Source organism: Ischnura elegans, chromosome 1 (assembly GCF_921293095.1).
Source record: "Ischnura elegans chromosome 1, ioIscEleg1.1, whole genome shotgun sequence".
Classification (NCBI taxonomy): domain Eukaryota; kingdom Metazoa; phylum Arthropoda; class Insecta; order Odonata; family Coenagrionidae; genus Ischnura; species Ischnura elegans.
Window position 1 is genome coordinate 143,660,181 of NC_060246.1, and position 1,153,433 is coordinate 144,813,613.

At 39.4% G+C, this 1,153,433-nt stretch overlaps 6 protein-coding genes, 2 long non-coding RNA genes, 2 other non-coding genes and 2 pseudogenes across 30 annotated transcripts; 5 read left to right on the forward strand and 7 right to left on the reverse strand.

The window, feature by feature from the left end:
* Nucleotides 1-1,527: 1,527 nt before the first annotated feature.
* On the reverse strand, nt 1,528-6,111 carry LOC124171530 (V-type proton ATPase subunit E). Its single transcript, XM_046550709.1, has 5 exons — nt 5,947-6,111; nt 5,594-5,769; nt 5,296-5,464; nt 5,048-5,199; nt 1,528-2,380 (listed from the first exon to the last, which is right to left on the reverse strand). Exons 1-5 carry the CDS (start codon nt 5,977-5,979, stop codon nt 2,230-2,232), a joined length of 681 nt encoding a protein of 226 aa, XP_046406665.1. The 5' UTR covers nt 5,980-6,111; the 3' UTR covers nt 1,528-2,229.
* A 151-nt stretch (nt 6,112-6,262) lies between these two features.
* Nucleotides 6,263-87,553, forward strand: LOC124171482 (CCR4-NOT transcription complex subunit 2). Of its 10 annotated transcripts, none has more exons than XR_006867765.1 (12): nt 7,916-8,101; nt 9,724-10,178; nt 22,994-23,041; nt 36,436-36,849; nt 37,497-37,681; nt 38,157-38,198; nt 52,079-52,411; nt 54,906-55,167; nt 58,786-58,893; nt 63,838-63,973; nt 77,852-78,135; nt 86,520-87,553. XR_006867765.1 is itself a non-coding variant. In XM_046550686.1 (12 exons), exons 1-12 carry the CDS (start codon nt 8,003-8,005, stop codon nt 86,523-86,525), a joined length of 2,292 nt encoding a protein of 763 aa, XP_046406642.1. In that variant the 5' UTR covers nt 7,916-8,002; the 3' UTR covers nt 86,526-87,553. The 10 variants fall into 10 exon arrangements, 7 of the variants coding, with proteins under 7 accessions (XP_046406650.1, XP_046406642.1, XP_046406644.1 ...); XR_006867767.1 differs by having other exon boundaries at nt 86,523-87,553; XM_046550686.1 differs by having other exon boundaries at nt 77,852-78,055.
* Nucleotides 87,554-103,089: 15,536 nt separating this feature from the next.
* On the reverse strand, nt 103,090-132,592 carry LOC124171536 (B-cell CLL/lymphoma 9-like protein). 4 transcript variants are annotated; one of them, XM_046550722.1, is made up of 12 exons: nt 131,971-132,592; nt 131,215-131,353; nt 129,062-129,251; nt 127,705-127,811; nt 126,717-126,838; nt 126,253-126,413; nt 120,973-121,159; nt 117,607-117,651; nt 109,191-109,714; nt 107,870-107,980; nt 106,644-106,910; nt 103,090-104,605 (listed from the first exon to the last, which is right to left on the reverse strand). In XM_046550722.1, the coding sequence occupies exons 1-12, from the start codon at nt 131,990-131,992 to the stop codon at nt 104,474-104,476; spliced, it is 2,007 nt and encodes a 668-aa protein (XP_046406678.1). In that variant the 5' UTR covers nt 131,993-132,592; the 3' UTR covers nt 103,090-104,473. The 4 variants fall into 4 exon arrangements, with proteins under 4 accessions (XP_046406678.1, XP_046406674.1, XP_046406684.1 ...); XM_046550718.1 differs by lacking the exon at nt 131,971-132,592 and adding an exon at nt 131,811-131,868; XM_046550728.1 differs by lacking the exon at nt 131,971-132,592 and adding an exon at nt 131,658-131,780.
* On the reverse strand, nt 118,576-118,687 carry LOC124173787 (annotated as a pseudogene).
* Nucleotides 132,593-142,868: 10,276 nt separating the features above from the next.
* On the reverse strand, nt 142,869-156,946 carry LOC124171560 (cysteine-rich hydrophobic domain-containing protein 2). Of its 4 annotated transcripts, XM_046550749.1 has the most exons (7): nt 156,484-156,557; nt 156,231-156,360; nt 153,386-153,596; nt 152,991-153,107; nt 146,738-147,376; nt 146,387-146,565; nt 142,869-143,615 (listed from the first exon to the last, which is right to left on the reverse strand). In XM_046550749.1, the coding sequence occupies exons 2-5, from the start codon at nt 156,347-156,349 to the stop codon at nt 147,326-147,328; spliced, it is 498 nt and encodes a 165-aa protein (XP_046406705.1). In that variant the 5' UTR covers nt 156,350-156,360; nt 156,484-156,557; the 3' UTR covers nt 142,869-143,615; nt 146,387-146,565; nt 146,738-147,325. The 4 variants fall into 4 exon arrangements, with proteins under 4 accessions (XP_046406705.1, XP_046406690.1, XP_046406699.1 ...); XM_046550734.1 differs by lacking the exon at nt 156,484-156,557 and adding an exon at nt 156,848-156,946 and having other exon boundaries at nt 146,387-147,376; XM_046550743.1 differs by having other exon boundaries at nt 146,387-147,376; nt 156,484-156,571.
* Nucleotides 156,947-164,392: 7,446 nt separating this feature from the next.
* On the reverse strand, nt 164,393-172,118 carry LOC124171584 (DNA-directed RNA polymerases I, II, and III subunit RPABC1). Of its 3 annotated transcripts, none has more exons than XM_046550769.1 (7): nt 171,890-172,118; nt 171,730-171,818; nt 171,466-171,527; nt 171,130-171,269; nt 170,787-170,926; nt 165,476-165,554; nt 164,393-164,774 (listed from the first exon to the last, which is right to left on the reverse strand). In XM_046550769.1, exons 1-7 carry the CDS (start codon nt 171,944-171,946, stop codon nt 164,709-164,711), a joined length of 633 nt encoding a protein of 210 aa, XP_046406725.1. In that variant the 5' UTR covers nt 171,947-172,118; the 3' UTR covers nt 164,393-164,708. The 3 variants fall into 3 exon arrangements, with proteins under 3 accessions (XP_046406725.1, XP_046406722.1, XP_046406732.1); XM_046550766.1 differs by lacking the exon at nt 165,476-165,554 and adding an exon at nt 167,659-167,737 and having other exon boundaries at nt 171,890-172,117; XM_046550776.1 differs by lacking the exons at nt 164,393-164,774; nt 165,476-165,554 and adding exons at nt 165,557-165,616; nt 167,659-167,737.
* A 16,147-nt stretch (nt 172,119-188,265) lies between these two features.
* LOC124166011 lies at nt 188,266-191,668 on the reverse strand (annotated as a pseudogene).
* A 15,928-nt stretch (nt 191,669-207,596) lies between these two features.
* Nucleotides 207,597-792,054, reverse strand: LOC124166085 (mucin-12). Its single transcript, XM_046543750.1, has 20 exons — nt 791,877-792,054; nt 244,990-245,337; nt 238,041-238,229; nt 236,103-237,121; nt 235,034-235,514; nt 232,732-233,040; nt 231,170-231,376; nt 227,175-227,315; nt 225,164-226,038; nt 222,359-224,678; nt 220,447-220,851; nt 217,655-217,833; nt 215,171-216,497; nt 214,406-214,602; nt 213,645-213,873; nt 213,063-213,352; nt 211,700-212,572; nt 211,055-211,282; nt 210,259-210,429; nt 207,597-209,733 (listed from the first exon to the last, which is right to left on the reverse strand). Exons 1-20 carry the CDS (start codon nt 792,052-792,054, stop codon nt 209,494-209,496), a joined length of 10,206 nt encoding a protein of 3,401 aa, XP_046399706.1. The 3' UTR covers nt 207,597-209,493.
* On the forward strand, nt 491,415-491,487 carry Trnam-cau. Its single transcript has one exon. It is a non-coding gene; the product is annotated as a tRNA-Met (tRNA).
* Nucleotides 577,113-629,659, forward strand: LOC124171602. The gene is made up of 2 exons (XR_006867862.1): nt 577,113-577,346; nt 629,344-629,659. It is a non-coding gene; the product is annotated as an uncharacterized LOC124171602 (long non-coding RNA).
* Nucleotides 715,401-715,472, forward strand: Trnaq-cug. Its single transcript has one exon. It is a non-coding gene; the product is annotated as a tRNA-Gln (tRNA).
* A 98,568-nt stretch (nt 792,055-890,622) lies between the features above and the next one.
* On the forward strand, nt 890,623-1,029,451 carry LOC124171603. 4 transcript variants are annotated; one of them, XR_006867866.1, is made up of 6 exons: nt 890,623-890,927; nt 932,239-932,542; nt 965,327-965,459; nt 977,637-977,854; nt 1,005,869-1,006,025; nt 1,029,160-1,029,451. It is a non-coding gene; the product is annotated as an uncharacterized LOC124171603 (long non-coding RNA). The 4 variants fall into 4 exon arrangements; XR_006867863.1 differs by having other exon boundaries at nt 977,637-977,819; XR_006867864.1 differs by lacking the exon at nt 890,623-890,927 and adding an exon at nt 892,285-893,558 and having other exon boundaries at nt 977,637-977,819.
* The last annotated feature ends 123,982 nt before the right edge of the window (nt 1,029,452-1,153,433 follow it).

Consider the following 1,153,433-nt stretch of genomic DNA (forward strand, 5'->3'; position numbering starts at 1 on the left):
TGAATGTACACCACTGACAAGAAGACTGAAATACAGGAAACAGTGCAACCCATGCCATCTTCTTTCACAGTCAAGCATTGCTGATCATTTGATAGGAGCAGTGGGAAGTCAGGTAGTGTTGTGGTTGAATACCTGCCATTGCAAGTGAAGGTGAGTATGGTCTTTGCCAGGCAATAAGCCTGGCGGAGGAGCCATGAGATTTTGTCCCCTAAATGATATTGTCTATCATTCTTAAAATTTTCCAGAATTTTTCACTATCTCTTATCTTAAGAATTGAAACAGTTCATAAGTAATGGTTAATATGCTCAGTTAGTATTCTATAGATAATTAAACATGGAAGAGGGTCAAGGTCCCTTCAGAGCTTTTACATATTTCCAAATCTTGGTTTCCAATTTTAACATGAATTCTATCCTAAACTGCCGACTACTTAATGACAACCACGAATTCCTCGCTCTTGTGACTGCATGTATCTTATTTGCTCATATGACTTCAGACATAAAATTAAATCCACCCAATAAAGTAGTTGATTCTCTGCAGGTGAAGAAGACATTCCACAGCTTGTTTTTTTGCTTGTGTTAGTGATTCAGGGTATTCACAGATAATAGTTGTCTGAAGCCAATACCTTATGTACAAATTCATTTCAATTCCTAGCCTAGACCAAAGTGGTTCTTTATTTTCATCCAGGACCGTACATATAAGTTTGTTTCCATTATAAGACCAGTCTTTAGCTATAAATTTTTAAGAAAAATAAGCTATGAGAATACGTGCTTATCAATAATATCTTCCTCGTCCATGCTCCTATTTTATCATTTGACTTGCTGTGCTCATGACATATAACTGTTTGGCTGGCCTCTGCTACAGCTTCTGAAAGACTCAGTCATGCTACATTTTATTAGCCTGAATTCAATTGAATATTTCTTCTAACTCAATGCTGCACATTGCAAGTATCTAAATGCGAGAGGAGGGAATTTGTTTTGCAGTTTTTTAATGATCAACTGGACTCTAGGTCTCATGAATGATAAACAAAGAATACACAGTAGAGTGTGTGTGCACTTAATATTTTTTGTGGCACCCCTCTCCCCCAATAACTCCTACCCTCTCTGGTGGTCTCCCCTCCACCCAATCTCCCAGTCATTCGGCACTCCTTTCCTGTAACTCTGTTCTTTCACTACTTATTTCTCCTCCACATAATCCCTTTTCCTAAGTAAATGTTGTTTAACACTATTTTCATCAACATTTGCATACAAACAGTACCAACTATTTCTGCTCCAGCACTTGCAAAATACAGTCACTTATTCCCATGATTAGCTTTCTACTCCTCCTTTTTACTACTACTCATCCCCATGTCCTTAGTTAACCCTGTTGTGGCCTGTTTACTTCAATCCACATTCCTAATTCATCAATTTTGGCTCATTTACTAAGTTACATCACAAGTGGCAGCCCTTCAGATGTGTATATTTTTGATGATGACCTCTGCTGACCTTGAGTATGTGATCTTTACAAATTACAATGTAATTAAACAAATAATTCATCAATGACACCATTTATTATCCTGGTATGATAAAATAATAACATACAACTACTACGTCTCTAGCAATGATGGAATGTTGACATAATTTACAGAATTAACCTCAAATGCATATGCTTTACAATTATCATGTACTCCTTTCATTAATTACCATTTATATGTACATGTTAATATACAAGACATTACATTAATACAAACCAGAAACAGACTTACAGCAACCTGTACAACACACCCAAAAAACAATTTAATACTCTTCATAAATAAAAAAAATTGTGCAGGTGGATTAATGCTTACAATGGCAGGCAGTTGTAGTTTTTAATATATATATTTCTATACAACAACAAAAACTCTTATCAATAGCCCAAAATTGATTATTTGTACACTGCATAAAACTGCAACCACAATAATAAGACCGATAATAATCAACCCCAACCTTAAAAATCACCTAATCATTAATTAGAAAAAAGGTCAACTATTCTCTGAGAGTCTTCAATATAGTAAGGGAAAATGCATTGCATCTATGGATGAAGGTAACATTATTTCATTTATTATACACAATTTTCTACAAGCATCCATTCAGGAAACAGTTCCTCTAATCTCACACACAATACCAAAATGAATGAATGCCTCTTTTCTAATCCATTCCTATACGAAATGAGCTCTGCTCTTGAAAATATTTAGATACTTAAATTTTCCACCCACTAATCTGCAAATTTGCGGTTGGGGTTGCGACCAAACAAAGATGTTCGAATTTCAGGAACCATCTGCTGTGCCAATAAATCCAATCTTGACTCTAGAGTGTTGGCCACTTTAATTTTTCCCTTCAGTGCAAGAAGCTCAACTCCTCCACATCTGAAATAATAATTAAATTATGTCAGTAAACAAGTACATACAGTCAGGCCATATCTTTATCCTCTGATTTAAGGCTTTTACCAACTGCCAGAACAACTTTGTCCTCATACATTGGATTTACCTGGAATCTCTCCAACAAAAATTTTTAGGACGAAAACAGCAGAGCAGGGACAACTCTATATACTTTCTTTCCCTCTGCACTACCTCTTTTCCAGGTGTTGACTCATTATGGAGCACACTCAAACGCCTTTTCCTCATCCTTCTGTACAATTGTACTACCTCCAGATTCTTCCTACAATGACCTTCGATTGACTTTAAACAACCATAAAATCTGGTAGGCATCTTTAAAACAACTAAACCTCCATCAAAATACAAAATAGTAACAAAGCCGCAGTCATCCTGCAACTGAGCAAGATGTAACACATGTCATATTCAAATAACCAAGCCCTTACCAGATAAATTTCTCACATTTCTCTCCAGACAATGTCACATCTTTTATGCACAACACAGAACATTGTGTACATTCTACTATGCCAAAAATGCCCCACTTTTAACATTGACCTATCCACCACCCTCTCTGCATCTGAATGAATGGGCATTACTCATCTTGTAATAAGTAATCCTTCATATTCTACTCCAATAACTATCCATGCCTCCTCCCACTACTCTTTATAGGATGAAGTATTAAGTGCTGGAATATTGGGCTCCATGTTTATTCATACAATCCAATGAGCACAAGCAAACATTAATATAAATTCATACAAGGGGAAAGGAATGTTTGTAACCCAAAACTAGGAAATCGGTCTTTCTATTGCAATGAAAGGTGAACACTAGTTTGATAAATGTCCCTGCTGTAAATGCTATTACATAAGTTTCAATAATGTATCTTAAACAGATCCTCCATAACATTTATAACTTGACAGTATTCTAACCTTAAGTCAATAGACGTGATATCAAAATAATATATTAAGTGTAGGATAAAAGAACCACATCCATGCAGCAAAAGGAGGAGCTTGACCCAAAATTTGTGCCTCAGAGGAAGTGAACTCTGCACCCACTCCACTTGCTGCATTCTGTTAAGACCATTATACACAGGGCACATCATTGCGCAATCAATTGCCTGACATATGTATGAAGGTGCAGTCAAAATTGTGTCCTGCAAGGCGGTGAATTGATAGAATGCATGGATGTGAGATGGCAAAATAACCCTGCTCTCCTTCGAGCTTGCATTCTTGTAATTTCAAAAATGTCAGTGCTAACCTACACTATATATGCTCCGTGTAAAGCGGCCTTAAGAACATTCTCCAAAAGGTCTCTAATTGGGACAAAGAGTAGCTGAGGAGGGACATGCCCCAATCATGATGGCAATAAAACTACTACATCTGCTCATCTTCCTCCTGTGCTTCAGATTCAGTTGCCATAGTTTGGATGGCTAAAATAATAAGTGAAATTGCTAATATTATTAGTGTAATTCTGATTAAAAAAACAGAGTAATCACAATTTGAAAACGTATAATGATAAAAGTCATGATTAGATGCCATGCTGAATATACCAAAAAGAAATTATAGTGTAGCCGGTCAGATTTCTCCAGTCCCACCCCTGCTTCAAAGTCTATTGCTATAAGGATCAAATAAAGGTTTTGTATGATGCGAGGCACGATATGGTCGAGGTTCTTAATATTAGTAAAATTAGACATTGCAATAAAACAATAAAACTCAGTGGAAATATTGCAATGCCTTATTTTACTAATCGAATAAAGGTTTTACAAGGGTTGGGTGAGTGGGTAATGCCTCACTGTGGGCACCAACCAGAAAAACTTATCAGAAGAAATAAATGGCAGAAAATTATTCTCCCTAGATGAAATAAAAGCATAGTTATAAACAGCATAGAAAGGAAATTTACTATAAGTTGTTCTTGTGATTAAGCGAAAAAGTAAATTTTCAGTAGGATAAAATTTTCAGCTCGGCATGCGATAAAACCTTTATCTCATTTATGCAGGGGTTATCTTACAACAAAGATTGTATCCATCAGAAATAATACCACCTTGTGCATTTGAATTTCTACTTCATGTCAGCACAGAACAGAGAATCACTCATATCGCTTGGCCACCAAGTTTTTCAATATTCTTCTATCAATTTCTGTACCAAACTCTGTTTGGAAAAAAATCACTTGTACCCCTTGTCATATCACCCCCTCATATGTAATTTACTCCAAACTACAAATATGTATTGTAGTGAGTCGAGTCATTTACATTTCTTGATAATATTCTCATGTTTCCAAAATTTTGCCCAAGCCTCCTTCGCCAAGAAATTTTTCTAAGTGAACAGGACTGAGTGAATTTGCCTTAGGTGATGTTCTATCCCTCCAACCTTTCCTCGTGTACAGCTAGGGGAGACTGCTATGAATGATCCCTCCAAAGACAAGGGGGGGAGGGGTATGGCATTGTGTGATCGGGACTGCTAGTAGAGCTTTCGAGAGTGGTGCCCCAGTAAAATACTAAGTGGTTCATTTCTTCCTGGGACTGAAGAACACAACTTTAAATTAAAATAAAAAACTGAAAAAATATTTGAGGGATAAAGATGGAAAACCATGTGTGAAACTTATGATGCACTCATGAGCCTATGGGAAATAAGTGTGGACAATGAGGTAGCATTTTGATCAACTCACATATCCGGAGGCAAATATGACTCCGTGTCAATCTTCAGATTAACAGTTTTCTGAGTGGCTTCGTTGTACTTCTGTTGAACTCCTTCAATAACAGATTTCACAAGTCCAACATCGACTTCCCTTACTCTTAGAACAACATTGGTCTCCAACAGCTAGAATATATGCAAGTTTAAAATCATGAATAATCCCAAGAAATTGATTTAAAAAATCATCTAGAAGTGGAAATGGATAATTATGATCCATCTTACCTGCAACAGCCCTTGGAGTATGAGTGAATGGAGGAGCCTCGAATACTGGGCTGGATTCCTGGTGACTTCCCCGAGTCTTTTGCGAGCTTCATCCAAGACTCGGCCGATGTGATCTTCACGTACTTTCAAGACTCTTAATCTAGCTTGATTTAACATATTGGAGGACTGGCTGTGGGTAAAATAGTAAATAAAAAAAATTGTAATAGAATTGACCCGTACAACATCCCCGCACAGAACGTATGATAGCCAAGAATTAACTCTTTGAAAACACTTAGAGATTACAACGAAGAGCTCTTACATTTTCTTCTGCAATTCAACTTGTTTCTCCTTCCTTTCATAGTATTCCATAATCTTGAGTCTCTGTTGTTGAACAAGACGGCCTTTCTCGATATTGAATTCTTCTTCTGCCTTGGCATCTATTTCTTCGGCCTTCTCATTTGCCTCTTGTTCGATGAAGGCCATCATATGCTTGATCTATTTGATAAATTATGAAAGTGAGTTCCGTAATAATTATTACTTAATGACATGATAACTTCACAACTGATACTAAATTTCGAACTAATTAGCGGGTTCAATTGAAAAAGTAGTCGCAATATGACAAAAATCATTAGCAGGCTTGATGAGCGGTGATAACCTATTTAATGATCTCACCTGTTTCTGCACATCTGCATCGCTTAGAGCCATGGCTGTAGTTTTGCTGCACAAACTTCTCGTTTAACACTAAAATACAGAAAATACTGCGAGGAACAGAATAATATTCACGTCCAACTGCTAAACAACCCCAAAACGCCTAGCAGATCATATGATATTGGGATACTAACTGGCCCAAACTAAAGGATTTTATTACCATATAAAATTATGTTTAACTATATTTATTGCCTATTATTTTTAAAATAAACTAATTAATTAATTTTAAAGATTCAAAAATCATATAATATTCCACTTTTTCATTTCATTTTTTATTTTAGTCACTCAATTGAGCAGAAACTTCCAGCATAGGTCGCTAATATGGAAGCACTTTGCTTACGAATAAATATCTGGAGAAGAAAAGTATAAGGCCCACGGAATAGCTTGAGGTAATTCATTACGCATGCTGTAAAAGACTAACAAATTTAGCTTATACATTATTCCTCCTTTTTATGAGCGTTCCACGTCTCCCTTAGCTGATAAACATAAGTTGTAATATAGTCAGTATAAACAACTACAAAGAAACATTTACCTTAAGTTTATTGAATAATCCATTTTTTTGGACCGTTAAAGTTGATTTTGTGGCACAGAAAGGAAATTAAAAGCATTACGATCCGGATACTTCTGTGGAATCAGATTATTTTGCCAAACGTCACATTTGTTTTGGAATCAACACAAGGTATGTTTTCGCTAAGCATACGAGTATTTGGGTTCATTCGGTTAGTATTTTCAGTGCTCCGGTATGAAAAGATGTAATATTATTTGCACCAGCATCATAATTTTTAAGTTTTCCCGTGATTATTCCTCAGCCAGTTGTAGTTAACGTCTGTTACGAGTTATTTTTCAGAAGGCTAGAATTTAGGGCATACATGTTGTAGACCTTGGCTGAGGTGATAAGTACTATAAACGAACTTCAATAGAATAATTACCTGTAATAATGAGGTAGGCTTGTGCCAAATAGCCAGGAAGCTGAAATGAAACTAATTGACTCACATTTGGGACTAAAATTGATAATTTAGTTTATTCCTTGTTATATCACTATTATAAGAGTTTTGCCCGTGATCATTATTTTAAGTGTAAGCATGGAAAAACTTCACTGTGGCATATTGTTACTACTGATCAATGTGATGTGGGAAAGACGTTGCAATTGCAGAGTTTGTATGGTGAAACACAACTACCGCTGAATAATGCTTGCAGATTCATGCACAGTAATATTGTTGATGGAAGTGCATCACAATACTTAATTTTCAGGTGATAATTCTAAGTGAATCTTATTTCACATACCATATCAGTGATCTTGATAAATCTCTAGTGACCGTTGCACATAGAACCCCTGCGTAAGTTCAAGTCTTCTTTGGTAAGTTGCAGAAGAAGCTGAAAACTACAATAGATATCCTTGCGTATGCTCCCTTAAGCATTTTTTCTACTTTTTCTCTTGTTCTTTGTCTGTCTTTCCTAAAGATACATTGTTGTTAAACTTTGGCAACGGTGTGCCAGGACAGATGTATCATTTCGGTATCCACTGTTTCAGTTTATGTTTACATTGTCATAATTGGTTCATCGGAGAAAGGTCGTAATGCATCAGTTGACGATAATGGGCTCGTGAAGTAGCATTTTACTAGCCTTCCGGTTACTTTACATTGACAGACATGTCCGATTATTGACTCCTTAGGACTGCAGGCGGTTGTCAATTTATGTCTTTTCGCTTGTCTGAAGTGTTGTCCTTAGTGAATCTAGCCGTGTATATTAGTACGCATTTCAATCAAAAGTGTACGACTGCAGTTGTTCCATGGCAAATAAATATGTGATATGTTCAAAACTGCTGCTATTTAACAATTTGTGAGGTGTGATTTCTATCCAATAAAAACCATCATGCCAAATGACTTATTTAATAGTTGAGCAATATTAATGAAAGACAGTAACCATACAGTAAATCTGCTGGCTCCGTAAAAAAGACGCCTGACGGGTTAGCATATCTCCATTATCATCTCCGGTGAATTATTTTTGGAAATCATAGGAAATGCCAGGTTTAGAGCATAAGCAAGTAAAACGCCCATGGTCATTGGGAGCTGGACATGGAATTAAAACTTCCTCCCTCGGAAGAACTTCAATATCCAAGGTACAGCCATAATCCGATGAATATAAATTTTAATGCCTCTAAGCGATGTATATGCTCCGTGTTCATGCACCATAGTTGCTGCTTAGTGTGCTACAATTAATTATGTTAGTGTGAACGATAACGGCGGCTGTAAACTATCACGTTTATTATTTTATGTTATTTCGAATGTTTTATGGACGAATGTAGAAGAATGAACCGCAGATTTGGTTGACCATTCGTGAAGATAATGCGAAAATTTGCCTGATCTTAGAAAGCCATGCTAATTTTAGTGCCCTTGCTTTTAATTCCTATTTAAGAAAACTAATTTTTCGTTACAATGTGACCAGTTGTTATTGATACCGCTTGAATAAGAAGGTAATTTATGATGTTTCATAAACATCACTTTATGATCTAAACTTTGGTTGAGAACCTTCTGTTGTTATTTGGAATTGTAATCATGACATAGTATCTTCTGTAACAATCCCATTAGACTTCTACGTGATTTCTATGGACAGCAAATGCTCTAGTGAAAAATTTGGCATGGTAGGACATGAAATTGAGCACGAAAAAGTAAACTTTTCTGATAAAATTGTTTTGTATTCATATGTCATCCTTATCGGAGTAAATTAAATCCCCTCACTTCACCACTAGATGTTATTTTTACAAATATTGTGTTAAATATTTTGATGAATTGGGTTCATTAAATATCTACTAATTTGTTTATAGGTTTACCCATAAGCAGTATTTCTGTAATGCTGCTGTTCCGTGTTAAGTTTTCAGCTATGTGCCAATATGTTTGTACAGAAATAGATTTTTTCCTTTATTCTTATACGAGAATAGTTTACATCCATAATAGGTTTATTTGTGTGTTTGTTTGTTGTTGCTGAAAATGTTCTTCCTGTTTCTTTCTTCAACCATTTATGTCTCATGTATTTGGATTAATTTCTTTGGGTATTTTGGGTGGAAATGTACCTTTGACGGTAGCTGTGTAACAATACAAAATCTTTTTTTAAATTATTCTTCTTTCCTAGCATAAAATATGTGTCAGAAACATTACTCACATCCTACTAAACTTTGGTCTATTATTATTTCTTAAGGACTGGTTAAATCATATGTTAACCTGCATGACTTAATGTCTAAATGTACGAACACGAAAATGCACTGTGTAACCATCCAACTTGTGCAAAGGCATGAACTGAAAATAGAACCTGTTCAAATTTGGTTAATGCAGTTGTACAAGTTAATGTATTATGTATCTAGGCCTTTAATCTCTAAGCTCAGTGTTTCCTTGGCAGCTCCTTGCTCGTGGGTGATATGTTTAGGCATATTTTTATTTGATAGGGCTCTAAATTCCCTGGTGTAGCTTTGCACTTTATTCTCACCTCTTTCTTACTAATCACCTACTTGTAGTATTATATTAGTTCATTATATTGCAGTAAACGGAGAATACATGGTGAATGACATAAGTAGTTCCTAAGTGGGATTGGGGGCCCTGTTGGGAGAGTGAGCATTGGGGCCGGGAGGGGGTGAGAGAGAGAGAGTCTGGAATAGCAAGAAAGTTAGGGAAAATATTCTCTGGACTTTTCCATGGCCGTCTTTGATTTGTATCGAGTGAGGATTGATTTCTCATTATTTTCTTTCAGGGTCAGCGACACAAGCGTGGTCAATCATCTCACCACCGCCAATCTCAGGGCAAAGGTGGCACCCGTAGTAGCAGTGAAAGTAGTGGAAAGGCGTGGCAGCATCACCGCCAACTCTGGCAAGGTGGCTCCATGGCCAACTTGAACTTCCAACAGCCACCTCGGAGCCTGGCAGGAGGTGGGGGAGGGGGCACCCAGGGGCTGTCGAGGGGAGCCTTTGGGGGTCCTTCTCCCTCATCCTCTTCATCTGGTCATGCTACTCCAACCCCAATGGGTGGTGACCGGGGACTTTTCTTGGGGGCTGGGGGGTCTTTTTCTTCTCCACCTTCCGGAAACTCAGCATCATCGGGGCAACCTCTATCTCCAAACCGTGGTATGCAGCCGGGAATGGGAGCAGCAAGGAATTCACTATTTGGTCAAAGATCTTTCCCGGATAGGCGAGGACTTCAAAGTATGGGGTAAGTTCATTTGTGCTTGAAGATATTGGGGTCATTTTTGTGGCAAATTGGTAAATTTGGACCTCTGTATAGTTGTGCTTTTGTTTTAACTTAGGTACTACTTACGAAATGTGCAAAACCTTTGCTGAGTATTCTATTAATATTTTTTATGAGAATGAATTTTAAATCATAAGGATATTTTGGTACTAAGAAAGTTTTTGTTTCATTCTTATTTAATTTTCCACTATTTCTATCATCCTTTTGCAGTATCTTTCATGATGAAATTCGCAATTTAATTTGAAACTTTGTAATAGGCGATTGGAATTACATTTGTGATATCAAGATTTTTTCATTTTCAGATAGTAGATATGATAGAATATCTGTCGTGATCTAAATTTCAAGAAAAACATTGGTTTTATGTCCTTCCTTCACTCACCTCATAGACCTTCATATGTTTTTTTAAACCAGCACACTTTTATCCGAGGTTGTTAGCTTGAAAGCTGGTTATTCTGAAGCAGAATTTGATGAGCTTTGTTCAGATGGGTCTTCGAACTCAGTTGTGAATGATGAAACACTTGGAAACTGAATTATGTAATAAATGAGCTAATAACTGTGTCTAGAAAATATGATGGGTGTATGAAAAATTAAATTATGGGTGATAATTCCATTACTCAGTTTTACTTTTACATGCCTGTGTTCATGAACTTGCATGATCTCATTTTGCATGATTTATGCCAGAGATACGAGTTTTCTTCTTGCATGGAATTGTCTTATTCAACATTTGGTCTTGGATTTAGATAATTTGTTTTGCCACTAAAATCTTTGTCATTGTGATGGTACTTTTCCCTCCATTATTTTTCTACTCTTCAGCTTTTCTCATATCTCTAAATTATTTGTGTAACATTTTCTTAATAATTTTGTGTTCTTAGATGTGTTGCAAAATTTGAAGCCTGCAAATTTTTTGTTGTAGCCATTTTGGTGCATGTTTGAAAATATCATACATAATTTCGAGGGTATTGTGCATTTAATCGTATACCATACGTGTTCCTTGTTGTAAGGAATGTTGTAAGATAGGCTACATAGTTCTATTTCGCTTAAACCTTTAATGACAGCAATTTTTATTGGCATTCCGATTTTACTCCTCATCAAAGGAATTGATCACCATTGTATTCCAAAGTTATGTCTATGTAATCACTCTTGGTGGACTGTGCAGGATCCGAATTTCTGTCATTTCTGTTCAATGAATATTCATGGCAATAATGCTAGACTTTGTGTAAAGGCTTTAAAGTATTTTTTATGATTTCAGAATATTGTGACATGTGTGTATTAAGTATACATTTATGTGAATTAGGAACAAATTGAATAAATTATGAGGGGATTTGGGTTTTTGATATCAGCTAATCATGGATGTGCTAATTGTAATTTATACTTTATAAATCAACTGCAAGGGTAAATTGGCTTTATTCTCCATGTATTGGCCTTTGATTGCATGGCAATACCACGTAAGCAAATTTTTTAAATTACTCAAGACATGTGTATGGCTTCTCAGGCCATTGTAGAGTCAAGACTGGTTTGGGGATAAAATCGGAAAAGATTAGATTAAGGTTAAAAATTTGTCAACACCAAGGTTGAAGTTTGCCATGAAAGTTAGACTTAGCCCGTATTCAAACCCCGATTTCTAGATTGCAAGTCAGGCATTAGCCAGTTACACCATCTTCTCAAAGCAAACTTCGAGATGGCTTTTAACGGAACAATATATTAAGTACTTCACATAAAATTAGCTTCATCTTTAATAAGCTTCTCTGGGCTTCATAAACAAGAAATGATGTATTATGAAACTATCTATTATTCCTCTGAAAAACTGACAGCAAACTAGGAGCACAGCCTATTAAAATTGAGTTGTTAACTGCCTTGGTGAAATTTCTGGAGTTCACTTCTCCAAGGCTTAATAAATCCATGTTACTTTTCATCTCATAATGTCTTTTTCAATGATTCATGGTTTCTCTGTAGCACATGCTAAAAATCTTACCCTAATCTGAAATGACTCAAACCGGTTTCTCTGTAGCACATGCTAAAAATCTTACCCTAATCTGAAATGACTCAAACCCCACACTAAGTTTTCCATTAATTACCCAGGCTCCTACCTAATTGTTTTAATGAACAGCCACTGACATATGTGTAATGAAATATCACTCTTAAGTGCTCCTTGCGATTGATTTATTTCTAATTTTTTCTGCCATTAAGAAGGTGATTTACAGGTGGTCCCTGACTTTTGCACACAATGCGTTTTTTTTTTATAATATTTTTTTTTGCGTTCCTGAAAACGTGTATGAAAGTGGTTTTTCTGCCATTAAGAAGGTGATTTACAGGTGGTCCCTGACTTTTGCACACAATGCGTTTTTTTTTAATAATATTTTTTTTTTGCGTTCCTGAAAACGTGTATGAAAGTGGAATGTATGGAAGTCAAACCATTGAGTTCCATACTAATTAGGGGTTATGTTCCAATAGAGAGAAATAGACGTACGAAAACCTTATTTTTTTTTCTTACGAAAAACATATTTTATTTTTATTAACTTATGTTTAATAATAAATTAATAAAGTAAATGAAAATAAAAGTTAAAAAAATAAAAAAACAATTCTGTTGGGTACCAAGTTATACTTCCCTCTTGGTGTTTAAGTTGACATTCCTCTTTTAATGTCCATTATAAATAAAAAGACCTATCAAAAAAGCATAACAAAATTCAATTGTTGAACCCTCACTCTTGATACCTTTAAATTTTTACATCAAAATTCCTTGGTGGGGTTCATATCATGATCGCCTATCCTCAGCATGTCTTAAACAGCACTCAAACGGAAGAACATAATAAGAAAGAAGCATTTTTATTTGTTAATTTTCTTGAAAGCTGTTTGATGGCGTCTAGTCAACTTTTTTGAAAAATCTCTCCAATGAAGGCTGAACTACAGCTTTCTCCTTTATTGATAAAGGATCCTATAGCAGCCAGTGTCTCTCTCAAAAAAATCACCTTGATTAAAGTCAACATTGTCCTTGATTGTATACGTTCGTATTGTCCGAATATTCTGCCATTGAAGCAGTTGAATATTGGGGTGCTCATTTAACATTGTGGGAATTTCTAAAAATATCTTACAGACAAGCATTCGTAAGTCTGGATTTATAGTACGAAAGTGAGCTAAAAGGTGTCAATTTGGAGCGTACGAAAGTATGAATTATACGTAAGTCAAGTGTACAAAAGTAGAGGACCGCCTGTATTTTATTTTGTCAGATATGTATAAAGTATGCTGCGACAAAACTCGATTAGTGTTGTTAGAGATGTGCAAACATGCACCACAACCATTTTCATCCCTCATTCCTTTTGTTTATTAGGTTTCATTCTTGTATCCCATACAATGGCTGTAATACGAAGTCAAAATGGATGAGGAAGGTGAATAATCCTCTTTTTTTGCTCGTGAAAATTACAATACAATATCATTAGGCTGGAAGAGATGGCAATAAGTTACATTGATAACTCAAGATTGGTCTTCATATTTTGCCAAAAGTATCCATCTCGTACTTATTATAAGTAGATAGTATCAGTAGCCACAAGAGGATTGTCCCTTCTTAGGATAGTTCTGTAATGTGGCATAATGTTAAGCCCTAATCCATTTATATCGTAATCTATCACTATCAAATCATTTGCATTGATATTCTCTCTTGGGTTGAGTACTGACCATGTGATAAAACTTGTTAACATAGTTTTGAGGCATTTGGGGTGGGAAAGAATGAAGTAAATGACCCAAGGCCACATTCATGCATTGTAAGTGTGCAGTGCTAGGTTTTAAAACACTTCATGACGTAAATTTTGCTACAGTGCAGTAAATTTCAGTTACAACACAGGGCTAGGGGGATAGAATTTACACCTGTGTTACTGGAAAACTGCATTATTATGAGAAGTTTATAGGAAACATAAAAAAAAACTTAACCTTTACATGATGGTGGAGTTCTCTCCTTAGCATGACTACTGGACTGAGTCCCTAGAGACTCTTCGGTACCCTCTGTAAGGAGTGTTTTTGCTGGACAATTTTCAAGAAGGGTTTTGCAAATAATCATACACTCTCAGCACCAACCTTTTTTTACCCTTCCTAGCTGGGACTCTGCATTATCCCTGACTCCGAGGGTAGTTGGGCTCGCTTCTTTTTAGGTTTATTACCCTACCAGCAGCATTGGTTCGCGATCAACTTATGATTTGTTTATATGAGTTAGCTACATAGATAATTGTTGCTTGGATGTAAATTGCAGACTTAGAATTGAATTCCTCATTTTTTTTCTGATAATTGCCAAATTTTGAACGAAGCTCTACTGTCAATATTAAAAGATGTAATGCTTCAACAATTTCCATGTTGATGTTTATACTGAGATCAAGGTATAAGTTAATATTTATGGTAGAATTTTGTTTAAAAATTGTAAAGGCAGTGCAAAAGACAAAGAACTCAAACCTAAGTTTATGTATTTTGAGAAAGAAACATATATTTATTTTGCAAACTGACTGAATGAACAATTGTATGACCGAAATCCCTTACCACGAAGAGGGGTAATATAAGACAAGGGTCCGAGTACCTGCTCCCAGATTCCAAGGGTAAGGCATAAGCCCCACTGCGTTGGGTCCCAAAACTAAGATCTCTTATACCGGCGATCGTCATGAAAGGCGGAGAGCAAGGAAATGTATATTTTCAGCATTTGTTTGCCTGCTTAGGAAAATCTCAGATGAAAATTTTCGGCAATCGTCTCCGAGGTCAAGAAGCGTCCTGCCAAATATTTTCATCGTTAATAATGGTGGAAGTAGTAAAGGGTTAAAGCTAATTTTGATAACTAATTTATTTGTGAAATACAATAGCAAATGCTTTTTTATGATTTTCCTTTGGCATGATGGTTAATAGCTTTTCTTTGTCACACAAGTCTTAATGTTTTGCAAACGTTAAAGATGGAGGTAATCGCTATCACTCCATCCCTCTAACCAATTCATCACTTAAAGTATCTTATCCAATACTTTTCTTTTTTTGGTATCTCTACCTCACATTCATTTTCTACTTCTTCATTCTCGCTCTCATCTTCCAATGTTGCTACTTTTCTTCCATGGCAGCCACAATTTCTTCATCGCTCTTATGGGCAGATATTGGAGTTTCTTCATCTTCACAAACTCAGGGCAGGAGATCACTCATAAGAAGTCTATTAGCAACATCATTTGTTGCTTCACTCCCGTCCTCTTCTGAAAAACCCAAAAACTCATCTTCGTCTTCCGTGCTATTTCCCGCTTTGACCAGCAGTTTTGAATCGAAGCTAAATTTATTTTTTCCATGCCAATCTAATATTGTTTGCCAAATTCTTCAGGGTGACTGTTTTCAGGAATTCTTGTACTTGCAGTTCTTACTTTGTGACAACTGTGAGAAATCCCTCTGATAATGGGCTTCAAATGCCCTGATAATCCCTTCATCTAAGGACTGAATGAGAGCTGTGGTATTTTTTTGTAAATATGTTTTCACAGTTTTACCATCTCTCAATTTCAAAGACTCAGGAGGAGGATGGGCAGGACAATTATCTAGCAGAAGTTATGCTTTTTCTTCTAACTTCTTAGATTGTAAATGACTACTAACCACCATCATCTTCATCAAGCCACAATACAAAAACATCATGAGTCATCCAGGCATTCTTACTGTTTTTATAAATGACAGATAGTGCTGCCATGTCAACTTGCTTGCAGAAAGATTCTAATTTGTGACTTCCTGATTTGTTTGTTCACAGCAATGAAGTCACTCTTTCTTTTCTCATTTTCATACCAGATTTATTTGTCAACTTTGTAGGAAGCAATCTGAAGTAGGAGGTAGTTTCATCATAGTTATACAATTGTTCGTCAGTGCATTCACCCAATTGCACCCAGTGCATCCATTATCTTGCATTTAGTCCCTCAGAACTCTGTAACTGCTTCAGTCTCACTGGAACGAGATTCTCCTTCCATGTTCACTTGCACTATCCTGTGGCGAATCTTCTACCTTGATAGCCAGCCAGCAGAAGCAACAAAATCACCAGCACCACCTATTTTTTTTTTAATTTAATTTCAATTTAATTAAATGCCTGTGCTTATAAAAGTGGACCAGATAATTGAACACCTTCACTTTTGAGCAAACCAGGTAAACAAACATTCATCCTATTAAAAGCATCACTTAATATTGCCTTTTTTCTGTCAATTCCTATTTTGTAATCCACTTGATTAACAAATGATCGTAATTTATCTTCTTCTCTCATCCAACCACAAATTGTTCCTAATGGAACACCAAACTCTCTGGATAAACTTGGTTTTGAATTGACTGCATTGTGTCCAACTTTTCTTTAATTGTGTACCTTTACCTTTAGCAGCCATCGTTTCAGCCCTAAAAATCAAGGAATAATAATAATTTAGAGTCATATAAATTAAGCCTTAGACGGAGGTGGAATAGCACATTCATAATCACATGCTTGAAGCCTGTGGAAATTTAATGCCTGCCTTGGTTTGAGCGACACTGTGCGAATGTAAGAAAGAGTATGATCTCCTGTCCAAATGACCTCTGGAGTATCTCATCTAATTGAATCTCGAAAATTTACCACTTTATAGCCGTGCGACACTCCTGTCAGCTCAAGTTCATAAGAAACAATGCCCAATTAGTAGAGGTCCGTGAAAGTGGTTTCATTTTTTGCTCAAATTCGTTTTAAAACCATGTGATTTCGGTGTTATAGAAAATCTTGGCAGTGTTATTATAATACTACAATTTTCCTATGTTCAAGGGCGTTTCATTATATTATGGTACACATTTCATGAATACTTATACTTTTATTAAGCATTTTACATAACATTTAACACAATTTCGATTGTGCAAAATTTCTGATAAAACTAATTGAAAGAAATAGTTCAACTTATAATGGTTCAAGGTATATGAATGGTTCAAGTATGTTGTCTTGGTGAATACAATCAGCAAATAGCAAATTCCCACTACCCCATATGTGTATACTTCGAGAGCCATTCCAGAATTTTTGGATTGTCTAGTTTTTCTACACCAAATTAAGCCTTTAAAAATGCTTCAGTAGTAGCAACAAGCTCCTCCTTTGCTTTCTTTGACTGAGTGACTATATGTTCAAAGGATAGCTGTCGTTTTGCGGGTCCCCTTTTTTCGCATGTTTATGTGTATTGCTACTGGTGTGCTTTAACAAAGTGTAAAATCTTTTATCACAAACTTTGCACAGTAATACTCTGTCTTTCACATAAAATCCTTCTCTGCTGAATTTACTTGCCCTGGTATGAACATTATCACTAGCTCTTGTCATTTTAAAATTCCTATCCTTTGTTCGATATTTAAAGCAGGAACTACGATAAAAAAACAGTCCAACCGCAAAACACAACCTGTCACGATGGTGTTTTCAAACTGAGTGCTGGGTAGCTACGGTATAACCATAGTACTGTATAACTTACAAATTGGCCAAAATGTTTCATGTCATGGGTTCTCTTTCGATAACCCTCACCCAGGTGTTGAGGGAAGGTAGGGCAGCAGTTAGGTACAACAAAATCGCTTAGTTTTGATTATAGCTGTTGCCAGTCGGTCAGGAAAGGCAGTAAAAGAAGCGCACTTAACAAAACATAATTGGATTCAAAGAAACTTGAAAAATTATTTCCCATTTATCGATCCTGAAACATCTAGAATGAGACACTTTCAAGCCTGAAGAATTAGATATTAGATTTGGCCAATGTCGAAACGTTTTTTTTGTATGACGTGAAATTCAAAGTATTCGAGGTATTCGAGGCGGTACTTTTCGCATAACTATTCGAAACCTCGAATATCGAATACTTTCTAATATTCGAGGTATTCGAGTATTCGCGGATACTATTCGCACATCTCTACTTTAAACGAATCGAATCGCACAGTTGATGGCACGGTGCCATTGACAGCCGCTGTGGTTACCACGGCACCCATTTCAATCTGGCACGGCGGTGCACCGTCTACGGCGTGAAATACTGGCAGTGCTACATTGATGCCGCTTTCTAACAAAACTGACTTTTCGCTGGCCACAGTTCACGTCACAACACCGTGAAATTCAGGCCGCTTTCAGACGAGACGACTCTCTGCCACACTGTGGGCTGTGCAGTGAACGGTGGCCTGGTCCCAGCCAGCGGCTGTGTTTAAGTCAACAAAATTGTTACATTAGACCCACACTCATGGTTTTCCTGCAACAAGTTATCCAGTAACGCTATCTAATGCGTCGCGGTGACTCACCGGAATTAATGCTCGGCATTGACACGTACCGGGCGCGTGAGCTTGTATTTCGGCTCTTCCGCGGCCGCGTTAAATTTCTTTCTGCACATTTTTAATTCATAATATCTAATTCTTCAGGTGAGAAAGCGCCTCATTCTAAATATTTCAGGATTGATACATGGAAATCGAAGAGAGAGGCTGTGGTAAATTTACCGGCAAATACTGGCGGAGAAATCACTACAGTGCGCGATATTATGCGGATGCGTTATGCGAGAGACTAAACGAGCCAATTGACATTGGAATCGTAATGAGATAGAGCAATTGAACGTTAGCAGCGTTAAACAATGAAGGCTTAGGCTTTAATGGATTATGACTCATTAGATGTGATTTTTTTCCCTAATCCATCTAAAATTGCAAAAAAATGCGAAATTTCGTTTTTATTTACAGATTTCGCGTTATTTCGTGTTATTTCGCAATATTGCGTCTCACGAAATTTACGGACTTCTACCAATTAGGAATTGCTGAGTTTTTTATGTGGCCATAATGCAATGTACGTATTGCATTATAGCCACATGAAAAACTAAGATGCACAATTACGTCATCGCGCAGTAGAAGCTATAGGAAACCAGGGCTTAAGGCTAATCATGTACGCTGGCAAGTAACTGGCTGTGACTCATGCTATCTCTACTTCCACTTCCCCAGCTGCTTTTACTTTTACTATTCCCTTCCTCTTCAGTTTGGCCTTGACTAGTAACAGCGTAAACATGCCGAAGTGTGATGAAATCTGCAGTTCCCTTGGGCCGTATTCATGTAAGGCCACAGCAATAATTGCACATTTGTGATATGAAATGTACAAAAAAAAGATTGTAGGTAACACATTTCTGAATTTAAGAATGATTAACCATTGAGGAATTTTCCTAAATTAATCAAGTTTTTTTTACCAGAGCTGATCGTCATCCACAATGCTAGGGCAGACGTCGAAGTAAACTTGAACCATTACTTGTCAGCTCATAGATGAAATAATTCCAGTTTAAGAAGGGGATTCTAATGGAAATAATTAGCCCCATTTAGCATTTTATTACAAAAATGCAAATATCTTGGTGCTTGTGCATCCAATTTTAATTTTTTAGAAAGATCGCAGAAAACTTCAAAGGAACGTGAACCCATGTACGGATAATCTGCAACCCGATTAACATGCAGCCGGATAATCGGAAGTCTGCTGTTCTTACTTGTACATATTCTCATGGTTCCTCTCTTTTGTGTCCAATGTATTGAATACGTCGCCAACCACATTGATATAATCTCTTGAAGAAGAGTGGTTACGATGCGTCATTTAGGATTTGCTGAGATTTTTAATATGGCTATGAAATAATTTTTGCACGTTTTTACATTCATGTGTGCAGTCGCCTCTTTTTTTGTGTCCAGTGGGTTGAATGGGTGGCCAACCACATTGATATAGATGCTTGAAGTAATGCTGTTGTAACTCGATGAGATAATATTCACCAGCAAGTTACGTAATTCTTACAAAGAAAATAGTCAATGTAATCATTTTGGAGGACATCATGTGACTTTTGGTATATCTGAAACTTTGGTAAAGTGATGCGCGTAATATCTGGAATTTACTGTAATAATGCTATCTATAATGTCTGAGGGTGAGAACAAATAAGGTAAACAGGATTTTATTGAGGAAGGGAAAAATGAGTAAATAATAGAAACAATTGAAAGTGGTAAGAGTCTAGGTTGTCTCTTGTTATGGTTAACAACAAGGAAATGTTCCCTGCATAATTCTCCACCAAGTGGCTGTCTCCAGAAATTGTTTAGTTCCAATTTATTTTTAATAACTCAATGATGGTTAATTGGATTTCCATGTACTGTATCTTTTAGTTAAATTGTATTTTTCCTGTGTGGAAGATGTTAAGTCAATATGAATTATGATGAATTTTGAAGTATGATGAATTTTAAATTGGAAAAGCTTATGAATTTTGATGGAAAAGCTTACGTATTTTTGCTGTTGTAGCAGAAGAAAGTCCAATATTTACATCAGTCATTTGTTAATCATAAATAGGTACATATTTTTGTTTATAATTACTTAAAGGCAGCAGTGGAATTCCAAGGCAAAAACTTTCCTTGAATTGTCTAGTCTCTCTCCCCTTGTCTCATCTTCACAGAATTATCCTTTCGTTACTCTGTTTAATCTCTTATAATGCCTAATCCTTTTATTGGGCATTCTTTGGCAGCCTACTTATGCATTTACACCCTTTTAAAGGATTTCCTATTCAACTCCACATAGTTGGAGTGAATTTTAGCAATCTGCATTAAAAAACATGGTCTGCTGCTGCAAAAAAACATCAATCAATGCCTCTTAACTCCTCTCTTTCCCCTCGTGTAACCCCTATCTCAGGCAATCCCGGAGTTCTTCGCCTGCATACAAGATGCTCTCATGTGGTGTATGGCTCAGATTTTGATCAAGCTTTGTAGAAAAATTTCTTGTTATACAAGACCTGCAATTCCTATTAATTTTAACAAATTTTGATATTGTAATTTAATGTAGATCGGTGAAGTGGGCCTCCATCACTGTAAATCAAATTTTAAAAGTGACTGACATATGCTAACTGAATGACTTCGGGGAGTGAACTTCGAGATGGGTTTTAACCGAACAATAAATCTTACTTCTAAACAAATCTCTTACTTCTAAATAAAACTCAAAACTTCACAGAAAATTAGCTTCATCTGCAATTAGCTTCTCTGGGCTTTCATAAAAAAATATGTGTAATGGAGTTATTCCTGTGAAAAACTGATAGCAAACTGCCGAGCACAGACTATTAAAATTGAGTTGTTAACTGAATAACGACCTTCATTATCTTTTGTGATTAAACTCTTTTCTATCCAGTCGTCAAATAATGTGTTGAAAAATAACTTTGACCAAAGAATAATACAAGAGGAATGTCAAAATTTTTCCTAAAATATTATCTTGAAATCTCTATCGGTTGCATTCATGCCCATAGTAAAGGAATGGGCTTTATCAAAATTATATTTTGTAATGCATCTTTTTTATTGTGTCTATTTTTGAGTTCAGCATCAATATTTTTAAAGCTCCAGTCACTGTAAAACCTTCAGAAAAATATTCTCCCTATGTGACATTCGTAACCACAACCTTCAGTTAGGAAAGTGCTTAACTCCTCTGAATTAATTGGATGAACTCATACTGATGATTATTAATTTCACTTGAAAAAAATTCAGAAACAATTCTGACATTATTTGAGATAACTGAGAGTGCCTGTGTGGTACACAATTATTATTTTTAAGTAGAAGCTAAATAGTCTTCTGGTTATCGGTTTTGAGTTGTAGAGTCAATTGCAGCAGTAGGATACAGTTTCTAGAAGTTATGAATCAATGACTCAGTTTGTAATGATTCTATTTTGCCCAAATCATTCTTCATAGTCTGTCTTGCCCACGTATGGGTGTTGTCAGGTCAGGGAATTGGCAGATAATGATGCTTTGATGATGAGACATGATGACAAGATGAAGACAATCATCGAAGGACAAGTAGTGGATAGAAGATAAGTGAAGTATGGCCCTGAACAAGTTGCTTAGGACAGGTTATTAATGACGTGAAAGAGAAGAAATATGTAAATATGAGAAGGTTTAATAGAAAGGAGTAGAGAGCTTCATCAAAGCAATATTTGGACTCTTGGGTCTTGATTTTTATTCTATCAGTCTTGTCTTTAAACATTTCCTATTCATCAACAACATATATTCACCATCATCCTCACTGGTGAACACTCCTTAGATTGGTTTGACACGGCTCTCCTCTCAATTCTCCTGTCTCGTGATATTTCCACATAAAAGTATTTCTTCTCTTTCACATCCTTCTTTATCTGTTCCACATATTTTATTTGAGGTCTTTCTTATCAACCTACCTTGCCACCTACTAGTCCCTTGACAAATATTAACCACTAATTTACTTAGGTACTTGCTCAGAGAACTTAAAAATATTTGGAAAAATTTGTTGATATTCATTACACTATTTTGTTTAGGTGCAAGTAAATTGTCTGCTAAAAAATTCAAGAAATTTCCTGCATGCTAGGTCAATCAAAAATTAAAAGGATATTGCAGGCTACCATATTTATCCTATATTTATAGCACCATTTTTTTTGTACCAATTAGTAAACTATTCCATTTAAGGTAATCAGAATGTCCCAGAAATGTATGAAATATTGCCGTTTATCAATTCTTTAGGATCAGTGGTATCAAGAAAATAATGTGTGTCCGAACTTGCTTCTATTAATGCAGTTGAATTTTTTTTTTTTTTTTTTTCATTTTTAGTAAAGGCGAACAATCTACATTTATGCGTTACTTTCAGTAGAATTACTACAATCCCTTCCTTTCACCATGCTGATAAGTGGTTGCCTTTGCCACTTAGGGAATTTTATACACCTCATGAAATCAGAATTATTTTTAATAACTCTAGTTTTGGTTCCCCATCTTTTTTTAATACTTGACTGTGACTTGAAAATTGTACATCTGTCTAAACACCTATTCTTTTTTATGTTTATTTTCACCAGGCTTCCACCCACTACGCAAAGAAAATCAAACACAGGACTTAGCAACAGGTAATAATAGTGGGGTTCTTATTTTTTCTACCTATTTTCTTTTAATTAATTATTTTTGTTATAATTTTATGTGTATATCCATATTTTTCCATGTGGCCACATCATGAATATAAATTACATATTTTTATGTTAAGGTACAAGTAAATGGAAAACATTTCCATTATTTTTGTCTCTTATTTTATGAAATCTGATTTGCAGGTTCTCTAATCTTACCAAATGCTGTTAGTATCACTGTGCAACTAATATCAGAATGGTACAGTGTAGAAGATGTTACTTACCTCTGCTATCATACGTGAAATTTTGTTGTCTAGTACAATTGTTAGTAAACAATTTCTTTTTGTATTCGTGGACAGATAGGTGTTCTAGCGAGAATTCTAATTGATAACCTAATTAGGAATTTGTCTGGTAATATTATGTTAATAAATTTTCATCTGTTTTTCTTAGATTTTCAGGCAGCTTCACTGCAATCAAATTGAGCTTATTTTTTTTAACCGCATCTCAACTACCTGTCATATGTTATAAACAGTTAATATAAAAACTTTGTGGGTGACTAGTGTCGGCTTTGTTTAGACTTCTCTTGTCGGGAAATTGCCCAAATTATTTTGGTTCCCATTCCTAATTTGGCACTATTAGTAAACTAAATGTGGTTCCAAATCTTTGTGTAAGTTATACTTACAAGGAAAGACTACCTTGCTCCACCTTTTTCAATGCCGTATTTTTTATGGCTTTCGGATTGGCGAACACATCTCAGATCTGGTTGTGGTTCCATTGAATGGGCTTTATTTAGGCTGTGATTAATTAATTTTCATGTGGTATTTTTAACTAGCCATATATAATTCAAAAATAGCGCACCCTTTCTCAGATGGGATAGTTGGTGTAGTGGTTAGCATCGTCAACTCCCACTGTGTGGGCCAGGGTCGGGGCTCTAACATGGCTCATATTTTGTATTCTTCATTTCGATCTCATGGCGACAAGTTAATTTTAGCAGCCAAAGGCATGAGAAAAATTTGTATCATCATAATGGCTCTTAGGTATTTAAGCTATGTCATCCCGAATGCGAAGATGTGACGACTACGCTAGCAAGAGTTGGTGTGCGCTAAAATGTTAATTTTTTGTATTGCTTATACTGATCAACTTCCAAATTAAAAATGAAAACCACTTCTTGCGAGAGCACATGGTATTAAGGCTTGCGGCGAGCAGCATTATGCGTGTAGATGCAATGAAGAAGAACACAAAACGAATATAAATTGCCATATCTCTCGAACACTTTTAATTCAAATTACTTTAAAGGTAATTGGTATTTTAAAGGTTTAACTACTAACATAGCACTTATATAATAAAAACAATTCTGAAATATTACTTCAATTAAAACATAGGATGAAATAAAAATTCATTATTTAAAAGTAACAATTATGCCATGTGTGTCTCGTGCTCGCCACTTCCCAAAATCTTGTGGGACGCTTCCAGCATAATAATAAGAGGACTACCTACAAATGTCATTTCTTGGAAAAGAAAAGCCATTGTTATTGCTCCCCTTTGGGAGAATCTTTCGGTGTGGTTTGGAGGAGGATAGCAAGTGTAGTATTCATATCTCCGCATCGAAATGCCACTGCTTAAATACCTAAATGCCATTATGATGATGAAAAATTTTTCTCATGCCTTAGCTTGCCGCAATTAAAATTTATTATTAACTTGTCACTGTATAATCAAAATAAAGTCAGCAATATATACTGTGGTAACGGAGTCTTGAACCCTAGCCCCTCAGATGATGGTCAATGATGCTAACCACTACACCAACTGACCCATCCGTGGAAGGGATTTTGGAATTACACCCATGTCTCGTATAGTGCAAGGGATGCGTTCCTTGGGGTCTTTGCGCTATACGAATTTGCGTTATACGAGAGCGTTTTAACATAGGGAAGATAGGGATGCGTTCCTGGTAGCATAGGTCTTTGGTATTGAATTTCCTCTAAAACATCTATATTCCCATAAAAAGCCTTAGAAAACATTATTTCTATAAATATTTATAGTTTAAAACATCTTTAAAGATAGTATTCACGCATTCAAAGACTTTTATTCACGTTAAAAAAATTCTTACGTGCTTTCGAAATTCCATCCTGTCGTGCGGGTGGGCTAACATCTGCTATCTCAGGGAATCGTAATGCGTTGCCGGCAGTTGACGATTTTTAAAACTAGTCTAAAAACAACTGTTGTGCCACCCAGGCCCTTTTGTAGCTCATCGAAATGACAGGAAAATGCTATTTTAAATGCCATTTCATAGCTAGCGGAGTTTATGAATGATAAATCATTTTAATTTGAAGTCCTCCGAGTCATTAGCAGCTACGTGAAACAGTCTTTAAATGCCTTGAAACCTGACCCAGGTTTTCCTTCCCTGAAAATGAATGAACGAGAATGCATTCTTTTCCAAAAGAATATCGTCTCGTCAACACTAGATCTAGTTGAGGGGGAAAGGAGCCACTTTCAATAACAGCTTGGAGTTCATCAGAAAATGTTGTGGTGGCTGCGCTATCAACACTTGCAGATTCACCTGATATCGCCGCACTGAAAATACCTGCTTGCCGTTTAAATTCTGGAACCAACCGCTTTCACTAAATGTCTCGGAGCGATTACCACTCTCGTCTTTTTGTACTGATTCACCATGAACTTTCCGTATGTGTAGACCGCTTGGTTGAAGTTGGTGCGGCTGAGGTCACTGATATTTTAGCTTCGTCTTTATTCAAAATAAGGCATCGTGAGTTTAAACTTCCACGCAATATCGCTTTGACGCTCTCCATTTTCAAAGCAATTGACCTCTTTCAATTCCTCTCCTAGTTTTATGGTTTTTCCTGATAAATTCTTGATTTTTCTACACGCATTCCTATTTTTTGCCATATTCTCTTGGTTTTTACTCTGCATGGCTCTATCTAAATCACCTTCTTCTGCTGAACTGTATTCCTGAGACGCAGAAGGCCTATGACTGCGGGGAGGGAACGAAGCCATTGTGTTTGAGACTCTATAGCGGACCCTTTTATGCGTTGATGCTATTCATGCACAACTCGGCCACCGCTCCATTTCTCCCCCGTGAATACCGATGACCTTGAAGGCTTTAGCGTAGACCCTCTACCTGGAAGTCAATCGCCCGGTAACCTACGATGGCAAAAATACGTCTCAAACCGTAGTGCTGAAAAAAAAACTCATTTCCACTAGCCCCACGCTTAATTAACGATCTAAATTATTTATTATCATTCTGTTAAGGAGACGAGATAAATCTTCGGTAGGCCGGCTATCTGGACCCAATGACGAGTAATACTTTTGGCAATTGCACAGCAATGAATTTCGATTAATATATAAACAAAAAGAAGATTTGAGGCAAGAAATAATATTAATATGCGTAAATTGATAGAAATTACGTGTGTACTTAGCGCAAGTTCACGTTTTATCACGAGAGCGTTTAAAATTTTTGATTAGGCTACACTGCGTTGCAATGTTTCCCCGAGGAACGAATTTGCGCTATATGTATCGAAATTGCGCTAATCGAAATTGCGCTATACGAGACATGGGTGTATATAAGGCTAGTTAAAAATGCGGCGTGAAAATTAATTAATTTCAGCCAAATGAAAGTCCATTCAATGGAACCACTACCAGTTCTGAGATGTGTTCGCCATTCCTAATGCCATAAAAAATTGAGCATTGAATAAGGAGGAGCAAAGTACGTAGTTTCTCCCTATGTTAGTTTAATAGATATCTTAATTGAAATTGTGAAATGATATAGTTTTTGGTATACAAATCAGAATAAATGGCAGGGAAACCACTTTGAACCTGATTGGCTCATTGATAGTAATAGTTTTATTCTGAGCCCCCTTCCTTTTCCTGCCTGTCTTCTCATTGTAATGAATCAAGGTACATGCCATAATGGTGGTGAATATTGCCCTGTGTTGTTTTCAGCAAAATAAAATTGAAACTCTCTCAAAGTTGTTATTAATATTATCCTAAATAAGCGTATTAATAGGTCAAAAAAATCCTTTAATATTAAAAATTGAGGTATTTTAGTTTCAAATCAAGAACAGGAACTAAGAGCCATTGGGTCAGCAGTTCATTGGCCTCATCATGAGACTCGTACTGAATATTTTAAGTATGAATTCATTGATTTTGTGAAGCATTGTTACACATTTCTTCAAGTGGTAATAAGGTTATTAAAACAAAAATTTGTTGCATTTTTTTAATTTTGAAACTGGTAAACATTCTGGTTAATTGGTTTGGAATGAAATGAAATCTGTGGTATGAATTATAGTTCTGCAGGGTGAAACGGTTCGATTTGGAAAGGAAGTGGGAAAATGAGCTACGCAAATACCTACTGTCTTCTTTGAGAAGCAAGGATACCCCCATTTGAAGCAGACATAAGTAGGGATGCATCGCATGGATAAATGAACTCTGGCAAAAAGGGCAATCAGGCTAGGGCGAGCCATATTTCATGGCTACTTTCAGAACATGACTGTCTGCCTCGTGTATGTATGTTCGATACCCCATGGTCACCTTTTTTTTGTTTTCATTTTTCACAAACATTCCATTTTTAATATTATTCTAGTTTTGTTATCTACGTGCAGTCCAATGGTTCTTGGTGATATTTTTTTCATGAAATATTCGTCATTTTCGTCAGTGATTTTTATATTATTCATCATGATTGAAGTGCTTACGCCGCATATCAGCAGATGTTTTCCCGGGTTGTCTACCAGGTCAGGGCATCCATTTCAGCCAACTTTTTGATCCTTGACTGGAAAATAATTTTTAGTGATAATAGACAGATTAGTTTTAGTGACGTTTGTATGAAGTTGTAGTCAAATTTGTTCCGTGTAAAGCAGTGAATTGCTAAAACGCACGCGAAACTGCATGGGTTTGAGATAGTAAAATAGCAGCTGCTCTAATTCTGAGCTCATATTCTTGTAATTTCAAAAAAAATTCAGTGCTAACTTGCACAACGACATGCCATGTATAGAACAGCTTTAAGTCACCTAAACACTTTTTGCAAGAACGAGTATAGTAGGAGAGAAATCTTTTTGTTCTGGAAAAGATCCTCTGAGAGGCAGGAAACACAGGAGGTTAAGGAAAACACAGAGGATTGAGGAGAGCTTCATAATGCCCTCCATGCATAATCTCTAGGATTCTGTTCAGACATAATGTCAAAACCATTCACAAACCTGCCTGAAATCTGAGGGATATTGTTTTTAGAACAAAGCTTTTCCTCCTTGCATCTATGTGTTGCCATGTGTATGCAGGATTGTCTATGGGGGGGCGACAGGTTAGACTATCAAGACCAACATGAAAGAGCTCAAACAATATCTGTGCCTGGGGTTGATAGAAAACTCAGGAATGAGTGGAGCTTCACCATGGACAACTGTATCAACTTCGACGACGTTTAAAAACTTCCACAAACTGCTGGGAATGGTGGCTGAGTCTTCTCCGAATCCATTTAAATTCATGTGGGAAGGAAAAACATAAACAGGGAATTTGAGTGCACCCTTAGCAGCACCTGGAAACCTGTGCTTAGAAAAATTGAGAAGAGGTGATAAGAAAACAGTTGGAATAATGTCAGCCAATCAGGGGGCTCCCTCAACATACTTTCCTCTGCTGACCAATCATGAGTCAATTGACCCATGAGGGAACCCATATAAGTTGATAAAATTCCAGGGATGACAATTATCTCACCTGAAAATGATCTTTCAGTCAAAGATTGAAACATTGACTCAAATGGACACCCTGACCAGGGGGACGACCAGAGAACTCTTCTTGACACAGTACATTATGGGTTTGTGATAAAGGTTGAGCAATAAAGCTAAAAAGCCATAGAGATATATGCTAAAACAAATTCCAGAAAAATGAATTCTAGTGAAAGTAATTTGTTGAATTATTTAGGTAAAAATGTCCTAAATAACCTATAAAATATTGATGAGTCCATATCCAGCAAATAAGACTTTTCTTTACTCTGACTTTTGCGTAGCTGCAGCCTTGTGAGATTTTTTCCCTGTGTACACTAGTGCTGCGTAGTCTTCCTTCAGTATGGTGTTCACAAATTACATTCATAATAAAGGTGTGTTTCATTGGAAATTTTATGAAAACTTATCTTTTTAATGAATTTTTTTTACCTTCCATAAGAAAGGATTCGGTTTTTGCAGAGTGCTTGATCTCCGCTCAAAGCCCTCTTACAGAAATCTATCCCTAACTTAATTGGATGTCATCTTATTGGTTGTAATATATTTAGTGTGAATTGAACATATAATAATGCCAGTTATGATTTTGGCTTACATCTTTAATGATACGAGTCTAGTTTAACTTTATTGGAGTGTGACCTGTTTGAGGGTATATGAATGCAGTGAATGAAACAATAGGTAGAGTATTCGTGCTATAGAAGGTGCCTGGTAACATTTTTTGCATGTTGAGTGATTAATTTCAAGATTTAGTACATCTAAAATTATTTTTCCTTATGAACTAGTATTGGATTTAGCATGTGAAGATTAAAGTTCAGTCAAGATATTTTTGCTTGCCTTACAATGTTGCTGTTGTCACTACGTACTTTGATATGATGCTATAATAAATTTAATATTTTATTAATAGTTTTAAATTTTTGTAGTTATTTGTTTTTTGTCTTTAAGTTTGTACTTAATCTTGATGGTGGAGGCAAGTATAAGCTGGCCGTAGTGAAATCATATTAGATACTTTTGTCATGAAGATCAGTATTTATACTTTTATAAGTGGTGGTAGTGTTACCCATTGCATTATCCCCATGTTAACTTGAGCATGCATGCTTGAAGAGGAGCCATTGATTTGTTCTATCATTATGATAATTATGCTATAGCTGATTCATTGGAGCTGCTTGGGTTAGGAAAAAGATACAAATCACCCTGTTATTTCATCGTCATGCAAATAAATATTCCTCCTAAATTAAAATTTTTGTAGTTTTCTGGTCCGTAAAATTTTAATTTCTCTTTCTAAGCAAATATTGGAGTGGCACTGGCTGTTGATTTCAATAGTTTTTAATTTACAGTCGGATTCATAAGTATTGCAACAAATGGAGTGGCGCCACTTTTGCCACAGTTTGGAAATTGAGTTTTGGTATTTCTATTGTACGAGTGGGAGGGAAATTTGAACAGCATTCCCACCTCCCGCAGTATTTTTATAACAACATCATTAGAGGGAAATGTAAACGGGATATGTGAAATGTTAAATGACTCATAAATTGTGCAGCTCATGCTAGATAATAAATCCACGTCGAGAACGTCAATTTACTTTCTTTCGCAAGTTGGCCGATCCATCGAAGTATGTTGTCTTACAATTAACGTTGAAGCTTTTCAATCAGAGATAACGAACATAACAAATATATAAAAAATCTGCCGCAATATCACAGCAAAAAATGCTACTTAGTGTTATAATTTAGTACGATTTAGTGACACTAGAAGACTGGTTCATTCCCTTGCATGACAAAACTCGTAACGAATCACCGTTGGGTTCAATGAGTGTGATGGACTAGTGGTAAAGGAGAAGATTCACCACGGCGGCAATCAGAATTCGGTGGTTCGAACCTCTTGGTAACGATCATTTTTTTTTAAAGATGTATTCCTAATATCAACGTAATCTATGCAGGTGACTCTTTAACTCTTTCCCTTGAATACTTTTCAAATATGACCGAATGAATATAACCCATTTCTTCAACTTTTAAATAACTTTTAAGTTATCATACCGAAATATATCTATTTGGAAATCTATTAGCCTTGCCTTTCATTCCTGGCAACTTTAGAGAAACACCACGGACGGTTCATTTATCCCACCTAAATACATCACAGCTAAATCACGGATGAGCGTGATTAATTAGTTTGGAGATATGGATTACCTCAATTTCAGCCATAAGTGCATTATATTTACAGTATATCTTCATTATTTTAATACACCTGCTATTGCTATTACTACCTCACCAGCCACCCCAATAGGCGAGCGGCAGGTAGTATTAGAACACCAGCCGCTTGCATATAAAAGGTCCTTTATCAAGTGGGTGAAAAGCGAATTCCCACACCTATCGGTTCGGCAAAATATCTCTCCTAATTTATTGTTTCTTTCGGAGCCGAAAATGTAGTGGTGTTCAAATATCATGTTCTCCCAGTCACTGTTAAAGATATCCATTCTCAATTGCTCAAGCAATATAAGCTTACCTCGTAGTCTCCAGGTCGCTAGTGGCCCCTAGCCTAATGCGCTAAACATCTATGTAAATCTTCCTGCACACCTGTGGCAGTTTTTCACGATTCGCACAGCTTTCCTTTGTTTTTCATTAAGTTCAACAATTAAATCTTTCTACTCCGTATCCCATATCCTCGTTGCATACTTAAGATGTGGCCAGACTAGTGCGAAATAGCTCCTCTCTTACAATTTATCGTCCAAAATTCTTCTCTTAATAAGCTTGACGAATGCTAACTTCTTAAGGGTTTTTAGCAAATGTTTTTATGTGTGTTCCCAGCAATAAGATCGAAGCCATCTTAACTAGATACTTCACTTCATATGCTGCTTTTATGTTTACCCCAAAATATGCCCCAAATTAAATATTCCGTTTTGGTTTGACAGATGACTATTCCAAATTCTAAGGCCGCAAAAATTACTCTGTGATCTCATATACCGTCCATGGCATCGATTTGTTTTATCAACTTAGGATGGCTTACTGCTTAAAGGTATAATATTTCATTTCCTCTAGCGAGCTTGTCAACTACTAGTGGAAGTGAGTGATTTTCCAGTGCGTTTACTAAGATCTCGGAGATTATACATTCCTTGATTTCGGTTTTAGAGTGTGATAATCCAAATTTATAGATGGGAGATTGAAAAACTAAATGCAGATATTTGAATATTTGATTTTCTAATTGTAAAACAATATCATTTCGTTGATTCATTGTGCACCATAAACTTTCTTTTTCATTATAAGTTGATTCGTGGGAGGTGCTGTGTGATTTAACTGCTAGAAATACTCCCACCACCTATCCGGTCATGTCGATCATGATCATATGTTCGTTTTCTCTGATTGAAAAGCTTCAGCATTAATTGTAAGACAATATACTTCGATGGATCAGCCAACTTACGAGAGAAAGTAAATTGATGTTCTCGACGTGGATTTATTATCTAGCATGAGCTGCACAATTTATGAGTCATTTAACATTTCACATATCCCGCTTACACTTCTCTCTAATGATGTTGTAATAATAATACTGCGAGAGGTGGGAATGTTGTTCAAATTTCCCTCCCACTGGTACAATAGAAAATACCAAAACTCAATTTCCAAACTGCGGCGAAAGTGGCGCCACTCCATTTGTTGCAATACTTTTGAATCCACCTGTACAATTTCACATGTACACTGGCTTTGCCAGTGCCAGAAAAGGTGTTAAAAATTCAAACCCAATCTCTCTTGTTTGGCATCAGAAATCTAAATGACTACCAGCAGTGGCAATGCCGGTATTCTTGACCATGTCTTGGTCTTGTGAAAATGACCTTAATATTTTGTTTTATATACTTCAAGTTATATTTTTACCCGTGGTACTGTTTTATTGTTATTATTAATCACAAACCCTTTCTCAAGCCTTGAGAGTAGGCAAAAATTCACATTCCAAAACTAAGGCCGACTTTCATTTTCTTATCCTATGGCAAGTCTGAGATGACTTCAGTCGCATTATTCCCAAGGAAAGTTTTAAATCAAACAAATGTGATAAAGTTGATTAAATATCACTTGAAGGCTTGCATCAAATTTAAGGGATTAACATACATCATGAGTTTAAGCAGCTTTTAAAGTTCTCCTAACGATTTCTTTTAAATTCTCCTAACTTTACATTGACAATTATATATTACTTCCCGGTAATGGAAAGTAATGTGTTATTGTCAAGAAAGGTGATAATTTTTTTAAATTTAATGTAATTTTTTTATATACCATATTTTGCCAAATGAAAATATTGGGTTATACAGTAGGGCAGTCAAGGATAGGAGAATCTGTGGAACCTAAACCCTCCTTTAGTACAATAATATGTCTTGCAAATCATCATGTATTCTGAAAAGGTTCCAAATATGAATAGGATGAATTAACAAGAGTTAATTTGATTCCCTAAACTGAGCTATTAATCCTTTCCTAATGGAGTTGAATATTTGCGTGTATGAGGTATTTCCACAAAATTTATTGCAGCATGTTGTATGTTGGTTCTAAAGATATCCATAAAAATATCCAGATCACCTTTAGCCTAGTTAATTTTTATTTTATCTTTTCATGGACTTTTTGTACCATTAACATTGCTGGCTGAATGCCCAGCCTTTGATCCCTGCCAAGAGGCTTCTCCTTCAAAATTGGGTGATAATGTTAAGGCACAATGATCTAACTTTTGCAAATGTTATGGTTTCAAATCATTTGCTCAGAATGGAATTGAAGCTCAGTTTCATGAAGTCTTTACATTATTAAACTACTCAAGCAATGTCTCATGATGTTTATCATGTAAACTTAAATAATCTCTATTATAGTTAGTTAATCTATCTGTGAAACTAAGGTGTATGAATTTAAATATCAACCTAGGCTAGTCATTCACCTGTTCATTTAAATTACTATAGTTTCTTCCTGGTTGATATCCCATTCAGTGCTCCAAATTGGATTTTGTTGACCAATCACGTTGTCATTGTTAGTATGTCTCCATGCCAAACTTTTATTGCTTTGGCTCATTGGTAATTTAATAGTATAGCTGCATAATTTTAATTTAGAAGTTTTTCTCTCGTGAAAAATAAAATAATTTCTTTTGACTACATTTAGAGAGGCGCTGATTCTCAAATTGGTATAAATGTGAATGTTTAGGTATTCATGGTAATGAATTAAGTTTGTTTTTGTAAACAATGTGATGATAGTGTTTATGTTTTCTTCTTCACATACATTCAGGCAATAGTGTAATAATAAGTTAGATTTTCTGTTACTTTGGGAAGTTAAGTGAAAGATTTATGATGGTGTCCTCTGAAGACTGCTTGAAAGTATCATCATAGGCCATTATGTTCAATTAGGAGTGAGCTACATTAGTTAACATTTATGAACAGAATTTTATTGATGAGAAATAATAGTGCAAAAAATTTTGATGCATATTTCAAGTGTGTTGTCGTCCTACCTTCTTAGTGAGGGAATGGAATTTATTAGTGAGCAAGACCTGGAAGAACTCTACAACATACGAATTAGAAGGTACCTCTTTGATTTTATGGATGAATTGAGTAATGAAGTTGAGAGAGAGTATAAGTTTCACCTGGCTCAGTTATCTTATTGAAAATATTTTGAAAAAGAAACTGGAAAGATTGTCCGTGAATGTATTTGGCATCATAAATTTATCATCCAGCATCAAGCTATTACTTATGCCAGGAATAAATCATGAACCTAGGAGTTAGTGGCATCTGAATTATTTATCTTTTCATTAATCACTAAAAATTTAGGCACAGATTGAGAAAAATATTTACTCTCCTGACATATGCATGTAACTAAGATTTTGATTCTTTATTAATGATATAGGTAATAGGATCACTTTGAAGTTAGGAGTATTGCTAGGTCATTTCTGTCTTAAGTTCTACCCTTTGTATTTAAAAGGTAATTTTTTATCTAATGATGCCAGGCATTAAGTATGGTAGTGATACAGGTGATCAGTTATGGACTTGCACAGCCTTGACTGAGTGTGTGCATTTGGGCTGCTATGTTATCCATAAGGATTCCTCCATGAAAATTGATTATTTCATTTTCAATTTTTTGAGATTAATGACAATTTTTAAACTTACCATGCAGTCAAGTGGTGTCATGTGCTGTAAACTGTGCAAAATATGATCACAGTTTGAGAAAATATGATGTGCTTAGTTTGTATAAGTATAAAATACGGAGAAAGAATGTTTATCTTGCGCTGTACTCTTATAATGCATGTAGAGTTTCTGTGCACTAGAAATTTGTCCATGGCTGCCTATGGTAGATGATGAGGGATGGGCTGCCTATGTCCAATCCTGTAAACCTGCTCTAAACTCTGTCCATGCTATGCAAACATTTGGAAATGGCAGTCTAAAAGATAAGCATAAAACGGGCATAATGCCTTGCCTACACCATGGGTTTTAGCGTAGAAATTCTTTGGATGAGACACTACTCTAGATATTGAGTCAAAACTTGGAGTGATTTCTATGTTCATTGCTGATTTTGAGAAAGTAGGCTTCACTGAGATTGTATGAAAAATGAGCTTAACTGAGCACAACTAATGTCTAAAAAAATATAAATACAAAAATTCCAATCATTATTAAAGCAGCTAATATTTCATCCTTGGAAATAAATAAGAATTTGTTTTATTGCATTTAATTTAGTAGATGATACCTATGACCACCAACAACATGATTTAAAATGGGTGAAGCCCAATACCAAATTCAATATCCGTAGTAGTTTCCCATTCAGAGTATTCTATGCTGGAGACCCACGGTAAAGCCTGAATCACACGATAATTTTTTTTAGTCCATCTTAGTGCTGACTTGTGCGTTCGAGGCATCACTTTTTTGGATCACATGGTAATTATTTCCATCACTGTTTTCAGCACTCCTTCCGTCACTTTTTGGCATTCTCACAGCCAGTCATTTACATTTACCTATCTCGTTCCCACGATTGTTAAACATTGCACTGCAATTGCTCTACATGGCCATGTGTACTGATTGACCGATAGGCAGTTTCAGTGAGAATTTCAGCAACGAAAAAAGTGACGTGCCTGGTGATGGGAATCCTCATCACTTGGCACGATGGCATGAGATGATCATTTCCAAGTGATCACTGGTATGGTCACTGGAGTGAGCACAGGAAAGTGACAAAAAAAATTATAGTGTGATTCAGACTTTAGTAAGGCATTTTGCTTGTTTTTACTGATTCATTTGAACCTACAATTCAAAGTGTCCAGACATGTCACACCCTGAGCTAAAAACCTGTTTGCAGTATTGGACAGCAGCAGCCAAACAATATGCTTACCATGGGCATGAAAAACTCTCCAATATACAGAAACACTCTGAGCCCTTAGATACTCATGTTAATAATGTGCAGAAAAACAATCTGATATTCACGCATGTAATTTTGTTGGACGTTTCGATCCAAAGAGGAGGAAACCATGTAAATTGGAGTTAAATGTATCTATTGGTACATACAGAATTGGACATCGTTAGTCATCATTTCCCACTTGTGGTAATGGTTTCCCCAATTTCATGAGAATTGCTCTGTGTATCTTGCATTAAATTAGCTGTAGTAGTCGGGTGGCTCATTCTATTTTTTATGTTGAGTTTCATTGCTCTTTAAAGTTGTTTGAAGTACACTTATGTTGGCACTCACTCATTCTCTGCACCATTTTCCCCAGGGTGGGGCTCTCTCCGCCCCCTCGAAGGGGAGCCAACCCAGGGATGGGTGGCTTTGGGATGCCTCCACAACAACAACAACAAGGTCAAAGAGGTGGCTATGGCAGCGTAAACCCCCCCTCCTCGTCGTGCATTATCATCTCATCCCAAGCTGGCCCCACCCCCTCCTCCTCCTCCGCCCCCTCTTCCTCCTCGTCCTCCTCCTCTTCGTCCTCCTCCATGCTGCCCTCTTCGATCTCATCCATGTCCTCCTCCTTGGTCTCTTCTGCATCGTCCGTCTCATCCTCCTCGACAGCTGTGGCAGCTGTAGCGGCTGCAGCCGCCCTCAGTAGCTTTCAATCTATGTTCAGCGGGGGTGGTGATGGAACCACCCCTCCTTCTCTGGATCTCTCTGAATTCCCCTCTCTCACAAACAGGTTAGCACTCTTTTTACATGGAAAAACATTTTTTTAATGTCTCTTTGTTGTTTTATCATTATTTTTTTACTTCACATAACATATATTCCTTCTACAATCACCTATTTTTCACATAAAATTTTGCTGTCGATGGTGATGCCAAGGCTTTTTTTTTCTGTCTCTTTTCTCTTTTGGGCTCTCTTATTAATGTCTGCTTGTTAGCACATAATTGAAAAAATCTTTTAAATAATCATCACAAATATTCCTATACATGCCCTTGCTATTTTTCTTCTGGCTATATCTTCTTGGGTGTGTGAGAATACTTATTTTATTCTCTTGTTTCATTTGCTTGGCCACCTTGGATCTCTTCATTTTGCCTGAGATTATTTATCGTGGGTTTCATTTGAAAATTTTCCATTTGTTCAGAAAGAACACACCGTTCTAATTTTTTCCAATTTTTTTGGTTTTGGGCTGTCTTTATATTCTGTGTATTTTCTTTTTGTAGACTTTGGAAATAATGTTTCATCTAATGCAGCTATATGCCTACAGTTTTTGCATGCTTATTGTACTGACTGCTATTGATGCATTAGTGTGGTAGTCAAATAATTGGATAATTAATTTTGACATGGAGGTGTTGTGAAATCATATCTTCTATGTTCTCTTTTCAGGGGTGGGCCAGGTGGTGGGGTAGGAAGTGGGGGCCTGGGAATTGGTGGAGGACTTAGCGGCCCAGGGGGTATCATGGGGAATAGTGGAATGGGTGGTGCAGTAGGTTTAAGCGGTATTGGAGTTCTGGGTGGAGGCGGTGATGGCCCTTCATTGAGTCAGTCCATGCCTGGGAAGCAGCCATATGGTAAGGAGTAGTGCATATATACTCTCTTTCATTCTATGCTAGTGTTGGGGAGTTAACATTTTCTGATTATTTATTTTACTGGTTCTTATTCAGAAGTTAAGTTTTTCCAGTCAGGTTTAAATAAATGAAATTAAAAAATGTTTTCATTTAGAAAGCATATGAGCATAATTTTGTTTGATTTATTGCAAAAGCTCTTAAGAGTATATTATGTTTCCATGAGTTGCTTTCTTCAACTAGTATTATTGTCAGGCCTGATTATGAAGATAGGTGTTTTCTGTGAGTGGAGCCTTATTTCCCTATGAAAAATGAAATGAATTATGAAATAATGCATTGAACCAGATTTTTTGTAACTCTATAGCTAAATGGGTGTATCTTTTCATGCTAAACAATGCCCCTCTGATTTTCTCTCATTTATGTCCCTCTTGATTCATACTTTTGGTCCTGCAGCCATCTTTTTCCACATTTTACATTATAGATGAATGGTGGCAGCATGGCATTTCTTTTTTAATGACCTCTGGTGAGTATTTTTCATAGTTCTTGGTCATTTGAATGTGCTTACCATGCCATTCGGGATTTTGAGGTGCTCTTTGTCTACCGACTTTAATGAAGAGGGAAGACCACAGCTGGCTGTCCTGTAAATACTGCTAAGGATGTATTCAAACTGCCATGCCACCCTTGAGAAATGATGCAATCAGATCATGGTCACAACATCTCAAGCTACTTCCTCCTTTTTTTAAGATGTCACCTCCGGTTATTTGCTGTTTTTTGCACTGCATTAATTTGACGTAAAATTTTAATGTCTTTTTAGTAAAACTATTTTCATGGATAGGTAATTTTTAAGTGGCTGTGGTTCTTTTTAAAAATTTTAGATTTATGAAATAATATCATTATTAATTGTTTTCACTCCTTGTCAGGATGAACTATATATTCGTTATCAAAAACAATTGTATTTTGTTGCTAGGGAAAGCCCATGTTTTTCAGTCAACATTGAAGCAATTGCCAGTGAATGAGTGGAATTTATTTCTGAAAACTTTTTTATGCCTTTTGCTTGAGAATACCTCGTTAACTAGCTTAGATATGGTTCCCTGGCTTTGTAAGGCCTATTTTTCATGAATAGTTAAGCTTGTTAAGTACTGATGGATGGGTGATTGTTACTCAGGTGAGGGGAAAAGTGGATTGTGGGATTTAAGAATTCTGGCCCCTAATTGACTGGTAGGACAATTGTGAATAATACCCTTGGAGGGTCTGGTCAACGTAGCTATGGTTTCATATTTCATGTGTGACAAGCAGTAGGAGGAGTAATCATTTTACCAATATTTTGCATTTTATTATACCCTTCAAAAACTTGATGGAACAAATAGAAATTTGATAATAAGTTGCAATTTAGCTCTTTTAGATAGAATTTTAAATGATATTCCTGTCGGGCTTTACAGTTTTCTAAATACAATATTGGCAATGTGTAAATTGGCAATGCAAAATGAAAGGCAAATTGTAAATCCTGTACTGTTGGATGAAAATCAACCTCTCACTTAATTAAAACGCTTTAGTGAGACAACTCGTTTCAATTCACTATCATTTTTTAAGTCTGACTTAGTTCAGATTAAGAACAACTCAAAATTTAGAGAATACAGGTGACTTTGTGACAGAGGTTATTCATTTAACTTCTACGGAAAGAAAATTTGACTTTAAGGAAAAAAATATTGCAGGTTTTCTAGAAGAAATTCCAAACTTGTGAACTGGTAAAAAATGAAAATAATGCAATCAATGTAGTGTAACAGTTTCAAAACATATTGTTGAATCAAATGCGATTTTCCACTTTTTTAAATTAATTGAGCGAGACGACAAGTCAAGTTTCGCTGAATCATTTTCTTTTTCTCAGAATGAATGATTCAGAAAAATCTTCTCTCGTTAAATAATTTTTTAAAGTGGAAAATTGCAATTCATTCAGCTCTATGTTATGAAACTATTACTCTTCATCAATGGTGGTACTTATGGTTGTAAATTAGTGCACATGATGATACTAAACTTGGATATTCTTCATGGAAACTTATGATATTTTTTCCTTGAATTCAAATTTCCTTTCAACAGAAGTTACATGATTAACCTACAGTGCTAAGTTACATTTGTTCTCTTGATTCTTAGTTGTTATTTTCCGTGAGAAAGTCCGCCTAACAGTCAATATTTCTAGTTATTTCTGAAGACATTCTTAGTCATTCCAGTTAATTTTCGTGATTGTTGTAGTTGAATTTCCTCTCCATTCTTTTAAAAATCACGCAGGGCTGTTTGCTTAGCAGTTGACTTGACAGTTGATAAAAGATCTGAGTAATAGTTTCTATAATGCAAAAAATGACAGTCATAGGAACATTTATCTATGCTTGTATTAGATAATATGCCTTATTATTAACAATGGTGTGACCTTGTAGGTTCTAATTTCTGATTAGAACCTAATATATGCTATCTGATTAGATTTGACCAGTAGTTCAGCTTCTGCTTTTTTGTTTTTGTTGTCTTGTATAATAGTTCATCTGTGATCATCAGCCATTTTTGCCATATAAGAGGCAGAATGGAAATTAGATAGAAAATGAAATTGGATTAGAGTATTGTTTTTGTGTGTCTATTGTTTCATGGCCTCAGGGAAAAATGTGTGCAGTAAATGATATAATGACATTGAATCCTAACTTTAAATTATAGGATTTTCTCTATAATTTACATCTAAACTAATACTGCCTCCTTCTAAGTAAACTTAAAAAGGCATGGCAGTTGGAGTGAAGTTACTCATTTTTAGGGCATTCAATATAGAAAAATCCTAATTAGGAAAAACTCATTAATTTTCTCTTCAGTATTTGCAAAAGAATGTTAAAATTGTGTGGTCTGATTGTGGTGTGATCTATTTTGAATGATAACATATTAATGTACTGTAAAACTCGCTTATAGCATTAATGCATGTAACAAAATCCCACCCATGGCAAGGTGAGTTTCCGGTCCCTCGGACATTCCTATAATTGCCAATGTTAAATTCCTTGCATGTAATGAGTTCCGATGGTACAAAATCTCCGCTATTAAGAACTACATATACTTTGGTCCCTTGGGGAATTATTTCCTCTTTTATAAATAAATTAAGGCCACTTAACCACTCTGCTACTTAACTGGTCCTTTCCTTATCATCTGTTGCTCTATCCTGTAGTCATCACCATATAGTTCTACTGCTGATGGTAAAATCTATTCCTTTACAGCCGTTTGATAGAAAGGATGGGATGATGGTTAATTGTCACAGATCTGTTGCTTAAATGAAGACGATTTATAGAATATTAGCTGGTAATCCAGTGATTTGTAGTGCAAAATCATTTATTAAGCATGTAACAAAATCCCTTTCATAACAAAATAGAACGATGGCTCCCCGAAATTTGTTATTAGCGAGTTTTACTGTCTTTTATAGCGTAAGTATCACATGTCGATATTAAGTCTACTTCTGATAAATGTGGCTAGAAGTGGTCCTGCAACCTCTGGACATCTTGCCAAGTTTGTTTGAATATCAAATTGAATGGTTGTAAATAATGTTGTTTTGTGGATGTACCTTAGTCAATAATATGGGCTTTATGTTAGAAAATAATTTTATCTCCTTGTGTTATGAATATTTTATGAGTGGAAAAATTTGTTGTTTTACGAAATGGGCTCATTTTAATCTTGCGGAGATAGTTGTTATTTAACTTAGGTGTATTTCCAGTACCCATTCCTGTGGAATCCCCATTAGTCATGCACCTTATTTTTTCCAATACCTAACCATAATTCTCTATCTCATCTTTTACAGTAAGAGTAAGTTTTGTCTGTCCTCCTGTACAGTGAAACCTCTCCCATTTAAGAAACTCCACTTTTCAATATGACTCCATGTTACTTACTATTGTACCAGTTCCAATCATATACAGAGGGAAAACTATGTTAAAGAACCTCAGATGTGCAAAATCTTTGTTTTATTGATTTATTAAGATCATGGCTGATGGCCTAGAGTGATTTCACCGTGATATACGAAGTCTAGTGCCCAAGGATTTTATACATGCATTCAAGGGTACCATGGTCTTGGTTCCAGCTGGTGTATCTGTGCACTTTCAAATGGGAGAACTGCAATTCCAATTTCCCCATTTTAAGGTGTATAGATATACCATTCTGAAACAAGATCATTGTCCCCTTGATTGCTGATATAATACCCTTGACACCACCATCTTTTCTTACCCGTGTTTACTTAGCTACGTCTCAAAGTAAAAAAGGCTAGAATGATTATAAATGATATTATTTTATTAATATCATTATTTCAGGAAAGATGGTGCATTTTGAATTTGTGAAATTCACGTGAGGAGTTTCTTCTAAAAGTAGTTCTGGGAGTACCATTAAGTCTCCTATCAGGCTTCTGCAAGATGAGTGGGAGAGCACGAGGCTCAGACCTTAAGAAACAGTTTTTGGGCATGCAATTAATTTGTCTGCTCCATTAGAACTATAATTTCCGTAAAATAAAAATCTGTTGAAGTTGAAAGTTATAGCTGTTTGCCATAGTGATAAAATAGGAAGGATAATGTGGCAAGGGAGAGTGGGAAAAGGACTGGTGTATTGGTTGAAAAGGCTCATTCAAGGTCAGTTAAATTAATATCAGTCATTGCTGTGATGTATTTTAATCGTCTAGATACTCAATGACTTGGTCAATGCTTAGATGGATCGTTAGAAATTCAATCATTGATGAGTTCAGTATGGACTCTACATTGTAAATGTTGCTGCAAATGTTGCTTCTCACCACATGCTGGCATTTTTTTCTCCACTTATAACTGAAATACTGGCGATAGATTTGTGGTAAATGGGGTAAAATGAGGGTAATCAAATGCTGGACTGGTTACAAACACATACAGCCTGCAATACAGAAAAACAACCAAAAAAAAACCAACCCTCTGATTTACAAAGTTTGGAAATTTGGGTCCCTTCATCTTCTTAAATTAGAGGTTCTACTGTATTGGATATCCTTTTTCATTTTGCCTTTCAAATGTGGCACCATCTATCATATCATAAGTTTTGGTAAGTTTCATTCCTTTTGTGTCACTTCTCTTATTTACTTTTATATTAATTTGTATTAACAACATTTGGCAAATAGCAAAGGGGTTCATGTTAGTTTTCAGGCAAATATTCATTTAGCATCGAACAATGTTAAATTATAACCTCATTGCAAAATATACCAGCCATTCCCCCTTAATGGTTTTGAATTTATTGAACACTGCATGATGCTGAGTAACTTCATGCATATCTTAGTTTAGTGGGATATTTTTATCTGTTAATTGTCTTATTTTCTTCAAAATGTTATTTGATAATTTTAGTTAACTTCTTCGGTGTGTATGCCTGTTACAATGGGTTCAGAAATCTGTTGGATTTTCAGTTTTCTTTCAGCTCTAAACAATCCCTATTAATTGTTTAATGTTTATTGACCATGTAGTTCATTTTAGAGTTACATTTTACAGCAGTATCCTTCTTAACATTTGTTAGGTAGTTAAGGTAACTGCCAAAATTGCTGTAACTCGAATGTCACTCAGGCTTGGGCTTTTGAGGAAAAGTATGATGCTCAATTTTTTTCTTTGATATGGTCTCATTATTGTTATTTTAAAGTTATTCTTTAGTTTTTTAGTGGTGTATTTCTTACATGTCCAGTATTGCCTGTATAGCCTGTTTAGCTCTGAGACCACATCAACTTTTTTTTCATATGGAATTTTCAAGTACATACCTGAATTTTCATTCTGCTGGGTTTGGCCAACCCCTTCAATATGATTGTACTTTAAAATAATTAATAGTTTGAGGCTTCGTTTGATTAAAAAAATCATTGCACCTCTTTATATAAAAAAATCTCGCTAATTTAGAGATGTGATAATTCTCCAGTATTGTTACTATCTGAGGTGATTTAGGAAGCATCTGCTTTATGCCCATGCTCATTGTTTATTTTATTAGTTATTTAGTTGAGAAGTATGACGTCCATAATATTTTTTTCAGCTACTGGGCTAGATTTTATATCTTATTTTTTACCATTATAGATGGTGTTCAAAATTCACAGTTAATACAAAAAATTCACAAATTTTTACAGAAGAAGATATAAATTTTCCAATCAAGGGGATGGAAGTAGGAATAAATTATTATTGTTTGATGCTAAGAGTAATAAAAATTATCCTTTACCTTTCATCAAGTCATCGGGAGTAAGGTATTGCTGTTTAAAAATTAATTTCCTAAGGGAAAGAGTCCTGGTAGAAATGGTAATTTGAATCCCTGTCGTACATTGTTTGTTAGTGTTTTATTATGATTTTCCCATAGTTGTGATTGTGTATGATTGGCAGTTCTTTGCTTTTTGCAGATTTTTTTTTATTTCTTGAGTGTATCGTTCATGACTGTTCTCATGCAATATTATTGGTTGTTCAGAATATTGCTGCCATTTTTTAAAAAGTATTTGCTCCAAATGATCTGCTTTAAAACATCATTGTTGATTTTTTTCTATTTTCATTTTTTATCTTGTCTAATACAAATTCCAATATAGTTAAAAACCTTTTCCTAATGTGAGCTTATTTAGCTTCACTGAACAGTTTGATGCTTAATACTTAAAAAAAATGTTAATGTGTATGATGTAGATTTCACTTAGTGGAATCCTTCCACATTATATGAACAAAACTTTGTGTTTTCCACTGCTTTATGTCAAAATTCTTTGTCCAGTTTCATCTGCCACACCATCATACATGTCTGACATCTTTAATGTTTTTGAAACCGAAGCGGGTCATAGAATTTTGTAATAAAGCAGTGGAAAACACATAGTTGTGTTTATATTTTAAAAATTTTCACTTGATACCCTTATTTCTTAAAATTCTTGCTTAATTGAATTATTTTTCCATTCATTTCCTGATTTGAATGCTATGCTTAAAAGTGCATTGATAGTATATACTGAGAAGCTAAGGAATACTGATTGTGACAGGCTGTACGTTAGCCTAATAATGAAGGGGGTAATGAAATTCATTTGAAGGGAAGTGGTGGTTAGGCTGTAAGCAGGATTGAAGAAATGAGTGGAATGCAATAATGGTGTGTGCCAGTGTGATTTGAGTACTGGCTTCCATGTAACATCCCCAATTTTTTGGTAGATTTAAGTAGTAAGATATGATTTCAAGTTACTCTCTTCGCAAAAGCAAACCAAGTGTCTAACACCTGGTATCCAAGAATCGAAGCTTAGGAAAGTTGATCGCATGAAGGGAGGTGCTTTTCATGAATTGGCAATGTGTTTAATAAAATTTAGCGATGGCCCTGATAATTGATGTCTTTGAGCTTGTAACATAAATTGATGTCAGATAGCAGCCTTTGAAAAACATATCTATGCTATATCAAAATAGAATTCGTTATGGGTGCACTTTCATGGAAAACTCGTTTGAAAAAACTGACTCGTGTTATTAAATAAACACATTAGCCAACCTTAAAAATGTATTGTCGATTGCACCTGATCACCTTTCCGCTGGTGATAATCTTGCCTCCATCAGCTGTTGGATTTGTTAATACTTGTGTTAGTGAAGAATGAGTTAGTCTTGTTCTTTTATGAGCTAAAACTTATTGTACCTAAGTTCCATGCAGAGGCTTTCACAGTAGCTTTAAGATTCAAGCGAGGTGTTCGTAAGGTTTAAGTCCATTTCTAAAATGATAGTTTCACTAGCATTGAAGCAGGATTCTTCAGGTTACATAAGTGAGGGTAGCAAATGTCAGTCTTTTTCAAGTCTAGATTATGGGGTCATTCACTCACACCTGAAATTATAGTACAATGAAGGATTGTGGTATTTGTAATGGAAATATGAGTTACGGAGGGAAATGAATCTTCTTCGGCCATTCTGTAATAATTTTAAAACAAAATAAATGGGAAAGTTTTGTAAGTTGGTGACATAGTCGTAGTTCTGGTTCATTTTCTAGGTCGGTGAAAACTGCTCATTGAAGGTAGGAATCGCTCACCAGAGTGTGAGCAATAATGGGAGGAAGGAAGGTCTGGGGGAGGAAGAGTAGCTGAGAGCCATTAGCCTACTCAACAGGAGCAGTGGCATCTTTAACTTTTTTTGTGGAAGGATTAGGGCTCGCAATTTTTTGCAGCAAATAGCTTGAGAAGTAGGTGAGAAATCAAAAATAAAAAAGAATACAATTGTATTAAATTTTTCAAACCCAATCGCCATGGACAAGACAAACAAATTGGTGAAGGAGCTTGAAGTTACATTTTTCCAGTGAGAACTGTATTTCTATATTTTAACCATGAAAAATTTTCCGGCACTATGGATTCTAATTACTCAAAAAGTGAGCCAATAGTATCACAGTTGTGTCAAAGTATTCTATATCCTGTAGCCCGAATCTCTATCATCTATGTCTAACTACATGGTATAAATTTCTCTGCCATGGCAGCACATAGATTTGCTATTTGAATTTGCCTGCCTTTATTTATGCATGTAGCTTCATCATTGATGGGTTCTGAGGAATGGCATGTGTTAATAGGTAGGAAAGGCAGTCTCCTCAATAACAGGCAGTGTCTCCCGGTTTAAACTAGCTGTAAGCCAATAAGTGATTAAATAATACATATTTCCATTGCCAGAGGCCCAACGAGACCAAACAGATACTTACGTGACAAAGATGTCAGTGCAACACACAAGTTTCTGAGAGCTCTGTACTGTATTCAAAATATCACTGTGGGTAATGGGGAAGGGTTAAAGCAAGCAAGGGTTGATTACTCTCATGTAGAAAGATAGAGTTATGTTTGGATTTCTAAATTGTATTTTTTGCTTCCTCTTGTTGAAGGAATTAAGTGAGCCAAGGGTGGGTCATGGTTATCAGGGTCAATGCAAGACAATTTACAGTGAGTCAGCCACTTCTCTTGCACTGGTGCCTGTGTGGGCGAAAGCATTATCTGGGCAAAATTTTGCTGAAGGATTAGGTAATAATATGAGTTTAGAAGGAAAGACATCAAAGGTAAGGCCATGGATGGGAAATATTAGGTTTGGCAACACAAGTAGTGGACTCACAGAGTTAAAAGTGGTGTGTTATTTGATTGAATTTGGAAAAGCCGCACAACGAGAAACTATTCCTCCACTTGTTTTAGACCTGCTCCCTTACCCTAAAAGACGTGTTAAACAGACTGTATAGTTGGCTAGGAAAATGTTACTTCTCAGTATCAGCAAAGGAACAAGGAATCTGGAAAGTAAACATCTATATTCATTTAAAAAGAGTGGTTTTTGTTGGCTGTCATATTTGGTGATGGGTATAAATTCACTGGCTATCATTTCCATGACCTGAAGACTCCTGCTGTAACTCTAGTGAAACTGTCATCTGTGTAAATGGACCAAACCTGAAAACCTCTCTGTTTAATCTTCAACCTGCTACGAAAGCCTCCTCAAGGAAACTAGACATAATCAATTGATATCAAAAGCTAGTATTGAGCTTACAAATAAGATGGTATCTGGCATAACTTTCGTGGAATTTTTAAATTCTTGTTGGTTCAACATGAAGTGGTTTGTTATTGAACCTCAGCAATGTGAGTTGTTGCCAGTGAACAATTTTGAATATGGTGAACTCTGATAAGATCAAGCAAAACGATATTGTCATTTTCAATGACATAATCATTTTTCCTAATGTGTAATGACAAAAAAGTCATTTTTTTAGTTTTCTTATTGCATACTGTCAGTCTCTAGAATGAAAAAATACTTCATGGAGGCCATTGCGATTATTGAATCTTATACTGGATCCAGGAGTAGCTGGAAATAATTCTTCGGCCTTTCTGTAGAGAATACCTGTCGCTTCACTTGGAATCATCATTTGCCAATTATCCTTTTATTTGCTCTATTGCAGTTCTCCCATCAGCTCTCTTATGAGCTTATCTTTTTACACTTGCATAGTTATTCTCTTTCACATTCTTTAATTCCTGTTACATGTATTTTATCCAAGGCCTACCTTTGCTGCATTGCTATCCATTTTTACTCGACAATTGACTTCACCTAATCTCGATGTGTCATGATGTGGCCATTTAGGTATTTCCATCTTCTTCAAAAGGTTTTCATCAGACTTTATCCCCCACTCTCGTTAGCACCTCCTTAATGCTCTCTAAGTCAATCCATCTGATTTTTATCATTTCATCTGAATCATATTTCAAATGCCTATAGCCTTGATTGCTCAGTTGCTGTCATCATCCATTCCTCACGATTTGTGCACCCAAAGCTATTTATACATTTTCATTGTCTGAAATTACACTTATATAGTTGTAGAGCAAATTGATATTTTAATAGATGTTGTGATTATATGCCAACCTTTTTTATTCCACTTGTAGTATCTTTGGAGTTTTAATGCTTGGTACGACATTGAAATGTTGTTTTTTGTCGCACTATCCAGTATGTGGCCGTGCAACATTATTTAGTTTCTTGGAAAAAATTGGCAAAATGTACTAGCTCTTTCTCATTTCACCCATTTGAGGCTGTTTGACTTTAAGGCAAGGCATTTACATTAGAGCAGAATCTGTCTGGAATAATGGCAATTGCTAACACTTTTTTATTGATACAACCATACTATTTGGCTGTTGTTCATTAGCAGTATCCTTTGTTTTTAATTAAAATTAATGCAAAACTTCTCTTTTATACTTTTGAAGGGCCTGGCTAAAAATGAAAACTTTAATGTCGTATACAAAGGAGTATAGAAATTTTTGGAAATAACTGTTAAAACCTGAGTAAGATTCGGAAAGACAAAAGATAAAGGTGTGCAAAATAGAGGTATCACTGTCACAGTTATGTGTTTGTTGTCATTATTTTACTGAAGGTAACTGGCAAAAGGTGGCAGAATCAATCTTAGCTTGCAGTTCCTCGTTGTGCCTCCTAAGATTATTGAGTCATTTTCCAGTGTCCTTCCATAGTTCGTGGATGTAATCTTTCCCTTTCTTTGGTGTATTAACTACATGCTGTTTCTCCTCAAACAGTTGCATTACCCATTATAAAGTAACTGCTTTACTTATCCACTTTTACTGCCTAATAACCACCTCCCACTGACCACCACATATTATAATCTATTTGTAGCTCTTCCCAATTATCTTTAACAATTTAATTGGTGTAGCATAAATAGCCCTAAGTGACATCAAGCAACCATGGGTAGTGATAGTAATGACCTTTTCTTGCTGCTATTCTTGAATACTCATTCTTAATTGAGTTTTGTAGGCCTTATATTAGTAGCCATTAAATCTTAAATCCATCTTTTTAGTTTTCTCCTTTTTAAATGTGCAACTCTTTTCTGTCCTTAATGTTAAGTGGCTTTACAAAAAGGCAAAAAATTTTATTTTGATTTATATTCTGAGATGAAGGACAATTAATTTTGGATGTTTTTTTTAATAGACCCTTTGAAGGTAGAGCAGGCAAAAGGCCATTTTACTTTTGGCCCCCACTTTTTGAAGGCCATAGGGAAGGCCCTGCCACCTTTGTCTATGATCCCAGGGAGGTAGGGTTTGGGGAAGAGCCCTAACGGGGAGCATCGCCCCAGACCCTTAAAAAAGGAGTGGGGTGGCCTGCCTTGGAATACAGTTATTCATTAATTTTGAATTGGAGAAAAGTGCTCCACTTCGTAGGTGATTATGATTATAAATTTACAAATGAAAGTATTTTTTTAGGGATCTATCTTGAGGAAGAAAAGGATAGGAATTTGTTAGGGTTTGTCTTTAATGTGGGGAAAGAAGGCTGTGGTGATAGGTAAAAAATTATCCGTGAATCCTTCCTTAATCAGTAGAACATCTTCAATGGGTAACAATGTAATGTAGGAAAGTAGGCTCTTCTCAATTGTATCTACCCTACACAGTAAAGAGGTTTCTTATTTGAAATTATAGCTCATGCTTATTTTCATTGTCATTATTGAACTCCAATCCTAATTTTTAGTTTTTCATGAGAGTCTCAATAAAAGTCTTTAGTTTGAGTGGGTCACATAGTGAAAAAAATTGAATTAAGATTCAATTGTACCAAATCCTACATTTTTATAATTTCAGTTTTTGATGCTCTTCATTGTGGATGTTTATGCATATCTTACTTTCAATTGTGGTTGAGGAAATGACAGCATTGAAGAGTAATCGGGATCACAGATAGGAAGTCAATACAATTCTTAGAATTTACTGGATTGAGTGGCCTTTAATGATATGCCTCTTGTAACATCTGTTGAAATAAAACATCTATTTTCAACTCAAGTTCAGAGAAGTGTAAACTCATGTTGTAATTTCCTGTTAGTCATTTGATGCTTTGGATATTATCCTTAGGGCATTAAGTCATAGAGCAAAAAAATATCCTAACTCAGTATGTAGGGTTATAAAGGAAATATTTTACCACAGGAATTGAACTTAGCAGAATATAATATATTGTTAATCTTCAATAGTGTTAATGGCAATGCCCTCACTGATCTACACGTAAATACAGTATAATTTTTTAGGGTCTCATAGAAATTTCACATCAGTTTTGAGGCAACAGTTTTACAATGCAGCCAAGTAAGTTATTGAGTATTGACCTCATGCATTTAATACTCTAGTCCATCCTTATTGTGTTTTCTGAGGACCCTTCAAAAAGTTAAAAAGCTAGATAGTGTAATATCTGGAAAAAATAGAATGTAGCTTCTTTCGTGATCAAAGTATGTTTTCTTTGTCTATTAAAAATGCCGGAAATTGTCAATAACTCTTATCGTATCGTCGCAATCATTTTCTCGTTATTTTATGACTTTATTTAGTGGTTTTTGATGGTAGGATACGCAATTTAAGATTATCTTCCTACCCATTTTTTTCTTCTCATGAAAACAGTTGTGAATGCAGAGGAAAAGTAATATATAGCTAGCTGGCATGTTGAGGGATCATGGATCATCAAATCATTTGTAATAGAAATTTATATCTATTGAAAGAGGTTATATCAGGTGCTGATCCATTTTAGCAATGTCAATTCACCTGCTGAACTTATGGACTAATTATTCCTGGCTTATATTATCCAGTGTTAATTATTTGTATGTAAATATTTCAGCCTTCCTTATTATTTTGTAATTTTATTAGATAGTGAATCAGTGATATATATGATTCATACTTTTAATGATCCTCTTTTAAGTTATATTAATTATGTAAACTCTTGCTATAATCTGTATTTGTAAATTCACTACTAGAAAATATTTTATGGTTCTATACGTTACCAAGTTGTAAAACTTCTAATTTTGCTAAAATATGATGAAAGTATGCAAACAGTTGTATTTTTATTTAGATTTATAGTGATTGGCTGTTTAGACTAGGAGCATTGACTTTTTACTTATGCATAGTTAACATGTGTAATTGATGTAAAATGAAAATCTCCATCAAATCACTACTGATACTCCAGAAGAATATTTGACTTGTGGAAAGGTGTAGCAAGCAGGTTTAGGTTTTCTTAGAAGAATTATATTTACTTAATAATTTGAGGAATCCCAGGAGTAGCCTATCTGTTGTACCACACTATAAAAATTTCTAAGGTTTTAGGCAAAGGTAAAATTGTAGGTTATCAATTCGTATAATACAGTAGATTCCGTTTAATGGGTCCACCGGTTACTTGGGGCAGTCGCTTAATTGGGGCAGATCTTGAAGAACAGAACCCAATTGAGGAATATCCCAGAGTATTCTCCGCTTAATTGGGACAGCATGCCGCTTTATTGGGCCATGAGTCGGCGACATAGACCATATACTCGCGACGAAATTAAAATTTTTTGTTTTCAGAATACTATTTTTTTTCCTCCTTTGATTTACTCTTATTTTTCACAAATTTTCCTATTCTTGCCCTATTTTGAAAGCTCTTTTTGTTATTGTATTCGCAAGAGGATAGGACTTTTCTTTAATAGGACTTAGTAAAAGACATTCATTCAGCGTCGCCCATGGCTGTGAAAAATATTTTTAACAAAAATGTTATAATTCTTAAAAATGATAATAAATTAACCAAAATCGCTGATTTATTAATCAAATTAATAGTTTAATAAACTTATGTTGCATTATAAAAATTCTTTAGTCTTCTTTCTACCATTTCAACGTTTTTTATGACCATATACAAGGGAGTCCGCCTAATCGGGGCAGCCGCTTAATTGGGGCAAAGTGCACAAGTCCCGATATGTCCCAATTAACCGGAATCTACTGTACTTATAAATAAACATATTAAGGCATTTGAGTGTTATTTTCCCAAAAATTATCTCTAAGGTAAAGCATTGACCTAAGTTTAGCATTCACATATTCTTCTTACAGGAGTATATTTTTGCTGCATACTGGGTCCATGGCGAGCATGTAAAAATTTATATAGAGAAGCTTAAATTCTTCACAATTTCATATGTTTTGCTTTTAATGTGGTGCACTTATTTCTAATATTACAGTTGGAATGGTGAAACAGCCAACATCTGAAGCTAGTGAGTTTACAATGTCCTCGGAAGATTTCCCAGCACTCCCAGGAACGCAGCAGCAGCCTCAGCAGTCACAGGTGCTTGGCCCCTCACAATCGCAAGGGCCTCCCTCACAGCAGCAAAATTCCGGTCTGGGCTCTGATGGGAACCCACATCAGCAGGCAACGACAAATGGAACTGTAACATCATTAGGACTCTCACAATCATCCAGTGATAAAGGTGAAGTCATCACAACGTCATCGAGTCGAGCTCCAGGGGCAGAAAAGGCACAAGCAGCCAAGAGAGGAATCCAGACATCACCTGATGGTTTGTGATTTCATGTTCTATGTTATCATTAGAGGTTATCTGATTGAATTGGGACCTTGTACTATGTTTAGGAATAACCTTGATCAACACCATTCTCAGGACACTTGTATTTTTTAGAAACATGCAACTATCTTTCACAGCACTAATACTTTTTTGTATTTGATGCTTGCACTGAACCCAAATTTTCACACTACACTACCTCTCATTTTCAAAGCAATTTTTTTTATCATCAATGAATATATATTCCTTGAAAGAAGCTTAAAATGGGCAAAATTTATTTATCAGACTGGAGAATAATATTGTTAAGTTATTTTATTTACTGTTTAACCTGAGGATAATTTTATTCTTGGGTAAAAAAGTTAATTTTATTCTTGGGTAAAAAAGTCGAGCACCTACAATGATAAACCTCTTTATAAGAAACCTCTGTGGAACATATGTCGTCCTTTCAAAGAAAATAAAACAGTTAGCATTTTCTTTTCTTAAGGGTGCTGCATTTTCATTCTCTTTACTGCAAAAAATACTGTTGAACAAAAGAATTTTTTACTCCAGTATCGATTTTCTATCTGTTTAGAATGAAATAATGAATTATGTAACTGTATTTTTATCCTCTTTATCAGTGATGTGATTTGTGATAGAAGTAGGTTGTGATGCTAGCAAAAGAATTCTTTAGAAGTTTTGATCATTTCAGGGCATATTTCATTTTATTGGCATCGCAGAGCCCAGATTTCTCTGGAAATGAGATTGGTTCAAGCAAATAAGTAACCAAATCTATGAATTTCTACTTGTCAATCAAAATATTCACGTGGAATGTTAGCAAGATGTGATGGAATCTACTGCATAGCGTTTCTTCATTGGTATTCTTCCCTAACTGCAGCACCTGGACCTTCGACTCTTAAGCTGGGTGATTTACCTTGATGTAATCTTTCGCTTCCCCATCCCAACACTGGACAAGTTTTGTATTAAATTTAATCTAATGGTTCTAAGGCTACATAAAGACTGGCGACATGAGTTATTCTTGGGTAGCCTTTGAGATGGTTTTCTGAGAAAGTTTTTCATTGATGGCTAATGCCCCTTTCAACTGTACTCTTGGTGAGCAGTCTTTCCTCTGGCTCTTATTCGTCCTGCAGAAATAGGACAACGCAATAAATTAATGAAATTTTTTTATTTTTCTAAGTGACACTATCTAGTAACTTAAAATGAAAGTGACAGATGAAGTATCTGGGTATTGAGATAACTTTAAACCTGTTGTGGGGAACACACATAATAAATATTTGCGGCAAAGCTCTGAAGAATAGGGTGGTCCTTATTTTTAAAGTTTTCAAATTTCTTTTGGGACACCCCCCAGTTTTGTTCTATTTGGTGAGAAAATAAATCATTAAATTTATTTTTGCAATCAGATGCCAGGAAAACGTGCCGCATCGCACTTAAAGTTTTGAAATTTTGGTATTTTTGGGTGTTTTTCGGACATAAGTGAAGATGATGTCACTTTCGGATTATTCTATCACTTGTTTGCCTTCCACAACGACTCGTTAGACATTTGCAGAGTATCGCCTCAAATTTCTTTCATTTCTGCCCATTGGTTCTCGTAGATATCGCACCGAGAGTGAGCCTGCGCCACCCCAGTCAGGCACTCTAGGTGGCACACGGGTTGCATACTCTCAATTTTTGTTGCTCATTCTCACTCGTCGTTAAAGCATGAAATTCTTTAGATAAACTTTAAACTTCATTCATACATTTCATACCCAGATGTATTGACTTCACAGGAATGTACATTATCAAATGTCAAAGGGAACCGTCATCAAATCATTTGAATTGAGAAATTTCTCAGGTACTTCACCCTTTCAATGTTTCATTTAGTAAAAAAAATATAATCTAGGATATCCCCACCAGTAAAGTGGCTAACAGACTCCAAGTTTATACATTAAAATAGAAGTATCGCGAATGATGAGAAAAATCCTATGACGATCACCAGCGAAATTCTAATGATTATGGTAGCATTTTCACTTAATTTGTTAATATTTAGAACAAAACTGCAAAATATTAGTCGGAGACTGAGTCCAAAAATTGTGAAACTAAGATGGTGAAACTTTGGCCACGCAGAAAGCTTGGAAACAGCACCTCCAGATATTTACCTCCTTTGCCGCAGTATTCCTACCTTAGGGAAATCCAGCAAAATTATTAAACAGCAGTCATTTAGATAACTTTTTCGGTCATTAGAAATGGTCACCCTCTGTAATGCAAAATCCTCTATGCAACAAAAAAATTTTCTGTTTCCAAGAAGCTAGTTATGAAGAGGTTTGGCTGTACAGCAAATAAAATAACGGAGGTCTCTAGTGGCATTTTACTGCTATTTTCATATGGAATTAAGTGTTTATTTTTCATACCTTTTGCTTTCAAAAAATTAATTGTTGTTTAAAAATATTTTTGGTTTAATTTAATTCAGAATAGTTATTCATAATACTAACTGGACCATATTATTTCTTATGAATTTTAGGTAAGGTTACAAATATTCCTGCGTCCATGGTTAAGGACCAGTTTGGAATGGTTGGGCTTCTAACATTCATCCGTGCTGCTGAAACAGATCCAAACTTGGTATCTTTAGCTCTTGGTCAGGATCTGACAGCTCTTGGTCTCAATCTTAACTCTCCCGACAACCTGTATCCAACTTTTGGAGGTCCTTGGGCTGAAGCGCCTTGTCGTCCCCAGGACATTGACTTTCATGTCCCACCTGAATACCTCATCAATGCAGCGATTCGGTAAGTTTGAATTTGACATGCTTAGGAAATTTGCTTGTATTTGTTTTGGTGTAGTAAGGAGTCTTCAATTTTTCTAGTCATCTTGTTTGGCTGGTGACTTCTTCACCTTGAAATTCAATTTCTACTCCTTCAATTTCACCATGAAAATTCTTTAATTAAAATTTGTAATTAGTGGTCAGGGTTGTATTGATGGTGGTAATATTTCAGCATTTTAAAGATAGTAAAGATAATAAATTTAAGTTATGATATAAAAATAGTAAATGAAAATATTGGCAAATAGTAAGCCTTTTAAAAACTCATCCTGTCTTGAGTAGAGTGGATCTTGGTTAATGTTCCTCAACTTTATTTTTCACGCATTACTGCATGCATTTTCTCAAGCAAGTGTCACAGTGCATGTACAATGTAATTTCAATTGAGCGGGACCAGACTCCTCCCTAAAGATATATATGTATATTTATTAGGGATGGGTCGAATAGTAAATTTCTCGAATTCGAATATCGAATTCGAATATTAAATCATTGCTCGAATATTCGAATACCTCGAATTTCGAATACCTCGAATACTAAACGATGAATGTGAAAATGCTTGACTAGGTCGCCTATGCAGCAGGAAACCCAAGATTTTGGCGAGTACATAATTGTGATTGCCTTTAAAGGATTCAAACAGGAATTTAGCTGATTAATGGAATATTTTAATTTTATGTCAACAATAGGGTAGTTTCCTTCATTAAATAAAACGATAGGTATTGATTGTGATTCGTTACCCACCATTAGTGTATTCATAATATACAAATTATTTCGTTCTAGAAATACCGGTTTAGACTAATGACAATGTTCAATTTTACCTCATTTGAAAAAGGCCAGATTGGCGCCTATGCGATGCCACTCCACGTGACATCACAGGGACCTAGTTTCTACACGAGAGGATCGGAGTTTTACATCGTCTGAGGTTACCAATGCATGCATGAGGCACAGAGCTCAGGGAAACATGTCTTAATAATCACACAGTCTGCTTGATAAGGTATTAATAATCCTTATTTAAGCCAAGCGCTACCAGCTAGCATGGTACTCGGCTACCTGCTAGCATCCTGCGTCGTAATAGCGCTCAGAGCCTCGCCCCAAGGTCACCGCACTTGCGGCAGCGGGAACCAGAACGACGTCACGCGGAGTTTTTCCCGGCATTCATACTTACCCGTCGCGTTTTCGCGCGCTTGAAAATTTTCACTTTTAATTTAATCGCGAAAAATAGATATCGTCTTATAAAACTCTAAAAGCGTTAAATACGTACTTCAGGAGTATTAATATTTCGATTTAGGCAATAAAAAATAATAGGAAACCACCCTATTTGAGCATTACGCCTCCGTCGTATTTCTTCTTCTTCCCGGTATTTATTTTCCTGCGCAAAATGCTTAAATAAAGTCAGAAATATGTCGTGTTTGGTCTTATTCTTTTTTAAATTACGCGCACATTACTAATATTTCAATCCAATAAAGGTGTAATAACAATTGCCGAAAGTCATTGTTAGACACCTTTCGGGCTAGTAGATGACTCATGCAGCAGTTGACCTCGAGAAAGGGGGAAATTCGAAGCAGGTAGGTAGAAAAAGGTCAGTGGGTGAGAAAAGGGGGTGGGTGCGAGACACGTTTTTATTTTTCTCGCGTAACTTGATATTTTTTGAAGCTAAAGTTTTTGTAATACAATCCCTGCGCGAGCTGGGATCTTTTGTTTGATTTCGGAGAAGAGGAAATCTTCAAGAGTGGGTGAGGCGAATGCTGAATGGAGGGGGATAGCAGATCGTGGGAAATGCGCCAATGTCACTATCCCACGGCACTGAGTTCCTCCCTATGGTAGTTTCATCTCCTGGGGAAGATTCAAAATAAGTGCCTGTCATTATTAGCCACAAAGGACACACGGCAAACACCTCCTCTCATTTTATCAAAAGATGGATGCGGGAAAATGGTCAGTGGGGAGAAAGAGGGAAGGGTGAAACACGATTCTATTATTTTCCGGTAACTTGATATTTTTTTCAAAGCTGAGGTCTTCGTAATACGATCCCTGCACGAGCCGGGACCTTTTTTTGTTTTCGGGGAAGAGGAAATCGTCTGAGGGGGTGGGGCGAACGCTGAATGGATGGGGATAGCGGATCGTGGGAAATGCGCCAATGTTGCTATCCCACGGAACTGAGGTTCTCCTGATAGGGGACACCTGGGATTTTCGGATTTTTTTCATCCGATCAATTTCGGTTCCCCACGTCGAACTCTTTTCACCGCTCGAACACGTGAATTTGATGTATTTCGTCAGCTTGGCTAAAACGGCGCTGCATGCACTAGACGACTAGAGTTCTCATTTTTCCGAGTGAACTACCAACGACGTGCGAGCGACAGTGTATGACGCGAAATTCAAAGTATTCGAGGTATTCGAGACGGTACCTTTAGCATAACTATTCGAGATCTCGAATATCGAATACTTTCTATTATTCGAGGTATTCGAGTATTCGCGGATACTATTCGCACATCTCTAATATTTATATATTTTATCAGTGAAAGGTGTAAATATAATGCTTTAGGTAAAGTTTGGTTGATAAAGTCAGTCATTGCTGAAATTATTTTGGCCTAGTACATATATATTAGCGAGGGTAATTTTTTTTGGAAAACATTGCATCATACTGGTGCCGCATCCCATAAAAATAATTTCCCATTCTGACAACTTTAAACAGCAAAACCTTCAGATTTAAAATCAAAGGCATCACAGGCATCTTAATAACAATTATCAAGTGGGCTTTTGTTAATATTTGATTATTTGCTTCGTATTCATAAACTTAAGATTTTTTTCACACCTATATAAGTGAAGTTTTTGGAAAAAATAAAGCTATTAAAAATTACCATTCTCAAAATCCTTAACAACAAATTTAATCAATTTTTGTGAGATTTTGGCTATCAAGTTAAATAGGCATGTGGCATGGGTTTCAAAGACAAAAAACATAATCTAAAACTGTCTTGAGAAATATTGTTTAGCTCTTTTACTGCAGTTGAATTTTCTCTGCACTGAAATTTTTGTATCATGAATCATTTGAAATTTGAATATAAAAGGTCTCATTTGCCTTTGATTTTCAATCATGTTTTAATTATAACCTTGCGCATCAATTGATGAGCTGTTCCAACAAAATAAGACTCAGGCTATGTTGATAGATGTGCTCTACAGTCAGTATGCTAATGAAATAAAAAAGTGTTGTAATTTGCTTGGGCTGAAGAGATGATGTTGAAATTCAAGAAAAAAATTATAAATTCAAGAAAAAAATTATATTGGTTATCGGTGAAATTTTAACCTTTTTATAGTATCTAACTGTGGCAAAGCATGATGTTCATCCCTTCTGCTAAGATATCATATGAGTGGCAGGTGGCCTGTTTCTAGGGTCCCATTTTTTTCGTGAAATTTGACCTGCATGGATAAAACAACTCTTAAAAACATGTGGTCAATATTGGGGGCTCAAAGGCTGAAGGCTCTGGATGGCCTGGGGAAGCCTGGGGCTCTTTCAGCACCTTCCATTTTATAATAATGTGCATTTTCACCTTCAGTATTCATCTTCCATATTAATGTGTACCTTTGTATTTTTCAATAGGGATAAATTGGCACCAGTAAAATTGAACAGGTATAAGGAGGATCTCCTCTTCTACATGTTCTACACTAACATGGGCGATGTTTTACAGCTTGCCGCTGCCTCTGAATTGTAAGTTGTCTGTCAGTTTTCTTGTTGGTTTTCTTTTCAGCATTTCGAATTACAGTGGAACCTCGATCTATCGTTTTTCAGGGGGATCGATGGAAAAAATGAATGCGGGATTACGCTTGATGTGGGAATGTTTGGCTAGGTTGCTTATGTCCCAGGCAACGCAGGATTTTGGCGTGTAATTATGATATTCGTTAAAGGATTTTAGCCAAGATTTTAGCCAATTACAGGTATACCAGTACTTTATCGAGACACTTTGGTCATATTGTTGATTCGAATAATATGTCTTTCAAATATCCTAAAAGAACACGCCACTTCGCTAAAAAATGTTTGCTCTCCACTCGGCATTTACCCTGCTATTATGGATTTCTCTCTGATGTAAAAATTCTTATCCATGAAACGCCATTTCCAGTACACATATTTACGAGAGCAATGTACATGTTATGCCTAAAACAACTGCTTTCGCCGGTGCAGTGATTGGTTGTGAGATGTATCACATAGGCCAAAAATAGTCAATTATATGTAATGTTCCTGTCTAATAAATATATTTTTCATGTAAGTTAGGAAATGCATAAAGTGTGTACAATGTTGCGTTAATCATCAGCGGCACGTCCGCCTGAGCCTCGGCTTCATCCCACTTATTGTTTTCACCAGGTACCTCGCTCTACCCCCACCCCTACCGTCATGTGCTAGCAAACAGCCCGAGGCATTCTCCAATATTCATGCGCTTCTATCCCAGATGCTTTTCTTCATATTCAATTATTTCCAGGCCATCTTTTAAAGTACTCACTTGTTTCTTCGGAAGGGCCATGGTCCGGAGACGGATAAAAATAAAACTAATGAAAATGAAATCTGACTTTATGAAACCCACACAGAAAACACTCGCTAGTTTGAAGTCAACCCACCCTGGAAAGTACGGAACCACTCGTGCAAGGTGAAGTTCGGAACTAATGCTATCGCATTCGTCTTACACAGAACATACTGCAGAGGGTGAAGCATAAGCATATGACTGCCCTGTGAAGTTTTTTGTCCTAAAGAGAAGGCAACTTACAAATTCTTTTCTAATTAGTATAGCGCCAGATGAGTAGATGAACTCGGATTGCTGGTAGGGAGAAACAAAATATCCTGAGAAGATATCCCTTCCTCAGTAACTCTGACAAGTGAGTCTTACAGTATAACTCTTAAATTGATAACTGATAATAACCTGATATCCTGTTTTAGGAAAAATGCCGCATTAACTGCAGAGAAGCTCAGATACGAGGATATAGAGTTTCGCCAGAAATCACCATTTTATTTTTCCAACTATTTCCTTCCTTTAAATGCTTAAATAACGTTAGAAATACGTCGTGTTTGGTCTCATTTTTTTTAAATGGCTACACATTACAAATATTTCAATCTAATAAAAGTATAAATCCAATTACCGAAACTCATTGTTAGACACCTTTTGGGCTAATACCGTATATGTCTGAATATAGTCCCCCCTTTTATTCCAAAAATGCCTGTGGTAAAAGTTTAGGGGGTGACTATATTCAAACGCATTTTTTTAACTTTTCCCAAAACTGAAGCCTCAAAATTAGGGGGGGGGGACTATATTTGGAGAAATACAGTAGTCGATTCATGCAGCAGTTGACCTCCAGAAACTGGGAACTTTGAAGCAGGTTGGCTGAAAAAGGTCATTGGGTGAGAAAAGGGGGGACGTGAAACATTTCTATTGTTCTCGTGTAACTTGATATTTTTTCATTGCAATACAATCCCTGCACGAGCTGGGACCTTTTGTTTGATTTTGGAGAAGAGGAAAGCATCAGAGTGGGGGAGGCGAGTGCTGAATGGAGGGGGATAGCGGATCCTGGGAAATGCGCTAATGTTACTATCCCACGGCACTAACCCTATGGTAGTTTCATCTCCTGGGGAAGATTCAAACTAAGTGCCTGTCATTAGTAGCCATAAATGACACATGGTAAACACTTAGTCTCATTTTTGTCAAACGATGGATGCAGGAAAATTATACGATGGGACTGCGATCTTCAAACGATCAATGCGTGAAAATGATATTTCGGGGAACGATGTATGCGGGAAAAAATTACATTGCCTCTATGGAGCTTTATTTGGGACCAGGAACAGCGAACGATGAATGCGGGAAAACGATCAATGCGGAACGATAGATTGGGGTTCCACTGTACCAGAAGTTATATTCATTGGTAGATTTTTCTGTTACACATCAGTTTTCAATTACTAAATTTTACCTCTTGTAAAAACCTCTACCAAAACCTCTTGGAGTTTGCAAATATTAAAATTTACAATTTCAATAAGAAATACCGTATAAGCGCGTGTAAGAGGCGCACCTTTTTTCCCAGAAATTGCAGCCGAAAATGGGGGTGCGCCTCTTACACAAACTTCTTATCTTCCCCCCCTCCCCTTCACCGGTCGCAAGTTCAAGGGGAGCTGAGTGGCCTTGGTTTTCAGCGTGAGTCAGTCATATGAAACCCTGGGGGTCAAAAACAAGCATCAGGCAGGGGAGTTTCTCCCTTAGTGACGTATTTTTAAAATGCTCCTGTTTTTTGCCTTTCTTGTAAGCATCGCGCTGTCACATCGGTACTCCAGAGGTAAACATGGAAAAGATCGCGCTGGGTTTTTTGCTCCGGAGGGCGTGCTAAAATTACTGCCACGAGTGGGCATCCCGCGGCATTCATACTGCATATAGTAATCGCTTATCAAACGTAGAGAAACACGTAGTTTTGAAGGACATACCTGGTTAATAGTCAACATGTCTTGCCGAGCAATTTCCATTACGCTGAGGACCTGATTTTTCAAAAATCATCTTCAGATGTTAACATGAGGATTTTTGCAACTGAAAATTATATTGGTGTCAAAACCTGCGGTTTAAAAAATCGAACGAGCGTGTTCATTGTTGGACTAAATGGTGCATAGAAGAAATCGGAAATGCTTATAAATAAAGAGTGCTGAAGGAGTGGTCGAGGGGAAGGAGCATGCTCCCTCCCCTCCTTATTTGAGCGAAGGAGCAAGGGAAGAACAGGTCCGATCTTGCATGTGACGTCGTTGCCTTCAAAGCGAAGGGGGGAAGGTGCAGCAATGTGATATATGCAGTTTGCGTTGCCTGAAGTTTCCAGTCCGTCTCGTCATGTTTGAATGCGCTTATGCTACGCTTGTTTCTTCTGAAATTGTGCTGTATGGACTTGGTTGAATATTAGTAGCCTTGTTTTAACTATAAATCTTTGTGTCAATCAATTAGACTTAAATTCTGTCAGATATACGTCGCGTTAGGTCTCATTCTTTTTAGAACCTCGTGCGTGTCATACAATTGCTGAAAGATATCGAGATATCTTCGAGTTCAGTAGGTGACTCACCTAGCATTTGGCCTCCAGAAACTAGGAGAATTGAACCTGAGACCGAAAAAGGTCAGTTGATGAGATGGGGTAGGGATGAAACACGTTTCCATTATTCTCCTGTTACTTGATATTTTCCTGTGGGGTCTAGGAAAGGGAAAAAAACGGCAGAGGCATTGGCTGATGGAGGGCCAAGTGTGGCTCCGTTAAATCTACGACGTGGTTATTATCCTCCGGCGCTGAGATTGCCCCGATTGTTGTCCAATCTCTTGGGAAGGTTCATGCTATGTTCCTGCCATGTTTTGCCTTAAAAATTTCCACGGCTGCAATTCTATTGCAATACTCCTGCGAGAGCTTTTAAACAAAATTGATTGTGAATAGGACTAGCATCGTTGAGCAACGGCATATGCGAAAAGAGGATCGGAACTCTTTCTACTCCCCTATTACCGCCGCAGTTATCAAAAATTCCTCTATAAATTAGCATTGAACTCTTTCTACTCCCTCTTATGCTGCTATTACCGCCGCAGTTATCAAATTCCTCTTTCAATTACCATTGAAAGACGAAATTTCGATAACTGTCGAAATTCCAGGCATACGTCTGCAACACCGCACGTTAAGATTTAAAAAATGCCGCAATTTTTTTTTTCTTTATAGCTTCGATGCTCAAAATAGGGGTGCACCTCTTACACCTGTGTGCCTCTTACACACGCTTATACGGTATGTTGAGTTTTTCATGTCAGGGATTTTTGAAATCTTTTCAAGAGCTCTTTGAAGAAAAATCAAAATCTGCTGAAGACGCTAAAAGTTTATGATCAAAGATTCTTTGCAGGTTCCATTTAAAAACTTCACTTAAGGCTCATTGGGTTTCGATGTTTTTATATCATTGACAATGATGTAAAAACATAGAAACATATTGAGTATTTAATGCAGTTTTTATGTGGAACCTGCGGTGGATCTTCCATTTATTGTGGTATAGCTACTCCAAATCTCACTTGAAGAAAACTAAAGTTAAGTTGATTTTTTTTTTCAATGCTGGTCAGGAACGTGGCCACTCGCACCTGTATTAGGAAAACTGCAACTCACTTTTTTGAGTGATGTTTTTTCTCTTCAAATTAATATATTTGAGTTATCTTATGAGGTTTCCTATATGTGTATGCCCTATACCGTAGTAACATGTTGGATATTGTACTGAATAAACAGAAAATTATTCACATTTTGGTCTTTTTAGCATAAAATTCCTCATAAAATTCTTTTTAACATGAAGGCCTGTTATGAGGTGGACTGCACCTCAACCTTTTTTAGGTTTAAGCAGGTGAAAAACTCTTATGATATCAAACGCAATTTTATGTATGTTCTCATGGGTAATGCTTTTGAAAATTAAGGAAATGAGAAAAAGGAACTATTAAAAAGTTAAAGATGCCATAAATAATGCCTTTCATCAAAGTCAACCGTGAATAATTTAACTATAAAAATATTATTATTCACATCATTCTCCTTGAGGAAAGGACTCTTATTGGCAAAGTTTGTGGCCCCAATGCCATCATTTGAATTTGGTTCCTTTTTTTTTCTTACTTTATAGTAATTATTTGACTTTAATTCATAGGTACAACAGAGATTGGCGATTTCATGTGGATGAAAAAGTTTGGATAACGAGGGCGCCTGGAATGCAGCTTTTAGAAAAAACCCAGAGTTATGAGAGGGGAACGTATTATTTCTTCGATGCTATCAACTGGAGAAAGGTAAGCTATTAAGCTCTGTAGAATAAAAACATGGATTTCCCCTCCTACCCAACCCTACTCCTTTAACATTTCATCTTATTACCTGTACGTAACCTTGGGCTGCAAGTAGGTAAATAGGTAAATAGGCAATAGGTAAATAACCTTGAGAAAGTTTCATTGTTTTCTATTTTATGAGTGTTTATTCTCAAGTCTAAATTTTCTTCAAATGCTCTCTCGCATTTTGTTATATTTGATATTTTCAAACCTACGTCACAATTTTTCAGAATTGAGTATTCAGAGCTCCTGTTACTCTTTCATTATATTATCATGAAAGGCATGCATTTTCCATCTCCATTTCTATTTTTGTAAATTACTGACATCAAGTGTGGCATGTACTCTTCAGCAGTCTTGTATGTGTTAGACAGTGCTTTTCATACTTTTATGCCTTTAGTGATCCCGAGACTCATAGGACTGATTGAAAGACTAAGGTCTCTGGCATTGGTTTTATCTTATCTCCGCAAGGCAGAGCGTAGCCTTTGATCAGCTTCAAAACAGACGAACTGGTCAATGTGTGATATAAAAAGTCATTCAACAATTGCATCTTGAGGAAATGTTGATACTCTTGAGGAGGAAGTGAGGCACACAAAAATTCTATGTAAATGTGTTATTGGTGCGCTAAGTGTGAAAATTTGCTGTCAGTGATTTTTATCAGACAAATTGAAACTCAGAATTTGTGATTGGCTTCAAAGTTTATTCCACAGAAGCATGAAGTGTTTGTTATTACCTGACTTTTTGACATTATTCTAGCCTTTAAAAAAAAAAAAAACTAGTTGAATATTTTAAGAGGTTTTCTACCCAAAGTTTGAAAATCATTGCTGGAGTGTAACATTTATCTGCCTTTGAACATTACTGTTTTTGCTAATATCATGCAAAAGTATTAGGGAGAATTATTATCTTTCTAGCAAGTTAATGAGAAGACGAAAAGTACGTAAAAAAATTCTGTCATATCACAACAGCCACAACTGAGAATAGATGGTAACAAAAGTATTTCAGTGTTAAGTTACCAGTAAAATAGAACAGCAATACTGCCTTTCAATTAGCGTGCTCCATAGTTATGAAGTAAACATAAAAACAACATTACAAGCAAAGTAATCAAGGAAGTAATTATTTTAATGGACAATCAATTCAATAAAAATTTTCCAATCGTAAATTAAAAAGCCATATCTGAGGAACCACTTGGATATTCAGTGACCCAAAAATAGCATCTCCATTGCTAACAACGCCCATAAAAGCAGGACATTACGTCATATTGACACAGTTGTTACATTAGATCAAAAGGGTCAAGGCAGATGATTTTTCTCTGTGGATCTTTCGCACGATTAGATCAAAAATTGAAATTCTTTGCCTGAGCACCCATGCAGAGGTACAGCAGTACAATATAAATGATTCTAAAGAATGATACCCAGACAGCTATTAATATAGTGGTTGTTTAAGTTGCCATCTACCTGCAACTGATATCATGACACTCATTTTAGCGTGATGAACTTACAATCTCTCCCTCATACCTCATGAGTATTTGTTCATGAGTTTCTATTTTTCTATGATATTCACAACATTGACTGGCAAAAAAAATATGATTTATTTCTATTTCAATCTTTTTTTCCATGAAAATGACAAAAATTGGCAAATAGAGAAATATTAATTTGTGACTACTCACTGGTTAGAAAGTCACTTCTCCAACTAGTGAGAAGTATTTGGCACTTATTACCACTTTTGGCACTTTTGAAAAATTTTCCTATCCGCATGATTAGGTAGCATAATCAGGTGATTGTGCTATTGTTAGTCTATGCCCTTTCTCAATTTGCATCCACTTTCTTTGTAATGGATAATGTTAAATGATATGATACAATACCACTCATTTAAAAGAAGATGCTAATTATGAGAGGAGCTTTGAAACTAATCAGATTTCTAGAGAAAACCTTGGAGCATTAACTAGGTGTGTATTCTCTTCACATAAAACAAATATGTAATTCAGAATTTGAGACAAAGACTACTTGCAGCCCAACCTCAAAAATAACCCAATCCTACCAGGTCCTTAAAACCAGAGAGAACCATATGTTTTCAACCCGGGAGGGACGATCCAAATGGTTCTTGGAGAAGCCTCCATCACCTCCTGAACCCGAAGAGTTTAAAGCACCTTTGCATCCTGGCACGTATCCCTTGTCCCCTGGCCTTGAAATGAGCATGTGTGATGTGAAGAGTTTGGCTAGCCAGAGACTTGCTCCAGGAACTTACTCTGTGTTTCCATTGCCAAGACTTCACCCACGTCCTTGGCTGCATGAATTTAAGTGGCCTCCTCTAGCCTCCTGATTTTTATTCAGTTGCAGTGGTTTAAACATCTAATTTAACACAGGACTTTGATTAACTTCCATCCCACCCTGTTATTTAATGTCTCTGTATATATTCTGATAATATATGAAATTAGATAAAAGTCATAATCAAGTTCATAAAATGAATTGAAGTAATCTCCAGGTTAGAATGATACTTTTATTGCTTGTCTGTGCTTTTAGTTGTAGAAAAGTATTTTTGTGAGTGATAATTTGGCAGGTTTAAACTTTCTACTCATTCAAGCTTAACTATATCTAAAATGGCTTACTCATTTTAAAGGGCCATTCCATTTAAGGTGTTCGTTCATATTGTACATTCCCTTAAACGTCTGCAATTATTTGGTGCATTCTAATTCTACTCAAAATAAAAATTATTCAAGGGTGATGTAGGTGAAAATAAAAGGTGATTACATTGTGTTAGTACCAATCAGGTTTTAAGTCCTTTTTTATCTTACATTTCTGAGTATAAACATTTTTTTGTGATTAATGGATTAGGTAGCTTTAAGCAAATATAATTTTATCATTGATGGTAAATAGAAAATTTGATATTGCCACAAAATGTACCATTGATGAATTAATATTTGGCATCGTGTATTATTGTGTCTCTGATAATTCCTTTTTTATTCCACCATGTAAAAGTACGTACTGTAATATTCAAGTCAGATGGCCTTATTTCATGAAACATATTGTTTTTTGATGTTAAAAAGTGTAATTAATAAGACTCAATTTTTTTTCTTTTCTGTCATTCTTTATATAACTTTGACAACATAATATTCATTTGACTCTGCTGCATAATATAGTTTGTTCCATGTGATTTCATCTTGAAAACATTATAGTAATTTCACTGTTAAAGCCAGAAGTACCAATTTCTATTTTCTGAATTATTACATGGTGAATCCATTTGAATGATGTCAATATCAATTTGTAATTGTCAATAGATTATCTCTAAATTGTTGCTATGACTTAAAATAAGTTGATTTTCCTTGTATGAGATGAAATGCCTAGTGAGGGTAAATTATGTTGGAAAATAAATTATCTTCATTATTCTATTTTGATAATTTAATGCTCAAATATTATTCTTTTAAACGTCTCGAATTATTACTTGAATAAAGCTATGAGATTAAGCTGATGAATGGATGGGTTTCAACTCCATTTACAGTGGAACCCCAATCTATCGTTCCCACATTAATTGTTTTCCTGCCTTCATCATTCTCCATTCTTGGTCCCAAATAAAGTTCCACGTAGGCAATGTAATTTTTTCCTGCATCTATCATTCTCCGAAGTATCGTTTTCCCAAATTGATCGTTTGAAGATTCGATCCCAACGTATAATTTTCCTGCATCCATTGTTTGAAAATGAGACAAATTTATGTACTATGTGTCATTTATGGCTAATAACGACAGATGGAACTATCATTGCGAGAAGCCGTACACGATAGCATCAGTTCCAAACTTCACCTCGTAAGAATGATTCCGTACTTTCCAGGATGAGTCGACTTCAAACCAGTGAGTGTTTTCCGCATGGGTATATAGTCAAGTTTCACCTTTATTAGTTTTATTTCCATTCATCTTTGGACTCTGGCCCTTCCGAAGAAACAAGGCAAAACTTTAAAAGATGGACCAAAAATAACTGAAGAAGAAGAAAAGAATCTGTGCTAAAAGCACATGAATGTTGTCAAATGCCTCGGGTTGTCCGCTAGCACATGATGATAGGCGAGAGGTAGAGCGAACTACTAGGTGAAAACAAGAAGTGGGATGAAGCCGAGGATCAGGTGGGCGTGCCACTGTCGATTAACAGAACATTGTTCACGGTTTACACGATTGCCTCAATCATATTAAAAATATACTTACTAGAAAGGAACATCAGATAATCGACTATTTTTGGCTTATGTGATCCATCTCACAACCAATCACTGCACCGGCGAAAGGGGTTGTTTTAGGTGTAACATTGTGCTCTCGTAAATGCTTGTTCTTGAAAATGCATTTGATTGATAAGAATGTTTACGTCAGACCGAAATCCATAATAGCAGTGCAAATGCTGAGACGGAGTGCAAACATTTTTTAGTCAGGTGGCATGTTCCCTCTGGATGTTTGAAAGAGATGTTAGTCAAATGAAGAATATCCTCTAATTGTTTCAATAAAGTACTAATATTCCTGTAAGTAGCTAAAATCTTGTTTGAATCCTTTCGTGAATATCTTAAGTACCCACAAAAATATCTGGGCATTTTCCTGGAACGTAGGGAACCTCGTCAAACATGCCCGCATCGATCATTTTCCAGCAATCATCTTTTTTTTTTTCATCGATCCCCTTAAAAGTGATAGATCACGGTTCCACTTTCTCTCTGTTGCAATGTTCAAAATGTGATTACTTATTTAAAAATGAGGTATTGGAGGAGATGAAGCAGATAATTTAAAAAATTAGAGATGTGTGAATAGTATCCGCGAATACTCGAATACTAGAAATTATTCGATATTCGAGGTCTCGAATAATTATGCTAAAGGTACACTCTCAAATACTTTGAATTTCGCGCCGTACACTGTCGCACACTGTCGTTGGTAGTTGACTTGGAAAATTGTAAAGAACTCTAGTCGTTTTGTGCATGCAGCGCCGTTTTAGGCAAGTTGACGAGCTACATCAAATTCGCAGATTATGCCGGTGTAAAGGGTTTGACAAGGGGACCAAAAATGATTGGGTGAAAAAATCCGAAAATCCCCGATTTCCCCCACCAGGAGAACCTCAGTGCCGTTGGATAGCAACCTTAGGGCATTTCCCACGATCTGCTATCCCCCTCCATTCATCACTCGCCTCACCCACTCTGACTCTTTCCCCTTCCCCAAAATCAAACAAAAGGTCCCAGCTCGTGCAGGGATCGTATTACGAAGACCTTAGCTTCGAAAAAAATATCAAGTTACATGAGAACAATAAAAACGTGTTTCACGCCCTCCCCCCTTTTCTCACCCACTGACCTTTTTCTGGCTGCCTGCTTCGAAGTTCCCCATTTCTGGAGGTCAACTGCTGCATGAGTACCTTGGGATAGTTACATTAGCGCATTTCCTAAGATCCGCTATCCCCCATCCATTCATCACTTGCCTCACCCACTCTGACTCTTTCCCCTTCCCCAAAATCAAACAAAAGGTCCCAGCTCGCGCAGGGATCGTATTACGAAGACCTTAACTTCGAAAAAAATATCAAGTTACATGAGAACAATAAAAACGTGTTTCACGCCCTCCCCCTTTTCTCACCCACTGACCTTTTTCTGGCTGCCTGCTTCGAAGTTCCCCATTTCTGGAGGTCAACTGCTGCATGAGTACCTTGGGATAGTTACATTAGCGCATTTCCTAAGATCCGCTATCCCCCATCCATTCATCACTTGCCTCACCCACTCTGACTCTTTCCCCTTCCCCAAAATCAAACAAAAGGTCCCAGCTCGCGCAGGGATCGTATTACGAAGTCCTTAACTTCGAAAAAAATATCAAGTTACATGAGAAAAATAAAAACGTGTTTCACGCCCTCCCCCTTTTCTCACCCACTGACCTTTTTCTGGCTACCTGCTTCAAAGTTCCCCATTTCTGGAGGTCAACTGCTGCATGAGTACCTTGGGATAGTTACATTAGTACATTTCCTAAAATCCGCTATCCCCCTCCATTCAGCACTAGCCCCCCCTCTGTGGCTTTACTCTTCTCCGAAATAAAAAAAAGGTCACAGCTCGCGCAGGGATCATATTACGAAGACCTTAGCTTCGAAAAAAATATCAAGTTACACGAGAACAATAAAAACGTGTTTTGCGCCCCCCCCCCCCTTTTCTCACCCGCTGACCTTTTTCAGCCTATCTGTTTCAAAGTTCCCAGTTTCTGGAGGTCAACTGCTGCATGAATCACCTATTAGCCCAAAAGGTGTCTAACAATGACTTTCGGCAATTGATATTACACCATTATTGGATTGAAATAGTAGTAATGTGCACGTAATTTAAAAAAGAATAAGACCAAACGCGACGCATTTCTGACTTTATTTAAGCATTTTATGCAAGGAAATAAATGTGATGTGAGCAGCAGAGCCTCTCGGAAGTTGATGCGGTATTTTTTTCCGAAAACAGATATCAAGTTACAATTTATGAGTTGTGCTATAAATCTCTATTGTTACAGTCACAGACGAAGGGATATTTTCTCAAGATATTTGGTTTCTCCCTGATAGCAATTCGAATTCATCTTCTTATCTTGTGAGAACTTCCAAAGATGGGCTGAAAATAATTGAAAATCCGGTGGAGAAGCGCATGTATTTTGCAAAACGCCTCAGATTGTCCGCTAGCACTTGACAGTAGGAGTGGGGGTAAAGCGAGCTACCTGTTGAAAATAAGAAGTTGGATGAAGCCGAGTATCAGATGGGCGTGCCGCTGAAATGGCGTTTGGTAGATAAGAATGTATACATCAGACAGAAATCCATTGTAGCAGTGTAAATGCCGAAACGGCATGCAATCATTTTTCGCAACGTGGTGGTGTGTCCCCTTAGAATATTTGAAAGAGATGTTAGTTGAATCAACTATATGCCCAGTTGTTTCCATAAAATTATAATATTCCATTAATCAGCTAATTTCCTGTTTAAATCCTTTAAAGGAAATCAAACTTACTCCCCAAAATATTGTGTTTCCTGCTGCATAGGCAGCAGAGTCAAAAATTCCCGCATTCATCGTTTAGTATGCGAGGTATTTGAATATTCGAGCAATGATTTAGTATTCGAAATTAATATTCGAGTTCGAGAAATCTGCTATTCGATCCATCTTTAAAAAATACATTTTTTACATGAAACATTTATTAAAAAACATAAAACATTACATAAAACAAAATTGTTTTCCTTTCCTTTAACTTTGACTTAGGCTTCAATGCTTTATCAACATTTTTTTGCTTGCACACCGTTATTGCATTTATACTTCTTTGTTGAAAGGGTTGTAAGGGGAGAATAATGGAGAGTAAACCCATAGAATATAGAACTATGTTGACTCCAAAGATAATGCTTATCGTCTCTACGACAAAAAATGGTCACTGATGATAGAAAATTGGAGCTCCAAATGTTGATAAGTTCAAAATAAAGATCAAGTTTTGAGCCTGAGTGCTACTGTTGGGCCAGTTTTGAGAGAAAAAAATGAAAAAGAAGGATCGAACATTGGTCCATAGGAGAGTAACGTAGAGAGAGTGGGAGGATGATTTGGGGGGTCGATTAAGGGACTAAGGGGCATATAATCCAAAGCCTTTGTGCCGGTCTTGGCTGCAGTAAGGTAAAAGTCCTCACCTTCCAAACTATAGGTTAGAGGTTCGAGTCTGGCCTGGGTTACCTCTACCTTGGGCATGGGTATTTATGATTTTTTATCATTAATTGTTGCTTAACCCAATCTGAAAGGCATTCATGCTTGTAACTACAAATTGTGCTGCAGTACTTGGAAATAAATAAATACAGTGGGAGCTCAGTTTACCTAGTGCTCAAAATCTACAAAAAATCACTCTTTATATGGGGCCTCCCTATGTCGGGTTATATATATCCGAAGATGCCAGATGAAGCTCCTCAATTCCCATATTCTCCTTCACTTTCACCTTTTCTCTCTTGATGGTGATATTTCACAGAGGTGTAAGATCTGTGTTCACCTTAACTTGCGTACTTGTACATAATTTTGGTAATAAAATATTGCAAAACTATTATCAGCCTTGTTTCCTCAAAACCACGAATCTGTGCCTGCACGTTGTTCGATGTGTAGTGATGTGATCATAGATCTGGGATATTCCGGAATTGATGAGAGCGTCTAATCACAGTGGGACGGCCGAAACCATGGTCCAGATGCCACACCAAACTTGTTGTTGATGTAGTCAGGCACAGTCCCGGTAGCACATGGTGCATTCGCACCATTTGCGACATTCTGGAGCAGCAATTAACATGGAGCATTCATGAAAGAATGAGAAGTCATTATTTCAATTGTCCAGAACTAAGGGGTCTTTATAGTTAAATGTGAACATTGTGATAGTGAGGAGATAACACTGGGTCTGCAAAGTTGTGAAACATGAGGGAAAATAAAAATAAAGTGAGGAAAAATCTTATTTTTTGTAACATTGAAATATATATTTAACCTCTTTCTTTTTTATCTTTGCTATTTAAGCATTTGATAGCCATTTTGTCACCTCTCCGTTGTCGAGGAATCATTGACTTAGCGTAAGAGATGATAGAATCTTACATCTCACAATGACATTCATGTTTCTGGGTGAGATTATATGCATATCATAAATATATCAACTATTGGCAGGCATTTTTAATTTTCTGTAATTCAGTTGATGATCCCAAAGTATGAAAGTTCATTTTTATCTCAATTTTGCTTTATTTAATTTTAGTGTCAACCCTTATGATGCTTCATTCTTATTTTTTTTCCATTAATAAGATTCCTTTCCAGAGGAATCCACATTTTAAATAATATGAGTTTGAGCTCACAAACTGTAAAATTTGAAGTATGAAACTGTCCGGAAAGGAGTGAAAGTGGTCTAAAAATTGTAAAGAAGTCAGGAAATTACCAGATTGATAATAAAGTGGCCACTTTGACTGTGGTTGTAGATTACCATGAATGAAACAAAATTGTATTTGATATTGAGTAGGGTAAAGGAGTGTAATACATGATAAGTGGAGGAAACTAAAAAGAAGTAATGAGTATTTTAAATTTTCGTAGTTAAATTTAGTTCCACTTCAAATTACCTCCCTCATTTTTCCCTGCATATGTTACTTTTTATGCCATTAAGGTGATCATTTTTACTGCCTAATTACTTAGGACATTGACTCTCTGCTTAGGACTGCTCCAAATATCCACGGATATAGCCCTTCACTGGATACATCTAATCCAAAGTTTCTGAAGACATTGAATCTGGATCAGGAATTTTAAATTAAAGCTTCAGTGAATGCAATGCCTCATTTGAGTGGAAAGAGTTCCGATTCTCTCTTCGCATGCCCCAATACTCTGCGATGCTTGTCCTACTCATGAACCATTTTGTTTTTAAGTTCTCTGAGAGGTTACGTAACAAAATTTCAGCTGTGGAAAATTTTAAGGCAAAATACGACAGGCACATAGTACGAATCTTCCCAAGAGATTGAACAACCATAAGGGGAGTCTCAGTGCTTTGGGATAATGACCACATCAAAAGTACATCCACATCACGTATATCACGTAGCTCGCCCGGCTTCTCCTTGAAGCCTATGATGTCACAAGCTGCTAGATTGGACGTGTTGGTCCCCTGGCTCTCTCATCCGTAGCCTTGTTGCTTCAAAGACAGGTTCTTTCCCCTCCACTTCTCCTTTACGTGCTTGGTGCTTATGCTGCCCAACCCCTCTGCGCGCGGTCATCTCATTCTGTTTAAGTTCGCTGCAGTTGATGTCCATATCACTCTTAATTGTGTTGCAAATTATGCAGTTGCAATTTAATTTAATGATAAACTGTACTTATAGAATTGTCTCCCATAGTGTGGAAACATTTTTATTTGGATAGGGAGAACTCAATATATTCCATGTGCGTGCACTGTGGCGTGAAATTATCGCAAGCAAGTGCATAAGCCACCTTACTACTATTGAAGCATATGCAAGTGACACACAAGTTAGTATGCATTGAGAAAGTGACAAAATTTGGAGGAAATGTGTGGTATTTGGATATAAAGCTGTGAATTTCAATTAATATCCACTTGCATGAATGGGATCAACCCTTCTGGGTCTATATTCAGTAGGTAGACCTTGTCTAATATTGCAACCACCCCTCTTGGTGCTCATGGGTATGTATGAAAATTTTCATCCACAAAGTGAATGATTTTAGTTTGATCAATCGATTATTTTTTTTAAATTAGAGCTTATTTAAATAATAGCTTTATAGTATTTTATGTGTACATTTGAGGCACTTGGGAGGTGTGAAAACTAGGGATGTGCGAGTAGTACTTTTTGATCCCTCTGCTATCTAGTCCAGTCAAGTGGAGTCGTATGAACTATAGTAATATCTGGACGAGGCAAAATGATAATACATTCACCAACATATTCTCAATTTTCCTATCCCCTAGTTCATTTTCACTGGTGAACTAATGGCCTAATGTGAAAGGGAAAAGATGATGAGGAACGCTGATGGTAATTGTGTCAAAATTAGGATATGAATAAAATTAATGTATCTTGAACAGTTTGTATTGGACGTGTGAAACCTATAGTAATTTGTCAACATTGTAATTTAATTATGTATCGAAACTCCTTGGGAGAGGGTAGAGTAAAGGCATTTACACAGTTATAATGAGGAATCATGTAATATTTTACGACTTTCAATGGTCCCATGGCACTTTTTTTTGTTAGCATCTTTTTCGAGTAACTGCCGATAATTATGCGTGTGTGTGCTCTGTAAATAATGGTGCGAATTTGTTTTAGAGTCAGTAGAGAGTTTAAATTTATTCGCTTTGCAGTTTTTTTGTCAGTGCATGAGGTAAAGAAGTCCCAAATCAAAGAGACTGGCACCGTTGGTGTGCTTACAGAAGGCCTGTGGTCTAGGCCTACTCTTCCCTCAATGTTGAACGTACTTTGGCTTATATTAAATTGAGGTTCAGAAGACCTAAGATCATTAAGGTTTATCCTATGGCTAGGTACAGCAGCATTTAGTTCATTCATAGAAATCGTAGGCGCAGGCCTGTGATCACACAAGCCTTCTAAATTGTTTTCCACATTTTCTGCTATTTGTTGTTCACTTCATTTCTACCGCCTGGAAAACCTATGCATGCTATATGAAAATTTGTCTTAATTGTCTCAATGAAAGAAATGCGATAATTTGAGAGTGAAAGGAAGCCAATTTCTTGAAGGAAAGCAAGCTTGGCTCTCCTTGCCTACTACAGGAGGCTCCTCCATACAAACAAGACATTGGCACCATGCTGAAGGCCATGTTTCAGATGCCAACTCTCAAATATGTGACAACTTCAATTGTTGTAGTCAAATGAGTTTTCATTATGAGCGGGTGAGGAGGCAGAGCTTAGACAAGTGGGGGAGGATGCCTTTTGGGCGAGCCCAGATACTGTCGGTGTGTTTTGCTGATAGAGGAAGGGTAATACAGAGGGTGAGATGCAGAGCAGACTTGATGTTGTCAAATATAGATATGTACTGCCTTTACTTGTTATGGCAAACAAATGGGCCATGAGTATTTCAGGCCCAGCAGCGGGAAAATGTACAAGGTTTAGAAAGGATCATGCCGAATGATGATGGAATGGATTTCATTGTTTTCATCATCTTGCTCATGAGACTAGCTACAGGGCCATTCTACTCAATTGACTCCATATGCAATTTTTACATATTCGCTTCGCATTAAAGTAAAGGAAATAGGATAGGATATAAAAGTATGAGCGATGTTGCAGTCCACTCTGATTGCTCTGAATACGCCACTGGGTTTGGATGACAGTCGGCCACTGCTGCTGACAAAAATGTATTTGGCGTTCACATTGAATGTTATGGTTGTTAACTTCTACATATATAGCCAGCTGAAGATTCGAAGCCAAGGTAGTTTAATGATCTAGCTACCTTGCAAATGATTCATATATGAGTTTAATAGTAGTGCTTCCTATTGGAAGATTTCTAAACGTACTACCCTTTACAGCTCTGTAAACGAAACTATTTGATGCACAAAGGTTAAGAAAAGACTTAGCTGTTTCACAAAATAAAATATATTTGCAACCGGTTTCGATACAGCGTATCGCTGTATCGAAATGTACCGGTCGCAAATATATTTTATTTTGTGAAACAGCTAAGTCTTTTCTTAACCTTTGTGCATCATGAAGGAGTTTCACCATGTTACGCCAACCACCATCGCATTTGAAACTATTTGACTCAAATTTTCAAGTACTCGCACTCCCCTAGCAAAAATTATTATTTGCTAATGATGTGTCATAGAATATTTTTCACAAATTCTCATCCACTTCATTGAGGTGTGTAATTTTTTGTTGAAACGTAGTCATAGGATTTCGTAGAATTGTAGTTGTGTAAGAAGTAAATTGTGTGTGTAGAAGAATTGGCTTGGCTTTAAAGTTCTGGGTGAAATGATTCTTCATGGAGATATTGTAATTGCCTATTATCATCATGCATCTGACAATATTTCATTGTCAGATGCATTTCAATCATTCAATATTACATTTTATATTTCCTTTGAATCATCATGTAGCTTCAGCTGTAGAGAGTAGTCACGTTAGGTAAATATGTATGTGGATTCTTTCATAAGTATGGTGAAACTGGATAGTATTGCTCATAGATTCTATTTCAACCTAAGTTTGCCTTTTTGCCTTATTCGAAAATATGAGCGACTGCGTAGGATATCATTTTCCACATGTTTTTCTATCTTAAAGTTAAGCATTGAAATGTTCTTTCACTGGAATCAGTCAAGGAAGACCAAGCTTTCCTTTATGCAATTGCATTTTTGGAGGATCTTAAAAACTCTAACCAAAAGTATGCACCTGCACTAGTGTTTTGTTTGTGCAAAAAGTTAATTGGCTCTTAATCGTAGCTTTCGGAAACTTTTGCTGTAATTTAGGTTTTTTTTTATTTCCGGATATATTGTTACTTTTCATCATGTTTAATTTTAACTAAAGGAAAGCATTCCAACCATTTAGTCAGTTTATCTGTTGAACTCTACTCCGATCTCCTTGTGGGAGATATTTTCCATTCTTCTACAAATGGTTGATAAGTATCACCTTGATGAAGGCTATATTAAAACAGAATAAGTTTTATAAGTATTCCCTAATACAGACTAATGAGTGGGACATCACCTGCACTTACTTTATTTGTTTATTAAGTTGGAGATATGTGATGGTTCTGTAGATAGTAAAATCTCTGGTAATGATTAGTAGTGGTTAAGTATGGAAGGCCTGCAGTTATTGGATAGGTTAAATTAAGAGGCATAATTAGTGGTCAAGTAAGACTTGAGGGTCAACAAAGCTCTATAATATTGTCAGATTGATTGCTCTCTCACATCGTGTCTACAATGGCCGTGTGAATCCAGCGATTAGACCTTTACCAGAAGAGGAGGCGTGTGACATTTGGCAAAATAGTTTGTAAGACCTAATTTACTCAACCCAGTTATACATTAGGATATCCCTTTCCCTGGTGTTAAGTGGTCTTAAAGCATTTTGTCGAGGAGAAAAATTGTTATGAGCCATTTTAGATTGGATAGAATTTTATGGGCATTTGGTGTATTACTCTCCAGAATCAATAATGTTGTTTTCTTTACACTTGACACTGCATCAGATTTCACATCCAGGTTTTGAACAATTGATTAGTTGAATAAAAGAGTAAAATATTGTATAGACTTTTATTCATAAGAGTTCTTTTTACTGAGCATGAAATATTGTTGAATGAACACACTGGTAGCGTTAGCAATATTTTACTTTGGACTAGTAGGCAGTATACTGTTTATATTTGATTGTTTTTTCTATTTCATTATTCTTGTTTGATGTGATGGTTAAGTGTAATTCATTTATAATGCTTTATCTAGGTTGCTAAGGAATTTCATCTGGAGTACTCAAAACTTGAGGAAAGGCCTCAATTGCAGACTGGTCTTTCTGCTCACCAGCATAACATGCACCACCATCCACCTCCCCAAGGAAATCCCCAGGGCAACCCACAGCAGCATGGAGTTGGTGGCCCATCTAGCCAGCAGCCATCATCTTCACAGCAGGCACCAGCCGGGTCCTCACAGGTTGGCCTTGCTGTGAAATTGTGATCAATGATCTGCAATGGAGTTTTTCTCTCAATCATAGGTGTAATGACTGTTTTGATGTATGTACATAAATGTTTTTTTTATCCCGTGAAGGCTTTATTTGATAAGAAAACCATTCCCTCCAACCCTTGCATTTTTTAAGTTAGCACGCAGGCAAGGCCGTAGCCAGAAAAAGCTTGGGAGGGGGACATTCTCATGTAATAGAGGTGCATTTAAGGGGACTATTTAGCAGAGGCACACATTAAACAGTATCTGAAAAAAAAATTGTGGGAGGAATATTTTAACCAATTCCCTCTCCCCCTTCCCAGCCCCTACTGGCTACAACCTTTTCTGCTTATGAAATGGATGCAGTATAAATGAGATTGAAGTTTATTATTCAATCTTTGGTTCTCATGATGAATGGATGTTGAAGCAAAAGAAAATTGAACAGAGAAACTTGCCGTAGGTGACCAAAGGAATCTCCTTAAATAGATAGAAATTGTGTTTACCAAGATGGTTATTTTTTAGGTATGATAATCAAGTTAATTAAAAATTGGACTCAATTATTTAAACCCAAATTGATTAAACTCTTCATGCTCATATTAATATATTTCTTGGTATGTTCCAGTCTGCATGTAGTTTAAAATTAAATGTGTGCTTACTACAGTTTTTTTTGCTCAGTTTGAGGGAGATTCCTAAATGAGTAACAGAGCCATAGACATGCGTACTAAAACAGAGTTAAATACTTGACAGCACTGCTATTCGTTGAAAAATATCTCTACACACAAAAATAATGCCACCTACAAATTCAAAACATCCTATACTCCCAGTGGTAATTTTTGTCAAAAGTATCAAGGTAGCTTTTCAAAATAAAGTGGAAACTAGTTGGAACAAGACTTGATGAAATCCAAAAAAAGTTGTTGCTATAATAAATTCTTGCTTTATCTAATGAAATCAAAAGATGGTGTAAAATCGTAAATGTAAATTACAGCCTTTTAAATATGTAGCGAAAGCGGTTGTACTACTCGCCAGTTATAGCGGGAATGCATATATCCATATTATCGACCTGGAAAAAGCACAGTAATCTAAATATGAGAAACTTGCTTTTCAATATTTTCAAAAGTTTTTTTTATTGCTGATGATTGAGGATGAGGTCTTTTTACTGCAGAAATTTCAGGAAACTAAATGCTATTATTTCAGCAGACTATATTTTTTGCGAGCAAGGACAACAAATCCTTTCAAAATGTATCGCTAGTGAGCAAGAATACAAGCAGAAAAATTTTTTAGGAAGTATTTGTCGAAATGGGGGTCCATTTTCAGGGGGCTGATACCCTTGTAACCCCATTCCAACTGGCTAGTGAGGTTGATTTTTTTAAATGCTGATTAAAGGGTTAGGATCTGTGAGTGGAGTATGGTGTTCTGAAACCATCGAGCATATTAGTGGAATAAGTGACTGCGGCAATTTTATTTCGCCATTTGTTTGTGCATTGAAGGGTACATGGATTTAACGAGCAGGTTAGGTATTTTTTTTATAGTTCCCACCTGGATGAATTATGTTAGTAATTGGTCAATGGGCGGCCATGCGATGCCACTCCATGTGACGTCACAGGGGCCTAGTTGCTATACGAGCAGTCAGGAGTTTTACATCGTCTGAGATTAACAATGCATGCATGAGGCACAGAGCTCAGGGAAACATCTCTTAATAATCACCTATAAAAATTGCCTATGGTCCGAAAGTTTCCTTCGTTTGATAAGGTATTAATAATCCTTATTAAACCACCTTCTAGCAGGGTACTGTGCTACCTGCTAGCAGCCTGCATCGTAGCGGCGCTCATAGCCTCACACCAATTTGGCCTCACACAGAGGAAACTGCAACCAGAATCACGTCACACTGGCTTTTCTCCCCATTCATACTTAGGCGTCACATTTTCATGCGCTTGAAAAATTGCACTTTTCATTTAATCACAAAAAATAGATATCATCATTTAAAATTGTAAAAGTGAGAAATACACATTCCAGGAGTAACAATCTTTCAATTCAGGCAATAAAAAAAGTAGGTAACCACCCTGTTGTGGGTGTGCAAGACTGCAGTACAACACACGATTAAAATATGAAAGAAAGCCCATCCTAGCCAGCTTATGGTGTCAGATTTCCTTGAATTCTTAAACTGGAAGTTTATAATTAAGGCTATATTCCCTTAAGAGAAATATGTGGTCCCAAAAGGAAGGATTGTTTAGATCCGACGCACGTGCATACTATGGGATTTGGTAACATGAATGCCTGGTCAAGCAAAAACGCTGAGATAAAAGCAAAAGAGAATCAAGTCAGAAACCAAAATTTTACGCCAGTTTATATGTATGCGTGTAGCACAATCATTTGCCTTTTTCTCTTTTTCTGGTGTAATTAACCCAATGAAGGTTTTTTTCCTGATGATGTTGTGGAAGTCAAGGAAAAAATGTGGGTAAACCAAGAGTTGAGAAAGTTACTTGATAGTTAGTGCCATGTGTGGTCATGAAGTATGAAGAGACATGAAAATTGGAAAAAAATGATTGTTCAGCAATTGTGCATGCATCCTGTTACTTTCCCATCTTTCTAATGTATCTTGACTATTTTTTGTCATGATCTCTCTGTCATTGGATGAAAAATAAGCCTTCAGTGGTTTTTCGTGAATGGTAGAAATAATGGTGAAGACAAAAATGTATTTGTGGGTTGCCTACTACCTGTGAAGATGACCACTAGGGGCACTGTGTTAAGGCATCTACTCAATTAAAAATGAGCAATTAACTGGCTTATTGAGGCATAAATACATTTTAATTACTCATCATCATAAATGCATTCATCATAATCGAATTTTCTTTAATACAGAAGCCTCTAGAGGCTAACATTTTGAAAAATATTTTGCTAACTCAGTGGACTCAAATTTCTGTATTTATAAGAGACCGTAAATTGTGGAAAATTTAGCCACTAAAAAGTTTAACTTTGCTGGAAGGAATGTATTATTAGGTATTTTTGCATCTTTATCTTTAGAATCTTACTATTGCCATCACTTTAATTCGTTATTCAGGCATCTGGCAATCATTCACTGTACTAATAGATTCATATCCATTTAATGTGCTTCCCAAGTAAATTAATTTGACTATTTAGGTTAATGCATTTTCAATAATAGTAGGCGAAGAGAGTTGTTTCTAAGCCTCAGTTAGTCTTGACAAATCAAAATTGTGCCATTTTCGCATGGTGTGGTCAGTATTATTACGCATCCCAATGATAGTTTAATATTCCTAATAGTGTCAATTGTTATCAAAGATAAAAATTCAAAATTTCTTTTGAAATAATGATTTCATGAGCTAAGAGTTCGATATGATATTTGATGCAATCCATTGAATTTTTTCTGTCAGAATTGTGAATCATGTGGCTATGCTCCACTGAACACACTAACAGTGCATGCACACATCAACTTGACTCAAGTTGGATTTTGGTTAGTTCTCCGTTATAAATTAAAAACCTTGTCAGCCTTGCTTCTTTCAAGAAATGAAATAGAGTTGGACTGGTGACTTTCAAATTTACGAGATGTTCTCCTGAAAATATCACACTAGATGGCAATGGGCGATTTCTCCGATGCACCTAAGAGACTTGTGTGGTCATTCCTTATCATATTATCTGTCTGGGGCTATATTAGTCATTGTTGTCAAGAATCAGATTTCTGCTTTTGAATGGTGGATAAATATTTTTTTAACTCTTCATATTTGCAGTGTACAGGGTCCATTCAATAAGTATCGGGGCTGGTTCCTAAAATCAAAATTTATTGCAGTTATCATAATAATAGGGTAGTTTCCTTCATCAAAGAAAACGAATGACATTGATTGTGATTCCTTACCCGCCACAGTTATAGTGTTTTCATTATAAACAAATTATTTGGTTTTAGAAATACCGGTTTAGACGAATGGCAAGAGTCAATTTTATCCTCATTTGAAAAAGGCCAGATTGGCGGCCATGCGATGCCACTCCAGGTGACGTCACAGGGACCTAGTTACTATACGAGTAGATAGGAGTTTTACATCGTCTGAGGTTACCAATGCATGCATGAGGCACAGAGCTCAGGGAAACATGTCTTAATAATCACCTACAGTGAAACCTCGATATAACGACACCCCACGGTGCACTAATAAACACTCGCTATAGCGAATTGTCGCTTTGCCGGAGGTGGAGCAAATAATAGCCAATATACCTGTTGCGAACAGATATACAGGAACAGGAGTGGTGCGGCGACAGATAAACATCTATCCGATAAACGTAAGCATAAATCCAGACGAAAGGCGATGTTTTTTTGCATCACAAAATTTCCTCACTCAAATAACGACCAACTATTCAAACAATTTATAAGTGCCGCACTGAATAAAAATCATGCAAAGCATTGTTTCGTCATCATTATATTTATCGAACGACAGTTTACCACATAAATTTGAGACTGAGCACTCCATTAACTTCATTTCTAACAGATCGCTCGCTAGCAATTACAGAGGTTAAGGAGTCTTCATGAAAGTCTTCCGGCGGTGAAACCCTCGCTATGGCGAGAGCCAACACCAAAAGGGTCTCGTAAAAACGAATTTTTTAACACTCTTATTATAGGGTCAATTGACGGTGCATCGGCTATCTCTCGTAATAGCGGGGGTGTCGCTATAGCCCGTACTCGCTTTAACGAGGTTCCACTGTATTAAAACTGGCTAAGGTCGGAAAGTTTTCTTCGTTTGATAAGGTATTAATAATCCTTATTTAAGCCAAGCGCTACCAGCTAGTATGGTATTCTGCTACCTGCTGGCATCCTGCGTCGTATCAGCACTCCAAGCCTCGCCCCAAGGTCACCACACTTGCGGCAGCCGGAACCAGAACGACGTCACACAGGCTTTTTCCCGGGATTCATACTTACCCGTCGTGTTTTCGTGTGCTTAAAAATTTTTATTTTTCATTTAAACTACGCAGTGTAGCATTGCTCGACAGTGCACTCCATGCTGGTGCGACAACACCACAAACAATCATGCGTCACAATAATCAACCTGCTATCTCAACGCATGTCCAGAGGCGACTGAACTAAAGTGCGCCTGAATGGTGGGGACCCCTCTTCTGATCTGACAAGTTGGACCCCCATCCACCACATTGTGGACGCCACAGTGAACCAGTCCCGATACTTATTGAACGGACCCTCTAGTGTAAAGGATATTCAATTGCAAATTCAAATTACTAAATGGCAAAAGTTAATGGTTCAATTTTAATGCCTGAAATTTCTTCTCAATGTTGTTGAAATGAGAGACTACAGTTAAACAGAATGATAATTTTTATCCATATGTGAATGGCAATGCTATTTATCCTATGAATAAAAATGAATGAATCTTTGACTAATAATCTAAAGATGCCATCAGTCTGAATGTCTTAGCCCACAAATGCCCAACGAATTGTTGATACCAGTTGAAATTAATGTATTCGCTTTGAAATTGAAAAGACAATACCATTTTAGTCATACTTTCTATAAGAATTGAGACATTTTTATCCCATAAAATGAATGGTTTTTGTTCCAAGTTATTAAATTTCTGCCTTTGAGATTTGATAATAAAATTTATTTATTTTTCCTGACAATCCTAACTATTTACTGTGCAAATGTATTATTTTTTCCATTTTTTAAGCAGATGTTTTATTTTTCATTCAAAGGTTATCGTTAACCTAAAATTAGGTGATGAATATTATCTCTCCTTTGTTACATAAGAGCCTGCCCATACATAATAATTCAATTGTTTTGCAAGTCACAAGGGAGTGACACCACAGTATTAAACAGCAAGGATTTAAGAAAAAACGTAGGTACTGTTCATTTTACATATTGAAATAAATATTATAAATGGTAAATATATTTAGACATAAACTTATTATGTGATCTAGATACTAATCACTCAATTGATTAGAAATTTATTGTTCATTTTCCAATTTTTGTTTCTGAATGCTTTCTTGTATGGAACTAAAATATGATGGTTGTATATTTTCTCTAGCACGTTTGAACTCTTCAAATCAAACTCTAGTACCACCTGTCAATAGTGTCCACTGAGAAAAAAATATTTTTCCCAATCGCTGTCTTGAGAATTTCTTCCTGCCATGTTGTACTACCATAAATACCTTCCGTGCTCCTTCATGGACAAGTGAATGGTCAACCAGTCAATGTTTGATGGTTGAACAGCTGAACGTGTATTATACATCCGGCCGTGATTGAAATGTTGAACTAACTTGAAATGTTAGTTCGAAGTTGTGCCGCAAGATAGCTCTGAACTAGTAAATTATCATTTCCAATTTTTCTTTCTGAAATCCATTGGAAAATTTACAGGAGAGCTATTTTTTACATATGTAAAATGGTAGTTTAACCGGTACGCTTATAACGAGTTTGGATTTTAGGGAGTATGCCGTACTGGCCCGCACCACCCCAACTACAGCACTGATTACCATGTATCATTTTCTAATTTTAAACTGTGGCATTATCATTGTGAGCGAGCTCCTTTTTTTTAATGTTGGCTTGGTAAGGTTGTTCCTCAGCAAAGGGTCAAGTACCATACAAAATATCTGTGCTAGATTCAGTTGAGCTGAAATTAACTCTCTTAATGGAAGAGATAGTCTAGAGAGAAGAAGAACCCATTCATGTTCATTTTCTTCACAATACTTTGTTTTCTTAATCTTAGCATCTTTCATTTGGTTTCAAGTGGTTGTTTTGAAGTGAAGAAGGGCTAGAAAGGGAGGGTAGGAAATGGAGAGCACACCACTATTTGGAGGGACTGATTGGAGAAGTGATAGGGGAAAAGTCGAGAATGGTTAATCATAGATCAGATAATGAAGCTGTGATGGAATTGTAATGAATGCATTGTTATCCAAATGATCTAAAATTTACTATTCAAATACTGTACTTTAGCTTTTTGATCTTACATATTCTTAATTTGGGTGAAAAGTTTCTGTCAGATCTGGGTAGTTATATGTATTATGGTAAAGTACATTATTTAAAAGAAATTTAATTTTTAATGTGGGTAGTGATGTATATAAGATATAAAAAATGGTCACTTGTAGAGGTTTCTTTGGATTATTCTTTTTGCAATGCATCTATTTATGAGTTCCTTCATGAGTGGCGTGTTTATCTGCAACAATGATTTTTTTATATCTATGCAATGGTTGGGGGAATAAAGCATAAATAATTTTCATTACCAACCTGGTGTTGCTGATTGCCTTGTAGACAAAGTTGTGATTGGACTATACACACTGTTGATGTATATGTATATCCAAATCGAAATATATTTATCATCCTTAACTTTATGGTGATACATATACATATGCGTGTAAAATTTTAAGTCCTGATTAACATGAAAAAATATTAATGAATTTTAGTTCTTATAAAAATGTATTAAAATCGGCTTGCTCAAATCTCAGTTCTCTCTATGTGGTTGTGGATAAGTGATTTTTAAAATGATATTTTCCATGGATATGATTTATCTCTATTACTTTAAATGATGTTTCTTATAAGTTATTTAATTTTACTTCTCGTTTTGTACCACTAAGATAAGCATGCTTTTATATATATATTGTAGGCGACATTTCTGTTGTCAGCTTAGAAGACAAAGCACTTTGCTTTGTGGAAATGATAGTTAAAAGTAACTCTTACTATGAAAACCTTAATTAAGATATTTAACCATTTGACTTTTTTAATGATTGCCTTCCATATTTGTGGGAAATGCTGATGATTATCAGTGGCTATAGCATATCACTATCAAGGGTTTGAGCTCATTTGGTACGTGACTGCATAAGTTCATGTTTTCAACTCCTGACGTGACAAATTCTGATGAAATTGATCAGTTTGGCTAACTTATCATGTAAATTTTGCATGGGCTCAAGAAAAATCTTCACTCAGGGGGGTGTGTGCCCCTATAAATCCTAGTAACTAGGATTGTCAGTAACTCAAAAGTGTTTGAATTTAGTAAAGAATTTATTTTTGACTTTCTCAAATTTCCAGGAATGTAAATGTTGCCTTTTTCCTTTTTACATAAGTCAAATTTCTCACTAAATATGCTTTTACTTTCAAATAATTTGTTCTCTCAAAGTTCTTTCCGCACCAATGACAATATTCCATGATAACCTAGCCACTGATGACTCACAGTGATTTTCTGCTGAAGGAACCAAAAGTAGATTGATTGGTTTTTTGGGAATTCATATAAGTCAACTTTAGATTTTCCTCCACTGATATCCTAAAATAAAGTTAGCCATAAATTAGCTGGTAGTGCTGAATAATTTGCATAATTTTATTTGCTCTTTAAGTTTTAGATACAAATAAATTTATTCTTCTTTATACTCTCATATTCATGGCCTTACATAGTTTTTTTTACATTTAAAAATTTCCTAGGGTATTAATTCATATTTTTATTATATGTTTCCTTGTCCTGTTTCCTTCCAGCAGTGATAGTGTGCATTTGGTGCTTGAACTCCTTCAGGGGAATTCAGAAGGCACAATTGGTGGACCAACCCAAGTGTCATCAAGTCCCCCACCTCCCCTGCAACAGTTTCCCCAAGCTGTTGTGTACAGAAAGAAGTAAAAAACAGTTGAGACAGTCTGAAGCATTCATGCCTAACATGTTTTACAACAGATGTGACGTGGTGCTTAGGGCTGAAGGACATATGGTTGTGACATATGTACGATGGTGTAAAGTTGGGTGGAGTGTGATATCTGGGAAAAAGAATGGAGTTTTCCTTGTGGGAAAAGAGTGTATAAATGACAAGAACCAGATGAGTGAGCAAGGTACAGCGAGTGCAAGTAACTCGGTAGTGAGTTTGGGAGGCTGATGGATAACAGGAGCCAAGTTTGGATGTGAAAAAATATTGTGGTTAGAGAAAGTGGTTGGAGAACTGAGATGGATGTGGAATACAGTGGTCAATTTATAAAATGGTGGGTCCGCAGTGGGACCAAAGGAGTTCAGTGATTTAATTTGCTTTAAACAGATGGTAGCATTGAAGTGTGCGTGCTTGGTTTTGGCTATTGAACTTGCATCTTCATTCCGTTGAAATAGGTTTTAGGAGTGGCTCAAGAAACCCATGCATAAGGATCATTAAGGATATAGCAAGCTTTGTTAACATCAAGAGGTACTTTATTTTGTTTGACATTCTATGGTGCAGTCAGTGAGGTTAATGAAGTCCCCCGACCATCTTGTAAGCCTTAAGTGAGGCTGACTAGTCTAATCCCATCCATGTCAGTCACCCTGTAATTGAAAAACCATCAGAGCGGTGTATTCCTGAACTGGCTGTGTTTGTGGTCCCACTTGGTATTATGTTTGGTAATATCTGGCAACAGAGACACTTAGATAATGCTACTGATCCTGCCACAGTGATTTGTGATCTTCACTATGTCCAAAATGGTGATTGATGTATTGAAGCATCCCCTACCACTGCTTTTTTGCAGAGATCTCCTCTAAGGAAAGAAAGTAATATGAAAAATCTCATGAATTTTATTTAACCTTGCCTTCTCCTACAATGTCATTGTTAAGAAAATGGTAAAGTAGCAGAATTATTTCATACATGTACATGAATTGCCATGAGAAAAAATTGCCTTGGGCCGGAAATCAAACCTCAGACCTTTGGCATTCCGGACCACTGTGCAGACCACTATGCCATCCAGGTTCCTGATTTCCCAAGGCGATTGTACTGAGGCTCATGGTACTAGATGTTAGGTCCTCAATTCATGTATATTTCACTGCTGTTCAAGCAGCAGACTTCGAAATATTACAATTACAGTTGAGGACCACAAATCCGGAAAGCTTGGGACCAAAGGGTTTCTGGATTTCTGGTCTTCAGCACACGGAAAAAGTGATACACTTCTTTTTGAGAATTTTAATGCAATACATTTATGTCAAATCACGACGGTAGCTTCTGCCGCATAGTGGATGATAACTAGCAATAAATACATCTTTTTCTTCACGCTTAATAGCTTTCGCTGATAGCGATCACTAGCAGACTTTGCGATATCTATGGATACCTTCCTTAGTAGGACAGAAAATCTGTGCAAATGCTTCTATATTTTGCTAATTAATTAATTTATAAGTGCGTTCTGGCTCTTTTGCTCAATATTTGAGATCCCTACGTGTCCCAGCCTAGAAAGTACCTAGCTCAAATACCCTGATTGTGATGCAATATCTTGGCTGTGACATTCCTGCATTGCAAACTTTAGTTTTCATGTGTTGGGAATTAAAGATATGCTGGATTTTGAAATATATAAGTTATTCTTTTGAAGACATGTTATTAGCGCACATGTATTATGTAACAAGTTTATAAGTTTCACTTTAAATGAAACTATCATAATGATTTTGTTTTGCCTTGAAAAATCATCACCAATGATATTCCAAGAAATTTTTTCATGGACTCCTATTTTTTCCCAAGTGTACATTCCTTAAAGAGAACAACTTTTGCTAGAAAAGGATATTTTTAATGTTACTGATACCCGAAGTTTATATCCCAATTTCATTGGCTTTCCATAGATAGTATCATTTGTGTGCTGTTTAAAATTGTGATTGCTTTATAGTTTTATGATGTAAGGTTGCTCTTACAATTTAATATTCATGGAAAACGCATATTCCTTATGGAGTCAATAGACATTATTTTTTATTTAGACTAAGTAAAATTCAATCCAAGGAGTCATTACTAGGGACATGCAAAAGGTGGGGTTATTTATAGCCAAAAGTGGTGTTATTTTTCTACAAAAGTGATGTTATTTTGCCCTGGAATTGGTGTTATTTTAACGGCAAAATAACTGAAGTTGATTGAGAGCCATCCTTCCAGTGACCCTAAATTTAGGATATTATTGACCGGGAATAATTTAAGCAATACATGGCGTATTGACTGAATTCACCTATTTTACATATTTTATCCTTCGTGTATACATATATATTACATAGAGAGAAATTACTTTTAAATGTCTGTAATTTCAAATGAAATACTGTTATTATGACCAAGTTGTCATATTTTACATTTGTTTTCTTATCTGTTAACACAGTGCTATAGCAGGAAAGAAATCTTTGCAGAGGGGATCCAAATTTCTTAAAGGCGCTTACATGCAAACGATGCCTCAAACATATGAGTACATGGATTGCTTTAATTATATCCACTGAACACCGGGAATTTTGCTTTCGTAGTAATATCTGTAATTATCCCAACCCCAACATCAACTTCTCTGTCTCCATTGATTCCAGGCCATGAATTTTTTGTTTTTAAGTCAGAGTTCATGTCTGAAAACGGAACTTCTTGGGGATCAAAAACAGATCTTTTCAAATACATACCTATTTTTCTACTTAGGTCTTCTACCATAAGAGAACTAAGTTTGGTTGATGCCTTTTCAGCCATCTGCATAGGTATTGACTTTACAGCAGCTACGTCAGAGGTGTAGCAGATGTTTTGCAGATGTAATAAGTGGTTTTATCAAAAAAAGTAGTCTTATGAATATTCTTGAGGCTCATTTTTAACTTCCTTAACCCTTTCAAAACGGTGGAGTTCTCTCCTTAGCATGAATGTAGGACTGCACTCCATGAGACTCTTCGGTCCCCTCTGTATGGATCATTTATGTTGGACATCTGTTAAGAAAGGTCTTGCAGATAATCACTCACTCTCAACACCAACCTTTTCTGATCCTTCCTAGTGGGGATTTCACATTATCTTGGACTCTGAGGGCAGTTGGTCTCCCTCCTTTTATAACCCTATTTAATTTATAACCCTACCAGCGGCATTGGCTCGCTGTCAACTCATGCTTTGTTTATATGAATTAGCTATATGGATGATTGTTGCTTGCACCTAAATTGCAGACTTCCAATTGAATTCCTCGTTTTATTCTGAGAATTTTAAAAATTTGAATGAAGCTCTACCGTCAGCATAACGAATTTAGCGCATGAACCATTTCCATGTTGATTTTATACTGAAATCGAGATAAAAATGAATATGGTAGAATTTCGTTTAAAAATTGTAAATGCTGCTCAAAAGACAAAGAATTCAATTCTTAGTTTTTATTTTTTTGAGAAAGAAGCATATATTTATTTCATAAACTAACTGAATGAACAATTATATGACTGCGGTCCCTTGCCACAAAGAGGGGTAATATGAGACGAGGGTCTAGGTTCATGCTCCTGGATTTCGGCAATTACACCTGTGTTGGGTCCCGAAACTAAGACTTTGAGAACCCACGAATGTCACAAAAGGAGGAGAGCAAGGAAACGTGCATTTTCGACATTCGTTCGCCTGCGTAGGAATATCTCAGATGAAAGTTTTTGCCTTTCATCTCCCGGGTCAAGAAATGTCCTGCTGCATATTTTCGTCATTAGCAGCGGAAGGGTTAACTCTATAGAATGTGAGCATTTGGATAGTTTGAACCCTCCTGTAATTTTATTAAGTCAACCATCAGATTCCCATGGCATTTTGGCTACTTTGTAGACATTGTATGAATGCGGTTTAGACATCCTCCTGACAAACAAGTCGCCTTATTTCCTCGAAGGTGTTTCTTTGTGGAAATCATGAATTTTCTCCAATTCATGGGCGATTTTCATAATTTTTTTCCATCTGCTCATGCTTTTCCAACGAAAATGTTTTTCGAGGCGTATATTTAAGCCGTAATTTTTTCACTACATTGGCCGCTCGCCGACGCGACGAATTTTCGCGGGCCGCCGTTCACGGCACAGCGCCGTGAAATCCAGAGAGTCGTCTTGTCGGAAAGTGGCCTGAATTTTACGGCGCTGCGCCTGGAACGGCAGTCGGCGATAAGTCGTTTCGGCTGAAAGCTGTCTCAATGTAGTTCCATGTGTATTTCACGGACGGCGCAAAGCCGTTTTTTTGCCTCTTTCAGACTTTCGCTTTGCTCCGGCCGTCGTCCACGGCACGGCACTATGCTTTCAAATAACCATTGGTCTCAATGCATGTCTTCAAACAAGTCGAATCGCGCAGTTGGCACGGCGTTGTTGACGGTCAACAAGAAAGGTTCAGTCCGGCCCCAGCGGTGCGCCGTTTATGGCGTGAAATACACACCGTGCTATCTTGAGGCTACTTGCAGACGCGACGACTTTTCGCCGCCGTTCACGGCACGGTGCCGTGAAATTCAGGGCACTTTCAAACGAGATATCTCACGGCGCTATGCGAAATTCGTCGCGTCAGAAAGCGGCCAATGCAGTGAAAAAATTACGGTTTAAATGAACGCCTCGAAAAACAATTACGTTGGAGAAGCATGAGCAGAAGAAAAAAATGGTGAAAATCGCCCATTAATTGGAGGAAATCGCAATTAACACGAAATTCGCGGGAAAACCCCGGAAATCTCGTATTCGCGGGAAACCCCCGGAATTCGCGTTATCGCATTTACAACTTTTGCATGTCCCTAGTCATTACCTTAAGGTCAAAGTTGACTCCAAATTGGACATTGATTCTTGATATTTTTCTTTTACTTAATTTATTGGCATTTATTGACAGTCAAACCATGAATTATTCCACGTAATCTCTAAAATCCCACTTCTGAGAAACCATGCTATCTCTTCAATAGTAAGTAGTTGTGGAAAACAAAGGAATAAGCAAGAGGGTCTGGTTGGAAAAGACAAGTGTGGAGAAAGGGAAAATTATCAGTGTGGCAAGGTAGGTGCACCGTATGTTAAGGTAAAAACAGGTAGCAAAAGGCGATAAGTCATGGGAAGAATTAGGGCCAAGAATTGGATGTTGTTAATGGAAGGAAAGGTTCAGAACGGAAGGTGGGAAGATGCAGAGGTGTGTGAGACAGCAGAGAAAGGCCTCAAGGCCATTTCACACAGGGCACAGAATTGTGCAAGCTAGAACTGCATTATTTTCTAAAATGGCGTGGAATTGAGGGGCTATTTTGCCATCTCACGTCCACGCATTCTCGCATGTGTTCTAGCAATTCGCCACTTTACACGACGCAATTTTGACTGCGCCTTCGCCCGCATGTTAGATTGTGCAAGTACGTGCCCCGTATAAAACGGCCTTAAAGGCCGTTTTACACGGTACACGGAATTGCGAAATCTGACGTACGTGCGAAGGCGGAATCAAAATTGCGTCGTGTAAAGCGGTGAATTGCTGGAACACATGCGAGACGGCAAAATAGCCCGTGTTCTAATTTCGTTCATGCATTCGCGCAATTCCACGCCATTTTAGAAATTAATGCAGCTCTAACCTGCGCAATAGGGTGGTTTCCTATTATTTTTTATTTCCTAAATCGAAAGATTATTACTCATGGAGTACGTATTTCACGCTTTTAGATTTTTACATGACGATATCTATTTTTTGCGATTAAATGAAAAGTGAAAATTTTCAAGTGCGCGAAAACGCGACCCGTAAGTATGAATGCCGGGAAATCTCTCCGTGTGACGTATTTCTGGTTCCCGCTGCCGCCCTGTGAGGTGACCTTGAGGCGAGTTGAGCGCTGATACGACGCAGGCTGCTAGAAGGTAGCTGAGTACCCTGCTGGCTGGTAGCGCTTGGCTTAAATAAGGATTATTAATACCTTATCAAATGAAGAAAACTTTCCGACCTTAGCCAGTTTTAATAAGTGATTATTAAGACATGTTTCCCTGAGCTCTGCGCCTCATGCATGCATTGGTAACCTCAGACGATGTATAACTCCTATCTTCTCGTATAGAAACTAGGTCCCTGTGACGTCACGTGGAGTGGCATCGCATGGGCGCCAATCTGGCCCTTTTCAAATGAGGATAAAAATGGACCATTGCCATTCGTCTGAACCGGTATTTCTAAAACGAAATAATTTGTTTATTATGAATACAGTAATGGTGGGTAACGAATCGCAATCAATGCCTTTCGTTTTCTTTGATGAAGGAAACTACCCTATTCCGTGCCCCGTGTAAAACGGCCTTAAGAGATCAAAACAAAGAATATACATATGTACAGCGGATGGGGAGAATCTTGGACTGCATATTTTAGATGCGGAAATAGAAGAAAACGAGGCAAGGAAAGTGCCGGCATCTTTTCTGAGATTCTGAAAAACCGTGAGGTTAGAAGCCATGAGTTCATCAAACTTAAATGAAAAGAATACTTCTAAAAAAAATGAGGCCAGAGATTTTGTGTTGACTTCTACTTCTCCTTCCTAAAAAGAGATAGCTGTAAAATCTAGAGGCTAATGGACTGACATTGCTTGCGACAACAGTGGTGCTGAGAATGGGTATATCAGGCAAATTGGGGCGAGAGTGAAAGATTACTTGAAGGAATATCAGTTTGAAGTTGGGAAGGCAAAGTCAACATGTGACTCGAAATCACCACTGTCGAGCACTGATTAAGAAGGAACCTAGAATGTTAACAGGAATGTATGGATACTTAATTGATTTTTGGCGAAGCTAATTGGCATTCTCAGCAGAATTCAGGGGCAAGTGATTCATTAATCATTTTTAAATAGCTCAGACTGAACAAGTGAGTGAGAGGAGCCAACAGTGAATCGGGGTCAGCAAGCATTGGCGGAGGTGTGAGATGAGGTTATCCTTTATTGCTCTTGCTTCCTAAGGTTTTGCTGAACGAATGATAGGGAGAGTTAAATGACCAAGTTAAAATGGATGGTTTGTTTTAATAGCGAGGTTCAATGATGATTTGATGACAGCCAGTCGGCAAAATTGTTTCAAGCACTGGTTGACGCATTAAGTGAAAAGTGCAAAAAAAAACGGCATGGTACAGATTAGTCACAAGAGGACCGACATCATGTGGTTTTGTAAATCTTCTTGAGCAGGGAATGTGAGGCATAACATAACATTTGATGGTTACATTCTTCATCGGGTTGAACAGTTTAACTACTTTGGCATTAAATGGGAGGAAAATGGACACAGCAGTAAGGATAGCAGACAGAATTGCATCAGCAAAAGAAGTGTTGATGAATAGGAAAGAAAATAGTGGTAACAGAAAGAGGAGAACAAAATGTTTAGCAAAAGTGTAATCTGGAGCATTTTCTCTTATAATGAGGGAAACGTAGAAGCTGAGGATGGAGGATGAGTATGCTGTATAAAAAATGTGGTGATCGGCGTGGGTTGTCGCTGTTCTCGTGGTGTACGTGATTCTCGTTGTTTTCGTGAATCTCTTGGGTCCCGTCTTCGAAGAAATGAACCAACAATCCATTCCACAATTACCTATTTCGCTCGCTAGAGGTCTCATGTGTAAGAAAAATATAAGACACTTCCGTAGTAAGCTACTTCCCTATTCCCTCTTTTAAACTTATCTCTGTGTCTTACGTTGATCTGGCTGGGTATAGACTGAAGGGGTTTAAGATGTGGATTTAGAAAAGAGAAGGTGAAATGAATGGAGAAGAAAAAAAGAAGTGATAGGCATGGTGGGTGAGGGAGGTAAACTCCTGAGGAGACAATTAATCCCTGTCCTGAATACTAAACAGTTAGGGGATGATGGCAACCACGCTAGAGGGAAATGCATTTGGTGAGGGTGGAAGGGAGATGATGAGAATCAGCTTTATGGCTAGAAGGAAAAGAAGCATGTAAGCTATTTGTAAAATAAAGGGGGAACTTGAGTAAGGGAGATGGGACTAGCTGAGTTATTTCAAAAAATGTTTAGTGTGAACCTTACTTATTAGTTATTATGTAGAAAATCTTTAATATGCATAAAAATAGAGAAATAATATAAATTCATGTATGGATAATGGAGGCAAAACATCTTTGAGGCACTCTCACTTTTCTACATATATCATACAATGTTTGCTCAAGATTCGACCGTCATTGGTCATTTCCACATTTGTTATGTATATCAGTCAGCTGCCCTATCTACTGTTAAACTTCTGGACTTTGACCACAGACTTCAATTAGCTATCAATTGCTTGCATGGGGTTCATTTGAATAGGCCAGAGAATTGCGAGGGGAAAGTGGATACATAATTTTCAATGCTAAATAAAATCATTATCTTGGCCATTCACAGTTCCAAGAAGTACTATTGTTACCTTTTGCATCCAGTTGAAAATGTGTTATATATGTACGTCACGTATAACATATTTTCCTATCTCAGGTTTATCTTTGTTAACAATCTAGACCTCAGCTTTCTAATCGTGGGACACTGAATGTGTAGCCAATGTTTTGTCTTCCATGGGGGCTTCTTCATTGAGTCGTGTGTGGTTAATGGCAGGCATGTAGCTATAAGGAGAAATGGGCTTTGAGGGCTTCAGGCCCCCCACCACAATTTTTTTCCCTTGTAATGGCAGCCAATGATCTTTGGAGGAGACCACTAACCCAAGGGCACCTGTCATCTGACATTCCACTTTTCAATAAGTGTGGTCAACTTTCATAATGTATGCCAACAACCAATGGAGTTTAACTTTCAGAATTTAACCCATCAAATTAGGCAAATGAGCTACTTCAGCCTTCATGAATCTCATCACATGCATAAATCCAACCCTTCATGCACTATCACAACATTCAAGTACATTCATAGTGCACGTGGAAGTCAAAACTTTATTATAAACAAAACAAAACAAAGTTGTTTACGTAATAGACAATTAATGGGCAACAGAAATTTTGGGGTAGTTGATCTGACTGAACCTTTTACATGTTAATGAAAAAAGAGGTACTATTCCTCTACCTAAGGTATGGTAGCTGATGGTTTTGGGCCTCGTGGTGGAGTTCCTTGTTACGCCTTATCAGAGAATAAACACTGCAATTCCATATCATGAGAGTGCATCTAATTAATTACAAGAGGTGATTTCTTGACCCCTCCTCCTTGGTAAGATTAGGCTCCCTTCTCTCGTGACATTTATTAAACGAAAAACTTATAAGTACTTTGTATAAATATGTTATACGTGCATGATTGCATTGGATTAATTGAAACTAAGTCAATCATTTTTATTGACTTAACTGGTAAACGGCAGCATTCTGTGAGACATGTTTGGCCGGCTTGTTGAAGCTAAACAATAGAAGGGTGACGACTATATGCTACAATTCCTGGCTTTTGCATAACCTCCATAAGAGTTATTCTGAAGGATTTAGTGACACTTAAAGTAGAAACAAGTTTAACTTCTAGTTTTATCAATTTAATCCGGTTACACAGCAATTTACAGTTTCCTCCAGAAAAAAATTCTGCACATGATATTTGCCTCCCCAGTGTGAGATTTGGCTTGACCCTCTTTCCTTCCTCCCTCAGTATATATTCTGTAATAATAATAATGTCTTTATTCATTCATGCCATGTTAAATGATACATGAGAATGTTGTCAGAAAAAATAAATGAAAAACAATTCATCATTTACATACACATTTAAAAATATGAAATCATATCACTATATTCGTAAAGTTTAAGTCCAAAATATTCCTGAATGGAATACAATGGATTATTGCAGAGATATAAGCTTATAATAGACTTAAACCTATCAATTGTGACAAACGTTACATTAGATGGAAGCCTGTTGAAAAATTTTATGCCCAGGTTGTCAGAATTATAGTAGGTCTTTACGAGCCTACAGTGCTACAAAATTACATAACTACAGAATATGTAGTAACGTTTGGAGAATAAACTGACCATAGATGGTCAGTATGTGCATTTTTTTGAATAGAGGTCGACAGGTCTCTCTGGGGCCTGCACCACACAGAATCCTTAATGCCTTTTTCTGTAAAATTAATACTGATTAAGCATCGCCAACATGCCCCCACAGTCTGATGCCATAAGTTATAATACTGTGGAAAAAGCAAAGTATGCTGACCTAAGGTAGTCATCGCTTATACGATCTTTTAATTTCCTAAGCAAGTAAAGGGTCCAAGACAGCTTTTTACAAATGTATAAGATATGACTTTTCCATGTCAGTTTACCATCAAAATGAATTCCTAAGAGTTTCACAGGTTCATTGTCAATCTCAATACTTTTTAAACTGCATAGAAGCAGCTGAGTTTTAATCCATGTTTAAAAAAAGGCTGTTGGCAGCAAACCAGCAGTTGGCCTCAGCTAAAGTTCTCAAGGAAGGGCTCATTTCGCTGTGATCTTTGCACTTCTGAAAAAAGGTAGTATCGTCAGCATACATCACACTACCAGTGGAAACATTAAAAGGAAGGTCATTAATAATTACGAGAAAAAAAGAAGAGGACCGAGGACTGACCTCTGTGGCACTCCATGTTTCACAGTCAGGAAATTAGACTGGCCACCATTAAAGTAGACTGCCTGCTTTCATCCTGATAGATAGGAGGACAAGAAACTGAGTTTCTTCCTTTGGAAACCATAATACTGTAGTTTCGTCTTAAGAGTGGAATGGTCTACACAGTCTAAGGAAGAGTCACATAAGGTGACAGATTGGACAGGCATTGTTTATTTTCATAAGCATATATTATTTGTTAAACTACTGATTCATCGGCTAGATCAATAGATTTTCCACGGCGGAAGCCATACTGAGAAGGAGAAAAGAAGTTCTGACTCTCAAAATGTTTTAAGATTTGACCGAAGGCAATATTTTCAATTATTTTGGCAATGACTGAGATAGTGGTGATAGATCTATAGCTTAGCGGCAAAGTTTTATCCCCTCTTTTAAATACTGGAACAACCTGGGAGAATTTGAGTTCTTCTGGAAAGTAGCCAGATCGAAAGCAGGCATTGATCAATATTGATAGAGGATGAGAATGCCCTGTTAAAAATATTGTTCCTGATGACGTCACTCAATGATAAAGCTGGTTGCCATAGAAGAATATTCGTGGAAGTACATATTATTTTATGTCACTGAAGTGGCCATGTAAGTAACTTAAGTATGCTTCAATAGATGATTGAATATGTTAAGAAATGAAGCAAACCCATGAAGTTGTCAATTTACTGGTTAGCAAATATTTTATTATTCAAAGTCCCATGACATAATAAATACAAAAAATATTTACACATTGCATTTATCAGATATTGTTAAGGAAAAACATGATCATCAGCACCATTTTTTGCAATAATCATGTACGTTGCTAATGTGGTTGCTCCTCTTTGGCACCAGTAACATAAAAATGCAGTCAAATGACAAAGCTTTACAAACTTAATTTAATTGCCATTTATGACCACCAATTAATTATCTGGTTTTCATTAACATTTTTTTATTGCACCCAGTTGATGCTCACTCCAGTGGCAGATTCAGGGTCTTATCTTGGGGGAGTGGCAATATCTGCCAAGACTCAATGATAAATAGATGGCACTTTTCCACAAATTTATTGAGTACCTAATGTAAGAAGCATTTCGACCATTACATATCAACATTCGCAAGTCCACTCAAGTAGACTGAGTACTTGAGTGGATTTGAGAATGTTGGAATATGGATAACAGCCAATGTCTTGACTGACGCAGTCGTTGCGCATGTGCACGCTGCCATTTCCGGTCACAGTGTTTTTGGTATCTCTTGTATGTTGCGGTTAGTTCGCAGTCATACGCATACAGTCGATGTTGGTTGTCTGTAATTAATGTATTACAATATAACCATGAGAGGCGTTAATAAAGCAACAAAAAAACCAAGACGTCCGTAATTATTCCTAAAGAGAATGAATTAACAGTGGAAGCACGATGTATGTTACACAATAAATTTTGGAAAAGTGCCATTTCTTTATTATTAAGTCAGCACACCCTTCCACTACATCTTGCCTGACTCATTCACTTTTATCTGCCAAGACACTGAATTTAAAAAGGGGCAGGGGGGGGAGACTTAAGTGCTATGGGAAATTCCCTTAAGTTGGTAATTTTTTTGTCTCGCAAGGGAGAAAAATACCCTCATTTTCCTCCCCTGCCTCTTTGAGTCTGCTACTGGCTCACTAATTCTAAAAGTGAAAGTGCAATTTCAAGAATTAATGCATATAAGTACAAGGAATGTGAAATATATATATATATATATCGTTCAATAATAAATACTACCACTCAAAGTATGATTATTCTTTACGCTCAGAGCAACTGATCCACTCTGAAGTACAAATTTCAGAATCAAATACAGGATATGAAGTTCAAACCCAAACAGACATTTGACTATTTTCTGCACTTGCTAGGCAAAAGAATAATTCAATTCAACAATATAATTTGACCTAAAACTTAAATAAATAATAAAAATGTACATTTCTTTCACTTTTCAACACAATAACCTTATCTTTTGACAGTTATGGTCCACACACAGCATGCTCATTCACATGTATCACAACTTGAACATTTTTATACATGCCAGTAATACATATTATACATTAAATTGAATTTATAAATACTATTACAAAACACAATTTGACCAGATCACATGATTCTTGCACTACTTCCACATTATACCCAATGTTAAATATTCCATGGTGCAAATATGAGCATAGTTGAGTGAATTTAGAAATTACATTAAAATTTTCATGATACATATTTCCTCAGTTTTTAAGACAGGGTTAAATGTACTCAGCTCAATCAAAACCAGAGATTCAGTTTCTCATAGTTACAAAAATATTTAAGTATCTTTAGATAAACCACCTCCAAAATGGATAAAAATCAATCGACCCTGGTTTGTAATAAGGTCACTTGGCTGCATAAGGCTCTAAGTAAATGCATAGCAAAACTGTCTTGAAATTCATGATAAAACATGTACACAGTACATAAATAGAGCCAAGTATGAAGATGAAATGAAGTTTAAAAAAAAATGATCACAGTGTTAGTGATAAACTACAGTTGGCTTAAATTAACCAGTTCATTTGCTGATAAAGAACTATAGCATCTGAGAATATAAATCATTATTCTTTAATGTCTATATCCCATTTGGTTCAAGGAAAAATGCATGTATATTCCGTTCATTGAAACCTGTAGCATGAAATTTTTTAAGGAAATAACTGTGGATTTTCCAACTTAAGCCTGAATGGATTCACTCACAATTGCATCCAAAGTGTGTGACTTCCAAATAGAGATTTCCCTCAATAAGCAGATATTTAGTTTTCTTTTAAGAAGTTCATGATCAGTTGTTCTACTTATCAGAGGAATCAGCAGCTTTCATCAAATGCAAAAAGCTGTAAATACAGCTTATTCATACATCGATAAACCATTTATTTGAATTGTATAATAGCAATTTATGTAAAGCAGAATAAACGTAGCAGCCTTTTAGCAAAATCACTGGTTTTAGATGTTAATGCTATATTTATAAGGGTCTCAATGATTCGTGTTCACCACACATCTCAGAAAAATATTTATATTGGATGTCCAACAGACTTTTACATTAATAAAGTATGTCACCACATATTTTATCATGCCGCTGTGAATCCCTTGTGAAGGAGAAAAAGAAAGTTGGACTAATAAATAATGCCATCGTGGCTATTTACCAAATTTAGTTGAATTCATTCCATAAAAATTTTGCTCAGCTAACTATAAAAATTTTGATTGACTAAGGTGAAATTTTTTGTCACATGTACATAGAAAAATAAATTTACAAGCTTTTTATCCTTGGATTATAAAAAGATGCACAGTAGTTACCCCTTAAAAGCCTCTATTTGGTTAAATACTTCCCTAAAAATACAAGCGAGGGAAACACCTCTAGTTTGTTTATCAAGCGATTGAATCATTTTTAGAGTGGAATGGCAAATTTTTTGATCCACAAAGTAAAGCTTTTAAATAGCTTCTTGATAAACAAAACATGCCAATGATTTGTGATTTCGATAATACTACTTCCTAGAGTGATGCTTGAGTGATGGTCACTAAATCATAGAATGAACTAGATCAAGAACTTTATACTGAAATTTGTAGGTATAAAGGCTTTTGCTACCATACTATTACAAGTTTGCAATGGTATTTACACTAAAAAATTGTAAAGAGCTTCTTCACTCCAACTACTTGAGTAACCCAGCTAGCACAATCACAACTATTGACATTAATGAAAGAGCAATAACGGACCAATTTTTTTGACGACAATGTTTCTAAGATGAATTGACGGCAAAATGACGGCTATGCATTTCTCTTTTCTTGACCAAATTATTCATCCACTAATAACACGTACTAAAACCACTAGTCATCTTACGAACCAACATACAAATGTGATGTATGTTAATGCACAGGTGTGCATACGGGAATCATTGCAAAACAAACAGTATTTTTTAGAATACATTTTTGATATAGTAGCAGAAGAATCAAGGATTCACCGAGGTATTGGCACCATTCCTGGTAAGATGTGTGGGTGCTAGGAGAAAAGTATGCATTACAAATTAAATTATTTTGCGTGGTAAATATTTATGTTCACTCCATACCATTGTACTGTGCTCATGTGTGTTCAAAAAAGGACTGTAAAAGTAGTCCATGTGGCAAATAAAACACTATAAGGAAGAATAAGGATTCCACATGTAAGCTTGCTTTATATAATGTAATTTTAAAAACTGTACCCTACAAAGATGTATATACAAAAACTCAGAATGTGATGGTCGTATAATATAAATTCATTTTATCACCTCCTATTATTGCTTCATGAACTAAGCTTTATTCAGTTTCCTGTATGTGAAACAAGATATAGTTAGCGGCCATTAAAAAAAAAGGCTGGGATCTATCAACTTCTTTCCTAGATTTATTCTGTCCCTTTTAGTGAGGAATGTTTCAATCATAATTTGCTATTTCCATCTCTCCCCTATGCCATGACAATCAGTGAAAGATGACGATATATGATAAGATATTGAAAGTGGTCTCTTTGAAAATATTGTTTTATTTAGATGATGATTCCTCTGAGCTCTTGATAAGGATGATATAGCCCTAAATATGTGTCCAAAAATTTCAATTATTCAGGAGAAGTCATCGAGGTATGTAACTTCACAGTGTTGACTTCTATGTTCAGGACGAAAAACTTGCATGGAATGTTGCTTGACTGCATCCTCATCTTTTTCAGGCTGTGGTAGGTATGCAAATAAACAAGCTCTGTCTCCAGCCATACCCATACAAAACAACAAAAGATGACTAATTAAAAAGGATGATAAATTTGGATTTTTGGTTAACATTGTATTAAGAAATTAGCCCAGAGTATAGAGCTGATTGAGCTTGTATGTACTCTACTTCAAATTGCACATAGTTTCTTGTGTGTTTTATCATGCTATTTTGATATGACTCTTTGAAATGGTGGCAATAATGATAATTATTGTAATTTTCTGAGTTTGTTTCTCAAATACCAGCAGGAGTAAGCGGAGGAAATGTTGTGCTCTGGTTGAATCATCTAAGTTAATGTGAATTGAAGGGTAATTTGAAAATAATTCATTACTTGTAATTACATGTAAATTATCATGAATAGGTAGGGTTCTCCCCAGAATCTGTGTAGTTAGGTGAGTTAGGTTAAAGACACATACATGGCAACAACGCTTTAAGTGGGGGGGAGTTGCCTAGTACTTGAAGGGGAAAGTCGTCTGGAGGGGGCTACTCTACAATCTATTGCTCTGTTATTGGCAACAATTAAGTGGCACAAGACCGATCTGTGCTAGCTGGGAATATATTTCCTGCATTACCCGATTCTTTAAATGCTTAAAACATATGCACATTGGCTAAAAATGAGCTGCAATGATGCCAATCAGGACCCACCACATTGAATTATTGGTTTGATTTGCAGCCAGAGGCGTAGCCAGGAGGAGGTCTGGGGGTCCCAACCTCCCTCCCCCGAATATAAAAACATAATAACTTTCCTTTTCCTTTATAAAAGAAAACAAATTATTGAAGAATCATGAATTTACAAAAGATTTTTTCGACAAATGAAGTTTTTTCATTATGAAAAGTGTTAAAATTAGTTTAACCCTCTTAGTGCTATCCTTCTTCCTGGGGTACTGCTGAGAAATGTGTAAGATATTTTAATAAAATGTAGCAGCTACGAAAAAAAATACAAAGCTATTTTATTACATATCCATATGCCGTTTCTATTAAATTGATGAGGTTAAACTGGTTACTATTGACGAAATGTTTTTACATTTACTGAAATAAGTTATAGCAACGTAATAAGTTATAGAAAATTAAATAATGGACTATGTAAGAGTCTATATATCGGCCCACCACACTAAAAGGATTAAAACCCTCTACTTAGTGCCCTGTTTTTCAAAAATTTTCCCCCTGCTTTTGGACTCCCCTCCGAACAAAATTCCTAGCTACCCCACTGTTTGCAGCCCCAATAAATTTAGGGACAACACCACTACTGACAAAGCTAACAAATATCCTCAAGGACTTCCGATGAAAATTTTTTGCATCCAACACCATTTTCCCAAAAGTCAATTTAAAAGATACATACAAGTCTAAAAAGCTCACAAAAATAATTGGCGTTGTACATTGATGAGTTTAATTCAAGATATGCAAACACTGTGGATAATGCGGTATACAAATTCAATTAGGAAGTTTGGCACTGTGTTTCATTGAGGTTCAGGTTAATCATCATGCCAAGCCAAAAGAATAGGATTATAAATATTCATTTAAATTTCAACTTCTAAGAAGTATTTTTGGTTTAGGCCATAGTCAAGAACATTTACACCCTTTTTGCATGATGCTCAATACTGAATGCTATTTATCACTGAAAATTTTAATACCAGCCCTAGGAATTTTTGGTGCTCATAAGAGCAAGAACATTAAAATAAAATACAATTTCAGCAACTTCATTTCCTCCCTTCCATATACTTCGCCGTAACTCATAGTTGTCATTTTATATTTGTCAAAGATTGCAGCGACAAAATTAATAGCCTGAACATAAACATTCCAAAGCATCTACCGCCAAATACGTTTTCCCAACAACCAGGATACATACCATTTTCTGATTAATTAGAAAAGTAACTTTCCAACATAGATGAATGAAAGTTTGAATCAAGGTCTTTGATTTGACTTGAGATGATTTAAAATTTTAACAACCAATCAGTTACAATTTTATCATCCCATTCTTTATACTATTCATGAAGACTAGGAAAAAGTCTACAAACAAGAACAAATGACAATATCTAACACGGATAATAGGCTGGTCTAAAAAATTTCCTCTTGAAAGTCTTCTAAAACTGTCAGATAAACATTTAAAATACGTAAATTTAAAAAATAAAAGCAGCAAATGCTAAACAATCAAGCTTGAATGCAAATAGCCATCAGATGAACATATTATCAAACTATCAAAATGTAATACCTTCAATAATATAGTAGAATTTTAATGCAATTTTTAGAAAAATCAGTAATGCTAGACCCTTAATACACACGAACATTTTTCAAAAATAAAATAATCAATATTAATAGGAGTCATAATCATCTGATTTTATATACATCATGGTATCAAGAACTTACGTCCCTGCAAACCAAGAGAAAAAATATCACAAAGATTTCAGTGCACAAAAATTCAGTCAGTAAAACAGAATAAAAATTTAGAGGAAAAGAAGTTCAAGAAGTAAAAACAAACATAATTACAACCAGCAACAGCACAAGGTAAATACGGACTCTCTGGGGTCATTGCTCTCTTCCGCTACTGATGCTGAGGAAGGAATTTGGGAACTCGGTCCACAAAAGATGCAGGAAATTGCCCACATCTGCTTCCGATGCATCCCCAAAGCCACTCACAGTCCAATTGTGCCGTCACTTCAATAGTTTCACCTTCCTGTCAAGGGGTGTTTGAAAAATTAAGGATCAAAAGAAGTTCAAGCACCCATCTTCTCTGTACATGTATAAAGTATCCCATGATCATTTTTTCCAGTCGGTGATCCTCTAATACCAATAGAAAATCTGATCATGCGATTCTAGATAAACAATTTCCACACAAGTTCATGTTGGATGCTGGGATGAAATTGGATGGATTGGTTGGTTGGTAGGATGTTGGAAAAATGTAGTATAGGAAATAAAATGGGTGAAACGTACTACCACCCCTTGCAAAAAAATTGCCTGTCAAAAATATTATTTCCACTCCCAAACCTCATTTGTTAGATTGTATGACACATCAAATATGATTGATTGAAGTAACTGGCCTAAATAACAAGGCTTGCTTTCTGAACTTATTGCTTAAAAGTGCAGGTTGAACTGAATATCATCGGTTGAGGGCAAGCTAAGAACTGCATTCGCAGCCATGCAAGCAACAATTGCTGGGAGCCATGTACAGAATTCTGCCCTAGCATTTAACCACAGGTCCTTTGTCTCCCAATTTTTATAGAAGAATACTAATTTTATATAAGAATCCTATAAATAACTTTATCAACAGTTAGTGGAGCAGTCAAGCATTCCCACATTTGAATATGCTCAAATCTCTGTTTTTTGCTTGTGTCTATATCATTGCTCAGTTGCTTCGGTCAAAATGTTGTTGGATTGTTCTAAGTATCACGAGGTTGTGTCCTGTACAATCCTTTCCCTCTTACTTGAATTTTTCATCAAGTAATGGGCCAAAGATTGTTTTTATACTGCAGACAGGATGAAGAGTGATGTTTTTAATATTTGTGCATGAAGTTGAAATAGTAGTTCCCTCAGAGCAATGCGTGGTTTTTAGACAGTTTGAAAACTGCTAGTTTTTCATAATGAATGAGGCAATGGAGAGAAGATTGCGGTTTTCCACTAATTGTGAGATATAAAGTACAAGGATGCAAGGATTACTAGAAACCGAGAGACTGGGAAAGTGTGGATATTATGTAATGAGGTTGGTGCAAATCAATAGCAACTACTCAAGAACTCTGATGCCAATATGCCAAGAAACTGATAATTATGCAGTATGTCGAAGATCAGTATGTGGTAGAAATTAAAATGTGTAAGATGACAAAGTAAGCCTGGAAAAGACTAAAGAGAATATGTTGCTAAGTGGGAATGATGCACATGACCATACTCCTGGAGGAACTGAGCATCATACAAAGTGGAGGCGGCTGGGATGCCTGCGTTAAGAGATGAAAATCTTATCCCTGCCTTTATATTACGTTTGCTTTACAAGCCTTATGAAGGGCTGAAGAGGGTGCAGGAATAAGACAATCAGGCCATGGATTTGATGGTGGTGAATTCCAAAAATTATTGCTGGAAGAAAAGAGAATGAAATTGGAAACTAAAGTAATAAGAAGAAAGTAATAATTACTAGCATTAGCAGTTGATCAGATAAAGACCCAAAATTGAAATGAAAGAAGTCAAAATGGAAGAAGTGTAGTAAGTAATTTAAAGGGTGACTTTACTTTGTTACACATGCTCTTAACCTTATCCATACGCCTCCTCATACAAATGTCATCTGGTTTCTAGTGAGAGCCCGTGCTTGATGCAATTAAAATTAAATAGTAACATTTCCCATTCCATAAGCCATAAAAAATATGGCATTGGAAGGCGTAGCAATGTAAAATGGTCTCCCTTTGTAAGTCATGTTTCTGTTCAAATACGTAATTTAATAATTTTGTTAGGCAGAAACTTACGATTTTTCAGGAACTTACGGTTCCTGAAACATTTAGCCTAACTTTTTGAAGGAATGCTTCACAGGTTTCCATTTACAGAGGTTCTATCTGAAGACCTTTCTATCTCTAAAGACAAGCTAGCAGAAAAATGGTGGGGTGGAATCACTCACCTCAATGAAAACACAAAGTCTAAAACAGCAAATATCACCTAAATAGCAGTAAATCATTATTAATGATTAAAATAATGGTTGTGCACCCACATTGGATTGAATAATGAAAGAGCTTCACCTCAAATTCCAGGTCTTCTGGAGCTTCTGGCTTGAAAGTATATAATGCTTTCACCATTCGATCTTCCTTGCAGAGGTTGGAACTGGCACTGGTCTCCCCCGAATCATTCCAACTCTCCAAGGCAGAGTCAACATTACTGTCAGAAGGGAGATCAACGACAAGTCTAATAAAAGTCGATGGAAACATTCCAGGAGGACCTCCATTTTCTCTTTGTCCTTGATACCATTCATCGTTGATTTTCCGTATCAGCATTATCACATCTCCAGTCTGTGAAGTAAACAAATATTACTTAAACAAGAAATGGTTGTCGGATTCTTAACCAGAAAATATTATCAACATCAAAAATGTACGCCTTATTCCCACAACGAAAGTAATTCAGAAAATACATACTTGTCCAAATTTCCTCCCTAAAATTTTCATATTCATTCAGAAATGAATGTGAACACTGAATGGACTGATGGCCAAGGGCCTTCAGCAACCACATCTACCCTGTATATTCAATCATATCTATCTATATATTGAGAAATACGCATCAACTTATTTTTTTCAATTCACCTGATTTGAGAATGTCGAGAAGAAAAAGCATAAGCTGTATTTCCCAAGTTCTCCCTTCCAAAAGACAAATGGCTTGAAGTTTTCTTCTCATAAAGGAAAATTTTCCCCGACAATATATTTATCGTAAGTAAAAAAAATCTTTGCTGAACATTTCAGGACTAGAGCCAACAATTATACAATGCACAAAACTAATGTAATAGTGCATTATTAGTACAATAGAATTGAAAAATATAATCAAATATATAGGTATGAGTAGAAAAAATTGTGTTTTCACAATGATTTTTCTCTATATGAAATAAAATATTAAGTAGGCCAAATTTTAAGAGATTTGGGAAGTATGTATTTAAAAAAATAAAAATTCACAAACAATACTACGAAATTAAAAAATACTAACTTCTCAGCAGTGTGTGTTAACTGGACCATATAAAATGGTAAGACCTTAAGCAACACATTCTCTTTGACTTTCCGTATCAACAAAAAATGCCAGAAATACTGAAAATCACCTCTGTTATTAGGTTTTAGCATTATAATTATCCTTATGATTCAACATTCATTATTTTAAGACTTTCTAGAAGGCATTCTAGACACAGTAACTGCAAAATTACTAAAAAATAAACCTGTCATTCTAAAGAGAACTTCATAAATGATACGCAAAAAAATTTTCAACTCACTTGAAATGCTAGATCATCAGGATGAGTAGCTGGGTAGTCAAATAAAGCAACGCCATGAGGCTGTTCCCTGGATCTTTTTGAATCACTTGCAGTAAAACTGCTAAGAGTTTCCTGAAATATTAGATATGTTTACACTTGAATGATAATCAACCCAATAAAAAATAAGGATACAAAATAGATATTTAGCTTCGAGAACCTATTAACCCAGGAAAAATTTCCCAAGAAAATTTTCTCTGGCAGAGAAGCAAAAGTTCAAGTTCCCCATTAACAATTGAGCTCACAGAGAAGAAAAAGATTTCGGCAAACCATGAATATAAAGCCAAAACTTACAAGACACTTTGCTATGATTAATTTATCTGCTATTTCCCTATTACTGCCTAGAACATTTCCTTTTATCTTTTTTTCACTATCTTAGACCTTTGAGTGGAAGAAGCATATTATGTATTACCCACCCATTTGCGGGTAAGACAATGAACATAGATTCAATTAGTCAAGAAGATAATTGCAGAATAGCCAGCTGCGTTACTTCACAATATCAACCATAAGTATACATAATGTGAGAAAATCCAACCAAGGAAAAATCATTTGGCTTGGCTGGATCCAAACCCAGACGACCTGAATTTGCAGCAGGCGTACAACCACTTGAAATTCCAAGGCATCTTACAGAGGTAGATGAACACACACCCACACAATAGATTTATCACAAATTATATCAATTTTGGGCACGGAAAGATAACAGCAATGTAGTCATCAAATAACTTCTGAGTGAGCCACATTGCAAGGGTTAAAGAAAATTAGATACGTAGAGAATATCTCAACATGCATATAATTTTTTTTAAAGTTGAAAAAAACATGAAAATGCACTGTTTGGCTCACAGCAGTGGTAGGTCTTTTGGAAATTCAAGACAAAGTAAATCAGAATTCCTACCAAACACAATCACCTCTCTTCTAAAAATCACCACTCTGTTGCCTGCAGCGCACAAAAGAGTAGGGGGGGGGGGGGGGGGGTGTCCATTAATGACACGAAGTGATTTTGGCAATTTTTGGACCCCCTCCCCCTCTTTTCCCCCTTGGTGAGACATTGTGAGATATGGCTCGATCCCTCTAATCTATGCTTCAGTGCATTGTATTTATTATTGATTAATTATTTTTACTTAATATTAGTTAAGATTAGTATTTAAGACAGAAATTTTACACTCTTTCAGAAAAAAAATTATGTGATGCTTGCCAGGACCCCCTCTCACGCGAGATTGGGTAAGATTTGGCTTGACCCCTCTAAACACCTTACGTAGTTACTGGATGCCCCCTGGATCAGGCTCACCTGCTCGCTTTTCCATGGTCTCGGAGGGAGATCCGGGGGCTCTTCACCCTCCCCCCCACCATCCCATTCATCAAGAAGTGAGCTCGGTGGAGGGGGCGGCGGTGGGACTGAGGGCATCGGAGGAGAACCTCCAGATACCACCTCTGTCACTGAGGCACATTCCAACAGATTCCTTTCCTTAGGTTTTGGCTTGGCCCTGATTATTGTTGGCATAGCACCCAGAATTGCAAGGTTCATAGTCCGAGGGACCTCACTTGGATTTGCCCGCGATGGACTAGAACCATTCGAGGAATTCAAGTTTCTAACATTAGGTCTAGCCGAGGAACTTGAGTGAAGTTGGGTGGAAGAGGTATTCCCTGTATACCAGATGGAATTTCCTACCCCAGCTAGGGTTACGTTCCTTTGCTGAGGTTCTGGCCAATCATCCGGGTCATTAAAAGTTGATATACCACTAGAAGTTAAGCTTGAACTAGCATTTTGGGCTGCAGAAGAACTTGGTGAGGATGCTGCTGGAGTTGACTGACCTGAAACAAAGCAGCAAGTAACTACATATGATGATATATAAATTACATCGAAATATTCAAAATGTGCAGTATACCAAATTCTAAGAGTTGTGGGTTATATTGATGAAAATTATTGACATGAATCATAAATAATAACATGTTTACAGTCAAACATGTCTATCAACATCGCCTTGACTTTAAACCAGAGGCAAAAGATTGGTTGAAGGGTTTAGTTATAAATGGCATAAAATAAATTCTAAGAGGAAAAAATTATCCAATTTAAAAATAATGTGACACTTTCTCAAATTTACCATGCCACCTACACGAAGAGAAAAAAATCTACATTTATGGAATGTTCTCAATGACAATTGCATTATAACCATTTATAGAATAAATACATATATAGAATAATATATATTCATAGAAACTTTCACCATTTACAAAAAGGATGATTTAAGATGAAATTGCTGTTCTTTCTTTTAAGTGTTATCATACCTTGATTGAAAAAATTAATCAGCATAAAGGCTGCTGATCAATATTTTCACGCATTTCATACATTAATTCTCTCCGGTTGAAATAAGGGTTCATAAAAATATATGATATTCAGAGTAAAAAAATACCCACAAAGACATTTGACAGTTTTACATTGACAGTTTTAGTACTCACAAAAAATAAACATATCTTCAATTCAGTAGATTCTTGATAATATGAACAATGTCATTACAAAGTTCTTGTTTTTACGAAGTGAATTGTTGGTCCTGACGAAAAGGCTAATAAAATCTATAGTAAAAGAAACATTATTACGAAATTTATGCTATTACGAAATTATGAACTTCAGCCCCGGTCCCGGTGATTATGAACTTTAAAACAACATTTCATGGGTAAGCAAAGGCATTTAGGTGGATATACGCTACGGTATGTCATAAGCATTGCGTTACGTTCAGGTTCTCCTGGTGCACTGAGCACAAGACTGGCAATTATGGTTCTTTCATCAGTTGGATGTACTTCTGTATTTACACAGCTACAAATAATAATCTTCAATTCTGTGGAATCATGGTGACCCAATCATTACCGCTCATAAAGAGGCCGTACGGTACGCCCTTTTCCTGCAAAAATTTGATTGACGAACTTTTAGAGATATTAATTTTCAAAGAATTAAGGGGTGTCAGAAATTTCAAATTTGGCACCTTTGGAGTTGGCCGATGAGATGCAGTGTGCCGGAAAGGACCTAGCACTTTGAGTACAGTCTGAACAAAGTATCAATTAATCCGTTGTGAAGTCAGGAACTGTTCAGCATTTTGCCCGTTCTTCCTTCCTGCGGACAGGGAATTTATTTTGGCTACGGCCGCATCGCCCGCGCAGGTAGAGCAGTTCGTCACAATCGTGAGTTAAAGCATTGTAATGCAGTGTTGCATTCTGCATGATGCCACACTTTTCAAAGCCTTGCATATGTTTATCAACTTATGAACAAGGTCTTGGAACACATCTTGTACATATATCGAGGATTTACTGTATTTGTTGGTAATATAATCACGTATATCATACACATGACTCAGAAGCTGTTCGGCAACGAGACTATGAGTATGTGAGATTAAAGAGACTAGGAATTTTGGCAAGGCATGTTTTTTGCGATGCTTCCTACAAGAAACGACCTTTTAAAGTTTGCTATTACAAACCTCCGTTTTTCGGAGCCGTGAACTTCGTAATAACGAGAGATTACTGTAATAATTATGTGACAAAATAATTCTATCACAGTATACTACATACGAAGTACTTTTTGATCTCTAAATAGAAGGTACTTTTTATACAACCCTAGTATAATAAAAAAGAACTTTATCAGAGCACCTCAGGCCCATTTATGGAAAATGATATTTAAAAATTCATTTCACAAAATTTGATTCATCATGCACATCTGAGTATGAGTTACATATTACATTTACATCCTTAGACCACACAATTACCTACATTACACATAAAAATTTATAGGTCACATATTTACCATTTAGTCTATATTTCAAGATCACTGCAGCCTCTTAACTAAAAGACATCCAAAATACGTACATGAAGGCATGCAACTTAGCTGCGAGCTATAGAAACAAAATGAGACATGAGACACCAACCCGCATGAGATACAGTAAACTCTGATTATCCAGGCTAATGACGAAAAGAAGTGGCATGAATAATCCTAATACGGATAATCCAAACATTCACTTTCATTTCTATTAAGTAGAGATGTGCGAATAGTATCCGCGAATACTCGAATACCTCGAATAATAGAAAGTATTCGATATTCGAGATCTCGAATAGTTATGCCAAAGGTACCGTCTCGAATACCTCGAATACTTAGAATTTCGCGTCATACACTGTCGCTCGCACGTCGTTGGTAGTTGACTCGGAAAAATGAGAACTCTAGTCGTCTAGTGCATGCAGCGCCGTTTTAGGCAAGCTGACGAAATACATCAAATTCACGGGTTCGAGCGGTGAAAAGAGTTCGACGTGGGGAACCGAAATTGATCGGATGAAAAAAATCCGAAAATCCCAGGTGTCCCCTATCAGGAGAACCTCCGTTCCGTGGGATAGCAACATTGGCGCATTTCCCACGATCCGCTATCCCCATCCATTCAGCGTTCGCCCCACCCCCTCAGACGGTTTCCTCTTCCCCGAAAACAAAAAAAGGTCCCGGCTCGTGCAGGGATCGTATTACGAAGACCTCAGCTTTGAAAAAAATATCAAGTTACCGGAAAATAATAGAATCGTGTTTCACCCTTCCCTATTTCTCCCCACTGACCATTTTCCCGCATCCATCTTTTGATAAAATGAGAGGAGGTGTTTGCCGTGTGTCCTTTGAGGCTAATAATGACAGGCACTTATTTTGAATCTTCCCCAGGAGATGAAACTACTATAGGGAGGAACTCAGTGCCGTGGGATAGTGACATTGGCGCATTTCCCACGATCTGCTATCCCCCTCCATTCAGCATTCGCCTCACCCACTCTTGACGATTTCCTCTTCTCCGAAATCAAACAAAAGATCCCAGCTCGCGCAGGGATTCCCTAGTAGAAAAAAGTGTGTTCATTCAGTGTTCTTTTTATGTTCATTTAATGTTCAAATTGTGTTCCTTCTATGTTCACCGAATGTTCACTTTATGTTCTTTTTATGTGTTTTGTGACAGAAAGAACATAAAAAGAACACAAAATGAACACTCGTCTGTGAACATAAAAAGAACATAATTTGAACACAAAATGAACACTTTTTTGAACATCAAAAGAACACAAAATGAACATAAAAAGAACATTTTGTTGAACAGCAAAGAAAAAGCTTTCACGGAAGTCCCATCATTTCCATGAACACTTTCACATCTTTGCAAGTCAGATGTCAGCGTTTGGATAAGTTTCAAATCATTTTATTTCCAGCTTTTTTTATTAGAAACGAACTTAATAGTAGAAGCCAAATGCTCAGGCCTTATCCCTGTTTAGTATGCAATAAAGTACATATTGAGAGTGTTTTCAGGTGTTCCTTGATTGCATTCTCGGATCGTTCAATGTCCATTTTTTGATGATATGCCTTCATTTTGGGATAATTTTCCCGGAAATTCATTATTTTAAATTTCTAGAAATATTATGGAAAACTGCTAAAAAATACAGTTTTGTAGATTTCAAGATGGCGAAATTCAAACTCATTTTTGGTAGACAAAGTCTCCAAAATCATCTGTATTACTTACTTGTTTTATGTAAAGCTACTTGTCATGACACATGAACTGCAGTTATCCACAATCACCTCCAAGGAATGAGAATTTTTATACTGGTTTATTTTAAAGAACAACAAAGAAAAATGTTCATTTTGTGTTCAACATAGTGAACATAAAATGAACATATAAAAAAATGTTCAATTTGTGTTCACCATGGTGAACATAAAATGAACACAAAGTGAACATAAAATGAACACATAAAAAATGTTCATATTGTGTTCACCATGGTGAACATAAAATGAACTCAAAGGGAACACAAAATGAACATAAAGAAAAATGTTCATTTTGTGTTCAACATAGTGAACATAAAATGAACATATAAAAAAATGTTCAATTTGTGTTCACCATGGTGAACATAAAATGAACACAAAGTGAACATAAAATGAACGCATAAAAAAATGTTCATATTGTGTTCACCATGGTGAACATAAAATGAACTCAAAGGGAACACAAAATGAACATAAAGAAAAATGTTCATTTTGTGTTCACTGAGATGAGCATAAAAAGAACATAAATTGAACATCAAAAGAACACACCAAGAAATTGGTGAACATAAAAGAACACCAAAAGAACATCAAAAGAACACTTGAACACTGAATGAACATATAAAGAACACCAAAAGAACACAATTTTTTCTACTAGGGTTGTATTACAAAAACCTTAGCTTCAAAAAATATCAAGTTACGCGAGAAAAATAAAAACGTGTCTCGCACCCACCCCCTTTTCTCACCCACTGACCTTTTTCTACCTACCTGCTTCGAATTTCCCCCTTTCTCGAGGTCAACTGCTGCATGAGTCATCTACTAGCCCGAAAGGTGTCTAACAATGACTTTCGGCAATTGTTATTACACCTTTATTGGATTGAAATATTAGTAATGTGCGCGTAATTTAAAAAAGAATAAGACCAAACACGACATATTTCTGACTTTATTTAAGCATTTTGCGCAGGAAAATAAATACCGGGAAGAAGAAGAAATACAACGGAGGCGTAATGCTCAAATAGGGTGGTTTCCTATTATTTTTTATTGCCTAAATCGAAATATTAATACTCCTGAAGTACGTATTTAACGCTTTTAGAGTTTTATAAGACGATATCTATTTTTCGCGATTAAATTAAAAGTGAAAATTTTCAAGCGCGCGAAAACGCGACGGGTAAGTATGAATGCCGGGAAAAACTCCGCGTGACGTCGTTCTGGTTCCCGCTGCCGCAAGTGAGGTGACCTTGGGGCGAGGCTCTGAGCGCTAATACGACGCAGGATGCTAGCAGGTAGCCGAGTACCATGCTAGCTGGTAGCGCTTGGCTTAAATAAGGATTATTAATACCTTATCAAACAGACTGTGTGATTATAAAGACATGTTTCCCTGAGCTCTGTGCCTCATGCATGCATTAGTAACCTCAGACGATGTAAAACTCCGATCCTCTCGTGTAGAAACTAGGTCCCTGTGATGCCACGTGGAGTGGCATCGCATAGGCGCCAATCTGGCCTTTTTCAAATGAGGTAAAATTGAACATTGCCATTAGTCTAAACCGGTATTTCTGGATTGAAATAATTTGTTTATTATGAATACACTAATGGTGGGTAACGAATCACAATCAATACCTTTCGTTTTCTTTAATGAAGGAAACTACCCTATTGTTTACATAAAATTAAAATATTCCATTAATCAGCTAAATTCCTTGTTTGAATCCTTTAAAGGCAATCACAATTACTCGCCAAAATCTTGGGTTTCCTGCTGCATAGGCGACCTAGTCAAACATTTTCACATTCATCGTTTAGTATTCGAGGTATTCGAAATTCGAGGTATTCGAATATTCGAGCAATGATTTAATATTCGAATTCGAGAAATCTACTATTCGACCCATCCCTACTATTAAGGTTAATATTTTACGTAAATCAAACAGTATAATATTATTTAGGAACATATATCGTATGTTATTTCAAATTGCTTCAAGAAATCATTGAGAGCTTTCTTCACCTGACAGAAGATCTGTTTAGTGGCAATAATGTCATTTCACTCATACTCCAACTGCTCCACTCGTACTCCAGTACACTCTACGCAGGCAAGCACCTGGCTGTGACTCACGCAATCTCTACTCACTTCATCTCTGCTTCCACTCCCCCCCTGCCTTCACTACCACTCTGTGTTCGACCTTGACTAGTCACAATGCAAAGATGCCCGAGCATGACGGAATCTATGGTTCCCTAAGGCTGTATTCGACCCCATACAAGGCCACGGAAATAATTGCGCATTTGTGATAGAAAAATACATTTAATAATCATAGATAACAATTTCTTAATCTATGATTGTTATCTCTTGAAGAAATTTTCTAAAATCAATCAAGAGTTTTTTCTGCCATTCATCATACTCGAGAAGACTTCCAAGTAAACTAGAAACATTCCTTCGGCAAGTAAAGAAAATAATTATTTTTTATCACAAGAATTTTATAATAAGGCTTGTGTATCCTTGCATTATTATACGATAATCCTGTTTTTTTTAGTCCAAATTTTTTTTGTAAAGATTGTGCATAACACCAAAGGGGGGTGAAACTTGAGCACGGATAATCTGTAACATGCATAATCCACGAATGGATTATTGGGAGTTTACTTTATCAGTATGAATTGATGCAATTACATATGTATTATATAATATTTATCAACACAAATTAAAAGCAAAGATACTTTTATTGAAAACATCATGAAAACTACACTCACGTAAAAGTTACATGATAATAAAAAAAAATTGAAATTGAAGTTTCGATTATAAAATCCCACAGAAAAGCTGTGATTATAAGCATTAGTGATCTTCAAAATTACTATAATTAAATTAAATGAGCTTTGAACAAATGTAAGTTTATAAAAGAATCAAAGCCCCAGTGCCCAGGAAATTGAGTAGCTTTCACAAGTAATGGCATGAAACTGTGTCTGCTTGTTTATTTTTGCAGGCACTGAAATCTCACAAAGCAATGTCAATGAAAATCACAAGGCAAAGTATGCCACTTCAGATACTTCTTAGGGTTTGAGAATTAATAAAAAGCATTGAAAGAGAGTCATGAGTGTATGCAACTTCAAAGTGGGTAGTGAGAAGATTTGGCAGATGAATCGATACAATGCATTAATTATTCTACAAAACTGTACACAAGCATAAGGACACAAGTCTATTTGTTGGCCTTGGCACAACAATTCTACAGAGGAAATGAATTTAAGCATGAAAAATAAACATAAAACGCACCACTTACATATACAGTAATTATAAAATAAATAGATGCTTAAATAAAATCATAAAAATTCTATATTTGTTTTATTTTACATTATATCTGTGGTTAGGTCCAATTTTCTATGAATTAAATTTTTAGCAAGTCAGGTATTATTTTGTTGCACTTCTGATTATTTTAAATAATTGAAAATCACAAATTATGCAGATCTCTACCTGTTATTGAGTGACAGAGGGCAACTCACTTAAGTATGGAGTTCCTACCACGAATTCAATTCATCACAGAGTTTGAAAACTTAATTGTAAAACAAAAATACTCAAATTCATTAACATACATTTTTTCCAAAATATAGCATAAATCTTCACAACATCCTCAGTAATGCAAGGCAGAATTTAATTATGACCATGAATAATAAGTATACTATCCCAAATAATGACCAAAATTGCAAAGGGAGACAAAAAATTAAAGTAAATTAAAAAGGTTTGAAAATATGATATTCAACGTTGCTAAAACAGAATTCTCTGGCCCGATTCATGAGTTTGTATTTGTATTTACGAGTTAATTCAGTTATAAATGGGTAGGAAATTTTCAAAACAAAATTTTTAATAAAGCTACCCCTTCCACTTCTACAACTAAAACATAGAAAATAATGTGACACTCCTTGAATAAAAATAGAACTACTAAATTTCCTTTCTAAAGCAGTTCTATGATTCAAACTAAGGCAAATGCAAAGAAAAGGCACTAGCTCACTGGCATAAGCTTGGCATCTTAAAAGTAGTCAAAGAAAAGGAAACTGTTCCTTAGCCAAAGAAAGGAAGACAATATATATTTGGATACATACTGCACACGCATTACTAGTAATGGCAGGACAATAGATTAAGGTGAAGGTTTCAGGCACTACCTATTTGCTGATTTGTCAAAGCAATGAAAGTGTTAACAAAATATTATCTCACCCCAACTCCAGAAGGAGTCCGGAGATCCACCTGAGACTGAAAAGGCTAAGACATACCATAGGGAAAAAAGATAATTCTTTGATTAATATTGGCAGCAAAATTTGATCTATCTGTATGAGTTCATAATGTACATTTTATAACCTTTAATAATAGATCCCCTTCTGAAGTACTCCACTACAAAAAATGTATACTAAAGAAAAAATAATTAAGCTTTGTCTCACAGATCACAGTCCATATCACAGTATAACATCTATTTATAATACATTACATCCGATTTCAAGAATATTAATAAACTATAAAAGTAATTATATAATATTTAAAGTTAAAGTAAAAAAATTCCTTGTAGAACACCCCTATTACTTGATAGATGACTACCCTTTGTAAGGGAAACATTTTCCTCAACTAATATACTAAACAAAATTATTGTTACAGCTATTGTAATTAAACAATGATTACTTGCTATGCTACATTTTTCTTCTTTATGTTCTGATTGTTTTTTTGTAATTCTGTAATTGTATAATGAATTAAGTCTCATACTCAACCTGTTACCTTCTGTACTGATAATTTTATTTAACTTGCGTTATGTTTGTACACAAACTTATGGGGCCAATAAACAATAAACAATTTAAACCATGACTGATGATAATGATAAATTGTTAAGTACCTACTTATGATTTCAATTTGATAAAATTTATCCCAGCATATAGAAAAATGTAGGGCATACAAATATTGAAAAACACTGTTACAGCATGTACTTCATAGAAATATTAGCAAAAGGTAACATCTATAATGAAACTCACCTTCCACTTTTTATTTTGTGTTACCCAGGGATACAGAAATACACTTAATTAAGAAATAACATGCATCAAAATCACTTTTTACAAATTATATTCAAAATGTTGTAAAGAAGACTAATTAGGCCCAATTTACAATCTGATATTATACATATATGTTGCGTAATTTCTCTTTCTGTTCCAATGGGCACAATCAAAAATTGTCTATACATACAACTGAACTCCCGCCACCGAAGTCTTTGGTAAAAGGCGAAAGATTTATACGAACTGACTTGAGTTCTGCCGTATCTCTTCCTCCATGATCTTTCTCTGTCGTCGCCTCCTTTTTCTTTGCGTCCTTCTCTTCTTTCTGCCGATCTTTTTAGAACATGTCTCTCTTTCAGCTCTCTCAATACACCACTATGTTAGCTTTTCTCCCGATCTTTTTAGAACACGTCTATCTCTTAGTTCTCTCCATGCACGACTATCTTAGCTTTTTTCCACCTCCCTCACTACCATTATTGCCTCCTCACTATGATTGTTAATTTTAATTTATTTATTTAAACAAACAACATAGTGGTTTTTTTACACATTATTTAGCATTAAAAGATGTAATCATTCTCTAGAAAGCCAATTTCACTGGTATTTTGTGTACATAGCAGCCTGCTGATGCACATTTCATGTGAGCAACTAGCAGCACATGGTTGCTACAATCGATGACCAACCTTATGACTGTGTACTATTTTTAACAATTGTTTAAGTTATGATATGTAAGATTTTGATGCCAAATGATCCACTACAATAAGCGCATAGCATAGAAACAGGTCTTGCCACCAAAAAATGTTTATCATGTGTTAGAATGAAAACAGTCAGAACAGGCAGAGATTCAAAGATATGACATCAACTTCTCCAGACCTTATGTCACTTCTGGCCAAATCTGGAAGTCAGCTTTCAATAAACAGTTACATATACCACCCATCCCAAGGTCGAAATTCCCACAATATATTGCTCATTCAATTGGAAAATCCAATTCGCAGCCACAAAAAGATTCATGCATCAATACTAAACCCAGGACCTAAAAACAATGCACTTCTTTTTGGCCAGTTATATTGTTGAAAAAACAACCTATCAAGTAAATATTTTCTGAATTGGGATGAAAAATAAATCTCACATCATCATATTTTACCTGTATTTATTTATTAAATAGGCAACTCTCTAGTTGTTTAACACTTAGGTTATAGAGAGATACAGTGGAAGCTCATTTTAGAGAGTACGGCACATTTCGATAATCTTGTTGTACTGAGTGATAGGCAGTGTACCACCAAAAGGCCAATGATTAACATATAAAAAAATATGGACATGAACAGGTGATTCACTTACAAAATATCTATAGCCTTCCTTAGCTTATTTTTGTGAGATTGCAGTATTTTGTGGTTCTTTCACAAAATCCAGACGAACGAGGCAGAAAGAGGAGAAACATTTAGCCAATTAGGCAACAGCGGAAGGCGATGGTGTGCAAGAAGTTGTGCCAAGTTTGTATAGGGTAGACTGGTCAGAAAATGGACAGTTGGAAAACAATATAGTCGCCATCGGCCTGCACCTTCTCTGTGTCACTGTCTATGCAAACTCTGGATTTTTTTCTACTTTTTTTGCCTTTTGTCCATTCCCACACAAAAATATTTCAAGGTTAAAGCACTTGTATCCAAGACCCGAGTGTTTCTGGCTATATGATATTTAATGGCATGATCCCTCATTACTTGCTTTCATGAGAACTCTATGTATATTGTTTCAAAGTGTCATAGATGGAGTGACTGAGCTGCATGCTCATGGAACTGCATCCTGCTAAAATTGCCTCTCATGCAACTTTGAGCAATATGAATATTTGGTACAGCATATGAAATATTATTTCTGACATCACACTGCAATTTGATGCTCCTTAACAATACCAGGCGATCCCATCTCCTTAGTCACATCTCTAAACATCGTGTAACACCCAGCCACGGATGCTTGGTAACTAGAAACGAGCACCGATAATTGCTCTGCAATATTTTATTTTTTAAATTACACATAAATACACAAGTAAAGGCAAACCTTTGGATTCTATGAGCACTTGATGCAGCAAGCGATATTCTGGGAATTATGAGTGCTCGTGAAATTGAGCTTCTCAAGTTTCCCTCTAGTTATATCTAGCCAAATTTCACAGAGATATCTGGAGGAATGACCTCTCTGGAATTTTAAATAAATTCAAAATGTTTATTTTATAAGCAAACCTAATAGAATCCTTAATTCATCAGATTGTATACATTTACAAATAGGGTAGGTACCTGATTCTTCAGAATTACAAAACGTGCTCCATGACCATCATCGTTTTATAAAATAGCCCAGAACTAGATGGGCTTGGGTTAACTGGCAGGCTTTTACAATGCAGTTGTGCATTCCATACTGGCTAATACTTCATTTTTACCTTCAAATAATTATATCTTTTGATTTTCAAAGTTCTTTCACCATAATGAATAACTGATTTCACATGCTTTAAAATAAAGATTTTCATTTGGAGTTAATCTACATAACATATGATCAAAAGCTTACTTACTGTTTGCCCAGGGATCGTCAATTGCACTTGAGAGAACCACATTTCTTGGTGCTGGCACAGGACTAAATGGGTCCTCTCCACCCCATGGATCAGAATGCGGTGTGTTGCCATTCACCATTTCCCCAAATGGATCAAAAGGGTCATCATCAGATGGGAATGCTGATGCAAAAGCATTACCCATACCCACCTACAATTGGATAAACCAGCGTGTAAATCACATTTCTAAGTTTTTTGGTGAACTGCATAGAAAGACTTTAGAAATAAACCACAATTGTTAAATAAGATGTGTTGCATGCCCAAGGAATTTCTTCGGAACTGCTCTGGAATTTTTGCTGTAATCACTGAATTTTTTATTGAATGGTTGGCACGATATCACCAGAAAATAAAAACCTACTATTGCTGAGGGTATGTGAAAAATATTTACAATGATATCCTGAAGTAGAAGTATTTTTCTGCCTTAGCTTAAGAATTCCACTTAAATATATCAGACCGGATGTGTAACCTGTTGGAGTATTCAATATCCTCCTCCTTCCAGAAAATATTCAAAATGCACTCATTTCAGTATTTTCTGACACACCTCCATACAAAAACCTACACTAAAAGTATGCACATGATCAGGCATCGCACATTCTTTTGCATTAAGTGTCTTTAGACAATAAAATGTCTTCACTTACCCTACTGGCATCTCCGGATGATACACCCTAAGAATTCATGAATTTAGTGGGGTGAAGATTGTATTAATACCGGATAACACACTATTAGCAACCAGCCATATTTGATGAAAGACAAAATATACAGATTTAAAAACATCGTAGGCCATGCTGGCATTCCTGCTTCTGATAAGCTGCACAGCTTGAGATGATACCCAACCAAGTGAAAGAAAACAAGACTATAGGTCAGAATAAAGGGAAAATCTGAGGAAAATGAGGAATTATTAAGTGAAATGGCATATAAGTGAAACATTTCACCAGTGAGAGCTTATTTTCCTACCTACAGCCAGTGGCGGACCTATGGGGGGTTATCTAAGGCAGCTCTAGCCCCCCCTTGGACATCCAATTTACACTAGATATAATGGTAATTTTTGTTCAGACCTGCAATACTTCTGGGGGTTTTCCCCATACTTAGCCCCCCCTTGTCCCTATCCTGGATCTGCTACTGCCCAGAGCCAATGTTCAAACTTTGTTTTGAGAGGTGAGGTTTTCCTTAATGCATTATACATACATTGGAAGGGCTCAGGATCTAGAGAATAACTTCTTCACAAGGAGATTTCCACAAAATTTCTCTATACACCCATGTCTCGTATAGCGCAATTTCGATATAGCGCAAATTCGTTCCTCGGGGAAACATTGCAACGCAGTGTAGCCTAATCAAAAATTTTAAACGCTCTCGTGATAAAACGTGAACTTGCGCTAAGTACTCACGTAATTTCTATCAATTTACGCATATTAATATTATTTCTTGCCTCAAATCTTCTTTTTTGTTTTTATATTAATCGAAATTCATTGCTGTGCAATTGCCAAAAGTATTACTCGTCATTGGGTCCAGATAGCCGGCCTACCGAAGATTTATCTCGTCTCCTTAACAGAATGATAATAAATAATTTAGATCGTTAATTAAGCGTGGGGCTAGTGGAAATGAGTTTTTTTTTCAGCAATACGGTTTGAGACGTATTTTTGCCGTCGTAGGTTACCGGGCGATTGACTTCCAGGTAGAGGGTCTACGCTAAAGCCTTCAAGGTCATCGGTATTCACGGGGGAGAAATGGAGCGGTGGCCGAGTTGCGCATGAATAGCATCAACACATAAAAGGGTCCGCTATAGAGTCTCAAACACAATGGCTTCGTGCCCTCCCCGTAGTCATAGGCCTGCGTCTCAGGAATACAGTTCAGCAGTGGAAGGTGATTTAGATAGAGCCATACATAGTAAAAACCAAGAGAATATGGCAAAAAATAGGAATGCGTGTAGAAAAATCAAGAATTTATCAAGAAAAACCATAAACCTAGAAGAGGACTTGAGAGAGGTCAATTGCTTTGAAAATGGAGAGCGTCAAAGCGATATTGCATGGAAGTTTAAACTCACGATGCCTTATTCTGAATAAAGACGAAGCTAAAATATCAGTGACCTCAGCCGCACCAACTTCAACCAAGCGGTCTACACATACGGAAAGTTCATGGTGAATCAGTACAAAAAGACGAGAGTGGTAATCGCTCCGAGACATTTAGTGAAAGCGGTTGATTCCAGAATTTAAACGGCAAGCAGGTATTTTCAGTGCGGCGATATCAGCTGAATCTGCAAGTGTTGATAGCGCAGCCACCACAACATTTTCTGATGAACTCCAAACTGTTATTGAAAGTGGCTCCTTTCCCCCTCAACTAGATTTAGTGTTGACGAGACGATATTCTTTTGGAAAAGAATGCATTCTCGTTCATTCATTTTCAGGGAAGGAAAACCTGGGTCAGGTTTCAAGGCATTTAAAGACTGTTTCACGTAGCTGCTAATGACTCGGAGGACTTCAAATTAAAATGATTTATCATTCATAAACTCCGCTAGCTATGAAATGGCATTTAAAGTAGCATTTTCCTGTAATTTCGATGAGCGACAAAAGGGCCTGGGTGACACAACAGTTGTTTTTGGACTAGTTTGAAAAATCGTCAACTGCCGGCAACGCATTACGATCCCCTGAGATAGCAGATGTTAGCCCACCCGCATGACAGGATGGAATTTCGAAAGCACGTAAGAATTTTTTTTAACGTGAATAAAAGTCTTTGAATGCGTGAATACTATCTTTAAAGATGTTTTAAACTATAAATATTTATAGAAATAATGTTTTCTAAGGCTTTTTATGGGAATATAGATGTTTTAGAGGAAATTCAACACCAAAGACCTATGCTACCAGGAACGCATCCCTATCTTCCCTATGTTAAAACGCTCTCGTATAACGCAAATTCGTATAGCGCAAAGACCCCAAGGAACGCATCCCTTGCGCTATACGAGACATGGGTGTACAGTGAACTATCGACTATCTGGGTTAATGGTGGGGAGAGGCAGCACAAATAATCCAAACTTTTACCTTAATATCACGTAATTTTCATAATTTAAATAAATCAAACAGTCTATTATTATTTGCCCACGCTGTCTTTTCTAATAGATTGCTTTCCAGTATCATGAAGAGCTTTCTCTTCTAGACCACGATCTTTTTAATGGCGATAACGCATTTGTACTTGTATTGGTACTGCTCCATCTAATACCTGGTTTCCGAAAACCATGGATCAGTGGCTGCGAGATCACAGATTCAGAAAAGTTGTTTGCCTGAATGCTTCAAAAGCAATGCGTGACATCAGAAACTACACTGTCAGGTACCACGCCGCATAGTTGCGTTTTGCACAAGTTACCAGGATGATACTACAGCTGCGGGATGCGGATCCATGAGGGCGATCGCGCACCGCAATGCTTGGAAAACAGGAACACAGAACTCCCATGTTCCTGTTTTCCAAGCATCACTCCATCGCACAGCAGTGGTTATTGGAATCCAGGGCTTAAGGTAAGCTGTCTATGCAGGCGAGTGCCTGGCTATGACTCACACTATCTCTACTCTTTCACCCCACCCCCTCCAAACTTTTTCTTCCACTCCACTGCCTTCTCTTCCTCTCCAATTTGACCTTGAGTGGTCACCGCGTAAACATGCCCGAGTGCAATGAAATATCTAGTTCCTTCGGGCCATATTAAACCACATTCGAGGCCATGGAAATAATTACACAATTATATTATGAAATATACAATTAAAAATCGTAGAAAACATTTTCCTAATTTACAATTGGTTAACCATTGAAGAATCTTCTAAAATCAACCAAGATTTATTCCCGCCACTGACTGTCGTCTGCAATGCTGGAGCAGACATCCAAGAAACCTTGAAACATTCCTTATCAGCGAGTAAATGAAATAATTCATTTTTGCCACAGTAATTCTAAAGAAAACAATAAGCCTGGTGTTGCCTTGCATTAAAATGCAAATATTCTGGTGCTTTTGCATCCAATTTTATTTTTTTCTATAAAGATCATGGAGAATGTTGAAGGAGTGTGAACTCATGCACGGATAATCCACAACACGGATAAACCGCAGCCCGATAATCGGGAGTCTGCTGCATGTACGTTTGTTGTATAGAGGCTTTACTGTAATTACATCCCCTAAAAGCTGCTGAGAGGAGCTCAAAATAGAAACCAACTTTGGTATGTTCCTCGGCGAGGTAAATAACGTAAAAAACCCTAGAATGGGCAGTATCACTGAACACACAAGATAAAGATTAAAAACTCACATTAATAACTGAATTTTCGGTGGCATTACCACCTTCCTCGGAGTTAGGTAAAAACGGGTCGTTTAGGTCGTCGTGTGAGTTTTTAATCTTTATCTTGTGTGTTCTGTGATACTGCCCATCCTAGGGTTTTTTACGTTATTATTATATATCTATATTATATATCTATTATTTTATATATATACACTTTGAAATGTTCCTCGATGAGGTAAATAACGTAAAAAAACCCTAGGTTGGGCAGAATCATAGAACCACTCAAAAAAGATAAAAAACACTCACAGTAGGTACTGAATTTTTGGTGGCGTATTACCACCGAAAATTCAGTACTTACTGTGAGTGTTTTTTATCTTTTTTGAGTGTGTTCTGTGATTCTGCCTAACCTAGGGTTTTTTTTAACGTTTTTATATATATATTAATAAGTATGAAAAACAGTATCCTCCGATTAATATAAGTATTCTGTATGGAGTCAACAAGACTTCAATCTGTCTTGCAAAAAACACAGAAGCTTCCTTTAAAAGATGTAGTGTATTTCATTGAATCTATAAAAATCACTCATCCCCTGTCAAACAATACACTAACTCACTGGACATACAAACTACTGGCAAAAACTTTGTAAGAGAATTTAATTATACAAACGCACAAAAATCAATAGTCAACTGAAGCTACTTGAAAGCTGAAGTGAATTGCTACTCTTTTAGCTAACACAGAACACAGCTGGATGATGCAATTATCTCATAGAACAGCTTTTGCACCTTTAGCAACTATTCCAGAAGTTGACTCTGGTGTAAAAGTACAAAAGCTCGAATGTAGAATAGGGAAATGTGGCTGCTCCTGAAAGCTCACAATATTAAGATTGAAAGCTGAAAATCCCAATTTAACACAAGTAATTTAAAAGAGAAAAAAATATCTGAAAAAATAGTGATTCATGAGATGGACAATAAGCAATCGAATGTGACTAGGTAATCATTTTAACCTTTGAAAATCCATCACTAGACAGACTGTCAGTATCTGCTCCAGTGCTACCGCCAAACCTTGACGAAGGAACAGGAGATGATGGTGGTGATGATGTGAGCAAATCCAAGAGAGGAGGAGGAGACTCAGCTTTTCGATGATTTTCACTCAACATAGAAGGAGCTATTTATTGGATAAATAAAAAAAGACTAATAAAAAACTATTCATAAACATCCATAGGATAATGAGGCCATTTTAAATGAAAATTACATATCTTTCACAAAAAAATGCTAAGTTTGAAAAGTATAAATCAAAATAACTTGGCAAAAAATAAGAACAGAACAATATTTTTGCATAACAATAATAATAATTCATAACAGTTCCAATATTGGGTCATTCCACATTATCTTTTGCAATCAATATGCATTCCTATAACCATAATCAACTAGACTCCAGCATACAACACAAATTTAAAATAATACAAACCAGAAGTTGAACTCTTCATTATTCCTCCCATGCTGGATTGGTGCTTGCTAGGATGATGTCTGCCCAATTCCCGAGAATTCACTTCCCCACGACCACCATTACGCCTTGAATTATGCGCATGCCTAAAAGCACAGACACTAAAGTCAACAAAACAGAATGAAACAGTTAATGAATCAACATGTACAATCAAGCCTAGCTTTCTGGTTCTCTGATTTACTTGACCCCTGATTTGGTAAAGCCAATGCCTATATGGAATTTAAAGAAGCTCAGAATATCACAAAATACCAAGCATCAAAGGGAAAAATTAAAGTTTGGTAAATATTAGAATACCTTTGTTAACTCTGAGGCAGTGATGCACTACATATATCATTTCACAGAACAAAATTATGCTTATCATGAGTTGACAAAGTTCTAATACAAAGATGAAAACCTTTACTACCAGCAGCTAGATGTCAAATCACCAAAATGAAACAAGTTCTTTATTGAGCCAAAGGAAGATTTCATCAGAGAGTTCGACTACTTTTGTGATGGATATCTGCAGCATAAATCACACAAAAATGTCCACAAAGCAATCCGGATGCTTTGTGGACATTTTTTGGATAGGACTGAATGTCTTCAGTACTCACTTCCCTCTCCCACCTTTCCTTCAAATGGTATTCTCACTATCATGAAATGGTATTCTACGCACAAAAAGGGGTTAATTTCAAGAAAATAATATCTCAGGATTGGATACGGTAAAACATCATTAAGGGGTATAAAAAAGATGCAATTTGGAGAGGAAAAAAAAACTGCATGAAAGGAGTAAGAAGAAAAAATGCCCTCTTTTATTCTAGCTTTTCAGGATTCAGAAAAGTTAAATTATATGATGCAGAGTAATTGAGCTAGTATGCCATTTGAATTTAGAAGTTGCAAACTCACTTTGTAGTAAAATAAAATTCTGATTAAAGACTGGCTTAAAGTAAACTTATGCCAAAATAGTTCTGCTGACCTTTCATGTTTTCCATTGCCGCTCTGCCCATGACTGCTATCCTTATGAGGTCTCCTAGCTGGTCGTGGAGTAGTAAATAAGGCAGCCAATATGCTGGATGGGTTGGACTAAAACAACATTAACAAATATTCATTGTTAGGAATTTTTATAAAAATGCTAAATAGAACTATCTACAGCAAAACCTTGTTTCCAAGTATACATATGAATCTAATACTCTTATGGATTAAAATAATTCAATTAAAATCACTCATTAAATGAAAAGATGATCATTAAGTGACCACAGTAATAAAAGTTTTTGTTTTCTTCACAATACATTAAAAATGAAACAAAATGAAATTGAAACCATCTGACAAAATCAGCTTCAAAATATTAAGCATAAAATGAAATTCCTTTGGCATACTTTACTTACACCATCGCTTCATCAGAATTTGAACAAAAGAATTGAAAGAGTAAGAAGAAAAAAATGCCCTCTTTTTGGCATCCAGATACAACATATCCAGCAATACAAACAATTCAGATAAAATATTACTACCCTAAATAAACTTTCCCTATTTTTACACAGCATTTTATGTATGTACTAACTAATGCCATTATCAAGAAAATACCCAAAACAAATTCAAAGATACATTAGGTACATTTAATTGCATAAATACACAAGAAAATTCACATTATCCTTGGAAATTAATCGATAGCTAAGGGGATCCGTGAAAATACACACATCACCTCATTAACTCTCTGAAATCCAATAACAGCCAGAGATATTGGAGCCTTATCTGCACAACCAGAGGCGGATCCAGAGAGGGACTAGTGGGGCTATTTGCCTCCCTCTTGGGTATCCAATTTACACTAGATAAAATGGTAATTATCTCCTGCCCCCCCGATACTCCTGGAAGGTTACCTCCCGGGTATCTCACCTAGCCCCCCCTTGTCTCTATTCCGAATACATGCGTACAAAATAACTATGATGCATATCGGTAGGCGATGGATATGATCCCAACACTAATTCCAAGAATAGCCTGGAAACAATGCTGTCAATCATAGCAAAAAAGCTGATGTCACAAGCATTTGACATTTTTCCTAAGCAGGTGTATTTAAATTTAAAATCTTGAATAATTAACTTGATTGGCTCCATTGCCGTAAATCAACGAAGTAACATCAACCTTAGATATCTTTTCTCAATATTCATGAAAGTAAATGTAGTACCTTACTTTCATGAGAAACGCCCACAGTGCCACAACCTTTTCTAGGTATAGCCTCATGCTGGAGATTGCATAATTACTACAAGTTAGCCCTTTTACTTTGATGACTAAATTAGTGTTAACACTTGCACTGTTTACATCAAAATGCAAAATATTACCTTATGATTATTCTTGTGTGGAGCTCCATTGTGCTTCACATTTCTATTGAAGCGAGGTGGCGGTGGTCGAGGAGGCGGTGTCTTTTTTTTCCTCCCATTTTGATCTGGGTTATTGCCAAGGTGCAAATCTGACAATGAGTGGGTCATTGACGTCACATCAACTGCATTTTGATTAACCTCAGTTTCACTCCTTAATAAGAGTAAACAAAAAAAGAATTACACTCCTAGGATTGGCAGCATAATCAAAGGAGGTGGTAAAGGCAATTTTAAAGACTTTTAACATTTTGGAATTACATGGGAACTCCAATGATGCCGAGATTGTAGATTACTTGATATGAGGTGGAATACTTATTTTACAGCAATTTATGCATTTAAATCTACAAAAAAACATCCATTAAAGAATACTCTCATTAGTAAAATCTAATATTGCTTTTTTCTTTTTTTTGACAATTTAAGGCAAATGACTCAACTGAAAATAAGCACGAAAAAAACCAAGATCTTAGTATGCAGCAGAAGAGAAGAAGTCAAGACCAACATTAAAATAGGGAGGCAAAAACTGATAGAAGTGGATGAATTCTGTTATTTGGGAAGCAAGATAACTAGTGACGGGAGAAGCAAGAAAGAAATTATCAGCAGAATAGCCCAGGCGAAGAGAGCATTCCACCAAAAGAGAGACCTGCTTACAGCGGGAAACCTAAATATGGAAGTAAAGAAACAATTTATAAGAACCTACATCTGGAGTATGCTCCTATACGGAAGTGAGGCATGGACAATGACCGCAGCGGAGAGGCCTTTGAAATGTGGTGCTACAGAAGAATGATGAAAATCAAATGGATCGACCGAGTTAGTAACGAGGAAGTCCTAAGAAGGGTAGGAGAGAAGAGAAGCCTCATGAAAACCTTAATAAGAAGACGGAACAACCTTAAAGGCCACATCTTGAGACATGATGGCCTGATGAAGACAATCGTCGAAGGACAAGTGGAAGGCAAGAATGGAAAAGGAAGACCTCGAACAAAATATATGGAACAAGTAATGAGAGATGTGAAAGAGAAGAAATACGTAGGTGTGAAAAGATTAGCTGGTAGGAGAACTGAGTGGAGAGCTGCGTCAAACCAATCCTAGGATTGTTGACCAGTGATGATGATGATGAAGGCAAATGACGGTAGAAAGACCCAAAAGACTTTTTTGATATTAAAATATTCTTGAAATTACGTCCTTTGATATTAAAGTAGTGCCACTGTGCCTGTCCCAATTCACATTGTTTTAACAAAGTTAACTGCAATGCATATTCAGCTTTGTAGCACCGAAGAAGATTGATAATCAGAATCTACTTTTTCTATGTTGTACTGAAAGGCTTCCACAAAATTCACCAGAAGTTTCATGTCAAACGATCATAAATATGGCCACTTCCTGTACCAACTTCGGTGTAGCTAACATCAGTGAATTCATGATGATTATCTCTAACCCAAGAGAATGATTCAAACAGGGACTTCATCAGGTTTATGGATTAGATATAACAAGTTTTTACATTTGTATAAACAACTGTAACTCTGATGAGCATTAACATCAAACATGATACAACTGTTGTGAATGACTTTAGCTCCAACATAAAGGAAGGAAATTTTATCTCAATGTACTTTGACAGTACAAATCCATAAATTCTATGCATCCCTGTGGCAACTTGAAAAATTTGATGAAATTCTGATTCTGAGAGCACACTGAAAATCACAAGTTTTCATGCCATTAGTGATGCAACGCATAAGCTGCTTATGACAGCCCATCATCACTGCCACGAATTACCAATGAACAGACACAAATTTTGGCAAATGACCCTAATTCCAAAACCTAAAAATCAATCTGAAAGTCAATATATAAACAAAGAAATTTATCAAAAATAACTACATGTGGTGAAAGAATATCACCTTTTGTCTATCACAGTAAATAAGATCGAAACAAGAGGAATATCAACCCTTCCAATATTTTTATTAGAGGAGTTATATCCAAATAGAAAAACTGGTTACTGCGCGCCTCACCAAAGGATTCCATCCGGATGCAGCATTTCTCCCCAACGATTTGTCAGATGGCTCTGATCGGTGAATCGAGTATTTCATCAAGCAAATTCACATAAAGAGTTCTGTATGATGGATTCTTACCATGGATTATCCCAATCCAATCCAACGTTGGTTAGTCTCCTCTGCAAAGGTGCTCGGGCGCCTGTTCTTGTGTTACTGCCATTTGAAGAAGACTTAGGTGGTGCAGGGGCTGGTCTCAACGGAAGACGCATATTTGAACCTTAAGAAAAAGGGGGACGTCCAGGAATGATTATTTGGAGACAATAATGACAAACCTACAGCAATATCACGTCAATAACCAAATTTCCCTTCAAAGCTAAATAAATAATGAACAAAGTGCGATCTTGATACACCTGGGAGAAAATTTTGTACATAAATTAACTGCATATATTTGATACATGCAAGTTTCGCGCGTATGTGGTAACGGAATTATTGTTAGATCACGATATTACTTTATATTTACGGCCTGGTGTAAGCGTATAAACATCTTATAAATAATACTTATAACCGAGAAATTCCGTCACCTTTGCAGTCATACGGCAAACGACCTTCAACACAAACAGCAACCCATGCAGCACCCTGTTCACGTCAAAGCATATAGCTAACGATTTTTAATTCCATCACCTAATTAGATTTAAAGACGCCAGCAAGCGTAACATCTTACGAAACGAGCTTACAGGTGTGTGGTTCCATACGTAAGGAGAATGTAATAAACACTTCCTGCTGTGTCATTACTTTTCTTATGCTGCAAAACAACTGCCGGGGACCTAATCACACATTAATAGATGACCTCTACGAAAATAATAATGAGTAGTTAAGTTATGGCACAATAATTACCTTGTGTTGTATGTCTATCCATTTCCAGTCTTCAACCATTTCACTATCGTGAACGGCAGTGAGGACTTAACAATTGAGCGACTACTGCGAAGGATTTGTTGATGTCAGTTGATGTGCCGTAGTGTGGAACCTGTATGGAATTATTTTCCAACTCTGGTGGGAATTGGCACTGTCATTTAGACTTTTCGTGGTGCAAGTTCCTTCCTTATGGCCGAGGTGGCCAATTGAGGTCACAACATAATTTACCAGTAACCTCCTGTGATAATGGATATTGTTTCAACGCGCTTGAGATCACGCAAGATACCGTTATTGTCTTTTAGCAGGAGTTCGTTTTTCTGTCCTAGCTGTGATTTAGTTTCGTGGTGTTGTCGATATCATATTATCTTTTTCTGCTAAGCCTTTGGTAATTGACTCGGACTCATAGAATCCTAGCGTCCTAGTCCAACCTTCACGCCCCCCTCTGCTTAACTTATCTTCGTTCAGTGAAACAGTACTACTACTTATCAGTCAGTGTGACACATTCGGTATTTAATTTCTTATCTCCGACCGCGAATGATGCGACGTTTACCCCTCATGAATTTTAATATGCAAATGAATAGGATTCAGCGATGTGAGTGGCGTTATTTTAAATGTATAGGTTCAGTGATAAAAATATATTTAAATAATGTTTTTTTTTTCAAATAAATTGATGCTAAGTGAATTTTATTTTTTAAGGTCAATTTCTTATAATATAACTTTAATTCTGTCAGTGTTGTCATATAGAATTACTAATGTAATAACCTAAAAGAAAAGTGTTTTCCAAATCTGACGAGTATTTTAGAAATAAATTCGAAGTTGGGATGGGATTGAGCCATTGCCCTACTACAACATGAGCCATGACTGAGAGAATTTCGATAGCCGTACATCAACAAAAAATTGGAGTTCCTCGTTTCCATCTATCATGTTGAATATGAATTGGTGGCTAATTAAGTGGTGAAAGTTGTAGTTCAAAACAATATATCCCATGGCCCCATTAATTGTTTCCACTCATGAGGCACGCATTGGCTATTATGTTTATCTAGATACAATACTGGTGAAACTAGCTAGTTTCACCAGTATTGTATTTAGGAAACAGGAAAATTACACTAATCACCTTGGCCCTTCTCCCTTATTGAACTTCCCTCTTCAATTCACAAATATACCTATTCTCTTTTAATCTAATCATTAATCCTATTCTTCCTCCCCATTCCTGCTCACCCTATTTATATCTATACATACTCCCTAGGATATCCTTCCCTCAAACTGACCATCCACTGTTGAATGCATGACCCATCGAAGCACTATAGTTGTTATGGTCAAACAAGTTAATTATGTATAAGAAAGGACTATCTAGTCCCAAATTCGATTGTATTCATCATAATGTCTAACAGTTCCTTGTTCCTTATATATTCTCCATCCATCTCACCATGTTCATTCTCCTCATTACTACTCAAATCTTGAAAACTTCAGATGTTTCTCATTCTCTTTCCTCCCCACATTTTTTCATCATGACGAAGCACTTCACACCAGATGAGATTCTTCAATTGCCTTTTTTTTAATTTTTACGCTCTAATCCTTTCATCAGTAGCTTTCCTACTCTTGAATTCCTCCTTTGCCAACACAAGTCTCTTCCTGATGTTGTTATGGTGCAAGATCAGTCTTCCAATGTGCTGCTCTGATGTTTAACCGATGCCCCACCTATTCGAATTTTTGTCCATCTCCTTTTATGTTTAGCTTCCCATTCCAAACTCTAGAAGCTCTATAAACTGCATCGCTTTCATCTTCCTTTTAATTACCGTATAATTGCAATAAAATTAATATGGTTTACTTGACATTTCAGTCAGTGCCTGGCACCAACTGGCCATCAAACCTGATATTCAGTCAATGTCACTGCAATAAATCTGCCATCAACCATCTGCCCTTCAACTATAATTCTGTCATCAAGCTCCACTCATACCTTCATTATCATATTTTTCTCTCTTTCGCCTACACATTAAGCAACGTGGGCATCAAGGGACACTCTTGTCTCACACCTCCCCCAATGCTTGACGACACTGATTCTTTGCAAGGGTACCCTCATTTGGGCAGTCTTGAGCCATGTACCTGCTCAAGGGCGGATCCAGGATTTTTTTCTGGGGGAGGGGGAGCAAATGGGTCTTCTCATATTTGAGATTCAGAGCAGTATACAACAATTACTGTTTGAAGTACACTCTTCATCTCCATACTCCCTAACACAAAACAAAACGAAAGTAATGATTGCACCAAATCTGCATATATGCACAAGGGTAGACTTAAAAATAAAGCCTCCTATGCTGTTGTGTCACCCTATGAAGTGCTAGGTGCACCTGCAATCTGCAAACACCAGCGTATTCCTTGGTTCCTCCACCACTGCTCGTGAGCACAACAAACCATAGTCGTCGGCTCACTGTTGGCGTAGCAGCCATATCCATGGAGCTTCCCCTTACGTCTCTGACCAGATGTGAAATCTGGCCTGTCATACGTTTTTTGACCGGGAAAAAGCTGGCACCTATCGACATTAATCGCCAATTGGTTCTCTGAGAAAAATGTATGGAAGTTAAAAGTGACCATAAGCGGTGCCTCAATTGTTCCTTTCCAGCCAGGCAAACGTCCACTGCCAGGTGGATAACCAAACGGCTCCCTTAAGACCACCAGAGGCAGCACGTGGAATGTGCAAAAGAAATTGAGTGTCGTTTTGAAGAGGAAAAAGATGATTTTTTGGACTCCATCACACAGTTATTTCCACATGCTGCTCGCCCTGAAGTAACACCTAAGAGAGATGAAGTTTGCAACTGAGGACGAAGTGCAAGAGGAGGTATCTTCGCAATGTGGATGGAATTTGGTATGTCAATGGGATACAAAAGTTCATCGTGCAGACGAGTAAAGCAATCAAGCACCTGGGTGACTGCATCAAAAAATAGCTGAATCCGTGACTTTTTCAATGATATCCAACAATGCAATAAAATGTCATATTCCATTAAAAAAAATTGGATACCTTACTATTAAGTTTACCCTCGTACATTGGCTAGGAGCAAGTAAGGGAAGTGGAGGAAGAGTCAAAGATAGAATGAGTGTTATGCAGTAGCAGATACAGGAAAAACTCAAGGGGGGGCACAAAAGATATCTTGAGTTACCTTTACTTTTATCCTGATAAAAAAATAATTAAGCCACATGCAGAGTTAAAGAAAATTTTAATTAAATTTATTACACACACATACAAGACAATGCCATGGGCCCGCAAAGGGGGGGGGGGGTGCGTGCCCCCTGGACCTGCTAAGGAAGAAAAGATAAGATGGGGAGGGCTCATTAATGGATGTGAAATTGAAAAAGGGGAGGTAAATTGGGGAGATGTTTTGCTGCAACATCCTGCTGAAGATGCTGTTTGAGAGAGTTTGAAGTAAACTAAGGCATGCTAGATTTTTTATATGAAATTTGGCACAATGTCGTGGAAGTTCATCATATTAGTGAAACGGAACATTACAGTAGACTCTCGCTATTACTAAGTTCACGGGACGGAGAAAACGGAGGTTCGTAATAACGAATTTTGTATGAACATTTCTTGTAGAATTCATAGAAAGAAGGAAAAAAAAACAAACTTCGTCAAAATTTCTTGTATTTAAAATCTTCCGCACTTATGATCTTCAGCGTCAAGTGTATAATATAAATGATTAAATCATGTGGAAGTTCTTGATATACGAGAAAGATGCGTTCCGAGACCTTGCTCGTACGTTGATAAACCTACACAAAGCATCGAGGAGAGTGGTTACCCTGCAGAATGCAACACTGCATCACAATACTGCGTTATCTCACGGTTGTGATGAACTGATCTAGCTTGCAACGTAGCCGGAGCCGAAAAAAATCGCTGTCCGCAGGAAGAAAGAATGGGCGAAACGCTTAACAGTTCTTGACTTCACACTGGATTAAATGATACTTCGTTCAGATTCTGTCCAAAGTACAAGTTCCTCTACGCCTCGTCGTGTCGCATGGCAAACTCCAAAAGCGCGTTTGAATTTTTCAAATGTTCGTATCACTGAAAGTTCGTTAATAGAATGTGCGTAGGAAGAGGACTAACTGTATGTCCAGTTTATGAGCGTTAATGAGTGGGTCACCATAATTCTACAGGAATGAAGCTTATTATATGATGTTGCGTGCACATCGAAGTATCTCCTACTGAATAAAGAACCAAAATTGACGCTCTTGGGCACGGTACAAAAAGAGAACTTAAACATAGATCAATGATGATAACGTAACGTAGTGTATATCCACCTAAATACCGTTGCTTTTTCGCGGAACTTCGTAATAAAGTTCATTTTGTAACCACCGGGACCGGGACTGAGGTTCGTAATTACGTTTCTTTTACTATTGATTGGATAGGCCTTTTCGTTGGGACTGGTCGGGACCAACAAATTGCTTCGTAATAACGTTGTTTGTATTAACGAGAGTTTACTGTACAATATTTTCACAGGATTCATTTTAACACGACACATTTCATTGTTACAACAACATTATCAAGTGCTGTTGCTTGTTGTTACAACAACATTATCAAGTATTGTTGCTTGTTGTAACAACGAAACAAGGACAGGAGACATGTTACTTGATAATGCTATTTCCATCGCTCATCAAAATATTCGCAGTTTAAGATGTAACTTTGATCTGTTTGCTGCGTATCTACATAGTTTACCGTGTATGCCAGATGTAATAATACTCACTGAAATATGGGTACACAAACATGAACTGAACCTGTATGAGTTAAGAGATTATAAATATTTTGCTCGCTGTTGTGACAGTAGACGAGCGAGAGTTGTGATAGTGTACGTTAAAAATAATATTGAATGCTATTCAATGCTAAATAATACTGTTACTGCTGATTGTGTACTATTAAATTTAAAAATAGAATATATTGAACTTCACTTACTTAGTATTTATAGGGACCAAAATTTTCCAGTCATGCAATTTTTGTCTGAATTTGAGCCCATCCTTCATAGTTTAAAAAGTAATATAGTTGTTGTTGGTGATCTCAATGTTAACATCTTGCTATCCACAAATGATTCTGATCAGTATTTAAATGTTATGAGTTCATTAGGATTAACTTGCATGGTTAATGTTCCAACGAGAGTAACCACAAAAACGGCAACTTGTATAGACCATTTGTTCACTAGGATATTTAACTCCTACAAGTATGATCTTCAAGCTAATGTGCTGCATGAAGGCATTACAGATCATTCTATGATACTTTTCCGGCTCTGCATTAAGGATATTGTAGGCAGTCAAAGGATGAATTCAGATCATCCAAGAGTCCCTACCCCCTTAAAAGTTATAATTGACTATGATCGTTTCCAAAATGAAGTCGCCGAAACGGATTGGAGTCCTGTTTTAAATGAGACTGATGCGTCAAAGGCATTCTCCACCTTTCATGAAATACTTTCAAACAAACTGTCCCTTTCTAAAACCACAATCGTTAATAATAATTCTGGAAATAATCTTAAACCATGGGTGACGAAGAGATTAGTGAAAAAAATTGAAAGAAAAAAATATCTGTTGAAGAAACTTAGACGGCATCCATGCAATGACAGTCTAAGGAAGGAATTTGTTAAATATAGGAATGAATTAAGAAATGAACTAAGAGCAGCTTCTAGCAATTATTACTTACATAAATTTCAACAAGTTACCGGTAATCCTAAAGCTCAGTGGAATATATTCAAAGAGCTAACTGGTCAGTCACCACGAGGTTCACAACCAATTTCTTTGGATATACAAGGTGGAATTATTACTGACCCAATTCTACTAGCTCGTTTATTTAGTGACTTTTTCATTGGTGCATCAGACAATAACCAACATAGTTATTCCAAAGGTATAAATAATATAGTTAATGAATACTCTGGATATTCTTGCGTTCATTCCATGTATTTTGAGCCGATACTTCCAGATGAGATAATTAAGCTAGTGAAATCCCTTCCCTCGAATAAATCAGCTGGCTTTGATGAAATCACAAGCAAACTTTTAAATTTAATCATTGTTGAGTTAGCGCCTATTCTGGCGTACATTTTTAATTTAAGTATTACAACTGGTGTTTTTCCCGAAGTTCTAAAAAAAGCTGTAATCAAACCCCTTTATAAAAAGGGAGACATGTTATTAATCCAGAATTATAGGCCTATTTCACTGCTGTCAATATTTTCTAAAATACTAGAAAAGCTTGTGAAAAACAGGTTGCTCAAATTTCTAGAAAAACACCACTTCCTCAGTAAAAACCAATTTGGTTTTTTATGTGGAAAGGGAACGGAGGATGCTTTAGAGAAATACTTAACTCATATTTATGAATCTATCAATAAAAACAAACGTACTGCCAGTCTGTTCATTGACATTACCAAAGCTTTTGATACAATCGACAATGGCATTTTAATGCATAAGCTTCATAGAGCTGGTATTCGAGGAACTCCACTAAAATGGTTCGAGAGCTATCTTTGTACACGAATGCAGTGTGTAAAAATTGGTAATGTATATAGTGATTATAAAGTGATAACAAGTGGGGTTCCCCAAGGATCTGTCTTGGGACCTATTCTTTTCCTAATTTATATTAATGACTTATGTAATCTTGAAGTTAAAGGGCACATCACTGCCTTTGCTGATGATATTGCCTTAAGTTACGATAGTGAAAATTGGGACATTGTAAAAAACAATATGCAAATTGATTTGGTTAATCTTAGGAATTGGTTAGAAGCAAATAATTTAAAAATGAATGTAAATAAAACTAAATACATTTGCTACAATATTTGTAACAGGTATATAATTGACTGGGATTTGTACTACCACTCAAAGGATTGTCACATGTATGAGTGTTCGGATTGTTTGCCCTTACAGCGCGTGTCTAGTTTCAAGTATCTGGGAATAATCCTGGATGAGTGTTTAAAATGGCGTCAACATATTGAAAATGTTGCAAATAGTATGAGGCAAACTATATCAAATTTTTATTTCATCCGTAACAAATGCCCAACATATTTTTTGAAACTCATTTATAACGCCCTAGTAAATACCAGGCTAAACTACGGTGTGTTTAGTTGGGGTGCAGCTTATAAAAATTCTATAAGATCCATTGTTGTATTGCAAAAAAGGCTTATTAGAGTAATTTTAAAAAAGAGCCGTTTTGAAAGTTCCTTTCCTTTATTTTATAGTATAGGCTTGCTTCCCTTGAGACATCTTTTCATTTATAAGGTTTTACGTCGTTTTTTCATGAGAAGTGGAAATACAGTTAAGGGGTTATTATTATACAACCATCCTTCCTTCACCCTACGAAGATCATGTATTGCTTTACCTAGGACTAACCTTACGTTGTATAAACGTTGTTTCTTGTTTATAGGGCCTAAAGTGTACAACTTATTACCCGTATCATGTCTGAAAACAAAAAATAATAATGTAATTATGAAAAATATTCAGTCTTGGCTGTTTAAAATGCAAAGTGTGGAGGATTTTTTTCTATGATGTAATTCCTTGTAATATATATGTACGTACTTGTTGCAATTCAAATGTTGTGCTTGCTTCAATTCAAATGTTGTTCTTGCTTCAATTCAAATGTTGTGCTTGCTTCAATTCAAATGTTGTACTTACTTCAATTCAAATGTTTATATATCAGCATGACCCTATGCAAATGATGGTAGCCAAAAAACAGGTTGTCCTTAATGGCTACCTAAAGTTACTCCGTTTTCGGTAATTAATTCTATTCTGTACTTTTATTTTGTGGAGTAATAAACAATTATTATTATTATTTGTTCTTAATGTAAAAGATGGTCAAAGTGAAGTGTATCGTGTCTATTGCGATAGGCAATGGGGGTAGAGGAGATAAAATGGCTCATATTGGAAGAAAGACGGGATAATGCTAATTACAAAAGAGGATGGCTAAAATCAAGCAGTGAAAAAGTGCGCGAGATATTTTTAAAGCTCCCCATATTGGTATTTTAGATATAATAAATGTTATCTAACAGGAGGTAATTTACAGGGGAGTGAAGGTCAATGGGTGCAAATAATTTTGTGATGATACTTACTCCCACAAATCACTCTCAAAACATCATCTCTCTCATCTCCTAGCCTTTTCTTTACAAACTAATGGCCACGCACCCATGCGTGGCCTTTAGTGAGACAGAGTCAGAGTCACAACTCTCATTCTACTGGCTCTGGCGAAGAGTGTGGCTTAAAAATATGGCCTTTAGCTCCCTTAGAACTACAGTGCAGGTCTTGCTATAATGAGGTAGCTATGTCATACACCCGGGGACGCTGACTTACAAAAAATATTGGGGGGGCCCAAAGCGGCGATCTTGCCCCGGGAAATTTTTTAAGTAGTTAGTTTTAAGTTATTTAAGCATATTAGAAGAGTCATATGATCAAAATTAGAACCCTGATAACTCGAATCTCAATATCTGGACACTCCGGGGAAAATTGACAAGCCTGAAACATTTTTTCCTCACACCAATAACAAATTTTTGAGGGGACTCGAGCCCCTTCAAGCCCCACGGAGTCGGCCCCACTGCATACACCAAAAGAGTGGAGTTATACTACCGGTGAGAAATTTTTCTACGTAGCACACAATATGACATAAGGTTATAACTTAAACAAAATGAGGTCATCAGATCCTTAATGGAAATTTAACAAGGAAAATGACTCTTTTCATTATGTAGACACAAGTAAAATATCTATAGGATCTCTTTCTCCTATACTAATTTGACAATGGGATAGGTTTGTTCCTATAGGAAACTTTTAGGTTCCTGTGGGGAGATTATATGTTCCTATAGGAAAGTTTCATTTTCTTATGGGAACATAAAAGTTTCCTTTAAGAACAAACCTTCCCCATTGTCAAATTACTATTGGAAAACAAAGTCCTATAAAGATTTTCACTAGAGGAACCAGAATGTATGAAAAATTATTACGAAATTTAACTTCTTTGTTATTTGGGATCAAAGTCATGCATGTCACACATCACTGCGAACTGAAATAAATTTCCTCTGATCATAAACTAAAGCTCCAAATATGTATTATATTTCTTATAAATTTTCAGCACAGGTAATTCACATCAAGCAAAATTATCTAAAATACACCTAAATTATTAGGTACCGTAAACCGGGACAACTTTGCCAGGTTTTGAAAAATATTATCTTTGGTGCCCTACTAAGCTCCCTATTTATCCAAGAAAGGGCCTATCTTTTCATCACACAGAAAAGATATCGAGTGATAGCTTTTCCGCACACTTGTAGTCTTACGAGTTTTTTTCAGGTATTTATTAGTGTTTTGTTTTCGTCGCACCAAACTGAATATTTTGGTAGGCTATGTAAGTGTCTCGCCCTGCCCATTTTCTCAAACGTCAGTAAAAATTTCTGGTATCGTTCAATAGAGCATATAATTTACTTTCAAAATCGGTTTCAATGGTAAAATGTATGTAGTACTTAGGTTTAATAATGTAACTTGGCAATGTTGCACCAGGAAGCTTGGTGGAAATGGGACAACTTTGCCAACTGACAATATTGATATTTCTCAATTTCTAATACACTTTTTCCTAAGGAAGCGTTTTGCATATTCGTTTTATAGACCGTTCAGATTCCAAGACACTTTAATACCAAGTGGGGAGGCCACAGGTATCGAAATTATGATGACACTACGCTGCAACTTGCTGTCACTGCAGTGATTAATAATGATATGAGAAGTGGAAAAGCAGCCCTGAAATATAATATCCCACAAGGGACAATTGACAGTAAGGTATTGTGTCTCCATTCAAAGAATCTAGGGCACCAGATGGCATTAAGCAAGGATAAGGAAGAAGAGATCCTCGAACATGTGCTTGTTTATGCAGACCGGGGAATGCCTTTTGATGCCATAGATTGATGATTGACTCGTTTTGTTTTCTTACGCCATTGTCCAATCATTTATGACAACCTTTTGATATTTCACTCTTCAAACCTTGTAAAAAAATAAATGGAAAGCCATACTGACAGACCATAAATTGTTGAACTTTACTAGTTATTAAAGTCTTGAAAATAGATAATTTCCAACACTTTTGGCAAAAAAAATCTCAGTGCTTTGGATGAAGAAGGTAAAACGACCTCAAACATAATATCAGGATTCGACAAATGTAGCAAGGTGCCACTCAACCCAAAAGAAGTTTAGTCTTGAATTCCAGATGCAAAGAAAAGTGATCGTAATGACACTCCTACGAAAGTGAGTGCTTCATTTTTTATTATCTTCAAGCCTATTGTCGTCATCCAAACAAATGTTCACCATAGAGAAGAAGACGGAAAATTAATGTGACCCCAGGAGAAACCGCAGAAAAATCACACTTGATCACTTCCAAGCACCTTCACACCAGATCACCAGAATCATATTGGAGGAACTTGTTAATAGAAGAAAATTAGGGGAATAACCATAGTATATAATGTTCAATGTTTTGAGTAACTGTGTGTACCATTCTATATTTAAGAGTTTTCTAAGCTAAAATTATTTCTTCCATTGTTTTATTGAGGTTTCCGCTAGACATAACTCCATTGGCAAAGTTGCCCCAGTTCCAGAGAATCTTTGCCAACTATATTTTCAATTATTTTAACGTATAAACATTTACTAAGGTTGTAATTTTTTCACACATTTTGAAAGTAGAGAACAAGAGTAATGGTTGAAAATGGTTTTAAATCATTGTCGTACATGAACCTTCAAGAATGCAGTTGAAAAAGAAAAAAAGTGGCAAAGTTGTCCCGGTTTACGGTATTTGTTGGCTGCTTAGGAGTAATTAAGGTTCAATCTCAAGTAAACCAGATTTTTAACTGGCAGTTAACTATGTATCAAATGATGGAATAGGTATTTGTGGTTTAAAAAACCATAAGTGATTAATATTCTTTATAAAAATATTTTTATTGTTATAGGCAACAGCAAGAGCTTGACATAAATTGCACTTGCGTAATATACAAATATTTCCACTATCACGGAGCTCCTTCCGTTTGTTCAATGCAGGTAGTCTTCCATGCATAGAAGTGCACTATCTACACTGTACCATACAAATTCAACTTTCTCTCTTGATGAAAATGTTCACTAACACTGCTATAAGTTGGACAAAGAGTCAATTTTATATATTTGAATAAGGTAAAACACTTGAAAAGGCAGTTCCATGAAAATGGTACGTGAAACACAAGCTTCAGTTTAACCATTCCCTGGGGAAGTCAATGAACTGCATGGCATTAACCTCCAATACATCAGTTTTTTATACAAAATTACACAAAAAAGCAATCCAGTATTCAGACACACAGAAAAGATGTACAAGCAACCTATCACATGAGTAAAAATTGCATCAAATTATAAATAAAAAAACAACTACATACTTGCATAGGCTCTAGGAGATTTCGGAAATGCAATTGCCAGAGCTATAATTGCTTAAGTCCATAGGATACAGCATGTCCATATGTATGCGGGAAGCAAACTTCACGTAACATACTACTTCCAGGATTTTCAAGGGGCAAGTAGGAAAAACATCCTTAATAATGCCTCAGTGCTTTCAATAAATGGTGTGTTTCCTAAATGGTAACTCAAGGCACTCTCATGTCACTTCTGCACACAGCCATTTCACCTGAGCAGGCCATTTAATTCTGCCACGTTCAATAAAAGACAAATGCACAAGTTGTATCAAATGCTAAACCATCAATGAGCACAATTAGCAAGAGCTATTTTTTATGATTCAGACACTATTTACTTGAGTGGCAAAGGAGATACAACAAAAAAAGCTTAACATAAGTCATAAAAATATCTAGGTGGAAGTTTCACAAATAAAATATCTCAAATGTCCCAGCTCAACGGAAAAAAACTGGTTACTTGAACAATATGACAAAAAGAAAACGGCATCCTCATATCGAAATGACTTCATCAGAATTTATTTAGGGTAAATTTCATTTAGACACCCAGAATCAATTAACATGCACTTTGAATGCAAATAACTAGAAGGATATGAAGTTTACTCAAGTGCTTAATAAAAACTTTAAGCTTCACTTTCCTACTCAAAGCCACAGATAATATATTCCTAAATAATTTATTTGCATCTCCTTAAAAAAGACTGTCAGCTCAGATAGTCAATGAATACTTCCTTCACCCCCATTATTCCTTCGCATGATTCAGATGATTCATGACAGGAAGATTCACTGAAGTGGCCATGGCAATACTAATAAATATTACCATAACTAACAGTTCAAAGAAGCAAAGACAATTTAGATATCCACTTTTTCCAATCAAGGATACTGATAACAGTTGATTTTCCAAAATGCTAGCTGTTATTGAATGGATCCATTAGGGTATACACCAAATACTTCACCAAGGAAAGCTAATAAAACAAAGACTCCCATCTGGTAAAAATGACATGGAGTAATGAGTGTACAAGTAAGAAAATAATATCTGAGAAAAAAAGAAATATCCACAGAACTCACAAAGCAAAAAAATTAATAAAAAAACCAATGACAGTAAAATATGAGAACCATTAAACCTGGAAGAAACAATGCAGGAATTAAAAATGTATCTATCAACACATGAAATCGGTAAATAGTGCTGTTTGAGAACTGGATTGCAATCAGCAATGCCATCCACATCAATCACTAAGATTTAATTAAAGCTTTAGTTGAGTGGCTGAAAGCAATGTGTCACATTAAAATGAAATGCTAGAACAATGCCCACACTCAGTCTTTCATTATGTATCAACAAGATATTACCTCAAATGAACTGTAAATTTTATTGAATGTGTAAAAATAAATGCATTTTTTAATCTTCATATTAATTACTCATTTACCTCAAATCAGCATCAATACCAAGTAAAGGCATTTATCATTACAATTAGGTAATAACATCTGTGCATATTAGACAATGTAAATACATGAGAATAATTGCCATTTTGAATACACACTAAATATGAGATTCCATATTTTTGTACTAAGTAAAATACAACCAACACATACAAGTCCAAAAACACACATAAAGCTTGCAAATTATTTCTCCCTAAATTTATTCATGAATTAAGAAAAGCATAAAAGAACACTTAATATCCGTTTTACTTATAGCTCACCCATCAAATGTGACATTTTCCTGAGGGTGGTGGAAAGTAGTTGATATTTGAACTATATTCAAAGTGGTTTGCCCAATCAAGGGGAGAGTTTGATGGATTCAGCCATGATTAATGACCAGCATTAAATTTGGGCCTTCTGAATCATCCTATGTAACTCATCAACAGTCAAAATAAATCACAGGAAATAAAAAAAATAATGTCAATTCTGTTATCATAGAATTCTTGTATTAAAAGTTATAAATAAAGATTACATCCACTTGTATTGATTGTAACGTTTTGCTGCTCACATTTTGGAATATATTTGTCATGAAATAAGTGAAGCCACATTGAAAGCGTAACGTGTCCAAAGCCTCAGAATTCTGAAGGTAATAACTAAAAATAGCATATTCACAGCTATTGCTTCCCCATCAAAATCTACATGTGCAAGAATATAAGTGAGATACACAACTGATACTTATATACTAGTCTAAAAGTTATTGAGGGCTGATACAATTTCTCTTGTTTCAATTCCCAGCCATCATTTTAAAGGGTCAAATATTTTGTGGAAGTGAAGTACCTAACACAAGAATCATCAAAGAAACCGTGCTGTCCCAACTCCATCCATAGTGACAAAATAAGAATTTTATCAAGTTCATCATATTTTATACGTACATGTCTCTGCACACATGTGACTGCTTGCACAATTAAGTGAAGATAGGAAAATATAACCAGTAAAGAAAGAAGGAAATACTTTAGACCATCATTAAATATACTTTGAACAAATAATTTAAGGTCAATCAGGATACTTTTCAAAATGTATGTATCCATGAATTAGGAAAAAAAACGGAGAGGGTTTGGACGGTCTCTTTCTCTCCTCCACTTATGGAGAGTCTTATAACAAATTACTAATTGTATCCTTTAGGCAGATTTTCATCAGTATTTTTAAGATAAAAATATACCGGCAAATCCAACCTTCTAGTATAATGCACCTCAATGGCTTAAAAAGCCACATGCAAATCCCTCATTTAAAATATTCCAACGGGATATGTCATATGATTCACCGGAAAGCTTCACCATAAAATTGTCTCCACAAAGTCAAATTTCATCCATATTAATATTGTCACAAACTGCATTTCATTCAACCAAGTAATTATTTGGTCTTTGTAAATCTTTAAGTCATTTTCACTTCCGATTTTGGGACTGGAGGGAATTCTTCTGGTTTTAATTTTACCAATGAGGGTCAAAAGGTTGAGCTATATGTTAAAATAATATACATATAAAATTTAAAATATAAAACTAATGCATTAAGTACACAAGCTATTGCATTTAACTCACTTCAGTTGAATAATCCATAGACTTCACTGCATGCAGAAGCAATCGCAAAAAAGGCTATCTGTATTTACCTCCTCACATATGTAATTCCATTGAGCACAATGAAGCACAGGCACACCATAAATTTTCTGTCTCAACTACTTAAAAACTTGAACATTACTAGGAAGCCCTTACACCACTGGCTGCAATCAGTCAAACAAACATTCCAAAGAGAGAATCATGTAATAGGAAGAAAAGTAAGTAATATTAAGTAATTAAAGAAATAAACTGGTGCATATGAAGGGTAAAATGCGTAGTTTTGACTGCAATAAACATAAATGCACCTTAAAAAAGGCAGCAACAGATTCCAAATACCTTTCAATAATTTCTGAAAACAAGCCTTGGATTAAAATGATTTATCAATTCAACAATTTTAACTGTCATACAGTTATACTCTTCTGTAAATTTCCTTCGATAGCATTCACTGGACTAAAACATCTTAATGTCATTTTTCTCCCTTACTAGAAAAGAAGCTGAAGTTCCAAAAACAGGATAGGTCTTCATAGCTCCTCTTAGATACATACTTAGGATCTACACAATAACACATACCTTGATCCATTAAGTATTTCACAATGTCTTGATCATACTCTTAAAAAAAACACCACACACATACAACAATTCTGAGAACCCACTTCTTCGTTCCATTTACTTCAAGAGTCACAAATTTGTCACTTAAGGTCAACTTGAGCGAATTCACACTATGCACCTTGACATTCAAGTTGATGACATCAATCACCGAGTAGAGTATCTATTAGCTTTTGCGGGTAAACCACACTTTTGACATTTTAAATCCAGAGCATTGGAATAGTAACTGCATATGATTTAATCAAGCACGTCCAAATTAACTCTTATTCCATTAGTTAGGCATTAGGCTGAAGCCTAGAATTTCACTAGAATTCTATCTCAGTCTGGCCTATATATAGGTATTTTGGGAATAAATTCCACCAGAAGAACCTGGAAATCAAAAAAGAAGAAAATTTTAGTCCCATTTTTTGACATAAATGCAAGTCAAATGAGCATAACGTTTCATTTGTTGGTTGATCCCAGTGATTGCTGAAAATTAGAAAATTCATCACATACTCCAGAGAACATCTAGGTGATATGAATTTATTTGCATATTATATTGTGTTCTTTTTTTTTTGGATTTCTATAGCCAACAGCAGGACTTTAATAAACGCTAGTCCCAACTTCGTTAGAGCACTTAATTTTTTTTATCTGTAAACGGCTGGTGTCCTAACACCCCTGCCACACGCCTTTTGGGCGGCTTGCAGGGTATTATGTAGATGTAGATGAACAGATTAAGGGCCGTATTCTCAGTCGACTCTGTAGGGCCAACCCACCCAGGATACGTCACCAGCCCCAACATTAACCGATCTCACCCTACATATCCCTACATACGGCCGTTTTTAGAACTTGACAGGCCCTACTTGATGTAGGGTACCTGAACCAGCCCTACACCCTACAAAAACATGGCGGTTAAATTTCATCTGCTGATCACTTCCATTAAAGAATCTAAGTTATAATGCATATTAAGGGAGACAACCTCACACGAACCATTTTAAAATGTACAGAAACAGAGCAGAAAGGTAGTGATATTATGTACCACATTATACCAATCAAGTGAAATAAATAATAAAATTGACTAATGTCAATATAGCGGTATACATGCACCTTGTTTCTGCGCATATATATTAATATTTTTCACATTTGGCACTTCATATGCTTTTGAGAAACCAAAAATATGTTTTCATAATACCAAAGAAAACATATTTTCATGCCGCATTTGCCACAAAATAAACTTAACTACAGAAGGTAAAAGCAAATGACGAACCTTGATGATGCAACGGAATTTCCCATGTCAATGATCATATTTTCCCTGCACTTATAGCTATCTTGTACAGACCGCTGTTGAAGCAATTTAAAAACAATAACGTTCCACTTTTGGCTCAATATGAGAGTATTTGTAGCGATAAATGTACCGACACGACCTGGTGGACAACACTGATTGTTTATATACCTCGTGCCATTTCCCTAACAATATGCCCAAAAATTATTGGAAGTCTTTTCTTAGTTTCATAGTTAGGTCCCATTATGCAACCAGAATGGTGCTGTGCCATCATCTACGTCATCTCAGAGAACTTGACAAAGGAATGACCCTCCACCACTTATGTAGGGTCGACTGAGAAACGCATGTAGGGGTCTCTTGTTATGTAGGGACAGATATGTAGGGTCAACTAAGAATAAACCTTTGCTGTTTCAAGACGTGACAGAAAAAAAAACTTTCAACAGGGATGGCAGCCTCCAACTGAGCAATTCTTGGATGCCCATTTTGAAAAGACTCTCCTCCGCTAATATCAGGCATAGGTAGGGTTCCATTTTTTTGCGAACTTTGCAATTTTTGCTAACTTTGGCACATTTTCAGTTTTTACGTGAATTTTAATGTTTTTTACGATTTTTTCCACGATTTTGCAAGGATTTTTGATCATTTCGCTACTTTCTAAATTTGAAACATACAAAAAGCGCTTCTTTTTTAAACAAACCCGCAAATTAAGCTGAAGCCGCAAATTTAAACTACAGATTCTCGATGCCGCTGCATTACCTCATTCCCAAAACTCTCATTCGAAGCGTTACAATTGACATCACTATGCCGCCAATGAGTTCTTTTTCCCAACCAACTAAACATTGCTTGTTCCGACAAGTGCAATGAAGAAGACCTCGCAAAGCAGCCATTAGTACCTTGAAGACATGGCTGCATTCAAGAGGAGTGAGCGCTAGGCCTCGATGTGCATTGAACCAGCAGCTACGTGAACCTCCCTGACTGCACGATCCGGTAGGGCACCCAAGTTTTGGCTTTTATACCTCATAGCAACACGCCCCTAGTACAACGGATAGCTTCAGCAGCAACGAGTGCTAGGGCAAAAAGCGGCCTCAAAGAGTGTTCCAAAAAATAACTCCGACCTCGCAGCGAATGCATTCAGGGCCGTGGCTACTGCTGTTGCGATCTGGGAACCCACGACCCCTGTCTGCATGCGAACAAGGTGGTATGGTGACATATTTTAAATCAAACGCACACATGCTGTGATATTTTCAACTAAGATTGAGTATTTTAATTCGTTATCAAAATGATATTTTCAAGATGGCCACCATGCGCCATAATTTTCATAGCTCCTTTTCTGGCAGTCCTCCGCTCCAAAATTCGTTTACGGGAAATGTCTTGATTTTTGATAACAATAAGAAGTTAACACGTGGGTTTAAAGCGAAAGTCATATTGCTAAGTGTGTTTTTTTTGCCGTTAGGAATAGCAAAATTCATTAACATGTTTACGAGTATGCTGGCAAAGGATTTTACAGCAAATACACCTACCTATCCAGAAATACAGCAGAAACCAGATACATCAAATGGTTTTCAGTCAAAGAATCTCTGTGATGATGCCAAAAATGTGTAGTATTCAGATGTGTAGATAGGCAATAAGTAAATGTGGGAAGACCACACAATTTATGTGGGTGAGATTGTTCTACTATATACTTCGTAAGCACATCTCCAATTCTATATTGCAAAATAATGTGTTGTTTGTGCATGTATAGTTATTAGGAGTAATTTATATTCATTTATTAAAATATCTCAGAAATTGTTTCACAAATAACTATTTCAGATCATATTATTTCTCTCCCCTTCAAAGGGTCCTACTTTATGGAATTACATTGTGGGGTAATTTAACTCATGTAATGGAAATTTTGCTCTAGCAACAAAGATGGTAATGAATTTTCTTCTCTTTTCTCTTCCCTTTTTCTCTCTCTTTTCTCCCATTTTCTTCAAAATTCTACCTACCATGATCACCTCACCCGTTCTAGAAATAACAGCCATTCAAACCAGTATTCCAGCTCTCTCCGCCTAAAAGGTCCCTACCACTCTGCCTCGATCCTTTATAATAAAATTCCCGAAGAAATAAAAAATAGCAAATCACCTTCCGAATTTAAAAAGAGACGAATGATGAAGAGAAAAATGCTACTACAGTATTAATGAATATCTGGAGGATGCATTATAAGGAAATTTTCTAGATGGCAACTTGAATGCCTATATTTTTCCATACTTTCTGTTAGTATTTTATAACCCTCTCGGCTCTGTTTCTAATGTTTGTATGTATGTATCATAGTGAAATGATTATCTTGAGAATTCCCAAGAACCTGGCAATTTTCAATCATGTATTCATGTATGTATGTTCGTATGTAATTATTTGTAAATCTCATATTGAATTTTTTAGCCTTGCAGATGTATAATTTGCCAATGGTGAAATAAATTTATTATTATTATTATAATGACTGATCACAGAACATCGCAAACCACTTTATATTCAAAATTATGACTGTGATCAAATTTACACAACTATTGAGTCTCAATTTATACAAAAAATCATTTTTCTCCTCTTATACCAATATTCACAGCCATAATAAATGTAGTAAGTAAACCATATGTATACCATATCAAATATTACCTAAATCAATTAATAGCCATGAGACTATGGGTAGCAAAATATTTAACAGACTTCCTTCCCATGCAAAGGAGTACACCCATGTCTCATATAGCGCAAAGGATGCGTTCCTTGGGGTCTTTGCGCTATACGAATTTGCGTTATACGAGAGCGTTTTAACATTGGGAAGATAGGGATGCGTTCCTGGTAGCATAAGTCTTGGGTATTGAATTTCCTCTAAAACATCTATATTCCCATAAAAAGCCTTAGAAAACATTATTTATATAAATTTTTATAGTTTAAAACATCTTTAAAGATAGTATGCACGCATTCAAAGACTTTTATTCACGTTAAAAAAATTCTTACGTGCTTTTGAAATTCCCTCCTGTCGTGCGGGTAGGCTAACATCTGCTATCTCAGGGATTCGTAATGCATTGCCGGCAGTTGACGATTTTTCAAACTTGTCTAAAAAAAACTATTGTGTCACCCAGGCCCTTTTGTCGCTCATCGAAATGACAGGAAAATGCTACTTTGAATGCCATTTCATAGCTAGCGGAGTTTATGAATGATAAATCATTTTAATTTGAAGTCCTCCGAGTCATTATAGCAGCTACGTGAAACAGTCTTTAAATGCCTTGAAACCTGACCCAGGTTTTCCTTCCCTGAAAATGAATGAACGAGATTGCATTCTTTTCCAAAACAATATCGTCTCGTCAACACTAAAAACTGGTTGAGGGGGAAAGGAGCCACTTTCAATCACAGCTTGGAGTTCATCAGAAAATGTTGCGGTGGCTGCGCTATCAACACTTGCAGATTCACCTGATATCGCCGCACTGAAAATACCTGCTTACCGTTTAAATTCTGGAACCAAACGGAGCTTTCACTAAATGTCTCGGAGCGATTACCACTCTCGTCTTTTTGTACTGATTCACTATGAACTTTCCGTATGCGTAGACCGCTTGGTTGAAGTTGGTGCGGCTGAGGTCACTGATGTTTTAACTTCGTCTTTATTCAGAATAAGGCATCGTGCGTTTAAACTTCCCAGCAATATCGCTTTGACGCTCTCCATTTTCAAAGCAATTGACCTCTTTCAATTCCTCTTCTAGGTTTATAGTTTTTCTTGATTTTTCTACACGCATTCCTATTTTTTTGCCATATTCTCTTGGTTTTTACTCTGTATGGCTCTATCTATATCACCTTCCACTGCTGAACTGTATTCCTGAGACGCAGAAGACCTACGACTGCGGGGAGGGAACGAAGCCATTGTGTTTGAGATCTATAACGGACCCTTTTATGTGTTGATGCTGGGGCCCGTGAATACCGATGACCTTGAAGGCTTTAGCGTAGACTCTCTACCTGGAAGTCAATCGCCCAATAACCGATGACGGCATAAATACGTCTCAAACCGTATTGCTGAAAAAAAATCATTTCCACTAGCCCCACGCTTAATTAACGATCTTAATTATTTATTATCATTCTGTTAAGGAGGCGAGATAAATTACTTCGGTAGGCCGGCTATCTGGACCCAATGACGAGTAATACTTTTGGCCATTGCACAGCAATGGATTTCGATTAATATATAAACAATAAAGAAGATTTGAGGCAAGCAATAATATTAATATGCGTAAAATGATAGAAATTTCGTGTGTACTTAGCGCAAGTTCACGTTTTATCACGAGAGCGTTTAAGATTTTTGATTAGGCTACACTGCGTTGCAATGTTTCCCCGAGGAACGAATTTGTGCTATATCGAAATTGCGCTAATCGAAATTGCGCTATACGAGACATGGGTTATGCTATTAAATTTATAGATGAAAAAAAAAATTTAAGTAGTTGGTTCTATATTCTATAATATTGCTGAATTCTTAGAATGCATAGATATTGCATCAATGTGGCTTGTGGACAGGGTGCTAGATAAATGTATAATATGCAGGGTCAGTCTAACCAGGTCGGCGATCATAGGGCTTGAATATCTTTTGTGGATGATTTAAATTAATACATGTGTTTATTTATTATATACTTCTTTGATCACTTTGTCTGTTGCCATCAATCGGCCTAATAACGATATGACAATAAAATTAATTACTATTAATTCACTCACATATTCCATCATTGAAGAGGAGTCACACCTCTGCTTAGCTAGCCTCCAATGCAGACCCAGTTTGTGATAAAGATGGCTATTTTCCCATTCCAAAAGTTTTTCTATAGAATGTTGGGTCTAAAACAAAGATTAACAATAATTAGTTACATTAGCTAAAAACCTCAAATTAGTACAGAAAACGAACAAATTCAGAAAAAAATCGTAGGTGAAAGAAAAAATGAACATTTAATACTAAAAAATCATAATATAGAGGCTCGAAAGGACAAGTAAGAATGCCTGAATGCAACACGTGATGATTCAGCTATACATGATGGGCTTATGCAATTTGTGTCACTGAAAGATATAATTTCCATACAAAAGGAGAAAAAGACATATGAACAAGACATGGTACATACCCGTTTTGATAAACAAAGGACTGGCCATAATGAGCATCCCAAAGTACAACAACAGCAAACACAACCACAAAAGAGCCACCGAGCATTCACAGGTAATGTCTTACGAAGAAGTGCATTAACCCGCCCCACTGTTTCTTCCAGCTCTTCAGGTGCAACTCTGGAAACAAGGCCTGGTGGAAACTCTGTGTCAAACCTATTGCTGAGTCCAAAACTGTGAAAAAGTATTCAGATAGAATTTTTTAGAAACAAATGTTATTCAACAAGACCAAAATTGTAGACATATTGAAATACATAGCAGAAAAACAAATACACATTTAAAAAAAAAGGTAATTAGAAATAACAATGGCAAATCAAGAGAGACTTATGCCATTCCTAAAATTTAAGGGATCTTATTAATACTTTATGTCAAGAATTCTACATTATTTGATGGATTACGTAAGTTGTTTTCTCCCCAACCATTTAAATCTAAGCTTCCTTTTACACTCACAGCATTATGCATTATGCATTATGCAAAATTGTTCAACATTTAAAAAAATGAACCTGAATCTAAGAGTTTCCCATCAAAAAAGCCCTGATGACGATGGATGACATGGACATCGAAACGTTGGCAGAGATGGAGAACCTCACCCGGTGGGAAATCCAAAACAACTTCAACATTTCCCGACAATTCTCTTATCTTACAAAATGTTTCATTAACTAATATGCCATCCATTACTATTCAGACTCACGTCGCTTTATTACATTACCTGCTCCATATACTTCATTATGTGCTATGCTTATCATCATATTCTGACCAATCATTCCACTTTTAAAAAGTGCTCTTCATCTTAGTTTCATCACAGTTTTTCTTCATCATATTAATACTTCCACTTCTGCCTCTTAACACATGTGCTGTCATTTCCAAAAGTCTACGTGCATCTAACCTCCACTCACCAGTTGAATTGATTGGGCTAAATTCTGGTAGTTAAAACTCTGGAGGGTTGGCACACAATGTACAAGAACTTTGGCCCTCACTGGAAAAGGCATATATGTATTGCCGACAGTCAATGAGGAAGGCTTGCGATGGCACTAGAATACCTGCAGTCAAACAAGGGAACGAGGATCCCCAGCAGAAGGACGTTAAGCTGAGGAACCTTGTGCCCACACTTGCATCAATCACAATTTTGCCATTCAGGCTCCCAGCCCCAACAACGGCACTTACTCCCTCTTTAGGATTCAATACAAGCCTTCCTTTCTTATGAAGATGGTAAATTGACATCGCAGACTACTGTATGTTTGGCGACTGACGCCATGGGAAGGATGAAAATCAATGGTGATTATTGTGACTGAACCAAAACCATGTCAATGCAGTTTAAAAAAATTTTTTTTTTGATGAGTGTGATAGCACTGATGATTGTATTCTCCCCACTAACATGCTTTTCTGGATTTTTTTCATCCTGAAATTTCTCGAAAACTATGAGAACACTCATGGATCGTAAAGTTAAGGCCAAGACAGATGCAAAGACCGCCAGTTTCAATGCTAGAACTGTTAATAATAATGTGCTGACATTATTAGCACTATCTTCCATGTCATTCAGAAAATTAAAAATATCATGCAATTAGATTGACACAGGTCTAAATTGTTTTGATTTGGTGAATATGACTGCATTCATAGTGTGGTCTTGGTCCTAAGTCTCAATAATCACCATTGATTTCCACTCTACACACAGAATCACTCGGCCATCTAGAAAGAATGGTAGCATTAAATCGACCATTGAGAGGAGCAAAGAGGCACACTTTTGAACTTCTTTGAAAACGATAGCATCACTAGCTATACCCACTAATCTTTTAACCTAATAATCGGTACCTTGGCAAGAATGGTAGATTCGACAACCAAAAATCTTTCCAACAAATTTTTGGATGATAAAGACTTGAATAAATGGTCTTGCTGGACTTCACTCTTGATCTTAGTAATAATGAACAGATGTCTTATATGACCTAGATGAGGTATAGAGTCTGGAGCCCCAAACAAACATCCTCTAAAATGAAACCATACCATAAGATTACCCGACCCGACAACGAACCGATTGAATTTCCACTCATATGTATTCCCTCAATTTTTTTTAAGGGCACACCTTTACAATGAATAACTTAATCTCATAAATCTGATTTGATCAACTCCAGAAATGATTGCTAGAACTATTACTTTTAATGCCCTAATTGGTACGCATATAAGTTTTCGTTTAAACAACTCATAATTTTTTGTCAGGTAAATTTTTCACTGGACACATCTATTAATAGTGAACAGCAACACTATTTCATGCCTAGGGAAATATTAACACAATGGTAACGTTAACTTTCATACTGTTTCGCAATGCTTAAGTAACTTTCGCACTTTCTTCGTAACTAGTGTAATTTGGCGTTAAGGATAATGGGGACATCCGTGACAAATTATTTCACGCAACACTTAGTGGCAACAATATACAAGCACAATTATGGATAACATAATACTATTTTCACCATATTAAAATCGACGCATTCGTCCAAACATTCGAAAGGCAATCACCAGGCCAGCTGTCTTAGAGAGAGCACCAAAACAAAATCAGCTGATTGCCTAAATACCCATTTAACAACTCAATAGGCCTTAAACGAGTGCGAGGTATATTAAACTCAAGATGTAAAACTACGGCAAAAACACAACTTAAGTAAATAAAGATAGTAATTGAAAGACAACGTTGAATATGGCTTAATTGTTACATTGATACACCAAACCATAAATGGTGCACAATGAGACCATTAGCCAAGGTTAGAAGCGTATGATATGTACTTGAACGACCAAACACACATGAAAATTAACTGAACATACACAGTCATGTTCCCTGCTCCTCGAATAACAACAGGGTCAGGCACCAAAGTAACGTAGGTGTCTTCCAAAACTCCTTCATTTTCCTCTTCATCTTCGTATATTGCATCAAAGTCTGCCATGATGATCGACCCTTTGATTCATGGGAAAAGGAAAAGACGTATGCGACTATGAAAATGTTGAGAATCATGAAAAGCGACCGCTATGAAAAATTTCTGTGTTTCAGTTATAGAATAAGCGAACCAATGAAACTCACTAAAATGTTACTAATTATTACTGAATATTATTTACAGAATAGGCTAATTATGAATGCACCAGAGCATGCTGTTTCTGAGAAGAAGGTATCGTATGCGACTGCCGCGCTGTCAAGGTTTTCACTTCTGTGGAAAATAAACGTTGTAAACAATTCTAGGGTTAATTTTAGATGATTGCACGGCTAGGAAGTAAGCAGAAGGAAATTCTTCACTGAAGTAGCTGTGTTAAATAATTGAAAGAAACATACGTTTGAAGTGTGAGATTGCTGATAAAATTTTCAATGTAATTGGTTTACTATTTTAATACTATTCGTAAAATCCATAACATTCGTGAAAAATCCTTCTTGTTATCATTGAAGTACTCACTGTCCTAGGGAAGATGGATTTTTTCACTTCTGACAAATTCGTGAACTGTTTTATACAGCTCTGATTCACTCGCTTCGTCGAAAAGCCTTTTAAACAACCGAATTACAGTAATTTGTTTAAGCCAATTGTTTACAAACAAGTGATTCCCTTGTCGAAAAAATACATTGCCACAAACAATGAAATGTTGTGCATGGTGATTGTAATCATTTCTGCGGATTGTTGAATGCTCATTGGCGAAAGGCCATGCTAGTGGGCACTTAGGTTCCTCTGAGGGGGGTACTGTTATAATTACTAGGTGAAATGCCCTGTCATAGTTCCATGCTGTAAGTCTTCATGTTATGTGGTGAACCTCATTCGCCTTAGACATTGCTTGGTCGATTGTGAAAGGTGAGTCAAATGATAATGATTAAAATAAGTACAGGCAGGTATCGGTGCATAGAAATAATCTACTGCCATTGGCGTACCCAGCGAGGGGCAGCTGCCCTTCTAGAAGCGAAAATCGCACAAGTCTTTTACCAAAATCAGTACTGGATTGAAACGAAAGTATTCAACAAATTTTCTTTGAACCCACGAAAAATGGTATGTATTAGTATAAGATATTTAACTAAAATAAAACTTTTTTCAAGGAAATAATCTCGTGAACTATAATAATGTGCTGTTATAATTTTCTTAAAATGTTGTTTTCATTCACCTTTTCCATGCCAAAATGTCACAACTTAGCTTCCCAGTCAACACAACAATTATGGCCACAGTGTGGCCATACTGTGGCCACACTGTGGCCATACTTCAATCCTAGCTATGCCCATCAATGCAAAAATAATGATTTTTTGGAAAATTAGATGCGAACCAAAAATTTTAATTTACCATCAATTTAAATAATAAATACGTTAAAATGCCCTCTGGTTGGCACCCCATACCCCAAGTAGCACTTTGCGATATAGAGTATCAGAAAGGTAAATGCAAATAAAAGTTCCTACTCAGTAAATGATGTTTGTAAGTACTTTATTATTGCAGTAAATTAACCATGAATAACATAATATAACCATTAATGATCGCCTAGGTTAGCCACTAAAAAAACATAACAACATTGCAGATAAGCTAGTATTACAATATTGCCTTGGATTTGAGACAATAACATGTTACACATCCACCTCAAGTTATTTTAGCTAGGCTTATGGACCAATCTGTAACAGGTAAAATCACATATTTAGTCATTACAACATTTACGGTAGTCTATCTAATCCTCTCCACATTTCAACATCACAGTACTCACGGAAAGACGCTGAAATAGATTAAATCAATAAATAATGTGGAAGCCTTTTCTCTTGAAATAAATACATATTATTCTTTCTTTAACACACTTTCTTTATATCAATGAAATCAGCCAACTCTCATTTTGATAACTCATCAACAAGTCTGCATCTATAGCAACCGTAAACAAACTTTATCATCTGTGGCAGTTGTGGCTTTCCAAAGTGTGGCCATAGTTGCATATGTGTATGGCAAGCCACACTATGGCTTGCCGCATGACAACCACAGTCTGGCCATAGTATGGCAAGCTGTGGCTAGCCATAGCCATAGTTGCCACAGGTAAACCACAGTTCGGCCATACTGTGGCCATAATTGTTGTGTTGACTGGGTTGCCTCCTCCCAGACCATAGCTTTCCCCCCTTGGTAATGATCCTGGGTTCACCCTTGTGTACTACCAATTGTACACTCAGCAACAGCGCAACAGGATGCAGTGGCAGAACCAGGAATATGCTTTGGGGGTGTGGGGATGACGGAAAATGGGGGGGCGACTTCCCCCCTTCCCTGGAAAATTGATGTACATGGAAATACATTTTGCATCATTTTGGCACTTAAAATTTAACTAAAAGCAGATCTCATTGGCGAAGCAGCAAGGGTTGTACGTCAAAACAAGGCAATATTTAAATAATTTTTTTATTTCTCTGAGGCTTCGGGGGGAGATCTATCCCCTCACATCCCCCATAGTTCGCCACTGATGGGATGATTTTCCAAGTGGCTGACTATGTGGGCACATGCCGTAGGAGAATGCCTCTTCTTAGCACTAATTTTTGGGTTAAGTTGAGTATCTCTACCCTTGATATCCCTGGACGGCCATACTGCTGCTAATATTGAAAACATCTATCTATATGTTGCAGGTATGTTACAATTTTTGTCTTCTGATCAGGGCCAGGTTTTCTTTCCCTCCTTCCATGGCATTTACCTTAGGCTACATCAAGGAGCTATGGAGAAATCACTGTTGCAGAATAGTAAAATCCCTTGGCAAATTTCCATAATGGAGTTGCTAGATGAAAGCATACTGTACATTGTACGGTTTATGTCACACTACCTGTCTATGGTTTTAGTTACACCACTTGTGCAGTTTATAATCTGTGGTCACATTTTTGATTGGGGTGAGTAATGTGACAATAATGTTCTGCACACTGCAACAGGGCCATTGTAATGGTCTGTTTTCACGTGGGTACATGATTTAGCCATCATCATTGGAAATCACAAATGTTGTGGCTACCAGACCATCTTTACTCTCCCTCAAGGCTATCTAGAGCTGGGCCACCCAAGAAACCACTGTTGATAACGTTTCCTGTCAACCCAGTGCTCTCCTATCACTAGAATATCCTAGACCAAACGAGAGGGTCCATATTCTGTTCCTTCGGTGAATGACTTATACAATGACATACCCTCAGGTTGTTTTGCAAAGGCAGTTATAGACACTATGGATACTTTGCCTTGGATGATTAAGCAATGGACACCATGCCTTCTCTTACGGCTGTTTTACATTATACAAGATCTTGTACTCTGAAACATGTACATATATTTCAATGACAGATTCTAAGCAATCTTATTTCTCATTCAATAATTCACACAAGCACTTGTACAAATATGTATTAGGTAATTTCTATCAGCACCATTTCTCTCAATTAGGGTTTCTGAACAAAACTGTACTAACAAATATGTATACGTGCTGTGCAAACTGAAGCTGGGCATTAAACTGCAACCAGTAAATAAATTTCTGCTATCATCCATAAGGAAATGGTCACTACTTCTGCTGATCTCAGTTACCTATCGTATTATTTGAGCGGTTGATTAGCCTTGCCTTATTCAGAGTTCATGCTGAGGTTTCTGCCTGGGACATTGACATTGAACGTAATAAAAAAACATTGAAAGGTGATAGTGCTCATGTAAACCTACTTATCCAATCATTTGAAACAATAACTTCCCACCAATTACTGCACCTGACTCTGCAAGGAATTCTCATCCTATGCTCTAAGGAAGAACAAATTATAAATCTCCTACTTATACGTATATTTAGAAATAATTTTCCGAAGTAAGTTCCCTAACAATGGCAAATTATCTCTGCTTGTGTTCTCTTCACCTTCAATTTGCTCCTACCTGATATCAATTTAAATTAGCCAACAACAGTGTCTGACTACAATGCTAAAACATTGATGCCAGTTTCTCTACTGCATTAAATAAACTTGATAAAGAGATGTGTTGTAAAATTTATACTAATGGGAGGGAGGCAATCAGAAGGATGACAGAACCGATAGGTGAAGATTGATACTTTTTAATTCATGTTAGTAAATGCAACGTACCACATCTGAGTGACTCAACTCTAGGACCTCGAACCTGCTGCAGTTCCATGTTGTGTAGAGGCAGTTTTAGGCATAATGGATGGACACGATGGTGAAGCACACAACTTTTGGGACCCAAGATCTATTGATCATTGACTGAAGTGCGATTGGCGTTTTGAATAATTTTTAATAAAAATAAGTTCAAGGACAGACAGTAATTATGACATGCGTGGGAGTCTTGCAGTAAGCAGACTCCCATACATGCATTTGCTGCTTACCTCAGCGACAAACTGAAAAGACTTCGATAAAAAGATGGATCACTTTTGAACAGTAGTGCGACATATGTCAAAGCAGGCTAGTCAAGAGAAAATAGAAATATATGATAAGTTAGCATAAAATTAATACAGAGCACAAATTAGGCAGGTGTAAAAGATATGATTGTAAATTGTACATACATGACTGGCAAGCTCTAGTCTTAACAAAAACGTTTGTTCTGAGACTTTACCATGGTCCCTCTTAGGCCTACCATACACGCTCCATCCCGGCCTTGAGGCCTGAACTGCACAGTTTGGCCGGAGCCTCATTGGTTTCCCATCCGGCCCAAGGAAACTGCGCAGTTTGGTCAGACCTCATTGGTTTCCCATTCGGCTGTCTGGCCGACGACCTGCCTCAAGGAATCGCCACACACTGTCAGTTTTTCCCTCTGTCCAGGACTGAACAGTCCAGACCTTGAGGCCAAACTGATCGTGTATGGTAGGCCTTAGGAAGTATGAAATACACATGTATATATTTAAGGATATTTGAGATAGCTGACTTCACTGATGAAGCTAATGATTTAGAATACATAACTTCCTGAGGGTAACTTGCCAACAGTGAGATTGAACATTGCTATTGTACAAAGATGGGTCTTGAGAAAAATGGAAACTTTCATGTAAATACAGTGCAACCTCGATATAACGACATCCCACGGTGCACTAATAATCACTCGCTATAGCGAATTGTCGCTTTACTGGAGGTGGAGCAAATAATAGCCAATATACCTGTTGCGAACAGATATACAGGAACAGGAGTGGTGCGGCGACAGATAAACATCTATCCGATAAACGTAAGCATAAATCCAGACGAAAGGCGATGTTTTTTTTTTGCATCACTAAATTTCCTTACTCAAATAACGACTAACTATTCAAACAATTTATAAGCGCCGCACTGAATAAAAATCATGCAAAGCATTGTTTCGTCAATCATTATATTTATCGAACGACAGTTTACCACATAAATTTGAGACTGAGCACTCCATTAACTTCATTTCTAACAGATCGCTAGCAATTACAGAGGTTAAGGAGTCCGGCGGTGAAACCCACGCTATAGCGAGAGCCAACACCGAAAGGGTCTCGTAAAAACAAATTTTTTAACACGCTTATTATAGGGTCAATTGACGGTGCATCGGCTATCTCTCGTAATAGCGGGGGTGTCGCTATAGCACGTACTCGCTTTAACGAGGTTCCACTGTATGTAGTATGGTGACATAAATCGATATGGTGACGAAGACCTAAACAACTCCTGTTCCCTAAGGCAACACATGTAAACATCTCACTCACTGGTCAACCACTGCAGCCAGAATCACTACGAATATTAGCTTTCCAGCCGAGTCTTACATTGTGTGCAAGGTCACAAACACCAAGGAATGTGTGCATTTCCTTCAGCTAATCAGGGCAGGGGTACAGCTAGGAGTTAAGGCTGGGGGGGGGGGGGTTAGGTGCAACCAATATCAGGGTGTGTGGGGGTATGGAATACCCACCAGGATAAGTGGTATATGCGAGATTAACTGTTGTAAGGGTGTCGCTTGCCGTCTCGTGTCAGCTCGGTTTCGCTTTAGGGGTAACAGAAGAATTAGACGCTGAGTCACACTCAAGTGATGGGATGAGTATCTGTGCAAGGAGAGTCTTAAGCTGTATGTCGGAGGGGGAGAATGTACCTGTCTGCTCTGTGAATTAAAGGTGTGGAACCAGACGTCTGACTTGTCATCTCACTCTGCCTTCTACGAGCCTGGCCCTTCCTATTAAGCTTAGCACTTACACTGGGGAATTTTAAAATACATGGTTCAAAATGGTGTGTTTTACGGCTTTGAGGGATATTTTATTAATCCTTACACTATAATATGTATTAGTAACATCAATCTAATTAAGTAAAATGGATTAAACTTAAAAATTTATCTGAGCTTTGGGGGGGCTTTATCCCCCAAAAACCCCCCTCGCAGTGCCACTGAATCAGGGTATACCTATTTTAATAACAAAAAATCCCAACTGCATCAACAGATAGAAAGGATATCATCTGCACACTTTATGGATACAATTTTTCCAGCCAAACCAGGATCGTTCATCCTCACAATTCATTTGAATGCAGCTGACCAATTATGGAGTGGCAATGACCACAAGAAAAGTTCCTGCATGAATACTGACAAGACAAATGCATTGACCAATGGGTCTGTATATACCTTCTTTAATGCCAGTAATTCTTGCCTCAGTTTCTTTAATAACAATAACATCCATGGTGAAACAAAATGGGTGCAAATGTGACATGACTTAAAAGTATGATGGGCATAATATCAGGTTATCTTAAAAAGCTATGTCAAATATGCAGTTGATATGTATAAATAATATTATTAAAGAGTAACAGCAAATGCTGAGGCAGAGAATTTGATGTTATGCTCTTGCTAAAAATTAAGGATTTCATGATAACAGTCAAATTAATAGCTAACTCATATTTGACCTATATTTGAAATGAGAGGATGAAACATATATTTCTTTGTAATGACTGGAGAGCAGAATGTGGAAAAGATTACATTCAAGGTCAACCAGTGTATTGCCAGAGATGTTATGGTTAACACTAGAATGACTGAGGGCAGTCAATTGACCGTTCGAGTTTTTCTTTCATGTACCATTTTGTTATTCTCTGATCAATAACGCTGAGAATTTTTAACTTCTATTGTTTTTAAACAATAATAACTTAAAATGAATTTTTTTTGGGAGGAAAAAATTCATGTCAAGATAAATGTCAGCTTTTACCTAGAATGACCGAGAGCGGTCAATTGACCGTTTTTGTATTTCATACGGTTTTGCCGATCCTTGCTGTCAATTTTGTCAACAATCATAGCATGCACTTTACCACACACGAATACTACTCAAGTTTGACTCTCATGTCTTTAAAAGTTTTTATGTGTGATTTTACAATTTATGTAAAGGAGAGACACACTAGCAAAACCATGGTATGTCGAGTCGTATTTTAAGTTGTTGGCTTTGGATGAAAATAGATCAGCACTCCTGTGGCTGCAAACTTCCCTTCTCAACAGCTTTTGTTTAATGTTTCAGAGTGTTGCAGATGGTGCAGCTGCACCATGTGTTCACTGGACTGAGTCGCGTTATGACTGCCTCTCATGCAACTTTCTGCTGTATGACTTTTTGGTACAATGTCTGAAATATGGTTTCGGTTATCGCACAACAATATACATAGTGCATCTTAAAAATTCCAGATGATCGCAGATCTGTCATCACCTCAGTACAAATTGTGTGACAAATGCGTGGTGTTTGGAAAAGAGTGTCAATAAGTATTTGATCAATTTCACATACAAAACCTCACACAAATACAGAAGTTCAGGTAGATATAAACTTATTTCTCTGTGAAATAGCACCAATATGAAAGAAAAGTGGTAAGTGTAAGTGAATATGGGAATTATGGGGCTTCATCCTTCACCTTCGGATGTTATGAGCACTCATTAATCTTACCTTCTACTGTAGTAAGAGCTTTAGTCAAAGCCACAGAAATGTATAAATGCTTCAAACATATCCTCAAAATGAATGAAGCTGTTATGAATTTGGTAACTCATAACCATTAGCAGGTATTTGAAGTTATTTAATGGCAAGTAAATTAAGTTAGCAAAAGTTTGATTAGCTTCATTTAAATAGATTTATTTTAAACAAATAGGTACAATATCCTTATGCTCAATTGTCAAAACCACCTTTTTGAGCATAAAAATTGAGAGGAGTCTTTTGCATACACTATTCACTCTTTCAGTATCAGGTACAGAAAATACTGACTTTAAGAAAGAATCAACATTCCTCAAAGTAAAAATTGTCTCTCTCATGAAAAATTAGTTTTTTTTTTAAAAAGGAAAACTCACCACATGAAAAACAATAAAAAACACACCATTCACACGCTATGACATTTTTCACAACTGCCACAAAATGCCAATTCTCTTGAAGAAGATACTAACACACTAATCTGTAAGAAATATAGCGCCCAGCAGTTTCTGAACTTCGAATAATCTTCACTACCTAAAATAAAATAAATTTCATTAGAATGAATCAATAAAAGTTACAGCTATAGCATCCTCCAGTCAGTGAGTAGGTTTGAATTCTAAGGTACAAGCATGCAATTAGTCATAGACACATGAAGCAAATTAATTTTAAAAAATCTCCCTAAAGCATAAATCTTGCCATGAGAAATATCCTCTCTTAGCATTAAATGTTTGCTCATAGTTACAAAACCTCTATATGCAACCCAATGGACATAAAAACTGTGAATGAAAATTCATTTCTGCGTCATACAAAATCATACGTGATACATATTTTTACTATATGCTTACAGTTTAAAATTAACAATGATTTACAGTAAGTTTAATCATACCACTATAGGTCTTCAACCTGGGAGTCAGCTTAGCTGGGGAACAGATATTCTCATTAAAGACATTGAAAACTTGATCATTCCTTCCCTTTTCCATTTGCAATTCCTGATATGTGGAGATTTAAATACTGAAATCTCATTACATACCAATCCCCTGAACTGGAAGACCTTATTCTGTTCTCCCACATTTATGTACAGCAAGAAATTTCAAATGAGAGGGGGTAAGCCAATATGTATTAGGATCACACTTACAAAGCTATAAATTATAAAGGGTGCAAATAAGTAAAAAATGCCAAAGGAGAGGCCAAACTCATGTTAAGGAGAACAAACCACGCCACACACAATCAATTACCTGGCCTCTTCTAAGACCGAAGTAGCGTGATATTGGATCCCCTGTCTGCATTCTGGGAAGCTGATTTTCTTTTAAATTACTCAAATAAGTTAAGGAAATTTCCTCCTATCTCATGGCAAACTGAGAGTAGAACGTGGCATTCTAAGGGGAATAATCCATCCAAAGAAAATAATGAGGTTTTTGAAGACCATAAAGGTATTAAATAACATTCAAGCATTGAATTGACTCGGAAAAAAGAAAATTAATCAAATTGACAAACTCTGATGCATAAAAAAAGATATTTGACTTTCACTTTATGTTTTAAATATTTTAAGTCAACAATGAAGTTACTTTCTTTATCATATAAAGTTAAAATAGTTGTTCCAATTCATCACCTCAAACTTAACAATGACAAAAGTTAACGGTTAAGAGTAGCCACACCAAGGGTGCAATAATGCAGATTGATGTTTTTCTCTAACGTGATGCATATAGAAATTTACTAAAGAGAAAAGAACCAGTTTTGGAAAGCAGTTGCAATAATGATGCTAAATAAAAATCAATAATAATGATGACAACTATGCAATTACTCTCCTGAAGAATAATCATAACTACATGGTGAGAAAACAGATGACTATTCAAGGAATTGTCAGCGATTCCCAGATTCTACAGCTGCTGGAATCTGAATTAAGTAATGCATTACTTTAGGCTCATAAAAAAATATGAATACCATAGTAATATTCACCATGCACATCACATATGCTCAATTTCCAACAGCTAAAGTAATTTCCTTGCTTGAATGTTAAGCTAATCAACAGTTTATGTAATCTATTTCATTCAATAAATATTCTAAATAGAAAAAAATCACCCAAAATCAGTTCTCAGTTCCCTTTTCTTTTTAAAGTTTTCAATATCCTAAATTAAGTATTGCTTAAGATGATTTCCTTGCCTCAATGTCAGTCCTGTTTACAATAGTATGAATTTAATAGCAAAATAATCACCCCAAATACCCAGGTTCTTGGTTCTTGTTCCTTTTTTAGCACTTAAAATTTGATATATGTATTACCAATTGCATACGACTACTAGTGTGCCTTAACATTAATCTAGTCAAATGTATAATCAATTTCATTCAATTGATCATCTATTTGCAGCAAGTTATCCCAAAGAGACCTGTTCCCAGCCCTGGTCATTGGTTCACCTTCCTTTTTTATGTGCTAAATTAACAATAGCTGAAGACAATATGCTTGACATAATGTTAATCTGGTCTAATATGGCATCAATTTCAATCAATTGATCACCTAATTATAAAAAAAAATCCCAAAATTAACAATTGCAGATTCGACTTTTTTGGCTTAAAGTTAATCTTGTCCACAATGGCAGAACCCGCAGAAAAAAATGTACGGTGTTAAAGAAACCTGTATGTTGCACCCTGGAAAACTTTATCTGGTCTCCTCCCCAACAGACTTAGAACTGTAGTACATGTTTGTGGTAAAGTTTATTGCCTCAGGCATCTTAAATCTCCTCTAATTTTGGGTTACCACAAATCATAACTCTATATAATGATTTATAACATAATGGAATGTAAAGAAAACTTATTAATTCCACAAAAATTTTATACTGTGGATCCTAGGTTTCAACGTGGCACATCATCATCTGGTAAATTTGTGTCAAAGACAAGGAATTACAAATAGTCTATTATGATAGCCTATGAAGTAACTAGACCATAACAGAGTTTAATGCAAGAGATGGAGAAAATTAGGGAGCAATGCCACCCTTGAGAGTAAAAAATAACCTACAGTGGGGATAAAACCTTGCTGTGAAGAGCATAAGTTACTTAACTACAAAAAGTATTACTATACATTTGATAACAAAGCACTTAATTCTACAATTACATTCAAGACAAAATTTGAGTCATGATGAATAAAGTCACACTTTTGCAATAGCTACCTTCACTTAATATCATAAAATAAATATAATATTCAAGAAAAGAACACAATTAAGATTTCTTATTTTAATTCATGATCCATCTTTATGAATGCATCAAAACCACATACATTAGAGAAGAATCTGAACCGCCTGACATAAAAACTTGCTTCAGTGCTTCAATCCATTTAGCCATTGATACCAGTTCAAATTCCACCTAAACAGGCCTTCAGTAGCCCAATAAATTTCTCTCTTACATTGAAAGAACTAATGTAAGTCCTTACCTGTCCTCTCTTCAAGCCAAAATAACGAGCCACAGGATCACCTGCCTGGATTCTCATCAACTGGTTTTCTTTCAACTTACTGTTAACATGAGTTAAGGATTAATCACAAAAAACTCACACATTAAATCATCCAGACTTCAAAGAAACAATAAAAAATTAGAGATTAGGCTTAGGCATGTATCATTGCTTGAAAGCCAAAAATATGATTTTATGAAAAGTCAGATTAGATTGTTAAAAATGGGAATGAGGATTATGATGAAGAGAAAAATTCAACCGCAATAGGGGTAGTTTCCTTCATCAAAGAAAACAAAAGGCATTGATTGCGATTCATTACCCAACATTAGTGCATGCATAATATACAAATTATTTGGTTTTAGAAATCCCAGTTCAGGCAAATGTTAATGGTCAATTTTAACCTCATTTGAAAAAGGGCTGATTGGTGCCCACGCGATGTCACTCCATGTGACGTCACAGGGACCTAGATTCTATACGATTCTATACATAGAGGAGTTTTACAACGCCTGAGATTACCAATGTATGCATAAGGCACAGAGCTCAGGGCATCTTTTTATAATCACCTATTAAAACTGCCTACGGTCGGAAAGTTTCCTTCGTTTACTAAGGTATTAATAATCCTTATTTAAGCCAAGCGCTACCTGCTAGCAGCGCTTGTATCGGCGCTCACAGCCTTGCACCAATGCGGCCTCACACAGCGGCAGCTGGAACCAGAAATACGTCATGCAGGCTTTTCCCAGCATTCATACTTAGTCATCACGTTTTCCCACGCTAGAAAATTTACACTTTTCCTTTAATCCCGAAAAATAGATATCGTCATTTAAAAATCTAAAAGCATGAAATACGTACTCCAGGAGTAATAATCTTTCGATTTAGCCAATAAAAAAAAATGGGAAACCACCCTATTGATTTATCATAAAACTTCTCATATAACAGGAAATGACACAGAGAAAGGCATTACCTTCCAATTATTATAACAATAAAGTTGGGAAAAATGGGCAAGTTACCCCAGGGAGGTATGCAATGTATGAATAACCAAAGCTTCTACCCAAATGGTATGTGAACATGTTAATGGCAATGCCCATGCAATTTTGATGTTCTGAAGGCTGTTTTACACGGGGCATGTACTTCCGCAATCTGACGCGCGTACAAACGCTCAGTCAAAATTGCGTCGTGTAAAGCGGTAAATTGCTAGAACACATTAGAGAATGCGTGGATAAGAGATGACAAAATACCCCGTTCTAATTTTGTTCATGCATTCGTGCCATTCCATGCCATTTTAGAAATTAATGCAGTTCTAAGCTGCGCAATAGGGTGGTTTCCTATTATTTTTTTATTGCCTAAATCGAAAGATTATTACTCCAGGAGTACGTATTTCACGCTTTTAGATTTTTAAATGACGATATCTATTTTTCGCGATTAAATGAAAAGTGAAAATTTTCTAGCGTGCGAAAATGCGACACGTAAGTATGAATGTCGGGAAATCTCTCCGTGTGACATATTTCTGGTTCCCGCTGCCGCCTTGTGAGGTGACCTTGAGGCGAGTTGAGCGCTGATACGACGCAGGCTGCTAGCGGGTGGCTGAGTACCCTGCTGGCTGGTAGCGCTTGGCTTAAATAAGGATTATTAATACCTTATCAAATGAAGAAAACTTTCCAACCTTAGCCAGTTTTAATAAGTGATTATTAAGACATGTTTCCCTGAGCTCTGCGCCTCATGCATGCATTGGTAACCTCAGACGACGTATAACTCCTATCTTCTCGTATAGAAACTAGGTCCCTGCGACGTCACGTGGAGTGGTATCGCATGGGCGCCAATCTGGCCCTTTTCAAATGAGGATAAAAATGGACCATTGCCATTCGTCTAAACCGGTATTTTTAAAACGAAATAATTTGTATATTATGAATACAGTAATGGTGGGTAACGAATTGCAATCAATGACTTTCGTTTTCTTTGATGAAGGAAACTACCCTATTTCGTGCCCTGTGTAAAACGGCCTTCAGGAAAATCATACAGTAACATCTCATGTCTCAACCAAAGATTTTTACAAACATGATTGTATTGAAATTATGATACTTAGAGGGCTTCCACGAACCTCTAAATTATGTCACATCGACCTTCTAAAATTTTTAAAGTTTTACAGTCGCTAGGGAGGTCCATCTGAGGAGCAATAAGTGATTAGACATAGCCAAATACTTTCCAAGCATCCCCAAAACATTTTTTTGTTACATACCTTAATCCATGTAACTGAAGCATATATTTATGGAGTAATAAACAGGCTTGGATGAAAAAATTGCTGTCTTACTTTCTTTACCACAAATGTTCCAATTTATAGAGCACAAATTATAAGCTATGACACTCATATAAGCTGATGTGTGCCTGCATAATCTGATTGAAGGCAAAGAAAGACAAAGCAAAAGTAAGTTAAAGTAAAAGCAAAGCAAAATTTGGTTCAAATTCACACACAAATAACACAATTTTTCTCAGTTCTGTACTCATAATAACTTTCAAAATGAAAACATTTCAGCATCCGAGGATTATGATTGACCATAAAGCAAGCTTTCGATAACCAAAGAAATGAATAATTAATACAAGAGTTGAGGAAACACCCACAAAAACCACCCGAAGTTAAAAAAAAACCTAGGAATATAACATGCATCACACAAAAAGCATTTATATCATTTACTAGGCAATGACTGTCATTCACTTAAACATGCCATTGATTATTATTATAAGGATTGAAACAATCACAAATCTGGCTTCAAGGAACCCACAAGCTCCAGCAAATTCCAAGCAAAAACAAAGTTTACCATCATCCAGAGAAAGACGAGACATCTTCACATCAGAAGATACGCATATAACTGATAGAATTATACCACAAGATGAATCTGACTCGGTTCATAATAATGGACTATCATAATTGACTATGACCTAATAAATGAAAATAAGATAATAACAAACAAGTTACCACCCATATTTTAATATCCCGTGTACCCCTAACATCTTAACAACACACTTCAACCCTTTCTCAAGGACCTACTCGCCGTTCTCCATTATAGAAAAGGGCTTTCAAATATGCTAAAATTGAAACTACAGATGAAATAAAAGGATACTATCGAGCAAGTAACTCCTGTTTCTCATCAGGCGTTAAAACAACATGTTCAGGAACTAACTCATGTTCGGTTATATTAATTAGAAGTTCAGACTCGAGAAAGTGTTCCAAGATATACTTTGGTGCCATGTCCACCAATGACTGAAAAATAGAAAAGAAAATGCTCTCATTAATAAAGCCTACGAAATACACAAATATGTTTATCATTGTACTGCTGTTGTAAGCTAATGCAATTTAAAATATTTCTGGCAAGCGTACGCTAAAATCGATATTATCAAACTTCCAGAATAATTTATAGGTGCAGACGTTGGAAGACGCAATTCTTAAAACACTTAATAGCTTGCCTGTTTAGCAGAAGGTGTCATTCCCTGTTGAACAACGATGATGGCACGGTGAATATTCTCCTCTTGCATCCTATGACAATATGTTTTAATCGTTCTGATACCAATTTTGGGTTCATCGGGAAAGAAAACGAACATCTGGTCTGAAAGATCACAAATAACATATAAAATTAATAGAAAGGTGCTGTAAATCCTCATACAGTGCTTCATCATGAAAAAATCTTAAGAATTAACTCTCCCGCATTTGGTTATGTAAATACTGGGGGAAAGATATCAAATTAACGTTACCACACCCAAAGCCCACAGCGCGAAGAAAGCAATTCCGACTAAAGTACTTACCGGTGGGATCGTCGTTGTGAGCAACCAACACAATAAGGTCACTTCGCGCAGGCCTTTTCTCACTGAAAATTAATTTTCGTCAGTTACGTGAGAGTTTAAGAATAAATGAAAGTTAGAATGGTAACTAGAATCCACTCCCCTATGAAATAATTGTATAAACATGTATACAATTTGTATACATTCTTATATAATTGTCATGACTATGTTAACACAAATTTTATACAGGTTTATACAATTTCTTCATGGGGGCTGTACCTTGCTTACCTAGGCTTATCCCCAAATTGTTCTTTGAACTGTTCTAAAGTTTGATCCAATTCATCTTGAGTAACAAGGTAGCCTCGATCGTGGCAAAGCTGGAAAATTGACGATGGATTATCATTCGGAGACAACTAAAAAACAAGCGAAATATTCAAGTAATAAGTACCTGCATGATTGTTTTCCTAATCCTCCAGAGTTTGTAAGTTTCTTGCTCGTCATCCATCGCGGACAGAAAGATAAACTTCAGGAGAGATGAGATTCCCTAATCAAACTAGCAGAATGCAAAAAATGTTATGCCCAAATTAAGTAAAATTGGCGAGAATACTTCCAGCTTCAGCAATCAACAACACAAGGTCCCGGCACGACCATTGTGCATTACGACCTTCATTTTGATTAACTAATCATCATAGTAATTGTAAACATTTTAATTATTAGTAAAATAACTTAATTACATATTCATTCGAACAAATTGTAAAAATAATTAAAATTTAACTACTTTTAAAATAAAAATAGGGTCTTCTATATTTTTATCACTCATACACATCGATATTTTGACGTATTTCCGGCGAACGGCAAGTTCCAGCCCGCCATTCATTTGGAAACGATTGGAAATGTCTGGAAGCGAGCTGTTGACGACCGAGAAAGGTCTTGTGAGCCCAGTAAGGCAGGTACTCTTCAACACTAGAAATATTTTATTGCGTGCATAACCGAGATGTGGGGTATCATAGGAAGGATAGGAAGCCTTACTACATTTTACGTTAACGCATGTGGGACCCCTCGAGCTCTCGTTATTGAAATGGCAGTGTTGCGGATTCTAGCACGTGCAAGTACGTCAGATTGGCACTTCGAATGTTAGTGAAAATTTTCCAGGTTGGAACTAATTTTATAATTAAGCATCAATGAAGGAGCATGGTGGGTTTCGGGGCATGGTCGTAGACATGGAGAATACATTATGTGTAATGTATTAATCATGGTCGTAAATTTATCGGTTTCGTTGCTCTGGGTAAGTTATCCAATTCCAGTGGTTAGGAGCTTTTATTTAGCTGAGCTAAAATTAAATATAACTGAGCCATAAATGCATGGAGGGGTGCATATGTTTAGGACTCTGATATATTCCATTTGGATGAGCGAATAGTGTGTGCATTAATGATGCAAATTCATACGTGATATTTCTTGTCGAAATTTTTTCAATGATGTGTGTTACATACTATGGATCACGTTGTCTGGGTTATCCATCCGTATTGGGATACTATTAAATGCAAGTATTACGGACATCAGAGTTAATGAAATTGTAATAAATTCTTTTCTTGCACTCCTCAGTGATATAGTGTGCTTCACTAATTTGAAAAGGGAACGATAATTGAGCATGATCACTCTTATTTGTCCTTGATTACACACACTATGGTTATTACAGTGTCTAGGTTTGCCAATTAATTGTGGTATGACGTGTAGATCATCTGATTTGTGTATAGTTTTCATATGGTGGTGTTTGGGTCTCAATCACCGTATCTTGTTTCTCTAACTGCAAAAATAGTTACTTTCCAAGAAAGAGGCATTTGTAATTGACTCTAAAAACTATATATGTATTCGTATGCCTCGAAATTTCACACTCCTTACTAAAAATTACCCTTCGAGTGGAGCTGGATTAACCTCTGGCTCAACTTAAAATGGATGTCACTTCAGCTCACCCACGACTGTTTTTTGAGGTGACAAGATGGATAACTATCAAATTCTCTCTAAATCTCGATTACTGCGCGATGGGCTCCCTTGTGGTGATTTTGTAACGTACGAAAAACGAATGCGATTTCCACACACCGCTTTTCAGCCCAGTATTGGGTTAATTGACTTGATTGCGACCGTCACACTTGTTATGTGTCGAAGTTTGTGCTTAAAATTACAAATTTACGTAATTGTCTATAAAGGTTAACATTTACAATTGCTTGTGTTGTATCAAATCTTCATTTTTCATGATTAGCACTTTAGAAAGTGTTTTTCTTGATAAAGTATGGGATGCCAATGTACTAAATCTTCCAGCACTCAAAGCGCCACATTATAGTTTGCCAAGAATTGTCTGTATGGATGGTTCCTGGTGAACGATGGTAGTGATGGTGGTGCAATGGAAGAAAATTAAATCCTTCAATCTCATGAGACTTCATCGCAGGGCCTCTATCTTTATGCCCAGTTGCGATTCGACCCTCATGGTGATTGTTACAATTATAACATACATTAATTCTTGCTCAGTGCTTTGTGGTTAGGAACGAATACTATCCTTGTTTACTGCCTATATCTATGTATCATTTAATATAATTTATGTATGTAATGAGAAAAATATATTTATATAATCTATTCCTTCTTACATGCACTATTAATAATTTTTTTGTTAGAAGATAATTACTTAATACATTGTTGACTGATCAGCTAGGGAAATTTTCTGTGCTAACCTTTAAAATTTATTCCACCTTTACTCATAATGCAGATACCAAAGTTAGAATTTAACTGGTAAAATTAATGAACTTGAGAACAATTGGTATTGTGTTTGAATTTGTGTATCCTTAAATTTTATGGCATCATTTATGCTATTTACCTGTGAATGGTCATGCAGGGTTCGCATGGAAGTGGGTGGCAAAATGGGTGGATGGGAATCATAATCCGCCAATCCATGAGATGGATAAGGTAAATGTTGGGAAAGACCATTTCATTCTGCTTTCTGCTCAGTCTTTTGATTCCTTCTTGAGGAGAACCCAGCTAATGTGGGTTACTTATGCAGTGCAACTTTCTGGAATTTTCTAATTACATCAATATAGCAATTGAGCAACATTGATTGCTGCTTCTTTTAAACAGGATTTAAGAGATTTTTATTTTATTCTCAATAGTGGGTTATGTTTCCATAAGTATTATTTCCCAAATTCACTATATTCTCTTGTTGGTTTACTTTATTGTAGTCTTGGCTTAGTTTCCTTGTTATTATTGATGACTTAGTGGCTGGTCTTAGGTCACTCCCAATGTGGTAATCCTGTAATTTCTTGTTTCCAGGATGGTGAATTGTTCTGACCTTGCAATGCAGTGCTGTACACTTCAAGGATTTATTGAGAGTGAGTTTAGTATTTTGACGTTGCCTATTTCTTCATTTTCCACAGAATCCAGTCGCCCAATCATTATGTTGGTGTCATGTGGGCTCTCTGAAATCGAGGACTGCGATCCTTGAATTATCTTAAAGAATGTGAAAGTTATTCAATTCAATGTTGTTTGTTCCTTTGAATTTCATTATATTATAATCACTATAACCATAAAATGGGTTTTCCATTCATTCTTCACCATATCAGCCAAATTTTTATTGCCATCAATGGCTACCACAAGATTTCATGGAAGTTGCATAGAATATTTTGACAGTGATAAGAAAAAGTTCAATTTTATCTAATTCACCGAATTGTTTCTATAATATGGCCAGTTGAAAACTGGTTCCCAAGTTTTGTTTTGTATAATCCTTAGAGGATGAAGGAAGTATCTTAAAAGAACTTGTCATTCATTTTGTTGGAAAAATGATGTAATGAAACTCAGTGACTCAGTGAAACTTTAATTCGTGAATTTTGTCTACCGTGAAAAAACCTGGAAAAAGTTGTGAATTTTGTCATAAAACCTTAAAAATTTCTCAAACTTGATTGTAGAATTTTGATTGACAGATCAAAAGAAAAATCGATGTCGTTCATGTTTCAAGGTCAGTCACGCGCATACACTGTCCACGCATTTATCTCCACATGTATATTTGAAGTGCAATTATTGGTTCGTGTGCCATGACGACACATTGATCTTGAGCCTGTTATAGAAAGGCCGGTGAACAAAGTGTTCATTAACGAAAAATCAGACTTCTTCACTTCCCTACCACCTTGCTCCCTCCATTTTTCCACCCACAACCTTTAGCCACACCTGAATTTTGGTATCGATAGGTGACGTCATGAGAGATAGCACTTTCATTGCTGCGTTCGCATTTCGAAAAATGTTAACTAGGTAAAGAAAAGTAGCAAGGGCTACTATTCTGGATGATTGGTGGTAATATCTAGTGGTATTATATTTTATTATTGATAATATCAATAGGAGAGAATGGGATAATTATAGGAAATGAAGATTCTTTTGTGTTAGAAAACGTTCGGAAATTCAACTTTAGGGAAATCATTGCATATCAATAGTTGACGAGTAGGGATATGTGTAAATAGTTCTTTTCATTTTAATTTTATGGTACATTCAATTACAGTTTATAGCATTTTGTAGCATATATTTTTCTTCTTTATTTTCCTAATGAATCATTGGTATAAGACGACAAAATTTGGTGGAACACAGTTATTTGTCGAAGTATGGAATTATTTAAATAATTATATGGTTCAGAAATTACAAAATTAAGGAATAGATGTACAGTAAGTAGATTAATATGAGGTTAGTGCCTGAATATCTATGATGCTAGTTGAGCATCAACATCAAGTTTCAACACTTAATTCCTTCAGCTGGTTGCATCTGTCACATGGAGATTGCACTGGCTCAAAAATCTGTTTGCATCCACGGTGTAGACTGGTGGACAGATAGTGCGATATGCAGCATTTCCAAACTCAGTTTTTTCTTGGCAGATGGCAAGAACCATTTGCTTAACATTGAAGTTAAGCTACCTGGGTTCTCTCTCAACCTGTTTAGTAGCTGCTGATAAAAATATATGAAGCAGACGGGCCCAACATCTACAGTGGCACTAGTGCAAGTCTCCAGTGAGACCACACTGGAGGTGAGTACTGAACTAACACTGTGTCCCGGTTCACGAGGTGTTGACTGGCCTACTGGCATGCACTGCCACCCAAAACCACTGGAACTACATTATCAGTGCCACGCTCCACCAGTTTCGCCACTTCTATACGCTATTGCTCTCTGCCACAATGCTACTCTAGAATCGTAAGACAGAAAGTTCCATCTTGTGTAAAAGCAAACAATGCAAGTCGTGTGGTAGAGGAACAGGGTAATTCGTTCTCCGATCGACAAATTTTAGTCTGAAGTGGGTGCAGACTACATATTTGTTGATGTCAGCTACTGACCCTCTTCCCTCCCGTTGACGGTGGCACACGTGGCAGGGATTGGGTAATATGCAACTTCAAACTTTCCACAGGAGTGCATCTAGTTATGTTGATGCAATCTCGGTGAGATCACTTCATGAGGGAACCCAATTCAATGTCAAATACCTATGGCAGGAAGGCAAAACCACTTTCGTTAGATGTAGATTGCTAACAATCTTTGGTTTCGTTTAAATAACTATAGTCATGGTCATAGTTAGAAAAAATACCATTCCCGGCAAGAGATGGCAAGGGGGGGAAGCATTTCTGTCTGCCGGTAGCTATTGCATAGATTGGTGAACTCAACGATTTCACGCCTTTTACGAATTCAGAAACAAGCGTGCGAAAATGGGCTGATGGCGGCGGTGTAGTTTGCCCGTGCCCATGGCTACGGTAGTTGGGAGTCCCAACCAGCTAACAGCTGGCCAATTGCTCTCATGTTATTAGTGGTGAGTGTTGGTGGAGCATTTCAATAGCACTCGGCCCTAAATTTATGAATTTTGCCATCAATAAGGCAAATTTGAGGTAAAAATATTTAAGTCCAGTCATCATGCCTATGTCGCGTTGATTCATGTGTATCGCATTTGCTATTTTCGTATCACTATTGATGATGATTGCATGGTAATCCAATGCATCTTCCAACACAAAAAGCGCCACATTGCAGTTTGCTGGGAATTCTCCATCTGGATGGTTCCTAGTGAACAATGACAGTGATGGTGGTGTCATGGAAGAAGATTAGATTACAATCCCTTGATACTTCATCACAGGACCTCTATCTTTATGTCCAGTTGTGGTTTGACTATCATGGTGATTGTGACAATGGAAGTAATTTTAAATTAAAATATTGACCACCTGAAAAAATTTCCCTAACTATGAATTCCATTCAACATTATTTGAAGATACCACGGTATTCTGATAAGTGTAAGAAATAAGGGAGATTTATTAGGTGTAGTTGTTCTTCTCTTATGGTGGTCTATTCCTGTTAATAGTGTCCTTTTCTATTTGCAGTGATTTGGGAGTCTCACCTAAAATGTTTGCAATTCTCCGCTGATGGGATGGTGTCTTGAAGGGTGAGTCATTTTAGCTTCTGAGGAGTATTTGGGTGAAGAATGGGTGGGTAAACCAATGTTAACCCTTAGACACAAGGTGCCAATATGTTGGCCCCGTGTTTAAACCCATGTAAAAATGTTCCTATAATTTGAGTCAGTTTCTTTTTTATACTGGCGATCATGTAAATGTTTATTACTCGTTAGGAAATAGTATTACTTTTACAGTATTTAGTGTCTGATATAAAAACAAGAATTTCTTTCCAAATGCTTGACATGTACTTGAATCGGGCTTTAAGGTGGTTAGAGTGGCATCGGCTGAAGTCAAGTGATGTATTAGGGCTACCTATTATTTATGCTAAAGTCTCCAAAGAAGGTAAAATGAAAGAAAACCAGGGGGTCCAACGACTGGGAAAATTGGGAATTACGCATGCATTTTAAGTCACTGGAATTGTCCATGAAGTATTGGATTTTTGCTCCCAACCAGGAATTTCAAAATCTTTTGTTTCAAATTCATTTCAGAAGAAATTTTTCCAGTTCAATGCCCATGTTGTGCCCTAAAATGTATTTGTTGTAATTTAAAGTGATTGTTGTTGTTGTAAACCAAAGTTGAAATTTAAAAATCTTACAAGGGGAGACCGCGAACCTTGCTCCTCCTTTTTCAATGCCGTATTTTTTATGGCCTTCGGAATGGTGAACACATCCCTGAACTAGTAGTGGTTCCGTTGAATGGGCCTTAGTTTGGCTGTAATTAATTAATTTTTCATGCGGTACTTTTCACAAGCCGCGTATAGTTCCATAATAATGCACCACTCATCAGATGGGTCAGGTGGGGTAGTGGTAGTGTTAAGGCAACCACCTGGGGGACCAGAGTTCGGGGCTTGTACTTTCTATATATTTTGTTGTCTTCATTGTGATAATACGGCATTAACTTTTTCATTAATTTTAATGCGACAAGCATAGACATGAGGCTCTTTTTTTATCATCATAATGGCATTTAGGTATTTAAGCAGTGTCATTTCCTATGCGGAGAAGTGAAGGCTCCATTTGCTACTCTCCTCAAAAACATACCAAAAGATTAATGGGGGCAATAACAGTGGCTTTTTTTTTCGATGATATGACACTTGTTGGTTGGCCTCTTGTTATTATATTGGAAGGGCTATGGAAGCGGCGAGCACAAGACACATTTGGTGTAATTGTTGCTTTTAACCCTCTAGCGGGTGCGACTGTTATTTCTACACAACCGGGTGAATGGTGTACTTTGCCCGTGTTTTGTGCATATATGATAACACTCTATTTTTGTTAAAATTAATCTTTATTTGTATAAATTAGTTAAATCTTGTACATTTATAGGTGATACTAATATAAAGGTACACAGGTGGTACACGGCCGGTCATGCGGCGTAATTTATACGCCACGTGTGACGGTTCCTCTTGCTAATCTAAAAATATTTGCTACAATACCTCGAACTTTGAAAACTCGCAATATAGACAGTTAAAGTACATTGTAGGAATACACGAGACCATTCTAGCCCAGAATGTACGTACGATATTGAAATCTTTGGTTTTCGAAGATTGGCGTATTTTCTGGTGACGTACTTGCAGGTGCATGCACCTAAGGGTTAACCCACTATCTCCAATTCTTCTACTTGTGATATCAGATTTTCTGAATGTCTAACATATCTTCCAGCACAAAAAGCGCCACATTGCAGTTTGCCGGGAATTCTCCATCTGGATGGTTCCTTGCGAACAATGACAGTGATGGTGGTGTCATGGAAGAAGATTAGATTACAATCCTATGATACTTCATCACAGGACCTCTATCTTTATGTCCAGTTGTGGTTTGACTATCATGGTGATTGTGACAATTGTATCAGAATACAGTGGGAATGTATAATTTTTTTCTTATTTATGCCTAACCTAAGTCATTATTTTGTTCAATGGTGGTTTTTATTCTTTAAGTGAGTTTGATGTGCATTTACATTTATTTTTAATTGTCATATTTTATGTTTTGGTCTTAATAGATATATTTGTGTTTTGTGATACCGCTTGAACAAATTTTCTACTTGTTTCCATTTATGTAAAAATATAATATAAAGCAAGCCCAAAAAGTAGCAAATCCCCCATTCCCAAGGAATGATAATGTGACAAATGAATGTCCCATATGAAAAAGACATGATACAGTGGAACCTTGTTAAAGCTAGTACATGCTATTGCAAGACCCCCGCCATTACAAGAGATAGCTGAGGCACTGTCAATTGACCCTATAATTAGCATGTAAAAAAATTCGTTTCTACGTGGCCCTTTTGGTGTTGGCATTCGGCATAGCGAGAGTTCCCATTGCTGGAAAATCTTCACCAAGAGTCCCTAATCTATGTAATTTCTGGCGAACTGTTAGAAATGAAGTTAACATGAAGTGCTCAGTCTCTAATTCATGTAGTAAACTGTCGCTCAATAAATCAGTAGTTCATTTTGGTGAAAATATTTGGTATTAACATTCACGAATGCTCGTTCTTCTTTGTTCCTCGAGCGGCGGAAAACAGTCGGCAACATACCCGGACCCCCGAGAGTTGTGTGAATATATGTAATGCGTCTCTATAGAGAGCATTTGAAGATAGACACCATGGCCAAGAAACACATCCAAGTGAGAAAATGAAAATAATAGAGTAATATGAGAGTGACGTAATAGGGTAGTTTCCTTCATCAAAGAAAACGAAAGGCGTTAATTGCGATTTGTTACCCACCATTAGTGTATTCATACATAATATACGAATTATTTTGTTTTAGAAATCCCAGTTTAGACAAATGGCAATGGTAATTTATAACTTCATTTGAAAAAGGTCAGAATGGTGCCCATGCGATGCCACTCCACGTGACGTTACAGGGACCTAGTCTCTATATGACTAGACAGGAGTTTTACATGGTCTGAGATTACCAATGCATGCTTGAGGCACAGACTTCATGTAAACATCTCTTAATAATCACCTGTTAAAACTGCCTATAGTGAGAAAGTTTCCTTAATTTTATAAGGTATTAATTATCCTTATTTAAGCCAAGGGCTACCTGCTAGCAGTCTGCATCGCAGGAGCACATCCTCGCCCCAAGGTCATCTCACAATGTGGCAGCGGGAACCAGACTGAAGTCACACAGGCTTTTCCCAGCATTTATAGTTAGCCGTCGAGTATTGCGCGCTTGAAAATTTTCATTTAATCACGAAAAATAGCGGGCCTGCTCTCTGGCTGTGGCGCTGTGTGCACAATTTGGACTGCTTGTGGCATCATATGCTCAGCAGTCCAGCACCTTGTATGGTAGTGTCCACAAATATCCTCAGGGAAGAATGACGCCTAAGTGGGGTAACTGGCTAAAGCACTCGACTGGAAATTGGATCCAGGTTCGAATCCCGGTCAAGGCGGATGATTTTCTGTGGATCTTTAAAACAATTTTAATTCAAATGGTTTCTATTGCAGTGCCGTGGTACACTCCGTGTATTATTTCAAATATGTACATCGCGAGCATTACAGTCAAAATGGAACTTCTTTTTTGAAATAACAGCAATTTGAATCTCATAATTTTGCATGCTTAGCAAACTTTTTACCGTAGATAGATAATGAAGTGGAAGAATAATTAGATTGGATGATAGAAAGTCTAGGCAGGATCGTTCAACAACCTTCCACCGTTTTTGTCTGCAGAAACAAATGCGATACGTTATGCCACGTAACTGCCGCTTAATGTACAGGAACAATGAACATACACCAATGGAAGCATTTGAGGTATTAAATAACCGTGATACAGTTGTATCAGTTGTTTTGTTTGAATTTTCATTGGAAAATACCAAAATAATAGAATGATCACGTAAATGCCCCAATTAAATACACAGAAAAATGGCTTCGTCTTGTGTGTACAGGCATCCCCCGAGTTACGTATGTCTCGACTTACGTAAATCCATACTTACGTAAGTGATAACCGTATTTCAAATGATTACGTTAATTTTCGAATGCGAGCGTGAAGAAGTAGATATTCGCTCGTTCAACCTATGGTAGAAAAAAAATTGAATAGTTATCGAGTTTTTTTACGTGCTAAAAATAACAAAGTGACCTATTTTTGTCATTCCTCGAAGGAATTTTTATTAATTTCTGTAGAAAAATCGCTTAAAAATCCCAAGTCAGCAATCAATCTGAAAATTTGCAGTTCTAGCGATGGATTTTGTTGCGCTCATTCCCGTACGATACAACTTGTTATACAGCATGCACACCCGAACTCCGACTTTCAACTATCCAAAACTTGTATCCTTAAGTTTACATCTGTGGAATTAAAAGAAAATGAAGTTCAAGCAGAAATTTTTATTGCGGAAAAGAATTGTACCCACGTAACGGCATTGAAATTTTGAGTGTTGGCAATGAATGCCGTGGAAAAGTTAAGGAAAAGTTGACACACGATATTAATTACGTAATTGTTTATATTTTTCTGGCGGAAAATTTTATTAAGCTGCATTTTCTCGTTCTCTCATATTGTGTGCAACTGTAAATGAATATTGCGTCATTGAAAGCTTTTCCCCACTAACTTTGTTGCACGTTAATGATGGAGTTGGCTGAATAAAAGCTCACTTTTAATTAGCTTCGTGCTTTGCAAATACTCTTCGATGTTTCCAGCGCAGTAAATATTCAAATGATGATATTTTAACGTTATTTTATTGAAATATGAGATAATGAAAGTATGTTAGCGTGCGTGAAAGATTGAGGGTATGTGCGTGTGAATGTATCTAAGAATATAGTAATTTACTGTTATTTTTTGAGTGTTATTTGCTCGTAATCCTAGACACTCCTCCTACGTGTATTAACTGTGACAGTGAAATCACCAGATTCATCGGTCAACGTAATATATAAAAGGCAGAAGATATAATGATTAAAGGTAGGTAGAAAATGCATTCTTTGGGCCCTTAGATCACAGTATAACGCAATGAATCAATTTAAGTATTCAGTTTAGTAATGTAGCGTTGAGATACCGTACTTTCCCGAATCCACGCAATCAGTCAACTCTGGGAATAATATTACGCATTTTGATTGGCAATGCTCGAGATGCAACTCTCAGACTATATTAATGTTTACCGATTTTGTTTCTAATAACGTAAGAATACGTGGTAGAGTTCATTATTATCGCAGTGAATTGAATGAAACTTCACCGAGAATTTACCGCGCATTTCTCTGCTGAGAATTTCACCGCGTCGATGGAAATCTCTGAAGCACTAACGCAAAGGTTCGACTTACGTAAATTTCGACTTACGCAGAGTCTGCCGGAACGCATCTCTTACGTAACTCGGGGGATGCCTGTATTGGCATAATGATTGACAAAACAATGCTTTGCATGATTTTTATTCAGTACAGCGCTTATAAATTGTTTGAATAGTTGTCATTAAAGTAAGGAAATTTAGTGGTGCAAAAAATATCGCCCTTCATCTGGATGTATGCTTACATTTAACGGATGCTCTGTCGCCGCACGATTCCTATTCCTTTATAAGTTTTCGCAATAGGTATTTTGGGTATTACAGGCATCCCCCGAGTTACGTAAGATATGCGTTCCGGCAGACTCTGCGTATGTCGAAATTTACGTAAGTCGAACCTTTGCGTTAGTGCTTCAGAGATTGCGCGGTGAAATTCTGAGCGGAGAAATGCGCGGTAAATTCTCGGTGAAGTTTCTTTCAATTCACTTCGATATTCATGAACACTAACGCGTATTCTTGCGTTATTAGATACAAAATTGATAAACATTAATATTGTCTGAGAGTTGCATCTCGAGCATTGCCAATCAAAATGCGTAATATTATTCCCAGAGTTGACCGATCGCGTGGATTCGGGAAAGTACGGTATCTCAACGCTACATTACTAAACTGAATACTTAAGTTGATTCATCATGTTATACTGCGATCTAAGGGCTCAAAGAATGCATCGTCTAGCTACCTATAATCTTTATATATTCTACCTTTAATATACCGTATAAGCGCGTGTAAGAGGCGCACCTTTTTTCCCATAAATTGCAGCCGAAAATGAGGGTGCGCCTCTTACACAAACTTCTTATCTTCCCCCCTCCCCTTCACCGGTCGCAAGTCGAAGGGGAACTGAGTGGCCTTGGTTTTCAGTGTGAGTCAGTCATCTGTAATCCTAGGTCAAAAACAAGCGGCAGGCAAGGGAGTTTCTCCCTTAGTGACGTATTTTTAAAATGCTCCTGTTTGCTTTTCTTGTAAGCATCGCGCCGTCACGTCTGTACCCCAGAGGTGAACATGGAAAAGATCGTACGGGGGTTTTTCGCTCCGGAGGGCACGCTAAATTTACTGCCACGAGTGGGCATCCCGCGGCATTTATACTGCATATAGTAATCGCTTATCAAACGTAGAGAAACGTGTAGTTTTGAAGGACATACCTGGTTAATAGTCAATATCTGCCTTGCCGAGTAATTTCCATTACGCTGAGGACCTGATTTTTCGAAAATCATCTTCAGACGCTAATGAGGATTATTGCAACTGAAAATTATATTGGTGCCAAAACCTGCGCTTTTAAAAAAATTCGAACGAGTGTGTTCATTGTTGGACTAAATTGTGGATGGAAGAAATCAGAAATGCTTTTAAGTGAAGAGCGCGGAAGGAGAGGTCCAGGAGAAGGAGCGCGATCCCTCCGTCTTCGAAGCAAGCAACGAAATACGGAGGGGAAGGAGCGCGCTCCCTACCCTTCGTATTTCAAGCTACGAGGCTATGAGCGAAGGAGCACGGGAAGAACACCTCCGATCTTGTATGTGACGTCGTTGCCTTCAAAGCGAAGGGGCGAAGGCGCAGCAATGTCATATACGCAGTTTGCGTTGCCTAAAGTTTCCAGTCCGTCTCGTCTTGTTTGAATGCGCTTATGCTACGCTTGTTTCTTCCGAAATTGTCCTGTTTGGACTATTTTGAATATTAGTAGCCTTGTTGTAACTATAAATCTTTGAGTCAAACAATTAGAGCTTAATAAACTTAAATTCTGTCAGATATGTGTCGCGTTAGATCTTTCTTTTTTGAACCTCGTGCGTGTCATACAATCATTGAAAGCTATTGAGATATCTTCGGGCTCAGTAGACGACTCACCTAGCATTTGGCCTCCATAAACTGGGAGATCGATCAAGGTCAGTTGGTGAGATGGTGTAGGGATGAAACATGTTTCCATTGTTCCCCTATAACTTGATGCTTTCCTATTTTCCTGTGGGGTCTCGGAAAGGAAAAAAAACGGCAGAGGCATTGGCTGATGAAGGGCCGAGTGTGGTTCCGTTAAATCTACGACGTGGTTATTATCCCACGGCGCTGAGATTGCCCCGGCACTGAGATTGTTGTCCAAGCTCTTGGGAAGGTTCATGCTATGTGCCTGTCGTGTTTTGCCTTAAAATTTTCCACGGCTGCAATTCTATTGCAATACTCCTGCGAGAGCATTTAAACAAAATTCTTCGTGAATAGGACAAGCATCGTAGAGCAACGGCGTATGCGAAGAGAGGATCGGAACTTTCTACTCCCTCTTAAGCCGCTATTACCGCCGCAGTTATCAAATTTTCCTCTTTCAGTTAATATTGAAAGAGGAAAGTTTGATAACTGTCGAAATTCCAGGCGTACGTGTGCAACACCGCGCGATATATAAAAAAAAATGCCGCAAATTTTTTTTCTTCATAGCTCCGATGCTCAAAATAGCGGTGCGCCTCTTACACACGCTTATACGGTATTACATTGATTGATGAATCTGGTGGTTTCACTGTCACAGTTAATACACGTCGGAGGAGTGTCTAGGATTACGAGCAAATAACACTCAAAAAATAACAGTAAATTACTATATTCTTAGATACATTCACACGCACATACCCTCAATCTTTCACGCACGGTAACATACTTTCATTCTCTCATATCTTAATAAAATAACATGAAAATATCGTCATTTGATTATTTACTTCACTGGAAACATCGAAGAGTATTTCCAAAGCACGAAGCTAATTAAAAGTGAGCTTTTATTCAGCCAACTCCATCATTAACGTGCAACAAAGTTAGTGGGGAAAAGCTTTCAATGACGCAATATTCATTTACAGTTGCACACAATATGAGAGAATGAAAAAATGCAGCTTCATAAAATTTTCCGCCAGAAACATGTAAACAATTACGCAATAAATATCGTGTGTCAACTTTTTCTTAACTTTTTCGCGGCGTTCATTGCCAACACTCAAAATTTCAATGCTGTTACGTGGGTACTAATCAATTCTTTTCCGCAATAAAGATTTCTGCTTGAACTTCATTTTCTTTTAATTCCACAGATGGAAATGTCCAAACTTAAGGATACAATTTTTAATTAGTTGAAAGTTGCAGTTTGGGTGTGCGTGCTGTATAACATGTTGTATCATACCGTGCGTGCTGTATAACATGTTGTATCATACCGGAATGAGTGCAACCACATCCATCGCTAGAACTGCAAATTTTCACGTTGATTGCTGACTTGGGAATTATAAGCAATTTTTCTATAGAACTTAATGAAAATTCCTTCGAGGAATGACAAAAATGGGTCACTTTGTTATTTTTAGCACGTAAAAAACTCTGTAACTATTCGATATTTTTTCTACCATAGGTTGTACGAGCTAATATCTACTTTGCGCTTGCATTCGAAAATTAACGTAATCCTTTGAAATACGGTTATCGCTTATGTAAGTACGGATTTACGTAAGTCGAGACATACGTAACTCGGGGGATGCCTGTATTTGCTCCACCTCCGGTAAAGCGACTATTCGATATAGCGAGTGTTTATTTGAGTGCCGAGGGGTCTCATTTTATCATGGTTGTACTGTATTAAATTCCTTAACAACATGAATACTTGTATATCTTGCTGTCCAAATTTATTGCAGTGGACTTGTTGATGTGAACAATCCTAATATGAAGTTCAGTTTTTTTATGATGCAAGTTGTTGGTTCATTTCATGGTCCCTTGAACTTTGTAATAATGCGAGTCTATTGTCTTAAGAATTGAGTTGTTGCTTTTCCCTGCGCTATACTTTCTCCGAAATACTCTCTCATACCCTCTGCTACCTTGTCAATCCAACTTAAATTTGTCTCATCGTTCATGCTTCTTCCTGCTCTTCAAGCCTTTTCTCAATTGATTTATTTCTTTCCAGGGCATCCTTGGCCCCTACGATATTAAAATGGCAGCCCATTAAATCTACAAGCTTCCATCATTACCTAGATCAACTTAGTTTGCTCTGGGAAACTTCATTCTCACAATAAACTTACAAGGTAAACTTTACTGGGTACTGCTTATTATGATCTATAATTGCAAGAGTGAATGCTTGAGTTTACTTTTCATGTTTTAATGAGTTTGACTATGCACATGTTGTAATGTGAATTCTCGATTCTTTGCTTTATTAATTTTATAGTCCAATTAAAAATACGTCTGGTTAATGTGCAGTCAGCTTCCTCATTTGCCTGGCTCTGAGTTCTGAAGCTTATAAAATGAAATAAGTCTTAGTGATTCTTGGATGGTAATGTACTGGTCTGTTTCTCTCGTAAACATGACAACTCTACAGTTGGTAACTATGGTAATGTCCTGTGGAGTATCCTGTGAACCAGCAACTCTAAAGCAGGAAGCCAAGGAGCCATGGCAGACCAGGAAAAAACTGAGTGTAAATTGCCCAAGTCTTATTTTTGCCCATGTCGCCATCCTGACTTCGGTGAGTAATTTCCTGTCTGTGTTTTCATTATTGAAGCGATATTCAGTTGCCCATAACCAACATATTTTGTAGATTTAAAATGCGTTCATTGGTAAAACAAAGACACTGTAGGCTGTATTATTTCTTTTAAAATGCTTCAATTTTGCTGTCAGTTTTTTCCAAAGTTTCTGCAAATTTTCATTGTAAGGATTTGAAAATTCACATAATAAACAATTGCTTTAACCTAATGGTAATATATAGTTAAACTTAAATCATAATGGTAACCAATGTGACTGTCCATATTTTCTGTAGTGCATGAATGTTATGCATCAAGAAGAATGTTCAAGTAAATGATAGCGGAAATTTTACTTTCTAAAGCCAAATTAAATGCATGCACAACCATTTAAATATGGAGATTTTCCTAGTAGTGCAATAAACTTGATTTTTTTTCTTAAGATTGTTTGATATTTAAACATCGCATAGTACTTCATCTACAAAAAGGGAATTTTTGGAGTTGCTATTCCTTTGCTATAGCTTTTAATCAAAGCACAGAAGGTTAAGTTTGGCTTAATGTTTTTTAATATCTAATGCTAAACATTGTTATGTTTAACCTCTTAACCCATTTATGCCGAAGGTTTGAAAAATACGAATTTTACCCTGATTTTTGCATATTGTAGATAAAAATACGTATTAAAACAATATCCGAAAGAAAAAACAATGTATCTCTTGCCAATTATTAATTACGAGGTGTTCCAAAAATGGAACACTAGGCAAATCCACTACTATGATGTACTCATTGGTAACATGCAAAAAATTAGATTAAGACTCTTATTAAGTCACTATTAAGAATGATATCCAGGTGAACACTTAATATGCAAGGATACATTGCAATTTTAAAATTGAAAAGTGGTATTTTTGTCAAATTGGACACAGTGAGTTTGCTTTCCCTGCTTTACATTATAATGATTCATATGCCATGATGACGTGAATCAAAGTTACGCTTCATAGATGGTCCCCCTTTCTTACCAGGCTCAGTAGTATGACAATTTGTCTCTATATAGTGACAGGTCACACGGCGACGAAATTCAAGAAGATTCATTGGCTTCACATCGTTTATTATATGCAATTGCCAAGCATTTTGTGAAGCCAGCTCAAAGCAGTATAACTCGAGGGTTCGAGTACCATCTCTTTCCACGGATTGATGCTTGACACTTGTCAATATTTTCATCAGCTTGGTCCACTTACTTCTCCCATATAATGATTATACACCTTGATTAAATATTTGGCTGAGTAACTTTTATCTTTTTTTCTGCTTTTGAGAATAACGACTGACTGTTGCAGAGGATTGACACTAGTGATGGGCAAAGTCGATCATTTTAGTGATTCAATCATTTTGACTCGAGTCACATAAGTGATTCAATCAATTGATTCAATCATTATGATCGAAAAGACTCAAATGAATCAAGATCGAAAAGACTCAAAGGAATCAAGATCGAAAAGACTCAAATGAATCAAGATCGAAAAGACTCAAAGGAATCAAGATCGAAAAGACTCAAAGGAGTCATGATTGAAAAGACTCAAAAGGAATCATGATCGAAAAGACTCAATCAATGGATGTAATAAATCACTTTGAATAATCGAATAAATACTGCCTCATCTGCGAAGAGCATTGGTAACGCCGATTGCTATCCATATTATCATTTCATATACTATTTTGATTGTGAATTCCTAGATGATTAAATTAGATTGCAAAAATGAAGGAAGTAGTGTCATGAAAATATTTGGGAAGGCAAAACTGCCAGTTTCTTAACACTAATAAAATAATTTCTAACTACATATCTCAAAATACAACACAAAATACACCACACACTATGCATGAATCTGATCTGCAGGATAATTTTATGAACGGCACAATAAAATGTAACCAGCTTTAACTTCTACTTCTTAACGTTCTCCTACAGGAGTCATCTTAATATTTTCCTTTTACGTGTATTGGTGTTATTAATACTGATAACTGCTGGAAAACATTTAAGAAAAAGATTACACAAGTATTCAGTTCTACATGACATAACTATTTCTGCCCTGACGAAAATAGATCAAGCATCGATCGTTCCAAATTTTGAAACAAACCGGAAACCGGGATGATTGATATGAAACCGGAAGTTGGAGTGATTGATGATTGATGATCGACTTGTTTAACGAAATGAATCATGAGTCATTTGATTCACCTAGTGATTCAATCTTTTTGATCGAATCGTTCATGATCGACCCATCACTAATTGACACCGGCACCGGAAGATGCAACAGTCACATCGCTGTTATCATTCTATTTACAAACAATATTGCCTTTTCCATCAATTCGGTAAAGCCCGTATGACACTTGCCAATTTATTGGCCAATATATCGGCGCGCAATATTGGTTAAAATATTGGGCTTTAGGCATCGTATGACACGTACCAATATTTACACCAATATTGGCCGTTATAGTGTTCTAATACCCCACTAGAGAACGCCACATAACACAAAATGACAAAAGAGCATCTCAAGACGCAGGTTAATTGCCAATGAGCTACAGAATGGGAGGTGGCATAATAATTGTAAATTTAATAACTATTTCGAGGGGCTGCAAAGATATTCTCGAATTGCTCGAAATTTCATTCGGGTGAGTTCCTTGAATGATGAGAGATAGGCAATATGGTGATCTCATAGGTGAGCCAAGATAACGTAGCGGCTCGTTTTGGCTGGAATATGTTCATCGAATAAACAGAGATTGTGTCATCAATTGGGACTTTCACCCGAAACTTTAGCGCTCAAATCATGAAAAATAGTTTAATAATTGTAAAATAAACAAAATATAGACGCTATCGAGGAGAAACACGACGTTTTTATTCATTAAATATCCGAAATGTTATTTCCGAATTACCCACTTTAGACAGTTGATGTTTGTGAATTTATATTCTCTCAAAGTACACATTAATTATTTGAGCTATTTCATGGGTTGCTATGCTTGTAAAGTTTTTATATATGATATTAAATTTCCGAGGTGAAATGTTTTACAAAGAGCTTCTAGTTTTGGCCACTAGGAGTCGACAAGACTGAGTTCTGATTGGAGATTGGCCTCGAGAAAATAGAACCTGTTCTAAATTGTAGATTGGCCAAGAAATTGTGCCCAATATTGTGAAACTGAGATTGGGCTAGAAATTGGCGTGTGTCAGTGGGTACACAATCCAATATCCAATGGATTGGCCAATAAATTGGCAAGTGTCATACGGGCTTAATCAAATCTGCCCATATCTTTTTTATTTAGGGTAGCATCAGATAGTAAAGGAGGTTTGTCTACGCGATCTTTTCTTGCTGCACCTCTTGCTTGGTTGCCCATTGAGTGAAGTTTATCAAGGAGTGTAAAAAAAGTTATCGAACAAAAATGGTATTCACCAGGATGCTGCGTTGGGAGTGCCTCAGTCGATCGCAAAATAACTGAAGCACCTACATCATATTATTGGTATTGAGTGTTCGGGTTTTTTCCTTGATAAGGCTGAAACCAGTAATGGTAGACTAGACACGTTGGACCATACAAGAATTTACACCCAAACCGAATAGGCTTACCCCAAATGAACTGTTTGCACTCGTGACGACCAAAATAGGAAATCATGGCCTCATCAAAGCTGAAGTATATTTCATTTGGTACAAATTTAATACAAATGTCATTCAGACGCTCAATTAGAGGTCGCTGCTTGGTAAACTTGTCCACGTTGTTCAAGTTAGAATTGTCAGCAAAATGCAAATTTGAAAATATTGTTTCAAAAAGGTCACGTTTCATTGCACCATTAACTGGAGAATTATGCAAATCTTGTCTTTTCTCCCAAAACATATGTTGTCTCGGAACAGAGACGTAACCACTCAGGAAAATTATTCCCAAAAACCAGGTTCAAGTTTCAAGGTTCACTGAAATATCCAGATAGAGTTCTAAATATTCTGATAGGGTTTTCATTTTTGTGATTTGATCTTCTGAAACTACCTCCTACTGGCTGGGCAGTCTGATCGGCTTTTTTCCATTTGCGCACAACTTTGGTTACCTTTTTCTTTGAGCAAGAAGAGGTTGAGGCGAAGCAGAAGCCGATGCACCGTAATTTTCAGTAGTTTCACCATCCGGTATCAGCAAAAGGTCAGCATTGTCAAAGTTCTTGTCAGAAGAACCATGAATGAGATGAGCAGAAGCGCGCAGCAATGAACCGGGAGTTTATTTTTTGTTTCACATTGAATCGCTTGCTTGATTTAAAATTAAAGTGAATATTTCAGTGCGCCTGAATGCACGCATAATAGTAGTGGATTTGCCTAGTGTTCCAAAAATGGAACACTGTTAAATAAAAGCTTATAACTAAAACAATGTTTTTTCAACATTTTCTTCAGTAAGCACTTTAGGTTAACTATTACTGAACATGCCGGGAAAAATTTACAACATTTGGGCATAATGGAAAGTAGTTAATAATATAACATTAAAGATGGTCTCCGAAAAACTGCCTTGAAAAAAAAGACCGATATTTTTCAACACACTGGCTGCGATGGGTTGGCAAAACTGACTAAATCTTTGCGCCTCATAATACAATATATCTTAATAAAGAGGCACAGGAAGAAAAACCGTGGCATATCGGTGTGTAATGAGTCGTAGTCATTAAATTAGAATGTCATGTCAGGTGTTCCAAAAATGGAACACTAGGCATAAATGGGTTAAGGCTCCACTTTGTGGAAGTAAATTGTTTTCATAATTAGATTATGTGAACTTTTCCTCCAAATTTTCCTTCTAATTACAGTTTGGTGGAAAAATAAAATCTAACTATGAATTTGTTTAAAATTTGCTGGCATCAACTAGTGCTGCCTTGCACTGCCTTGTCTGTGAGGGCAATGAAAACAGCTTGAATGTCACAGTGTTGCTTTGCTGCCATTGTCTATTTTGCAGTATATTTGTTCTTAGATTCCCAGTGGAGTTCGCATTTGAAGCTGATCTAACATTATCTGATTCAGTCTGCTATATCTCCAGGGTTATTATTGTAGAAGTTATGAACATTACTCAGAAGGCGATGGAAGAATGTGCCATTGAAACGTGTTGAATCAGTATTTATTAAGGTTTGTTTGAAATTAATTATACCGGGACTAGCCACGGAGATAACTTTATGAGAGTCACCCGCAGCATACAAATTGTGCGAAAAATCCACAGAAACAATCATTCCCCTTGACAGGGTTTTGAACCTGGATCCCTCGATTTCCGGCACGAGTGCTTTAGCCAGTGAAGCTACCGAGGGGTCATTCTCACAAATTTCCACAATCCTCCATTTTTTCACACCTTATCAATGGATTTGTTAATCATGATCTATTAGGAAAGCACAGACAAAAATAATATCAGTTTAAAAGGAATACAGTGGGAAATGTCACACTACCTCCTATTTGTCTCTGGCTTTGTTTTCGGTAGTGTATTAAGTGTTGGGCACTCCTCTATATCATTACACTCAACTATGAGGTTACAACTATGCATGGCCTGATCAAATAGCTTCTTTTTGTGATCATGTGTGTGTCAGAATGAACATACAGTTGTTCGATGGCTATTTGTATTGTAATTGTGCTTTTCAAAGGTGATTCACGGGAATTTTTAACCTTTTTAATGTTATTCAGTCAATTAGCATTTGTTTCACTTACTTCCATGGGTATACTGTTAATAATCTAATCTTGATTATGTATGTCCTATCTATGTAAAGCCCTGCTTTTGGAATAACTAATTTAGAGAGCTGAATTTTTCAAAGCAATTCTGTCATTTGTTACTAGAGAATCCATTTGCTATGCCAATGCACTTACTAGTGAGTATATTTAACCAGCAGTCTGGAGTAGGAGGTTCTTATTTGTTAATGGAGAATAATTAATAAAAGTTCCAGCACTTGCTGAGGCAGTGCATCACTCACACTTTACTGGTCTTCTGTGATGATGTATATGTGATTTAAAACTTGCACTGGCACCTTGAAATTTTCATGCTGATTAAATTATGTCCTTTCAAAAATTTTGCTGCATTTTTTTCTCAGCCTGATGTAATATTTCAATGTTTGAGGTACAGGCAAATTTTGGTTAATGGTGTACTGAAATGTTGAGATTATTTACAACAATTTTTTAAAAAGTGACTGATTACAATTGAAGAACATTAGTGTAAGTTTTAAATGAGTAATACCCCACTGAAAGGTGGAAGTATAACCGCTCGAGATAATGTCCTGGAGATAGCCCTAATACTAAGTTTCTCTTAAATTAATCACTCATTCTATTGCATTCCTTTTCCTATGTAGGTATAACATGTTTCCTGGCAGAGGAAAGGAAAGATAAGGCCGAGGTGGTGTAAAATTAACATATAGCTGTAAGAAGCAGTGCTAAGAGGAGCATGATCCACCATGACTGTGGTGAATTCTAAAGGCTGCTGCTGCATGCTGATTCAAGTCTGCCATGGAGCAAGGTATTTTGCTGATTGAGCGACCCCCCAGCTACGACACCTTCGACACATGGCGGACAATTTCTCTTAAATTCAGGAAAAAGTGTGTTCAATTGAAAAATGGATTTTTTTTTGTGCATCATGGTGTGTTGTATGTGCCGAATTTTTTCTATTAATAAAAATAATTTTCAATTGTGGCCTTGTTATTTTATTTTATTTTTTTAAGAAGCTAAATTGGCGAAAATGTTAACCTATTTTTTCCATGAAAACTCTTTCATTTAGTTTGTTTCATGAATAGAAATTGGAAATGATGTAATTGCCAATTCCAAATTTCACCTTTTTTCCACTATTTAAAAAGACAGCAAACCTCTATATGGCATGCCTTTATTGTATCGAATTATGTGGAAGTGCTTCATTAATTTCCCTTTAGTACTTCAAATGAAATATGCAGGACACAGGTAATACCACTTTGAAGACTACTGCCTAAATTTGAATGACAAGTATTGGAAAGTTAAACGTGAACTCGGCAGATTTCATGGAGAACAGGGTTGGTGTGGTGGCCAGTGTTGGTGTACCACGCGGCGGGCTCAGATTCAAATCCCGGCAGTGGCAGAGAATTTTCAGACAGCCTGCTCAAGTGTTGTGTGGAGGACATTTCGAGCGCAACACTCCGTCCGTTGGATGGGATGTTAAGCAGTGGTCCCCTTGGTGACTTTCGTTAAGAGCAGGCTAATGCCGATGCCGGGTTTCTCTCCACCTACCCTTCCCTCATGGCACGAATGACCTCTGCTGTCGGGCACCTCCTCCAAATGCCATACTTGAAGATTTCAAATGTTCTCAAAATGACAGCCACGAAACTTTGAAACCCAATCTGGTGGTAGAAAATGATGGGTGTTCAGGTTGGAAGCTGGTAGATGGTACAGGTAAGTGAAGTAAATGAGTACTTTCAAGCTGTCTCAGTAGACAATGAAGTAGCTCAACCTGGATCTTCTGTTTAACCTCGAAAATGTCACAAATCCGATTAAGGTATAGGTTCAAGCTTTGAAATATTTTTATTTTAAAATTACTTTAAAAACGTAAAAAATCATTTTTCAATTTTTTTTGCTTCTTGCGCAAATTCATAGAGAAATATTATGTATTTCTTCGAAATTATATTCAGGGCGTTTAAAATTAATTTAGGAATAATAAGCTAATTATTTTGGAATAATTTAAAAACCCTCGTATAAATTTGCATAGGTACACAATGTTAGTTACTAGGTGTCCAAATAAACCAGTACAGAAGTTCTCATTATCTTCATTTATGTGAGGTGACCGACAGCTGCAGCCATGCATTGGACTACCAATGCCATTACCTTTACGGAGTCTCCAATAAGTACAAAAAATTCCGCCGGGGAAATTTGCGTTGATCAAGACATACGCGGGTCCAGGGCCGATTCAAAGGGGGGGGGGGCTGGCCATCCGCTAAGCCAATATAGAGGTAAATCAAAAAATCGGAAGAACAGAAAAAAACCATGTGTGAGGGGAATCTATGTGAAGCAGGGTTGCTTTTTGATTAACATGTAGTCGTCAACATTATGGTACTTCTTGCATTTCCTGTTGTTAAGTTACAAATTCCATCACCTTGAAACAGTGGGCCTCTCGGCCTTCCACCAAAATGGGCCCAGGACTGCCAATATACTTAAATCTGGCCCTGTCGACTGGCGAAATGTGCGTAATTGCAACGATAAGTTCTTATTGAATGCATTAATTAATGGTTCGTTAAAAACCAAATCCCAAAAATGTGTGTGATTCAATCCTTACATCACATTTTTTTTCAAAAAAAAAAAAAGAATGTTTTTAACGTCGATTTTTGAACCAAAAACAGTTATTTTTCTTCAGAAAAAGTTGTTTTGACATCGATATTAATATGAAAGTATCCATTTCAATATTATATCTTCCCACAGTCACGGAAAATTGCTTATTTCGACCTTTTGTACTGTACTTTAGGTATTACGGGCGATTTTGGCGACTTTTTTTTCGCAAAAAATGAATCCCATTTTCAAAAGTGTGAGTGAATTTCGCTGTTTTTAGGACTTATTTAAATTCACGAAAAGACCATTTTTGGCTGTTTTGGCATCGGATTTCTAGGAATATAAAATAATTGATGCACGGGGAAAAATTCCTGAAATGAAGCCATGTCGCTGAATGATCCATGAACGCACCATGTAACACCTGAAAACACTCCTAATATATGCTATATCACACATCAAAACTGCCTAATATAGTCCTGGAAATGAAGCTTTCAAAAGCGCAAAAACCTTGCAATTTTCTTCAAACTAAATCGATTCGCATAAACATTTGGGATTAGGCTAGATTGGGGACCCTCTTTCAAAATCGACTGCTAAAATTCTAAAAAAATAAAATGAAGCCGATGGATGCCCTTTATTTTTTAGGGGTGAAAACTGCCCCTAAATGCTAATATTTATAAAATTACATTTAAACTTAATATAGATAAAATTTAGTTTTGGTTAGTTGAAAAATGATTGTTTTATGCTATGGAATATAATTTCAGAATATTTTAACCCTTAAAAATGAAACCTTTATAGGGGTTAATGTAAAAAAATTCTCTCAAAGTAATAAAATCATTCGTCAGTGTTTTAATTTAATACGTTGCTGCTCAAAATATGTACTAATTTCATTTTGAAACTTTTCTTTGAAACAGCCCTCCTGTTTACCTCAGCTGATATCAAGGGCAAAAAGAAGATGAAATTTGTGCAAAACAACGTTTTTCACTACAGACACCGAACGACGTGCACAACCGCCACCATTCACTCGAGAAACTAATAGGGTGGTTTCCTATTATTTTTTTATTCCCTAGATCGAAAGATTATTACTCCTGGAGTACATAATTCACGCTTTTAGATTTTTAAATGACGATATCTATTTTTCGCGATTAATTGAAAAGTGAAAAATATCAAGCGCGCGAAAACGCGATGGCTAAGTAGGAATGATGGGAAAAAGTCCGTGTGACGTATCTCTGGTTTCCCCTGCCGCCTTGCGAGGTGACCTAGGGCGCGGCTTGAGCGCTGATACGACGCAGGCTGCTAGCAGGTAGCTGAGTATCAGGCCGATCAAATCGTTCCCGCTGCTCAAATACCGCGGGGGGCGGCAATCCCCTTGTCTACCCTACCAGTGCATACATACACAGTGTGAAGCGCATGCGCTCTACGTGTGAGTGCACCCACATATATGTGTATATACACAACTTAAGGGTATGTGTGTTTATTTCGAAGTCAATTCGAGTGTATGCGTCAGTGTCGAACATGTGCACACAAAGTATACACCGGTAATGTAGATTACCGGAAATCTGAATTATGCTTTTCGAATATTTCGAAAAAAATAATTGATTTTTCATGCATATGTCCTTCGTTTTTGATGATAGAAAATTTGTTTCGAAATTAAAACATAGCGTATTTTTAGGGCTACCCGGACATGTAAGTTAAATTCCTTCTTATTCCTCAGTTTTGAAAGGGAGTGAGGTCAAAGGGCTTACATAAGGTGGTGCTCGCTTGTAAATAGAGACTTTTAACGGCCATATTTCACCAAATATTTATCGCACAGAAATTTTAAACAAAGAAAAATATATGAAATTATAGAAACTACAATTCGTTATTCTATCATTTTTTTCGTATCGCCAGGATTTTTGGATTTACTTCGAAAGAAAAGGGTATTTTTGACGAAATTGTAGAAAATCGTTTTTATTTTTAGCGGCATTTTTTTTAGTAAGCATTTAAAATTAATGAAAATTCTAGGTTGAATTGATAATATCTAAATAAAAAGATCTGAAGAAGGAGAACAATCAATTTTAATTAGAGTTGTAATTAGTAGGTTGTTTTCTCCGATTTTTTTTGTATATAAAAGTGGGGACTGACCTTATTACTCAGTTTTGAAAGGGAGTGAGGTCAAAGGGCTTACATAAGGTGGTGCTCGCTTGTAAATATTTCTTTATATCAACTCACCAACCTGTCTGTTTGTTTGTCTGTTTGTCTGGTACAAATCTTGTAACTGAAATTTGACTCACTTCCTGTGAAGCAAAAACGCTGAAATTTTGCACACTTCTTCATTTCCGATGACAATACATGAAAATATAACTTTTTCTCTCCAACCCCCCTTTAACCACCCCCCAGTCAACCTATAGCCCCCCAAAACATGTTTTTGATCAAAGAAGTTCCAAATGGTCGATTTTCGTGTTTTGCGACCACAGTAAAAGTTATCCACCATAAAATTTTCCATCGACTCAGCCCTAGCTTGGGGGATTCGTCTTGCTTTACTCGGCGAGACCCCCGCTTTCGAAAATTTTTCAAAGTCCCTCCGTCGTCTCGGGTCCGGCTTCGGACTTGGAAAAATTTCGTCCGAATTCCGTCGTCCCAGGTCCGGACTCTGGACTTGGAAATTTTTCGGCACTTAGATTTTTTTCGAAAATCGTCAAAAAATTTTTCTTCCCTTCGAGCGCCTGCAGATTCGTAGTAATAAATATAGTGACTTTTTTAATACGTCACTTTTGGTTTTTCGGGGTCACTGAGTTTTTTTGCTTTGTGTCATATATAAACGTTGCTCATCCCCTGTAATCTAAATATAAAGGCTGGTTTTTAAAAAAAATTTTTTATAAGAGCTTATTTTTATCATAACTCGCTCAAATTTTATGCTACAGACTTTTTGTATTTTTAAATAAAGTTTTAAAAGATACTTGATCATAAGTTATTCTCTAAATATTCATAGTTTTGCCGTTATTTGACATTGTATCTCTCATTTTTAGAGTTTGACAATCAAAAGCTAACGATTCACAAACTGTAAAGCAGTAGCTCAGTCCATTTTGGTCGTAGAGGATATTATTAATAAGAATGTTCCTTGTTTTATATAAGCTAGAATTTTAGCACTTCACTATTTTTTTGATAAAGTGCATATTTTTCAATTTATTTGGCGAAAAATTGATTAAAAACGCTGATTTTTTTCGTTGAAAAACTGTTACTTTTAATCGCGAATAACTAATAAATATTGGAATGTTTATTTATGGATGTATGCTGGAATACACCTCAAGATCGGGTGGAAACCACTCCCGGGGTAATAGCGCCCGTAGGCATGATATAGATTTTGATCCTTGGTATATTCCCTATCAACTGTCAAAATTTTAAGTAAATAAATGCAGTTTGAAAAAATTGCAACCCAAAGTGCTTCATTTCTTGGACGTTGAAGTATATACTAGTAGTAGGCGTCAATACCAATGACGACGATGTCTACGAGTACCTTTCGGAGGCACTCAAAGCGGTATATAATAGACTCAAACAGTCATGTAGATACTAATTATCTTCATAATATCTTTGGTTTTTCTTTTATGATTTTCATGTGTGATACTCATTAGGGTGGGCCGAAAAAAGGTTTTTTTTCCTGATCAAATTTGCCCTATGCGGGAAAGTTGCGAAATGATATAAGGATCTCGCACACAAAATTTTTTTCAAATCGGATAATATTAACCACTGCCGCCCGAGCTCTAAAGTTTAAAATTTTGCGAAAAATCAGGCTGATTTCAGAATCAAACGGCTATTAAGACGAATTTTATGAAAATATGGGATAATGGATAATATCAAAGAGTGGATACATGTTTATAGTTTATGAAAATGAAATTTGAAGTTTTTTTGACAAAACTTATGGCAAAAAAAATTTCTATGAATTAACAACAAAATTAGAGTATAGACCACCCACACAACACAACTCATTTTTGCCTACATTTCTAAAACTCCATTTTGGGGGCTAAATTGCAGGTAAAATAATATTTGTTTCGATTGAATTTCATTTCTTATCAAATAAGTCATCATATGGTAGTAAATAGTCCCACAAAAAGTATTAATAAGGTAAATTATTTGAAATTAACATCAATCATAATGACGAATAACGTACCTGTGGAGCTATTTTCCACAAGAAATTCAGCCAAGGCTGAGAGAGAACAGAACCTGAACACCAAGCATTTCACTAAGAAGCTCTCTGCTTATAGTTTCGTAAAGAAACTACCCAGAACTCACCACGAGGAAGAGGCTACCATCGAATTCAACCCGTGTCTTCCCCAGCCAACCTTCCGAAGGACACGATTGTGAAAGCACATCAATTACTCAGACAAGATTATTTTGTGATTTTTTTCAAATTTCGGCTGAATTTCTTCGTTTCTTATGCCCAATAATGCCCATCCATGCCTGCGTTCTATACTGCACACGGTTACTAATGACTTATCATTCCAAAGGGAGGCTGAAATTGTTGCGGCGTATTTAAAAAATAATAGCTCATGGCTTCTTTAAGAGTCAGACATATTAGAAAGTTATTTTGAAATCACTTTGAATTAATGAAAATAATTAAAGTCTAAAATGAGAGAGCTTATGCGTTTTCAAAATAATTTTGAAATGAATACAAAATGTTCTTACATCATACGTTAAAATACTTTTTCATAAGATTTTGCTGCTTGGGTCAATGTACAGAACATGACCTAGTGTTCAATTTCGCATTGAAAAATCAGATTAATGTATTGAAAATTTACTATGTCCATGGAAAGTAAAACGTTTACAGTATAAAGGAATCAAATGATTTGGTGGCTGAGAGAAAGGATAGCCAATGATTCAATTTTTGCTCATTTCCTGCATCATATCAAGAGAAAAAGAAGTTTAAATCATGTTCCTACTGTGCGCATAATCTACCGATTCGATCGATAGATTTTTCTTCCTCTTAGGAAAATCTACTAGAATTGGTAGAAAATTAATTGCGTATGCTTGGTTTCGCTATTTAGTGGGCCCTTTTCGCTCTGTAGCCTAGTGTCCTAGTGTGCGCATAATCTACCGATTCGATCGATAGATTTTTCTTCCTCATAGGAAAATCTACTAGAATTGGTAGAAAATTAATTGCGTATGCTTGGTTTCGCTATTTAGTGGGCCCTTTTCGCTCTGTAGCGTTAAGGTGTTTTTCCCCGTCCCTCCCTTCCGCTCCTATCCTTTCCCAGAGGCGTCGGCGGGCTCCCATCGCGGCGGCGCATCTATCCTTTTTCCTTCCTCTCCAGCCCCTCCCCGGGTGATCGGGCGTATAAGCCTCGGGCTTGGGTCCCGGCCCCGGTGTGTTGTATCCTTAAGAGGGTTCGCCTTGAACCCTCATGATTCTTGTGCGCATAATCATGAGAAGAATGAAATGGACTTGACAGTCGACTATTGGCGTGAAATTTGCTGCAATGAGAATAGGGTAGTTTCCTTCATCAAAGAAAACGAAATGCATTGATAGCGCTCCTTACCCACCATTAGTGTATTCATAATATACAAATTATTTAGTTTTAGAAATCCCAGTTTAGACGAATGGCAACGGTCAATTTTAACCTCATTTGAAAAAGGCCAGATTGGCGCCAATGCGATTCCACTCCGCGTGACGTCACAGGGACCTAGTTTCTATACTAGTAGATAGGAGTTTTACATCGTCTGAGATTACCAATGCATGCATGAGGCACAGAGCTCAGGGAAACATGTCTTAATAATCACCTATTAAAACTGGCTAAGGTCGGAAAGTTTCCATCGTTTGATAAGGTATTAATAACCCTTATTTAAGCGAAGCGCTACCAGCTAGCAGGGTACTCAGCTACCTGCTAGCATCGTGCGTCGTATCAGCGCTCAAGCCTCGCCCTAGGTCACCTCACAAGGCGGCAGGGGTAACCAGAGATACGTCACACGGACTTTTTCCCATCATTCCTACTTAGCCGTCGCGTTTTCGCGCGCTTGAAAATTTTCACTTTTCAATTAATCGCGAAAAATAGATATTGTCATTTAAAAATCTAATAGCTTGAAATACGTGCTCCAGGAGTAATAATCTTTCGATTTAGGCAATAAAAAAATAATAGGAAACCACCCTATTGCTGTTAAATAATCCCGGAGATTCCGCGTTGCCGAAAACTATGTAGCTTGACCCTTTAGCATGACCTAGACCTAGCACGAATTTTGAGTTATTCTATCATAGCTGTTTTTCATATTGATGACATATTCCTGGGCAAAAAAAGCAGTTGATGCGGGGTTAAAGGGTGTGAATGCAATTTTTTTCTGGGAAATTAAAAAAAAACCATCGTAAATTGTACAGCTTTCGTTGATTCATTAAAATGCCTTTTACAATGCAGCGCTGTAAGACCTATACATTTCGGTGACCAATTGCAATAGCTCTGAATATATAATTATGCATGAAAATTTTGAGAAAAAAAGCAGTTTATTTTTCTGGCGTGGGTAGCCGAGCTCGGCGCACGAGTTCATACTTAAAAATATCAACCTAACATGGGTGGGTGGCCGATGGCATTTTGAGAGGGGGAGGATGGCGGCCTGATGGCTAATAGTAATCGTGCGCGTTTGAGGTACCTATCAAATGTAATACATTTTGTATAAAATAAACCGGACTTTTTGGCTATCCATATTAGAAAAAATATTTTTCAATGTATAGGATTTAAAAACATATTTGAAAATAACCACGATGAGACTGTTAAATGAAAGTTGTATAGCAACAGATGGAAAAAATGCCGAGCTAAATTTTTCAATGTAATTAGGTCACTGAAGCCAATAAAAGAAAGGCCTAGTTTGGAATGTATTGCTAAAACAACCACAGCTACTCTTTCATGCTAAGAAACCATTGACGTAACCAAATTCGCAAGTTTGAGGAATATAAAGATAGCGTTAGTTCATTTTATGCGAGAATTTGCGAAAAAAATGTACCATTTTGTACAGCTAGGGCAAGTTAAGAGGTCTAAAACTCTCCGAAACTAAGAAAAATAAGGAATAAGTTTCATATTACAAAACGAAACAGTTGTAATCTTAAAAAATATTCCAACAGCGACAGCACCTAATAACCTGCTTAGCCATAACCACCATAACCTACGGGAATCAAATAAACGGAAAAGTATTTTTTCTCCGAAAAGCATGGAATTTCACCCACCAGTAGGTCGGACGTAAGAAGCTATGGAAAGGGAAGTTTTATCCTGAATAATATGATGTGTGAACAGTGCAGTACACATTGCGGTCAGTTTTGTGCGCGCTAAAAAAGAATTCGCCGAACCGTTGAAATATCTGCGCTGTGACCCCATGAAAGATCATGCATACGATTGGCAGACACGCAGCCAGAAATTCACTTCGGGGGCAGCTTGGGAGGTAAGTGGGTACATGCATTGACATTTTGTCATCAATCCGTGCGCATCGGGAAAGCTTACATTTCATTAAATTAGCCACTTACCCCGATTGTATAATTTTGACAATTAAATTCACAGTTGGTTATTGGCAGAAATTATGGAATATGTGACTATGTCGAAACATGGAGTATCAGATGATAAGTGCCCCTGGGATTATGGTTTCCTCAGCAGATGTATCGCGGGTAGTTGCTACAAGGGTAAGGGTAAGGGCTACAAGTAAATAATTTTACGGGAGGGTGCTGAAGCCCCCTCGGCTAGGTGTCTGATGATAGAAAGATCTTCCTGAGACGACTCGAGGGCCTCATTTCACTTGTTACCGTGGGGTAGGTAATAGCGTAATAGCATAGATTAAGTATATTCTTACTCTATGGTAATAGTTACTGCCGGCATCTCATACCATTCGCTATTCAGCTAAGTCGGCATTTTATTCCGCTTCATGTTGCGACTTGGTACCTACCTCTCGCTGCTTTTCTGACCCTTTTGCTGATGGATATCTCGACCAAAAATCCGTCTCAATTTCCATGGAGCAGTAGCGTGTATACTGGGTGTTTTAGAAGGAATCTGCAATACTTCAGGAGGTGATAGGGGAGACAATTTTAAGCATTCAATAACATGAAGTATATTTACTTGGAGTCTGAGAGAAAAAGGATTATAGTTTTAACCACAGACGTATAGAATATTCCCCAGTACCTAATCCATATCATCATGATCAATATGAAAAGAGTGTAATAAAATGGGCCTGCATGGGTATTTTGTTTCCGATTCGCATGCATCGTGAAACGGTGAATATTTTGTCTGCGAAATGCTAAAAGTTGAAGTCATATGATATGATTTGCTATATCAGAAACGGCTGAAGTTAATGCTGTGTTTCCATAGCTGTCGGGACCCGAAATCACCCTGATATTTTTTTTAAATTACAAATATTCAGGCTCCGGGGGCAGTTGTTAATATTTTACGACTTTGGAAAAAATTCAGATCTTAGACACTGATATTAATGCGCACCTTTCATACATATGTATTTTTGTCATGTATTACATTTGTAATACATGTGTATTATTGAATTATTTCCTCTATATTCATACATGTGTAAAAGTGGTATGTATTACACGATAAATACATTTGTATTTTTTCGTATTTCTGAAATATGGATACATATGTAAATATGTTCAAAAATACACAAAAAATACATTTGTATGTTTCTTGCAATTTGGTTAATGCAACTTTGAGTAATGAATTGCGAATAATATATGGAGGGCTGAGAAACATATTGGTGTAATCCCCATTCTTACTCTGAGGGAGTAATTCAATTTTTAATGATTTTAAGTAAGGATGAGTCGGTTCTTAAATTTTTTTCGGTTCTCGGTTCCAGTGCGGTTCTCCGCCATCGGTTCTCGATACTCGGTTCCAAGGTTGAACTCTTATTATCTGAATTAATGGCAAATTTAAATGAACAAGATGTGAATGAAAATAATTTCAGTAAACATGTAAATTATCAGGAAAGCTCTGTAAAAAAATTAAGATCCTCTCCATAATTTTATTTCCCAAGCAAAAAGTTTAAATAACAAGTTGTTAAATAATGCATGATCTTCCAATATGTCACATTACATCAGACAGCCACTCGTTCTTTCTCCAGGTTTTTATTTAAAGAATTCAACATTTTTACCCTATCTGGGTCTAATCTATTCTTTTTTGGCAGAAACATAGCCTGCAGTACAGAGCAAGCGTTCACTGAAAAAAGTAGTGGTCGATGTTGATTTTGAAGGTCCGCGCAGAATATGCTTGGAGTACAGTTTCCATATTGCATAGCATGGTCCTTACATAAGGACCATGCTGCATATATGCACCATTTCACCATTGATTTCCTATGCAATAGCATCAGAATCAATGGTGAAACTCCTCCAACTTCTAACGACATCATCCGTTAATTTGCTGTAACTTGTGAATCAGTTCAAAATACATTCTCTATTCTGCGATGCAGATTAAATTTTTACTGCAATCGACAACTTATTCGCATGCTTCACTGTCACAGTTCTTATAACCTCAATAATAAACTACTCAACACGCCGGTAGAGCGACACCATGGATAAACTGGGCGGCCGTGAGTTAACGCAAACTTGTAATGCAGTGTTGCATTCGGCAGGATAACCACACATTTCGATGCCTTGCATAGGTTTATCAACTTACGAACAGGCTCTTGGAACGCATCTTGCTCGAATGTCGAACAATTACTGTATATGTAATTGATTTAATCGTAAGACCACTTTCAGACGAAACGATTTTCCGCCGGCCGCCGTTCACGGCACACGGCACACGGCGTCTCGTCTGAAGGCCGCCTGAATTTCACGTGAATGGCTGCCGAAGAAAAGGCATTTCGTCTGAAAGCGGACTTAATGTAGCATTGTCTGTATTTCACGCCGTAGACGGCGCATCGCCGGGCCAAATGGGCGCGATGCAGTCAACGGCGCGATTCCACTCGTTAAAAGACGCCCATAGAGACCGATGGGAAGTTGAAAGAACGGCGCCGCGCCGTGTCGTCGACGACAGCAGGCACAAAGTCAGCTTGTTTGAAAGCGGCCTAAGTGGCTGCGGCTACGGAAATGTTACAATCATAGAGTCATTACAGCACTTTAACAAAGGTTACTCTCTAAGGTTAGGTGCAATGTTGGCGAGAGCGACAAACTGACGAACCCCTGAATGCGCGAGTTAGCGAGCAACTCTCAAAAGAAAAAAAAAACGTGGAAGCCATGCAATCGGAAAGTTACATATGCGTTTTTAATTTCTCTTCACTTTTCGGCCTTTAATGCGCTATAGACCATTTCGGCTTTTGGTGCCAAATTCAAATCCTCGCCCCCGTTCCGAGCCGGTTCCTAAGTACCGACTTAATGCGACCGGTTCTCGATACCGGTTCCACAGCTAAGAACCGGGTACCGGAACCGACCCATCTCTAATTTTAAGATATCCATGGCAACCTACTCCAAAAGAATCTATCATCCTAGAAATACAATGGTGCAAGTCATAGTCACACTTGGGACCACAAGGTAGCAGCTCATACTATGGGAGCCATCAGCACACTTTCAACTTCTTTGTGAACTTTATTATTGAAAAACTTTGATTTTTAACTTGCACCAATATATTTCTAAGACTTTTCTTATGGGGAGAGAAAGAGAGAGACGGCTTGTCTACCTACAGTACTACTCTAGATCTGAGCACTCCCCCTTCGTAATAGCTGCAAGTGGAGAGGACCCCCCTAGTAGAGACCCTTGCGACAAAGGAACATTCCAAATCATCATGGAATATTCTCTAATGCTGTTTACTAGCAAGTCAATTTGTATGATTTAAAATATGCAAGCACTCTTTTTTGCGATTCGCAACTTCCCAAGTACGTTGTGGTACACAAGAAGTTGGAAATGACATTAAACAATGCTTGCATATCATAACCAATACAAAGTTTTATATTTAGCTAGACATAATTATTACGCATGCCATTTTAACATTCCCGCTCTCAAAAATATGTCACTCAGCAGACCATAGTATAATTAAAGGACTTTTGCATGCTCCATGAATAAACTCAATTTTTTCAGAATACCCTTCAGATACTTCTCGAATATCTCAGGAATATCAGGGGATATTCTATCTCTTTGGGAATATTGTCTGCATTTTCATTGGATCTTCCTCTGCTGTGTGGTAAAGTGTATGGCATTGAAACTTCAATTTCATATTTACTGATGGCAACCAAACTATTTTGATGCTTAGAATAATTTCATTATGCACACATAAATGGAATTTAAGTTTCTTTTTCTGGTTGCTGAATGGATGCATAGCACTTATGGTTTTTTAGCAGCAATGATGGATTTAGATATCAATGAATGATCTTTTGCATATGTTACTGTTGAAGCCTTTCACAACAATCATATAAAATATACATAACGCCATTGAGCTTATTACTTGTTATTTTTCTATCTGTGCAAAAGACGACCCTCGCTAATGGCTCCTCAAGTGTGGGCACTTACCACAAATGGAATAAAGTATGAGTAGGGAAAGGGAGCTAAAACCCAGGTGGCCCCCATCTGATTACGTGCCTGCACAGCACAATGCAATTTCATTTTTTCACGAACCCCAAGAACATTGTCACATCCGGCATTTTCTCAAGCCTATCTTAGGTTTTGAGCTGCATTAAAGTATTCCTTAATTTGAATTGTTTTGGTTCCTTATTCAGGCACCATAATAAAAAACTGAGGGAAGTACCTCAACTTAAGTTGAGGTACTTCCCTCTAGGGGAACCTCCATAACTTACCTCATCATTTTTCAAGTTAGCTTTTTCATAGTATAAAAAGGTGTTAATTTTTAGGAAAATAAGGTGGATTCAAAATCGTTTTTGCCATAAATCATTTTACTTTTGCAATTTTGTACCATATCTATGTACAGACCATATGTACAAAACATAAAATCAGAGTCTTATCTGTTGCACAAACACTTGAGATAATTTTCATTTTTTCTGGAAAATAAATAGAGCAGTTTGAGCTTTACGATGTTTTGTATTAGCAAGTCATCAATATCAACATTCACACATATGTATTCATATATCTCACACCTCTCTTTTTCCTAGAGTTGTATCTTTTAACATAAAAAAAACTATGTATGATCTTTCTTGAGCATACTATAGCACCCTCGTTCAACAAAAAAATTGAATTTTTTCACACATTGTTGCAGTGTAAGCAAATGTCTTACAATCATTCATAGAAATAACGGCACCTCTACTCTCTGCTGCAGCTCTTAATCATATAAGCGTATCTTGAATAAAGTATGAAAAATTACAAATAATGTCTAGGGTAGGTTAAATGCTTCTGGGTATAGTATTTTTAACACACATCAAAAAGAAAATGCAAAAATAAACAAAAGTATAAATATATACATTAATAGGTTTACACCATGACATCTACAGAATGTCCATTTCTGTATAGAAAATAATGGAATTTTTCATCACCTAATAATTAAAGATGTATTTGTTATATCACATTTTTCTATTGTGGATTCAGCTGTGTATGTATCCTTGTATGAATTTCACTGTACCAATTTGAATTTATGTAAAAAGAAATTTTCTTGTACAGCACACACAACTGCTTTGAGGTTTCTGTTTAGTATTTATGAAAACAGGGTCACTGTTATTGATCAAATGTGAAAGACTAAGTCAATTAACTTTTTCATGAGGCAGATGCAGGTTTGATTAATTCAAACACATTTCTGTATTTCAAAGTTCTTGTCACAATAGCAGAGCTGAGTTCATAGCCACATCTCTTTTCTGCTAAACCCTGTCACTGATTAGGGCTCCAAGGTATCTTTGCAGCAGCAACCTTTTTGATTCTGGACCCAAATAATGATATCATAACTTAATCTAGGCTCACAATCAGATGGTCAATTCACTATTAAGGTGTTTTAGTATAGCAATAAGAGAGAATTTTATCCAATCAATACATTGGAAGAGATTCATGCAAAACACTAGACACAAGCATAGTGAGATGATTTACCAAATACCTTGGGATATGCTTCTATGCATGCATTGCCAACACAATGCACCCACACGTAATTTTGTCATAATCTGAAGAATGACACATAATGCATTTCTCCACAGGGAGTTCGTACTAGGTAAAATACAGCAAAACACAGTCTGTCAATAATCACTAGCAATCACAGCCACATCACTTTTTAGATGGACATTTTCATCTTGATTGCACAAAGTCTGCACTACTAGCAAAATGGTTAAACCTATCACTCAAATATTCTATGAACACTTTGAAAATAGTTATCTTTTCCCAATAGCACAGTCACCATTTTATAAAATTAACTCATATATTGTATTTTTCACTGCAAACACGCATGTCTGCTCAGGTAGAGTAAGTACTTACATGAAACTTGAGGAATGGTTTCATTTTTTTTAACAATGCTCCTGTAATAAGAGCAGATAAAGAGGAGGCAACATTCAGAATAGAAACAAATCTGAGGATCAATACACTTTTTGGGCTGATTTGTACTTGTATTTTTAAGGTTTTGGCTTCCTAAGTATTTGCTGTGACTGATCCAACCAAATGGAGTCATTTATCAAACAAGCAACTTAAGTTTTGGCTTTGGACATAGTTTTATCTTCTATTCTTAAAAGAGCCTCCAGTTCAAGTATGAAGAAGGGTAGGCATGCTCCTTCCGCCAAACATTTGATGCTTTAGCGTAAAATAGTTTTGCTTCATTAAGGAACATACATCGCTGCTTAAAATTGATTAACTTTTAGCAATATCTGCTTCCATGGTTAATACAGCATTGGTTGGGTCATAGTGACCAGCAAGGTAATAGACGTCATTGTTGTCATAAACTGATGCATAACGTGAAGGCTCCATTTCATCTCCTGTACCTCCATCACCCATTCTCTTGCGATAATCCCCAAAAGCTAAGACCTCACATTTGTGTGATATGGTCTGCACATCATTCTCATCAATGTGTGGGGACTGGAATAGTGCTCCCTGAAAGGAAAAAATAAAAAAAATTAAGATTGATGGTGAGGAGAAATTAGGAAGCATGTTAGTTTACTCTATAAATGTGTACTCAGCTTCCCCATAAGGAAATCATTTTCAAAGCAATATTAATTGTCTTTTTAAAATATACTCCGATTTCATATTCAAGTATTCAATGAGATATCCACCTTTTCTTATGGCAGCATAACTTGACACTTCAAATTTACCAAGGGATATTTGTTTTATTTCTTGAAGATGATAGAACAAATGAAACACTTAAAAAATGGAAAACTAATTTTCTTTCCTTTAATCAATTTTTGTTAATTAAATAAATGCATAAAATAATTAAAAAATAAAAGCTAATTAAACAAATCAATTTGGAAATGGGTGTATTTTTGACAATAATCCCATTGCACTGAAGAAAAAATACTTATAGATGGCAAGTATATGCCAGGAAAAGTGACATACGAATACCTACACGCAACAATGAACTACCTACTGAAGAGAAAACTAACTGACACATATGCTACTTACTGGGAACTTGAGAGCTTCCAGAGAAGGACCACCTTTCGTTTCTTCGGGGTGATAGAACCACTTCACTCGGACCACCATATTCCCACCCCATGATTCCCACATTGATTCGATACTTCCAATGTATGGGCGATCAGGCCTTCCTGTAGATAAAAACACTGCACAATCTCCCACCTGAAAAATAATGGAGCAATGTTATCAGACATGTTGAGGTAATCTCAGTTGATACTTAGTAGAATTTGTTCATCTTCACAATAAAGCACAAGAGTAAAATCCACAGAACATAATCTACTGAATTGAGTTTGAGCAGCTTTCATTTTCAAGGCAATTTTTATTTTATTTTATGATATTGAAGTACAAAATCTTTCATGCTGACAAAGTTTAAAAGATGGATTAAAAAAAAAACATTGAAAATTTTCATCGTAAGAGCATTTCATGTAATGATCATATAATTTCATCCACCCATTCATCTCTCCTACAAGGCAATGCTCGCCCTTCCCACAACCTCAGACCATTCAGTTAATCCCCTTACCCTGGTGGCTCATACTATTCCAAAAGCAACTTCATAAAGAGTCACCTTCCATTTACCTCTTTTACTCCAACCCAATCTCCCCTCTTCAAACTCTCACTTTAACATTAAATTCCCCTTTCACTTTTTTATCCATGCACAACCAAACACCACAGGATACTGCACCTAAAAAATGGCACTCGGCTGCCAAATTCCAGGTCGGTTGATATTAAATGAAGTGTGGAGATTACTACAGTGTTTCATCATGAATTAAAATGCATTAGTATTTACCTTGATAGTCTCCTTCCCACGTTGAATTGACTTGTAAAATTCTTTCTTTCCCCTGCCTTTGGCTCCAGGTCTCTTGAATCCCCTACCAGACCACCTCCACAACTGCCTTGCAGGAAGGAATGCAGCCATCTTACTGCGACTCTCCACACTCGGTTGCCTGTCACGTTGTTTCCTTGCTGGAGCTGCGGAATTAACTTTACTGGGGGCTGATCCACTGACACCATCCTTCTGAAATGTAAAGTTATATTTGAATGCTCAATTCATATTCAGACCAATGCAATTATGCAATAAGCCCAACAATTGGATTATTTAAAGAAGTGCAAACATTAATGAGTTTGTATTTAAAGTTTTCAGGTGTACCCCACTTACTAAAATGGTTTTTTCAAGATGTTTTTTGGTCGTTACTAATCACATTTTGAATGAGTCGACTTTTGAGTGGAGGGCCAGCCATTCTCCTCCAGCATCTTCCCCCCCATGAACTGATAAAATTTTATCCACTGAAATATTGACTTATTCTCTCAAAAAATTGGCCGGCAAAAGCCACAAAATATCCCGTAACAATTGATATAGGTTGCGGAGTACACTCATAAACTCTATTTACAGCTGCAACAGCTTTAACCAAGAAAAAGTTGACATGTTGCTCACCTTCGAAGTCTTTTGCCCTGCCTTTTTTGCCATCGTCTCTTCAGAGATCTCAGCCTGGGGGATTTCATCACTCTCATCCTTATTAGAGGGGTCTCCATTGTTGCCCACTGCCTCTGTTTCCATAGCTGGGGCCTCTTGGGGCTCAATCGCTGAAGAGGGAGCATCACTTGTCTCTGAAGTGTTTGCCTGCATGCTGTCTGTGACTGATGTCACCTCCGCCACTTTGGTTTGACCTTCCTTCACTTTGCTCTCCAGTGTCTTCTTCTTCTTTTTCTTCCGTTTGGCATGCAGGACCTTAGAAGGGGAAGAAATTGCCACCTTGGACTCGGCCAACAAAGACTCGGCACTCAGCTCAGATGAGATGTTGTCTCCACTGGTGGTGGGGAGTCCACTGGCGCTGGATGCTGTGCAGTGCTTTGACCCTCTCCTGTGGTGCCGGTGCTTGTGATGATGGTGCCTGTGGTGCTTCCTGTGGTGGTGGTGATGACGATGTTTCTTCCCGACCAGCATGCACTTTTCGTCGCACTTGTTGCTCCTGTGCTTCTTGTGCTTCTTCTTCAGCATTGCTGAGAGATCGGCGGAGAGTTGATTTGCTGCAATGCCACTGCTTGCACTCAGTTCATCACAGTTCATTGCCGTTGCAGCTATCTTTGCCGCCAGCAACTGCTGACGCCTAAGCTTGTCTCTCTTCCTGGCTTTCTCACGTTTCCTCATCCTTCGCTTTTCCTTTTCGGCTGCCGTAAGCTTTTTGGTCACACTCAGGATTTTGCTGCCAGGCATAGGGAGGCCACTGGAATCGGCCTCAGCTAGTGAAGTTCCACCTGCACTTCCTGAGTTTGATACAGGTGTTGAGGAAGCGGACATGGTTTTCTCCTAGAAATATTGGAATTGAAAAAAATTCTTTGGTAAGTGTTATTAATTCCAGGTGTACATTATTCCGTAAATTTAATGAAAACTCTTGTGATTATCAAAAGTGTAGCAAGTCCAAACAAAATTGTGATGTAAACGTTAGGCAATTGTCAACTGTTACCAATAAAGGAGACGACGCAATCTTGGCGGCAGACTCTCATATAGTGTAATTGTGGTCTACATCCTTCCTTGGGACATTACAAAAATATTTTGCGAGGATATCAAATACCGAGTACATTTTTGTATTTTAAGGTTACTTTACTTGAACCATATATTGCTCTATTTGGCATTAAAAAAACATGTTTACAATAAATGCATCCCTTCATAGAAACCTTTTGTTGTGTTTTGAACTCTGATCATTTGACAAAATGACATGAAGTTCCAAATTAATATCCATGCACACAGGTGAATTTTAAGACCCTCCTTTTGAATTTAAATTTTGGCAGTATCTCACCATTTCCTTCCAATAGGAACTCTTCTTTCTAAGTTCTTGATCGCCAGTGGAATCACCATCTTTCTCATTCTCCTTCTTTCGTTTCTTTGGCTTGGACACTCCCAATGATGAATCACAGTTAGTTGGAGCTGATGATGTTGTTGCTTCTTCAGAGGCCGTCGGGTTGCAAGGGATGGGAGCATCCTTCTTCTCTTTCGAAATAACTCCGTCCGCTGGAACTCCGCTTGTTGATGCCCCTGATGCTCTTCTCCTTCGTCTTGCCAGTGACATAAGTGGATTTGGGTCATAATCTGTGAAATAAAAAGATATTAAAATAAATAAAAGTGTTAGCCATGAGCAAGAGGATATATGTTCTTGATGAGAGATTATTCACAGAATTTCACTTAACTTCTCCCAAAAATTGAATAGGCCTTGAATACAAAAGCGGAATTGAAACCTTTACAATGAGAAAAGGTTTCCATCTGCATATCATACATTATGATGAAATATAAAATTTTTAAGTACTGTTAAGACAGACCCTTGGTATAATTCATCCCAAATGTTTCATGTGTGAATCATGCATTATCATATTTATAAACTTACCAACAATAGGGAAATCCTGTGGTAATAAACGAATGTCATTGATATTAATCCGACCACTGTCTCCGTCATCAAATTCCACCCCAACAAATCGTCGATCTAACTCTGGGTCAGGAGATGATGGAGCAGAAACAATGCCAGGATACAGACAACGATATTGCTGGCTCCAATAGGCACACACACGGGTCCCAGGTTGCAAATGCTTCACAGAACCAGGCCTTACCTCAGCAATCTGAAAGAAAAGAAAGCCATATTGATTTCAATGCAATAAAAAAATCTTCTTCTAAAATGTTACCACGTATTATGCTTTACTTTGATCTGTCCGAAGTACTTTCATTAATTTGCTATGTAAAGGATTATAGGTCAAAGATTTTTTCCATGTGAAGTTATATGTAGTATTATGGGTTTAAATGATAAAAGATATGAGAAATACGCTACATCCTGATCAACTCAATTCATATATGACTAAATATGTAGCATGTAGAATTTCAGATTTTCCTGGTGAATAGTGTACTGGAAAATTTCTCAGGTTACACACAAATTATTGATTTGGGTACATGGTTCCAATATTTCTAGGGTAAAATGGACTTAACTCAATGAGGTGACAAACATCCCTTTTGGATTTCATCCATCCATGGCTTCCTATATATATTATGCTTTGACAGATGAAGGCTCTACTTTGTGAAACTGTGACAACTGGATAAAATGATTCAACAGGTTATTGTCTAATTACTAGTTAGATCCAAAAATATGGTAACACTTACTGCTTCTTTCAGGATTTCCTCTCTTGAGTAGATGTGTGGGCGGTGCCCCCTCTCTCCATCTAGAGTGATCCCATAGACGTCTGGGGCTTGAATTGCATTTATTTGTCCAGCATAAAGAAGGCCCCCACCATCTGGACTTGTCAAAGCTCTCAGGCCATCATGAAGGTCCTCCTGGGTTATCTTGCATGAACGAGGAGCTGTAGGTGTTAAATTGATAAAAGACATGAGAACAAAGCCACATCTTGATCGACTCAATACATACTTGACTAAATATGAGACTTGACATGAGACCTTTCAAAGAGCAATGCGAATCAAAATAGCTTTTTGCACAAATAATAAATATAATTCCAAGGAGCTATAGTGTTATTAATTAAAATAACAGGATCAATTAATAAGAATGACATCTCTAAATGCAACCCTGAGGAATTTTTTAAAGAATATTAGGTGATCAGGATTTCTTGAGCAATCCTAACTTTCTTAAAACAGTTGACTGAGTCACTACTGTTCACAATTATTTGGATTGGTTGGCAGTAGGAGTGGTTGATTTAGCGTAATTGGCAGCAAGGCCAGAATTTTTGAGTGGCGGCTCACTTTGAGGGCTAATTGTGGCAAATTATTTGAGGTCTCATATCACTGTCAAAATAGAAAAATTTCGAACGAAACACATTCAAAATGTGTTGGGTGTGCCACACAAACCCAACTGGCCTATACTACACTATGAGAATTTTTTTTTAGATCACCAGGCAATGTAAAATGTGGACTCACCAGGCGTAGCAGGCCTCTCTTTTAAGGCAATCAAAGGCACGTTTTCCCCCTCGCTGTAGCTGCTGCTCTCATGGTTGTCAGCGAAGGAGCGGGAGCGTATGGTGACCTTGGCTGCGGCAGCGGCACCCGAGAGAGTCGCGTTGCCCGCCGCGCCCACCGCTCCCACCGCACCCCCCGCGCTCTGGATCCTCGTCTGGCGCTTCTTGAGCGAGTGCAGCAGGTCGGAGGTGGTGGCCGCCCGTTCCCCGCTCCGTCTCCGTTTCTCGGCTCCCCCAGTCGTCGCCTCGGCCGCCTGCTCCTGCTCCCCTGCTGCTCCCGACTGGTCGGCCGTCGCCCCCGATGCCCCTGGTGTGCTACCGGAGGCCTCAGCTGCGGCCGCCTGCGCCGAGGCTGCAGAATTGGCGAGGGCGGCCCGCGCCGATGACAAGGCCGCGGCCTTCTTCTTCGCCAGGGCGATCTTACCCTTGGTGGTGAGCTTCTTCTTGCGCGGGATAGAGGGCTGCGGAGCGGCGGGTGAACCGCTCCCGGCCGCCTGCAGCGAGGGAGACGTCTCCGCCGGCGTGCTTGCCGTCCCCGACGAGTTGGCCCCCCACGCCAGCGAAGGCGGACCGCCTCCTTCGCCGCCCGTCCATGCGGGCCTCGAAGAAGCGGCCGCGGCGGTGGTGGTGGCCGAGGGGAAGCCCGCTGGCGAGGTGGCGACGGCGGCGGCGGGCGACGCTCCGGCTTCCTCGAAGGCCCTGCGGCGGCCCTTGACGGGCGACGGGATACTCGGCTGCAGCTGGATCCAGTCGTCCTCGTCGTCGCACGAGAGGCTGCTCTTCACCTTCGCCTCAGCCTTCAGCTTGGGCTTGATCTTGGGCTTGTGGCACGGGGAGGGACAGGGCGGCGTGGAGGCGGTGGCGGGCGAGGCGGGCGCCGTGATGGCGGACGGAGCGGGCGTCGCGAGGGGCGCCCTGGAGGCGGCATCTGTGGGTTCGGAAGGGTCCGGGGGCCCAACCACGAAGCCTACCACGCTCTTCTTCTTAAGCTTCTTGGCGGCGGCGAGGGCATCGGCTGCTGCCTTAGCGCGGTTGGGGTGCTTCTTGGGGCGGCCGGGCTTGCGCTTCCTGAAGGCGGGCGAGGAAGAGGGCGAGGAGGTGGCGGAGGAGGAGGAGGTGGTGGTGGAGGAAGATATGATGGAGGAGGTTGAGGATCGGGCGGAGGGCGGGAACGTACTCAGCGGAGTCTGATGGGGGGACGGCTGCTGCTGCTTCTCCGTCAGCTGCGAGGCGCTGGATATGGCCTTCCTCTTGCGACCGTTCACGAGGCTGCTGTTGCCCACGTTGGTCTGTGTTCAAAGAAGGAAACTGGTCAGTGAGAATATATAGGGATGCGTCGGGAATGGAATTCGTGGACTTCAAAATGAAGATACGTTAGGAGACAAAGGAGTCCACATAAGAGAATACGAACAGGTTTATGCGATACGTAATGTAAAAATGCATCCGAAAAAGTACTTGGGGAGAGCATTCCAACATAGACTACAAAGTGGGGGTATTATATTGACAGAAATGAGGGATGTATTTTAATCTCTCCCTTCAGTGGATGAAAAAGTTTCAGGTACACAACAAACCAACTATTGGTACACGAAGCGAGACTGGTTTGTTACAAGAAAATATTTAATACGCAAACTTTAATTTTCATAGAATATTTAATGCAGAAAACACCGGTAACAGTTTAAATCGCAATGATGTCTTGGATATTCCCAAAGAATGGGAATTCCCAGCGTTTAATTGATAACAAAAGTGAAGTGACGAAATCGTTGCTCGAAAAAGAGAATGTGGATTCATACATGTGCTGAACTAGTGGCGTAGCCAGGGGGGGTCCCGAAATATAAAAACACAATTATTTTCCTTCATAAAAGAAAACAAAATGTTGAAGAATCATGAATTTACAAAATATTTTTTTAACAAATTAAATTTTTTCGATTATGAAAAGTATTAAAATTAGTTTAAACCCTCTACTTAATACCCTGTTTTTCAAAAAATTTCCCCCCTGGGTTTGGACCCCTCCCCGAACGAAATTCCTGGCTACGCCACTGTGCTGAACTATTCCCTACCTACCTTCAAACTTGTCATTTTAATTAAGTTTTTATGCCTCTTATTCTTGCTGTCATATTCATATTGATCATTGTATACTGAGGGGTAAACTTTTTATGCTAATGTTTTCGAAACGGTTGTTTTTTGTTGTTGCATGGTACTACAAGCTCCATGTTTTTGTTTGTAAATTTTTTTCTGAGTTCACACATGCCAAAATTTGTGAAGGTATCATACACAGGTACCACTTTGACACCTAAAATTACATCCATATTTAAGCATGAAATATTTATGTTTTCCAATTTTTGTACTCCATTCTGGAGAATTAAAATAAATCAATTTAATTCCAAAATTCAATTCAATTACGTGCGCTACGCTCCCCGGGATGCTGAGGAGAGGAAAGAAAGCTCACCTCTGCTAGAGCGGTGGCGGTGGTGCTGGTGGGTGGTGCCCTTTTCTCCTCGGCTGCTTTCTGACTAGGAGAGAATCCGCCGACACCGACGGCGGGCTCTTTGCTCGCGTCCGAGTCGGGCTTGAGGAACCACAGCATGGACGAGTCGGACGTCAGAGATTCGAGTCTCTGCTTCTCGCCTTCATTCGGAGGAGGAAAGATTTGGAGAGGAAGAAAGAGGGAACAATGAGAATACAATTGGGAATTAGCAGGGGGAGAAGGAGGGGTAAGAGCTTGTGCAATTAGACTTCTAAAGCGATATTAGTGACCACGATGCAAGACAAAAATCAAAACATTCAGGCGGTAACACATGGTTAATCAGAAAATTTTGGAGAAAGTCAAACAAAAGTGAACGATTAATTTGATCAAAAGTTTGCTTGAAGTATCTTATTTTTTTCAGATAGTTGAAATTGTTATTCTTGGAACATTAATTTTGGTTTAATGCTATTAAGAGGGCGCATCAATCCCGCTTGACGGGTCTTTTTTTGTCACGCACTACTTATTTTAAACTTTTGCTATGCTGAAATGGGTCGGCTACTCTGAAGTTTCAATATGATAGATTTTTAGATAGGTTTTGAACACAAAGAAAAAGAGAGACAATACGACCGGTCGAGATAGAGTAATGCGTCCTCTTTAACAATGTTTACCTCCAATCAATTTATTTTTAAAGTATCAAATTAATCATTAACCTACATGAAAAGTTCCCTTTTAAGCGTAAAAGATAAAACGAGGAGGGGAGAATAACGTAAATACATTTAAATTTTTTTACTACACGCGCGAAAAGAACACGCTTAACGGTTTGATAGCAATATTAACCGTAATAAAGTCATGAATTAAAGCCCCTTAAAGAAAAAAAACTAAAAGGTTCGTCGAGGATTTCAATGATGCATTTGGTATATTCTATACTTTAAAACTAGACAACTCCCACTAATCAGACTTACAGAAAAAATACCCATAGCGACTAAATTACAAGATGATTCCAACTGTATCGGGAACTTATTCCAATTTTCTGGCTGAATTGGAATTGAAAAATGTTTTTTAAGCGATTTCCCATTGCAAAGTACCTACGCGTACGTTTCTGTTGACACCATAAAATTATTCCAGACTTTAACTAATCATCGATTGAGAAAAAAGACACAATCATAATTACTATTGTAATTATTTATTAGGCTACCGGATTATTATTTCGTTGGTATTCTTCCGGGTGAGGTAGATTTGAATAGAAATTTTTAGAAAATCTGTCCATGTTCCCACGTTGGATTCCCCTCTGCAATTCGCAATAAATTATTATTTTTCTTTCTTCATTTACTGTGTATGGTATTAGCTCATTCACTTACATTTTGGTAAAAATAATTAATTACAGCTGATCGTGATGGTAAGAATTATTTTGGAAATGTGTGAATTAAAAAAAATAGTGGCCTCGCAAACCTATCAACTCTTACACAAATGAATGCTTTCGCACAGTGAGGCCAAACGTTCCTCCATCCTATTTCCCCTGCAGCATAAGATTGACGTTTATTTGCAATGAGGAACACGTTTCCGACATATAGTGAATGTGACGAGGTCCACGGGAGATATATACGGAATCGATCATTCCGCACGTGCCTTATCAGCGCTTTCATCGTGTGCTAATCTTTGGAGGCGAACCTACAATATATCAAACGACACGATTATCACATCCACCCATTCATTGCTTTGGCATTGTGTCAATCGACGGGCGCTTTTCGGTCGATCCGCAACAAAACCTATCTGTTAAGGCTCCGCATTCAACGCATCTGTCGCAGTACTGAGCTTTCTTGTCATTCAATACATATTCTCTCAAACATTCCGCATTCCACCACTATGTACAAGCAAAATATAAGTCGCATGACTAAACTGTTACCTGGACATTTCTGGCTAATCAAGGATCATACACTTTTAGGGCCGACTAACTATGACGCAAGCGCCTCGAATCTATTTGCAGTTTTTTAAATACTTCAAGGGAACTTAATTTTATGGTCATTCACGTCCACAGCGTACCATGGGGCAAGAAAAATGAATCTTGGAAAATAACTGAAGGAAGAATTGATGCTTTCTCTAGATATTTTATCGGCGAAAATTTTTGGTGGATATCTCAAACGGGTGAAATTCTACATGCTGCTTAAGTTTTGATGCTGGAGACGTCGTCTTTCAGCCTTTTAGCAGTCGGCTATTGGAATGTCGGCAGCATTCTAGTATTTCACAAACCGGAGAACCCGAGCTAACTTCGAGCTATAACCTGCCTGAAACTTTGTCGCGCTCAGGGTTGGATCTAAAAAAAATCAGTGAAATTGGTATTGTTTTCCTTTTCTGGAATGGAAAATTTTCATTTTTTGATGCTTTCCTGGCGTATGATTCATAGGAACTTCTCTGCCTTCGAGTAGGATAAATGGGTCCATATTTCCTGACAACTCGAGAGCCGAATATAGACCCATAAAATCGGCTAGAAACCCCAGTGAATTTCATATTTTTAACCCAAGAGACGCACGATTGGTTACTTTTGGCTTCGATTAACGGTGCAGATATGCGCCACTAATGTTATGAACATACGAGAGCTGGGGATTGAAACAGATGAAAAGTTCCACTCATGGACTCCTTACGAGCATATATTGGGAAAACTTAAAACCCGGAGTGCATAAAAAAAATATATATATATTATCCTTTTTCGTTCATTCATACGCATGACAGTTAAATAATTTTTGGCAAAAGGACACCTCCACCTCCAAGGAACTCACCGCTGGACAAAAGGGAAGGAGTCAACTGCTTGGAGCCGAACGTATAGCACGAGAGCGACTGCTTCCTGACCGAGGGGACGGCGGCGGGGTTCGGGGGCGGGATGCGGAGGGAGGAGGGGGCGAGGAGCGCCTTGCGCGGCGCCGCAGCCGCCCCCGCGGGGGCGGAACAAGGGTTGAGCAGGCTGTTTCGGTAGTGGAAGGGCGAGCCGTCGAGGCTACCCATGCAGCCACCCTTGTCGTTGTGATCGCTGTTGTCGGTCGCAGTAGTAGTAGTGGTAGTAGTAGTAGAAGTAGTAGTAGGAGGAGAAGTAGTAGTAGTAGTAGTAGTAGTGATGTAGCTGTTGTTTTGCGTGTTGCGGGCAAGCCAGGAGGCACCGGAAGCGGAAGAAGCGGACACTAGCAGGCCTATTGGAGAAGAGCAAACAAAGGAAAGAAAAGAAAAAGTACTAACTGGTAATAAAGGAAAAAACTAATTGCGAAAGAAAAGGTGAGCAGCAGTTTCTTTTTTTTTTAATGTAAATATACTTATATTAATGCGTGAAGCGATAGAAAAAGAAATTTATCTGATAAATGATGACTTTCAGCAAAGTTAATGGTGAGCATGAGAAGACGAGGATTTTGATCTCCTGTCTTGCGAGTTTTATGTGAACTCTAATTCTATCCATCAATAACTTTCAGACAATTGATGTCATTAAGCCCTCCACAGAGAGAATAGTTAGCGTGTAAAGGTTAAAAAAGATAGGAGGGTTCATTCAGAAGAACAAATAGGCACAAACCAGTTAATCTGTCACTATAAAGACTGTTGTTAGGAGTTTTATACGCCAACAAATGCCAACATGTGAGTAAAGACACACGACAGTAAGAAGACTAAGCAAGCATTTATTTACAAACACATTCTGCCACTGTTCTACAGAAAAGGCCAAAGCATGCAAAATATATCCCATAGGCAGTAAATTAGGGGGTCAAGTTTATTAGCCATTAAAAATATTTGGAGTTAATTTTCCCAAACAAACATCCAAAAGAAATGAAATTGCAAATGTCAAAGTTAAAGTAATGATATTTTACGACGGTGAAAATAATATGCATGATATAGCATAGTTTTTATTTTTAGTTTGAAATTACTTCTGATTTTCTATATTTCATGCCAGATTGGATGTTTGCCAATTAACCGTGAAGTTTCAAGCTGAATTCGATAATGGGTTGTTGAGTACATAACATTTAAGGTTGATATGGGTCATATCATGACGGTATTTGGAGTAAGAGCTGAGACATTATAATATACATGTAGTTTCCCCATCCATTCCTTTGTTACAATATATATGCCGAGAGTTTCCATCGAACCATTAATGAGCGGAGTGAAGCTAAGTTTAAAAAGGACTCATTAGTTTTCAAGCATCGTTTTTCCCCTTTCCTTGAAGCTTTCCTAACACAAAAAACCTCAAAAGACAAAGAATGCTTTCAATATCAAACCAGATATAACCCCAAGACCGAATCCATCCCCCCTCTCCATATCTCCAAAGAAGCCGTGACGGCAAGCCACGAGCATGCATGTGAGTAATAACGATAACCTGATTGAAAGGATAGAGGATTAAGAAGATAACTTTCAAATACCATTGAAATGTAAAATAGAAGCCAGAGAAATTGAAGCGCTCACCAATAAAGCATAAGTAATTACCACTACCAATAAAGATAAACCTTTATCCCACAGAGTGTGAATGAGAAATGGAAGGAAAAAAATTGTATGATATTCGAGACGGGAAGAACTCCAAATATATTATTTTCAGTCACCCAACGTAGATGCTATCACCTCCCCCTGTACACACTGTTGAAATATCACCCGATATACACCCAGACAGAATGATAAAAAAATTCTTCTCCTTCTTTTGTGCGGCCGTCGCGTTCACCCACTTACTTGATCCGTTTGGTAGCTTCTCGACGCCGGCTCCTAACTTCGCCTTGGCGTCGCACGAGGTTCCCGCCTTGCTCAGCGCGGGAGACAATTCGCTCGCCTTCACCTTTCCACTGATCGTCGACGCCTTCAGCTTCACCAGGTTCACGTTGCACTGCGGCAACTTAAAGGCTTTCGCGGTCGACTCGGCCGAGAGCGCTTCGCCCGTCTCCTCTGGCTTGAACCTTGCGCAGTTGATGATCTTGTTGGCGGTCAGCGTGGGTGGCTTGAGGATATCTTTGGAGGCCAGCCTCAGTCTGGGTGCGACGTCCGCAGGGCCCTTGTCCGCTCCTCCATCCTCCTCGTCTCCCGTCTCTTCTTCGTCGTCATCATCCTCATCCTCCGAGTAGCCGCACTTCTGCTTGTGGTGTCTCCTCAGGGTCTTCCTCTGCCTTCGCCTCCTCCGCTTCCTCAACCCTATCACCTCCGTCACCTTCTCCAGCACAGGAGGCGATAGCTCCTTCTGGGGACTGGCCCCACCGCACGAACTGCTCCCGCTGCTACTGCTGCTCCCTCGCCTAGAGGCGGACAGGGCCGAGTTTAGCTGGGAGGGAGTGGCCAGCTTCTTGCCGACCTGCTTCCTCGGCCTCCCGGGGCCCCTCTTGGTCGGACTGGGGTTATCCGAGGATGCCACGGCACAGGATTCGGCTCCGGAGGCAGTGGTCGCCTCGTCTCCCGTCGCCTTTGTCCTCGAGTGCTGCAGGCGGGACAGCTCCCTCTGCTTCTCCCGGTACTTCCTCTGAAGCTCCGCGAGGCGCATCCTCATGTCCAATTCCATGGCGTCCATCACGTCCGGACTGCTGCCGAAGCTGCTGGAGCAGATTCCAGAGGAACCTCCAACAGAGGAGGAGCTGCCTCCATTTAGGGCTAGTGAGGTGAACGGGGAGGAACCGAAGGCCTTGCTACCGAGGCCTCCTTGGGCGTTGGCGCTTAGTATGCTCTGGAAAAGATTCTGCTGCACTTGAGAATATTGGAAGGGCTGCAGGGGTGAGGCCGTAGTACTGTTCTGCCCCTGGTATTGCGACACTTTACTGGCGATGAAAGCCTTGATTTCTCGCTCCGACTTGGGACTCTTGTAATTCCGGTGGACGTCAACGCTGTTGCGTGTCGTGGGCGAAGAGGACGCGGGTGTCGTTGACGGTGGGGACTTCGAGTCTTCTTCTTCTTTGGGCCACGAAGAGTCGTGATTCGAGTCCGGTTCGGTCATCGCCACCTCTTCCATAAACCTCTGCTCGGCGAGAGCACACAATAAACCGAGGCCACCCGAGAAACTGTTCGATGAGTCACCGCTTTGCTCCTGTTTGCTCGGTTCACTAACTGTATTTTCAACTTTTGTTTTTCCGTCACTAATACTGTCTAAAGACGCCTCTTTATCTAATCGAGGCGCCGATTCGTGAGAATCCTCCTCAACCTTCAGTTCGTCAGTCAAGTTTTCGTCTTTGGATTCCGATTTACCCTGCTCCGACGACGTCCTAGTAGGCATCACTTCGTTTTTCTCTAAGAGCGGCATGTCAGGAGTCCTGTTACTTTCAAACTGCTCTATACTGTTCGACAAGAGCTCCAGCCCACTGAGGTCCACTGAACCTTCGTTCGAACTCGCGGTCGGTTTCGCAGACTGCTCACTCGCTTTGGATTTTTCGGCATCCTCCGAGGGTGGTTGGGGGACGGGGCTCTGAAGGGGAGGCTGTATGACCACCAGCCTTGGCGGGGGTTTAGGGGTCGTCGGGGCGGGCGCGCACTGGGCGTCTTGCGAGTCAGTGGAGGTCATGGCGTCAGCGGAGGTGGCTACGAAGGCCGGGATGTGCTGCGTGGACTCGCTCGTGGTCTCGTCCGAAGAGGCGTTCATCAGCATGGCGGAGGAGTCGTCGTCGCTGCCCATCGTCATCTCCGTCTGGTTACCGGCGTCCTGCACCTGCACCGGAGGGGCGGCTTCATCCATCTCCTGTGCTGGGACGGCGGCGGCCGCGGGAGTCGCCGCGGACGATGGCTCCGCTTCCGCCGATTCGGCCCTCACTTCGGGCCTCACGGAAGGAACGTCGCTGGACTGCTGCGGCTCCGTAGTGTTGCTGGCCAAGGTCGCAGAGTTGGACTGTGACGACTGGGGTAGCTTCGAGTTTGTCGCTTCCGTTGCAGCCGCGCTGTCCACTGCCCCCGCGCTGTTATTAATGTTGCTCCCCCTGGATGCCACCGGAGTAACGGTGTCTTCTGGGACTTCCGAAGTCAAGCAAGGCGCTTCTGGAGGTGGGGTGAGGCACGTGTCAGCTGGATTCACGGGTGACGTACCCTGAAAGGAAGAACATGGCAAATCCATGGTCAATGCGACTGAATGGTGGGAAATGATTGTTAGAAATACCTAATTTTTAAAGTATTCCGTAACCTGATCTTCAGCTATTACTACGAATATCGGTGAATGTGTTTTCAATATTGCTAATTTTATATTTAACAGAACACTTATGCATAAATTTATTCAATTGGCCGAGTTCAATGATATTATAATATTGGCCGAGTACTGTTATATCTGTTATTTCAACCACTAGCTTAATAAAAATGATAACTGAGTTATTGCTACGAAAAACTAATGATTATGAGAGACATAGGGGCAAGTTTTCCGCTAAATAGATACATAATTTATTGAAATAAAAGATTTTTTCTCTAGCGTCAGCAATATTAATGTGATAACTACTTATTGTGTTACAAAGGCATCCGTAAGAGCCAGAACTGAACACCAGTCATTTTTAAATTTTTCATCCAATAGGCAAGAAACCTCACCTGTGACCTCCTACCGCTCTCAGTTTGTACTGCTGCAGACGGTTGGGCCTGAGTCATCCTGACCATCCCAGAGTGCTCGTAGAAGAACTGGACAGCGGGGGTGGAGTTGACGCCAGACGCAGTGGCCACTTGTGTGGCCGCCACCGCCGCGCCGGCCGGGAAAACGTAAGGCGGAAGGGAGGCGGATGTGGCGACCCCAGAGGCCACGCTCGCCGCGGGTGACACCACCGCCACTCCAGGGACCAGCAGCTCCGCCCCCCCGCGACGGGGATGCCCGAGATGCTGCTGGTGCGGGTGCAGGAACCCCGAGGGGATCCCGGGCTTCACGTCGTCCACGGCGATGGCCGCAGGCCGGGTCTCATCATCCTCCGGCTCCACAACCTCCACTTTGGGCACGGCGATGAGGATGCCGCCAGGAGCGAGGGCAGCCGCAACTGCAGTCTCTCCTTCCTCTTTCTTCTTGACGAAGTCGTGGACGGCACCGGGGATGACCAAGGTCGGCTGACTTTGAGCGCCCTGCTGCTCCGAGGACTGCTGCGACGGTTGCTGCAGCTGATGCGACTGGTGTGCCTGGTGGTGGTGCTGGTGTTGTCGATGTTGTTGTTGTTGCTGCTGCTGCTGGTGGATCTGGTGCTGGAAGAGTATCCTGTATTCCGTCTCAGCCTGGTGATGTTCGACCGCCTGGGTGTGGGCCTGCTGTTGCTGCTGGGAGCTGGGGAAGAGGATGTGTTGCTGGGGCGCTTGCTGCGGAGGTTGCGTCTGCAGCATCAACTGGTGGAGGTGCGGCGAGGTGCCGCTGGCGTGCGGCGGCAGGGCGGACGGGAAGGAAGGCCACACCACGGCCGCGGCGGCTGCTGCCCTCTGTAGGTGCTCCGCTGTGGGTGCACAAGAGATAAGGCAGGCGTGAGTTCCGTGCTAACGACTTTCTGGCGCGCGATGGGAAAGAGCGTGTGGGGAGAAACACTACAAGAGCCGGCGCCAAAGGAAAACAAACGGCTTAATTTCTGCGTCGGCGTTCCGCTCAAGATACGCAATGGAGAAAGGACTTATTTTCACACTTTTAAAAGGCCTTTTTACATTATATTTTCTGCTCTGATTTTCTGATGATGATGGGTCCATTAATGAAACCAAAATCCCCCTTCCCGTAGAAGTGCAGCCTCGGAAGATTTATGGGATAATGGAAAAAAAGAATTAATAATTTTTTAATTCAAAAATCACATACGTGATGGAAAAGAAAACAGCAACCAATTAATAAATGTAGTAATCGGGGAAAAGATACGGAATCAGGCGATAAGTAAAAGTAAACATATAATAGGGAGGATGAACGTTTCCACCAACCAAAACCGAAGTCTGCAGAAACTATATGATACAGATTTCATTAAAGAAACAGGTGTGTTCCACCGTCGCAAGAAATTATTTGTCGTAAAGTTAATGGGAAAAAGAAATAAACCTTCTCTGGAGTCAAAACGTGACGAGAATAGAATAGATGCATAGCGTCGATCCATGACAATAATGTTAATGATTTTTTGTAGTACAGAGCTCTTAAACTATAATAAATTTAAAAAAATACGGCTTCCAACAAGCATGGAGGAGCAATTATTTCGTAAAATCGATTTAATGATTCCCAAATACCGAATAGAGCAACCTGTATAGTTTAACATTACATAAAGTATAATCTACCGAGAGTGATACCATATACTTGTTTGATCACCTTGGCGACTGATTGTGAGAGGTCAGTCTACTTTTTTGAGTTGGTGTGTTTAACGGACAGCCACATGGAAGGTGCCAACCACTTTAAAAGCCAGTTATTCCCAGGCAATCCGTATTGCAGTTGGTTTGCACGAAGTCATTCGCCAAAAGATACTCCTTAACCCAACACCCCCAAAAAAATTTCGTTAAGGTCTCATTCGTAAAGATAAATAAAAAAGGGTACTAGGCAAGACGTTGCGTCATTGACCGGAAGCGGTATATAAACATCGACTGACGAAGACACTGTCGATTGGATACTCACCCAGATTGGTGGTCGGAATGAGTAGAAGCTGGCCCGTGAGCGGGTCTCGCACCAACTGGTAGCCGACGGGCGGCAGCGGCACGTGCTGCGCGTCGGTCGCTGGTGTCGCCTGCGAGGCACCCAGTTGCAAAGGCACCGGCGCTGCTCGACCCATGGCAGGGAGGGAGAGAAAGAGAGTCGCCATTAGAGACACACCCACACCGGCAGCGACTTATCTCCGGGCGCTCAAAAGCCGGAGGAGTGGTGGGGGGAGGCGGAGCTTCGTGATAAGGCGAGAGGAAGGCAAGGAATCAAAAACGGCAATTATCTGATCCCTCCCAGCGAGCGTCCACGTCACCTCGGCCGCGGCATTGAGTCACCGGGATGCATGCATTGTGCTCGACGTTTATATCACCCCGTTCCCGTGGCATATTGTGCAAGCCGTCCGAATTGCAAAGTTTCCAGGGGATTGTTCACGATTTGTTCAAGGAGCCTAAGGAAAATCGTTTTGTCGTTCATGAGGACTTCCTACTCCAATTACTAATTCCCTCCGTCAACAATAGTTTTCATTCATGGTAAAAAATTTCTCCCTGGTTATGGATAAAAATGTAAGCACTCTATAACATGATCAGCGAAAAAAAGAAAACTCAATGCCTAATATTTTTTTTGGTTTTCAGAAATTGAGTTCAAAAATGCGTAAAATGCATGAGCGGGTATAGAAGGTGAAATGGGATATTTTTTTTCTAGCGAAAAGTTGACACTTAAATAATAAATAAGTAATTAAAAGTGATAATAATAAAATTATAATATTAATTTGGGGGTATTTGAAAGAGCACAATAGTAGGAAATTGCAAACATTTCCGACTCACGTTCCCTAGACGGATGAGCAGGATAAGATTCTTTTTAATGAACCCTCCCCCGACTGTGTTTCGGCTAAGATTTTTATTGCACCCTTAAAGGTAGACAGACCGTGAGATCTCAGTCGATGAGACAGAGTGGGGGAATATGTTCAGTGCCATTATCTACCATTAAAAAGTATTACTAATATAATCAAATTGCATTAATAATACTTTCCGTGAAAGGTCACGGTCATGCACCGGGGGAACTGCAGATACGAGGCCCCAAACCATCCGGGAGTAGGTTGATTTTTGTTGCCTCTTCGGTCGCATTTTAATCAGTTTCCAAAAATTTTCACAGTAAGATAATGAGTGCAGTGCGATCCCCTTTCTTCCAATATTTTTTCAGTGCAGCACTCGCAATTGCGGGGAATGGCTAAAAAAATTATTAATTTGATGAAAGACATAATCCCGCATAGATATTTCGGTAAATAGCCCTATTCACCTATAGCTCATTATTTCCTAAATATAACTTCGTTAACCCATTTAAATGCGCTTTGGGTGACAACACACAGAGGCCGACTGGGGAATCCTCCAACGAAATATTCGTGCTTATGCACACTCGCAAGCGCCACTGTGAGAAAAGAAATGTGAAAAAAGGGGAGCGTGTTGTACCCCCCGACCCCCGTCATCTAAAAAAGCGAGTGGAGCCTCCAGGAATAGCTTTGGCCTAATGATGCAAGGGACAGGGAGGCGCTGCTGTCGCCATAGGAATGAGGAGGGAACATTAACTATAAGGGGATGCCGCAGTAAGGAAGAAACATCACGGCCACTCGTTGCCAAGGAATTCTTCGAAGAGCTTTTTCGACCCCTTCCCCCTCTCCGCCATCCCTTCCCCTCTCTCCTTATAATCCACTTGGCCCCACGCGTTGTCCCCCCCACTCCTCTGAGCAATAGTCTCCCTCACTCCACTTCACCCCATGTCTCTCTCTCTCTCTCCCACGTCTCAGCCTTGCTCACACAACAAACCACCCCATCGTCAGAGTACTTCGATCTAGCTGTGGGGAAAATATTGGTCTCAGCATCAAAACTTCTTCATCAGGAGGCGTGCCCTGGACAGCTAGCCCATTGGTAGGGCTCAATGATTTTCGCGAATGCAAATTTTTGAGATCTCATCAATTCTCAAAGTATTTAATTGTGGTAGTGAGGTCCGGAAACCGTAAACATTTTCGAAAAAAATCGTAAATTAAGCTACGAATACTAAAAATCTTGTAAAAAATATGAGGGCAAGAAAATATTTATTCGCGTGAATCAAGGAACCCTAATCGAGTCGTGCGCAACCCGGAATAAACTATCTGAAAACCACGTAATGAGCAAACTCTCCGGGGAAAGCTGTAAACTGTGTGAAGCCAATGGTCCTGGTTGCTATTGGAACCCTACAACTCAATGGTTTAGACTACGTAAATATAGGCGTATGTGTTTGCGCACATGGTTTATGGCAGAATACATGAACGGTCGACGATAAGATGCGGAGGTAGGTACTGAGTACAGTCAACAATCAGGATATCCGCTAGTCAAATGCTCAGTAATGGCGAACAATTCGATGGTGGAGTAAAAATACCTTACCTTCTTCGCACATTATTCCACACTTCACTACACAATCGGTAATGCAGAATATTTTGCCTATTGTAATACTCGTACTTTTTCTCATACTTCTCACCAGGGAATCACAAAGCTTTATTAAAATTAAAAAGAAGTACTTTGTGCTTTCACGTGAATATTTATTCACAAATTTACGACCATGATTTCAACGCTAGACGTCATCATCGGGTGACTAACGTTGAAACCATGGTCGTAATTTTGTGAATAAATATTCACGTGAAAGCACAAAGTTATTCTTTTTAATTTTAATAATGAATCGCTTTCACAACGCCTCAAACAATCAATTTCACTAAGTTTTACTTAAGTAAATTGTCTGTTGCATATGTTGGGCTCAAAAACCTATTTTCATTCTTGGAAATTTATTTCGGCAAATGGCAAATGCCTACCACATTATTTTATCGCTAACTAGCTTCAATGCATTTTATGAATTTTTAGGCATGTAGAGATGGTAATGGGGCGTTAAACAATCTGTGCGTGAAATTTTACTGGCGTCACTCTGTTTACATGATTACCACTAATAATGACCACCCATCTGTTCGCCATTACATCTCTCTCATTTTTAACCTATTCGCTGAAGCCTGCTGCTGAAGCTGAGCGATTCCATAATGACATTCTCTGTGTAACACCGCAAGGGTTTGTAAAGGTTCTATTCTAGAGCGTTGTCTCCGAGGTCGAGGTTCTGATAAACTAGAGCCCATCAGCCACCGTCACCACCTAAAGTTGTCGGGCTCTAAATTCGCATTCTTTGGACCCTTAAGGATCAAAGCGGTGCCAATGAATTTGGAGGGACTAACTCACTTACTCCGAAGGCCAGGGTCTCTCGTCCGGCCGCCAAAATTCACTCGACACACCGCAACCTTCTCGAGGGCTGGACCTCTAGCAGCGATGATAGGAACTGGCGCCGAGACTACCCGACGGTCAATTTTTTTTACGGTACTGAAGAGAGCACAAGTCATTTCGGAATGGTGAGCGACTCAAACAACCGCCTGTTTACGCTCCGGTGATGATTCAACGACTACAGGAGCGATATTACTATATATCGTTCATATGTGATGTTTCCGAATAATGATGACGATAAAATGGATCGACTGAGATTGTAAGGAGGAACTTTAGAGAGGGAGAAATGAGAAGTTTTCACAAAACCATAAGAAGAAGAAGGGACACCCTAGTCGGGCACATCATGAAGCGTGATGGACCGTTGTAGACGATCGCCAAAGGGCTGGTGTACGGGAAGTAGGGCCAGGGACGGATCCTAGTTACAGAGGACAGGTTGTCAGGGATGTAAAAGAGAATAAATGCATCACTATGAAAATGTCAGCAAACAGAAAACCGGGACGGAAGATGATAAGGCATGTTTTCAGATAGAAATGCGTAAAAAAATACGAACACTCAAGAATGAGAGATTTTTCTCATTACATATGTAATACGTGACGAGAAAAAGACTAAATACGTCCTAAGAGCAGAAGCGAATTCTTATCTCCATGGCCACTACTTTAGTTAAGGCAGTTTCTCTCTCACCTGGGAAGGTCTGTCCCTGTCCGAGCCAGAGGGTGTGGTGGTGGTGCAGGTGGTGCGGCGGTGTGAGCGCGGGGCTGTGGTGCAGCGGCGCCCACGAGTGCATCCCGTTGGCTACGGCGGCAGCCACCGCGGCCGCTACCTCGCCCCCCGCCGCCTCCTCGCACGGCGCCGGTTGTAGGACGGCGGCCGCACTCGGCGGCGCGGCTGCTACATAGCACGGAGCAGAGAGAGATGAAGGACGAATTAGGACAATCGGAAAACATCGTAGGCATAGGCAACATAGATATATCCATAGGTGTTGCATTCCAAAAGATAAGAAAAAACAGATATCAATAACATCATCTCATGCAGATGATGATATGGATACCTGTCAGGAATGTGCGAATTAAAAGTATCGGGAACTGTCGTCAAGTTTCTCTTTTTTGTGAAAATGACTGACACAGTATGCATTTTTGCCGCGTGATAATTTTATCTATATCTGGATTACTTGGTGTAATTACTTCAAACATAATGTTGTGTCGTAAAACTGTTCAATGTTGGCAACGAATTTACGGACACATTAGATGTTTTCACGTGGACGTATCAAAACTTGTTTCCTTCGGTCATTTCATAGACCCGACCATGTAAATAAGTACTCCTGGAGATAAAGTCTAATAATTAGAATGCAGAGGTACTTTAAGAATAAAAGAGAATTTAAAGACCCTCAATTATTCAAGTGATGCATTTTCCGAACGGAGTCACGTTTCCTAAAATCACAAGAATGTTTAGCACAAATGTACGATTCAGATTCCCCATGCTTAATAAATGATGCTTATACTTTATTGCCCCAATGATCAAAAATATCATTGATATTCAAAGGTGACACAACAATGTTTGAAGGCAGCTCGGTTCACTGCTCGCATAAAACGATGGTACAGCTGATAGTCCCCAACGGCATTTTCTTAAACTCTCGCAATAGCCGACTAATTACCCTTTCGATCGCAGCAATCAGGTTAAAGTTTGATTTTATTAGCGAAAACAAAATCATTAATTATGCAATTACCTTAAGCTACAGACGATTTATAATTCATGAGTATCGAAACGGTCAAAATTGATTCATCAATCGACGAACACTATTGAAGCACCCTGGAACGTTCAGTTGGAAATTTCTACAAAGTACCAGCGCGCTGCAGCGTAGCTATACGCCCCCAACAGCTACATCGGCTCAACTGCGGCTTAGCGCTGTTCAGCTCACGCGACGGGACCAAACAATCATCTCATTTTCAAAACTATGAACGTAAATTCGGGATCAGTACTATTGTCAGCATCTAGCAATAACACTTTTTAATCATCTCTCGTGAAATCAATACTCTCCTAACTTAAAATAAGGCGGTGAACAATTAAATTTCTCATTTTTTCAAATTAAATTTCAATTTTTTTTCTTGAGCCTGCAAGGCTCCAAAGCGGCCGCTTTCCTCGCCTAGTGCTAAATCCGACACTGATCCCGGTCAAGGCTAACAATGTTTCCAGTGCGTAATGTTCACACTTGTGTAACAAATCGAGTGAATCAGGATGCAACTCACCGATGGCGGATGCGGGTATGGAGGTGGCCGTGAGCTGATCGGCGGTGGCCGCGTTGCAGGCGGGAGCCACCATAGCCGAGGGTGCGGAGACGGTGAGGGTTGGGGTGGAGGGCGTTTGGGACACGTCCGTGGCCCCCTTGTGCCGGCCCTTGGGGTGGTGCTCCGCAGGGCCCCGCACCAACAGCATGCCGCCCTCGGGCCTCTTGTCCAGCTGCGACACCGGCGCCAGCGGAGGGAGAGGCGCCAGCCGGGGCGCCGCCTCCAAACGCTGTTGGCGGGAGACGACTCCGCCTAAAGCCGATTGGGGAACTGCAAAAGACACCCAAAAGAGGCTTTCGGTCAGTAACGATTGCAAAGGACGAAAACAATTGTAGCCGAAACTCAAACGTAAAACAAATAGGTTGAGCGAGTATTGAAATAATATATAACCTGCGATTCCCTGCTCCTGATAGGAAACTGGAGCGCACATGGGGCAATAGTCCGGTCTGCCATGGCGGCCAAAGCTCCGAAATTTAACCGAAAAATTTAGATATAAAGTTGAGCTATACATCTTTAACATACAGCCTCTCTTTCCTGCTACTGACTGAACTCCTACTCAGATTCGATGTGATTCCTTCAATTATTTGCAAACTAGCGAAAGGTATGCAGTTGTTAGAGGGATAATTAAGTGAGCTCGAAGCTTAAGTAAATGGATTAACCACGGGAGAGCACAGAGACAATTGTTGTGAACTTGAAGATTCAACCAATAGAAGAATTTCAATCATGTACCTCTGTCGGGGATTGAGATAGCACTCAGTAAGTCGTACACGACGCGTACAATTAACTAGATTAGCTACGAAATGAATAAAATGTCCAGAGCTAGATGTTACGCATCATGATATCCAATGTGATTCGTTTAAACCACACAGATGTTAACGCTGCGAGAGCGGAATTAATTGAATTACTGATGAGATGGGAAGAAAAACACCCATTGTTGACTCCAAAAATTTACTGCTCCGTTCTGCGATTAAATACCTCTCCGCATGCAACCTAACCATTCCTCCTCGTGGAGGACCTAGTACTTCACCAAAATTGTCTTCACCAAGAACTTTATAAAAACTGACGATCGATTAAAGCGATCGACGATCGACAATGATATCGAATCGCAATGGACATCGAACGACTAAAGAAATGGCTCTTATGCGTGTAGCATGACAGGAGACATGGTGCACTTACATTAATAGAAAGAGATCAGCTTTTCTCGCATTATTTTTCAAATACTTACTCTAATTTTCTCCATGTTTGGGTATAATGTACAAATGTGATACATCACCGCGACGTATGAGCGGGATTATTCGAAAAGGAATTTTATGGTTGTCAATAAGAATACCAAGTATTTTATCTCAGCATAGAAAAGGATTTGAGTCGATCGATATTATTTCACTGCAAAGAGAATACATTGAAGCGGTATATTATATTCTCAACCAGGATTTTCTTAATAAAAAGTTCAAAAGATCTGCACTCAGAAATAGATGTGTAACGTAACCGGAAAAACGACAATTAGGAGAATATTGAGACACTTTATCTACCATAATCACTGCTTAAAAAATAAAATTATTCGCTGATTAGCATGACATTTGTATTATAAAAAGAATAACTATCCAAGAAAAAGCTATAAATTTATATTTTCACGGCAAAAAGTCAAATATATCCTTGATCTTAATTCAATTTTAATGTATTCAAATCGAAGACTCATTTTGTTCTCGAGAATGTAATAATAAATTGACTCCGCTTCATAATGTTCGCAACGTTCAAGACATAAAGACGTACGTTGTATCCTCACCCAGGAACCTTCTCCCATCTTCATCTCCGAAGACTCTAAAAAAAAAGACCCTTTCTCTCATAACTTTTTATATTCCCACATCCCAACACCTAAAACTTTCCTCTTACTCATCTCCTTTAGCTGTAGGAGACATATTTACGGAAAAACTTCGCTGCACTTGGAAATTATGCGCTTGAAAATTTTGTTGAGTCAACGAAACGCGTCGTGCGAAAGTAAATCAGTGGAAATATTGCAATGCCCAGAATTAATTTTTGAAGCTTTCCCGGCGAATTATGTGGGAATATGTTTCTCGGGATTCCCATTTATTATTAGCCCTCAGGATGAGCTCAAAACGTCGGCTAAAATGGAGTATTTAACCCGGTGAAAATCCCGTAAAACGTTTACCCACATTTCAATGCCTTATTTTTTATTTTATTATTATTTATTTATATATTAATTTAACTATTATGGCCTAAGAAATGCAGCAAATGCGACACTCACCAGAGCAGGAGGCGGATGAGAGAGGAACTTGTGGGTATGGAGGCATGGCCGGCGCCGCCTCCTTCTTCGCCTTGGGCGGGTGCGGCTGCTGCTGGTGCCGCTTCGAGACGGGCGATTGCCTGCCGCACTCCTTGGGCGCGGCGGCGCAGCCCAGGGGCGTGGTGGTGGTGGGCGAGAGGACGCCGGGGGAGGGGGGCGTCGGCCCCTCCTCCACCTTGATGCTCTTGAGCAGGAGGGCGTTGGGGGACATGCAGAGGAGCGGCATCTGCGAGAGCGCGGCGATGGGGTGCGGCTCCGAGGAGGGCACCTCGCTGAAGGCGGACGCCGGCGTCGACCCCTCCGCCGAGTTGCGGCTCGTCGTCACCTCGGCCACCTGGCACGGGGTCGTCCCAGCCGACCCCGAGCCCTCAGACCCTCTCTCCTTCTTCACCGTCACCTGCAGCTGCAGCAAGCCCCCAGAGCCGCCATTCCACTGATCCACCTGAGGTTATGAATTAGAGAAATTGAGATCTGGAAGAGATTTTCACCGCAGACACACTTAAATAGAGAACATAAAATAAAGACACATAGACACACAAAATAAAGAAAATTAAGGGCGTTTCCAGAATGCAGTTCAAAATTCGTCCAGGAAAATATTTTCCCTAGGAATTTTAATAACAATTTCGTATTCCCCATGGATCCGCCAATGATTGATTAACCAAATGCTAAGGAACAGCAAACTTTAGTTTTTCTAGAGGATTATCGTACATTTAACTCAGTGATCGTTTTTCACTACACAAATTTCTCTCGCGCATTAGAAGGATAACGATCAAAACAGTAAGAATATACCCGTATTTACTCCCAGGTGACCTATGGGTACCTCTATTTGGAAATTAACACATTGATAACTCAAGAATGTAAAATTTGTTCCTTAAGAGGACGAACTCGTTATTTAGTATTCGTACATGCATAGCACATTGCTCCTCAAATATTATCTCGAAGAATATCTGAATAGGCCAGCTTACTTTACTATCCTATGAGGAGAAATAGTCCTAAAAAATCGAAATATTTTAGAGAAATCCGATCGTACCTGGCCGTGCATTCCGGGCGACGCTCCCTGCGCCAGGGGCATCTGCTGCTGGTGGGCGTGGTGCATGGCTAAGGGTGACTGCGGAGTGCCAGAGGAACCGGGCCTGGCGTGCGCCGCCGTGGGGGTCGAGCTGTCCCTAGGACACCTCAGGGACACGGGCGTCGTCCGGCTGCACCCGCCTCCCGACGACTTCTTCTGCTCCTCGTCCGCCTCGAAGCTACCCGCCAGCTTCCCTCTGCTGCCCGCATCCTCCCTTGAAGCGTGCCTCAACTCGCTGTTGGGGCTGGGGTCCGACCCGTTCCGCTTGCAGGGCAGGTCCAGCTTTGGCACGTGGTAATTGGCCAGCGACAGGGCGCCAACCATCCTCGGCTGGTAGCCCTGCGACGACGGTATGGAAGTGGGGATGGTGAGGATGGTCGTGGAGGTTGAGGAAGACGTCGTGGATGACGTCGTGGTGGTGGTTGTAGTGGTGGCCGTAGCCCGGTGGCAGGCGCATGCCGACCTGGCCTCCAGCTTGGCGGAGTTCACCTCTGGTACGTCCCCTTCCGGCCACCTCCGCTTCGATCCCCGCCTCCGACTGTTCGCTACGTGGTGGTCTACGGGGGAGGGCAGGGACTCGTGCCCACAGGGGCTCGGCTGTTGGGAGTGGGGGCCGTTCTCACTCTTCGGCATGATGAACCTCACTTCCGGCCAGTGTTGCTGCGCGGAAGTCCCGGTGCGACGCTGCTGACTCTGCTGTTGCTGCTGTTGTTGTTGTTGGTGTTGCCTGTGGTGATTGTGATCTTTGGAGTCCCGCGCCAACGCCATCTTGCCGTCCGAGTTGTTGGCGTCAACGGACGAGGGGGGTTTGTCGTAGCGTTTCTTGGCCGCCAACATCTCGAGGTTCGTGATGCCCCGGTCGAGGGCCGTGGCAGGGGCCAAGAGACCAACGTGTGGGCTCGAGAAGTGGGCCTGGAGACCCGCGCCCACCAAACTCCCCGCTCCGCCATTAAAGGAGAACGCCGACGAAAAGAGCGATTCTGGAAGATAAAGGGAAAGCCAGCGTAATCGATTGCATCCGACCATAAAGTGGGCAAATTCCGAATTAATGCATGCTGGAAGTTTGGTTCACTTTTGTGCTGGTACCCAATACACCCAAGACGTTACTCACGAAAAGGCCATTGTTGATAAAGAAATACGAAATCGCACCAATAAAATGAACGAGCTTATTGACTTGCTTTATCGCCATCGCCTGGAATTAAATATCTCAGCTTGGCATTTATTACCGATTAACCGCAGAAATGTCATCTCTAGGCAAAAACTGCGACGAATTTATTTACAATCGTGACGACAGAGCGTGAGTTTTAAATTAAAAATGTTTCAGTCGCTTAAAAATCAAAATTATAACAGTCCAGGATTATTTAAGATTTTACGATTAATTTGAGGAAAATAAGTTGTTTTAAATAGCGCTTAAATTAATGACCACAATTTCATCTCCAGATTGAAGCATTACCGCTTACACTTTACTAAACTCCATGCACGATCGGCGTATAAACCGAGATTAACCTATAATTCAATTACAGAGGCCTATGCTGCCAAGAAAATGTAGCTCAAAATTCAAAGCTTCAATTCATACAATTAGAATCATTATTATCAGATATTCATATCAGAATATTTATTCGTTAAAAAATTCGTTGCCTTTAGTGAGAATACGAGGAAAAAACGAATTTCGAATGAATGAGAGTTAGAAATAAAAAGCAGTGAAAAAATATAAAGGCAAAATACCTGAAAGACTAAGCACTAACATGATATCTTTCCGTTGAAAGAATATTTTAGCGTATGGCGGCATTTTCCTTCCAGAGAATTTCATAGAAGACACACATTTTCAAAGGACGTTGTGTAGAATACACTTGCTTTTTTTCACCTACTTTTTTTTAAATATCTATGATTCAAACTCACCTTTCTGCGCGGCGATGAAGCTGTGGTAGTGGTCGGCTGAGGCGAAGGGCGAGCCGGCGGCGGGCGAGTTGGCCGGGGATGATGGCGAGGGCGAAGGCGAGTAGACGGCGACCTCGGCAGAGGGGGAGTTGGCGGGAGCGGGCGCCGGGAACAGCGAGTACAGGCCACCGCCAAACCGGCCGAACGCTGCTGGGCGAACAAATAGGACTATAATAAATGGGACAAATATTGGCAAAATAAGGGTAAATTTCGGTGATTTTGGCGCTACGAAATTCCTTGGACCAACATTGTTTCTCATTTGGTTCGATGTAAAGGCTTACAGGCACTCAGATTATAGTGGTAACTATCCCGTAGCCTCAAGAAGCTTGCTTCCACTTTAAGAATCACAAAAAGGATGTTTCCATGTGTATAATAAATCCATATAGTAGGACGGAGTAATTAAAAGGCTAAATTTATAGATAGAATTCGATCCCGGTTTGAAATAATTCTATAAATACCAAAAACCACCGACTCAAGATTAAGGAATTTATACATGAAAGGGAATAATTATTTAAATATTATTATTATTCTAGCCATTTCTTTCTCAAACTAAGAATTTTTCTCAAGTTTCAATCAGCGAAATCATACCCTGGGCAAATATGTGGAAAAAAATATTGATAAGCTTCCGAAGGCAACAAAACAATAGAAGACTGGTTTCAAATACTCCATGCCACTTTCTCATCTTCTAACCGAAAATCATTCACTACTTTGACAATCCCTAGCCCTTGCTTGGTACGTGCCTTCCATAGACCTTAAACATTAAATCGTCAATGTCACAGATACTAGATCTAGGATTCTCGGCCTTGTTGTCCTTTGAATCCAACATGAACTAGTACCTGTGATACCATAATCCTCCATTTTGACCTTGAGACGATCATGCATTTCACTTTTTGATAGCCTTCTGTTTACACGATAGCGTGAATGAATAGGCAACTTAATTTTTGTCCTTATTCCTACGTCCAACTCTTGATCATTGCTAATTTCTACTTCAATCACAGGTATTCCAAAACATCATTTCTGGAATTCCAGTGAAGAATCCATTTTTATACCGATTCCATAACAAACAACATGTCTTTGGTTTACTTGAAGTGCCATATGTCGTCATATAATCAGTATTTGCGCTTCTCGTGAAAAGGACGTGACATTGAAATAAAGAAATTCCACCACTAACCTCCATCTATATTCGGAAACACTGATCCAAAAACCAAGAGAGAAGCGACCCCTCCGAAAAAAAGACACACTGAAAATTCAAATGAAACCTTCAGCTTGAAACTTAAAGCCAGAAGTCCGAAACACTGGCGGCGGTGCCGTGGATAGGCATAGGATTATCAAATCTGGGAAAAATAAAATGGGACGAATCCCCAGCGTATTTCCGCGTCACTCTCTCTCTCTCTTCCCGCGCGCGACCATACGTCTGCCTTCATCGATTCCCCTCTTTAAAAAAGCCCTATCGCTCTTTAGGGCGACCGTTTAAAGCAGAGCTGTTCTTAAAACAAGATGAGCCGTTATCAAACGCACGACGTCTCCGCGAACAGAATCGAATTCTCCGTTGGCGTGAGACCTATTCGACTCTCATCACGTGATGTTCCGTTCGACCGAGAGAGAGAGAGAGAGAGGGAAAAAACGGCGCGACAATTGGCGCGAGGGTGGAAAAACGCTATTGTAAATACTTAATGCGATAGTAGGTATATCTCTTCTCGCGGAGATAAACTCGGAGAGTAGTATCGAACGTCGAGGAAGACAACGCCTAGGTTGCCCATATATTTAAAACTTCCCGGAATTCTATTCCAAGGATTTCTTCTTAGAAATATTTAGATGGGAAAAGATGAACGCCGATGATATTTCTCAACAAGAGGGATTTAGACATTGTTTTATGCACGGTAATTAATGCATAACGGCCTAAAAAAGTAAATTCTTGTATAATTCAAACGCGACAATTTAATCAGCAGTGAAAAAGTCAACTAAAATTAATTGTGAAAGAGCTCATCTACCAGGTCTGCAGGCAACAATTTGAAAAAGAGGGTAGCCAAAAACACGTATTACGATGGTAATTAGGTAAAATTTAGTTGGAGAATTTTATGTGCTATAATGTGAGCTCGTGGTTTTCTTTGATCTTCAAATATTTTTCAGCATAAGTTTGACGTGTTAGCGTATAACTCTTTCTCTCAATAGAATTGTAATAATTTTATCAGTCGCTAACTAAGAAAGCAGTTCATTAATTGCAACGATTCCTCCAAAATTAACTACTAGCATAAATGCTCATAAAATTTTTCGATAAAAGTTAGTTATCGCTGACGGAAATGATGGAATAATTAGTCAATATGTTACAATTCATTAAGATTCAATTCATCAACGGCTTACCCTCGCTCCATCGTCGTACCCGTTCGAAAGGCGGGTCTCACGCGTTTAACAACGGGATAGAATAATAAATGCAAGGAGTAAATGAGTGATTTCAAATCTAATACTTCAAATAGAGGCAACATCGTAGAGTTACAGCTTTCATCTTAAAAGAAATAGCCGGAAGGAATCTATTCTTCTGAATTCAGGCTAGGCATCCAGTGAGGCCCAGTGAAAGTTGCCGTTACACCAAATGGGTTGATATCATTCATTTCACTGTACACTCCATGGCAACAATGTCAAAATTACCTACTAGAATGAACTGCTACAATCGTTCGATACAAATTATCCGCACGACCAAGACGCGCAGTAGGTATTCCACCCGCAAAAAAATTACACGGAAAACATATCAAGAAATCGCTTGCCATCATACCTCACCAAAGGACCCTTCCGATGTTCTTTCCTGAACATAGTAACTCACTCTTTCACCCCCCTGTCTCAACAGCCTGTTGTCAGACTAGAGCAGCCCGGCCATTAGTCAAATATTATCCGCGGGAGCAGATGCGATGTATAGATTCCGCAGGAACGCCTGGTACGTACATACAAGGGGCGCCCGGAAAATAGCTACTCGGTTGTACTCGTTCTTTCCACACTCACCCTCAAGCACTCAGAAAAAGGATATCTTGTCCTCTCTGCAACGATGACCTCGTTCATCAAAGATACAACGGAGAACATCCTATCAACTTCTATGTTTCCTCCTCCTCAAGGCTGCGCGGATGGTAGATTATGGGTATAGAAACGAAGAATGGTCTGACAAGAGGGTTAAAAAAACAAGTCTCCTTCGAAAAATTATGGTTTCCTGTCAACTGTTCTGAGAGAAAGACATTAACATTCGAATCAAAATGAAGCAAATCTACGCCGGTATTATACTACCGATTCCTTGAATATGCCTCCATACTTTTGAAGCTATAATATTCGAAAATGCTATTGCCACTTACGATTCAATACAACTAGTATATTTTAAGAACTACTTGGCATGATGAAATGTCTCGACAATCATTATAATCTCGCAGTGAACATCTGGTATCAGTTTAGTAATTTCGTGTTGTACACATACGCCGCTTAGGTACCATAAAAAATGATTGAGATACGGAGGGAAGGCTAAGTTCCGGATAATTGCTACGATGTGGAATAGACTTCGTGGATGGTTTGCTGTGGATCAGTAGCTTTCCCACGATACTGAATCCCTATATCCTTTGTGCAAATTGGCTTCGGATTACTTCTCGCGACAGTGCCCGATATACCACTGCATAGGCCATGACGGAATTGAGACGCTTCTGGTTATCCTTCGTTGAGACTCAGGCTATCGCCAGCCATTTCGTTTCCGACCGTATATAATTTCTACACTAGCTTTGCGATATAAGATTACTGAGGCAAATAAGACGGCGCCACATCTGCGATTTCCCAGATCTGCGTTACCAAGCACAAAAATAGTCATAAATGAAGAAGCAAACGATGGTCAACCCGAGGAAGAGAAGAGATTCATACAGACTGGGATCGCAGAAAAGAATCCTATGCCGACGAAATCTAGAATACCCACGTGAGAATACCAACGTTATGATTTTCTCGGCTCAATGAAACATTTTTGCTCAATTTTGGCGATGAAATTAAAAAACAATTTTATTCCAAGACTGCTTCGGATTCGCGCGTCAAGGTGTTTTACATGAAGGAAGGTGGGCTCGGCTGCCCAGTCGTTCAAGTTAGCCGGTAAAGCCTAAGGGTGAATCTTATGGTACCAGCTGAAACGGTAAACAGTTTCCCAAGATGATTTTTTAGTTGTGGTAAGACAACGGAGAGCGCGTAAATCTGAGCTAGTTTTCACTCATAACCAAACCGCAAATGACGAATTCGAAACAATTGGCTGCAGTTTTGCTTCATTACTCTATACCGCTATGTGTCAGCGGAACCGCTGATTGCAGACTGCGGATACGGGGGAAGGGTTAAGGCGAAGATAGCAAGCAGAGATTCACCCTCGATCCTTGAGAGAAGGCGAGTGGGGATTGTTGGGGAAGGGGAAGAAGAGACAAAGGAAAAAGGGGGAGGGGTGGATGGAAGTGGCAGAGTGAGTGGCTGGGGGAGAGGAAGAAAATAAAAGGACGGGAGGAGGGGGAGGGCGAAGGTATTAATACACGCATAAATATTGGCTCCAGGCCACGGGTGGCGTCTTGCTTTATTTTCTCTCTCTTCCTTCTCCCTCTCTCTCTCCTACCACTTCTTTCACGCGGTCCAGGCGATAGTGCACCATTTGACGCATATCAGTTCGCGACAATGCAGACGCCTGCGAGAGTACGCCTTCTCACACTCAAATACAGTAGATCTTCGGCCAAGTACTCGGGAATTTGAATGTGAAACATCACCTCGAAAACTTCATTCGAATCGATGACCAAGGGTGGCACACTGATCGTGCGTTTCCCGATTCAGGTGTTTGTATTCCTTCGCGAGCGCAAAGGCAAATGAGACATAATATTGAATTCGATCATGGTAATAAATGGTGAAGCCCGCCCCAAATCTTTTCACGAAATTTTTAGTACATTTCCCTGTCAAGCGAAAATCATAGCACGATTGTAACACTAGGTAAGGGATTACCCTACGCCTTGCGCACTGGACTGTTTCAACCCTGCCTTCCGCCCCATGAGTGACCACTCAAAAACTACGCCAAATTCTCAATGGATAGATCATTATTTCAAGACGTGAAAACAAAGATGCGGTGGCAGCATATTATGTGAAAGAAACTCCATCAGAAGTCACATCATGGAGAAAAAAATTCACATTGAGTTCGATAGTATTTAATATATTCCATGTTAAGACGTCATATTCACGGTTAACACACTTATGGACCGTGATCCAACGCTCAGCCGGAACCGCGGTCGGTGTGGAATAAATATCGGTGGAATATACGTAATTCAAAAGAAATTATGTATTGAAAAGTCTACGCCCCTATAATCTTTACTTCGGTACGCACGGCGGTTTGCAACGGAAGGGGAACGGGAATTCTCTTTTTTCCCCTTTCAGGACCTTTCAGGCTGGTGGTGAAGGGAGCAAGGGTTCGTACCCTATTCTCCGAAAATAGGAATAGGGTGTGAGGTGGGAGGGAGGGAGGAGCCGTGCCCCTTCCCCTCCCCTCGCCCTCCTCGGCACCCCCTGCGGAAAGAAAAGAGGGCGGGGCGGAGGTGGAAGTGTCAAAATTTTATCTCCCTAGAGGAAGGAAGGAAGAGGGCTTTTTCGGATCGGCGAGTATAGTAGTGTGAGTAGTGACGAGGAGCGACAGCGGCGGGGGAAATTCGCCTCGCCAGGCCTCGGCCTTCGAGCCACTCGCTCGCCGGTCGAGGATGAAGCGAGGCGCCCCTAAAACACAGCCCCATGTGGACCCACTCCTGAGCCACCTCCACGCAACTTGCATTGGCGTAATTAACAGATGACATAGGCAGTGGCGCCGACTCCATGGGGCCTGAGGGGGCCCGAGCCCCCCAAAAATTCGTTTCAGATGTGAGGAAAAAATGTGTCAGGCTTGTCGATTTTCCCCGGAGTGTCTAGATATCGAGATTTGAGTGATCAGGGTTCTAATGTTGACCATATGACTCTTCTAAAATGCTTAAAAAACTTAAAATTCACTACTTATAAAATTTACCGGGGCAAGATCCCCGGTTTGGGCCCCCCCAATATTTTTTGTAAGTCGGCGCCCCTGGACATAGGACTTAATTGGAAACTGACTTGCTGAGAAAAGTATCCAATTCATGTCAAAAGGTATTATTTTATTATTTGTTTTATATCTTGACGGATGTATACAGACAAATTAAAATAATCACGGCACCAAGGTTGGGCAAAAGCCACTGACATTATTCGAATAACATTTAATCATTGGTGACTCTTTTCACCATCCTCTAAGCTAGAAGAGGAATAGACAAATGAAACTGCATGAATGTGAAGAAGGCAAATGCGTATTTGACAGAACAAAGAAAGAAAATTTCAGAAAGTGCTTACACTGTACGAAGCAAATAGCGATGTTAAACTCGTGTAAATGTTATCCTCATGAGGGAGGTTTATAGAAATTTGAACGCTCGTAAAAATATACAATAATACAAGGAATTTATATCTATAGTCGTGAGAAATGACATTTTTGAACCAATTCTACTTAACAGGGGTGCCAGGCACCAGAATTTTCCCTAATAACCACAACTGGCCGGCTATAATAGTAATCACTCACACACAATCAGCGATTCAAACCGTAGATTGGTTTGGATAAGTGAGCATAGAGATTACTTAAGACTCAGGCGTGTGTATTCGGACACTCTGTTGAGGAGGGCCAAATCTTTTCACTGGGCCACCTCGCACTTGGAGGATTTTACAGTGGGGTGTCCCAAGACTTCACCCGGGATTTGAACCCACGACCATTTGGTCAGCAGCCAAAAGCTCAAACCACCTGGCTACCATGCTGCTGTTTATGATATTGTTACCAGGCCGATTTACGACGGTGGTAGGCTCCTTCAGTGAAGAAACGGGATGAAGTACTCACCTTCGGGCGGGTGGTTGGATGCGGGCGGCGGCCAGGGCACCCGGAGGCCGCCGGGCGCCCGGTGCCCCGCGCTCCCGAAGTGGTGATGGGCGTGCGGGGGGTGCGGCAAGTGGTGGGTGTGGTGGTGGGCGTGGTGGAAGGGGGAGCCGGAGGGCGAGGGCGCGGAGGCGGCCCCGGGGGCGGCCGACGAAGACGAGGCCCCCGACGAGGATGGCGAGGGGGCGGAGGGGGCGGGGGAGGAGGTGGAGGGGGCCGGGATGGGTGCCGGCGGCGGCGGCTGCAGCGAGCTGCCCAGCATGGCAACGAAGGCAGTGACCGAGGCGCCGCTTGCACCCGCCAACCCGCCGCCTGCGAAACAAAAAGAAAAAAATATTATCAGTCAACAGAACTATTTGATCTAATAAATAAGTTTACAATTCAAAATCATAAACTATCCAATAAAATAATTAACAGGTAAATTATTTGGACTCCCACAACTGCTGGGAGGTTTATCCCCCAAGCTCCTCGCCTTGCCTCCCCTTGTCCTTATCCTGAATCCGCCACTGATTGTATGAATACCGAGTGCATGAGTTAGCTCGTAGGTATACAATATTCTTGGAAGATTTTTGGTGCCGTACGGCGTTTTACCCGTTATTATGGCAGTATTATTTACAGCTATTACAGGTTGGTTCATCAGTAAACTGATCATAGATTTCTGCACGCATATAACGCATTATCACCTAGTAACATCCATTGACACCGCCATCCGCAGCAAAAACCTGAGAAATCATTTCTTTGATAGCATCCGATTCAATTTTGATGAAGTGAAATGAAATGATGGAAGGATATTAAGAAATAAAGGAACGGAGACAAGACACTAGGTTTTATGCATAAAATTAACGGATGACTTTCAAGATGAAAATAATATTTATGGTAACTCTAGAAGTTTTGTTTTACTGACGCCGCTTTAAAGGATTTATTAGCGGAAAAATTCTAACCTTAGTCCTATAAAAATTGTTTTACATACAATTCTAGGATAATTAACCGCTATCATGGTTTAGCATGCGCAAAATCACCAATTTTATTTTGATACTAAACAACACTGCGTATCCAAGCAAGGGTTTCACCAGTAAACTGTGCAGCACTTCCCTGTCGTGGAGAAGCCCCCACAAACGCGAAGGAAATAAATTTTTGGCCCGTGGGTGGACCGTGGAGCATCTCGGACGTCCCGTGCGCAATGTGATAGGAGCGGCGCAAGTTGCCAGGACCCGAAAACGGTCGAGAGCGTGGAAATGAAAAGAGGTGGAAAAACTTCAGACACACGTGCGCTGGAAAGATGAACGATTTTTCATTTTCAGGATTTCAACGGGGGAGAGTAGTGAGTGTGGCAGAGGAACATTCTCTCCAATATAGGGCGCGAAATAATAAAGGGAGCCACTCGACTATTACGTCACGCTCCGGAAGGAAGAAAAGAAGCGAGAAAGAAGAGAGAGAGAGGCATGTCAGAGAGTAGGGGAGGGGAGGGCGCCGGTGATCCGGAATCTTTCGTAACGGAGAAAATATATGAACGAGCCGAGGGGACGCAAGAGAGGTATGGTGACGATAAAAGTTTCGCTTATTCGGCGAAATTTAATTCTCGGATTTCACACACGCGATATGAAGTGTCTCTTCCTTCATCCTGAGCCGGGGAACGCCGGGAGCAAGCGACGGGAGTTAGTTCCGCCGAATAGAAGATGCCCACTCTTTAAGACGTCGCCAAACTTTATGCTCGAGACGCATTTCGATCTTATGTTAGAAGGGAAGGAAAAAGCGGCCGCGGGTGCTGACGAGCAGAAAAGGACACGCTCCAGAATGAATTTCGGATTGGGAAGGCAAAGGCTAGAAGATAGGTCTCTCCACCCTCTCCTACGCCTCTCCTTGCGGATAGTATCCCTATCCTAGGCAGATGGGTTGCCGTATAGGCGTGACTAGATTCACGGATGCTTTGCGAGGGATCAAATGACTGAAAATGCGGTCACATGATTCCGTGAAACAAGTCGGAGGAACGCGTGTCAACAGCTTTGACAATGACTGAACGTAGACCACCAGACTTCGCAATCGTTGATTTTAACCGTAAGTAAGGGACGCATCACGCTCTCTTAATCGTGTAAACCCATGTTGTATTTATTACCTGCAAATTACTCGCTTAACACTGAAGCTATCATCTTAAAATGATCAGAGTGTATAGAATAAACACTTGCCAACGTTCACCTTCACCTCAAACATTAAAATTTCAAATCCAAGAAAATACGCGGTAATTGTGTTGATATTCAAAATGAAGGCAAGTCTGACAAGTCACTACTCCATAAACCCTTAAAATTTCTACACGCAACGACAGCGGATGGCAACAGGTAAAAAGAAATAATCGATTCATTGGATAAAATAAATAGTAGGCAATATTTCCTGGAATCTCAGGATAAAAAGTACCACATCAGTTACGTCTAAAAATTTTCCCCCGTAGACGATATAAAAATGAATTTTATACCAACTAGCACGATTTTTTCACACGACAGGAAGTATGGAATGCGATTCAGAAGTCATTCCGGTGAGAAGAAGCATAAAAAGGAATAAAGAGGTTTGGATCATCCAATTTACGCAATCTCTCCGTATCTAGCGACGGGAATGGGCACCTTTGGAGAGACCAGGGAATCTATTGGTGAGCCCTATAATACACCTATTCCGCAAGCCAAGAGGCAATGAGACTGACGCTACCTCGCCATGGCCTCGTAATGAGAGAGAAAGTGACCTCGCCTGCTCGCGGGCAAAAACCCGAGCGCTGCCCACTAAATGTGATGTGACCATCAAACGCGACCTTTTGCGAACCCGCAGTGTACACTTGGGGTTTTTAATGAGATCCCTCGCTCCCAATAAGTGGATTCATTCCCTCCACACCTTTTCTCCTAATGAACGATACGAATAATACAAATTTCTCCGACGGCAAAATTGCGCTCCATGAGAGCATATTTCGCAGGAGACCTTGGAAAATGAGACGCATGAGTCAAGGAGTAATCTGATATTATACACGGCATTTATTTAATTAAGATCTACATTTTACCGCATCAGATTCGATACATTTAGTTACATCGCGTGACATCGATACCAAATACTGAAATCCATTAAAATACTTAAAAGACGGTGAATAGAATAACTCTCGTTAACTAAAAACTTAGAATGATCTATGAGCTCTACTTTGCTCCTCGCTTGGTTTAATTGTACCCAGAGCCGAAGATAAAAAGCTTCGGGACTCTAAATATATTCTCTACTGACAATGAGTGCACAGCTTCCCGTTTCCAATGTCGTCTGAATTTGGATCACTTATCAGGCGTTTGACTAAATAATGACAAAACTAAGAATTCCAATTCTAAAGAATCCATGCTATGTTTGAACAACCTCGATTACCCCGATATTTCTCTTTTTCTTAAAAAAATATGCATATACCTCTACACATAATATAACGTGTGGCTCGGCATAACAGAAAGATAGTCCGAAGAGACACGTGCATGCACCACTATATCCACAATATCATCGCATACAGATTTCGACACTACCGAGTATTGTGCATCCCTGGCTCCGGCCATTTAATTTGTTACGCTCCTTCTTTGCACCAATAAGGAACAAGAAAATTGTACCCATTCTTCTTTTTCCGCCCCTTCAGCGCCCCCTCGAACCCTTCTTAAAATTTAATGCAGCTTTTTTTCGCGGAATAATGGAATAAGTCGAGAGAGTGGAGTTGTGCCATTGTTCTCCGGCGCAGACACTGCGCCGTTACAACAAACCCAAGAACGCTTTCATCTTCGACTGAGCAAACCTCCAAAGCGGAGACGAAAAGGATGGGGCGTAATCACGCTAATGATGATAATCGTAAGGACGAGACTCGGAAGTGATGATCGAACCAGAAGACGATTATGGCTTCGATACACGAACCATTTTTGATTCTAGTGCCGCAAGACGGCCATCTCCCAAGAAACCGCCAGTAAAAGTGGGTACAGACAGGAATCGCGAGTACAAGGATTCGTCATTGGAAATGAGTACATGCCGAAATTGCGGAAGGAGTGCTAAGAATCGTTAGGCGAAGTGGATACAGATGGGAATCTGGGGTGCAAAGTCATCGCTACTAGGTACTTGATCCTTAAATGTACCAGTATGAGTTGTAACCGATATCGCAAAGTAATCGCTCAGCCCATTTCTATTAGGAGGAGAAGGAGCGAGGCAAGAAGCGGTAGTAGGTAGATATCGGACCGAAGAGGGGTCGGGGTGGACGAGGGGCATCCCATCCAATTAGCGGCGGGAGAGAAGGGCCACGAAAGTCGATCAAAAAGGGAAATTGCTTCATGCTCAATAAATCCCATGAGCGAAGGAGGAGGGAGCTTCCACATTTTTACCCGACCTTTTATCCCGTGGTCCCACACCCACTTCCCTTCCCTGGAAGACCACGGCAGACGGCCCTGGACGAGGGGCTGACCCGCAAGTGCGCCTATCTCGGCCGCCAATCGGATCGCAGGGCCTTCGCCTCGTAGATGGAGGGGGCTGGTCGCTGGAAGGGAGCGGCCGGGATCACCCGGGGTGGGTTGGGGGCCATTGAGGCTGCGTGAGCCACATGACGATGACGGGGAGTGTGTGATAAAGAAATCGTGGGGAAGCAATGTGCGACGACTATCGCGCTATGAATATCATCCGAGAATGGAGTTAGCGGGGAGCGAGGGAAGGAAACGAAGAAAAGAGAAATGGATCCACTTCCTGATATCATCTCCTTATTGATTATCCTATTGGAACGAAAATACGATGACATTTTATTCACTTTTCTCTATTTTGAGTACTCTCTTCTAGTTGAATTGCGTTCCTGAATAAATGGATATAATTACCAAGACTCTGAATTAAGCATTATGATGTCAACTTAATTTTAAACCTTAAGAAGCGATATCAGAGCAAATGCATAGGTATGAACGTCTCAGGTGGCCATTATCTTATATTTTGGGGTGAATTCTCATACATGCGTAAGCGGGGATGCTGCAAAACATTCACCAGGAAAGCCGCAAACCTTTCGTCACCCATATTTCTGCAACGTGAACTCAGAACAAGCTCAGAAGAATTTGATAAAATCCACTGCAAAATTATTATTGGTACGTGAAGACGGATTACTGGGTGAAACCGAAGGTACAAATAAACAAATGCGGATTTTACGAAGTTTGCAAAATTGTTCAAAATTTTTTTGGTCGAAACTCTCGCGTGCATTATAGCTGTTGGTGATGTTTTTTCGTGTGTGCACCGCGAAACTATTCTGCTCGTTGCCCGACGTTTCGCGTCATTTGCTAGTTTCTTAGGGAAAGAAAAAGTGACCAGCAACGGCCAGGGAACGTCAGGCAACAAACCGAATATGTAAGCGTGACACACCGGAAAAAATCATTAACGGCTGCTTTCATTTTATCGCGAAGGCAAAGAGTTACACCTGGGAATTTTGATCATATTTCTACAGTGACTTAGCAAAAAAAGTATTCCAGTGTTGACGAGTACCGCGACGCGCGGAGAAGGATTAATCTAGGGGGAGACCAACAATCCCTTCTAGGGAACCACCCTACCAATTTAAATAATACCCTTCGGTTCCTCAAGGAAATAAGTCTTTTTAATAAAATTTAAGTTTGCTCACCCATATAACGAAGTCTAAATGTACAGTGGCTATCCTTTTATTTTATTTCCATAGAAATATCAGAATTAAATGGTATAGTAGCGGTGCGAAATGACCTGCCGTCGACGTACCCTAATTCGCAATACTACTACTAATATTCCAGGGATAGGGAGGATATGCGGTTGTTTATACGCTTCGAGAGGGAGCTCGCATAGACTCACGCAATTGTTGCAGGAAATATTCCGATAATGCGGAGGTTTGAGGATGGCTCCACGGCGGGACCAAACGGTGGGACCAAACGGTGGGAACAGTCTCGTCTTCCTCGTCATCCACCCTCCCTCTCCCCACCCACAGCTGCTCACCGCGGGATCACTCTCTCTTCGGCGGCCGGCGGCGTCTCGACTGCACCCTTTCATCTGCCTCCCCTGGGAGTGCAGAGAGCAAGAGGAAACGACTTGTACAACATCCTCCGCCAGTTTCAATTTCACGCACCCCCCCCCCCTTCCTCGATAGTTCCTCCTCCTTCCACTGGCGCTGCGTTCGATCACAAAGAGAGCTCCCTTTCATTCATCCGGCGAATATCCCACCCTCCGCTTCGACATGCGTGAGGCATCCGAGACGCTCTCGCGAGCATTAATCACCGTTATTCTCATATCTTGAGCACCCGTCCGTCCCATGCCGCGTCAGCCAATCATCATGTGTGATCTCGCGAGGATATATGGCCTTCGGGTGACGAAAACAAGAGGAATGTGTGTGCCTCTTTGCTCTCCCTCCCCCTTTTCTCTTCTTTGCATGTTTTCTTTTTTTTTAATTTGCTTGCGGCCGGAATTTAACGCGTGAAGGCTCTTATCCCGCCAAAAGGCGTTACATATTTTCCATCAGGCACACAAGCATGGTTTAATGATGTACACCACCCATGGCGAAATTTTTCTCCAAGATTTTTTGTCAAATATTTTGGAACCATAAGTACCAAAATTTTGTTAAAAACGTGAACATTGATCCTGAAACATAATTTCAGAAATAATGACTTTGATTGATAACGGAAGGGATTGAACATCGATGACGTGATCGCTTGATAATAAACAAATTAAGGAGAGGTTTTGATGCATTGACTCTCAATGCGGGAGGGTGATTTTTTACGATCCACTCTCTAGCCTTGGTCGTGCCAAAATATACATAGCTTAGCGCTCATGGGCCATAAGTTCGGACAAGTACATTCACTTCCCCATGTTAAGTATAAATTCCCATCCTCGGAATTGAAAAATTCTATATATTTGCGATCCTTAATCAAGTCTCCACGTAGTCAAATGAAAGCTATCACTTCAGGCCTCCGCAGGGATGGATAAAAAATGCATCAGAAGGAATTCGCACGAGTCAGCAATGAGAGCAGCAGCCACGGCTGCACCCCAACGAAGTTAACTCTCACTCACCCCAGTCCAAGACTCCCAACTCATCGCACTTTCCGAACTTATTTTCGTCGACTCGAACGGCTTAGAGCTTTATGGGGGATTTGTCGAGCGCTCGAAAAAAAAAATTGCCGACCTGGTCATTCGGAATGGCGGCTCACTTGGAAAAGTCGCGAATCCCGTCAAGGATGCGGGCGCAGCCGTTTTCGTGGCGCAGTGCGGCCCTCCACATCCAAGCGGGCGAAATGGCTTCGGCGGACGGAAAAGCCACGGAGAGAGAAAGAGAGAGAGAGAGAGATCACCGGTGCACGAAAAAAAGGGAAATTTCTACTCCTCCGATACCATCATGCCACTTCGACCCCGCAATTCCCCCAAACACTATTGGAGGAGGAGAAGGGCTGCGGCGTTATGATGATCGGAAATTGGTCTTTGAGTGTAGAGAGGATGTTCCTAGAGTGGAGGGAAGCCTATGAGATGGGAAACACGGATGTTGAGAGTGAAGCTACTGCGAGCTATCGTGGGAGACGAACGAGCGCCGAGTGAGTACGAGGAAGGGGAGGAGGAAAATATTGGACGAGAGGATTCCTCACTCACTCACTGATTCAACCCGAAAGTTGGTTTGGTTATGTGAGGATAGAGCTAACCCCGGACTAGGCCACAAGAGAGTAGTGAATTCACACATTCAGGATAGTTCGTTTCCCATTTCGAGGATTATGATGCTGTTTTCGTGAAGGTTTCACCCAGGAGTTCAACTCGGAACGCCTCGATCAACAGCCAAGTGCTCCACTCACTCGAATACTAAGATCCCTATGGAATTCCTAAAAGGCGAATTTTGGTATTTTATGTAAACGAGAGCGCGCGATGTCAGTAGCCAAAAGCAGAGGCCACTGATTACGGGAAGTGGATTTTTTTTAAATTAAGTACTTAATAATGGATGTTATAATAACCCTGATACTTCTTCGTAAAATAAACGTTAATGGAAAGAATATGTCCAATTGAAGTGTTCCCCACCCTTTTGAAGTCGTTTTAAATTATCATATTTACTAAGGAGCGCGGCTCTGATGCGAAGTGGTGGCTTCCTGGAAGCCTTCATTTTCCTTGGATTGCGATCCTTGACTGACCGTAATGAGATCACCTCGAGTCAAGTCGAAGATCTCTGGTTTAATTTCCGATAAAACACAATGGAACCTAGTAGTAACCCACGTGCATTCCATGGCTTTGAACTCACCTGATCGAAAATCCTCGAGTTACCACGAAAATAACCACTTAATCATGAAATTTTGACGAAGCCAAAGAATAAGATAAGAAACGGTCAGTGAGGATGATCAATCAGCAGAAGGTCGAAATGGCGATCGAACATTGGGCTGAATGCGAGCCTACCCTCCGTCACTTGAGGTCCCGACGCGTACATGACGTCGGATTACCGTCATGCATGGCTTGCCCTTCCGACCGCGAGAGGGCCTCGAGAGGCCCAGGACCCATCGAACAATAACCGCTGATGATGCGTCCGCCATTTGAATGCATCGGCCATTGCGCAGCGAACGCAGGGATACCTACGGTATTAACTCGGTCCTTTCCCTCGCAATTGGACGACCGCATGGATTTATATCCTCACTCGCAATCTTCCATCTTAATCCTCGACAATCGCACTGCCGACGCCCTTTCCCTCACTTTCATTCTTTACCTACAAACTTTCTGCTGCTTGACGTAACAAACCGACGAAAAATTACGGTAAAAAATATAAATCGCCGTACAAATATGCTTCACAGAAACATAGGTAACTCAAACGAGAACTTTAATTGATGCAGAATTTCATTTAAAAAAAACTATAAAATTTCAAAAGAATAAATAAAAAACGCCAAGAATTTGGGTTCTAATAGGTTCGACAAAGTTGTCAAATAGACAGGAAAAATAACCTATTTGAAGTTGAAGCAGATCATTTTTCCTGTCTGCAAGTTAATTATCTTAGATGGATAAACTTAAAAAAAATCGAGAAAGATACAATAGGTTGTTGGCAAGGACACATTAGGTGAGAGAAATCTCATTCTCATGTTAATAAACCCTTAATTTGGAATTTTTATCTTTTTCGCTCTTTTCCAATGTCGGATCCCCAGCAGCTTGGGTGGGCCGAATCGGACGAAGCGCTCCCAAAAAGGATCACGAATTTTTTTTCGGGAAAGCCGATGCGGTTGGCTCGACCGGAGAGTCGTTGGACGTCTTCTGCTGGGACCGCGCGGATTGTTTGAGCAACGCGGACGTTCGTTCATCATCATCGAACGCGAGCGGATGGATAGGACTGCGTCGCTCCCCAAGAGGACCGCTCTTCGGCCACAATTACCACCCTGATTATCCGGAGGGATTGCACGTGGCGAGGCGGAGAGGGAATGGAGAGGGCAGGTATCGCGTGGATTGGAAATTACAATCGCAATGGAGGGGAAATTCTCAGTGACCGATATATTTGATTCTTTTTCTGCGAGTAAATTTATAAGGACATAGACCTAAATGACATTTATTTATTCCTGTACCACCGAAAACAGCTCATCCGAGAGATGAATTTAGAATAGTTCATGAATTGAAATGACGATTTCTGTTATTAATATAATCTTAATTTTCCTAATAATAAATTAACAATACGCGAACGTAATTCAAACAAGATATTTCGCACACGAGAGAATAACACCCCTTGAACTGTGACTGAAAGACGCGGCAACGATGCGGCTTCATTCAAAATCGCTGGTTCCGCTCTGGGACTTCCATCGAGAAACGCAAAATTTTCGTAGTGTCTTAGAAAATGGGGAGATAGCCAAAGACGCTCGACCATTCCCCACCATCCCACCTTTTGACACGCCATCCGGAAGAGTGACAGACTTGACGACACAAAGGAAACTAGTTCATGGCTGAGCGAACTCTAAGCGGAGAGTTCCCAGAAGTGGACACAGCGAGACGCTCCAAGCATCTCGAGCCATCGGCCAACGAGAGGAGGAGTGGACAGGAGGCGAAACTAGAAGAGGGAGGAGGGGGTGGGATTGGACAAGGAGACGGAGTCTAAGGCGGACCGAAATCTAGAGGAGGGATTGAAAGAGGCAATCGGAAAGAGATAGCACTCGACAGCCGAGTCGGAAGACCGTCTCGTTCTCCCAATTATCGGTTCCACGGATTCAAGGAAAAGAAATCGATGGGCCGAGAAAACATAGAAACGGCAGGTGAAGACGAAGGAAAAAGATAAGGTAGTCTGATGCGAACTGAAAAGGGAAAAAAAAAGTTAAATATAGCATCAAAACAAGGGGAATGGGATGTCTTTGAACAAAATGTCGTGAATGTACGGTACCGGCAAAAAGGAAGAGAGTTTCATTAATATGTAATGAAAGCAATAAAAGCAATAGCAAACGCGCTGAAATGGGTTTTCATATCTTTTCTTGCGCATTCCACGGTCTCAGAGAATTGTTTAAAGAAAAATTATGCGAAAACTTTCCATGATGGAAGTAAGTAAAACTTTCGAATTTCACTCATTAACCTTTAATTATAAGTTATAACACGACCCGGGTTACAGTACTTCGTATCATATTCGGGTGACCTGGAGATGAATTAGTTTGACGACGAAGAAATAAATCAATCGGCCACTCAATCTCCCTTCCACTTCGAATGCAGTTTCCCTTTCAGACTCTATTCCAAGCGAGACCTGATAAACTGTTACATCTCTACGCGAACTAGTCTCCCATTAGTTTAACTTGCCCCTCAGAAATGGACACGCATCACAATATTTATGGTTAAAAATAACTTCTTCGCGAGTTAATTACGAGCAACGACCACACCATCAACCTCTTCCACGAATGCATATCACTGTGATAATCATAAAAAGGCGGTTGATGCTGAGAAAGAGGGAAAGGAAGACGCCATCGTGGGAGAAGAAGCACTTGAGGGTGAGCGCTATTAAGACAGCATCTGCGGAGAGTAGACATCCAAATAGTCCTGGGAATCGTTATGGGTCCGCTTTGAAGGGGAGGAATTAAAATGAAAGGCACAGAGGGAAGGGAAAATCGGATAAGCTGCTCTCTCAATGATAGAGTCCGGAGTAGGAGAGCGATTGGAGGGAGGGGTGGGAGGCGCAGGGAGAAGATAAGAGCGATATAATACAGGGAATATAAGGTAACTCGGGGATCGGATTAGTCTCCATCTCAGGATTTCCCTCTGCGCGCACAAAAACCTCCGTTCCCAATCACCTTTCAATGGCTTAATCCCACTCAATGTGCCTCCCTCCAATATCCGCCAGCATCCTCTCTCACGACCGTCGTCCTTCCCTTTGATTCCTCCACCCTCCTGTGGTAAACCTCCGTCTCTTCATGAGCATGGCCTGAGACATCTTTCAACAGTCCGCATTTTCTCGGAACGCTAGAACGCCTTTGTCGGTTTTGCTTCCGGAGAAGACTACAACTACGACCAAAATATCCAATGCTACCATGCAAAGTTCTTCCCATTTACTGGTTACTAAATCAAAAAAAAACTAGTTTTTGGCTAATTATGAAATCAAACTGTGTTTAAATCCTTGGTGCGCCTAATTTTATCGCGGGAGGATGATAGAAGAAGACTTGCGGACAACATTCCATGAAGATAAAATTACGAATGCTGTAATTTAGGAAATCTTCATTTTCCTATATCCTCGTATTAGGGAGAGGTGGAGAATGGAAGATATGGTTCGCCAACTTTCCAACATTTCCGCAGAAACCTATCAGGGTTCTAGCGCATGGGGTGCGTAGTTTGATGAACAACCATTCGGATTATTTTCTTCTAATTAATCCGTACTAGCACACAACATACCAACCACTCCTTACCATCGAAGTTCCCTTTCCCAACTTTCTGCTACGTCTTCATTTCGGCTCTTGCTATCGGCCAAATCCTTCAAGCAATCTCTCGACACCCCACCTCACCTTTCCCTAACCCTCGACAAGGGCCATGCCCTCGACTCTGACTGTTACCCTCCATTTTACCCTTCTCCAGAACCCACAAAAACAGATGGAGGGAGGTGGGCTCCTTCGTAGCGCATGCCGGGGCACGAGGGAGAGGAGAGGAAGGGGGAGCTGCGGTCTTGGACATGAACGCTCGCACGGCGCGTGGTGGTTGCTAGGCGTCTTCAGTCTCGCGACGGAAGTCCTGGGGGGAAAAAGCGATGGCTCCGCCCATGGCACGTCACTCAGCTCTTCGCTGACGCCGAAATGTGCCCTGGAGGCAGAGAGGCAAGAATAAAAGCCACCTCCGCGCAAGGGAAACGTATCATAGGAACAACAACGTCTCTCCCGCACACATTCCAATAATGCGAGACAATTTTTTAAAAATAAACTGGAAAAGACGAATTATCACAAAAACACTGGTTTTTCCATTCTATAAAAAGCTAAAAATATTTTGTTACTCGTAAATTATTATTTGACATGCAATGTCTACCTTGCCGTAAAGAGCTATATAATGGGGCACGTCATGGGCAATCTACCGCTGAAGCCCGTAAATATTTACACGCAAGAAGGTAATTAATATTTAAAATGAAGCCAAATGTACTATTATTTCGTAGATAAATGGAGCAGAGGCTCAGAAAGCTCATAATGGGACGTTTTGATAACAAGGCACGTACAACGACGGAAATAATTATGAGGTGCGCGCACTACAAATTCGTACACAAATTATTCGATCTTAATTACGGTTCTTCACGAAAAACGTTAATCAACTCGAATGAAACGTTTCACCGCCAAATTGAAGGTGATTTTCAGACATATGAGCATTGTGAACTAACCGCGGAACAGTTTTTCAATGCTTCACTCATTAACGCCGCTACCTTAAAATAGTGGTCGTCATAATTGATAGAAATAGCTATTAATAATTCTATAATCTAGCGAGAAATTCCGAGAAGGCCATAATAATAAAGTATAGTGGGTAATTGGCTTAGCAAATTTTTTTTGAACTTTGAAAATTCTGCTTAATCGTCATGTATATGTCAACATTTCAAAAAGTAATTAATTCCCTTTTAATCATTTCTGAGCAACGAAAGTGACACAACAAGAGTTACGATTGATGCAATAGAAGCAGCGCAACAGCGTATACATTAGCTACGTTTGCTCGTGCCTACATACGACCGCAGAGTGGATGGAAAATTATATAGCGAGAGCTTGGGTGAAATTTCTCCGGCATTAGCCTATGCAAATGTGAAGGAAGCGGAGTTTTGATGACGCTGGGGAAGTTAAGGAGACGTGAAGGAGGAGTTGATCACCGCAGATGGGAGGGAAATCAGAATTACGAGGCGGAAAAAAGTGCAAAGGGGTCTGGAAGCGGGACTGGTGGAGAGAGAGAGGGATGGGGGAGAGGGGAGGACGAGAGAGGGAGTCGCAATCATCATTAAGGTGGATGGAGGCAATTCCACGCGTAACCCGGGGTCCGTCGGAGTTAATGCGTATTTGGTGGGAAGCCAAAAAATGATGAAGAGGACCTGAAAATCGAACCAGTGAATTTGGGACGGGGCAAAAAAAAAAAGTGTTGGCGGCGTCGAATGAGGGTTTGAATGAAGAAAAAATGAACATCTGCGCGCGCACTGCGGTTCTGCCGTTGACAGAAATGAGCCCGCGTGGTTCAAATCGAGTAAAATCTAACGCCGCATTTTCAAGAAATATCCCATGCGCCAACTCGAAGCTTTAACTACTAGTGAAAAAAATAACCAATAAGAAAGCCCAGGCCGTTTAATAAAACAATTAGAAACCATTCACGTGTGCTATCACAATATCGTATTGATATCGGGGGAAAGAGCCGAAGATTTCCCAATCATTATTATATACTTAACGCAAAGATTTGAAATTCAATTGAATTTAAAACTGCTTCTTCTTGAAGATGAACGGCGTTATTTATCCTATTATCGCAAAAAATTCCATACCTCTCAAAAAACCTCTTTCCTCGGGCAATCTGGGAGAAGATGCCGGCAATGATGTGATTTGCATTAAATATCGTGAGAAATCGGGACATTCCAACCAAAAATATTTAAACTCTGATAATTCGATGCACAAAAACATTTTAATGTCCTCAGAGCTCTTACATAATAGTATTTAATAATACAATGGTGAGTAACCTATTTTTATTTCCATAGATTTACGACAGAGAGTGAAAATTCTCGTAGGTTTGAGGCGTCAGCGGATCTAGGGCTAACGGCGGTATACGCACAGGAAATACAACTCTGTGCCTAGGCATGAATGGAATTCCTAGAAGATAAAGCTTTTAGAGTGTGGAAGTCGGTAAGCTTCACTTCCGCCGCAGTATAACTTCAGTCTCGCTTCCGCTCCTTATCGAATACAGTGACGGAGCTGCAGTGCCTTACTGTGTCACTCAGTGATTCAACCCGAAGGTTGGTTTGGATAGGTGAGGGTAGAGGTCACCCGAGACCAAGCCATAGTCGATTGAATATAACAGGGAGTGAATATAATACCTCCTATCACAGGGTCACCTTAGACTTTAGAATTTTGATTTGTGGGAGTACGACGGCCTCACGTATGATTGGAACCTGAGACTCTTCGATCAGCGGTCAATCACTCTACTCACTAGGCAACCACGCTGGGCTCATCTTAAAATTACTTTCACTTTAAATGAAAAGAAATGCCCCAGTTGCGTGATTGGAGATACGCGGTCTGCACTCACTAGCGTAAGCTAATAAACTGAGGGATTGTTCCCTGGAATATCCGTGGCAGTTCTCTATCCCTCAAATGCATTGCAATCCTTATAACCTCATGCCCACCTTCCACGATGAACTCCCCCGAATACCGTCGACAGCACGTCTCTCCTCTTCGCGTCGTTTCTCAGCACACTCCCAGATGGCGAAGGCATCTGCGTTGCGGCGGCCGTCAACTTAGCCGTTTGCTCATGCTCATTTGAAAGGCGATTGCTACTAGGATCTCATCAAGGGCAAAAGGAATTGAAATGGAGGATCTGTCAAAGGCCTTGTGTTTTTTCGTAACTAGAATTTGGAGAAGCAGCAATATACGAACATTCGAATTGATAATCCTGAATTGAATATTACTCCTGGTGTATCACATGTGATTTACAGCGCACATCACAATCTTGAAATTGCTAATTAGATCAGCCGCACGGACAAAATAAAAGTTCTCGCTTTAAACCAGAAAGAATGGTCAGATAATGGTCACTTGCGGTGGTGACCTACGGGTCCTAGGAGCTAAGGAATTTAGCCCCTGCCCCACGCTTGCCGTACGGTCACGCGGTCATGGTCGTACAACCTCGCGAGTCGCAGGTGACTACAAGTCCTTTCATCTTTCCGCGCGATATTAATCCACGGAGGCAAGCATACAAAGAAAGACCTTTCCGCAGCCTCACGTGCGCTGTGGTCAGAGGTGCCTGTGTTGAGCGCGGTTCCTTAAGATTACTTGCGACGCACGTATTCTGGAGCCTGGGACGAGCATTTACCACTTTCCTCAAGTCTGAGACCGAAGGGAATACGAAGAAAATCAAACTGATGGTTTTATTGACGTCTAACATGGGAGAAAATTCGGCGTTACTTCCGTAGGCCACCATGATTTTCCCTATAGATATACGCCGTAGTTTCAGAGATAATAGCGAAGCCTCTCAGAATTAACGTCCGAAAGGCGCATGCTATCAGAGATAGCGAGTTTTGAGGTGTTGGGATGCAACTACGCATGAACACAGTGGGTAGGCTGATGAGCTGAGGGTGTAAACCAAATAAAATGCAAAAAAAAGTTTGGTTAAAGGCGATTTAGTCTAGCAAAAATTCGAGACGAGGGCATCGGCAATTTCGCCAAAAAAGGTATGTTCCTCCTTTTTAAATAATCAAGATTCTATTTGAAATTCCTTGCAACACGAGCAACCACGAAGTCGAGACCTCAATGGACAGCGAAACAATGGCAAGAAGTTTCGCGCAAGTAGATCGGAGTAAAAAAAAAACGCACACTGCTAACCACGTGATGGCATTTCCTCGCACTGCATTACGGCAAAAAAACGAGCAACCTGAGTGCAAGCGCAGGTCCTCTCCGGCTCAAAGGCTGGTTCTGCACTTCCGGCTTGAAATTGCCGCGTGGGCAAACCTCCGCCAACACACGCCCGCACAATCAAAGAACACGCAATGCGATGCGCTAGCGGAGATACGGAGTGTCCTCACTCGTCCCACGCATGTGAATCCCTCAATGCACGCACGAAAATACGGGAACTCCTGCATTTTTTTCGTTTTTAATTCCAGCCCGAGCCCACGAGAGTAATTCTCAAATTGCAAAGTCACTGGCTTCAATCGCGACGGTGGGTGAACGTTTCCACCGTAGGAAGTGCCCTTAGTACCTGCAATTACTGAGAGTACGTAGGGTTCTGGCGTACCTTCTCCCACGACTAATATCATGTCGCTTTTGTTCCCAGAAAACATATGGATATAATGATTCCCACGTTCCAAGATACCTAATGCATTTAAGGATAACCCTTCATTAAAATAGGTCTCATTTAAATTTGTGGGGATCTCTAATGGCAGAGGCATTGAAAAAACTGGATTTTAATGGCTACTCTGAAGGGAAGAGAGAAGGAGCGAACTTTTATTTCAAAATTGCATTGGAAATAACATAAAACATATAAATGCTATGCATTTATAGCAACTTTTAGCTGCTATAAATTTCTAAGGCATGATTATAAACATCATGGACACTCCCAAGAATTGACTGCGATCAGTGAATACATGTATAGAAGAAAATTTTGGTGACATCAAGTAAAGAAGAAGAGAGCTCTTATGCATAATGAATGAACTAAATGTTTCTTATCAATATTTGAATGGAAAGAATTCTAGGTTCGCCTCAGACGATTTTGTGATACTTAATTTCTCTGGCAGCAAACGTAGGTATTATTTTATGCCCCAAAGAAATTATTCGTAATTTCTCATTGGGACTAAAATATTAATATGTATGTAAGTAATAAAACAGAGATGTGAGAACATAAAATATGATACTAAAATTTTGAAAAAGTTTTAGCCACGAAATTCTCGCATATATTTCCCACGATAAAGGCCACGCTCCGAAATATCATGATAGCTTTTAATCAGACTCAAAACATAAGCAGTGTTCAAAAAGGGTGACTCAGTTAAGCTTGATTGAGTTTAGCGTACTTGGGTGACCAACAATTACCGAAGGATCCTGACTCATGTGACCTGGAGCAGTGCTGCGGATCAAACGACTGGGCAAGCGAAAAAAGGCGGCGGCATTTTGCCGAATATCCAGCCAGGTGGAACCAGCTTTCTTTCGGTCCAGAACATTAGCGTCACCGTTTCGGGATTTTTATTTTCCCGGGCGAAGGGGACTGCTGATGTGGGCGGCCGAGGTGAAAGTAGTCGAACCCTGGAAAATTTTCCAGCACATAAAGCTCAATCACTGCGCAAAATGCCTCGGCCAAACATATGAGGGAATTGCACTGCGGCCAAATAAAAAAAAAATAACGAGGCAAATGGCGAAAAATAACCCTGGCACTCTCAGAGACCTCGACCGACTTGCCTCTCAACCGTTCCGAGGTTCGGCTCGAATCACGAATGAACTCTAACGAGAGAGAGCAACCGGCGAGAAATTGAGAGTTTCAGTTCTTTTGGGCGACCAAGCTTCGGCGTGCGCAAACTTTGACGAGCGATTATTGACGAAAAAAAATCAATTTGAAAAATATCATCCATTCAAACTACTCCCAGTCCGCTTGCGAATGACACTTATAGGGTTGAAATTAGTCGGGTCAAAGAAATTTTATGGAAATGCTGCCGAATGTTTTTTTTTATTATTTGACTGTTGAAATTTCACAGACTTATGGCCGAAATATTGCAAGCGAAAACTAATTATACTTCATCATTAGTTCACATATCCACTGGAATGGTAAGGAAAATACTGTAACCGCAGGCACCACATTACGGTGATGTATATTTTAGATAGCTCTTCTCAAGTTATTAGCTCGATAGTGGTTATCGCGGGCACTCAAATACAGAGGGCATCACACCCTTCACATCTTCACTATCACCAGCACTAGAACAGACGCATCCTTGCAATTTGTACATTGAAATCGCCCTTCTTCGTTGAAAAAATGTTTCCGTTCTTCTTCCCATCAACCTGCCTCCATTAAATGCCACATTTCCATCGTTTTTTTTCTTACAGTCACCGATCAGCCAACGCGAGATTTTATGTATACAACCAAAGTATTTATTACGAATTTTATGGATTGCGATAAGCGAAATGTATATATTTTATTTTAATCAATTTAGACTCAATGTCTAGGAGTATATAGGTCTTGAAAATATACTCCAAGACACTGATTTAACATTTAACATAGAGGTCAAGGGAAAGAAAAAAACTGAATTTTAATCAATACGAAAGTGAATTTAACTTTAAATAGAGCTATATAAATTACAAGAAATGTAATGGGAATCACTAGCCCAGGTAAGTGGGACCGTGTGATCGCGAGCGGCAGAGAAATTGCAAAAATTCCTTTCAGCGCTTCATTCTTCGCGTCCATCCCGCGCCCTCAAAGGAGCGCACCGAAAATCCAGAGGTGGGACGCGGAGGAAGAGAGGAAGATGGTCATGTGGGCTTGGGAAAACTAGTTTGCTTGGTGGGAGGCGGGTAGGGCGGAGGATACGGCGAGTGGGAGGGAGGGTGGCCAAATAAATGTACGGACAGGCCTTCCGTGCCCCGGGCAGCACCGTCTGAGCGGGCGCCTTCGCTCTGAAGCGTGGCTCGCACGCGAGTGCCCGTGAACCAGAGGCCACTGGAGCGAGGGAAGAATGCTCACGGGCTCCCAAGTGATTTCCGCAGTGATTCCTGTCGTTGTTTTCGCCGATAGAAAGGCGATGTGCCTCTGGGAAGAGCGGTACCGCCGATGTGCGACGACCCAATGAAGTGGGACAGTGAAAACGGGCGGGGGATCAAGAAGGACGATATTCATAATGTCAAACATGTCTATGCACAATAGCTATGTACAATGTCTCACAACGCAGGGTATGAGCTTCAAACAAAAAAATCACATCAACTGTTTTACTCGCAATCCTTCTTTGAAGCTTACGTGGCTCTCCAACTACTCCATAACTGCATTGAAGCGTACCGATTAGTAAGATGAGGTGAGAGAGCTAGACGACCCAAAAAATTCTGCGAAGAAAATATAATTTAATACAGATACAAACGCTACCCAACGATGTAAAATATCATGTCCATTAAAGCCAACACACAAAATTCAACCATTTGTCCCAAGGACACGACACGTAAAGCACGTATTAGCAACCTGGAATCCAGGAAATAGGAAAATATTACCTAAAAGCAGTTGCATGAAGAAATTATTTTATCCCATTTGTGGAAGGTAATTAATTTCAAAGTCACAATGCATAGGTGACAAATTCATTATTGTGTGCACTAACGTCCAAATTACGTCAAAATAGCGTCAAACTACGTTCCTTTCGATGACCAACAGCATCGCACCCCAATAATGTTATTATTTTTGGAAGGGAACATTGACAGGTTTCGGGATCTATCTGTGACAAATGAAGAAGAAATACCCCGCGAAAACAGTGCGATCCGTGCCGGGATGAAAGATGAGACAAGGTGCTCCTCTTCGACCACGCACCTGCGCATATCCTGACACACCCCTTGGCCTGTGGGTGGGGTCCATTTTTCGCGTGTCCGCGAACGATTCCGCGGCGACACTGCACTGTAATTAATTTCGGCGCAGGCCTTTGTTGCCGTCCGTTGTCGACGGCGCGGCAGAGGGCCGGCGCAGCGGTAGGGCCACTGCTGCGCCGACGAAAAACTTCATAATACCGTTTCGACGGTACATACGTTTGCCGTGCTGACACCGGCAGAGCGCTGTGAAATGAGCCTTTTGTAAATTTAATTAACCGACAGCGGGGATTGGTGGGGGAGGAGAGGAAGGGAGCATAATAGGTAACGGGGAAGTACACCCGCTTCGAGAGAAGAGGAGAAAATAAAAACAAAAGAATAAATAAAGAGCGCAGATTATAATCACCCGTACGCATGACGCCCGCCTCGCGACCTCATTCACTCACATACACAATACAATGGACGACGCATGCGAAGTGCGCACAGATTCGCATGGAAATGGAATTGTTTAATAAATTTCTCTGCTCAACGACGCCGGCCATTTCTCACGAACTATTCAAGCTCCGTGAAGCAGCCGGTTGGTACTATAACTTGACGCGAGTTATTCTTAGTAAACAAGCTTTCTCCGGCATTAGTCAGTGTGTAATATGAGCACAGTTTCCTTTAGAAAACGTGGAAACCATCCGTACGGTAACACTTACCAACTCATGAACTTTATCTCATAAGAGATTGCTACATAACGACTGTTGTAAGAGTGTTGAGGGAAAATATAAAATTAATTTCATCTTTTATGAACCCACGTTATGATAACTGGAAGTAAAAGAATATAAAGCCGGAGTGAAACAAGCTTGCTGATAAACTTTCCAGCATTAAAATACAAATGACGGCTTTTGCGGGGGAGGTTGAGTTTAACTTCAAATCCTAAATGCAAATCCAATGGAGGTAACAGAATGAAGACTTCACAGATGAGAAGTATATGAGCCCAGCGAGATATAAGGAAATCAGAACACCTGCAAACCCTTTTTTCCTTAACGCTTATTTTAATCTTTTCCATACTCTTCGGGGCGCTGGAGAATCCAACCCAGTCAATTAGAAATACTCTTTGGAAGTACGATCCATGTAGTAGACATAATGACGGAACGACATGTGGAGGCCTATGCCATTTCTACCCAACCACTTCCGGTAGACACGAATTTTGACAACATCCAGTTAGAGTCGTGCGTCAGATTTATAAAGTATACATAGGCTCCCATATTCCCATGAATTTATAGTTATCTCTCGAAGGAAATTCCACAGATAGCCAACTTTTATACTCGTCCCAACCGTATTCCAAGCGGGTAAATTAGAAGCCATAAGAAAATAAAATTGAAAAGAGAGATGGAGGAAAGGAACCATTCTCCGAATGGAAATGAACGTTTGGATATAGCAATGAAATGGGCTGTTGGAGTGAAGATTACAAAATAGGAGTGGAGTGGAAAAAATAAATGGATATGTGAGAGGGGAAACTTTCCGTTTGCTGATATTCGTTCTGTTATGTCTTCTTCCGACGTATCATAGAGCTGGAATATGGAACATACATTAAAACGAAGAGAAAACATACATATGTTCAATTCAGAATAGCCTTTAGCCTTACAGAAGCACTCAGAGTGGGCAAATGGTAACTTTCAAAATATAAAAATTGATTAACCACCCTTGATCCAAATTGGAGACAACAATTGGTAATACAAAACAAACAATCGTACTTCAAAACGCAAAAATGATGGTAATATCATAGTCGATAATTTAATCAGACTTTCATAATCGGTAAGGTCTCAAGAGACTCAACAACACGACAAGACTCACCAACACGCTCAACAAGAGAAAAGTGAATAAGAGGCATCAGGTGGTCTACGAAGAGGAAAGTGACCCCATGAGACAAGAGGAAGACGAGTGAATAAAAAAAAAATTTATTAAGAAATCATAGGTAGCCGGAAAAAGGAAAATAGGTAGGAAACGGAGAACATTTAGATAAGAAATAAGGAGGACAGTAACAGGAAATGGTGGCTTACACAATGCAATGGAATGAGGGTTATGTCCGTGGGGGAGGCAAAGAGCATGGGAAATGAAACAATAAGCCAAGAATTAGGGAGAGGTTTGATGGAGATTCCCTGAGGAAAACTGGCTGCGAGAGCGTGGCATAAGTTCTAGTCTTTGCGGAGATCCCTAGAGCAATGAATTCTAAAAACCAACCCTATTCTTACGGGGGCCATGGTCGGAATTGATAAAAAAAAATGCGGGCGAAATAAAACTTTCCTGCAACTCGAGGGCACGCAACTTTCGAAATTCCCGCAATCGTGTCCGTGTGCAGCGCAATTCGTCTTTCAATTTAACACCGGGGGCGCCCTCAAAGCGCTCGCAATTAGAAAGCGGTGATAATGAAAATCAATCCTAATCTCTGATTTAATCGATACAAAATGAGCGCCACGGGAGGAGTGGAACTATAAAATGGAAACGGAACGGTTTTTCGGGGGAGCCGAGAAAAGCTAGAGAATGATTTTAAGAAGAGAGAGGAATAAGGAAAGTGAGGAGTATGGCGGGCTCATGAACTCCAGCCATTCCTCATAACATCAGAAAATCTAATGAGTCGTTTCCCGCACGCCATCTCGGCGGCGCCGGCTTGTACTAACCACTTAAGGCAAGAGCGCCGAGCGAGTCCTCAAGAAGACTCTCATAAGTTTGCAGATTCGCCCCCGCACCTCCACCGCGCTAAAAGGGCTGCGAATTTCGTAAAGCACAGGCGAAACTCGAGCAATGACGACTGCATCATATTGCAGGGCCATATAATAGACTGTGGAGCTTTGTTACTGCGGCGCTTGAAGCGGCTTTTACCGCGGAATAATCTTTTATGTATTTTTCATCCCCCTCGCGGATATGCGAATCATCTCGACTACATTCCGCAGAGGGATTAAATGCGTCATGAGCGGCGGCAGAAAGTGACTGACGGTAAAACCTGCTTCCGAAACGTAACGGGCCGGCGTAACTGCTCGGGTAACATCAAATATAGCGGCGACCATTGATGGTTTCCAGAGGTGTGCCATTAAGTCGCCGTCGGAGGAATATTTGCTCCGCTTTGACCAATGGCTCGCGTGATTACCCACGCGATGAGGCGAGCGAACAAAATCATCGCCGCGTCAACTCACGTGCGAAAGAGAGCTCAAAACTAATCGAGAAGGAAAAATTGGCGCGAGGTTTATACACGTGCATACACACACAAATGTCACCTTAGTGTCTCCGCGCGCGTGAAATTATAGCTAAGCAATGGCGGGTAGAAAAGAGACACATACCGCGGTACCCACCATGGCCACTCCACTTTTTTGATACCGAAAGTATGTTGGTTCGACTACCGAGTTATTAGTGGATTTGCCATTTTTGCTAAAAATATTAAAGAAGACGATTTACACATAAATTTCGCTAGGCTCTTATTGAACGATACCAGTTGAAAACTTCTATCTATGGTATATTTTCTGCGATAACGTTCGTCAAACTTTTAGATTTCATCATTGTTACATATACGCAGGTGGCTAGATAGGGGATTTGCAAATTTTCCCTTGTCCAGAGATGAACATCGGGCATACAAACCTAACCAAGAGAATCATAATCACATGGGCCGTGCAAGGTAAAAGATCTTCAACCAAACCATTTCTTGACCTGAGCTAATAATTTGGTCCCAAAAATTGTTTTAGCTCCTTTCTATCGATTGTTTATTCCACTTTTGGGAATAAGCAACTGTCAGGTTAAAAAAAATCAATAACAGAAATAATCAGCTGACGATCGAAAAGACGATCGCACAACGTACGTCGCCAATGGATCGGAAACACCCTCGTGACATCCGCATCGACGCGGAGACCCTCGCGGGTGAGGAGGAAAAGCCATTTTTGTCGCCGAATAGGCGGACCGAACGGATCCAGATTTTCTCTCCTATTTTTTCGTCGGGCAGGTGTGTCGACGTTCCCTCCCGTTGGCGACGGAAAAGATTGGATGGGAAGGCAAGCGGAGAGGCATTTTTCGGTCTTCCGACGGAGCACGAGGGGCGAAGGGAATAACCTCTGATGGGAAGACGAAGCGGTGCGCTCTCGGCGGAATAGATAGCCCCCACTGGGGAAGGGAGGGATGAAAAAAAAGATGTTTAAAAAGCACCCACCTACGCCAGCCTCTCCCCCTCTGCAGGGACCGGGAGAGGAAAAGATAAGCACACAGTAGAAGCGGACGGAAATAATAATATAAAATGGTGAAACAGGGAAAAGGGAAGGAAGGTAGCTATGCTTCGCAAAAAAGGAGCGTCATGGATTGGAAGAAGAGGTTGTGGGCGGGAGGGTAAGAGATTCTGGAGCTGCAGACCGCGACGGCGTTATAAGCGGTGCCGGCAGTCGAGTCGTCTGGGGAGGAGCGGTGCGGTAGGGCGGGAAGCTGATGATGCAGCCGCCGTTGAGATGTTGCTGCTGCTGCCGCTGCTCTCTTGGTGCAGAAAAAAGGCCTTTGGCCCCGGGGAGTCGCATGGATGCAGGCGAGCGGGCATTGGGGGTGGAATGGGGCAATCGGCGTCGACCGAAGGCGTCCGTGCGGCGACGATTCGGAAGGATTTGACCGATCGAGCGAAGAGATGCAATGGGGCACGGGAAGGGGTAGGAAGTTGAGTGGGGGCCCAACACTTCCCCCCAAGGCGTCGTAGCAAGGAGGAAGTGGGGAATGTACGACCAGGAACGGGAGTTGAGCGAGAATGGATCAGTGAATTCGCGGGTGCCTGGGCTGGGGGAAATCTATAAAAATTCACCTCTCTCGATTTGAGATATTTCTCACTATTAAAGCGACCCTGATTTCAACGAGTATCAAGAGGAAACTGAATCCGTGAAAGTGTCAAAATATCATCAAGAACAATCATAAGTGCTACTCAATGTAGGTTCAAGTATCTATTCAGGAGGAATACTTATCAGAATCAACAATGTGAACTACCCAAATCCGTATCCGTCATAGAAGCGCAAAGTCGGATTCGATGCCCAATTTTACAGAAACTTGAAATGAATTGAAATTACATTGAAAAATGTACACAAGCTACACGTTTAAAGTTATTTCACAAATAAATTCGTGCCGGGAGGTCGGTCGCTGAGAGTAGCGTGTTCCTGTTGGACAGATAGATACGAGTGCAGCGTCTGTTTGCAGCAGCGGGCGGTTTAGTTAGTTCCCTTCCGGCGGAAACGACATGAAAGAAGACCGCGGAGGCAAAAGTGTACGAGAATGCGTGTGTGGGGGATTGTGGTAGGAGGTTGGGGCAAACATTTCTTCACGAGGGCGGTAAGGACTGAAGAAAAATGTACTACCAATAATTGCGGTGTGGTGCATGCACCGGAGTTGCCGGTAGAGGAAAATTGGCGGTTACCATAGCTATTACTCGTCTGTGGCTTCTACTTCTGATGTATAAAAAAACAAGATATTATCCTTCATTGAGGATTTCGCGGTATATGGTTGATAGAATAAACTTTTTAGGACCTTAGCGCGTAGTACAGGTGATTGCTCTGATATAAATTGAGTATATATTTCAACTCAAACTGGAAGCAGCCCAATCACCTTTGAAGAAGCGACCAGATGGGATCGCGAATCGTCGAGAGATGACCTATACTACGCGGTAAGACCCGAAAAGTTTATTTTATCAAAAACTTACCCTTTCGTAAGACGAGCACTTGATCGCACTGAATTATACTGACTGCCTTTAGATAATAATGGAATAAGGGGGAAGAAATAATGAGTAGGCTTACTGAGATGAGAAAGGGAAAGGTCAAGGGAGACACAAAAAGGTAGAAGGGTAGGGTGGAGTAGAAGAAAACCTTTACCGCAGACGGGAATGGAGAGGTAGAAGGAACTTAAAGTGAGCTGATATTCTTGTTTTTTCCCCTTCCTCCTCCTCCTCCTACTCAAAAGAAAAGCAAGTGAGGAAATGCTTGCCGGTGAGATTTCCGTGACGCAGCATTTTTTTCCCCTTTAAGGCGGATGAGTCGAATTTTCATGAGAAATCATTATCCTGAGTTTGAAATAATGGTATAATTACTATTTTCCCTTGAAAATTAAACATTAATTGCTTCATTTCAAGCGTGTGCCCGACATCAGTCGTCACCGACGCATCACATTAATAATTTTTCACCTTGCAACTCTGAATTTTCTGATACAAGAAAAAAAAGGAAAAGAAATTACATGACAAAATTTCAAGTTTGAAAATAGTGAAGTGCTTCGAAATAGTTGTAGCGATAAAATTTAATTTAAATTCACCCGACATTTTTATGGTTGTGTAAATGGTCCCTCTTAATGAATAATAAGCATAAGCTTAGACATTTGTAAACCCTGTTTCAACTCCAGATAGAAATACGGTTTAAATGTTATCTTCTCAACTATCTGGCCGGCTCCACGACTCATACTGGAAAAAACCAAATGAATCTGATTGAATGGCTTTAAGCGAATGTGTTCAGGTTATTATCCCAAAAATAACGTTGAATTTATCACAACTGGCGCCGTATGTTTTACAACCATTTCTTCGGTCCGCAATGGAGATTAGCGATAGCGTAGGTAATAGAAATTCAAAAACACCCCAGGTCTCTTTAGACAAAAACTCACGACAAATGGAGGGAAGGAAAGACCGATGAGTTACACCACCATCCTATAATGGAGAAAATATTGACAACTCAAAAGGATGGAGGCGGTTGAGTTGTACTATCGTGGCAAAAACAGGCAAATGCAAATAATAGACGGAAAACTACAGAAGAGAAGAGGGAGGGAGAGAAAAATAGAAGTGTCAACTTTTTCAGATATAATTGGACTGTCAGCTAAGAAAATTAGCTACGATGGAGAAAAGCGAAGGTTTCCCAAGCTTTTAAGCAACATTTCAGGACCTAATTTCCGCAGGATAACTCTGAAGAAACCACAAAATTATTACTTTTACGCTTCATTAGTTTTGAAATACAGGAGAAAATATATATATGTTGAAAAAGAAATCGTCTCTCAGCAAATATTGAATTACAAGGCTATCAGCGTGTTCTTCGATATAATAATTGAATAATAAACCACTGCATAAGATAAAGTGTCAATTTAATGGCGTCAAGTACGAGAAGCAGAAAGTTATCTTAAGTATTCCACACAATTTCTCCTGTTTAGAAAGTTAATATGCTAACACGCGAAGTAAAATTCTGCTACTGTGGCTTGCATCATCATTCTATGTTTGGGGAAAATACTGCATCGTTTTCGCTCCGACATTCTCAACGCACACAAGCATATTTAGAGACCGGCGCTGCTCATAGCGGAGCTACCCGCATGGCGCTGAAATGACGGTCAATGGTCCACCGGCGTCAGCCATCGCGAGGCACCACGAGGCCGTCGCTAAGGGGTTTTCAAAACGGAAGCCGCATTAGACATACCGTCTCCCATTCTCTCTCTCTCTACCCCATTTGACGAGCAGCTCCGCCAGTTATTTTGCGGAATAGGCAGGCGGAATCAGACGAGGCGAAATAAAGAGAGAGACGTGGGGGGGGATGGGAAGAAAGGAGGAAAAGAAATGTACAGATGATTCGGAGCTAGTGGGTAGGGGGCGGAAAAGAATAGAATAGGAGGACTGCGGGCGCTATTTTAATCTTTTTTCATCAGGAAAGAAAATAATTTGAAAAAAAAAGGTGGACCGCGTACCTACTCCGCGAGACCGTCTGCCAAACAATGCAAAGCGACAAAGGCAATGGACCAGCGGCCTGCCGGTCGTCCATGAGGACGATCATAACGGATAGGGTTGGGGGAAAACAGAGAGGTGGTTAGTAGGAGGGAGGAAGGAAGGAAAAAAAGAAGAAAGAGAGGAAAACAAATGCAAAGCACGCTCCGAAAAGCCCCGCCTCGCTCTCTCCCTTTCTAGCACGCGACCAACTCCCTCAGTCTCTTATCCTCCTCCCACCTCCTGCCATGCCACCCACCAGTGTTCCCACGCCCTCTTCTTTGGCTCTCTTTCCCATTTCGGATTGCGATGCTCAGCTATCTGGGCAGAAGAGCACGGCATCCATTATCGAAGCAGTATAGTCATTCGAACGAATCTCACGACGACGCAGGTATTGCAATACATCTCATCTCAATATCCTGTTTTCCCGAATTCTTTATGAGGGCCTTATTTTGAATAAAGACTCGTGTCTCTTCAAGGTTACAGACGATTTTTATCCATTTCTCCAGAACTGTAAGGCAGTAAATTTGCGCCATTAATATTATGTATAGATATTAAAACTTTAATTCGCGTTTACCAACATTCGAGAAATTTTCAGAGAGAGCAACATCGACTCGTCCCCGAAGGCATAGCAATAATTATTTCGGCTTAAATTCGATGCTATCGGGCGAAATACAAACATTAGCAACTCAGCTACATGATATCCGTGATTCTAAATACTCTTACGTTTAAGAGTCACACTGATAAATTTAACGAATGCGTGGACATGTTTTGCCATTTTGACCTACGCATTGGTAGACATTCTTGTTACGACGGATTTCGAATACAATAAACCGAACGTAAGCGGCAAACCTTCGAAGGGGACTCCTTGCCAGTGATGTTCATGAAAACCCATATTGCTCGCGTATGCATGTCCGCTGAAATATTCTAGGGTGAGACAGTGGAAGCAATACTCCATTCCAACAAGCAGCAAACGCCCTATTTGCACAGATGTAACTGAAACCCTCCCGTCCCCAATCCAACGCACTGCCATCATCGAAGCATTACAGCCATACACTCCCTCGCACGCGTGTCTGCTCCTGTAATCGCGACAAAAATGAACGAAAATCAAATGCTCGTACATCCCGGTTTCCCCTGGTGACGAGGCAGCGGACGTCCAGCGTGTGTGAAGGATACAATGGGCCTCAGATGCACAGCTTACTCCGCTTCGCTGCCACTGACAATATTTGTGTCCACGGCAGACTATGGCCCTCGCGGAGTTTGCGTCCAAAATAAAGTCGCCCACGGAACGACAGAGCCAGAGAACGACATATCTTTCGTTCTTAAACACCCCAATCCACGAAATAAACTCCCTGTGAACATGTAGTCATCTTGTTAGGACGCAAATTATTTTTATTCGGGATTAGTAAATCGTCGGCGAGGAAAAATTCACTCTTTTAATCGTTTCTGAAATGAAAGATATCACTGTGTCACTTCTCACCAGACATCCTTGCACGTCAAGAGTTAAGTTTTTCTTTAAGGGTAACATAATAGGAATAATTAGGAACATGCAATCAATGATTTCGTTGGTCATGTGAATGCGAGTCGTAAAGGAAAAAGAAAATAACTCTTTAACTTTGCTTTGGAAAGTAGCCGTGTTCATTTAACTTCAATTTACTCAATGATTTTAAAATTTGAGTGGGTTCAGACTTGCTTCCTCCAATTATTATTAATCTGTCTTGATGTTCGGCATATTTCTTTCTCGGATTTATTGAGTGAGAATAGCTAAAAAAGTGAAAATTTATATTTAAGCAGGTGTACGGAACAAAGATAAGATCCATCAGGACAATGAAATATCAGATTATTCCGAGAGATATAGTAAATCTAACATTCACCAAGTCGATAATTATTATAGTAGTCGTCGTAGTGATTATAATCACTACGATCTATTCTGCGTACACTCAACATTGTACTTTATCTCCGCTATCACCGTCGTAAGAACAGTAAACTGTAGGTATAATAGATTCGATTATTGTATCTTGTATTATAGTAATAGCTTGAACTCTAGTAACTTCGGGGACAGTCAATTAACGAAGAATTTATTCATTAAAAATATGACGAAAAGTGAGAAGTGTTAGTAGGCCTGAAATGAAGTTAAATACGATAAAATAATTGCCGATATGGGCAACGAGATAATGTTTTTGAAGAGGAAGCACTACGTAATCACGAAAATATAAGCTGATAGGATAAATGAGTGGAGATTCCCGTAAAACCAATTTTAAATTTGTTGACCGATGAGGATAATCGTTACAGAGAGGCGAAAGCTAAATTAATTTAAAAAATGGAAATGCCCTTATTCAAGACCAATTGAAACATAGTGAGAACGCAGTGCGAGCCGTTTTTCACTATTTTGACAACAGCAGGGCTATTATTATACCCCCCAATCTTATATACAGTAGAGCCGATCAATGAAAATCGTGAGAATTTATTGGAAAGGCAATAAGAACATGGTAGAAGTCACTCGGTCGGTAATGCTAATTTGTTTAATCATGGATATCGTCGTAAACTACCTAGTGAAAAAATAAACGAATTCGAAACGGATATTTACCAGAAGTTCTGGAAGCGAGAATTCCTCCTTGTTCCTTCTCAGGTCGTCAACTCTTTGAACTCGAGGCATTTCCCGGAAGGGAAGGGGTCGCCTGCATGCGTAAATAAATATTGCGCTCAAGGCGCCCAATCTGTGCCCGCCTCGTGAGCACGGACGTCTTCGTCGACGGTAGAGAGGGATACCACCGCATTGTAACGAATCGATCAGCATTCAGGAGGACCGTTCGCAGCGCTGAGAGATATGAGCGCCTCCCGCATTTCAATCAGAAGGCTTTCTCATACGCAAGCAAGTACTTCGAACATCGAACGAAGTTCAAAATAAAAGGCGATTCCCAAAGTCGAGCGAAAATTTCGGACGTCCAGTGGCGTAAACGAATAAGGGAGAGAAACAATTTTCTCTTTCAAACCTACGGTAAAACCTTCGCGAAATACGATCATATGCAATAAAAATAGAGAAGTCGGACAAATTGATAGCGGAAGGAGGCAAGTATTTCCATTCTCGGTAAGGAAACGACCCTTGATCTCGGGAGTGATGTAATTTTTTTGAGCTTGCAACTCCATAAATATAACGCCCACCATTTATCACTAGCCATGATACGAGACGATATAATACCTACAGATGAATTCCAATGATTGGCACTTATCAACACATTCCAACAATGGAGTTCTCATCCACTGCATCGATAACTTCATCCATTTCACACAATGCTGCGTTCCTGCGTTACTTCATTATTTCACTGCGTACCATCGATGTGTTCAAATACTTTCACTAAACCTGATATCTCCACACTATTGCTACTAGCTGGATCCAGCTCCATTTTTCTTAATGATCCACCACGCTTCTGAAAAAAATTCCCCGAACCGCCTCACTCTTTAATTTTAAATTCGGAGAGATCATCTCCGATAAAGGAACGGACATCCGGCACTCCACATTTACAAACCCGGTCAATAAATTTAAATGAATCTGTCAAGGAGCTGCAGTCACCGTTAGATCCTCAAAATAAAGGACGAAAACAAGAACGTGGGATCTTGCTCTCTCACGCATATCCATAATTTATGTTGAATATTACTTATTTTTAGTTGTTGAAACTATTCATAAATGTACCACCATACAAGTAAAAAATCACGTATACATTTTATTTATTTACCCATCTCAATTGTAACAGTATCACCATGCGGATAGTGATGAATTGTTTAACAATCCGATCATTACCAGAACGTTATAATCAGTATCATTAAAAAATATTTTCTATAAAAGCTCGCACTTAAATATGAATCCCGAATGTAGTAAACGCTTATTTTTCTCTCAGAACTTCAAACACTACTGAGGAACTGTTGAAATGGAAAGAAAACTGCTATTACTGGGCGCAAGTGGACAGAAGACAAAACTACGCTGGCAACACAATAGAATGCTGGCAATGATAACGCAAGGTTGGGGAAGGTATTTAAACCTAGGGTGCATTGGGGGAATGTGAAGAGTGGGAGGCCGCCGTATGATCAATCCGAGGGGAAAATGATCCGATCCGGAAATGAGCAGCAGCATGGGGAGGGAAGAGAGTGACTTTCCGAGGCAGTAGCAGCGCCATCATTATCCCTTGCGGGACCGGAGATCCTCTCCAGAGCCCGGATGCACCCCGACGATGCACACTCGCGGCAGGAAAGAAAAGATTGAACCACGGGCGCAAGGAGCAGAGTATAGGAAGGGGGGTGGTGGGCTCTTTTATCGCTCACAGATTCAGCGAGAAATGCCGAAGAGCTGATTTGGATGCGTCGGGAGAGGAGCACTCCGGATGCCGCAGGCCGCGAGGGAGGAGCGGGGGAGATGAGGGGGCCCTTCCTCGGCTTTCCATCGCAGTCGGCAGTCGCGTGCGCGGAATTCCAAATTCAGGAGCTGGGCCTCCACTACGAGCGTAGCGGGGAAAGATTACAGAAGCGGTGTCCACGCCCGCGCTTCCGACTACTACCGCTTTTCCACACTCCTCATGACTCCAGACTCAGCACCTTACCACGTATAAAACCCTCGACCCACGTATAGCACCCTCGGTCTTATTTGGGCGGCTTTTCCATCTATTTTTCTCTCCATTATGTATTTCAAGAAGTGGATTTTTGTATTGTATGCCGCCATTTCTACCCATCAAATTCCGGTTCTTTTCTTTAAAATTTACCTTTATTAGACGTTATACTTTCTCAAATAATCCTCATTAAATGCTTCCTCATCGTCACCACACCATTTTTTTCTTAAACTCGCTACTGGCATTTTTTCTACTATTCATTATGTTGTCGAGGGCGCAGTTTTCCAGCTCAAGAGGTAGTTGGACGGTGGCTCGGAGATTCTCTATGTATTTCATTTCGTTGCCGGTAATGTAATAGGGTAAATTAAACACCATTCCATGCCCCAAGAAAACAAGCTACGACAATCTAAAAGCAATATTAAGACATAGGTACCTACATTTAAGTAATCTAACACGCAAAAATATGATTTCTGTGAAAAATGATTAATTCTTTTTTTTTGCAATGGCAAGTTAACTCATTTACTTTATGTAACTCATTCTAGTACACATTTTACACTCATAGCTATACTCCGATTAATAGTTTAAAAGTTTGACGAAAGAAGGCGTAGGGATTTGAAGGCTCTCATATCGGACTCGGTTCCCCCTAGCTATATTTTTGACGAAATATCTCAAAGGAAATGTAGTAATGCTCGTCATATCCATGCTCTCGATTCATCTTGGCCTTCGGTAAGGTCATTAAGTATGTTTTCTCATCTCCCGAGACGGTGGACTGACCCCATTCGGGATTAGTACCCAATGTGAACGCAGCCAAGGCACCCTCTGCGGAAGCACTTTTCACGGCCATCCTCTAAGGTCTCTGGAGCGCACTTCCTCACTGCGTCCGACAATGATGGGATACAATACCCCTCCTCACGAATTTAAGTATACCGGGACTAGCCACGGTGATAACTTTTACGGGAGTCACCCGCAATGCACAATTGTGCGAAAAATCCACAGAGAAAAAATCATTCGCCTTGACCGGGATTCGAACCCGGATCCCTCGATTTCCGGCCGAGTGCTTTAGCCAGTTAAGCTACCGAGGCGTCATTCTTCCCTGTGGAAATTTGTGGACTATACCTTGTCCGGTATAGTCCACAAATTTCCACAGGGAAGAATGACGCCTCGGTAGCTTAACTGGCTAAAGCACTCGGCCGGAAATCGAGGGATCCGGGTTCGAATCCCGGTCAAGGCGAATAATTTTTTCTCTGTGGATTTTTCGCACACCCCTCCTCACGGTTGGTCACAAATTGGAGAAGACGAAAACGCTATTCGTGAGGGATGGGACAGCGAAAGAAGGGTGGAATTTAAAGGAGAATATATGTAATTATGATGGAAGATTCCACGAGTAGTACCTACAGTGGACTTTACCATGGGTTTAACTTAGATGGTTCCGGCATACAAACTAAACTGACTTTGCGCGTGACTATTAAAACATAAAATTTCTCCGATTTCGTTTCTACTTGCACAATACGGCACCAATTAAGAAACTCTACGCATTAATCACTAACGAAAAACACGTTTAATATAGCGACTCAGACATGCGTTGTTGCTTTTTTTTCAAAACCGATTCCTCGGCGGAAAAAAATGCAAGACGATCAACTCACGATGGAATTCGCTTTTTCGATCGGCCCATCGGAACGGATTAATATCGCGTGGCGATCGTCTCCTGCAGTCTCCTCGTCCGCTCTATAATGCCGAAGAACGATTGTGCGGATGCTTTTTAGGCGGGACAATGGTGGGGCGTTGATTAATGCGTGAGCGAAACGGGAGGAAGAGAGAGAGAGAGAAAGAGAGAGAGAGAGAGAGTGATGTTAAATGGGAGAAAGGGTTGAGATAAAAGAGAAATGAGGAGGAGGCCGCGTGCGAGGCGGAGGAGGGTGAGGGAAGGGGTGAGTGTTGGCTGGCGGGGGCGGAGGAGCCGAAAAAAAACATAATACAAAGGGAAGAGATGAGGCGGGAGAGGGCAACCTGTTGCCTTGGGCTAAGGCTCCCCACCCCACACAATGCCACGGAGGGATACAAAGGGAAAGACAGAGAGAGAGATTTCAGAGTGTGTGTGCGAGTGAGAAGGTGGGTGAGTGGGAGGGAGGGGAGACGGATTCTGGATAGGATCAAAGGGGTGGGGGGCTAGGTGGGGAGTCTGGGGGTAACCTCCAGCAGTAGCGGGGGTCCGGGAGGTTGAGTGTATTATGAGAATTTCGAGGCTTATAACAACACATTAAGGGGTTCACATTTCTAATTTTCCAAAGAATTGAGATTTAAAACAAAAATTTATGCTTATTTTTAGTAATTTGGGTTTCCGGGGCTCTCCTCTCCAATATATTCGACAAATGAACAAAATTACCATTTTATCTAGTGTAGATTGGATACTCCTCTTTGGATCCGCCACTGGGTGGGTGGGAGGGGAGGCGAGGAGGGCGCACTGCATTATGGGAAGAGGGTGGGGAGGATCCTCACAGGTTGTGGGTAGAGTGGGTTTACTTGGAGTAGAATTACCAGGCAATAATATTTATGCCACGCATTAAAGATATTTAGGAATACAATCCATCCATATTGGTTTACTGGCATCGACATGTTTCACATAAGTATCATAAGTTCCACATAAAATATTGTAAGTATGAAACAGGATTACTAAAGCTACTGAATTCCTCTCGAATATAGCTGGTTATTGGAGTAACGTCGTGCCTTGTCCAACTAGATTTTTATTTATTTATTAATTTAACTTTATTAATTTATTTTCGTTCGCTATTTGTTGATAAAAAGAAGGGGATTGTTAAAAAGATAGTTTAAGAGAGAAGACGTTTAATAAAGTGGGGCAAATTGAAATTTCAAGAAAGTTTATATTATTTGAGGTATCCCGACGTCACATCGGTCGTCGTCCATAGAGATTAAATTTGCAAATCAAGATGAGCCGGAAATTCACCTTAAAAGTGACCAAAAAAATAGTTACTACCACACGATACGGGAAGACACCACGAAAGAAACAAATAAATACGAATGCGACTCAACAATGGGTTAAAAAATTTCTTCCGAAAAATTTTCTCGTCACCCAACAAAACGCGGTTTCATACACGAACTGATTCTCACACGATCTCGGATGACTGCGCGGATCTCTCAATTCCGAGCGGGAAAGGAAACGAAGATGAAGGGAACCGCGGCTTTTAAAGCCGAGCGAGCCATCTCTCTCTTCCGAGTCGGCAAAAGCAGAGGATGAGGAAGAGGCGGGAGGCGGAAGAAGGGGTAAAGGAAGACACGATGGTGGAGGTAATGGACAGAGGCAGAGAGAGGGAGAAAGAAAGAGAGGGTGGAAGAGAGATTGAGAGAAGGGGATGGCAGGGGGTGGAGGATGGGGCAAGGGCAATAAAAGGGAGAGGGAGGTGGGAGGGGAGGACCATTTGCTGAGCCGTTGCACGGGAATAAGGCAGCCCTTAGACGCCACCCATTCCACACACACACTCTCTCGAGAGACAAACCCTTCCAGTGGTGGGGGCTTGCTGGTAGGGGGGGAGGGCTTGCTGTTAAGGGAGGGGGTGGCAGGAGAGAGAGAGATAAGAAAGGGCGAGAAATGCGGTCCAAGTCTCCTCCTCCTCCCCCCGTTCGCTCGATAAGTGGGAAATTGAGAGAGCGTGAGGAGAGAGAGAGAGAGACAGTCGGAGGAGGAGTCCTCCTCGGTGGAGGAGAGGTGACAAGAGACCACGTTGGGAGAAGTGGTGTGCGAAACGATGACAGCCTGGTTGCGATTGTACCATTAATTATAAATAATAAATTCATTAACTGTTCTTGGACTCTAAATTCTTTTAGAACATATTATCAATTTGTATGTCATAAATAAATTGTGCTACAAGGTATAAATAATGGTACCTTTCAGTATCACGCACCGAGTTGCGATTAGTTGGCACTCTACATTCGTAGCTATATCCACTTCCGTCAGAGCCGGCCTTAGGGCGGGGCGACCGGGGCGACTGCCCCGGGCCCCGCGCTTTGGGGGGCCCCGCGGTCGTGAAAAAAAATTAAAATATACGATAGTTTGAAAACGCAATTTCAACTATTACTGTATTGTTAAGTCCGTGCAAGACAAAAAATTATATTATGAAAAAGGAATAATAATGAAGTAATTTAAAGTAAAAAGCGCGCTTTTTATGTTTACGTTATAATTTTATGAATAAATATAATTATAAATTTAATTTGTATTATACTATTTTGAACTCAAAGGCGTGATGGTATCATAACGGCGTAATTACGAAGTCTGAATTTGGGAGGGGAACACATACTTAGCCAGAGAGTGGTAGGGATTCAAAATGCTCGAGTTTGTAGATGGGGTATAGAGTTTAATATTTTAAGTGAAGGGCCCCGCACTGAAGGTTCGCCCCTAGGCCCGCACCTGCTAGCGCCGTCACTGACTTCCGTTGATTATTCCTTTATAAATCCGATTCAGAGAAAATTGCACCCCAAAAAAGCGGGAGGTTGCGAGTGTGTATGCACATTCGTCCGGGTGATTGAATTAAAAATAGAACTCGCTCTCGATTGTTTTTCTTTATTTAAGGAACTTTTAAACATTTTTCAGTAAAACAATTTCTGCAGCTTATAAAAAGACCATTCTAGTACACATTGGTCCATACTGCAGGCATAAGTATAAATCATCTGATCTCTTCTCGAACTTCTCAGATAGAAACACATTCGTTGTTGCAACATACTACTACACTTATCTAAGTTCCACTCTGACAAATGTCCAATCTCCATATTGAATCGTCTGTATGATAAGACCCTTAGACCGTTTCGCTCCGGTGTTTCCGCCTCTCTTTCCCTCTCACACATGTATCGGGCGGCTAACATAAGAGACGGAAGCGATCGCGAGTGTGGTTGGACTGGAAGAGGAGGAGGTGAAGGAGTAGAGGCCGGTCTGTGGCGGCGAACAGGTGTCGCACTTGTGGAAGGCGGCGCCGTGAATTATGGGATAGGACGAGCCCCCCTTGTATTCCGCGGGGCCGTCGCCGGACGACGAGAAGGGTGAGCGATTGTTTTGAGAGTGAGGCATGCAAGGAGTGTGCGGTTTGGCCATGATCAATCGCACCACCCAGCAGGGGAAGGGGGGAGAGCTAAGAAATAGTGGGGAAGGAGGAAGACGATCTAAATACTAAAATTACCCCCACTTGCGAGGGATAATTTATGGGGACGTCCATAAGAAGAGGTCGATATGACGTATTCCCTTTTCCTCGCGGCGAGACGCGGTGCGGGACGACGATGCGGCGGCGACGCGGAGACTTCTCGTCTTGAAAGGGACCGATTGGCGCAAATCATAGGGTGCGAGACCTGCGGGGTGGCTGCCACTCCTGCTGATTTCAGCGGGAGCACGCTCCTTCATGGGGACTCATGATCAATTTACTAAGACGTTCGGATGAATGCAATTTGATTATGCAAAGGAGGTTGACAGCAAATATTAGTTTGAAACGCAGCGAAGGAATTGAATCAAGGAAATCAATCTCGACTGGGAAATCGTCAAAGACAGACTCTTGATAAAATATTATAGACCATATGCAGCGATAAATGCGAACGCGGCAGTGAGAAATGATTACGCTGTGAAAAATTTGAGTTTTTTATTCCTCTCTTAACTGAATAAAAAAGGTTAGAACTTCAGAATTTACTGCGGTGATTAAGATTGGTGTTTTACCTTAACAGTTCCAGCAACTAATAAAGAAAACATATTTACCTCAAATCTTGTGCAAAGCCTCTCTAAGAATGCTCTAAAAGGAACCAATAAACAATGAAAAAATTGGGCAGCTCATACAAGGATTACCAAACGCCTAAAATTGCTTAATTATGAACAATCAAACTGCCACTGTTGAGATCTACAATATCGATTTCCCGATGCGAAACGAAGGAAAGTAGGTTGACGGCGGGGTTGGAGTAAACATGCGTTCGCCCGCATTAGTAAGCCAGAGAGTGACCACTTGGGTAAAAAACGAAATAAACCACCGCGAATCCTTTTCCACCCACCTTGCCCGATCTCGCCTCTCCCCTCTCTCTACCTCTCCTTCATAACTCCTCACCCGAAGACCCCGTTTGCGAAAAAAGAAAGCGGCGAATAGAGAAGAAGAAGCAGCAGCAGCTTCATTCTTCCCCCCTCGCACTCACGGTATCACTTTAAACGGAAGCCTAAATGGGGGTGAGATGCCACCCGCAACTGTGGTCGCCCCAGCCGAGGGCGGTGGCCGTGGGGTGAGGGCTTAGGGGATGAGGCACGAAGAAATAGGGTGGAACGGGTGGGGAGGGGGCGGAGCCTTGACCCTGATCGCCCGCACACCTGATGAAGGTGGGGAGGGGAGGGGAATGGCAGGAGGTGGACTTTCTCAATCCCACGCTACTTGGTCAACCCTTTCCATCGACCTCTGGCCATGTGGTCGCCGAGATAGCCGGGTGAGGGGAGAACCATGCAACATAAAAATTCACCAATAATCCAGCGCTCCACCGAGAATAAATTTTGAAGATACAGAGGTTGCCGCGTGGGATCGAAACATCACCATCTCATGGAAATCGATAACTTACCGATGGCACAAAAAAATAATCACGACCTGTCACCCGTTTTTATAGAATCTTCAAGTGAAGGAAATGCAACATCCGGGTCATATTATAAACTCTTTATTTTTACGTAATTTCGAGGATTAAAACAAAGAACATTGAAAATGAACAACTATCCATATTGGAAACACTTGTGGTAAAAAAAATGTTAGGAACTACACGTTTAAACGCTGTCAATGTGGATTTGTGTGTACTCACGCTTTTCATTACAATTTATGAGCCCCCAATTATGCCAAATCAAACGAATACCGCGAAATAATTGGCCCAGAAGATCATGAAGGGAACAGACGCAAATACCATGCAGAGGATAATGGCTGGCAGCCTGAAGACTGCTGATGGAATAGGCGGGAGGACGCCCGACGTCTCCAAAGAACAGCACGAAGTGTGGTTTGCACGCACGCCCCTGGAACTGGCGCGATGGAACGACAAACAACTGACTGCTGTTGTCGAAGGGAGGGAGAGGGAGAGGTGGAGGGGGGTGGGAGGTGAGGCAGGGGATTGAGGGGAGGGGGCGAGGAGGCTTCCTGGCAAGGCAGGAAAGCGGGCGCAGGAAGTCGTAATGTTTCATGTCCATGGTGGAGAGTGAGGTCGGAGGGTCGAATAGGGGCCAAAGGGGGGAGTGGGAGTGGGGGTGCTTCCAGCGCGTGCGTTAGGGGGCGGGAGGGTAAAGGGCGAGACCATCCAGGGCCAGAGACGAAGCTGAAGCGACAGCAACCGCGCGCACGTGAGAACGACAAAGTTGAAGAGTGCATGGCGATGAATGAGTTTGTTCTACCGAATGAAGGGTGGATGGCGATATTTGGTGTAACTGTGAAACAGGAATCATGATCATAGAGACACTAATATTCAAGGGCGGATTCAGCATCAAATTTGATGGGGGTGTCGTGACCTGGCTCCTAGGAGTATGGAATACTCCTCGAGAGAGAGGGACGATCTCCTGAGTAAAATGTCTTGCCGGGAATGCTGCTACGCTCTGCAATAAATACTACTCAAAATTTCTCACATTTGGGACTAACAGCCATGGATTGCATATTCACTCCCTGTCCTCCTTCACAACGATGCAAAAACTATTAAACCAATAAAAATTACAAATTTTTGAAAACATTTGGGGAGGGGTCATGACCTCATGACCCTGTATGACCCTCCTGAATCTGCCACTGGTAATATTTTATGCTCCACAAATTTTTTAATGGTCTGACCCAGCTTTTGACGCCATACACTATGTGATCCTCAACGGTACATACAATCCGTGATGAGGCTCTTCTAGGTTAGTTCGATGGACGATTTTTAGCAAACGATCTGAGAGTAATGGAATAGGTCGATATACAGGTAAACAAAATAGAAATAATGAAACGATTGCCATTAAGTAAGAACATTAGCGGTTGGTTTTCAATTTGGGTTCATCGTTTGGCAACTGACTTTATCAAGATTTTGATAATTGGAGCTGAGATACAAGTCCTCGTAAAATGCGACTTGTTGATTAACATGGGATTCACGAAGAAGACTCTGGCATACTTAATGCGGAGACTCGGGCATCACTTAGCGTATGGACGCTATTAGACTTTCGGAAACTATCAATAAAAATCCACATAAACAAATAACAAATTTCATCTTCGGCACCTTATCCTATATTTTGTTCATTTAAAGCTAAATTATTTCACTTACGACTCGCCTACAGCGGTTTTGGAAGAGTGCAGGTCATGGCATCTTACCTGCAAAGGAAAGAAAAGTTTCTTATTAGATCATGTGAAACAAGGGCAACACAACAATGTTTTCTGGTGAAATGGGACATAGTTTCATAAGAAAGACATAACCAGGTATGAATTCATGCAGTAATAATATATCCCATAAAAAAGTCATGGCGCTGCCAGAAAAAATTACAATACTGAATCATAGAATTAAAATTAACTATTCAAATCTTTTCACATGCTCTCAAAAGCGGTCAAATGTTATATTATACTGGCTCATGTACATCATGCACACCAGGCCTTTACATAAAGAAGATTCTATAACTAATCGAAACGTAAAAAAAACTAAAGAGAAACGGATCGTACCATCGTTTTCAAAGTGAACATAATAAAAAAACAGCAGTATAATCATCTGATGTTTCAGAATAAGCCAGCATTATTATACATGGAATACCAATGAGGCCAGTATGCTGGCGTTTTTCCAAACAGAGCCAAGACATGCGACTAACATCAGAGGGATTGAAGTCAGTTAGGCATACGTATTTCGCAGGAAAGGAAGAGGCACAACAGTGGTTTGACTCCGTCATGAGGAACGGAACCACGGATTGGACTTTACTCGGTTGGAACGGAAGGAAGAGCGTTATCAGGACGTGGGAACTTCGTCGACGATGTCGCAGAGCGAGGACTGTCAAAAACATGTGATCTCTCATAAGGTCGTACTTCCGCGACAGGAAAAAAAGCCTGAAGGATGCCGTGTTTTTTTTCATTCCCAATCGTCAAAGTGACGGATTGCCACGGGCTAATGAGTAATAAGAGTAATTACGGCGCGTAATGCGTGCGATATGAGATAAATATAATAATGGGTTATTGTGACCCACATCTCCGGAAGGAGCGTGAGATAGACGGCTGGTGTGGAGAAGGCTCGGCTGCTCCGCCGAGTGTCAGCTGTGGTGGGTGAGTGCGCAGCGCGCGAGTGTGTTTTTTTCAGGGCAAATGGCAAAAACGAATTATATTAGTCACTTCAGTATAGTGAAGCGAATTAAAAATTTGGGAATGAAAAAACTGAAATCAATCGACCTCGTTAATTTTGAGCTGACACTCAATGTTTGTGCTTTCAAGTCAATTCACTATTCTAAACGCTCTCTAAATGCACAAGAGATGTGAATAAAAACAAAGCATTTCTCGTCTTTCGATCGGTATTATATTTGAAAACTTAAAAGTGACGAACGAAAGCATAAAATAACAGGAAGTTCAGCGTGGGGATCTAGGGGGAACCTTATTTTTTTTAAGCAGAAACGAAGCAAAACTAACACCTGCGCTCTAACTCAACAATCGAAAATGATTATACTAACGTACATATGGAGTAAAATATAGAGGAAGCAATATTTCTGGATAGAGAAGAAACGAAAACACGTTATCACCGGCTGTGAGTGCAACTCCGAATTCCAGTCTCACTTCAGAGGAGAAAGTTTGTCAACTCAACAGGCGAGCAGTGATGCCATCGAGACCATTCATTTCCAAATGTCGGCTGATTATGCATTCAGGGCCCGCCCCTTCCTCGGCACCAGATGGGCACTCCTGATTGGACCGAGGTCATGAAAGGAGACCACGGCCCTTGCCCCTGCATGCCTTCCCTGCGAGGGAAGCGTAATAGTTCCACGCACAGAGACAATGAACCAAGCCCGGAGCAAAAATGAGATCCCTCCGTATCTCTGCACCTTGATGGCTTGCATAGGCGCCGACGGCCTGGCGTGAAAAACGCATTAACATATATATACGCACGCGATGCCAAGATGCCCCGATACGAGGGCATAGCAACGGATGGACGGCTCGAGAGCAGAGATCAAAAGGAATAAAAGGGCCCGACTAATCTCGGCTGATTTATATCGCATGGCGCGCGAAAGACTATTCCATCGAAGTGCTCTCCGGAAATACAATACTCGCCGTGTGATTCTGTTTTTGTCCCACATACTTCCCTTGATCGACTCTTTGAGGAATGTTTAGCAACGATGCAGACCTTCATTCCCACGGATTAAGGTTTTCTGTCGTGACGAGTGAAGTGTGAAGTTGGCAAAGAGGAAGGGGGTGAAGGCAAGAAGGATTAAGTTGGATTTGATCGCATTTTGCGTCAATTTCTTTTCGTATTAAAAATCTAAACCAACTTATATTTACCTTATCGTGCATCTACCACACACAACCGAAGAGGTGATCAACTTCGGATTTAACATACGTCAATAAATTTTCAACTGTAAGTGATGGTTCTGGGAATTTGCAAAATCTAATGAAGGAGGAAGTATTGTGCGGTCGAGGGTAAGAATATGGAATTTGCGATTTATTTGCAAAGAAAAATGCGTATTTTTATGTTTTAAAATATTTGTACCTCACAGATAAAATGCAGTATGAAATCATTTAAAATATTAACTAATGCGAAAGTGGTGCAGAGTATGAAACCGTATGACTAAAGATTGTAGCCCTCTTTGCCATCGCCGATACTCACCCTGAACCTCGAGTGTTATGAATCACCTATTTGAGCTCAGATAAATGCACAACATTAAAGTTGTTTGATGATTCTCATGAAATTCTCAGACATCTCAAATATCAAATTCTCAGATAATTATGAGGTAGAAGTAAATGAAAGGCTCGCAAAACAAACTGTAGAGAGGGAAGAAATGTATTTGAATAGACGGACACTCGCCCTGCCGTCCCTTTTTGGCATCGCACCCAAAATTTAATGCTGCAAAACAGATCCGCACCACCCACATAGGTGCCTCCCTATCTCCACGGCTCACTTCAGATATGTGGCGGGCATAAACGTAGCTAGGGCGTAGGAGTCGACCGACGGCGCCGGGAAACTGGGCCAACCAACTGCGGGTGCCTTTGCCAGGGCCTTCCTTCTGGCCGTCTTACACCACTCGGAAGTAGTGGGGGAGTGGTCTCCGAGCGCTGTGGATTGATGAAAACTCGATGAAAGCACTCGAGGGACTGCGGAGGAAGGCAGTTTGGCCGAGGGACGCAGTGTATATCAGGTGACCCTGAAATACCTACTGGCCTCTTGCCGGGACGCGCAAGTACCTTTTCCCTCTCTCTCTGTCTTGTGATGAATCGTGTGCGGTCCCGCCAATACCCCCCAGGGGGGTGTTCTCATTGCCAATGAGCTCGTCGTCGTCGCAACGAACAGAAGAGTCTAGCCGACCGAATGAGAGACTGTTTCCCTTTATCTATACGACGCTAATCGAGGAGCGAGCGGCGATGATGAAGTAAACAACGGCATTATTCGAAAATTATACGATGGAAAATTTGGCACAAAGAAGCAATGCAGGCGCACATCGCATTTGGCGCAAGTTTCCCTCCATTTGAGCTGCGATGGCGGACAAAGAAAAGGGAAAAAATAAGTAATACACCATTGATAAATGGTTGCATTGTGAATACCGTGCTCGAAATTCCTTGGAGATGTGGTATACCCAAGTTTGCAGAAGATCCTACTGCATCAATTCAAAGCTACGACGGAGAAATACTTTTATTTACTCTCTCAACTCTATAATAAATTGGACGGTTATATTATGAAGACATTAATAATGTGGGTATTTAAGATGAAAACCTACAGTTTTCATGATTTTGGGACATGTCTTTTATTGAGAGACAAGCCATTTCAAAGATTCCATTACCACCAACTCTCCAATGCCCAGTATTATATGCTAAGACGAGTACACGCATTGATATTCCTAATTAGCGTATTCACGAAATACCTATCTTTCAATTTCAAGAAAAGGCAGTGTCCTTTCCGTGATCTCTAAAATATAGGAAAATCACGCACGTTCTTGCGATGTGTAATCTAACCTAACGTAAGAAATTCCTCAATGCATTTTAGGAGCAACACACTCCATGCCAAGCATCTCAGAGGCGTCTAGTAGGGCACCAAGTAGATGCAGATCCAGGGGTTACTAGCTCGCGCCATCTATCACTACCACTTCTGCCTCAAAGTCCTTGCAAATGCAGATTCACCCTCCCGGCGTAGGTTAGGGTCGAAGCGGTGGGTCGGAGTTATAAAAAAAAGCATTACTTTTAGGCCTTCGAATCTTACCTCGCGATTTTGGTCTTCCGTCAGAAGAAAGGTGGTAGCGTGATATATGTGTATCGTATCATATTTTGTTCGGGAGAGGGGGAGTTAGGACGCAGGGTGTTTCTATGGGGTTGACGACACGAGAAAAAGGTGGGTCCAGCTTGCCTTGGAAGAAATGCATAACATTCTTGCGCCGTTCGGTTTAAATCTCGCCTTACATCTAGAGGGAAGATGCCATTCACATCCGGCTTATAAAGAGCCGTTCGAGCCACGCGGGTAGTATAGGAAGCGACAAGCTTTCCGGGAGATGAGACGAGCATAAAAAGGTATTCGTCAAAATTGCTCATCGCGTGGCGCCGGGCGAGCAATAAAGGAGATCGTTAAAGAGATCACATGAAATTTGATTTCATGTTTTCTCGACAGAAAATTGCAAAAAATCCATAATGCCACACGCATGCATATCATATACTTATTTACGTAATACTTTCACGTTTCAAATCGACAGGAGTTACAATAAATAGTGAACCATTGTTTCCCATCTTGGAAAAAAACTGGTTGAGGGAAATTATTACCGCGTAGTCAGCAAAAAGTTTGACGACAGGAGCGAAATCTGAAGAATAAATTACTTTCTAGAAATGATTTAGGGGCCATAACGAAATCCTCTTCTAGATTTATAAGGGTAAATTGGTTCCCCTGAAGATTTTTTTAAGTAGCCATAAAACACAAGCTGAGTCGCGGGATGGGCCGTGGGAACATTTGGGGAGTGTTCACGGCGAGAATCGTAAATTCATAGAATGAGCACGGAATATATATTCATACACGCACACGGCAAGTATGCCTATGAAAAGATACTACGTACATGACGCTAGGAAAAAAATACGACTCTAACTGTACATTAAGTTCGAGTCGACACGTGACAAGTTAAATGATCGAAGAAGGTATCCTCGTTTTTCGACGTTTTTGTTTTCATTCTACTTCCAATCAGACTAGGTACCTTCAAATGTAAGCACGGGGAAACTTGAGAATCATACTGGATATGTGTATACTAGTGCATTAGAGTTCTGCTTACGAGAAAGTGACATAAACCAGTAAATATAATTTTGTTTGAACGAAGCAGTATGACGCCGTGAATGAATACGTTATATATATATAATTACTTCATTTCAGCTAATGCCGATTAAAATTTCTGCAACAATCGCCATTGCTTGTGAGTGATCAAAAACATATCGGTATGAATTTTTGAAATTAAAATGTTTGATGGAGGACGCATGCTGTAGAGGCTTTGTCAAGAAATTGGAGTAGTATATTGCTGAATGAGGCCTTAAGTCCTCCGGTAGGACTTTAGAAGCCTCGGAACAATTTATCTAGTGCGTAAGAGAATAACGGTACCACCGAACTTCAGCTGGAGAGCTATATTGGTGGAGGAACTCGTAGAAGATGAGAAAAGGAAGGATGAACCTTAAACTGAGGAACAGCGACACCGAAGAAAAGTGGTGGTGAAGAAAAAGATGCTGAGATAAAAAGAGCAAAGAAAAAAGTGCGGTGTCTTCCGGAGCCGAGGAAGTAATAAAAAAAGATGTCTCGCGTATTTTTTTGTCACGGTCAAAGGAAAGAATTTATGCAGAGCGCAATCGTAAAAATGTAAAGAAAAACAATTGAACGAAAAAAAAAATCGAACGAAGAAGCGGGAGAGACGGAGCGAAAGGGAATACAACAATAGAAGATCGGTGAGAGCATAAAACGAGACGTCATTTAAATAAATAAGCCGTTTAAAATTCAAGAGCGTCCCTTTGCATTTACGGCACGCGCTGCATTAGCCGATGCGTGCGCGTTTCCCGAGTGCTTGGGACGAAAGAAGAAGGAGTACGTCGGAGGCCGGAGTGGAAAGAGGAAGAAGGATTCGCACTGCGCACCCTCATTTGTTTCCCTTTGCCGCCGATCGGGATTGATCGATTTGCCAGAGGAGCGATTACGGTCGATCGCAATTGAGGAACTTGCCAAAGAGCGAAGACGGAAGGGTGGAGAAGAACATTGGTACGGGGGAAGATACGTGCGGGGGCGCACTGAAATCATCGCCTTCACGTCTTCTGTGGCGATGGGACTGTGTCGCTCAAGAAACTCGGGTAAATCACTGTATGATTATTATCAAGGGGACAAGTAGACGACGAAACAGTTGAACGATGGCCGGACGACAAAAGGAGGACGACTACAGCAAAATTTGACCGCGAGTTTGCTCCCTAAATTTCCGTGAAGAGTGAGTAACTTTATTTCTATTTACTACGATACATTATTATTCAAAGTCATCAAAAATAAGATGAGGATTTAACGAACAAATAAGGCGATGAAATGATAAAGACTTGAAAATATGAGTGTCTTCGCATTACATTTCAATTAAAATGTATTATCTTCCCGACGCGAAGGCCTTAAATGATATTTTAATTAAAGAGAAATTTCCTTGGTATTTTAATGTCATCCTTCCAACTTCCCACCCTCCTCCCAACTTTTTGCCCAGCAAAGAATACGGCCTTGGGGAATTTATTTTATTTCAACTTTTAAACGGCCGTAGATCGTTCAATCACCTATAGAAATTTCTACACTGAAAGTTTCTTCTTTGATAGGTTTATACGATTAGAGGGGTAGGAAAATTTCCTTCGAGAGAAGCGATACTAAAATACGCAGTATCGAATGGGTAAAAGTTACTTTTAGCCACGAATCCTTCTTCAGTTCGCCAAATATATTATTCCCTAGAAAAAAAAACCGGAATATTTTTACACGGAAAGGACGCAACTACAGTAAGCACTCCATAGGACGAAAGCCACTTCCCACAGAACATAAAAGTACTGCTTAATCCCTTGAATTTTTCAGCGGACACACGCTACAAAATTTGAATAGAAATTGGAGTAGATACGGGGACAACGGAGGAAGATAACGAAGTGGGCGTGGCGGAATTACATGCACGTACACTCGCGAGGAGGTAAATGAGGGGGAAAGAACGGACATAAATGGGAAGGGTGGGTGAGGGGGCACCCAGTCGAACGCGGCGCACAAAGAGAAGCGAAGCTTTCGGTTAATTCCCACAGATTTGTAACACCTGCTCGGAATGGTGGAGAGTAAATCCGACAGGTGTCTCCTGTCATGCATTTCCGGCGCGGGGGGGGGGGGGGAGACGTGAGGGTGGTAGCACACACACGGGGCAGCGGCAGAGCTTGCTTGAGTGCGTATGTGTGTAGCGGCGAAATGAGTATTGCGAGGGCGGAGGGAGCAGGGTGGGTGGAAGGGGAGAGAGAGGCTTTTAAAAGAGCACACCGAGAGGGAGGAATGGATGGACAGTGGAAGAGAGGGAAAGAAGTGGGTATTTGAGGAATGGGTGGATGTCAATGGGACGCATAACCACTCTTCGGTCGGTCTTTTTAAGAGACGCAAACTTACGCTATCATTTTGAAATTATTGTGGTATAGAAAGTACTATAGACAGCCGTTTGACGAAATAACGACCACAATTATTCCATTTCGCGACGCCGAATCTGCTAGAATATAATCGATAATTCTCCTAAATATACCTATTTTTAATGAGCATACTTAATACTGTATCACATTGTCTTGCAATTTTATGTTGCTTTAAAAATATTGATATACGACCGATCGAGTGGGGGAGATGTTTCCTCTTCAAATACATAGGTAATTAATAGACCAAATGTTTATGTTTTTGATCGCCTCTTTCGATTTAAAATTAATATCGAATAACTCCGATCTATCCATCAATACAAGATTGCCTCCCCTTAATTAGGAGGAAACAACATTCTCCACGCAACAGCAAATACCCTACCCGGTGGGAAACCAGAGAGAACTTCCTAAGGTCTCAAAGAGCCAAACTTCAGAGGAACTTCAGAGGAACGCAAAATATTTCCTCCCAAGCGTTACGAGGGGGCGTTAATTTGAGGGGGAGGTGAAGGTGAGGAGAGGCGAGGGACGAACAGGAGGAACGGGGTAAGAATGAAGCCAGTGTGCGAGGGAGCGCTGTTCGAAATGAAAGAAGAAGAGTGCCTCTGCGTGCAAAAAGGATTCCTTTCGGAGAGAGAGAGAGAGAGAGAGAGAAGGGGAGAAGTTGAGTCTCACGTCCACGCATTTATTGCCCCATGCCTCCTCACTCGCCCACCGATCCTCTCGCCTCCTCTTCTTCAACTTTTTTTTGCGCAAATTTAGACCACTTAGCACGTCCCCCGCCCATCCCTCCCGAAGGTGCTCTCCCTCGAACAAAAAGTCCATTTCGACCCGATGACTAAGGTGCTAACTGAGGCAAACTTCACTACTCCTCTCCGTTTTCTTCTTCTTTTCCCCCTGCTAAGCCCACCTCCCCTTCCGCCATCTCCACCCACCGCTATATTCTTTCCCCTTTTCACCCACCACGTCCCATGGGCACCTTGAATCGCACCTCGGAAGACCTCACTCAAGGGACACGGCGAGAGATGCGGGTTGCGTTTCCCAAGCGGGATAGCGGCCTGCACCGCCCAGTTAGCGGCTCAAGATGTCAATTTGATGTGGGATTATTTTCAAATATCTTGATGGCAAGGAGGCGGGCCTTATATTTGTGGGTGTGGGTGCTTTTTGGATAAGTCCGTGGAAGTTCACTTCGAGCAAACCTTTCTGCATCTTAGCTGACTCAGAGAGAGAGAGACATTTATAAATAAATTTTTTTGCATTTGATACAAAATATTTAAACCAGACCTTTTATATTGGACTTATAAACAAGGACTTGGAATTATATAATAAGGAAAAAGGAAGAGGGATTTAGAAAGGAAGGATTTAGGAATTGACGATAGTAAATGATGAAATTAATGATGTTATATCAACAGTGGAAGTTTTGATGGAATTGTAGATAAGAGGTAGCCGGTAAGTAAGGAATGTCCAAGTCACAGGAAAATAGCGGTGAGGTAGATGGAAAAAAGATGAATTCTGTGTTTTACAGGAAGGGGTACGGAGGGTGAACAATGGGAGAATATTGTTATACCTTAAGTGACCATTCATGATTTGGTGGAAAAACCTCAGGTCACTAAGAGCCCGAAATTAGGAAACAGATATAAGATCAAAAATATCTTCCACTCCCGAAAATTGTAGATTTAGCTTTAAGCACACAAGATATTTGAAAATTATTTTAGCTAATTTCTCTTATCAATTGCATGTAATTAACAAAAGCGAGTAACATCAGAATCATCAGGAAAATACATCATTCACTAAGCATGGATGAGCGAAGAGTCAACGAGAATCTCAAAAATATGCCATATTCTCATTTTGATTCAAATTCAACTCTACAAAAGGATTAAACGTGACATTAGGAGAAATTTTGGAAAATGTTAACAGCTTCACTCCTCCGAAAATTCTTCGACACTAGCTAAAAAAGTGGAAGAGAAACAAGTTACCTTCTGAGCAGTTTGAACCCGCTGCTATGAAATGCAAGGTACCCAAGCTGATGGGCAAAAATTATAAACTTTTATTTCCCCACTACGGATGGATTGTTTTAAGATTGTGAACAAACCCTCCAGACAGTCGAGGACTTGTCTCGGAGCCTGCAGCTTCGATGACAAGAGACTTCAAAGAACCCCGCTGTGTGCACGAAATTTCACGGCGGTTAAGAAACTAAATTCCCCTGCTGGAGAGAGGAGTCACCTCTGCAATTTCGGATCGACCCTTGACCCCACAGACTCATCGTGCCCAGCTGCACTCTCTCCCCATTGTGAATTGCGACATTTCCGCAGCGCCTCTGCTTTGAATGTTTGCTCCCAATGCGACACGTCCGCCATTGCACTTCACCCCCGTCTTCTCTTCCCTCAAAAACAGCGCGACAACAACAGACGTCGGAGACAACGAGCGTCCTTTTGCGGAAGCCCTCTTTTCCTCCGAGCAGTGCAATTAACATTTGGAGAAACAAAAGACGGTGTTGCAGTGGCTGTTCTCCTTCCCTCACCTTCAACTCATGCGCACGAGACAATAACCTCCACGACGGCGTTTGAGACGAAAATGAAAAATTTCCGCGCAACGAGAAGAGAAAACGATAAAAAAAACCCTCACCCATTTTCATTTGCTCCTTTTTTCACTTTAAAAGTAAACTCCATCCTCTTTCTTTCATCGTTTCCATCAAGGGTGCAGAAGGACGACTTTTTTTTATCCAGAAGGTCCCCGAAGCGAGAATCGCACGGCGACGAAACGCTGACTACAGGCGTGAGGAGGTACATTCATTATTGCACGCGTCTCGTTTATTTCGGTACTCTGAAAACAAAACTGAGACACCTTCGCTCGAGAGCGGAGAGGAACATTATAAGGAATCGGGTCGCATAAATGCAGGGAAACATAAATTCAACACGACCAGGATGTAAACTTTAAGCTTCTTGGGCCAATGCTCGGTCCATCACACCTAACCTCTCTGTCGCACAAAGCACGGCAACTGAAATTAAACACTCAACTTTCTGCCAAAGTTTAGGGGGTCGCGAGTCTTGCAAGAGGTAGTTTTCAAAAACATTTCATCTCGACGATGAATGTTTCAAACTGACATTGAGATTTGAGAGGCAAGTAATTGTGAGTCATAGCTCATCTTCGTTTACACTCCTTATATGCAAACTTCAATCATTCAGTATCCCTCATTTTCGCTACTTACAAAATAATAATACAAGAATTTCTTATCTAAAACTAAAACTTCGGTCGAATTTATCCCTTGCAAAACTCGAAAATTAGGATGACATCGTTTTTATTTTTTCGCTATTGATGATTTGACTCAATAAAAATATAATGATCCCAAAAGAAACATACTTTCGTGGCGTACAACAAAAAATCTTTTGACCTTAATAAATTCTAAAAGGTTATACAAGTGTTTTCCGATGTTAATTATGCCACTACCTACTTAATTAAGAAATTAACGAGCGAAATTGATTTGTCAGTCTTAGCACGAGTGAGATGATACTATAAGTACATCAGGGATGAGAGAGGGCAGGGTAAATGATTAGTGCCTTGAGTCCTCTTTCCAAAAAGATTCCACAAGAATCATTTCGGGTAGACCATCCGGAAAAAAATTACAGAAGCTCTCCTCCTTCCGCGGATAGCATCCCTTATCATGAGTGAGTGAGCGATTTATATATATCTATCTATCTCGCTCTAGCGATTATGCGAGCAGGTATTGCGGAGGAAGAGGGGGACGTTGAGGAACGGGAAAGATTGCGGCTCACACTCACACAAACACACACAAAGTAAAGACTCAAACGGAGAGAAACACAAAAAACATCCTGGAAAGCTTTTTCGCTAAGAGGGCCTAATTTCCATGAGACGACGATAAGACGGATCGGTGGCGAATGGTGAGGGGGAAGGGGGCGGGGTGGATTGGTGAAACACAAAGAGAGATTGTGGGGGAGAGAGAGAGAGAGAGAGCAATAAAAAAAGCCACTGTTCGAGATGAGGAGGAAGGAGAGAGAATTCGGGGGAGGTGGGGCCCTCAGCCGCTTTAATCAGGACAATTACAGAGGTAAAAACAACTACTCGAGTCCATCGTACACTAATAAATGAGGGGGCTATTACCGCTAATTCGTCCGGAAGCAGGAGTAGGGGGTGACCGCCACTTATAAAAGGGGATAGGGCCCGACAGCGTATCAAGTGGCTCCCAACCCACACCCCCTCTCCCATACCGATTCATTGTTTTTTTTTCATATCCCCGTGCGATCGTCTTCAAATTTTTTGTTTCGTTCTTCGCGTTTCCGTCTTCCGCTCCTGTGAGTGTGCGCGTGGTGATTTTCCAACCCCCTCTCCCCCCTAAACTCGTGTGAACGCCCTAGAAAAACGGTTTATTGGACGGGAAGCGAGGGGAAAGAGGTTAGACCAGAGGGAGAGAATGAGGATGGGAGAATGTTATCCGGAAAAGGAATGGAAAAAAAAGGAATTGAAGAGTGAGAACTAGGAAAAAAAGCCCCTGTCCAATGAATTCGAGAGTGCAGAGCCATCAGGACAGAAGAAATAGAACCAGCGAAGAAATTGTCGTACATCTTTTCGGTATTGATTATTAGTTATTGGAGATGTCTTGGCGGCCCGATACGAGATTATCGATTTTTCTTTTTCCCTTCGCTAAAGCTTTCTCCGTCTCTTTCTCCATCCATTTACATCAACAAGAATTGCGTTTCATACGCTTATGGACGAGAATCATGTAACAATCTCATTCGTACAACAAAATTCACGCAGGAAGTTCATCCGAGAAAATTTCTTGGAATTTGGACCACGTACCAAATATTTATGTGCAAAAAACAGAAGATTTATATATATGTTAAGTTAGAAACACAAAGTTGTCGTGGGCGTGCTTCTATACACACGCTCTAATATGAGGCAATTTCTTTTCGCGAAGAGGCTTAACGCGAATATTTGCGCAAATTCCGCGATGGGAACATTGGGCACTAAGAGCCTGCGAGGGTCAACAAAAATGACAGAGGACAAAAAAAAAAAAAAATTATTCGAATTTTCAACACTCATTTAGATATTTTAATGGCAGAAAACGCTTAAGAGAATATTTCCACAACCTGGAGTAGCATAAAATATTCCATACGCCACACATTTCGTTATCCTTCGCTATCTTCCGGAGAAAAAGAATCTCCCTGAGAAATAAAATAATGCTTTCAAGTTTTACGATGAAGAATACGCTTCTGGCAGGAAGATCCGGTTTTTTTTCTGGTCTCGGAATGGGAGGGGGAGAAATTAGATAAATATTCTTTTCGTCTTACCAGCCAGTGAAAAAAAAAAAATTGACTCAACCAAATTATATCGAAAATAACCAGCGCTCAATATAGCTCGCACACACCCTTCACCCGAAAAGCAAGGACTGAAAAAAATTAAACCAAATTATTAACGAGAGTCACCTCGGAATTGGGATCATTTATGACCTCGTAAATCACGAACGGTGAAAGTAATATTTCCCCTAAAATTAATACTCATAATAACTCGCACGCGAACGCTATGGGACCGCAAACTGTGTAAGCTTACGAGCGCCATGACGCTTTGGGTAATAAAGCGCGAATGTAAGCTGGCGTAGGCGGCAAGAGGGAAAGTGCTTCGTGAGGTAATGAGGACCGTGCTGCGGAAAAGACGCAAGTGATCGCATTAAGGATACGTGGAAAAATTCGCCCTTTTTTTAAGAGAGGCCGATGGAATTCGGGTTAAAAACCCGACTTTTCGCGTTGTTGGGAGACGAGAAAACCCTCCGCGCAAGGAGGGAAAATTGAATGCGCGCCCACGTGAGGTCATTCTAGGTTTTTCCTTCCTTTGGAGAATCTAATTAAGGAGCGGAATTAGGAATAGGATTGGGCCGGGGTTCTGCACGAACTCCGCTAATGGGAGAAGGCGTCGTATAACCCTAAAAAAAACTAGTTACGACCTAGATAAGGCGATCGTTACAAGTTTCCGTGGGATTCACCTGAAACCTCGACCACGGAGGGCAAATGACGAGGAAGACCAGGAAAAGAAGCAGTGAAGACTTTCACTGCTAGACGTCTTGGAAAAAAATTCCTTCAGCCATCATTCCCCGAGTTTTCCTTTTATAATCCTACCATGGAATACTAAGCCTCAGAGCCTGGAAGAACCTTGAAAATACTGGAAAATGACTACCATTCCATTACCTACTGACAGAAAGTTAAAACTTGCTCGATATTTTGATTTACCCACATCACCATAAATAAATGATTTTAATAAAGCGATGCAGTCAAACGTATTGACCATTTAAGCCCCCAGCTATCAGGATACTGTACTAAACACACCACGCATAAGCTCAGGTTCTATTAAGATTTACTTCTGATATCCAAGCACAAAATTTTCGGAAATCGCACATAATCAAGGGTAAGAGCTACAATGTTAGCGAAAAGGCTAATCATAACGTACAAAAAGTGTTTGGGCCACAATTAAAAAGCTAATATTTGTTTTGCAATTATGTATAAAAAATTAGTTTAATTCTCTCACAATGAAGAAGTATGATATAAATTAGATTTGAAGGTTTGGATTGCTTCGCCTGTAAAAAATATTGAACGCATTCCTACGGCAGCGAAAGGTTGCGTATTTCAGACCTGGCAATTAGGAATAATATCAAAAGATTCGAGTTTGATTTTGATGAAGGTATCCACGAGAGAAATACTGTTCCACTTCTCTAGAATATTTTTTTCCACGGATATGTTTCGCGGAAAAGTGCAACAGTATATCTATCACTGACCACCGGAGGCCAAGAGAAACTTTCCTCAGCTAATTTTGAGGTTAATTCCAAAAAAATAGCAAAGTAACGCTGATAGTGCCGCTGACTTCAAGTTCCCATCTACCATCGCCATTCTTTTCTTCCATGGAGAAGACAAGAAAAAAAACTTCTCAAAATACATGAGCATGCCTATTCCATATTCCTCGGTTTTCATTTCACAGTCGCTTAAAGGGAGGCCTTATTCCATTTAGTGTGAGAGGAGATGAGCCGAAAACATAATGAATGCGACTTAATATAACTCTCTGCAAGAAACTCAATTGCAGGTGGCGCCTCAGATCTTTAGGCTTCCACCCTAGCCCATCTCTTCATTTCATATAGGGCGGCTTACTTCTTCGGCTTAATTTCCTCTCTTCGCTCACTAGTGGATGCCAGTCTCACGGGATGAGCATCGCGATTAAGTCGAAAAGTCTTGCTAGAGCCCCACGTCAATTTAATAACATCGGCATCAGGTCTAAAAATACAAACTCTTCTCCGATTACCATTCCGTTATACAGCTCTATTTCTTTCTGCAAGCATATGGTGCATTACATAAAAACATATGTTTTAAATAGGAATAAGAATACAGTTAGTTATTCGCTTCGAACGAAAAGCTCTACGAAAGGAGAATGAAGAAGACAATATCTGAATATTCGTGTTTTGCTTGACGGGTAACCAACGTAGAAAATCAGTATCAGAATCTTCAAACCCAAGAACTACCACTGGAATCGGCTAAGGTGCCATTTTTCTCAGAACATTATTTTCAAACGGTTTAGAGAAATTTCAGACTATGATTATGGCTAGTATGCCATTTTTGAGCTATGCAGAAAATTTTCATAGAAAAATAATCCAAGTGAGCCGATTAAATCTTAGCAGCCATTCCAAACGAAGTAAAAAAATTACTCTCTTTCAAAATTTCGATCCGTTCTGAGAATAATGAAAATTTTTGAGATGGTTCTTAACTCTGAAAACATTTCCAGACCCACCATGTTCAACGGAATTGCGATAGCACCGTTCACTCGTGGCGTTCCCCTCTTATGCCAATTGTTAAGGTCTACTACATGAACATCACCCTTGTTCGGTGCAGTGGCGTAGCCAGGGGGGAGGGTTCCGGGGGTCCGGACCCCCCGCGTAATATAAAAACATAATTATTTTCCTTCATAAAAGAAAACAAAATATTAAAAAATTATGACTTTAAAAAATATTTATTTAACAAATGAAGTTTTTTCGATTATTAAAAGTGTGGAAATTAGTTTAAAACCCTCTACTTAGTATCCTGTTTTTCAAAAATATCCCCCCCTGGTTTTGGACTCCCCCAACCCCCCGAACGAAATTCCTGGCTAAGCCACTGATTCGGTGTCATGCAATGCGCAGAAGACTGCCACCGCGACTATACCGCGTTATTTTCCCGAATGGATACAAAAATGCAGCTACCTAACTCTCCTTCACCCAACCACTCCAGCCGCACAATTAAGGGTGCTCTCGTCTCCTAATTTCAGCGCTCTCCCGCATTCCAAGAAGCTCCCCTTCCTCGGCGGTTCTCCATGCTTCTGACTCGCTCACCGCGCCGCACTCGACTTTTTTTCATTAACCGTCACGCGCCCTCCCCCCCACCACCAAGGGGGTTTCTGCGGATTTTCTCTGCCTCCAATTCCTTCTTTATGCCTCGCTTTAATTCCAAGAGCAAAAATGCTAGATACTCCTTTCGATCAAGTGTAAACATCGTAGGGCATGGTGCTCGAAAATCTGACCTTTGAAGATAGTGGAGAGTTATCATGACTCAAAATCTACCCACATGCCTCAATCACCTCTAATTGTAATTCATTATTGTATAAATGCATTTTTAATGAATAACTGCTGATCCCACCGACCTATTATAACTAGTTCGAATCCGGATAAAAAGTTCCATTAAATATCTACGTTCAATTACACGTGCTCCGCAGAACTAATAAAACTTGACTCTTTTTCCAAAAACTTTATCATTAGACACTTCAACAGGGCTACTCTATAAAATTTGGAAACGCACGCAGAGAAAAGGATTTTATGTTTTATTTTACTCCAAAGGTACTCGGTATACAATGCTTAATGAAAAAAATAGCTCAGTCATGCACAAATTCAAAAATATGTCCCAGAACTTGGAGCTCAAGTCATGTCGGCGTTTTCTCTCAAAATAGGCCTGAATACCCCGTTTTTATTCACGAAAGCTCGGAGTTATACTGCACAAAGTAAGCTCTGTTTCACCTCTCAAAAAATCTCTAAAAGTTGGAGAAGCCACTATAAAACAAGCCTTAAAAGAAATTATTCACAAAGGATATGAACGATAATCTCTTGAAATAGCCACTTAATTAACATTAACACTCGTGAATTAATGCCGAAAATCAAAGAGAAATTGAGGTGTGCGCCTTCGAAAAAATCGGGGAGACTACCTGGACACAAACCCAGGTACATCCATCTACAAACAACCACCGCGATTGACGTACTTGTGCAGCGTTGAAAGAATCAATTACGACGTAGCCTTATTTGGTCAGGTCATGCGGAGTTGTTCATCTGAAGGAGAAGGTGCTATCTGTTCCCTGCAACTCGTTCTCAGCGAAGCAACCGTCATCTAAAGATGGATGACGTGCTTTGGGGCCTCAGACGTCCTTGATGGATGGTGATGGACCCTGACGATATTTCGTTCAGACCAGCCGATGAGAAATGGATTTTTTGGTGAACAGGTACCGGCCCGCCACGGCCGAACCGGGAATATTTTGTCAATAACTGTGCGGTTTCCTATAGAAGACCAGAATCGCCCTTACGATCAGTTTTCGGTCTCATGGATGATGCATAATGTTTTTTTTCATTTCCGCAACATGTTCTTCTAGTTTTCAACCCATCTCCCTTTCATTCGTCCGCATTTCAAATGTTGTAAGGTCAGTTGCAGATGTTGGAATCTAGTGTATCCAATTTAGTGTATCTCCCTCTTTGCAGCAAAATTATTTGATCAAAATTCCTTCTATATCGGTTTCTGTTAAAATTCTGCGGCGACAGCTGGGATATCATCAACGGTCAATGACAAAATTTCCTAGTTTTTTCAGCTTTTTTAGTTTACGTGCATTAACTTTGTTCCCCTTCACAATAAACAAGTAATGTGCCTCATAATAGCTTACTGTGTCTGCAAAATAATTGTATCTATTTGATATTCAGGCAATGAAACACAAGTGTCCCACGAAGCCTTTCGTACAAATTGCGCATTTTATATTATATTGAAGCTATTGTATGTTCATTGGAATTGTCAACAAATAATAGATTTATGTTTTATCCTATACAGGAATTTCTGTCACATGAGAGCTAAACTAATACGATCAAGAATAATAGATGTCGTTGCAAGTATACCCTTACCCTCAGGGCAATCCATCTAAGGGGCCTTAACCGTCCCTCCCAACACTCTTCAGACCGTCTGACACTCAACTTGCAGGAAAGGGTACCCACCCACATTCATCGCTCTCTTCCCCTCCCCCGCGGCTCATCCATTTCGGCGATATTATGCCGACGACGTAGAAACCGACCCGCCCCTTGATTGCACTTTAATTACGGGCACTGCCGAAAATCAGTCGCACGCGGTGCGGGGTAATTGTAACGTGCTGTGCGCATTGGGACCCCTTAGGGCAAGGAGAGGAGGTAATTAAAGAAGATGGTGGCCCACCCTACAACACCACGTGAGGCGGGGGCACAAGGGGAAATAATGGCACAATAGGTGAGAGAAGACTGCAGGGAAAGGATCGAGGTTATACGGGCTTCAGTGTGCATTATTATATTCATTTCCATCTCGGGAATAACGCAAAGAGAACGCAACAAGAGGCAGAGGAAATATAGTATCGAAACCCCCTTAAAAACCGTTACTTTAGACCTTTTGATATAGGGGCCAAATGGCAAAATACCGGGGAAATTTTAAAGAGATCCAAGGCAACTAGATGTTACGCCATTTCGGTCTACTCGCATAATCTCCGTGCTATGTTAATTTTTTTACGACCCATTATCACTGACTGGTAATCAAATTCAATTTTTCGTAACAAATGGTTAAAAACAGGCGATAGATGTAACTTTGAAATCTAAGTAATACTCGAATGAAGGCTCACCTGGTTCCCCACCGCATCAAGTCTTCCATTGCTGACGTTTTGAAGGTTAACAAGTCCCTTTACCTCCAGACTTCAGTCAAGATGAAGGACGAGTTGACCTTCAAAACTTCGGCCATGGCAAAATTAAACGGGTGGAAAACCCGAGAAGCTTTAATGAATGGTGCTCACCGGGAAAAGAAACAACAAAAACTATATCCTATTTTACATATTACGTACTTAATTTTTCAACCACCACCAGAATCAGAAACGTAAAATAAATTGGCACTGCCCTTCAATTTCGCATCGCTCGTGCATGCAACTTTGCCGCACGTCCCTCGCTTCGGCGGCGAGATCATTACGGTTAATGAAGACGACTCGAAAGATAACGACCCGGGTAGAGGAGGAAGTCGGCAAACGCTCGCATCTCGGTGGCCCTCTTCCGGGGAATCGAAACGGAGCAGTCAGCGTGAGAGGGCGGTATCGCGGATATATAGGCTTCGAGGCAAACCTTAATCCCACAAAACGGCGCCATTAAGGCATTTGCATTTTTTCCAACGGCCGCCATCTCACGCGTTATCCCCCGTGACTCGTATTAAGCAGGGAGACCTCTTCCACGGATTGGTGGCGCGGAGGGGCGGGGGTGCTTTTGAGTGACACGCGTGATTGATTCGACTTTAATGACCGACCCGCCGTTCTTCGCCCTCGCAGAAGAAACTGATAAGAATTCGCCCTCGATCCAATCAGGACTTTTGCGTAAGCGAGAGAACTCGACGAGACAGCTCCGAGTGAAAGGGAACGGGGTTCCTTCGCCACATCAATGCGGCGAGGCCCTTTGGAGCCCAGAGGAGACAGAAATCCCGATAGAGGAACGCCAAGCGATACATACAGCTCGAAAGGGAAACAGGATCACCTGTGTCGATTCTTTGAAATGTGGAGAAGGGGGAATTGTCACTGGAAACGCCGAGGTGAGGGTCCAGCAAATGAATGCCCTAGGATAAACCTTAATTTTACGAATTTTTCGTGGGATGATGTACATAAATTCAAGAATACATTCACCCTACTTCGGCAAAACCTAATAGCTCACAAAGTACCACCTTGTTTGTGAAAGGGAAAGTAGCGAGAACCAATCCTGCTGTAAAAAAATGCATTTTCGATATTTTACATTTTTAAAGCTTATAAAACACCAAGAAAAGACTTTCAATGTGTGCCTCCAAAAAAACTGAGATATGCATATAGCTAATTAATTCCCACCCTCACTAAATATAAAAGTATACACACTCATTACTAAAATTTCCATCGGGAAATAATAATTGAGTCTTCAAATTTGCACGCAATTATCCGTATTATCACGGAGAAAGTCAACTCAATTGAAAACGGAACTGTGCAATATTACACCATCGACGTTGCTAAATTTTTAGCCAACGTATTAGGCGAAAGCAGAGGTTAAAACTACAGATGTAAAACCTCAAACCACATTCACAAGGTTAGGAAAACGGGAGGTAAGGGGGTATGGAGAAGGGAGAATAATTATTATTTTATGCAGTAATTAATCGTATCGTTAGGAACAGCAGGAACGGGACCTGCAACAATCAACACCTCATTAGGAAGGATTGTAACGACTGCGTGATACATGGCTCGGCCAAGTTTCCCTTAATTACTGCCGCGCCATGGCGGCGAGGCCCCGGAATCGTTAAGGGAAAGAGGAGGCCCTCTGCTCGGAGGGTGTGGAAGAGGGAGACCCCGCCTCGTCTCACCAAGGTGGTGCGAGCAGAAAGGGATGGCACCCGAGACATTATAAGATAAGGGCCACTGACTCAATAAAGAGGAGGAATAGGGGAACGGGCCACTCACGTATCGCTCGATGATCCGATTGATCGTAACCGGCATCGAAAGTGAACGACGATATCAATGGAAGCTATGGAATATTTTATTTCGATTGCCGCTGGTCTATTCAGAGATGATGAATGGACCCATAGCCGATTATCTAATAAAATTACATTATCTAGGACTCTCGTTGGATAAGCGCGGCGTACGAAACGACTTCAAGCGACTAGTGAAACTAATGCTTAGCAAATCGACGGTTCCCACATTGCCACACAGTGCCTACACTACGTCCACATTCTGGTACCCGCACGCCACAGAATGCAAAGGGAGTTGTAAAAGCAACAATGCATTTCTCAATAATAACCGCTAAAATTGTTTAATGATAGGAGTAGGCACACAGTGATGTGTTTCGAACGCTTAGAAACGTGGTAGATTGTAAACTGATAAGCACCTGAAAATAATTTTTAGGAACCTGGATCATTTGAATTTATGCAAACATTGACGCAAAAATGACTGTAGCCTATAGTACCAAGGCCGAAATTTCATATTTTTGTAAGAAACTACCAAAAAAACCAAACCCTCCATGACAGAAAAATAGCGGCCTACGGTGGCTGACTGAAGCGAACGCCATTTTCACTGCGGAGATGCCACTTAGCGAGCAACAAAGTACTGCCCCAGACCCTTCCCACACCTTATTCATGAAAATAGAATAAAAAAACTTCGAACGCGCTGCCAACTCCCCATTTGCACACCAACCAGCCGACCAAGAAGTCCTAGCTTCTCCTCATCGAATGCGCGATCCCATTTTGTACGGCGGCAGCAGGTGCTCCCGAGGGGATTACGAGAGGATGAACTTGCAGAAAGGATTGTGTGCAGAGAAGAGGCATCCGAGGGCGGGGGAGGGAATTCTCGGGCGTGCACACATGCTAGCGGGGGCGGACGATGTTAGATCAGAGAGGGAGTGTGGGATGGGAATGTGTCCGGTGAATATCGTCCGAGGGGGAAAAAAAAGATTTTATGCCGAAGACCATTTTTGGATGTTTTTATTTTTCCAACGGTTGAATATTTTATTTTAGTTATTTGTCTATCAAAATATTAAAAGATAACTCGGCTATTAATTTTACCTGCCAACGAAAGTGGTAGATCAGGGGTTTAGGAAGCCGTTTTATGCGGAGATGAGTATGGTATAGGCAGTAAAACCCATTGAAGTCCGAGCAATAGAGATGATAGAAGTAAATGAGTAGGTTTTTGTAATAAACAGGGTCTAACGTATTGTATGTGTATGTGTATATGTACAACCATCCAAAAGCATCAACAGGATAAAAACCCTGTACTCTTCGAACAGTATCCCAACGCTTGACTCGTTATGCTACCACGCTGCTAAGATATTAACCAATGCATTAAATATTTTAAATGCTGAGAGATTTCTGAATAAAATGAGTAATGGAAAGGGAAAAGACGTCACAGAAGATAAGCGAAGGAGAAGACTCCCCTCGCAGAAGAAGAGGGGTCAATTAGAGTGGGAGGGACGTTGATGCGAGGCCGATTGGGGATGACACGTCTGTCTGCCTGTCTCGCCTCCAAAGGGCCATTCTTCCGACGCTGCCCTCCCCCCCCTACGGAGGAGACGTCGAGGTTGTATCCACCCGACCCTAAGGCTTTCCAACATCTCCCACCAAGTCCACCTCATCGGCCGGATAGGAATCGTCCCCACAATGACAATGACGAGGCGGGGCGGAGAAGGAAAGTTGCCGCGATGGACACAATTTCAAACTAACAATCTTGTCGAATTTTCGTTATAGCCGAGTGAAGGTTTCAATTCTATGTTTGAAGAAAGACAAAATGTGAAGTTTCACTTATTATCAGTAAGTTATTTTTATACCTCACACTCTAGAGCAGAGCAGATCACTAGATATTTTAATGAATGATTACCTAATTCATGCTTTAAATATTTTAGGCTTGTTATTGCTTTCCGTATCAGATTCCTCATGCAGCGGAAGTAGGTAATTCTATACCCACAGCTTATGGAAAATGTTGGTAATGTGTAGGAATGTTGAAGACGTTCGTATAGCTCAGAGACCAATTCTTGATTTCAATTCCTCTTTTTCCGACAAACGATAAGGAAGCTATCATTGGAATCGAACAAAAAATAAAACGGCTAAGTTGTCATGATAAGAGCCCGTAGGCAACGAAAGAATTATGCGCATTAGCAAGAAAACATTAAATCAGTACGTCCTCTCCACGCGCTACATACAAATAGTATTACTCAAGCGAGAGCTCCAGCTTCATAAGAGAACTTGGAAAAACTTTTAAAAATGCGTGGCAGGTACCTTGAAGTACCAGGTTCCTCTATTACAAAAGCTATTGGTATCGACATAAACCCACCGAAGCCCGAGAAATGAGGCGTAGTTTCAAACGCCACGACGAATACGAATAAGAGCACTCGACACTAAAAATAGATAAAATGGTTACTCAGTCATTACACTTTCTCTTTCCAGCCGCGACAGAATCAATGACTGAGGAAAGCACTTTTCTTACGATAACGGCAACATATTTACAATGCCTCGGTAGGTGTGCGGTAGGCATGGGAAGAAAAAAGAACCTGAATTCATACTGCGGAAGAGGAAGAAATAGGATAGATTTTTTCTTTTTTTATTATCGTGCCTACCGCATTAAGCTGTCTATCCATTCCTCGCCGTTACCCCCGAGGGAGCACTATTCTGCGAGCATATAATGTACCCGAAGATCCATTTGGGCTAATGCATTTTGATTGATTACGAGCGCACTTCGCTCACTTTTGTCCGCGTGGAAGTTCTGCGAGGAGGAAAAGTGCGATGAATACGATAAAAGAGGCTTCAAGCCTTCGTGATTAAGTGAGGAGAGCCGAGAAATGAGCCTAATGCTTTTAACAACGTGACGCTAACGAAGATTTTGAGGGAATCCCTCCGAAAAATTCCAATTTATAGCGGGCCGGGATGGAGTAAGTGGCAAAATAATGTAATTACTCCGAGCGCAGGATCAGCCTGGGACGCTAAAAAAGGTTGAGAAGAAAAAGAGAGAGGGGGTTGGAGGAAGGATGGTGGAAGCATCGTGAAAAATTACGCGCAGCCTGTCAAAATAGATCCAATCAATGACGACGGAGCGAGAAATGATTTCCTTCTCATATAAAGAGAGCAGAGCCGCCAAAAATGGAACTTGGAGACGAATTTAAATCAAATTCTCTCTCCGAGGTCCTCATCTTTTCGGTTCCGATATTTTCTTAAGAGCTTTCTGCAGCCTGAGTATCATTTCGGAGATTGGAAGAACCTTCAACCCGAAATTTTGATTTTCATGGACAAGTCAACGTTCTCCAATTCACTTAAACCGAAAAAAACTGAATCACGCTTCGGGTTGCAATGACAGAAAATCACACCGATGACCATACTGCGTCGTTCAAACCATGAGAAAATTTCATTAAAAATTTTTTTGAAGGTTAAAATTTTACGATTGGGAATCTTACAAAATTAATCTGGATTTTTTCACTTTGACCAAAACCTTGAATCACGTACAGGGTATGGGTACGTTTTTTTTCCTCGCTACTTGCACCCGAGGGGGTATGGGATTTCTTCATCCGTAAAATTACACTGAGCAGGTATTCCCAAGAATTTCGTGAAAGAGATGTTTCGCGAAAGAGATGTTTCGTGAAAGAGATGAGAAGGAAGTGTTTTCTTAGAACTTTGGTGCATAATATAAATATATGGATCTTAGAATTTATTTTAGCAAAAAGGGCTTGTTTCATTGGGTAAAAAATATCCTGCATACTTTCGTGCACTTCCTAAATTCCCTTCCGTTTGCCACTAACTGAGAAACCAATTCTGAAGATTAAATGAATCATTGGCACATGACTTACAAAATAAAAATACTAACGTGAAACTAGAGGGCCTTGAACACCGAAAATTGCGTATACATTCATCTATTCCCTTGACTCCATCTTTTTCTGAGTACCTACTAAAACTTCGTCAGGGTCCCCCACTAACCACTCCTTTGTAGCATGCGTGTCCTTCATTCATCCATCTCCTTCAAATGCCTGGCCCCACCGCGGATGGCAAAGAGGAAGACGAGAAGGGGGCCATTACGGGAGGAATGCGCGAGGAGAACGAAGAAATGTGGCTCCAGTAACAAACCCTGTGGGACTCTCCTTTGAACTCCGCGCGGACTCGGAAGGGAAGTGTGTAGTGGAATGGAAAGAGAGGCGGCTAAAGCTGTTGCGGCACGGATGAGGAGAGGATGGGAACTTACGAGGGACGACGTTCGGATGACGTCGCAGAGGGGAGGAATAATACGAGAGAGTGAAAAAAAGCGGGCGTGGGGCGAAAGATGGACATAATGGGGGTGACAGGTGCCGCGATTCGAACGGGCGATTAAGTGACGTGGCAGGACGGGAATGGAGGGAATGCAGAGAGGGAAATATGAAGGTGGGTGGGAAAGATAAGGATGGGACGAATCGCGGCTGAGCTCAGAGAGCCGATGATATCTAGGAATCTTCAAGCAATGAAAACGCAGCGGCACACGAATATCTCCAAGAAACATCATATGTAAATAATTAGCGTGGCTACAAAGTAAAAATATTTGGTACTTAAATATATTAAGTTTTGTTTTTAATACCGTATATGGTTAACCTTACTAGGTTTATGTTGTCACTTGTTTAGATTGAGAAAGTAAAAATTCTTTAAAAGCACTGAAGGAACAAGTGACTTTGTACGCAGTCACGCGCACGGGTGCAAAGTTAAATACACCAAAGGATGAAGTTCATCCTTTGGTGTATTTAAAAATTCTTTAGTTTTAAACTGGTATGGCATGGTGATTGGAGGATGCGACCGACAGCTGAGGTCATTGTCGCACTGAGGGAAGGGTATGGAAGGAAGGGTGGAGAGAACCCGGTGTCGGCATTAGCCTGCTCTTAACGAAAGGCGTCAAGGCGTCACCACTGCTTAACGTCCCATCCGACGGACGGTTGTTGCGCTTGAAATGTCCTTCACACAACATCAAGCAGTGATCGGGAACTAAAGCAGCGATTGAGAGTCCTCTGACATTCATTTAGTACTGTTGGCATTCAAAGAATTAAGCATAAAAAACAGCACATAAACGCGGATAGAATGATAAAAACAGTAATGGCGTACAAAAGATGAGTGGAATAAACAACAGACCGGGGTAAGTAGAGGAAAATGATCGATAAAAGGCAAAACGCATTGCCGCCACTTATCCGCCGCTTCTATCTTGAAACATGCGTAACTGACAAACTGAGGCAAACGCGGTTTTCGGCAGTGAGGAGAAGAAAAAGAAAATTACGGCGTTATTTCTTATGGGATGAGCTGAGGAGGAGGAAGTGGTAGTGGGGCGACGTTTGAAAACGGCGCGCGACATCGCTCGTTTGTCTTTTTCAAGCAAACGTTACCGCCAAGTTTACTTCGAGTCACCCGAACACTTGAAGCATCGAAAAAAATGGAAATTATTGAACTATGACCTTTGAGAGGGGGTTGGAAAAGAAAAAGTCACGTCCATCAGCTGTCATCAGGAAAGACTCGGCGACGCTCTCCACGACCGCACAATAACAAGGGTCTACGGGCCCCCTCACTTTATCCATCTTTTCACTTTCTTCCTCTTTTACTTTTTTTAGCCTCTTTGGCGTCACAACGCGCGAAATTTGGTGCAATCAACTTTCATTCCTTTTAACGGTGGGTTGAAAAAAAAAAGAAGTTGGCTCGGCGGTTAACTGGAGTGGGTACGTCGTGAGACAGAGAGCGAGAGGAATGTTTTTAATATGAAATCCTTTAAAACCGATTACTGTTCAAGTACAGTTTCACCTTCCCATCCCAACCGCGACCCCCCCACCCCATCTTTTTGCTTTTTAGCTCGCCCCCGCGTGTGCACAACCACCAATCTTCCTCTTTGTCAAGTGACTGAAGCGTTCTTGCGACGACGGACCGTAATTCCCCAAAGTGTGCTCTCTCTCTTACGGCTTAATTTTTTTTATTTCCTACGCCCCGGCATCGTTCATGTTTCTGACGTGTGGGAAGGAGGAGGATTGGGAAAGGATGGGGAAGCGAGTGGATGGGTGGTGGTTTGGATGGGCCTAATTTTGGAAACCCCCTGAGGAAGGCAGTGAGCCACTTGCGGTTCCGAAAAGGGCGCCTCTCTTAGTATTACGGTGTTCGTTCTGGATTCCCGATCACAATTGCACGACCGCGCACCTTCCTGCTTATTCTACCCGACCACACACTCTTTCTAATTTCAATTTCTCCCGTGAACATTATGACTCCGACCTCCTCTCCGATGCTCAAGCTTGATAGAGTATGTGCGAGACGTGTCAAAATCGCTCGTATCCGTCATCTGAAGAGAAGAGGAACAATGGAATGACTGATGGGGACTTTCAAAAAGTCGTCTTCCTTCCTGGCATTACCTCCACTATGGTGCGTGTGCGTTATGAATTGTTAAATTTTACATGATCGCGCTGAAAAGAAATTATCTTAATTGTGAAGGGAAAATTTCTCGTCCGCTCGAAGTATTTATGGGAAACAATGGTAGAAAGGCTTGCGGAAAGTGATAGAAAAGTCATAAGCCTCAGAAAGATACCACAATCTTGCTCAATTGAATATTGAATATACTGATAGAAAGAAGGCAGCAGTTGTTTCGCAAGATTCATTAAACTGAACTATTGGTGAAGATTCAGTCACTCAGTGATGCACCGATGTAATTACTCGGGTTAATAGATTCATGAAACAAGGTAAGGGCAAGAAAATAGGAATATATATTCATAATTATGAAAAAAGGCCACTGACGCTAGTATCAGTACTGCGAACTTCGGGTGACGAGTTCATTATGTCAAGCTTGAGGACTATAGGAGACTGATTGTTACGATTGAATACCGTCTTGCTCAATAACTTATCTACTATATGGGACTTTTTGGCCCTGACGGGGTACAAGAGTCACCGTTTCATTTCCCAATCAAGTAGCGCCCGACCGGATGTATATTGGGAAATGTTAGTCCGCGCTTTTGAAGCAGCGGAAACGGAAGAAGGGGGCGTAACATATGGCTGAAAATAGGAGCGACAAGAACTGAATTAGGGCCGAAATAAATATGAAACAGAAATTTTACTTGATACGAATAAATCGATGATTTGTCCTCCGGAAAATTAAGCTTACCGAAAGAAATTTTTGGAAGAATTTATTAAAAGCCATTGGATCAACCAATAAAAATTGACGTAAGTTGAACCGGATCGATTGACTTAGCTTAAAACCCTTTTTCGATTACAATATTTCTTGTGGTATATTCAATATTGTAGTCAACGAAAGAATGCCTAACAAATACACAGTCACCCCTACTCATCTCCTTGGTATTCGAGATACAAATGACAATAAATAGGCTCCTGGTGACATATCGAGGCTTCAGAAACAGCCATTATCTCATTACTCTTAAAGTGATAGACTCTCTTATCATCTTCATTCCAGTGGCAGCACTATTTTGTTCTCACACTCAGTCTTTCCAAACGCGTCTCCTCCCAGAAGATCTAGGGTCAGCAGTTCACCAATTTCAGAAAGAAGCATGGGTGCGGATGGGCCACGGAAGAGGCGTCTCCTTACGTATTTCAGCAAGGGGGAGAGTGAAACGACATGAGATGAGAAGGTTCAATTGCAGTTGAACTCGCCATTTGTGGCTGGGAAGGTTCCGAAAAAGTGAGGGCTAACAGGATGGCACATTCTTCGAGAGCTAGGGAAAGAAATATGGAAATTGGGCGGACTGATGGTCACAATTGAAGTGGCGCCGAAATTTCAGTTTCAGAAGGGAACTATTCAGAGGTAGAACGGCGTTATTGCAAAAGATGAATTTGGATCCCTTATGGCACAAAAATGCATGCAAAACGCTGAAAAAAGAAGCTACAAAAAATAATGCACCGAACCAATAGGGACAATAAATGTAATTGCACGATAAAATGGCAAAACTAGTTCGTATAAAATGCGCTTCTGTTTCGGCTGGTCATATTTATTTATGCTCCTAACAACACGAATATTCCATAATGTAGTTGAGAGAAAGAAATATATCCTATTCCGCCGGCATTAGTAAACTACTATGACAGATGAACAGAGCATATCATGCAGGCACCATGGTAATTTAAGCTCATCCCCCGCGAAAAGAGATAAAAAGAGGAATCCGAGAAAGAGAGATTGATGGACAGGTAAGAAGAGGGTATTCGAGAAGCCTTTTGGGTTGAGATCGCGTCAGGAGAGGAAGATTCGGGCATGCATTGGGAGCAGGCAACCCTTAAAGCTGAAATGAAAGAGAGGTTTTGGGTTCCTCTTGGAGCCTGAAAGAAGAATGCTGAAGAGAGGGAGACCACGCGACGAGAGAGCTGGAGATAGGGCTGAGCCGACGCGCAAGATATTAAGCAGTGACTCGGCAGTCCCAGAGAGCAGTGGCGGCGACCTCGTCCGCCTCCTTGCATGCATACGCCCATCCTTACTGCACCCTCCCCTCCGCTCTGCAGCGCGCCTGACCTAAACAACAGTCATCACCTTGTCACCTTTCACCCTAGACCGGCACCAACCAGGCCGCCATCGTCTCCCCAGACGGCCGCACATATCTCCGCTACCGAAGAGAGGGCACGACTATCACGCAATTCTAGCTGGCAATTACGGCCTGAGTACTCCTAAGCCACTCTTGTATACGCGTCAGCATTACTCAGGGGCTGTCAGGGCGGCCTGGTCACGATGCCGTGGAAGAGAATCCGGTTGAGCCAAAGAATTAGCGCGGTGCTCTAGTTCGGGCTCCAGGAAGCTTCCGTCCCGGCAGATGCTGGTGCAATCCTAAGCTAGAAACTCACGCGATGACTGTGCTACGTATATTAGGTGGTAATCCGAGAATCAAAAGCACCGGAGAGATTATAATTGCAACAGAATATTGGAAAAAACCATAGAACAGCAAACAGTAAAATTGGTCACTATGATTTGGAACAGCTGAAAGTTTCGCTTAAAGGGCAAAAATAAAGTTCATCTCGTAACTTGGAAATTTTAGTTCACCTTTTCCTAAATATCCGATTCAAATTTTTAAAAAGCATTCACATTTAAGTTGAGCTCTTGAGCATCCTGAGTTCCGCGCGCGAGGCAGAATTGCAAGGGCGATAAGGAGACGATATTCTTATGGATATGGTGGAGGATGAAAACATACTAGTTAACGTAAAATACTCTCTAGAAGGACATAATTTCCTTCGGGCGCCCAGAAAAAGATATGAAACTGTTTGAAAAACAATGGTGGCTGAATTCGCTTGCAGTGTCAAAACTGATTTCAAAGCGGGATAATACCTACTAGGAAAAAAACACCAGGAAATTTCGCCTAAGATATCCATGGAAAACAAACGACTTATTTTTATTCCATTTCCCTTTTCCTGCACGCCATTACTCGAGTCGTCTCACAGGGGGCAAACAAGAATCACGTCACAACAGGAAACGACAATCAACAACGTTCTATTTCGTTCCATACGTGTGACTCAACAAGCAACTCACGACTGACATGTCAAAAACAACAAACTCCCACGCGGCCAACTCCATCTCCCTCTGTGGGCTGAAAAAAAAAATCAAGTTCATTCTAATAACACGAGGCGATGCAATCGCCCACCCTCGCCTTCGAGCACACCTTCCCCCAACTGCCAACCGTGACGCGTTTTACCAGTGCCATTGGCGTTAATGTCCCGTGGAACTTATCGAAGATGTGTTAACGGGCCGCGAAATGTTTCCGGAATATTTTTCAAGAACACTTGAAATACTCGTAATATGACTTTAAAAAAAAAAATCATGCTTGAAGATTGCAAGTTGCGTACATGCACTTACGGAGATTTCTGTATATTTTTCACGCGCTATTATTACTGATGGTATGTCACAACACGCATTCTACTGATTATACAAATTAATTAATGGTGCGTGATTATATCCTGTGAAAAGTTTGAGCATTGACCTCAGATCTTAAGGGCATTAAATAAACAGTTCATTCACCTGGTTTCAATGAATACCATTGTTCTATTTATTGAACAGAAAAAGAATGAGAAGAACATAACAGAGAGTAAATTGAATGCCTTAATATAATACTTTCTTCTCCCATTCGAATTCTTTATCTCACTTTTCTTAGATTTTTAATATAAGATGGATAAGATGATTCAATAACATCAGCCTGAGAGCCCTGAAATTTTTAAGCTACATAGATGCTGTACTTAGTAATCACCAAAAAAGTATAAAATCTTCCATATTTTAAGTTTCCTATTCTGTAACATCCTGAATCTGACCGTTGATCGCTTACCACCTCAATTAGGTCATTGGAATGAGACGTTCTCAAACATGGCCGCTTCATTATCCTGAGATAGCCTCAACTTCTTTCGCACAATTGGTTCGTCTGAACCCGGGATAATCGACGGAGCGCAGCTTTAGCCAGGAAGAGTGTCTAACTAAATCCTGGCTGATAGTGCAAAGGGAGCGCTGCTGATGAGCGGAAATGGTGAAGATCAGCGACCACGAGGGCGAGAGCCTCCCGAGGGGAAGCGCCACATCCGCCCGCCAAAGCAAAGGCGAGGTCGGGAACGTACGTTGGCACGTCGCGTAGAATGACGCGCTGGCTTGATGGGGGAGCCATTGCTCTCGGGGGGAATATAATCAAAACTCCCTAGCTCAGGAAGGGAGGAGCCGAAAGAAAAAAAAACAACATCACGCACGCACTATTCGCGATTTTTATCTTTACCATTCTCTCTCCTGCACTAAAACTCTCCTGCCATCGCAACAAGAGAATGCGAGGACGAATATAAAAAAAGTGACTGCAGTTGGAGATGGCCGACAACACAGAGGTCACACACACCGTCGAGTATGGGTGGATGGCTTGTTACAAGAAATTTTTTGTAAAAGAAGGAATGACAGAGAGAAACCGAGCATTGAAATGTGCTCACTTACACAGAAAGATGACATGGGATCCAAAGGTATAAGTACCGTTTGAAGAACTGATTGCAACAAAGAGGAACCAGCGTCTATTTATCACAGCACATTACCGAATCAAAATAAAATCACGAAGTACTAATTTTAGCACATACACAACCACACATCACATTTACTTAGGGATTTCTGGGCTCTTAAGCCTTCACGATCAACTTTTCATTAATCAAGGATAACTATTCTGATGCATTTTAAAAGAAAACTTAAGAGGGCAGATAGGTTTTTTGGGAAGTTGATTGTTGTTGATTGGGATATTTCACTGAAATTTGGAGAGACTTTAACCTCATTAGGATTGTATGGTAAACTGGAGAAATAGAGACGCGTTGGATGAGCAGGCTAACGATTGTTTTTTTCTGTTTGTACAGGAAGAGAAATTTCTTAGGGATTGCCTTACGCTGCCCCCTATCTAGTTCGGCCCTGCTTACAATTAGAGTTACCATTTCTTATTTTATGCGTCAGTGGCTCCCTTGATAATAATCATTAATCGTTATATTTTGCGAAGGAATGATGATTTTGAAGGATAACCTCCACCAGGTCCAGGATTTCATTCTAGGCCAATGAGAACTTGGCCTCGACATAATCCAGGACCCCAGAATGCCTTGAGGCGTATGACGAGAGTCACTTAGTTATTACTCCCAAAAGAGAGAAAGACACGCAGAGGAGAAGAGTTTGCTCATAATTACCGCCGAGTGACGCAAACCATTTGAGAGACAAACTGAAGAGATGCACGCACCCGGAGAAGTTCGTGATTTAATTCCATTTTTCCCGAAACCACTCCCCCTTTTTCCTCCTCCGTATCGCAATACATATACATTTAAAAACACACAGAAGACGCCGCCGTGGGTAACCGAGCAGTGCGTGAGAGGATGAGGAAGGATGAGGTCGACGAACTGCTGCTATCTGGCTGCGCTATCATCTCCTCTGGCTTGAGGGAGCTCCTCGCATTGACGCAGTCGTTGCAAATGGTGACGCATTGCCCGGTGCCCCGTATGAATGAATCCTCAATGAGCCGATCGCTATTCTGACGGACGGCGGTCATTGCTTGCGCTCGGCGAAGACGGGTTGAAGGCACTCCTTCGCCGCGGCGCAAGGAGAGACACAAGTGGGATCAGAAAATAGGTGAAAAGGGGGGGGGGGTTGGAGAGAAGCAAAGCGAACGGGGGCAAGAGCTAAGGGTAAACCATGGCAACCGAAAGCAGAGGCCAACATTGACCATCACGAGAATGACTTCGGGAAATTGCGATATTACAATCGAAGCTGGATAAAGTAAGCAAACAAGCCTTTGAAATTGGCTGCTCGGGTGAAGCTTAGTGGAATTTGGATAAACATTAGGCATGAAATTTGTTTTACGATCAGTTTATACTATTTCAAAACGAAGTTTTCGCTCAAATTTTAAATGGCTTTAAAAAAAGAGCGTCGAATCACAGCCTGATACCTTATTAAGGCGTTGGATGCAGGATTATTGAAAATTTAACTTACTTATTGGGAACTATTAAAACTCGCCATTGCTTCCATTTTTGATTCAGCCAATCAGCCATTTTCTCTGCCACGGTTAGTTAAAGCGAGGAGAATAGGTAACGAACGTTGTATTGGACTATTAATCCAGCTCAAATGCGCAGATTCCAAAAATCGCTCGTCCTCTCCGTACAGTATGGGGTAGAGTGCGGTGCGTTGTAATCGCGATCCTCGTCGCATACGCACCAATGTTTGTTGGATCCCTCTTCCGGCCTCACCCAATTTCATCCCGAAGAGCACTTGCTCGGTTCACGGACGATGGAGATATCATTGCTCGTTAAGGGGCGCCTCCCGACGATAAATAAAAGAAAAAAAAAACTCGACCCGAATTCGTTCGAAAGTGGGATGCTATCATTCATTCGTCATTCATTTGGATGGGAATAAATCATCGCAGTCCTATCTCTGTTGGCCGCTCAATGAGACAATAGGGCGATTGAGTTTAGTACAGCCCTTGTTATATCACGAGCCCGGGGTCGAATCCCGGCATTTCATCATGCCAGCGTTATCACAATTTCCTCTTTGATGAAACAGTCAAAACTTCACGAGAATTACTGAAATGTGTTCACGATACGCTAAACCCTTTACTGTTAATCTTGAACTAACCTAAGGTTAGGCTTCCTACACACTTCATTTATAATTCCTTAACGTGACTTGTTCCCTCAGATATCTTCAGCTAGGACCATAGGGAACTTCGCGGAGCAAAGCGTAGATGTTTATGCTTCCCAAATAATTCCATTCCATTGTCCCCCACGGCCCATCAAACTGATAAATCCTCATTTTTTTCCTTCCTCCCCCAATGAACAACCCACCAATCACCTGTTTTACTGCCAATATCCGACTTGAGGGCCATAAACACCATCTGGCTCTTGAGATCATCTGCTTCTCCTCCCCCAACTTCCCCACCACCCTAAAAACCCGGTTTAGAAACATCCGACGCTTGTGCTTATATGACGTTACTTGTCTATCGCTCGGTTGCAATGAAAGTTAGGTCTCGGATGCAGAGCGCATGGCCGTTCAGGATATCATGATAATTAGTGAGCTCACTCGTCTGCCCGTCTAAAGCCATCCCACTTATCGCCTTGCTCTTCCAAAGGGGTGCATTGTACTGTGAGACTGCAGGGCCAAGGCTGCTTGCTGACTGGCGACTCAGGGACCACCCACGCGGTTCGTGTTCACGAGAACAATAAACAGAAGGAACTCTCATATCTACGAGTGTGTGGGATTTCCTTCGGAACGAGGTACTTTTAAAAAAAGAACGAAAAAATTTCGCTGACCTTACATAAGAAATACTTATCACTTAAAGGGACTCTTTTTACCTTTAAGCAACTTCGTACTAGGTTGTATGTGATATTTTTCAGCCCAAGAGTGGAGGGTCTGTGGGATCTAACACATTTAATTGATCATTTGGTAAAAGGCAGGAGAGTAATGAGGATGTAGATCGCTGAAAGTTGTGCAATAATATTAACGAGACACGAAAAAATCACACCTCAAGCAACTTTAGTTACTACTACAAGATCTGAAAAGCGTACCAAGATCAAGCAATTTAAAATAGCACATACACCTCCTTGCTGACAGCAGTTATTTTACGAGGTAAGTTGGCTGGCGATGATAGTAGATGGATTGACTCGTATGACCACTTAGTTTGAAATAACTTCTGGACACACCTCACATCTTGAATCAATACAGTGTTGAAACAATGCAGAAACTCATGGGTTTCCAGGCAGCCACTTGAGAATAGAATTCACAAAGTCAGCATCAAAGCGTGCGTGCAACCGATACAAACCCAGATATACGGTCACCATCTTCGTCCAACAACAGCATCAACTGCCCCATTGTCTGCGACCGCCTAGAGGGGTATAGGCGCTCATGAAGACGCTCAAGAAACAAGAATTACCTTCTGGTATCAAACGGATATCCGTAAATATTTCAAAATTCAATAAACGAGGAGAAAAACGACACTACGCCACCTTCGATTACAAAAATGAGGGGAGGATGATGTCTTAAAGGAAATAACCGGGACGAGAGAGAGAGAAAGGGTGACACGCGTATAACATGCAAGAGATCGAACAAAGTGAACGGTGAGTTGGTCCACCGCCAGTATAATAATGTGGTGTTGCCCGAGCGACTCCAAAGTGATGCCACTTCCCTATGCGGTGAGTTACATACTGTGTTGGACACCTAAGTGGACGGAATCCAGGAGAGGAAACCGAGTCCGCATTCGCCCCCGAGTAGAATGCTTATCGTAGCGATCCAGGGGCGAGGTCTTTCACGGAAGAGGCACGGGGAACATAGAAGTTGGAGGAGAATAAGATTTTGAGAAGAAAAATTTGGGGACAAGATCATGGATCGTCATTTAGGCAGAGATTCACGGGAAAATAAAAATCGCAAGAAATAAAAAAAAATGCTCAAAGTTACACATTAAGCAACTCCAATCATTATTATCAGAACAGAAAAAAATTGCTAAGATTGAGAGATTTAAAATAATACATACAAATGGATTACCTTGCTGGTAGCAGTAAACCAGCGAGGTTAGTAGGCATGCAAAGACCTCGATGAAGCTTGAGAGGGAATTAAAACATTTGCTTTCGAAGACGGAAATTCGATTGCCGAAAGCTGAGAACATGCGCAAATATTTTCATCAGAGCTGGGAAAATTGATTTATTCTTCCATCACCTTCTAAATTCGGTATAAATCATCCTTCGACATCAACCTCCTTCCGTTTTCATAACAAAAGCAATACTAATCACATATTACGTATGTTCTACTCATTTCAACGCCAGCAAAGTCATTTCTTTGACTCAGAAATTACAATTTTCATTATTAAAAGAGGAGTGCCTACATTTTATTTCTTTATTTATTTCTTTCCCACTGCCCCGTAAACAGCACATTGCGGTTTAAGTTTTTCCTGGTGAATACTTCTGACAAATATTTCTCGGGTTTGCATCTAAGCACTACATGGAGACCTGTAATCAGCTGTATGGAAAACATAAGGGTTATACGTGAAGAATTTCAAAAGGCCTACAGCCAATCGGACGACACCGGAGCCGTATTGTTGTCCTCGGTAAGCGGTCGATCCAGTTTAGTGTGAAATTGAACTTCGATAAAGTAACACAGCCTTGAGGATGGAAGACAAGTCGTCTTCCGAAACGTCGGCTTACATAAAAGCTTTAACCTGGATGCAAACCCGAGAAATATTTGTCAGAAGCACATTGCGGTCTTTACAACGGGTTTCCAACGCTAACAAAGCACAACACGAACATCAATGCCCTGGTTAGGGATCACCTACCCAGGCGGGATTCGAACCCACGACCTACGGATTTGCAGGCGAGGACTTTACCCCACCGCCACCGAGGCCGGCAAATTTTTAAAATTACCTAATCAGTCGCCTCAAATTTTGCTACTCCTTCATAAATTAACTTTCGAAAACAATGCGGAAACCTTGCTGCGCCTACTTTCAACAAATTGCTTTAATATCGTGTATTACTATATTGGCATATTTCAAAAGCAGAGTAAAAAAATATTTTATTTTTTACCACCCAGTAATCCTGTTACGCCCCAAGTCGATAATCGAAACTCTTCCATGGAAAAAGAATGACGAAAGCTTCACGATGCTCACTCGATCGATTACCCGCAACATAGAGTGCAGTCAGAAGAAGCAGATCAAGGCATGCACTTCGGATAATCGATCAAAGTCCATAAAGGCAGGGAACGGCTCCGAAACAGATTTTCTTCCACGAAGCCGCACGTTTTCCTTCTTCCTGCGTCTCCTTGAAAAGAGAAGCCACTGTTGGTTGGAGGTGCATCTGCCGCGAAGTTAAACCAATTCCTTCCTTACGTATCTCGCTGTGAGCCCTCCTTCGTCCGCTTTCGGCATCGGGCGCGGAGGGGCGGCTGTTTGCGAGCGCGAGCCGCGTCGATTATTTGGAGAGGAGAACAAATATTTATGCAAGAAAAGGCGGCGACGGGAGTGGAGGGGAGGGAAGAATGAGGAGGGAGGCATGGGATAAACGTAGGGGAGGTATGGCACCCCCTCCTCCTCCTGGCGCCGGATGCCTTTGTCTGCCCTCCCAACCTGCGTCTTCCCAAAATGCATCCACCTAAGGCTCTCCCGTTATCTCAAATCGTTTCCCCTGGTTGGCTGAGCGGATTTCTCACATTTGTCAATACGTGTGATACGACATGAGAATCGCGACGATAATTTTCGTAAAGTATACTCGTGAACAGCCAGGAATTTACTTGAATTCAGGACTGAAATTTCCGTAATTTTACTCCTCGTAAAATAATACATTTTAATTTAAGATAATAGCGGAAAATAATTAAGGAAATGAATCAATCAATGGGATTTAATGAAAAAACATTATAATACAGGAAGCATTGAACTGATAACGTGACGCCCGTGGGAACGGTTTACCTCACCGAACGAGTAAGGTTTTATTCAAATGATGTCATCTATTATAGAAACAATGACATGTCGTGAAAGATAAGAGGAGATAATTTTCATTTAAAAAATTTCTTGGGGTCTATCGGAACAAATCGAGTATTCAAATTACGTTTCTGAGCTTTTTCACTCTGAAAGTGCTATCAGAATTTGCAGGTGTCCATGATACAGAAAACAATTTATTAGATCTTCGTGGACGATATCAAGGCATTTGCGAAGCCTAGTTTGGCGCGGCTAATGGGCAGCAACCCGATAGTTGCCTTTGTCGATATTACATCGCCGCGGAAACCTGAGACAAAGCAAATCATGGCGACATAGACTTATTGCAGCTGCATCCTGCGAGTGTACATTTCTGGAAGAGAAGGTGTGAACGGAGAGAAAGGAACGCAACCTTACACGTAGAAAAGGAACAGGAGCGACGCGCACAGAATGCATTCCGAAACAAAATGACAAATGCCGCCCGAAATATCATGTCCCACCTACGTCAACGTCACCGGAGTGACGCCTTGCCGTGATATAGGGAGTGGGCTACTCGTTATTTCTTTCTCTGTGAGAGTAAGAGGACGACCACTCGCGCCTGCCTCCCACGCATGTGGCAAAGTCATTGAGGGCCTCCCACTGCCGCACCGCGCGGCGAAACAAACAGCTGATGACCGCGGGTGCGAGGCATCCGATGACGCGCTCCTTTCGCAAGAGCACTTGGCATTGGTTTCACTTCCCTCTTATTGAAAAGGATGGCCGCGGGCGAAGAAAGAGAGAACTCCAAGAGTTCCTGAAATTCAACACCCGGATGCAGTTTAGGAAGTGACAGTAGGGGACGAATCCAACCACTCCCGTATTGCGGCAGGATAACATGACGTTATTATAAAACTAATCAGGACAATTTTATCTCTAAAACGCACGCTGATGGAAATATTGCATTCCTGACTGATACCACAGCCTACAAAAAGAGGCTATTCTAAAAAAAATACCGGGAAACTTTTACCTTTAGGACATACCCCGTCAAAATACAAAATTTTCTACTTATGCCGGGGAAATAATAAAAAAAAAATCACATGTACTGGATCTCAAAGCCAAGCTTGAAGATAATAATTTGTAAAGATTACTTGGCGATCCCTTTTAAGTATTATTTGCAAGATACTCCAAAATAATCGCAATTTTTGATAACACTAATGCTCCCTTGAAATGGTAATACTCATTTGACATGGTGTTTGTAATAGGGCTCCAACTACTGCCTCCGCAGTTTTTAGAAATTTGTACCTTTAAAACCAGCGTATAATATGGATGATCTCAGGTAGTTAGGAGGCTCCGCGGAAAAATAATTTTTGGTGGTGCGGGCTAAAACGGAAAGGTGAGGAGATAGGATATGTCCATTTCAACATCAACCCGTAAAACATTACTATCTTGCGACTTAACCAAGCATATCCTCTATTACAACTTGGCCAATTGGAATGGATTCATCCACTCGTAACTCCGTGAGGGACCTATGATTTTCACTCAACTTTCCATATATTCACGCAGCCATTCGCCTTTATTTTCGCGTTCTTCCACCTAGTTGCCATGAGATTCTTCTGATCGGCACGGAAACTCAAACGCGTGCATGCATTATCGAATGGCTTCCCATTGGCCCCATGAATAATGCACATGCGATCGGGCAGAGACCATGCCGTTGACTTCGTCGAAGAGGACTTCTCCGGACGAATGACGACTCTGAAATGTACATTGAATTTTTATACCATGTCCTCCTTATGGATCTAAACACTCTTTTCTCCAACTCCCTCCTTCCTCTTGAAGGATGGACGACAATAACGTGAAAGGATATCTCTTTGAGGAATCAAAAGTCTGCGAAGGGCTCAAAGACCTCCCTTTCTGACCCTAAAAAAGGAAAACAACAATGTATCCTCTTTTATGCTTACGACCCCCCGTCTTTCTTTAACTCCGCCGAAGAAAAATCACGACGTTCTGTCGAATATTGCTCCTCAGACCGCCATTCTGGGCGTAGTCTACGCCCGTTCGCCTCTATACAACTACTTCGGAACACGGATTTTCGTCTGAAGAGGTCACTGCATGAAATCGGCTGATCCCCACCTATCCACCTCTTTTCGATGACTCCAAATTCTCGGGGCTACTCTGCCTTCTCGCGCTTCACGCAATTCTTAAAACAAGTTTTTTTTAGTAGGTATAACGGAACTAAAAACTCATAAATGAGAAAGATAAGCAACCGATATAGTTTTTGAGATTATACACGTTTCTTAAGGGAAGCATAAATAATCACGGCAGACGCATTTCAGTAACATATAACGGCGTTCGGGAGCTTGGTACAACATTGGTCTTCTGACCTGATGGAGCTCAATTTCCGAGTAAAGCCTTTCGACATTCCTCAACAAAAATCCTCGAAGTGCGACGTAGTCGGTGGAGAATAATTGGCCTTCCTGCCCTGAATTTATCATTTTCTCACTCCTGCGGCTTAGTTCGGGTTGAGCTTTACTCTCACAAAACTAAATAAAACTTCGGTTTTGTCAGCCATTGAGTAATTAGCGAAGTGGGTACTACCATGGCTTAACTTGGCCTCATTTAAACGGGAATTTTCGGGTTCACCTGCGGAAGGTTCGTCATCGTGCTTCAGTGACTGGCAAAGTGTCTTCCTCTACATATGCATCATTGCTTCTAGAGTTATTCCTCCTCTTCTGTCCCCATCCCACTTCCATTCTTCCACTCTTTGCGCAGTCTCGCCCCATGTTTATGCATGCTCACACTCGTACGCCTTCGCCTATCCTCGCAGCGAGGCAAGCATCAAGAATCGAGCCGCCCTCGTGGGATGAGAATAATATGGACACAATAAGGAACGAGCGGTGCTTATGGTTAAGTCGCACCGCCAATGCTCCGACGCTTATCAAGTATCTCACAGGGATTCCAAACCTCATGTTTCCAGAGTTGCATCGCCGTGAGTCTTCATAGCCACTTTTTCTTTCTCCCCGCCGATGAATTCTTCCCAAGCTCTATTCTTTTGAATGTTTTGAGTAAAAAGTATTTAGAATATAAACACTGAACACTTTTAAAATCTAAAACGTTGTCTACGATGAAGTGATTTTCGAAGCGTTGGTGAATTCAGCTTGATACAGGTGAAAAGTTGTCCTGCGACCATTTTAAAGAATGATCAAATCCGGAGCAGCATCCAGGCATTATCACCTTCATACCTCAAAAAAATAATACGGTTGAAACACTGGAGAATCAAATCAAATAAATATTTTTGGCTCCCAATCATTAAGATGGACACGTCGCATAATGTGAGACTTAATTTGCTGGGTCAAATCAAAACGGGGCCCGCAATTTTTGAAAACAGGAGAGGTTACTGGACAAACAGCAGGGAAGATGCGAGTACATCGTTCACAGTTATTAATAAATTTGCTTCTGTTTGCATTAAAAAATAAAACTCACAGCTATTTCACTTTGCTATGGATGTGGCACACTCGGACATTTTGCGGGTGTTTGCAGCCCAAGCCATAAGGAACGGAGCATCCCAAACCGTAGCCTCGGCTGATCCGCGCGGCTCCTTTCCGCCTTCCCTTCCCCGATCCACGTCTCCTCCGCTCATTCATCTCTTTCCAATTCCTCCTCGCCTCCCCCTGCAACCCCACCTTCCCAAAGCAGGAGGAAGGCGTCGTTTTAAGTCCTCCCTACCCCCCGGGTGATGCCGGAGTAGTGAGAAAAATTCATCTTTTCGTCAGAATTTTCCACGCAGGGGGTTGGCGCGATGCAGACCGAGGGGGAAGAAAACTGTCAGAAAATAGTGGAAGAGGGAAGGGCTAAAAAAAGAGGATAAGAAAGAGGGAGTGGAGTCCGCTGGTAAAGTACGCTATTTGTCTGCTCAGGACAGTTCCCTAACTTTGGCGAAACCATTACACCAACCATTACACCCCCCCCCCCCGATTTCTTTCTCGATTCCCCATCTTCCTGAGCTTGCTGCGTGGCTCGATTAATGGGAGCCATCACGGATGGTTTTGGCTATCGGCTTACCACTGCTTTCTATGCTTGCGGTAGTTATCAGTTGCTCCCTTGCCCTCTTCACCACTGTCTTGATCACCGACGGTCGCTTTACCGTCGCTACTAGACTATAAATAAAACATCAAAAAGTAAAAAAGCAATTTTTACTTTTCACAATCGAAATTTCGAATCAAACAGCGAATATCACAGAAGATCGACCGAAAATCGACCATCACTTGATACTCGAATCGCCATCGTCAATCGGAAACTATCGATGCAGCATTCGATATTTAAATGCTCACCGTCAAAATCTAATTAGACTTCGACAGAAGATTGGAAATATCTCCCATTGAGCAAGAAAACACTCTCTCCCCTGAATTGAAAGTATCCTTCTCTAGCGCTCCACGCATTGGAGTGCGACCGGTAGACGTGACGTTCGATAAGGCTTTGACAACGGTGCCTGCGGGGGTGGATTTTCACGCGGTGCGGGTTGCGGAGGAGTCGGGCGGTGCTGTGGGAGACGAGGCCGAGGCGGAAAGACGTGACCGGGCCGTGCTCTTCTCGAAGGAGAAGTAGACAGGGAAAGAAAAGAAGCGGGCGGCGTCGTCTGAGCGGTGACAACACAGGCACGACGCGCGGTCGGGGCTCGTTACCAGCACAATGGGGGCCCAGCGGATGTTTGGGCGAATGGGCTGTCCTCATGGGTGGGGGGAGTTACAAAGACGGTCGTCTTTAAGGAAGTTCACCCGCGAGTGCGATGGTCAAAACCATACGCCCTCTCAATAAATATGCACCAAGGATGAAGTTCGCCATGATAAACTATATATCGCAATGAGAAGCTGGCTTGTATATTGGCCTGGCTTATACAATATATATCGCCCTTAGAAGATAGCTTAGTGGCGTAAATTACACAATGCTATAGACAGTAAGATGAAAAACTATGCGCCAACACCTCGAAAATGCTAATGCAAGCCGCAAAGACACCAATGGCTACAACATTTATCACGAATAAGGTACGTAAGGTATACTTAAGGAAAAAAATGATACCTAAGCTAATAAACACAGGATAACCCCTGAAACAAAAAAGATCCGACCCAAGCAAAGGCCAGAGAGAAAACTATTCCAGCCGAAAAATCTGTTTGATTCAACCATCTCCCATCGCGTACGGTTGACTCGGCTCCCGATGATACGCGGTCCAGAGTGAGTCTGTGACACAAAGCAATGTCTTTTAACATAAGAGAAGGCAGCTGAGAATTGCCTGTGCCTCCACACGAACGTCAAGCGACTGTCGGATCACTTGCTCATGTGTCGTCCCCGCAGTGAGTCACTCACTTTTATTGAAGCGCAGGGTGTCGCAATGCCGCGCCGCCACAGAGGCAGCGAACGCGGAAATTGTGAAAACTCAAGCGGGTTATCGCGGGAAGAATGGTAGGCGACGACGAACCACAAGAGGGAGCCACCAAGGCCCGTCTTCTCGGCCGAGAGTGCGCAAGGCCACGTTGTCCCAAAATTATATTTTTTTCATTTCCACTTCATATACTTACATTTTTAACTCGACAGCATTTCATCTCATTTTTGTATTAATTCCAGTTCATGCTTGAGAGTAAAACTGTTACACTGACAGGTTACCTCAGAGTCCTTACCATAGAGTACCTTATCTAAATGGACGATCTGTAGGCAATACATAATCTAAAATTTATTTCCAATACAAAAATAGAAAGACTATTTAAATAAGAGAAAACGATATAGGCCTGCTCGTATTAGTTATTACGCTATGGAAATACTTACATATTACCAGGTAAAGTTGATTTTAAGGCTAGATATAAACTCTTCCACCTACGCTCAGCCTGACAACACATCCGTATAAACGACTTCGGCTTAGTAATTTCTGCAAAAAGAGACGGACCTCAAGAATTTCCTGCAGGGCTTGAAATTGAAGTCCAGATATCCGATAGCATCACCTAGAATCGAACTGGGGACCAGCTCTGAGGACAAAGGGAATCCGCCCGCCGCTCGGCGCCCTTCAGAATACGAGGGGAGGAGAATTCTCGCCTCTTGCGAGGGGACCGGGGGTGGTAGGGGCGAAGCGGCCTCCGTTTTATTTGTCTTTCATTCCCTCGCGGCGGTGAGTGGGCGGCAGGGCGAACGAGCTGGGTGGTTCGTTATTTCCTCGCCGCACTTCCGTGCCGGCGACAGTGCGTCGTTACAGCACGCGCGAGAAATTGCTCACGGCTCTCTGCTACAAGGAAAGGGAGGGATGGCAGAATGGAAGGAGAGGTGTGGGCGAAAGGTGAGAGAAAATTGAAAGGACGAAGATAGAGAGAGAGGAAGAGGAGGCGGTTTGAACGCATTTCCTTTGTGCTTCTGGGGTGGGCGGAACTATACAGAGTGCATGCGTGGAGGAGACTCTCGGGTGTCTGCCTTCATTTGTTCGCGGGAGGGAGGGAGAGACTGTGCACACACACACACACACACGCACATTTTGTACCTCACGTCTTCCCGCAAACTTTTCTCCTTTCCTCTCGCGATGGCAAGTGAGACGAGAATTCTCAAGTGCAGCGAGTTCTTGGAGGAATATTGGAGGGAGACTCCACAGCCGAAATCGCGCACTCGGCTTCCGACAGAACTCTGCCGCCGCAGAAAAGAAGCTGTGAGAGGCGCCTCCGTCCCAAGTACATACTGCGCGCCCCTCGCGACGAGATTCACCGATGAAATTGGCAAAAATCTTGGAAAATCTGTCTATATCTCCGACGCGACCATCTCAAAATTCTTGCTAGCCGAGAAAAGGTAGTAAATGCAGCAGCGGATCCAGAATAAGGACAAGGGGGAAACCAGAATCGGGACTAGGGCTACAAGACTCTCCTCCACTGTATGTACTCGACGACTGAACAAAATTACCATTTTATCTCGTGCAAATTGGATACCGAAAGGGGTGGACCCCCTTGACCCTCTCTAGATCCGCCACTGTTGCCTGGGAGTATTTAAAGATATATCTTACCTTAGTTGTCATAAAAGAAGCGTTGTCCACAAAACTCTCCTGTGAAAATTCAATTCTCTAACGAACATCAAATGGCTTCCCTCGAATGAAGTTACTGTAAATCAGAATTTTCTAGTTTTTCTCTTTCTAGAACAGATGTTTTCTGATTCTTATGAGCTCATTATCCTCTTACCCCGATCATTCGATCGAACTTTCCATTATTGAAAGCAGAGAGGGAAAAGTTAAATCGAGTTTAAAGAGCGCAACTAAGATAAATATTTTCAGCATTCTAAGCACGTTTCGGGCAGCACTTGAAACGAGCTAACTCACGGCATTTCTTTCATAGATGGGAAATTACGTGTGGCGAGGTTGTACGAGGCACATGATACGTCATTCCATTGTGCTCCCGCAGGCCTCGATACCAAATATGTAGACTCAGCTCTCGGAAGTTACGATAATCGTTATTATCCAAGGTTTCCCAGAATAAACAAGGCTTTGGGTCAGTCGCATGAAATTCATTTAGCTGCTAATTGAAGTGATTTTTTTCTTATCTCAATGTTGGACTTGAGCAATTTAGAGAGAACCCGTTTATTTCAGTACTAATCACAGGTTTTTCCTTAATATTCCAGAATATTGGTTCAATTGTCCCATTGCCTATTATTATATTCGAGACGAGAGAAGGAAATGCCACGCTTTCAGTTGGTTAAACTTTTCTATGAATAGCAGAAGCACTACGCATCTCAAAATGGGACGCACTACTCACAGCATTTAATGGTCAGCGTAAATCCTCAGAAATATGAAACATTCTGAAAGGCGCTCACATTTGGAAACCGTCATAGCTATGAGAGAAAGGAAGCATATGCAGACATAAACGTATTAGGTTACAGTAGACATGGCATCAAAGCGGCCACCACTGGAAAATCAGGTCGCGTGATAAATGGTCACGGCCTTCGGACATTCTGCAGACGTCCGCCACGGCGATAAGGGAGTCATGCGCGTCTGCTCGTGGTCATCCCAGGGATGCACGGGAGACATTCGCAGCGAGAGAGAAACGAGAGCCGCGATCTGTTGCGTGCTATCGCCGGTTCTCTGGCGCCCCCACGCATGAGAACGGCCATGCACACCGCGCCCTGCGTTATCCATGGAATGGCCGATCCCTAGGACAAAAAAAAGGCCACGCGAGATATATACTCTCCCCGCCAAGTTCTCCTCAATTCCTGCACCGCTGTTTTCCATCTCAAACGTATCTCATCTCACCCAGCCTGCGTCGGGCGAAAAGTCATTCCCACCAGAGGATTTCGATTCATGAATTTCGAATCCCATTCCGAAAGTCGTCGCCGGAGTGAACGGGGATCCCGAGGAGGAAGTAAATACTCCTTTTAACGGCGGAGTGGAGAGAAAAACCGAGACTCTGGGATTTGAACGGTGGGAGAGACGGGATTTAAGATCCAGAAACGATTCCTATGCCGGCGGCCATGCAACTTTTAACTTCTCTCCCTCCTTGGGAGGGGAAGAAGCATTTTGGCGTAGATCAAAGGCCCTATATACCCCGGGACACACACAGCAAAGCAGCCATTAAAAGGGGTGGGGGAAGAACACTTTCCTTCCAACGCCCCCCTCCTTCTCCCTTGCAGACGGCAAAATCAATCTTGGGTCAAAGAAGAGAACGAGTGAGAGGGAAGGGAGAGAGAGAGTACAGGGCAAGGGCAGAAAAAAGGGGGAAATGAATAAGAGGGGGAGAGATCCATGTGGGGAGAAGCCAAGAAGAAAATGGCCGACCGATAAGGAGGAAATGGAGGGAGGGAGACTAGGATAGGGCGTGTATTCATTTGCTCCCCAACCCGCTCGCTCTCGCTAGAAGAGGGCAACTCGCCATAAGACTAAGGGCCCACTGATTAATGTTTAAAAATTAATTTCAATCGCGAACTTTCCAAAACGCATACATAAAAATACCGAATGACATCGCATAATGAATGTTTTTTTTACGGTAAATAATTGTATTTTGAATTTAAATTCAGCCGATTCAGGCCTGGCATAGTGGAAGTTCGGAATATTGAAATCAAAGGTAGTTTAACTTCTCCACAATTATCTAATGCGCACCAGTTTAGTATGAATTGGTACGCAACTGTGGAAAATTGAAACTACCTTTTTCATATTTTGTACATACTTCCAATTATATTTTATCGTACGTTTTCAGCATAGCACTCATAGAGCAATTGCAAATTTAACGAATTGTGAAACGATATGGCTTCTGGATAGATAAATCATATGAAAAGGAAATTAAAAACAGGATAAAAACAGCACAATATATATGAAGGGGGAACAAAGAGTAAAAAAAAATATTTACGATAAATTTTCGACGCATAGAGGAAAGCCAATAAATTGATAGCCTATATGAAGATCCTCGTTCAAGAGAGGGATGTAAGCAAAAGTAAAATTTTCTTTACGAAAACCATTTTGGAAATAATAAAAGCGTAACCTGCTGAAGAAAATCTACCAGTCTGTCTGCAATAGCTGCTTTAAAATATTTCATACTTGGAAAAGAAAGCAAATAATGTCATCCATTTCCATTTTTTCATAAACATTGTTTACGAAGCGTAAATAATTTATGGAATGCCACGAAAAATGATGGAATGAAATGTGATGCTATTTATTACTTATGCTAGCCCTGCAAGGTGTTTCGTCTTCATGACCAAGAATGCATGTAAAATTTCAAGCCAATCAAGACAATGGGAAGTGAGTTTAAAGACAATAATAAGATTCCATCGATGAATCAGACTCACGGAAGCAAGCTAAGAAAAAGCGTGCAAAAATGAAGTGAATAAGACCACAAGAGAAACGGAGAGATGAAAAATATGCAATCGGAGGAATGGGGGAAAAACATGATGAGTAAGAAGTGGGTAGACCAAATGCCACGAGCTTCATTTTCGTTTCCCCATACATCTCCATCCCCTCACCCCTTCATCTCCCTTCGGTAGGCGGAGAAAAACACTAGACTCACAATTTTATAATACTTCATGCTTATGGACGCGAATATTTTCGCTGGTTAAAGCAATTTCCGGGAGGCTGGAACATGGGAGAGAGGGGGAGGTATGGGGAGGAAGTATAGAAAGGGAGAGAGCGGAAATTTCTTTCTCGCTTGCTCGGCCTGAATCTCCTCCGTCTTCCGATCCGTTCGCGAGGAAACCAGCGGACTCTTTGATAAAAGCCGTGGCGAAGAGAAAAGAAAACTTGGCGATGGATTGAACGTTGAGTGCAAGGCGGGAATGGAGAGAGGTTAGGAGACAGGGAGACAATGCAAAAACTTCTGCGCTTGGCGTTTTTTATTTACTTTTTCTTTATTTTTACTTCACTCCGCTCGTGCCACCGAGCGCGACTTCCGCTTTCAGTTTCCGCCATTTTGTCGCACATGCGTCGAGCCGTTGCCAGCCAACTTTGGACTCCTGTTTTGAGCCGGGAAATACGGCAAGGACTTCGAGTAGGTATTGAATTGGCTCCTATGTTTACACTTTCTTCCATCTACCATTAAAAAAATCAAAAGCAACGGAATTTTTCACAAAATTGAACATTGAAAAATAATTTAGTAGGAAGTACTCCGGTTTCTCTTTTCAAAAGTTGATTAAAATGCCATAAATTCAAATGAAAAATGATAAGAGACGAGGCGAATTGGTAATAAACATTCAGAAACTGTACACAAAAAAGGTGGGAAAAAGATCTACCACGCCGAGTTGGAAAAGTGTTGACATCTATTCATGTATCTCTGAAAATTAATGCGTGTATGATAATTTACAAGACTGAATTAGGTTATACACTGCTTGGAAGCATGTGACGGGATTAAAATCGGAAAAAAGACTATGAATATGCTGATAATTACACGACTGAGATGGGATAGTTGTAGTCTCACTCTCGCAAGTAGGAACTAAATATTAATAAATCTTATTATTCTTGGGGGCGAAGAAACCTTCCATCAAAAGAGAAACCTCAAACTAACAGCAAATCTAAATAATTACCGCTTCCATTCAGGCAAATGAGTAAATTTTAGACCTATAAATGCACGAAAATTCATTTCAACCACGCAAACACGAAGAAAACACTAGGAATAAAAGAACGTCCCCCTCCTATGAAAATTAAATGAAACCGTACGGCTAAACAACAACGGAAAAACACTCGGAACGAAAGAAATCCGAGCCCCAATTATCGGAACGACGAAAAGAAGCGAGGGAAAGACACTGGGGGGGAAGAAAGGCGATTGTAGAATCAAGGATGGAAGGGAGAGAGGAAGATGGAAAGACGAGGGTTGAAGCGTTCGTTATGAGAGATAACTTGGCGCGGGCATCACCTTTAAATATCTCCAGAGGAGATATCCAAAGGATACGGAGAGGAGAGAGAAGGAGGAGAGGGAGTGGGAGATAGGGGGAACTCTTGGCCCGTCGGAAAACGAGCCCGGCGCATGCGCAGAAGGGTGTCTGCGCCGAAGACGCCTGCGCCAGACGACGCCGTCTTAGGAGGAGGAGGAGATGAGGCGATAGGGGGAATGGGGAGCGAGGGAGGGTGGGGGCGATGCGTGTTTGTGAGCTGCCCCTGGGGGCTGGGGGTAGGAGGCCCACGAAGGGGTGGGTGGGCTGGGCGCCGAGATCGAATCATCCAAGACGACATAACAAGGGTGGGCCAAGAGGGAGCTTGAACAGAGTGGGAGGGGGTAAGTTTCAGAGCGCCCCCTGCATCTAAAACTCCCTGCCAAAATTTTCGTCCCCTCCACCCATGGTATGACGACGGTCTTGGTCGGAGCGTTTCCCAGCCATTCCGGGGTCCTCGCTGCCCGTCGTAAAGAAGACCGGTAACTGCTCGCGTGCATGCGGCCGCCGCTGCATGCGGAGTGACCCCCGCCCGAAACCGGAGGGAAAGGGGGGGGGGAGAATGGCCCTGATTAAAATATCGCGACGCGCGCGGGTGCACGTGAATCCGGTGAGAGCATTCCGTCACGGAGGACGAGCGTTTCGAGGATTTCCATCTAGAGAGAGAGAACATATCCCGGTCCTTACTCCCAAAACGTCCTCAGGGGGATGACCTTTCTTTCCACTGGCACCCTTAAACTTAAGAGCGAAACGAGTCGATGGGCATCGGAACAAAACGGAATTGCGGCAACGAGATGGGATTATAAAACCGGCTAATCAAATTAAAGGGGTTTCCTTCGGCTCGAATAACCTTTTACCGTTCCTTCATGCAGGGGAGCTATAGCAGAATCAATCAGAAACTGGCAGACCAGAATTCCCTCGAAAACAAGCCAGCAAAAATTCCGTAAAATCGCTGATGGCCAAATATTACTCGAAAAGACGCAAGACTACATCGGGTTTTGCGCGGTTTTGTGTTATTGGTCAATTTTTTTTGCAGGGCTAAACATTGTGACGCAATTATAGATGTAATACGCGGTTTAACTGAAAAGAGAAGCATCATCCAAAATTGCACGGAAACTCAAGTGTAAAAATGTATAAAAGAGAAATTATGGCTTCTGCGCATGGGATCAAGATTAAATGGCAATCACATGATAGTTCGGATAGATTTGATTGGCTGGATACGACGATAGTGATTGTATTACTGATGTTAACACGGACTGGAAATTTCCTTTCCATTAATTTTAATATCCTCACATAATGATAATAATGCCGGCCTCGGTGACGGCGGGGTAAAGTCTTCGCCGGTCAAACTAAAGGTCGCGGATTCGAGTTCCGCCTGGGTAAGTTACCCTATCCAGGGCATGAACGTTTGTGCACGTTTAATAGGCAAAAGTCCCGATGTAAAAGACTAAATAAAGCTGTTTTCGGTGGTGTGGAAATAAATAAACAAATGAATATATAATGAGGATCTTAACATAATCCATTTTAATTACTGTATTATCTAAATATTTCCATTTTCCATAGTAATACCGCAGTTAGGATTCCAATGTTGGCCTCAGATTTTGGCTACTGCGATCTGATGTATATTTTTACTCCTAGCTGTGCACTCTCAACCCAAAAAGCAGACCGACTGTGCAAATAATGCGACCAGAGGAACAGAGGCCAAGCTAACATGCGCGCTTAAAGCTAATCTCCTTCCAGCGAGCGGGGATGAGAACCATGGCCTTGACCGCCATCGCACTCTCAAGAGTGCTGCGGCTGATTTAGGACGGCGAGCGAAAAATAAATAAGCGCAGAACAGGAGAAATATCCGCCCGTCTGGAAGAGGACCCACTGCTACACGCGGCCTGCACAGCAGAACACTTCGCGGCAGCCAGAGACGCTGATAAAAAGGGGAGAGCATTTTCGTATTTCTCGGAAACAGATCCGAGGCAGACGCGGCGGGAACCATAAAACCCAAGTTAACAGTCGACGACGCCCTACCCGACTTGATCTTGAGCCTCCGAATCGTTGGACTGACGAGAGCGACCCCACAGAGGTAGTACCATATAGTCTCTGACCTTAATGATGAGCGGCGTGGAAGAGAGGCACCCACCAGACTTAGAAACATGATGCTGTCTCAAGAGACCCCGCAAATACTACACAAAAAAGTACTAAGAAAAAGATATCACATCCACTATGTGAGGATCACATTTTCCCGTACACCGCAACGGATTTGTAACGTTAATATGGAGATCACGTGAACACAAAATTTTTTACCAGGAACTATTGTATAAACCTCGTCCACTCAGACAGATTCTTAACCTACAACTCTGTGCAATGGCGAATATAGATCCCATCCTGTTGGGAATAGCAGGTCAAAGAAGGATTAAGTTTATTAACTCCAAATTAGGCCAGCACACAAGATTTTATTGATAAAGGAAGTGCAAGAGAACCAGTAAATACATAGGAACGTAAACGATAGCTCTTAACGGTGAATACTAAACAGTTCTAGCGATGAATAAATTCTTCATTTTGGGGGAACCCGGGGCCCTTGATCCCATGATGTTTGCTCCTGCCTCTGTCACGATAGCAAGAGACCGGCAGTACATGGCGAAAAAGAGACCAGGGTAACGAACTCCCGGAGGATTAGTTTTCCTGCTTCATTACTGGCACAGCCTTTAAATTTTGACTGAGAAATTTTAATAGATGGGAATTTTTCCCGGCACCCGTAACTCATTATGGGAAGACTTCATTACTTGCGGACCACAGTACCACATACAGAAGAAAATGGTAAGCGGTGATTAGGAAATGGGTTACAAAGGATTTGGGCCCAAGCGTCCGAGCAGGCTAACATCATTCAACGTCCTTTTTCGCCCCTTTCAGATCCGCTCGACAGCTCATCAATAATAAGGATCTCAGTAAACGGAGTGAAGAAGTTTCTCGCCCATTGGGAAACACAAGGAAAGCGTTGGCTGGGTGAAGGAGATTTAGTGTCTTCGTGTACTCATCTGAGAGGCGGTCGAAATGTGAACTACACTGGTGCAATTGATTTCCATTCTTGTCCCCTTACGAAAACGAAGATGGAAATTCCATAGCTCCACTTATTGCATTGACATTAAAATACAACGAAAATCAGTCTTTTAAGGCCTGCTTAATCGATGCATTAACCCGACTGAGTGAAAGTCAAACTACATGGTCGATTTTAGTGGACCGGAACAGAAAATGTAAGATATTATGAACCAAATGAGAACAGATTCTATTTTCTATCCACACATTCGCATACTTAAGTTGTGAGGTTACACGATGCAGTTTTGCGTTCGTTCATGTTTTCATACATTTACACACTCGCCTGGGTTGATATATCGTTTGACCAGGCCTTTAAGCTTTAAGGTTGATGCAGAAGTGGATAAGTAACTATGAAACGAGATAAATCTTTCACAATCAAAAAAGAAACACTAAATAAAGTAATTCGTATGGGTTAGGTCCGTCCTTTCTATCCGAAAAACAAGAGCTTAAACGTAAGGCGATGCGGATCGAAACCGCCACTTCGCGAAGGGGGGATCAAGACCGTTTTCCTATCGGCCGATGGCTCTGGATCTTCCCGGCCGGAGCGCTCCCCCGACCGCGGCGTCAACACCGGCATCCTTCGAGGCGAGAGAGTAGCGACCGAGACAGACACAGTCGGAGCAACCTCCTCAACCGTCCCGTGCAAATGCATTTGTCTCTCTCTCGGACGAGATCGGTTTCGCGAAGAGAGCAGCAGGGAGGGAGGAGGGAAAAGCGGGGGGAAGGGCTCCGAGGAGCCAGGGGGGAGGGTGGGGAATAGGAGGAGGAAAGACTACCAACATTAGTGGGGAGAAGAGCATTGCGGGGGAGAGCTGGGAATGCATCGTTTCGCCGGCGATCTGCTTCAATGGAGTAAGGGGGAGGGATGCGATAGGTGGGGGTGGGGGGTTGATGGGATGGGTTTGGGGGTGGGGAAGGTGAGAGAGAAGGAGAGGGGGGGGGAGGGGTGAGGGGCAGTGAGTCGATTTGTGAGGGAGCGAATATCCGGCCGTCATCTAATTCAAAAACGCCGCCCGCCGCGAGAGACGAAAATAACAACGGGGTGTTGGAAGAGTTGCATGCACTCTCGGAAAGTAAAAGTGTGACGGTGCCATTCGATATGGAGAGACATTTCAAGTGTGCACTCGTTTTGCAAAAAAAGTGATTCGGTAATATTGTCCAAAAATTCTTATGAACACTCATTTTCGTTGTTTGTGGCCCTAAAATTGTTGCCACTAAGCCGTTTGTACTTGTATTAAGTCCTAAAAATTTTTTATGCCAGAAGTGGCAATATGCCAAGTGGATGTGATAAATACAAATATAATTTAAGGAGGGAGTCATGTGTAGTATCGAACAAACCAAGATTAACATTATATAAACGTTGTTTTATTTACATGGGGCCAAAGTTATTTCATTTACTGCCCGCTAAAATTAAGAACATTAAATCACCAAATAAAATGTTAAGACTTGCCAAAGACTGGCTTTACTCACTAGAAATAATTGAAAATTTACTTTGATTTTATTTCATTAAAACACTCATGTATTATATACTGCATTATTATTTGATTTTATTGGCATACAGTTTTGTCATTTGATAGAGGCTCAATTCTAGTCCTATGACCTTGGAGACCACCTAAAGCTCCTTCTCTTTGTAGTCTTGTTATTCAGCTGTAAAATAAAAATGTACTTAAGAGTAAATCAATCATTATTATTATCACATCCGACGTAGCAAATGGCTTAGCTTACACTCAAGATGAAGAAAATGTGTCGCGAAATGCATTATTCATTCGCCCCTCATCTTTCCCTCGGCAATTAAGTTAGGCCTATAGTAGTATGTCTTCTTTCACTATTTACTTTCAATTTCTAAAAAAAGAATATAAAAATTCTGATGCTTCCCGAGGAGATAAAATAAACTAATACTCAAAGAAGTCATAGCGGACGCTGGTTACGTTTCCTGTCATTCTCACATCTTACAATGTTTCCACTGATACGATAGAAGGAAACGAACAATTTCCTTGAAAATGAACACTTTTTTAATTGAACATATTAGTGGAAATTTTCCGAGTAATGTACCATTAATTATGACATTAAAATAATGTCATTAATTTAGCTATGAAGAGAAAAGTAATTGTGATTCGAGAGGCGTGATAATACACCGAAGCAGAGACTGAGATGGAAGCCGCAAAAAAGAGAATATTTTAAACAGTATGATCCTTCACAGTGAAGCCGTCCCGCGATGACCCCTGAACGGAAGACGACTCGCCGACAAGTGCAATCGGTTGGAGGCGGCGGAGAGCACAATTAGGGTAAAAAAGCCATCAGGCCACATAGAAGTCCCTCTGCTTTCCGCAAAACCGCTCGCCATCAATCACATGAGATCGCTTTGGTCTAAATGCTCAAGATAAGTAGGTCTTTGATGCCCGCGTGATGAATGGATGCCGCCGATAGCGAAGGAAAGGGGAGGAGAAATTTCTACTAGTACGCAGAGATCTCGTCATTTTTCACCACTGCGTCATCAGGCGAGGATGACTTATGCCAATATTCGAACGTTAGCCCTTTAGTCATATTCTTTTACAACTCCATCACAAGACGGACAAAGGCAAATCAAGGACATACACGTATCAAGGGTCATTGAATAAGATTTCGATGTGCATACTTTCATTCGATCTAATTCTGTTGAACCTGACGTAATGACTGCATGACCTCAGCCACCTAAAAGCCACATTGGAGGTAATTTTAACCCCAGAAATTAAGAGAGAATCTCAATTACATTCCGGTTTGAAACAAAATGGTAACTTCATTTCCCCAAACTTGTGGTTACCCAAACCACAAATCGACTTGATATGCTGCCGCCCCAACAGATCATTCCAATGGAGAAAGATTTGTAGAATGAGGAAATACTGCGGAATAAAGCTGAAATTTGATACGCAAAACCAAAACAACAAGGAGGGGGTTGGTCGCTAAAATAAGAAGACTCGTTAGAGGACGCTCAGCTGAGGCGTAGAAAAATAAAAGCGGAAGATTCAAAGAACGCCCATTCAGGATTTCGTCAGGGAGAGGCTGCGAGAACGAAAAGCATTCCTCATTTCCAATGCCGCAGTCTCGAAAACCCTTTAAAAACGATGTTGGAGCACCAAGACATCCATCCGAGAAAATTTAAGACGAAAAAAAAAGAAAACCACGAAACGAACGGTCGTCATAGGCATACGCGTCGTTCCATTCCCTCCCACATCCGAGATGACCATCAAAAATCCTCTCTTCAAACTCCAAACGTCCGAAGCCCACCCCTAATTTCCTTACCCCTCAACCCTCACGAACTCTAAACATGGTCCATCTTCCTTTTTTTCCCCTCATGCGCCAAAAAATGAAAATAAAATGAAAGAAACGAGCAGAGAGAAAAAAATGTCCACCGCCCCGGACTCATTTCTACTCATTCTCATTCAGGTGCCGCTCCCGCTCTCTTGGGGGTGGGGGGCAGAGGGGGGTGGGAAAGCCTTTCCTTGCGGAAAAGTCGTCAACGTAGTTCATTTTTATGTCCTCCTCCAACCTCTCGCGAAACCCATCGATCCCAACCCTTATCTTCCTCTAAATCTTGCACTTCCTTCTTTTTTTTCACCATCATCATCATCCCTCGAGAGATTCTTCTTTTTTCTTTTCCCAAACGCTCAAGCGTGCTTGCTTCCGAGTTGCTCCTCCTTATATCCCAACCCACGCGCTCACGCACACAAATACGCGCCATGGCTCCCTCCCCATTGTCACGGATGGAGAGGGGAGTGAATGAGTAAAAGTAGCTTCGTTCCCGGAAACGATTGATATTTAGCTAAGTTTTACTCTCAATCATCTCTACTTCTTGTAAAATGATCATTGCTTTCTTTTTGCGATCGATAATTTCTCAATACAGCATTGCCATCTAGTACAAACAATAATCGTGCGAAAATTACCCGAAAGGACAAAAAATATAATTCTGCTGTTTTCGTGCTTGACTTTGTACGCATTTTCTTTTTAAAAATTTGTTTTTGGTACCCGTAACCGATATTAAATATTGAAATCTAATCGTACTTAACCCAAGTCAGTATTTTTTGGTACTTTAACCCAACATTGCCCGCCTCCCAGCAAGCTTCCATCCAGGGGCGGATCCAGGATTTCTTTCTGGGGGTACAAACAAGGCCGTATCCAGGATTTTGTTTAGCGGGAAGGGGGGGCACAAGGATACTTCATAATACAAAACGAACGCAATGATAATGGGACCGTATTAAAAATCTTGCATATTTTTTAAGGGTCTTGGGGTAGGGGCACGTACCCCCGTGACCCTCGCCCCCTAGATCCGCCAATGCTCCCTTAATAACAAGGAAAAGATGAAACAGAATGATAAAAATAGAATGAAGAGAAAACGATCCGCTTTCAGGGCAGCGCCGCCATTTTGTTCCTGCCAAAAAATGGCGGGAGTTCGCGCTGGCCTGTCCGCCTCTCTTGGGTCCGTGAGCGGGGAGGTTTTTTGGCGCGCGCTTTTTGATGGGCGGCATCAAAAGTTCGTCGCACCCGGAGGGACAGTTTCAGATATGGGAGGGGTGGAATGCAGAGGGAGGAGAGGGGGGAGGAGGTCGCTTGGAGGACGTTTTGGCCCGAGCGGCGAAACTGGATGAGGAAGTTATCTAGGGCAGCACACTCACTGAGAGCGACCGAATCGCTTTCGCGCCAAGTCCAACTCTACCCTGTACCAGAAGGACGATATCGAGCCCGGGAAAAGGAAACAGGACGATTGAATGGTAACATGGATCGCTCGATATCGGAAATTTAGGGATCTTAGTTCGCAAAATCAACCAGGTTACAGCCACGTATAACCTTATTTTGCCATATCCGCGACCCGATATCCGCGGTCTTATTCAAATGCTTCAAAAGATTTCATTTTGGGCAACTAAAAAATTAAAACCAATGTTTTACGGCGTTCGTGGAAATCGTGACGTGATAAATTAAAAAGTAAATTTTGTTGTATTCCAAACAGTATTTATTGGAAAACTCAACCGATTTCGACCTTTTCACGTCGGTCTTTATCTAGCGGTGAACAAATAGACATACAGACAGGGCGGTATATACCGCTCTAAATAAAAGTCTAAAATAATTTAAATTGATAAAAATATCAACGATGAAACCGATTGAGTCTTTTAACAAATACAGTGTAAAATACAACAAAGTTTACTTATCAACTAAAAAATGGTCATCTTGCCAAGAGGGGGGAATACAGATTCAGAGGATATGGGGGAAATAATCTCTTAGGACGAGAATATGACCACGACCTTTCTATTCTCTGTTTTTTCAATAGCAAAACCCAAACCTCTAGTCTACCGATCATATTTTACTACGCCTTGAGTTGTGCAGACATCTTCTCCCACTCCTCAAACCTTCTCGTGAAAGTTAGAGCAATAAAACGCACAGAAAGTTGACGTAGACTGTCAAGGGCCATAAAAGAGACCCTTAGAAAGAAGCACTAAAATTCAATCATTTACGCCAGCTCGTAATGTAATAATAAAACCAACGTCGCTTCACCAATCAGAAAGGACATCTTTCGCAGTTTTGGAAAATTTTCTCGAAGGAAAAGGCTACAGTCATCCGACCAGCATGTACAGCAGCTGTTTACGTACTTCGAAGAAGACAATCCAAACGAAAGGAAACATTAAAACATTCGGATTTTATACCAAAAGTGCAAGAGCGATTTACAGATTTTAGCATCAAATAATAGTAGCAATACTGTTCCAAATCTCTAAATATATAATTTATGAAAATGTCTTGGGGTCCAGGTTGCTTCACGCCACTCTATGAAACTAAAAAAGCAATATTAAGATCCAGGTATGGGAATAAGTGTCTCGAATAGTACTGAGACTACGGAAGTTGCTAAGCCATCACATGATGTAATGCAAATGGGCAACGATACTAATTTCACACGACCTCAGTTAGTTTACCGCACACACTAAAATTTTCTACCTTGTACTGGCTAGCAGAGTTGCTCTTTCAGATTTTTCTTAAATCAGCTAAGCTATTCTCAGCCCTCTGAAATATCTCGATTGAGAAATCAAATCGAAGATTGCAATGTACTCCTCTCAAGAACACGTTGGCAACCAAGACACGGAGATTGGCTTTCCTGTCATTACGAGCGTTCCCACAAGTAATGCCCACCTTCCCTTAATCCTTACGGTTCCGAGCGATCCCCGCTTAAGAAACGACTCAATGAGCCAGGAAAGAAAGCACGGACAGATCAGGAACTTAAATGACTCAGCGTGAGCATAACGAGTTCATCATCACTTGAACTTCCCTCCCCATACTTCCCGCTTCTGCCCAGGAATTACCGAGAGGAAGAAATCGGCTTGGAAGGAAAATTATTGGTGTTTCTATGGTTTCTGAGGGGAACTACACTGAGTGAAGTGGGGAGAGAGGGAGAAGCAATTTGAAGATAGAGCCTGAGCTGGAGAATGACGATGTAAAAACAAAAGAAAATAGGCAGGCGTATTATTGCACAACCTTCACACCTACAGTCATCTGTTAACCGATAGAAAGGTAACGATACATACCGTAATAGCCAAATGGAACAAAAGTATTTAATATCGTTTTCGGAGCTATAATTCATATAAGAATAAATCAAATATGATTTACTCAATGGTACAACATTGTAGAATAAAATTTAAGAACATAGCTTACCGTTTGAATCGCTGAAAAAACGAAGGTTTTCCCCAATTATGGTATTTATGCACCTAATATAATGCCATTCTCTATACCCCCATTTATTCCATCAAAATAATTTAGCTCGCTCGGCTATGGCGAAATCATGGGGGGGAGGTGAAAGTTCGGTGGCATGGAATCAACCAGGGTCTTTTGATCAGTCGCCAAATTCTGAGAGGGAAAGTGACCCTACCCTGTCGGAAAGGGTAATGGGAGGGTGACAGGAAAAATTAATACCGATATGCTAGAAAACGAGGTTGAAGAAGAGACGGAAGAGCAATCATGCCTTACGACAGGAAATGGGTTTCAAAGGGCACCTCAGAGAAAATTAACAACGCCGATAAAATTAAAATTCGAAGCTCAAATACGAAGTCCTTCCGTGCTCATCTGTGTCCAATATAAACTGTGAAGCCTTGAATGAATTGAACTTAGATTGACGGAACACAATTTTAGTTTATTCACAAAAACCGTATTCATCATCTAACCTCGTAATTATCTGTCCTCTGAATAGGATGTCCTAAAATTATATTTCTTTATGTATTCAGCGGAAATTTTAACCAACATCGACTATCCTCAAGCTACTTGGTCAGAGAGCTCTTAGGGATAGTGGGGACTAAATGGATTTCCATTTTAGTCTGACTTAAAGGAGGAGGAGACGCAAGACGGCTTTGTCGGCAAGAGGGAACTTGAAAGGGAAAGAAATGAAGGAGGAGATTATGTATTTTTTCCAGGGTTCCTCATTCTTTTTAAAACCTAAGATGGTCAGGGGATGGGGGAGGAGGAGGAGGGGTTTGATGATTGGACGGGATAAAAGGGATCTAATTAAAAAGGGTCTCGACGTGAGAGGGGTTCGCGGAGTGAAGGGAGGAAATGAAATTTCTCGACGCTTAAATCGGTCACAAAACTTTTCCGCCATCGATTGCCGAACCGTTGCCAGAATATCGGATCGGAGGGAAATAACAGCGAGGGAATCTCTACTACTCTCAATCTCTACTATCTCTATCACATACTCTATTCCAGTCCTCTACAGCCGTCCGCAATGCTATTTAAAAGGAGACTTGGCATCCGGACGAGGGGTCTTGAGAGCGAGGCCAGGTTGTCAAGGGAAGGTGATGAGCGGTAGTACTGAAAGTGCAAGTCAAAATAATGTGAGTAGAGCAGAGTAAAGGAGGGACAAAATGGGAGTAAAAGGTGTGTGATCTCGTTCTAAGCAGTCAGAATGAAAATGATCTCGATCTAAAGCATGGAGGTTACGCGTGTGCATTAAAATATACCGGAGCTTATTGATAGCACGAGGAGGAAAATCAGCAAACTAAGCTTTCAAATTTATCTTAACAACAGCTTCGAAGGAACTAAGTGTATAACTGCAAATTTCCATGAAAATTTGAGTTGATATCGAATATTCACTTACATTTAACCAATATCTTGTTTGCGAAATTACTACTCAATCACGCGACACAACCATATGATTTTTATGAGAGCAATTTTTTGTTTAAATCGATTCAAAATACATTAGATAATTGACAGACAACCTTGGGTCCAGGACTAAGGTAAATTTTGCCAGGAAAAAATCTCTTTTGCCGAATCTGAGAACATGAACAGCTATTTCATCATTTTCGGAAACATTCTAGCTTAGATGCGAATCAGGTGATTTAAGTCTTTAGGAAGACATTGAATCAATGAGACGCTCAAATAAAACGCTTTAAACGTCCTCCCTAAAGACTCGAGAAGTCTGAAGAAGAAAGTATATATTTTCTAGAAAATTCTCCCCGCGCGAAAGGCGCAAAACATTTCACAGGAATATCATGAGAGAAATTTTTATTGATCGGGATACTCCACATCTTTCTCTCAGACGGGCGATGGATGTCCCAAAATACCTGACCGTTGCCGAGGCAACAGAATTTTCCGGAAGGAAGGAGATGGCGAAAACAAAACTCTTACGGCAGCCAGTCGGAGGGTAGAAAATGAACCATCGAAAGTTGGGAATGAATGGGAAGAGGAAACGAGAAATGCAGGAAGAGGGGGGTGGGTTTGTCGGGGGAGGGATATATATCAGGAGCGGGTCTCCCTTCCTCTTGGCAGGGCCGCTCGCAGAGAATAGACGTGATAATCGCGAACGGGCGGAGGAGGGGGACCGGAGATTGGGTCCTGGGAATAAACTTGCAAGAGGGACAAAAGGAGGAATTAAAAATTAAACGAGAGGGAGGAAAAATACGAGAGAGGCGTCAAGTGAGGGAAGATAAGAAGGGGGGGGATCTGTTGTACACCGCGGGGCAGCACCCCTTTTTCTCCCCTTTGAATTCGGCGGTGAAGGTCCCCCGCGCTCTTATATACCGGGAAGTGTCCTAGCAATTGGACGGTGACAAATAAACACTTTGGCCCGGGCCCAGGGAGAGCGGAGGTGGGGACATTTGCGGGAGGGCGTTTGGAGAAGAAAGGGGCAAGTAAAACAGGAGGGCATTGAGTGGGTATTCTAAGGCGGCCGAAATTGAGATTAATTTTCCAGCTTCCCTTCGGTAATTATAAATAAAAAGATCAATTAACACGCACTGACACCCATCAACTTACGAGGAATGGTGCTGCGCATTAAAAATCACCATCACAACTTGCAATATGGATAAATAAAAAAAAACATTCTGTAAGCTAATGAAAATTCTACTTGCCGTAATGGAGAGAAACCTCTAACTAACACACAGTCTTTCATCCAGCCATTTCTGTTCGTACTCACCTGAAAGATAAAAGAAATAAGTTAATATACATTACTTTCAAATCCACGAAATTAAAATGCCAAATTTAACCCATGATAAAACTTTTTTTCATTGAGTTACTGAATATTCCATTCAAACTGATCAAAATTTTTGTGATTTTACAACATATTCACTCAGCATAAGTGCATCAAATTTATTCATAAAACGCTCACTTCAGGAAAATAATGTGGTCAAACATAAATCTTTCATTCCGGCAGGCCGAATAAATCTTAACAGTCTTCTAAACTTAAGGAAACGTCTTAAACACCAATATTATGATTTTACTGACTAAAAACTGTTTTTTTCGCGAACAACCTTTGGTATCTAGATGCGAGCAATATCCCTCGACAAGATGCATTGAAGTTGGCGATTAAAACATGCTGATATCCCTGAATCAAAACTTCCAAATGCCCTCACCACGTGAGCAAGCAACTACATCTCTATGGAGCCAATTACGAAACCCATTATTACCACAGTTTTTCCCTAGAGAAACAAAGAACCCACATCCGATTCGAGCCATATACTTAACTCTCAGAAACACTGACTGCATTCACTACATGAGAGAAGGGCTGGAGGATGGGGTCTCATCGCCATGACGATGAGGAATACAAAGATCTGCCGCCACCTTCTGCCTCCCTTCCTTTGAACCGAAACCACTAAAGTCATCTGTATGATTGCATTGCATGTCACGGTCGAGAACTTAATCGCTATGCGCTCTTCCCTCCACTCATTAGCTTCTCATTGGCACTGGATTGTTTCACCAAGCAGTGTCTTCAAAAGCCTTGCGCTAATAGCACCGACTCCACGACGGATATAGAAGACAATGATTTTGCCCTGGTACTAACAATAAGTATAGCCCCGACGTGGACTGATGATGCATTTATTATATATTTGGGATACATTCCTTATCAGATATGTTGAAATTGCTATTTTAAAACATACCGATAAGAAAATAATTATTAAATTTTCTCTGAAGTACTTCAAATCATTCAATAATACCAAAGGAACAACTTTAACTAGCGCTGCTCGGTGAGTCTAGCGTCATTAAACACTTCTAGAATTTCGCAACGTAACTATACCGATCCGAATGGATTATTTCAATGCAATATATCACTCCCAATTTTCGGAGGAATGAGTCGTTAACGAACGGACTTAGATAAAATGTATCCACGAAATGGATGAAACAGATGCATTGCCTCTCAAAACGTGGCGAAACCATTACGGATTTACATAACTCAGTACCATGACTGTAGTTGCTTATGTATCTCTCGTTTGTTTAGAAAACAAATGGAGGGATACCATGACAATTTCTTTTACCCCGCGTGGTGATTTAGAAAGAGATTAGATACGATAGCAGCGTATCACGCGATTTCAGCATTTGGGCACATGATTATTGCTCCAGTACGTGGGCCGTGTCAGAAGAATCTTTACTTCTCGGTCGAAATGGCACCACCGACACTAAAGAACACAGATAATTGTAATACATGATATTCGCTCTCTTTCGCCTTCTTTTCCACTTCCGATTCACTCGCACGGATTAGGTTGCTCGAGCAATTAAGAACAGATATCTTGCAGGATGACACGGAGCACATGATTTTACGGCCTCAATACATCTCCAGGTGCGACAAATACGAAATAATAATGGATATATATTGCCGTAAGTAACGGGAATTCATTTTTATTCCGAACAAAAAACGGTTTAAATAAATGCTAGGTGGAACTCATTAGTAAAATCACTAAATAGCACACATTAAAAAAAACCGACTGATGTCCTAACAGTACCTGCCACACGCCTATTGAGGCAATTTTTGACGTAGTTTGAATGTGTATATTCCCTCCATTCGCATAATCACGGCCTATACTGGAGAGGAAAAGAGGAGAGAGGGGTAGATAACTGATGAATGAGGGGTGTGGGGGGGGGGGGGGGGTTGGGAGCAACGCCAGATTAACTCGATACGAAGGAGAAGAGGGGGCGACAGATATCCTCGGTTAATCAACCCACCTCCGTCCCCGCCACCTTCTTCTTCGCTCGGCAAATGGGCTCCATGTACGCTCAATCCCTCTCCACGCACCCACGCACGTCCTGGACGCGCACACACAAACGTTCGTCTCATTCATTCACCCGCATCTCTTTCCCATAAATTAACATTCCGGTTCTCAATCGAAGGGCACCCATCGACTCGATCACGCGCTCTCTTGCTCTGGGTCACAATCACGCCCGCGGCCAGAAATTAGAGACGGGGTCCTTTGGGGCGGAGAACTGAAATCAGCGATGTGCCCTGGGATTGTGTACGCCTTAGACCTCAAATATGTATTTGTCTCAGAAAAGTTTCTCGAGTGTGTTCCACCGGTTGATGTCGTCCATGTCTCCCATGGACGACCGTCAACCGGCGGAAAACCCGATAAACTTTCTCCACCTGATACGCCGGGAAAACCTAAGATCATACATGTATTTGTCTCATCCTTTTCCCCTACGAACATAATGTTGAAAAAGAACTGCGAACACTCGACCAATTATAAGACACCGATCTCCCAACCATGTTGATAAATTACTTAATTTGAATCTCGTGGACTTTTGGAAAATTTCTGCTTTTCCCGCGAAGGAACTGAGAGTAATTTTTTTTCTTTTTGGCAGTTCAAGTACTTGTCTTCTCACCGATACTATATGTACTGTGGTTAAACATCGCGAGCGCCGTCTTGGTGAAAAGAGTATGAAATAACGTATATGAAACACGCATTAATGCTGATTAAATAAAACTTTTGTTCATTTGGTATAAAGTTCTGCGAATAGAATATCCAAAAAATGGAGGAAGAGGGATTGAGGTGCTCTTGCTTCTTTGCTGGCGACAATCAGAGCGTGCCTGGTTGTTTCTTGCTATTTGGAAGCCATTGGACGAAAATAAAATATAAAATCCCCTGCCCTAGCATGGCCGTAAAAACCCAGAGTAGGTTCTTATCTAATTCCCAGAATGTGATTGCGCACTCTTTTCTCAATTTCAATGGAACTGCAAATCGATACGTCGAAGAACAAACTCGCAGGGAAGTCACGACAGTGGTTTAGAGCTGAAGTTCTTCGCCAGAGGTCTCCCAAGTCTTGAAGTTGGGATGGAAAAAGCCGTTCGCATGCGATGAATGGTATCCTTTCAAGGGAAGAGTTAATCTCTCATTGATATCGCCTCAAAATCAAATTTCAACACCCTTCACCGTAGTTTCCCTATCCTGAAGTTTGTCCAAGTTATCAGTTGGCCAGAGGTTTGAGGCTTTTACAATGTTTACTACCATTATTGTGTTGATATGTGCATGCCCCACAAATTCTTTGCTCAACATACTGATACTGCATTTACAAGAATATTACAAATAATCAAAATGTTACTACGTAAATACTTCTTACTAAGTTGAAAAATATGAAATTTCGAAAATGGAGATTAATTGCTTAAAATTTTTAAATTCGTAGTTCCAAATTCAAGAGCCCCTTGTGTACATTTGTGTGAATCCCATGAATGAGGTTTGATGTAGGGCCACATAAGGATTTGTAAGACGCGAATGAAGGATCATCTGGACAGGGCCGTTGCGTCCGTTACAAGGTATCGCCTGAAAAGGAGAAAAGAAAATTACACCGGCTGAGGGCACGCACTAAATGACGCAATTACGCATAGTTTACCGCATCAACCGATGCCGCAACGTTGTTCCTCCAGCATGTAAGCGCACAATGCAATGAATGACTATTCTGGGACATGAACACTTTGAAAAGGTCGAGCAATCCCACAGTCAGCATGCCGCGCACTCTTGTAGCCTTTTTTCCACCAGCCACGCCAGGACTAATCCCCTCGGATGGTGTCCTATATTCCGAGGACCTTTCGAATCATGTGGCGACTCAGCACCAGCACGGTGTAGATCCCGTGAAGTGGCCACAGTCCCCATTGAAAGAGAGGAGATCGTCTCGTTAGATAACCCGAGTTTACCACCCCATTAAAAAGCTTGGCGCGGGAAAGACGCCGGCCGAGAGTGCCTGCCAAGTCGGAGACAGACAGAGGAATCCCGGCGCACTCGGGTGCTTACCTTTTGCGGCGAAAGCACTAGGATGCGGACTGTGCAGACTCATAAGAAATTCGAAATCGTCCCTCTCCTAAAAGTGCTATCGAGTCGCGGACGGGACTTAGGGATAGGATGGAGACGGAGGCACGGTTCACGGTACGCTCGGAAGCCTTAGAGGATCTCTTTCTGCAACCCCGAGATATGCAATATATCAGCGAGTTTGCAAATAGGCGCGCCCCTGCGGAGACATTGATTATGCACATGCCGACAAATGACCACGGTTCACTCCCAGAGAGAGTCGCTGTTGTTAATCCGAGTTACCGAGATTGGTACCGGCGATGTCGCGCCAACATGTTACTTTTAGGGGCTTTAAGGCGCTGAAATAGAAGCATCGTTTAAGCTGGAAACACAGGGCCTCAAGCAGAGCTGCTGGTGGGATGGAGTATCACGGAGTTGGTCCTGATGAGACATTTTTTAATTTAAATTTTAGGCAAAGAAAAGGAAAAATTTTCTGCAAATCAACGTCAGTTCAAATAATGATGCCTTATTCAGGTTGCTGAGGAGTCGCTCAGGTTAGACTTATGATCAATGAGAGCCTATCGACCCGAATACATAGATAAGAAATGATATAATTACTAAAAATTGGTTTCTGATTCACTATTTCGATGATATCACAGGATATCTTTTTGTATGAGAGAAGTTTTAAATTTCAATCGCTAAGGTCAAAACATAATGACGTTTTACATACTTCTAGATCGAAACTTAAAAAAATATCTCTTACTCATTGAGAAATAACCAAATCCGCTGGAGTACACGCATGATCAGAGCAGAGCGAGTGAGGTGAACGATAAGGTACGAATCGCAGTGAATTAAATAAGAAGACTTCACTCGGATAGTGGTGGGTGGGACTGGGAAATGGAACGGGCCGAGATGGACCGAAGCGATGGGCGAAGAGGTAAATGAAAGAAGAGAAGAGAACCTGTTCGGCAAGTCACTGCTCTCCCGCCTCTTCGGTCGGGAGTAAAAACGGGCTGGGTAGGAAGAGGAAGAAGAAGGAGAGAGAGAGAGAAAGGAAGAGAGAGGAGGTCCAGCAAAAACATAAAAAAGAGACCCAAGGGACAGCGAGCGAACGGCATCGGTGGCGGCGATAGTCGTTCCCCTCGCACCGCCGCAGATGGAGCGGAGGGTCCCACCGCACGAGCACCTCGGGAATAAAACGAAAAATAAATTGAAAAAAGAGAAGAGAAGAAACTCCCACAATCCCACTTATGTCGGCACTCGTTCCTACCCCTTCCCACACCACTCTGCTTCCCCACTTCCTCATCCAGTCCGCGAGGGGGCGCATATATGGGTAAAAGTGTCGCCATTCGCGTGAAAAAAATGACCTCAAGAAGATTTCAGCAAGTATCTTCGCTCAGCGCATCTCCTACCTCACTCCCACCACTTCATGGTGCATTCCCCGATTTCCCTTTGTGTAGGTACCCACACGCGAATATTTTACAGCTTAATAAAAGGGGTGGGATAAGCGAGAAGGCTTTGCCCCGATATGCTACAAGATCATCTTGGGGTCAAAACGGAAATGTAGAGGAGTTCAACGAGATGGACTACGTTCTAAAAACTGGTAAAGAAATACAAGCCAAAGGCACTCGGAGCCGCCAGACTGCCGGATGGGATTTTAAGTTTACTTAAAGCTTACCGTTATTCGTGAAGAGCCAGCTAGCATAAGCGTAAACCATACAACCTACCCTTTACTTCCATTCGGATGGCTATCCAATAGTCTCACTGTAAGTTGCAGATTCGTGTATGATAAATTTATAGTGCATACGAATTTAATGTTCCTTGCTTTTTTGACATGAGTCCATCTTACTCAGGAAACAATGAAAATAAAATCGGGGAAATTGATACATAACTCGGAATATTAAAGAGAACATTTGAAGTAGATGCATAAAATCTCTAACATCCCAATTTACTTCTCTGGACGCTTAAGTGCGTTGCTTCAACAATAGGGCCGCGCATGTATATGGAGAGTACACTGGTACCGCGCCACCCCCGGAATGATAAAACAATGATGGATTTAAGAATCGATAATTTTATGAAACCTGCGTCGATGCAAGGTCGCGGTTGTTCGTGAACGTGTAATTTTGAACTTGGTGGCAAAAATTCGACGTAAAAGTCCAATGTGTGCTGTCGTCGGTGGTATGGGAATAAATATAATAAATAATGCACCCCGTGATATTTTATTTATAATTTGTAAGAATAATAATATACATTAGGTAGTTGGTCTGAGGTGGAAGTAGTTGTTTTCACGTAGCATTAGCTTTTGATTTCGCGGAACGAAGGCGGCGAGCATTGGGGTTCGAGGCAATAAGGAAGAGCCCCTTGTGAGCAAGAGCGGTGGGATTTGGACCGGCGCGGGTGGAGTGTGGGACGCAATGATTGAAGTGAGTCCGATTCAGCTCAAAGATAAACTTCCTGAGATCCGTTCGCACACGACGAGCGGACCGCCCACGCACGTAACGGATCCCGGGCAAGAGACGCGGTCTCGACCGCCAAGCCGCCTCGCGCTCTTTCCCATCTCAAGACGACTGACGTCACGGATACTCGCGCGGGCATTCACAAATATATTTTCCAGGGCAGCTAATTCACTGACGGCCAGTCGAACCTTGCGACGCTGAGTCTCGAAGTACTCATCAAAAATTGAAACCTACACGATGTCCACATTGAAGAAATCAGCCTGCTTAGTGCCTACTTGGAGCTTGACCTCCAGTGTGTCTAAACGAAACCGAAGGAATTTGTTATAGAAATGGAAAAATCACTATCTCCATCTATACGCTAGACAATATGGAACTAAATAAAAATATTGCTGTCGGTATTTGCTGGATACCTTGCTGAGATACAGCACTGTAAAACATATAATCGATGAGGCTATCGACCACAGCTATTATCTACATATTGCACGAACCATATAGTTTTTAACCGGTGAATATAAAATTCCAACGAATCGTGAGAACGCACAAAGAGATTGTCATTCAGTAGGTACATATATTTCGTTCGATTCCAAACGGATTGTTTCATACACATTTCTTAAATGTTTTTATTACCTTCAAAAACGTACTATTTACTTAAAAATAAATATCCGTTTAATACATCCAAAATGTCCTCAATGCAGAAGATTACGTTCATTCGATTTACTGAACACTAATATAACACAGAAAGACCTTTAACTATTTTAAAGTGATTGTTTGAGGCGTAACTTGGTGAAAGCGATTCATAATTAAATTAAAAAGAAGAACTTTGTGCTTTCACATTAATACTGTGAACTATTATTAATGTGAAAGGACAAAGTTCTTCTTTTTAATTTAATTATCTTAAAGTGGTACGTAGGCTTCCGCGGCATAGGCGTAATTCCCCCCCCCCTCCCAGAAGCAAAAGTAAATGTAATTGAAAACGAAATGTTTCAACAAATTTTCTTTAAATCCAAGAAAAGTGATATCAGTATAAAACATGTAAAAAATAAAAATATTTTTTCTGAACAAATAATTTTAAAAACTAATAAAGCGCTGTTACAATTTTCTTGAAATTTTGCTTTCATAAGCTTTTCTGTGTTATAACTTCAACGACCACGGCTTTTCGCCCTCTAGTTTTATTCCTGGGTACACCCTTGTTCCGCGGTGATTAAATGGATAATTGTTATCCGGGTTAAAGCCGCGTTGCCTCATTTTTAGTAATCGACAGTTCAGGGCGCATTCCAGCTCCCGCCTTAGTATCCGAAGACGGTGTCTGGAATGCCCCCGAAACTGTCGTCCACCAAAAATTAGCCAACATTAATCCGGAAAACAATTACTCACCGTACTTTAAAATGTATTAACAAGTGCATCGTGGCGATGAACGAAAATGCATATTCCTTCTCCCCCCCATCTCTCCTTCCCAGATTTGTCTCCTCCTTCTCCTTACCTCGCATCCCCTCCTTGCCCTGTGCAGACTCCCGCGCCGCCTTCAACTTTTCCCCCCACCTCCTCCCATCTCCCGGACCGTCTAATCTATCTTCCTCTCCTCCAAATTTCTCTCTACCCCTCCCTCCCTCACTCTCCCCCACCACTCCTCCACTCTGCTTATCTCGCAGAGAACCGCCCGAACAAAATCTCCCCCGCACGGAAACACGTGACAGCCGTAGATCAGGTTGCAGGGGATGCGGGTTGGCGGAGGGGAAGAGAGAGAGAAATGGAAAGGGAGTGGAGGAAGAGAGACGAAGGAGGACGAGGGGGAAGAGAATAAGAGGGGGCCCAGTTGCGAAGCGGGCTGCGTCTTCTTGAGCGGTGCAGGGGCGAGGGGGAGGAGCTTTCGGAAGGCAAAACGTGGTTTCAGTAGCCAGGCAAAGACAATGGCTGCAAGGGGAGAGATTGCTTGTTGCTGCTAGGTGGTAATCTCGTCCTCTAAGGGTCAGTTTTCCTCCTCTTTCCACCTCTGGTCACCCTTAACCGGGACAGAATATAGCTGTCACCTTGACGAGAGGAAGTTGATGGTTTGAGGCGTCACTTTGTGGAATTTACTCATAATTAATGAAAATTGAACTTTGTTTTTCCACATAAATATTTATTCAGTCACGACCGCGGCCTGAGGATGACGCAGTGCGTCAAAACAGCGGTCGTGACTAAATAAATATTTATGTGGAAAAACAAAGTTCAATTATCATTCATTAATTGACGAGAGGATATAAAAAAGTAACATCGTAGTAGCATTACGTGCGTACGAGTAGTTTCGGAGAACGTTTAGTTGACCTCATCACTTTAAATGGAAAAATTCGTTTACTACGACTCTAAGACTTCACAAAATTATAATTAAAAATTAAACAAGCGATCATAAGTATGAGTATGAAAAAAGGTTTTTGGATCCTGCGCGTGCGGCTTAGAATGAAATGCCTAAATCACATAACCCTACACCCATCACATCACCCATACCTGATAGGGGTGACCACTGATTGGCTAGTATCATCGATAGCAATATTTGGATCGCAGTAGTAAGTTTGTTTTCTTCGGGGGAAAATTTTGTTTTCAGTTAAATTGTGAACTCACTTTGGAACACAAGTAACCAGAAGGAACAGAAAGAAAAGGATAATTAGCCTTTCATTCACTATATCGAATTTTTCTCGTGCAAGAAATAAACTTTGATGAAAGTATTTTCATGATGCTAAGTTGTATTTTCCCATGTATAATAATTTTAACGTATTTTTAGAACAAGAACAAATAAAATTTAATAAGGTTTAACGTTTACGTGGAGAACCAATTTTATATAAAAAATAGAGAGCTTTAACTTCTCAGTTACGTAAATAGAAAAAAAGGCAATTAATGAGGTGGTATGGAGATAATATGCAATCTCATCTTTTGCTGAAACGAATTTAGCTGCGTAAATGCAGTCGAAATAAATTCATGAAACCGGAAAAAACCAACCCTATTACCTCGCATAAGAAACTTCTAGGTGAATTGCTATGAATCCGAGACAACAATGGAATTGGGACCCGTGGACTTTGAGAGAGGGACGAGATTTTTACAAAGGGAACGAAGACTGAGGGGGGGGAAGGGGTCGGAAGGAGTCCCCCCACGAAGACGGAAGGGTGAAAGGTACAATTTTTTGTCACCGCGGGTCGTGGCATTAGCACGAGGGGGTATGGGCACTATAGCGAGCAAAGGTTCACGGGGGGAGAAGGGCACGACACGACAGAATTGAGAAACGGAGTTCGAGGGGTACGGAATTGAGGCAAGATGACTGTAGAAAGGGAAGGGGGAGAAGACGGAGTATCTCGAAGGTTTTCAATTACTATTAGCGTCCCCCTCCCAGTCTATCGTGACGCGGGCCGAGTTTTCCCGAGGCACCTGTTCCATCATGATGGGGTTCGGCTCCCACCGATTCACTCCCCAACAACAATGAACCCAGGAAGCAGGTGGGTTTCCCTGCGGAAGAAAAGAGAACTTTGCGCACACGTATCTCCTATGTCGCGCTCCAATGAGGTGACGCTCTTGGTGGCGCGCAAAGCTCAGCGCTACATTCAAAAATGTCACCCCCGATCTCTCATTAAATAACATACTCCGGATCTGAAAGGATGTACATACCACCAATGGTTGGTGTGGAGAGAGAGGTAACTGCATCAGGTTATAAGGATGGGAGAGAAGTTTTGGATGGAGTGAGTGCTAAGCGAGGAAAAAGATATTTCAAACCGTGGTAGAGGGATACTGATTGGGTAAAGCGGAGAAGAGGAAATGTACGTACAGTCTTCACCGGTAGAATTAATGATATTAGACCTTATACATGTATAGAAAGTGATATTCAATGCGGGGACAAGCTGGGATGATCGGTAAAGCGCCGACTCCATATTAAAATAGCTCTGAGAAAACCTATATTGATGACTCTAAGTCTAGAATTACAGGCTCACTGATTCATTACACTGACATCACTCCTGTGAAATATGAAGATTGATAATAAAGGTTCAGAATCGGGTCAACATTTTGGAAGTCCAATGTGACGATTCCTCCTGTCAAATAAAGATCCAAGTTCTCCTCAATTTCTTGCAAGCAACGCTAATGCAAAGTAAATGTAAGAAAAGGAAGAAATCTTAAGTCTTTGCCCAGATTAGTGTGTCGATTTTCTTTTTCTTACCGATGACATTTAGCAACCGCAAAATTTTCCGGAATGACTGCCCCCGACATGATTGCGAGATGTTTATAAAAAATTTCAAAATTTATTCACGCCACTGTTTTTTTAATCAACCAAGCCATTGCGGTTATTAGGAAATCTCGAAGAAAAAGGCCTGATTTCGATTTTGGTATGGGTGACCACTGAACTTGATAGTGTACACGTAAAAGACTAAGAGGCCGGATGTAAAACCACGAGGAAAGCCCACATTTGAAACAAATAATCACTCTTCAGGGAGCCTTCCTGCGATGGCTTCCGGTTATTTTCGAAGAGACGGGAGCCGATATCAATTTCGCCTCAAGGTCTGGTTGTTCGGTTGATAAGGATGTCCTTAGTTATGCCAAGGGTATAAAGAACTCCACGGTGTAAGAGAAGAATTTTCAAAAAGTCAGAAATACGAACGATTAGAAGAAAAAGTTATAAGATTATGTCTATTGCCTGGATTCGAAGAAACACTTTATCAGAAAAAACTCACTACTCCAACAATGAATTTTAATATCAGAATGTTAAAGCATGCATAAGGTAACTCAGATATCCACGTACTCAAGCAATGAAACAAACAAAACTACACGAAACATTTTTAATTGAGAACAAACATTACAGCCTTTCCACGAATTGAGCAAATTATAATCAGATTTCAAAGGGGAAAAAAACATCTCAATGCAATAAGTTCTGCAAAAATGATTCAATATCGAATTTTATTCATTTTCGTGATATTCCACAAGAGGAAGTGAGGCTGACTTTTTTTAAAGGGAGACATTCGAGACTCTCACAAACTAAAGGTGTCAGTAGGCCTCGACGGAATCGACGCCTCGCGGTGACGGGAATATAATGTCCGACCCCACAAAACCATTCGATGTTTCGCACGCTGTCTCGCGATCAACTTCCCCGTCGATGCATAACATAATAAATTACGTGAACGGATGTGGGATCGGTGAAGGGAAGGGTGTGGGAGGCGCCGCACACACAAACACAAAGGAGTGATCGTCAAAGGCCGCCGTCAGGGCTGAGAGAGCAAGCGCGGAGAGAGAGAGATTAGGCGGCAGATAACGAGCAAACCGCAAAACAATAATAACGTCACTCAATCTGTCAGAGGAGACGACGACGTCACTCTCGGGAAGAGACCGGATCGCAGATGGATCTATTGCCGACTCTAGATGATAAAAGATTATGCTCTACGAAGGGAAGGGAACGGGGAGGTTTTGTGATAGTTACTTGACTTTTTAACCAGTTTTTTAATGCCACAAAACGAATCGGGCATCTGGCACAGGACACTAGCAGGAGGACTGCACACAGCTACTCCTCGCTTCCTCCCCCTGAAAATCAAGAAAACACCGCCTGGGCAATCACGGAAGTCGCAACAGTTGCAGCTACCCTAACACGGCACGATAACATCTGAGAATCAAGCATATATGGGTGTTTTATCCCTATCCGTTTAGTACTACGTGAGGATAAAAGTTGCACCAGTTTCGGTCACTTCTCCGAACAGCACTTTAAAATGCACGAATCGATAATAAATAAAAAGGTACTATGCCCATTCTCAATTTTACACCGTCAAAAGTTTTGAAATTTCTGAATACCCTGGAGTTGAGTAGTCTATTCCATTAACGCAGGCATAAACTAAAGGTCTATTTTTATCATCTAGGAGATAATTTTGTATCGGGCAGTTAGGAATACTCAGAGCATTTTGGACATAATTATTCTATCGCCTCATTTCATGTCATGGAGGTGTTAAATACACCATTAAGAGTCGGCGGTGTTGCTAATTAGAATTCGTTCATAGCAATGAATAAACGACCAAGTTTTCTGTTCCATTCTGTGATTTATCTCAAACTATTACGAAGCAGAATTATTATGGGAACTACACTGATACAACAAAGTACAAGAAAAAAATGAGGTACACAAACGCAAGCCATAAAATTATGATCGATTCCTAAATTGAAATACTTGCATCTATTTTCCACCAAATTTTGGCGCGAAAGCCATACTCTCAACTTGTCTGATTTCATCGCTCGCTTCTTCCTAACGCATTAATTGATGCGCCGAAGGCGCGATTATAGCTGTACCGGTGAACCCAATTCACCCTAACCAGCCAGGTTACATTAGAACAATTTTTGTGCGCAGTTGTTTGTGTTGTGAGGGTAGTGATTTGTTTGTGTGAGCAGAAACTTAAAACTATTGAGGAGGTAGATATTTACATTGGGATTACTTTAATACAATATTACATAATAACAGGTTATCTTTACCTTGATGATAAGGAGTTTGTTACATTTGCTATGGATGATGAGGGTGGAGTTACTTTACTCTCTTTTTATACATATATAAATATTTTTTTTTTTCTTTTGATTTTTTTTTATAATCTTTTATAATATTTTATTTTTTATTTTTGTATTCCATTTTTTTGTGTTTTTTATCATTTTTTTATGTTTTCTTTACTTTATATATATATTTTTTTTTCTTTTCTTTTCATATTATATTGTCATCGTCAATGTTAGATTAGATATGACATTTTATAAACCTTTAATTAGAGTGAATGAATGACTAATTTTCTAGAAGAAAGACATAGGAAAGACTCATAGGCGAGTAATGAATTGAGGCAGTTTGTATGTAGTAGGGATTTTTGGGTTATAATCCCAGATGTATTGGAGAAGTGTATTGTGGGTTGCCCCGAGTCTGGACTTGTTTATGGTTGGTCCTGTAGGAGTAGCAGTTGATTCAGGAGGAATTGTTTCTTTTCCACTTTTGAGTGGAGAGAGGAGAGGTGTGTGCTAATGTTACTGAACCACGTGAATAGTTCGTTGTCAGCAGGTTGGGGAATAGCGGATGGATCAAGTGGGGGGAATCCGTGATTGGTGGCGGCGGCGTATGAACGAGGTAGTGAGGGAGGAAGGGGAGTGGCTTGGTTGGTTGAGTTTGCAAGACGACGGGCTGCCATTGCAGCTTTTGCCGCTCGATGTTTTTCGCAGCCTCTGTAGCTGGCGGTGTGATCAGAAGAGCAGAGAGCGCATTTAGCTGGTTCCTTGTCAGTTTTTGTGCATTCTGACGACGCGTGGTCGCCTGCGCATTTCACACATTTGGGGGGAAGGCAGCAGTGGTTCTTGGTGTGACCTATGGCCTGACACCTATGACATTGAACGGGAATAGCTGGTTTTTTGAAGGTATCTATTTTAACGCCGAGACCGACGAGGTGATTGATTGCCATGAATTTAGCTGCGTCTATTGTGTGTTCTGTTATTACATGGACAACCTGTGTTGGGTATTTGGGGACTGAGGTATGGCCTAGGTCTCGCTGCCTTTGAGACGGTCGGGTGGAGAAGATTCTGGAGCATGAGATTACAGGGAATCCTAGATTTTGCAGATCTGTTAGTATTTCATTGTCATCAACTGAGGCAAAAGTACCTCGCAGAGAGAATTCTCTGCGCCTGTTTTCTTGCAGGCAATATGTGCTGTAGGGGATATTTAGGTTGTTCAATGTTGCTTTGGCTGCAATGAAGTCGGCTACGTTAGAGCACTTGATAATTGCAGAAGAGTTCGATGTTGCGTGAGAGATTGGAGGAAATTGGCAATTTTTAATTAATTGGGCATGTAGGGCTGGCCATTTGGAAGTATCTGCTACTTGAATGGGAGGTATTTTCTGTTTTTTATTGACTGCCATCGTTGAGTGAAGCTCATCTTGTGGGGTGGATGCATTGCAATCCATTAGATCGCCTGTTGTGGGGTTGACATTGGTGCTTTTAGCGGCCATTGCGTTGTTTACCGTGTTAGGAGGTGTAAGCATGTGATTGGCAGGTTTAAATTGGCTACCAGAGGGCGTTTTTGTTGACTTTGTGATTTTGGCCCTCTTAAGGGCCTCTGCTGGAACGGCTTGTCCTAGGACCTCGGGAGTGGTATCGTTGGAATTGTCATTGTGTGGGGGTTCAGTTTCAATAACAATCTGGTAATTGGCCCTCTTAAGGGCCTCTACTGGAATGGCTTGTCCTAGGACCTCGGGAGTGGTATCGTTGGAATTGTCATTGTGTGGGGGTTCAGTTTCGATAACAATCTGGTAATTGGTCCCCTTAAGGGCCGTGTCACTTATGGCTTGGTTTGGCACAGTGGTGGGAGTTTTTTGTCTTTGGGGTTTAGGTTCATGGTTGGTGGTCGCTTTTGACTTAGAGTTGGACTTTTTGATCGTCGATTTGTTGTTGACGTCTTTAATTTTGGCGCTGTCGCCATTGACTTGTGCCAGAGGGGCAAATTTGTTTTTGTCAGCAAATATGGGTGTGATTGTGATTTGCTTTCCGCGGTTGCGTGCGGAAGCTGACTGAAAGGTAGAGTCCAGACTCTGACAAGGGGCCTGCGCGGACCTCCTCTGGCTGGCCGGGTTTGCTGGTGGGTTTAGAGTGGTGGGTGTAGGAACAGATGGTGACGCGGCCGGAACTGGGATGGCCGGAGTGGTGGAATTCGGGTTTACTGCTGATACCGAGTTGAAAATGGTCCCCATAAGGTCCTGTCTGACGTCTGCCGGCAGTTTAGCGATCAGTTCCTTTACTGTCCGCAGCAGGGCATTGGTGTCCTCGGCGGCTGATGACGCAGAGCTCGTTGTGGCCGCCATGGACTCCATGGCGGCCTGATGGTAGCGTTGGGGAGGGCAGGGAGGGCTGTTTGGGGTCCCTAATAAGTGGACCCGGCCGCTTTCCCCGGGGGTGCAATGGGCGATTCTAACGGCCCAGAAGCCCGGGTACTAACGGCCAGGAAGACCAAGGGAATTTGTCGCAGGTGAAAAGACGCCACCCGAAGGTGAGAACCGCGACGGCTACGCCCAAATTTAGGTACAGGCGCAGCCAGCCGCAGCCCTTCGGGCGCTCTTTTGGCGACTAGGGAGTAGGCGTTTAGCCGATTGCGTTGTCTTCTTCCCACAGGGGGTTGCGTGAAGTCCGCGGCCGGAGCAGTTGATGGCGCGGCTTCTTCTGGGGTTGCTTCTGCCCAAGGTTTCAGATCGGAAGGCTCAAGCGTGTTGACGCTCGCTTCTTCCATATTCTTTCGCGTTATATACCTACTTGGCATATTCCCGAGGCCGGTTTGAAGTACTTATATCCCGCCAAGGACTCAAAGAATGAACCGAATTACATTTGTAGGGGAAGTAAAAGATGGGGAAAAAACTTCCGAGGACGGGAGGGATGGGAAATTGTCGGAAACGCAGCGCTCAAATTGCACCCACCCTCACCACCGCCAAGACCGCATGCCGAGGAGCAGTAAGAACCGGATGCAGTGAAGGAGGAGGGGAATAAAAAGGAAATGTGGGAAAAACATGGAAATGACATCTCCGCGATATCGCTCCAGTTATCCACGCCAACCTCCCACGCGAAACACTGCAAAAAAACCTTATAAATTCCCTCTCGTACCACTCACAACCAATGATAATCCCTCTCACCCGTTCATGAATGCGTTCCACCCACCCCACCATCCCTGAGTTTCAACCTCCCGTTCCTTTAAGGGCACACGCATACACACGTACAGACCAATCGATTTCGGGGGGAAGAGCTTTGGGGCCCGAAGAGCGAGAAGTAGTAGCTGTGAGGTATGGGAGGAGGTGAAGTGGGAGGGGTAAAGAGGAAGGAAGTGGAGTGGGAAAAAATAAGCCGATATACATCCACCCAACCCTCAAAACGCTTCCTCCCACCTCTTTTCTCAGACCCCCACCTCCCACCTTACATAGGGACATCCCCTGCCAAACACCCCCCTCTCTCTTCTCCCTTTCCCCTCTCCAACCTTTTCTCGACAGCGATCGTTCGGAACGAAATTATTCAAGTCCTCTCCGCTCTTCCTCTTCTTTCCGAAGACGCGGGAAACGCTATCCGAGCACGTATCGCGTTTGGGAGAGGAGGGGTGGATATTGGTTGGGCACGGTGGGTGTTTACAGAGACGCGGGGGAGGGCTTCTTATGGGAAAGGTGGATGCGGTGGTGGGCAGGGGGTGCTCGTATGTTGGTTGAGGATAAGGGGCTGCTGTGGGGGGGGGGGGATTAAGGAGGATGTGAGGCAGTGTAAGGGATCAACTCATGGGCGCCAAGGATGGCAGGGAGAGAGGGGTGGAGAATAAAATGCGGAGGTGAGTAGGATGTGGGCTTGTTGTACGGCTGCTTCATTTGCAGTTTGACGGCCAAGTGTATTCGTAATACTATGACTCGAATAATTCAATCTGTGATTCAAACCTGTATCATTTTAAAAAGTAAGTCACCATCATAATCCTTAGCTAAAAACCTTTGTCGATGAATGATATCAACCGAAACTGCAGTGGAAAGAAAACGTTGACGCTATCGTAGTTTTTCCCAAAAGAGGATTCTGAGAAAAGAGTTTTCTCATGTTACATCGCTCCTGCCCACTGTCTATCTTTGCGAACCCTATCCTATCCTCTCGCTTTCGATGTGAAATCGGATAACAAATCCCCGGGGCTGAACCCCACGATCCCTGTATCTGGAATAATTTTTATAAATATCGTTTTCGTTTTCAATTTCATGGAATTATCATTTTTGGCACTTGGGTGGAATGTTAAGGGAAGTCGAGGCATTTCCTTTAGTAGTCACCAGAGTTCGGAAAGAAGTTATGATGTTTGCTATGTTACATTTTATTCAGAATGAATGAAAAAGGATAAGAATTAGACATAACGTAATAAAGCTGTCAATTTAAAAGTGTAGATAACTTAGTAAATTTCACTTAATAAAATTAACTAAAAGAGACCCGGTCTACTAAATTACAGTTTATTTTTTAGATTAAGCGCCATCGTTACGAATGCACATGCTGGTGGAAAATACTAAAAAGGCGAAGAAAGAGAAGATGAAAATTTATCAAATAGCCATAAAGATCATTTCATGAATCATTTTGCACGTTTAGAATAGATATTTATTTGGAGAACGTTCCTTCCAGCCACAATGAGTGCAGGATGACTCCATCCTTAATTCGCAAACGACACAACGATCACGACATTAGCGGGTGATAACTTTATAAGAGCTCAAAGAGGTCGAAAGAGGCGATTAATGTGTTGGCGACAGTCGAATGGAAACATACGCAGGCATAAAAGAGAGGTACCGAGAGCAAAAAACAAAAAGATAAAAAATAACGATTGAGGGAGCGATTGCGAAGGAGGAAGAACACTCCCGTATGCGACGTCCGCCGCCAGCAATATCCGATTGTCGCTACCACCCCACTCGCTCACTCCCTCTCTCCTCCTTACCTCTAATGAAGACTTCTCGCGAAAATTTGCACTGGTGGCTGAGGAGGAGGAGAAGAAGGAGAGCACCAGTTCTTGCACTCGGAGAAAAGATGAAGGAAAGGGAGAAAGAGAGATGGAGAAAAGAGAGGGATAAAACGGCGGGAGAGGGGAAGGAGAAAAAGAGAGAGTGACGCGTGACGGAGGAGGAGGAGAGGCAAAAGAAGAAGAAGAGAAGGAGGAAAAAAAGAAGAAACGCGGAGGCCGTCGTCGTAGTAAGGGAGGAGTGGAGTGGTGAGGAATCCGGCCGGGGCGACCAGCTGAGGCAGCGCGTTCAAAACAAAGCCGTCATGCGTGGCTGCTCTCGGGAGACGCTGCCTCACGCGGAGGAAGGGAATGGGACTACGACGACGTGAAAAGGCGATAATTACACAGATGGGCACATTACCATACGGAAATGAAAATAGAAATAAAAAAAGGACGATGAGACACGCAATGGGAGGAGACGAGCAGTGCGTCGCAGATGAAGGAAATTCGTCTTCGCGTGCAAGCTCTCCTCCTTCGTCCGTCATTGCCCCACTGATGATACCTCCGCGACGCACATGTGCAAAACTGCATACGGCGGCGCGTTCCCCATGGGCGGCTGCGGCGGACGGTGCGTTGATAACCCAATGACGAATTCCGGACTGAATAAAAAGGCTATGTACAAAAGGCTACGTACAAGGGTGTACCCAGGATTATAAGTAGGGGGGGTGCAAGCCATAGTCTAGGAGGGGGAAGCCATAGTCTAGGGGTGGGCAAGCCATGGTCTAGGTGGGGGGGGGGGGGGGCAAACCAAGTGGTGACATTAGTTTATTAGATTATTTCCTTGAAAAAATAGTTTTATTTTAGATACATATTTTATACTAATACATATCATTTTTCTTGGGTTAAAGAAAATTTGTTGAATGCTTTCGTTTCAATTCAGTTCTGATTTTGCTGAAAGACTTTTGCGACTTTTGCTTCTAGGTGGAGGGGGGGCATCTGCCCCCCCTTACCCCTCGCTGGGTGCGCCCATGGCTATGTACGAAGTTCCCGAGAGGAAAATGGCATTTTTCGTACATCTGCTAATGTCACAGACCCTCTTCTACCATTAATGGCTCCCGAAAAGCTATTTGGTGAAACTAAAACGAATCTGTGATACTTATAATTAATGAAGTTGCTGTTAAAAAAATAAGTGCAGGAAGTATTAGTCACACGCAGGCATAGCTAGAAGTCGCATCGCCGCCGCACGACAGGTATTACCAAGTGACGCATTGCCAGTTTAAATGCTATGCTATCATCCTTTTCAGGATGCGAGGAGTGTTTGAGGTACAGGGAAACAGTGAAAATTTGACTCTGTAAATATCCTGAAAATTCCTAGATGACAGCATAATTGTTAGACAAAGTGATACACCACGACAAAATACCAAATATATACGACAGGTTGAGGGTGAGTGATGAGTCTTAAGACTTCAGAGTCGACAGACAGAGACTTCACAAGGACAATTGATTATTTTTCAAAATTTGAGAACAATCGTGAATGAGGAACAAAATATTGTTCTGCACAAAAAGCGCCAAGAAATGCAAAAACGAATGGAAATATCCCTGGGTACTGTCAACGTCTGGGCAGAAATTAAACAAAGCAGGTCGGGAGATAGGTCTTTGAGAATCGTGAAACCCAACTGTTGACAGAGTAATCAACAGCACATCGGGGGTGAAAAATGTACACCGCCTATCAACAGCTCGTGCTCTATCTTCGGTTCGCGATTGAAAAAAGAACACCAGACGCGGCAATCGCATCGGAGATTACCATCCGCGAGAGCGAGAGAGGGAAGCGGTCGGCAAACCGGGTGTCGCTGCACGTGTCGACTCCGGCGCCTGGCGACCCCGAAGACGGAGAAACTGCCGTCGAGATGGGTCCCAGCTGATCCAAAATTGCTCACTGAATCTCCACTTTATGACGAGGAGGGGTGGACGCAATCGAACGGTATAATTGGGGCAAATTGGAAGGAAGAGTGGTATCCCCGAGTATATCCGACGAGATACACAACCCCTTTCTCTCTCTCTCGTGCCAAGATTAAAATCGTTTTTCCACCCTGCACGCGGTAGCAGTTTGTGGGACATAGCGTAGTGGTTCAATTATAGTAATTACAGTCTTCCAAAACTCACCGCGAGGCTCTCCGAAAATGGGAGAGAAAAATTAAGCAGGAGTGATCATAAATGGCGGCTTCCCTTTCGTCATCAGGTGTATCAGTTCCGCCAGGGATAAGGCGGGATTGAGAACGCATGGATAGCTCCCGGTCTTGCCGAATGGGAATACGTAATATGCGGAAAATATACAAAAATATTCATCGCGATATTCTACTGGTGAGAATGTAGATGGCTTGGTCGATTAGGATCCGAGAATAATGTTTTAAAAATTATAAGAAATGTAATTAAAGGTTTTGAGTATGAAAACTACAAGCTGGTCAAAAATGCAAATTCTTCACCACAGTACAGAGTGAACAAGAATCCAATATGATGAAGGGGCGGAAATATAACTAGAAAATGCAATAACTTGGGGTAAAATTTATTTTGATCAAACTAATTAAGTGAAAATGCAACTCAGCGATATGGCATGACTGAGTTCATTCATGCAAGGTGCCAAGATATTTCCTCCTCTACCACGTTTCCTGCAAGCGATTTACTCGAAAGATATATAGATTATTTCCTAGAATAATATCAATGGAGCAAACTAGTTAGGGCAAAAAATTGTAATGCAGAACACAAAAAGCGGGCTAAATTTAAATTTAAATTGAAATTTAAGATGGTAACGTCGGCAAACAGAATAGTACCGGTAAAAATGAAGCCAGAGGAGAAAAGGCAATAGGGCAGGATGAGTCTCTTTTGCATACGGCCGCTCCGTTTCCATAGTTCCCATGCAAATTCCGAGGCGAGACAAAGGAAAGCGCTAGACTTCCTTCCTCCCGAGGTGAGAGATCATGAATGGGAATAGAAATAACGGTTCCAAAAGTAGAGGAAGAGGGGAGATAGTGATGTGGGCGGAGCCAGCTTTGGCGGGAGAAGAACATTTTGGGAAGTCGATGACGAGGAAGGGTCCGATTGTTTGCCGGGAGCCTAAGAAAAGACCTGAGCTAAGGTGCCTCTTAATGACGGAGATAAAAAAATGGAAGAAGACTATTCGTAGGAGATAGGGCTGGGAGGTACATTTCTAGGAAAGCAAATGCGCATAAAAACAGGGCGTATAAAGATAATGAAGTTCGCTTGCGAGTGACCAAAAGTGGACTTTCCTCTAGATTGCAGGGGACAGATTTGAAATCTGGGAGTATATTTGGTATTGCAGTAACACTAATTAAAACACAGGTTGAGAGTTTCGACTTGAAGTTTTAGATATTTTTTCAGACTACTATTTAGGAAAAGCTAAAGTTAGTTTTTAGAAGTTAACTCAAGGTTTCTTCATGGAGTCTAAGAACTGAGACTAAAGAAATTGCGTCATAAACATTTGGAGAATTATTAATCTTTTTCAGAGGCACTTTTCCTAAATTCTTCACAATAATTCTTCCCATTGAGCCTTCATCTTCTTACCATAATCAGTACCCACCAGCCTTAGTCACCGCGTTTTACCTTAACAAACTTCACCCCAAAAACTCTCTTAGCAATTACCATACAATTTTAAAGGAAAAAATTAACATAAACACGGGCACAGTTGGCCACCGACTGCCTTTTCCAACGCCGGAGTACAAAAGACCTCTTTCAGATCGTCCTCTCGTCACGAGCAATTCAGTCACTTCCTGCGTGACGTAACTATTTACCCATTTCACACACAAGTCGCCCTATGCCGCACCTCTGAAACCAGTCGCTCCACAGCGTGACGTGAATTATGGTTGGACCACAGGAATCTCACTGGCGAGGATCCTTGCCAGACAGATAGTCATGGGGCCTATCATTCATCAGCCCGATGGTTCCTTCATTATGGAGGATTATTTATTTACATAAGAAATGAACGCGTCCGAGAAGAATTCGGAGCAATTAAGCGAAACATGCTCTTCCACTCTAACCATTGGTCTATTTATCCTGGCATCTATTTATTAAAGGACACCGAAAGAAAGAAGTGTGGGCGGTGGTGATGAGCAAGGAGCGGCTGTGACAGCCTTGCGATGACTGTGGCCTATCTGCAGGGGGAAACGGTTGCTCTCTCTCTCTCTCCAAAGTGGCCGGGAATCCCTTAGCAACAAGAAACAAGAGCATGCAAACTATCAACCAATGGACTGATGAGTCATTTTGTCTCAAACGAACATATCCTTACCATGGTTTGTCATCCATTCACTCATTATAAACAAGAGGGTGGTACTAAAGCATTCGTGAATTACTTACAAATGGTGAAATATTTTCCACGACTTTGAAGCTTGTAGCCAGTCTAGGATGGTAATAGTCTACATAATAAGTATACCAGATAAAAACTTAGGCTTCCGAATTCATGTGGTAATTACCGAAATTTACGTAAACTAGTCACTACTGTCACTGTAACTCTTTTTTGCACTGAATTTCATGTTAATAAATCAACTTCAGTTTACTATCCTTGTTTGCTTCTCAACAAAAATGGAATCACATGTTCACTAAGCCGTAACTTATTTTGCTTTATTGTCAAAATCCTAACAGCAATTAGCGAGCTAACGAGGGTGTAGATAGGTCCATACAACATTTCTACTTGACATTAACAACGGAAAAGACTTGTGGGGAGAACAAAAAAGTCATTTTAATAAATGTGCACTGAGCCCAAGAAAGTTGCGCTTCACATGAGCGCCTGAAAAATTGACCATCGCTTCATGGGAAAGATCATTTTAAGAACATGTCACTTCAAGATTATGAGTGCAGCCGAGGAGGTTAGAAAATTTCTCACCACCGTGACTTTAAAGTAAAGTTGGATTGATAGGAGTGAGAAGACTGCTGCTGTCTAATGTACTTCGGTGTCGCCATCGATTCAAATCAGCCTCAGGTCACATTGATGGCTGGAATGAGTCGCAGATTTTCGACCGAGGCCGTGAATGTGGCATTTATTCCTTATCATTCCCTTTTATCCCTCCACGACATGGTGAGGACTAATTTCTCTACGCTTCGACAAGGGAACCTTGAGCTTTTCTAGGAGAAAGGGGAAGTTGGTACCTGATAGGCGAAGCACGGCTCACAATGAATGCGCTAGGTGGATGGCGACGGTGCATTTGATGACCTATGCTTTGGCTACCTCTAAACCGCCCAATGAAACTGGTGATACAAAAAAAAGCGAGATTCCTTTAAGGATGCGTCTTGGAACTTTGCGATGCAGCGCATTCTCACCCTCAAAGATCGGTTGCACGAAGCCATTCACGGCATTAATTGGTCGCCTTTGTGACGAAAAATCATGAAAGAATAATCGTAACGGCCGTCAAAAACCTCGATTGCCTGGGAGTTTTGTACGTGAAGCCGTGAAATCGATCCATATATCTAGAGGGTGTGAAATTGAGACCTACTTCCAGAAAAACCTCCAATAAGCATTCCCTTGCTCGCCAATTTATCGGTAAATTCCGATGAGGGGCAGAAAAGACTAGCTCACCACGACGAAGGCTACTGCACATGCACAGAGCCTTTTTTTTGCTAACCGGCTATTTCCTCAACCTACCTGACGGAGCTCTCGAGGGCACCGTATAAAAGAAATAATTTTCTGACACTGATCCTAAAAGAGAAAAACGTTCATTTGACCTAAGACTAGAGGAAACAAACTTTTGATACTGCTGGCAAAATTACTTTTACTCATGCGCCCTAAATGTAAAGCATCGCTTAAGAATTCTAATTATTACGCAAATTAAAAATTACACCCATTTATAACTATTGATAATAGGTTGAAAAACAATTTGATATCACTCCCATTTGAAATCAGATGTAATATAAAAATAGCATGTAATGTAGGACCACAAGGGGAGAAAAAACAACACAAAAGCACTGCAAAATTACATGGAACAATTGTCGTAAGCATACATAAGATATTCATTTAATCGGGAATAAACATTACCTAGATGCCCTTGGTACAGTAGTTCTGAACAAATTCTCATACTTTGAAAGCGGAACGAAATCACAATCAACTTACCCGCAAAATGCCTGTGTCGGCCGCAACAGCACGGAAACATATCGACAACCTCTTTTTATTAATTTGTCGGTGCAACCACGAGAAAGTAATGTTCTCCTCGACACCATTAACCGTATTGTTTCGGCCTCGAATCGGGATACGAAATTAGACCTCTTCCTGCTCCCCTCTCAGTCCTTGCGTTCGCTCCAGAGCTTTACTCGGGACGGAATAATTGAGAATTGAAATCAATTTCCCCAAAACGACCGTGGCTTTTACATCGGAACAATCGCATCTGAATAGAATGCGATGGAGAGGAGAGATAAGACGGACCATGGAACCGTGAACAAAGGCACACATTTATTTCAATTCCCTTTTATTTTTCCCTTTTCTTTCTCTCCCTCGACACTGGAATTAACCGAGTGCGTATCCGGTGGGAGTGCGTTGGCTTCGGTGCCCGGATGACTTCCGCATTGGCCGCGGAAACTTTGGGCCAGGACGACGCGACGGCGCGAATAGATTCCCACATTACAAGCGAGCCGTCACACAATTCACCGTTCGGGAGGGCGTGAGTGCGTTGCCATTAACATCAATGCTAACAACAGATCTTCGCCGGATGAGGAGAATGCCTGTGGTGTAGAGAATCCTTCAATCTTTTCCGGAGGTCTCCGAGGTCCCCAGCGCCTTTTGCTGAATCTATGCTAGTTAAGTGCATTAATAATCCTCAAAAGGAAATTATAAAATACTCGGGGGAGAAGAGAGAACTTGCACGTGAGGAACACCATGGTCAAATGCGATTCTAAGTGGAATTCAGATATTCGGGAGAAAATTTAAAAAAATTTGGTTAATCACCAGAAGTCGATACGAGCGATACAATATTTTGTTCAATTTCAACCATTGTTCATACGTTTCCGATGGAAACCGGTCATAGCTAAAAGCTCTGGTACGTATATTAGAACTTTAAAGTAGTTTTGAAAATTCTGAATGCGATATCAGTTTTTAATGAGAGCACAAACACGCAAATCCAACTTTATTTAGTCCAATATTTGCAGCGAAAAAATCACCTCGAAATAAATAGGCGTCATTTGAATGAGAGTTTCGGAATTGGGCTGGTGGGGTCGATAATCTAGCGTCAATATTCGCGTACGCCTCATACGCGAGTGTGCTTGCAGGAGGTGAGGAGGATTCACTGGATCTCCTGAGGGGATGGATGGCTCGGCGAAATTAGACGGACGGGTAGCGCGGCGCAGGGAAAGTTGAACGCCCGCCAGTAGCCCGCCCTCACGCCGGCTGTGAAAGCGCGTTCGCCCGGCTGCTTGCTCTCTTCGGACGAACCTCCCCGCTCGAAGATGGAAATGGTTTTTCAAGGGCTCCAGCCCTATCCGCGGGCCATTAAGTTTGTCGGCTGATGAAGTTTACTCCTGCTGCACACTCTTCACGGGTGACTGGCGTCTACACGGCCGAAATAAAACCCTTTTCGCACAGTGTTAACTCGCAGTTAACACTCTTAAGATGCCATACTGAACTTTCGGCGTTAGTGATTTGTGCATCGTGGTTTAGTATAGTGAAACGTGCCCAGCGTGACTCGAGAAAATCTTATGAATCTTCATTATTAAGTTAGCAATAACTATTTCCCAAAGAATGAAGCTGCGAATTTGTTTTAAGTACTGGACATTTGTAATGAATCTTCTAATTCGTTCAGAGAGAAATCGGTCGATTCACTTGGTGTTGAATGTAGGAAAATGTTAATTTCTTGAATCTGAAATAGGTTTCACTACTACTACCGAAATAATTCATTAGTAATTACTACATAGAGTCACTTCTGATGAATATTATTAGCTTCTTTGACTAAGAGAAAAATTCTAAGTTAAAAAAAATTGACTCCAAAAATTTTTATTTATAGAAAAAGTTAAGATTTGAACAACTGCCGTACTGGAAACGAATCAGAAAAGATATTTGCCCTAAAATGACGTAATGACACAGGAAAATCGTGTATTTTCCTAAAAAAGAGACTCATTCTTCAGAATCTGAGAAACCTCGCTGAGGTGGACATCCCGTTGCAACAGCCGAGATGCCTGCCTCTGAGCGGCAAACACCCGCCCTTTTTCCCTGGAAAGGCTCCTTCCGAGAAAAGGTGGAGAGGCACCAGAAAAACCTCATGCGGGAAAGCACTCATCAGGCTTCGGCCCTAACAATTTCTCCGACCCTGCCACAGCTGAAGAGTAAGTATAGTGAAAGAGGACAGGCAGAACCAGCAAGTTGGTCCCAGCGTCCCAGGTCACGACGGTGTTGGCTGCATGCTATTTTCGCCGCAAATTGTCTCATCTACAATAAGCTTAAAATCGGCCCTTGGGGCCTCTTCAATGCACGATCACAGATAACATTCTAACGTATCAGAATATGTTCAAACTATCTTTGGGAGAGTGGCATCTATTTTACGGCTGCGAATGACTCAAAACACAGCTAAAACATTACGTTAGGTGACGGACACGTAGCGTAATATAATACACACAATCATACCGGAGAAAAAAGGAATATAGCATTGTGCAATTGACGAAGTAAGGACTGTCATCTATTAAAAACAAAAACATTGCCAAAAAATGCAATGATGAAATAGTGAACAAGAAAATTCAATAATAAACCCGCAATCAGCAATACGTGTATAGCACGCAAGATAGTCTACCTAAGCCATTAAAATGTTCCACATACTGCAGAGCGATATAATAAAGCGCGAATCATACTCCAAAAAGAGTAAGCAGCAATGGCATACTGGTTTTAACACGACATAACTAATAATAACGAGTAAGTCGTGTCTATTGTGAATAGGCAATACTACGGATGGATAACATTGGTTTCACATGTAAAAAGTTAACGGGGAACCTCACCGAACCTCCTCGCTTCGACTTGAAGCCAAGGGAAACATCCCGGCGTTGGTGGAAACGCCGGCTGTTCCCGGGGGTGGGTTGGACGAGGAGTCTGTGGGCAGTACGTGGGTAGTTGGGTACTCCTCACGCTCACACATATAACGTGAGGGAGTGAAGGTCGTAACTTTCGGCATATATTTTGAGGAATGCGGGGTAAAGGACGAGGAGGAGGAGGAGCGTCTATGTGAGAATGGCCACCTTCCCTTTTATCCATTTTAAAAGCGCACTTCACGGGAAATTGGTGAGGAAGAGGGGTCGGTCGGTGAAGAGAGAGCCTTCTTGCCGTTTTATTTCCCTTTCCCTGATTTATTATTTTCCCTTCGCCATCCCAACCAGAGAGTGAGTGAGTGAGCTTTCGTATAGGATTTCCTCAAAATTTTCGCCATCTCTTGAGCGAAACGCTGTTGCTTACGAAGGAATTATGAAGCGGGGAGAATTTTCTTCGCCTGCCGTAGGAATAAAGACCCTGCGCAATTTCCTGGAACGAAATTCTTAATGGGAAAAGAATCGAATGACAACACACTGACTTCCAGCGTTGAAATTAGCTCGGGAAATCGAGGAATAAAAATAAAAATGATGAAAACGAAATGAACGAGCATCTATCCATAATCAGACTTGACGCTCGATGTAGCACGAAACGCATACGGAAGGTAGGTAAACAAAAATAAGAAAACAAGCGACAATACGGTATCCTGCGTTTCGCTGTCGTATCAAAAGCGCGCTTCCTGTTATGCTCTCTGTCGACCTGGCAGGTATTCCATTCCTTCAACCAGAGTGCCCGTTGAACCAAGAGGCCTACAGATACTTGTTAGTATTAATGTCATGGTACCTACTTGTTGTTAAAGAGTTGACAGAGTTTATAAAAGATGAATTCCAAAAAGATGAATTTCCAACATGAATTCATATTTTACTGACAATAAGATGACTCCATAGATGAAACTTCTATGGCCGATGTTCATTCTTAGCGAAGACTATGAAAAAATGTTGTGTCATTACTGATTGGCCTGGGATCGGTATCTTCCGGACTAAAACGAAAATAGTTAATTGTTTGGACTCCATTAAAAATCTAGCAAAAATATTCGCATTAGCCTCATATGCGAGCCGAAACACAAAACACTGGCCGGTATAGAGAGGGCGTAGTAAATGTGCTTGCAACAGGAGGCGAGGAGGATTCACTAGATCTCCCATATGGAATGGTAATGGCTCGGCGAAATTAGACAGACGGGTAGGGATGTAGGATGACTTAATTTTACTCACATATCCACCGCTAAGATAAGAAGCTAACAATCCTCAGACCGGTCCGAGTATTACGCATGTACCCTAGCCACCGTGTCAATCCGAACCATACCCAAGGCGTGAAATTCCTTTCCCGGGGTTTGTATTGTAGATAACCGACAGCTCCTGGTCCGCGGACTTACGCCACAGACCGATGTGCGCGCCGTGGAATGCAAGCGCTCACATTCTCCGCAATCAGCATGGGAATGGAGGAAGGGTGAAGAAGAGGAAAGAGTACACTTGTGGGTCGTGGGCGGGACGGCCACTCCCACACCGTCGCCACCCCCCACTCCCGCCCAGTGCGTATTTCAAACAAGAGAAGGCTGCGAATATTCGTAACTCGGCCTACTGCGCGTGACTCTGCACGCGGAGGCACCTCACGGTCGCGTCGCGGTCGTGTCGCAGGACGTCGGTTCCTCGCTTGAAGGCTTGAGAACGCGAAGGTGTATTGGAGAAACTAAACAAATCGACACGCCAGCATGGACGAGTGGACCACAGGCGAGGCTAGGACCGATCTTAGGATTTTTAGCGTCCTTCTATAATGGTGGGTTTGTGAGTAAAAACTTAATGATCCTTTTTGTGCAAAAATATAATCACTTTAAGGCACTTTCTGCTTCACCTCGAAATATGACAATCACCGTCCAATCAGAACGACGCGTCGTGACGTAGCAATTTTTTCACAGATCTATATCATGAGGATTTAAAACGCAACGCAACTTGCAAAAAGTCCAATTTGACAAAGAAAGAACGAATGAATTGTTTATCGCGAGCTAAGTGATTTTCATCAAAAAAGTTAAAGGTTTGCAAGAGTGCTTCTAACTTTCGGGAATCCTTGCGGTCAAACTAAGGCTCTCTATTGCGTCAACGATAAAATGACCAATTTTTTAGGTGGACGAAGATATTATGCTCCTATGTTCACCAGCATTACATTTTCTCAGATCTGACTAAGGGCTTCAAGATCTCAATAAAAAACTGTTTCACAGTGTAAACGACCCTTGCATATCGATCCATTTATGCTAGGAAGGATATAAAAACATTACCGTCATTAGTATTATAATAATCTCTATAAATCCCGGTAAATATTGCGAGTAGTTCGATTGAGTAATCTGTTTTGTAGGGAAATTATCTCGGGATAATTTACGGTAGTCCGCCGCTCCATGGATGCAAAGGAACCAGATGCCTCAGAAAATTCAAACAAGTTTGGCGCCTCGCCTTTGAAATTTATCTCACAGAAATATTATTTTCCGATAAAAATTCACTTCCCCTAATTCGACATCCATACATCTTCCTTTTGAACCCGACACGGAGCCATTCCCCCCTTCACTCCACACACACAGATCTCCTTTGGCGCACCATTTTTCTTTAACACATCTTACCCCCCAACTCCCTCCTCCACCATTACCTGGATCATGAGCGGAACATCTAAAACGAAGGCCAGCTGCGGGTGAAGTGGTGGGAGGAGGGGGTTGGGAGAGGTGTGGGAGGGTTAAAGTTTTCCTCACACCCCCTTCCGCAGGATTTGGGAATTTATCGGTCGATCGCATATTGAAAGGACCCAGACATTCGTTCCGAGAGAAATGGGTTATCCACAGGAATACGTCTGACGAAGCACATCACCCTGATTTTTGCTTTTCCGCCTTTGGTTGAGAGGGGGGTCCTAAGTTGCTCCGCTAGGAGAAGGGGTGGGAGGGGAGTTAAGTTCGTTAGGTGCATCGGATTCTGAATGGAAGGCGCAGGCTTGGGGATTAAGGAGGCGAAAAAGTTAAGCGCGAGGTCGGCCGCCATAAACCCCACCAAATTACGATAATGCGGAAAACCGTAAAGGGTCGAAGCGTAATTTGTGAAACTTTTACCCCACGACTCTACGCCCGACTGCTGGTGGCGACCTGATTTAACTAAAATGCCACTCTCCACGAGCTTAAATAATTGCTCTGAACTACGTGAGATTTAGGGAAGTAAATTTTTACCTTTGGATAAGAAGAATTGGGTAGAAATGACGGATGGAGTTTTTAGACTCCCATTCAACGAGTCTGGCTTCAGAGCCTGTAAAGTCACCGAATATATTTTAGAATGTTCGATCCTGATTTGATGTTGTTGGGGATATAATTCCAATTTAGCGAAGAAAACAGCCGGAAACATGTTTCCTGCCATCCTTTCATCCATAATGACTTAATCACCAGTCCTCAATAGTGCAAATATATCCTCGGTAGTAAGTCACATACGGCAAGCAATTACTTAGCTACGCATACATACGCACTAAAACGTCACAGAATAGAGTATGTTTGCCCAATTTTAAGCCTACAACCAGAAAATACTTCGTGAGCTGATGTTTCCATTTTTATTTAAATTAAAATAGAACTCATTTCTTCTTCATCTAAGCAGTGCCATGGTAAAATATTATGGAAAAAATGCACAAACGCCTCTAGTAGAACTACAAGACTTGTATAAAATGGAAATTACATTCGCCCACACATTCGCCTACGTTCTAAAGTAGGGTAAAAAATGAGTTTTCTTCCTTAGCTCATCACCTCACTCACACCTTGATCCTTGCATGCTTGGTGCGTAATGATGTTCGTTAAGAAAGTCATTCATAAATGACTTCCTGCGACTGCCAACCACGCCCACTAAGGGAGGACGGAATCCAGAGTAAACGATTTCATTCGCAAACGTCGTTGGAGGAAGAAGGAACCCCTTTCCTCGATGGGGACCTGGCTGTTTCATGCCCTGGCCTGGAACTGGGTGTGGCGCTGAATACTAAGGAGACTTCACTCTCCGCCACGGGGACCGACGAAAGGGCGGAGTCGCGAAGAGTGAGTGGGCCGGCGAAAGATTTGACTCCAGGGTGAGGTTTGCCCCAAAACCTCCTTCCGTGCAGCGACCGACGATGATGGAGTAACAATTGCTGCACCGCGGAAAAACTTTCGCGCGTAAAGACTAGGTACGAGCACAAAAGGGAGCCCGCGGTGGACTTTCACGAGACAATCGCATTTTTTTAAACCTCCAAATTCACTAAGAAAATACTCAAAACACAATGACCTCTTTGCACTCATTTCCTTCTTCGGTTTGGTAATCCTTAAAAAAATTCTGCACGGAAATCTCTCAAAGATTTATCTCCTTTTGCCTTACAATTATGTTTCTTTTTCATGTAGAGAGAGAAATCGAAAACTCTCCCGGTGAATTAACTGGATAAATAAAGTTCTTTCGTGTTCCCAGCCGGGTGAGAGAACTATCCACATTTTCTTATTTATTTTTAATCATTTCCACACCACCGAAAACAGCACTATTTGGCCTTTACATCGGGGGTTTCATAGAATTTAACAATTAAACTCACAAGAACATCCACGCCCGTGGTAGGGGCGAACTATCCAGGTGGAAATCGAACCCGCGAGCTCGAATCGGTTTGAAGGCGTGGACTTAACCCCCCGCCAACGAGGCCGGCCGGAATGATTGAGCTCAGGGTACTCGGGGTAGAAGAGGAAAAAAATTCTACACTATTGGGAGGCACTGCACGTAGGTTTAACGGGAAGTTCATCATGTCCATTATGATCACTCCACCATCTACTTCAGGGGATGGAGAGAGGATTGCGAACCCACCTACCAGCGGTACGCACTTACCCCGATCGCGAGCATCGCTTTACATCGCACTGCATTATGGGTGGCACGAGAGGCGGACTGCAGAGGGCAGGAGGGGAAAGGAGGAGGAAGAGAGAATGGATGTAGGTAAGGGAAGAGTGTGTGATAAAGGAAACGGTAGGTAGGCATATAAGGGTGGCGGGGGTGGGGGAAGCGGAGGCGGAGGGCGTAAAACTTTACAGCCGCATATTAAAGCGGGCCGTTGAGTGTTAAGGGGCGGGGTATGGATAATAAAAAAAAGAACTTCGATTGCCGAAAGGGTGGGATGGGAAGGGAAGGGAGGGCGGGGGGGGGGGGGGGGGGAAGGCGCCATAACTCGGCTCAAGAGAGCTTTTCGGTGTAACCGACGTCTTGCTTTTCATGAGCTTCGCGCACACACGCGTAGATATCCCTGCTGCAAGGATCCCATCCGGACGCACGTTTCTGATCCTCCGCGCTTAATTTTCCCTCTTGCCTTCATACGCGCTTTTATTTCCGACGCGGATCCTTTACGCCGCGTAAAGAGATATACGACCGGTGCTCCTCGCGTCCCAACTTTTTAATTCGTCGTCGTGCAAAGGAGAGTCCAAGAAAAGGAACCCTATTCTGAGAGGGTGGAGAAGGCAGCCGAGGGAATATCCCTGCTGCAGGGTTGCAACACAACGCAGCGCAGCATAAACTTTTTTTCGTTACCAACACTCGATCGACTAATTTTGGCGCATGAATTAATTAATTAATGGCACAAACCTCACGCAAATACTATCTTCATTAAAGTTTATCCAAGTATGGATCCATTTTCTTACTGCAGACACGGTAATTTGATGACATTTTTAGACGTTTTAGATTCATATTTCAAATATGATTCTTTCACATAGCCTCTGGGCATTAAGCAGCAGGTCAGGCTGAATGAAATAGAAGTGAGGAAAAATGAAGGAGCTAATTGTGAGGGCCTACCAGATATTTTCCGACGAATTATTGGGTCGGAGCGGCCCGGTGAGGAAAAATATTCAGTTACACCGATTGAAGAGGAGGAGAGGCGTTGAGACAAAATTTAAACTTCAGTGGGCGAAGTCTTACAATCTCACCATTCACACAAAATTTAATCGTTTCACTACAAAGTACACAAAAAAGTAAAGTACATCCAAAAATACCCGAATAAAGAGTATAAATCGGAGAATTATACAATACCTTTGTCTCTCGCACCCAAACGTATGAAAATACGATCATTTTACAGCGCATGTGCTGAAATACAGAACGTGGAGACAAAGGGAGGAGTATGAGAAATTATTTAGCTACGTTCGTCTTCACGTCTTTCGTGAGAAAATGAACGAACACTTTTCGACCGAAAATCACAATCCCTATTCCCGTTTAAATATATAAAAATCTCCTTAGAAACCAGTCAAAAATACGGAACCAAAGAATTGAGTTCTTTGCAGCGCAATCATTCATGCAGGGCGGTCTTTTTTTATTATTAACTGAGCGAATAACAACCAAATTACCGTACACTCTTGAGTCTCATTCGTTAGATTACTTTTGCAATGGGACACTGCTACACTTTCACACGACCACGAAATTGCATTGACCGATATGAGTTCGCATAAAAAGCTCAACAAAGGAGGAAGAAATCTGGATTAAGGGAGTTGAATTTACATTTTTTCCATATAGGCAGGCTATAAGTCACGCAACTTATTACGACAATACTAATGTAACATTATCTGCAATCCAAGAAACGTCGTGCTGAGCACGCCATCAGGGCTCCAAGAACGTATGCCTCAAAAAGGAATACCCGAATGAAGACGGGAAAAAGAACGGGAACATGTGGAGTTTGAATGAAGAAGAATGCGGCATGCGCGTGCATTTAAATCTCGAGAGTCGTCATTCTCATTTCCGAAACCTAGACATGCACCAACAAATGTTTAAAGCTCCTTCAATCAGTTCCTCACCACGTTTCCACCATAGAAAGTTCCTCAAAATTAAAACTTTGCTTCTACATGTGATGCGGGAATGTGTGGATTGCTGAGGAAAGACCGAATAACAGACGTCAATCGTCTCTTATTCCATAGCTAGGCGCAGCGACATCCTTGGTGCCAAAATCAGACAGTAACTTGATCCGAGTGTAGGTGTTTGGATGTAATTTTCATACGTAAATATCTTCGCAAGCACCTGTACAGATTTTCAAAGAACTAGCTATTTATGCCACCGTTAGCTTTTCTACGCCACTTACGCAGGAAGTCATGGTTCGAACCCAGGACAAGTCGAAAAATGTTTCCCACGGAATTGTCGCACCTTGAGTACACTTGCTGGCCAAAGTTCTCCCCTGACTAACTCGTGATCGTTTCTAAAAAAGTAATAATAAGTTGCTGTGAGCCGGAGAGAAGATTGGCCGGGTGAGAGGAATGGAACAAGGGAATGAGAAGTAACAGGAACGAAGAGGACCATCACCGCTCACCCTCCTAGGCCTGATACCCTTTTCATTTAAATGGGAGAATCCTTTCCGTGAAAAGTCAACAAAAGGAAGGTCCTCCCCCACCTCATTCTTGAAGGCTTCAATTTTTCTCCAAGAAAGAGAAGAGCGGACAAAAAAATGCAGGGGGTAGGTTGAGGGGAAGTGGGGGGGGGGGGAGCACGAGAATGAAAGAATGGTTGGGTTCCGGGGATTTAGGACAAAACGGAGAAAGAGAATTATAAAGAGAAGGAAAGTGGCAAGGGAGGACTGAATATCCTGCGTGTGGGTGGGAGGTATGGCTACCGTGCAGAGGCGACGCAGCCAAGATTTTCGGCAGGGCGGGCTTGTATATTCTGCGGGCCGCTCTCCAGCTATTGTTGGATGGGACCCCAAAGCAGGAGGAGATATACTTGGTTAGGGGGGGGGGGAGGAGGAGGAGGGAGTTTGATTAAAATCTTGTGTAAGTGGGCGCAGTGGGAAAGCCTCACAAGACGTCTTCCCTCCTGTCGCTGATACTGCTGCGGAGGGAGGAAGGAAGCATCGAGCCCCTCGAGGGGGAATTTATTGCTCCCAAAGTTTACCAAGACCTTTGTATATAGACTTGTTTCATTTTTTTTTTGAGTTTCAAAATGCGAAAAATAAATTATCCACGGTTTTTAATATGCGTGTACATCTGAGAGAAAGTAAGATTTACCTCCGCAACGTACACGTTCTTACTTTCTAGGCACGACAACGCGAGAAATGTTGAATGAATCCACCGCATAAATTTTGCCCTCACTGAATTCCGTGCGAACTTAATAATAAGCATTCGAGGCTGGTATTTGGAGGATCAGTTTGAGGATAAAATAAGGAGATGGAAAGAAAAATGAAGCTTTCGTGGAAGGTGGCGGGGAAATTTCCATTAAGATAGCAGCGTAACAGGGAAGGGTCAGATAGATTAGGCGTGACTCCAGGACGGTTTGAAGATATAAGATGAAAAACCTAAAGGTGAGGATACGGAAAATTATTCCAAGAAAAAAGTCTGCTATGGTCAAATGGCGTATGCGAGTTGCACGGAAAGCATGATGGAAACACTCCTTAGCGTAAAAAAAAACATTCGCAAGGCCGAGAATTGAACTCATTTCCCTCAAGTTTAATTTTAGTGGTATTTTTTAACTTCAATATTAGCCTTGAAAGGACTCTTCATTAAGCGGCGAGGTAAAATCGCAGTTTTACTACTTGAATTAAGAAGGTTCTTAAAGTTCAGCATGAATCGAAGTGAGATAGATTTACCTTGCTGCTTCATGATGTAAAACAATGACGACAGATTCCAGTAACCACTGCGGAGCATGAGAAAAATCTAGAAATAAGGATAAGACAGTTCGGATGACACGGTTGAGGAACAGGAGCAAGCAGTGTTGCACCAGCAATGTCCCTGGAACTCGGATCACCGAGACACGTAGAAGGACATTCACACTAGATCGATTGGATAATTACTTTTCACCCTTGGCCCTCGCGGAAGGGCGACAAGAAATGATTAGAAGATTAATGGTGGGATCCAGAGCGAACACCGAGCGACGCTGAAACGGCCCTCAAATTAAAGAGGCTCCAGCATCCATGGGAACGCAAGAAGAAGACTTGGAGCGAAGAAGGGGCTGGAGCGAGGGCAAATTAAGAATTACTGGATAGTGTGGGGGGCGTGGAGGCTGGGCGCGGGAGAAAGATGGGAGGACATCCATTGTGGCTGAGCCGCGTGGAGGCGGGAGGGGTTTAGCGTGACTATAACTTTCCCCGCACAAAGCGACCTCGGACAATTTGCACGCACCGGCCATTTTGAGGCTTTGCCTCCATACCTGCATTAACAACCTCGAAGCGGATGTAAAATAAAATAAAAAAATATAAGACGCCGGCTAGAAGCCCGGGGGGCACTCGGCGAATGTTACAAGTCCCGGGTTCGAATCCGGAAGAATTTTCTTCAGGCACGATCAGTTCCCTCCACATCACACCTCACCATCATTCACCTTACTAATAATTCTTTCGAATAAGGTACGCCAATAAGACACTACATTTCTTGTTTTTCAAGAATCAAGCCGTGATGACGAATTCACGGTTGATTGGTGTAATTTTTAAACTACATGCGGTTAGCTTCGATAAAATATCTTGTTGGTCTACATGTCAAGGGACTAAGAAAGACCAAGACCGCGATAAGGCGGCGGAGAGCAATCAAAAACGCCAATTACATTTGGAATTTAGCGCAAAATATTTTATATGAGTTAATAATTTTTATGTTAATGGCTGGAATTTTACCAGTACTGAAATAACCGATGGTCACTCCCAAAATTAAGAACAGGATAACCACATTATCCAACCGAAAACCTCGCAGGCGATTCATGTAGTACACCCTTGAATAGTGTACATTATGGGGCTTGAAAACATAGAAAGCAACAAAAAATATTTAATTTCCTCAGATTTTATGATATTTAGGACATTTTGAAGAATGATGGACAAGTTATAACCACTTTCTCCTTCGAGGTCTAACACTAAACTTGATAGGTACTCTATGATGACGATGCGCGCATAATATAGAAGCTGGTACGAATAAAACATTGAATTGGGAAGTTACGAAGCTACATCATTCAATGAGTACTCTTACCCTCCCCCTCAGATGGTGGGCATGTAAAAGAGACACCAACCGAAAAAGCGCAGAAGAATACGGAACGCGGGACCTGCGGACTCATGGGATATATTGAAAGAGGAGGCGAGGAAGAGAGGGATGGAGCCGCGCAGTGCGAAGAGAGCGAGAAAGGCTCTGGCGACTGCTGCTGCGTCTAACGGCCTCCCGCTCCATCTCCCCGGGTTTGAAACTCGATGCGGCCGTAAGAGAAAGGAGGACTGTGCCATAAGAACCCCCGCGCGCCTTCTATCTACAAGCTCCTCCTTGGCGGCGGCAGGGAACGTAGCCTGCAGCAGCCGACCCTTCTCTCGCCCGGGGGTAATGTTAGGGGGGGTGGAAGAGGCCCCCGGGAAAGGGGATGAGGCTGCAGGAAGAAGAAGAAGAAGAAGAAGAGGGAAGTAATGAGAGGAGAGGGTGGGGGAAGGACTGGAGGAGGAGGGGAAGGAGGAAGACCAGGCAGTGGAGGGGGGACGTGTGGAGGGGAGGGGGCTGAGGGTGGGGGAAAACGGAGCTAGAGGGGCGCCGCGTCGCGGAGAAGAGACGAAACTATGCCTTTCGGCATTGGATGGGACCAACACCCCCCACATAACCACATTTATGCATTCGTCTATTCTTGATTTTAGCCATCGACCATAAAAGGCTTAAGATCTACGGTAGGAATTATTAGGAACGGCAAACGGCAATCATTTATCGATGCGACCGGATTTTTCTTAAAAATATACAATTCAGCGGCCGATGCCTGAAGTGGACATCGAAAATCACAATTGTAGCGTCGATGGCATAATTATCTGCGCCGCAATGGGTAAATAGAACCATCGAACGAGCATATATCCTCCCCATTACACTCAAATCCACTTTGCTCTTCCCATTTTCAAAGCGTTCGAAATGTGATGTGAAGATAACATGGATCGCCCGAGTGTTGAGGTGTGTGAAGGTGCCCGAGTAAGTTTTGAAGTGCAAACAAGTGTGATAGAAAAGATCATTCTTCTAAAACCCTTATAATATGATCTCCCTCGAAACCTTTAAAACTTACTTAGCCACATGATGAGGCATGACGGCCTGATGACAATAGCTGAAGGACAACTGAAGGAGATAGAATGGACGGGCAAAAGAGACGGCACCTAATGAGTTACATAGGACAAGTAATGAAGGATATAAGATAGGTTAAACCCGTTAATATGAAAAAGGTTAGCGTATAGGAAAGCGGAGTAGAGAGCAGAGTCGAACCAATCTTCGGATTTATGACTCATGATGACGATTCCCATTTTCTCACTTCTTTTCCCCCAAAATGCTCCGTCTCTTTTAGCGCCCTCCTCTCTCTCTCTTCGAAGTCTCCCGAAACCTTTCCTGTGGTTCAAACAGGTACTTCTATTTCCCCGTCCTTTTTGGCTTCCTCTTCCACGGCCAAGCTCGATTGCATGAGTGGGTTCACCGTCCGACGGGAAAGGCCTCCTTTCACGGGCGAATGGATAACCAAATCAAACAAACAGACGTAGGGAAAGATAGGAGGGAGAGAGTGGCTTTTTCTATTTCCTCTAGTCAATGTTTTCGGAGCGCGCTGGACCCTCGCGATGGACAAGGTGTGCCCGGACGACCCGTACACGGATTATGTGGAATCCAAGCAAAACGTACTCGGCCGGGAAACTTAAGTACATAGGTGGAAAGTCGGCGGAACAGCTGGAGTAAAAATAGATGAATCTTATTTCGCCAATGGCAATCTTCAGAAATAAATTCACCCATTTACGCCCTCCCGCAGCTATCTGAAAATGATGTGTTTGTTAGCGCAAAACAAGCTTTTTAGTGGCAACAACCTCAAAGGTGTGCATAAATAATTCACCTTTGAATATTCTTGAATATTTTTACGGATTCATAGAAATACAAGAATTTCGTCTGTCGCCCAAAAAAATTATCCGACAGTATCCACACTGTGCACGTAAATACAGGAATATTGTAGCGCAAAACTGAGGATATTGGTATGCAAGGTGGTAATCTTACGACAAATCGAAAAATGCTGCATAAAAATGGCAAGGAAATCAAGTGCTAAGAAAGCTATGGTTATCGGGATAATAACTGCTCTGCGCCTGCATTGGAGACAATATTTTATTGTATTTAGATTCACTGTGCGTTTTACGCAGAATAAATTATGCTGTTAGGTGTGAGGGAAAACGTGATAAAATGAGATTGAGAAAATAAAACCAACCACAATTTTACGCCCTTATATCTGACGCAATGAGTGCTCATTCAATATTCAAGCAAGACACGCATAAGAAATTTACTGAAAAATCCATACCATTCACGGGAATCGAACTCGAAGCCTTAGCATTGGGGGCCTAGCCAGAGCTCAGCACTCTTTGTACCCATATGCGTACTCCATCTATGCACGACTCACGCCGTAGGAACTCGCACCATTGGCAAGAAAACTGGAATCGTCAATCGAGCTGGAGAGAGAGAGACTCGTCCTGAATGGAAGCGAGACTTAATTAAAAATTCCGCATAACTATTCCGAATGCGTGTCGGTGACCGGCTTTGCATCCGTATGGTCCGAGTTCACCCCTCCTTCTCCTTCCCATTGAACGTGTGTTCCGCACCGAGTCTTTTCTCCGTTCCTTCCTCCTTGACCTCACCTTCCAGCGAACCTGCCGACCCCCACGTGGAAGGGACAGAATCATCCCCAAAACTTTGCCGTCGCGCGCCGACACCCGCGTTTGGGCAAGGCGCGGCGGAGCGGGGTGGATAGCCCTGCCGCGGTGCCACCATGGGTTATGCATGCCCTGGGCCCCTTCGGACGTGCCATCCGCACCGTGAGCGGGGGGGGGGGGGGGGGGAGAAGAGAAGGAGAGGAGAGGCGACTTTCCGGGCACGGAGCAGAGAGGCGGGAGGGACGTGCCCTCGGCCGCGGAGGTCCCGGCCGAACCCGCCGCCACTCTCCGGGCCATCTTCTCCCTTCCGCTCGGCTCTCCCGCTGAGGGACTCGACTGCTTTTCCCGCGCGAAGCAACGAGCATTCACCCATATTAGCGTCTCCGTTAAATGCACGCTAAATGTGCACATTTCGATGAGTGACTTGCTCCTTAATAGTGAATTCTCCCAAATATTCGAGCAATTCAAAGGCATCAATTGTCTCCAATAAGTACGTATAAATGCGTTCTTTTGTCAAGTTCAAACCTATTTCCCCGATGAAAATTTTAACATTTTCTTTTTTTCACCACTTTGAATTCTACAGAATTAACAAATGCTAAACTATGGGACAAACAAAAGATTTTCTCAAACAACCACAACCTTTACTCAGGGAGTTTTCTTGAAAACATCAATGGCTACAATATGATTACAGAGAAATTTTTATTACTTGCTTAACCGTTAAACACATCCACATGGCGATAATAACTTATATTAGTAGCTTCACTACCTAAAGTAGTAAATAGCGACGAAAACCTTATTTACGTCACCATTGGCTATCGAGGATTGTTCTGGTTTCCAAGGAGCAGCTCCGTCTCCCAACTGCACTGTTGATGCCATTACCAAGCTTGAGTAAAAGAGTGGACAGACGAGTCCAAGGAAAGATCAGAGCCCCGAAGTCCGGTCTTCTTGCACCCTTTGAAGGCAAGAAATTCCCGTGACATTGTCGCTCGTTCGGAGAAAGAGGGCTGGGAAACAGGCGAAGGGTCGCGAATTTGTCGCTAGATTTATGGACCTCCCGTCGTCCGCTTCCACGACTTGACTCGTTGTTTGTGGTCAATCGCAATGGAGGAATATTTTTGCACACGTGTGCCGACGACACTGTGCCCATTGTCCGAGGTGATTCCACGGAAGAGGAGATAAACTCCGTGGAGAATGCGAAGGAGAAGAGTCAATGCTCAGCAGATAATGCTCAACTGCACGATAGGACACCCATCCACGTCCAGAATTGTTACTTCGAAGTTGAACAAGCAAGTTATGTTGAAACGTCTGGCTGGCATGATGCAAAATCCTAACTGCATCTGGTATTCTTGATGTTTTCACATGAATCAATTCGCTGTGTAATTATAGCACCCTATACCCACGCGGTGAATTTGAGTTCAATAATTTTGTACATCGGCACAGCGTAGAAAAAATACAACTTTTTTATTACTATCACACATTAATCTCCATTATAGACATGTATTCAACAGATGAAGTAGTAATAATAATAACATCAGAGCGAATCCTGCGCGCTAAATTCTTCCATAGCAGTCATCAAACTGAAAGTAACATGTTAAAATAACTATTATGAAAATTTCGGCCAAAGCTCATACAGAATCGCTTTACTTTTTGCGATTTATTAACGAAAACATGTTAACTGGCGTACACCTACTTGTAAACCACTTAATATCCTAAGATTTCATCACAAAATTTAGCCCGAGGAAAATTAATTTGCTTCGACCTGTTTTCGAACCAAGATTCCCCAAGCCCGCACCAGGTGCCCTAACCATTCGGCTACCATGCATAGAGCATCCGCCGAGATCGGACGCCCTCCCGACACCGATGACGAGGGAACAGATTAATTGCCGGGGAAGCGATAAACGAAGATCCCCACTGAAAGCAGCTACCGCTCGCCGCTTCACGGAAACATTCTCTCGAAGAGTCGGGGCGCAGCGGGCGTAGGGCGGAAACAGGCGACGCTCGACCCGCGCAAGGGAAACCAATTTGAAAGAAGGATACGAAAGAGCGATTTTTGGCCTCCACGCATGCATGAACGATTTCGAATCCAAGCTCATGTGACCTACCCTTATGATCTCGTTTAATTAGGAGACGTTTCCATTAGATTAAGATTTCAAGTCGTAGAAGACGAAACAGATTGCAATTTGAAAAAGTTTTTGTGTAAATGATAGCAAAAGAAGGTATAATTATATTCCAACTGTGCCTCTACTACATAAAAATTATACATTTTAAGATACGTGTTTCGCTACAAAGCTACAAATCAGGTATGCAAATAAATATTCTTACGTGGTATGATAGTACTTCAATTCTCCCTCTTTACTGTTTCTAAATTCCCCAAAATTAGACTGGTAACCGTTATCTGCCGTAAGAATTTAATTTTACAATTATTGCCTAGCTTACGTTGGAATATCGGAGTTACCACAGGGTCACCTAGCAAAGCTGTCGACCTATGTTTTCGGTTGCTTCGCAGCCAAGACAAGCACCCTCTGTTTATGCCGATTCCTGATGGAAAACCACGAGGACAACGGAAAGAAGGAAGGAAGACAGAGGAAAGAGAGGGGAGGGAGTTGTCGGGCAGCGCCTCTCGCGTGGAAATAGTTGGTGTGCCGCGCACGGTGCGTTCGTGCTGGAAGGGTTGATGGATGAGGTGGGGGAGTGCGGGGGGAGGACGGGGGGTGGCTAAGGCCGAAGGGCAGAGGGTGGGGGAATTGGGAAAATTAGATGAAGAAGTGGGGTGGGGAGGTATAACGTTAAGGGTTGAGGTTCGAGAGACATATTTGGGAGAGTGGGATGGGGGTAGGGGGTGATTGCTGGGAAGGAGAAGGGTGGGAGAGGAGGGAGCACAAATTAAGACGTGGGAGATGGAAGGATAAAATGAATTAAGGCGGCAGTGAGACAGAGGAGTTTATGGGAGGAAGTAGTCAAGAGAGAGCGGCGGAGAGGAAGTCGGGGGCGGCCGAGCATTCCGGGTCCCCGGCAAGAGGCCGATCGCCGCCCGGCAACTCCGACTTCCCGCCCAGACGAAACATCGCGCCCGGCAAAGCAGCCTGAACGATTGAAGCACCTGAGGAAGCCGGCCGAAAATAAAAACGAAAAGTCATTCCAAGTGCCCATAAATTCCTATAGTTCGATCTTAATGTTCACGACCTAGTCAAAACAGCGGCTACTTACAACGTTTCGAAAGCTGCCTCTTAGATCCTCACCAGGAATCATGAAGATGGTCGAGAGATCTGCCGAAACCTTTCCAGTAGTCAAATAAGATGGCCGAGGCAAAGACACTAGCGGAACGTTAACATTCTAGGCATATGTATGTCAGGTTCAGATTTTTGCGATCTCTCGCTTATCCAACTGGTAATGTTTCGATGATTCTATTAATCATCATCATAAGAGTACACGTCAAAGTTTCATCAGCAGCCGACAAGAGTATCATGGTAAACGGTGAAGCAATGAGATGATTCCCCATTCCACCTAGACTACGAAAATCCCACGGATCTTAAGTTTTTCCTCTGCATCATTTATGTCATCATCACAGGAATTATGTCATACAAACTACTAAAAATTTCATTAGCCCCTTATCCTTGAGGTGCAGCGAGGAAGTCGTATGGTCCGCCTTAAAATCCTAGTGTCCGCCGATACTTATTCCAAGTGTATTACGTGGTCCCCCGACTACAAGTCTCTTATCAAGAGCAGAAGGAGTAATACACAAACAAGATAGTCAGGGACATTTGTCCTATTCTACCCTTTGTATCTCATTACTCTTACGGATTGATATTTTCAGCCAAAACATTCATTTTTTCTTGGATGCTCATAAAATTTATCACTGAATTCTCCACAAGACACGGAACGCAATTTGCGATGAACTTCTGGGAGCCGTTGATAGCGGCTGTGACCTCAGAGACAGAACGCGAAACAAACACGAGAGCTATAATAGCTTCGTGAAATGGAGCAGTTATCAAACAGGATTACGCCATATTTTCTCTAATTAGCTTGACACTGTACGGCTCTGAAATTAGCATTTCCAGATTATGAAAACGCGAAGACCACGCACAGTGCAATACTATTTATTACCATGAGGTTTTCCCTTTGAACTTAATGCCTGAGAAGTCACGAAACTAATAAAATCGGCTTGCGCAGTGATTGACCAATCCTGAAAACCAAAAGATCATATCAGCAATATTGTGGATATTCAAGAGAGAGGGATAGTAGTTTATACAACTCATATAACTTTAGGACTAGAAGTAAACCGGTATAAGCTGTAAAACTGAGTTCTACCGTACAATTCTAGAGCCATTGGCAGCGGTATTTTCATCGCATATTGGCAATGTGAGAATTTTTTGCGGAAATTAAAAACTACCACTCAAATGAAACCACCCAATTTAACACATTCCAACCAAATTCTGGGTGCGAAGAGAATGATCTCAAGGAAGAGAAGTAATAAAAAAGACTACAAGACTAATTTACCATGAACGTCGTAAAGAGTGCTCGCTGCTGCAGAGAGAGAAAGAGGAAAGGCGACAGATGGGACGCGTTTAGAGAACATCACTTGTGTTCGGCCGGTCGTATATCGTCACATATGAGGCGAGGTATAGGTACGTAGGCTGTATCCTGAAATCTTCAGGGTATATAGTCTAGGCCATTATCAACGTCTGAATGTCTCTCAGGTATGGATATTTTACAATTATTTTTAAAATTTAGAAGTTCAAATTCAGAAAACTGTTGACAAAGTAATAAAAAATGACGGGTCACGATAAAAGATTGGTCGATACGCGTCCTCTTCAGGCTCCAGATTAAAAGGACGAGTAAACCGTGGAGGGATGGGAAAGGAGAAAACACGTAGAGGGGAGAGGATGAGGGTGGAATCATTGGTGTACTTACGATGGGGCGACTTGTTTCTGGCCCGAAAATGCCGCTCCAGGGATGGGTCGGCGGAATTGGGACACGGGCGGGCGGGAGGAGGTCCTCGTGGATGGGCGACGTTTGCCGCCGGAACAAGGGATTTTAATTGACACGGATTTGGCGGAGGAGGAAAGCAGTGGGGGAGACGTCATAGAGGAGAGGAAGGGGGAAGGAAGGAGCCAGCCATTCCCTCCCTCCCGGAAAACTCGGGATCTTAATGGGACGACTCTCGGTACGAATCGGGCTCAAATTTATCACTCTCCCCCGTCCGTGCGACCATCTAAACGTGGAGAAGTGCTGCCACGCTACCACCGCCACCTCCCTCCGTTCCTTCTCTTCAAGAGCGAAGCAATTGCCTCCGAAGATGCCTCCCTCTCGTCCGCTGTAAAATAAGATATTCCTCCGAGGAGCCCTACTCGCCGCCGGGGAGAAGATGCCAAAAGAGGAGACCGTTTTTTTATTTTCGTGTGACCGGCAATCAAGAGGGCTCTGAGGTGGGTGGGTTTAGGCTGATGAGGAGAAGAAACGCTCGCTAACGAAGGGTCCTCTGCATGCATTAGAATCAAGGATTCGACTCAACCGATCGATCTTAAATGTATGTCTCACTCATAGAGGTAGGCATGTATGCGTTCACCAAATACAATTCTTTGCTCATCCGTGGCTCCTTCCCGCTCGGCGAGAAATTGGAGAGTTCTATTTGCATTTTGATGTTTGTGGCATTAAAATGCTAACTCATTCTTGAGCTCCAAAGTTTTCATGACGGGAGATCCAAATTATTTATTCGGCTGGGGTGGGTACAGCTGAAACTTCACCTGCACAACTTAACCAGCATATCGACCACGAAATTTGATGGTAAATAGTCCTACCTTGGAAAAAATCGAAATACTGGGCTGTAAGAGAAGGTCAGTTTTATCATAAGACGCTGCTCTTATAATAAAACTGACCTTCATTACAGGTAAATGAAAAATTCATAGGATCTCTTGTATTTAAGCTCAAGAGAAACTTTACAAATATATCTTTGAGTATGCTTGCTAACTATAGACGTAAAAGTTACAAAAACGCCTATTTCCGAGACTTTTTCCATCTTCGATTATCTGCTGACAAATTCGTATTTAATCTTTAATTGATAGACTCCAAATTCGCGGTGGTTAGCAAAAAATGAATATTTTCGGAATTTATTGAATTTTCTTGTGCCGCGGATTTCGAAGATCCGTAACTAATTCCAGTACCACTTAAATTTTGATCGTGCATTGTAGACATAATTCACGATATAACCAGAGTAAGTGCGGGAGCATGAAAAGTTAACATTATTGATTGATTAACCTATTAAACCCCTGAATGATCGAGACAAAACGTTTGATAATCATCAACGATCTACGATCATAGAAAATCCGCGGCAACTAAAACTATAAATTACCAAATTTATGCATCGAACCATTCATCGATTCCAACAGACCTACTCCCGTCTCCCTGGGCCTACACCGAATTAACGAGCACAAACGAGGAGTCACTCGAGGGGAAAAAGTGCCGAATCCTGAGAGAATACCACTCCGGGACCGTTTCCTTGGCGACCCGGAGGGATTCACCGCAGAATTTCGCGTCCGCCGGTGAGTTGCCTGAATCTACCTGAAGGAGAATGAATCTACCTGGGGAGACACGGAGGCCACCCACTCCGGCCGAGACCGCGTATATAGATGAGGCATCAATCGGGCCGCGAACGGCGAGTTATACACACGATGGAGAGAAGTAAAGAGGGAAGAGAGAGAGAGGGAAATGATTTGTGGGGCGGAAGGAAGTTGAGCGAAAAAAAATATAAAAGAGGAGGAAGAGAAGGGGTAAGTGGTTTTGAGGGCTGGGGGAGGGGGTTGGTACGTGTGTGGAGGAGGAGAGGGAGGAGTGAGATGGGATGAGAGCGTGGTAGGTGCCTTTCATGACGAGAGTGGTCGAGGAAGTGTGAGAGAGATGAGGCTTGGCCAGGGGGGGGGGGTGATGGGTGGGGGGCGTAGGAAAAATGAGTGTTACATGAATTACCGCTCACACTGACAGAAGGCCGCCGCGCGGCTGGCAAGTGGATGGGCCCAGGAACGTAAAGCAGAAGATGAGGGAATAGTATGGGGGTTTTTAAGCCGCACAGCACCTCCGCCTTGCGGCGGCGGCGAAGGGAGTGTAAGATCCAACTGCTTGCTATTCCATGCGCTCATCATCGTATTTCGGAGTGGAAGCGCGGAGGAGGATTCGCGTCGGTTCGCCTCCTGTGACAGGCCTGTTCTCGAAGTTTTCTTTTTCTTTTTATCCATCCTTACTTTAGATTACTAGGGAGTGCAAACATCTACTCATTTTATGACATTGATGTTGACAAAATAATCGTCTGAAAATAAATCGAGATAACTTTTCAATGTAGGAATACAAACCATGAATTGTCAGCTAAATGGACTCATTGGCATTTCAGGAAAATCATCACTTGTTAGTTGCACAAGATATTTTTAAAAAATTGGATCATGATTTGCGTAGAATAAAACCTACTTTTACGTTCGATCAATCCAGGTTAACGGAGGGGAAACATGAAACAATGAAAATAAACAGTAGATAGTTAAAATCAAACGAATATTTTTGCAAGGATGGAGAGATTATACTTTATATGAAGCTGATATTATAAGGCTTTCAAAATGATGATCATCAAACAAAAATTGCTTTTAATTAATAGATGTAACATGCGATGAATAAAGTAATTGGGAACGAAACGATAATTGAAAAATAAATGCCTTCTAATTGGTTACCACAAAATACGACTGGTCTAGAAAAATACCAACGATTCTAGGCCCCACGCTTTCAGTTCATACCGGCGACGATGAGAAATTGCTGTTATAACAAAGATTTCCATTGGGAACGCGACTTAATTCGTCTTGAACTACACCATAACAATAATGCTCTGACGTAGAAGAAAGCTTTTAATATTATGTCTCCGGTTTACGACCTCGAAACGCGACATCAAGAAGTGATGCCTGGCGGAGAGGGGAATAAAATCACGCATCCCATCGCGGAACTCCCAGGAAGACGACTCGAACCTATAATGCAAGAATCAGGGATGTACACGCACGGGGCATTACGACTCAAAGGGGAGGGGGCAGTGGAGGAGGAGGAAGAGGAGAAAGCTGGCGTGATGGGGAGAGAGGGAGGGGCGGAGAGATAAGCAGGGGATAACAGTGATCATCGGGGGCGAAATTGGGGCCAGCGCTTCACTCTCAGCGATCACACAAAAGGACGCAAAGGCTCGAATAAAAGGTTTCAGGAGGAGAAGAGTCGGTCTGGCAGAGGGTAAGAGTACGAAAGAATTTATGGGAAGAGAGAGAGACGGAGAGGAAAAGATAGGGATGAAGACTTGACCGGGCAGGATTGGCGAAAAACTCTCGGGCATAGAGAGGGAAGTTGACACTGAGGAGGAGAGGGAACGTGAATGGAAATAATGTGGAGGTACGGCGATAAGGGAGGTGGGGGTAGGCAGCAGGAGGGGCGGCAAAGTGGGTGGGGTGGGAAGAACAGGAGGAGTTGTGTACGGCAGGGCGCTGTGGGCGAAGCAGATGCGGGGAGCGGCCCCGGGAGATGAATGGCGTTCTCCCGGAGTGCCTTCCAGGCTTCTACCGCTGCTGCTGCGCTGACCCCGAGGCGGCGGTCGAGGCCGGCTGCTGATACGACCGCCCGCCCCTCTGCACAACAACCACCCCGGCTGTTCCGACTCTGTTCGCTGTAAAGCTCTCCTCTCGACCCCTTTAGGAGATGCACTCATCGGTCCAACTCGACCGGTCTTATTTTCGCCTTTTTTCGCGATGGATTATTTGTTCAAAACTTGAAATGAGCAAATGCTTGAAAATTTCAGGGTTTATAAAGTAAACTTTTATTAGCATTTATCTACTATTCATGAATTCCAATACAAAACAAGTCCAATCACCCTAGTGCCGAGACAAAACACTTTTTCTGCCCATCTTCATAGCTACTTAAGCCATCACTTCAACTTTTCCCAATTAACAGAAATGTCTTAGACTTAGAAAGTCTAAGCCTAGGAAGGAATAGGAATTATAAGCTAAATTTTAAATACTTGAAATACCAACCAGTAAATATTGAAGTGAACAATATTCTTATTTAGTTCCTCGGAGACACAATTTTAATTTTGAGATGCTGCTAAATACGGATAAGGGCTTACTCCTTATGACCTGAAAATTTAAAAATTACACTACAAGTTTTAAACAGGAAACGCTGCAGGAAAGAAGACGAAATACGACCGGTTAAGCCATACCTTGAAGCCCGCGAGCGGCACACACTCGGAGTGGCCGGGAATCGCGTGCGCATCCTCCCCGAGTCTCCGCCCTGCAAGCGCCTCGTCTCCTCACGTTTCACCCTTCACTTTTTCCTACCCACCACTCCGGCATTCATCGCAACCTCTCTCAGTCTCTTTCATCCTCCATCTGGACGAGTTCCTCTTTTTCTCCCCAGGCAAAGGACGTGAACAGAGAGTTAGGGGAGAATAGGGTGCCCCATGGATATGGCTCATTCGACAGAAAATATTTAAAATGAAAATCCTCGAGAGAGAGAGAAAGAGTAAAAAACACTTCTTTCCTCGCTTTCACGAGACTTTTAACATACTTGATCGTCTTTAGATGAGCATGCACGTGCGCTTAATGATGCTCGCATCCGAATGCACCATTGAATAAACATGGCTCATCACGAAGGTTTGCGTATGAGGGAGCGGGCGAGAGTTTCTCCTCGGGTTTGGAGAGACTTTCGTGTTTGGAAGTGTTCGGTTTTCTCCTCTGAAAATTTGAAATTACTCTCTTTCGGGGGATACATACTCTTTATGAGTTCTTCTAAGCATTCTCAAGTATTCAATGAAGGAAAAAGTTATTTTCCTGATTCCAGGAGAGAAAAAAGATCGATTTTTGAAAACCGGAGCATTATTCCCAATCCACTGAAGCATGAAAGAGCAATTTTTTACTCATTTAAAATTCGAACAGTAAAAAAAAACAAACAATTGCTTTTTCATTTAACTATAGGCGATGGGTTTGTACCAATATATCGACCGAGGTATATTAACTTACAGATTACATCCTCAAAAAATTATAGCCTCCCAGTGAGGAATGTAATTGAAAGTGAAGTTATGGCCAAAGGCGCAAATCATGTATCATGTCTGAGGGAGAGGGGTGTATTTCCCACCGACACTAGCGTTTTCCCGCGCATTTTGGATCTCAGTCTCTGTCCGATAGATGGCCAGTGGCCTTCAACGCAGCATTGGCTATGGTCTTCAAGGAAAAGGCGCGGGGATGTTATCGATGGTGGCGCAGGTGAAGGGAAGAAGGACATTCTATGCTAAGTGCTACATCTCCTTCGAGTTTGACGGAAGACTATTCCCGAAGCTATTCTTGCATAATCTACCAAAAGACCTTCGTGCGTCTCGGAATTGGCAGTTAGTATTGGAGATTTTGCCAAGGAATTTTGTTATGGTGTCTTTAGCGATAGAAAACCGAAATCCACCAAGCATAAGGGACATACTAAGCATAAGTAATGTTTTTTCAAGCCAATATCTGGCACCTTAGAGGTTATGAATAAGCGTAAATCTCAAATAATCAGCGACTCAATTTTAAAATTATACCTAACGAAGGATATTCGCTGGGATATGCGATGTGATACCCGAAGGAGTTATTCGAACGTTGACATTGGTTCATGCACTGATTCTTCTCTCAAATATCCAAGTCCCAGCGCACTTAAAGAAAAAAGGCATCGCAGCGCCACTTATCTACGAATATTCGAGCATACTTTAGTCAAGTATTACTTGACAGTCTACGACTACAGAACCACCCCCAATGAAACTCCAGAAGGTTTTCCTTTGAGAGATCGCGAGAATCTCTTTCGCACGCACAAATTTCGCGTCAGAGACGACTCGCGCGACCCACATCCATGAATAATTCCGCGCATGGCGCAGGCATGCATCACACCCAAATCCTCCCTAACTCACGAGAAGTTCCAAGACTCACGAGCCGTTTTTCCCACCGCACAGAAAGATGGATCGCGGCGCTGTTCCTAGCGCTGGAAAATATGCACGAGAGGAAATGCTCTTGAGACCATCTCCAGAGACAATGAGATCTGGCAGGAGGAAAGGAAGGATGCGAAGGCAAACAGACGGGCTCGCGTGAACGAGAAATATCCCGCGGGTCGACAGAAAGTTCGCTGCGATGCTGACGCACTTGGTCCGCCACCGAAGACGGGTCGGCGCAGATTTGAACCCCGGCGTACCACGGGAAAATTACCACGGCGCACCATGGTGAGGTAGCCCATCTTATGCCAGAGGCGTGCCCACTTTATGGAGCAACTATGGTCACAAGTAGACGCGTATACATGGGCAAAATTACAGGGACAAGATAGGCAAGCCAGCACGAAAACTGCATTTATGCCGAGCTAAAAGCAGCAAAATTGTGAAAAAACGGTGCATTGTGCTTCGAGCAAGTATAAAAAAGGTGAGTAGTTCTAAAGTCAGATTTCACTCACAAAAAGTGGTAAAGGATGCATATCAGTGTCCTCAAATCTAGCGCCCCACCCACAAGTGTTACCAGAATGGCCAAAAAAGGTGGAGAAATAAGGCCTGCAAGTCTCGGAAATCAAGAACTTGTGAATGAAGTGAGCATACCAGCAAGGTGCCACGAGAAAATTTGAAGCAGAATTTTGGAACATGGGACTGAATTGGCCATGCCCTCTCTCGACATTAATTTGTCCATTTTACCTATTAACTCAACGTGATTTCCATCCTGTCACCGTCAACAAAACCATAGCCATGCCAACCAAGAAAGGGGATTTTTGCTTGAGGAATCACGGGTTATGGAGCTTCCATTTTCCCTCAAACCTCCTTGCGCGGATGACGAGGTCTCTGTGCTCTGGGGTCCCGGCTTGCTCCGCCGCCGAGAACCGACTGGCCGCCCGGTCAAAAGAAAAAGAATAACCTCCCTCCTTGCCGCTAACGAACTCCCGACTCCTTCCACTCCCAGCTTCCCAATCTCCCTCCCCACTGTCCTTCTCTCCCACCCTTCCATTCCCCGATTACACACTTCTTGTGCCGCGCCGCAAGAGAGGAAACCGGTTCCCAGGGGGGGTGGGAAAGGGAAAAAAGGGTTGAGGAGGCTGGGAGGGAAGAGGGTGAGAGTAAGGGGGGGAGGGAGGAGATGTTTCACCCGCTGGAGGAGGGCGCGCTTGGGATGGGACGTGCACGCGGAGTACCGTGAAGTTGGTGAGGCAGTGGCGGGGAAGGCGAGCGATGGAGGTCCCGAGGTGATAAGGATTCGGGTGGCACTGTACTCAATATAATGGAAGGAGGATCGCCGTATTGATACCGCGCCCACATGACCAGCTGAAGTGCGATCGGCCATATTGGATAGGATCTAGACTTACGAATTTTGTACGTGGAATATTCGAATGTGAGCATTGAAAAACTGAAAACTAACAAAAATAATGCCAATGATTTTAAATCCAAATCGCAGTCCAGTCCGCGTTATTTAATTCACAAAAGAATGTTTAGGGTCGCATGATTTCTTATTAATTGACGCGCCTGCTTTACCGCTAATTTCAAAGGTACAGGTAAACTATGTTCACCACAACAAGCCAGTTTCCAAGTAATTAATTAACGAACGCATTTGTTTGTGCTCTGCGGGTAGCATACTGTTTGTGATAGCAGAAGCTTACACAATAAATTGAGAAAATGGCATTTCCCAGGCATTTAAATGCAGCGAAATGCTTGGAGAACCTTCGCAAAATGGCAGGCAGCCTTTTAGGCTTCACTATAGGATAAATTACGGTCAATCAATTGAATTCATTATGCCTTTAACCAGACCACAATGAAATAAGCACATGAGACTTTGCTGCGGTTACTATGCTAAGAACATTTAATATTTTAATTAACATGGGGAATTCTAAATCAAGTAATTTGTTGTGTATGAATTGGTGAAATATGAAAATAAATTGGGAAGCTACTTTTTAGACTTTTTATCTGGAATATTAATTAATTTTATATCAAAAGTGTGCTCCTTTATCAGTGAGCGCTCCTTTGAATGGTTTTATTTTTAAGGCAAGCGAAGATTTATATCTGATTTTCTTCGCAATCTGTAAGTCTTTATACGAGTTTTAACCTTTAAAAACTCGAACCAGTTAGATACAAAAATTTACAAGAAGATGACAAACAAATATTTCAGCGCACAACAGCACTCCTATTTCCCTTTCTCTATTAAAAGAGAGACTGGAGGGATGGAAACAGACAGGACGTACCCGCAAACAGAAATATATGAACCTCACCGAAAGGGGGGGGGGGGATTTTTTATATCTCCGCGATGATATCCACGTCTCCAGAGAGAGAGAGAAAGAAAGCCGATCTGCAAAGAGAGAAAGAGAGAGGACTTAACGTGTGGAGAGATAAAAATCCAGCTTCGCTCTGTATTAAAGGGGAAACGAAGAGGCTTCGCCGAAGGAGGAGGCGTGGGTGGGTGGCCCGAGAGAGAGAGACTCACTTATATTTTCATCGATATACACGGACGCCGAGGCGGAGGAGAGGAACAAAAAAAGAAAAGAACGAGGCGACGTAAAAAAAAGAAAATCAGATGAATGAATGGAGAGGCGCGGTGTGAGGGGTTTGGAGAGAAAGGTGCGTGAGGGGGTGGGTGGGCGGAAGCGGGGAAGAGGAGGGGCGGGTGGCGGGCGAGATATTGTTTCATATCCTAGCGAGGCGGAAATGGATGCTTCCTCTGCCGCGAAAATATCTACCCCGGATAAAATGTGTCGGGGATCGGTCCTTTTTATATACTTACATATATATCCTCGCGCTCCTTTCGTGCGATATTCTCCTCCTCCTTCCCTTGCACAAGTATGCGCGGAATCACTCGACGTTGCGGAGTGCAGTTTTGCGTGCAAATGTGTGCCATCATCCCTCTCGACACAATGCTCAACCGCGACGCGCACGCCGCTTCGGACTGACTGAGAGAAGGAGAAGAGAGCACTTTTCAATCATTGGTCTCGGCGTGAGAACGGGATTCAAAGAAAGCTGTGACTACTTGTAAATAGGATGGAGGATGGTTTCTCGCGACGAAATTTTCAGCGAGAGGCCCAGTTTGATTCTCGGGGGAAGATTAAAAAAAAGATGATGGGATGAGATATACCGAATCGTCCTGCTTTCGGCTTCGGAAAGATTAATGTAGCTAACGTCAACGTCGTGCAAAAGTGAAATTAACCGTGGAGAGGACACATCGCTGCATTGTTCTGAAAAGGTAACTGCAACATGTTGGCTGAGAGAAAAAAATGATTTTGTTACTTCTGTTGTTTTGTACATGACGGAATTGATTAAAAATGGCGGGCAATTGCATTAATACCTCTAAAATCCGAAGATCCAAGCACGATGGAGTGGAATTTTTCCAAATTTCCCTTGCAATTTTCTACGATTATAAAATTTATTACGACCCAGGTTTCAATTTAACTCCTTCTTTGATTCCTTTGGAAATAAAATGAGTCAGTTTTTCCTTTAAAGCGCACTTCAAAAACTGCATTTCGCATGCAGTATTGTTTGATTTTTCAAGACGAAAGCAATCATAACATCGTGGACATCCCCAAATCCTGCGATCACCGTAAAATCTATTCCGGCAGAGAGCAGTCGGAGTTAGAAAGAGTTTCTTCGTGGAATCTACAAAAGGAGCTTTCATTTACCACGACGTAGGTGTACTGTAAAATTTTGAGCGTTCCAACACATGAAACTTTACAACTGCACCACTGGTTGTTGCGGGAGGAGGCGAGCGGGGGAGGATGGAATCGCGAGCTACCCGAGGGAGACGCGATTCTTAAGGGGAGGAGAGAACAAAAGCTAAGGAGTAGGGCGGAGGAGGACCTTGTCTTGCCCGGCGGGAGAGGGACGCAACAAAATCCCGTGGCGTGTGCACGAGACGCACGAAGCGAGTCGCGGACGTGGGAATATAAGCACGTCAGCGGGAGCGATGCACGCACGGGACGATGCCGCGGGATGCTTCCTAGAGGGCATGAGGTGGGGGAGTTTAAGTCTTTTTTTATCTCCACAGAGGGTGGGAGAGAATTGAAGGAAAGGGGGTGGAGTAGGAAACTAGTGGGGTGTGGGCGAGGCGTGAATGCGGAGGTGGGCGGGGCGTGTCAGCCGTATGAAAAGCCTCGGACGTGATTGCTGAAGAAGGGAGTGAAGGGGCGGGATGGCGCACGGGCACGACGGCGGAACTACTCGGGCGGAGAGCGCTCCCCGAACCGCCAACGCCTCCCTGCATCTCCCCCTCGAAATCCCTTCTTCTTCGTGCTACCTTGGCGCGGATGTGGAAGGGAATGTTGAAAAGAAATTGCGAAAAATATTGAGTTTAAATTACTGATAGGCAGCCCAAATAATCACGACCATCGCTGAACTCTTGGAAAACGAAATATAATTATTTTGGCTTTCCTCTCGTAGTTAATAACGAAGATGTTGAAGGAACTGTTGATACGAAATTACACAAAAATTTACAGCCAAAATTATTGACAAGCTGCCCAATCATATCACTGTCACTGCTGAACTGTAGGAGAAACGAACTCTGATCACATAAATTTATCACATCTCTGATCAAATTGAGCCAAAACTTAAGAAATAATACCGCATATGCTGTCATCTAACTCAAACATTTGGAACAAGATAAACAATTTTAACTTCCGTACCCGCTACATCTAAGGATGTGAAAAGCTAAAAATTAATCTTTAATTAATGTGCTAAAAACCCATTCTATATATGACGGTAGGTAAATTTTATTATATCGTTCCAATCTCGATCTCATCATTGCAATCGATTTCTCTTCTTTCGTTATGTAAAAATGTGAAAAATATGGTACAATACGCCTGACAAAAATGATAAAAGGTATTTATTTGTAGAATTACGCCGTGTGGCGCAATGTTAACTTCAAAAGCATGACGACGAAGAAAACGAATTCCTCTCGTAACGTTACGAGAGAGAAAGCTCTTGGCCACTGTATGGTATCCTTGGGTTAAAAAAATTTCATACTTGCGCGCCAGAGGAGACAAGTATCGCCGTTTCATTCTCGGATGTTTCCCTCAGAATTGATGTAGAGCTCGCCAATACAGGCAACGAAGAAGGCAATTCTTTTGAACACGGCGCTCTAGTACAGCCCTGATCCATTCCGCAGAGATGATCGTGGGTCTTCCCACGGTGGACGGGGATAGAAGACTAGCTCTCGTGGACGGAGGGAACTCGCGTCGTCATGGTCACGACCAAAGTGCCCCGTTAGGCCAGAGCACAATGTTCCCCCATCGCAGGGGAGGAAGGCACGGAAGAAGGTCTCGGCCGGGGGTCGAACTCACGTCCGGATGGGGATCCGATTAGCGCGACCACGGCTGAATTCGTTCCCCGGCTCTATTGTGGGCGTCACGTATGAAAGGGCAAGGCCCCGAGATGATCGCGATGCTGTTGCAGAGGAAAGGACCATGAAGTCGGATGAGGCGGCATGGACCCCAGATGATTGCGATAGGGATATTCAGACTATAAGTACAGGATATACCACTGCATACACTGTAATGAAGTTTGTTTCATTTGTTGTATCGTACTTTTTGACAGAAAAGCGACGAAATTAGCGGTTAGTGAATGAGGTTACAATTACCACCGCCTGGTTTACTAGCCGCGAATACTTTTCCAAGTTAATCTCAGAATCTTTGATCATGGTTGACTCGTATCTTTTCAATATTGCATTTCTCTCAGGATATTTGCTCTAGATTTTTTAATACTACATACCGAACTTTAGCGATTTCTTCAATAGCTGCCGGATAAGCCGGGATAGCTGCCTAGCTTGAGGATAGCTTCGATTTCCCTACCCGACGAGGGTAAGGATTTTCATAAAGCAAAAATCTGTAATTAGATGAAGACGATAGCCGTACCTTAAAATTCATCATTATTTCCACTCCTCAAATCGGATACTTAAAAAAAGTGTCATTTGGATTATGGACATAAGTTTCGCGATGCCTCCTTGTGAGTTGGCGAGCAGATGAGCTTCCGTTTGCGCATGACTTCAACGAAACCACGAGAATAAGACGAGCATCAGTACGGGACTGAGATTTAAAGGCTCCCGAATCACCGCAAAGTGTCCCACCCACATCATTGCCTTCCCCCATCCATATGAAGCCCCTCTGGATCGGTGCTAAGTGCGAAACTGGACCCCATCTCTTCGCCCCGGAACTCCCTCGACCACGCACTTCAAGAACCCCGCGTCCCTTCCCAATCAATTTCCGCCGCTCCAGAGAGAAGGATCCGACCCGAAGGGTACCGCCGGTACAGAGGGGGGACTCAGCATAAGATGTCTCCAGGGAAGGAGGAGGAAGAAGAAGACACTTGGAGAGGGTACTAGCTCTCGAAAGCCAGTCCCTGGACCGAAAAGCATCCCCGCTTTGTCGCCTACAGTGGATGGGGGCGTAAAAATTCCTGGTGGCGATAAATTTTCGGGGTCTGTCGATTCCGGGGCTGACCATTCGCTTTTTTTACGATCCGTTCCTTTTTTTAATAGCCGCACCCGCTCCTACGTCGTCATCTCGAGTGCCCTCACTTCTGTCACCACCCTCGTCTTCTCAGGAGACATCGGGCGAAAGGCTAAAGAGCCCATTGACATGTAGAAGATGGTGGACCACATAAATGTCAGCAATCCAAAGAGGCGGAGAATATTTTGCTGTGAAGTAAAATGTATAAAATGCACTTGAAACAAGGAAGTCAATGGGAAAACCTCGCGCACAAGTTATGGACTAAATTACTTAGTATTCGGAGTCGATCTTTAATGATATATTTTTTAAGTCAAAGTCTGGGCGTTCAATAATTAAAATTACACAATAATGACGCAAGAGCGATATCAAAAGATGATGACCATTAGGAGACATTACAACTGACATGTTTACTGGGGAACGTGGTTCCTTTTTTGGCATGAAAAGGAAAAGACTGGATTATAATCCTGAACGAGAGTGAAGGCTCAGGGTAGCAAACAATTTCGTTCACCATGTCCGCGAGCAATACCAAGAACATACGAAACGCGCGCTTCTTGAGGAACGGAACAAGCGAACTCGTGAATCGACCAATTCTCCGCGAGTTCTATCGCGAATTTACCGCGCAAACAACCCGCGCCTCCGCCCACCTCATATAAGTAACGTGGCCACCCCCGTGCGAACGGAACGTCGCCAAACAAACGGAGAGATCAGCCGCATCGGGCGGATTTCGAGGTGGCGGCTGTTTGAGGTGAGAAAAGAGGGAAGGGGAATGAGGATCGTGCGGGAAGAGGATGCAACTCTCTTTCGCTGAGGAGGGGTCGAGGTGGCGGGGGAGGCTGCGAGTTGCCCTGGGTGGGAAGGAGGAGGTGAACGTTAGGGGAGGCGGAGTGGGAGAGATGGCAATAATAGGAAACGTTGACAAGGAGATTGTTGTAAGATACCATATTGAGTAGAGTGGCACAGTTCAAAGTAGCATACCAGTCTCTCGCGACTAAAAACAATTATTCGAAGTCTGCTGTAATTAATTGCCTCATCTATCAAAGCCCTAGATTAAAAGCGTCATTGAAAATGCTCTTCAACAATCAGGACTATTAGTAGTCCTCAACAAAAATAATCGAAAAATTATCTGAATAGTATATCAGATATTTTCACTTAATCAGTTACCAGTATATCAGAGATTTACTCAGTCTTACCTAGCATAATTGTATTTTATTTCTCGGCTATGGATAAATTCTTCATTTTGGAGAGCAGGAATATAAAAATTAAATTATTTTACCGATTCGTCTATGCTGTCAAGAATTTATACTTATTATTTCTGCTCAATTCTAGTTGTAGGTCTTTTACTAGCAGCACTCAAGCAGGTCAAATAGATCAATGTGTCAGGCATAATGCCTAGTGTTCGCTCTCCAAGATTACTGCCCGACAATTGAATATCCTTAACTCCGCCAGATTTCCTAACCATCGTCATCTCATCTATACATTTTGTTCCTACCCTCCCCCTCTTCAGTAAACCTGATCTTTTTTCCTTCTATGACAAGTACAAGAATTTTGGTCGCCAAGAAATGGGGGGTTCCCATAGACAGTGGAAGGAGCCACGGAGGAGCCGAATGACTGCAGCTGAGTTAGGCTTAAATCAGCGAGAGTGAAAGACGGTTAAAACAGCAAAAAAAAAATTCAAATACGCACGAAATGACGCGGAAAGAATAATTACGCAACGTGAACTGGAGGGGTCGCTTGATTACGAAAAAAATCGAGAAGAAAAAACAATGAAGGACGCAAAGGAGGGTTCTAATGGATTGTAGCGAGTCGGTTGACTGCTGCTTGGATACGCGGAAAGAGAGAGAAAGAGTAACATGACTCAGGGAATGAGAAGAATGCTGTGGAGGAACAAGAGGATCGATGTATTTGGACCAAGGTTAAAACAGGAGTGCACTCATTTTTGGGATAGGATAAAAGGGGTTTGAGAGGTATAAGATACATTTATTTGATGGGAAGGAATGCCTTACCCGAAAGGATTGGAACAAACACGCAGGAAGGTGCGCAATTGTTTTCCCCGGTGCAAAGGGTTGAAAAACGGGTTCCCCAAAGACAATTGCTTCGCGGAAAGGGGGGGAGTGTGGGGGTCCTGACATTGCTTTGTCTTCTTCTTCTTATTCTTACTCGGGTGACTGTGGCTGAGTGATTAAGTGTGCCCTCGTGAAATTTTGGCTCCTGCGTCAAGTGAGGGGGTTAAGTGAGCCGGGGGAAGACGTCGAGATGATGAGCGTCGAGGCGTAGGACGCGACTTGGCGCTATGAGGTGGCGATGTGACTTAAGTTTCAGTTACCGGAAAGTGTGGGAGTATGACTGTTCAAGAAATGAATCCCTTACTTTTCATTTCCCAAGACTTCTCTCGCGACATGGAGTTTAAAATCTTCCAAGTCCAATGATTAATGTAAGGGTTCCACAGGGTCTGAATCAATTGTGCGAAATATCATGCAGTGAGCGAAAGTAAAAGGACACCATCCGAGATGAATGCCATTAATTCCACCCATGTCCAGCAACATCGACTAACATAAGGTATCTGTTTTGACCGTAGATTTGCATAGATTTACACCTATATTTAATAAATCAAAATATGTGGCAGGCAAGAAAGGGCAAAGAAGAGAAGAAACTATCCTGGAAAAGAGAGAAATATAGATCTACAGAATGCCAATCTTAGGTTGCCGTGCAACGATGAAATCAATGTGCAGGAATAAATTGATCTTTTCCCGAAAACCTGATATTATTTTAATTAACATTCTTTGCAAAGAATACGAAAATGGTTTAAACTACCGTGATAGTTGCGGTTTATAAAAGACTCGCTCTTTTTAAAAAAAAGTTTTATATATTCCTTATGGCTAAGTACCCGTAAATAAACCATTTTGAAAGACGCATTTTATATAATTAAGAATGCGTATTGCAAACATGTTTCATCAGAAAAAATAAAATCAAATAAATATTTACGAAATTAGTCCAAACGAGCTCGCCCTAATTTTTGACAAGGTATTTTTAAAAAGATACCATCTCCAAAAGAAGTGGACACCATCAGACGAACAAAATCCCTCCTCGCATTTGCTCAGACAAAATTTAATCCAGAGTAGCATTATCTGCTGATACGTTTCCCTAAGTGCGGCAATTCGATTTGAGTGGCGACCGAAGGTTATTTCATGTAGATGACTGCGTCGTGCGTGAGTGCTACCATGCGGCGTTGCATTAATCGAACGGTAATCAATGAAATACGCTTACAACGGCTATTTGGAATTGTGGCATTTCAAATCACTGCGGAACACTGGAGGTGAGCTAAGCTATCATCATAACACGATAAGGTCCAACGGGATATACTCACCGATTGATTCCATCGTGGTCGCATTCAAACTATTACCCGCATTACCGATATCTGATTACTTCAGGTAAGATTAGGCTTGGATTTTATTAAAAATTTGACATTCTCCTCACGACGACGAACAAATTAGATGGCAGATATCACACAAAACCAGCTGGTATCTAACAGAGTTTGGACTCACATTATAGCCAAACTACGAGCATAATAAAGGTGCAGGATAAAAAATAGATACTTCGCAAAAATTAACATTTTGAAAACAAGCAAAACAAACACGACAAACTTGAAAACCTTTATGAAGTAAGCAAAAAACGTGTTAAATAGGGTTAATACTACGTTCTCCGTATTATAAGGATCGTAAGTTAGACGTCTAGTTGTGCGACGCACGATAAGATATCCATGCTGACTAAGATAAACAAAAATGAAATAGCAAACACGGGCGACGATAACGTCGGAAAAATTAAACAGGCGGAAACGACTGACACTTTAAGGTCTTACAGAATTAATTGCGCCCATCAATCAATGCGATGTCTCCCTTGGTCATTTTAAGTCGTCTTCTGCACTCGGATCGGGAGATAGTTCGATATTTTCCAGCGAACAAAATGATCGATTGAGTCCAACATAATCTTTTCATTGGAAATAAATTGAGCAAATCATGCGAAACAAGATTAACACACGGTTTTACGGTGAAATGCTGTCGGCATGGCCTTGAGATTTTTCTGTCCATTGACAACCAAGAGCTCAATCTTCGCAACGAGGTTGGATTTCTTTCAGGTTTTTTTTTTGAATAATTTAGCGGGGCTCACATATTTTTCTCCAGACAAACTCTACCATTAAACACGGTAGCCGTAATGTCTGCTTTTATTTGTTTATTTCCATTACCCCATAAACAGCACATTTACGGCCTTTACAATGGGGAATTAAAAATTAACGACATTCACACATTCACAGGCGGGACTCGAACCCGCGACCTTCGGTTTGGCAGGCAAGGACTTTACCCCGCCGCCACCGAGGCCGGCACTCACAATACCAATGTACTCACAATACCAATGAATAGGTATAAGATTATATTTTTTAACGTATTATAGTTCTTAACCAATTATTGGTTTCTCTACAGTATTCCCACTAAAGGTTTCCCTTCAAATGCATCTCTTACATCGGCGTGTTCCACAGAATACGCATTCGTACGTAGAAAAATAACACTGACTATCAAGTGCCTCTCCACAAGTTTCCACTCCGTCCTGAGTTTTCTTTTTGCTACCCCAAGCGCATACTCTTTGAATTCGCGACTGGATTCGCTCTTGGCGCCAACAACGGCCGTTGGTCGAACTGCTCCTCTTTTTCCAGTCACGGGGCTGACCGAAAGAGATGTAGCAATGGATTCGAGCCTCGATATCTCGGATGTGATCCCTTCTTCCTGATCCTTTTATCCCACACGAGTACACCCTTTTTCCATCTTGCTAAAGCCACGCTCGTATTCCCAGTCCTAATCCAAAGATACTTGACCGCCGTGATCCTAGGATTTTTCTCATTTTTCCAGTTTAGCTTTGAGATTTCTGAAGTTTCCAAGTCCATTCTCGTTTCCCATGTTGACACTAACTCGTCAAGAGCTTTTTCAATTCCATCACGCCACGTTATTCGTTATTTGAATAACCTATTCTTGGAAGCTCAAACTGCGTCGAATTTTACGTTTACGTATCTACCATGAAGACTAAGTACAGCATCAAAAGTCACATAAAGATATGATGGACGGTTACCACACGGACTCCTCCGAGTTCTACGACCTCAACATTAACTTGACAAGAAAATATGATAAGGAGAAGATATGAATGCACAGTTTTAAATGCCTTCCGTGTTTTGCCCGTTTGTCTTTTAGACTACGCGAGAATGAATCACTGTCATCTGGAAAGTCAACATATCCACCTTTATCGGTGGTGATGAGTTTTGAGGGTGTATACACAACGTAGAAAGGAAATCATCAAGAAAGAGATTACCTTTCAACAAGTAAAGCAATCGCTTTATCTTTTACGTCAATTACTTGACACATCCACTATTCCATATAAATCAAGGTAAAGTGTATAATTCCACGGAAAAATAACAACGTTTCCGTTGGGCATTGCATCATAAATATTACCGCGAAAAACACTTGATATTTAAAACGATATTTTTGCGGAGCATAAAAAGTCGCATTCAATTGTAAGCTGATTGCATAATTTAAAATAAAAAAAGATAGTTCACGAGTTTAAATAAAACTAGCAGTGAAATTTTGTCGGTTATCCATTAGCATTATTATCGCCATTTCCTTTTGCGCAACGTCTTTAAAGATAAGTAACTATCAAGCGCCTTCAGAGCATTTGATGACTAGTCATCGCCCGTCGAAAAGTCCGCGTAAACAAGGATGGAGATATAAACAAGAACGGAAGCCCGAGAAAACTTAAGCAGCTCTTATCACGCCAACATTATGTACAGAATTTCCCCCCAAGAGACCTCCTAGAAAACCCGCGAGATAGTTTCACCCATCGCGCCCCAAAATCCACCCCGTCCCCAGTGAGTCGGATTGAACCCCTAATTCCCGGGCACCCAGGAGATACGAAAATGCCCCGAAAACTCTCCCGCTTCCCTAGTGAGCGAGGCTTTCCACTCCACGGCGGAGAGAAGCGTGGGAGAAGAAGACGGGAGGCGGAGACTTGAAGGAGAAGGAGAGAGAGAGAGAGATAGAGAGAGAGAGAGAGAGAGAGAGAGAGAGAGAGAGAGAGAGAGAGTATGCCCCCAGCTGGACGGGGGACATGTGCTGGGGAGGAATATATATTATGGCGAGCAAGTGGAGAGGGAGTGTGGGAGGAGGTAATGAGGCGAGGGTAGGAGAAGAGGCCTGGAGGGGGGAGGTTCAAGACTGCAGGCGGAGAGGAGAGAGGGAGGAAGAAAGCTGTACCCACCGGTAAAGGGAGAGGGGGGAAGAGAATATAGAGGAGAGGGGCAGGAAAGATGGGAGGGACCGTGAATTATGGACCGGGAAAAGAAAACGGTGGCGATTTGCTCTTTCTCTCCCCCCCTTCCCCTCTCCCTTCACACCGACGCGTTCTCTCTCTCTCCTGCCGAGGTTCGCAGGTGGGCGGAGGTAAGGAGGGGGAGAGATCGTCAAGCTACGGGTGCTGGGGGAGGGAGTAAGGGGGGGGGGGAAGAGAGAAAAGGAGGGGATGGCAGAGCCTTCATGAAGAGACTCCTTGCGTCACTACGACTTCAGCATCATTAGCGCGCTCGCGCCCGGAGCGGATACCGTTGCGTCTCGCGCGTCCCACGAATGATCTATTCAATCCGAATGTGAGAATTGAAAATTGAAAAGCTTAGCGCTCTTGGAGAAAGATATGGGAGGGAAGTAACTATAATTAAAATGAATCATCGAGTCCAGAGTCGGACTCGGTGTGCTGTTTCCTTTCTACACACTGGAATAAAAGCGGTCTTCTTCAATGAAAGACAAAGATTTTACTGCTCCCAGCCATATTAATATATCCTACTAGAGCAAAAATCTCTAAAAGCAAGTACTGGGTGACCTAAAATATTATTTCTTATTGGGTTTAATTTGAGATTATTCGTTGTAGTAACCTTGATGGAAATCGCAAGCTTGCGGTATGAGATTTAGGAACAATTAACCAAGGACACTGATTAAGCTACACTCTTGTCTCCGCAGTTAGTAACGTCCTGGGTTCATTCAAAACTTTTCCCAAAACAAAATTAAAAAACGAACATTTTACAGCTATTTACCCCATGTACATACACCTTTCTTGAAAATAAGCCCCTAAACCAATTCTTGACAAGATACTGAACCGAAAACGATAAAATTTCACGATTAATTACAGTTACTATTCGGGCATCACCAATTTTGTAACTTTCATGAAAATAGGGTTGCCGGAACTAAGTTGAACGTCCTAGGTATAAAGTGAGACTGCCACCTTCATCGTCTTTAATGAAAGTTTGGAAACTTAGATTATCCATTCTCCAATGTTTGCCACCATTACCCTGCAGCCGCCTCATGAGCCCAGAATTTCTCGGGGTGGAATGTGGAGAACGAGACGGATCGTTCACCGACCGAGGGCGAACTCCTCATGGTGTCACGCACGATAAATAAATAACTGAAGGGGAACGGAATCATAAAAAAGGCAATATAGACTTTTATCACTTGATGAACCACCCTTATAGTCCACTATCCGCACCGCATTCGGCCAAAGTTCGTGCAAAGTATAGGCTGATAAGGTTTGATTTACTTAGAAATATATTTTTAAGGCTCAATACCCGGGAATTGGCATATCTTTATTCCACATCGGTTTCCCTTTGCTCTGAGGTGAATACCGGATCAATAATAATTCAGTATTATTGCTGAAAACTTAAGATTACCCGTACAGAAATGAGAAATTTTGTCATATCTGAATGGGTTCTCATTGCGTGAGGGAGCTTTAAATTGAGGAAGAGACATGAGTAACTTATGCTCCCTTGGAAACGCCAAGTTTTTCCGCATAGATATTTACTGGAACAAACTAGGCGGACCCGCAGGCCGCAAACGTGAGAAAGTGACAGCAAGTTCAGCAGAAAATATCTCTACCGTAGACCTCGTCCAGGTTACACGTACCTACTGGCAGCCAAAACGCCAACCTCTCAGCGGCTTTTCCGCATTTAGGGAGACGCATACTACTCCAAACCGAGGGTGATCCCACTGGTCCTCCGACATGACACCGAATTCTCCCAAGGCTCCGCTTGATCTCATCTCCCTTGTATCACACACACACGCACGTGTGGCCCTTTCTCCAAAATCTTCCTCGTCCTTGCCTACTAGGCCTCTTAAGACGCGAAAGGGCGAAGGGGGAGGCTGAGCATGGACTCGACGTAGCCAGCGTGGATTACTCGACGAGAGGCGCGCCCTGGAGGAAACTCCTTTTCGCACAAGCAAGGAGGATGGAACGCTGGATGTATGTGTATATATATCTCACTGGGGAGAGGAAGAAAGCCTTTCTGTCTTAAGGCCGCTTGCTTGTTGTCTGGGCGTGGGACGGTAAGAGAAAAGTCGCAGGGGAAGAAGCATCTGAAAGAGGAGACTTACAGGGGGAGGAGAGGGAATATATCCAAATAGGAGGGGAAGTGAGAAAACTCTTAATGATCTTAAGCACACTGGGGACCTTTTGTGGTGGGTGGTGCGTGAGGGAGAGAGGTTGGTTGACGCAGGACATGCGAAAAAGAGAAAGGTAAGAAGTACGACGGGAGAGAGAAACGGGAGAAAAAGTGCGGAGCAGGATATAGAATGAGGGTGAGGGGCAAGAACACAGGAACTGAGTTAGCGTCGAATCAGCAATGAGCAAATACGCGTGGCCGCGGCAAACGTTAAAAGGGACAGGCCGCTGGGTGGGCGGAACATCGTATTGGAGGAATGTGGAATGCGCGGCCTCCCTTTTGAAGGCCAGAAGGTAAACATTGGCCTCAAGGTTGACCCAAATATTTGAGCGGATTAGGAAAAGAGCGAATGAAATCAGTTGTAATTCACCAATGCGTACAGCGAGAGTTCATAAATTAGCTGGATAATTGCAATCCGAATTCAATCAGCTCCGAGCTAAAATCTGTTTCCAGCAATATCATCCTTGTTTACCTATTAAGAATTGAAACGAAAAGCTATGCGAATCCTTAATTTACAATCATGGGGACGGCAGCATTGTTCCGAGACGAGGATAGGAGAAGAAAAAATAAAACCTTGAGAAGAATTTATATACCTAGCTACTTTGTGAGATACGGCTGCGCCCGTCTTATTTCAATGTAGTTGGTAAGTATTGAGAATATTGAAAGAAGTCTGCTCATGATATTAAAATTTGATGCAATAAAGATTGGATAATTCCACTATTGAAAGCATCGTGGATACCAGCTCAATTTACGTTACTTTAAAAGTTATCACTTCCGCTTCATAATGATAACTATTTAATATCATGAGAACAAAAAAATTACCTAATAAAAATATTGCTTGTTCTGATAAAAAAATATTTGAAACTTACCACTGGTCCCCTCTAAAACATGCAGAAAAAGGACTGGCTTGAAAGCATTGGCACTGACCTGGAATAGAAGAAAAACACATTATAAATATTTTGCACGAATACATTTATATATTCACTACCAATTAAATGTCCTTAAAAATAAAACTACAACTATATACAGATGAGTAAAATAGTTGATTTAACGAATAAAATTTAAGTGAAATACATGAAGCATCAATTAACGCGTAGAATTATATTTTTTTTCGATAAAAAAAGCCTCTGGAACCGTCAAGTTCATTAATCCTGAAAATGAAATATTTGCGCAGAGGGTCCAATGAAAAAATATTTACGCATTCGCCAGCACTCCTTCTGCCTTGAGAGATGAATGCCTTTTGATGACAAACATATGAGAAAACGTCATCCCTCTGCATAAAAAAGCGCCATGGGAAAGATCTGTTTTCAACTTGAGCCTTTCATCTTGACTCACCACACACAACTTTTTGCTCGTAAGGTTTTTAATTAGATATTACCATGAAATTAAAAAAATATTAATGATGAAAGTAATTAATCATCCACTAGGATGTGAAAACCGTAAAATTCCGAGAGCAGAATAAAGTGATGAATATAGAAAATGTTTGGAAATGACGATCGATTCCCGTTCGAGTTTTGTGAGGCAGGAAACATTTGAAAACTACGCGTAAAAATATCTCGTAACAGTAGGGTATTCAGCTATCGGGACATGCTTGCAACATCGCGATACACATGGCAAAATAAGGAAAAAAAATGACACCTCCGCCCCGGTAAAACCTGAAGACTCCTATTTGGAGTGTTATTTTTGCGGGAAAACGTAGCGAAAAAATTATTCGGAGAAAAATGTAGTACGACTCGTGTTCATGCCCTTACAAGGGTCCATAACATGCTCGACTCACGCAAATATAAGCAATTAAGATGTCTTACGCAGATCGGGTCTGTTCCCCGCTCACCGGAATTCCCTCAGCCACTCCACCTCTCCCTCCATGGTCTCAGCGGCAGCCGATAATGGAGAAACTCCGGGTCCCTACCGTCCCGGCTGTTTTTTTGTGTGCGATCGAAATATGCGACATGGAAATTTAGGCCTCACAAGCAATTAGTGCGCGATGCAAACATGGAAAGTGCTGGAAAGGACGGAGAAAGAGAGAGGGAAATAAACAGGGAACGGGAGATAAAAAAAGAGAGAGGAGAGGAATGAGGTTGTGAGGTGGACGAGAATCCGCGAGAGGAGAGAAGAAAGGGAGTGAAACAAAGGAAGGCAGAAAAGGGACAAAAGGAGCCATTTTGTTTTTATTTTTGTGAAGAAAAAGACGGACGTCAAGGGGGATTTCTTCTCGACCACCAGCACCACCACTATTTTTCACGTCCTCTGCCGTCCGTTCACAGAAACTAAAGTTAGAGCGAGAGAAGGACAAGGGACACGGCTGGCGAGAGGAGGAGGAGGAGGTAGGGGGGATAATGGTTAGCGAGGCGACGAGGGGGTGGGGAGAGGTATAAGGACGAGCGAGAGGGAGAGGGTGGGGAGGGGGGGACTTGAGATGAAATTACGATAGGGTCGTGCGTGCGGTTCTGTGCGAAAGCAAGAAGAAAACCATCCCTACTACGCCCAATTCCACCCCCTTTGTTCTGGAAATCCTCGGCCGAGGAAACTGGGGAAAAAAATGAAAGGATTGGGGGTTATGCCTTTTGCAATGCGTCACTTTTGCTGAGTGAACTGCGCAATAGGATGGGGGTCAGAGTACAGGGGGTAGGAGAGTGTGAGAGTCGAGAGTCTCCACTCCTCTTTTTTTGCAAAAAAAAAGGAAATTCTTGCGAGAAAGATGGACGAGTGCTCAAAAGATGAGAGGATGGAGAAGGGAATGGTGAGGTCAAACGCCGGAAAAATTTAAGAAACTCTCTAATGTTATTCTCTCTCCCTCGAGTGGTGGTCCCTACCCATGCCTGGGTTTCCCTTATCTTTCCCCCGCATGTATGTGTGTAGGAGACCTCTCGTCTCGCCTTGAGCGGTACCCTTCCATCCCTGAGCTCCGCACTTATCTCTCATTCTCTCGTGGCCAAGGGAGAGATGTTGACGGTGCCCACCTGGCTCGACTCAAAGGTGGGAGAGCGGGACGCGGAAAAAATATGCGGGCTCAACAGTGCGGTGCTCACGCATCAATCCATGGTGCAGCTCCACTTTCGGCCGAGGAGCTGACGGGATGGCGACGGCAAGTTGGATAGTAAAGATCCCCGCAGTTGAAATAATAGAGAACGAAGATAATTTGCAGCTAAAAAAATAGAATAACTCACTTCCCCGTTGTTACCGCGAACTACTTCATATCAACAGAGTTTGATACGAATCATTTTTAATACGACACGAAGTGGCCGCGCCGTAGGCGCGAAGTTTAAACTGTACCGTCCTTGATCACATAAATTTCAGAGTGAAGTCCAAATTTATGACATTTTGAGGTCTCTCACAAGTTTTCTCTCTCTCTGCAAGGAAGCGGAATTTTTTAAACTGAATAGTTAAAAAATATGAGGCCTCAGAGGAAGAGAATATTAGCGTCCTCGCCACTATTTCAATCCACTTAAGTAGTTTAGCTTGAAGGTGGAATAAATGTAGGAAGGATTGTTCGAAGACAGCTTTGATATTCAGCATAAGAAATGAAGAAAATAGAGGTTGAAATAAATGAATAAATGCAGAGTTAATGATCTTTTGGAGGGATGTCTTCGGTATAGGCAATACATCAATGCAATACTACGTAGAAATTTTAGGGCCCCGACATGATTTCTATCTCAAGTGACGCAATGGACACATTCGAGAGACATCCATCTTAATTCATCGAAATACCGCAGGTGCACAGCTACGGCCTTCATAGAAGAATATTTTCGAAACTCTGTCGAGAACCCGGGGAGATATACTATAATAAACGACGTGAGGAGGTGAGTTTAAACTAAACGACGTGAGTTTAATCTCTGAAGGGGTTTGGTTAGAGCAGAGGAAACTATCTTTTTCGTGTGAGATAGAAAGAGATCGAGAGAGAAAAAAGAAATATTGGCGCGGTAGACGAAAGGGGTCATGGAAATCCTGAAATATATGATTCAGTGTTTTCGGACGGTTTTAGTTTCCAACGGAGGAGGAGGAAAGGGGAACAGGATGAAAGTAAGCGGTATCAGCAATAGCGGTGGAGGAAAAGGGAGAGGGACTATTCTCCTCCTCTATATAGGGTTTTCAACCTATATATACCCATTTTCGCCCTAAAATTTCGGCAACGAGAGAGAGAGAGAGAGCAAAGTCCTTCTATAAAGCACCCAGGGCATGAAAAGGACCCTCGGATCGCGAAGCTTCGTGAAAGAAACAAGAAGCTCCGAAAACTTCCCGGCTCCACTCTCACAGTCCGCGGGAAGAAGGACCTCGCTGGCTGAGAGCTCCGCACAACACTTTTTCGACTGCCCCCACCAAAGGCATGCGGGCGAGTCGGAGGAGGGGTTGAGATGAAGTTGGGAAGTGACGTGAGGAGGAAAGGTAGGATTGCGGGGTGGAGGAAGCAAGTGGGAGGATGGTAGGGACAGGTGAAGGGAAGATTGAAGATACGATAGAATGCCAAAAGAGGTGAAGGCCAGAGAAATAAAGTGAAGCCGGAAAAATTAATTCAGGTTGAGATAAAAATGAGCAGGTAAATTTTTAAAATAATAAGATAAATAACATTTTTCTCGAACAGTTTCGATGATTTGCGGGGCTAATGCTAACAAAAAATGCAACCCGTTAAAAACTGGAATTCAAAAAAATTGTTTGCGCGTAAAAACTTTGTTTAGAATTCCGCCACGTCACTCGAAAATTAGTCCAACGCTCGTCAGTTTTCATAATCTCGGTATAACACATCATGCGGATACAAAGAAACGGTAATTTATAGTCGAACATCGGTGGTTGATACAGCTTCAATGGTAATGCTAAATGTTTCCAATGTCAGTACCCCCAATACAACCGTAAACAAGGATATTATGATATGAACATTTCAACTAAAATTTATCTAGCTACGGAGAAAAACAAAGGATCCTACAACCATCGCAAAATATAGCCACGCTCACCACCAACTGTTCGCTTGCGATGAAGAAGTGCATCACTGCAGGAATTATGATAAAATACGGAATTCAAAATAGCAAGGGCTTCAGAGCACAATACGGAAGCCGGGAACGAAGCAGCGAGGGAGGAAGAGAAGACGCGGCCACGGATGGGAGACAAAAGAACAAAAAGATTACGGGAAACGAGTTTTTTTATTCGCTAAACCCTTCATTTTTTCTCTCCGCGAAAAAGAAAAAGGAATGCATGAAGAGTATATGGGTCGAAGTGGAAGAGGAAGAGGAGGAAAGAAGGACGGAGGGGGATGAGTCTGCCGTGGTGCGGAGGCGGCGGCGTTGATAAATGAGTCGCCGAACCTGTTCACGCATGCAACGCACGCATTAGCCGCGTGTCAATCACTTATTCGAAGGAGAGAGGAGGTGCAGGCGTGGAGGAAGAGGAGGACGCTCGTGACGGATTGAAGGCGCGAGGTGAAGAGACTAGTGGCGGGGGAATAGGGAAGAGAGGAGAATGCTCGATAGAGGAGCCCTTCTTCTCAGAGGAGAGGGAGGCTGCGGAGGGTGAGGCGATACTTCCAAAGAGATAAGGAGGGAGGGGATGGTGGAGGGGGCTTAAGTATAATGCGAGGGGTGGGTGGGGTGAGGTGGTGGAGGGGATGGCTTATGTCGGGGTGGGAATGGGAGCAAAGAGTGAGGGGGGGAAGGGATGGGTGTTGGCGGACGATGCGGTCCCTCCTCCGCGTCGCGAGATTCCCTCGTGGCCGGTTCCACGTGAGGTGTGCGTGCACCAATTTTTCATTCGGTTTTTTCGACAACTTACTCTGTTTCAAATATAAAAGAGAGTGTGATAAGTTAGTACGCGAATTAAATAGCTGTCAAACAGTACTTACAAACAAATATCAGCATGAATGCAAGAGATCTCCACTAATTGATGCCCATTGTGTTTGGATATTAAAGGATAACCTCCTACAATGCCGTCATGTTTGCCGTTCCACTTTTTAGATTTAACTTTGACGCATAATTGATGCTCGAAACCCTTTCACAGAAAGTGGCGAGTTGAGTTATTGACGTCACTCGTTAGATTTTAGCTTTACACTAGGTCTGATGACTTCACCAACTCTGCGAATAGGAGGCCAATTTCAGCAACTTTTGTGTCAATTTTTGGACTAATTGGCTAATTTTAGAGCTTCCGTTTGCGTGGTGACACAGGGACGCATTTACAATTCTCCTCGTTTAAGAATGAGGGTGATTTCTTTTTGGAGAGAATAAAATGCATTTCTTGGAATATGTTCGAGAGGTAAATCAGTTTTTCGCGCCATGAAATACAGTTCCGAAGGTGAATTTCTCGAGAATATACCAATTGTATCGACGACAACCGGCAATCACATGCTCTGCGGAGTCGCAATAGAAGTTAAAATGTAGGGAAGTAGAGAGGGTGGCACCGCGTGGAACGCGTCGTGAAAACCCGTGTGCAGACAAACACGCACGACTTGCGCAACTCGCGGAATAGGGAAGGGAAGGCTGGGAGAGGAGGACGTTCCTCTTCAATGAGTGATTTAAACGCTCGATGGGACAATGCGCGGGGGATGTCTTATTTGGAGAACCCGAGTAAAAACACCCGCTACGCCGAGAGAATTGCAACTGCGTTCACCGTCTTGTTCACTGACCACAGCAGCGAGCACAAGTCCACTTTTGCCCTGCAATCTGTGCTGCGATTACGCTGGAGGGTTTCATTCGCCATTATCAAGGGACATTCTCGCTCGTTTGGCTGACTGCAGGTGCGAAAAAGGACACCGGGATAGTGAAGGATTGCGGGTGAGCAAGGAACGATTTCCCACGGGCCCTTCTTGAAGGATTCATAGCACCATAGGATCCAAGAAGGTTAACAAGAGAGAATGCAAATATATGCAATCTTTAAACCTCAAAAAGAGAGGGATAAGGCCGTAGGAGGAGTGTGGCGAACATGTAAGATTGTTGCGCGGGATTTCAAACCGCATTTCCTGGCGCGCTGTATCGAATGACCGCAAGATTTCTGCAACCACTGCCGCCGGTATCTGCAGTGGAGAGGCCAAAGAAAAACGGGAATGCAGGAAAGACCAAGACATATGAGAGGGTCTCTCCTCTACCAAGGAAGGGATCGGTACCTTGCGCTAATAGGTGTCTTCGGCTCGATCAGGATTTGTGTTTATTATGAATCCGCCAGGAACAATTTAATGGCTGAGGTGCATATATACCTTTTTTTAACTACTCCTCGCCAGTGGGCAAGGAGTGTTTATCATACTCTCAGATGTTCATATTGCTCAGGTGATCATACATTTGCTGACAGAGGAAGTGGGGCCTGTTTAATCTGTAATACCAATATCCACGCCTAAGTTACAATGTCAATCGAATAAGAAGAGAGCTAGATTACTCGTGGGTCTTTATATTAAAATGGACGAGAATAAGAATAAACTCAATTGATTTCAATATCTTATTACTAGAGATAATTGAGATTCGTTTCCAGCTACATCAAGCAGTCATTCAAAGATCCATAGAAAACAAAATGGTCGAATCAATGACAAATGGGTTAGAAGGTAGAATATTTTTCATTATGCTTATCTCGTGGTAAAATAAGACAATTCCTCTCAAAAAGTAAGCAAAGATTCGAGTACTACATTTAAAAAATTACTATTTACAATAATGAAACGCCCTGATTTGATGAGTCAAAATAGTATGATTGATACGGAAGACCCATACAGGCATGAAGAAGGCGGAGTACCAGAAATATGACTTCGTGAGCTTGTATGAATTGCACTCTCACCACACTGCCTACACAGCACCGTAATATCAAAACTTCCCTTTCAAAGGGGCGGCGGCGAGGTTCTGAGCCGCCCATTTCCAGGAAGCAGTTGAGGAATATGGATGATTTGGTCCGATCAGTCACAATGACTGCGGTCTAATCCCAACGCTCATTAAATCCTTGGTCATGAATGGAGATTGGGTACCAAGGCCAAGCCGTGCACAATTCCGCGCCGACAAAAGAGGTAAGTATGAGCGCAACGCACGCTTCCTCCGCCGGATTACAGGCTTTGAGGCCGGACGCCAAGGATACTGTGGGAAGGATATCAAAACGGAAAAAAGCTGGATCGCGGCGAATCGGTTCCCAAGAATTCTACACCGAGATTTTCCATCTCACATACATTGTGCGCAAAGTATGAACAAAATGAAGCAAGGGAGGAAGGCGCAACTTTGCGTCTCTCGCTTGATGGCCGCATCGTATCTTCCCAGCGATTCCGCATCCACCGAGGAATTCCTCTCGACTTACACTGCCGGACGGCTGCGGTGACTCTTCCAATGGTAACAGCCCGCATGCCATAAACCCGGGGATGATATGCGCATTTCAAAGCCTCAAACACGCTACATAGAGCCATAACCTAACCTGTTTACACCCTACGGTCGCACTCCTATACCGCTTTATGTTGCCTCGGGCCCTCAGTAGAAAGACTGATAACCATGCACGGAGAGTGCGCGTATAGGAAAAAATATGCACCCTTACCGTCATCGGACGGTTCTGTCACCTAGTTAAAGGAGTAAAAATATGTCAAAAAAACGAAAATGAATTTTAACCGTTAAATCCGCCGACGGGAACGCCTCTGCCCTCTGCTCACCGCGGTAACAACACCGAATGCACTGCGTCGCGAATGTAAGCTTTTGCAACTTCCACGACGGTGGACGTAAAAGAAAGACGACGATGGTGCGTAAAAAGGCTCTGGCACGCCACAAACCCCCTTTCAACCTCCGGCGGAATAAAATAAAAATGCTAATTCACGATGACTGCTACATTTCGCAGCCTAGTTCCCATTACTGCCGCCCGTTCCCGGGAAGAATTTCCGTTCCCTTACCCCCACCCCAACCACCCACAGCCAACCGAAGCTATTAAGTAGCCCACCACCCTCTCCATGGTAACAGAATACCGAGACAAGCCGCTTCAGTGCTGAGAAATTTCTTCTGAGCACTTACAGCGTCGGTGCCTCCACCAATGAGCAAAAAAAGATAGCGCCTATAACTTCACTTATGATCAGTTCCTAAACTCTAATGTTGACTTGAGATAGGTAAGCGTGGAGTTCGCTCCAGAATAATCCACAGGCGAGCCGAGAATATCTGTCAAACATTCGTCCAAAATTCTCGCAAGACCTCAGATACCACTATTGGCTACAGCTAATTTGACTGTTTTCACGAGAAATATCAAGCATAGGGAAGAAAAAAAGCGAAAAATTATATTTATATATAATGTTAAGCGCAACTATAGTTTTTCATCTTATTCCTGGTGCACGAATGACTCTTTACTAGAGAAATGCACAGATTCCTGCAAACTCTGGCGAAGTTACAGATTCGGCTCGCTTTGTCTGAAGCATTAGTCATTAAATTGATACTAGTTGAACTCTTGAGTACTAAAATCCCTTGAAATGCCAGAAAAGAACATAAGAAATTACATTAGTTAGGCCTAGGCCTAAACTCTTATTTCTTTCACATTCCATCGCTTCGAGTCTCGTCGATCAAATCTCAGGTGTCAAACGGAATGGAAGCAGTCCATCTCCCCGACGCAAACTGAAATTAAATGCCTCAAGGTTAAAAGAATTAACAAATATTAATGGCGACCAATTAATCAAGATGCCCGGATGAAATAAATCCTACATAAATTAATTGCCCCTTCTCTTCGCCCCAGACAAATTCATATTATATAATCGTCCGTCTAAAAAGAGCACTTAGCGCGATCCGCTAGGTGGGCAGACTGGCGAATGAATAGACATTTGTTATCGTGACGTGCCATCCTAAGGATCTCCGTGATTGAAGAGGAAATGCATTAGGTCAGCGAGCGGTATTTCAAAATCTAGTTGCGATGATTAATGCTCTCGGAATCGTCTGAGATCCAAAGCGAATTCTCATCATGCTGCTACAGGCATCTTCTGGACTGAGGAGCGAGCCGTCCAAGAGACGGAAGTGGAAGCAAGTCTAGGAGAAAAAAAGCAATTTTTCGCGATTGAAGAGAACCTTCAAGGTTTTTCTTTGAGTCGAATACTGAAAAAATGAGTTCCCATTGGGGGGGAACACGGACTTAGAACTAAAAACATCTTAATGACATTACATCAATGACGAAACAATTATCATGACTAAAAAGCCTTCCTAAACAATACCAACTTGATCACTTCTAAACGGTCATTATTTCCATCTTTTTTCCAATACCGAATGCAGGTAATCGGGAAGAGCAGAACGACATTACTCGTCGTAGCGGGACTCAATTTCATCCGAACGCGAACTTGCGAGTTTTCAATCAATTTTATGTAGTATAGGTGTGCTTAAACTTTAAAACAGTTTTCACAAGGTAACATGGTGCCCTATCAATTTCCAATATAGCTTGGGGTATGGCAAGGAAAAAAGACCGTAAAATTTGATACCTGCTAGGCTAGGCAAGTAAGCGTAAGTATTCGCTGAAATTGATAGTAATTTGAGCTTTCCCTAACTCAAAAATAAGTCAGCTGCTGTTCCAAGATAGTATAATTACCAATGCACCAGCGATTACTCTAAACTGAACAGTCGCACGATGTTAAGCCACGTTACATCGTCCAAATCTGCTGGGAACGAGTTAGCGGGTAGGGAGGAGGATATAGGCAAAGAAAAGGGTAGGGAAGAGGAATCGCCGATCGGTCTCCAGTTCAAAACACGGGAACACACAAAACACGTGCAATTCTTTTCAGCGGAGCCACCCACGCGGACCCTCGTTACGAGGGGCTTCAGCAAGAAACTGCACGTATTGCACTCCCAAGCACATCTCCCCACACCACGACACCCTCAATTCTACCTCCCGCCTCTCCACACCAAGTGGCCGTAACGAACGCCCATTCTACGAAAAGCAAACTCGCTCGATCGCTGCCCCCCCCCCCCCCCACCAGGAGCAGCTAGGAAAGAATGGCTGGGGTTCCAGGGAGATAAATAAGGCTGAAGAGCAGAGGCACAGATGAAGGATACACACGCTCGGGTCATTTTCATTTTTATTTTGAGAACGAGCCAGCGAAATGGAGAATAATTCGGCGAAATGTCCCGATTTCAACTACGGAGAGAGATAAGAGATAATAACGCGCGCTTCCGCATTTCGGAGTAAGGGGGGCCTCGCCAAGTTTTTAAGTATTCAAACGAGAGCGCGAGTATATTTCTCTGGAGCGGTATTGCCATGGTCGAATCACTGGCAAACTATACGGGGTAATACACAATCAAGCCAAGGAAGATGTTGTGCTCGACAAAACGGCGCTTCCAATCACATGGCCGCCTCCAATTGAGCATATATCTTTGCTTGATACCTGAACGGTGAATTAGCAAGCGTACCCTTAACTTCTCAACCGTATTTGTTTGAGATGTAAAGCTACCGAGGAGGTAAATGGACCAAAATGTCACTTTTCGAAAGTGTAATGAAAACGAGAAAATAAAATGCAATTTTCCACAGCTAGGAACAACTTAGAGTAGGAGAAAGCTCGTATTATTCCCTGAGAAGATAGGATCCAAACGCTGAAAAATCTAACTTTGTAAGATAGATAAATTTAGATCAAGGAATCCACATTTGTGAAAAAGGAAAATAATTAAATGGAGTATTACAGTTCAATCGAAGTTTTAGGAGATATTCATGAAACCATGCATGAAACTTTCAGGTTCAGCCCACGAGGACCATAAAATGGTATTCTTCTTACAATTTGGTAGACTAAAAGACGGCAGAACGGTTTTCTTTGTTTGAGCTGGCAGCGAAAATATAGTAAACAGTCACTTCCTCATAGCATAGTTGAAAACGAATCGCAGACGGATGAAAAAATATGCATAGCCTGAAACCAATCTCCTGAATGATAACAAAAGAAAAAAGTCACAATTCCTTATTTCATAACGAAGGCCTTACTTAGGGATTTTTTGAGCCGCGCGAATAATAAAGTCTATGGTCTCGGGGACTGATTTTCTTTACAAGAGAACAAAGGCATAAAAATATCCTCCCAGAAAATGGAAAATACCATTTTGTTAACTAAGTCAAAAACGAGATTATCTGAAAGCTGACGCCAGCAAGCACGATATCTCCGAATGGGGAAGCGTCGCTGGCTACCTCAGGAAGCATCCTATGCTATCTCACAGTCACTAGACAAAGGCCTTTTCAAACTGAACGTACGCTACGTCGCCTTACCGGTCTCGGGGACGTCTTAGGCAGCATAGAGAGGGGGAAGAAAAAAACAACTTTAAATTTCATACTACAATATCATAAAACTGGATTATTTCATTCATGTTTGCACTTACTTATTCGGCGATATGAGATACCTCAAAACACAAGAAGGATACACAGGTAGTGATTTTAATTTGAAGAGAAAAATGAGAAATAGACAAAATTGGATAGTAACTCAAAGAGAATGCAGAATTGAAAAAAAATTAACTGAAGTAAATAAAAATAAGCGTCGAGTTTGATTGAGAAAAATATCGAGTCCCTAAACGACCAAATTTTATCCACTGGCGCCACCACTATTTCAAAGAAATATCACGGTATAAGTGATGGGAAAATAAATAGGAGATTTTTACGAGAAAAAAATCCTTCTCCAATACTTGAACGCGAACTTGGACCCTCGAAATGTTAATCTGGTACACTTCAGTCAACCCCACCCAAACCAACCCATCCTCATGGCTAATTTAATATTATTATTATGATCATCATATCTTGTATCATATAATTAGTCGGAAAAAAGGGATGCGCTCGCTCCCTTTGCTCAGCGGAACGAAAAAATTCATAAAAAAAGGAGTGGGAAGGAGGTGGCTTGAGAAATTGGCACTACAGTGTGCAGTCGGAGGAGAGGGGTGGGTTTAAATTATGCCTTCCGGCCGTAATCATATCAGACAGAGAAGGAGATCCTCTGTTCGTGGGGAGATGCGGAGAGGGAAGGTTGGCAGAAGGAGAGAGAGAGAGAGAGAGAGAGAGAGAGAGAGAGAGAGAGACAGATTAAAAGAATGCAAGGCAAGGAGTCTTGTGGGGAAAAATTTAATATGCGCAAGGGTTGGGTTGAGTGCACGAGAGGAGGGGAGATGGCGCCGGGTATTTTACTTTCGGTTTCTTCCCATCCGCGATTGACACAAACAAGGAATGGAAAATAAGAAATGAAGCAGATAGAGAGGGGAAGAATGTGGAAGGATTGGTGGAGCAATATATAAATAAAAAAAAATAGTGGTGCAATGGTAAATTTTCCAGTAAATTCTTCTCGGGATTTCATCCGAGTAATCTCCTCCATCTCCATCGCTGCCGACGTCTCGATGAAATTATTTTCCATCATCATCAGAATCAACGTCGGCATCGAAGGAGAGATTGATGAGTTTACCCGGATGAAATCCATAGAAGAATTTCCTGTAACTATTCGCCGGGAAAAAGTGACGTCATAATTAAATTTTCCAGTTTGGGAACACTAGAAATGTTTGATTTAGCGACGGATAAGTTACCGATAACATTTAAGAACAACATTAAACAAGACTTCAAATGTACGTGAAGTATTTAACGTTATTGCGCATCATATTATATATACTTGCATGCCAAACTCAAAACCTAATTGCCCCCGGTCACGGTCATGGTTTCAACTTCCTGCCTTCTCCTCCAGTAAGTGTTGTAGTTACAAATTTTACAGATCGCTAATGTAAAGATTTTTTAAATACAACATGAAAATAACATTAAATTCACTAACTCATGATTAACTTCGTGGTATTCCATTATAAGGCTTCTTGGATTTTACACAATTACAATTTGCGCCTGAAGATGATAATAATTCATCGAAACCCGGGTCGCGATCTGTAAAAAATAAGTGGTATAAGTAATAGTACAAAATCCAAGAAAAGATTACATTCAATTTTATAATTATTTATACGAAACTTTAGAGAGAAATAATTAGCTGTTAGTTCACGATATTATATCCTATATAAATACCAAACTATACATTAACGTAACATTTTTAATTCTTGTTTATTTGGAGAAAAATTAATATATCGCAACAGACAGGCGAAGAGGAATGAAAGTTGTATTTCCCTTGTATCATTTGCACCACTCCTCCTCCCTTCCCCTTTTACCTCCCTTCCTCATTCGTGGCGGGGGAGAAGGAGGAGGTGAGGAAGAGGAGAGTTGTATTTTTCGGACGGCCTGACAAAGGGCGCCAGTGGGAGCGGTTACTTTAATCATCATAAATCATTTCCCTACGCACTCTCGCGCACACATGCTCAAAAACCTCTTTCTCCCTCCCCTCCACCTCTTCCACCTCCTCCATCATCACTCCATCCCCGTTACTTCAAATACACCCTCGTCCCTTAAACAATTTCCCAGGAATAAACTCCCAAAAATTTCACATCTATTCCTGCTCTTTTCTTTTTCGGACGTATACAGCGGTGCCCTCTCTTCCCTCCTACGGCGCGTGTGTAGACCGCCCGCCTGCCTCCGCAGGGTTTGCGTCCTGCGCCGAGAGGGGGCTCTTTCCTCCCCGCTGGATTTCGGGCCGTTTCGTGAAAGAAGGCGTTCTTGTCGCTATCACGCGAGCCGAGGAGGCGTCCGCTCGACGGCAGAGGGCGAATTGGGGAATGGCCGGGGAGGAGGCGGCCGTGACACTGACGGACGACGGACGGTTGGTGGTTATCCGCTTAATGAATTATCCCCCCAAGGCGCAGACGAAGAATCCTGCCTCGAGGAATCTCGGGAGTGGACGCTGAGGGAGGACTTCTTACGAAGCCACAGCCGTTCTGAGTCCGAGAAGCACGGCATCCAGTCATGCAGTGCCCCTGGGCTGTGCTTAATTTAAAAAAAAATTAGGTACCGGAACGCATACCCACAAATTTAATCCACACATGATTTTCAAATATGAGATCCAAAAAAGCAACTTTATGACTCTGATTACATCCGGTGTACTCCAGTGCTTGCTTGTGTAGGAAAAAATATTTGTTCTTTCAAATGGCAGGACTTGGTGCACTATTTTCTGGATAAGAACCGATTCCGGAGAAGTGTTTGAGGGATATTGGAGTTTTAGTCATCACGCTCTCAATATTTAGAGAAACTAAGAATTTAATAGAATGTGAATTACGGTTGTTGAGATCCATTTCCCTAGCTCAATTCAACTCGGAGCAATTTTACGAAATAAGGGAGTAATTCAAACTCCAATGAGGTCGTAGACGTTATCGCCCTGAATTGAATTGGCTTGACTTCTAAATCCAAGTCCCTGCACCATTGCGAGCCAAAAGCACCTCCGATACCCAAGAATCACAACAAAAATGATAAACGAAGGCCTTATCCCGTAGCAATAACTTAGCAAAATTCAGTTCTAGGGCATCGAACGTCTTTTAAACTGATTTTTGTATTTGCGCGCACGACCTTCCATTTTCTAGGGGACGTTATCAGGACATTATTTGCCAGGATGTACGATATATCCACTAAACAATGACTGGCCACAAAAAAATCAATCAATAAATAAACAAGAAAACGGCAGCAGCATATAATTTACTCAAGAGTTGGTTAAAGTCTGGAAATACTGATACTTGAACACCGGCACTTGTTTGATACCGGAAATAATCTAAAATCAGCCAAACACATGGAATCTTAGGAGTTAAAACAATAATTTATTTTTATATATTAATTCTACTCGGAACTAAACAACAAAGTACACCTGGCGTACATTTTTATGGGAATCAAAATTTACCAAGAAAACATTGTATACTTGATAAGAGAACGACAGATGACACTTAGCCGTTTCCATGGAAAAAAATCGGTGGCGGATGCGGGGTATCTTAGGATATCTCGCCGAGCCCTCATGCAGTCTCGGGCCAATATAAATCTTCGAATCAACGAAGAAAGATTGCGAAAAAACTCTTTCCAGAATCAAAATATTTGCCCGACGGAAGCGTCAACGACGTTGACAATTCAGAACATACACGCACACCTACACTTCAGCAGACTGAAAATAAATGCGCCGATAAGCCCCGTGGTAATACTCATGACTGGAATGGAGAGCGAGAGAATAGAATGGAAGAAGTGGGATGGAGATGAATAATCCACCTCCTGTGACGAGTTTATGACCGAAAAGTTTTTCACTGAAAAGAGTAGAAGAAAAAAAACAACAGAATTTTTTTTACATCGATGCAGAACCTCTCTTTGCAACTCACTCTCGTCCAACCAAACTATCGTCTGATCCAACTCTGAACGTTTCGCAGGCGGATCGAAAAGCTAACTCTGGTAGACCATTTGCTTTCGAGGAGAGTAGATACAAGAGCAAGCATGGCCGAGCAGAGGTATGCTTATTTGGAATATGCCGTCCGCTCACTCTCCCCCGAAGAAGATTAACAGCTCACGATTGACGGTTACTACGCAACGGGAAGGGTAAGAGGAGGGCGGGAGCCTCTTGAAATAATACATGTAGGAAAAAAGTAAAAGACATTCACGAGCGATAAATTCCGACTTGACATTTACCACTGGAAGGAGAGAGGGGTGCGGGGAGTAAGAGACGGCCGGACAATACAGCGGAGGTAATACGCTAAAAATCGGAAGTAATTCGGCTCCCTGGATAGGATCCCGAACGGAAGGGCAAGGTTCATGGTAGGTAGCTCTGAATGGCAGGAAGAGAACACGGGTGGGTCCAAAGTAATTTGAGCCCTTTGACCCCATGTCCAAAGTTATGAGTACGCAGTAAGGCCTGGGTGGAGGAAGATCAGCCTGAGGTAGCCGTGAGTGTCACGGAATTTTTATGCTGTACGCACCCCCTGTAAAGCTATCAGAGTTTTCTGCAATTATATCAGTTCAAAATACAAGTAGCCATGGGCGTAACCAGCGAGGGGCAGGATGGGGCAGCTGCCCCCCCTAGGAGCAAAAATTGCAAATGTCTTTAAGGAAAATAATATTTTTTCAAGCAAATAATTTAAAAAACTAATAAAGAGCTGTTACAGTTTCCTTAAAATGTTGATTTCATTCACCTTTACCATGCTTAAATCTTACCTACAACTTAAACAACAATGGCTTGCCCCCCCCCCCCTAGTTTTGATCCTGGGTACGCTCTTACAAGTAGTAGTGACGAGATTACACAAAAAATTCAAACCATAGATCTTCCGCAGGATGATTAGCAGGCGTCTGCATAAAAACATTTTTTCAATGTACGCGTAGCAATATGCATTGACTTTAATTTTCCACCATAATCTCGCACGAGTGGCTATGAGAACATAATTTTTTTTACAAAAAAGGAAGATCAGTACTTCCACCAGCTATCAATTTAAACGTTTGCGGCCGATCAAGTTAATTAATTATACCACAATGGAAAAAAATAGATGCCTTCACATCGCCATGCCGTTAATCCAGTAGAATATTTACAGTACACCATTTTAAAAACTTAATCATTAGCACAAATGAAAATGAAAATTGTGGGCAGATTACGGGCGAGTACTAGGATATAGAGAGGAAACCTAATCCCTCTTCTTCAGAAAAGCGAGGTCCGATATTCCACTGCTCTACAACTGCTCCTTCCAGGTCATTTTCGGATCAGGACATATGATAAAAAAAGGGATTGCGAGAGACTCAAGGAATGCACGGCTGGCCGGAAAGACGATGAGAGAAAAACTCCGCGAGATAGCTGAGTGGGTTAGAAGGGTCACTACCATGAGGTCCCTCACAACACGACGTGCGGAGGGCTTGCTCCCTGTATCCAAATAATTCCGAACATCATGCGACCTTTTTTCTTCTTCCATTACATTTTATCCAGCCAAGGGCAGGCCCTGAACGTATCCCGGATATACCCCCACCCCAGTCTCCGGAGGTTTGCGGGTTATCAGTTACGGAAGGGGCGAAAAAAATATGCACACATGAAACCGCAACGCGGGTCGAAAAAGAAAAACGCGCCATGGTTATACTTGTATCAAAGGAAGAAACGTTTGCCCACGGCCGGGACATCTGCCTTTCGGGAGACAAGTAGGCAGCAATTTGTAAGGGTCTCTGTCACCGAATTTTATGTGCCCGCGGCACTTGTTGTGAAGCCGTCACGAGTAACGATTGCCCCGGCGGATCGGTAGGCGGAGGCGGTTGGGGATTCTTACTAGTAGTTCAGATGAGAGGGACTCCTTCAAAGACATGCAGGGAACTGGGGTGAGTCCCTGCGGACTGTCAACCTGCGGGCGACATAAAACTTTACGAATTTCGCGGTGGCTCAGCGAGTTGGCACGGATCAAAACGATATCTCCTCCGTTTTCATGGCCTAGGGTCGCGTCGTTAATGTTCCGCAAGTCAAGTTCTTGTATTATATCAGTTTCGATGAGGACGCGCGATGTGTTGTTCCAAGTGTTTCTCCCTCTAACTCATTTGCCATTTCGCTTCAAACGATTGGGCACAAAATGCTCCGATCGCAACGACTCACTTCCCACAATGACGCACGTAAACTACACTAGAGGGCGCCAAGCCAAAATGAGAGATTATAGTCGCCGAATTTATCACTAGGTCATGTGGAACTCGCGATCTGTCGCCACATTTTCGCATGAAAATGAATAACTTGAAGCCTTGATGGCCACTCTCCCTTCGTAAGACACAAGAAAGTCGAACTATCCGCCGGAAAATGTATAAAAACGAGGATCGAAAACGTATTCATTTCGTGTCTCATAGGCCGGATTAAAATTTCAACCTAACCTTGACAAATAGGCGGCGGCTTAAAACGCCTTTCAACTATGAAACCATATTGGTGAAGGTAAATTAATTATTCATGAGTGCCTTAAGTTTCTGGAGATCCGTATATAAACGTTTTGTCACAAGGACCAGCTTCCCCCTCAGCGGAGAGAAAGGTACGGAAAATAAAAAGGGACACGCCAGCAAGAAAGCAGCACGAACACTTACACAAAGCAAGCAAGTCCCTACTCACCCATGCCTTACAAAGACGTCACACAAAATCCTTGCCGAGCACGGAGAGAGAGTTTACGAAGGTTTTTTGCCCAAATCAAACGGGTCGCGCTTTCGCGGCAGAGGAGAGACGGCGAGGAGGGAAGAGTGGTCTATAAATGGCAGAATGTCTGTCACACCGCTTACATATTTCATAAGGTCACTCGCTCGCTTCGAGCGAAATGATAATGACGGCGAAGCTGCAATGGAGAGGAAAGAAAAAGAGAAATCCAGGGGAAGAAGGAGACGAGGGCGGACGAACGGCCGAGAAATCTCCAAGAGTCCAAATCTCGCGCAGTGCGGCGACGACTAGCGAGCAGCATCTATGTCCGGACGATCGAAAAGAAGGCAGCGAACACTTTGAGAATAAAATAAATAAATACGATATTCATTTTACGCAATTCCATTTATTAATAACACAAAGTTACGAATATGCTACGAATAAAAGAAAATATTTTCGCTGATTTTTCTTATAAATTAAATTTTTATAAGCCTTTTCAAAGTTTTTGTTATGTTTTTGGGAATAAATTAATTCCCTCATTACCAGATAGCCACGTATCCAAGACTGTATTTGAAATAGGTAACAAAAAGCCGTGTAATTACAACTGATTCAATCTCACCACAGCTGATCTATTATTAAACATTTATCCAAAATGCGATTATATTAAGCCTTTACATTCGTGGGGACTTACCTTACGATTCATCTTATGCAGCTGAATGTTTACGGCTTGATAACAATAGGCAGAATATCGGGTATTATTAGTCTATTTAGCTTCATTAATGTAGGCGATTGTATAACGAGAATATTGTAATTATTACATTGTAATTCTACTATAGCTTCGAATTTTTTAGCAGCATCTTAAACTTCAATTGCATCTATTTATAGTGAACTAACATATATGAGACAAGCCACAAGATGTGGATGTGTGCGCCCACATTCAATCGAAGAGATGACGTCACAAGCAGCACGAGAAAGAATATTCTCTCAACACCCTCTTCGTGATATCCACGTACATAAGGATGGAGCGTAATTACCTAAATCGATCGAGAGACATTACGTATCACACCTCTCGTTTTCCCCGTCTTTCTCGCGGGGACTCAACAAGGAGGCAGGAGACGGAGCGTGCGGGTCCACAGATGCTGCAGTCGCACGGCCGCCGGGGAAGAGGGCCCCTCTCGCCGGGAGGAGAGGAGGGAAGTTCCCCCGGCGGGAGTCGGCCTCCCTTGTCGAGGAAAGAAGGGGCGGCGGGGGGAGGAGGAGGAAGAGATGAAAGTGAGTCGGAGAGGTGGTTTTTGCGGGAGGAGGAGGGGACCGAATGGCCGACGACGGAGACGGGTACTCGGGCGGCGCCAGGCTGACGACCGCCGCGCTGCCTGCCGCCCGGGATCTCTCCCGAGGAAGTTAAGCGCCGATTTTTCGTGGAGAGGCCCTAAGGATATCAAACTCGCTCACATCAGTCCGCTAATCGCAATCTGCAATGCAATCAGGGGCGGATTTAAGGAGGGGTGTCACAGGGGTCATGACTCCCCCTCCCAAAGTTTATCAAACATATTTCATTTTTATTAAAGCAATAGTTTTTGTAACCATGTAAAGGAGTAAACGGAGTGTATGTACAAATGCATGGCTACGAATTCCAAACGTGAGAGAAGTTTGAATTGTATTTATCGTAGAGCGTAGCACTCCCCACTATAATTATCGATATTACTTCTTATTTGGTGTCCAGGAGAAATTTCTTAAACCATCTCCTAGTACTTCGTTATCATCGTAGAAATCGAAACATAAAATAGCATTTCTTTACAACAAAATGTGTCACACCTTAATCCCTTCATTTTTTAAGAATAAATATTGAAACGCGACTGAAATATTGCTGAGGATTAATTGCACCCCAAAATATGATTGACATTAACCGCCATGAAGAATGACTGAGTTTTTTGGTAATGGTTTTAGGGTAAACTGAATGGATGAGGCGGATACTTTGTGGAGATCCATTATGAGATATGAAGTGAAATACTTTGCACTTTCAGCATAAAAATTTATTAAACTTTTATAACAATCCCGGTGTAGTATAAGTATAGTGTAGTGTATAAATATAGTGTAGTATAATGGGTAGGATTAATAAATTTTTATGTGGAAAGTGTTTCACTTCATATCTCAATGGCTTTAGGGGATGACAAACAAAAAATACAGCCGATTATTACGTCTACTTTGGATTCATTACTATTATTTTCCTGTATCGCACAATTTTTTCAAGTGTCCCACATTTTAGATTATAATGTCCTATATATCCTTGAGAGCATCTGGCAACTCCACTGAAGCGGAGCAAGATGGTCTGGGAGGATGCATTAGGGGCTGGAGTAGGAGTGGGAGCGTGATACGGCCGGGAAAAGAACGCAAGCGAAAGGATGATGCGCGGATGAAGCACATACAAACACGGACGCTCTCTCACGTACGCGCCCAATGAGTCACATCCACGTGTTGATGCAGTCGCCGGCAGAATAAAACAGGCATTTCTCATCCGCGCGACCAATATGTTCCCCAAGTCAAAACGTCTCACCCAAGGCGCTCACTACCGAAGCACTTGGGAGCCGTACAGACACATAGTCTTAGTTTTACTTCTGCGAGGCTGATCACTTTATCTGCAAGGGGGGGATGAAAGCAAAATGGTTGGGATCGTGATTGGGATTCGTCATGAGAGCAACTTACAAAATCGCACATCCCTGTTTCTCTATGCAAAGAACGCCAGCTACTTGTCGTTCATCTATGCAGTTGCACTCACACCTCAGAAGTTCCTCGTACTGCTAAAAGTCACGTCGAAATTCGTTTCCGTGGACTCTTTGATTGATTTTGCTTCATGTATTCTCAAAACTAAAACTAAAAATCAACAATTGTTTGATACGTAAGTTTCTGCTATCACAAACAACACACTACCCCAACAACACAAACATATGCGCAAAAAAAATTGTCTTCGTCATCTGGCTGGTTGAGGTAAACATGCTTTACTGGTACAGCAGTAACGCGACATCTAATGTGCATGATGGAGATTCGCGAATTGAGGAGCAGTATGTACAAACTCTAATAAGAATGTTCAATAATTTTGCATTACTGTCCTACTGACTCGTTGATATCTTCCTACTAGCATAAAAACATAACATCTAAACTCCTCATTCAGCTACAGCTTGCACCTCGAGGGGCTTTAGGATTCGTCTATCTCCCAATAGGAAATTTGGAATGTGAATATTTAGCAAGAAACATTTGTTGAGTTTAAATTAAGGCTCCTGCAAAGAGCCAAGGTATGCAACTTCCTCCGGCTCTTTAAGGATGAGAAATATTAAAGGCTGCCACGAACTAAATATCTTGGAATGAATAATATTAATCTTCATTTAACGAAAATGGCACTAAAGAACACTTCATTTTGCCCTAGAGTGAACATTCATGTATTCCTTCTGCAGGCTGGCTTCTGAGAAACCAAAATATAATAACAATCATTCTGCTTTAAGTAGTCAGATATGCTTGTACAGGTTCTTGAAAAGTTTTGGAGAAATTCATTGTGATCCCCACTTCCGGAGGAGTTCCTTTATGCTCCAATCTCAACCACTGACGCGGTGAATTTCTGCTCGGGCGCATTATAATCACGCGCTATTCCCTATGGATCGGCTAAAGACGCATATTTTCCTTAACTCAAAGAGCTATCATTGAGAGAGAGAATGAAGAGTTACGGACTCCGGAAACCGCCTGTCGCCCTGCAGGCAAAAATTCTTGGCCCGAACCGACATCGTCGTCTCAAGTGGTCGCAGTGACGCAATCCCAAATATTTCAGCACAAAAGAACTATTCACGGTATTCTAAGTGCGGTAAAGCTACTGGTCGTCAGCTCGGCCACGAAATGGCCGAATGAATTATGTCATTATCGCCTTCATTCGCACAGGACCGAAAAAGAAAATTGGTCAAGATTGCTTCGCCGTCCTGTTTTGGAAGCGACGTCAAACTTCAAGCCTCAAAGAGTTCCAGTTCGGCGAATAGGAACGTTCGCACGGTTTTCCGCAGAGCAACCAAGTCCGATGACCTATTATCGCACAATCAATCCGTAAAATTCAAATTTATGGGGGGGCCAGAACGCGCTCGAAGATCCTTGACCGGGCAATAAACGCTATCTCCCCACTAAAGCGGGAAGTTTCAACCTGCTTAACGGCGACCGTTAATCTGTGGGGGCACTGTCACCCCAATCGTCCGACTTGTCTTAATGACCTGAGTCACAGTTTTAGACATCCAACTCGAGTTTAAATACTATCTCTAGCCTCACTCAAAAACTCTTGGCCCAAGTAATTAACGCTTCCTTCGGTCAAAATCCAGTTCTGAGGAAATTTGAGGATTCAGAAAAATTATATTTTTAGTGTCCAACATGCATTAATTTTTCAGTCATACGATGGAAATAAAGGTTCAGACGGAGTACCCCAGAAGCAAAATTAAACTTCACCAGAATCTTTGAGAGGTGGATTTGTTACGTGCGCCCTTGTATCTATGCGAATTTAAAACCTTTTCTAAATCTCCTCTATTGTCAGGAAGCGATTCCTTCGGTTTATTAAAACTCGGTCGGTATCATTCCTTCCGGTCGAGGTACCAATGTAAGCGGGGCGGCCTAGAAATGAACGAGATTTCAGCTAACCCGATGGAGACACCTGGAAATTAGGCGGAAATGCATCTAAGAATATAAGAATACAAGGAAGACAACCCATAACCTAAAACGTCCGTCTCAGAAGCAGTATCTCCCCACGGTCCAGTGACCATCCCCCTAGGCAGAAGTCAACATACTTTTATGTCCAGCGGGATTCATTTTCAAATTGCCATGGTTACGTGAAATGGTTTCATTTGTATTTTCTCAGGATTTATTACAAGGTATTTTGATAAATAGCGAACAACTACACTAATAAATTTATGCTCTCTTAAACATTATTTAATATGTTAGGCTACTACTAGAGTATTACCGGAAAAAACACTCCGTAGCGGATGAAGAGATTAAATTAATGAATTTCACTTCCTTTGTTAGCGCTCTCACTGTTAAAGGCGTTGAAAAATTTAAACTAACACTATTTCGGATCACGTGGAAAGAGGGCCGCTCAACCCTGGTCTACGGCTAAGAAAAAATGATCCAAAATCGGTCGGGTGCAATGAGAGGGGCCGCGGAGGATTACTCGCGGGGATCTCACTTGATTATTCCCTCGCCAACCCTTCCGCGCAAGGCGGCCAGGGCGAACGGCGGCCTCCCCTCCTTCACCACGCGGATCCTTTCAACGGGCGCGACCGCCACGCGTTGCCAGGCGGCGGAAATCTCATCACGGCACGACAACAACGGCCCCTCAATCTTCTTCCCCCTTTCTTTCCAACACCCACCCGGACCATCAATGAGATTTTCCATCGCGCCTCCTTCGCCAAGCTCAAACGCGAGACGGATGGAGTAAAAATAAATTAATATCCGATCCCACCCCCTCTACATTCCTTCTCCAATCATCATGTTTCTTCTTAATTACCCCGCGAAAGGAGAGATGCGATACCGCCGAGGGGTAAAGAGAATCCTAGAGCAAGAGTTTGTGCTAAGGGGGAGGCTAGGTATAATCTTCCACGGTCGCGGCGCTTGCGATAAAAAGCATGGCAGACCCTCGCGCACTAACACGCAGTAACCGGCTTTTACGCCCAGCCCGTTCCCTTGGGGACGGGGAAATGCGAAAAAGGCGTGCAGCAAAGTATGAAGGATTAAAAAAAATGATGAATCCGCTCACAGGATCGCGTCGTGGAAGGAGCTTACTATAAACTCCCCTATCCTGCTGCTATGCAGTCCTAACGCACGCACCCCCAGCAGCGGCGAAGGGGTGGAAATAAAACAGGCTGTAGTGCACGGGGGAGGAGGGTGACTTGGGACAGCGGGGGTACGAAGAGGGGACTCTTCAGTCGGAGAGCATGATCCGACAAAAAAACCCGGGACGTCAGGCACGAAGCCAAGCTGCGGAGGAGGGGTTGGGGAGAAGGTGACATGGTGTGAGGGAGACTAGGATGGGGAAGGGGGTTAGACGACGGACGATCCATCCATTACGAATGCCTAGTCGCACGCTATAGTCGCGCAAGGGGAGGAGGAATCGGCGAGCTGGAAATAAAATATGCCGGAGGGAAGGATGGCACCGCGAAGTACTGTTGAGCTTCCTCTCCGCTGAATCAACAGAGTCCTATACGAAACGGAGTTACGAGACACTTTCTTCCGACAGAACCATCGTGCCCGTGAAAATATCCATCCTTATCATATCCACGACGCACACTAAAGGAACAAAGAAGCAAGAATACGCTTGAAATGGTCTTCAGGAAAAGGATTTGAAGGAGCTGAGGGCACCATGAACTTCTTGGCGGTAATTTGTTGCCTTTTCTCCCCGCCCGACTCCTAAATTATGCATAAATATGAAAATAATTTAAACCTTAATTTATACACATTGATAATCGAAAAAAAACATTATAATTCACATGACGAGAAATTGACAAATGGTGTAACTCATACTGATAATCTTCCATTAAAACCGGCGTTAACAAGCGATTTGCTGATTACAAAAGAAATACATAGAGGGCGGAAAAAACTACACTGAATTTATTACAAGGTTAGCAATTTCAATGGTTTATGGACCCACATCAAAATTTATTGGAATATAAGAGAGAATACTGGCGTGAATATTATAACATATGAAGGTGCGTAATTATTTAAATTGAAGAAAACAACAGCTTGGGGCAAAGAAAGGACCATTAAAATACCATTCAAAGCATACATTTGATTTAAGTAATTCACAGTCGAACCAACATCTAAGCGCTCTCCCTAAATCTAATTCAATACATGTGCCTCGGAGAAGGATGGATGATATAGGAATCTCAAGGCCATAGCGTCTGTCATTTCTGGCCATTCCACGAGAATGAATACCAGGTAAATCTATTAGTTTGTTTTATTCAGGTATTGAATAACGCAACTTTCGGCAGTCACGGAATTCTTAATAGTACAAGATGCGCAATTTCACAGAGAAGGTAATAACGCCAACGATTGATATACTAAACACTGCCGTTAGCCTCTTGAATTTACTGCCGGTTACATTCCCACCAGGCATAGTAATAAGAAAAATAAACGGAGAAACGGGCCACAATTTCAAACACAGTGGCAACCAATAAAATCTTTGAGCCGGAGAGATTGTATAGTCCATAACTGATATAATTTGGGTCTCAGGTGGTGGTTGCGTGTTGTCGTGTTAACCGAAAAAATTTATTCCCCAATCCGAATTCCTCCGCAGGAATGGACATAAATTGTGTCGTGGGGCCTTCCTTCGTCGTCTTCCGCGCACTTCCAGGCTGGGAGAACGCGGCAGTAAATCGCCGGTCGGGGAGAGGCGAAAACGGGCCCGGCTAAGACTCGAGAAGTGCCTCGAGATGAAGGAGAAAGATGCTCGCCCCAACGGTGATATGAAGGTAGCTATGCCGCAAGAAATCAACCACGGCAATCCATCTATATTGGAAACGATCTCTGCATTTCGTCAGGGTTTTCTTCCGACGTGCGGCTTTCACAAGAAGTTTTTATATATTTCCTGAACCCTATATCCGTGGTTTCTTTAAGTTTATATTTTCGCGTTCACGGTAAAAGTTGATTATGTTCATGTCGCGAGACAAAGTGCGACTAAGTGAGCCGAAAGGAAATATCTACAACTACATCTACATACTAACCTGCAAGCCACCTACAAGGTGTTTGGCAGGGGGTTTAACTAACAAATCTTTGCATGAATGTGGAAGTATAATTTGTTAGTATGGTTAACATACTTCTGACCGTGTGGTGTGCATGAGGAAATCCTCTCGTATGCTGCATGCCGGTGATTGGTCACCTCCAGACAAACACCTTAAAAGTGGCTCGCAGGGTATCATGTAGATGTAGATGTAGCTAACCCTTTGGCGACGGAGTCGTTCAGGACACACGCGTGAAGGTTAGCGGCTGGTTGCCGCGTGTCTAAACTGGACGCTGACGCGACCATTGCCTCTTTCGGCCCTCCACCTTCCAAACCACCACCCTCCTTAGGAGCGAGAGAGTAATTACTCAATTATTCATGGCCGATGAGTCGGGACGGGAGGAGGCCCCACGGAGCGACGTAAGAGAGGAACTCTCTTTCTTCTCGAGGCGAACGGGTGTTGGCCCGTTCGGAGAGCGCGAAGCCTCCCTCATTAAGATGGTGGGCAGGTCACCGCGAGGAGGAGCGGTCAAGACTGTCGAGAGGTCGCACCCGGTGACTTCGGCGGCGCGTGCAAGGGACATAGTACCTATATACAGTGCGATGACCGGGGAGGTTGCGACTTGTGTTGGCAACTCCCTCGACGACCGCACGGAAACACAAGGTTCGCGGGATAGTCGTTTTCCTTCTCGAAAGAAACACGAATTCAGGAAACTTTGCCGGAAAATACGGATAAAAAGCTTAATATAGCGTCCTAATAGCAGGGATTGATTAATAAGAATCATCACTGCCAATTAATAAACCTATTGAGTTAACACTTACCATGCTGACCTGACTGCACCCTAGTGCTGCACATTTTCAACGCTTTAGTGTTATTTCTTAACGACCAAATTTGAGGAGTTTGGTATCATTTTAACGAATGCATTTTGCTTTTATTTTTTTAATTTGTTTATTTAAAGTTACTTTGTTAAAAAATTGGCAAACTACGTTTTTCCAAAAGACGGATGGCGTAATATTACCCTCATAGCACGCAAACTGTTAACCAGCGTCTTGTGGCTTAAAAGTGAACGATTCTTCCCCTCTGCAGAGGACGTCTTCTGGACAATAAAGTGAAATAGAGTCCTATTACACCTGAAGAGGTCCCCGGCAGAAGGAAAGAAAAGTTGACTGTTAAGCCACAAGACACTGCTAAAACCGAAAATTTTATTAATTGATAACATATGGCCCGTGAAAGTTCTCACAACTTCATCAAGAATCATTGCTGCCTAAAATATTGAAAGAAATCGTTTAATTTCCAACTACATTATTTATCGAGGAATTCACATTTCACGGCTGGTAATTAATGTAAATAGTCTTTATCATTTGGCTAAAATTGATAAGGTAAGGAGTGGAAAACTAAAACCAGTGGTAACTTCAGTCACGTATTGTGGAACCTATTTCTCCTCACCAAGAGTTGGATGTTGTTTAAGAAAAAATTTCTTTTCTTCTGGATCAATCATTTTTTATTAGGAAAAGCAAAGAAATAAAAACTACTTAATTTTGCGTATACAAGCACTTTGGAAAATCCGTTAATACTCTCCATTGATTTTCCTACCTGGGTCATCACGAACTTTTCTCTTGTAAACAATTTTCACTTCGTCAAACCACTCAAGCTCGTCACACCATTAATCCCACCGCAATTCTTTTAAAATTCATATCCACATCCTTTATCATGTGCGATTAATCTAACCTATTGATGCCCTCCTCAACGCGACTTGGTCTCTCCCTCCATTCATTTACGTTACCTCCACCATTTTCCGGCCTTACGTCAGTTTTCCCCATTCTTACTCGTTGGTTTTACCAGAAAATACGAGTCACGACATGCACAACTCCAACGTACCTATATGAACGGACCCGTTCTCGATACAAGAGCCAATTACCTCCAAGTAGGTACGTAGAGTATTACTGCAGTTCATAGACCAACCAAATCGAGATCTCCGCTGCAAACAAAAGCCACGCTTTTTCCCGAAGGATTGAAATTTATCCGCGAGCGGGAAAAAAAGTTTTTCCATTATTTCCATAGAACAGAATCACTGGAGTGAATGCATGCATTATGCCCACGACGCTGTCTCGCCATGCGAGTCTGAGGACTTGTCATGAGATGGAAAAACTACAAAAATTCGTCGCTTATTTTCAGAGGAAACGAAATGAAATTCACTCAAAGTGAAGGGGAACCTTGGTCAAAAAAATGTGTACAGCCGTGGTCAAGAAATATATTTCTCGTCGGCGTTCTCACCATTTGTCTTCATCATTCCCAAAGTGAAGATTGGACCTTAGGTGCCTTTCCCTCGCACCACTTTTCCTTCCCCATATTTCTTGTATTCCTGCCAGGAGTATCGGCTGATTGATAGTGCGATAGTGCAGCCAGGGCTACCGACAACCGTTGGCCTCCTCTTCACATGACGGACTTCGTCTCCCGAGGGCGGGTCTTTCGACTATTCTTAGCTGGACGTGAAGGGAAAGGCTCGCTTGTAGAGGGGACAACAGACGAATGGAGTCCATTAGTATTGCAAAGCGCAATTATTGCCCTTCCACGGTCGGTCAACGACACTCCTCGAGCCTCGGGACATTTATGACGTATATTTGAGTTCTACGCCCAAAATGACATGAATAGAAATGACACAAGAAGGATACGACTTTCTCCATTCGTGGAAGTAGCATTTGTCTCAATATTTCCCTGTTTTCCCCAAAATCTTCAAAATCCAAGCGTTTCCTGTCAGAGATTGAATCTAGAAGCTTCCTCCCGAAATGGATGTTCTTTCCATTTTCTACCACTGACATTTCTCCATTTATACCCATCTCCGGATCATTCATTCATCTCTTCAGTTTGTGCTCTTGAAACTATATTTCCACTTCTTTCCACTCAGGTACCATAAAAAAGCGAGCAACAAATAATTGCACAAAGGACTACTGAAATATATAGAAGTCGTATTAAAGTAGATTTGGAGGAGGTTTTATGTTTTCAGCTTCTGATAACTAACTCATCTCTAATCACAATGACAATCTGGCTGAAACTCGTACCGATTGAAGAAAAACCAGTTATACCTCCACTTATCTTAAATCATCACCACCTCCTCTTATGATCTTACTATACACACGTCGATGATTTTTGCAAATATCTAAAGAACCAAACTCAATTGAAAATGATGATTTGTGGCTAGGAAGCTTCCACGGCGGCCAAAGATGCGACAGGGGCGACCTTTTTCTGGCGGGCGCCATTTGACGAACAAAAACGACCGTTAAATGGAGAGGGATTTCTTAGACACATAATTGCGACTCCGCGACCGCGAATGTATGCACGTTTAAAACACATACAGATGCGAGGGCGAGATCAAACACCATTGAGGGCTTCCAAGACGATAGGGGGTGGGGGGGAAGAGGAGATAGAGTGGGAAGCAGTGAGATGAGGGGAATAGTATGGTGGGAGGGGTGGTTGGTGGCGGCAGACGGATGCACTCACTGACGAAAGGGGGAAGAGAAGATAAGAGGGGGGGGGGGGTAATCTTGTCTCCGTAGGGTCCCTCTGCCCCCTTTTCATCCTCCCTTTCACCCCCTCCCCTCGCCAAGTTCCCCGAATACCCCCACCCCCTCAAGCTCCCATGAGCAACGTAACCTTATCCTCCTCGTCACCCTTTAGGCCAGTCACCATGCTCTTTGTTTACCAAAAATAAAACAGCAAATCAAAAGGATTAAGAAGACGACTAACACACGCAAACGAGGATTATTGTACAGTTTGGAGCCATGACTTAGGGATGCTCAACTCACATAGAGCGATCCTTCGACCTTCGACGCTTCGACCAAAATTGATGCATGGAGAATGGATAAAAAATTATTATATTTCAATGGTAATGCCATAGCTAAGATATTAACAATGCGAAGAAACTTGCGGACATACACCTCACTACAATACTTGTTGACGGCAATCTGAGACGAAATCAATTGTGTTTTCACTCAAATCTTTGCATTTCTAAGAAGATGAATATAATAAAATGATAAAAAAAGAGCTGCATTGCATATCGAGTCTCAGTGGGAGCAATTGCAGCCACCAATCACTGAAGACTTGGTAATAATAAATAGTAGTCTGTAATGGCAGTAATAAAATATTTCGAACGGCAATTCTCACCATACATAAGCCCATGAACATATCAGGACGAGTCACAACAATGTCTACTCCTAGGAAAGTCATCATAGAGAACCGAATGGAAAACGACCGGTGGCATATAGACTGCCCTACAATTAGTGACGGTGTCATCGAGTCTATGCTATAACACGAGATTAGCGCCAAATAATAAACGCCAGCTCGGGCTGCGTCAACCGCGTGAAAACAAGGCCGCCAGTCACACTCTCTCCCACGTGTATCCATCCTGCACACAACACCGGGGTCGCAAATTCTGACGGCAGTAAGCGGAGGGAGCAAATTAAAGCCAGCAGTGCCTCCTCAATTTTAGAGGACCCCCCCCCCCCTCCCCCCACCTCTAACCGCCCAAATTTATATCGCATCGCCGCCGCGAGAGAGAGAGAGTCGTAACATGCGCACCTAAGATAGACGGAAGCACTAAATTTGGAGGCACTTCTCACATGTGCCGTTTTGTCGAGGGGGCCGAAAGCCAAATGGGGGACGGTGGAAGGGAGTAGGAGGAGAGGGGGGGAGGGAGAAAGGGTTAGAAGAAGGGGTTGTAGGAGCGGGTTGAGAAGGAAGAGGTTGGTGATACGCGTCACGTGTATACTTGAATATACGATTGAAATTCATTGCTAAAAATGTTGTTCGGCTGTAATTTAATTGTTACAATTCAGAAAAGTTAGAGTTAAATTTTTAATCGCCAAAATTATTCTTCGACTGATCATAACTCACTCCCGATAATATTATTCTTTGATCAATTACAATGAAACTTTTATGAATCACAAGAAAAAGGAAAGCATTCACACGACGCGGGGTCCAATGCATATCAACCATTATAGCCTAGTGATGTTGTCGACGATGCATCGTTTTTCTTGAGGTTTAAAAAAATTTAATTTACATGATCTATTGGCGATAGGAAATCTGAAGGCTACTCAGGATGTTGACACACACTGCTCAAAATAGAATCGCTCATTTGTTGAACTTTGACAGCTTAAAATGGACGAATCGCGAAAGTTTAACATACAAGCCACTATTTTGAGTCTTCCCAACAATGTGTAAACATGTAGAATGGATAAAATATGATGTAATGTAACTAAGAGAAATAAAAAAGAATATCAATGCAACATAGGACGAAAGAACTATTGTTAAATTATTACGAAAAATGCCTTAAGACACAAGAAAACCCTTGGACGAAAACGAGCGCAAAATTCGGATGAGTCGTATGGAAGAAATGGAGAGTGTATGGAATACGAGTAATGGCGCGAGGTATGGGGAGGGGTTGGAGAGGTCTTAGGGGGAGGTTGCCTTGGGTGGATGCAGCGGAGGTCGAGAGAGGGATACCCCTGGGGGGGGATCGGAAGTCACGGGAAGGGCGGAGAAAGTGATGGGAGCGGAGAGGTGGGGGTAGGAGGGAGGAAAAGGTTACAGGTTACAGGGTAGAGTGGGAGGGGGGTGGAGTGAGGGTTATGGCAGACGGCGACAGGGTAAGAGGGGAGGGGAGGACATCCCGACGACGAAGGGGTGGAGAAGGTGGGGTTGTGTGTGGGTCAGGGGATATGAATGAGAGGGATCCTTTTGAAGGGGGAGAAATGGAACGAGCAAAAATTTAACTTTTTGACGAAATGAACACACAAAATGAACGCACACACATACAAAATCGTACTTACAACAACCATATCTCATTAAATAATTTTAAGATGAATTTGCGACCCAAAGGAAAAATTAATAAAAAGGCAACGACAAAATTTTGCTCTCGCATTACACCAATACAGGAGCATTATAATTTTGACTTTTTAACTAGGTACATGCCAAAATCACGTATTTTTTAATTTTCCTTGCACTCGGGTTTTTCCGTGTGCAGTCTATTTAAGGTCTGTATGCGGAGACGTTATGCTTAAAAATAAGTTTGAGCAGCACATTTTCCAACGAAACAACACAGCGGACCATCTAAACGTGCCCTTTTATCGAAGCATACTAACAAATTTCAGAAAATAAGGATATTCAATTTTAATACCCTCATCTCATGCTAAAAAAAATAAAAAAACTGACTTCCAAAATGGAAACTTCCGTGGTAAAGAAACTAGAGAACGCGGTGAATCTGTAAAAAAACGAAGAAAAGCTTATAAAAGAGGACCGCGAAATTTAGTCAATTTGTAATTATAAATATTCAATTTTAATTACTTTATTTCAGGGAAGGGTCCACCGAGTATGCAAAATACTGCCTTCCCACATTGAAATTCCCAGGGTAAAGAAACTAAAAAACGCGGTGAATGTAAAAAAAAAATGCGACGACAAGCTTAAAAAAAGGTGGTAAACTTGTAATAAACTTTTAGAAATAGAATGCAGGACATTATTTTCAAAAGAAGAGATGAAGAAAACATCGCGACGACGCGAAACGGACCAGTGCCAACTCCTCCTCTACCTTCCGGATCGACAAAAGAACCGCGGACATCGTTCCGTGCTCGGCAGAGGACAATGCAGAAGTATACAGTGCGCGGAGGCGAAATCTCGAGTGAGCGGGAGAATGTGCAGCAGGAAGAGGAGAGGAGGGGGATGGAGAGAGGGTAGGAGATAGAGAGAGGAGGAAGATGGGGGAGAGGAAACAACACACTCCTCGGCCTCCCCCACCTCCTCCGTCGCCCACATGATCGTCATCACAGCCGAGAGAGGCGGCCTTCCTCCCCTCTCCACCCGCGGGCAATCAAGAGGGGGAGAGGTGAGGAGGGGACCACAACCCATCGGCTGGCCATGCCTCGGCCAGACTAAATAAAGAAAAAAAAGAAGTAATGACGCGGCGGCCGTGGAGGGCAGGGGGAAACGGGAACAAATGGCATAGAGGGAGGGGCATGTCCCTCCCTCTCTCAAGGTTCCCGCGCGGCCATCCCTCGCCACCCTCCACCCCCGCCCCTCGCGAAAAACCACCGATGTGCATCCCTATCTCGCAGATCATACTGCACCCAAAACTTTCTCCCATCGAGTTATTCTTAGGATGCAGTCTCTTCATAGTGATTGATAACATGGGATTAATTACTGTTCTCGCCGGGACGGTGTAGACGGGAGGAATCCTCTTCTCCTTACTTTCAAGCATGTAAAATGTATATTTACTTCATTTCATCCGATTTATCCTTTTTATGATATATAAATAATATCTTCGCATAGTTGACTGAAAAATATTTTTTTTGCTAAGCATCGTAGGATATTACAGATTCCCATAGTAGATATAATAATTGCTCTGAAGTTTATGGGATAAAGCGAAACTTCGCTGGAATCTTTCACCATACGCATCCATGCGTACCTATTATACACATGAAATTTTTTTCTCATTATTACTAACTATTATTTGTCATAAACCATGAAGGTCACATGAAGCGCTTTGGTTTATTATGGAATTTTCACTCCCTCGGAATTACCCTTGATTTTGCTTGCAGAATATTATGTTCACATGCATGCAAAAGCTATTACCAAGGGGGAAAATCCATACTAATACGAATATATGTTTCCTAAGTATTTAGAAGTTACTGCTTCATCTGTATCTGATACCAGGACGGGATTATTAACCCAGGAGGCCTCCTACTTCCCCGCCATTCACCTTGATTTAGAACCCTCGATCCATTCTCTCCTCCTGTAGCAAATATCGAGTTATAAAATTCGCTCATTTTATTCCCTCCTTTCATCCGGTCTCAAAAACCTAGCCATATACTTTTTTATTACATCGATTTCTAAAGCTTATTCACTCCATCTCATCTCTTTTGCTGCTTTTTCTGCCGACCGAGGCCCTGGGAAACATCTTGGGAAGCAGGATGTGGGCAGAAGGCAATGTATTTGAGATTGAAAAGCCGAAAAAGACTGTGTAAAAGAAGCCTCCTAGCACATCTGAAGGGGAAAATTCATTATTAATGTTGAGCGTACAAGCAGAAGCCAAAAAAGCACTCTTTCTTATTCTAACATAATGACTTATCCCAGTTACGACTTCAGGGACGGGAAAATTTCTCACAGAGTGGGATCTTGGTAGGCGCAATGTAGCCAGTACTTGCAATAAGGTTATGTTCATTCTAGAGGAAGAGGTAAAAAAATGAAGCTCCCACTTTGACTGCCAAAAAGGAACGGATCGCGTAGATGTAACAAGCACACCACTATTTTAAGTATTGCCAATTATGTAAAAACATTTATTCATAGATAAAATCAGATTTCATCTACATAATTATATGCTAATAAACAATAATTAAAAATAATTTTAATCAATGGGTCAAATTATTAGGTCCGTTATTTTGTGCTCTCGTATTATATATTTGAATCGTTCCTGATTTGATTAAACTGACCGGTTACGATAAAACTGAAGAAATGACAAAAGCGTTGTAGACCCAATAGCACCCCTCCCTGGCTTCGTCACTGCAAACTAGTACAGCTAGTCGTAGAGCTCACGCCCGGAGGAGTGAGGCAAGGATAGCTGCACAAGGAGTTGGGCTAGCAAGCAAGCGAATACCCTTGCTCCTTCATGCCCACCGCGAGGCCTCCGAACGTTCCGCAGCCGGTGGCCTCGGCTCGAGCCTCGCCTCTTCGCCCCTGAAGAGAGAGACACTTCGAAAGTCTCTTCCCTTCTGTCTAACACAACGGGCCATCCCTCCCTCCCTCATTCACACTCTCTGCCTCCCATCTCCTTTCTAAACCTTGCAACCACCCTAAACCTCTTCCCCCCCTCCAAGTTCCTTTCGCAACCAAAACCTTTGCTCCCCAAGCACAGCAGTAAAATCCCATTAACGAGCCGTAAAGGGAGTGGTGGTGGTGGTAGAGGTATACGAATGGAAGGGAAGGGTTTGTGTGGAAGGGGTTGGCGTGGTACCGTAGCGTTGAATGGGGGTGGGGAGGAGGGAGAGAGTGGGAGGGGGAAGTAAGGGCGAAGTACACAGATAAGCAGGGAAGGAGGGGTGTTCTCAGAGGACGGTATGTGTTTGGAAGTGTATGAGCGTGCAGCAGCGTGTCCATCCGTGCGTTGGAACACATGCGCATTCTGGGGAAAATGCCTTCCTTCTTGAAGATGCTTTCGGTGGGTCAATAGATACACACACATGCATGATGGGAGGGACGAGAAGAATTAAATGCTCAGGGTGGTCCAAGTCGTGGGGCGGAAAAGCTTTTGGTTATTTTTTTTCCTTTCACTCTCTATTTAAACCACTGATATGTTTTTCTTTTTCCTACCCTCCCACGTAAATATCTGAGGATGAACACACACACACACGTCCGGCATAAACACAGCGCCGCGGCAGGCACGTGGGAATCAAAGATTTCCCGGCGGGAGACCGCCGCTCTCCCCGCCTTCTCAATCTTCGCCTCACGCGGAGTCCCGGGCACATCTCCACGCAGCGGCGCGCCGGCTGATAGCGCCTTCGCTGCCCATTCCTATAGCTGCAAAGCTGGCGACGGCTTTTGCTTCGTGCTAGGGCGCCCCTGAGAGTGGCATTTTTGCCTATGGCCAAGAGGACTGCATAGAGGAAGCCCAGTTGCATCCCATAGAAGGCTGATTTCTGTTCCCTAATCGGTCGCATTTCAGTCGGTTTTCAAAAATAGCCGCGGCTCGGTGATGACTCCAGTGCGATCCACTTTTTCCCCAATATTTTGCAGTTTGATTTTTTTCATTACGAGGAATAGTACTGAAAATTAATGAATTTGGTAGATCACATCATCAAATTTATAAATTTCGGTAAACACCCCTGATTATACCTTATTTCCCCCTTGAAACTCGGGTCAATTTGCCCATCAGCGACGCGAATGGCGACTTTTGTAAACCCGTTCAAACGCGCGGAGCATGACAATACATTTAGAGACCAAATTGAGGATCCTCTATATGTGATATTAGTGCCTATTGCTATCAGTTATGAAACATCAAATAAAACAATTCGCAGTTAAAAATTACTTGATTTTATCGAGATTCGTAATCGGCTTTCCAAGTTGATAGTCCGTTGCACTTTCAGTTCCAGAAATACAAAAATTCTCTACGGGTAATGATGAACTTATTGTTAATTAACTGTCTCAACTGAGAAACTCACAACTGGAAAATGTATAAGGACATTTTCACAACGAACTTAATATTCTGGTTTTTATATCTTTGCACCTGTGAAAGTTACTGCGCACGAATTCACTTGTTCATGAGAAGTTTCCTGACTTCTTCTTTCACTTTGAGGTGGCGATACTTCGACATAATTTCTGCGCGTTGTAATTAGTATTAAGAAAGCCGTATCCTGAAAAATATATTTGAACTGAAAAGGGTAGGTGATGGAAGGAGAGATGTTGAGGGAGATGAAAACACTCTGAGGGAGAGACGGAAGGTTAAAGTCACCGCAGGGCAAGTTCGTGGTGAAGGTAATTAATAGAATAATACTGATGAATGGATAGCCTCTGAGACCTGGCATATCACAACATCTATTCACGATAGATTTTCAGCTATTTACTCAATGTATTACAAAATAGTTCAACAAATATATTCACAAAAATAGAATGAAAATGAAGAAATAACACCACATTTGCCAATCTGCGCTTGTATCTGAAATCAACTGATAAAGAATGATTTAAATTCAAAACTTACTTTAACAAACAAATTACATCCATAGAGTATAAAACCGCATATGACCCTAAGAACCCGATAAAAAGATGATTTAACAATGGCAACTTACGCTTGAGACATTTTGGATAGAAATAAAATATTCCAGTCCAAGTCATTCAGTGCCCGCAAATTCAAACCAAACTGAAATGAGTTCTTCGGAATGAAAGAGACAGCGCACATATGGAGGGTCTATATTGGTCATAACTACGGTGCATAATGAATGAGGGGAATAGTAATGACAGTCTTGATGAAGAGAATAACTCGACAGTTACGGAGGCGAGGACTGAGCTGGAAATATGATCATCTTTCTCGCTCACTGCGTTGACAGACGGAATATTTTCCCAGTCCCGCTAACTCACATAATTTTCGACTAAGGAACGAAAAACTGGGAATTTACGATGGCACCAGAGAATATTCTCATAATTACAAAGATAGCCATTCCTTCATGGTAGTCGTGTTTTTATTAAAGAAAACGCATTCGGCATTCCATTGCCGCCAGAAAGCAGCTAAGAAGGTGATAGAGGTTTGAAATGGTTTTTGAGGGTAGGTACTTTTGAGAGCGGATGAGATTTTGAAGCTGTGTACCCCACGAAAAAAACATCTCACTCAGAAATAATAACTCGCATATTTTAAAATTCACATCAAGCAAAAGCTGTGAGTAAACACCACTAGGAAGTACTCCTGAGTTTGACTGTACTATATTTGGCGGGGGTGGAATCATCAAATGTCATGCAGAATTAATCATAATGAATACAAACCAAGAATGAATGAGCTCAACCATTGCGAAACAAGCCCACTGCTATGTTATATATTTCGTGATAACCTGATCCCTCCCTAATTGTATGCAGATAAAATAAAGTCACTCACTCCACTATTATAATCACCTTAAGTTTAGACCAGTGATTCCTTGTTGACGCGAATAGCTAAGTTAATCCTATGTTTAATGATTAATCACGACAACGTTGCATTTGCGGAATGCTAGAAAAACAAGTATTTCTGGGCAGATTAAAAAATATTTCTATCGACCTCACTGGAAGTTGTCGAATTTCTCAACATAAACACGTTCAACTGACCATTATACAAGAAGCATCAAAACTGCTGGCTGACACACATCTCATGCGAGCGTTAATAATATTTTCACTTCACGATTTTTGATTATATTACTAGCTTTCATATTCGAAAATCACTTTAAGAAACCAAAATATAAACTTCCCAAGAAACATACATACTTCCTAAGAAACCCAGACGTGAACGACAAAAAAACATTTGAGATCGCGAGAAGGTGTATCACAAATATTTGTCGAGTCTTATGAAGGCTGAGAGATCGAGGAAAATTCCGTGCACCCAGCTGTGAGATTCTAACGCAAAAATCTCCAACGTCTCGCGACGTGATGCGTATTGAGATACCACTCGATGATGATTGTCTGCGTTTTGTTCATATAGCCCTGCGAAACGCTAAGCGTCAAATCGAATCGCACCACCCCTGAGAACGACAGGATACCGGCAATTTTCCCCCACCCGCGCGAAAACACCGGCATAAAGTTCAACGAATGGTGATGAAACTTCAACGGACCCGTATATACCTACACTTTTTCGTTTCCTAGGTGCGCAATAAAGCATTCGCTTTGGACGTCGTTAGTTCCGCAACATCAACTAGGGGGCGCTCTCGATATTTTTTCCCCCTAAGCATTTTCCATTACGGCCAAGTCGCGTCATTTCCCTCGGACTCATAGGAGACGTGTTCTCAACGATTTCTTTTGAGCATTCTCCCCTTTTGCCAGAAGGAGACTGGATGACGGTATAAATGGCGGTCTCTTGGAATGGGTATCCCACTGATAAAACTCGCAAACTGCAGCGACAGCTTCGGTGTAGTGGTGGCTATTCACGTGATAGCACCTAAGGAAGGTATCAGAAATAGTAAAAGTTGCGCAACTCATTGAATTGAGCCCTGCTTTCCCTCGGAGGATAGAAAACGTACTTATTAATTGAAATCTTCATTTATTTGAATTCATTTCATAATTACCGTCCCTGGCTAAACTAATTTTTGCTACCAACCTTCTTAGACTCCTTCACCTTTCTCTATTGTTTTTGTCCATTAGTGATTTGCATTGTATTGTTGGCTCGCGGGAGCTCGTTCGATCATACATATGTGATGTGCTACGGAACTTTTTCATAACCACGAAGAGCACATGTTAAGTATTGCACATTGATGAAAGCTAACCCATATATCCTTGAGATGCCTATCATGGTTTTATGAGCATTTAAACCTTTAAATAATGGATAAGCCGTATCACTTAGCTCGGACTCATAAGAGAAGTTGGATGAGCGAATTTGATTTTTCATTCGCATCATTTTCCGGAGAAAGAGACGCCGCAAAGGCAGAAATATAAAATATTCTAGAAGTAGTTATCTTGCATATATATGACCAGCTCACCGCAGCGACAGCTTTGGTACAACGGAGCTCATTCATGCTAGGGGATGCCTGGATACTGGAAGGAGTAGCTCAAGCCCCTGTCAGGCCGCCTCTCCACGACGCCGTGCGCAATTGCACGCCTGGTTCTCTGCCTCGGCTATGGTGTTCAGCAGCGTGCGTATCAATCGCGTACCCGTGCTTCGGGGCCTTCCGAGAGCCGCGTTCGTCTCTCAAGCAGCGCGGCGGCGGCGTGCCCATCGAGGCACGCAAGATCTCCCCGCTATGCAGCGTCTGCGGGATCTCAAAGATGCAAATAACGCGTTGTGTCCTTCCGCCGAGAGAAGGATCGGATTGTTGCGTCGGCCAGATGAATGGCTTCCCATCAAGGCGAACGGTGTTCGAATCCCAGCTGCGCAGGAGAACTTATAGCGGAATTCCTGGACGTGCGTGCGAAGAATACCGAAAGAGGAGTACAGATAGATACTCTGTCTGCCAAGTCGGACGCCGAAACTGTTTACAACCATCCCACACTATAGCGCGGGAGGCTGGCATTGTGGTATTTACGTTTTTCTCCCTCCACCTTCATGTCTAAGTAAGCCGACCGTATTCTCATATACTGCTATCGTCCTTCGCGTGCAATACATATCACCTTACCAATCATACCTAAAGTAACAACACAAAAATATCCTACACCTTATGGAGAGTTTTTTTGTGCTTTAATCAGTGGATGAATTACCACGTCAATCACAAAGACAATGTTCAACAACATACTCATCTTACATGCATAGGACTCGATATACCCACGCTACTTCTACATTTGAAGCATTATGGTATCCTGCAACAACGGAATAAAATGGCCGGAGACGATAAATCAAGCATAGAAATATCATAAATTTTCCCGACGACGAATGAACAGTGGAAGGTGCTTACTGATAAGCGAGCCGAGAAATTCTACTCGAGATACAAGTTTACGGAATGGTTGGTGGATATTGCGGCGGACCATTGGGGAGGATAATCAAACGATAATCATTCATTTTATGACGGCTTTAACTCAAGAGAATTAATGCAAATAATCAAGTAGCCACGTAATAAAATTTTCCATAAAAGAAAGAAGAGTCGAGATTCGCCCAGAGCGATCATCAAGCACTAATCCTGGGCTTCCTAGAAACGGAAACACTCGGGTACTATTACGCACCATGATGATGCGGAAAGAAATATTGCCCATTGTATGGACAGTGTCTCTGCAAAAGGGACAATGGAGTATAACTCGCCGTTCTCAAGACGAAGAAAAACCATCCTCGCCGCGCTGGTAAATCTTTGATACGAAAAATACGGGGAGCCAACAATGTGAAGCATCCGCAAGCGGGATACCACGGGAATTCAAATTTGGTGAAGAGGTAGCAACGCGCGCTCTTTTCAGTGCAGTGCCACTCGACAGCTTGTTTACCCGGGATTGGGCCCGGGAAGACGTCAGGGTTTGTGCCTCCAAGTGCCGGGAGTATCGATCCCACCTCGCCCGGACGAGAGAAAAGTCGGGGGCTCGGCGGAGAGAGGTTTGACCGCAGCCGAGGCGACGGATGCCGGGAAAACGGAGAGACGGATCCCGGGGAACCGGAAGGGTGCTAGCTCCACTGGCATCAACATGGCAAGAACGAAGGAGATGGCAGCATTCTCGTTATTTCTCTCCTTTTTTCACAACACTCATGCAGCTCTGAATTGCCGAGCATGGTTAAATTGCGCCATGCATACGAGGAAGTCAGCTCCGACCGCGATCATTCCCACGGTTGATTAACCCGAGTTCGCCAGTATCGCAAGCTAACTATCGTGGTAGAAAAGCGAGATGAAATGTGACCGCGGCTAATTAGATGATTGCTCATACTCTCTCCAATGGGTGTTTGAGCGCTAATTTGATACAACTGTTATATTCAGTTGCAAGTGCACTTGAGTGGTGGAAACCCCACACTCAGCAGGATTATGGACGAAAATAATGTCTTCCAGTTTGCTTCATCCTTTGTCTCTCTTCCGGAAGAGGAATAATTTCCAAGGGGCCAGATAGATATCGAGAAAATCCTCAACCGAAATATCCTCGATACAGTTCGTGACACGTGAAAGGGAAAATGTCAGAATTTTTAGCTTACAATACTTGGATGATCAGGCGCTCAGTGGTAATTACAGAAACAGGAAGCAATATATTGTCAGCCTCCACGAAGAGCTAAAACTCAACTCTGCATGCGTCAAGAATGTTACGATAACTCAAGAAAGAGCTCGGAAATCGTTGAGACCTGGATTAACAATGAACGTAGTAATGCAATGCATAAATATGCATTTTACGCATTATTCTATACGTCTATGAAGCATCATCCCTAAAGTCTAATGTCAAGCTCCCATCCGAATGTCCCTATAAAATGCATGCAACGTGACTGAAAAATCTTTAAAGCGAGCAAACCTAAAAAATTGATTATAGTTATCATAAGGAAAGCCTAAGTTATTGGCAAATGTGAACTTCAGACGCATACCTATCTAGTCAAATTGGCTGTACTAAAGAATGGCATCGTGTATTGTCGACAATTGTGTACTACCGTTAATAGGATATGCTGCCCGCATAAATTTGGATAGGATTCTTGTATGAATTGACCAGTATGCTTAGAGGCACATGTATTGCATCCCACACGGATGATAAAAATTAAATCTAATTTTCATCGATTCTGATCACCTACAGTAACCTTCCTGGGTTTTGTCCGCTTAATGGCACAGACTGTTCTAAGGGCTCCGGAGCAACATCACATTTCCCTTCCAAGAACGTTCTCGCGGCCACTATGGATCATCATTTCGGGGTAAACAAGTAAAAAGATGGGTGCTTTCCCCGCGCGGGTCCATCAACGGGTCTAGAGCGTGGGACTCGGCCGCTGATGGGGCGTCGCCTTGCCGGTCGTCCCACCCGCGGCGCCCGCGAGTTAAAAACATCTCCCTCGCGGTCCATCAATCGTTCGTCCACCAGCTCTCACATCCTCCCTCTCTCTCTCCGAAAACCCCAATTATCCTCTCAATAGTGTGGGTCCCCGCCCTCTGAACGATGGGAATGGGAGAGAGAGGGGAAGGGCGGGCAGCCCCAGTCATGCGCATTTCCTCCCAACATTTTCGCTATCAACCATCGCAGACTGCACGATGGCCCGCCATTTCAACCCTCCCCTCTCCTCCCGCTCTCCACCCCGCCCACCTCCTACTCCCCTCCAAACGTCATCCCTCCCTCCCTCCCCACCCCACTCCCCCGACCCACCCACACGTTATCCCCACCCCCTCTCAAACAGTCTTCCCCTCCCTCCACGAGTATTATTATGCCCCGCAGTGCACCCACCCCCCGTCCTCTCCTCTCCTCTAGTATTCCTCCCATAAACACTAACTCCCTCCACTCCTAGCTCCTCCACCCACCTATTATATCTCATCATACAAAACCCCCTCCCCCCTCACCGCTCCCTCAAGGAGGGCGGGGGGGGGGGGATAGAGTCAGAAAGGGGGCTATTTGCCTCATCTACAGGCTCCCATTCCCCACGGTCTCCCAACCCCACCACCTCTCCCAGTCACTATCTCCCTACACCGTCACTTGTATCGGAAATGGGAATTATACATGCGTGTATGTGATTATAGATGAATGTGCGTGTTTTCATGGACACGCATGTGAATGCGCCGATGTATTTTCGTCGATGATAAATCATATTGCATTCATAAGCGTAAAACCACATTTTCGATAAATAAAAAACCTCGCGCCGAGCGGGATATTGCTTAGTAACGAACTTAAAAATATTTTGAACGTACCGGACGAAGAAAGAGCAAATTTTCAAACGTGAGCAACGCGTATGAATTTTCAGTTCCATTCTTGGAACATAATTTATCCATTCTTATTCTATTATAATATTAGTAGCGAGAAATAATCTGTCATGAGGCTCACGTAGCTTAATTTAATCCAGCAAGTTTACAGACTCATTACGTTGAAAAGATACATAGTAAAAGTAGTAAAACGAATTTTTTCTCCACAAAAGAATTTACTGTTTAGGCTTCAAAATTTCCACGATAACAAGATTTGGAGGGAAGATTTTTAATTTTCTTTCTGTTTAAAATGTCAATTTGTACAATCCAGGGAAGAACATCACTCGCTCACAGTAAAATAAGCATTGAGTAAAATTTGGACGTAACTTGGTACGAATTCGTCGCAAAGGCACGCTAGCCGACTGCACTCCCATCCACCGTCATCGTCCTTCACGAGTATTACCTATCACCATTCTATTGTTACCTAAAGTAACCTAACAAAAATATCATACAGGAGAGTTTTATGTGTTTTTATTAGTGGATTAATTACCACGTCAATCACAAAGAAAATGTTCAACCATATAAAGAACTCGATATACCTACGCTAGTTTTATACTTCAAGCATTGTAGAAATACAAAAATCTCAGGCACGATTTCTCGATGAGAATATAGTAATGCACCACTAAATAAACTCTATCGGCAGAAAGAGGGGAGGCGAAAAAGGTTCGGAGAAGAGGGTTGCATACGAGGAAGGGGAAGTTGGGCCGAAAGGATGTCGACCATAATGCGAGGTGGGAAGTTGTTTTTTTTTCGTCTCCCATCCCCACCTCTGCCCCACCCGGCACTTTTTTTTCGTCCGCCTTCCACGTTTTTTTTATCCGTGTGAAGGGACTGGGTCGGAGGGTTGGCATCAGCTGATCGCTCGCTGCCCACGCTCTTCCCGGGGCTATCTTTGTGACCGCCTTCTTCGCCCGAAGAAATGACCGACCAACTTCGCCTTCAAGGCTAGCGCAAAGGATCGATTATGTCAAATAATTATCGACGTGTTTGGTCATCGTGATAGAATGGTAATGAGATGGAGTCGACGGTGGGTATCTAGCACTTGAAGCCGTGAATTTCATCACGGCGCAAGTATACTTGGCGGGAAATTGCATGGGCAGTTTTAAGTGAAATAAGATCGCAGGCATTTTTGCTTCATTAATATCATATCTCTGGTTAAATAATACGATTAATTAGTTTGTAAGTACATTGCTGGGGATACTAGGAAAGTAGCCACATTTTTTTCTATGAAATGATTTATGCACAGAAATTATTAGCTGTGGTGGTCTTAAATATGAACAAAAACTAGCTTGCAAGAAAACTTTTTTAATTTAGCTCTTACCTTTTGGATATGATAGTATCAATTCACTTTCTTTTGTCCATATCCGTTGATTCTACAAAAGGCAATTATCTGTGGATTTGAATGTCGAATTAGGGCTTTCCAAATGGATATAGTCAACTCTCGATATTCAAGCAAGTGACTATATTATGCCAAATGGTCAATGTGACCAATCTAACAGGCTTGTGATATTGTACTCTTGTTATCATGTTTTATACCTCCACCCCACAATCCGTAGTAAAAATCGGCAAAACTCGAAGACTATCGAAAACTGAAGACCTTCAACCATTGTAAATTAGCAACTGCAGACAATCAACGAGTATTTTGAAATAGGGAGTAATGACTATTGAAATAGTTTCCCATTTTTCTGTGCAAATACTGGAGATAATGATCGAATAATTTAAGACGCAAAACAACGTGTTAACTGGTGAGCTTATCAACTTAAAATTGGCTAAAAATTATACATCAGCAATTCCGATCTCCTTCATTATGTCCGAAACCTATGGACCCCACCGACCTATTCCCTTGAGGAAACACGAGCGTTGCAAGTGTGTCGTCGTGTCTACAAATATATGCATACATTTTTTTACCCTCTTCCTCCGCCCCGAATGACTCCTTTTAGTTTTAGCCCCAATGCATTCACCCCTCTCCCACATGCAAACACATGGCCATCCACCACATACACTCACACATACGCCCTTTCTCTTCCTCCCCCTCTTCGCCTCACTATAAACGCCCCTTTGGCCACGCCCCTAAAACCACCTGTGCCGGAGTCTCTTCACTTTTTTTATTCTCCTCCGAAAAAAATATTTTATGTTTTTTTTTCGTAAAAAACTCTCATCCTTCTCTCTCTCTATCGCCAGGGGAAGTCCCTCCCACCCACACTCGCTGCTGCCCCTTGTTTATAGCCCCAGCGAGTGCGCCCGGGGGATGACGACGGGGAGAGCGGCCGCCGTCGCTGGTGTGTCCACGGCGTATTTTTCGGGGGCGCGCAAGAGGTGTCGCCGACCGCTCGGCCCATAGGGATGATGATGCTGCCCCGCGTGGGTGGACCCAGGGATCGGGCGAAGAGAGCCAGCGGTGGCGGGGAAGGCGATGGCATGCTCCGCGGCATCGGCTCCGGCGAAAGAGCTCGCCTGCATGAGCGTAGAACAAGCCGTCGCGTCGGACCTTGGATTTTAATTGCATCCCACATTTGTTAGCGCTTAATTTAAAAGTAGCCTTAAATGTGTAAAAAAGTGGAATTTTCCCTTTTCATTAATTTTTTTTCTCAAATTAAACTTTTTTGATTTACAAGTCATACTTAGGAAATGATGGTTTCACTTAACTTACCACCGCCGATATCCGTTGATTCTACGATTGGCTATTATCTGTGGATAATTGTTATCGTTAAGTGCAGCTAGCCTTAGCTAGCCATATTAGGATAGGATAGCTTGAGTTTACTAATTTATTCGATTCTTAAGTTAGTGATAGGTAACAGAAACTATGATAAACATCCTGTCCGCCGTGTTAGAATTAGCTAGGCCCACAATGATGCCTTTTTTTCCAACCTCGTTAACTTTCATTGTCACAACGAAAGCTCAAATGCGGATGGAGTAAACGGATCGGGTTGGTATGGTAGTTCTGGGTTCCCATCCAGATGGTCCGTATTCAAATCCTGGCGGTGGCAAAGATTTCTCAGAGGTTTCCCGATCCCCACTTGAATGATCTGTGGAGGGTACTTCAACTGCGCTTCAAGTGAGCGTTGGCGGTAATAAGAAAACGAGAAAAATAACGTGAGAGGTAGAATTATTTGCGACTAAATATTCACTTACATCATGTATTACGTAAACACGAAGGTGGACGGCGAGGTGACGACATTTATCCATGAATGGAGAGTAGAAATAAGAAATGGAATAATCGCAATGCCCACGAAATGTCATTTTTTTAAGTTTCGAATACCCTTGGAGCTAAAGATTTACTTATATGAGTAAATATTCGTACAATGCCCAATGATTGTCCTTATGCTGCCCTTTCCGTCGCACAGAAGTGAGAAAGCGTAAAGCTCGGGGGGTCAGATCCCAAAGGCGGTGGTAGTTGGGCCGCCCTTGACTAAGGGCTCGGCCTTAGACTCTTCATTCCGCGCTATTCGCCATCTCGCCCGGCGCAGGAATTCGCAAAAGACTTTGCGACGAAATTTGCCCTCGGATGCCTCATTACGAGTCAAGGCAGCGTAAATCAAACGAGATATCGGAACTACTTTTTTTTTCAGCGAACGGAAAGGGTGAGTCGACGAAGAGCTGGCGTTCAAATCGATGAACAATTACTCCACTGACGTTATCTCGATACTCGGGAGAAAATACTGTGATTGTATGTAAACTTCTCGTATAAATATCGACCAAAAGAGCCAAAATATATAGTCCAAGCGATATGTTTCATTGTCGTCTTACAAGGACTAATATCCACCTCAAAGCGTTTTTATCAATACCGCCACAAATTGATATTTCACTTGAATAATAAACAGACTGGTAACTAAACAGAAAGTTCAGTGACGCGCTTTGAATATCTTCAGGCAAACGAAAAAGAATAGACTATGCAAACTTCTGGTAACTAAAGCAGTATGTCATTTTTAATTGCACCCAAAATATGCAATCTGCTACAATTCATTGGAAAAAGTAGGCCCTAGAACAGAGCTACATTAAAGACTCCAATACAAAACAGGTTTGTTAGGCGTCAATTACCCCCTGTAATTTGAGTTTTATACTTACTACTTTAAAAGTAGATAATATGAGTAAAACTTGAGCATTAGTTTATGTGGCACAACAGAATTGCGGCATACAACCCTAGCAAAACAGCGATTGGGCAAACTCCAAATTTAGTAGTATTAATAGCATTCAATTCATTAGGTAATCTTAATTTCTGATGAATTCTTTCACTATCAGCAATATGGTAGTCTTCGTCTATTTCTTAGCCGAAGCCTTTGTGATGGATGAAGCTAATACTTGGACGCATAGTCGGAGTTAATGCATTCAATAGTAAAGCAGGCAATCGGAGCCACAGGCTTTGGACTGATACATATGAGTCCTCATTGACAAACGCAAAAATTATTCGTAAAAGTCTCACGATTCTATCGCCAAATTGAGATCATGACGTGCCGTTTTTCTCGCGTGTTGACGACGCCCGTGGCAATTAAAAAGTGTAACACCAACTCCGGTGTCATGGCCAGACATTTCGACGCCCGGGAGGAGGATTTTTTTTTATAGAGGCGGCTCAGCCCTATTATAATTCATGCGAACGACAAATATCCGCCCTGCACGCACCCACGGAGACGCCCATGCAATTCACGAATATTGTTCTTTCTCTTGAATTTTTTTGTTTCCCAGCGACCGCGAGAAAGGAATCGCCAGCGGCGACGCAAGTTCAATCCACATCCTCTTCGCTCACCACTGCCAAAATAAAAAAGAGCAGGGCAAATGTGTAATAACTAAGGAGATCTGAAGGGAAGTGGATGCACGGGCGAAGGCGCCCCGGCCGCCCGAGGCGGCCTCGGGATTCCTCGGTGGCTGCGCCCGCCGAGAGTATGGCCGAGGCGGGCCAAGTGTGGGAGAGGCGAAGGTGTAGATCGTGCGGCCGGTATTTCTCAAGCAACGCAGTCTGTAGGATCATACCAACCGTAACAGGATGATCAAAATTCTGAAAGTTAATTTCGAATTATTTCAGTTGACAATAATTTCCTCTGCGCCGTAAGTACATGGTAGTATTGAAAAATACCTTGTTATTAAATTAATTTTGAGTGTTAATTAAGTTTAGTATTAATATTAGAAGAAAAATAATCGACATCTCTTACTCGAAGTAAAATTTTCGAATTCCTCGAATAAAAATGAAAATATGCAATTTTGGAAAAATGTTGAGACCAATCATAAGAAGCTAATAGTCAGTTTCCGATTATTGAAAGCGATGAACTGGTGAAATAATGCTACTTTTGACTATGCACGACTTTCCAATTGAACGTCGAAGTTCGAAGTCGAACGTAGAAGTATATCCTGACGTATACGTATTGTTCCTTTTTGTGAGAATATCAGTGAACAGTCAAATCTTATATTTTGATGAGCATGTTAATCTCACCCCAGTTACAGTACTACGCCAAAAATAAACAATATAAATATTGAAGAACGAAGATTTTGTAGTGCATAACGAAGTACCTGACATTTTCATTGAGTTCCAGCAGAATCCAATCTGTCTGACTGAGCGGAAAGCATTCGAAATGATTTTATCTTGAGCAAACTTACATTCCGGGAGATAAATGTTCAATACTATGATCGGTTTAAATGCTGGTTTCAGTTACCATAAAAATAAATAAACGCTAATACTCGCACAGTAAGCGACAAAACAATTTGGGTCACAATACTATGCAACAAACGCAGCACTCCGCTACTTCTACTAAGATGGCACGGTTCGAGTACCCTCCCAACTCATAAAAAGAACAAACCTAAACCCTTAATGCTTGTGACAGTATTGCGCGCTATTTTACCAGGAAATGCCGCCAGTGAGTGATGCAATGGGAAATTTGGATTAGTCGTTGAGTTTATTGTAAGCCAGTAAAGAGCATAGGTTACGGCTGAGAACTCAACATTACTTTCGTGGCAGATTCCAGGAACGGAAAAGATTCCAAAAAAATTGATTTTAACGCAATGAAAACATATAAACTAATTATCCAGCATAATGAAAAAGAGATTAACCACTGTGGAAACGTGAAAACCGCCTTCCAACTACGGCAAAAAAATTGAATACAATACTCCTGATATCTTCCAAAATGAAAATACAACCTTTGTTCGTAACCGTTCGGATGATTGACATCATAGTTGGCACGAAATAAAACTCTTCAGACCACAGGGCGTAAAAAAATTGAGTATTATTTAAAAAATTAAAACCATTCCTTTCAATCGTGGCGCCAAGGTGTAGAGGAAACAAATTTAATGGATCGAAACGCAATAAACTCGATAATGGTATAGGGTTACCGCGCTATAAGTAATAAAAAGAATGAGAAAATCTTATATTGTGCGCTGAGAAATCGGTAATTGCGAAAAAAACTAAGTTCTGCCGCAGCCTTGCACGCCATTTTTTTCCCAAGTTATGACGCATTTTGGGGAATGTAACCGCGGCCGTCTTCACAGCAGTGCTAAGGCTCAGTCAGCAGATTATCGAAGCGTGTAAATAACAACCGCCAGGCCGGGCGATAATTGACTTGAAAGCAGAACGGAATGGTGAAAGAGAAGCAAGACGTACTAGCACTGTCTTCGTCCACAGATCTTTCCAAATTTAACGAAATATTTGCTTCAAGCGAGACATTTTTTGGAAGTACGACTTCGGCGGAAAATTCCAGAATCGAGTTTACCTCGAGGGGTAATAGGACTAGTTGAGCAATCTTCAACACATCGTCGACAGATGAAGTTGATGCCCTCGTAAGCAGCAATGTCAACAATACTGGATTATTTAGGACACCCGATTGCCACTTTTGCAAACTAAATCGTCTTGTTTCGGATAAAGGGAGGAATTTAAAATATTTTTTTTTCCAGATAGATGGAGTACATTCACCAAAATTATCCCTAAGGTTGGAATAAGACTGTACTCAGTGAATACTCAGGAGGCAACGTTTTCTTGAATTCGCCATGACGCAACTATCTACGACAAGGAAGCCTTCGAAGACTTAAAGACTATTTCGTGCTCAGCGATAAAAAAGCGATACATACGACAAAGGGGGTATTACTGATTAAATTAGGCATTTTACAAACGTTAAGATGACATAGTACTCCATCTTTGCCGGCCATATTTTTGATTTTTCTTTTGCAATGAATCACATGTTCAAAAATTCCGTTATCACCTTGATATTTTCAGGCTGCACAGCATAGAACGCAGTCCACTTAATTTTACATCTGAGGAAGAACTGAGCTATAATTTTCAAATTTAAAATGCAGCAAAATCTTGGCTATGCTGAGTCCTAAATACCATGACAATTTCAAGACGATAGGATCAGTTTTAAACGAGCAATAGGTCACGAAAAAAGCCCGGTCGAGCCCGAGAGCTGCGATCACTCGAGAGGCAGATGTGGTATCTCGCCTCTGCGCCAAACACCACTCCTCTGCAGCGCCCGAATTTTCCAAAAAATGAACCGGGCACCTCACAGGTCGCGAGGTTTTCTCCTCCCGATGGACTTTCATTAAACGACTCATTACCAATTTGACCGTTAAAGGCTGCGCGGCAGTCCTTCCAAGGCCGGATAATGGACGGGCGTGTTATGTTCTCTCTCCACTCCTCTCGGCTAGAGAATTAACAGAGAAAAAAGAGAGGCAAAGAATCGAAAATGCGACGCGAAGGCAGCAATTTTACGCGCCTATCCCCCCACAAAACCCGTAGGAGATCCCGCCGAGGAAGGCGAAGGGGCTTTGGCGAGGACCGGCCGCTCCCCTGCGGGGAAGAGCCGGGGTGAAAGCCACCGAAGAACGAGCAGACGACTATGAATGCACCCATAGTCGAAAGACCCCCTCCTCGCCTTATCAACCCCCGGCGAACCAATCTAGTGTTGATCGCCTAGGGCTTCCATGATTAGGATTACTGCCCACAGTTGGAGGTGAGGGGGGGGGGGATGAAGAAAGAGAAGTAGTTAGTTTACTAGCAGGACTTCCGACTTCATCACCCCGGATTCCAGAAACAAAAAAGTCCCTCTTTTATATCCGTCTCGCATTCATTGCACATATCTTCTGTCTCCCAATGAGTCCAAGTGGCCTGCTCTTTCCCAGTCCTAAGCCCCCCCCCCCCCCACAGCCATGCACCCAGCAGCTACTGAAACAATGGCTTTTCCAAGAATAAGAGTTTTTTTATAGCGAAATAAGGGGGTGAAATAATCCGGAGCTCGAGGGTTCTGTAGTAAGTCTTAATTAAGAGGCAAACTAATGCATAATAGAGAAAACTACAGCACTCATTTCGGCCCGCAATGAAAATGCAACATTCTACTTGAAACACAGCCGGCTACTGATAAGAACATCCCTTTTTTCGTTAAATAAAACGCAAAAAGTTCAAACGGTCACCTACCCATAGAAAGGAGAAAGTGGCATAGTCATTAGAATTATGCATCAATTTATGTTTTCTACCTGTCCTAAGCGATTCTCGGAGGGGAAATTCATATTCACAGAGGAGTGATGCATATGGCAGTTGATGAGAGTACTTGGAATGAATCTTGGGTCCACAGTACAGTGGAGACAACAAATCATTTTCCATTACTCTCATACACAGGCTCTATTTTTAACCCTGCCCTTGGGTGGAGAAATATTAATACTAAACTCTACTCAACTATATAGTAATCCGCCTGATAGATATTTCAATCCTCATTCTCTAGACTTCGTCGCCTTTAACCCAGGGCAGGGCGCGCCGCGAAATGTAACATTAGAAGGCTCGTGGGGTGTCACTGACACCCCAAAATAATATTTTTTTCTCTTTCCTTGGAATGATATAGTTATGCTGTGTTCTTTTTTAAATAGGTCCACAGAATTAAATTGATTCTAATTACTACTCTTGTTAAATAAATAAGAACCTTGGGGTTATATACACCCCGCGGGCCCTTTCCTGGGTTAGCCAGAAAACGCAGGTCGAACACTAAGGCAACACCCAGATTCATAACTTTACTCATCCCCACTATATTATTAGTGTTTTAGTGTATTTTACATTTTCTTTAGACAGATGCATACTACAGTGCGGAGCATCTCCCAGTCTGGTTATCCGAGGCGTGGGAACACGCGAAGAACGCAGACACACGCACTGCGATACGGAGCGCGGAAACGCCGAGAGGAGAGAGGGAAAGAAGATCGCGGCGAAATCGTCGGGGGCGGAATCGCTCACTTCGCCCTCGCATCGACATGCAGATTGCCACTTGATTGGGAGGCGGCCGCCGAGGGAGCGCCACCACACTCGGGCGGCGGGAGGCCGGCTGCCGGGGGCTCGCATAAACTTCGGGCGGAGGGTGGAGCAAAACGACACTCCACGAAGGGTCCCGGCCATCGCATCAACGACCACCGGGAAGAGAGACACGGCTCTTCCACCGTCCCAATGGCCCATAACCCCCATCCCGTTCCCTCGAGACGATGATGGCGCGGAAAAGCTCGAAAAAGAAAACCGGAATAATACAAAACCTTAGTCTTGAAACAGGGTGAAGATAGTCATCGACTCGACGTAACATAAGAGCCCGAAAGGGGTAGAAGAAGGAAGGGATGAAAGGAAAAGGAGAGTCGTCATTTCCGTGAAAAAAATGTCTCCGCACTCACCATTGGGAATTCTAATCCTGAAGGATGGAATGAGAGTGAAAGGGAAATACTAGATACGATAAGCAAATGTCTTCTTATTTTCACTCCTCCCCCCCTTTCGCAAGATAATGCAAAAAGCGTCTTTGAGAATAAGGCGCGAGGATGTTGCGGAATGAATTACGACTCCTTAGGGAAATAGTTAACACTCTCTCGCGCGCAATTTTCCGTCGGAGCGATGGTCCTTTCCATTCTCCACCGTGAAACGGCGTTCGTCCCGCGGAGGAAAAGTTGGAAGCGCCCTCGGTCGAAATTTGAAATGTAAATTCGACGCGGTAAGAGTGCGCTAACGGGTTGGCCAGCCGCTCGGACCCAAGAAAAGGCTGTCCTCACTCAGTTTCGTCTCTTCTGCGGCAGCGACAATAATCACGGCCAGCTTCTCGTTGTGTTGCGTGAGAGAACGCTCTAAGACCATTCACCCTGCGACAAAGATATCTGTTATACCCACGGTTAGACAATACAACTCTAGCATTCGGATCGTCTAAATTTAGAGAACTAGAAGCACTATTAAACAATTTCGACCTACTTAGCGCATGATTCATTAAGCCTACGAGGACAATTATGGAATATTTTGGAAAAAATGAAATTGTAGATAATTGCTTCGATTTTATCATTAATATTGATATTATCCTGCTTGGATCTTTCGATGTTATGGTCTAAATTTTATCACTCACTTCTTTAATATGTCTACTCCGGCGTTCCTTTTCAGAACTACAAGAAATTACGCTCATTAAATCGATCATGCGAATATCCTATTAAAAATAATGATTTGCTGTCACTGATGCTGTAATATAATAATTATTTTTAGTTGAATAGAAACAGTATCATATTAATGCACCCATTCACTGTACGTGAATACTCGCAGAGATCAATGAACTAAACTATTGGAGCCGTAATTTCATAAGGAAAAGGAATGTTAACACAGATTTGTTTTCTTCGGTCATATTTTAAGATAAGGCCTGAATGTGCTGTTTATCAGCTCAAGATGAAGGCTTAGCAAACGCATTGAAGGTAGTAAAAATATCAGAATTATCGCGCATCTAGGCACACTGCAGATAGGACAAAAGGAACGATAGATATTGACCGAAACATCTAAGAAAAATCCTGTGAGAAAGTCACCTCGATGCACTCACGGGAATTAACTATTCCTGTACTTGGAAAACGTTCGAGCACGCACCAATGTTAGGTGGGCAGTAGGAGGGATTTCCGAGGCCACAGAGCAAGTAGTTATTTCGTAACAAGACGCAAGTAAGGCCGTAGTACCTACGGAGTCGACCACCGTCTTCTTTCGGGACGTGACGCAAGCTCCACCCCTTCACCTGCAGCCGAACATTATAACGCATCTGCGATTGACGTGGTGAGGGCGGAACGCGGCTATACAATAAATGAGCGGTCGATTGTGAACCATGAATATTTATAGGCGAGGCGCACTCGGCACGAAAAAGCGTTTTCACTTCCTCGCGAAAAGCGGCCATAAATGTATATTATACACGAAGGCATAAAAATGTACACAATTGCAAGGAAACTCACATCCCAACGAGTACTACGAAAAAGAAAAGAAATAAAAAAATAACAAGATACTCGCTAAGAGACACTTGAAGAACGACCGCCGCTAATGGGAATTCCTCTGTCCCCCTGATACTGTCCACTTTCCTCCGAGAGCATTCTTCGAGATGCAAGATCTTGATGTATGCCCGCACGGGCACCTATCAATCCACAACGAACCAAGTCCATCGAATCCGAAATTGGGAGGTAATTTACAACATTATTCACGAAAAACCTTCCCAGCGATTGTTCCCCGTTGCGTACCTCGTAAAGTAATTGAGGGGCGAGGGGAGAATTCAGAGTGGAAGCATTTGCTCTGAATGCAAAATAAACATCACATCTTGGTCTCGGAGAGATGGACGGTGGACAATTGTCCTCTCCAACTCTCGAGTTTAAAAGTAAAAAAAGAGACACCGGCAAGAGGGAGGGATAGTGAGGCAAAGCGGCATGGGAGCTGCTAAGAAACGAACGGAAACGTAAGAAAAGTGCACATTTGCTCTTTGCTCCAGTGGTATCTCCGGTGGTAGCCCAGGGCTACTTCTGTGGGGGAGACAGGTGGGAATCTTCCCGGCAAGTGATAGAGGACCCGCCCGCAGAGTGAATCGCGACTGGACCGCTGTGACTTGGAATGGAAATTATGAAGCCACACGCAGAAAATACGATAATTTCTTCCAGATCAGAATTCTCTCACAGCTTAAAATAAATAACAGCAACTTTCGTGTACCGGATCGTTAATCTGCTGAAAACTCGACCAGAATAAGAATCACGAGTTAAGCGTATGCTACAACTTCAAGACTTTTGACATGCATTCTAGTAAAGACTAAATTCTAAAAACACGATAAGTTCAGAACTTAAATAAGAAATGTTACACAAGCATAAAGAAGAAATGGAATTGGCATGCATTCACATTACATAAATGAGAAAATAACGAGTACAACCGAACTCCTCCAAAGTACTCATCTCAGCATAAACTTTAATCCATTGAAAGGGGATAACACGAACAGATACACGCTATTATGAGCATTTAAAGACGTAAAAATAACCACAGCAGAGAAGGTAATATCAAAGTACGCTGCAACGAGTTCGATTTAACGCGCCTCCATCTCCCTCCTCCAAACCACATAGATCCCAATTAGAAAATTGACGGCTGATTTTCCCGCAGTACAAACTTTCGACGGCGATCTGGGCATACAGAAAGGGGTAAAAAAAGTACTTCCAAGATGTGAAATACGAAGTCCTGTATCCTCGTTTAATATTTTGCGTGAATTCTCAGGATCTATCCCCCCAAGTCCTCCGCATCCTTTCGCAAGTGAATGCAATATTCTCAAAACTTCTTCCAAACCTGCCGCCTCAGCTCCTTCGCGTCCTCAGAAACCCCTCTTTGTAAACCGAAAAATATCTCCTCCCACTCCACAGTGTCAACCTGAACCTCCCCCACCCCAATCCTTGGCTCCCACCCCCCTCCCATATCCACTCCCTCCGCCCTCACGAAGCAGCATTGCGCCCCCACACCTCCGATGCTCAACTCCTCCCCATCTGCATCCTATTCCGCCTTCATCTTCACCCTCTTCCGTCCACTACCCCCTCTCTCGACATCTCTCGAAAGCCCACTTCCCCCACCCCCTCCCCCCATCCAATCACCACCCTCACTTTCAGATTTTTCGATAACCACCACCACCACCGCCCCCAATCCTGAGAGACCCCTTCGGTGCATCTCTAAGGGAAAAGAACAAGAAGATAAAAAATTCACGGTAAAAATTCAAATCCCAGTCGCCTCTGCGGTTATTCCCGTATTCCTGTTTCTCTTACTATACACGGAGTTATTATCGCTTTTTTTCCCCTCTTCTCTTATAAAAAAAGGAAAAAAAGAAGAAATCCACAGAAATATTCAAATCTCGGTCGCCTCCTCCAAGGTTGTTTCCTTACTCTTCGCTTCCCTTACGGAGTTATCATCTCTCCCCTTCCTATTCACTCCCGATTGCGAGAAGGAAGATTGTATGTATCGTCCCTCTCTCCCTACTTCCAATTCCTTTTCCTCGTTTCCAAGATCGGCGCCTGGCGACGGGATGGAAGAGAGGAATGAGAGGAAGAAATATTTTCCCCCGCCCCGAGACGAGAAGAACAAAGGCGGGTCCTTTCGGCGGAATTTCGGGGGGACACGATGGATGCGCGGCCGGCGAGATGAAAGCCCGCCGGCCGATGCCGCGAAATGCCTCGGCTCGCTGCTGCACCGGGCTGAGGAGACCCGGCACCACCGCTCGGAACGGGATTTTTTGGGAGATTTCGGATTCAAAGTTATGCGCTGGGAAAGCATTTAGTAGGGCCGGTTCGGTGGTTGGAGATGAGATGGCGACCGGCAGCTGAGGTCATTTGATGCCATTAAGGGAAGGAAAGTAATGATGATGGAGAGAAACCCATAGACCGATAGAAAACAGAGACCATATTCAGGATTGGCGTTCCCTTGAGCCTTGGAGAATAGGGAGGCTCATACCGAAAGGGTTTATCATAACAACGTTGCGGCAATGAGAAATATATATTTCAGGAAATATCTTAGTACTTTTCTATAAATTTAAGAATATGGCCAGTCCCAACGTCGTCATATACTCTGCCTATTCAGGTTTATTGCAGAAAATATCCAACACAAGTAGCTTTTAAATCGTTCGATCTACTACATAAATTTGTGGAAACGTTACATCATACTATGATTATGTATATGTTTTACCAATGAAATCCCGAGATGATGTAAGCTATTGTACATATTTTGCAAAAAACACCTTAGAATTTTCCACAAATCATTCAAAAATTAACATCAGTTCACGAATCCCATAGTGAAGCACAAACAACAAAATAAGGCAAAAATCTAAAAATTCTTCCTGGCGAATCGCAATAAAAACACGTTTCATCGAACTTCCTTTTTCGAAAACTTTGACCACAAGACGACAGCTTTATGGGATGAAAGATATTTTTCTCACTTCACTTATAAATCCCAGAACATTTTCTAAAATCCCATCTGCGTTAATTATGGCCTGTGACCTAAAGCTACCCGTCGCGCGCCTCATTGGCGCCTTGATGGGTAATCTTATCAAGTAGATGAACGACAGTATTCACACCCAGCTATGGGAAAGAAGGAATGAACACAAACTGGGCGAAGGCAACGGTGTTATTCCCCTCTCCAACTCACGGCGCACAAAGGTCCTAAACGAATGATTCTACACTACAGCATCTAGTATATATCTGATTATCGCTGCCTGATTCAAATCCGCATCGTCCGCATCGAAGCTGGGCCTCTCTCGTCTAGACAACCCAACACCCCGTCGAGCCCTGGGCTTGCAGAGGTTTGGGACCTGGGATCCGCTAGGTGGGCCACCCTGCCCCTCTCTGCCATCCGGTGAACGGTCGACCATCCATTACGCTGTTTTGAAACTTATTCGGTATTGCTTCGAGATTTCCGAGATTTGATTTGGCGAGACTGACTCAATTTGTACGAAAAACTCGGAAACATTTTAAAATTTCCACACAAAATTATGAGATTCGTCAAAGATGAGGCACCAAACGCACGAATACTTCGGGCTCGTCACGTACGTATGATGTTCAATAATAAGGCCACACACTTTTCAAAACTAATTACGAATGGACTGATGTACGAAAGATTAAAACTATCAACAAAAACTCGTGACGACCAAATCGTTCTGCTGCGGTTCTCAACCGAAGCATAGTTGACTTTCTTCAATACCATGGGTTAAAATAGCGATTCCATAGTAGCATGCGCTCTATGTATGTATTCTTGCCAACGAAATTTTAAACGAAAATCTTTCTTAAGACTAAATCGCAGATATTTTTACTTTAACTCACGCTCCGGTGGGGATTCGAAAACACAAACAAGAATCTCAGACAAGGAATTCATTTCACCGCCAACGAGGCGTGCAAGTAGGGAATCGTAAGGTACGAATGTGCACTTGCCGGAAAACGCGAGATCAGATACAAGATGCCGCCACATACAGAATTCTTTCACATTCTCCACCCACGGGGTATATTACCCCTGAGATAAAAGCTAAAGCAGTATAGGTGTTGTTTATAGTCAGAAACGCTTCTCTTTCTTATAATTTACTTAGTACACTTATCCTAGAGCACGAAGTACATTACATACATACACGAGCGACATAAAATTACGCAGTTTACTTCACTGGCTAGTCACTCACTTCCCATAGCTCCTTCTCTCGGGAATAGCAAACGCGATTGACCTCTGGAATCACATCGTCGTGGAACCTTATTTGTAGGGTTGTAAACTGTCCTTCATGGATGGACTGCAGTGCCACAATGTGCTGGAAAAACATTCGAGTTGGGCGATCCTCCATTAAGACGATTATCAAGTCTCGACGGCATTGGAAAAAAAGGGAAAGTTACCCAACGAAGATAGATTACCGCCAACGTTTTCATATCGTTTTCACATACAGCAAGCACGAGTGATTCGGGACAGTGTCATGCATAAATTGCCGTAAATTATTCGCATATCTGACTCTAAAATTTTGGGACTAATATTTATTTTTTAACTTTCATTAATTAAAATGAACGTGAGACGCAATCACCTGGTAATTCAACAAAATTACAGAAAATGAAATCGACAGCACTAGCAGGTGAATTCTGAAAACCTACTTTCCTTCCGCGGTTGAAAATTTGTGGCTGGATCTATTCGAGTACATATAAGCTGTAGGATATTAAGCTGCGTTAACTGCAAGAAGCGAGTCTTCAATCCATCATCGTGGTATCAACACCACACTAGTATGAGGATGAGAGCACGGAGGCGACCACCCAGTATTGGCGGCCAGGCCGGGGTAGGTAGCCGATACCCACCGACAAGCTCCGGCGTCGACTCACCCACCAATACGCTAGAGACTAGCGGCGATAGGCGCTGCTGCTCCCGCGAAGCACCACCAAGTGTCACCCCAACTACGGCAAATTCGAAACACTATTTTCCATGCATTTTTCTCTTGATAGAAGATGGATTTGGGCACAATTAACAACATCGCTAATATTTGACGACTTCAAGGTAAGCAAGGAAAAAGAACAAAACTAGCAGTGCACTTCTACCAATGGTTCAGAGACTTCAGGTGTAAACACATTCCAAAGCAGAACAACGAAGTGAAGAAAGACATGCCACCACACTTAATCTGCATTATTTCATACAATGACTGAAGAGGCTATTCACTGTACAAGAGAAATTCTCGTGATAAGAGGTGAAACAAAACCGTAGGGAAAGGTTGTCTTCGTGAAAGCACAAAAAATTCAAATTAATATTTATAATTATTTTTTGGCACCAAAGAGCGGAAATGGCTTCGTATTCGTTATAGAAAAAACTAAAACCGGCTATCATAAGTATCGAAAAACCTAGACTGAACTGAATAGAGACACAAGCGACTTGATTGTTAGGTTAAGTCCCTGGTACATCTCAATCACTACCGCGAAGCTTTCGCAGAGAAATTCTCTTTTTAAGTGAGAAACCTGTCTTGTCAACCCTCATAATAATACCCTTAAGTAGATGATGAGCGAATATACCAATCCTGCGGGGTATACGTCACGAAATTGGCAAAACGCTTTGAATAAATATATGTAATTCGACTAAGTGAATTAGCCAATTAATTCGCAATAATAAGAGAAGACAATTATTAAAATTGACGTATAGAGGTAGGGTGACACTGATCATTATCGAGAGTAAGTTGATTGATATCTTCATTGCAACCACGACCTCATACCATCCCCTCGATCGGCAGCGACCATAATGTAGGAATGGAGCTCGCGATTACGGCTGCTACCAAAGAGCCGGTAAATATTTTAACACTGGAAAAATTTGCGCCAGATCGTCATTTATACCATAATAAAATGGAAATGAATGTGCGAATACTGAATATAATCTTCGGCATCCCAAGGCACTGCATACTGTTTTTGTTGGTTCGTCACTAACAGGCATAAGCCAAAACCTGGATCAAAATTACACAGAACTGCGCTAAATTTTTCATAGACCTTTGCATCAACTTATCAACTTTATTTTTATGTGACAAAAATTTTGTTTCCATTCCTCGGCAATGAAAATACTTCACCATATCGACGAATTCTTCAGGACACGGTAATAACTAGCAGGAGACACATAGTCGAACTATGATGCTAAAGATGATGTTTGTGAAACGGATTCATTTAACTGGTAAACAACTCTTCGAAATTTTCTGGGAAGAGTTTACAATTTTATCCTCGCCGTGAGAAACACGAGACAAAAGAGAGGGGAAACCCGAACTCCGAAACCTTGGCGAAGCTATTTTCTAGCGACACCATCACCACAACAACAAAAACACCGACACGCTTTCGGCATGCACGTAAGCAGAAGACAAAATAACAAATCGAAATGAAAATTTGTGTACATATTCAAGAACGGAGACAGGTGCGGAGGGCTGGTTACAATAGTGCCGAGTCAATGGGAGATTATGAGGGGCAAAGCGCCTTACCTTCGACGAAACACAAATCCACGGCGCCGACAGTGGGGTTCACCGCGAGTGTCGAAATGCCTCCCTCCGTCGAGGGATGACGGCCGTCATCGCGGGACCTCGTGGGATCTCGCCGGCCGTCGGAAGCTTCCTGGTCGAACGCGAGAACGCTGGGCGACGTGGTCGCTCCCAATAGACCCCGATCATCCACCTATGCACGAGGGGTACGCAAAACCGCTTCGCCGCCGAGACAGGATACCGACACAACCGTTTTGTTATATGTTCGCCGGGAGTCGTGACAAAACAGTTATGTAAAATTACACACAGCACTCAAATAATCCTTTCCGTGTCGAACCAAACCAATCAACACACTCCGGTCAAATCCTTCAAGGTTGATGTTTATCTCTGTTTCACTCAGCACACTTTCGGGCTCTCAAGCTAGAGAAAGTAAGTAGTATCCAGGAAAGGTATCTTCACTGCAAGAAGGAAGCACCTCTTGGCACACAGCTTCACGTTGAGAGAGCTCTGCACTGTTCCACTGCAGCCGCGCACTGTCCCTTCAAAAGTACCGGGATCGAGGCTTCTCGCTCCGCCTCGCACGATCTCTCTCCCACTCCTCCTGGGGCTGTATACATATAATCCTTGTGTGTGAGGAAGGAGGAGGGGGGGGGGGTGAGAGGGCCGCAGAGAGTAATATTCCTCCGAAACCGCAGTTGCACGGTAAAAATCACACTGAATACCGTCGTATCGGATGCAGAGACGCCTCCTTTTCTTTTTCCTCCAACTTGTCCACCCGAATGTGCCGATGGATGGGGGAGAACCGGACGCACTCCTTTTTACGCACGCACTGTAAAGGGGTGATAAACCGGACTAGATGGGTCACAACACTGGGCAGCACACCGAAAAAAAACACCGGTTTTCTACACACTCACTCTCTCTGTCTTCAAAAATTTTCCCTCCTTGCATAGAAGGAAGAGAGGCACACTGTACTTTCCCGTCTTTTCGCTATCTCACCCTACGAAGCACGGCAGGGTGCTCCTCCCGCAGCGGTCGCGGTGTCTTCTGCCGTCAAGTTCCTCTCCTTCCTTGGCTCCCTCCCTACTTCTTCTTTCCTCCGCCCCCACTACTCCTCCGTCGTCTAAAACCGCCCTCCTCCTACGACTCCTGAGAAAACTCCTCCTAAGGTCCCGCCCACTTCCGTGCACAAAAACCTCCTACTCCGTTCCGCCTCCTCCTCCGGCCAAAGTCTTGGGCCTTGCCCCGCCGGCACCGATACAACTCCCGCCAGCATAATCTCTCTCTCTCCCCACCTTTTTCCTTGCCACCACTACCAACGCAAAGAGTTTTTTCGTCTTCTTCTTTTATCCTCCTTAAAACCACCTCCTTCCACTAAACTTTTCCCCACTCTCCCCAGAACTCCTTCCTTTTCCTAATAATCCTTCCCCTTATCCCAGAGAGACAGACGTTCGTTCACAGCAGCTGAGGGCGTCGAAGAGATCGGATCGTAGGTTCTTGACGGATGGGTCAGACAACTTTCTTCCTGCGGTTATCACTCTCTTCATTGACGTTCTGGTCTATTGTCTTCCTCCGCGTATCCTTGCTTGTTGCATTAGCCCAATCTGTTTCCCTACGTTGCCCTACTATTTTCTGGCTAAGTTCGTACGAAAACCCCCTTTAATAATCTATTCAACCCACTTAACACAGGAACTGTCTGAAAGCTTGTACCTCAGATGTGACCGACCCGTCTGGTTAGAAGCTCGCGGGAATACCGTTAGTGATAACCTAGCTAGCACCTCTCGCGAATATTCGGAAGAACGCCGCGAAAATACCCTGTCTCACTAATACCTATTTTTAGCACCCTTGGAAAACCTAAATCAGATCTTCAGTAAATTTCCGTAAATATTATCTCTTAATGTCCCTGCAGGCGAGACGAAAGCGTTTTTAATATTCTTTATTCGAACTCAACCTAATCTTCGAAAATTCCCTTAGTCTAATATATGCGAAAGTTCTAGTATTCTCTTCTTTGGTAGTAGTTCCTATAACGCAGACATGTGTTCTTACGACAGTTCACGTGCGTTAGAGAGAGTGAGTGAGCGCACCGAGTGGTCAAACGCTTCCTCGGCTGTCGAGCCCACCCTTGCCGGCGAATCCTTCCCGACCGGTAGCCGCGCGCCCCTAGACTCCGCGTACTAAGTCCGCCCTGGGAGCCCAACGCGAGGCGCGCGAGGGAGAAAACGGCCGACCGGCAGGATCGCCTCCACGTGACGGTAGTAGTAAGCGCGGGGTCGAAACGGCGGGAATGACCGGGGAGGCGATGAGTCCCCGCCCGCCAGCCTATATAGTGTGGTGCGCGGAAACGCGTGTGTTTTGCAGTCCGACCGAGATGGAAGGACGGCTCCGGCGGCTATTCATGTGCTGTGCGTCCTCCCGGCCTACCGACCATAGCGGCGAGGTGGATGGGAGTCGAATGAAGTGTAGGACGAGCCGAGGAGAGTTCCCGATGTGTCGACTGACTGCATGTGTGTGGGTCCCGAAGGAGAAAAATTGCACATGTGTGCGTGCGTGCTGTGTGGACTGAAGGGGAGGCCACCGCGGAGGTGGGGATCGCATGTGTCAAGTGCAACGTGGATGCACACGTCTCTTCGCTTTTGTGTGCGTGCGTGACTCGGAAGGGAGGGATAGACGGAGTAGGGAGTGGGGATGCACGGGGAGTTATAACAGTAAAGAGGAGGGAGGGGGCAAGAGAGCATGCCGTGTATATACGAGTGATTGCAAGTCACCTTCTCTCCCCCCTCCTGATCATACCCCCCACCACCACCACTATTATCCCCTCCCCACACAACCCATCCAAACCAACTCAACGGTGTGTCTGTGTGCGTGCCTGAAAGTATGCAAGCTATATAGCGTGCATTTCGATTGCATCTGTGTGCGTGAGTTAGAGAGGGGGGAGAAGAGCATGTTTATTTGGCGCACTTTGTCGAAAACTGGGCGGGGTTATTCCCGAGGAGGATTTTATTATTTTTTATCCTCTCCTCCATGTATACCCTCTCCGTGCAGCTCCTCCCCTCCTAGATTCAGGGGGAAAGGGTGGGGAGGATATGAGCAGGTCTCCCTCCGAATGGGGCGTAGTCTTCGGGACGAAACTGTACACGGAGAGAGCCCGCACTGTGTGCCCGTGAGAAGCAGAAGGGGCGTGGCCAGGCAAGCCCCCGTGGGTGGAGCCTAAAAACCTTTCGAATACGTCGCCAGTGCAGATGGGGAGGGAGGGCGGAGGTACGTGGGTGAAGGGGAGGGGGAGAACGTTTGTTTTGAATGGGAAGGGAGGGTGGGGGACCGAAGGAGGGGAAGTATTTTTAACACGATGACGTTCTTTCCCGCTCTCTCTCTCATCCCGCGCGGAATGCAAGCGGCAACCCCAAGCGGGTGCAACCGGGGGGCCGCGCGCGAGAGTCCCCTCCCCCGTTCGGCCATGGAAGGAGAGATTGACAGCGACGAAAAATAAAGCGAGTGGGGGCAGAGCACGCTTTTAATTGATATACATTTTTTTTAATCCATCCACTCTCGCGAATCGAAAGGTGTGGCTCCGAATTGCGAGGGCGGGACTCTTTTTCCTCCCTGCCCCCTTTTTCTTCTTTGCAAACCTTTTCAGGCTTCTCTCCCTCCCATTTTACTCCCGAAAACGAACACCAGTGCAAATATTAAATATCTTTTTTTTATTTTAATTTTTTTCCCTCCCCTAATTTCCCTTCGTACCTCTCTCTTCTCTTTTTCGCTTTCTGTACCTCCTCTCGCCATAAATGCCTTACGCGCAAGCGTCGGTTTCCATGTGCATAAGGTTTTTTCTGTTTATATTTTTTTCCTCTTTGTTTCTGAAAAACCTTCGGCATTTTTCGAAGCTTCCCCCTCTATCCTTTCTCTTCCCCCCTTCCCATTCCTTCGCCTCCCTCCTCCCCTTGGGCCGCTCATCTAAAGCCGAAAAATTTCGGAAGCAAAAGAAGATTTCACCTTCCTTTTTCAGCCATTCCCGGAGTCGCCGCCGTCCCAATGGCAGCGCGTTCGCGAGTTCCCTCCCTACTTTCCTTCTTTTTATTTCCCTCCCCTACTCAATTCCCCTCTTTTATATTATAACTCGGTGTGTCGTCCCGCCCTTCTGGGGTGGACGCTATAAACGCGCTGGCGGGACTACCGTCCAGTGTAGCCGCGGCCGCGGGAAAAAGGGTCGTAGACTCTTCTTTTGCTCCGTCGACCAAAAAAGGGCGAAGTTTTCGTTCGCGCCTTTTCTCCTCCCCATTCCCGGGCGCCCGCCCTGTCCCTCTGACGGAGAATGGGAGGTCGATCGCCCCGAAAAGGCATTTCGTATGGCCGGGGGAAAAACTGGATGAGAGGGGCGAACGCGCTGGAGCGTTGCCGGGAAGGGAAGGTACCGGTTCCGGAGATAGGCGCCCGCCCGCGCCTCCGTCCTTAGAATGCGACTCAACTCCCTTCTCTTTGGTCAGTCTCTCTCTTTGGAGTCGTACGCAAGGCTACTTACCTTCTTATTTTTGGCCGGTTGTATTTCCCTGAATACTTTATTTAACCTCAAACTTATGTCTGCTTACATGAGCAAGATATAGATGCAGTTTAATAAGAACCTTGACTGATGAAGATTTATGCGATGCCCTTTTTGAGAGCTCTAATTGAGCTGAGAAGAAAAAATCCTAAATATATGCTTATTACTTTACATTATATTTATTACCATTACATAAAATGCCATCAATTAATTTCAATGAATGCTCCCTCAGAAAAGAGTGAAATAATATTTTACGCATGCCGTCTGGGTTTTTGTCATTACCGTGCTCTGGTTAATTTGGAAAAATGGCTAGCCGGGAATATGCCTGTGCCATTGTTTAATAGTGTTTGGACTACGGTATTAGCTATTTAATGAGAGTAAATTCGTCGAAAAGTATTATTTCTACTTACGACAAGAAAATCTCGATTTTGCATGTAAATAATAATTATATTACCACTCATTACTTGAAACTCATAGTAAAATATGAAAGAGTCATCAGAAAAGGTAAGAGATCGGGAACACAAATACTATTTTAGTATAATTATTATTTATCACCCTCTCCTATTTTATTTGCCCTTTCCATTTTTTACCTCCTCCATTGAAAAAACAAAAGGATGATTTGTTGGAGGCCAAATACATTCATAAGGAATGATACCACTCTACAAATTACAGTAGCATCAAACAAGGGAATAAAATAACGATGAATGAGGAGAAACTCCACAGCCATGTCTTTCTAACAAGGAAAAAGGAGTTAATTGATCAGATGTGTTATTCATTACAATTCGAAAGGACACGAAATATAAAGAATGAAGCGGGTCTGAGGGAAATGTAAAAATATTTCCTTGAAAATACTTAGGTTTTGTATTATCACTAAAATTTAATTTTCATCAAATCCAAAGGATAATTCATCAATTGGTTTAAAACTTAGTCATAATTTATAATAATTGGCCGTTGAAATACATTTTTCTCTGGTCATGAAGTGTTGAAATATTCCATTCATGTTGAATTTCACAGTAACACTTTCAACCGGTTGAGAACCCCTATGAAGAGTCACTATCAGCGGAAGCACTCGCCATTGTATCATTTTTTCTTCGACAATTCCTATTTTCTGTACGATGTATTTAAAACTAGCGAGAAATTCACCAGAATTGGAATTTTTATTGAGATTGAAAAATGAGAAGGAACGCCTCGTGAGGGGTAATCAGGAAGTAACTGATGTTCACATGAAAATTATGGAATTCACATGCCATATTTCTATCTACTGGAAGCAAGGAAAAACTACCCATTGCTGCGAAATGGTCATCGGATTAATATTTTTTCAAAGAAAACTTTTGGAGTAATTGGGTTGTTAAGTTAATTGCCTACAACTAGGGCGATGAAATGCTAACTATACACTTGCTAAAGAGAATTCTTGGGTATTTCCGTGGAGAGAGTATAGAATATGCTGAATGCATAATCAGAATACACAAAGTGGCAAGAAGAAAAACTAGTGGAGGACATATGCATGCAAGACATTTGAACCGTGATTAACCTTTCTTTGAAAATGCATAGGTCTATGACGGCCTATGCATTTTGTGGATAAATGGTCTTGATAGGCCCTCACAGTAAATATAAACATGGTCGATTTTAGGCTTCTGCGTATGCGAACGAGAATTAATTTGCAAAATCCAAGATGACATCGCTGGTGTGATGTGTCTATTCTAATAAGTGCGACGTTAGCGTTTACTTCGATATTGTTTAATTCAATTGAAAATAGTATTATACTTACGGGAATAAATTAGGTATGGGTTTTGATTTTAATATACTTAGGTATATTTACTCATTTGCTGTATTCTTGCATTTTCCATTGTTATTCTGAAGTTTCCTCAATGATGGCATCGGCTTTGCGCAGCTGCCTCATACGATCATGAATATATTCACTCTGCACGAAAGGTAATTAAACATACTGTATTAACAATATACTTATAAACATTTTCAATCTTCCTTCACGGCAATTGTAAATCATGGCTTATTATTTTTTCCCTGAAGCATACAAAAGCAATTTTTTTCTTTGAACGGGATTTGAAAAATTAGAAACTTTGTGTTTAATTGTATCTATTAAACTGAATAGCCCAGCATTCTTATCGGCGTACGTGAAATGATCTTAAACCAGGGTAACGGCCGTGTATATTGAAGTAAGAATGGCAGGGATGTTGCAGGGGTTGCATTAACACTATGCCTCCAAAGTATAACCATATTCCTTCACGGTGATTGTAAGACACGACCAAATAATATTTCCTGAAGGATAGAAAAAAAACAATTTTTTTCCTTATAACAGATTTTGAAGAATAATTAATTTTTAATCAAATTAAACATAATTGCCCTGTATCTATATCGGTGTAAGTGGAATGATCTCTAACCAGAGTATCGGCCCCGGATATTGATATAAGAAAGGCAGAGATACGGTGGGGATTGCACTAACACAATGCTTTCAAAATATTTTCATTTTTCGTCACTGTAATTATATCACGTAAATAATAATTTATTCCCTGAAATATAAAAATGACAAATTATTTCCTTAAAATAGAATTTGAAAAATGAAAAACTTGACCTTTAATGAAATTAAACAGAATTTCCCAGTGTCCTTATCGGTGTTATTGGAATTATCTCCAACCAGTGCATCGGTTCTGGATATTGAAGTAATAATGAAAGGGATATGGAGGAAGCTGTTAACACCATGCTTCAGAAATATTTCCATATCCCTTCACGGTAATTTTGTGGCATGGCTAATATTTTTTTCCCTGAAGTACACAAAAGACAAATCTCTTCTTGGCCACTGAATTTGCAAAAATAATAGAACTTTATACTTATTGAAATTAAACTTCATTGCGCAATATGCTGAATTCTAATCTCCAACGAGAGTATCGGCCCTGGATACTGTAGTAAGAATGAAAGGGATGCGGAGGTGGTGTTAGGACCCTGTGGCGGGAGAATGTATTAGCAAACCGCGGTGGGGGTTGGAGAAGGTGGGAGTCGGAGTAGGAGGGGGTGTCGGATGACTTGGGCCCCGCGAGGGATTGAGGCAAGAAAATCGGGACTCCATATACACCGCACCCTCACACATACACACACACCAGCCACTCTCTCTGCCTCGCGAGTTTATAGTTCAATGGCTTCCTTGGAGTTCCCCTCATCTACACGGAACACTCTCACTACCAACGCCTACCCGTTGCTTCGGTAATACCCGCCCATTAAACTCGAGCGGGGGAGGAAACAGAATTGAAAGAGTTCGTGGGAAAGGGGTGGTGGAACAGATAGAGAGAGAGAGAGAGAAAAAGGGAGCTTTCTTATTATAGCCATTTCTCCATTTTCTGCCAGTCGAAATTGTTACGAAAGGACTCCCCTCTCCACTTCATCGAATCATCTCGTTTCGCGAGGCTGACATGGCGGACGAAGGCGTTCGTTCCATGTCAAACTTTTATCCGCACATACATATAGATATGTATATACCGAGGCAAATTATACATCTCCTTTAAAGAAGTCGCTTCTGGCGAAAATGAGATCCTTATTTTCAAGGAGTTTCCGCCATAAATTCTGCGCAAGTGGTGGAGGTACGAGGAAATAACATCGTGGGATAGAATGGGCTCGAAACTTGTGCTCAGACGCCAATAATATGAATCTCGGCGAAGCAAGTTGATTACCGAGAACACGATTATGTTATTATGTATGCGTATCACAATATACATAATATGTGGACTTAAAACGTTTATGTTATTATGTTATTATGCATGCGTATCACAATATACATAATATGTGGACTTAAAACGTTTAAGTACCTACTTGATGAAATATTATGTGAGCAGATAAAATATCCCCTATAATTTTTTTTCATTTCTAAATGCAGCTAATGGAGACTGTCATGAAAGTTGTCCATCCCTAAGATAACTGCAATGATATTTTTATTCCTGTATTTGTCATTTATTCTATTTTTTGACACTTTTAGGTTGTAATTAATTAGGTGTAATTCAGTGAACTTTGTTTTTGGTAACTAATCAAACAGCAATAAGAATTTATTATAATAATTATCATAATTTTATTTTTTACGAAGAGGGACGTGAAAATAAACATGAGGAAGTGGTATAAAGAATCGAGGTCTACCGTATAGCAACTCTAGGGCAAAAGCGCCGTGTAATATTTTAAAGAGCATGGACAAAATTCCATCCAAATAGTTTTTAAACCTGGTCTTACGCTTTTTAACCAAACTCTTTTGTCTGTCGAAAAATGAGATTGCCGTTTGGAATCTTCACGTTGGATGACCATTGGAATACATATTAAACAATTAAAAGGCATGGTACTTTTTCACACAATTAATTTAAGACGAACGGCCTCGTCGCAGAGGCGACATCTTTAAGTACATAAATCGTTATTTTTATTGTTATTAAGTTGTGTATTTGGTCGCTATTACGCGTTGCTAGGGGAGGGTGGCGTTGGGGTTGGAGCGTTACTTAAATTGTGTGAAAAATTACCATACCATTTTAATGGTTTACAATGGATTTTCACGAAGTTAAGCCTGAAACAATCTAGCTTTCAGAATACATATTGCTAATAATGGTCATAATCGCTCCCTGCATAGGCCCTCGTTACAGGGGCAAGGGGCTGAGGAAGAATTTCGAAACAGTTCTTAACCTGAATTAAAAAGGAGAGAGAGAGAGGTAAGTGGAGTCGTTCTCCCGCCCAAACCGACAATCTCGTTAGGTAAATTCTTGATGGCGTGACCCATAATGCAAATCGCATGCTGCGAGGTAGCACATTGCCTGGCCACACGGCATGCACCTCCCGGGTTGGCTGAGTTTCTTCAGTGAAATTATGCGTCCCCGCACTGGATTTCTACGCATTTTACCCATCACAAAAATACTGTAATGCAGAATATTGGACAAAATCTATTGGTTGCTTCAGAGATTTGACGGATGGCTTCTTAGTTACTTCAAAAGTTTTATTCACATCAATTAAAAATTCAGCTGTATCCCACGCTACGAAAATAAAAAAGTTAGGACGATTCAAGAGTAATAACCTTAATTACTCAGCAAATCAACATTTTTAGCACGGAAATAATCTTTCGAAATTGATTGATGTTCTGCTATTTTGTGAAGCATACCACACTACACACTCTACCTCAATTTACATGATGGCATAACGATGGCTGTATAAAAATGCAAATGAATTTAATCATCAAAATAGGTTGAATTCTTATTCTCCATCAACATAAAATGAGCGCCGAGAAATCATCAGATAAATAATTATGGCCATCAAATATATTTTATTCAACTTCCAGAACCTCATTCTCCTTATGCGTCAAGCCATTGATAAACTTACGATAATTATTAGTGGCGGATATACATTTGCCCTGGCCCATTTTACAATGTCGTTCATCATCACGACCTGACGACTAGAATATGCACTTAACCTTAAGAGGACATGACAATTAAGATACCGCAAGCTCAAGGTTCCTGGAGACAATTTTCCGAAAATCCCGCGAAAATTTTGAAATGTACAAGGCCATAGGTGGATTTAGGGGGGAGTCACAAGGGAGCGTGCTCCACCCAGACGCTTAAAGAATAGACAAGATTATTTAATACGGCTATCATTAAGTTTCTTTAATTTTGCGTATTACTGAGCCTCAATCATTTAATTCAATATTTATCACTTTCATATCAAAATAAAGAGGATATTTTCTACTGTAATTGCCGTATTTTGTTTTTAATCTCAAATATGAGAAGACCTGCCAAACCCCTTGTTCCCACCCAGAATAAATCCTGGTCCGCCCCTGAAAGAGACCATACACAGGTTCACGAAGAAAATTATCATTTGCGCAGGAAAAAATTAAAGGAGACCCATTTCTACTTGATCTTCAGTGTTTTTAGATAATATATACAAATCAATTGTTCTTCTTTAATCGCCCAGGTTGTGCCTACTCATATGAAAATTCTATGAACGCAATATCATTTTCCGCAAATATTTGTTTTCACGGTGAAGTTATAGTACACTCAGTTCTGCTTTTAGTACGTGAATATACCTTTTCGCTAAAATATCTCTGATCTTTTAGAATATAGTGCCACATAAATAGGTTGTTCAGCATCAAATTGAGCCTTTATTGTCAATACCTGTAAAAAAATAAGAACAAATAACTATCGTGCATTACGAAGAAGAGATTAGACGGGATACACGTGTGAGCAATGATCTCACAATTGTTTCAGGCGTTCCCTATTAGCCCTTCTACGAGATCAAAGATAACAATCTACTTCCGACTCGACGACCCTATGCGTTGCTCCTCTCCGTTTCCGTCGATGGTCCGAACGCATGTCTCAGGGAGAGATGTTTGGCACTCACTTCCCTCGTTAGGCTTGCGAGTAAGTGCTCTCAGAACCCATGCTCTTATGAGAAAGGTCATATGCCAAAGGAGTGACGACTAGAGTTGGCCCGTCGGAAGTATTTTGTTCCAGTTGGGACAGAACTCGACAGACCGCTAATTTATGGGAAACGCAGGAACGTATGCTTTCTCGGAAAAACTGGGGGCTCTCTCGAAGTGCCTCGCTAACAATAAGTAGAAGTCCGGGGATTATATCTTTACAAGGGATAGTGAAGAATGTGCAGAAAGTGGCAACCCAGAGGACACTTTTTCGCAGGTTGTAGTCTATTTAAGGTGCAATAGCACGAAAAGCCGCCATTACGATTCGAAGGATAAAATGTTAAATCGATCTTACTTAAGCCCATGTCCTCCGGTAAGGGAAGAAAGCTTCGAGTACTTGCATTTCCAATTTGTGAACTCGGATATCTAAGAAGTGCATTCGTTAGAACCACGTTCGGCATGCATCAAGTGGGTTGGTTTTCGGAACCACTATTAGGCAAATAAAAACGAATTCACCTCATAATATTTTTCGTCATAGAAAAAAATATCACTGCTATTCAACTAACTTTCTAACTAACTTCTTGCTAACTATTCGCTCTGCATACACCCTCTCGAATGGAAGGTGAAGCTCGGAAATCCACCGAAGTCGGATTTTCCGCCGATTCGCACATTTGCGTGATAATGTCTTCATAGACTAGAGGTGACCGAGGCATTACCAGTGAAATCGTCCAAAAACATATGCATGGGGAAACTAATTGAGATGTGAATCTTCAATTTTACTTGCTACGCTGCGACAGGCTTCACAAGAAAGCATGGCTTTCTCATTCCAGTCTTGAAAATCATCTCTCTGAAAGCCTTACTTTGCATGCGCTGCAAATGGAAATGCACATTGACGTGGAAAAAAATGGAGTGAAACTTAAATTTAAGCCATGAATTTTTGTGGTCAAAAGAAAATAATGTGGTCAAGGACTTCAGTCCACAGGTTTGGTGCTTACATAAAGTTTGGAGAGAGTCAATGCTTTCATATATTTTCAAATCATTGGAAATATGTCTTACAAGACTTCGGGCTACGAAATCTCTGCGGTGATATGTTTATGAATGCTTCTCGAGATAAAAAACTGAGCTTTTTGGAAATCACAGGGTGAAGCCGTTAATGTCAGCGCACATGATAAGTATTCATTTCATCAAATGTTTCGAAGATATAGGGGTATTAGTGCATGTTTTGGAATCAGCTCCTGAAGAGATAACAAGAGCGCCAATGACATGGAATATTTATAACTGTTGGAATGAACAAACTATTCTCTACAACTCGAATTAAAATTCCTTTCAAAACACAATGGACTTACTATTGTTCACCGTAAACAAAAGGTTTTACCTTAGGGAGTACTTCTGGGATACTTCTGAAAGAATTTTTCTGCCGTGATTACTAAATTTAGGGGAAGTGTGAGATAAAAACCTTAAAAATACACGATAAAATAAATAATTTTGATGTAGCTTTTGTTTAATTTTCTTGCAACAATTTTCAAGTTGAACCTCGACTTTTGCCTCTGTGCTGACCCATTTTGGCCTTCGGGTGCTTTTATCACCAAAAGTTCCTGAGGTAAGATAATTTTATGAATGAAGATTGGTACAAACTATCGTAACTAGTTCACGCACTAAGAGAAAACATACATGAACGTGATCAACAGTAACAACTCCTTTCCCAGCGACACGCTTTGTATTAGGCACTCAAATGAAAACGGAAGTAAACGTCAACTATTAAGGGAACAAATACACGCAAGTATCCGATCTTGAGAAGGCAATGTGCGAACAATTATAACTTGAGATTATTACCTCGAAGCTCGGATCGGAAGCGTGATCTAAAGCGCGCGGAAAATATGAAAGAATCGAGGTGGAAGGAACGTAATAAAATGCGGAAAAACTCGCATAATTGGCCGGTTGTTCACACACTAGGAAAAGCCGTGGTACCTACCTTTCATATCACCACGGGGAAGGAAAAACGTGACGGCTGAGGGAAGATATCGCGGGAGGAGGAGGAGAGGAGAGGAACGGAGTGCGCCAAAAACCTTCTTACATGCAGCGCCGACCTCCATCCCACAATGCCTTCCTCCCCCCCTCCCACTCCACCTCCCATACCCACAAGCCTCCCTAAAAAGGCTCCGGGCCCCTTGAAAACGACTTCCCTCGTGATTATTGTAATTACGGAAATATGAAAACCGAAGGGTAGTCATTACGAAATGGGTGTGGGAGGAGAAGAGGGGGTGTGTGTAAGATATAAGGAGAGGGGGGGGGAGGAAGGTTTAGAAGATGCGGGAAGAAACTCACCCCTTCTTACCCTCCCTCCCCCCCTTTTCCACCGCTTTTCCCACCCCTCCGTCCTTTCTTATCTCTCCGCCGTTAAACGCGGACTTCATAACGCGGAAATCTCTCCTCCCGATCACGTGGGGGTGGGGTTAACAACCCCCTCATGCTCTTCACCCCCCACTCCAACCTGAGACAAGCGAACTTTCTTCTTCCCCTCCACCACCGAACTCTCCCCGCCCCCTACAGTGACTTGGTCGAATGCCCCTGCCTCTGAAGAAAAAGTTTCCTAAGCCTCCTGGAGCATGCGGCAGAAGTCTTTGTACCTGTAAGATGGAGAATGAGAAAGAGAATAGCGATTTCTATATAGGGAACGGAAATGGAGTGAGGTAAGCAATTACTTCTCGTCCACTCCAACATTATAAATGACGACCGAATCGGATATTGGGTAAGTCTTCTGATGACACATTTATATTTGCTGAGATGTAGGAATAAGTTGATTGGCGCAGAGCTGCTTATTGATACTTAGTGACTGGCAAAATGGCCGCGGCAGAGTGGAACCTCTTTACAAATGTAACCTAACGGATAGAATTCAGGAATTGAAGCAGACTCCTTCTGCCTATCGCATAGAAATCGTGAATGAGGATATAATTTTTGGCACACCGCCAGAACTAATATTATTTTATTAATATACCGTTTTATTTATACTCTCTTATTAACAAAGTTGCTTAAAATCCCTGGCGTAGGGTTATTCAGTTAGCTCAACTCACCATCCCTTTTCTTCTGGACCAATGCCCAATGGTGTATATGACTATCCGTCTTTGCTAAATAGTGCATGAGAGTATGTGATACTCAGTACAATATTATTAAATGTTATTGTGTTCTTGGAGAGGAAACTGAAATTGATCGCCTAATGTCGCGACGTTCATAAAAGTATGGTCTAAGGGATGCATGGAAACGTGCGAATACTAAATGAGGGCTACACAAATGAAATTTTTGGTTTATACGTAGTTTTACTATACATGGGCGTTGAAATACTCCAGTTTAGTGTAGCTTTATTCACACAGACAGAAGAAACATTGGTGTGATTTGCAAATAAGGTCTCTATCATATAGTCTCTCATGGCTGAACCTGCGCTGCAAAACACTGCGGCAGAATATGAGGCAGGAGTCACCTCAGGTAGGGGCGATCCAGGATTTTTTTCTGGGGGGTACAAGGGTATGACAGGTCTTCTCATATTTGAGATTAAAAACAAAATACAGCAATTACTGCAGAAAATATTTTCTTTATTTCGATAAGAAAGTTATTACTATAAAATTAAATGATTGATGCTCCTTAATACAACACTAAAAAAACGAATGCAATGTTAACTGCATTAATAAGCTTATGACCTCAGGTACATGTATAATTTTTCTGACAGCTTATAGGAAAATTGTTTAAAAAATGCGTTTTGTTTATAAGTGGAATCATTGATAGCAGGCCTGTTTGTTGATAGCTTATATTGAACACAATTTAAGTTGGAATAAACCTATGCGATTACACCAATGTCATAAAACAGTATGAAAATAAAATTAATGTTTAGCTGCGACAGTAAAAGCATATTTTAGACAGCTTTATCGCAAATTTTATGACCCCTTAGAAAGCACTAAAAAAAGTGATATAATCAATATGAAGCTAATACTTATCGCATGACTCTGCACGAATCATTTGCGTCTGTAATGAGATATGAATTATGACGGGAGTAGATGAATTCGGATCGGCTTCTACTCCTGATGTTGTATAGCTAGCCTTAATGCGGCGGTAAGAGATCGGAAGTGAGTCCCAGTCATTGCTTTATTATTATAACGAGGCATCTGTCCCATGTAACAGCATTAGGATCTTAAAATATTTTTTATATCTTCTTGGATGATTATTGACGTCGCATACATTTTTCACAAACACTAACGGAGCGAAATTTAAATAAAAGTGTTTAATCAAAAACGTCCACTAGTCTACCACAAATTCCATAACATTAGAGATGGAGACCGACAGACGCAATGTTAGTGGAGCACACTAATATTGTTATGATGATTATTTCATCAACGTAGACATTATTTTGTACACCATAAATCATAAGAATCGGGACTTTTAGTGAGGATAACAAGGTATACCTCTCCTCATGGAAACAAGGCACAATACTACCTCATGTACGTTTCCAAGAAATTGAAATCTTCAACTTTAGGATATCAACCTATTCCAGTAGACCGATCGTAAAGCGAATTTTATCCTGTGATGGATCTACATACTTTCCGGACGAGGCATCAGTTTATAGATCATTAACGGATGTAAATGTTGCTATGCTAATATATTTATTTATTTTTAAAATATGGTTTTATTTTAATTGATAAATGAGACATGTTGATAGAGAAAAAAACGGTTAAATTTGAAATAAAAAAGCGAGAAAAATCAGCTCAGATCGTATGCGAAGTGAAGACACCGTAAGTGGAACCTATATTTCAGGGGAGGGGGTCATCTGTATTTTCTGACTACACCTCTCGACCGACCTGTCTTTAGTACTTCCCATACCGGGCGCAAAATAACAACCTTCCGCTACTCCTCTTACGCACCGGGAACATTCCTGCGACCGCGCCAGCCTTAGCGGCACGTTGGGATGCATTCATTAAATGCTCCATCTCGCTCGAAGGACGTCCGAAGAATAATACTTATGCCGGACGGATCAAATCTCCGGAACGAAGCAGAGCGGGGTGGGGTGCGAGGAAGAGGGAAGGTGAGAATACCGCCCGCCAATCAGGGTGTCGCTCTCACGGGGTCGTCCGAGGAGTAGGCGAGGGAATTCGCAGGGCCCAAGTTAGCTCACCCCTGGTTGGCCGCTCAAAAGGGAACTCGTTTTCGCCCGTGCGCCCGAGTGGACCAAGGAAAAAGAACTCAGAGCTATAAGGAGGTAGAATCCAGTTCACGAAAACCTCGAGTAGGACCATTTCATTCGTTCTAAGGAATATGGTCCTTTTAATTTCTATTCAAACTACTTCTTCCATTAACTCTTATTCAAAATGTGCTCCAAATTTTGATCCTTTTTTTCATCCCTGATCTATCTTGCACCGTCTTCATCGCTATTTTCCCCGTACTCCTCGCACCATGCAAAGAATACTAGTATTCTTTACTTGTTATTTGATAATGCGGTCGAATATTATTTCGTTGATTTTTGTTTAAGATTTGCTAACCATTTCTTAATTGCTTTCTTTTTTATTATGAGTCCCTTGCGCTGTTTTTGGACTGCTTTAAATAAATAATACTGTGACGATTCTATCTCTAGCCCGATTTTCCCCAGGAATCCTAGCCTGTGTTTCAAGTTTCCCAGGGAGCTGGGGAGCTGACCATCAAAATTTTACTATTACCCTTTATCGGTTATTATGGGTTCCACCCTTATGCAGAACGGAAAAAAACACTCAGGCGGAAGTCGAATCCGCGATCCTAGGATAATCAGACGAGAACATTACCCTGCTACCACCTGGGCTGACGAAAAATAAAACGAATTTCTTAAAAAAATTGTTATAGTTCTTTAAATATAGTGGCTAAGAATTCTGAGTGACTCTAAGCATTGAATGAATACAATTCCCGTCAAGTCCATCTGAAGATTCATCGATGAAAATGAGCGTGCATTCAAATTTGAATGATCAAACACTCCTAGTCACATGCATGGATATTTCCCAGGGTATTAACGACCGTATAAATAACAATAGCCGACCATTCATAAATATTACTGCCGAGCAATGTTACGCTCATTAAAACTGCCTCAATCATCTATATAAAATATATCAAGAACCAATTTTAATTATTTCCTGGACTTCTCATGGGGAGGATGGTTTTCACGGAGGATGAATTTACGTCACTAAGGTTTCATTCATTGTACCTTTGCTCAATTGTACCAAATAAGCGTTATTACAGGATAACTAACCATGACATCACCAATGAATTTTTTTTTCCTCAAAAGGAAAAAAATTCATTAGTGCACCTCGTAAGTTTAGAAAGATTGGGTATTCCGGTTTATGATGAACAAATATTCATATATATATTTGTTTAAACGTCAATTTTTCCGCCACTAAATTCAGCGAGATTATAGACTTCTCAATAATTAGAGTTTCGTCAACAAATAAATATGAAGCATCATATCCTTAGTTCTCGTTGCATTACGTTTGCATTGGATACACTAGATATGGATGGTATGGTCGGATTGTATAATAACCAGATGAAAAGATAACGTAATGATTCTTACGATTTGTATAGGTAACAATAATGATCGAAATAATTGGTGGAATATAACTACGAGGTTGAAAATCGTCATTGTTTATAAGAAGTGAGGAAATATTTACTCGGACTTTAAGAAAACAACAAATCAAGCTCTGGAGATTCCGAACGAGTTCGTCACATGATCACTAGTTTGCGATAGAGATTAAACTTTTTTCATCGGAGAGGTTCCTTCAATGGAGCGCGACGTAATCATAGTCGATTTCGACAGTTCCGCCCTAGGCACTGCACACTCGAGGTGGCTGTGAGTAGCGCGGGTCCGGTAAAGCCGGCTTCCCCGGCGGAGGCGGGCGTCTCTGCCCAGAGAGGACAGACGCCCCTGCCCGCGAACGCTGCTCTGCGGACAGCGTCCGTCCCCATGCTCTCAGGCGCCACCCGACGTTCAACGGGGGAGGAAATACGCGGGCATCATTCGTCATATTCTCATTTTAGCAATGTTATTCTACTTGGAATTTCAGCCATGACGATGAAAAAAGCTCCCAAGGTTGAATTACAGAGAACATAATTTCATTGAACACTAGGCAGCAAGGAAACAATTTTTTTACATTTGTACCATTTCTAAACACGAAGTATCTCTATGAATTTAGGCTGTCTACATGAACGGTTGTAAGCGATTCAATACTTATTATTTTATTGAGCCCTTGGGTATGCCATAGGTTATGTATAAGTTCCTTTTCTTCATAGCAAATATATAGATATAAAGATGTAGATATATGTATTTACCATTCAACTAAATCAAGGCCTCGGTAGCGCAGTAGGCAGCGCGTAAGTCTCATAATCTTAAGGTCGTGAGTTCGATCCTCACCCGGGGCATATTTTTATTCACGATCACTGAGCTGTTTTGTTGATATATCGTCCACCACTTGGGTCTGGCTGGTGTAGTATGATTATTACATCGATTTTTGCCGGCCCGTGGCTCTTTAATTGTTCGTTTTACCTCTTAATGGAATTTCATTCTAAATCTCGAGAATAGGTTACAGGATAAAAAGTGACTGTGGTTCCTTGCCAACGTTTTGTTGAGTAATTAACACCACCATCAGGGCTACAATGGAAGGTCAACAAAATTACGAATAAAATAAAATAAAAGAATGTGAAGAATCTCACCTATTAAATCAGTTTTTTTTTACTCGTCATTGCAGTATACTTACAAGAATTACCCTATATTTAGCGAGGAACATCGTACTTCATCAATGAATACCTTTCCCTAAAACAATTATTTACCATTAAACAACTTACCTAGTTAATTACCGAAACTCACGGCATGACGTATGGCACTAAGTGGCACTAATTACGCAGAGTATGTGTTGCGGTCCATGACACGTTCAATAACCCCATGGAGTAGGACTGTCGAGGAAAGCGACTTCCGAAGAGCTCAATTTGTTATAGGGAAGCTACAATATGTATTAATGGACTCGGTGGACTACTTAAAATTAGTCTTATAAAAAGGAAGAAGAATGAAATCCTAAAGAGGGATTAGAATTAAGCCTACTGTCAAAATGACGGAGAAGAGAAAAAGGAACGTGCACACGAAGAGCTCAACCGAGAAATCAATGGTCAAGCAGGTGCATTGAAACAACCACGGGCTAGATGACTTATTAATGCGACGATATGTTATAGGACGCTAAGATAAAAGGCTGGGCGTGCAATGGTTATTGATTTCCTTTTGTTCGAGAACAAGGGGTTTTGTTCGAATTGAAATGTAAATAAAATAATTAAGATCGACATGGTTTTCGACCATTTTTTTGTCTCTATTACCTACGAAAAGTTGTTGCATATTGCCTCATGGGCGAAGCATGGTGAAAGAATAAGCGTCTTTATCGCGAATAGTGTTACCAAAGTTCAGGTTCCCATCGAAAATAGTATCAATAGAAACATACGAGGCATTGTAACTTATGAACAGCCGAATTTTGAAAACAGAATTTCGACTAGTGGATTTCAAGACCAGTCAAGTAAAGAGCACCCGAAACCAGCGTAATTCACAGTAAAAAATCTCAGAAAATTAAGGAAAAAAATTAGTATTCCATATAAGAAAACACATGCAGATGGTACAATTAAGTTAGAAGACAAACTTAAAGAAAGTTTAAGTATAATTAGCATCTGTGAATATGTAAATATGCCCCAGAAACTGATATATGTATAGGTCCAAAAACGTTCCAATCAGCTGGTAGATTTCTTACTGATAACGAGAGACCGGAATTTTGAACCTCAAACGCAGAGATGGAGACGCGACAAAAGTTTGGGGAAATCTTGACGGTCAGCGATGGCGGGGAACCAGTGCGTCGTCGCTTATTTTTAGCTCCTCGCTGTCCTGACCTCACCCCCTCCGACAGTCAGCGCGCGCCGCAGCATAGATACGGACCACGCTAATAGCGCATGAGGCCGATAGGGGACAGCACTTTATATGCATTATGCATATCCGGGAAGCTTCGAAAACTGCTGAGACTTCTCTCCTCTCCGGCTTATTTTTTCTCCCGAATGCCACGGCCCAAATCCTCCCCTTTCCGCACTGATGACTCCTCATAAATCTTAGGAGATCTTGGCTGCTTGGGAGGAGTTTTTCCTGTCCCTACCCAGAGATGCCTAAAAGTAAGACGACTGTTTTCTTGACTATCCGCTCTTTCTTATTCTGTGCAAGTATTTCTCAATATTAAGCACAAGCACAGATGCCCGTTCGTTTGGACGAGGAAAAACGTGGCGTAGGAATCTTCAAAATAACATAAAGGACAATGATAAATAGATGGAATAATTTGGAAAACAGTTAATTTGGAAAAAAATCTCTTTATATAGAAACATTTATTATTATTTAAGTATTCTGCCGATTAAGGAAGGTTTGAATGGAGTTTTTTTCAGAAGTATTCCGGCTGTGTCCCTGCCCATGGTAAACTTCCCTTTTCAATTCATAATAAGGTCTGCTCTCTTACATTCTGTCGAAAAATCCTATTTCCCTCCTCTCCCTCTTTTACTCAACATTCTGCACTATACCACTGTTTTCAACATCCCCTTCCCGCTAAGTACTCGCTCCATCAATACCTTCTGTCTCCTCCGTATCTCATCTAGAAGCTATCTCTCCTCACTCACAATGTCCAGCAATTTGTCGTTCCTTCTCCTTTCCGTCCACTTCAACCGTTCTTCTCCATGCCCACATCTCGAACGCCTCTAGTCTTCTTTCGTCGGCCTTCCTAACTGCTCATGTTTCCGCACCGTAAAGCGCTGAACTCCAGATCAAACCCTTCCCAAACCTTTTTTTTTAAACTCTTACATAAGGATCCTCTCATGTGCTTCCTTCCTGGCCATAGAAACAGTCATAAGTGAGATCCTCCATTAAAGTTAAATAAATTGACGGTGCAATTTTTGGTCAGTCACCACTTTAAGCTTTTCCTCAAAGTTTTCCAAGGAAATATAAGACGAATATTCTCCTATTTGGGTTTCCCCTTGTTGAGTCACTGTTGACAAAATACTTGTGGGCACCCTCAAAGCTACTCAACGTGCAAGGATGCTGGAAAATACGCTGGTATTAATAGAAGATGAAATACTACAGTAAACTTTGAATGACAATAGTGATAGAATGACAATAGAATAAAGTGATTGATAAGGCCATTTGAAGAAATAGCCCTGTTAAAAGAGAAAAAAAGTCGTGCATGTTTTTATGATGGCTTGGAGGGATAGGCACAACATTTCATGGAAGATAGAGATAGGTATTAATCAGCCAGTATGTTTTATTTGCGATCCTTTCCAGATCCTTTTTGGGGCAATTAAATTATATGATAGTACGTACTGATACCTTGATTACATTTTCCAAGGCTTTCATTGTGAAGCATATTTCTGATATTAAATATTACTTGAGTTAAGGTGCCCTCCCCTGTTTCATCGAATTTATTAAGTCCAGAAAAGAAGATTTTCAGAGGCAAGTGGGACATAAATAAATCACTCAATAAATGTGCTGTTGATGAAATATTTGTTGCCCAAAGTTTCGTTACGCTGTAAAAAACATAAGGTTAGTGCGGCGTACCGACTGACCTTGTAGCAATTCAGTCATTATCTAAATAATAAATTATTCGAAAGGGAAGCAGAGTTAGATATTGCCTATTTTATTTTTCCGCAAATTTTACTAATGTGAAAAATGCTTGTTAATGCAATGGATAAGAAATAGTTTATATAACCTGTCCTACGTATTGTATTGATTTTATAGACCTAGTGAAGCTGTCCCCATCTATTTTTCTATCTTCAATTCCGAGTTAAAATCAGGATACACCTAATATTTTTAAATGCAAGTTGGTTTGGTGTTTCATCCCTACCCATTGTAAAGAAATTTAGAATTTTTGAGAGCTTTTTCCCCGAAACACAACAAAAGAAGAATTAGGGTATTTTGACCGCAAGGCTTACGTAACCCAAGAGCTCTGTAGGTAGAAGTGCATTATATTTGAATTGAGAAACTGAAAGTATTATTTATCTTAACCTTATCTTATATTGTTTATGTTGTTTTTGATAAAAAGGCAAAGAGGAAACGTGACGCAGTAGCATCACCTAACTCTGATAACCCTAAGGTCATGAGTGCAGCAGGTAAGGGGACTCAGTATTGGTCTTATAAATAAAAAAACGTGGTAAGATATTCAATATTTATAATTTTCTTGAGCTATTCTGAAATTCATAATGATGTGGTCGTATCCTCTTTTTCTCCGCTTAAGAAATGATATATATATTTACAATTTCCAGCAAAATCAAGGCCTCGGTAGCGCAGTAGGCAGCGCCATAATCTTAAGGTCGTGAGTTCGATCCTCACCCGGGGCAAAATTTTTATCAAACGCTACTAAACCGAATGATGATTGAGATGTAGACTACTGCTGGGGGCTGTTGGGACTATAAATGATAATTTAAGTCGTCATTTCCAAGCCTCCGCCATCGTAATATATACAATGTCCAAATATCAAACGTTCTCTCGCTCTCAACAATCTCAAGTTCTCTATTTGATTTAAGATTTGGACTACCACACGGACTATCTTGTTGATAGAGATAATTCCGTCGTTTCTTTCCTCGTCAATATAATTTCTCGCAAGAGTTGAGAAAAATTTCTTTTCATACCTACTCTTGCTTTCTGACTAACTTCTTTATCTTCTGTTTATTTGACGACGAGTGAATATATGGGTTGGATTCCTATATAAACTGTGACCTAGTGCTTCTTCACTTTTTCGGTGGATCACGTTATCAAAAGAAATGTAGTTTGCAATCGGTCTCCTTTTTGATGATGAACTTCATATATGAAAGCAAGGAGTTCATGTGTTGAAAAAATTCCTTCGGGGCTGCAGGGCCATGGGGCTACACCTCGAACGTGTTATCGCCATACCGATAGAAGAACTTGGGCCACAGAGAGGCTATCGTTTGGGCTTTCTCTTCGAATTCATCCATGAACAAGTTGGCCAAGGCTGAAGATCTGCAGGGAAGCAGGATGAACCATCGAGACGAGAGCCGAAGGGCATGAGCGCTTCACCCGGCCGATCTAGATGAATGCATTTTCTAGACGATTGTGTACGAAATAAAGGAGGGAATTTCGACTCGTTTTAATGATTCAGATCATGATATTCGGTTCGCACAACAAATATTTAGTCCTAATTAGCTGAAACAACTCTCCACCCTAAAACTATTCATTTTCAGTCACTTGAATATAACTAACTCATTCTCTCAAAGCATCAAGGAGAAAGTCGGCTTGAGCAGGTTTGTATCAAAGGGAAAAACTCAATCTATCGCTCATTTCACACATTTTACTTTGGGTAGGTTTGTTAGAGCTCACCACGGAGTAAGACGAAAGCGTGTTGGTGTCACACATTCTGGTAGTATAAATCAGTTTCTACCCTAGACCACCTTGCTGCACTTGGCATAATTTTTGCGTGGCATTTCCCGAGGGCTACGGCAGGAATCGGCAAAATTTTGCGCAGGAAGTGCCCAGAAGATATGCAGCCAGCTGCGCAGCAGCATTTCGACCGTGATTTAATTTGAATACGAGAAATGTATTTATTATAAGGACGCTTTATCCTCTCTCCATCTTAAATTCATAGTTTTGATCCTGTTAGTAATATTTTTTGAATTTTGAAAATAAAATAATACAATTATTATTTTTTGCGCATGGAACTCGAAGTCCGCAATTTAAAATCGAAAGAACCGCAACTTGACATCGAAAGAGCGGCAGCGTGACATTGAAAGAGCCTCATGCGGCTCCCGTTGCCGACCCCTGGGCTACACCTACCTTTGAAACTGGGACCCTTCAATAAGAGGCCCAATTCTGCCGGCACTAATAAGTAACCCACCACGCTTCTCGCGAATGAATGCCATAGTTCAATTCCCTCGAATCGTTCATCGAGAACGATTCACTCATGAACGACTCAGCTCCTTCGTGAAAGTATTTCTATTTATGCATCTCGAATCGCTTCAAAAACACTTCACCCCGAAACGTTCCCAATGCCCTCCCGAAATTGGAAAGCTGTTCCACTGGAAATTGGACGCGTCAATAAATTCTACTAAGGCCATTATTCCCTTCCTTTCGGCCAGCCCCGTCTAGTGGGAAGAGTGGGCCAGATTCTAAGTATGGTAGAGGAGTAAAGAATCGAATCAAAGTCGTGTAAACGGGTTGCTGGAACGGATAGAAAATAGACGTAGAAATAGGCTCGCGGGTGCAGGCTAAACTGGCAGCAGCTGCGAAACAAGTCGCAGGGGATCGAAAGGCCAAAATGTTTGAATCCGAGGCAAGGAATCTCGTCCCCTTCCCTCTCTTGTCTCGGAGAGTAAAAAAAATGCCATCGCTGTCACGCATTCGCCGGTATTCCCAAAAAATGACGGCATTCCCCCCTCCTTGGGGGGGGGGTATCTGCCCCTTCTTGGGGTTGTAAAAGACCTCGGGGCGGAGGGCTCCGATTGAGGAGGCGATCCTTGATGGCGAGGTTACCGTCTTCGCGGAAGGGGGCAGATCTGTGAACATGGATCAAAATGTTGAAATAAAAGATAGTTGCACTTTTTCACAATTATTTAATGCGTACGACGCGTTTCGACTCCCAGAGCCATCCGCTGATATTTATACAAGATCTTGTACAAGAGCCATCATCTGGTAAAAGACATTGTACAAGGTCTTGTATCAGATGAGCCGAAATGCGTCGTGCGCATAAAAAAATTGTAGAAAAGTGCAGCTACCTTTTATTTCAATAAGTCAAACTTCCACTCTGTCACGCCTGAATCGGTTGAACTTACGGATCAAAATGTGAAAAATTAAATCGGGATAGTAGCCGGGTCGGAATTTCAAGAGTCGACATTTTGATGCATGGATCAAACCACGGTCATCTTCGTCCCTAAGAATGTTTAATTTCCGTAAACAGAATTACGCCCATGTTTTCTGTTTCACCACGGTGGAATGTAGTCCCAACCTAGGAGCAAGCACGTATCGAGGTGACTGAGCATTGACCAAAAGCCGAAGCCAACACTGAAAACCTAAATTTAGAACTTTCAGAGGAAACGAAAAAAATCAAACTATATATTTTTATAGGAATTTATTGAAATCCTGAAATTTTTCCTTCTTTGATAGATTAAAATTGAATTAATATAACATTTTTATCTCTTCAAAATACATTAAAGCTGATGCTACTTTCGTAGTCGGCCAATCAGACCCATCACGTTATCTAGGAATTGATCACTACAATACATGTACATCTATTCGTCGCATGTACAGAAGCCGATCATCCCACGTGCTCATATATGTTCATAGGTGGGCACTTGATTTATTCCAAATTCATGATTCACGTGGGGTCATATTCCAAAACAGAAAAAACACATAATCCGACAGAATATTGATATTGAAGTATTACCGATAAAAGATGAATATTACTGTATTTTCACCTTTTTAAATCCGCTTCTATAAGGTCACCTCATGATAATTTCGTTAGCCGAAGTCTAGAATATCAATGAATTTACATCTAACTAATTAATCACTGCTTTGGCTTCACAATGAAATGGAAGTTTCACCGTGATTCGCCTGACACAGCCATTCTATCAGTCACTCAAACCCTCGCCCACAGGAGCATTCATTTATTGCAGTCAAATCTTACAATATTTAGTCCTCTTGACCTTGCAACAGCAAGCGTCCAAGTCAGAAGATGGGTAAATAAGATGAAGACAACCAACAATGCTCAGTCATTCTCCGAAACCAAGGCGCCTGCCCCCACTCCTTTTACCGCCACCACCAACTCGCACTACCATGGAAACGACACGGTCGTAAAAAAATTCCTTTCCTTTACCTTGAGTACCCAGGGATTTCGGCCGGAGAGAAGCAGTGTTAGCAAAACTTCCCCGCGAGCACAGACCCCGAGGATTGCCTCGCCTCCGCTTTCGAGGGCCTGGCTGTTTTTCCCGGCCTCGGCAACCTCCAAAATGCACCTGAGATCACCGCCACCCTCTCCCCCCCTCCTCTTACGGCCCTCCAGAGGCCTTCGAGAGGGGGAGGGGAGGTAGGTGTTGTCCCCGGTTAAACAGTCGGAGAGGTATCTACCCGCGGGCGAGGAATTTCGGGCCTCCGAGGCTTTCGAAGGGCAGTGAGGGGGGCGAAGAAACGGTGCCTATGCATGCAGGGAGGAAGAACAAGGGCTTATCATGGAAAGGGAAGGAAGCCACGAAATTCAAGAGATGGAGGAAATGGTTTGACGTTGTGGACGCACGGAACTGTGGACTTCTTGGACAGGCTAAATCCAGCCAATCGAAGGATACCGGTTGTAACAGGAATATTTCGTTTATTCAGAGCGTAATATTTGGCAAAAAACAAAGATAATTCAAAGTATCTATATCTTCATAATACCTTGCGAGCCATCTTATTGGTGTTTGGTAGGGGGTGAGTTTATACCAACATGCAGCATGCAATACAATACGTCTTCGTAGTAATTTAAAAAATGGGATAAAAACAAATGGGCATTAAACACATACAAACAGGCGTTGTGAACTCTCACCGATGACTTCTACTGCGACCATGCAAAAAAGACAAATTACTAAGTGGATAAATATCTATGCAGTTGCATAAAACTAGTAAGATTGTAGTAGTTCATAAATATAGATAGCAGCAGGTCATAAATATTTTTCCTTCTAGGACAAAATATTGCATTTTTTATCCACCACAGGAATTTTTATTTATTTATTTAATTTATTTACAACTTCACCGTAAACATAATTGCCCCGTAATTGCGCTGAATCACTCTCCATTTCTTTAAGCTTACTTTTAAACCACTGCTTTTCCCTTTGCATTTTTCCAACATAATGGAAAACTGCTAATGTTATCCCCATAAATCCGGCCCAAAAATGTTGTATCAAATGATAGACCCATCTCATTACTCCCAGTTCCCTCTTCTGTTGGTGAAAGAATAATCCTAAATAGACTCTACTTCACATCCCCTCATCTCTCTAAATATCAACTTGGTTTTCTTGCGGGCCGCTCGTGCATGACCAACCTATGTGTTTTTCAACAGAATGCCATAAACTCCAATAATAATAAATCACAGCTAGAAACCATTTTACTGGATTTTTCCAAAGCTTTTGACTTTATCAATCATAGCCTCCTCCTCCGCAAACTAGGTGAACGATTTAATATTTCTGGTAATTTCAAAAGCCTACTGCCTATCTTCCTCGGCAACCGAACTCAAAGGGTTATTCTTTCTGGTTTATCATCTCCTTGGTCTCCTCTGACATCTGGGGTTCCTCAGGGGAGTGTCCTTGGTCCTTACCTTTTTAACTTATATATTGATGAACTTGCCTCCCTGCTACCTTCTTTTCAAGCTCAAACTCTCCTTTATGCTGATGATTGTAAACTTTTCTAGGAAGTTCAAAAACCCTCCGATTGCCATGACCTACAGGATGCTTTACGTCAGACATAAATTTGGTGTGATGTCTGGAAACGTAAATTAAACCCAGATAAATGTAAAGTGATATCTATTTCCCGAAAGAAGATCACACATCAATTTAACTGCACTATTTTCAATCACTCTCTGAAACGTGTGTCAACATCGAAGGACCTAGGCATTAATACTGACGATAAATTAAATTTTTTCCCGCACATACATTCCATCAAGTCTAAAGCAATGTCCCTCTTAGGCCTCTTGTTCTTTTTCACTGAAATTAATAACCCCCCAGCACTTCGAACTTTTTTTTCCTCTATCATTCTTCCAATTCTTATCTACTATTGTCCCATCTGGTCAATCTCTTCACAAACCAACCTCTCATCCCTGGACTGTATCATCAATTTCTTTGCTAAAATAGTAAAAAATAGATTACCGCATTTACGTAAAATGTCCACTAATGCTATTCTCGCCTCCCTCTCCATCCATAATCTCACTACACTACCCATGGCCTCACAGCTGATTTAAAACTAAATTATAAGATTCTCAATTTCACCACCGACTGCTCTGAATTGCTCTCTTTTATCAATTTTAAAGTTCCATCCCGCCCCACCCGTTCCCATCCTCTAATCCACATGCCCAATCCTAGACTTTCACTTACTAAACGTTCGTTTTTCTACTGCATTGCTTCTGCATTGAACTCACTCCCTCCACACATTGATCCCTTTTCACTTTCATTGAAATCCTTTATATGCCTTTCCCTATCCTATCCGTCACCGAAGAAGCTTGTACCTACATATTCTTGCTGTCTTCTTTTGTAAAATTATTTCTTGGTTGCGCTTGTTATATTGCTAATTTGTCCTCTAATTTATGTATTATTGCCTGGCCACTATAAAATGGCAACTGTATGCTGTATGTGGTTCTTTTTCTTTAAAATAAAAAATAAAACAACACCTTTACAGCGGAGGATTAACAAAGTACGACACAAACATCCATGCCCTGGATAGGGACCGCCCATGCAGGCGGGATTCGAACCCGCGACCTACGGTTTGGCAGGCGAGGACTTTACCGCCACGGTTTTGTATCGCCTTTATTTCTTAGCAGTAATAATTTGTTTTTTTTTTTCAAATCTTCCATTGATAAATTTACTTAAATACAGTAGATTCCGGTTAATGGGTCCACCGGTTACTTGGGGCAGCCGCTTAATTGGGGCAAATCTTGAAGAACCGAATCCAATTCAAGAATATCCCAGAGTTTTCTCCGCTTAATTGGGACAGCATGCCGCTTTATTGGGCCATGAGTCGGCGATATTGACTCTATGCTCGCGACGAAATTAAAATTTTTTCGTATCAGAATACCGTTTTTTATATCTTCCTTCGTTAATTTAGTCTTATTTTTCTCAAGTGTACCTATTCTTGCCTTAATCTTAAAACTCTTGTTCTTATACCATCCGTGTGAGGAATAGGATTCCGTTTCCCGACCATGAGACCTCATTCAATGTAGTGATGTGTTCAAGAGGAGAGGACTACTGTGGCAGGCTATAGGTGATAGAATGAGTCCGGGATAGTTAGAAAGAACTGATGACACCCGTGGTGAGGGTGTAAGAGCGAGTACGGGCCAATTTCTAGGAATTACAGGCTGATTTTGAGCAGAGGAGACAGTTCGAGGCGAACAATTTCGCTTACAAAGAGCTTTTTGTTTGCAGCATCTTGAACAAAATTCAACTTACTCATGAAATCTATCCTTTTAATTTTTTTTTCCTCTATACAACTGAGTAGTCACTATTGGAAAACTACGAATCTTCGTTCCTTTCTATTTTTCCCATTACTCTCCCAGTAGTCTATGCATGCACAAAAGTCATTTTTCTCTTCACTTCTACCTAGTCATCTGTGAACTAACAGTCTAAAACCAGTTTCAATGGTGCGCATATTTGGTGGGATTTATCTCGTGCTCTACGATCTAAGTGAACCTAGGATAAGTGGTATTGTTTTAGTTCTGAGAGTTTAGTGACGCTCCATTTCTTGAATTATATGCCATGTTTAGACCTTTTATTCGCTGAAATTTGCTATACTCGACAAAAATAAAGATTATCCTAATTCAGTCATCTCCGTTTGGCTGATATTACCGGGGTGCCGAAATTGGCGATAGCTCAGTTATTGAAGCAACAGGATAAACTAAGAGAGGAATGGAGTCACAAAGGAAAGCAAGCATCGTCTATGAAACGCAAGCGTCAACGTAAGGATCCAGATGTTGAGGACGCTTTAAATCAATGGTAATCCATTGTAAGCGATCGAGGGATTTGTGTAAGCGGTCCAATTTTAAATAAGAAGTCAGAGGAACTAGCTTTGAAACTTGGTCATGACCATTTTAAGGTAACAGATGGTTGGCATCTCGATGGAAGACCAGAAACGAAATAAAATTCAAGAGAGCTAACGGAGAAAAAAGTGCTGATGTTGTGAGTGCTGAGGAGTGAAAATTGAACGAACTGCCCAAGTTACTCCTGAATTTTTGCGCCGATGGCATTTACAATGCCAATGAAACGGGACTGTAATACCGAGCAACACCTAATGGCTCTTCTTATTACAGTCATGTAGGACCAACGGGGTTCAAAAAATCGATGGATCGCATCACTGTTTAGTATTGTTTAAATGTTTCGGGAACTGATAAAAAAAACTCTTCTGGCAATTCTGGTAAGTGCTAAGCCTCAATGCTGTAAAGGGTTAAGAATAAGCAGTTTACCATCCGAGTACCAAGCCGATAGCAAGGTAGCGATGACAGTGAGTCTCTTTACGCAATGATTGACCAGTGGGGATATAGAATTAGCATGGAAATCAAGAAAGGTTCTTCTTGTACTTGACAACTGTACGGCACATGCTAATTGCCAAAATGTGTGTTAAAAAATTTTCAGTTGGAATTTCTGCTTGGAAACAACGTCCTTGGAGTAACCAATGGATATGGGGATCATTAAAAATTTGAGAACACTTTGCCATAGGAAATAAGTAGATAATATTCTAGAATCTATAGAAGATAACCTTCGGATATCATCATCCACCGCCAACGCGCTAAGCTCAAGGGTGAACATTCAACAAGCATTATTGTTTCTGGCTTAAAGCTGGCCCGTGGTCAAATAATTCAAAATTGTTTTTTCATTGCGATTTCTAAAGTTTCAGTGCAGTGTTCAACATTACAGCAGAATCTGTAAATGTATTCAACTCCAAACTGTGCCACATAGCAAGCCATGAAGAGCTCGATAATATTCACTGCAATATTGGACCAATGAAAACTGTGAACTTGATATTGCTGAAACCATATTACACAGGCAACAGTGAAGCTGAAGGTGAGGATGGTGATGGAGATGAAATCGCACCTGAACGTAGCTAAGTGATAACTCTGGATGCAAGGAGGTTCATTAAAGGTTTACGACTCTTCTTCATGTAAAAGGCAATGAAGATATCCCACGGTCGTCATTGGATTTCCATGCCGACTTGGGTCGTACGACGAGGACGACGAGAATGCTGCAGAGAACATAAGACAAATTCCTTGGACGAGGAGATACGATTTGAAATGAAAGTAATTGCATGTTTAGGAATTTAAGGAATCACATATTATTAACTAATTAACCGTGAACTTTTCTTCAATAGGAGTAAGTAAATGACATTCATCCACCATTGCCTGAGACTGTGAAAAATATTTTCAACTAAGATTAATATCATTCTTTAAAATGTTTATAAATTAACTAATCTCGCTGATTTATTATACAAATTAATTGTTTAATAAACGTTGTTTGCATATTAACCATTCCTTAGTCTTCTTTAAAGAATTCTAGAATTCTATCATTTCAAAGTTTTTTTATGTACATGTATAGGATAGTTCGCTTAATTGGGGCAGCCGCTTAATTGGGGAAAAGTGTGCCTGTCCCGATGTGTCCCAATTAACCGGAATCTACTGTAATTAATAGTGAGCAAATATAAAGTACCTTTATTAGTATCTGTTCCATAGACCTATATTGTATTGACTAATCCATGCTTAGTAGTGGGAACTCACACCTTCCGCATACATGTGTTACGTTTACTTAAAGCCACGAAACATCGTATCTTGTTGCATGTTGCATGTGGATGGAAAACCTTCCCTCAGCCAAACACCCATGTGTTGACTGACTAATTTTGAAATAGCGTCATTCTAGATCACATAATGGTCCGATTGGTTCAGACAAAAGTGTTTTTTTACATAACTATTTCAATAGAGTATGTGCACTCGGGAGGAATTCGATTGAAATGCAGTTTATTCGATAAAGTGTATCGTAAATATCATTACTTTCGATTAACAGCATTAATTGTTGCTTAGTTTGTTTAATAATTGCTATTTAATATGCATTGTTTTCGCAACGATATTAGGCAGACGAAAACGCTCATCTATTGGCTCCTCGGTATGTGACGTCATTCTGGTCTATCTCATAAGCGTGCAAGGTGTTTATCGTGTTATGATCGTGTTTATGATTCAATAAACTACGTATGCATTGGAAAAAGTTGGTGGAGCTGATCTGTGTAAAGGGAAATACGTTTAAGTGCTTATCATGGAATCAGGTTTCGTGAGGATTTCTTCAAATAATATCCCGAAGGTGGATGCTTCAATGATTGACCGTGCTGATTATGTTGGACTTTACCTACATGCCTCGGCACGAAGTTTTAATGTTGAACTAGAGCTTTTTTGTTATCTTGTCTCATTCATAATAAAGAGAAATGGACGGGAAACCTCATCGGAAATTAGGTCTAACATAAGTGAATTAAGTGAGATTGTTTACAGTAGGTAATTGGCCAAAAGTTTGTTAGCACGATTCGAAGGTTTACGGAAGTAAAAGTGCCGGTAGGTAGATAACTATCGATATTTGTATTATTGTCATTTCAAATACCGATCATAATTTAATCTATCTATTTAACTATTTTCTATTCTATTATTATTTAACCTACTGACTCACGAAAAATAATTTTTCATATTCAGTTATGGCCCGTGGTGACTGGATGAATATCCATAGTTAATTATTAAATTGCCGTTACTGAGCTGGGTTCTTCTTCTTCTGGGCTATTTAAGGTTTTAAACGTAAGCACAAATAACTGAAGTTACATTTTGGTCCAGTTTAAGGAGTAATCTGATCTTAATTTCTTTAAAAAAAACGCACTTTTAGTCGACGTATTTGTTCTTTCGTAGAATTAATGTATTCAAAAGCAGAGTTCTGATTATCTCAATGTTTCTACAAGTTATTTTCAGTTCGCTAACATAGATATGTCAGTCAGATGTACATTTGCTTGGTTGAGGTTTATGAATAGCATTTGTGAGGTATATCTAAAAATTGGTTATTGAAAACTTGGTCCGGATGAATGACGGAAATCTCTCGGGCTGGAAATCAAATGTTTGATAGTAAGATGAGACGATTACTTTTCATTCATTCGGTTTCAATATGCTTCTCGAAGCATTTGTTAGCACAATTTAATAATTGGTTCATTTTATATTTCTTCACAGCATAAGTTTATTGGTTATCAAGGTACAAGTGTCTTGTTATGACTATCCATTAAGCGAGGAATCCCTGCGCGCGGTGCATTTCCAAAAAGTAGTCCCGACTTGTGATACGTAATAATGAGCTTATTTCACATCCGATTTGGAAAATATTAGCATCACTGTGTTTGGAATTAAATTACAAACATTTTGAATACCCAAACTATCACTTTTATCGAAAATTAATTTTCCGTTTTTTAGTTAGTAGTACGGGTACAGTTACTAAGTTAGTTACTAATTAGTGACTTAGTTTTCACGAATTAAGTCGTACTATTTCAAGGATCATCACTGTTTAAGTGTCTCTTAATTTTAATGTCACTATAAATCTGCAAACGAACGCAAATGCGGGAACCGAGGAGTAAGAAATACGATTAGGTAGTTCGAGGTAGAAAAGTTGATAGAGTCTTGTCGTCAGCGTAACCGAGAAACAAATGAATTAAAAGATGTAGATGATGGCATGTATACACTTTAAATCTAGTTCATAAGGCATTCCATGGCTTCTTTCCAAACTCAGTATACGCTGTAGAGGGGCTCACCCTAAAGAACAAGGAATGCCTGAGAACACGTCGAACAAAATGACGTAACAGCCTTGAGAATATGGCCGACTGGTGTTTCAGCGCATCATTAATTTTGCAAATTTTAATAATTAATATCTCGCTTAAAAAGTACCTCTCTATTCTCAGACTCGGAATTTAGCCTAATTGAGGTGTAAATTCTTTTTTAAGATCACTTCCCAAAAATGTGCACATACTCTATTGGTGACTAAATTTCCATTAAATTTAATATTCTCAAAAAAGGTCTAGTATCAGGAATTTGATAGAGTACATCTTAAAGTATCTCATTTGCACACGTTTTCACTTTCCGTAATGATATCGAGGTAAGGTTTAGAAGCACGGCGTAACATTTTCTAGTCACTGCGCAGTGCGCAGTCTCAAGAAGAAGACGTATTTTCACTTTTGGTTTTGCTTACTCTAAATTACTAGCTGAATGGATGCTTTCTTTACTCATAGGACTTTTCTCACACATTTTACAAATAATGAATTCCATGAACAACTGGCAATCATGACACTGAAAGTATGATGGAGGATAATTGGGGTTGGGGATATGGAAAAAGAAGAAGGCATTTTTAGGGATTCTATTTTTGAGTTTTAAGAGAGTTTAACAGTTCCATGTATTGTCTTGTTGTTGGTCATTAGTTTTTACTGGAGATTCTGATTGATTTAATCGTACACTTATGAGTGAGTTTCAATGACTTTATTTTCCTTGAAATCTTTAAAATATTAGATTTCTTCTAGTGTTACGTTTTCTACTCTTCGCAGTCACCGTGAGCGCTCTTGCTTATATTTACTTTTATGCTAAACCATCAATTCACATACATTACATTCATTTAGAGCTACTAAATTTAAATTTACAACGTCGAGCTTATTCGCTGAATTTCCTGAACATACAGGAAGCAAATCGAAATGTTTTCGTCGAAATGTTTCGGAGAGTAAAGGGAAGAGGGAAAGAAATATTTGGGCGTTTCGGCAGTAAAGATAGTGCCGTTCGTGCGACTGCGTTGGAAGTATGTAAGGAGGCAGATCAGAAAGGCAGGACGCATTTCGGTTTATAACAACAACGGGGAGAATGCCAAGGCGGAGGGGAGGGGGTTGTAAGAGAGAGAAGGGGGTGGAAGACGGAGGGGAGAGGTGGAATTGGGAAGGAGGGGAAGAAGTCCTCTGTAAGGGGAGGACAGCGGAATAGGGAGAGGGGGTGTCGGAGGAGAAAGATGTCTCTTTCAGGAGCACGGAAAAGGATCATTTTGAATCTGTTGTACGGGGTTCGATATGACTCAGCGACGGGGATCCTTATAAACCATTCGAATATAAAGGCGAAGGAATTCCATCCTCACTAAGAGGGGGGGAGGGCATTCCTACCCGTAATTTATGGAATAATTAAAGGTATACGGTTAACTCTTCTCAGTATTGCCACCAGGTTAAAAACTCCATTTCTGTCAACGTTTGGGGCTCCGACTCGGTAGTCTGACGCAGAAATGGGTTTCGGAATGGGGTAGGCAGAGTTTTCAACTCGGTGAAAATCCGGAGAAAAATTCTCCCGCATAACTCGCCGGGAAAGGATCAAATCTTATTTCAATTTAAGATATATTTATCTCCAATGATGAGATTGATTTTAATATAAGACACGGTCTCCGGCGTTACTTTGTGGAACTGCTTCATCATAAAATAAAAATACTTTGTTCTATTCCACACTTTATTTCAAATAGTACGACCCAGGTTTCTGCATATCATGCTATCATCAGGTATCACTATCATCATACCTTGATATAAACTGGCTGCGTGAGCGGTGTCGAAATCGACAGGAGACCGATAATCGACTTGACGAGCTCAGTTTGGCGGAGAGCAAGTCATCAAGCAAATGTTTTATTGCGCCCTGTATAAACTATTCAGGGTGTTTGAGGAGGAATCTGCAATACTTCAGGAGGTGGTAGGGGAGACAATTTTTTGTATTTTTTGTCCATAAATATGGGGTCGCAACTCCTTAGTTACTGAGCTATGGCAACGCAAACTTTTTTTGGGTACACGTATCCGTGAAAACGGTTTTTCTTGTGTATACAATCTTTTCGACATTTTATTCGATACACTGGAGTTTTAAGATTATTTAATAATCTCAAAATTGGTGAGATAATACAATCATTTTGTTGATGCTCGCTTAAAGCTCTCGTTTAATTAACCTTAAAGATTATCACCTCTTGAAACACCCAATAAATTGATCTGAATTATAGACGGAAAACTTCTAATGTAAAAAGATCCCTGGCTCAGGGGAAGATGGGCCGGGATCGTGGCCTTATCTGAGACGGATGAAATAAAACCGTCAATTCAAATTCAGTTTGTGTGACGCTTTTGCAACTTCCTACACAAAAACTTCAACCCGAAGGGTAATTTGGATACATGACGGTAGAGCTAGTCCCGGACTAACCCACATGGGTACGAATTTCACATAAGTATTCAGAGACAAGGGGCACTCTACTTCCCTCCATTACTTCTAGTCTCTCAAAGTACTACCTCTAAATTCATCTGCACGAAATTATTACTGCCGATGTCCAAGTTCGAACCAGGGACCAATCAACCAATAGTCTATCTTTCCACCCACTACGCCAGCGCAATCCCCAAGGACATAATTTCTATCACTAATTCATTGCTCGGTAGCATTTGTATCGTCGCTAGGTAGCATAAATGAGAAATAAACTACTTTGGACTTTACTTTCGAGCTTCATCCGAAACCGCATTTAGTGCTCGTTTACACCAGTACGTGAATGAGATAGCGGAGTGACGGTGTCAATAATTGAGTGAGAATGAGGGAGAAAAATACATGTATCCCAAGGGAGATTCACCCGCTGCTAACAAATTAAGAAAACAGCAACGTGCTTCCAAGTTTTCGCGTGGCTATTAAGGGCCAAGATATTCGCTCAAAGAAAAATTTTGGCTACTACAGTTTTGAAGATGATTTTTTCATCCGATAAAAAGTATGGAGAACTCAAGTCGTACAAGAACGGAGCTAAAAATTCATTGCATAAAAATTACATAATACATTTAACTACATTAAATAGCTCATAATGTTATTTATGACACCACTCATCCATTCAGGGGCTGGTCTTCGAAGATATCATACTTGACGTTTTTTTACTCAGGAATGGAGTGTCCTGAACATTTATTTGAATGCGACTTCATTATCTACCCTTCGAAATGTAGAATACGTTGAATCTCCGACCATTCAGTTTAAAATTCAAGTATTTTTTTCTAAAGCAAAAACTGGGGGAAAATTCGCAGAAGATGCCGTCTTATGGTGAGTTACAATCTTAACATTATTTAAGAAAATGTTATCCTCAAAAATTGATAATGATTAGTCTCCATCGAACTTTAAGGGCTTGAAGTGAGAATATGTGAAAACCAATGCATGTAAAACGGTTATATACTTAAGTATTGATTATTTTATCATAGTAGTAATCTTAAAGAAAGGTTTGTTTTTATTTTTTAAATGAAATTTGATGCTTGAATTAGCATTAAAAATTTTATATTTGTTTTCCTGTTAACCAACCTTATACAGAGTTATATGATATTTTATACAGTAACTTTGTAGTATGAGTGTCTATGTATTTTTATAGGCTCCGCAAGAGTTTCCTAGAGCCAATAGCATTAAGTTTTTCATGCAAACGTGTATATGCTTCTCCAATGTTCTCCACAATAACTTTCTTCTTACGAGTTAATGGTATAACTGAAAAAAGACTACTTCTAAAAGGAAAAGATTGGTGTTAAAAGTTCGGAGTACATCCATCGCGCATATTTCACTTAATTATTTCTTATAATCTGTAATGTATGACCTTGTAATCGTCAGGTAGTGTGATCATTAGTTTTCTTTTCAGAGGTCAATGAACTTTTTCAAGTGAAGGAACATTGTGGCGGTGCGATAGTATATAATTTGTTCCTTGATATCAAATTTTCCAAAAAGGAACAAATGAATGGGGAAAAAAATACCAAGTTTCTAAAGAGGTGTAATTAGGGTATATTTGGTGTAATAAATTACCCGTGTCTAGGAGAATATGAGAAGTGAACCAAGCAGTGAACCAAAAAAGTTTATAAATTTATTAAAAATACGAAGCTGACGAATATGAAATTTTTACTTTTACTCTAATTTACTCGATATTAAAAGTGTTTATACCGTCTGGGTAAGGTATTGATGAGCATCTTAGCTGTCGAATACGAAATTTTTACTTTTACTTTAACTTACTTAATTTTTAAAGTGTTCATTCCGTCTGGGTAAGGTATTCATAAGCTACTTCCTAATAATGGAAAAATCAACTGAATTGTTTCCACAGTAGTGGATAGCACCCCAAATCACTGTAAATCGCTATTATTATCGCAATAATCAGAGATAATAACAGACCCCTCTGTCGTACACATAATTTAGAATTGATTAGAGTCACTGATTTATACTAAAGCTACGACTATAACGTTAAAAATGCGAAAAAAGGTGAACAAAATCCCTGAGTTCTTTGCGACAAGAAAATAGAGGTAAACCAATTGGAATTACGGGCTTCAATAGCTATTTTTGCAGTTTTACTCCAAGTACAATATTATGCTTTTTATTAAGCTAGTATTTCCTAATACATTTAGTTTAAAAATATTCTGATAAAATTCATGCACTCTTATTGATAGATAAATCAAAATCATTTATCAGCCATAATTCGCAACTCTCGTGAATATAGCTCATTTAGACACTATCCATGAGCCATAAAATCAGATGGAAGCCTACTTGAAAGGTCAAGCCACATTTCGTAAGCTGTTAATCAATAAATTAGCTATTTATCCCATGGGCACATTAATCTAAAACACCTTTCCTATCGGTATGTCTCCTTATCATCGCCAAAAGATACGATAACATTCCCAACTTCCATGAATTTTAGAGTTTGATAAATTATGTATGATAGCTTTATTTGTTTATTATATATACAGAAACCGATGATCCTGCTGTTACGGGAATCAGATTTGTAATTTCCTTTCATCATCGTCATCATCCTAAGATTGGTTTGACGGAGGTCTCCATTCCGCTCTCCTATCTGCTAGCCTTTTCATAGTGACGCATTTCTTCTCTTTTACATCCTTTATAACCTGTCCTATGTAACTCATTAGAGGGCATCCCCATGTGGTTCACATGCCCCTCGGCGATTGTCTCCTGGGGGCCATCATGTCTCATGATGTGGCCGACAAAGTTGTCTCCTCTTCTCCTCTGGATTTTTAGAAGATTTCTCTTTTCCCCCACTTTTCTTAGCACTCCCTCGTTACTTATTTGGTCGATCCATTTTATCTTCATCATTCTTAGGTTGCACCACATTTCGAATGCCTCCATTCTTGACTTCTCTGCACCTGTCAAACTCCAAGCCTCTCTCTCATGGATGCCATAGAAGAACTCCAAGCCTCTCTCTCTCTCATAGCTCTTGATGAAAGGTTTCCTAAATTCTATGCCAGTATTCTCAACTGTAAGTAGATTTTTCTTTTTTTTTTTTTAGAGAGATCTCTTTGCATATGCTATTCCTTTGACTGTTTATTTGTTGCTCCGTCCTTCGTTCTCCTATGTATAAAAATTTCTTTGACCTTTTCAAGCTTTTGTTTTCCTAGTTTAAAGTGTTTCATTACCTCATCTCTTTTGCTGTATGCTAATATCTTAGTCTTCTTTTTGTTGATTTTTAGTTTAATATTTTGCCATTGTCCTTTCCATGCAAAGTCTTCTTCAAATCATTCTCTGTCTCGGCTATGAATGGTATGCCGTCAGCAAATTGCTACATGAAAATTCTTTTGTCGATGTTGACCCCCAAAGCTTTGTCATTGATTTATTTCATAGATGGCTTTCTCGACGTAAACATAAAGCACACCCTTGACTCACACCTTTCCCAAATCTTGCTTCTTCAATGCTGGGTCTAGGTCGTCTAGGTTTTGTCACACCTACTTGGATTTCCTATCAACTGTGCATAAGCCTACGATAATTGTAGAGGAATCCAATTTATTTCAGAATTCTGAGCATTGAATTCCTATTTCTGAGGAAAAAGCCTTCTCCTATTCGACTAATGCTGTGAAAGTTGGTCTCGAAAGTCTTCTCTATGAGCACCCCAAGAGCCAAAATTGCATCTCTTGTGACCTTGCTTTTCCTAAATCCAAATTGGTCATCATCTAGGAATTCTGCTTTTCGCTCTATTCTCTTGTATATGGTTCTTGTCAATATCTTCGTTCTCGTCAGCTTATCGGCCTAACGTCTTCTCAATTCTCTGCTCTTTCTTTTTTGAAATAGGAATGATGATGTTTATCTCAAAGTCACTTGGCATATTTCCTATTGAGTAGGTTTCGCAGATGATTTTGTGCAGCTGAGTTTTTCTCGAAAGTCTTCTCTTCTGTATTTTTGATTAGCTGTGCTGGAATATCATTTTCAATCTTATCCATGCCTTATTCTTTTGCTTTTTTCCTTAAACACATTGGAAATGTTAAAAATATGCGCGCATGAATTGCAATGATGGCTTATTAACGTTATTTGCTTTGAATTTGCAAGACAACAAATATTTGCTAAAAGTTTATTACGAGTGAAAACGTATAATTTTGGAAAATTGAAATAGTATCTACGTATTTATGTTTCCACTAGGAGGTAACAGATAAGGGAAAAGATGGAGGGCTACACATAGGCCAATGCTGACGGCAGCCAAACTTGGAAATATTATATTACCGGGCATTCATTACGTAAACATCATTACCTGATGTTCAATTAGGAATTAGAGAAAAATATAGAAGTTTTACAGCAATAAACCTTGATTCATAAGTTGATGGAGATCGTGGGATCAGGTGAATAATTAGACAGGCGTTTATTGATTACATAAACTATGCAACGAGAAGAGGATCGGCTTAGTCTAATCTCCAATCCAGAAATTCGCACTTCGAGAGGCATTTCGTAATCAATTTTGGCAACAGCTCTTATACCCCTGTTTCGAACCCATTGAACCCGAAAATAGTGATAAACTGTCTGAAATTTGGACCGGAAGTGAAGATATTCAATATGAATTCCGAGATTGCGGATAAGTAAACAAATGTTGTTTTATCTAAAGAACAGGATCCATTTGGTTAAGCGTCCCTTATCATAGAATTAGTACTCGGAATTTGGAATTCATCAGAAAAAATGGCATTTGAACCTTATTTCTCAAGAAATGTGGAAATTTCACAGACTTAGGTAGAAGACACCTATGAAATTTCATTTCATAGGTGTCTTCTACCTAAATTTCATTTCATAGGTGTCTTCTACCTAAATGTCATCTTTTCCGGAAAACAAAGCAAAAAAAACAGAATAACTATAAGAACAAATGCTTTAGTAAATTATTTGGGATTTCATTTAATTCCATGATCAGCTAGCTAAAGTATATAATAACCGAGATACGTGAATTATATGAGAAACGTTCATTACGCTCCTGTCGCCTAGCGGTCGTTCTGCAGCGTCGTTACCTTTATAGTCGAGAACTTTGGAATTCAGGGCATTTTGTGTTACGATAGATTTCCCCTTATTTTGATCACGCTAAGCCCCAAGATCGCCGTTTCTCACCTGAATAATTGACAGAAAGTGAGATTTTAAAGATGGCAACTACATTGTGCCGCACATGGAATAAGCCGCTGATTTACACTTTTCCAGAAAGAAAAACTCTTTAAATTGTTACATGGTTGAGTTTGCGGAAGAAATTAGAAGAAAGAGATGTAATAGTACGCATATAAATCGTAATTATTGAAATAGGGTTTGAAAGGGTTCATCTGAGAGCACTCATTTTGAAATATAATGTAGGTATAAATAAATATAAAACGCGTCAACTGTAAACCTGTAACCATAAAACTCATTTTACAGCAGAATTAAATCAATAATTTGAGGGTAAACGGGAATTAATTCCCAATGTAATTCCAAATTACTTTTTAATCGGGCCAAATGAAATCGAGCGGCTGGGTTAAGTCCTCAATTTTCAAACCGAAAGGTCGCGGGTTCGAGTCCCGCGTGGACGTGTTGCTCATATTCAGGGCATAGTAGGTGTTTATGATTATCCATCCTTATTGACTATTATAGTTTCCTAATGTTAAGGCCTCACTCTACTGTTTGCGAGGAGGTGAAGATAAAGGAAAATACAATTTCTCTTATTTTACTCTGACACTAACTGCACCAACCAATGGCTATGAACTGTCAATATCATATTTCTCTGAGCCTCATTTCCAAACCAGAGTTTTTTTTTAACTACGAAATTATTCCTTTCTTTAAGTCATCGGGTAATATGATGGAAATGGTATGGTAACTCGCATTCGTAGAATATTTATCACCTCACAGCATTAAAAGATAAAACAGTTTTGAAAAATGGAAATATTTAACCGCCATATCACCATTTTCTCTTGCGCATAAAAGGTCTATCATTTTTTTACCAAAGTTTTGTCCCTTGTTTGCGATACTGCTGACATATTCACTCGAAAATTTTGAATGCGAAACTTTCTAATAAAAATTTCAATAATATCTTTCGTAACATTACTACATCAATTTCAGTATTTTATAAACCTGAAAATGATCCATCAAGGTTGTGACCCTTACCTAGGAGAACCAACCATAGCCATTTTATATTATGGAAAATTGAATCCTGAAAAACATGAGCGAATTTCACTCGATGCCACGATGATACGAGGGTATTATATGGCCCATAGCTATACGTAATAATGTTCATAACAGGTTAAATTACTTATTATGAACATTATTAAGTACCTAACACTGCATGCATTTCGAAAATAAATGTATGACAATGGCTAGCATTTAACATTGAAAACTATAGTAAAGTACAGGGTCAATCATGAACTAGTGTCTAGATGTCACTAAGACTACTTGCCTCGGCAAATTATGGCCCATAATAAGAGTCTACACCTCGTATTAACCACGAATATTGCCCAACGTATCCAATACGCCTAGAATTGAAGAATCGATCAACCCGCCAAGTAACGAAAGACAAATGCGGAAGTTGCATAAGGAAATATCTGCGAAGAGGAGAGGTTGACGGAACAACGTTTGGCCGAACTCGATTTCGACCACCCCCTCCCTCGCCGCTAAGATGGAAAGAAGCTGAAGGATTTGAGAAATAAGGCAAAGAGGAAAAAAATGGCAAAGATGGAATAAGATGTGGAGGAGCGAACAAGAAGGGCAAAACTCGGATTGGAGGAGGGATTGGAAACCTCGGAAGGAAGAGGAAGAGGGATGAAGGAAATAATACGGGTTAGGGAGGCGGATGGGGGGGAGGGGTGAGAGGGAAAAGTTTTCTTCCTAGAAAAAAGAAGACGAAGAGGGGCGGTGAGGGGAGAAAAATGAGGGGAAGGATGAGGCTTCGGAGGGAGGAGGAGGAGAGGGGACAGGGGGTTAGATGGAAGGGTGGGGGATGGAAGAATACGGGGGGTGGGGGTTCTGAAGAGGCGGGGGTTTTGTTTGATGGAAGGGACTGGAGGCGGGAATTTCAATTTATTTCGACGATTCGGCTCATGCCATTTGGCTCAATGAAACAATTCGCTCCTTTAAGTCATTCTTAAGGTTGTTTTACACGGGGCACGCACTTGCACAATCTGACGTGTGTACGAAGGCGCAGTCAAAATTGCTTCGTGTAAGGCGGTGAATTGCTAGAATACATGCGAGAATGCGTGGACGTGAGATGGAAAAATAGCCCCTGTTCTAATTTCGTTCATTAATTCGCGCAAATCCACGCCATTTTAGAAATAAATGCAGTTCTAATACACGCGATTCCGAGCCCCGTGTAATACGGCCTTTTTTGAACTAGGCAATACGCATGTAGACTCTAGACGCATAAAGTCATGCTTATTTATGGCAAATTCGGCTTTCGAGAGGCAAAATGTGAAGTTATGTCTCTAGATGCCACATACTTTGGAAAGCGGGTATGCACCCGAAATTTATTGATCATTCTCACCCATCGTAGATCATATCAAGTTCTTTAGATAAACTTTAAACTTAGTCAAAATAACCCCGAATGTTATGCTCAGCATTGGTTAATGGTAAAACGGGCTTAATTGTAGTGATTCATCCTTCATGTGAGTTTGTCTTGAAATTCAGTCTGAATTTTCGCAAAACTTAAGCTTTATGGCTCAGGGTGGTTAACAACTGGTGGATTAAGGATAGGTACAAAAGGGTCGGCTAAGTGGTGGTCGGAAAAAATTACCATTCTATCTGGTGTAAATTGGATATCCAAGGGGGCTTCCAGGGCTTATCTCCTACAACCCCTGTAGCCCCCCATAGATCCGCCACTGGTTAAGTAACAATATCATGTTTTGGAAAAACATCGGATCTGAGGCATTGTTATAGGTTGGCAACTTTCCCGTATAGGACAAATTTGACCCTGAATAATAGTCATTTTTCGGCCTATGCTAATGTAGATGGTGTGTTCTAGCCTACTTAATTAAAACAAGAAAATAGAATCACTAACTAATAGTAATTTTTATTTCACCTTTGTGGCCATACACGATTAACATTTACAAATCGACAAATCCACTACCACCTAGGCAGAATTTCATCTTAGTTTGTTTAATCAATTCTAGCCTAATGGTTTATGCGTTTTCCTGCCGATCGAAGAGTTTTTTATTTATTTATTTATTTATTTGCAATAAACCCAAAAACAGTACATGAGACCTTTTACATTGGATTTTTAAACAAATGGATAAATAAGAAAGTGGAACAAGAAACAACGACAAAAAAAAATAAAACTTGATTAAATACACTCAGATATACATAATACTCCACTTCTATGAACGCCTCATCCGCTCATATGCTATTTGGGAAGGGTGGACAAAGAAAGAGGGAATTAAAGAGGAAGTTTCCTGATGGCGGTCGTATATGATGACATTGATGATGTTATGTCAACAGAAGGAGCTTTGATGGAATTGTAGGTAAGAGGTAGCCGGTAGGTAAGGGATCTCTGGGTCACTGATAAACGGTGGCGAGGTAGATGGAAAAGAGATGAGTTCCGTGTTTTACGGGAAGGGACACGGAGGGAGAACATTTCAAATCCCGTGTGAAGCCTACGAACACCACCAAAAAATTTTTAATGCAGTGAGGTGACGCAGGGAAAAGAAATGGTTCAGTTTTTGTTCAGGGAGACCCTGTATTTACAATTTTGGCATTCCTTTGGCTAACTCTCGTTTCAGCATTACCCTCACTTCCTCAAATCAATATTCTGTTTGAATAACTAACTGAGTGAATGAGTGACCTTCCTCATATTTCTCCGTAACATCTTGCTTTTGGATGTTCTATGGATTATTCTACTCTCTACTCATTCCTTGGAATGACTGGATTGTAATTCATTATTTTGGAGTGAAGCTGCCTAACAATTACTGAGAAGTACATTTTTATCTACTGATCCTAAATAAATTATTTCAAGTATTTAAAACAATCAAGAAAACTCTTGAAAATACTACGTAGGTATTTCTATCTTTTCGACCTAAATTGCTTTCACAGAAGTTCAGCAGAATTTACTATAAAAGATCGCTTACTTGCCCGGTGAATCTATTTCATAGTAGACGAAGAATGGAGTCACCTGATTGGAGTCCCGCGGAAAAAATTTGGGTGCATCAAGAGCTATTCCTGTGGTACTTCGTATGTACAACATGATAGTACAATTGTACATGATTACTCATTTAAGCCCAAGATCTTTACTGTTTCAGATAATAGATGATGACTTGCTTGGTGTTACTCGGAAAAAGTCAACAAATAATACGATTACGTCAATAGAAATCTGGATCTAAAATACTGTACCCATTATCTAAGCTCAGAAAAGAACCAGAAATAAGCGGTTTTGGGCGAAAATGACGTGTTTTTAAGTATTCTACCGATTGAGGTAGGTTCCAATTGAGTACTTAAGAAGCATTCTGGCAGCCTCCCCTTCCTTCATGTACTTCCCTCTTCAACCCGCAATAAGGGCTATTGCCTTTTATTCAACCAAAAAATCCTATTCTTTTCCTTACTCTCCCTCGTTTACCCAATGTTTTACCATCTATCACTGTTTTCAACATGCCCTCCACGATATATATAGTCCCCTCCCTGAATGTATATTAATTGCAGAAGCATAATAATTTTTAAGGTTTTGCGGCGCACCAAAAAGAACCAAGAAAACGGTTTATATTTGGATAATACAAATTTTAGTTTTCAAAAGAAAAAAAAGCATCACACACATAAGCTAGGTTCAAGAACGGGGAAGGGTAAAGAAGTAAGTGAATGTTAAATTCAACAACAGCCAAGGGATATTAAGATAAATTTACATATTAACTCCCAAGCCGTCTAAAAAGGCGTGTATCAGGGGGTGTTAGGACACCATCCGTTTACATATAAAAAGCAAACGCTCGCACAAAATTACGACTAGTATTTATTAAAGTCCTAAATGTTCGGGGAAAAACGATTTCCCATATCTCTCCGTTCGGCAAAACATCTTTCTTAATTTATCGCTTGTGTCGGACCTGAAAACATAGTGGGGATCTAATATGATGTTATTGGATGCTGCGAGAATCCCAAGAAAAGGCAGAAATGATTCGATTAAGGCCGCGAAAATCTTCAAATCTAAATAACAAAATATGATAAAGATTATAGCGAAATCGGTCCAGTGGTTTCGGAAGATTTGTATATTCTTATACATATTTCGCTATCCATGACAATTAAATAGATGAAAACTGACATCTGGTGCAAAATCCAAGAATCTCACGATGCATGGTTCAGTGCACTCCCTTCGCGTAAAGGAATCGTTCATTTTGAACGAATCATTCATGAATGACACGACTCTAAAGAGCAGATACCACACCGAGTAGGAGAAGGGAGGGGAAGGGACTCAGGGGGAGGGGGGAATTGGGAGCGAGGGATGAGGAGAGAGGGGAGGCACGTCTTGATGAGGTATAGCTCAGAGGCCAAGGAAAAAGGGGATCCTCTTTACCCCCCGTTTCGGGAGAAGAATGGGGATCCTTTCTTAACGTGGTAGGGGGGCTGTGGGGAGGGTAGGTCCTGTTGGGAGTGGGAGAGAGAGGAAAGGGGAGTTGCAGGCAAGACGCTGAGGGAGGAGGAGCGGAGAGAACGAACTTACGAACGTAGGGGGGGGGGGGTAGAAATCGATTGGTGTTGAGGCGGGGACCCCCGAAATCCTATCCTAGCCTTCCTTCCCCATTCTTCCATTTTTCTTTTTTTTACTTCGCACCCCACTACACCCCCTGCCGCACGCCTTCGCCGAACCCCACCCTCCCCCACTCCCCTAGTACCCTTGTCACTCGCTCTCCGTCATGCCGCCCTTCCCTCTTCCATGTCCTTCACCAGCTAGAGGCACCGCGTTGGGATTTGGGGAGTAGTAGGCCTCTCCACCGCAAGCCGACACTCCTATTTTCAGAGGACCCCAGTATTTCGTCTTCTTTCGTGATCTATTCCTAGTTCAAGTCTTATTTCTTCTAGTTGGTAATTTTTTGTATATGCAGAGAGTTGCGGCTGCAGCCTCATACTCGTATCGAAAGTAAGAGGGTGTAACCACAATTCTTTTTATTTCCCATGTATTAAGTAGAATAAATTTAATTATTTTAAGGTAAACAATATTTGGTAACCTATATAATTCCAAATTTCTTATAATTTCTTATCATTTGAAAAAAATCCTGATTTATTCCTAGTGTAAACCTTTGCTGTTGTCTCGAAAGTATGAACTGTAACCGCGACTCATATTTTTACTCTTACATTAAGCAGAATAAAATCAAGTATTTGGAAGTAAACAGTATTTAATACCCAATGTTATTCCAAATTTCTTATCACTCATGAAAAATCATCAGTTCCAGGCCCGTGAATCCTTTCGGCGTAGCACAATAAACTAGTAGATATATTGAAACTGGATGAGTTTATAAGTAAAACGCTAGTTATCGCAGGTTGGTTGGTCGTACCAGTTGGTTTATAATATTCCTCGTGAACTACGAGAATTGTCATAAGGCTTCAAAGAATGTGAATCTCCCAGCTATTCACTGCCTTAGTAAATGCTCGGGGCGTTGTTAGATATGGGCGCGCCGGCAGTAAAACTCCGGTTGAGGCGACTAGTCAGGGTGTATGTCTTGCGAAGATACCTACCTGTTTTATTTTCAGCGGTAGCGGATTTAATGGCGACATAACCACCCCACAAATTTTGTAAAAAAGTATAAATTTTTGTTAGTTAAATAGATTTTGAATCCTTAAATGTCTACAATTTTTCAGTTTTATGTGTTCTTAAGAATAAAAATGAAATATTAGCCTCCAAGATGCGTAAAAAATGCAAGTTTTAAAACATTTTACGCAGAAGAATCAGTGGTGTTATGGTAAAATTAGCAGTGCCGGAACGCACTTCCCTTAACTGTTTTTACAAGTGAAATATTACTCCGTGTGTATTTTTACTGTTTAAGTTACGTCTGCATATTTTAAAATAAAGTTTTGTTTTCGTTACGAATGTATATAATAGAAATTTTGAGCCTTAAAAATTGATAAAAGTGTTATTTGACAATTATGTCTTTTCTTAACCTGTATTAACCGGGGTATTCCATACTCCCCGAAACCCAGGTCATGACACTCCCCCGCTAAATTTGATCCTGAGTCCGCTACCGATTCTCAACTGAGTCGGCGGCGGCATCGCGGCACCCACCTCTACAGTATTTCTCTGTGGGCGCAGTCCCCTCCTCGTCGGAGTTGGAGGAGGGACGATGAGCTAGAGTCTAGAGGCTACGTTCTTTCTTCATGGCGAGTGGAATTGCTCACTTTGGGTGGAAAATTCGCTTCCTCGGAGGCACACTATGCTGGCCATTCTGCCTGCCACTTTTCCCCCGGTTATTATCGTACACCTCCCACACGTTTCACTTCTCCCTCTCTGACCATTACGAGGATGTCGGTTTCCTCGAGGGCTACTTTATATTTAATTTTGAACTTTCTAGGCACAGTGGTAAATATTTATATTTTAAATAGAGTTGATTCTTAGCATCGGGTGACTGTATACATCAAAACCATTTTCAGATAATTGCCTGAGTTTTAAACAAGTTAGACGTCAGGAAATTAAGACGAAATAACAGCAGTCGAGCGGGAGTGAAGCGCCCTCTTCATGTCTTGTTCCTGAATACTTGCATTCCAACGTCTTTGGCAATCATCCATCGTAGAGAACCAAAGGTGCCCAAAAAAGGGAGGAAAGGTTGGATAGAATAGGATTCTCTAGTAGAAGTTATTTCATCTGAGTACCTTCAGACCATAAAATATAGGCAATTAATGACGACCACAATTGTTAATTGCGACTAAAAACGAAAATTAAGATTCTTAACAATAGTCCCCAATAATAAACAATAAAATAATAACTAAAATTAATTCATTTTTTATCAGTCAACAGTGAAATAAGCTGTGGACTAAATCCTCAACGCAGATTATGCCACTGCCTGACAAATTTGAATCCCTGTATAATCAACTTCTTTTGTCTCGAATATTTCATCTGTGTGCGTAGATTTGTACTAGTACGCTTCGATGTACAGAGCGTAATATCTTCATATTTGCATTATTTGTAATCGAACTTTCTATTTGACGCCCGGCATCAAATAGTAGTTATGGATTAATTGTAGCAGTCCAGAGCCAATGGAGAAAATTGCCTATTTAGCAAGCAAAACTATCGTATCGCGTGCTTTTTTTCATTAATCGTGAAGAATTCGAAGAAAGAACGGGCGAAATATCACTTCGCGTTCACTTTTACGGCCAAATTGACTATAAAGTGTTAGTGGGTTTGAATTTGTGTGCAACGGAATTCATCTCCGGAGTTCAATTCGCTTGCCAGGGGAGTGAGTGAAAGCTGGAAGGAAGTGAGGAAAGGAGAGGGAGGGGTGTGAGGGAGGAGCGGGAGAGGAGAGAAGGAAGATAAATGGGTGAAAAAAGAAAAACACGAACCACCTCTAAGACAGGCTCAGAGCAATTGATTGCACAATTTTCTCTCGCCACTTATTAGTGGTAAAAGTGTGACAATTGAACAGAATCTGGGGCATTTTTTTCGAAAGGAACACCCGCGAATGTTAATACAGCGCACTTATTTTTCGTCGTAAATATACGCACTTGTCAGCATTTTCCACCACGGCATGGTTGCATTCCTAGATAGTCGAAATGCTTTGTTGACGATTTCCCTCTCAACTCAATGAAATTCACTGGTTGAGGACTGTTAATTTACCTTAAGAGACGAGACCTAATTGACTTTTTCTTGCCGTGACAGGTAAAACATAGATAGATCACTCAATTTACAAAAGATGGATTTGAACTTACCACTTGGAATTGAACCAACAAAAGGTATTCTCCTAGGGGACATATGAAATATTATATTAACGAACATCTCGGCTACCTGAGCGTAAATATAACATTGTTCAGAGTGCACTGAGCCAAAAAGTTATACAGCGTATGCATTATATATTGAGTATATTTCGATTGAGGAGACATTGAAACGGGATAAGAATTAATTGGAAGCAAATGATAGATAGAAGATGCCTCAGTAGTTCAAGCGGCAGAACGGAGGCACGAATTCAGGAGATCCGGGTTCAAATACCGGGTTCAATGATTTTTCCTTTGTGGAATTTTCGCATTGTATGTGCTCTTGCGGGTTACTCCGTGAAGGTGTGCTCGTCGCTGGCTAGTACGTGGTAATTCCTTGAGTAGTAGCTTCTTGCTAGGTAACAGCCTACTGGTAGTGGTACTGAAATTGTAAGCTTAGGTTGCCATGTGTGAAACAATGGAGGACTCGAAAGAGATTACGTAAAGTCACCTTCAGTAGGTCCTCATTTCAACCACCGCAAATACTTCCTATTCCTTTGAGAGCTTGGAGGGATACCAGGAAAACTGTCTCGAGAGTAAAAAAATAAGAGCTCGTATCAACTCCTCATCGCCTCTGACGACCACCTCGGGGGGAAAATATTCCCACAATTCTCCACCGCGACTCCCTCCTTCTCTCCCACCTCCTTGATTATTGTTATTACCGAAATCACCGATTCCCAGCAGTGCACATGCCTTTCGCACGGGATGCATCTCCTAGGGAGAGGCAAGCACGTATCTAGGGAGGGTCTTTGGGAGCTTCAGCCCTCTAGCCCTCCCGAATTTTTTTCCCTTGTGGTGATGACCCGCAATACATTCGCTGAGGAGGCCACCGCCCAAGGGGCATCTATCCTCTACGTTTCATTCTTCGATATGATGACATTTCTTGATGTCTGCCAATAACTGACGATAAATTTAAGTTACAGCATTAAAAAAATATAACTGATTATATGAAATATTTTGGTTTTCCGATGTGTGCAAATTGACAAAAATAATAATGATGTTTGACCTGATGATGATTGCAAGCCAATCAAAACCGGTGTAGTAGAGCCATGAAATAAAATTAATTGGGCAGTACGATATCGGATATATTATTTAATATGCTGTTCCACGATATATCTCCGGAAAAAATGTTATAGCGAAGGCAACCCGCAAACCACTCCAGTTCCTCCGGCAGTGAATTTCTGGCAACGTGTGTGGAAAGAAGGCGAGGAGTAAGTAGTACTCCATACCACCGCCCAGCTCCCCGTAGTCCATTAGTTCAGGCTACTCTCGCTGATGAGGTCGGTGATCTCGGGCATAGTAGAAAAAGTTCTTGTAAGCTCACAGGAAGTATAAACAAGAGCGCGCACGTTGGCTGCGCAGCTACTGGTGGTTGAAGCCAACATGGATCACATAATGTGGTTTATTTGCGGGAACTTTAAATTTCGTTCCCATGCTTACGAAGAATTTACCTTGTGTATTAGCGGATCGATCGGGGGTATTAAAGTTCATATACCTGTACTTTTTAAATTTCAAAGCTAATTGATGAATCTCAAAGTTAAAGAAAGAGAAAAAGGAATTGTTTTAACAATCACGACGCTGTAAATTACCAAAAAACAAACAATAAAAAAAACAAATCTTAATCATCGTAAACAATCACGCTACTTCACCAGGGCGAGGGGGGAGGTGAGCGGGCGTCACGTGACGTGAGACATCTTGGCCTTATGCGCAGAAGGCGATGCGCGCTCTTATATTCATTTGTCTCTCTCTGGGTCTCCGAATCCAGAATCATTCGAGGTAGGCCCTTCGGCGATCGACAGATCTGCAACCATAAACTAATTAATGTTCGTCATCCACCGCCGAACTCAATGCAATGGAATGATGATCGCTGTACCCAGGTGGACAACTTCAGGCGCCAATTCGTAGAAGTCCGTTCTGAGAAAAATTTACTTGGTACTTTTGCACAATAATCTTTTTTTCCTTGATAAGTTCCATCCCTTTTTCGATATTATCAAGGGACTAACATTTCAACAAAATGGGAGAGATCTAATTTAGTGAACCAAAATGAGGATGGCGTTCAAACAGTGATGTCAAAGGTAACATAATAAGTAAATTCCATGATTTATCACCGGAAAAACAAGTGAGGATATTAGGAAGATAAGTGCGTTATAGAGTACCCTCATAACTCACACTCATTATCCTTCATCACTTACCCCTTCCTTACACCCTAACTGGTTTTCTATGTTTTCACTGTATTAAACGATGTCATTCTTTTATCATATCACTTTTGACTTCACAAATAAACTACCCATTTTGGTGCATTATATAAGGTCTCTACAATGCTGTGAATTGTTAGTCCTTTAAATATGGCATAGAAGTGCTGAAACCTCTCGTGAGAGATAAAAGTTAATGTGGAAAAGTACCAAGTATATATTCTTCTCAGCAGGGGCGCAGCTAGGAATGAAGGCTAGCGGGAAGTTTTAGGCCCCCAGTAGTAGCATGGAATACCCACCAGATGCGGGGGCCATCCCCCAGAAATTTTTTTAACACAATTGGTTCATAATGGTGAATTTTACGGCTTTCTGAGGGATATTTTATCAATCCTTACACTCTTTTATAAGTAATATAAATCCCATTAAGTAAAATGGATTTAACTTAAACATACCTCTGACCTCTGGGGGGGGGGTTATCCCCCAAACCTTCCCCCCCTCGCTGCGCCACTGATTCTTAGTGTTGCTGTACCCCACTCAAGAGATCGGGTGAGGCCGGGCTGAAGCACGTATATAGGATATGGACGATTATCGGTTACGCTGAAAGTCATTTACCTTGACCGAAATTCGAAGCGTAATTTACGGCTATACTTGAATTCTTCCATAAAAACAACAGATCATCATTGTTACCGATATGATGGTTGGATGGTGCAATCAGTAGCATATCTGACTAGAAATTTTGGAGATCCGCGTTAAAATCCCGGTATAGACAAAAGACTTTTTCTTAGCGCGGCACTTCCATTGATGTTTAAATTTATGGACATTGCACGTTTCTTAACGTCTGGACACTGGTACAGATGTGCCAGGCGCTGATTAGAACGAAAACAATTGCAGTCGAAAATATTGAAGGCATCGACTAAAAATAAGATGATAAGCTCGGTGGCGGCGGGGTAACGTCCTCGCCTGCCAAACAAGAGGTCGCGGGTTCGAGTCTCGTCTGGGTAGGTTTCCCCAGTCCAGGGCATTGTTGTTCGTGTACTTTTACTTATTAAATTTGTTGAATACCCCGATGTAAAATGGCCAATATGAGCTGTATCCGTTGGTTTGAGAATAAAATACAAATAAAAAATAAAATAAAAACCTAATCCTCCCAGAATGTTTATATGTATCCAATTAAAAAGAATTAAGTTGCGAGAGTAAAACCTTAGGTTTACCTTGGATTTGGGTGAGCTATGCTTTCCTACCTCTTGAAAGAAAAGGTCAGTGAAAATAACTGTGCTAATACCAAAATCGATGAGGAAGGTTTAACATCAAGTTAAGTGATGGGAATCATAACTTTGCATTAATTATTGTATTGTAATTAGCGTATTTTATGGCTGCGTTTTTTCAGTTCATGGACAGCCTAGCAAGACCCAGGGTCATAACTAGGGCGGGGCAAGCCATGGTCTATGGGGGGAGCTAGCCATTGTCTAGGGGGAGCAAGCCATGAGATTTATGAGATTATTTCCTTGAAAAATAGTTTTATTTTAGTTACATATCTTATACAAATGTATATCATTTTTCGTGGGTTTAAAGAAAATTTGTTGAATACTTTCGTTTCAATTCAGTACTGATTTTGCTTAAAGACTTTTGCGATTTTTGCTTCAAGGGGGGGGGGGCAGCTGTCCCCCCCCCCCCCGCACCTCGCTGGGTACGCCCATGCAGCCTGGTAATATGGAGCTCGTAGATGCCGCTGTCGGATAAAGCCGCATTCAAGAGAAGTAACCAATTTCAAAAGAAGTAATTAAGAAAAAGGTTCAGGCTTTTGAATTGAAGATGAGTTTCTAGCACGACAAGAGTACTAGAATAAGCAGGTAATATCAAACGACAAGGTGGACGAGCAAAACTTCGTTAAATTCAATTCCGTTGATGAATTCTAATACCACTCATGCTAATTAGGTAAAAACTCACCATCATATTTCATTTTGTGATCAGGCTTCGATGCCCGGGATAATAGTTCAAATTTAGTATATTTAATAGCTAAAACACTTACCACTAGTAAGTATGTATATATAAGATGAAGTAATTTCTAAATAAATAGCTGTGATCCAAAAAGATATTTTGTTAAAAATATTGAATAATCCTACAAGAACCAAAAAACCATGACCAAAATAAGCATCTTAACTTTTTTAAGCATCATAGATATTATTTGTTTCTCATTCACAGCTACTAACATGTCATCTCGTATTTGAGAAGGATGGTTAGCTCCATCAACAAGAAATCCGTAGTAACGAAGGGAAGGTTGTGTACCATGACGGACGTCAATTTTTAAATAATCTATCACATTTTTTCTTAGCCCTCACGAGAAAAAATTTTTAAAAGCAAATTTTACTTCTTACGAAGTTTATAGATAAGATAAATTCACCAGAGCATATAATACTGCAGGCTATTAATCAAAAGTAATTAACTGTTTAACTTCCTTAATTAGGGGAAATAGAATACCTGCACAGTGAATTGAACGCCGGAGATAAATAGATAAAAGATAAGTGAATGACCTCAGTTCGGATAGAATTCTGTTGTATAAAAACATCATGGCACATTAAATTTAACAATGTGGGATATGAAACAGGAGAATACATAGATTCCAATCAAATAATAGTCATTAATTAAAAAAATCTTGCCAGGAAAGATAAAAAAAATTGAGCTACATTACGAAGAATGAAAATAGTAATTTATTCTTATAATAGAACAGCGAGTGATCCCAATAAAATTTTTGAATAATCTTCGATTGCTTTCACAATTAATTGCTTCCTGCCCTTCTCAAATGAATGGGTTGTGGTTGCGATAAAGTTAAAACAGGAAATGATAGAAAACAGAATTAGTTTTGTGGCGAAGTGAAAGAGTTTTCATAGCAAAGGACTTCGTAGTATTGGGGTTGAAACTTCAAATTGTTGAGCGTAAAAAATATGAAGATTTTTGAGAATTAATAATTTTCCTTTTTTTTAAGAAAAAAAAAAGAATTTCACCATCAGTTTTACGGGTTACCTAATACTATTGATGACGAAGTACATTGACATTATCCACGCATATAAACTATTTGTGCATTTAAAGTCACTCGCGAATCCCTTTGAGATGATGTAAATGAGAGACTAGAAAATCGTATGCGAATAGGCTTGATTAGAAATCAGCACACACTTTTTAACATTATCTTATAAGATAATGATATAAGATAATGATATAAGATAATGATATACAGCACTTAGGCATTTACATTGGGTTATACAAAAAATAATGAATTTTGTACTTACGATCAAAACAAATTTAAAAAACATATAACCTGAATACACAAAATATCTAATCATATTACTCCAAATTTGATATTTACATCGTATTAAAGGTGCATTTACAGCATGCCAGTGAATCAAGCTGCTTGACTGATACGCCGCAATTTCAATACTATGATACATTTTTTTTCAATTTTGCTCCAAAAACAGCACTTAGGCATTTACATTGGGTTATACAAAAAAATAATGAATTTTGTACTTACGATCAAAACAAATTTAAAAAAAATCACATATATTTATGCGATCGATACCAAAATACTACTTTTAACAGGATGGCAAGTCCTCACGTTGATAGATTAACACCTTAAAAAAAGAAAGGAACCAAAAATATTGACTTCCTTCATAGGAATGCAGATCCACACTCGTTCTCCCTCTTGCATTTCCTTTCGCCCAGGCCGTGAGTGGGAATCCCCATCAGCTGCGCCGCCAACTCCCGCCAGGCATCCTAGACGCGGCGGTATACGTTCACCCCGGGAGCGATGACGGTGGACGACCCCGGCATATCCCTGGGGGAGTCGCCGGGAAGACGGCTTGGGCGATCTCCGAAGAGACCGGCCGGCGGAGGAGGCGGGGGCGAGGAAGGGAGGAGGGAGGGGAGGGTGCGAGTTGGACCGAGACACGTTGAGGAGGGGTGGGGGTCGCTGTCCTCATTCTCTTGGCGCGCGCGAGCCTCTCTCTCTCTGGCAAGCCGTGGACTGGAGGAGGCGGAATGGAGGTCGGGACCACTGACCCTTTCTGGGGAGGCGAAACGAAGAAAAGAATCGGAAGAAAAAGGCGCGCCATCCTACTGCCTTCCTCCATCCTTAGCTCTTTATTTTCGCCGTGATCAATCTCAAATTTAAAAAATTAATTTTAAATCATATTTTTCAGTGATTCAACCCGGAGGTTGGTTGGATTAGGTGAGGGTAGAACTCACCCCTGTCTACCACAGGCGCCTGAATTTCACACTTTCACGTGGGTCAGTTCCTTTCCCTGTTACACCTCGAAGATTTACCTTTTTAATACTCATGAATCAAAGATAACAGCGGTTAAGGCTGGTAGTTTGCAATGATTTCTTGTTGGGATAAAAATGCCTTTTTTATAATTTGAATAGTAATTTTAACAAAAACTATTCCCTAAGCGACGAAATAAGCCCTTCCTCTTATTTCACCCTAAAATTGACATGTGTATTGAAAAATAATTGCTTTGTAACTTTTCATCGAACGGACCAAGTAGAATACAGGCCTGGATTTGTTATAGGTATTTGACGAAAAAATCAATCAAACTAGAAACAAATGACAAATCAATGAAGCTAGAAGTCATTGCAACTGCTTCTGCCACTGTTGTAGTCATGGTAGTGCACTGTAGTGAAGTGACTTATCGTTTCAAAAATAATTTTGCTCTCTCCCATGCACTACAATTCAATCAGGCACAAACAAAACGTCTCACCCGTTAGACTTCCTGGAGATAATTTCATCAATCAAGGCATATGACAAATATCGATTTTTTAAATATCTGCCTATAATTCCAAGTAAATTCAAGCCTACACAAATGTAAAAATTTGGAAGTGGATAGCCGGATTCTTTTCAAATATGTCATGAAGGTTTAATTTTACCTGTCCTGGATACACCAAAACATTAGCCAGCCTACCCGCTCAGCACCCACCGCTGTCCAAGCCCAGAGAAACGCCGGATCGGAGAGTTTAGCCGCCAGACCAGCAACACCGGTTCGTTTGGCCCGAGAGAAGAAGAGAAAGATTTACTCTACGCCCCAAAGGTCGCCTTGTTTGCATAATATTATCTACCTCTTTTTTTTACAATTCACTGGGATGTAAGATATTCCCTCTCCCGTCCCACATATACATTTATGTGCATATATTTCTTTTTAGTATCGCCTTCTTTCTCTCTGCTTTATAGTCTCCGAACCCACTGTTGTTCCCTTTCTTCCTATTCATGCTTGTTTTCAATCCACTCCTTTCTGTTCACATCAAAAGTGATAGCAAGTTAACGGGAAACGAAAGGTATCGGTTGAGTGACGAATTCCGTCAGTAGGAGAAATAATAAACTGCAACACCCACTCCGGGATTTGAGAATACAGGTTCCAATTTCTCCGTGATTTCTTTTCCAGCGGACTAAACGAATAAATCCCGGGACGCAGCGTCCTTAATCAACGGTATCACTTACCTCCGTCCTTAATCAACACAACAAAAACTCTCTCTCTCTCTCTACCTTTCCTCGGTTGCATAGTGAGTGAGGGAATGTTACATACCTATCTCGGCGTACTGTTTCGCTTTCCCTCCGCAGGCAAAGTTTATCGTCGGGGATTGGGGATTCTTTTTTTTCCCCTAAACGAGAATCCCTTCGCTCGCGTGAGGATTCGGATACTCTCCAACTCGTTCTTTCGCGACCAAGTCCGGCTTACAAGGCAGCGTAAATAACTACGATCGCACGAGAGAAAAAAAAGAGTGACGAAAACATTCCTCTCTCTCAGAGTTACAAGCCCTCCTCGCTATCTAGTTGCAAGAGCGTCCTCTGTTTCTGCGTCTCCTTGCTCAATCTTTCGGAAATTTACTGTATTTCCCACTCGGCCCGAGGGACGGTTGAAACAAGAGAAACGTATCTACCAAAAAAGGTGAAAAAGGTATAATGAACGTTATAAACAGTTTGGACGTTTATCCGATGTTGGATGAGCTGAAACTTGATACATTTTTCATAGCCTAGCGGCTTAAATTCGAGAAAACTATTCGCTGGGCGTGTATACGTGTTGTTGCTATCGTGAGATAATCTTGGGATTGATTGGCAGGCTTTGGGAAAGGTCATTCCATCAGGGATTTGGGGAATAGCGAGCAATTCTTGGTACGTTCAAATTACTGTCATTGAATTGCCTGTTTTCCTGTTTCTCAGCAGTCCGTCGAAGGTTGGCGGACTTTCTAGCATTACCTGAGGTGCCTATATTGCTCTCTCCTCCACCTTTACCCTTTAGCTACTACACCCTTGTACTCTTATATGGGTTCCTCCCACGTAAAACACTATTCTGACAAAACATTTTCCCTTTCTGAATTAGTACTTCACAATGAAATTTTACCATGTACTTGCTAGAATTCCGAGAGGAACTACCCATACTTAACCATTTCTAACCCAGAGCTGCTTTTCGGAGAAATTAAATTACAAGACTTCTCATTATAAAAATGTTAACATTTTCTACTCGCTCATAATTATTATGGCGGCAACATATTTCGCCATTAAAATTTACAGCACAAAACAACGCTTAGTTCAAATCTTTCCTGAATTGAGCTGAAAAGGTATACATTTTTGATTAGCACCAACATTGGGTTATAATGGGTTAATGCTCCATGATCATTTTTAGGTAATATCAGTGATCGGGTTGGTGTGGTGGTTAAAGTGTTGGCTTCCCATCCCGTGGGTTCGGGTTCAAATCCCAGCGGTGGTAGAGAAATTTCAAAGACTGCCCGATCCCTGCTTGAATTTTGTGTGGAGGACAATTGGAGCACAACACTGTCCATCGGATGAGACGTTAAGCCGTGGTCCCTTTGGCGCCTTTCGTTAAGAGCAGGCTAATGTCGACGCCGGGTTTCCCTCCACTCTTCCTTCCCTCATGGCGTAAATGACCTCACCTGTCGATCGCCTAATCTAAATACCATACCATTAGGTAATCTCAGTTGCAAACTATTGGAATATTTTTGAAACACCAACGCATCCCTCCAAAGTTTTGGAAAAATGCATTTCATTAGTTCTGAGATACTCGGGTAAGTGGAAGTGATAAATATTTGATTAAAAAACAAATTAAGCGGCTGAATTCTTATTTTATCTTGATGTAGTAATATCAGATTGGTATTTAATTTCAATTCTCCCATCGAAATCTTGTCAAATCCGTATGCTGTGAATATAAGCCTTGCGAGGTTCATAGCGATATATTGTATTTTGTGAAGCAAATAATATCTCATTGAAAGCCTTAAAAAATTCCAGAGTTGAAGTTAAGATGGTATTTGGGTAATTCGTAGTTATTTTTTGGGTAGCTAATCATGTTAGTGCAGCTTTAACGGAGGGGAATTTTTTTGCTGCCAAGAGACTTCCGCGTCTTGGTATGATGTCGGAAGCATTTCATAAGAGATTAAAAGGATGGGGTCCCAGCCAGATTCCATCATTAAGACGAAGTGGGCAGCCGCGAAGAGGGCGCCAAATGACGAGAGGTTGCAGCCGGCGCCATCCAGGTAATGGCGGTAGCAAATGAGAGCTGGATGGGGAGACTGAATTTAGAATGACCAGACTCCAGGCTGATGAGGGTAGAGAGAGTAAGAGAAAAGTAAGTATGAGAGAGAGTAAGGAAAAAGTGCTCTTGGCAAGGGATTGCTAGAATATGCACTAATATTAGATGGTTGGGAGGATAAAGGCCATCTTATCTTAGGGGCGGAAAGGAAAATTATTAGATAGGCTTAAGGCTGTAGCATACTTGACCTTTATCTGAAAAATACTCTCTATTTGGTCCTTAAAGAAGAGTAGTTTAAATTTGAAGGTAAAAGAATAAAATTTGAAGTAATGCACTTCATTTTTGATGTGATAAAATTGGAGTGTCGAAATGATGTCGCCTGGACCTCCTCATTTGTCAAAAATTTAAATTGGTGCACATTGGTAGTATTTCATATCTTGGTGACAGATTTGTCGGGAAGAAAACTATCAATCCAATTTCAACCGAGAACCACCATCTTGATATACATTTTCCCCGACACAGATCCTCTCATCTCAACAAATCTTTCACAGTAATAGCGGCTAGAATATGGAATTCCTTGCCACCTCACATCAGAACAAAGGTCCACAAGTTAAGTAAAAAAATTACTCGAATTACTCTGTATCTTGTACTAAAGATCTTGTACTACCCTCTGAAAATACTCTCGCTGTGACGTCTGAAACCTTGTGTGTGTACCACGTATTTATGAGCAAAGTTTTGAGATAAAATCTCAAAACTTTGCTCATATTTGCAATCAAATATTTACACTTTTTACAAGATTTGGCATGAATTGTTTTCATCATATTAAGTGTATGCTCGTAAATTATTATTTATTTTTCTGTTTGTATTGTATTTTTCACATTACTCACTTCTGCTCTTACATTTTATTTAAAGTTTGTTAATATTTATTTTTCATTATAAAATTACGATGTCTCAAAGGTAAGAAAGGCCCCTCGTAACAAAGTTAATAGAGTAGAATTGAATGAGTTATTTCATTACTTATACGTATAGAAATAAAACTTTCTGAATATGCACTTCAAGCTACCATTTAAACAGAATATTCAACTAAATCCCTAGATTTGAATTAACTTTAGAATCTAATGTATGTATCTGTAATTAAAGATGTTAAATCAGACGCCCGACTTGTCATCTTACCGTGACTTCTTCGAACCTGGCCCTTTCTATTAAGCTCAGCGCTTGCATATCGTTAAAAATAAATCAATCGTTTTCGATATGTCCCGTTGCCATGAAGTACCTACTATCTTTTAGCGTTAGTGGCCAATTCCCAGAAAGTATGACCCTGAGGGCGCGTGGGGAAAACATTCTCCCCTAGACATACTCGCGATGAAAATTATTTAATTCTTGATTACTTGATCTTGGAATCGCAATCGCTCTTCCCGGCTGTTCGAAACGTGTCACGAAAAGGAACAAAATTCGTTTTCTCGTCCATTTTCGTTATCGGCTCGGCGCGAAATACCAGTGCGGTCCGCGCTCGGTGATTGTTCGAATCGCGTCAGTTGCTCACGCATGTTGGGGCGCAGATGGCGGACAGAGGCGTCAAGTCAGAGTAAAAAGACTCCGAATTACAGCATCCCAATAGGAGTGGGTCATGCCGTACGCGGAGCCAACGCTAACCCGGATTTGCAGGCGGCGGTTGGCCGGCCACCTGAGGGCAGTGCCTTCCTAATCTCACCGGACGTCAACGGAGAAGAGAAGACTTTTAGCTCGGGGAACTGGTTTCGGGCGAGATTATCTGTTTCCAGGATTTTTTTTCGGGACGCCTAAAACCACTCGGGCGCGAAAGGGGAGGGGTGGTTGGTTGGACCCAGCGGAAAAACGGAGTATAAAATCCAGCGAAAGCTGATCGTTTAGGCTTCAGAATTCTTAATGAACGATCGTAATCTTGATTTCCGACGCAGCGGAAAAGATAGCGAGGCTGTAAAGTGGTGCGCAACCTAAGGGGTAGGAGGAGAAATGAGGGAGGCGAATGGGCAGGAAGGACGGGAAAACTTAGCGAAGAACCTATGAAGGAGAATGAAGACTCCGTGCCTTCATACGACTAATTGTAAGGAGGGGTGCGTCGGTGTTTTTTTAGCACTTTTTCTCTCAATTGGGGGTATGGAATGACAACAATACGTCTTTATTGGGCGATATTGTGACTATAAAGTCCCATCTAACTCCAATTATACAAAAGGGTGGTTTCCTATTATTTTTTATTGCCTAAATCGAAAGATTATTACTCCTGGAGTACGCATTTCGCGCTTTTACATTTTTAAATGACGATATCTATTTTTCGCGATGAAAAGTGAAAATTTTTAAGCGCGCGAAAACGCGACGGCTAAGTATGAATGCTAGGAAAACCCCGTATGACGTCGTTATGGTTCCCGCTACCGCAAAGTGAGGTGACCTTGGGGCGAGGCTTTGAGCGCTGATACGACGCAGGATGCTAGCAGGTAGCACTTGGCTTAAATAAAGATTATTAATACCTTATCAAACGAAGGAAACTTTCCGACCATAGGCAGTTTTAATAGGTGATTATCAAGAGACGTTTCCCTGAGCTCTGTGCCTCATGCATGCATTAGTAATCTCAGACGATTTAAATCTCCTATCTACTCGTATAGAAACTAGGTCCCTGTGACGTCACGTGGAGTGGCATCGCATGGGCGCCAATCTGGCCTTTTTCAAATGTGGATAAAATTGACCATTATCATTCGTCTAAACTGGGATTTCTAAAACCAAATAATTTGTATATTATGAAAAAACTAATGCTGGGTAACGAATCGCAATCAATACCTTTCGTTTTCTTTGATGAAGGAGACTACCCTATTATTCAGTGAGGAGAGAAATTGCGTCACGAATTTTTAACCCTGAATACTAGATGACAGGAGGGACCAAAATTACTAATGACGTATAGGTCGAAAACGCACAATTTTTAAATTAAAGAAACTTTGCGCCAAGGGCTGTGATTGGCCGCGAGTTTTTCCTGTTGCCGGATGCTCTGGACAACTCACGACATCGAATGCTTGGCCTGCGGGAGATCGCGGTGTATCCAGCTAGCAAACCTTGACGAAGAAGATAACAGTAAACTGTAAGTCTCCATGAATTTATCAATACGGTAAATGTTTGTTTTGAAAAAATAGGATGTGGTTGAAATATAAATTAAAACAAGAAAAAGAAGGGAGTTTTGCAGATATAATGGAAATATTTATAACTTCCGGTGGCATTTTTGTGCAAAGCCATATACCTACGTATTGCATAAAACCAAACTGAAATCGTTTAGTCAAGCATAAAATTAAACTCTAGGTCGTTATATTTCTGAGAAATGTAGTGTAGGGATAATACTGAAATATAAGTATGATGATGTGCTTAATGATGAAACAAGGTGGCTAACTTAAGTTGAGAAAGTGGCAAAAATAATTTTGCAATTAAAAAGCATGGCGAGATAACAATTCACTGGCCACTTATTACGTTAGTAACTTTTCTGTCGAATCCGCCTTCATCAGCCATTACATTACACTCAGATTCTGAAAGTGGAAGTTTGTCCTCAATGCTAGTGACCTAGATTTTAATTATTATCAAAATTTCTTCCTAAGTTGATATATTAAATGGTAATTGGCATCCTAAGTATATATGCAGCCTCACTACTAAATTTTAGGCAGAATGAGTATTATTACAGCCAAGTTACCGAACTGAAAACAGTTAGCACCTAAATAATTTACGAGAGGAAACTTACTTCACGTGGCCGAAAATACAAGAATAGATATAATTAGTACATGACTGGAATTATTAAAAGAATTTGTGTGATATTATTTTATCTCAATGGGAATGAGATATTAGGTATTTTTAATTTCGGCCATATCCATTTGTAAGGTAGAAAAATTAAATCTTGACAAGAATCCGCACATAATAGCGAACTTAAAAAATGATCACTTTACATGTAATCATGTAAATACATAAATAAATCAATGCTGTATCAATATGGCTTCTCCGAGGAAATATTTTCTCAGGAGAAAAGTTGAAATTATATTCGCTGAATACGATAAATTCGAATTACGTGTAATTTTTGAAGAATAGGTTCTATTCCTAAGGTGAGCATCCTTAACAAAATCCAATTACATACCTCCTTTTCGAAGGTGTGTGTTTCAAATACGAATCCATACGGACTTGCGGCTGTAAAAGAACTGACTTTCGTCATAAAATTGAGGACGCCAACAAGGGAGACACGTGGTATAAAAAAATGTTATTCCAACGCTTATGGAGTAATTTGATCACTTTCTACGTAAGGTCACACGACGATACTTTATACATAACGTCACACGACGTGGATATTGCACAGATATTGAGCATTTGTCAACAGATAGATCCCTAACCATGCATGAATCCCTTGGCTCATGAAATTGTTTAGGAAAAAGATAAAATTATCCAAAAAGATTATGATGACTCATTGCATTCCAAATATTTAAGTTTTTAGTGAGACAATTATCTTTGCCTGAGACTTTGATTGAAAGTATTTTGACGGCTAATCTCCAAGATATGTGTGTATACATAACTATTCCTTTTTGGTGCTTATGTCTTGATAAGGAAGCTGGAGTGTTCTTAAATGGGCATAATATTTCTTTAGCAGGAAGAAATTTTTTATAAAATGATTGAGGAACGTGACATATTTCAGAACCAGATGTTTTATAAGAGAAAAAATATGACTTTTCATCTAACTATAAAAAGCAAGGCCTTACCTAGAAATCTGTAACGGATGGATGTATTGATTCTCTTGGCGCAGGGCGTTTGGCTGTAAAAGTTCTTTAGTATCGGATGAAATAATAATTAGTTGAGTTCAATGATGAATAATGATTTTTTTGCGAAAAAAACCTATAAAAATTGGTTCTATGACATTAAAATCCATCAATTGGGGACACTAGGCTCATTACATTTATCTTTTGATTGACTGCTTGTTATGTTAACAGGATTATTTTGCCACTCATCAACGTGGAGGGGAGAGTAAGCAAAGTGAAATAAAAAAATGGCTGTGGTTTTCATTTTAAATGCGGATATATTGAGTTGGAAATTTAATTTATTTATTTTGTACAAAAAAGGCGGATAAGTAGCGTGCCATACTCGATGTCAAACGCATTCGACTGGGCATAATATTGAAAGAGTTGTTTATGTAACATTCATTGATTTTTTTTACATGAGTGGTATGAATAATATTATAGAATGTATTCTTTAACTCGGTGTTTTATTGCATATCTCTTTGGAAAGAGATTAGGTGGGAAAAATGTCTACTCTGATCTGATGGAAAATCCTTCTAATCCTGGTAATCACTTGAATACTTTTATACCCTCATGTGCTAACAGTAACATATTTCATAAGGGTGAATACATATGCCCAGTGTTATCAATGCTTAATTACGGGATGGGCTTAAGGGCGTTTAGAGTAAGTGCATGAAATGGAGGTACCCTGAAAAGGGCTTTCTCTCCAACTATTACTTAAATACAACTTATCACAATCTCTCACTTAACGATTTATCACGCATGGACTCAATTGACGTACCGGAATATGACAGTAAAATTTAAGAAATAAAAACCAGAAATATACGCCTATTACGCGGGGAATTGAGTGTGAAGAAGTTAAAGCTTCGAAAATCACGACCTTTTTTTGGCGATATTAAAATAACTTTGGTCTGAATTTCTAAAATTGATAGTTTTTCACCACACAGAGGTACACAGTAATTCCTCAGAATTAGGAATGCCAACCAAAGAATCTTTCAAAATTGATCGCATTTAAAGAATTTACGTTTAAAATCTAGAGAATTACAAACTGGCGAATATATGGCAAAATGTAAATGAGAGAAATACAAAAATAATTAAAAAAGAAGCGCAGAAAAATAATTATTTTCTGTATGGAAGGGAATTTTCACATGTACTGACGAAAGACTGAGCACATCCATAAAAATGATAAATTCACATAAATGCTGCGTCTCAATTGAATATTCCAAGTGCCGATATATTCAGATCAGAAAAAAATTGAGTCAGTCAGACGCGATGCCAAAGAGGCCGAAGTTGGCGCGTTTTCGAATGCGCGCTAAAAAATCGAAGTTTTATTTTTTGGGAGGATTCGTGGTGCCATCTACCTCCTCCGAAAAAATTTCGGACGCGCGGGTCACCCTGAAGGCGGGAATACGAAAAGTGAGCTTAGAGAGGCGATCCCTGTTCCTGGTGCGCCCCGACCAAAGGCTCCCGCCTTAGCGTTGACTATAATGCCAAATTAAGAATTATAACGTATAGGGTTCAACGGGCATTGATAAAGATGATGAGGGCGTGGTTTTGCATTCTCAAAGACAGATGACACTCCGTTAACGTGAGAGGCAGTAAAATCACTGCGCTTCGAGATACTGCGTTCTTCCGAACAACGTTAATTATCAGATTTAGGATTAGTAATACGAATTCTTGAGCTCCTGTCCCCCACTTTATCAACAAAACAATTGCTCCAGCTAAGAATTTTCCGTAATAGGTGTTTTAGGAACTTATAAGCAGTAAATTTACCTGATGTATTTCTTTTACGCGAAAGATTCCTATATTCCTATAGGAGTCAGATTTAGCATTTAATCGCGAAAATATTAACCATTGAATCCGAAAAAATAACTACACACAGTAAACTAAAAGTATGATGTAGTTGTTATTTTGGATCAGAGGAAATCGTAATTATCCGTAATTTCTCATTTTATACTGCAATAAATTGACAAGTCTTTAAAAGGCTTTTTCGACGAAGGTGACGTAATGTGGTAAAACTTCTATTTGGAGAATGGTCCTATGGAAAAAAAGCCATTTTTCTTACTCATTGAAGAACAAAAAAGAAAATACAAATCTTATATTACCGAGAATTAGTTTATATATCACGACAAGTGTTGCAACATCATGACATTTAAACTCATTTTTCTCGAAAATTACATGGACTCTGTTAGAATTTTTCAATCCATCGCTGTGATAGTTATCATGAGACGTATCTCGGCTAGTGATTCTGACAGCGAAGGTCATTTACGCAACGAAGGAAAGGTGGGTCAGCAGAGGATTAGTGAGCAATGCATGATGTGAAGTTATAATCTTAATGAGTAGCAATATAAACGTTGACGAGAGTGACCATGGTGTTTGCGTCTTAATCAAAGAATGCATCGTTACACCGCAGTAATACTCCGCAAATTACGCTTAAATATGAAAATTATCTCTTATCCGTGGTCTCTTGATGGGACAAGCAATATAATATGCTATCTACCATTCCGACATATCTCTCAGTTTCAAAGGAATTAGATGAAAGAAGAAATTCAAGATGTATTAGGCATCATTCCAAATAAGTATTGGTATGGAACCTAACAATCGACATAAATTAGAAGAGAAATTAAGTTACTATGAATGCTTTCATCAATAGCTTTGTCAGCATTGAAATATTGAGAGATTGAGACGGCATCTATTTCTCAAGTCAAGAAGAATGAATTCAAAGTCTGTAAGTACTCAAAGGGCCGAATATTTACATTAACCGCAAGCTTTCATTCGAATGCATGGAGGGAATAATTTTTAAATAATATTTTTTCGTGGCTTGAACAAAACATGCAATATGATTACAGTTTATAACATTTTTAGACTAAAATTTATTGCCAGTAAACATAATGGAGTAAGAGTCGTTGATATCTCAAGAAAGGTGCAAGAGGGATGAATGCAACGGTTTGGTCATATACATATAAAGAAGGGATGAGGAACGTGCAGGGGACAGAAATCCACGTTCGTTTGTAGAAGGGAACAAATTTAGGGGAAGAGCAAAGAGAAGATCGAGGGACCGTGTCGAGAATGATTTGACGAGACAGGGTTTGACTTAAAGGGATATCCAAGTGACTTGGAGGCGACCAGTTGGGAATAACGACACCTAACGGGAATAGCGGCAGAGAAAGAAAAAGAATAGAGGGGAAATAAAATATATCAGCGATACGCAAGGAGAATAAAGAATGCAATTTCCTGATCAACGCGTTTTATAGCTCTGAATTATACCAGTCGGACTTACGTAGTTCGCTACGTAAACGTTGACCACTATTCGCATTTCGTTACTAAAAGTGAGAAATAAAAATTAATGCGGAGAGAAGCAACGTTCTGATGAAGCAATTTCTACGAGCAAGTAGGAAATCCACGCATGCAGCAGGGTCGATAAGAGGAAACAACTTGCGCAAGGTGCCGTTACGCACTGGCTACCTAGATCTTAAAGGAGGTGAACCATGCATTTAACGGTGTACAAAAGTCGACCCCAGAAGCTCTCCGGCCTGTCTCCCATTGCCAATCCATGATTAGGAGGAATTATGACCGCGTAATCGGAGCCACTTATCACCTTGAACTCGAGTTCAACCCTTACACATCATCGCTACGGGGAAGGATAGAGTGGGAGAAAGAGGAGGATATCTCCGTGAATTTAATTACTGTCTTTTCCTCCGACGGCTCATCGATAATTAATTCCGAAGATGGCTCCGCTACGTCGCGGGGAAGTTCTCTGATTGTCGGCGGGCGCGCGCGGCGACGTCAATTAGATCAAATTGGAGCCATTTTTCCCCCCTCTCTTGAGGACTGAAAAATGATACACTCATTGGAGATGGAACTCGAGTCCTCGAGCAGATTGAGTTGCCGGTTTACTTGAACCCGCGTCCTGCCATTAGCGGCACGCTTCGCGGCGTCCCTCAGCCGAGAAAATGCGATCATAATAATTTCACCGTTTTAATTGTCGTGCTCAAGACTTCCCGTCTTTTTACCCTTTTGCTTTGAGACGATTATTCTTCACTCGTTCGTGCGGCGTGAATTGGAGGCGTGAATGATCACGCCTATTTTGATCCATTTCGTCTCAGTTTCGTCACATCTGGCGATCTACATGACCGTAACCAGCTGTCAAGAAGAGGGTGGAAGATGATTGATACGAGCGAGATATTTTCACGAAAACATTTTTATTTTCGAAAAATAAACTTGTCAGCCAATCGGAAAGGGGTTTAATATGTTGAGTCCAAGATTTGACCTGCACAAGATTGCAAACAACAAAGCGAGTTCATAAAACTATTCCTTGATATTGAATTATAGTCAGGTAGAGAAGTATGGCCTTTTCCCTTCGCCACCCAATCCTTGCCTGCTGAAGGCTGCCGCCAGATCCCTTAGCTTGGGGGCCGTTGCGGTCCCGTCATCTAGCACTCTTCTTTCCTTGTGCATCATGGAGGCCCACCCTCTCTAATATTTCTCAGAGTGAAAATGTAACGCCATATTTTCGGAGCTAGCATAATATATTGGAAGCTGCGTTTCTTCGCCAAACGTTAAAAATTCAATGATTGCCAACCATTTCAATATTTATCCAAACTTTATTATTAGAGTTATTGAATAAACATAAAATGATGGAGGAAATTCATTAAAAATTGTGTGAAAATGTTCAAGAAGAAAATGTGATATAAAAATGAATTTTATATCATATTATCTTATTATTTATATATATCTTATATTTATATATCGTTTTCTTAACGAAAGACAATAAGCCAGGATTATAAAGAATGCAAAATTACGAGATTCTGTCAATTTTGATGAAACAAGTCACTCATATATAAAAAAAAGGCACTTTACTACGATTATATAACTCAAAATCCCGAAGATGGCACATTCAATTCAAAACTTTTTTTAGTAAAATAATTATCGATCCGATAACAATTATTTTAAAACTGATTAAATATTTATGAATCTTCAGGAAAACCATTCGAAATTATTGGAACATTTTTGATTTCTGGAGGAAATTGTGCCATGATTTTCCGAAAGGCGCGTTCTTCAATAGTGACAATAACTATAATGTGATTCAATTTTTTTCTTGTTAGGGTCGGTAAAAAAAAGGGGTTTGGAGGGGGAAATATTTCTAGCAAAACTTTGTCAGGCAATAATTCATTAAATCAGTGTTCACAAACCATCTACACGAGGCTAATTTTTTCGTCTATTTGTTATGTTATAAACATTTTTACTAGGACTCAGCGGTAACGAGTCCTCGATGCTCTGGAAGTTTTTTTTATCCTGGGTAATCAGAAAGCGAGTGAAATTAAATTAACAACTTTCGCAGGATATTTTTACCAGATATTGGTAAGTGAATAGACAAAAAGCTATAATCAGATTTATATTGGGACGCACGTGAAGAAAAATCATTTTATCAGAAGTATCTTCCGGCACTCTACCGGATTGCCAACTGTGTGACCTCTCCCCAAAAACAATTCCAAGGGATGTACCAGCAATTAACTCGGTACCTCAGGACGCCATTGCTGCGCAAATAGGGCTATGCGGGTTGCATCCCAACAAGTGTCCAGGATACCCAATTAGTTTGAAACTTGTTTAGAACTCGTGGCAGAAAATAGAAATTCATATTAGCTCAAAAATACGTGCAGTTAGAGTAGGCAGTTCGACAAAAAGAATGGCATAATATTTACCACTGGAAACTCACACGTAGAGCTGAATTAGCACTTTAGCCGGCCGCCATTTTCAACGCGGCTTCGTGGAACTCATTCCCGGTGCGAAAAAGGGGAAAGATCACATGCAATTGCATCAATCGATGTTTTTAACGCGAGTAAGCAGCGTGGCTGAAATACGGGAGCGGTGAAGTATATACTGCCAATTATATAATAAAAATAATAATTTTAATGGAAGGGGACATTTCAGTGCACTAATTGGATCATGCCGCGAGTAAAAATTGTGTTTTATTTTAAACATTCTTCACGCCTTGTGTTGAAAATTGACAATGCGATGTATTTGGTGTCTTGATGTGGCACAGCAAACGTTTAAATGCAAAAGCTAGCCTTAAATACATCGCAAAACAAACCTTGAGGCTTTAAGGTTGGTTCTTCATTAGCAGTCAGTGACGATGGCCACGTGCGTCGGCACTGCGCCAGCCGTGTATCTCGAAGGCCATGGAGTCGAATCCAGTCCTATTATTCATCATTTTGTACTCATTGGATTGAGACTATTTACGAGTAGTAGAATGACTTATTTGAAGAAAAATTATTGTAAAGGAATATTAACTCAATATTTTAAGCCGCGCCATGTTGGGATGAAAAGTAAGTTTTACATATACCCGTGCATAAGACGAATGAAAGCTATATAATTTACTTTGATTCCAACGTAAATATAAGTAGTATAAGTAAATATATAGTAAGTTTTAATTAAACACTCTCATCAGTTATAATGATGCTGACCGCATTAGCTTGGTGGAATTCATTTCCAGAATAAAATATTTGAGTAGCGGCTGTAGAAAGGGTACGATATTTGAAGATGAAGGCAAGGCAAAAATATTATTGTATACATGTGCGAAAAAAGACGGCATTAATTGGAAAAGAAATTTCAAGAAATTCAAAAGATAATTACGAATGGCTTGTTCTACGCATTAATGATAAACCTGATACACTGATGTGTCGAATGGATGAATTTAATATTATTAAAGTTTTATCAATACGATAAATACAGATTTAAGATAAAGTACTAGTGCAACCCACTCAGAGGAAAATCACGCAGAAAATAAAATATTTATTGAAGCTATAGCAGAACAGTTGTTAAATTGCAAAACCTACTTCATTGAAGGCATGTATTTTCTCATTGCAATTATCTATCTTGATGAAACTTCAATTGGAAATTTTAAGTTTCTCCTTCAATTATTGACAATCAATGTAATTTGTGGTCCAAAAATTAAAATTTTCAAAATTATTTGCCTTAGGCCATCCGCAAAATGATTTGAAGATTTGGGGCATCGAGATGCTCTAGCGATTGAATGATCCGTGGAATGCGCAGTCAAATGACTGCACTGGATTGCCGTTAGTTGTGTCGTGGCGCAAGAGGGCGACGACCAAAGGCGCGAGGATCCGTGGCGCGGCGGCGGCGGCGGAGGAAAGTGCCGATTGAGCGATATGCACCAGTAGCGAGCGATAAAAGGATTAGAAAGCTCGCGAGACCTCCCCTTCCCTACCCCCTTGGCGCGTGTGGGAAGGAAACGGGGTGGAGTAGGGGGGGGGGGGTCACGGGGGATGTAGGAAGGGGAAATCTCCCCCCCTCCCACCCAATGTTCGGAGGGGGAGAACCGTTTCTTTTCTTTCATGCGATTGCCGGTAGTGGCGAAGAAAGGGGAATTGATTCGAACTGTGCCCTGGGATCGCCCAACTTTTGTTTCGACTGTGTTTTTTTTTCTGTCTCTTGCTCCCTTTCGCGGTCGAAAGGGGTCGTCTTTTTTTACGAGTGAAAATATTTCGCGGAAGACGAAATATTTCGAGAGTTTTATACCAACGTCTCTGTCACCATTTAAGTAGTTTTTCACCCTTACAACTGAAGAGCATCTTCTAAAACGTGATGGTAGACATGTCTACTTTGAAACACCGAGAAGAGTACTTCTCTGAAAAATTACCTCTGTTTCCATTCGTACTTCGTGATGAAATGGAGATATTTCTGTTTTACCTTAACGACACCGTTCTGCGTGATTTTTGAGGAATTGTACAACATTTTCTTTTAACTTAAAGGAAGAGGACTCATAGAAAAATGAAAAAATAAAATTAGAATATACCAAGGTATTATGATATATTTCCCTTAAGCTGAAAATGTTGTCAGAGTGAAATTTTGACATCGATACAAATGAAGTTTTTCCAGTCTAGTGTCAGTTACTATTTATGCTGAAATAGCGTAGAGAAACCACAAACATTCACTCATGAAGAAACGCGTCTTCCTTCAAAACGATGATGAGTTTACGACATGCGTGACGAGAGAAATGTACAATGACTCCGGGGATTGGCCATGCGAGTTTTTTTTTCAAACTTTTCGTTTTCAGCGATAGAAAAACAATATTGATTCTTGTAGCTTCGATTGAATTACGTACTACAATTAAAATATGTAAACGATTATGAATGAAAATACCGAGAAGGGTGGAATTATTATCGTTTTTATTTAATTTTAATCTCCTTGATCTTGTTACATTTTAATTAGCATGGGATCCCTGTACCGTGAGATTTCTTTTTTTAGAGGCGTATTAGCTAAATAGCCAATGCTTGTCTTATCTCAGTCCTTATTTTTTTCTCACAGATTTCCACTGCTTCACTTATTTTTTTCTTAGGCGGGACGATAAGTTTTATTACCCATATTCACTAGTCGTTCAGTAACTGTAAAATTTATATAATTCACTCCAATTTTTCACACTCTATGCAACTTGAGCATGGGTAAGCATAACCGACAGTATATGTCCTTCATTAACGGTGAATATCCGTAGTTAATTCTAGTCACTCTATTCCGTGAATAATTACCCATGTTTCCTTTGGCTTGGTGACGTTTTAGTGTCACGGAACTCAGGCAAAACTTCATTATGCATGCAAGAAACAAATTAGTGTCACGCGGAAATACGGGCTTTAAATCCACCTTAAGCAGGTTTCTCTGAATTTCGAAAGGTGTTTCTCTTGCTACTTGAACTGTTCCATGAAAACCCGACCCCGAACGTAGAAAGCAAACAATTTCACCACATTTAACCTTAATGCCCAAATCAAAGCAAGTATCGAGTCATAATACAAAAGGAACGTGATACCTACTCAACCGCTCAGCCTAATATTTCAGTTTGCAAAATTATTAAATATCAGAAAGAGAAACATGATATGTAGTGTTGAGATCATATTAGGAATTGGTACTTAGTAAAAATACTAATTATCAATCGCATTGTAATTGATGATTATAATGAGTTGATCACAATATTGTTTTGATTATCTTACCAATAAAAGGAAGAATTCTAGAAATGATATGCAGTGTATGAGTAAATTATCGTCACAAATGAATAAATGCTAACAATATTTTTTGACTCATTTAAGTGTTGATAGCAATTTATTCCCTTTTAAAATACCTAAATATTAACTTATCTTTTTATTAGTAATAGCCTTAGGTTGTCTCATCCACGTTTCCTGGGCTTTAATCTCAGTAGCTGTGAAATATATGTGATTATAGCACTAAATCTCAGCAGGATTCTGTATAATAGCATCATCAAGTACGTAAAACATTTTTCATCGCATGCCTACCTATTGCACAAAACTTTTGAAATCAGTATGCCTACCGCATATTAAGAGTTGTTAGTGCATAGAGCGGCTTTTATTAAACACTTCAGTCTAACCGAAGCTTTCTAGGCTATCCATCCACATATTTTCAACTGCAAAATAACAGGATTTGTTGGCTGCCCGCTCGAAATAGCCGACTAACAAGCCAATGAATTGCACCCTCCTTACAGATTGATAATTAGCGATCCATAATTAATGGCGAAGAATTATTACCGAGCTAATTGATTGTGAATCAACAGTGCGTCCGTCGTATCGATCCATATTTCCAGGGCTTGCATTACCAGCATGACTGGCATAGCTGGTCTTATATGCTGTAAGGTCCAATTCGAGACTCGGTTAGTTACAGCTAGGTAATAGAGTGATAGAAACCAATGAAAGGAACAAATGTATTTATTTAGTTGTGCTTTTCGTGAGTAAAAATATTTTAAAGAATGACGAATTAAACTTAAAGAGTGAAATAAAAAGACAATAAGTGATTGAAATTTTCTGATAAGACTGTTTTTGATAACGTTGTTGTACGACTCCATCAACCAAACCAGTGGCCAGAAAAAAAATTTCGAAGGGGGGTTTCAAATGGAAGGGGGAATGCATTTCAAGAGGATTATGCAAAGGAGTCACACTCAACACAGTACTTTCCAAAAGTTTCGGGGAGGAGAAAAAGAAAGGGAAGGCGGTAGGCCCTTGACCGACCCCGCTCGTCACGGACTTGCTATCAACAACGAACACAGTCATTGTCTGCACGGTGTTGAATCTGGGTGTACTCTGCTCATAGAAAAAACAGTTCTCAGCTTAGTGGGTACATATCGTGAAATATCTTTCCTTTGACTAAGGGATAAGTTAAAGCTTTCCTGGAATTCGAAACTAATAAGATCGCGTACTTTCAAAAATTTTCTCCATTCCAATTTTTAAAGTAAGCCACGAATTTATTATTATTATTAATTTAATGCGTTTTTGCTTTGCCTCATGAATGAATTATATTTTTACAATACGTTTTTCACAGTTGGCAAAGTGTTTTCATTCATATCATTAGAAATTATTTGTGCACATGGCAATTGTTCCAATCCGTCTTCAAATTAGAGTCCCAGGTTTATTTAAGCCGATAGTGAAAACCTGCCTCCACTAAGGCGTTAGCCTTGGGATCTCTTCTTAATCGAGGAGCCAAAGAAAGGCTGTGATCAAGACGAGTGGTGCCTCCGTTGCAAGGAGCCGATATGCGCCCGTATGGTGTGGGAGCTTCAGTCCCCACGAAATCCTTGTGTAGGCTTCCACAGGAGGGTGTTTGTGATGGTCCAAGTATTTCGGACTTGACTCCACTCTGGTCCATTGTTTCGAACTCAGACTCCGAGTGGACTTAGTGACCCGAAGAAATCAGATGCAACCCCGGCGGAACTGTTGTCCGAAGAAATGGACCAACGTGGAGTCAGGCTCGAAAGACCTGTGTCTTCACGAAGTCCCCGCGAAATCTTGCAGTTTTGCGGTTGTCTCCGTCGTGATTTGAAAGAGTCCTAAAACTTGGGTGTCGTGGATGAATAGGTAGACCAGGGGTAATGTTTGCGATTTTCACCGCCAACTAAGAAATTTATGATATGGCTTCATTGCACTGGAATGATTCTAAATATTCACCTCCTGGAATGATCGAGTGGGCTCTGTCGTTTCCTTGACGATTCTGGAGGGGGAAAAGGAGAGTGGTCGAATGTCTCACTAGGAATTCGAATGGGCTCGTTCAGAAACATCTTTTACAGCAGATTATAATCGAGTTTGAATAATAAAAGGACAAATATTTTCCTCTTCTTCAATTCAACACCGACCTATCGAGCAATTCGTGTCAACGTACCGACAACATGAACCCTTTCGCAAATAAGTTGATGACGTCATGAACTTCTGCCGTTCGATTTTGCCGCTTCTCAGCCACTCCTTGGCTTTAGGCATGAGTTTCATGTGTGTATTTGTTGCCTAATCTCTTATAAGCTATTCCTTCACTCAATGGAATATTCTCCATAAACGAGTAAATGAAAAATCTAAGGACGTCACCGACTCATGAAAAGTGGGCAGAAAATTTTGCGTAAGTATATTTATTATGAGCTTATACGAGAGACTAAATGGTTATGATTTTTTTCGACAAAACACATCTATCTTTTCCATCTACCAAATTCTAAGAAGGACTTAGAATTCTGGGTTTGAATGAACGACCTCTCCGTCCAATTCAGCTTGAAATCCTGTCTCAACGCTGATAGGCTCTTTTTGCCATTATGCTCGCCATATGATCACATAACTCTCTTCGGAAGCATCTTTTTTTCTTTGGAATTTTTGAACTTTGAGTGCAGTTGCCAGTGACTCCGTTTGCAGGTTTCGGTGGCGCTGAGGTAATGTCCCCGTCTGCCTACATAAAGGCCTCGGTTTCGAGTCCCTCCTGAGTAGAGTCACCACCATCCAGGGCATGGTTATAGTACGTGTTTTTCAAACAAGGAAATTATCATTAAGTATTATCTAGGCCTAAATTCGTCTGTAATAAGGACGGCATTCTTATTGTTTTTATTATAAATAATATTCCGTTGACTAGCCCGGTTTTTTTTCCTGAATAACATGCCCCTCCGTTCGTTTTCCTCCCCCTCCCCCATAAAGTTCTCCTCTCCTCTTGTGCGCATCTAGGGGACGTAAGCTGTTGGAGAGGACTGTAAGTAGGCCTCTAGTCGAGTCATGCGAGCAGCACAATGGCAGCACAACTCCTATCCGCCTTCGCTAATCCTCTCGCAAGTCTCCCACCATCTCTCGTGACCGCCTCCGCCTCCTTACTTCGCCTCCGTGCCGATGTCTCCCCTCTTGGTTCCCGCTCCCCCGCCTCGACTGGAGGAGATGGATGTATATATGCACCCATCCCTCCTCTGCACCACCCAACTCTCCCTTTGCGACCCCGCCGCCCTCTGCCGCGCCGCGAGATGACCTCCGTCTATGCGAAAGCGGGCGATAAATCACGCAAAAGAGGTCCCACCAGGAAAAGAAGTAAACGCCATTTTTATTTGAAAATTAAAGAAAAAAGCCCAAGTAGCACTCTCACGCGCTCAGCGTTAAACTATGATGGTGCAGCGAGACTATAATGTGTGCATGAGAGAATGTATGTGAGATAGAATGAGAGTATAAACGTGAGAGTAGGTAGAGGTAAACCCTGACTAAGCCACAAGCTATTTACTAAGCCACGGAACAAATTCAAGGTCGGCGGCCGGCTCCCACTCCAGAACGTTTACTTAAATATTGGAGTTCTACCCTAATTCAACCAGTATTTCAAACCAAAGGTTGCTAGTTTCTTATGTTAGCCTTTACGGTGCCGGGAAGCGCTATCAAGCTCCTCCTGCAATGTCACTCTTAGATATGATAGTTCACTAATCATTCGATAGTCAATTTTAATTTTATATTAACATTAACCATTTTATTTAAATTATAAAAATAAACTCATATTACCAAAAATTCGTCAAATAATACATTCGTCTTGTATATGTGTGCAATAAATTTAATTAAAATTTTCTTAAACTCTGCATGTGACTTGATTATTTTTTTATTGGGATAAAAGTAAAGGTAACTCAAGATATCTTTTGCGCCCCCCCCCCCCCCTTCGAGTTTTTTCTGTATCCGCTACTGATTGCAGACATCATAGTTTCAATTTTTGAGGCTTCATGGTGGCGCACATTAAACAGATTTTACTCACTTGCTCAAATGCTGAAGTGCTAATTGCAATAAAACTCAACGGATTAATATCATTGAGGCAGTTTTCTGAATTTCGAATCGCGAAATGATTTTCTGTGTATTTGGGTAACTCAAGTGATATTTCTTGAACGTCATTTATGATTTGTGCTACAACGTGGAGGAATTTCTTAGAATTTATAGAATTGGACATCGCAAAATATTTTCATAAAATTTATACCCCCAAGATGTGTTTCGTCGTTGCTACAACATTCTCAAGTGCATCACATTTAATCGAGTCCCTCCTTAAACTCACTCAATGTTTCTACTCACCGACACTCATCCTCCACTCTTCCCCTCCTCCTATCCCATCGCAAAGGGACCCATTTAAGGGCGATATTAGCCACGAATGATGCATTTGCGAATGTCTTAGTGACAACGAAACGCGTCGTGTTCAAATAAATTTTGAGGAAATGTAGTGCAATGTGGAATTTTGTCAATTCTTGAATGGTCATCGGTCATGAAGACGATTGCTCAAGCTATGATTCCAAGAATCATTTGTTTCTTCTCTTTTTTCGCCACCCCATCTTCTCAGTGTTTGCAACATTTATACCACTGAATTTTGGCGTTAAAAACAATTTTTTTGCAATCTGCTGGCTCGAATTACCTACATAATGCCATCATGGGCTGAAGAAGGGACTATTACAAAAAGATACAGAGAAAAGGACTGGAATCCGTATCACAGTTAAGGGCTGAGAACTTGAGTGAGTGGCGCCCATTAACCCTTAATTTGAAATAACTCGACTTAGTGAGACCATAGCCTGAAAAACTATCAACTTCCTCTAACTTAAGCTCATACGAAGTAAGGAATAGAAATCGTCAGTTGATATATCTAATAACAATCGCAACTCCTCTGCATACGATACTATGATGGATATGCAGTATGAGCTGCGCCTCGTGGGGTAATGTAGGTACTAACTGGGTCACAAAATACATATAATACTCCGCGGAAACCTGGGAAGCTACAAAATGCTTCCACATTAAACTTTTTAGTGGAGAATGGATCTTTTTAACATTTATCTGTGTTTTAAACATTAAAAAATTACCTCAGTACTTTCTCAGAGACCAAATTTTCAAAATTGAGACAGCACATCAACAACCGATGAGAAGGTAGATAATAATACAAACAGCTGTAGTAATTATCCACTCTTTTTAATTTGCTCTACCGGTTTCAATGTTTCTCATATCATTACCAAGAGCTATCTGTATTACTACAGCTGTTTGTATTATTACCGTCGATGAATTTCCACAAAGTGAACTCGTCGACAATGAGAATGTGGACATAGCTGTATAGACGAATCTACAAGTATTTTTATTTAAAAAAAACTAAAACTCCCCTTATTTTCTGAATACACCTTGAATCCTGAAAATTAAGAGTTATTACGTCAAGTTTTACATGACCGTTACGTCACGAAAAACAATACGACCAGTCGGGTGGAAGTGATGCGTCCTCTTAATATCCTTTGCACTCCTCACATTCCTCTCGAAGACATTGCCCACCCCAGAGACATCTGCATGCCTCTACAATAAATACTAAATAACACTGCTAGTGGTGTGTAGATGTCTCTGCCCATCACCGCCCAGCCGCCTAATTACCGGTTACACTCCCGGAGGCGCGCAGCGATGAGCTGCTATGGAATTGAGTGATGACGAAACGAGGAGGAACGTCATGGAGTTCCTCGCCCACGGCGGAAAGCCGAAACTGAAACTGCAGAGTCACGCTCGAGATGAGTTTTTCCTCTCCTTGGGTTCCTCGGCAACGGCAACACCGACTCCCACCCGGCAAAAGCAAACAAAAAGGAAGGGCCGGGTGGGGCACGTCGTCCGGGGCACGGGGGAAGGGGGTTGACGCGAATGTGCCTCAGGACCTAGGAATCTTTCGCGGTCATTTTCGATTCAGACTGTGTATATACCTGCTCATAGTAGGCTCAGAGTAATATTTTTTGTAGTTGGCTCAGAGTAAAGGGCAGTTCATAGAATAGTGAGCTAAAAAATAAATCAAGCGCTAAACGAAAAATAATTGTTATGGCTTTGGAGCTTTTCCAAAAAAAACTGGACAATGGACATAATCTACCCCTCATATGAGCAACTTAAAAGTAATAAACGATTTTAATTTTTCCCAGTGAAAAATATGTAAGTATTCTTAATAGCCCGAGAAGAATACCTGAACTTAATAACTGAGTAGATAGCGATATTTTGTACAACCGAGTGATAAGTGCTAATGCTGAATCAATATGGAAAAACTTACACCTGATGAAGACGACTGTTTGACGAAACCATGTTCTTAAAATAACTCATCTTGGGGAAGTTGACATTTTCTTGTTGGTCCAGTATTTATTATAAATTGCACAAAGTAATGCCAGATATAGGTGACATTATCACAGAAAAACGTTCGTACTTATGGCTCACATCTTTTTAATTGCGGAACCAGGTTTCAACAATTTTGATGAGACATAGCTTGTCGAAGGCAATTGTGGATCTGTTAATAAAAATCTGTGGGCTATACAAACGTTTATTTGTTATTCTCTTGCCTTTTCACAGCCATATCCACTATTAATACTCCATTGTTCCACATCCTGTAAGACTCGATTATGGGTAGAAATAACCTACTACAGTAACCCTAAACAAAAGTTGAATATCCGTAGTTTATTCAATTTATTCTATTACTTCGTGAATGATTTCTCACGTTTATAACGTATAAAATTAACATAGGATTGCTTATGAGGACGTATTCTAGCGAGTGTTTGAAATACGCTCGCCGTAGTAATGCCATGCTGGCACGGAGGCGGGAGTGAAAGGTAAGAAAGGAGCGAGTTAGAGTATGGAGAGAGAACGAGAGAGAGGTGAAAGCAGTGTGAAGAGGGAGGAGTGATAGCGAGGCAGAAGGAGATAGAGAGGGAGAAAAGGGTAGCACGGAGGAAGTATGCAGGGAGAATTCAGAGCACACAATGGAAAAGGCGGGAGGGAGACCCCTCCGGCCTTCAAGAAGAGGGTGGAGGAGTGACAAGGGGGAAGGGAGGAGGGGGGACGAAGAGGGGGACACGACAGCGCAAGAATAGATGGAGTGAGAGAAGGAGAAAGAAAGAGAGAGAGGCAGAGAAAGGGTAAAAGGAGTGAGTGTATGTCTGAGCGAGAGAAAGAAAGAATGGACCATTGTCGGACATATCATTACACACTCCCCATTGCTCCAATGGACCAAAAGTCCTTAACATACCCAACCCGTTCCTACCCCCTCCCTTCCTTTTGCATTATTCCTCCCTCTCACGTCGCTTCTCCCCACCAGCTAACGCCCCTTATATCTCTCTCCTACCCTACCCTCACGAATAATGAAAGAGAGAAAAAAAAAAGAAATTTTCCCAGAAAGAGGCGAAGAATGGGGGAAGATGGGAATATCCCACCACCAAAAAGGAGGGAGGAGTGAGAAAGAGAGAGGTTTTGAGATGGTGCTGGCTTGAAATCCAGTTCTTCCTCATGCTAAACTGTGCGCGGTTTAATTTTTTCCCCTTTCCTTCCAGGATAACTACCCATTAAGTTAAAGGTGAGTTTTTTTTGGAAGTATGTGTGGAGAAAGGGGTGGGTAACGAGGTGACGGAGGGACAGGGTGGTGGAGGTGGGGGTAAGACTGATTTATTCGCGACGAGTTAAGAAGGGGTCAAGGAGGGGTAAGTAAAGGGGGAGGGGCCATAGGCAGAGATGAGGAGGGAGAGAATGGAGGTCGAGGCAGTTTTGAGTTTCACGGGGTTTAATAGATTTTTTTTACGCGTTCTCAGGATCGCCGTCGACCTCCGCGGATTGAGCAGATGCGTTTACCGAACGGGGTAGAAAACACGCCCAGAAGCGTCCCTTCCTGTTTTTCTCCCCTTTTGGGGCCGCTTCTCCCGGTTTCTCGGGTTCCTTTTTATCTATTCCAGTCTCCGCGGGCGCCTCCGCGTAATTTGTCAGCCCGAGGGCTTGAAGCAGGCCACGGTGGTACTTTTGAAAGAGTCGGGAGTAAGGCTCGCGGGCACTTACATGCATATATACTCGCCGCGGATATCGCTCAGTTAGTGCGTGAGGTACAATAGTGCGGTACAAGAGCAATATTCGTTTTTGGGGCGTAAAAGGGTTGGCAGCCGCGTGAAATATGTTCTCCTCGGCCCTGAATCGAGTTAATTCATGAATCACAAGTGTGATGGGACGTGGTGGTATTACTGGTTGAGCGCTGGTTTACTGGGCTTTGGGTTAAAATCCAAGTGTTTTCGAAATTTCATAAAAAATCGGAGGAGGCCCGGGAAAAGAGCTGATCAACATGCACTCATTTGTGTGCTAGCAAAAGGCACTCACTGAAATTCAGCGGGTAGTGAGGACTAAGATATGGCTTTACAATTATTGAGGCATTCACTAAGTGTTTTGAAGTGGGTTTAGGTAAAAGTAGTTTCTTTTTGTGTGTGTTTTGAATGCATGTTAAAACATAGTCTCTACGGTTCATTTCTATTGTTCAAAATTGGATAAATTTAAATTTGTATATTGAAATAATCAGGAGAAAACGAAGTGTATTGAAAAATTCACGAAATTTTTTTAGTTTGAATAACAATGACACCAATTATCAACCTTAAGCTCAGGTGTAAGTAACGTAAAAATCAAAAGAAAAAATTACTCCGTCGAATTCAATGCATTCCTTATGGGAATCAATAACTAAGCATTAATGAGTAAAAAACAATGAAAAAAGTTTCTCGTAAATTAATCCTTACTTAGAGCATTTATGAGTGACGTCGGCTATGCGTTAAGTGAATCATAATATGCTATGAAGCGCCAATAATCAAGTTCACTTGATTTCAAGTTTACTTGACGAAGTAAGGCAATATACGAATTAACTACAACGGAGGAGACACATAGTGGTCGTCGCCAAGTTTAAAAAATTGGCATCGAAATTCCTATTGTCCTCTTGTACCAAGGTCATTAACACGGCAACAACCGCTAGGTGTCTCTTACGTTGAAAATACTTCGAAAATTGTCATAAGGAGATCGTCAGATCGGTGTTTTACGTCAACTAATGGACTCGAAATCATCGTAACTTTTTTATTGGCGCTTTTTAACACGCACTCGGTGAGACAGTCAGGGCACCTTCCTTTCTTTAACGATAATAATACCGCATTAATTGACTTATTTGTCATACGTGGAAAAATTGATCACCAGTTCAATATCAAGTGCTGGTACAGACATCCCTCAATGGTAGGACTAATACCCACGGCCAATCTCATCCACGGGATTAGACAGCCACCGATCGACGTACTAAGTGCCAGCACTGGAATGGAGCCAAATAAAGCCTCGCTGACTTAAAGCCCGCAAGGGCGTAAAGTCAAATACCCAAAGAGGCATCTATCAATCAACATTTGCGTCCCAAGGATGTAAAAAATCGTACTTGAGATTACGACTTTTGCATGCATTGCACTACCGGCAAGAGTTTTCAGGCTTTCTCAAATAATTTTCTCCCCCTTCCCGCACACCAACGCAGCAAAATTTTTCGACTTGCAAGGTGGACGAGCAGGGAGAATTATACGGCCATTTGAGAAATTCCTTATCTTCTTTAATCCATTGAGGCCGTAGAAGCTCAATCCCCATTTTTTCCACTTTCTCAAATAGTGTAAGTATTTTAAGAAAATTATTAGAAGGCAGACGAGTATGATTTGTCTTTTCATAATGTTTTGTCATATTAAATTGCTTAGATTTCTTCAGGTGTAGGTTTATAAATGAAATATTTCAGTTAGTCAACGTCACGAACGTGTTATGTTCTACCACAAGGATTAATTGAAATGTAGTGGAGTTCTTATAAAATGCGCTTGCTCTTAAAATATTCTTGTTCCTACAAATTATGCCCTGAGAATAAACATTACATGAAAAAAAAGTCTGCATACTGAATCATTTTTACACCAATACTTCGAAATTTGTCGGATAATTAATTATACCATGGTCAAGAAAACTTCATTTATTTTAGAATGATATTCATTTATCAGACGGAAAGGGTGATATATGTTCTACTCACATCAGAACCAAGTTGCGTCATGAATCACATTCGTAGGTAGCGTGGTAGCAATGTAGGCTGCGCGGCTAGCCTTACTAGGCGATCGTATCGGGGTCAATTCCAGAAGCTCAAAGAAATTTTGAGAATAATCGACGATAGCCCTCATTCCTATCATTCTAGAATTTCAGTCAATCAGTAACAAGGTGCAAGAACAATATCCGCATATTGGCTGAAATAGTTAGCAGCCACATTTAAAAAATGTTATACTACCCCCTGAACCAAATTACTTCATATGCCTTCCCCTTTCGGTAGTGGCTGGTAATAGTGTTGACTCAGGGCTAGAGTTAAGACCGAAGGGTTCCCGATTCAAATCTTCAAGACTTCTTCCAAAATGTTATCCACTATAGCTGGAGGTCTGGGGAAAATGTTGAAAATCCCTTATCCTTTTAATTCGCGCATTTCGCTCGCTCAAATGACGCAATTCTGGATATCTGAAAGGAATTATTTAATTGGAATGAAATTTTTACGATTAGAAATTCTTGGCTTCAGTATCATGCTTTCCGTTGCTAAGCAGCTCCATAGATCAGTTGCTGTCTCTCTATTAACAAATCATGAACTTACATGTCGCTGAACGATGACTGAATGTTAAATAACTTAAGAAAACTTATCAACTGACTTAATAATTCTGAAAGCTGTCCCATCCGTTTTAAAATTCTAATTTTTCCTCAAATGACTGCAGTTTGGCTCAAAAGAGCTTTTAAATGAAATATATTTTTCTAAATGACGCTACTCCGGGACATAATCACAACAAATACAAGACATAAACAGTAGGAGTGTTAAAATTGTCCCCAGTATGCATAATACGGCCAAGAAAAAAATATATAGCTATTTTCTGCGAATATTTCAGACTATACCTCAGAGAAAATATATTTTTAAGAAAAAAATGATGATAGAAAAGAAGAGAGGGCACAATTGTTTTCTAGAATACGGTTACTAAAATGACACACATTTTACATTCCAATTTTAGTTGACAAGCACCTAAAATTCACCTAAAACTATGATAAAAGATCATTATTAACCGATAAATTACTCACCAACTCATATGCGATAATAAGATTTTTCTAGAGTGAAGTATCCAAACAGCCTATACACATACCTGTAAAAGAAAGAAAGAAAACAATAATAATAATCACGCAGAATCAATGCTTTCAGAGTAAATTCTCTTTCCACCCACTATTTATGCAGCTTCTATATGAATATGGAAACTATTATGAGTGACAATGTAAATTAGGGTAAAAGTTTTTGTATTGTATTATCTTAATCTTTTTGGTGGTTTTGGAAACTAGCGCTCAAATATGACTGAATATAAAATAAAATGCTGCATATCTACAGAGAAATTTTCTTGCATAATGTAAAATTAAAGGACACCGTGTGGTCATTCTCAGTAAAAAATATAAGTAATACAATACATAAATACAATACATTTTAATTATGTGTAAATACGAAACAATCGAACAAATGAGCTCCTACTAAATCCTGTAAGTAATGAATTCACGCAATTATGCACATCAAGGAGGTTTCTGTGATGGCATAATCCGCTGAATGTAGGTTTCGTGTAAAATATCGTAAGTAATGAAGATGAGAAATCATTATCGGCATTTAAATTCCGTGTAAAAACTTTTGGCAAATTCTGGTGAACGTTGAAAATTTTAGCAAAAAACGGGCGCTTTTTGGGAGCAAATACTTATCGAGACCATAAATTATCAACAACATACCATTATAAATAACTCGCATATCACACACCATCCTCCCAAGCAAATATCTGTCTACATGCCCGAAGCAAAGGCTTCTTATCTGGCTCATTACCCTGGAACTCACCGCAAAGTTTTCTAAAAGCCGTTTTACACGGTACACGAAATTGCGCAATCTGACGTACGTGCGAAGGCGCAGTCAAAATTGCGTCGTGTAAAGCGGTGAATTGCTAGAAGACATGCGAGAATGCGTGGATGCGAGACGGCAAAATAGCCCCTGTTCTAATTTCGTTCATGCATTCGCGGAATTCCACGCCATTTTAGAAAGTAATGCAGCTCTAACCTGCGCAATTCCGTGCCCCGGGCAAAACGGCCTGAAGATAGAACTGATGAAGAGTACAGCGACTTCGTATATTTTACTCGCTGTATGCCGAGCGGCGTGAGACAAAAAAAATTGAAATGCCGACACACTCCGGAGATCCGAAAAGGCTGGCGGTTCCCGCCAAATTTTCCTCAAAAAAAAAACCAAAGGGTTAAAATTTCGTCCAGCTCGGAGTTTCGACAGGGTCCGCTAAGAGCGCTGGCGATGAGTCCGAGGCTCCATTTGTCCCGTACCCTTATTGAGAACTCCGAGGATGGGGGTATGGGGGGTGGTAGAGAAAATAGGGGAGGGGAGGGTGGCAAAGGATAAGAGGGGCACCCACCTCTCTCCCCTCTCGGCACCCTGACCCTCGACTCCGGCAAACAAACCGATCACCTGCCGTCGCCGCCGTGCCAGACTGGTGTCTACAACCCCTGATGCCCCTCAAACCCCTCCTCCAACTACAGGGAACTCCTCGCTGGAATGCGAGAAAACGAAAGGGAAATGGAGCAAATCGCTCCTACGGATGGGAAGTGCCTTTGAGTGAATGATGCGTGGCACCGCTTAAGAGGACGTACCACTCCCGCAAGACACAACGTTTTCTGTTTTCGTTAGAAATTTATTTCTTGGGTTAAATTACGGTATCACCTTACAATTGCCGGCGTGTCTAACCATGAATTAAGCTCGTTTTAACATTTTATTTGATTTTCAAATTTTTTCTCAGTAACATAATGGGGATAAAATTGTTATATTCGAGATATACTTAGGTAAAATTTTCAAGTGTTTAATCAATACACTGTTCAAAATTCAAGATGAAAGCGAGAGTTTTCAAATACATAGCTATGAATAAGAACGTGAATAAAGATAAGAAGCGGGGACTTAAAAGATCGCATTTTGACCTTTTTTATTTTGAGCCGTGGTATTCGTTTCATCCTTTATCATTTTGATTTTTTTCAGGGTAAGTAGGTATGCATAATTTAATGCATTTATACCCATTTAAAATACATATAAACATGCTACCTCCCAGAAAATGCTGAGGTGAATTTTTCATGGTAAATACGAAATTAAAATTTGAATGGGGTATGCCAGAAAATGTCTTGGCAGACCTTTCGCTGAAGCTATCAATTAATAGTGTCAGACCTCTTAAGCTTCCTTAAAGGGCCTGAAAGAGACGTTCCCTTTTTCCTCCCTTTTACTTTTTACTTCTTAATACACGATTCGTGAAAAAATTTAAAAAGCAAAGTGATTAATTTGTTTGATGCACGTTAACTGACAAAGAGAGTGAAAGGAAAACAAACGTAGTTAATTAACAAGGAGCACGAGGAACGAAAGAGATTGATATATTAAGGCATAACATTTCCATGAAGTCGGAGGAAAAGTATGGACTTGGCTGAGAGGTAAGTGAAGCAGAAAGTTATGGGTCTGCTATTTATTTACTCTTATTTAATCTTGGAAGACGATGGAACTCATAAAAGAAACTCACACGTGTTAAACGTTACGTAAATCCGAACCTCTCGGTCGAATATCAAGAGCTAGAGGAATGAGACTAAAGTTACAGTCTAAGGTTTTAGATGATGGAATATAACTGTGCTAATTTGATAACAGTAAGATGAAGAACACAAAAAAATCATTATAATAATTTTCTATTCGGTCCCATGACTGAGGCTAAACCATGAACAACTAGCACTATTTGTATCGTTTAGGAATAGAAAATGTTTTTTTTTCCTTTAAAAGAAAGGAAAGAGACCGCCGAAGGACCAATGAAAGAGAAATTCAAATAGATAACAAAAAAAGAAAGAGGAGCAGTATAGGATAAATATTTGGTGGGTATAGAATTAAATACAGGATGGTATAGGAGAGAATTAGAATGCCGTATAGGAGGGTATAGAAGAAAATTGATAAATGAACGAGGAATAGGAAATAAAACTCATTGAACATAAATCATAGAAATGAATCCATCACTTTTGCACCGTTAAAAATACCACCTATGGAAAATGAAAGTGTGTCTCTCATGCTCTCTTTGGCTAACGGGCCTTGTGAGGGAAGTGTGCTTCTTCTCCCGTTAAAGATAAGTAGAGGTGGTTCTGGATATGAAGTCAAAGCCCTTGCAATGTTAATATTATGTAACTGTAACTTTTGGAAAATTTGCTCATAAATACTGGAGTGAGTAACGGTGATATTTTTTTGCACGGAAGAATTTCTCAATCACATGAAGTGAATTAGCTATGCGATTAGGATTATATTTTTGGCCTAAATTGAGAGCACATATAAAATAGACCTTAAAAGTAAGGACATTAACACCAGGTATTTAAAGTGCCAAATCACAATTTTTAACATCATTCAACAAATATTTTTTAAGTGAAACGACGGAAGTTATTGCTCATAATTATTAATAATTCAATAATATCGAAAATAAATTCAACCATTCGAGACGTTGTTACTGCGACCCATCAACTCCTTCCTGATTCGGTATATTAAGATATTACTGCATCGCTTGGACGACGCAAATGGTTCATAAGGTTTCTCACTCCTTTGTATTGTTCAAGTAACATAGTTATGGGGAAAAAATTTTCAGCCGCAAGTTTCATGATAAGTCACTAAAAATACCCAATGAAGAGGAAAAAATTAACTCTGACATATTTCTAGGTATTTCGATTAATACGATAGAGTCAAAATTTTCGGAAGAGTTTCTGAGTAAGGATAGTGAGGATATGTATAGGTACCACGTATGTAAGTACCTAAAACATATTATCGTATGACCCGGTAGCTAGAAATAAAGTTATTTAGATGAGGTTCAAAGTTTTTCCGTTGTACAAGACTGGAATATTTTGCATAGTAAATACAAATGGAGATAGGGATTCCTCCACCTTCAGCTGGATTTGAACCAGGATCCTCGGGATGAGAAACCATTGTTCTGACTATTGAAATAATTTAATTTATAATATAATCTTCTGTACTAAATAGATTGAGGGACTTAAAGGATCTCTCTCTAGGATTTCTGCCCTAGATTTCAATCCTTGTATAACATCACACGATTTTCTGAGAAAGTTTCAATGCAGCTGTAATTTGGTTTAAATCCAATGTCCCATGGCCTACAGATAAATTTTGCCACCTTTTTGATGCTATCATATTATTACGTACCTAGAAGCCATAAATAATCATTTAATGGACTTTTTTATGCATTCTTTTTAGCTTGAATTTTAATTATCCTTCACCAACTACTCCATGAACTGATTATGTAAACGTATGCCGTATGCCTAAATAATGTTTTACACATGTTATTATGTATCTTTCACAACACGTTAGGTTCATCTTCCTCATCCTAATTTTCATCATCACCATCACTGGTCAACAATACAGAGATTGGTTTGATGTAGCTCTCCACTCAATTTTTCCATGAGCTAATTTTTTCACACCTACGTATTCCTCTTTAACATCATCCTTTACATATTCTATGTATTTTGTTCGAGGTAATCCTTTTCCATTCTTGCCATATCCCAATTTTACTCCAGCTGAACACAATTCGAAATCAAATAATTCCTAACGAAAATTTTTATCAGGCCATTATTTTCTGGTTACTATTGGAAAAAGGTGAAATACGCTCTAAACCAGATTAGCATAGGGAAAAGATCACTGGATTTAGCGCAGCAGTGGCGACACCAATGATTATATTCACTCTTAACAGAATATATGAAAAAATATGCATGGTATGCATTTCAGACCTCATTTCCTGCCTCTATCAAATTTTTAATTCAATCGAGAGGATGTAGAGAAAATATTTAACACCATAAGCTATTCCAGGGCGCAGCTTGCATCGGATGACAACCAGGCAGTTGATTAATAGGCACGCTTTTATAATCCTCCCTCATGCGTTTGCCTAAATCCATTATTCCTAGCAAAAAAATTAGGATCATGAGTCGCGAAATACTCTGTTTTATTAAAGTTAATGGCATTTCAATGAATGCGAAGTTCATTTATTCGAAGAGGATACTACTCCTAAGTGATATCGCTGCACGCGATCGGTGAAATGCTAATTACGAGCGCTCCCATAAAAAAATTTGTCATGACGATTTTGTTTCCATTTCGATATAACAACCTCCAGCTCAAAATAACAATATTCCGAGTTTATCAAATATATCCATAATTACAGTTTTGCATAATATTTTATCTAAATTAACGTATATCACGTATTTTCTCTTTCGTGTTTGGAATTTATGCAGATGGGAAATGAGGATAAGTCCATTAAATTGGTAAAATATGAACAACACCCACTCATCAACTCGCGCATAATTAGTGATAGTGAAGGTAGCAAGAATAGGCATGAGAATTCAAGGCATTCAGCCACAGATAATGTGTATCAAAGCCCAAGTTTCCTCTGAAGGATACAAATTACGTATTTTTGGAATACCATACTTTTTAGTAGAATTATCCGGGCTCAAATGAGCAACACATATAGTTCCGTGGAATGCAACATATTATGCTATAGTATTCATTATGTACGTTGTTCCATTGGTATGATAGCTGAACGCAGTTATTCTTGATACTTAACCAAGTTTTGTCAATCAATGCGTTGAGGGTATATTTATATTTAATGAAAAGTAAACAAAACTTCGTAATTCCACATAAATATTTAATGTACGACGTAGCTTTCGACGTGGGACGCCACCAGATGAGGACGTATCACATCGAAACCTAGGTCGTAAATGAAATATTTATGTGGAATTACAAAGTTTCGTTTACTTTTCATTATATTAAGTAAATTCCATATTTTGATTAAGCGTTACAAATCGAATTATGATTAATTTGATGACTCATAGAAGCATGTAAGAAAACATTTATGAATGCCAGATAATGGCAAACAGCTAGGCAAGGAGCTGGCTCCACTACCCCGAGTATATGTGTGTAGTGTAAACACAAATATGCTGAGCTCAACCCACAGTGAGAGATATCATGACAAATGTAGCAAATATCTACACTTAAGAACTTCTTAGCGATAAATCACGTGCTTTGGTCATCTAATTGAATTAATGTTTCATAGAGAAGTATATATATATTTAGAGAGGGAGTTCAGTTTCCTTTACCTAATTAAATACGCATTTTAAATCAGTATTCAGGAAAAAATGCTTCATGAATTGCTTGAAAATGGCATAATTTTAAGGTTAAAATTTTACTTCTCCTCGATATAGTTACTAGCCTGTGTCAAGAGCAACCGGCTATGAAAATGCTGATTATGCTGCCGCATATGATCGTTCCAAGCTGAGCTGAGACGAAAACGTAGGACCATTTCAACCACAAAAAAATACATGTCCAATAAATTTCAATGCAAACCTATCTATTAAAAAAAATTACCCTCTGCATTTGAGAAGTAATTCGTCAAGCATCCACAACTGAGACATTCCTTCAAATCTGGCCATTAATAGGGTGGTCTTTGCAACCGAACCTCATCCGGTACCTGATATTAATACCTGCGCATAAGGAGACCCAGATAACTATCGCCACTCTTTTTCCTAAAACGATATGAAAGTTAGGTGCAAGTATACGATATTACGGGAACTAGGACCACGGGTTATCCGGAGAGTGATGAGAAAATTATAGCGTTCCTCTAAAAAAATCCTACCGTTATCACGTTCCAGAATGCTCGATAATTGAATTCCCGGGATACGATTTTTTTCATATCACCGTCAAAAAGTTAAATATTTATGCATTGGCTCAAAATGTAATAACTGGGATCTCGCGTAATTTATCGTTAATGTCGGGATAACAAATCAAATTACGCGATCCCGAAGCTCTCCTTGTTTTTTTTTTCATTTTATTCCCGTGCGCGAGAGAAGGATGTTATTCGCTATTGATCCTTATCGACCAACCGTTGCTGCGTGAGCGTGAATTCGTTAAAATTTCCGAAATACGCGAGATAATATATAGTATGTGCATATGTGTATTTTTTTATTCCGAGGGAGAATCTAACGGACCCGTTTAAATTTTTGAATTTGTTAGTTAACACCCGGCGACCTGAAAAGTACTGATTCGGAATCCAGAATAAACAACGTTATGCCACGCGGTGTATATATATTTATACATATATACAGCCTACCGTTTTACGCTGATCACGGGGACATATTGAATGGCAAACAAGAGCTAACAACAACGGCGATAAATGATTCATGCCATCAATTATTTCAATTCATTTGCACTCCTCGTTTAAAAGAATAATAAAAAAAGAAATGATTCCGGCTGGGGCCGCACGCGATAACTCACATTTCCCGCGCTGCATTCTAATTAAGTAGATTGTCTATGATACGGGATCATTGGCGTGGCGTTTTCCGATCGATTCCAAATAGGGCCCCGCCTGATTGGATTTTCGGGGCGAATTTTTTTTAATTGGATGCTCCGCCGCCAATGAGGGAGGTAGCCTGGGTAGTATCGGTTAGGTGAGTGCGGCCCTCTATCTTGATGCCTCGGGTTCGGTTTCCGGTTGTGGCAGGAGCGGATGCCCATATCCGCCGGAGGGCTTTGGGAAGCAGTATTGAATGGTGATTCTCAGATTAATGAATGCCATAACTACTCTTCTATTCACATGGCCTCGGTGGCGGGGGGTAAAGTCATCGCCAGCTAAATTAAAGGTCGCGGGTTCGAGTCTTTCTGGGTAAGTTGCTCCTATCCAGGGTGGGGAAGTTCGTGCGCGCAGAAATGTCATTTTGTTAAAAACCCCGATATTATGGCCAATAAGAGCTGTTTTAGGTGGTATGGGAATAAATGAAAGTAATAAATAATTGCAAACCATTTACCAAGGATTGACTTGATTGGCGAACTTTCCATTTATATAGGCTGCATTCTCAAATTAGTATCGCTACGCTGTAAGCCGAGAGTTAAGAAAAGGAGTATGGATAGAAGGCACACTGTATGCAATAACCTAGAGAGAAAAGAGGGGACAAAATCGACCTCGTGACAATACTACACGACCAGGGTAACTCAAGGCCACCGCCTATCTTCAGCAGGGAAAATACGCACTTGAGAATCACAAGCAGCATTATTAAGAATGGCCCACAAAAATTAAATGATAATGCGTGTTTATAGCTATGATTAGTTCATTAAATAGACATCCTCAATATATATTTTTAAGGGAAAACGGTGACCTCCTTTGAAGAGTCTAATGCTTCTGATTGATGGGTTCCAGAATCGGATCGCGGGTGAAACCTTGACACTCCTGGAAGAGGAACAAGGAAATGTGCTAAATTCACACATCTTTGGCTTAAGCCGGGGTAAGCTCTACCCTCATCAAGCAAAATTGTCCTACGGTATGAATCACTGGCTGAGAGAATGCATTTATACGTAAACATATACACGTTTGCCGGGCTCGGCGGCGGGGTGAAGCCCTCGCCTGCCGAACAGGAGGTCGCGAGTTCGAGTTCCGTTTGGTTAAGTTACCCCTATCCAGGGTATGGTTGTTTGTGTACGTTAAACTGTTAACATGTTAATAACCCCTGTGTAAAAGACCGTATAGAGCTATTTTCGGTGATATGGAAATAAATAAATCGGAAATGCAATTTCTGTGGGATAACATCTAAAATTTAAAACCACTATAATTAAAATTATATCAAAGTGATATGGCGCGGTAAAAACCTAATCTACGTTAGTTCTGTTCTGAGTCACACTGTCTCTACCTGTATTCCTAATCTAATCAGTATTTTCACAGAGTTTATACATAATATACAATAAAAGTCTTAAATTTGAGCATTTTTCTCTCTCCATAAAGAATATTAAAAATTCATTTTTTGATCAAAACTCAAGGATTCCTTTTCATCTACGGTGCATTATACCTCGTTTCCATTCCATTGCCTGTTACTAATTTCTTAAACAACCGCATAACTCATTTATTTGCATCAATCTCTTTCCCTAAGAATTATGTGCATCCTCAACTGTCATCAACACCCAGCAATTAAAGCTAAGCACCCAGTAAATATAAACACAAATCTTGGTACCGCATTGTAAATTCCATTGGCTGCTCTGGCTGGTTCAAGCGTACTCGATTTCGTCATAGAGTACTCAATGTATAGGCGAAGTATCACCAGAGTGGCCTGTATCTCGCGATTTAATATTTTTCACATTATTAATTCTCTTCCGGCACACCAATTACCATGCTCACTTATCTTCAAATGCTGATTTTCTTCCTGGATATTTGAGTGCACCAGTTTCCTTTTTCGTCAACAATTTCTCGTGAGAAAATTACGATGTTTATTTTTTTATGGATGTATTTGTTTCCTGAAAATAAATTATGTTATTAATGTTTTCATGTGTTAACATAAGGTAATTCCATTCAGTTCAAATAGAGATAATTAGTGAAAATATTACTTCAAATTCCGAGAAAATCTAACGTAGGAAGAATGTAGACCCTGAAGGAGAGGCAGAGAGGCATCGATATTATTTGGCGTGACTAAGCAACTCTCCTTCTGCATGAAAGGGAATGGCTGCTCCCTTTGCTCATGGGGGGAGAACACTCCTGTCCTCTCTAGTTTCGGTAGGGAACAGTCACCTACGCCGGGCACACTCAAGAGAACTTCTCTGTTGGAGCAAAAGACCTTGCTTGCTCCCTCCTTGCTTTCACCGGATAATGCCCCCCTGAAAATTCCTTACATTATGGAAGAAGGCTGTCCAAGTCTCACAATAGATGGCACTGTCGAGGGTAGCGGGGCCGTGGGGGAGTGGAGGGAGGAAATAATGCTTCATTTCAAAGCAGAGACTGGAGAGAGAGAAGCTTTTGTGATTTTCTTCCTCTTTTATCCATCCATTCGTCTTAACTTTCTCTCTATTTTCCTACTTCTTCAAGACTCCCGCCTTTCGAAATACCTTCACCGTAGGGCCAACACCATTCGCTGACTTCATTACTGCCTTCTTTTTCGCTGCCTTTGTAATCGATTAGTTTTTTTTAATAGCGATACTTCAGGTGTCATGTCCGGGAGAATAACTCACGAAAGTCGGGAGAAGGAGAGGGAATGGCTTTTCATCGATTATCCTATGCTTGAGAATTAGGAAAACAAGAATTTTTTTGGATGGACGAACCTGAAGAGGTGCATAAGGAACGAGTAGGTCATTTCTTTGACATGGAATGCACGAGTTTAATCGAGGCTAATTTTCTACCTCCCACATTGTTTTCTTCTTTAAACTTTAACCGCGTAACGCGGGGTGAGGACAAAAAGGGAGGCCCAACTGCTTTAATCACTGAGGTTACGATTACTGTGGATTGCTTTAGAGCACCGAAACATATCCCCTATCACAGCAGAGGAGGAGAGAATACCCGCCTTAGTACACTACGGAAAATTGAAATGAAACTTAACCTATGATCATCAGAAATCTTACCGAAAAAAAATAATGAATGCATAACACACACATATCACAGTTGACAAAAAGTCTTGGTAAGCTGAACTTTAAACTAACCACCTTAAACATTAACCAATTTGATTTGTTCGCTTCAATGAACACAGTTACGGCAATTCATATAATTAATGACCAGTTTTTATACAATCGTTCTATCCCTGGATAGTTTTATGTGAACGAATTTAGTTCAATAAGCATGTGAGGAGGAAGCTATTGTAAGTGAATAAAATAAAGTGATTAACATACGCCATTTTTTCATGGAGCACACAATGATAGATCATGAAAAGGACCCTGGTTTCATGGTGATATTATGAAAACACGTGGAATTAAAAAAAAAAGGAATAAAAGGTGAAAATGAGCCAAGCGCATATTGATATTTTTTTCCAAGATCCAGTAAGGTAGGTTTCATTTTTGGTATGCTTAGAGATATTTTTTCTCCTCCATTATTACCTTCATTACTGAATTGATTGCGGAACGACTCTTGATCGTATAGATTACATTTTCATTAACTGCTTCGATCTTTGCATTTTAAATGTGGAAAAGTGCTACGATCTTTTATTTATGTAAGTATGTCTACTTCCACCAATTGAGGCCTGAATCTGTTGAACATAATTAATTATTACTTGGCATGGTCTTGTAATAAGGATGTCACTCCTATGGTACTCTTGTTGTTATAATACTGAACACCGCTATCCTAATAACCGAATGATTTGAACGATGTCACACGGCTAGTTGAGGCGGAGGCTAGATCGTGAGAGCTCTTGCTATCCATGACAAGAAATATGGCATCACGGAGGGGGACTTCGAACGACCCCTTTCCCTCCAACTTACCCTCTCTGAAACGGCCACAAAACTTGCCATTTATACCATACGCCGTTTGATGCTTTTGATGCTTGTTTTGGTGGTGCACTTTTGTCGTGCCCACGTCGGCCTCCACGGCGCATGCGCGACTCTCTCTCTCGGGAATAAAGGAGAGGGGAAGAGGTTTGTGGGGGGGCATAAGGAGGGGTACAGGGGGAGGGGGGGAGGGAAAGCGCGCTCTTACAAACTCACACGCACACACATGTATAAACTTATTCCTTCGCCTGAAAAGGACCCGGCGAAGTATCTCCTTCTCCATCCTTTCGGTATCATTACACTCTTTTTTTACGACTCAAACCGAGAGAGTGAGAGAGAGAGAATTTCCCATTGAAACATTTCGCCCGAATCACCCTCCGCGCCCGTTTCAACGCCTACGGTTGAGGGATGGGGGGAGGGAAGAGATAAGGAAAGGGGTGGGATACAAGAAGGGATATGTGGAAGGAGGAGGGGAAGTGGAGGGGAGAGTGAGGAGGGGGAACTCTCACTCACTGTGAGTAGGTACACATGCAAACCGGCCGCGATCTTGCTCCGCGAAGGAGAGAGAGAGAGGGAGAGAGAGAGAGAGAGGACTTGTCGTAACTAATGTTTGCAAATGAGTCTTGCTCAAGTTGAAAACGAGCACCTAAAGCGGGAAGAAGGGTACCCTACGATCCGCCGAGAATGGTTAGCGCTCGCGGAACGCTTTAATTTGTGTCCATTTCGGTCCGTTTATATCGAATTAACTCCGTAGAGCAAATGGGGTGCAATTTGACATTGGGTTCACTTACACATGTATTATTAGCATCAGGAGTTTAGGTTGAATTAAATAGTAATGAAAATAGAAATTACAAGATGTTCTCAAAGTTTTGACAGTGAATATGGAAATGGTTGTATAAAAACCAGGATGAAATGTCTTCACCAACGGAAACATTTGATAGGACAATTGCTAGCTTGCCGCTATTGTTCGGAACTGTCACGACAGTTTTTCAGAACTTTAGCGACTTTAATTATCCTTAGATTAGCTGTTTTAGTAAAGTCTTTTTAGAGGTATTCTACCAACATGGATCGTGTCATATGGTAACAGTGCATTTATTACTGTACACATTCCGTTTAATACATATTTTTGGTATAAAAATTCTTCATATCGATGGCTTACTTCTAAAAACACGTATCTCAAAATTAGAAAATTTTCAGGAGAGCAAAAAAACGATTAATTTTTTTAACTTGTGAACTGAAATTAAAAACCAAAAGTTCATAAAACTGAAAAAGAAGCATTCATTTGCAAACAAAGAGTTGTGTTTTGCTTGTATTTTAATTTTTTAATGTTATTACACTTTGTTGAAGATACCTGTCTCAAACCGGCCGAATTTGAGACCTCGCAAAATTATATAGTGAAACATAAAAAAATGTTTGTAGCCTTGCATTGCTAATTAATGAAGTTGATCGTAAATTCAATGAAACGCCTTGTTAGTTTATTTCCATGATTTTTATATAATGTTTCTCCACAATGGAGATTTACCTTTAATAATTCCCTACAGAGGGCAAAATAATTTACACAAATAATACGCTAGTGTGGAATAGTCTATTTAAAAATTCATTTATCCCTGTGAAAACCTTTTTCGAGTTCCAATAATGGGTGGCCACCATGGTCACTAGGGGTCAAACGTATGAGATCATCAAAAACATCAAAATTTGTATTCATTGTAGACGTCGATGGAATTCATCCAACTACTAGCACGTAAAGGGAGCTATAGAAAGATGGGAAACGTAGCCATTTACCTGGTTGTCAACCTGAGAATGGTTTCTGCAGGAATCAATGTGGTTAGCATGAATTAAAGATTGATTGATTGATTAAAGTTGTTGATGAAAATGAAGAGGCTAATCTGAACCTGAAGTTGATAAGGGAAGTATATCATAAGAAATGTGAATTGGGTATACATGGGAATCAGTATCACAGGATACCCGATGAGACCGAGGTTAGGAGTGAATGCCTGTGAGGTTCAGATGTTTTCATTCGCTTTACCTATCCTACTTGAGATAGTGTAGATTTCGTAAGTCCGTCAGTTCGAACGTTCTCATGTTTCCTGTAAGTGGTCTTTTAGGGTCTATGACCGTAGATACTTACACGTCTTTGAATGTTAAGTTTCCTTAGTCACCTTTCATTTTCACAAGCTTCACCTTTTCTTTATGGACATAGATGTGTAATTTTTTTACTGAGGCATAACAAGGAAATTTAATCCCAGGGTTAACAAGAAATTTAACATTATAAAAATGTTATGCATCTTACAATTGGTGGATTGTTTAATTCAATGCAAAGAATATCTATTAAATACCTATTTTATAATCGAGGAGTGGAGTTTCATATTTTGGCTCGCTATGATCATTAGGACGTCCCTTAATGCTTTTATTACAACAAGTTGTGTAACTCTTTCAGTAGCTATAGTGGAACTCCTCAACTGCATGTGTGTAGAATGCAAATGAATTTATTTTTCAGATATTACAGCTACATATAGTCTCTACAAGCGTTCTAGAATATTATAAACGTTTCCGAATACAATAATAGGGACTTCAGAAATCTTTGCAAAGTTTAGAATTAAGGGGAGAATGAAAGGGTGGAAAGGAATAATGCAAATATCCAACTTTTTGCTCGAAGAAAATTCACGACGAAAAATTGTGGATACGTAGCTCAAATGGCGGAAATCAAGAGAACTCGAACTTTTGGTGTCCTTTCTAGCCACTCAGTGGGCTCACGCATCATGCGTGTGGTTGAGAGGCGCCAGTCTGCTGCCGAGGTTTGAGCAAGCACCCATTTCCAAACTATGATTCTAAAGCTAGCAGAACGAGATGCACAAGCCATATTGGGGGGGGGGTGGGAAGAATAGTCACGTAGCCAGGGATTGGGTTTCATATCCCAAGGCATTTTTATAGGTTTCCCAAAAATATTGAGTACGATTTAAATTTGCGCGAAGTGAAGAAAGCGTTGATTTAAAAACTGTTCGATGCTTAGATTCAAGTTTATTTTTTAACATTCAAAAATTCACACAAGCGGTTTATGATTTTACGGGAAATGATCACTTTCGACTATCGAACGGTAAGCGTGACTCATTGCTTTTTGTCACAGACTCAATCATTGAGTTTATATTCATGGACTCTATCCTAGTTTAATCATAGAAGTTGAAACAAAAGAAACGCCGCGGTGCGCCGGAGGTGAAATGGAAGTATTGCTATATCTTCCTGTTATTGAGAAAAAATGCCTAAATTATGACTTAAGGTCGCTCCTTCATCAGTAAGAATTGAAAAATAGCAAGATATAATATCGATTGCTCCTGCTAGATTCGAAGTTGAACTGCTCCAACTTTGCCAATGGGTCGAATTACCAACGTCTTCCATCGATTTTCCCTCTCTTCATAAATGCTCTCCTCAAGGGTGAGTCGAGCTGGTAGCTGTTAACACTCGACTGCTTTAGTGGCACTTATACACCCAGCTTTAGATCTCCCGTCCCGAAACAATATTCCGTCTACGCGACTGCTCGTTGCGGCAGGAGGCAGAAATTATCGTTTCTTGAAGAGTGACGTAAGTTTCCGATCGATTTAACGAATTTATTCGTGAAATCGATCGAAAACTCTACATATCTCAGTCGGCCATAGAGAGATGCCTATCAGTATAGTGTTGTGTGGCTCGATGATGACCTAACAGCCACGCCCAAGTCTGGTTTACAAATGAATCGCTAACTGCAGAAAGACATCATGTCCAAGTTGGACGACTTTTTAAAAAAGTTTTTGCTAGGTCCAACACTAAACGTACAAAGAGGTAGCATGCCATCCTAATAAGACCGAGTACATGTTTCCTTTTAGTAGGAAACGATGAGTCTTGCACCTAGCAACAACTTAAAGAAGAAAAAAGGAAAATCGTCCAACTTGAACACGATGCCTTTCTGTAATTAGCGATTAAAATGCCGTTAAGGTGAGTCCATTGACTCACCCCGACCAGCCAGTTCACAAATACAATGCAATTTTTGCATATACGATTGAGTTGACGGAATAAAATGTCGTTTTTGCGAAAAAGGGAACTTAAATCGAATAATTTAACGTTAAAAATAAACGTTTGGATATAATTATAAAATAGCAGATTGATGTATTGATTTATAAAAATTAAGTTTTACTTTTTAATGTATTTTTTCATACCAAACTGGTATTTTCTTTTGATTTTGTTTTTTTTTGCCTTTATATGAATTCGTAATAGCGGTATTCATGAAACTTTTATTAATTTTTTTATTCGAGCATTAAAAAATTAAAATTTTTAATTGTCTTCCTAATATCAGAAGGAGGTTTAGACACAGGAAAAAACTCGGACAGGGAACTTTATTAGTGACAAACAACGTCGCCCTCCACACCACATTGCGTTCTTACCTACCAATGACTTCCCATCGTCTTCTTCTACTTCCCATTCTTACGTACCGTAGGGAGAAGTCGGGGAATTTCAGATATATGTGAGGGAAAGGGAACTTCTGAAGCTTGAATGAATGAGAGATGAGGGGAGGGGAGAGGAGGAACGCCAGAAGAGGGAAGAGAACGGATGTAGGAGAGATAGGGAAGAGGAGATAAGGTGAGAGGCCACTCGGAGGGAGGGCGGGGAAGAGGCAGGCTCAACTCCCCGAGGATGACGGCTGAATGCCTGGTTCCAAATCCTTAGGCAGAAGGGAACTTTTTGGGCCGGTTACATATTGTCTCGTTAAAAATTTTTGAGCTCGATAAGCAGAACGAACGGATACTTCTAAGTAATACAGAGAGTTGTTTCAGGCTTAAACTGGCGGGAGACTAATATATTTGTGAGTAAAAAGTTACATGCAATTTTCCACGAACACTTAAATTTCACTTCCCGGCCGGTTTCAATACATTTTGTACCCCATCTGCGAGGATACAAAAATGGTTGAAACAGTTTGTAAAATGAAATTACAGTATTCGTGGAAAATTGCTAGTACATTTTTAATTAGATTTGGATTTTCCTTGTCATAGCAAAACTTTTATGACAAAAGTAAAAAAAAGGCATAAAAGTTTTACAATCTTTTGATCTAAACTCCAGGATACTCAATATCATCACCAGTAATTTTTTATTTTCTCGCTCAAACTGTAAGACCACGAGTTAGGCTAAAGTTAATTATGAACGATTTTTTTCATTTCAACTTTAAAATATTCTCCACATAAGTTAACGTCTGTATCATCATTCCTCCGGTCCTCTCTCTCACTATCATTCATCCGGTTAACGTTGGCCTAACATTATAGAGTCGACCCTTAATAAACAGAGCACATCACTCCTGTTCGACCGGTAGTTTCTTTTCCGTTTCCTATTACTAGAGTTAAACTCACGCCTGAAATTTTCATGGTCTTTAAGAGAAAAAAACATTGAAAACGTTTCCCTATATCTCAAACATACAAATTGAACTTCCAGGAAAATACGGAGGCAAAATTGTCATTTTTATGACTCAGAAAAATGCGAGACCTTTGGCGGCGCTGTAGTCACTGACGTAATTTCCCAATATGGCCGACGCACCAGGGATAGTGTTGTGATCATAATTATTACATACAAACTCTACGTTTATGATGGTAACATTAATTTAATAGGAGTAATCGTCGTTTTCCTAAGATAATGGCTTTGAATACTGCGAGCTCTACTTCCGAAATCGGCCGACAGTTGGCGTCTCACTGGCCTGTAGCGTTAGTTTTTAGTTAATAATACGTCAAGAAGAAAGACCGGTTGAGCCAGAGCAAAAAAATTGCTGTATTGGCAAGTGTTGAAGTCAAAATATGTCTACAAATTTTATTGCCATGACATTTTTTCCGGCATTCCTTTTATTACTGGAAGTACAATGTTTTTATTTTTAGAATCCATAACTTTTAGGCCTGAATAACTCCTAGTCTTTTAAAATAACATTTAACTTACATAGCTCTTTAACTAATGGATTTACATTTAAGTATTCATATTCTAAAAGCTTGGTTTTCAGTAAAAAAAAACCTGAGTGTCTAGTGATGTTCTTAATGTTGCAAACAGTTTTTCCATTTTCGTTTCAGTCCTGGGGAAACAAATTATTACCATGAAAAATGTGGATGTTATACTTAATAATGTTTTTTCTCATTTCAAACTATATACAATTAGGATTTAATCCATTAGGAACCAATAAAGGTTGTATTTTCCACAATATTAATTCAGATTACAAAAGCTATCCACTCGAGCTCAGGAAATCGAATTTAACCTATCGGCTAAATTAAGTATTTCACAGAAATTGGGTGAAAAAATATTGCTTTGATTTATTTTAGTAGATTTGTCAAATTTTCCCAAAATATTACTAATAGGTGCCTAATGCTAACGGCGCCTTGCCTCCCAAATGAAAGTTCACCGCCACGTTTAGTGTGTACCATCTTCTTCTGTGAAAATTCTTGTGCGATAGCACTTGCGAGAAACAGTGATGCAAATGTAAGGGACCAATGATACCTGATCAGTGTGAGCGAAAGAGAGTTGGAGAATTTACGTTCAAGAAGCCATGTAATCAGAAATTGACGAAATAATAAGAAAACTATTTGTGTTAGTAGACAAGGCAATGAGAGATTTCCAACAACAAAAGGAATCCGCTTACAAGATGAGACGACCACATCATGAGACAACAAGGTCTAGATATAAAGCAGGTCTGGTGTAAAATAACTCATCGGTGGTGGGAATTACCGGCAAAGGTAATCCGCGAATGAGTTACATCGCACACTTAATGAAAGCTGTAACTGAGAAGGAATGCCTAAATATAAAAAAATACCTGATGTAAGAGCTGAGTAGAAAGTTACATGAAACCAATCTCAGTAATGTGAGGAACGATGACGATAAACCGAATTACGCGCTTCGTTCAACCATCGCCCATCGCTAGTTGTCCAATTCACTCTATTGCGCAGATATTATGAACGTTACTCGCAATTTGGTTTGGAGGATCTATTTTTAGAATTAAAATGTTTAAATGACGAAGGATAATTTATTTGAAGAAGCTTATTTCAGCTCTGATAAAGGTTCCTCTAAAGCTATATCGTCTATGTATCTTAAGCGGTATCTCCGCTTTCAGGGCGATGTCCTTTCCCTAAAGCAAATTATTTCAGAGAGCTTTCATACACATAACAAGCCTATAAAATTCTTTATTTACCAATGTATTAATGATAGAAACTGCGATTTCAAAATCCATCCAATGTAAGGCAAGTAAAAATGACGCTTTTTTAAACATAATGAGAGTAATTACTCATGAAGATACCTGTGAAATTATTGATTAAAGGTGATCAAAAATATTGCGATATTTGCTCGTCACCTTGTTTAATACTTATTTTATATGGGTGTGAACAAAATCCTCGGTAACGCTAGCAAACGTTTTAGACTTGATGTGTACAGTGAAATTTTTCCAACTGCCATACATGTAAATCGAAATACATGCAAAAAATATATACTTATATAAAAGTACTAATTAAGACCATGCGTGCATTTACCGAGCATTATCTTGGCTAACACATTAAGTTAAGAGGGCTGAAGAGTAGGCAAAAATCCATAATTAGTTTTCATTTTTAGATAGAATGGTGAAATTTTTTGTCAGTAGCCTTATTATATCTGAGCTTACGATTGAAATGGATATAGCAGTACGACGATGTAACACAATTCACCAGAAGTGTAAGCAAAAAGCTGATTAATGCAATGAAATATTTTTAATAAATTCTTGATAAAAAAACCTTCGTAGAAATTAAAATAAAATTTAAAGAAATTATTAACAACTATCGATTAAAATAATAATTATTCACTTACATAATTACATTTCATATAACATACATTCATTACTGTGTGGCCCACAAATAAACAATTTCCCTGAGGTGAAAGGTGCTGTAATACGTCTTCGTTAAATTTTCTCGCCTCATCTCCAGTTTCAGGCTCTCATTTTACATTAAGGCAGAAATCCTGCAAGTGGGAGCAGGGCACGAGTGGGAATCACAGGAGCAGGGAGGAAATTGGGAGAAAGGGAGATATTCAAAGGAGTATTTCTGTCGCTGGAGAGAGAGAGAGAGCGAGTGGGAGAAGGGGTAGGCGAGAAGGGGAGGAATTGAGAGAGTCAAAAGGGTGAGGTGAGGCGAAGGGTGTCTCGGTGGCGCGAGGAGGGGAGGGGAGACGATGGGGTAGGTGCGAGGGCTTGAGGAAGCTTGCATCTGTGTGCGCGAGGGAGCCAGCCATCCGCCTCGCGGGCGATCTCTGAATAACAGTCGGCTCCCGAGCGGGGAAGGCGGAGGACAAGGTGCCGGCGCGCGACGGGAGCATCGCGGGCGGGCAGGACGGGAGGCCTCCGCGCTCTCACCGCGACATCGCTCGAGAAGCAAGAACGGGGATCCCGGCACGGAGCGACCGACATACGTACGGCGGAAAGCGCACACCAGAGTGCGGGAATTGTTATCTCAAGTAATCACAAATAATTATGGGCACTTTTGCTATTTGATTTTTACCATTGTAAATTAATCAGGTATACTGAAATTAATACTTGCAATTTTAAAAATTAACTAGAAAATTTATTTCGACCGAGAGTTTCAATGCTACTTCATCATCTTCGAGGTGAACTTGATCTTCACGACATACGTTGCAATGAAGTGAAATTGAAACTAGATTTCAATGTAGCAATATTGGAACGTAGGCCACAATAAATTTTATAATCGCGTGAAATTGCAATTGTTCATTTCAATATGGAAAAATTCCACTCCATCACACTTCGCATTTAATGAAGGTAAAGTTTGAAAATGAAAGAGACCCTATTTTTCCACCTCTCGAGGTATTCGCGGCGAAAAATCGACGGCTTCAAACATGTCTCAGATAATGTTGGTGGTGGTTTTCGGGAATTGATGCGTAGGTAACAGTTTCACACTCAACGTTTCACTCCCCCTACTGGGAGCGTTGTCAAAATAAATGGAGAATCATATCTTCACTGGATGACATTTTCTCTCCATTATCATCTCTCGATAACGATCCCAGTAGGAGGAGTGAAACGTTGAGGGTGAACATGTTACCTACGCAGCAATTCCCGAAAACCACCACCAACATTGATAAAAGAAGCTGTGAAAATCTTCATACGAAAATGTCTCAGATAAGTTGATTACGTCACAACTCATTGCCGAGGGTGTTCACACTTTCTCAGTTACTTCTCGTTACTCGGCCTTATGCATGGACCTCGGATCGTTTGCTGTTGTTCAACATCTTGTGAGCGATCCCATCCCTCGATAACAGGTAATAGAATAAATGAGTCAAACCTATAATGACGTCACCAACTGATGAAAAGATAGCAGGAACTTTAGCGTGCTCTAATTTTGAAGTTTCAAAAGAATGGACGAACAGGGATTTTTTTTCGCCATCTTTCCCTTCCATCAATCGAATATATTTAATAAATTCCGACTTCCTGTAGAAGTGAATGACCCCAATCTATTCTCTCACGCATTATTCACTCCAGCAAACTACAATTTTCATATTGAGGTACGCCTAATTACTTAATGAATTAATTAATTAGCACGTGATTGACACAACTAATTCCTAGGCCTTCATTTGCTGTCCTTTTCACGTCAACTGGTCCATCGTCTATTTCCTTACTTGGATCGTCATGCCTCATGGCTGCTAAACTCTGCTGATTCAGTAGATCTTCTCCATTAAATAATGATTCATTCATTCATAGTACTGACATCATAATCAATCCATCTTATGCTGTGGTTAGGATGCCCATCTTAGGATGCCTTCCATCAGGATTCCGGTTACGATGGCTCTCAGCCCTCCATGTCTCACTTTCACGATCTAAGACCTTCAGTTCCCTGATGCTATTCTTCCCTATGCCCTTGTTAATTTGCCCTATAATTTAATATAATCTGCTGATCCCTTCCTCTTCATTGAATGATATTTTCCTCATTTTTCTTTCCATTAAAGTCCTCACGTTATCTGAGTGGCTCATTATGCGGCTTATCCACCGAGTCCTTCTCTAACGCGTCGTCTTTTTTCTCCTAATATTCAGAACACTTCCTTCTTAAAGAAAAAAATAAATAATTTAATTTATAATTCTCTTCAGATTGCGACACTGAAAGTTTCAATGCTATGCGATTACAACTATCGGAGATTCACTAAAATTCAAGCAAAGACGACGTTTTATACCCCGCGGGTTATTGGAAACTTTTAAAAAACTACTGCTTTTTGTTATATTAGTTCTGATAATGATGACCATTATGAATAGAAACCGGTTGGTGCAACAAATTTTTAGAAAAATTACATTAGGTGTATCGCCGCCAAGATTACAAGAGGTTAATATATAATATTTATGTAATATATTATGTTATATTTATATAATACATTATATTTATATAATATATTAAGCTCCTTCCGTTATATTTACTTCGAGTTTGCAGTTTAGACTCTGCTCATTGATCCTTGAACGCTCCGCCAGATGTGATTTTTTGATTAGTTTGACGGTACTATTGAAAAACTAAAACTTTTTGGAAATTACTACCTCACTGTTAATTACAGCACATTTTGGCAGGTTTTCTTTTCAGTTTCTCGTCTTGTCTTTCAGGTAAATCTCGATCAAGTTGCAATCCCTTAATGTTCTTTTTATGGGCGTCTAATGTCAAACAATGCCATCAAAACAGATACCAATTGATCAAAGGCGTTGATGATTAAAAATGAAAATTTTACTAAAAATACGGTTTATAATAAACAATAGTATGAAAAATTTTACTTTGTCTCAGTGCTGAGTCTTTTCGCACAACAAATTTTCGGGTAATGATTCAGATTCTATTGTCCACTTCCACTTCGTCTGCCGAGAAATAGAAATACACATAAAACCACCGCCGTTCAACCATGATTATTTATCTGAGCTTTAGTATTTTGAGTTAGCCAGGAGACACGAGTATTTTCCAAAGATTCCACAGAATTTTGAAAATTCCATATAGTATCCTCTCGTTATAAATAAGAGTAAACCCCTTCCAAATCCATGAAATAAACATATTCTAACTATCGCTACCTCGCGATGATGTATTAAAAATGTATTTTGTTTGGGAAAGGATATTTTTTCATCGATTACGACCGCAAATAAAATAACTCACAGAGGATTTTGAATTGGTAGAGGATTTTGAGTTTGAATTTCGAAAGGAATCTGAATTGGGGATGAAAATACTAGTATGTAGGTAAGGCTCGCTTAGTGCCAATGTGATAAATTGATAGCTTAATGAAGATAACTATAACGAGAATCACTATCCCATTCCCAATGCAAAATTAGAACCAAGTCGGAATTTATATTAAAATTAACCAGATCATATTGTTTCTGGTTGCAAAGAAAGAGAGACCCTCCTTATTAAACGTAAGATGCATACTATAAAGCTAAATGGACTTCAACGTCATGTTAGGCTTTAGGGCCTAAGAAATAGAGTAAAAAAGTTCATTTTTTTAACTCCGCAAAAGCTATCGCCGATATCACGGATACTTGAATCTAGGCGTGGTAGCAACTTCGGTTGTCAATTGGTGCACGTTGATTCTAGAGAAATAAGGTTACTGTAAATACGGGAATGGAGCCTTCTTATTTAAATAATCCTACACACTGCATGAAATGGAGTATTCTTGGTGGGAACTTACCTCAACTGCGTGTATGCATTTGTTGGTGCAGTAGCTTCTGAGGCCTATGGCGCGGTACATAACGGGAGAAACTCCTTACACGCATCACTAAATTGACTATTAAGAGTAGATCCTCCCTACTTTGCGCTTTAGGATGAGATCTGAAAAAGTGTCTATAAAGTAGCTATATCTAGCCTCAGAAATTTCATCTCTCAAATTTTCAAATTTTGCTAAGTTTAATTGTTATTTTCTTTTTTTTAATAGTTGATGGGAGGAAGCCACGGGTAAATTGGGGAAATACCTAAACAAGTCATGTAAATTAAGCTTATGCTTTATATACGCAGCGAACTTTGTTGAGGGCTGGCCTAATTTTTGGCTGCTGTAACCGTAGCTATTATAGGTATATTATATTGAAGGAGCTTGCGACAAAAAAAGAGATATTTGTTTTCTCAATATGCGTGAGTTTGATTCATTACATTTTTGGCAGTGATAAATTAGAAGTGCTGTTAAAGTCAAGGGAACATTATCTCAAATTTTGAATCTCAAACATAAGAAACGGCAACAGATGATCTAGTAGAAGTCAATTTATTCCTTGAGTGCAGGTAAATTAAATTAATTCATTTGCAAAGTAAAATGGTTAAGTCAAATAAATGAATGAATTGGTTTGTGAAGATTTACAGGGGAATGCTCTAATAAGAGCGTGAAATAAACTGCTAATAGATCTCTCGGTTCATGCGGCAAATGAAAACAGATAAGCAGCACCAAAGGTGAGCAGAAAGTAGCAACGTGTGCTCCCTATTGAGTTTACAGATGAGGAACAGTGTAGGATAAACTACCTTCAGAAAATATTTAAATTAACTTAAATAAACGAGCTAGCCTTTTCCCTGCTACCCTAATTTCATATCATTGCCTCATAAGAATCCAAAGTTGTGTTTATTTGGTTAATATTATTATGGTTAAATGAGTTTTACTGAAGGTATCGTGACTCCTTGGAATGTTTTCCACAGTCGCTCTTTTAGATACTTCATTCTTACAGGTGTTTCGACCGGAGGCTTATGGTTAAGTCGTGCCAGACACGTAAACACGGCGCAACAAAAGCACAGTATGCATTCTTCCCCGAGACGGGACTCGAACCCGCGACCGGTTTATCCAGATGCGATGGTTTCCCAGGAATGCGACTGGTGGGGTCTTTTAAATATCTGTTTCATTCTTCACTCAGGCCCTATTCTCATCGGGAACAAAGAAAAGCGTCTGAGAGATAAGAATTCTCTTAATATTCAATATCATCTACACCCACAAGTATGTAGACACGAGTGATCTGGGGATGATGAAGGGTGCTTAAAAGCCGATTTCTTTCTGTTTTGGGGCATCAGCTGATCGTGGAGGGCGTACCAAGTGTACGCCATTGATGATATTTCATAGCCAAGCAGTTTTGATCGCATCGTTTGCTGTATGTCGCTGATTTTAGTTCAATATGCTCTAGTTATTTTGACATAGTTTCGTTGCAACCATTGATTTACAGCAGTACGAATAAAACCATGCAAAGTAACTAGGCCCATTTATAGAAAAAACACGATTAGACGGGTGAAATACCTATAAATATTTCCTCATGCTTCATGAAAACAATCTCTCTGAGTTTATGAACTTATTTTCTTGAGTTCCATTTGCCTGCGGGAAATAAATCACAGAGTTATTTATATTTTATGCAAAATGATCGACGGGAAAAAATTATTCCAGTGGTAATTAGTGTTAACAATTTCGCATAACAGCATTGAAGATAAATTGCTGAAGTCGATAAGATTTCTTCAGCTCAATCACAACAGTTTCTAGTGACATAGTGGATACGACGATAGGCATTTATCAGGGGTATTATGGGTATCAGAGGTATTATTGCATTACCATATGAGGGACATAAAAATAGCGAGTAAATTATTCGAAATGTTAGAAACAACAAAATGTAACGATTGCGAACTGAAGAGTTTAAATTCAGTTATCCAACAAAATTAATTGCCTTCAGGTGGGAAAATAAGTGATCCTAGGTAATGGAAAGAATGAATACAATACCATTTGTTTATCTGAGGTCAAAGACAGGATACGCTGACAATATTTAGAACTCATTGGAAGGTAGGAATTCCTTGTGACCTTTAACATAGAAAATAACTGTCATCAACAGATTGTTGACCCTTTTTCTCAACCAATTCATTCTTAACGTGTAGTTTTCGTTTCTTAAAGGAAAAAAGATGGTGGCTTATTGCAAACTATCCTAATCGTTCATTATTAATACGTGGTTGTTTCAATAGTGGATAAAATTGTATAGTCATGGAAAAATCACCAAAATTCCTAGTACAATTATAAATATAGGGATTAAATGAGACGATTGATTACCTCATTATGTTTATAATGTAAGAATTCATGGGGAATCATGTATTAAACTCTTAACCTAAAGACATAATGTCCGTCACACGGTACCATCTGTTTGATGACAAATACAACATAAAACCGATTTAAATCTACATTCTGTGTTAAGTATTTTCCTAAATCTTTTACTGCTTTTAACCGTATACTTCCTCCCGAAAAATGCTGCATTCGAATTAAGCGATAAAAAATCACCGCATTTATTACAACTGCAATGTTGCGTATGTGGAAGTAAGCGAGTAATGGAATGGATATAAAGCCAAATACTTCTATCGGATCAATTAAATAAAAAAATAGGTCAATAGGTAGATACACTTTACTGCCAAATGACTGCGTCGATATCTTTTTCTATGAAGCTGCTTTTTTCATATCAAAGGGTGCGCCAAATCTCTCGGTAACAAAGAATAGAGGTTGGCACTGCTCGGCAGGCTGATTGCAGCGCCCGGAACACTGCCAAGCGGTCACAGATCGAACTATAGGCAATTCGTATTGCACCTTTCCCAAGCTGCGCAACGAAATCGGATGATGTTATAAAAATAGTTGCAGTTTGAAATTAAAAATTAGTATATCCTTGTTATCAAAGGGTCACTGTAAAATCAATAGTTGCATGATAACGAATACAACTCAAATCAAATAATATCATTACAGCTCACAAAATGAGTTTCGTCGTAGGCGTAACGCTAATATTTAATTATGCATTTCAATTATTGATCAAAACATGCTTGGGGCAGTTTTCGCAGTGTGTGGTTCAAAATTAATAACTTTTCCCAAGTGACACACGCGCGTCTAAATCGGGTAACTTATGCGCATAGCTGTTATGTCATACTTTCATATTGATATTAATGAATAGGCAAGCACGCGTTTGATACTCTACCCGGTCTAAGGTCTTCAAATTCGTCATTTCATTCCTAATATGATTTTAAAAAATCCCATCATGATAATATAAGACTCAGAGCTTCCATTTGTCTGATTATATTGAATACGGAACTTTGAAATCAATCGCTAAGCTTACATAAGTATAGGTTTAAAGCAGAATAATGCCACAGTTAGTGTACTCCATAGTGTCTATAAAAAATCAAGCAAAACTGAAAAAATAGGCCATTCTGGTGAAGTTAAATTCAAGGAAGACTCGAAGACTAGAAAAAAAGGTGAAAAATATATGCTCGAATTTTGACCATGATAATATTTCACGTCAGATAGCTATCAAAATATTACAGAAAAATAAAAGGGGTAAATTCTGTTTATACAAAAATTGCATCTATTTTAAAGTCTTGCTTGCCATTGGAAGAATAATTCATTAATTATGCGAGGAAACCATTCTCATTGGGCTGAATTCTATTCCTCTGTCCTTCACGCAAAAATTCTCATTCGCTTTATTTGAATAGCCGAGTAGGATATACAAACTGATAATCAGAAATAGTTAGTTTATTTTTCTTATGGGAGTACAATTTCACAATAACAAACATTAATTACGAAATTAACATCTTGATTAGCCCTAGAGCAGACAACTGTTTCAAATGGAGGCTGGAATCCAGCAAACTTCAATGGCAGTAACAAGATATATCTGAAATTATTTGAATGCCTTTTCAAAGTATACAGTATCAAAATCCATTTCTCAACTCTTTCTTTTCATAAATATGATCCTACAAAAATATCGTGGTAGTACACGTTAATGCTATGCCGTGAAAATAAATTCACTTCCACAATGATAATAAGAAGTGACGAATTCATAACAACATAAATATTTTATTTTCGAATCAAAAGTTAACACTATTAGGCGCAACTATTCACTTATCTATGGGAAATTCCATGCAAATTCCTATTTAACAATTTAAATCTATTAATTACCTGTCTAAATAAGTGTTTAAAATATCAGTGCTCCAAGTTTTATTGATCTCAGAACATGGTTTCCTTAGGAATTAGTGAAGAGAGAAATTCATTGAGAGGGTTAAGTTCCACTTAGTGATAAAAAGGAATGAAACAAAAAACCTTAACGATCAATGATATGTACTCGTAACATAGTTTTCCTCTAATGATATTTATTTTTTATTTCGAAGTATTGCTCAATCTGATAGATCTCACTGAAAATTGTGAAACGATTTCGAACACGAACATTACTTCCTTAGGTTTATAATCAAAGGTCGAAATTGAACATTAATATCGTTTTTAGTTCGATTTTATCCTTTGGTGACTGAACTTTGTACCTTTGGCTGTTTTAATATCGGAAACCCTTAACCATCGACGCTTTGTACTTGTAACATAGTTTTCATTTAGTCTATCCCTGGGAAGAATAATTGTTTAAATAAAGCACTGGGCAGAAATTTTGACATCCTGGGTCGAGTATTGCTTAATTTTTTCTTCATGAAATTTTTGAACATATCGGGTCTCTCTCCACTTGCGGATGACTTTGTATATGCTAGTTAGTCCACTTCTTTACCCACAACCAGCCCTAGGCAATCGACACTTCACAATATTTTCCTAATTCCCATCTATATCATTCCCTTACATCTCTAGTATTTTTAAGCATTATTATTGCATAAGAATATGTTTTGTATTACAAATATGCTGATTTTACCTTACGTATGCAGCCATTTTGTCAAAATTGAAATAGTGGTTAAAACATGTAACTATGTAATTATTATTTAGTGCAGTTCCAGTGATTCACTAGGCAAACTTATGCATCGTAATTGTAGGAACTAACAGATGGCATTTCACTATTGATAGTCCTTTGTCACAGTAAACAAGCCATACATAAATAAGCTGGATTGAGTGGAAGACCGTCTTACTGAAATATGAGTTGAAATCACAAGCAACAGCTAAAACAAAGGGAAAAAATATACGAGTGATAACTTTAATATTGCAAGAGCAAAAATCATGGGATGGTTCCCAGTGCACAAAGAACTATTATATATCGCCATGTAGCTTTAGATGCAATTCAGAAGGTCGTGTAGAATTTTTCTTCCAAAAAGTCGCACCACTAATCACACACAATTAAATTAAACACTAAAAAAATGATATGTCATTGCACCTTCTACTGTGGTTATTAAGAGTGAAAATGCAGATAGGAAAGATAATAAGGGCAGTGAAAAGATGAGCACAAGTTCTCATTCCTGAGTCCCTGGGGAGACATTCTTCGTTCCACGATCAGACAGTTATACTATGGCAAAATGTATTTAACAAAACAACAAATATAGCTTTAGGAAATTATTGGATCAAATTATGCGGGATATACCATCGGATTGGTGAATAACTCCGGGGAAAAAGAAGAGAATGATAAATTTCAATGAAATGTGAACTCTAATGACACATATTATGAGTCAGCACCATAGGAGTACCTAAGATAAAGAGAGATTAACAAATGGCAGCCCGGGTATTTGAATTAAGTCGTTAGGTAGGCACACACATGAAGAAGCGTATTTTAAATACGACTGGAAATGGAAGGACTGCACATTTCTTTCGCGGAGAAAATAACTACCGTTTATGTAATTTTCTTCTGTTTTTTGCCCCAACAACAAAGCGAATCCTAACACCTTTTTTATCACTCCAGTCGGCCTCCATGCTGGCGACAAGAATACCGAATGGATCGGAGGAGAATTACAAAACCGTATTTAAGCTCTGTTGTTAACTGATGCTAACTATTTAAGGTTTAATATAAAATTTCTACATATGCTCTGCAGGCCATTTTGATGGTTGCCATTGCCATGGGAATGGTGAACAATTCACTGGAATATTAGCTGGGGTGCGAATTAATTTCATTTTTTCCCATGATCTTTGATTTTACCGCTTTGAGAAGAAATATACCTGAAAATAAGCTTGATAGTTTACTTCATGTTGGGTTTTAGACGAAGTTTTCTTAAGATCATGCTGTATCTCTTATTCACGAAGTGACGCCAGAGAGAGAGAGAGAGAGAGAGAGAGTCGTTCGCGCACAGTCTTAGGAAAAAGGCCCTGTTTTGATATTATTTAGCCACAAAGAAGTAGGTGCCCAATTTAAATGATTACTAAATCAAAAAATAAACTCGCCAACCATTAATTTAATACAAACTGCATTTAAAATATAACTTTGTTTGCACTCAAGCGCGTCAGTGCATGGTTATCTAAGCCAAGGATGAAACTGAACTGTTTAAAATTAAGTTAACTCAGAGGTGTCAAAGTAATAATTAAGATCTGCCTTAATCGGAGAAAAGGTTTTGTAAGGTATATACATAAAGTTACAGTTCCTTAGGGCCTCAATTCATTCCATTTCAAACCAAATAAGATACAAAATAGCATGCAGATTAGTCAATGAATATACATTTTGTATGATACTTTTTTTAATTGCCCGATGCTACTTTAGAGCAATTTTCATTTCACGAACGTATTTGAATTCAGTTTCATCTCTAATTTCACTCAATACTGAGGGAGGAGTATATTGAGGTTCGCATTTCCTATTATAATCAAGAGTTTCGTGACATGACATGCTATACTATGACATTTGGTCAAAAAGCATTCCAGTTGCAATTTTTATTATGCCCCTGATATCGACAGGCTTTTCCATAGGAACCCGTAGAAATTTACGGGACTTCAAGAGAAAAAAATACAGGCAAAGCTAAATGTTTTGAGGGATAATGCTCATTTTGAATCGCACTCATTATTTTTTTTTACAAACGAAAATTTTATTCGTGGTGGTTATTGTTGAAACCTTCTTAAAACATGTGGACTTCTTTCGGGTCTCTCACCGGGTGAGTAACTCCATCTCCGTCGACGTTTCGATTATCGACTCAGTAACCTTACCATACAGTTCTTCAGGTCCAAAATTCTCTCCATTTAAATCAAATAACATATAGCATTGCATGCAGATTAGTCAAAGAATATTTATTTCAAATTATACCTTTTTTTAACTACCTGATGGTACTTCCGTGACATTTACATTTGACCAGCGTATTATAGTGTGTATACCGTAAGTTGGCACACGGGCCCGCGAAGTACATGAGCCGCGAGCAAAGGAGGGGAGGAAATAACCTCTAATAGAATTATTAACTCTTTTTACTTTCTCATAATATCTCAAGCAAAATAGTTTATTTGTAAAGTTCTCAAAAAGCTAAGAAGAATCTATAAAACACGAAGTGCTCCGATCATAAATAACGAAATGGTCGAAAGTTATTTTTTAGTTGTTATACTGAAAGTTTTGTATTAATTTTCGACCATTGCGTTATTTATCATCGGAGCACTTCGTTCCCGGGAGCGAAATGTAGAAATGAGACGATAAAGAATTAAACCCGGGGAGCTAAACTCAGGGTAGAAACGAAATCGGAGTCAAAACTACTTCGGGTCGAAACTAAACTAAAACTCTGGGACGAAACGAACACACAGATTAAGTATATGTTTCTCACCGCTTGGACCGCGTGCTTCACCGTCGAACAGTTTAGTTTCGACCCATACACCGAGTAGGAAGTACGGTTGAATGAAGTAGAGGTTCGGCCAACCGCCATTAGATGCATGCGGCACTCGTGTTTTTGCCACTTACAGGAGAACGGTGAACGCAAACTGGCCAATCGATTTTAACCCTTCTAAGCAACATCAAAAAAGTTTAATCTTTCAGCTCTATTCAGGAAACATCTCAAATACCCATTATTTTGTAGTGTAAATTTTAATGATGAAATAGTTAGCTGCCACGATATTTCTCATTGAGTGTAAAATTTTCAAGTTTTCAAAACGAAAAATCTTGAAATTTGATTTTTCTGAGAGTCATTTCAGGGTTATTAAGGGTTAAAGCTCAATGTTTTAACCTCTCTATATTCTGTCATGAAATGGGTCGAAACTATTCCATCCATGGCTTTTTCTAAACACATTTTCTTATCCCTAGAACTTCTCTAGCGGCCTCCTGAAATCCACTTTTTATGGTAGTCCAGTTATTCTCAACTGAGTTTTCAGACTGATCTAGTCATATCTTGCGCTCCACTACTTCTTGAAAGGCCTGTTGATTTTTTGGCTCCTTAAGTTTCTCTAATTGCCAGGTGTTCTATGCTGATTTCTTCAATTTCTTGAATTTCAGATGGCATTTCATCATCACTAGATTATGATCACTGTCGATATCTGCCCCCGGGTAGCTTTTACAGTCCTTTATCTGGTTTCTAAACCTCTGCTTCACTAAAATATAGTCTAGTTGAAATCTTCTTTTGTCTCCTGGCATTTTCCATGTGTATCTTCTTCGCATGTGATTCTTAAATAGAGTGTTGGCAACCACTAATTTGTGTTCTGTGCAGAACTCTAACAGCCTTTCTCCTCTTTCATTTCTATTTCCTAATCCATATTTTCCGGTTAGTCTTCCATCCTGGCCTTCGCCGACGACAGCGTTCCAATCACCTAAAACAATAACAATTAGGTTTTCTTCACCCCTTACCTTTTTGATTACTTCCTTTACATCATCGTAGACGTCTTCAACTTCTTCATCCTCGTAGTCTGTCGTGGGCATGTAGACCTGTACCACTACGGTATCTACCGGCTTAATCTCTATCTAATATGGTATTTCCTGGAGTATAGATCATTTCCAGGAAATACCATATTATATATTAAATAAGGTCAAGAAAAGAAAAAAAAAATAATTATTACTAATCTCTATCTTCACCATAACTATCCTTTCATTGTACTGTAGGAAGCTTTTCACACGCATTCCGGCGCTCTTTCTGAGCATTATCCCAACCCCAGCATTACCGTTCAGGGATCCTGTGTGTATAATCCTATAGCTTCTACTCCAAAAGTCTCCCTCCTCAGGCCATTTTATTTCGCTGATTCCTAGCACGTCGATATTCAATCTTTCCATTTCCACTTTAAGGTTTTCTAGCTTGCCGCAAGTCCTGAGTGATCTCACGTTCCATGTACCTATCCTCATAACTTTATCACAATTGACCGATGTACCCTCTCGGGTAGTCCCCGCCCGGAGATCCGAATAGGGGACTAGTTTACCTCCGGAATTTTTTACCTGAGAGAATTCCATCATGTCAGACAATTTATTATTATTATTATTGCATAAGTTACAATTTGGCAACTGGCCAGGTGGTAACATGTACATACAAAAAAGAAAAACACAACATCCCCACAAAGTCACAAATCAACTAGACAGTTGTACAAATTTTAAAATTTAATTAACATTTCTAAAAAATTAAATACTTTTTCAGCTTTTTCTTAAATATTTTTACATTATTAGGAAAGGGCTCAAATAACTCTGCAGGCAATCTGTTCCATTCTTCAGGTTTGCTTGTTTCAGGTATGAAATTTTTTTAACATTGGTCCTCTGCGCCCGGCATTTGATTTTGACCTGATGATCGTTCCTGCCAATGAAATTAGGTTTTCCCACTTCATTGCTTAATTCCCTCCATGCTTTATCCCCTTTGTATATTTTATACATACCGCAGAGTCGGTTTCTTTTTCTCCTACTTTCCAAAGATTCCCACCCCAGTATTTTTAACATGCCTGATACACTCTCTATCCTCCGATGCCTACCCAAAACGTATCGAGCCGCTTTTCTTTGAACTCTCTCCAAGGCCTTGGAGTAGCTGCGCCTCCTCGGGATAATAATGTGGTGGTTTCCCCTTGCCTTCCACATCACAGTACTACAGCCGTTAAAGTAAATGTTACCACACCTGAAGTGCAATGAGTGTCGCTGTACTGACCATCGTGATCTCCACCTTCACTCATATGAAGAAGAGCTGCTGCCCTCTCCTCCGGGTGATGTGAGGCATAATTGTTGGCGGCCTCTCATCGCCAAGTCACGGTATCTTCACAGGTTTAGTGTATCATTTATTAGATGGCCTATCTCACCCAGGGATAGACCCATACCACCTCGGATAACCGCCGCTTTTTGTCCACGACTGCTTATTCGACAAGTAAACTTTCATATATCGCAGCTAACCTCTATATCTAGAGGTTGACCCACCATCCGCAACCCGGTGGACGCACTCGGTGGCTTAAAGCTCAGCCGCGAGCGTGGACATTTATAAATTAAAAAATGCGATTAGTTAAAATGCGACGGAAGTGGCAACAGAAAGCAGTCCTCCATGGGAAGGAATTAGGCCTCCTCTATGCAATCCCCTTGCTCGCGAGTAGAGCAATGAGGGAGTGGAGTATGAGAATGAGTGCGAGTATTAATTTGCCGGCCTCAGTGGCGGCGGGGTGAAGTCCTCGCCTGCCAAACTGGTGGTTGCGGGTTCGAGTTCCACCTGGGTAAGTTACCCCTACCCAGGACATGGTTGTTTCTGTACGTCAAATTGTTAACATTTTAATAGCCCCGATAGCTGTTTTCGGAGATATGGAAATAAACTAACTTAAATTAATAAATTAAATGAGGATTTTTTTTGAAGATAGCATTTCACGACGAGTTTGAGCGCGGCTGCCTTCCCTTGCGGGCAGTATGTGCCTGCCCTTGACCGTTGCTGGGCGGGGGATTAGCATGGCCTCGTCATTTTGGGTGGGGTTGGGAAGAAGCGGATATGGGAAGAGGTGGAAGGCGACTGTCCCATTCATAGAGGTAACCTCTATGGTCCCATTCTTCTCACCCAACTCCTAATCCAACCTCTTTTAACCCTCACTCATCTCAAAACTTTCTCATTTCGCCTCGGCACTTTCCATTCTCAATCGCTCCAACCTTGTGTTGGCGTTGAAAGCGTCGGAAAGAATGAATGAAGTGGAAAGGATGGAAGAAAAAGAGTTCAGTGTGTCACTATCTACCAGCCTTACATTCGAAAATCACAAAATAAGTCATCACTTGCATGTGTTTATCCAGCGAAATCCATCCCGTGAGGTAAGCTACCAAAATATACGAGAAAAAGTTATTATACAGTTCTTAGAATAAACAAAACCAGAACTTGCAATAAACGAAATCTGGTGATATTGGCTTCGGGTTTGGCCCATATTGAATTAACAAGAAAATTAGCAAGAAATTTTTGGCACGCGTAGAGTTGTAGAAATTTGTTCAAGCGCTTCATGCGCCTTTACTGGTGATTACTACTGATACTGGTTTACTGGTTGATTTAAACCACGAATCATGGAAGAAAAAAATTTGGAATGATAAATAACATTGATAAAATAAGGAAATGAAAAGTGAATTCCGGAAAAGGTATCGAATGTGACTCAGCAATCAAATCAACTTTATTTTAATACGCCATGTGCGGCAGTTTGCGGTTAGTTATGCTGACTTACGATAGATGGAGTCCATCCATCGCTATTTTTTTTCTAAACGCCTCAAAACTCTAAAGCTAATTTATCGCCACGTGATACTTTAAAATTTTCGTCAATTGCTGATGTTATATTTTTATAGATGGAACTTTACGTCGGAAAGGATGCGAAATGAGGGAAGAGTCTGCAGACCTTCGCGAATACGCGCAGAGAATCAGATAATCCTGGGGAGTAATTGGTAAGTTAGGATGAGACAACACGGCAATGTCATTAAAAAAAATGAGGATGAGAGAATATATCCGTTTCATGGAGTTGGTTGCAAGAGCCTGAAAGATAGATATGCGGTAGAGATAACAAGGGAAGGGTCGATATGAACGGGAAGAGGCGGGATTAATACTTCGGGTTTTCAGGGTCAAATTAAAGAATGACAAACAGAAGTGGGGCAAACAGAAGAATTATGAAAATCAAGTTGTGAAATGCTTGAATACATGAAATAGTTTTGCTATCTATGAGAACGATGGACGAATCACAAAGAAGTAATCGGTGGAATATCATAGGCAAATAGGGCTTTCTACGAAAAGGAGAATCTACTTATAACTTAGAATACTGGAATAGAATTTAGGAAACATTTCGGCAGGGGGATGCTCAATGGGGGAGAGGCTTGAACACTGAGAGCTACAGAGAAGAAGAGAGTGGAAGGATTCGGAATGTGGTGATACCAAAGAATGATGAAGATAAAATAAATCGACGGATTGAATGAGTAGGAGAGAAGAGGAGCAGTATGCAAACCTTAATAAGAAGGCGGAATAACTTTATTGGTCATATCTTTAGGCACGATTGCCTGAGAAAGGCAATCGGAACATGTGGACGGCAAGAAGGATGGAAAAGGAAGACCTCGAATGGAATGAAAGAGAAGAAATACGTAGGTGCGAAAATATTGGCTGATAGAAGAATTGAGCGGAGAGTTGCGTCAAACCAATCTTAGGATTTCTAACCAATGGTGATGATGGCACTGAATAAACTTCGGTATTCACTGGATAACCGAAATAAAAGGAAATGTAGCCATGAAATCGATATTTCACTCAGCAAGTAAAAAAATGATGCGATTCCTTTAGATGGCTATGCCATAAATATAAATAGTTTACAATAGAATACAGGATATTTTGAACAGTCCTCTGTCTCACGAAATATCATGTACGCGATTAGTTATTGCTAACCACCATTTTTAATACCTTAAGAGGAATCACAGAAACCAGACTAATAAAGCCTCTTGCTTAAGATTACCTTCAATAGCATCTAGTTTCGTCGTTAATACAAGAAAATAAATAGTTTTCGTTTGACAGAATTTATCAACATGATTCTTGTATGAGATAATACATTAAATATTTGGAAAAATAAATTATTTATTTTGCCATTCACTAATAAAATCGTGTACCAAAAATGTTACTGCCGGCTGTATTACTTAAGGCCTTAGAGAGGAAAAAATCCAAATATATCACTAAAATAATATTATCACAATGGGGAATTTGCACATTTTTTAAAAACACTGTCAAAATGTAGTATACCTCTAGGAAATAATATCTACCGGGCGAAATTTCAATACAAGCGGTAGTTTTCGAGATATTAAAGGTCAAAAAGTAGGAGTGGGGGGTGCGAGCGAAAGTAGTGTCCAAGAGGAGTGACGTCATTTCTCCCCAAACAGAGTTGCTAGCGTCCGAGGCGTGGAGTTAGGAGATTGTTGCGGTATGCCTACGCCAGCAAGACTTTGTGTTTAACTACGTGAAGTGCTTTTATGTCGAATTATAAATATTGCGTGGTGCCTATTTGTTCAAATACATCACGAAATTCCTACAAAATATTGGTCGTTATGTCGAATAATGAATGAAGCGAGAAGAATGTAGAGGATTAAGGCGATAAAGAGGCGATGAACGATCTGTCGACGAAAACGACGGGATTTTTTCGTGAAGATCACTTTAAGTAAATACAACAGGTTCATGCTGAGAAATGACTTGAGCGTGTGGTGTGGAGGACGTGCAGTTTCCCTGTTCGCGCAGTGCCCGACTGTCGCTTGCATGGTGTTTTTGCTGAGCTACCATAGGTTGAAAAAATACGGCCGCCGTAGTATCTGATGTCTTATAATTATTGTATTTTTTGAATTTATCAATTATTAATCATGATAAGAATACTTTAAGGGTACATACAGTAGGCCAAGGGCACAGCTAGGAATTGAGGCTAGGGGGGGTTTCAGGCGCAACTAATACTGGGAAGCCTGGGGGTATGGCTTACCCGCCAGGGTGGGAGCGGGAGGTGCGGGGGCCCTCCGCCAGAAAATATTTCAGATGAATGGTTTAAAATGGTGAGTTTTACGGCCTACGGTGAGGGATATTTGCTCCTTTGGTGGCAGCAGCAGCAGCTCTGACATGGAATCAGACAGGGAAATATGTAGCCAAAGGGCTAAGTATACTTCGTTTTTGATGGAAAAAAGCCAGCGTTGTATTCAAGGATAGCCAGTGAAAATTATTTTATTGTCAATTTGCTATCAGGAAAGACTGGGCTACTTGTCATGGTTATTTAAGGAAAATTAGACTCAACGAATCCTTCAATATTTTAGCCTAGAAGATCTCAATGTCTCACCCTCGACAGCGGCACGATATTTCTCTGCTTCCATTATTCCGGTGGTTAGTTTTTTGAAAAATCTAGTTTTTTGGGTTGTCAAAAATAAGATGTTGCTAAATATATCAATTCCCTTTCCTGCTCGCTATTCGCATGTAGTGTCAATTATTGATTGTTTAGAAATAGAATTGAAAAGCCAGATAACCTAATTTGGCAAATTTTAACCTGAATAGGAGTATAAAAAAATAGATCAGTCCTCACTGCGGTGAGTGACATACAAGGGATTTTCTCTTGTAAAGATCAGTTTTTTACTGCGATAAGTATATCAAACTACGCTTATTTTATTACGCTGCGAAAGGTACAATGCTAAAATTAACCGAAAAAAGTGAATTGCGAAGGAAAATCTAATTCGGTTTTTTCCAGAGCAATCAGTGCATTATACTGCTGATAGTAAAGAAAAATAGAAAGTATGTTTTTTAAAGGCAATTATTTCGAAGGAATCAGCTTTTAACACTGCTGTAAAATTAATGGAATGTTTACCGCTAAAATATTTCTATCTAAACTCAATCAAAAAAATAACATAAATCATATGATTCTTCTTTAGGAAAATTTCATTTCGAGAGGTTATGCTGGCCGGGCAATAGATAGTTTCATTCTCATACACTGAATTTCTTGAGCAAATTCCAAAAGGCTGTGGGGTAATGGCAGATCGCGGCTTCAAACAAACTGTTCACTCATTCAGTGGTAAAATTTGAGAGTTAATTAGACCACCAAGTCTTTCCAAGAATGTAAAGATCTCTAAAGATGAAGTTAAGCCAACTAAGCAAATAGAAAGCTTTAGGATACATGTTGAGAGAGTAAAAAGAAAGGTCAGGGAATATTGTGAGAATAGCTTGTCCTTCATTCCTGCATTGATAACCATTTGGTGCAAAAAACAGGCTTAGAGGATAGCTTTAAAAGACAAAAATTTCTACAGTAACGATATTCGGGTTCTGCCACAATGATGGGGAAAATTTATATGTAGGCTCGATACATACTTTGAACGATTCATTTAAAACATTTTTTTCAAAATAAAGTTGTATTTTTCAAAACAAAAACAGCGAGAACTTAGTTGCGCACCTAATACTATTTAACATAAATGATTGAATTTTGTGACAAGTTTGCCAAATAACTTCATTATTTTATAAACATCTTGTAGAAGTTTCATAGCTAACATTAAAAGCTGCATTATCTCATGTTTGTCGTTAACCAGCCATTATAAAAGCGCATAACCTGTCAAAACCTGCACGCACTTCAGACAGTATGCACACATAACACACCTTAAAACTATACAAAATATGATGTGCATAATGTGCTCAGAAAAATTACCTCAAATTTGTGCACAGAAAGCATTTCACAACATACTTAATCAAAAAGCTGATATCATATCGAAAGCAAAAAATCATAACTCATATCATTTGAACTGTATTTGCACTAACTAGATGCATCAATATTTCATGCAGAAATTTTCAACGGAGGCCGAGTAGCTACTACTGTATTCGTAAAAGCTGGTCCCGTAATGGCATAATAAACTAGAAAAACTCACCGCGAAGCCTTCACTTCTTTAAATTCTGCAGCCAAAAAGCCCGCGTTACTTTTAAAATATAATGCCATCATTAAGGAATCCACCTTTGGGAGATTATCGCAACAGCCTTACCAGAAACCGTCTTCCATTTCACAAATATTCGATATATTATTTTTCTACGAATATAGAAAATGGATGAAAAATATTTTACGTGACTAAATAACGTCATAAAATGTCTCAGAGAAAACACGGATTGAAAAAATACCGAGATATTCACTTACTTAACGACTTCTTCATTGTAGCTTCTGCGGCCTTACATGCAAAACGAAAACGCCGCGCCGTAGGGAGAAATGACGTCACCAACAATGAGAGCTAACTTCGCGTTTGCAGACGGATTTCACTGTTTTAAATGCATTTTAATGATAAAATCAATAGTTTACGAGAAGTTTGATTGGTGAAAATGGATTCCTGGTGAAAATTGCTATAAGAATCAGGTATTATTTCGATGAAAAAAATTTCATGCAACTTCCCCATTATATTACAAAGGGTCTTTCCTAAAAGATATTGGGGGAAATATTCTCATATATGTTAGTATAAGATGGCTTTTTATGCAGGTTTTTTATTGAAATCCTATTTGATCGTCTACCATGGTATTTGAGCATATAATGTCACATTTTATCCTCTTTCCTTTTAAATGAAAATATGTTTTAATGCAGTGGATTTATATAAAAATGAATTTGGAAGTAATTATCCACGCGGATCGGGCCGACGAAGCAGAAAAAGATATATTAGTATAAGTGCATATTTATTCGAGCTAACGACATTGAATATGATCATAGATTCGGAAATAAAGCCGAAGGCACTTAATCCTACGTCAAAAGAATATTTAACTGGGGAAGGTGATTACTTTGAAAAAAAAAAAGAGATTGGAAAACTTAAATGAAGAGCAACTCAAACACGATTAAATTCTCAGAAAATAGAATAAATGAGTGTAATTTCGAAAACAAGAACTATCATTACTGTAAAAATAAGGAAACGGATCGAAATTCAATGAATCAAATGGTAACACGATATCAAATGCCACGATAAAAAGATATATATGAGAATAGAATAGACAAAATTAGAGATACTAGTACCAAAAGAACTTTTTGCTGGCGAAAGCCTTTACCATAACCTCATCAAGCATTTTAGTTTACTATTCTACGATTTGAAATCACATGGTTGGGTTCAAAATTAAAAGTTTCAAGCATAACGAATGAGATATTTTATATTTTTACGAATACCCGTAAGATTTTCTTCGAGAGCATTTCATATTTTATTCAATAAATTTTCCTGAAATTATAGGAATTTAGTTCCGAAAAAAAATCCTGATTATATTTCCACCGCTACTGTAGTTTCCTTACCAACATGTTTTCATTCCTGTTCATTCACCCGAGAAAAGTCGAGAGAGCTAAAAAATAAATGAAAGTAACTACCTCTTTACATGGAGAACTCTCAATATGACAAATAATTATGCTTTCCTGTGTTAATCCTTTTCTATCGCTTCACCGCGGGATGTGCTCTACTTAAAAGGAGACGTAGGTAAAACAAGGTCATGTTCATTTTCTCATTTTTGAGATTTCGGTGGAAAAAGTTACATTAAAATCGAAAAAATACATACTATTTGTGCAGAAGTTCCAAATCCTCACATACATTTTTTTCGAAGAGCCGGTTAACCCGTTAGCCGGTTTTCGGAACAGCCGGAACTTACTCGTGTGCAAACGAATTGTTTACACCCAATGCCTCTTAAGGAAGAAAAAAAAATACCTTTTACATCCGCTCGAAGAACAACGGAGATGGAAATAATTACGATTACATGAAAATGAGAAAGAGAAATAGATAATGATGTCGAGGTCGAAAAAGAGTACACCACTAGAAGAGAGCATACACGACTCCTCACTCTACAACTTCCGGAGCGGTAGTAAAGATAAAAGGCGCAGAAAAACAAAAGAAAAAAATAAATGAAGGATAATGCAAAACATTGTTTGTCGCTGTGCGTCGTGTTGTGCGTCAGCCTCTCGAGCGCCTGCCCAACGAACGATTCCACCGCCTCTGCAGCGCCAACAAAGTTGAAACAACCGCTTCGATTCATGATCGCAGAAATAGGACGATCATCGAGCCCTCGGAGTATATGAGTGCAAGAGTGATTTTATATGGCTATGTAGTAGGCAAATACTGAAAACTCAACTTCATTATTATATTTATTGTTTTGGGAAATATTTATCAAATGAAATGCTCATAAATGACTCTAACAAAACCACGACATGAAAACTTCGTGAGGATGCAATTTAAGAGAAATTCCATTTCCATCAGCTTACCTACCAAAAATTACTGCCAAAACAAAAAAAATCTTTGGTCTTAGATAAGCAATCATACCCATATAATCCATTACGTGATCTCTTAAGTTGCCATCTCAAGTTTGGTCTCGTACGCAAAAGACGAAAGTAGCTATTGTTTATATCTACTCCATGATCTAGCTCACGGATATAAATACTGGATGTTCATCGGGGCGCTGCCTGTTAGCGTATGATTCCTTATCATTCCATGTATGCATATTGACGAACGTGACCCGCGGCAGATGCCCGTTCTTTGTGTCCTTTCGAGGATTTGTCGTAAGGGTATTTGTTTTTTTTTGGTTTGGTAATAGGAGGCGACCGACAGCTGACGTCACTTGCGCTATCAAAGTAGGGTATGGAAAGGAGGTAGGAATGAATTTCGCATACCGAAATCAGTATTCCTACCGTCCCCAGCCCTTCTGTTCGCAAGTACACCGACCTGCTTTCCTACTGACATGTTTCCTAGCCATTCCATTCAATTTCATGCAGGCCACAAGAGAAAGTGCGGGGTGCCCATTTCGGATATTTATGAAAAATTTGTGCGTTGTAGACCTATATGAATGATTTACAAACTGGCCACTTTTGATTTTCTCGGTTAATTTTTCATGAAAGTACATACTGTTGAAAAAAACGCCAAAATTGTCATTATGGCGAGCTGGAGGAATAGAGTCAAATTTTAAATGTCCATAATTTGGGAAATGGCGAGACCAGGAGATTTAAAATAACCTTATTTTGGAGTAATTTTTAGCATTTTCACAAGTGTGTCAGAAAAAATTTTGATGTCGAGTGAGAAGCGTGGCATAAATTTTATATATACCTTTTATTTCTTCGTCTTCCTCTCCATACACACACGTTACCCCACAAATCCCGCCAAATTTCCCTCTGGAGTGAAAAAATAAAAAGGAATTTAAAAAATTAAACAAAATATTTATTCCTCTCCCCCCCAGTCCATCTCCCGAAGCCCTTACACCTTCTCCCAAATCCTCCCGTCCTCCCCCTCCCGTCCTGCGACCCATCGCATCGCCGCGAACACAAAGTGAGGGAAGAAAAAGATGCGGCGGCTTCACGCGCGCCCGTGTGTTCAGAGGCGCCACCGCCCGAAGCGGAGTCATCAGTCTATTCATCTGTTGCGTCGGCCACAAACACTCACACTCGCAGACGGCTGGGTGCCGAGGAAACGCGGAATCTCACTTTGAATGTGGGGGGGAAGGGGGGGGGAGATGGAGGCTGGGTTTTCTGGAGGGAGGGGAATTCGAAATGGGAGTGGCATTAAAAATATAAATAAATACGTATAGTACGCAAGGAAGTCACGCAGGGGGTTTGTGAAAGCGGAAGTCGAATAACAGGGTTATTCCAAACGATGGATGCATTTGAAAAATTCGTACGTGTTAATTTTTACAAATTATTAAATTTGTTACATTAAACTGATGTTATACGTTATAAAAAAATTGAAAACTTTGTCTTTGCATTGGTATTAAGTTTGTTCATTTCGGATCTGTACTTTAGTAAATTCGAAGTTTTGAAAATGTGTCCATCATTTAGAATAACCCTGGCCATTTATGGGAGCCATTAATTCTCTTGGAAAAAATTGACTTTCTCATTTTTTGTATGTCATGTAAGAGCGTGTTCTTGAAGATATAGTTAATTTCCAGACCTATCTTTTATATTGTAAATACCCCGCTAGAATTTCTCAAATTTAAGAAATATAAAGACGAATAAAGTATTCATCGCAATAATTTCTTATCGGAAGGACAAATGAAGAGGTGTATTTTCTGTTAGTACATTCTATGATTGAATATTGAATACATAAAGTCATACATTTGTTACCATGCTACCTTGCTTCGTGTGGGTGTCCTTAGAATAACACACAACAATAGAGAAAGTGAAACTTCGTTCAAGAGCGTATGTGGCGGTGCTCAATTTGGCGAGAAACTTTTTTGACCTGTAGTACCTACTTGAAAGAAATGTTTTGAGTGGAGCTGGATGAGGTCCCTCACTCAGAACCCGAAATCGTGATTCATGAAAATAATTCGGCAGATGGAAGGAAAAGATAAGTTAAGGCTAAAAAAAAAACCCTCCCCATCCCCGGAGTTTAAAATAAGGGAAGGCGAACTTTGCTTCCCTCTGCATTAGTTGGTGACGTCATTTAAGTTCTGGTTCATTTACTTGTCTATGAGAAAACAATTAATATAAGGAAGGAATCGCTCACAAGAGTGTAAAATAATATCGAGCCACTCGAGGACCGCGTAAAAGACTGAAGAGAAGCCGAGAAGTGGTGAACCGTGAGAGACGTCAAGACCTCGGTAAGAGGTCGTGACGTCATCAAATTAATTGCGAAAGGACGTCGATTGTTCGCTGCAAATAGCTCGAGAATAAGGCGATGGAACTAGAAGTGAAAAAATATGGGTCCGTTTCCCATTAAAGCTCCATCGGAATCGACAATAAAAATATGATGAACGAGCCCATTCTCAGGATCATCACATTCTATGTAGACGCGCTGCTTTCCTTAGGACCAGTTATATTTTTTCTCGGATGGAGCCTTTTTCAGGAAATCTCAATGATGGAAAAACAAGCTATTTTCATTCTATTTAATTTAATAAGCTCTTATAAAAATTTTTTTTTTAAAAACCAGCCTTTATATTTAGATTACAGGGGATGAGCAACGTTTATATATGACACAAAGCAAAAAAACTCAGTGACCCCGAAAAACCAAAAGTGACGTATTAAAAAAGTCACTATATTTATTAAATTTTCAGTGACTGGTAAGCCCCCTATGTTTCAAAATGCCACCCCTATGCTTTTAAATGCCTACCCCTATGTTAAAAATGCCACCCCCCTATGTTAAAAATAAACATGTTTTGGGGGGCTATAGGTTGACTGGGGGGTGGTTAAAGGGGGGTTGGAGAGAAAAAGTTATATTTTCATGTATTGTCATCGGAAATGAAGAAGTGTGCAAAATTTCAGCGTTTTTGCTTCACAGGAAGTGAGTCAAATTTGAGTAACAAGATTTGTACCAGACAAACAGACAAACAAACAGACAGGTTGGTGAGTTGATATAAAGGCTGGAAAAAGCGCCTTTACTCCACTATTTCATCCTAATTAGCATCCATATGCATAGCCATGTTTACCTTCTTCTTCTCTACTACCTTCAAGTTCGCTCTCACACGTTCTGCAACTCAAATGTGGACCTATGATAAGAAACTGTAACCCAATGAAGGCTGTTTAATTCATCACCTATGTGGACTCCACACTAGAAGTAAAGATCGTTCTATGCATTTCGACAATCTTAATGAAGTTATTCTACAACACCACATTAATCGAATCTCTAAAGGAAATGTTATGAACAAAATTCTATCTCGTGTTAATTTTTCCTCATTTTATTAAATAAAACTCGGTGGTGGCGGGTTTACGCCACGCAATTAAGATTTGCCTGCCAAGCAAGAGGCCGAGGATTCCAGTCTTGCCTGGGTAGGTGGCCCCTAACAATGGCTTGGGTGTTCGTGTACGTAACCTCGATGCAAAAGTGACATGGGTGAACATTTCTCGGGATTCTCACCGGGTTGGATTCTCCATTTTAGCCAACGTTTCAAGCTACGAGTCGGGGCTTATCCTCCGGGCTGCTTATTGTCGTTTTATTAGTTTATTTTACCATATACAAATAAAGTGACATTGGCTAAAATGTTGAATTTAACCCGGTTGGAATCCCGAGAAAAGTTTACACAAATTATTCGCCTAGAGAATATCAAATCTTACTTGGCCAATGATGTTGTTTTCATATATAAATTGTAAAGAAATTTTAGGGAGCTATTTTCCAAAGGCCTATGTAATCTCACTGCCCAACTTTCCACCAAAAATCCATCTACCGATTCGATCGATGGATTTTTCTTCCTCATAGGAAAATCCTTTAGGATCGGTAGAACATTAATAGCTCACGATTAGTTTCGCTTATAGTAGGGCCCCCTTCGCTTCTATAGCGTTGGAGTGTTTTTCCCTCGTCCCGTCCCTTCCGTTCCTATCCTTTCCCAGAGGCGTCGGCGGGCTCCCATCGCGGCGGCGCCTCTATCCTTTTTCCTTCCTCACCAGCCCCTCTCCGGGTGATCGGGCGTATAAGCCACTGGCTTGGTTCGCGGCCCCGGTGCGTTGTATCCTCCGAGGGTTCACCTAGAACCCTCAAAGCCTGCCCAACTTTCCCTTCCAACGGCTCCACGCTGATGTAACACCAAGCCTTTCTTGCTTCGCTCTTGTCACTGCTCGCATGACGGCTCCTCGTCCCCTCATTGCCATTCAGCTCAGTCACTATCATAGAGCACCACCCCACCGCGCTTCCTGCCAAAACACTCTCCCACGGTACGTCATGCGGAGTTAAGGTCGGGGAGGGAGGTTATTTCAAGTACCCGGAAGTGTTTATTCTTTGTGATTCGAATCTTTCTTCAATTGAATGGCACTGTTTTTCAGTTTTCTCTCGTCACCCAATACACATGATTTACCCCTCAATTAGCTGCACCATTGTGTTCTCTGGATGGAGAGCGGAAGCATTGAAAAAGGTTTCCAGCATGATTACCTTTCAACAAGAGTGCGTTTACTCTCAAAAGCAGAGACAAGTTAATCGGAATGATAGTTTTGGACTTAGTGGGCCTCTATAGAATAAAATTTGTACCCATTTTTATATATAGAAAAAATATTTTATCTATTTATATATTTTTGCATCTTTAGAGAGAAGATATTTGCGTTTCTTTGCGTTAAAGAGGATATTTTGAGTCTTATTCTATGGCACATTTTATGAAAATGTTTTCTTTCATTAGAAACAATCGCGGCAGCTGTCTATCTTGAAAATTTCACCTTTGAGGTCGCCCTTTGAGCCTCAATTACTCAAAGCTATTAAATATTTGGAGGGCCGATCGCTAAACAACCGTATTCAAAATGGGGTACAAAGAATCATATTTTTTAAACCAATCATTGACAATGAAACAAAAAACTATTCACTATTATGCTAATATAGTCGAAATCGGTTCAAGTTCGGCTGCTGGCGAGCGAACTGAAATAATTTCTTTGGTCCTAGGCGTTGCCTTCTCAACGTCCGCTTGCATTTCGAGAGGATCATCGCCAAATAGGTTCTTGCGTTCATACGCTTCATGATTTTTCTTTCGAATTTATGATAAAATGTCCCATTTAGTGCATGGCGCTCTTATACATTATTGAGATGTTGTACGGCGATTGTTCATCAAAAAGCAAGCATTTCACCGATAAACAAGATGATTGAGTAAACGACATCAATGCATTGACTCAGAAGGTTTATAATGGCACTGAAAAATAATCAAATTTTTAAGGGCATAGAAAACTTTGCTGCTAGGAGAACTGAGTGGAGAGATTCGTCCTAACAAGCTTAGGATTATTGACCAACGATGATGATGACATATGGGAGATAAAATATGTTTTTTATGGCTTCATTTTATTGAAGACAACGGGGTCAATTATGAAAATTTTTCATGAGACCGCCAAGGACAGCCGGATTGATTTTTCGATAATACGAATACATTGTTTTCACGGTAACACACATTAAGAGGAATATGATGGACGTAGATGAAAATGGATCTCTAAGCCCCTTCTCCCTTGAACGTATTATCAAATGCTCAAGGAGTCGCTGTGAGCGTCCTTTGTAATAGCTTCGACAAAATGTCAACAATCACTATTTTTTTCTCTAATTATTAATAATATGTAGTTAATTTATTCTGTGATTTATGATTCCAAAGTTTTATGATTCATCTGATTGAGCATGGGCGTACCCACATGAAAGAAAAAATTGGCTGTGGTATCCAAGAGTTGGATCCCACAGCCAATTTAAATGGATGCTGGGGCGCCATCCATTTAGTTGGATGAGGCAGCCATTTTAAATGGCTGGGTAAGAGATGGCTGTGACAACCAACTCGTTGGATACCACAGCCAGCGTCGTTGGGTCTTACGCCCATCTAAATTGGATGCCGCAGCTTTGCGAAATTGTTGCCGTAGCGTTTAATGGATGGGTAATATTTCAGCGGATATTATTATTAATAGTGACACCATTTGAAAGTAACATTTTAATATCCTTTCATGGTACTACTTCCGCCACTTCCGACGAACATTAGAGTTAGAAAATGCATTTGTATATATAAAAATTTTTGATTACATGAAATTTTTGAGTTCATAATTTTCACTGCAACTCATTACCTTGAAGATTTACTCACCTCAGGTCACTATCATGTGGACTTGAATGCCATAAATATCGCACATAGGTTATATGCCCCCACTTCCCACCTTGGCATGGGTATATATACCGAGAGAGTTTTTGTTGGATTACCTTGAAAATGACACAAGATGTCTAAACCATGGTCGGTTAAGAGTTAAAATTAAAAAAGTGCGGATATTACCATTTGTGTTTTAATCATGGATATAGCATTATTCCACAAAATTAAGCCTGAAAAGATTTTATACGCACATATAGGTTAAATAACATGAGAGAGCATTGATATTTTAAAACACGTCTTTATTAAAAAAGGAAGAAACTAAAAAAAACAAACTTTGAAATTTTTCGCTAAACGGCATGCCTGAAGGCTGCATAAAATTTACAATCAGGCATTTTTACAAAAATCACTGGCTGGAAAGATATTAAATTTACAATTTCAATGAAGTTTATCTGGCCTGTTTCAAGAACTTCATAACTATGAAAAAAATCGTCTAGCCCTAACGTGTACAGAACTTTGTAGACGAAACATACTCTACCATTTTCATTAGAAATTATTTTTTCCACTTTTCCAAATTGTGGAAGGCAGCAATTGTCAAAACCAACTGCAACACACATTCCTATGTGGTACTCAGTACCCTTCCACTTCACCCAAGGCACCTCAAGGCAAGCTGACCCAAACTCGGAGGGAATTTTTCTTGCGAGTTCATAGTCTTCCATCACCACCTCACAATCTTCCACTAAGGAACTGGGACCCAACTCCATTCTTATCTGAAACCCTCTCTTGCACGCATTTCTATCAGCAAATTGAAGCTGCTCCTTTAGAGCCAGCGTGTAAGTAATGTCCTTCCTTGAGCAAGTTGCCTCAGCCCTCATCTTCATAACTCTATTTTTTACTAGAATTTAAATGCACTAAGAGCATAAATGGGTCCCGATGTCCTTAAGACTCTGCCATAATGCACCATATGATGATATTTGGGCTTTAACGTCTCTCCAAATAATTTTAGATACTTGGAATGGTGCTCTGCAACAAGAACCTCTAATAGATCAGCACACTCCCTTTGAAGCCCCGGCGCCATAACAAGGTCTATTATCTTGCGAAGGGTAAGATAGGACTTCCACACTTCATCATGAGAAGTTAGGTCCCCAACAAGAAAAGGAAATGAAATAATGTAACTCATCATCTCAGAGGCACTCATTTTCAATGACTTTTTATTAAGTTCAGCTTCGGAAATGGGAAGTGGTCTATTTGAAAAACCTTGAATTTTATAGTCAAAATTTGAAATTCTGTCATTCAAAATATGAAGATCAACTCTATTACGGGCTCTTTTAACGAAATGAAAGGTAATGTGGGCCATGTCAAGAGCAAAAGCTCCTTCTGGACCGTCATGCATTACGTCACAAATGCAGTTGTCGTACACATGAAAATTTTCCACATTATTCCAAACAGAAGACTCTACAATCCCAGATTTATCAAACCCTGCTAAGACATCATCATCATAACTACCAATATTCCGTAAATTTTCCTTCTTCTCCCGCAAATCTGCCTGTGTGGCTTGCTTTTGACTTTTACACCAGCGACAGAAATAATTAGCATTAAAACTAGTAACGTATCCCAGCACTTCATTTAACCCCAAGTTATCTCCAAGAATTCCACCAAGAGAAAAAAAAATTCTTTGCTTGCCAACCTCTGTGTCCGCCTCAATTCCATATCTTTACAAATAATTTATCTCTTCCACAAGGATGTTAAAAACCTTTGAATTTTTATAATTTTTTCTGTCCGTAGAATGAGAGAGAATAGCTAAAAATATATTCTCTAATAATGACTGGTGTTCTGGGGGGAGACATGGAATAGAAATGTAAGTGCCCCCCACCTTCTGGATTACTTTCCTAGATCCTAGGGGATTATTCACTTCAAAGTCATCATGATAAACAAAGAGAGGAAGAACTAATTTTCCCGGGTAAAACTGCTTCTTACTTTGCCAATAGTCGCCCTGAATAAAGTTGTAGAGAACATCTTCCTCCTTCTCAAGCTTTCTTACGTAATCAACCACTGATGAAAAAACTTGGGGCAAACTAAAAAAAGAACTTAAAGTCTTTCGAAGAGCAACAAACTGAGCAGTAACTGGTGTAATTTGTTTAACCATCTATCACCTTTTTTCTTATTCTCAACAATATGAGCTACAGTATAAGTTTTGGGATGACTGAGATTACCGTCATCGGTAAAGGTTTTAAGTCGCCTGTACTCAGTCGAAAGAGTTGCAAAAGGTGCTTTAATACTTTTGGTAACATTATTAACAAAATTTGGAAATGAGAATTTAGAATCGTCTTGTCGAAATGCCTTCAAAATCAGAGGATTAATAGCTGCAAATATCTCATCAACTAATTCTTTTGCCTCTTCAACAATAAACTGAACATGATTACGTGGTAAGTTGGAAGTAGCATACAATTTTCCAACAAAACTTAATAGAACTGAGTGCAGTCTTTTGTCGAGATCTTTAAGATTGTAGTCATTTACATTCTCGTGGTTGAAATCAGAACCAGAGACCTCTGAATTGATGTCTCCTGGCACCACTTCTGGCTCATTATCACAACTACTCCCTCTAGGTAAATTGACGGACACAGAATGATGATTAGCAAATTTGTGGAAAGTAATTAAGCGCTTTTTAAAAGACTTCCGATCGCAAAAATCTCTGAAACACAGGGGTTCTTGGCATTTGTACACTAGAAAATTTTCATGCAAATGAAATACCTTGAGGTGTAATGATAACACGTGTGTTGAAGGAACTTCAATCTTACACGATGGGCAATGAGGCATTTTGGAACTCTTAAAGTTCCTTAAATTCCTTCACTCTAGTTTCCACTGAGGGAAACAATGGGTCCCAGGCTGTATTTACTCCGTATATAGCTTTCTGGACGAACAACCATGAATGTAAACTCTGGAATGGGTAAAGGGCATGCAGAGCGTGGTACACTTTGAAGCAAACGTCAATAGCTCTCAAGGGGTTTTCTACTGAGTAAAAAAAAGTGTCTATGTATACGTAGCAGTCCGTGATGTTAGCCACGTCTGCACCAACAACAATCGGGAACGGTTGCAATGCCCTCTTGGCTGCCTCTAGCTTCGCTCTTATCCTGTTTACCTCCGTTTCTAGAGCAGCATTAGCCTGTTTGCAAACACAAATAAAAGAAATATTAGGAACAATTTGCTCTCAAAATAAAAAAAGCAATAAATTAATTCTACTAAAAACTGTGGACCAATAGAAGGAAATTAGTGGACTTAATGATGGAGCAGTAGGTGAAAAATATGGGAAAACCCTTACCGTCACATGTAAAAGGAAACCATTCTTCGAGTCAGCAGTGGTTGTTTTCCATTTACCCACAGTAGTTGGGCCGAAAAACTTGGGAATTAAATTCAGGGTGTTAACTGTGTCCTCTGGAAGAAATATTTTTAAATTACTTAAATGCCAAATGAATAGCCCGAATGTCATGCATTGCTGGTTTTCGTACCTATGCTTTCCACATGGATAGGATCCTCATTTGACATTGATTTGATCTTCAATGCAATTGTAGGCCAATGTTCAATCAATGCCAACTCAGTATCTGGATATAGATACTTGTAATCAATTAGCAGCTGCAATGAGAAAAAGTGTCAAACAAGCCAAAACTTTTACTGGAAAAGTATTATACCTGATTAACTGTTATGCTTACCAGAGAGAAAGCCCATGGCTGTCTCAGGACAGGATAGGTATCGAAATATTGTGTCACCAAATCAAGATTTTTTTGACAACCCCGTTTCCTGTATTCTGTAACCCTCAGGTCATGCAAGCGCGCTGCTGACGTGTTGCGCCACCTCTCAGCTGCTTCCTCCACAGGCTCAGTGCACCTCCTCAGCCAAGATAAATCCCCACTAACAGAGCTGTTGGAATCTGCAAAATATCAAGATCATTGTAATAGGATCTTAGATGAAGACCATATTCCTAAAATTTAAGTAAACCCACCAGTAACTCTCAAATCCTCTTCAGAGATTTCCTCAGTTCTACTATTCCCTCTGTTAACGCGCAAACCTGATTTTCGTAATTCCTTGAGCAGGGATGTGTATTTATCGTACAGCTTTCCCTTTGGCTGTTTCGCTCCTTCAAAATCAGTCTTCGCTTGGCGTGCTATGTAATACGTACACTGTAACAGATTATGTCTCAATACATTAGAACTAACAAACATAGTCAACAATGGTTGGGTATACATTTTTGGTTATAAATAAATTTTATGCAAATAACTTATCTAACAGAGACAAAACTAACCGGTGATTCAGAGGGAAAAACCGCCACAAGTTCATCTCTCAATTCACAAAATCTTTTTGGCGTGATCCTGGTTAGAAAACGAAATATTAGAATTAAAATTTTGACTCTGCTATGGAATAAAATAATTACGCATGTAATACGGATATGAAACACACTTACACTTTATTAGGATCTCCGTCCTCATTCAGCTCACATTCAATAATGTACCCTGCTATTTCAGACCTTAAACTGTCTGTTAACAGAGAATTGTTATAGAGCCCTAAATACCGGCGGCTGGTAATGGTCTTATCCAGGTATAATCTAACAGACTGAAAAGAAAACGAACAATTTTGTCAAAGTGCAAAACAATTTGCTTTCAATAGTAGATTATTGGTAGGTTATAGTAAGAAAATTACCCCAATCTGCGTACGTTTGCGGGTGTTTGAATCCCGGAACACGTCAAATACAACCAGTTAAAGCCCGTTGTGACGCGGAAAAACTACCTAGGAGTATTTTTCGAAGTTCAGTTCTGTTTACGAAATACTTAGGGGAAACTAATAATGCAATATTTAGACCTTTAGAATGTAGTCCTATCTTCCTATTGGTTAGGGATGTGGTATTATTCAGATAAATTTATCAAAAGACCTGCGGTGTTGGGGAAAATCAGATAATATTCCCTATTCATTACTAATTTTGGAAATAAATGCGTGCGTGATAGAGCGAAGGATCAAATAATGAAATACAAAATATAACTGGTAATTTGTGGCTTTAAATGAAGGCAATCAATGAATGTCAAGGAGTGTCGCGCGCAATGCACCCTTTGTGTACTGATTCATCATTTGCTCTAGCCGTCCTTGTTCTCTTAGTTCATGTTGACCTATTTAAAAAATCCACTTTTGTTCCCGGTGACTAAGTCGCCCCAGCAGCACAGCGGAAAATGTCCACTTGGGCCTGATTTAAGTGACTTCGGAGAGCTCATATGAGTGCGGAGATCCTTACTGCTTCCATCTGTGGCTGAATGTTATCTTCTTTTCCTATTCAAATTTAATTTTGTATTTCATTATGGCTACGATAACGAAGGCATGATTGCTCCAGGCGTGGACGTTTATGTCCGCGTGGGACCCATTAGACCTGTTAGCGTCTCGGGAGGTTACCATAATATTAAGCTCTCAAGGAGATGATCCGTGACGTCTCTTGTTTGCTTGAATGCCTTTTTTTGACCTCAAATTCGTCCCTCAGCTGAATCAGCATTAGTGGACCATGGTTTCTATCTCTCTAGAGTCGTCCTCTCTAGTAGCGGCAAGATTCTCGTGAAGAACGGAGTGAAATAAGTTCACAAAAGATTTTCCTTGAGTTAACTATGCCTACTCTGGATTCATGTGTCGATAGGAAGTTTTTCAGTGCTGCTTGTACAATGAAGAAGTTTGAATTAATCTACAGTGTTCGTGTTTTTCTTTGAATGTGTGATTTAATAGGCAAAAAATGTCCCGATTCTGTGTCCAGGCACCCCGTTCTTTTTGCTCCTATTATTCGACAACATATTCTATATAATGAACCCTAACAAAAGAGGCCTTCTCTTTTTTAAGTGGAGCATGTGCTATTACCTCCTAACTGAAGGGAGAAGTGTATAACATAATAGATAAAAACTTTCCAGAAACACTGTCATTCCAACTCCTGTTTCGACAGATGACATCCTCATTTCGACAATTAAAGATTGGGCAAAGGCAGCGGGAAGTAATGACCATTCTGCGAAATGTAAGTACATATTTAATAAGAGGTGGTCCAAACCATTATTTGTTCTGGTATACATTTTGAATAATGATTTGAATGCAAGAAACATTGATCCAAAGGTTGAATTAGTTTCCCATTTTTCTATAAAATATATGTACCCCGGGCATTTTAAAAACCTCTAATGTAACGCTGGAGGCAAGGACCAAGCATGTGTAACGCATACTCTGCCTAGGGGACTTGTTACAGGCTGAATATAATTGAAGACGTATGTGTACACATACTTCGTAGTCCCTCAAATTTCATGGAAAACAGAATTTTTACTGTCACCATCACCCTACAGCGTGTACAAATTTGACTCATTATTTGGATTAATTTCTATTTCTCATAAAAAAGAATAAAGCAATATTGATAATAGATATATTTACTTTAAAGTAACGGGTACTGTATTTTTTAAACAAGCATTGCTTAAAAATTATTCATCATCATTAGTCAACAATCCTAATATTGATTTGACGCAGCTCTCTATTTCTCTCTCCTATCCTCTAACATTTTCGTAGCGACGTATTTCTTCTCTTTTACATCCTTTATCTGTCCTAGGTAACTTATTTGAGGCCGTCCGTTGCCCTTCTTCCCTTCCACCTTCCTTCAACGATAGTCTTCATCAGGCCATAACGTCTCAATTTGTAAAAATTATCAAAATTTATTGATTAGGATTGTATAACGTTGAAACACCTATCCACATCATTTTTAAAATCTATTGTTTTACCACCGAAACCATCCGTGATGGATTCGGAACATCAAACAAGGTGGAAACGGCGTGGCTAACCAACCGATTTTTCACATCCTCGAGGAACATAATATCTACGAAATGGTTACTGCAAATCGCACAATATCTATACAAATGTGCGGCAGATTTGGCAGCCTTTCCTTCGAGTTGCAATAACCTATTTCCTTGCTCTATAAGAACACATTAATTAAAAAAGCACTTTTTTTAGGAAAATATGACCCGGATTATGATTGTTAGGTTCCACCTCCTAGTCTCCTCCTTCGGAAGACGAAAGAAACTCTCTCATTTTCCTTCAAGGACTTGCTGAAGTTCAGGGCGGAGCAACAATTCCCTGCGCCTTTGGTCGTTTCAAAATAACTGCTTTAACACACTTTATATTATAATAAAATATTTTAAAAAATCCTTCTCTAACTCCTATCACTAAAGCAAAATAACAAATGAGCAGAGAAACCACGTCAAAAATCGAGTTGCATGCATTCCTTTACCACGAGATCCACATTTTACTCTTTAAGAAAAGACGAAGTTGGCGCATGCACAAAAAAAATTACCACACGAAATCGGCAAAGTGACCATTGTGATTCCGTAGGTCCCTCTTCTGTGGCCTAACCAAGACAATGGCAACCATTCATACCAAAATGGTTCGAATACGCTCCAGATTAAAAAATGTAAAGATTTCCTACTCACGTTTTGTTCTCCACTGTGCGCCCTCTTTTTCTTAGGATTACACACACTTGGAGAAGTAACCCTCTCATTCCCAAAACCATGCAAATCACTGGAGCTGGAGTCAGTCGCCTCAAAATTTACTTCCGGTATATTTAAAACAGCATCTGTAACCTCCGGGATTATCGGGTCCTGATTAAACCTACAAATCTTGACAAGGGGCTGAAAAAATCAGTAGTCTTACACACTCACCACATTAATTTGACTATGTTTATTCAGATACATATCTCAAATGATCTTCACAATGAATAATATCAATATTGATGAAATCATAAACACATAAAGGTTAATTCAAATAATACATGATAGATTATCTCCTTTTAAAATGATACTACCTCTAGTGCTGTCGAACATGAAGTATCTGAAAGCCCTAAACCTTTCATCAACTTTTTCTGAAGGCCTATTTGGGGCACTAGACGTTCAACGTCTTCCCTCGTCAGGATCGTAAGGACTGAATAGTCTATGTATTCATCTGCAAAAAGAAATTGCTATGGAGTTACAAAATACTCTTGCAGAAAAGAGAGCTGATCTAAGATTCAATATTTAATGATTTATTTAAATAAATAATGCTGTGTTGCTTAGCTGATAGGGAAATACCATTGCTAAATAATCTTAATAGTATAGCCATATATGCAAATGTGTACATAATTAAAGCTATATTTTGCTTATTGGTTGCTCTGCTCATAGCTTAAGCCATAAAGTACAGCACAGTACATAAATCATCCTAAACTTTTTGCACATGTAAAAGTCAAGAGTGGGTAGATAAGGAGAAAAAGTGATAGAAAAAATTCTGTGGTATGTGACACAGCTACTGATATGGAAACGAGGTCCATATCCTCCATCTGAGTTCTTAAGTTCGTGATACACAGTTCTATATTGTACTTCATACGAATGATACTATTATATGCATTCAGGGTAGAGACCTTAGTATAGTTGGTGCATAAGTGTCTGCATTTTAACTTGTATAGTGAAACTCAGGTTATCCGGTGTGCATAAAATTATTATTAATAATGAAATCTATAACCTTCAAGCACTTTTCCACAAATTTAATATCCGAATAGCATGCTTGGATTCACAGAGTCATGATAATCTGGCTCCTGGTGATGATCCTCTAAGTTGAAGCACATTTAGTGGATATTAAATTTGTGGAAAACCGCTTGAAATTTATCATCGACGGATTAATGCAGATTTTAAATTAATACAAACATTTCACTTAGTTTTGGTGATATTGTATTCATTTAGTATCAAAATACACAATTCGTATGGCATTCATCGAAAATTGACCGGATGTTATTTTCGAGAAAACATAAAGGTTAAAAAAAAACAATACCCAACCTTAGGATAATATCAACCTACAAGATAAAATCTTGAACGGTGGAATAAAATAAGAGTTGCACATAATAACGGAATCACAATTGGCAAGCTTACTGGTAAATTTTTCCACGAGGCAGGTCAGGCCCAAACCATCAAGAAAATCTCTAGTTTGGCTATCCATATCTTCCCGTCTTCAAGTGTTCTAAGAGTATAAAAAAGTATTAAAATTGGCAATGGATTGCAATATTTTCTCACTTGCAAGAGCAAACTGAAAACTATTTAGGTACTTACCACTAAGCCCGCCAAACATGTGCACTTAAGAACTGTATGAGAGTTTATCGCTAGATGACTCTGGCGTAGAAGCGATATTCACCGCCTTCACCACCGCCGTGTTGGCATCCAACTGCTGGATGAGCGATCTCTTCGATCTTGATGTGTGGACCAACACTTGGACACTACAACCAAGCTGCGAGCGTCCAATTAAATTGGATAGAACACACAATCGCGTTGGATGCCGTGTCTGTTGCCGTGGATACTGCATCCAACTTTCACTTATCCGATTAAAACTGGATGCCACATCCAATCCTTTTTTTGAGTGCAGCGGGTGGTGGAGGGGGTAGCTGCCCCTCCCCCCTATAAGCAAAAGTAAATCTAGTTCAAATCGAAAAAAATGAACAAATTTTCTTTGAATCCAAGGCTTATGATATTAGTATAAAACATGCAATTAAAATAAAAATATTTTATTTTTGAGCAAAAAAGTTTAAGAACTAATAAAGTGCTGATATGATATTCTTGACATTTTAGTTTCTTTATCCTTTTATGTGTTGTAACTTGAATGACCACGGCTTGCCCCCTGTAGTTTTGATGCTGGGTACGCCCCTGTGATTGACAGCTTCGTTACTTATAATTTTTGTACATTTCCACGACTTCCTTTTGGAAGATAGTATAAAGAAAACGTGAAGGAGACAGAAAATAGAAAATATTTACCTTTTTAGAAAAAGAACGAGATAAAACTACGATGTTTGGAATTAACTCAGTCTCCTTGCACGAGGATTAGTGACATTTACCCTTATTACCAAGAGTGAATCCACTGGAGAACTGTTTACTTTGCACATTTAGAAAACATTCTTCTTAATTGGGGATGATGGCCATCCGTTAGTATAACTCTAGGATGCAGACTGAGTCGATATATTTATTTTTAAGCTGATTAAATTCAATGATAACCTATCATTATTCCGTCTTTTTTTGGAATAAAAAATTCATAAAAAATGCATTACATTAATTTTTGAGAATGTGTCCATGAACGCCCGCCAATTTTGTTTGTTGTAATTTCAATAATAATGTAATGTAATACGAATATTTTGCAAGAGACCCAAAATAAATAGATCGAGTATTCAAAACGTTAAATTAAATCTAAAAATCATGATTAAAATAAAAGAAGATAATTTATAACTACGATGCATATGTACAAAACCATAAATATTGTTTTAGAAGAATTGGTCAAATATTTATAGTAGATAGCTTGATTACCTTGCTTTTTTAAATTAAAATTTCAACAAGCAAAGCGAGAAATGTTTTTATGAAATATATTCACGCGAAGAGTATGCTATTTGGAGAACATTACATCAATCCCGTTGGAGAACAAAACATGTACAGAACTGACGAAAGCCAATAATTAATATTGTATATACGCTTGTCATTCGTGTAGCCAAAAGTTTACTCAATAAGTTCTTAGTTGCACCGTAACACGCACAAGCGACACATAATACACGAGTAACAATGTTCTAAAATTAATGGCCACAGGGGATGGCTTACAACCTATCTTTTTGAGTGGAGTATTTGTTTGTAATAATAGAGCAGAACCGCGTAAAGAGTAAAAATGTTACTGCCTAAAAACATTTCTCGTCCAATGTTGTAATAAACCAAGAGCTCTAATGCAAAAGGTTTTATGGCACTTCTCCTGTGTGTCTTAGGGCGTCTATCGTTTCAGTAAGAATTTTAAGATACACAAACAAGTTTGCATAAGTCAATATTTTTAAACTCTGTTTTAAAATTTCCGTAGTAGAATTTTAAAATAAAAATCAAAGAATAAGTTTCAGGAAATTAAGATATCAGCTGATTAAGGGAGTATGTGGAGGCATCTATTTACACGACCAGCAGGATGAATTGAATTGGTTGCAGTAGATAGTAGAAGGCGGTAATTATTGCGATAAAAAAGGATGTCTTCAGGGAGGCACTATTGCCAGAAAAAATGCCATATGGTATGAAAAGAAGTTTCGCTTTATACGATAAGGATGTTGATTTGCAGGTTACGGAATCGTAGGTGTTGAGGTAGAAAGATGAGGCTTGGATGTTTGGGAGAGTGAAGAAGCTGCAATGGGAGAACAAAAAACAAGACCATGAAAACGATATGCAGCAAAGCTCATTTTAACGCGAGGAATATTTTTAACGTTATTACCGCGTTTCACAAATCAACATTCAAGAAACAGTTGAGAATAATATTTTTACATCTGACCAAGAATGAAAATTTGTGCTAGCGCTCTTAAATTATTACTGGATGGGAGAAGCACAGGGTACATGTACACAAAAAGCGATTTTGGCTTCTGTGCATACGATCAAGATGGGAAAATGGCAAAATCAGACATAACGTCATAGTTTGATTGATTTACTACGACTATTATATTGCAGTTTATGTCAATGGCTAATTTTAATTCCATCAAATTTATTATTCTCGAGGCGGAAGAAGGAGAAGTATAGGGATTTTAATAGAATCTATTTATGAGTATTTCATTTCATATAGAGGATCGTGGTTGCCTGGTCGGATAAAACCTTGGATGATGATAGTCGGGCCGCGAGTTTGTCTTGGGTGAAGCATCCAGACACCTCCGATCCAAGCTCAATAAACCTCGATGCGCTAGATGACGTGGGGAAATGAAATGTCCACTATACCACGAGTTTGTGAAATTCAGACTCACAAGGATTAGTCTGAGGCGAGGTCTTCCCTTACTCATCAGAACCAACCCTCGGGTTGAATGACTGAGACAGGCGGATTTTGGGGGTGGAGGGTCACAGGGGTCATGAATCCCCATACTTTATAAAACTTTTGAAGAATGGAAAACTAAGAAAAATCCTAAATATTTACCTGAATCTCCAGTGCATGACTCCTCAACAAGTTAATCTATTATTTTTTTTATAGGAATGTCACCCTATCAGCACTGATGAGTTGCCAAAGAAACGTTAAATAGTTCATGCTCAAGAATTATTTCTCCGCATTGGGGAGCAGACAACTGATAAATTGGTCTACACTATACCACTGAGATGAACAGGTTGAAAATAATCGAGTGGAAGGACACAACAACCTTTCTGATATGCATTAAACAACAAAAAACTGTCAACTTTATTACCATTATGAGTTACTAGATCCATATCCATCCACAAACCACTCTGCGTTTGACCAAGCTGCACTGCGTTCGGGCTTTCCACGATCGCGATTCTTCTTTTCTTGATGACGTTTATGTACTGATGAATAAACCGATTATCTTAATCTCCTCCAGTTTCTTTAAAAAAAGCGCTACACTGGACACTACTTTGATTTGTTCCTCACGCGATCACATATTTTAGCTGGTTTTAAGTCATCACCGAGCAAGGTGAACTCATACCTATTGGCCTAGACAAATGTTTTAGACGTCGGAATAAATCAATGCACTTGCACAAAAACCAAAACCTTAGCATTCTCGATTGTCTCCTTCTCCTCGCCTTTAAGTCATAACACACGACCAATGAATCCCACTGGTATTTTTCTGCTAACAAGTACGCATTTTGGCTTCCTTTCCCGACAGAAGTATTAGTCATCCTCCGAATCACCTTTCTTTGAACATCGCTGAGCTCGCAGTGAAATCCGATAGGGCCGCGCCGAGTCCACTGGTATTTCGTATCGAGTTTCAACTGCAATGATGCAATACAATTTGACGCAATCATGTATAGTGTTAGTGCCGTTTTACACGGTGTAAGGAATTGCGCAATCTGACGTACGTGCGAAGGCGCAATCAAAATTGCGTCGTGTAAAGCGGTGAATTGCTAGAACACATGCGAGAATGCGTGGATGCGAGACGCCAAAATAACCCCTGTTTTAATTTCGTTCATGCATTCGCGCAATTACACGCTATTTTAGAAATTAATGCAGCTCTAACCTGCGCAATTCTTTGCCCCGTGTAAAACGGCCTTTACAGTTGACTTACATGGCAACCGTATCAACACCATAGAATTTGGAAAACCGAAGCGTCCACATTTCACAGAATCAGTAAAAGGCGATAGCACCAATAACCAATCATACAAAACGTAATCACTAGCATTTTACATGAGCAGAGATTTATTTTTTTGGAACATAATGCTTTTGAAGTCCTTATGTTTTTGCGTATGTCTCTTTTCTGCGTTGGATGAGAATGTGAATAGGACAGCAGTATGGAGAGAAATGTAGGGGCTAGTACCTAGTTGTAGCGAACGTGATTGCTCCTTAGTGAAATAAATTGACATTTTGTAAATGTTATGCGGATTCGAGAGCACTGCAAAGAACCTTTGCGGCCCATAAACTTATTTTGGCATCGCTATGAAAAGTAGTGAACCCTATTCTCCAAGACAGCGGCCATAATCTGTCGTCGGACCCTAACACTGATTCAACCTGAAGATTGATTAGAACAGGTTAGAGTAGAACTCAACTCAGACTAAGTCACGGTCGTCTGTTTTTCAGTCATTCAGGGCAGGGAAGCACCATGTGCCTCCTCCTGCATTTCGAAGGATAATTTAATCGCAACTTGGTCGAAAGCTGCGTCGAAGGGACGAAGGCTTCTCGTGGGAATCGAACTGGGTTCATTCCATCAGCAGCCAAGTAGGTACTCAACTCATTTCGCTACCATGAACCCTCAATTTCGATCCATGATGCTAAGGAGGTAGGATCGCGATCTAACACAAATACTTTTCACGTAGGTACTTAATTTTTTCATTTTTCCATATTTGACGACATCCATCAGTATTTAAAATTCAAATTTCTTTGCAAAGAATGGGGATACATCAATCCATATATTTTGATGATATTACTTTTTTCAACTATTTTAGTCGACCAAAGCGCCGTTTTCATGTAACTATACTAATTTGACACTATTCAGCGTTTATTTTCTTATAAATAAAAAATTGTTAGGTGAAGGGCTTACTCATTATCCTTATCATATTGCTAACGACATGGTTTGTATTAAATGATTTTCTTGTCAAAATGACATTTATACTTTAGAGGTACCTAATCAATATTTTATGCTTATGCAAACGCTAACAAAAGAACCAGGGGGGGGTCTGGGGTGATTGGGGGCCCTCGGCTGGAGCTCATAATGGGGCCCTCTCAGCGGAGGATCCGGCCCCCCAAGAAAATTTTAGGAATTTTCATGCCCGGAAATGGATTTTTTCCACGGTAATAGATACCCCTTAGTCAAAAACTCAGACAAGTGAGATGTGTAACTATATCCAAACATTGTAATCGGATATTTTTTCTCGATGAATAAATCGAGAAAAGTCGTCAAGCCCTCCAGCCGTCTATATTGTTGACGTATCACTCGCGTTAAACTAATGCTATGATCTCTAAATTAGACAGTCTAATTAATAAATCATATTTAGACCGTAAAAGCAGAGGACCTTCTGATGAGCCACTCAAGGCTCAGAAAGTAAATGCTCAAACTTAAAATGTAGGGAAAATTATGTTCTGCTCCTATAAATTATGTTTTGCACTCGATGTTAAAAATCACCAGATCTAGCAACGAATACTGAGGGAAATGGTTGACCAAGAAACATTCAGACAAGTTCCCTTGAATTCAAGACTCTAGCATTGAATGTGTTAAGTCCTAACTGATCGTCGTGAATAGATTCGTGGAGCGGTCGTAGAGAGCTGATTGACAGAGTGAGGAGACTTCTAGAGGATGAGGAGCAAAGGCACGGAATTAAATTTGAGACGCTATCCACACTATCAGAGCCCACCCGTCGGGATGAAGACGAAGGATAGGAATGTCCTGATTAAAATTCAGTCTATTGAGAGCATCGTAATTACGGGCGCGGAAAAATATCTCTTTGGGCTTATTTGTTGGCAGTTTGGGTCGGTATCTAATTAATAGTAGGAATTGGGAGCCTCGGTAGTGAACCCCGCCCAACGCTGATGGTTTCTCCGCAAAGCTCCCCAAGATAGCATTCAGGTAGAAGACATAACTTAATCTTTTCCACACCGTCGTTAAATGAACTGAAAGGGCGGAATATATCTTGCTATCATGATTTGGTAGAAACGGCAGTCAAGCAACTAAGGGTAGGAATACTGGCTTCGGTGTGAATAGGGCTTTGAAATGAAAAGCCAAGTTTGAAAGGGCTAAGATAGCTGTTTACCAAATGATGAGTGTTTTGGTTTTTCTTAAGGTTAGGGGCTCCATTACAGCTTACACTGAATCATAGAAATATACACTACCATCGGGGCAAGGTACCGTCAATAATAATTAATTCAATACGTAGTAATTATTTGGATCATTTGGCTTCCAAATATCCGCGCTCTTACATTATCCTCAAAATATTACAGCGATCTGAATTTGCTAAATCGCTGGAATTTGAATGTATTTAAAGGCGTTAAATTTTGTAAAAAATAATTTGACTTATATATAACTATTTTTCAGATCGATTAACAGATGTCCCATGAGGTATTATTGAATTCTACGCAGTGTTGCATCGCATGTAATATGATTTGAATTTTTCATGCATGCAGTTTTCCAGTAAGTAACCTATGTTTCATATTATCCGTGGATAATCGCGTATACGTGTAAAGGCAATAAAATAATGGCCAAAACTCAGTGAAAATTTCTCCAAATTCGAGGAAAAATACCAATCTCTCAAGCAGAACCTACTTTCACCGTTTAGCTAATGATTACAGTAAATGGCAGCTTAGCGTTTAGCAAATCTATGACAATAATAATTTCAATCCAAATATTTTCCAGGAGCTGCATTTAGAGCTCTTTCGTATGTACTGGGAACATATATGGATAAATTACTCAGTAAAGTGTAGGCATGAACGCAAGTACCTAAAAGGAATAATTTGGAATTAATTTGTAGGAATTAAAAATTATTTCAACTGGCCGCTTGTTACATTTGTTACTATTCAAATGCATCTCACAAAAACACATACCAAAATACTTCATAACCGCTGATCTTATCCAAATACATACTGCCTAAAATACGCATCTTGAATTGTGTCGCTCTGCTCATAATAGATAGTATATATAATGTGGAATAGATAATCCATTCCACATTATATATTCCTTCTCCGCTCACTCCATTCGCCATCGGCTATCATTGAATTCAGCAACCTCTTAGCACCCGTTCCAATCACGCACTCGATCTCATCCCAATCTGTGAAAAGTCTCCCTTCTTTGTCCTCTACGTGGATCTCATTATATTCCCTCATCGTTTATTCAAGTTAGCCTCCTCCATCCAACTCTGTCTCCTTCTGCAGCTTCTTCCGCAATTTCTTCATTACTATGCAATTATAACTCTTTGTCACCCTTGGTATTGCTTTCTTACTGCTAGTGCTTATTATTAAATTCAACCTGTTGGAAAACAAATGTATTTCGATGAATGTTTCAACGGAGCCATTAAATAGGGGTACGCCCTAATTTTTTTAAGGTTTCCCCCACGTCGACAAATTTTACGACGCTTTCTCTGGTGTCTCAGCAGAAAGCATCTTCAAGTGTGTATTGACCGCTAAGTTCGTTCCGATATTTCAAGGTACAAGCATGGGCGTACCTAGAATCAAAACAAGGGGGGGGGGGCAAAACTAGCCGTGGTCGTTCAAGTTGTAACTGTTTTGCGCAGAAAAGGTCAATGAAACCAAAATTTTTAGGAAATCATGACGGCAATTTATTAGTTTTTATAATTGTTTGCTTGGAAAAATAATTATTTTTATTTTAGTTCCATGTCTTATACTAATATAATTTTTCTACAAAAGGAAAATTTGTTCATAAATTTTGTGTTGAACTAAATTTATTTTCGCTTCTAGGGGTGTACCAAAATGCTTCATAACCGCTGCTTTGGGGGTAGGTTGGCCGTAAGCTGCAACTCGAATGAGCTTGTCGTGAAAAATAAGTCAGCGCGTGGATAATCCGAATACTAACTTCACCAATTTTGTTAATTACATAATTTCCAGCTATTTTTTACTTTTTGGCTGTTTTGTCTGCGTCGAGCATTATTTCTAAGTTTCACATGCTGAAGTGCGGCATAATCGGAGCATAAATAAAATTTTGCAGTGGACCTTAAAATCTCTGCAAATATCTTCTTGCGTTAATTCAAGGAAAAAGAAGGCCTGATTGATTGCCACCGATTGTCGTGATTCCTAAAATACAACATTTTTTTTCATGTTGAGTTTCGGAAAAGATGAAACGGTCTCGAAAATTTCTTCTCATAGTACGGGAAATTATTGCTACTCAGGTAAGGGAATTTACTGCACATCCGGGCCGAGGAAGAAGTCAGGAAGCTAAATTATACGACGGGAAGGCACACTATTTCTGAACACGATCCTCTCATGGGGCATGCGCCAATCCCGTGACGAAATCCGATATGGTAGGAAGAAAAAAAACAAGAAAAATCTACCGATCAATTCCCGACGCGGAACATTATCCGCTGCACAGGTTGATTAGCTAATCATCGAGCACGAAGTTCGCCGGAGGGTTATCTCCCGCCTCCGCAACTTCGGACCACCGCTAATTCCTCCGCGGCTTACCCACTCGCAGATGAAAGGGCAGGACGTGAGGCTGGGGGCAAAGTTCCCCCCCTCCTCTCTCATTTCCACTCTGGGCCCTCTGACTCAACTCCGTCAACAGTTTGAAACGTGCCCCCAATCATTCAAAAACTGCAAAAAATAATCGTAAACAACGGCCAATAGATAGGATCTTTTGGCCAATTTTTTTTCGATCTATTATTTTTCGTAAAACTTCCTCTAATCGTCGTCAGGGGATTTCATGATGGAGAGGCCGAGCCCTATGTGCTTCGAACCACCCTAGGGGACCCAATCAAGGACTGTGTCTTTCAACGGATTGCTGCTCATTCATGGGCGATGGATTCGGGTTAAGGAGTGCACCGGAAAGTCGGGGTAAATGGAAAAAGAAGCGGAAAAAGAAGGAAAGGGTTGGTTGGTTTCACGGCGAAATAGCCCCGATGAAATTAAGGTTAAAGAGAAGTTTGCGTCGATGGATTTCTAACCACCATATGGAAGGAAAAGATTCGCCTTAGGTCAGAATTAGGCTTCAGATTCCTATAGGATATTATACATTAAGAAAGAAAATTAATTTTGGGAGGTAATCGTTCTAATACAAATGATTTCTGAGCTAATAGAACAATAATTTTCTAGGCAGCCAGAAGGAGAGTTTCAGAGGCAGTATCAACCAATAGTCAACATATGACAATTTCAAAACACCCGCAAAAAATGCAACATATTTTACTTACCTTTGCTCTTTTCAGATGTTTCGCGATGAAAAATCGTCCAGAAGGAATAGAATATTAGGAATATCTTCCGTCCAAGGCCTAAGGAATTCTTCGTAAGGGCTTAATGACTGTGGTTATACCACGTCGTATATTAGACCACGGGAAAGGATTATTTGCGATTATGCTGCGAAAGATATGGTGCTGCATTGAGTTAGTGCTCTTTTTTGGCTAAATTTGTAGAAAATCATACTTATGGGCACATACATATGATGGTTAAAGTAATACGTTTACTCTTATACGACCCCCAAGGGAAATTTGATTACTATTTATACAACAGCCGTTGTGCTTTTACGGCGCTCAATGGATGAAAAATTATTACGGTATAATATATACTTTCATGAATTATAAAATATGCATCGAGATCACAGTAATGAGTTCTGCGAACAACAGCAACGAAAAAAATAAAACTTGACTTACAAATTTATATATTCATGAAATTAAAATAACATTTTTGTTCATTAAATATGATGACGCGTATAAAAAATGTGCCAAAATTGTAAACTTAATGATAAAAAAAGACGAGAGCTGTGTAAAATTTCCCCTCCTTGTGAAAATTTTTTGATTAAAATGCTATCAATTTAAGATGGTCGGCACCAATGGTTCACGTCGAGGTTGAGGTCCTAAGGACGTGGGCAGTAATTAAAAAATCGCGTTTTTAAATTGATGCATTTTGATAAAAATCGTCAATTGCTTCGGATTGGTTCCCCCCTGTCCGTGCGTCCCCATCGGTGAAACGATAATGATGTGACACTCAAATGAAGAATTCAGCATTATTAATGCGAAAGTTTGGGTTTACAGTGGATGAATTTCCAACGACCCGCAGCAATATTTTCCATGCACATACACGAAAAAATCCCATGCAGCTGAATTTTTCTTCTTCGGTCATTTAATTATTAACTTCGTACTTGCCAAATTGTAACTCACCAACAGCGGCTGTTGCAAACAGTAACTTGTAGCATCTTACCTGAAAAATGAAAGAGAAAGCATTAGTAAGTGCGAAATAAACGTATTCTGGGAAGTTAAGAGAATATTGGCGAGGGTAAGAATATTTTCTAAATTTCAATTTTCTTGGGTTTTCTTCCACGTCAGTTGGCTTATGGACAAACATTTCTCAAGCTATCTTTCCAGTGTCTTAAGGTCGAAGACTACCTTCGACCTGAAGAAGCTGGAAAGATTGCCAGTTAAACTATTGCCACAAGCCAAATGACACGGACAAAAACTCAAGAAAAACGCAGAGATCAAGAAATCACCGCCAAAACCTTCGTTCTAGCATAATAATATTTTGTCATTTTCATGCTTTTATTGACACATTTTCGGGATACATTAGATTAGCACTTTCTTAGTACCAATATAAATATAAAAATATTTACTGCGAATAAGCAACAAAGCCACGCTATCATATTAAATATTGGCTTATTTTTACTTTGGTTCGCTGTTTTCTCTGTGCTGAAAAAATGATTTATTAGCAACCAGGAGTCTCAACTAATGCTGGAAATTTTGAATTATGCAGCAACTGGTGATTATTTTAAACATGATAATTCGGAGACCTTATTTCTTCAGCTGTTTACTCACTTCTATAACTACCGCAGAAAATCATTCACAGTACATGTGAATTTGGAACATGGTATGCAGCACTATTTGCAAAATTGGCAATAAATTGAAAGACCACAATAGCAGAATAACCATCGACCGCATTCAAAAAGTTCAACATGAAAAAATTATTCGGCTTATGACGAATGTCATCCTTGGTGTATATAACTTCTCATTGGTGCGTGTTACTGAGTAAGAAATCAATTGTTTCAGGCAGTTCTTGCTTCATCCGAACAATTTGAGCTGAGAAAAATTTCTAAGTTGTGTAATTTCCCATGCATTCAAATAGAGCGCATTTCCAGATGTTCGCCTCAAGATACCCAGATGCGAAGTTTGTCGGCTTTAGCTGGGAAGGCCTATCAGCATTCCATTGTTTAAGAGTTGAGTGCATATTTAATTTGTTCGATACTTCCAAAATCGTCAACGATTGATTCGAATGATCGAGTAGGTCTTATCCTCGATATCTGCTTGCGAACGTAAGCAGAGACAATTAAATAAAATCCGAATCTTGGTGGAGTGGAATTTTTCCATATTGAAATAAATACTTGCAATTTTCCACGATTATAACATTTATTACGACCTCGGGACTATTATATAACATTAATATATCAGCTTCAATGTTCTAGAAAATTGTGTAGTAACATTGAAACCTAGGTCGAAGAAATGGATAGCATTTATTTCAAAATAGAGTGGGGATCGAATTCCGCCCTCGGGAACTCTTAAGACCATCAAGCAAGGGGAGAGAGAACCACGATTGGCGCAGACCCGTGCACGTCTTCGCAACACTCTCAAAGAAAGCCTTCTCGTGTCGCATTAGTGTCAGACGGCCCTCGAATATCAAATTCCAAGGATCCTCCTCCAGGTGTGTCTGCCGAAGGGAGGGGGGATAGCGGCCGCGAATCCGTGCACGGCCGCGTCTCCCCTCATAAAAGGCTCGCCGTAAACTGGACTAGGGGCCAAAAAGGGGAAATGAAAAAAAGAGCACTAAAGGAGAATGCGCGGCACTTGTAGAAAAAAAAATTTAGTCCGAAGGGTTGTCCTAATCTCGCATCAATCCCACTGCCCTCCTCGTGTTTATGCAAATTCGCATCCCTCCCCTAAGTAGAGTGGAGACCAGGTGTTTGGTGGGATCACGGCGATATGATGTTGAAACTCATTAAAACTCATCTGCTTGGAGATTTGGCTCGGGTATGCCTGAGTATCGAAGGAATTCTGCACCTTCTGGCAGCGATATCAAGCAGTAGATCGGCCACACTGAAAATTTAAGATGAAAATGAGACCTATTTCGCTACGTTACAGGGAAACATACTTCAGGAGGGGGAAAAAGTTAAGGGGATATCTCTGAATTGGATTAGCTATTGAAGCGTACGCAGCAAACAACTTTTCTCAGTATTTTCCTCCACAGTATGCATGCCTATTCCAATGAAATTTTGGGAGTCTCCACGTAAAACGCAGGGAATGTTATATTAAGGCAATTCTGAAGTTCGCTCTCTCTGCTAGTGACTCTATATGGTCTGAGGACTACCTAATTTCTTATAGAAATACCGTTTAAAATCAATTCTTTCCCCGTTTTGGACAGGGAAAACGTCGATTACAACAAGAATGTAAAGAAGTAAAGATATTACAACACTATTTATTCAGTCATTAGGAAATTAATGCTATGATTGAGGTCTACTCACTATAATCGAATAAAAATGGCGCTACGGTAATCTCATTACTATTAATAATGCATATATTTATTTAACTAATGGTTACTTACACGAATCTTGCCGGAAACCTGATGACAATTATTTGTGGAATCATTCACCTTAGTATTGGATGATTACTACTAGCGGTTGAATGAATGAAAATCATCAAAAAGTACTCGATGTTGGATTGTGACCCTTATGCCAAGAGAATTTTGGGCTGCGTAGTTCCAAATTGATGACTGTTATCTTACAAATAGCACCATTGGTTCAGAGAAAACATTCCTTCAAAAGGAAACGGATACGAAACCTCGGGGTCATATCAATTCCATCCCTATCTCGGTGGACATGTTTGGGCTCTTGACGAAGAAGGACGGATTGAAAGAAGAAAAAGGTTTGACATGAGAATAGAAAGTTCACGGATCGTCCTTCTTAATGGAGATGGTATCTATGAACTTATTGTGAACGCTTTTGGGGTGAGACGACGTTAGGTTAAACCTAGGCGGTATGTTGTCAAGGGGAAATCTAGAAGTCAAATGAGGGGAGAACTGCAACATAAAATCGCTACAAGCAGTGTGCAAAAATACTGTTGCATCTAAAATCTGACTATATTGACCTAATTTTTCCAGCTACTCATTATATTAGCTTGAAGATTTTTCTTATATAAACTGCAAAATGCGAGGAAACTTTGGAAACCATTGGCACTATTCCAATGCATTGTCACGCATAATTTAATGATCCAAGTAATACAAAAATTTATGGTTTTCTCACAAATATTACAAAGGTTTTTTATTAAAAAAATTACGAAATGACCAGACTAGAGATGGGGTTGTTCAATTATTGAAAAGTTATTAAAATGTTGAAGAATTATACCTGATGATTTTATACATCTATTCCATTTGTTTTCTAAAAGTAAAAAATAGTACCTAATATATTTGTCAAATGATATAGTCCTTTTAATTATTGTTTAAAATCTTTCAACTATTCTCTCCGAATTATCGTATAATAACATGTCGATATCTTTTTCTAGCATTCTTATCACAACTGGCCCTTCAAACGAATTGATAGGTACACCTTCTGCTCTCGGTTTCCTGTACGCGAAACTTCACAAAAAATCAATCAAATGAACTGTGTCGCTGTGAAAGAATATTTTCCTGCAAATTTTACGCGACATTTGACCAATATGACCTTACGTAGCTTGGGAATAAAATATTTTTATTCCTTTGAACCTTATTCAGCAACGTTGGTAACTATGGTGAGCAAAAACTGACCATGACTTAAGTCAAGTAATTGGAGTTATCATTTGGAATGTGGAGTGTTGCGTCACTAAATTGGTTTGCCAATAGCCTACGTCAGCTAACTTTTCAAAAGATACCGTAGCCGAACATGAATATTTCATGAAAGCTGAACTGCGAGAAGTGCTGAAGAAAGAATTCAAGCAATATTTTCGATTAATTTCTGGAAGACTGCTGTAATTTATACTCAAGCATGCATCTTTAATAAAAGGAACAGCAATGGAGGCTTGTCTATGTACAGGAATGCATAAATAGGCGGATTCTTTCTTGCAAATGGTATGACTGTGGCTGAAAAACCCTAATTGGAAAATTCCGAGACTACCAACACAAAGAACACCTGTCATACAACTCTGGGGACGATACGAAGCAAATTGGATGAAAATGAAATATTCCTCGACAATTTATCAGTTTGGCATCCAAGACGATGGCATCTGAAGTGGGTGTCTGTCATATTACGAGGGAAACGCTGACTCCGCAAAATTTCAAAGGTCAATGCTCCTAGCGGTCGTTTACCATTATGGTGGAAAATGCACTACGCATGAGGCCATCCTTGTACGTAAGAGCGATAATATCGCCCATGGCAGATGGTATCTTCCCTGCACCTCCCAAATTTACCTTAAAGCTCCCGAGCACTGTGTAAAAGAGAGAAGGAAATAGTTCACAATACGAGTATTTTTGATGCTGCAAAAGGATTTTCATGCGCACATTAAATTGAAAATTTCACCTATAAAACAGCATTAAGAATAGGGAGAAAAAGCGTGAAATACAATGTATTACGGCTGTAAATTTTTTTCCATGTATTACGTCTGAATGAAATGGGAAAAGTGTAAGAGGTTATAGTTAAGTCAGCCATACCTCAGATTATAATCTATGTAATATAAAATCCACTCCCGACCACTGAATGACTAACTGATACATGCAAATGTTTGTGGTGAACCAAACGAATTGCGACAAAAAGTCATTGAATTGACACCCTCTAAAATCATCTGAAACCTTGGAAAAATTGTCGAAATGCTAAATTTTCTATATAGTACAGTAATGCCAACCACCTCTCTTTTTCGGGAGCTATTGGGGATTGAAAAATAAATTTTTCAATTAATGCCATTTTTCCGAATGTAGACCGCGTGATAAATCGAGTAACCAATTTCAGATCGATCAGAGCATATTTAATATTGGTCAAATCATACATTTTCGCTATTTCTTGAATTATTACCTCAACAACGTAGGGAGATACGATGTTGCGTCATAAGGTTCAACAATAATTTTAAGAGCTGGCAGAACGACCAGAAAAGGCAGCAGGCCTTTTCCAGGGGGTTGAGTGAGGGAGAGGGAGGGGGGGGAGGAGGCGAACTCCCCCCAGCGAGTTGGTGCTATAAAAAATTCCCAACTGATCCTTTCAACTTTATTCAACATTTTTAAGCTATCTAGACAGCATATATATTGAAAATCCACGAAAATAATTTAAAATTATATCTTTGTTATTAAAAAATAAAATTTTCGAGAAACTGCCTCTTAAAAATGTCTTTTCTTTGCAGGTTATCAAGAGGTAGAGCAGTCAGCGCATGCATCTACGGGTCAAAATGCCCGCCGCTGTTATTGGATTACTTTTAACAAGAGAAGAGAAATACTACTCTGGCCCATGGTGTAAATGAAATACATCTCTATTGTATAGTATCAGCTGTCATCTTCCTAATATTCAAAGTGGAAATATAACGGATACAAATAAATTTCTTTCCTTCCTAAGATATGAACCCAAGTCTTCTATTTAAGAATTTATAAATCTTATCAACCTTGGTAATCCAACCTCTTTCCAAAAATTTCAAGGAAATAAAGGAAGCAAAATTGAAATTATAGTCGCATATCATATTTTCTGTTCTCTCTGGAGCCTTTTATCCCTTTCAGTGATAAGAGATATTGTCGCTATGGGTAAGGGTGCGCTCATCGCAAGGATGAGTTCATCGCGCTGATTAAGAAGGAACTAAAATTTTATATAGTAATTTGAGGCGTAAAATCGGTAACTTTTTGTTATTATTTTACCTAGAGAATTACCAGAAAATTTGATAGACTATTTATTCATCCGTCATATTGACGCAAACTGGTCTCATCAGACGCGAGTTCAAGTTTTTCTTTGAAGTGATTTTAACTGTCATTTATTGACTGTTTATCCATTTGAAAATTATGCTTCATTATATTTCTTCATGCAAAGGAGGTTGGTACTCTTGGTCACTTTTTTCTGAGGAACATGTTCACGTACATTTTCTCATCATCGATTTTACCCATTATCGATACAACATGGATGTGCAATAAATGACAAAGATGACTATCAATAATGTGGTAAATGGAATTAATGCAGTGCAAATTCAACCAAATTTTACCCTGCACCAATGAGAAACCCATATTCACCTTAAAAATATAACTTTCTCCAATTATAACAGTTTAAATATTTATCGGAAATTGATAAAATATCTCGGAAAAAGATCGTAATCCAAACATTTATTTCACAATATATTTGACGGTAAAATACATTTTTTCCATTTTCATTTAACTGAAGGGATTAGAGTCCATATGGTTAGACTATAACTTGGTACAAACGGGATCATTAACTTCGGAGTAACATAAATTTTTGGCAAAAATGTTATGAGACGTTGGACACATAATAGAGAGAAAATTTGAAGGTAAAGTCTGCTGAGGACGGCAGTGAGACAAATAATTCAGCCAAGATAAGAAACACACGGGGATGAAAAAACTGGTACGTAATTTCTATTGTTTAGGTATTTCGCAACATGTAAGAAGCATGGGCACTGTGCGCTGTGACTGACGGAGAATATGGGGATGGTGATCGATTACCGATAAATCTACCAACTATCGTCATTACAATGTGTGTGTTGGGTTATAGAGAAATGGAGGGATGCAGTTTATCACTTAAGGGTTTATATGACATATACTCCTAATGTATCTTATTTCGTAATAAATACGAGAAATTAATTCATTAGATTAACGAGAACTATCTTTATCACACGGATTTGAATGATGGAGCCGAGACATAATGAGAATACATTGATCATACATTCAAATTTCTACATATACATCTACTTTCTACCCCGCAAGGCGCTGTAACAGGCGTGTGGAAGAGGAGAAGGGCGTACTGAGTCCCACCAAATTATTAATATTAATTAATTTAATTATTAAATACTTTATTGTTCGAAAGAAAAACTACCCATTCGTGTCTGTTGGGCAAAATATCTTTCTTAATTTATCGTTTCGGTCGGACCTAGAATGCTACGAGGAATAGTCATTAGGTGAGGGCCGTTTGGTCATAGGAAAAAACATAATTACGCGAAACACATTTTATTGGCACTTTTATTTGATTACAAACCTACTTCATTTCTCTACATAATCGCCATTCACTTCGAAGCATTATTCGTACCGCTGCGCTGCACCCTACTACTTTAACCCCTCTGCATAGAAACTCGCCGCCTTTTGAACCAATGGACTACTCCGTTGAGCTCCTCTTCGGTTTCGAAACGTTGTCCACCGAGCCACTGTCTCAAGTGCGAGGAGAGGTAGTAGTCGCTAGGTGCAAGGTTAGGACCGTACGGTGGGTGGTCAAAAAGTTCCTAGCGAAAATCTTGAACTTTCCAATTGGTTTTGACAGCAGTGTGAATCTGTGGCTTAGTCTAATACTTACTTTATGATTATGCCTCGTATAATTTGATGCAAGTGGGGTCGCAGCGGGTTTGGAACACTTCTGGGTCCCATTTTGAAGTTGTGCCTCTCTCTGTAAATACTGATGTGAATCATGGATGCGTCACCCACTGCCCAACACCCAATCCCATCACCTCCTACTACCCATCGAATACTTCAACAGTAAGCCTGAATAACAGACCACAACTTCCGTCCCTTTCGAGCGACAGCTCAAATGATGGCGGAAAAATGAGTTTCACGCCATCATTTTCCGCAGTGGCTCCAGGGTTTGCAACACCATCCCTTTTTTCATCACTCGGCACGTCTTTTTTTCCGTCGCTGAAACTATCGCCCGCATTGTCTTTTTGAAGCAATAGGAAGGCACGGTTGCTAAGAACGATTGTAACGCCACATTTTGTTCTTAATGAAAAGACAGTTGCACATACGGAAAGCGACGGAACAAGGGTTGGAAAAAGGGGCTGCTGAGTGACCGTGTGATCCGAAAGATTTTGAAGTTTTAGGAAAATACTATAGACGGAGAAGTACTACGAACCTGGGAAAGGGTGCGCGGGGTGGATATCACCCCATGGTTCTTCTTTATTTAATGAGAATAATTATTAGTATCAATTTCATTCGGTGGACCTAATTAAGCACAACATAACTATGTCATTCTAAGAAAAAAGAGAAAAAATATATTTTCTTTGGGGTGTCGCTGTCGCCCACGCGCCTTCTGATGTTACATTTCGCCGCGCGCCCTGCCCTGGGTATAGAAGTACCGTAGAAAAATACTTGAAAGTATCAAGAGAGTTATATTGACTTCAGAAAGTGATGTCAAAATATCTCTCTATGTAATAATTTCAAATTTCTACCCCTCAAGGCGCCTCAACGGGCACGTGGCGGAGGAATTTGGGGCAACTTGCGCCCTATCCTTTGCTCACCCTCTGCGTATTTCATCGTTTCTTACCCTATTCACCCATTCCATTCTCTACTTACACTGCAGCACTAAGTCACCAAGGCTTTCAGTCTCTTTGCTTTTGGTCATTTATAAGCTATCGTTGGAGCTATCACTCAGAGGGATGAATGAAAAAATGATAGCGCGATTCTCTTCCTCCCCAACCAACAGAACCGACTCACTTCCGCAGTGACTCCCACCACCCCATACCCATAAACCCTCCCTAAAACCGCCCAAACAATCTCCTGTCGTGACTCAGCCACCACCCATCGCATTATTGGCAGTGGCTGCCAGGGTCCTCCGTGGCGACAGGGTTTGTCTCCCCTCACGGACCCTGGAGGAAGGGGGTGCTGGAGTCTGTCGGAAGGCGAACCGGTATGGGAGAACAGGGTGGAGAGGATAGGAGAGAGGGGGCCTGTTCGGGTTTCTGTGCGAGGGAGGAGGGGGTGGGATGTGTGAATCCTGAAATCATTTGTGAGGGGGGGTTGGGAGAGGACAATGAGGGAGGGGGAGGGGTCACGAATGGGGTGGGGTTGAAAAGTGAGGAGGGGGTTAATACAGGAGGTGGGGGAGACTATGGTGGAGTATGCATTAGGGGAAGGAGGAGGGTGGGGGGTGTACTGCACTCAACCCCACCCCTCCCGCCGCTCTCTTGATCCGAATTTTTTCGTCCACTGCGCATTTTTCCAACGGTATCGATTTGTTAATTATTGCACGAATTACCTGGCGAATATAATTCTTTTTTTTTCGTTGGGCATCGACGCTCGCCTAGAATTATTTGCCCGGGTTAAAAAAGAGTATGGAGCCAAGTGAAAAATGCTGTTGCGTATTCGTCAGGCTGCAATCATTTCCAAATGCGATCGACACATGTCGAAAAACATGACAGAAACTATGGCGTGAGAGGATTGGTGATATAATTTTCGTGAAAATGGATCAGATGTTCACATTGGATGCAACGGAAATTACAGTCAACATTTTATCTATTACATTCGTAAGTTTCGTAGCTTTTTCCACCCTATGGTCAAGTTTGAAACACAATCTAGACGAATAATTCTGATGATTCCTTACCCTTGAATTTAATAAATCGTCGCTAGTTGTACATGTAATTTAAATGAGGATCCCAATCTGAAGAGTTAAAAAAATTTGAGTCCAGTTATAGTATTACTAATCAATTCATATTTTTCTGTCCCTATTTATCTAGTCTTTAATAAGTTCACGAGGATGTAGGTTATAGTTGAAATTAGGAATCTAAAACAGTCTACTCTTAAGGCCTCCAAAAACTGTTTTCGTGATGTAAGGGAAGGTAAAATGAGTTCTGTGAGGTAATGAATAGTGTGAATATATATATTTTAACCAATTTTTTTATCTGAAATATGATTTGATACAGGCTTTAGGTTGTATTGAGTGAACAATGTATATAACATGTATTCACTGAACATTCGTATATAATTTCTTCTGATGAATTAATAATTTCATTACGAGGCCTTGGAATCTAAGACAAATTTATCAATGGCAACAATTTTTTATGATGGCCCTCCGTCATAATTAATTGTGACGCCACTTGAAATTATCATTAAAACTAATTAATTTAAAAATCATAGTTCCTGACGTGGGTGAAAAAAATTCACCAATGACTAAATATTTCCTAGAGAAGTTTAAAGTGATATTTGCTTTACAAAAATACTATTAGGCGAAGTAAAAATCGAGGAAGCTCACTACGATATCGTTTTAAGCTTCTTTGTCATGTAATGGACACCTATCTTGAAATAAGGCCATTAAGAGTGTTCTCCTTTGAAAAGCGGTGATTTGTCAATCAAAACCGCAGCCTCCATAAATAGGGATATTCCCTTTCTCTATAAGGCAAAATAGAAGCCGAGAGAAATGGATCACACAATAAACCCATGCCAGCATATCGAATCCAAACCGACCACATTTCCAATTCCATTCCCCATTTCAGCAAAATTCGACCTCATCCCCACAACTTTGGCCAAATTCTTTACCCTACCTCATCCCTCCTCCACACAGCAATTGCTTCAGGATCCTCTCCACTTGGCAGCAAACACTGGCGTTATGTTCAGGCGCAACATTGAAACCTATAGGCCTCCCTGCCGCGAGAAAAAAAAATCGCACTCATATTCAATGCAATCGAAAACTGACTCCTATTTTGCAACCCCGACTCCGCCACGTCTCTCTCTCTCTCTCTCTCTTGCTACTTGGTTGTCAAAATGCGAAAATGTATAAATGTACGTATTTATTCCCGCAGTTTTCTTTTCAATCGTCTCCGACATATCGCGCTCATGTGCTCCGAGAGGAAAAAGAGGAGAGAGAAAAAAAACCTGAATATCCGAAATTAGTTTAGTACCTAATTTTTTCTGGCAGCGAAGGCGAGTCATGGACACAAAAAAAATCCTTCTCCACCCTCCCTCCCCCCTCTTCCCACACTCCTGCCAACTCTGGGACTCACACTCCGGAGCTTAATCTGTAATGGCGTCCCAGGGCCGAGGCTTTTATGCGAGGTGAGGGAGGGTGGGGTGGGGATGGTGGGTAATAGGGGAGGTGGGGTGAGGTACACGGTGTTCGCCAGCGTGGTGGTGGGATGGGGAGGTCATGGGATGGGAGGGGTGGTTGGGGGCGGTAGCATTTGGGTGGACAACTCGGAAATAACGCTCATTATCCAGGGTCGTCAAAGCACTTCACCGGACGAATTCCCCGCCAAAAACCCGCTTTTAACTCAGTACATAGTTCTGTTTCAAACGGATCTCCTCCCTCTACTCCTGTCTTTCTCATCTCACTCACACACACTGGTGAAATCAACAAAAAAAGGTGTAGGTACCACTCAGCTCTCTCATTGTCCCTTCACCCTTCCCTCTTCCCTCACAAAAACGATTATATTAGAGTCGTACGATAATGTTTTTTTTTTTAAATTATCATTATATGTGCGATCGCGAAAATTTCGCGTCGAAATAAGCCATATACTAACGATAGTAAATGGATTTTATTTATATGTATTTTGATGCTTAGTTAGGTGGAAAACGTTAACAAAAAATAAAGTAATTTGTCGAACAACGCGCACAAATATGTCGGCTTTGATTTTACACGTCGTTCTGCCGTAACGGGGTTATGTATGATTCTTTTTTGATACTGTTACCTGACACCAATATTCTTTGATGGGATATCTACGAATGGACTGTTTTGGTACGCAAAAGAAATAAATAAAAATAGGAGCTAATTAACCACAAAAATAGGAATTTTTTAAGTATTGTTAGTATAAGTTTGAATTGACTCATTAAATCTTGACTAAAACGATTCTTATTTTTTTATTGGCATGACCATACGTTATGGTTATGATAATTAATTTTAATTTGAACATTTTTATCCAAAAAAAGTCCCAACAAGAGTAGGTTTCCAACGTAGTTAAAAGTTTGTTACTCGTGAAACATGCTTCCTCTATTTCTTTCTATAAAAAATGGTTGGTTCACGTACAATTTTACTTTAGTAGAATTAGGAAAATCAATTAATTAGAAGCTAAACTTTTATTTACAGTTTGCAGTTATGCATAACAATAATACTTTTTCGAAGGCTCATTATGTAAAAGAGAGCTACAAAAAAGTAATATAGTTAGGCTAAAACATTAAATGTTCAGCATAATTCCATTATTCATTGACATGATATTGGAGAACGCGGAGGTTTGCTGACTGGAAGGCCTCCAATATATCCATGTAAAGAAGAACCTTGGCCGCAGTGAAGGTTTATGAAGTAAAAATACGTGGCTTATATGTTCTCAAAGGCTAATTTACCAAGTGAAAAGGCTGGTAATAGGTTTTAAGAATTGTGAGAAGTGAATATAGTATCATGTTTTCCGTAAAATTTCGGAAAAAAATGTGAATAAGTGGAAATGAAAATATAATAATAAGTTGCGAATTTCGGAAATATCTTAGAGTAGGTGGAAGACTTAAAACTTTGAAAGAGGAATCAAGGTCTGGAGAGTTCTCAAGTTTAAATTCAGAGAGATATTCAGAAGAAGACTAATATGGGATTTTCGTATAGGATATTTCGGAATTTTCCAAGGACGCACAAAAATTTAGATTCAACTCGAGACTTGCTGCAAATTAGGCATCGGTTCACCGCTCTTTACCCTCTTTCATCTCAACGCGAAAGATATTCCACCACTGCTTCTTTTATCCGCGTCAATCCTAACAACGCACGGCTCTTCTCTCCCCCTCCCTTCGCCGTTCTCCTTCCAATGCCTCGACCGCATTCGTATGCAGGCGCTTAACGGGAGCACAACCTTCTCTCTCACTTTTGGTCCCCATTTCCCCTCCTTGATTTTCTCCCTTCCAACGATATCCCTTCAATCGCAGAAATGTCTCAATAATGTCGAGTGGTTCTTTAGCGGAGGGACATTATAAACGGCCTCGTAAAAAAATGAGACGACGCACGTAGGAGGTCGACTCGGAAGAATCGTATGAAAATGTACATTTTTATTATTCGCCGACTCCCCATTTCCTGTCCTCCGGGAGATCGCAAATAAAATAACCGCGAGGGGACGAACAAGGAAAAAAAAAATATATATATATATTCGTCTCCGCGAAGAAGAGAGTGAGAGAGAGTGAGAAAAAGAAATTTATAAAAAAAAACACATCATGTTATGAAAAAAAGCCATGGGAGCACTATTATTACCATAAGCGTGGGAAAATATATATCTGGCCGGTTTAAAAAAGCTATTTGCATAAATGCACCGCTCGGTGACGTTTTTCAAGCGAGCATAAAAACGGACGTCAACGAGTGCCGTTCCCATGTGTCTGCGTGATCTTTTTACTTTTGCGAACTCTCTACTCCTTTCTTCACCCTACTTTTGTCTCGTGCATGTCATCTCACCTTCGCCGCATTTGGGTTGGGAGAGTAATGATGTGACGTTTAATGTCGTACTCCTGGTAAATATTACTTAAAATTTTCAGTTTCCAGCCGAAAACTCAAATCAAATTCCAATACATCTTACGGATAGGCGTAGAAAAAAATTAAGCAGTCAAGTTAATAGTTAAGTAAGGGTAAAATCATCATCATTATTGGTCAACAATCCTAAGATTGGTTTGACGCAGCTCTCCATTACTCTCTTCTATCTGCTAGCCTTTTCACAGCGACATATTTATTCTCTTTCACATCCTTTATAATATGTTCTACGTAACTCATTCGGTGCCGACCCTTGCTCTTCTGCCCTTTCACCTTTCCTTATACGATTGTTTTCATCACGCCATCACGTCTTATAATGTGGCCAACTAAGTTGCCCCGTCTTCCCCTTTAGGCTTTTAGAATAGTTCTCTTTTCTTCCGCTCTTCTCAGTACTTCTTCATTACTTGCTCGGTCGATCCATTTTATCTTCAAGGGTTAAATATTCCATAATATTATGACCAATATACACGGTGAATGATCATGCTTAATGATCATGCGAGTGAAATCATTCGCCGAGTATATCGGAAAAAAATCGCGAATGAACCGTCATGCGTATGACCATTCAGTGAAAATTAGGACATGTTCTATTTTGCTCGCATGATCCTGTGAATGATCACGTGATCATTCAGAATGATCATTCGCATGATCATTCACCGTGTTTAGCGGCCTTTATAGACAAGAGGGCATTGTGCTTGGCTTATACAGTGGATTCTCATGCATACGAACAGTAAAGGAAGTACATGAATTCTTCCAATGTACCTATGTGGTAATTACATGGGGAGGTTTTGATGTGAGCGATTGTGAGTCAAAATTAAAAAGTTACCCGGTAGTATCATTTCAATTTTTTCAGGAGAAAATAAAAATGATCGAGGAATATTAATATTTTCAACATTTGTATACCCACTTATATTCCCACTATTTTGCACGAGTTGACATTCTTAAAATGTTTAGGAATTTTTATTTTAAAAATTATTTTCAATTGAATGAACATGAATGACAGCAATCCCACAGTAAGTATATATAAAAGTGTAATTTAAGCTAAGAAAGAGTTTCGTGAAAATGCTCAAAAAATGGGATTATATCTTTACTGTGTATTCCTTTAATTTCTTAGGGCTAAGAGAATTCACAGCAACGCGAGCATTCACCGCGGAAGACATTCATAAAAAACATAATGAGAGCATATGAACAAAGATTATACCTACTAGTACATTTAAAGGTTGTACATATATTCATTACTCAATGATCGCTTCAATCAAACCATCATCGTAGATTGATTTTAGAATGCCGATTTTAATGGAAAAAGTCTCTATGAACCCACTTCTGGCGGTTACCAGTAACTCTCGAAGAAGTTGAGTTCTAGGCATTAGAAATTACTTTGGGGGCGAAGAAAACATCAATTTTGAGTTAAGGTAAGCAGTTATAAACGTTCACCCCATAATACGCTATATTCAAAATTTAAGCTAATTAAAAAAATACGAAACACGATAGTACTAGTAGATGAGGCGGTTATTGGACAGTTTTAACTCCGCGATGACCACCTGGTGAGGTAGGAAAACTGGTTTACTGCCGCTCGCCGATTACCCTTCGACTGATCTTCTTAAATGAACTTGGTGGTACTAAAGACGATAATAAGTTACCGCTTGCTTCCAAACAGTCTTTGTACTTTAGTATATTTATATATTAAAGTATTAAAGTGTAAAAACGAGGGCTTGTAGTAATATATTTAAATAATTCATCCATCTCCTTATTTTTTATTCACCTGAGCCGAGCGAAGCAGGCAGGGACGTGTGGATGGGCTTTTACCTATCGATCGCGATTTTTCTAGGCCTTATCTACTAGTACTATCGTGTTTCGTATTTTTTTTAAACCAGCTTTTATTTTAGAATCAGTGTATCATGGTGTGTCCGTTAATAATTCTTTAACCTAACTTAACATTGCTCTTTCTGTACACTATAATTTGTATTTAGTAGGTATATTCCTCATTTCTGGGGGACTTAGTCAACCCTTACACTCCTCCCTAATAGGAGACAATCACTCTATCACCATACAAACGCAATAATTTGTTGACACCGAGGAATCATCAATTGGTTACTGACTACAACCTAAGCTGGTTTTTGGATAGGTGAGGTAGAGCTCACTCTCGAATAAGTCGCAGAAATTTCACTTCGTGTGACACTGCAAAGTCAGGTTATTAGGACCATTTATTTCCCTTCCACGTCGCAATTCTAGGAGATATTATGCGGGGTAGCGTAATAATATTTTATTTATTCATTGCCACACCACCGAAAACAGCGCTAATTGGTCTTTACATCGGGGTTTTATGATATTTAACAACTAAACACACGAACATTCATGCCCTGGATAGGGGCATCCTATCCTGGTAGGACTCGAACCTGCGGCCTTCGGTTTGGCAGGCGAGGACTTCGACCTGACGAACCTTCGGTCAGCGACCAAATACTCTGCTTGCTAGGCCTCCACCCTTCCTCATGACATGGTATCGCTATGCGAATCCCTTGAAAGAATCGATGCAAGCATCGCTCGTCCCTGAATCGTTTTAATTCATCCCTCCACTCCACTTGGGGCATCCTCACCCACTTTGGCCGCATAGACCCACACCACTGTTTACTCGCCCGGAGCGAATCAAACAATGGCAGTCATTATCGCACATATTGGGGACGCCCAAATCTTTTTTTTTTTCGCTGGAGGAAAAATCACGAATGATAGATACAAGCGCATCCACAGAGAGCCCTGCTCTTCTACTTCGCTCGGCGCGGATGAATAATAAAAAAAGTAAGCAGATGGAATGAATTATTTAAATATATTATACTTCTACTAGCAGCCCTCGTTCTAACACTTCAATCCGCTCCCTTTTTTCGACGACCACCCACCTACATACACTCGTATCTCTCTCTCCCGTTTTTCGTTGCCACACATACATATGCGCACGAGAGAGGACATGGAGCCAAAAGGGTGGAAAAAAAAGGACGAAATAATTGCAGTTGAGAGGTCTCTCTCCCTCTCTCTTTCTCTCTCTCACTCACACAAAGGATTCCTCGTTTCCCGCGGGGTGGGGGGAGCTCACAAAATAGCAATAAATTTAATTTGCATTAAATTCGTTAGCGTTATATTCTTTTGCGCCGAACACTTTCGGCAGGAAGCTTTTTTTATTTTTTTTTAATTTTTCCGCACAAAAGAGTTTATGAAACACACATGCACACGCGATCTGTTTTCGTTCAAAAATGCTATTCGGAGGTTTGTGCCTTTATGCTTGAAATTGTTGGTGTATAGTTTTATGATGTGCTGCACATGTAGTGTTGCTTGGATTTTAACTGGTGGTTTTTTTCGGGGTCTAAACATGATGGCCGGTGGCAATTGGTGATATAGGTGTCCGCCATGTTGGAGTCAAGAATCAACAGCATTGCTTGGAACCTATGTGGGAAAATTTTACAGTAAAAAAATCGTTTGCCCTGACCGGGATGTGATTATCTGCCCTTAGATTTTATCGCACTTTAAATGCAAAATTCTTTTGTTTCTACTTTGCAAACTTCACATTTATCAACGAATAGAGTTACTTAAGTTCACTACTGACAGGCCAGCAATTTTCTTCAAAAGATATTAGTGAAGGGAACAAAAGAAGGTATCTTTCTCCACCATTTAATTGCGTTCGTTTCTGTTAAATCGATTGGAAATTGAGTTTCAAACCTATGTGATGGGTAAAATATTACAATTAATTTGTTGTAGCTGTGATACGGTAGCAAAAGAAAAAAAAGTGTCATTGAATAAGTAGCGAAATAAAGATGTCACACGTTTTAAATTAGCCAGTACGCCAGGGAAAAAATATTCGAAATGTTCATGTCATCAAAATGAGTCGTTACAAGAGGTTATGTTGTGGCTACATAGGGTTGTGATTCGCTGTATATTCAGCAGAAGCAGAATCAATAATACTATTTATGAGGTAGTTGTTTGGTTTGGCACTGAGATATAAAGTGAGGGGATGCTCTCCTAGAAAGATGGTTTCGGCTCACCATAAATCATAAGCATGTCTCATATATTTTTATTTCCCATTATAAAGCGCCATCCCAGCGCCATTATAAATAATAAAAATGTACCTAAGTGAATTATATCCGGGAAAAGGAATATTTCAATATGTTTCTTTAGACGCTGCTTCATAGAAGAAAAATCTCTGTCCAAATTGCTCCACATTTCGCTCACTTAGATTGCGGCTTTAATTTAATTTTCACTTTTCACACCTCCACTGATTTCCAGGGCAGTTCACGACCTTCTGTGCAATGAGAGGCGAAGAATGCATGGGAAAAGGAATTAGAACCGCGGAGTACCATGGGTGAAAGGTGAACGGAGAAAATTAATCGCGGGGAGGGGAAAAAAAAGAATTCTACTCGCTCGCAAGTTGAACTCGCAAATATTTCCAAATTAGCGTTTGAAGAGGTGCTAATTCGGAACAAGTGAATTTCGCCCTTCCACGGAACCCGAGGCTCCGATATCTAATATTCGCCAACTGCACGCCAATTATTCCCGGCCACTTTACGATTGGGTGGGAGGGACACAACCGTTCGTTCGCGTACGCATATCCGGTCCGCCGGTCGCAAAAGCTATTTGCCTTGGCGTTCGGATTGGTCGCGAACAAAATGACTCGCTCGGACACTATTTTTTTCGCCGGGAGTCCGATCAATATCGGAAATTACTATAATCAGAAGAGGTTACACCTGTCTACAGCCCGCTCGAAAGGAATAAAAAAAAGGACTCCCCTCAATTCGTTGCCGGCGGGCAATTTCAAGTCGCCGAAAATTTCCGCGGGTTTTCACCTGAGGTTTTTATGTGGCGGGGTCCGATGTTTTTTTTTCTTTTTTTTATACTTCTCTCTGTGTTTTTTCAAGTATCCGGGCGATGTTCCTCACTTGTTTTTTTTCGAAAGCCATACACTTCCTCCTCTCGCCCTCCTTCCCTTCCTCTCCATATCTCATTCAGAAGGACACATGTTCGAATGGGTGGGAAGCGGATTCATTAAAAAAAATAAATCCTCGCTAATCCCGGAAAGTTCACTCCGTGTCGCGACCCGGGGATTTTTCACTGCGACGCCAAGTGGTCGCAACTCCCGACTGCGCATGCGTGGAGCAGTGAGAAAGATTTCCTTCTACCTCTTCAATCCGCAGTGACGTCCACCGTGAGAAAGAGGAGGTAAGATGGCGAATAATGATACTTAAGGAGAATGTTGACGTAGGCTTCCGCGGAGTGGTGCAGCAGGAGCGGCAAGGTCCACATTCAACAGGGAGGACAACTATTCGCTCTCCAACGCCCGGAAGAGAATCTCCCTCTAACCGACCAATTAGGACGCACCTGACCCTTAGATCTGAAGTTAGGCGATCTACTCACTTGGCTATCACGTTTCATAGTCATTGAAAAAAATAACAGGTGACAATTGACTGATGGAACGTAACCCGTCTTAAGATCCCCGTAACTTTAAAGTCGTCAAAAACCAAGAACGGGCAAAAACTTGGCACTTCAAACCTGAAGATGCCAGCGACAACGCCGCCGAAACTTTCTTCACAGAGATGGATCGACGTGGAGTACAACCCAGAAATCTTGCTCCGCCTATTTAAGGAGAACTTGATCCAAAAATTAAAAACACTGGATTTTTTACCTATGCCAATAGGTTTAAGGGCGTTGCCATAAAAATGTCCCGCGAGAGTGGGCTGACCCCTGGATAGTGGATAGGGTTCATTTCGAAGGGTTGCTGGGTCAGGGAGTTAAGGATTAAGACTGTATCTCCCAAGAGTCATGGGGAGGTTGAACCCCTAGATCACCCCGCTCGCTACAGCCTTGCATATGTTGTCTAACCGGATACAAACGAGCAATGAAGGAGAGGGCTCAAAGACGAGGACGCAAGTAGGAATTGTAATTTGAATGAATGCATTTATTATCAGGATCTAATTCATTTATCTCCATTTACTCAACTCATATCAACTGGTCTAACACGGAAATTGGTGAGGGCTGTGGTCTCCAGGATTAAATTATAGGGTACCTTATTTCGCAAATTCGGAGTAAGGGGCCGAATCCCTCTTCGAGTACATTCTTTTCGGGTAGCCAGAAGCCTTCAACAAGGATTTGAACAAGGGACCCTTAGGTCAGAAGCTAAACGATCTTCTCACCTGGCTATTACGTACTAAAGGCAGGAAATATGATAAAATGTATTTTATTAGGTATTGAATTAATATGCTATTTTAGTAATTTAAATAATCACTGAAAAACGATTTGCAAAAAACCTTGTGCAATTTATATAGGAAATAAATCTGAACTTACTTGAAAGAAAACACGATTACCAGTACTTAATTGTATTCCTCTAGGCCTTTCAGAGAGGAATCAGCTGTACTGAATTAGAGTAACGTAAAATGAAAAGTAAATAATGTTCATTTGCATTATAAATGGATTTTTATTATGCTTCATCAATGAAAAAATGAGTTTTTCTCCCGTGTGCTAAGTATTTGTTCCACTAACTCAACGCTGTAACTCTAAGGTTGGGTCAGAAAAGTTATAACATATTAATATATAAGTAAGATTACATGTTAAGAATTTAAATGTATTTGGGAAGAACTCACCTGACAAAGGCACAGGCGTGCGAAATGCGCAAATCCAGAATGGATGAATTAATAAATGGAAGTTTATTTACTCTCTGGGTTTCCCAATTGGAGAAAATATAGGGACACAGAATAATTTCCGCTTTAACAAAAAAATAAAAATACACCTCGCACAATTCTATTAGCAACAAAAAGATAAAAAGATATACCGAAGTAGATAATATCCCAGGTAAACAATGAGAACGTACAGAAACGAACAGGAGGGAGAGAGAAAAAAACAAATTACAGATAACTTGTTATAGCATGCCATAAAAAATAGCATTTACCGAAGTAATTTTTCGCTGAATAATAATTAAAAACATTGTCTTAGAAAGTTGACACAGAAGAGGAGTCTTTTATAGATGGCGGCAGGAAATTACCTAAGATTAGATCTAAATTTGAGAAAAGAATAGGGTAGTTTCCTTGATCTAAGCAAACATAAGGCATTGATTGCGATTCTTTACCCACCATTAGTGTATTCATAATATACAAATTATTTGGTTTTAGAAATACCGGTTTAGACGAATGGCAAGGGTCAATTTTATCCTCATTTGAAAAAGGCCACATTGGCGCCCATGCGATGCCACTCCACGTGGCGTCAGAGGGACCTAGTTTCTACACGAGAGGATAGGAGTTTTACATCGTCTGAGGTTACCAATGCTCAGGGAAACATGTCTTAATAATCACTTATTAAAACTGGCTAAGGTCGGAAAGTTTTCTTCGATTGATAAGGTATTATATTAATAATTCTTATTTAAGCCATGCGCTACCAGCTAGCATGGTACTCAGCTACCTGCTAGCATCCTGCGTCGTATCAGCGCTCAGAGCCTCGGCCCAAGGTCACCTCACTTGCGGCAGCGGGAAGCAGAACGACGTCACGCGGAGTTTTTCCCTGCATTCATACTTACCCGTCGCGTTTTCGCGCGCTTGAAAATTTTCACTTTTCACTTAATCGCGAAAAATAGATATCGTCGTTTAAAAATCTAAAAGCGTGAAATACGTACTCCAGGAGTAATAATCTTTCAATTTAGCCAATAAAAAATAATAGGAAACCATCCTATTGAGATAAATGCTTGTCCGAGATATGGGACGTAAGAGGTGGGAGGGGTCAGTTCTAGTGAATATAGAAACATTGGCTGATTTTGGTTTGAACTTGGAAAAAATATGCTGGACATTCATACTTAAAGAGGGTGAATAGGAATACAACAAGTAAATATTTCCCGCAAGAAGAGGTTCCAAGCCATGACAAATGGATGCTCGATTTCTGCTGGCGGAATTCAAAGGCTTCACCCGGAATTCGGATCCGGTACCTACCCTCTAGTTGGAAGACAAGTGCATTACCCATTACGTTCTCCTGCTCCCTAAAGTCATGTATCTCCCTCATAACATTAAACCCAATAATTTTGAGAAAGTGTCTCCTTCATGGTGGCTTTCTAGTGCTACTAAGTTTATTTATTCATTTCCGACGGAAGTCACCATTTTACAACACTGATCGAATGATGAAAGTATCAAGACAAGAAAAGCAATAAATAAAACCTAAAGCTCAACAAGTAATTACTTAACAAAAATAAGTTTACACTATTCCAGTAACTCCGTGCATTACAAAAGAGTGCATGGTTGGAATTTGATGAAAGTAAAATTGGGCATTGCAATATTTCCAGTGAGATTTCTTTTGGCAATGAGTGTCCAAATAAAACTCGTGGAAATATTGCAATGTCCGATTTTACTTATATTAAGAACTTCCGCCACATCGTGCCTAACATCAAACAAGATAAGAAATTAGATAGATGATACGAGATATAAAATTTTGATCCAGAGATCAAATTCTGTCTGATTTTCAGTGATGAGATAATATGCATGAATGTGGACCAATTTCAGCGAACATTCCAACTTTTCATCTGAACGATGCTACAGATTCGTGGAAGAAATCCAGGTCCACACCAGCGCTACCAGATGCGCGTTTCTGAGTCGTAGATTAAGTGTTTGTCGGCTAAATCCCGTGGGGTTCTAACTCATCAAGATAAAAATTATTAGTGATTTTCCACTAATACTTTTTCTAACGACCGCTTTCGATACATTTTTTATTATCTTCAGGTGACCTCATCCCAAAACCTTTTCTTTGATTACCCTATAGGGGGAGCATGTGGGGGGGAAAGGTTGAGGGGAAAGGGGTAAGTTTCCGTCCCTTATCCTCTCCCTCCTTCTCCCGCCCATCACTTTCTCTTCAGCCACTTCCCGTGCTTGCTTCCCCTCCAGTCTCTTGAAAAATGTTTTGTAATGAAGTCACCTGAAGATTATAAAAAACGTAAAGGAACGGGCCGTGGGATAAAAACATTTATAGAGTAACGTTTGATATTTAATTATGCCTCGTTCAGATTACGATTGTCCGAACGATCGTCCGAACGATAGTTGGCCGAACTAGCAGGGTGAATGCATGTCCTGACAATAGTTATTGTAGTTCCGAACGTTGACTCTTTACGATGGTTAGGCGCTGGGAGACCGGAAGAGGAAGCGACAAGAGAAACACGAAAAGTTTCTGAAGCTCCCTTCGCTTTATACTATTTTCATGAATTTGTCCGAGGAAGGAAGAATATGGGCGGAAGAAAAATTATTCGTTAAATACACGTTGAACACAGTAATACCTTGACCCTGCATACCTCAACAGCTTTGTTAACCGTCAATTTCTCGTTCACTTTAGATGTCAGTACTAGAGGGCAGCACAGATTTTAACAATCGTCGTGTGAATGCACGATAGTTCCAACGATTGCTGGAACAATCGTAATATGAAGGAGGCATTATTGATGTTGATGTTGTTAGGGAGTTGTTGATGGGAGAAAGGGGGGATTGTTGACGGAAAAAAAGGAAAGTTGCTGGAGGTAGAGAGGAAAACATAAACGGTATCTTTAAGAAAATAATGTAAAGGATTTAGAATAAAACAAACGTCTGACGTAATGGTAGAACATCACTTGTAATTTTATCTTATTAAATTATAATTGGTGACGTGAAATTAGAGGAATTTGTAAACGGGGATGCTAATACAGGAACGTATTGGCTTAGCTTCTGAAAATTTTCACTCATTCCTGATGAATATTTTGGTTACGAAAACTGCAGCCTTAATGAAGCACAAAACGTGGTAAGAACTATATGTTCCTTCAACCACACCATCAGCTGAGAACACCTGAGATGAAAAAAATCGATTGATTTAATTGAATAGAGATAACTATCTTCTTGCACTCAATAGCTATTAATACCTTTCCCATACCTTTCCTTTTAATACCTTCTTTCTCATTCTCTAGAGGAATGTTATCCTCGACTTCGACGAACTTTCTTCACCAATGTAAATGAGAAAGTGTGCCCAGAGTATCCCTTTTCTCTGACAATCGGTTATATAATGCAAACTCAAGCAAACCCTAACAATGGAAGTATTATATATTTTATTAACTGATAAAAAGTTTATAGATTCATAAAAATAAAGAAATGCTATAAATAGGATGACATAAATAAAAAATTACGTAAAAATCTACCAAATGAAAATCCATCATAAAATAGGCATTGTTATGACTCCTTTAAGCTCCATTTTTGAGTTGCACACGATGCACTTACAACAGAACTTTGAGGTGGGCTGTTCAGAAACCGCTTGAATGAGGGATAGTGCGGAAAATAGGATAACAAGTGGTTAAGAAGTATAGTTGGGACTCGAGCATAAGTTTCTTGGAAACTGCCAGAGAGTTAGAGGGAAAAAATGTTTCCGCGGGAATGATCCATTCGCATAGAGTTAGATGGAGTCAAAGGAAAGGCAAGGGCTTTTATGTGTCGTAATTGAATTACTCAGAAGATGGGACCTCATAAATGCATTCCGCTCTATGATCATGCATTTCTGAGCATCTCCCTCCTTGCAGGACGCGATGAAAAAGAGTTCGACAAGGCATTCCTGCTCCTAGGCCGAAAATAATATTAAACCCATTAGGAATAAAAACAGCGAGGGGCATTCTCATTTCCGAGACAGAAAGACTGAAAATAGACATATCTCAATGCTTCCGTGAAACGCTCTCTTAAGCATGAATTTTTGGAGAAATTTACCCTATGTTTACCGCAGCTACAAATTGAATAGCACTCTAAACGTGAGGAGTCTCAATATGGGTCAACTTGACTTCCGTAATTCCTATGACTTCGCATCTTTAGTAGGGTGTGGTAATAAAATAGCACTAATGCGTTATATCGAGTGTTTGAAGCATCATTTCTAATCCTTTTTCCCTGGCCCTGAGGCCCTTCAACATGGATCGAACTCATAATACATGCAATAGTTTTGCAATTGTTTGAAATGCGTTGTATAATTGCAAATCAAAATAATATTTACCAGTGTTAAGAAATAACCATTTTTATTTGACATTATTTTGTGGTTGAAATGCATTCTTATCAATTCAACAAAGGCCCTTTGTCATCGCCATTCGTTATCTTGAAGCAAATGCTATAAATCAGGGGGCTGCGAAGACTTTTTATCATCTCATACACATTTTCCTATTGTAGACATAGAATACTTTGTTGAAATGAAAGGAGCGGTCGGCACCATCAGAATCCTAACTAAAAACTGCCTTCATTATTGCCTGCATTGCCAATGCAAGGTATTGCGTTTATTGGAGGAGCAAATGAATGACATCCACAAAAGAAAACAAGGACATTTGAAGAGGTAAACTTACGAGTGAGATAATTTCGGCTCAGGGTCCCACTTCCTGAGACACCATATTTCGTCAACAACAAGCAATGACCATTGGAAAATGACGGATTGAATAATGCTATCGCCCGTGGGCGAATTTTCGTTCGCTTTTCTCGTGTGCCTCTGTGTCCTCGCGAATACAAATATACTTTTTCTAAGGACAAGGTTGACTTGGCCAAAAATTACCAACGTTTTCCTGGACGTGAAAGGTCGATAAGCTGCAGGGAATAATACGACGACACGATACTATTTGTTTGAGAGGAAGTCAAGTTAGCAGGGTATACATACTGACTGTTTTCACGGAACCTGTATCTTCTCATTACCAGCCAAGTGCTGAAGACGTATGAGCCATCCTTAAGGTAACAAACGCATCTTTCGAGATGGACAGCCCCTTGTTGATTTAAAAAAAAATGACTTCAGAAATGATAATTTGGGAGGAAAGAGCTTCTAAACAGCTTTCTGTCAGACGGAGGAGTGTGGATATAACGGTTTCACATTTTCAACTGTATATAAAAAAATGGAAACTTCCTGTGAAAAAGGTATCATAGTAATTCAAGTCTACACATGCTAATATTTACCTATCTCGTAATATAGAGCATAACGATAAGTGTTTTACAGTTAAATTGTTACCCTTCCTTTATTTCATATTTCAGAGACAAAAATTTTTACACTGAATTACACAATGAAATTCAGTACCAGGTCTCATGATACCAAATGGTTGACAGGTGATGTAATTGGGCCACTGTTGTAATAATTCATTTTTATACTGGTTAGAGTGAGCAGTTTTCCCTTCCCTGTATAATATAAGTATATCCGATAGTCTAATTGTATTCAATAGAGACGAATTACATAACAACCAGAAACATTTAAGTAAGTATAACGTAGCAAAATTTTAAAAGCGAACGCATCGTCGACTCCGTAGTAGTCTGTGTGTGACTATTCCTGACTTCAAATTGTTTTGAGACCATGTGCGATTGTTTTGAACTTTTGAAAATAAATGTGAAGGATTTTGAAGCAATCATTGTCTCCCGAAAATCTAAAAAGTAGCTTTTATTTCGTTTTCAATGCAAAAATTTCGCAAAAATACTAAAATGAACGAAACCAATGGAAAAAAATCTAAATTATACAGAATGTTTCCGGAGAAATCTGCAGTACTTCAGGAGGTGGTAGGGGAGACATTACAAGCATTACTTTGTCCATAAACATGGGGTCGCAACTCATTAGTTGCTGAGCTATGGCAACGCAAACATTTTTTTGGATGTACTTTGCAACTACCATGAAAACGGTTTTTCTTGGCTATCCAGCCTTTTCGACATTTTGTTTGAAAAGCTGGCTTTTTAAGAAGATGAAATAATTAAGGTAGGGCGAACATGTGAAGAATGTGAAAAAATCGAGAAGTGTGTAAAATTCTCAAGAAACCTATTTCTTTGGACAAAGAATGGAAATTCCCTTGCATTCAAAATACACACAAAAATTACTAATGCGGACCTAAACCTAAAGGACGGAACCTAACCGGACCGGACGGAAACCTAAAGGTGGCCGATTTATTGATAATTACACTCAGATTTCTTCAAACTTTTTGATGATGCCGCGATCTCGATTACTAGAACGATTTGATTGTCTCATTGCCATTCATATTTTTTGAATTTACAAAGCAAACAATCAGAAAGACAGCATCTATCGTAAGAAACAAATAAATGGACAGTAAAATAAAAATGCTTATGAGGATAATAGTAGGAAATGTTTTCACTTCAAGAGAAATACATGCGTAGAAGACGGAGAGCTTGGTACAGTCTTAAGTTAGGAAATTAAAGAACTACTCTTGCCTTCCATAGAATAAATTCACTTTAGACTCAATTGTATTGAGCAGGAATATCCATCCATATTTTGACCTTGTATGGGGATTGTTAACTTAAAAACGATCTGGTGAGATTAAAATCCAACGGTAAGTTGATGAATGCTACCTTTGAATAGCATCTATCGGTGGGAAATCCAGAAAAAGTGATACACAGGGTTAACCTACTATCACGTTGAAGGGTTTAAGATTTGATATAAGGTAAGTGCATCTGAAAATGAAAATGTTAATTATCAAATCAGGGAATTATAAAATTATGACGGGTCAAAAGCACTTGAAAAGACAAGTACCAGATTAAAATAAAAACCAATACACCAAAGGATGAAAAAATATTTCACTCAACCGGGATTCGAACCCGTATCTCCCAATTACCGGTCAGGCTTTCATGCAGTGCTTTGAAAAAAAATTGTTAAAATGGTACTCCAGTATTATCCACTGAACGCATAGAAAATAATGCGCGCTAGTTTGGCATTACGATTTAAATGTACATTTTTCAGGTGTTTCACTCGGTGACAAAGTTGAAATCTCTCGTCAAGGGTAAAAAATATCCCTGTATTAGTTTCTTCATGTCAAATCTGGATGCTTCTTGACAATGAGCAAAAGGTTTTAATTCATTTCAGTGATTAACTATGGCATGATTAGTAGGGAAAAAGGAAGTGTAATTGATGTGCTTGTCCAAATTTTAGATGGACGACGGTAAAAAAAGGCTTATATATTATAAAGCTTTTCCTTCGCGTTAATAAAAAAATACTGAAAACTCGTTTCATTAAAATGTGTCGGACACTTTTAAATTGGAGAGCTCATTTTTTCAATAACCTCGCAAATGCAAAAATTTCGTCCGTCGACTAAAACAATCGGGTCCAAATATATAGATTTTTTCTTTGAAAACCGAAAAAAACACCAAGTTTTAATTTTTTTGTGACCTCACAATCTTGATTTAATAAGGCAGAGTGAATTCATTGTGATGTTTTTAAAAAATGAAGATGACGTGGAATTTGATTGTTTCGTTAAAAAATGCATATTGATTCCATGAAGTGAATTCGTTTATGCATCATTATCAGAACGAATATGTTACAATTTCATCAATTGCTTTATTATAATATTACAATGATAGGATCCAGAGAATAAAGTTACTCTGTGTTGCAAGACAAGAAGCATGAAAAATTTTCTATTGGCAACAAGACAATTATTACTCTAATTTTAATGTTTCTACTCAGAATTCAGTATTTTTATATTTAAAATTAATATTCTTCAACTCATAGCATGAATGCGTCAGAGAAGTTAGAGTACCTACATCCTTAGATTTTGGAGTCTTGAGGATAAAAATAAACTGAGTAAGTGGGTACAAATTCCGGCTATTTTTTTTGGTATTTTTATGGTACCATTTCACTACATTGGCTAGTATGGCCACCTCATACTAGTTAATGGAGTGGTATGTAACTTGGTTTGACGCTATAACTAAATAAATCTACTCTAAACGTTGCCTCCAGGCCACATGCTCGAGTAGCCCTTGCTTACATCGAAAGAACGTGAGAAATGGGAAAAGCCACAATAGGATTTTCACATAAGTACTTATTTCTGATCATTGCATGTATTGCGTTCCTAAGGTTTCTTTCATTAAAACATCTCTAAGTAATAACAAACATTACAAAATTTTCGAAATTCCAACGCTAATGACTAGCTTTTATAATCAGGCATTACTTCTTTTAGAGCACAAATTGCTTACATAGCAAAATACAAATAAATATCCTTAAAATGACTAACTGTTGCAAAGTGACTAATAGCTATCAATTAAACCACACACTACCATTTCAAGCATCAATATTACAATCCATAAATATTATTTATTTTATTTAAACAATGATACGAGAGGATTTTGTAATATGTATTCTGCCGCACCTAGCAAATTAAAGCCCGGGACGGATTCCCCATTTGCCACGATACTCTTAAGCAATTGATATCAAAGGACTCTGAATAACTAGTTCTAAAGAATTTGCCAGAGGCTGCGGAGAGGTATAATGTTGACGGGTTTCTACCGATGAACGTAGGTTTACATGGAGCATTTCCAGAATAGGAAAGGTCTTGGCCTCCTACCTCATTGAACTTTCCTCTTCAGAAAGGCCAGTAACTATGTAACTCGTATATCCTATTTTCTACCTTCCCCTTCTCCGCTTACCAAACGCGCATCCCTCTAACACGCCCTTCAGCATACCCCCCCTCACTATCAGCTTCATCTCACACTGGCCTCTGTGGCGGCGGGGTAACCTCGCCTGCCAATCCAGGGATCATGGATTCAGATACTTACCCCTTGAGGGGATTTACTCCCATCCGGGGCATGATTACATGTGCATGGCTATCAGCTAAATTGTAAGAAAAGTCTGTATAGTCCTAACTTCGGCGGAAAAATAAAGACGATAGTATTATTGTCTCCTCCTTATCCCTTCTAGAAGCTTCCTCTCCTCGCCCACCACGTCTCGCACTTCGTCGTCTCTCTTCCTCTCCGCTCTGTTCACCCTTTTATTTCTCCTCGAAATCACATCTGAAATGAATCCAGGCTTTTCCCGACTACTTACCACAGCGTCCACGTTTCCGTCCCGTAAAGCGCTACGCTACAGATGAAACTCTCCCCCTGTATTTTCTTCGCCCTATCCTTTGCAATGTGCTGCCCAAGAGAAGATGCATAAAAAGAGGTGTCGAATAAAAATAATTCTCTGATTTTAATCGCGGTTTTTTAAATTAAATCTCACATGCCTCAAGCGCGGAAGTTTCCGAATTTCCCGCGTGATAGTTGCAAACGATAAACCGGGCACATTTAAGGAAGAACATTTACGCAATGTTGCACTTCCTCAAGTGGATAACAGTCTCTGAGGGACGAAGAGAGCAATAGAGTGCTGCGGAAAGATTACACATAGAGGCCATGATACACATTCATTTCTCCGTGAAAACAATTATTTGAATTTGGGACCGAATTGCGAAACTTCGGTTTTCCTGTTCAATTCGTAGATCATTTGGTTTTATCGGTGAATATATAGCCGGTCTACGTGTTTGCGCCACGAAATTTATATTTACGTCTTCAATCTAGGTTTTCATCGTTTAGTGGGCAAGGAAATATCATTATTGAACGAGCCGCGATACTTATATAAATTTTCAATCCGAAACTTATACTCTACTCTTTCACTTCTTTTCTATTTTTACTAAGGAAACCACTGGAGGAGAGAGGATGAAAAGTTTGAACTTTGCATAAGGTATCATTGAGAAAAAGATAACATTGAGAAAGAACATTGACATTTTCCTGGGAAAGAGAGGAAAGTTAAGAGAATTATAGAGAGTTATATATTTGGAAAATGGGAGTTGGGATGTTAAGCGGGCGAAAGATGAAATCATGTCGGAGAGTACATGGTTTGGACGATATAGAGAAATATGGCTAAATTCTAACAACACGTATCTCAAAATTTGCAATTTTTCAGGAGACCAAAAGAAACAATTTATATTTTTAATTTTACGCTGAAATTAAAAAACAAAAATTCATAAAACTGAAAAAGCAGCTCACATTTGCCAACTAAGAGTTGTTTTTTTTACCTGAATTTTATTTTTAAATGTCATTACACTTTGTTTAAGATGCCTGTCTCAAATCGACCAAATTTCGAGACACGTAGCCATCGATATATCGATTGCCAGATTAGTATTAAATTTTTCTGGATATCAAATGATAGTGAGATAAAATGGCTTTTCCCTTACTCCGTTGCATAATATTAGTTTTTTAAATGTAGATATCATCCAAGATAATATGTTCGATCAAAATGCCATAATATTATATTTTCTACCAGCTCTAGCGCCTAATAACAATCATATAAGTTCAAACACACTTGTTATATAAAAAAAACAACCGGCTTAGCAAGTGAAGTGTTAAAGTCGTTTGAAAAAACCCCATGGCAAATTATCATATTAGAACGGCCTCAGAGAGTGAATAATTGTTCATTTACCAAAATGAAATAAGTAAATGAAACTCTCGGATCAGTCCACTAATATCGAGGTCTCACTTAGGTAGAGTAAGATTTGGAATCGATCCAAGTCAAGATTACTTCGCAATTTTGTAGCAATCTACCAGCAATCGACCTGAATAAGAATTATGAATAAATTATAAATAATCGATATAGATTTCTCTATCTCGTCCAAACCATTTAATCTCTCACATGATGATAAATTTTGTGCATATTCATCCTATTTTACGCATATCAACTGCTATCAAAGCTTAATCGCCAGAACATTTCTCTTATTATTCCGCATCCATGTTTTTTTCACGATATTTTCACCACAAAAGGACTTCTAAATTCCCTAAATTCTGTTTCACCTCTCATTCAAATCCGAAGCTCCTCTTTCTATTGTCGTTTCTATGCCCCATCTCTCATTCGTGATACCCTCTCTTTATCTCTTTCTCTCTCTCTTCCGCAGCCGGATAAAAAAGAACGGCGACCAGCAATCAATCTGTTGGAATGGAATTTTTAATTCTGCTTGTTCATCATGAATTTTTGTGAAAATGGTGCTCTTAGTGACAAAAGCGGTGGTGGGGTCCCGCGCTTTCCGACGCGTCACAGTGCGGAGGGTGCTGCACCAGGACCATTCTGCGTCCTCCCTCCTCCCTTCCTCCCCATCACTACGTGGCTAACGAAGGAATGGAGGTTGGGGTGGCGGGAGGATAGATTTCCGATGCCTACATTTAATGGGTCAAGAAAGTACAAACCACGATATAGAGAGAAAAAGGAATTTCATGAGCTAAAGGATTCGTTTGATCGAACTCGAAATCGCACGTCATTCACGCAATTTGATAGATGGGAATCGATTTCTTTTTCTTTGGATTTTGTGGTTACTATAAAATTTTACCAGCTTGGTTACAATCGGTAAAAAAACTTGTGCAAATAAGGTACGCCAAAATCCTAATCCTCTCTTCTTGTTAATTTATTGCCAATTGAATATTTTTTATATTTTATATTTGTTACTTTATTATCGTAAAACCATTGTAACAATCTTTCATACCTTAATGTATTAATTTTTGTAGACATTATGATTCATAGCCCTGAAGATGATATTAGAAATATGTAGAAACTAGGGATGGTCGGATCGGATACCCCGGATCCAAGTATCCGCGGATATTGCCCTTAATCGGATACATCGGATCTAAAGTCGCGGAAGACATCGGATCTGGATCCGAAATTTTAAATAATAGGTTCAGTGAATGCAACGCCCCATAAGGGTGGAAAGAGTTCCGATTCTATCTTCGCATGCGCCGTCGCATGCGATTCTTGTCCTATTCATGAGCCGTTTTGTTTGAAAGCTCTCAGAAAGAAAAAGAAAGAAAAGAAAGAGGTTACGTAGGAGAATTTCAGCCGTGGAAAATAAAAAAGGCAAAATATGACTGGCATATAGTGTGACTCTTCCGAAGAGATTGAACAATCTTCGGGGGAATGTCAGCGTCAGGAATTTGAAAATGCATTTTGATCCGAAATATCCGATCCGAAATATCCGGCTCCGCTAATCAAGGATCCGATCCGAATCCGAAACAAATCCTGGATGCGTCCATCCCTAGTAGAAACGCTGGCAAACAATTTTCCATTTCATTCTCAGACCTATATTCCAAGACGTTTTGCATTATTATAGAAGGGAATGATAGATAACACACCAAAAGGTCTTCCCCGCTTAGGGCCGCACTCCAAAACATGACTCAATCTTACCCATCCACCCATATTCATCCAGCGCACCTGAACCTTCAATAGGCCCTTTGTAGTTAATGGTATCAAATTATGGAATGCCTTATCTAGTGACCTACATAGTTCCAAAAATAGCCGAATCACGCTCTGATCTGGTCTGACCGTAATAAAAGTAATTTAATGCAATGTCAAACTAGCTTATTTGCATAAAACCTGCTTTAGTTTATGTATTTATAGAAAATAAATGTAGCTTGATACAACGTTCAAATGATATTGAATAAAATTTTGTCCCTGTATTGGTTTACAAATTGTTTTGTTGAGTTGCCTGTACCACTTAATTTTTTTGTTTTGATTGTGTCACTTAAAAAAATGGTCCGCTACATACAGGAATATTTGCACCATATGTACGATTGTTCTCTTCTAAATTTACAGAAGGCTCATATTTAAGGCTGAGCAGTCTCTGATTGTGAGTATATTTCAAGCTTTTGCTAAAAATTCTGTATTGGGATTACGAAATAAAATATTCTCTCAATCTTGAATCCTCTCTCATTCTCGGTTCTCCAGATCTCAGACTCAAGCTGAGTTTGAATTTTAGACACTCCAAATTCAACTCAACTCACTTGAGCTTGATTAATCATGGTGTATTTTACAAAATAATACATTACGTGAAACTATTTTCATTCATGGTCTCCTGCTCATTAATAACCAGCATGACTGGAGTTCAATATCACACATGGGAGTATTTTTACGAGAGACATTACATTTTAAAAACGTGAGGCGATGGCGGCGGACATCTTGGAAATTGGCGACTCAATTTCAGTTAGGACTTGAGTGAGGTCTCAATATACAATACCAATATGACAATTGAGTCGAGTTTCATTTAGGATCTAGGCTTGAGTAATGTTCTAGACTACGGGGCTCGGACATTACGTTGATAGTCAAAGAAGAAATGTGATGGTTGCTGCCAACTTTTCACGACTCGATGACGTCAATAGACGCGTCTTGCGTGTCCGATGACTCCACACTGGCGTAGAACACGTTACCCTACGATCACTAAACAAGCTCTTCATCAGCTAGTTAACATCATTCCACCAACAATAGCAAAATACTTTTCAGAATCAAGTTTTGAACGAATAACAGAAAAGTACCTTAAAAATATTTGTGAAGTAATATGAAATATATGTATATAATCAGATGAATATTTTCACTGGAGAATTACTTATTCCAATGAGAAAATCAAAAATATTATTCGGATCTAAGACTAGTGCTCAATGTTTAGATCTAAATTATTGTCAAATCTACATCAACTTAAGAAAAAAAGCATTTGGATCGGAAATTTAACCGAAGGCCTTAAGGACCGGAAGCCAAGAACCTTGGTTCCTTCATCATTCTGGCAATTTTAAGGAGACGACGGGGATGTCACTGGGGCACGAACTCAAACATTGAGATGTCTTGGTATTTGTGCCCTGGTTCAATTTGATTTTCTCCATTCTGATGCAAGTGTAATATTGCTCCTCTCTCTCTTCATTAGATATCCCAGAAATGATACCAATGTAAGTATAAAATTTAAATTGATAATAAAGAAGCAATGAGCAGACTGTTCATTGTATGTTACCGTAAAATGTGTGGCATTTCTAATCGTCGGGATTAATTTACTGTATGCAGACAGCATAATCGCTATAACTGTTACGGCAAGAAAATCTTTTACATTTATGAATAAATTTTACGAACATGAAAAAAATACCACTTTAAAAAGCGCATAAATAGAATAATCGTCAATTATCTTCTCGGTGTAGCCTATTAACGATAACATAAACGAGTGTTTAATGGAATTTAATTGACTGCAGGACAACATACTTTGACCAACATTCGTACCAATGCATAGGATATATAATCTGAAGAATATTTTCAAAGGAGAGTGTCTCATAATATCGAGGAAATTAAAATATTATTAAGAGTACAATATACATTTCAACGGGGAATGTAATAACCTCTTGGTTCATCAAGGTGCATGAAGAAAAATACAGAGGGAGTTATGGGTGGGGGTACTACTAAGGTCTATTTTTCGTTTTGGTCTGAGTGCATCCACTGTGTATGGATGCTCAACGATTTCATTGAAGCTAAATACAATGCCTAATTATTCTTTGCAAACTCACCGCGCTTTTTAAAATGCAATTTTTCAGTATAGACTAGCTCATTTGAGAAACCATATTCAAATAAATAACTTTAATCCTGCGGTATCACTACTGTGCAATTAACAAAAATTTGTTTTTTAAATCATTCAGATAGAAAATTCAGCTACACATTATTGTTAAGACCCTTGGGAATTTGGAGTTTCGGAATGAATTTTTTTATAAGATCAAAAGATAATATGTAAAAAATAAAAAAAGATGCACGTGCCTTCGCCCCTTTGTGTGTATCTTTACCCATATGAAATGAATTTATCGCTAATGAATAAAACATTTTATTTTTTTGCGAGCAAAGGTGAAGAACTAGTCAAATTCATCTTGAATTTAAAATCTTAGAAAATATACGTTATTTTAACGAATGTGAAATTTACAAATAAATTTTATAGGAAAAAAAGTAAATGATTTAAGCAGATCCTCCTATGCAACATATTCTTAATTTTGTTAATACTGAATTGATAACACATCATGCGGGAGGTAGTTTGTGGATTAATAGTGTCTACCTTGTAACTTGTAGAACTGAAGAATGAGAAGGATTGAGGTGTATTTGATACCCAATCCGTCTAATAAAAATTACCTTTTTTGATATATTTAATGTTGACTCCAAAGAGTATGAAGTTCTTTCTCATATTTAATGACCTCAAACTTATATAAAGGATTTTGAAAATCTCTGGCTATCTAACGGATGAATTGTAGTCGTAATGAATTTAATAACAGAATTTCATGTTACCCATCTCGCACGATCTCTAGCTTAGCTGACGAAGCTGTAGGATTAAATTTTGTTCCCTCATTGACTAGTTTTTTGCTCATTTAAAATTGTTCATAGATATTTAATGCAAGACAGAAAACATCACGTGGAGTTTTTGACACCGTGCTTTCGCCATCAGAATTCTGGAATATGAAAGAAATATTTCTCAATCTCTATAAGTATTTTATAGTCGACTCAAGTCTCCTTTCTCTACCAATATTTTCCACCAATCAGTGATTTGTACTCGCTTATGTTCACTACATGTTAATACCCAAAAATACAGGTTTTAATAAATGCTGTGAAAGTCAACGAAGAGAAACTGTGATTTGAGATTCATCTGCGCATGGAATATTGAGTACATTCATATATTAAGTTAGCCTTATGTTACTATTACCTTCAGACTTCATTAGATGACTACGTATTGGATGCTTTGTAGTCCTAATCCATGAAATTACTTTGGCTGGCAGAATAATGGACATCATTATCATCCCTAATGAAAATACAGGTGTCAGGTAGGATGAGGTGAAATTATTACTCCGGAAATGAAAGAGATCTTGTAAGTGCAACTGAAAATTCAGAAAATTCAACATTTTTTGTGGCAATTGCAAGTTCACAAAGATATCGTAATGTCTGATTAATTTTAATTTCTCAAACTCCACTACACGTGTTTCCGCTGGCTTGCAGTCATCAACACGCAACTGCAAGATCTCATACATTTATGATTCTCATCCATAATTCATTCTTTTTTGGACTATTCTTAATTAAAAATAGTTGGGTGCTGCAGGACATTCAACACCTATCTTCCACAATTTCTGATGGTATGTTATCGCCAATGGTATCCGCGAGGGTAAGAAAACTTCAACCACAATTACATGATAGACTTGACTCAAGAAATATTTTTACAACCTTGGTACTCCAATTTACCAATACTTTGTACTTGCTTATGGCAATTATCTCTGAATCATTGGGGGGAAAATTCACCTGATACAAATAGGGACACATCGGTTCAAGAATTAAGAACATTGAACAATATCAAAATGTATCTATTCGTGATCACTCCTTCCCGATCCATTTTTCCTTAAAAGTCGATTTCACCAAGTAAAGGACAAAAAAAAAACTTTCATGCTATTTATTGGTATGCTGTATGATTTATGCTTGATTCGATGACTTTCTATTACAGTCTTAACATATAAAATGGCTTCAGTACCTTTAATTGTTCTGGAGGCTGTTTTCATATCTTCTTAATGTGTTGTTGAAACAGAAAAAATCGGATAAAAATCTGTTGTCTACTCGCTCTTTCCCTGCTAATTCTAATTCCCCATAGTCGCCTACTACAGGGGAAGAAAACGTTACACAGTTTCTGTTAGTAAAGCCACGCCAACGGTATTTGGAAGCTTATTTGACAACAAAAAAAACTTTCCCCACCATATTCATTTTAGATTTGACTCGAATCACTTTTTTCACAGCCATTGTTTTTCCATTATTCAATGCTTTGTTCCCGAAAATGGCCGTTATCTCCGCGATGCGGAAAATGGAGGACCTGCGGTGTTGTACGGCGACGCGGCGCAGCTTCTAACTTCTCACGTGAGCGAACTTCACTGCTGCTGGCGTGTTCGACCAGAAACAAAAAAATGTGTCACCTCCGCCACCAAAAAAACCCGGAACTAAAAATGCATTCTCGCGGGCAAATCATATTAGCGAATCCTTTCAAGGAGACGGGAAGGAGAGGAGAGGTTTATCGCCGCGGCCATCGCGTGCTATCTCTCAAAAAGAGTTCCCTCACTCACCTCCCCCCCCCCAACCCCTTCTCTCTCTCTTTCGGCCAATAAGCCAATTACTGATAACGCCGCCCGGACCTTCTGCTCCTCAATCCACCACGATTGAGCCTTTTACACCGAAATAAAGCCGCAAAAACAAAGGTGTAAAAAAAGGAAATCTTTGCTGCCCGAAAAACAAATTATGCCGACTAATTTTCCTTGTGTTTGAGTGCGGTGTTCTAGTAGTGGGTAGTGGCTGCTTTAGGCTGCCGATCGAAGAACGGCTCAGGTTTGGAATTAGGGTGAAGCCACTACGAAAAAAATACAAAAACAAAACCAAAAGTCTCCACGGTGCGAGGTTATTCAGATATAGGAAGCTACTCTCTGATATCCACTCACGTACTGATTCAACCCTACACATGCAGGGTAGTTTGGTTAGGTAAAGGTAGATTTCATCTCCTAGCAAGCCATTGGTGTCGAAATCACATATTCAGTGTAAAAGGGCCTGTTCCCTATCCTGGGTCACTTCTCACAAGAAGTATTTTATATTTTTGTCAAAATCACATATTCAATGTAATAGGGCCTGTTCCTTATCCTGGGTCACCTCTCACAAGAAGTTTTTTTATACAGGGTAGAGAAAATTTGTGTTACGAAATGTTTACCCTGGATAGCTGATGCCAGAGAGATTAGGACTCCAAGGTGGGTCCTCTGAAGGATACAACACACCGGGGCCGGGAACCAAGTCAGAGACTTATACGCCCGCGCTCCCGGGGAGGGTTTTGGATGGGAAGGAACAAGGAAAGAGGCGCCGCCGCGACAGGAGCCCGTCGACGCCTCTGGGGTAGGGATAGGGTTGGAAGGGAAGGGACGGGGTAAAACACCTTACCGCTATAGAAGCGGAAAGGGCCCACTCACTAGCGAAACCCGGAATCAGCCATTAATATGCCAACAATTTTGGAGGATTTTCCTGTTAAAGAGAAAAAACCCAGCGATCAAATCGTTGGATGATAGCTGATGCCGGTAGGGACCAAGATTATTAATGATGCTTAGGTCGAAAACGCACCTTTTATAAACCACAGATACTTTGAGCCAAGCTCTCCGATTGCCCGCGAGCTTGTCCTGCTGCCGTAAGCTCTGGACAAATCATGACTTCGAATACTTTGCCTGCTGGAGATCGCGATGCATACAAGACATTCGGGAGAAGGACAAACTCGTGACCAAATGGAGTTTCTGTGGTTTTCGACCTAAAAATCATTACTAATTTTGGTGCCTGCTGGCATCTGATATCCAGCGTTAAAATTTCGTGACACAATTTTCCTCACCCTGTAAATGGGTGATCGGAGGCTTCACCCGGGATTTGAATCCGAAGCAAGTAACCCGGAGCAACATGCTCTCTAGCTCGGAATGTGTGAAATACGCACACCTGTGGTTGATTCGATGGTAAGGATTACGCAAACCATCCCTCAGGTTAGAAACTATGAGTCAGTGATCGAATTTTGCGCAGTACAGCTGGTGAAACTAGTTCTCCCCCATAGAAAATATGTTCATCTGAATGTATAGGCATAATAAAATGAACGGCAAAGCTGGAGCCTAACTTAGTCTAACAGCAAGTAAGGCATGCATGGTAAAGAACATTATACAGTCAATATGCAGAAAATGTAAGAATTCTGTATTCATGCTGTTTCAGATCGTCCAATTCGTAAATTTTATGTCAGGTTGCCGTAAAAGCTACTCAGTTGTTAAGGGTACGTGAATATTCAGAATATTCTTCATTTCCTGCCAAATATAAAAAAAACGAAACCAAAAATACTTTGCATAGAATAATGTGCCTGTAAGTTTGCGTCTCTCCAGATATTCTGAATGATTTATTTTTCGCTAGTGTGGAAGCTGTATCTATAGGCATGAATTGTTCAGAATGATTCAAAAACCAACTAACTTGCACCTATTCAATTAAAATTAAAATTAATGTAATAAAGGCTAAAGAGGATTGCAAATACATGGACATTAAGTAGCGATTATAATTTGAAGGCATGACATTTTTAGCAGCGCAAATTTTATGTCCAGCTAAGCAGGTGCTGAAATTTTATGAACTATAACAAGAAAAGGGCAATCATGATTAATGAAAAAGCGAAGTAAGGCCCATAAAGAATTAAGTAATTCCGAAATTCACCGTTTCCAAATACTAATTCCTTACCAAAATTTTTAAAACGATTATTTTATAAACGCCGGCTTCGGTGGCGTCGGGGTAAAGTCCTCGCTTGCCAAACCGAAGGTCGCGGGTTCGAGTCCCGCCTGGGTAAGTTACCCTTATCCAGGGCATGGGCGTATGTCAATGTCCTTCATTGTTAATCGTTAACTCCCCATTGTAAAGGCCGAAAATGTGCTGTTTATGGGGTAATGGAAATAAATAAATCTCATTGCGAATTCAAAGTTTTTGATCATTCAATTTTTCGTAATTAAATAAAAATTTCTCAGTACTTCGTTGTTCTTCCATCATTCATTCATCACCATTCATTTCCACCATAATCTTTTGCATTTACACGTCCAAATTGTCAAAATTTGTTGATCAAATTTCTTTTCCCCAACATCTTTTCTATCCATATGTAAGCAAAATCATAAGGCATGAAAAAGGGCATTGGAAAAGATGTTGCTTGTTTATTCTCCTATGACGTTTTTTCATCTCATAATTCCTTACTAAAAAAGGAGTCCCAAGACACTGTAAAGATACATTCTTTATTAATAATTAGAAAAGATCCATTCAAAATAACCGCTCGTGGTTATACTGAGTGACTGAGTAAGCAGATGATAGACTCACACGAATTAGTGGGCACGTAAAGGAGCCTCATTTTGCTAGGCCTTGATTGTGGCAGTAAGGGAGCAGCTTTAGAATAGTACCTGTTTGTTTCTTTAACTATCATTTAGCATCAATGAAGCGATTCGTATAATGTTTTAGAAGTAGATCACTGTTAAACCACAGATTCCGAATAAAACCCAACTTTGAGAAATAACACTCTTGCTCTTCACAGCATTCAGTAAACGTAATGATAAATGATGTGTTCAGAATGTTCTTACCGGATGATGGCAATTAATCTATAATTATTGAAATAAATGATTTGAGGACTTAAAAGTTTCATTTCTCATGAGTGCAAAATTATCTTTTATGTATCCACAGTAGTGACCTCCCATCAAATATTCATACTCTGCAACTACATACATTAACTCTTATGGTGATCCTGAATCAACTTTAAAACAATCATTCCATTAAACTCAAAATTTCATTCTTAAAACAGAACCTAACTTTGGCGGATTTAAGGGGGGGGGGGGGGCACAGGGGCTTGCGCCCTCTTAGACGCTTAAAAAATAGACAATATTTTTAATAACGTCATCATTACGTTCGTCTTTTTCAGTATTTTACATTACCTCAATCATTTAATTTCATATTTATAACTTCAATATTAAAGTAAAGAGAATATTTCGCATAGTAATTGTTGCAGGTTTTTAATCTCAAATATGAGAGGACCGCTTGCCGGTCAGGCCGTAGTGCCCCTTCCCCCCCGAAGAAAAAAATCCTGAATCCGCCCTTGAAACCTAACTCACAAACCCGAAAGTGGTGGAGAGGAAAAAGGCATACGACGCAACTAAAGCAAAATAATAAAGAAAAAACAAAAGAAGAAAGCGCGATTGTCGTCAACAAAATGCCGCTATCTTCGCTGTTTGCGTAGGTGCTCGACATTCTTCTCGACCGGACCCGAAGGGATGTATGACCGACACACCACTTCCAGGAACTGCTCTTACATTCCCATGAAAATTCTTCACCCTTCCCTGTCTCTCACCCACTCCAACCCATTCTAAAGTTTCGTCCCTGCCTTTTTTCATTTTATTCTCTCTCCCTTTTTTCCCTTCGTACAGGACCACTGCTCACAAACACACCTCCCTTTTACTGTCCAACCCGAAAACCTCTTCTCACGACGGCACACGTAAGTAAGCTGCCAAAAACTCTCCTCTCCCCTACCACGGCCCGAAAGGTGCGCTTGCATTCCCAAGCTTGTAGTGGTATCCGCCGTGGGCCCGCGCTAAAAATAAAAATGACCCTTTTTATGCGACTTTGCATTTTCTAAAAAGGGAGGCGGTTGTGATGTGTGCTAGGGGAGGGGGGAGAAAAATGGTTTCCTACCTATTTCGTATGCGCGCACCTACCTATGTCTCGCTTCGCACTGACAGCCGAGAGAGAAAGAGGACCATGGGAAAAATAGCCGGTGTGGAAAAAGGGTCTAGCATGGGGAACCTGGTTATAATCCCTTTTCCCTCTTCATTCTATTGTTGTCCACAAAACACCCGTCCCGTAGCCTGGAGTTTTCTAGCCCAATAGAACAGGGTGAAGTGTCTAAGCAAGTAATTTTCTAAAACCTTCCCCATACTCCTAAAAGCTCATGTTCTCTCTCCCTCCATTTCTCTCCGCACGCAGATTTTTCTAATTCTAAACCAGCACTCAGTTGGCAGTGTTCGTAGTGGAAGGAAGAAGTATGTAAAAGCATAGTTTGTGAGTGTTGTTTAAAGAAGATTTTCAGTTGTTCACGTTTTATGTGCGTTCGCCAGCTTTGGAAATGGTCCACGTGAACCGGCAATCGTTCCCCGGGAGACGTGTGCAGGGATGACGGGGGCTCGAAAAGTTCTGAAGCCCGCCTACGACAAGCCTTTCGCGGGTGACCGATGGGCCAGCTCCTCCTCACCCGGCGACTACAAGCGGGATTCGCCCTGGGAGATGGCCGAGTCGGGGTCCGGTCGGTCGGAGCGGCGCCGCGGGTCGCGAGGATGGCGGGGAGGTCGGGCGCCACGTGGCCGGCGAGGGCGTGATCCGCTCCCGCTGAACGGCCGAGCGTGGGGGAATGAAGAGCGCGCGTGGCCGTCGCGGAGGGCCGTGCAGTGGACCGGGGTGGAAGATGTACCGGTCTGATGACGAGGCCCGACTCGCTCGTGGGTACCGCGAGCTGGTTTGCGACCATGACCAAAGCGATTGAAGTAGTGCCCGAATTAACCCAACTCTTTTTAGTAAGGATGGCAATTGAGTTTCTTTCTACAGGATTCATATAGCTTTCATAATAGGCTAAGTCTTTCTTATGATTTCAAAAATTGCTGAAGTCAACAAAATTATTGAAATCGTGCCAAAAATTGGCACTGCCCTTTTGGCAAGGATGTGAATTAAATTTTGTCGAGGTAAGTGCTCTAATATGCATACTTTTATGTCTTCAGTTTGCTTAAATTCTGACTGTTTTGAAGCATTACCTAAGTGAATTAAGTTAAACCAATTTATTTTTGTACAGATGACCAGAATGCACGTTTTTACTACTTAATTACTGAACCCTTCGCAACGAGATTTGGTTGGTGTAATACTGTTTCTAAACATGATCAAGCGATTTAACCTGCATTGAATTAATCCAGCTCTTTTAGAAAACCTGTCGATACACGCACTTCCTCAAATATACAAACAAGACTCAAATTTATTTCTTTAAAATACAAATCACAATTGCATCTTATATACGAAATTTCGCCTCCTATCCTCAACACCGGCCATGATTGAATGCAATCTACAAAGAAAATGGAATAAATGCACTGAAAATGTAATAGGCGGTGAGGAATGAATATGGATGTTGGTGCCTGAGCTCTCTATTTTAATGACGATTGTTAAATAGGTTCAACAAGACTCGATATAACGCTTTCAAAATTTTAAATAAATTTACTCAATGATATGTTAATCCATCCAGCTTCTTTCATATTGAAATATACTAAGGGCTCTCTCGCACAACTTATGAGCCGGTGAGCTGGCCTAAAATAATGGCAAACTTATATTTGGTTTTGGGTAAAAGTGTCTATTTATTTTGCCAATTAATATTTATGAAAGATAGCTCTTAAGTTTATCGTAGTGGGACTTTTTCAAATAATGGCAATTCGACAAAAATATTTTGGTGGCTTTCTTAGCTAATGGCTTCCAACTTCAAAAACATTTTCATTCACGACCGAGCAGTTTTTAAAAGTAAACCGATTACTTACGGCTTCTTTCATGTTACACTGACGAAATCTCATTAGTAAGTTAATGTCTCACCTTATGCTTGAAGGGGAGTACGAGCGGATTTGTGAGGTGTAAAATGCACGCAAATAAGGAATATTTTTCCTGAATATTCGTTGAAAGTGATACATTGGGTTACAAATCTAATACGCATTCCTATCCTGGCGACTGTAATGGGTTGAATTGCACTTTCAACACAATTCCTCATCGGAAAAGAACTTAAGACATTGGTCATGTACTGCGATAGCAGGTACCCCAATTAACTTGGATAGTAGCATTAGGTAGCTTTCCAAAATATGTAAAAAGCAGCTATTTTTGTCTCAGCTATAATAATTTATATAATAATAATAAATTAATATTTTTTGTGTAAAGCTACAGCTTGTTTGCCTTCTTAACATGAGATAATTAAATCTGAAATCGAAGGAGAAAAACAAACGTTTTATTATTAATGCTACGATTTTTTATTATTTTCAGTTAGTATTTTATTCAATGTCACTTAAATATAACTCATTTTTGTTTTGGTAAGAGCATTCAAATTTCGTTGCTCCCAGTTCTTAGAAAGGATCTCAAATTGCTGAAAAAAAGCGCGGTCAAACCACGTAAAAGTGACTGATTGTAGGCTGGATTCTTGGGTTTGAAGGCGATCATTTTCGGTTGTAAGCTATAGTGGAAAGTGATGAAGGACGAAAATCATCATCTTCATCCTGAAATATGATGTTGTAACACGAGGAAAATGGAAAAATTTACGCCGCAGCTAACCAGAGAATACTTGCAACGAATTAAATCGACTAAGAGCCAATTAATGACAAAACGCCATTTTTAAGATAATGTAAGAGACAACATTAGAAGACACTACTGACATAAAAATCAGTCATCCGGCCACATAACCGAGAATCTAAAAATAACCTTGTTTCTATCAAAATTAGGAACAACTCAACAAGAATTTTATGCTAATGTGTGAAAATTAATGCCTCGAAGAAAAATTACAGATGTATCGTGCATTAATATTTTTGTTTTGTGCCTCGTTTTATTATAGCTCGTGGGGATGATAATTACCAGCAGCGGTGGCGATTACTGGGAGTATCGCTGCGGGTCTGGCGGCTGGCTCGGCGGGAGGCGCCCGGGGGAGCCTACGCAACTTCCGGCCCTGGGACGACGCGTGACTCGAAGACAGGTGAATTGGAAAACACTTCGTTTAGATCTCCCCCGAGTTCGAATTTACTCTTCCTTAGCCCTTGATAGATCACCAACTTTTATTGTCACGTTGTAAAAAAGAAAGATTCCTGTGTCGCTTCAATCTTTCTCGGCGATAGGGTTGATCGACCACTTGAGAATGAAACTTGCGACAACGCCGAAACCGGTCGCGGCGATGCGACCAAGTTCGGAATATGTTAGACGTCAGTGACCGAACAATGCGATCCACAGCTCACAAAAACGACTTGTCCGCGATTGACTCCTGCCCTTCTGTACTGTATAGAGAGGCCGCTCACTCATCTTCAACACAGAGCTACTCATAATCGGGAAGAGAAATGATATTTTTGAATCACAAGGCCATACATAAAAAAGCATGCTGCCTCTGTATGAGACCGATAGAATGAATTGTATTGGATAGCTAAATAAAGGGTCACAATTTACACGATTGCAGCAATGAGAAGTTAAGTCATATTTAAATCAGGTCAATCGAAGTCAATGATATTGTCAGCCGGAGGGTTTAGAAGCGTTTTTATGAATGCATTAAGTTAGGCATAACTAAGTATTCCAAGCAAATATTCCAGAACTTTTCATTTTGCGCATGACATAATTCATAAAAATGCATTTATTGAAATTTTATGGTGAACTATATGCATAATTTGAAATTATTAGATTCATTTAGTTCCCTGGAAGGCCACCTGAATTATGCGAAAATCTGTTATAACTATTTTTTCATTACTTCATGCACTTTTTTATAGCTTTTTCCCACTAGTAGAGTGATTCCCACTTTTCCCAACAATTCGGAGAATAAGAGCTGCAGAGCAAAATTACTAATGATCAAAAATCTTCCTGCTTTGAATTAATGCGTTCTTTTTCCTGCTTGTAGAGTAATCCCCACAAAGGTTAATTCCGTGATTCCCGAAAAATAACTATGTTTGATGCAGAGCAAAATTGGTAATTAACAAAAATATTCCCTCGCCGAATTTCTGCGTTCAATCAATCCAATGTTGACCAATGCATTTCATATAATTACACTTACACGCAATATAGCTCTCACCATCATGTTACAATTTGCTGTCCGGAAATTTGAGAGAGTTCGTGATATTTCATGAAAAGCTAAACGAGTTATTTAATTTGAAATATTAAAAATTATTTTTTATTTTATTTTGGAGAAGAAATGGCAATATTTATAGTTTACTCAATTTTTTCTCTAACTTTGTGATCAAAGTTGCCAAATAATAGCATGTTTACGTGGATGGAGTGGCTTTTTAAACATTATATGTACCTAAGCATGAAAGGTAGACATTTTTGTGGCTGAATGTCTCAGAAGTTTTGACTGAATAGGTGCTAGCATTTGGGCTGCGGTGCTGCAGTGGCAAAAATGAAGTAACATGCAAAAACAAAGCAGTTTTTTACTACAGTCACCAGTTTTTTAGTGAAAAGTTGCGATAAAAGGAGAGATGGAAAGAAAAAATATTCGTACGATAGAAATACCATGTGCTTGACACATGAAATAACCTATACGCACAGAAATGTGAGTACACTTAATTTCTAACCGGATATAAAAGCAAAAAGATAATGAAAACAGTTCCTTTCACTATAAGATGTTCTCCGTAAAAGAATATGTGATGCTGTCATGGATTATAAAATAATAGAGTGCATTCAGTTACATGCTCACATTATTAGTATGGAGATATGACATTCGCTCTCATAGCAAACTAATGTGTCAAGTGCCTATTTTATCTCATCATAAAATTAAAGTGTAATTCCTTTTTATTTATAAAATGAAAGTACATATTATAGTATGTTTCAATTAGCTGTTTTAGTACAGCAAAAACTGAAATATTTTTCAAAATCCTCAACTGCAATTAGGGTTCTCTTTCGAACAAAGTCTTCCAGTTGCGATCCTGGATGATGACGGACGTTTATAATGAGATGAATAAAAGAAAATAAAAAATGAAAATAACTTCGAAAGGGCGGTGTTTTTCGATTAAAAAATTGCTTAAATCGATGAAAATACTAGAAATAACGGGACCCTTTGTGAACATCGGATCAACCACTCTGCCATGTGATTTCACATTGCCGGCAAGAATTTTGAAATATAGGAGTATTTAATCGACTTCCCTTTCTATACAGTCTTTTCTCATCACATTTGATACAACTCGCCTAGGCGAAGTTGAATGAAGCTATTGCTGAATAATGCATGGGGTACTGTGTACTGTGGTTGAATACTCATATAAAGCGAAAGCCTGAGTTCCTGTTGATTATTTGATTGGACAGTCTCACATCCGACCTTTTCTTTTCTGCGTCTTTTAGGATGACTAAAGTCCTTCTCGAGTAGTAAATTATCGAACTGAGCGATACCATCCATTTCAGGAAGCAGCATAAGTTCAATTCTAATGAGACTATAGCTTCTCAAAATCCGAAATCGATTAAAGGGTTGATTTTCTACTTATACACATTTTGCATTCCAGTGAAACGCGCCATTTATTAAGAAGATCCCGCAAGACTTGAAGTCGGTACAGCACCCGTGATGGCAGAAATATTATTTACCACGAATGTTGTGCTGAATATCATTTTTTTGACATCAAGGAACTTAACAAATGATAGTTTTCTGAGGAAAAATTGCTCTTCCGAAGCGACTTATGCATTTTGAAATGCCAAGCATTCACGGTTAATCTCCATTGACCCTCGTATTTTGTCAGTATCTTATTCATTGATTTTCCATCTTCTGGAAGGTGTAAATATGTATTTAAAAAAATGTATTTGAATTGAATGCTGTTTGATTGTCTGAAGTACCTTATTATAAAGGTCGATTTGACAAGTAGATGTAGATCCTATAAGGACCTTACGTTTTGAACTCAATTTCACTCCCTGGACCACCTCTGCTTCCTATTACCATCGTCTACGAACAGAGCCAAAAGAATTATCAAGAAGTAAAACGTTCGGTGGACTCCACCCGTATTTCCAGGACTCTCTTCCCCACAACTTCTCCTCCCATCGAACTTGGCGCCTATATTTTGAAAATATTCTTGATATATTTTCAGGTTTGGTACATATTCTTAGCGTTGGAATATAATAAAGTTTTACCTAAGAATATCTCAATACGATTATAGAGATAATTTCAGTCAGGAAAACAAGTGGACTTTTCACAAAAATTGATTTACAAATGGTATTACTGATAGGCTGGTGCTGTGCAGGTGGAAATTGGTTAGAAGGAGAATTAGCTCGCGAATGCTATGAAGGGATACGGGAAGTATGCAAATCATCGAATTCGTGGTTATGGAACTTAACATGAAATTGAAATGTAGTAACGATATGTGGGTAATGAAGAATTATTGAAAATCTACGAGGGCGGTTTTTTTCAGCCTCCGATGGCTCATCAAAAACACAACACAAGCGACAGGCGGGTACTGCTCAGGTAGGGTAATTTCGCCTCCTCCGTACCACGCTGAAGTCATTTCTGACCGAAAGTTTTTCGTTTAAGGTTAGTAGCAATCTCATTAAAGACACTGCCTAAATTGATTCTCCCGCCTAGTGCGCACTGAGGAGAGACAGCTCGCCGAATGGCTTCAGCATTAACATGGCGATAAAAGATGCCGATAAAAGAGATTTTTTTAGCGCACTAAGGCTAGAGCTTGAAACACTGAGAAAAATTACGCCCATTTCCATTGAAAGCAAAAGAAGAGACATGCTGACTTCTGTTAGTGTTCTGATGCATGTCAACGCCCGTCATCTCAGCGCTGATGCAGCCCAACTGCTCCTTGAGCATTTCCAATACGATATTTGGATCACCCGCCGTGCAATGTCGACATAGTGCCTTGTGACTTCCATCTTTACGCTAAAATGAAGAAGTTGCTATGATGGAAGCGTTTTCAAAAGGAAGATGAGCTTCAGGACAAAGGAAAAATTCATTGGAAGTCATTGGCGGCAACATCATATGAAGAAGGTATAGTAAAGCTTGCCCACAGACACGACCAATTTCTCAATCCCCGAGGCGATTATGTTGAAAGGACGCCACTAGTGTGATCAACATTTAGAATGAAATAATTTTTAATCAACCGCTCTACGATCAACCAATCAACCACAACCATCGTATTCTGTTCATGATCCATCGGATGGTGAAAAAAATGGCCCTCGTATAGCTAAGCTCACAGAATTTCACGCATGTAGGCAAATGAAAAAATATAGCTGAAACAGAAATATTTATTACAACAGACCGAAGCCGAAGACTGAACATCGAATGTTGTTGATTAAACTTCAGTAAGCCCATACGATTTTATAAGAACTTTTTACTAAAATTTTAATGCTAATAAACCTTCTCTCCTTGGTAAAAATCCATTTAAAACTTAATATTTTTCATTATCATTGATCATTCATTTTTTATCTGTACTGGAGAGTATGTTATCCTCAAAACGGTAACTTTCTAATTACCCCATGTAAAATCTAAAGATAGCGTGGCATCTGGAAGTCATATAATTCCAATTCAATCTAAAAAATGTAATTATAATCTATTTAATTATGTTTTAGTATTTTGGAAATCTTTTTGGGATAATTGAGCTCTTGGACTGACAGCGTTTGTACTTGCGGGAAATTTCAGAATTTTGAGCGACTTGTATTACGCAAGTCCACCGGTAAAAAAAGTGTAACTGATCATCAAAATTTAATCATGGTTCAGTTATTCTTTCGAAGGGCAATAATATCTCATCCCGGTCCGACGTGCCTCCCCCTCCCTACAGTGTTTGCGAATGTTATGATGGAATACGGGAAGTATGCAGGCCAATGAATTCATGGTTGTTAACGAAGCCTGACGCTCAAATTATAGTAACGATATGTGGGTACTGGGTAATGAATATTTATTGAAAGCTATTATTAAAGTTAGTCCAACTGATGATTTCACGCAAGTAGACAAATGAAAAATTTTTGCTGGAACAGACATTTTACAACAGGCCGAAGCCGAAGACGGTACATCGACTGCTGTTGATTGTACTTGAGTTCCGCCTAAGCGATTTTCTAAGAACCGTAAACTAAAATTTGGGTATTGGAAAACCTCCTCCTTTTGAAAAAATCCATTTAAAACTTAATTTTTTTAATTACTATAGATCATTCATTTTTTATCTGTACGGGAGAGTAAATCATCCGAAAATCGGTAAATTAGTACATACCAAGAGTTAAATCTAAAGAAAACATGTTTTTTGGCAGTCATATAATTTTTATTATTCCAAGCTCTATTTAATTTAAAAAAGAAATATTTTGGAATCGGTTGGAAATGAATGAACTCTTTGCGCTTGCATTTACGGGAAATTTTTGAAATTTGAATCACTTGAATTATGCTAATCTACCGCTAAGAAAGTGCAATTATTCATTAAAATTTAATCATGGCTCAGTCATTCTTTCCGAGGCCAACAATATCCCCTCCCCATCCAACGTTCCTCCCATTCGCTTGTCCATATAGAGGGAGCTCGGAGACGAGCCGATCGCTTTCCCGCGGAACGGCGGTCTCCTCGCGGCGGGCGGCGCGACCTCCCTCGCCTGGACCCACGAACTACTGCCTCCAGCCGCCACTCCTCTTATATATGCCACTGCCGAAGCATACTTCTGCCCGGGCGACCGTTTGCTCCCACCTCCGGGGCTCGACTCTTCTTGCCTCGCTCGCGCGAGAGGAAGGAAATGGGACCGGGGAAGGGGATAGAGGGGAGGGGAGGCGGCGCCGGCGCCACAGAGATCACACGCCGTAGTCCTGAGGGAGAACATTCGAAGATGAGAGTGAAGCTTCATTCATGAGGGCGCCCGGGGGGAGGGGTGTCGCGCTGCTGTTCGCAAGGAAACAAAAGTCGCTCATTCATTCGCTCCACGCCCGATTCGCTCCTTGGCCACCAGAGGACATCCGTGGGTGCGAGTTTAACTTAACCTATCTAACCTATTTAACCTATTCAAAGATCAGGTATTATAAAATACGAAATTTTCAACAGATTCAAATCCTGGGATTCTTTGGATCATCTTGCAGCTTCTCTACATAATCGAAATAATAACAGATTTTGGTCAGTTTCTAAAAAAAACGCCCTTGCACCACCTCATTTGGGTGACCCTTAACGTCCCAACTTCTAACAAAAATTAGAAAAATGTTTGACTATTGAATTAAAGAATATAATCTGAATACATCTGTGGGTATGAATTAAACTTACCGATTCAAAGAACAGGTACTTAAAATACGAAATATGCAACAGATTTAAGTACCGCCATTCCTTGGCCCATTATGCGGCTTCTCTACATAATCAAAACAAGATCCGGTTTTAGTAACTTTCTCAAAAACAATTTTCTAGTAAGCCACTTCAGATTAGTGTTGACCGTTGCCCTATGAGATTTTGATGAAAACTAGAGAAAATATTGGATTCTTCATTAAAGAACATCACCTGAAGCGTTTTGCGAAATTAGAAAATGCAGATGATTAGTGAGTATTTACTAAACGAACGTCATCTTTTTCAGGTCATATTTTTTTTAAAGGAATTAACGTAAACAGGTTCTATACGACACAAGTTTACATTGAATAATTTCAAATCCGATGATATAAAATATTTTTTTCGATGTTTCATTTTTTAAAATGTACTTGAAAACAAGTGACTGATAAAAATGTTAAACATTTTCATTGTAACTTTGTACTTTTGAATATATTAGTGCGTTCTTGCAATTAAGATGGGAAAATATTATTTTCTCCTTGCGATGCCCGTTCGTAGTCCATTTCCAAAGACAATACACATTATCCTTATGTTTTAATTTTAGACTTCTCAATTTTTAATGTCACAATACACTTCTACGTTTGGTTCATTCATGGAATTACACTGAACTGCATGTATATCGATTAGGGAAGCTGAAGCGCATCCCGAGAGAGAGAATTTTTAATTTTTAACTCCTTTTTTAACATATAAAATTTAACTTAAAAATATACCTACTATACGTATAAATAAAATATGTCTAGATTATGATAAGTCTCGGTCAAATCAGAGGTAGAATATTGGATAAAAGTAAACTAACAATTTTTCAAGTATTAATATTTTCGGAGATTCATTGATGGGAAATGGCATTATATTTATTTGATTCATATTAAGCATCTTAAGAAAATTAATAGTTTAAAAAAGGAACTTTTTCATCAGTTCGGACCACGCATATTAGGAATAGTTTTTAAAGCAGTGAAAAAACCAAAAAGACAGTAAATACCGTTAAGTCTTCCTTATATGATACTGAGTTTTCATGGCGCATAGTTTGAACAAATATTTCTCATGATTTACTCTGGGTTAGGTCAAAATGAAGTCAAAACCCGGTTAACAATAAGATTTTTAAAACCACTATTGCATACAAAAATCAAATCGTCAATCGTGTGACCGGTATTCGCACCCATTTTGTAGAAAACATAATTTTAAAATCGATGATATTGGAATTGAAATGAGGGAGCCAGAATAGGTGAATATTTTGAATCGATTAATTGCTGACTTCTATCAATGATATATTAAACGTTTTTTATAGATGGAGGTTCAGCGTAGAATTTTACCTCTTCGACAAGGATCTTTACGAGGTGAAATCTGCCGACTTTGAAGGCGTAATTAATTTGTAGAAGGTGACATAGTACATAAAATGATTTTTTGACTATGAACATGAATTGGTGGTAAATTGATTGGAGGTAACGGCTTTTTTTTTAAGTTTGCTCAATTGAAAATTAGTATCACTTTGTCTTTGGGGTTTGAGTGATTTAGAAATTTAAATATAGGTCTTAACATTTATTTTGAAAATTAAAATTCATTCAGCTAGCTAATCTGGTAATTTATTTTCCAGAGTTCTACACTAAATAGAACAGTAGTTCAGTAACAGATAACTTTCCTAATACCCGATTACCCTGAATTAATTATCACTTCTTAGGTTTTTTGCTGTTTGACTTAAAGAGCTATGCTTATGGTGCCAAGAGACCATCCGTTCCATAGGTATTTATTTCCTCGTTGCGATGTCATGTCGGCGTCAATAATTTTCACCTAACTAATCCAACACATTTTCAGTCATTACAATTCCCGTAGCTGTTTATGGGTAATTATCGCCATGCCCATAGTTGATACCTATATTCAATTCCATCATCTATGCTCCAATATCATCCTACATTAAACATTCGTGCACCATCCTACTGCCGTAGCAGCATTCACAATTGTTTCCCTAATTTAGTTACAAGCTTTCGCCTCTTACTACCTTTGAGGGTAAGCATTCCTTCACTTCAGTAGTTTCTTACTTCAGACGTTTCTTCCTTATCGTTCCACGGTCATTTTTTTATCTCAGTGTTATTATGTAATTCATTAAATTTTTGTTTATCATCGCAAGAGTGATTCGATAATTCCTTTTTGTTTTACTTCAATATGTTTTTTATTCATTTTGAGGACATCAGTCAACGAATATTGCACAAATGTGTTACCAAATTGGCTCTGTTATTTTCAGTTTTTACCAATTGTTTGCTACCCCAGTTTTACTTTGCCTTTTAATCTTTCCGTAGTACATAACTTCTATTTCTGCTCCGCAAAAAATGCAGCTATGGAGTATCTGGCTGTTATCAGGATTTTCTCTGTTGGTACTACTGCAAAAGTAATCATAAATTTTCTTGTAATTAGGCATATAGGGTTAAATTACCGTTCGAAAGTTTCTCAGTAAAATACACAGACATGTAGTGGTAAGAAAATTACATTAAATATTCTATGGTCGCTTTCATTTAGGGTCGCTTAAATTTAGAGATACGTTTTCTTAAAACTTAGGGCCTCAGAACTTTAACTAAAGACCAAAAATTTAATACTTAAACAACAAATATTAATAACACCTTTGCCTTATTGGGTTCTGAAAAGTTTTATGAGCATTCCCTCCAGGACTAGCGATACGAATCCCTTCCTCAATGTAAATATCTAAGATAAAATTACTTCTTGGATAAAACATTAAATTAGGACATTTCAACTTTGCTTTATTGATATGCTGCTAAATTTGCACTTCATCATCGCATTAAATTAAGATAATCCGGGGCATATGAGTAGAAAACGAATTTCTCGAAGTTATGTGAAAATTGCACATGAGTGAATGCTTAAAAACGAGAAAACGAAGAGCACTTACAATTGAGTATGATAAGAGGTACTATTTTCATAAAAATGCACGTTTTTAATTAACCGAACATTTGCTATCTTTTTCTGGCCGTCGTGACCACAAAATATGAAATAAGGGCTCCTTACAGCGTACAAACGAGGTAGTCTTAGGTAAATTATAATTCAGAGAGACATTTTCCCGCACACGTTACTCCATCGTTTTCATGATAGAATTAACTTGGGTTCTTTGGAGAGAGATTTGTAAGATACTAGGTACACTCAAGACTATTGCAATCAAAGAGCGCTCTACTGGCAGCTTTGATAATTTGTGACAGTAGAGAGAGATGATTTACCCTAATCTTGCCCCTCAGGTCCATTAGATTGGAGAGAAAATTCTCGTGTCGATAGTTCTCTGCTATACTGAACTGAAAAAAATATCAAAGATAACTTGAACCTCGCGAATATGTCAATATTGGGTCGGTACGCATAGTTTGTATAAGCTACCTTACTGAGATAACCGTATTAAAGGCAGTTAAATACTGATAAAGGAGAATGCCGATTATTTATATTTTCCTACATCCGCGGAGCACTCTCGCAATACGACATAAGGCGGTCTGGCGACACACCTCTTACATCTATTGCGATACTACTTCTGTTTATGCTGGGCAGCGAGAACGGGTTACGCGAAATAAGAGTGGGTACTTTTATCTTTAGAAGCCGCAAGAGACACCATACGCTACATGGGAATTGTCTGTGCACTATGAAACAGTTGTTATTTGTTTTAAATCTTTTTGTTCGAATCTAAGAAAGACAATATTTAGAAAGGTGTCTGAATAAAAGCGAAAAATTCTCCATCGTGCTTAACTAAATGGTTTGAATTGTAGAATTATCCAGACATAAACGGAATTTTATTCGCAAATATATTCATCACACTTATTACAGCTATTATATAAAATTTTTCCATAGAATTAATTACTCATGCATGCCTCAACGGATAATGCTCCGAGGAGGCTGTTGGAGGTGCTCCCGCATTCTAGGAGCGTAGCGGCCTCTGAGGTGTCGCGCAACATTGCTTCCCCACACATGCCCCTCATCTTACGCAAATGCGAAGTAGTCGACCCCGGATGGGACTATTTAGCGGCACACTTTGTTCCGGGGGGGCGCAGGTGCTAGCCGAAGAACGGCGCGCGGCCCTCCCAGTGTTCTCCGTAAAAATGTGCCGTACACGCCGTGCACGCGGGTCGCATCGCCTGCGGGCCACGCATGAAATTATATTTCTGAGAAGGCTCTCCTCTCTGATATATGCATGACTGCCTACCACCCCCATGATATCTCCATTTGTCTCAGCCAGTAGTGTAGGCACGGAAACTAGAATGAAATACCTTTGGTGCGAGCGGACTCAATATCTGAGTCCTGTTTTCCCAACCGTGAGACATCGGCGCCCGTGGATGACGGGTTTCGTTTAATGGATGCAAACTTTCGTTTTCCTCGAAAGGTTCTATTTAGTGGCTGTAAACATGTATTTCCGGATTCATTGTCCATCTCGACTATTTTTATATCGTCTCAATATTTTATGACGTTAAATTCTATGTTGTTGGTAAAATTAAGCGTATTATTACATCGCCATTTCTGTCACGGCCGGCGCGGTTCTGCAGTTGATGAATTAGATAAGGAAATAGCGGGGAAAAATATTCAAGGGATAGAGAGCAGCTACGGAAAATAAGCCATGAGTATGAGCTAATTACACCTTTGGAGATGATTTTTTGCTCTAATATATGGATTACTTACTCATTTAGTGATTTTCCGGGCATCATCGTGGAATTATCTGCTTATTGAAGTATCATAGGCAGGACGTTGAATGAGAGTATCGAACGCATGCCTCTTGGTAAGCTCTACTAAGAAAGGGTCTACGCCGGATTTTTACATCTCTCTGCTTATGCTGTTGCCATAAAGTAATCAGTCACATAATTGATATGGTAATATTACTTATGGATGCGTAATTGATTACAGGTTGTAGAGCCTTCCCAAACTACATGGAGGAATTGAATCATATTATGGTATTTGATGGCGCATATAATGGATGGAAGAATTCTGTATGAACTAGAAAGGGAGAAGAAAATAATAGTTTCGTAAAAATAAACAACCGGGATTAGGAGTCTTATTCCGTGATCGTTTGGGTGTTTGTATACATCATATGTTATCTTTATATAGATACGTATGTTGAGGATTAATAATGATCGGCAATTTGTCTTCTAAGCTAGAATCCCTTGCTGTAAATCAATAGCGTAGCTACGAAAGTCACTTCGACTCACACCTCGACCGGTTTCACATCTCTAAGCTACTTTCTGAACCTTTTCATTAACCTTCAACTATTTTTTGATGTACACATTAATGTCTGAACATTAATGAAATAATTCTTTAAGTAACTAATCATAATATTTTCTCTATCGAGATTTTTAAGCGTTGAAAGATGAGCAATTTCAAATAAAATTAACCATGGAAAGGCACGCTTAATTGTGTTCAGTCAAATAGGGTCCACTCTGACCGTAAGGAAGATTTGAACGAAAAACAATGGAAATCGTTAACTTTACAAAATTTCAGAACATTCTCTTTCAACTGTATGTCATCAAATATTGGTAAAGTATGGCTTCCAATGGAATACCTTTTGGGAATATCACTAATAAACATACTTTGTTATGGAGACGCTTGCTTTTTGTGTATAGGAAAATGTAGATTACAGTATAATTTCAGGTCATTGAAATAACTGATTTATATTACTTCTTCGATTACATGTCATGATAAAATTAACGCTTCGGAATTTGATCGTACTAATTTAGGAGTCCTTCATGGAGTTAATCCGCAACTGAAGTGAAAATATGATACATTAATGATGGTGCAACAGTCAAGTCTAATTGCGGTAAAGTGTGTGGATTAAAAATCTTACTTTGGCTAACCTGAGTGCTAATCCTACATACTTAATGAATTTTCTATCATCTACGGAAGTACATGAAAGGCTTCGTTTCAATAAAACTTGGCAGATAATGGAACTACGAATATTCAGTCGCAAAGTTGAGGTGATGCATGAGGAAATCAGCTTCACATAACCAATGATTTATTTAACCTTAACGTAATTCATTAAGAAATATGACGTGGGACAGGAGGATTATTAGGCCACGAAAAAAATATTTCAGAAGTTTAATTGCAGAATCTTATATTAGAACGCCTATGAACGAACTGCTGCATTAATGAAAAAAGTTGATCAAATATGAGGGAAAGAATTGAAAAATGATTGATACTTTTAAGAGTTTGCAGTTATCGTTGTATTTCCACTATTCGTTACGAAATAAACTGTTCGATACTATCAGCTACTAATTAATTAATGAAATATATAACAGGAAAAATAATGCTGAGCCGAATTATACGAGGCTAATAATGGGATATGAAAAAAATTGTCCGATAATCAGTAAAAAAGACTGTGAGACACCTCCTGTTTCATGTCATTGCCATTGGTTGTTTTTGGAACTGAACCCAATTATGAGCCGAACTCGCGAATTTCATCCCGGACGCGCGGCCTATCCGCTACCGCGGAGACTCCCACCGTCATTGCGGGAGTATGCGCACATCACGCCCGCTCTTTCCAAAGGGAACATTATCATAATCGCCATGCAAAGTCAGGTTCTCTCACCCCTGTCGAAATTCCCCCACCTCCCTACCCAACAATGTCACTTGTCGCGGGCGATCTTACGACTCCGGCGAGCAATTATCATTCCCAGTGCCAGAAAATGAAATAAATCCGCCTTTTCCCCCTTATTTTTACCCTCCGCACATACGCGTGACCCTTCACGGTGAGGATCAAAAGTCACTTCACGAGTGATGGGCAGGCCAAAGCGATTGGTTTCGACCGGTTTCGTGACGTAACCGGTCGGGATCCATTATTATTATCCCCCGCGCACCTCATCCCTTGCTGGAAAAAATAACCCCTCTCCCCGGCCTCATTTTCGATCAGGGAACATTGCACGTTCTCTCGTGCTGCCATTATTCAAGCCACGATCAATGACATTGTGCACTGCATCATGCGGCTGAATATTCAAACTTCCAACACCAAGTGTTGTGAATTTTTCTCGAAATTCTTCGAGTCATCGCGCCATTTGTAAAATGAGCAACACTTGGCAGGGAGAAGGCGGGATTCATGGAGGAAAATACGCTCACGCTGGTTTCAGAATTTGTTACATCGGACCGACATTTTTTACCCCTGATGCGCAATTATTTTCAAACGCATGAGTAACACCTATTTTCTATGCTTAACAAACATTTTAAATACTAAAGTACTGCATGAAACTAGTGACTTTTCATGCAATCACGCGCACGGGTGCAAATTCATATAAACCAAATTGAAGTTCACCATTAAAAAGTATTCGGCTTAACCGGAAATCGAATTCGGATTTACCGATTACACGTCAGGCGTTTTAGCCAGTTACCACACAAAACCATCTTCTCAGAGCAAACTTATAATTTAATATATTACCTACGCAATACTATAAGTTATCAAAGCTGGAAAAAACTCAATCACTACCTAAACATATCTCAAACTACGTCGAAGATATAAAAAAAATATTGATCATAACTAATACTCCACAGATTACTATGATAGCCTTGTAACGTCCCCGCATAACTTTGTGGTTAGGAGCATGTTCACTAACCATTCCGGGGTCGTGTCCGAAATTCAGCGTCAATATTCGCAATTCAGGAATTGCAACGGAAATCAACTGGCTTCATTTTTTAGCGGCGGGCTCCGCGGGTGGTGCCGATGCGAGTTGGAGCCGGGCGGGGCGCGGCCCGGTCGCTGGTGCGGTTCGCGAAAAACGGAAGCAGATGATGAGAGTGCCAAAAGACACCCCACACTTCGCCAAACTTCTGCGCAGGTGAAATGGATTGCGATTATACATGGTCACCCTCTCCTGCACACATCTTGCCATTATTGACGACCGGAGACCACAATTAATCGACACAGGGCCGAGCACGCGTCCATATTCTTGGAGCGATGCAACCGGTTTGGCGGGTGCACGCCGTAAAGAAAACTCAATATCTGCTCGGTGCGCCGGCCGGAAGGATAATACTTGGAGGGACGTGCGAGGGAAGGCGCCCATTAAGGGCTGGATAATAAACCACTGCGCAGTCCAACTGTTATTGCTAAAACTCAGCGACCGAAACAATGAAACCCGTTCGCCACTATGCACTCACCTGTCAATTAAGCTCCGGTCTCAGCATTTTTACTGGGATTTACTTGACTAATAATTATGATAACTTCCTGCTGGCCTCGGTCGCGGCGGGGTAAAGTCCTCTTCTGCCAGACATTAGGTCGTGGGTTCGAGTCCCGCCTGGGTAAATTTTCCCTTCCCGCGACATAGTTGTTCGTGTACGTTTAATTGTTAAATTTGTTGAATACCCCGATATAAAATGACCAATATGAGCTGTTTTCGGTGGTTTGGGTATAAAATTTAAAAAATATTGTTCACAGGTGCCTCTAATTACATGCGATTCGATGTAAGACATATACAGACAAGTAAACAAACATAATAAAAACCATCCCTGCCCTGGGTATCCAGACGGGGCTCGAACCCGTAACCTTCGGTTTTTCAGGCGAGGACTCATTCAGAGAGAGAAAATTAATGACATTAAATCCTTAAATGACATTTACAGATAGCGTATTAACCGTGACATAAATATTAGAGGACTAAACGATAGTTTTATACCTCAAGTCGGACAAGCCTCGCTTAATTTTTACCTGCTAATTTCTAGATAAATTGTAGATTTTCACAATTTACGGAGCTTATGAGAGGATCGCTATGTAAGAGTGAAAAAAAAAGATTAGTGAAGAGTCTGATCTGGAGTCTTGCGCTTTACGGTGCGGAAAAGTTGACACTTAGGAAGGAGGACGAGAGAGTGCTGGAGGCATTCGAGATGTGTGTGTGGAGAAGAATAGGAAGGGTGAAGTGGACGGAGGTAAGGAGGAACGACGAAGTGCTGGATGTGGTGGGTGAGGAGAGACAGCTTCTAGATGAGATACGGAGGAGATGGAAGGTCCTGCTGGTGCGAGTACTTAGTGAGGAGGGGATGTTGAAAGCAGTGTTAGAGGGAAGGATATTGGGCAAACGAGGGAGAGGAAGGAAGAGAATAGGATTTTTTTATAGATAGAATGAAAGGGAGTAGGCCTTGTTGTGAATTGAAGAAGGCAGTTCTGGAAGGAAAGGGAGGCTCCCTGATTGCTTCTTTAGTACTCCATGGAAACCTACCTTATTCAATAGCATACTTTAATAATAAAGACCAACCTGGGTCGAGTTGCGCCATTTTAAGCTGCTTTGATCAGTCATTCTCTCCCTTTGGATTTTTGTCTCCTTGATTAAGACAAGCAAAGGACAGCTGCGAGAATTTTTGCCCTTCAGTAGCCTAGTATGACAGCGAAAAGTGTTTTATCCCCAATATATCAGGTTTCGATATGAATATTGCGATAACTCAGTCGCATAAATTGTGCCGTCCTCTCGTTAAAAAGATTCGAGAATTTTTCGAAGTGCCTGACTTCCGTGAATTAATTGCAGTGATACGCCATAAGTTAGTGAAAACCATAAGACGGACTTACAGGTTGTTATGGCCGAATGTTCACAGCTAACTTTTTTGTACTAGGAGCGGTAGTTCTTATCGCTCACAGAATACTTCGTATTCTTGCAATCGCTACAGATTTACAGTCTTTGCAGTGCGATATGAAAATTTTGGTCTCATGAAACATTTCCCACTTAAATAGTCTATGATAAGATAAACTAATTACTCGAGAATAATGGTTACCAAGGAAGAGTCATGAGAAGTTGTTTTTGGGTTTTCTCAGGATTCGGGATGGTGATAAATTTAACTCAACGCCCGAAAAACTAGTTAATAATATTTTATGTGGCCCGATAAAGATTGGCCTTGTTTAAGAATAACTTCAGTACATTGACCATACTAAAAGTTACTTGCGAGGAGTTATAATTCCGTTATTTTACCGAACTCATACGGCTACGAATGGAAACGTTGTTAGACTGGTTGTCACTCATTATGAAAGAACAAACACTGCAGTGTTTTTTATATGGACTGTATATGCTGACTACATGGCTATCACTCCTCAGATACTTTTCGGTTCTGTTAAATAAATTGATTGAAATAAAATATGCAGTATTCATCCCAATTGCAATTGCAGTAGCTTTCACTCGACATTTACTCAGGAATTATATTTTGATGGTCCTCCGTTAGAAATATTTTGCAACGGTAAAATTTGTAACATATACCTGCGCATTGAAAATCCTCACGCGGTGCCTATCAGGCTGATGTGGTAGAAATTTGCAATGAATTTAAATAAATGCGAACGGTAGACCGATTTCGTTCGTGAACTCAAAGAAGAAGAATATCGTTATCGCTGGCGAAAACTACGAATGGAGTAATATTTATGTCTCAAGGCAATGAAGAAAAAACAGATGGCACCAGAGAGAGAATAAAATTATTATCCATTCATATATTCTGTCCATAATATTGCATTCGGAAATGAGAAATCAGGGGTCACCCAAAACAGCTTTTTGAAATAGGGGTGAAAATAATGTCAAAAGTAATTGTTCTGAACTAGTATTTTTTCTGATTAGGTACGATTTTTCTCTCCTTTTATTCCTTATTTCTGAATCACTTATCGCATGGATCTTTCATTTAATTCGATTGCAACGTGTTTTTAGCAGGATAAAGTAAAACATTTCAGCTTCTTTGAGTTGAGGGAGAATTTTTTCAAATACTGCAATGCAGATAGGTGTTTGAAGAAAAGAAGAGGTAACAGGGCATATCATACTATTTATCATTAAAATACCCTTCTTCATAAATTCAATCGTGTCGGGTGAAACATGATGGAACTCCTTCATGGTGCATCAGAGAGGAAATACAATGGCAATTTCCACAATTTATTAAGTACTACGACCGGTTTCAATACATGGTATCATAATCGATGATGATACTATGTATTGAAACCGGTCGCAGTATTTAATAAATTGTGGAACTTGCCATTGTCTTTCCTTTCTGATACATTATCTTCTTGCGTGATAAATTTTGCATGACTGAGTAAAATAGATTACCTTCTTCTGCTCAGAAGATGCCAGATGGAAGACTACAGTGGCTACGTCTATAAAAATAGGTTGATCTGAATTTTCAGAAATGTGCAATCCTATTACGTGGAGGTAATGGCTTGATGAGCAACTTGAGCCGAAAAGAAACATGAAAGTTTATATAAAAGTCAATTCGAAATTATGACTGATAAAATCATATTTACACTTTAATTGTAGATAAAATAGGGCTATTAGAATAAAAATGTCATTACTAAGAGAGTCTAAGCAAAATAATTTGAATTAGACTTATACGGTCATCGAAAACTTCACAGCGAGTCCAAAATGAAAGTGCATATTGGTCAAATTTCTACGATGCTTGTAAAAATCATTGCGGGAGCAGTAGGTGTATATTTTATATGCGTGAGAAAACACTATAAAATTCGTTTACAGTTTCAATGAATATCCGAATTCGAAAACGGATGCATTTGAGGCGAGAAAGGACTTGCCGAAGACCATTTGGGAATATAGTTATTGGCATTGTTATCGCATTTATCCGTTCCCGTCTCCCTGGCATGAACTTCTAATCACACTTTCATCAAGCGCCATCGTTTGATTTTTCCCTTAGGAAGGCATGTTTAAAAAGGTATTCGGATATACCCTTTTTATATCTCGGATACATTACTTTACATAGTAATGCAATCCTAATATTGGTATGCTGCAGCCCTGCACTTCTCTCTACCTCTTTTACCCCCCTGAGGCTCCTCTTTCCCGTGTAATTCTTGGTCTGTCCCAGGCAGTAGTCCATTGGTCTTCCTCTTGGGACTTATCCATCGATTTTTCCTTCCATTTGGTTCCCCACGTAAATGCTGTGTCTCTTAACGTGGCCAAACCATTGCATTCTTCTTTGGCGTAGAGTGATCCATATTGTCTCTTCTTCGAATTTTAGTATACCGGGACTAACCTCGGTGATAACTTTACGGGAGTCACCCACAATGCAAAACGATTGTGCGAAACCATCCACAGAGAAAACAAATCATCCGCCTTGATCGCGATTCGAATCCGCATCCCGGTGAAGGCGGATGATTTTTTCTCTGTGGATTTTTCGCTCAATGTCTTTTCTTCTCCTATTCATCCATACATCTCTTCATTTCTCACCCTATCCGACCATTTTGTTTTCAACATCTTCCTCCAGCACCATGTCTTGAATGCCTTTATTCTTTTCTGACCACTTTTTCCAATTGCCCAAGCTTATGAACGATAAGAGTGTCAATGCCTCCCCACTAACGATTTCACCTACTGTTTCCTGATCCCCGGACTTATGCTCTTCGAAAATTGCAGCAGCTTCTTTGCCATGAAAGCTATGTATATACCTAGGCCTTGGGCTATTCGACGATTGATGTCTGTTATGCTTCTACCGTCCCAAGTGAATGACTCCACTTGCTCCATTCTCTCTAATTGAGGCGAATGCTGCCACAGTTTTCTCTCTTCAGCATACATGAATCTTGGTTTTCTTCCGCTTTATTTCCATACTTTATTCCACAATAACATTTTCAATTTTGATAATCGAGTCCCGCAGGTATTCCTCACTGCCTGTCATGATAGCGATGTCGTCTGCAAATCGCAGCATGTTTATTTTTTCTGAATTCACCTTGATCTTCTTGATTCCTTGTTATTCTGTCTTTTAATGCTTCCCCATTGTACACATTGAGGAGCGCTGGTGATAGGTTTTGTCCTTTCCGGACCAATTTTTAAATTTAGTTTAGTTCCAATTCCATCATCTTATTGAAAATCTGATTCCATTCGACATTGGCAAATATCTTTTCCAAGCCCACGAAGGCTACATACAATGGCTTGCTTATGTGGATCATTTTGTCAACCAATAGTCGCAGAGATGGTATTGCCTCATTTGAACCTCTATTCTAACTAAACGAAATCGGTTTTCTTATAAGTTTTCTTCGATTTTGCCTTTGATTCGTATTTCTATTATCAAAGTGTGGATATCGCATAAATAATGCTAATACTTCGTCAGACGTAACAAAGGGCTCGAATTAGTTTTTGATTTCCCTCAAAAATATTTCCAGGCAAGTCCTGTGATTAAAGATGGGAATGAAAATGCGAAACGAATCATGCATTTACAAGTGCCATCCCTGAAAGGTGATTTGAAAGTTGCGGTCCGAGCAATTTCCAAACCTCACCACTTCTATGCAAGTAAATTTGTCTCACAGTAAAAGGGGCCTAATTCTCTTTTTAACAACTGAAACTTAGAGCAAAGTTTTGACAATATATGGCCATCGCACCTTACGGACCTCTATTTAAAGAACCTAGCAACTTGATCAAGCTATAAACCCTGGTATCGACCGAAGCGCGCTGTCCACAGTTAGAGCTCTAAGCATGTCTTAAGGCCGTTTTACACGGTACACGGAATTGCGCAGTCTGATGTACGTGTGAAGGCGCAATCAAAATTGCGTCGTGTAAAGCGGTGAATTGCTAGAACACATGCGAGAATGCGTGGATGCGAGACGGCAAAATAGCCCCTGTTCTAATTTCGTTCATGCATTCGCGCAATTCCACGCCATTTTAGAAATTAATGCAGCTCTAACCTGCGCAATTCCGTGTACCGTGTAAAACGGCCTTTAAGCACTCCCTCTGGAAATACTGAGGGGCGGATTTTACTTTTAGCTCATGATAAGGAAAAACTTTTCAGGTCAAAACGCACCATCGAAAGGAGATGTAAGAGGATTCGTGTACTCAAATGTTTTCAAAATAAGAACAATCCACAAAAACCGGGAAAGTTTGGTCATCAAGATGCAGATGTTACCATTCGATTGTAAAACCTAGAAAAGTCGAACTTACCATCGATCGCTTCGGCTCATTCATTAAAACCTCATTTATTCCCCTCCATGACTCGACGGTGATGCACTCTTGTGCAAGGTGAAGTTTTTCCCTTCTTCCTAGGAATCCCCATGTCGTCATTAACCGGTTTTTAATGCAATACGCGGACATGACTTGGAGAAAACTTCTCGACACAGTATCCTTAATCTTCACAAAGTTTCCTCGCTGGGCTGTGACATTGAATGCATACTGCCGCATTAAGAAGAGGAAGACGTCAGCAATCTCTCTCGGAACTCCTCTCTCGAAGATAAATCAATGGTAAGAATGGAAAACGGGTTGATGCGGTGATTAGAGCACTGGATTCCCACCTCGTTGGCCCGATTTCAAATCCCGGGGTATATATTCTGGTAGAATCCAAGCTTGGGTATCATATGGAGAACACGCCAAGTGCAGCTACCCCTGTTGTTGTGTGCTGTACCGCAAGAATCACTCTAACAATTAAATAGAGACAAGTTAAGGTACTACTTTTTGAATTAATAGCAAACAAATGCTGTCGTTGAAACCGTATCACATTATTCAAATGATAAATGTTACTGCAGTCGGCTCAAACAGATGGAAAAAGTATTAAGTTTAAAAGTAAAGGAGTAAATAATCCAAATATTGCGTACCCAAACTTAAATTTTTAGCCTCGATAGTCGCTGAGTCGGATTGGCATACCTTTTTTAATTATATAAGCAATAAGCATTTGTTAACCCTTTAGAACCCAATATGTTTTTCAGTGAATTTTAGACTCTTTTTTGTAGTCAGGTTGCTTTAATATAATAAATAGAATACGTTAATGCAATTTTATACAAATTTCCCTTACACATGTAGATTATACAACATGTTTCTCCAGAGCAACACTGGGCCGATAAGGAACTTTTTCAGATTAATCCGCTGTAAATGAGTATTTCATGTAAACTTCATTCTTTATTATCCTAATAACTTTCATATCCACAGAAGTTATGACGAAATTCAGAGCTTTTCTATCAACCATCCAACTAAGGCAACATTAATAGTATTTTGAATTCACCAGTCTGAACTACCTCTCCCAGATGACTTGAGGATAGCTTCTGAGGACAGAGGATATTTGCACATTCTACGACAGTGAATTGTGTCCAATCAAAATACTCCTCTGTCCTTTAGGGCTATTGCTTGTTGAAGGGAAGAAAACCGACTATCAAAATATGCTTTGAAATTTTGATACTCTGGCTACTCATAAGAGAGCCATTTCAACTTCGCCCGTAAAGTACTTCTTCACAGGTTCCCTTCCCAGTATACATTTCAATGTCGTAGTGGAGTCCCGACTGGCCAGCTCTCATAAAAACTTAGAAACCCTACTTGCGAGGCTTGCCGTTGATGTATTCTTTCCATTTGTTCCACCCCTTGAAAGTAATCATTTGCTCGTCAATGGAATTTGATTCCCACTCATTTGGAGGTGTACGTTGCATATTGGAACATATAGTATTCATGAGTGGCCTCAAGTTACACAATTGGTCATGTTTAGGATGATTTTTGGGCTTTTGATGGTTGTTATTCGCAAAATGTAAATACCGCATCTAAACAGAAAGCGATTGCGACTCATAACATCCACGATAGGAGTTTGTTATAAAGATAAACTTAGTTTCGTTTGCCCAATACATTATAATGGGTGACATTTTAACTATTCCCATTTGTAGGATAATACTAATGTGCTACTATATTTCCTCCGGAGATGAGTTGAGCGCTACACCATCGTTTTGGTGATCGACTGTAAAGGGATGACTCTTCATTCATAATGGTGAAAATCGCTTTGGACCAGTAGTACAAAAAGTAGTCATGTGGCGCATACGGTTCATGTGAAGGTGGTAGTAAACTACTATGCTAAGCAGCGTCCTCCAATGCAAAATTACATTTCCGGAATGTGTATTCTTTCTTCCCTTTCATCACCTCAAGTGATGTCGATGGGGTCGTTTCTGTACTCTGATATGTTGCCATAATTGAGTTCTTCTAGGATGTCAGCGATATTTTCCTCCTTTTTCAGACATTTGCACTTCCAGTTTGCTGTACATAATTACGTATTAAGAATACGCCAATAGAATCACCACATTGCTGAGCAAGATTGCCTACATGAACCAGATTTACCCATCGTTCCTTGAAGACTCGTTGTTGCTTTGAAGCAACACGAATTTCGAATCAAATTTAAAGCTAATAGAAACCATGTAATCGGCTTGTGTTTTCTGTGATAATTGAATTCAAGCATATATTTTAATAATATATAATATATAAAACATGATTAAACGATAGTTAATAAAAATAAATCTGATATCTCCATGTTCCTGGGTTTCACCGCGTGGATTTCTTTGTGACGACAGTTTCGCCGGTATTCCAACCGGCGTCTTCAGGTCATCTTTATAACTACCAGGATGTCAGTAAAGATTTTTAACCGTTCAGCATACCTTTTTTCACTCTCCCCTACCAAAGCTATATTATCACCAATTATCATATTGTTACGTAAATATTAACTCCGAAGACACAGCTTTCAAACAGGATTAAATCTGCCTAAATTAAATGCATTTCCTACGAATTTCAGGTCTTTGAAATATACGTTGCTTAGAAGCAACACTGGGCGCATAAGGGTTAAGGATCGCGCAGTCGCGAACGTACTTCCTTGAGACAAAGTTTACGCTGATTTCCCGTATCTTTCCTCATTTCCCTCCTTACTCTATCCTCATTGCGTGAATAGCAATTGGTCCCCTTCTCCCAAATGTACTCACACGAGGGGCAAGAACGATGCGATATACGCTGAACACTGATTAACGCAGTGGGTGACCATCACTTTTTTAGTCGCTTTTAGTAGTTTTTAACTTAGCTTAAGTAGTAGTTTCTTTTGAGTAAATGAAAGACTATCTCTTGTAATCACTAGTTGGCACAAAAAACATGTCGAATTCAAAATTTCGTCCACCCAAAGATTCTGTTCCCATGGCGTCCGCCTATCGCTAGGAGTAAGCTTAACTCCTACGCCACGCTTCTTTCAGCATTTTCTTTTCTGCCCTTTCCTCATGATCCACATTGCGTTAGTTGTTGTCTAGAAATAACCTCCATATAAAATCGTTTCCGGCTTGATTTGGTGGAAGTTTGTTATATCCATGATGAAAGAACACAAATGGTGATTTCCACACTTTTTAATTCCAAAACTCAACAACCTTTTTCATGTCCAGCAAGGCCCTTGAAAATGACACAATGTGATGAAACCATGGTCGGTTGTTGAGTTTGGGAATTAAAAAATGTGGAAATTGCCATTTGTGTTCTTACATCATGGATAAATAACCTCCAGTTATACTAATACCACAGGTATAGAATTACAGGATAGTCGCGTATTTGTGATTCAAAACTCCCTAACAACTTCCCAGTGAATGACTCCGTAACTATGAGAAAAAGCTCTGCCTGCTTCCAGTTCAAGTAGCAATCTTATATCATGGCTCCATTGATTGTTAGCTTCGGTTTTATACCTCTTGGAATGAATATAGCTCTAAACATACCCTACAAGAGGATAAGGCAACTGAAAGATGAAAAAAATAACGCACGAAATGGGTACAAGTATCTTGAAAAAACCACAAAATAGATGACTTAATTATATTTTGCATACATGGTACCAAAACACTAGTCTAAATATATTAGTGGTATATTTAGAAGCCAACCGTCATATTTAAAAAAATATGGTATTCAGATACATAGCACATTTATAACCGTTCCACATCCCTAGTTTCCCCTGACTCCTCCTATAAAGAGCGTGCTCCCGGGATTCCTTTCCACCCTTTATTTCCGATCCTTTCTTCAGGATACAATTGAGTGGGTTGAAAGCCTAGGGGTATATGTGATTTATTTTTTCTACACACAGTTAGGTACAGAAATTAGGCATAGAAAACAAACGAGATCAATTAGATATTTAGTAGTGCATTTGATTTTCCTCTCGTTGTTAGCACAGAACAGAGACTCACTCGTATCCCTCGGCAATCAATTTTTGTGTATTTCTTCTAGCAATTAACTTTACCTAACTCTGTTGAGAAAAAAAATCACTTGTGCCCCTTGGCTTCTCACCATCTCGAGTGACTTGAACGGTTAGGCGCCTCCTCGAAATACCAATGTGGTAAGGGAAAAGCGCGACGTGAGGTGTGAGTCGCACAGTGTTGTCCTACTGAGTGGGCGACCACGGTAGTTTTTCCACAGCTGTTGTCGAGAGGTGAAATGAAAGGCTATCTCTCCCGATCGCCAGTTTTCTCACACAATATTTGGCAAATAAAGGTGCAAACGGTTTGGTTTATCGCCTCTTCCACCTCTTGATTCATCTCACTTCCGTCCCGCCCACTGTGTACATAACAACCGACGAGCACATAAGAACACAGCTACGCTCCTCGTCCCCCCCACTCCGGACGTCAATTTCCTCCTTCCTTCCGTTCTTTCGTTAACTTATCTCTCACTGGAGCTTTCCCTGTCATTTTTTTCTTGCGATGTGTCAGCTTCTGTTCCGTCCAAGGGTCAACAATATCACGTCCTGTGACGACTCTCGGTTCGGATTACAGGCGCCTGGAATGTCTCGCACTTGTCTGACAGTTTAAACTCTTGTCTTGGCATCCGGGATATGTTTATTAAATATTTGAATGACCTCATTTTTAAGGGGTAGAAATAACTTATGCGATTTTAATGCTAAAGGCATTCTAACTCTATTATATTCATGGCTAAATTTTGCAGAAGATGAGTAAACACCAAAGTATGACTGGTAGTGGCGTAGGCATATACAAAAAGCAATGAATGATTTTTTGTTGGCGTGTTTCACCCGAAACATGAATTAACTGATTCATTATAAATTGAGCAGCCTTATCTAGGTTGAAAATTTTGATCAGAAAAACCTTAAGCTTCAGTTATTAGTTTATTTCTCACCAATCACCTAAACCATTACGCTCCAAACATCTGTCATTGGTGCTTATGTTTCGGATCAGCTCGTCATCCATGATCTTACCTGGAGCATGTTCCATGACTGCCTGTCAACTGACTCCGTATTTTTAGCAATAAGAACCTCTTATATTTATTCAGATTATTCTAATCAATAGTCATCGCTTCATTGATTGCAACTTCGGTGTTTGCATTTTACTGGTTATCTTTCTGCCCTTATTTCCCGCGTCGGCGATTCAGGTAACTTTTTATGAATATGCTTACTGGTTTGCTGCTTCCTCCATTGTTGATAGCTAAGTAATTCATTTAATTCGATTTTTTTCACTTCTAAAATTGAAATCCGTTATTTTTGTAGTAAACGTAATTTTTAACTTATTATTCATGTAATTTTTATTTTACATATTCTCCATGAATTTTCTTCGTTCTCAAAATTTTCATTAATTTGCGATTATATTCATATATAAGATTAGCATAGGATTAACACCGGATTTCTAGGCTTTCGTGGATCCGCAACGCTATACAGGCTTTAGTAAAGATTATTTTCGGAATGAACAAAGGGATAAGGTGTAATTTACTAAATTAAATTTAGGGGTTAGCGGTGAAACAGCGGTTCCCTCAGGGTCTTATTTTTTTTTTAGCAAAATCGGTAATAAATGTCGTCACGCATTTTCCTCTCGCTATCTTCTCCTTGAACATCCTATTTGGCTTTTGTAACCAAAGTGTAGCGGTACAAACAGTTTTTAGAAGTAAAAAGTCTTGAGGTTTAGGCCATTTTACAAAAAGACGTTTGGGCCACCATTTTGGAAATTATTTTAAATGAATGAAAAGATGAAGGTATAACAAACACAAAAAGTGGCAAAGTATCAAATAATAATTTGATTCTGCAAAAATTTCTACTGAAACATTTTACCTGATGTGAATCGCTAACTGCAGAAAGGCATCCATGTCCATGTTTGACGACTTATTTTCTTTTATTTAAGTTGTTGCTAGGTGCAAGACTAAACGTTTCCTACTAAAAGGAAACATGTCATGCTAATAACACCGAGCATATGTTTCCCTTTAGTAGGAAACGATGAGTCTTTCACCTAGCAACAACTTAAAGAAGAAAAAAGAAAAATCGTCCAGCCTGGACAATGTGGACATGATGCCTATTTGCAGTTAGCGATTCATATATATACTCAATATTAAAAAAAACACATCAGGAAAATCTATGTGAAATGCCTTTTTTATATGTGTAATGCATATACCTTTTTAATATGCATAAATTATGTGACATACCATATTTATGTTTCTGTTTGGCTTGATAATTGCTATGTTACAGTATTATATTTACATTTACATACATTTTGACTCAATTGATTACAATGTATTTTGCTTAATTACAATTTAGTGTTTTTACATATACAAATCATCTTTTTGAATAATCTTTTTGATAAATTACATTCTGCACTTAAAATATCTGCGTTATCAAAACCGATATGTGCCCAGAAAGGTTTTTTTTAATACCCATGGGCTAAAACCAAATATAAGTGAAATAGAATGTCTCCGAGAACAATTTTTACATCTATCAGCAGGCACAAATAAAGTACTTACTCAATTAAGGGACTTTATATCAGGAAAAAGCAATCAAGAATAATCATTCTAGCAATCGTTTCATTGGTTGTAAATTTGGTTGTTGCATTTGATGGCTTCTCGGTCTAAATGTTACAATCACATTCGGTGGTTACATGTTCCTATGGAATTCCCGGTTGTAAACATTTCACCTGTATCACTACCTATTGCATACGGTGATTGATAAATTAGCTTCTATGTTTCTTTCATGTAGAAATTCTTTGTTGAATTATTCATAACACTTCCGGATGATATTCAGGAACATGCTTCCAACCTAAATACAATTTACAACTGAATATGAACAAAGTAATATACTTCCTTTCCTCCATATTTTAACCATAAAAACAGGTAGATCAATTCATCTACCCTGGAGGCTGAAACCTTATAAATCAAACAAATTTTTAAACCTTCAATCCCATCTTCCATTGATATGCAAAATAAATGCAGCTAAAGTAGCAACAGTTAGAACTCAGAATTTAAATGAAAAAGTTTTTCACCTAGGAAACCTGCAAAAATCAAAGATGTTCTAGACAGAAACACTTTCCCAAGCAATCAATTCATTCTATTGAGTACTATAAATGCAATGTCAGCCACATAATCCAAATTCATTCAACAAAACTGATCCATCAAATGCAAAACCATCCCATTCGATATCCCGTGGAATTATTTAAATATAAGTTCATTAGGGCAAATAAAAAAATTGAAAAAATAGACAAAAAAATAGCTCATCAGTATCAAAATACTCAACAAAATCTTTTATAACTATACGAAACTTCAATCAATAACCCCAAAAAATATAAGAAGCAATATAGTATACACAATCCCTTGATATGATTGCGATGACTACTGGATAGGAAAAACATCTTAGTATCTAAAAACTAAGAATTCACAGCAAAAGTTATAATTTAAAATTAACTTAGATACATTTTAAACCATGCAATTGATATGAACCACATTTTTCTCAGTTATTACAGTTTAAGATGAATAAAAACGTTGAAAATTTTGATTTCATCGCTTAATCTAAGTTTCGATCGTTTTGGGCGCAAATTAAAATAATACCCTATACATGGCTCTATATTTATGGCCGAAGTCAAACTATTTTTTCGTCTCATGGTCGACTGCTTTTCTTTCCAAGAATTTAAAAAGATCCACGGATGGAAATTCAGCAAAGTGCGTATCGTTTATAGATTCATTTTGATAAAATACTGCGTTTTATGGTCAGTTCTCTAACATTCATCAACCTTGACTCCTGTTAATTTAGGAAATATTGGCCTAGAAACTATAGAGTGGCGTTAGGTAATAACCAAAATAGCTATTAAGATGTGGGAAACTATAAAAAAACTTGGAAGAGTAGAGTGGAGATGTAATGGCCGATGTTTCAGGAAAAACAATCTACAAGGAAGGTTTATACTAAAGAATCAAGTGTCAATATTTTGAAAGAAGGAATGCATGAAACGAATATTATCTATACGAAGGAAATAAATGGGTAAAAAGCGTACTAAGAGTAACGTACGATGTAAGGTTTTTAAAATTATATTTCTATCTTCATCTCTCCGAAATCAGGTCATGTACGGCCTTCACATCGGGGGAAACACAACTAAGGATTAATACATACAAACCAGTGGCGGTTTGCCCATATGGACTCTCGGACGCCGCCCCTCCCAACTATTTGAAAAAGTAAAAAAATAAATATCCATTAATTTATAATTATACATCTGATTAATCAAAGCGTTTTTTCAGTCCCATACATCGAAAGTGTTGGAAAAACACGAAAAGAAATAGCGCGAGAAGTTCGTATTTGTAGCCGTGGGGCGCTGGCCAGAACGTCCCAATCCATCCCCATGCAGTTATATGGAGAGTGGTAGTGGTGGGGGCCGCTGGTGCTATGACGCGTCTAACGTTGTGTCTAATGGAAGTCTTGGGACGTCGTCCGAAAATGCGCAGAGCGACGAGTGAGTTGACATCGCTGCGCAGGCCGGCGGGCGTATAATCTGGCGTCTACTTGTAGCTGCCACAGAAAAGGGACCTACGGAATCAGAATGGTCACTGTACTGGGTGTAGTTATACGATTTTAATTTTTAATTACTGGTAGGTATTGCTACAGTAAATAAATTATCCCATTATGCTTGCGTTTTTTGGTGTTTGAATTCCGGAACACATAAAATCCAACCAGTTAAAGGCCGTATTGACGAAGGAAAACTATTCTCGAGTATTTGACACAGTTCTGTTATGATTACGAATTTCAAGAACCTTGGGGAAACTAATATTATAATATTTAGGCCTTAACAATGTATTCATATCTTCCCGATGATTAGAAATGCGGTACCTATTTTTCAGATAAATTTATCAAAAGACCTGCAGTATTAGGAAAAATCAGTTCCCACTGATCAAAATTCCCCACTGATTTATAATTTAAGAAATAGTTGCGTGCGTGATAGGGTGAAGGATTAAATATGATTTAAATTGTTAAGCGCGACTTTAAATAGAGTCATTCAATTAATGTCATGAAGTGCCGCGTACAATGCACCTTTTGCGTGTAGGTTCATCATTTTTCTAGCCGCCCTTGTTGTATTAGTTCATGTTCACCTAATTCCTCAGCTGCAGAGCGGTAGCTGTCTGACGGAAAATGCCCACTTGGGTCTGATTTAAGTGGCCTCGAAGAGTTCATATCAGTGCGGAAATCCTTACAGCTCCCATCTGTTGGTCAGTCGAGTCGTCTTCTTTTACGATCTAGAACTTATTTTCTATTATATCATGGCAATGATTTCGAAGACACGGTTATTCCAAATGTGACCCGTTGGCGTCTCGTGTGTTTACCACATATGAATCTTAGACTCAAGGAGATGGTCCGTGACGTCCTTTGTTTGCTTGAATGCCTTTGCTGACCTTAAATTCGTCCCTCAGCTGAATCAGCATTAGTGGACCACGACTTCTATCTCCCTTGAGTCGTACTTATAGTAACGGCAAGACTCTCGGAAAGAACGGAGTGAAATGAGTTCAGGCATAATTTTCGAGGAATTAATTGTGCGTAATTGCCGATTAAGAAGTCTCTTAGTGCTGTGTGTACATTCAAGAAGACAATTTTGAATTAATCAACAGTGCTCGTTTTTTTAAGGGAAATATAGGGAAAAATTTTCCCAATTCTGTGTCCAGGCACCTTGTTCTTTTTGGTCGAATTTTTCGTCGGCCTATTTTGTGTCGTCCCTTGTTTATTTATAGACTAGTGCCCTTGCCATGTGTTCAATCAGAAAGAAATTGTTGTCCAGCGCTGATTTCAACGAACGTGTCATTGATCACTTTGCTGGACAAAAGGAAAGGATGGACTTTTGCAATATAACTAAAGGCATGTGAATATTTCATATTTTGTTAAAAATGTGTGAGAAATGTTTAACTGTTGATTTTAAATCATACTGTATTCAAGAAGCAACGCGAACACCGCCATCAAAGTTTACATCTGCAATAGCAAAGCGCGCGCATTCTAGTAGTGTTTGTTGCCTAGTGGAAGTCAGTGACACTCTCCTCCCTCCTCAGGTGTTACAAGTGTCATTGCTACCTAAGTCATTGCAAATGTTGTATAGATTTGACAAATAACGCATTATGATTGCAAAACGAACAACAGAAGTGTATTGCGGGCATATCCGCACGAAGAATGTAGACGCTAAAACCTAAAGTTACGTATTTTCGTTTGTATTTGCAAAATATCGCAGCAAATATATTTTTATCCTTCAAGATCATTGATCAGTATCATCGAGAGTCCGGACTAAGCCGATCCGTATGACCGAGAGTCTACTGCATTTAGTATTTATTAATCAAGCTTTATTAGGAAAACTAGGTATTTTTGTTGAAAAAATACGGAACGTATGGCATCACAGAATTTAATTCCTAGATTGCCGTAAAAACTTAATAAAATACACGAAATATTAAAATATTATGACCCCCCGGTGGAGTGCGCCCCCCCTAGCATTTGACTCACGAGCCGCCACTGATACAAACATTCCATAGGTGTGGGCAACCTCCCCACGCGAGACTCGAACCCGAAACCTTCTGTTTTGCAGAGCGAGGATTTTACTCCGCGTCCACCGAGGCCTCATTTACATATGAGGTACCTAAAATAGTTGATGTACGAAAGCAATTATGGCACAAAGAAATATAAAAAGCAAGTTAATGCTGTACGCTCGCAAGAATCATCCACTTCTGTATTGATTGATGAGCCGATAAACCGTTAAATGCCAATGGATTAGCAGCAGAAAAAGCAGAAACAAAAGAGAATGCCTTATACTACTTAATGAATATGAAAATGATTCCAGCGGAAAGCATATGTATCTGTATTTTGCATAGACGTTTGACTGTAACATTTAAAAGCTGTTCAAAGAGAATTTATATTTTTTTTAATTTTAAGCAGTCGGGTCATGTAAAGTAATTAAAAAGCATAACAGCTCTTCCCACGCTAATCTTAAAAAAATAATACTAACTTCGAAGCTTCCCAAAAGTTTTTGCTCGAGTTATTATTGGAAATTTAATGGAGTCGTTATCCTGAGGCTACATATTTAGATAAAATTGATAAGCTGGAAAATGTATCCAAACATACAAAATGCGGAGTTGAGAACCGTTAAAAGCGTAGAATGGCGATTAACAAAATTAATGGATAAGAAGGTAGAAGCAATTATAAACAGAATAACCACCCAAGCCTCACCACAGCAAAGGATTTGAAAAAAAACATATTGATGGATTACGATTTATTAATTCCGATATGAGTTTCTCAAGATATTGATGAAAAATATTCAGGATTAAAACTATGATAATGCGTAAGGACGAACAACATATCACGGGGGCCAATCACGGAGACCATTCACGGAAGTTGGTTAAAGAAATAAAAACCTGGAAAAATGACCAAACCAGCAGCCCAATCCCAAAGCAGAAAAGAAATTGGACAGTGTTAACACAAATTTCGGAGGAAACTCATACACTATTTGCTAAAGTGAGGGAGTGGAACCAGTTACCCTCTATCTCTGGTAATGTCCAATGGAATAATGGAAATCTACGGCATATATTTATGAAAAACTTCAAAAATTGATTCCTTTTTAAACCACTAACCAAGTCAAAGAAATAAGGTGCGATAACTTCAATATTAGATGGTCGATGGGAAAAATAGACTTTGTGTTTTCATGTGCCTCGAAAATCACCTTTAAGTTAAATGCAAATTACATTTACTGGAAACAAAGCCATTATGTTATGATCACTTCGCCACCAACATGGTACTAAAACGCCTGTCATGCCTACAGCTACTCTTACCTCATCATAAAACAGGTACTACCTACAGGGCAATAAAAATTACTGTATCTTTCTTCTGATGAATTTTTTATTTGCATAAAATATTATTATTAAGAACAGGGATTACTAAAGAGTGGTTAACCGAGTTGAATCACCGAGTTGAATCACCGAGTTATTAATCATAGTTTTTTTTTACCAAATATTTCGTTTGTTTTCTTTGCTAAAATATTGCCTGTTCTTTTACGTTACCCTTCGGTGCACAATTTTTCATCTTTATATATTGATAAATATGTTTCAGCTTTTTCTAACGGATGGAAAAAGGTATCTTGCCCCGGTACCGTAGGTAAATACTAACACAGCTATATGGCTGCATCTATTTCAAAAACGCCATTGGTCATCTTACCGTGCTCGTCAACTACACCAGGTATACCAACTACACCCCAGTACTGCAGTATGACAAGCTCTACACGTGGAAACTACGACAAGGAAACCGTTCCGAAAATGTAGCCATGATTCTATCAATATTCTTCTCATTATCGCTGTTCATAACATAAAACTTCTATTCAAACTCCTATTGAAGCTTCTTGCTCGTTTATTTAGAAAACCGTACATTTAGAATTGAGCATGAAGAGAGATGCATAAACAGGAGGTTGACAAAAATGTTGAATAATTTCCATCAATTCTCATATCCTTTCTGGAATTGAGGAAGTGGCTGTAATTCGAAGGAGAAGTTGAACTTAAAACTATAGTTGCCGCAATAATGCCTTCTTGTTGTAAGACATGCGCGATGATTTCTCAGGCCCAATGCCTGGTGATGGACGGTCAGACTCCAAGGAGGACTCCGAAACGACATGAGTGCCATCATTATCCTAAAAGTGTCTTACTACCAGTAGCATACTTTGGTAGAATATTCTGTTCCTTTTGGACCTGAATGTGTATGAAATTCGTGCGTAGGTTTCCGCGGCGTTGTTCACGATGACTGCTAATTTCCGGGTTCTCCAGCCGCGTCTGTCGTTTATGGTTGACTACAGATTCGGAAGCCATCCTGCTTCCGTCTTCAGGTCGAAGGTGAGAAGTTTTCATTTTTTGCCGTCTTATATAGCACTGGCCGATCTTCTACTGTGCGCTGATAGGTCAGAACTCTCTTCCAAACGTCGCTGATTGGGTAGCCGTTGTCCCTGTTAATATTTTGTGTTTTGTGAATTTCAATTGCTTCCCTGATTTGCCTTGGGTAGTAGCGACTCTCTTTTGCCTTTATCTTCGCTTTTTCGAATTCAATGTTATGGCCGGCCTCACATGAATGTGTATGATTAGATAATCAGTATAATTTAAAAACCATATGTTTAGTTATGTAGGTAGTTCAATGGTCCTAAGAATGTTCTCCTCCGGGCTAGTGAGGCCTTCCACATTGATCTAAATTTACGATTGGAACCACGTTTGGATATTGCTGCTGTTTCATTGAATGCGTTGAAAGTATTCAATCATTTTATATTTCCTTAGACCCTGCCCTATTCACTCCCAGCTCTTTCAATTCTATCTTGTTGTTAAGGCTCCTAATAATCATTGTATTTTATTCTAGTGCCTATCATTAGCACGTATTTCTATTTTTTATAATTCTCTGTTATTGAATGTACACGCTCATCAAATCTCACACATAGACATTAAAAAAACCAAAATATGATGAACATATTATTCGCACTTGAACTACGAGACCATAGTACTAATGGACAAGGAATTGATATATTTAAAAAAATTAAAAATTTGAAAATAACTTATCAAGCAGTTGAATGATAAAGGTTACCCATCAAATTTAATGAATATAAATGAACAATTTCATAACATTTTTAGCAACACATGCCGCTTCTGAGAGATTATGTTTCGCAATGAAATTTACTCCTACACCTAAGAGACACCTTAAACTTAAAAAAAAGTGTAGATGATGACAATTTATGCGCTCAACTGATGACTATGCATTTTTGCAATCATCCTATTTGCAAGTTTAATGATGAGTTGCTAATTTCAAAGACTGTAGGCACGAAGGTGCCACTATTTTTACATCAGCTGGTACTATCTTTTATTAAAAAAATAGCTTATCAACTTCATAGTTTTGCCAGTTAATATCCTAATTGCTATTCACCGCTAGTATGAAGGTAGTCGAACCCCTATTGCAAAAATAAAATAACGCATCCAACTATTTTGCGTGAATCTTCCCAGTATAAAGAAGGCAGGCACAGCTTTAGTGACTGCAACTCTGTTAGTGAGCGGCTGAGTCTCAAGGTTCCACCTCTTGTAGAAGCTTCCAAGGTTCTTTAGGCTATTCACGTTCCACGTGCGCTTCAAGCCCTCTGCGTGCCTTGGTAGGTAGAAAAAGAGTGTTCATCACAAGATAGAATGAGGAACATTGAAGATCCTGATGCTATTTATCGTTTTCCAAGACAGCCTCAAAAGCCATGAACTATTTAATGGGTCAGGGTTCCATATTGGCGGCGTTGCGATCAACACAACCTCACGCTTTCCGAATAGGAGGGTCCGAATGTGTCCGGGATCGAAAGTTCAGTGGCTTTTATAGGTACTCTTTCGTCGATATGGTGGAACTGTTCCATCATGTGCTACATAATGACTTGTAGTTCCCCATCCCTTTCAATTTTATAACGACTAGCTTAGATAAACTGCATTTATACACCAAACTGCTGAGAATGCTCAATATCTCAATATCTCAATATCAAGTCTGTCATTCAAATGACAGACTTGATAATTACACAGTGTACTGGAATTAGGCGTCAATTAGTTGTTTCATATCAGTAGAAAATTGAAATCCATCCTTACGTTCCCGTGCATATATATTTCCTGGAGCTAAAATATATGAGAGTACATGCAAAAGGCAAATGTTTTCAAACGATCATCTGATTTTATATTTATTACACTGGTACCAAACCTCTCACAATATTTAAGACATAAGCAATAGCTTCTGCGCAACAGAATGCACCTTCGGAGCTATCCACATTTCCTCGACTAGGATATCCGTTCTTGATTTTCCTAAGTGTGGCCTACCCGTCCCCAGTAAACACCGTGCGTTATGAATAGCGATATAGCGACAGAGTGCTTCTAATGAATGCATTTCTCCTCCATGTAATCTCCTTTGAATTGAAAAGAGAATATATCGGATTTCAGCCCGAGATAAACTTCTGTTTTCAAATAAATATTTTCATGTAATAATAATATTATTACATGATGTAATTATAATATAATAATATTAATACTTAATACAAACTCACTCATTCGTCTGTCAGTCCCTCCATAACAATTGACTGATCACATTTGTAGTGATAAGAATGCTTGCTAAATTTTAAATATGGAAGGAAAGTTCAGTCATAGAACTGGTTCCATTCGGTATTGTGGTGCACATGTTAGAGCCCACATGGACTCTTGCAATAGCTATGTCTACATACTATGGCTGGCTTGGCCTACATTCTAACCAGCTTGGTCTAACTGATTCCATTCGATATCAACTCAACCCAGTTTCGATGGCATTAGATTATGCACTTTCTGATAGGAAGAGGGTATTTAAATTTATAAGAAAAAATTATTAAATTTTGCGTTTCTAGTAATTCGAAGATGTTTCCCCGATGAAAAATGCAAACCAGGATAAAGAACAGGATGACATCTAATAGCCCAATAAAATACTCATGAAAGAAACAAGAAAAGATCAATTCCTGTGGACGCAGGCAGGAAGAGCCAATGGGACACGTGCCATGGGTCCACCCAGAAAAGGAAAGGAGTAACGAAACTCCTTTGGTGGGGATTCAAAATTAATAGCAAAGATTTCATTCGTAATTATGATGAGACACCATCAGAACTGAAAATATCAATTTGTTTACACTGTAAAGATAGCGATTTTGATTGAAAATTACTTTCATAGCTCAAATATCAATACTAAATACCTACTGCCATAGTTTGGGGGAAATAATATCGCATAGTGGCTCTCCCCAAAACAAGCCTTTCCTCACTATTGATTTTGAGTCTATTGATTGCGGAAAATCTAAAAAAAATGTATCTACCTTGCGTTTTGTGACTGCCACAAAATAATCTGCATAGAATTAGTGAGCAATGCAAGGCTTACCACAATCAATCGTTTGCCAGAACTTGGTATCCGATCACATGAGTTGCTTTTCCATTAACTTATCTGTTAACTATTTCCAAGTTTTTGAGGTATAAACAATCATGAAGAGATCAAGAAAGAGCAGTAAGCTATCTTTTTCTCCTTGTAAGTGATATTAATGGTGAAGTGCCCCGTGCGTATATGATGGAGGAATTCTAGGGGGAAGTCATCCCATCTGATTCATGAGAGGAATGTAGTTAGTATTTCTCATGCTCCTACTCGAGCCCCTTGACCTTTGACTTGAACACGCGAAGGGTTTTTCCATAATTCTGTCCGTCTCAAAATGGAAAATCTTGGGTTTGAGCCAGAGATGGAGTCATTTTTTCTTTCTAACTCCATCTCCTAAGCAGTTTTAAAGGCTTAGTTTGCATTTAATCCCTTTGCTAAAGATGTTTACATCCCTTCCTTAAGTGCAATTAGTTAATTAATTACACAACTCCATTATTCGTGAAAAAGAACTGCTATAGAAGTGGGACTCAAATATTGAGGTCGTAAAATTGTAGAAATCAACCGAGGATACATATTCCTCTCTTGTTTCTCCATAAATCTTTAACTTTTTTATACTAAGGCCTACTACTGTAATATCTCATTCTAAGGATGTTTCTGTCGCCGTGAGTAGTTTTTTCCCTTTTTTATATTGTTATGCACCCAGCATAACAATATAAAAAAGGGTTAGAGTATGAAAGCTGCACTCCTAACAGTAGTGCAGCTTTCATACTCTAACTTTGGAGCGCATCGAGTATTACTACGCACTTTGTTATTGCCTAAATATGTTATATTGGAAATATTTTCTGCCACATCAGGCTACTGCGACGACTTTTAACATTCGCTTCGGGCTACTTACTTTATTAATTTCAGCTTCACGTTTTTTCAATTGCTGCATATCAAACAGGATTAGAAGCAATGGGAAAATTTATTTTAATCTATTACTTATTAAATGGATCGTTGGCTGAGCAGTCAAAATTACATTTCTAGCCTCAACATTGGACTCAGCTATCGAGATAACTATATTATGGAGGTCACCCAGGGATATTTCACCCTCTTCCGTACCTCTATCAATTTTCACAATTTCTATTCTGGCATTCCTCATGCTCAAAATATTTCCATCTCAAACACTCGTTTTTTCTCTTTCTTTTTTAATTTCATCTCCAGGACTGAATGAACTGCTCAACCAACTGCATGAAGTATAAGATGAGATCCCATTGAAACTTGATACTCCTATGGTAAAATATCAAAGAGAAAATTATACATCTTCACTTGAACTTTGAGGCAAGTTTCTCTTAACCTTTCTGAAGTACTCCAACCAATAATCTACCTAGACTTCACCATATTTAGGGGCAGTTTAGTGGTTTTACGGTAAAAATAGTCATTTTTAGCCAGATATAGGTATAAAGTTCCTATGTTCAGCGCCATAGTTTGGAAGTTAAAGTTTAGCTTTGAGAACTAAGTTGCTACTCTGAGAAAGCGAATTTTGGGATCCTAGTGCAATTCTTAGTTTGGGAATATGTTTTTTTCTCCGGAAGATTTAACTATAGTACGTGACATTTTATGAGTGATCGCCTAAAATTCCACGTTTATTTCACCTGAACAATTCAATTTTAAATACCACTTATTGAAAAAATGGCTTCGATCTGTGGGGATAGAGTGGACAAAAACCAGGTTTTTTGGAGCTATATTTTCATAGATATTCATAATTTACGGTTGGAAAATGGCAAACGTTCTGCATCGTGCTACAACGACAATCGTGACTAATTGTGTGCGAATACACGCATCGTTGCAAGGCATGGTGGCCAGCTCCTTTCCTTTGACCACGCTGGACTTTTTTCAACAAAGTGTCATACCCAGAAAATTGCAATGAGACGAATTTTAACAGAAAAAAGATGAAGGCTCAACCTGAATTTGAAACTATGGCCCTCGAGGACTTGGCCCAGCCTAATCTCAATCTTCGCCCATGTGCTAAACCCGATGAAAGAAGACCAAAAAGATGCTTTCCTTGTCGAATTTGTTTAAAATAATTAGGTAACTAAGAGATTCAAGTTAAATCTGCAATGTTGAAAATTATTAACCGCCCGGTGTTAAATCTGAATGTACCATAGCCAGGAGAAAACAAATTAATTGACTTACTGCGGCTCGTACGCATATCTGTAGATGTTCTGTGATACTATTAAGCCAGATAAAAGGTTAATTTATTTCCCTGGATATTGCAATTAATTAAATCGTGGGCCTTTCTCGCAAGTCATTATTTATACGCCTATTGAATAAGAACAGTGGTGAAATATAAAAGCGAAAAAAAACAAATGCTTAAAGACGTAACATATTTACAAACAAAAAAAATCTTCATGCACGCTCAAGTTTGCTCCGATTTGCAGGAGTCCTTCAATTTATAAGTTTACATATTTATAAATCTTTATTTTATTTAAGTAAATTCTTCGTATTTCCCATCCTCACCTCCTTGAATTCTACCCGAATAAACCGAGGCGAAAATTTACAAACAAAAATAAATTTAAAAAATCTTCATGTATGTAAATGTTTGATTCAATTTGCTTGAATCCTTCAATCAATAATAACTTTAGATTTTCATAGTTGTCTTCTTCGTCATTCCCATGTCCACCTCCGTGAATTTCCTCCGTGAATTCTCTCCGCACAATCCGAGGCGAGCCCTCGCCTGGCGTCCCGCGGCGTGAGGCACCCGCCTTCGGCACACGTTTCGGCCGCCCGCATTAAAACGCCCCCCCACGGCCGTTCCCGACAACCAACATGGCCGCCACCTACGCTATTGGTCGCGATTTACTGCCGGGCTCCGGAATCGGTGTGTTTGCGGTGGCCCCTTGCGACCGGCGGTGGAGGACCCCCCCCCCAAAGGGATGGGGGAGGGGACGTAGGTGACCAGGACGGCCGGTGAGGTGGTGCTCAGAGTGGAGGACAGGCGTGGGGTGAGGTGAAGCGAAGCGCGTAGGTGCGGAGTTTTGTGGTGCTGAGGAGTAGGAGGACACGATAGTTGTGGGTGGAACGTAGAGACAGCGGCTTAGATGGGCATTCTTTTCAATCCCCAACCCCTCCCCTCCCAGGGTCACTCTTCTGTTGGTTTAGGGACGAATCTATACGAACCAGCAAACATTTACCTGGAGCTAAACATATAACATTAAGCTGATGAAACCTACTTTGATTTAGTAAATATAATAGTTTTTTATATAATTTATTAATCGTAACTCAACCCAGAAAACAGCACAATGAGGCATTATGCATATATACTTTGAATGACTCACATCACTGCATGCATGTTTCATGCATATTTTTATTTACGATATCATCCATTCTGCTTCGTTTTCTGAAGTTAATTTGTTGTTTATTTTAGCTTCTAGAAAAACAAAGAATTGTTGTGTCAGAAAAAATAAAACATAGTATCAAGTGATACTGAAGTTTTTATAATCGATTTAACACGTTAACTTAGGAGAATCGGAGGATTATCGGTGGTCTCAACAACAAGATGATCACACACATCCGATAAATAGGGTTGACCTGTCCAGGCAGGATTCGAACCCGCGACCTTCGGTGTGGTAGACGAAGACTTATCCCCGCCGCCACTGAGGCTATTAAAATTTATAATCTTGATTTAATTTGGTAAATAAAATAGCCATCGCGATTAGGCTCCATGTATTTGTAGTAATCATGGTATTGAAATAGAACAAAAATGAGGTTAATTAATTTTTTTTCCTTCTTATCTTGACCTCGTTTAATTCATGGTAAATTAGTTGTCGGAGTATAGGTCAAATAGTGTTTGACCTATACTCCGATACTATTTTACCATAAAAATGAGGTTTATTTATTTATTTATTTATTTATTCCAAAAACAGCACGAGGCCAATTACAGAGGACTACAATAACAGGAGAAATAATTACATAACATTAAGCAACGTAACCAACAAAAACAAAAAAAAATTCAACAGTAATTACAAATAATAACAAAGAATAGTCATCAGGTGGTGCGAGGAATAGGGGGAAAATTACGATAGTGATGGTGCAAGTTGGGTGTGGGATGAAAAAAAGGATCAAAATTTGGAACATATTTGGCATATGAGTTAATGGAAGAAGGAAGTCTGAATAGAAAAGAACGTTTAGAAACAGAAAGGCGGGGGGTGAAACAATGAAATAGGTCACTCGACCTCGTCGTGCGCGAAGGAACACGAAGCGGAAAAAAAGAAAGAAGGTCTGATGACCTGTATTTGCCGTTAATGATATTTAAAAAGAGTCTCCGGTCATTGAGGATACGGCGATCAGCTAAAGTAGAAATGCCAAGAGAGGATCTAATCTTATTGAGGGAGAAGTTACGAAAAGGCAAGTGGCGGTAGCGGACAACAGAAAGGAAAAAATTCAATGGACGTTCCAGGAGCTTTAATGAAGAAGGTGGGGCCGAAGACCAGATTTGGCTGCAGTATTCTAGGACCGGAGAGACACAGGAAAGGAAGAAGGTGCGTAGAGCAATTAAATCCAACACCTCACTATGGCGATACATCATACCCACCAAAGACATAGCGCGGGTGGAAATGGATTTAATGTGCTCACGAAAGAGCAGCTTAGAGTCAAAAATAACCCCTAAATCCTTCTGAGAGGTGACCGAAGGAATATGATGTCCAGATAATCGGTAATTTATACTCAGGATAGACTTGCGTAGGGTGAATGGTAGAATGGTAGACTTGGCTGGATTAATTTTCAGACTCCAAATCTCAGACCATTGGTCTATGGCATCAAGAGCCTTCTGCAGAGCAAGGCAGTCATTCGGGGAATCAATCTGTTTAAAAATTTTGCAGTCATCTGCATATAATAATATTTTGCAATTGGTGGAGGAGATAATGTTAACTAGATCATCTATGTATAATGCAAACAGTAAAGGCCCGAGGACACTCCCTTGTGGAACTCCAGATGTAACCGGTGCCATCAAAGAACGCGACCCATTTACTATTGTGTATTGTTGCCGGTTCTGAAGGAAAGAAGATAAGATAGAAAGGAAATTACCATGGACATTATACCGATTCTCTAATTTGAAGAGCAGTAATTGATGGTTAATTTTGTCAAAAGCTTTGGCAAAATCAATGTAGCATACATCCAGCTGTGATGAAGTCTCGAAAGCGTCAATGCAATATTTGTGCAAAATGGACAGATTTGTTACTGTAGATGATCCGGGAAGGAAACCATGCTGTTCGTCAGATATTAAGGGAAGAGAGAAAGACAACAGACGTTGATGAATGATGCGCTCAAAAATAGTCGATATAATTGGCAAAATTGAGATAGGACGGTATGATTCTACAGAAGATTTCTTTCCGGATTTGAAGAGTGGGAAAATGCTGCCAATTTTCCACACTGACGGAAAATATGCCGTTGAAAAACATCTATTAAAAATGATGGATAGGGGTAAAGCCAAGGAAGGGGCTGCATTTTTTAGGAACATTGCGGCCAGCTGATCTGAACCAGTTGCACGGTTAGTTTTAAGGGATGACAACAATTTTAGACATTCATCGGGAGAAGTGGAAAGTGAGGAGAGAGAGTGGGAACTAACACATTTAATATCAAGAACAGAGGTATCCAAAAGTTGATTAGAGGTGAAGGTGGATGAAAAGAACTTGGAAAAAAGGTCAGCACGCCCAGGACCAACAGCAGTTACATCACCAAAAGACATTTCCATAGGCGTGGAAGCAGAGTTACGCCTGGAGTTGATCATAGACCAGAACCGTTTTGGGTTGGAAACACATTCGGAGGAAATTGAGGCTATATAGTTGGTAAAGTCTAACTTAGTCAGATAATTGGCATGACGCCGAAGGTTCATGAAAGTTTTTAATGTGTTGGGGTTAGGAAAAAGTTTGTACAGGCGCCAAGCACTTAGCTTATTTTTTAAAACAAAGACTGTCTCACTGGTCATCCAAAGTGGGAACTTTCTAGAACGGGGTTTCCGATGCGGAATGCAGTCCTTCAGGACACCTGCCAACCAGTCATAAAACATATCAAGGGCTTCGTCCACAGAGCCTTCTTCCAAGAGGCACCATGGGAGGCAGTTGAGGGTGTCATTAACATGGGCCCAATCCGTTCTTTTCCAGATGGGGGTGGGAGGACGTAGAGAAGGGGGCGGAGTAGACCTTGGTGTAGGGGGTGGCCACCCGCTGGGTTCAAGCGAAATTTCTAGGGACCCGTGGTCGGAGCAGAAATAGTCGCCAGCAGGGCAAACTTTCAACTCGAGCGAGGATAAGACAAGATCCAGGACTGGATCCAGGATTTCGCAGATTTGCACAATATATTCCTTTCCTCGGAAATATTCACTGCTATGATTTGTTTACCCCCAAGTTAAATGCATATCAATGAAATAGAAAAAACTTTTGATTTCTAAACACAAAAAAAGTAACATAGCTTCGCGTGTACAGTATGTCCTCCGTGCAACTTACTTTAAGGGGTGACACATATTCTATTTGGAGGTGCTCGCCCGCATAACTGGGTAGGGTGATAGCTATGGGTGAGCCATTGAGCTGTGTATATTTTTGAGCATTCAACCCTACCTCCCGGATTCAGTGCTCTGTTGGTTTAAGAACGAATCCATGTGGAGCGGTAATAAGTTTGAGGAAGCTAAACAAACAGCATTTTTCTGGTGAATACTTTTTTATGTGTCAAATGCAATAGTTTTCACGATGAAGCTCAATTTATGTGCAACGACTTTTATAGAAAACGAACCAAAAACAGTTTTCCGAGGTTGCCGGAGAATATTCTTTTTCTCATAAATATCAATTGCTATGCATTGCCTAAGTCAACCTTGCAAAATTTATCACTAAAATGCTGAAAGCTCTCCACTTTTTGATTTGTAAACACAAAAAAGTAACGTACCTTCCCCGTAAGGGTACATTGAGATGCGACTGACTTGAGGAGGGGGAGAATTTGGAGGTGCCCGCGTCGTTGATAAGGATGATTGCTATGGGTGAGTTATTGAATCTCCACCCTACCCTCCCGGAGTCAACTAATACAGTGGTTTAGAAATCACTCCTTAAAAACGAATTCGTTGACCTGAATGGACAAACATACGAGTGTTGAAATGAAAGCTAGTTAAGCCTATCCACAATGATTTAATACATACAAAGGCTCACAAAGCCATCATCTGCTACAAGATACTATAGTATATGAGAACATCACATTTATACCTTTGAGGAAGGGATGGGGAAACAGGTAGGATTTGACAAGTTTGAGGAAGGGGGTGGGAAATGGACATACAGTGGGGAGATAGTGAGAAAATATACAACTAAAGAGATACGGGAAAACCCAGTGGTTGAAGTAGAAGAGTAGTTATAACTGTAGAAGAACGACACTGGGAAAAGAACCACAAAAACGCGAAGGCCAAGGAGCTGGAGAATAATAGAAAGGGCAGAGAGAAAGAGAGGCCGTATGTAAATACAAATGGAGAGGTGGGAGTAAGTAACGAAGCAAGGAAGAAGTTTGTATCACGCCTGAATCAGTTGAACTTAGACATACGAGTCTTATGCTATTTTTTTACACGTTATGGTTTTCACTGAAGGTACGCAGAGGTGTTTTGGTCAAAGCGCTGGGCTGTGGGTTTGAAGAGTCCTAGGTTCAAATCCGGGTGAATCCCATAGTAAACCCCCATAATTAAATTCTCAGGTGAGGCACAGAGGCAGGAAAGGGCTGTTCTAGTGCTCCATACTGTAATTGTGTAACTTTCTCGCTCCAATGGCACCGAACAAGGTTAGAACTATCCTTACCAATTCAAAATGTGCGTGGGCAGAATCAGTGAGTGATATTTTTCATTAGTAGGCTCTATTTGATGAAAATGAAGATGACTGCGAAGAACTTAATTTTATTCGGATAATCTTAAAGAAACCACATCCACTTTGCTCCAACAGATATGGCAGTGAATTGAGCTGTGGTAAGTTCAGCAATGTTTGCGTTCTTTGAATGGAGATCTCTGAGAACTGTGGAGTTCTCAAGAGCTGGCAAAATATTCAACAGCAAAAAAAACAAATTATATGATTAGATTATCGCAAATACTTGTGCGAAAATTCCTCGAAAATCATTCGCCTGGACCAGGATTCGAACCCGGATCCACCGATTTCCACTCGAGTGCCTTAGCCAGTTACCGAGACGTCATTCTTTCCTGAGGAAATTTGAGGACTATACCAGAAAAGGTGGTGTATGGACTGCTGAGCATATGATGCCACAAACAGTCCAAATCGTACGCAGAGCGCCACAGCTAGAGAGCAAAGTCCGAACTTAGACCACATAGAGGGGGTCACTCTTGACTAATTTAAAAATACCGAGACCAGCCAAAGCGATATTTTCACGGAGTGACCCGCGATGCACAAATTGTGCGAGAAATACTTGTCTCTATTTACCTCGGTTGTGATTATTTTAGGCTAGAGGAGGTCATAAAATGATTTATCTTCGAAATTCAGTGTTTGGCATTTTGTTATGCAACCTTCCGTTCCAAACCGTCTAAAAAAACCGTTTTTTTAGCCTATTATTGCACATAAAAAGGAAATCAATATTAGAGATAGTGAATATGTATTCTAAAATAACAAAAAACCAAAATTTTCTACATTATGACCGATATTAAAACTACAGAAAACAAAGTGTTCTACATTCTAATGGATATTAAAATGAACAAAAACCAAAATTTTCAATACCCCGATGGATAAAAGGGACAGAAATAGGAATCGCAGAGTCAGGCGTTCTTCGCAGTCTATCTCTATGTGTGGTGGGGAAAGTGGAGTTGTGGAAAGGGTAGAGATGTCGTCTCGCAATGCAAACATCACCCACATTGGTCCACCCTCCCACCGAATGCTCCCGTACCTGCACCTAAACCCACCTCGACAACCTCGTCCCATAAATGGCCGCTAAGATTTCACGACCCGTCCGTCCATTCCGGCCCATTACGCGGCCCGCCTGCACTTCGTCCCCGCACTGAGTCGCAAGTGTGCGAAGGTGTGTGTGTTTGGGGATAGCGGCGGCATTTGCGGGCGACCGAAGAAAATAACTCGGAAAGTAATGAGAGATTTCCCGTCGGGAGCAGTGTGGTTTGGTGTCGAGAAAAAACCACGTCATAATAAAAAGCGCCCTGCTAAGAAAGCGCACAGCTAACCCTTTCGGAGTTCCAAAAGGAATAGAAATAAGGAATGTTACCCACACAGGAAATAAAAGGTGGATATTGTTTGTAGTTAAGACTATGGACATTTCAACAAAGAATTAATTTATCAAGATTCAGGCTTCTCTTAGAACCCTTTTTAATTCCGACCCAGGCTTTCCATTACTATATAGTCATTATCTACCTTGATATTATATATTCAACTACTTTATAGCCGAATAAAATCAACAGATTTAGGCGTTACTTGGTGGAACGATGAGATATTCATGGTTAAATAAAAAACACAGTACTATTCCACAACCTTATAAGGTTGTGGAATAGTACTGTGTTTTTATTTAACCATGAATACTTTATAGCCATTATCAACCTTGATGTTGATAAACTTTACAACGTCTATGCAGTTGTTGAACCCATGGTCGGAATCAAAACGTTTTGTCGAACATTAAAAAGTGGTTTATTTCGCACTATAATTCATTAAAAGTCGAATTAATTAGTTTCTGATTCCCATTAAACTTTATCAAGGATTTGATCTGGCTAAGTAATTAAATAATAATTAGTTTTTAATCATTTACGCATGGCCAGGAGGAATACACCTGAACTATCGTACTGCTTGATGACTCACCTCCAAGCAGTTCAAAGTGTTCATTTCCTGGTAACGTAACCCCTGATCTAAACTGTCACATTGGCCCTTGTGCGCTTTCTTTACACATATCTATATTTGCATTTTATTCGCGACGCGTTTTTTTCACAAAATCTTTGGTTTTCCCAGACCTGAGACTTACGTGTCCGTCTTTCCTTCCCCGCTTCATTTACCCCCCCGCTCTCCCTCCCTCCCCTCAGCGGTCACGTCACTGCCTTTTTGCCCCTTATCCCCCCGGCCCACTGTGAAGTCTGCTGCTCGTAAAAGTATTGTTTGATTTTTTTCTTTTCCAACCTCGTCCTCGATCGTTATCAATTCCGTTTTGATAAAGGAATTTATATTCGTCCGATGATTCCGCAAGGGGCGTGTGCTTCGATCGTGTTCACAGCCGATTGGCGTGCATTATTACCGCGTGCGATTAAAAAACAAATGTCATTTTTAAGGCCATCCTGGCTTTTCCCAAAAGTTTTGTATTCTCTGATTTGATTTTCTTTTAATGCCCAATTTGTCAATCCTCCCTTCCCTTTTCCTCACTCTTCACTACCCATCCCAACCGCTTGACGTATTCTTTTCTTTGGTATCTTGCCTCCTCTTTGAAACTCGCGGCAGAGACAAATCTATGAGTGGCAGTGAAGACATAGCTCATATTTTAATGTAAGTGATACACCCATTAAAATTTGATTTTAAATAACAATTTTTTATTGAATGTAGATAAAGACTCACGGTTTAGTCGATTCAAGAAATTTGTAAATACTGTCATCATCGTCACCATCATTTGTCAACATTCCTAAGCTTGGTATGACGTAGCTCTCCATTCCTCTCTCTTATCCAAAAGCCTTTTCTTAGCGACCTATTTCTCCTCTTTCACTTCCTTCGCACTGTCATATGCTTATTATTTTGGCTGGCAAAGAAGCCCATATGAACGCATGAAAGAAATCATAAACGATTGGTAAACCCACCTTGGTACAGATATTCCATGATTGAACCTTGGACAATGAACCTTCATCTGTATTTATTGATCACGGAATTTTTAACCTGCGATCATGCTCTTCTCAAACCTTAAACAATCTTTTTGGCGTTTAATTCGTAGAATTTGAATGCAAGAACGTGCATAATATTCCCCGTCATGGATTTATCCTTGACATTTCAATCAAGTTATAAAAATTTTATAATCTTCAATAATTTACTTAAATATATGTTTGGGCCTTCTAAGGTATCCAAACAACAGTCTTTTCTATTTTTAACATTTTTTGACCGCTTAGGATTTCACAAATATCATCAACATAATTTTATCAATTAGTAATAACAAATTCTCGCACTTCACTATATAAGGTCCCATGGTGTAATGGTTAGCACTCTGGACTCTGAATCCAGCGATCCGAGTTCAAATCTCGGTGGGACCTGCTACATTTTTTAGGGGTTAGATGGAGGATGAGATTTTCTAGTCCCAATCTCGCCCAACAAAGACGAATTATTATTACTATGAACATAGTCTGATATATTTTAGTACGACGCTCAAATTAAAAGTTCAAATTTATGTAATCTATTCCAGCAGGTCACAAAAAGTGTAATATAATACTTCACATTAGAATAATATTTTCAAATTTATCTCCTTAATGTGTCAGGCAAGGGCAAGAGATTGCTTACAAGAAAAAAATCTGAATTTTGGATGTTTGGGAAGTTGCCAAGAAAAGGCTGGCAGTGAATTGGATTTTCAGCCTAGAGGATGGTATTAAAGTACTATAATGTGGACGATGTTATGTTCAATACACTCGAGATGAGACTTTGACAAAGAAAAGTAAGGATGGAGAAGAGTGCACGAGGAGGTATATGAGGGCATAGATAAGAAACTGATGGAAGAGTTTATTTGTTGAGTGCATAATGTACTAATCGATGACGCTATAGACAGAATAAAAAGAGATGGGGCATATGGAAAATTAATACGGAAGGACAGTTTGGAATTAGGATATATATCCTCCTGTATGAGATCCTACCATGACCTTTCTTTTAGATATTAAAATAATATGTGTTACCATTATCTCTGAAGGCAAATGATATGTAATGTGATATGTAGGCAACTACCCAGCATGTGAGCTGGAGCAGCGATTTCGTCTGGCTCAAAGTTTGGTCTAGATTAGTGTATTTTTGGCTAGTAAATCCGGGGGAATAAATGTTTTCCTAAAAATATAAATGATTTCACCTCCGTCGTTAAAAAAGTGACATGCTATCAGAAGCCGCCCGAAGAATAAAATAAAAATAGTGCCAAGTGATTTGACTGAGGGAAACGATATAGAATTTAGATGATAAGATATTAGCATTTGAGGAAAAATTTGAAATTGAAAATAGGATATTCGCATACTGAGCTCAACTAATAGCTTGTGATGGCTGAATCAATGCCGTGATATAAGCTGAGAAAATGCAGTTTTCTTAGTGCGACGGTTAGTCTACGGAAATGATGAAACAGGAAAGAGTGAGCTAATGAAATCACAAGCTAAGTGGAGGAAAGAACATGAGAGGAATATAAAGTATCTTTGAAAAATAGAGAGAGAGTAATTATGAAAGCAGTACATGCTTGAGATCGGAGCATAACTTTTATTTTCAAGAGCGCAAGTAACATACATATGAGAGCATTCACAGAAAATATCCCTTACGCCATACTCGAACTTATGGCAATCTCAGACTTTTCTCTGAACCGTACCATTATGTCACATCTGGCTGTTTAATACTTTTATAATAACGAAGGAAAAAGCTTATTTATTATTATTTCAGGATGCAATTTTTAGCTACTCTCTGGTATGTCTATAATGTGCCGGTATGCATAGTATTTTTTACATATAATGCGTTCCTTATGAGCTTGATTTAATGTATTTACACTCTCCTTTCATAGTTTTTATCCCTTTTCATTGGGGCATTGCGAAATAGAGTAGATATGTCTCATTATGGAGAGATAAATTAAGCTGCGCGGTTTCATAATATCTGCACTTTTTAAAGTATCTCGAAATGAAAAACTATTAAAGATTCTTATAATATTTTAGAGGAAAACTCTTAATGAAGAAATTAAAACACCAATTTTGGAATATTTTTAGAATATGAAACTTGCAAATACATATAAGAAGTAAGAAAAGTTGCGTAAAGTGATCTTAATCTTTTTAATCATATCGTACTAGCAATTACTCTCCCGTACTCTATAAATTGGACACCAGTTGTACCACTGGGTTGTCTCCGGTTTTCACCTTGAATCGAAATTGAAAAAGGTTCTTAAGATTTCCATCAAACAATCATAGTTTCTCAATTGCTTTAACATGCTATCATAATTATGATATCACTTTCTTACGGGGTGATGTACTTACTGCTCAATAAATATGCTCAATTTTCTTATAAACAAAGAATATCACTAATACCTAAATCCTATTGCCAAATCAAGGAATAATTCTAATTTCGGATTTTGGGCTTTGAAGGGCTAAAGAATCATTGTGCTCAGCAGTTTTTCGTCTATTTTAGATAATTAGTAACGAAGCCTTATCCATGATTACAGAGGCGTCCTTGCATAAGATTAGTAAATATCTACTTAATTAAGTAAATTAGTTAATTATTATACTCAGAAGTTTTTCGGCTATTTTAGATAATTGGTAATTCTAAACGAAATGATGAAACAGGAAAGAGTGAGCTAATGAAATCACAAGCTAAGTGGAGGAAAGAACATGAGAGGAATATAAAGTATCTTTGAAAAATAGAGAGAGAGTAATTATGAAAGCAGTACATGCTTGAGATCGGAGCATAACTTTTATTTTCAAGAGCGCAAGTAACATACATATGAGAGCATTCACAGAAAATATCCCTTACGCCATACTCGAACTTATGGCAATCTCAGACTTTTCTCTGAACCGTACCATTATGTCACATCTGGCTGTTTAATACTTTTATAATAACGAAGGAAAAAGCTTATTTATTATTATTTCAGGATGCAATTTTTAGCTACTCTCTGGTATGTCTATAATGTGCCGGTATGCATAGTATTTTTTACATATAATGCGTTCCTTATGAGCTTGATTTAATGTATTTACACTCTCCTTTCATAGTTTTTATCCCTTTTCATTGGGGCATTGCGAAATAGAGTAGATATGTCTCATTATGGAGAGATAAATTAAGCTGCGCGGTTTCATAATATCTGCACTTTTTAAAGTATCTCGAAATGAAAAACTATTAAAGATTCTTATAATATTTTAGAGGAAAACTCTTAATGAAGAAATTAAAACACCAATTTTGGAATATTTTTAGAATATGAAACTTGCAAATACATATAAGAAGTAAGAAAAGTTGCGTAAAGTGATCTTAATCTTTTTAATCATATCGTACTAGCAATTACTCTCCCGTACTCTATAAATTGGACACCAGTTGTACCACTGGGTTGTCTCCGGTTTTCACCTTGAATCGAAATTGAAAAAGGTTCTTAAGATTTCCATCAAACAATCATAGTTTCTCAATTGCTTTAACATGCTATCATAATTATGATATCACTTTCTTACGGGGTGATGTACTTACTGCTCAATAAATATGCTCAATTTTCTTATAAACAAAGAATATCACTAATACCTAAATCCTATTGCCAAATCAAGGAATAATTCTAATTTCGGATTTTGGGCTTTGAAGGGCTAAAGAATCATTGTGCTCAGCAGTTTTTCGTCTATTTTAGATAATTAGTAACGAAGCCTTATCCATGATTACAGAGGCGTCCTTGCATAAGATTAGTAAATATCTACTTAATTAAGTAAATTAGTTAATTATTATGCTCAGAAGTTTTTCGGCTATTTTAGATAATTGGTAATAAGGCTATTTCCGCAATTTCAGTGGCGTCCTTGCATATGGTTGGCAAATAAGTACTTGAGTTTAATGCTCATTACAACACAGTGAATTCACTAAAGTTCTTCAAAAGTAAAATTTTATTCCCACTAAGGTCGTTCTCATACATCCGCATGTAATAGATACTCCTTTCCAAGCACACTATATAATTTGTATTGAAAAATTATAATAGAAATGAAGCGAATAATTCTATTTCCTTTTGGGACCGGTTGTTCATAATACTTTCAATGTATGAAGTATAATTGACAGTTAAGAAAATGTTAAATGAATGCCAGGAGGATTTCATTTAATTGCATAAAACATAGGAATAAACGCACAAATTCGCACATTGTGACTGAATACTTCTGATCTTCTCAATCCTGATGTACTGGGTTATATCATTCATTACATTGACGCCAGTTTTATCACTATTATTTATTTTTCCATGGCCACGAGAAGAATGCCTCACATTTACTTTTTACAATTTTCTGTCCACTTAATGGAAGGTTTTCGATTTACCATAATGGGATATTTGAAACTCTTCGGCAGAGTACATCGAGGGTAAATGGCGTTATATTTTGTTTAAAAATCACTAACCCCTGTTACATAAAAAGATAGCTGGAGAGTAATAAGGTTTATTATTTATCAACTTTATTAATTGTCAGTTAGATATCACATATCTCTGTCGAAAGGATTGTGTTGAGAATTATACAATAGTAACTACTAATTGGGGCTTCCAGGGGGATCTGTAGAATATTTCCATTAACTGGACACTTAGGGGTGACTCCGTAAAGGTACATCCCTCGATAACTCGTGGCTATTACCTTAATAAGAATAATAAATAATTAAAGCAACAATCAGTCCCGTTAAAAGATTGATTAGCATAAAATATTATGACAGATATTTAATGCGTTGTATCGGTATGATCATCAAACTTGCTCAAGAGATAGCGTCTTCCTTTGTGCGATGCAAGAAAAAAATTAAAGAAGTAGTTTATTATGCATGAAATAGTACCAATTTATATGAAATCTACAATTTTTATATTTCTTAGAAATAGTGGATCGCCTTTCTCTTAAGACCAGAGAGAAATGGAAACAAAATATAAGTAAAATAACACTAATTTGCAGTCCACCATTGGGCAGTGGTGACATCTGACCCTCAGGAGAATCGAGAGGCTCTCTACTTCATAACACCTAAAGATATATCGATAGATATACATCAGTTGTTTAGAGTGAATGGAGTTTATGCACGGTATTTAACTCGTCAAACTCTAAATAATGCATTCAAATAATGAAAAATGGCTTTCAAAAATCAATGAACATGAGACACAATGTCTTGTAGAAATATTATATCCTTCAATAGCATTCTCAACTTTTGATCAACTATTAATAAATGTTCGCTCAAACTGCGATCGCTCCTCAAATATGTTTAGGAAAAATATGGAAGTACACATAGCGCATTATTCCAAAGAAAGAAAATACGCATAACTAAGCAAATACCTACTTCCTTGCAAGCGTACTAGTTGAAATGAACGTAAGGATCTGAGATATTATTTCTGGTTTCTTTTTAAGCCATTTTTTACCCCCGTATATTTAAGTAGAAATTTATTTAAATATAATTCTTTCAGAACAAGATTTTCGAATTTCAATCTCAAAAAATGCTCCTCATTATTAGGATGAGCTTTATACTCGTTGTAATAGAACCTATTCAATATTTTGATATGGTAATATCCAAGCGCTGTTGCGATGTCGTTGAAAAACTGTTTTGGATATATTCACACAAATGAAGATCAATTATCTGATGAGGAATTTTTTATACAAATTACAATTACAATTACCCAATTTTATCACTTAATAGTGGTGGTGAGGAAACCCTAGGTTGCATGTTGCCTATATCTTACATAATAGAGCCGTGTTTTGTGAAATTATTACATAAATATTTAAAATAGGAAAACCGAATAACAATTGATTTCCTCTAGGATTCCATCAGCTCAATACCACGTACTTATTCTCAAGCACATTTAAATAGTATTTTATTGCCATCGTAATAGCGCCGTCAGGTCGCATGTAATAGTGTCAACATCATAATATCGAGGATAATTTTTTTATCGGTTTTCAAACTGCCATATATGCCATTCCATTTAATAACCTGGAATAATTGAAATGTTTGCAATCCCTCACAGTGGCCTTAAAGTCCTACACAAACTTGGGAAAGGAAAAATACAGATAGACAGTCCGAAACTCTAAACTTGATCATTCAAGAAATGCCTGGGTTCAGAAACTGAATAATATTTTAATAGTCATGCGGGGAGTGTAAAATGCGTTCACTGAAGGACACCGATGCAAAAATTGGTGTGGAGCAACACACCAAGTGCCTCGAACGGACTGCAATCAGTCATCAAAATTGGATACAAAATACCTAACGGAATTACTTACAATATTCTCACCCTCTGCCCAAGGCTGAGATAAAAGCACTACTACCATGCCGTTGCAAAATCACTCAAGAAATAAATCCCACAAGAGGTTGTATTACATTTAGTATCAGCAGAATGCAAACTGAACCATAATTATCACTAGATAGGAGGAGGGGTCGGCAACCTTTTCATACCTACCCGTGGGTTAAATGGCCAATACTCATTCCTGATTCATAAATTATCATAATTTTATGTTAAATTTTGAAATCATATGATAACTGTGTAATAACCCAATTGAATATGGCGATAATCGTTTTTGTGATCTAAACTATTAACGTATAGTTTAAGCGGACAGCCTCGTGGATCGCATTACTAGGGGTTGCTAACTGAGTCCTATTTCAAAGCAATGGTGTATTACGATATTTCACAGATTCAGTGCATTACTTCACGATGGAACTTTTACCGTTTGTTAAAGGAGCGTTTTTGGCATAGTATTATAATTTCTTAATGATGGCACTAGGTGTTTTATCATTCTCATTATAGATTCCATCTCTTTTATGGCTGTTGGCTCAATGGCCTTCATACTCCATGAATAATATATCTTTGAATATGTCCCGCAAGAGGAAAATTCACAAATGATTTTAACCCAACTTAAACAACTATTTTGTTGAAGAAATGCTCTTGCACCTTTCCACATCAACAAAGCTTTAATCCAACTAATTATTTTCTTTCCTCTTGGACCAATCAAAATAATATAAAATGTAATGCTTTCAAATAGCTCTTCCTTAAAATCAATTAAAGAAACCGTGTGAAATAAAAATAATAGTGGCAGTCCATATTTAAGACTTATTTCCTTTAATTTATTCGCAGTGACTAAACAAGTTTTCATGAGACTCAAGAAGGTGAGCCATAATTATCGGCAGTTTCTCGTAGAAAAGTAGTACTCCTAACTCTATTTATGATTTTAATGCTCTAATGACTATAAAAAATAACTTTTTTCTATAAAACTCAAAAAATGATAAAAAAAGGCGTTCCTTATTTCTGTTTTCTTGTTTCTTTTTTGTTTTTTAGATTTCTTATTTTCATTCAAACTGCACTGATTCACTACACATGATGAAAATTAGAAACGCTTATGCAAGAACTATATTAACTCTAACTAAAATCGATTTAAAGCAATGCAAAAGTTATTACAAAAAGGTTTCAGATATTGGCAACTTTGTCAATACATCTTATGGATGATTTATACCGAATATATGCACAGAGAAAAATATAAGATGGGTATAATAATTTCGGAGTAAGAGTAAAATAATTATGAATTTTATGTGGCATTCAAGAATAAAATTATCACGTTTCTGAGGTGAAATTGTACAAATTAAGTTTTTGGTGATACTTAAAATAACTTTTATCTTACATAATGAATAAACCACTGGTGTACCTCACCTTTATCAAGCGGTAGTTGAGATATAAAAATAACTTTTCCATTTGTTGAGAGCTGGATCTACCGGCGCGACAAATAATATTAATAATTTTAAGTGATGGTGCCAATAACGTTAATTTAGTGGTTAGAAAAATGTTGACACAACATTTTACTTTTCGACCAAGTGGTTAATCATTTTATAACACCAGTCACTTCACGTTAAACGTGTCTTTTGGAAGGTAAATTTCAGCATAATTTCTCCTTTGTGACAATTTTACTGAATTTTGTTTCTTTACTTTGGAAGGCTACAAGCAAAAATATTTTCATATCGAAATATTATTTTGGTTACTTTGGTTTGGAAGTACGTCAATGAAGACCTCAGAATGGATTCTAGCATTATTTTATTCTTATATAATGGAGAATGAAAAATATTTTCTGGGAATTCACACTGAATTCAAGTTATAACTCTTACTTCATCGTTTTTTTATCTCGGTCAAGAGGCTTCCCATAAAGTTACGTATAACAAGATATATCCAGTCATATTCTAAAAATGAGTTGATTGCTAGGTAATCCAATACACAAAGGTGACATCCTTAAAATGAAAAAGGAATATACAATAAAATAGGTGTATAACATGTAAACATTTCGCTTAAAAATGAATAGTTATACACATGGATCACTGTAATTATATTTATACTATGCTATCAATAATAATTCGTCTATTAAGCGCTGAAATTTATGTGGATACCGTATTCTTCGACAAGACCTCTGTTTTGGATTTTTTTTAACCTCGATAGCTGCTCAAATTCCACACGGTTCCACATATAAGAAAACGGCAATGAGAGGGAAAGCTAGGTAAGACCCTTGAGACATAATAATGCCGTATCTGGCTTTGGTTATGACAATGACGTAATAATATTTCGTAAGACCCTAATTACTTGCGTAAGAGTGCCAGCGAACCAATGCGTGCCCTCAATTAGACTGTCACGCACAGCTACGAGTCACGACCAGCCTAGACTGCAGTGTTGCTATTCCCTAGAAATCATTAGATCATCCATCTTACTTATCCGTCAGGTACTTCCATAAAGTATAAATGCAAAGGTTAATCGCATCGGTGGTGTTAAAGGAAGAATATGTTTTCAGGAATGACTCAGCGAAAGAGATATCCCATGACTGTAAAGCTTGATAGTGATATGATGGTGCTGCAACATGAAAGCCTTGGTCACTGATAAAAAATTAGCGGCCTTTAAACTAATTTTTCTGTACATTATCTATGGAAGCCATAAGCTATTCTTAGTACATCAGGCAATGATCATTTCAAAATAATTATAAACTCCTTATTTAATGATTTAAGTATTCATACCGTTCTACTACTTAGTCATTGAACTCATTGCACAAAGCAATGGCAGGTACGTTACGATACGTCTTGGTCTCTTGGCCAAAATTCTGAAGATTTTACTGTAAAATGCTCATAGTAACAATATTTTTAAGAAATCCAAAATTTGAAAAAATGTTCCAGCCCTCCAAACAAAAACAAATGTCTTCATAAGATTGCCTGTCTTTCACTATTACTCATCTTCAGCTACCTCATAAGATTGCTTGTCATTCATTATTACTCATCTTCAGCTACCTCATGCTCTAAACATATTTCTCCTTAATTGAACACAGTGCCTAAATATTTCCACTCTATCTGATCGTAAGCGCTCACCAAAGAGTCGGCGGATCGCGGAACTACACGTTAACGTGGTGCAGACATTTTTGGTAGTGTGTGGGTTGCCTCTAACGAAATTTTGTCGATATTGCTCAAGCATCGCAAAGCCTTAGAATTATTAAAATATAGATTAAATTTTTTTGTTATATTCGTGGAAGTTATTGTCATCATTGTTTATCGGCAAAAGGGCAAAATTTATATGAAGTCTCCTTCATAAGTATTGGTTGCTCAAATCCGCCAGAATTTTCGCAAAATTTTAAACTGTGGTGCAGTAGCTAACAATTTGCCTATTTTGAAAAAAAAATCGGATTTGATTAACTAGTATTAGTGGTAAAAGGGGAAAAGTAATTTTTGCCACACCATTCTGTATATACTATAGCAAGAGGTTTTTCTGGATGGTGCGTATTTCACCATATTATGCGCGATAAAATTTCAAAGTTTCTCTGATGAGATATAATGGCTCGTACCGTACGTTAATCTCTATCTTGAATGCATCTACTTGAGTGGATCGAATCAAAGATAAAATAGCAGGAAACAGCTCAGAGAAAAGTTCTCAGTTTGAATGATTGCTTTTAGTGAGTAATTTTGTGGTAGAAATTTCACCTGTATCGTAGCAACGGATAGCGGTATATCGCATATCGGTAATATGCTATTCATTGCTCGTTCTCTCGTATTTGACCAAGAGTGCCTACAAAAGACGTTTTTGGCTGATGTTTAGTGTTTTGTGAATTTTGCTTGACACCTAACACTGATATCATCTAACCCTGTTGTGTGTAGTATGGCATATATGGGCTACCAGAGTGTGAGCCATCCTCACAACTGATCGTCAATATTATTCTATCGTCATCGTAGTGTAAAATCATTGTAAACCTCATCAAAGTTTTCGTGTGCCGAACAACATACCTAATTAGAACTGTAGTTATTCAAAATAAAATAGAATATACTTTTTATAGTAGTTGAGTAAGGAATATAATATTGTATCAAATATAAAGATTTTGATATAGTATCACTCAATTGAATTCTGCAATATAATAAATCATTCACTTCCACTGAAGAGTGAGCATCACCCAGCTAGTCATCAAGTGAAGTGGACAGAAAGTACCAATCATTATGTAGATGCAGCGAAATGTCCTGCTGATATGGCCGTAACGAACAGTGACGGTAAATGCTTTAATATTCACTTCTTGTGTACGTAAAGAACCGGCGGGCTGTCAACCTGAAATCAGTCAACTCACTGAAAACCATGAAAGAGAAGCCAACTTACTGAACCTGGCTTTAACCAAGAAGGGTCAATTATATCTGTCGAACGTCAGCTTTCTGAATTTTACCATAAAAAACATTTATTGTTTATTATGTAAGTGGCATTATTATCACTTAAGCAACTTACGTAATTATAAATTAAATACCTCACTATCTGAAGGGGAGAAATGAGAGTAGATGTCAGCTGAAGTGCATTCGTGAAATTGCTCCAGTGAAATGTTTACTTCTATTAGAGAAAAATCGTTTTACACCTATTATTGCCGTCTTACAATGGAAAGAAATTACTCAGAAAGTGAATACAGATTAAAATATAGATTACATCCTAGTTTGCAGTTTAGTGTTTCCATATAACTTTTGGAACTAACAGAATTTTATCTCGTCTCAGTAAGATTTTTGTCTATAAATTAATTGCATGGGAGTTAATCCATTGATGATAATATAGCGCATAAACGCCGTGTTATTGAACATGATTTGTTACCAGGAAGGAGCTCTGTTGAAATTTATCTGATGAAGATGACACAAGTAGATAATATCTTTCCAAGCATATCCTTATGCACTCTCTCTTTTATTTGTCATTTCTCGCCCTTCAACCTCTCCTACTTTGTTCCTGCGCCTAATAGTCCTTGAACCCAATACGCGGCGCGCGGATGAAGAGGCGGTGTTGGTTTCTCGAAGAGAAATGCGTGGAAGGGGCAGGGAGGTAGAGAGGGTCGTCGGAGAAGAAGAGCGGGAGACGCGCCTTGGATGGCGGGGGGAGGGATGTAATGAGAGTCCAAAGAGGTGGAGGAGAGTGCGAGAAGGAACAATGGAGGTGTCCCTGAATGATGTGTACAAGGGAGGCGGTGTGAGTTAGTGAAGCTGGCCCGAAAGGACAGGAGTGGACGCTGCACCGTGCCATTGTCTTTGCCTAGGTCTTTTCGATGTGAGTGCAGGAGACATTGGCGCGGCTTTATTTATTTTATATTAATTAATGGAATGATTATGAAAACAAAAGCACTCTCCACGATTCAGAGAAATTCCTCACCTTTCGTATGGGTGTACGGGGGTAAGTTTACACGATTGCACCCCGGGTTGGGTAGGTTCAAACGATAAGTGAATTTGTAGCGTAATAATGGGATTTTGAGTGTAATTGGAGAGGTATGAAGTCTCACGCATAAGTTTAAGCAGAGAAAATGCATTATCATACAAATAAATTAGCACAACAAACCCAAAACCGGTATTTATATCCGGTTTTAAAATTCGCGGACATTCCCGCTATATTAAATTTGCGAGCAGAAATTTTGAGACTTTAAAAAAATGACAATTCTAGGTGTTCCGAAAATTAGGCATGAATTTAAATATCATTTACGAGATGCACAATGTACTAGCTCTCACTACAAAATTGGTCATATCTTCAAAATGTAACATTCCTAAAATATTGTGAAAGCGCTGGTCTTGTCAAATGTGGCACCCCAAAGACTAAGTATTTGTTTTTCTAGTCCTGTTATTTGGCATGTGTTTTTAACTGTCTGCTTCGCTGTTTAACTGGTGAGACTTTTAACAACTAGCAATAAATAAAAAAGGATTACCAATAATTTGGTGCCTCAGGTATTGTGTTTGGCGAAGTAAGAAGCCAGTACATTGCAGTCAAAATTCCGTTGTCAAGAATAACAATTCCAACTTTCACATTGAATTTAAGACGTACAAGAAGATTTCAGACACAGAGCAGCTTAAGAGTAGCTAGTTAAGAGTTCTTAGCTTGTCTAATTCATCTGGATAGACTCTAAGATAACATCTCCTTTCCTGTGATTTTAGCACTTGTCACTGGTTTATTTTTAGCTCTGAAAAGACGAATCAGATATTTTAGTTTTAATGAGCATGAAAAAAATCCGCCAACATCTTTTCATACAACACACCATTCTTGTTAGGTTTTGCTAGTTACTTACTTCACTCTCACGGTGCAGACTATAAAAATAATACGGACTTGGAATAAAAATTCTTGATAGTCTATAATAGTATCTGAAACACTTTATCTCCCTTTATCCTTGCTTTATCAAAACAGGTACATTTAGATGTAACTTTCAGCAACCGTCAACAACCGGTTCTCTTCATAAAAACTAGTTATTTATGGAAAAATATAATGAGTATGTAGCGCAACATAGAATAACATCGCGAAGAGCACTTATCGATATTATGACAATCAAAAAACACAAATATATAGTCATTCCATGCCATTACATAGTAAACTATTCCAATGTAGTCTGAGGAAGCCGAAACCAGGCATATATGTTAGAGAAATTCAAAATCATGTTATATTCATTTTCTTGTTTTCGTCATGTACACCAAGTAGGTACATTTGCTGAAAATTGATTTTATTGCCTATTTATATTTTTCTTTAAATTTCTTCGACGGCCACTATCTTTTGGTGCGTTACCCAAGGGAAGGTTGGCTATGACCAAGACGTTCAATTTAGACACCAAACAGCCTTAGGTAAAGCTCATTGTTGACAGAAAATCAAAAGACGTGAAACTTATTTATGCACTTTAATCTAATAGTGGACTGAAATTAACCTTTTACAGCATCTTAAATTCGTTTGCCGAGTGATTAACGCTGTTTTTTATTCCTGAAAAATTTTACCCGGCTTCTCACGTAATTGCTGTATTTAAATACACCCTTTTCTGAGTTAAAATTTGAAATTAATTCCAAGAAAACTCATGGAAATGTTATAATCCACATTTACACCTAATTAAGAACTTATCTTAAATATCATCAACATGCAAAACATGACAAAGACTGTTAACTCTAAACTAGCCGAGGAGAAAATACCACAATGGAAAACTTGTGCGCTGAGATTTTTTGAGTTGGTAATGTTATTTGCATTAGGAAGTTCATGAATTAGCTGAGGATAAAGTACACAAATTAACCTTCTACAGATAAGTTATCTTCATTTTTCCTCAAAAGGAAAAAAATAGGGAACTTAGATATTAATTCACATAGAATCGTTCTGATTAGTTTTTAAGTCTTTGATTCAACGAATTTGGTAATATAATGGAAATAATAACAATTGATTACTCTTCTGGTTCAGAAAACTGATATAAATAAGTGAATGACCACTGAGATAAATCAACTTCGCTTCGAAGAATGTCTGGTACTAATAAGTGAAAATTTTACATTTACAGGCAGTGATATCCTTCATCCTTATGAGTGCTTCGGCTACCTTTCATCGGAAAAAGTAGGATTCAAGTGCAGAAAAAATTACCAGTATCTTGGAATGAAAACCCAAGTAGGAGTTTCGGAGAACAAGGCGGAATCAACGGAACAGGTGAGATCACTTGATGTACACTGAGTATCATAAGTCTCAAATTTAAAAGCCATATTTTGGGCATTACATTTTAAATTGATTGCACGCCGTTGGAACATGTTTGTTGATAAAATATTTCAAAAATATTTTTTTTGAGTGAGCTCCAAAATATTTGCAATTTATTTTTGATTGGTCGTTTAACTCTTTCCTATTGATATGGTTTGAAAATAATGTTAAGAAAATAATTTTTCTTCAATGATAATTCTTGTAAACGTCGTTGTTGCTTAACATTTACCACAAACATTCCGACGCTCATTTTTAGACATTGAAGGAGCTAGTATTCTACTTGTTTAGGTAGTGCAATAAATATAATGTAGTACTTATCACAGAAGGGGGAAGATTTACGGACTATTATGAGTTGATACGATGCTCGATGCAAATAACGAAGGGAAAAGAAGCTTTGAAAACGAGACATCAAGGACACGTTTAAAGGTAACATGAGGCATATGATTTCTGGCTAGTTCTAATAGAAAAAAATTCTAAATGTCACTAATATCAGCAAAAGCGTCAATCTAAAGGTTAATTTATGCATTTATGATCCATGAGTAGTGCCAAAAATAAGATTGAACCCCTATAAATTTTTTCCCTGACTCTTACAATCCAACGGATAACATTAATCAATCGACTGAGACGATTTGATGCTATTATTATGAATTTTACGTGCCAAAATTTATCTTGTGGATATTAATTTTGGTTAATGTCGCTCTCGTGGGGACCACCGACGGTCAGCCGCGCTAATGAGGGTCCAACCTCGACTTCGAGCCTAATCCGACCCTTTTCGGGGACCCGAGCTCGCGAGGGATGGACCCAAAACACCGGGAGGGCCCCCACCCATCTGAACCACGTGTAGTACATTTTGCATTTTACAATTCTTTTAGTGCTATCTACAATTTATTGGCTTTATCGTCTTCTTGATCACACCAGGAATACGGGCGTTTTTTGATCGTCTTTCTACGATGATTTTTAAGAATTTTATCCAATCAGCGATAAAAGTCCCCTTCTGACTTGGCAACGCTGCATCCAGCAACTTGGGGGTGGGGTAGGAAAGGCCTCTCGCTCCACGCTGAACAATGGCATTCTCAATTCTGGGAAGTTCTGCGAGCCATTTCTAGGGTGTTTGGCAGGGGTGATCAATAACCAGCATGCATTTGGACTCCAACATGCAACAAATTATACTACTATATGCTGTTAGAAATAATCCGTAGTATGTTGGCGACCGTAAGATATGGTTAACTTCGTCAGAAAAGACACTGCTTTTGAATTTGTCTAAAAGATTTAGCCTATTTTCCAATCATGAGGGTCCCAAACACTGGCAGCGTATTCCAAATGTGGTCTAACGAGGGAAAAGTAGCTAATTTCTCTCACTTTGTCGTCGCACTGTCCTAATATTCCTTTAATAAAACCCATTTTACGATTACCTTGACCGGTTATTTCTCGAATATGTTTATTCCACGATAGATCATTATTGAGTCTAACTGCTAGATATTTCAGGGATTCAACAGTCTCTACTTGGCTCCCCCAATAATATAGCTGCGTTGTAGGACGTTATTCTTCTTCAAGAAATTCATTACGACGCATTTTTTCCAAATTTAATTCTACATCTACATTTACATTATACCCTGCGAGCCACCTCTAGGGTGTTTGGCAGGGGGTGATCAATCACCAGCATGCAGCATGCATTTGGACTCCCACATGCACACCACACCGTCCAAAAAACGTCCCGTATGATAACAAGCTATACTACTATATGCTGTTAGAAATAGAATATAGAATAGAAATTCAGAAACATGCATTAAGTTTTACATAGGTTAGTAGGCTACACTACAAGTCATGCAATCTATTTACGAGTTCTATTGCTGCCGTTATAATCTCTTATTGATCGTGGAAAAAATGACATTCGGAATCTGTCTGTTCTACAATCTATCTCTCTTATTTCATTTATATGATCTGATTTTCCGTAGTACGTTGGCGTCCGCAAGATATGGTTAACTTCGTCAGAAAAGACACTGCTCTTGAATTTATCTAAAAGGTTTATTCTATTTTTCAATCTACGGTCCGACAGGGATTCCCATCCGAGTTTATCTAAGAGGTCAGTTACACTAACAAGACTATCGTAACGACCTTTCACATACCTAACTTACACCATACTTCTAACTGCCAAGCATCGCACCACGCTTGGATAGCAGCAAGGTCATTCGTTAGTTCATCTATATATATATCTCTGCTGGGACGGATGATTTGTTACACGTCGTCTGAGGAAACATTTCCTCCAAATTTACTAATAAATTAATGCATATACTTCGATCTTCGCTCCCGTAAAGAATGAGTAACCCTGTTAAGCCTTGAGATTTTGCTGCTATAGGCAGCGATGAAGCACGGAGGAATTGCACTTCATTGCATGAAAAACAAAAGCATTCCATAGAACCTTCACCCTCATACGACGAAAAAATGCACAGAATAACACTTTCTAAGGGGTGCTAATATTACCCTAATGAGAGAAAAACCAGGAATAGTAAAGGACACAAATTAATGGGAAAAGGAATTAGAAAACATTGATTCATCACCAGCGCTGGATTGGCCATAACTTTGTGGAATTCCGTATTTTTTCCAATCTACATCTACATTGACATAATACCCTACGAGCCACCTCTAGGGTGTTTGGCAGGGGGTCATCAATCACCAGCATGCAGCATGCATTTGGACTCCCACATGCACACCACACCGTCCAAAAAACGTCCCGTATAATAACAAACTATACCACTATATGCTGTTAGAAATAATAATTGAATTAAGAAACATGCATTAAGTTTTACATAGGTTAGTAGGCTACACTACAAGTCATGAAATCTATTTACGAGTTCTATTACTGCCGTTATAATCTCTTATTGATCGTGGAAAAAAAGACATTCGGAATCTGTCTGTTCTGCAATCTATCTCTCTTATCTTATTTATATGATCTGATCTTCCGTAGTATGTTGGCGTCCGTTAGATATGGTTAACTTCGTCAGAAAAGACACTGCTTTTGAATTTGTCTAAAAGATTTAGCCTATTTTCCAATCATGAGGGTCCCAAACACTGGCAGCGTATTCCAAATGTGGTCTAACGAGGGAAAAGTAGCTAATTTCTCTCACTTTGTCGTCGCACTTTCCTAATATTCCTTTAACATAACCCATTTTACGATTACCTTGACCGGTTATTTCTCGAATATGTTTATTCCTCGATAGATCATTATTGAGTCTAACTGCTAGATATTTCAGGGATTCAACAGTCTCTACTTGGCTCCCCCAATAATATAGCTACGTTGTAGGAAGTTATTCTTCTTCCAGAAATTCATTACCGTAAACCGGGACAACTTTGCCACTTTTTTTTTCTTTTTCAACCGCATTCTTGTAAGTTCATGTACGGAAATGGTTTAAAACCATTTTAAGCCATTATTCTTGGTCTCTACTTTCAAAATTTGTGCAAAAATGACAACTTAAGTAAAAGTTTATATGTTAAAAAAATTGAAAATGTAGTTAGCAAAGATTCTATGGATCTGGGGCAACTTTGCCAACGGAGTTATATCCAGCGGAAACCTCAATAAAACAACGGAAAAATAATGTTTATTTAGAAAACTCTTAAATATAGAATGGTACTCCAAGATACCCAATGCATTGAACGTGGAATGCTATTGTCATTCCCCTAATTTTTCTCCTTTTGGCAAGTCCCTCCAACAAGATTTTGTGTGGAGGTGCTTGGAAGTGACCAGGTGTGATTTGTCCATGGTTTCTCCAGGGGCCACATTAATTTTCCGTCTTCTTCTCTATGGCGAACTTTTGTTTGATTGTGACGACAGGATTGAAGACAGTTCAAAAATGAATCACTTACTCTTGTAGGAGTGTCATTACGATCAGTTTTCTATGCATCCGGAATTCAAGACCAAACTTCTCCGGGATTGTGTGGCACGATGTCACATTTCTCGAACCCTGATATCATGTTTGAGTTCATTTTACTTTCTTCAACCAAAGCACTGAGAATTTTTGCCAAAAGTGTTGGAAATACATTCTTTTCGATGGTTTTATAACTATTAAAGTTCCACAATTATGGTCTGTCAGTATGGCTCTCCATTTGTTTTTTACAAGGAGCGAAGACCGAAAAATCAAAGGGTTTGACATAAATGATTGGACGATGGCGTAAGAACACAAAACGAATCAATCGTCAACCAATGGCATTAAAAGGCATTCCCCAGTCAGCACAAACTAGCACATGTTCGAGTATCTCTTCTTCCTTACCCTTGCTCAATGCCGTATGGCGCCCTGGATTCTTTGTATGGTGACACTTCACCTTACTTTCAATTGTCCTATGCGGAATATTGTACTTTTGGGCTGCTTTTCCACTGCTCAATTCATTACAAATCACTGCGGAGACAGCAAGTGGCAGCGTACTGTCATCATAATTTCGATACCTTCGGCCTCCCAACTTGGTATTAAAGCGTCTTGGCATTTGAAAGGCCTATAAAACGAATATGAAAAACGCACCCTTAGGAAAAAGTGTACTGGTAGTGGAGAAATAACAATATTGTCGGTTGGCAAAGTTGTCCCATTTCCACCAAGTTTCCTGGTGCAACATTGCCAAGTTAAATTATTAAATCTAAATACAACAAATATTTTACCATTTAAAGCGATTCTGAAAGTAAATTATATGCTCTATTGAACGATACCAGAAGTTTTTACTTACATTTGAGTAAATGGGAAGGGCGAGACACTTAAATAGACTACCAAAAATATTCAGTTTGGCCCTACAAAAACAAAACACTAATAAAGACCTGAAAACAACTTGTAAGACTACAAGTGTGTGGAAAGGCTATCACTCAATATCTTGTCTGAGTGATGAAAACATAGGCCCTCTCTCGGATAATTAGGAAACTTAGTAGGGCACCAAACATAATATTTTTCAAAACCTGGCAAAGTTGCCCCACTTGGCAAAGCTGTCCCTGTTTACGGTACGACGCATTTTTTTCAAATGTAATTCTAACTGCCAAGCATCGCACAACGCTTGGATAGCAGCAAGGTCATTCGTTAGTTCATCTATATCTCTGCTGGAACGGATGATTTGTTACACGTCGTCTGAGGAAACATTTCCTCCAAATTTACTAATAAAATTATGCATATACTTCGATCTACGCTCCCGTAAAGAATGAGCAACCCTGTTAAGCCTTGAGATTTTGCAGCTATAGGCAGCGATGAAGCACGGAGGAATTGTACTTCCTTGAATGAAAAACAAGATCATTCCATAGAACCTTAACCCTCATACGACGAAAAAATGAACAGTATAACACTTTCTAAGGAGTGCTAATATTACTCTAATGAGAGAAAAATCAGGAATAGTAAAGGACACAAATTAATGGGAAAAGGAATTAGAAAACATTGATTCATCATCAGCTTTAAAAAAAATAAGTGCTCTAACGAAGTGTGGACTAGCGTTCATTAAAGTCCTTAATGGTTTGGGTGAAAAACGAATTCCCATATCTATCCGTTCGGCAAAACATCTCTCTTAATTTATCGCTTCTGTCGGACCTGGAAATATAGTGTGGCTCCAATATTATGTTCTCTGTGTCGCTCTTAAAGACATCCATTCTCAATTTCTCAAGCAATCTAAGCCTAGCGCGCAGCCTACTAGTGGGAGGGATAAAGTGGAGGGAGGGAAAATTGCTTATGTAAGGCAAATAGTAAAATTGGAGGCAAGGAACAGCCATCTAATCACAGACGCTTGACTTCTTTTGAAATTATGATTCAACTGACGTTTTATGCTTATAGTTACTAGCTGTGTTGATTCTGATTTGCTTTTGTCGAATAGGCTATTCACAGGCATTTGTTAAAAGAATACTAGGGAAGTGCGACGACAAAGTGAGAGAAATTAGCTACTTTCCCTCGTTAGACCACATTTGGAATACGCTGCCAGTGTTTGGGACCCTCATGATTGGAAAATAGGCTAAATCTTTTAGACAAATTCAAAAGCAGTGTCTTTTCTGACGAAGTTAACCATATCTAACGGACGCCAACATACTACGGAAGATCAGATCATATAAATAAGATAAGAGAGATAGATTGCAGAACAGACAGATTCCGAATGTCTTTTTTTCCACGATCAATAAGAGATTATAACGGCAGTAATAGAACTCGTAAATAGATTTCATGACTTGTAGTGTAGCCTACTAACCTATGTAAAACTTAATGCATGTTTCTTAATTCAATTATTATTTCTAACAGCATATAGTGGTATAGTTTGTTATTATACGGGACGTTTTTTGGACGGTGTGGTGTGCATGTGGGAGTCCAAATGCATGCTGCATGCTGGTGATTGATGACCCCCTGCCAAACACCCTAGAGGTGACTTGTAGGGTATTATGTCAATGTAGATGTAGATTGGAAAAAATACGGAATTCCACAAAGTTATGGCCAATCCAGCGCTGGTGATGAATCAATGTTTTCTAATTCCTTTTCCCATTAATTTGTGTCCTTTACTATTCCTGGTTTTTCTCTCATTAGGGTAATATTAGCACCCCTTAGAAAGTGTTATTCTGTGCATTTTTTCGTCGTATGAGGGTGAAGGTTCTATGGAATGCTTTTGTTTTTCATGCAATGAAGTGCAATTCCTCCGTGCTTCATCGCTGCCTATAGCTGCAAAATCTCAAGGCTTAACAGGGTTACTCATTCTTTACGGGAGCGAAGATCGAAGTATATGCATTAATTTATTAGTAAATTTGGAGGAAATGTTTCCTCAGACGACGTGTAACAAATCATCCGTCCCAGCAGAGATATATATATAGATGAACTAACGAATGACCTTGCTGCTATCCAAGCGTGGTGCGATGCTTGGCAGTTAGAAGTATGGTGTAAGTTAGGTATGTGAAAGGTCGTTACGATAGTCTTGTTAGTGTAACTGACCTCTTAGATAAACTCGGATGGGAATCCCTGTCGGACCGTAGATTGAAAAATAGAATAAACCTTTTAGATAAATTCAAGAGCAGTGTCTTTTCTGACGAAGTTAACCATATCTTGCGGACGCCAACGTACTACGGAAAATCAGATCATATAAATGAAATAAGAGAGATAGATTGTAGAACAGACAGATTCCGAATGTCATTTTTTCCACGATCAATAAGAGATTATAACGGCAGCAATAGAACTCGTAAATAGATTGCATGACTTGTAGTGTAGCCTACTAACCTATGTAAAACTTAATGCATGTTTCTGAATTTCTATTCTATATTCTATTTCTAACAGCATATAGTAGTATAGCTTGTTATCATACGGGACGTTTTTTGGACGGTGTGGTGTGCATGTGGGAGTCCAAATGCATGCTGCATGCTGGTGATTGATCACCCCCTGCCAAACACCCTAGAGGTGGCTCGCAGGGTATAATGTAAATGTAGATGTAGAATTAAATTTGGAAAAAATGCGTCGTAATGAATTTCTTGAAGAAGAATAACGTCCTACAACGCAGCTATATTATTGGGGGAGCCAAGTAGAGACTGTTGAATCCCTGAAATATCTAGCAGTTAGACTCAATAATGATCTATCGTGGAATAAACATATTCGAGAAATAACCGGTCAAGGTAATCGTAAAATGGGTTTTATTAAAGGAATATTAGGACAGTGCGACGACAAAGTGAGAGAAATTAGCTACTTTTCCCTCGTTAGACCACATTTGGAATACGCTGCCAGTGTTTGGGACCCTCATGATTGGAAAATAGGCTAAATCTTTTAGACAAATTCAAAAGCAGTGTCTTTTCTGACGAAGTTAACCATATCTTACGGTCGCCAACATACTACGGATTATTTCTAACAGCATATAGTAGTATAATTTGTTGCATGTTGGAGTCCAAATGCATGCTGGTTATTGATCACCCCTGCCAAACACCCTAGAAATGGCTCGCAGAACTTCCCAGAATTGAGAATGCCATTGTTCAGCGTGGAGCGAGAGGCCTTTCCTACCCCACCCCCAAGTTGCTGGATGCAGCGTTGCCAAGTCAGAAGGGGACTTTTATCGCTGATTGGATAAAATTCTTAAAAATCATCGTAGAAAGACGATCAAAAAACGCCCGTATTCCTGGTGTGATCAAGAAGACGATAAAGCCAATAAATTGTAGATAGCACTAAAAGAATTGTAAAATGCAAAATGTACTACACGTGGTTCAGATGGGTGGGGGCCCTCCCGGTGTTTTGGGTCCATCCCTCGCGAGCTCGGGTCCCCGAAAAGGGTCGGATTAGGCTCGAAGTCGAGGTTGGACCCTCATTAGCGCGGCTGACCGTCGGTGGTCCCCACGAGAGCGACATTAACCTTAATTTTTTCACAATGTACTTACCTTGCTATTAAAACTATCATATTTCTTAAAATAGTAGAATAGAAACACTGGAGTTGAAAACGTTCTCAAGAATTTTATGGACACAGAAATGTTGGATTGATTACTTTATTTACATCATCTTAATTATTTAGTGAAAAACAATAACAGAAATGATATCAAATTTCCTTGACACCTGATTAATTGGAATTTAAAAAACCAAATTCCTTGAAACATAGTGCACTGAAGAAGGTGGTGAGGTCAGCCATGACAAGCATATGCTATCCAATGGATTATCTGAATTGCAAATCCTTACTTTTAGTCTTTTTTGCCTATAGCAAAGACGCACATTGCTTATCACGAGAAAACGAGATTTATGCTAAGATATTTCCTGCTCAATACTAATGAAAAATCAGACGTTGATTGCAGGGCTGTCATATGGGTGAGTCATTCTCTTCGCCCTCGTGACTGAAAAGACCTCAGGATACATTGACACGTCGCCGCACACATGACAAGTCCCCCCTGTCCCCCCCGAGACGAAAACCCGGATGCTGAGCAGACTTTTTCGAACCTCCGTCCTTCTTCCGGCCGGACACCCTGTGTTCTTGACCTGAGGCAATTTTCCATCCCATCCGAAAAAAAGAGACCTCCCCTTGCGCGTCCCCAACTGACCACACGACGACGTCAACCCACTCCTAAGCACTTCCTCGCCCCCACCTTCTCCCATCCACACCTTCCTCAGAGTAAATATATATATATATTCAAAGTTTTGTAGAAACGGGATACGGAGAGTATCTCCAGGTACGGTTGCGGCTACCAGAGCCGAGGCCAAGATTAAAACCACGACTTCAATATTAATGTGAGAAATAGAAAAAAAGGTTTACTAGGTATACACTAGTGAATTTATTTTATTAGTACCTGCGTGCTTCTCCTTATTTGCAATATTTTCAAAATAAAATTTCAAATCGGAATGCACTGCACGACAATAAACGCTCAGCCTGTCAGACCCATTGCATATTTTTGGACAATGCTTGTTTCAACCTTGTTCACATGCGCAGAAGCCGGTGCCCGTGCTCTCATTCTCTTTTACTCTATGATGTATTCTCTTACGCCTACAAAGCCCGTTGATCCCGCTTCAATCGGAGGAAATTCTGGTGTCACTCCCCATAGACCATAGATTGCAGTTCAAATTTAACTCTTTAAGGCAGCAAAATCACCAATAAATAACTAATTTTAGTGACAGAAAAGCACACGTATTTATGAACTACTTGGTAGTTCATTTTTCCGAACTGACAAAATAAAGTCGGAAAATATGAGGATCCTTGTAATACATATTCGTCAATCGTTCTTTTGTAGAAAAAAATGTCACGGAGGAAAATCTAGTCCATCAGTATATCCAGCACAATCTAAACTGCCAAAACATTATTATTTTAAGATGATTTCTTTCAATTTATCATATTGATGATCACAATGACAAATTGGTGGTTTAAAAAATTTGCAATGAAATGTTTGGGAACGATATGGAAGTCATTCCTCCCGGGCGCTCCTGCCATCATATTATATCTAAAACTTCCCCACTCTCGAGATTCCTGAAGCTGAGAGAGAAGGAAATGAATAACTTCTAAGCAAATAGTTGGAAGAAGGGTAATCATTGTAGGCATTAAGGTGCAAAACTTATACAGTGGAAAAATAGTAACCCTTCTAAACCTTTCCTCGAGTGCAGGGAAAGGCTGACTTACTGGGTGAAAATCCGGAGGATACTGGTATCTTTCTATGTTCTAGGCAATTCATTTTTATTAAAAAATCATCCATCATTACATCAATCATCCATCGTTGTACGACGGACGAATTGTCTAATGTTGTCTAACTAATTGTTTAATTGTGTAATTGGATTAGACGGCAAGCACTTGCAAGGATACAATTTCCTTAACAAGTTTACCCTCCTAAACAGATTTATTTCTTCAATAAAATGTGATACATTTTCGGAAAAGTATGATAGCATGAGGTTAAAACGAAGATAGGGAGTACAATAACCATGATTAATAATATAACGCAAATTACATTGATAACTTTTGTCTACAAAAAGTAATTTCATTACCACTATCGTACATGAGAGTTGTCCGAGTAGAATGTGTGCATCGTATGCAACAGATTTTTATCTATCGTATCTCGCTATTGTGCAACATATTATATGTAATCGAATTAGTTTATTTCAGCGTGTTTTTCGCATGTATTGGATTGCTACGACTGTAATAAATGGTCACATATTAAAAGTAAATTAAATTATACGAAAATCTTCTTCTTATTTGTCCTCCTCCATTAAAATCTTGTACCTATCAGCACCGTTCCCCGCAGCATACTCAACGATTCCAAATTTCGCCGACTCACTAGACAGCAGCGCCATCATTTCTCTTCCCCTGAACTACTACCCGGGCGACCCCTTCGCAGACGAACCGGCAGACAGACGGACGGACGTTTGCCCGCGCAGACACCTCCAGCCCCACGGCACTTCCGAAAACGCTTCGCCGAGTCGAAAGCGAAGGGAAAACTTTTGCTGTTTGAGGAATTCCGGCACAAGTGTGGGGACGGTGATGGGTGATGATGATGATGATATGCGTTTTAGACGAAAGAAAGAAAGAAAGACAAGTGAGAAAGTGAAAAATTTCAATGGATGCATTATCGATTTATTTTCGCTGTTTCATCCGCTGACGGGGGAGGGGGTGATTGTCGAGAGTAAGGAGGGAGGTGGATGGGGCATGCGTGCATTGGGAGGCATTTGTGGAATGAGGTAGCGATTTGGATTTTGAGAGGGAACTCCGCCATGAAGTGGGGGGTTGGGAGGAGAGAGTGGGGATGAACGTGAGTTGAGGTCCGCGAAAGAGTGGGAGGTGAGTGAGTGAGTGGTTGCTGAGACCGGCGAATGAGTCGTTTTATTCGGTAATGGAAGGGAGGGAGGGAGGAAGGTGTTTGGCAGGGGGTGTGCGGGAATCTCGTGCGTGGGTGTGGGATTGGAGGATGGTCGAGGAATGCCGCGTTGGGGTGTGGGGAACGTATATTTTCTCTATGGGGAAAGGGGATGGGGTATTGGGGGGTAGAATTCGTGCACACGTGTATATATGTGTGGGTTTGGTGGACTAGGTTGGGGATGGCTTTTGCGGCCTGCCTGCCTGCCAGCCTACGGGTGGGGGAGGGGAACGGTGGGTGGAGAACGGTGTATATCACTGTGTAACCGAACCTCGTTACCCGATGGTAACGACTCAACCCGGCCCTTCCACTAGCGCCGTGACCGCTCCGTCACTCCAAACCACCGCCATCCCTCCCTGCAACCTACGATCTCCACCTCCCACGAATACAATCGCTATAACCTCAGTCCCAACCCATAGCTCCCTTTTTACAACCCTTGCCTCTTCCCCCACCCTTGCGGGTCATTGTCGACAGTGGGAACTCCGCGTCTTGCTTTCACAATGAGTACTATACCTTGTCAATGCTGCTCAAAGTCTAAAAAGGATGAAAAATTTTGCAATGTAATGCCAAATATCGTGTTGCATTTCTCAATTGAGTCTACACCACGCCAATACTGCTCGAAGTCTAAAAATATTTAGATTTACAATTAGAAAGATAGTTATTGCTTCAGGATTTATGTCCTCTAAAAACAAAAACAATTCTTTGCACAAAAATCATAGAGTAAATATAAATATAGAATAAATTAAACGTAAAATCATGAAATTAACTCACTTACTCGTTGTTAGTGATAAATTAACAGGACAATGTAACAAAAGAGTTCGATTTTACAAAGTTAAAAAAACGCATCATACACAATGTTCCAAGATCATTCCCAAGATTATAATTAGTTCCATCGTAATAACTATGCATAACATCACAGCCCATCAATTACCCAGCGACAAATCATAAAGAGCACATCCAATAAGGAAGAATTTTTAGGAATAGCTTTAAGTTACATGATGAAAAGAACCAATAAACAAAGAAATGTAAAAGATGTACATTGTTTTCATGTACCCAATAAGTCATAATGAGGCAGTAAGCAATAAACGATTTCAATAACTAATATTTTTTACTTCATCTGGTAGATTAATCCATATATTGGATACGACAACCTGGAATGATTTCGGGAAAGAAGTTGTACGATGAGCGGGATAGTAGATGAAATTTACACCTGACCTTGTAGTCATAGTAGTAGTTTTAGACTTAGTTTTGAATAGGTCATGCAAAAAGGCTGAAAGAGATTACAATTCAATGCGTAATATCGTCTTTCTTTCACAATCTTTCACTATAACTACACAAATTATAAATTACTCCACCAATCCCCCTTTTTTACAATCTTTGAGCCCTCCTCTTTACCCCTTCGGACCATAGTCGACGGCGTCAACTTCGAACAGCGCGAACGTCTTGCTTTCACAATAACTACTCTACGTTGTCAATACTACTCAAAGTCTAAATAGGCTGAATAATTCACAAATCAATGTGTAATATTTCAATCCTGCCGCGTGAACGGTGGTGAATTCTTTTTGCCTCTCGTTGCCATCTTGATTGAACCACGAGGGCCCAACAACAAGTACCAGGAGCCTCGGTACAATTGCTATGGGGAATTTTGGAACCAGGGTAGCTAAGTGATCAGCGCAGTGGCCCGGAAAGTCAATGACCCGTGATTCGAATCCAGGGACAATTTTTCTCTTGGCAATTCATGTAAATTATACATCAATGAAAATGGACACATACATAGTGGATTGAATGGTATCTGTAGAGGATTCGCTTTTAAAAAGATAAAAATGACAGTTTATTAAAATAGTGATAGCTTGATAAATATTGTAATGACATTAAGAGGTCTGAATGGAACGTCAAAGTAAAATTTATTAAATTTATCCCTTTTACTTCCGGCGCGGTAGGCAGCGTTAACTCTACGTTTTGCTTTCAGAAGATCTACTTTACCTTGTTAATACTAGTTAACTTCTAAATAGACTTTAAAGGCTATAAATGAATGAAAAATGGTGAAAATGTGTATTGTCGTATATAGGGATAGATTTAAGCGGAAGAAATTTTCCCTAAAACATTAAAAATAGTTCATAATTTAAAATTAATTCTAGTGATTGCTAAAGGTGTTTTTGATGAAATAAGTGGCTCTAAATGTGTTGAATGAAATACCATAATTAATTTTGCATTTTTCCTCCTATTTCTTTTAGCCTTGACCGACTGCGTCAATTCAGCGTCTAGTTTTCGAAATAACTATTCTGCCTAAAATAAACCAAGAAACCGATAAAACGGTAGTTGAAATAACAAAAAAAACTGCCGACTCGTGAGGATTGAAAGATTTATTTGTAGAATTACCTTCTCTTAAACGTTCAAAATAAAAATTATGAAAAAGTATCTGTAGAGGACCACTTCAAAATACTAGTAAAAATAATAACAGCTAAAAATTGATGAAAACTATGTGTCTTATGATGATGAATGGATATCCAATGGTTTGTTTAGCACCTATTTCTCCGAATAAAAGGGCATTAAAATTATTTTTTAAATTCAAACAAGTTACTTAATTGTATTTTTGCTACTCCAAATCTCCGCAATTATTAATAATAACGCTGAAAGCCCTCACAGCAATTTTGTTCACTGATATGTACTAAACTGCGATGATAGACTACTATGACGAATAATAAATAACATATACCAAACAAAAGTCTCCGCAAAGTCGTCGTATGTTTTACAGCATGGGTTATATTATCAAAGAGCAAATGCATTTTTTATCAATATTAATTCGATAGTGAACGAAAATAATTTATTCTACTGTAGTTTCTGATATATGTATTGGGAATTATGGAATATTAATATTTTCAAATAAAGAAAGAAATCAAAGAGAAATTTGTAAAATATAACTATGCAATTTGATACATAATACATTGGTTGAAACTGCTTCAGAATAATGGATTAGGCTCCATATAATTTTTTAAGAGATTTAATTTAATGAGAATTAATTTAACGAGAAAGAGATCGTAGTAAATTATCAAAAACTTAAAGTTTTTAGAGAAATATTATGGGAAAATTCATCTCTTACAATAGGTTTTGTTATGAGTTATTCAAACCTAGAGAAATACTCAAGAAAGACACTCATTTGCTCATCGACCAGAACTACGTGTCTGGATAATTATCCACCAGTCATCTATTGGAGATACTAGCAGTGTTTTTATTTTTAAAATCCAAGAAAAGGAATTCTTTTTGAAAGCTTTACAGCTTAGCATCCACGTACCAGTACCGTGACTCAGTAATTATTTTAAGGCGAGTGGTTACAAGACGGTCAATAAAATCATTAAAAGTGACACTGCCCTACACCGAGCTAAGGAGAGGAAAATCCAACCATGGACTGCTTCCTCACTAAACGGATATCTAATCTAATGTTTAACTACCAATGCTAATGTAATGAATTTTCACCACTTTTATGCATGTGCCATTGTCCATGAAATATTATAAAATCATAGAAAATAACTCGAGAGTTTGAATGACATGAATGAAAAGATGGCAACATTTCAGGATAGTAACGTTTATTATCAGTTTGTGCTTTTTAGCACAACTGGCGCTAGAACCGAGTGAGAAATTCACAAGAGAGAAATATTCATCTAATTTTATCTACCTAATTATCGGAGGGGTTTCCTTTAGGTAGCGTTAAATGTTTTTTAAAAAACTCGTCCAGGGGCCCGCGATATAATTTCTATTGCAAATAAAATATCTATATCGCAAAAAAATGTTATTTGGTACCATCTTAGCTAATGCTGTAAAAGGCATAGTTAGTTACATAATAGAATGGACGACCAAAAGAGCTAGTGAAAGAGAAAACATTAAAGACACTAACAAAAAAGTATGTTGGAATAGTTTATTTTTACCGATAAAAAAAAACAACTAAGTCGTATCTAAAAAAATAAGAGGTAGACATCTTAAAACTATTATTGCAGTAATTTCCCTAGGAATTTCACATTGCTTTGATGAATGAAGTACCATAAAGAGTATTTGCAGAATTTACGAGACTGTTAAATGCTTTTAAATATATTTACATACAACAATTTTATTATCTTTAGGATACCAGACAGAGAAGCAATGAACGACAGTGAAAACATGAAAATTAAATTCTCCTTAGACTCTATAGTTTCTAATACAATGAGTGAAGTGAATGACTTCAAAAATTCCTTGAGAATTCAAAATTCTTGGGTATAATAATCCTTTTTATTCATGGATAAAGAAGGGTAAAACCTTCACAGGTATGATACTTTATAGGTCAGTATCATACCTTCACAGGTATGATACTGACAGGATATTATGGACGGCGAGTTTCCCTACATCCTTGCTATCACACCCTTCCTTCTGGGTACAAATCTCACAATAAATAGAAAATAAAGAGCGAGTTTCTGCTACTACCCAAATGACCAGGATTGAAATGGCAATCGCACGATAGATCAGATTGTCTGACCACCGTTATAGCGTTTGTTTCCATGTTGCTTATGCAAACTGAAAATTTTACATCCATTAAATTAAACTCCCACAATGAAGGAGAATTATCAGTATTGAATTAAATCTATGCATTAACATTTCATTCGGTGACTTTTTCCATTTTCCATTATAACTAACCGATTGACCAAAATTATACAATAAAACTGAAGTTGCTGTATCAATGTTGGCCTTAGATTCTGGTTAATGTGCAGCCACTTTGGTCGCTTTATATAAATTTAGCCAAAGAGACTAAATATTTCCTCCATATTCCTGTGGCAATTCATCTATATCTCCATGATACCCTACGAGTCACCTCTAGTGTGTTTGGTAGGGGACCAGGGAATACACGTCATAATTCATTTGAATTTTTGTCTTGGAAGTTTTTGATGGGGTTGTCAGGTGGGTAGATGTTTATTATAGGGTAATAACTGAGTGGTCCCAGTTTGACATTCCCGGATAAAATCACCGAAAACTCCGTTAAAAGATACTGTAAGTGCAAGATGGCCAAGGGGAAGGAACTGTCCCTCCTACTCTGAATGTGTAGAACGGTTGGATTATATGAGATATACGCTTGAAAAATCGTATTAATCATGCATACCAACTATAATACTTTAATATATAACACTATAACAATAATATATATTTAATGTGTATGCAAACTGAATATATTTGATATATTTACTCAAAGGCACTAAATATTTTCTTCGCATACGCGTGGCAATTCATCTATATCGCCATGATACCTTGCCAGCCTCCTCTTGTGTGTTTGGAAGGGTACCAGGGATTACACGGGATAATTAATCTGAAAGTTTGTCGTAAAATTAGTTTTTTTTTAAAGGGGCAGTCAACTGTGTGCACATTGGTAGGGGGCACCAAAGGGGTTTAACAATTGGACACGCCCAACAAAAATCCTTGCCGAGGTAGATGGTTGAAAGAAAGGAACTAGCTTCCTTATTCTGCATGTGACATTTACTCTTTTGTTGCGAATTCTAGGGTCAACTCATCCCCCTCAACCGTCCATACCGACCTAAGGGTTAAATCTCTGAATGCTTTTGTCGTGCTTCTCATTTGATACCACCTTCGTTCTAACCTGACCCAGAAACGTACTCAATTCGAAGTTCAGATTGGTGAGGTGACTTGAGTGTCAGATTCACATGCCTTGGGCCCGGGTTCAAATCCCTGCGATGGAGTAGATATTTCAGAGACTGCCTACCTTTACTTCCTACTCGAGCGCTTTGTCAAGAGCACCTCAAGTCCGTCCGTCGGGTTAGACGCTAAGCCGTGGTCGCCATGGTAACTTTCGATATCAGGAAGCTAATACCAAATCCAGGTTTATCTCCTCCCTTCCAATGTCGCAAATATCGATAGCTGTCGCAATAAAGGTTTCTAGGGTCTCATACCGGGTATGGTACTCCATATCTCCTTCCGATGTTTCCCCATCGTGCTCAGAGATTGAGGAATTTAATCCGATTTGGATTCCTCAATCCCTGAGGACGATAGGCTGGTTGCACATCGAAACTTGGGAGGGAGTTATGGAGGACCTTACACGGTATGAGACTTGAGAAATCTTCACTGCCATTGTTCAAAGGGAAAAAACAGATACTACATCAATAGTTGTCAATCGCATCCTCCATAATACCGCACCATTTTGAATACAATAACTTGATGCAATAATTAACCGAAAACAATGCTGAGTATTTTGGGATATCTTGTGTCCATATTGTCGACATCATAGAGAAATGCAAAGAGCAAAGTGGACAACGCCCCCTCCCCTATTCTCTTTCCCCACCCACCCCTACCCCTTTTATCCCCATCCCACCCTTCCTGCTAACGTCACCCCCTCCCCTTCTCCACCCACTCCCCTTTCGAACAAATACATTCGAGCACGCACACACGTATTAAGCGTTCATTTGAAACGTGATAATATTCACATGCGAGCAGCTTTTTTCTTTTATTACTTCGTTAGCCACCGGCCATCATGCGCATACCCCGGCTCTCTCCTCATCTTTTGTCGAGGGAAAAAAATCGCGATAAGTATTCATTGCTGTTTTTAATTTTAAAATAATGAACTGATTAATTTAACAGTGCTGTTTTAAAAATTCAATGAGTCCCGGGTAATGTTATTTTTGATTCTTTATCATTATTATTGTCGATTTTTTTGTATCCCAGTCGCGTTTTTTTTTTATTCTTTGCTAAGGGAAAATTCCAGGTGCCTGCGCGTTTTTGGCGGGGCTTCGTTGTTCAGGCTGTAACACTATTCACGGCGGGGAGGGGGGAGGGTTTTTAGAGAGGGGGAGGCAGGGAGGAGAGACTCACAGAGTGCTGGATGGAGCATGATATGATTTACATTTTTATTCCGCGATGGATGTTTATAGTCCAGCCCATGGCGGGGTGGATAAAATATGATGTATGCTCATGCAAGAGATTTCTTTGTGAGTTACCGCTCCCAAATTAAACTTTTTCCATCGAGCCAATAGCATTATTAATGAGGGAGAGGAGGGATCATTGGGAGCTGCGGTTTAATATAATATATATATTTTTTATACAGCTTGACGCGAGCACGATCCAAAGATGCAAAATGTTGATTATCGAGTAAACTATGCACTGCCGATAAATTCTCTTTTATCTTCCTCCCATTATGTTTTCCAAAAGCATCCAGCTGATAAAAACTATAAAGTGCTTATTTGACACCAAATTCCTATCCCTTAAGTCGGACTTCCTGTGGAAAGTATCCACGTATTTAGCAGCACGAAGCGACCGGTCCCCGAGTTCTCTAATTGGGTCTCACTATTTACCTGAATCCGCCACCTTCCTGTTTTTATTCGCATGCTTCAATTTGTTCTATCAAGGAAAGCAATTAACGAGCTCGGAGGCCGTAATTATAAAACAACCGATATTAGTATTAATTGAATTTGATCAAAATCGTTTTTCCGGTTGTAGAACGCCTTTTAGAAGGCGGATATACATGAGATTCATTAAAAATTTCAGTCTATATACATGAATAAAGTACCGTGATAAAATAAACTATATTAGATGAAAATCCATTGACAGCAGTGCTTGTTCATCAAATCCTAAAATGTTTGACTAAAAGCGTTTAATAAAAAAATGCCGAGGATAAGTATTTTGTCGGATTACAATTATCATATTGAAACTCTTGAAAGTGAAGCATTGTCAACTGTACAATATCCATACAAAAATCGGGCGGCCTTCACTTACCGAATCATATAAAGTTTAAAATGATAAGAAAGTAACTATTCATAATCTAAATCTCTTTCTATTGGGAGAAATTTTTTAAAACATTGTCCATTGACAGCCTTTTATATTAATTCCTATTATTTAGGGCAAGAAAGAGACGTGTTGGTGACCAATTCTATGTATGGCCAATAATATTTATCTGGTATCCTGCATTAATTGTCCCAAAAATACTTCCAAAGGCAGCTAAAATAATTACTTTATCTTATTTGATAGTCCTATATCTGAAAAGTAACATGTAAATCGTCGTTGGATAGCCTAAATGATAACGAATCAAACCTCATTAACTTTTAAATAAATCTAGGTACTCAACGGCGCATCCAGGAGTAATGAAATGAATAAATAAGATTTTATGGCTTCGGCTGATTCTTCTAAAAATCTATAAAATCAATGTAAGGGTTGTGACCTCTTTAAGGACGCACTTTTTATGACTTTCTTTAAAAGGAAGGAGTTTGTGGTCGATTCCTTGGCATTTACACACATTACTTTCGTAGAAATATATTCAGAAGGAGAGCGGTCAACGAATACTTAAAAACTATGGAGGTCTATCATTTCATGTATTTAAATTTATTTTCCTATTTTATGTAAATTTCACGCTAAAAACCCTTACTAGGCAATAATGCACAAAATAATTTACAGCCTTAAATAAGTCAATACCTTTTCCAACTAGTTGTTCCGCCACGAGGGAAATTTTGCTGCTCGTTGATTCCACAATTACCGTATCATTTATATTTTCTTGATGTGAAATCGGAAGAATGTTTTGTTAACTCAACAATATAAATTGCATTTTTTCTCATTCTGCAAAATTCTAATTAGCAGCCACACACTAAGGTGTATGTTTCAAATAATTTCAAGGATGGTGCTACATTGCACTTATTGTGGAAACAATAAATATCTATCGGGTAACATATCAGATTAGAAACCTAGAGGTATGAATTATACTCCAATATCTCAAATATTCGGTTAAACTTGAAATCCATTTTGGAACTATAATTTCTTGATAACTGAAGAGAGGAGGAGATGAGGAGTTAAAACATTTTTTTAACCAGCGTCAGCACTATCATTAATGACAATGAACTTTAGGATGCACATAAAACCAATCAATTATTTTTTAAACTGCCATTTCGTCCATCTGGGTGAAGATGTTTTTTTTTGTAAAGGAGGTCGTTTTGGGAGTGTTCAATAATTAGAAGCCACTACAACTATAAGTTGAAAATGATAGGTACGTACCAATGCAATAAGTTTACTAGGTACGTTTAATTTATTTTAAATCACGTTAAAAATCTCGTCCTGCGAGGAAGATCGCGTGATAAGTGAGGATAGAACTTTTCTCAAGTTTGGAGAATTTATTGAATGATAAATTTATAATTTTAAATTGAGGGGGTAGGCGACTATTTCCTTTGAGAAACCGGCTGATGGAGGAAAGATAATGTATCAAAACACAATTGCAAGGATATTAAGCCATTGTAACTAACTGTATTGACTTGATTCGAGGCCCTATAGTCCGCAACTGTAATATCTACCTCTTGGGCAATAAGGATGGATCCAAACAGAATTTTAATGTTACGCCTTTTGGAGCATAAAAACATTTTTTGGTATGTAGGGGTGGTTACAGTCTATGAAGCAACTTGGAGTGTCTAACATTTAAAAAACTCAGCAAGAACGGCAGGCTTTGAGGAAGAGTATGAAATATTAGGTGCTTTATCAGGGACCTGAAGGTATAAGAAATCACCAACAAAACCAATTCCGCGGGGATGTCATGAGATGAATAAGAAAGCTATTTGGTTTCTTATACACGGTGCGTTCCTAAAGCAATGCAATTGTTATTTTAAAAGTAATTTATTGAAAATATGTTAAAAAAAAAGCTTTCAATTCTTTTTTCAGGTTAGATTTTTCAGATTATCACAAATCTTGGACTTTGCACGAATGTTGATTCCATTTTTTTCGTGACACAGGTAAGAGGTTTTCAATTACTGAAGGAGTTTTAGTCTCATTTCGCGGCAAAGCTTAGGGTCCCCCCCCCCCCCACCACCAGAAGTTTCTTCCCATTCCGATAAATAGGAGCGGCGCGGGAAATTCAATTGCTTTACTTTTGGAACGCACCATGCATGTATGCTTAACATACAGGATTTTTTCCCCAAACATTATTAATCTTATCTTCAAGAGGAAATGAATCAAGAGTTTGGCACTATGATGAAGAAAGTAGATTAAGTATGCAGTAAGTGATCAATTGAGATAGATGCAGAAAATAAATGCTCTAATGCTGAGGCTCATTACCCGTATTTCCAGGTATTGCACAGTCATACTTTTTTAATGTTTAATTATTTTTCGTTCTACCTACGAGAAAATCATACATGAAGCCATTTCTTACCTTTTCCTACTCGGAAACCCAGCTTTACTGCTTGTCTAGTGAACTTTAGATTGACCTTCCCCTTTTAAACTACACCAACTACTCACTGCGTCTTTTGAAGTCCTTTATGAGGCCTCTCTTACCATAAATCAGCAGCGCAATCAGGCTCTGTTGACGGAAGTCGGTACTCAAAGATTGGCAAATATTTTCAATCATTGGTGATGAAAATCATAATTAGGTTATTAATGAAACCTCTTCATCATTAAGTCAAAAAACCAAAATATAAGGTTATTTTGACACAGCCATCCACTCTGTTCTTATGATATGGCCGATTTCAAGTTGTTTCTATTTCTTCTTTAAGTTTACAGAAGGATTCTCCTGTCTCCCACTCTAAGATGGACTGTAGATAACATTAAGAAATGTCCACAATATCCAACATCAATAATTTCCAATCACTAAGCTTATTTGCTTTTCTAATAATAATTAAGAACTCCCATTGAACCCGGCCAGACTGGACTCTAATAGGAGAGGGGATTATTAAAAACCCATAAGCCCTTCAGATAATGCCCTTGCCTAGATACACTTTGTAGGCGAATATTTCCTTCGGACGATGATTTAAATGTAGTATCCATTGCCACCTATACCACGAATGCCTGGTACCTGGGTATCATGAGCACCTGAGTTTTTTTACCCTTTACCGAGGGAATTTTTCTGCGATACAGCGCCAATATACTTCAAAATATAAAGAGAATCCTACTACTCATCAATAACTTGAAGTCATTTCTTCATATATCATAAATGTAATCAATTCCTTATAGTCATTACTGCAAATATCATTAATTTTCATCAATGCCTGATAGTCATTAATGCAAACACCATTCATTGTCATCAATTGCTTGATGCCATTACTGCAAGTATCATTAATTGTTTGATGTTGAAAGTAAAAATAGAAAATGCGACTGCAAAAACGGATCAGTTATCTGTTTTCTTGGAATTCGAACCCAATACGTAAACCTTTCTTATGTATCTAGTATAGTAAAATATGGTTATGTATCTAGTGTTGCTGGGAAACAAGACAAGACTGGAGCCTGTCTCGTCACGGTCTCGTTTTCTGAATTCGGATATAGCCACGAGTCCCGTTTCCAATATCAGACAAGACTCTCACGCCGGTATTGAGACTCGTTTTTCTGAAAATATTTTTACCTACATCTACATGCTACCCCGCAAGCCGCCTGAAAAGGTGAGTGACGGGGAATATAAGGACATCAGCCGTCTACATAGAGAAAGCAAATGCTCAAACGAAATTACCACTAGCATTTATTAGAATCCTTTATTGTTCGGGAGAACAACGTAATACTACATCTATCCGTTCGGCAAAATATCTCTTTTAATTTGTTTCTGTCGGACCTGGAATTATAGTGTTGATCTAAAATTATGCTCTCCGTGCCGTTCTTAAATATCTATTTCCAATTGCTCAAGCAATCTAAGCGTAGAGCGCAGCTTCCGAGTCCCTAACGGCCTCCAGCCTAATTCGCTTAACATCTGTGTAACGCTTTCTGTACGCCCGTACCAGTTTTTGGTTAATCGCGTAGCTTCCATTGAAAGTACAATAATAAAGCCATTGCCTTTTCGTATGTAATCGCGGCATCGGTATAATAACTCGAAATATTAATGAAAATAAGAATATGTTAAATATACGTTATACATGACACAGAAGACATCCGTACGTGAAATGAATTACACGTATAAATGAATTTATCATAATTTCAATGATACTGGATGAATACACTACTAACATAATGCATAAAATTTGTGAAAACGACAACCCCGCAAAATTTTTTATAAGTAAAGGACCACTAGAGATTAAAACTGTGACTGAAATCACTGAAACAGGAAGTGATAATTTGCTTTCCTGTTGGTTTACCCTGGCATGATATCTGGGGTCGATTGTACGCCACTCCTCGGCTGACCATTATTTCTCAAGTAGGGTGGCGACTTCATGGCAGTTGGAGTCAAAGGAACAATGCCAGGCTCAAATGCTCACTCGTATGATACTCACGATGAGAACCATGAGTCTAAGTGAGCGTGTGGATAATCAAACGCAGCGGAGAACCGTGGAAGTTGCTTTATTAAGGAGAGCCCAGAAATTATCTCCCAAAATCAGTCAGATGATTTGGTGATGGCTCTTAGAGACCCATATTGGGGAGTGCTGTCTCACCCTCACATTCTCCTTGGCTGGTCATTCAAAAAATCTAGTCTAATTGCCTTCGCTGAGTGATGCATTCGTGGGTGAAGGTTACGGAGCGTTCAATAGGGGAGTGACCATTTTTGGTGCCTTGAAGTAGACCAATTCTAATTTCAGCTCCGTAGACTGCAGCTTGTATTATAAAAAGCAGAATCCAGGTAGGTACGGTTTTCACGCAAATCCATCAGAATTCAATAAGAAAGTTCTTTCAAGCACGTGATGTGAAAAAATTTCACCAAGTGATATTCACCAAGACTGTCAAGGTGCATTTTTCTAATTTCTTGATATTTTTTCTATTCCTTTCATTATAGTTTGATTTCCGTTTTTCAAATTCTAATAGAGGCTGCAGTGAAATCAGTTTTTTCCGGCTATCACGACTCATTCACTATTACATCCATTTCCATTGGTTAGATATAGAAACCCTGCCGGTTACGGCTGTGAAGTTTAGCAGGTGGGAAAGAATATCTCAAATGATTTCAGGGAACGAACACATGACTCGAAACTATTTTCTTAACAAAACTATTGGTTGGTCCTTAAAAATGAAGGGTATGGTTTAGATGATAATAATGAAAGGAGTAAATTGCCGTGAGAAGGAGTCGCCATAGATCCGCAAGGGGATAGGGACACGGAAGAGTGACGAAAAGGAAATCATTTCACTGATACAGAGCTAGTGTGATATCTGTGCTTTATTTCAGTTGTAAAATCTGAAAAATAAATAGTTTCCTTCATGTAGATTTCCCGGAGTCGTGCTAAGGGTTTGCCCCCGGTATTTATGAATTTATATGATTTCAGAATATTTGACATTATCGTTTTATCGCGGCATAGTTTGTGGTAACTAATGTTTGGTAAATCAAGATCGTTTAGTGGCATAAAATTCGAGGTATAGGACTACACCACGATCACATCGAGGATATTTACCGCAAGCAGAGTTCTCACGGTGAGGAATCACACATGTAATTTCAAGCTACTATTGGATTTTCTTGATGGCATTATGTTAGTTTCGAATGACCAGAAAAAATATTTATTATGCTTGACTAAATTATAATAAACTGTTTGCACCTGCGGAGATTAGATTGATCTCTAGAGCAAAGCATAGTTAGGGCTTTGTGATTAATCATTCCGCATTTTATATCATTAGGCATAACTTCTGCAGTGCCAGTGTCATTTAAATGCTCACTTTTTTTTGCGGCAAACAAAGTGCGTGAGACATTTATTTTTAAACATTTAAATGAGTAAATATTGGCGAAAAAATCTGCAAATTCAGCATACTGTCTCATGTGAAAAAAGCGGTTCTTAGGATACCAAATAGAAAGCCACCCAATCGCATAGCAATGGCCGAAGAGCACATGATAAGACACGTGAAAAGGTGTGCACTTAACCGAATTGCTTCAATTATATCCAAAATATTTTTATAGTAAACCTTCTACGATAGAGAAAGAATCATTCCATGCAATATTTGCCCCTAAAATTCCATCTCACAGTAGAATTATACTACCGAGGAAACGGATTTTTATATTTTATGAAATTGATACAATATATTACAAAAATGTATAGTGTACCCAAGCAATGCCTCTAAAATCAAAGAATACATTTCTAACCTTAATAAATTTTCAAAATTGATCACGGAAAATAGCCACACATTTACACTCCGTGGGTAAGCGGTCTCAGTAGACTCATCAATGAATGTTTCAAGTTTTGCTTACTTGGCTTTGGTATTTTAGAAGAAAATTCAACTCTTAATTTACTTGCATATTCATTTGGCTCCCCCTCTGTTATAAAAAATATTTAATTCCTTTTAGACTAATAAATACCGAAGGTATTTACTGGAGGACAGAAGAGGAAAGGAATGGTCTGATTTCTCATTGCGAAGAATTATTCTAATAATTATCTTTTCAGCAATACGTGATGGTTGAATATTAGGAAAATATGTGCCACCCCAAAAAGGTATGCCATATTGCAGTCTGGAACGTACTAAAATATAATAAATGGAGAGAAATACGGATAGTGGACAAGGATATCGTAATAGAAAGGATTTTATTAACATTACATCATCTTCTGATTTAGCTTAATCATGTTAGAAATTTTCGTCTATATCTAATCCCAAATATTTTACCGAGCTCACACGATCAATTTTTATACCTATTGCACAAAAACTATTATTGATACGAAGTGAACACCTGTAGTGTATAGCATTTAGCTCGAAACATGTTTAACTTAAATTGAAAATTACATATTTAGTTTTTGCACTTAATATCATGATGCTATTGCTAAACGAATATCTTAATCTATCAAGACCGCCTTGCATTTGTGGCTGTAGTTTAAATATATTTGAGGTTGAGTTGAATAAAGCTGTATTATCAGCTAAGGATATTTATTTCTCAGTGAATAATCTCCGACATAAATTAATAATACAAATAAAAAACAACATTAGCCCAAGAACTGAGTCTTGGGAGACATCATATTCAATGGAAACATCTTGACTAAAGAAATTTTCGGATGTTTATACATTGAGTTCTTCCACTAAGATAGCTATGGAACCAATTGTTTGCTACTCCTCTCATTCTTGAATAAGTATTGTTTACTAAGATGTAATGGTATATGCAAAGGCAATTGTGATGTCAGTAAATAAACCAGCTATATTACGATATTATTAAGCCCCTCATGTAATCTGGAACATAATTCTAAAAGATAGGCCACAGAATTTTTTAATTTGTAAAATCCAAATTGATATCTGCCAATATATATTTTTCTAGAAAATTTAAAAGACGGAATTTCAATACTTTTTACAGTATTGTTGCAAAAACCATATGCAAACCATATAGTAATTGCAATAGTATGAATGAGTGATAGGTGATATACACGGGTGCCATTTTTCTGTAAATTATTTTTGCTTGCCTGGACAATGCATGAATATGCTGAAATTGAATTGTATCGATTTCATTCAATAAATGCGTGTTTATGTGGGATGGAATGTGTCTCTCACCTTCCATAATTTAAAAAAAGATACATTTTTCATCATGAATGCATTGCTTATCCCCTGATCGTTTTCCAAACTTTCTTACTTACATAACGACATGAATTGTATCTATTACTCACCGTATTATTATGACACGATTAAATCGAATCCGTACAAGTAAAACCATTAATATTGTACTTGAAACACATAATTTTGAAATGGTATTATAGCTCGGCCTTGAACTATATTAACAGCCTACACGATGCAAACCAATTTTAGACCAATGTAACTGCATGCACTGTTGCAATTTGTGTCTTCCTAGTGGAATTTAATACAATTTATTGCGACAAATGTGATAATAATTAACGCAAAACATTTTAAGAGTCCTGTAAATAGATTCCAAATCCCCACAACGATATAAAATATCGGAATGGAACCGTGAAAAATACCTATCGTTTTTTTATAGTAGTACAATCCTAGATTAAGTAATCGCTTTCGCTCACTGGGGGGGAGGGGTCCTCCATCTCCCCGTAAATAGCCGGCGCGCCACGGCGCCCTTTTATGGTCACTCTGCCAGTTCTTGTTGTCTGCATTTTGTTACACGAAGATCGATTTTTTCAAATGATTTGATTAGAAATAAGCAATAGTTCCAACTTTCACTGGTGAAATGAGCCTATAGTATATAGATTATAATATAAAAATAATTTTTTTATGGAAAACGACCTTTTTTTTAAGGAACTAAAAAGAAATGAAATTAATTTTTAATCAGCCTGAGATAGTCCCAAAATTATTTGCTTCATTTACAACGAAAAACATTGGGCGGATGATCAGCTATAACACTCAATTTATATTTAAGATCAACACACATAATGAAGCTACAGAATAAAGTGAACTACATTTTAATTGATGATGCATATAAATTGAGTATTATAGTGGAACATACGTCAAATGTTATTCATTGCACCCTGCAGTAAATAATATAGAGGCTCTGTCAGGCTCATGGAAAATTTATTTTTATTCTTTTTATTTCCGTAAAGAAAAGGTTGTTTTGAGAATATCGAATTGAAAGAAATTACAAAAACATTTTTTATGCAAAGAATTGTTCATATGTAAACAAGTGCTAACGAATTTGACTTATCCTTATCTTCCTTAACCTTCTCAGCTTTTCGTTTTGGTTATGTTATGATTATTTGTTATTATTTTCTATCATTGTCCTCCCTTTTAATGGTCGCAGCGCTGCCATCGGATTTCGGTGGCCATTATTTGAACTAGTTCCCGTAATAATTTTATAACAATACATAGAAAACATAAACATTAGTGTTTAAAATTTTTCCTTGGGTTTCAAATGATTCTACTGGAGGTCAATTCCATGGCTTTTTGAGATAACTCCAGATTTTTTTATTACAAGTTATTATTTAAATTATATTACAATTTTTTGTGTTGGTTACGAATGCGTGTATTAGAAATTTTCGGCAACAAAAATGATAAAAATGTTTTTTTTTACTATTATGCGTTTTGTTAACCAGTGCCGGAACAGCGTTCCGGCACCATGACACTGGATAACTCGTCTAGTTCTCCTCAAACATTTGAATGATTCAGTGAATCGTTGGAAGTGGGTTTTATAGTGTATAGAATAAATGCTCTTCATTTCAAGCCTATTTCTTTTATTCCCTTAGGCTCTCATTTCTTCTGTCCATCTTTGCCTGATCCAAGTGCGTATCTAACTTTTTTTCTTGGGAAAAATTTCCTTCTCTTTTCCCGGGTATTTCTCACCTGATCACTGAGTCTTATGACATAACCAATCCACCGAGTACTTCCCCGGCATTTGGTGCTCCTTAGTTCCCTTATATCTCTGATTCTTCGCAAAATCCCCTCGTTCCTCACCCCATCTGTCCATTTCATCTTCATTTTCAGACCAGACCGGCTCAGACCACGAATTAAAAGATTTCATCCTTCTCTGATCAGCTTTTCCAATGGTCAATAGTTCTTGCCTAGCCAGTCCTAACGACCACATGTGTGATTTCTTATAAGGATACCTTTTCTCCAGCAATTTCTTTAAGCAGAGGTTGTCATGAATATTGTCTTAGCTTAGGATATACGACGCTTTGTACCTGTTTTACTTCGTTCATGCCAAGTGATGGCGTTCCTTGGGTTATTGAATGATTCCATTGAATTCATCCTTCCTACTTTGAGCTTACCTGGACCCGGAAGATGACACTTCAGCCATTGTAGTCAAAATCAAATGTTCCTACAGGTCAAAAATCATAGTTCTGCAAACCTAATTTTAATCGACGCTATCGAATGTCTTCTCCAAGTTCACGGACTATGTGCAGTGATTTGTTCAAAATCACTTAAAAGAGCCGAATGGGGGTAATGGGCGATCATACCTCAGGCTCATTGTCTGCACTGGGCACCGCATATGTTTATAATTATGCCTTTATAACGTTAAGATAATATTCGTGAGACACCTAAAAGAAAAGCCATTACTCCCAAAATCCAAGGAACATTTTCGTAACAACGAGGACTACAAATTCGCCGAAAAGCCAAAATGACTATCTATGTCAAATGTGAAGAAAACAACGAACGCCACATAAATTAAAGTAATTTAACCATTTTGATAGCTCTACGAGAAAATATAATGTATTTTGTTGCAATGTGATATAGCATAGTAATCAAAGAAAATTACAGAGCTTATTCATGCCAAAATTTGAAACTTTTATCAGCAGCCTCAGATAGTTGCTAAATGGATATTTGTATCATGTAAGTTCACCATATTACAATTAATGTATGGACTTTGTCCATTAATTAATGGTGACGGTGAATAAACAGTGAGGCTAATGAAATTTCGAGACAAGAATATTATAAAATTAATTTTTTCTGCCAAAGAGTCAAATATTTCAAAATTAAATTAATATTTCGTATTTTATGTTTTTAAATTAGGGATAAAAATCATAGCTGATGAGCCATGAATGGTCTAGATGAATTTTCTGGTAAATAAGGTGTACATGAGGTTCATGTTATACGTTGAGCCAGGTTCCTTGGCCTTCCGCAACGATATAAACCGTCCCACTCTATCGCCAGACTTTAAGTAAATATCAGTTGTATAAAAGTGCATATGGTGCATAAAGGTGCTCTCCCTATTGGAATTCATCAATGCATTTCTCTGGCATGTTTCTGTCGGAAGGTCGGAAGAAGTCTCTTCTGGCCTTGCTTCTTAACATCCCAGCCTTGCTGCTTCTCCTCTCTGGCTGTCACCAAATGTAAAGTCCCTTACAGCAACGGGTACATCTTTTAACTTTTTTAAAGCCAAGTGGCAATGTATGCTTGAATTTCTTCCACTTATATTTCATTGTCCAGTCGATTCTTTCTCATGCCCCTCTCCACCCTTAGATAACTGGTCTTGTAAATATAATCAAATACTCATTACACGAGCATTAATCGTCAATTAAAAATATTTGCTTGTGATAAGATAAGATTTAAAAACCTGGAACAGTGAAGACCTTAAAATATCGTTTATAATAAAATTACTGTTAAACTTTTATTAAAAACTTCATTGCTGATTCTGCAGGGATTAGAGTATAATTTGGCGCAGCCATGTACACTTTAAAAAAAATACAAACAGCCAGATTTAACATAGCCTGAGTGTCTATAGAAAAACTACCACTGCGGAGAGTTTACAGAGTTTATTTATTACGTCATTGTCAAGACTTAAGTTTTTGGTACCCAGATATGAGTTATTCTAACATTGATAGACTCAAATGAAAGTAATTTCATAATCCATGAATATGAAGGTATTTTATAGCCGTAAAATTTACCTCAACGCAATGCATTTCATCCCTGATTCATTATTTTTGCTCAATTTATGCAGATAATGCTATGCATTTGCTGCAGTGGCAATATAAAAATATAAAATAAATGTCGTGCTAAATTCAAATACCGTGACTTAAATAGTATTGAAAAGATCACGCAATTCATAAAGAGAAAATTATTTAGAAGCCCTACGGCAAAAATGGATTTTTATGTGTCTCATGAGAAGTTAGAATAGAATTAATCAGTAGCAAAAATAAATTACAATTAACCTGACCTGCTACTCATTTGCTCATGTGATATCAAATGGTAGTTCTTTCTAGGTTATCAGGAAGAAAGCTCTCTATCTTGTAAATAATACACGAGGAATAAAAATTAATTTGATAAACATGTATTTAAAATATATATCCTTTAACTTACTTTACGCTTGTAAATACGCAATAATTCCATAAGGCGGCCATTATTATTTCCTCGAACATCAGCCCTCTCAGAGAGTTATTTTTGAAAGTTCCAAAGGGATTTGAATTTTCCACCGTATTGTGCTGGCTTTTATTTTACGAAGAGATCTCGAGCAAAAGGAAGATAATATAATTTAATAATAATAATAATAATATAATAATAATTTAATAATTTGAAATGTTATACTGATCAATGTTTTTTTCATCCATTTTCACGCTAAAATTAGGCCTATTGTGTCACTAATTACATTGAATTTTGTATAATGAAATAAAATAAGGCAATACGTATAAAAACTACAACGATCATAATTGCCTCGTCATTTTTAGCTTTTCAGAATTTTACATGGCATCACTTATGCCGCTCTGTCGGGCAAAGATTATGAATAAAATAGTTTTCCAGGCAACATAGCCTTAAGTAATGTTCAAGTGAAATTACGTTGTAAAGTAATAGTTCAACAAATCATAACAACTCTCTCATCAACAAAATGATGCTGGAGTGATATAGATTGTGAGACTGATGCTTTCATACTTAACTTTGTGAAACCTTTTCATTATGGAAAACGAAAGAATAAACTTTGTTAGGCTCACTATTATATTTATACAAGCACGACCCAGGTTTCATTACGTAACGATGTAACTTTGATACGAAACTCTGGTCGTGATTTTTCAAATATATTAGTGAACCTAACTTGGTTAATTCTTTCATTTTCCATGATAGAGGATTGCCCTATGTCTTTAAATGGATTTTTTCGCTCGGTTCATCCTTGGGCGTACCCAGCGAGGTGCAGGAGGGGGCAGCTTCTCCCACCAGAAGCAAAAATCGCAAATTTATTTAAGGAAAATAATATTTTTTCAAGCAAATTATTTTAAAAACTAATAAAGAGCTGTTACAGTGTCCTTAAAATGTTGATTTCATTCACCTTTTCCATGCTTAAATCTTACCTACAACTTGAACAACCATGGCTTGCCCCACCTTCCCTAGTTTTGATCCTGGGTATACGCCCTTGAGTCCATCAGATGGCATCCCGCCGGTGGACAACCATTGACCCATCCCACTGCACGCTGGACTTCCAGTCTGGTCTTTCCATTGACACCATTCCCATCAAATCACGCGCAAACACGCCGACCACGCAAATCACCTTCGTCTAATTGACCGACGATGTAGCCAGGTGTGGGGCGCGAGTCACTCCCACCTACCTACTTGTCACGTCGACGACGGGAGTTGGAATCCATGCCGTCAAAGCCGACGATTCCGCGTGTCCCCGGCGCGGATTGCCGTACCATCCGACAGCGGCGACATCTTTTCGTCAACGAACTTATTCCCTGGACCCCTTACCTATCTATCCATCCACACAGGATCAGGTCATCTCAGCCTCTCCCCATGCCATACTATCACTATGGGAGGTCACTAAGTGCCCCCCGCGAACAGAACACGACTTGTGCATCGTGGAACCGCGGGGATGGAGGTGCAGACTATGAGCCGCCGCACCCGCCGCGCCTCCGAGGGAGGATGGATGTGTGCGGGTGGTGTCGAAAGGAGGGAACTGTGTGTGCGGGAGGCGCGGTCGGTGAGAGCGGCCCCGTGTAGGCCCATACATCACGTGGGTGCGGCGTCCCAAAGGTGCAGGTATCCGCACTCCGACCATCCTGCCACTCACCTTCACGATGTCCTCAGCCGAGCGCCCCGTGTCGCACCCGGATGCATTCGCCCGCGCCTGTGCCGTTTCGATGTTTTCCAATTAGGGCGCCTATCGCTCGCCGATGTCCCAGTCACTTCAAAAGGTGGCGCACACAAACACTAATTTACTTAGGCCATCCAACCCAACCGCATTAAAACACTGCCGTTGTTCCACTCGTTAGGAACAACTCGAAAGGGATTCGAGTCACCAAAACAATTGAAGTTCCTTTGTATTGTCGGGTATTTCTTTATAAGTTTGACGCAATATTTCTCAGACATTAAAAATTTAGGAAATGCAGAATTTTTTTTTGGAAGTTAAAGAAATAATAGTCAACCCTAAATTGTGTTTCAGTACCAAAAATATTAATCATGTCACGCTTTTTTAATTAATGCAAAACCTTAAATCTGAGCCTTTGCCGGGCCGAAGAATGAATCTAGTGCGGATATTAAGTATTTTGTCCGAGATGAGCGACTCGCGACAGTAATGTAAACAAAGTAGTGGATCATTATTCCATATTCTATAATATCTATTCTATTCAACATTCATGAAAATTTTGGTAAAACTGTAGAAATGCACAACAATACACCCATAACCAGGGAAAGGTGAATACTACTCAGAAATCAATACTGGAGAACAGATTTTTATAGAAAATATGAATGGATTGCCTTTTGGCCACTACATTTGAACAATATTGGTTTTTCAGTATTTCTTTTGAGATCATTGTTATCAATTTAAATGTTACATTAAGCCTAATAAAGTTTTATTTAATTCTAGGGTAGCCTTAATTTAAACAGCAAGACTAATGGAGGGACAAGTAAATGGACAGCGAAGATGGGAGCAGGAAGGAGGAATGGAATGATGTTCGGCGTGATGGAAAAAAGACGCTTGGAGCAGATGAAAAACCATTCAGAGCAGAGGGAAGCATGGAGAGGCAGGCTAGGTGACATTATTTTGGGACGGTCTACCAAGAACAGGAATTATCAGGGCATCGAAAAAAAGTAAGAAGTGATATTATTAAAAGCAACATCCAGCTTGTTGCGGTATTTTTTTGAAAAATCATTATAATTTATTGAGAACTATTGATATACCTCTTATGAGCATATGATATGAAAACATTTCATAAAGTGATGTTTAGCGGGCAAGACTGTCAAGCCGCATTTACCCAATTTCTTTCCATCATAGTTTGATCCCCATATTTCAAATTTGTATGGAGCCTGCAGTGCTATCAGGTTTTTCTGGCTATCATGATTCTTTCCCTATCCCATTTATTTCCATTGGTGGATCTATATTGGAATTCTAAGGCCCCCATGGGCAATTTTCACAGACGAACCGCATTAAAGGATCCCTAGATTTCCCGACGAATTGACAGCAGGAAGAATTGTCGGTTTTTCCACCGGGTCGAGGAGTTGATTTGCGCCTAAGTTTCGAAAGCGAGCTTTGCCATCGTTTTCAGGATGATCTGTTGGTGCCAATCAACCTCTGAACCCAGTGGAAAACCCGAGAAATTGCCCCACAACCAGTTTGGGTTCTCTGTTAAATGATATCCTTCCTAAAGTATAGCGCACCCAGGTGTGAGTTTGAATATCCACCACTGCCTATAACTATTCCTATCTCAAGGTCCACTTGATCAAAATCTATTCTCATTACTTCGCAGGTATTTGCATGGAGGGGGTTTTGGGACGATAGGGAAAGCAAGTCCCCCAACTTAAATGGTCATTTTTCCGAAAAAAGTACAAAACCTATGCACTCAAATACAATAAAAACAAAAAATATCAAAAGTTTAAATGAAATTTAGTCTTAGATAGTCCTTAAAATGTAGCTTTCAGAAGAAAATTTAAACAAATTTTCCAGGAACACTCAGTGGCTATGGAATATTCCCTGTTTCTAAGGGAGATGCTCCGTAGTCCATAAACCGCCGGCAGGATTGACCTACCCTACCTACCTACAAAAAAGTCCCCCAACATAATACTCTAAACTTCGCCCGCGAGTATCTTAGACCAAAGAACAAGAATTTCTAATTTAGCCACAAATACTTCAAAGTTCCCAATTAGCAATCCCATTTCTTCCATCTTTTTTTCCTCTTCTAAATTTTCTTCATTTTGGATCCATTCACTCAAAATAAGAGAAAAAAATATCGATTCGAAATAGTGAATATTAACGCATCCAGGTGTGAGTTTGAATATCCACCACTACCTAAAACTATCCCTATCTCAAGGACCACTTGATCAAAATCAATTCCCGTTACTGCTCATGTATCTGAGACCAAAGAACAACTTTAATAGTATTTTTAGTGTAGCCACAAATATTTCCACATTCCCAATCAGCAATCCTCTTTCTTCCCTCTTTTACCTCTTCTCCTAAACTGTTCTTCATTTTAGCTCCATTCACACAAAACAGAAGAAAAAACATCGACTCAGAATGCCTTTGTACCGTGCTTTTTCATGCCCCCAGACCCGGAACACGGTGGACATATTCGCTCGCCATATATGTCGCCATATATGTTGCCATACATATGTTTCTTTTGCGATAGCCTTGTGTTTGCCCGCGGGAAACGTGTAAGAATTAAGAGCGTATTCGCTCAACTCGCGGTCGACCATGCGAAGAATTTCGATCAGCTAGCTTCCTACGGAGCGGATCTCATTTTTTTTTCTTCGCTATCACTCTTCCCCGGACGGCTGCGGAGCGAATTAATTAATAAATATCTCCGCTCGCCCTCGTCGAAATTTCACTAAATTTATGTCCTTTTATTCGCCATTGATTTACAACCATCAATACAGAGCCAACGAGCATGTATCATCACGTGTATTAAATGTCTGAAAGGTTTTTACCGCGGGAGATAATAACAATAAAAATGGCCGACGTGGACATAAAAGAGAGGAAACACTAAGGCTCAATGAGTAAATTAAACTTATGGAGTGATTGGGTTTGTTTCCTCTCGCAAACAGCGTCAATAATAGATCAATATGAATTAAGCATACTCTTTGTTACGATACGATGATTTTGGTATTCAACATAAGGCGTATATTCAATCTAATTTTACATATATGAATTAAAATTCCCTTTCATTAAAAACCCGTGATATTGGTTTAAAAAATAATTCAGCCAACAATACTACTATAATTAATGTGGATATGTTAGTGAAAATTATTTTCGTTTATTGTGGAATTCCTAAAGTCAATTTTCGGTTCATTGCATAGGTTACAAGAACATATAATTATTCAACAAATAATGGTTTAAAATAGGTTTTGTGAAATAGGCTCCTACCAAAAACACAAATTCAGTATTTCGTTTTCAATTTTCAGCTTCATCTTTCGATTCATGGTGCTAATGGAAATGAGGTCATGCATTAGAGACTTATGTAGTTTAAATTTAGTTTAGTTTTATTGCCTCTTATCGTTTGATGAAAAACAAAGAAATATACATTTTGATCTCTAATGCACCATACTACGTAGCATTTCCATCTGGGTGTTAATACCTTTAACTACATGACAGTGAAGCATCTTATATAATAATTATCTTCAAGGACCAATGCATACAATTGGGTGGCCGTATTATTAGCATAATGTAACTTGAATGTCACCTAGGAAAATTCTATGAAAAACTTTAGAGGGGTTATTATTAGGGAAGTATTTGTTCAATTTTACTAGTGTGGCGTCGTTCATCGAAAATATCCACCTAGTTAAACCGGCAAAAAAATTCGAGTTTCGAGCGAAAATAACTGGTTTATTTATTTTCAACCACCCAATGATCACCGAAGTTACACTATTATAAAAACTACTCCAACGCAATCCGCAAAATGCTGTAAGTAGGTATAAATTAGCGAAGCAGTTTTTATAGCGAAAAATTCAGTGAGTGTTGAAGATAATTCCGTTATATAGAATTAGGAGTAGGGCTGCAGACATTGTTTTTTTCTATTAGTAAACAGTATGAGAAATATTGCGTAAGCATTAAAAATATAATAAGAAAGCAAAAAAATTCAGTTTTTAAGGCATCAGGTGAGGCTTTTGAGAAATGTAGATGGGAACATGCTTCAGAAGTAGGAGCAGTTGAGCCATTTGGAAGCACGTAATGGGAAGACGGACAGAGTGGTAAGGATATCAGGAAGAGAATTGCTTCATTAAAGGAGGTACTTATGTATGGGAAAGAGCTAATGAAAGGATCGCTGTGTAATAGTATCTGGAAAAAGCTTATGGAAGGTCTGATAGGTGAAGAAAGAGGACGAGAAGCAATGGTGATATAGAGATGTATGTATGGAGAGGAATAGCGAAAGTGAAATGGAAGGAGATGAAAAAAGAGATGATGGTAAGGTTGCTGGACCAAGAGAATAGCAGATGCGGAGGACACAAGGTTTGGCTGGTTCATGTGGATAGTGAGCGGGAAGAGGTGATTTAAGCTGTCTTAGAAAAAATGTTTGGTACGTGGTGGGTAAGATAATAGAATTAATGGATAGAAGGAAGGAAATTAGGCATTATTGAATCAAGAATGAAGTTCAAACTGGGAGTGGGACAGGCTTGCGTGTCTAGTAAAAAAATTCACCATGTAAACTTACCTTAATCTCTAGAAAACATTCGATAGTAATTGGGGATAACCATTTAAAAGAGACCTCGAAGGCTATAGTTGGCGACAAAAGCTATGCAACGCTTATCAATCATGTTACAAACATATAAAGAGAAGCAACATCTTTACTATAAAAATGGAGTTATATGAAACAGATCGTATTGAAGTTAAATAAGATGAGACATGACGATGCCTCCGAACATTTAAAATAAGTAAATGGTACCTGCTAACTTCTCAACCAACATGAATGACGCATAATTAACTGATGTTAAACAAGAAGTTTGTGGTACCAAAAGGGGATTCAGATTGACTGCCTGATTCGGTATCCGCAGGAAAAATGCCAAGAAAGTACAAGGTTTGACAAGAGGAGGAGAAAGCGAATCTCTGGTAACTAAGGCATGCCCTAAATTTCTTCTAAGATACAATGATAATAGAAAAGGTGGTGAGAAAGTCACAGAACTATGCAAATGATTAGCAAGTGTTAAACCAGATGGAATGCATCTGATGGGAGTTGAAGTTATTTCGGGTTTCCCACCGGATAAGGTTCTCCATCTTTTTGCCTAGCAAAACCTCAGACCTTTCTTCATCTGATGGGAGATTTTACTGCTCTCCAAGGGAACAAAATGATGCATGTCCTTTTAATGAATGCATACTAAATATATGTATATATTATTTTTATCGAGTCAAATTTTATCCATATTTGGTGATGCTATTATTATTTTGAGGATTTCATAATAAAAGACACTTCCTACCTTCCTGTGACAACAATAACCCGAAAGGAGTTTATTCGTCTCATAGTCATGCTTTGAGATATTAATGGAAGTAATAAATAAAAATGTTGTATCTAGCCTTTTGCTTGCAAAATTAGCGAAAATAGATATTTTCAAAAGGGAATGGTGGGATGGATAAAATAGGGAACACCAAAATTTCAAATTGAAGAACCTGCTCAAAATATTCTGCATTAATTAATCTGGAAGATGGGGTCTTGATATTTTTAGGAGTATCAGGAAATCATAATGAATGAGGATCAAATGAATATCAGGAAATGATAAATGGGCGAATGCATGAAAAATATGCAGGATTACTTTTAACCGCAAGTGAAACAATTAACACATGATTTTTGATTCACTATAACCTATAAAAAGCTGGCATTTGAAGGTGGTAAAAAATGCAACCAAACTCTCCTTAGAATTTTTCATACAACTGTTCAACCCATGATTACAAGGAAAAATGCATTACCTCACTGTTGCTTGGTAATTAAAAGACCATAGGTTAGAGAACTACCATCAAATGCTACATTACTTACGCCCATTAGGTTCATTTGAAAGTTTATATAACCTCGGATCACATCTATTCACGAAATTTCGTCGGTGTGCGAGCAAAAACAGCGACCAATCATGCTTTCTGAGAGAATTGATGAATTTTTAGAAAATTTCATTATTTTGGTACTTTAGCTGTAAATATTTATAAATTCAATATGCAGCGTTGAAATTTTACATAAAGATTCACTCCAAGTTAGATTAATTAAATGGAGTAGATATCAGCCTATGTGATATGATATTAGAACTGAAAAAAATAATTTTGTTCACACAACAAGGAGGAAATAATTCTACAGCTGGTTCAATCCCACCTAATTTTTATGAAAGAAATTTTGATAATTATTCAGCCTAAAAAGAATTGATAAAACACAAATTGTTTATTAAAATTGGAATGATATAAGCAAGAGTTCAGTATCAACAGAAGGCATAAGGAACCCATTTACTAATAAAATCCAGGTATCAGGTTACATGAGAAGAAAGATTTCCTATAATAAAACCCATTATCTGTTCCTAGACATTTGGCAAGAATAGTAATCAACGTGTTGGAGTCTGTACTATTACCTTCAAAAGATGGCATGCCTAACGGTTGATATGAAGAATGTTCAAAAGCTAAGAAAAAATTGAAAACGCCTCGTGGAAAATTTTGTTCCTCATATGGCAACGGCTGATACTAAAAATTGTCTTTCCATAACAAATTCTAATGACAGGATTAGAACCTATCACTTGCTACACTGTGCTACAAACACAACAAAGTTTTCTAGGATCCACTTCCATCCACCTTTGCGTTCTTAAAATGAATTGCAAATGCGATCATTTGTCAGCAATCGGAATGCCATGCCTAATTTGATTTAAAATGGAAAGAGGATGAATACTATTGGGCTTTTTCACACAATCAAGAAGAGGAAATGTTTCGCGCAATATTTTCTTTACCAATGTTTCAGTCTATGTAAAACACTGAATCTATATCCGAGCTAAATCTCAAGAATTCGGTTTCCCACCAAAAGCACAAATTCGTCATCTAATCCACCAAAGGTACAATCCATCAATACTGCTTGCTCTTTCCTACCACTATTTATTTCTTCATTCGAGGTTGTTTTCATAATATCTCACGGTATCGAAGTTTGAATCCATTTGAGGAAATGAAAACATTCTATTGCAATCATGAAGTGCATGCAAATTCAATTCCTTGTCATTTGAAAAAATATATCTCTTCCGAATATTACTTTGAGTCTTACAAATTTGGAGTTATCATTGGTTTTACAATTATCATAAATCATAAATTTGAATAGGTTACTCCCAGGCACAGTTAAGTATTATGACAACAGCAGGCATGAGATTGCATGTAGGGATATGACAGGATATATATGTTAGGTATATATACAGGATAGATATGTAGGGATATATATGTTAACAGTGCTTTCAGTTACAATTCCGACAATCACTTAAAAAAGCTACTCCTCAAGAAACTAAATTCATGCAGATACGTTACAGTGCAGCATATATTTGTAATAAAAAGTTTACAGCCAGGCGCAGGTCTGATGAAAACGATATTTCAAAGCGCAGTCTCCCATCGACCTCATGAATGACCTATGTCTTCGTGGATGAATATATTAAGACTTCAGATCAGCTATTGATAAGCCTAATGTTACCACTACTTTCTCTCCATTTGACGGTACAGCATACGCATCAACCTTCATGGAAAAAATATAATGTTAAAATTTTTATGGTACTTTTTTCATTTTCATTGCACAGTATTCCCCGGCAATCAGGACAATACCATGCAGAGTAAAGGTTTTGTAAAATAGGTGTAAAAATCAAAGTAAATTGAATTTTCCAAATATGAAGCAAAGAATTGTTGGGAAATCGAATTTCCATCAAAATAAAATATGATAGTCTTTTTCGTTGAAGTTTTCAATTGAAAAATATTAAATAAAAATGCTTAAGTGCACGGTAGTACCCCGCTCTCCCCTACATGGTGATCCTCATAGGGTTTACTTCCATTATTCTAAAAACGGTTCTGATAAAACTTAAGATTAGCACCCAAGAGTATCACTACTTTCTCTCCATTATACGATGCAGCGTACTTATTATCCTTTGTGGAAAAAATATAACATTCTACTCGGGAGCCCGAGTGAAATTTGTTTGTTTACATTTCCCTAATAGATATTTAATATCACAGTTTTAATTTACCAACTTTTCGGAAGTTAATCTTTTAAAATATCAAAATTCTTGAAGGAAAATTCTCTGAATTTTACTTTAGGCGAAGTGATTTCTTACTAAGACGCTGGTATAACTATTGATATGAGATTGACTTTTCTCCCTCTTTGTGTGGACCATGAAACTAGAGAGAGCGATCAGGGATCCATTTGACTGCCAACCCGAGACTTTCGCGTAAAGCCTAAAATGTAGCGATCGGAACGCCGCTACGCGGAATGAAGAATATACACTTCTGGAAATAGCTTTCAATACTGTTCTATGAAGGATGAAATCAAAGATATTGAAGTCAGTACGATTCTTATTATAAACCATTTATAAGAAAGTTTAAAATGCTGCTCAAGGAGGAAAAAAATTTAAAATGCCAGAGAGAACTAATTAAATGACCGAAATCAATTAAAGTACTGCATAATTTAGTAATTTACCATATTAACAGAACTATTGGAATTTTGAAGCAATAAATTAAATTTAACATAAAGTCGATTTACTTTACTTGTTTTTATATATGTAAAATATAATTCGCATGCATTCCAGTCTTATTTTCTACAGTCACTAAATACACAAAAAATCATCACATATTTTCGATACAGCGAAGGTATGTATTAATGTGGTGCAGTAAAAATTGCATATACATATGGTTTTAGGCATTATTTACCAATTTGATTATGCTGATGGCTGTGTCCACGTTAAGAGAACATTTCTTAAGAGAAAATTTTCTTTCTCTTGACAATGATTAAGCCCCCTCGACTTCTCACAAAAATCAATCAATTAGTTCTACTCTCAGGTCTCGGACGTGCATTTATTCATAATTCTCTTCTCATGAGTGAATTACTTCCATATAAACTCCCCATCCTCGTGTCGAATTTACAAAATTAAGTCATACATGATGAAATCGTATCTTTACCCATTCAATTTGTGTGTATTTATAACTCAATAGCATCAGATTATAGTGATGGACGATGAAACAAAACCTTTCCATACTCAAAATAATTTCGGTCCATTGCAGACGAACCTCAACAAATCACTACTAGCAGCTATTCTAAGAGGAAGAAAACGGTTATTCCAAAATTTACAAGAGAGGCCTGATTCTTAATCATGCCACTGCCTTTTTCTAAGGACAAAAGGATATAATAGTAAAATCAATGAAATAAATAATTATAAATAATATATAATAAAATAAAACTTTATGGAACTATGAATACAAATTTGGAAATAATTTTTATAATTCTAAATAAAATTTTCGTGAGTTCATTACCTAATCGCATTTTCAAAAGAGACTAGTTGTAAGAGTACCAAGGAAAACTATAGATAAAACAGCATGTATAATTTAAATTTAACTGGCTTAAGGTATGTATGAATCTATTGCTATTTGGTATTCTTGCAGAAAAATTGAGACAAATAGAGAAGAGGGCAAAAGATGGGAATAGATTTTCTTATGAAATACGAGCGAGATCATCGCCCTTAGCTGACTAAAATCTAAACATAACAGGGAAGTCCAAAAATGTAGAGCTAAAGTAGAATATTTGCCTATATTTCGAAAGAATATGTAGGTTATTTTCTTAACCGGAAAATTAATCAAAGAGATGAATTAATATGTCTGCCAAAATTGAAAAAAAAACATAAAAACATGTTCATTTCCAGGTGTACGTTTTCAAGCTACGCCAAAACTGCACTCTGGAGAGAGATTTTTATTCCTTAAATACCATGATTCACAACAGATGCATATAATCATTTGTAAAATAATCATCATCATCGCAAGTTTATCACTCACAGAATTAAACTCTCAGCCAATAAACTCAAGAACCAGATACGGGACAAGGATTAAAAAAATAATGAAAGATGAGAAAAATTCTAAAGCTAATTCTTTTCATGGCACTTTTAATCCCATTCCGACAGTGAAGAGCTTTCCAACCTCGACAATATTCTCGAAAGGAACAAAGAAAAGGAGTGTCTACATATATATACGCAAGTGTTTACGTTCGCAGGGGTGTATATTAAATGAAGCAAAGCTGCTCCCGCCGCCTGAGACTAGAGAAGAGAGGTGGCTTGGTTATTCCAATAAAGGCCACCACTCCCCAGAGGTTAAAAAAGGTTGCTCTTTTGATAAGTACACCGCGCTCCAACGTCCTTGCGCTAAACGCATCGCGGTTTATCGCGTAAAATGTAAAGGGATGAAAAATCAAGGGAAAGAACTGTAGAGAAAGAGAGGGAGGCACAGAAGTAGTAGACTGAGGACCAAAAAAGAAAAAGAAAGAGATGTGGCCATGCAAGCACATACACTCTAATGACGGATAGTTGGAAATGAACAAAAATAAAAAAGCCAAGGCCCAATGAGAGAAAGAAAAGAGGGAAGAGAGCCGAGTGATGTATGTATATATATACATATATAGGAAAAAAAGCAACGAAATAATCTCCTTCGGTGAGGAAAGTGTAACATGGATCACCGTAATTGGGGATCAGAGCTTTACTCAGGGTCGAATTCAAGCGAGTTCGCCTCTGAGTCCATGTGTTGTATCGTTACTCTCGACCAAGCCATCGGCAGCAATTTCAATGCCTCGGATACTCCCTCACAGACCCAATCCCACCCCCTCTCCCCTTCCCACACACCCTTTATGGCCCAACCGATGGGCCCACCCCAGTCCTCGCAACATAGGCACCCCCTGCCAACCGCCACGTCACTGAGGCCCCACTCACCCCCTTCACGTTTTCGACAATGTTCACTTCTCTTCCCATCCCACTCTCCCGCTCCGATGGCATTCCTCCCCCACCCCTTCACCCTCGATCCGAAAATGCGACGGACGGATCATCCCCACCATGCCACAATACCACCCCCACGCCGAAATCTCCGTGCTCCACCGCGGGAGCTGTCCCTCTCCTCCGCCGGGAGGGGGTGCCCTCTCCGCCCGCCAACTCGTGGCTCTCTCCCTCCCCGCCGGGGCAATCCCCAAAACACCGCATCCGAACGTAGGTGGGTGCCGTATTTTGGGGGAAGCGGGGAGGAGGAAGGAATACAACCCCCTCCTCCCCTCCGTTACCCTCCCTCAACCCCCCCCTCCCCTGAAATGAGAGAGGGGGTCACACGCGAAAACGTCGACCCACACCATAAAAAGAGCCTTTTTTCGCCGCCCGACTGTGTATGCGTGTGTTTAGGCCTATATACGCGGTGCGTACTCGGATCTCTCTGCGTGTATATATGAGTGTGTACCTCCCCCTACATTTTTGTTCCTGTTTTTTTTTATCCCGCGTGCACCCACCGTCATACTCCTCTCTCAGTGCGGTCCCCCGTCCTCGCGAGGCACGGGACCTCGGCACGGGCCCCCACTCCACACCGATGACTCTCTCCCTCCCTCCACCCCCCTCACGTCAGAGCCTCGGTCCGGCCATCCGGAGTAGCCAATCACTAGTGAGAGCCGCAACGTAAAATTCCTGCCTCCACCCACCCCCCTCCATCCCTTTCACGCCTCCACTCCTCCCCATGATGTCCACGTTTTGACCCCGAACGGGCCCCTCCTCGCCCCCCGCCCCCGCCTCCGCGGCCCGTCGCCAAATTCCCACCTTCCCATCTCGCGGCGCGGCCCGCCCCCGCGAAAGGCCGCGGTTTTTAGGGGGGGGCTCACCAATATCGGGCTGGCCACCGCCTATTTTCTACGTCAATACACGCAGCCAATATTCCTAACTGCGTATCATCGATGATGATGGTGCACTGGAGTAAACTAGGGGGTGGGAAAAAGAGAGGGTAGTTCACTTTTTTTGTTCATTTTTCTTTTCGTTCGACAAGTTCTAGAAAAATATTGCCAAAGTGGAATCTGCCGCCAATATACACAATTTTTCAAATTTATTGAATCATAAAATGTGGGCTGTGCCAAACTTATTAATTTGGATCTATAAAGGAGTCTGAAACAACCACTTATTTTTTTAGACACACTCCCAAATAAAATATATTGACAAGGAAGCGAAGTAGAAGGATTAAATTTTTGTGGGAATTAGTATCATAATTTATATTCCATAGCTCAGAAAAATACCTAGTCTGCATCATTTTAAATAATTCAATGTTATAATTATACAAGAATTATAGTCTAAAATAATTATTTGAAAAATATGTTGCCTTGCCTCCCTTGGAATTCAATGGTAAACCGTGAAAACTAATGTAATCCCACGGATACAATTTTTTATTTGACAACATTTCTCCTTGCCGGCAGTTGAGGTCTTTTAAAATACAGCAGCATAACTGGTTCTTGATTGGCTTTTGAAAATGTCGGCTATCAAAACCTTATCAAATAATTAATTTTACCAATGGGTTTACAACACACTTTCTTAAAAAGTGATTAATTATAGTAAAGGAAAAATAGCCAACTAATTTCTTCTTCCATACAAATTATTAATGAGCACAGTTTAATGAGCAAAATTGTTAAAGAGCATAAAAATAGTTGACATAAACAGATACTTGTCAACACAGCAGTATAATTTGTCTTCACGCTTAGAAATGTAGCTTATTCGAATAAAAAGCTTAACCGCCAAATAAACTTAATCTGAGGATGAAGGCTTTACAGACTCGTTCATTGGAGATCCTAATGAGGAAGGCAAATGCATGGAGGAAACTTAAACTTTCAGGTTAACACTGCAATTGAACATTTCCACATGAGGAAAAATTATCAAAGAACAAGAGGCAGAAATATTTGTGTAAATAGGGTACGTGGTTGTGTGATGAATACTGGAAAAAATATTCCATAAACACTGTATAAGTTTTTCCTTTCTTAGAATGGCATAAAACAAAGGGAGCGGAACGGATTAATTTTCCCTAACAAAGCTGTGTCAGCTCCGTTTTTGTGATACTCCACTCAATTATTATCTCGCTCAGCCATAAAGATTTTAACCAATTTATTGCTTGATAATTCTCTACATAATATATTTGTAGACAGTAGTATTATCGTTCCCTCAAAGAGATTAACTCCGAGCAAGATAATAGGAAATATTAAATCTATACTACTTCCATCACAGTGAAAGAGACTTTTCTGAACGGTTGACATCGATATGATGATGCGGATACCTATAATGCCCTTGCTAAACAACCTCTATGGCTGCAATCACCATGAGAATGCTTGATAGAAATAGATAGCACCTACACAATTATTCTTAGACAATTAAAGAATCCTATGCTAAGAAACATTTGTAAATATTTTAGGAGATAACTCAGTTGTGAATTTAATAAATGCACTCAATCCAAGGTAAATTGAAAATAGCACTCTAAATGAAATGCAATCGATTTCGATGCTAAAAAAGAAAATGCCAACCTGCTATTTTGCGCCTTTTTAACTCTCTTGACTTGATTAAAATAGTATCTAACGTTGGTATGCTCGGTGACGATTGATTAATTTTCCCGTCATCGACTTCAAAGCAAACATTTAATGACTATGTCTTGCAAACGATGAATCTTTGTGTATGCATATTGTTGAGGCCTTTACAGCAATAAATATTTTTTAAATTTATATTTTATTTATTTTTTTTCTTTATTTTTTTTTAATTTTTTTAACTTAGTTATTTTGGAGAAACATTGCCAACTTACTGAAATATTATCAGCTTAATGGCCATGCATTGTCTTGCTACCTTTGGTGTGCTGAGATTATTAACGTATAGCATCCACTAAACGTAAAACAGCCATCATATTGGAAATTATATACCATTACATGCGTCAAAGTTTTGATGAATTTTCAATGTTAAATAAGTGGAAAAAAATCCGGAAATTTGTGTTGGGGTCTTGTATGTGTACTTCTATAGGGGTGTGATATCTCATCGCAAACACATCACCGAAGAATAGTGCATTTAAATATTCATATTGGCAATAAATGGAGTAACTTATTGAATGAATTGATAAGAGCAAAATCTGGAGGATATAGGCATGTATGCACCAATAAAATTTAGAGTAAATCCGAATGGAAAATACTAATCCTAAATGTACTCACCCTAGCAGTATAAATACAGGGGAAAATTTCCTGAGTACTTAATGGAACCTGAGTAATTAATGGAACTTTAGTTTGGAATACATGGAAGAATGTTTACATAAAACCCTCCCGCACTAATTTTGAAGTTAATTAAGTTAAGGTGAGGTTAGAACCAAAACTCTCTTTCACCCCAAAGCCTCCAGCCACGTAATAAGATGCATTGATAAAAGTGTCACGAAACGTCGTATCTTGGTTCGAGAAGCTGTTCGGGTGAACGAAAATTTCACTACGAACTCAAAGGATTTGGATTACTATCATTTTGTCATACGCTAAACGTTTATATGACCGTTTATCTGGATTGTACTTAGTATTTCTCAAAGGGCTTCTGAATCAATCCCCTAAATTTGTCTCCTAAAAAGGGAAGCATTCACATGTTATTTTTTATGCGTAATTATATAATTTATTCCTTCCCTTTCGTCCACCATTGGTCTCATTCAAAGTCCCATATCTATGCTTGATGTGAGAAATTTATCTTCACTACCCCATTTTAGATGTCTTAATTTACCATATGACAGTGAAGCTAGAACATTTTGTATTCGTATATCCTATGTAGCAGTCTTATTGCATGAATTCATCCACCAGTTCTTCCCAAGAGTAATCAATCAAAGAAAACTGAATAATCGAAATAAATTATTGAGACATCTGGCTCCTCTAACAGTAAAACGACACCTCTTTAGGTAGGTTTAGTGAATTCACATGCCAAGTTCACAAAGAAAAAACAATGACACACAATTTGAAAAACAATGAAAACAAAATACAATGAAATAAAATATAACTTTTCCTCATCTCTAAACGATTGATGCAAAATTGTTGGTAATTTAAATCTCAGATACCAGAACTAGTTTGTTTTACTTTAAACACATCAATTAGGGAAAGGCGTTTGGGATTTAAGTCTATGAACAGTTGAAAATTGTTGCTGAAGATGGTATAATTTCCCTATAGAGTCAACCTTTTTAATAAACTTGAGGCAGGCTTCTCTTCACGGATTTGTTCTCTAAAAAGACACTGGTGAAAATTACTTACCTTTCAATAACAAAATTCACTAATTCTTGCCTTACTTTGTGGTATTCCATTATAAGTTTTCCTGGATATCAGCCAATTACTTATACCACTTATTATTTATCAGAGCGCCACCCGGGTTACAGAGGAAAATCAGTTTGCAGTGTTGTTTTTCCGGGTAATTGTCTGATATCCAGGAAAACTCATACCTTTCATTGTCAAAGTTACTGTAAAATTTAAAGGCATGGGTCACAAGCTAATTTATATATTGTAACTGCGTACGAAAGAGTTCCTAAATAAAATAAAAATAACCATGAAAATCAAGGAAAGATACCTTCACTCTTACTTCTTGCCATTCCTCTTTGATCACTGCACTCGTGGCTCTTTTGTGTTCACTATCCCAACCTCTGTAGCTTGACATACTTCCTTAACTTCTTCTCTAGTTTAAATTTAGAGAATGCTGAATTTATACCAATTAATCCACTCAGTAGATCACACCCTGCCAACTACTCATTTTCATTCTTCTTACTATGAAACGTAATAGAAGGAAAATAATTTCTATCCACCTCTGCCAAGGCCTTCCTTTTACTACAGTGGATGATGAAGAAACTTGTGCACTAGATTTCACATCACAACTTTTCACATTTCCATTAGGAGCCATTATTTTAAAAATATGACTAAACTACTTATATGGATTTCAATTACAAAGGATTTTTTTTATTCACAAAGAACATAAATTCATAAGCCTCAAAGTAGTTCAGGAGTAATCCCATAACTCACTGCCTGAGGTTTACAACCTAAAGCATGTGCAGATATTGTTCAAAAACTTACTTCACATAACATGCTGCCAGTTCTTTCAGTTCCTGTCGGTCGTTGAGAGGAATAAATAAAGTATCTCTATTTTCACAAAATATCTGTTCCTTTTTCAAATCTCTGTTAACAATGATCTACATCTTTCAATAACTCAATGACTGAAAAGATTTTATGCAAATACAATGACTATGAGATTACCTCTCATTTAAAGCATCACGACGGCGAAGAGCCAGGTTTTTTTCAAAGACTACTTTCCCACATGAAAACTATTTGGAAAAATATATTTACTGCTGCACGATTATTGTATTACCTCATCTCTTGCAAATTAGAGGAGAAATTCATTAATATAAGCTCAATATTCACATAAATCGTCGAAGGAAGTTTTATTTATCCATAAAACCAACTTTCACAAAATATTGGCGCACAATATTTTCTAGAATGATCATCTGCGCTGTTAGATCAGAAGAAAGGATAGTAACGACGAATTGGCAATGAAAGGTAGCGTGCGATAGGGAGATGAATGAATATTTATTTCGAAGGAAAGTTACCTGCTTGAATTTTTGTAGTAAGATAAGTAGGATCAAAGAACTGAGACCATTCAACAATTACAAAAAAAAAAACGGCTACCACTCATTCTTTCCGCCGACCAGTTCCTACAAGCGCTCAAGTCATTTATAGTTCTAACATGTACTTTTGCGACGACTATACGTTAGATCTCTACAGTTAATAATTAACACTTGATCGTGAACAAACTCAATCACTACATCATGCTATATAACTTCTATGTATCTCATTTATGTTTTATTTTCTTTATTTACTGTATAGATTGCCTTTATTAGCATATACAACTTGTTCCTTTTAAGCCATATGGCTTGTCAGAAGGTTCCATTTATCCTACATTGTGGCACATTGAAAGCATAGCATTTATATTACATTTCAAGTTTCAACTTCACAAACAAAAGAAATAACATGACACAAACAGTTTTAGAAACTTTGAAACCTGAATCTGAATTTAATATGATTTGTACATTTCAGATTAATTAAATAAATCAAAACTTAACAGTTGCAGTAATTAACCATTCTTTCACTTTTCTTTTAATTTCGGCCAAAGATATTAGATTACATAGAGCCTTTGGCATACAATTATAGGTATGAGGTTCAACATTCTTCAGCAACCTTTCACCATACATGTGATTGTAAAGATACGTTTTCAACAAAGGACAGTTACGTTTACCCATAGAATGTGCGATTTTTTTAAACTCGAGAACGGCTGTACCGATTTTAATGATACTTGATTTTTTCGATATTAGACGAATACTCGTACAATCTTATTTTAACTACAAGAAACTATAAGGGAAAACCATTAATTTTAAGGAAAAGTGCCCTTACTATCACCAAATTTTATGTGAGAATAATGATACCCCCTTAAATATATATGTGCGTTCACCACTAACGCCTACACATTCATACCCCCATCGCCAACTAACCCGTAAAACTGCAAAATATTTCCTGGTTGACAAACGTCGCTTCCGCGGCCTACTTACGGTAAACGGAAGAGGTGTGGCTAGGTGACTTGCCTTACGATCGTCTACGGTCCAGAGTAGTAGAAGTCGATGAAGAGGGGAGGCCGAGGGCTTGAATGAAGCAGGTAATGAATGGAAGGATGTACCGGGGGGACGGTCAAGTAGAAGAGCCAGTCAAGAAGATAAAATGTCTTTTGGGAAGAAAATCGGCCTCAGTTCCTCCCTCCATTTCTAATTCTCTTTAGCCAGTAACAATATTAAGCTAAGACTTAAGACCTGGTAGCATGTAATATTATTTATATGTATATATTAACACGCTCGAGTTAGTGGGTGAGTGATTGAATGGTTTTTTGAAAAAAAACCGGACCATATACCAATCTATGAATCAAATGAGAACAGGTTCTATTGGGTTGTTAAGCGTTGCCAACCCGTGTAGCTGCATTTACATAACAACATGCACTTGTAATTGCAACGTGTAACTGGGGATTTATGGATTGGTATTTTGAATAAAGATGCTTACGATTTCGGAGGATGTTGAATGTAGAATATGAGAATTTTTTCTCACATATGCATGAAACTAAAATCATATTTTAATATATTGACCTCTCGAGTTAAAAAATGCAAAAACAATAGAAGTATACTGGATAAAGCCATGTTAAATGGCACTTACGATAGGCGAGGGAAGGTGGGAACAGATATTCATCTGATACCTTTACTGTAAGTGATTAATGTACTTGCGCTTATGCCAGAGTAAAAGAGGTAGTTTTTTGTATGGAATGCTACAGAAAAAGAATTTTCTTATCTCTCACAGCAGTGTTTTTTATAGTTTCCTTTCTTCTCCAAGACATTTTATTCCACAAACGTGCGCGTTAAATATAAAAAATAATTTAAGAAAACACCGCAGGATTACAAATCACTTGCGATATTTTTCTATCTAAAAATTACAAATATTTCAAATATATTTTCCTAATTATCTGTAGGAAATAGATTGATATACCTACTTTGATTTTTACAAAAATAAAGCGATGGGATAGCATTTTTTAGGCATTAGTAGTTAAATAATGAAAAAATTAATAATGATTTAAAGTTCGTGATTACCATTAGCATTTGTCTAAAATTAACTCTATGAAATTGGTTGAATGGCCAGATTTGATAAAAATTAAGACGGCAAGTTTGGTGTAAAAATAGCTGTGTATGTTTTCTCTGAAACCGAGAAAACAATTGATAAAAGTTGTTTGTGGTAATGCTATCATCAATTCATACATTAATCAAAACCTTTCGTCGAAGTTAAATGAATTTTGACTTAATAGAGTAGGGCTAATGCCATCAATACTTGACTAATTTATCGTTTTTCTTATTTCAGATAGGATGGAATGGCTAAAAAAGGAGCTTTAAGAACATGCACTCGTTCCAAAAAGGCTTAGAAATATGTGACCTCAGAGGAAAAACTTTGGAGAAGTAAATCACAGTAAAATTATCCATGATAAACTCTAAGTCATCGAGTGCATCCGCCGAACGGCTGATGGTGGGTCAAATACTCGTCACTCCGATCATCTACTTGATATCAGACACGATTGAATTCTCATGAGTTAAATATTCGCTGGAGGTAAACTTGTCCTAAATTTGAAAATATTCACCACATGTTAATTATATTGATAAAATTATCTGTAGTAATTTTGAATAAATCATCTATCCATCTATTTAAACCTTAACCAACGGATCTTCATGTTCTTTTTATATTAGATATAAGTGATGCCATGTGATATGTGCGCAAACATTATATTTATGCGTAAATTACCAACGTGAATAATTAATCTTTGTTTTTCATTCTTGTAAGTAGGATTAAGAGCTTCGTTTTCTCTTTGCAAATGAAAAAAACGCTCATGATTTGGGCGAAATAAAATGTAGAGAAATATTCACAACATTTTGAAGACAAGTTATTATGATTGCTTATAATATCATTGGAATGTCAGTCATAAATACATTTTTGTGGTATCTTGCATGTATTTATTCCACGTACGAGTATTAGAATTTACTTCAACACTGAATGAATAAGATGCTTAAGTTATTCAAAATTATACTATTACGACCTATAAATTGTCTCAGTTCCATGACGGTGCACGTATTGTCGTCATAAAGAGACTATTTACATTATTTTAACTCTAATATCATATTAATTCTTTCTCTCCTGTTCTTTCTGAGTGAAGTTTACCTGAATAAACAAGCTTCGAAGGTACTAATATGCTTATAGCCAAATAATTTAAACTGCAATCTGCCACAGCAAGCATGTTGACACAATATAACAATAGGCGAGCTAAATAACACTGTGTAAAATTTTTAAAACATAAATACGAATAAAATTTAGTACTTCATTATTTTGGGCGTAATTCCAGCAGCGTGAAATAATTTTAGGCTATAGTTTACCAGAAAATGAAATACTCTAACTGGTGAAAATAACAGATCATTCATAGGAACATATCAGCCATAAAAATTCGTCTGATTCGTATTTTATGTTAAAGCCTGTTATAATATTGTCGATAAGTAAAATATCTGCCTATGATCAAGCACCTAAAATACTTAGCATTACCAAACTCAGAACTCAGGAGGTATATTACTCTTGCGCGTCAATACATTAGAAAATGACAATAAACTTGCTCATTTGAGTTGGTTTAATAAATATCTCAACAACAAAATATTCACTTATTTAAAAAAATAGTTAAATAATAATTTTATGAAAGTGAATGGTACTGTTAAAATAATTTTCCTGACTCACAGTATCTGCTTCACGAAGGTACAATATTTCCACGGTAACAAGATCGTGTCACTTAATTATATAACAGAGGATGAGAGTAATGAATCATTTTGACTTATGCCTTAAATACCCAGAGTTGCAGTGAAATAGTATTAACGCAAATTAAGTTAATGACCCCTCAAATTACTGCTTCCCTAAATTGCAAAAGGCTGTGAGTGTCAATATGCCAATAACCTACCGCGTAATCATGGAAACGGCCTCTGCTTGTTATCGGGTGGCTGCTGAAGCACTAATTGTTTACCTAGAATTCAAAGGAGGTAACAATAAATCGAACTGTTATTGTTCTCCGGCAAAATGAAAATTGATTGCGAAACCATAATTAAGCATTGATCGAAACTTTTTTTTTTAATATCGTGTAGTATTAGAGTTCCGCTCTAACTCTTGGCTCGCTTGCTGATTACTTACACCTACGAATGTGCGAGGTATAATATTCAGTTCCAGGAATATCGTCCTGTTTTCAATTTAACCTGCATTCCTGAACTAATTTAATACGAGGAAACATTTTGCGAGATCCGGAAACCTTTCAAGTTTTCGAGAGTATTGGCGGTCGTTGCGCCAATCAACGGGAAACACAGGACGGGACGACAATATTCTGATTGATGAAATATTAATTGATGCGCCTATGTCTACAACGCACAGAGGGTATTTATGGGAGGAACGCAAACACTTCTATCTATGATTGTTCAGACATGCAGATACGATAATTTTGGCGATTGATATCATGCATTTGGCGAAGCTATCCCGATTAATTAGGGCGTGGTGGAAAGATTGTATTCTCTTTTGATGGCTACATCCTTGCTTGCTGAGGTGGCACTCTGTGGATTGATGAGAGTTGAACGGCTGGAAATAAGCACTAGTATATGATTTGCGACCTTAGCGGCATTTTCACCTTAAAATTCATTGATAAGGGTAATGATAACATGACCTTTTTCACTCACATCGCAACATTTTTCACGCGTATTTTGTCAATAAATGTTCAACGACATTTGAATACGAATGAAAGACTTGATAATCTACCGTATAATTATTTAATTAACGGATGACTACTCACGTTGTAACTATTACGCGGAATACTGAATGAAAATTATAAGAGCAGCCTGAAGTATAAGCGATACCATGGGGCTCTGAACCACCGAGTCAGTAGAAACGACACAAAACGAGGTTAAAATCATACGTAGGTACTCATTGGCATAAAAATGGATCGTTTCCATTTTGATAAAAGGTCACAATATCTAATGAAAAGTTGATCAACACATTCATGCAACGTTGCAACGCCTTAATGGCGAAAACAGGGCATTAAGATGAAAAACCTCTGAAAAGTATGCTTTCACGCTTATGTTTCACTCCATGCGTGATAAGTATCTGTGGTCCAATATATACCTATTCCTTTCAACTGATATATACCTATTCTATTCAACTGATAGAAAAACTCTTTTTCTCAACCATATAAAAAGGAATAAGGTTTCGGTCCAAAATATAAGTTTATATAATTATTTCATCAATATACCGGTTAAGGCAAATTACTTAAGCATAAGATTTTTCAAATTGTGTCATTCGTTATCCTCTGGTATTTTCTTGTTTACTTAGCAAACCGATTGAGTCAAATTACATAAACAATAGTCAATACACCTTACGCGAATTACCTCATTCGGTATCCCTGCCCAATATGGACTTCTCTTTACAATTCACCCAATCCTTTCCAGTATATCTAAAAACCTTATCCTTTTCCTTCCCCTCCCCCGCTCATCAATATCCTTTCCTCTAGCGTAGATTTCATCATCTCCTCTACGTTTAGCAAGCGCTTCATCGATACCCTCCGTCTCCTCAGTATTTCCTGTACACGTTTCCTCATCTTGCTCACAACGTTCAGCACTTCACCATTCATTTTTCAGTCCATCCAATTAAATTTCTTCATTGTTCTCCTCGACCACATCTCGAGTGCTGTAAGTCTTTTCTTGCCCCTTAACCTTAGAGTCCTCTTTTCCGTACCATTAAGCGCTCCACTCCAAAAGCAGACTCTTCACGTCGATGGCTAAGTTCTAACAACACGTGTCTCAACAATAGCAACATTTCAGGAGAGCAAAAAAAACGATTATTTTTTTTAATTGTTTGTAGTTTTAATTGAAATTAAAAGCCAAAAATATATCAATCTGAAAAAAGTAGCATTTAGCATTGCAAAAGTAGCAGTACATTTGCAAATAAAGAGTTGTTTTTTGCTTGAATTTTATTTTTTATGAACAGTACTAGCAGCATTAACTCAGACCGGCCAAATTATGACGTAAGTACGTGTTCTTAGAACTTAGCCATCGATATGTCCTTTCTCCGAACTTCTGCCTCTCCTCAGTTCCTTCATTTTCTAAACCGCTTCCTTAGCTAACGCATAGTTCTTTCTGATTTACTAAACCCTAAGTCCGTTTAAATCTAATGAGCTGTCTGAATATTTAAACAGCTCCACCTGCCAAGTTTCTGACGACAAAACTTTATACAAAGCATAAATTTCTAGGCAAATTACCCCAAAATGCATAGCTTGAAAGCATTACTTGATGGAACTCCTTCATGACTATCAGGAAAGAATAAAACTTTGCTGGTTGCACAATAATTAATTCACTCGCTTCTTGCGACGATTCACTTAAGATGATTATAGTGTATTGAAACCGGTCGCGAGTGAATTATTTATTGTGGAACTAGCAAAGTTTTATTCTTTCCTGATACGCATAACATTGATCATATTGATATATTTTCATGTAATAATTTAGTGGTATTTGAAAAATATATTGTTCATAAATTTATTCCACACCCTCAAGGATAAAAAAATGGTATTGGAGATGGGTGAAAAGAAGGGTCCAGGATGTGATATTGGATTCATTGCCCTATAAAAAAATCACCTCAAACTCCATTTGAATATGAAAAAAAGGTCTAATTAAAACCGCTAATACTACTAGTTTTCATATATGGTTCCTTACACATCCTCTTGGGAAATGCGTGAGTGTAATTATAGAATCTTAGGAAATGTGTGTTCACCCATGCAGTCATTAGATAAATATAATCATTCACTTTAGTGAGACCAGTAATATTAATTAATTAAAAAGACGCAAAAAACCCACCTTATTCCAAAAATTATTCTTGGATCCTCCTTTTTACTTCAAAAAGAAGTCAAAGATTGACAATAAAGTGCACCATTTATTGTAGCTTTAATTCTTGACCTCTGCTAGGGAAAGAGAGAGAATTTTGCCACTGCAGGTGTTATCTCTAAATGATGGCATTTAAATTTCTAGTAGAGGTATTTTCATTTAAAGTCTTGTACTTTGGAGCTCCTCAAAGATTTCGCATTGAGTATTATATTATCGAGTTAATTGTTCGCAATTTGCTTGCTGACGATCGTTCATTCTTTTATTTTATTATGCAAAAGAGCGAATGAGGAAGAAATCGTAAAAGAAAGGAGCAGCATGAAAAATGACGAGTTGTCAGCATGAGCCTTCAATCTAGGGTGCTAAATTTGAAACCTTTTTTATTGACGAATCTCATGAAGTATGAAGACGTTAAGCTATCACGTCAACTGAAAGAGTTAAAAGTAAACTCCTTCGTATTCATGACTGAGTTTTTTTTCACTTGTATTGTTTTTTCATCTCACTGGAAAAATGTATGAAAAGTTCAGTAATCGATTAAAGAAAAACTAATATTTCAGTTTGTGATTTACCTTATGAATAAAAATACGGTAGCTGTGTATTTATGCTTGACATCTTCGAAGCTTAGCGCGCATCCATAGCGTTTTGAAGACGTCAATCAAGCGCTATATTTCTGAAGCTTATAAATCAATTCCCTTTGCGGTAAACTACGTTTTCGGAACTAGCTTTTTATTCAAAGGACATCGTGGCCTCATGGCAGAGAACAGTCATGATAAAAATAGGAGTAAAGCAACGAAATAGGTGAATACTGATATACCACATGAAGGCAGTATTAGGTTAAATTTCTTTATGCTGGGTGTGTCTGAATACAATATTCTGATAATTCCAGCCATATTGAATGAAAAAGGGATTCCTACGTTACTTTAGAACTGGAATATAAACTATTTCCTTATCTGAAACCTCAGTATCCATTAGTACATTATCAATATACAACAACAGAGTAGAAAATGCATATTTTAATTACACATACATCCATCCCAAACATTGGTTAAAAGTAATAAAATAATTTAATATTAATGACCTTCGAAAGCCAACCGAATCAGATACATTGAATGACTGTAAAATTTTCGTTTTTTTAAGTGTTGATGCATAAACAATTGCACCTTTAAATTTACATTTAAAATTAAATTCATTACAAAATATGGCTACAGATAGTAGGATTCAGCAAAAATTTGATAAGCATAGTCATAGTTACCATTAGAAGAAATGAGAACTTAAATCATTACGGCATAAAGAGTAACTCTTCTTAGACTTAATCGCGATGCCCATTTTCTAAATTATAGCGATTGTCTTTCAAATTAACATATGTTTTCCTTGTAAATATTCTTAATGTGTTTAATTCCTTGTAAATTTCTTTCGTGTCAATGAAAAATATTTTTTAGATTCCCATCCGCATCGCCCAAAATATCCTCTTCTTCATGAATTATCAAAAGACCTAATGCATACCTAATGTGACATATGATGTGAGTGCAGATCTTCCATCCTACCAATTACATGCTGGCAGATTGGAGCTAAAGTGAGTAATAATTATGCATATAATGTCTATAAAAACTGAAATTACAAACGAATCACATTGCTCCTGGCTTGTCATTATTACTCGTTCTGGCGCCACTCTGTCTGCATGTAAGCGGTAGGAGGGTAGAACGACGCGACTGAGAGTGTCACAAGTATGAAGCAATGTGCGACGCGGCAGGTGGCAGGGATGCGGGGGTGTGCGGCGGGCTACTTTGAGGCAGCGTTTCGACATGAAGGAATCGAGATACGACAAAGCAACAGACTTCTTTGCCCAGAGACCTCTATAATACTTTTGAAAACCTCAACATTCAAAATAACTGCATTTAGGCCCTTTAGGTGCCTCGGGCACGGCTATCCGTCGTCGCACGAACCTGTAGCTTTATTTTTATAATCTTTCTCACCGATTCGTACATTTTGACACCACGAATTCTCAAATGGGATCATTTTTAAAATTCAAGCGCCAGCCTACTGGGGCGCCCGTTAATTTATGGACACCAAGAAGATTAATTCGTCAATTTGCAAATAGTATGTGTTTATGTCATTTTTTGTACGATATCGACTCAGAGTGAAATATTTCTGCATTGAGTCTAGAAATACCTATTACAAGCATGAGTTCACGGGTTTGAACAACAGAAAATATCACTTATATAATTTTCTTGAATATTCAAAACATATTTATCGTATAGATTTCAATCAACCTTACTCAGTGATTCAATCAATAGGCGGACATAGGCGCACGCAACACTAAGCCACAAGTGCGTGAATTTAATATTATCAGGGTATGAGGGCCAGTTCCTATCCTTGGGTTGCCTTTTGAACTAGAGATGTCAAAAGTAATGCTAACTCGTTTTGGACTGGAGATGTCGAAAATATTTATGGAAAACATAGTTAACTACTTGTATGATATAATTATTATTATTTGTAATAATTTTACAACATTTTCGGTGAGTAATATTTTTTTTTGCATCGTTTGATGTCACTACCAATTTCTGTTTCAAATATAAATGCTTCAAGTGAAAATGTCGTTTTATGTTGAGGAAAGCAATATTACAAGTTAAGTTATGAAAAAGCAGCACTGCAGATGAACTGCCTCTTACACTTCTAATGTGCACGTGGGATTTAAATGGATGGTAGCCTTAAAGTTTTATTTACAGAAACACTTATACTCATTCTTACCACATGCATTTTCGGAATGGAGCTTTAAAGGAAACTATCATCAATAATTTGCATAAAGTCGTAAATCTAAGCTGTGAGAAGTGGTGATACTTTTTATGCGGTGAAATAAAAATAATGAATGGAGTTAGCGCCAATGTAACAAAAAGTAGTTGCTATGGAAAAAATAAGGAGTTCTATTGATGCTTATGGATATAAATTAACCTAGGGTATTCATACTTTAAATATCGCAAAATAAAATTAAAATTAACACTTTCAAATGCTGTGATGGACAAATAAAACAGCTTAATATCAAGTCTAACGATAAACATTTGGCAAAGGTATGAAAGTGGTATGGTAGCGAAAAATTCCATTACGCGTCCACTTGAAAGGAAGAATAAATCTGAAGATAAACACCGAGTGCGAGTCTTGGAGATGATATAGACCCATAGCCATTAGTCACGTCTTGTATCCTCAACAGAGCCATTATATGACGCCGAGTCGTGTTTTCATCCATTTCAAGTCGCGCCATTTCCTTATCAGTAAATTTCTCACTCAAGATTTACATACCGTGCATGAGGTCATTACGAAACCTCAGTAGAGTCATTCGTAGCCAGTCAGATCATTCGCTCTTATATATTGCCTTCATGGGCGTTCATCCGCTTTCATATAAAATCTAAAACATGACTATTGCCCATACTTGTGTGAATCTTAAAAAAATATCTTCAACGAGAAACATGTATCTATTTGACTTTTATTGGATGGCTTATGTTCATTTTTGTAACCTCTCAGCAAATACAATTGATGAAACATAATTAACGAAAACAAAATTTACAAAATAAAATTTAAATAATGTTGATCGGGAGATAAGCGATGTTGCATTGTGTAAGAGAATGTAAATTAAGGTTTATCGTTAAAGGTTATACATATATATATTAGTCATTATTTTAATTCGACCCACCAAACAAAGATCTAATATTCGTCTAATAACTTATGCGCATGGTATGCCTCAGCTCAACTTCTCACTTACTCTATCTTACAATCATTCCAACACGCCTAGAGTGTCTTACTGACATACACCACTTACTGAACTTTACTTTTATAACCACCATTAACTAGCATTACCAAGTGTAGTGGTGTCCAAAAATTCTGCTGGATATTCACTAAAAATATTATAGGGCTATACTAAATCAAGCATTGCTGGATTTTTTTATGGGTCACTAATTTTGCTTCTACCATAGACATGACTACCTACTTCTCCAGGATGTCTTGTGATTCGCTTCATTGGGAAGTTAATCCGAGGCATTTTTACCAGGAAGTTTCGCTCAACGCCATGAATATGCGATTTGAGGAAAGGAGGAAGCCTTTCGAATGGGGAGTGGCTGCCATTTGGGGCTCGTCCTTCCTGAAGCACGTCACGACTGCACTCACAGTGGCGTGCGAGATGGCCGCGTGACTGACATTCCAGGAAGGGACGTAAGACACGCTTGGCGCACGTTTCGTGACAAAGGACCGTGTTCGCCCCGAGAAGAAAGCTTCTTACATCGGAGTAGGGAGGTATACATACATACCTCTGGTACAAGGGGCTAAGCGGGTATTGAACCTAATTTATTTAGTGGCGTAAATACCACTAATATGTGATTGTATGTAATACAGATTTTTTTAAGCCACTAAGGCATTTTCATTTATTCAAAGTGCTCAAATTGTTTTTTGCCAGAAGTGGAAATATGCCGGGTGGATATGATAAATATAAGTACAATTTAAGGAGTGAGTCATATCTAGTAGCAAAAAGACCTAAGTTAACATTATATAAACTCTGTTTTCTTTACATGGGGCCAAAGTTATTTCATTTACTGCCACTAGAATCAATAAAAAATAAATCCTCAAATGTAATGTTAAGACTTGCTAAAGACTGGCTTTTATCGCAAGAAATAATTGAAAATTTATTTTGATGTTGTTTATATAAAACACTCTTGTATCATTTACTGCATTATTATTTTTTTATTGGCATAATTTTTTTTATTTGATGGTGGCTCAATTATGGTCCTATGACCTTGGAGACCACCTGGAGCTCCTTCTATTGTTATTTTTGTATTCAGATGTAAAAACAAAATGTAGGAGTAAATAAATTATTATTATTATTTTCATTTTCCTGACCTCTGTATTTAGCATTTAACATGAACCTCGGAACCTCTTTAAATTCAAATGCAATTTTTGCCGTCGTTTCAATTTGTTTATTGACCATCTTCAGGGCTTGAAATGGAAAAGTATATTTTTTATTATACGAGGGTTGCCCAGAAAGTAATGCACCATATTATTTTCTTCAACATTTATTCTTTGCACGTAATTAGAATTTCTCACACGAAAGAATTATGTTTCAACTACACACCCTATTTTTCCACTTAATCTACGTCCCGTTCTATGGCCTTCCTTCAGCGCGAAACAAGGGCGTGTGTGCCCGGCCGGTACCAACCCTTCTGGTCCCCGACGGCTGCAAATCTAGGAGCGCCGCCGAACAGCTATTTGATGTTCTCATCTTCTGAACCCAGTGACTAACAGTACTCCTATTGACAGCAGGTACCCCATAGACCTTGCACCAACGTTTTTGAACATTACCTATATTTTCTTGGTCTGCTGTGAGAAATTCAATGACGGCTTGCTGCTTGCCACGTGCATCACATACAGACGCCATTTTGAAACGGTCCTGCAGCTACGCTATCTGCTCTAAAGGCCGTTTTACACGGGGCACGGAATTGCGCAGGTTAGAGATGCATTAATTTCTAAGATGGCGTGGAATTGCTCGAATGCATGAACGAAATTAGAACAGGGGCTATTTTGCCATCTCACGTCCACGCATTCTCGCATATGTTCTAGCAATTCACCGCTTTACGCGACGGAATTTTGACTGCGCCTTCGTACACATGTCAGATTGTGTAAGTACGTGCCCTGTGTAAAACGGGCTTAAGAGCCAGAATTTTTCACGGGCATCAATGAAACTTCAGATAATGCATACGTATCGTTTAGAATTCGCGCTATTGTTGTCGGCCGAGAAAAAAAATGTGGTGCATTACTTCCTGGGCAACCCTCGTATTATTGTAAATAAACATTTTTGTAATCCTTTATTTTGTTCATGTATCAATATTATACACTCATTTTCATTTTATGCTTTATAAATTAACCGATACGTTGGCATCAATTGCATTTCTATTTAAAGACCTACACTCTAAAATTCAAAATTTAACATATTGTAACACCGCTATTACAAACCAAATTTTGTCAAAGCTTATTTTTTCTTAAGTCATACTCCGAAACAAGTGACTTACATTAAGAATTTCCAAGTACATTGCGCAGTACCGGAGGTGACACTAAATATCCTCAATTGCACAGGAGGGAAATACTCATGCAATTTGCAAACAAATACAATGAATTGCATTTGAGGTACAGTATGTAATTTCACCTAAAAATTGTATCTGTATAGCCTGCCGAACATTAGGCAACATCGAATTCTCCTCAGATCGGCATGTAAGACCGCCATGTGGTCGCTCATATGCCTTTTGCATTCCGGTTATTATCCAAATTGTGTAAATTCCGTAGAGGAAAATTTATTTGTTCGCACTGTGATCCCGGTTATGGAAAATGAATTTCTTAGGTAGAATTATTGCACTTTGAGTGCAGTCACGGATGACTTCGTATAGGTTTGAAGTTGTCGAGAACGTGGCGATCTCCAAAAGATATTTCTCTGTCTTGTCTGACAACTGCAATAATCCATGAAAATCCAGCGAAATTTTACATTATTTTGATAGCATAAACAATTAGAACGATTCAATCATTAACTAGGAACAATACTACCCAAAATTTGCGCGCACAGTTTAAAAGTTCAATCCAATACACGAGAAATCCCTGTCAACTCAAAAGCTGTGAAATTCCATCCATTGCCTTCAACACATCATCAATCCAACCCCCGTCAGAACCAAACGAGCGGCAGCAGAAATAAGAAAGAAAAATTGCTCCCCACGTTTGTAGTCAAAAGCGGTGAATCGAGTGATTTCCAGTTATTACATCACCGCAACACCTCGTGACTTCCACGCTGGAAGTGCCTCATTGAGAAGCGGCGGCCGTGGGAGACGCGGGGGAGGCCAAGTGCGGTATGTGACGAGGGAATAAAAGCCACTCTCACTCACCTTCCGTGAAGGTGGACGGGTGATGGTGATGCCACCTAGCCGCGTTACCGCCAACTCCTCCGCCGTCGACAGCAGCGCCACCTGTGGCAAACAAAAGAGAGAAGTTAGTCGTGAGTCGTCCGCGTCGTGAACTCTTGAATATTCCCAAAGGGACTGCATGAAGTAGACCCAATTCCATCCCATAAACGACTGATTTCTGTTGCCACTTCGGTCGTATTTAAATCGGTTTACAAAAATGTCCGCGGCGCGGTGATGAGTGCAATGCAATCCACTTCATTTTCTAATATTGTGCATTATAATATTTGGAATTGCTACGAATACCATCGAAAAGTTATGAAATTGATAGATCACCTCATTATGTTTATAAATATCTGTAAAAACCCCTAATTATACCTTATTTCCCCGTAAAACTCGGTTCAGTTTGTCCGTCAGCAACGCGAGTGGCGACTCTCGTAAACCCATTCAATTACGCGGTGGACGAAAACACATTTAGGGGCATACTTAAGGATACAATTTTTGAAATATTCGTGAATATTCTTTCTTCTCTTTCTTTCCCCTCGTAGTCATCGGCTCGCATGCAGGAGTAGAAGTATTCAAAATAAATGTTCACCGTTGGTGTAGAGCATACCCAGAATACTCTCCTGCTTTGATCTCCTGAAAAAATGGAAAAGATTAATAAATTTTTCACGGATTGTCAACTGAGTGAAATTAAGGCCCATGCATTCCGATTCGTTTTTTGCCATCAATGTTAAGTATAACACTCCGATCACGTGGAATAAATTGGATCTCACTGGACCAATGGACATATCATAGTTTGCCACCATAAATCACACGGTTGACAAGTAGACTACCGTGTGAGGTATCATACAATCCCCAACTGAAAAAAGCGTTATGTTTGTCAATTATCTTGGGAGATACTTTTTAGAGAACTTGTTGAGTGAGACAATATTGAATGAACCTACACACATTGACAATCAGAGAAAAATTGATTAATTTTCACGAGAAAGAATGGAAAATTTGTAATTTGCTAGCTCCATAGCATTCAAGAAGTTATGATGCACTTTTAATAAAATAGAATTCCAAATTTCTTTCCTTCACAATGGCTCCACATCATATTGTTATAGTTCTCCTATTAAGCCATATCACTTTTTAATCTTTCTCATTCGTCTGGTGATAGGAGAGTTATTAATAAATTATGCAGTGAAGAATTTACAGGGTGTTTACTGACCTGACAGACCGGAAAATAAATCGAACAATTGTGTGCTATAATCATTGATAATGAAGAGAATTTTTTTAAAATGCCAGGGAAATTCGTACAGTGTCACATCTGGACACCCAAAAGTTGTCTATACACTATGCGATATAATCCTGCATATCACCCTGAAACCATACTTCCCATATATATAAAATCAAATTATTAACACATAAATTAACCATATATTATTAGATTAACTAACAAACGGTACTAAGACAGAGGGTTTCAGAAAATTAAAAAAATATCAATAGCATCAGGGCGCGATAAAATTTTTGTGATACTTTGAAAAAGCATCGAAAAATTGGAGAAGTTGAAAAATTCCAACAATCTAAAGCAGCGGACACTCTTGCATATGCGTAGGAATTTCATTTAATCGAATTGAAATTGGTGACTCTAATACTTTTTGTGAATTTTCTTCAAGAGATCGAGCAACTTCAGGAAAGTTCGCATTTGCTGTGGCAAATTTTAGTGCTTCGCATTACGTATGAAGTATTACATTCCACTTTCAGACACAGTTTCCAAGAAAATATTCCAGCAAAAGCGCGGTCTGCCGGAATTATGCTCGAGTATTAGACAAAATAATAGGTATCAGGAAAAAAATCAAGTACGTGAACAACATCTCTCTGTCGAGATACGCAGAAAATTGCTGTCAATCAATAATTTCAATTGCTAAAGCCAGAATCAAAAGTAGCTTAACCGGAAAAAGACGTGAATTTATTTCCTTGGAACCTCTGCAAAGTAAGGGAAGGCAACTACGACGCCTTTGTTACTAATTAATATCGTGAGGCAGACATCAATTCTTCAAATGCATCTTGTTTGGCGTTTCTCCTCTCTGGCGTTTTCTACTCGAAAGCCATTGATGGGGACAACTTCCCATAATCCTACTCCAAAGACAGGTGATGATGACTTTACGGAAATTTCCACTTATTTCTCTGAAGATATTGCCAATTACAGTGATTTATCCTGTTCACCTTAAGTGCAATTTCTCTTTCCTTACGTAGTCTACAAATCATTTTCTGGTTCAAAACATATTTAGTCAGCCAATATAAAGTGACAAATGGGATACTTATAATTCATGCAAGGAATAGATAATGAAGAGGAGCGTATAAGATCTTTTGAAATATTGGTGCGCAATAGTGGTTACTGTAGGGATTCCCTGAAGATGAGGTCGGTAATAGATCCGAACGTATAACATATTCAACGGTTCTTAGTGTGGAGAACAATTTCATTAATCAATAAATAATATGTTTATATCCATAGAATAAATGTTAACTTGAAAAATAATTGGTTTCTGGAGAAGTTAAGTGACCTGAATTATTTTAATAGACGTCACTCACTGTCAATGGTCACTTTCTGCACGTACATGATAAGTGAATTATATAAAGAAAATCGATGCTCTTCTTATGCTGACTTCGATATTTCAATTAAACTCTTCTCTGGATGCGTTCAATTTCAACGGCGAAAATCTAGATTCCGCGATACCCAAGCGTGGAAAAAATGACGATAGCAAAATTATCCACAAAAAAGTGCAACAATGAAGAGTAAATGTATCACATTGGGAGACAGCTTTAATATTGTTTTAAAACAGGGCATCTCAATGAATAATGAACATTAAACATTCAGGTACCTACTTGATCTTTTTTATCCTTTTAGCTCTAGTTAGTCTATATTTGAGAAGTAGGTAAAAAACTTTTAGGAAGTAACGGTGAGCAGGTAAGGGGTAACAGTATTTTTCTCATATGTTATCTATCTATGTTCATGGCTATAAAATGAATATGATTCATTTGTTAAACGTTTTCGGAATAAAATTTCCTAATAAATGTTCTTAGTTGTACTTATTACTGTTTATTTAACCGTATACAACCCGTCGCGTCGGTCTATTTCCCGCCGCGCATGCTACCGCGTAACAATAAAAGCACGTGCTACCGCGGGCTAAGATGTGGAATATATTTAGGTTCCATGACAGACGTTTCGACGTCAAATAAAGGCTGAAAATAGTTAGTGAATGATTGTGATTCCTTCGAAAATCAGTATTTAAAACTGGAATTAAAAAAATTTATTTGGAACATATTCATGAGGTGAATTTTTCCATTTTGTATTATTTGAGTCAAGAAATATAAATAATTGCTGTCATTGATATGCACCCATATATACTACTCAAATGAAGTTACTTGACAATCAATATTCATTACATAAGCAGAAAATATTTTTTTGTTTGGATAATCCAGAACAATAGCAACAATACGATTAATTACCGCTATCGAGAAATAAATGTGCAAAATAACCTTGTTATGGATTAAATGGACTTCAATCAAGGAATAAAACGTGAAATTAAATGCGAGTTACTCGTCGTTAAAAAAGCTGACACGCATGCTTTTTTTTGGTTATGCCATTAAACCGGGGAATGTTCGTAGAATTTAGAAAAGTATATAGACTAACTCAGCCATTTATCAGTAGCTATCCCAGTTAATGAAGTTGTGTAAGCAACGTGCACGCTTTGCGGTGCATAAATATGAAACGAATTCACTTTCGTCTCTGCGATTGAGTCGCGCTCATTGTCTGACGATTTAATGAGAATGAAACGCCTCCTTCGGGATACCTCCTCCCATCATTCATCCACGGTGGCGGCGGGGTAAAGTCCTCGCCTGCCAAACCGCAGGTCGCGGGTTCGAATCCCGCCTGGGTAGGTGATCCCTCTCCAGGGCATGGATGTTTGTGTTGTACTCTGTTAATATTGAAATCCCTCGTTGTAAAAGGCCGTTATGTGCTGTTTACGGGGGTTGTGATAAATAAATAAATAAAAAAATTGCCACATCATAGATAATGATGCCATCTCACGTAAGGGCGTACCCAGCTGGGGGGAGGGGGTCCTGCCCCATGCCTGGGGGGGACTGCCCCCCCCCAAAAGCGAAGATAAATTTAGTTCAAAACAAAAGTTATGAGAAAATTTTCCTTTTGAAGAAAAATGATATTACTTAGTATGAAAATAAAATAAAAATCATTATTTTTTCAAGCAAATAATTATAAATATTCAATAAATTGCTGTCATAATTTCCTTAAAATTTTGGTTTCATTAGCCTTTTCTGTGCAAAAAAGTTAAAACTTAAATGACCACAGCTAGTTTTGCCCCCTGCTAGTTTTGATTCTGGGTACGCCCATGATCTCACGTCTGTTTCGCGCACTGTATGATTTGTCCGTACCGAAGCGTAACACTACCAATTACTACCGACCTTGCCGCGGAATTGGCCTTAGAGGACAAAACTAAAAATAAAATGGATGCGGTGAAATAATTTCAGTTTTACCAAATATTTTTAAAACCTTTCTTGCGATAAATACTTAAGATAGCGTTATTTCAAGCAATTATCACGTCATTATAAAAGTCTAATCACCAAATGAGCGAAAGTTCTCGAAAGCTGACACAGAACTAACTCGCTTATGTGTCATGTTCCCTTTTAGACATTTTGGGACAGTAATATTGTCTTAAGAAAGCAACTACAACGTGATACAATTCATAGTCCTCGCGATGGCAACCATCTTAAAAAACGCAGGACTGTGGGTCAAATGGGTATGACGGCTTAGGCAAAGAAAAGGAGGGAAAAATTAGTCTATTGCATGTTGTATGTCTAGCATAGCGTGTCATTGTCACTAAATAAATTCTCAGAAAGGAAGGGACCAAGTTGCCAGCATACCTCACGTGGCTAATAGCTGGAAGTATTTGAGATCCCAGCCATTCTTCTCCTCTACCCGCTTTTGGAAAATAGACTCCCTTAATCTCAAAATTGTCTAATGCGCAAAGCAATAATGCTTCACCTGGACTCCTCTCTCTGTTCGCGACTCGAAATAAAAGCAAACAAGAGAGGAAAATTTTTCAGCAGCCTCTGCGCACGTGACCAAGTATAAGGCAGTGAATATTTCTCGGGTATCACACCGGGAGAGATCTTCCATACCTCCTACCAACGTTTCGAAGTGCATCTCGCCCATCGTCCACGGAAATTCAGTATCCCTGAGGACGATGGGCGAGTTACACATCAAAATGTTGGTAAAAGATATGGAGGACCTCACTCGGATTGAATCCCTAGACTTTTTCACTGCCATTGTTCTCCAGGGAAAGACAGACATTAGACCAAGAATTAAAGGAAAAATCCGAGATCAAGCGATGGGTTTGCAGAACCATCAGCTCATGGTTTGCTCATTCCAAATATAGTGTTTGGTTTCGAGGTTGCATATTTCAACTTCAATTTTTATTCGATTAGTTTCACGGAATAGGGATATATTACAATTTTAATGAAATTCACCATTGAATTTTTCAATTTCTAATGTTTTATCTACCTTGGAGTATGTTAATGGACGTTGGGGACTTTTATGCTGGTTTCAGCTTTTGGTTACTGTCCAGCCACCTTGAGCGATCTTACCACGAATATGGAGGATTCTGTGGTCAGTCTCCAGATCCAGTGTTGCCGCCCACCGCGCATTTAAATGGGTTCACGAAAGTCGCCACTTACATCGTTGGTGGGCAGTACGATACGAATTTAACGGAGAGATGAGCTATAATTTTGACAGTTAACCCAAATTAACCTTTTTCATCATATGACTCATTAAATTATGAACTTTTCAGCTATTCCTTGCGATTGAAAATATTAAGTTGGGACTGAATGGATCGCTCTACACAAATTCGCGGGCATTTTTGAAAAATTATTTAAATACATCCAAAGGGGCAACATAATTCAAGTTTCTAGAGGGTGGACCCGGGGCTCCTTTATTAAGAGAATTTCAGGATGATCCGCAATACGTCAGAAGGTGGTAGGGGAGACAATTTTAAGCCTTTTTGGTCCATGAAAATGGGATCACAACTCCTTAGTTAGTGAGCTATGGCAACAAAATTTTATTTTTGGGTGAACTTTGCGGTTACTATGAAAACGGCTTTTCATTGGTATCCAGCCTTTTAGACATTTTATTCAATGCTTTGCATTTGTAAGGACATAAAAAATTTAGGCTAGACGAAAATGTACGATAGTGATTGAGGAGGTGAGAAGCCAAGGGGTACAATTGTTTTTTTCTAAATAGAGTTAGGTACAGTTAATTGTTGGAATAAATATAATTTGGATGGACTATAAATGAAAGGAAAAAAAACTTGGATTCCAAGGGATGCGAGTGAGTCTCTGCTCGGTGCTAACATAGAGTGGAAAATCAAATAGACTACTAAATATCTAATCAATCTTGTTTATTTTCTTTACCCAATTTCTGTACCTAAATCTGTTTAGAAAAAAGGAATCACTTGTACCCCTTTACTTTCCACCCACACAATTTTCTGAAACAATTAATCCCAATATGGGTGAGATTGCGCAATCATGTTGTTTGAACTAGCTCAAAACTCTCGTTTGATAAAGCTCAAAGATTGATTGTTTCAGACTATAATGTTCACGCCATTTCATCCAGCCTTGATTATTGTGTCCTTAAAAATCCAGATTATTAAAAAAAATGTCGAAAAGGCTGGGTACACAGGATAAACTGTGAGTGCAAAGTGTATGCAAAAGAATGTTTGCCATGTCACAGCTCAACTATGACATTGCGACTCCATGTTTACGGACACAAATGCTGAAAATTATCTCCTCTACCACCTCCTGAAGTTATTGCATATTCCTCCTGAAACATTCTGTGTATACCCCCTGGCTCTTGCTTATATTACCCTAAATAATTATACTCTGAGATCTGCGGAGGCTATTGGCGGTTATGGCACGGCGAAGAAAGCTGGGCAAAGGTCTGCACACGTGGACAGGTGATTTGGATCGCGTACCAAGGAGGCGGGGTGGCGTGAGAAACGCCCGCGAGAGGCGCTCAAGGGCAAGAGGGAATGGCGCGGAGGAGATGGCGGCAAAGGCGTGGGTGGAGATTACGTGTGAGTGAATCAAAGGAAGAAAGTTAGAGACGGTAAATATAATTATTCTTCCCTCCGGCTGAATCACGCTGGTTTCTCTATTTCTAGAGTACCTTGCGTAATCGATATAGTCTTGTTTTTTTTAGGTAATTTATCAGTACCGGCTAGTTAAATTTAGCTATCCTCCTGATCCAAAAAATGTCTCGCTCACCCTCTGTCTACCTGTAGACCTTAATATCCTTTCATTTTGACCCATTTATTAAAGCTCTATTTCAATAAAAATATTTCTTGCCTCTCATTACACCGTCCATTAACACCCTCACTCAGCGATATTCATTTCTTGCCTACCTACCTTAAAAGCTAGCATTCTAAATGTTATATTTGTTACAGAACTTGGTATTTTGCATATGCATAATATTTCCGTAGAGATTGGCAGAATGTTGAGCTGCAGAAAGTAGCATAGTTAATATAAATTTGGAGGGCACTTCTGCGCTAGCTAATTACACACAAAATAATGAAATAATATTGCTGACTCGCACCTGTTGTAACTAAGGCCGAGTTTTTTAATGCAACATACAAATAAATAACGGAGAATTTTCAGTGTTTACCTACTTAATTGCTATAAAATGAACATAAAACTACTAGAAATAGTATAATGGAATCTAATATATTATCTTCATTCCTGGATATCTTCCTGGATATCTCCAAAATTAATTACTTGTTCGACGTGATAACACAAAAGTAATATTAACTGTAAGTTCGCTGAATGCATGGACTGAAATGCAAGCACGGTCGAGTGATGAAAATTCCCAAATTTCCATCAAGAATTTTATAATCGAGAGAGAGGAAACGATTTAATTCACAGTTCTGATAATTTAAACGCAATGCCCGATAACGAGACGCCATTTTTAGCGGGTAATACACCCGTGTATTCACATATTACGAAACTGGTTACGCAATTATAAAGAAGGAGCAGTTAAGACCTACTAATATACCATATACTTATATAAAGTGTAGAAATCCAATTGCTTATGTCAGGTAATAGGGAAGGTATGCTAAGTAGAAATTATTTATCTAAATAGGCATGACCGGTATGGACACCCTTGTGTATGTTGTTTGTGTAGTCACGCTTCATGGCTCACCGTGCTCTTTTATGTCACTGACTCCGATGAATAAAAAAATAATTATTTGAGCCGATAAAAATTATTAATGCATATTATTATTTTGAAGAAAGTGATCTAATAACATAGTTTAAGATAATTACAATTGTCATAAATACTTACTTGTACCGTAAAAACCATGTAACAGAAAAAATGTTAATTACAATCTTTTCATTCGAAGGAAGCGCGTTTGTAAAAAAAGGAATTTAGATACGACAACAGAGTTGAACTAAGTTCTTGGCAGGTAGTTTTCACAACTCATTTATTGAATTGGTATTGGTAGTCTACCCAGGTTGAATGGGTAATGTGAGGATTCGTTCAACGATCTAAAATCCAATGCAAGTACAACCTCACGTAAATTTTTAGTGCAAAGAGCGTTACTTACCTTTTGAAATGTTTAGAGTTGTTAGTAGAATCACGGAATGCATACTTCAGAATTAAACCTTATATTGGTCATGACCTTTAAACCCTTCAGAGAAAATAATATTTCTCCGCGTGACCAAGAGCGTGCCATGCAAGACCAATGCGTAAATTTTGTCATTCTTTGAATTTTAACTCAGCGTAGCTGATTGCGCATCACATTCCTCATGTACTGCGCAATAAAATTGAAAATTCTCGCCGTCAAACTGTAAAATGCATCATTATTATCGGAGATCTATGGTAGTCCGGATAATGGTGAAATAACGTCGAACTCGGGTAATGCAAGCGCCGTACACTTTAGAAGCGGTTTATGACCGTAGTTAAATCCATTTGCATTTTCAACATCATGAACTTATGAGGACCGCAGCAGAAACGCTTTCATAACATCGCACGACTGGTCATGTGACTCATGATTTAACTTATATTAGCGGCTTGCCTGAAGCTAGCAACACCTAAGTGATTTTCAGCGATACAAGCGCAACTTTGTAGCTTATCGCAACGGAGTTAGTGATATTTTCAGTTTTAATGAACGGACTATATAAGACTACTTCGTTATAATATAATTCCACCGTATGGGATAGCAGATAAGAGCTTTGAAATCTACCTATGCCTGCAGGCGAATCCGTAAGGAATTTTAAAATTGATGACTTTTCCCTTTGGCCAAGCTTAAGTAAGGGGTTTATTAAGGCGATAGTGACGGAATAGCATTGATATATCAGTACAAAATTACATTTTACGGATAACTACCACCATTTGAACTCCTATTTATCAAAATAATTCTCTGAGAAGAGGAATTTCCTTTCAAAGATATAAGCGACTTGATTGAGGGATACCCACCTAAGTAGATACATAGGTAGATACACCTAAGTAGATACATAAATTGATTGTATAAAAAATCTCTTTCACTCTGGATTTAAAATATTTGGGGAGGACTCATTTTTGATGAGTGCTGTGGAACAGTTTGACTGTGATTTGCATATTCTTTTAACAAAAGGGATAATAAACCCTGGGAAATATATTAAATTGGTTTACTAACCAAAGGGCCTGAACACTAATTTCTACGGTGACGGGGACTTCACAGAGGATACCCGACCCGTAATTAGATATTATGCGTGGAAATTGAAGTGAGTACAACACGCCGTCCGTTGCATGGAATCTGAGACGGTGTTCCCAATGAACTCTTTTGTAAAAATAGGGTTACTCTTCTCAACACCTTCGGGATAAGATTAGCGTGGTGCCAAAAGCGTTAAGAGTTCCAGTCCGTGGGCTTAGGTTCAAATACTGGTAGAGGATGGTAGAGACCAGGGATGTATCAGAGACTGCCTATGCCAAGTCCCTACTTGGTTGCTGCGTGAAGGGGAATTCAAGAGGAGGCCTCCGCCTTTTGGACGGTAGCGTGGCTTCCTTGGCGTATTTCTTTGTGAACATGCCGGGTTTCCTTCCTCCCATCCTTCCCAACCCTTCCCTCATGGCGTAAATGACCTCCGCTGTCGCTGACCTTCGCCAAATACCCCTTTGCCCTCCTGCAACCATGATCGGAACAGGGTAATGCAGACTACAGGTTTCTATCAACCCATATTTTATCAAGCTTTCTACTTATCGCAAATCACGTTATAGGTCAGTGCTCCCTTCCAGATACTAATACCCTTACTAAGTGATTCAACCCAAAGTTTGGTTTTGATCGGTGAGGGTAGAGTTCGCCCCGGGATCAATTACAATATTGAAGTTATTATAATTATTGACAATTCTATTGGTATCGCCACCCAACACTCATTGTGTGATTTTTCAATTCCTTTCCTTGGTTCAACTCTCATTCCGTGGATGTTTTCTAATTTCTACATAGGTTATCTTTTACACGAAATACAAATAAGAGCTTTAGGCATTATAATAATAAAATAGGAGCTTGTGGTATTTCTCAGCGATATCACTTCGATGGAAGATCGAAAATAGGAGAGCATAAAACGAGGACACGTGAATAGGAGTGGTGCGTTGAGGATTGGGTGTGTACGTCGTATTGCTAATGAGGGGACAATATTGATGGTTTCCGAGGCGCGTGAGATGGAGCGCGAGGAGTGTGGAGCCGCCAGGAGAAAATTCTTCCACGCACACACCCTGCCTCCATCGGAATCGGGGCTCAAGATGGATCGGAGGAGCTTCCATTGAAAAAGAAGGAATAGGAGCCGGCCCCTTACGAAGAATATAGGGGGTGGCGGTGCTTGGAGGTACATGGAATGAGGGAAGTTAGAAATGGGAGCAGAGGGAGGGACGTGGAGAAATGATGCTGCTATCCCATGAAGACGCGAAGGAAATGAGAGGAAAAGGGAGGACCAGGCTATGATTAATGAATGAGCGTTAAGGCGATATGGTGCGGAAGAATGTAATAGGGAGGAACTGGAGGATGGGTGTGTATAGATGTATATGTATAGGTATATGTTGCGGATGATTTTGAAAATCGGCCCCAAAAACATGATAAATGGAAAAGAGACTGATTTCCCCAAAAATAAACATAAAGACAAAGACAAAATAATTCATTAGTGCTTACAAAAAAATAGACAAAACGAATAAAAAAATCTTCTAAAAACGAAAGTACATATAATGCAATTTTCAGCTTCAAATATGTTAATTAATTAATTTTAATTTTGTTGGTGGGAATACCTTTTCTGCTGTGGACCGATATTTGGCTTAATTTCAGCGCTATATTGAATTAATTAATGTAAGTTTCTAGTCAATATTAGTTTAAATTGATCTTTTAGGGAATTTTTGTTCATGAATTTTAGTTTTAGCCTTCCGAATTCAGCGTGCAATTCACGAGCTCCCAAGTAGCTTAATTTCAATTTATCCTTCACTATACACTGGTCCCATACACTTTTAAAAAGTAATTCCCTATTTCGTGCCAAGTGCACAGCCAATAATGCTGAAAATGTCGTATCTACAATACGCACCGAAGCTTTCGTAAACCTATGTATGCGTGTGAGTGGTACCCACGCGGAATTATGTTTTTTAGAGAAATTTCGCGAGGAGCGTGATTGTGAGCATACATTTCTTAAGTTTATAGTATTTTTGCCTATTTTATTAGTGTGTGAAGCAACTTCCAAAACCCTTTATCCTGCTCCTCTCTGTCCCTCATATTTTTCGCTCAGTGAAAAGTACGGCTTCGGGGAATTCATTTCTTTCAACTTTTCTACGACCGTAGCATGTTCATTCATTTATGTTTTTGGTTATTTATTTAAAAAAAGTAACCTATTGAAAATGGCATGCATCAAAAATGGCAATGCGTCAAACATGCCCTAATTTATCGATAACATTTGTGCGAAGTTTCAAATTCTATACTAAAAGAATCCTATCTCAGATTTTGGACTGCTTTTATCTATTTCAGCCCACTATGCAACGTACCGAAGAAGAGATGAAGAAAGGGAGTAGTGGAGCAGCGTACATCAGAGAAGGATCCAGTGGATAGGTAATCGAACTGATCCGTTCAACCTTGGTCAGAAGATGTTTATTACGGAAAATTAAATTATTTTCATCGGGGATTCAAATTCAAATTGAAAAATATAGGTATGCTTGATTTTTTTTGCTTTCTCATTCTATGATTACAGTATGTAAGCGGAAATGTCTAACAAATTAGGGTTTTAAAATGCAAGGAAATTTACTTTATAGCATGAATATATATTTTTTAACATAATTTAGTACTTTATGAAATATGTTTTGAGAAATAATTGCACAATACATCAATTTCAGATTGCTTATTTGCTTAGTAATTTCAGTGACTTCGATGCCGAAAGGAAGGAAGACCCAACGACCGATATTCCAATGAATAACCTCTTTCTCTGGATATGGAGAGTAGCGCGCGCTCTCCACAGCAGAAGAATGTAATCTCCAAGCAGCAGCGAACTGACTCATGAGTTATTCTGATAAGTCATCTGGATTGCGCTTGAAGGTCGCGCGGAGGAAAAGGCAAATGCGAGCCGTCGTGGACGTCTAAACCTGTGAAAGTCTATGGAGTACTTCAAGGATACGCCACTCTTGCGAGACAAGCGGTAGAGCTAATTACATGTCAATCGTGCGAAATCAGGGTATTTGAAATGCATCGGCCTGGGTAATTACGACTCTAAATTTTATCATTCGATGTTATTTCAGTGTTGCACCTCAAAGGGACAATGAGGCGTGACATCACATTATACCGGGTAGATGCAATAAACGAAACATAAAGGAATATATAAATTCTATACAATTCCCAACTTAACAGCCATAAGCCGCGATTCGTCGCTATTCATTCATCAATATGAGTAGGCAGTAAAGCCGAGTACTAAATGAAATCAATTTTGATTACCGTCGGCCCATGGTAAATATTGCGTTTATTGTGCCTATTCTATGTAGGAGTTATTTTATGTCGATTAAGAATTTGATCCATTTTTAATTGGCGGAATTCATGCAAAGAGCGGATATTTTCAGGTCATAAACACTCTCCAAATGAATGAAGAATTTGCCAGAAAAATATATGTTAAGAGCTACGAGAGTATGAAACAAAATAAAAAATATTTAAGAATTTCAGAGGCTCATGCATTTCCATCTCAATGCATTAGATATGCCAATTTCTGCGTAAAATTTTAATCCTCTAAAAATCATTCCCTAATCTAAACGATAAGTGTACGGGCATTCGTGGACTTTTGAAAAGAACACATTTTTCACCAGTAGTGCATATAATTATCCGGTGTTAAAAAAGAGAGATATTAAAATGTTGCCAAAAATGAGTCTCAGAAGTTGTGGGAGCTCTACTGCAGATTCTGTGCAATATTTTAGCAATTGCTTAAAGTCCACCATAAACCGACGCTCGATGAATGGACCAAGAGAATATTTTAACTTTGCATATTCCCACCCAAATTTTGATCAGATTTTAATGAGCAATGGCGTCTTTAGCATTTTATGGTCTTTCAAGCATTAAATTTCAGTATGAACTCACAAAAAAATCTTCAACTAATGCCACATGAAACGTTCCAGAAATCTAAATTCCTGAGATTTTTTAAGCAACATGGAATTAATAACTGCATCATTTATTTTATCATGGTATAATTCTTAATTGATAATAATTATGAGTGAGACAAAATCTATCAACTTATTCTGGATTCATAAAATTGTATTTGAGAACATGTGAAACTTTCGGTGATAAGAATTTAGGCCCATTCATCAGCAAAATATTCTATTTTGTGGCTTGAATGTAATTAGTTGAAAATGATTAAGTATATAAGCAATACCGACTTGTAAAACAGTTTTACATAAAATTAAAATTAGCCGAAGGCAGGATCTAAAGAGCGCATCGCAGGTCCGCTACACCTCAATCTGAGCCCGTGCCTAATTAGAAAGTTACACCAGCACTGTTGGAATGGCTCAGGAGAGTTGGTTCTCCTTTCGGGCTGCTGGAAACTAAAGCAGATCCGGACTCCTCCATCCTTCTAGTGAATGCGTAGATATTCATCTCCGTTGCGAAATCAATTTCACGGTGCGTTGCGGGAGCCTACTCCATTCGTTCTACCCGCGCACAGCGTGCGGCCCAAGCGTGCCAACCTTCCCATTTCTCACATCGCCCCATATACGAGGAGCATCCACGGAGACCGATGTCGTTTTATTTAATTTTTTTCCACCTCCGTTTTACACACCTTCTCCCGCAAGAATGAGAATCGCGGCTATATCCACTCCTCTCTCTGATACCTCGTCTTCCTGGTTGGAAGTAGTTAGTTCTCTTCCAGTCTCACGGAATGTGTGACAATGCAACGAAACGTATCTCCGCCCACGGTCACTTCACTCCCGGCTTCCCTGCTCAGCACTCGGCTTTATTTCCTCGTGAATTGCCGCCGGCTTTTCCCCGGAGAGATGGTCTTCAAACACTGTGGGACTCTCGGTGTACCTGCCCACTTAGTTTTCCAACGCGTAGTTACTGTTTTCGTCTCCCTGGGCCCAGGTAATTAGAGCTGGAGCGTTCTCTTATACGATGCTCAGATAAAACTCGGTTCCAAGCTTAAATCAAGGGTAGGAAATTCACAGACTTAATTCCAGATCTTTCTATATAGAGTGATATCTATTGCATTTTTGCGATTTTTTGCAATTCGTCCTCGCCTTGTGAGATAGGTTGCCATGCTTTATGAATGGGAAATATATCGCTATCAACGTAATTAGATTTTTATCGTGCTTATAGTAAAGAAAGATAATTAAATGCATTGCAAAAGCTCTCATGTATGGTCATTCAGAAGATATTATACGAAGTAATGAGACAAGAAATATATTCAAAGATAAAAAAATAGTAAGGAGACAGCTTAAGTGCCAATTAGTTGGTGTATAATCTAGTTTAGGTTCTCTTTATTGAGATTTTATGATTTTAAGAATGGTTTAGTATTATAAAATATTTTTTAAAAGTCGTTCACATCCTGAGCAATTTAATTTCTTTTGGGAATTACATTAAAGATAAAATAACAAGAGAATTCAAGTACAACTGGCTACGTTGTTAATTTAAGTTAGCACATATGCATAGATTAAAATTTGCGCATTTTGTGGTCAATTCTTATGCATAAAGTTTTTTATTTGAATATTTAACGAATCCCAAGAATAAAGTCTCCCGTCTCTCGACGTGACGCTCAATGATACGGCAATGAATGGCCAAGTACAAAAAGTAAAATGAAGATGAACGTGGACAACCACTTGATTGCGACCCTTTAAGTGATACAATGTGCTCCGTGTCGACCTTGAGGAAAGCTCTCAAGGAGCAACCGCATTGGTCATATAAAGGGGAGCAAATAATCCATGCATTAATATTTCATTAACTGATAAACCTAGGAAGGGGGGAAATAAAGAGGTAACCGATAAGTCTCAGCGGTTATTCCTTATATGATTTCGTTAAGAGCTGCTGAGTACAAGTACAACTTAGCCTAATCACCCCAAGAAAACCTTGAAGGCTTCGAAGATAAGAAATGAATGAGAAGGAAACGAGTTAGGAGCGCTGCGACCGATACGGATTAATTATGATGTTAACATGAAACCGTCAACGGAAAATGGAACTTTGGAACGGAAATGGAATCCACTTTATCCGCGATATAAATATTCATAGTCCAGTGTCATGAGTTGAGCAAGAACGTCAAGTGGTCTGTGGCTGCTTTTGACGCCCTGGACTGGTTGTGAAAATAAGTTTTCAAGTATGTGTGATCTAGAACGCAACATTTTTTCTGGTGATACTCCCGTAATTGCGTGACATTGCGGTGTAAATAAGCCGTGGGAAGTATAAAGGTAAAAAATGGACACACGGAGGTATAGATTAGCTCTGAAAACATACCACCGACGTAGGGTACAATTCACAGGCAATAAGAGGGATTAGTTTAATTACCTGATCATTTGCATGGTTATCATGGCAACCATTTACTGAAAGTGGAATAGTAGAGAATCATTTTTTTGCCGTTTTTAATCGGAGTAGTAGTAGCAATGTAAATCGCGTGCGGCATTTTGTATACTTTATTTTCCTATACATAGAATAATGATGGTTGGTGGTGATGAATGATGGTGGTGATCCAGTAAAAATTTTGTTTTCCCATGTTTTGAGTCAATTTCCTATTTATTCCCGTACAATAAAACTGAATTCACATTCCTGTGATATAGCCTGCATGCCCTCATTACCTACCGCCTTTTTTGGAAAACGTTTTCAGCCATTTTTTCATGGCAACATTGAGCTCATAAATCCTTAGTGAGGTTAATGTCCTAACACAAACACTAATTAAAAGGAATAATAGCCCTTTTTTGCAATAAGGCATGTTTAACTCATGTTGTCAGTAGATTAAAATCTAACGCCTCCAAGTGTCTGAAAGGTAATTTTTTGGATTTAAACAGAAAATGAACATTTTTAACCCCATAGATAAAAAACAATCAGCACACTGAGTGTTATAATCAGCCTATCCAATGAACCAAACTGACGGTATAGCATCCATTCAATGCGCTAAGATGTTTGAGTGGTGTGACAGAAAACACATGCCAAGCCAAGAAAAGGTCCAGAAGTGCATCTCAGCCGATTAAAATGATATCTACAGGGATAATTACCCGATATTGGTGTAACTCAGAGAGAACTTGATGGGTGTAATGAGTGTGACCGATTGCACTGATGCGCGTTGTTTTCATTTTACCCATTTCCAATGGAAATCCTTGAGGAAGACCAAGGAACAATAATCTAGGATTGATGAAGATGTGTAAGAGCCTAAGGTTAGGTCAATAAACTGGCGTGGGTGATGGAGAAAAGGAGAGGTACAATATACCAACAATAAGATTGCATGACTATGAATAAATTTCAAATAGAAGTATTTATTTTAAATTAAACACTCCCATAGAATAAGATGCATCAGGATTTTAATAAAACTCAATATATCAGCCTCGGTGGCGGCGGGGTAGAGTCTTCGACTGCCAAATCAAAGATCACGGGTTCCAGTCCCACCTTCGCAAGTCTCACTTATCCAGTAGATGGATGTTTGTGATCCTTCATTGTTGAGTTATGAATTTTTCCCATCGTATTAGGTCAAAATCTGTGCTGTTTTCGAGGCAAGTGGACAAATCTGACTTTTACCATTACTCCTATTAATAGCAACGTTAGGTGTTTAAATGCTGGGCTGAGCTTGAATACATTGAAAATGGAAATATTTATTTTAAAATAACCTCTCATAGAGGATTAGATGCATCAGGAATTTAACAAAATTCACTATGGAGATTTCAAATCTGGCTTTTTCCATTGCACCTAATAATACGCAAGTTGGGTATTTAAATGATGAACTTGATGTTTTTGTCAGCACTCGGCCACTTCTGGTAGATATTAACTCTGAGCTTCTGCAACCTCCACAGCAGGGCCTTTCCCTTCCTTACACTCCCTTCAAATGTGTCCTCGCTTCCTCCCATCAATCTTGTATTTGTTCCTCCCGCTTTCGCCTTCGACGGATGATCAATCTTCCGCTTTCACGCGTATCAGGAGAAACGGGCGGAGTCAAGTTTGCCGCTGCTCCATTCTCAGATACGGGCTTTCCAAGCGATCGCGCCCTTATCTTTCTTTTTTGCCAGCACTAAGGGGAGACGAGACGCTGATAAGAGGCGCCGGAAGACGAGACGGGTGATTTCAGGAAAACCACCACCGCAGCCGGCATCCTGATTGGCAGATGGGACTCTTTTAAGCCTAATTCACGGCAATGTAAACTCCGTTTGAAATTTGATGGCTCCTGCGCGGACGTCGTTTTTGAGTATTGGTGACTTAAGCGAAGTTTAGAGTTTTACATTGGGGTTCCAGCAATCCTTCCGGAGGTCAAGGCGCTATGAAACACCACCCAGTGAAACGGGGAGTATTCCGTAGCCTTGAAGTGCTCCTGGATGAGTTGTTGAAATTAGTCACTGAAAACAACATTTTAAGTATTAATACTAACATTTATTTAAAATTTTCATGTTTTTGGCTCCCCCGGCCCCCCCTCCGAAACTCCGCCCATGGTTGGCGAGTCTGTTTTGGAGAATTACCATCACACGGGGTGTGGGTTAAAATTGCATTTTTGCTTAAGACTTGTCTCCATTCTGGGCCGTATTTCGAAACGTATCTTAAGTTATGATCACGACTCAAACTCGACTCGGCTGCCACGTTGACATTACGAAGCCTCACCAGAGTCACAACTCAAATTTAAGTCGCCAAGTTTCAAAATATCCGCCGCCATCGCCTCACGTTTTTAAAGTGAAATATCACTCGTAGGCATGCTTCCACGCGTGATATAGTACTCTAGTAATACTAGTTTTGCATGAGCAGATGACCACGATAGAAAATTGTTTAAGAAAATGAATTATTTAGTAATTTTTGCCACAGTTATTCCAGTTAAAGAGAGCTGAGTGGAAGTTAGTTTCGAAATAATGCACTCTCACTCAAACTCAACTTGAGATTGAGATCTGAACCACCGAAGTAGAGGGAGAATGAGGGCTCAAGGGGAGCCCTTCAGGGATACAACACACCGGGCCGGGAACCAAGTCAGTGGCTTATACGCCCGATCACCGGGGGAGGGGGAGGAGAGGAAGGGAAAAGGAAAGAGACGCCGCCGCGATAGGAGCCCGACGACGCCTCTGGGAGAGGAAAGGTGCGGAAGGAACGGGACGAGGGAAAAACACCCCAACGCTATAGAAGAGAAGAGGGCCCCACTAATTAGTGAAACCAGGCAAAGCCATTAATGTGCCAGCGATTTTAGAGGATTTTCCTATGAGGAAGAAAAATCCATCGATCAAATCGCTAGATACCAACGAGGTAGAGTGAGGACCCAAGATTTAGTCAAGATCTGGATACGTCCCTGAATGTCTATTCCCGATGGAATCGCCGATGGCGGCACTGAAGGCGCTGACATAATTTTCCAATATGGACGACAAATTAGGATAGTATTGTGATGATAACATTGGGGTAGTTGGGAGAATCATCGAGACACTGCGAAAATAAAATATAATATGTCGAGGAAGATTTTTCTCGGTTCTGAGGAGGTATTTCGATACCTAGGGATAACGACAAAGAGCACTTAAGGCTCAGTAAGAAATATATTATAACAGCAATAACCGCTACTAGCTAACGTTAATTACTCAAAGAGTTCCTAATGATCATAATTGAGGCATAATTGAGAAGGCAAGGAGTATAAGTGAACTTTTTCTAAAGAGAGTCAGATTTAGAAATAAGGTTAAGAAAACAAACAAGATCAACTAGATGTAGTGCATTTGATTTTCCACTCGGTGCCACCACATAACAGGCTCATGCGTATACCTTGGCCGCAAATTTTTTGTATATTTCTTATTTTATTTCTTTTTTTCTGTACCTAATTCTGTTTGGTAAAAAAACTCACTTGTACCCCTTGGCTGTTCACCCCTTCAATTGCATTACACCGACAAAAAACACAATTCTTAGCTGGTTATAAAAGAAAGAGTGTAATACGTTGGTTAACTTAAACTCATAAAAGCTATAAACCAAAGTCACAGTAAATGCTAAATCGTAGCAATGAGTGGCAACTAAAAGACGTAATATATAAATATGAAGGCATAAAATATATTGCTTAAGAAGTTATGATTGCTTAATACCAACAAAATAACAAAAGATGTCAGAAAATACCCATCAATGTCAATGATTTGTCTACATGATCTCCTATGGTAATTGCCTGGTATCCTCGAAGCTCTACTTCCGGATTCGGCCGATAGTTGACGTCTCACTCGTCGGAATTCTCGAATACTTGACTCAAGTCCGTAGCGTTTCGCCTCCCCTACAAGTTTCCCCGCTACCGCCACTTTCCCCTCCTCTCGCTGGAGTTTTGTGCAATCAGGGGCCACGAAGTCTTGACCAGGCAGTAACTTGAGGTAACTTATGGACCATGAGACTATTATGACTAATACCAATAATTGAAACATTCTATCAACTTCATTTAAGGGTTCGAGCATATGCTACGGTACTACACTCACTTAATACCGGATGAGTATCAGAAATTTTTTTTTGTCTCATTCATAATTTATCAGAGGAGCGGAACAGTTAGTCATGTGCAGGATAGTTTTACAAATCAGACACTGACAGAGTTATTTATGAATAAATCGATACTAAATATTTCATTAGCGATAATGAAATTATTTTCGACCCTTCATTCGGAAACTTTCTTTTCCTGGGCCACATCTCAAATCGACATTTCTGTTTTGGGATTAACCCATTACTTGAACCTGGGATTATCCGGCTTTCTACCAGAAATACTACCACGATCTCCTAGGCATACTACCATTTCAATTTCGACGCCGCGAATTTTGTAATCCTTTGCCATACTATAATGGGTAATTTATTTCATCAAGATACTTCATAAATTCACGGGCGATAAACATTCTGACCAAATTACCGAGACGCATACCAAACACGCTATAGATTGATTGACGCAAGATACGAATTTTAGCAAGAATATAACGAGAAACCTCCTCTAGAAATGCTTTCATGAGAGCTACCACAAAAATGTCCAGTGAAGAAAGCTGAGGGCCTACAGCCTTAAAAGACAGCACGGTAAGTTCACACTCTTCTCTAAACAACTTATGGGAATACGGGGATGAAATTAATAAAATAATAACCACTCATAATTTTTAATACGTAGCATCATTAAAATCATCCCATTAAAATCTGATTATTTAACAATCTGGGATATGACTTACGACTATACTCAGCAGATATCAGAAAATGAGACCATCGTTGGTCCCTGAAAATTATCTGATTGCTGGAATCGTCTTTCAGAATATAAAAAAGTATTTTCTACGTCCAATATCTATGAGCTAGTGCTAATAACGCAAGGAAATTGCTTTATTAGGATCCCGTTGAAAAAAAATATTTTAAGTGTGTTCTCCTCCATTTAGCTATTGAATTTTATTTTATGAACGTACGCAAGAAGTATTACTTCAGTGATACTTAAATTTACTAGTAAGATGCTATTTGAACTTTCGTCATCGTTCAAAGTATGTGCCTTGTTGCCTTAAAGTTGGTGCATCTACCAGCATCCAAGAGTATAGTATGGAAAAACATGGACTTTGCTCCATGAGGATAGAGGGGAAGTAATTTATGAGTGGTAAATAAGGCGTTGGGCAGTCTTGGTTGATTCATATACGTCGAAAAACCAAGAAATTTATAGCAAAAACCCTACCATAAATATTATCGGGCGTGGCTGGGTGGTGAGTGAAAGAGAGAGAGAGAGAAAAGGCTTGTAAACTCAAGAGGAAAAGAGTGATTGAGGTCACCTGGCAAGGAGCTCAAGAACCGCTTCGAAATCTAAAGTTCCCTAAAGAGAGTCCTTGCTTGAGATGGCTGTCTATATTTTTTACATTTCATTATAATGCATAATATTTATGACCATTCAGAAATTTTTAACATTCTAAAAATATTTGTCCTATAATCACGAAAAAATGACAGAAAATGTTGGAATAGAGTTATGAAAAATGTTGTTGGATTTTCTTTATCAATTAACCCTACCTGAAGCAGCAAATCGCTTAAATATTTTCAAGCTGAATGACAATCTTTTTATTAAGGAAATTAGCTACATAAAGTGAATAATTTATTATGCACAGCTAAAGAAATCCTTTAGATCTTTCACCACTTACTAATAGTAAGCCGAGATAAGGCTTGTGTGTTAAAACATATTTTAAAAAGCCAATGTATCATCTGGACATAAGGGAATTACGATAGTATTTATAATTTCAGAGTTTTGAGCTTTCTTAAAGTTGTATTATTAGGACGAACTTCTTCTCTCTTAATGAAACTATGGAATATCATCTCTGTTATCCAAATTATGTAAGGTGTGCATAAACTTCGACACCATGAGACAATGGTCGAGTGTACTTAAAACTCGGGGTTAGCTCGTCCCTGACGATAGCGAACAACAGATGACATGTTTCCTTGCTCAGGGGTTAGTGAAGGAGGGCACTTGAAGTGCTCTTAAGATTGAACCCTATTAGGGAAAGCAGACAGAAAATTGACCGACATCTATTGGAATTCCTCTTTCTAATTCACCGAGCATAGTCCCTGTATTTTGGTCTCCGGTTCAAAATTATTTAAAAAACATTCGGATCAGCCGACGTAATAACACCACACACCCTGAAAATACGTAGTAACCAGATGGAACGAGACGACAGGGCGGGCTCACACCCGGGCCGGGTCTTTAAGCTTTTGCCTTTCATTCCTGCACCGCGGAAGGGGGAGGACAAGGAAGGACAAAAGGATGAAGGCGCCGCCGCGATAGGAACCCGACGACGCGACGCCTCCAAGGAGTGGATAGGGATGGAAGGAAATGGATGAGGAATCCAGCACCGTCATTGAGGCGGGCGGGTCCACCACCATTGGCGGATCCAGGTTAAGGACAAGGGGGGGGGGCAAAGTGGGGTTAAATATTCCAGCAGTAGTGGGGGTCGTAAAAAATTACCATTCTATCTAGTGTAAATTGGATGCCCAAGGGGAGAGATATATCCTCCTTAACCCCCCCCCCCCATAGATCCGCCACTGTCCACCAATACTAGCAAAACCATTACTTGCTGTTTCTAAATAAAAGAAAAAACTCCCTATGAGGAAGGAAATCTCTACGATTTTCGGTAGATATCAGTTCTGCACTTTGCCAATTGCGAACATATGGACTAAAAAAGGTAAAAGTTCTAATCCGTGAATATGAAATCTGAATGTAAAAAAGAACTTCGCCGGAAAAGGACACCCGATTCCCTACCTGCCACCTTTATTTTCAAACCACGAAATGACAGCGCTGAAGGTGCGTATGCAAAAGCTGTACCGGTGAGTCAAAACTCACCCCAACCAGTCAGTTTACCAAAAGAAGTTAAAAAAAATGGCGCACGAGTAAGGTTACGTGTAATTTTGCGATGGATAATGGGCCACTATCGAATACCCGGAAACTAAATTGCCTGCTGCAATCTATGATAGAAAATTCAAAATGCGGTGATAATGCAAGTTAGTTATATGCTTCCCCGAGTAGCAGCGCCAGTTCCACCGGTTCACATTGCGTATTGCCTAAAATAGGGTCGTAGGACGTTCCTTCAATACTACCGTACAGTAATCGAATCCAAATATATTTAAAATTTTTTTTATTGGGAACTCGCTTCTCTAGAGCGCCAGTGGTGAGTTCCTGTTTCTGTAAAAGGGGAAAAGGTAAAAAAGTTCTTTACCTTCCTGAGCTCCGCTTCTCCCGGTCAGATATTTCTGTTACGAGGAAGACCGCTGATTCCATGTACATTATTGCTTTTTGAGTTCATCCATTTAGATTAAAATTTTTATTTTTCATTGAGCTAAAAGAAATAGATAAGTAGCAGCATTAGATTATAATCTCTATGAAACGTGGAACTCAATAACATTTTCTGGTTTCTATGATTAACTATATCAAAATTTTATCCGTAACTCGGTTTCAATGCTTACGCTTAGACTGCTTCACCAATTGAGAATAGACATCTTTAATAGAACATCATATAGTATTGTATTCCCTGGTCTGACAGAAAGGATAAATTAAGTGAGATATTTTGCCGAACGGATAGGTATGGGAATTCGTTTTTCCTCCGAACAACAAAGGTATTTAATGCATGATACGCGTGTTGTCGTCAGGGCATTTCCATTTTATATGCCAACGGCTGGTGTCCTAAGATGAAGCCTCACGCCTATTGTGGCGGCTTGAAGGGTAGTATGATGTAGACGAATGTAAGCTAACCTTGCAGTTTCTTCGGAGCCGCGTTCAGCGCTCATTTTTTATTACCCTATCACTCCGTTAAAGACTCTATGGATGTCTTTTCTTCTTCATTTATGTCAACTTCCATGCGGTCCAAAGTGGACCCATTACATCACGCTCGACCGGTCGTACTTTTTTCCCTCCGACGCATTCCTTGTTGATTGCTATTATCTTGATAGTTTCATGATACTGGGAAAAGACACTTGTCAAAATTTTCCTATATCACAATTATAAAAATTTTACCACATGGACGATGGTAATGAGATAAAAGTCTTCTTATTAGCGATGAAGATAAACGTTGATAAATAAAGATAAAATAAATCCGTAAATCCAGAAATTTAGATAGAAAAACATCAAAATTTAGAAAGATAGGGAACAGAAACATAGAGTCCGACCTCAAGATGATACAAAACGTTTTTGAAAGCCGTTTTGAGATAAAAAGTTTTGTGCATTATTGTCAGTGAATTTTACTTTGTTAATATGATAGATTCCCACGAGATTAAGCCTGAAAACACTCATGAGAGTAATTTTTAAACAAGTAATGATGGTAATGAAGTAATAAAAAAACCGGCCATACGGGAGTGAAGCGTGGTTTTAGTGGGGACGATCCGTAATCAACATCCTAAGGAAGAGGGTGAAATACCTCAGATACGTAAGGGGACTTGGATACGCAATCTTCAGACAGCATTGCATATTAACGAACCTCCGAAAAACCAACCTCATGGAAGTGATACGTAGTGTTAGTTCGGTCGATCCGAAATCATCATCCTAAGGCAGCGGGTGAAATACCGCATATGAAAGGAAACTTGGAAACGCAATCTTCAGACGGCATTGCATATTGACGATCTTCTGAGTCACCCTTGAAAATTGCAGCCTCAAAAAGTCATCTAAGAAGAGGAGGAAAAGATGAGGCGCCCTTGCCGCATGGGGAGTGGGAAGTGGAGAACGAACTGGAGGAAGCATTGCGACACAATGGTTTGCACAGCGATGACGCCGCGGCCGGCACTGTAGAGGCGCGGCGCCCGGCCACCCACTCGCACCCTCTGCGGTGATTCCGTGAGTCATCGCTCCCCCAACACTTGTCCACCGACACAAGAACGGCCGATCGGGGTGACGCGCAGGCTAGATCCGCGCCGTCATGAGATTGTTCGCCCGCGGAAAAGGGTGGGTGGTGGAAGGAGAGGGAGGGTTAGTCGCTGCGGAATAGCGAAAAAAAAACAAAGTTGAGTCATCGGTCATCGCGAACAGTTCCACGTGGCGTTTTTGACACTTCAAATATTTCGCGCTCGCTCTGACGTCATGTCCTGTCACCGAAACACGGCGACATTTCACACAAATAGCTGAGATGGGGAGAGGAAATAATAATAATAACAACAGAATGAAGAAAAAAACGTACGCCTCTGGTAAAAGTCAGTCAGGCGATAATGATGGTGGTTGCAAAAGAATTGTGGCTGGAGAATTGTGTGTATTTGAAGGACAAACGAATCGGAATGACTTTTGACAGGCAGCCAAATTAGTTTGTTTGATCATGGGCTGTGCTTGCTATTTTTTATAATAAGTCAACCAAAAATATTATTCTTTCAAAATGCAAAAATGTAATGAAAGATGATCAGATGAACGCTGAAATGACGAGGCTCGTGATCTAAGAGTGGCCAATACCGATTGCCATAATGTAGACAACGTCTTCCCGCGTATAATATTAAGAAATATTGTACTAAAAATCAATTTATACGTTGAATAAATTTTCATGCATGACTAATTTATCCTCATGCGCCGAAAATTGGGTACGATTTTTCATGAAAGACTGTTGTGTCCCGAAAAACAATGCAACCTAGAATAACAAATATAGATCTCCGATCCGAGTGGTTACGCCGAAGTTTCAAAGATTGGGTTTGGGCACCAAAGAGTGGATACTCAAGCGTTGGCTATGGAAGATGTTTATTAAGCCCTGGCCGGAGCGTAGTAGAGCCTCCGGCTACAACTTGGAGATTGTTCCCCGAGTACGGAAAGAGAGCAACTCCAATATTGGCCGGTGTACAGGCAAAATTAGCAAAAACCCCTCATTCAGCTTAGTAAAACCACTCGTCTGTTTCCACACACTTTTATTTAAACCGACCATGGTTTCGGCAACTCGTGTCATTATCAAGTGCCATGATAATGGCAAGAGTTGCCGAAACCATGGTCGGTTTAAATAAAAGTGTGTGGAAACAGACAAGTGGTTTTACTAAGCTGAATACCAAAGATTTCCACCGTATCACGCCGGACACTGTATCTTTCAAAAACCCCTTATTTCACATTTAAATAACAACACGGCTTGAGAGGACCAAATTATACCGTATATCTGCCAAAATTATACCGTATGACCAGTTGACCGAACCCTAAGAATGAGCAGCTGGACCTTAAAAATCTCCCCTTCAATCTAGGCGTGACCCTCGAACGGTCCCACGCTAGCCTCCAAGACCACCTCCACATAAAGTACCACGACAGTTTCCACCCAGATACTTATAACTAGAAGAGAGGGCGACATACATAACAAGAAAGTTCTCCTTTAGGCAGCAGTATAAAATTTCCTATTCTTTTATTAATGGCTATTTTTTATCATCGAGGGCAGAGAGTTGATTTTTACACTTAAATTTATACATACAGTCATAAACGGATTGCAGGGGGGTAGAAAAAACTGGAAGGTAGCCTGGTTTTGGTATTAGGCACTCATGCATTAGCGGTCACTCTCTTTCAGAACTATATTGCCTTAACCTGCGGAATCACGTTATCCCAAGAAATGAAACCAGTTTCATTTAAAGGTAGTCCTTGAAAGCGACGTGTTACACTACATGCAAGTTCTTTTAATTACGCTCGGCGGTTTGATATCATTAATATCATCTTATTTCATTCACATAGTCCCTGGATTAATACAAGAATTATTACCCTATTTTCTATGTATTTATATCTTACAAACAATTCATTACACTTGATATAACTAAAGGCTATTACCTAAGTATCAATTATATCCAATATACTCTACTGCGGCAATGTCCTAAGGCATGCTTGAGTCTATTCGATGGGGGTTTGAAATTCCCGTTGGATCCAAATACTAAACGTATAACCACCCAGACTGAATTTACAGCTCCACGCATCTACTTACCGGTACAGTACCCAGATATTTAAAGGGGCATTTATGATGAATTTCGAGCTCTATTGAAGGCTTTGACGTAAAAGAAATGAAATTAAGACTTTTGATTAATGATTTTAGGAAAAGAGCAATTATAATCCGAATAAAATGATGCCAAATGTAGGCAAATATGACTCAGGATATATATTTTCATCGGGATTTAAGAAAATAGATAAAAAACTTTTATATTCTAATTCCAAAAATAATTATTTGAGTAGGCATCCTAAGAATCACCTTCGGATGGATTGCTTAGAATTTTCTTGCATGAGAATAAAATACACGAATGCAGTTATCGCCATTGGCACACATTTTTGATGAAATTTCAAACTTCGAAATGGATAAAAGCTTCGAGGGTCGTTAGAGTATTCCGATTGTTATTCGTACGCGGGGGGGGGGGGGGGTCAAAATTATGAAAAGCACATTAGCTCGAGGGTAATATTGCTTTTTAGGCCAGGAAAACGATTTCAATTTCGCCAGAATCGCCAGAAAGTCACATATCGAGTTAACTTAAGTTAGCAGTTTCTTATTTGCAAAAAAAGTACGCTTCCTCTGCGGTGGAGAACTTCGGTGGATTTTTGAAGAATGATGGTAACGTGAACGTGTATGAATACCTTATACTGAAAGAATTAAAGTTCGCACTTCCAAACGTCGCCAATCAGGGAGAAATTCATTTATATACATGAGATGATTGCCACCCTTATTTTTTAAGATTTACAGTTGAACAATTTACATGTTTGAAAATAGAGAAGTGACCACGCTTAAAAGAAGTTAATCTATCCAATGCTTCGCTCTGCAGAGAAAAATGTGAATAACAGCGTCACTAAAATATTTTTCGGATAATTCTGGATACGAATGCCAGTTTAATCATTTCTGAACGGAGAAAAATGGTATACAATGAACACAGATAACAACACAGTTTTTTGCGTACATCTGCTTAACGGTAATACATAAAAAGGCCAAAATACTGCTTTAATTCCGTTTCACATTCAGACATCATTACCATGATGTTGAGGAAAAAGAATCCTTTACTTTAATTAAGTTTAGAGAGAGATCGAATTTTAAACGAAACAGCCGCGAACACTTGTATTTTATGTTTAAGTTCACCCTTTTTCTAGTTCAATAGCTTGAAATATTCCTTTTAGTGTCACCTTTTTCCCTTCTGGGTTTTTATATTTCGTTTACCACCACTCCTGCCTTCTACTTTCTTGACACAAGTGCACTCTGCGGCCTTACTGGCTCATGAATACAATGGGATGGAGTGGTCGTATCATGGCAACACCCATACAAGAAATTAAACAGCGTTGCGTGGGAAGGAGAGAGCACACATTTTCGTGCCGAGATTGTTGATGTTGCATTACAATTTCTGCAACACATTCACAGATGTTTTATGCCAACCTAATCTTCATATCACATCTAAAATAAAAAAATAACAGTACCATGATAATTTCCTTCTTAACTTTGATTATATCATGATGTAAATAAGGGGATCAAATTCCATAACCACACTTACAGTTGTCAGAACAACATTGTGTTTATATTGATACAGCGATCGCGGTCACTTTTCATCAGTCATTTCCTTAATGCTAATGATTGAAACAGCAAAAGTTGCTGAACATCGTAAAATATGTCCACAACACAGAGTTAGATGATAGAATGTTTCTAAGGTAATGAAATCTAAGTTTTCTCCATTATTTATTATAATTTGAACCGTCATACAATTGATGAAATTGATAGTCTAGTGAAATTGACCGTTTCAAACTGTTCAGCTTATTAAAACCACTTGTCTGTTTCCATACTATTTTATTTTCGCCGACCATGGTTTCGGCAACTTGCGCCATTGTCAAGGTTGCCGAAACCATGGTCGGTGAAAATAAAATAGTGTGGAAACAGACAAGTGGTTTTAATAAGCTGAATATCAAAGATTTCTACCGCATCACGCCGGACACTGTATCTTTTATTCGTTTCAAACTGAACTAACTATGAGGAATTTTTGCGCAAGGATAGGAAAAAAAACTGTTTACAAGTTTCACTGGAATTGGAATGTATAAATAATAAAAATACAAAAATTGCAACCGTTGAGAGAGATATATCAGACCTGAGAAGGAGGACTGATCGAGGAAACCTGTCAGGTTTGTAGTGAATACTGAAAATTTTTACAGCTTTTATACCTTATTCTCAATCAGCCAAGCACATACTTTTCTCCAGCAAAGCAAAGAAAAGAGAATGCCTTGATGTGAAGAGAGAAGTGGAAAACGTTGGAATTGGATGTGTACCCCTTGCCAATTATATGATATTTTTTACAAATTACTATTTTCCGATTGACGCCTTCATTTGCTATATTACTCTTATTTTGTTCCTTGAAACACCAAAAAAAGGACTGATGTCGTGCTAACATGAAAGGTCTGAAAACCTATTACAATAGCTCCATAAATATTTGAGTGGTTTAATGAAGATTCATTTATCAAGAAATCATTTCATTAAAGTAAAAAGTACGTATTAGGCAGTGTATTCAAAATCGATCTCAAAAATCTATTTGAAGTTAAAATTCTTAAAAAAAATTAACCTTCAGCTGTTTACTCAATTCATGAGTAACAGTACCTATGTTAGATTCTCGAATTTATAGGGAATTTTCTATGTACTTTGTAGACGTTAACATTTTTTATTTTGTTACGTTTGCTAAGTAAGACAATTTTACGTATTTGTGCTTTAAATATCGTATATTCCACACGAATATCATTTATCGTCATTTTCAGAAAAAAATAATGTATATTACTGATAAAATAATTAATGCGCAGGAATCCTGTGGAATGATAGGATACTCTCCGATGGTGTGCATTGCCAAGGCTAAAGGTCTTCGTAAATTCCTGAAAATAGAATATGGCATGGAATGGGATCCAGAAGTCCACGACTTTGCTCGTGATCACAAGGATATCGACGGCTTTAGTCGCAGTTGGAACCACCGACGAAAAGCTGAAACGAGATAAAAGGATTTCCTGGGAAGCACCATCGCCTCGTCCTTTACGAAGGACCTTTTTCCTCCTACGCTCATCATGTCTATGACAATGACTTCACCCATTCGGACGCAAAGCGGTCGTTATCGTAGATTCCCCATACTGACGCTATGTTTATAAATAGGATTGGCGAGTTTCCAGGGGAAAAGCTGGAGAAAAAGTGGAATAATTACCTCCATGAGATAGAGCAAAAAATGAATCGTTTTCCTTTACACCCAGGCACAGCCTCCATTGTTGGGTTCCATGTTCTACTCTGTATGTATGACAAGAAAATTATGAAAATTTGTGAAAAATTAAGAATTCGTTTAATCTACGAGTTCAAAGAATAATGTTACAGACGAGGAAAAACATAACGTAATCCGAAAAGGTGTAGATTTCGGGATGAAATACCATTAATTATGTTGAAAAATTTTCCGAAGTAATGTGAAATAGGATTGCACGGACGAGAATACGTAATTTATCGCTCCCGATACCAATGGTCTCATATTCCATTAAATGAATTATTTAGTAGATTTTCAATACAATGCGTGGCTCACCGGCATAACATGGATCTAATTTAAATATAATGATTTCTATCAAAACTTACAACGAAAAAAAAATTAAAAAGGAGCGAAAAAATCTAATCCGCGCGCTTAATATCATTCTCAATACCTTTAATATGAAAAATGTACGAGGATGTACCCTGAGATGCTGAATAAATTACAGTTAAGGGGCATAAGATGCCAAATATTCATTTGATTGGCCGAAAAGACTAACGAACTTGTAAAAAAATCTTCCTCGCGAATAAAATTTTTACGATGTTACAGGAAGCTGGTGTCATTCCACTCTTAATGAATTCCGCAATTCATCATTAGTACCCGGTGTTTGGAGAACTGATACTTTTGTCAAATGAAGGCCTCTGTATAAATTATATTTTACTATTTTATTTTCCCCTTGTGCCACTTAAGTAATAAGGACAATATGGCCAGAATTTTTACCACACTTTAAAATAGAGAAGAAAGGCCAAAGTAGCAGGATGAGAGAACTTCTAGAAGGCGAAGTGGAAAATATTCCTTGAATAAAAAGTATTAGCATAGTTGCTAATTGAAATGACTGAATTGTTAGAACATGGCGTATTTATGAGTAATCTTGTGGGAGTAAGTTAATGCCTAAATAAATCCATTACATTTTACAAATTTGATGTGACTATTTACCAGATTTTTAACCTGTTAACTATTTATTGGCGTCTTTTTAAGATTTTTTACCGACCCAACGATTATTTTATGCATGACGCCATTTAGTTCCAAAATAGGTATGCAGGCAAAAAGAAAAACTCACGAATACTTACTCCATCAGCCAATACCAATGGCGCCAAAAATGTCCTCAAGGGAAAAAAATATATTCTTTGGAGTGTCGATGACCCCCACGCGCCTTCTAATGGTACATTTCTCCGCGCGCCCTCTCCTGTGTTAAGAGTATACTTGTTAGAGGTAAAATAAACTTAGAGTGTGCAGTTTCTACACATATTGTTGGAGATGGGCTGAAATGACCTAAACATCTATCGGTAAACAAAGAATAATAATAATAACAATAATAATTATTATTATAATAAAAATAATAATATTTTATTTACCCCTACATTTTGCTTTTACATCTGAATACATAAATACTAAAGAGAAGGTGCTTTAGGTAGTCTCTAAGGTCATAGGACCAGAACTGAGCCACCATCAAATAACAAAATGTATGCTAATAAAAAAATAATGATGCTGTAAATAATACCTACATTAGTGTTTAAAATAAATAACATCAAAATAAATTTTCCATTATTTCTTGCGGGAAAAGTCAGTCTTTGGCAAGTCTTATAATTACCTTAATTCCAGCGGGCAGTAAATGAAATAACTTTGGCCCCATGTCAAGAAGACATTGTTTATATAATGTTAACTTAGGTCTGTTTGCTACTACAAATGACGCACTCGAATTAGCTCGAAGTCTGCCTATCCCCATTGAAAAACTGCTGCCCACGCGGGTTATCTACCCCGAAGGAAAAAAAACCGAAGGAGGGACTCCCCTGCAACTTCCGACAAACGAGCAATGATGCAAGGGAAAATGTGCACCCATCCTCCACTCCTCCAGCCCTCGACAGATGTTCCAACAATTAGCGGAGGGCTGCTGCAAGGAACTCCAAGAATGCAGACCTATTCATTCTCCCTTCCTCCTCCTCCTCCACCCATCGCGGAAGCGGAGAGGAAATCATTGAGCGGATATTAATGGGATGAAACCGCCAAGATGAAGAGGGAGGGGAAGAACTACGGGGAAAAAAACAAAGGAAGACGTTTCGGGTAAGAAGCAGGTAGGTGGCGCGAGGAAACTAAACTTGGACCTCTAGAGAAGTCGGTAGTGGAGTAATCTTGGAAATAGACAGTGGATTTTTGACGCCGGCCCAGGGGTAATATCGATATTTCGACGCTAAAGAACAAATCATACCATGGCGATAGCTGCGCCACCAGTGTGGTACTAAAAAGTCGACCGAAAGATAAATATGCTTCCATATATAACGGCTACAAACCAATCAATTATTTTTTAATTTATATATTTATAAATTGTTTATCTCGCGTGCACTCACCAGAATTTGTTAAATATTTTGACATGTAATTTTTAGAGGGATCATTAGAAGATCATGGGTACTTAAAAGGAATTAGAATGAAGCCTTTTCTATGCTGCTCAATAATTACCGTTGCATTCACGAATATAACTCTAGGTGACACTGAGGTGATATCAACTATTCCCAATCAAGAAACTCAAAGTTATGTTATGGCGATCGCCACGCCACTAATATGGTACTAAAAAGGGCAAGCGTGGGTATTCATGCTTCCATATAAATCGGTAACAAGGGTAAGGATCACAAACATCACTTTATATTATCACTGGCGAGATATATTACCCTTTTTTCATAAAAGGGAAAGTTAGTTATGACAAATTTTATGAGAGTGAAATATTTCAGCCTTGCCGGACGAACGACGATGAAATTCATATTAAGTGGCGTGGAAAAATATTTCCCTGAACAAGATATCGACTCAATGACCTATAGCTTGCCGATGGCTAAATTTCCGCTCTTATTTTTCCTAGGGAAATCAATATGAAATGATGTGAGGGGCGCGGGGTTAGGGAGAAAGATAGAAAAATCGATATAGATTATAATCGAAAATAGAGTTCAAAGAACGAGGAAATCGAGATCGAGCCATGATCTTCGAGATTCGATTCAAACTCGATTTTTCAACTTCTATCTTGACCATTTTGTTTGATCTCAGCAGCGTCTATACCAGCCTATGATAACGCCAGCCGTCTCATGTGTAAGACTTTCAATCGATATAACCGGTAAAATTGGAAAGTCACGCTCTCGATCATCAAGAAAGAATCTTAATCAGTCGATCTTTCTTAAAAATTCTACTGAAGCCTAATTGTTCAAAGCGATGATGCCTAAACTTTAATGTGCGTGCTTTTGTAAAAATTTACAACTAATAATTCAAGCATGTATTCTAAGTAAATTTTTTCTAATAGGTACTCAAATGAGTATCTTTATGTGTTTTTTGAATGAATAATAACATTATTTTTGCACAAAAAAAGCGTCGATTTTTTCGATTTATTCATCTTTTGGTTCAAATTTCGATTTTTTGTTGAAAAGTCGAGCCTTTCATTTCGATTAAAAATCGATTTCGACCGATATTTTTCGATTACTACTTGGGAGTAACCAGGAGAACCTTGGGCCTATGCAGTAACTTTACGAGTGGTGGAAGGCTAGAAACCGTCGCTCACATAAGGCGTCCGATTATAGCGAAATCCAGTATTTACGTTATTGGGCATTACCATTAAGACGCCGTCGCGACGCGTCGGCCGTTCTGAGAAGCCAGCAGGTAGGAGGGATGGACATTTTGGATGCATAGGCTATAACCACTTTCATTTAGATAGAAGAAGTCCTCCAGGCGGAAGAGAGAGAAACACGATCCCAATTTGCTGTCTACTTAATTGCACCGCTGCAGTTTCTTTTACCACCCTCCTTATCTGATACGGTGGAGGTAATCGAATAATCTTCTGATTCCTAGCTCTAAATTGCGGACTGCTAACGACTCCATATTTCCTTGAAAAGTCGACCATCGACAGATACGAAGCTAGAGACTGGATTTTCTCCCAGTTCTTTCAGACAGAAGCGGCATACGATATTCGACTAACATTATATCAAGCTTATTATCAAACGCAAATGAAAAATGGTTAGATATAAGAATATAATTGAAAATATACTTAATGGAATAAATGAATACGGAAAAACGGAATATTAAAAATTATACCAAAAATATAATCGATGGAAAAATAAAGTGACGGAGAAAAAATATGGAGACTATACATTTTGGAGCCTACGAATAGTCGTAAAAATGGAAAAGAGCATTCTCACGTTAGTACTTAACTGGGTAATTCAAATAATAAGACATCATCAAGATCGGGAGCTTTCCATGTAGTCTGTGATTATTATTTGTACATGATAATTGTGCAGTGCACATGTGCACCTCAGGCTCTGGTATGGAAAAAATAATGGGAAAGATCCAAAGAGCACGATTTTCCCCTCCCACTCCTTTTCCATTTCCTTCCAAGTTAGTTTCCCGAACCATTGCTAACTTGAAATAAGATCTGATGCTATTCCGGCGTGTGCTGGTAGTGAAGGTTGCTCGGGTGATCCACCGGGTAATCTCCACGGTGGCTGCCGACGTTTCGGGCTACGAGTCGTACCCCATCCTCAGTGCTGAATATCGTGGCTTGGAAGACTGTACTCCGAAGAATCCCTTGGGCCAAAACCAACGATTTGATCTTTGGATTTTTCTCTTTCATAGAAAAATCTTCCAAAATCGTTGGCACAATAAATTATTGTTTCGATAGCAGTGGGCCCTGGTCGCGTTCATAGCGGCGAGGGTATTCCCACCGTTCCATTCCTATCCCTACCCTGGAGGTGTCGACAGGCTCCTTAATCGCAGCGGCGCACAGTGGGCTGAAATCGAAAAAGCTGGACAAAACCTTGAAATTGGTTTTTTTGAGTATGGAAGTAGAAACTTTGCACAGTTGTTGTCAACACATTAGTGCATTTTTTGACGCAAAATGTTTTTCATAGGCTAATTTTTTATATAAAATACATAGCCTCAAAGTTGAACAAATTTGGCGCAAATGGCTCGCTTTGAATTTTTTTCGAAATTCAGTATGTTTAAACTAACGTCACACTTTTATTAGTAATTCAATAGCAACAAATATTCATAAAATTGTTAAACGGTTTGTTATCATCGATTACCATCAACTTTCACGACTTACTTGTTGTATTTGTGACCAATACGATACAAAATGGCGGACCCTGTTTTTCGTAGAATTTTTGTGTTTATGTAGGATTTTAAAGAAAGGATCACCGAGTTACCTCGAGATATTTACACCACATATACAACAAAGTATATAGATTAAGATAACCGGAAGTACAGCTGCGACCACCTGCGACACCGAAATTAAGATCGATTTTTCGAACGTGCGGCACCGCCCGGAGCTGGCTGCTGGCCACGGGAATTGCCGTACTCGACGGATGTTGGATAGTGAATCATTTTAAGCAAATTAATTGTATAAAAGCTATGATATATTTTTACTACATTTATTTTCCTTTTATTGTAACCCGATTTCTTTACTGTCTTGTAATATTTATCGTCGATGCAGTACAAAATGGCGGACGCTAATTTCAGTAACATTTTTGCCCGTGTGTGGCTGTATAAAAAGAAGGACACCGACCAGCTCTCAGATATTTACATCGTAATTGCATCAAGTCTTTTAGAGTCTCCATCCACAGAAATAATCAGCGACCGTTCGCAACAAAAAAAATAAAATCGATGTTTTTACTGTGCCGCGCAGTCCGCGGCTGCTCCCTGGGCGCATGGAATGTCGTGACGCTGCGTACATTATAAAGCGCTATGAATGCATAGCCTTTGCTGAGGATGTATTTAATGTTATTATTAACTGTATAGGCTTTTTGGCTTCTTTCTCATGACTTCCATTTTGATAAAAGGTTATCAATGAATATCTAAATAACTGTTGAACTTACCCTATGTACATGTAATAGCATCACTCCGAGTCGGTTGAAGAACTGTCGCTTTCTCTTCCAGGCTGCAGGATTTCTGGGTCATCGTCATTTAGTAACAGTAAATTCCTCACTTCTATCGGCATTCTTCGGGATTTATTCGTATTTTAGGGGTGCGGCGTTCGATATTACTGGATCCGAGGTCAGGAGGAGCCGGCGAAATAAGCCATCGTTGGTAGATATTCTTGAGTGCTTCCAGCAAAAGCTTTCTCGATATTTTCTGCTATCTGTATTGCGTGCTTCAATTGCTTCTTCAGATAATTGCCCTAGAAGAAGAATCATCTCTGAAGATATACCTGCTCCGTGTATTAGGACCTTATGAACGGTCGGGGGCACCATAGAACTCATGAACAAATATTCCTCCGACCTAGGCTCTTGTTGCCAAACTTGCTTATACTGTGAATGCCCAGAACTGCCGTCGAAACCATATTTACAAATCAGAGTGTACTTCAATTTACTTCTGGCATCAGGAACAGTTGCCCCGTAAGCTAGAATCCGTTAGGTAGTGTGCGAGAGGAGTCTTTGTAGATTGACTTCGCACGATATTTCTATAATCTCTATGCCATCCGGGTACGAAGCATTTTTAGCAAGCCTCTCTCTTTCATAGTTCGGGTATAATTTATGACTATGGCTTTCAGCTATTTTCCGAAGAGCCTTGTACTGGTTTTTTGTTAGTTGCATCCAGTGGCGCCGACTCCATGGGGCCTGAGGGGGCCCCCAAAAATTCGTTACGGATGTGAGGAAAAAATGTGTCAGGCTTGTGGATTTTCCCCGGAGTGTCCAGATATCGAGATTCGAGTGATCAGGGTTCTAATGTTGATCATATGACTCTTCTAAAATGCTCAAAAAACTTAAAATTCACTACTTATAAAAATTTACCGACGCAAGGTCCTCGGTTTGGCCCCCCCCAATATTTTTTGTAAGTCGGCACCCATGGTTGCATCGATATGATAACAGAAAGAGCCTCGTCTTCTGACATCATTGAGGAACCTGAGTTGGGTGTGTTCCATTTAGCTAGGACTCTCCTTGCTCTGCTTGGAATGGTCGTTGTAATTTTCTTCACTAATTTGGAGGACGCCTAATCTTTTTTCTCTGTTAATGTCATCGATGCTGCGAATGATAATATTGCCGCCGAGTGAGAAGATCTAAGACTTTCAGTCTGCTTCCTAGTTCTTTCGCTAATTTCGTAAAAACATTTTCCGGGCGTCCACCAGATTATAATGGGATCAAAATGAGTAAAAAATCGCCCTTAAATCCATTGAGATAATGCAACAACTCAGGTCACTTATTAATCGCATATTATACTTACCCGAAGAATTAGAAGCTCTTGTCAATTTTAGAACGTTTTCTGGTGCTTTCAGCTACTTAATATTTCTCCTCAAAAATCTTTCATTGTTTCTACTGCAGGCTTCCCATTTCCTTTGGTAGCGAATCAAAAAATATCGTCACTAAGGCCCTTCGTAGCTTCAATGTTACCTTGCGCGTGAAATTTTTTCGTTAGATATTACATTAAAATTTTCATATCTCTCCGCAAAGGATTTACATCCGGATTGACAACTTTTTTATGAAGCAATAGACGAGTTACCTCGAGACCAGACATTTTTATAACTGCTCCAAATTTGTTGTTCAATTCAACACTGGTTCTATTTCAGGCGAAAGAGTTACCAATAACAAGTAACATACATGAAAATTAAAGAAAGGGTCCAATCTAGAGGCGTTAATGGTAAATAAGAAAAGGGAAATTGCCTATAGAACGAGGCAAATATAAAGAACTACAAATGAAAATCTCTTACCAATTTGGATGATAATTGCCTTGTGAATGAGTGATTGACACCGCCAATGCAGTTAAAGCAGAAAACCGATGAGATTCCCCAGAGTTCTCAATATCCAAAGCGCGTGTATCCGAGTGCATCCAAAATCACCACAGCACAACTAACCTCTTCACTGCATATTCAAAACTAAAATCATATATACATTTCTTTCTGGAAACGGAATTTCCGAAAAAGGTAAAAGGGACCGCACACGAGTAATGTGGGGTCATAAAAAGACCCTTTTCGCGACTACCGCATGGGGTGGACGGACAAATACCAACCAGCTGCAGGCTGGTCGGCTGGTTGTAAAATCTATTTTGCCTCTTAGGTTAGAATCAGGCTAATAGAGCCGTTTTACCCATCCAAGGGGTAAAATGCACGAGCGGAATTGTCAGAGTTTCAAGTCAGCTAGTTTGCATTCGGGATTTTGGTAAATAGTAACTAGTCAGTAAAAATGGATAGAGGAGCGAATTCATTTACCTAAAGTGACAAAAAACCAGCTTGAAATGAAATAGTAATAATTATGTTGAAATAAAACATATCCACAGCAAAGGCTATGCATTCATAGCGCGTATGTACGCTGCGTCACGACATTCCATGCGCCCAGGGAGCAGCCGCGGACTGCGCGGCACAGTAAAAACATCGATTTTACTTTTTTTGTTGCGAACGGTCGCTGATTATTTCTGTGGATGGAGACTCTAAAAGGCTTGATGCAATTACGATGTAAATATCTGAGAGCAGGTCGGTGTCCTTCTTTTTATACAGCCACACACGGGCAAAAATGTTACTGAAATTAGCGTCCGCCATTTTGTACTGCATCGACGATAAATATTACAAGACAGTAAAGAAATCGGGTTACAATAAAAGGAAAATAAATGTAGTAAAAATATATCATAGCTTTTATACAATTAATTTGCTTAAAATGATTCACTATCCAACATCCGTCGAGTACGGCAATTCCCGTGGCCAGCAGCCAGCTCCGGGCGGTGCCGCACGTTCGAAAAATCGATCTTAATTTCGGTGTCGCAGGTGGTCGCAGCTGTACTTCCGGTTATCTTAATCTATATACTTTGTTGTATATGTGGTGTAAATATCTCGAGGTAACTCGGTGATCCTTTCTTTAAAATCCTACATAAACACAAAAATTCTACGAAAAACAGGGTCCGCCATTTTGTATCGTATTGGTCACAAATACAACAAGTAAGTCGTGAAAGTTGATGGTAATCGATGATAACAAACCGTTTAACAATTTTATGAATATTTGTTGCTATTGAATTACTAATAAAAGTGTGACGTTAGTTTAAACATACTGAATTTCGAAAAAAATTCAAAGCGAGCCATTTGCGCCAAATTTGTTCAACTTTGAGGCTATGTATTTTATATAAAAAATTAGCCTATGAAAAACATTTTGCGTCAAAAAATGCACTAATGTGTTGACAACAACTGTGCAAAGTTTCTACTTCCATACTCAAAAAAACCAATTTCAAGGTTTTGTCCAGCTTTTTCGATTTCAGCCCACTGTGCGGCGCCTCCTTCCTTTTTCCTTCCCACTCCACTCCCCTCCCCGGGTGCGCGGGCGTATCAGTTGTATTACTGACAATGAGTCTCGGCCCCGGTGCGTTGTCACCTTCTAAGGACGCCCCTTGGGTCCTCATTCTCTGGCCAAAATCAAGAACCAATCAGAGGGGCTTGAGGCCCCGACCACCGCCATATAAGGCGAATACATTTTGATCCACGGCATTCATCCTTGAGGATGGAGTACGACTCGTACCCCGACACATCGGTTGCTATTGACTACATTACCCGGTAGAGCATCCAATCAGCCTTCACTACCATTGGCAACTTGCTTGAGGCTGTCATTCGATATGGGCCTATAATCACGGAGGTATAACCTTCCTTTTCCCATCCCCCTTAAAGGTGCAAGGTGTAAAAATCACAGAATTATGAACTCAGCCTCACGGTTTCATCCTCGCGGGTTCCCTGCAGGGTTTCCATTCGATTCTCTCCAACGCTCATAAACTCGTTGTTGCTGGTTTATTCGGGAGTGCACATGGATGAAATAAGAAGCGATGCAAGATAAGCAGTCAAGGTGCGGTAGGTATTGAGGCTAAGGGCCAAGAAACGCACGCACCTACAAGGGGCGCTCTCGGGTCCCAAAGGGGTTGCGTTCGATGCTCGCGTGAGGATTTCTTGATCTGTCCTCCCGACCACGAGGCCATGGGAGAGTGAGCGAACACACGGGAGCCTATTATTTTTTCTCTCGAATTTTGTTACTCATCCTTACTCCGCACATTTTACCTGCCTCAGCAGAGGAGAACGTCTGTTTTCCTCACAGTGCCCAACTGCCTTGACAGCGACTGTCCGTATTTCGCTTATAACCATTAAGCCAACTTTCCTGACCACGAGCGTCCATACTTCGCATACTGTTCCTATGCCAACGGCGAAATATCGTCACTTGGGTCAGAATATCTACATCTACATCTACAAATTACCCTGCGAGCCACCTCTAGGGTGTTTGGCAGGGGGTGATCAATCACCAGCATGCAGCATGCATTTGGACTCCCACATGCACACCACACCGTCCAAGAAACGTCCCGTATAATAACAAACTATACTACTATATGCTGTTAGAAATAGAATATAGAATAGAAATTCAGAAACATGCAGTAAGTTTTACATAGGTTAGTAGGCTACACTACAAGTCATGCAATCTATTTACGCGCTCTATTGCTGCCGTTATAATCTCTTATTGATCGTGGAAAAACTGACATTCGGAATCTGTCTGTTCTGCAATCTATCTCTCTTATTTTATTTATATGATCTGATCTTCCGTAGTACGTTGGCGTCCGCAAGATATGGTTAACTTCGTCAGAAAAGACACTGCTCTTGAATTTATCTAAAAGGTTTAGTCTATTTTTCAATCTACGGTCCGACAGAGATTCCCATCCGAGTTTATGTAAGAGGTCAGTTACACTAACAAGACTATCGTAACGACCTTTCACATACCTGGCAGCTCTTCTTTGCACGCGTTCTAACTCTGTTATTAAGCCTTTTTCATGAGGGTCCCAAACACTGGCAGCGTATTCCAAATGTGGTCTAACGAGGGAAAAGTAGCTAACTTCTCTCACTTTGTCGTCGCACTTTCCTAATATTCTTTTAACAAAACCCATTTTACGATTAGCTTGACCGGTTATTTCTCGAATATGTTTATTCCACGATAGATCATTATTGAGTCTAACCCCTAGATATTTCACAGATTCAACTGCCTTTAACTGCGTGCCCCGAATGACATAGTTACGCTGTAGGGAGTTATTCTTCTTCCAGAAATTCATTACGACGCATTCAATATGTGCATGGTTATGGTACCTACGGGCAGAGAACACCTTGATTTGTTTTGAAAAAGAAGCTGCAGCTGCTCAAGGCATATTATGAACATAAATGAATAAACCAATCACCAAAATTAAATTTCACTTTCAAATTTCTATGAAGTATTAATTATTGGAACAGCAATACTTCAAAATCACAACTTTGCACCATGCCGTACACCTAGCATACATTGTACCAAGCGGAAATATCCCACGTACATCTCCCACACCTGCTCGGAAAACTACCTACTGGTCATTTGCGGGATACAGATGCAAGGATTAGTAGACTTTTTCTCGACTCTTTTTTGACGGTAGTAAAATGTGCGTAATACGGATGCGGCCGAATTTTTTCCACGTGTATAACCTGTTATTCTTTCAATTAAAAACGGTCGAAGGCGTTGCTAGAGTGTTGACTGCTTCCTGTCTTGTTTCGCCCTCAAAGGAGCATCCATGATGAATATGTAATCCTATCTATATTGAATTATGAAGATTATGCTCCATATATGGATCAATTCTGCTAATAATACCCAATTAATTTGAATGGTCCCCTCAAAAGACAATATTACGAACCCATTTACTCTGGTAACTTAGCATTACGGAGTAAATTGACGCGTACGCTATTTCATATTGATTACACCAGAAGGAGCCAAGTAAATTCAGGAAAAAAGAAAATTAAGGCCCACGTGTGGATACCAAGCGTGAAAAATATTTTTTCTCTGTCGGACGGAAAAAATAAGTTATTAATTTAGATTTCCTAATCGAATTAGTTCAGCAAACTTTTCGAAATTCATCAGGATCTGATGATCTGAGCGCCATCTTTGGCCTTACAGGAGTAAGTAGCTAAAAAAACATCGTAAGGGAGGTTCGTCCAAAGTAATTATGAAAAAGGGCAACGCAAGGGCCTAAAATTAAAAAAAATTCTTGGTAAAAGCTAAGATGCTGAGAAGAACAAAATAAGTTCATTAGGAGTTTTTTTTAAATGCATCACGAGACTTTAGTCGTTTAATTGCTGCAGAATCTTACGAAGTTTATACATACAGGAAACTTGGAGTGTTCTCGGTTCTGAGACCAACGAAGGTTGCCGAATGGATGAGACACGAATTAAGTTTGAGAAAGAGAGAGTTATGAAAGAAAGACGGATGTTTAAAGTCCACAACTATAATATATTATTAGAGCCCCAGGCCAACCAATATGGGAGAATATATGCTAACAAGGCAAAAAATAATCAATGGAGATCTTGAAAGGAGACTATTTTAAAATATACTATTCGCTTATATGAGGTTCTTAATCGAAGTAGTAAGTAACTGAGATTTAGGCTGTGTTTTGGTCAATTGATTTTTAGTCAGAGGTAAAGGAGTCCTTTCTTAGCCGAAGTATTTTCATGGCCTCTTTTTCTCCACATGTTTATTTGAAGCAGTTTAATTACTCAAATATGCTAATTACCACTTCTCATATTTTCCACTGTTGATCAATTCTCACTCGTGTTCAGCAAATAAAAGCTCAGTGATGGTGTTGGCTGATCCATTTATTTTTTGTGAGGTTTCTAAATTCGTTTTAATCCATCACTTGCGCAATGTTTCCCTAAATAATTGCGCAATTAAAAACCTTCCGATTAATGAGCAAATTTAAGAGATTGGAGTGGGAGTGTGAGATAGATTTTAAAAATACAGAGTTAAAATACGGACCCTCTTTTTCTGATTAGAGGTCCAGATTGAAATCCATTATAAAATAATAATAGGGAAGAGGAACATCAGAGCACCGAAAATAATTAATCTCTCGTGCTTTATAGAGCGTAATCTGGCGTGCATTTTTATGCATGGCGAGGAGATTTTCTATTCACTACCGTTTCATTGATGAACTACTTAGTAATTATTTTTTAATTTCCTTCGCGTTTTTGCCCGCTTGGACTCATTACATTATAATAACCTTTTTGGATATGTGTTTGAAACTTTTTCTAACTTTATACGCATGAAATGCATAGAAAATTGCACAACATGTAAAAGAACTTTTTTTATTTCAGTTCTATTTCCACAAAAAGCAGTAATTCCTCTGAATAACAACTTTAAATTCTTGTTCTAAAATATTAATACGATCACTTTTTCTATACAAATTTCTCTCGTAACACGTAAAATCGGACATTGATAGCAATGAGATATCCATGCTGATCAAAACTTAGTTATCGTGGGATAGGAAATAAATATTTAAGTAAAAAATATGATTTCTCAAAGATAGGTAAGGTATTTAGAAAGGGCGACCGACAGCTAGGGCGATTTACGCCATTGGGGAAAGGTAGGGAAGAACGGGTGGAGAGAAACTCGGCATTGGCAATAACTCGCTCTTAACGGCAATAAAATGAAAATAATTTACATTGAGCAAATAAAATGGAACTTTGGAACATTAAGTGCAAGAAATAATTAAATTTCAGTGTCTAATTTAAGAAATATCCGTCAATAGTGCGAATACCATGATTATGCGAGAGTCAAATTTTATGTCCGAGACTCCGAGCTGCCAGCAGGCATTAGAAATCACTGTAAAATAATACCTGTGCCATAACTCTTAAAATAAATTTTTGGGACTCGAATAACACCGGCGGTCAAATAGCATAATTAATTCTAAGGATAAATTGAAATAATAACTTTTACGGAATTATATTACGAATTTAAATTACAATCACCAGTAACCATAGAATTTTAATTATAAGGGTAGAAAGATTAAAATTTCTTCAAACCTTTAATTAAATTTGATGAGCTGATCTTTGTTTCGGAGAGGTAACCAAATTATTATGATGGATAAAGCACCCCATGATACAAGCGTCCTGTACACGTTTTACCGGGGAAAATGCAAAAAACAAGCGAACTTTGCCTCATTTGGGCCATTCTTTTGTGCAACGCTTCTCGTCAAACAAAGATGCATCAAGGAGATGGGGTAACACCCACTTAACTAGAGAGGAACCCAATTGTGACCATTAAGAAATCTTCCGACGCATTTTTTTCAAGTCAACAGTTCGGTTCACAAGGCTAATGGGTTGCTGCTCATATTTTTAAGAGTTATAAGTTACCGATGTAGATTCCTGGGCCACTTTTTCGTCGATAGGTATTGTCCTTAGGTGCCCATTAAAGCAATGAAGCCACCTCCTAAAAACAAGAAACTGGCTCCAAATCAGAGCATACACTTCGATCGTTCTCAGTTCCCATACTTTTCAAGCAAATATTTGCACAAATTAAAAGAAATGGTTGAAAAATGAATAGCCTGAGGGTTTTTTTTCTTCCACCGTTTATCAATTCTGAGCTCAAGCTAACCGAAGAATGTTGAGAGTATAAAGATAAAACTTTCCTACCTGTGAAATGAATATTATTTCAAGGATGCTATGAAGATCTGCCTTCACCATGTTCTTCTTACAAGAGGGTTTTTTAATTGGCTCGGTGCTGACAATGGGAGACTCCGGCCAACAAAAAGCACCTTGCAATAAAAAATCGGAATCCCTGATTTCACATCGTGCCGATACTAAAACGCTCAAGCACATGCCCAAAGTTTCAAGTGAATAATTATCCGTCTACAATGACTTACATTATAAACACAACAAACACTGCCTACAATGAATTATAAAATTAATTCAACCTTAACATCCATCATTTTGCTCTAATTTTTTATTCTCCGATAGGAATGGCGAGCTGAAACCTCAACCCACCTTCAGGTCGATGTTAAGTCTGCATAATACCGGCTGATGGCCAAGAATAACTAGATATGTATCATAAAAATCTAACCAAAAAGGACATGGGCCACTTTTTGTGACCAGTTGCCAGGGGAAAATAAAATAGTCGCATTAATCATTTCACGGGTCTCTTTCCTTAAACGCATCCCCCTTCTGGGAAGATATCAAGTGTGTGCAAGATAGGCAGCGGGAGAGCCACTCGTTTCATCGCCTTAAAAGGCATAAGACATCTCAAAGTCTTTCGTCCTTCCTCCTTCCCTCTCATTCCCTTTAAAGGGTCGTCCTGTGTGCGGCGGCGAGGATGGCAGGAGAGGGTTGGGCGTGCAATGGAGTCGCAGACGAAGAACTTCGGCCCGAGACGGAAATAGAGGGAGCAAGAAGTTATTTCGGAAGGGTAGAAGAAGAAGAAGAAGACAGACCTCTCTCTCTCTGTCTTGGGATCGATACTGACCTTCCATTGGATTCTTCCTTCCCCACTCCTCCTTAAGGCGAAGACCTATCACGACCCCTTCCCCATCTCCTTTTTGACTTTCGCTGCACGCGCAAGAAGTTTTCGGCGCGGGAGGGAAAGAGTGGCGAGAAGCAAGGGCCCCGGAATTCAAGGGACGGTGTGCTTCTTTTTTCCCCATATTTTGCGATGCCAGCAGTTCTATGCTTCTGGTCCGTACGATTGCAAGTAATTTGTCATGCTGCACTCATACAAATCATTAAAGACGTTTAATACATCATGCCATCCCTTTCAATTAAATTCCTTAATTTGAGAAACCTGAACCTTTGTAAGCCTGAAGCAGAAATATTAGGAGATAAAATAAACACTTTAATTAATTAGTCATCGGGTTTCGTATTTCCCTTACAACCACCTAAGAATGCATGGAAGCAAAATAGTTATAGCTACGTATGGCATCTAATGTATGGACGCCAACAGAGGAATAAAAAACTCCCACGTGGAAAGTATTTGCAAACTTGAATTTCATTGTGTATTTTTTGTTGGCTAAAATACCAAAGGAATCATCCTGGTAATGAGTGATTACACATATAACTACCAAGTAGTAGCGATAGGTAGGAAATCTGAAAATTAAGGAATTTGTTCCGACTTGGCAATCGGTACCTGAAAGAAAAAAAGGCCAAGCAACCCGACGACGTCCTGGCCGTGAAGATAGCATGTCTCCCGTACATGAGGAAAATTAACTGTTTTCGGGTCATGCTACTTGATCAGACTAGCTGGTTGCTTCTTTTTAGGGAATAGTACTGCTCGGTTCGCCCTAAGACCCACAAAAGTTTATTTTGTTCCCCTTTACCCTTAGAGGCAGCTTGCAGGGTCTAAAATTCCTGGGAACAATACGATACCTCCACTGCATAAACGCTCAACAATCGTCCACCGAATCAAATCCGCTCATCTAGATAGTCCTGATAGTACTAAATGAGCGGATTTGATTCGGTGGGCGATTGTTGAGCGTTTATGCAGTGGAGGTATCGGATATATCTTTAATGAATTGTGTACTGGTTTCTATAATTTGTGGAGAGAGGTGGTTATCCTCTTAGAGGCATCACAAAATTATTCATTGATACACGTAGGTTATTTCATATTAAGTATATAGAGAGTCGGTCTAGCCACCAGAGAAATAGGAGATATACTACCAAATGCAAGGCACGTTATCGCACAGATACGTCTATATAGTGTAGGAAAATCACTCGAATTCTGCACGCGTTATATCGAGAAGCTGTAAAACTGGGCAAAACCAGTCGTATTCTCCGAAGGATGATTTATATTGACTAATTGCCTTACATTTCCCATGGGCTCCAAATTCGAGCTCTTTCCCCGAGTAGAATGGTGGCATCATCAGCCAACACCACTGCCTCAAGGGAGTCTGCCATCCACGAAGAAACTTCGAGGACCCTCAGGGATATTCTTGGCTGATGATGTGCCAGAGGTTTCACGAGAAACGCGAAGAGAAAGGGGCCCACGCTGGGCGTCGCATGTATTATTCAAAGCAAATAAAGTTAACGCGTGACAAAACAACATGCTCCTTCGTCAACCGCGCCCCTGATAACAGGGCGACATGCTTCACCCCTCCTTGGCTCAAGGGGTCGCGCGAGGTAGAGGGCGCTCCGAGGACAAGTCCTCTCACATCGAGGACACGAAGAAACGGATGAGGCCGCGTTGACCGACACAGAACACCTCTCACAAGAGCAATAACCCCTCTCCAACATCATTTAGTAAAACACCATCCCTCTTTCCCTGATAAAATGATATAAATTTTATGCTATTTTAATAATTCCGTTCGAATGAATAGCGTTCATTACACCTGGAGACGATTTAGATTATCACACCACCAGAGCTCATTATAATACGTTCGTGAATATGTCACTGCTGCAAACAGAAATGCATCTTCCAAGGTGCGGAGGAAGTTGTTCGTAGTGTCCATGCGAACAACTTCACATATTTTAGAAATCGCCGGTTTCCATGAGATAAATGCATTACAAATTATATAAATCACGACCCTTGAGCGTGGTGATCTCAAAGACGCAGATTTTTACTACTGTTAAAAGGGTTCCAGGTTAACATCCCGGGTAAAATATTTTGACACATCCAACATAAAATTCTTGCCTAGTGAGGTGGTCGAGAGAAAGGGATTGGCGCCTTACCATGAATATACGATATTTTCAAAGGCGTACCCATGATCAAAACTTGGGGGGAGGGGGTAGCCATGGTGGTTCAAGTTGTAACATTTAAGCATGGGAAAGATGCATGAAACCATTATTTTAAGAAAACTATGGCAGTGCTTTATTAGTTTTTAAAAATTTGCGTGAAAAAAATATTTTAACTACATGTATAATACTAATATCATTTCTTGTGGGTTTAAAGAAAAGTTTTTGAAAACTTTGGTTTCAATTCAGCCCTAATTTTCCTTGAAGATTTGCGATTTTTGCTACTAGGGGGGCAGCTGCCCCCTCCTGCCCCTCGCTGAGTACACCCATAGATATTTACAAGAATGTGGCTTAATCTGGGGTTTATTCTACCGCGCCATCAACCAGATAAGTACCAATAATACGGTTGTAATAATGGGTGAATTTTTATAATTATTTTAAGCACCAATGTTCGTTTAATTTGGAAGCAAAATTAAATAATAGTACCACTCTCAATTTCTCCATGTTTCCGGTGCAACCGCGTCGGTTTGTTGGTGATGACAACAGTTTCGCTGGCACTGCTGCCAGCGTCTTCAGGTCGAAGATGATGCCGGTCCACGATCCGCGAATCCATTGAGATAGCCCGAACGGACAATTTTAACAGAGACGACGGCTACTATCTGGATGCCCATTGGAGGAGGCTCATTAGGCGGACCAATAAGAGAGCGGCAGCCACAACTGGCGGGACTGACCCCCTATATAAGGAGGACGAAAATCGTGGACCGGCATCATCTTCGACCTGAAGACGCTGGCAGCAGTTCCAGCGAAACTGTTGTCATCACCAACAAACCGACGTGGTTGCACCGGAAACATGGAGAAATTGGAACCTGAACACCGCGGAAATCTACGAAGTCACAAATAGTACCACTTGCCCTCACTGCAATGGGTGCATAGATTTATCACCCTAGGAAATAGAGGGTATCTCCTAGGGGCGGGGAAGAAATTTGAGAGTAATTGAAGGCAATTGTAATAATTTATATTGATGAGCACTCTCATCTCTCTCTTAAGTTTTAAATGATTGGGTGAATGCGCTGTATTTTTCCATACTCAACTACAATTCATAATCACTATGAACCATCTATGACCTCAGACTGGCTAGATTTATTTTAGAAAATTCTACTCTTGAGAGCGACTGAAAATAAAACTTCCCCTTCACATTGCATCTTCTTACACAAACTATGCATTATCACATAAAGTATGCTTTGTGTGTATGAGTATGCTTTATGAATATGTCCCTCAAAACTATTCTTTTTGATATTCAAATTATTCAATTAGTTTCTTTTTCAAGCTCATTTTCCGTACTAAATGAAAAAGAAAGCTGTATGACATGCCTACCACAATTGCGTATACTTCTTATTTTTTATTTATTTTATTTATTCCCACACCACCAAATACAGCATATAGGCCATTTTATATCTGGGTGTCCAACAAATTTAATGATTACACGAACCTACCCGAACAGCCATGCCCTGGTTAGGGGCAACCTACCCAGGCGGGACTCGAACCCGCGACCCCTTGTTTGGTAAGCGAGGACTTTATCCCACCGCCACCGAAGCCGAATGTTTCCACTGCTCATTGTCTTTCTTCAACCCATTCATTCCAAAAATTTTCTTAACTAAAAATATTGTATAAATAAGTTCTTCATGCGATCTCACGGTATCACGCAAAATGACTTGGTTAGCGTAAAACTTAAGTACGTTAAATAAGGAACTGGTTGAATATCTACTTTTAGTGACAATTAAACGGTTGCTCAGATGTCATGATTATCAGTTTCAAATTGTCAATGAGTAAAATCTATTTAGGAGGCTTCCGTTGAAATCTTGCTATGCAGACCGGGAAGCTAAATTTATCAAATATTCGAACAATTTCAAGGTAAAGGTTCGCAACATGGTATTTCATTGAGGTTAAATGGCTGGATGGGGTATCAATAATTGAAAGTACCATCATTACTCGTACCTAACCCATGGCAAATGTTGAATTGAAAGAACGCTATGAACTACCAACGTATGAAACTGCGTGTAAATCCCAAAGTTGGGATAAAAAATTTGTGACGGCAATCCGACCCCAACATTTCATTTATCTCTCCTCCTTGGATCCACCTGCCTTCTTCTGCTGGTCCATAGCACGTGCAAAACGCTCTTTCACACACAGCCTTTTAATCATATCTCAACACGAATCATCCCTCTCCGAGACTAGGAGGGGCAAACTGAAAAATGGTGACTATGATTTAGAGAGAAAAAAAAAATCAGGGGGACGTGAATGCAAAATACCTAGCAATATACCCAACATAAATTTCCCCATTCTTCCCTGTTATCAATACCCTTTTTGCACTTCGCACTTGAAATTCAAGAGATCAACGTTTTCAATTTTTCATTTCAAATGGAAACTCCGGTCTCGCAGTGAATGAATTGCGTCCTCGGGAAATATTTCATTCCACTCGCCTCTCCCTTTCACCTCTCTCTCTCTCTCTCTCTCTCGCTTCATTACGAATCGCCTTACTCATGCTTCTTCGGGCAGTTACATAAGATGCGGTCGAATGCAGAGTCAAATGTCTCTCGCGGAGAGGGAACATTTTTCTCGCGCCATTCCTCGCCTTCCCACCAGCCACTCGGCCACTCCGCTAATGGGCGTTGTGCACGGCCAAGAAACCGAACCCGCCTTTGGGCCTCCGCCATTCGTTTCCTCGCGTCACGTCAACGCGGCAAAACGCTTGGCGCGAAAGAAATATGGTTTCACCAGCGGCGAAACTTATCGTCCACCCTTTCCAATTTTTTTCCGAGGAAGAGATAGCGTTATGTGTCGCTTACATCGCGGAAGAGTGCGTATCTTTTATGGCAATCTGATCGATAAGGTATTGTTTCGTACAGCAAACATTTCCGATCTCGCAAGTCTCAACTCTATAGATTGGACAGTGTACAGTTTTTTTTATCATTTCCTGAAACTGATTTACACCACTTTCAAAGTTGCCCAAGAAACTATTTCCAATCAACATTTGATCTCCATGAACCAAAGTGAAGATGCCATGGATAGTAATCAAGTTATGGAAAATTACTCATATATTCATGCCAATTTTCTTTATATTCATCAGTAATTAGAAGTATTTTTTAAAAGTTTTATGATCACTAGATGCAAGGGAATAGTACAAGTGTTGTAAGTTATTCATTGGGAAAATGGGACTCCAACTGAGAAAAATACATTTATTTATAATTGTCAGATAGTCTCCGTAATTCACCAAAATTTACAAATGGGAGTGTTTCTTAATTAAACGGCATGGAGCGCAAAGTTTCAGTCTGAAACCAAAGTAAAACATAAAAAACTGAAATTAACTCATTTTTACATAATCTGGCAGCAATTTATGAGAAAATTTTACGACAAAAATCCAAAGCATTTTTCACTAAAACTGCCAACGTAGGATATCGATAGAACGTAGAAATGTTCAATTAGCCCACTGCAAATGGCTTCCAATTCATCTTTCAGTATCTAATTAACAAAACACTTTTCCCAAAAGCCACTTCGCACAACACACCTGCCCGCGATAACCGCAGGAAATAATTAACGACCAATTAAAATTGATGGCATAGACAGGTGAGACAACTGTTCATTTTGCCGAAGGACAATGTCAAACGGGTTGAACTTTCACCTGAAAATCATCAAAATTAATTTTCTGTCTTCCGTTTTTTCGATGTCAAACGCGCACATTATTACTTTGTATTAATACAACAAAGTTGTAATGATCCATCAATATGATAAGGAAAAACCACGAAATTCGTAAAACAAGAGTCTTTCAATGGAATTCCAACGCAGAGTTGTGTTATTGTGTAGTTCATTCGAAACCTCCACCGTATCAATAAAATATACCCACCAAATATCGCACGGAAAACACATGTATCAACCATGCTCAATTCGGAAGAAGCGATTTGCTTGTCGACATTTTCACGGGGGCGATTATGGCTCTGTGTCGCTATGGGGATGAAGGTTGTGTTAAACAGGTTGCTCGACACACGGAAGATAGACTAAATTACGCATTCGAACACGGTCCTAAATTTTTTGCCTGGAAAAATACACTTTGGGGATAATGTATGCGGTTTTCAGGGAGTCCGTTGATGCTCCAGTTGAACGGAGAGTCCTTTCCCCCTCGTTCCAACAGTTTTTTTTCTTCTTTCAGCCCACCACCTTAGCTCAACCGTTTTCCCTTCGTCTCTACCTTCACGTCGACTCAACATTGGGCGTGCCAAAAAACTATGTCGTAGATTCTGACACCACGTGACCCTCCACGGTATCATCCTATCCCGCCCATTGTGTGCGACAATAGGCATAGCATTGCCGGTGCTGTTATTTTAATGGAAATTTATGAAAACGAGCATAGCGCGTCGGTGCGGTATGGTGGTATTTGGTGGATGCGACCGATGGCTGAGGTCATTTTCGCCATTTGAGAACGGTAGGAGAGGTAGGAGGAGAAGGGTGAAGAGAAAAGAGATTTTCCTGCCACAGCGGCGGCGGGGTAAAGTCTTAGCCTGCTAAATCGAAGGCCGCGGATTCGAGTGCCGACAGGGTAGGGTACTCCTAACCAGGACCTTGTTGTTTATAAATGTCCTTCGTAGTCCAAATTACCTGGTATAAAGACCTTAAATGCGCTTTTTAAGGGAAGATGAAAAAAAATAAAAGAAACCCAGCGTCGGAATTAGCCTGCTCTTAACGAAAGGCACCACGAGGACCTCAGCATAACGTCTCATCCGACGGACGGACGGAGTGTTGCAGTGCTTGATATGCCCTCCAATAAAAATTTAAGTTGTGATTGGCTGGTAACTGAGTTATCCCTGCCGACGCCGGAGTTTGCATTCGGGTCGACTGGTTGGGAAGCCAACATATTACCCATCACACCAAACCCCTTAGCGCGTCGAAAAATACTGTATATTGTGATATAAGCGTGAATATTGATCACACCTCTTTGACAATTTGGTCCGCACAAACACTATTTGGTCCCTGAGGATGCAAAATGACGGCCATTTTATGAGATGTGGCCGTCCTCACCCCAAGGTGAGAACTTTATCCCACCGCCTCGGTTCGAATCCCGACTGGGTAGGTTGCCCATATCCAGGGCTTGGGTGTTTGTGATCATCCAACGTAGTTATTAGTTAGACTACTCCACTGTAGAGGCCTCAAATGCGCGGTATTAGGGACGGTGAAGATAAGTATGACGTGTGCTAGCAGATAAATTTCAGTTACTCTAAGGCCAACCGATTGATAATTACATCCTAGAATAGTATTCCGGAATTAGCGTTCGTTTTATTAGTCGTTTCTTAATTTATCAAAATTTTAACAAATGTTATATACTAAAACTCAAGGGGGACAAGGGGGGCTAATTGGGTGTAATCTCCCAGCAGTAGTGGTGGTTCGAACAAAATTTTCATTCTATCTAGTGTAAATTAGAACCCTTAGTCCCCCCATAGATCCACCACTGGTATTCAGTTCCATTCTTTCAACGTGAAGTAAATTAAACACAGATCATATGAAATCACCGGATTATGAGTCGGGCAATAAACAGACAAGATAAATAATTGAATCGGGGAAAGCTCGCTACCGGCAAGGATAAAGACATATTGATGTGTTCACTTAGTGATCCTCTAGAGTCATGATACATGGTAGTTCTCGCGTAATTTCCAAAGACGCATAGACAGAGCAAATAAATAGCGAGCAAGGAATTAAAAAATGTAATACCTATCGCAGCAGCATTTTTTTTGGAGAGACAGCAATGGAGAATCAGTTAGCCAGTAAGTAGGTACAAAGAAACCAGGGCCCATTGGCGCGTCGCTAAGATCACAGCCAAACGCCTAAGAGCTGCCTGCTGTGTAGTGAGGACTATACGTATCATAACTATTTCCAAATTCGTTTCAAAAATTTCTCAATGGAGTAAAGGCATAAGTTAGGACTCGAACTTGAGATAATTTTTTTTATCTAAGCACCGAAAGCGATTAATACGTACATGCAATTGAAAATTCTCAATAGGAGTGATAAGAACACGTTTTCAGTGAAATGTAATTGAAATTCAATTTTAAAAAAATAATTTAAAGATACCGGGACTAGCCACGGTGATATCTTTAAGAAATCACCCGCCATGCACACAATGTGCGAACGATCCACAGAGAAAAAATCATCCTAGTCAAGGCGAATGATTTTTTTTCCGTGGATTTTTCGCAAAATTTCAAAAATTTATTGCAGTATTTTTAAATCTCAATCCATATTATATTTTATATGACGTAACTCTTTGCGTAAAGGCGTCTCATATCGTTGCAGGCCGAGTTAGCCACCAACAAAACGACAGGGATCGCTGCTTCCTTTCTATTTCTCGGTTCATTGTGATAGGGTTCTCCGGCGGAGGGAGACGTTCTGGCCCAGAGTGTCCCATCCCTTCGGAGAATAGAAGAGCAGAGAGCGTAGGAAAAAGAGCGCGAGGCGACAGATAGAGCGTGAGAAAGAAGCGATGCGAAATGGGGCGACTCGAGATGGACGCGGAAGGGGTCGTGTGAAAAAAAAGGGTTGAGCAGGAGAGACGGACACAAGGCCGGAGACGAAACAAAAGACGTCGGAGCGAAAAGACCCCCGAGTAAGGAGACGGACGAGAAGTGAGAGGAGGGTCGTGGACACACTGTGGGGAGGACATTACTTTTTTTAAGCTAGGGATCAGATTCATACGTGACTCCGAATTAATTATTGCCATTACTATTCTCAGCTAATACACCCTTCCCTCCCTCCTCGCGACTCCCCTCCGGTCCTCCTCAGCGTTGGAGGGGCTTGCTCCTGGACCTGGGCCATTATCCCATGACACTTTTTTTTGGTATTATTTGAGGAGAGGTTTATGTAGTTGGGCTTTTTTCCAGGAGGGCGAAAAATTCCGATGCCAATCCAACTGACTTCCCTGTCGTGCCAAGGAGCAAGGGAGGGGAAAATGGACACACCTATGTGAAACGTCAAGGCGACTACTCGCCATTACAGCCCTAACGTGTTGTACTGAGCAATGGATCACGTAACACCCTCCCCTGTAGAAAGCCTCGACTGAATATTATCAAAGTTTTAAAACCGGTTAAAGTAGGTTTACATTAGTTTTTTTGTTTCTTGTTAATCTTTATTATTTAGCAATTTGTATAAAAATCCAATGTAAAAGGCCTCATGTATTGATTTTGGTTTTATTGCAAATAACTAAATAAATAAATTAGTTCCGTCTGCCCAAATTAGACCTCTCCCTTCGATTCACAAATAGGCCATTCCATGAAAAATCCTACGCCATTCCCTTTCTCGCTTACCTGATATTCTTCATAATGAAAATAACTTTTTTATATTATGGATATTGCAAAATTACACCAAGTTAAGACCAAATTAATTACTTTTACTAGCATTTTCCTTCCAACACCGATTTTAACATCCCATCCTCGCTCACTACTTCCTTCCAGGCTATCTTTCTCCTCCGTATCTCATGTAGAGGTTTCATTCCTCTGCCACCATATTTATCACTTCCATGTTCTTCTTCCTATCCGTCCACTTCACCTTCTCCATTTTACTTCACATCCAAATCTAGAGTCATTTCAGTCTTTCCTTGTCCTCCTTGGTAAGTGTCTAAGTTTCCGTACGCTATACATCAGACTTCATTAGCCTTTTCTTTATGCCCTTGCATAACGATAACCTAATAAGCTCTTTCCTATTCGTCAGTGGGAACGAAACCCTTAGGACGGGCTCGCGGGATACACTCCTGGAGCAGGGATTATAAGCGATCAGCTTTTTTCCTCTGCCACCAGAAGGGGAAGGACGGGAAGGAACAAGAAAAGGAGGCGCCGCGATGAGAGCCCGACGACGCCTCCAGGGGAAGGACGGGGAAGGAAGGGAGGGGACGAGGAATCCTGCACCGTCACAAGGCGGGCAGGTCCTACCATCAGCGAAACCAAGCTTACGCAATTAATATGCTACCAATTTTAGTAGATTTTCCTATGAGGAAGAAAAATCTATCGATCAAATCGGTAGATTTCCTATTCGTCAATGCGTCTTTCGCTAATTTAATTCTCCTCTTCACTTCCTTGAGGTGCTAGCCGTTTTCCTCAAATTTTCCCTAAAATAATTTTATGCTCATTATCAATTCTGAGCAAACCTTGATGATATGCCATTTATATGTTAACAGCATTAAAAATTTTAACACTTTCTTGCGTTGAATTTTAATCTTATAAAACATAAAGAGTAATACATAGTTAATATTATGACATCAGTGAGCTAGACGTTATTAGTGAATTCATTAAAAATAGCTCATACTGTATTAGGAAATACCTCATTGCAATACAATTTGGAAAATAAGTATTATTGGCATATAAAAGGAAATATTATTTCAGAGCTAATCTGAAATGTTTCAGAGATGCAGGATACTACAGATGATTAAACTGCGTTTTTGAAAAATTGAAGAAATAGGTATAAATTGAAGATAAAATAGAATTATTATTATAGTATTCTACCGATTAAGGTAGGTTTCCATAGAGTACGCAAGAAGTGATCTGGGAGCCTCCCTTTCCTTCCAGCACTGCCTTCTTTAATTCACTGTAAGGCCTACTCTCTTTCAATCTATCTAAAAATCCTATTCTTTTCCTTCCCCTCCCTCGTTTCACTAACATTCTACCCTCTAACACCATTTTCAACATCCCCTCCCCGCTAAGTACTCCTCCCATCCATACCTTCTGTCTCCTCCGTATCTCATCTAAAAGCTGCCTCTCCTACCCAACCATATCCAGCACTTCGTCGTTCCTTTTCCTCTCCATCCATTTCACCCTCTCCATTCTTCTCCATACCCACATCTCAAATGCCTCCAGTATTCTCTCGTCTTCTTTCCTCAGTGTCCACTTCTCCGCACCGTAGAGAGCTACACTCCAGATCAAACTCTTCACTAACCTTTTCTTTAAAGTCTTACATAACAATCCTCTCAGAAGCTCCTTCTTGTTCATGAACGCCTCCTTTGCTAGTGCAATTCGCTTCCTGATGTCCTTGCTACTGTGTCCGTTTTCCTCTAATGTGCTGCCCAAATAGTTGAATTGCTCTACCTGTTCAAGTTTTTCCACATCTACTTTTATCTTGAGTCTCACATTCCTCGCTCGCGATGCTTTACAAAACCGCATTACCTTAGTCTTCTTGTATTAATCCTCATCCCATACTCCTAGCACCGCTCGTCTAACGCATCCACTAGAGCCTGCAGTCCCCTCGCTGATTGGCTAATCAGCGCCTGATCATCCGCGAACCTTACCGATTTAAACATCATTCCTCCCACTTTCACTCCAGCTTCCAGCTCGTCCCACGCTTCTCTTATCATCTCCTCAGCGTATACGTTAAGAAGCAACGGCGATAGAGGACAGCCTTGCCTCACACCTCGGCCAATGCTTGCCCACCCAGATTCTCCGTCCGCTATCTTCACTTGCGCAGTCTGGGCCATATACAGATTACGAATCAGTCGTCCATCCCTCCAATCTACACCTATTCTCTTGAGGATATCCATTAACTTTACCCAGTTCAAACTATCAAACGCTTTTTCAAAATCCACGATACAGGCATATGCCACCTGGTCATGTTTTAGGTTCCTATCCACCAGGGACCTCATTATTGCAATTGCATCACGAGGTGACTTCCTTTTTCTTAAACCTGAAATGGAATAAGCGTTGAAAAATCTCAAGAGAGGGTAGAGAATATGAAAGGAGATTAACATAGAAATGATGGTTGATAACATTCATGATAAATGAATGCCTTACGTGTGTAGTAGGGGGAATAAAATAGATACGCCCAGTACTACAATGGGAGGGAACGCGAGAATACGTTCTGATGGCTATGAAATCAAACCAGGTATGTTCAGGTAGGAGATATGAATAATAAATCTCTTTCTCTCTCCAAAGTTTTTTAATTCCTTTCGAGCCGCTATACTTACCCCCTTTAAGATTCTCTCGTGTATATGAAGTCGTCAAATCATCAGAATCAAGAAGAAATTCTGCAGTTATTTCTTATAACATTGCTATCAAATAGATTGAAACAAGGTTGCGCTAGAGCATAAGCTCCAGAAGTCAGCAAATCATTGGACTGCTGGTCCAAATGCCCTGGGTTCGAATCCCAATGAGGCCTTCGGACATCAACGAAACACAAATCCTCGTCGTTCGATGCAGGCCAGAATGTGTGAACCATGCGGCTAAGTCCGAGGGGGAAAACTTTTCCCCATGAAGTTTTTACCGCCACTATCATTCAGCGAGAGAATCGATTCCTTACCTAATAGAAAATTGTTCTCAGGCCAAAATTTCGACAAGGGAAGTTCCAACACGTCGCATTGTATTCATCTTTTTACCGTGTAATCATAGGTAGAATTCGAGTGGATAGTTGGACCTTGGGCGAGGAAAAATAAGGGAAGGCATGGAAAAATAAGAAAGAAAAGATATAAATTTCCGAAGATTTTCGCCAAGAGAATTTAAAAAAAAATTAGAAGGGCGTTAAATACGGGTTATCGAATGCGCCAACATTCGGGCGACCAGCGCGAATTACACTCGGGGTAGGCAAGCTGCGGGTATTCCGTCTCCGACTTGTACGATAAAAAGAGGCATACGATACAATGTGTTTGAATCAACCTTGTCAGAATTTGGCCCGAAAACAACAGGCGATCGGAAAGGAAACACATTTTCTCTGAGAACGATAGCGGTGGTACAAACTTTGTTGGATGGCTAAATTTTTCCTCTAAAGCACCTATTCTTCATAGCCTGAAGACTGATTGACGAAGAAAAAGCCGCCATATTATATTTGGTACATTATTTTTTTGTGCCCACAAGTAGAAGGTGTTTGAAACCGATGGGGTTCAAATTCCCCAGAAATGTTGAGAAGACCACATTTTTTATGGACCCAGAAACGCAATTTCTGCTCCAAACTAAACCTTCTCTCCCTTGATAATTTTCTCTACATCCCTTATCGAATTACTCACAACAGACTCAATATCTTTTTACTCATATTTTCTTTATAAAAGCTAAAATTCTACATCCTCATAAAAGCTAATAATTTAAAGAAGCAAGACGTGATGAACAGGATTCTTCTCCCGAATCCAATCATCTCCATCTTTGGAGATATGGGATAGTAAAAAAATGGGAAAAAATATTTCTCTTTCGCCACAGAAATTCGATTCAGGCAGAGTCGGCTTCGGCCCAAATATTTGTGGGCCTTCTCAGAAAAGTCGGAAAGGGAAGAACGAAGCTCAGCAGCTCACTGATCCCTTCCTCACAGAGAACCCGCCTCCCGAAATGAGAAGACACGAGGCGGTGCTACTACGTTCCTCTCTCCCTTTCCAAGCTTTCGGCTTCCTCCTAGCAAGGGGCTCACACCTCGGGGTTTAATATCCTATGCGGTGAGGGGCCCTGAGATGAATGAAATGCGACCATGGGAGAGGAAAGCCGCAGTCGACCCCGGCTCGCGTGAATCCAGCCGCCGCCGGCTGGGATATGAGGCCGTCGCACGAAGCCATACATAAGTCGAGGAGGGAAGAGGCCGTGATAACTTTTAGGTCCCCCGCTCGTAGGAAGTTTGGAGGTTTTGGAAAGGGGGGGGGTGGGGGTAAGGAGATAACTATGAGTGAAATATACCTTGGATGTTTCAATGAATTAATGAATGAAAACAATTTCCAATGTATAAACTACAAATTTATTGTTTTTTTACTGGAAAACTTGCACATGTATGCAAAAATAAGTTGATGAAACATAGATTTTGGCTTCAATGGCTGTTGCAGCATTCCATTTTCGCAATCCTCTTCATTAAATATGAAGCCAGGATTAATATTGAAAGATATTCACTAATACTAGTTAAATGTCAAAAACTAATCGCTGAATAATTTGCGGATTGCTATAAACTAATGTTAGTTGAGGCATTAAAACGTACTTTTTTACTTACAATACTTTACAGTAAACACTCAGTTTTCTTATTTTTATACCTGTAATGCCGAATTCCTTTATTTAGTTTCAACTCGAGAAGGATGGGGGGCGTGATAACTTTTAGGTACCCCTCCCTTGAAGAAGGTAGGAAGTTTGGAGGTTTTGGTAAGGGGTGGTGGAGAGACAACTTTTTGGCCAGGTTGCCCCAACCCCTCCTTCCTCCGCTTTCGTGGGCTGAGGAATGCGACCCCGCCGCCCTATTTGCGGGCCGTGAGTCTCCTCATTTTCGTGGAGTCATCCCTCTGGGAGTCCTCAGTAATGCATGTCCCGTCACACCTCGTTCGCCCCCGCGCAAAGGACTCTGGGAGATTGCGGCCGGAGTGTTTTTGTGAGTAACGAGGCGGGTTATGCGACGGCCTCCTTAAAGGAGCGGCTGAAATCTTATCCTTTGGATGGAATATATGAAAACCTCATATCCTCAAGTCGATTTACCGTTGCAACGTATTTCAAGTACCTCATGAATGCTCAAGTATGCGTGTGTGAAAGCCTAATATCGGATGGAATATAGATTTTGCAGCATGTTTCAAGAATTTTCTGTATGTTAACATCCAAATTCCATAAGAATAATGTAATAATTTAAAACAATTCCAACTGCCACGGATGGTTTCATATGATCAATATCATTACCAATCGATAAAAAGTTATTGTTTTTTTAGATTGGCAAACTCGTAAATATAGATATGCAAATAATAAATTGATGAAATGTCGATTATACTCGCAAATAGCTATTTCAGCGTGCCAATTTTGCAATCGTTTTTAAATATAAAGCTAGGATCAATGATTAATATGAAGCTAGGAATAATTTTGAAATATACTCACTAACACTTATTTGCAAAAAAATATGTTGAATAATTTTCGTATTGCTCTGAATTATTTTTAATTGAGAAGTTACAAAGTACTTTTCTACTTAAAATACGTAACGGTAAACACTCAGTTTTTGATTTAAATGCGTCTTAATTTCCCTAATTAATTCCGTAATAATTTCCCCAATTCACTGCTGGCATCCTCTATTTTAGGTACTTAACTCAAGTAAATTTATATCATGCGTCACCCTGTTTTACAATGGCGTCATATCAAATTACGTTTTACATTTGCCTTTTTCAAATTTCAATTAAATACATTTCTCCGTGTCTATCCCAAGTTAACTTCATTTATCTTATTTCCTAAGTGGCTATTTTAATCGCCCTTTTTTAACTCACAAAGAAATGGCAGAGACCAATTAATTACTCCAATCGGGTTTAAAAATGGGCTTAAGTGTTCGTGATGACCGATATTGGTAGGGATACATTTCCGATATACCCCGGGCTGATGTTGATCTAACGAGAATTAGGTAACGCCAATCCCTGGCAGATCTTCAAAGTCTTTATTCATGTGGAGCCTCTTTGAAGAGTAGATCATTAAACTATGTACTAAATATTTTAAATGGGTTAAATTTAGGAATTACCTTATCGATTTTCCATTTGATCAATCAAACATTTATTGCGCTGTATTGCCTGATTCTAAAACGGCAAACGCATCACTGTATATACTTCTTATAAAGTAACCAAGTCATAATATTTATATGGGGCTCATATCCGACAGCCAATGGTAATAGTTGACATTTATTGGCATGAATATGAAGAATAACGCAAAATAAAAAAATGCTGTAGTTACGTGAGAAAACGGGATTAAATCGACAGATATCTTTGCATTGGGCATAGAGTCGAGAAGAGATACAGCTCTTTATATCGCTTTAACAATGCAGACAATAGCCCAACATCTGCAATTAGGGAATGAATCGCTCTAAACGTAAGTACAAAGGCTTTGCCCACAATGGCGCCGGGGAGCCGGAAACTATGCCCGCTGAAAATGTTATGAGACGGTATATAAATTTTTTTCGCCACCACTCTTACATGCGACATCGGACTTAATGCATAGGTGAATGCGATTTTGTCCTCCATTAATATCCGCGATTTGGCAGTCATGTGCTTTTTGCCGTTTATAATTCAGTCACGGTTATACCAGCCTCCCCACTCCCTCCCTCCCTCTCCCACAGGAACGCCTCACGTATGGCAGGCGTGACATACATATGAGCGATTTATGCGGTGAAAATTTGAAAAGTCAGGCGCTTTTCGGGATCCGAAATTATTTATAAACCATTACGACGCATTTTTCTCTAAACGAGACATCGGGGAAGGGAGGGTGGGGAGGGGGGGGGGTGGAACCCGCATCGCTCATGCACGTTTTGTCGTGATTTAATGATTTGTATGAAAGGGCAATTATGGTGAGATATGACCTCCGGCGTCGACCGCACCGAAAAAAATCGAGATTCTTACCACCAACACGCACCGAGCTCTTAATTATTGTTTCTTTTTTTGCCGTTCCGAAGGCATTATTTCACTCCATGAAAGCGCAAATGTGCGGATAGCGAGGATGCAAAACAACTTCGAAACATGAAAAAAATAGTTGATTTCGAACGCACGCGTTTGAAAATCGGTGGTCTGTGTAGTTATGGAGGTGAAGGGTGGGGAAAGGAAATAGCGCAGTCAATGTCTCCTGTGGCGATGGCCGAGGCTGGTGGCTATAGTCGCCGATTCGATTCCCGGAAATCGCTTTGATGGCACAGGGATCTGAATGAAAAATAACGTTGATACATGCTGCTGAGAAAGGCTTCGGTAACACAGCGATTATACATGCTATACACGTCATATGCGTGGAACACAGCGTATTGTATTATAGCGCAAGATATTAGCAACAGACTGTTTCTTTCATGGCACAACTACTCTCTGATACAACCAATGTATGACAAAGGGTTTAGATGGCAAAACTTTATAATACCCTTTTATAATCCAGCAAACGTTTATGATCAATATCATGCAATCAATTTATCTTGAATTCCCTTCATAGTTCGAGAATCTTCCAACTTTATAGGAAAAGGTCTAAGTATCTAACAATACTGAAGCAGCCTCTTCAAAATGCAGTATTATAGTTGGCGAACTGGATAAGATGGATATTCTTGTAAATAGAGTGGCACTATTTCTTGTACTAAGGCAGATCTCAGAGACCCCAACTAGAGACGAAAAATGCTTGCCGTGAGATGTATAGCCGTGACGAAGAATTTTTCTAGGGGTAAAAAAACGCTTTAATCATCACAAGTTTGCTGAGGTAAGTGAAACTGAATTCGGCTTTATGGTGAAGTGGATATAGAGATAGGTTTCGAACCGGGAGGTGTCAGGTTCAACTCAGGGACAGGTCATCAGAGACCCATGATATTAACCCTCGTGATGCGGTTACTTGATTTACATAGAGTTGAACCTGAACAAGGGAGCGAACGGGAGCTCAACCCTGAAAAAAACAAAATTTTACGTGCCATTGGTTTAAGAGTGGACTGATTGAACCTTCAACATAGACATTCATGGGGACTTTCACGGGTCTGAGTGCGCCGCTGATATTTTGAAGGAGGATGCCTGACGGAAATGTATTGTAGTGGTGGATGTAAGTAAAAGTAGATGAATTGTTTGATAAAAATAACTGTGACGTAACTAATAAGTGCGAGAAGACCTGCCATTAATGGGTGTTTCAAAACTTCCTTCATAAATTAACAACAAATAAACGTGATGAAAAACATGAAGAGAAAGACATTGAAAACACCTTCCTGGAATTATCACATTGGGCAGCACACTTGAAATTTCACAAGCTAAAGAATGTCCTAATACCAGGTCCCTGTTCACGCTATCACCAATGGCTCTTACTAGCCAGTTACGTCTAGTCTTTACCATCCAGACCTGAACGTGGATGTAAAAACTGCGTGAGAATATTTCAGTTTTCCGCTGGAATTCAAGATTTTGCTGAGTACTAGGAATGGCACAAGGTCAGCCATCGTGCATTTCATGATTTAGTCCCCAGAAAACTCACCTCTTCAGTATTACGAGTCTCGTGCCATAAATCTTGTCGAAGACGGATGCTTCTTGTGGATGAGAAAAAGGGAAGGGGTCGAATGGATCGAATATGGACGTGTGTGCTACCATATCGAGTGCAGGAGGTTGGGGGGGGGGGGGGAGACTGCGTGCGTGGACCGCGTCCATTTTTATCCTCGCGGATCGGCAAAGACAGAGGGACACGTGATTCTCTTCCGACTGAAGGACGTATACAAGCGGGGAAGTCTTGCAAATTTTATCTCCACGTCCCATACCCCGTCAACATTTGTCTCCTGATACGAAGACTCTTGGTCTTTATTCTAGCGACAGAGGAGAGCAGCGCAGGGAGAAAATTACGATTATGTGCAGCAATAGATGAAACTAGAAAAGAAAACTAGCAAAATGACAAATAATAACAATGAAACATATAGGGTTGGGAAATATAAGTCGTCGGTCATCAGATTTAGGCTTAACACTGTGATATTATAAAAAATATGCATATCGCACGATGCCTATAATTCTGTTGTTAAATATTTTACAGCATTTTTATGGATTTCGGTAATGATTACTCTGCCTTAATTATTATTCACATCTATGTGTCTTCCGTATACCTTACCTTCTTTTAATCACAGGTTTTCAATTGTCCTTGTTTTTTTCGATGCAATTATTGTTCAATTACCTTGGAAATGGAGTTAAAAAAGACAAAAAATAATAACAAATAGCACAGTTGCTTGCAATAGCACATATTGTATTCACTGAACAAAAAAATATATAATCTATTTAAAAATTGTTAAAAGAAAAAATAAATTTATAAAAATATATGGAAGACAACAATTTACACAAACAACGATACACATGCGCCAATTTTTTAAATTCCTTTTGTAAACTGGCTGGTTGTGGTGAGTTTTGATCTCACCGGTACAGCAAAGTATACGCGCCTTCGGCGCTGACAATGAGTGACTTCTTATGGATTTCGGTAATGACGATCAATGCAGAGACATTGGTTTTCCTGACTTAGGTGAGGCCTCCTCTGGTTTATAGCTGAGTGAGGATGTGCGTACGCCGATGCTTCCAAGGCATTGTTTGCTGTAATATTGCTTATCTCGACCGTAACCTTAAGAAGGTGGATCTCAGAGCAAATATCAACAGAGCGTTCACCCAGACACTGAGGACAATCCTCCTATTTCTATATATAATTATGGTAGATGGAATACGTTGGAAAAATAAGTACATACTCTAAGAAGATATTTTTGAATCCTGACAAATTTACAGTGCTAAATCGAATGGAAATAAGAATCTATCGAGATAAACAACATGTCAACGAACACTACTGTCGGCATCACTTATCAACTACTATCTAACGCACGGAAATCTCGGAAAGAGACAGAAAAGGTCGATGGATCACGTGATTTATATTTTTTGCTGTTGCAACCCCGGTCTCTTTCGCCGGAGGCGGAAGTAGGCAATAGGCGAAGGCATTCTTAAGGCGGTCTTAATCAACCCTTAGACGCTCATAGTGTCGATATACCGGCCCAGCGTTTCATCACATGTACGAATATTGTTTATTATATTTTGAGTTTCAATTTCATCCTGGAAATTATGTAAATTGTTTTCACTTCTGATGAAACACTATTTCTTCTACAGTGTTTAATTTTATGTAAAAACAAAAGACTTTGTTTACATAGAACAACTAATTCAACGATACTTAACGCGTCCTTTAATCGAGCTCGAGTTTTTGCCGTTTCCGTGGAAGAGAAAGGGTTAATATTTACGCGAAGATATGGACTGAGTAAAATACACGAAAGGTATTGGAAAGATTTGTTTGCACAATTAAGTATCTAATTAATAAAATATTTCGAAAAAATGACATCTTGTTCTCCAGCCGTACATTTTTTGAAAAATACAATTCGGAAATAGGACCTTTTACATTAGCTAAGTTTTTCATTACGCACTAAGTAGTCAGCGGGAAAGCTGGCTATGCATTAAAATCTTGGAATCTTAGTCTGATCAACCAAAGAACATCCATCCAGAATTTGTATCAGCGGAACAAATTTCTTTCTAAACCGCGACACAGCCACTACAATAATTTCTAAATCATCCATCAATCCCAAATTCCATAAAAATACAATGATAAAATCATTCATTGTCTATACAAGAAAAGACTTTCTGCAAACAGCCGATATCTATCAGTCAGTGAAATACCGAATGGAAGGAGGCAGTTGTCATTCGCGGCGCAGACTGGCTGTTGGTGAACGTGAGCCTGTACCTCCTCTCCATTTCTCCCCCTTAAGAGATCACGACCGACCAACCCCTTCTTTCCACCCCTTCCCGGGGCCATCCGTCCCAGCTGGCTGCGCGCTATAGACTCTTCCGGCTTTGGCGAGGAGATCCTTAAAAGAGGGCGGTGCATGGGGAAGGTCGGGGACGGAGAGGCGTGCGGAATGACTCCTCGTCCGCGAAAGGAGTCCGGGGGGGGGGGGGGGGGTACACGGAGGCATGCGGAGACGGTGGACGAGACTGCTCGTCTCCTACCTCTCCGACGAGGGGAGCGCGAGCGACGGATGACTACTGATATGCTCGGAGACGAGTTTGCCAGCCGAGACGAGATGCGGAGGGGTTAGCTTAGCAACCGAGGAGAAGTCGGAAGAGTAAAATGGATCACAGAAATGGCTTCTATACACTGCATAAACACATTACCGATAGAAAGAAATGCTCGATGCTCATTTTTTACAACGTAGGAATTGATTCAACCGATTCAGGCGTGATATGGTGGAAGTTCGACATATTGAAATAAAAGGCAATTGCTCTTTTCCACAAGCATTGCATGGTACTTGCATGTAAAAGTCCAACTACCTTTTATTTCAACAAAATAGGAATTGGGTTCCATTTCTCTCGAAAATTTTGTTTTCAGGTTTTGTTGCTGGTAATGCTAGAGAGAAAGAATTCACTCGCCTTCACCGTGATCTGGTTACCAATCCAAGTTAAGACGAATGATTTTTTCCTCAGTGGCATTTTCATACGCACAGTACACTTACGGGTGACGCTGTAAAGCTAAACCTCTGACCATTCCGCGGCTATTACTTGAATAATGTCTCAGTTAACTCCCTGGCGTTCAAAGTTCTGGATTTAACGTCGAGACTGTGGCGCTGTTCCCACTATTATGTTGCCTCGTGGTAACGTACGTGCTGTAGTTAAAAACCAAAATGTCCTCTAAAGCCAAGCAAACTCCGCAGGAAAATAAGATGAATTGGTAGTTAAAGTCGTAGAATACCTAGTGCGAATTCTTGAGATCTGCATTTGAATCCCGGTCAAGGCAAATGAATTTTTTCCCTAAGAATTTTCGCACTGTAAGTGCACTAGCTGGGTAAAAGCTCCTACGCCGCTGGCTAGTACGCGGCTATTCCTAGAATAATTCGGTGAAGAATCTGAGTTTTCCCAGTGAATGAATTGAATGTATTCTTCTCGGGTTTCCAACCGGGTTAGGGTCTGCATGTTGTGTGCCGACGTTTCTTTGAGGAACTTTCCCAACATCTTCAGGGGTGATGATGCCGATGTCAGTAGTGTTCCGGTATATAGAAACCTCCTACCTCACCTAGGTGGCCCCTGATTGGTTTGTATTGTTTTTGGCTTTCCAACCATTTTTATGGTCGTGTTCCAAGTGCTACTAAGATGGAGTCCTTGATTTCTATTCATGCTATTGCGATGAAGCTGGATCTCTATTGCTCTTAACCTTGAAAAATTTGATCGCGGTTGAAGGTGGCGGGAGATTCTCCCTTTGCGAACCTCGCCAACCTATCCCAACCCGGTAGATTCTTCATCATTGCGAGACCCCAATTCCCTTGAAACAAGTAAAGGTGCAGACGCGTTTTTGACGAATCATTTGCAAAAAGTGTTCTCAGGCAGTGGCGTAGCCAGGGGGGGGGGGGGAGGTCGAGGGGTCCGGACCCACCCCCCGAAATATAAAAACAAAATTATTTTCCTACATAAAAGAAAACAAAATATTGAAATATCATTTACTTTACAAAACATTTCTTTAACAAATGAAGTTTTTTTGATGATGAAAAGTTTTAAAATTTGTTTAAAACCCTTAACTTAGTTCCCTGTTTTTCAAAAAATTTCCCCCTGTTTTGGACCCCCCCGAAAGAAATTCCTGGCAACGCCACTGTTCTCAGGATTCCGACCGGGTAATGGGCCACATGGTTGAAAACGTTTCGGAGGAATAACCTGCCATGGCAGAGAGCGAGTGGCCACCCGAAACGTCGGCATCCAATGAGCCCATCACCCGGTCGGAATCCCGAGAATTCTTCTGACCCTCAATCCTTCCCAAAACCAAGCTTTTTCTGAGGCATTAGGATCCAAAGATCAGTTACCTGTAAACCCAGCCTCTGAAGTGTGACTCCGCAAGGTCAGGTGACTTCCACTGATCAAATGTTTTTGGCCTTCTAGAGCTATGTGAAACCATATTTTTGAATGATAATGCATGAAAAAAGTTCAGTTCATAATACACTCTTTCAGTCGGCAGAAGAGCAATGCATCACAAAACCAGAAACGGGAATGAAAAAGCGTAGATGTTAAGATATGGCAATAAACACGCTATTTAAATATATATTGCTGTAGTTCGTCACAATAGGGTGGTTTCCTTTTAGTTTTTTATTGTCTAAATCGAAAGATTATTACTCCTGAAGTACGTATTTCACGCTTTTAGATTTTTTAATGACGATATCTATTTTTCGCGATTAAAAGAAAAGTGAAAAATTTCAAGCGCGCGAAAACGTGACGGCTAAGCAGGAATGATGGGAAAAAGTCCGTATGACGTATTTCTGGTTCCCCCTGCCGCCTTGTGAGGTGACCTTGGGGCGAGGCTTGAGCGCTGATACGACGCAGGCTGCTAACAGGTAGCTCGAATACCCTGCTAGCTGGTAGCACTTGGCTTAGATAAGGATTATTAATAACTTCTCAAACGAAGAAAACTTTCCCACCTTAGCCAGTTTTAATAGGTGATTATTAAGACATGTTTCCCTGAGCTCTGTGCCTCATGCATGCATTGGTAATCTCAGACGATGTAAAACTCCTATCTATTCGTATATAAACTAGGTTCCTGTGACGTCACGTGGAGTGGAATCGCATGGGCGCCAATCTGGCCTTTTTCAAATGAGGTTAAAATTGACCGTTGCCATTCGTCTAAACTGGGATTTCTAAAACCAAATAATTTGTATATTATGAATACACTAATGGTGGGTAAAGAATCGCAATCAATGCCTTTCGTTATCTTTGATGAAGGAAACTACCCTAATGTGGATATATAATAAATATCAATAATTAACTATTGAAATAATAATGGATTGCATGATGTTTCAGTCGGTTACCTCCACCGGCAATCAGAATATGTAAAACTAACGGCTATAAGGTAGCAGCTCATGACGGCTATAAAAGAAAAAGAATATGGGAATTTTTAAAACATTAACCGATTCACATTGAAGAAAAAAGGCATAGGTAATATGGGGCAACTCCCACACAATAGGAGTCGATGTAAGAAATTGATTGAGAAGTTAATGCCGGAAAAGAGGACTAAAAGATGCGACTATAATTACTATAGGGAACATATTATTTCACTTATAATGTTCGAAAATTCTCTTTGCAAGGTCTTGAGAATCATCATCATCTGGTGTTCTGCCTGTTGGCAGATCCCTTGCGCCAACGCTGTCTCCATTCTTTCCTGTTTCCGGGCCATTTCTTTGAAGTCCCTATATTTTCCCATCTTTAAATTGTCAATTAACTCCAGCCTTCTCCTTTTCCTTCTTCTGATCCCTTCCAACGTTCCCTCCAAGGCAGATGGTCATTACATCTCATCACATGTCCCAGCAAGCTACTCTTCCTTATATTTATTTTAGCCATCAATGTTCTTTCCTCATCTACCCTGTTCAACACTTGCTCATTCCTTACTCGATCCGTCCACCGTTTTTCCTCCATCTTCCCCCAAAACCACATCTCGAACGCCCAATCCTGTCCCTGTCTTTCTTCCTCATCGTCCAAGTCTCAGATCCATTTATAAAATCACTCCAGTCATAGCACTTTATCAATCTCTTCCTCAATTATAAGTCCAGTCCCTTGTTACGCAACACTCTTCTGCTTCTTCTTAAAAACTTCTCTCGCCATTCCTCCCCTTCTTTTTTTTCTCCTAAACTTTTCCAGCCCTCAGTTATTGAAGTTCCCAAGTAGCTGAAGGTTCTCACAGTATCTATTTCACCTTCTTTTGTCTTCAGTCTCATACCATTTACGTTGATTAAAAATTGAGATTAGAAATCATTTTTATTTACCAAGCTAACGGCATAGATCTAGAATACGAGTAGCAAGTGGGCTGACAATTCAGTTGCCTGTATTCATCACAAATATTGGATCACGCGAAGACCTAATGGAAACTTTAGTTTTGTATCTACCATCATGGATGAGTAGTACTTTTTCTCTGGTTCTTTACATATAATTGCTCAGTTCAGTGAATTGTATTTAACTTGTTACAAAATCTATGGTCACAGTTCGGGGTATACTCTGCACTAAGTTTTTTTTCTGATGAAACATACTAATATTTGCCGATCGAATAAAAGTAAATACAACCTCGGTAAAAAATAATAACGTAGTTCATAGAAAACCAATGAAAATAAAAATATCGATTTTCTAGTAATTGGTAAAACCCTATTTCATCAACGCGCCATCCAAATCCAACCTAATAATTTTATAATGTCCTGAAAAAAATTTATAATGTCCTAAAACTAATACTATTTGAAGATAATGGCAATGGAGGTAAATATTTTCTAAAAATGTGTTTATAAGTAGGTCTTCTACGGAGGGATCATAATTTTTCATTGTTCGTCTACGAAGTGCTATCAAACTAAACCATATATTTCAACAAAAAAAATAGAGCTCCACTTATAAAAAATATTCCTGAAACATCCCGAGCTACAGACTCTGCTCGGACTACTGGCACGTTCCTCGAGCTGCTCATACTTTTAGTCAAGGAATGTAGAGGGTAACCCAGGGCGATGGCAAGGCATTGATGCGACTTGTAAGCGGGGGGCTTGCGGAACTCGGAAACGCGGCTTCTTTTCCCGGATAGCCCCAAAACGAAGAGACGAGGCTTTCCACCTTAATGTCCTCGGTGAAAAAAAAGCACTCTCAGTCCGGGTCGTGGGAAAAAACGAATTTTATCACAGACAGCGCCACGCCGCGGAAATCCCGGCTCCACGAAAATGAAAGTAGGAGAGCAAGGAGGGAGTGGGGGGATGAATAAAAAGAATAAACGTAAGTTATCGATATCCCAAACAAAGGATCACAAGCGGCACGTTCGGATGTATACACATGTACATGTAAAAACCTTTTGTATAGGTATGCTTTTCATTAATAGCATCGGGAGTCATCCTCTCTCCCGTTTTATTTATTTTTTTCTGTATTCTTCCGCGCCCCGACCACCGTTCGCCCGAACGTATCTTTTCTCTCTTGTGCAGCGAGGGATATATATGTTTTCACTCACTCCCACTCGGCCGTCGGTCCAATACATTTGAAAACGAACACCGGGGGAAATAAAATCCCGAAAAATCCTGCGGATCTTCGCAAGAGTCAGGGAGTTTTCCTCCATGCACCCGTGCATCCATTTGCTAAAAGGACCGCACCAGTTTGGAGGGGCGGGGGGCTGAGAAAAGAGGGCGAAGTTAGGGAGAGACGATAGGGGCTGATGGTTGGGTAGGTAGGGTTTTGAGGGTCTTTTATACGTAGCTAGGGCAGTGGAGGACAGGAAAGCCTTGCGAAAGTAAGAGGGTGGGGAATGACGAAAGAAAACCCCCAAATGTAGTAGATTAGAGTATGGAGAAATCAGAGTTGTTAGAGTGCAACAAAGATCACGCGAAAAATGACCAATGCCTCCTATTGCCTAAGCAATTAAATGCCTCCCTTTGAATACACAATATTAACTTGATGTCCACATATTTAAAAATATATGCTGTTTTATGCAAAGATGACGGACTAATATTTATGACAATTACCTCCTATATAAGATGGATAAAAACTGTATAACGAAACCCTGAATAGCCGATGACAGTAGGAAATTACTAATAGAATACAGCACCAAAATGGTGTTTTGGTTGGAAACGCTACATTTTGAACCAATGAAACCTTGGACCAAGTGCTCCGATTGGCCGCGAGTTTGCCGTGTTGCCGCGCAACCACTGAGCTAGCAAGGTGCCTTGAATGCGTCGCAATGTCCGGCAGGAAAAGAATTGGAGATCATGAGTTGTCTAGAGCATCCGGCAACAGGGAAAACTCGCGGCCAATCGGGGCAATCGCGGCGAAGTTTCTGTTGCTTAAAAATGGCGCGTTTTCGGCCTAAACATCAACAGTAATTTTGGTTCTTACAGGCATCAGCTGTCCTGCGTTATAATTTTGCGACACAATTATTCTCCAACCTAAACATTTTTCGAGGTAAGAAACTTATTCGAAAATGGGAGAAAAGCATTGGTTTTAAGTTTACATATCCTCAAAATCCACTAATTAAACGAGCAATGTCTCGTAATGATCAAACAGGTACATCCCTCACTTAGAATACACCAAAATTACAAGTGCACCAGCGCCAAAATTAAGCTACAAAAGGGGAAATCGTTTTGGTCGGCAGCGGCCCTTTCCGACGAGGTAGTGAACCCCCTTAAAAATCTCTTAAAAGCACCTCACCCCATATCACACTTCTTTCCCGTTCCTTCAGGCGTACACGCCCTCCTATAAAGCCTCTCTTAGCTATCCCTCCACTATTCCCTCTCGCAGGAATGAAAAGGGGTTCTTTTGTTGTCCTCTAGTGCGGACTTGCTTGGCTGCCGAGGGAATGGTAGGAAAAGGAGAGGCATTTGATACTATTAGTTTGTATTCCCTAAGACGTCCGCCCCTCTTTAGGTGGTACCTATAGTCCTGTCCTGTAGGGAGCCCTTTTTAGAGCGAAGGCCCGACCTTCAACCATGAGTCTCCTCATCCTTTTCACCCTTTCCCTTAGTGCAAGGGGCGACTACCTTCCTCTGAGCCATTCAAAGAACTCATTAAGAACCTTGTTAATTCACCCTGAAAGCAATTAAACGAGTCGATGGTCTTTTGTTTCCAACTTCACTTTGTCTTCATTAATTTCAATGAATATTGGAGAAAAGTCTTCAAGGATAAAGAAGATTTATCAAGCAGAATGGCATGGTAGCGAATTATTATCTACTCGAATAAATTTTGACTCCATTTTTAAAACAAGATTTATGTTTTATTCACACAAAATCGAGATGCTTTCAGCTATCAAAAAATCTTTCAACAGGGAGTGGCTCGTTTACGCTATGAATAGGTATTAATATGAGTCCAGTTCATTGCAGTACAGAGCCGTGCAGACACTAAAATCCATATAGCACATAGGGACTATTTCTAATATTATAATAGCGACTATTTCACATAAAAATACCAAATCCAATTGTCTGAACCAACAATTAAATTATCTAGCTGCTCTTGATACATGAAATTTTCAGAAAATATTTTAATTTTCATCCAGCGTATTTTGTTTTATACTATCTTGAGACATTTACGAGCCTTATATCTCTCTCAAATTTTCATATCAACGAGTAGATGTACTACTACTAAAATTGGCTATGTTAATTAGGGGAATTTCGAAATAAATGGATAGCTGAGGGATCAAAAGATCCTGTAACACATGATGTAGAGTTTCAAGGTAAGTAGGTCTAGCAATGCATAGATAAAGAACTGATAATGAGCCAACTTCTTTTGAATCCAATAGAAACTCTACTTCGCAGCGAGAGGTTGCATCAATTTTATTGCTTACCACCCTCTATCTCCGATGGGGAAGCCGGAGAAGTATCCATCTGACACTGCAATTTACCTCTTTGTTTAATCTATGTATAAATAATTCCCCTATGAGTGGCGTACATAAAAAGCATATTATTGAATTGGCTTCAGGCTTGCAGCTAGGAATGGAATGTGAAATGGCTATAAAATTCGCTTAGGCTTTTTTGTACTTACATAAAACCTCTATATTCGCACATGAAATCAATAGTGAAAAACTAAGCTTACGTACAGTTACACTAGGCATCGTTAGGCGAGAAAAAATAGGCACATACCATTTACTAACAAAATTATTACTAAACCAAAAACTCAACTACATTAAGCCGAGAATGGCATTGTAAAGCCTCAGTTATTAACTATCTCAATAATTTAAGTTAAATTAATTTACTTTTTCTAAACTCATGGTCACTGTTATTTACACTTACAGTTTTACTATTGTCAACGATAGGTACCCTTAGCTTTTCGGGTACTCGCGTAAGCTCACAATTGGATAAAATACCTGAAATAGAGCAAACTTTATACCCAACTGCAATAGAAACGTGTCCGGCCACCCGTTTGAGTTTAAAGGAATTGAATTCGTGTTGCATTCGCGATGACGATTAACAAGTCACAAGGCGAGTGTTTTTGGTCTGCATCTGGAAAACCCATGTTTTTCTCATCGTATAATATGTGTGGCATGTTCACGAGTTGTAAAACCATCCGCTTATTATCTTGCGCTTGATTGCAAAACAAAAACTGTTGCATAGCAGAAAGTACTTAACTCGAGAGAATAAAGCCGACTATGAAGGGTGGACCGGGGCACGTTTACGCAGTGCACTTTTCCGAACCGAGTTATAACTAGCGAGCCGCAAATCATGACATATTAATGTCACTCTATAGGGGTTATTTTCCCGATATTTTTAGCGCCAGTCAAGCATCGGTCTAGCGTTTTGTAAACTTGCTCCACGAAGGGGAAAAGTTTACGCAACAAACTTGAACCGAAAAGCATTTTTTTACGGTTAAAATCACAAATAGGACAACAACTGAATGCATAAACTTTTTTGACTTTATTAACTGCATTATAAGACCACAATGTCTGAAATTTCCCATGTTAAAATATAAAAATTAGAAAATTTATAGGAAATATTCCGCATATATTACGTGCCTCGGTGTACCCTACGTAGATTGAATAAAGAAAATGCCTTTCTAAAAAGGCACCGAATTATTTATTTTTGTGGTTTTATTGATTTCTTCTCAATTGACTATAGCAAGTAAAAAATTATTCAAATCAGGCCAGCCGCTCTTGATTTAGTAATGGTGTAACTAAACCATTCGTTGATTATTATGCGTTACGAAGTTCGCCGGGTCTGCTAGTCGGATATAAAATCTCCTTTAAATGATACTGATGTAATAGAAACACCTTAAATTTCTGAAAAAACGTACCAGGCTCTTTTTCCTATAATAAAGGAATCTGTCTTTCTGGGTGTGTCAGAGAATTTTTCCATTCCATTCCCGAAAGTGCGGAGGAGAAGAATTGGTTTGAAAAACATAACGAGGGCTTGAGCAACTGTGCCTATACAAAGAAAAAATGCTGTTTACAGAGAGAGGAGACATAGGGGAAAGGGCTGGTCCGGTTTGTCCTAAAAGCTGTCGCAATGGCTATAGGTAAAAAACATGACAGACCTCAGGGAGGAGTTCCAACTAGCCAACCCTTCTCGTGCTGACACAGCAGGTTGAGTACTTTCGCGCGGCCGATGATTTTTTTCCTCTTTCCGAGTATTTCTCACCGATGATAATCGTGCACAAATGTCTCGTCTGTGTAAATCCTCCTGTAGCTGCGAAGTCACGCAGTCCTCCAACCATCCCTCTGCCTCGCTAGCCATCAAACCTAGCGATCTGGGAGCACTCAGTTATTCCAGTGGAACTTGGTATCCGCCCTCTGAACTGACACGGAAAACTCAAACACACCCGCAACTCTGCCCACAGATTGGAAAATCTGTTAGAGTCGCATTGTGCTGTGAACATGATGGTAAATATGATGAAACATTACGAAGCTGTTTGTAGAGAATGATGTTTTACTACTTGGATTGCTGCGTGAGTAACTCATAATCCAAAGCGTCGAGTATTTGGAAAAACCTTTCGTTTATCATGGCAAAATCAACTACCATAGTAATACAGCTCTGAACTTAAATATCTTCTTAGGCTTTGGTATTGCATCATTTTAACCATTTCTGTATTTTACTAGGGAATGAGGTCTTATTACTCTGACCAAAATTTAATAAACGAAAATTTCCTCAGCTTATCCTTGAATAAAAAATCGATTTATTAAGAATATGCATTATGAAACAAGTGTTCAAGAATAATCACAATGAAACATTCATCTATTGAAGAGTGTGGTGTACAATACATTATAAGTAACACCAGATTATTATTATTCATATAAATAAAAGACACAGGGTGAACTGGTCAGAGTATATTTACAGAAAATGTTTTACCTTTTTTGGTGAAGATGAATGGTCTCCCGTCTAAACAAACAGTCTACTTATTCCAAATAACTATTGATTAAATTACTGTGAAATTAAATTTTACTTTTATTTCACAAATACCGAACTTTATACGATATCTAATAACATATTTTTGCTTCTTTATGACCTGATAACATGCTATATTAACACCAATCACTTTGAACTGTTATTTAAGTGGAAAAAATTAGGGAACAAAACTTCTATTTTCATGTGCCTATTCATTTATTTCTCCCTGCTGGACCTTTTGACTCGACTATCGTAGTAGTAGATTGGAATAATTTAATGCAACCCTACATAAAAATATAGATGCATTTCCTTCGTTCACCTGAAATAATTTTATGGCCTGGGTTAAGCAACACTTTTACGCCACTCCATAATTATCTCGCTTATATCTTGAGAGCCATCATGCATGAGATAAAAAGACAGTAAAACAACATTAAGATTCACACTGACAGATGCCAAAGCTGAAGGTTTTAGCTCACAATCCATTTCGCGGAGAGTTAAGACGCCAACTTTGAGCGAGGCATTCACATGCTAATTACGCTTTCACTCCATGTGAGTGGAAAATGTATTTCATTAAAAAAATAAATACCTAGCTGAAGCTAATAGTTCCATAAAAGTTTATATCTTGCCTCGTCATCAGTGGCACCTTTCATAACATACAGCAGTCGGTGAGATTACTGAATTAATTTTTAAGGAGCTTTATGACACGATGAGGGATGATTCATCACAAAATAAAGTTTATTGTAATGCAATTTTAATCTTTACAATTCAACAATTAGATGAAGCCAGAAGGGTCTGACATTCTTCCTCCCTTTACTTGCTCCAGAGGATGCCCGTATTTATGAACGAACACGTTTTCTATTTGAGAAAAGAATTTCAAAGAGAGCTTACTTCAATATACCAATTGAAAGTAAACTAGAAACGGTGGAACTTTTAATGCATATTTTCACATGATGCACAAACCAGTTTTCGGATGCTTGAGAAAATGAGCTTTAGAAGTAAAGGAATGCAAAACTCTTTAGAGGGTGTGCAACTCAGATTTTATCATCGATTGCAGTGACAAGTGGAATAAAATTGTTAACTTTGTTGCAGTATGTCGATGTATTAGCACATGTGCATCTAAAGCTCGCGCAAAGTCGAAAATGTAAGTCTCTTATTTTTAACGCTTTAAGCGGTTGATTGGGGGGGAAAAATATTTTTCATGCGGTGGAAGTTATATACATAGTTAAATATAAGTAAAATTAGACATTGCAATGTTTCCACTGAGTTTTATTATGACACTACGCGTTTCGTCGTTACAAAAAACATTATCTTATAATGAGGCGGGTCATGCGACAGCCTCATTAAAGGAGCGGCTGAAATCTTATCCTTTGGATGGAATAAATGAAAACCTCATATCCTCAAGTCGATATTGTCGTGGCAACGCATTTCAAGTACCCTATGAATGCTCAAATATGTATACGTGGAAGCCTATTATCGGTTGGAATATAGATTTTGCAATGTTTCCACTGAGTTTCATTATGAAACCACGCGTTTCGTCGTTACAAACAAGATGATGTTGTTTGTAACCACGAAACGCGTAGTGCCATAATAAAACTCAGTGGAAATATTTCAATGTCTACCTTTACCAATTTTTCATGCAACTACTACTATTAGTGTACATATTCAAATATATTCTGCACATTACTATTGGTACTTTCTTTTCAAAACTGAGTAAAATATGTTTTGCTCTTCTTAGATGTCATCTCATGAGCTCCCTACTTGATGCCAATCACCAAAACAAATGTTATCAATTAAAATTAGAAACAAACAGGTAGTTTCTTAGCGTCCTCTCTCTATAATGATTCTGGTCCCTACTATTTTTTTTTTGAATCGCTGGTATCCTCTGCACCATTTAAGATACAACACCAAAATACCTCAAGGTATAAATACAGAACTTTAAGAGACTACGTTGCTTGAGACGTACACCATAGTTCTCGAGCGGAAAACCGGCAGGGGCCTCCACGAATTCAAAACCCCAGTAGTCGCAGGCGCTTTTTTTCCCACACTTTTTATATCATTACCTGCAGCGTGAGCATAAGGTGAATTCATGAAAGAGAGAGGGATAATTGGTAGAGATATTGTTTACTAATTTAGAGGCGAGTGGCTGGACTTATTCCAAGATGATGAACAATAATATGATCAGTAATTAATATAGTCTTGGAGTATAGGTCTGACCTTTACTCTAAGTCTGACTGCATTAATTACTATATAAATGGAGGTAATGAAAAAATAAATTTAACAATTTTAGTGAACGATTTTGCCTTCTAACAGAGACACATATTTATTAATATTAAGGTTGTATCAGGATGAATCTGCAATACATCACGAGGTGATAGGGGAGACAATTTTGAGCATTTTAAGTCCATAAACTTGTGGTCGCAACTCTTTTCTTAACTTCTTTACTTTCAAAAAATGTCTGGCAACGCAGACATTTTTTGGATGCACTTAGCAGTTACCATGTTTCACAGGTGTCCACCACATCCGATTGGCAATTAAAATATCACATTTTTGTTCAAAATTTATTATTAAAAATACTTAAATCCAGAGTATTTAATAAAATTTCGAAAAGGCTGGATACTTTGCTCTTTGTATATTGAAAGTTTTCAAACGAGCATGCATTAAAAAAATATCTTGTATGCTCATGCATTTATCCCTTCAGATTTTTTTTCACATTGCTTGTTTTGTCAAGTATCGGATTCATAATGATAACGTTTCAGAAAAATATATGTATTTAATTTGTTATTTGGCTTGCCTCCTATTCTATTTTTGAGGTTGGTAGCTTCTATGCTGGTTTTTTTATCCATTGAAGCTACCTAAAGCTCCTTTTATTAGTGTTGTCAAAAAATGTGTACATTTAAGTTTGAAGTAATAAATTCATTCATTCATTCATTCACAAGGAAAACTTTTCATGGTTACTGAAAAGTGCATTTTAAAAAACGTTTCCGTTGCCATAGTTGAGTAACTAAGGAGTCTCGACCACAAATTTATGGACTACATAGACTTGAAATTGTCTCCCCTACCACCTTCTGAAGTACTGCAGATTTATCGTGAAACAACCTGTATATAACCTACACACACAAGCACAAACGAACGCACCGCAACAAAAAATGGATAATTCACAATGAAAGCAGTGAAAACTAAAAAAAATGTGTTTTAACATATACAGCAACTTCATACATTTTTCATACTCAAGCTCATTTTTAAGCCAATATTTTCATGCATCGAAGGAGAAGTTTCTCTAGAAATTGAAGTAATTCATCTATAATTGAAAAAAACATTTTATAGACATTTTTAACTTTTAGAGATAATGATAGGTCGGATTTAAGGTATTAGTATGGCTATAACTTAATGAATGAGAATTCTTCCCAATTAGTAAACTCAAAAGAAAAACATGGAATTCGCGTGCGCGTTGTGAAACTGGGGGACCGAAAGGACAGTGCAGGGAACATGAAGTCTCCCAAAGATCCTTGCTCCCGTCACTTCTTCCAGCTCTAGAGAAGTTATACTTCCGAAGATTAAGGAAAAAATGGCAAGAGAACCAAACATGGTCCTGTGGGGAACTAGGATGAGGGAGAAGTTCGCTGCGCAGTATGGAAGCCTAAGAAGAACCTGGCATGAAGGAGGAAGAGCGGTACATCCACCCATGAAGCGGCTTAGTTGTGGGGCCTCATGGGGCCTTGTGCGGGGCAGAGAGAATGGGCTGCCGCTAAGCAGGAAATCACCAGGTAAGTGAGTGGAAGAAAAAAATATATACTATAAATAGGAGGAAGGAGAGGAGGAAGAAAAGAATGGCAGAGGTAGAGGGATCTTAGGGATGAAATTGCCCAAAACCTCTTATCGCTATAACCTTCTTCCTAGGGCCAAGCTCCCCTTTCCGTGGCATCTGCTTACCGGGGGGGCCCAGGTGTCGGAGTGGCAGGGAGAGAGGCTGAAGGAGGCGGAGGATCCCACCGGAAGGGGGAGTGAGGCTACGAGGAATTCTTATGAAACAGGAGCAGCGTGGCTAGGAGAGTTTTAGGGAGACGGCGAAAGAGAGGACCGATGTTGCTCAAGGTATTGAGAGAGGGGGGGGGGGGGGAAGAACAGGAGGATATTGCTAGATGGATAACTTTTTCAGGGGCCCCAACTTGAGGCCCCTCCCCCCACCCTTAAAGAGACGAAAATAGTGTTGCGGAGTCTGTGGGAGTGCGGTGACGGACGGCTCGGAGGGAAACTGGAGCGCGAAGCCGTCGTGGAGATAGACCGGCGTTTTGATGGGTGGATCGCCGGGGAAGCGTGAGTTGACGAGCGGCAAGTGCGGGCGGCGCGAGGGCGTTGTGGCCGAGGAGTGGAGGAGCATACGAGTTTTGAGGAGGTACAATTCGTGCATTTCTGGAATGAGCCCCCAAAGTGCTGCAAACGAGGACCATTCAGTGCAGTAAGTTTTAAGAAAGACAATTGATTGGGCTGTTTTATAATATCTACGATAATGTGCAATTCACTTGCCTTCCGTGTGATTTTCAGAGAATGCAATTAAATGTCATAATAACATCTCATTATTACTCTGCCAAGTTCTCCTATCTCATATTGAAATTATCCTCTTGACTGACGAAATAAAATTATATTCTGCTGAACACTTCGAAGATGCTGATAATGCGCTGTTTGTACCGGTATGTACCGATTTAGGCATGCAAGACTTATTGGAAATTAAATATTTCGCACTAATGATAAGGGTTATATAATGTAGTTGTCACATATTTCCATCTATTACCCTTTTTTCAAGAATTCTCCCGACAGCTACCATCATAAAACTTTAAACCAGTCATTTGTTCGTTGGATTGGGTAACATCAATATTTGGCGGTAATAGTACCCATACCCTAAGATCTTTCATGAGAGCACTTTTATTAATCAAGTAAAATTCGAAAATTTCATCTTCCGGTGCAAGAATTACCATGAAACGAAAAGTAGCCCGAAAAAGTTTAAACCTGAAAGAATACTATCAAAGAAGATATCGAAGTAGAGCAAAAAAATGTTCTGTATACTTTCAATTTTCAAATGATATGTCATCATTTTGAAGACCTAGAATTATTGGGATAGGTTCTTTTTTCTAAGGAGGATTTGTTTAAGTCGCTCACACCCAAAATGGAATTAAAATTCTGCAATTATCCGTCTATGGCGCACATTCGTAGTGGAATATTTGTATGAAATTTTCAAAGCTTGGGTCAATTATTCATGAAACTTTTGTTGAGAAAACTAAGCATTATTTTGGGACAGTGGACAGAAAGTAATTTTTTGGAAATTAGGTAGATTTTAGTGCATTCATTTGCCTTATACTTACTAAGTTTGACAAAATTTTAACGGCCTTGTATCGTTTACTCTGGTGTGGTTATTTTTAAGTAGGATTTCAAATAAACGCTTTTTTGAATTCAGAAATTAATGACGTAAATGAATAGAAAACGAAGGGAGCCACCTTTTATAGATGGTCCATAAAATTATTTTGTGGATACGTTATCAATCTCAGATCACATACGATAGAAGAAAATCTGTAAAATCCTTACTTTTTGCATAGGCATTGCTCATGACCAAAGGGTCTATAAGTAATCAATACTTGAAAACGGGAAAATTAGGATTGTCATAGATGGTTCACCAATTTTTATTAATCATTTGCATCTGAATAAAACAATTGCTTGGTATGTATGGACCAAAAATTAAAATGCTCTAAAGTGACTGCAAAATTTTGTTGTGTGTGTGCTCCGTTAACATTATTAAATTATGAACTGACACCCATAACGAATGAAACTAGCGTCCAATCCAATCACGTGTGCAATATGCTGCGACAGCGATGAATCAGAAACCGAATATGATCATAAATTTACTTGCAATCATATCATCTCACTTAAACTCAAAAATTAAGAAAATACTTGGCTAATCGGCGTGTATTTTTGATTTGAAGTGTAGCTTATATTTTTTTAATAGACCCATACAATTGATAGTAATTTCCTATATAAATTAAGGTGATGAGAATGGAATAACTACGCCTGTGCTTACTAGAATACGCGCTTATAATTTTGGCTCAAATATCCTGATTTTTCGTACATCTAAAATTAAGTCTCATTACTTTTATCCTCCCTGCAACTTGCATGATCTGAATTTGATGATATGAATGATCACAACTAAATATTTGTCAATATTCATCACATAATTCTAACAACATTCATGGCACGGGATCGGGGCATGTGAAAAGAATGAGGTGCACTGGCCAGTCACTTTAAAAATATAATTTATTCTGTACACTGTTGTACTTATTGCGGTTATTTCGTCTCCTAAGGTTAGATACAACTAAAGTTAGCTGACTTTAAGAAGAGAATTACGATCGTAGCAATGGCTGCAAATAAATTCTCTATCTTACCGTGGCCGCCGAGACCGACGAGTATCTCGCCGAGGTGAACGATTCCGAAATTGCATGCGTTTCCGAGGGAAGGGATTTAAAGAAGAAGAAAAAAATACGAACACGGAAGCATCATGTTGCCTTGGTTGCTTGGGAGGACCCGTCTCTTGGGTGCACTTGTCGCCATTATTTACTTCTTTGCACGCTCACTGACCGATGCACTCGGGCATCTGGATGAGTGAGGATCGCAACCCGGTGTTGGCTGGCCGGATCCAGTCTCCGGTCACACACTTCTTGCCCCGCCCCCAAATGCACCGACACCACCCGTCCTCGAACCCGAAGCGGTCCACTCCGAAGCCGGCTCTCCCTTCCCTCTCCTCTCCTTTCGATTATAAGGAACCAACTGAGTGTCACGCTTTCATTTGCAGGCCCGAAGCACAAGTGCAATGGAAAAACATTTTGATGGATAACATGTACACCAGGACATTTTCATACCGATTTAGATTTAAAAAAACATTAGCTTAAGAGAGTTAGTGAGGTAAAGTAATAACTTCTAAGGGAACGTCAGAAAGATAGATATAAAATAAAAATAGAAGTATCTTAAACTAGTCCGAAGGGAAATTTGAAAATTTCTGGACCCAATGGTAACGCGTTAATCCTATATGGTAGACGTGGAAAATCCTCGGCTCCTAAAACAATCATGAAATTTACTATTAGGATTTGGTTACTCGCAATTGTTTGTTTTACTCTTTAAACGGTGAAAGTGCTTATTAATGAGCGTATACATTAAGCTATGTGCATTTCTTTATTATCTTTTTACATGTATATTTTGACATCGCCACGGCTTGCAGTCACGCTCAAGCGAACGTAATGACAGACCACCCCTGATATGAGGGCGAAATTAAACTAGTACATCTCATGAAGACGCAAACCGAGGAATACCATACCGAAGGATAAATGAAATGAGATTGTTAACTCAGACCCGAATGCGCGATTTACTTGAATTATCAGGTAAATAGTCGGGAACTAGAAATCACGATGAAAAATGTCTTTCTTACCTAACTCATCATCATAAGTCATCTAACTTCCATGATTTGGTGACCTCTTTGGAATTATGGCACATTATCTATAACATTGACTCATAGCGTAAAAATTTAAAATATTGAATATTTATAAAATGGTCAATTAATTATGAACCTAATGAAAAAACCCTCCGTTAAAATATCAGATATGCAATCTATTCCAGCGTTTATCAACTTAAGTACCCGGGTACCGGGGAGTGGTTATGTGTAAGAAAGTCCGGGTTGACACACAAGGGCTAAAGGTAGTCTCCTGGCTAAGGTAGGCTTGCATGGAGTATTTTACCCAAAACTCTTCCATCCACATATTAAGTTTCCATCCTCATCTTTTCTTCCAAGAAAGCCTATTTTCTTTCGTACGCTATGGAATTTGGAGGAGGCGACCGACAGCTGAGGTCATTTGCTCCATGAGGGTAGGGTATGGAAGGAAGGGCGGAGAAAAGCCCGGCGTCTGCATTTGCCTGCTCTTAGCGAAAATCGCCATGAGGACCGCGGCTTAACGTCCCATCTGACGGACGTAGTATTGTGCTTGAAATGTCCACCACACAACATTTAAGCATTGATCTCTGAAAATTCTCTAACACCGCAGGGATTCGAACCCGAGCCCATGGGGTGTGAAGCAAACACTCTAGCCACCACACCAACCCGATCCCCAATCCCTTTCGTTCTATATATAAATACTATACACCTTTCCATTTATTCGCCTACCTATCTTCCCTCTTACCAGCGCCCACTCCCCGTTCAGTACTCGCTCCAACTATATCCTCTGTCTCCACTACATTTCATCTTAAAGTTTGAGCAAAAGAAAAATAGTTTAATGAGAAAAGTCGCGACAGGAATCTTCATCACCCGATTCTTCTTTCTTTCGTGTAAATTTAATAATAATTGCCTTCATTTGAATACGCAACTTGGTCCTTCTAAGCCAGGCTTAAGGCATGTCAGAAGGTTCGATTTATACAACACAGTGGCATATTGCAAGCGTAACATTTATATTAAATTTAAAATTTTAACTTCATAAACGAATTCAACAACAATAACATGAGACTTTGAATATAAGGAATTTCCTCTTTAGACCGGTTGATCGGAGGCGTTCCATGTTTGGCACACGCCCACGATAATGAACCAGCACCTATCCGAACACCCGAGGGCTAGGCGGAATATCCTCCGACGGTCACCGCCATCGCTCGAGAGGGCATTCTCCCCGACCGGTTCGGGTTCGGTTCCGGTTTGAAATAAATCGTCCAATCGCTCTTGGAAGGGGACGTTTAAAGGGATACGACCTCGACTGCGTGGTACTGGGTTCCACTCCCCTCTTTCGCATTATGATATCCATTCTCCCATTCCGTCGCCTTCGTCCAATGAGGGTGAATCCTTGAGGTCGTCCCTGAAGGCCGTGTGAGTGCGGTTCGAGGAGCGGATTTTTTTTGTTGCTGCACTTGGGTGCGCGTGCACCAACAATGTGTGACGTCGTCCTGCTCCTTTGTGACGCGAGGGAGAGGTGGGGGTTGTGAGAGCGGGCTTTGGAGTGGACCGAACCAGGTTCGAGGACGAGTGTCGGTACATTTCTGGGAGGGGCAAGACGTTTGCGATTGGTGAGTGGATCCAGCCAGTCTGCATTATGATCCTCGCCCGTTGAGATGCACTGGACGGTTAAAGGAAGTCAACAATCGTGACAAGAACATTCAAGAATCGGGTCTTCTCAGCAGCCACGTTGGCATGACATTATCTCTCTTCTCTACTTTTTTAATAGGTATTTCTAATAAAGGATGGAACGTATCTGCATAGTGTTACTTGAATTACGTTCTCATGAGCCACTGCTCATATCACCTTTATGAATTAATGCGTGATTCATAGCCGTACCAAGGGCGTACCCAGGATCAAAGCTAAAGGGGCAAGCCGTGGTCGTTCAAGCTGTTACACAGGTAAGGTTAAGGAAACTAAAACTTCAAGAAAATTATAAAAGCCCTTTATTAGTTTTTAAAATTGTTTGCTCAAAAAAATCTTTTATTTTAATTCAATGATTTATTACAATACCACTTTTATTGGATTTAAAGAAAATTGCTTCTAGGCCTCCTGCTGGCCCCCGCTGGGTACGCCCATGAGCCGTACTGCGAGTCACACGAATGAATTGCCGTAGCCATGCGGCACGCATGAAATGCATAAAATGCATACCGCTATTTACCTAATCCGGGAATGTAGGTAAAAACTTTAGATCGAGGTAAATTTCGGAAATCAATTCGAAAGCTTCACTTTTACTTATGTTACTGGCCTGTCCCGCAAACATATAGGGGCGTGCTCTCAAATGTAGGATCCAATGAATTGCTTCCTAACCTCAACACTATTTTTAAAATATAAAATAATAATAACACCCCTTTATTACTAAAAAAATCACGATCTCAGATAACCCTGTGCCAGGGGGTTCCACATATACAAATACAATGCGGCGAATAGCTGAATGATAAAAAAATACTCAAAATGTTAAAATAAATTATTTTACCACAATCGGTGAACATTGAACATAGCTAATACTTTTAGTTAGTCCAAATTTTTGAAGACACGGGCATTCATACCAAATATATTGAACATAACCTATTAAATCCTGTTACATAAATTATTCCTAATTGTAAAAATTACTTATTTTTAATGTGCAGATCATTTTACCTGGTTTACCAGATAAATTAATACATTTTCTGCTGCACATGGATACCCGTGGACGGGGTAGGTCAAGGTGACAACTTGGCCACACGCCTGGATATTCTGAGAATGAGTGGAGGAGGGAGTTGTGAGAGCCGGCTTTGGAGTGGACCGCTTCGGGTTCGAGGACGGGTGGTGTCGGTGCATTTGGGGGCGGGGCAAGAAGTGTGAGATCGGAGACTGGATCCGGCCAGCCAACACCGGGTTGCGATCCTCACTCATCCAGATGCCCGAGTGCATCGGTCAGTGAGCGTGCAAAGAAGTAAATAATGGCGACAAGTGCACCCAAGAGACGGGTCCTCCCAAGCAACCAAGGCAACATGATGCTTCCGTGTTCGTATTTTTTTCTTCTTCTTTAAATCCCTTCCCTCGGAAATGCATGCAATTCTCGGCATCGTTTTCTTCGGAGTCTTGATGAACCCATTTTATGACCTATACACCGCATCCAGGAAGTATTTTTATAGGGAATCCAAAAGATGAGTAGCTTCTTTTCTTTTCGAGCCAATTCCATGATGAAGTTTTGAGTGTGTGGAAGAAGTTTTTTCGGAGGTGTGGAAATAAATAAAAGTTCGGAATGCATTAAATAAGTTGACGTGAAACGCTAGTTTAAAAAACCTCACCAGTAAATAGAAGATACAATACCGTCAAACTTGACGTAAATTGACTAACTATAGGCGGTTAATAATTTATTACACCGTTTATTCTTTCAATATGATGGATTCGGGCGTTAAATGTTTCCGGTCAAGAGAATAGTGCGGATTAGAAATCCTAAGTATTCAAAGCAACAAAATCTTCCAAAAGAATCCATGGCAACATGATGCTTCCGTGTTCATGTTTTGTTTATCCTTTTCCATTCCATGTGTCTTCCAGCATTGTTCACCTTAGTGCCTTCATGGTCTCAGCTCAATTTAATTTGCAGCTTATTCAACAAAAACAAGGGGAATGGGATTATTGGTAACGGAGCGCAATTATAAATTGGCAGGACTTCATAGGACGCATCAGAACAAAATTTCACCTGGGAATTTTCTCTGGCTTTTATAGTCGGTTGCTAACTTTGGGTTGCGAAGAAATTGGTGGATCTCGCGGCAATTTTATTCTGTATTCTTACTGCCTACAAACGCTAGCTGTAGCTTCTCGTTTGCGGCGAAAGAACCGCTATAAGCATGCTTATTCCTCTGAAATATAGAGGTAATATAGACGTCTAATTTGGCAGGATTTAATGCATTATATGAGAAAAACATTCATGGGTGTTTGTTCTGATTCTTCAAAGAATTTTCTACCAAAAGACGGAGTAGAAATTAACGAAACTCATGAAGAGTCAACAGAAGAATTGATACCACATTTCCCTGCACATTTAACTACAATCCTTACCCTATTGGACTGATTAAATATTCTTCTGCAAAGTATTCTCCAGTTTGGACTAAAATGAAGAGAACTAATTTTATATTGTCTAAATAATCAGAGCGTGCTACAGATTTGAATTTGCATAAGTAGTTGACGCATAATCACATAACTTCAACATTTTCCCTGTATTTTTCTATGAAAATATAGTTGAAGTGCATGTTGTGAGTTTAAACTCGTTTCATTAAAATCATCGCTAACCAAAGTGCAAAATAAACAGCGGCCAATGAACAAGTTGATAACTTAAATAAACTTGATAATTGTTTTGGAGGCCGCAGTTTGTCCATATCTGACTTTCAGGGTTAGCGTGTTGCTATTCGTAGGGATTTCTCTCGGTTCTCTTGCAGCCGATTACACCTAATTTTCCTCAAACATGGAATATTTCTGAGGATGTATTTGAGCTTTTTTATTTACTCACCAATTTTTTTTGCGCCATCGATAAACCAACGCGTTAGTTCAAGAAAAACATTTACCTGGTTTACAGGATTTATAACAATTATTTTCTGTTGCACGGAATTTAACCGGATTGATGAAGTAACTTGTGCTGCTCGCGTGTTTCGGTATAAACTGAGATAGTGGGGTTCAGAATGGACCGACTCGGGTTCGAGAACGGGTGGTTCATAACGGAGTGTGGTGACGGGGCCTTGGTGGCTTTTCAGTGGTGTCAGGTCTTTTGACTAGTGCCAGCTCGGGTCCAGATCTTCAACCTATCGAGACACAGAGGGACATCATTTGGTGAGAGTGAAAGGAAGTAAAGAATGACGAGAAGTGCAGTCAAAAGACGAGTCATCTCAAGTCGCTACACCGTGACCCTTTCTTGGTTGGGTTTTTGACGTCACACCCAAAAAAATCAGTAAGAATTATCTTGTTTACATTTTACTATACAGTGTAGTAAAATATAATCCATCAACATTCAAGTATACAATTACAATACCGAGTAGCAGAAAGTAATACGGTTAGATATACCACACTTTTTAGCATTTGATTTTTTTAAAGTAATTCACGAAAAATTGACTGTGGGGCACTGGCTCTATGATGTACTTGAATGGCCTCTTAGAAAATGTTTGGTAAATTAACCAGGCAGTCCCTATCCAATGGAGTACTACTGGTGGAACGGTCTAGCGACAGCTTGTAAGACCCAGAACAAACGCCAGTAGGCATAATTTTTTTTCTGAGACATCCTATTTAGCTCAACCAATTTGGACGTGCGACTAAGGAACTATGGGGTCCAATATCGTTATTTCAGAGGAATAAGCGCCAATATTATTATTATTCTTTAAACCACCCTTAAGGATGAGCTATTTCACCATCTTTTTTTATGATTGTGATGGAGAATCAAAAATAAAGAGAATCATATTTATGCCCGCTTTTCCATCTATAACATATTTCTTGAGATACTCGCGACGAAAAATCAACGGAGTTCATCCTTTTGCGGATTAGTTGATCACGTCAAAGACTCTTGCTGTGTGGGATTACAGTGAATGAAATACTCCGCGTCCCCGTGCAACTGCTTATGTGGTTCGTTGTTACTAGCATTATAGTGTGCGGTACTTTCCGCCATGAGTCTGGTGCCTCTGTAATTGATCGTTTGAGTTGATAGTTTAATGGATAATACCTGTTTAATCATACCCAGAAAATGAAAAAAATTAAAAAATAATTTATTGCGGAAGAAATAAGACTGATTCTCTGAGCGAAATAATTCTGACGCTGCAATCAGTAACATTGATTTGGTGGAGCGCCAATAAATTTGAAGAGAAACTGTGTATAATTTAAAAACTTTTACCTCATGATTTATTTTCACATTTATTTTATTATAAATTTATCATTGTAAATAATAATTTATAATCTTTGAACAATGAATCCATGTCGCGAGGATGGTTATGACAACTTTTGAAACCGAAAATATTCATTATTCTTCACCGTTAAATAATGTATGGTGATGCCCACAGATTTGCATCGTGCATTTTCAGAAAACCTGGAAAGTATTAATCTATAATATACTTATGAGGAAACGATTGGTAGTACGACTTTCATAAGTCCCCGAAAGGAAGTTCAAGTTTCCCGGAATAACATACAGTTAGTGGAATGACGATACTTGGAATCGAGTTTCACGTTTTACATTGCAAACTGAATATTTATGAACACCAACTATAGTTTCTGTAGTGTTTTTTCATTTCCTTGCTTATGATATAACAGCATTGAAACCATGGGCGAAGTTAACTTATTGTTAGTGAGGAACGTATGTGGAATTTTTTCCCCAGGAAAGTTTGGTGACTCTATTAACACATTCGAAATGAACCAAGGCAAGCGGATGACAAAAAATCTCGGAGTCCAAGGGAAATATTGTGTAAAAAAATAACTTAAAACTATACAAAGGAAAATCACCTAAAATAGAGGTATGTAACCAGCACCACGTAAAAGGCTGAAAGTGCATTAGTACACTGAAAAGTTGAGACGTTTATACCTTACATTATGCATTACAAGGCCCCTAGCCTTGAGGAAAAAGTAACCAAAACTAAGATTGAAATAAAATTAATTTTTGAGCCTCACCGTGGATTTATTAGGAAAAATGTCGACGTTTAGTGACTCCTTTTGGTCATTTTTTTATGTGTAAGAATAGGAATTCTCCATCAAAAAACGAAAAACATTGGGTGCGAAATGTCAACGTCTTTCCAATTGTTTCTCCACAAACATTTATTTCATCATCATTAACTGCTATGAAAGAATTCTGCAAAGTTTACCTAAAATTTGCCGACAAAAGTCTTATGTCAGCCTTCGCAAAAAGGGTAAAATCCTTTGGATAATAAACCCATAAAAATAATTTTTTTCAATGCTATATATTTGCAATTTGTTGTTTTAACCCTCCTTTGCGGCCAAGCACTCAATAATTCTCGTTATTTGAGTGTATGGCATCGTGTAAATTTTATTTCAGAGGGTTTTCATTGAAATTTAACCAAGTTTTGATTTCAACTCCGGGGAATTAATGGCGTCTTGATATTGTTGATAGTATAATGAACTTAATAGGTGCCTTATACGATTTCTTAGAATGAGAAGTATGGGTTTATTTCATTATCACTATTAATATTTTCAATATGAAACCATTGAAGCGATTTTGGCCGTGATTGTACATACTTAAACTCATCCATAAGCGAGTTGATTGATAGCTAACAATCCCATTCTCTTTATCTCCGTATCCTTATGAAGAGAAAAAATGCAAGCCTGAGTAGAGGCGACCCGATACGATAGAAGACCAGTAGACGTAGTTTTTAGAGAAGTAGAAGTTTTAACGTTGTAATTAATCGCAATTTAGTTTACTCTCATAGAATTATTTTTCTTGGTATAACAATAGGATCAGATACATAGAGGAACCAGATAGTGACACCGAAGTGCCCAAGGAGATACTCTAACATTAAACTACAATGTCAAAACATGTTCTACCAAGAAAAACAAATCTTTTCAAGGAAAATAAGTTACTGTTTCGTTTGAAAATACAGCATAAGCACCGTTGAGACTAATCGATCGATGCTGAAATGAAATAATACCATTTGTGTGCATATCAAAATTGAATTTTACTGTTTTCTTTTTACTTTACCAGTCCCTTCTTATTGTAAATACACGCTTCCATGTTGACCATGCATAGGTTATGATAGCTTCAAATTAAATAAAACATTTAATACCTTGCCACCAAGGGCTTTGTCAAACCCTGAGTCCTAAAAAACATTGCACAATTTGATAGAATATAGTAAGTTCAGTCGTTTTGGCACTATTCCTCAGAATATTCTTTCATGTTGATTGAAATATTTATAATGGATTTCTACAATAATCGTGCTGATCACAAAAACTTGAGGCCTCAAAACACACTGGAGAGGTAACAATGTATGCCGAGAATATTTGAGCGACAAAGGTGGTTTACTTGGATATTAATCAATATGATGGATAACCCATATATTTGTTTAATTATTGATTCACAATTTTAGTCCATTATTTGTACATGCTTAGCGCTCATTTTGAAAAGAAAAAAGAGAAAATGAAAATAGGACATAGTTTCAATTGAAATTTAACAACTGTCAGCCGGATTATTCTCTACACGTTTTAGATGTAAGCAGCTCTTTTATTTGTCATGTCGGGCTAGCAAGGGCGCCGGAAGCGGTTTTTTTGTGATTGGTTGGACCGTCAAGCTCGTGAGTGATGGCGTCCCATGCACCAAAACAAAAAGTGCTACCTACACGAATGAAATGACAACATTATTTTTTCATAAATACAAGGGTATATTGCTCAGTGAAATTTAAACACACCTGCATGTAAGTTATGGAGGAAATAGCGAACGGACCTCTGTATACTCTTCTTTTGGCAAGGTGGAGGTGTAAAAAATATAACCGATATCTATTGTGAGCATTCTTTCGGTTGGTGCAGGTTAGTATTCGCGATGGTACGCTAACTAGCTTCATAGAAATATATATTGTAATACGTAATTTAGAAGACTTCAAAATAAAAAGCTAGGGTCAAAAGTCTATAAAGGAGTGAGTGTAGTACCAATCGATCACAAAATAACATTAATATTTACACTCATTTCAAGACCATTTCTAGAATATTTTTACGAAGTAATGCGCGTTCGGTTCGAAAAATACGCTACGGTTCCATTAAGATATTTTCGTTCAAAGTATCGTCTAAAAGACTCTCCTATCCCCAGTATTTTCAACGCTAATTCTGTAATGATTGCGAGAAAGAAATACTGATCCATAGTAAGGTCTCTGCGATACAATGAAAATTAAGATGTGAAATAAAAACATCTACTTGGATTCGAGATTTGACTAAATCGTTTCACCATCATGAAGGCAGCGTTTTAAGTCTACTTAATGTATGCATTCTTTTGAGAAGTAAACGAAAATCCATCTCTTTACGTTAATGGGGATATATCCAATGTTTTATTACATACAAGAATATCCAACTAATTATTTTACTTAAAAACAAGGAGTTAATCTCACATTGCCTATAAATATCACTGCGAGATTTTATTCATATAGGTGAGAGTAACATACAAGTCATACGTCTCTTCACCACTAGCATTGCAACAATTAGAGAAATATCACATTAAACGGCGAACGAAAAGTATGTTTCACAGCTCTGGGGCATTCATATTAAACAATGAATGCTGATCGAATCATTCCTCTATGTAACCTGGTGCCAATGCCGCACACACTGTCTTAAAATTAAGTAAGGTCTCTTCACATTATATCAATTTCTTATCGGTGTCTCATTTTTATTATAATCCATTTTTCATTCTAAAATCTATTCTCACACGGTTCAAAGATTACGTGGAAACTTTGAAATAAGTTAAGTTTAACGAGAGAAGAATGAGTAAACTTTCACGCAATACAAACACGCAAAAAAACAAAAAAAACTATAAGCCCACCCCAGAACTTTCACGCCAATCGCTATTTACCGAAAGGCGTCGTAATATAGTGTTAACAAAATGTGCTTTAATGCTAGTTTTTTAAATTTTTCTGCGATTATTGACCACTTTTTTATCGAAACGAACGTAAATATCTAATTGAAACCGAAATGAAGTTATGGCGTATTATTCAATTTGAACACGCATTACTTCGTAGACATATTCTGGAAATGGTCTTGAAATGAGTGGAAATGTTAATGTTACTTTGTAATCGATTGGTACTGCACTCATGGCTCCATAGACTTTTGATCCTAGCTTTTTATTTGGTAGCCTTCTAAATTACGTATTGCAATATATATTTCTATGAAGTTAGCTAGAATACCATCGCGAATACTTATCTTCGCTGACCGAGAGAATGCTCACAATAGATATCGGTCTGCACGCCGAGGAGTGTGACATAAAGGGAGTACAAGGTCTGGCAGAGGAGCGGGTGGTCCTTCTCGGTCCCTCCCCCAAGCAGCAGCACCCCCCGCCACTCGCTTTCCCCGCTTCCCCCTCCCTCCGCGGCCGGCGATTCACGCCGTACCCGCTCGGCGAAAATTTCATTCTCAGCTCGCAGTGCTCTTTCTCCCTCTCACTTCCTCGCAAAAGGCGCCGAGGGTTAACCCATTATTCCCCAGACTGTATTTAGGGCTTTTAACTTCGGTTGTTTCGCATTTTCCAATTTATTTTGGCCAAATTAAGATGAATTTCTGGAAAAAAAATATTTTCATCATATTATATGATTTTCATAATGCTGCGTTGCGCAACGCTGGGAAAACTCCGGTAAATAAATACAAAAAAGTACTTTTTAAAACTTAAGTTACATCTTTAATTTTTTATCTTCATTTGTACACTCGAAATCTTCGCCGGGAGTTATCAGTATTCCTTTGGAGGAAATGTCCCATTCTGCCTTGACGGGCATGCTGGGGTATGTCATTTTTCGTAGGTTGTCTCGTATGTGCGAATAGATTTTTACGCCAAACGCCATCAGTCATAAAAATACAATTACATGAATGAAAATGTTGGTGAAAATGACAAAGTTAGAAATAGACATACTTAAAAAAGTCAGTAAATCGAAGAAAAAATTATTCTGAAGTACAAACTTGTTCTGAGAATTAGGATTCAATAATGTTGCGTTAACGCAACGCTGGGGATTAATGGGTTAAGTCCATTGGCCAGGTCATGTTCAGCCTCCCCGCGCCTGACTCAATTTCAACGGTCGTGAAAAGCATGTTCTCCACCCCAAAAATCGGCTTTTAAGGACTATCCTAAGGGCTTCTGTATCCGTTTTCCTATAATGTGTTGCCCTAATTGTTGAACTAATACATTTGATCAGGTTTGTAAAAGACACAATTACTTCTTGAATAAGTACGAGGTTTTTCATCAGATCGATTGAAGAGGAAGTTAAAGAAAAACGGCCTTAATTGGGCTGAAAACTGAGGAAGGAGGAAGATAATGAACTCCATGTCGTGCAGGGGGTTATAGGAAAATTTTCATTTCAATTTACAGAAATTTTGCGAAAATAAAGTGCATTCACAAAGTGAGGAAATATATTGATAAAGTGAACTGCGATGCCAGAAAAGTCAACATTTAAGCCAATAATTTAAAAAAATCAATCATTTAATTCATTCTTGAGATGGATTTATTAATAATCGATTACGGCGTGAAACTAAGAGAGCTAGGGAGGCTTGGTGTAAAAGACAGTGTGAGAAAATGGAAAAGTTCCAGAAGGATGGAGAAGTAGGCGTTGTACGCCAAAGCTAAGTCGCCATCGGGCGGCAAAAGAGGACAAGTCATGTCTAAAATTAAGGATAAAGATGGGAGGATGCTAACCGAGCGAGAAGAGGTACAGAGTAGAAGGAAGGAATATGTGGAGGACCTGTATGACAGAATGAACAGACCAGAGAGGTTGACTCTAGAGGAGGAAACTGCAGTGGAGGAGGATAATCTTGGGCCGGGGATATTAGATTCGGAAATAGAGAGAGTACTTCGTGATATGAAGGCTTGGAAAGCAGTAGGGGTGGACAATATCCCGTGCGAGCTTCTGAAGAATATAGGGAAGGAAGGTAAGAAAAGGTTTTTCGAACTAGTGCGCAGGATCTATGATGAGGGATGTTGGCCGGAGGATTTCGTCAAGACGGTTTTAATTCCGCTTCCGAAAAAGAAGAAAGCTGTGGAATGCGGAGATTATAGAACTATCAGCCAAATATCGCATGCGGCGAAAGTGGTACTGAGGATATTGAACAGACGAATGGAGGCGAGAGCAAACGAGTATTTGGGCGAAGATCAGTTTGGTTTCAGAAGAGGGAAGTCAACTCGTGATGCAATAGCAATAATGAGGTCCCTCGTGGAGAGCAACTTAGAATATGAGCAGGACGTATATGCGTGTTTCGTGGATTTTGAAAAAGCGTTTGATAGGGTGAACTGGGTAAAGTTAATGGATATTCCCAAGAGAATAGGTGTAGATTGGAGGGATAGACAACTAATTCTTAATCTGTATATGGCCCAGACTGCGCAAGTGGTAGCGGACGGAGAATCTGGGTGGGCAAGCATTGGCCGAGGTGTGAGGCAAGGCTGTTCTCTATCGCCACTGCTCTTTAACGTATACGCTGAAGAGATGGTAAGGGAAGCGTGGGATGAGTTAGAAGCTGGAATAAAAGTGGGAGGAGAGATGTTCAAATCAGTGAGATTCGCGGATGATCAGGCGTTGATCAGCCAGTCAGCGAGGGGGCTTCAGGCTCTAGTGGATGAGTTATACGAGCGTTGCGAGGAGTATGGGATGAGGATTAATCACAAGAAAACTAAGGTAATGCGGTTTTGTAAAGCATCGCGAGCGAGGAATGTGAGACTCAAGATAAAGGTAGGTGGTGAAAAACTTGAGTAGGTTGAGCAATTCAACTATTTTGGCAGCACGTTAGAGGAAAACGGATATAATAGTAAGGACATCAGGAAGAGAATTGCCTTAGCGAAGCAGGCGTTCATGAACAAGAAGGAGCTTCTGAGAGGATCGTTATGTAAGAGTTTAAAGAAAAGGTTAGTGAAGAGTTTGATTTGGAGTGTAGCTCTCTACGGTGCGGAAACGTGGACACTGAGGAAAGAAGACGAGAGAAGATTGGAGGCTTTCGAGATGTGGGTATGGAGAAGAATGGAGAAGGTGAAATGGACGGAGAGGAAAAGGAACGACGAAGTGCTGGATATGGTTGGGTAGGAGAGGCAGCTTTTAGATGAGATGCGGAGGAGACAGAAGGTATGGATGGGAGGAGTACTTAGCGGTGAGGGGATGTTGAAAATGGTGTTAGAGGGTAGAATGTTAGGGAAACGAGGGAGGGGAAGGAATAGAATAGGATTTTTAGATAGATTGAAAGAGAGTAGGCCTTACAGTGAATTAAAGAAGGCAGTGCTGGAAGGATAGGGAGGCTCCCAGATCACTTCTTAAGTACTCCATGGAAACCTACCTTAATCGGTAGAATACTGTAATAATAACCTCCTTAAAATATCTAAAATGAATGAAAATTTTTTTATAATACGTAGACACTAATAATTTTAATTCACGTGAAATTCCTATCAATTAAAATGCATGGCAGTTCTTTAATTATTTCACGGAAAATATAATTATTCTATCGAGAACAAAAGTTTGAACCCAACTAACGAAGAATTTCCAAAATCTAGGTTCGTATTATGATCAGTGGGATCGTTGAAGCCGCAAAAATATCAACCAATATCAGAAAGAGAAATACAAAGGAAAGACTGCGACTAAAAGCGAGAGCTGAATGAGAGAAGGGCGAGGAAGCTGATGCTCTCCATAACCCAAGTCTCTACTTCAAGTCATCGAGGAAGGGTAAACCCCTAAAGGGGCCTAATTTCCTTCATCAGGGACAGGGTTTCACCAATCCTTAGCTCCCGCTCCGCATCTCCATGTCAATGTTGTTGTCTTTTCGGCAGACACCCTCAGCCTCAGGGTGCCTTGACACGTTGAGAAGAATGGGAGGCACACTTGGTACGAAGACTCTTTGAGCCTCGAATTTTATTCAATTCTCCTATATTAAATGCATACTTTTCTCCATTAAACCTTTCTCCTGTCTTCTCTCGATTTGTTACAAACGTACACAGCCCACGCAAGCCGTGTACAATGACTTGTCATAGCGATGTTTGGCACGGCGTGCAGATCGAGAATCTTAAGGCCGCTATACACGGTGAATGATCATGCTGAATTATCACGTGACCATGCACAGGATCATGCGAGCAAAATAGAACATGTTCTAATTTTCACTGAATGATCATGCGCATGAAAGTTCATTCGCGAATTTTTCCGTTATACACGGTGAATGATCATGCGCATAATCATGATGAATGATCATGCGAATGAAATCATTCGCCGCATTTAGCGGCCTTTAGAAGATTATTTCATAGTAACAAAAAATGGCCCGCCGAAATTGAGTTTGCTATGAGTTGATAAAAGCTCAAGTTTCTCGTAATTATAAGCAACCTGAAGCAATATACTATGGTTAATGGTAGTCTCGAAAAGCTTTCTAATATCAATTTCCAGGTTGTTACCCCGTCTGAGATGTGTTTGGTGTACATTTTTACTAATATAAGCCAGATTAAGCCAAACAATGATGTATTGAGAAGGGATTTATCATATTTTCCCTTCACTGACTCAAGAATTCCTTTTATTTTCCTTCAATGCGTGAATTACTTCGTGCAGTCATATTAAATTTTTTCAGTGAATGGCTCTTGAACGTTAATGAATCGCTTAATGAATGTTGTGAAAACCGTGTAAAATGAGAAAATTTTTTTATGAGCACTGAGGAAATTTATACCAAAATATTGCATTTTATAAAATTAAAAACACAGTAAATTTTCCTCAAGTAGTGGCTATCATGTATCTTATTACGTTATTTACAGTATTATTCACAAAATTGTGGTGTGCATTATTTTTGGATCTAAAGAGGGACTATTTATAGAACAAATAATTTTAGACTGATCAATAAAAATAAGCTCTTTTGTAATTTTTTTAATCATCAATTTTCATAAAGTTCTGATATTTCATTTTTAAGCTTCCTTCTCCACAAACCATTTCAATACCCTTTGTATACTTAGTTGATGATGGAAATTGGTACGAAAAATTTGCGTCCCACTAGGAGAAGATTCCCTGCGAATCCGAAAGATTCCTCATGTACAAGCTATCTGCGAATAGATACAAGTAATAAAGAGAGGATAAAAGGCAAAGAAAAAAATATTTCTTCCAAATCTGCCACCTCTCTCTTCCAAGTACCCCCGCAAAAAAGTGACCCTCCTTCAATCTGTTTCTTTTACCCTAAGGGTACAAAAAAATTAAACACCTACATGCAAATCACATTCACCAAAACAAATGGACATATATATGTACAAATGCGTATGTGCCTTGGATTTTTTTATTTCTCTCCAATTTCCTCGTCTCCAGCCAGACTTTCCTTTTTTCCTTCCGTCCTGACTCCCGCATCTCCCCGTACAGTCCACCCTATCTCACTCCGAGCGACCCCCCCAAAAACGACTACATATATATGTACTTCCCCACCGACGTACACCCCTCTTAACCCTTCCCCGATCTCTCTCTCGACGACCGCGGGCGATACGAAGACGACTGCCGTCGGAGCGGACTACGGCCGGGGTTAAAATGGAAAAAATAAAACCGCATCGCCGGGCGTCGGCAGGGAGACGTAGGGAGTTTTAGTCCGCCCGCGGCCGGGATCGGGGGAGGACGCGGCGTCGCCGTCCGCCAAGGATATTGCCACCAAAGGCGGTCCTCTTTTATATCACTCTAGAGAGCGACCTTCCACCTCTTTTCGCGGCCGCCATTATTATTGTCTCGTCGTACGTGTTGCGTCACTGCGCGCATGGCTAACAGATTTTTTATTGAGGATCTTCAAACCGCCTGGGCTGGATTGGAGAACCGGGATGACAACAAGTAAGTACAACAACCCCCCACCCTTTTCCAATTTCGTTTACGTCGATAAAAATCCCATTCCCCGCCGCCATTGTTCTCTTTACGTCATCCGTGTTTCGTCATCGATATCGTCATGTCGGATCTGAAGTGACATTGTCCTCACCTCGGTACTTGTCGGTACACTAGATTCTCAGGATTATTTCTACGAAAGTACCTACCACTCCGCCATCTTCTTGATGAAAGAATTCACTCCGACTACCCCGATCACTGCTGTCATCGAAACATGAATAGCGGATCATCAGTTCTACCCTTATTTAGGAGCATATTTAGGATGCCTTTCGAAATTTGAAAATAATACAATATACTCCTCAGAAGGAAGTATGTATCTTCACATTGCTACGCTACAGCTGCTCCATCCATGAGATCATTCTCGTGCAAGTCATGCGTTTGGTCTCCTATCTTTCGTGAAACTATAGGCCCTGACGTGAGAGTAGTGGAATAGGCTCGCTCTTGTTTTGGTTTTCCCCCTGCGCTATTAGGTCAGGGGGCGCATAGGCGAGGTGGGTGGGTTGACGTTTTAGTGTGGGTGGGAAGGGTGAAGAGTCTGCAGGGAGAGTAGTGGAGGGAGAACGGGTTGTGGAGGGGAGGGAATCGCAAAGGAGCTCGTCGGAGGAGGGGAGGGGTAAATGTAGTCTTGGAGAAACCCTTACCTATCTCACTCAACTCCTGCGTAGACATAGACCCACCCCCTCTTCTTGTCTTGCATCGCATCTCAGATATGTTCCACATTTCCGTCAGCTTTCACGCATAGACCCTGACTCTCGACTTTGTGCCACCTTTTAAGTTAACGCGATGCATAGTACAATTTCCTTAGCTACTAAACGCATGTCAACTCTACAATACCGATGCTACGATTGTTTCTTTTTCGACTCCAGTTTGGACAGCTGTGTAACAGGAATATGGGTCGACTATAATGATGATCCTAGCCTAAATAGAAGCGATAAGTGCCTACATTCTCGAAATTCTGGCTTTTTGTGCCTGATCGTTGTTTATTGACTCGGGAACCCCTACCCAGCCGAAAGATCAGAGAGAGAGAGGGGTACGAATATTTACATATATGTATATATCCTGGAATATATATGTATAAAGGGAATTCTGGCCACGTTATCGATCCGTCTCCCCCTTTTATGCATACTCCCATTGCTCGTGCCACCCCTTATTTCGTATCCCCCCTCGTGGTCCTTTCTCCCCCAGCCCTCCTCAACCCCCCCTGGCCTCCAAACACTTTCCTTCCCCTCCGTTCGATAGCCAAGCGTCGGCCCCCTCCCCTCTCTCCCCCGCCCCCTCCCTCCGCCGTGTGTAGGAGCAAGAGCAGCGAGGGAAGGAGGAAAAAACCCACGCTCCTAGCGGATCCAGGAAAAAACAAAACAATTTCTTCACGACGGAAGCCATGAAACCTATGCGGAGGGATCTTCCAACCCTAGGGAACGTCTGGGAAAGTCCTAGGTCACGAAACAGCGGCAGCAGCTCCGCGATGTTTGAACTCCGGAGCAGAAAGATACGTCGGGAGATGTGTGATCCGGAAGATGCTGCCGTTCGGCGCGAGCTGGTTGCCAGGCGGGCGTCTCGGTCAATCCGCTGCTGCGGGGGACGGATTTTTCGTACGGAATCATGCTGACGCCCTGGGACGAGTTTGGACGCTCGAATATTTTGTGTGTTCTAAAGTCGCCGAGGATGAAGAGCCCCGAAAAATCTCACTTGCGTGTGGACGAACGTGACTTTGTGTGTGTGCATGAGGAAGGGGGATCGCGTGCAGCCGACGTGACGTGTGTGGGCGACTTCGGGAGTTCGTTTCGGTTGGACGTAGAACTGACACTCTTTGTCCACACGGTGGTCCTTCCTATGCGAGAGAACGAAGCCTTTCGTGACATCCTTTTCCTTTCCATCCCTTCACGAGTTTTGACGGGTGAAGCGTGCGTGATCCCTGACAAAAATTCCCCCCAAAATAGCCAGCTCTCCTTCCACTCTTATTTCAGGAGTGGGACGGTTGGAGTCGCGGTTCACGGCTGGCAGCCAAAACGGGAAAGAACTTCCAGAGACAGAACAGAACGGGGAGGGTGGGATAATAAGTTCTCGCTCCCGGAAAAAGTTCGTTCGGCTAAATAAGAAGAGTTCGTTCCCAGGTGGGTTCCCGTTGCAGCGGAAAAAGTCGCGGGTGGCGGCGTGAGAAGATTCACCGACGTCCACGGATCGGTCGCTGTTCGGGCGAACAGGTGACGGTCACGAGGCACGGAATGGGCGAGGTGCTAACGGAAGGCGAAGACCACGGCGGCGCAGAGACGAATCTGGAAGCATGAAGAGTAGGAAGTACAACACTTTTTCGCACGAGTACAAAGTCCCACTAACTCGAGTCTTGTTGCCCCATGCTCTTCATTCTACGAAATCCTCAGCGGAACGTTACGTGTGGCCCGTAAGAAATACCAAGTATCCCAACCGAAGAATACGCTCCGCCGGCCTCCGTAATGTTGTTGTTGTTGTGAGTTCCAGTTCCTTCCCCGCCCGAGTCCCGGCAGCGACTCCTCTCAGCACGCTGGGATGTTATAAGGATTCGTGAGCGATTGTGACGAGGGTGGCCGGCGGAATGCCACGCATGTGAGTAACACGGACGTATTTATATGCACATATTGACGGGATGACTGTTGCAGGGACGGAAGGGCTAGAGGGTGGGGGGTTGGTTGCGGAAAGAGGGTGGGGGAAGAATCTCCAGTGTGACAGGGAAGAGAGGAACGTGTCATGCTGGGGAAGTTGGGGGGATGGGAACCGCGGGATTCACGAACGAGGGAGTGGAAAGGGGAGAGAATTTGAAAAGTGGAAAGGGTGACTGCAGCGGTTGATAGTGGTGGTGGTGGTGGCAGTCATATGTGTGCATGCGTTTGCATGGTATGAGGGAGAGAGTGACTGCGCTAATGTGAAGGTGTTTCGCTTTCGAGAATGTACAACCGCACACTCACACAAGCACGGCTATACACACACGAGAAGGAGGAGTGAGAGGGGTCACTGCAGCCATTTGAGGATAGTAGGGGGGGGGGGAGAAAGAAGGAATGATTGCTGTTTTATTTCCGTATACATTTTCGGACGGAGTTTTTGACTGAGGGATGCCACGGGTAGAGGAGAGAGGGAGTACCAACGACGACCCCGCATTGGGCGGGCGCAGTGGTTTTTGTCCAATATATATATATATATACATATCGAAAAAATACGTAGGGTGGGCATAGAGAATAATTTTCCTTTTCCGGAAAGGGTGGAGTGAGTGAGGCCGAGATAGGAGCGTTAAGAGAATGAGTTGACGGGAGAGAGTTTTGAAGGAAAAGGAGGGGCAAATACTGACGTTTGGAAGGTGGGGATGGAGACGCGTGAAGAGGCAAAAATCAATCGGTACAGCTGTTGTTCACGAGCGTATGTAAGAGTGTGAGGAGGGAGGAAAGACTGGATATATGGATTACGTTGCGTACCAGTAAAAAATTTTTTTCCACGAGAGGGGGCGTGATGCGAGGAATTCCATGGAGCCTGGGTGGGATCAAGGGGGAGAAAGGACGTAGTAGTGAGTACGCCTGCCCGTTTGCTCCCCTCCCTTCCCACCCCTCTGCCTCACGCACACGTCTGTCTATGAATTCAAGTGAAAAGGAGGCGATGGTATGGGGTCCTCGTGGTAGTCTAATGGGACAGCGGTGTGAGCCACGTGGATCCAAGATGGCCGCCGCCGTCAGCCGTGCCTTCCCCTCTTCGTTCCCGTACTACTACTGCTACTACGTCAAACCCCTCCACATGCGTGCGTGAGCCCTTTTATGTGAGCGTGTAAGGCGACCGTCCCCAGCACACACACTGCTCTCCTCCGTGTCCTTTCCTTCGCGTTTCCACTCATTCCCTCAGCCCATTTCTCGCAACGCGCCTCCTTGCTCTGTCACAACTTATGTTCTTTTAGAAAGGAATGCGTGACACCGATTATTACGCAGTAGCCCAACGAGAATTAGGTTTTCTTTGAGTGGATATAAGTATGCTGATCGCTCGCCGAAGGAGGCTGATTCGGCTCTACTAGAAAAAGCTGTTACCGCGGTGTCTGGCCATCAGTAAAATTACGATTGTAGAAGTAGGTGGACAAGGTGGTGTTAATTGCTGGTGGAGGTGTCAGTGTTGTCATTAGCTCCCAAATATTACGCATCAATGAAGAGCTCAATTACTATAGGGGATATATCCTTAAAGCCGATTGAATGCGGAGGAAAATAAATGAGTATGAAATTTCATTTCAACTCGCTTTTAGTAATGGTCGATAAACACAGCATCAAAGGGTTTTCTGATTAGAAACGGCACGTAGTTCATTATTCAAATCACGCGAGTCTCAAATAATACTCAACAGAAGTAGGAATAATTAGCTTAAATTTATCATTATTGCTTGCAGAGAGTAAAAATAGTTCTAGGTATATGAGTATATCGTTTGCACTTATTAGTGTTGCTCGTTTAAAATTGAAAATGCCATCAACTATGGTTTCCACTTCAACCTTTGAAATGGTACTGCGTTCCAGTCACCGAACTATTTCATTTAATTCCGCTCAAAGTATAAACTTCGGGGAGAAACTCCTCCTAACCGGTTGGGATGATTGTTTACCTATTCTTATCATTTTCCTGCTCCGATATTATAGACATTCCACGGTTAGGAGTTAAGAATGTAAGTGAAGGCTTGGAGAAATTATTGAAGTTCGCTACCCTTCACTTATTGCGGCATGCCAAACATAAATTATCATTTTGTACGATGGAGATAGGTGAATAAAAATTGGCCAGTTATAAATTTTAGCCGTACTAAGTTCCATGAAAGGTGAAATAAATTGTCAACGATAGCTATGAATCCTTAGCTTTCCTCAAAATAGAGTGACCACGTGTGATCACAGGAAACCTAGAGGTCTAATATTATTAGGTTCCCTCTCCCATCCTGGCAACTGTCCCGGCTGTGCCCTTACCATGACAGCACCAGTCCTCGCCAGTGATCCCTACTCTGGATCGTGGGGATACCACTCCTGCCTCTCCATGCCAACCAAGCACGCGCCTCGTCCCCACCCTTTCTCACTCATCACGGCCGACACTCCGCCATTACTACTGGGCGCGGTGGGGTGGGTGCTTGGGGTCAGCGATGGCCTCCCCCACACTCCCGTGCCCTCCGGCAGCGGCCATGCTGCCACTCTCTTTTGGGACAGGGTGATAGGCGGGGGAGGAACCAGGGGGAGAGTTCCAAAAAGTGCAAGCAATACTTTTTCCCTGGACGATGAGGTCTGGGACCATCGGACTTTCCGGCGCGATAAGAAAATCTTCCAGTACCAAAAATACCAAAGCAAAGTTAGCACATCTGAAGCTACATAAGGCATTTTCTTAAGGTCCTTTTTGCAAGGTAGAACGGAGAGTTAGGAACAACTTCCACTGCATTAGGTTTACCCTGGTGGAAAAAGTTCATATTTACATTCAATAACGCAGTGTTTTATTTCTCTGAGTTGGTTCTGACAACACGGCCTATGTATTTGTGTGGACCGTCAGATTCATCATGAGATGCCGTGTGGTATTACTCTAGTCGTGTTTACAAAATTGAACCCTATGAAGTAGTATGGAAAATAAAAGAATTAACTGAGTAGGGTTCACTAATTTATTCATACACTGTATTAGTGAACCTTACAAAGTTTATTCTTTCATTTTCCATAATGGAAAGGTTTGACACAGCTAAGCTTTAAGTTATCAGTTATACCAATGGAGTTTATACTAGTATTAGTTTCCTATCATATAGATAGTTATTTGAGACATATTTTACCAGTATATGACAAAAATTTTTCATCTAATTATCCAAAAACCACGTTTCTATTTTTAAAATTTCAAGAAAGCCTTTGAAAAGCTACCTGATTTTGATATTTATCATCTTTTTGATAGATTTCTTCGAAATATTCGTACGCAGGTTTCCGCGGTGATTACTTGAGTTCAGCATTCTTTCGGGCTGCATCCGCGTCCGTTGTCGAAATATTTTACTCGTAGAGTGATTAAAGAATTAAAGAATGTGCGTAATGTATTGACAGCGATGAAAATCGGAATACAGGGAGAGCATCTTTTTTAATATGAGAGCTAAATATCTTAAAGAGAGGGAGAACATGTACCCGGGAATGCGGTGTGGGAAATTTTCCTTCAAATTCTTATTTCTCGTTATCAGAGTTATCCACCATTCACATAATTCAAAAAAATGTACTCCTGTGGAGAAGCTTCAGATAGGATATATGTTTTTTATATGCTGCCATCAAATTTAGTATTCGGATACCTTACAAAGGACAATTACCCCGGTCCCCGGGGACTTCTTCAGTTAGACAAGATCGGAAGGCATTTGAAATTCTCCTAAACACTTACTTGAACATGGACTTAACTTAGAAAAATATTCATCGTTCATTGCTGACTTTCGAGCTTACGGGAAATAATATTATGGTATTATGATATTTCTTTTCAAAAAGTTCTGCCTTTTCCGTTTGATGTCGTAGTGGCATCTTTTAACCCGGCATTTAAGTGGCAATGCTTTTTTAAAAGAGAAACTTAAAAGTAACATTTTCTCGTTTTCACTTGGATGAAGATTTTTTCATATTTTTCTTACACACAGAGACATTACAAAATCGGGGGAATGAATTCCGACTCATCCAGTAAAATTTGATTTTTTCCGCGCGGAATAAATGACAACAGTAAGCATCACTATGAACGCTACCGATGAACATTGAAAATATTACTTTCTCTTTTCCAATTTACCGACAAATATGACGTAAAACACCCTGCCATTAGACCTTGAGTGAGCCTCTCGGTGACGAAAGCAGATGCATAAATACATTTGACAAAAAGGTGGCCATGGAAGGTTTTCGGGAATTCCATTTATCTACTCGAGTTATACAAGCCATTGCCAGATAATCATCATTAGCTCGCCACTAGCGCGCGTGTATCGCGGATTGGGATTTGTTGGACGAGTGAAAATTCATTTTACGATGCCTTTCTTTTTCCCGATCAAACCGACCCGAAACAGTATTTTCGGGGAAGGATGACGACGGTTGAACGGCTATGGACGGTTGGTTGCGGGATCGCTCAGGGTAAAGAATAAGCAGGTGCTGCTTAGGCCCCTACCGACCCCTGTTCACTCTCCTGCTATCCTCGAAAAGCTTGTGCCCTGTCCCCTCTTTGGGGCTCTGGCTGCAACACGCCCACTGTTTACGCCCATGCAGATGGTCCTTTCCGATTCCGCGCATCTAAAAACACGTCCAACTACTCCCGCGTTAAAACGGCCTGTTTTGCTCTCCGGTCAGTCGCGGGCGGCGGTCGGCCTGGCGGCGGGGGAGCCTCCGACCAACTCGAAGGGTGGATTGAATTCTTCCTCGCGTCTCTAGATCAAAAGTTTAGCTGGGCTTACGCGCCGAAATTAGCTGCTGTGCCAGTCTACTCTAAAAAGCATTACGCTCGTCTTGTATGTGAGGACAATGACGGCTTGTTATGGAATGAGTTACTTGACATATATCTCATGCTTAAATTTATTCGGTTTTCCTGAGCATTACCCTCCGAAGAAGCTTCCTAAGGTGCTCGGTAACTCAAAGTAGATTTAAGGGGGTATGGAGGCATGAAAATAATCACAGAATATTAAAAATTTATTTTAATTGACATAAGTTTGCAAATATGTCTAAAAAACAGCGCAATTACGTGAAACCACTGCATTAACAGAACACACTTGCATAATGAAAATGGCGCATTACTTTGTGCGAATCAGTGTATTTTTATAACGAATTACTAGTTCGGAATTTACGTTGATTTCTGAGGTTTTTTGTATGTCCATATGCCTTCTCAACATTAACTGGAATATATATTAATAAAAAAATGTCAGCGAAAGTCCAGAGACAATATTATTATATAATTCTAAGTATCTGAGACCATTTACCCAGTTTATCCATGTACACTGACATGAATCAATCAGTAAACAAGCGCAAAAGATTTTCAATACTCTAGCGTACGATTTTTATCTCAATGTTTACTTCTATGTAACGAAACAGTCCAGCTATATTAAGCAAGTGCTTCACCTAGCTGAAGCATGCGATAAAAGGTCAAGCATTAGGCACGATTGTTATGCGAGAGAAGTTGATGAATCACGCAGAATGTTGTAATTCGACAAAACGGCAAACTCTTCGTATGAGTATCCACAGTGTCCTGAATGCAAAACTAAAGGGCGTTGGAATCGAGGATATTTTACCCGGAATGCAATCCCGCTCGACCGGCTGAATATCTGACTGATCTGACCCGATTAAAATTCGTCTTCAAATCTGCCAATAATCTCCAATATGTCTAACGGGAAAGTATTTTTCCAGAGAAGTAGCTTAGGTAATGTATTCATGTATCAGATACGATTCATTATTGAAATATGTCTACTCTACGTAAGGATACAGCCAAAAAATCTAAATTTACCGTATAAGTTAAAAAAAATCGTAATGTGTTTGGAAATTAGACTAGTAGAGCGGAAGATATGCGTAATCCTAAGGACTTAACGCTCCTATGAAGGAGAAACATTGCTCTAAGCACGACCTTTATTTTGTACTTAGGTATTGCTTGTTTAAAACTTAAACTATCACCTTGAAATGTTACAGTGTGTAGAGTAGACATTTTCCAATATTCTTCCCCTACCTATTTCTATATATTTGAAAATTTTATCAATATATTTCCTAAGTCAAAGCATTTTACGAATACATTTTTCAAACATATTTAAAATACAGGTAAATTTCCGCGATGGTTTCGTCCATATATCCTGGAAATTTTAAAATAGTTTAAAAAAGTACTGCGTCGCGATTAAAATAAAAAAAACCGCAGTTGCCATCTCCTAGCCCTACACCGTAAACTACTGCGGCATAACTGGTGACTTCGGTTTTCTGAACCTTCGGTCTCCTACCGCTCGCACTATGATATGGAGTAAGCGCCATATATTTACCATTTATATAGACTCTGATTAATTTGTATAAAATGAAATGGTAGATATCAAATACGTTCCAGTTAAAATAAAAAAATACCACTCACTCATTACGACAGGAAGGAGATTGCTCATTTGTTTATTATAAGCCATAACCATGTGACCTCGCGGGAAAACGTATTGATAATACGATCATTTCTATCGAGTCGTTAAAAAAAAGCCAAATTAGAATTTTAGGGGACCAAAAACAATACCCATTTTCATGAAATTTCAGGTATCATTCATCTGTACTTTTAATAATAATAATAATAATAATAATAAAATGTTTTTATTCGGGCGAGGTTGAGACTAAAAAGTCCCCTCTTCCACCTAACCCCTCCATAGCGTCAATGCAAGCATATTAAAAAAATGATAGACAAACGTTTACAACACAAAGAATATACAATATACACTATTTGTGAAATGTCAAAAATATAAACAACTATATGTGAAAATTTTGTGTAAAAAAGATTTCTGTTTGTGGGAAAAAACATGAGGATAAGGGTGTAATATCCTTCAGTGAAAAAACCCACTGCAGTAAAACGCCCACACAAGAAGTGGGGCGTGAAAAACCTGCGAAAACCTACTGAGTGAAAGTATTTAAGAGCTTAAGTGAAGTCAATGGTTGGCGAGGTTACTTAGTGGATTATTAAATTTTACCTCATGCAAGTATGATATATAAAAAAATAAACTTTGTAGTATTCCACACAGAGTTAATATCATAATCGACCGGTTTTCACCTTTCCAGGCCATTATCAAGGGACCAGGTCACTATCTTGATAATAACCGGTTAAAGTTTGAAATTGGTCGAGTATTTTAATAAATCTGTGTGATATACAAAAAAGTTTGTCATTCCTCGTCTACGTCGTCATAAAGACCAAATTACCCCTCTGAGTGCCCGGGCGTCACCAATCTAGGATAAAATCAGATTTGCTGCGATCACGACTGTAAAGGAGGAAGTTCCGAAGAGTTCGCGGCGGGAGTGGGTGGACTCTGCCCGGGTCACCCCTTCCGACGTCGCCGAGGGCATCTCCCGTCTCCGCGCCGGAGTGAGGCAAGGATCGAGATTTTGGATGCGATGAGTCATACAACTCGCTCGTTAGGATCCTCGTTTGTTTTTTTTAAATCCTCCCTTCACCCCACCGCCGTGTACGCGGAAGAGGGAGTGCAGTCTGAGAAAAAGCCTTTTACTCGGGTCCACATTTGTTTTCCTCCCGTATCCATATGACTTTTACGATGACTCCTTGTTTCTTTTCCTCTACGCATTCGAGTGGCGTCTCTCCTTTTTTTTTGGCCGGAAATATTCGTTCCCTATCTAAAGACCTTACAGGTGCGCACTTTAGGAGTTCGAATATCTAATGATTATCACTGGAATTGGAGAATGTATGCCACCGAGGAGGGCATGGATTAAAAAAAATATTCTTTCACCGAAACTCACATATTCTATTCAAGATGAGGCATTTACCTTGTTGCTATTTATTGAATTACGAACGGAAAAGGAAGAACTCGAACGAAACGTATGGAACTGCTAAAGAAGGACGAGAAGAGAATAAATACGTAGGTGTGAAAGATCAGCTGGTAGGAGAATTGAGTACAGAGCTGCGTCAAATCAATCTTAGGATTGTTGACCAGTGGTGATGATTGAGTTATGACTAATTGTGAGTGGATTTGGTCAGGATAGAGGGAATGTTTAGGAAGAATGTAAAAAGGCATTAGTTGTGCTTTTATGCGTGCTGGGAAGTGTTCACATATCGCCTCGGCTACTGAAGCGTCCAACCTGACGAGTGTCTCGTTGAATGCCTCGATGAATTCAGCCCCTATAGTGCATTAATTATTCACGCTAATAATTTTGTTTTTTATTCCATTTCGCATGATCAATGAAAAGCAAAACATATGTTATGTGATTATATAATGAGTATATAAACGTCCTCTCTATGACGCAAGACCTGTGTATCTTCGTATTTTGGCATGCTAAAACATTTCGGGCGAAACGGGCAATGTTTAAGACTAAGTAAGAACTCCATGACACTCTCCGCTGTATTAAATAAGTGGCGTGAGTGCTAGTGATACCAGTTAGACCTATATTCGGTATGTGATTGATAATTTAGATAAACTTTTTGACCGTCATTAATTTTCCGCGGGAAATGTTAGCGCAACATTACATTGAGTAGCTTTATTACGATTTTGGCAACTAAGTTTTTAACTCTTTAAAGGAGAAAAACATAAACGCAACTTGGTATTAACGAAAAATTGATGCCATAAAAAAAACAAGAACCTAAGCGAAGCATTCTTTCAGGTAAAATGTGGAAAACAATTTTTGATTATAAAATGCCAAGCAATTTTATAGTCGGCAAAATTCTGCAAAAAAATCCAAAACAAATAATTTGAATCCTTCAATGCGATATCTAGGCAATCAATCCTCCATGTAATAACCCCTTCCAAAAAGCACGATGACTTAGGAAGAAATTAGGATGGAATAAAGGATAGTAATTATAGGGACAATAAAAACAATTTCTATAAACCAAAAAGACGTGCGTCTCACAAGGCGAGGAAAGACATTGTACTTGAGGAATTTTTTCGGAATGAATTCTTCCTTGTTTTCTAACCGGGCCATGATTATCGTTTCCAGCACAATATTTTGAATTCTGAATTTTTTTTCGTCATCAGAGGACATTGATAGTAATTAAACCTACCTACACCTATGTATGTGCCATTCAGCCTGATTGGAAACCTGAAAAAAATCATCCAATCTTATAAGTCACGGGGGAACGTGGTGGCGCAGTGGGTATATCGGTATATCGTTGGGAGTCTGCTTCAAGGGTCCCGGGAAAAAATATTCCTTGAACATATAATGGTTCTTCTTCAAACCTGCCGTTGAACGGTGGTGAAATTCACATAAATGGCCATGAGAAAAAACCACCCCGACCCGGGCGGGAATGAAATCACGGACTTTTGGCCTTCTGGGTCACCGCGCACACCATTCCACTATCCAGGTTCTTTAAATTTTGACCTGAGGTGAAAGGTCCGTGGTTCGACTCCCGGCCATGGGGAATTCATTCTCATAGCAATTAATGTGAACTTGGACATTTTGATTATCTTAATTTACCTATACTTACACGCACAAAAAAGTTTACGGAATGAGAGGCAGCCCAAGTTCTCCCATCTACCCTGATTGTGTGGATGTCACATGCCCGTGACTTATTTAGGGGTAAACTCTACCCTCACCTATGCAAACTAATCCAATGTTTGAATCACTGAAACTAATGTCTAGGCATGCAACCTGAAAATGAAACATGAAAAAGTAAGCGTTATTAGCTCTTGATTCCATGGCTTCACAATGGATTTATCTTAGTCGCACATTCTCCACCATTAGTGCAGGCTAAATGTAAATGCTTTAGATATTTTGCCCTCTAAGTGTGGCTCTCTAACAGGTAACAGCCTCAATATGTAAATGTCACTTACCTGTAGCGTAGCTTGTGATGAACTTTACCCTCACGTATGCAAACTAATCAACTGTTTGAATCACTTAAATCAATAAATAGGCAAAAAAATCTGAAAATAAAACATGAAAAGAAAGCGCTCTTTGTTCTGGATGTCATGGATTCATAATGGATTTATCATAGTCGCACATTTTCCACCATTAGGCAGAATGTAAAAACATTAGATCTTTTACCCTGTGAGTGCAGCTCCCTGACAGGTAACACAGGCTTTGCCTCGTGAGCCAACTTGCCACGGCGGCGTCGTCGTCCGCGAGGATAATAGATGCATTTCCACTCGGATTAGCGTTAAACAGAACGCGCTCTCCGCTCCGATACATTTGCGATTAGAATATCTGGCCACGAGCGACCTGAACGAGTTAAAATGGCGTTTTATCAATCACGCTCCCGTCGTCCGCGTTAGCATTGTTTTGCAGCGTCTCATCTTTTATGCATGCACGCTCTGAGCACATCCGGGCGATCACCAAGCCGGCCACGGGCAGCGCCCTCTCGTAAGCGGGGATGGAGCATGTAGTGTAGGTGCGCACTCCGCCCCCATTCTATCCCATTCCTCCCAGAAAGTGGACGCAATCAAACGATTATGAGCCTGAAATTCCTTTCCGCCGCTTTGCGAGCGAATGATGACTACGTGACAAATTTCAAACCGGGAAAAGCTAGCCTCACGCTCGCGATTTCTCCGATGATAATGACGGTGGTGATGCGTGAATATTTGAGTGGCTTAGAAGAAAAAGTACGCGTGAGAATGCTGGTATGATGGAAAAATGGCGAAGACGGACAGATGTATGATCGAAGGAATGGAGAAGACGATGTCGTGGTTGGAAAGAAGTATGAAAATAGTATAGGACGCTGTCAAAATCTTATTCTTTGGTGGTTTCCAGGTGATACTTTGTGGATTGCTGAACATTTTGAATTAATAACTTAAACTTTGTTTTTCCACAGAACTTTTTTTATTGAATCGCGGCCGTGGTTTCGACGGTTTTAGTGATCTTAACGACATCTACCTTAAGCAGTGCTGTCATGGTGCCGGAACACTCCGAAACGTCCTTCCGGCACTGGTTAACAAAAGACATAATAGTCAAATAACACTTTTATCAATTTTGTTGCCTCACATATTCTAATATACTTAAAAATTCGTGACCAACAAAAAACATTTAGTAAGAAAATGTAAATAATGACTTTTAATAAAAATCACACAGTAATAATTTTCTTCTAAATAAAGTTAATAATAATAATATTAGCGTGCCGGCACTGCTAATTTTACCATGACGTCACTAATCTTAAGATGATGTTAACCGTCTAAACCAAGGTCTTGATTTGATAAAAATTCTGTGGAAAAACAAATTTTAAGTTATTCATTAAAAAATCTTATTCTTCATCAATTTCAGGCGCATATTTCGAGTTATAGAAGGATTTCATTCTTTCCGGCGAATGGTGGCCGTGAATGTCTCTCGGGCTTCCCACCGTGTTAGGCACTCCATTCCAACCGACAATAGGGTGGTTTCCTATTTTTTTATTGACTGAATCGAAATATGATTACCTACTCCTGGAGTACATATTTCACGCTTTTAGATTTTTAAATGACAATATCTATTTTTCGCGATTTAATGAAAAGTGAAAATTTTCAAGCGCGCGAAAACGCGACAGCTAAGTATGAATGTTGGGAAAAGCCCGTGTGACGTCTGGCTGCGGCCGTGTGAGGCCACCTGAGTGCGAGGCTATGAACGCCCCTACGATTCAGGCTGCTAGCAGGTAGCGCTTGGCAATAAGGATTATTAATACCCTATCAAACGAAGGAAACTTTCCAGCCATAGGCAATTTTGACAGGTGATTATTAAGAGATGTTTCCCTGAGCTCTGTGTCTCATGCATGCATTGGTAACCTCAGACGATTTAAAACTCCTGACTACTCGTATAGAATCTAGCTCCCCGCGACGTCACATGGAGTGGCAACGCATGGGCGCCAATCTGGCCTTTTTCAAATGAGGTTAAAATTGAACATTAACATTCGTCTAAACTGGGATTTCTAAAACCAAATAATTTGTATATAATGAACACACTAATGGTTGGTCACGAATTGCAATCAATGCCTTTCGTTATCTTTAATGAAGTAAACTACCCTATTCGATGGAATACTGAACGTCAACCAGCCCTGAGGGCGATAAAAAGTACTTAATAGAAACGTCTGAAGTATTAGAGTGCCTAGCCAGGTGGAGGACATTCACGGCTATTTTTGCATTTACTTGAACATTCTTAAATACTTCCACCTGACGATTAATATTTAAAGCTAAAGCTATTACTTTATAGTTATGTTTTATTAAAAAGTGTCACCGAAAGGATTATCGTTGAACCTAGAACGAACTTCTCTTGGACTGCATATGCGCTTCTCTTGTGCAAGATATAATCTACCTATATCAATGACATGGAGCTTCTGAATAGAGGGAACTATGCAACGTAGTCTAGTGCAGTACTTCCAGGATTAATATTTGCTGTGGTAGATGAGTGCAAATTACTGTGGGAGTTCCCCGATTTAATAGTAAAATATGTAAGATATGGATATAATATCTGGGTAGCATTCAGTGAGCCTTCAATGTACGCCACCAGGATTTCAAAATGGTCAGAAGAGAGCGGAATTGATAGCAGTTTTGCCCCATGTCTCCTTGAAAACTGGGTAGTGTGCATTTGAACATCATGGGTGAACCGCGAAAGAAAAAGTATTGTGGTTTAATTGGACATTCCATGAAGAGAGGGTGGTAGCAAGGATGGTAATGGGGTCGTTCTTTCAGACGTAAAATCGCTGACTTGAAATCTGATTTATTGTCATATTCTACGTCTCTCTTTGTTAAAAGAAGTTTTTAACACGCCACTTACCTAATTTGACGAGGAAAACTATACATTAAACAAGTATTTTGTACGCAGTCACCAAATGAGGTAGTGAAAATACACACTATGGGTGAAAATCGACACAAAAATATTTTGGCTTAGCCTGGATTTGAAGCCGGATAACCCGCTTTCATGGCGAACTTCAATGATAGAGTCTAATTTCAAGATTTTTCTTTGATCATATTGGTGATCTAGAATAATAGAGGACTTAGCGGAATGAAAAGGGGAAGTAATAACGATTTTTAGTTGCTCAGCTAGTCAATTCATGGTTTTTCTAAGAATAGAAAAGTATCCCATCTATCTTCTGTGAGTTTAATTATAAGAACGTGATTGAATACTGTCCGTGGCTCAAGTATGATTAAATTGTCATGCTACCAAAATATTTTAGCGATAAACACAGCATGGCAAGAAAAATAATTCTCATTGATCTTAATGGTTAACAGTAAGCCCGTAGCCGTAAGAGAAACTTCAGAGTCAAGAAAGAATTTCATTTTATTATTTTATTTTCTGTCCGCTATTTCTTGACTTCTCAATATTTTATTTCAGAGATTTTTGGAGATTTTAAAATATTATCACCTCCTAAAAAAATTACTCGATTGCAATGAAGAATACGATAAAAATATTCTTATGTTCTAAACGATGCTTTATATTTTGTTGTTTTTTTTTCGTTCGATCACTTAAATAAGGTATAGACCCACTCAATCTTCGAATTTAAGTATACCGGGACTAGCCACGGTGATAACTTTTACGGGAGTCGCACCACTCAATCTTCTTAGTCACTGCATGGAATCAGAATTGAGAGATTTTTGGAGACAAATCATGCAAATTCTGATGAATGGAGGAATCCATAGGAACATCCTTGGGAAAATATATATCCTTGCGTAAGCGCACTTACGGATTGAGAGAAATATATATCTCTCCTGGTTGGCTCGGCGAATTAGCATAAGAATACATTTTGAGACGTATCTGGGCCCTCAGCTCAAGGGGTTTCTGGCAAACTGCGCCCCTCCATTCTCCGAACCTATCTGCCGACTCAAGCAAGGGTGGTGAGGGGAATGAGGGAATCCGCGACCCTTTCCCGCATGCGTGCTTCATGGGAGTATATCCTAATCGTGCTAAGGTCTCCCCGGGTTGCTTCTTCCGTCCCGGCTCACGGTTTTGGAATACATCGCTCCCACGACGGAGAGTGTAGGCACCCCTTTACGAGAAAACGTCGAAATGCGAGCGGCATGCAACGATTGCCGAAAACGCGAGAGCGTCTGTATCCGTTCAAAACACGTTTGCGTTTCGATTTGCGTGCGGGTCGTTGCAGAATTCCATTTCGGCAGTCACCGGAGCACGTGCGGTCGACGTCTTAACGATCGTTTTCCTCATCACGCATGGATGGCCCTCCGAGAATTTCGTTGGTTCCGAGCCGCTTGACGCACTGCGACGACTTCCAGTACCCACCTACGCGAAGTCATGAGTTTTAAAGGTCTTGCCTAAATTTTATCAACGACATTTCCCTCAGTTTCGCGATTATGAGTTTTCTTGTTTCTTTTGTATTGGGCACTTATATTGTATCTTTCAGTAGGAATTTATGTGGTAGTCTTTGCTCATAGAATTTTGAGCAAAAAAAATTTTAAATGCTTAGCAAGTTTTAGCCAGGGAAATAAAAAATAACTGATGGGGATGATTACGGATTCTTTTATTGGGAAAATATTTCAATAGTGCAATAATATTCGTACTTTTAGTGTATTTTTAGCCAATTTCTACTTCATGAGTCGTTGGCGGCGCACAATATGTACGCCGTAGGCGCATCATGGTTCTCAATCATTTTTAGAAAACGGTAGAGAAATGCTTTACGCTGATGAAGCCTCCATTCAACTACCACGGTGGCTGTGGAGACATTGATGACGCAAATAACTTTCTGAGCGGGTGGTAGCTTCAGCGTGTTTTGAAGAATCACAACTGCATGAATTACTGTGGAAGAATATTATTCAAACAAAAACTTATTATAGTACTACAAAACAATATTTTGAATCGAATTGTGTCTGCGGGTCGAAAGGTTTTGAACAATCCCTTTGTATACGGCAATGCGTTCTATAACATTCTCTCCGCCTTTATGCTCAATTGGCAACTCCATTGGCCTTGATTTCAATCTCATCGTACGCCTGCTATTATAGGATATCCATGACAATGATGAGGTTTGCTTAGAAATCGGTGGATTAATAAAAAATTGCATGCGTAAAAAGGGGTATCTTTGTTACATATCCAGGAGTAACAAACTATCAAGTAGCATTAAATTACCTACATGAATGAAATTTTATTGTTAACATAGAGTTAATTTATGAGTTACTATTCAAGTCTACTTAGTGAGGATCTTTTGTGGGGATCACGGGAGTGAACTAGTGAGCAGGGTGCTTACTGACGACTTAAACCACACTGGTACTAGGGTAACTGAAGTAATCGATAATTAGAATAATTTTCTTGCATTTTACATTTTTTCCGGTTGGAGGTCCTTAAATGAGATGTTCACTAGTACTGATGAGAGTTCGCTAGTATTGAATTGATTGATAGTATGACCATGATTTTCTTTAGGCCGCCATTATGTATTATACTTCTAATAGGTAACTCTTTTTTAGGGAATCCGAAATGTAGACAACAATGACAGAGATTTTTCATAATTTGACAGTTTTCCTTAGGAGCGAGGAGATAAAAATTCTAGAATCCTGGAAAAGCATATCTTTAAAAAAGCATTCTTACTTCCTTCAAATGGCTTTTTTTTATCCGTTGTACTGTCTCAACTTTGGAAAAAATACGTGACATTGAGTAAGGTCCTTATTTGTACTCAAACAAGCCACCAATCAATGGTAAAGAACACTCACCAAAGCTTCGTGAACTTGCGCAATATCTGGAGATGCCACTCACCTGAAAAAGCGAAAGAAAATATTGTTAGCAATAGCTTGAGTACAATAGTCAACATACCTATCCTCCTTCTTTACATCAGTGGTACACATGAGAGGTGGAATGTTATTATATGCCGACATCGTAATTAACACTCCATTTGTCCACAGAGTAAGTGACGTGACACGACCATGCATTAGCCAACGGTTGTAACTTTCTCACTAGCGTTGTAAATTGGGTGGGTCAACGTTTTTTCAGAAATAAAGTAATCTTTCGAGGGGAGAAAATTGTCAACAATTTCATGGCCGCTAACAGGTAGTCATTGAGTATGTATGTAGTTAGTAGAGACAAACTATTTACAAATAAACTAACACCACATCGAATTTTGAATAAATTAACTTTGAGAGACGAAAACATAAATTCATAAAAAAGTCTTTATTATCACTCCATTAAAAAATAATTACACTTTAAGGTGTCTTGGATAGTTCAATTTTACTTATACAACTAATTTGGAATGCTTACTGAGTTAATGAATTTTGTTCGTGAAGCAAGTACGGCTACTCAAGTATAGTTACATAGGAAGTTATTCATCTAGAAACGGATCGCCTCCCTCAATATCTACTTCAACAGCATGTGTCTCCGGCAGAATCTTACCCCATCTTACATGAACATCACAACATCTTCAAGAATACCAGCTGCCATCCATGCGGTTTGGTAGGTTTCAATTCGGAGGAATAAAAAAAGAAACCTTATAATGGAATATCACCCAGTTAAGACTGAGTTAGTACATTTAAATATATTATGTTGGGGTTGAACACATGCATGCATCATTTGGTATTCATTTTGGTATCGTATTTATTTCACACCATATTTTCACACAGAAATATTTCTTTTCCTTCCATATATGTCAATGAGCATTAACTCTTGCCTGTTTCGTTTGATTCCTCCCGCAGAAGCTGAAATTTATTCAGTAGCCATGGCTACTTTCGTGAGAAAATTCCTTGAACTAATGCAATAGTCTGGTTAGAAGTAAGTCATTTAATATTTACCTTCAAAATAAAACTTCATAGATACCTTTAAATAATTATATAATAATTGAACAATGAAGGTCAAAAAAACAGGGAAAAATCACTTTTAGTATTTTACGGAGAAACATTGACATAAGCTAAAAGTGAAAATCCCACCATCAAATTTTCCCGTAAACTATTTCACTTCTTTTATGATTTGTCGATTTCTCGGCAAATAGAATGAGTGGATTCTCCTCTTGATGATAGCCGAGTGAAAAATGTAGAATTCCTAGTTTTCGATACTCTTTCTGCAACCGTCATCAAGGTAGTGACGTAAGGACTTTGGTTTATTCCATTGAGTAAGAATGTTGGTTGAACCAACAGACGTTACTGTCTTGATAACGATGGAAAGGTAAGCCATAGGAGCCATAGGATCAAACTCTCATCCTGGAGTCCCTAGAGAAACACATGTATTTCTCGTTTTGCAATTGGGCCACGTCTGTAACCACTAATATCGACCTACGTTTAGCTTTAAATACTCGAACTGGAGAGGCCCACTGACTCTGGGTCTTGTAGTAAGATATGTATGGAACGGAAGGAAAAGAATTCTATCTTTTAAAAATAAAAATTAAATAAAAAAACATTTGGGTTTGTCTGCTCTGGTAGAGAGATACGTCGGGAAAGGATCCCACGCGCGGTCGAAGCTGGAGACAAACATCAGTTCTGCTCGACCATCCCCGCTGCAGCGGCAGCAAGCCAACGTTTCCTCTTCCCGAGGATAAAGCAGTGCAACGGAATAAAATAATATCCTCTGGAATTTTTTCATTTTTTCCTACCGACTTAAACTTGTATCCTTCGCCCTGGATTCGCTTTCGATGAAATATTATTCTTTTTTTTTCTTCCCAGCGTGCACCACTGAAAGTCGGCAAAAGGAAAAAAAACATTAACTCTCTCCGAGGAGCGAAAAAGAAAAATAGTAAAAGAAATAAAATCTGAGAGTGCGATGCATGCAACTCAATTTCTTGAAATATCTTTTTTTTCCTCTCTCCGCCTGTATACATATATTTCTCTGCCTTACACACTCTTGTTCCTTCTTGTTTCATTGAAATGGAATCTCTGGCGAATTAAAGTTTTCATTTACTTACCATAATACTTCGGTTTTTCTACATATCCCTCTATCTTTGCTCTTTCACTCTGCACTTCTATTTTTCTTTCTTTCGTCCTGTACGTTCCGACGACTTCACTTCACTTCAACAGAACAAAAACAAAAATATTAAAAAAAAAAGAAAACTCGAGTCACATGCATGCATCGTCGGGGATTGAAGTACGTACGCTGAGATACTCTTCATGTCAGTGTACCGATTCACTCATTTTAAAAATTTTTTCTCTCCTTTTGCATCCCTTTCATGCTGAACAAAGGACTTTAAAAACTCGGTCTTTTGAGAGCTAGGAGAGAGTTGGAGGGGCAGAGGGGGGAGGCCGAAAAAAATCATCGGAAAAGGAGGCATGAGAGTAAAGTTACTGGATGAGTACCACACTAATCCGAATTCATTAAAGGACACATATAATCAGCTTGCTTTTTCACGTTTTAGGGAACAAAAACCTCGGAATTGCTTGCGGGAAACTTAAAAGTTAAACTGAACGCGATTGTCGTTTTGTTGAAAAAAATTGAAGGCAATTTGAACCAAGAGTAGGAGCTAGTATTTACCTCTGCGTCGCAAAATATTTTCATATCCTTCAAAGTTCAAGGGATTGAGAAATTCACCTAAGATCCATCCTTGATATGGAGGAGTGCTCTTCATAAGGAAATGCAACCTGAGCCATAATGAGCAAGAAAGGCTACAAGCGTAAGATAACACAGGCTAGTCTGGAGCGAAGGGCTTCGTGCATATATTCACCACGCCTCGCATCGTAAGCACACGTGCGGATTTGAGGAGGAATTGTATTCGACCTTTTCAGTTGAATCTCTTCTGAACGAGAGTTTTGTCTTCAAACTCCTCTTGATCCATTGTGCCCCACAATCCCGCATCCTTAGGCAGTAGATTATTGAAAAAAACACTCAAACTTATTCCACTACAACCCCAACTTCAAAGATATGCATTCAACTTCAAAGTTATTAATGACCTCTTAGTTTAGTAAAAATAAAGTAATCTAGAAGAAGCAGACCAGCTATATAAATGTACTAATTAAAAATCATTTACGTCGGCAAAAAAGTTTTGAATAATTAAAAAAACTAAAGCAGTGAATGCATACTTGAAAATTATACAGATGCCGTTCACTTATCGTACACGAAAGAGCTTTAATTCATTTGACACCTACATCATTTCCCCTCTTGCTTCTTCTGCTTCGTTATTTTTCAATTTTTTATCTCAGAGAAAAGTCCCGGTACAGCTGATGTACACTGGAGGTTTAACCTGAAAAGCTTCATCTATACTTAACGGAAAAATTCACTAATTTTCGAACAGGTACATACAACAAAAGGGAAAATGAGCACTATTAGGAGGAAGAACGGAAAAAAGGTCAGAAAAACAATCATAGGGGGTATTTCAATCTTATTGACCTTCATTCATTAGCTAATAGACCGTCTTGTACTCTGTTGTAAAATAGCACCATCAGCAATTACCATACAGAAATTTCACCCTGATCATTACTAAGAAATTTTGCCAGCTGCCTATAAATTCATTACAATCTTTCCTACAAAAAGAAGGTCTTGCATAAAAAACAATTCATTTTATCTACCATTAGAATTAGAATTTTATAATACAAGAGCCGTTATTTTTTAGTATTTGATCACGGCCAAAGTCGAGTTTAGCTATTTGCACCGCACATTCTTACTGATAACAAGGCAGTGACCTTGCCGCTTAGAATGCCTAGTTGCTCCTATGATCATTCCATACTATTGATAGTGAAATTTTCAACGTCATAACTGACGATGGTAAAGGAAGCACATATCAGGATACAAGAGTATACTTGGTACAAGCTCGTGATGGAAAATAATGGACCCTCGTGAGAACGTTGAACTCCCAGAAAACTGTGGATAAATAGTACGTAATTGATTCAGCGGCGTATTTTCGACGCCACCTCCAAAGACTTTGTTTGCACTACAAAAGTTAGCCTAAATAACATGATTAAAAGAACTATTAGATTCTTATGCAAGAAAACCATAAGATGTACTTTTTTCAAATAACAGATACGCTGATAAATTTCGAGAAGTAATAAAATTCGCTGAAAACACGTCATTGGTTACCATTACTTTCTCCTTGAGGGCTCTCCCATTCATTGTTAATGCATCCAATCGAGGTTAAATCGCTGATAAATTTCCAGAAGTATTAAAAATTCGCTGAAAACCCGTCATTGGTTACCATTGCTTTCTCCGTGAGAGCTCTCACGTTCATTATTAATGCATCCAATCCAGGTGAAATCGCCGATCATATATTGTTGTCGTACTGTCCTTAGATACCTGGATCGGAACTCGTGCCCTACTATGCAGGAACCCAGCACTTAACGCACACCAACCGGATCCCATTCTCACCCGGCATGCAAACATGCGTGCGTGCGACACCATTGCCTCGGTTCACGGCGCGAAACCAAAGCGGACGCCGAAGCGATTGCCACCTAATTGAAGCCAACACCTCGGGGGCGCGAAGAAAATCCCGGAGCGTAATAAGATGTTCGGACGCGCGTCCCGGGACAATGGGAGGAGGGAGGCGTGGGTTATGCGAGAGTGAGGGTGGAGGAACAAGAAACAAAATGAAGGACGAAATGAACTCCGGCAGCTGTTGTAGATGGTGCATGGGGAAGGGGGGTTGCTCACGCGGCGTCGGCTCCTGCCCCCATCCCACCCCCGTGTCACGGAGATGGGATACGGGGAGAAGGAGTTCCTGACGCCCGTCAGCATGAGAGTGGAAAGATCTCCTCACTGGGATGAGGGAGGGAGGAGATGGCAGGCAAGTAGGAGCAGCCCACCACCCACCTTTTGTCCAGCCCGTTTTGAGTGGGAAGCTGGGAGGAGATGTTTCACAAGAATGATTCGAGGATTACCTTGATTCATGATGCCAGTAAATAATAATTATGGGAAATGAAAATATAACTAACCTAAGTTTAATATTTTCATTTTCATGCTTATTATTTACAGGTTACGATTATGGTTATGGTCATGAACCAGGTTTTCTGACGTAGACACATATTCAGAGCGTGGTTTTACCTCCGTAACGTAGAAACCTGAAGTTTTAGCTCGGTTACATAACCCATAAGACGTATCCATCGATTATGCGTATAGAGCCTTGGAAACAGAATACTATTTATTTTACAAAATGGAATTAAAAAGGACGGGAAGTAGTACACAAGAACGATCTAAAAACCTAAAGTAATATCCAGGTATGGAGAAGAAGACGCCTTAGCGCAGCTTTACGGAAATTTCAGGACTAATATGAAATGTTTTAGAAAAACGGGTATGGTCCATTTCCCATAAAACGGGCACGGAAGTGAAGGGAGACAAAAAGCGAAGGGAAAGTACTTGCGGGGGGCAAGAATAGGAAGCCATTGGACAAGATGAGGTCGAGGCTGTTCTCAAAAAGCGCGCAGCACCTTTAGGGGAGACGATGGCACAGATCAAGATAGAGGAAAGACTGCTATTTTTGTACCTAGGGGATGATATATAAGATTTCTTCGAAAAGGAAATTTAGCCAGACAATTAAAGTGTGCTGGCTTGAGGAATAGATAATAATTATTTAGACATGTGAAACTACATTGATCCGTGGACACCTCTCTTATCGATTGGTATTTTGTAAGAATTTTGACCCCGTTTGAGCTAACCGCGGTGAGAGGATACTTTCTGCATTTCTACAGGGATCCGACTTTCGATAAAAAATTCTGCAAATTCTCATCCACGTGCATTATTTTAATAGAGGTAACACAATTTATCATCTTAATCCAGCTGAACAGATTACTTATGGGTGACGCATAGATTTAGGTAGAACTTGCTTTCTTGTAACAAATCAACGGTGCATGACTGCTTTTTTGTGGATTTTCCTAACGCAGTTGTCGTTCCAAAAATTTGTGCATGTAATTATTTTACACCTTTCCGTGGTTGAAAACCGAGGAATATTCGGTAAATTTCTTTTAACCTCTCCGTTTTTCAAGGGCAAAAGTACCAGACTTAAAACCATAGTCAGGTCAAGGAAGTGTATATTATTTATTAAGTGATTACTTACTACACTCGGAGAGGTATTTGATTAAAAAAATAATAATATCGACTGGATATTATGCCCCTTAAGTGGATTCAGCATGCGCTAGAGAGTTTTTTTAGGCAAATATTTCTACCAACGCTAATAAAAATGACAGCGATAATATCATATTTTGTATCTGAATACGTTTGACGGTACGAAAGTTTTCGTGAGCCACAAAAATCTGCAGGTGAGGTGGAAGAAAGAGTCTTTGGACCCCAGCTTTCTAACACAGGTCGCTATGCCCAAGTTAGCGACACACCCGCTTCCCTTTGTCCCTCCGGAAACCCGACCTTCGACAGCGTTGCCAAATCGTTGGAGTTGTTATGTCACCTCAGGCGAGTTTTGCTCCGAGGGTCGGGCCTCTGCTCTTATCTAATTTCGAAAAGCGAGCGGAAAGGTCTTTGAGGGACAAGAAATTTTCCATGAGCAATTGTGAGGAAGCAGGGATGCCCGTGGGTCTTCTAGAGAGCCCCTGCATGTTTAGTACTCCTCTAGTTCTCCTTACGTTAGAAGTTTAATCTGGTTCAGAAATCGCAAAGCATTTAGAATAGGAGAGCAGATCCGGAATAATTCAGATTTTGTGCGCAGTAAGCCACTCATTCAATTCCAAATTATATGCAAAGCGATGTCAATTCAGCGAAGAACTGCGATTATTTCTTCAATCACAGAAATGACATTCAACGCTAGAGCGTTGAAACTGATTTTGGAATGTAATTATTACTCTCATTTCTATGACCACAATAAAATATTTGGCTCTAAAAAAAATCCGCCTTTCCCCATTTGAACGCTTCGTTTACTACCTCGAATTTCAATCGTTTTTCTCCATACTGTAGTGAGTTAATTACTGCCAATGTGAGTGCAATCTTTATGCCGGAATGTTTATTTTAATTACTCATTCGAAAGGACTTCGTCATTTAAAAAATCAATCCACAAGACTTGGAAATAACCGCACTTGATAAATTTTTATGGCATTTTAGCATTTGTACAAGCGATCCCCGTATTTCAGAACCTCGCTGCTGCTCACCCTTACCACATGGTCGTAATTAGGATTACTAAAAATACATAGTGAGCTGATATGCCGCCGTATTGCCAAATGTTATGAAGTTAAATTTTAAATGTAATGTAATGAATTTAATTGTATTTACGCCTATTTACAGGTAAATACATTACATGGACACATTTTGAGGCACGATGGTCTGATGAAGACAATCGTTGAAGGACTAGTGGAAGGGAAAAAGGGCAAGGGACGGCCCCGAATGAGTTATATAGGACAGGTTATAAAGGATGTAAAAGAGAAGAAATATGTAGCTATGAAGAGATTAGCGGATAGGAGAGAGAAATGGAGAGCTGCGTCAAACCAATCTTAGGATTGTTGACTAATGATGATGATGATACAGGTAAATGTTGCAAATCTTAGAAAAAGAGGTGTATGTCACTAGAGCTCATGAATAGGTGTAATCTCATTTCCAAGAATTACACACGGTGAATTGTGACACGCTTTAGCTGCAGCAAGGTTTGGAATTGTACATTTCTCGTGAATCTACTTTAGCTTGGGAATAGGGGTTCCTAAAATAGGGTAAGAATTGGGAGGGATAGGTACCACGGAATTGGCATAATGAGGCTACTCAAAACACGGTCATGAAAATCTGGAGGTGTTTATTAATAAAAGAATCTAAAAAACTGGGAACATCTGAAGAAAAGTAAATACAGCCACTGTTAAGAACAAAAATCGATGGAAACAGAAATAAGCTCCGCCGTGCGAGCCCTCCGCCGAGCATCGCCGAAACATAGCCGCCCAGGAAGCGAGGGTGTCCCCGGTAGATGCGGGAGTCAGTACCGGTTGATAAACGTGTCGCGACCCCCTCAATCAGTCCGTCGCCGCCTCCGCAGCGCAGCCGCCCGGGCCGAAGGGAGCGGGACAGCCGGCGAGGCGGGCCGCCCGTGCGGAAAGGGTGGGGCGAGTGGAAAAAGAAACCGGTTGGCGGCAGCATCGTTGGCCGGCACCCCACCGGGCTTCACCCCGGTCTCTCCGCCATTTTGCAACTCCTCCATCAATCGAGGGTGCGACCGGCCAAGGAAAGACTGCTGTGAATGGCACACGATAATGCCACCGACACATTAACCCGAGCCCAAAGGTTCAGACTTCATCAATTGCTCATCGTGTCATAGTGGGTAGGTATCGAGCTTGAGTGGGGTTCGTTAACCTGCGCTCATTGAGATCCACGCGGGCAATGTTAATGCTCAGGTTTTTCATCCTTTTAAACGTTACGCACGACACCGATCGATTATGGTTGTATGCCTGTCCTCCGGTGAATTAGGATCGGGGCAAGAATCGTGGTTGGGGGTTGTAGCTTTCTCGTGAGTCTGCTTCAGCTCTGGAGGAGGGAAGGGTATGAATTGGGTGGGATACGACGGCACTGGCATGATGAGGCTACTCATGATACGGCCATCAATAGCTGGATGGTTTTACCTCTCAAAGGAGGTCACAGGGGCAAGGACATTTATAATCAAGGAGATCTAACATGTGGACTGACATTTAACGTGCACTACGGAAAATTGGGATGATTTCGCTTCAACTCCATACTTAATCCGAAAATTTTCAGCAAAATCGATTAAGAGAAAAATAATCTTTGAAAAATTCAATATTTTCTGTTCGAATCAAAAATAATTTTCTCCCGCCAAACTATTTTACACCGTAGGTTTTCCCTACGTTTTTTCACATCCTTCTACACTTGGTAAATGTAGCTTTGTCCACTTTGAATTTTGCTTGTTGATTCTTAAATGCGTCCTTCTATTTCTCTTAGGCCATAATTGTCTGACTTTAATTTCAAGAATAGCTTGGCCATGTATGATACAGCAAATATTTAATGTATGACGAGGGGTTAGATGGAAGATGGGAATTTCTAGTCCCAATCTCGCCCAATGAAGTCGAATCATTATTAGTATGAGTACGCATGCAAATGATGAACTGGGAACAGAAAAGGCCTAAAGAATTTTTTTCAGAATTTGAAATCCAATTTTAGTATCAGGATTATTAATTCATGGTATTTATACTTCAGTTAAGGCAAATATCAATAAAAAATATAACTACGCATAAAAGTTTGACTGTGAGCGATATAATATACATGAGATCCGTAAAATACATGCACTGTTACATGTCTGATTTCAATACAATTTAAAAACAATAGCTTCCGAGACTGTTGCCTCTCAAAAACAACAAAAGCGGCTGGAAAACCCGGACTTTGGCAGTCATCATGAATATCCCCTTGGAAACCTACGCAAGAAAAAGCGAACTGGTAACAAAATTACAGGTACTGACCAATGCGGAGTTTTCTGGTAAGATCGCAAGGCTTCTTCAATTCTAATCCTGCCTACGAGTGCCCGTATCTGCGATGCAGTGCTTTGCTGTATGAACAGTTTTTATTTTGGGGACTTAGCAAAAAAAGCTATCTCAATCATTGCGAATGGAAATAATGCTCCAACTAACAGGATAAAAAGCTGACAACGCTGCCAAAGAAGTAACAAAAAAGAAACCGACCGTTGTACATGGCAAAAATACTAGCTGGGATCGAAGTGGAGAACTTGCGTGACAATAGATGGGACGACCGCAGAAATAGCTGAAGATGGCACCTTTGGAACACTACGTTAGGGGAAAGAAAACGCAATTCCACGCCACACATGTAATTTTGTGAGCACACGCCTGCTGGTTCTCCCACGGCCCACGAAACATCAGTCTCCAATTCCGCATCATGAAGGCGCTAATTTTCCATTTAGGACCGCAATGCGTCCGCTAATTGAAGATAAACACCAAAACTTCTCCATTCTCTCTCACCCCTAGCTTCCGTCAGTCGTCACACTGTCTCCACCGCCACTGCGGTTCGCACGAGTCCCGTGACAACGTGATTGGCTCCACCTCGAAAGCAAACGATAGCGCACGAATTTCGAAGTCCGATTCCTTCGGAGCAATGTTGGGACATGGATTTTCTACTCACTCATTCCGTCATAGTGTGAAGATTGTTCTCAAGGAAGAGCACCTGCTGCTGATATCCCCCTCAAAATCTCGCCCATTGTTTTGAGAATCGAGCGTTTGCATTTGTGATCATCTGTCTGAGGAAGGATTACTGCTTTCCCTCATCTGTGAAGGCCTGATACTGGACTGTGTATATGGTATACAAGTTCTTCGGTGAAACTTTCGCGGGTTGTCGTTATGTTAATTAAAAATGGCTTGGGGTATGTCACCGCATCAATTTTTGGGTGGACCCAATGTTTCCCGACTGATGCTGGTTGCTTTTTTAAGGAATTTGGATGAAGAAGGAATTTGTATTCATATATTTAGGTATCCGTGTTTAGCAGATTCCCATGAAAAAGCGATAAGAATCAGTCGGGAAACTTTGGGGTCACCCAAAAATTGACGTGGCGACATGGCACAGAAGTTTTTTAGCTAACAGGATATACAAGGTATAAAGAACGAAGATAAATGTTCTACGGAGAGGAATCGAAGTGTACGCATACTTTGAATACTCTTCCACGCATACTTCGACAGATACAGTGAGCAAGGCTATTGTGATGATAGCATTATTATCACTAATCTTCATTTACTTTGATTTGCTCGAAAAGCAGAACAAAATTATGCATAAAACAAAGGAATAGGTACCTGTGCATGACCACTCTCATAGCTCTGGTGGGCGAAATTTTCCGGAAGAAATTTTTGATGTCCCAATATTCGATCGGTTATGACACCATCGTTTCACCATAAATTTCATTGATATTTTCATCCTTGATCATCAATTGGCAAATATGGTTACGAATATGGAATCATGGAAATACGGTGTTTTTGCAAAGAATTTCTACCTTTGGTGCAGCTATTTTAAACATGTCCTGGAGATTGCGGAGGAGCTGAGTCGTATTATATCCATTATGTGATAATGTCTGAAGCTGCGAAAGTTTTCAATTCTTACCCGGTAAATTTTATGTAGGAATACTCACTTAAATTCTTTTATCAACAAAAATCGCATTGTTTAATACGAGTTTAAAAATTCGGGAACTCCCAAGGAAGACAAATTAAATGCATATAGAGATAGGTACTTAGTATGGGAATTTTCAAAATGAACGAGCAAAAAGATTAAGATATTCTAGATATCTATTATCTTGGGAAGAGAAACTCCTGAGAAAAGCAGCTCAGTCAGGATACTGAATTTTTTAAAAGAATATTTTCCAACTATAGGTAGAAAGAGGGATTCAAGGATACTATATTAGATGATACAAGGATACAACAGTGAATTTGCATTCGATGGTTACTCCGCTCATTTTTCTTGTTTCCATATCTGCAAATTATTACTACGTCCTCGAATTTAGCTAAAGTTTTGCTCTCTGCGGAAATAGGCCTTGAAAAGGATGTAGCATTGGGCTCTGCCGAGATTGTAATTTGTTGAACAAAAAGATTTTGCGAAGACAGAACTAGAGGGTGGGAACTCAGGGCTGCGAGGCACGCACTCAATGGTGAGCAATCGTCCCGACGAATGAATAAATCTCTTTATTTTTTAGTCTATACAAGCTTAGAACGTAACGAACGTACTGAGCCGAAATTGAGTGCGTAATACGAGCGCAAAAATGAGAGTGAATGCGTGGTAAAAATAGTAAATATTGACTGGACTTGATAACAGCGACCAGAGTCATTGCTTCATATCCATACGCACGGAAAACAGGTCCTTCAAGAACTCAATCGGCTCTATTCCATTTCGTGCAGGGAAAAGTATAATTCATATCTATATAGTAGTACAAAGCGCTCCTTTTTCATTGAAATTTTTATGCATATGCCGAACAATGGCTGCATAAGAGAACGTTTTCAGAGGTAAAATAAATATTTAAATGCAAAAAATTGACATTACTTCCTTTCTAGACGTCTGTAATGCGTTTCTTACTTTATATTAACTATTCTGCGAAGCTCAGTTCAGGGGTCAGCTGCGATATAAATTTTCCAGAATGGCTGACGCCAACTCTCTTCATTATGAAAGTAGCTTTGCAAAAATTTCGCACTTCACTAGCAACGTGATTGAATGGCTCAAGTTTTTAGTGAGATGCAGTTGAAGCATGGGAAGAATGTATTTTAAGTGATACCATAGAGCGAAAAATAGCTGGCTATTCTTTTTAAGTTCCTCCTGACTGTATACTCCTCCTATGAAGAGGTAATCTTTCAACTCGCTATCATCATGAAAAGGAAAAAAATTACGTCCCCATAAAATGGAAGGGTTCATGGATAAAATGTGTCAATTGTATAACATACTGGTAACGGTGCCTGAACCACTTTTTGGTGTGCGAGTGTAAGTATATGTTCATCATTATGGGATGAACGAAGAGGGAAGGGAATGAAGAAGTGAAATCGTTATATAGCATACCTAGGAAGCAGAGGGCGCGAACCAAAGCAGCGAATATTGAGGAAAGGACTATGCGATGAAAAAAGATGTCGTGTAAGCGAGGAAAGAGATGGAAGAGTGAGGAGTGCATGCATTCCTTTCCCATCGCGGAATATTTAAATCTTATGGGGAAGTGCGCGTGACTCCGTAAAGGAATACCGCTGGCTAATACGAGGTAATTTTTAGACGGAGGAGTCTCCATCGAGGTTAGAGTAACTTCTGGAGTCCCTCAGGGTGGTGTCATTGGCCCACTCTTATTCCTCCTTTATACAAACGACATTGGTGAAATAGTACACAGTAAGCTACGATTATTTGCAGACGACGCTGTAGTTTACAGGGAAATCCGTTCCAGTAAAGATAGGGATAAACTAACGAACGAACTTGCTGCTATCCAAGCGTGGTGCGATGCATGGCAGTTAGAGTTAAATTTGAAAAAATGCGTAGTAATGAATTTCTGGAAAAAGAATAACTCCCCACAACATAGCTATATCATTCGGGGTACCAAATTAGAGACTGTTGAATCCGTGAAATATCTAGGAGTTAGACACAATAATGATCTATCGTGGATTAAACATATTCGGGAAGTAACCGGTCAACCAATCGTAAATTGGGTTTTGTTAAGAGAATATTAGGATAATGCGACGGCAAAGTGAGAGAAATTGCCTAATTCTCCCTCGTTAGACCCCATTTAGAATACGCTGCCAGAGTTTGGGACCCTCATGAAATAGGCTTAAAAACGGAGTTAGAACGCGTGCAAAGAAGAGCTGCGAGGTACGTGAAACATAGTTACGATAGCCTTGTTAGTGTAAGTGACCTCTTAGATAAACTCGGATGGGAATCTCTGTCAGACCGTAGATTGAAAAATAGACCAAACCTTTCAGATAAATTCAAGAGCAGTGTCTTCTCTGACGAAGTTAACAATATCTTACGAACGCCAACATACTTTGGTAGATCAGATGATGTAAATAAAATAGGAGAGATAAGACTGTAGAACAGACAGATTCAGAGTGTCTTTTTTCCACGATCAATAAGAGATTATAACGGCAGCAGTAAAACTCACAAATAGATTAGATGACTTTTAAGTGTAGCCTATTAACTTATGTATACTCTAATGCATGTTTCCGAATTTTATTATTATTTCTAACAGCATGTGGTAGTATAATTTCTAAGTATGCGTAAAGTTTTTTGGACCGTGTGGTGTGCATGTGGGAATCCAATTGCATGCTGTGTGAACAGCGTGAAAAATAGGATTCGATTCTCGGCATAAGCGGTGGCACAGTGGCACTATGCGGATGCCCATGATGCGTTCAAGGTACCATGTCTGGTAGCATAATTCACCTCTTTCTCCAAAAGCAGAGATAAATGCTCGATTCTAAAATATTCCTTGTATCCGATTGTAAGTATCCGATCTAGTTTCTTGATTAAGGTAATTGATATTTCTCTTGTGGTATTTGTGAAGGTGTTTCAAAGGAATAGATGTAATTAATATACTATTATACTTATTTTAGACATTCTTTAGATTGAATGAATTTAATCTGGAAAAGGGGACAGTAGAATTTTTGTGCGTAATATTCTAGTAAAATTATCATGACCGGCAGTTAGCCACCAATGATAATTTCTACCCAAAGGCATATGATACAATATATTCATGTACACTGTGGGTAATAAACGACGAACTAAAAATATAAAATTCTTTTGCCCAAAATCATTACCACCATTTTCTAAATTTATTGTTTTCTTAGAATTGAAGCATTTTGTAAATAAATGTCAACTTCAGGCGAGTATTCCATGCTCATCCATTTTGCTCAATGTAATAATCATTTAGAGTATATATATTTTTTTATATCACGAGATGTGGGTCAAATGTAAATATTATTAATTTTGTATCATACATTATCATTTTTATAGCCCTGAGGATGGACAAATATAATGTCCGAAACGTAGGCAAAGTTTGAGAAAAAATAAATAATATTTACATTTGACCCACATCTCGTGATATAAAAAAAATATATATATATAATAAGGGGTCGTGAAGTATAAAGTTTGAATCATTTAGTGTGTGAAACCGTGGTCACTAACTTACAAAAAATAACATTCCCTGCCACCTGATAAATCACAAGTAGGAGAAGTGGAAATGGAACCACTGCCGCAATACCGCCCAGATCTAAAGGAGAGGAGATCCAGTGAGATCCAGGAGAATACTTTATTTGCTCCGGGGTGCGTCGCCGTTAGATCGGGTCGACCCCTTGCGAGGCGCCCGCTGCGCGTCGCTCCGATCGGGCTCCTCTCGGCGGCGAGCGACTGGGAAGGAAAGGCTCTCGATCGCACCCATACCCGCTCTTGTTTACCCTGCGCTCCAGGGTTCGTTCCGCCCCGAGCCGCCAGGCGTCGCGTCGCTGCCGGCAGTTGATGGTTCGCGATCGCTAAAGGCGGGTCACCTACATTTGCGCCATTAGAGATGGGAGTGCAACTTTTTTTCTGTTATGGCCTTTAATGAGTATAGTTTCTTGTAATAATAATATCTGCTTCTCGATAATTAATTTTTACTATAAGTTGATTGGCTGAGTATGAAATTGGCCCAAAGTAGGTATATCTTTACTTGGTATATTAATTTTAGAATGGAAAATAAAATAAATGGTGCGTATATATAATTATTAAAGTTGAACTTTGAAAATTGAAGTTCAAATCTTTGGTTCGCGACCTAAAGGTTAGAGATGCGAGCCTCTTCCTTCTTAATTCTTTCAGTAAGATGAAAGTTGTGAGAAAAATTACCCGGTATTAAATATATACCAATATAATGATATTAATGTATTTTATCAATCCCAGCTTCTTTTAACACAAGTGATATCACTAATTTTGTTCTGTTTAGCTGGGGTCAATAGGATGGGAATTTAGAATTTGATTGTGTCACGCAAAATGCAAGGAAGAAAATTTTGTGATTGCCTACTCTGCAAAAATAGACGTCAGCTTTACCTAGTTAATGCGTAAAAACCACTGGAATTTTGGTAAAGGAACGAAATATTTCGGTAATATTTTTACCTCATTGAAGTATAAATTTGCTAAAAAAACGTGAACTAAATTGTTATTTCACGAGAAATATTTCTGTCCTCAAAGGTATTTGTAAACATACACTTTTACGCGAGAAAACATTTTCTCGTTGATTATTGAACCACGATAATTATTTCGTGGCTTTTTTCTTTCATTGTTTACTCCAATTTATGTGGATATTCTACAGGAGGTACTTAGTAAACAAATATCTTTAATCTCTAACATCTTCAGATCACGAATTTTATACGCTACAAAGACGGATAACGAAATGGAAAGGTTAAGGCCAATGAATTTTTCAACCGCAGCGGCATTACGTGCGCAGAAAAACCGCATCAGGAAGGTACTCTGGATAATTACCACGAGCTCATTACATTTTCGTTTACTTCTACATCCCCTTGCGACCAAGCCGCAAGCCGCCTCAATAGGCGTGTCACTGGGGGTGATAGGACACCGACCTTTGAAAAAAATTGAAACAATTACGAAGGTGCGCATTGGAGATACCTGAGCCACACCTCGTATTTATTATAGTCCTTCCGTTATTTTCAGGGAAAAACGAATTTTTATATCTATCCAATGGGCAAAATTTATCTCTTTTTTTCATCGATTCTGTCCGATCTAGGAAAAAAATGAGCTGCCGAGATGCTTAGCTCTGACAAAAATCTGTTCTAAAAGCTCAAGCAATCTAGGCCCAGCTCGTAGCTTATCGCAGTTCCCAGCCTACAAATAATTCGTAAAAAAGTTGTATAACGCTCTTGGTTCGATTGTTGCAGTTTTTGACGAACCTCGCACCTTTCCTTTGTCTTTTGTTAAGTTCAAGGATTAAAAAGGATCCCATGTCCTTCCCACCCAATGAAGGTGCGGGCTGACGATTGTGATGAAGCAACTATCTTTCACCTTTCATCTGGAAAACATCCCACACCATTCTTGACGAATCGTAGCTTTTTCAAGTCTTTGCCACAAATATTTCTTGTGTGTAATCCCCACGGCAGGCATGAAGTTATCGTAACTTCCAGGTATTCGAATTCATGTGAAACCTTCATGTTTATACCATTAACAACATAAATATGGGAGTAGCTGGAAGTTATATGCTACATATGTTCTAACGACCATTCGATCCGATGTAGTTTCCATTGCGATAACCTTGCATTTTAATCGGATTCCAGAAATGTTCGCAGCGCGATGATGAGTGCAATGCGATCCACTTTTTTTCCCAATATTTCGCGGTAAAATGTCTGCAATTTCGAGGTTATAAATCAATAATTAAAGATTGTAATAAATCACATCATTTAGTACTGAATTTTTGCTTAAAACCCATAGTTATACCATATTTCTCCGTGAAAGTCCGTCAGCGCCGCGAGTGGCGACTTTTGAAACCCATTTAAATGCGCGTTGAGCGACAACACATTATGATCCCAACTTGAGGATCCTCTTTTGTAATATTCGTGGCTCCACGCGTGAACGTTGTTTAGGTCTGATTTGCCGAGCTGCGTGATGCACCGTACCCATGTAGGTTCTTCATATCCCAGCATCCTCGCTCGCTCAAAACTGGGGAGCGAATGGACAGAATTGTTGAAAGACAACCAGTCACCCCTGCAAGGATGGCCGACGACGCCGTCCGAATTTTCCCTCCTCCATAAAACGCCTGGCCTCTTTCTCCCTTGCACACAACTCCCACGGATTTTTTTTATGAGCCAGAAATCTTTCACCCTATCTGATTTTCTCCCTCCCTAACCATTCACTTCTCCGTTTCCACGTCGCGGATAAGTCGGGCAGTAAAAACATTATCGAGAACCAAAAAGTGGGGTGGACGTGAGCAGAAGGGAGTATAGGAATTGGAGGAAATGAGGCCGTAACCGAGCAATAAAAAAGAATCAGGAGAGCTCGAGAGAAGGCGAAGAAAATAACGACTGTCGTCGAGTCATCCCTGTTGAGTTTCCTTTTTATCGGAGAGAGAGGACGGTTGGTTCGCGGCGCGTAGGGAAGAATGGGCGCTGGACCCTCTGCTCAGTGTGGAATGGCGGGGAGGGCCTTTTGATTGAGGTAAGCTGCTGTTTGACGCGAGGAGGTAGCCCGCAAAATTTGAGGGATTCGAAGAAAGAAAGAAAATTTTGACGGATTCGAAGGAGAGGTTTATTTCAATGTGTGGCGACTCTCCCTCGTGGCATTCTACTTCGGGGCAGTGGAATTTTAGAATTATCCATATTTTTATATTCCAGCGTGGTATAAACGTCTCTTTAATGATTTTTACTGCGCTGAAATTGGTTCCTTTGTTTAGATGAGAGATCTTCAAAGTCAAGTGTTATGACTTGTGTGAGCAGTGAGGGTATCTATATGACTATCTTCTTTTGCGATGGAGAGAAGCGCTATCTCTATTTGGAAGCACAGTACTATAGTAATCCGGAAATGGAAGATTTCCATTTCCAAATTATGCATAAATATGTTGTTGTGTGACGTCTCAGAATAGCCAGTTATGACAAACTATGGCTCGGGATTTGCACCTTTTCTCTTTCAAGAACGCCTAACCTTCCTCTTCCCCTTCCTCTGGGACGAAAACATCCTGGTCCCACTTCCCTATATAATGGCACGGTGGAGATGCTATTGGCGCTCAGGAACTCACTCAGTTACTCATACTCAGTCACTGGTCACTCGTCAGTGGTCAGTCAGCAATGTAGCCGTCAGTTGGAGTCGAAGCGCGGGCCGTGTGGCCCTTGCGACCTAAGCGCCTCGCTATCCACCCGTGCCATCACAAGCAGCTCCTCTCCTCCCCGAGACATTGGTAATATCCTAAATTTGGGCTATTCTAGACGCACTGATTCATCATTACTTCATGTATATTCATTGAATTGATTTGGAAACTGGGATTTCAAAGGGAAATAAACATTGGGATAAAACTTTAAATACTTGTGTGTGATTATTCGCTTCCCGACACCAAGGGCAAGTACCCACGCAATTTGAAGCGTGCGACCCGCGACTTCGAGGTGGCGGGCCGCACCCCTTACAGTACCTTACAAAAAAAATCCTTTAAAAATTTCGTATTTTAAATACCTTCTTCTATTATTATTTGTCTATTACTGCTTTCAATTATTACCGCTTTGATTAGGGCAACCAGCTACTACATCATTGAAAACATTGAAAAATATAAGCTTCGGAAAATATACTCGTCCGATTCGATGGAGAAATTAATTATATCAACGTGCCATTACAGTCCTAAGATTTTGTGCTCAGGTCTCGCTGCCTTTAGATGAAGAATAGCGAATATACAGGAGAATTACCTATCTATTACTTATAGTAATTTCAATGAATGATTAACTTCTTAAATTATTATTTTAATGACTGATGTAAACTGCTGTTTACGCGAGAGGAAAGTTTGCTAGTGTGAGCACCAAAAGATTAGTTCCCTGACCAAAAGGGTAAATTTATTTAAACGCATTCAAATAGTCAGTAACAGAGATCCTATTGCACTGATTAAAAGTTGAAATTCTTTTGATTGAGATTATTAGATACCGCAAAACACTATTTTATAATATAGATATTTGTAATAATAATACATTGAAATGAAAATAAATTACCTCCGAGTAAAAACTCAGCTTCATTTCGGTCAACCACCCAGGAAATATAGCTGTTGTGTTCTCAGAATTAGTAAATGTGAAAAGGCGAATTAAATACTCAGGAAAAAAGCTTTAACGTTATTTCCTCTGTGGCTTATTGATATTTTAAAAAATCAGAGCAATAAATGAAGAGCTTTCTCGCAGACAAAGAAAGATTTTAATCATGCAAAAATTAATAATCGTGCATCATCGCTACAAGTTTCATCATAAGCAAAAGCTAATTAATTAGCGGGCGTTATTAACACAACGCAATATATGGATTAGAATGTATTCTTAATATTTTTATCAAATCCAATTATAATTTGTTGCCATATAGGATAATTCCTCTTATGGCTGCGTTAGGTCTTCGAAGAATGACAAAATTTCCGAAAAAATAATTTTGATAGGCCTTTGTATATGATCTGTATGATTAAATTAGCGGTACTACTAAAACGAATCTTTCGAGGAAAGAAGCATCACAAATATCCTCAGTCTCGGAAATGGGAGGCAATGGAACGCTATAATCTAAAAAAATACAAGCTTTGCAAATGCGATGGTTGAGGCACGCACCATCCACCTGATCTACCTCGGACACGTTCAGCCATCCACCAAGACTTTTGGACCAATACGATCATTCGGTCGTATAAAACCCCTATCAAAATTAAACGAAATAATTCATCACATTAGTCACTAGGACCCTGAAAATACGTCAAAAAAAGAGAGTAACGGATAAAACCGCGTCATTCTGGTTACACGCGAAAGTATCGCGGGCGGTGGGACAACTACTACTCGCGATAAAGGCTAATTATGATGCCTTCCACAAAGAAATAAAATCCCTCCCACTCCATCCGTCTCACCACCAACGATTTTTTCTCTCCCGTCCCCTCCACCTCCCCCTCCCAACATGCTAGGCCTCTAGGAACGAAAAATAAATAACGAATGTTGATGGCCGAATGGGAAACATGGGAAGCGCTCTCGCAAAACTGGCTGGGTTCGGTGGCTTCCGTCATTTCCCCCTAAACCGCTGCTCCCGAGTATAAAAAAGGAGAGAAATAAGTTTCTCTCCTCCCTCCCCCCACACGATGGAAAAATCGCCGATTTTTATAGTTTGCCATCACTTAATGGCATTGTATTGGAGGCCTGCCAGATTCTTTCTTCTTCTCCCCCGCCCTCTCTCCTTCACCATTTTTACTCCGAAAAATACCTTCCTGCACAACTTTTGTTCTTTGCAAACTTATTTTTTCGTAATTTTTTCCTTCAACCCTCCAAATTTTTTTTTCTGTGTGCGGAGAGGTTAGTGTCCGAGTGTGAGTTGGAACTTGGGTAAGCGTATGTAACGTTTCACTAACGTCTATTTTTTTTCTTCTTTTAATACCGTGATATCTTTTCGCGTATTACTTTTAATTCTCTCCCTTCCAACCTCTCGTTTGCCGTGAAATTTTTTGGGAAGTCACCCCACCCAACCCTCCTACCCCCTCAACAACCCTCCTAACTTAACATTTTTCTTTCTCGCCCGGCTAATGTTACGAATGGATTTCATTTGCGAGTCACTTGGTGCCAATCCGGGGGTGGGTTGTGTGGCGGGAGTGAATAGGTTTTTAGCCATATTTGGGGTGGTGTGGGGTGGGCGTTTTTAGCGTTTGAGTGAAGGGGTTGAGGAGGAAAGGGGGGGGGGTATTTTTGGGCTGATGCGGATGCATTGTGGGAGATGAGTGGAGGGCAAGCGAGTGGGGGTTTGAGTGGAATGAGGGTGTGGAGCAGTGCATTGCAGTCCCCCGATGGATGTGCCGCTGATAGCCATGTGAACGACAGTGCTCGTGTGTGTGTGTGTGTGTGGAAGAGAGCGACCTATTATAAGCGGCGAACAGGTTCCATCGAAAAATGCATATGAAATGCATGCATGCCTATTTAATTGCCCAACACCCTCCTCCCCCAAATGCCACGAATGAATGCTTATAGTCGTCCAGTGTTTTGTCATCCTATTTCATCGATTGTGCGCACGATAACTTATTGTCCCCGAGTCTGAGAGGCGTTTAGATCGAGAAGAATAAAATAAAGGGTCATTTCAGGGGAGAAAAAGTAGAATTGTCCAAATAGGAATCCAGTCACTTTATTCTTGTGTCTTCAGAATTTTAGTTTTCTAATAACAATTTGTTCAAAGGTGTTATTATTAGCATTAATATTTTCTGTGAGTATAATTTCACGTTGATCATATTAATAATTTTAAGAATGTTAAAAGAGTCGTTAAAAGTAGTAAGAATCTGCATACAAATATCGATAAAAGAGTTTAGAAATGGTTTCATGATGTTAACAATATATAAGGCTAAGAGGTAATTTTGTCGGAAATAACTATTTACAGCGAAGAAAATTCTAAGTACGAATGAATAAAATGATCCTAGATGATGATGATGATACCAATGTACTGATTTAGATTGAGGAAGACACATACTTCAACCACCATGAAGATATTATTGACCACATCCACAATTTCCGAAATACATAATCACCACCAATGGGATAACTCATTAAGGCATGGGATATTTTTAAAATAAATAATGAGGAAATGGAATTGAAGAAAAAAAAAACTTTGGCACAATTTTTACTTCCCTTGGTTTATGGCCTACCGTGAAAGCCGCGGGTTCTATAGTTAACCATAAGTATTTCTAACCTTCGCTCTCATCAAGATGATAATTATGTACATCTGACATCTGGGAGTTCAAGATTAACTGGAGTGTACCTACTCATCACGGCATGGTGAGGGGAAGCACCTTCTAAGCAACACCTTTTAAAAAGTTAGGCAAGAAAAATTCCTTCTCCTCATGTCGATTCCTTAAGAGGAGATAAGGCAGTGCTTATGCATGTATGTGTGTGGGTGTGGTGATTGGCATGAGACAAATCTAGTCTCAAATGCACTCACGCGAAGATATCTGGAAGTTTGTTCTCTGGGACGATGTCCAGAACTCGTGTTAATCACTTGATGGAATTTTCAATGGCTCGTCGATGTAAGATTTTTAAGACACACGCATCCGCCAGCGGCATGATACCGAAACCCAGATATCTACCTAACATCCTCAAGCCCATCCCTAGCACGCTGATGCATTTTCACCGCAACATCTTGGTAATGGGTCGCATTTTCGTCCCAAGAAATTATTGAAGCGTAAAACGCTTTCATTGCACACAAAAATTTGCACGCCAAATGTGCTTTATACCCGATGCGCGCGCGGTCGCTCGGTGTGGAAATCAAAGCCGATTCCACGACTTTTTTTTATCCTCTCTCTCTTCTTCCTCATGCTGTCCTCGTTTTATCAGGGCTGTATTATTTCCGAAACGGCGATAAAAATGCTCGCACGACGTTTTTTTATTATTAGTTTGCCTTCTTTGATTGTTCGCCGTTCGCCCAGAGTGTTTGCCCAGCCGTCGATGTGCGGAAAAATTTCAATGTTAATACGTCTCATCTACTGCAGTGGAAAAATTGGTTTAATACGGGCTCCATTAAAAAAAATCGAAGGAAAAAATCTGCAAAAAAATTCTTTCAGTCCGGCATGCTCGCAAATGAAATGCGAGGATAAATGAACGCGGGTCATTTGATATGTGCGATTGCAGTGTTTCCCGAGTGTGATGCAATCTGGATTCATGATCGGGAAATAAAAAGTGATGTGTTGGTGATGGGAGGGAAAATGGCCCTTTCGTCGGCCATTTTTCACGGAAAATACTGATGTTTATTCCTACTCCTTTCTCCGTAAATAGGTGTGAATCGCATTGAAGCAGAATCTGCGGCAGACAGAGAGTTTACAAAGATGCGATCGGCTCTGAAGAAACCTTTGGAGCGGATGTCGGAGCCATCGGTGGGTGAATTGAGACGGAAGAGTTATGCAGCCCAAGGGGTCTACAGCGAAGAGGAAACAAATGAATGACCTGGCGACGTCAAAACCCGAAGCGTCACGATGTGGGGACCACGAAAAACCATACGTGACGGAGGCGGAAGCTGACTGTCGTGAGGGGAGCTGCAAAGGATGTTTGCATGTTGACGCAATGGGCTTCTTATCCTCAGGTGATTAATTCAAATTTGGTGAATCATATCCGGGATTGCTCGCTCATAATTCCAAAAAGAGCTAACTCGACCCAGAAATTTTAAATTTTAATGGTAAAAAGTGAGAACGAGGGTTATAGGAATTCCTAAATATAATAAACATGCATGAAAAAATAATTAATTAAAAAAATACAAACGGCTTAAAAATGAATATCAGTGTATTGGGAGTAAGCAGGGAGAAATAATATCAATGATTGTTATGTGCATTACGCAAGAAAAAAGTTATATTTCACGCCAATCACTTTGAGCCTGAGTAAAATAAAACACTAGAGATTACTTCAAACATGGTGATTCAAACAACTATCGCACGTTTTTAAGGCTGTAGCTTTCAAAATTCCCAAACTACATTATTCATATATGCACTGCTTGTGATGCAAATTTGCAAGTTGCTTGATTATAACAATGTATGTAAGAATAATTAGCTAGGCGTGTAATGACTCGAAGTGTGGAACATTAATAATATATTTAATAGCATAAAATAAATTAAACATAAAAGTTAGAATTATGGTATCGACGTAATAATCATGAAAATGTTATTGGTATTCAAAATTTACATTACTAAGGCCATATTATATTTATTGTAGCATAGCTGGTTCCATTTAGAGAGTATAGTATGTTTGATAACGTTTTTATAAATAAGTTGTTCTTTGCCTCGAAATTTAAATTTTTCCGACAAAATATGAATTCCTTTTACTCGTTCAGTAATAGTAAGATTTTCCGACAAATTCCAGAATAGGAGGAAACAAGGAAAAGTGAGTTTTGATTATTTAACAATAAAGTATGAACTGCACTAGCATTTGGATATTCGAAAAAAGTTCAATTTAGGTAATTATTATTTTTGACTGAAGACATTTCAGAGCTTCGGTGATACAATTGGATTCTTAATCGAGTTATTGTTGACTTATAATTAAGAAAACATGATGATTTAATGCTATTTATGCATCAAGTGACATTTGATAATAAATTGAATAAATTTCCTGAAATGATTAATTTTCCCATCAACATCGTTCAAATTGACTAAACATAGGAAATTTGCAAAATAAATTACTAACCTCGTCATTCAAACAGTTATTGAGTAAATATCAATGGGATTTATATGCCACTTTTCCTCAAACATGGGATTGCAAAGGCCTTAGCATATATGATAAATAATGCATTTTTTTATTATGTAATACCTCACGGCATCCCTAAATTATTAGTAGCATTTAATAAATAATCAAAAAAGTAAGCAATGCCGTTGGGATTTCACTCGCTGAAAGGCAGATTTCGTTTGGTAAGGAAGTAAGTGCGGCACTAAATGTATGACCGTTGAATAGAGGAAAACTCCTAGAGATAGGTTTTTTTGGTAAATTAAATGAGAACAACATCTGGACTAGTCTGGCAATATGTTTCGTGTTATAACCCCAGAATGAATGTAAACAAGCACCTTTGAGGCATCAGTACAAAAGCAGAAAGACGAACCAATTGTTGTAAACCCCTGAATTGCAAGTAAAACAAGAAAAATAGTCAAAAATATATAAAATTAGAAGATTTGTGAAGTTAAACACTTGTATCAAATTTTCATTCGAATCATGCTACATTGCCTCATTTTGAGGGTTAAATTAATGTAAATAATATCAATCTAGAACAACAACTTGTAAAAAATACTTTGTCGTCAGCGAACCAGCCAATCAGACTCGTAGTGGGATCATGTGATACCGGATTTTGCCGTGGGAACCTAAAGTTACAAATAAAGCAGAGCACGGGCCAAGACTTAATTGTTTAGCGTCTGAGTATGTCTCTGTAATAAATATTGATGTCTGTACCTAAACTTTACGCACATAACGTAATCCCTTACATTTCTTTCGCATTAAGTCGTTAACTATTTAGAAAAACCTTAGTCTCATGAAAAGCCATCTTCTGAATTTTTTTAAATATTCTATTTATATTTTTTTCATAGTTTATATTTGTTAAAGCCGCAGGTTTTAAGTTGCCTGTTTCATGCAAAGGCTGTTTTGCCTGTTTTTGAATGATTTAATAAATAAAAAATAAAATAAACTGGTTTTGTCCATTGTGTAAGTGATAGGAACTATCATTTGTTAATATTAGCGTTAAAATTATCCAAATCAATTCATTAATTAAGACATTCATTTATTTCATATACAGAGGAATCAACAGTATTAATTTTTCACTTGCATAGAGGTACATTTTACTCAGAGTTTCCCTACCTCTTCTCACAATCAGAGGCTTGAAGGATGAAAAATAAATTGAATGCATTTTTTATGTGCTCAGGCTTTATACTTTTTCACAGATGATAACTATGAATTTTAAGGCACGTTTTTCAGCCTTGAATTGTAAACAGATGTCTGATGTCACTGATAACATAACATACAGCAAAGAATGGGGCGATTCATAAAAGTAGACACGTAAAACGAATTCGGAAGATACGTGAAGATACGGTGAAATATTTTCTAGCCAATAGAAAACTACACATTTTACCTTAAAAGTAACTACACTGTGTTTCCACAAAATGAAGTTGAAAATATACATTAAGGGGAAAATTACTAGTAATTTTGGGTACTATTCACATTTTTAATAGCCTATTGGATTGGTGCTCTACAGCACAGAATTTTACCATAACTCATTGGGCTCGCCTTATTATTTCATTATTTTATTTTTATTACAGCCATTTATTTATTATAGACTATGGAATGTAATAATTATTTATTGTTTTTTACCAATCGCGCCAAGTTTTCTAGACAAAGTAATTAATGTTGACGTTCTAATCCCTTTCACGGTGAGCTAAGGCTATGATGAATCAATGAGTGAGAATCAAAGTGCTTACTGCTTTGTCAAATTATTTACCTCTCTGCTTAGAGCTCTCCTAAACCCGTAACTAGCGAGCAAATTGACCTCTGAGCCAGAGAATTGAAAGCACCAATATCTTTCCAGAGATCGGTGATTTGTTTGTCTTTTTAGTTAGGTTTTCGATTGACTGGCTGAATTCGGATTGGGTAGGAAATTTAATCCCCCAAAACCTAAATAAACATCCCATTTTTGAACTCTTAATTTATTTACTATCTCAGATTGAAGGAAATCCACAATTATGGATCAATAATTAAAAATAGAAAAAATGAGAGTTTTCGTAAACTAAAAATTATTTCACGGTGGCGAAAATTTAAAACATTCGAAAAATATCATTGTTAGTAGGGAAAGTCAAATAATTGTCACTCAATCAACGCATCAAGTATTGAGATGTCGGAAAAAAATTGAACTACGATAGATGCTCTGAGTGTGAAGCTAGACAATCACCGAAGCATCACACCCGTTAAACCCGTCGAATTGTGTTTACTTATATTCGCGAAATATTATTTGGCGTAAACTTTGAAATATTCAGTCCATCTAGTGTATGCCTTTGTTAATATTTGATGGTATCTCAAATTTTACCTAGGATATCGTCGAGGGAAAAGTGGACAGAAAGAATGAAAAAGGTAGACCACGAATAATGCACATGAGACAGGCGAAGAATAATGGGTAAGAAAATAAATACGTAGGTATAAAAAAAGCTGATACAAGAACTAAGTGGAGGGCTGCGTCAAACGAGTGAGGATAATATCAAATATGGAAATTTTACATAAGTGAAAATAGGGAGTCAAAATTTTCAAATTTGAATTTCGGCCAATTATTGATAGGGGTTTGCAAAATGTGTGCCGAAAATTTTCAAACATGGAGTAAGTCTCAATGAAAGACTGGTCGTGTGGGAGTGATGTGTTTTCTTACGTTTACCAGCCAATCATTCAACATATTTTCACAACCCCTCGCGCTCACATCCGCTTTCCCTGAACGCTGTGCCGAGGGACCTGGGAAAAGGAGAGAGAGATTAGGCCTCTTCTTCTCTCCTTCCATTTATCTCCGACGCTCCAATTTGCTCGCTCGCGTCCGTCTTCGACGCAACTCCGAGGGAGGGACGCGCCGAGGGTGTTGGGTGGGAGGAGAGGGAGATGGGATTCCCCGGGTTGAACGCGATCATCAGAGACCTTCTGTCTCGGGGCATGAAACCGAGCGAGTCGAGCATCCGAATTTACGCGAAGGAGAAGAGAGAAAACTTTGGCGTGTGTGTGTTTGCGAGATCTCCAAGGACGCAGCAGAGAGAGGCTCCGTTATTGTATTTTAGTATTCCGCGGTCTCGCGCGCCACCCCTGGGAAAAACCGGAAACACCGTCGTTGATGCTTTTCGGGTGAGGAATTCTCCCACGGCACGGAGCGCCATCTCTTCGCTCTTTTGAAGGTTGACAATCATGTGTTGGCATGGGTCGCTACACATGTGGCATTTGGGACGTTGATAAGCATTTGAAGTCCATTAATATATATTTCTTTGAGTAAATTTTAGTGGCTTATTTATCTTTTGAATGGCACGTTACTAATATATAGACTGCTGTGGCAATTTTAATGGGCCTTAACAGCTTCACTGTTTCGTTAATAGTATTTTCAGCCTTGCATATTTCTACACAAGTATAAACCCACATAGTTACAGAAGCGGCGATGGGTGTTGGTAATACTGGAAGAGCGTAATATGCATAGAGTAATTCTATGGGAGATGGGAACATCAGATTTCTCATTCAACGAATTTTTCAGATATGGAAGGGATTGAAAAAAATGTCCAGGGCGAGAAAAAAAGTAGGAGTGCAGCAACAGTAAGCTTTGTTTGGGCTAAAATTTATGTTCCAAATATCTATGGAAATAGAGGTTGAAACCATCAGCTTGTTGACGTAAAATGACTCATAAAACGCGTGAGGAATAGAAATGAAATTCGGAGGATGGAGAGGATGAGCAAAAATTATTTAATAACATTTGCCATATGATGCCATCAAAAAATAATATATGTCATTACAATCCATGTTGTGAACATACTACAATATCTCTCTCCTGGAGCGGAGTAATCTCAAATTTAAATTACTTATAGTAAAACAAAGCGAAAGGGATAAAACTGAGCTCCTAAAGACATTGATCTGACATTCAGGATAATTTGGCCAAAACTCATGCAATGGCTTTTAGTTATTTTTAAAATATCTGTCAATGTTATCATAGCTATCTAGAAGCGTCCAGTTAAAATCCTGGCTTTTTCACTTCAGAATATTCCCCGCATATTTCGGGCTACGAATCCAGATCATAAGCGTAGCAAAAACCCCAGAACTATCCTTCATACATTTCGTTTTCCTTGCTTATTGACGGGCTCGAATCGACGAAATACTACGTGGTAACCTCCGCTTTCCTTTTGCTTGCTGTTTCCCTTTCTTTTCCCGATAAAATCCAATCTTTTGGTCAAAGAGCGAAGTACTCAATCGTATGAAAGGGAGCGGGAGCACTACAACTTGCACGTCAACCTTGGCCATTGTGCGAGTTTACTTCCATATTCCATAAATTGAAAGGAGTAAGGACATCGAAAATACGGACAGGGTATCTTGTTGTTTTTATAGATCAACTTTCTCCTGAACATCGAGCTTGTCAAGTGAACACTGTCCTACCACCTAACCTATTTAGGTCCACTACCGATCCGTTGTAGCTAAATTGTTCCCAACCTGCGTTCTTGGTATATTTGAAAACACCAAAATATTAATTTAAGTCTCCATTCTCTAATTATTTCACTTTCTTTGAGCATAAAAAAAATTATAATCAGTTAAAGTTCTCAAAAACTACTGACAGAAGTGGCAGGATTTTTGAATGGAATTGAAGCTAAGCTGACGATTTTATGAAGCCTGAAATTATCGAAAAAAATTAATATTTTTTCACTATTGACTGCTAGAATTTCTCTTATTTTTTCGGAATGTGAATCATTTCAGCATATGGTCCAAGAGTTTACTTTTTCAGAATCTTTTGAGAATCGTAAAACGAGGGTTGCAAACTTCCGAGCACTTTTTGAAAGTCAAATTTCAAATTCTCTCACTACGAAGCTCATTTAAACGAGGGAGAACAGAATTCATCAAAGAATTCATGCGAAAACAAGTGAATGAGCAATCCATTCATAAGTTTACGCAGTGAGCATTCCATATACCATTGATAAATTCACTCCACCGATTCACGTTTCTCACAAAGACGATGCGGGCATGCATTACTTTCCTGGGACTACTTCTACCCGGTTTTTACATTTCATAATTTATTTAATTCAATCATGAAATGTGAAAATCGGGTAGAAATATATTAAGATGAAACAAAGCAGAGTAACTGGACTTCAAAAGAGATCTGGAGGCTGAGGGCCGGCGAGGAAATGAATTAGGGGAGGTTTTGCATTTATTTCGAAGAAAATGTGGAAGGTAAACTGCAGAGAGAGGTGTAAAGCTTGGCAGAGCGGCGAGGAGATTGTTAAAATGTCTCAAATAAGAGAGGGAAAAAATAAGATAGGCATTGTAGGACTTTTCATTTCCTGAGAAAGAACTTCTTGCAACATTCAACGCGCACTCATTCTCGCACCATCTCCGCTCGTTCTCCCACTTTCCTTTCCAAATTTTTGGTAAAGTGAGTTATTTTTTTTAATTTAAAGAAACTGGTTAATTTTAAAATAAAATGAATATCGACTATTGAATGGTTAGTGAACTATCAGCAATTAAGAGTGATATTGCAGGAGTAGCGCTATCGGCACTTTTTGCGAGAGATATGGGGAGCGCGAATGCGCTTCCCGGAACTCTAAGGGTCAAAGCTCCACACTGATACAGGATTTCACAGTGAGAATAGAATTCATTCAAAAAGCACTTGATCTGTGGGGTAGCCATAAATATCGTTCGTGGGGAGGATCCTAAACCAGGGGGGAAATTAGAAAACAATAGGTTACTAAGTATAGGGTTTTAAACTAATTTTAACACTTTTCATAATAAAAATGCATTTTTATGAGAAATATTTTGTAAATTCATGATTTTCAAATATTTTGTTTTCTTTTATGAAGCAAAGTCAATGTGTTTTATATTTCGGGGGGGGGGGGGGGGGGAGGGGAGGGGTTGGGGTACGGACCCACTTGACCACCCCCTCGCTACGCTACTACGCTTGACAAGGTTTTATTCACAGGCCCTGCCCTCATATTCGTTATAATACCTATTTTAAAAGCGAAATACTAACATAATATGTAAGAAACGTTTGAGCATTTATTGAAAAATTGAAAAGATATAGCGATTGGAAGACCCCAACTAAATGAATCCAATTAATTATCCTCACGTACCCACTGGTAGAAGAACTTTATTAGGCCTACAGTAGTATTTCTTACGTCGCATCCAATGAAAAAGCAGAGTTTAATTTTTTCAAAATTTGTTTCGGTACTTATGAATGAATCTACCAACGATGAAATATATAACATGTATTGTTTCCATTTTCTCGCCTACTCAACTTCCACTCATTGATTTGCCTGATGAAGGAAGCCTAAATTTCTGGTTCCTTTCCTTTCCAAATTGAATCAGCGCCGGTAGTGATGAAGTGTGAGCTCTTCTTTGGAAGTAACTGCAGTCAAAAGAATCTTTTCTTCTGGTTTTATTCTACAGCAATCGGAGAGAGAAATTGAAACGCGACCCTCAAAATAAGAACAATTTTGTCTATAATATACGCAGGTAGGTCGTAATTTTCCGGGTTCCATTATTTCATAATAGCTGTAGGGCAACTCTTTGGAGGAGAAGCTTGAGAGAACGCATCATTCTCTCTTGACTGGTCGTATTATATATTTTTAATGACGTACTTTAGTGAAGTATAACTCCTTTAACATCTAAAATATCATATTTAAATTTTCGAGGTACATGTAGAAGATATTTTTAACATTCACCTATTTCTCAAATATAATTAGGAGAAATTACGGAGGTAAATTTTTCTTAATTGAGGTACAGGAAAATGTTATCCAGAATCTACTCTGTACACTCTGAACAGTTCAAGATGATATTGTTGCTAGTAATCCGTCACCAAAATAATATCCGGTCGAACTGAAGATGTGTGTCCTCTCAAAGCATAGTTTCAAGACTGAGATCAAAATGTTATTACTTCAGCTGCTCAATAGAGGATTTTCCTTTTTTTGCTAAAATATGAAGTTATCGTAGATGACAGGAGATCCGTGTACCCAGTTAGAGGTCCTCATTTTCTTAAGATTTACTTGAAAGCATTTTTCTAAAATATTTTCGTATAAATGTATGACTCTGTATTTTAGAGACAATATCTGAGTTTATTTAAAATGAAAAACTAACCTATGTATGCATTGATAAGAGGGCACATTACTAACAATTGGAGCGGTGGGATGGACCTCGTGTCAAGAAAAAATTTGCTTTCCTTTCGTGCCCACCAACATTTTCATCGAAGTCAAGGAAAAGGTTTTCAGTTTTGAAAAGTAATCGAGAAGCGAATGACGTGAAAGTTAAAGACTACGTGCACGGAATATCCAATGGATTAAGAAAAGCGATCAACACTTTTTAAGTGCCACACTAGACTTCCCCACAGCCAATTTTTAGGGACTGGTTAATTTCCGAAGTCAACAGTAACTGCGGGATGGCGCCGGATTAGCGCTAACTCTCCATGGGCCAATCGAATCCTACCCAGCCCACTTTAGCTTGCTGCAGAAGAATCGTGACCGAAATTGAAACAACGAAACAAGGGTCGTCCCCCTCTCTCTTTTCCTCAAAGCTACCCGTCTGACCTTCCTTGTCCTAAAGCATTTTTTTAAGGTTTTTTCTATCCATGAGGTGAAATCGGTACATCGTATCATCGCGTAAAAACATTTAAGTCTCCTAGTTCTCTAATTAGCAAGTTTTCCCCAAAATTCCTTCAGCAAAAGTTAAAGTGTTTTCAAAATATGGCACAGCTTAATAATTTTGACTGATTAAAATATTCGTCACTGGTATAAATCTGTTTGAAAAAAAATTAGCAACCTTATGATGATGTTTAAATTCAAAAAGCTCGTGATTGGCTCTGTGCATTCAAACTTCCGCCATTGCATTCGAATGCTAGTGATTAATGAATTTTTACATCGAATGTTACTCGAAAAATTTTAGATATTGCAATTCCGGAACATAGTAGAAACTGTACAATTCACTGAAAATATTTACTATCAATACTTAATATATTTTAATAATACTTAGAGTTTTGGTTGACAATCTCAGGAGTTGAAATTAATCACATGACCTCTATGTTTTAACCCATTGTTGTACTTATTTTCTGGCAACAAAGGATTTTTTTGAAGACCCTCTGAGCAAAATTTTACTTTTAGTACAAATAAGTTTCGCATAGAATTGGACGTCGCCCAACGCTATGTTGCAGAGGGTAGCAACGAAGGAAAGAAAAATAAGAGAAAAATAATTCCACGAGAGAAGAAATTCAAAGATATTAATCAAATAGTGCCTCATTATGGATGAATAATGAAGTGGTAATAAGAAAAGCTAAAATACTTTTGTTAATCCAGATGGATCTAGGGATCAGCTAGCTTAGGACTAGCTAAGGAACTAACCCAGTTGAAGCGATAAATAAATTGGAACACATTTACACCATTAGTTTGAAACGGGTTCATTCACCTATTTTTTTTTTTTTTTGAAAAATAAAGGGGTCCATTTTCCCGTTTTTAGATCCGTCGCATGCTCCACGAAATATCGAGCGCCTTAACAATTGCGTAGATGAGTTAATGACGTCATCGGGAGGGTCACCGCTTATCCGCAGCTCCTCGGCATAGAGCAACCACCTCACGTGGTTCGTCTTTATTAGCACACTTGTGAGCGATTCTTTCCGTTCAGAAATGGATCTCTGTGAATGAGTTTATTAACGAAAATTCCAATGACGTCACTAAAACTCTAGAAAAGTGAGCGGCAAAATTGGGAATTTTTCATTTTAAAGTTTTGCGTAAATGGCTCGATTGATAAAGCTTTTTTTTTCGTCGTCACTTACCTTTCCAATTCCTTTACCGAATTAATATAATATATTGCAATTTTGGATCCGACTGAGCGACCCTTTCACATTTATGAACTAAAGAAAGTAAACTTAGCAACGTGATACTTATTTTTACGATTTGATTAATATAATTTAAGTTGCGAAACACTTTTTTGTATTGATAAACTCAACTAATAACGCTGTGACTGATATATCCCCGCAGGGAAATGGTTAATTTTCTGGTATTCACTGCTATTAAGTGAGAAGCTTGGGAAATTGCGTGCTTGCGAGTCAAAAAATAGCACACTCGGAGAGTAATGTGCAAGCTCTCTTTTTAATTCCACAGAAAAAAGCTCAAATTTCCGCAGGACCGCATCAACTTCCTAGGAGGAAAATAATATTCAGTAAAAAAAGAACGGAGGAATAGCCGCTTCCATTGTAGGAGCTTGTCTGCCTTTAAGGTCAAAGGGGGCCAGGCAGAGAGAGAGAGAGAGACGGAGAGCAGAGGAGTTTTTATCGCGACTCCTTAGCTCCTTGAGATGAAAATTTTCCCTTCGAAGGAAATAAGCGCCCAATTTAAACTGCTGAAAAGTATTCGTTTGAATAAGGCAGCCCTCTGTATTTTTGAATGATTCATGAGAGAGAATGAGTTTCATCCGCGAGGAGAAAGAGTGCAAAAGCTTTGACGAGAATCCCATTTCAACTCTAAGAATGGTTTCTTTAACAATTATTTGAGAAAAATGCACCCTTTGTAGCGTACAAGGTACCTACTTTGTATTTCTGTGAGAATGAACATGGCTCCTTTGAGAGTGTCGTTCTCAATGGAAAGAACTAGTAATTTATATCTGGTTGGCTTCAGGTTCACAATTTGACCCTTTTTCAACTTGCTTTTCTCGGCTCCATTCTCTGTTCAAAAATGTAAGAATTGTGGCTGGGAAGACTGGGAGTAATTTAATGCCACGTAAGTTTCATTTTCGTCCGTCTGAGTTTTGGCCTATTAAAACGGATATTCTTATTTTTGATGAAGTTGCGTGGACATAATCAGGGGCCAAACGTATCTATTCACTTTTATCGTGGAGCAAGCAGCACGTGCCTATACGTTTGAATTGGGGGAAAAACACTCTAGTATTTGCCATTTTAAATTGCTCAAATTTCAAAGGGATCCTAACTTTTTCTCAGAAGGAGACTTAGCACATTTAAATAATAATAATGATTTTATTCCAGTCATATTCAAATACATTACATCGAAAAACCCTTTAATAATTGTGGATTATATAGGTACCTCTTTGTGGTATAGTTTTGGGGCTATCATCATACACTGTTTAAAACCTGACTGGTGCTAACATACATGAAAAATAAATTTATTTCGTTTAATTCAGTGATTTGTTTTCTTACCGATTGCATTCGATGGTGAATTTCCAGTAATTTACACATGGATAACTAACTTTTTTACATAACGCATAAGAATTACGTACACACATTATACCTTTAATTGAAAACGTTTATCCCACCTTTCTTAGCAGAAACTCTACTTTCTCATACTGCATAAGCCATTTTTTAACTATATCTTACATATAGACACAGTATCGCAATCCTAAGATTGATATACTGCTGCCCTCCATTTCTCCCTATCCCAAACTGTAGTTCTTTTAACTCCCTCAGGCTCATCTTCCCTGTACTCTTCTTGATATATCCTCGGTGGTACATATCCCTTGGTCTACCTACGGGACTTTTCAGACAATATTTCCTTCCATTATGTTTCCCATGTATTTTCTGTCTCATTACGTGCCAATCCTCCGTGTCCTTCTTTGGGAAGTATATATCTAAATGGTTCAAAAATACAACATATAAAGTGATTTGAATGGGAAGAAATATAGCGAGAAACAGTGCCGTAACTAGGACTATGCTTTGGGGGGGGGGGGGGATGGGAAAGCCTGGGGTGGAAATCCCCACCCCTGTTGGGGAAAATGTTAAAAAAATAACATGCCTAGAAATACATTTAACATCATTTTCGCACTAAAAAATTAACTTTAAGCAGACGTAGTTACTAAATGTCAAAACTAGACAATAGTTTTAAATCCTTTTTTTATCTCTCTGAGGCTTTGAGGGGGCGATTTATCCCCATCATCCCCCCCATAGTTACGCCACTGGCGAGAAATATATTACACATACTTACCCACATACCCACTCGCTTCACGGTCAGATACGTTTATAATTTTCAAGGGTAATAATACAAAAATAACATAAATTTAGCGCAACTAACTGAGAGAATGTTCGAAAGAACGCGCATCTCCATGAATCGATGTTAGTATTTAAATTTTCGTCAGAAATCTAATATAGGTATACGTGGAGGATGTAATGGAAAAACGTTTTTGAAATGCAAATAATCGATGCAAATGTTTGCTTGTACAAATTTGTGCTTTTTACTCTCTTTCACCCACAATGAACGCATGGGGCACTACGGCCCGCAGCTTTGGAGGTTAGCTTTCGCCTCTGCACACGGACACCGATCCTCGAAAGTTAGGCGATGGGTTCTAATTACCGAAGCTACGAGAAGAATCAAAGGTCGCAGAGGGTGAGGAACACTGCTGCTTTTCAGGCCAATCCATTAACGCGCGTTCTGAGCAAACGGAGCTGTCAAGTCGGGATGTTTAAGAAACAATTTAGCGTCGAAGTGGACACGGGGAGTACGGGATTCCACAGTCGTGCACACACCCAAACCATTCAACTGTGAAATACCTCTTCTCTTCATTCCCTTCCCTCGTCCTGATACCCCGAGCACCTTATTCTGAGGAGCAGAGGTAGAGTCTTTATAGGGGTGTTATTGTTGGTCAAGGCTATGGGAAAAATTATGGATTAACGCGTCATTCCACCAAGTAATTCGGACACATTACACTGTTATGATTGATAAAAAAAGTTGTGAATTGCAACCTATTTTAAATCATCTTCATTCTCACAACCTATTTTCGTTACGTTTTATATTGATTGACTCTATGAAATGACGTCGTATTTGCTAAATTTTATTAAGAACACAGGGCAATGAAAGATGTGGAAATGTTAGAAAAACAGAAAAATGGAAAATCTTGTTAAGTCTGCTCTAAGCGGGGAATAAACTTCACGAATGACATTTAAACAAATATTGAAGTTTGAATTGTGTTGCTAATTATCAGTTCCTACTTAGCCACCAGGGGAAACATGGAGAAAATGAGGGAAAAATAGGTGGGAATAAATGCCTTTACACAGTAAATATATAATGCTTTATCACCTAAGTTTGACAATGAATTACACTAATTTACTTGCTTTGAAATGCAATTGCATTACCTGTACAAATTGAAAAAATGATGCATTTAAATGGTGACGAATACAAAACTAATTGCTTTTTTAGGCACTAGAAAATTTTTGGAGGGGTATGGTTCGAAGAGGAAGAAAACGTCCAGTCGATCATAAACGCTTTTTTTGCATATTCTAGGAATAACAAAACACCACCATGCCTTAAAAAATTAATCAATTAAATGAAGGACTGAAGCTTTATCACCTCCATTAATTAGTCTTTATAATTTGGATTGTATCATTCATAAAACAGAAAACAATCGTTCATCACACAAAAAAAAGCTGGATCATCAATTTTGCCACTCAGAATTCATACATTAGACATGCGGTCAGGAAGTAATTAATGTTCATAAATTTATTTTATCTTAAGGAAAACCTAGGGATTTGCGAACCAGAATTATGGAATGGTTTTAATGATTTATGCGCGTCAAACATTCTTACTACATCCAAATATGGGAAATAAAAAAGTAATATGTAATAAAAATTCCTGTAAGTCTTAAAAACTTTAATTCCCGCTTAATCTTGAGGAGGACCATCAGAGAAATCTCGACTCATTGAGAAAAATTTTTTTTACTGATTGGTTGAATAGAATAGTTTTTACCCAAGAATAGTTTTATCCAAAAAATCTATAATTTTGTACATTTTACATAATCATCCCCTGTTTTTGCGTATCAGGATAATTTTTGGATTCTTAAACCTAATTTATAAGACCATCAGTGATAAACATTACCAGTACACCTATTTTTTAACAATCTCATTTGACACCAGAATAGAATATTTACAGACTTGGATGCATTTTAATTTCATTCTCAGTAGATTATTGTTTCAGTTTTTGCGTTGACAGGCTGGCGTCCTTATATTTATTTTCTCGGAGCCGACGTTGAATACTAAGTTTGCAATCAATAACTTTCAGTACACCTCTTGGTCACCTGTATTGCTAACTAAAATATATTAACAGCAAACTTATGATTTCACATGATTTGTGGAATAAAATACTTGGTTGCCTTTCAACCGCATTGTTACAAAATTTAAATGCGTAATTAGAGCAGCTGACGTAAAATAAAAAAAATAATTAGCTACTACATCATCGTCTCCACAACAACATAGAAAGGGAGGGAAGGATTATGCCATTTTCTCTCGTGTCCAAATGGGTAACATCCTTCTCATATGTCTGACCTACTCTTACCTAAGATTTCATCTTCTTCATTATCGACGACGATGTGAGCATCAACATCACCCCGCGGTAAACGGATGCGATTTTAAGCTTCTGCGCATCGGGCCAAGATTGAAATTCCGACGTCTGAGATATTATAAAGGGTCTGATGGTTATAAATAAACAGATATGACAATACATTTTATTTTAATTCAGTTCGATTCGATTGGAAACATTATTCACTCCCACACAAAGAAAAACGTCAGGTTTTCAGTGAAGCATCATCACAAGCCAACAATCCTAAAATTGGTTCAACGCAACTCTCGATTCCTTTCTTCTATCCACTAGCCTTTTCGTGGCGACGTATTATTGTCTTTTGCATCCTTTATAGTCTATCCTATATAACTCATTCGGGGCCGTCCCTTGCCCCTCTTCCTTTCCACCTGTCCTTCTGCGAATATAACGATTTGATCGTTGAATTATTCTTCCTCCAAGGATAATCCTCCAAAATCGTTCGAATAGCAATGGCTGTTGCCTGGTTTCGCTGGTGGTAGGACCTTTGTGACGGTGCGGGATTCCTCGTTTCATCCCTTCCTTCCCTATCCCGTCCCAGGAGGCGTCGTCGGGCTCTTATCGCGGCGGCGCCTCCTTCCTTTCTCCTTCCTGTCCTCCCCCTTCTGCGGTGCAGAGGTAAAAAGCTTATAGGCCCTGCCCCAGGAGTGTATCCTTGCGAGCCCGCCCTGGAGTCTCGTTCCATTTGTCCTTCTGCGATTGTTTTCATCAGGCAATCATGCCTCATGACGTGAGCACCTATGTTGCTAAGTCTTCTCCTTGAGCTCTTTATGTATTCGGTCGATCCATTTATCTTCATCATTCTTCGGTGGATCCAAATTTCAAACGCTTCCATTCTTGACCTCTCTACAGCTGACAACGTTCAAGCTTCGCTCCCACGCGGAAGCATGCTCCATGTGTAGCTTTATAAAAATTTCAACCGCCTAATTTTTTTTTCTATCCCTTATAGTATTTTTAAAGACGATGCTTCAACTTTAGCCAAAGCTTTTAGCAACTGCTCATCCAACTTGAGTACCCATGTAAATTTACTTACAGTCACCCAACATGCATTCCTTCCGCTGCAGTTCCATCCTCTCCCGGAAGGGGCGTCTCTTTCGGTATTCCACCCACGCACCACCCTCCCATTTTCTTCTCCAGCATAATCTCCACCCTCTTGCGTCCTTTCCCGTTCCACGGAACGAGCGCAGTCCTTACAACTTCTTTCCTAGACTTTCCCTTTCTGAGACGAGTTGCCGCGCGAAAGTGAAAAGCAGATCAATTGAAGTCCGTTTGGCACGAGGAACGTCCGCGTATTTTCTAGTCTAAGGTACCTGATGTAATACATTGATGACTGCACCAAGTGTAGTGAGAAATTGCGACAGAATGGAGGAGTAATGGCAACTAATCTTTGTTTTCCCAAGTAGCCTGGACTGCGCGGATGACAATAGGGTGGTTTCATATTATTTTTTAATGCCTAAATCTAAAGATTATTACTCCTGGAGTTTTACGCATTTCACGCTCTTAGATTTTTGAACGACGATATCTATTTTTCGCGATTAAATGAAAAGTGGAAATTTTCAAGCGCGCGCTAAGCGACGCTAAGTAGGAATGCTGGGAAAAGTCCGTGTGACGTATTTCAGGTTCCAGCTGTCGCCGCGTGAGGTGACCTTGGGGCGAGGCTTTGAGCGCTGATAGGACGCAGGCTGTTAGCAGGTGGCAGAGTACCCTGCTAGCAGGTAGCGCTTGGCTTAAATAAGGATTATTATTACCCTATCAAACGAAGGAAACTTTCCGAAGTTAGGAGATTTTAATGGGTGATTATTAAGAGATGTTCCCCTGAGCTCTTTGCCTCATGCATGCATTGGTAATCTCAGACAATTTGAAACTCCAATCTACTCGTGTAGAAACTAGGTCCCTGTGACGTCACGTGGAGTGGAATCGTATGGGCACCAATCTGGCCTTTTCAATTGAGGTTAAAATTGACCATTGCCATTCGTCTAAACTAGGATTTCTAAAACCAAATAATTAGTATATTATGAATACACTAATGGTGGATAAGGATTCGCAATCAATGCATTTAGTTTTCTTTAATGAAGGAAACTACCCAATTTGTCTGAGCATGTATTTCAGATGACACATTATCCTTGCACGACTGAATTTCTGGTGACGAGTAACTTATTTGAAACTTAAACTGTTTGTATTTTCAGTGTGCCTAGGGTAAACTTGTTCAAAATTGTCCTACGTTTCAAATACAAGATGTACTTTTAAATTTTAGAAAACCATAGGGAAAATTTGCATATTAAAGATACAGACACATTGAAAATTTGGTCTATTCTATGCACTCATAGATTTGCAAGAAGAGTGGAGCAAGTTCAAAGTTAGCAATATGTTACTGAGGAATTCGGTAGAGTTAGAGTGATGAACTCCTCTAGTCTATTACGTGACACGACCTTCTAAGACGGCATTAAGTTTGAGGAGATTAGACTACCCTGGAAAATAGGGGCAGCTACACGGTTCCTAATAGTTACTGGTGTTCTGTACCATTCGGTCTGGTGGTAACTTAGATTGTTCTTACGCAAGTTAATACAGGACGTTGCAATAAAAAAGCATATATACATAGGGAATCATATAAACCAATAATACAGCTTGAACTTTACCCTAAACATAGTAAAAATACAAAAATGAAATAGATCATTACAGTTCAATATTTATATTTCCAATAAATCTAATGCCCACGAAGACGGCGAAGAATCAAGATATTAAATAAATATATTGATAAGCATTCGATTCTTTGACTACTTCCGTTCTCATAATTGCTCCTAAGGTGGGGCTTTCAATGTTGATCTCATCTTTCGGTTACAAAGCAGCTCACTTGAACACTTTTGCTTACATTTTAATCTGAGGGCTAAATAAGGAATTTTATTTTCAGAAATATACCTCGTAACCGAATGGGCTCGTTTACCAAGTTGTATTCATTACATTAACTTTATTGTGAAACAGTTTGAATAATAAAGAGACACGTATTTTACGGTTTTTAGATCCGTAATCAATATCTCGGGTTATAGTCGGTAAAAAACGACGACTTTTAGGGTCGCACTCTTGAACCTGACTCAAATCTTGATTCTTCACTCTACCTCGGCGGTTCCCATCTCAAACTGAAGTTGGGAGTGAGCTAGAGTTCGTATTGAAAAAAATATCCTCTGCTCGACTCACCCGGGATAGATGAATTTTGATAACATCTAAAAAAATGCATTTACCTAAAGCGTTTTCATTCATGTCTCCTGTTCATAAAAGAACTGGCATTGCTGGAGTAAAATGCCGCACGTTGGGATATTTTAATGAGAGATAATTCATAATAAAAACATGAAGCGATGGCGGCGAAAATCTTGGAACTTGGTAACTCAATTTATGTCGGGACTAGAGAGGACTCGTAATACTAACGTGGCAACCGTGTTGAGTTTCAATGGGGGTCAAGATTTGAGCAACGATCCGGAATACGGCCCTCACCCATGGCCATTGGATCGCATGGCCAGCAGATCACCGCCTCTCAGGTGTTACCCAACCTTGTGCATCGTCCTCACGTGGTTCGATGTTTTCACTCTAGTGAGCGATTATTTACCTCAGTCGTTCCTGAATAAGTAAAAGAACCTTAAGTCTAATGACATCAGCATCTCATGAAAAGTGTGCGGAAACTACGTATATAGGTATCCTGATGCGTATGGATTATATACCAGAGACTACAGAGTACATGAAGACCAACTGTTTTGTCAAAACAAGTTTAAGTGTGTTAAAGATACATTCTGATATTTTTCATTTAGCTACGTTCTCATTATGATGTATGACCATGTAAATTTTAATGAAAATCGTAAAGCACGTAATTTTAGCATTTTCTTAGCACTAGCTGATGACAGTTAACATAGTTAAGTAAATAATATGAGAGATAAGATGATGCGAGAGTGTTATTCATTAAAATGGTGACATAAGTGGAAAAGTAAATAAGTATAATTCTGTAAAAATAATCAAGCATGTCAATTGTTACAGATTTTAAGCATAATAAAGAACCAAAGATAAGAAGATAATAGGGATTAATGTTTGGCTAATGGTAGTGGCGAACAAGAAGAGAAAAGATAATGAAAACTGTGCAAAAGAAATGTGAGATAAATATGTCGCAAAGTATTGTTGATCCTAATTCGTTTACCTCTCTCGAGAATGTTAACATGGGAAGGGTAGGCACGTTATTAGCCTGAATAATTTGTTTGATGATTTTGATTCATTCAAAAGATAACACTTTTATATTTCTCCATCAATCATCATTAATATAGACAGAAGATTTATACGCTGTCATAGAACATATTCTGAGCTGTTCACCAATCAACGCGAGCTTGCAAAACTAAGAAGGCTAGAGCTCCATTCTGTTCATTGGTTATAGAGAGATATTGCCAGCCATTATTAAAGGCCTCTCTCTCCGACGCTAAAATTTAAAAGCGTGATTTGGATTTTAATAATAAATGATATTTTTATCCCTCGAAATGAACTTGCGCGTTAAATTTTTAAAAATCCCAACAGACAAAAGTTATCCACGACAATATCAGGGACGTCAGTCCGAATTAATGCGTCCAAGTGGATTGGGGGGAAAAAAGTTGGAATTGAAAAAAATAAAAGAATGACGAAATTTTCCGCGCGTCCAAACTTGAAAGCTAATGATAATACTTCGTGACAATTAAAAAAGGAGTATGATTTAAAAAAATACAGAAGGGCGTAGATGGGATGAGGGTAGGCAGGCAAATAATAATGCCGAAATCCCTCCGAGATAAATAAAAGCACTTACTACTAAGAGTCGGTGTAAATGGTTGGATACATATGTGTTCTTTCGTCTTGTGATGCATCGTTCGGATATATTCCGAGTGGAATTGGAGAGGAACAGGTTAAGGGTTATGGCGGGGAAGAAGAGTCGAAAAAAAAAGAGCGAAAAAAAAACAAGACATTAGATGACGCCCTGGCATTTTAACGGCATCCATTATACCTATGCCAATTTCTTAGCCCGCCAATAAACGAAAAACCGTCCCCTCTTCCCCCCTCCGTTTCTCTCGAGCCCTTTCCATCGTAAGACCCATCAGAAAACGGAAGTGAAGGATTGGAGTGGGGCGAGAATTCCACCAAAAATTTCTCTTCCGTACCTGCGCGAGGGAAAATGCGATGCATTTTTGCCCTTAACAATCATCCGAAAGGTTGATAGAATGGGAGTTGGGTAGAGACGGCTGATGGTGGGGTGAGCGAACCAAGGAGAGGGTGAGAAAGAAGGCTTGGAAAAAAGAAAGGAAGAGGAGAGGGAGGAGCAAACGTGGTGAATGGGACAGAGGAAAAATCGGCTGCGAAAATATGACGTGAAAACAAAATCGTCCTCATCTCTTACCCTTTGTGTTCGTGTTTTTTCACCTCAGTTCATTTTCATCCTCTCCTCAACCTCTCCTCCTATCTATATATATATGTATATATATCTCTCCCTACGTCGATGCTCTGTATTCATAAGCACTCAAATGCATAATTAATGATTTGCATGCATTAATATTTCCATAAACTACCGAAAGGGCGGCGTGAGTGAGCGCGTGTGTAACTTCCCAATAGTATATATATGTACGTAAGAGTGTATGTGGCGATGGGTGTCCCTCCCTCGAAATCGTCTGACGCGCGGAGGGTGAAGGGGTGCACGATATACATATATAAAAAAAAGACTGCGGTGTCCCGTGTTGGGAGGGAGAGCAGAGAGGAGAGAGGAATTGGGAGAGAAAATCACACGATTTTGTCGTCGACCGCCATCTCGCTTGAATCGGTGGCAAACGACGCGTGCGTCAAATAAGAGGGCGTCACAAGTAGAGGGATACGTGGTGGTGGAAGCGGAGGAATGGGTGAATGGTGGGAGGTGCCAATACGTGGGGAAGAGTGTGGAATGTAGTGAAATAAAATAGTAGAGGGGAGTGGGGAAAAGGTGGAGGGAGTGAGAGATAGAAAAAGAGAGAGGGAGACATCTGTCGCAATGCGTTTTGAATATAGCAGCGGCTAACAAATGTTAAAATCGTCGGTACTAATGCCATGTTTATGCGCTTGCTCGGTCAGGAGTTCCTTCCTCATCACTCCGCAGGCCTCCTCATCCCATTATCACCCTCTGCCCCCAACTCCCGATGAAAATCCTAATGAAAATTTTAACTACCTCCCCCCCCCTCATCCCTCTATTCACTCAACCATCTATTCATCCCCGGCCTCTCGCGGAATATTTTAACCCTTTTTTTATAACCTCACCCTCTCCAATTTAGAGCTAATTATTCTGTGTAAAAAATAATATTCTTTTATGAACGTAACAAAATCGCGCATTTATGCATTTTGGGTTTTAAAATAATTGCGATAAAATCGAATGACTACATGTTTCATATTTTCCTCTCGTGTTGTGCAGCTGCAAATTAGATGGGATATAATTATCGGAGTACGTTTTAAAGAACTGCCTCTAGTTTCATCCCATTTCCTACCCTGAGATTTTAAAATATATTATTGTCTTTTACAGCAATCAATAATTTTCTCATGCCTTCTTTACCCCATCGTATTCCTTCCTTGCATTCGCTCAAGTATGCATGAGCTCTGATAATTCCGATATTATTAGACCTTTTTACCTGGTCATTTCGCATCATCAGCAGATTCATCATTTTGAGTAAAAATTATATCCTTTAATTAACACAAAAACTCTTGTATTCGTGCATTTGAGTTTTTAATCGCAATAAATAAAACAACTACAATGTTTGTGAATTCAATTTTGTTTTTGCATCTGCATATTACTATTGGATTGGTTATAATTATCGACTCTTGAGAAAACTGGCTCTAAATTTTCAACATGCTGCCATTATTTTTAGACAATGGTGACTTTGTGGTACTCAAAAATTGTCTCTTAAGTTAAATAACTCCTAATTCTTTAACCTTCCATATACCCTCTAATATTTCTCGTTCTCAACCGAAATCTTTGACTCTTTCTATGGAAAAATTTGGAATCAGTATAAAAATTTCTGCATAAATTAAGTTTTCTTTCATAAGAGTAAACAAACATCGTTCATTTAGGAATGGAGTTTAAATTTAATTGGAATAAAATCAATATGAACCCCATTTTTATTCTTCTTACTTTATGTGATGGTGCAAATTTAAGTGGTTACCCTAATAATTTATAAGTAGAGAGCCTGTTTCTAGAATACAAAGGAATTAGTACACTTATTTTTTATACATTACTCATTGTTCCGTCTCAGCTGCACAATATACCTGTGTTATAAGTCCTAACTTTTAAATAAACACATTGGTATTTCTTTATAAATTTTAAATCAAATTGCCATACCCGGCTACAACTCGTATGTTTCGTTTCCTTCTCCATCCAATTATATTTCAACTATATTTTATATTCGAATCTTTATTTATTTCTCCTCACGTAGCAAACCAACAAAATGCCCAATTTTCCAAATAATATTCAGTGTTCTTTGCATGAAAATTTCAATCAAGCAGCCCCTTCCAAATTTGAACTACCCAGGTAGTTTTTTCAAAGTCCTACACAATGCGCGTAAATAAACGATTTCATCAACTTACAAAAGCCAACATAAGGTACTTGAAGAAAGTGAGACGTGAAACCCAATTAGAGAGCCAATGCATGATAATGGCTAGAAACATACAGGGTGATTCAAAAAGAATTTTGAAGCAGGTTGGGTTTGTTCGCTGGTTCCTGCACTGATTTCTCATTGTTGCCGATGCCTTCAGTACTGATGGTTCTACCTGGACGGTTGGTACTTGTCGGGTGTTGGTTATGGATGACTGCTCTGAGGGTCTGCCCTTTCTTCCTACTAGTTCCTGTTAGTTGTGGTATTCTTTTTGAATCACCCTGTATTTTGTGCAGCGTCACGAAGTTTAACATGCATATTTTAAGAGACAAAATATTTCAATGGAATTTGTTGCTCAACGACAAAAATTTTGTCTTCATTTTTAATCTGTGCGGGGTTCGTTAATTTCATTTAATATTTTGTGAAATAACGTGTAAAACCGAGAATGGTCAGTAATCATCAATGGTTGGAACGTATTCTTCTCTTGCTCTAAAGGCTTTTAGAAGACTTCACTTTTTTCCCACTCGTCTTAGGACTTCCTCATTATTTACTTGGTCGATCCATTTTATTTTCAAAGGCAAAATGCGAATGTACATACATACTTCGTCTAATTCCCATATTCTAATCAATATACCATAATAATAAGAACCAAAGTTATTAGAAACAATTAAATTTATCCATTAAAAGCATGAAAATAGTGGAGAAAAATGTTTGTTGAATATTATCAATGAATTAATAAGTATTTTTATGCAGATCAAACAGCTTCATCCATAAATTCTCTTCTCCAATTAGCCTTTCGTCAATTTATGAATACTTTCAAAAATTTTAATATATGGCATAGGCATTGCAGTCAATCTATGCGTAAAGAAAAATACGCAAATGTATAACAGATTAAAAGAGTTGCGGTGAGCGATTAGTGAATCTTTCAATAAATATTTACCTTCGAGGCATATGGTTGTTCCCATCCCTTTTTATAAAACATGATTTTTTGTGCTCCACGAAATGGCGAACTGTTATTACGCTAAACTAATATGCAAGTCGATTTTTTCACAAACTACTCATGGCTCTTCGTTAATGCGGTATTTTAATCTCCTTTTAATGTAACGATTTATATAACTGGTGCTCTTCACGTATGCTCTGGAAAACTGAAAATGCATATTTTTTTGTTGACATTATCGTATGCGGTATGGGAGTTGCGACAGGCTTAGGGATACACTCAATGCAGGTACAATATAAGATAATCTCTATGCATATATTTCAAAGAATACATTTAATTTTAGACACTCTCAAAGCCTATCGGGAAAGCTCATTTATTACGCTTAGCTGTGCGGAAAAATTGCTCTTGTAAAAAAGCGGCGACAAACGCTTTTTTTCCTTTTAGGCTATCGTTCCTATTGGTTCGCATCGTTAAAGGTGGGTTTTGATGATTTCATTTACTGCCTCCATGCATTAATTCTTAAGTTCCAATTCACAAATTCAGTACAGTATTACAAAAATGGTGAAAAATTTATTATTTCTCATTAGTGGTCCCCTATTGTATTATGAAAGTTGAATTATGATAAAGGAAAATGCTATCCACGGCATTATCGAGGGAGATATTTCACAAAATATCTTGATTTTATTCATGAAAATTACTCTCATAAACTATTCGCAACGTGATAATTAATGAATACCACTCCAAAAATTCTCAGAATTTGAACGAAATGAATTTTCATGCGATCTAATAAGGCATCTCATATTCTAATATTACAGGAAAGAGTAATTTTAGTGAAATGGGTTGATTAAAAACCAATACTACTCCTTTAATAAAAGTTATGATCCTATAATTATCTTCCAAAAACGAGTCGGTGGCCATGTCACGTCACTCCGTAATTACTTGAGAGATATGGGGGATAAACAGAAGGGAAAATCCCCCAAGGGGGATAGATAAGTGCGTAGAGGCAGATCAAGAGGAACGTACGGATGAATTATCGGGAAACTGAAAGCATGAGTCGATAAGGAAAAGAGGGTCGCAGTAACCGATCTAAAAGCTACTCTTCCGAGGGAGCCAAAGAAAATTCGCCGTAATAGTTAATGTTTCGTTTCTCTCGCAGCTTACTTTCTCTCTTGAGGAGCAAATTCTTCAGAATATCTCTCCAGTTCTTTAATTTATTTTCTTCACCCAGCCTTCGGCTTTCTCCTATGACTCTTCTCCATGCCCTGCAGCGTATGCCTTAGCCTTTTTATAAGATTACTCCTTCCATACCTTTCTGGTTCCACGTTTGTACTCTCTCAGTAAATAATAAGAAGACGTACAAATCTCGCCGCTCCGGTCGTATTATTCCTTATTTTGTGACTTATAATTAATTTAGCTCATTCGTTATTATATCTTCATTGGCTTGTGGGCTAACTTTTTCTCATGAGAATGTCATGTGAGTGTTGAAATCGGTCGGGGTGTACCCAGAGATGGGCAAAATACATGTCATATGTATTTCAAATACAAAATACAAATTACTTCTAAAAATTGTATTTTCGATACTAAATACAAATGTAATTTCAAAATACTCTATTAAAATACGAAATACATGCCTTCACCGAAGTTCTTACCTAATAAAAAATTAAAATAAATTGAAATATGAACTATTTCTAGAATGAGAGGCTCAAACATTCTTGCAACGTATCTATAGGAAACTAGCAATCCACGGCGAAATGTCTTAAATAAAATGGAGAAAAATGTCTCCTGCACCTTTGGGAACAGCGTCAGATTCTACAAGTCCCCTCCACAAATTACTCAAAGCAAAACTTCGTTTCGCAAAATACTCCACACGCGACTACGTTTTGCAAGTATACAAGGGTCTACGGGTGTTACAGAAGTAAATTAAGGGGCAATTTATCGTCCCATAGATGGCAGGCTAATACAGACTCATTCAGGATCCCTGCCATCTCGTCGCACGCTCTTTCTACTTATGCACAAAAAACATTGCATGTATTTTGATTTTGAATGTATTTTAAAAATACAAACTACTCATTAGATGTATTTTCGTTACAAAATACAAAATACTCTCAGGAAATGTATTTCCGATACAAATTACAAACTACAAAAGTATCGAAAATACGTATTTCACATACAAGTATTTTCGATACTTCCCATCACTGGGTGTACCAAACAACAAGTTACACGGAATTTTTTTATTTCAATCCATTTTCTTCGTTATTATCCTGAAATTTAGGTCTTTCATCATAGGACGCATTACTGTCGCCCTAATTTTCTTTTCTCACGATAAAAGACTTATTCACTCTCGAGCTATCATCTTTTAATTCCCAGAGCATGTAGATTAAATTTATTTTCTTGAGACGCAGCCAATGTTTACAAAAGATTCGGAATCTATTAACTGCCTCCATGCATTAATTCTTATCCTCCAATTCACCACGTTAGGCAAAGCACCACAATAATGGTGCTAAAATCAGTCACTTGTCATCAGACACATCTATTGTACCGTGATGGTTGAAGTTTGTTATTGTATTATATTATTGTATTATAAAGGTATTAGAGATTATATAAAATAGTTCATATGAATATTTTTAATCAATAACATAAAAATATTATGTGAGAATATTTCGCTCAATTATAGTACGAAAAGTATTTTCCTTAATCGTAATTCGACCTTAATAATATTATGTATATTTCTAATGAGAAATAACTGATTTGCACCATTGCTGTGATACTGTACAGAACGTGGTGGATTAGAAATTAAGAATTAATACATGGAAACAGTTAATAAATTTTGAATATTGTTCATACATTGGCTGCATCTTAAATTTAAAAACTTATCTCACTATACTGTAATGGAAAAGTTATATTTTTGTGATGGAGGAAAATGTGGACAGTGGGTCTAGTTCTTTTACTCTGACAATTAAGAGGTGATAGCTCAAGGTTTAAATAAGTTATACATTGTGAAAAATTAAAAAAGGCACATTATTTGCTCAAAAATGACACAGATGAAATGGTCATTATTTATAGAATTTTTTTCGAAACATTTCAGCTTTTGCATGACAATACCAGAAATTGCTTGTCTACATAAGCATTGCAATTATTACATTTCTGCGCGAAAGGGAGTCTCCATACAAGTGCTTGTAACTTTGAGACTGTCTAAAGCTCCTAAAGAATTATTTTTGCTGAAAGTATGTAATCAGCTATGGATTAAAATTTCTTTATCACACATCACATCATCAAAAGTAGAGCGGGAGTGATGCGGCCTCTTAAGTGGAGGGTGGGATGGGAAGACACGTCACGCTCCTTTGTCGAGGGAGGAATGAGCGCGGGTCCCGCATCGTGTATCCCGGCAACCACCCTGACCGCTCCCTTTAATTCAATTCATTCGCGAAGGGGAAGAACATTTATCCGATTTAAGGCGAAGGGCTCCTCTGCCTTTCTCCCCCGTCCACCCACACCCACCCTCACTCCCTCCCCACACCTCCCGTTGAGGAGGGCGAGAGAGTGGCGGAAGAAGATGCCTTCCCCTTCGTTTTTCCCTATTCCTCTCCGTGCCACAAGATCCAAATCCTCCCGCTCCTGCTCCTCACCCCCTTACATGTATACATATATCTGATTTAGAAAACATCTTCTTGGCGATATGTCATTTTTTTTTAGGATCACTGGATGAAATTGGCTAGAACGCCTGACTGGTAATCGGGAGATCCGGTTTCGAATCCCGGCTAAGCATAATATTTTTTCATGGCGAACTTCATCCTTGGTGCATTTAAATTTTTTATGACCTAAAACACAAAAAGACATCGGATAGTAAGTTTTAAAACACGATGCAAATACTTATATTTTATCACATATCTAAAACAATGTTCACAGTTTACAATAATATGCAATGAATATATAATTTTTCTCACCTCATTCCATGGTATCCTTATCCTGGAAATTAGAAGTGGCCAAAGGTGCCCCCCCCAAACCCTTATGTGAAATTCACACGCCTGTGGCTTAGTCTGAGGTATGCTCTACCCGCACCTATCCAAGCCAACTTCCAGGTTGTAGCACTGTGTGAGCGAATCAATCACTTATGATTCAAATGAAACATTCGATTTTCGTGAACAAAGTTTTCAAAATAGAAAGGGTGCTACTAGACATTAGAAACTGAAAAAAAGTCCAAAAGTGAAAGTTTGAAGGTAAATTTTTCCCTAAGATTATTTTTTCTATATTAGGTACGTGTAACATACAAGGTTTTTTTTTTGGATGATATCCAAGATCGCGGAACGAATTGTTCCCCAAGCATTTACAAAATAAATGCGTACAGGTAGCGTTGGAAGTCGACACGAAGCCTGAATGTGGGGAGGCGGTTACAGGAAGACAACGTGAAGTAGGATGTAAGAGAACTCTTAGAAGAATACTCAACATACATTCAGCCGGCTCCTTAAATTCACGATAAATTCCTCAAGTTTGGTGGCTCCTCGTTATTTACACTATTTTTGGAGTTAGAAAATAAGAAAGAAAGAAAGAAAGAGGAAAAGAGGACGGTAGAGAAACTAACTACGTATTTTGAACGGGATGAATAAATATAATAAAAAATAAGGATGTTCACTAATTTTTGTAGATCTAATGTACACAATAGGGAATTCCCAACCAATACAGAGTACCCAGATGGAACAGATGTTAATGTCTAGTGGGTAATGACATTCCGAATGTTTAATGCTTGTTTAATGGATGTTTAATACTTCGATGAGTTAATGCTATTACAGCGAGCTAACTTCGTAAAATATGGCCAAAGCACCACTTGAAGGCACATGAATAAAATTAATGCCTTATTATTTGTTAATATGTTTAGATGATATGGTCCACCCTCACTCTGAATTATTGGCTATCTCTTGCACTCCCATAAAATTAATGACTTCATGTGGCTCAACATTTACTTCGGATAAATTCTAACATATGCAAGAACTATTGCAAAGTCACTCAACTCTTACGTCGATAGGGATATTAGTAAACATACCAACACCAGTGCCCTTCGACAAAAATGATTGCAAAGATTTTATTGATGATAAAGTACAAAAAAGAAAGCTTTCCCGGCAATAAAAGAGGAGAAATCATTCTTCATCTCAGTTACTCGAGAACGATAAATTTTCTCTGCTACCATGTCATCAATCTCATTAAATTACGCTCGTGCACGAAGTTCGTTGATTCATTGTAGACCACACTTGAAGTTTCTATAGCTTCCTCCTATCCACCTAGTTCTAGTGACTCCTTATTCGGCCAATTCCTCACCACCGAGACCCATTTTCTATCCACGGTAGCCCTAGCCATCTGCCACCACCACCCTAAATATAAGGTCCTCCCTTCTGGAGTAGCCATAGAAATTCCAGCGTAATAATTAATGTTCCGTTTCTCTCGCCACTTCCTTCCTCCTCGGGCACCACTCCTTTCCCCTCTCCAGTTCTTTCCCTTATTTTCTACGCCCGGCTTATAGCTTCACTTCATAACCTCCACCCTATAAATGTTATCTCAGCCTTCTCAAAATACATTTACCCAGTTCTATTCCTCTCTGATGATACCTTGTACTCTCTTCGTCCGTCTACAAACGTCATCTGATTGCTTTCACTCCTTCACGCCCCCTCTATGTATATCTTTATGTCAAATTCTTACGAAATGATCCATCTGAACGACAGATCCGCAAGACTTACGGAGAGAGTGCCGCGAAAACGTTTTCAAATACGATCATCTAACCGAAAACATAACCGCCTTTGATGCCAAAATATTGACAAAAGCTTACAAATATTCAAAACAGATGGATGAAATGGGCAAGTTAAGTATCTGATGATAGAAAGTTGTATCAGTCTTCACTGGGTATAATTCTAATTATTATTATTATTAAAGTATTCTACCGATTAAGGTAGGTTTCCATGGAGTACTTGAGAAGAGTTATGGGATCCTCCCTGCCCATCAACCACTTCCCTCTTCAATTCACAATATGGCCCTTTCATTCTATCCAAAAATCCCATTCCTTTCCTTCCTCTCCCTCGTTTACCTAACATTCTGCCCTCTAACACTGTTTTCAAAATCCCCTACCCGCTACGTACACGCTCCATCCATATCTTCTGTCTCCTCCGTCTTTCATTCAAAAGCTGCCTCTCCTCACTCACCATGTCCATGTCACTTCATCGTTCCACCTCCTCTCTGTCCACTTCACCTTCTCCATTCTTCGCCACCCCCATATCTCGAATGCCTCTAGTCTTCTCTCGTCCTCCATCCTAAGTGTCCACTGTCCACCACGTTTCCGCACCGTGGAAAGCTACACTCTAGATCAAGCTCTTAACTAATCTTTTCTATGAACCCTTACATAATGAACCTCTCATGAGCTCCTTCCTGTTCAGAACGCCTCCTTTGCAATTCTCTTCCTGATGTCCTTACTACTGTAACCGTTCCCCTCTAACGCACTGCCTAAATAGTTGAACTGCTCAACCTGCTCAAGTTTATCCCCACCCACTTTTATGTTAAGTATCACATTCCTCGCGCGTAATGCTTTACAAAGCCGCATTACCTTGGTCTTCTTGTGATTTATCCTCACCCCATACTCCTCGCACCGCTCGTATAACGCACCCATTTGAGCCTGCAGTCCCCTCGCTGACTGGCTGATGAGCGCCTGATCATCCGCGAATGTCACTGAAAATTCTAATATAGGTTGAAAATAATTGTGTCACGAAAGTCTATCACTGAATAGCTGATGATGTAGAACCAAAATTACGAAAGATGTTAAGGCTGAAAAGGCACCGTTTTTAACAGTACCGAAACAATAAGCCAGGCGCTCCGATTGCCCGCGAGTTTGTACTGTTGCTGGCTGCTTTGGATGCATCGTGATCTCTGGAAGGCAAGGCCTTCGAAGTCATAATTTGTCCAAAGCATCCAGCAACAGGGCAAATTAGCGGCCAGTAATAACTAGCGTTTGGCTACAAGTTTCTGTAGTTTAATGATGGTGCATTTTATGACTTAAACATCATTAGTAATTTTGGATCCTCATGGCTATCCAGGGTTAAATATTCGTGACACAATTTGTCTCCGCCCTGTTTATTAGTGAAATTCACATTTGCAGTCAATTTTTCACAATTACTTAAATTAATTTTTATGATCGGTTTCGATACGTTTCGTTAATTTATACTTCTCACTACCAGTGCAATTGAAGTTAATAAAAAAATTACTGAAACCGGTCGTGAAGTAAAATTAAAGTATTTCTGGAAATTTGCCAGCAACTTTTAGCTTGCTAGTACTAAATCTCTGAATCGTTTTACATAGTCGCAAAGAAACCTTAGGCTTCAAATTAGGCCCCTAAGTACTGATTTCTCAACTGTGAAACCAATATCCCTAGCAATTATTGTCCAGATTATGCCAAATTGATACAAATCGATACACAAGAGCAGATTCGTGAATACTTGCGCTGTTATTTGAAAAATAGAGTAATAACGCAGTGCAGTTTGAAACTCATTTGAAAATCCGCCGCGTGCGTCCCACATTTTCCCTGGGAGCGGCACTAGTGAGCATATAGTTTCCCTGACTGGTATGTATGGGTGAAACTTGTTAGTTAAAAGCAGGGAAACTCTACCAAGCCAGAGGTTGACTGTCACAGTCTTAGATGAAACGTGGTATAAAGCTTTTGTGGCTAACATTCGCAAATATTCTATCATTGCCTTCGATTACGATGGACCATAAGGAAATCTTTCAATAAAACTGCGCAGTTCGTGAATCCCGCCTGTTTTCACAGGATACCCTCTAATACAGTTGACATAAGAATCAGGTCTTCACCCAAATGATTTGAAATTTGGGTTGTTCCCTGATAAACGCCAAGGAAGAAATTGGTTGACCCAAAAACGATGACCTCTTTCTCCACATTTCACATGATTCCATCTCGAAATCTTTGAATAAATGTCTTTGCAGCGATAACGAAAAGGACCCTTTCCAGAGGAAACTCTGTTCACTCATCTAAGCTCATCTTAAAGGCCTTTTCCTCAGCCACATTCCATCCGATGCTCTCTCTAAATAACTCTCCGCGTCCTTGTCGATGCAACAATCTCCCAACAGAGAAGGAGCGCCAGGCCTTTCCGTTGAGGCGCCTGGCCGTAGCGTAGGACTCCGATTCCCCTCGCACGGCATGCGGCGTCGCCCGGCGTTTATTGCGATGCCCTGGCGCCACCTAATGTTCCCGTTTCTCGAAAAAAGGACGGCGCCGGCGCCGCTCGGCTCGCCGCATCGCGCCCGGGCGGCTGAGGAGGAGACGCCGGCGTCCGCGGGCGTCGTTCCGGGCGATGAGGGACAACAAGCTGGATACGAGAGACGAGATTGGGCGCGAATATTGTATGCTTGTATTAAGTTGATCATGGCGAGCGGGGGAGGTTTTCAGTCCCCTTTTACTGGGTCCGGCGTCGGCACAAATAAGACTCCCAGCTCCTCGTAGAGACCATTCGTGTGTATTTTCATTTTGCCTTTTTTTTTGCTGTTGTCGGCCAAGTGGTGGAATGTCGGAGAAGAGAGGGGGAGAATATGTTGTCAAGCCGAGTGCGATAGAAGATATTAAAAATATGTACTGAAACCGGTCGTGAAGAAAAATTAAAGTATTCGTGGAAAATTTCCAGTAACTTTTAGCTTGCTAATATTAAATATCTGAATCGTTTTACATAGTCTCAGAGAGGCCATAGGCTTCGAATTAGGCTCCCAAGTAGTGATTTTTCAACTGGGAATTCCAAGCAGCTATTGTCCAGATTCTACCTAATTGAAACAGCTCGATGCGCAAATGAAGCTACGTGAATACTTGCGCTCCTGCTGGAAAAAATAGAGTAATAACGCAGCGTAGTTTGAAACTCATACGAAAATCCACGTTCGTTCCACAGATAGAAAATTAGAACATAACGTTGCAAGCTAGTATATAGAATAGGGAGGAGGGTTGCACCATACCAGTCTTGAGCAAAGATTAGTGCCTATTTATTTCGCATGAAATTGTTTCACGATTGACATGGTTGAATCCGCAAAGAAATTATAAACAACAAATATACTAATTACCACACTATCATAAATTACAATTTGTTGTTTATATTTTATCATGGATCTATTCATTTAATTTCTCCAGAAGTCACGTTATATCCAAAAATTAGAGATTGTTTGCATTTTACTGAATAAGTATGTACACGATATATAAGCATGAATGTGTAGGAAATTATAAACTTCAACCCATAACTCCATAAAATATATTTAAACGTTGAGAAATTTAAAACGTTCATAGATATGTCCTGGATTATCTGGAAGCTAAGTTTTTTGCGATAAGGATCAATGGGAATTCATTTTCGTTTGATTCCAGGAAATTGATTTTATAAATGGATACCTTCTGCACTCCACCCGCCTTAAACACTAGTATAATGAACTAGTATCACATTTTTATAATTTTAATAGAGTATTCACTCATAGAGGTTCTATCTGATCTTACCATATGACGCCGATACCAACGCTTGGAAGAAATATGAGACTATAGGTAATTGATTGGGGCGTAGTTTAAATGAAGTTTTCCTTGAGACTAAACTCTAGTCAGGGGAAAGAAAGAATATAACTTAGCAAGAATGTATTTCTCAGGTAGCTAATTGGTGAATTAATTTACAGCCGTAGCTGAACTTACAACAAATTTGAAGGTTTAATTCCTCATTTTTCTGTGAATGCTAATAATTGCGCATCATAATACTTTTCAGTATTTGATATATGTTTCATTTCAATTATAGGTGGCAGAAAAACTACCTTCGAGAGTGGCCCCAATTACATATATGTACAAATTCTACGTGAGATAATCTACGCAACATACGTGGAGGAGAAAAATAAGAAAAGAATGTGCAACGAGAGGAACGATCGAGAAAGGTGAGAAGTTTGGGAACGGAATGAATAAAGGGAAAATTGGAATTTAAGAATGAGTTTCTTGCCATTAATAATGAAACATACAATGTCAGGGTCACGAACTCTGGAATAGTTCAAAATGTAATGTTATTGCGATGGCCTATGTTTACAAGACCCTTGGTCCATCGCGTTATCGAGGGACTAAATGTCAACTTAGTGTTGCCGTAAGTGCTGCCATTGCAATATATCCGAAGAACATATAGCAGAAGTGGAATTTTTACAGCACTTAAGTCACATCAGTGTGCTCTCCATTACTTCACAACTCACAAAATGAAAATCATGTAAAGCAGGTGGAGCAGTTATTATTTCCAAAATACACCCACCTTGTGCAGTCTTCCTCCGTGTCAATAAGCTTATACAAGGAACTAAACACCATCAAAAAACGCTATGCGTGTATGTAAGCTATGAGTGTACTTAATTATACGTTGGCTTTATGCTACGCTCCTCTATGGCACAAATGTTACCTTTCCCAAACAAGACTACATTTTTGGTTGAATTTCCCTTCATGCTCAATAAATCTGATCGAGGAAGGTAAGAGAAGGAAAGCAGTCAGAGGAGGAAGCGATAAGGTTATCACTCACTTGCCACCAGTTTTTAGGAGTTTTGCGTGTTTCCAACAAATGAAGACTTTCATTCCAAAAAGAATTCCAGCATCCCCGGTTCATAATGGTTTTTCCCTGCCTATTTTGGGGTAATTTTCGTATTTAAAAATCTACAGTTTCAAAATAGACATCGCTTACCAGCCTAAGAATATAGATCCACGTGGGATGGTTTCCTGAGGGATGGAAATGAGAAATGAAAGCGAAATAATCCGACGGGTAGGAAGACGAAGGGGGAGAACAACCCCACCCCACCCTCTTACAGATTCCAACTTCCTCCGGCCTTCCTTCTCATCTTCCGTGGTGCGTGAGCGAGGGGACGGAGTAAAAAGGAACTAGCTGCGAAACGAGAATCCATTTCTTGCGGTTGCCTCTCCCAATTCCGTTAATGGATGCGTCGTATTTCCTCGGAAAAAAATACCGCGGAATAAGGTGTTCCGAATAAAAAAAGAACTCAAGCAGAGGTGGAGAAGAGGTAGGGTTTTTGGGATTGGGTATGAGAAGATGGAGATGAAGCGTATCTTTTCGAGCCAGAAGAAGCTCATGGAGAACGAGACCAGTTGCACTATACTGTGGGGAGGAGATGAGGTAAATATTAGCTTTTTTACGGTCAATTGGGTCGTTATTATAATTATATCAATGCTGTAAATGATATGCGAAAATAGGATTATTAAATCAGGAGATGATACGGTACGCTGTGTGTGGAATCTGGCTGATGTTGACAGCTATATTTCGTCGTTTGATCGAAAAAATAACGATATTACCTCGACTTCCAATATCCAGTCCTCGAGTGAGACCCAAAAGTTGCGCAACCCGCCATCTTGGAATGGAACTTCGACCACTGCGCGACGATTGAACATAAAGAAAATGCATACGCACGTTTACAATAAAAATCTCCTCGCATCGCACAGCTTGGATTTGTTTGGTAATTAGATCGTCAATCTAATCGGAATGCCAATGAGAAAGAATTACACGACAAGAGAAAGTATGTTCCTCAGTTTGTTGCCAAAATCCATTACTCACTAAATCCCACTTATTGTTTTCTCTCTCGTGGATATTTTCCTATTTTTTTCATGTACATATAAGACGAAAGCGGAAGTGAGTTGATGGTTAGGTTTTACCGTCTTCGTAGGAAAACTATTCTCTCGTGCATCTGAGAGATGGCAAGGGCATTGATGTGAATGCGAACGACTTCTGTTCAGGGCCTCTCAACCCCTCGGTAATGCTGTCACAATAAAGTAAATAAAGTTAAAAAGTTGGTCATAAATTAGTAATATTGTTATAACATTCTTCTTTGACATAGAAAATGTCTCCTACATCATGAAGGATGGGTGGAAGCAAATTCTGATATTTAATAAAATTTACTTGGTGGTAAAAATTATTCATATATGAATTTAACTTTTTATGAGTCTCATTAATTTTTGAATCTGTTAACAATATAATATTTTGTGTGAATATAAAGAAGAAGGGTTTAAGGTAGAATTGTGGTGGAGGATGTAGAAAGTTTGATATCGTATTTAACTCTTGGGCTAGAAAATTCGGCAGCTAACTCATGTTATAGATATAAGTGTGTAAGCAAGAAAATGTGATTTAATGTGTGTAAGCAGGAAAATGTCAGAGAGAATTTGATGATAGCAAACTTGAATGAGAATGTAAATAACAACAAAGCCAAGAATGAATATGGAGTGCCGCGATTCGTGGCGTTAAAACGTATGAGAAGCACACATGGAAAAGATGCAAACAACTGTGTAGTGAATATGAAGATGGATGAACAAATTGAAATGTATGATGAACAAAATAAACAAGGGCTCCACGTAGAAAGATGCAGGATGGGGTTAAAAATGACGTAATAGATGGGCAACTTACCTCTAAGAGGGAAGATAAAATCAAATTTGATGCATTTATAATTACCGGGCTTAAGTGCTGCATACGAAGTACTGTTGCTGAAGTAAATAAGATAATTATAATGAACTAAACAAATGATCAAAGTTTTTTTCGCAGTATTTTCTTAAAATCGAAATTTGCAACAGCTTTTTCATACATGATGAATTGGCTCCATCATATTTCACTTGAAGGTATTTTTAAGTCTATATTGGGAATTTAATCTTTCCTTCCAAGTGGACAAGAGTTCAATCCCCTGAGCCCCTTCATTATGCATTCGGATGGGAAACTTACTCCATTTAGAATTGAAATCTATGAAGGCCTATTGGCTGAAGCTGATTAAATACAGATAAATTTCAGTGATTAACTCTGATTTGAATATAAGATAGGATAAACAAAAATTCCCACGCACTGAGGATGCTGGTGTTGATAAAAGAGTTCATCATTATAAGGGTGAGAGAATGTCAATGGAATAAGGTGACTTTTCCTATGACTAAATATTTAAAATCTCAAACGATAATGGTTTCATCTTCTACTTAGCACCTTATTAGCGGTGTACCAATTTTTATGGGCTATTTGAAAGGATATTTTCACGTAATTTAAGTGATGTCATTACCATGGTCCATAACAGTGGAGCTAGGTGCTAAACTATGACCATTCGAGTCTCTAAACATTTTTTACCAGTTTCCGATTTATAACATGGGCACATTGAATTGAAACTATGTATGTTAAACATAAAAAAAATACTTTGTTATATTCCACACCTTATTTCAAATAGTACTATCCGGGGTTCTGCATATCATGCTATCACCAGGAAAACTATTCTCTCGTGCATCTGAGAAATGGCAAGGCCATTGATGGGAATGCGAACGGCTTCTGTTCAGGGCCACTCAACCCTTCGGTAATGTTGTCACAGTAAAGTTAATTGAATGAAAAAGCATACCATGGTATGCAGAAACCCGAGTCGTACCATTTGAAATGAAGTGTGGAATATAACAAAGTATTTTTATTTTTAACTTGAAACAGTTCAACAAAGTAACATCGGAGACCGTGTCTTACAATAAATTTTAAACTATGTTTAGCCTGATGCATTAATATACGCTGGAAATAAGGTAAGAGGGGTGAAGAAGAAAGTGATGCAGGGGAATGAAGATAGGGTATTTGGTGAATGGCAGGTGGTGTTTGGGGGGTGGGAAGGATATAGAGGGGAAAATAACTCATAACGCAGAATAACGAGTGTGGGGACAGCAAACGAAGAGGCACGGGCGCTGCTGGAGGAGGCAGGAAATGAGACAGGAAGTGGAGTGATGGCAGGACCCAGGTTTAGTGGGGGCGGGAAGGAGGGATGAAAAAATATCGGGAACGATAAACACGAGAAAAGATTTATCTCCTAAACAAACAGCGGGGAGGGAGGGCGAGGAGAGGGCAGGGAAGCACTTGAGAAGGAGGTAGAGAATGAAATATGTCAGAATGTTTGCTCAAGGGCCATCTCAGGAAACGTATAGCATGCAAGGAGTGATACAATAACGAAATACCACGGAAAAATAGGTATAATTGTGGGAATAATAACGTATTTTTGATTGGCGAGGACACCACTGTACCTGGAGAAGATGCTGGTAGCGAAAAACATCATAGGAAATTAGACGTTACGAGCAGAAGTGTTCTGCTATTGATTTCTAATCGATTTTAGGGTTCGAGATTACGCCTTAAGTGTAAGATCACAAAGTACAAGTGCTAAGCTCTTTCCACCTAGGAAAAATCATTGCTTTCCTGGAAGGGGTTTCTGACTATTTTTGGACCAACGTTTTCCAGACCCAAAGAAAGTGCAACAGTGAATGTGAAGACTCATTTTTGGAGCCACTGAGTTACTTCACAGGTATTAGTACACTTGTTTCCTTAAGCAGTTTCTGAAACAATTTATTTTGTCTAAGACAAGTATCGTACTGATGATTCCTTACTGATGATGTACTGATGATTTATATATGTGTTCATTGTTCTAACCATATTTTACATCGAATTCGTCCCTATATAATTATACAAAGAGTAACAAATTGAATTTTTCGCAACGGAGAAAATGATCTAGTGATATTTGCTCATTCTTATCCTCCGTAATCATTCAAGTTCCCTGAGGACGAAACCCAACTCTCACTTATTTTCTACATAAAGTAAGAAATAAAGAAATTTTAAAATAAAATCCGGTCTGTTCGTAAAGACACAAAAATACTCTTAAAATCAACTTCATACTTGGCTGTGGTAGTTACTCTTGTGGTAGGTACTCTTTGCGTGCTGTTGGTTAGCGCTTAAAAATCGTCTCCATACTTGCTATACTAGAATCAGCCTTTTGGTTATATTAGAGCAAATGAGACCAAGCGTGAGAGGAGAGATGAGTAAATAGCCGGATTTGAACTTGAAGTTTTCGGCAAATTTGCTCAGCCGAAGGGAAAAAGGGGGCCAAATAAGAGCCTGGAAGATGAGTATTTTGATTACAAGGGGCTTAAAATGTCGTGGTAATCAGTAAGGGGAGCAAAGCACTCGAGATACATAGTAAGAGACTCAGGCGCTTTCATTCATAATTTTATGGGGCACGAGATTAGAAACTGCTAATCAGGCATAAGGAAATTCACCTGCTTAAGTTAATAATAAAGATGTCAGTGACCGATCCAATGTCTCAAAAAGGACTTGTGATAAAGTGAACTACAGTGGTTAAAGACAAATTATGAGGCCAAGTGTATCACATGAATACTTTATTTTATACATTTGAGAGTGCTTGCTCACAAAAATGTCAACTGAGAGAGACAATAGAGAGCATTTATTTATTTTACAATCAACAGATTATTATTTATTAATAAGGTTTGCAGGTAGAAGTAAGGATTTTCAAAAGTTATTCCTGTCCCTCTTCTGGGAAAGTTCCGACTTGCCGTTCTTTTCAGACCTATGAAATGAATATACAAAACTTAGTGGGGTCAACGCGGATAAGAAGGTAATCATGAATTTGAAAGGGATGTAAAAAATAAATAAAGTTACTCCTAAGGATTGAAAAATGGCGTCGCTAACGTAGCATATATAAACGTGAGAATGTTGGGAATGAAAAATTTTACGAAATTTTGAATACTGGATCTTAGTTTTTATTTATATGCCATTAATACATCACCGTTTAAAAAGAACTATGGGAATATTCACAATTAAATAACCCACAGTGGTTTTCAAAGCGCGTGCGCATTGCAATAATCATGCATGATAAATAACTTCGATACTTGAAGAGAATATGATTATTTGACCACGCAATCGTGTGACTTCGAGTGGAGGTTTCCAGTGTAATGGGTCTCGTTCATCGTCTGCACGCTCAGCTGTCATTTAAGCCGTTCGATTTTTTTCGCGTGACGATCGCCATAAAAAGAATTTCCGCCACTCGGACAAGATAAGTCGGGCATAGCGAGGAGAGTCCACGCTGATAGCGAAATAATAGAAGCCATTCCTTTCCTGACGTAAGAAGGTAAGACAGAAAATGTGGGTAGGTAACGGCACCTTACTGTCTGCATTTTACATAGGGAAAAGGTGATTGGTACTGGCGGTTTTCCCGCGAAAGAAGAAAGGCCAAAGTTAACAGTTTTAGCATGTTTCCGACATTTTCCGATGATATTACATCGGCAGGTCACGTTTCTTGGCCGGCCCCAAAGACTTCCGAGAATCTTAACAATCTGTTTCCGATGGCATATCCGATAGTGGGATACCAGGAACTAAAGGCTTGACGAGGCCGATCGGAAGATGTTTGGAGGAAGGGAGCTGGAAGAAGGTTGTACAGGTGTAGTAGGGTGTACCGAATAGGTAGCGAGGGCCAATAGTGGGCCCGTCATCGGAAATTTCGGAAAAGAGGGTTCTTTTACGGAGATTTAAAAAAGTTAGTTTCTCTCTTCCACTCATCTAATATCTTCCCATACCGCCATCGGGCACTTCCTCATGTCTCGGTGCATGGGCAGGACAAATCTAAGTTATTGGCGAACGGCTGAAATCAAAAGCTGCCTTTTGCTCGCCAATAACTTAGTTTCGCCAATAACTTAGTCCCCTAAATGATAAAGGAACGAAAGGTTGCTTACTCTGTTATTGGCCTGTTCTTTTGTTGTGGTATTTATCTTAAAAAAAAACTGGAGGTTTTCTTATTATACTAAATATTCATATTACAGCTTCAATTTTTTCAAAGAAGGCCTCTTGATCACAGGATCTGGCAATTTTACTGGCTATCTAGAACTTTCACAGACTATCTAGGGGAAAGAAAGGGGTAATCAGCATGAAAGCATTTGGAAAGAAATTGATGCAAGCAGACATATTTCGTTACTTGATCTGAATGTACGAGAGAGACGGCTGTATGTTTACTCATAGTTATTAATGACAGATATCTCATCGAAACTTTTACATGGGAATATTAGAAGAAATAATTACGAATCGGTATCCCTGGGGAATGAACGGACGGTCACATCAAAAAAGATATAAATGGCAAAAATGTGTTCGGATAATCGAAGCCATTAGTATCAAATTAACTTACTTTAATCAATAGCAAGTAATGGTCATACCTGATTCCGCCATTTGTAATCTGCTAGTAAGTATAGAGTGTATAAGAGCTTCTCAACGTTATCCACTATCATTTTGTGCAAAATTACAGTTCAAATCCTTTTTATACATTAGGTTTGAAAACACTTCAGAATTAATTGCACCTCAACCCGGGGACAATAACAAAAAGTCACTATCCCGATTATCATTTCTTCCTCATTTTTTTCCTTAAAATGGAATGCCCATTTATCAATTTACCCCATAAACAATTTAAATCTTGGAAGAAAATTGGAACGAAATGATTGCTATCGACACAGCTTTGGCTAACGGAGGAATGTCTTAAATCGGAAAATATCGCGTGGAATCTAATACCTATCAATAGCGCGGGCCCATTGCACGTGAGCCCATTCACTCGAATGGAGACTGACCCGTAGGGTAGATGGCCGCTCATCACGAGAAGTCTCATTGAAATTGGTTGCACCGGACGGCGAAGTTCTTTACTGTGGAGGTGGAGGCAAGGAATAAATAATCAAATTCGTGGGTGACCAGCGTACATCACCTCTTTGCTTCGTTCCTCTCCTCTCGCGTTTAATTGGAACTGCAGGAGGCCGACGACTTAGTCGCTCGCAGAGTGACTAATCGACGTCAACCACGTTTTCTTTCGTGAATGCCGAACTTTATCTTAACAGTAGGAGGAAGATTTGTTGGAAAGTTCATTTTTGTCGGCCATGTTAACTCATTGGCAATTTTGAATACATTGTGCGGACGAATTTATATACTGAACGGGATGGGCGGTAAAACAGAAAACTGCCATTGCTTCTAGAAGGTAAAGCACTGATATATGCTGACTAACTTATTTGACTTATTTAATTACAACAGAAAAAACATAAGAAATTACATATAAGTGCACATATCAACAAAAACTGTCTATACAGCGGTTTCATTCTAAGGCCTTAGAAAGAGCCAAGATGTACCTACAATCGCCGCCATAGAGGTTGGCGGATCAAGGTCTCATGAAAGCTCTCCAAACAAAGCACCCCAGAAATTTACCTAATTTACCTCCTCTGCAGATGGATAACATCACCCACAATTTTTTGGCCTCTTCTTCTTGAAGATGTGGAGCGTATAATAGTTCACCATATTTTTTATTTCCCGCCCGTTGGTTCCAAAATAACCATAACTCCGCTATTTTCCATGCCATATTTTTAACAGCCAACTTATGGAAAGCAATATCAAACCTAGCTTAGCTTCCGATCTGAAATTCTGATGACACATCATTAAAAAATTTAGTTTTTTTTAACATGATACCAATAAGATAGTTTTGGTGATGCATGAAGATTTGATCGTATCAAATAACTAGCGATATATTTACAAAAAATGAGGAAAATTAGATAAGAGCTCCACTAAGTTCCACATCGCTTTAAAAACCAGGCCCTATCGCCAGTTTATTTGAGAAAAATTGAACTGCTTGTCTAAAAGAAAATAGTTATGTTTATTCCCTCCCAAATTCATCTGTCAATTAGGAATGGCAGGGACTGGGATATAGTGCTAACTTCGTGTTCCAGGGCTAACATCCTAGTAATGGCAGATATTTTTCATAAGTTGGTCGATTCCTAGCTGAGAGCTTTGTAGAGGTTACTCCGAGTACAACACTACGTCCCTCAGAGAGGACGTTAAGCCGAGGTCCCTTTGTAGCATTCATAAATCCGAATTAGAGTTTCATCCTTCCTTCCCTGTCAATCCCTATGGAAAAAATGAACTAAGCTGTCGGTCGTCTCTCCTCCAAACCATAACAAACAAGGTATGGTGTCGCAGGCAGAAGGGATAGAACTAATTAAATTGGATCCTACGTTTGGGAGACAATATGGTCAAGGCCTCGTTAGGACTTATGCCATTCATTAAGTTCCAAACTAAAAAAAAATTGGGCCACAAAAACAAAAATGAGGGATGACGAAGGAAAATTCTCGGCGTGCTGAGGGAGCCGTGCATTCCCTGGACGACCTCCATTGCAAAGCAGGGACCATAATTCAAGCAACTAGCATGGTTGGCCACTTTTCCCACGCCACTGTCACTGGCTAAGAGCTCCCAGCGGCGTGGAGTAGATACCCTTTTGAATTTATGCCCGCCGCGTCTTCTTGGGAGCCGTTTGGGGACTTTCGCCATCTTTTATCAATTTGATTATTTTTCTCATAGCTCCTTCTGCCCTGTACATGCATCCTTCCTCGAGGTCCCGAGTAGTATATAGGTTTTTCCTTTTTTTCTGTTCCATTGGAACTATTCGGCATGCAATTTTGTTATTATTAATTTATGTATTCGACCGATGAAGGTGGGTTTCCATGGAGTACTTAAGAAGCATTATAGTAGCCCTTTTTCATTTAGGTATTTCCCTCTTTAATTCACAAAAAGGCCTACTCTCTTTTATTCTATCCAAAAATTCTATTCTTTACCTTCATCTTCCTCATTTAACCAACCCTCCAACACTGTTTTCTACAATCCCGCCCTGCTGAGTACTCGCTCGAGTGACTTAAGCTTTAATTAGTGTTTATAAATGGAAATGTATAATATCTCTAAACCAGACTTAAAGTCATAAAAGCATTAAAAGTTGCAAATGCTGAATATAAAAAGGAGTGGGTTCAGGTGAAGTGATAAACGAATTGAGATCCCTAAGTATGTCCCGAGTTTCGATACGAGCGCTGCCATAATAGCTCTACCATAGCCGCATAATAAAAACGCGTTCATGATTGAAAATTACTCTGTTCAAGCCACGGGTGAAGGCTTCGGAAACTCCTAAACGATGGCCCTTGAGATGCGAGGTGACCCCGGGAAGAGAACTGGCCCTTTTACCCTCAATTTGTAGATTTCAGACGTCTATAGCTTGAACTGGAGAAAGTTATAACCTAGCCTATTAACCAGCTTCACGTAGACTGCTTCACTGTAACGTGCTTCACGTAGAGCCGGTTTTATGTCAGGTCATTCCTAACCATGAGATGATACCGCTTTCAACTTTACCTGGTGGTAGGTGAAAGATTTGTTTAGCTAGAAGTCTGATATTTTACAGAAGTTAACCAGAACTTTCAACTACCTCTAGATGAAGTTAAAAGCTTAATAGTCTTATGGTTAGCGTAAATCAGACATTATAGAAAGTAAGTGATTGTTGATGGTTCCAGAACCTTGATTATCCAATTAAGAACACGATATTGTTGAAAAAAAAGCCTCTGATTCACCAATTGATGTATTTTGTTGAAATCCTGCCGAAACTAGATAAAACTTTGTATGAAATGACTTTTTGAATATGTAAAATTGTTCGATAGTAAAATGGTAAGCTAGTAGTAGTCGTACGCCACTGGTTGCAAGAGCTCACATGGATTTTTTCAACTTTTTGAAACTTTGTAAATACCAGAAGGTTAGCTCTACAGCGTGAATTTGGTCACCAAGTGCAGACTACTATTTCAATGAAGGCGGATACGATCTCGTTAAGCACGAGATCATTGCGGAACTCCAAGCAGCACATTGTCACAAGAACGATATACACCATTATTACTGAGTGCGGACGACCCTCGTTAGCGTATGTAGAGTAGAATTATATGAGCGTGGGGCTAGAGGATCACTTTAAGGAAACACAGAATCTCACCCATATATATAATACCTAAAATAGTTTTATATCTCTTTGAAGACAAGCAAATCCTTCCAGAATTAAAACACAAAATGAAGGTGAATATATTTAAATTGAAATTATACATTTTCCAGCTCTGGGTCAAACCACCTTACATTTTTTAATTTATGAACGGCTTTAGAGGTGCATAGGTCCTAACGCATAAAATTCAGAGATATTTGAGGAAATTGAATAATTGTTCGACCGCGTTCAATGTGACTAGGGGAAAGATTAAGGCGGTGGAGATATGAGATGAGTTTTGGAGACCGGGTCGCAAGAAATTATCGGAGCGGAGGTAATAAGCGGGGATGAGACTAATGGATGCAGGGATGTTTACATCTATTATGGGTTTCCCTTGGGTTCCTGTACGTGAGATTTCCTTCACAGTCCTTCCGGGATGAGAATAGGAAGTAGAAGGATGAGAGATTGGAAGAACTCGAAGGCACACGGTGATGTGACAGGTGGAGAAGAGCCGATGAGTGGCAACGGGAAAGGAACGCGGCCACCCATTTAGGAAAACTAAGAGGAGAGGAAGTAATGGTGTTATACATGCTGTAAACGACGCGTAATGACTAGCACCAAGTCATTAATCCGTAGATCAGTTTGACGTGGCTTTCCAATCCGTTGTCATATCTGCTTACCTTTTCGTATATAAGTAATTATTTTCTTTTACATCCTTAATATTTTTTCTAAGTAAAATATCCGGAACTGTCCCTTGCCTTACCTCTCGACCTCTTGTCCTTCAACGATGGTCTTCATCATGCCGCATGATGTGGCCGATGAAATTATTCCGTCTTCTTCAAAGGGTTTTTAGAAGACTTCTTTTAATTTCTTTTAATTTTTAAAAGTTTCGCATAATTTTCTCAGCACTTCCTCAATACTCATTTGATAAATTATCAATAAATGGTATAGATAAAGATATTTCAAGACCATAGGATTGCAAGAATAATGGAATGGGTTTGATTGTCAACCAAAATGGCTGTAGCTTGAACACGGTTGTGAAGTCCATTATTCCAGTATTTACAAGAGCACTGGTAAAGCGCATGTTTTTATTTTACTGTAGCCGGAGCTGTATAGGTCCCTAATGCCCCTATTGGGATGCTAAGACTACTATTCAAGAGAATTTAACTTTTCAAATCATGGGAGTGTACTTGGTTCATTTGTATTTATAAAGAAAGCTTCATCCTGGGTTTAGTAAAATCTCACTTGAGACCACTGCCCAAGTCGGCGGTAGAACAAAAGCAATAGATGGGAACATAAATCTTTCACGTTAGCCCTTGCGCACGTTGCACTTTTACATGAGGAAAAACATGGCAATTTTCTGCATCTATCAATTCACACATCATATATTTCCAGCCAAATATTTTCATATTTGATATTTTACATAAATCTCTATTCAACCCATGCTTAATGTATCTAATAAAGGCAAGTGTAAACGAAACATTGTTTTTCTGGCTGTTGCAGGAGAACTTCACCAGGCTGTGGTGGCTACTGATCGCAACCGATGAAAAGATTCATACCAAGTGGACTTCCTCCGAAGGAATTAATGGGATGTAGAAGGAAGAAACTCAAGTCAGAAGCTAACGGCCCGATCAGGGAGGAGAGCCATCCGGTGCTGTCCTTGTGGAACCCTTGGCATATAAGATGGTGAGGAGGGGTCCTTCGCCTAAGAAGAGTAGGAGGTATCTACTCTCTCATTCAAAAGGGGGAAATTAAGAGGGCACGCAACATCGGAAAAAAGTGTAAATAAACTAATAGAACTGGTTATTTTCCATCTATCAATGAAGGCATCACACAACACTGCATTCTCATATCAATGTATACTGCTGGAGAAAAGGACGCGAAATTCGACTTTTTTCACAAAATCCCAGCTGAAAGCTCAACAGCATATGTTAACTCTATTCTGTAACTTTTTAAGCAATCATAGAATGAGCAGCGATACTCCCTGTACTCATATATTATTCACAGGCCAATTTTTGTACCAATGGCATAAAAAAATCTTTTGGGAGAAAGAAACTGCAGGAAATGATGTAGGAAAAAAAAACTGTTCACCTAATTTTTCCTCAAAAACCAATATTAAAATGAACTACGCCTCCTATTCCCTGCGGATATTCATACTTCACTTAGAATATACGTGCTTAAAACGTCATGAGCACCATTTAGCAATGCTCTGCAGTGAAGATGTCGGTCGAGGTTATGTATCCTCACAGGATGAGATTGATGGGCGTAGTGAGCCATTCTTGGCCGTCGTTCGTAGTCACACTTAGAAGGAGAAGGCACATTTGAAGAGATTGATCGGAGCTCAAGTGATTTCTTTACTCTTCAGCCCACCGCAGAACTGTGATTGACCTTCCTCCTGCAATCAAATTGGTTCTCACTTCCTTTCCCATTGATCCTTGACTGGTCTGCCGACGAGTTCTCGTGGAGGATACGATAATCCCTTCCTTCCAACACTGAAGGAAGGAAGTTAGCACCAAAGGCCTCTTCCTCGAACAAAATTCTCTCCTTCTACGTTGTTTACATAACCTTTCATTTACTATCTTGAATTTTTACTTCAATTTGAATACACCGAGCCGAAAATAATTGGTAGAAATTCAAACCTTTCACGTGGAAAGTAGTATGTCAAAAACATTTCCGCTGGTATCGGTCAGATCAATTTGTCTAGTACTTCATAAGATGCGATTTTATCGATAATTATTTTCAGCTGAAAATTAAGGCCGAAAACTTTATAATTATTTTCAGCCGAAAATAATTATAAAGTTTTCGGCCTTAAATAAAAATATTCTGGTTAAAATGGGTAGGGTAATGAGTAGATATCAACTGAAAATAAGCACGAAGAAAACCAAGATCTTAGTATGCAGCAGAAGAGAAGAAGTCAAGACCAACATTAAAATAGGGAGGCAAAAACTGATAGAGGTGGATGAATTCTGTTATTTGGGAAGCAAGATAACTAGTGACGGGAGAAGCAAGAAAGAAATTAGCAGCAGAATAGCCCAGGCGAAGAGAGCATTCCACCAAAAGAGAGACCTGCTTACAGCGGGAAACTTAAATATGGATGTAAAGAAACAATTTATAACAACCTACATCTGGAGTATGCTCCTATACGGAAGTGAGGCATGGACAATGACCGCAGCGGAGAAAGCAAGGATAGAGGCCTTTGAAATGTGGTGCTACAGAAGAATGATGAAAATCAAATGGATCGACCGAGTTAGTAACGAGGAAGTCCTAAGAAGGGTAGGAGAGAAGAGAAGCCTCATGAAAACCTTAATAAGAAGACGGAACAACCTTATAGGCCACATCTTGAGACATGATGGCCTGATGAAGACAATCGTCGAAGGACAGGTGGAAGGCAAGAATGGAAAAGGAAGACCTCGAACAAAATATATGGAACAAGTAAAGAGAGATGTGAAAGAGAAGAAATACGTTGGAGTGAAAAGATTAGCTGATATGAGAACTGAGTGGAGAGCTGCGTCAAACCAATCCTAGGATTGTTGACCAGTGATGATGATGAATCAGTTTATCATTCCATCAAAATGGCGCCCATCCGAAGAATTTCTTGCAAAGAATTTTAAAATAAATGCTAAATATTTTTCATATAACTTCATATTAGTTTAGAATTTATACTATTACTTCCATCAATATCCTTGTTAATTTCAGATCGCTCCAGCCAACACTACATGGTTTATTTTATAGGCATCAGTTATTATTAAGCGATTGCATTCCAACATTATTTCATGGAGAAAGAACGGCCACTTAGCTCTAGTTGAAATATAAGTCCAAATCTAGAATGTCCACGGCCCCTCAAGCATTAAAAAGGTGAACATGAGATGAAATCGTTGAAAAAACAATAGTTAACAAAAATAATGAAAATAACAATTTCTGCAGAAAATAAAGCATCGTTTTCTATTTTATTATTTCGATGTATGAACTTTATTATGATATCTTTTGTCTCCGTTAACACCAGCTCAGCTGCATTCCTAATGAATGTGAAGCACAGAGCCATCTGATTTCATTCTAAAATAAGTTGGAGCTCGCAGTAGTGAATAAAACCGATGAATAACCGCGGTCGTTGAATACCTGCACCTATCTTACGAGATTGAACAACTTAATCATCAATTTCGGTGAGAAAAAAAATCCTGTTTTCGATGTACTTTGCATTGTATGAAAATAATACTTTCCTTGTATATTCCATGAAGTTTTTACTTGATTAATTATTTAACACATACAATTTTAAGAAAAAAATGTAGTACGCAATTGAATGTAAAGACATAAATAAAAATTTAGTACTCAAAAATTTATTTGAAAGAAAGGCCAATCATAATTTATTTATAGTTTTATAGTAATATTTAGTATTTGTAATGATAAAAGAAAATTTATTTTTCAATAGACCTTACGAGATAGAAGTGTTCAGGTCTAAAAGAAAAAAAATGATAGATAATGAGTGAGAGGCAGAATGGGAGAAAGGAAGTCGGTGAGAATAGCAATGCGAAAACGGCAGTCTTTCGTTTTAATGGGGCGAGGAGCATGGGAAAGGAAGGGAAAGGCGTTTGCTAAAGCTTCACTTACCGGGAGGGTGAGCCGGAGGACTTCCGTCCAAACTTTTTCGAGAGAGAAGATTACACATTGAGGCTATTTAGTTGTTTTGAACATTCACGTATTTTTATATTCGTCATACCTCCTCACCGACTCCTTCGGTTTTTTCCAACCCCCAATCACCCTCGACTGTACCGTACTCTTCGCTTCCTTTCTTCTCCTTCCCTCGTATTCCCGTCTCACCACCCCCATCCTGCCTTCCTATTTAAGCCTTTGCACACCTTGTAATATATACCTTATGATTCTATTGGCGAAACATGTCGTACAATGAATATAACATTGTGGAAATTGCTCCTGCTTCTTGGTTACTTCACTTATTATTCGGAAAAGAGTGGAATTTTTCCTCGCTCATTAATCGTAATTCACCTTCCCGATGATTCCGCTCCCCATCTACATAATCGTACGCTCTTGCGCGGGAGCATCCTCTACTATCCGCTCCCACATAGATGCAGAAATGGGATTTCATTCTACGAATTGAGTGGCCCAAAGTCAGATGCATGGGTTGAAATTGGAATCTTAGAAAAGATAAATCATACGTAGGTATCTAAAATGAGTGGCGAATTACTAGTGGTGTTCTTTTTAGTCACACTCTCGGAGTCTCAATCCGAAGGTTACTTTGGATATGTGAGGGTAGAGCGCAGTCGCGAGTAACGATAAGTATATAAATTTCTTAAAGTGAAGTTAAAAGAGCCATCTCCTTTCTCTGAGCCATCTCGACCTTTGAAGATATAATTTTGGGGATCTAGTATTCAAAACCATGACCCTTCAATCAAAAGCCCAACGCTCTACCCATAAATACGCTAGGGCACAACCCAAAGGACCGTGTTCGATTCCCGCTCGAATCCTTCGGACATCCCAAATCAATATCGTCAACATGAGAGGTGGCCCAGGGAAGGGAACCCCCCCCCCCCCTCCGCGCCGCTTACCCTAACTGTGTGGAGTTCACATGCCTGTGGCCTAGTCCGGGGTAAACTCTACCCCACCTAAACAGCCAACCAGCGGGTTCAATCACTGAGTGAGTGAGTGATAAAAAGAAAGATGAATGACTCAATCTGAGATGGAGCAGCTGTGAATCGATGAAAATAATTTTTGCGAATGTCATTAGAAGGAATATTTGCCATCATGGTAAACATCCATGCATATTGTGGTACATTCTATGTGGATCGTTCAACCCATACTAGTTTATTTATAACAGAACACTTTTTGGAGCTGTGGTTTATTTAGTGATTGCCGCGTGAAAGGCCTTGAAATTCACATTATCTGCAGGGGAAAAAATTCACCTCAACCGGGAATCGAACCACAGACCTTTGTCTTTCCTAACCACTGCGCATACTAATACCCTGACCACGTCCTTTCTTATGGCAACTATATCGAGGTTCTACAATGCTGGTTGCTAGGCCCATGCGATCCAATGAGGATCGCAACGTAAGGGAATATGAGCTTACAAGATGCCTTAGCAAGAAGAAAGACGAACCCAATTCCATTGCCATGGAAAGCCAAAGGTCCGTGGTTCGATTCTCGATCCACAGGAATTTCCCCTATGGAAATTAATGTGAAATTTTTCGAGCTATTTATGCCAACCATTGTAACCTTTTTCCAGTAACTATTAGGCGTAATTCGCCAAGCCTATCTCGTAATGTATAATTTTTGTAGCGTAAAACAATCAACTCGCTATCGCAAGCAATATACCTTAAGTGCTTCTTTAGTGCTTCAGAATTGCAGCAAGGAAAAGTAGACTCACAATTCAATCTTTCCTTAGGGAGAAAAAATAATCCCCTGAAAGCGGGAAGATGAGGAATATTCAAAGTGAAACTGGAAAAAGGCGATGAAAGCAGTGACACTGGATTTGGGAGGAGATCACGCCATTTCCTTATATCGGGATTTCATGTTGGTATAATTTTAAAAAATTATTTGCTTCATCAAAGAAATAAATATTCATTTTAGACGCAAAAGTTTCGTAAAAATCTTTATTTTGCAAAATACTCTTTGAATTTTGTCTTGGCTTGTGGAGGGATTTGTTTTAATTCATGGCAGGTTATTTTGACTGAATTTCTTGGCTATCGGACGAAACAAATTATTTTTTCATACTCAAATGGTTCGGTGTATATTAAAAGCAGTGAATATGTGAAAAGATTTTCTATAGAAGATATTTTTGTTCTGCAAATCGTTCCAATCTCCCCATGAATCCGAGACATCCCAGTTTTTAATGACTATAACGGATATAAAGGAACGTCCATAATACATCGGCCGAACTCAAGAGTCATTCTGTTGGCGCTGTTCTGATGGACGAGTTCAAAAGTATTCTCCAAATTATTAATTGTACCTATCGATCGTAGATTTTACCGGAAAAAGTGATTTCTCCCACGCACATGACCAATTTCATTCGAAGTGACTCTATTTGATTCTTCGTACAGAGCATGGAGGAAGAATATACACTTTTAAGAAGAAAGGAAAATAAGATAAATTAAAATGTTCAATGGGCAGGAAATAGAGTCGTGAAGGGAATTAGATGGAATGAGGAATTACTTAGCTCAGTAAAAGAAAAAAAAATACTTCACGAGACCAAAAATGTGTGCAAACAGTACTCACTTGGTAGCGGCAGGAATATGACCAATGGTATTTCTAGAATTCAAGGAGATCGTAAAAAATAATTGAGAGCTTTCACATTAATTAAGGGTATTAAGGAGAGGTTTAGGAGAAATAAATATCAATAACTACCATGTAACCTAGCGTAGTAGAAACATCTTTGGGCAAACATATTTTACGTTTAAATTTCGACAAGTTATCTCCATGTTTTAATGTAAATAAAATCTATGAGAATACATATTCTTTAGGTAGCATAGAAAGGTTTTCTTGACCACAACCAAAAATAAATCAGATAAAGAGCGACGTCGAGCTATTGAAATATATTAAGAATTCATTACTGTTAGATATGCTCACATGCATTTATTAAATTCAGAAATATAGCGTCCGATATTTTTCCTTCAGCGACCAAAATCGGTGTCTCGCGGTGATATAAAAAGTAATTTTAAGGTAACTGAGAACTAACTGAGATGTCATTTTTTTAGGTCAGTGCACAACCTGTCTCCTCAATCATCCAAATTTATTTAGCCTCTCACAGGAACATACGGCATCTCCCATCTACTAAATCTCACGGCTATTTTAAGGGGTAAATTGAGAATGCTACACATTCCTTTTCGTTTTCACTTCGAACAACAACACAGCAATCACTTCCCATTGGTTTTGAGCCATGTAAACAAGGCGTCGCACTCAAGGCAACGTGTCCGGTGAAGAACCGATTGTACACCCGAGTGCGCCTGACAGAACTTCGATTCGTGCTCATTCGATCACTGATTTCTGATCGGTAGTAACGTCCAGCAGAGTTTAGGTTTGCATTTGATTTATATGTGGCAATGTTTCTTTTAACGGTATACGTGTACCAGAAAGACTACATGTTACATTCACTGTGAGTGGCCTGATAGGATTTGGATTGGGATTGTTGCGTTGAGCTAGGGGAGGTGAACTCAGTATTCAGGGTTTGAAAAAAATCGTGTCACGAAATTTTAATTCTGGATGGCTAATGGCAGTAGGAGCCAAAATGAGTACTGATGCTTAGGTCGAAAACACACCACCAAGCAACAGAAACTTTGAGACAAGTACCGAGATTTTGTGAGTTCGCTCAGTAGCCGGAACCCTCGATAACTCATGACTTCGAATGCATAGCATACATTTGCCTTTCCCTTTGTTCAGAGCATCCGGAAAGTGGGAAAACTCGCAGCCTATAAGGTCGTTTGACTCAAAGATTCTGTAGTTTAAAAATGATGTGTTTTTGATCTAAAAATCATTGATAATTTTGGTATCTACTAGTTGGGATCAGCTGTCCAGAATTAAAATTTCTTGACACAATTTTTCTCCACCCTTCATAAATGGGTAGGAATGGGAATGATATGGGTGGAATTAGTAATAAATTATTTATTTTGAGCTACCCAAACCAAATTCTGCTTAAATCAGGGCCATTTTTGGTTCTTCGTAAACTTGCCTCATGTAATCATTTTAGGGGTATGCACAAATACTTTATTTAGGTCTTCAAAGGACATTTTAGCAAAACTGGGGCGAAATATTTAACAAGTAAATCTCTTTGCGCTTACTTGGCAGTTATTCAAGATACTATGGTCTGAGAAGTCGATAAAAAGACAAGAGAGAAAGAAGGGGGGTTATTTTTCTTTGGAAAAAGGGCAGAGAAGATCCCAGTAGTGCCCTGTCTTTAAAACCTCAAAAAGTGCTGAGAATAGAGCTGTCTCATCTTTTCAATAATTGGATTATTTGAATTAAAAGATGCCAGCACGAGGAAAATTTGAATGCCCAGTAAGGATGAAGCTAATTAGGTTTCTGAGTAAATCTTGGAGACAACAAGATTACGTGAGAGGCTAATGGTTGCAAAAGATGTATTTTTAGAAACCCAACAAAATGGAAAAAAAGCTCGATTTTCCTGCTGCGTAATCAGTTCAAGCACCGCAGAGTCCATTGCTGATCTATTCTTTAACAAAAACTTAACACCTACGAGATAAATTATTGTGGGATTGCCATTAATATTATAAACTTGTAATGAATCCTTATTAAAATTATATTTCCCCGAGCTTGAATTTTAAATTGCAGTTATCAAACGAAATGATTCTGATCGAGCGGTCACATTCGTAACAAGAAAAGCAATTCAAAATTACAAAATTCAAATACGTAGCAATTTATTTACACGTAATTTGGTACCACTCTAACTTCAGTAATTACTTAGGGCTTCCTTCTGGAAAAGAGTAAATATTTTGCTACTCATATTTGAATACTTGATTGCAGCAGGAGGTAGATAGTCCTGCATACGAGAAAATTCGGCCAACTCCAGGAATTTCGTTACGGGCAACATTTATTCAGAGCTAATATTATTTTGATAAATTTGAATATGATCACCATCTGCACCCATTGAAATTCCTGGGGAAATTTTTTTCATACTAAATTTATTCATTAACGTCAACATTTACTAACGTTAACGTCAACGTACTGAGCAACATTTTGCATTTTAGATTTTATTCAATCTAAATGTCAGCGCCGAGGGAATTGAACAAAAAGACATGATATAATGAAGATTATGCCCGCCTGATTACACAAAGAAATATATTTTATCGTTACAGGGCCGTTTAATTGTCTAAGCCAAAAAAAATAATACTGCTACGTACGGAGTCCAAAAGACCAGAGGTGGAAATCATGGGAAAATAGCTGCAATGGCTTACATACACAAATAATATAAATCAACAATTGCTCGGTGCTGGAATGGTCAGTCCGAATGGAAAATATTTTATTTAGTTGGCAATGCATTTTCCATGGCTGAGGATATGACTTGCAAGTGGACGAAGGCGAAGGAGAATATAGCCGGCTAATCGTATTGAAGGCGCCGCCGTTAAGTCTTGCAGTTTGCCAAAGGTCCGGCATCAGACAGGTGAAACTTTTACTTCTGGAAGGTTGCGACCATCAATACCGAACTTGAGAGCAATAATACGGGGAAATAAGTGTAGAGGGGGGGGGGGGTCAAGTGTGTAAAATAAAAATGGAAAGGATGAATCCACAAAAAGGTGCCTAAATGAGAGGAGTTAGTAGGTTTGGATGATATTCAAGATCTTGAAAGTAATATTTTTATTTGATCTAATATTTTTAATATATAAAACCCATCACTACTGACTGACGATATCGGATTTAGCATTATTGCTACTTAAATCAATTTTTGATAGCGATTATCGTGGAAGTGGATACAAATAACCTCTGAAAACTTTTTATCTTGATAGTTTTTCATCGAGGAGGGATTGTTATTGGCAAGCATGATTTTCAGTAATTGTCACCAAAAATCCCGGTAAACGTTATAAAGGAAAACATCCCTTTATTAACCTGATCACAGAACTTTGGATGTAGTCCGACCTGTTTTTCCATTACTTATTCCCTAACTTAACAACAAAGGACGAAAGATCACAAGAAATAGTGCGAAAATGTATGCAGCGAAGTCGAAACATGAAAAATCCCAATATTTTCCATAAAATATCGAGGGAATTTTGTGAATATCAAATGGAATCATCATTTCAATCTGCCAAAAAATGAGACAAGCATGTCACTAATTTTCAGTCGAACGATATTGAAAACTGCGGTGCGGATATAAGTATTTACTGGTACTGACCGACTGGAATGTTTTAATAGGTACTCATACGAAATACGCGTACCTTGTTAGCTCCGCCTGTGTTCCACCTATTGGTAAATCAATCCTATAATTCACGATACCAGCAGTACGGAACTTATGCATGCCGCGAGCGTAACCGACCTTTCTTTTATATAACATTTTTATAACGGCCGGGGAATAAATGCCAATTAATACAAAAATACTCATATTTTGCTGTCGTTATGAGTTTTATTTCATTAAACCAAAGAAAATCACAGAAATTTAGCAAATGCTAGGATCATTCCGAGTTGATCAAGAATGGCTCCACACGGAAAATGAGAGAATCATATTATAAATCTTTGAAATCTGTAAAAATCATTCATTATTGAGTAAATAACTGAAAAATTGGATTCCACCTTGTTCTATTTTCAGATTATAAGTAGGTAATATGAAATGTACAAAATATCGCAACAGGACAATTAGAAGTAAAGTGTTATTTTGGTTATTGCATGACAATCCTACTTTAAAATGCATACACCAAGGATGAATTTCTCCGTAAAAAAAGTTTTACCTTAACTAGAATTCGAACCAGGATCTCTCGATTGCCGTTCAGGTAACCTCGTGCAGGTCGATTGATTGTCACCTCGTTAGCTAAAACGGGACCCTGAAGTTCTCTCTAAAAATTGGCTTGGTGATGTAAATGGCTTAGACGCCAGACTCGCAATCAGGGATCCGGGTTCGAATCCTGGTAAAGCTTAATATTTAATGGTGTATATAACTTTGCACCCGTGCGCTTTACTGAGTACAAGATCACTTGTTTCATGCAGTGCTCTCCCATTCAAAACATCTCATGGGAGATCTGGAATGGCTGCCATGTCTACTAGCGGGAGAATGAATTCCCGAGGGAGTTCGATGGAAGGGTCGGGCGGTTGCTTCTTGGGTGGGCGGCCTCAACAAAAGACGGAAGGGATCGGACTTAGGGGGGAGTTGAAGGCGGATGAAGGAGTGAAGACTGCTGATAGGAGAGGAAGGAGATCAGAAGAGAGAAGTGGATTAAGGAAACGAGGAGAACCTATGGATAGGATGCTCACAAGGGGGGACCCACCGAAGGGAAGATAGAGACGAGTCGAAGGGAAACACAAGTGTTCCTCAGGACGAGGAGGGTTCAACGGGAGGGTTTCTCTCGAATGGCTTGTGATGGAGAAGGGGGGGAGGGCACTCCGAGGTGAGTCCGTAGACAGATGGAGCGAAACGGGGAGGGGGAGAGGCTAAGCTTGGCCGGGGGGATCTTTTTTTTAGCTGAAATGATCCCGTTTTCTGCTTAGTGCCGCGAAAAAAATTCAGACAGGAGATGTCTAGGGCTCCTGGCCATAGAAAAAAGGGAAATAGGGTGGGAAAGGGGAAATTCTGTAGGGTGGGGGGACGTGCTTGGTAAGGAAACTATTCTGCTGGGCAGTAAAAATACGGAAGCTAGGGAATTTGATGGATGTAATTAGAAGTGGGTGTCTACGTGGTGGAGTCGATAGGTCGTTGGGGGAGGGAGGACGGAAGGAAGAGGATTTATGGCTCGAATTCAAGTGCGGGAAATGTATAAGGGCAGTTATGAACGGGGATCGGAGAAGTTTGTCTTGATGGGTCAACATCTATGAACGAAACCGTCTTCAATCTATTTTCGTGGTTATTTTAAACCTAGGTCATCATTTTGATATTTGAAAATGCATAGAAAAGACCTTTAGCAAAACTAGTAAGTTTCATAAATTTTAACATTTAATGTCAGTATTATCTTAATACTATAAACTAAAACTATACATCATAATCTAAACTTCTATGTTTGAGACTTGTAGTCTGAGATATCCTTAGATGGCAGCTTAAGATTTCAAGTCAAGCATCTCGCGAAAAAGACAGTATATTCCCAATGAAATGGGACGGTGCGCCTTCTCAAATGGCAAACTGCGAAACTTCAAAAGTGATACTCCGGAGAGAAAAATCATTTCTCCTGTCAAGAGCAAGGGTCTTACCAATTTAACAATGCTCCTTTTGTTATTCAAATGATTCTATTGGCCCGCATGCACTTATATTCATTGAATAGGACCTCTTTTAGTATGTAGGGGGAATGCAGGTCTTTACATTAACCCAATGTATTTTCTAATTGTTTCCCCCCAAAACTGCACATAAGCTAATTGATACTTCGAAATTTCCAAACTATAAAAACTCCCTATGTAAAGGTTCCATTAGTAACAGAAAGAGCCTGACTCAAAAGTCATTGAAGATGATATCAGAACGAATATGTTGGCTTCATTTGTTTATTGCACAGACTATCCAGTAAAAAATGGTGACGTAGACCATTGGTTTATCAAAACATTCTATTTTCTACAATTAGATAAATTATTTTCTAAATTCACCTGTTAGATACACGTTCCGGAATAATTTTTCTGTGGTTATTATAATGGAGAACTTTTGCTATTTTTTCAAATTTTCATATTTTACTATTAATATGGTCGACTAAGAGATTTTTACAACGCGTATGAGACATTTAAACGTACTGCTGTCTAAAAACAAATTGGAAATTAATAAAAAAACAATAATTATTATTTATCATTTTATATTTATTTACTTTGACATAATTCATATTACAGTATAGTTTCGGTTTTACAAGCCACCGCAGCTACACCGTAGGGCCCAGAGATCGTACGTGTTTCTTTCCCTTGAATCCTCCATGTTTATGTCATTCTACGAAGCCTCCCTACTCAAATGCTTGAGAAGGAGAAGATGCAAGATAGATAAGGAATCATTTGTCGGAGAGCAAAAATGTCAGCCTCGAGCGAGAAGAAGGGAATTTCCATATCTGCACTCGTAGCCCAGAGAGGATACTCAAGCGATAACCGAATTCACTTGCACATCTCCCCTTTCTTGGCCATCATATTCTCCAATGAAGCCATTCTTATTCCCTCAGCGCCTCAATCGAAACCTCCACTCTTGCACTAAATAAGATTCCATTTCTAGATATGCAAGCATGAACATACACACCAATCTTATCATACAGGGAAAGAGTTGACGAGGTTCCTAGTGAAAATGTCCGCACTAGATTATTTTCAATGATAGCCCTATTCAAAGAATAGAGTAATGATACGCGTAGAGCATTTTAAATGTAATATCTATCAATCAGCAATCGTCAATCCTGGAGTTTTTTCTGAGCTAATAATAAGTAGAGAAAAATCCACAAAATCTTACGATATCAAAAAATGTAGCTGCTGAGGTAAAATTCGTAAAGCTAGAAGTTCACTTAGGATAAATCACAGTTATAATATTATTCGTTTGCTTTTTCCATATGTACTTCTGATTCAAATGCGTCGTTTATTTTCTTTCATTTACAAAAAAACCATTAACCATTTAATTAGTCTGGAGTTGTAGCAGGTAAGCCAGAATAATCCATTTCAATAATAAATTTTTTTAATTGCGTGACAAAAATGGCTGTACCATTGGAGATTAATTTACACATTTCTCTTGGTTATAAATAGTTAACAGGTGACAATTCATGTAACTTGTGTTCTGCCTACTGGTATAAATAGTGCCAGTGAGTCTGAAAATACAAAGTGTGAGTGTTTATTTACTATTATAATGAAATATTGTATGGTACACCAATTTGAATAATCTTACAAAAACATGCCGCTAAGCATTCTGCAGTTTTTACTCAAAGATGTATCATGCCGTGCATTCAATCACGAAGTACATAGCGGGGAATACCCTTTCTTCCAATCAAAAGCTGGATGGCAACATGCCTGGAAGAAGTGACCACTCATATTTGACTGACGGCTGCTGACTTAAAAATAATGGACGGAAGACATGAGTAAATTTTTATGGCTTTGCATTGTTAAGCAGCGGCGTCTCTTCCGATGCGCGGGTGTAATTCAAGTCAAAGAAGCCTCGGGCAGACGTCATCTCCGGCCAAATGATGCGTCTTATAAGTACCGCCGATTCCGCGAAATGTCTCATAAATCTCGCAGGCCGAGGACAATTTTCGCCGACGAATTTTCTTTCGAACCGGTCCGAAGTTTTACGTCGCTGCGGCACCGTGGGACGAAAAGAAAGCATTCTTACGCACTTCTCTTTTTATTTATGGGTTCAATGAGCTGGAAGGCTTTGCATAGGCAAGGAGGCTCTGCCATGGTTCTGCGATTAAAATAAAATACTTTTTAGTAAATAAACTCAATTTTTCTTGATAGATTAAAATAAGTTATACAAGCAACATAACCAGATATTGAAATTGAAAGCAAAGCTACATTTGAAGCAGGTTACTCAATGGATTTATTTTGCACTATTTTCAATCGTTTCTTTCGGCAATTATATTTAACTTCGGAGCTATTCTCAACCGACTCAAATAATTCCACTAAGCTCTAGAATTTGTACACAATCCCGAGAAAATATTTCAGTGGAAAATGTACGGTATGTATTTCCTTATCACCTATTTTTTGTGGCCTCACTTGATGCGTCAATGTTTCTTTTTGGTAATATGCCCCTCATATCAGTTTTTAAGTCAAAAAGACATTGACATTCCATTTCTTACCCAATGTTTTGCCACGAATAGTTGAGTGTTTCCATATGAGCTAGTAAAACCGTTGAAATTTAACCTAGTTGCCATTACTATAAAATATAACGTAACAACAATAAATGCAGGAAAGTCCAGTTTCTGTGTTAAAAAGTTTTATGGATGCAAAAATGGAAGACAATTGATGAAAGTGACATTTACTTCAATTTTCGTTTAGCATCCCTATAATCAAGCTTTTTGCCCGATCTTTGTTACACAGTATTATTTTGTAGTTTATTTGAATCTAAATGATTATTTAATTCACCTATGATTTGTTATAGCACATTAGAATAATCAATTTAACAGATTAATGTATGATTTAGGTGATGGAAACGGTAGTGCCAATAATTGCTAACTAATTTCAAAGAGTTTGGTACTATATAGGTAATTATTGACGGGTATTTGCGTTCATTTGCTCAAGTATTCGATACGCTGACCGCAGGGACTTGAGGCTGGCGAAGGAGGAGGATTCAAGTCTGCTAGGCAGCATTGGGTGGGAAGGGGAACTACCTTAGGGAGGGGAGGGAAGGACTCTTAAAGGCGCCGACAAGGTGGAGGGAGGAGGAGGCGTCGTTATTTTCGACGGTACCGGCAGAATTCTTCCATGGTTTCACTTTGTCGGTCATTTCTTCCTTGATCCGGATATGCGTTTTTTTATCATCATTGTCCTTGACTCGCCTTTGCCGCCAGCAAAAATAGTTGATATCGATGAGTATTTCGAAAAGCGGAATAATTTAGGAAAAGTTGTAGATACCGCCATATCTTCCATCTCTTGTGGCAAAAATCGCCTCACCTTACACAATCTTCAGAGCTTGATCCTTAATGCATCAAAAACAGCACGCATTGATGGAAAATTTATTTAATAAATTGTCTGTAGAACACCGGGGAAGGATTCATGCAATAATATCCACCAAATTCCATCCCTTGCATCAAAGGCCCCCGCAAGAAGATATTCAATCAAGAAAAGGAGTGCAAAATCTACATTTTACAAGATATTTAACCTTTGCAAGTTGTTTTATAATAAATGCAGATTTTGGAAATGCTTACAGTTTCAAGTCATAATTCGAGCTGTTAAAAATTCCGCAGTTTGACATCTATTCCAATTTGTTCATGGCAACTAGGAATTCATCTTGTATCTTGTAAATTTCGCAATCACGTCACATCATGAGGGAGGTATTTTTTCTACACCTTACTTTTTACTTTAAAGGACCGATACTAATGTATTCTCACACTTTCCATTCGATTGCATAAGAAACATAACAAATATTTCCATGCATCAGTTGAATTATAGGACTTTAAAAAAGAGATGGACGATAGATATCCTTGAGCACAATTTCTAACACGGGATCAATGCGTTAAATACCAACAAAATTCCTCACTTAACCTTTATCATCTATGCCATAGTGTGACTTTTATTATTTTTATTAGAATTACCAATTCTCACTATAAATTTTATTTTCATTCTCAATTCTACTAGCCCTAGCAAGATATGTCTTTCTCTTTATTTATGTTATTTTCTTTACACTTTTATTAGGTATTTAAGCATGCTAACCAAATGCACACATAAAAAAGATTTGGTACTGGAAATGAGGTTCAAATGGTAACCGGCGATAAAAAAAAGAGATCTCGGGTGCTTTTTGACGGTAAATAAGAGAGGGAAAAAGGCAAGTGGTGGAGAAATATTTCGTTTTCAGCAAAACTCTGAAATTTTTCTTCTCCTTGTGTGCGGACAAAGGAAGAGGAGAGTTATTTATTTGAGAATATCAAATGGATAATATGAAGGTATTGCTTTTGGAAAGTTTACTTTCTAAGATACCACAGTGCATCTTTCAAAAATAATATTAAGAGAGATAAACATATTCATCTGCTTCTGGATGAAGTGGTGCTTATACGGGGGGATAAGGGGTCTTTAGCCCCCCTCCCCCAATGGGTCGACACATACCTACGTTAGATAAAATCAAAATTTTGGAGGTTACTACTTTGCCCAAAAGTATTTAGTTATTTATTTTCCAGTAAATTTACCAACTATAACGAATTAAAATACAGATTAGTTTTAAACTTAGGGCCTGTTTTATACGCTTTGGTATTAATAAAATGACTTTCTATATGTGCACAGTATTGTCTTTTTATCAAAGAGTTAGCCTAAAACAACAGTTTTTGTGCCCTCAAATTCCCAAAATTGCAAAATACAGGAACCCTTTCGCCTGTATCCTTCGGGGAGTATTCCCAGCTTGCCCCCCTTTGCCCAAAACTAGATCCTGCCTGTATGTATATACCCGCATGTAACTTTATCATTTATAACTAACATTTTTATTTGTTATTTTATAGGGTAGGTCACTCTTAATAAAGATCCTGGTACGCTTAAGATGCATCCTGCGTGAAAATATTTGCAAACATATGCCAATAATAATGGAAGATTTTTCCTGCTATTTCCGACTTTCACCCACTGTGAGCCGAAGCTATCCTATCACTGGTGACAACCTGTTTTTAGAAAATAGACTCTTTCAGTACCAACATCGTCTATTGCGCAACGCCATAAGTTATCGTGAGGATTTAATTTTCGGTTAGTCGTTCATGTAGCGTGTTGCGGATGTTCCTGGGGCCGCTGTGGAGGGCACGCCATCCAAGAGGCGATTCCCCCCCCATCCGCTGGCTGCAAACCCCCTTCCCCTCCGTGCAACGCGCGCCGCCGTACGCAACATGTCCGTCGCAATGTCGAGGGTGCACTTTAAAGATGGCGTCGCCGGGCCGACCGCCGGGGGACGAGCGGCGACCGCCCGGTTCGGGAGTCGGCTACAAAATGGAGGGCCCGGCCGGGAGTAGGGATGCGACCGAGGAAGGGTGGGGGGGCCGGGTATCGGCCGCGCTCCGTCCCACACCCGATATTCGAACATCGATGCATCAATACGATACCGATTCCGCAGCAAAGAGGTTCAATTAATTTAAGACACATTCATATAATTATTTTAATAACACTCTTGGGTTAGGACGGAGATTTCCTGTGGTGTTCGTTGAATTTCTTCATAATATGTATATATATGGTTGGACCTGTATAAGGAGGGCGAAAATTGTGAGTGACTTGATAAGAATCCGCTGGCAGTAGTGGCAGAGAAACAGTTGTCATCGCAAAAGTAACCGACGCGGTAGTAACTGGAAATGAAGGAGTTAGCACTTTTGGGTATATTAATCCTCTTTGATGCTGTAATAGCGCAGAATAATATTTTGAACGAATTTCCAAGTATGCTGATGAACACCGAACACTGAAAAACATGAAATGATTAAATGGTTACATGAACATTATTTTGGCATTAATAAATCTGTTACTTATATTAGGTATGCCGATACTAGTAATATCATTAAGTTATTGCATTCATTACAGAATGATAATTAGAGAAAAAATTCAAATTGCGCTGACAAATGACATCGAACTCTGTAAAATATTGGGTATTGATGAAACGGTTACACTTACATATAGGGCATTAATAAATTGATTTATTATATTAGGTAAAGGCTTACACTACGATTATTTCAAAAGTGATGGAAGATCGTACTTTTATTATACCAGTATTCAGTTTCTTAAAAAAGAGTGCGCATTCTAATGCAAAGTTGTAGGGGCATTTTCATCATAGATGTAGAGGATAAAAAATTAATCCAATGTTTGAGACCAAAATAAAATTCAGAATCATAATTCATCGTCTGCCGATTACCATTGATAACATAGTGTTGATAATTACCAGTTGCCATAGTTGTGGATCATTATCAAATAATTAATTTTAATTGAAAACTTCGGATAGCGTATTTAGCAATATCAACATATTTGTACATAACATCAAGTTTCGAAAAAAATAGGGCTTTCATAACTAATTACCAATTTCAAAAAAAATATAAATTTCCCTTCCCATTGGTTATTTATAAGGAGGTTGGCAGGAAACTCATATCATTAACCTATATTTAATGGAATAAATTAAAATAACTTCCTAATTATCAGGCAATGCATTAAAATTATAAAAAAATAGTTAATGAAAACATCAATTAAAAATGCATTTTATGCAAAACATAAAATATCCCTAGAAAATTCGAGAGAAAAGGTCTCCTCTGAAAAGTTGTTGAATAATTAATTGGTAAATTGCTATAAGCAGATATAATTTTCCCAGATTTAGAATGTTTTAATGTATGTAAAAAAGAACTCGTTTACTCTAAAAACCTAAAAACGTGTACACTAAAAACCTATTCTATTAAGGCGTATTATATTTTCCTAATTGTTTTTTATAATAATTTCACCAGACATTTTATCGATAAAGAAGAATGCATGAAACCTCAAAAGCATGAGAATACTTCTCAAGCTTTTGAGGTTTCACTTAAGCAGTTCATGCTCCGAAGTATCGCAGATCGCCAGCGAAAAATGGAAATATCGCGAACCCCTACCACGACATCTCTACCCCTTCCAAGAGAAGAACACGTGCTTCACTCCGACTGATGTTCGCTATGCCGTCGTCTTTTTTTTCACTTTATTCGAGGCGATTCGTTAAATTTTACTGGGAATGGAAAACAAGCACAGAAGAGTCGAGTGCGCGTGGGAATTTCAAGGAAAATAATCAAATATTAAATTTCATTCCGTCAATCTCTATAGTCATCCCGTGTTATAGGCGCACAAATGGATTTTTCATTAAAGCGCTTTTTTATGAGATAGGAAATAAAAAAAAGATATCGTACTTGGGTAGTCGGACTTCTGGTTAATGGAATAAAAATCAATTGATTAATGCTATTACATGTTTCACCCAATAAAGAATTCCAATGGAGAAAAACATATTATACGACGGACATGAATGTAGCAAAAGAGTTTAACATGAAGGTTCCAGAATATTATTAAACTTCTATCTTTCCGGCTCAAAAAAAAAATAATTTTGTCCATATCCATGTCAAAGATAGATTATTTTCAGTTTGCTTCAAAATTAACTCCCTTAGGTTAATTATTTTTCCATTATCTTGTATTATTTTAATAATATGATATGGAATGAGTTATATTCGCATCCATGGATAAATAACAGGAGGGATGAAAGATTCTTATTTTTAATTTGTAATTAATTTTTGAAATCCTTATTTCAGTTAGAAACCTAATTTTCTCTACACGAATTTCAGCCTGATGCGACATTCCCAATTTTTAATTATGAGGAAAATTTTCGGAATTAATTAAATAAATACATGAGGAAATCTGCGACCCCTATAAATAATTTCTAAAGTTCGGTCGCCTCGTACCACATGGTTTACCTGGTTAGCTGTATACACATGGTAGAAAAATGTTAAGCCTCGATGCAGAATGGTATCAATGCATATATTATGCATTTTTATGTGTAATTAGATAAAATATCAAAGCAACAGCAGTACATAATTTCTACTATAATACATCACGAGTTCACATAAATTGATAACTGGCGTAGGTAAACTGAAATATAATGTAATATATTACCACAGAATACCAGTAAGAGTAGAAAAAAACCTTTTACATCTACATATAACTTTGCAAGTCACCTACAGAGGTGTTTGGCGGGGGGTAAACTATCACCAACTAGAGTATTAAAACTTACTTCTACGAACATTCACTACGCAACATACACGCTACACATGACACGTAAGATATGGGATTCATCTACATCCTCCTAATGAAGGCTATCTTTTTATGGAGCTAGAACATGCAAAAATGCTGTTACGTATAAATACGAAAAAAATCAGAAACATGCATTAAGTTATACATAAGTTCGTAAGCTACCAGTCAACCAACTCATTTCTAAGTCCTAACGCTGCCTAAACCTTTCAGAGGTCCCTTAATTGCATATTTTTACAGAATTATCTCATTTTTTAAAAATCTCTCAATCAACATACATAGATTTGGAAATTCGCCGGCATTTATTAATATAAAAATTTGTAACTAAACAATATGTAAGGTACTATAGTTGAGATGTAGAACACTTGAGTTAGGCACCTTTGTTTGAACAGTCAACCAACTAACTTTCCAAAATCTTCCCAACCAACTAATTTTTCCACGCTTATACATAACTTCTTTTGTTTATTATTCGTTTTCTTTTCCGTAGAACTGACTAAGGTCTTTGCTTGGCCATTCTTCTCTTCTACATTTTATTAGATTATCTCAAACGGATCATCTTGTGAATCTGTTATCATCGGAATGTCTTACGATATGGACGATGAAGTGTTTCTATCTTCTTATCATGTTTAGCAGCCGTTTTCTCTCTTGAAAAAAAAAGACGTGATGCTTTCCCAGCGGATGCTGGTAGTGAAGGCTGCTCGGGTTCTCCTCCGGATAATCTCCTCCATGGCTGCCAACCCAATCTCTCTTCTCTTCCACTCTATGGATTTCTTATCACTCACTCAAGCCATTCATTTGATATTCATGATTATTATAATGCATCGAATTTCGCAGCTTATTTCAACGGCCTTTCTCGTTTTGTAATTGTATAGGTATGCCTCACTGTTTTAAGAAACGTAAGTATAATATGGTTAAAGTTCGCGGCCCTTCGATGGACTGTGTGCTTTGAAGGGCTAGTGAACTTGAAATGAATAGAGACGATATTTTTAATAGACGGAGCCCTGAGAGAAAGAAAAAGTAATTTTCTGATATTCTAGCAATGGGTCTCTAACTTCCTAATTTCAAAATTTATTTATAATGAAATTCCAGCAAATTCCAATCGTACTTTAATAACTTTACGTGAAGGTCGTGGTACATGTTTCTTTCTGTCTAGTTCTATCTCCCTAATTCAAGGATATTATGTTTTTATATATTGCTCTAATTGCCAGGGATGCTTTATCATCTATCTCATTCTCGCTCTTCCATTGCACTGTTAGTGAAGAAGAAAATCCCCTCTAATTCCTATATTGCCACAATATTGATGACAAGACCATTATTCTGATTATAAAATATATGATCCACTCTCATGTAACAGGCGTGGAAAAAATTACTTATGTACCAGTTCCTGTGAAATTAGGCGGGATACATGCAAGTAATACCTCTTAGATGAGTAATATCAGGCGATCCTTTTGCCAGACAAAAATGTTTTTCATGGCCGTCATGACCTTTAGACTAACCAAGGGAGAACAACTCGTTCAGTCCTACCTGAATACAGATGGCCTAAAGAGATGAAATCGGTGGTGGGGAGAAATAGACTTCCCATTTCCTATTCCTACCGCGACTGCTTCTGAGATGAAGGGGACCTGCACGCTCATTCTCATTGACCACCCTTTGGGGAGCGTTACGCTGCAGAACGTCTTGGGGTCGGAGGGTCTTCGGTGCCAGGAATCGCCACTCGGCAGAAAGTCGGAAGGGCTCAGCAAGGGGTGAGCGTGGTAAAGGGCGGGAGACCCTGGGGAATGAAGGGTTGGGCTCGAATTTGGGACCCGAAGGTGGTGTATGGATGGGAGGGTTTGGTGGAACGAACGGAGGGAGGTGGAATGGATCGAATTCGTGGGGCAAAAGGTGAGATATGCAGGTCGAATAAATTACGTTGGGTCTTCCCTCGGGACATCGGTCGTCTCTCAGACACTAAAGAGATTTATTCTCAGTGAGTGATCCCACATGAATAAGTGCCTAAGGTCTTCAGTTCCAACTAGACGCATACGTTACATGTGTGTAAAAGAAACTTTTTTCTATTGGCTAGGGAAGTTTACCCTCAGCGCCTTACCGTGGAACATATTGGCAGTGAAAAGATACTGCCTTAAACGCTGGTGGTTCTTCAATGATGGCAGGAATAAATAAATAATTCGTCTTACTGTACCTAAATTGTATCTAACGTTATTCTTTCCGCCGAATGAAGTACATCATATTTTAGAAATACATTCATTTTACAATTAATGGGCTTAAAAACACGCTCTTGGATCTAAATTCTTCAGTTCCACAGGGTTCAATGTTCCATTCAATTTTATAGTTTCATGAGGATATTAGAAGTATTTTTATCTTCAAATTTCGTCATTTTGTGCTTCATCATTGAAAAAAAATCGAAATTTGTTTAAATGACGCACTGATTCCAGTGTTTCCTTCATTTTAACGCAAATTGTTGACTTGTATTTATATTTTTTACTTTTCCCGAAAGTATCCCGATTTGACATATCCCAGGAGAAAGAAAAATCAGCTATCGACGAGCCCTAACCCCTGTACCCTGGATTGTAAAATCCTATTCACGCAGGACTCTAACCTTCAGTTTAGTCGGCGAGTGCTGTACTCCAATCCCAACAAGGCCGACAAAAGGTTCTGGGTGTTGGAGAGCGGAAAGGTCCGTGTAGTATTTCGGGAAGTTAGTTCCGCGGGTACATCGATCGAATCAAGGCATTCTTTTTTTTAGTAGTATGTTAATTATGCAGGCACGTAGAGATACTATCACAAACAAAACCGAAAAAAGCCTTTCATCTCAAACCAAGTAACCTTCCTCTTGTTAGGTTGTTGAATGGAAGGGAAAGATGGGCCGATGACTTAGGAGAACCGGAACCGTTGACTAAGTGGAGCGTAAATATTGCAGTGAATGTCGCATACTACGCATATCCCCCGGAGAGCCGGGCGAATTAGAATAAAAGATAAAGGGCCCACACCGATGTCATTCGCGTAAAATTTGGGTGTCTCGATGAGGTGATCCCTCAGTTAATTTATTCCGTTATTAGTGGTTGGTAATGACGGTATAAATTATTATTTAATTTTGTAGAAGAAAATTAAACAGGAGAAAGAGTAGTAACTGCAGAGAGGTTTGTAAAATAGAAACGATTACTGCATAACAATCAAATTTCCATCGCGTTATGTGCTTCGTTCTTTATAGCTAATTGTGAGAGAAATTGGGAGATGAACATATTTTTGTTTCCCATAGCAATGGGACTCAATATTGAAGTACATTTTCCATCTTCAATGATGAAGCCTAAATATTTCGTTTCCCTGACTGAGAAAGTCGTCAAGACTTGTCAACTGTTCGCCCATGCTTAGGATAAGACCTTGACATTATCAAAAATAGGAGAAAATTCAATGTTTAATCTAATTTTTTTAACAATTGGAAGCTTAATTTTTGTCGTTAAAACACATCCGAGTAGCCCTCGTGGAACATGAATCTGAATTTCCCTATAAAAATGCCTGCAACTCTACCGATCAAAGTTCGCTTACACTGAATTTTTGTCGCTGTCGGATACTAACCAAGGACAGTGTAGATATGGGTATGCAAATGCGAGGAAGTTAGGTGTTTTGTGCAAACCTTGGAGAGATTTACTATTTTAACATTTCGTAAAGGAAAATACTATGATGATAAAAATAAAAAAGCAAAAATTTTGTTTAGTTATGGGTAAAGGACTATTTTTATGCTTAAGGAGTGGGGACGCGTTTAATTCTTGGCTAAAGAGCATAAAGATGATCGTTGATTTAAGGCAAGTCGAAAGGAAATCACTTCAGTCCTAACGGGGATATGCAATAGTGCTCCTGCACTGAATACATATTTTTTATTATTTAAGTCATAAACTATGATAAACGAGATCTTTTCTAGAGGTGAAAATTCATATTTGACTGGGGAGAATCGAACATAGCCGAATTATTGATTCTGCTCATTGAGTCATGTCTTGCATTTTGAATTTAAACATAAAAGACATTATCTTCTTGATTTTACAATTAAAAGTTATTTAAAAAAAGTAGAAATTGAAATAGAAAGTGAAAACCGCCTTAACCCATTGAGGTCAACTAAATTTCTAAACTTCAAATGAGATTCCGGATCTAATGCGTCATTCCCTCGTTTCAGTAACTCACAACCACGTGCAGCTTTTACAGAGCCTGCTTGCTAGCAGGGTACGCCAAGGAACGGGGGAGGGAAAAGGGGAAGAAATTGGGAGACGGAGGAGGGTTGCAGGGGTCGATCGTGAGTCATGCTCTCCCAGTGAGTCGCGGGGGCGTGGAGAACGACTCATGCCCCCAGGCGCCAGCGCCGACTCACGGGTCCTGACTCACTCTCGCCACCGCTGAGTATGCTATGGTGTCATCAATGAAAAGTGATCCATTCTTGATTGTCTTAGCTCGACGGTAATAATATCAACGGCGACCTCTGTTAACCCTTCAGATATTTTTCGCAGGTAAATCCCGAAGAATCAATGAGGTCACTTTCATATGAATACACCTATGAATTTAAAATAGCTATATTAAAGTTTAAAAAATAATTTAAAATTAATTAAAGCTCTTGAAATACACATGTCCTGGGTATGTCCTTGCGATTCTCTTACTAATTATGAAAAACAAAGCTTTGTTCACGCTTTTGGAGGGCAAATCCGACCCTAAATAAATCAATTTGTTACATACTGGAAGTAAAATCAAATCTATGGGGAAGTTCATTTCTATTGGGTGAAGAAAAACGCCCCAGCCAAGGGCAGATGCGGTAGCTTGCAGGAAACAAAGAGTATATATTTATAGATAGTTGACAAGTCCCGACTCCTGTTCATTTCTCCTGAAGTTTATTATCACTCCTATAATGCTTTCAAATGATTCAAAGGGTATCCAGGCCTGATTTTCCCCACTCTTCACGTCATCTCATATATATTTCACCGCCGAGTTACATTTTCCAAGTTTCTTTAACATCGTGAAATTTGAAATGCTTCGAGTTTTTTGTGTGCCATAGTGTCGTATTTAGTTAAATGAAAATACATTAACCAATACCACTAAACCATACATTCATTCACTTATATGGCAGCACGATTAGGCTCAGAACGGAGAAGATACTTCATTTTTCAGTAATATGACGTTATAGGCAAAGAATGTGAAATTTTAAATGAGTAAAAATGCACAGGAGGGCAACATTGGAATAAAGGTGTTCTCTAAAAGTGATAACTTTTGAAATATTTCATTTTTATGTATTGTATAAAAAATTTACAAAAAGCCCGGATAATTCACATCAAGACCAGATAAATCTTTCCATTTTACTAATGGTCGATAAAGTACAGAAGAGAAGACTAAAACTTTACGATGCTGTATTGAAACATACCCAGAAATGGGTTGAAAAAAACCTATTAAAAAGATTTTTTTTAATTCGAAGGAATAGTTATTAATTTTTTTTTTAATTTTCATACTGATCTATTCTGAATATAACAGGAACCCATTGAAACGCCGGATCCAGAACTTATTTAGATTTAAAAATCTGCCATTTTTTCATTAAATACACTAAAAAACCCAAATCTAGAGTAATCTCGCAAAATTAACTTATATTTTGGCATTTTATATCGCTGAATTTTAGTAACTTTAATTTTATAAAACTTAAGGTTTTGAATTATAATATTAAAGGCTAAATAAATAGGAAATTTCGGAGTTTTGGCCATAACTTAATACAAAGGTTCTGAGCAGGGCCCTTACCGGTTCATAGGGATTAGATTAGCTCAACTTGTTTCGCAGGAAACCCAAGAGCTGATACCACAGCACCGTCGCGACACAAAATGACTAATTTTCTCGGTAAATCGTGAAAGAGAATAGTTTTCAACCAATTGGAAAGAAGCATTTGTGGAAAACCCCGTGAAAAACTTCGTAGAAAACGTTTTCGCGGATGTCGAAGGGAAGCGATCCTCAACAGAGTAAAAACTCCTTCATAGACCGAGCGGCATTTCTACAAAGGGACATTTATGAATCGAGTACAGAACCTCTTTAACGCTAGATAAGAATCATAACCCGGTGGTTGGGTTTTCGGGTACATTAGGGATTAACGTGGTCGGGAGGGTAGTGCACGCCGCCGCGGCGGCGCTCCGCCACACGTGTGCCCTTCTTAGTGTTTGAGCTGATGGTAGCTACAGAAGGCCTACTAGTAGGAGAGTACGGATAGCAGAATATACGACTTTGTAGTGGTTAGAATTGGGTTTTCGAATAATTAATACATATTGCTTTGCAGCCGCCCGCTTCCCGAGACAAGAATCTGACTTGCCAGCGCAATCGTTGAGTCCAGTATATGTCTCATGAAGGAATTCGTAATGTGCCCTTGGAAAAATTGGAACAATAAGACTAATATGGCATGCAACATGTATGCAGTGTATGTAAGAGTAGACAACTGTAATTTCATCTCACTTTTAGCGAATTATCCTCGACCACAGCTAAGTCTGAACAAATGTTCGCATCTAACCACCGCGTCGGGCGGTTGGACATTCACGCACATAACTTGATAGGAGAGGCGGGGAGGCAAATTGGGGCAGGATTTTTCAATTGATAACTATAGTTGACACTCTATTTTATAATGTGCTGCTAAACACTTCGTGAAGCAAAGTGAAAAACATCAAGTTTTTCTCTACATTATGTTAAAAATACATGAAAAATAGGACATTTTAATTGTTTAAATAAAAGTAATAAAAATTATCGCTAGAATAAAAAATTTCACTACAACGGATTCTAAAAATGTTCATTTTTATTATGAAATGATTTAAATTTAGGCATTTTAAAACATAACGCAACTTTAGCAAAAAAACTTTAGTCAATTTTTTCAAAAAATGTGGAAAACATTTTGGGATCATTTTTCATTAAATTGACAGACGTCTCCTGCTTTAAAAAAATGAGTTAGGAATAAAATTATTTCAGTAATGTGGTCACTGATCATTCTTTAATTTGAAAATATAATAGTTTTTTCCATATTAAAAAGTGAAAACAATCATTTTTGGCCAGCTTTTTTCGATTTCAGCCCACTGTGCGTCGCTAGGTAACTAGAGCCATCTAAGCCTCAGTACTGTTGCTTAAAAGCGATGGACAACTTGATTTTCTTGACCACTTGAAGTTCAATCATGAACTCAGTTATGCTGAGTATATCTTAAGTTCTTTTCTGTCAATGTTTATTGGTATCATTTTTAATGTAATAAATATTTTTGATTGCTTACTTTTATTCTAGAAATTTTCTCTCCGATTCATTTTATCAATCACAAAGATCTTGAAGTTATTTTCGAAGAACTTATTGCAGACGTGAAAAATTCAATTTCCTTAGTGAAGCAAGTATGAAAATCTATGCTCGGGTTGAATGACTGATTAATCGATAAGTAGACATTGACTATATATTTCTGATATGCTTACCAAAAACTCCATATTTTTCTGAAATCCACAGTCTTTCTCGCCAAAGTAACATAAGAAGGCGATTCTTTCCACAAAAATACTTACAAATCCCTTCCGTCTCACCAAAACAATGTTAGTGGAGTATTACCTGCAAAAAAGAAGAAAAAATTACGATCTTGCAGTGAATAAACTTGGAACAATAGAGAACAAAGATAAATAATGGATTGCATGATAATCATTGCTAGCCTACGAGGGTAGCCTTTTAAGAGTCGGGAATAGAACGTTCCTTATCACCTAGAAACTATAAATGGTGTTTATAAACAAATTTTTGAGTTGGTTAATGCCCATGTAAAATTTCATTAAAACCGGCCTGATAGTTTTAAAACGGTGGCGTGTCAAAGTTCCCAAGTCACTGTACGAGATGGAATTAAGTCATGAACCGTACCGCTCCATAATTTTTAATAACTTTCGACGAAGCCTTACCCGGTAAGAATTCGTTACTGAACTTTTTCTTGTTTTTGGCGAAGAAGCACCATCAAAGGCAACCGTTTATCGTTGGTATGCAAAGTTTCAGCGAGGACGCACTAGCCTCAGGGCATGTAGCGACGACTGCCCTTGAAAATCAAAGAACAGTTAATGCTCAATGGTATACGACTATTTGCTTGCCGGAAGTGATCGCCGAGCTTCGGAAAGATAACCCAAATCGACGCATTACGCTACATCATGACAATGCAAGCTCACACACCGCTCGAGTCACAAAGTCGTTTTTGGAACAGGAAAACGTCAAAATTCTTGATCATCCTCCATACATCCCGGACTTAAGCCCCAATGATTTTTCCACATCCCCCAGAATCAAGAATATGCCACGAGGAAAGCGCTTCCAGACATCTGAAGCAGCGGTGGATTTTTCGCACGATTTGTGCATTGCGGGAGACTCCGTAAAAGTTATCACCGCGGCTAGTCCCGGTATACTTAAATAAGCATTTCAAATACACAATAGAAAACTTAAATTTTCTAATGCGTAATTACTTACTTCATCACCATTATCATACTTACTCGAAATCAATAATTAAATAAATTCGAATTCATTTGCCTACTGTATTCAGATGGTGCGGTATAATAGGATTTGCTGTAAGCTAGATTAGAAAGATATTTTTTTAATTTCAATTTTGCTATGTGATGCACACTACGGAGAGCTTTCTTTTTTGTGAACAGGGCCAAAGAAAATATGTATAAGTTGATGCTACCATAGATATTTACCAAATTATCCTTTAAGTAACTTTATTTTGTTTTTACAGGCATTGTCATGAAACTGGCGAAAAGCTGACTAGTGGGACTACATGGGAAAATGAATGCAGCAAAGGGGAAGTATTTCACCTAAACTCAATCTTCTGCTGATTACATGTCCCGGAGAAGCAAGATTACGTGTGCAACAAGGCCAAACGCCAAGGAAAGGTACGAAATATTGTTCCAAAAATATAAAAGATGAAATTGTAAGTAATCATTGATTAAAGGCAGAAAATGGTCAAAATATATTTTCAATAGCTAAGCTATTACATCTTATCTTTTCTAACCAAATGAGAAGGTTGTATGTTTTTCAATGACTTATGGATATCAATTATTCGTAACTGTTGTACATACTACACCCCTTCGGGAGTAGATGATGGTTTTACCTACTGAGTGTCCCCAATTATAATCCAGAGAAGCTTTTGGGAAATCTCTTTTCAATGTTCTCGTTATTGCTATTAGCTCAATAAACAGATCTCAATAAACCCTGGGAAAAGCTCAACCTTCTAAGGCCTAATGAATAAAACTTTAGATTCATGCGCATTTCCAAGATGAAATATACCCCAGCAGATATATGGGTGCTGCAAAGGCTTCAGCGATGAGTGATATATGCTTCCATGGTTTCCGGGATTCATTCACGTTGTTTCATTTATACGGCGACAGTTGGGCTTTCCGGTCGGTTACTTCTAACCTGTAGTAACCATTGTCGACGAAAATGTTTTCGTAAAACATGAGACATCGCGGAAGAATTCCGGATAATTAAGTGTACCCGAGCAAAGAATCGACTCAAGAAGTTTTGAGCATTACGAAAAAATATTCAATCATTATGCTATGTATTATCTTAGCTGTAATGTCATGATGGACTAAATTTATACAAGTCAATTTGATATGAGCTATTCTGAATTTTGACTACATTTATCCACAAAAAAAACTGATGAATTTGAAAGAAGCTTCCCTGAAGTAAAACTCATTTTGTTCGCACTAGTTGCCGTAAGTAATTGCTCCATTAAAGATACATCTACATCTACAAGGTACCGTGCAAGAAACCACGAGGGTGTAGCACCAAGTAATTCCACACCAGGCATTCCCTTAATCAGACACACGCTCACTTGCAGGACAAATGCCAAGCACACAGTACAGAGAGTGCTGTCAGATCAGAAACTACGACAATGGAACTATTCGTAAGCAATGGAAGCAAGCAAATTAAGAGCTAAGTAACTAAAAACTATGGTAACTAGGAGATATCGGAACAATTGCAAAAAAGCATTGGAAGCACAAATATTGGAAAATTTTTGCTACGCCCAACCTCGAAATACGAATCAAGTTCAATCCAAGTACTGTACCTGAGCAATCACTTCAAAATATGATGGTTAAAATTTTGAAAATATATTTGCAAACTTTTTGAGTACAGGTAACACTCGGGGAGGAAGAAAGATATCCAACCAAACGCGTACATTTGTCTTCCGAATGGTAAAAAAATCGAAGAATTGAAGGGGTAGTGAGTGGTAGTAAAAAGTCACATTCTTTACGACCAGACGACGAATGGCAATGGGTCTGCGTTCCCTCTTCCCCTCCCCCCTTCCCTTAAAACGAATCCCGCGCTCCCAACGCCGAGTCACAAAACTGACGGCATGAAACATGGAAAAAATTCATCTATGGATGCGTGCTCGACGACACGCACAAGATCAGAACATCTGTCTGAAGAGTGGAAGGCTTTTGCGATTCAGCGAAAATCATTTCTGTTTTCCCAACGATTGTGCTTTTGTCATCCTCACAGACTTTCAACCATCGTCACTGTTATATTTTCGGTTCCATATCTTGGTTTTTGTATTCATTCCGCTTCAGGAGTTAACCCAACGAATGTGAGTTTCGTTTAGTAAAATGTAAATTCTTTTTTTTCGCATTGAATAAAATAAACTACCTTTCTTAGGGATACATTCCGGCGTGAGAAAGAAAGGTCCAGATAAATATTTAACAAATCCATCAATAGATTTCAATTAGAATTTGGTTTGAACACTCAAAAACTACTGTTAGGTTTTAGTTGACTAAGAATTTGACTTCTGCCACTGCACTATCTTTATAGTATCTGAAAACATAACATTTTCATGATGAATTTCTATTTTTTGCGCCAAATATGTTTTTGTGAGCAAAAATTGTTATTGCATTGTTAATCATATTGTTATTGCATTTAAATTTATACTTTTCTGTCATTGGAATATATTTGGCGTATCTTAGCAGCCGTAGCCTTTACCCAAAGCTCCCATGCTCTGAGTAGATACAATTTCTAGGCTGAACCCTTTGCCTCAGGAATATCATACGAGAACTTAACTCCGGCGCCATTAACCATTTTCACAGTCGTCGATGGATATTTCAAACTTAAAATCTAAAAATCAAATTATGGACCCAATTTTTTAGCTAGTGTGGAAGGAAAACTAAAATCGGCGAATTCGGAAAATAATGTGAATAATGCATTTGAACGATTCTCTGGAAAATAATTTTCACTTCACATCGCCTTTATTTTTCACTAGCACTCCGTTCATCATGCATGCGTTGACAACGTTTTTTCTCCCGTCATAATCATACAAGACTAGTAAAAATTCGTTTTTACAAAAATGATTCTTTAAACTAATAACCAGAGACTGCAAGGTACTTAATCACAGGGGACAAAGTTAATCTTTGTTGGTTTTATAGCCAAAATATTTTCTGGAGTTTCCCTCTGAGCCTGGTTCCTTTACCTGCTACCTTTTCATGCATGGAAATCACAAACTTGTAGATGTCATTACTTCATCCTATTTTTTAATACACCACTATATTCTTTGTCTCTCACCCTCTCTTAGAGGACGCATCATTTCCGCTTGATCGGTCATTTTTCGCAACGAATCACTCATTTGAAACGTAAGGTATTATCTTGGCGTTTACATGTTGCATACAGTAGACTATCACATACACTCTCACACGAAAGGTACCTATTTTTCTCAGACGGAAAGATTTTTATGTTTAACATACAGGTGAATGTTGAAAGACATGTAAAATGTGAATAAGACCCTACATGCCGTATAAATTTCAAGATTGTAGCGTTATAAAAAGCTATTTTGAAAGTGACTTAGTAGAAGTGATGCCAAGGGTGAAATTTGGCGCGAAAAAAAATTTACCATAGCCGAGTTCTCGAACTCAGAAATCCCGATTGCCGGTAAGATAAGCTAACTGTTAAACCAAGCTATCCCCGTCCATGGTTCATTTCAGACTGGGTTTCCCGAAAATGGCGCTGACGTCAAAAATTCCACATTGTGCTTCAGGAGACGGATAAAGTTACTCGTTGCATGCGTTGTTTTGAAAAATGTCCGTCGATGAAAAGTGACTACATAGGGTTTTCTCTCAGACAGAGGCTTAGTAAGCACTACCTCCGTCTATCGTGCCATAGATTGGACTTAGAAACGTAGGTAAACCCAGTATTTCGGTATACCCACGCTTTGAATTGAATGCCCACTTCTTGAAAGATGGCGGCGTAACTACGATCCTTTTCAAAAATCTTTGCAACTGGCCCTGTAGTAGAAGGAAGATGTGGGATGAGAGAAGAGGGAGGCGGACGTAGCCGCTGTTTTCTCAAAAGGCTGTCACTGAATCTAAGCGAAAGACTGTCTCAAAAACCCTCTTCCCACTTGACAACACAGCATATTAATACAGGAAGCATACACCGCGAAGCGACTGAATTTCCTGGAGATTAGGCTCCGCCTCTCGCATTTTGATTGGTTTTCAGGAAGTCACGTGCCCTTCGTCATCATCCCCCAAATAACTTGGGCCAGCCTCTCAGTTGTAAATATATTTTAAATGAGCTATAGTCGCTTTCCTGACCAGCAATCAGAAGATCAAGATTTGGTCCTTGTAAAGCATTTTGTTTCTTTTTTTTCACTACGAATTTCTTCCTTGGTGTATGATAAGCCTTACGTTGGTCTTGAATGGGTGATTAATCGCATAAAAAGACAAAATAATAGTGCTTGAGCGGATGCGATGCGTCTTCTTAACTACGTCTCAGACTTAAGACGTCTAAGTCTCGTCCACTTTAGCATCCAACGTCGCCTTATCAAACCTCTACCAGCTACCCACTCCAGATGCGCGTTTTACTAAAAAAAAAACAGAATGTCACGGTGTTTGGCACTCACACCTCAATTTATGATATCCCCTCCCTCAGTTGGCGGAAAGGAAGGGAGTGGAAGTAATAATGATTTCGTCCGAAACCATTCATTCCCTCCTCCCAACATGGCGTTACAGCGTATAAAACGAACTTACCCCACCCACCTTCAGGCTCAAAAACCCCGCTGCCCCCACTCCCACATTATTTTTCCAAACTTTCCGTCCCCCTCCACTACTTCGTCCCTTCCCCAATCTCTCATCCCTGGCAAAATTTCTCCTACTCCCGAAATAATGATAATAAAAAAAAAAAATTGAGGCTGAAGAAAATGCGTACGCAAACAATACACATGCCAATGTAGGTAGGAAAAAAGTAAAACTAAAAATCCTCTTTTCCAGACAATCCGAAGTCGAAGCTACGTGCTAGGGGGAGGAATGAGCACTCTCAGATTAGCAAATAGGTTTGCAAAATAAGTTGGATAGAACATGGATCTAGTTGATTAATCAAAATGGTTTTTAAAACAGTATCAGTGATGAACAGAAATTCACGCAATAATTTATTTAATGATACGAAAAATGCTAAATTAAAATCAAAAGTCCATATAAATTATCTACACTCTCAAAAAGAAGCAAATTTTTCATGAGTTTCATATTTTACCGAATGAAATAGTCAGTTATGCATTCATCAAATGAAAAGGTAAGAGGGTTTTCTGGGAGAGCGAAATCAATTTCACTCACTCAAAAATTAATAAATATACTTCTCTTACCCTCTATTCATTTCCGCGCAAAAGAAATCAGGGTTTTTTAATGCTTGGAATTTTCAAGTTAAATTTAGATAATTTCCGCTACTTATCTCTTAATGACCGTGTTGGTGTTCATTTGGCTGAGAAAGGGTTGTTATATGATGACATAATATCGAGTTGTAGATATAGCATTATCGTGGACTCTGTAGATAATTTTTTATATCATAGGCTGCGCTTTTGGTAATAAATATGCAAAGGTGTGCACCAATGTTTCGTACGCTGCTATAAGGGACCCCACTGTGCCTTTTGCGGGCTATCATCCAGTAAATATTGTGATTACACTAAAAAAATTTAGAAAATGAGAAATTAACTTCGGAGGAATACCAATAGCAGAAATATATTAATTCATATGTCCTTATGCTAAATGAATACCTATAATTTATAATATGGAAGGGCACTAAATGGAAACTTTAAAGTAAAAACATATTATTGTATAATCGATTCATCAATATGATATTTTCTTTATGCACTACTATTGTTGAAAAAATAATATAAAAAGTTAGAGCTGTAACTCATTCATTTTCCGTCTTAATAGAAAACAAAGCCAGCTAAATTCGATGCATGATTGCCAAATAAAAGAGCGGCAGAAATATACGAATTATGATACCTGTCCAACGTACCATCGCAATAGAATCTTTAAAACAGTGCTACTTTTGCTGTGCCACTCTTGTGGGCGTTATGCTGTGGCTATTAAATGCATCGACCAAGATGAATTCATAAATAAAAAATTGTCGCTCAATCGATTAAAACTGGTTAAATTTCATTATATTCGCCGAAGTATCTTTGAGTAGTTCCACCACATCGACCTAAGAACCTGTTTCACATTCATTAACAGTTTCAGTTTGGTACAGTGCTGATACAAACGTAAAAACTAAAAATAAGCCGCAAAGATGACTTTTTTCCATAGCTCTATAACGTAGAATAACATACCGTAGCATTCTCGGGATAAAATATTCATGCAACTAAGTTAGTTATTCTGAACTTCTGATCCTTAAGTATACTATCTTCCTTAGTTAGCCAAAGAAAGAAGGAAGAAAGAAAGCGTACCTTAGTGCAAAGTGCTGCCCAAGAAAAAACAGTTTATTTTTTGTTTTGCCTGGAGCATAACACTAAGGTATCCTACATTAGGACATTAATCCTATGAATTTAATCTGCTCAAAGAATGGTACCTTATACAGGTTTTTTTTCATAAATATAAACATGAGCGTAGGTGGAATACAATTTTATTCTCTGAAACCATACCCAAAATCAAACCAACTCTTCCTTCACATTATATCCGTAGTATATTATGCGGCAAGTATAATAAGGCAAGAAGTGTTCAGATGTATTTGCCACTCTAATGATACTTAGACCTGTTAGTGAGGACAGTTCAAGACAAGATCAAAATAGCTTTTCGGAGGGCCTTTCGCGAGTATACTGTGAGTGAGCATGTAAATTCAAGCAAACGTTGGCAAAGTCTTATTAAAAATCTTCTTATGTTATCTTAGGAAGATTTTCCGCAGATAGCGACTCTTTAACTCCTCCCGCGGGACAAGCAGCCCCAGAAAAAGAAGCAAATGCAAAATTGTTTGGATGAATTGGACAGGAACGCTTGGCTCACAGTACGGGAAACAGAAAGATGTGCTCGAATGTGTCTATCACCAATCGACGTTCTGCCAAACTATTCGGAATCAAGTCCAAAAATAATAAAACGTACCATACCCATAATTTTTTGGACCCCATACTTTTGGCGAATTTGTCCATTTTTTGTTTTATTTGTCTTATTTTTCCTTTGAATAGTCGTAGTTTAGTAATGAGGGTTGGAAGAAGGAGAATAAGAAAAATAAAAATATTTTTTATGGTTGGCTGGACTGTGGGCTCGAAAACCATGGTGAGAAAAGTTACTAAAAAATAAAACGAGAGACAGCTTGTGACTCGTCTCCACTCGGTTTCGTCGACTTTTTATTTTCCAACTTTTCGCCTTTCGGGTTAAAAAAAAAAATGTATTCCCATCGAAATTTCCTGTGGTGTGGAGAAATTGCGTGGTTGGTTTGAATGAAGGAGAGGGTTTTGGGGGGGATGAGGAGGATGGTTGTCGGCCAGCGAGGCACCACTCACCCAGGGGTGTTAAGGGGCGCGGGCGCATTGGCATGCGGTGGCGACTGGACGGCCATAAAACCATCCCTCTTGCCCTGTCCGCAAGTCATTACTCTCATCATTAGTTCGGTTTCTAAATTTGAACTCTGAACAGTCGCTTTTCTTTTTTTTATCCCGGGGACTCCCAGTCCGTGCCTGGAGTCACCCCAGACTGCCAAAAAATGTTGGAATAATGTTGTTCAGATTACTAATATTGTTGATTTAATATCTTGGATCATAGGTCTTCAAGAGAAATATAACGGTTAGTATATAATATGTGAGCATACAGCGTGAAGGAAAATTAAAATTCAAATGGTTACGTTAAAATATAACGTGAGAAATATGATGGAGAGAAATATTGAAGGAGAATTCTTTCTAGGTAGGCTAAAAAATAAATCCTTGGGGCAGATAAAGTAGGAAGGGAAGCGTCAGAGAACTGTAATTACTATCTTTGGAAAGGGAATAATGAATAACTATGTTACATCATTCTTAGCATTGCTTTACTATGAAAAACTAATTAGTAATTTTCTAATTTTCTTACTCTGGTTTATGTCCTTTTCTTACTCTTGCTTGTATTTTGCATTATGAGTACATAATTTTGATACAAAAAACTACGAAAGATTATAAAAATGTTATTTACAATTAGCAAAATAAAAAATAAAAAAATATCTACAAATTATTAAAAAAGAAGACACTAGAATACAGACAAACCTTTTTTGCAATGCATTGGATTTATTTATAAATTATATATCATTTCATATAGGTATCATATTCATTGTTGAAGGTGTGTAAATACTCCGAAACGTCGGAAAATATTTGCACTGAACTCTAAACTAAATTACAGTGAAAATGAAGACCAAGACACGGAATCTACGTTAAACATAGAGATCAGGAAAAAAAACTATAACTAATAAGAAAATGGAACGTTTTTTATAAGTTTTAGTTCTTAAATAATAAATAAAATAAATAATTATATTCATCCGTACTGCGTGAAGAAATGCTAACATTAATTTAATGCAGCCATTCGTTACTTCCTTCCCAAAGCTAGTTCTTTTAGTTCTCTGATGTTTTCCTTTCTTGCATGCCCTCCTTTACCTACCCTAACTATTTCTTTTTTAGTGCACCTTGAAAGAATAATCTTTCCCTGTTTCTCTGCATTACATTTCTCACGTAACACATGTGTCAAAGTTAACAGACAGTCGTACTCTGGCATATGGCGCCCCAACTGTTTTTCCCACTATTCAGTAAGATTCTCCCCTAGCCATTCACTTGATTTTCATCCACCTCCATTGTACTAGGAATCGAAGCTCAAAACCAAGTAAACTGAAGAGGCAAAGACAATATGCGTCTTAGAGTGTAATACTTAGTATGAATTTCGAATCAGGGAATTACATACATGTGGAATTCTTGGAATTACAATTGGAATTAGTATGACAGAATGCACTTCGTTAACCAGCAGCTGTACAAATATTTTGATGCCGTATTTTGCCTGTATTTATTTATATTGGCTATATTGAAAGGAAAAAATAACCTTATAGATATCAATAGACTATCTTGAAAGGGCCTTTCACATTCTAATATTTTTATTCTACTTTACAGTTTATGCCTTCCTTCCTTGTAGCATTAATAACTAGTGAGACTTTTTCAATAAGAACTGTACTGAAATCAGAAAACACATGAAGGATATAAGAATACATCAGCTGTCATCCATGACTATAGATTCATAGATATATAAGATTGTATTTGGAACATAACGTAAATCATTCTTTTGACGATATGGTATTGGTTGCTGCTTGAATGAAAATACGCTAAAATATAAAATTACTTATTTTGAATTACTGGTTAAATACTATTTAAGAGTATAATAACAGAAATACGTTTGTCAAAAGAAGCGTTGGTAGTGCAGGAAAACCTAAAATTATTACAGAAAAATCTTCCTGGTGGATGAACCGCATATTTCTTTTCCTCCCCGTCAAAATTCATAGACGGCAAAAGAGCAAAAGTGGTCGATGGTCAATCGTAACCGGAGACAAGTAGGCCGTCTGCGGCAATTACAACATTTTTCCAGAATTTATGACAACAAAGCCGTCGGACTTCTCGATTTTTCTCGTAAAACACACTGTCCTAAAATCTTTATTGATAGTTATGAAAGTTGCTGTCGGTTACGCAGAGGGAACAGGAGCGAATGAGTCGCTAGAAGTGTCAGATGCCGCCGACCCGGCGGTGTTGGCGGTTTTTTGAGCGCGAGAAGAGAGCGCGCGGGAGGAGGAGATCACGTGGTATTGTTTTGAGGGAGGTCGGAGAGTGGGGGTGTGCCGCATGGTGGAGTGGACGGAGGGATGGGGGAAGAGAAACCCCGCGACTCTCGAGGAGGGGAAGTCGGGAGAGCGCCCCCTCGTCCGACCGACGTCCCAAAATCTCGATCATCATTCGACCTGTGCTCTAACACGTATGGCCTCCCGATGTCGTTTGTAAGCATTGCCCACACTCCACTCTCCCTCCCAACCCGGCATTCTCCACCCAAACCACTCCACATAAACCGTACCCAACACCCTCAAACCTCCTCCATTGCTCTCGAGTGAAACAAAAACGTCCAAAAAAGAAGAAACAAAAGAAATCCCGCCGGCGGGAAGCGCTTTTCATTTTTTTCCCCGACTCCCGTTTTATTATATCGCTCGTATGGCTGTGGCCGAGAAACTCCGCCCACTATTCCCGCGCGGAAGAGAAGGGAAGGAGAGAGAGAGAGGTGTAAAAAAATGATTAAAAAATTTCTTTTTATTTTTGGCTCGTGTTGCGGCCCTGGCAGGTGAGGCTGGGGCGGAGGCAAGGCCGCGGGGAAACGGTGGGAATTGTAAGAATGAAAGGGGGATATGGGGGAGGGCGAGTTCCCACGAGCGGAGGGAGTTGAAAGACATGTGGATGTGCGGAAGGACGGAGTTCGGCTCATTACACGTCTCTGGCCACACCCCCATTTTTCGATTCCTCCCACCTCTCGTGTCATTTCATCCCCACCGCGACGCGAAAAGTCGAAATTTTGGCAGTGGGGTGAAAAAAAAAAATTCTCTCCCTTCCACCGTCATTTCACTGATCTCATTCCAAACGCCACCCCACCCGCTTGACGAATAAAGCAGGAAAAACAAAACGCCTCCGGAAATAATGTGCAACATTTCCACTCTCGCACACCCCTAATTTTTGCTTTCCCACACGCTCAAACCCCCCCAGGGACCGCTTAAGAGTGTAATTTCCGACGCGGTCTACAAATTACGCTAGTTCGATCATCGAATCCCCTAACGTTGGTAATGGTGGTGTTGGTATGGTACACTTTGCAATCTTGGGTTTCGACATCGGTGGCAGTCATCAACATCTTCATTGTACAATATCATATTTTATATGTTATCAATTGATAAACAATGATAGCTACCAATAAAGAAGAATTGAAAACAAAATATTCAACATAATATCCTTAAATAAATAGGTATAGCGATTGCTATTGAAACGGGATACCGTCAACCAGCCACAGCAATCGAACACTTAATGAGTATTTGAAGGAAATGGAGATGGCACTTTTCCATAGGTTTATGGCAGGTACGACGCGTTTCAACCGTTAGGTCATTATCAAGTTCATTATCAAGTATCATTGTTCTTGATGTTGAAATATCTGTTGAAACGCGTCGTAAGTACTTTAAATAAACCCATTGGAAAAGTGCCATCTCTCTTTTCTTTTAATACTTATAGGATGTCATTCCACTAAATTTTGCCTGCTTCTGTTACTTTTAATCGCACACTTTATTAACAGCAGCTATCTCTCGAATTGCATCGATAGTCGAACAAAGGAGCAGTTGAATGGAACATAAAACCTGAAAGTGGAGTTAAATATCTATAAATAAAAAAACTATGGGCATTTAGCCAGAAATGAAAAAAAATGTATCATAATTGGAATTCAGCTAAAAATAAAAGAGAATTGATGATCAAATATTGTTAAGAATAAATCTCAATCTGAACAAATCTATGAACAAATACTATCAAGAAGCTCACATCTTATTATATATTATTGATATTACTTTATACCTCAATCCTAATAATCGATATTGGAAGACTGTTTTGTAAAAAAATTGACCACAACTGAAATTAAATGCAATTGATGGTCGAATACCGTTGCCAACACATCTCAATAGATGAAGGAATACTATTAACAACCTCCCATCATATTTATCATTCTATCAATGCATCGATACTAATGATCGAAATTTCAGCACATCGATTAAATCGATCAATCGATAGTCGATTTCCAAACGGCGTACTGTCGAATGTGCCTACTATAAACTGTTGCTCCCTCACTCTCCCGCGGTCTGCGTGGGAGGGCTGGGCATATTCCTCCTTCCTCCCCTCCCGATTTCCGCGACCACGGGAGAGAGGCGTGCGATAAAAGGGGGAGGGGTCTGTGTGCAGGAGCGCAGCCAATGAGTGCGCGGGCGGGGGTGTGTGCTGGATGCGGGGAGCGGGGAAGACGGCGGTCTCTGCCACCCCGCGATGAAGGGGGCTTACATGATGCACCGGAGAAAGTCGAATGGGGGAGTGGAGTCACGGGGTGAATACATAGGGGGAGGGGTTGCCGAGGCGACTCGACGAGGAACGAGGGTGAGGGAATACATTGCGCGTGAATGCGGGATGATTGGAAGTAGAACCGCACCAAATGTAGCCAGATAGTGCTAGATTATCCTGACAGGTAAACTAGTTCCCATGCATTCAACCGAATGTCATAATTTTGGTTCACTGTGAGCCTTGAGGAAAACATAAGTCTACCATGAATAATAAGAGAATATGGTTGTGAGTGGAAATAAATAACATTACTCTTACTTACAAGTAAAATAATTTTTAAAATGTATTTAAACACTATTGTCCATCCACTATTGCTTGTATCAATGCATCTGATTTTATTCTCTCACGTAAATTTTTATAGGATAGTGCTCTGCCTTTATCTGCTGCCACTTGCATGCAATTTAATCAAGTTTCTCCAATGGATTCAAAGGATTCAACAAAATTTGCAAATAGCAGTATATACTAAGAAAACCGTGTTTTATTTCATTCATCCTGATCATTACTGCACACTAAGGCATTCAATTATTCACCGCAGGTCAAGACATATTTCGGTATCCAATTCGTATTTTCCTCTGGATAATCTGGTACGCTACACCAACCCAAACGAATCAGTTACTCGAGTGCTGCTTTTACTCTTGACTACCTACTGTCGAATATTCACATCAGTATAGCGGCAGGGTTCAGAGGCGCCATCAATAACAAGGTATGGCAGGGCTTTGATAGCCCATGAGAGTGCTTGCTAGGAGTAGCCCTCTCTCCCTACAGTCCCACCTATACCTTATCCCATTTGACTGTAACCTCAGCCCTCCCCCTGTGGACCAAATTCCGCCAGATATCTCCGCACCGCCAGATACCGCCCCGCTCTCGCTGCCGCACCCCACCGACCGACTGCACCCTTACGCACCCCGTGCCGCACACCTTTGCCCCTCATCCACGAGTTTCCCACGCGGTCTCTGCGAATACTCACTCACGCAAGCACACACACACAAGCTCGCATTTCCCGGTTACCATGGGAACAAGCGAAAACTCCGCCCCCATTTATTGGCGTCCGCGAATTTTTTGCCTCCCTCTCCGTGCTTCGTAAATCCCTTCCATGTTCGGTGATCGGATGAGCGAAGGGAATAAGATCGGAGGGGAAGGAATGCACTTCTTTGGTCGGATGGGGGACCACTGGGATATCCTCAGGGAAAAGGAAGGGGAGGAGTATGTAGCGAATTCCCGAATCACCCTTGCCACCCACTCATCCCCTCGAACAAAATTAGACTCTTCAACACTTTCTCCACGCCGCACCGTGCCGTATATTCTGAGAAGTCCGTTGTCTTTACCTCTCGTGCCTTCAATCCTATTTGACCCTAAATATGTATAAATCTCTACGATATCTTTCTAATACGATGCTCTCACGCTCACATTGGATACCGTATTCCTTTACGAGAAAATCTACCACGATACCGAAATATGATGCAATAATGTACTAAGAATAAATAATGGAGTGAAATAAAAATCAATGTTATTAATTAAAATAATTAAACCCTAAAAAATTTAAGGTTTTCTTGTGAAAATATCAATGCAATTTAGTAACTAAGGTTACGTTAAGTGAATTCATAAATATTCCGGCTACATGCATGACAGAAACACAAACGTTTCTATGAAGGAGCTCCTACGGTAGTGATTTTTATGTTTAATAATTCAAAACAATATACCAAATCAACTGAAGTGCTGATAAAATTATATTGGAAAAGTAACTTCCAATGATTTCAACTTTCGGTAAAAAACACACCAAGAGCAAATACTGGCTGCATATGGGATGCATTAGGTAAAAAGTGTTAACAGCAACTCTAGATGAGATGGATTCTTCCACTAAATAAAACTTTCCAACGCAAGAATCAACTGTCCCTCCCTCCTCCTCTGTTCTGTGAATAAATATTCACCTGCTGATCTACACTCCCTCTCATCACTGCCAACATCATGCCTACTATTTTCCATCCCCTTGTAGCTCTCATTAATGATTCTTCCTAGCAAACAATTCCGTACCAAATGAGTTAGGCATTATAAATATCAATTCATCATTTTTTTGGAAATCCCAAGGAAATCCGCGTCACATAAAAATCACTCTGCTCTGCTAAAATGGAATTGACTTCGCTTCAAATAAGTTAATTCAAAAAGTCAGAAAGGCCAATTGCAATTTATTCTGTCTCCAATATTCGCTATAGGCATATAATTGTTCTTATAGCCAATAGTCAACATTAATGAGGCTGTTACCATGCTCGAAGAGCGTAAGACTGGAGACCAGGTAGCAGAACATGAAATCATTGATGTGGGTTGTGGAAAACTGTAGCTTATGAGCTTGGAAGAATGGAAAAATTAATCAAAAAAGAATGGAGGCCATCGGGACTCGGTGCTCGTGAGGATGCTGATGTTGAAATGGACGGAAACGGTGAGCAATGAGGAAGTATGAAGAGGAATGCGAGAAGAAAGGGCAGAATAGATCACTACACGCCGAAGAAGAACACAAGGAAACGGCCACGTACTGATACTCAGCAATTAGGTGGGAAGCATAATGGCAGGGGAAATTGATGGGGAAGCCCCAGTGCAAGGCCAAGGGACAAGAACCAAGGAAAGATGAAGAAGGATGCAGAAGAACTATCTTGGGATAGGGGAACAGCGGTGAGCATCAGGAGCAGAAATATACCAATCTCAGGATTTTTAAACTATGTATGCAATAATAATTCACACATTATCCACGTATTTGATAAACAATTATAATCTTCAACAGTTGATGCTCACTTAGAAAACAGTTCAGTAAGGCCCCAAAATGCCCGCAGGATTTGAGTCTAACACCGCCAATTTTTCACAAAGAAACTGTCAGGAAGCGTCTTCGATGTTGGACAAAGCACTAATCTCGACAATGATGCCACAGTGACTACAAATGTAGATTTCAGGAATATTATTAATTTATATTAGTGGTAGGCTGATTGTGTTTTTCAAATTCTTGTTGCCAACAGTATAATTCAAGCACCAAAATTGACAATTTATCTTAACGAAAAGACTGGCCGCTCATACCAGCCGTGTCCAATACCCAGCAAGCCCGTGCCTTATATACCTACCCATAGTCGGCCAATATGGCCGACCTAGGCATAAAAGGCAGCAGGTAGTACCCTCTGTGAATAACGGTCGGGAATACTTATTGCTCGCGGATGGCACAACCCTCTACGACGCCTTGCGCGTTGAACTTCTTTATTAAGTCAAGAAACAATTAACAATATCGCCCGACCAGTTGAGAATTGACGAGGAGGATATATTTTGACATTTAGAAGCAAGTAAAATTCTCATCGCGTTGATCAGGGCTATAGCTAGGAAGATGGAAGTTCTATCACACTCCAATTTTCTGCAAGTTTCCAAATAAAGTTAGCATGCAATCAACTTTAAACGGATAAAATGATACAGCATTCATCAAGTATCAACTCATTGCTCATTTATACTTTACATTGTATGAAAATTCAAGCTTTCTGAAATGTAGCGAAGTCTCAAGATACTGGTTAATGAGATTAATATGTGTTCAATTGCGTCACCCAAAGTGGAGACTAGAACCGCTATAGTTTTTAGTAATCTTTTCTGGTAACTAGTAGACTTAGAACACCCAGACATATTCCTCCATACGTGCCTACTGTTTATCATTTTTTCCTTATCTTTTTCTGACAATTCCCTTGGCCATCCGCCTTTACCATCCTTTCCTTTTTTCCGATGAATCCCCTGCCAACTGACAATCTTCCTCTATTCTTTGAATCAGTATCCATGGTTACATGTGTCTTACTTTTGGCAACGCGCTACCCCCCAGATGCTAGGTCTTTATCTCAGAAGCGAATCTTCCCTCTATTTTACTCCCGTTCATCACATGACCCAGACCTCCAGTCACTCGGAACAAGCCTCTCACAAGAACTTCGCTCGCCTTCATTCTTCCAAGAATCAGATCTGTCCTTAGCTTTCTATAGTCTACCTCCCACTCGTAGAAGAAAAGGTGGAGCCTGTTCCTTGGTTAGTAGGGCTGAAGACCCACCTTTCATCGAAATTCCTTCTGCCTGGTCTTTCCTCCCGCACCCCATGAAATCTCCTGCTTGTATTTCCACATTTCCTCCAATGCCTGCTCCTATCTCTTCCGCTGTCACTAGACTTCGGACAGATGGGGCGAGGGCCGGGTGGTTCTCTCTCAAGCTGAATCCGGATGATTAGGCCTGACATTGATCCACCTACAGCTCATTAGTTTTCCCCTAGCATTTCTCCACTCGTTTAACATATATCCTAAGTCTTTCCATCTGTGCTTCAAGTATGGCGTTAAATGTCACATAGCTTCGTTTGCAATTCTCTAATTTGTGAAGGCAAGGAAAGTTTATCCTCAATGCAACAAATCTTTGCACTCTCTCTATTCACTTACCGGCTCAGATCACTCATATTTTTATTTCGGCCATTGCTAAATACATTATTTCCATTAAGTGGTTCCTCACCTTGTTATAATTCTTTCAATATCTCACAGAAAACTAAACGGCAAACTGTCAAATCGAGTATCTACCGATTTGATCGATAGATTTTTCTTCCTTATAGGAAAATCTACTAAAATTGGTAGCATATTAATTGCGTATTGCTTGGTTTCGTTAGTAGTAGGACCTGCCCGCCTTTGTGACGGTGCAGGATTCCTCGTCCCGTCCTTCCTTCCCCGTCCTTTCCTTGGAGGCGTCGTCGGGCTCCTATCGCGGCGGCGCCTCCTTTCCTTGTTCCTTTCTGTCCTTCCCCTTCTGGGGGCGAGGAAAAAAGCTAATCGCTTATAGTCCTCGCCTCAGGAGTGTATCCAGCGAACCCGACCCGAGGGTTTCGTTTTCATTGTCAAATCGAGTCTTCTGAGGGCAGAGGAGAAAAGCTAATCGCTTATAGTCCTCGCCTCAGGAGTGTATCCCGCGAACCCGACCCAAGGGTTTCGTTACCATTGTCAAATCGAGTAATCTACTGATTTGATCGATAGATTTTTCTTCCTTATAGGAAAATCTACTAAAATTGGTAGCATATTAATTGCGTATTGCTTGGTTTCGTTAGTAGTAGGACCTGCCCGCCTTTGTGACGGTGCAGGATTCCTCGTCCCTTCCTTCCTTCCCCGTCCTTTCCCTAGAGGCGTCGTCGGGCTCCTATCGCGGCGGCGCCTCCTTTCCTTGTTCCTTCCCGTCCTTCCCCTTCTGGGGGCAGAGGAGAAAAGCTAATCGCTTATAGTCCTCGCCTCAGGAGTGTATCCCGCGAACCCGACCCAAGGGTTTCGTTACCATTGTCAAATCGAGTAATCTACCGAATTTATCGATGGATTTTTCTTCCTCATAGGAAAATCCACTAGGATCGGTAGAATATTAACAGCGTAAGCTTGGTTTCGTTAGTAGTAGGACCCGCCCGCCTTGTGACGGTGCGGGATTCCTCGTCCCTTCCCTTCCTTCCCTATCCCCTCCCCGGAGGCGTCGTCGGGCTCTCATCGCGGCGGCGCGGCGCCTCCATCCTTGTTCCTTCCCGTCCTTCCCCTTCTGGGTGCAGAGGAGAAAAGCTAGCGCTTACAGTCCCTGCCCCAGGAGTGTATCCTCGTGAGCCCGCCCTAGGGTCTCGTTTCCACTGTCAAATCGGGTAACCGAAATGTTTTGGCAACATTTTTGGACACTCTATGAGGTTTTTGTTTAACTTGGATTAGATGGATTTTCAATGTCGCTCCATCCCATAAAATGTAAAACGAAGACCAACCACAAAATTGGACGAAGGGATAAATTTTACTTATAGGTTAACGTTTAAAAGACTAGAAATAAAACTATGGGATAAAGCTCTTTCCCGGTGAACTATTGAGGGATGTTATTCTCAAATTTCCCCAGAGGTCCTGGAGAACAATGTCGGAGTGAGCTATTGAAATGCTGGCAGCAGCAGAGCGGACCCAAAGGAAGACCACGGAGAATTCACCTCAATAAAAAGTAATTCTCACGGGAAGCATTGTAGGAAGCGAATATAGTTGGGTAATGAGGAATATCCGCGACAGGAGTGAGTACATGTCACAACAAGTTGTATGAATAACGATATAGAAAAGTCTGACGCGCTTTCTGTTTTGTGGAACTCTAATTTTAAGAAGCTTTAAATACTAAGAGGCTCAAGTTCTTTGAGAAATGGTTACAGAGGATAGTGAAGATGCTACTGCAGGCTAAAAGGATAATGACGGGGGAAGTTGTTGGTATTTATGACTTTATGCATTAATTTATAATAGTTTACCTCCTAGAATAATTAGAAATGTATGCTATTTACACCGAGTTGTAAATGATAAAAAGGACGGTGCACGAACTCTAAGCTCTAACTCTAAAAGACACAACTATAGTCATGATATCGTCAAAAGAGTTCCTTTTGGAGGAAATTGCTTGGGTATTTTTGATTTTTCTGTCCTAAATATACATTTGGGACTCTTGATTCTGATGTTTGTTAACAACATTTTGTGATGCAACATGGCAAGAAATGGTATAAAGGCTACTTTTTCACCTTTTTAGCTTTTTTTTAATGACACGGAGTGTATCAACTTTCAATAAATGTGTAATTATAAAATTAAAGTCCCTAAAATATCGTACATATTCCGATGAAACTTTTAGACGCCAGCGTCATTTGACAATTGGCCTTTTTCGCTAATCTTAACTTTATGACGCTTTGCAATTTTTTAAATTTGCTATTTGCATAATATATGCAGTGTTGGACCAAAACGAAGGTTTTTATTGGGATTGATCGTCGAAAAATATCAAAGTTCACACAATAAAATAAAGTATTTTAACCAAAAAACATAAAAGTTGACGACTTGGTACAGAAAAACCTTTTCTTGAGAAAAAAACGCCAATTTTCAAATGATTCTGAAGTCTAAACGTTTTGTCGGGGAAATATCTCTTTCGGATAAATTAGTAGGAATTAAAAAGTATTTGTAGGAAATTTTATGCACTCTAATTTTGAACTGAACACAATTGCTAAAATGTTGATAGATTCCCTATAAAAACCAGACAGGTAACAATTTTTACCCTTTCTGCCATGTTTTGCAAGTTTGCGTCGCTAAATTTTGCCAACAAACCTCGGTTTCGGAGTCAGTAGAGTGAACATGGGGCAGAAAAATCAAAACTACCCGAAAACTTTCATATGAAAAATACACATGACTGTACCACTAGGCGAGATTGGAATACCTCGTTGTGTCAAGGACAAAACGAGGCGGTAATAGTTTTGTAGGTCCAAAGATCTATTATCTAGATAAGGTAAATAGTAGACTAAGGGCGTGAGTGGCACAAGCAACGAGGATGAATAGCAACCGGGGATAGGAGAAGAGAGCTGGGTCCGTAGGAGAAATATGAGAGTTGGGTGGGTCTACGAACTGAGGAAAAACTGGCCAACAGTAGTGGAGTTGCCCACGCAGCATTAAGAAAAAAATACTATGATGGATTTATGAGAAACCAACTTTACAACTGAGGGAGTGAGAAGCCAAGGGTTATGAGTGATGTTTATTTCTAACAGAGTTGGGTACAGAAATAAGCGAAAGAAAACAAGCAAGATCAACTAGATATCTAGCAGTGCATTCGATGTTCCACTCGCTATTAGTACAGAACAGAGACTCACTCGTATCCCTTGGCCACCTGGTTTTTAATTATTTCTTCTACCAAATTCTGTACCTAACTCTGATTTGAAAAAAAAAATTACTTTGGCTCTAGGCTTCACACCCCCTCCACTGTAATTTCTGAGGGTGAACTTCATAATGCTCGCCTATGCTTCATGTAACTTTTTTCCATAGCTACACATTTTTATCCCAATAGTTATTCGTCACTTCATTATCTTGTACGTACCTATCACCTCTGTGTACTCTGAAATGTTGAAAAATTCAATGTTTACAACGGAACCTTTGAGTGTGACTGGAACTTTCTTAAAGCAAAACCTGATCTAATGTTAAGATTTAACCTGGGCTCTCTCTCACGGTGTTTGTAATCGATTATCCCACGAAGATGTTCATGAGAAAGTTTGTATTACAAAAAAGCAGTTGAATGCAAAATTGAATGTTTGCGTCTTGAATACCCAAAGGTTAACATATCATAACTTTCTCGGCAAGGAGAGGAACTAATGAAGATGGGAAGAATAAATAGCAATGCGCTTCGGTAACGCGGACGCGGATGGCTAGGGCGCCGAGTTTTATTGACGGCTACATAATGACTATACCGTCAAGTTTACATTCAATGAACCACTGAATTACCGTCAAATAAAGGACCAAGGAATGACTGCCCAATATCTTCCACCGTGCCATTCAGTATGATGAGTGCTACGACGATACATTCAGCAAAGTGAAAAGGATAGTTGGGGAAGGGGAAGATACGACATTTAGAGAATATATTTAAAGGCATAGTTTCTCTGTTGGTCATATCGTTGGATGTTCTGCGACAACCTAACAACACATTCATGCATTTTAAGGAAAATGGCACGCCTCCCTTTACAGATCACAAGATTGTTAAAATTAATGAATGAATCTAGATTCCCTGTCCCTCACCTGCGGAAAACCATATATATTCACACATTTGCAGAAAGTGGCTGGTGGAGAAAGGGAGAGAGAGAGAGAGAGAGAGAGAGAGAGAAGGAAACGTTTGTAGCGATTTACTAACGGCGTGGCAGCAAATAGGTTGCAGGGAGAAGAATGGAAACGGAGGGAGGGAGGGAGGGAAAGAGAAGAAAAAGCGTGGGGCAGAATTTGGGGAACAAACTGCGTCCTCATCATCAAAATTCGCGTCGTTACTCACGGGATTACCCGCACCAGGAGGAGAAAAAAGAATAACAACGCCCGCTTTGCCCTGCAAACGGCGTGGAGAGCCCAAACCCAACGGTGCTTTTATTTCCGCGACCGTAAAGATTAACTTAATGAAGTCCGCGGGCCGATGAACACCCGGCTATTATATCCGTTTAAATTGGCATTATTAGTCACGGGATCATCGGATGTATGTACAATAGGCCCGAGGTTTTCCGAGGGAGCGCGCGGTGAGGTGGAAGAGTGGACGGAGGCAGTTAAAAGGGCGACTCTCGCGAGCTGCCCCCTCGTGCACGCCGCCTGCCTGCCTGTCTGTCTGTCGAGCTTTTTGATTAGCGCAATTTGCAGCACTTTCGCTTCAAAGAAAGTTTTTATTATGAATTCCACATTCCGGTAGTCGACGTGGATTTACGAGTGGATTCTTCGAGACCAAGGGCAAGCGGCAGAATTCCATCCTTCGAAATGCTTTCGGGAAAGAACCTGTTTATGTTGGATTGAGAAAATATTTTAGAGAAACAGGACCGGTATGAAACCATCATCAAAAATCCAATTTTGGATACAAAAATGTATTAAAATAATTAGGATTTCTATATACGAACAGGCGAAGCCAAATGCATGGCATTCAATACATGGTCATGCATGCATTACCGTGCACCAGGAAGTGTAAATCTATATCACTGCGGCATTAGAAACCACGGACATTGGTTCAGTGGAAGGCTTTACCACATCAGCATCGTGGCATCGTAAAAAATCCTTAAAAAGGTTAATGAGCGCGATAAAATACATTTGAAACTTCTACTCTGGCGTTGAGTACCAATCTCAAAAAGAGAGAAATAATTTAAAAATTGCGTGCGAGGAAATTTTGTGGCGTAATCAGCTGTTTTATCCAATAATTTATGGTGCTGCAAACTATATTTAGACTTATAACACCATGTACATGGATTTTTTTGGGTTTGCAACGACTGTGGCTAATAATTGCCAAAAGTTTTATGAGTGAATCATTCAACAGAACAAAGTCATGAGCTTAACAAAGAAACTTGAGCCATTTACAAATATGCTATTTGAGCTGATAAAAATATAAGGATTTGGCAGAGTTACTCGACTGATGATAATACTGCATTGCAAGGTTGCGATATTTTTAATCAGAAAACCGAGATCCGACCAGGTGGTGATTAGCTGGAGGTTTACTTGAATAGACTTCGAAGGTTGGGGTGTCTTTTGACTGAATATCCCTAACATTATAGGACGGCTGGCACCTCTTGATTCTCCCCTCCATCTCGTCCTCCTAACAAAAGTTATCCCTCAATAATTATTACGACGCTGACATCCCTGAGTTCTGTATTATTATTTAAGCGGAGAAAATATTTGGGTTGCTTTTTTGTTAATCATATATTTTTCCATGGTTTTACGTGATGTAAAGCGACTTACATTTTAAAAAATTCATACTGACTCGCTTAATGCTCAGAGAAATGTGAAAGTATCATCCATATTGCTGGAATGCAAAAGAAGAATCAAGAAACACAAGACGCAACTTTGTTCAGCTTCAGATTTCTAGAAGAAATACATTCCAATTATGCTAAGAGCACGACCACAATTTTTTGCTTCAAATGAAAATAGCTTAAAAAATAATCACCCCCGATTTTCCGGAATTAATACCATCAATTCTGGAAAAAATAATGATGTGCTAATTGAAAAAAACGCGATTCCCAATTATAATTTCATTTTAACGGCTAAATTAGGGAGGGGGAATTGATTTCCGTAATAATTATTTCCCTTTGGCAGCATTAAATTAGAAACTGCTCATACAGAAAGAGATGATTAAATTTACTATAGATAAGGCTGGATTTCCATTATCATTGGGACAATTTCAGCTTAATCATACAAAGGTTGTGGTTCGGTGACAATACCGACTCCATTATGGGTACCTTCATTAATGAACCTAATGACTTATATGTATTCGCAATTTTGGCATAATGAGGTTATAATATCATGATTGTATAATCTTAATCTAGAATATTCACTAAAATATAATCTGCAGGAAATATATCGCATTCACAGAAATTCAGAAGCGTAAAAAATTAATACATTCAACAAATTTCGTCATGATTTTAAAGAATGGGGCTCTATGAAATTTACTATAACATACCGAATGACTATATCATCTATTGTACTTGCAGGTTAGGCAGAAATGAAACCATGACTTCGAAATGTAATTGATGAAAGGGTAGTTACTTTTATAATTTACGAATTGTAGTAACTTTTGGACACCCGCTCTATCATAGATAAAAGTACGAGATTTTCATAGGAAAATACTAACACATTTTACAAGTAATGACACATAATTAAATCTTGTGAAAACCGCATCAACCACGTGTAAAGCAACTATTTTTCTCCAGCAACTATAAGAAATAAACCTTCGTTTATTTTCCTATCTATCCACCTACCTTCTTCAATCTTCCCTATAATTGTGCCAGGCGGGTAGCCAGGAATTTCCTTCCGGGAGGGTGCAAAACCAGGGGAGGAAAAAAACAGGGTGCCAAGTAGAGGGTTCCATCTTGTAATTTTCATATTCGAAAAAATTTCACTAAAAATCATTTGCATAATATATTCATGATTAATCAATATTTTGTTTTCTTTTATGAAAAAAAGTATATCTGTTTTTATATTTCTTTTGATACGCCACTAAATCGAGCCCTCCACTACGCAGGCTTGTTCTTAACCTACACCTTCAATGGTCACATTTTAACTCTTTAGAGAGCTATGGTATATATCAAACATATTGATAATATTTATTCCGCAAGATCAAACTTGGCACATCATAATTTCCTATTATCTTCAATTTCAGCACAGAAAAACTGTGGAAGGAGCCTCAGCCTTCTTGTCACCACCGACATCGGCGCAAAGTGACGGGAGAAGGGGGTGAGGGGAGGTTTGCCGCGAAGGACCAAAGCAACTGGAGCAGTCAAGAGCGCTAGAAAGGGGGGTTAGGAGGGGTGAACATATGTTAAGAAGAGGGATGGAGTGTTTCAGGGTAACATGAGTCTCCCCACCGTATGACATTGGTAAATTGCTGCCGCCAGTGGCGTAGCCAGGAATTTAATTCGGGGAGGGGGGGTCCAAAACCAGGGAAGAAAATTTTTGAAAAACAGGGTACTAAGTAATGGGTTTTAAATTAATTTTGACACTTTTCATAATCGAAAAAAACTTCATTTGATACAAAAATATTTTGTAAATTCATGTTTTTTTCAATATTATATTTTGTTTTTCTTTTATAAAGGAAAATAACTGTGAGTGGGGGGATCCGGAATCCCCTGAACCCAAATAGATTCTATGAGCGCCAGATATGGATATAATATTCAGGGTATATTGCTATAACATATTGAAAATTTAAAAATCGACTAAATAATTTGAAGAAATACTATTTAATTACTGGAGAATTACTATTGAATACTATGTATTTATACAAACAACTCAAACATAGGTTCACAAAGAAGTCTTTTCTAATTTCTCACCTACTGGAAGTACATCCCCACGTTTACAAGAAAAACTGACTAAATAATGAATTTTACAATTTTCCGATATCCTTATAGTCTGTCATACTGTAGTCAAGGATATTTAATTCTCTTTTTCTACTGGAGATACGTTTCAATTTTTTTAAATGTTACTGATTTCTTTGGTGTCCCATACTTTCCTTACAGGGAGAATAACAGATAAAAAAGCTTTAAAAATGCCTCCTCAGAAAAAGGATGAGATTATGGGTGTAATATTGGATAAGCTACGTTTCCAAATTTACTCTTTAAGCACGTAAAATAAACTTTCATTTGCCTAGTTAGTGACTTTCCCTCATTCTTTTATCTCTATCCTGGAATATTTTAACTCATCTTTCTCAAGACTACAGTTTTTACAACAAAGATCTGTCTTCATGAAAGGTTAGTATGTTATATAATTTTTAGAGTTATAGTGTATAGTTTCATATTCCGTGTATAACATTAAGTTTTATGATTTCAATAAAGAGTTTTTGACGCCTTATCAATGAAGTTTTATTCCTTTATGAATCCTCACTAAAATATCCTAGCCAATTTACTTTCATGTCTACTGAAAAAAAGAAAATCATTCCCAAGGATAAGCCAGGTAAAGGAGGATGAAAAGTGAGAGCAATTGAAAACTTTCCTGACACAGCGAAATTCAACCATACTGTCACGTTAGGCCATAGGATAAAAAAACGTACTGAGAAAAATGTATTTTCCTTGACCGGCATCTGAACTGTGATATCCATAATTAATTTTACGTGCAGTTCTACCTCTAAACTTCCTCAACGGAACATTATTTAAATCTCGATCAAGGCAAAAGATTTTTCCTGAGTTCAATTTGTGCACTTTAACTGCAGTTTTGGGTGACTCCGTAAAGGTAAGTCGAGACGTGTTGCTGGATGGTCCGCGGTTATTCCTTAAATTAAGATAAAATAAAAGCAGGAAAGAATTGGCCTAATATAGACATTAGAGTCTCTAGAAATCATTTTTTCAGCCTATCTTAAAGTTATTTCCTGCAAAATTATCAATTAAGTAGCCAAGCATGGTTTAGATTTCTCATTCTACCTGATTCAACAATTTTTCTACTGGGGCTGTTTTTTTAAAGAAAAAGTATGCTCTTGTCTTGAATTAAGAATAAGTAAGAGAATATAATCATAAATAATGTGATAACTCTTTCCATTCGTAAGCAAAATCATTGTAAATATCCAACGCAAATGCGTCTTTAATTGAGAAATTGTACTTTTAGGTCTAATATTTTAACTTGACTAATTATCCTCAATTCTAACATGTTTTCCTTGTTGATAATTCGATTGCGAAGACTTGATGAATGTCACTCATAACAAGAAAACAGTCGCTGAAAATTATATCAAAATGAAATATTTATGCATTCAACCATAACTGAAACATAATTTGCGAAGCCAGGTGTCACCGACAGGAAAAAAAATGAAGCTGCTCTTGAAGGTAGGTACTCGAGGTAAAGGTTCGTGTCTCTGTAATACTCATGGCAATAACTCAATTTATTGCTACATCAATAACAAAGAGCTAAGCGACAAGAATTTACCTCATAAGTTTCGATGGATAGATTTGCATATATGCTGTCTTGTAAGGAGGAGCAATAAATAAAGGATGATATCAAGTAATTCTTGGGAATACCCAATAGTCATATGCTTTGAGAAAAAAACATTACTCAGTAACTAGGATGCTTTCACAGGGATTCTGTTTCTTTTAGTAAGATTGACTAAACTGCAGCATTTCCAAGGCTGAATAAGCGCAAAAATAATTTCAGTTTGATGAAACTCAAAACTTCTACCACGATTACGTAACATCTTCAGAGTACATATGTTAAAAATATTTTTCTTTGAAAGACTGGAACAGCTTTCTTGCGATAAGACGCTTAATAATTCCCAGTTCCTGTATTCCACTTATGTTCTAAATTTTCACCTCGTGCTATTCATACCTTTCTACTTGTAGCCCCTCATCTCTCCATAGCTTCCTTTCATCTTTCGCCAAAAGGATTCCTGCAATATTAAACGCTTCGTAAGTCTAACTAATCTCCCTGACATCCTCACGAATGTCCTATTCACCCCTTTCCTCTACTCTACTCTTTTTCCCCACCTCCACGTCGTCCTCTGTTCCCGGGCCATCTCTCTCGCCCTCCACCATTCTCCACATCCATCTCTTCTCTTCAAAACTCCTTCCCCTTACTTCTCCTTAGTCGGCCACAAAATTCTCGAATTTCTGTGCCAGCAGCGAATGCTCGTTGATCAGCGAGCGCTGTGAGGATCTAAGATACTGGATTAAAAATTATTATATCGCCTTTCTTGCATTTAACTTGTCTGAAAATCACATACATTCATATACTGTATGGCGATAAATCCACCCTGATGGGATTCGAACCCGCGACGTTTCCGTTGACAGACGGGGATATTATCCCGGCGCTAACGACGCCGGCAAGTATCAGGAGACCAACAGAGGAGAAGAAACTTTTTTATGAGAGTTATTTTCCCTTAAACTCTGCAAAAATTATCATCTACTCAAAAATTATTACCTGGTCACGGGTCTACCACCGTTTGAGTAGCTCAATTACTGCCGACGTCACAACATGCGTCTGGAAGCTAGTCTTCAAGGACGCAGCGAACCCATAGAAGAAGAGAGTGGTGGGTAGCAGTGGCGTATCTATGGGGTGGAATAGGAGATGGATCTCAAAGCTTCAGAAAAAAAAATTATTTTAAAGCATTGTCTTGTGTTGATATACTACATCTGCTTGAAGCTAAATTTTAAGTAACAAAATGATGTAAAAATTTCCAGACAAGTTATTTTTCAAACATTTTTCCGGACTCCCGTTGCCTGGGGAGTCGCCCCTACAGGTCCCTCATCCCCCCTAGATCATATTCCTAGGTATGCCCTGGTGGGAAGAATGACCCAGCAGGAAAATGAACCCATATTGAGAGTATATGAGGCAGAAAAGTCCAACGCATGACGCCACAGTATCTTGATGACGTCAAGGAGTCACTGGTCGAAACGTCGGCAGTAATGGAGCAGCACTTTCGATGGAAGACCAGAAAGGATTTAATGTAATAGACATGCAAGAAAAGCGCCAGGTCTTTCTTCAGTGAACGCTGTTTCCAGTTTAACTATCTATTTGAATATATATTTCTTTTTGAGGAATGAGTACTACGCTAAATTTATCAATAGAAAAACACACAATCAATATTTCCATAAATTTTTTAATAAAACTTTGGTTATTGGTCAATTTAATAAAACAATTACGCGCAAGGTGTCAGTAAAAAATTCATGTACGTGGCAGAGGTAAGTTCCTACCACGAAAATATGCCTCCATTCTGTCGCTTAAGCAGAGTAAATATAGAACTACGTGTATTTGACAACTAGGGAAGCGCAAAAAACTTTTGACAAGTACTTTTATGTGTTTTCGTACTGATGAGCATTCTGAAGGGAAATAATGGGGCGAGTTTTCTAAGCGGTCTTACCACCTGCCTGACGTGGCAAAGGAAGCTGAAGATATACGCAAGGCTATTGGCGATGCAAAGATTACCGCAGCGCCCCTAGCAGCCGCGCCTGGAATCACTCTAACTCAGACACACTCCATCCTTTGTCGTATTTACTGCAAGTGTTTCAACGTGAAAAGCGTGAGAAGACGGTAATTTCTTGAACATGCTATCGGTTGTGGACGCCAATGAAAGCTACCTCAGGGTATGTGAGGCCCATGCGTGAGGGAGAAGAAGTTTTAAATGCTGGCTTTGTGATTTCGGTGAGGAAAAGGGAGGAAAAAGAGTCGGTGGTTCATGTGCAGGCTTTGGTCCTTCGCACCTCGGGCCTGACTTCAGAGCATCCGTATTCCGTGGATTTGTGGATTCATTTATCTAAGAATTACGGCAATCGGTTATCGAGGGATCAGAGTTTATAGTGTGGCCGTATTATTGTGTAACTTTTTAGTACTGGCGCATCATTGACCTCCTTTATACACTTCAGGTGCCCCTGGTAGGGAAATATCCATGTTTTACTCGGTGATGAGAGTGGGTGAAGGACTTTCGTTCTGTACTTCCCGGTCCTCCTCCTCTGCGTCTCAGGACTTCCATATCATTAGCAGTCTCTGGAGCAACCCCCCTTTCGAGGTGATTTCGAATGTGGAAGCACTCACCCAGATAAAACTCCAAAGTGTGGATGCATTTCTGCTGGAATTTTATGAGCAAAATGTTACCGTGACCTAAGACCAAGTGGCTTCGCTCTTGGCAACCCCGCAGAGGACTGATGCTTGGTTCAAAGGCAGAAATATGTCTATCCCAGCATCTAAGGCATACAGCCAGTCCACTTATGCGGTAAATCCTAAAGCTAACTGGAAAAAAACGTTAAGCAGATTTGTACTACAACAATTTTACTGGTAACAAGTACACAGACAGAGGCAACAAACTTGAAACTGTAGCGAGAAACAGGTATGAGGACCTTGAGGGTTGTCAGGTGGAGGAATCAGGACTTCTAGTCCGTCCAGAAATTCCTTGGGTGAGAGCAAGTTTGGATGGAACAGCTTTGGTTGATGGCAGGTTATTAAGAAATGTTGAAATTAAGACATTTAAGGATGGTGAGACTTTGACGGCAGCTGAGTTTTTTGATCAAAGAACAGTGAAGACCTTGGACAACAATGTTAATTTGAAGAAGAATACTGACTATTTTGCCCAAGTTCAAATAGGTATGGCTTTGATTGGCATCCCAGAATGTGATTACATTGTGTATTCTCAGGCTGGTAATGATTATCTTAAAGTACGTGTTCCTTTTCATTCGGATTATGTGTTCAATCTCTTAAGTAGATTGTGTTATGTTTATTTTGATCATTTTCTTCCTCTAATGATGGAGTATCATTATGCTAACTCTTAAGCCTCTCTTGAGGTGCTTTTTCCTTCAATTTTTTTCTCCTGACATTTGTCATAAAACTGATTTTTTTAATGCAAACTGAGTCAACTTATGAAGTAAAATCTGATGCTTTCCCGGCGAATATGTCCAAAAAAGGCTATTCGGGCTTCCAGCCGGGTGGTCTCCCTCCATCCTGCCGACGTTTCGGAACACGAGTCGGGTTCCATCCTCAGGGCTAATGGTGAGTGGATGAAGTATGCCAGCTTGTTTACTTTTCAGTTGGTTGTGAGGTCTAACGTGATTGGCTCGGAGGCAGCCAATCTTATTTTCTTAAGTGCCGGTTTGCATGCATTACTCAGTGAATACCCTGTGTCACGATTGAGGGTGTTAGTTGCCAGCCGGATCTCGATGGATTCCTTAACCAGTCTTTTCCAGAAATCAGTCTCGCGGCATAGAATTTTCACGTTATCCCACTTTACCCTATGATCGGATTCAATGGCGTGTTCTACAACCGCGGATTTTTCCGGTTGGCAGAGCCTAAGGTGTCTCTTATGTTCTTTTATCCTTGTATTGATAGTTCTCCCCGTTTCCCCCACGTAAACCTGCCCACACTCACAAGGAATTTGGTAGACCCCTGGAGTTTCAAAACCACAAGGATCCTTCGCTTTAAGAAGTAGATCTCTTAGTTTGGAGCATGGTTGGAAAACGGTGTCAATACTTTGTTTTTTGAGGATCCTTGAAATTTTCCCGGACACCGTAGACACATAGGGAATTTTGGCAATAGCGATGGGCTTTGGTCTTTCTTCCTCCTTTAAAGAGCCTAGATTTTTAATGCTCCTTTTTAGGGCCGAGTGTATCTCCTCATTACTGTAGCCATTTTGCTTACACCAGCACCTTAACTTAGCACCATAACTTGAACACTGTGGAACGCTGCACGGGGTGTACGGGAGGTTTCTAGAGTTTTTCTGGGAGTGCGGCACCGACAAATAATCGTGGTCCATGATTTCCGCAACGTAAACAAAGATATACGAGCAACGAATGTGTCTGAGTTAGAGTGCTTCCAGGCGCGGCCGCCAGGGGCGCTGGGGAGAATCTTTGCATCGCCAATAGTAAGCATGGGGATCTAGGGTTTGAACCGCTCGAAATGGTTCAGGGATACCGTGTTACAACCGCTCAAAATGAATGCACCAAAAACTAATCCTCACCTCCATTAATTCCACAATACTTTTTGGTTATGTAATTGGATTTTCCTCTGAATGGGTGGTATAGAAAGATATATAGAGGGAAAAATTAAAGAAAACAGGATATTTATTCCACTACTTGCTTACTTAGGCTTGTAGGACAAGTATACTTAATAATTTGGATTTACATTCTATTTACTTACTGACTGCAAAATATATCAACGAATACCAATAATATGTTTTTGCCTCCACATAATTTAAAAAATATTAGTCACATTAAAAAATCTGTAGAATTATCATTTCTAGTGTTCCCATTTGAAAAATTTTAACTGGAAATCTTAATTTTTGAGATTCTCATTTATAATGTAAAAGGCGGCTGAATTAGAGTAGAAAAAAATTAAAGAAGAAATGTTGGAATTCGCTCACACAAAAGATGGTACGATTCCTTGGAGTTTCCCAAAGATTTGGTAAAATGTTTTGATTTAGTTTGGCAACTTCTAATTATCAATATATCTTCAAGCACATTGGAGGGCTGCCATTTTGATAAAGTGTACCATCATTAATTTAGCATTGTTTCATTAAATATCATGGGTCTGCTGCCTTGACAGCTAAGTGGTATTCATCGGAAGGGATTGTTTCCTGTCATAAGAAGGAAGTTAATTGATATATTTTGCCCATCAACATATTCTCACAAGCTCGATTCTTATGTCTGAATAGTGCGATCGCTTCTGCGTGATGCACAAGTATTTTATTGGCTATGCTAATGGGTATCACAAAAAATCCGCTCAGGGATTTCAAGATTCTCGTCCATATTTTCAACATTGTGGTTATCTCATTGTCACATATAGACCACCGCTCTCGATGTTAACAAAATAAAATCATGCAAAACAGCTGAGGACTCCTGATGTTGGATAAGACTTCTTCCGGGAAAGGTTAAAAAAGAGCACAAGAACTATTGCTCCTTCTTTCACTATGCACCTTTCACTATGACTGCCAGTGCCAAGAAAGGGAAATCACCTTATTATATTCACATGAGGAATAACTGATTTCCAGTCAGAATAAAAACGAAGATATTAATATCAATAGTTTTTTATAAAGCAATTGATCGAATTTGATGTTTCACCACTCCAGCCTTGAAAATTTAATTAAAATTTTTTATAAGAGATATAAGGTATGATCGAAACGAAAAATGGCAAAATTTTTACTCACAGAATTTTTCAAAGCGCTGGTGCAAATTTACGTACACCAATTTTGAAATTCACCAGGAAAAAATCATTTGGCTTTACCGGGATACGAACCGATGGTCGGGAGATCCGGGATAGTACTCTAGCTAAGGTAGGTTTCCATGGAGTACTTAAGAAGCATTCTGGGAGCCTCCCCTTCCTTCAAGCACTCCCCACTATGAGGCCTACTCCCTGTCATTGTATCTCAAAACCCTATTCTTTTACTTATAACATAAAATTTCTTCTCTAATTTTATGAGTTTCTCTATTTTTTCTCTAATTTAATAGTCATAAAACCTCTCCCAATGCAAAGCGACAGCGTAATTTCGATTCCACCTAAGAATAAGATGACATTAATAATGAAAATAAGATATATTTATCCTAACAAAAATGTTGACAAGATCGTCTATTCTTGCACACGTGAGTTCAGCTGCGTAAAAAAATCATGGTCAGCAGAGATGAGAACTATCCCAGACTTGTGCAACCAACCTCTTGTGTTGGTCATGAGACTAATAGAAAAATACGACTAAACACAAAGTTGGAGAGGAGGCATTAATTGCCTCTCCTGGATAAGAAATGGGCCTCCTCCCATCACCAAGTCTACCACACAGCCTCTCTCCCCAACACTTCGCACTCTACTCTCTCTCACACACTAACACTCACGCACACCCTTGTGAACTATTCCCCTTCTTTATCTCTTCCCTCCTTTTGGGGTCCTCGCCGACGTAATACCTCTTTCGCGGAAGAGCGAGACAAGCTCGGAGAATTCCGCTCCCTTTCATGCATAAACCCACACACACTGTAAGTTCCCCCGTCGGGAGAAGGGGTGCACGGAATGGCAAAGATTAGCACAAAACCCTTCCTTCCACTCTCTCTGGAAGCAGTCTCGAGTCATGACGGGGGCGGGCCGACCGACTGGCTGGCTCAAGGGTCGCCGCCGCCGCCGCTGCGACTGTGAAGTGGCAGAAACCCTCTCTCTCTCTCGAACTCTGTCTGTGCCTCTCCCTCTCTGCTTAACTCCACCGAGAGCCCCCTCTTCTCTCTCTCTCTATCCTTCTCTCTCTTGCCTTTTGTTCCCTTCCGGCCGCCAAGAGAGAGCAGAAAGCTCTGTTGGCTTGTTTGTTTGCTGCATGAAATAATGCAGCTCGGCCCAAGTGCTTTGGCGGTGCAAGAAAATGTCTTGTAGCGTTTCCTCGGAGACAAATGGTAAATTTTGTGTGCCGTCTCCCGGTGAGAAGGGGTCAGAGTGGAGAATGTGAATGAGGCTAGAATTGTCTTAAGGTAAGATTTAGGAAATGTTTCGCATATTACATGCCCCCCCCCTGGTAATAAGCATTTATGGCGATGTTTTAGTTAAAAGCGTGAAACAATTTGCTTGAATGTTGATGAGCTTTGTGCTTGCATGAAGAGATTTCTACTGCGACGTTGTCATACTACTATATATATTTATATCTGTAATACTTTTTTTAAGTGCCCTAAGAGAAATTTTATTAATTTCTTAATACTTTCGATGACAACTCTTGATTGAACGCTTAGAAAAGATATCACCCTGGTAATGTCGTGTAAAAAATGATGTTGATGAAATGAGTGGGTAAATTGTCAAAAATTGATTTGAAAATTAAAATTCGTAACAAAAGGTATTGAATTGCTTAAATTTGATAAATACATTCGTTTAAAAATAAAATTGCAATCACTTTCAATTCAAGACCTTTACCATGAGCTGTAGCACTTTTTTTTACATCTTACGATACGATATCTGAAGATATATGACGTCTAACTCGAAGACGTTTTCGTACCGTTGGAGTCTTACATCATTAAATTATCTTGTAAACCGTATCATGTATTACAAAAAGACTTTGTGGTTTTCCTCACCTCGTCAATTTTGGTGAAATGACCCATGTAAAGTAACAGCCTTTTATGTAGCTGAAGGACACCCGAGTAACACATATGGTTGAAGATGAAGTGCAGCAGCTAAGATAGAGATGTCTAGTGAAGGTGTTTAAATATGGGTAAATAACATATATTTTTTTAATCCGCTGCGTTTTCGCAAATTGAAATTTTGATAGACGCTATTGGTCTGTTTGTTTCCTGGATGATATAATTCAGATTTCCCCAAAGGATTAGGCGGTGCTGTCAGAAGCGGGGAAAGCTTCATACTTTCCTCGTTTCCTCGAAGACGAATAACAAATTTTGAGTGCAGTTTCCAGGTAAGAGGGTACAAAACAGGTAGTATAAATGTAGATAAAAATGTACGGAGCTTAGATAGTGAACTTGAGAATTATTTCAGAAAATATTCTGTACACATGACGGATAGTTAATATAGTAATTGAAATGCGTGAAGTACTCATTAACTCACATTTTGTGTCTTTTTTTGCGTAATAAGCAATTGTACTCACTGTCTGACATCAGACACAATGTAATAAAAAACGTCTCTCACAATAACAACAAACCTTCCTCATTTCATGATTAATTACCGATTCCCTCGTATCTCATTCTATCTCTGTTTGATTATTATTTATATTACATCCGCTTTGTTCTTTGTAACACATCCGGGAAAAATCTTGCTACTCAAATTTCGTCCACTTCCTAATTAGCTAAAGGGCTGAAATGTTCATGATAGCTCAGAACTTAATGATAATGCACTGTTATTACACTTTAACCATGATTGGAAAATTATCTCGAGTATTATTAAAAATTAAATTTTAAATATGGAGATTAGTTTAAAAAATTAACACAAAAATCCAATAGCGGCGCTTAAATCATTACAAAAGTAACTGCAGAACGCAGCTGCGCGCGGTCCATTTTGTACAGTGAGTGCCTCTTCTCGAGGCTCTCGGGAAGCTGTGCTTTTTTCTTGTAGCCGTTTTTGCATTCTAAATTTAAGAGTCTTATATAATATTATAGCCTGTATAAATAAACAGACTAATGGCCTTCGGCCCCTTGAATTACCAAAAAAAATTCAAATATGTTAGAACAGAATATTACCATAAGTCTTAGAAAATTTCGGATACCATAAACAAAATACGTGGTGCGCATGTCGCATAATAAAATTATTACCCGCTGGTCAATATTTTTCATTATGGTCTCTTAACAAAAAAATATAAACTTACATGCGCATTTTACAATTCGTTTATGATACCTGCAAAGTGCTTGTGAAACTTATCGCACCATTCTCATGAAACGTATCTGAAATTTTTAATAATTTAATCGGCCGTGGGCTATAATTTTCTCTTTTTTAATAAAAGCATATTTTCAATTGATATTTTTAATACTGTAGGGGAGACCGGGGCACGTTGGCCCGATTTTTTTTTAATTTTAAATATTATTTATTTATACAGATCTAACTTTATGAAATTATTGCTAAATTATAGAACAGTCTTTCTGAATCTGGATGGCAATAGTTAAAATTGAATATTTGAGTTATAAATTTGAAAAAATAAATAAATACTGGGCATATGACAGGTGGGCCAATCTGCCCCTACACCGGGGTAAGTTGGCCCAGTGGCTGGGGCATGTTGGCCCATGTATTTTTTGATAAGCTAAACTAGTATGATTTTTGGAAATCAAAATAAAAGTAATAGTTATGAAGAAATATATTTCAATATATGTAACCATTTTACTAAAACAACGGGAAAGCTTTAAATTATTACGATTTATAGCGTGCCAATACAAACCAGTTAACTTTTGTGACTGTCCAGATACGAAGGATCAGCACAGTTATTGCACTTGTAAAATAGTACGCGGATTTCATTGTTCACACATGTCTGATGAGCCCAACGCTTGTAATTTGTGCACTAATTACATTGTGCTCCAGGCTAACTGTCGAAAAAGGCACATTTTAGGCATAGTGAATCTTCATCTTCCTATATCGGACGCGCGTATTTTATTTTTTTAGCTTCAGTTGACATGCGTTACATTGTGACACTATGTTACGTTCAAATAGATGTCTATCTTCAGCACTGCGCTTATATTTCACTAGCCTCTGTGAATTTAACTTGAGTCTTTGTGTCTAATAAGTTCAGACGCAACCCAACGCTCCCAAAGACGACTAATCGCAGACCCAGCGGCACCTCTGGAGTTGACTATTGATGCAAATTTACCCTCAAATGTAACATAAAATAATCCATGTAAGTGGGGAAGTGGTAATCCAGCTTTCGAGCTCAATTTAAACTGTAATCCAAATCTTCCTACTGAAGAGGCAATAAAATGCGTAAGTCCACCCGACTTTTTTTCCATTTTTTTCGGAAGAACTACTTAAGCACATTTGCATAAACAGTGACATATATGCTAACCAGAAAAATGTAAATCTAGCTTTGGAGAAGGAGGAACGTATGACATGCTAATGTCAGCCAATATGACATGTAATGCTAATATCATGCTACGATAAATACCCAAATAAACGTATGTATTGGTCCAAAGAGGTAACAAAACTTAGCAAAAGGTACATCCCCACACTCTCGTCGGCAAGCATGCATTGTAACCGATTTGAAACAATATTAAGTCATTTACACCTGAATGACAGCTCATTTGATGATGGAAGTGACCGTCTATTCAAAATTAGGCCATTTTTGACGAAGGAATGCATAAGACGCAATGTTGGCCCGGGTGGCCAACGTGCCCCGTCGTCGCTGGGCCAACCTGCCCCATCGCCATGTTTACAATAAATTCTATTCATAACAAAATTCACTGAAGCAATTTAGATCGTATGCCAAACACAAGTTATCCTTAAACTATGATCTTTAAATATGGTACTCAATTATTGGGCCCAATTCGATCAAAAATTAAATAACACACATTTAACCTGGGAGTAGAATTTTACTGAAACACGCGCAAATACAATTAATCACTATAACTTGTAAAAAACTGCACCGCCAGTCATATTGGTCTTGTGGAGAAAGGGTAAGTGTGCTACCAACCTTCTGTTAGATTTCTAGCACGATTCAGTGTCTATTGTATGAATTAGCTCGACTGGGCCATCCTGCCCCTATGGCCAACGTGCCCCGGTCTCCCCTAATATAATTTTCTTCTGGCTGCGTTGTTAGCGAAATGCCCAGCTAGTTTACCTAGGTTACCTCACACGGCAGCAGCGGGAACCAGAATGACGTCACGCGGGCTTTTCCCAGCATTCTAACTTAGCCGTCGCGTTTTCGCGTGCTTGAAAATTTTCACTTTTCAATTAATCACGAAAAATAGATATCGTCTTTTAAAATCTAAAAACGTGAAATGCGTACTCCAGGAGTAATCTTTTAATTTAGGTATTTAAAAATAATAGGAAACCACCCTATTGTTTTCAACACTTAATGTCCATCATTTATGAGTAGCTATGGTGATCACAAAAAATCTTATCACTAGTTTATTTATTTATAACTCTCAATGCAATCATGATGATTTCGATGAAAACTCTTGACTTAGGCCTTAAAATATATTACCAACCAACTTCACAGGTATCACAACGTGTGTCGAAATCGTCAATAAATAATTTAATGCCGTCATCGACAATGTTTTCGAAAAATTAAACTATGAAGCACCCTTTTGGCATGTCTGCTGCTTAAAATGGTTCAGCTTGACCTTAGGGCTTCGTAAATAAATTTTCGGACAGGGGATCGTCTTATGGTGTTATCTCGGAGACAAATATAAAAATATTGGGTACAGTCCATGCACGAGGAGTAAAAAAATATATCACCAGCATGTGACTGACAATGCAAATGATGAGAACTTAGCTAGCGCTCCAAGGATTTCTGTCGAATGTACGAATTACACGATTATGCATGCCCCCAGATGCTTGCACTGGAGTATGTAGGCCATTCCTGTGTACCAAATATTTGTTTATAAATATAAGAAATTACATTTTATGAATCAAAAAAATATTAATAATATGCTGGGCATAAATAAAAAAACTAAAATTATTTTTCATAAACTTAAGTGGGAAATCATGTGAAACGCTTATTTTTTAAGGAATTAATGGTATAATCTACATGTGCGCTAAAAATTACTCAATTATTTCATCACATGAGTTACCTTTCTTTACTATGAACATGATATGGTAAGCAGTGATCCTTCTTCATTATACAATTTAGGGGATAATTGACCATACAGCAGTACGATTTTTCTGAGGATTTTTCAGTCCAATACTTTTCATTTATGGCACTATTGTATTTTATGCTGGTGGATACGTAGCCTGATCTCCACATGCCTGTTCCTAGCAACTTTTCTGTGTAATAATCTGCTTTCTGATAAAGGAGGTATTGCCTACCATAAATTCAACCCTTTTCCTCAAAAGGGGATGTCGTACTCCATATGTTGAGTAATTACTGCAATATTATTAGCTTAAAAAACCAACCCACTCATTCATAACCATGGATTTCGTCTACATACAGTTTCTCTAATTTAGCACGTTCCATATTTTATGTGAATTTCAAAATAACCTCGTAGTTTGAACTCCAAAATGCATTATGACTCCTTTTTTTATATATTTTAAAGGATAGGCAAATGAAACAAAGCCTCCAAGTGGGATGTTGTACCTTTTCTAAGCGAAGTGTAGTTTTCTGCCACGATTGGAAGCTACAGATCACATTAACAGATGTCATTAGAATCTACCTGACATACCATACCTTGTTGATAGTACTGTAAAGAGAAATAAGTATGACGTTGATCACACTATGTTTTTTCCTGTGACCGAAAACCGGAGGTACTTATAAATCGAGTCAATAAACACAATTTTAAAGAGTGAGAATGAATAAGGAAAATTTTCCACTACAATATCATAGGAAAAAAGGGAAAACTCATCACTGAATTTTAGAACGAGTATTTTTATGCAAAGTCGGCCACTGCGTAAGCACAAATAAAAATGATCCATCCAGCATTACTTGGAACGTATTGCAACAACATAAGAGATCGAGTTGTGGCACGGCTAAAGCTCTCTTATCTAGCGTTCATATTTCAAATACCAACTCCTGACTCTAGGTAGTTATCGGTATTTCACAAATCCCACGAATTGGCAGGTCAATATCTTAATGTTTACCACCTTTGAAATGTAGGAACTACGGTTTGCTAGCATTAAGTGACTTGTTTTTATTTTTGTGTTTATTCCATTATTTACATACCAAGATGCACAACTATAAAAAATCTTGGATAATTTTAATGAAAATAATTCACAAATATAACTAATAATCACAAATAGTTATCATTTATTTCCCAGTGTGGTCATGATTTGGTTAAGTAACACTTCCATGCCTTTTTTTTGTGCTTCATCCATGTACCTAGTATATCCATATATGATACTAGGGAAAAATATGCAAGAATAAAGATAAACATATTCGTTCTTAAGAAAATAACTCACAGATTTATCAGTAAGTAAGTTTTCTGTAAATTGATATCATAAAAATAACACCGATACTGATTATAAATTTTAATAGTGGAAACATTTCCTATAGTTGACTCTTTTGTGTTATCTACGAGCAATACAGCTAGACGCAATAATAGGATATTCGCAGGCGATCATGAATCAGAAATATCCCTGTATGCATTAAATAAATTATTATATTCTTCAATTGATATTCTACTTTGTGACTGTTGTCTATAAATTTGTGGCAATAAATACCGACCTGAATAATTACTGGCTGATAAAATCAGTACGCAGTTCTAAAATCAGTATGCGGAGTTCTAAAATTGGATCGCTTTCGACAGTGATCAATTCCACTTCAGATGGATTGTCCTCCTGGCATGGGCAACAGAAAACCCCGCTAAGAATGTTAGGAACTTGGCCCGTTTTTTCTCAGAATGGGACTACCTTTTTTGTTACCGTGGCTCATGAAAGATTAATTTGACTTAACGACGTAAAGATGGACGATAGCAGTGGAAACACTTCATGCGTCGCTATAAGCATTGGAAACTGAGTTTATTTTGTCCACGATTTCCCATGCTTTTGGATAATTGCAGTACGGAAGATTCTTGCACAAGCACCCAAAAGGAAGATGAATTCATAAGAAAAAAAAAATTCACTCATTCGTTTTGCCATTCATCAGTATATCAGTCTGCGTCAGACATAAAAAATATGTAACCTAATGTGGTACTAAGGAATTTTAACGTGATTAATGTGCTCAAAGTAATTCTTCGGGCTATAGTAAATAAATTTCTCACAACAGTCAATGCATAAATATGTGTAATGAAATTTGAAAATAAAGGAAGTAAATGAGGCATGCATTAGATTGCCGCTAAGATTGTAGCATGGATAACATACAAATAAGATTTGCTGATACAGAAATAGACTCGAGAACTATATATTTCCAACCCAATTGGGTAACGCAAAGCAGTAAGCAAAACTATCATTTAATATCCAATTATCTCTCTATTAATTCCTACGCTCGTACTCTTTTTCCTTACCTCCCTTAATTCACACAAAGAAATGGAGTGGTAAAATGCAGACACCATTGGGATCTAAACGTTAAAGAAAATACCTAGTTAGGCTTCAACGATTTTTAAGACGACAATGTGAAAACTAATGCAGATGATCATGTACTTGCCGTAGTAATATAATTTAAAAAAATCCTGAAATGTGTATAAAAAGACTAAATCAGCAATATCATTATCATCATCAACACAATGCAAGCAAGATTTTGAGAAGAGATAATTGAAAATGGCGGCTACATCTGCCGAGATAAAGGTAGAAATTTAGCAGTAATAAAGGATTTAGATTTTATCAATTTAAGTAAATTATTAATTTAGGAATCTACATGAAATACGAAATGAAATACAAAATTTATTTTAAAAACAAATATATGGGACCAATTTATTACTGCAGGTAGAATTGGTTCATGTTATGCCAAAGGTACGGTCAGCTAGGTCTTCAACACTAAAATGGCAGAGAAAATACCAAAACCTATGCCAAATTGCTACAGCTTTGTAGAACGATAACACCAGTTAGGATACACAAGAATAATTTGGAAAAAAGGATCTGGATAGTATTGGCGAAGAGAATACAATATTGGAGGAGGAAATTTCAGGCGTGATGCATTAATATGTGTCTTCGTTTAATATAAATTGTATACAGACTTATTCACTTGCATGCCAAAGTAAAAGACATAAACATTAAGAGATCATTCGACTTATTTGGAATTCGTACTTGAACCTCCCACTTGCTCCTCAGCTAAACAACAAGTTATAAGCATAACTTCCTTCAACGAGAGCTTCAGTTGGAAAGTACCAAACAAGGTGTTCCGGGTAGTCAGTTCGAATTTCGATATGAGGTCAATTTTTTATTTTTTCAGAATATATTGTAACACTTTTGCAAATGAATGTCATCAAAGCAATTTTTCTCATTTGATTCCTACAAATATAATCAAAATCTGAGGGAATAATTTGTCATTTTTATTCATCTTCTTAAAAAAAACTACGTTTCCTTATCCTAATTTTAAAATTCCGTGTTATACTTTCCACTTCCTCCCTTCTACTTGTATTACCCTTCTTCCATCACAATACAGATCCAAATATTTATTGAATGAACGTTAATGAAGATATAAAAATTACAACATAGGGTTAGAAAATAGGAACTTCATATAATTTTGATCGAAGATTTTCCTTTCTCACGCACGATTTTTGAGTGAGCAGATGGGTTTCGTAAGATGGAACCATTGCGATACGACTTATATTCTAGAAAAAATTACCACAGTGATGATAAAAACTGCATTATCTGAAGGTCGCTACTTCTCATCAGCAAAATTCAGCGACTTAACCCAATTGCACGCACGAGATCTCTATATATGCTCCATGCTCCCAGTATAGAGGGAACTGACTAATCTAGGGAAGACAATTGAATCACCTGATTCTGGGGCTAAGAGAGAAGATATGAATGACCGTCAGTTGAATAAAGATTGACCAGTGTCAAGAGTGATCAGCCCAAGGGTTTCTTGTCAATCGAAGGCCGTGACCCTTACGCCGCCGTCGGCGCGCCGTAGAGACGACAGGTGCTACTGTCAATGTCTCTGCGTCATAACATAAAGCTGAGGAACTGGTTGGACCGGCGGTGGGACAATATTTTCAGGGGCAAGAGTTTTAGGAATTGAAGGGTGCGTTGACACTTCCCGATAGTGCCAATCACTCAATCTAGGAATTTTGAGCACATTCTAAAGGTCAATAGACCAACGACTATTCACACTGCCCTTTTTATGACTGCGAAAATGTGTCTTACGCAGAGTGTAATAAAAATGTGTATAAAAATACCTAAGATTTTATCAGATAATAACAACTTAGCTAAATAAGACACCTGCTAATTTATAAAGGAAAACATGGTAATGAGAAGTAAGTATCAAATTAAAGCATTCAAATAAATCACAAAAACAAAGAGAGTGGCAGCCTGCCATCATAATGCCCGAGATTCGGGAACTCAACATGTGATTAACAGTTGCATGCAAATTAATACTATGAGATATGAACCTAGTCTAATATCAATGCACTCTAAACAGGAATGATATAAGTATGCTAATTGGAACCTTGTTAAAACTCACTAAAACAAAAAGTAGCATACATTCCTACTGGCTTTATGGACTTCATTCGACTTCTTATACTAAAAGAAAATACTTCCTGAAATAATTTGCTTGCTTTAAATATCTTTTACCAACTTAGTTTCCTTACTTCCAGCAGTAAAGGCAGTTCAAAAAATGATAGTATATCAACCACGCAACGACTATGCTCCTTCTCCATCCATTCTCATCTTTTTCCGCATCAGATGTTTTGCAGCATTCTTCGCGTCATAGTGAATCCCCTTGGATTGGTCAAATGGTTTACATTTCACTGCAAAAGTTATGGAATAATAACATGAACAATAGACAACAATGGTAGATACATGCTATGCGTGCTACATAAATACAATTCCGTTAAATATGTTCTTCAAACTTATTGATTAGGTATTATGAACATTCAATTTTTATTAGGTACATTCTTCCAGAAAATGTTTTGATCACAAGAATCATTGTCTACTTGAGTAATTATAATTAATGTCCTTCATCAACCCAAATATTAAAGCAAGACAAAATAAGAAACAAGAAGGCGTAAAAAAAAAGGATTTTTATTTTTTATGAGAACAAATGACTATGTTAAATGCCATTGATTTTTTAATCGTATAGCCTTATGGCTCATATGAAAATTTATATACTAAATAATTCAATTCATATCCTAATGCATGTATGATTGAATAATGCACTTGTAAAACAAAAATGAAAGATATCTCAACAAATGAGTGTTTTTGCAACGTTATTTTTCCATTTGATATGCTCATAACTTGATTATGCGTTATTATTATGCAAATTTGAAACCTCTTTCCCCTCAAGAAAAAACACAACGGTTATACTAGCCTTTCTGAGAAAAAGTATTTCAAGTTGATGAATGTAAATATGGAAGTAAAATTAGCTCCTTGCCCATGTATTCATGCGTAAACATTTTTATTTCGGAATTCAAGTAAACTTAACGAAATACCAAGAGGTATATTACGAATTCCACGTTTCCTTAAGATATTGTTGTCTATTGTTGGCAGCTAAGTTCCGGAAATGCATATAGCCCGAATTTCCGTACGTATTATTTCAGCATTTTTACGAAATTACAACGAAATGAAGCACCTGGAAAGTAAATACTTCAATGGTAGTGACAATAGTTGTTTTTGCAGCTTATTTTTAACGTAGATTGATAAAACATAGAGAGATTAAATAGTTAAAACGGTGAGCTACACATGGAAGGACTTCTATGGTCAAAAGCGGGTTAACCTATGAGAATTCCGAACAGGTTATCAATGAGCAAAAGTGGTCCAATCACAGAGATCGCCCTTAGTACTCTGAATGAGTGAAATTCAAACAATCATGGCTCTGGTCGCTGTTAGCTCCATCCACATCTATTCTAATAATAGTTTGAATAGGTCCTCATTTATAAATTAGAGAGATGGGCTCATTGAGAGTAAAAGTGAAGAATATTTTTCTAAAGTCCTTCTGGTCTAAATTTTAAGGCAAATGATTGAATACTGACCGTCAAAAGTAATGTAAGCAGTAAAAAGCTTACATTATGGTAGGAAAGATACACTCCTGCTAAATTCTCATAATGTGACTATCTGTGCTCTACATATTTACTAACCATACTACCACAAATCACCATGACGTTGCATGATTGTGTTCCCCGTGTTAACATCTCAACAATGTTTTAGCCAAATCGGGAATGACTGTTTATTTTACATATTTTTAGGGGATGTTGAGGGAATTTTGCAAGAGCTTCGGTTATAGAGAAGCAATAATAAACTAGCAATGTTAGATTCAGAGCATAATGAATTATGAATTTATTCAATGAAAAAACAAAAACAAATTCTATTATTTTCTAGACTTAAATGGTATCGCAATACTGCATATCGATGGCTTAGTTCTAACAACACGTATCTAAAAAATAGCACCTTTTCAGGAGAGCAAATGAAATATTTATTTTTTTAATTGTATATAATTTAAATTTAAATAAAAAACCAAAAATACATAAAACTGAAAATGAAGCATACATTTAAAAAAAAAAAAAATACACCAAAGGGAGTTGCTTTTTGCTTGAATTTTATTTTTTATTAACTGTATTAGCAGTATTAAATAAGACCGGCCAAATTTTGAGACACGTGTTGTTAGAACTTAGCCATCGATATACATTTTTATTTTTGAATTCTATTAGGAAATGCCATGGTATACCAAAATTGATGACAAAAATTACCCTTCATTGTAAATATTTTAGGATAGCCTCTTGTTAATATTACTTAAGGTTTTCGAATGGCTATGAAGGAACGCTTACAGCTGCATTTTATACAATGGTACAAATTCCTGTAATTCCAGCTTAATTTCTGTGCATGGGACAACTTACTGTAGTAAGAAGCTTCTTATTCGCATTTATGGTATAGTCTCACCAAAGAGGTAAAGACCGCTTTTTATAATTACAATCGTTTAACGTGATACATAATTTTTGCTTGCTAACTTATAATGCACACCTATTTATTTATTTTACTAGAAATTAACAAGTGCTGACCTAAAATGAAAATTTAACCGGATCCAAATTCATTCGTTTTCCATCTTCTATTTTCCCCCATATGCTTACATGCTATCTTTAACTTCTTACATAATAGTGAAGCCAATAGGCTCCCATTCTCAAGCGTGCATTCAATTTGGATAAAGTGAAGTAATGTAAGAAGAAATAGTTTCAGCAACTACCGTTTGAAAAATCAGGTAAAGTTATAAAATATTATGATGGTAACTACAAACGGCTGATCAAGAGGAAAAGTTTTATCAGAATACGAAATTCATGAAAAACCTTCAATGCTGTGTAAAATATCTACTCAATACTCCATAAAATCTCAAACAGAATTATGTAAATTGTTCAAGTTTCTTCCTTAATGCATTACAGTTCATGCAATATTTTCTCCTGAACGTACTCAATGCTGTAATACATTATCCTATACATTGAAATTCTCTTGTGTGGCATTTACGAAAGAAACTTGACGGTGACAAAATATATGTCATGGAAGCAAGAGAGTTTTCCGAACCAATCAATGGCAATAATCTTTTCTTTCTCATTTTTTTTCTAATTATTTCAGAGCGAAATAACTCGTCTTTGTGTTCCACGGCATTCCGACCAGACCTCTCGCACATCATTCCTCTATCTTATGCTAGCGATTTCTAGTGATAGCTAGAGCTGGATGGTTTTTCAGTACACAGATACAGTTCGTCAGTGTTTTTTTTTGAATCGGTAGATAAGCTCTGAAAGAAACTAAAACAAAAAAGATAACCTACGGTATTCTTAAAGGACTAACTCACAAGTATCTCATAGGGTAAAAATTCTTCCGGGTATACAACAATTTGGTTTGACCGGAAATTCTTTCAGGAGTGCACCATACACCTTTCCACACCACTATTAGATATAACGGTCCTCCAATGACTATATTACTGAAGGAAACGTTTTTTCGAATACTTTCTGGTAGCTAAAGAGACTTGGCATGTACCATTTATCATTCACATATGCATCATAAACTTTTGGGGCATGAATCCAGCTTAGTTGACTCATATCTGAAGGTATCAAATCACGGAAAATTCAGTATGATACAGCAAAGCAGTCCGAGGATACTGATAGACACGGGGTAATATTATGTACATCTTTTCGGCTGCTGGGGTTGGAAATCTCTTTGAAGCGTCCACCGGACCTAAACTTTCTCAACAAGGGTCTCCGAGAATACTTTAACCTATTCCCTTGTACCCTAGCTCTCACCTCAGCCATTTCTCACGGGCAGGCCCATTCTCCACCACGGTCAACCGTAAGACATTTCGACCCTTTTGTCATTCCCTTTGTATTCACCGACCCTTCCTCATTATCCTAAAGACTCCCTATTCCCCCGTCTAAAGTCCATCTATTTAAGAAAAAGCCCTTTTCCCGCATGTCCATGGCCCACACTTCTTTGACCTTTATTTTCTGCCCAACCCTTGTCCCATAGACGGAATTTTCCCTTGGGAATAATTTTGCAAGGCCGAGCTAACCGACTCTCACCCTATTTTGCTTGGGATTGGGATTAGGTTTGAGAACTAGCAAGAAGGATGGATACTTCCAGGAATTGTCAATTACCTAATTATTTCCCGCATATTTATGAAATATTTTAATACAATTCGTAGCTATTCCAATGGTACAAAATTTCTGTTACTTCTATGTTGCCACAGTCGATAGGGCTACTACCCTTAACAATATTTTGATTTATTCCTTAACCTTATACATGAAATGTTAAAAAGAGTCGTTTCAATTAGGTATGCTCGAGTTTGCCCACATCGGGGTTTTACGTTTTGCTATCGGAAAATTGTTAGGATGATAGTCTGTGTTGATTCCATTGCTAATGATATCAACGTGTGAAAAGCCATTCTCTTGCTAAAAATCATCCTATAATTGGTGAGAAAACTAACCCTAATCATAATTTTTATCATAACCAGTTTCATCTTCGACCAGTAATCCAACGACTGCTTTCACACAGCTTTCATTCACTCAAATCATCCATTGCCCTACCCACCCATGCTAACTTATTTCCTTTTCCTTGGAATCCTCAATCGTTTGCACAGCGCCCCTTATACAAAGTATCCCTTTACAATTCTTCCATCCACTCCTCCATTGATAATCGTCTTATTTATCGATCTCATTTTTTTAAAACTTAATGCGGAGGGGTTTTAGAAACATTTTCCCTTCAAAATGCTTCATATTAGTGGAAATATTTCCATAAGGTCTCCCTCCTGGACATTTTCTGCCCACTTTGCAGCAAAATAAGTATTAAAAATGCAGTAGAAGAAAGAAACGTTAGGCAAACGCTCCCAAAATTTTTAAGTAAAGCACTCTTCTAAAATCCTGCGGTGGATCGAATTGAATAACAAAGAAAGGTAGGACCAGCAATAACTTTTTATTCTATACCGTCAAATTATCCGTGCAAGAGTGAGATACTTCCAGTTAGTAAATGCAAAAATAATTTTACAACATGTGCATGTGTGCGTGTGATTGAAATAAAATACGGCATATCTTCCGGAACAGTGATTCAGAAATTAGCTAAATTAATCCACTAAAATTAGGCAAGATGAAATGGCAAATTTCATAAGGTTACATCATTAGTGTGAACAATACAATTCGCTTGTGGTAGTTTTTACCGTGGTAATGTCTGTAATATGTAAAAGTTAGGAAGGAGCATAGGTATGCTGAGAAATCTGAGGATTTTTTTATCGTGCAGGTTATTTTCTAGATAATGGCTACTTTTGGCTCTTCATCATTTAAGACTCCGTGCGTGGAAAAATGGATTGCGAAACGGGAAAACTAATTGTGAATCTCAACCTAAAAATGCTGCTGGTATGATATGAATAGCATAAGAAATCTAAATTCATTCTCTATTTTTCTTTTTAAATATGCATCACACCAAGTATAAATAGGCGATCGGAAGAGAAATAAAACAGGCATTGAGCTCATACCTAATTTTATATTTTTTCAAATGCTATTTCTGGAATCATTTGTTTTATATTATTATACCATCTAAATATTTTCAAAGCACCGACTGACATCGAGACTTTTATTTTCATGAAATGGCAAGTACTGAAGATAATATTTTTATAAATGGAAATCTCTGACCTCTGTTCCAACTGGTATTGCAGGATTAATAAAATTTTGCCTGAATCAAAGGCCATCAAGTTTAATTACCCTGTATCGCAACTACCCTCAAGCACATCACAAATTGAATCGAATAGGGAAGATCTCATATGTAGTTGAATTGATCAAAACGTATCGTTAAGAATAAGTAATCGGAAAATCGGTTATACTTATGTTATTAGTTATGAACACGGCAAGTTTGAACTTTTGGGACAGATTAAATGCCCAAATTCTAGCAGAAACAGTATTATTCTCCTCCCTTTATGCGTTCTATAATAAAATCTGTTTCACGGGACCTCATATTTAATACTTAAGAGATTGTTTTTTATATGTATCTGTGAGCTTATCTTTAATTTTCAATGTATATAATATTTATTTCATGGCCTATCTACTTAGCACTTATTTAAGATTGTGTTGAACAAAATAATTAATAAAGACCGTCCATACGATATCTTAGTGAACTACTAATTTTTTGGATGCATGTTTCGTGGCACTTAATTTTGCTTTAATTTGCTGATTAAAGGCTTTGTAAATATAAAATATTTTAGTAGCAGTAATGTTCGTTTTTGCCTCTTTCGTCTTTGAAGGGCTGATATTCCACTAGAAGGCACATGCACCGTACAGAGGAGTCGTCCGCAATTTTTTTAACTAATACGTGGATTATTCTTAAGGGATCATTCATGGGTTCCACGTAAAACATCATTGACTATTTTTAATTCCAATGCAGCTAGTTAACACAAAATTCGCTTCCATAAATCGTAAGAAGGTATTGTGAACGAATAATAAGCTAAAATAAGCAAAAAAGTATTGTTAAGAGTTGGGCGATCCCAACGTACTATTTCACCACTTTAACATCTATTACCAACAAATAATGCAGTGAAAGTAACACGCATTGGACGGTATATGCACCGTTATGACTTTCCACCCTATTGCTTCACGGTGGAATAATTTATCCCAAGGAAGATAAATGCAGTTGAGTCACGGAATGGCTATGTGGCATGCATCTAGAGCTGACTTCCCTGACGTTTTTCTCGTCTTCATTTTACTTACGAAAGCATTCATTGAAAAGATTGTTCAGTTAGTATAACATATATTAGATTGAATCGGGCCATTGCATCGGAAAGTTCTCTTCATTCAGTCCAAAAGTTTTCAATGTTCAACCTTGGCTTTGACGGAAGCAATGCTTCAAGCTGGTCCACTCATCATAATGCCGATTGAGGGATTGAACTCAGCGATTAGGTTTTGCATATCAAATGACCCGCCTCGAATTAGTGACTGACGCCGAAAAACTTGGTAGAACTCGGATCATCACAATCATCATCTCTTCCCGTTTGATCGGCCGGGAAGGGAAGAGGATCGGACAGCGAGGGCAGCGCACGGAGCGAAAAATGATTTCAAATCCCCATCACACCCGCGGGGCAGCGCGATGCACCGATGTCAATGAAGGACGAATTAAACTTCTGGGTTTATTCCCCGACACGTGGGCTCTCGCAAGTACGTGACGGGCGTGTCGATGCAAGCGCACGAATTGAAACCCGAGAAATAGGGATCAAAAACCACGCTCCTCTCCCGTCATTTGTTTTTTCAATTTCACTCCGAGAGAGAAAGCGAGATACGCGCGAAAACACCGCTGTCGAATTTCGGCCGGCCGCGAGAGGGCCGACACGGTAAGCGTGCGCGTGCAGCCTATTGGGGGGGGGGGGGGGCGCTATAGCTGCCAGGCGCTTGGCGAAAAAACATTCCTAGGGGCTTAAATGCGGGAAACGCATTTTCGCGCAAGAGTCGGAGCAGGAAAGGGTAAAAGAAGGGATTGTCGGCTCTCCGGGAGACGAGAGGGTCGGCGTGAGCTACCTCTTATTATTTTTTTTTGTCCAGCGGGTGTTTGTGGCGGTGGAGATAGGGGTGGTGGTGAATGGAAGGTTTTACGGAGGTGAAGTAAAGACAGATAAAGGCACTGCATGGTCGAGCGAATGTAGAGAAGGGGCGAGAAAAGACTGAGGTTTTTTTTAGGGGGTCAGTGGAACGAAGGGTGGCGAGTCAGGGGAAGGGCTTGTGCGAAGAAGGAGAAAAACAAAGGTCGAATCCCATCCACGACGGCATCCCGTGTTTTTTTAGCGAAAGAAGGCACATTTGAGCTCCTATTACATGATATGGCTACGATATTCAACTGGGTGATACAAAATGGGTGGATTTTGAAATCTGCTTGGAAAAATGGTTTGGGGGCATGGTTTTAAAAACTCTTCAGAAAAGTGTGCCGGCATCTCGTAGAATCAGTACGACCAGAAAATGTCAAGCTATCGCAAATACTTGAAAATTTTCCAATGACAGGGAATTATCGCTTTGTTGGTTTGGCGTTCTTAGTTTGAGGGGCAGTGGCTTTGAATTCTTCCTCTCACTTTATTGGAAACAATGGAGCGAAATTTGGTGTATTCCGTTACTGATTTATTAAATTTTCAAAAAAATGCAAGGAAATTCAATTTTCATAATGTACACAAGTCGAACAGGAATTTAACCACACAACAACGTCACTGATCAGTATGAGTTAAAAGCTTTGCCAAGCAGATAGAACGAGTGTAATATTGCGGCATTGGTCATTATTTATTTCCCACCATTTACTCTGTACTAAAGTCGATTTCTTCTGGCCTAAGAGTCAATGGTGCAGGTAATTATTTATCCAGATAAATTCGATACAAATATTTAAAATCAAGTATATTAGTCTATCCATAAGTGTCTTTCACCCATCGAGACAGCCAAGATAATTATATTGGGTCATCAAGTGATATTTAACGAAGTCGTTGGTTTATGCGTAGTACAAAAATGTGTAAAATTACAATCATGCAGAAGTTCAAGAGGGAGAAAGCTAACATGCGTCGCAATTGTATTCTGTTAAAATATTTTATTTATTCTATTTAAGCTCCTCACTTTTATGTCCCGTAATGGGGTGCGAAAAATCAGTCTTGTATTTAATTTGTGGACTGCGGAGCACTGTTTTTTTTTAAGACGGTTACTATTTTATTCATTTTTTTCATTGTTTCTAAAACTTACACAGACTTTCTTTCCTGAGCGATCCAAATACTTCTCTTTGCGATAGTACTAAGACGTATTTTTCTACTTGTATATCTTTAACTGCCTACGAATGCCATAACCTTCTCCCAAATCTATTTCCTCTGATTTCCGACCATTAAAATTTATTCACTTTTCCTTCCTCTGCCCTTCAATTCATTCAAGGGAATGACCAGTCGCCAAAGAGTAGAGATAGAGTTGGAAGTCTAAAATGGCCTTTCGCAACTTCTACCTCAATCGGGTCGACCGTCTACACAGCTTCTCGCGGCTCTAATACCATCAGCGTCTTACTCTACTTCCCCAACTGCCCTTTTTCTAAGTCACCTAGTCACCTAATTTCCAACGAAGGTAATGGATACTCCCCCTTTGGACAGCTTATCTGCAGTTCTCTCCCCATAACCCTCTTTCTGCGTATAATCCTCTGTGTCTGTACCATTTTGCCCCTATTTGACAAGGAGCTCTCCTCTTATCGTATTCCTCCTTAGCGGCGTTCAGAACGGACATTTCTCTCATCACCCTCGGTATAATCCCGTGCATTAGAGCACGTAGAAAATACACTTGCGACACGGAAAATGAAATCCTGCTCCGTCCATAATTTTTGTTGGAATTTTTCGGCATTCAGTAATTTAATAACAATTTTAGAACCCTTTTTTTAGTAATTTAGGATATATTAAATCAGGAAAATTACCTTTGCCTCACAAATACTATCGAATTGAAAGATTAATCGCCCTAAAACGTCTAAGAACAACACATTTTTGAACTGAAATTGGAGTAAAAACGTTGAGAAATGAAACCAATCTATTAAAAGTATAATGTCTAAAGCTAAAATATGCACGAACTAAATTTACTCTAGAAAATTTCATAGCCGTCGTTTTTGCCTCAGATAATTTAGGAATGTATGGCCGAAGTTCGTGCATGTAAAAACTTGTACACTATAAATTCAATTTCAATCTATAAAAATTTCATTCATTCAACCAAAATATCTTTTCGACACAGTAAAGACCGTTTCAGTCTCTTTAAAACAAAATCTGTTTCTGGCGATTACTATAATACCGCAATCTAACCAGCAGAGGCAGTAAAAATAACGTTTTCTGAAAGAAAAACATTGAATGCGCCTTGTTGAACATGGCGGTACAACGGCCAGAAACGAGGCCATAAAGAAAATTACGCGTGAGTAAAGGCACAAAAAAATTGATTCCTCCGAAAATGATCGCGCATACAAACATACACGTGTGTACTTAACGCCCTTCACCATTCTCACTTGGACTCTGAGCTCGTCAGAAAACACCGACAGAGATGCCAAGCAAACGATACGTTGGAAAGTAAGTTTAGTCGGCGCTCGCGGATATCGGTCGTGTTTTCGAAAAAGAAAGGACTCGCTCTGTTTGCACGAGAGGAAACATTCGCTGGCACTTGCGACCGCGAGCGAGCGGGATGTGTTGCAACGACCTAAACGGGTAAAGAGGGAGGAGAACAAATGACTGCCGCGGCGCGCCAAGAGGGAAAATAGGCAAGAGAGTGAAAACGTCGTGACCACCAGTAACAACTGCAGGTAATGAGGGTCAAGGATCATTACGGACGGGATACGCGAGTGAGGCATAAAGGAGAGGTAAATAAATTCACCCGCGCTAGGAGCTGCGTAGAAAGCATGACAGGGTAAAACACGGGGGTGAGGGGGGTATAATAGGAGAGAGGGGGTAAAAGAGATGGGGCGCGCGTTCTCGCAGAATATAAAGCTATAAAAGGCGGCGCAGTATTCAACTGTATGCGGCAAGTGAGCGGCCGTTAAGTAATCGTCGAGGGCGTACTCGACGCCAATATATCTAAAGGAGTCGGGGAACGAGTCGGAGCCGTGACTTCAGTGAAGGATTGCAGTTGTAAAGCATCAATGAGGAGAAGATGGTGGGGGAAGTGTATGGGAAAGGGATTGGAATGTGTCCCTCGTGACCCATTTACATTCTCCGCGTTTTTAAGAATGAGAATAGAAAATAAGGAATTAGAGAGAAAAAGATTCTGAGGCAGCATGAGGAGTTGAGGGAAGATACGTTCATGGAAGATGTCACTACCACTACCAAGTTGTCTATAGGTACTATGGCATACAGTATGTAACACGCTCTCGCAGGTAAAATGAAAAATATTCTTTCAAATATATTTGTCACGAGAATAGTTTCACTCTCAACAACAGCAGAAGAGAGGAGGCTAGGACTAATACTAAAATATGAAAACAAAGGTTTGAAGAGGTGAAAGAGTTTTGTTTTCCTAGGAAGCCGATTCACTAACGATGGATGAAGCAATAAAATAACAGTCAATAGAATAGCTTAGGCTAAGAGCGCTTTCTATAAAAAGAAAAATCTTCTTATAGCTGAGAACACAAGTATAGAAGTAAGGAAACAATTTATCAGAAGTTACATAAGGAGCACGTTTCTCCATGGGAGCCAGTCTAAGGCGTTGATAGCAGCAGAGAATTCAAGAGTGGAAGCACTTGAAATGTGGTGTTATCAAAGAATGATAAAATAAAATGGATCGACCGGGTAAGTAGTGTGGAAGAGCTAAGAAGAGTGGGAGAAAAGAGAACTCTTCCATAAACCTTAATGAAAAGATAGGACAACTTACTTGGACACATTATGAGGCATGATGGCCTGTTAAAAACAGTCTACATCTACATACTACCCCGCAAACCGCCAAAAAAGGCGTTTGGTGGGGGATGTTAGGATACTGGCCGTTTTCATATAAAAAACAAATGCTCAAAAAAATTGTGACTAGCATGTATTAAAGTCTTTTGTGATTCGATGAACACCAAATTCCCATATCTATCTGTTTGGCAATATATCTCCCTTAATTTATCGCTTCCGTCGGACCTGGAAATATAGTGGGGGTCTAATATGATGTACTCCGTGTCGCTCTTGAATATATCTATTCTCAATTGTTCAAGTAATCAAAGCATAGCGCGCAGCCTCCGAGTCTCCAGCGCCTCCCAGCCTAATTCGCTTAACATCCCGGTAACGCTTTGTGTACGCCCGAAGCAGTTTTTGGCGAATCACGTAGCTTTCCTGTTTATTTAATGCCCTGTCAACAATCTTAGGATTGCTTAGTTAGGATGATGATAATGACGAGGATCGTTCGATTTCCATGCCCATGTAATTTTTTAGGATGCTGGCATTGAAATTCTGAAAAGAACTTTGAACAACAATGGACTTTTCTCGAAAAATTTTTAAGCTGCGCAAATCAGGCGATATTTTTTTTATATTACGCGAGGAATTATAGTAACACTCTTAACCAGCAATTAAAGTTGATAGACTTTAAAATTAATCGTTGAATAGATACATCAAAAATATCTTTGATTCAAATATGCAGCTTATATCGGCCGGAGAGGTAAAAATGAAACAAATGAGAAAAAATACATAATCATTGCAAACTAAGGATGTTATGCTCATTGTCTAGAATTTTCTTCAATTCAATTGGAAAATACTTGAAAAGTGTGAAAACAATGTCTCAAAAAAACAGTATCATCCATTCCGTACTCTCTGGCCTTCATAGCAATTAGTGGGTATATTCAATTTATTCAATTCAATATATTGGTTCTATAGACAGAACTACGATGAGATAAACTTTTAAGGATAACCATAATTTGATCCCTTCGTATCCATTGAATTAAATCTTGAGGCCGCTGCGTCCATGATTCCCAGTAAAAGCCACATCGCTTCCACAACGACTGGCTAGCAGTATCCGGACGATGGTAACTGCGAGGAAATACTGGAGCCAAGCAGCCAAAATCGGAGAATAGTGTTGTACACGACTCGTGATCTAGATAAAGGTGGACAGACAAAAGGAAGGACGAAAGAAGGGGACCCTAGGGAAGGTTGAGTTGGGATTAGACGGCCTACTCGGAGGCAAAAGGGGTCTGAGGATGAGTGAAAAGGAAAGAATGACGTGCAGGGAAGGGTTAGCTGGGGCCAAGAATAGTGAAGACAGTTTGAGACCATCGTGGGGGAAAAGAGACCCTCGAGAGATACGCCAAGGCCGTTTAGGAGCCCTAAATATTTGCCCCCTCCTGAATTGCGAAAGCTCTGTCGTTGAGTGGGACGTTCTGAGCTGTATCCATGCGGAGAGTCCAAAACTACGGGATATGTCCCTAGGCCACACGGCCCCCAATATTTTCGTTGCTTAAGATTAGAAAAATTAAATTCTAAAGTATAGTTTTAGGGCCGACTTAGTCTATGAATATGATCACCACCAAGGACCGGGATGGGATAGAGTTGGAATGTTAATGAAAATGTATTCACTAAAGGTCCATACAAATAGATAAGCTCAATATAATAAGTTTCGATTCATAGGTTGTGGCTTTCATGACTGGGTGTCACGCAGAGGGCTAACATACTTTAGCTAATAATATTACTCTAATCGTATCGTTCTTTAAGGTGTATCATTTTCATTTGTGAAAAATAATAGATTACATCATTATTGCGGCAGATATTGCATTAATAAAAATTGGTACCAATGATACATCTAACAAAATTTTAATTTCCTCGTGTACCCAATTCCAAATAACTTCCCACATATTCTGATTTGAATATAATATCGCCATATACTAGTATCTACGTACATTCAATGACCAAGTATAGGTATCTCACTTTTCAAGGAATGAGTTTTCAGCCTACAAAGCGCCGCAGTACATTCAGCAATCGTTCAGTTATGAAACACAAGCTACCTTAAAGATGAATAGGATAAATAGTTAATATTACGCTCAGGATTATCAAATTTTTGACTTGGTAACGATGAATGAATTATTATTACTTGTCATTGGTGATATTAAATGCAAGATTGGTATAGTTTGGGTTATGAAGAAGATCCTAGCCGATTAAAGTAATGAATGAATGTTTTGTGCTGTTTTTGGTCTACTTATTCCAGTACCTGCTCTTAATTCATCCCGTTATTTTATGTAATGTACCTTCCATCACACATTCCTTGGGAATCATCGTTAAGAATGGAGTCATTCTAATTAATTACATGGAATCTCCGTAAAAATTACTTCAATGTGAGGCCGTAAGAGGAAGGAAAAATGATTTTCCTGATCTTAGAAAATAAAGAAACCTAAGAAATTTAGATAAAAAAATTCAAAATAATCATTGAATCAGAAGTTGATTAAAAGATAAAGATCAAAAAATGAATAACAAATTTGATGAAATAGTCCCGTCGATTCATATATACTACTACTGTAATTCTCCCAACTCTTTGTCAAATTAAGGACCTCCTTGTTTCAATATTGGGAATACCTATTTTCATTTGGTAAAGTGATCAGCAAACGACCTTTATCATTCTATTTCATCACTACATGCTCTGTACCTACTAAATGTGCAATTTATATTATCACTTTTATTCAGGATTTCATAAAGGAGTACCATCTTAGGCTATTTTCCACTCCAAGCCTACACGTTTGGGGATTCATTCATTGTGGTCTAGTATAAAAGCGATATAAATCATGTCCTTTCGGCTGGCAGGCAATAAAATGGTGTGCAAGAGAGAGCTGTGAGCAATGAGAGTAATTCAAGGAGAGTGCGTGGAAATGTGGCTTCTCTCAAGTATCTAAAGAGGACGATAGTAAGGCTCTAGGTTTCGTCCTCTCTCTCTCATAACATGAGAGCGAGCTGCAGCCACAGAAGATCGTACGACTGAATGTTATGAGGTTACCTAAGCAATAAAAGATCCACCAGCAACGTTCGTCTGAAGTTACAGCACCCTTCTACAAAGTCCGTCGGCAGTTTTGTCCTAAAAGTTTCGTCCTCCAACGCTATTGCGTTTCCTAACAAATTACGTTACGCAGCAAAAGAAATGGATACGGCAGTCCCTGTGTATGCTTATGAAAACTAACCGTAGCCCAATGCACTAGAGAATTTGCTACCATATTTCCAAGATTGAGCTGAGCAAAAAAGGTAAGATTACAAATACAGGGATACAATGTTTGCCTTGTTAATACACTAAGTGTGATGCAGCACGAGTACAATATAATTTCTTTTGGAGAGTTAGGGCGTACGCTCAAGGTGAAATAAAAGAAATAGGAAAGACATAGGAGACTTGTCACACAAGGTATCTCGCTCATTTATTTATAATACTTCCCGTTATCTATTTAGTCTCCTATAATGCCAACGTCTTCCAACTTAGCACAAAATATTTACAAAATGTCTACAAAATATCTTGAACGTCTTCAGGTAATATGTAGAAATTGTCTTGTAAAAACACGTAGACATCTTCTAGACATGGTGTAGATGTCTAGCAGATTTTTTGTGCTATGTTGGTTAGGTGACTATAGAACTCAGATAAATACAATAAATATCGACATTATCTGAAAATAAGCCATTTCATGAGTACATTCCACTATGATATATATAATTATTTAATGAATGATATTATGCTCTACTTGATTTCACCGGATGCTTTTTAGTTTTGAGCATGTCAAATGAAGCTAGACAAACGTTTCTATATGATGTCTTTTCCATCACATACTGTGTTTCGGTGCCTACTGAATGTCATGAATTAGAAAATAATTAAATTCTTAGATAGAACATTCTTGTATTCAACTCCAAGAAATGAGCGCAAGAAAGAGTAAAAATATCATGATTCTTTAATTTTTTTTCGAGTTTATGAGTAATGGTTTTCAGAATCCAATTGAGGCTTGAACTAAAGCTGTTGCAAAATTTGTAATAGCTTTTTCCTTGCCAGCTTCTGATCATGTCCTAATATATTACTTATCTGCGAAATGGTAAAGAGTTCAATTCGCCATCACTGATTTATACTTTTAATTTTAAAATAAAGACATTAAATAGCCAATCACTCAAATTCAAATGGATGATATATATTGTTTCTAAGATTTATTCAATGTTCTTCATAGATTTTTCAATGTATTAAAGATAGTTTTAAGCCACCTTACCAAGTCTCCTCCATATGCGTAACAGATACACAAATAAAATGCCAAGTATGACGGTATAATTTTTACTAAAGAAAGTTCCTATGATAAATCCTCCTGATTAGCTCATCTTTAATCAAGTCATCATATTAGAACAAGTATCTAACTTGCCACCAGAATAAATTGCAATACTACGGGAGCCGATAACTGAAATAAAATCCTTTTGTGTTTCAGTCTTCAACACTCAAATTATGACCGTGGGCTACTTCTCAAAGACCTTTTAACCAGACTATATGAAACACTTTACCGCAAAAAATACATTTTTTTATCAATTATATCAATTATTATGTTTGGTTTGAAAAAATTCTTTTTTTTCAATTGATAGTCTTTCCGCATTTACCAGTGGAATATTTAAGACCTAGCTCATGGAACTGGAATTAATTCCACGAAACTGATAGTATTGCTTTTGCATATCTGCTTCAAGCATTAAACTAAGTACCTATCTTTTTTGTGAAATAAATACTTCGAAATGATTGTATGCTATAGTAAAGTCATTTAACTGATACCATAATGAAAAAGCTTTGCTGAAACAACTTTAGAAATTGAAATCAATCATTATTATTCTCTCAAAGTAATCAAAAATGAGGAAAAGAGAAAGTTATCCATTAACCTCATAACATATGAATTGCTATTATTGGCCAAAATTGGAAGTATTGAGGTAGAATATACTTACAGTAATGGCCTAAGGAGACTAAAAAGTAATGCAATTTTAAATTTATTTTCATCAACAGGTTTTGTTCAAATATTTAGGACTCTAGCAGTAATTATTTGGGAATTTATAGATTGATCGGTTGTCATTTAATGGGAGAAAGTCTGTAATTTTTCGATAAAAGTAGCACTACGCCAAACTTCAATTTCATCAGGGCGAACTATAACTAGCATTATACCCAAAAGAATGGCATCTTTCAATGCGGTCGACTGGAGAAGCTTTGAACGTTACTTTCAATGAGAAGCAATGCACGTGAATACCTGGGAAATATATACGATCTTGCTGTAATTGCACTGTCTAAATGAACTTAAATAAGTAGTTTTACCTCTCGGTAACGTCCTGAAAAGGACGAAACCGGAAACATTTTTATTAAATACTGTGAAACATGACAAATTCAATTTTTTCAATCATCAAATATACCTATTCATGGGTAATAATTAACATTTATGAGCGGATCACTGCCGCATAAAGCTTCGTCTATGATTTCTACTTGAATCATTAAATTTCGCGGCTTTCCAGTAATTAACGGATACAACCTGCAGTTTTGATTAAGAGTAAAACACCGATTTAAGAATAAAGTATGCGAGATAAAAATAAAATTTCAGCCATGAAACCAAAAAAGAGCAAATATCAATGAGCGGATTGAATCAGTAAAAACATGGATGTATAAATATTCATGGAATTAATAGTTGAAGTCAAATATTATTGAAGGGATACTTCGGGTACCACCAAAGAGAGGATAATAATGAGCTTGCTATGAATTCACTCGTACAACTAATTTTGAAAGGATATCACCGTACGAAACAGAAAGATCTGTATCATAAATTATTCCTTGGTTGAGGTTTATCTATTTCAAAAGTAATTGAGAATGATGCCATATTGCAATCTAAATCAGGAAAGGTGAGCTAATCAACAAATCACTGCAGAGGCATACATTTTTTTGCATAAATATAAAATGAATCAAGGCAGAAACAGCCTGCAAAGTGGAAGTAAAAACGGAGTAATATATATTATTTTATAGCGTGTGAATTTTTATGAATAGACATAAAATACGAATTAGTTACCAAGGAATGATGATCACATCCGTTAGGTATCTAACCGAGCAGAAATATAATCCACAGAATTTGAGTCTCGCGTTCTCCATCTCCAGACGACATATCATCCTCTCATTTAAATGGACATAAACAAGACTCACCATTCATACGAACAGCCGAAGAGGCAAGTGCATGGGAATGCATTAGCTACGGGTGGATCGGGAATGCTGTAACTTTTTACACTCGAATGCTAAATGTTAATGAAGACCGGTTCCTTGGCTACAACTTGGAATTCACCTGTCGATCGCGTTGTAGCAGTACGACTCAAACCGGTTATCGTACTCGATCAATATTTTCAATGGAAATGTATATACATGCATATGCGTGCAGAGTTAACTGAAATACATACGCACAAGAATCCAGAGTGAGATTTCCACTGAACTAGTCCTTCGGTCATTTTTTATTTCGTACTGCATACACGATTTATTTGATAAAATGAAGATTCGGATATTTCATATCATCTGATTCAATATACGTGACCTTAGAAGTGATCTACAAAAAAATTACATCAAATTACATATAAATTCAGTCCGCTGGTGCGCGAATAGAAACTAATACCTAAAAATAAGAAAAGTGCCCTAATTGGGTATCTTTCAGATAGAATCATGAATGTGCTCGAGAATGTAAACTAAGATTAGATTGAATTTAAATGAATGAATTTAAATTTTGAAGTAGGTATATTCAACGACACGCAATAAATTACTTAAAATATACAGTATATTGTTACACTGATCGACTTTTCTGAGTTAATATAGATAATTATTAAATTAACCATGCAAGTGGATATACAAAACGGCAGTGTAATAACGATCAATATTAATACTGGTTCCTGAAAAAATGGCAGTAATATTTTTACGCGTGGAAGTTGGATTTCACTGTTATAAGAACGATCGGATAGAAAATTTTAGTTATCCATTAGTTATTTATTCCACAAAATTTCTCCTCGTACAGTGTAAAATATGGGACTTAGCATTTACTATCAAATGGACATCTTGAAGTTAGAGTTGAAAGCATCAATCATGTGTATTTTATGCTGAGGATAACACCACTCCTGTGTTTTCTAATTTGTTGCTCATAACTGTCGGTAGCCAAGCTTTTAACTAAAGAAATGGCTTCATTATAGTCCAAGAGTGTAGCATGAAGAACTGTAAAACGTTTTTAGGTTCCATGGGAAAAACATTTCTTCCTCTGTAACCTGCACATTCACGAAGATTAATATAACCCAAAACTTTATGCAGCTGTAGTTACTAGTTTTTTTACAAGACACGGAGAAAACTAAATATAGAGTCCACGAGAAAATACTAGAAGTATCCGCCTTATTCCTGGAGAGCAAATGAAGGCATGAGTATCAGGCATTCGAAATTATATATATTCTAACCGTGTAAGCAGCGATGAAAGGTTTATTTTTTAATATTTATTTCCCACTTCCCCGTTAACAGTACAGAACGGCCTTTACAACGGGGTACCAACATTAGCAATAGAACATCACAAACATCCAATCAAAACGTTTAAACTGTTAGTTGTGATTTGAAGGTTAGTATTAATTTGGACCACTTAAGAGACTTTGATAGAAGCAGAATCTCTTTTTAAAATTAAAATAATCAAGAAAAATGCACAGGATTAAAAAAATAAGAGAATTCTATTTACCAATAATCTCAGACACGGTAAGTGTCTTCCATACAACAAGCGTTTCACTATTATCAACTCTAGTAGTCATCTCTAATTATTCACTTTACTTCGTTTAGGCTCCTGCGTTTCATATTGATGATTAAATAGATTGTTTGGGTCTTCCAACGCAGACTAACATTACGCGTCTAATGCTGGTCACCTCTTCCTACGGAATAGTGCATTAGCCAGCCTAATGACTGTCAAATATGATGACGCAGTAGGACCTGAAAATGATATTCTAACCATTAAAATTACTATTGCTCGTGGCATCTGAATGAAATCTCTCACACGATTCACGAGATAAACTCTCATTAGTGGTAAAACGGAGACAATAGCGACACAAAAATAATTACCAAAATTTACTGTTTGCAGCATTGATTTGTGTAGTGAACCGCTATTAATGCTAATCGTATGGACTGTCTTCGTATTAAAATCGATCAATGACTTTCGCATGGTAAAACTGGTATGGAAGCTGTTTCAACCCAAAATGGCTTTGCCTATCTTGTTGCAACAATTTTTTTCTCATGATTAAAAGACCTCAAGCAAAAATACTATTCATTTCATCCAGGTTTTTGTACCTCCTAAACAGAATGAGTATGATAAAACTAAAAATTAAAGCTACAATGACATCAGTTTTTTGAGTAAAAAATAGGTTCTCATTCATCACTGCCATGCACACAGTGTTCTTCACTGAAGAAATAAGAAATAATTTTCCTTGCCATAGTAAAAAGCCTTAACGCACAATTACCAATAGCACATTACGTACACTGTTCGGTGGAGACTTGAATTTCATAAATTTAATGATCACTATCTGAAACATGTTCTACAAATTCGCTTGAAAATTTATGTAACCTTATATATGATCCTACATATGTATAAGCATCTTGAAACACAAATTATATGCAACTGCCGAATTAGATAAAAGTTCATAATGTTTGTATAAGAAATCTGACAAGTAGAATAAATATTTCAGCTGAAATAGGATGGATTAGATGGAAAATTAAGATCTAAGGATTGGTTAACATCGATTTATTTGATATTGAATGATGCAGGGTTTTGGTCTGATCCCATTTCAAAACTGTCCTCGTACCTAGTTTTTGCCATGTCCCAAAAGTTCTATTCCTGTCAGAATGTTGCCCATTATTCATAATAAACATTTGAGCTCTTTAGAAATAAAAGAGAATGGTCACAATTGGAACACTAAGTCATTACTTAGAAAGAATGATGTTTTTTCCACTTGATTTTCTCATGAACGACCATATGGTAAACCTAAAAAATACCCATTTCTAGCAAGTTAGAGACAGGTATCATAACTGCGTAATTTAAATGACTTCCTCCGATAGATTTTGGTACCGAAAACCGATAGTACTATTACTAAGTTTTCGTCCCATTTTGCCCAAGGAAAAAAATAATTTCAACAGAGAAATGGCCTTTCTTTGAAACTTTTGACTCTTTGTGTTTCGGACCATTCCGGAAAGGTAGGTAAATACTTTGTTCTAAAGCATAAGTTTCTATAACGGTAAAAATGAACAATTCATTAAGTTGATATCATTTTTTATATAAAATTCGGCATAATCAAATCCATTGACTACATTAAGTTAAATATTCTTTTAATGAATGATCTTATGGACAACCAACTCGACGACTAAGTTAAAAAATATTGTTTTATCGTATCTTCCTTTAAAAAAAAAGAGAAGAAAAATTATTACCAACATATAGTTGCCCATTGGAGAAATGAGTGCGTCCCACTAATTAAAGTGGTACTCTTGTGGGGAGACGTTAAATCGGGAAATGAATGATTATGACAAATTTGTCGTGCCCGATGAAAACTACTATTTTCAAATGCTCGTTGAAGTAAATTCGATAGGGATTCAAAGGTTTTTTTCGATTAATTGAATTTGATATTGATGGAACCATACCAAGAGTTGTAGTAATGTCAGCACCAAGAGAAATCATAATAACTGTAAAAAGTGAATCGCAAACTGCAGAAAGGTATCATGTCCAAGTCGAACGATTTATCTTTTTTTTATTTAAGTTGTTGCTGGGTGCAAGACTAAATGTTTCCCACTGAAAGGAAACATGTCATCATGCTAATAACACCTAGCATATATTTCCATAACATTTTCATAGAGAAAAAATCGTCAAACTTGGACATGATGTCTTTCTGATTTCAGTGTGAGAGCGATGACACTTACTTGAAATGATAGGAAAGCATTAAAACACGACGGAAACAAGTTTGGAAAGACATGAAGTGGCTTTAATAGATAGAGTTTCCAAATAAAAACATGGTAAAATGCTTAATTGCCAACTTTTCCACCAGTCATTCTTCAGGTATAATGTTTCAATGATAGGATTGAAAATAAAACCAATTTATCTTGAGTGGTTAGAGCTACCATCAATTCCAATATCTCGCATGAAGCATTGAAAATGTCAAATTAGTATCATTGTTTTACATAGACAAGTTTGTGATTATTACTAAAATAAAATCACTTCCTCTCGTCTTCCATTTTAAAACTTATACAACACATTTGTAATTAGGATTTACCAATTAATAAAGACGAAAGATGTTGCTAATTGACATCAGTCAATCTATGCATAGCAAATCATAAAGAAATGTTATTTTCATGAACTACCATTTAAATGAACGAGGAAATTTTAGGACCCAGCGTCGAATTTATTATGCAATGACATAATTATTAAAAGGTTAGTGTTTATGTGATAACTATTAATCATCATCCTTCAATCTCCTATTTCTTCAAGGAAGTCGTATTTTGCGCTAAAAACAAGCCATGCATACACAGGCTGATAAAGGAAGATCAATAAGGAAATAAGATAAGAAATCATTAAAACCAATGGAAGATAATTCAAATTGGAGCAAGAAAAGTATCATTTGAAAAAAGGATGAGGTAAAATACATATTACAGCCGATATTGAGCTATTACAAGAGAGAATGGTGCAATATATGCCTTTCAAAATGGCCTGGGACTTATTAGTACCTATTCTCTCACTCAGGCTTGACCCTGATCACTTGCAAATAGGGAAAAAGATCACCTCCCCTAAAGTATGAACATCTTACAGGAAATGATATAACGATGCGACTAGCCTTACCCTTTATCCTATTAGTAACCACTTCAAAGAGATCAAATCTCGGTGAATGAAGAACCGTAACATCTCTAGGCCATGAAAATCAACCTAATCGAAGATAATGGTACAAATATAGAAATTTTTAGAAGAGGCTACTCTCATACGAGCTCACGAGGAAGATAACAAGTTGTATTTGTATGCATAGAATTTCAATTCTCTCTTAATTTACTCAAGAGAAAGTACAAGTCATTAAAAAACTATGAACCAATATTGTGACCTAAAAATCGCTCTTCAGTGACCATTCACTAATAGGCCTTATTTTTCAGGATATTAAAAAAAAACGTCTTCATTCGTCGTGGACACCCCTATTTTTCTGAAGAGTGACCCCTTTCTGAATTATTTACTCTATCGATGCTATGCTTGGAGAAAGACGATGCAAATTTTCCTTCCACCTTAAATGGGAAATTTCTGGAAAATTCATTTATTATTTGACTTTTTCATTTTTTCTCAGGTAGTAAACAGCCTTCATGTTTGAAGAGTGTATTCCTCTTCACTATGTGGGAGTCTCTGTGTTTTAAATGGCTTCCTCTTCCAACCTGAGGAGGCATTGCTTTCCTAGAGACTTTCGCTTCATCTGAAAGATTGTTATGAATGTGTGAGATTATAACCAGGCCGTAATTATTAAAACACATGCGTCTAACAGAAAGTAAGACAACTAATGGGTAGCACAGGTGAAACGACCAACTTCACAACCGTTTCCAACTACACAAGTGTGCACTCATTGGAGCCAGTAATACAAGTTTGATATATTTTTTACTCCTCGTCCTTAGAAGGGGTTCAAAAAGTGCATTTAATTCATAAAAGACTGAAACGAAGTTAATTATCTGCAAAAAAGGGCAAACGACATAAATGGAGAAACTTTATTTTATAATAAGAATTGATCAAAAATATTTTTCGCTAAATAATTCATTGAAATATTCAAATTGCAGGGTAAATGAAACGAAAAGTTTACAGAGTAAAGAGTGGATAAGAATTTTTCAAATTGATTGAATGTGCCTTAATATTTCTCTATCCACGACCTTGGCTACGTAATCGCTCCTAGAGGAGCTTGTGACCATATTTGTTATGAACTGAAATATTACTGTCCTTCTTTACCACTTCCTTATTACGCTACATTGGCAAATCGTTCGAGTTCGATGAATTTTCAGCATTGGAGGTATATTTAGCTCACAATGAAGTAAAAATAACTTTAGTGACCATGGACATTTCTGTAATGATTTACATACTAATCGTTTATGAGAATAATCGCATTTGTCTTTGTGAAACATACATTCGTAATTAATACACACCGACCGATCAAACCTCTAACATCACATTTTCGAACAGGTTTTAACATCTAATTTATAAAATGTCATGCTATCATTGTTTGATCAATTGCCATATTTTATCTCTCGTATTGCAACCAATTATTTAAAATGCATTGGTGAAAATATTTTAGGTGCAAAAATATATCAGGTAGGACAAAAAGCAAATTAATTTCACCTTCTGTATCCGTAAGAATACAAATTTTTTGGTGCTTCATGTGCCCATTCTGAGGGCTACCTTTTGAAAACAAGGAACATGGTAGATAGTAATGCTTCCAAGTTGACATCTATCCTCACTTTGCAAAACAATAATTTATGAATCAATTTATCAATGCATCAGATTATAAGTATCTTCGCGGCGTTATATCGATAATTGTCAGCAAGATTCAGCCACATGGATGCATGGAAGCATTTTATTCCATCAATACTTCCCGAAGAGGAAAGTGTACTGATGTTAGCTATGTGCATACTTGCGTATTTAATGATTCTTTTTGTATTCAGATACATCCTTTTCTTGGACAAATTTTGGAGTTTTTTATGAGAAAGACGTGAACTAAAGACATATCTCAAGCATGGAAAGACTTATCAAGAAATTACGAAGCCAGTATGCGCTCTTCAGTACGATCTGCTGGTTCTTTACGCCAATAAAATAAGTTTTACAATGCATATTACATCGATTGATTGAAAGAAATAATAATAATAATAACAAAATGCGGCGTGAAAACTGAAATAATATTCCTCGTATGTTATTTCTTTAAATAAATAACTTTTCCCAGTTTTTAATTACTTCCTTGCACATGGTAACCCCCTAGAACATTATTTTGAATAATTTATTTTATTTGCTTAGTAAACCTTAAATAAAATGCAGCCATTATTTTTCGAAACAGTTTATATCACTCTGGTGAATTGGCCAATATGTTTGATTAACCTAGAGTGGCCACAGGAGTTGGAATCGGATTGGGAGATATATTTATAGTAGAATGTATTGGATTTGATCAGAGGGATTAATTTGCGGAAAAAATGCGAAATACGCCTACATTTATAGCTATCACCGCAGCGCTCGTAGGCACAAATTGGTAAGAGCTCGCAGCATCTGCAACAGTCCGACAACGGAAATTAATCCTAATCTCTTTTTCGCTCATTCCTTTTTCACCTGCATATCAAAACTATCAATTCCCCCCCTCGATCAGCCTTTCTTTCATTTCACTGCTTACACAAATACTTTTCTTATCCGCCCGCCGCAAATTGCTCTTTTAATTTTATGATCAGCCATTGAAAAATCCCCGTAAAAATGCAATTTCGACGGTTTCCAGGTTAATACCCACAGTAATTTGGAAACGCTGACACGAATAAATCCTCTTCCCACCGCACATTCTGGGCTGGAGGTGGGGTTGGGGGGGAAATACTATTATACATTATGACTAGGGGGCAAGATGGGATAGGTCACGTGACACACTCGTCCAAAAAATACCTTTGAAATGCCCCCCCCCCCCATCCTCCCGACCTCAAACCCTCGGCAGTTTTCGATGCAAGTATTAATATATTTATCTACTCCTCAGCTCCTCCCACTGCCTCCCTCCACTCGTTGGCGTAAAAAATAAAGCCCGGAGACTCCTCATTTCTGTCGCGCGGAGACCATTCGACTCCTCTCCCGCCAAAAATACCTCTCCCGCCAAAACCATTGCACTTTCACCCGCCCACCCGAAGAGTCCTTGCCCACCTATGTAATTCCATCGACAACCTCATACCACTCCCTCATCGGTGCATCCCTGGCGTCCCCTCCACTCTCCCTTCTCCACCCCCTCCTCCCTCGTGGCCCGCCCGCCCCCACCCCATCCTCAAACCCTCCTTTATACGTTTTTCCGCGTTGCACCGATTCCCGGAATTCGACGTAAACCGAATCGACGCGACTTAACGCGGAGTAGTGGTGGGAGTGGGGAGGTTAAAAACATTCGACCACGCCCACTTTTTGCTTTTTCCACCCCCTCTTCCAAAAATCACCAACCCATCTCCCACCCTCGTCCGTTGCACCACCACCCTCCCTCCCTCTCTCCACCTCCTCTTTCCGTGTTTATTTCATGTTCTCCCACCCCTCCCATCGCTTTAGTTTCACCTCCCCCATACTCATCGGCCTTTCACCCCTTCTCTCATTCACCTCTCCTCCCCTCCCCCACTCCACTAAACTGTGGCTTCTTTTCACCGCCGCTTGTTTCTTTCCCTCACCCCACCCGACCACGTTGACACCAACAATGTGCCATTGTTGAGCCTTAACGTATGTACCTACCACTATTTCGCTCTTCTTCCGTCTCAAAGACCCTCTCTACTACTCTCAATACATCCTCTTGTCTGAGTAGGTATATAAACCTAAACCCGTATGACATATTGGTATACCCCAGAGAGTAACATTATGAAGCATAAATATTTAAAGAATTTTCAACTGAGGATTATATTATAAATAATTAATAGGTTTCCTTAAAATGGTAAAAGTGTACGCGAAACAACAAAACTTTGTTTAACTTAAGTACAAAATCAAATTTCACAAGAAGGTTAATGAAAAAAATAACAATGGTAAAATCTACTGAAAATTAGAAGAATGATTATGATAGCAATGGCAAATGCGATAAATATTCTGTAAAAAAAATTAATTAGCCATAACGTATTAGGAAAAGCGACTTCGTACTTAATTTGGTGACCAATATATCATAAAGGTAACAGGCGACTCACCGCTGAAATAATTTTTTTTCTTAGTATCTTTTAATTAGTTTACTATAAGCAATATATATGAATAAAGAAAACTAAAACAATCAGATATTTAAAAAATAGGCAAATTTGAACAATTTTTTAACAACCTTATTTGATCAAATGCCAAGTAAGTATTAAATAAATAACAACTCCTCGACAAGTGGTTTTGAAAATGGAAATGGGCACATATTCCCACAATTTAAATATATTTAAATTTATGAAATAACCGCGTAATCGGGTTTATATCACCTGTCGGACTATTTAAGCGAGTAGAACAGATTTTTAATAACAATATAATGATAAATAACAATTTGTCTACCAATTTTGAAAATATCATTATATTTCTCAAATTTCCCACGAGGTTCAATATAGTTGTGTCACTGTTTTGTGGCTGGATATCAATTCATCAATACCTCTAGATTGTAATGAGATAAGTCACATACTTTAGTTGTAATTATTAGGTGAGGAAGATGAAGTATTCTGCTATTTCGATTAAACGTGGTTTTGATTCTTACTTAAATACGATGTGAATATTGAATGTCCCAAGCCAGGTGGTATACAGATGGACAATAAAAGTGACATTATTGAATATCCTGAAAAATATTATCCATCAATTTACCTACTAAAACTAGTACACATGTACTTGGAAAACTGATGAAATGATTTTTATCATCACATATCACTCTTAAATACCTCACCTTCTTCTATCAATTGTAGGGTGTAGCTGACACGAGCTGGATTAGAGGTCCAAAACATTCAGAAATATTTGGAAGGTAGGATACATATCCTCCTTCAACTGAAGGACTCGAAATATATCCCCTCTCCAAACTAACCCCACCGGAATTATTCCTTACCAAGGGTTTACGCTAGGCATGCATTAGTTGACAGGATTCCAGGTAGTACTTAGCTAGACACGAAAAGCGAAATGAGGAGACCTTTTTGTTTTTTATGATGGTTCTCATTCGATACCTGAATGCTGCACGCACGAATATTACAATATTTAAAAACTTGATTATCGAATATTACAATAGCTGACTTCCAGTTGGCCGCTAGATCAGTCGTCATCTACCGCGAATTTAAATGAATTTACTAATGCCGACGTAGAAGCCCGTGACGGCAGAGTCATAGGCGGATTTAGGGAGGGGGCTTGTGCCTCCCCAACCAAACGCTTAAAAAATATACAAGATTTTTAATACAGTTATCATTAAGTTCGTTTTATTTTGTGCTCTACGGAGCCTCAGTCATTTCATCTAATTTTAACAACTTTCATATTAAAATAAATATAATATTTTATATAGTAATAGTTGTATTTTGTTTTTAATCTCGAATATGAGAAAACCTATCAGACCATAGTGCCCCGTCCCAAGAAAAAATTCTGGATCCACCCCTGGACAGAGTGATCCGAATTTCACGGAAAACAAGCTATATTAGGGTTGATTAAGGAAAGTTTTAGTCATGAGGATGGGATCTATCGCAATCATGATTTTACAACGGTATCCCTCATAATTGAAAATAGTTTGCAGCAAACGTTGCGAATAAATGAATTGCCGTGCACTCATCGCCGCGTAACAGTCATTGCTGAGTGGAGATAAAAATACACCAGAACTGGTGACATGTATGAAACTTATACGGTACGGTTTGGGGGCTCCTCTGAATAGCCCCACGGCTTCGCGGTTGCACTTCATGGCCGGGCGCCATCTGTGCAGGAAGCCGATATTCAGAACTCAAGATTGGAATGGTTATTGAGGGGCGTTATTTATTCAGAGGAGATGGTCGTCAATTTGCGAAAGTCGACTGCATCGTTCTCGGCTCTCGTCATCCGATTCATTTGTGCCATGCGATGATTCACATGATGAGTTAGTCATCAGCGGCGGATGTAAGCTGAGGAGCAATGTGGGACAATTTCCCAATTGGGAGGAGCAATTCAAGAAGGACAAAGGAAAACCTTATGGGGCCCTGCTGCAAAAGCATCAGAGTATATTAACGCAAGATAGCAGTGTGAAAGTGGGCCTCAAGGTAGATACGCTACTAGCCAAGGATAACCACTAGCCAAGGCCAGCATTGACACCCAAACTTTTGGAAAAGTAGGAAGGTATATGGGAGGCACTTTTACGCGGCTACCTTGCGTTAATATACTCTGATGCTTTTGCAGGAGGGCCCCATAAGGATTTTTTTGTCCTTCTTGAATCCTCCCCCGTATTGCTTCTCCGCTGGAAGTAGAGGAATAATTAGAAATTATTCTATGGGAACGCTGGTGCTTTTTCTTCCTCGTGATAGTCAAATTTTGACAAACAATTCAAAATCGAAGTAATAAAAAACATGAAACAAATGCCACCACCGTTGCTGCCAATTTATTCATCTTGTGATTTCGGATTTCTGACGTATTAGTCTTGGTCACATGTGTTTAAGCCAAAAAATGCTCTTTCTAGCACTTACTTCCACGCAACATTTAGTTCCTGAATAGTAATTGAGGGAAGATATGTACCTCATACTTCATGTTAGTGATAGGTAAAACTCTAAGTCATAAAAAACATTGCTATTTGAACCCCCACACACAATAAAGAAAGAAGTCACATAAAAAAAAAGAAGCTGATGAACAAATGAATGCTCTACAAATTGCTTCATGCGTTATATAAATAGAAAATACAGTTATTTGAATAAAACCGCTTCAACGTTTATGTCATCTACTCTATTGTACAAAGAATCATGCCGTATCATATGTGCTAAATTTAGAGATGTATTCTTAATAATGTGGCGTAGTTTCCATTTTCTGCTGTATGGAGAATGATAGCTTACTTTTAGGTGAATTCTAAATGATACTGCCACAAATAGAGAATAGTCAGGAAGGCTGATGAACGTTTATTTTTCTTCAAAAAGGAGTGGTTCCCAGCCTGTTAATTGGAAGAAAAAAGTGGACTAAGCAATAGAAAAACATGAGGAGGAATGAATTAATTTTACCAGAAACAAAGGGTGCATTAAGTTCAACAGATTCTGGCTTCAATTGGTGGAAGTTAGACATATTTAAATGAATAAAAGATTGTATCACTTTTCCACAAAATGTAGCACTCTTCCACTAAATGAGCCGAAGCACGTTGTACGCAGTAAAAAAATTGTGGAGAAGTGCTACAAATTTTTATTTATTTAATAAGGGTGCATTATCCATTTCATTAATTACATCGGTTGAGATAATAGTATTACTTAATAACTACGAAGCCGGAATTAAAACTAGTTTCCTTCACTATATCTTTAGGCTATATTTATTCCTTTGGCAAATAAAAATTAGAGTAATATAGGGTTAAGACGAATGTAGTTTTTAATTCAAAAATTCGACACTCAAATCACCGATGGCGGCGCTGAAGGCACTGACGATTTGGTAATATGGCCGACGCATTGAGGGCAGTGTTGTGATTATGACATAAGCGTAATAGAATGAATCGTCGAGAGACTGTGAAAATGGAGTACAAAATGTTAAGGAAGATTTGCCATGGTTTTGAGGAGGTATTTAGATACCTAAGGGTGGCGGCAAACAGCAATAAAGATTTAGGAAGCAATACATAGTCGCTGAAAAATCCACACACACAATAGCACTCGGTGATTACTCAAAGGGTTCCAAATAACAATAAATGCATATATCCGAAGCAAAACTTTTTTTAACCGGGTAAAAAGAAAATAAAATGTAATGCGTTGGCTACCTAAAACGCCTATATGCAAACCACCGTCAGAGTAAATGGTGAATAGTAGCAATAAATGGCCACTAAAAGGTATTATACATAAATAGAGTGCATAAAATATATTACTTACGACGTCATGTTACCTCATTACCAGCGAAATATCAAGAGAAATCAGATAATACCCAACAATGCCAATGGTTTTTGGTTGATTGGTCAACGTGGTTTCCTAAGGTTATTGCTTGGTATCCTCAGAGCTCTTGTTCCGAATTCAGCCGATATTTGGCGTCTCATTTGACTCTCAACTTGGCAGCACAACTTTGTAGAGTGTAATGGTTTAATGGTTTAATGGTGTAATGGTTTAAGCATTGAAGTATTAAATTCGGCATCTATTCATATCCGTGTGGTTTCAATATTGCTATTTATTTTACAAAGGGTCTCACAAATCTGCCATTTCCAGAGAATTTGTGAGACGTTAGATGACGCTAGCATGACGTTCCTCCGTTGAAACTGGTCGGCTATAAATAAATATTTTTGCGGTGCTGAACATTTTACATAATTTTTCCTTGCGTAATTTTGGTCTTAAATGGTGGACTTATGCCTCATTAAATTCAATCAACGCCGTACCTATTTTTTCTTCTAAGGTTTTTTTGCATTTCTCCACGAGTGACAAAGACCGACACGTGGTTGGTAACATGGTTTCGCTGGATCAACTGAAACTTTTCTCAGCAATTAGCTTCCATCCACATCTAATATTGAGCAGAAGCCTTGATCTAATATGAAATGTAAGATTACCGATTCAATTTCTCGCCACACTGTTAAGTCTTCAATGCTTCCAGCATTCAAAAATGAAATCAGCCCGACATAATGGCCCTTATACGATATTATTTTAGATGAAAGTACTTGAAAAAACTTATACGTGGTAAGTTTTACACTACTAATGTGTCGGAATGATTAAAAAAATAAAACGGTGCAGAGTACCTCTGTGGTTTCACCGTGTGAAAGGTGTCACGGGCGGCACGCTTCAGCCTGGAAATCCGATGGTACTCCTCTCCACAGCAGATGGATGAGATATACCTAAGATGAATAACGTATACCACGACCTGGGCCGGTTCTGGGAACCTAGGGAAGCTAGGGGAGCCCAGGAAGGGGTGTAGATGCATGGATTTGAAGGGGGACTGCGGAGGGAAAAAGGGGACAAGATAGGGTTAAAGCCGAGGAAAAGTATGAAGGGCCTATATCCCGTATTCTAGCGGAATTCAGAGAAATCTCTATGTCTATGCTTAAAAATGATGGAATATAATAATAAAAACGTGCTTCAAGCTTTGAAAATTTTGATAACACACATTTCAGTTGTAAAACTTTACTTTTAAACTTTAAAACTTTGCCTTTCACGGAAACTCAAGTAATACTAGACCGGCCAAGACCGGGTTCCGAATCAACCCTTCAGCACTACATCATATCAATTCACCAGACTGATCTCCGATCAACTAATTCGAAGTAACTGCATCTTCTGAAATGTTATATTTATGGCAACTCACGGCAACCTCCTTATCACTCAAGCATTGGCTACGGTTCATCGCTGATTTAGGTAGTCGATACATCAAGCGAGCTAAATAGTTCCATTTGACGGTGAACTAATTCGAAGTTTATGTATCGCCTGTCTTGTGTCGTATATCATGTGTCTTCCCATGGTTTGAGTCTCTAATATACGAAAAATCGGAAAATTTAGGTTCAAACCCCTCATTACTATGCTATCCAGTTTTTTCACCTAAAATGGCGTCGTATAAGGCCACTCAATCGAGCTGAATTCATTTTTTAAGTCAGGAGGCATGGAAGACTCCATAATGTCGCGGCCCTTCCAATCAGCCTCGCATTTCAGCTAAAGGATCCTGGTCAATATTAGTTGCGAATGGACGCTGATTTGCTCGATTATTGCTCGATTTCACAGAAATAAATTAGATAAGATTGCACAGAAGACTTGCCTCAACATGGTAGCACTGAAGTCACCTTTACGTGATTAGAGACTGCGGTCATCGTTATTAAAAATGATATGATTTCATTTTCCTTGCAAGGTTTTCCAAAGCTACTGTAAATCCTTGTCGATTAAGAGAACGCATTTAATAAAGTGGAACGTCGTTCAATGCTTAGAATTCTGAAAGAAATCAGAGTGCTCCAAAATGATCGTAAACTTGTTCACAGTTTGTATAAAAAGCAAAGTAGCTGCGATAAAATGTGGACCTAAATGTGAAGAAGAAAGAATAAGAAAAGGAGTGAAACAAGGGCTTGCAGTGCACACTTCGAATTATTCCCCGCAAAATTTAGTGTTGACATCGAGAATGGCATAAATGAAATCTAGGAGAAGGATTTGGGTGTCAATATCCATGGAAAAAATTAGTATGCTGCGTTTTCCTGACGACATAGCAGTCATAGCCGAGACAGAGAAGAATATGAAGAAGACTAAGTCAATTACAGAAGAGAAAATGAGCTGTTATCAGCTGAAAATCAACAAAAAGAAGACTAAGATATTAGTATGCAGCAAAAAAGAGGAGGCCAAGACAAATTTTAACCTAGGAATACATTAGCTTGAAGGGCTTAAGTAGATTTTTTACCTTGGAAGCCGAATTACCGACGATGGACGAAGCAACGAAGGAATAGTCAGTAGAATGTCGCTGGAGAAGAGGGCTTTTTACGAAAAGAAGAATATTCTTACAGCTGAGAGTACAAGCATAAAAGTGAAGAAAAAATTCATCAGATGCTACTGGAGCTTGCTTTTCTATGGAAGCGAGGCTTGGACGTTGACAGCAGCAGAGAAGTCACGAGTGGAAACATTCGAAATGTATTGTCACCAAAGAATGAAGAAGATAATTTGGATCAACCGCGTAAGTAACGAGGAAGTGCTGAGAAAAGTGGGAGAAAAGAGAAGCATCCTAAAAATGTTTAGCAGGGGACGGGGCAACATAGTTGGCCACATTGTGAGACATGATTGCCTGATGCAAACATCCGTAGAAGGACAGGTGGAAGAGAAGAAGGGTAATGAACAGCCACGAATGAGTTAGTTGTAAGGGATGTAAAAGAGAAGAAATACGTCGCTATTTAAATGCTAGCGCATAGGGAAGAGGTATGGAGAGCTGCTTGAAATCAAACTTAGGATTGTTGACTATTGATTCCTCAAATTAGCGAACGAACCCTTACTCAGCGGTGATTTGCGATTATTCTGTCATAAATTGGTAACCAAAAAATTAGTTTTAATTTTTCTGGTTATTGAATACGTTATTCAATTGCTTTGGTAACATCTGTCGACGATTCTTCATGCAAACCTCTTTTTCAGAAAATGCTGGTTGCCGAAGAGTTATCAATTCTTTTCTGATGCAATTTTCAGCCTCAATTTGAAATGGAGGCATGTGTTCAAATTACCTAATAATGCTCCATTTAAGAAATGTCTACTCGATCACTTGTGACGAGTATGAACTGTAAATAACCTGAAAAAGTAAGAAATGTGAAGTAGATGACTTGAAATAACGCTGATTTTTTTTCAAATAATATATAATTTTCAGTAGTTAGGGCCTATTCTTTCTTTGGTGGCAATTCTTTTCTAAGGAAACTTACTATATTATCTTTTGTTACTGTTAAACCATTAAAATGCATTATCATATTTACTTCCCCTCATTAATCTGTTTTTTTTTCATATTCATTGGAAATCAGTTATTTATTGTTTTTTCAACTATCCCCAAAATATGAAGCAAGATCAACTTTTTTCTCTGAACATATTAGTTAAATTATTTCGCTTTAATTTTAAGTTTAATTTAATGGATGATTGGCACATTTTTCAACGAATTCGATGCATCGAGGCTAGGTTTATTTCAGTGATGTTGTAAAAATTATAATTAAATAATTGCCCAAAATTATGCGGCTATCAATTAAAAATTGTTGAACTTTTCACCTGTTTGAATGGTTTAGAAGCACTCTGACCAATTACACTGGCACCACACCAAAATGGCAGAGGGAATTCGTTGAATGTGACCTGGTTGATTATCAATTCGACCGTGATATGCCACTACCTTAGGTTGTACAATTATAATCATATTGGTGAGGTAAAACATGTAATTACACACCCATAACCTTCGCTATTATATATAAGGGAATCCATTGCATGATAATGTTGACAATTTTCAAGGAGAATCCATTATAATTCAAAGAAGAAGAAACAAAGAAGTGGTAAGGAAAATCTGTAACTTCGGGTAAAAAAATGTATGCAACCTATTTTACTTGAGGATCCATGAAAACAAGGAGGTAAGTTCCTTCATCATTTCGTGATCAAATAAATTTAAAGAAATGTTTTAGAGAAAATTTAGACACGAGCTTATTACTTAAAGAATTCAAATTTTTAAAGTAATACTTATATTGACACAAAGTACATAGGACAAAGCCAAACTGCAATTTCATAATTACACATCGATTACAAATGGCGCAAAAAACATCTTCGAATGGAATCAATCTATCCTGTCGATTTTACCATTTGATCGTAATAATAGGGTCAAACGTCCGGAAATTCACATCACTCTAATCGAGCAATCATAGTCCTGCGGCCCGCCGCTTGAGCTTTGGTGGCTAGGGAAGTGGCTCTTACTAAGTTTTTCTCAATAAAACTCTTAATGACATAAGAACTACTCATTATGCTATAACCAATTATTCCCGAATTATCTGTCGAACAATTTTTGGCAAAGAGGGTGGTTTCCTATTATTTCTTATTGCCAAAATCAAAAGATTGCTACTCCTGGAATGCGCATGTAACGCTTTTAGATTTTTAAATGACGATATCTATTTTGCGTGACTAAATGAAAATTGAAAATTTTCAAGCGCGCGAAAACGCGACGGCTAAGTGCTGGGAAATGCTGGGAAAACTCCGTGTGACGTCGTTCTGGTTCCCGCTGCCGCCCTGTGAGGTGACCTTGAGGCGAGGCTTTGAGCGCTGATACGACGCAGGATGCTAGCAGGTAGCAGAGTACCCTGCTAGCTGGTAGCGCTTGGCTTAAATAAGGATTATTAATTCCCTATCAAACGAAGGAAATTTTCCGACTATAGGCAGTTTTAATAGGTGATTATTAAGACATGTTTCCCTGAAGCCTGTGCCTCATGCATGCATTGGTAATCTCAGACTCTGTAAAACTCCTATCTACTCGTATAAAAACTAGGTCCCTGTGACGTCACGTGGAGTGGCATCGCATGGGCGCCAATCTCGCCTTTTTCAAATGCAGTTAAAATTGACCATTGCCATTCGTCTTAACTGTGATTTCTAAAACCAAATAATTTGTATATTATGATTACACTAATGATGGGTAACGAATTGCAATCAATGCCTTTCGTTTTCTTTGATGAAGGAAACTACCCTATCGGCATTTCGTGACCAATGCTTTCTTCACTCATGTTTCTAATGCCATGTCGACCGTTTGTTTCAAGTAATTATCTTAAATGATCTTTGACAATAAGTGAGATCTGAGGGCCGTTGGAATACAGCTTGCATTGGGATTCTTTTTTAAAATAAAGGAGAATTCACCCTTACGTACTAAAATGACTTCATTGCTTACTGATTCTGAGACATTACACTTCATCTCTAATTCTGGAGTTCTGAAAGATAATATGCAGCACTTACATTTGTGCAACATTGTTTTCTTTAAGTATAGTTTAATTTAATTCTGATAGGAAGTTGCAGGCTCTAATTATGATTCTACAACAAAAAAGTGCATTTCATCAGCAGCGTGATAATTTACTTATGATCAACTACAAGGCGCTGATACTGCATAAAATTACGACCTGTGAAGATGATAAAGTAATTAAGTCTGAAAATGATCTGCAATTTTTAGCCCAAACCGTTTTTCTTAAACCTGGCCTGGGCTGACTCTAATGACATAGTAATAGAAGTTTTGATTGGAAAATAAGTTATGCCAAATCTAAAAGTAAATAAAATAATTTTTCTTAGGGGATAAATTTTACGTAATCAACGAGAATTGCATATTTAAATTCAAATCACAAAATTTTACGTCCGTAGGATTTTCACCTAAATTATTACAAGATAATGTGGAATTGCTATCCATTATGTAATTCATTATCATTCATTCATTATCCATTATGTAATTTTACGAATTAAGTGATTGGAAGCCTTTATAATGGTAATTATATATTACTTTCGGAAAAATGTTGTGATTGCTTGCCATTATTTAGTGTATCTTCTGATTCAATTTAATCAATTTAATTATTACTCATAATCATATTTATTACTACTTAAAAGGAATTATTAAAAAGTAAATTTTCCAAATAATTTAATATTACAAATATAAGAGCGCTATCGGTGATTTTTGAACTATAATTCCACCAATATCTCTGATCGGTGTTGTAATCTTATTATACGTAATACTATTTAAACTGTGCGAATATGCGAAAAACACCTTTCATAATTATATCAAATATGTATCCATTGCCAATAGCTGGCCGTTATGCATTACAGAATAATGTCCAAAGCCCATTAAAAGCATATACCAGTATTTTTCTCAAGGTATTCGTGAAAAAAAAACATTTTTTCTTGAAACAGAATTAAGTTTAACGAAACTAAAATGTGACGCATGTAAGCAGGAGTGGACAAATTGATACTCGATTTAAAAAATAGAAAACCACAGCTAAGTGCTTTACACATTTGCTATATATACTTCGCTTGCTGTCAAAATGAACGGCTTAGGGCAGCCATCGAACTCGCAATTTATAGTCACGTAGGAACACACAATTAGTGCAAGCGAAAATTACCACATTAGTGACGTCGGCCATATAGTAACGCCTTGGGCCAAATGTTCCCTCGGATCCATTTTATAATGCAGGAGCACTTTTCGAACGCATTTTATATGTCAGCGAATGATTTTGAACAGCCCGAGGACCTTTGAAGGAGTGCGGCAGTCCGTAATCAGGCGTGACCATGCGTGCATTGATTCCAAAAGAGAGGACTTTTTTCAGCTTTTATTTTTGTAAATAAACAAGAACTCGCCAGTTTAAAGCGAAAATGCGTCCCGTAAATGCGATTTCAATCGAATTTGTTCTTATTTTTATTTGATGATGCTCCCAGCGTCAGTAGAATGCGACAACATTTGCCCAGGGAGCGCAAAAAATGCTGCTTCCGTTTTTAAATATTTTCTTGATTTGATTTGGTTTATTCATTCATGAACTTAGCCCGAGTATATCTAAAAACCCCTATTGGGCTCGCCAATGTACCTATGCTCTTAAGTGCGCTGCATCGAGAGTTTTTTTTTTATTTTCGAAAATATAACTCATGATACTATGACATATGTAGTCAATCAGCAGCTAATGGTTTGGGATCAAAATAGTTACAATCATTTTTGCCTTAGTGATAGGCTTAAAATGTTCATTTGGCATGTAGGTATGATGATGGTTTAGATTCTATTACCATAGCAAACTAAATAGTGGACTACGTCACATATTGACCTTTCAAAAATAATACTATTTAGCTGCATTTCCGATAAATCATCTGACACTCGGATTTCTACTTAAAACTGGCTATAAAATACCGGACTGGAAAACTTACCCACTACTATGCTGACTTTTGAAAATTCCATTCTATTCCTATCCATTTATTTCTACTGGTTCACTGAAATATACCTGACCTAAATAAATTTTAATCAACTGAAATCAACTATTAGAGAGGCATAAATACATGTTAATCTTTATCCATTCCATAATCTGTATCAGGATTCAAATTGTTCTTTCATTACCGAAGCAAGTTTTCTAGAAAAATTATTGATTCATAAAACTTGTCGATTCTCGTCTATGCACGTTTTCACCACAAATTTCAACAAAGGTTGAGAGTGATAAAACTTGGCTGCAAAATATCAGTCTGTCATGACGTTGATCATTCTTAAATAGACGATAGGTAAGAGTAATTAATCATTAAATAATTTAAGGGAGTCACATGAAATGCCTAAGATAGGCATAAAATATAAATTATATCAGTTTTAAATAAATTGCTCATTAACTTTATCTATTAAATTACTAGCACCTTTCTCAACAATTCACAAATTCCGCTAAAAAATGAATTAATCTTGCAGGAACATAAAGTTAATATAGCCTGATATTCCAAAACTAACATGAAAAAACTATCTGAGAAATATATTTTACATTCCCTGCTGCAAAATGACCACTTTAAAGTAATTAAAAATGATTAATGAAAGAACCAACATAAAAAATTAGTATTTTCCCTCAAATTAATCACCACATATTCACGATCAGAAACAGAAATATTATTAATATTTTATGGGTGAAAAGGATAAGAAAAAATAACTATCCGAAAAAAAAACGCAACAGTTCTGACTTACACAAAACTATCTTTCTTAAATACTTACACACAAAACTATCTTAATATAAAACTAGTTTTTGAAACGTTTCCATGGTAAGTGCGAAAGAGGTGCCAAAATGAAAGCGAGGTGACGCTAGGCGGGTGTCTTTCTCCAAGAGCGATGCTAAGGATAAAAAAAGAGGAGGAAAGATGAGATGGAAGAAAGAAGAGGGAAATGAACCATAGAGAAAGAGGGCGAAAGAAGAAATAAAGCAAAGACGCAAAGAGTGAGCGAACGAGTAAGAAAGAGATGGGAGGACTGAATGGGAAGAAGAAAAAAATTTAAAAAATGTGGAAAGGGTTCAAAGGAACTTAGCTCCGTATCTGAATGTGTGTGTTGATGGCAAAAAAAGGGCAGGTCTGCTGGGCGAATATATATATAAAAAATGGTCCGAGGTCTGTGTCGTGGAAGGGAGGGCTAGTGTGGTGGATAGGTGGAAAGAGTAAGGGCTGAATAAAATAAAAAGGTAAGGGAAGGGTTGGAGGGGATTTTGTTCGTCCTTGTGTTCGAAAGGAGAGAAAAAGGATCACTTGTCGAGGAACACAGAGAGGGTAGGTTTGTGGGCAGAGGGCTCTGGGTTCCGCGGAGAACGGCTTCCTAAGAGGGCGTGGGGGTCCGAATAATCGCGGATAAATACGGAAGGGATAAAAAGGCCTTTTGTGATGTTAGGTGTAAGGCAGTGGAGTGAGAGAGGCGGTTTGGGAGCGAGGGAGGAGATGGATCGGAGTGGAGAACGGTTGGGACGAAGAAAAGAGTCGTCCACGGTGACTGAACGAGGAGGGAGCATGTCCTCAGGAGAGCCTTCTCCTGCGGTACGGAAAAAAGGTGGATTTCCAGGGAGTTTGTCATCACGCGGCGAGGAAGGACGATCAATGCTCATTTTGCCTTGGCTTGTTCGATTGATAAAAATCGGCATTTGTAGTAGAGGAACAGTACACTAAGCAAAGGATCGCTTATGCCACCTTCCCAAGAGACGTCAAATGTTGCGCATCTAGCCATCTTGAGGCATTTAGTACTGCAACCCGTTGACATGCATATGAATTAGCGCATATTTGAACTTTTCTGCAGTTCATATATTTCGAATTATGCTGCAAACTGGATGATAAATTACTTGGATCTCAAACGACGGATTTTTCACCCCAAAATGCACGATTTGTTTAATCGAGTTCTGCGCATTTTCCCGTCTAAAATTAAAAAATTTTGCTCTAGATTTAATTTTATCACTATCTCATCTACCTCTGTAATTCCTCACTTTAGATGATACAGTGGTTATGTGAACATGATAATTTTGAATGCAATCTCTGCAAGAGGCGCTTGGACCTCCACATTCTATCACCTGGTACTTGCGGAAACCATTCTTAGACTCCCTCTATTCGTATCCATTTGTCAATAAATGCAATCTATTGGCAAATAAAAGGTCTAGCAGGTTAAGATGGTGAAAAGTGCCCCCCGATATTTTGAGAAATAAAAAATCAGATTGCTCTGGAAGGGAACATGATCATTCTATTATTGAGAGCTCAAGAGTATCATCGTTTTGATGAATGAATCTATTTGTCAAATGCTCTCAATCTGTGATTCAAAAAGGAAATGATGATCGTCTTACTGCGCACATTAGCAGCTGAAGCGAGATTGGCCATTTTGGGAATGATCTAGTGTGCAAATTAGTCAACGGTCTAAGAAAGTCGAAGTTATAATAGCCGGTTGTTAAAGATAATTCGGTGATTGTAATCAATCTTCCATTAACAGGGCTTTTAAAGAGATAACTATGATGTGTAATATGTAATGTTGAAGGTATAATGCGTAATGTGCTCCTCTGCTGCAGTGACGTAACTAAGGAGATGCTTTGGGGGGGATGGAATGTCCTGGAGTGGCACCTCCCCCCCCACGGAAAAATTGGGTGGTCCGGGAAAATTTTTGAAAAATGAAATGTCTGGAAATACATTTTACATAATTTTGGCACTAAAATTCAACTTTAATCAGACGCATTTATCAAAAGTCAAAACTTGGCGAAAGTTTTTAATAATTGTTTTATTTCTCTTAGGCTTTTGGGGGAATCTATCCCCTCATCCCCCCATAGTTACGCTACTGCTCTGATGTACATATTGAAGGCAATATTTGATACAGCATCAGGTAGTGGAGATCTACTTGTATGTTTCACAAATATTTATCGGCCATCAATTAATGGCATAACTCTATGCAAGTAATAATGATATATTTTACTCCACATTTTCACACAATGTTTACTCATACTTTGGACCTCTAGGCAGTATTAAATGTACCAAATGTATGAAAATTGCCGTATGTATATACACGTTTACCAGACACGTGATGCATTGCCTAGCAATTATTTGAGAAATTTCCTATTTGAATTTTTTCCACAGAAAAAATGAAAAATGACTCAGCAGAACATTTACCTGAAAGTAATCATAGAACTGGACTTCCTCACTTAATACGAGTCAGTAATTTCAGGAATTCAACTTTCCTGAATGAGGTGATGAATATAATAATAAAGGTGATAATATGAGAAAAACCTATGTTCACAGAAATTTTTCTCAAAGAGGGAATTTGATTTGCACGGAAAATAAGTAACTAACAATTCATTAATTTCAGTCAATTATTTCGCCTCTTACTCATACCATTAAAAAAAAATTTCAAAACATGCTATGAATGACTGCACTCATATTTCATATTTCAATTTATTATTTAGTTTAAATACTATACAATTATTCACTCTTCATTATATAATCTAATGCAACCAAAATAATATATAAAATTTCTTCATTGGGAAATAATTCTATAACCTAGCTACACAGAATATAAATCCTCACTTATTAAGAGGTTGGTAATAATCGTATCAACGCTTGGTTTACCGAAAAGAGGATATGTTCTCCTGCAAATTTGACAGGCATTGAGACTACCGAAAAGCAAATTAAATTATTAATAGTATTTTCATGGTTTTGAACATATAAGTTGCGAGTAGGTGGGGCATGGTTAAATGCTAAGTCATGAAAATTAGCTTTAGTTCTAATACCGCTGAGGTAGAATTGTGGTTTCTACCCAGGTTGGACAAGAAAAAGATGGCTTAAAATGCCAATAATAGATACAAATATGCTTATGAAATAAAGGCTCCATAAATCTCTGAACAGTAAAATCTACAAATTTGAAGCTAAGACGAACACATAGCCTGACTCGAACAGATAGAGGAGGACAATTGTGGTGAAAACGAGTGTCTTTTGGTATGCTGATCTTTGACAAACCTTTTGAATTATCGAGAACAGGATTTAGTTAAATAAAACCTGTTTCTATTGAATTTGAGCTCAAAAAATGTATAATAGCAAAAATTTGAAATACTACGGGCAGTATGGAAAAAACTAATAACATATGAAATAAGTGGCGTCCATCTCTATGGAAGTAAACTATAGATGTAGCACAGAAGTTAGTGAGAAAACGTTCAAAATGTAGTGCTGGTTATTATAAGTGAAAATTAAACGGACTGACTAGATAACCAATGTGGAAGTGCGAAGAAAAGTGGGAGGAAAAACGGTCTTAAGAAAATCATAAACAGAGAATGGGCAGATGGAGCAGCAAAGGAAGCCCTTGAATGACATATAAGATATGTTGTACAATTTTGAAGGGAAGACATACGAAAATATGAAAAGAAAATACTAAAAGAAGAACTTTGATAAGAGCAAGCGGCCAAGTATCATAAAATTATTAATCTGAATTCGTGACTAAAACTTTAAATCAAAAGTGCACTGGTGGTCCATATGTTAAATACTTTTCTAATTGTATGATAAATGATTGTATGAATGAACTTATATGGATTGACAGACTTATTTATCTACATGGTATATGTAGATACAACACTGTTAACCGCGATAAGTAAGCAATATCTTAATCGCTATTCTAATAGCTGAAAAAGCGTTCCTTCCTTTCTAGGTTGCTTAAAAATAAATTCAAAGCATAGCAAGAGGCGCCAGTAAAATTTGTCTCTTAAAAGTTTTTTTTACAAAATATTAATTGAAATAATGGAATGCTATTGGTTATTGATTGTGATAACTCATTTTGGGAAGCCCTTTCTATTACAAGTTGGTTGTACATTTCTTATACTTGCAAATGAGTGGTGCAACCAGCTAGCTCACTCTGGCTAACACTATCCGTTCTCACTGTCCGGGTAGCGATGAATTTTCAATGATTTTCTGATCAGCAAAAAGCGTTCAATTGTTTGGCATGATCCTGATGCCTCAGCTTTCTTATGAGGGCTGGTAATCCAACCGCTGCAGCGGAAAGCGCGCTAGAAAGAGAGTAGCTTGGCATCGCTCTTGATAACCCTGAGAATTATTTTTATTACTGAATTTTAATTTCCATGCCGAAGAATTAAGATGAAGTGTATGAATGGAAATTGTGACAGTTAATAAATTTATGCAAATGGTAACAGACAGGTGCTTGCACATACGACAGTTAAATGCATATTTCGGAATTGAAGAATGTAATTTTGGGGTAAGGAATACAAGGGTAGCCTTTTAAGTGTCGGTAATGATGAAAACTATGAGAGGTACAACAACGCAATTTTTAAAATCGATTTTCAAAGTACTCTCCACGATACAGAATGCACTTTTACATTCGATGGAACCATTCGTTATAACATTTATTCCGTTCCGAAGTAGGGGTAGACAAAATGGCTGTTTTATAGACATCAACCGCTTCTTCAGACGTCTGGATGCGCTTTCCTCGTAGCATATTCCTGATTCTGGGGAATGTGAAAAAATCATTTGGGCTTAAGCCCGGGCTGTATGGAGGATGATCAAGAATTTCGACGTTTTGTTGTTCCAAAAACGACTTTGTGACTCGAGTGGTGTGTGAGCTTGCATTGTCATGATGGAGCGTAATGCGTCGATTTGGGTTATCTATCCGAGGCTCGGTGATCACTTCCGGCTAGAAAATGGTCGTATACTATTGACCATTAACTGTTTTTTGATTTTCAAGAGCAATCGTTGCTACATGCCCTGATTTGGCCACGAACGATGCGACCATTTTCTTGGAAACGCTGCGGGAGCGAACATTTTTTGTCGGTTTGAGCTCACTTTTGCAGATCCATACTGATGATTGGCGTTTTGATTCAGACTCGTAGCTATAGATTCATGATTCATCACCACTTACGATGTTGTGAACGTGCTTTGATGCTCCTGAGTTGAATTGTTGTTGAGTATTTCGACACTATATACTCGAGCTGCTTTCTGTTCTTCTGTGACGAGGTGCGGTATCCAGTAGGAAACCAATTTTTTAACACCTAACTCTTCGTAAAAGATCTTTTGAACTGAGGTCCCTGAGACGCCCGATGATGCCTAAATCTCACGGTATGTAACATGACGATCTTCCACAATCATGTTACGTACAGAATCCATGTTTTCTTGAGTGAAGGCGGTTTTTGGTCGCCCTGCACGCGGTTCGTCACTGAGGCTAGAGCGTCCTCGCTGAAACTCTGCTCACCAGCGATCAACGGTTGTCTTTGATGGTGCTTCTTCGCCAAAAACAACAAAAATTTCAGTAACGCATTCTTTCTGGGTGAGGCCCCATGGAAAGTTATAGAAAATAATGGTGCGGTACTGTTCATGACTTAATTCCATCTCGTACAGCGACATGAGCACTTTTACATGCCACCGTTTTAAAACTGTCCGGCCGGTCTTAATGAAATTTTGCATGGGAATTAACCAACTCAAAAACTTGTTCATAAACACCATTTATAGGTGATAGGTGATAGGAAACGTTCTATTCCCCACACTTAAAAAGCTGCCCTCGTATCATCCTGTTAACTACGGGACCCGTCTCGATTGTAATGTTATGTGGACATGAGTTTGAAGTGATCCGGAAACGGAAGATTTCCGTTTCTAAAGTACGCATTTTTATGTTGTAGTGTGATATCTTAGAATAGCCTGCTTGGTCAAACTATGCCTCGGAATATGTACCTTTCACTTTCGAAATCAATTAAACCTCCCTCTTGCTATTACACTTGTCGAAAACATACTTGTTCCACCTTCCCTATATTACGGCACGGTGGAGACGCCATTGGCTCTCAGTTACTCATACTCAGTAACTGTTCACTCGTCTCTCGTCAGTCACAATGTAGCCGTCGGCGGGAGTCGAAGCGCGGGCCGTATGGCCCGTGCGACCTAAGCGCCTCGCTATCCACCCGTGTCATCACCAGCAGCTCCTCTCATTACCGAGGCTTTGGTAATATTAAATTATCAAATTAAAATATTTGGTAAACTTTTGGCTATTCTAGACGCACAAGTTCATTGTTGCTTGATGTCTGTTCATTTACTTGATTATTTGGGAATTTAAAGGGAAATAAACTTGGGGTTAAAAACTTCAAATATTTGTGTGTGATTATTCGCTCCCCGACCCCAAGGGCAAGAACCCAGATTCAAAACGTGTGACCCGCGACTTAGGTCCCGGGCCGTTCCCTCACAAGTTTTTCAAAGGCAAGGAAGGAATCCACGTCGTCATCACATTGGTCAACTGCTCATGCAAAGGAGGAGGTAGGATAGGTAGGCTCGCCCAAGAAGAAGGATAAAATATGCAATTACAATAATGGGTCAGAGGTATGGTAAGCCAATGATTAAAAGTAGTTGTTATATAATAAATACTATAAAGATCCGGACATCTTGAGGTGGTGAAAAGTGACGGAAAAAGAAAACGGGACTAAGGGAATATTTATAAGTTTACTTTACGTAAACAGATTTAAATTTTGGATTACGATATTTGACGCAAATGGAAAGACCAAAAATATATTACTGAGGTAGGTAATTTAAATGCTTGCTTAGTTATTAATTTAAGAGCTTGACTAATTCTAATGCACTTATATATTAAAATTTAATTTAGAATGACCTTTATAATAATTTTCTCCCGCAATCACCTTGCCCAAATGATGTAAAATAGACATCAAGAAACGCATAAAATATTTCTTAAATTTTATCTATTTTCGTGATCTCCAAACACAAATACAAACCAATATTACAATAGTACAAAATATGGCCAAGAATAAAAAATGCATTTTATCCACAGATAACGGTTCATTTCTCGGTAACTTAGTAGTTCGTGGGCTAAACTTGTAAGAATATTATTTTTACAAATTTTTAAATGACGAACGTACATAAGTTGCCGATTTGATAATTATTCCGTAGATTGATATTTTTATAAGATACAGAAATTCTGAAATTACCAAAAAATATCAATCTGATAACACAAAAACTTGCCTATCCTATGCCCCAAGTCTGGGAAAAATCCGTGAGGGAGGACTTTTCAATCTCTTACTCGGCTATGCCCTTTAAATCATATTCTCTTTCGTCAAAATGTCAAGGAAAAATTATCGTTTAGCATGTTCTCTTAATTTATTACTATTACATTAAAGTTTGGCAAACTTCTTTGTGAATAAAAAACTTATTTACTTCATTAGTTATCCGTGAATTTTCAAATTACATTAATCTCCTTAAAAATGAACAAGATGATGGATAGAAGCAGTACCACAACAATTATATTTTCTTAACGTAAAATAACATTTACGTGGAACAGAAGATAATAAAGGTGTTTTCTAGATTAGTTAAAGTATTTTATGATGCTCTATTTAAATTTTAGAAATGTTAAATTATTTCATTCAGCATGTTTCTAACGGCAATGATTGAAATTTCAAAGAACTAGCTCTGGAATAATTCCATACCCAACTCATGCATATGAATCAAATTTAACATGTACTGAACATCATGTCATAAAAAAAAGATCTCCATTTGTTAAAAGCTGGTTTCACAGGAGGGGCATTGACTTTACTTGTGAGCACGCAGAATGGTGAAGGAAGTACTGGAAAAAAATCAAATTCCTTTCCTAAAACTAATACTTCGCTGAAATAAATTTGTGGTACATTTAGTGAAATGCTACCCCACTTCCAATCCAAAACAATATGACATATGCATTTACATATGTCATATATTTTTGGATTTTTCCCAGTGATATTTAATTGAGATAAAATGTTTCTACTGTTTGTGCTATAACCGCTCCTCGGCTGTAGAATAAATATATGAAAATAAAAGAAATAAAAAATGGATATTCCCTTTCTTTACTTGGATTCAGATGAATGCAACACACCTCTAAGAAGAATATTTTGTGCGTAAATTCAATATTTTCCATGTATCCCAGTTTTTTCCCATGAATGCACATGATGACAACAAAAAAAATGATGTTACACAACTTAAACTGCGATACATAATAAGAAAACGAATTAGGATAAAGACTATGTTTCTGGATTTTGGCTTTTTTGTATAAGTATATTGAGGCTATTATTATTTTTAAGAAGTTAAACAAACAATAACATTCCACTAATGAGTGCCTTTTTAAGTCCTATTTTACATTATGACTTATCGTATTTACTCGGAACAATACCCCTCTATAGAGCACTAATAGATATTTCACTGATTTATTTCCACTCAAGTATGCTTTTACTGCTCTGAAGAGAGCCAGTTTAAGAGCCGTGACCCGTAGCCATTAATATCAAATCAGCCAAGCGAGGAGGATTTTACGACTGCAAAGGTATAAATCTCTCTTAGAGATTATAAGTCACGCGAGATAAGAAGCACCTTGTCGTGGGTTTGACATTTCAAAACTTTTCGAGGAAAATATTTATTTGGCCATGCGATTCTACCAGTCTGTTTGCAATGATATCATATTGAAAACGTTAGTCTCTCTCTACCTGCTCCTAGCATGAATTTGTAACAAGGATGACTTCTTTATTCATTGAAATACGGCTCAAGGGGGAAAATGCTAGAACCAAAGGCAGTGAGAAAGGCTAATTAGTGAAACTGATTAGACAGAAGTGACGGTACATGCATTCAGTTGTCATGGAGGTGTCATTCTGTTTTAATACGAGGGTGGTTTGAAAAGTTCTCGGAATCACCACGAGTTGTCAGCGCTAGTGCAACAAACTTTTCTCGTGATATCCATTGGACTGTTCGCTGTAAACACATGCCACGTCAATGCTCGCGGAAAAGAACTGTGTCGGTGACGTGGCTTTTTTGTTGTTCCCGCATAGTGATTTGCGAAGATGGAAAAAATCGAGATTCGTGCAGTGATTAAGTACATCGAAAAAATAGGTATGAAAGCAAAGAACATTCTTGCCAATTTCCAGAATATGCTAAGGGACTCTGCTCCTTCATAGTCAACTGTTGCCAAGATGACAAAAGAATTTAAATTTGGTCGGGGGAGCTTAGATGATGATCCTCAACAAGGTCGGCCAAGAAGTGTCACTACTCCAGAAATCATTGCAAAAGTATAGAAAATGGTAATGGAGAATCGCCGATTGAAAGTTAATGAAATTGCTCTTGCTTGCCAGATATCATATAAAAAGGTATATTATATTTTAACGGAAAAAATATAAATTAAAAAATTATCTGCAAGACTCTTGACGCTGGATCAAAAACGAATGAGAATGGACGTATCGAAACAATGTTTGACCCATTTTAGGGAAAGCAAAAAAGATTTTTTGTACCGGTTTGTGACCAAAGATGAAACTTGGGTACATTACTATTCCCCAGAGACAAAAAAAAAACAGCCAAATCTGTGGAAACATGATGTTTATCCACCACCGAAGAAAGCAAAGACAATTCTTTCGACTGGAGAGGTCATGGCATCAGTGTTCTGGGATGTGAAGGGGATACTGTTTATAGATTGCCTCCTCACTAGGAAAACAATTACTAGACAATACTATGCCAACCTCTTGGACTGATTTCAACAAAATATACGCGAAAAAAGGCCAGGTTTAGCAAGGAAGAATGTCAACTTTCATCAATACAATGCACGCCTGCACGTATGTGCTGTCCTATGGCAAAATAACACGAGCTATGGTATCAATTGTTGCCACTTCCGCTTTATTCACCTGATGTGCCTCCGTCAGACTTCCATCTCTTCCCAAAATTGAAATTTATTGATGGTGGACCTGGTGGATAAAATGATTAACTTCAAATTTAGAACTGATAGCCGGAGTGGACAACTGTTTTGCCGGCCTAGAGAAATCTCATTTTCTAGATGGGATCATGGCACTAGAATATCGTTGGACCAAATGTAGTAATCTATAAGGAGACTATGTTGAAAAATAAAACATGTTTCAGTGATGAAAGAACATTTTTTCTATTCCATTCCGAGAACTTTTCAAACCAACCTCGTATTCGAAAAAAAAACATTTTTTGGCAGGCCAATCGTGCTAACTAGTATTTGACCAAAGAAAAATGCTGTAAAGTAAGCTATTTGAGGGCGTAAGAGTGGCTTCTGGCACACCGTACAACAGAAATTTATCTCACTTTCAAGTATTTCACCCTTCATATTACTACTTAAGAACAAAATACACGTGCATGCAATTTTCAGGAACGAAAATTGCAGGGGTAAGAACAGAAAACATGCACCACAATTGCATTTCAGTCGCGATCTTAAATTCGCAAGTGTATAACAATACACTTGTTGGCTTACTATGCTGCAGGCTTAGAGAACTAGAAGTTCAAGGTGAACATATTTCAGAGTGAAAGGTTATTGACAGAGATCAAATGTATCCTGAAAATACGCAACCATCTTTCCACTTTTACCACCACAGCCGCGGAGGCGCGCCGCGCCCTAGGTGTAGCGCCCTAGGTGAGCACTCTACGCGTTCATGGGCGGATAGGGGATTGGGTCTCCGAGTTCTGGTGCCTAAAAGGAACAGCGTCTTCCGGTCTCTCGAAAGTATGGGTAGAAGGAAGTCTCCTTCCGGGGGAAAATTGAGAGATATCCTTCCTCAACTTCCCTCTTTACAAATATTTCCTGGTATCCTCTCTACATTTCCATCTTTAATTATATTTACATTTAAAGTATCCTTCTATTCCAATATGTCGTGTCGTCTAGCGACCTCACACCCGTTGATATCCATTCTAATGACCAGATACCACCTAGTTGTTAGGGTATTTAAATACGAGTTTTTATTTACTCTATGATTAAATGCACCTTTTCAACACTTAATAAAGTTTTAAAAACATTCCAATATCCATGTTATACGATTTTTGCGAGGCATTAAGAGCGAAATTTGGCTACATTCAAAATAAAAAACGAAATAACTTCAATTTCACCATTTATTTCCCGTTTTTTATCAAATTATGCAGTGAGCATTGGTTTGCAAGACGCTGCTGTATTTAGTAGTTGATTTCTATTATTCTGCAAGCCATATATACCTATTTGTATTCTTATGAATTTAGGATCATAACTAGGATTAATTCTCAAAAATAATTTATTAAAAAATCCTTAAGCAAAATATGGAAATTTTACATGCCTGGCACCTTTAACACCATTTTGCTCTTCTGTTCAACCAAAAAGACAATCATTAGTGACGATACCACTAATACATTTAATTGGAAAATTCTTGCAAACCTTAATGGTCTGCTGAAATGTTAACTCCAGGTAAGGGACAAAAATGTAATTTTTCATACTCAATTTCCAGGCTAAAACTGTGACAAATGCAGTCGTCGCCCTTAAACATATAGCACGAAATAAAATTGTGCGAATAACTCAATACTACCGCCTAACAGTGGCATAAATAGCTTTGTAAAACCCTATGGTGGTACCATTGCTATTTTCTTTTTAATTTTTAGGACATAATGAGTGAATGCTTTGAGTCATTTCGTCGATAATGTACGAGAACTTCTACTCGTCGAGTAGGAACAAAAGTGGTACCAAGGAGGAGTAAGGCCAAAGAAGAATTTCAAAATCAGCATGATGGGAAATGGGAAAATTTACGAGACCCTGAAAAGGACCGAAAACCCTGAACAAGAAAGATGCTAAGAAACCTACGACATTCACCTTCCTTCCAAATGTTGCGATAGCAAGTGAAATGATCCATCTCGTGTTCTCAAAGCATGGTATAATGACGAGATTCAGTCGCATAACAAAGACTGCCAGCCATCTAATAAATAGAAGTTCCCCAGGAACCCAATGCGGTATATACCAAGTTAACTGCAGCTGTGGCAGTGCATACATCGGGCAAAAAAATTGGAGCCCTGACGAAATAGATCAAAAAACCCAACAACAACAAGATATCTACAACTGCGCCTCTCATCCATAGCTGGAGTGTGCTCAGTTTCTATGCTGATTATGACAACGCGATAATATCTACCAAGGAGAAAAGATATCATCCACGCATCAATAGGGAAGTGATAGAGATTATGAAATTCACAAAATTCTTTGACAGGAAAGTGGGATAACAGATATCCAACTCATGAAAAAGAGTTCTCAAACCAACTCGGGAGAAAATGAAAAAATAAAAATGCCAGGGAATACGAGAAGACTCCTGCCTACCCTGTGAACAATGGGACGACGCCTGACTCCGACGGATGGCTATAAAAATGTTCGAGACCACCACTTTATACATTGTACGCCATATACTATGTATACTCTGCATTGGCTTGAAGAAGACAGCTGCAGCGCTGTCAAAAATGTTGTCTACAAGGATGGATACATGCAGTGTGTATCTCGTAAACCTTTACGCTGAATGTTCATATTTCTCTATCAATTTTTTCGCATTTAATGTAAAAATGTAAATATTACGAATTACATGAAGCTGCCTCAATTGAGACCATACATTTAACGAATCTGTACCAAACACAATCTTTCACACGAGCATACCTCACGTACATTGATGTACACCAAATAATTTCCTCATGCGATAAAAGGAATGTATTTTTCCGCTTTTGTGATTTTTACTGGTATCACATTAAAAAATGGCACTTAAAAACTACGGGAGGCATTTTCTTTGATATTTATTTGTAGATAATGAATAATTTTTTAAATGAGTTCAAAATATTTACAGATATTGGATAACTGGCGCATTAGTTTTAACAGAAAATTAAACCTTACACTACATTAAACATTACACTCGGTAAGATTAAGTTTGTGTAAATGGTACAACTTCCGTGAAACTTATGTCTTTTGCTTAATAAAGTCACTCATTTTCTCGATTAATGCTTAACGATTAATGCTTAACATGAGAAAAAAATTGTTTTAGGCAAAAAATAATATGGTGGTAGGTACGTCAATTCATTTTCTTGACGAACCGGTTTATCTTCCTCATTCATTTTTTGTACTCTTCATTGCTACAAAGATTACTAGATTTTGCTTATGCTACTAGGTTTTTTATTACGATTTTACTTTTATAAAGGCTGAATTACTTCGCCGTTCACTCCGTTGGTGAAATCGACAAACAAATGCAACCAAAAAACAAAAAATGAGGTAAAGGATGATAAGTAGTCCTGAGTAGACGAAAATTATTGAATTAATAGTAATAGTTAATATTTTTTCAAATTCTTGCGAAAATAAATACCTAAGCAACAAAAAATTGAATAAATCTAATATGATGCTGCATGGAGTATGATTAGTTGGCGATTTAGTACAAAATAATGCATCATCTACATCGAACAAATATAAGAAAAGAAACCTATTCGTGCATGATTACATAATGCATGGATTCATTATTGCCTAGGTTTAAGTCTTGGAAAATTGACTGCTGACCTTGATGATTTTGAGTAAATAATGAACTGTATATGAGAGTTTGTATCCTTTTGACATTAAAAATGATGAAACATATGAAATAATAAATACCATAGCAAATATGATAGTAGGCATCCCTCATAAGTATTATTGTACCTCATCAGTAAAGCCTACAACATCTAACTCTCATAGTGGAAAGAGAGAGTGTACAAATTATCGCTATGAATCCAAAAGAATCCTAATTGAAAAATTTATTTTAATTAACCAATATTTAAACTTGTACTATTCTCTCTATCATCTCACTCTATTTCACCGGCCATCAGGTCGAATGAGTGAGGAAGGAGTGAAATCATATCCTTTTGTCTCTCCAATCATTTCTTTCATTAAAGCAAATTCCAACACCGCCTATTCCTCTACACAATGCAAAAAACAACCGCTCCGAAGTAAAATTTCCTACAGCCCCTTATTCCTCACTTATACACACATAGCGACCTCTCTCAGTTCCTTTTTCACCCCGCGTATCTTATCTTTTAGTATCTTATCTTTTAGTATCTAATCTTCCTCTACTGCCCCAATCATTGTGAGAAACCACTCCAATTTCTCCTTCATGGTTCTAGTAATGCACGAGGCAGTTTTACCCTCCGAATTACAATAACTGGAAATCAATGCTTCACTCAAAATTAGCATAACCAACTCTCCTCAGCAACTAAATGCGCTTTTGTGCGGGCTTCTTTATTTCTAACATCTCGCTTACAGATACTGTTCACTTATTTACAGCAGTGATAGGATAAGATGAAATCATTTTCACCAATTGGTAGGCATAAATATTTTTATTTTTCCTGAAAAGCATCACGCTCCGTTCTTTGATAATTTCTTCTCCCATCGCACTTCTTGCATTCGTATTAAGTTGTCAACCTCTTCTAACAGACCCTTAGATATTTGACGTCTCATTGTCATTCGGCAGTTAAGGCAGAAAGGCTTGCATTTTTCCTCCTAAGCTACATAACTCTACTGCCCACAGTTCTATTTCAATAGCATCGCAATATTCTAATTATTCATGCTAGTTTTTTTCATATTTTATGAAAGTTAAAATTCTTCCTTCAAATCTATGCGATATTAAATGTTAAATATTGAAATAAACATTTAAATTGACAGACACTTTAACAAAAATCCCCAAAATTAGTGGATTGTCTGTGATTTTTTAAAATAGTATATAATAAAATTTCTTCAGCCATTACAAATTAGAATTGTGGATTTAATCACCTTGCCGCGTTTTTTAGGCGTGGGATGCTCTCAAGCAAATCGGAGCACACTACACCATAAAAAATAATTAAGTATACCAATGCCAAACAAAATATCTTTCATTCATCTAATTTAGATTACTTTTGTGGTAATGATGAGATTAAAAATAGCGATATCATTGTCTCCGCACGTTACTTAAAGTATTTCTTAACTGTTTTTTTTATGATACCTTGAAACAGAATCTTAAATATGTGCTTAAGAATCCATCAAATTCTTCATCCAGCCGTGGGCCAGATTTTAAGAGCACACTTTACTCAAGCGTCAAATTAAATGCCTACTCTCACCAAATGTTACTCTACCCACAACAAGGGATCTCGACTAATTTTTAAACTACCCACAACAAGGGACGCGTCTCTTGACTAATTTAATTATACCGGGACGGGCCACGGTGATTTCTTAACGGAGTCAACCACAATGCACAAATTGTGCGAAAAATCCGCAGAGGAAAAAATCATTCGCCTTCGCCACAACGAGGCAGCAACCAACGCGTCTCTTGACCCCCAACCAACTCCACCCACGCTACCCTTCTCACCTCCCTAAGGCCCAATCCTAAGAACAACCGAGGAGGAGCGGAGGGCAGTGAGAAAATCAAAGAGGATATAATATCAACCATCGGGCAACTGCCTAACGAAGTAACGAAATAGGTCCTCTCACCCTGAATTTGTCAAACAGAACACATCTATAGCCTAAAATATGGGTTGAATGAGCTTTAGCTGGTTAACCTACCCGCTGAGTTGACAAACAAAGAACATATAACGGCTTGAAAAAAATATTTTTAATAAATAAAATTATAAATTATAAAATTTGCTACAGAGCGATAAAACTACTTGGATTTCTTGTATCTATTAAATAAATATCCATTCAAGTATGAAAAAAGAAGATGAGAACAGTGGGTCACCAAATTTTAATATGCTGAAATACGCGCGATAGAATTTTTTTACCATGTATAAGCGTTATTAAGACATTTCATCCTTCCTGGCAAATGGTAGAGAAGTAATACACAAATAATAATTCAATCCACTCAATTATTGTGTCTGTGATGCCTTATAACATCCATCGCAACCATCATTACTCGTGTTTCAAAATGTAGAAACCTTCTTCACCCTTCCGCAGACGAAATAAAAAAAGAACATCCTTTGGCCGAGCATCAATTAAATTCCCCCTGCTACTCTCACCCACTGTTACACTAACCTCACACCAAGACGTCAACCCAACCGCACCATGACCTTGACCAGACTCCCCTTCCCCCCTCCCTTTTAAGTCCTCCAAAATTCTCTCGGGTGCAAATCCACCGGATTTCCCCGAAAGAGAGTGAGAGGGAGGGAAAGGGAGAAAGGAAATAAAAAAAAATAATCTAAGAGGAAATAACGAGTTAAAAAAAAAGAGAGGGCTCAAGTGAGACAGATGCCGACACCCGACCCCTGTGAGGGAAGGTCACCCTCGCCGCCGGGAGAGGCGCCGGAGCCCCGCGGGTAAAGTGGGGGAGAGAGAGATCCACGACGCCGCCGCACGGTCAGCGGCGGTGGCCGAGAGGGAGAGAACTGACTTTGTCCCTTCCCTTCTTTGAGCTCGTTTCTTTTTTTTCATTCGAATCCGGGTGAGAAAAAAAAAAAAACGAATCCGTGTGCGAGGTAGGGAAATAAGGGAGGCCCGCTGCTGTTTCCTCTCGCCTGTGCGGCCTCCGAGGGCGGAATGAAGGAGCGCACGTAAACACGATGCCGACGTGTGTATGTGTGTGAAAAGAGAGAGAGAGAGAGAGAGAGAGAGAGAGAGAGTGGGAGAAATGATGCTTTTGCGTAAATGTGTTCGAGAGGTGTGAAGAGAAGTGGTGGGGGGGGGGTGAAGGGTGGAGGAGTGGGGGGAAGAGGAAGGAGGAAGTGAATGGAGTCGGTTGAGTGGTCGTGAGGAGGAAGATGCGTACGAGCGCGCCTTGAAAAGGTGATGATGTGTCTTTAACCAGACAACAGAGGCGTAAACGACGGTGGGGTAAGTGGTTCCTTTGCTCGCCTGGACCAATATAAAATACTTGTCTAAAATATCAAAAGACAATTTCCTCAATTGGTCTAATATATATTGTGGTATCCAGTAGTATTCAATGAAAGTTTAAATATACATTCAAATCAGCTAGTTTTCATCACGAAAGTAAGGTTCTTGATTTATTAGTCATCAAAGGCCAAAACCTTTTGGCCTTAAAACGCATTGGTTATTACATTTATTTTTAATCAATCCTAAAAATAACACCTTGGTGATTGATGTTCTTGAATTGCATTTTTAAAAATATAGAATGAAACAACTGATAATCTCTGCCATCAAAATGGACATGAAACTGTAAAAGTCGATGCTTCAAAAGTTGGAGTAAGAGGCATTCTATAATATAAGTTACCTTTGATATTTTATCTCCGGAAGTCAATCAATAAAAAAAATCGGCCGGAAAATGGAGCAGTAATGATCCTCCAGAATCGATGTATATAATCGTATAAAAACGAACATCAATTAAAAAGTTCATTATTTTACATCTATTATCCACATCAGAATGCATCCATTAATTTAAATCAAATTTAATGCAGCCTGATAAGATAACAGACGCTTGTATATGTAAATTCAAGAGTTAGCTTTTCGATGCATGATCAATTAACCAAGGTCATGCTGGAGGACGTCTATTAATTGTAACCTAAAACAATAGTGGTCCATGAGTATTTATGCTCAATGTTTTAGTTAACATTGGTATTGATCAATAATTAATTGCAGAGTTTTGCCAAATTTCGCCAGTTGCTGTTAGCATTTTTATCGCGTGTAGCTGCCATATTGTTCGAATTCAACAATAGCGATAGACATAATAGATCTGTTAGCATCAATACTTAACCATTTTAGTTCTGTCCTTCTTACAGGGGTACTACTGAGGGTATTTTCATAAAATATAGCGACTAGGAAAAAAACAATACAAAGCTATTTTATCACATATCCATCTGCGGTTTTTTTTATTAATGAGGTTAAACTGGTTAATATTGACAAAATATTTTTACGTTTACTGAAATAAGTCATAGCAAAGTAATAAGTTATAGCAAATTAGATAATGGACTACTTAAGAGCCGATATATATCGGCCCGCCGCACTTTTCACCCGAGCGGCAATCGGTTTGAAGGAGCTTCTCAGCCCCTTTCCAAAAAATAGGAACATCATACCAATGAATTCTACTCAACTTTTCCGGTTATTCACCGCGTTAATGTTGCCGGAGACACCAGTTTCTCCTAGGTTCCATTATGCGTATTCAGGAAGAATGGAGCAAAAGTAAACGTCACAGTACCGCAGAAAGCTCGCAACAATACCATTACCATATCATATTCGTGAATAATCCACTCGCCGCATTTCACCGTTTTTAAGTAATGTTTTCAATATGGCTGCCAACAAATCAAGACTTCTAATTCCCAGATAAATGATAATCTGTAATACTCATCTATTGATTCCGGCAAAGAGGAGCCATCACTCCCTTAAAAATGACTAACCACGGGAAAAGTTGAGCTCATTATGTGTGATGATATTTAAGGTGCTTCTAATTTTTATATTTCTCCTATGTATGCAGACGCTAAGAAATATTTTTGACAATAATTTCTGAAAAAAAGGAATTGAAAATAAGAAAGAGGCATTTTAACCCTGCCACGCTTTTAGTGTTAAGAGAATAATTATTTGGCTCCGGGGTATAAGGTAAGTTTGGTAGTTCCAAAAAATTTAAAACCTTTGATGTGACTCACTAAACAATCAGTAAGTATTCTATTATTCATATTTGTATGTTGCCAATACTGAATACAATTATTACCAACCCAATTCTCATAAAGAAAATGATTCATTATTTTTTTATTGATATCCATAACCTCAAAAAACAACACTATTTGATCTCTATGTACGGGATGGGGGGGCACAAAAATTGAACATGGCCTTTCACAAACAACCATGCCCTGGTTAAGGATAACCTACACAGGCGGGACTCGAACCCACGACCTTTTGTATGGCAAGCTAGGACTGTAATTCGCCGCCACCTTCAAAAGCAACTCAATCCTGCGCACAGAAGTACGGTAAATGTGTGCTAAAAAGCAGATTGGCTTGCGTATAAACTCGCTCGCATAATTCTTGTTATTTATAAATACATAGCCTTATATGGATAACTTCTTTCGTCTCTCATATTTTTACTTGTGTTTTTTTGTTTTAATTTCAGGAACATATTTCCTACCTATTTTTAAGATCAGATTTTAAATACCTATAGAAATGTACACTTTACGCACTTCGATTGCTTGCTGCTATTCATGAACTTAACAGTGTTATAATAAAAAAATAGTGAAGCCAAAGGAAATGTATTCATCGAGGAAATTGGAACTGAAATATAGATTAATTAGGTGGAAAGACAAAAGTTATGAAGAATGGGAAAAGCAAGTGATTCTGAAGGTATCGTCACAGTCTGCTGTTAGAGGCTGAAAATTAAGTTGCATGGGATTCAAGCATGGAATATTTACTTCTCCCACTTCTACAGAATGTATCAACTACCAGGTGCTGTACGAATGGGAAAGAGTGGAATATCACACAAGTATTCTCCACTGAAACATGATATTTTTGAGGTCAATCGCACGTACGTATTAACTAAGCACAGCATGGAAAATGATCTGAAAACGCCTTCTTATGGCACATGAGTTTTTGAGTTCTTCATTGAGTCAATGAGCATAATAGAATATACTAAAAGTCTTATGATAATTCTAAATCAAAATTTTTACAGTATTACTTATTTTCAGACCATCAATTAACGGATTGAATATGTACCTATACTGTGCAAATTATCAGTTCTTCAATGGTGTCACAGAGAAATACTCTGCCAGCGGGTTAGACTACAATAAAACTTGAATATTATGGTTTGCGGCTCTTGGAAGACACAAAATGCTGAGTTGATACCTGCCACGATCCTGGCCTCAACTGTTTTCAATTTACCATGATTTTATTTATTGCTTACTTGACTACTAGGAAACTGAGGACCTCTGGACGCATAGCACCTCGCTTGTGACGGTGTCACATGAGTCTTGGTCCTTGAACTTCTTAGACCTGTCAGTATCTCGATGTCCATGGATGAAACAGATGGACCCTTATTTTTTCCCACGAAGGCGCCTGTAAAGTAGAAGCACTTACGAATATCTAACTTTACCTCACCGGGATATCCTTACCTCTCGTTGATTATTTACTCCAAATGGAATATAGGACTCAACACATCTATAGCACAAGCTTAAACGTGAATGCGACGGTGAACACACTAACAAGGAAGCATTAGAAGCATGATCTGAGTGAGAACTACCTATCACCCAGAAGTACTTCTATGACACTGATCTCAACGGTCCTAAATCCCACCAGAGGCCAAACTATTTTCATCAAATCTGGTTTTGTTAGACAAGCTCAACTTTTCTCTCCGCATCTGCGTCGTTAGAATTTCGGTCTAGCGAGAAATGGAAACGAGTGCGCAGAGTGGTCTCCGTGTCGAGGATAAAGGAATCACGAATAGAATTACTAAGAAAGGGAGGCAACGCTTCAACTAACTAACTAGCCCAGTTGTTCGAGAGCTTGTTGTGGCTGGTGAAATAGGAGCAGCGCTAGTTTTTTTTATTTCCTCCTTTTTTTCCTCATTCTTTGCGTCTTTTATGACCATTTGGGCGTGTGAGTGAGTGAGCGCGTTAGTAAGCTCCAGCAAAACCAGTTTCGCCGTATTCTTCTCTGTGACGGGGCGGGCCGGCTTAGTTTTTCGGCAAGGCCCGGCAACGACACACCCGGCGCCTTCCTCGGCCGTCGCCGGGTCGCGTCGATCCCTGAACCGGCCTGGGTGTGGCCGGCCGCTTCCTCGACGCGACAACCACTGCCATCTCTCGGCTCCACCAAGTTATACTCACACATAAATCTACTCTCCTTATTCATGCATCTAGAGCGAGAATGACTGCAATGCATTGTCTAAAGAACAAAGAATTTTAGAGGACGCTTATCTCCCACTAGACTGTTAGGTTTATGTCTTATGTATTTAGTGTCTTCACCAATAACCTTCATTATTCGCGGAGCACTGAGTAGTGTGGTGGAAGAGAATTTTAAATGGGTAAATGATGATAAATAATACTTTTTGCGGTAGAATATTGAACAGTAGTAATAATGCACTTGTGTTAGACGAAATGAATATGAAACCAAAAAATAGTCACCTTAGTGCTACATTGTATGTGTGCTGTGATTTTCCTTCATTTCTCCGTGGTTGCAAAGCTCTAATGAGGGGGAATTGATTGGCTTAATTGCCATAGCGTTTCACTGTGACAATTTTAAGGGGGGGTAGCAATAACTTTAACTCAAAATACGTGAGCTAAAAAAGTCATTTCACAATACTTCATTTTATTCTAATTTTATATTTCAAATAAATTATATGCATTGATTTTAGAAATTAATAATTTTTACATATATTAAGTATAACGGCGATCCAGGCAAGTAATCACTCTAGACCAATTAGGCAAGTTGAAGTTGCTGTTCGTAAGGGAAAGTTGGTGATAATAAGATAATTTACAAGCCTCTTCTTCGTAAACGCATTAAAAGCGAAACCAAAAGCCTTAATTATTACAGGCGTTTTGAAGTTCACCCAAAGAAGAAGAAGAAGAAGAGTAAAAAAGTTCTGATGGTAGGAAACTAAAGGTGATAATTTCTAGAGTTTCCTTCGTCCTTAACGAGGCTTCCCCTCCACTGTCAAAGCAATAGAAGATGTCGGTCTATGTATAGGGCTAGACGGACGCTCAAGGGGACGAGTCGGGGGGAACAGCGTTCGCCTAGAATTTCGGCTGGACATTTTTATGCGTCGTTCTAAAAGTGACACGCACAAACTAAAGCTCCCGACCTGTCGGGTTTCTATGTCGTCCCGCCTCGAAAAAAAAGAAAAGGGTTGGAACCGGAATTTCAAAAATTCAATTGCGCGGCTCCATTGTTGTCAGCTCTTAGGATCCTAGGAGGCACGATGAAAAAATGTGGACATTCCGGTAAATAGAGAACAAGGGTTTGGCGAAATCCAGTCCAGAACGAGCATGATATTTTTTAAGATAGAAAAACGAACCTTCTAATCTAGTTCTTCTCCACATTCCTGACCAGATGCTAGTGTAGATATACCTTTAGATCTACCTTACGTGAAGATCTTAGCATTGCTTTTATCAAAAGGCTTGCAAACTCGTCTAATGTATAACTCACAATTAGGAATCCAAGGATGAATCAAATTGGCATAAATGAGGTTACACTTAGAATATACTCTTCTAAGATGAACTTTTAAGAGAGAATCTCCTTGAAAATTTTGTTAGGTGACGAATTAATTTGTTAAGTGGCCTAGCTAATCGGCAAAAGAAATTGTTTGAGTTATAACCGCTATTACTTTAATAAACATTTCATGGCGCGTATCATTCTTCTACTTAAAGATAAAATCCTCACACTTGAGGGCGTGGCTGCATGCGTCATGGAAATTTTCTTAATTAAATGCTGCAAATCATCAAATACTTATAATAGGGTGGTGTCCTATTATTTTTTTATTGCCTAAATCGAAAGATACGCCTGGAGTACGTATTTCAAACTTTAGATTTTAAAAGGACGATATCCATTTTTCGCGATTAAATGAAAAATGAAAATTTTCAAGCGCGCGAAAACGCGACGGCTAAGTATGAATGCTGGGAAAACTCCGTGTGACGTCGTTCTGATTCCCGCTGCTGCAAGTGAGGTGACCTTGGGGCGAGGCTTTGAGCGCTGATACGATGCAGGAGGCTAGCAGGTAGTAGAGTACCCTGCTAGCTGGTAGCGCTTGGCTTAAATGAGGATTTTTAATGCCCTATCAAACGAAGGAAATTTTCCGACTATAGGCAGTTTTATTAATAGGTGATTATTAAGACATGTTTCCCTGAAGTCTGTGCCTCATGCATGCATTGGTAATCTCAGACGCTGTAAAACTCCTATCTACTCGTATAGAAACAGGAACCTGTGACGTCACGTGGTGTGGCATCGCATGGGCGCCAATCTGGCCTTTTTCAAATGAGGATAAAATTGACCATTGCGATTCGTCTAAACCGGTGTTTCTAAAACCAAATAATTCTTATATGATGAATACACTAATGTTGGGTAACGAATTGCAATCAGTGCCTTTCGTTTTCTTTGGTGAAGGAAACTACCCTATTGTATTGCACTCAGGTAAAATGTAAACTTCTCACACCCTTCCCCAAAATGAAAATATTTACTAAGCATCTATTTTAGCTTCTAATGTTCAGCGTTACACTTCTACAAGCATTTTACATACCAAATCGTTTTATCAGTGTTGGAACGTATTCAGAGAATTACAAGCTTAAAATATCATATGATACACATTTTTTACTTCTGCTCATTGGCGTACCCAGCGAGCCCCAACTGCCCTCTCTTACCCCTCGCTGCTATCCCAGAAGCAAAAATCGGAAATTTCTTCAAGGAAAATAATATTTTTTCAAGAAACTAATTTTTAAAACTAATAATGAGCTGTTACAGTTTCCTTAAAATGTTGATTTCATTCACCTTTTCCACGTTTAAATCTTACTTACAACTTGAATAACCATGACGTGCCCCCCCCCCCTTCGTTTTGATCCTGGGTACGACCTTGCTTCTGCTTTAATTTGTTTCAAATGTACATCAAATTATCCGATATTGATTAGGGTAAAATGATGGAGGCTATTGAGGAGGAGATGGATCAATACGGAGGCTATTTTCACCTAAAAATAGGGAAAACGCCCAATGATTAATTTGAAAGACAATGAAGATAATTAATACAAAAATAAAAGAGGGGATATCGGTAAAAAGTACCGGGTTAAAGTTGGAGACAAAGTTTTGCGCAGATCAGCAGTGTGGTTGGAATAATATCCTTTCAAGTGAAATGCCAAAAAGGCGAATGTTTAATTTCCGCGGAATATGAATACCGAATATGAATGGTTAACTTTCTGTGCAAAGCAAGCGTTAATTGAACTCATATTGCTTTAGCGAAATTGAATTTTGTTATAAATTCACGATATTAATTTTTTCGTCGCCTGCATAAATTCGCTGCCCATTAATATGGAACAAATTTAGTTAATTTGATCAATATGTTTTGGAATCGGCAAAACTGAGGTAAATGAATATTTTAAAAGTAAATAAAATACATCTTTCGGGTTTACTGTTTGGGATTTACATTTTATACTTCAGTGGCCATTTTTTTAGTTCCAGGTTTACGCGGGCAGAAGTTAATTTAGATCCTCCTCTTTTCGGTTTAAATGTAAGTGGAAAAGCATTCACCCTTAAGAATAATATGAAACATTTTGCCAAGATAAAAGTTTTGATGAGCTCGTTATTTGAATAAAGGCATTGGTCCTTTCCTAATTTCCGGTAAAAATTACATACTGTAAGTAGCCGATACTTGGGACAGATTTCATGTTCTAGCATGAGTAAAAATATTGTAGTAAGAAACCGCAAACTGTGATTATTAACCAAACTCTGAAGAGCCCTTGCACTTTGAAAATAAGGAATTGTCAAGACATCATTCTTTTTTATTTTATTTTTGTATTAGCTAGGAATACCTCTTCTTAACTACCCCTTTGTAGTCAACAGTAAGTACGTGCTTCTGACGAGCGACGCATCGAGATGATAAGGGTAATAATAGCTTCTTCCTTCCCTTTGGCCTATTCCTTCAGCTAATTTCTTCTCCTAATCACTATTAGACCTGTTTTCTAAACCATAGGCGTCCTAATTTTTTTTACAAAAGTCCTCACCACCAATGAAAGCAATACCCACCACTTATTAAGAGTTATTTTACAATAATTATGCCTGTTCATTGCATAAAATTCCAATTATGTGATGTTCATGGTGTTTCTATTATTTTGCAACACTCTGTTTGCAAATTTTAAAAGATATTTACCCTATGAAAATGGTAACCCATAAGCCAAGTGTGTTGATTGCACAGGTTACAACTATTTATGCTAGTTGAACTTTAATTAAACGTTCCTATCTTTCTGTCGTGTTCGACGTTCAAAAAGCAGATGGAATAGGATCATGCCGATACACATAGAAATCTAATTTTTCTTGCGTATCCCAATAGTGATTGTCAAGAGGAAGTACCCATAAAAACTGAATGGCAACGGCAGTCCAAGTTTTTGATAAATTAGTATTCTAAGGTTTTTATGATCGCTCTTGAAAATTGCCTTATATAACGGCATGACAGCAATGATTACAATAATAACGTTCTTTTCTATTCAGACTACCTTCTTCCATTAACTTCTATTCAAAATAAGTCCCAAATTTTGATCCTTTTTAATTTATTCCTATTCTATCTTGCACCATCTCCCTCCTTATTTTCGCCCTACTCCTCCTACCATCCCATAAATACTACATTTAAAAAAATATTATTATGGGGTATTATTTTGTTAATTACTTTTTTCGTTTCGCTAACCAATTGTAAATTGTAATCTTTGTTATTGTGAGTTTTTTTTAATTGAGTCCTTGCGCTGTTTTTTGGTCTGCCTGAAATAAATAAAAATGCAGCTAAGAAAAAACTATTCATAAAAGGGAATAAGATATTTCAACGTGCATATTTTGACGTCGGTATTTCTCAAATCATATTAACATCCTTGAAATTGCTCTATTTGGCATTGCTCCTCTTTATTACACGTCTTCTTACGCACCCTGTCTTTCCAAAAATCTTTTTCCAAAATTCTCCTTTTTCACAACAACACATAGGTACGTTCTTATAAGCGAACAATAAACAATCTAAAACATCAACCTTTTTAACCATAAATTAACATATATGTTAATACAGTAACCCAAATCAAGAGGAAATAATATTTAGTTTGCCAATAGCTCCAAGTGCCAATGCGACGAGTGAAGGAACCATGGGAAAAGGAGAAGGCGTGCGGGAGTTTTCGAGAGCGCCTGAGACTTGAGAGCGCGCGGAGAACGAACGATATCCGATCCTCACTCTTGGCCGTTCCACCTGTGGCTGCTGCCCCCGGAAGAAAAGCCCGCGAAAGAGCTTGGGCAGCCAGGGGGGAGAGGGTGGTGAGTGGGGGGAGGGAAAGACGTCCGCGGGCGGGTGAAGGGATAGGGTGGGGGTGGGGATCCACTTGAGTGTGGTGTGGAAGGAGGGCCGTGACATTTTTGAAGGGATAGTGGAACGGGGAGGCGGATGCACTCGAAAAAAGTAGGTATAAGAAAATCTTAAATATATTAAAATAAAGAATGGAGGGGAAAAGAATGCGCATGGCGAATGTGACATTGGTGCAGGAGGAGATGCTTTCGATTTCGTTCATCGAGAATCGTCTGTATTTTCCAACATTTCATGTGATCGTAACGTCCCCAAACCTTAGTTACGGGCCGTATTTTTTAGTGCCTTTTTACCCTTGGTGCCGGGAAGTGAATAATTACACAAACATTTCAACTCCTTACCCAAAGATTACTTCCATGTAAAATGCCAAAACATCAATTCAATGGACAAATATAAAGTAATGAATTCGTGCGTCTAGAATATCAAGAATTTAAGATATTATCATTGTCTCGAGAAGGAGCCGCTGCTGATGGCATGGGTTAATAACGAGGCGTGCTCAGATCTCGAAAGTGATGGGTACAAATCCCCAGGAATAGTTTACAATAGCTGACTATTCTAAGACGTCACACAACAACATATTTATGAATATTTTAAGAAATTGAAATCTTTCATTAGCGGATCATTACACGATTCCCCTGTCCTGACAGACATGGTTTCTTTTCTACAGGCGCAAAGAGTAGGTATACAAAGCTAGGTTCGTCGTTCGTACAAGCAATCTTAACTGAAGCGGGTTTGAGCGCGGGAAGAGCACGGCAATGGACTTATTTTTATTCTCCGTCCTCTTGCGGTCCACCCTGCGGGCCACCTCCACCGCATCTGCCCCCTTCAGCCACCACCCTACACGTGAAAAACCTCCGCCGCTGAACCTTTAACCTCCCCTCCACTAACAAACACAAAAAAAGAAAACGTTCGCAATTCCCACCCATCTTTGCAAAAAACCCGCCCCCCTTCATTTCTCGCGACATTAAGGGTCTTCCACGCTCCTCCCACCGTTATTAAAACCCTTCCCCGTAACCCTCGCAACGTCTCTTCACCTCCGCACCGACCATCACTCTCGCCGATTTGGCCACACCCAAAATATTCCCATTTCGGAGCCCCATCTGTGTGCCCCCTTTTTCATTGCGCTACCTCCTCCCCTCCATTCGACGCTCAGGAGAGATAAAGAGATATAGTTGTGGGGCCTGGTGGGGCAGAGGAGAAAGAGAGGGATGGATATATGCTGTGAATGCAGCAGCATGTGGAATTCTTTCTCTCTCCCTCTCTCTCTCTATATATATCTCGGTGTTTTCCCTTCGCGGACTGAGGGGCGTGGCCTGTTCCAAGGCCATCGAAATGGGCGTGTCCCAGGAGGACGGCACGCACCAATCAGCTCTCCGCTTCCCTCTTCCTCCCTTCCCTCTCTGTCATGCGGTCGGATGAATAACACGACGCTTCCCCTACCTCCGCCCCGCAGTGGATGGCATTCCACCGCGTAACCAGCATGTATTTTTCACGTTCCCTTCCTTATGTCCCGCGGTCTTATCTTTTTCTTCCGCTCACAACACACTGCTTTCACTTTTGTCCCTCACGAATGTACAAGAGGGACTGGAAGAGGCCTCTCCAGGGCGAAATATCCTATTCCAGCAGGGTTTTAGTTATTCCTCGAGCTTCGGATTCGGGGAAAACAGCTTCTCTTGGCCGCTTCGAAATTCTTTTTCCCGCCAAAAAGTATGGTTCAGAAGAAAACCTTGACTCTTACCCCTTTCCCCTCCAGGCCCCAGTCAGTCCGTTAAGTCCGGCTCAACTTCCGCTTGAACGACATTGGCCACGCCCATTTCTTCTTTTCCTCCCCTCCCCATCCTCTGGTCACATGGACCGTGCTCCCTCGAAATTCCCGGGCCCTCTGCCCATCTCTCGCCTACGGGTCCTCCCGGGAACGAGGCGCCCTGGACGCCGAGCAACGTCAGCGCAGAGCGTGGGCGAGAAAAATTGCGTAACTTCACCCATTGCAACAAAATATTTTAACAAAATATCATTTTTCCAATAGGACAACCAACAGATGGGTCAAAGGCGAATAGATGTATAATTTGATTACGCTCAACTCCCAAAGTATTCTCCTAATGTACTTTCCTTTACATTGTGCTTCGGGTCAAGTGAACATTCTTAAAAAGCGCACTCATCTCGGTTTACAAATGGGAGTATTCTGTGGCCATACTAGTTTTTTTTTAATCGTAAGCTGTTCGTTTGGATTCGTCAAAAGGGGCTCAGAGCTAAACAATAAGCGTAAAATCATTCAATATTAAACTTTGGAGTGAGGGCACACAAAAAAATTGTATTGTAATTGAAATATCAGAAGCATATAGCACGTATACTGTATTAACACTTTGCGTGCCATGGACGTAATATTACGCCTTTCTATTTAATTGACTTTATATGCGTGAAGTCGTAATATTTTGCCCGTGGTACTTCTCCAGTTTACTGCTTAGTGGTTCTGTTATTTAAAAAAATTGCTCGATAGAAAAATAGTTCACTTTATGTCTTGAGGACGAAAAGTCCTCCGTGGGTACCGGCATCCTTATCTTAGGCCACTTTGTGTGAAATTTCTCGGGGCCGATGAACCGTTCGTTGAGGGTGCTGTGACCCTTTTTGTCATCCAAGATTTTTAATGCTTTGCTTGGAACAATGCTTTTTTATGATTTCCATGCTTTAAATACTTCAAATTAACCGTAATAAAATATATTATGCATGTTATGGCGGTACATCATATGTTGAAACTTTTTTATTTTTCAGAAACAGTAGGTTTTCATTGTTAAATTCTATATTTAGACATTAGCAATACATGTTATTCAACTCATTCAAAGAGAAGAGCAAAGTCCATTTTTATTGAAATACACATCGATGAAAATATATTTTTGATGCTAATGTTTTAAAAAATGTACGAATTTAGTAAAATGGCTGGATTTTTCAGTATGGCTTTAAAATTAGCAGCCGGCACTCAAAGTGTTAAAAACAGTGCTCGAGGAGAGTGGTAGAAATATTCTCGGACCAAACACTTCTGGTGATTGCTCATTATGTACGCTAGAGCAATCGTGTGCTATCGCTTGTACCCTAGAGAAATCGCCTTTGTCGATGGAAATTTAAAAAAACCTTCGCAAACCTTATGTGCACACGTAAGCAACCACATTCAAAAAATGTTGCGGGAAGCACTTGCTATAAGGCAGCCTGGGAATGTTTTTGTTCTCGCTAGCGATAAATTAGCCGCCGCAAAGTACTATATTTCCACTTGCTGTTTTGAGGCAGTAGAGAGAAAGCTAGGAAGAATGAAAACACTCACTCAGCCAAGAGAGAGGTAGAAAATTTCACGAGGAGAGTGTATCCTGTTACGAAGCGGTCACTCTCAGCTCAACTGTGGTGGCAATGTGGCATTCCTTTAACCGCACTTTTCTCCGTGATCCCTTGTGGGATGCGGGTGCAATAAGGGAGGATGGAGAGAAAACCGCTAATGCACGAGTCCTCGAGGATGTGTTGTCGGTTCCGCAGGAGGAAATGGAAGAAGAAATGCATTTGCGTGCCAGAGGGTTCTCGACACGTTTCTCCACTTTATGCTCTCGCCGCCGCTTGGCTCGTTGGTCGGCTCCCTGCGAAGCTGCCCGCCCCGTCCGACCTCCCGCGCCGTCGACGGCGGCGTAGGAGGTGGCGGCTTCTCCGGAGCGTACTGCGCGCTTATTTTCTTGTGCCTGGGGAATGAGACGAGGGGTGAACCGGGGGTTGACGCCTCAACTCCCGGGAGAAATCTGTTCCATTGGGATCGGTGTTTTAAAGGCGGATCCATGTTGTCCGTAAAAAACCCAATTCATTCCTGAATCGAGAGAAATAAAATAATGCCCACCAAAAAGTTCATGCTCGATTGAAAAGCAATAATTGACCTACTACACTAGTAATTAAGATTATTAAAATTACATAAAATTATTAAATGCTACATCATCATCTATCAAAAGGCTAATTATTGAAACAAAATCACGAAAAACGTTTTTTACTACACATACATCAATTAGTACGAATACCTCATAATCAATTATCCATGTCGACTGATTGAAATAAATATAGTTAAGTGATTTTTTTCAGACAAAAGAGCCTGAAGGCGCGGAAGGCAGCGCCGCTTTCATTGAACTAACGCTCTTCGGACATCGATTACAGCAGACGCTCCTAATCACACTGAACGGCTAGGATGCCAGATACCTAAATTATTTATTTTTTTCTCTCCCTTAGTCTGGCTGTTACGAAGAATTCGTCTTCAGTTCAAGGAAAAGCATTAATAAATGACCTTCAACAAACAGTTATGGGTAGGAAATATATACACCAAGCCATAAGATTGAGTTCAATAATATGTATGAGTGTAGAACGCAAAACTGTAATAATTGCAAATTTATAGATATTAATTGCAAAGTACATCTGATGTACAGGAAAGATAATATGGACACAATAAATATCCTTTGATATTTGCAGCAGTTTACATCAGAAGCCCTTGTCATTAATTGAAATCGTCTTTATCCCTGAAATTCAGTAGAATATCGCTCTGCCTTCGTTCAGAATGAAAGTCTCGAGGAGGTTCTATGCTAATACCTGAAAGGGGATAGATTTCTCAAAAACCTTTTCCATAGTGTGATAGGTCTTAGTAATTTTTAAGGTCTTAGTGGTTCCCGTAGCTATTTTGGTTTTTACATTTAAGTGCAACCACCGCTCTCAGTATTTACGAATCCCAAATAAATACACTTAACTTGTCAGCGTCATCTTTCGAGTTGAGTACTAAAATAATAGCTGGGAAGAGACAAAAGTCAAGATTGCAGGTCAACATAGATAAAGTTGAGGTGAACCAATGTTTTCCTTAATTAAATGAACATAATTGAAATATTACATACCACCGACCTTCCCTAAATGCAATAGCTTCCGGAAGATGGTAAATCACAGAATTAACACTGCAATTTCAATTGAAACAGCGCCTTTTTGTACGTTATATTTAAAAATTTAACGATTTCGTCATTACAGAAGGGAAGCCATTTATATATTTCTGCCATCTTACTTAGCCCACAAGCGATAGGGATTAGGTTGTGATTCAACACTTCTTGCAGGCAGGCCCTTCAAATTAATGCAACCACGAAGAAGTAAAGCGGAACATCCACGCTAGCGTTGGGTTGATAAATTACAATTTTACTACGTTGAAAAAGTGTATGGGACGTAAAACAGTATTATACGACACACGAAGGTAAACTATCGCGGTAACATCGCCAATAGGAGGGCGGAGATCCATCAAGAGAAAGCAGACAATAATGTGCAATAATAGCAGTGTTTGCTCATAGAAACCAATTACCATCGCTACTCCTTACCGAAATCAATTAAATCTTATTAAAATATCTATTTCCTGCCAATGGAAGATGACAGCTGGCAAAATAAAATTGATTTTCGAATTGATCGAACTATCTTCAATTTACTTTCAGTTTGATATCGGTAAGCGAGAACGGTCGGCAATATTAACATCGTCAGGACAGCAAAGTCAACCGAACTTGGTTTAGGTTCTGTATTGGTAACCTTCAGGTGTGTTCCAAGAGTAACAATCACACAAATGCAAGAGTATTGATTTTGAAATCACCATAAGACTAGCAAACCTAATATAGGTGTTTCAAGACTTCAGCTTGAGACCTAAAAATACCTTCAGCGGGGATAACAATTGACTTGTTTATTGCACCGACACCTTTCTGTTCGGTTCCTTCCGCTGGCAACCGATATAAACTTGATATTGGTAACGATGAATTGAAAATAGGGACTGCAGATGCATTTTGCTTAGATATATATGTCCATGGATGCACTTGCATGCATAGGAACTTGTATGCAACAATTCGCGCGCAAGGGACGCGGGTGTGGCGGGGAATAATATTAATGGGGCGTTCGCTGCACAGAAAGAAGAGTTTGATTATGTTTGACATTGCTGGAGCGCGGAATGAAATTACTCGATAAGCTCCGCGACAACCGATGATGGGGGAGTTATCGGGTAATCCCAATCGATGTCCCACATTCGGCGACCTATGGAGCCGGACTGACTTTTACCCGCCTTCCGCGCCCAAAATGGCCGAAAGGAAAGGGTGTGGGGAGGTGACGGGTGCGGTGGTGGGGGCAGCAAGTGGGTGTTGCCGAATGATAAACCCGAATTTAACTCCGTGTAGCACACGCCCGTGCGAAAACATGCATGAAGAACAAGGGGACAGAGGGGGGAGGGATGGAAAGGCCACGAGGGGTGTGGACCGCAGCGGACGATAACCATTGGCCCTCGCCGTTTTTGAGTAGTTTTTGAGCGGGAGACGGGCATTTTTGAACAGCAGTCGCTGCGCAGGCGGTGGCCGCGTCGCCTGGCGCCGGACCCGACAAAGGACGAGGCGAGGCTGCGAGACAAAGGAGAGGTTTTTCGCGGGAAAGCGGGCGAAGCATTCGGGCCGGGGCGGCGGCCTCGCCTGCCGGCAAAGGTGGGATAGCCGAGGCCCGACTGCGAAGGCGAGAGATGCACGATGCTTATCGATTGATGATGCCGGCGAATGATGGGTGAAATGCCGGGAGGGATTCACCTGGTGACTCGGGATCTAATGAAATGCTTTAGGATTTTTGGAATAGGATCTTTCCCATACAATAGCTTAATGTAAATTAATAAATATAAATTCTGAATAAAGCAGTTGTCTCTCATCAACTTGTAGCAATGAAAGCATTGGTTTCTATTCATAATCTAAAAACGTATTTCGGATTGCTTACAAAATTATTGTCATTCAGGATAGCGATAGATAACGCATATGGACAACGTTAAAATGGTGTGCAGTAATTTTAAATGTCCTCAAATTACCATTACGATGCAATTAACCAATGCATTTACTTCAACCTTTAGTGATGGCCGATACTTATGTCTCATTCAAAAAGTTAAATCATCATATCACTCTTTAAATGGTATTGCTCTGTAGAAGAATATAATGAGGACCCAATAATATTTCATTGGATTACTTATCTACATCTTGCCTCCATCGGAACGGGAAGATGGTTTTTATTAGTCACTGCCATCACTTAACGAACGAAACGCTCTTAAAATAGTTTTATAGTCATTAAAAATTCAATAAACATTACAAAAAATAAATAAATTGCAATCAATACATTGACGTTTGCTGAACATTTAATGTGTATCTTTGTAACATGAAATATTTTAAGTGCATGCATGAAGACTACATTGGACTGGGCACACGAGAAATCTTCTTCACTAAACGACAGCATCTGATTTACCTACCTAAAAACATTGAATATCCATGACAGTAGCAGCTATATTTTTTATAATATATGTCAGTCATTGTATATCAATGTCCTGTAAATAATTTAAAAACAGAAATAATTTTCTCCAATTACTGAATGATTACAGGTTTAAATAACTATATTTTGCATGATGCCGATGTAACAAAAGCCACAGAAAATAGTGGATAGTACAGCCTACATATGCATATGTTTCGCAGGCTTTGGGTATGCTGCTAGTGGATTATCAGACCTCATTTTATTTTTCTGCGTCGTACAATTCCGCATTCATATGGTATTGTATTGGATGACTTATGGAAATTATCAACTGAAACAAATATTAAAATATGTTCGCTAAATTCCAAGGGGGAACATAATTATTTCAAAACTAAAAATAAGTTTTATAATTTTATCTAGGTATCATGAATAATACCGTAGAGAACACAATAACAGTATTTTTATAACAGTATTTAATAAGTTAGCAATATATTCCAAGCGAATTCAATTTAAAAACTCAAAAATAACAATTACATATGAGATAAGGTCGTTGCCTTTGTAGATCGTGCCTCCATATTATACAGAATTTTAGTTGTTTTCACACTCCCAAGGTAGGCAAATTAACGTGAGTTTTCCATTTCAAGCCTTATAAAATAATTTAAAAAACCTGCAGCCTAAAAAAAACTCATTTCACACATTTAAAGCTGCAGAATTAGCATTCACCATGCTTATATTATTCAATATATAAATTTGACTTCAGGACAGCTTTCAAATTAATTTCTGTAAGCTAAAAAGTAAGGGCTCAAAAAGATACACTCAATTAAAGAGACTACGTAATAGATTTTAGTAGTTAGGCACGGGAATAAAAATTTAATTCAATTTACGCATGCTTCAGCCTTTTTTTTTTTAACGCTTGAGTTTTCACTTAATATACGATTGTGTATATATCTTAATCGGATTTTTTTTAGATTTTACCATACATCTCAGTCATTTCCATATGTTAGGAGATTTACCACCAATATACCACCAAAATTCATTTTTTTGAAAATATTAGTGATTTTTTTAATGATAGAGGTTAATGTCACCTGAAAATATGGTTAAGTAGGCTAATTTCTAGTCATTTTGGCCGTTTCTAGCCTAATTTGGCCGAAATAGATTACCACATAAATAGGAAACAAGCCAAAATTATATTCCTTACATAATTTCCAATAAAATAGCTTTTGAGAAATTATAAGGTAGAACGGAGGTTATAAATATACATAACAAAGTTTTGGATTAGCAAATACGAAATTTGATACTAAAAATATCTTCTAATGTGTTCGAATAAGTTGGTGTTCATCGTCATGCAAAGAGGAAATATACCTGTAAGGTAGTGATATTTTACTATTCGTACTGATTTCTTATTGTGCTATTATTTTGTATTATTAGTCGATATGATGTTACGGGGCATATATGTATCTGCAATGGTAAGATACAATGTCTTAATTATTTTCATAAAAATGCAGCAACTCCTGCGTGTATGGAGCTTAGTCTGCACTATCGAAGGAATTTATCCTTCCACTATTACAGTGTCCAGGAGAAGCCTATCACTGAAGAAGAACTAAAAAGTACTGGATTTTTCAGAGGGATAGGAAAACTTGACTTTCCTAATGGTTCTTTATAGAGTGCGTAGAGAAACGAAGCATTTTCATAAAACAGTACTTAACTTTACAAGTAACCGTAGAATTCAGCACACCAATTATCACATGACTTTATGCCTACACAATGTATCAAAGCATTGGAAACTGTTAATGAAAGCAACAAAAAGTTCACAGTAGTTCTTTTTTCATTTCTCTCCCAAAGCTGAACGAGTACAGATGTAATTTTGTCGGATGAAAAGTTGTTTTCTATTTCTAAACATACTTGAGGTTGTAAAAGAAAAAACATACCAGGAATCCGTTTCACAGCTTGAAAAAATTAAACAGAAATTGGTGAATATTTGTTATGATAGAAATAATGCCCACGTGAAATTACGGATTAGTAAGTTAAAGTCTTGCTGATTTTGACATTTAGTGCTTAATGTAGCCGAGATCCAGGATAAAGAGATTTCCACAGAAATAGAAAGCAAGCTAAATTTATTAATGTGATGAATTCTAATAAGCTTAGAAAAAATGACAGTAATGATACTGAGCCTATAAGAAGAGCAAAAATATTTATCTCTAGCAATGTTAAATATTTATTAACAGTGGTGAATAAAATACATGGTAAATTTCTTGGGCATGCCATCCATGGTTGTTTCTTGCGCGTGGAAATAATGTATACTTAAATTTTATTTTATTAGTTTTAATGCTTGTGAAACGCACATTCTCTAATCTTCACTTTTACTCTCATTCCCATGGTCATGGGACGCATGTGGTGACCTAGAGGGTAAATGTGCTCTCATGAGTCGTTCAGAGAAAGCGAGGGAGAACTCCGCTAGTCTTTTAGCGCTTGTATTTTCAAAGTAGCCACCTCTATCCAAATAAAACCAAATTCTTGGCTCATCGTAGGCACCAAAATTATTGGAATTCCAAAGAGATATGCATTATTTTCATCCCCACATCGGACGAGGGTGCCATCGGTTTCAGATCCTCGGCACCACCGCTCACAATAAAATCCCAGCACCGCACCAACAGCCACCATCAGCAACCTTGTGCTTTTCACGGCACCAAAGCATAAAGAGCCTCGCGATCATTTCGACCGCGACGGTGGAGTCATGCGGAGCACACCCAGAAGTTGCGACACACGTCACCACTGAAACACGACCCGCATCGCAAAACTTACAGTTTTACTATCGCTGCTGAGCGCATTCTTTCCTGAAGCGTATCTTCCAAATAGCAGAAGAAGCACAAGCCGCCTGCGTTTCCACGGAGTTAGGCGAGGAAACAAGGCAAGCCTGGCGGGCACTTACGACACCATCGGTGACGGCGAAGGGAAGTGGTCCCAGAATGGGGCCTTGAGGCACACCACCCCTAAACAATGAGGACTGCTCCCGGCCTGTCCGACGAAAAAAGAATGGGGACCCCGCCCGGTTCGCGAAGGAGCCACATCGCCTATTCCACTTCCGGTGTCGATCCATAGCGATTCCTCAGGCCAGGGGCCAACGACACATGATGGCAGAGACCCATCCAGCCTTTTTTTTCCTTGCTCCACCTCTCCGGTCCTCATCTTCTTTCTCTCTGCAGGCACGCCTAGTCCTTTGCACCCCTCCCGAATTTTCCTACGGCCACCATCCTCACTTCGCATTTCGTTTCCTCTCACAAAGCCCACGTTCTCATGCAAGAGCTGGCTGTGGAAAGCTCGAACAGTTTGAAAGCCTACCCGTCCAGTGAAACTTGGGAGAGCTCGACTGCCGAATAAACTAGCGTGAGGAAACAGTCGTTACCTTAGCGCCGACGCATACGGAGGTGCTTAGTGAGGATCGCGAAAAGCAGTTTTTTCTTCGTTGTTTTACAGCTTTCTAAGGATGTTGTAAAAGTTGGCGGATGCAGTTCACCGTTAAGTTAGCTGCTAATCCACCTCCTTTACAATGGCAGAAAGATGGAAGGTAATGAGCCGTAGCTGCTAGGTTCAGAATAGATTTTTCCATATAATTAAGTACTTTCTATTGAAGTAATCGAATGAATTGTTCGTCGTTCCATTTTCGCGCAAAATATCCGATATTTAAAAAAATATAGGTATAAGAAGCTATATACCATGCAAAGAAGAATCAGAATGAGGGTGTCTAGTTAAACTCTGACTTAATTTGGTAAAATTTTCCACCCATGTGACTAGGTAGTGCATTTACTCATTTCAACTTACGTATAAATCTCCTCTTTTGAATTAATTAGCTTTACAGCAGGAAAACGCTCAATGCGCTATAAATAAATCCGGTTGCTTGGATATCCTTTTGCCTAATTCGTGGCTGCGGGAGAATTGGGAAACTAGGCAGTGACTTTATGTGTATAATAGAAATGCATGAGTTTGAAAATCCTTCAGAGGAGGCTGTATTTAAACGAAAAATCCATTTACAAATAGTTTTAAAATTTATCCAAAAAGCTTGCATGCCTAAAGAGTGATCAAGAAAATGTCAAAAATATTTGGATTCCCAGGTCAATTTTTAAATAGTGTTTACACCGGCATGAATATTGCAACGTCCAATTTGTTGAGTTTCTGCAGCCCATACTAAGAATATTTTCTCAATAACCAGAGTTCATGGACTTATTTTTCACCATCGGGTGTTGGAGTTCTTGGTAGAATATAAATTTGAAAGGGCCAAAATATGCATAAAAACAGTACTTTTCATTTTCCCTAGCAAATGAGACAGCTCCTTTAGCATTATGATGCTTGGCTAAACTTAACATTGCTTCTGAGGTAGCCACGCGTCGGAACGAGAGGTGTGGTGCTTCCATATGAGCTCAAATGATTGTTCAACTATTAGGTCTCAATTTGCAACCAATTTTTCAAGTATAGGCGAAATTGATTGATGCAAAATGTTTGTTAATTATTAAATATATTTTGAATTTTAATTGTTTCAAACTGTTTTCCACCTGTATTAAATAATGTTGCTTTCTTCTGTTTGGAAAAATTAGCACATGATATAAATATGAAATTTGGTCAGAAACAATTGGGTAAAGAAATCCGTTTTCTTACTTTGGCTATAGAATTACGCAAGGAATTCTCAAAAAATTGTCTTTGATTTGCTGAAAACCTTTGGTATTATTAGTTAGAAGGTGGAATTTCATTAACAGCATCTTGGATACTAGAATATTTACTAAAACCATCCCACCTTCTCCGATATGTAGGCAATGGTAAATGAAAGTATTTCTCTTACTACCGACTCCAGCTTTGCTGTATTTTATGAAATACTCTCTCAAAAAGGATCTTAAAAAAATAAATATTTAAATTAGTATTTTTAGACTAACATGCAATTCAGTACAAAATTAAAACTAATCAAACGTACTCAATCTTTCCGAATTAGCTAAGAAAAGGGATTGGAAACAGAGAATTTAATGTAATTTGAATTATTTTAAAGGTTATATGAGAGGGAACAGAAAGATTTCAATGTTTTAGCTCAGATGCAATAAACCAAGCACTAAAATTCAGTCATTTTATAAAAATATTTGGTTTGGAGATATTGTGGATACAATATATGGATGCATGCAAGAACGACATTCTAACGTAACTACATGTCATAATTTGTTCGAATTAAGTGGTCAATTGGGTGAGACGATATTGGTGATGGTATAGAAAAGATTTGTTGATTTAGGATGCCAGTAGTGAATAAAAGTTTACCGCGCGTTCACTCCATTTTACATTTACACAAGTTCACTACGGTCTACATTCTAATCGGAGAGATTAGAATATCGCTATGACACGAAACAGAAACAATTGATGGACATACAGAACGCTGTAATTAAGAAAGTAAATATACATGCCATCGTATATATGGACAACATATACGACTTTTATGAAGTTACTATTATCTTTTAAAACAGTTTTCTATTTTTCCAATACATGAGACGATAGCGATGCAGCTAAAGAACCTCATCAATGATGAAAATAGGTAAAGTTTCATATTTTAGAAAAAGATTTGTCTATATTGTTGTTTGTATTCTGTAGACTGAAATTTTTCTATAACGGTCAGCAGTTATAACAATGGATGAAAATTGAAGTAATCGTGATAGACTTGTTTCTTAGAGAAAATCCACGAGGTGCGTGAGTGTAAGCGTGATTTTCGTAATTCTTTAATTTTGCCTATATCGCTTGTGTGAGTTGGTCACTGTTGTAAGCGAAAGCTGCGCAAACCTGAATGTGTGTGTGATTGAGACCTACGCAGAAATTTGTTCCTTAGAGCAAATCTGCTAGGTGAGTGAGTGAGCTGCGCGATTGTTTTATTTCATAGTGTTTTAGCTTAATTTTCGTGTACCATCTCACTATCAGACATATAAAACACTGTCAGAGCAATATAGCAATATAGCACAGACATATAAAAGACAGGCCTTGGGAAATTTATTTTCTTTCAACTTTCAAGTGATAATAATTGTTACGAAAGAATTATGTGGACCTACCGTCATTTCTATTGTTGCATCGTATTTCATTATATATCCATTATATCACATCTGTTTTTCTGAATTAGCATAACGTATGCATATGAAGGAATTAGCGCACACAGTGAGCACACGTTGACCCGTACATGCTCTCTTCTAGTGGCTGAAATTAAGTTTACTCGAGGTATAACTCCCGTCATAAGCTGGATTAAAAGATTTAATAACACTGTCTCCTATCACTATAACTGTCCTATCAGAATACTCCACCGTCTCAATTTGTTCGCCGTGAGCTAATATTCACCGGGTCTGAGGTCAGTGCTAGGTACAAAAACTTTTAGCTATGAATAGCTATTGACAATAAACGGTCACCAATTATGAGAGGGGTTCAATGGTTGAAGAACGATAATGTTTGAGATAGAACGAATACTGAGTGCCTTTTACTTTCGAAGTTGGTCAAATTCGTTTGATAGCACTTCCATTTCTAAGGTGGTTCGCCATTTTTCACTTTCAATCAGGCGTAGCTGACCAACGACTATCATCTCTCTTCATGACGATTCGGTAACCTTCAATTGATCATAAAGTAGTGTTACGAGGTAGTTGAATGATTGCCTCTGATATTGAGAGATGATTTATGGTCTACCAAGCATTGTTATTTCTGCATTTTGAACGGAAATGGGTAAACTTTTCTAGTACCATCTCTCTTTCTCAATTGACCCGCAAGTCACCCAAGAAGCAATAGATTTAACCCAAGGGGATTTTTATGGGCTACTCTTTCAAGTCCCACTTTTCAGTATCCCTGTCATGAAAAATTTAACACAGCATAATACCAGTACCGACGAGGATCATAATAGCCCGCAAAAGTATTTTTCAGTGGAGCTAGGTCTTAAGTGGAACCAAGAGCTCAGACTTGTTTGAAAAGTGTGCGGTCTGAATTATTTCCTGGTAATGTTATCTGGTATCAATTCACAAGTCTACATTTTAATAAATGTTAAGCTAGGTGAATAATAAGGTTAAATGTATACAAAAATTTATTTTATATATTTAACACTATCCTTCAATAAATATTTCTTTCATGGCGAACTCCATCCTTGGTGTATGTAACTTTGCAACCGTGCACGCGACTACATACAAAGTCGCTATTTTCATGAAGTGCTTTGAAGCCCGTCATTACCTCATATCGACTAAGTAGGGTTTGTTATGCCTATCTCTGACAGGGCTTAGTAAGCACGAATTCCGCCACATGTGTCATAGAGTGGACTTGTAACGTCATGCACAACAATTTCACTTCAAATTTTATAGTTAGTATTTCATGAAGGGCTATTCATGTATTAACCTTAAAGTTTGCCTGTTAAATCAATTCATAATATGTACATAGTGTGACTAGAGGAGGATAAGGTATAGATGTACCCCCCAAAATAGTCTTCAACGACCCACATTTTATTAGTGTCTATTATTATAGAATACCAAGAAGTGATAACTACATTGTTCATTACTACCCTGAGAGGGAGTATGCGAGGACACTTATTTACCCTAGAGTAAGTATCGCATTCACATGACATTACAACAAATTGCAATCTAATCGAGCCTTTTGAGGACTAATTTAGTGGTCAATAATCATCGAAAATCATAAGCATACATGTAATTCCAGGAATATAATATGAAATGGACCAAGGATTAAACAGAATACCTACCTTCTACACTCAGAAAATGCGTAAATTACACGGCTCCTACGAATAAAATACTTTTTGTGGGTGAAATTTTAGTATGCTTCATGCGAATAGACTTAGACTAGTCTTTTCTGGAAATCAAATTAAAAACAAATGAAAACCGAATCGAATTTTTTCCTTTGGCATTTCGGTCATATCACATTTTACCCCAAAAGCAGGAAGGTATAGGAACCAAATAGGACCAGTGGCAAATGGTTAGGACCTTTACTGAAAATATTAAAAAAATAAAAAAATGCAAAGAAAAGGAAACCCCAACTGAAATTCTTCATTCATCATTTCGATGCCTGTTATTTTTTCTCGTGAGAAAAGAGGCACGGTGTGTTGCATACACTCCGGGTACCACGATGTGAGTGTTCTCCGCAATTATTAACTTAAATCCTACAACGGCTAGATAGTTATTTCAATAATTCTTTTAAAAAAACTATGTGCCGTCATGGAAAGTCGCCGAATTCATTCCACCGAAACCAAATTGACTTCCTTGCCGAACAGTGGCAACACCTAAGGAATGTGTTATTGTCAACGTTTCTGGAGATATCCGCCAGGGTGACGACGACAAAACGAATACCGAGATGGTGAGTTAGTGGTGAAGGAGATATCGGTTCCCTTCCCGCTGTTATTTACGAAAATTTTAAATCCGAGGCCGTACGAGGGGCGTGGCGTGGTCACCGCGCTGTCAGCTGGGCGAGGGCCGCTAGGCATGTCCGTCTTAGGGTGGAGCAGAAATGTGGCAACGGCGCATCAGCTGATAGCGAGCGGCTGGCTCTCCACGTGGGAGGAAACTCCGAGCAAATAAATATAACTAAGATCGTTGGCTCCGCGAGAAACAAAATCTGAGGTCAAATTGAAAGTCTAACATAATTATCATTATAAGAAACATGATAAGATAAATGTTAATTAGATTATGTTGTAGAGGTGAAAATTCTTCTTTTTCGTGAATATTGAATGGAAATATAATTTTTAACCGAAATCGATATAACGAAAAAACTCTCAGTAGGCTTGAAATAAACCACATTTACCGGCTTTAGCGCTGGAATGGGGTTCACCATTCGGTAGAGGCTTCTTTGAAGCATAGAGGCCCTTGCGTTGCCGTCATTGATAGACTACTAGGGTCTAACATCTAGTAGAGTGAATCTCGGTAAAATGGCTCAAAGAGCTAAAGAACCTGAATTACCTAGTGACTCAGAAAACCAAAGGTCCGTAGTTCCATTCCCAGTCCAAGGGAATTTGTTTCATGACAATTAATGAGAATGAACGCTAACAGTCAGCCGTTCAGACATATCGCGTGGTCTCCAAATTTTTTTAACGCCAATCTTGGTGTCAGTTGCCACGGTTGAAATTGCTACAGGCCAAAAACGAAAGTACTTTCAAACTCGTACATTTAAACTCTCCATTCGGCGATAGATATCTGCCCCATTTTGAGCACTTATTTTGGTTCTTCAATTGAATTCATTATTCGATGAATCATGTCGAGCACTAGGAAGAATTAAAAGATAATTAACTAGAATAATGAGATCACAGAACCTTGGCATAAATTTATTATTGAATGTATGTTACCAACGGATATATTCCTCATACCCAGACACATATTTAAAAATATTTCCTTTCATTCGATCATTAGGTTACATTTTTGAAAATTATATCCAATGAAAATTAGGACAAAAATGCTGACATTCTGTAGCCGAGGATGGAAATAATATACAAAATACTTGATGGATAAAAAGCTTTTCTCCGCTTAAAGTTTCCCTCCATTTTAATGTTGGCTGTGGGTCGAAATATTGTCTTAAAAACAAGGCGTTCATCTTAATATTTTTACCCACAATTACATGGAATTACACAAGCATCTATTGGGTATTATTTCACAATTTTTCCGCAACATCTTTCAAAAATAAATAAGAATTACGAAACAAAGCATTGACGAAACATCATAAAATTGAACAATTTACCAGGTTGAACAATGAGTGGCAAACAAAACAAGGACTTGAAAATTTTTTAGCGATGTAATTGAAACTCCTATAAATTTAAGCGAGCACATAAAAATTGACCTTTTAGCCAACTTGAAATTTATTACTTTAATATCATTGATGAAATATTGAATAACAATAAGTTATTATTACACAAAATACAAAGTTACCTGATTAAGGACAGTTTCAATAATTATTTATACCGAATTTTTATAATTTTTATAGTTAAATGTACACGTACTAATTTTCTAGAATAAATAATTCTCAGGGTACATGCTACTATTGCATATGATATTCAAAATGATTAGGAAATAATGAGCACCTTTTGGCCAAATACTTGAGCAATGATTATGCGTATTCTAAAAACACACCCATACAATACATAAGCATTCAATTTAGAACTATACCTATTCCCCTCAATAAATTACCTTTCGGATCGAATGCTATTTTCAGATATATAGCTATTATCAATATCTCACTGTTATATTTTTGTCGAAAAGATCGAATAGGAAATTACCGGAATCAATGCAGATTACGCGAGGATGCGGTTCCATAAGCTCTTTTGCTGCACCGCCGCGACTCTCTCCTGTTATCAGGAAGCAAAAATATTTTAAACTCCCGACAGAACACGGCTAGCGAGCTTCCGCAAACGCGCTTGAAGCATTGTTGTTGCATTTTTATCAAACGTTGCCAAGACCAGAGTTAGCACGTACTGCATACGTGAACGATCGGCATGTCAAAATGAACATTGTGTGCAACCAAATTGTAGCAAATAGGGTCCGTGGATATTGGAGGTGTACGCACGAGCGGCCCTGACCATAATGCTCCCCGGATTTCCACCCGATTTAACACATACCTACCAACAGCCCTGCCTGCCTTCCTACCTGCCCGACTGCTAAGCTCGTATTAATTTGTAACCCACCGATTCCGTACGCCTTCTACGTCCAATGTCATGTGCACTGCACCGTTTTTTGAAAGATCGCCTAGCGGATGCGCATCCACTGAAGATGGACCGCTTATATTCATCTCTCGTCAGAGATTTTTCACCAAGATATTCTGGGTCTTACCCTTCGGACGCAAAGGTAAATGGAATTAAATTTTTTTTCTAAGCCTATACAAATTGGAAGAAATCTGTTGATAGTGTTATCAGTTTTGCCCATCGAATCTTTTTGGAAGTTTATGTCAAAAATTAACTTAAATTGAAGATGTGTACTTGCATCACACGGAGACGCTAAATCTATATGTCTAGATTCAATCTTAACGCTATGTGTACTGCACTATTAATGTAAACGCTTTCCGGTGGAGCTTAAAACTTCGATGTGCGCAGAATATTTTCAAAGAGAAGAATTATATAGACGATGTAGGGACGCTTTGAATAAGCAGTATAGAAAACGCGTTCCTTTTGTGGAGGAGTTTTAAAAAACGAGAAACCTATTTGACACCTAGCAGGTAGAAATATTTTGACTCACGTGGAACTCATTTATGAGACGTCCATTCATGTGTATCTATTCACTAAAGTAACGTCAAAATGGATATAAAGACCTATATTTCGAAGGTGTATTGTCTGCTCATGAATTTTTATGCAATTTTGAACTAAATTTTTCCATTTATCGAATCATATCCGTCAAATATCTTATTAGAGAGAATGACTATCCATCCCATAAGAACAATCCAGTAGATTATAGATTCCAGAAGGCCCCGACTTTTGCAAAGCCTATCTTGATATAAAATGATACTCAAAGTAATAATGCAAAAAATGTTATTGAAACAGCCAATTTAACCGTCTAATTTCCCTATATTAATGGGACGCTATTCATTACGTTCTCCTCACTCCTGGACTCATTCTTTTATTTACCTCATAAAATTATCGTATTCGATGATACATACAAAGTTAGATCATTGCTAATAGTGACTGCGTATGTATTATAAGTAATAAGAATGCAAAATAATAAAAAATACACTACAGCAGCTCTTGGGTAAGTTATTACTTTTAATTGCTAGTTAACACCTGATATTATAAAAGAAACATAACTTCTAAAGCTCACTTGAATCTACAGCGGTATATTAAGGTGTATTTTTTGAAGTTTTCATGTCTTCAACGTGCGACTTTCAGTTTCATCATTCATAGAGTATTCTTTTTCACAGCTACTATAGAATGAAAGCCAAATACATAGATAATCAATTAATTTGATCCAGGGTTTAAAATAACTTGTGGGACTCTATATAACGCAATATATTCACAAGTGAACATATGTAACATAGCAATAAAAACCTAGGCATCTATGTCTCACATACGCCGTATTTATTTCGCGATGTCATCTCATTTCTTCGCAAACTGTTCAGGATCCTATGTAAAACAAGCAAGAGTAATTGATGGACATAATTATAGTAACTAAGTCAAATGAACTCACGATTAGAAGTGCATTATTTCATCATACATTTTGGGAATAGGAAAGACTTTGGCAGTATAGGTAAAATTACGTGTCTAAACATCAGACAGATTGCGATTGGAATTATAAAAACACTTTCAATTTAATCTACCTTCAACATCGGCGAGCATTCACATATATCTGAAAAATATCCAAATTCTGATACTTTCATAAAATATCACAAAAGTGATCAATACTTTAGATAAGCCAGTGGATTCCAAAATGTGAACGTATTCCGGGAAATACGGATAAATCGGTAATACGATTCCTATTATTTCCATACCTCTATCAAATCAAATTTTTGACATTAAGTAAATCTAATTTACCGTTTAATATAGCTTTTAAAAGTAAATGTATATTTAGGGTTTTTTTTTCGGGCAGACAAAAAATAAATCCGGCGGAATTCAAAATATGTCTAAATGTTAATATTGAGATATAAGTAAACCCTTTTAAGTGTTGAATATTATACATGAACAAATATTAATAAATAAATTTTTTCATAATCATAAGCACAGATAACTTTCGAATAAAATTATTGTTTGTAGGACCTTGTTTCTAGAGATATTGATCAAATAAAACCTTGATTGAATACCCATTTCGCAATATGCATGGGGATGCTAAACCCTCTCCATTCTCTTTGCTATTTGGCTCATGGAAATTCTCAGACAGCTTGACTCAAGAGTTATCGGCGTTGTTTATAATATCAAATTACAATTTAGAGGATTAGATTTTACAATATCAAAAACGGCCAATTTGTGGGCAGTAGAAAACTTTACAGCTCTTATTCCACCATTACCTAATACAGCAAAATAGTATCTATATTCCATCAACAAATGTTATCCATACGGATATTATTACATAAAAATAAATAAATATCGCTGTTTAGAGAAATTTTACGGTTTACATAAATGATATTCTTCTTTAATGATAAGCCCATCTTCCCCAAGTTGCAGCGCTTTTCAATTCTCTGGTCTCCATTAATATGCATTGCTATTAATTAATTACAACAAATTAGAATGCGCAATATAGAGCTTTTCACATCCGAAAACTGTCAGGTAAATAAGTCGAAAACAGAGAGCAAATATAATTCCGAACGCAAATCGTTATATTGCCGCAGTGGAGCCACAAATTCAAAAGAGCAGTAAGAATTTAATAATTCAAAGCGCTGTAAATGTGCATTTCACCAGCGTAAGAATTTGTCACCCAGCAAGAGCTCATTATTCCGCGTATAACCTTTTCGCAGAAGCAATTTAGAATGTTAATTCGATTCAATATTAAACATACTTTCAATGATTCACTGAGCTTTGAAATCTAAAATGCCAAATACCTCTTTGATCAATAGATTTAAAAATGGATTGAGTTCATTTTTTATACTTCTATGCATTCCGTGGTTTAGTTTTAGTAACTTTAGACACTGTAAGCTGAACTAGAAACTTAAGAAACAAGAGTATGGTCATAGTTAAGGCAACCAGCGTATATTTTTAAGTTTTACGACAGTATTTTTATATTAAAAACCCAAATAAGCCATTTTATTAAAATTTTGATGCAGGTAAATAAACATGTTATCAAGCAGATATATCCTAGAATATCAAGTAGGTGGTACCAAGTTGAGTGCAAACAGTTGCTATACCTGCGAATATCTATGAAATTGTAAAATCTTCCATTGGTATAAGTATGTGAAATCATTAAAAGTGATAATTGTAGAAGCGATACTTGCCTGTAATATTCATTATTAAAATTTTTTAATGTTATTATCTCCTCCAAAGAAACCGATATTTTAAAAATAAAAAGATTTTCAGATCGTCAGAGGGAATTTTTATAATTTATCTTTCTATTCCCTTATTTCATCTACTTCACTCAGTTATTCTGGTATATGCAGTATTAATTGGGGAATATGTCATTGAAGAGAAAAAGTTGAACTCTAAGAGTGACATTTTCCATGAGAACACTACCCCCTAAATTTGGTATGACTATCCACCTGAAATAAAACCACTCATCCAATCCAAACGCTGTTTATTTCTCTCTCTTCATCAATCCCTTCGATAAAATATCAACTTCCATAGACAACAAATTTATTTTTGGCATTGCACATATTTTTTTAGAATACCCGCTAAGTGTTATAAAAATTAAATGGAAATATTGATAGTTATACTAATTGTTTTGCAAAAGAATTAAAAAGCTGCAAATGAATTAATTTACAGTGCTATTGATGACAATATAATCACATAATTGAGAAAATTACCTTTAGAGTTTAGGAGAAATTACAAAAACAATATCTTAAAGATATAGGAGTATAATTTAAAACCTAACCTACACGTTACTAAACCATTTTTAAACGGGAATAAATCATGAACGCCGAAGGTGTGAAACAATTAATAGTGATTATTTTGAGGTAAACGAACGACTTCCTCGAGTAAATAAAGCATTGTAAGGAATATTGCATACTTATTTACAAAGAATGAGCATACATACTTAAAAAATCGGATAAATTTATAAGCAATGGCCATCGCAGTATTGTTTTACCGTCCCTTTTCATAGATAATACTAAATAGTGAAGACTGTTTTCCATTTTCTCGCTAATAGGGTGGTTTCCTATTATTGCCTAAATCGAAAGATTATTACTCCTGGAGTACGTATTTCACGCTTTTAGATTTTTAAATGACGATATCTATTTTTCGCGATTAAATGAAAAGTGAAAATTTTCAAGCGCGCGAAAACGTGACGCGTAAGTATGAATGCCGGGAAATCTCTCCGTGTGACGTATTTCTGGTTCTCACTGCCACCCTGTGAGGTGACCTTGAGGCGAGGCTTAGCGCTGATACAACGCAGGCTGCTAGCGAGTAGCTGAGTACCCTGCTGGCTGGTCGCGCTTGGCTTAAATAAGGATTATTAATACCTTATCAAATGAAGAAAACTTTCCGACCTTAGCCAGTTGTAATAAGTGATTATTAAGACATGTTTCCCTGAGCTCTGCGCCTCATGCATGCATTGGTAACCTCAGACAATGTATAACTGCTATCTTCTCGTATAGAAACTAGGTCCCTGTGACGTCACGTGGAGTGGCATCGCATGGGCGCCAATCTGGCCCTTTTCAAATGAGGATAAAAATGGACCATTCCCATTCGTCTAAACCGGTATTTATAAAACGAAATAATTTGTATATTATGAATACATTAATGGTGGGTAACGAATCGCAATCAATGCCTTTCGTTTTTTTTTGATGAAGGAAACTACCCTATTCCATTTCTTGGTATCTTGGTAAAGCGAATTGAACTTGTAGTCCATCTTGGCTTCGTAAATGTTTCAGGGAAAAATTACTGAGAAAAAAATACTGAGATTGATAGTTGGAATTTGAGTAAGAATTGAAGTAAAATCTTAAAAATGGAGGACTCAATTTATTTAAAAGGAGAAAAAAAAAACATTTCCATCACATGTTACAGAATTACACTTAAAATAAGCATTACCAGCACCAGCTAATTGTAAGTTCTAAGTGCCTTTTAGCATTTAATTCTCTTAATTGAAACGACCCCTGTCCGGTTTGCTGTTCACTCTCTTAGAATTAGGATCAGGCCAGACTACATCATTATATTATCTCAGATGAACTATTGTAGAATTAAAAGATAAAGGAGAATGTCTCTCTTAGATACCTTATTCGATACATTATTTTCTTTTTTCTATGGAGATCGGGTCCATGAAGATGCCTTGTATTGCAACCTAGGGCGCTTTACAAGTATCTCCCTCGCCAGAGAGAGACAGTCACTCAGTAAAGTAATGGGTCTTGGGGCCTTCAAAAGAGAGGGTTCACAATAAAAATCCCTGGTGGAGTTTTTCTCTTAAGTACATAACCTCAAGATTCCCCTTACCGCAGTTGATAAAGTTAATAAACATGACTGATTAAAGTTATAGGTAATCTTAGATTATATTGACGAGAATATAAGACAAATTTTTCTAAAATGTTCATCAATAATTTAAAAGTCAATAATTGGTAATTTTACGCTCAATATTATTATTTCAGTCACTTTCGAGCAGGTTCGTTTTAAGATGCAAGTGAGCATGTGCTACATGTGTCGTCATTCATTACGCTTGTACCTTCATTTCCAAATGGACCTATGAGAACAGGTCGTTTTAAGACCGTTTTACACGGGGCACGGAATGCGCAGGTTAGAACTGCATTAATTTCTAAAATGGCGTGGAATTCCGCGAATGCATGAACCAAATTCGTACAGGGGCTATTTCTGCCACCTCACGTCCACACATTTTCGCATGAGTTCTGTTGAAAGAACGAGGCAAACGTCGGGCGGAACACACACGTCTTTATTGCACGGACGACAGACAAGAAGAGAGAACAAGGCTCGAAGTGCACAGCAGTACACGAGAGAATGATACATAACAAATGAACAACGAAATGCCACTGGAGTGTAAACTCAACACTCCCTCTCACTCTAGGGACATTGGCAGTGAATTAAGTAACAATTTATACAAAACAAGAAATCAAGACAGTCCCAAACAGTCTTTTAGTTTTGAATGTTTAACCTTGCATAGACTTTTAGTCATAATATCTGCCACCATTAGATCAGTTTGTAGGTACTCCACATTCACTACATTTTTCTCAATCAATTCCCTAGTAAAATGATATCGAACATCAATATGTTTTGTCCTTGCATGAAACACTGGGTTTTGGCACAATTTGATAGCACTTTGATTGTCACAATAAATTTTTACAGTTTCCACAACATCTAACAACTCTGACATTAGGTATCTAAGGTATACAGCTTCTCGAGATCCCTCGGAGAGAGCTACATACTCGGATTCAGTGCTTGAAAGAGCAACACACTTCTGCTTTTGGCTTCTCCAGGTGATGGCAGCTCCAGCAAATTTATATACAAAACCAGTGCATGACCTTCGATCATTATGATTACCAGCCCAATCAGCATCAACATAGCCAGTAATGCTTTTGCCTGTAGGCTTAAACACAAGTTTTTCATTAGCAGTGTGCTTTAAATATTTTAGTACTCTCAAAGCACTCCTCCAGTGCTCACTGGAAAAACAATTGTTAAATTGACTTAAATAATTTACAGAAAAAGATATATCAGGACGTGTACAAACAGATAGATACATTAATGAGCCAATTAAACATTGATAAGGTACATCAGGTTTAGGTAACATTGGGTCATTCTTTTTCAAATTAACATTTACTTCAAGTGGAGTGTTTACTGGTTTAGCATCTTGCATCCCGAATCTGTTTAACAACTCATAAATGTAATGGCTTTGATCCAAAGAGATGCTACCATCAAATTTATTCTGAGAAATTCTCATGCCAAGGCACATTTTTGCTCTGCCCAAATCCTGCATTTTAAATTTCTTCATTAATTTTTCTTTAATGACATCTTTTTCCTTTTTATCATTGTGAAACAATAACAAATCATCAACATATAAAGCAATAATTAAAATACTAGTACCATCTTTCTTAAAGTAAACAAAAGCTTCGTGCTTAGACTGAACAAAACCTAGCTCAATCAGAACATTATGAATAGTTTCATTCCATACCCTGGAAGATTGCTTCAGACCATACAAAGCTATGTGCAAATGTGCCACACTATTTGTGGATTCATTGCATTTAACACCATCAGGCAATTCCATAAATACAGTTTCATTTAACTTCCCGTTGAGGAAAGCAGTTTTGACATCAAGATGATCTATCTGCAAAGATAATTCTACTGCTATCCCAATTAATAGTCTCAATGTTTCAACACGAACTACAGGTGCAAAAGTTTCCTCATAATTGATACCATAAGCTTGCATAAACCCCTTCGCAACTAATCGAGCTTTATATCGATCAGGGTTCCCATCTATTCCCTTCTTCAATTTGAAAACCCATTTACAAGGTACTACCTTTACTCCCTCTGATCTAGGAACAATAGACCATGCACCATTTTCAGCTAGGGACTTTAACTCATCTTGCATGGCCGCATGCCATTTATCTCCATCTGGTCTGGAGAGGGCTTCTCTTGAGGACAGTGGATCAGTTAACAGATTCAAATCCTGAACATTGTAAGTAACAAAATCAGGGAATACCTTTGTTTTTCTCTCTCTCAAGGGATACCTCCTTTCAGAAAGTGTGTCTCCCTCTGAAGACATTTCAGCTCCCATTTCCCCTTTAGTATTATGGCTTAACAATTCCATTACAGGCACAAAATTAGAGTTATCAGACACATCAACACTTGGTTCATTATTTTCGTCAAAGATAACATCTCTGGCAACTATAACTTCATTATTGCTATTCATCAGCCTGTAGCAGCCAGATATACTAGCATAACCTACAAATCTACATTGCTCACTCTTTACATCCCATTTCTTTCTCTTAACATCTGGTATATGAACCATTGCCTTACACCCAAACACTCTAAAATTTTGAATGTTTGGCCTTCTACCAGACCATAGCTCTTCAGGAGTAATATTAGTGAGAGCAGCATGAGGGGACCTATTCTTTATGAAGACTGCAGTATTGCAAGCTTCTGCCCACAAATACTTGGGACATTCAGTATCATGTAGCATAGTTCTGGCAATTTCACAAATTGATCTATTAGCACGCTCAGCAACTCCATTAAGTTCAGGTGAATAGGGAACTGTGAGAACATGCATGATTCCATTTGAAGTCAAGAAATCTTTTAAATTCTTATTGACATATTCACCTCCATTGTCAGATCGCAATGTCTTTATTTTTCGACCAGTTTCTGTTTCAACTCTGGCCTTAAATTTTATAAAAACTTGAGTGACTTCATCTTTGCTTTTCAAAAAATAAGCAAATATTTTGCGTGAATAGTCATCAATGAACGTTAGCATAAATCGAGCACCATTAACTGATTTTACCTCCATTGGTCCGCAAACATCGCTGTGAATCAATTCCAAAACAGCACTTGATCTGCTACCTTGAGAATGAAAGGGTTTCCTCGCCTGTTTCCCTTTACAACAGCTTATACATGGACTCTGGATACCACTTGTAAAATCATAGCCATCCACTATCTTGGACAACTACTTCATTCTTTCTGGACTCATGTGACCATGTCTCCTGTGCCACAACTTCGCTGAAGCATTACCTTTAACAGATTCTACATGGTTAACATTAAAATTTTTCATAGGAAGCTTTTCATTTAATTTGTATAAACCATCCACTAGTGAAGCAGTTCCACTGACTCTGCCATTAATAAATACATTGTTTTTATGATAAATATCACATCCCTTTTCAGAAAACACAAGAATTAAGTCTTTCTTAGCCATTTGGGATATTGACAATAAATTAGCTGAGAGACCAGGCACCAACAACACATTATTAACTGTAATAGCACCATCATCAATATGAACATTTGACATACCAATTCCCTTACAATCTAAGGTATTATCATTTGCAACACTTACAGTTAATCCTTCTCTGGGAATAAATTTCTTCAGAAGATGTCGTTGGTTTGACATATGTTCAGTAGGGTGGGCCGAAAAAAGGTTTTTTTTCCTGATCAAATTTGCCCTATGCGGGAAAGTTGCGAAATGATATAAGGATCTCGCACACAAAATTTTTTTCAAATCGGATAATATTAACCACTGCCGCCCGAGCTCTAAAGTTTAAAATTTTGCGAAAAATCAGGCTGATTTCTGAATCAAACGGCTATGAAGACGAATTTTATGAAAATATGGGATAATGGATAATATCAAAGAGTGGATACATGTTTATTAATTATGGAAATGAAATTTGAAGTATTTTTGACAAAATCTATGGTTGAAAAAATGTCTATGAATTAACAACAAAATTGGAGTATAGACCACCCGCACAACTCAACTCATTTTTGCCTACATTTCTAAAATTCCATTTTGGGGGCTAAATTGCAGGTAAAATAATATTTATTTCGATTGAATTTCATTTCTTATCAAATAAGTCATCACATGGTAGTAAATAACCCACAAAAAGTAATAATGAGGTAAATTATTTGAAATTAACATCAATCATAATGACGAATAACGTACCTGTGGAGCTATTTTCAACAAGAAATTCAGCCAAGGCTGAGAAAAAACATAACCTGAACACCAAGAATTTCACTAAGAAGCTCTCTGCTAGTTTCGTAAAGAAACTACCCAGAACTCACCACGAGGAAGAGACTACCATCGAGTTCCACCCGTGTCCCCCCCAGCCAACCTTCCAAAGGATTACGGGAGGATGGACGCAATAGTTAGAATAGAGGGAAAGCGTACCGTGGAGTGGAGTGCGTGATATTTGATGCACCCGAAAATTTCATGGGTAATGATTTGCCCACTTATGAAGAGATGATGAAAATGTTTTTGTACTCTCGGTACATTGAAGAAGAAAGTTAAAATACCATTATTTCTCTGCCGGGTATCGCGGGGACAGTGACTTATGCCATTGAAGGCATTTGGCATAGATCCTCTATCCCAGTTGTTGGATATAGGCAAATTGTTTTACAAATTATTCAATATCATGGAAATAATCGCAATATTATTCGATCTGTCAACAAGAATGCTTTCATTGATCTGAAGCAAGACTTTCTTCGTCACGCACGTCAGCTTTTTGATATTGCGGCATGTAAATTGCTTTAGTGAGACTGATTCTGTTTGTGATATTCTTTCGAAAATGCCTAGTTTATAATGGGAATTCCCTAACGACAGAGAAGTGGTAGGGAAATGATTATAGGCGCCATCGATGTGCAGGAGACTAAAAATAGGAAGACGAGGCTTTGCAGGTTGGAAGGAAAAAATGAACACCCGAATATTCCACCCTATTTTTTGTCATAACACTTCTGCTCGGAAGACTCAGGTGATGAAATGACATTGTACGGAGAGTTATGTAATGCAAGTGAAGGAGAAGATTTCATGGAAAAAGGCTAGTGTAAGTAATTTGAAATTGCCAAGATTTGCATCATCCTGTGAATAATTCTGCATATCAAACCATTCCTCTGCAGCACTTGCATCTGCGCACCTAATAGATATCGGGTTGGTTACTCAAGGAGTCAATGTACTTTTTGTTGACAAGAACAAAGTTAGAAGGAAAAGAGAAAGATTGCGCACGTCTCTTCGGAGGAATGTGGGAACTGTTAAACTGCAAGCGCTTCACTTCGACGAGAGGAAAGACTCTGCTTTCGTTTATAGTCAATCAAAGTGTAAAACAATAGGTAATGAGCATGTAACTCTCGTTCAAGAGCCCGGTTTACGCTACTTATGGCATGTCACCCCATGTGTCAGCAAAGCTATTGGCCTCTTAAGATTCCATAACGAATTTTCTAGGGGAGGAAATGATCATTATCGATGGACTCCAAGCAATTGTGTGCGATGGAACTGAGGTTAACACCGGAAGCCATGCCGGATTAATCAGGAGAATGGAAATGGCCATAAGAAGACCTTTGCATTGGTTTGTTTGCCTGCTTCATTGCAATGAACTATCGTTCAGCACCGTCAAAAGAACTGACGACCCTGACAAAATTTGTTATCGAAGCTTACGCCCCAATGCGGTTTTCAATTAAATTGAGACAATATTGAACAGAAGGCCCGAAGCATATTATGAACATGATTCTTCTTATGAAACATATAGATAGAGACATCAAATTACTCCGCTACTCTATGATTTAGGGAAATGTAATTTTTCTCACCCAGAGAATATTCTGCTTGCAATGTTAGCCAATGAACGCAGACAAATCCGTGCAATGGCGATCACAAATACATTGAAATCAAGAGAAACTCAGCAGGAGGAATTGAGGAAATTCGAATTTTCCAAAGCTAACCTTTGATGGAGTGAAGAGTTCTCGGGATCGCCACCGGGTCAGGAACTCCATACCTGCCGACGTTTCGATGCCCGACTCGGTCATCGTCCTCAGGGCTGTGAATGAACACTTCACAGCGCTGAGGACGATGACCGAGTCGGACATCGAAACGACGGCAGATATGGAGTTCCTGACCCGGTGGCGATCCCGAGAACTCTTCATTCAGCCCATTCGCCGGGAAAGCACAAAATCTTTCTAACCTTCGATGCTCAAAATTATATTGACTCGGTTGACTAGGAACCAATTGAGCTAAATCAACCACCAATAGTAGCTGGGATGACAAACAAAAACTTGGAAGACCTTTTTACGGAAAGATCTGTATTAGAAGTACCTTTTCCTGGCCATTCACAAGCAGCTGAAAGGATGGTGCAAATGATAATGTTAGCATCAAAATCCGTGTGCAGTATAGAACGCAGGCATGGATGGGCATTATCATGCATAAGAGACGGAGAAATTCAGCCGAAATTCGAAAAAAATCACAAAATAATTTTGTCAGAGTAATTGATGTGCTTTCACAATCGTGTCCTTCGGAAGGTTGGCTGGGGGGGACACGGGTGGAACTCGATGGTAGTCTCTTCCTCGTGGTGAGTTCTGGGTAGTTTCTTTACGAAACTAGCAGAGAGCTTCTTAGTGAAATTCTTGGTGTTCAGGTTATGTTTTTTCTCAGCCTTGGCTGAATTTCTTGTTGAAAATAGCTCCACAGGTACGTTATTCGTCATTATGATTGATGTTAATTTCAAATAATTTACCTCATTATTACTTTTTGTGGGTTATTTACTACCATGTGATGACTTATTTGATAAGAAATGAAATTCAATCGAAATAAATATTATTTTACCTGCAATTTAGCCCCCAAAATGGAATTTTAGAAATGTAGGCAAAAATGAGTTGAGTTGTGCGGGTGGTCTATACTCCAATTTTGTTGTTAATTCATAGACATTTTTTCAACCATAGATTTTGTCAAAAATACTTCAAATTTCATTTCCATAATTAATAAACATGTATCCACTCTTTGATATTATCCATTATCCCATATTTTCATAAAATTCGTCTTCATAGCCGTTTGATTCAGAAATCAGCCTGATTTTTCGCAAAATTTTAAACTTTAGAGCTCGGGCGGCAGTGGTTAATATTATCCGATTTGAAAAAAATTTTGTGTGCGAGATCCTTATATCATTTCGCAACTTTCCCGCATAGGGCAAATTTGATCAGGAAAAAAAACCTTTTTTCGGCCCACCCTAATGTTCAGTACAACCAGAGTCCAAATACCAACCGATTTTTCTTGATGATACGCCCATCGCTGTCTGGAAAGCTGAAACCTTCTCTTTATAGTCCCGGGAAGGCTGGCTCCTCACGATGGTACGGCATTCGGAACCCTTGTGCCCGAATCTTTGGCACTTGTTGCACTTGTATTTCCTGGAATTCGTTGTTCTCCTCTGCGTCTGCGCGGGCTCGGATCGGCTGTGCTGCTGCTTCCCGTGGTTCTTCACTGCTAAGGCTGCTGCCTCCGCCTTATTTTCTCCTCGCCTAGCATCCTCTGCCAATAGCCTTGACTTGACAAATGCTGATGTCAGGGTCTTCCCGCAGTTGTCAAGGGCCGTTGAAAGAGCGTCATACGACTCACCAAGACCGTTAATGAGCACGTAGGCAATTAGCTCATCGTCAGTGTCGTAGTTCATATCTGACAACTTATGAACCACCGACATGACACCACCAACATACGCCTCCATATCTGGGTAGTCTTGGAGCTTTGACGTGTATAATTTTTTCAGAAGAAGTCTCTTACCGCTCGCGTCAGAAGGTGCAAAAGTATTTCTAAGCGAATCCCATGCTTCTTTGGCGGTTTTTGCCTTCCTCGTGTACGAATACAGCTCTGGTCGTATCATAAGTACTATTTTTGACAGAGCTTTCTTTTCGAGTCTTGCGGAATAGTCTTTCTCCGGTATTTTAACCCCGGCAACATAATCCCACAACTCTTCATGCACAAGGTACATCTCCATAGCATAGGCCCACGAGTTATAGTCATTCATGCCCGATAACTTTTCAATTGCTGGCGCAGTATTACTTGCCATATTTTGAAAAATGCGGATTAGAATGCAAGCTTCACTCAAAGAAACCAATGTCTACGGAATAAACGCAAGTTAGGCCTATAACGATCACTAACGCAGTTTGAGGCTGTCTGGGCCATAACCTGTTGAAAGAACGAGGCAAACGTCGGGCGGAACACACACGTCTTTATTGCACGGACGACAAACAAGAAGAGAGAACAAGGCTCGAAGTGCACAGCAGTACACGAGAGAATGATACATAACAAATGAACAACGAAATGCCACTGGAGTGTAAACTCAACAAGTTCTAGCAATTCATCGCTTTACACGACGTATTTTCTACTGCGCCTTCGTACACACGTCAGATTGTGCAAGTACGTGCCCCATGTAAAACGGTCTTTAAGGTACGAAAGCCTTTACCCCTCGCCACTTTCAAGAAGGGTATAAATCAGCTCTGAAAATGTGTATTTGAGACAGCCTTTGAGAATGACATTGTGTAGAGAGTCGAAATCTGTGTCAGATTATTATTAAAAAAAAACAGACTATTAGGTTTCCTATTACACAGTTCCACCGAATATCGTTCAAGAAATATCACGCTATTAAAATATCGATCAAACCTCAGCTACATTTTTCGTTAATTCATGCAGGCTCCGCGATTATTTTTCCAAGAAACGTACTATTGGTCTGAGGACATAGAAGTCTCATGAAAGGCGTCCAACAAAATTAATTCATAATTATTTGTTTTAATATACCGGCCTTGCTACTGATCCACGTAACTCAGGACCTCAATACTTCAAAAACGCTTCCAAGTCGACAGTCCGTCTTGGGCTGATCTTAGTTTCCTCCCCTTGTCCCCAGCTCATTACCTGCTCCCTCATGTCTTTCACGGTCCGACGGTATCTTTTCAACATCTCAGAAGCGCCCGGGGGCCAAGAAACGTTCCCTCGGGCACGTATGCTTTATACTCCTCCACGTTCTTCCTAGCCTCTCCATCCTCACACGCTATTCTTTCTTCCAGCAAACTCCTCTCTCTTTTTTCCTCTATGCTCCCGCAGCGAACCAAAACACATTCCACCCTTCCAAGAACGTCATTCTCTTCTGCCTCGACGTCCAACGCTCCGATGGAGTGCCATAAGCATCCTATGCTCGTACGCACAGAAGGGAACGTTATAAGATGGCGGAGCTAGCATTTCTCATTTTTATTTTTATTGGATTTGCTTTAATTTTTCCTTCGCATGCCTAAGTCTTCAAAGAAAAAGGTGTGGAATTTTTTATCTTCACGAAACAAGAGAAAAGAAACCTGCCTGGATAGGTAGAATGTGTAAGGGGATAGAAATTGAAGGATGAAGAGCAAAAATTTGCTTCGAAGAAAAACTGCTGTGAGGACAAAGCGGATGGGTTTACAAACACCGCGAAAAGGATTTTTCGTGAGTTGCCAATGACTTGGCCAAAGCAATCGAAGCACTTTCAAAAAAAATGTACAGAATGGATTAGGATTCAATGCAAGATTAACTACCAAAACCAAGCTTCTGTTCTAATTTGGAAGCTTTGTTTTTCGTTTTAGCATAATATCACTGAAGAAGGCGATCTCCGTTCACTTTTAATGGCTTGCATTTTTAATACGCTCTCTCAATTTTAATACAATGACATGGCATTCCATCATCCATCAATTAACTGACAAAAATCCGTAATAAAACAGTTGACTGACTAGATTTTAGACCTATTTACGACTTTTTTTTACCGCCTTTTGCCAGTCAAAACAAGGGCACTGGTCCTATGTTTACTTATTTGCGATCAAAGTCATAAAATATCTTATTGAAACATTTTACTATTTAATCTCTCCTTACGAAATTTGGGATACTTTTTGAATCTTCATCTTACTATTTTTCCGAACATTTATTCGTTAATTTTTTTCCAAGTTAACCAATTTTTGTATGTTGGAAGCTAATTATAATTTTAATTTAGATATATGATTCAACGATAACATAGGCTAGAATAAAATATTTATTTCATTTTTTTTTATAAAGCTTCAAATTATAATTTCAATTGGAATATTGGGTCACACAATATTCCGCTATTTGTAAATATTGATGTTATTTATGCACTTTAGGCGTTTGAGGATTTTTAGGATTATTCCAACGATACTGATGGGCAGGTATAAACGCGTGATCGGTAGAATTATTAAAGATATCGGTATTTTTTATAATTCAAAAACCAAAAATAGTAAAATATATATAATTATTTCTCCTGGCCATCAAATCAATATAAACTAACACATAATGCAGATTCTTACGTAATTTATAGCTGTATACCTCGTCATTTAACATTTCATTTCTACTAATATGCATTTGCCACAGCTTTTATCAAAATCTAATAAATGATAAACTAACATCAATTGAAGGATTAGTATGGCATCAAGACAGTGAAGCAAAAGATTATTAACGAAGCAATTCCTATGCTGCATATTCAGGTTGAACAATATATCAAGTTGCATGAGCTATTTGATGAAATCAGTTATATTCCTAATTTTACAAGCCTGCGGATTGTTTGCGGAAGCAACCGTGCCGATTCATTAGAAATAACAGCCATATGTAGGAGTAAAAAAAAATACGATGGTGGTATAATAGTGATTATTACGTCGGTTTTGGAGACCTACCTTATGAGAGGAATTGGCCATATATTTGTCGTTCGTCAGAGAAATGTAAAAGAAATTGGAATTGAAAAAAAAGTCTTCTCCCAGCGAACGACATTCATCCACTATGCATACTTACAGTTCTATGACAAATGCAGCGACTTTTTCTTACCTGGAAAAGGAAGTATGTGCCATTATTAGAAATTATAAATCAATCTAAATTACCATTACAAATAAATCTAAGAACATGATTATTGTAAAGTCAGGCTCATTTTTTAATAAAACAGCGTGGATATTTTCAGAAAAATATCTAATTCCCTACATAACTCTATTTTTGTTAAAAAGTATCCCATCATCGGTGACAAAGTATTTTACTTGAAAGTGAAAAAATTTGAAGTTTCAGTTCAAGTAAACTTTCGCAAATTTCGCCATTTACAACCTCAACATTTCAATTATCAACGCTCTTTATCATAACATCTTCATTAAACAAATACTGCATTTCAAATTCAAAATATTTACGGCAAAATCCGCATTTTCCTCCAAGGAGCCGCCTAAGTTCTTGACAATGATCAGGATCTCTACATCATTATGATCTCTTGCAGCTCAGAATCTCTGATTTTTTTCTGGACTCTTCTCCTGAACCCCAAACCCAGTATTACTGTGGTGATAAAATATTATTATACATGTGGCGATCGTAATGAAGCCAATATCTTTTAAACTGTTGCTAAGAAGGACTTGACAATGTCATGTATTGAGCATTGCATAATTAGCTCTAACATATTGATTCGATAAACTCGGAGATCCACATATTATTAGGTTTATGAAAACCAAGCGAAACTTGACGGCTTTATGTAGGAGAGTACAGTTGGCAATGGAATGATTCTCACGGGTAGAATGGTGGCACTGGCGACTTACGTGTTCGTTTTCTGTGTCCTATTTGAGATTCGTAATATTCCCTCAATTTATTTCAATTCCTTCAGTAAATCACAGCCATATTGGGAAGTGGAGAGCTCGTCCCCTCCTTCCTGAAAGTCTGCTGCTTGTTTTTCTTAAGTTTTCCGAGTCCCATTCGTCTCAGGATTCCATGTCTACACAAGAAAGCTTTTTCGGCCATTCTGTCTAACGTGCGATCACATTTCACTCTCATTTCTTTCCTTATGTCCCCCCCCTCATATTTAGCTACGAATCCGAATATAATCATCGGAAAATTGAGTAAAGCTATTGATGACTAAGCTATTAATCATTTGCATGACTCATCCTTTGTAGGGATACATTTCAGCCTGAACCACACGATCAATTTTTGCATCCTTTTCGAGCCTCAGCTTTCGCAATCGTTAATGTTGGAAAAATCACCGTTTCATGCGATCATTTTTCGCGACGGCTCCAGAGATGGGAATCACGTCATTTTTTCCGTCACTCGGCACGTCCCTTTTCCGTCACTGAAACCATCGCTGACATCGTCTTTTAGCCAATTAGAATGCACGACTGGTAACAGCAATTGTAACGATACGTTGGACATCTAATGCAATGACAGTTTTAAGTTTAAAAAGTGGCGGAATAAGCGATGGAAAACCGGAAGACGCGGTCAGAGTAATCGTATGATCTTGAAGCAGAATGTTTTAGTCCCTGAGCAGCTTCCGCCAGAACTATCACCCTGAGGGACGAAAAAAATGATCACATGATTAAGGCTTTACCATGACAGAGCTCGATCTGATAGTCCACTGACCAGTATAACCAATGGAAGTCATGGCATTTTGTCTACACGGAGTAGTTATGGTAATTACCGGGAGGTGTGCTGAAACCTCCAGAAAATTAAATCATTTTGGACACGCTTTTGAAAACATGCTGTGCATGATCTTGGATGCCCTGAAATTATAATACCCTAAATAATTCTGCTGGACGAGCCTAGTAGCTTAGTGGGTAGAGCACTTGGCTGCTGATCGAAGGGTTCCGGGTTCAATTCCCTGGTGAAGCTTTCGGACACCCATGAACAAAATGTACGAAATGCGAAATGTCCAAGGGAAAAGGAACTGCCCCCTATCCTGAATGTGTGATTTTGCATAGCGCGCCAGCGGCCTAATCCTCCCAGAGCTCTACCGTCACCTAACCAAACCAACCTGCGGGTTAAACCACTGAATGAATGAACCACTAAACATCCTTAAGTTGAACGGTCCGTCACTGCAAATGAAATTCATTGCAATTTTGTAGCACTTGTCTCACACCTACTCTATCTATCGACTAAGAGGCTTGATCGGGAATTCCATGGTAAGGTATCACTTAAATTTAAAGAAAATAAAACCATCAAGGGAAAAGAACTGAAAAAAGAGAAATGACTGGAATAACTCTGGGAAAGACATAAGATGCTCATCTTTGCTGGCAAAGTTCCCATTTACCCGGTACATATATTGGAACCAGTATAAAGTGTTTTTTTTGCGCTTAACAATTAGAATTTCAAATAACTGGGAAAAAGATTGAGGTAAAGAAGGATTATTCTCCAGAAATACTTTCATGATGCAAATATCAATAATTTAATTTCATTCTGGGATAAAATAGTATAAAATTTGGAGTGAAAACTTTTCTGGGCAGGTGCACGGCAACAATTTTCATTTATAAACACGAAGTTACTGATTTTTACTAAGGTTTTTAATTCCTTTGAGTATTGATTGAAAAATCAGACAATTTATGTTAAAATTAATTTGAAATCAAGGCTCGAAAATGCATGTTGTTAAAGTAATCACAGTTAACATCTTGGGAAAAATGTACTTGCCAAATGTGACCATATATATCTGATTTCTGTAATCGCTGCTTTAGGTTTGCCTAAATCATTCCCTAAGTGCAAATAACCAATTGGAACTTAGAGCATCCTCATAATAATACAGAATAATTATTAAATTTAGTTGTAATAAATTATTCATTGGTTAATGATGAATTTATTGCTATCTGGTTTATTGTTGTTAATATGCATTTCATAGGATTTCGTGAAAAGCTTTTCTCCTAACTTTTGTCTATCAGTTGGCTATGAAGTCATTGCATAAAATTGATCAATTCCTGACCCGTTGTAAACCTACTGGTAAAACTTATAGGTTTTATTTTCATCTAGTAAATTTTGCCAACACTAAATTACATCTCTTAATTATTTCAATTTAAGCAGATTAATAAATTTATCATTACATTTTCCCAAATATTCACAGAAGTAAAGAGGCTAGTATTTTGGGCAAATATTTTTTGACGAATATTGAAACAAGGAACACCTGTAGACAGAGCGGTCGAATGTATTCTTAGTAAAATAAACTAGTTCTGCATTTTTTCTCGCTAAAAATTGATAGATCTTCTTTAACATTATAAAATAAATCGTTGATTCATTTTTAGGAAGACCGGTGCTTTCATCACGGATTCAAGGCACGACTGTTTATATACTATAAGTAATCTGATGCTGGTTCTTAATAATTTGGATAACATTAATCAGGTGACATAGTTTTATGAAAGAAAAACAATAAACTATTCCACTCCAACTCTATTCCATTTTTTAAAGCCTGGTGGCCTGATAAGTATTTTTGCAAGCATTATTGTGGGGAGACGGAAAAAAATTCTTAGTGTCTTGGACTCCGATTACAGTTTTGTTACCACCAAGTGATTTAAACATAATTTGGTGCTAATTATATGAAAGAGCAAATGTGGTGTAGAGGACCTTTGGCGGGGAAATAATCCACAAATACTCATATCCTTTCCCTTTGGAATTCACCAGGTGAAGTCCTGTAAGTATTCTGCCTTTAGAGCCCGTAAAACAAGTAAAAATTGAAATAGCTTAGCACTAACTAATAGCATTCATTTTTTATGCATTGATTAAAAAATGGTCCACTTTCAAAATTTGAGAAAGAGAAAAATATAAGAAACCTTCATATGAACAACAGCAGTAAGTTAACCTAATGTGAGACGAGTATGCACGCATGGAAATTCAATAATGCTGCTGCCTTCCTTTCTTTCTTTAAGCGTCGCATAAAAACCGGTGGCCACGTCTAGTATACTAAAGAGAAGAAATCGTTTCGTCTGCCTCTGGATGGGGGCACTCTACGCATGCAGCTCAAAATCTTCCCTCCTGATGACGTCGCCACATTCATTTCGCACACATCTTGCAGGTACACAAGAGGCGTTGGCAAATTTACCGCGGGAAATAAAACGACACTCGGAAAAATGTGCAAGGCGGAGGATATGCAGGCAGTGGATTACGTGTAGGCAGCGGGATATTGGAAAAAAAGGCCACGTCATTCAGGCTCTCCACCGCTTCATCGGGATGGAACACAGGTGATTGCTTCCCACTGCTGATTCGACACCTTAGGGACGTTGCTTGAGCATCGGAGGCACGTTCCGTCTCTTCCCGATCTTCGCCACGATGAAAACTCGGTGTAATGACGGTAAAACCGGATATTTATTAAAAGTAGACAACTTCCTCGGCATTATAAAAATGATTAGAAACGTAGAAAATACTTTTCCGACAGAATTAGAAATATGAAAAATACTCTTCGTAAAAGATCCCTTAGAGAGTTAATTTGTGCAATGAATACGTTATTAGGAATATTTATTATTATTCCATTTCTTAAATTATTATTTATTCTATCAAGAGTACTCATGTGTATTTCCTAAAAACAGTCTATACTGGTAGTTTCTAGAATATAAAAGTTAGATATAATACTTAGTTGGATTCATTTTATGAAAGAGGAATAAAGAAATATCAGGATTACATACGAAGTCTATTATGTTTAAAACAGTTACAGTGGTTTATCCTCGGACCAAATGGTCTGCAAATACCTAAATATATGTTATACTAGGGAAAAATAACTGAGGCCAATCGCGTCAGCATATCCGCCATGTCCACTTATTACATTTATGTATTTTAACCTGCGATGAGTGAATTTCCACGGTTTATACGACGGATGCGTTGATTGTTTGCAATTGGCTGTCAAACAAACGTTTCCGAGAAATGTTCCGTGACGTCGAAGTGAGAGTTCAGGGCAGCCAATCTTAAATTTCTCGTGATGCAGCTTTGAAATTGAAAGAATTGAGGTGCCAAGGACATCAGTAACCTTGGGCCGATTCCGCTAAATCGTTCCCACTGGAGAGGTTATTTGAAGAGGCAGTGAGATATGGGAGGTAAGCAACAGCACATAATTCCCCCGCTGCGAGATAGACACGCCGGCATGCAGTTCCGTCCCCCACCCTGAAATTACGCAACATTTGCCAAATACCAAACTGTCAACGTCGCAGGCCACGGGAAAAAGGTCGGGACGGAGCTCAAGGGGGACCCACCACATTGCCAGGAAGGCCCAGAGCTGGCGTCCGAGGCGACTATGGCCAAATAAACCTCCGGGCCCCTCAAGGGACAGGACCCGCGGTCTCCTCTTTAGCGACCGGAGGCTCTGGGGCGGGCCGGCCGACGAGGCTCCCATGAGGAGGAGAGGTTTTTGGTCCCATGGAGTTTGGAGAGAGAGTGCGGGGAGGCGGGCGTCCAGGGTGCCGGAGGATGAGGTGGGAAGGGCCGGGGATCACAGGGCGCAGATGCTGTGTGTGTCGCTCGCCGCCCACCGCCGCTATCCATGGCGTTGCCGCAGTAATCGAGACCTGGCCTAGATAACCGACCGCTCCTGGATATTATTATTGCTACTACGCCACCGTTCGCCCAGTCCTCCTCCTCCTCCTCCCCTGTTCCCCGGTCTGCCTTGGTCTGGCGGTTTTTTTTTCACGGAGGTGTGTGTCTACTATGTGGTGGGTCCCGCACCTTGTAGTCCGGAGGTTGGTTGGGAGAGAGAGGGAGGATAGCAGCTCTTGAGGTCATATAGAAATGAAGCGCATACAGCCAGCGACACGTGGGGTTGTAAACGTAACACGCCCGTGGCGATAACACAAATCACACGTTGCACGATGCGACCGGGTTGCATGTTGTGTGGGTGTTGTTGGGGAAGGATGCCCTCCAATGGGTCGAGGTTTTGTTTGGGAGTCCCTCATTCTGTTCCGCACCTTCCGCGTCCATCTTTTGTTTTTGTATCCTGCCGGGACGGGGGATTTTTATTTTCCCGGGTCGGGACTACCCGAACCCGACCGTCCTCTACACACACCTTCCGATAAGGCGAGAGCGAAGGTTCGCGTGTGCGGATGGGGTCGGTTTGGTTGTTTTCTGCGCATCTTTTGAGCGTTTTGTCGTGAGGGCATGAAGATACTTCAGTTTAACCGTGATCTATCCACTGGAAAATTTAATAGCTACAGTATTACAACAGTCACAGCCAGTGGCTGGAAATTATGATCATAAAATGTAAGAAAATAATCACAGGAAACAATGAAAAAGGAGTCTCGTTTTGCCATGAAGGCAGGGAAATACTCGATTTTACCCGTGATGTATTTACTGGACAAATTTATAGTTATAGTATTACAAAAGTCATAACCAGTACTAGGAAGTAATGGTCATAAAATGTGAGAATATAACCATATGAACCAATGAATAAGGAATTAATGGGTGAGAAAAGGTTGGCATAGAAAATTTTTTTAAAAGCAGGAGCATACGTTCAAAATATCTAGCTGTAACATGAAGAGACCACAGAAATAAATGAAATACAAAAATTTTGATGATTTACGTATAGACGTGGTTGAGGCACGTAGTAGACATCAAGCACGCTCGTATGTTAATGGCGATAGAATTATCATCACGAGATAAAAAGAGTACTTGAAATAGATTTATTCGTGCTAAAGGGTTTGCAAATCATTCGAAGCATGCGCCTAGGTGTATGAGGCATGAGTGATCGGGAGAGACTCGCCTACGGTTCAATAGATAAGTCCTTTGTTCTGCAACAACCAGATTTTGCTCTTTTTATCCTGATTGGAAGGAGAATTTTTTCCAGGACTGAAATACACAAACCCTCTTACCCTCCTTTCCACCTCACACTTCCCGACCAAATAGAAGTAGTAGTAGGGATGAAGGTGTTGTTTTAGCTGTGCGGATGATGTTTTTTGCACTCCTTTCACCGATTTTATCCAGAAAGCATCTTCCTTCCATTCATCACCATCTTCCTTCAGTTTGCTCGCACTCCATTTATTGAAAAATTACCAGCTGATACGTTGCACCCATCATGGCCAGATAGTCAATTCATAGTAAATGGAACGTACCTGAAGCTACATGTTCAACAGTCGTAACCAGTACCTATTGATATATTGGGGTATATAATGAAGGAAAATTAGCATAGGAAACGTAGGAAGGACACTTGAAGGGTGTATAAAATGTTACTTAACCTTAAAAAATTTTTGGTAGAATATTCTATAAAGTTCATAAAAACCTATGGAAAAAATAGTAACAATGGCGGACATTCAAGAGAAAAATTGAAAAATAGATTTAAAAAAAAACTTGAATTTGTAAGATAAATTCCCTACCGTAGAGGACTCGGTGGTGAAAAAGAAAAATATATATTATAGCAAGTAAAATTATAGAAAGAGTATATGATGG

Bases quoted from the DNA above. Each gene is read 5' to 3' on its own strand.
- LOC124171530 (XM_046550709.1), bottom strand. From the start codon at position 5,979: ATGGCTCTAAGCGATGCAGATGTGCAGAAACAG. The intron at 5,770-5,946 runs GTGAGATCATTA...TTTATCAAATAG, and splicing joins ATGCAGATGTGCAGAAACAG to ATCAAGCATATGATGGCCTT. The intron at 5,200-5,295 runs GTAAGATGGATC...CATATATTCTAG, and splicing joins TACTCCAAGGGCTGTTGCAG to CTGTTGGAGACCAATGTTGT.
- LOC124171482 (XM_046550663.1), top strand. From the start codon at position 8,003: ATGCCAGGTTTAGAGCATAAGCAAGTAAAACGCCCATGGTCATTGGGA. The intron at 23,042-36,435 runs GTAATAATAGTG...CATTTTCCCCAG, and splicing joins AACACAGGACTTAGCAACAG to GGTGGGGCTCTCTCCGCCCC. The intron at 55,168-58,785 runs GTAAGTTTGAAT...ATTTTTCAATAG, and splicing joins CTCATCAATGCAGCGATTCG to GGATAAATTGGCACCAGTAA.
- LOC124171536 (XM_046550718.1), bottom strand. From the start codon at position 131,865: ATGACACAGCAGGAAGTGTTTATTACATTCTCCTTACGTATGGAACCA. The intron at 129,252-131,214 runs GTAAGAATCCAT...ACTCTTATTAAG, and splicing joins TTGGATTGGGATAATCCATG to GAGTGAAACTGAGGTTAATC. The intron at 127,812-129,061 runs GTAATATTTTGC...ATGTTGTTTTAG, and splicing joins CACACAAGAATAATCATAAG to TCCAACCCATCCAGCATATT.
- LOC124171560 (XM_046550734.1), bottom strand. From the start codon at position 156,349: ATGGCAGACTTTGATGCAATATACGAAGATGAAGAGGAAAATGAAGGA. The intron at 153,108-153,385 runs GTATGTACCATG...TCTTTGTTTTAG, and splicing joins TCCTTTGTTTATCAAAACGG to ACCCAACATTCTATAGAAAA. The intron at 147,377-152,990 runs GTGAGTGAATTA...TTTGATTTCCAG, and splicing joins CCTCTTCAATGATGGAATAT to GTTCTTCTGGTGGAATTTAT.
- LOC124171584 (XM_046550769.1), bottom strand. From the start codon at position 171,946: ATGGATGACGAGCAAGAAACTTACAAACTCTGGAGGATTAGGAAAACA. The intron at 171,819-171,889 runs GTACTTATTACT...TCAATTTTCCAG, and splicing joins TTAGGAAAACAATCATGCAG to CTTTGCCACGATCGAGGCTA. The intron at 171,528-171,729 runs GTAAGCAAGGTA...ATTAATTTTCAG, and splicing joins CAATTTGGGGATAAGCCTAG to TGAGAAAAGGCCTGCGCGAA.
- LOC124166085 (XM_046543750.1), bottom strand. From the start codon at position 792,054: ATGGAATTGGGTCTACTTCATGCAGTCCCTTTGGGAATATTCAAGAGT. The intron at 224,679-225,163 runs GTGAGGTTTCTT...TCTTCCTTTCAG, and splicing joins AGAGCGGTAGGAGGTCACAG to GGTACGTCACCCGTGAATCC. The intron at 216,498-217,654 runs GTGAGCTTTCTT...CTTTGAACACAG, and splicing joins CCGCCACCGCTCTAGCAGAG to ACCAACGTGGGCAACAGCAG.